This window comes from Marmota monax, unplaced genomic scaffold (assembly GCF_021218885.2).
Source record: "Marmota monax isolate L192 unplaced genomic scaffold, Marmota_monax_Labrador192_F-V1.1 WCK01_AAM20220418_F8-fsc00098, whole genome shotgun sequence".
NCBI classification, from domain to species: domain Eukaryota; kingdom Metazoa; phylum Chordata; class Mammalia; order Rodentia; family Sciuridae; genus Marmota; species Marmota monax.
Window position 1 is genome coordinate 3,453,230 of NW_026694639.1, and position 1,135,809 is coordinate 4,589,038.

Below are 1,135,809 nucleotides of genomic sequence, written 5' to 3' on the forward strand. Positions count from 1 at the left end.
CAAACAAGACATGTTTGTATCATAGTAAGGAGGAAACAGACTACAGTTATTTTGGCAGCATCTGTCTATGAAGATCCATGCTCGAATGGGGAAAAGTTTGCTTAAACATTAAAAACCAGAAGTTGCATTTTTAAAGACACAGAAGATCTCTGAGAAGGAATGAAGATGGCCATGCTCTCTGAAGAAATGTTCACAGCTGCCATAGTACCTGTACTGCATGTGTACATATTTTATTCTTGTCCTTTCCATTACATCTTAACAAATATAACAACTACATATTATTTACACTGTGTTATAAGTAGTCTACAGATGATTTAGAGAGTATGGGAAGATGTGCATAAATTAAAAGTAAATACTATATGACTTTATATAAGGGACTTGGACATCCACAGATTTTGGTATCCTGGGATAGAACAGAGGGGCCCTGGAGCACTTGAGGATACTAAGGATATTGACAGATTAGCAAATGATGATCGTGAATAACTGATATATGAAATAGGAGATACAGTTTCTGGAGTAGCATCAAAGAATGATTCCAGATACAGGAGAGAGATATACAGAGGAAACATGATCTACGGACAGTTATGGAGTTACAACCACTTAATGATTGACCCCTTTCTCCATTCTAAATGATGCACCAGAGTCTTAGTATCACCTATGACTTGAGAATTCATTCTCTTAAATTATAAAATTGGGTCCAAGATCAATAATGACAACCTGAATCAATATCTGAATTTTCATTCTAAGAATTTTTTATGTAAATGTGATTCTTCACAGGATGAACTCATTTTTTTTATATCATGTAGGACTGGGGCCCTCTCAGAAAAAGGTGGCTCTGCAAATTAGAGGAAAATGTAATATTATAATTTTAAATTTGGAAAACAAAGAAAAATTTACACCAAATTATAAAAAAAATTCCATCCCACTCAAGGAAACGTGAAAAAAGGTAGAGACCTTAACTGGAGCTGGGGTGTAGGTGGCATGCAAGATTTTTATGTTTATCAAATAAGAGAAAATAATATTAGTACTGTATAATGACTGATATAGTGGTGTCACTCAACAGTGTGCAGGAGTTAGCATTTACACAGCTTAGAAGGATCTAACATCAAATTGAGACTTGGGTTAATTTAATGATATTTTAAAAGTCTATGTTGATTTCTATCATATTAGAGAGTTCTACAAATTATCAATCATTAGTATTTTTACTAATTCATAAAATATGAAGATCTGGCATTATATTAAAGTCTACTGTACATTAAAGCCAGTCCATAGAACAAATCTTAGGTAAATGTGGCATGACCCGCGAAATCAGGGTTGCTTGAAGGCCCCTCCACGACTCTCTCCAACAGTTTCACCAGCTTGGCTTGTCTTCTGTGCAGGTTTCTGAACCACACCCTGCCTGATGACTCTGATTCAGTGAATCTGAGTTGGGGTGGAACGTGGGAAACTTATTTTTTAATAAGCTCTTGAGGTGATTAAGTAATGCAAGTCATCTTCCCATCATACTTGGAGAACAGTTCTAGGTTAAAAGTATGATAATAAAGATCCTTTTCACCATGTATATAAATACCACATTGTTTTTTCTTTACTGCCTCTCAAATATTAATGAAAAGTGACAGTGGACTTAAAAGAAATTCTACCCTATAAAACAATAATGCATGATATTAAAAAAATCTTCTTTAGCATCTTTATTTCTGGCATTGGTTCTATTTGGATTAGAAAGAAGCATAAATTAAATACAAAGCACATTCCTGTAAAATTAAATACATTTCTATAATAAGGTGTTGTTATTCAGAATACAGAAAGTAATAGCCCAATTGAGGACCAGCCCATCTCATTAAATAACTCCTCCTTGGTTATGTGTTTACAAGTCAGAGGGAAGATCCTTCAGATTCTGAAAAATTGTGTTTTTTTTTTCTATGTAGGGCTTTTTAGAAACATTTGGAGGTACTTTTTTTCCATCTTTTCTTCATTTATCACAGTAAGTAAAATATATCTACATAGGGCATTATTATATCTACATTATTCACATATTCCTATTATTTTAAAGAAGGATGCAATTTCTATCTTGGAAAAAGATCAGTTGATTAATTACAAATACTATCTATATATATTATATATAACATGTATAATATATACAAATATATGTAATAATTTTAATATTTACACTTATAATGACATTCATTTTATCTCAAAATTTTAAAATTGTTGATATTAATAAATAAACCACATTGTTCATAGCTTTATCTAAGAAAATAGTGCCACTACTATTTTGTGAAATGTAAGAAATAAAATAAATATGTTTCTAGTATTGCACAAATCTAGTTTTTAGCCTCATGTATATTTTTGCTTATTTAAAATATTTACAGGAATTAATTCAAAACGTGAAACACTTGTATGACAGTAACTTGTATTTCATCATTCATAAATAAATTATGTTATATAGTATCTAAGAATTTCAGTATTAGAATATTTAGATTAACCAGGGTCAAAGAATTGTTCTTCCAGATGAATCCAAATGATTGCTTTCATAAAAACTGAATGTCTTATATACTGGGATGTAAAAGCTATTAAAAACTTACAGACCTTGCCAGGCATGGTGGCGCATGCCTGTTATCCCAGCGGCTCAGGAAGCTGATTCAGGAGGATCACAAGTTCAAAGCCAGCCTCAGCAATGATAAGGGGTAAGGCACTAAGCAACTCAGTGAGACCCTGTGTCTAATTAAAATACAAGAAAAAAAAAAAGAGCTGGGGAGGTTGCCCAGTGGTTAAGTGCCCCTGAGTTCAATCCCCAGTACAAAAAAAAAAAAAAATACTTAGAGACCTTGAGAAATCTTATATTTGAGATAGTTTTATTTGGGGATTCCATTAAGTCAAATCCTCAGTTCTGTGATATTTTACAACTGAAATGAATCTTTGTCCTCATAACCGAGTTGTGTTCTATGTTTGAATTTTTGCCCAAATTATGACTAAGCCTAACAAATGGACCGATTCTCCTACTAGATTGTGAAGTAGCCACTTTGGCACCCTAATAAAACAGTCGAGTTATAGTAAGTTATAGTAAAGGAAACAATATCCTTTTTTGCCTTTCTTTCACAGTTCAAAAAACAGGCCAAATTTGACTAATTTGGGGACTGTGACAAAATTAATAATGACAAATAAATGCATAATTTAAAAGTTTATACATTTAAGTGACATTTTAATACTTTGTGAGTAAAATCAACAGAGACAATAAAAGATACATCTAAAAAAATAGCTGTTTAATTTACTATTTAGTTTTGCTTTTCTCTTACTTTTTTTTCTCTTAAAGCTTTTATTTTTTTATTTTCCATGAAGACTAATATATTTGTATCTAAAAGGGCTATAATCATAGATCTGTAATTTATAACCTTGGTTATATTTCATTTTTTAAAAATATTTATTTCTTAGTTATAGGTGGACATAATATCTTTTCTTTTTTTTTAATTTGGTGTTGAGGATTGAACCCAGTGCCTCACACATGCTAGGTGAGTGCTCTACCTCTTGAACCACAACCTCAGCCCCTATAGTTCACTTTTTTGAATAATAAAAGAGAACCCTGATACTGGCTTTTTATTTGGAAATCTTATTTTCTATATTACTTTCCTATTGATGCTGTAATAAAGTACCACAAACTCTGTGGCTTAAAACAACATGAATTGCATGGTGGCACATACTTGGAATCCCAGTGGGCTGAGGAGGCTGGGGCAGGAGGATAATGAGTTCAAAGCCAGCCTCAGCAAAAGCGAGATGCTAAGCAACTCAGTGAGACCCTGTCTCTAAATAAAATACAAAAAAGGGCTGGGGATGTGGCTCAGTGGTCGAGTGCCCCTAAGTTCAATCCCCAGTACCCAAACAAAACAAACAAAAAACAACAACAACAACAAAAAAAACACAAATTGATTGCCTTGCAGTTCTGGGGTCAGAAGTCTAAAATTGGTCTCACCGGAAAAAATCAAGCTGTCAATAGGTTCGTGTTCCTTCTGGGGAGAATCGTCTTCCTTGTAAGGCTGCCTGAGTTCCTTGGCTCATGGCCCTTTCTAGGCATCACCCCAACCCTTGACTTTCATTGTCACACCTCCTCCTACTGACTGGGATCCTCCTGCCTCTCACTTATAAAGACCTTTGTGATTACATTGTACCCCCACCCGCAAGTAATCCAGATAATTGCTCTGTCTCAAGAGGCTTAAATTAATCACATCTGCAAAGTCTTTTTTTTGGGGGGGGGGCTGTTTTCAGCCTACCACATTTGGTAAGCAAATAAGAACATATGAATATTTAAAGTGCTAAAAGAGTGCCTGACACAAAACACACAATCGTGCTTTGTAAGATCAATGAGGAGGAAAGTGAACCTCTCTCTGCTTTCACAGCCCAATCTAAGCTGCCCTCACCTCTCTCTATTGAATTAGTCCAAAAGTGTCCTGACTGACCTCCCTTTTCTGCTCTGCATGGCAGCCTGAGGAATTTGTTGAACACACACATCAGATTGTGTTTCTCTCTGCTCTAAACTGTACATGCATCTCTCCATTTCATGTCGAATCAAGCTCAAACTCCTTAGGAGCCCAGAAACCCTATGTTACATTTTCTCTCAATGTTATCTATTTAAGCAAACTACTCAGTCCCAGGTATGACCTCTTGCCATCAGTTCCTAAAAAGTTCTTGTTTTTTAGTCCCCTCTGAACCCTCACACTTGGCAGTTTCCTCCCTCTGGAATACTCTCTTCCCAGATATTCTTGGGGGCTCAGGTCCCCATATTTTCAGGTCTCTGCTCACTGAGGCCTACTCTTGCCACTTAAAATCTCAGCAACTCTAACGTTTCTTTGCCCCCCATTCAGCTTCGTTATTTTTTTTCATAATGCCCTTTCTGTATTCTCAATGTTTTATTTATTCATTATGCTCATATTATTTCTTCTCCAACTAAAATACAAATTCCAAAAGTGCGAAGAATTTCTTGTGTTTGGTTCAATGATGTATTTTTATTGTCTTGAATAGTATCTGGAACACAGGAAGCACACAATAGCTACTCAATGAACGACTATGGAGGCCCTATTCTGTGCTGGGTTCTATACTAGGTAATAGGGCCACGGTTTTCTTATTGGAGCTTTTTTTTCAGTTCTCCAGAGTCTACCAAAATCCATTCTACCCAAATAATTAGATTGACTGAGATAGAAGAAAATACGAGATGAGAAAGAGTAAAATTGTATTAGCTTTGCTCTCCTTACACACTAACCCAACTCTTGCCACTTTATACCTTTGTTCCAATGTGGGGTCCTGTTTTACTAATGTTTTGGATGTTTGTGATTCAAGTGGATGTAGCTGTCAACAGAGGGTACCATAGAAAACAAACAGCCTGAGGGTCATAGAATAAACGAGTAGGGAATCAGGGATATTCCTTCAAACTTTATATTATTTTACATATTTTCATATAAGACTGTGTACAAATGTGGGTATGATGGACTACAAAGCAAATAACTCTTCTCAAAAGTTATTTTCTAATTGACTAGTATTTTTAAACTGCATAAATAGAAACTTCATTTGAGGTCCATCATTCAGTGGGTAATAGGAATTGCTGACAGTGGTGAACAGTTCAGGTGTGCACACCATCCAGGTTGAGATTTTCCCACTTATTTTGTTGCATACCAACCTAATAATCCATTTTTTAGAAATTAAGTAAGTAGGGAAATCAATCATTTGTTATATTGGTCATTATTATTATTAGTGGAACTAAAAAGAACTTTTTCCAGGGCAAGAGTATACAAATGATTTAAAAATCAAAAGCTCAAGTAGCATTTAATAATTTTTTTCTTGCTCTTTTTGTCAAATGAAGTTGAGTTTTATGCGTACATTTTTTTTGGGGGGTGTACCAGGGATTGAACTCAGGGGCACTCAACCACGGAGACACATCCCCAGCCCTGTTTTGTATTTTATTTAGTGACAGGGTCTCTTAGTTGCTTAGTGCCTCAGCCTCCTGCCTCAGCCTCCAGAGCCCACTGGGATTACAGGCTTGCATCACCAAACCCAGCTATGTGTACAGTTTTTGAAGGTCCTTTTCTACTCATAAAAGAAACACTTTGAAAGAAACATTTTGGGAGACCTTTTATGAGGCAGGAGTAATTGCTTGATTCTGCATATCTGTGTACTACAAAATAAGTCACTGCTATGCAAAGGTGAGGCCTAAAATTAGGAAAGAGAAACCCTGGAATCCCACTCGGCCATCTCAACACAATGCCAGGTCTTTCATTATTTTGTCCATAGCCAGAGGTTTTTACAAAAATACAAAGAACTCTTTTCCCATTAGTATTCTTAGGTCCTCTTTCATTAACCTTTATCCTCAGCAAATTTGGGAACCACAAACACCATGATTTCTATGGCATGTCCCATTTGACATGGGATTCAGGTGAGCTCTGTTGAAAACATGGCCCAGAGACACAGAAGAGAAGCTCAGGGCCTCACCTGGCTGCTCTACACTTTGTTATCTCCTTTCTACATACCAGCTACACCTAAGGATTAGAAGAAACTCTCTGATGACTCATCATGGCAGACGGTTTTGAAATCAAGGCATAGGCGGTGCCAGAACCAAGTGGCTGACATGCAACTTTCTAGTCTCAACTGTCATGTTTCCCATAGACGAGAGCAAAGACTGGGAACTAATCATTTCATGTGCTACTCCAACCAATTTAACTTTTTTCTACTATTGTGAATATTTTATTGAAATTACCAGTGTAGATATTCAAGAACACAATGTACATATATTAAATTTATTTATTTATTTTTTGCAGTGCTAGGGGTTGAACCCAGGGCCTCACATAGCCAGACAAGTGCTCTATCACTGAGATATATCCCCAGCCCCAATTATAAAAATTCATTTTAAAAAATCTAAATTTAAAGAATTTCAACCATGTATATCCTCTCGGTAAGCTTTGCAGAGACTTTTCCTTACATTTTTGAGAAATATTACAATAGTCACATTTTTAAAAAATACTGTTCAAACATTTTAAAAGGACTTAATCTTCCAAAAGGCATCAACTATTTTCCATATTTTTGCTCTGCAATACCTTTACCTCCTTGTGAAGGATTTTTTAAAAGAAATTTGGAAAGACATCTTTGGTTTTGAAATGTTGCTGACATCTGGCTGGTTGCATCCACTATAGTTGTACTATTTTCAGACGTAGCTAAGTAGCTAAGTTCTGATTTTACTGCCAAGCCAACACCAAGAGTGTTAATGAGTCACAGTTAACTACCCATCAGATGAATTCATTTTTACTTGGCACTATTTTCTAACTTCATATAGAAATTGTATCTTGCGTGAAGTCAGATAACTGATAAATTATAATGCTTTGTGCTGTTATAATTTATCAGTTATCTGACTTCACTGATAAGTTATAATGCTTTATGCTGTCCTTTGTGTTACTAGTTTCAGTTAAAAAGCCTGAGATACAAGTTTAACTTGTTGGCTGTGTGTCCTGAAACACTTCACCCAAACTTTCTGAAAAATCACTATTTTCATCTGTCAAACACAGATAAAAATCTTGCCTATTTGAGAGGGTGATTGAAATGAAATAGAATGAGGTATGTTGTAAATACTATGAGCACACTGTACCATTATCTAAAGCAATTACAGATACAATATTATTTTCTACTGAGATATTAAGTGCTTGGATAAACATTCTAAATTTTTTATTTTAGATGCTTAAAACCTTAGGAGTAGACTGTTACAATTACTAGTAAATTACACCACTTCCTGTGATCATTCTTTGCTCTGTAGCTAGTATAATTTTCTTAGAGATGGTAGGCTTTTTCCCTCCATTAAATCTGTACTAGAGTCCTTGGACTATCACTCAAAGTTAGGCCCAACAGGGCTCATCTTCTTGGGCTCCTCATCTATTAGCTCTGAAAACTGACAACTTGCTCCTCATCCTAAAACTTGCATTTCTTTTTTTTTTTTTTGACAGGGAATCTACTGGTCTGATCATGCCCTTCCTTCAGACTTTCCTAAGAAAGTTTTATAGTAACCACACTTCTTATCCTGTCCATGACTGAAGACCTCACCTTTTGCCTTTATGAGAGGTGACCTAGTGCAGAAAGTGATCTTTCCTGTATAGGTCCATTGTTTTTTAAAACATAACAGTTTTCATAGCCATACAATAGTTCTTCATAATCTGAGGTTTTGCTTTCTGCAATTCCAGTTTCCCGTGGCCAACTGCTGCCTGAACATAAGTACAATGAAATAAAGTATTTTGAGAGAGAAAGGAAAGAGCCATATTTACATAACTCTCATTACAGTCCATTGTTATAGCTAGTCTTTTATTATGAAATATTGTTGCCAATCTCTTATTGTGCCTATTTCTAACCCCTTAAAAAATTAAACTTTATCATGGCTATGTGCATAGAGGCAAAAGGAAAAAAAAAACAAAAAACAGCACATAGGGTTCCATACCACCTGTGATTTCAGGCACCCATCGGAGTCTTGGAATGTACCCCTGTGGATTTGTGGAAAAAGGGAGACTACTACAGTTTGCTTTTCAGAACTCATATTTTACCTATTTAACAATGTTAGTACCAAGATCAGCACTTTCTCAAAATGCCCTTATATCATACAGTGTAGAAGCAACAGACTGGCATTTGACAAAAACAACTATGAAGGAGGATGAAAAGAAAGAGTGGGAAGAAGAGGTTTTAGATGTTGGGGGAAAGAAGTCACTGTCTAGGACAGATAAGGAAGAAAACGATTTGGGGAAGAGAAAAGAAAATATTTTTAAAAACAATAAAGTACATATAATAAAGAAATGAATGATTCGCATGACTGTTGACTTTTGTTTGTGTCAGTGGTTCCCCTGGGTTTGTCCCTAAATATTTAAAGGCCTTTATAATGCTGGGTCAGTAGAGAGAAGCAAACTTTCAACACTTCTTGTTGCTTAATCTTCAGATGCAAATTCTTTGAATCCCTCTTTTGAAGTATTTGTTTCATTAAGAAAGCATAATGAGAGTGGTCACCATTCAGTACCATGTGTTCTACCAACGTTTTGGTCTTGTTCTTTGTCATATTTTAAAGGAAGAGATCTCCTTTCACAAGTAACAGATACAGTGTCTTATTTATTTGAGCTTTTGTCACTGATTTCTAAGGCTTCACTGTTGAACATTTAGGAATTTGTTTATACTTTCTAACAGATCAGATAAAAATCTGGAAAGGAAATCAAATTTGCTTTTTAATTTTTAAGAATTTTTGGAAGGAGAATTTTAAATTTCATTTAGTTGTTTCATGTTTTTAAATGTAACAATTTAGTCCAATATAATAGAAAAAATAATTATTACAATTAACATCATGACACCAATTATAATACATACCATTCATTGACTATCTACTGTAGGTCAACCAGAGGCTTGATATACATAAAATTCTAAACCCCCACAGAAACCCGGAGTGAGCAGAATTCTAAATATACATTTTGCAAATGAAACTTCTGACTTCCTAAATGGAATTTGTTTGAGGTTATACAGCCAATCAATGACTGAGCCAAGGTTTTGATCCAGAACAAACACACATACACACTTTTCACTATGGTATTCTGCAATAGTCAAGAATTTCTAAGATCATCAGAATTCTTGAAACTCTCTTGAACCGTTTAATAAACCGAAATAAAAGGCATATAGGCCTCTGAATACCTAAATTCCTAGTGGAGGTCAACCAATTCCAGCTTCTCCACTTCATCCTGAGTCATGCAATGCCTGAGGATACCTCTAGGTGTCATTAGCAGGCCTAATGCATAAACAGAGAATGCAGAGAACTAATAGAGATAGAAGGAAAGAAAAGGGAGAGATGAAGGGGAGGCAAAGTAAGAACACTGGCTACCAGAGACCCCCTCCCTTAGGTGAATCTACCATCATGCTTAAATTATGTTTGACAATGTATAGGAAAGCCTCCAACACAACAGACAAGTTAATAGTTGAATATGGGACGTTTCTCTTTCCTCAATTTAAAAAAAGAAAAGCTATTTTTTGTTAGACCTAATCTTGAATGATAAAATTCCAATGTTCCACTAATGTTCTTAAAGTCAGTTTTTTTTTTTCATTTAGCAGCCAAATGAATGATAGATCTGCTTAAATCAAATGGGAGCCTGGTTAAGCTCAAAGTCTTTAAAATTTTAAAAATGGTCTACCACTACCTAAAATGCATTAAGTTTATGAGAATTATAATTCTGATCAGCTGAGTCAGCATATTGTTCATGTTCAACTTTCTTATGAAGTGATCAGGGCAAAACACAATATGATTAAAATAATTAGAAAATCCCTGGTACACATCAATGTGATATCACTGAAATTGAACCAGAGCTTGGGAAGGTTCACATCTGCTTAAAATGTTTTTCAACCAACTATGAAAATCTGAATTCAGGGTTCTGAAAGTTGTTTAAGGTCACTGATATACAATCTGTGGAAACCAAAACCTTATGGAAGATGAACACAAAACCCCAGTAACTTCCTGTGACTACGTATCTAACTTTTGTCTCCTAACTTTTGTATATAACATTCAAAGAGTCTATGATGCCAGTCAATGTTGTTTAACTATAATTCATCAAGGATAGGACTGTTTTTTTAAAGCTAAAAAAGTCAAAAGTTTATTTCATTTGTTCATTCATTCATTCTTTCTCTTCTATATTCATTAATTTTACTTATTTACTTTTCCTTAGGGTAATAACAAAGCAAATGCCCTCTTCTAGACACCGTGAGAAAATATAAGAAATCAGAGCCTTCCCTCAAATGAGTAGAAATCCTAAACTTCATGAGAAAGAATAGGTTCGTTTGTCATTGCTGAATTACACTAGATAGGTGGATGGTACTGTGCCAGTAAGCTTTCAACAAATATTTGTTGATTGACAGTCTAAAGAAGGAAATGTGTGAAAGAAAGAGAAAAGGAAAAGGAAATAGAGGAAAACAGGAAGAAATAAATAAAAGAGAGAAGGAGAAAGAAATAATAAAACAAAAGGATTAACAGGGGAACCTTAACAATTATGTAGTCTATTAAAAAAACAACTAGGGCATCCTATTTAATAAGTGAGAGAGTCAAGAGTGATATCTGAAATTTCTTCTATATTGACATTTGCAGTGTTTTCTCAAAAATAAAGTAAAATAAACAAATATGTATTAAATACCTAAGATGCACCCAGGCAAAATCAGGCTTTCTAAAGGACATAGAAAAATGTGACTAGATTGTTTGCACAGTTCCATATTTGCACAATAAGTGATATCTATTATTACTAGGTAGTTCATATCTAGAATTCTGAGGATGACTCATATTAGTAAAACTAAGCTACAAATAGCTCCCAAGAAATAATAGGAAATTAAAATAAAAAGGAACCATCAAAGTAAATTTTGTAAAGCACCATAACACTGCTAAATTTTGAAATGCTTTATATGATATTAGTCTTGGTTCTTATAAATAAACAGCTTATTGTGCCTCTTTCAATGTCATGAAGCATTTACTATTTAAGATAAACTGAGGCTTTTAAATACTTCTTCTCTAAATTAAGTTATACCTTATCTCTAGTGTTCTTTGGAGGCCAAAAGGTTTTCAGCTTTGATTTTCTAATGGTGCTTTTCCCTGAGGCTGTTATCCCATAAAAAAGGGAGATTAATCAGCATATATCAAGTACGCTGTTCATTTTTCCTGAAATAAGCTGAACAGCATTCCTCAGTTGGGCCAAGTGCTAGAAAAAGCGCTTTCCCGACAGGAGCACTGCAATAGCAGCTGTCTTTGGGAACTTGCTTCAGAGTAGTGGTTTTCTTTGCTAATTATCTGTTTTGTTTTTTGCTGGTTCTTTGTTATTTTTGCCCTGGGTTTTGTTTTGGAGAAAATGGTGAAAAAATGTGAATCAGGATGGAAGAATTGTTTTTTCTACTATAAAATAAATCAAGCAACAGCTAGAATTTATTGATATAACAGTGTTGCTGCACAAGGGAACATGTTCATCTAGTAGAGTATACCAGTTGCCTGAGGTGGAGTGGAGGATTTCCTATTGTAGCAATTCAAATCTAATTTAATTATCTTTTGTAGTACTTGCAAAAGCCTAGGTTAGAATGTAGATAGCTTTGTTTATTTCTTAGTCCCCATTTCAGAATCATAAGCTCCTTGCTCTAATGTGTGCCTAAGTTGTTTGTTACCTGATGTTCCTAGACCATATCTTACATTTTGCAGGTACTGCTACAAAATATTAGTTGATATTGCAGTTCTGCTACAAAATATTAGTTAACTGACTAATTAGTTAACCGACTAATTAGTTAAGTTCAGACTCAATAATTGCACACTATCTATTTAATGTAGTCACTAAAATAAACCTTTTGAACATTCAAAAGCAATCCATGTTTGCAAAAGCATATTCAGAGTATAAGAATAGGCTGTATCTCATAATAAGAAATAAAAAAAAATTGCTCAAAGTTTCACAGTGGTTTATTTTTATTTATTCATCCATCATGACTGAGCACTACCAGGGGTAAGTGATGTCCTATTCCATATTCGAGTGGAGATCTTGGACAAGCTTTCCCTTAAAAACAAATAAACAAACAAACACCCTATTTTCTAGCAGTGGAAGACAAACTACAACAAAATAAGCAAATGAAATGAAAAAAAAAAGTGTAAAGGAGCACATTCTGGTGCAGAGAGCCTGAGGTGGGAAGGAATTCAATGTGTATGAAGCTTCTGTGGCTGAAGCTTCTGTGGGTAAAGGTGGTGTGTATGCATGATGATGCTTATGCAGGCTATTGCTAAGAAGCTACCCTCTTCCTTTATGTACAGTAGGAAGCTTTTGAAATCTTTTAAATAGGCAGCTATCATGACTTTATTTGAAAAAAAAAAAAAAGCAAAACAAAACCATAACAACGAAAACCCAGCAAATCACAACCTAACCAAGTCAACCACCCTGACTGCTATCTGGATGACAGGGAAGCAAAACTGGAAGACATGAGACCAGACGGGAAGCATCTGTAATGGTACATGACATATGGCCTACATTAAGGGGACTGAAAAGGAGAAGAGGAGATGACAGATTCAAGATGTATCTTGAAACCAGATCTGAGAGGACTGGCTGATGTATTGGATGTGAGGAGGAAGGAAGGATGACCCTGGGATTCTATGTGAATCACTAGGTAGACAGGAGTTTGATTACTGGGATGGAAAGGGCTGAAGTAGTGCAGCGGAGACCTCTACTTGCCAATTTTCCCTTTCTTTCTCAGTAACAGAATTTCAATTTGACTAAACATGGAAATGCACCCAGATAAAATCCATTTTTGCCTTCTCCTCCTTGCAACTGGATATATGGCCCTTCTCGGGGTACAGGTTCACACTCTGGAAAACAGATTTGGGATTCTGGAAGGTAGAAGAAGATGCAAGATGCAGTTGGGATAGTAGACATTTCTTATTCTGAGGTGGCAGCCTCCAGCTCCAGCCCCATTTTGCCCCAGGAGCTTCCACTTGGCCCTACGTCTTTTCCATAGGACCTTTTAAAAATATGCAGGCCAAAGAAGCCACACTGCCAACAGGTTCCATAAGTGCACACATGCTCACAAGTGTTTATGACCTTGAGTATATACACTGAATCAGGGTGTTCATGACCTTGACTACACACTGAGAATAGCCCACTGGCAGCCCCAGCAAGGGAGCCTAACTATAGCCATCTTGGGCCTGTCCTATAGCCCTTGAATGGGTTATGGTCAATGAAATATAGTTGAATGTATTTTGTGATATTTTTGGAAAGGTTGAACTAATGTGTCCTTTCTGTATTAAAGGTAAAGGTAAGCATATATTTATCCTTGTAGATAGTACTTCTATTCTTAGGTACATACTTAACAAAAGAAAACAAATATATAAATGAGAGGCATACCTGAGGATGATCAAAACAGCATTACTCATATAATTCCAAACTAGAAATGGACCAAAATATCTATTAACAGTAAAATGGATAAATAATGTTTGGTATTTCCGTACAGTCAATAGTTTTCAACAATGAAAACTGCTGCAAATGCCACAAAATGAATGAATTTCACAACTATATTGTTGAACAAAGAGCAAGTACAAAGGAACACACATTCATGATTCTATTTATTTGGAAGAAGTAGAGTGACAAGCATATGGTATGAGGAGTCTTCTTTGGAAAGAAGGCAAGGTTTATGAATGAGAGAAGCTGTGGGGATGTTTTCTGGGGTGCTGGTAGTGTTCTATATCTTGACGTGAGTGCTGCAAATGGGTGTCTATTTGCTTGTGCATTCCTAACACTTTGCAAATATAACAGGCATTCATTAAAGATATTTTGAATAAACTTTTGAATTTAAGAAGGAGAAGGCTGGTCAAGAGAACCTGACTGTTGTTTTACTGCAGTCCTCCTTAAAATCTGTAGTTAGTTGTATTAACACCAAAACATCCAGCGTAGTTAGATTGTACTTCACGTGTCTTCTTTAAAGCTAGGAAATGCTTGTCAACCATAGATACTTTCTAAATTATAAATATTTAAATGAGCAAATTCTGAGTTTCTGGAAAATGTGTTTATGCAGATCATTTCATCCCTGGTGATTCTAAATTAAGTAGGTACTGGGAGTGAAAACATGTATAGTAGAAGATGAATATACTAATGGTTCCATGTGGTAATAACCATGAAACCAGAAAATGATTTTCATTGAATTTTAGAAATGCAATATTGAAATTAACTCTGAAAATTTTAGAAGGTGCCAAGAGGGAAAATAGGAAAACTTTAAAATGTTCCTAAAATATAGGGCTTTTGTTCTGCAGCTGTGCCCACCATCTTTGCTTAGACTGTTATCACAGAATGCCCTGGGCTGGGTGGCTGCAGCACAAATACTTCTTTCTCAGAGTTCCAGAGGTGCAGGCAGATTCTGTGTTTGGTGAGGGCTCTTTTCCTGGTTGGCATCTCCTTGCATGAGAGCAAGAAGAAAGGGAATGAGGAAGGACAGGAGAGAAAGAGAGGGGGAACAAATACTAGCTCATTCGTCTCTTAATAAATTAAAGAGATAATTGGATTGCTGAGGAGTTGTTACAGCATAATGAGTGACAGTTAAAATATTTCCTTCTTCTAAATGTTCTCAAAAACCAAACTTAATAGTAATGATAAACACTTCCCCAAGAATCACTAAGCCATACAAATTCAGAACATTTTAAATTTGTGAGATGTTAAAGCCAAGAAGTACTGCACATGAAAAAAAAAGTTTTCTAATAATCTTGTCTCCATAGTAAAGAAAGTGGGCAGATTTCAAAGACAAAGGGAAAAAAATAAAAAACAAATTTACACTTTTATGTTTTGCGTTTTCTATAATTAAATTTCAGGTCTTCTACTTGCAATTAAGCAATGGATTCCCTTCTGTATAAGGTTGAGAAGAAAATCATTGGGATTTTCAAAAATAATTAAAAATAGACTTCATGGGGCTGGGGTGTGGCTCAGAGGTAGAGTGCTCGACTAGCATGCATGAGGCACTGGGTTCAATCCTCAGGACCATGTAAAGTAAAATAAAGACATTGTGTTTACCTATAAACCAAGAGAGAGAGAGAGAGAGAGAGAGAGAGAGAGAGAGAGAGAGACTTCAATTGTAATAGTACTCCATAAACATTCACACATCCCAGAAAGACTGCTAGAAAATTGTTATGTTAGATTTAACACTACCAAAAAAATTCTCATGTTCTATTGCTATAGAGGGCTCTTACAGCTCTAGGTAGCCAGCCCCATAAGGTACTCCTACTCAGAGGAATGGGGGACAGACTGTGATTTAGTTCAATGAAATCCATTAAACTCATTGAGAAATAACTCAAAGCATGTGCCTTATCAATGCATATCTACAGTGTCATTTATTATTGTTATTGTCAACTATGGAGTTCATGTTGTGAGAAGCAGCAAGGCCTCATAGCTCCTAATACAATTTCTTGAGCCAACACCAAGTTTGACTCCTGCCTCTACCACTTGTAAACTGTGATTTTGAGCAAGTTTTTAACTACTTGGGGCCTCAAAGTCATCAACAGTGAAGTGGAAGTAATGATATATCTAGCTCATATAACTACAGCAATTAATGAGGTAACATGTAAAACAATGCTTAGAACCTAGCACTTTAGTTCTAATAAATCTTAATTGTCATCATTGTTATCTTTATCACTTCTACTGGGTAATCAAAGGTAGAACAGCTCAAATTTTATAAACTTGTCCCTAAGAAGGACAGACAGGTCATAACCAAAGTAATCAAAACATACCCTTGGGCTGCTATGGGAGCTGAGTGTGGAAGACAGAATCTGTATCCAGAAAGGCCTTCTTTGTCACTTCCAGGTCTTCAGAGTGCCTGATGAGTGCTGGGCAATCCCAGTTCTTCTCATGCACTGTGGGAATAGTCAGGGAAGCCACACTTGCCACTTAAAAGGAGATGAATTCACCATGAGCCTGAGAAGAGCAGCCTTGAGGCTGGGTGCTGCCGGATCACAGACAGAGGACCCAGGTGAGGCCAGGGAGGAGAACCCACTCATGTGTTCAGAGACTGGCAGCTAAAAACTTCAAGCAGTTTTAACAACATTTTATCAAACTCAGGCTATCTGCTCCCCTATCCCAGGTCATGGTAGATGCTGCAAGCCCTCTCTGGCAACCATGGGATTTAAGGTTCAGCCTTAGGATCTGCTTGGGTTCCTGACTCCATTGTGCACCTTTAGCCAAAGACACCAGGTTAAGAACTTGTGCTAGGAAAAAAAAAAAAAAAAAAACTAATCAGGGGAGAAACTGCAAGTTTCTATGTTTAATGAGGTTTGATTTCAGTAAAGCTGGTGATAAACCGTGGAAATTCAGGCAGTTTATTTCCAAGCACCTGGGACACAATACTCTCCTCGGTTATGTATTTCTGAAATCCAACCAGTCAGAGGGTGAATGGTAAGCATGGGGTGGAGGGCCAGGTATTGCCTAGCATCTTTTAAGGGTCTCTCTTTTAGCTCTAAATGGCAGCATATCTTGTACATATTAAAATGAAAAAAAATTTTTTTAAAGATACAGGTTCTAATAAATGAACATATACAGCAGTGAGCTTGTCCTTGTTTCTTCCCCTGCTCTCTGTGCATTCCCACTCTTTCAGGTTCTTCTAAGTGTGCTTGTTTTGTTCTGCAGCTGGGCCCACCATCTTTGCTTGGGCTCCTATCACAGAATGCCCTGGGCTGGGTGGCTGCAGCACAAATATTTCTTTCTCAGAGTTCCGGAGGTGCAGGCAGATTCAGGGAGGGCTCTTTTCTTAGTTGGCATCTCCTTGCACAAGAACAGGGAGGGAGGGAATGAGAAAGGACAGGAGTGGAAGAGAGAAGGAACAAAGGCCAACTCACTGGTCCTTTACTTGAAGAACACTATTCCCATTTAGGGAAACCCCACCCTTGAGTCCTCATCCCAACCTAATCACCTCCCAAAGGCCTCACCTCAAAACACACACTGGAGATTAGGACTTCAACATATGAATCTGAAGGGAACTTGTTTTGCTACTGTCAGTTGTGAGACTATGAAACACACTAACGGACTGCAACAAGGGGCCTCTAAATGAAAGTGCTGGCTTGCTGTATTAATGCACCCTAGCACAAACCCCTCAATCACTGAGCCTTGAACTTATAGTGGGATCCATGCTTTACAAAAAGCTGACAAGAAAGCAATAATAATAAAGATTCCACAGCATTTTACACAGGCACCGTGCATATTCTTGTGGACATAAAGATACACAAAGGTACACAGTAATGCAGAGGAAACACCAGGAGTCCAGAGATGTGCTCCTTCCTGTTCTGTCAACTTGTGAACTCAGGACCTTTGCTTAGCCCCTCTGGGTGGGCTTCAGTTTCCAATTTCATATGACAGCACTGAGTTGATGGTCCTCTGAGGTTGTTTCCTCCCTTCTAACTCTTGAAATCAATCCAACTAGAACGGTCAAATGTACGCACAGGAAACTTAGCCAACAATTTCAAAAATATGAAGGAGGTCAAGTGTGTGTTGAGTGTTATCGCTATTATGAGATTTCAGAGGAAAGAGCTCTCTGTAGCTGAGGGAGGGACAAAAGGCTTCCAGAGAAGGGAAGACTTCGGCTGGATATTCAAGACGGGAGTTAGACAAGCAGCAACTGGGAGTTTTAATCATTACCTATGGTGGTGGGATGGAGGTGATAGGGACTGGATGCAGGGGGACGGGAAAGGAAAGCAAAGAGTCAGAAAACACAGGATAACTGTGGGAAAATATGCTGCAGTTCAATCAGGTTCAGCCTTAGAATCTGCTTGGGTTCCTGACTCTACTGTGCAACTTTAGCCAAAGACTCAAGGTTAAGACCTTGTTGTAGGAAAAAAAAGATTCTATGAAAAAAAAATTTCTATAAAAAAATCTCAGATAGACTTAAGAAACACAATGTGCTGCATTGGAGAGACTCATTGTGGCAATGGTATTATTTACTTTTGTAATTTTCTGTGTTGTGAGTTTAATAGAATGCAAAACTGAAAAAAAATCACCCTTTATAATGTTTTCCATTTTTAAATCATTTTTTATAGTAAATGAATCCTTTTAAGTTAACGGATAATATTGAATCTTGAATGAAAGATATCAAATAGTGGTTGTGTAACATAATTGCTTTGTAGTCAATAAATATTCATCTGGCTCTATGTGCCAGGTTCTATGATAGGAGCAAGGGCAGATACAAATAAAACATGCTCCCTGAATAAAATAAGAAACTACTAGTTTTGGGCCCAAGAATAACTCAGTCAATAATCTAATTTTAATAGATCTTTCCGATCAGAGTGTTGCATTTTATATGTGCTCATTCTAAAGAAACCTAAAACATATTTTACTTTGATTTATTAACACCAAATCTGTCCTGATATATAACTATTAATTTTACTCAACCAATATATTTTATAAGATCAATTCAGAATATTTAAATTATATCCATCCTTCCTAGCTTTGTAGAGGTGACCAAATGTATCATGTAACTCCTTTAAAATATCCATGCATTAGAAAGAAGAGAATAAAAACCTTTAAAGTCTCATAAGTGTCTGTGAACTCCATTTCCTCATCTACAAAATAAAAAGATTGTGATAGAATTTGCACATTACTTTCTGTGAGAAAATTTTATGTTGCTATGAATTTGACCGGACATATACCCATCCCACCCACTTTTAGAGTGTTTTTTATTTTCCTTGTAAAAACAAAGCCAGTCACACCAAAAGGTTAACCGCCTCGTTCCTTCTTGGGAAGAATTTTTTGAAGGGAATGGCTCTGATGTAGCCTTTTCATTTGTTCTCTCTATCCCTTTCCTGCCTGCTTCTCAAGGATTTTTGCTTCTGTATTTAATTTCTCCAGATCTATGAAAATGTCCATTGGTTTTCCCTTACAAATGACCATAAATGTTCAAATTTTAATTTTTTTCATCAGTGTTTCATGTGGGCATTAATTATGATGTTTCTTTGCGGGGTGCTTTGGGGATGAAAGGAAGAAGATGAATAGGAAGGGTGGGGTTAGGTAGTCAGGGGTGAGAGGTAGAAAGAGACATCTCACTATGTACCTTTTAATGCATCTTGGTGTTTGAAGCACCTAATTGTAAACTCCTAACAGGAAACCAAGAAAATACCCAACCACCACCACCACAACTGCAAAAAGCAAACAAACAAATAAAAAAATCAAAGTAAAACTATGTTTCAGGTTTCTTTGGAATAGAGTACATGTGAGTTGTAACACTCGGCAGTTATCTGAATTTGTTATCTACAAATAACAAATACTTAAAAGAGCAACAATAACAAAACTGGAAAGAATAAAATCTGTTCTTTTGCATTTCTAGGACTATTAGTTGCAGAGCTACTGAGAGCTGTAGTATGTAGCAAAAATTGGCTATGTGTATATGAATCAGACAAGATATTTCAATTGTCGACTCTTCTCTCATAGCATTTAGCTTATATAGCATTTACAAATTCTTTGTTTATCATATTTTAAGATATTTGCCTATTTGCCACATTTTTTGCCATTAGTCATCTTTGCCAGCCCTGAATGCCTTGGATTCTGCTGCTGGAAGTCATTGTCTTTGCACGAAGAACATCAACCCAATTCCTCACAGCGTGAACTGAGGATAGTATTGCATTGTAGTAGTCAAGTGTGATTTTACATATGACAATTCACAAAGAAAATCAACATTTCTCAAGTGTTTTGTATTAAAAGAAAAGCTTATTTTGCAGTGCTTTCTAAAAGCAAAGAAGGAGAGATTCCTTCTAATCTTCTTATTACATACTGTTTTTCTAGTAAAGAAAACATTTTACAAACTTTTGCTATTCCTGGGTTCAAAGAAAAGTAGTGGATAAAAAGCAAGGGTTGCTTCAGTGCCTTAAATTTCTAGAAAGTCTTCCATATGAAACTTCAAAGAGTACTACAGTTTTACCTTTGTTTTATGAATGGGGGGGGAAGGCTGAAGGGATACAGGGACTTACCTGCAACTAGTCTCAGTGGGGATGTACGTCTGGGGTGGACCGTCATTCAGGTCTTTGCTAATCATAGCTGATTCAGGGTAGAGGAAATGGCTTTTGAAAATGTGGAAATGCACACATGTACAAATAATTAATCAGGAATGTTAGTATTTGGAAGGCTTTCTATTATAGTCAGAATGTTTATGTCCTTCCTAAACTCATATTTTGAAACAATCCTCAAGGTAAAGATGTAAGATGTGGGGCCTCCGTGAGGTGATTCAGTCTCTTATCAATGAGCTTCAGAGAGTTCCCTCGTCATTTCTACATGTGAGGACCCAGCAACAAGACAGCCATCTGTGAACATGGAAGCACAGACTCACCAGGCACCAAATCTTCCAGTGCTAGATGTTGGACTTCCCAGACCCCAGAACTGTGAGGACTAAATTTCTGATGTTTATAGGGCAGCCTGACTCTGGTAGACGAACATACTTTCCTATTGAAGCAGATTTATCAGCCCATGATATCTGTGCTGCAGTCGGATCCTATGATTGGAATGACTTCTTCCCAGTGTTTGATTTCAGGCAACATAGGAAACAGTGCTTGGAGACTGTGAGTTTTTCAGGAGTCTGAGAGGACTTTAGAACATGGTATGAATGTATTGGCTATGGTTTGGATAAGTGTCCCCCAGAGGCCCATGTGTTCAAGTATCCATCAGTGTCTGGTGCTGTTGGGAGGTGGTGGAACCTTCAAGAGCTGGGACCTAATGGGAGGAAGTTAGGTTACCTGGGTGTGCTCTCAAAGGGGACATCAGAGCCTCAGCCCCTTCCACCTCGCTTTTGCTTCCCAGCCACCATGAGGTGAGGGCTTCCTCCACCACACACTTCCACCACGATGAGCTGCCCGGCCCCAGCCTCAAAAGCCATACACCACCCAATAATGCACGAAAACTTTCAAAACTCTAAGCCAAAATAAAACTTTTCTCTTTTTAAGTTAGTTTTCTTAGGCACTCTGTCACAGTGAGAGAAAGCGAACACAATATTGTATTAAATATATGAAATAAATTACAAAATGAGTTGATCAACATTTAATGGACTACAAAAGGCATCATTTTGTCAAAAGCAACTCAACTCATATGATTGTACATGAATTACAAAGCATACATTAATGTCATGTCTGGGTGCAATTTTAAGATTTTTGATGTGTCATTAAACACTTCAAAGTGTTAAATGCCTACAAGAGACCTAAGACCTCTTCCTCCATCTCACCTAGAGACAACTATTCATCTGTCCAATGCCAGTTCAAGGGCCACTTCCTCTGAGAGGGGGAATGCTCTTCTGCACTTCTGCTTTCTCTAGGCTAAGTTGTTAAGTACTTATCGCTCTGTGTTCTGTTGATAATGCTACATTATTCTTGTAATTTTTGGTTGGCTGGTTGCTTTCTTGGTCTACTTCAACTGCCTGGGTTCCTAGTATCAAAAGCAGGGACCAGGATTACTTATGTTTATATTTCTAGTAGTTAGGCCAGGGCAGGTAAGATAGTATGTGGCTCAGAGTTGTTTATTGAAATAACTTTTATTTTCTGTTTAGATGTAAGAACACCTAAATCTACCACTATAGTGATTTTTTAAATCTATCTATGCTTATTATAAAATGCAAATAATCTTGAGAATTTCATTAGAGTGTTTCACTTGGATCTTTCTGCATACTTTACTTTTTCCCATGACATAGAATATTAGAAACACAATAATTTCCATTTCCTCAGGAATGATTAACCTGAAATTTCCAAAGGTGTCTCTTTCCTCCATTCCCTTTTTCTACTTCTTCTCTTGATCATAGTAAATCTTTTCTTTTTACTTTACTTTAGGAACCATGGATTAAAACAAAACTTTTTTTATTTTACTAAAAACCAATTTCTTAAGTGTTATTTATATAAAAAATCTGAGGATTCAAGATTTTCTTTCCTATGAAAGAATTTTTTTTATAATTTACTCATAAATCCTAAGGTATTTATTTTCTCTTTCATAGGGCAAAAAAAGGAGAGGCAGCATGCTTATTCTCATCTTTAATATTTTTACACTTACCCATTCTTGATTAATTACAACCATAGGCTGCAGATATCCAGCATAAACTGGATCATTTAATGTGTAATTATAGCTTCTAGATGAAGCCTAGATCTATTGCTGTTATTTTGCATGCACTGGTGCAGTTATGCACCTGAACAGAATTAAGTTCCCATCCTCCTGGGTCATGAGATTATCTCAGGGAGGATGAAAGAGAAATAGAAGCCAGCTTGAGAAGAAAGCATTATCATAGCCAAAGTGGCACTTTCATGAACGCTGCAGGTTCCTTCAAGGAAGAAGACTGCCAAATGACACTCTTAGCACCCATAAAAAATAAACTCCATTTTACAAATTATCAAACTGTTCAAATGATAATCGGTAATATCATCACTAGAGGAGTAAGTTTTCAAGAAACGCAACATGGCCTTGGTAACAAAATGCTTTCAGACACTTCCACTTTCCTCATATTACAAGGACATTTATCTTTTAAACCCTAGAGAAAAAACGTTTAATGTATTGAAGGTGTGAAAGGATAAAAGGAAGAAAAATCTATAGTATAATTTTTGCTCCGTTTTGAGCTTTATCATCTTGGCACAAAACTAACAAGATGTATTAGTTTTTCTGTAAGGATTCCCATTATTCACCACAGCATTGAGAATCTGTGGGTGGACTTCTTAGAGCCAACAGTAACCTTTATGTAATTGGTTAAGTATAATAATAGCATTAGAATTTCAACAAAGGCTTTGAAATAAGCAACGTCATTTATATCTACAATTTATGTAACTGAATTATGTACTTAACATCATAATTGGTTATAGGTTTTGATTGCTTCTCTCCTTCTTGGAAATGTTTTTCTCTCTCTTTTTTCTTTTGGAAATATTTTTTCTAATTGGGTGATAAACAACTAAAATAGCACATTTGAAGTACAGTAATTCCTAGAGCTATTTTATTGAGATCTATGGTAAGTTTCAGTATATAAGGGCAAATGTTGGCCGGCTGAGTGGCAGAGTTGTAGGTAACAATTCGGAAGCCAGACTTGCAAGAGCATTTTCCTAAATATACTGACCTCAGGCAGGCCAGTCATGAACTACATTAAAATGCACTGATATGATCTGTTTCTAAGGATGATTTTGAGAATTTGATGAAATTGTACATGGGTAAGCTCTTTGAAACGTACAAAATAGTAAACCAATTTCAAGCTCTAGAGTTAAATTTTTTCTCCTGCTTTGACATCCTAAGTCTTAAAGTTGAAGTATTTTGTTAATTCACAAAACATGTACCTTGAAGCACTGTTATGGACTCAAATACATTAAACACATAGAACATCCCTAATTCAAAAGTCTGAAATTTGACATACTCCAAAATCTGAGAGCTTTGGGTGTGGCAAGATTCCACACTTGGCCACACATGATGGCAATATAAATGTAGGCATTCTAAAAATGTATAAAATTATTTTCAAGCTAAGTATATAAGATATATATAAGCTAAACCCAACAACATTCTAAATGGAGAAAAATTAAAAGCATTCCCTCTAAAAACTGGAACAAGACAAGAATGTCCTCTTTCACCACTTCAGTTCAAGATAATCCTTGAAACTCTAGCCAGAGCAATTAGACAAAAGAAAGAAATTAAAGGAATACAAATAGCTAAAGAAGAACTCAAACTATCACTATTTACCAATGACATGATTCTTTATTTAGAAGACCCAAAAAATTCCACCAGAAAACTTCTAGAACTAATAAGTGAATTCAGCAAAGTAGCAGGATATAAAATCAATACCCATAAATCAAATACATTCCTATATATCAGTGATGAATCCACTGAAAGAGAAATTAGGAAAACTATCCCATTCACAGTAGCCTCAAAAAAAAAAAAAAAAAAAAAAAACACCTGGGAATCAATCTAACAAAAAAGAGGTGAAAAACCTCTACAATGAAAACTACAGAATACTAAAGAAAGAAATTGAAGACAACCTCAGAAGATATAAAGATCTTCCATGCTCCTGGATAGGCAGAATTAATATTGTCAAAATGGCCATACTACCAATAGTATTATACAGATTTAACGAAATTCCTATTAAAATACCAATGACATTCTTCATAGAAATAGAAAAGGAAATCATAAAATTTATTTGGAAAAAGAAGAGCCATCCTTAAATCCTAAAGCAATCCTTAGCAAGAAGATTGAAGCAGAAGGCATCACAATACCAGACCTTAAACTATACTACAGAGATATAGTAACAAAAACAGCATAGGATTGGCATCAAAATAGACTTGTAGACCAATGGTATAGAATAGAGGACACAGAGAAAAACCACATAAATATGGTTATATCATACTAGACAAAGGTGTCAAAAACATTCACTGAAGAAAAGATAGCCTATTCAACAAATGGTGATGGCAAAACTAGAAATCCATATGTATCAAAATGAAAATAAACTTCTATCTCTCACCTGCAAAAACTCAACTCAGAGTGGATGAAAGACTTAGGCACTAGAACAGAGACCCTGCACCTAATAGAAGAAAAAGTAGACCCAAATCTTCACCATTTTGGCCTAGGATCTGACTTCCCTAACAAGACACCTACATCGTAAGAAGTAAAATCAAGAATCAATAAATGGAATGGATTCAAATTAAAAAGCTTCTTCTCAGCAAAGGAAACAATCAATATCACGAGGAGAAAGCTTACAGATTGAGAGAAAATCTTTACCACATGCACCTCTGATAAAGCATTAATCTCTAGGATATATAAATAACTTAAAAGATTTAACACCAAAAAACCAAATAACCCAATCAATAAATGGGCTAAGAAACTGAATAGACACCTCACAGAAGAAGAAATACAATCCATCAACAAACATATGAAAAAGCGTTCAACATCACTAGAAATTAGAGAAATGCAAGTCAAAACTACTCTAAGATTTCATCTCACTCCTGTCAGAATGGCAGTCATCAAGAATACAGGCAACAATAAATGTTGGCGAGGATGTAGGGAAAAAGGTATACTCATACATTGCTGGTGGGACTGCAAATTGGTGCAACCACTATGGAAAGCAGTATGGAGATTCCTCAGAAAACTTGGAATGGAACCACAATTTGTCCCAGTTATCTCACTCTTCAGTTTATACCCAAAGTACTTAAAAACAGAATACTATAGTAATGCAGTAACATTAATGTTTATAACAGCTCAATTCACAATAGCTAAATCATGGAACCTACTTAGGAGACCTTCAATAGATGAATGGATAAAGAAAATGTGGTATATATATATTCAATGGACTATTACTCAGTTTTAAAAAAGAATGAAATTATGACATTTGCCAGTAAGTGGATGGAGTTGGAGAATATCATGCTAAGCAAAGTAAGCCAATCCTGAAAAACCAAAGGCTGAATGTTTTCTCTAATATGCGGATGCTAATTCATAATGAGGCAGGTGTGGGGGGATGGGCACTAGAGAAGAATAGTGTTACATTAGATTAGGTAGAGGGAAGTGAAGGGAGGGGAAGAGAGAGGATGTGGGGATAAGAAAGACAGTAGAATGAAACAGACATTATTACTTTATGCATATATGTGACTGGATGAGCAATATGATTCTACAACATATACACTTGGAAAAATGAGAAATTATATCCCATCTATGTATTATATATCAAAATACATAAATGCACTCTGTCATGTATAACTAATTAAAACAAATTAAAATGTTTAAAAAAAGATGTATACAAAACAAATAAGTTTCTGTGCTTAGACTTGGTATTTATCTCCAAAATATCTCATCCTGTATATGCAAATATTCAAAACTCTGGAGAAATCCAAATCCAAAACACTTCCTGCTTCCAAGCAATTCAGATAAGGGATCCTCACCTTGTGTATTCTGTCTGGATGATTTCTGTTAATCCACATTATAAATAAATGTTATCATAAAGCCATAATTTATATGCTATAGTACAGAGCACCACATATAAAAGTGCTTAACACATTTTGCTAAATAAATGATTGAATTAATAGTCTACCTCTGAAAACAATAGAAATCCAAAGGGTGATCAGAACTATAGATTATTTTAATAAGGTTTGGATATACTATACTCAATAATATTGTATAGAAATAGAAAGCATAAGACAATGTTGTTAGTTTATTTTCTCTAATTTTGTCTCCTAAACTTCCCCTGTTGTATTTTTTACCATCTATAAAGTGCAGAAGTTAGAAATTTACCACGTAATATGAAAAATAAAAGCAATCTATTCACTTAGGATGTATAAAGCCTAGGAAAATTGATTTCCAACCAAGCCATGAAAAAAAAAGCCAGATAACCCACAAAATAATAATCTTTTTTAAAAATTTTGTAATCTCAGGCTCAGAGAGCCTGAGACTACAAAGTAAAGTAAGTATCTGAAATCTCTCAAAACACACAAAGAGGATACAAAAGTTTTTTCACCTTGACAATTAAGGAAATAGAGATGGTTACCACATATACAGGAAAGATGAGATCAAGTGATAGACTTTCAACATGGCTGGGTAAAGAGCTATTGTGACAGAGTGAAACCCTGTTCCTTAGTGAACCTGGTGAAAACCACGAAAATCTACAATCATTTAACACCTCTAGATAGTGATTCACTTGCGAAATGCAAGTGAATCACTATCTACTCAAGGGAATCTAAGAAAATTCAGTTAAAAAAAAAAAAAAGGCAAGAGTCTATGGTATTTGAGCCAAGACCCATTCCTTTTTCTTTATCCCAGCTCAGTGGGGCAGATTCTATTCCACACTGCTGCCTCTAAGAGGTCCTTCATTTCCCAGCTCCCAGTTGGAGGGCTTTCTTCCCATAACATTAAACCACTCTGAAACAGGGAAGACATTCAAACGTAAAAGATTTTGTCAAAAACTAGTGGAGGTCATGGTGAAAGACATGTGGGAGGAGATTTAAGATATAAAAATGTCTGTATAAACCCATCAGAGCTAGAAAATAAATTTAATGTACCTAATCCATCAAAAGTCATGGCTTAGCAACAAAATACATTGTCAAGTACATGGCTGACTGGTAACTGTATCTTACTGCTGCTGCCACACAGCATCTTAAGAGAGAATCATACTATATATCACTAGCCTAGGAAAAGGTCCAGATTCAAAATTCAGAGTATGGTTTCTAGGGAATATGTATTACTTCTGCACCATCATAAAGTCAAAAACTCAAAAGTTGAACCATTGTATAGGCTCAACTATAGGTCAGTCAATTTGAAGGACAGAACCAGAGAATAATATAATTGGGAGGAGTACTCCTCATGTCTGAGCCAAAACAATAAAACACTCCAGAAATTAGTATGTCAGAGTTGTTACAATTTGGATTAATTTGTAGAATAATTTATGCCTTTAGACATTATCAATAAACAATAAAACAATGAGGCAACTGGTGAAATTTAACAGCTGGGCATGACCAGGGAAAAAGTTGAAAAAAGTCCTAATAGTACTACTATCATTTCAAAATGACTTTGGTAAAAACCAAAGCTGTACCTGCTTGAGGGAATATATCAAAGAATAAAATGAAGAAATAGGAAAAACTAGGAAACAAATTTCACTTAAAAAATCCAGTCAGGCACTAAATAAACAAGCAAGCAAAGAAGACAACCTCCCTCAGGGTAAAAATAATGAAGAAAAATAAAAAGAACTTCAGATACATGTAGGAAACTATTAAGCCTATCAGCATAGGTATAATGTCAGTATCTGAAGAGGAACAGAAAAAAAATATTCAAAAACATAATGGCTGAATATTTCTCAATATTATTAAAAAGATAATATTACATATCTATGACGTTTATTGAACTCCACATAGGATTAACCCCCAAAGAACCAAACACATCATAGTAAAATGCTAAAACATTGAAGGCAAGGAGAAAATATTACAGTAACAAGAAAAAAAAAAAAAAACTACTCAGTACTTAAAATGAATGATTAACAACAGATTTCTTCTCAGAAACAATGGAGCGATGGGTTCATATTATAAAAGTGCTCCAAGAAAATAACTGTCAACAATAAATTCTATATCCAGAAAAGCTCCAAAGTTCTCTCTCCAATAAAACTATCTTTTACAAAGGAAACTGAAATCAAGACTTTTCAAGGTAAACAAACATATAGAGAATTTGTTGCTGATAGACAACTTAAAAGAAATTAAAAAAAAAAATTCTTCAAGGTGAAAGCCAGTAACCCTAGATGGTAATCTGAATACATGCAAGATCAACAACAATCCCATTAAAGGTAATGATGTAACTACAATTCAGTAAAAAAAAAAAAAAAAAAAAAAAACTATTTTTCTCTTTTATTCTGTGACCTAATTTAAAAAGCAATTATATAAAATAATGTGATTATATAACATATTGTTGAACCTATAACATACAATCATAATATATATGTAATACATTTTCTTTTTTTAATATTTATTTTTTAGGTTTTTTTTTTTAAGGTGGACACAATATCTTTTATTTTTATGTGGTGCTGAGGATCAAACCCAGAGCCTCACGCATGGCAGGCGAGTGTACTACCACTTGAGCCACATCCCCAACCCCTATGTAATACATTTTCCAATGATGAGAAGAAGTAGATGGGGAGAAGCAAAGCTGTGCCAGGCTAAGGAAAAGACTATAGATTATAAAGAAACGATATGGCAGTGTTGTTGGGTTGGTGATATTAATAGACATATTAAAAATAATACCCACGATGGGGGGGAAAGGAACTAAGCTATTTGGGGGTAATGTGCCTATGTATCACTGGAATAAAACTAGTATAAATTAGAAGGTGAACAAGATCAGACGTTCCTGGTAAACCCTAGAGCAACTACTAAAAATCCTTAAAAAAAAAAAAAGAAAAAAGGAAAGAAATTATTTTAAAAATTAAAAAAAATACATTAGAAAATATTTACCTAATGCAAAAGACAGCACTAAAGGGACAGAAGAAAATATAAGATGCATAAAAAATAGTAAAATAGCATATGTAAATCTTATCTGTAATTACATTAAAAATATAAATAAACTCCCAAATTGAATGGTAAGGATTGACAGCCTGAGTTTAAAAAAAAAAAAAAAAGATCCTACTATATATTGTCTATAGGAGAAAAACTTTACATTCAAAATATAAACAGCTTGAAAGCAAAAAGATAGTGTGTATGTGTGTGTATGTATATATACATATATATACATGTATATATAAAAACAGCAATCATAATAAAATTGGAATAAATCAAAAAGTCTCAAAATATCAAGTGTTACTAAGGATAAGGAGAAAATTAGAGACCTCATACACTACTGGTAAGAATGTCAACTAGTGCTTTGGAAAATAGTCTGAAACTTCCTCAAATGACTAAATATACAGTTTCTCTATCATTCAACAGTTCAACTCCTAGGTATATATCTAAAAGAAATATAAGTATATATTCACACAGAAACTTATACAGTACTGTTTATAGAATAACTAGTAATAATAACCAAAATGTAAAAATGATCCAGATGTCCATTAACAGATAAATGAATACAAAATGAGGTATGTCAACACAGGGGAATATTTTTCATCCATAAAAAGGAATATAGTAGAGATACATGCTACAACATGGGTGAAATTTAGAAGAAGCATGTTAAATGCCAAAATCCAGTCACAAAAGAACACCTGTCATATGATCAGATTCATATGAAAGTCCAAATACATAAGGATATCTACAAAAACAAAGTAAATTAGCTCTTTTGAGCTCAGGTGATAACCTGTGGGAGGAATGGTAGCTTAAAATGTCTGGCGATAAAATGTTCTTTTTGAGGTGATATAAATGTTCTAGAATTGATTGGTCACGGTTGCACACATCTGTGAATACACCACTGAATTGTACCCATGAAGTGTACAGTATATGAACTATATGTCTATAGAGTTGTTAAAAAAAATCAGGTAAAATTTTAGTAACTTTTAAAGGGCCCATTGTGAGCAAGCATGTCAGCCTGGAGTGCTTGGAAACCTCAGGCAAATCTGTGGTCATGAGGAAGTCTGGGGACAGAGAGCAAAACTGGCAAGTTCCCCATAGGTGGCAATTAGGTGATGGGCCACTGCTGGAGAAAGTTTGGTATACCATCACTTTTATAACTCTTCTTCCTGCACTGTAGAAGCCTTAAGTCCCAGGAGGAGGGGCAAGCAATCCTTCTCCCTGCCCTTATAGCAAGAGCTCAGATGAAAATCCATGTCCTCTGGGGAAGGGTAGACAAAACCCACCTGCCTCTAGAGGAAGAGTAAGTAACCCCCTTGCCTTTCAAGACAAAGGCAAAGATCCATTGCTGTGGGGAAAGGGGAAAGGACACGTATTAATTTGCAAGGGCTGCCATTCTACAGACAGGTGGCTTAAACAGCATAAATTAATTTTTTTCACAGCTCTGGAGGCTAGAGGTGTAAGCCCTAGGTACCAGGAGGGTTGTTTCCTTCTAAGGTCCCTATGTAGTCTTCTTGGTGTGTTTTCAGCCAGCCTTTCATGGTGCCTGTATGCATTCCTGATGTCTCTGAATATAGATTTCCTTTACTGATGAAAATACCAATCAGACTGGATTAGGGCCCATCCTAACAAACTCATTTTAATTTAATCCCCTGTGAAAAGCCCCTGTATTCAAATATAGTTGCATTCCAAAGTACTAAGGGTTAGGACTTTCACATGTAAAATATGAGGACACAGTTTGGTTCATATTGGGCTAAAAATGTAAATCCTGCTCTTTAGAAAGGCCAGAAAACTATGTTATCTGAATCCATTTCCAGAAGAGATCTGCTAATGCTGGGCTAGGGGTGGGGAACTCTGTTCTCTCAAGGCCAATGCCACAGAGAAGATTCCCAGCCAACCCTCAGTGCCAGACTAACAGTAGAAGTCTCAGCTTAACCTTGAGGCCAGAGGCGACAGTAAACTCCCTCTACCACTGGTCCCACCCTGAATCCAGTACCACCAGAGGCATCTCACACACAGAGGTATTGCTGACCATGAGTATGAATATTTAAAAAAAAAAAAAAACTTCTTGAAAGTCTGTGAGATCAGCAATGTACTGCAAACTGGAAACTTCTGATTAAAATAATACATCTGAGGGCTATAAAATTCTCACTTTCTTGTTCCTAAGAACTGTGTTTCAGGACCCAGGAATAGTACCCTAGGACCTGACCTGAAATAACCTGGAGAACCTGGTGGAACCAAAAGGCTCAGATGAGTGAGCAGAACCCGAGGAACGAGAACCTAGGTTATGAGACCAGGTTAAAAGTGAGGGGTGAGGTCAAGAGTTGCAGAGAGTCTATAAACTTTCCTGTTACACAGCATCCACAAATTCCCAGAGAGCTTACAGCTTACCAGGCACCAAGACTCCAGCCATGACCAGTCAGCCCTACACTTCCCTTAACCCCAGATGGCTTGCATTCTTCCAATACCAGCTATTGGAGAGACAGATTTGAGTGTGCCTTCTGTCACCTGCCCAGTCTGTCCGCCGCTAAAGGAGGCAGGCATCTTTACAAGTAAACTTGGATACTTACCAGGGAGAAAGCCGCCGCCCTTTTAAAAAGATGGGTGTGCACCTTCTAAGTGGCTCTTTTTCAGCCAAAACTCTTTAGAGAAATTTACACCGAATCACCGTGACTCCTTTGAGAAGATCTAGGGTAAACTAGACTTACTAGACTACCAAACCGAGCATGCTCAGGAATTTGCTGGACCCTGTTTGTGTTTTCCTAAAGGGCTCTGAATAGCGTCCCTGAGTAAAATACCCATGTTGCCTTTATAGAGAGCACTGCTGTGCAAGTAGCCCCAGCTGCTGTCATTAATTGCTGGAAATAATAAACTTTTCTCCATGCTTTTATGTTCTGGTTACAATTTGATGTACTATTAAGTTGGGTTTTTTTTTTTTGGGGGGGGGGTGCATACTGGGGATTGTACTCAAGGGCACTTGTTCACCGAGCCACATCCCCAGCCCTATTTTATATTTTATCTAGAGACGGTCTCACTGAGTTGCTTAGTGCCTCGCTTTTGCTGAGGCTGGCTTTGAACTCAGGATCCTCCTGTCTTAGCCTCCCCAGCGGCTGGGTTTACAGGCGCGCACCACTGAGGTGTTTTTGTTTGTTTGTTTGTTTTGTTTTCTGTTTTTAAACTGATGCTGTAGTTACCACCTTCTGTATGTATTGGGCAACAAGTTCTTGTTCAGTGTCAATACTTTAATCCCACTTAGTGATGTCATTTCAAAAGAGAGGCATGTCTGTTATTCCAGGCATAAATGTTATTCCACAAGGTATCCAACATTCAATTAAAAAAAAAAAGAATATCAGACATTCAGAAAAGCAAGAGAAGTCAGTAATTAAGAGGTGAGTAATCAAAAGATCCATAGTCAAATTTCAGACGTTAAAATTCTCTGATACAGAATTCCTATAGTTAGTAAGGATGTTGTGTAAAACTGAACAGCCATATGAGTAGATGGGATTTTTAGCAGGCAAGAAGAAATCATCTTTAAGAGCCAATGAAAAAACTAAACAATGACATGTATTATTAGAGAAGAAGAATTTCTTCAATGAACTCATCAGCAAGCTAAGCATACCTGAGAAAATGATAAATAAACTTAAAATTTGGGAAACAGAGGAACAAGAAAATAATTTCACTAGACATATCATTAGAGACTGTAAAGAAAATGGAGGTGACATCTTTTTAAAAAAGTTCTAGATGTAGATGCATACAATACCATTATTTTATTTATTTTATTTTTATGTGGTGCTGAGGATTGAACCCAGTGCCTCACACTTGCAAGTCAAGAGCTCTTCCATTGAGCTACAGCCCCAGTCCCAGAGGTGATAGCTTATAATGACAAAAGAAAAAGAAAAAGAAAGACCTTTCAATAAGACATATATTCAGTGAAAATATATTTTTAAAATGAATGTAGCCAGGTCCAGTGATGTGCACCTGTAATCAGCTACTCGGGAAACTGAGGCAGGAAGATTGGAAATTCAATGTCAGACTGGGCACCTTAGGGAGACCCTGTCTCAAAATAAAAGATAGTAGCTCAGTGGTATAGTATCTGTGGGTTCAATCTGCAGTATCATATGGAAAAAATACATATAGATAGATAGATAGATAGATAGACATAGTGATATATATCTACATATATTTCTATACATATATACATCTTTGTGCACACAAAAATTTAGGAAATTTATAGGTTTCTGCTATTAAGGAAGTTCATTAAACAGTAGAATATGATATCAGATTGAAAAATAGTGTGCTAGGAAGAATAAAAATAATGGAAAACATACTATATTTTTTCATATTTAAAAGGTAATTCAGAAATAGTAACAATGCACTAAGAAGTTTGACATACATAAGTTTATGAAGTGTGACAAAAATAGTGTATAAAGAAGGAAAAAATGGAGGAATATTATTTTAAGGTCTGTAGAGTGTACAATGTACAATGGCATTTTAAGGTTGATTATGTAAGTTAAAGATGTATATTTTAAACCCACAGAAATCACTTAATATCATTTTAAAATATTCAAATATTTTAAAAGTAAAAAGTGCTGTAATTTAAAAAATTAGTGACAATGTAATGCTTTCACAAAATATTTGTTACAAATGGAAAATCAAATATATGTTTTATGTCAGTTTTCAATTCTAAAATCAATAAACTTACATTTATTTATGTTAGGTTTTTCTGCATATTTAAACATAAAATAACCAAGATTACTATAGTAAAGAATCTTGTGAAAAGATGAACAATATTTTATTCTATGTCTACTCTCAGTACTATCAAATATAATATTAGAAGTTTTTTTCTTTGTTTGGTACCTGGGATTGAACTCAGGGGCACTCAACCACTGAGCCACATCCCCAGCCCTATTTTCTATTTTATTTAGAGTTAGGGTCTCACTGAGTTGCTTAAGGCCTCGCCTTTGCTGAGGCTGGCTTTGAACTCTTGATCCTCCTGCCTCAGCCTCTTGAGAGGCTGGGATTACAGGAAACATGAGAAGTTTAGAAGTATTTTGTAAACAGAAAGCAATAAGATGAATTGTTGCACATGCCACTCCTTACTATGGTAGAAAAATAACAAACTTGCATTATAAACTCACTTTCCAGAGCATCATGTTTTAAAACACACCATTGAAAACTGCAGACTGTGTGAAAAGCTCCAGGCAAAGAAGAATTCTGTATGTAAACTCTTTTATGGGAAAGAAAAAAAAAAGATTATTTCTTTCTTTCAAATGTTTTTTTTTACTTCATTTTTTTAAACTGATGACTTTGGACATAAAATACAAGAGGAAAATATTCTATTTTCCTTTTTAGTTGCCCTCAAACACATTTAGTTCCAATAAAATAAATACAAATGAGCTTTTGCTTCTAATATCAGCTTTGCTATTTTTTTTCAAGTTTCAAATTATAGTTTTGCTGTCGTGATTTATATAGAAACATCAAACACTGGTTCTTTATTTGCATCAACTGACGTGCGTTCATTCTCTGTGGCTCAGTGGTCTTCTTATGCTCTGCAGGGGAATGAACCTGGACAGGGCTGGTGTTCTGAAATCTCTTCCCACCCGCTTTCTTCCTTTTCAATTCTGCTTCTGGATGCTGTAGTAGATCAAAGCACCTCAAGAGCAGGGACCTACTCATTGTCTTTCTAGTCAGGGTGTGATAGCAAGTGAGGAAGAGGAACAAGAGTGTTTGCAGCAGTGACAGCTATATCTATTATCTGTCACTCTGCGCTGAATTGTGCAGAACTGATACATGCCTATTGTGGATGCTTTTCCTGGAACACCAGATAGAAATAAACATTTGGAGCCAGGTGTGGAAGATGGCTTCTCTCTGGGATGGGCAGCTTCAGTGTAGTATATGGTTCTGCAGTTAATGGAAGATTCATCCAATGAGGAATTCGTTTTCAAAGAATTGGTTTCAGTGACTGCAGCAATATAAAATGATCAAACATTGAAATGTATAATACCAAACACTGAAATGGCAGTCCTTTGAATCAGATTGACTATTTCATATTTCTATCTAGTATGCAGCTTAAATGAGGAGAAATGCAAATGCTTCAGAGGACCACAACTAAGTATTTGACAAACAGGTATCCATGAAGGAAAATTTTCTAGTGTTCTTGAAAATAAGTGAAATTCATTTTTAGAAAACTCTAGGTCACAAAAATTCATGCTGCACCCATAATCTGACTTGTCACAATAATTAGGGAAAAGGCTACTCTGCATCATTTTCTTATGCAAATATTTATAATTGATTTATCACTGTTTATTGATTTATTTGAGTACTTGGGATTGAACTCTGGGTCTCACAAATGAGAGGCAAGTGCTCTACCAATGAGTTACATCTCCATCCTGTTTTAAAATTTCATTTATTTTTCCCCAGCCCTTTTATTCTTTTATTTTTTATTTTGAGTCTGGGTGTTGTTAAGTTGCCCAAGCTGGCTTCAAACTTGTGATTTTCCTGCCTCAGCCTTTCAAGTAGCTGAGATTGCCAGAAAGTGTTATCATGCCCAGAAAACATTTATAATTTTAAATGAAAATATTATTTTATTGTATTTGATTACATAATATAATATCTCTGTTTATGATATACTTCACCAAATGTGCTCAAAAATTGAAATTTTTATACTATAGATTTTTTTTTTTTTTGGTACTGGGGATTGAACCCAGAGTTGCTCTGACACTGAGCTACCTCCCTAGTCCTATTTTATTTTGAGACATGGTCTCACTAAGTTGCCCAGGTTGATCTCAAACTCATAATCCTCCTTTCTCAATCTTCCAGGTTACCATAATTATAGGTATGTGCTACAGTACTTGGCTCCAAGATCTTTTCCTAATGAAAAAATTTCAATAAACCAATAAGATAAAGGTATTGTGTCCGACTACAACTAAACAAATATTAAAAAAAAATTCAAGGGAATTCATTTTGTAGGGGGAGGTACAAATTTATTAAAAACTATTAGGGTTTTTAAAGCAAATAAAGCAATACCAAAAACATTTTCTACTAGGCACATTATTAAGAATGAAATCAACCAATTTTCACTACATGAAAGCTGATTAAAAAGGAAGTAGTTCTTCCATGAATTAAGTGTCCCTTAAGTTTCTCAATACTTTTTCTATATAGGGAAAGTTCTACCTCTAGACTGCCCCAGTGGGCCCTTCCAGAAGACCAGATCCCACTAAAACCAAGAACAGTGAAGGCATCATTGGACCTAAACATTTTAACTTCTAGGAACACTGAGCCATAGGGACCACTGAGCCAACTGCCTCAGCTAAGGCAAGTGTGGGGAGGTGGCTTTACATGATTGTCAAGGTCATGGTAAAGGTATTAGTCTATTAGAATGGAATAGACTAAAAAGAGGGTAGCAGAAGGAAGAATTTAGATCTTAATGTCACAATTAGATACAGAACACAATAAAATCATTCAACCTCTATCTTTCATTTCATAGACTATGATATCTCTCTCTCTCTCTCTCTCTCTCTCTCTCTCTCTTTCTCTCTCACACACACACACACACACAGACACACACACACACACACACACACCTCTATCACTCTATATTGTTCTTGAGGACCCTGGTTTGTAGTGATTTTCATCATTACAAAACTCAGTTGAGTTTTGTGTCCAGTACACTCTCCGGACAGAAAGCTTTTCTGTTTCCTCTATGTAATTTAATGCCTGTAAATAGATAGGGTTAGAATTAATTACACATGGGCTTAAATGTGCTACTTACCTACCTGGACAGAATTAATATCCCTTAAATGACTACATTCCCTTATTACTTCAGCTGGGAAATGGTTACTAATTTTCAGGCACACTGACATAAATTATTATCATTTTAGATATTAATGTGATTATAGTGTCAAGTTCTATTATAATTCTGCTTTGATTTGGCATTAAGTACCTTCTACTTCTTGAAAATTGTTTCCATGAGAAGATTAATAATGAGTAGTATTGAGAGATCTTTACTTTAATGTGTTTTCAAGTTTTATACTGTTCTAGTATCTGAAACAAATGATTTGTAAAGAATAACATATCACTACCTAAGAATGTTTCACCATAGAATATTTATTAGGAATGTTAAAGTCCATTGGAATTATGTTTGGTGGGTTCAGGGAGATGGAACATAGGCAAAAATCATTGTTTATCTCAAAAGCAGTCTTAATAACTAATTCAAAGTTAATTAGTCTTTTATTAGTTTTAAGATATGTTTATCCATCCACCATATAGTCTGTTATATCACAGAATGTTTTCTGAAAATGTTTCAAAATCATGATAATGCTATTATGTTAATGATTTTTTTTCAGAAAACTTGACTTTTTATGATTAATCCTTGACAATGAAAGCTGCAAGATGTATTTTAAGATGGGCGAAGGAATAATTGAAAACCTGAAGGGACACATTTCCATAACATGTTCTGTTCTGCAGTCAAAGGTAACAATCAGCATCAGAATATAATTATTCTATTATACTCAACCCACTCATATATATATTTCCCACACAAATGATCCTTGAACAAATAATGGAAGAAAAAAAATCAGGTCTCATTTAACAGCTCTGGTATGAACTGAATATTTTTGTTTCCTCCATATTAAAGCCCTAGCCCCCAATGTAACAAATGGTATTTGAAGATGGGACCATGGGGAGGTAATTAGGGTTAAAAGAGATTGTGAGATTGAGGCCTTTGTAATGGAATTAGTGCCCTTATAAAGGGACATCAGAGAGTTTGCCCTGTTTCTCTCCTAGAGTGGGCACAGAGAGGTTATGTGAGCACACAGTGAGAGGGACCACCTACAGGCCAAAAGGACTTAGAATAAAACCTACTTAGTTAATACCTTGATCTCATACTTTTGTTTAAGCCACCTGTTGCATAGTATTTTGTTATGGTAGATAGAATGAAGAAAAGCACCAATTTGTGCTTCTGTTGGTATTCTTTGGTTGCTAGCAACAGAACCTAACCTTGAACCAACTTAAGCAAGAAAAAGAGACATATCAGAATTATACTTGAAACTCATAGAATTAAAGGAAAAGCAGAACAAACAGAACCTATGAAAGTTTTGAAGCAGTTTTGCTTTGTATATCACATAGCAAAAGTAAGTTCATTATGAGTCTAGATCTTTCCATTAGATGCCTCAGCCCCTATTATTCTCAGTCCAGATTCTCATCTAAGAGAACTTACTGGGCTTACATAGGAGTTGGTATCATTTAATTCAGAATTTTGTATTAATTTTTAGAAGAAACATGAGTCAAAACTATATTTTTCTTTGCTATATTCTAGTTTGATTCTAGCATAATGTTGATATTATGATGAAAAAAAGTGATTATATGGAATAGTTTAAATAGTTTAAATTTCTAAAATATTTGAATAATTTCCATTAAAATTATTTGCTATTTTGAATGTCAATCCAGACTATGTTCATTTGTTCATGGTTTCTGTTATTTTTTGAGTCAATATTTTGTAATTTAAAATTTCCTAGGAAATCATTTAATTGTATCTAAGTTTTAACATTTATTAGCATTCACCAGTACAATTTATTGTTTACAGTTTCAAAATTGGGTCAGTATTATAAAAGTTTTCTCTGTCTTATTCTCCTTTATTTTAGTATTTCTTTATTTCATTGGACTAGTAAGTGATTTCTCTCTTTTACTGTTGCGGCAGCACATAGGTTCTTTATTGGTCTTAACAGATGTATGTGTCACAATTTGTGAAATTTCTCCTTTGGCTTTTATTTGTAAATTTTAATGTAGCCCATAGTTTGAATTTGTTATTCTTTTATCAAGTTAAAATTGAATATAAGTACATATCAAGTTACCTGTGTGTTCATTGGTAAAAAACGATTAAAGTAACAGTTTTTCATCTTCATACAGCTTTGGTGACAGCTCACATATAGTTTCTCTTAGTTTCCCCCAGTCACGTACTACAAATTGAAAGGTTATTTTATCTCTTCTTCCAAACAATTCTGAAGATGATACACATATTCTGGAGTTAGATATGGGTAATGGATATATAAAATTTCAATTTATTGGAAAATCATTGATTTTTATATTTGAAAGTGGTAAATTGTATGGTACATGAATTGTTGCTCAAATGATTTTAAAATGCAAAGCTTCCTGAGTTATCACAATCATGCTTGTGTGAAAACATCTAACTCAGGAAAGCAGGGCATTGGCAATGTACATGTTCAGGGTTTCTTTCAGTTTTACCACACCTAGACTTGCAGGCTTTGATTAATATGGTGCTTTTTTTTTTAAATCCTTTTGTGGAAATAATAAAGATTTCCTGTAAATTATATTCTAGGTCTCTCTAGAATGTTGACTCTTGTGCTTTTCACATCTAATGGACAATACAACCTACCCGGAACTGACTTTTATACAAAGTTTATGTTGGGTGTCAGGTTTCACTGATATTTTTTTGTTTGGAAAGAGAAGTTTCAGCCCAGCTTTAACATGGTCTCCTTTCTGCAGTGTTCCACAGTGCACCATTTCCTGAAAATCAGTTACCCATATGATCATGTGTGTTCCTGGGATCACTATTGTGACTCTTGGTCTTTGGTTTATTTCCCTATCATTTTTCCAACAGCAGAATGCACTGATCATTCTATTTTTTATATGATGTTCAGTAAAAAAAGTCTTCATACCACTTTCTTCAAGAGTTTCTTCACTGCATTTCCATATAAACTTTAGAATCATCTTTTCAGGCCTTAAATATCTCATAGGAATTTGATAACAATTTTATTGAATTTCTACTGACCAACTAGGGAAAAAGTGAACATTGTGTATGTTTCTATTTATGTTTTTATACTATCTCTCAATAATGTTTATTAGATCATATGTCTTTTGTAAGATTTGAAAGCCTTTTTAATTTATTATAAATAACCTCATTTAAAATAACTAGATTTTCTGTTTCAAGATATATAGAAATTATCCAGGTGCAGTAGCACACGCCTGTATTCCCACGGTCTCAGAAAGCAGCAGCAGGAGGATCATGAGTTCAAAGCCAGCCTTGGCAAAAGCAAGGAGCTAAGAAACCCAGTGAGACCCTGTCTCTAAATAAAATACAAAATAGTGTTGGGGATGTGGCTCAGTGTTCGAGTGCCTAGAGTTCAATCTCTGGTACCCGCCTCAAATATACAGAAATTAAATTAATATTACAGTATTATAATTAATATATTAAATTAGATATTTAATGATATACAATTAATATAATGTTAATATTATATTAAATATAAAATGAATTGTGTATCTAAGAAACTTGTTGAATCCAATAATTTGTATTGTTAACCTTGAGAATATTTTAAATTTTCAGTGTACTCAATCATACCATTTGTAAACATAACAGTATTAGTATTCTTTTCTTTTCCAACCTTAGGGCTTTTACTTCTTTCACATGTCTTATTTTGTCATTAGGGACTCTAATAAACAGCTAAAACATTTTAAAAGAAATGGCAGTAATGGGTATTCTTGACTCACTTCACATGTGAAAGTGGAAGTTTTCAACATTTCACCACTATATATAGCTGTAAGTTTTTTGTGGATGTCTTTTATCACATACAGAAAGTGCATTTTTTTCCTATTGTTCTATTTTTATTATTATCAGATATTCTATTTTACCAAATGTTTTCTAGGCATCTGTTAAAATGGTCTCATACTTTTTTTCTCATTTTGTTAATGTGTCTGATTACACTTATTTTTGAAATGAATTAAAATTTGCATTCATGGAATAAAAATTAAAACAGTAATATTATATATAATGTATATTAGCATATGTTTATACATATATTAATACTTTACATCTGTCTCCATGAGTAACATTGGCCTAAGTTTTCCCTTCTAAAATTTCTCAAGGTTTGTAACAAAATTATGCTATCTCATGAAATGCATTAGGAAATATTACCTTGTGTCCTACTTTCTGAAAACATTTGTATGTGTTGGCTATATTATTAAACATATTACAAAATATGCTAATGACTTAAGAATGTGTAGTTTATTATTCTTATTTTTTTTAGTTGTAGATGCACACAATACCTTTATTTTATTTATTTATGTGGTGCTGAGGATGGAACCCACTGCCCCATGCATGCAAGGCAAGCACTCTACCACTGAGCCACAACCCTAGCCCCTATAGTTTGTTTTTTTTTTTTTTTAAGGAATATTTTATGTGTCTTAAGTTTTCTTATTTAAGATTTTTTTTATTATAGCATCATAGTGGTGCATAATATTGGGGTTAATTTTGACATAATCTTACAAGTATTGAATATAATTTGCTCCAATTCAATCCCCAGTACTTCCTCCTTTCTTCCTCTATTCCCACACTCTGTTCCCTTTCCTCTACTCTTCTGGTCTCTTTAAAAATTTGTGTATAGTTTTTTTTTATTAGTGCATTATACATATACATAAAAGTAAAATTCACTGTAGTATATTCATGTATGTACATAGGATATTTGGGTGAACTGCATTTTACCATTCCTCCTTTTCTGCATCCCTCCTTTTGTTAATCCTTTTCTCTTCTTTACAGATATCTCTTCTATTTTCATGGGATTATCTCTAACTTTTCCCCTTTATTTTGATCCAATTTCTCCATATAAGAGAAAACATCTGACCCTTGATTTTCTCAGCCTGGTTTATTTCATTTAGCATGATGCTTTCCAGTTCTATCCATTACCAGCAAATGCCCTAATTTAATTCTTCTTTATGACGGAGTAAAACTACATTGTGCATACTTACCACGTTTAAGCTAGGGCTTCCTAAAGCAAATAGATTCATTTCTACTCCGGCTATATTTTCTTTTTTCTTTTAACTTCTCATTCTTCTGGTGGTACATGATGTAGAATCACACCTATCTTGTAATCATATATTCATATAGGTTCATAATGTCTGATTCATTCCATTATCCTTCCTAACCCCATGCCCCCTCCCCTCCCTTCACTCTCCTCTGCCTAATCCAAAGTACCTCTATTCTTCCAGAGCCCCCCACCCCCTTATTGTGAATTAGCATCCACATATCAGAGAAAACATTTGGCTTTTGGTGTTTTGGGATTTGCTTATGTTGCTTAGCATGATATTCTCCAGCTCCATCCATTTACCAGCAAGTGCCATAATTTCATTCTTCTTTAGGCTGAGTAATATTATGTGTATATATATATATATATATATATATATATATATATATATATATATCATTTTATTTATCCATTCATCTGTTGAAGGACACCTAGGGTTGGTCCTATTGTTTAGCTATTGTGAATTGAGCTTGCTATAACCATTGATGTGGCTGCGTCACTGGAGTGTGTTGATTTAAGTCCTTTGGGTATAGACCGAAGGGTGGGATAGCCAGGGGTCAAATGGTGGTTCCATTCAAAGCTTTCTGAGGAATCTCTGTACTGCTTTCCAGAGTGGTATCACCACTTTGCAGTTCCACCAGCAATGTATGTGTATACCTTTCCCCCATGTCCTCGCCAACATTTATGTTGCTTATATTCTTGAAAATTGCCATTCTGACTGGGGTGAGATGAAATCTTAGTTTTGATTTGCATTTCTCTAATTATTAGAGATGTTGAACATTTTTTTCATGTATTTGTTGATTGATTGTATTTCTTATTCTGTGAAGTGTCTGTTCAGTTCTGTAGGCAATTAATTGATCAGGTTATTATTATTATTATTATTATTATTATTATTATTATTATTATTATTATTTGGTGTTAAGTTTTTTGAGTTCTTTATATATCCTAGAGATTAGTGCTTTATCTGATGTGCTTGTGGTAAAAATTTTCTCCCATCCTGTAGGCTCTCTCTTCACATTACTGATTGTTTCTTTTGCTAAGAAGAAGCTTTTTAGTTTGATTCATCACATTTATTGATTCTTGAATTTACTCCTTGCAGTTTAGGAGTCTTATTGAGGAAGTCAGATCCTAAACTGACAACTTAGAGACTTGGGCCTATTTTTTGGTTTTATTAGACACAGGATCTCTGTTCTAGTGACTGCTTTTGATCCATCTTGAGTTTTGGGTGGGATGAGAGGGGTTTAATTTCATTTTGATACATATGGATTTCCAGTTTTCCCAGCACCATTTGTTGAATAGGCTATCTTTTCTCCAGTGAATGTTTTTGACACCTTTGTCTAGTATGACATAACTGTATTTCTGTAGGTTTGTCTCTGTGTCCTCTATTCTGTACCATTGGTCTACAAGTCTATTTTGGTGCCAATCCTATGCTGTTTTTGTTACTATAGCTCTGTAGTATAGTTTAAGGTCTGGTATTGTGATGCCCCCCTGCTTCACTTTTATTGCTAAGTATTGTTTTGTCCATTCTGGGTCTCTTATTTTTCCAAATGAATTTCATGATTGCTTTTTCTAATTCCATGAAGATTGCCATTGGAATTTTAATAAGAATTACATTAAATTTGTATAGTGCTTTTGGTAGTATGGCCATTTTGAAAATGTTAATTCTGCCTATCTAAGAGCATGGGATATCTTTCCATCTTTTAAGGATTTCTTCAATTTTTATTTAGTCTTCTAAAGTTTTCATTGTAGAGGTCATTCACCTCTTTTGTTAGATTGATTCCCAAGTTTCTTTTTTTTTTTTTTTTTTTGAGGCTATTTTGAATGAGGTAGTTTTCCCAATCTCTCTTTTAGTTGATATATCACTGATGTATAGTAATGTGTTTGATTTATGGGTGTTGATTTTATAACTGAAGGAATATTATTAAACATGGATTGGTCACTTTGTTATAGGACTACTTAAGTCTTCTATTTCTTCTTATGTTTGTTTTAGAAAACTGAATTTTCCAGAAAAATTTTTCTCTAAATTATAAAGACATTTTGTCATTCTTGTTTTTATAATATCTTTATTATTCTTTCAATATTTGCTAAATTTTATAGTGACTTTACCCTTTCAATTTTTTTATATGGGCTATTTCAGAATAAACTTTTGTTCTTTGAATCATTTCCTTAGTGTTTATTATTCATGTTACAATTTATCTACCAGAGACTGAATATTTTTTGTTTCATGAGAGATTTATCATTCTTTCCAAAGAAACAACATTTAGTCTTATTGATACAAAACATCAGTTCGTATGTTTTCTGTTTTGTTAATTTCTTACCTTATACACTTGAAGCTATTCTAGTGCTAGCTACATCAGGAATAAGTTTGAGGCTAGCATCTAGTGCAGGGTAGAAATCTCACAAAGAGTCCATTGCACACATTGTATCTACATTCTTAGGTCTCCATGCCTTCCATTACTTCTTTCACTGTAAATATTATTTATAAAGATTTGTTGAACAAATTAGTGCCAAGTCTAATTATTGCACAGTGAGTAAATGTAAATATTTTTAATAGCTGCTAGTTTATGATCATTAATAGAATAAATGTTTGCTTAATATGTATTGTTAAGTAAAAAAATCTGATAGAGAACCCAGATTTGTTATTCCTAATCTATTAGATTGGTATTTCTTAAGTTGGATTATATTGGCAGCAGATAATTATGCTGATTTCTGAAGATGGCTTCTTAGTAATGAAACTCTGGGCAAAAATTTTGATGTTCTAAGGAGGTTGTCTGTGAAATTGCCAGAACCAGGCCTAATAAGCAAGTACTTAAAAATGGGAAAAATAAAATATTTTTAGTATTGCTTCCACATTCTAGAATAGAATATGTGCTCTTTAGCCTGCTTTACTCTCAGAATGTTTAATGACATGTGTCAGTATGAATTTTAAGTGGATCTCAAGAATTATAATTGTTTATTTTATGCATATTTTAATGATTCATAGATATGTATAAAATTTGACATGTACCTAGCATCATCAAAATTTCAGTGCTTATAAAAATTGGTTCTTTTCCACTTGTAATTAATTTTTTTAAAGAGTAAGATCTTGGTTTTGATGGCTACTTGTTTTATTTTTTTATTTTATTTTATTTTTTTTAATTAAGGAAACAACTTTATTTTTACATTGTTCTTACAGGAATGCATCACTACTGTAAAGATTTCAACAAGGCAGAAGTGTGCGGAGTTAAAAGCAAAAGACCAACATATTCATGAGTGTATGCAACCTATTTTATTCCCCAGGGGTAATCACAAACACCTGTTTCATAATTGAGAACTTATGCTGTGCATTTTCATTCATATATATAAAATACACATATATACATATATAATATACATCTATATTATATATACACAAAGATACATTGGTATTAAAATATGTATATATGATTATATGTAATGTTTTGTAACTTCTTTAATAAGTTGACTTTTTCATGTTAGTGCAAATAGACATATCTAAATATTTTTAAATATTAACCTTTTATTCCATGGTAGAAATCTGTCATTCATAGTTTAATTTCTTTTTTTTTTTTTTAATTTTTTATTGTTGGCTGTTCAAAACATTACATAGTTCTTGATATATCATATTTCACAATTTGATTCAAGTGGGTTATGAGCTCCCATTTTTACCCCATATACAGATTGCAGAATCACATCAGTTACACATCCATTGATTTACATATTGCCATACTAGTGTCTGTTGAATTCTGCTGCCTTTCCTATCCTCTACTATCCCCCCTCCCCTCCCCTCCCCTCCCCTCCCCTCTTCTCTCTCTGCTCCCTCTACTGACATTCGTTTGTCCCCCTTATATTATTTTTCCCCTTCCCCTCACTTCCTCTTGTATGTACTTTTGTATAACTCTGAGGGTCTCCTTCCATTTCCATGCATTTTCCCTTCTCTCTCCCTTTCCCTCCCACCTCTCATCCCTGTTTAATGTTAATCTTCTTCTCATGCTCTTCGACCCTACTCTGTTCTTAGTTACTCTCCTTATATCAAAGAAGACATTTGGCATTTGTTTTTTAGGGATTGGCTAGCTTCACTTAGCATAATCTGCTCTAATGCCATCCATTTCCCTGTAAATTCTATGATTTTGTCATTTTTTAATGCAGAGTAATACTCCATTGTGTATAAATGCCACATTTTTTTTATCCATTCATCCATTGAAGGGCATCTAGGTTGGTTCCACAGTCTTGCTATTGTGAATTGTGCTGCTATGAACATCGATGTAGCAGTGTCCCTGTAGCATGCTCTTTTTAGGTCTTTAGGGAATAGACCGAGAAGGGGAATAGCTGGGTCAAATGGTGGCTCCATTCCCAGCTTTCCAAGAAATCTCCATACTGCTTTCCAAATTGGCTGCACCAATTTGCAGTCCCACCAGCAATGTACAAGTGTACCCTTTTCCCCACATCCTCGCCAGCACTTGTTGTTGTTTGACTTCATAATGGCTGCCAATCTAACTGGAGTGAGATGGTATCTTAGGGTGGTTTTGATTTGCATTTCTCTGACTGCTAGAGATGGTGAGCATTTTTTCATGTACTTGTTGATTGATTGTATGTCCTCCTCTGAGAAGTGTCTGTTCAGGTCCTTGGCCCATTTGTTGATTGGGTTGTTTGTTATCTTATTGTCTAATTTTTTGAGTTCTTTGTATACTCTGGATATTAGGGCTCTATCTGAAGTGTGAGGAGTAAAGATTTGTTCCCAGGATGTAGGCTCTCTATTTACCTCTCTTATTGTTTCTTTTGCTGAGAAAAAACTTTTTAGTATGAGTAAGTCCCATTTGTTGATTCTGGTTATTAACTTTTGTGCTATGGGTGTCCTATTGAGGAATTTGGAGCCCGACCCCACAGTATGTAGATCGTAGCCAACTTTTTCTTCTATCAGAGGGCGTGTCTCTGATTTGATATCAAGCTCCTTGATCCATTTTGAATTAACTTTTGTGCATGGCGAGAGAAAGGGATTCAGTTTCATTTTGCTGCATATGGATTTCCAGTTTTCCCAACACCATTTGGTGAAGATGCTATCCTTCCTCCATTGCATGCTTTTAGCCCCTTTATCAAATATAAGGTAGTTGTAGTTTTGTGGATTGGTTTCTGTGTCCTCTATTCTGTACCATTGGTCCACCCGCCTGTTTTGGTACCAGTACCATGCTGTTTTTGTTACTATTGCTCTGTAGTATAGTTTGAAGTCTGGTATCGCTATACCGCCTGATTCACACTTCCTGCTTAGCATTGTTTTTGCTATTCTGGGTCTTTTGTTTTTCCATATGAATTTCATGATTGCTTTCTCTATTTCTACAAGAAATGCCATTGGGATTTTGATTGGCATTGCATTAAACCTATAGAGAACTTTTGGTAATATCGCCATTTTGATGATGTTAGTTCTGCCTATCCATGAACAGGGTATATTTTTCCATCTTCTAAGATCTTCTTCTATTTCTCTCTTTAGGGTTCTGTAGTTTTCATTGTATAAGTCTTTCACCTCTTTTGTTAGGTTGATTCCCAAGTATTTTATTTTTTTTGAAGATATTGTGAATGGAGTGGTTGTCCTCATTTCCATTTCAGAGGATTTGTCGCTGATATACAGGAATGCCTTTGATTTATGCGTGTTGATTTTATATCCTGCCACTTTGCTGAATTCATTTATTAGCTCTAATAGTTTCTTTGTAGACCCTTTTGGGTCTGCTAGGTATAGAATCATGTCATCTGCAAATAGTGATAATTTAAGTTCTTCTTTTCCTATTTTGATGCCTTTAATTTCTTTCGTCTGTCTAATTGCTCTGGCCAGTGTTTCGAGAACTATGTTGAACAGAAGTGGTGAGAGAGGGCATCCCTGTCTTGTTCCAGATTTTAGAGGGAATGCCTTCAATTTTTCTCCATTCAGAATGATGCTAGCCTGAGGCTTAGCATAGATTGCTTTTACAATATTGAGGTATGTTCCTGTTATCCCTAGTTTTTCTAGAGTTTTGAACATAAAGGGATGCTGTACTTTGTGGAATGCTTTTTCTGCATCTATCGAGATGATCATATGGTTCTTATTTTTAAGTCTATTGATGTGGTGAATAACATTTATTGATTTCCGTATATTGAACCAGCCTTGCATCCCAGGGATGAATCCTACTTGATCATGGTGCACAATTTTTTTGATAAGTTTTTGTATCCGAGTGGCCAGAATTTTATTGAGGATTTTTGCATCTAGGTTCATTAGAGATATTGGTCTGTAGTTTTCTTTCTTTGAAGTGTCTTTGTCTGGTTTAGGTATCAGGGTGATGTTGGCCTCGTAGAATGAATTTGGAAGTTCTCCCTCTTTTTCTATTTCCCGAAGTAGCTTGAAAAGTATTGGTATTAGTTCCTCTTTAAAGGTTTTGTAAAACTCTGCTGTATACCCATCTGGTCCTGGGCTTTTCTTAGTTGGTAGTCTTTTGATGGTTTCTTCTATTTCCTCAATTGATATTGGTCTGTTTAGGTTGTCTATATCCTCCTGACTCAATCTGGGCAGATCATATGACTTAAGAAATTTATCTATGCCTTCACTATCTTCTAATTTATTGGAGTATAAGGATTCAAAATAATTTTTGATTATCTTCTGTATTTCTGAAGTGTCTGTTGTGATATTGCCTTTTTCATCCCGTATGTTAGTAATTTGAGTTCTCTCTCTTCTTCTCTTCGCTAGCATGGCTAAGGGTCTGTCGATTTTGTTTATTTTTTCAAAGAACCAACTTTTAGTTTTGTCAATTTTTTCAATTGTTTCTTTTGTTTCGATTTCATTAATTTCAGCTCTGATTTTAATTGTTTCTTGCCTTCTACTTCTTTTGCTGTTGTTTTGCTCTTCTTTTTCAAGGATTTTGAGATGAAGTATGAGATCATTTATTTGTTGGTTTTTTCTTTTTTTAATGAATGAACTCCAAGCAATGAATTTTCCTCTTAGAACTGCTTTCAATGTGTCCCATAGATTCCGATACGTTGTGTCTGTGTTTTCATTAATCTCTAAGAATTTTTTAATTTCCTCCTTGATGTCTTCTATAACCCATTGATCATTCAGTAACCTATTGTTCATTCTCCAAGTGATGTATTCTTTTCCCTTCCTTCTTTTATCGTTGATTTTCAGTTCCATTTCATTATGATCAGATAGGATGCATGGTATTATCTCTACTCCTTTATATTGTCTAAGAGTTTCCCTGTGACATAATATATGATCTATTTTTGAGAAGGATCCATGTGCTGCTGAGAAAAAAGTGTAACTGCTTGATGTTGGGTGGTATATTCTATATATGTCAATTAAGTCTAGGTTATTAATTGTGTTATTGAGTTCTATAGTTTCCTTATTCAACTTTTGTTTGGAAGATCTGTCCAGTGGTGATAGAGGTGTGTTGAAGTCTCCCATGATTATTGTATGGTGGTCTATTAGACTCTTGAACTTGAGAAGACTTTGTTTGATGAACATAGCTGCACCATTGTTTGGGGCATATATATTTATGATTGTTATGTCTTGTTGGTGTATGGTTCCCTTGAGCAGTATGTAGTGTCCCTCTTTATCTCTTTTGATTAACTTTGGCTTGAAATCTATTTTATTTGATATGAGTATGGACACGCCTGCTTGTTTCCGAAGTCCATATGAGTGATATGATTTTTCCCAACCTTTCACCTTCAGCCTATGTATGTCTTTTCCTATCAAATGCGTCTCCTGTAGGCAGCATATTGTTGGGTCTTGTTTTGTGATCCATTCTACTAGCCTGTGTCTCTTAATTGGTGAGTTTAAGCCATTAACATTTAGGGTTATTATTGAGATATGGGTTGTTCTTCCAGCCATATTTGTTTATTTATGTTACAAAACATGGTTTGTTTTCCTCTTTGATTATTTTCCCCCCTTTAGTGTCCTACCTCCCACTGTTGGTTTTCATTGTTATTTTCCATTTCCTCTTCCTGTAATGTTTTGCCAAGGATGTTTTGAAGAGATGGTTTTCTAGCTGCAAATTCTTTTAACTTTTGTTTATCGTGGAAGGTTTTAATTTCATCTTCCATCCTGAAGCTTAATTTCGCTGGATACACAATTCTTGGTTGGAACCCATTTTCTTTCAGTGTTTGAAATATGTTATTCCAGGATCTTCTAGCTTTCAGAGTCTGTGTTGAAAGATCAGCTGTTATCCTGATTGGCTTACCCCTAAATGTGATCTGCTTCCTTTCTCTTGTAGCTTTTAAAATTCTCTCCTTATTCTGTATGTTGGGCATCTTCATTATAATGTGTCTAGGTGTGGGTCTCTTATGATTTTGCACATTCGGCTTCCTGTAGGCTTCTAGGATTTGGGGTTCTGTCTCATTCTTCAAGTCTGGGAAGTTTTCTTGTATTATTTCATTGAATAGATTGTTCATTCCTTTGGTTTGAAACTCTGTCCCTTCCTGTATCCCAATGACTCTTAAATTTGGTCTCTTGATGTTATCCCATATTTCTTGGATGTTCTGCTCATGGTTTCTTAACAGTCTTGCTGAGCTGTCTATGTTCTTTTCAAGTTGAAATACTTTATCTTCATTGTCTGATGTTCTGTCTTCTAAGTGTTCTACTCTGCTGGTAGTATTCTCAATTGAGTTTTTAAGTTGGCTTATTGCTTCCTGCATTTCTAGGATTTCTGTTTGTTTGTTTTTTATAACCTCTATTTCCCTGTATAGTTGATCTTTTGCTTCTTGGATTTGTTTATGTAATTCATTGTTGAAGTGATCTTTCATTGTCTGATTTTGCTGTCTGATGTCTTCCTTGAGACTCCAGATCATCTGAAGCATGTATATCCTGAATTCTTTATCTGACATTCCATCTGCTGCAGCTATTACCTCTTCTAACGTTGAGTTGACCTGCAATGCTTGTGGTCCTTTCTTTCCTTGTCTCTTCATACTGTTCGCGTTCCTTTCTACTTGGTGAAACTGTTGTGCTATTGAATTTTCCCCCTATATATTTATATTGGTCTTGTATAGTCGCAAAGTCTCCCTCCCAGGCGCGGGCGGCGGCTCTGTCCCTCTGCGGGCCGCTAGGCTTGTTCTGTCGGTGGTCACAGTTCTGTCTACTTTGCAGGCGCAGGCAGCGGCACTGCCCCTCTGCAGGCCTCTGGGGCTGTACTGCCAGTGGGTCGCAGGTCCGCCTACCTTGCAGGCACGGGGGGGGGGGCGGCTCTACCCTTCCTCAGGCCACTGGGCCTGTTCTGTCTCTCGGTTGCAGGTCTGGCCTGTTCTGATGGTGGTCACAGTTCCGTCTACCTTGCAGGCGCGGGGGGGGAGGGGGCGGCTCTGCCTCTCAGCAGGCCGCTGCTCCTCTTCTGCCGGTGGGTCGCAGGCCCGCCTACCTTGCAGGAGTGATTGGAACCTCTGCCACTCTGCGGGCCACTGGGCCTTTTCTGTCAGTGGTCACAGTTCCGCCTACCTGACAGGCGCGGGGGGTGGGGGGCGGCTCTGCCCCTCAGCAGGCCGCTGGGCCTGTTCTGTGGGTGGTCACAATTCCCTCTACCTTGCCGGCGCAGGGGGAGGGGGCGGCTCTGCCTCTTAGCAGGCCGCTGCTCCTCTTCTGCCGGTGGGTCGCAGGCCCGCCTACCTTGCAGGAGTGATTGGAAGCTCTGTCCCGCCGCGGGCCACTGGGCCTTTTCTGTCCGTGGTCACAGTTCCACCTACCTGGCAGGCGCGGGGGGTGGGGGGGCGGCTCTGCCCCTCAGCAGGCCGCTGGGCCTGCTCTGTGCGTGGTCACAGTTCCCTCTACCTTGCCGGTGCAGGGGGAGGGGGCGGCTCTGCCTCTCAGCAGGCCGCTGCTCCTCTTCTGCCGGTGGGTCGCAGGCCCGCCTACCTTGCAGGAGTGATTGGAAGCTCTGTCCCGCCGCGGGCCACTGGGCCTTTTCTGTCCGTGGTCACAGTTCCCCTACCTGGCAGGCGCGGGGGGTGGGGGGCGGCTCTGCCCCTCAGCAGACCGCTGGGCCTGCTCTGTGCGTGGTCACAGTTCCCTCTACCTTGCCGGTGCAGGGGGAGGGGGCGGCTCTGCCTCTCAGCAGGCCGCTGCTCCTCTTCTGCTGGTGGGTCGCAGGCCCGCCTACCTTGCAGGAGTGATTGGAAGCTCTGTCCCACCGCGGGCCACTGGGCCTTTTCTGTCGGTGGTCACCTGGCAGGCGCGGGGGGTGGGGGGCGGCTCTCGGCTACTTGTTTTATATGTTAACCCTTACAGTGTTTTTCTAGACATATTAGCAATAAAAATGTAAGAACACTTTACAAATTAACACAAGGAGAAACAGATTAACATTAAAAATCACAAAGCTGCCACATATTTTAAATCTTATTTTTTAAAAAGTCTTTTGGGGACAAAATTTCTCAGTCCTTTTGTATATCAATGTGAATGTTTTATCTGGTTTTCATTTATAAGAATGAAGTTTAATAGTACTAATCACAAAAGTCATTGCCCTGAATATACTAGTTGGTTTACCAAAATGCATACTTTATTTGCTAAGCACAAGGCAGTTGTTATTTAAAGGCAGATCTGAATCTTTTGTTTTTGATGTGATAAATATGAAGAATGATTGAAAGTTAAGAAGATGAGAAGAGAGAAGCAAATCATTATAATTTTTTTCAAGGTGCCATCTAAATGTAAAAATGGGAATATGTACCAATGATATGGATATACTAGAATTATATGTGACACTTCATAGCAAGAAAGCTTCATTAAAAGGCACTTTATTACATAGGTTTGCTGGTTTCCTTTCAGCTAAAACACTTTGTCTTATTTGTAATTTGTTATTGTGTGAAAATTGATAGCTTTGAGTTAAAATATAGATAACGGGAAAATATTTTAGTATAGTTATATACAGAGAGCTTATTACTTTACAGTTTATAGCACATTATTTTAACATTGTTCTAAGCCAATGCTTTCCAAGAGAACTTGTTGGAACAATGGAAATGCTCTTTTTGTCATCCAATGAAGAAGCTAATAGCCACATGTGGCTGTTGAGCTCTTGCAGTGTGGCTCATGTAGCTGAAGAACTGCATTTTTAATTTTATTAAATTTAATTAATTTATATTTCATGTTAAATAACTACATGTATCTGGTGATAGGTATAGCATATATCACATTACTTCCATTTGTCAGTTAAAATATATAAAATACTTAGAACAATATTTGGCAGGTAACCACTGGTTTTAGTATTTTCTTTTTTCTTTTTTTAAGAGAGAGAGAGAATTTTTAAAATTTTTTTTTATTTTTTAGTATTCGGCGGACACAACATCTTTGTTTGTATGTGGTGCTGAGGATCGAACCCGGGCCGCACGCATGCCAGGCGAGTGCGCTACCGCTTGAGCCACATCTCCAGCCCTGGTTTTAGTATTTTCTGCTGCTGTTTCTATTAATATTAGTTCACGGTTAAAATGCATTTTAGGGAATAGGAGGTTACTTACATGAATATAGTTAAAATAAAGATATTGTCTTAAGTATTTGTACACTAAAAGTCTTAAGAATCTGTTGGGACACATTCTCCTGATATCCATCACTTTCAAAATATTCTTTTTCAGGATAAAATGTCAGATGTTGTAATGACCTAAAGCTAAGTTACATTAATTGTGGACTATGTATTCTACTTATTGTTTCTTATTCTTTCTTTACCTAATTTTAAAATCACAATGGTGCAAACTTGGACTTATACCAAAAAGTTTTCAGAGGAATAAAGATGAGAAGAAAAATCATTCATTCATTCTGAAGCTCACATTACAGTAGGAAAAGTGAACATGGGTACTTAACCTATTCTGCTTATTGTATAAGAAAAAATAGTTTTATTCTTTTAGTTTCATGTAATTGCCATGTGTATTTTAAAGATCTTACAAAATGGTTGACTAAAACAATTTCGGGAGCACATAACTTAACTTGTACCTGCTGAAATACTTAAATACTTTCAGACTACTCACATTTTTATTTTTTGTTATTTTCTGTCTTTACTCAATATCTGGAGTCCCCTATGCATCATTAATTCTCTCAGTATTCCTATTTAACAGGCCAGTTTAGGTTGAATTATCATTTTTATTAACACTTTCATTAAAAATTGTATGTTTCTTGCATTTTTCGCATTGTAGCCTTGAGTTCTTTACTTAGGTAACATCTGAATTTTAACTCAATGCTTTTTAAAGAATCCTGTATGCTTAGGCAAAGATCTTGAATATGTATAGATGATAATTTTAAGCTAACATAAATTAAACTTCCAAAAATGTGTATGTCCCAAATTTCTAGGGGCCAAACATAAAAAGACACAACTATTGCTGATCCTTTCTTGTGTTAATTTTTCAGACATTTTGGTGTCATTATGAAAGTAGCAATTAGAAGAAGATATTAATATAGGGGAAACTACACTTCAGGTAGTGGGGTTCAAAAATTAACTCAAATAAAATTTAAGGTTACTTTATTCCAGTGTTAATAGAAAATAATATTTTGGGGCTAGTCTCTATTTTCACAAAATGGTAGTGAAACTTACACTGTGTATGATTTCATCCTTCTTAACTCTAATTTTGTTCAAGTGCATACCCCTCAGCTACTTGGCAGTGGCTCCACCGATCTATTATCAACACCAGGCTGTAAAGTGAAGGGTCATAGTCAATCATGGTGGCCTCCTTACCTTTGAAATGATTGGCTTAGCATAAGGACCATGTCTATCCTGGGCAATAAGAAGAGAGCTGTTTCTGGAAGTACATGCTTGATTTCTTAGGTGGTAAAACATGATACACTGGAAGAAACAAACCCTTGCCTGTCTCAAGTTTATTGTGAACATGGTGATGCTGCAGTTTATATAGCCATAGTCTAATCTATGGAATTAACCTCAGAATAGAGTGTAAGAAATTAGACTTGCAAACAACCAGGGTCCTTGCTGAGGTCATGGAGCTGGTACAATAACCTACTAAAAGGTTGCCTCATCTCCTGATTTCCTGAATTGTGGAATAAATATTGGTTTGTACTTTATTAAGCCATTCAAATAGAGATTTTTCAGTTTCTTGTAACCCAAAGTTCTTAACTCACATTTTAGCATTATTTCTTATATCTATTTTAAGGTGTTAACATGATTATTCAAAAAAGGTCAGTACAGGATCATTTATCACACATTTTTTCAAAATGCAAATATTTTTACAATGGTTATGTTGATTAGTATTATAATGATTTACCCATTTTTGTTGGTTTGTATAGCAAGTAAAATTATTCTGGTTTCTATGCTGTATGGTAAAGAAATTTCAAGACTTCTTTATGTTCAGGATCTGAAACAACTAGATTTATCACGTTGAGGAATAACCAGAATAAAATCACAGGAAATAGAATCTTTTAATTGAACAAGTAAAATATTTTATTGAAATACTCAGATATACAATGAAGTTAAGTACTGATTCTGATTCCATGAAAACATTCAATATACTCAGTGATATTTTTTGGGGGGGAGGGTAAAGATTATAATTACATTAGCATTTTTTATCTCTTCTTTTTTTACTTTTGTATGAGCTGAGAAAATGCAATTTTCTATAAACACCACATATTGGATCAATCTTGACCTTGATGCTACTGTTTGAGATGATGAGATATGGTTTCCAGGCTTCCTGATGTTTTTCCATAAAAGGGATTTGAGAAGGAGTATACAGAACTCTAAAGAGGAAACACACATTTAAAAGGTTAGGAGTTCAGGCATTGAAATAAGAAACTTCTGTAAGGATCATGCAGAATGCAGCAAGCTCCTAGTGGAGCTCCTATGGAGTAGCTGAGGCTTCCCTTAATCTTCTCCCAGCAACCCCAGCACATGCTTTTGGACCTCTGACACAGAACTAGCCAGTGTCTTTCCAGGGTCCTCTGGACAGAATGGACCTCATCTCTGGTAGGATAGCCAGTATTTTTATTGATTCTTTTTTCGGTTCTGGTTTCACTAAGCCTGCTGTATTGAATTAAGTTAGGCTAAACAAATAAATAAAGAGTATTTAAAATAATCAACAGCATCAAGTCAGTAGAATTAAGAATTACAGAATATATCAGAAAGTCTACAATATGGGAAGTTCTAGAGAATAAACTTTTTTTTTTTAAGGATAGTAGAATGAATCGGACATTATTACTCTGTGTACATATGAGATTCCATGACTGGTGTGATTCTACATCACGTACAAACAGAAGAATGAAAAGTTATACTCCACTTAGGTATGATGTGTCACGATGCATTCTACTCTCATGTATAACTAATTAGAACAAAGCAAATCCCCCCCAACAAAAAAGGAAAGAATATAGAGATTGAAAGAAACTTAAGAAATTTGGATGTATTTATCTTACATGGATTCTGATTGAAAAAAAAAATAGAAAGAAAGAAACAGTAATAACAACAACAAGCACAAAACCCAAATATAAATCTCCATCCTTATTTGTGACACAATTGAAATAGGTGACACACTGAATATTTGATGGGACCAAGACATTATGGTGAAATTTTCAGGTATAATACTGTGGGTATATTTTTTCAGAAGTTATATCTCCTTAAAGATACAAGTAAGGTTTGACAGATGAAACTAACTGACATTTGGAATTTACTTAAATATTCTCCAGGGTGTCAGGGAGCAGGTGGCAGGAGAAGTTAAACAACATGCTTTTGGGTTGGTCATCACTAATGTTGGCCAATAGGAACATGGCAGTTCCTTATACTCTCTCAATATCTGTAGCAGGAAATAACTTTAACCATTCTTCTTTAAATAAAATCTATTTTTTCTAATATAATGTCAAGGAAAGCAAACTAATTTAATGAATATAAAGTCATTTCTTTCTGAAACAATGGAAGTCAAAACAGCAACAAAGGTTAAAAGATGTGATAGGTTTTCTTTTTCTGTTCTTACTGAAAAGAAAAAAGAAATGTGAAAAAAGGAGTGATTTTTCTTTTATCAGAATAGAAAATAACAAGAAATCACTTTGAAGTTTCCCGAGAGTCATCGATTGCACAGCCATATGTATACACAGCGAAAACTAGCTTGAAAACACATTGAAAGGTATGTCTTTGATTTAGAGCTCTTCCTGTGTGTGCTGAGAAGCACAGACTGGAACTCTGGAGAAGCCGTCTTCTCAGTCGAAAACAAAGAATGCAAACTAACTTCCAAGCCACCTTTTAATTACCACGAGTTAGTGGGATATTAATATGCTAAAAATTTAAAAGAATTCATTTCAATTTCTATAATATTTGTGTCTATCAATAATTAGAAGTTAATCTTAGCTGAGAGTAAAAAAAGATAACATTTTCTTTATTAAAATTGAAAATTTGTTTATTTTCAAAATATGTTTACACCTTCCAGCTTTGGTTCCTTAAACAGTATATGCTTGTATTTATTTATTATTCATTAAGTAGGGCTGGCTTCCCTTTTGCTTTGTCTTGATTCACTTGACAAATCAAATTATTCTCTTTATGTCTGGAAAAATATATTCCTTCTTTAAGAAAAAAAAATGTTTAGTTGTCAACGGACCTTTACTTTTTTATATGTGGTGCTGAGGATTGAACCCAGTGCCTCACATGTGTTAGGCTAGCACTCTACCACTGAGCTACAGTCTCAGGCCAATATCTTCTTTCTTACTTTTGTTTCTGCCAAAACAATACTAAAAGTGTGAATCACATCATTATGGAAGAAAACACAGAAATTAAAAATTCAAGGGTGTATTAGACTTCAACTATGTCACCCAAGTCTTTGAAACTACTAGAAAACATTTGATCTGACCCCTTGCAGCTCAGTTTTCAATAACAACAAAACAACAAACTCCTTATGACTTATTTTCATTAAAAATAATAAGGAGAAAGAAAACTTTGGTTTTCTATATCCTCAATTCAAAGGATATAGAAAAAGAACCAGAGATAACAGTTGTGAAGCCAGATGTAAGAAAACACTCATAGACAGGAGGAAGAGGTGTGTTCCGACAAAATGTATTTCATACCCAATGAATGCCCAAATTAGCTCTGAAAGAAAAGGATGTGATGTTGGTCGAGGTGTAAAAAGTGTCAATTATTCAGGATGAGTACGTTCTGGAGATCTAACATACAGTAGGGTGATGACATTAATACTATATTATAGATTCTCGATTTGCTCTAAGAGTGGATCTTAAATATTCTCACCACACACATGAATTAAGCATGTTTGGTGTTGGAGATGCTAATTAGCCTGATTGTCGTAATCACCTTATAGTGTACATGTGTTTATTAAAAGTCACTTTGCATAACTTAACTATATACAGCTCTCATTTTTCAACTGTACCTCAGTAAAGCTTAAAAGAGATGAATCACAACAGCAATGAAAGGAAGTAAAAAAGGAAGGAAGGAAAGAATAAAAGAAGATAGGTAGGAGGAAGAGAAGGAGGCAGGGAAGGAAGGAAGAAAAAAGAACAGAAAGGTGAATTTGTATGCAGGTAGGGGAGAGATTTTCCCTGACATTTTCTCTCTAGCCTACTTGTGACTTCGCTGATAAGTGCAGCGCCCCAAAAAGGGTCAAGAAAAATGTAAAACATTTCCAATTCTGTTTTCCTCTTTGTTATCAGGTAATGACTCTTACTAGTCACACCAAGTTTAAAGTGACCACAGACTGTGATCCTTCCTTTAGTCTTTTGAGAATAAAATGAAGAACACTCAATGAAAAGTTACTGTGAATAGCTGAGTAATTCTCTGTGGGTTCAACTGATTTTTTCCAGATTTCTCAGCTCTCTTTGAGTATGAACAGTGACCACAAAACCATTTAACATTGAACTGACTTTACAAGCAGATTCAAGCTGTCCTGAAATGGAAAATTCTCATTGCACATTTTTAGAGACTGAAACTCCTTTTTTGCCCCTCAATCATTTATAACTCCTCTGAAACATTTCTCTTAGCCATGATGCAGAAACACATCCAAACAAAACTAGTTGGGTATGTGGGTTTTTCTGTGTGTGTACACGCGCGCACGCACGCGTATGCACACACATGTGTCTTTGTTTGTTTTTACCTCTGAACTAATCTCTTTGCTATTGCTACTTACCTCTATTTTCTCTGGGTTCCTCCAATTCCCATAAACTGGATTGACAAAGGCGCAGTTTCCACTTTCCTCAGTTTTCCTTAAAGCACACAGAGCCACCGAAAATAAATGTTAATAAATAAGTATTGAGATGCAGCAAAGTAGAATTGCAGGTTGTTTTTCAGTAGGAACCTTGAGAGACACATTGTCTAGCCAGCATACTGATGTTCATGAATTTATTACCATAAGTAAAGATTTATTTATTTATTTTAACAGGACCCCAAGACAACAAGCAGATATAATTTGAACTCTGAGTATTTGGATCCAATTTGTAGAGACTTGTAACAGATGAGCCCTAGTCTTCAGTATTTGGTGGGGTGGGGGGGTACTGGGAATTGAACTCAGGGGCACTTGAGTTCAATTCCCAGTACCTACATCCCCAGCCCTATTTTGTGTTTTATTTAGAGACAGGGTCTCACTGAGTTGCTTAGTGGCCTCACTGTTGCTGAGGCTGATTGAATCCACAGTCCTCCTGCCTCAGCCTCTAGAACCACTGGGATTATGGGCGTACACTATTGTGCTCAGCTAGTCTTCAGTATTTTAATCAGCAAATTTAAATTCAGATGTTTTGCAGAGTTCTTCATTAATGCTTACTTTCATGAAAATTATAAAGAGATATGTCCTTGGTAATCTCACATATTGGACTAGATCTGTGTATCTCACTATAATTATCTGAGTTCCTAAATGATGATCATTTTCTTTTGATACTTTTTAGACTCCTCAATAAACAAGGAACCCTTCATGATTGGTTATAACGAATGAAGAAAAAGTGTGCATCACAGAAACAAAAATAACATAATAAATAACAAAATATACCCTAAATACCCTAAATACAGATGTAAAGAAAGGTCTCATGCATCACACACACACACACACACACACACACACACACATACATTTGCACAAACACACAATGGAGAATGGAAGACCAGTTCTGGGAGGATTCCTAGTGTCTTCAAAGCAGCCAGAAGGAAAAAATATACATAGTGCATGAATATTTTTGTCTAGTTGAGGTATAATAACAGTTAATAAATTTGTTAATAAGGTACCTCTAAATCGTAAAAGAAAAAGTAGTAAAGAGGAAGTTCTTACTCCTTTGATTTTTGTAAAAGAAAATTCCCAGAGGCTTAACTTCCTGTTGTCATCTATCAAAACCACAAGTTCCTTTTCTAAAAAATAATAGCATTGCTGAGTCTAACACTCCAATCTGGGTAATTATGTTTGGCTGGCAATGTGGTCATGCCCAGGAGTCAGTGTCTTCTAAGCTTTTGGATTTCCACTGTTTTTAAGCAATTGGCTTAGATATGCAACAGATTAAATATTTCACTCTCAGGGAGGCTACATTTTGGTTATTGATGAGTAGCGCTACCCATAGCTATTTTGTGGGTTATATGAAAAGTCTTAGTTGCACACTTACATGAGTCAACAAGTATGTGCTAATTCCTTAACCACTAATGGAATACTTACGAGTTTCTCCAATTACATTGAATAAATCATTTTTGACTCTTCCAAGACTAATCTATGTTAAGTTCTCAGAGGAGTAAGCTCAGTAAATGATATGGTTAGTGCATTCAGTAGGCAGGGCTGCTCTCAAAGTGAGACTGGGAAGGAAACAGAGGGCAGCTTTGAAATATGTCAAAATGCCAAAATAAGAGCTTGTCAAGAATGATGAACATAAAGTAGGAAGAATCAAGACAGAATGGAAATTAGAAAGTAGGTAAATATGGAACATCCAGAGACACCAAGAACTGAGCAAAAAAAGGAATCTAGGCTGAAATCAGGCATGAAATGAGAAGCAGGGGGAAACTCAAACTATAGGGCTAGTCAAAACAGATGATTGTCAAGTCCAGGAAGGTAACTAGAAACTGAAGGGATAGGCTTGGCAGTCGACTGCATAGAACTGAGGCACAAACAGCATGAAGGATCTTAATATAGGCAATCATTTTGGCTTTGGACTGCTGAGACCCCAGATGACCCAGGACCAAGACTAGCAGGTAGAGGTCAGGTAAATTGACAAAAGTTTCCAGCCATGATAATTTACTATCAAAGCTACTTTTCTTTTAAAAGGATTTTAAAGTTTTAAATAATTTTCTATAAAAATGAAAATATTGAAGATATCTGGATACTAGGGATTGGTTTAATCCAAAGTAGAAAGAATGGCTTGAGCGTAAAAACAGAGAGTGCAATGAGAGGAAAGGGTCAGTGTGTGAGTAGTGCAAGGTGACAAATTGTAAATCCTCCTGTTTCAAAGTTTATTAGCAACCTCAAATGACTTGTTTTTTTTTTTTTTCCCCAAATCAAAGGTATAGCTCCCATTCTTGGGAATCTCTGGATTATTATGCTTAAATTTCAATGTGTTCCTATTTATAAGCTAAAATATCACACACCAAACATAGGTATTTGGATTAAGTAAAATTTTCATGTCATCCCACATATTTACTATTTTGAATTCTGATATAATTTTCCATCTTCATTGATCCTCTGTTTGATAACCAAATAAAAATTTCACTTAAAATGATAATTTCTTAGATGAAGGAAAATGTATTTCTTTGATTATGAAGTTTTCTGCCAGTTCTTACCCTGAATAATGCAATGATAAGTCTGCATCAGGGTAAATTTCATTTAATTTATTGTATCTGTTAATGGGCTCTTAAAGAGTCAAGGTTCTAAGAAAGCATAACCATCTTGAGAAATGAGCAAGGAACTGACACAGAAATTCTGAGGGAGGAAAGAAAAATGCATGGATCACATGAGTTTGCCACCTATAAATTTTCATGCATTCACTTAAATTATTATTAAGGTCCTGTCATATACAATGTAAAGAAAAACAAAAATAGTAAACTAAAAACCTGTCTATGTTATATCTAGCAAAAATTAACTTTGAGATGAATTTTTAGTTTATATTATTTGTTTTCAAAAGCTTCGTTGAGATGTAACTCATCTACCATAAAATTCACACATTTAAAATATATGATTTGATGGCTTATGGTAATATAAATTTTATTATTTTTTGTTACTAATCTTGAAAATTGCAAAATATATGTACCCCAAGTATTCCCTTTTAACTGCTTTTAACTTACTATTCAGTGTTACTAATTACTTTCCCAGTGGTGTGCAACCATCACCACTGTTTCCAAAATGTTTTCATCACATCAAACTGAAACTCCATATTCATTAAGCAATAACTCCCCATTCCCCTCTACGACTAAGTCCTGGTAACCTCTAATCTACTTTCTGTCTAGGTGAATTTGCCTATTCTAGGTACCCATATAATTGGAATCACATAACACTTGTCCTTTTCTGTCTGGTTTATTTCACTTAGCATAATGTTTTTAAGGTTATCATATATTAGAACATCAATCCATTCATTGTTTAATAGTATCACAGAATAATGAATAGGTAATAATTGGTTTTATTCATTTGTCAATTGATGGACACTTGGTTTATTTTCATCTTTTGGGTCTTATGAATAATGTATCCATGAACACTGGGGGATTAACACCCATTTGAGTCCTATTTCAGTTCCTTTGGGTACTAGGAGTGAAAAACCCAAACCACACAGTAATTCTATTTTCACTTTTTGAGAAACAACCTAACTGTTTTACATTGTTCTGTACCATTTTATCTCCCCTCCAATGATTTATGAGGATTTTTATTTCTCCTCATCTTTACCAATGCTTGTTGCTTTCTATTTTTTTATTATTATTATTATTATTATTATTATTATTATTATTATTATTGCCATCCTAGTAGTTGGGAAGTAGAATCTAGTTGTAGCTATCATTTGCATTTCTCTAATAACTAATGTTGAATACCTTTTGATGTATATATTGACTATCTGCAAATTTCTTTGAAAAAAATGTCTATGCAAGTCCTTTGCCCATTTTTAAATTGGTTGTCATTTTGTTCTTGAGTTGCAGAAGTTTTTATATATTTGAGAGATTAATCTCATCAGAAACATGATTTTCAAATATTTTCCTCCATTTTGTAGGTGGAAGATACAGCATTATCATCTTCTAAATATGTTATTTCTTTAGCTTTTATACATAGGATTTTGATCCATTTTGAGTTAATTTTTATATATGATTTGAAGTAGGGATCCAAATGTATCCTTCTGCATGTAGAAATCAACTTCTCTGCTGAAGAGATCATTCTTTCCCCATTGGATGGAATCAGCACCCTTTGTCAAACATCAATTGGCATAGATTATATGAGTTTTTTTTATTTGGATTCAGTTATATTCCACTGATTTATATTCTATTTTTTTGCATGCTAATATCTGTTTGTTTACTTTAGTTTTTTTGGTAAGTTTTAAAATTAGGAAGTGTGAGCTTCAAGGTTGCTTTGACTATTTGGTATCCCTGCAATTATACATTAATGTAGGATCTGTTCCATTTTTGTAAAAAAAAAAAAAGTCTGTTTGAATTTTTAGAAATATTGCCTGGAAGCTGTATTTCACTGTGACAATAATGTCTTCCTTTCTGTGAACTCAGGATGGATTTTCATTTAGTTAGGTTTTTAAAATTTTCATTCAGGAATGCTGATTAAATTTATTCCTAAGTATTTTCTTTCTTTTGGATGTTGATTGGCAATGAAATTACTTTTTAAATTTTTCTGATTGTTCATTTCTGGTAAACAGAAGCACAAATGAATTTTGAGTGCAGATCTTGTGCCTTCTATTTTCACTGAATTAATTGATCCCCTCTAGCAGCTTTCCTGTGGATTTGGAGTTTTCTGTATATAAAATGTCATTTGTATCAGCATACTATAGTGACACAGCCACAACAATGTTTATAGCAGCTCAATTCACAATAGCTAAACTATGGAACCAATCTAGATGCCCTTGAATAGGTGATTAGATAAAGAAACTGTGGTATATATACACAATGGAATATTACTCAGCATTAAAAGGGAATAAAATTGTGGCATTTGTAGGAAAATCGATGGAGTTGGAGAATATCATGCTAAGCGAAGTAGCCAATCCCCCAAAACCAAATGCCGAATATCATCTCTGATAAATGGATGCTGATCCATACTGGTGGGGGCATGGGAAGAATGGAGGAACTTTGATTGGGCAAAAGAGAGAGAGGGCATCTGAGCAGAAAAGATGGTGGAATGAGTTGGACATCATTACCCTAGGTACATGTATGATCGCACATATGGTGTGACTCTACATCATGTACAACCAGAGAAATGAAAAGTAGTGCTGCAATTGTGTACAATGACTCAAAATGCATTCTGCTGTCATATATACATAATTAGAACAAATAAATTAAAGAATGTCATTTGCAAATAGAGAATTTTATTCCTCCCTTTCCAATGTGACTACCTTTGATTTCTTTTCTGTGTATAATTATACCGGAAAAGGTTTGCTTTTTGATAAACACATTTATCCTTGGCTTAAAGGGACTATAAAACTTTCCCCAGTACATATTAAATTCAAATTCTAGTACATGGGGAAACTTGTCATGTCAGTGTTTGAAGTTTTAGAGTAGAATCTGTTTGCCACTTAATGTGAACATCTTTAGGTAAGTAAATAAATGTTTCTCTAGGCTGAAAGGAACATAATAGTGGTAGTGATCACAGTTGTCACTCTAAATGTTGGAGACTGGCTCTCAGGAGGGTGACAAGGAAAGAGTGACAGAACAATGCCTGAGTTATCAAGCATATACTTCAAGAGAAAAATCCCTACATAAGCACTGTCCTTTTATCAATTAATATTTTAATCTACTTTTATAATTTATTAATATCATTTACTAAACTGCCATTTTTTATTATGAATGCATGGTTTAACAATTTTTGTTAATAATAGACATGTTTTCCTCCAACATACTAGTCGGTTATTTTGCATATCTGAGAAACCGGTCAGGCTGGTTAATCAAATCCACCAACTACCTACTCTCTACTACCATCTCATGAGAGTAAAGTTGTTGTCATATGTTCATATTTAAAAGGAGGTTCAGAAAATGCCACAACTAGGTAGGTTGTATTATAAAACATTACTATCAATATCATGCTAAGTGAAATAAGCCAATCCTCCCAAGCCAAGGGCTGAATGTTCTGATATATGGATGCTAACATTCAGTAATAGGGGGAGAGGGAATAACAGAAGTTCATTGGATTAGACAAGGGGGAATGAAGGGAAGGGAGGGGCGATGGAAATAGGAAAGGCAGTAGAATGATCAGACATAATTTTCCTATGTTCATACATGAATATGTGACCAGTGTAACTCCACATTATGTACAACCACAACAATGGGAAGTTCTACTCCAAGTATGTATAATATGTCCAAATACATTCTACTGTCATGTAGAACTAAAAAAAAATTAAAAATTAAAACTTTACTGTCAAAACCTGCCCACTTAGTACATAGAACCACAAATGAAATTTAATAATTGTGACATAGTCATCTCAGGGATTTGAAGGAATAAACACCATAATTCATGTATCGCAAGATATTTGCTGTGTGTGTGTGTGTGTGTGTGTATGTAGAGAAATTTTCTCTCATGTTTTCACTAATAAACTAATTTGTGTATATTACTTCTATGACTCCAGACAATATCTTAAGATCCTTGACTTGATTGCCATGTGTTAAGTTTTCTGAAGGGAACTGACACTCTACAATGTGGTCACTCATGCTTTAAGACAATAAAATAACAAAATGTTATTGGTGTTATTTATTATCTTTCAGATTTATTTATTGAAATTTATCCAACACTTCTAGGTTATACACTAAACACTGTACTAGGTCTTAGACTTTCAAATTTTAAGCTAACTCTAGGATTTCTTTTTAGAGGTTGGGAGTTGCTAGATTCTCTCTTAGATGGAATGAGAGGTTTATGCAATGCCTACCATAGGAGGTGCCTTCTGATAGTTGAGAGCTATTCTCTTTACCTTCTTCTTTATATTCTTTCCCCATTTTGTCATTTACAACTTCTTTTAAACTTTCTACTTCTTTCTCCTCTCCCCTGAGCTTGGGACCTTACTGTTTAACCTTGCCCCCCAGAACTTGGGATCAAGGAAGCCACACTGAGATAAGGAAAGAGAATTGGAAGACATAAAAAATAGTAATAATAATGATGATGATGATAAATCTATTCATTAATCTAGAGCTACAGAGGATCTTTGAAATCATCTTGACCATGACTTTTTATTTTTTTTTTACAGATGGGACAACTGAGAGTCTTTCCACACTGAACTATAAGTCCTCTGGAGGATGACATGTCTGCATTTGCTCATCTCTCTGTACCAGCATGTAGTGAAGTGCCAGAAATACAGTAAGAATCAACAGAAGGTTTGCAGAAAGAGGAACTTAATAAATGCCAAGAGTCTAAAGCCCTAATGATGGAATGTCATCCAATAACCACTGTCTTCTTTGTACCTTCATCCCTATACCCAACAATATCAGTCCCCAGAGAGGAAAGACAATCCGTTTTTACTATTCTGGTAGACCCAAATAAAACTTGTCTAAGACCCATATTTAGTTTCCCTTTCCACTTAGCCCAAGATCTTGAGTAAGCCAGGAGCTTTCTTTTGAGCTGACTTTTCCATCTGGGTAAGTGACAGCCCAGAACACCAGCTAGGGTTTCCCTGAAGAGGAGCCCAGGAGAGCAGCATAGGCATGACATGTTTCTTCCTGTTCTCTAGGAGATGGAAAAGGCATGTGACTAGAGAAAAAATAATGTTATATTAATAATTAATTTTGCAGCATTTAAAAATAAAGATCTGTGTCCCTCATTTGTATCTTGACAAATGAGGGGTAGAAAATATCTGTGTTACAATACCCAGGTCTTCTAGTGAATCTTCAGGCTGTGAAGCATTTGACATATTACTATTGGTGAAAGATGTTTTCTATTCATAAAAATTATGTGACTTTTTTTTAAAGGATGCATCTCTATCATAAAATATAATCAATTGTCTGGTGGAAATGGAATTCATTTTTTCTAGGTACCATGTTTTTTAACTTAAATTTGGTGTATCCTGATTATTGGTGAATCTGGGGATGTCCCATTGAAGTAAATCTCAATTCTACTCTTCCCATTTCCACCTCTGTCATTTTGAATTCCTAGATATATTTCCCCGAATTTCTAAGTGTAGGACTTGAAGAGTCTTAATCCTTTCTGAATGTTGATCTTTCAGATAAAAGAAAAATAAAATGCAAATTCCAAATAAATATATTTCTAGGGTTCTCCTCTTATGCATATCTATTTTTAATGTTCATGAAGCAAACTTCTCTGGCAAAAGAGATATTTTTAGAAAAGCTTGTTTTGTTTTGTGTTTTTAACCAAGGCACTATTAATAGTCTTTTTTTCCCCATCTCTTGCTAACAATTAGAGTGATGTTCTTTCTTTTGAGTGTTTTTACTCTCCTGTTTGATAATCTAGGAAATAAAATTTCTTGGTCTGTTTGTTTGCTCCTTTTAACTTGCAGTAATTGTAGGAGATTGGGGTACTGTGTTTCCTATGCAAATGTACATGCCAAATGATTTTCATGCATCACCTTCTTCTCTCAAAACCTTAGACACGTTTTATTTGACACCTGGTTTCTGATCATGTATAGACCACATTTTAGCCTGACTGAATAGACTCTTTTTAAGGAAAGTTATCTAAGTTTTATCCAAACTTTAAAATTTAGAGAAAGATTTATGGCACTTTGCCAAAAAAAAAAAAAAAAGTAAAACCACAATAAAAGAACATAGAACAAGAAATATGTAGGAAGTTAGTGTGAAACTGGAAAAAATAGAAATGAGCCAGAGGCAATAAATGGACAGGACACAAAATAGTCCTCATCCTCATCTACAGATCTATTCACTATAGGATGTAGCTTTGATTTTAAAATTCTGGAATCCAAATTTAGTCTGGATAATCAATTATACAGGTCTCACTTTCAGAAAGAAACAAGCCAGGTGCTCAGAAGCACATCTTACATTTACTGTGCAGATCCTGTTACAGTAATCTAGCACAAAAAAATGGAACAAGTTCCTTAGAACATTATTGTAGGAAAGCAGCAGTGGTTTTTACTAGGTGGTTGCAACTAATGTCTTTCAAAAATCAGGCTGAAACTGTGCCAACGTGTGCTTTAGGTAAAGCTACAGAAGAGAAACTGTAGGCAAAGAGGAGAAGAGACTTCATGGAGATCTTGAGGCACAATGGTGATGTAGAGAATTTATTTTGGGGGACCTTTTCATGTGATCACATTTATGATTTTAAAAACTCAACACCTATAATCTTTAGTGCACAATTACAACAGGACACATTAAATCTGTTATAAGAATCTACAGGTAAAGTAAAATTGCAGTCTGATTGTGTACATCTCTAAAACGCCATGTTACTTGACTCCTGATAAAGAAAAAAGAGACAAAATCATGGGGAGAAGGAAACAATCAGCTATATAATGGTCCGTTTTTCCTGCAAGATAATGATTTTCATTTTTTAAAGAAACAAACAATCTGGGGGAAATGAAAGAAAGAAGGAAAGCCAATTTGAAAAAGCAAGAATAAATTAAGGGAAATATCTATGAGCTCAAGTTTTCATTTCCAAGTCCTCAAGGACCAAATGTGTGGGTGAAAAAGTTCAGAAAGAATTGAATTTTCACACACCACCAGAAATGCCACAAAAGGGAGAGGAAAGGATTAATCACCCAGAGCCACAAAACCAAACAACTGGGACACCAAATTTTGCTAACCTCATTCACATGATACAACAGCTGCCATATTTTTCTTACACTCTTTTCAGACAGGAAATAAATATGCTGACCGCAAAACCTGTCACTGTTTAAAGCACTCTTGCTGTGGCAGAGCACTTTAATGGGAACATGCCCAGGAATATGGATGCAATTAGTATGAATAAAGCTGACCCAGGTTCCTGTAACTTAACCTTGAGGGAAACCCAGGCTGCCAATGGGAACTCAGTCTTGACTCTGCTTCTTGACTGCTGTGTTAGCAAATTCACAACCACCTAACATAAACCAGATGCCGAGGAGGAGAGTCCCTTTGGAAATAGATTGGAAAGCACACTTTGAAAGATTTTCCTTGACCTAGTAAAATTAGTAGGAGTCATTTATTAGAAAATAATTGGGAGGACGACAAAGGAAGAAAGAGGTTCATCACAAATTATCAATAAAAATGAAAAATTAGATATGATCTCAATACCAAAATGCAAGGAGAATGGTTATATGGTGATAATATGCCCTTGAGATAGCACCGTATCATCCTTTCAAGTAATGCTTTAAAGAATATTTTGTTGTAGAGGACAATGTTTCTCAGATAATGGTCTGTGGACCCCTGAAACCTAAAAACCTCTTCCAGATTCAAAACAATTATCATATTAATAATGAGACATTCAGGTAAAAGATTCATTCAAAGTTCAAGACAGACTAGTGTATTTTTCTTATAATAGAATTCTTCATTGGGTGTATTTTCACTGATGTTTTAATGCAGTAGAGGGGAAAATTGCTGGTGTTTTATCACTCATCAGAGCCATCATGTGAAAAATGTACATTGCATTCTTTAAGACTAAGTTTGCAATTAATATGTTCAAAAGTCACTTTGATTTGGATAAAGTAGCAAAATTATATTGACTCTCAACCCTTTAGTACAAGCCTTTTTTATCATTCTGAGAAGTATGCATAATGAAGCATTTTTATGGAATATTAAATTACAGGTATATATTATCTTGTGGGAAAGCATGGTGGGAATGAGTTGCATGCTAAACTAACCACTCTTTTTAAGGAGCAAACAATCCTTTTACTTGGAAGAATGACTGACGTATAAGGTTATTCCAACCAGGGCACTTGGCAGACCTTTTCATAAAGACAAATGAAGCAAGTCTTATAAATTAAAGAAAACACTTCATAGTTTCTGCTGATGATGAGAAAACTCAAACTTTCAACAGAAATTATAATTTTTAAAGAACTTTGTTTTCTACCATGAGCATGATAATTTTCCCAATATTTTGAAAAGTTGATTGACAGATATTTTTATTTTTTTACATAATGAAATGTATTAACACTTGACAAACTACATAAACTACTGAACTAATATTTTTAAATGAAAAATGTATGCTACTACAAAATCACACATCGGTAAATAACCCATTTCAAGTATAATATACACTAGTAAGCTTGTAATGTAATGGTATAAAAATTTTATTGATATTGTTTCAGATTCCACATTACAAATATACTTTAAAACATCACAATGTCTTCTATTAGATGCAGGGTTTTATTTCTAAGTCCTTGATCCATTTTTAGTAGAGTTTTGTGCACAGTGAAAGATAGGGGTTTAATTTCATTTTATTACATATGGATTTCCAGTTTTTTCCAGCACCATTTGTTGAAGAGGCTATCTTTTCTCCAGTGCATGTTTTGGCACCTTTGTCTAATATAATTGTAATTTTGTGGGTTAGTCTCTGTGTCTTCTATTCTGTACCATTGGTCTACCAGTCTGTTTTGGTGCCAATACCATGCTGTTTTTGTTAATATTGCTCTGTTGGTGCAGAAAATAAAATCAAGAATCAATAAATGAGATGGACTCAAACTAAAAAGTTTCTTCTCAGCAAAAGAAATAATTTGTGAGGTGAATAGAGAGCCTACATCTTAGGAGGAAATTTTTACCCCTCACACATTGGATAGAGCACTAATCTCTATAAAGAACTCAAAAAGTTAAACATCAAAAAACAAAACAAAACAAATAACCCTGAGCAGACATTTCTCAGATGATGATATACAATCAATCAAAAAATATATGAAAAAATGTACATCATCGCTAGCAGTTAGAGAAATGCCAACATCACCCTGATTCCAAAACCAGACAAAGACACTTCAAAGAAAGAAAACTACAGACCAGTATCTCTAATGAACTTAGATGCAAAAATCCTCAATAAAATTCTGGCAAATCAGATACAAAAACATATCAAAAAAATTGTGCACCATGATCAAGTAGGATTCATCCCTGGGATGCAAGGCTGGTTCAATATGCGGAAATCAATAAATGTTATTCACCATATCAATAGACTTAAAGATAAGAACCATATGATCATCTTGAAAGACGCAGAAAAAGCATTCAACAAAGTACAGCATCCCTTTATGTTCAAAACACTAGAAAATCTAGGGATAAGAGGAACTTACCTCAACATTGTAAAAGCTATCTATGCTAAGCCTCAGGCTAGCATCATTCTAAATGGAGAAAAATTTAAGGCATTCCCTCTAAAATCTGGAACAAGACAGGGATGCCCTCTCTCACCACTTCTATTAAACATAGTTCTCGAAACACTGGCCAGAGCAATTAGACGAAAGAAATTAAAGGCATAAAGATAGGAAAAGAAGAACTTAAATTGACACTATTTGCGGAAGACATGATCCTATACCTAGCAGACCCAAAAGGTTCTACAAAGAAACTACTAGAGCTAATAAATGAATTCAGCAAAGTGGCAGGATATAAAATCAACATGCATAAATCAAAGGCATTCCTGTATAACAGGGACAAATCCTCTGAAATGGAAATGAGGACAACCACCCCATTCACAATATCCTCAAAAAAAATAAAATACTTGGGAATCAACCTAACAAAAGAGGTGAAAGACTTATACAATGAAAACTACAGAACCCTAAAGAGAGAAATAGAAGAAGATCTTAGAAGATGGAAAGATATACACTGTTCATGGATAGGCAGAACTAACATCATCAAAATGGCGATATTACCAAAAGTACTCTATAAGTTTAATGCAATGCCAATCAAAATCCCAACGGCATTTCTTGTAGAAATAGAGAAAGCAATCATGAAATTCATCTGCAAAAATAAAAGACCCAGAATAGCAAAAGCAATACTAAGCAGGAAGAGTGAAACAGGCGGTATAGCCATACCAGACTTTAAACTATACTACAGAGCAATAGTAACAAAAACAGCATGGTACTGGTACCAAAACAGGCGGGTGGACCAATGGTACAGAATAGAGGACACAGAGACTAATCCACAAAATTACAACTACCTTATATTAGACAAAGGTGCTAAAAGCATGCAATGGAGAAAGGATAGCATTTTCAACAAATGGTGCTGGGAAAACTGGAAATCCACATGTAACAAAATGAAACTGAATCCGTTTCTCTTGCCATGCACAAAAGTTAACTCAAAATGGATCAAGGAGCTTGATATCAAAACAGAGACTCTGTGTCTGACATATTGTGGGGTCGGGCTCCAAATTCCTTAATAGGACACCTATAGCACAAGAGTTAAAATCAAGAATCAACAAATGGGACATTCTCAAACTAAAAAGTTTTTTCTCAGCAAGAGAAACAATAAGAGAGGTAAATAGGGAGCCTACATCATGGGAACAAATTTTTATTCCTCACACTTCAGATAGAGCCCTAATATCCAGAGTATACAAAGAACTCAAAAAATTAAACAATAAGAAAACAAATAACTCAATCAACAAATGGGCTAAGGACCTGAACAGACACTTCTCAGAGGAGGATTTACAATTAATCAACAAATACACAAAAAAATGCTCACCATCTCTAGCAATCAGAGAAATGCAAATTAAAACCACTCTAAGATACCATCTCACTCCAGTAAGAATGGCAGCCATTATGAAGTCAAACAATAACAAGTGCTGGCGAGGATGTGGGGAAAAGGGTACTCTTCTACATTGCTGGTGGGACTGCAAATTGGTGCAGCCAATCTGGAAAGCAGTATGGAGATTCCTTGGAAAGCTGGGAATGGAACCACCATTTGACCCAGCTATTCCCCTTCTCGGACTATTCCCCAAAGACCTAAAAGGAGCATACTATAGGGATACAGTTACATCAATGTTCATAGTAGCACAATTCACAATAGCTAGAATGTGGAACCAACCTACATGCCCGTCAATAGATGAATGGATAAAAAAAATATGGCATTTGTATACAATGGAATATTACTCAGCACTAAAAAATAACAAAATCATGGCATTTTCAGGGAAATGGATGGCATTAGAGCCGATTATGCTAAGTGAAGCTAGCCAATCCCTAAAAAACAAATGCCGAAAATCTTCTCTGATATAAGGGGGGTGACTCAAAACAGAGCAGGGAGGAAGAGCATGAGAAGAAGATTACCATTAAACAGGGATGAGAGGTGGGAGGGAATGGGAAAGAGAAGTGGAATTGCACAGAAGATGGAAGGAGACCCTCATTGTTATGCAAAATTACATATAAGATGGTGTGAGGGGGATGAAAAAAAAGAGAGATATGTATTACAGTAGATGGGGTAGAGAGATGATGGGAGGGCAGGGGAGGGGAGGGGGGATAGTAGAGGATAGGAAAGGCAGCAGAATACAACAGACACTAGTATGGCAGTATGTAAAAACGTGGATGTGTAACCAATGTGATCCTGCAATCTGTACACGTGGTAAAAATGGGAGTTCATAACCCACTTGAATCAAATGTATGAAATATGATATGTCAAGAGCTTTGTAATGTTTTGAGCAACCAATAAAAAAATAAAATTACTAATTGAAAAAAAGAAGAAGAAGATACATCAAAATGTTGGGAGATTAAATGGAAACAAAATAAAACAAAACAAGAAAACGTCCCCTGATACTTGGTTGGATTTACCAAGCTGTATTCCCAAGGTGGCCTGGCCATGGGTCAGATTCTCAGAGAGGGGACTGTTGGAAATTTGGAAAAGATTGCAGGGTGTTTCTGTGGCATGAACTCCTCACCTCCACCCAGGCCTGCTTCTTGTAAGTTACTTAGCTAAAAGATACAATAACTAAACTATAACTTCTTGTAAGTTATTTACCTAAAAGATACAGTAACTCAAGGCTATGATCTTCACTTTCCCTTTGTTACCCCTCTCTTATCATCTATCTCAAGCTGCATGCTAGTCTAAGGGCACTACTCACAGTTTCCAGATGTGCCATATCTTTTCCCAGTTCCCGCATTTGTACTTGAGTGCCCTCCTCATTGGCCAGAAGCTTTGCTAACTCTGGACTCTGTATTCATTGTGTATTTTACTATCAGGATGTATGGTACTTTCTCATATTGGCATAAAACATTTTTCCAACTAAATTGCTGTATATGAAAACTAACTCCAATTTCCTTATTTATTTCTCTTAGATACATTGTTTCTTTGGTTGAAACTGGATCACAATAAGGCTTTGTTTAGACAAAGCCTTGACAATCAACTTGACAATCTACAAAAATGGACTTAGTGGCATTTATTTATTTACAATCATGTCTCTCACACTGAAAGATTAACTTCCTAGGGCAGAGTTAATCTTTTTAAATTCATTTATGAAACATTACATTGCCCAACTATCTCTCATGTACTATACTTCAGAGCTTCGTAAAATATGGTTTGTATATAAACTTTGGTTTTATCTGGTTATTGTTTCAAGATAAGATAAAAATTCAAAAGAAAATATTTAGAAACATTTACTGCAAATTGACAGAATAATTTTGTATCTGTTAATACTAAGAATAAGAAATCTGGGGGCGGCTGGGGTGGTGGCTCAGCGGTAGAGTGCTCACCTAGCACATGTGAGGCCCTGGGTTCCATCCTCAGCACCACTTAAAAATAAATAAAAATAAAGGTATTAAAAAAAGAAATCTGGACTAATATTTTGTGTTTTATATAATTTTTCTAATAATTCTTTTTAATAATATTTTATAAAAGCATTAGCATATGATGGATTAGAAATAAAAATAAAAACAACTTCTTACTACCTACAGTTTGAGTAGCTCTGTTTCACAAAGGACATGTGCTAATATTATTAAACATTCATTTACCTGGTTGACTTTTACTTTCCACTCAATAAGTTTTTGATAGCTACCTTTCTTTTTTTTTTTTTTAAATTTTTTTTGTTGGTTGTTCAAAACATTATAAAGCTCTTGACATATCATATTTCATACATTAGATTCAAGTTGGTTATGAACTCCCAATTTTACCCCAAATACAGCTTGCAGAATCACATCGGTTACACATCCACATTTTTACATAATGCCCTATTAGTAACTGTTGTATTCTGCTACCTTTCCTATCCTCTACCATCCCCCCTCCCTCCCCTCCCATCTTCTCTCTCTACCCCATCCACTGTAATTCATATCTCTCCTTGTTTATTTTCCCATTCCCCTCACAACCTCTTATATGTAATTTTGTATAACAATGAGGGTCTCCCTCCATTACCATGCAATTTCCCTTTTCTCTCCCTTTCCATCCCACCTCATGTATCTGTTTAATGTTAAACTTTTCTTCCTGCTCTTCCTCCCTGCTCTGTTCTTAGTTGCTCTCATTATATCAAAGAAGACATTTGGTATTTGTTTTTTAGGGATTGGCTAGCTTCACTAAGCATAATCTGCTCTAGTGCCATCCATTTCCCTGCAAATTCTATGATTTTGTCATTTTTTAGTGCTGCGTAATACTCCATGGTGTATAAATGCCACATTTTTTTATCCATTCATCTATTGAAGGGCATCTGGGTTGGTTCCACAGTCTAGCAATTGTGAATTGTGCTGCTATGAACATCGATGTAGCAGTATCCCTGTAGTACGCTCTTTTAAGGTCTTCAGGGAAAAGTCCAAGAAGGGCAATAGCTGGGTCAAATGGTGGTTCCATTCCCAGCTTTCCCAGGAATCTCCATACTGCTTTCCAGATTGGCCGCACCAGTTTGCAGTCCCACCAGCAATGTACAAGAGTACCCTTTTCCCCACATCCTCTCCAGCACTTGTTGTTGTTTGACTTCCTAATGGCTGCCAATCTTACTGGAGTGAGATGGTATCTTAGGGTGGTTTTGATTTGCATTTCTCTGACTGCTAGAGATGGTGAGCATTTTTTCATGTACTTGTTGATTGATTGTATGTCCTCCTCTGAGAAGTGTCTGTTCAGGTCTTTGGCCCATTTGTTGATTGGGTTATTTGTTTTCTTATTGTTTAATTTTTTGAGTTCTTTGTATACTCTGGATATTAGGGCTCTATCTGAAGTGTGAGGAGTAAAAATTTGTTCCCATGATGTAGGCTCCCTATTTACCTCTTTTATTGTTTCTCTTGCTGAGAGAAAACTTTTCAGTTTAAGTAAGTCCCATTTGTTGATTTTTGTTATCAACTTTTGTGCTATGGGTGTCCTATTAAGGAATTTGGAGCCCGACCCTACAATATGTAGATCGGAGCCAACTTTTACTTCTATCAGACGCAGAGTCTCTGATTTGATATCTAGCTCCTTGATCCACTTTGAGTTAACTTTTGTGCATGGCGAGAGGAGGGGATTCAGTTTCCTTTTGTTGCATATGGATTTCCAGTTTTCCCAGCACCATTTGTTGAAGATGCTATCCTCCCTCCATTGCATGCTTTTAGCTCCTTTATCAAATATAAGATAGTTGTAGTTTTGTGGATTAGTCTCTGTGTCCTCTATTCTGTACCATTGGTCCACCCTCCTGTTTTGGTACCAGTACCATGCTGTTTTTGTTACTATTGCTCTGTAATATAGTTTTAAGTCTGGTATCGCTTGATAGCTACCTTTCTGAAAATATTCTTTTCTTTTCCTTTCTCCTTAGGAATGTGATACTTCAACATACCACAGTCAGAAAGGGCCAAGTATTTTGTAACTTTCTCTGACCAGAATGAAGTATTTTTCCATGAAAATTGCTCTATGTGAAAACTCACTCTAATTTCCTTATTGATTTTTTTAGACACATAATCTGTTTGATTGAAAACTGATTGCAATGTTGAAGTTAATTATCAGCCTCTGTGATTTCCCTTAGCAATTGCCTAGCAACATCCTTCTTTCTCTTTTAGACAATTAATTTTAAGTTGACAACCCTATGAAAGAATCTATCTAGAAAAATGCTTTATTTCCTTATAACTCCTGAATATCATCAAAGTCCTCTAAATAAGCCCTATTTTGGATTTATTAATACATTAAACTGTCCTGGATCTATGAATAAGTTCAGCTTATAAGATAATTAAAAAATAAGAAAAGCAATAAAACTGCATTCACTTGTAGTTATTTTTAAACTATTTAAAATAATAAAAATGAATTATAAGCACACAAGAATACAATTAGCTTTTTAATACAGATTTCTTAAAAATTATTATTTTTTTTAGGGCTATAGCTCAGTGGTAGAACACTTGCCTAGCATATATGAGGCCCTGGGATCCATCCTAAGAATTGCTTAACAACCAAAGCAAAGCTTTCCCTGTTGAATTTTCAGTTGATAGTTTAACATTTTTTTTATATCTGTCTTATGTTTTATTTAGTACTAACCACACTATTCTCTATCATAGTCTGTGCCATTACATGCATTCCGTTTTCCTGATATGTTCTTCCTTAGTTGTGCGGTAGATTGCAATCTACCTGGGTGATACAGCATCTCCCCACTAAGTCCCTCCTCAACCATCCTATCTGATTATCTTTACCTCAAAAATACAGTAGCCCTCTTTTTTTTTTTTCCCTGTGCTTTCTGTGAAAAGACTCTCTGCAGTTGGCATATGCTTACTGCAGCACGGGGTGACTTGCTTTCATATATACCTCCCTCACTAGATGCAAACTTCTATCTATTTTTATATTAGCAGCAAGCATGGTGACTTTAGATGCTTAATAAACATTTTCTAACAAATGCACAAATTTATTGCTAGTTTCTAATCTATATGTTTTTTCTTCTTCTTCTTTTTTTTCAAAGATGAAAGCAAGCTGGTTTTGAAGGGCTATTGTCATTCTCTCCTTTGATTCATTAGTGAGCTTGGAATTCCAACACAGTAAACAGAATCTGAAATTGTAGGCAAGCCCCTGAGGATTCTTTTAAGGAAAAATGGTGTGACTGAAGATTTGAAAACCAAAAAAGTCTTTCTGGAGAATAACAAAGCAGATATTAAAGAAAAATTAAGAAACCAATCTCCTTCAATCTCTAGTCTCTAGCAGCATTAATAAATCATAACATTTAGAATTCTGAACCTCTAGTTAAAGGTGCTAAGTATATTTGCTATATGCTATGATGAAACTATAATGATTTATTGCCTAATAAAACACCTCACTTACCTTTACTGCCTTCCTGGACTTTATTTAAACAGGTTAACTCTTCAGAGGAGCACTTGATTCTCCTACAACACATTTGTCTACTCTGATTGCTTGAACATGAAGAAACAAATGCAACCTAGAAATATGTCAGGGGCTGGAATGTTGTGTTCTTGCTATGTAAGATTTATAGCAACAGAAGGAAGGTGTTAAAAAATGCCTTTACTCCTGTCTCATCTCTGCCAGAGTTACTATACTGGCAAAGTAACAACAATGAAATGATTATCTTTAAGCCAAATAATTAGAATATGGGGCTGTTAGAAAGTCATCTTTACATTTTTTTAACATAGACACTATTCCTTAGACTCTTTGGAGTTTATGTCTAATGACAATGGATTCAGAATAAGATACTTAGCAACAGCAACACACAAATACATTTCCACACATCAATAAAGTTTACATTAAATCATGCTTGTGTTCCTGAGACATAAAATGAGAAGTTATTTTGAGTCCATGTGAATTTTTTTTCTTTTTTTGTAAATATGACTTTACTTTCTTAAAAAGAGTTATCATAAAGTCATTTGTAAGTGGCTTTTCTAGAAAAATAAAACAAGAATAGTAACAGTAACATTTCTTTAAGTAGAATTTGCAAGTAAGTTGTCAGATATGAGGCTGCTTTAAAGAGACTCCAGAAAAAACAAAAACAAAAAAAAACCCTCAACATACATGACCATCCAAATTAAACAGTGAGGACTACATGGAACAGACTTAACACATTCATTTAATAAATTAAATTTCCTGTCTAAAATGTCCAGATATTTTTTGTGCTCTGTTCTTTCCATAGATTATGAATACATACACTTAGAGGTTTTTTGTATTCCCTTCCTATCCCTCATTAAAAGTCTAGGATTTACAATCCCAATCATGGACTAAAATTTAGCCCATCATAGAGCCCAGTAACAATGCTGCCAAGGGGCATACAGGTAGGTATCATCTGTCATTTCTTTAGATTTCCTTTGATCACCCGCATAATAGGAAGATCACTCAACTTTGAAGAAAATTCTTCACTATATTCATCAAGGACATCCCAACTTTTTAAATTATCTGCCAGATTCTTGTATGAATAAATTCTGGAGCATTAAGGGAAAGTAGAGTATTGCCTTTGGAATATAAAATGTTTATTTGGGTTCCAATACCCAAGTGTAGACAGGCTGAGAAATCAAATTTTAACAAATATTTACTGAGATGAATTCCTCTCTGCCATTTGTGGAGCTTAGGGATATAAATATGAATAAGACAAGGATTTGCCATCAAGATGCTCACAATCTGTTATGGGAGAAACTAAACCAAAAGTCAATGAGCTGGATGGAAAACAAGCTTGAGAACAAAGTGCTCAGGAAGCTCAGAGGTAGGAGTGGTTAATTCTTCCCAGGGTGACTTGGAAAGGATGGCAGAGGTTACCTGTTTTGAACATGGTCTTTGTGGAAGTATTCCCTTTTTATGTTTTGGTTTTCTGGTGAAGAAAAAAGGTAAACCTAGCATTTCTGGAAATTTGTTCTGTCCCCTTTTGATCAATAAATCCTGTGTGTTCACGATTCATCTGGAACGGTGGCAGTTGGTATCACAAATTCTACACCTTGGACCTGTTCAGCCCATAGAGCCTGAATCCAAGACCTTGATGTATTATTTTTCAAGTCTTCAGATCCTACCCACTGATTTTTCATTTGCCCTGTGTGTTATTTACGAAACGCTCACCATATGTTAAGCAGGGTGCAAGACAAAACAAACAGTGCTTTCTCTGATTTGTCCAAAGATTTATCAGCAAGTAGAATTACAACCAAGTCCCAGGCATTATTAATCATCGGTCAGTCGTGTGGGAAAGACCATCATGCAGATAGATTTGTCAAGTGGCTCATCTAATCTTATATTTTAAGTTAGACACCTTTAAAAAAATTAAGCATTAACTTGCAGAATTGTGGTATAGAGATAATAGTAGGATACTACTCAGTGAAATTAAAGGTATTCTAATAGTTGAAAGGTTTAATGCATAACATTATAAGCAGGGAATATTTAGGCCCCCAAAGAACTGAGCACAATATTTTATTGCAAAGAGTCATTTTCAAAACTGGAGGGAAAAACTTTAAAATAGATTGATTTATCATTTCTCATACGTAACAAGCATAACACTGGTTATATAAAAGGTTAACATAGCAACACAAACATTTTAATTATATCGTTGCATTTCATAATAAAGGTATGACAGAAAAACATTTATAAGTGGCCTATAAAATCTATGATTTCAAGAATAATTTTTTGCTTATGAAATTATAAAATTAAATCTGTTAGAAAAATAATTATTTTAAAAAATTCAGTTATTAGGAATAACCTAAATATGAAAGAAGTCTTGGGGAAAACTGGTTTAGTCCAATTTCATCATTTGATACATAAGAAAATGTAGGGTATTAAAATTTATTTCTCTATTACCCAGAACTATTTTCTTCCTGAGTTTTGGGGTCTCAACATTATCAACCATGCAAGTGTAAAACCCTGCAATCATCACAAATACTTGCTTTTTTCCTGACCTCCTTAATTGGCTGTCCCCACTTTCCCAGGTTTAGTCATCTCTCATCTGAATCTCAGGAACAGGCTGGTGTCCTTAGATTGACAATCTCTCTCTTCATATTTTCTAATCTATTTTTAATATTCTGCTTTCTTTTTTTAAAAAAAACAATATATATTTTGTCATTCTTTTACTTAAGACACTTTCCCGGATCATATTACACAGTGTCCAAGTGGGAAATTGTCTACACTCAAATTGGAAAATTTGAGGAGTGTTTGATAAACTGTCAGTTTACAAGGATATGACCAGAATAGAGAGAAATCATAAAGAATGGTGAAGTACATGGAGCAGCTAACATCAGACTTGTCACCACTTTAAGCTAGAAGAAGAAAGAAAAAAGAAGAAATGGAACTAGGATAAGACAGAGAAGAATCTACTGACAGACTTCTCATTTTAAGCAGCCATTTGCAGGCAGGCAGTGAGGAATACCTAGCTCTTCCTCTCTTTCCTTTCCCAGCATGCTCTGCTTAGGCCAAATACAACAAAGTCAGATAACAAGAAGGCTTTTTAGTGGAATTCATAAAGGCCAGCCTCCTGATATATAACCCTTGCCCCTATCCATTCTGTTTTGAAGGATGGATTTGTTAGGGCAGACAGAAGATAATGCTTGGCCTTTTGTTTCTTTATTTAAACAATAAACTGAAATCTCTCTAGTGGCCATTTCAAATCCTTAACAATCTCTCTACAATAATCTTTTCTAAGTGTGATCTACTTGATTCCATTCTTATACTCTGCAGCTATGTGCACCATTTTTGAAGCCACAGCCTTTCATGTTTTCTTTTATGTTTTTGGAACCCCCTTTACTCATCTCCAGGTTTCTTCATCCTTCAAATTGCTGAGTACAGATACCATCCCCTTTTTATAACCCTCAGTGCATCCATCTCAATTGCTGCATCCCATCAAGGCTTGTCCTGGGTGCCTCTCATTCCTCCTCTGAATATAAGTTCTACCTTCATCAACTCTTTGGACAAGAAAAAAATGTTTTATGAGTAGTAGATTGTTTTATGAGCATGGGAAAAATATTTTCTTTGAGGCCTCTCTGTGGCTCTTTTTTCCTATCACTACAGAACAAGAAAACAAGGGTGGGGATTAAGGGAAAATTATCAGAGAGTAGGTTGCTTAGGGCTTCTGTTTAACATAGGAAAGAAGAAAAAGAAAAAGGAGTGGAGGGAGGGAGAAAGAAGAGAAATAGGAACCACATTGGTGGTCCAACACTCCTTTGAAGCGTAAGATTTGAAAGCCATGCTCTCAATTTCTTTTTTCTGGCTCTAAGTTAACATTCAGCAGGGTTGGCAGAGTGTGGCCAATATACACAGAGGGGAATGGGATCTGGGAGTTAAGTTTGTGGATCTCAAACTGTGAGAACAGCTGTATTTCTTGTGGGTGAATGCATGTGTGGATGTGCGAAGAGAGCACAGGTTTTGTATGCATTACGAGACCACCTTGACCATTGTGCTAGTGGAATTCCAGTTTGTTAAAGCTAAGTATTCATTTCTGGGACCAGGCCAAGCTCACTAGTGATACTCTCTCTTAAAAAGCAGCTGAATGCCTTGAGGCACAGAGAAAGCAAGGTTTTGATTTTTTGCTAAGAATAAATATTCATTGCTGGGCCCAGGTTAGGCCTATCCAGGGATCTCAAACTTGAATAGCAGCTAAACTTCTGCCTTCAAAGATTCACATTATCATACCAATTCTTGCAGACAGAATTTGATATTATGGACATGGATATTTTATTTAGGGACCATGTGCCACTCATTTAAGAATCACAAAGAATAATCTGTACTCTCCAATGGGATATAGGCAGCAGGTCCAGGATTTGGAATTCTAATCCTCTCTCCTTCTTTTCTTATAAAAAATATAAACAACCATCGTTTTCTTTCATTCTTTCCTGTCATGTTATCCTGTAGGATTTTTTGTTTACATTTGTATCATTGCACTCATCAGAATCAAACATATTAGAATTGAGTATAAGCCAGAAAGTGGTGATATTAATGAATACATCTTTGTACCCTCTGAAGACCAGCACAAAAGAAAAAAATAAATAAATAAATGCTCCTGCAATTGAATTAAGAGACCTGCCCAAGATTACATGCACAGCTTATAATTGCCTACCCAAGAATCCTTCCAATGTGGTACATACTTACATAGGAAAGAAGAAAAAGAGAAAAGAAGGGAGGGAGGGAGAAAGAAGAGAAATAGGAACCACATTGGTTGTTTTCTTTTTCCTGTAATCAATCTTTTTCCTCTATTATACACTAAATGTATACACTGATGGTATTAGGAGACAGGGCTTCCACAAGGTAACTAGGTTTACATAAGACCATGAGATAAAGCCCTCATAATGAGATTAATAAGAAGAGGAAGACACACCTGCTTTTACTGTTTCTGCCCTGTGAGGACACAGCAAGAAAAGAACCTACAAGCCAGAAAGAGAGGCCTCCCCAAGAATTAAATCTCTACCTAGATCTAGAATTTTTCAACCATCAAAACTGTGAAAAATAAACATCTATTATTTAAGCCATCCAGTCTATGGTATTTTGTAACAGTAGCCTGAGCTAATTTAAATTCTGTAAAATTGTTTAGGAAAATTTCAGGTCTAAACCTTTCAAATTGTTATTCATATAGACATATTTATTTCTTAGTATAGCTAAACAGGTTTCTTCATTTTTAACTTTTATTATTTATTAAGTTAGCATAATGTTTTAGCAGCCTATGCCCCAATGCAAGGGTAAAGAACAGTTATTTATTGCAAATTTTTCCCCAGGCAAAGACGATAAAGTCCAAAATAGGAAAGCAGCAGTTATAATACAGCTGCATTCAAAAGAAGAATAAATAGTTCACTATTTATATCCTTTAATCTTGATTTATGGGTATAGATTTGACGATCACATATCTTTTCTCTTACTATGAGATTGCCATATTGGATGAGTCCCCTAAAGGGTCATGAATAAAATTCCAGTCCACTTTGGGCCAGATAATATAGTAGATACCTTACAGATACCTTTCATAATGATCTTATTGGCCCATTTGTACCACTACAGGGCTTTGAAATGGTCTTCCTGCAGCCATGTGGTGTTATTGATCCTGTCCCATATTTTACCCATATGTGCTTTTTTCTAAGAAATAGGAATTCTACAAAAGTTGGTTAATCAGAAGGTTTTCCTTTGGAATATGCAACATGGACAATAAGAGAAAGAGACCATCATTCTAAAGGTCTGGAAAGATAACGAGTGACTATTATTATCCTTTAGTGAATATCATTTTGTTCCATGGACTGAAGTAGAGGAAATATACCTGCAGAGAGAATCACAAAGCAGACCAGCAAAAGGAATCAGAGGAAAGAGGGAAAGGAAAAACTGAACTGTCCATGTCTTCCTGAGGCCCCCCCAACTCATTCATCCTTACCCTTGAGCTCTATGAAGCATCTTGTGTCTTTCCACTAAATTCTTTATTTTGATTGAGACAGCTGGAGTTGTTTTCTTTTTCCTGTAATCAAAGTGGCAAGTCGCTAAAAGAAGGGTCATGAAAAGCATAATAAAATCCAGGAAATCAAACCTCTAACAGCAATTTTAAAAGGCTTGTTCCTGTGCCTCGTATTGTCTAAGCATACAATCTCCATACTATGTGCTTGAAAAAATTAATTAAAAATTTTCTTTCAAGTTACTGAAGGATCTCTTGTGATACAGAATTTTTTTTTTTTTTTTTACTACTAGGGATTGAACTCAGTGGCACTTACCCATTGCATACATCTCCATCTCTTTATTTTTTGAGACAGTGTCTCACTAAGTTTCTAAGGCTGGCTCTGAACTTGCAATCCTCCTGCCTCAGCTTCCCAAGCCACTGGAATTAAAGGAGTGCAACACCACACCCACATGCTACAGATTCTTTTCTTAAAATTTAATTAAAAAATATTTTGGCTCAAATTTATTTTGAGAGCGTGATCATTTCTTGCTCACATAATTCTTAAATCTTGAGGTTTTGGCATTATTTTTAATTTGAACCATTGTTATTTTGTTTAACCGTTGTTTGGTCAAACATTTCATACAACTTTAGGAAAAAGAGACTTGTTTGGAAATTTGATGTGTAATAACTTTATTTGAATGTAATCAGTGGGTTCAGACATGGCTTTTGGTGATGCTGAGAAGTATAAATAATTCTCAATAATGTACAGTTAATCATTAGTAATCACACATTGGGTACTAATTATGCATACAATGCTAAGGTACTGGGGATAGGAAGATAAGGAAATAGCTAAGTTGACTATATGATAAGTGTTGGCTATATGATAAGGTCTTCCTGCAGCCATGTATGTGTTATTGATCCTGCCCCAGGGCAGGCATCCTCCTTGCATATAAGCTGTTGTTGAATACAACATTTTCAGTAACTAATCATGATAGGATGGCAAAAAAAAAAAAAAAAAAAAAATACCCCCATGGTTTCAGAATACACAACTACATGGCAGAGGATTTGAAAATCCACGTGCTTTGGGGAATGGTGAGATTTTTCTCAAGGACAGGATGCAGAAGGGTGAAAACAGTAGAAAATTAAACTTGATTAGTGGTCCTTGAACTTTGTCATGTAAGTGCTCCATAAAATAAGTTTGCAAAACCATGCATCCCCTTTTACATTTTAAAGTTATCATCTAACATTCATAGATTTTTACATTTCTAAAATATTTGATATTATAAAAATTCTTCAAATACTCTTTTATGAAATTGTGAAAATTTAGAGTGAACTCCTTAAAATTCCAGAAATTATCATTAGGCTATCTGACATAAATGACAAAGCCAGTCCTGTTATCTATCCAATTGCCTCTATTGATTGTGATTTCTAATTCTAAGTGGAGGGTTGATGGGGAGGGTGGCAAGAGAGACAGAGAATAGAAAAGAAAGCAAAGCAGAGCAGAGCAAAGAGGAGCAGAGAGAGGTTGATCTCTTGTTCCCCTTTCACTATTGCTTATCTCAAATCTCAGTCTCTGGGGTGGATGCATTCTCGGATTATTCTTCTGTTTTCCCCACCAGGGGATATCTCTTTCCCATAAACTATTTATTTTAGTAAGATTCATGATGGTGCTGGATAAAGAGGAGGACACCAGAGAGAAATTGAAATGAGAAAAGAGATGGGCAGGCCAGATGCACCTTCCTTCCTTAGATTCCTTCTGAAAGGGAATGCATGAAATCTGACCATATGCAAACCTGTCTGTATCAGGACCCTTGAGAAGTCTCTGAGACCCCAGGGTAGGCATCCTCCCTGCAGAAGAAGACCCTGGAGAGGGAGTAGTGAAGGCTCTGGTTTTGCTCTGCCAGTACTGGTTCCTGGCTGGTCTGTTTCTTATGTGGGACTCCCTCTCTCCAATCCCTAGAGGAAGAACTTCATTGTGGCCTCAGGGAAGGGTGTGGAATGGGTGACTAAGGAGATGTCAACAAGACTGAAGATATGGTCTTTTGTGATATTTGATTTTGGTCATAATGGAAAATAAAAACTTTTGTTTTGGGATTTTTGGAAATCAGAGAGACAAAATACTAGAGAGAAGAGAACAGGGAGGTAAATAAGAGGATCAGAGAAAGAGATGCTATTTTGGATCTCACCTGCTTCTATTATGTGGTAGAGCCCAAGACTTGGAGTTAACCAATTGAGTGGTCTCAAGAAAGAATCTTAAAAACTTTAAAGGGCTTCTATTTTGTTGTTGTTTGGTTGCACATTCATCTCCTCCATATTCTATCAGTGGCCTTTCTCCTTGGCTCAGCTCACTTATGTTAAGCAAATTTTATATTTTTAGGGTCACTCTTCATGATGGACACTTAATCCAATCCACTTTAAAGCTGCAAAATAATATCAGATTTCATTCTCTATCTGTCTCCTGTCTTTCCACTGTAGACTTGAACTTAGACCAGGGTTAATTCTTGAAATAAGGAAGAGGGTAAGGTTCACGGTTTGAATTGAAACAACCCACTTTAGCTCTATGGTGCAGACACAAAAGGTTGAGTCTGAAATCTTCTTATCAAACTGTCACCTATCAAGGGGAGGGAGATGCCTCCTGTTGTGTAATCATTTTCCTTGTTGATAACTCCTTGATATGTATAGATTTCACGTACAAGTGGAAATGAACTTCACTTGGGTCCCTTCCATTATTGAACACCTTTTAAAAGACAGCTTTGTCAGAAGAAATACACATGGGTAACAAATATATGAAAAAAATGTCTAACCCCTGGAAATCAGGAAAATCTGATTAGAATGGCAATAATCAAGAATACAAATAATAAATGCTGGTGAGGATGTGGGAAAAAAGGCACACCCATACATTGTTAGTGGGATGGCAAATTAGAGCAACCACTTTGGAGAGCAGTGTGGAGATTCCTCGAAAGACTAGGAATGGAATCACCATATGACCCTGTTCTCCTACTCCTCCATATTTATCCTAAAGATCTAAAATTAGCATCTATTGTGATACAGGCACATCAATGTTCATGGCATCTTAACTCACAATAGCCAAGTTGTGGAACCAACCCAACTGTCCGGCAACAGATGAATGAATTAAGAAAATGTGGTATATATACACAATGAAACTTCATTCAGTGATAAAGAAAAATGAAATGAGGCCATTTTTTAGTAAATGAATGGAATTGGAGAACATCGTGGTAACTAAAATAATCCAGATTCAGAAAGTCAAAGATTAAATACTTTATCTCATGTGTGGAAGCTAGAACAACACAGAAAGGGAAAAAGGTGTGGGGTGGATCTCATGAGAGTAAAGGGGAGATCAGTGGAGTAGAGGATGGAGATCAAGAGGGAAGAAAGTGGGACAGGAAAAGGGAGGAAATGCACAATTGAATTTGACAAAATTACACTACATACATATATGGATATAGCAAAGTGAATTCCACCATTATGTATATCTATCAAGCACCAATTTAAGAAAGTAAATGAATAAGTAGAAGGAAGATCTGCAGAACAAAGGGGGATAGAAGAAGAGGCAGTAAAAAGGAACCCCTAGAACTGAAATGGAGCAAATTAAATTCTATGCATGTATGATTATGTCAAAATGAACCCCACTATTATTAGTAATGCACTAATAAAAAAATTAAAAACAAAAAGACAGTGGTGTCTGCCTTCAGCCCAGACCTTCTTCTAATACCCTTTCCAGGGATATCACTTCATGGGAACTGGCAGTTCTCTGGACAACCTACAACTCCAATTTATCTCTGTTTTTTTTTTTTTTTTCAACTTCAAATGGACCAATGGAAGCCTCTCATCTTCTGAGAGTTGTGCAAAACTGAGTTACATCATGATTTCCCACTCTCCCTCATCACCATTCTTCCTAGGTACATTATAACCTTATCATTCTCAGCCAAGCTGGTGCAGGACACTCTTGGCCATCCCCTTTCAAAGTTTTAAACTGAAAGTTGTGTTTATGTCCATCTGCTTAGGGTACACAAGTCAAAAACTCTTGCAGGCCTTGAAAGCAGAGTTGGAAGATTTTCCATGTTTTTTATTTTTTTTTGCTAGACACAACCAATTTTATCTATTAATTCTCTTGGAGCCCATCCATCATTTAGCTTTGGGTAGTGTAGCTGCTGGTATCTTCCTCTCCTTTTCCATTTCTCACCCTGAGAAATAGGTAAAAACTCCTCACCACAAATACTGCCTTACTTTAATGACAATGACTTCAGGAACCCATATTCTCCCTTTTTTTTTCCTACTTCTCTCTTTAGATTGGAGAGATGAGAGACTGAAGGCCATCACTGGAGATGGTTCTGCTTCCTTTATTAAGCCTTAGACAGTGTGTCTTACCCCAATTATTGGTAGTTTGGGTAGTTCATTAGAATGGATGGTCCTTGGAGGCTCTTATTTAAGGGGTGTGGCTGATTTCATTTCAATTTCTGTGACACTTGTGCAAGAGGGATTGTTCTTTTCAGATTAGAGTTCTGGTGGGATGATAAACTCAGTTATATTTCAGCTTTTCATTTCAAATAATGATCTTACCTCTTCACCTAGGACTTCAAAGGTAGGCTTCAGGATATGGAAATGATGGGCATGAACATCATGCATGTTAGAGAAAAATTATATAGAAAAGGTTTAGCAAATGGTTGGAAGCATGGTATAGATCTGGAATGCAGAAAAGAATTTTAGTAAGAGAAAGAGGACTTAAATCCATTCCCATTCAGATGGCATTGGAAACCTTGGAAGTGAATGACATCCTCCATGGAGAATGTGCAGATCTTCTTATGGAAGGGAAGCAGATATATAGACAAAGCTGGGAGTGTGCAATAGGTGATGGGAAGAAGGGGAGATAAAGGACAGGCAGGTGACAGGAGGAAAATTAAGGTAAGATGGATTAAGAAATAGGGAAAGGGAAAACCAAAATAAAGTTTAGCCAAGAAAGGGATGAAGAGCAAAGAAGAGAATGAATGAAAGAAATTGACAAGAGAGGAAGGTGGCTTTGTCAGCCTGTGGCATAGTGCTGCTGCCATTTGCCTGTGAACCTCTCGATAGCCTCCAGTATAGGTTTCTAATACAAATTTGGAGGAGTAAAATTTAGGATTCCTTCCAAGTGCTCTTGCTGCTTGTTGGATATGACAACTTGTTTATATACTGGGATGATTAACTTTATGTGTCAGCTTTGTCAGGCAATGGCACCTTGCCCGGTTGTTTTGTCAAACACCCATCTAGATGCTGCTAAGAAGGTGCCTTTTTTTTTTTCTTTTTTGATGTGCTAAACATTTACAGTTGACTGAGTAAAGTCAACTGATTGTAAATGTTCACATAAAGCAACTTACATTTTTACTCACCCACAACTTGGGTGGGCCTCAAGAACAGAGACTGAAATTTCCTGGAGAAGAAAGAATTCTGCCTCAAGAAAACACAGAAACCCTGTCCCAGTTTCCAACCTGCAGGCTTGCTGTGCAGATTTGGGATTCCAGGCTGCACCACAAATCCTGAATTTCCTGTCCTACGGGGTTCCTGCTTACCAGGTCTCACAAATGCAAGATGTAGTTCCTTAAAATAAGTCAGTATCTCCCTCCTCCTGTATTTGAAGAGATAAATAAAAGATATCTATCTATCTATCTCTCTATCTTTGGATTCTGGAGAATCCCAACTAATAAACATGTATAATCTAGCACACAAGCAGTATTTCACTATGTGTCTATTTCTCCCACTAGATTAAAAACTTTTTTAAAGTTCAGATTGCTTCTCATTCATGTTTATCTTTACATTGCCTGACATATTTTAGCCACATAAACATGTAAAGTACTTTAAAATTAACACATGGTAAGATCTTCATCACAAGCCGTCCCTGAGCTGTGTGTGGACTGTTGCGCATAGTAGCCTCCTGAGGGGCTAAGTCTGGCATTGGGAACTCCCCATGGCACCCCCTACAGGAACTGATGCAGGTGAACTTCCCCCTCAAGCTCTGCCAAGGATCCCACACAGCACTTGACATGGGCGTGACCTGCCAAGATGTCAATCAACCTGAGGACTGCAAGACATCACAAAACAAGACTCTGCCCTTGAAACTTTATCCCTGCCTTTGATGTACCCCCTTAAATAAATCACAGGAGCCATCTTTTGTCTGTCTAGTTCCAGTGCCCATGTGGATTGGATCTATTAGGGGCTTCACGTTTGTAAATATTTTTGAGTGTTTGTGGCTTTCTTATTTACTAGTTATTTGAGATTGTAAGTCTTAGGGTAGCTAATATTATCCTGGGCAGGAAGAAGGACCCCTTAATGAGACACTGGCCACAGTGTCCTCCCATCCCCCACCCCATACAGATTTTCTTAATGGTAATAGATTATTAATGTTGGATCTTTCTTGGAAAGGGACACCAGACTTCTGTAATAACTTTCCTTAATTCATGATATCAAGATGCATGTGTGCTAATTAACATGATTTCAAGCTGAAGATCTCAGGAAATTACCAGGTGGGACCTACAAGTTGACACCAGGAAAATGATTGATTGACATGGCAATGTTGCAGTAGGTATACATCTCTGACCACAAACTCAGATGTGCAGGAGGTGATGCATTTTTTAATTTCTTAAAGTTTTATGCAATCTTGTTGTGAGCCCTTATTTTGCTATATTTATGGGGAAGTCAATTATTTCATTTTGGGGGTGAATTGTAACCTATACTGGTGATAAGAAGATGGGTTATGGATAGAAAGCTTTGGATCCTAAATATCTCTGTAGATTGTAAAGGGCCTCTGAGTTTTATGCATGAGCCCAGGATGCAGGTTTCCTTCAGACCCAACTGTTCTTAGCCTCTTCTTTGTGTATTGCTCATGCCATGGGAGTCTTGGCTTAAAACATCAGTGCTGAGAGGCCAGCTGAGACCAGCCACCCTGTATAAGCCAAGAAAGGGTCACCACTGTGGTTCTGCTGCCTTCCTCAGGTACTACCAGGAGGGTGTATACAGCTCCTGATCTGTTTTCAGTCTGTGAACAATGTCATAATCTCAGTCTCTCCCTCTTCCCCCACCCCTTTTGGTGTCTTCAAAAAGGCTCCTACATAATCTGAAATGTAAACTTAAGGCTTTTTACTAAAAGGAATAATAGTGAACATTATCAGGTAGCTCTTGTTTCTGCCCAGAAAAATAAACCTGTGAATTATGGAAACATAGGAATTCCATGCATGTAAAATAGGATAAAAGGAAAATACAGCCAATGAAATGTTTCAGAAAATTCTTCTGTTACTTATACTTCATTGAACAATTAAAGGGATCACTTACCTGACTGGTCCTTTTCTGTTTGCAAGACAATACAAGATGGCAACTATAACATGAGTCATCAGGAATGCCAATCCAATACCTAGAAGCGTCCAGATGTCTAGAATTTCAAATGGGTGAAAAAAATTATATATATATATATATATATATATATATATATATATATATATAAAGTGAAAAACATTAAAGACCCCCAAATCAAGCCATTTTTTAGTCATCATGTCACCTACTGTTCTGACTGTACATGACATCTGAAGTAGGAGAGTGGAACTTGATGTGGCATCTATTTCCCTTCCATCCTCGTCCACATCTGGAAATGAGATAAAATAGAATAGTTGAAAATGAATAACAACAACAAAATAGTGGAAACATAGTTGAGCAGAAATGTCAGGGGATAAAATGATGAAAGTCAATAAACAATGAGATGCCAGAAATACGGGTAACTTTGATAAGGAACCAAAAATAATAAGCCAAAAAGAAAGCAAAATTAAATTTTATTATTTTCATATGATGGTATGAGATGATTTAAAAATATATCTATCCCTTTCTTGAATTTATCAGATAAAAACCTGGTTTCCACATGTTCCATTTTTTTTCCTTTGGCTTTTATTTTCAAGTATTGACTCATTCTTCATCAGTATCCAATATCATTTACTTAATCATCAATCAACTCAAAGCTATCATTTTTCAATTGTGAACAGTTTTAAGTTCTTACAGATAACCAATAGAGTGTATTCAAGTTGTAGATTAACATAAATATAAACCAGAATATATATTTTTTTTCTCACAACATAGGGATGAACCCTCTAGTACCTATATTTGGAAATGAGGTTAATAATCTTATTCAGTGTTTTGGTTTAAAAAAAAGTCAGACCCCACCACCAGGATTCCAATACCTTTGCTTTATTTAGAGATATAAATGATGAAATGTGTAATATTGATATGGATGGTACTCAGAAAGTTCAGAATTAGAGACTAGCTTGTGCCTTTGAGGGAGATGAGGTTCATTATTTCTAAATGGTAAATGTGTCCAATTGTTTTCTGGCAGCATATGCTTGCATATGTCTGTGAAAGTTTATATACACATGCTTGCTTATCAGAAATAACAGGATACAAATCAAGGTGAATCTGGTGGAATTTCCTTCCAAATTCAGAGTGCATGCTAAAAAATAGGATTAAAAACTAGCTTTTGAATGTGTGTTTTTAAGAGATGTGTGCTAGTAGCAACACTTATTCAGCACAGGCTTATTTTTTCTCTCAATCTCTCTTTTAAATATGAAAAACTGTATGCTCAAAAGTAATTCCTTCAAAAAGCAATCAGCTTCTTTACACATAAAAAAACCAAGAGGTTCTAGGAAGTCCATTAGAATGTCTTCCTTTGCTAAGTAAACAATCTTTAAAAAGTGGAAACTAAAGACAATTTGATGGCTTTGATGTTTCTCAAACTCAAATTAAAATAAATTAGAATTTTTGAGGATTACAGTATTTGGTTTTTATTTTCACAATCCTTAAGATGTATTCCTTGTCAGTCCCCAATTGACAGCATGAATCCTTTGTGGCATATGGGTACATACTGGTGTGGTTTAAAGATAAGAGACACTTTTACATTCTGAATTAATATGGTCCCTTTGGATTTTTGGAAGTACCATTTCTCTGGTACCAGTGTTACAGTGATTTCCACCTTAAGCAAATAGTATGCATTTGATGTGCCTTTTAACATAAACTCCAGTGGAAAGGATCCGGGAATGCCAGTTAAAAAATAATGGAGGGCTGGGGCTGTAGCTCAGTAGCAGAATGCTTGCCTAGCATGTGTGAGGCACTAGGCTCGATCCTTAGTACTGCATAAAAATAAACAAAATAAAGGCATGCTGTCCATACACAACTACAAAAATAAAAATAAATGGAGGAAACCCATACCCTATCTATCATCCATCTATCTATCTATCTATCTATCTATCTATCTATCTATCTCTATTGTCCATCTCTCTCTCTCTCTCTCTACATGTTTCTAAATTTATATAAATCCTGGTGAAATGGACAAGGTAGAGGAAAAGGGAGAAACATTTTTTGGATTGCAGAAAGACGTAAAGAACATTAATATATGTTTTTATCTTTTTTGTTAAATTAAATCTCTATGGAAACACTAGTATTCAAAAGTAATGATGGCAATCTGATCCTTAGACCTCTTTAAATTCTCTTTGCTGGATGAGGTCCACACCCCTTGCAATGCTATGCTGAGGACAGCAGGAATGGCAAGCCAGAATGATACACTGAAGTTCTGCCCATCTGTTGAGCAACAGCAGTGAAAGAAGTTTCTCCTGTTATCCCCTTCAGTAGCTGCAGGCTGGAAGGGAAAGCAGAAAATCCTGTCTGTTCTAACAACAGTTGGGTGAACTTATTTCCTCCAAGCTGACCATAAATCCCTATTAATACCATTAAGACATTTTAAAAGGAAAATAGTAGAGTCATTTTCTCTATTGTTTTTCATAGGCAGTCTGGATAAAGAAGCTTAGGTATCACACTTTAATTATTTCTCATTAGTACAAGATTAGCATAACACATGAAAATTAAGAGAATTCCTGATCCTTGAGGATGTATTTATTTGTTTATTTGGTAGTGCATTGGGTATTGTCGTAGTGACTGGAGGTGAAGGATGAAGCTTTTGAGGAAAGAAAAAAGACAGGGAAAGTGGACACGCTACAGGGAAGAATTCAGAGTGCTTTAGCTGGGTGAATGCCAACCAAAGAATAAGTCCAGGTGGGGACATTGGAGGCACAGCCATGGCCCTAGGCAACTGGGTGTTTGGTCAAGTAGCTTGGTGGGTGTGGGGAGTGCTCTATACTTGTCTGAGGCTTCATTAGTTTCTTAAAGGAATGGGACAATGAGATTCACCTTATTAGCTTGACAAGGATGAGAATTGCTCTTACAGGTAATTTTTTAGCTATTTTGTGACTCAACAAAACTGAATGCAAATGTGATTTTACCTCTTGTGTAATCCAAAGGATCCATAGAGACCTTAAAAATTATATTATGTTTATAAATCTTGGGTAGCTGGGGTTTTTGTGTTTGTTTGTTTTCATTTTGAGAAGGAAAAATGAAGTGAAGAGATTACTTTGGATATTTTATAAAATTCTTTTATTTTCATAGTGACTCATTAGAATTGGTTTTACAAAAATAAAAACAGGGAAAAATTTTATTCAAATAGTATTCACATGAAAACATTGTGTTTTTAAATTTAAAGCTCATGTGGCTCTGGGTTTTACCACTTTTTGCATGTTTAGTAATTCCAACATTGGGAAATTTCAACTTTGCTTTTACAACTCTAGAAGTTCAAACTGCCATGCAATTATAGTGCAAATTCATTACCTATCTTGCTTCCCTACCTTCTACCAAAATTGTTCAGTGTTTCTGATTTGGTCGGTATTGAACCCTACTTAAACTCTAGGCTCTTCCCATTTTCTTGATTGTAATGTTGCCTTAGGACCATATCCATCACCACCTGACATGCTGACTCAGCAGGGATTAGTTCATAGACAGAAACGAACATGTGTCCATTAAGAATTTTCTCAACCAGGGATGCATTTCAACGGATATTTGTGGTAAGAGATATCCCCTTCCCAACTCTGATGTGAAAGAGAAAGAATGTAGTAGCCCTTTTAAGATCAGGTAGTCATCTGCTTAGCATTTTTGCTGCAAAAACTACCCAAAAGATAGAATCAACCATAGAAAGATAGAGCCATGACAACTCATTGAGAAATGGAGCAACAACCTTAAATGGCATCACAAATTCCTCTAACAGTTCTAATAGTTTAAGTCTGTGCTACATTTAGACTTTTATTTATGTAAGTCAACACATTCCTTTACCATTTTGGTCACTTTGAGTTAGGTATTCCATTACTAGCATATATATATATATATATATATATATATATATATATATACACAAACTTCAATTTTTGTATTCTTCCATTTTATTGGTTAACATTCTTTTCATTAAATTAATAATAATAAGAAATATTATTCATAAAATAATTTATGTGTGTATGTACAAGGCAAGAGTGCAAGATATAGAGAGGATATAAAGATGAATAAGATGTAGTTGAGAATTTATAGAAGCATTAAGTTAGAAAATAAAAATGCATCAGAAAATAACTAAGATACAAAGTAAAAGTGAAATATAAGAAAGGAAAAGAAAAGTGCAAACAGAAATGATGCAATAATTGTTTCAGGAATCTGCATTTTTCCAGACCCAAATAGTGAAAAATGTGCAATGCCACTTGGACACTGGCAAAACATGAGGTATAGTAATATTTCCTCCAAAGAATCAAGTGTTTATGTATATTATATGACAATGTTCCAGAAAAATTGCTCATCCAAGTAGATAGAAATTATCTATAAATGGATTTGGAGAGCTATGTTCAAATACAAGTTGAGAGAGTCTCAAATTAACTTTCAGATTTCCCAATTATTTATTATTGCATATTTTTCAACAACAATCTAATTGTGTCATTTTGTAAGATACAGAAAGAAAATACCTTCAGAGGCTGTGTACATTTTGAGTATGTTACAAATTAGATTTACAATTCAGCATTATAGGTGGTAGGCTTGTTTTCCTTTTTATTAGGCATTTTTATAGTGACACAGGGTGACTATTAAATTCATGTTTCTCATTTTTTTGTGGGGAGAGTCCAGTATCACACTACATTTACAGTCCACATTTTAGAAAACTGCCATATATAAAGCCTAGCCAATAAAAAGTACTTATTGAGCACCTACTATGGTTTAGATAAGATTCTAATTGCTTTAAGAGATTATTTTTAATAGAACAATATTACAAAATAGGAATCACTTCCCCATTTCATTGTTGAAAAAACAAAGGCACACAGAGGTTATTCTGTAAGTCACATAAGGTACATTTCAAAAGAAATTTTCAATATTGGCTCCTTAGACCATTTCTGCAAAACACAGTTTGGCTTCCCATAGACTTTCCAAAGTTGGAATAGAGTTGCATGTAATGGAGTTGGCTTTATGATTTTAATCTTTTAGGATAGCAACACTAGGAGAAATGTCTAGACTTAATGGTCTGAAAATTCCATTTATCACATTAGGCCTCACCTTGAAACATCTTGCAGAGAAGTCAGCTGAGGTGCTGGGAGGTGTAAGAAATTAAGTCAGGGCATGTGCTCCTTCGTAGCTATGTGGCTTTGGGAGTGTTAAATATCTTTAGTTCCCCATTTATGAATAGCAATAATTATAACCTATAGAATATGTGTGAGAATTACACGCAAAAAATGTACATTTCAGTACATTGCAAACTGCAAGTGCCATGCCAAGCTGTTCACTACAATTTCTGTGATTTGGGGTATAAATTCTGGTCTTGACAGTGCCTGCTGCCCTTAAGCACCCATACCTAACAGTGTGGTCCTCCGGAGAACTAGAACTTACAAGTACTAGTTCTTATAAGTGCTGACTTCAATCTCTCCACAAATTTAAGATTAAAACATAGGAAGAACAAAGAGTCATCGCCACACCTTCTCATTTCGTAACTTGTCAAGAGTGCCATTAAATAAAACATTTTAGCCTGTGACTATGCCTCAAGGCTCTTGATGTGTTACACAGGTAGGGGAAGAAACAGCAGATATAGATGCTCAGTGCTTGCAGTGCAGTTCTCCTGTAAGTGTAAGAGGACCCTACCCATCAGGTATAGTTTCATCCTCCAAGTGGGGAAAAGTTGAGATGCCCCAATTTAACCTGAAGGTCTCTGCTGGGACCATTGTCTAAGCCATGTTCTTACCTCTACCCAGGGAAGGCAACTGGAAAAATTGAGGTAGGCTCTTAACAAGCCATCCTTACCATCATGGATGAATTTGTTGTAGCAGAAAATGAGAAAGCAGGAGAAGCACTAACTAATTTCTGAGCCACAAGACAATAAAATTTCACAGTTAATACCAGTGATTAATTTGCTTGGACTAATTTCTCCCAGGACTAATTAGCTCCAGTATGTTGTATAATATTTATAAGTATTCGATAGCGTCCACCTGACAAAGAAAGATAAACATCCCACTCCATTGTGCATGAGGGCCTGTTTTCTTAACACAAAGAGGAGAAAGGGAGAAATAAAATATAATTAGATTCTTTCAGAAAAAGACAACACCCTAATCTTTCCTACATTCTAACAGGTTTTCTGCTATTAGTAGGTTGTTACTGAAGAGTTATGGAAATAGCTCATTTCTGGGTGTGCTTGGTAACACCCATTCATTACTCACTAACACCTGGAACACAGGCTCCTCCCCTCCTTATTGTCATTTGTGTGCAGGACCCAGCTTATTTGTCTCATTGCCAGGGAAAACAAATGAGGAGCTGCACGCTAACTAAGCATGTGTTCATGGGCTAATTTGTTGGGAACTGACGGAGGGTTTTCTCCGGTTTTGTAAATTACTTGAATTGTTCTAGTAAGTCCAAAACAATAAAAGTGTTTTATTTGTTTATAACCGTCCTAAGAAGTCTGAAAGTAAAATACGTATGAAAGCACAGGTATGTTGATTTCATAAGCATGTTATATTTGAGTATTCGAGTGTAGAAGGGATTATCCATGTCGATGAGATGACCTTATCCAGCATTTTCACTGATTCAGAATAATGTGGGGAGAACATACGAGTAGATGTTCCCATAAGTATGAAACCAAAAGAATTCTTAAGCCTGTTTTAAAACATGACATGTCAAGCATTAGAAGGAGATTAAGAATCTTGTGTTTAAAAATAAAAACACTTATAGGTTTATAAAAATTACACATTTCCATATCTATTTTTTCACTTCATCTGGATCATTAAAGTCCCATCAGTTTTACCTCCTAAATGACTGTTTTAACCGACTATCCCTGTCCCATTCGGATTCTGCCATGTAGCCAAAGGCCCTCCTCACTCTTGGTATTGGAACAGGCTCTTTACAAGATTTCCTGCTTCCTGACTAAAGTCACATCATATAATTTCCCTGATCAAAAACCTGTGCTACTTTCTTAGGGCGTGCAGAATCCTGTCCTCAAAAGGTAGTTTCATAAGGAGAGGCTTTTCTGATCTGGCCTCTGGATGGTACAACTGGTTTGATCTCAGTTCCCCTTCGGCTTACAAACTCTATATTCCTATTCAAAGTTCCTTCATCTAAGAGATGTACTTTTCAACAGGTATGGACTTTCCATGACATACATTTTCACTGGCCATAAGATGGCTTCACTTATTCATCTGGCTAGCTGATATTCACACCTAGCCTCACAGACTGATTTTCTGACTGGACTTAACAACTCTGGCCTTGTGGCTCCTTGAGAATCCTCATGACAGCACTTAATCACACAGTACTACAAAGTCAGTCCCTTTTAAATCTTTCTAGGCCATAAATTTACTGAAGGTTGGGCCCATACCTGTTCAAACTTCTTTGCTACAATGAGTACAATCCTGTGCATAAATACATGCTGAAAATACTGTCATCACCATAATAATAGTTAACACTTGGATAATATGCTAAGGTTACCAAAACACTTTTATTTGTACTTATATTATCTCATCCCATCTTTAGAACAGTCAATTACAACTTCAGTGTGCATCAAAATCACACAGGAAGTTTGTTAAAACTGAGTGCTGAGCCTCATGTTCAGAGTTTCTGATGCAATAGGCAGGTAGAAAGTGGCTCAATAATTCCACTTTCAAAAATTTTTCAGGTGATTGCTGCCTCTGCTGGTCTGGGGCCACCCATTGAGAACCACTATCTAAGAACATCCCTGTGAGGTCAAGGATTATTTTCCCCAATTTTCAGAGAAAACTGAAGCTCAGAGAGCAAAGGCTTTGTAAGGGATGGATTCAGGTCCTTTAAACCACTTGTCTTGTAGTCAAATCATCACTTCAATATAAGTGAGGGGCTGGGATCATGGCTCAATGGTAGAACACTTGCCTGGCATGTGTGAGACACTGGGTTCAATTCCCATCACCACATATAAATAAATACATAAAATAAGGATCCATGGACAATTAGAAATATATATGGGAAACATTTGCTATATTCTAGTTTCTCATAAAAGGCTGTTACATATTATCAGATTCTATCCTAGGGTATGATAATGATGATAAACCCACATGCATCTGTGTGGCTTTTATTGCAATTCCCTCTTGAACTGGTAGTTAAGTTGTGCAGAAATGCACCCATCAGAAGGAAGCATATTCACATATTCTTTCAAATTATTGCAGCCCAGTAGAAATAACATTAATTACTTTTGAGAGGAAACCAAGAAGATAAAACTGTTCTTCTGTTTCCCCTTTTTTTTCAAACAGATTGGTGTGGTAGCTGAAGTAATTCTAATTTTTTTTTAATTCCTGAATTTTATTTTTCAGCTTTCCATTTCTCCTGTTTTTCCTCCCCCATTTGTTATGAAGTAATATTTTCCTGGAGTTGGATGAACAACAAAATAAAAAAAGAAATGGAGAAGAAATAGTAAAGAACCTAAATAATTCACAAACTGGGCAATTGAAAATGGGCTAGAAGTCAATAGAAACTCATCTTTTATAAGATGAATAAAGCAAAGGTCTTAAACTTTTGTGTGGTCTGTAGTCTTAGCAAGAAATAGCTTTTTGAAATGTTTCTTCTCCACATGGAGTCGAAATTTCCCTTCAAAATATATATTCTGCCAGGTGCAGTAGCACATGCCTATAATCCCAATGGCTCTGGAGGCTGAGGAGGAGGATCATGAGTTCAAAAGCCAGCCTCAGTAACTTAGTAAGGCTCTCAGCAACTTAGTGAGACCTTAACTCTAAATAAAATATTTTTAAAAAGAGCTGGGGATGTGGTTCAGTGGTTGAGCACCCTGGGTTCAACTCTTGCTACAAAAGAGCAAATATATAAAAAAATATATAAATATATAGTTTATATATTAATGTATATAATATACAAATATATGGTATATGTAAATATCTATAATTTTATATATATAAATATATACTTATATATAAATGTAGTTACAGCAAGATACTTATCATATTTTCTCTTCTTCACATTGAAATATACAGGAAAACACACATAAACACAACATAGAAGGCTAAAAATGAGAAAGAACAAACAGTGTATTGCTGGGCTCTGCCAGGAATTCCTGTCCACACCATCACCCACAAAAGGACAAACTGTGGCATTCTAAGATGCACTTCGATCTTTTGGTAAAGAAATGAGGCCTTTACTTGCCCAATCCAAAAACCAGGAACCTTGCAATAGCTTTCTATCAAACTGAGAAGGACGTCTAAACTGTGTACTCCTTTGTTGATGGAGTAACTGGTGAGCATCTTACATTTGCTAGGCCTCTCCCTAGGTTCTAGACATCACAGTCCATAAGACTGCATGCTTCCAGCCTCCAGACTCACTCAAGATTATGCTATCCCTAAACACACTGAGCTCATTTTTTGTCTTAGTGGTTTTATAGTTGCTGCTCCCCATGACAGGTGCACTCTGTCCAAATTTTGGAATATTTTCCATTTTCACAGAATTGTGGTTTGGACTCAAATTATGCTGTCTCAGAAAACCTTAATCAACAAATCGACAATATACCACCTGCCACGATCCATTCCCTTCCCTTTCTAGTAATCTGCTTACGTGCAGTATTTTAGCTTGTTGTACTTGTTATTACCCACATGTGCACAAACATCTGTCTTGTATTTGTATATGTATTTAAAATCTATTTGTGAATGTAACAAAAATATCTATGTATTTTGTATATGTATGCACATAATATGTATTAAACTATATGAACACAAATTTGAAAACCTGAATGTAACAAATAATTTTTCAGATGCAATATAAATTTCAAAATTAATCTGAGCAGCACAAATAACACGTGATATTTTTAAAAAGCCTTAAAATGTTTAAAATCAGGCTGTGCTGTTCTTTCCAATGTTATTCATGTATCTATCTATCTATCTATCTATCTATATGGTTTCAGAAAATAAACCAATATTTGCCTGATGACAGAGACTCACAGAAGAAAACTTGAGAAGAGTGTCATTTATAGATGCCAAGATTCTAAGAAAATTACCAGCAATCTGAATATACGAGTAAATTGTGTGGTAGGACTTAGTTAACATGAAGAAAAGGCAAATCAATTTGTATAAGGAGACATGGGGGCAAGAAGTAAAAACAGAGTAGAAAACCTATTGTTCTAAGTTACCAACAGAGTACTTACAATAATAATTCCACATGAAATCACTGTACTGATGAATTTTTAATGCTGTAATGAATAAGCAATCCCAATTTTGTATAAGCTCTCCTGAACATAAAATGAATAGCAATCCAACTAGTTTTGTTGCTAATGAAAAATCTCCAAAGATATTTCCTGGTCTAGGGTCAATTTACTGGTGAATTCTCAAAGTTTTGATGAACAGTCTCTCAGGTTTTTAATCATTCCAAGGTGTGTAATAATATATAATTCTAAACATGTGAAAAGATGAGGATTAAGTAATTTGTTTCATAAAGGTAGATATCTCTATTACATAAATCAAATATAAAATATCCACAAAAATCATAGACTGATCTTACTCAAAGTTGTGCAAAAATCTCCAAATAATATACAGCTGGTCCTTTGCATCCCTGGAATCCACGTTTTTTGGATTCAACAAGAAGTAGATAGAAAAATTTTAATTAAATATTTGCCTCTCTACTGAACATGTACAGTTTTTTTTTTCTGGTCATTATTCCCTAACCAATACAGTATAATACCTATTTACATAGTGTTTACTTGATATTGGGTATTATAGTTAACCTGGAGATGAGTAAAGTATACAGAGGATGTGTGTAGGTAATATGCAAATAATAAACTACTTTATGTAAGGGATTTGAACATTTGTGCATTCTGGTATCCACAGCAGGGTCCTGGAACCAGTCCCCTGTGGATATTGAGGGATGACCATACAGTAGACAGTCTCTTCTTAAGGAGTGTCACTTCACACAACATATGATTCAGAATGATTCTATTGTTTGCATGTCTCCATTGTTAGATTCCATTATGATCTCCTAAACGTCACATCCTTGGACACAATGAAGAATGATGGTCCTTAATGTGTAGCACCTGGGGAAGACAGGGCTGGGGCAGACAGGCTGTATTTGGCACAGAGGCAATATCCCTGGAATAAGAATAGGGTGGCAAGACTAGCGATGGAAGAAAAATTACCTTGTTAGGGGCTATTTCATGTTGTGAAAATCTCATAAATTTCAAGGACAATAGGTCATTTACCACCTGGCTGGGGATACTCTAGGTGGAAAGGGTGAGAGAGAAATTATAAAAATAAAAGGCAGAGCCGAGCAGGCAGATGGTACTGATGGCTCTTTACCAAAGAGATGTCGCTCAATCTACTAAGGTTTCAGTACTTTGTCACAATAATTCCTGATAGCAAATAATTTTTTTCCACACCCTAGCTACAGAGCAAGAAGCATTTCCTGTTAAATTCAAAATGTATACAGTTTTAATTATTTCCTGAGCACTTCACCGCATTTGTCAAGGAATAACAATGCACTAAAATTCTCACGCCATTTTTACGCCATGAGAACTGACATGTAGTATGTACTGGTTGTGATTATATTGCTGAATTGTGATTCTTGTAGCATGTTGTGTTTGTATATATATATCATATGCGCAGATTGGCATAAATAATGTTTACTTTTTCACTTATTCACATTGCATATTTACATTAAATAAAAGGTTTTTTTTAAATAAAAGCTTTGATTTAAAAAATTGATTCAAGTAATTGTTACACTGTATGTCCCACATTGTATACCATATATGATGTACTAAACATCTTTAAAATTATTATGTTTTATAAATATTTTATACTTGATTGATTTGCTCAAAACTACTTATTGAGTTCCAAGTCTAAATCCTAAATGTTAGGACAGGAGCACAAAAGACAAACTACCTGAGCTCACAAGGTTTACATTTTATTGAGGAGTGCCTGGGTCTGTGTGAAAAAGACAATAAACAGATATATAAATAGGTATGTTTAGGACAGAATCAGGGAAGCTGCAGTGTCCATTAATAAACCAGGTTGGAGACTGAGTGTAAACAATTCTTTCAAGAAATCTTGTCATGAAATGGACAAGACCAATCTGTTGGGAGCTGGAATAAAAAGTAGGGGGAAAAATGAGGGTTGTTTTGCCATTTTCTCCAAGGACATAGCTATAAGAGCAGGTTTCTTGGTATTTCTGGAGATGAGTTAGTAATGAGGCTGGTGTCTGACGAAAAGAGCAATGACCTAGAAGAAATCCTGGGGAAGAGGAGAAGAAATGTGATCCAGGGCCCTTGGCGGGGATGGCGGCGGGGGGCGGGGGGGTCTTTTCAGAGAGAAAATATGCAATATGACAAGTGAAGGCTGGTTGATGGATTTGCTGATGGAATGGCTTGTCAATTTCTGATAATGAATCTCTATAAGAATTTAAGGGGTAGAAATTGGTAGAGATTTGGTCTGTAGAGTAAGAGTCACGAGATTGTGGGGAGAGAAGAAAGCATATAGTTGGAATAATTTTTGACTCTTGGAAGCAACAATACCAGAAATGTGGAGTAGTATTTTCAATTTTGAGGGCCTATTTAAGTTTATAATTCTGCAAATATGTGGGGGAGGAAGAAAAAAGAGATAGGATATTTTGCTACATTTATACATTCATTTAAATATTGTATGTATGGGCTGCAGAGTAGTTTGGTGACAGAGTACTTGCCTAGTGTGCATGAATATTAAAATAGTCAAGTTGAATTAGATGTCTTAAGCTGCAAAGAAAAAATAATATCAATTTAACTCTCTCTTCTAGTGTGACCTCCATTTTTTAAAGTAATAATAGATACATAAATGTATTATTTATTTTTTGTTATAGCTAAAACTTTCTCCATATTATATACCCAGCGACTTTTTCCTTCCTCCTAGTAGCCACCTTCGACTAGTAAATATAAGTAAATCCATACTCAGAGTTTATAATATTATTACTACATGAACGGTATTATTCTTGGATGAGTCAATAGTATATAATTATTATGATCATTTGGGTTTTGACTTTTTTTTTCTGGAATTAATTATACAATTTATTTTCATTTTTCAGTTTGCTATGCTTTGTGGATAATTCCCAAATTCTCCAACAGCTTCTCTGGAATAAGGATAATTCTGGTGAAAGTAACTGAAGGAAAAAAGACCAGCAGATAAACAATGGACTCTACCCTCTCATTATCCACCTGAAAGCAGAATAATATGCTCCTGTGAAGTTACACCTTCAGGCTTCCTGTTCTAATAAGGGGAAATCCACCTTCCCCAAAGACAAGATGGCACTGAGAAAGAGTGGACCCAAATTCACTAACTCTCATTGGCCATTAGTTTCCCTTTATGTTTGTATTCCTACAATTAGGAATTCTAGGTGCTCAAAATTCTTTTCTTGAATCTTGTCACTTCTCATAATTTTTTTTCTTTTTTGGGAACCAGAGATTGAACTCAGGGGCACTCGACCACTGAGCCACATCCCCAGCCCTAATTTTTTTTATATTTTATTTAGAGACAGGGCCTTACTGAGTTGCTTAGTGCCTTGCTTTTGCTGAGGCTGTATTTGAACTTGAAATCCTCCTACCTCAGCCTCCCCTGCTGCTGGGATTACAGGCATGCGTCATCTCACCTGGCTCTTCTCATAACTTTTGTGTTCTTTTGTTTAGGTGATGTACAAGCATAAGTTCTAGTCGCCACTTTTGATGTTCCAGAATGTATTCAAGATGCATGAACAGGTTAATAAAATTATGTTCTTCTTTTTTTAATCTTGTTCACTTATCTTTTGTCAGTCTCATTCACAGGTTATCACTCAAGGAACCTAAAATGGGTAGGAAATAGTATTTTCCTCCACTAAAAAAGGAACAAATATAATTTTTAATCCTAATAGGCTCCCCTTTATTAAATGAGACATCATAATTTACTTTGGTTTAAATGCAAATGTTTGATGCTAGACAAATAATTAATATTATTTAAAAATAACTTTGTTAAAGAAATGAAAAAAAAATGTTTACAATAAAATGAAAGTACAAAAAATAGCTTTCCAATGATTTACAGAAAATAAGATTCCTGTTTTAACAATAAAGATATATTGGCATTAATTTTGGTTATTTCTGAGATTTGGGTAATTAGCCTTGAAGAACTTACGAATTTTAAAAAATTATAACAAATATATATATATTATTTTTTTTTCAATACAGAAACACAAATGTCTTTCAAAACAGCACAACTGCATGAATTGAATTTTTTTTCTTATTTAGATATGGGCTTTTTAAAAAAATTTATGATTCTCTGAGCACCTTAGATTAATAAGCAAATTTGCTTTTGATGTATACAAAGGACATGTCATTTTCATCCTAGAATCAAGATAACATTTTAAGTCAATTACTAACAAACTGGACTCATCATCATGAACCCCTAGGAAAGCTATTAAAAGAAGAAAAATAAATGAACAGGGAAAACCATTAGATATTATAGTGCCACCTGAGAATAAGTGAATCAAAATTTCCTGGAGTGGGTAATCTTTGTGAATAGAAAATGTTTTGGAACCAGTGTTGTGAAATAATACAAAGCAAAAGACATTAAATAAGATCTAATTAATCATTAAATTAACAATCTAAATAGCAGGCAAGTTGAAAATAGTGAAAATTTTGATTTTTTAATTTAATACTGGAGCTTTAGATGGAGTAAAGGTACTTCATTTTATTTCTTTGGCTAATTACAAGATTAAAACCTAAACAAAACATGCAAGTCACCTGCAATGAGAGTCTGAAAGGTGGAGAAAAGGAGCAAATTGTCTAGGAACCTCAGGAGATCAAGGAGCTAGCTGGGGTGAGTTCTCTTGTTGTTTGTGCTTATTTGTTTGTTTATTTTTTTCCTTCCTTCTTATATAGCCCTGCTTGACCAGTGCCTCACACTAGGCAAACACTCTACCACTGAGCTACAACTCCAGCCCCAGTGACCTCTTCTCTTGGGAGTGTTTACCTTGATTTCTTCTACAACAACCTGTTTACCTACTAAGCTCACTAATCAGCAGATCTAGGGGTATCATTGAGACTTCAGAATGTGTTTGCTCACTGTCTTTTCCCTTACTGCTTTTGTGATAGACAAGATGTAGGTGATGGGCAAAGCCATTCCTTGGTGGACTGTAATCAAGAATCGTGTTTTACTAGGTAACATACATGACTGCACGAAATAGTGTGAAAAAAACAAGCAGTCGGAAGTTTAAAAACTTGACTTTTCTCCTTCCTCAAAAAACTGGATGACTTTAGTGAATAATTTCAGTGCCTATTTTTATGAGTAAATATCACTGTATCCTTTCTTTTATTTATTTATTTTTTAATTTTTATTGTTGGTTGTTCAAAACATTACATAGCTCTTGACATATCATATTTCACACTTTGATTCAAGTGGGTTATGAACTCCCATTTTTACCCCGTATACAGATTGCAGCATCACATCGGTTACACATCCACTGTTTTACATATTGTTATACTAGTGTCTGTTGTATTCTGCTGCCTTTCCTATCCTCTATTATCCCCTGTCCCCTCCCCTCCCATCTTCTCTCTCTACCCCATCTACTGTTAGTTCATTCCTCCCCCTTGTTTTTTTTTCCCTTTCCCCTCACTTCCTCTTGTGTGTAATTTTGTATAACCATGAGGGTCTCCTTCCATTTCCATGCTATTTCCCTTCTCTTTCCTTTTCCCTCCCACCTCTCACCCCTGTTTAATGTTAATTTTCTTCTCATGCTCTTCCTCCCTACTCTGTTCTTAGTTACTCTCCTTATATCAAAGAAAACATTTGGCATTTGTTTTTTAGGGATTGGCTAGCTTCACTTAGCATAATCTGTTCTAATGCCATCCATTTCCCTGCAAATTCTATGATTTTGTCATTTTTTAATGCAGAGTAATACTCCATTGTGTATAAATGCCACATTTTTTTTATCCATTTATCTATTGAAGGGCATCTAGGTTGGTTCCACAGTCTTGCTATTGTGAATTGTGCTGCTATGAACATCGATGTAGCAGTGTCCCTGTAGCATGCTCTTTTTAGGTCTTTAGGGAATAGACCGAGAAGGGGAATAGCTGGGTCAAATGGTGGTTCCATTCCCAACTTTCCAAGAAATCTCCATACTGCTTTCCAAATTGGCTGCACCAATTTGCAGTCCCACCAGCAATGTACAAGTGTACCCTTTTCCCCACATCCTTGCCAGCACTTGTTATTGTTTGACTTCATAATGGCTGCCAATCTTACTGGAGTGAGATGGTATCTTAGGGTGGTTTTGATTTGCATTTCTCTGACTGCTAGAGATGGTGAGCATTTTTTCATGTACTTATTGATTGATTGTATGTCCTCCTCTGAGAAGTGTATGTTCAGGTCCTTGGCCCACTTGTTGACTGGGTTATTCGTTTTCTTATTGTTTAATTTTTTGAGTTCTTTGTATACTCTGGATATTAGGGCTCTATCTGAAGTGTGAGGAGTAAAGATTTGTTCCCAGGATGTAGGCTCCCTATTTACCTCTCTTATTGTTTCTTTTGCTGAGAAAAAACTTTTTAGTTTGAGTAAGTCCCATTTGTTGATTCTAGTTATTAACTCTTGTGCTATGGGTGTCCTATTGAGGAATTTGGAGCCCGACCCCACAGTATGTAGATCATAGCCAACTTTTTCTTGTATCAGACGCCATGTCTCTGATTTGATATCAAGCTCCTTGATCCATTTTGAGTTAACTCTTGTGCATGGCGAGAGAAAGGGATTCAGTTTCATTTTGTTGCATATGGATTTCCAGTTTTCCCAGCACCATTTGTTGAAGATGCTATCCTTCCTCCATTGCATGCTTTTAGCCCCTTTATCAAATATAAGATAGTTGTAGTTTTGTGGATTGGTTTCTGTGTCCTCTATTCTGTACCATTGGTCCACCCGCCTGTTTTGGTACCAGTACCATGCTGTTTTTGTTACTATTGCTCTGTAGTATAGTTTGAAGTCTGGTATCGCTATACCGCCTGATTCACACTTCCTGCTTAGAGTTGTTTTTGCTATTCTGGGTCTTTTATTTTTCCATATGAATTTCATAATTGCTTTATCTATTTCTACAAGAAATGCCGTTGGGATTTTGATTGGCATTGTGTTGAACCTGTAGAGAACTTTGGGTAATATCGCCATTTTGATGATGTTGTTTTTGCCTATCCATGAACAGGGTATATTTTTCCATCTTCTAAGAACTTCTTCTATTTCTCTCTTTAGGGTTCTGTAGTTTTCATTGTATAAGTCTTTCACCTCTTTTGTTAGGTTGATTCCCAAGTATTTTATTTTTTTTGAGGATATTGTGAATGGAGTGGTTGTCCTCATTTCCATTTCAGAGGCTTTGTCGCTGATATACAGGAATGCCTTTGATTTATGCGTGTTGATTTTATATCCTGCCACTTTGCTGAATTCATTTATTAGCTCTAATAGTTTCTTTGTAGACCCTTTTGGGTCTGTTAGGTATAGAATCATGTCATCTGAAAATAGTGATAATTTAAGTTCTTCTTTTCCTATTTTTATGCCTTTAATTTCTATCATCTGTCTAATTGCTCTGGCCAGTGTTTCGAGAACTATGTTGAACAGAAGTGGTGAGAGAGGGCATCCCTGTCTTGTTCCAGATTTTAGAGGGAATGCCTTCAATTTTTCTCCATTCAGAATGATGCTAGCCTGAGGCTTAGCATAGATTGCTTTTACAATATTGAGGTATGTTCCTGTTATCCCTAGTTTTTCTAGAGTTTTGAACATAAAGGGATGCTGTACTTTGTCGAATGCTTTTTCTGCATCTATCGAGATGATCATATGGTTCTTATTTTTAAGTCTATTGATGTGGTGAATAACATTTATTGATTTCCGTATATTGAACCAGCCTTGCATCCCAGGGATGAATCCTACTTGATCATGGTGCACAATTTTTTTGATATGTTTTTGTATCCGATTTGCCAGAATTTTATTGAGGATTTTTGCATCTAGGTTCATTAGAGATATTAGTCTGTAGTTTTCTTTCTTTGAAGTGTCTTTGTCTGGTTTAGGAATCAAGGTGATGTTGGCCTCGTAGAATGAATTTAGAAGTTCTCCCTCTTTTTCTATTTCCTGAAATAGCTTGAAAAGTATTGGTATTAGTTCCTCTTTAAAGGTTTTGTAAAACTCTGCTGTATACCCATCTGGTCCTGGGCTTTTCTTAGTTGGTAGTCTTTTGATGGTTTCTTCTATTTCCTCAATTGATATTGGTCTGTTTAGGTTGTCTATATCCTCCTGACTCAATCTGGGCAGATCATATGACTTAAGAAATTTATCGATGCCTTCACTATCTTCTATTTTACTGGAGTATAAGGATTCAAAATAATTTCTGATTATCTTCTGTATTTCTGAGGTGTCTGTTGTGATATTGCCTTTTTCATCCCGTATGCTAGTAATTTGAGTTCTCTCTCTTCTCCTCTTCGCTAGCATGGCTAAGGGTCTGTCGATTTTGTTTATTTTTTCAAAGAACCAACTTTTAGTTTTGTCAATTTTTTCAATTGTTTCTTTTGTTTCAATTTCATTAATTTCAGCTCTGATTTTAATTATTTCTTGCCTTCTACTTCTTTTTCTGTTGTTTTGCTCTTCTTTTTCTAGGATTTTGAGATGAAGTATGAGATCATTTATTTGTTGGTTTTTTCTTTTTTTAAGGAATGAACTCCAAGCAATGAATTTTCCTCTTAGAACTGCTTTCAATGTGTCTCATAGATTCCGATATGTTGTGTCTGTGTTTTCATTAATCTCTAAGAATTTTTTAATTTCCTCCTTGATGTCTTCTATAATACATTGATCATTCAGTAACCTATTGTTCATTCTCCAAGTGATGTATGCTTTCTCCTTCCTTCTTTTATCGTTGATTTTCAGTTTCATTCCATTATGATCAGATAAGATGGATGGTATTATCTCTATTCCTTTATGTTTTCTAAGAGTTGCCCTGTGACATAATATATGATCTATTTTTGAGAAGGATCCATGTGCTGCTGAGAAAAAAAGTGTAACTGCTTGATGTTGGGTGGTATATTCTATATATGTCAATTAAGTCTAGGTTATTAATTGTGTTTGAGTTCTATAGTTTCCTTATTCAACTTTTGTTTGGAAGATCTGTCCAGTGGTGAGAGAGGTGTGTTGAAGTCTCCCATGATTATTGTATGGTGGTCTATTAGACTCTTGAACTTGAGAAGAGTTTGTTTGATGAACATAGCTGCACAATTGTTTGGGGCATATAAATTTATGATTGTTATGTCTTGTTGGTGTATGGTTCCCTTGAGCAGTATGTAGTATCCCTCATTATCCCTTTTGATTAACTTTGGCCTGAAGTCTATTTTATTTGATATGGGTATGGACACTCTTGCTTGTTTCCGAAGTCCATATGAGTGATATGATTTTTCCCAACCTTTCACCTTCAGTCTATGTATGTCTTTTCCTATCAAATGCGTCTCCTGTAGGCAGCATATTGTTGGGTCTTGTTTTGTGATCCATTCTACTTGCCTGTGTCTCTTAATTGGTGAGTTTAAGCCATTAACATTTAGGGTTATTATTGAGATATGGGTTGTTCTTCCAGCCATATTTGTTTATTTATGTTACAAAACATGTTTTGTTTTCCTCTTTGATTATTTTTCTCCCCTTTACTGTACTACCTCCCACTGTTGGTTTTCATTGTTATTTTCCATTTCCTCTTCCTATAATATTTTGCGAGGATTTTTTGGAGAGATGGTTTTCTAGCTGCAAATTCTTTTAACTTTTGTTTATCGTGGAAGGTTTTAAATTCATCTTCCATCCTGAAGCTTAATTTCGCTGGATATACAATTCTTGGTTGGAACCCATTTTCTTTCAGTGTTTGAAATATGTTATTCCAGGAACTTCTAGCTTTCAGAGTCTGTGTTGAAAGATCAGCTGTTATCCTGATTGGCTTACCCCTAAATGTAATCTGCTTCCTTTCTCTTGTAGCTTTTAAAATTCTCTCCTTATTCTGCATGTTGGGCATCTTCATTATAATGTGTCTAGGTGTGGATCTCTTATGATTTTGCACATTCGGTGTCCTGTAGGCTTCTAGGATTTGGGATTCTGTCTCATTCTTCAAGTCTGGGAAGTTTTCTTGTATTATTTCATTGAATAGATTGCTCATTCCTTTGGTTTGGACCTCTATACCTTCCTGTATCCCAATGACTCTTAAGTTTGGTCTCTTTATGTTATCCCATATTTCTTGGATGTTCTGCTCATGGTTTCTTAATAGTCTTGCTGAGCTGTCTATGTTCTTTTCAAGTTGAAATACTTTGTCTTCATTGTCTGATGTTCTATCTTCTAAGTGTTCTACTCTCTTGGTCGTATTCTCAATTGAGTTTTTAAGTTGGTTTATTGCTTCCTGCATTTCTAGGATTTCTGTTTGTTTGTTTTTTATAAACTCTATCTCCCTGTATAGTTGATCTTTTGCTTCTTGGATTTGTTTATGTAATTCATTGTTGAAGTGATCTTTCATTGTCTGATTTTGCTGTCTAATGTCTTCCTTGAGACCCCAGATCATCTGAAGCATGTATATCCTGAATTCTTTATCTGACATTCCATCTGCTGCAGATATTACCTCTTCTAACGTTGAGTTGACCTGCATTGCTTGTGGACCTTTCTTTCCTTGTCTTTTCATACTGTTCGAGTCTCTTTCTGCTTGGTGAAACTGTTGTGTTATCGACTTTTCCCCGTATATATTTATATTGCTCTTGTATAGTTGCAAAGTCTCCCTCTCAGGCGTGGGTGGCGGCTCTGCCCCTCCTCCAATTGGGGCAATGTGCCTACCACGCCAGCAGGCCGCTGGGCCTGTTCTGCTGGTGGGTTGCAGGTCCGCCTAACTTGCAGGCGCATGGGGCGGCTCTGCCCCTTCGCGGGCTGCTGGGCCTGTTCTGTCGGTGGTCGCAGTTCCGCCTACCTTGCAGGCAGTGGGGGGCGGCTCTGCCCCTTGTATTCTGCTAAAGTGGATTCCGCTGGAAAGGAATCTCGTTGGCCGAACTCTGGTGATGTCACCTCTCTGCTATGGTGGGCCCCAGGCTCCTAGCCGGAGTGTCTGAAGGGAGGGGTGGGACTGGCTTGTCTCTGGTCTGACTCAATCTCTGGTTTTAGTTACCGTTTCGCTATTTCATAAAGGCTTGGTTAGAGTCCCTTCACTTCGCCTGCTTAGCTGGGCCGGCGGGGGCCGCTCACTGAGCAGGGTGGGCGGGGGCCGTTCGCTGATCTGGGCTGGCGGGGGCTGTTTGCAGAGCTGGGCCGGCGGGGGCCGTTCGCAGATCATCACTGTATCCTTTCTATGTCTCCAAAATGTTATAAATATTGTTTCAAGAGTAGGAAAATATTTTGAAATCTTAAAAGGAATATTATATAAGTACAACAATAGTGCTCATTTTTCATCAGTAACAAATGACGAATAAAAGGATTATTTCTCTGCTTTCTTTTTTTTTTTTATTGTCTGTAATTTGTATTTGGGGTATTTCTCTGCTTTCTTGTCTGTGTAGGCATCTACTCCGAAATGTAGTTGGTGTCCTTGTTATTCTCATTTAAAGATCAGGTTAGGTACAGCCTCAATGAATACTTTCATCTTAAAATTCTTCTAAATTCCATTCAAGTCTTGGCTTTGCTGTATACATTTTGTTGCAAATATTAAGTTGATGTACATGTACTCAATTATAAACACAGTATATGCTGGTATTGAAAAGTGCACAGTCAATACCAACAACAAATGGTAAAGGTTTGTTCATTTAATTTTTTCCTTCTGGGGACTCAAAACTCCATCTAATAATTGTACTCTTTCATATTAACATAGTCTGTGATTGCATTAATAGTTACTACTTTTTGGATATTAAAAAAAGCTAAAAGGTTGAAGGAATGGGTATTACAATATGTCCAGTTATACGTTGGAAAGTGAATTTGAAACCTGGTGTTTTCCCTCTGAGGTGCCTATTTTGTCATGTTCAAGGTAGCCATGGTGCTCAACAGATGCATCATTTCTGACATTGAAGTTGTTTTCCTTGGTTTGCTCTCTGAAATTATATTCTCGTTAATATTCATCTGTCATTTGTTTTCCTTTCTACCAAAGAAAAGTTGCTCAGTGAATTAGGAATTATGACATTGGGGGAACTGCAGCATAGCCACCTCTTTCTCCCAGAAAAAAATGAGCAAGCTCACATTAGGGTAAATAGGAAAATACAGCACATTTAACCATAAACCAACTCTGGATAGAACTATGCTCATCATGGTTAATTAGGTTTCCCTTTTATGAAAATGTAACAAAGTGAACAAACTTTCTTGAATTAATGCCATTGAATTTTGACAGTAAGGTATTTTGTTTGATTAAATGTTTATGGGAGAAAATAATGCTTTTGAGTGATGACAATAGTTCTAGATTCTTAAAAGCAAAGCAAAATAAAACAAAAAAGGACTATTTATTCTCATGGAGAAAAGTGAAGGTAGTTTATAAAATTGTTTGAGTATTTTAAAAGGATGTTTGACTACTATTAAAAGGAAATACACCTAGCATGCTGTCCTTTTACTTTCATTACATTACCATAATAATGACATTTGAAAAGTGTGTCCTTACCTTTTAGACTCTAAGGCCCATTAAGGCAGCAGTCATGCTGCCTGATTCATCTGCAGGAAGCACTTTGTGGTCATCCAATAGTATACATGTTTTGAGTTAAATTGTGCTGAATTTCTTATGTAGATAACTCAGACAGAAAAGTTAGAATCCAAAGACCAAGACTGATGTATCAGCTGGTGCCAGAGACAAGAGGAAATTTCTTCCAATCATAATTCGGTTAGCTTAAGACAAACATTCCCAAGTGTTTAGACCATATTCTGTTGCTATCACTGAATACCACAGGCTGGATAATTTATAAAGAATAAGGATCTGGTTGGCCCATAGTTCTAAAGGCTGGGAAGTTTAAAGATTGGTCAGCTGCTTCTGGAGAGGTTCTTTTTACTGGTGGAGACTATCTACAGAGTCCCATGGAGGTACAGGAAATCACATGACAGGACAGAACAGCATTTCTAACTTGATCTCTCTTTTTAACAAATCTACTAATGCAATCACATGGGTCCCACCTTGAAGACCTCACTTAATCCTAATTACCTTCCAAGGGATCAACCTGGTGTCAGTTTTTATACCTCTTAATGGGGATTAAATTTCAACATGAGTTTTGGTGGGTGCATTCAAACCACCGCACCACGCTTCAGGATACTGTGTAACCAGATTTTAACCATACATTTAGGGTCTGTACTTCAGAGGGAAACAGAAGCCATTTGGTCACAGCAAAGATGTGTTTTTATCTCCCTGTCTGGGAAGCCCCAGAAAGCAACATGGACAAAAGATATCAATTGAGACACCTGATGCTCTGCAAGTTTTTAGTCTTCACAGGTAAAGATGCTCTAAAATTTTATTGGATCAGGCTGGGTGTGGTGTTGCCCACCTGTAATCCCAGTGACTCTGGAGGCTGAGGCAGGCAGGAAGACTGCAAGTTCAAAGCCAGCTTCAGCAACTTAGTGAGTCCCTATGCAATTTAGCAAGACACTGTTTCAAACTAAAACATAAGAAAGGGCTGGGGATGTGGCTCTGTGGGTAAGTACTCCGGGATTCAAATACTAGTACCAAAAAAGGAAGAATAGAATTCGGAAGACATCTTCATAATATCTCAGGCTGTGCACTTTATTTTAAAAAATTCAGTATCTGTTATTTTTCAAGAGTGGATTGGGACAAAAAAGCAGAGGACAAGAAAACGTTCTACCTTAGTACTGCAATACTAAGTGTGAGGCTGAAATTGGGACTTCTATGGAACCAACCACACACCATCTGATTTGAGAAGGGCCTTCAAATCGCTCAGCTGAAATGAAGCAGGAGCCTGTACACCTTATATATTCTGTTTATTGGCTTAGTCAATAAGGAATGAAGAGAAAAATAAATATGCAATTTAAAAGTCATGTTAGGAAACATTGAAAAGAACATAACCCTGAAGATCTAGGCAACAATCTACCCTAAGAAGAAGTAGCTTCCATGAGGCACACAGTTGGTGGAAAGAGAACAGAATGATAGGAACAGGAATAAGATAAGGTGGGTTATATAGCAATTAAGAACAACTGAGTTAAAAAAAAATAAAGTAGAATATATATCAGAGGTAGCAAATCTCTAAATAGGTATTTCATGAAAGTGTTTACTGATGAAGAGAATAAACGTGAGCATCTTTCCATATGTAGAAGATAAATACAACTGCTTCAACTTTTTGTGCTCTGGTTGCTTAGTCTATAGAGGCACCTATCTCTTAGGGCTATTGTAATAACTCATTTAATATATGTAAGTGCTTAGAATTGAACTGGGAGATATCAAGCATTCTATGAATAGTATCTATTATCATAAACAAATATTAAGCTCTTAATATATACAGCATCTATTACTAATTATTAGAACTATAAAGGCTACAGCAACTGACATTTTGATAAAAAGTTAATCAGATGACTAGGGGTGTAAATATCAAAAGACTTAGATGGAAAAGAACTCCCTATCCTAAAATAACCCTGGTGGCTAAAAAGCAAAATGTAGAAAAATACACAGAAAAGCCATTTTTATGGTCAGTTTGGTAAACAGGCTGTTTTGTACTTTGCCAATTAAAACAGTCACAAGGTTAAAAAAAAAAAAAACCGATTTGTCTTCCAACGCAAACACTTGACTTCATTGATTTTTCATTTCTTTCTAAAAAAAAAATGATTATTTTTAGTGGCATCCCTAAAAAAGGTTCACGTGGCTATATTATTTTCAGAGGTAAGCCACCAAGAGACCCAGGGTGCTTTTCAAACTGTGTCCAGTGCTACAGCGAAAAAATAAACAGTATGAAATTAGAGACAGGTCCAAGTACCATGATAGGTAAATAGAAGAAAGCAATGAAAAAAAATGCACATTGAAAGTGTCCTTCATTGGTCTTCTGGTCCCATTCCCTGTCCTTATCCTACCTCATTTACATGTAAGGAAATCTGGGATAAAAGAAGTGAGTTAATTGGGGAGAAATGATCAGACTTATGAGAGAAGCACCATGGTAGCTTCAAGTATCAAGGTTTCTCAACACCTTGAGTGTCAAGGTCTCCCTAATATGACAAAAGTGTTGTATGTCTGAATTGTTCTTCTTTGGAAAATGAATAGAATGACAAGACAATTTCAATGACCACTTCTGTTATATCAGGTTCTGCTGTGAACTGGCAAGAATATCAACAATGCAGGCAAAAGATTGGTGTTAATGGGTTGTGTGCTTACGGGGCAGCATTACTACTTGGTGTGCGCAATTCTCAAATCTGTTCTTATCTTTCAAAAAACATCAAATACCATATACTTTATTTGGTATCAAAATATAGTAGCCACACAGAATAGTGAGAGTTCAGTCAACAAATATTAGCTAGTCATTGTGAAAGTAGCAAAGCAGATACACAAAAGAATAAGAGATACCTCTTCTCTTGCAAAACCCAATATTTATTTGACGCTTTGTATGGACATGATAGGATTTTCAGAGCACTACTATACTTATTATTCTTTTTTTTTTCAGTCCTCAGAATACCCCTATTGAAAAGCTAAGGCAGATGTTGTTTTCATGTTTTAAAGATGGAAATATCAATGTTTACAGAGGTCTCACAAGCAATAATAGCAGATAACAAAAGTGTAACCTAAATTCTTGGTGACAGTTTAATATTATAGACATTCTTAATGATTCGTGACTTCTACATTTTGAAATTAGTGGCATATTCATCTAAAAACAGCATATGTATGTATATTATCTATTCTGATCATTCTACTTTCTTAATTCCTTTATTTCTGAAGTAACCAAAGTGACTGTAGTATACTTGCAGTCCTTCCATCATTTCTTGGTAGCTAGGCAGGGGTTCTCCTTGATGAGTTTACAAGTTGTAGATGCACAGGCCCCAGTGGGGATACCTCCATGGGTTCTGGGGAAAATCATTCCAAACTCTCTTAAGGAAGAGAAAAATCTAAAATAAAAGGCCAGAGGATTGAGTGTGGGCGAACGCACAGTGTTAGAAGGGAATTAATCCAAAGAAGAATAAAAATTCAATGAGTGTAAAAGACAGATCATTACCAAACAAACCTCGGAAACAATTCAAAAAGAGAAAGGATGGGATTAGATGATTGGAGAAATGGGGATAGCACACACGATATCAAAGGTCAAGGAAATGAAGAGACTGTGCAAGTTTTAGGATACCAGGTATGGTCTATAGGTGGAGATGTTTAGTGATGAAAGAAAGTAATATAGAAAACATTGCTAACCACTTTGGGAAAATATTATTTGACTTATACCTGCATGGATATTATATGTTGATTTAGTAGCAACTATTCCCTTAAATTTTCTAAATAAAAAAATATGGATGGATAGATATTTCAGAATGGAGTTGCAAGTGTTTGTGAGCAGAATGAGGAAAGTCATCAGAGAAAAGAGATTGAGATTGTGATAAAGAGAAATCTCCCAGAGAAAGATGCTTCCTGAGGACAAGGTCAAGAGCACTATTGGACAATTTGATGGACAGCTCTAATCAATACATTGTTGTCTGCTGTGAAATCATCATGCTGCTCACAAAGCAGGTAAATAGCTGAGAACCATTTCCTAGAATGCCATATCTCTACCTATCTTGGAATATTTTAAAAGAGTTCATAGAGGCTACAGATCAACGAATACATAGGACAGAATGGTCAAGCAGAAAAATTAAATAAATAAAAAGTTTTGCTCTGTGAAATACTGCCAAAGTTTGCTGGACCATAACAGTAATAGGAATATTGAGAATAAATGGTGGCACTTCAGCAATGAGTAATTGCCACTGAATATTATTTTAATTGTATGTAATAAGCAAAAATATTTATTTATAGAATTAGCAAATTAGAAAGTTTAAGTGAACATGTTCTTGTTCTCACAAAATATAAGAACAATATATTGGCTATTGTTCACAATATAAAATAAAGCACTCCAAGGTCATTGATCCCTTATTGATATGTTTCAAATATGAAATTATAAATGGTTAGAGTAATTAAACACAGTAATGGCCTGGAATCCCTGTATACCTCAAAAAATTAATATATTTGGTTCAAGTCATTAGATACTCTGCTTTTTAATAAGATCTACAAAATAGTAGAGGTTTTTTTTCTTGATGCCAATTCACTAAAATTATTTAATAGCTTCAAGAATAGAGAATTTACTATATGGTTGGCATTGTTTGGGGCACCTTATTACTGTAAACCTCTTTATTGTTTATACTTAACTAAAAGGTGGATACTATTACTCTCTATTTATAGAATTTTAAAGAGAATGTAATTAATGTGGCCAAACTCATGGAGTCAGGTAGAATCAGAGACAGAGGTCAACTCAGACATCCTAACCCCGAGTTCCACAGACTCAATCATGATACTCTGCCACCTCACACCAATTACGGCAAGTGTGTGGCCCTTAAGTGACCAGACTTATATGCAAATTGTGAGCAGGTAAATGAGACTCTTAAAAAAAATGAGTATTTATCACACTTGTATTTTTTTTCAGCAATGTGTATGCCATATGTCTAGATATATCTCATATGCCAATAACAAATATGTTTTATCTCAGTTAAGTATAATGAGAATAATTTTGGATAACACTTTTGTCTTATCTCCACAAATATGCACAAGTTTACTGGATCTCTAGGTTCTTTGATATAAAGCTTATCTTCAAAACAGTTACACTGAAGAAAGTTAAGGCCCAGAATATAAATCAGGGCCAGAATATAAATTTATGGAACATAAATTTGGCCTACAAATCACTTTTCATTTCCTGCCATTCAGGTATATAGAAGGTAAGCTCCTGGAAACAGAATCCTTGAATAATTTTCAGTATAGAAATTTTTAAAATATTTAATTTTATTTCATTTTTAAAATTAATTTGATCAGAAGACTGTAGGAGAATAAAAATAACACACATTTCTTTTTGATACCAAATGCAATTTCTATAACTTTCCTAGGATTATTCTGACTACAGATTTCCACTATTTGTGATTCTTAACCCTCAGAAAAGGGCAAAGTATTGACCAACTGCAACTTGTTTGTCAGCCTCCAAAAATGAGTCATTGGATTCATTATTTTTGGTGATCAAAGTTATTATTAGAGGAGCTGGGAGTGGTGCTTCAAGCCTGTAATCTCAGGAGAATCCCAAGTTCAAAGCCAGCCTCAGCAACTTAGCAAGGCTCTAACCAACTTAGCGAGACCCTGGCTCTAAATAAAATATTAAAAAGAACTGGGGGTGCTGGGATTGTGGCTCAGCGGTAGAGTGTTCACCTAGCACAGGCAGAACCCAGGTTCAATCCTCAGCACCACATAAAAATAAAGGCATTGTGTTGTATTCATCTATACCTAAAAAATAAAATATTAAAAAAAAAGAACTGGGGATGTGACTCAATGGTTGAGCACTCCCTGGAATCAATCCCCAGCAATGCCCCTAAATAATAAAAAAGTTATTATTAGTGGAGAAGGACTGATTTCTTTTTGTTAAATAAACAGGCAAAAAAAGCTGACCATCCTTTACTCTTTAGCAATTCTAAATACCTGAAATCTTCATATGATTTTTATGCAGCAGGTGGGGCAGGAAGTTGAAACAGTACATAAATATTCAAGAATTCAGTTGTAGAACACACTGATGGGTCTATCTTTTACATTTCTTTTTGGCATCTAATTCTCTTGGTACTCTCTTCCTGATTTCCTCCAGTAATCTGGATATCTTCAGCTTCAATTTTCATGCTGTTTCCCTTTGTATTTACTGTATTCAACACAGAGAGGTATCTTCTATGGGGAACTTTTTTACCCTAAGTGCTTTTACTTTAAGAACATTGAATTTTTGATTCGAGTGAAAAGTTATTTGTTTGCAATCAAGAGTAAGTGAAAGCAAAGGAAGGCAGCCATTTATTACAGCAAATTTTCCTTCTCAAAATACAGTGAGAACAAGAAACTGCACTACTTTGTGGTTCATCTATGTCACAATATTGATAATGGTCATTCACCCCAACATTGGCGCTCACCTTATAAATCAACCAAGCACTGACAAAATAAAACCGACCTTCACTTACAGGCTTGAATGATGACTGTGGTTGGCTAAATGTGTTCTGCCACACGTCTTGTTAATAAAATGTACTGAAAAATTCACCTTTTTTTGGATGAAATTTTTCTTTCCCTTTTCTTAATCTTAGTTTAGTCTTTTATCCATCAAAACTGTTCGTTCCCACTGGAGGGAGCTTGCCAGGGAGGCATTGCAGGTGGATGGCAGTACATATAGGAGGTGATACATCATTTTGTCACTTGAAGAAAATCACAAATTCATTTGTTCCCACAGGAGACAGTATTATGCTATAGACTCGACAGCTGTCTATTCTGAATGCTGGACATGTCAGAAGCCACTCGCTGTATTCATGATAACCCTGATTATGGTTAAGAAAGAGCTTAATTATAAAGCTAACACTTTTGGCTACAGTTCTACTTGAATTTAGTCATTTGAATGAATCTATTGGGAAAGAGGATCATTTCTCAACAACAAAGGAACACCCAGGTTATCTCAATTAGGGTTTCAAAAACTGTAAAGATAAAAAAGATATAATAATGGGGGGAAACCCCACTAAAACAAACCACTAAAGAATACCTTAGATATTATTCTGAAGTTTATATAGACTATTTGGAAATTGCCCTTGATTTATCTTCACAGAAGAACAAAGGCCCAGAGAAGTACATATACCATAATAATAAGAAATGACAAGAGAAAATTTGAACAAAAGATAAATGAACCTTAAACTCCTTCCCAAGGATTTCATTTTGCTTTTGAAAAAACTTTTAACATTTTTTGAAAATAAAACTTGGATCTAAGGCAAAAAAATACACTCAATAATTATCTAGATTTATTCTTGGGATACAAAGATCTTTTCTGCATTTTCAAATTGAAAGTGATTTTCAGTGTCCCCATTTTAAAGACATGCCATGAGCTTCTCATATTTTATTTTGGACAATTCACTTTTGAAACACAAGTCATATGCATATCTCATGCACCTTCCCAGTTCATTGGGGCTCTTCTAGTCAAGGTTGCTAATAATCTGCTGGCTGCTCACAACTGGACAATTTCTGGGCACTTCTTCCTTTGCTCTTCACTATTTGGCAGTACTGACAAATCAAGTTCAAGTTTTCTTCTCCCTAGGATGTCAGAACAGAAACTCTTCCAGTTATCTTCATTGCTTAGGTTTTTCTCTCTTATAATCCTTTCTGAATTCTGCTTGGTTCTTACATTTATACATTGATGGTTCCAATATCAAAACCACTACCTCTATGGGCTGTAGATGTGGCTCAGTGGTACTGCTCTTGCCTAGCATGCATGAGGCCATGGGTTCAATCCCCAGCACCACAAAAAAATTTCTAGTTCTACATGTGGAGAGCTACTAGCTTAGCAGAAAACTTTGTACTGTGATGCACGGACTGCACATTTTCTAGCTATTTCTCTTAGAGGTAGATGTTCTTCTCATTGTATAAACAAAGAAACTGAGGTTCAGAGAGTTTAAGTAACTTGGTTAGATCATACAGCTTGATTTTAACCAGAATATCAGAGATAAACAACTAAAGAATTTCTGACCAAAATGTTGGGTCCTGTTATTGCACTACATTGTTTCTTTCTCAACAATCTTGCCTAAGCCCCAACCCTCCTAAACAACTTTCCATGGGACATATTCACATGAATATTCTACAGGTGCTTGAAGATCAGTACATCTAAGTTGAATTCAGCATCATCTACAAAACTTTCTAATGTATCTGCCTCTCTCATCAAGGATTATTATTATTCCTAGGAACCCAGTTGTACAACCAGTGGTTTGTTATCTTGTGTCATTCATTTGTACTCAGCCCTATTTGTGATCGGTTTTTTTCTAGATTTTGTGTCTTCTGCTCTGTCCCCACAGTCATAGCTATCATGTAAACTCTCATCTTTCCTTGCCTTAATTTAAATAAGTAGCCTTTAGACCCAGTCATCTTACTTCAGAGTAGTACTGATCTACTACTGACTCCAGAGCATTGGAGGAAACCAAAATATTTCTCCCCAAACTATAAATTGTTGACTTGGGGACAGTCAAGCTGCAGGGGAAATCTCTACCCTCTCTCTGATTGCCTAAAAGCAGGACAGAGAGTCACAAAGACAAAAGGGCTTCCTAACCTTCTGCTGCACTTTTCCTGCCTAAATACTGGAATGCTTCCTGATCAGCTCAGAGAGGGTCGGGCCAGAGGTATCTGGGAGCAGACTTTCTTTCCAAAATTTATCTTCCAACAGGTTTTTCCACCTCGGAAGCTTGGGACTGCTTTCCCTTTGTCTTGTCACTTCTCTAAAATTTATTTATTTATTTAAACATTATTTAATGAACATTCCCAACCATAGGCTTCTGTTGCTTTTTGCCCACAGGATGTTCACTGCACAAATTGATAAACTTGCATGTGTTTCTCTTGTTAATCTAATCTTTTGTTATAGGAATCTGTCCCAAACACAAACTTATGAAAGCTGAAGGGAAAATAATATTAATTTCTTCTTTTTAGTATCTTCCATAGTGACAGTGATTTTTTTTTTTTATAAAATTCAATTCCAACAATGTTCCTCCTCATTTATTCCAGGATAGAATTTAGACTTTTTGGTGCGGCATACGTGGATTTCCATGATCTGAGTACCTTTGGAATACTACCTTTGATTCCTCTGAGTATGAACTACATGGACTACACTGCAGTTTGGAAAATATATCTTTGCCCATTTGGTTCCTTCTTAGAAGATATATCTCTTTGTATATTTGGTAAATATCTATTTATTCTTCAAGAGTCACTTTAAAAGCAGTTAATATAAGAAGGGTGAAATAGAAGTTCCTTTCAGGATAAACTGGTTCATACCTGGCAATGTTTCTCCAGTTCCCATGTCAGCTAGGGTATCAGCATGAGATTCAAGGAGAAATCTCTCACCCTAGACTTGAATTTGGAGCTGGTGATGATGCATCATGGGCATCACTGGTCATATGGTAGTTTCATTAGTTGTCAGTTTCTGGGACAGTATTGCTACAAGCTTAGCTCTAGTGTCAAGTGGCAGCAACTTTGGTATGCTTTCTCCATTGTAAAGTGACATGAATCTGGCCCTTGTTTCTGGCTTCACAGTGCCCAAGCTTTATTCTCTAGCCTCTTTGGTTATGCAATTTACTTCTTCTTCTTTTTAATAAAAACTTCACACTTAAATCCACCAGGGTAGTTTCTGTTGCTTGTAACTGACAGCACTGATTGCTGTGCTCAGGCAGGATAAAGCAAGACCTACTCTCTGATCTGAGAGCATTCTTTGCACAGGGCTATTATGCACATATCTCATCATGTTGTGGCTCTATTGCTCATCCGTCTCTCTCACTATATTAATCATCTTGAAGCTACAATAATTGCCTTCTTTATGTTTTTATCCACATCCATCACGAGTCTCAGTATCTCCTAGTGCTCAGTAAGTATTTGTTTTGAATGAGGGAACTACTTAATGAATAACTAAATAACTGCTGTTTTGAAGTACTCTGCTTTTCCCCATGATGTTTTTTTTTCTTCTTAAAATAATGGCCCTCTTTCAAAATTAATAATGAAGCCCAAGTAGGCTAAATTTGCCTACAGTGAATCTTACGATTTAAAGTGTTTTCTAAGGACACAGATTTGAGAGATCAAACAACCCTCTTGCTTCTCTGTTGAGGAATCTCTCTGGTTAAATAAGAGATGCATCACCATAGCACATCATAGCCTCTTCAAGAATGCACTAGTTCTGGTCAGTTTCACTAACTGATCTTCAGTTAGCAAGAACATCAATTTCCTAACTATGATAGTTCATTGCAAATTTACCGTCATTAAAACAATACCTACATTTGGACTTATGACCAAATTTAATTATTATTATTAATAGATAAAAATGACAAATGGTATTGTGTAAAATATTATATTATTGATTTAAAGTATCCCATTTGGGCAAAAACAGAGACCATTCTTTGATGTAGACAAGAGGTTCCAGAAAGATGGGGAGGCTGGCTTCCTATTGTCCATGCAGGGGACTTGGAAGCCACATCCAGTGCATTTTCTGTACAATCTTCCACTGTCAGGATTAACTGTCAGGTGAAAGAGGCTCCCACTATTACCATCAGTAGAAATCCTACCTCCATTAATGGGAGTCAAAGAAGGCCAAGTATGGAGGCTGAGCTGAATGGAAAGATGTTAAAATGTTGTTACAGAGATAGTAGTTGAGGCTCCAAAATACTTTTATTGACTTTACAATCATGTCTCATAATTATCAATCTATGTGTCTGTTTCTCCACCATTCACCCTGAGAATAAGAATGCTGTTGAAGCCGGGCAGGGTGGTGCATAACTGTAATCCCAGCAGCTCAGGAAGCAGAGGAAGGAGGGTATGAGTTCAAAGCCAGCCTCAGCAAAAAGCGAGGTGATAAGCAACTCAGTGAGATCCTGTCTCTAAATAAAATACAGAATAGGGCTGGGATGTGGCTCAGTGGTTGAGTGCCCCTGAGTTCAATCCTCAGTACTCTACCCCCCAGCAAAAAAAAAAAAAAAAGAATGCTGTTGAATTGAATGCTACTGTTCATCTTCATAGCTGTAAACATAGCACTTCGTATATTTTTAAAAGTAAATAAGTCATGACAGAATAAAGCCCATCAGCCAATTCCCTTTAACAACATTTTAAAAGCTACTTTCTACAGTCAACCATAATTTTTTCTATTATCCATTTGATGACTCAGAGACCATTCCATAGTGTTTTTATTTTATTTTATTTTTTTTTTGGTACGGGGATGGAACTTTGGGGGTGCTTAGTCACTGTGAGCCACATCCTGAGCCCTATTTTGTATGTTATTTAGAGACAGGGTCTCACTGAGTTGCTAAGTGCCTGGATAAACTGCTGAGGCTGGCTTTGAACACCTGATCCTCCTCCCTCAGCCTCTCAAGCTGCTGGGATTACAGGTGAGAGCCACCGTGCCCAGCCATAGTATCTCTCTTATTCTTTCCAATGATTGCATGTTTCTTCAGTTTCTCTTCTGTTGTTCCAAGATATTCTGAACGATGTTTTTTATTCATTTTTATGTTGTGTTAAAAACATATCTCACGGGGTTGGGATTGTAGCTCAGTGGTAGATCACTCGCCTAGCACTTGCAAGGCCCTGGGTTCGATTCTCAGCACCATATAAACATAAATAAATAAAATAATGTGTCCAACTACAACTTAAAAAAAATTAAGGAAAAAACCTAACATAGTGATTATAGTTGACAACTAATAAACATATAAACTTAAAATTTTTAATCAATTCTAATAGATATGATATTATTTATTAACTATAAGAAATGCCTAAGATATTTAATTGATTCTCATAACTAATGTCTTTCTCAAATACCTTAAGGAGCACTCCAAGATTAACCAGATGGAAAACAAAATATACAAAGTACCCATTTTTGTAACAAATCTCTATCACAGGAAGTTTCTGATATTAACATTGAAAACATTAATTGGCCTCAATGAGTATTGAGCCTAAATTGGGCCATAATCCTGGCTTTTCTTGAGATAAATTACTTTCCTTCTTTAAGCTTCAATTCTCTCATCCATAAACTAAGGATATCTAAAGTATTATAGCATTTCACAGAAAAGCTTTGATGATTACTTAATGCAATGTATGAAAATGCCTGGCTCTGAAAACTCTAAAAAATTTTTATCATCTCTTATGGTTTGGATATGAGATGCCCCCCCCCCCCGAAAACATCCTGTATTAGGGCAGGAATATTCACAGGTGAAACTACTGGATTATGAGAGCCATAACATTATTAGTACACATTCGTATGAATGGACTGACTAGGTGATACAACTTCAGGCAGGTGGGGTGTGACTGCAGGAAATGGTCACTGGGGGTGTGCCCTGGAAGGGTGCTTCTTCCCTGTGGCCCCTTTCTCCTTCCCTCTCTCCTCTCTCTCTCTCTCTCTCTCTCTCTCTCTCTCTCTCTCTCTCTCTCTCTCTCTCTCTCTCTCTCTCTCCTTCTTGATCTCATCATGAGCTTAGCAGTTTTTCTCTGCTGGGTCCAGAGCAATGGAGTCATTTGTCTGTGGATGAAAACCTCTGAAACAATCGACCCCCAATAAACTTCTCCTCTTCTAGTTGTTCTTGTCAGGTATTTTGTTTATAGCATGAAAAACACCATCTAAATCATGCAGATACCCTTATGGAGACAAAACCGGGTCTGCTTTTTGAGAGGAAGATAAAAACCTATATTACTGGAGTATACCATATAGAAAGGACTCTTGTCACTTTTTCTACAATATTAATAATAAGCATGTTTATTCTAAATGGAGAGCTTACTATTTAAAAGGAGCTATGACATTCAGTTGGCAATGAAGTACCTGAGTATAGTTAGGAATACAGGAGGAATTTTACTATCTACTTACAGTGTTCATTCTAAACTGTAAAACGTTAACTATTGGTAGTCAGCTTAAAAATTTTAATGCAATCCCAGAAACCTTCTTGAATTATGGAATTGCATGTTTCAAAGATGTGTTATTCAGTTATTGGGAGTAGTGTTACATGGATATCATTTAGGTCAAGATGATAAAATGTAGCCAGGCATGGTGGTGCACCCTGTAATCCCAGCAGCTCAGGAGGCTGAGGCAGGAGGATCATAAGTTCAAAGTTCAGCCTCAGCAAAAAAAAAAAAAAAGCAAGATGCTAAGCAACTCAGTGAGAACCTGTCTCTAAATAAAATACAAAATAGGGCTGGGGATGTGGCTCAGTGGTTGAGTGCTCCTGAGTTTAATCCCTGGTACCAAAAAAGGGTGGTAAAAAGTATTGTTCAGAATCTTATACTTATTAAATTTTTTTCTTCCATTTTTCGAAAGATTTATTGGTAAATAGACATGGGCCTGGATTATCATTTTGAAAATACTTTCAACTATGAGTTAATTTTTAACAGCATTATAACCAACAAGGTTTTTCATTTCTTTTTATAACTTGTTTTATAAATGACATTTTCATGGGATTTAGTTATTTTAACCAAATTATCAAAATTATATATTCACAGTTATTTATAAAATATACTCAGTTTTTATACTTTTCTATAAACTATTACTTTTAGTGTTACTTATTAAATTTTTATCATTTTTTCCATCACTTATGGAGAAAGTGGTGTCTAAAATCTTGCACTAGGATTGTGAGTCTGTCTAGTTCTCCCTTCAGTTTTGTCACTTTGCTTCATGAATTTTGACACTCTTTTTACATATTTAGAGAGTAATGATCCCTTTTATAATTATAGATACCTCTCTTGAAGATTTCTTTACCTGGTATTAGCAGAGCTGAGCCAGTTTTCTCATTCTTACTGTCTGCAGAGTTGATAATCTCTATGCTGATACTTTTTACTGATTGATGTGTTTAAATTTGGTGAGTATCTCTGGTAGACTGGATACAGTTGGGCCTTGCTATTCACTTTCCATGAGGAAATTTATAGATTTTCTTATTTGTATTTTCACTGAGTCTTCTAATGCTTCATTTCTGCTTTTGAGTCCTTTGGGTCAATTGTTTTTGGTAGTCCTAAAACGGTTCCTCTCTAGGCTTCCTAGTTAAATATTTTTAATTATTATTGTTTAGTAATTGCAATGGGGTTGCAAGTATGCATCCTCAATGGATTACTTTTTGATTGAGAAGCCTTCACACTTCTACTTTCCATTTAAACTTCCCGTCTCCCGCTTAAAAAATACAATAAACCCAATTAGAGAAATGCAAATCAAAACCACTTTGATTTCATCTCACTCCAGTCAGAATGGCAGCTATTATGAAGACACACAACAATAAGTGTTGGTGACGATGTGGGGAAAAGGCACACTCATACACTGCTGGTGGGATTGCAAATCGGTGCAGCCAATATGGAAAGCAGTATGGAGATTTCTTGGAAAACTGGGAATGGAACCACCACTTCACTCAGCTGTCCCTCTCCTGGGTCTATACCCAAAGGACTTAAAAACAGCATACTACAGGGACACAGCCACATCAATGTTTATAGCAGCATAATTCACAATAGCTAAACTGTGGAACCAACCTAGATGCCCTTCAATAGATGATGGATAAAAAAAGTGGCATATATACACAATGAAATATTACTCAGCAGTAAAAGAGAATAAGATTATGGCATTGCAGGTAAATGGTTAGAGTTAGAGAATATTATGCTAAGCGAAATAAACCAATCCCCCAAAAACCAAAGGCCAAATGTTTTCTGTGGTAAGTGGATGCTAATCTTAATGGGGTGGGGTATGGGATGATTAGAGGAACTTTGTTCAAAGGGGAGGAGAGGATGATAGGGGTTATAGGGATAGGAAAAATGGTGGAGTGAGATGGACATCATTACCCTTGGTACATGTATGACTGCACAAATGGCATGACCCAACTTTGTGTACAGAGAAGTGAAAAATTGTGTTCTATTTGTGTACAATGAATTGATGAGCATTCTGCTGTCATGTATCACTGATTAGAACAAATAAATTTAAAAAATGGAAAAAAGAAGATGTGTCAAAAGTTAATGGATCAAATTCATTATCATATCAGGTAAATGTTCAAATAAATATAATATTTTACTTACATAAGCTAAAATTTCTTATACAACACAGAGTTAAAGATCATACAATAAAATTTTTAAATAATACTTTGTAATATTAAACATATTACATTTACAAAAAAAAAAGTACTCCGTGTTGTCTATCTCTTGTCAGTCTTGTTACAGAAGATGTCTATATTCCAAGAAAAAACCCTTCATGCTCCACCAGTTGCACAATTTATTCAGCATTTCCATATGTAAATTAGATTACCTTAAGTTTTGGTTTACTAGGGCAGCCTAATCTAATTTGTCCTGGCTATATTGTGTCTGCTTTCATATTCATATGTGTTTCTGTTTAAAAGACATTGCTGTTCACCATATGTAGCTATTTATCCTTGCTCAGGTAAAACCACACCATATTTGTCACTTTCTTATGGAAAACCCAATGCCATGTATTCCCAAAGAGACTGGTCACATGGTTTCACTCCAACAGGTTGGTATAAAAATGGTCTTCTGGGAAATATGTAAAACATGATGGAAGTGGCATACATAATTTGGGGGGACATCAATTCTAATAAAAGAGTTCAGGAAAACATTGTTATGTAAAGAGAAATACAAATATAATATGGTGCATCCTATAAACTTACTATATTCTCCCTGATAAAGCAGAAGACTATCAAGAATGTCACACTGACAAGGAGCTGCTTCAAGCTCTTACTGGGACTTCTCCTGGGATATGCATTTGTTTCTTTTTGCTACATTTGTTTCTTTTTGCTCTTGTGGTTAAAGAAAAAGAAAAGTTTGAGGAACGCTTCTAGGTCATACAAAGATAATGAGAATATTTTTAAAATCTAATTCAGCATTTAAAAATTATCTCTGTGCCCTTTCTCTCTGTGCCTAAATACCTTTCCTAGGTCTTTCGTCCGTCAGTGGTCAGCAGAGCTCAGATTTAACTTTTCTGTTAAGAATTACACATCCAGCACATTCATGTCTACAACAACAAAGTAATAACATTCTTCTGACCCTTTTTCTTCACAACCAAGAAGAATGAAAGACTACATATGTTATCTTATTCAACACACAGAATAACCTCATGAAAAAACTTATTGTTATTAATATTAATCTTTTTTTGGTAGTGCAGGGATCAAACCTTGGGCATGCAAGGCAAGCACTCTACCGTTAAGCCACATCCCCAGCCCCTAGCATTCAATTTTCTTAAAACACCCATTTCAGACTGTTCTGAGTGTCAGAAATAGAGATAAACAGTATTCAGTCATTGTAATTAAGAATCAAAGACAGTCTAATAGAAGAATCTTCACCACTACTTTAAACTTAAAATAGTTTATATTCTACAAATAGTCTGGGCCATTGGTTAACCAAAAGTTGGAAATAAAGCAGTAGATGATTCAATGCAGTGAGTTTTCCTAATAATAATATTAATAATCTCAGCCAGCAGCCACATGCCAGCACCCTCCCTAATGAACTGCTGAGAAGTGAAATGTTAACCTTTAAACAGTCCCAGAGAAAATAAGAAAAAGAAAAACAATATCATGATTTTAAAACAAAAGAAAATTGGGGGATCACCATATCCCATTTAACTTACTAAAACTTTGCTTTTCCTGAGTCTCACAAGCTTTTATAAAACTGCATGTAGTCAACAAAGAAAATGAAAACGAGGAAAACCAGAATATGTTTTTATAGAAAAAAAAGACAAGCTGTTGTTTAATGTACTACTTAGGAGTTAAAGAAATAATTTGACTCCTACCCACTCTTTATTTATTTATTTATTTTTGGTACTAGTGATTGAACCCAGAGGTATTTAACCACTGAACCACATCCACAGACCTTTTACTTTTTAATTTTGTGACAGGGTCTCACTAAGCTGCTTAGGGTCTTCCTAAGTTGCTGAGACTGGCTTTGAGGTAAGGATCTTTCTGCCTCAGCTTCCCAAGCCACTGGGATCATAGGTGTGCATCACCACACCTGGCTCTTACCCATTTCTTGTAATACTGAATTCAGAGATCATTGACTAAGATTTTAAAAGACATAGAAGAATAGATTCTTCTATTAAACATGACAAAACAATGGAAACTCTCTGATAATTTCTTTCATTAGGATTAATACATGGTTTACCCAAAGCTCTAATAGAAAATCGCTTACATATTAGTATTAAAGAATAACTATTTTTATAGGATCTCTTAAACATTCCATATGGACAATAAATACCTTCATGAACTGTCTCATTTTTATGAACCAAGAGGCTAGTTATGAGAGTTAAGCATTAAGAGCATATTATTGGTGGCACATCCCTGCAATCCCAGTGATTTATTTAGCAGGCTGAGGCTGGAGAATTGCAAGTTCAAGGTCAACCTCAGCAATATAGTGAGGCCTTAAGCAAGAGAGATCCTGGGGGATCCTGTCTCAAAACAAAAACATTAGAAGGGCTAGGAATGTAGATCAGTGGTAAACTGTCTCTGGTTAAATCCTCAGTTACCCTCTCCTCCCAAAAAAGAGTATATTGTTATATTATAGTTAGATTGCATCTGCATTCCAGTTTTACTGTTTGTTAGCTCATGACTTTAGGAAAGTTACAGAGTCTGCCTTATTCTCCAGTTCCTTATCTTAAAATAGCACCCTCATTGATTTTCTTCCTTGCAAATAAATGAGACAATGGCACCTGAGCCATAATATTCAAGTGGGGTGACCTTTTATGTTATGAGATGATATACTATCTTCTAACACAATTGTTCTGATCTTGTTGTGGAATCTAACAAGGAATAAAATCTCCTTGGCAACTGCTTGCCTTTAAGATGGACCTCTTTGAGCACTCCATTTCTTTGCTTAGAATCAGTTGCTCTGTTGCATGTGAGCAGAAAATCATATAAGCATGTTTACATAAACATTACATGACCCCGCATTGCCGCATATCATCTAGCTGAATGAATTACTCCCTCTTGTTGATCTCTGATGCTCATCAGTGAAGGATTTGGGAAGTATGAGCTAAAAAAAAATAAATAAATAAAGCAGATCATACCCTGAGGCTTGATGCAAACTTCAGTGTCTCTTTTAAATGAATAATGATGAAATTTGTTCAGATGGATTCAAGAAGATTGTATCCCACAGGATTCCTGATTCCTGTACTCAGGGGAACAAAGCCTTTAGTGCATTACCTTTGACCTCTCTCTCCTTAAAATCAAGAGCTTGGGGTGAAGAGTTCAGTAAATGGGCATAAAACAAAGGTCAGTCAAGTTAGGTTACTGAGGAGAGCCTGTGAAACAGAATGTTTACAAAAGTGAAGTCAAGTTAAGGCAAAGCAAGAAGGTTTGAGCAGAACTCCAACAACAGAAACCACAGGAAGACGAGGAAGCCGGAGGAGAGTTCTCTTCCAGAAACAGAGCTATTGTGGAGGAGGGCTCAACAGAAAATAGGTCTTTGGAAGCTAAGTCAGCCTGCAGGGGGCCAGGAGGGAGGTAGGCTGGGAGTCAGGGGAAAAATCATCTCATTCTCCCTCTACCCTCTGATCTCCACCAGTGAATCCCACTGCTGAATTCAATTAGAAGCCAGAGGGCAAGGGAGCCTGCTGATACAGTCCAGAAAGGTCAAAGCTCCAGGAACACAGCGTGGGAAAAGAAGGGTGGAGTACAGATATGAACCATGCTTCAAAGAAGGGGGCAGACAGAATATGCAGCATTTCTGGTGATGATTTCTATTTAAACAATGTTAGTGTCTAACATTTAATGAATGTGGCCTGTTAGTGGAGTTTGGTGGGATGGGGAATGGTTAAAATTAGAAATCCAAATGATGCTGAATTTTCTCCTCTAAGGTCAGAACTAATATGAGCCCCCATTAAAAAATATGCTGAACTAATTGGGTAGTTCAAATAATTGATTAACTATGGTTAACTGAATATATAACATACAAAGTCTTATTCAGTACTAGTAATTACCACACCAGGTGGTATATTTCCTCAACAAAGAAAATATACAAAGGAGATAAAAGACAAAAGTAGACTGGATCACTATCCACCAGGGGGTGATAAGAGAGCTATGTTCAAACCACAGAATTTCTAGAAATATCAAGTCCTGATAGAAATGAAGTTGAAAGAAAACCTGAGGTAGAGAGAACTTTCTGGAGCCAATAATACAACCTTCCCTGAAACCTATCTGAAACATTTTCTCCCATGCCCTCCCTCTAACCTAATGCTGCCAATCCTCAACTGGTAGTACATGAATGCCAGTGACCTTCAACGATTTTACTTCAGGCTCTCAAATGTGAAGCTGCAAACCTAGTTCTTCAAATTTAGAAACCTCATGTGTTCTTATAGAAATATTACCTAAGTTGAACTTGAGCATTTCTATGCATAAATTGGGGGGTATTTTTTGGTGGCAGTTGTTCTTAGATCTTTCTAATTTAAAGTTTCATGTCTTTCCTTAGAATTAGATTTATCCAGATGGACTGTATATGTATTTACATAGTTACATGTATTTACTTTCGTGATCTTCTCCCTGTCATTCTCGTCAAGACATTTCTAGCCTGTTTTTTATACTGTTTATTTTTATCTTTCACTTTTGTTGAGGAATGGGAAGTAGCAATGTAAGAGGGTCAACTATGCAGTTAGAATGAATTTCAAATAAAGAAATGGTATATTATTGGTTGCTTAGGTTAGGTCTTCATACGTACTTTCTGTACTTCAGAATGTATTTCAAGAGCAGAGGCACAAAATCTCAGTCAAAAATTCAGCCATTTGCTAACTTTGGAGATCAGAGAGACCAAAACACCTTCACAGAAGATTGATAAGATTAACCATTAGACAGATCAATAGATTTTTCTGGAATAGTCTGTCATCTTGTTTCCACAGTAAGTGGAGCCAATATAGGAGACAAAAACCAAACAAAATTGTTTTGCTAAAAACAAAGAAATCATGAAGTTTTGATGAATTTAGTCTGCGACTGAGTTTGAAATTCATCATTTGAAGATACCTTTTGAAAATATTTACCAAACAGTTAAAATTAATTTTACATTTGAGAAAAAAAAGCATTAATTATTTTTTTCACTCAATCTCCAGATCCTAGTTTTACAAGCCTGCTTGTAACTACCAATAATGAAATGACAGTGTTTAGTTTTGTGGCTTGTAACACAATGTGGGTCATTTACCACACATGAGTGTTGAATTTACAATTTAAATCTGGGGAAGTCATGTCTAGTGATTGGGAAATACTGTGTAAAAGGCACTTGTGATTAAATTTATGCTGCTTGTACCAGCTATTAAAAATCAACTAATGAATGTGCATAAGAGAGAGGCAAACTCACAATGGACAGTAAATTGTGAAACATCACTACAAAGCTAATTCTATCTTGATAAAGGTTGTTGACTCCGAGAGTATAACAAATGACTTCTATCATCCTTGATGGCCCCATTTTTTCAATAATTTATGTGTTGGATCATATAATACATAATAAAGATTTAGGGTATGAAAAGGAGTTCTGAACGAAGTCCAATATTGTACGGGGGTGGGGAAATACATTTAAAAGAAACCCAAATTATAAATATGTCTCAGGGTGGGTGCTCCTTGCTTGTAAGAACTATACTCTTTGATAAAGCACTTCCAACCACCTCGTTTCCTTATTATGTCACAAGGCTGTTGGTTTTCCTTCCACATGTAAGGTCTCTGATGACCAAAGGACAATGATGTATGTGTAATTATTGCTTTATACTTGGTATGCATAGTTTAAAATGCCTTTAGTGTTGTTATTCTCTTTCATCATTTTATCTGAGATAAGACATCTAATATATGTTGTCATATGAAAATATAACCCACCATCACAGAAACTGTACTGTACTAAATGTATCTTTAGGATGTTTAAATATGATAACTTTATTTTATTTAAACCTATTTTCCTTCTTGCATGAGACAATTTAGTAAAAATTAGTGTCTCAAATATACAAATAAAAATAGCAATAAGATGATAATAATAAGGGTAGAATGCTATTCTTGGATGACTTCAGATTGGCTTTGAAAACAGAATGAAAACCATATAGCACTATCTTTTTTTTAAAGACACAACTCCATCATCCTATCAAATTTCTTTTTTTCTTTTCCTTTGAAACACAAAATTTATTATATAATTTCAACCTCTTACTTATTTTACTGTGTAATGCCATGAACACAGTTATTTCTGGATTCTGTAGAAAGGGAAAAGGAGGAAACCAGATAAGTTCAAGAAATAAAACCAAAGGAACATTTTAACCACAGGGTAACAGTGACCCAGAAAGAGATAAATTGTAACTAGATGCTGTTAGAGACCACTTTTTCCAAAATAGTCGGGAGCTAGGAGAAACGCTGTTAAATATTTGATATAGTTAAGGTATGAAGCAATTCCCATAACTGCTCAGATTCAATTAACATTTTGTGAAAGATTCTGTAGACAGGTATTTATCTTTTAAAAATTAAGCATTCTTTCTTCTCCTGGTTCTTCTCTTTCAGGATTGAAAAATCTCTTGGGAACTGCAATGGGAATATAGGGTATAGCAGTAGAATCCTATCCTACATATTTCGAACAGTAGAATCCAATGCAGCACTATTCCATTGGGCATTATAGTCAGTAAGGAGCCCACAAAACCTATGCATCATGGAAAGGTGAGATGAACTCATTTCAATTTCATTTGCACAGCTTAGCTGTGACTATGACCTCCATCAACATAATCACCACTCCTTAAAAAATTCTACCTGTAATGGTACATGTGTTATATAGACACAACCACACAGTGACTCTTTAGGGCTATGTTCACTCCCAGTTTAGTTAATGGTGACTCAAACTACATCTTGTTCTGTTGAATTCAAAATATTAAAATTATTTGTGTTTTAAGAATGATACTTAATGATAAGCTTCTGGCCGGAGGCATATATATTGGAAATATGGCGAGAGTAAATACTAATGTCCAATTGTGATAGGTTTATATTCTCTAATTTTGTTGGCATTTTCAATGAAATAATTTGCCTTTGTCATTTCTCACACACTAATTACAAAAGAAGGCTGGAGATACATGCCTGCTGATAGTTCCCATACACTAAAGGCAGGAGCCACCGAGATTTAATTGATTTGACTGACTCTAGCAATATAGGTCATGAAACATTCCAATTTTGAATTGTTATTATTATTACTTACTAATTTCTCAAAACCCATGGAGCGAACAGAGGGAATGTTACTTTATAGGATATGTCCGGTATCTCTCTGAATGGGAGACCCAGAGTCATATCCTAGGATTCTTGTAGAGATCCAAGAGATGTGTGTGCTGTATTTGAACTCCTTCATCTCAGCCACTTACCTAATTGAGGCCATTTACACATGATTCCGTTGTCTTCTATGTTCCAGAGACAAATGTATACATGTGTTTCTTCTAGCTATGGGTCTATTCTATATATATAGCTGAACCTTCCCTGAGGTTCTGATAGATGCTTTTTCTGAAATACAGGTACTAAATTTTTATTTACCTTTTGTTGCACTTATTTATTTATCTTGGAAAGAGAAGAATGTGGCTCATTTTTTTTTTACTTGATATGTGTTCCCATATCTGAACTTTTGGAAAATTTCTCACATCCATTTCTTAATTTCTATTTTTTGCTTATTTATATGTCTTGTGGAGCGCTGGACAACTGCCCCGCACCCTTTATTTCCTCAGTTAAAGCAAAGTTTGAGAAGAGAGTATTCATGAGGTTTCATTTAAAAAAGAAAATAGCAACAGCAACAACAAAACAGCCTTTCTGCTCCTCTGGTCACCCACAGGACAAAAAGGAAGCTCAACTGTTTGCTGACATGTCTCTCATGGTTTAGGTCTTAGTTTCCCCCACGAGGAGTCTTGCCAAAGAGCTTCCCCGGGCAGTCTCCTGTGGGTGGTGACCTCATTGGAATCTGAGAGCAAAGTCTAAAAACTATGCCATAATAACGGCAAACAAACCCTTGTCTTGGTGAAGGATTGCTTGCTTCACATTCCTGTGGTAGTTTGCAGAAGAGTTTAATAGAATAGTGGGTCTCTTCTCTTACAAATACCACTTCTTCCAGTCATTCAAGTTCCTGCTTACATTATCAACATTTTCCAAGTTATTAAAAAGGCTGAGGCGACTTGGATTTTTTTTTGTTCTTATTTATCAGCCCTCACCCAGACTCAACTGATTATTAAGTTCTAAAATCTCTTCCAAAATTAATTTTCTGCTATTCCCTTAATGCAGTATCATTTTACTTTTAGGTTACTTATAGTGGACCTGACAATTTTATTATGATTTCCAGTCTCTAAACACTCTCTACTTTGACCCCCATCTCTGTTTCTTTGGTTCTGTGCCTTTAACATGCTTGAAATGTTTTCATAAGCCACAGAGAGAAAGCAATAAGGAAAAAACAGTGACTTTTGGCCTGCAAATTGATTCACAGTTTTTGTTTACTTGTTACCCTATAAAAACCTGCCATTCCTTTTGTTGACTAATTAAGACTAACACTTTCTGCCTTTTCTCCTAAATCCTTAGATCTGCCATTGTGTGCTGTTATTTCAGTGTTCATTGGCCCCCTTTCTAGAGTCACCTGAAACTTGTTTGGGGACAGCATTGCCTTTCAATATTGTATATGGTGACTGTCTTTGGTCCCGGGGCCCATGCTGTCACATGGCTGGTATATTTGCTAATTCATTTCTTATTTCTATGAAGGGAATAGAATATTAACTCTGCTGAAGTGGATTTTGGTAATGTGACCTACCTGGTTACCAACCATCAATGACTGCCTTGTGACTTTCATTCTGTTCCCAGTAGACTTGGATTTCAGTGTTGCCATTAGCAGAATTTCTTTGTGACTAAGTTACTTTATCTGGTAACCACTGATTCATTTGATTTGCTAATATTTTACTTTCAATTTTATACACTTATGTTCATAAGAAAAAATCAATATGTGCTGCTTCTGTTCTTTTTGTTTTGTTTCTGTATCAGTCAGAGTAATATTTATTGACCCCTCACTGTAAGCCAGGTACATGGGGAACCCTTTAGTCTGTCTTCATTCATTGCTGATATAATCTCTATCCTATCTCACCAATGAGTATGTTTTTTTTTCCCAGTTCCTTTTCTATTTCTGAAGTAGTTGGCATAAAATTAGGATCATTGTTCCATGAAAAATTGGTAAAACTAATTTTCAGAACCATTGGATGTGGGGGCTGGGGTTTTGGCTCAGTGGTAGAGGGCTTACCTAGCATTTATGAGGCACTGGGTTTGATTCTCAGCATCACATATAAATAAATGAATAAAATAAAGGTCCATCAACATCTAAAAAATATTTTTTAAAAAACCCATCAGATATGGAAATTTACTTTGTGATTATTTGTCAACTCTCTTTTGTTTCTTCAATTTTCTAAGTGGATGATGTATTTCATATTAAACTGTTAAAGGAAAAAACCTGGTTTCAATGATCATTGGCTATGTTTTAATTAATTAAATTTGTTTTAGGTAACTAGTTTATTTTTATTTCTTTATGTCATTAAATTTTCCAGATAATTACCAATTTTATTTTCAAAAATTTATTGACAAAGTATTATACTAATAGTATATAATACTATATTAAGTATATTATACTTAACAGTATACAAAACATATTCTATCCAAGTTTATGAGAGAGAGGGAGTGTGTGTGTGTGTGTGTGTGTGCACGCGTGCACGTGTACACATTTTTAAATCATGGAAATGTATTTTCCTTGTGATTTGACCACTTTTTGCTGTACATTTATTTTGAGACTTTGTAGTTACATCCTTTTACATTCATGAGGAATTTTTTTAACCACCTCCATTGCTATGTTATACTTTCTATTCCTTTTCATCTTTATTGTAAAGGAATTTTTGCCTAATTTTTTCCACTATATCAGCTTCATTTTGATTAGTTTTTCTTTTCTATCTTTTCCTATTAACTTTTCTTCAAACTTTTTGTATGTGCATCTTTAAGCAGCATGAAACTGGATTTAAAAAACAATAATATAGTTCATTCTATTAAATATTTTTATGATTAGTAATGTTTTTATATTCCTATTATTCTATTTTGTTTCATGTGTAATATTGTTTTTCTTTGGTTTTTTGCTTCTCTTTTTCTATTTTTGGGTGGTAGGGAGATTGTTGCTGATATGATCCCCTTTTTATCTTTTGTTAAAATGGAAAGTTATACTTTTTATTTCTACTCTTTAATGGTTATTTATTTATTTATTTGAAGTGCTGGGGATGGGACCCAGGGCCTCACCTATGTTAGGCAAGCACCATATCACTGAGTTACATCCCAGCCCTTATATCTTAAAATATATTCATCACTAATATTTTCCAGGTCAATGCTGAAGTTTATTAGATTATCTATCTTCTGAAAAGCGTAAGGGATTTTTAGTACATTTGTAAACCCTCTAAAGTGTCCTTTCTTCTTTTCAACACTATTTTTTAAAAGCATTTTTGTTTTTACTGTTTAAAACACATTTCAAAGGTGAGTATTATATTTAGAAGTAATACATTTGTAGAAAGAACTTATAGACTTATTTAATCACCGTTGTTTTATTTATTCTCATTTTTTTCTTTGGGAAAATCCTTTCTTTTGGTTTCAGCTGCTACCAAGTAATAAGAAAATGGAAAATCAATAGAGAGCAAATATTCCTAATCTCTGTATGGCTGACAATGTCTTTATTGCATCCTCATGCCTCATTAAAAACAGATTGGGCATGAAATTCTAGCTTGAGCTAATATATGACACATATTGTTGTAAGAAAACCCCCATAGTTGATTTAGCTGTGAAAACTTCATAGGTATATTTTTCTGAGATGCTTTTAAATTATATTCTTTCTCTTGCTTTCTTGCAATTTTACTATGATACGTGAAGGTATGGAATTTTAGTTCTGCTTTGCTGTGTGTTTTGAATACCCATGCATATGTGGGTAGCACTTTGTATATTAATTTTAAGGTCAGAGTATTATTTTAAAAATTACCAGGCTAGGCGTCATGGTGCACTCCCATAAGCCCAGCAGCTCTGAAGACAGAAGCAGAGCAAGGCCCTAAACAACTCAGTGAGACCCTGTCTCTAAACAAGTACAAAATTTGGCTGGCAATGTGGCACAGTAATTAAATGTCCCTGAGTTCAATTCTCAGCACTCCTACCAAAAAAAAAATTATCAAACATTTTATTATCTCAATATTGCTTTTTGGATGTTCAAGCTGAGGTGTCTAGAAATCCTAGTGATCATATTTGTAACCCTTCAATCTATTTTTCATATGACTTATATAGCAGAGCAGTTCTTTTATATTTTTAATCTTTTTGTCTTTGTGTATATACTGAGTGAATATTTTAATGATGTCTTCCAATGTTTTTTTTCTCTTCAATTGTATTTAACTTAGGTTTTATTTTAAAATTTCATGGCTAGGTTTCATGCACAAATTTTCTTGAATCAGCTGACATTTTTACTTTTCATTGTCATTTGCTTTTTTGTGGACTATATTCTTTCCTTTTGAGCCTTTGAGGTTCTTAAACATATTTATTTAAACTTATTTTTAGTTCAGTTATTCTTTTTATTTTATCAGGAATGTATTTTCCAAAAAATGATTTTATTATCTCTTTTATCATTAGATTTGCAATTGCTTCGGAGGTTATGAGCTAATCCTGAAATGGAATTCTCTCTCTCATGATGATTTTCTGTAAAGTACTCTTAGGGTTACTTTCCTTAGGTTCCTCCACTTTCCAATTGATTCTTTCATTGTTTCAATGCCCCTGTGCAATCTCAGGGATCATCAGTCTTGCTCCCATAAAGGTTTGATCCAAAGTGGGATTCATCCCAGGGATGCAAGGTTGGTTCAACATATGGAAATCAATAAATGTAATTCATCACATCAATAAACTCAAATATAAGATCATATGATCATCCCAATATACGCAGAAAAAGCATTTGACAAAATACAGCACACTTTCATTTGTAAAACACTAGAAAAACTAGGGATAACAGGAACATATCTCAACATCGTAAAGGCTATCTAAGGTAAGCTTCAGACCAACATCATTCTAAATGGAGAAAAATTGAAGGCATTCCCTCTAAAAACTGGAACAAGACAGGGGGCCTAATTACCACTTCTATTCAACATAGTTCTTGAAACACTGAGCAGAGCAATTAGATGAAAGAAATTAAAGGGATATATATAGGAAAAGAAGAACTTAAATTAGAATTTAGGAATACAACCAGAGACCCTGTGTCTAATAGAAGAAAAAGTAGGCCCTAATCTTCATCATGTGGAATTAGGTCCCAACTTCCTTAATAAGACTCCTATAGTGCAAGAATTAAAACCAAGAATCAATAAATGGGATGGAATCAAATTAAAAAGTTTCTTCTCAGCAAAAGAAACAATCTGTGTGTGAGGTGAACAGAGAGCCTACATCCTAGAAGCAAATTTTTACCCTCACACATCAGATAGAGCACTATCTCTAGTGTATATAAAGAACTCAAAAAGCTATGCATCAAAAAAAATTACCAAATCAATAAATGGGCCAAGGACCTGAACAGACACTTCTCAGAAGAGGATATACAATCAATCAACAAATCGATCATCATCTCTAGCAATTAGAGAAATGTAAATCAAAACTACTCTAAGAGATCATCTCACTCCAATCAGAATGGCAGCTATTATGAAGACAAACAATAATAAGTGTTGGCAAGGAAGTGGGGGAAAAGGTACACTCATATATTGCTGATGGGACTGCAAATTGGTGCAGACAATATGGAAAGCAGTATGGAAATTCCTTGGAAATCTGGGAATGGAACCACCATTTGACCCAGCTATCCCTCTCCTGGGTCTATCCCCAAAGGATAGACAGCATACTACAGCATACTACAGGGACACAGCCACATCCATGTTTATAGCAGCACAGTTCACAATAGCTAATCTGTGGAGCCAACCTAGATGCCCTTCAGTAGATGAATGGATAAAAAAAAATGTTGCATATATACACAATAGAATTTTACTCAGCAATAAAAGAGAATAAAACCATGGCGTTTGCAGGTAAATGGATAGTTTTGGAGAAGATAATGCTAAATGAAGTTAGCCAAATCCTCAAAAAAACAAATGCAGAATGTTTTCTCTGATATAAGGAGGCTGACTCATAGTGGGGTAGGAAGGCGGGGCATGGCAGGAATAGATGAACTCTTAGATAGGGCAGAGAGGTGGGAGGAAAAAGGAGAGGGCAGGGGGTTAGCAAAGATGGTGGAATATGATAGGCATCATTACCCAGTGTACATGTGTGAAGACATGAATTGGCGTCACCATACTTTATATACAACCAGAGATATGAAAAATTGTGCTGTATATGTGTAATAAGAATTGTAATGCATTCCACTGTCATTTATTTTTTAGAAAAGAAAAAAAAATGTTTCATCCAAGTACTAATTGTAAGATAGTCTCTGGTCCTGCTAAGACAGGTATTCAGTTTTATAAAAGCTGCAGAACAAGACAATAATTGCACCTTTTTTTTTTTTTACCCTGACTTCAAGCTGCAGATCCTCATTTGCACCTTGGGTTTCATGTGCTGGACCTCTAGTCCTCCACCCAATGGGAAGCACTGTTGGTTCTGATTCTTTTATACGAGTTGAATATCCAGGCAATTTTTGCCAGTTCAACAGTCCTGGAGTCAAATAAGTACTACATATTTCTCTTCTTATGAGGTTTTTAAAGCTTTCTTATTTTATACTAACATATTATTTTTAATAGTTTAGAATCCCCGGTCTAGTTCACTCCTCACTTTGCAGATGAGTGTTAAGGAAGACTGCTGGGAGCTTAGCCTGTTGATTCTCTTCTTTCTTACCAACATAACCTTGAGCAATGCACAGTCAAGACACTACTAAATCTCTATTCTGCAAGCATGGCTTTTGGAATGTAACAAAAATGGAAATCAAGTTTTTCTTCCATGGTTTTTAAACTCACTACAACTACATAAAAATTCTAGTAGCCGCACGATTTTCCTGCCACTCAAGTAAGTCAGAAATTTGATGGGCACTCTAGGTCATTAAAATCAGTCTTAATTTGGTGATTTTTATGCTCAGTCTTGTGGAACAATCCAAACCTAAATTTAGCTGCATTTTTGACCTTCCTTACAAGGGTCAACTTTAGGGAAACTGATCACCCTCTGAGAAGAGGCAACTTGGCATTTCCTGTCTCTCTCTGCTCCTTCTGTCTGAGCTGCTTCTGGTCCATCTGGTGTTGGAGCCTGGGGAAGGCAGGGGGAAAGGAGGGAAGGAACATTCTGACTTATGTGTACTTCTAGTTCTCTGGGCTTGACAGATGTTTAAAGGACAATCTGTTCTTTTTTTCCAGAGGCTGTTTTAGAGTTTCTTTAATTTGAGGGTCCTTTAACTACTAAGAAACATCTCTAGAAAAGGTTTTTAAAATCACCAGGTGACATTGCCAACATGGGTCAAACACTCTGTCACCAGGATTCGTATATTTTTGACCCACTTTAAAGGAGAGGTACAGAGTTATTTTCCAATGTTCCAGCTACTCTCTTTTATTCTGCCCTACCACACAGGAGAGTAACCAGAGCAACTATCTTTGCATATCTCACGTGCCTCACAGACACTAATCCTACATGGTCTTACAACTATAGGAAACAAATCAGTGTTCTCAGAGAGGTCTTTTGAGGTCAATTTCATGGCATTTTTCCTTGAGGGATGGGATAAGACTTGCAGCATGGTCAAGAGCTTTTTATAAAGATTTCATTCACTCCTTCAAAATACCTCTCTCAAGAGGTATCTAAAAACCAGTCCCATAATCTTGATGACCTGTTAGGTAGTGATCCTTACACCTTAATCTAAATATCCACTTTATTCCTTATCTCAGTCTCTATCTCAGAAAAGTGAGATTTTTATATAAATTGTTGGGTGGGGCCTTTAGTTAAACTTTTAAACTGTTTTTTTCCTTTTTTTTTTTTTTTTTTCCGTCTCTGCCCTGTTTGATTTGGGATTGTCTGAAAAGCCGTATGATATGATGGAGTTTTCGGCCCCATATGGAAGGTTAGGAGAATCCCATTTGATTTTGACATCTTTTAAACAGTCTTAGTAATCATTTATCACTTGAATTTTTATTTTAAGACAAATATTCCCTTGGCTTTGAAGCCACTATAGCCAGATCTCCATTACTAGAAACTGAATGATCTTTCTAATTGATACACATATTATTATGTAGATCAGATATGCCACTGTCATCACGATGGCCCAGAGCCCCTTCTAGTCCCTACTCTATGCCTATGGGAAAAGGCCTCTATGGATTGCTCCTTGGCCCCTTCTGCTTTGTCACAACATCTGGAGTTGGGAAGGTGGAAGGAGAGAGAATTTAGGATACCTTTTACCTGCTTCCTCCACCTTCTCCACTATGGCAGTAGCTGTGGGGTTCCCCAAGTAGAGTTCCTACTATGAGCCTCTTTTGCCCCATCTAGTTCTCATGGGGGAACTAGTGACCCAAGGTCTACCCCTTGTCCCATTGGTTTAGGTTTCTATTGCTGGCAATCTCTTGGGGCCCCAACATCCTTTTTTTTTTTTTGCTTCACCTGTACCTTCTTTAAAACAAGAAACCACCTCATGAAAGTTTTGCTGTTTGGATCCCTTAGGGGAGTTCTCCTGGGCCCCAGATTGCTCTTTCTACACTATTAGTAAGTGTCACTGAGACAGATAAAAAATAGTCATTCACACATCTGGCAGTTTATGAATGACTGATTTTTATATATTGTGATGTTTTTGTACTAAAAGAAAAAAAGGCAAGCATTTGTCGATGTGAATAGACATTTGTTCACTAGGCTGAGTAATCTTAGTGAACTTAAACATTAAAAGATGATATATTTATACCTCTTATCAATATATACCTTTATATATAAATTATATTCTTTCTGCACTGTAAAATTCATAAACAATAGCAAAATACAATACATTACAATTTACATTGCTACAGAAAAACTTCTTGAAACATTTTAAATTCAAACCAGTGGAAAAAAATAATGTATGTAAAGCCTTATTTCCTATTATTGGAGTCTTTATTCAAATGAAACAAATTCTCATTCTGACACTCTAACAAGTAAAGAGTGTTTTCCAATTTTATCTACAAAATGAAAAATGTAGTTATTAGAAAATGTTCTCATTCCAAAGTTAGAATTCTCCATATATATTCAGAAAGCATGTCATGTTCATCCTCAAAATTGGTAGATGGTGGTGCCATTAAAATGAAAAGATTTGCCATGAAGTGATATTATATGACTTCACTTTGGACTCCCAAATGATAAATTCAAAAGAGATGCATTTTTAAATTTAATACCAAGTGTATGTTTATATAAACACACATGAAAACTTAGTCACTCATCATGAATAGTCATGATTTAATCTTTAGGAAATGAACCATTTCTGTTACCTCCTTGGTCTTCCTGGTAAAAATGAGGAATCATTTTATGAAAAGTACAAAGGGATTCCCTACATCTAGGAGTTTCAGAGGGACAGCAGATTAGGGCAATAGCAAACAAAAACTGGTGCTTTCAGAGGATAAGAAAAGTCCCACGGGACTTTCAAAATTAAAATGCATTGAAGTACTTAGGTCTGTCAACATTTCACTAGTAAGAGGGATAAGTTCAAAAAGTTCTACCTCATTTGCTAGATTTTGCTTCTGTAAGGCAGAGATCAGCCACCTAGCAACAGCACAAAAGATTCTACTCTGACACAGTTAAACTCATGCTGGCTGAGCAGGAAGAAAAGCCGTGTAGGATCAGGGCAGAGCTGGATGGCCTGCAGTTCAGGGCCACTGGGGAGTCTGGTTTGGGAAATTGTAAAATTCAGTGTGAGGAATGACTTTTTGTCAGCATTCTTAGAAGCTCAGGTCTCTGAGCGCCTCCACTGGGCTGTGTCTCCAGCTCCCCTTCAATACAGTGCATTGGACACATACACACATCATGCAGCAAAGAAAGAGAAGATGTCATTTTCCATCAACCACTCCCTCTTTAAAGCTTGGTTGTGCAAGGCTAGGAAAATTGATAAAGCAAAAACAGGGTTGAAGAAGATGAAACATTTTCCTATGTATCTCTGTTAGGATGGATTAAAGGAGTGAGCTTTTGGAAACTCCTGATTCTTATACCATAGACAGCTATCTCTTGTTCTCTCTTTTAAAGCAATTCCTTTGGCATGAGATACTGCCCCAGAAATAACCCTCCACTTTTCTTCTCGGAGGACAGAAATATCCACTTAACAGTCAGGTCATACCAGAGATCTTGGAAAATATCTGGATCACAAATCCCTGTCAGCAATGACCAGTGAACAAAATCTGGGCCAAGTCCTTCCTTGAATAATGGCCTCCCTGGATGAGCCAACAGGTCATGCAGGAGGTAAGTACCTCAGATGGCAAGAGAAATGCAGGTTTCAGAGATGAAAGCTGACAACTGTCATGGGAAAATTAAAAAGAATTTAGGAGCTAAGTGTGCAAACACGTCAAGAGGTTTTTCTTTCTGGGAAAGGGGCAGAGAAGGAGCATTAGGTATTACTGAGCTGTTCATTTTCATGGCTCTGTTAGTCTGAGATGAAAGGAGAGTCCAGCTCTGGGAGAGAGGTAGAGAGGAGGAGTTGGTGATCTTGGTGTTAGCCTGACTCCCTTCACCTTCAATTACATTCCTGGTATGTCCTTCCTGCCTGACTCTGCTGGAGGCAGTAAGTGTGTAATGCTTTGTGACAACAGGGAAAGGAACTTTAGGGACAGGCACATTCATCTAGAGGACACATAGTTAACAACAGTCAGTTGGTTCTACTTCTTACATATTGTAACTTAAAAAAAAAATCTGGTTTTAAAAATGCTTTTCTAAGTGACAAGAACAAAGCCTGTAAAAAAAAAAAAAAAGCAAAAACCAAAGCATGAAATATCTCTCTGCCGTCCAAAGGCCATCTTCTCTAGAGCTCACTGACAGTTCTTAGTAGTTGGTTTTGTAGCCTCCCAGGCTTCTTTTTGTTTTCACATAAAAGCAGTTAAAACTCTCTTCCCCTTGAAATAGGATGTTAATAAACATGTTATTTTGGAGTTTTCACTTTTCATCTATCAGCTTTGAAGCTTTCTATGTCAGGATTTCTAGCTTCCATTAAAAAATGTTGTACAGTATTCCACTGCACTGTATTGAACGCTTGTTTGTTTTCAGTGTGGAGCTATTGCATAATACCCCCAAACCACGTGTTTATGTTTATATTCCTTACTAATATGTTAGTAGTCTACAGTCCATTGAGTTTGCTGAGTTAAAGAATGTGTGTTGTACTATATTTTGCAAATATACTGCAACTTTGTCTTTCCCAAGAAATCTTTTCCTCCAATGTGTGTATTTAGTTTCCTTAAGGAAAAAAAAAAAGTTATATTCCCACAAGCTGTGTAGAAAAGGGCTAGTAATTCTACATTCTCATGAGCAGTGGCTATTACTAAATGTTGTGAAATTTTTTATGGTCATCTTGATTGGTCAAACCAGGAATCCAATGGTTTACCTAGTGTTTACTTGTTGAAGTGGAATTATTTTCAGATGTGTTAGCCTTTTATACTCCTTTGTCTATGAATAATCTTCATCAATTATATGACATAATTTTTATTGCTTTAAGGGAAAATTATATGTATTATAGCCAATCCTTTCCATAGTATTTACTATATATTTTTCTCCTGGACTACTATCTTTTCCAAACTTTTATTCACAGTTTCTTTAGCCATATTGTAGTTTTAATTTTAAAAACCAATCTGGTTGAATTTTCACATTTGTCCATGTTTTCTTTTATGGCTACCTAGAAATGTCATTCATACTCAAAGATTTTAAAATATCATCTCATATTTTCTCTAGAAACTTTTATAATATTTCTGTGCATTTAGATTTAATAATTATACAATTAATTCTTGTGTAAAATCTTAATAATATTTCATAACTGGCAAACCAATTAGTCCTAATACCAATTATTGTATAATCTAACCCATCCATTCTCATTAACTTGAAATGTCACCTACTTAATAATGATTTCATGTAACTACATTATTCTATTTGAAGGCTGTTTATTTTATTTTAACAGTCTAATGTCTATTCTGTCCCAAGTTCACAATATAATGACTTTACAGCAAGTTTCACTATCATGTACAGAAATTACTAATCCTTAATTTTGGATTTAAGTTTTATATTTATTTTTTAGGTGAACTTTAAAATCCATTTACCTATTTCAAAACAAACACAAGTACAATGCTTTAGCTACATTTAATTGACCAATATAATTAATTGGTTGTTGGGCTGGGTTTGAGGTTCAGTGGTAGATCACTTGCCTCGAATACGTAAGGCACTGGGTTCGATTGTCAGCACTACATAAAAATTAATAAAATAAAAATAAAAATATTGTGTCCATCTACAACTTAAAAAATATTTTAAAAAATTAATTGGTCGTCATTGGCATAATATCGAATATTAATAGTACTAGAAAGTACTTTGTCCATTTTTTTTCCTATCCATTTATTCAAGTTATTTTTGAGGTTACTTTATTTGAGCTTTTTGGTTTATTTTATGTGGTGGTAAATATTTGAAGTAAATACAAAATTGTATAAATTGTAATTACTGCTGTTGCTTCAGAATGGAGCTCTTACCTTGTTCAGTTGTTATCAGTAATGGTGAAAAAGAAATTAACCCAGTCTTGTATATTTATCTTGTATCTTTCTACCATGCCTTTTATCATTTTAACAGTATTGCAGTTAATTTGCTTGGATTTCCTAGACTGTGAATATCTGCAGAAATATTTCTGTTTTCTCTTTTTCAGTATGTAAGCTCTTATTTCTTTTTTGCTTTCCCTTTACCTAAAACTCCTTGAGCAAATACACCATTTCAAGTGCTGGTAGACTTTATTAGATTTTTTTTTTTATTTATGGTTTTAAGGAAAAATATCTCACTTAGAAATTATTTATTTTAAATTGGCAGATAAAATTATGTATGTATGGTGCACAAGATGATGTTTTGAAGTATGTATCCATTGTAGAAAGATTAATCCAGCTAATGAACATATATATAACTTTTTTGTGTGTGTGTGGGGGGGGGACATTTTACATTCACTCTTAGCATTTTTCCAATACAACATATTGTTAACTGATGTTTTCAGGTTTTTGATAGAAAAATATATTTCAATTTTGGGAAAGAGAATCCACATCTTTAACTTAAATCTCTACTATGGCAAAGAGTATAATCAACTTTATGACTATTTTGGGCCAATTTTGGTAATTTATATATTTTTTTTCTATAAAATTTTCTCTTCTTACATGTTGAACTTGAAAAAAATATATCCACTGGTCTCTCTATTTTATAAAGATATCTAAATGCTGTCATCTTTAAGTTGACTTTGTAAACTTTGGAATGATTTTCATTTGCAGTGCACTCAAGTGTTAAGAGTATATTTTTTTAGCCCTTAGCACTTGATACTATGTTTGAGAAAAAAATAGTAACAGGTGCCATAATCTTATATTTTGATGATGAGTTTTATATTACTTTGTAAAGAACTATTGTTTGGTGCTATAGATATAATTAACACAGTGCTAGGCAAATAAATGGCAAGTAGATAACCAGTGCCTGCCATGGATACATAAAGATTTTTAAATATTTTAAAGTCAATAAAACAATTATGAATTATCCATTTCAGCAATACAAAATATCTTCTTTCAATTCATAGCTCCATCATGGTAGTGAATGTTAGTTGTTCAAGCAAATGTCCATTTTTTTCCTCTGCCTTAGAAAGAAGTTATGTAATTTTTTTCAAGGTCATGGACTTAGTAAGTGTTGGAGCACATATTCAAATTCAAGTTTACCTATTCTTAGAGTCAAACCTCCATCCTCCTTTATACACTTCATATAAGTTATGATTCATATGCCTATGGGTTCAAAGATATCTCTAGAGAGGAGACTATACGTGATTTGAGACACAAGGAATAAAACAAGTTGGTCAGGGAGTCAAAATGGGAAGGTGTGAAATGGGTAAGAGAAACAACCCGAATGCTTATGGGAATCAAAGTGTACAGTGTGTTCAGGACCTGCAAACAGTTGAATGCAAATAAAGCTCAGTTCTAGGTTTTCTTAGGGCAATTGATTCAAATCTATACTCCTAGAATCATGAGCCATCAAGACAAACTCCAAAGAGGCAACATACTACAAGGGTTGAGAACCTCAGAGCACAGATCCTGTCCAAAAGACTTGGGATTGAACTGGGTTAGAATCTGTACTCCACCAGACTCTTGCTTTTTTGTCTGTAGTTAAATTACTTAATTTCACCAAGTTTCACCTATTTAAATGACAAATTAGGCATCTTATCATCTGCTCTATAAGTTTATGTTAAGGCCACAGGTATATCAAACTGAAAAATAGTAGCTAACATGCAATTATTGACAATATCATAATCTTTCTGTCATTATTTTTAACATTTGAATCAAATAAAAAAAAAACCCTGTAGAATAGTGCTGGAGACTATGTCTTCATTTTTGTTGACTTGACCCAGGCAACATTATTTCTACCCTGGGCCCAAGAAACAATCCTTACCTGTTCTGTGTTCCCACTGCATTCTACTGTATGGATATATCATAGTTTATGCAACCAATTTTCTATATGTGGGCGTTTATTGTGTTACAAATATTTTTAAATTATAAAAATGCTTCAGAGAGTATGCCTGGTGGACATGTATCCTCATATTGTTAAAGTTGTACCAGCAGAAAAAATTCTAGAAAAGGAATTGTTAGGTCAAAATGTAAAGGAATATACAGTTTTGCTAGAGATTACCAAATTCATCTCTATAAGAATCGTGACTTTTGCTTTTCCACCAGAATGTTGTTCAGAGAAGGGCTGGGAAATGGCATCTTAATACAAATTTAGTTGCTTTTCTCTTATGAATATAATCATTTTTTCCCATGTATTTAAGTGCAATGATGATTAGTTTATGTGTTAATTTAACAGAGCTAAGGGATGCCCAGATAGCTGGTAAAATATATTTTCTAGTTGTGTCTGTGAAGTTGTTTCCGGAAAAGATTATCATTTGAATCAGGAAAATGAGAAAAAAAAAATCATCCTTGTGTGTGAGCATCACCCAATACAGTGAGGGCCTGGACAGAATAAAAAGGTGGAGAAAGGTGAACTCACCCTTTCCTTTTGTGATGCAATAATCCTCTCCCCTGCACTTGGATGACAGAGCTCAGGAATCCCTGGTCTTGAAACTCTGGGGTGCGCATGAGCAGCCCCTGATTCTCAGGCTCTTTGCCCTGGACTTGGAGTTACATCATTCATTGCCCAGCTTTCAAATTCAGGCTGAATATGCCATCATCTTTTCTGGTTCTCCAGCTTGTAGAAGTCATTTTGTGAAAATTACTATATTTTTTAGATTTGTTTACTTATTTTAATTAGGTATATATAACAGCAGAATGCTTTTTGATTCATTGTATGCAACTGCAGCACAACTTCACATTTCTATGGTTGTACATGATGGAGTGTCACACCATATGTGCAGTCACACATGTACCTAGGGTAATGAGGTTCATCTCATTCTACCATCTTTCGGGCCCCCATGCATCCTTCCTACCCTCCCTCCACTTTTCCCAATTAAAGTTCCTCCATTTTACCTGTGCCTCCCCCTTCCGCCTTATGGATCAGCATCCACTTATCAGAGACAACATTTGGCCTTTGGTTTTTGGGATTGGCTTACTTCACTTAGCATGATATTCTCCAGCTTCATCAATTTACTTGCAAATGCCATAATTTCATTCTCTTTTAATGCTGAGTAATATTCCTTTGTGTATATATACCACATTTTCTTTATCCATCCATCTAGTTCAAGGGCACCTAGGTAATTTCCATAGTTTAGCAGTTGTGAATTGTGCTGCTATAAACATTGATGTGGCTGTGTTACTATAGTATGCTATTTTTAAATCTTTAGGGTATAGAATGAGGAGTGGGATAGCTGGGTCAAACGGTGGTTCCATTCCAAGTTTTCTAAGGAATCTCCATACTGCTTTCCAGATTGGTTGCACCAATTTGCAGTCTCAACTGCAATGTATGAGTGGGCCTTTCCCCCCACATCCTTGCCGACATTTATTATTATCTGTATTCTTTTTTTTAAATATTTTTTTTAGTTGTCAATGGGCCTTTATTTTATTCATTTATATGAGGTGCTGAGAATCAAACCCAGTGCCTCACACGTGCTAGGCAAGTGCTCAACCACGGAGCTACAACCCCAGTCCTTGTCTGTATTCTTGATAGCTGCCATTTTGACCAGTGTGAGATGAAATCTTATTAGAGTAGTTTTGATTTGCATTTCTCTAATTACTGGAGATGTTGAACATCTTTTCATATATTTGTTGATCAATTGTACATTTTCTTCTGAGAAGTGTCTGTTCAGCTCCTTAGCCCATTTATTGATTGGGTTGTTTGATTTTTTGGTGTTATGTTTTTTGAGTTCTTTGTATATCCTGGAGATTAGTGCTCTGTCTGATGTGTGTGCAGCAAAAATTTGCTCCCAAGATGTATGCTCTCTATTTACCTCACTGATTGTTTCTTTTGCTGAGAAGAAACTTTTTAGTTTGAGTCCATCCCATTTATTAACTGTTGATTTTATTTCTTGCACTTTTGGAGGAAGTCGGGACCTACTCTGACATGATGAAGATTTGGCCTACTTTTTCCTCTGTTCGGCATAGAGTCTCTGGACTACTTCCTAGGTCCTTGATCCTTTGACTTTGAGTTTTGTGCATGGTGAGAGATAGGGTTTTATTTTCATTTTGTTGCATATGGATTTCCAGTTCTCCCAGCACCATTTGTTGAAGAGGTTCTTTTTTCTCCACTGTATGTTTTTGGTGCCTTTGTCTAGTATGAGATAACTGTATTTATGTGGGTTTGTCTCTGTGTCTTCTATTGTGTTCCATTCGTCTACATGTCTGTTTTGGTGCCAATACCATGTCATTTTTTTTTAACTATAGATTTGTAGTATAGTTTAAGGTCTGGTATTGTATGCCTCCTGCTTCACTCTTCTTGCTGAGGATTGCTTTGGCTATTCTGGGTCTCTTCTTTTTCCAAATGAATTTCATGATTGCTTTTTCTATTTCTATGAGGAATGACATTGGGATTTTATTTGAAATCACATTGAATCTGTATAGTGCTTTGGGTAGTATGGCCATTTTGTCAATATTAATTTTGCCTATTCAAGAGCATGAGAGATCTTTTCATCTTCTAATGTCTTCTTCAATTTCTCTCTTTAGTGTTCTATAGTTTTCATTCTAGAGATCTTTCACCTCTTTTGTTAAGTTGACTCCCAATTATTTTATTCATGTGGATCAAATCCCATGGACAGGTCCTCTCCCCCACCCTCCCTTTCCTATTGGTTCTGTTTCTCAGAAGAACCCTAATCCCGAATATTAACATGACTTTATACATTTTAAAAGGAATATTTTATTGATTGTTTTGCTATGAAGTTGGGCTTTCCCTGCATTTTAAAATAGTTCTTTATTAGGGATATTTAAATTTTTTCTGATATATAGGATGTAAATATTTCTCTAAGATTACCATTTGTTTTTTGATATTGCAATATATATTCATACATATCCATATACATTACAATATATTTTTCCATGAAAAAGGTTATTACATATATATTTTTACATAGTTAACTTTCATTGGTACCCCTGTCATTGACTGCATTTGGATTCAAGTTATTGACAAAAGTTTTTCCTACATTCAGGTTATAGAAAAATTCACTATTTCCTTAGTGTTTGTGTGCATGTTTTATTCTATGGATATGGATTAACATAGGGTGAATTAATAGCTTTACGACGTCCACTCATTTGATGCACCTTTATATGTGTGTGTGTACTTGTGTGCGTGCATGGTTCTACTTTTAAAGTATGAGTCCAATTTCATCTTTTGCCTAATTACCTAACTAGATGCACCAACACTCTCTTTAAAAAGGTTTATCTTCATCCAGGGATTTGAAATGTCATCTTTATCATTGACTAAATTTTCAAAGGCATTTGCATGCATCCCTAGACTTTTTATTCTATTACACTAGTCTGAAATATCTGTAATGTCAAACACATATACCACATTATTTTAAGAATAAAGGCTTCATTCTATTTATAGTAGTATGGTTATTCAGACCCTCATAGCTTAACTGTTGTTTCATGCTTATGTTTCCATAATGTCTAATGTCTAATTGTTTACCCCAACACCTGTGATTTTTCTTTGTAGAGGCTGTGTTAGAATTATGAATTAAATGGGAGAACTATTGGCTTTAGGATATTAAGTCAGTCACCCAGAGGAAAGAATGTCTTCCACTGGTTCAAGTATTTCAGAATTATTTTTATCAGATTGGTTTGCCCTTTTATTTTATGAAACCTATTTTTATTTTTTAAAAAATCTTTTCGTTGTTATTATGAATAATTTCTTTTTCATTTTTCTGCTCTAAATAGTTTTGCTTGTATATATAAACTATTGACTGATATCCTCCAACCTTAATGAATTAGTTTTATTGTTGGAATTAATTTTTGTCTTTGATTGTCCAGAATTTCCAGGTATGCTAGCATGATAACTTATTTTTTCAATTTTCTCTCTCTCTCTCTCTCTCTCTCTCTCTCTCTCTCTCTCTCTCTATTTTTTTTTTTGTTAAATTGTATTGCTGACTACCTCTGGCACAATATAAACTATCACAGAAGTTAGTGAACCACTTGCCTTGTTCCTAATCTTACCAAAGTGCCTTTTGTGTTTCTTTATTGAGAAAGAAGCTGATGAATCTGAAATAATTTTCCTGTGTACATATATGAATACACCATAGTGAATGCCCACCACTGTGTACAATCACAAGAATTGGGTCCTAATCAGAGCAAGACATATTCCATGCTTGTATAATTATATCAAAATGAGTTCTATTGTTATGTGTAACTAAAAACAACCAATAGAAAAAGAAGCTGCATTTAGATGGAAGGAATATATATTAAATAATTTTCTTGTATTATAACATTAAATATTAGTTCTGTTTCATTGTTTTCTTTTCCTTTGTAGGGACTCCAATTATATGCATGTGCTTGATCTTCCATTTCAGCTACTTCCTTTTAGATTCCTTTTAGTTTATATAATCTTCATTTATTTGGTTATTTCCCTGCCTTTGTTTAAAATTTCTTGACAATTTTATATTTAAATCTATGTTCTCTTGGAAATTTATAACCTAATCTTTCTTTTTTATTTCATTTTATTTCCTGGAGTTCAGTCAATTCAAATGATTGAATTAAATTCTTTCCTTTCATTCAATTGATTGTTAATGTTTTGTGTCCATTTTTGTACTCAATATTTTTAAATATCCCTAAATGCTTTTTTTAAAGCATTTTAAAAAATGCTTTTTCTTATTCCAGAATTAATTGGGCACTAATTAGAATTACAGCATTTTCTTTTTTTTATCTTTGTTTTGGGAAGGAAGGAAGGAATTTGTCAGCTGATTTTTTTTTTAAAGCAGTGGCTTTGTACAAGTGGAAATTTTATTGTCTTTTTATTTTGTGGCTGGGGTTAGGAATTTGAGATGGTTTACAATATTCCTAGTTTAAGAGCACCCTCTTCTGTCATTGTAGCAAAGTGGAATTTCTTTAATGGATGATTTTTTTTAAGCAATTTCTCTCTTTTTTTTTTAAGTATTTTTTCACATTGTACTTTATATACTCCTTGCTGCATACACAGAAATTCCCAACTGGTTCATTTGTGATTGATACATTTGGTTTATAGTAAAGTCATTAACTCTTATCTCAATACATTTAAGAAAATATTTTAAAGTACTGATGCTTTTCCTAGAAATTTCAGGACTTCCACTTACATTCATTCATTCATCCATTTATTCAATCTTCAGTCAACACATTATCCAAATAGCTCTTACAATATCAGGCTTTATTACATACTGGTAATGAAAGAGTATTGCAAACATGACCCTTTTTTTTTTCTAAAAGAAAGAGTGATCCACTCTTACATATTGCCAGATTTTAAAGGAAAGAAAAATGAGGAATTACCATTTCTATTACCTTTTAAATTCCAAGTTAAAGTGCCTTTTTAATATAAGAATTTTCTAGGAATGGCAAAATGTTCTCAAAAGTTTATTTTCCTTTTATCATTTTATTGTTGATTTCTTGTTTTATTAGGACACATATACATATTTTTGAGCAAAACTTCTAGAATTTTATTAGGGGTTCATTTTGGTTAAATACCTGATGACAGTATCAATATAATCCCTGAATATGAAAATTACACATATTCTTTACTGTCATAAAGTAATATGAGGTAAAAATGACATGAATGGATGTGTGTATATAAATAAAATTTTGTTTTTGTTTTGAGTGTATTTTTAAATTGATCATGTCTTATTATATTTAAGAATAATTTTTACCTTCAATTTTTTTACTATGTTATTTGCTACATTAATATTTTGCCTGTTTAAACATTTTAGAGTGTTTGATTCCACATTATTCCTCCTTAAAATGTGTTTATAATATAATTTTGTTTTTTTACATTTGTAGTGACACTACTATTTAGTTTCATTTCCACTTGACAAATCTGTTTGCTCTCATCATTTGTTTTATTTGTTCTTCATCTAGGTATAATACTTGTTTGAACTTGAGTATGCTGAATTAGTTAAAATTCTGTATGACTGTATATATTCACATATATCCCAATTTGACAGTCTGTGCTTTGCTTGACTTTTTCATTTTTACATTTACTTTGATTCCTGATATATGTTAATATATTCTTTCCACTTAGTTTTGCTATGTACTTTTATTTGACACATCTTCCTATTTCTCTCTTTTACCCACACTGACTCAAAGGATCTTTACTTTGCAATTCTTTCCTCCTTTTTCTATTGATTTGGAATTCATATTATATGCCTTAGTCTATCATTCTAACAGATATGTTGATACATCAAAATAATATAAGAATCTAGCTTCCTTAGTTGAGGGACATTTTTCCTTTGTCCACTCATCAGTTGCATCCTTAGCTCTCAAATATGTCCAACCATTGATGTTTCTTAAGTAATGGAAAACCATTGCTTACCAAGTAGTTTCTACTCTGATGAATAACGAATTATAACCCCTGGTAAACCAATTGTTCTATAAAATTCCTTTGCTCTGGATCTGACAGGTACCAATCCGGAGGTTCTTTCTAAAGGGAAAATCCAAAGGCCTTAGTCATAAGACCCTCAGGGAATGACAAAATTCCAATATTACAGAAAGGCCTGGATGAAAAATGGGCTTTGGTCTTCTCTCCTTGGTTCCTTGGCTATCCCCAAGTGACAAGGATAATGAATTTTCACTCTTGGATATAAAAGAGCAGGGCTTGACATAAACCTACCACCTTACCACGGTAATACTACAGTTGCTTTAAAACTCTGTATTCTAAAGATGAGTTTTCATTTAACTTTAAATCCAAAAAGACAACCTCTACATAGAAATGAGCTGGACACTAACTTAAAGTAGAAATTAATTTGATATTAACGGTAATTGGAAATAGTTTATGTTGCTATTTGGTATTTTATTAACACATTTAAATTAAGGAATTGAGCAAGGATAATTGAAAGAATAGGTATTAGAAGAGTATTTGTAAAATCAAATATTTAAGAATTGAGCATTCATTAATAGGACATTAATGAGGTTAGTTAAATTATTATATAACCATATATTTGAATATTGTATGCTACATGGCATAAAAAGACTGTCATGATAATGTTGATGTCTAACTTTCCTATAATATCTTTGGTGTTCCAGGCACTGTTCTGAGTATTTTACATATAAATCTCACAACCATCTCACAAGTTTGATACTATTCTCTTTTTCATTTTACTGAAAAAAAAAAAAAGCTAAAATACAGGAAAGTTAATGAATACTACAGCACCAGTGAGGGGTGGCCCTGGATTCACATGGACTGACACAGAAGAATTCACATTTCTGAAAACACATGAACTTTTGTGTGTCCACCTGTTTGTAAAGAGAAAAAGGCCATATTCAAGGGGATATAAATCATACTACCAAGTAGGGCTTAGGTGCCGAAATGTTCTACTTTTTGCCTTATAGACTACCATTTGCTTTAAAAAATGTATTATGATACACACACACATGACATTTGTACTGCACAATTTTAAAGAAGCACAGTTCAAATGAAGATACTATGGAAAGTTGCAAAGGTTATGTTTTCATTCCTACATTTATAGATAGCACTAATTGCAAACATTCATTTATAATGATGGTCTTCATAGCTATTTTGCTTTTTGAAAAGTCTTCTTTGCTCTGAAAAATAATACACTAAAATATTCGATGGACTTCCCTGGTAGAGAATTCCTTCCTATATTTTGCTCCATTGATTTCCCTTCTTAAGTTTCAATCTCCTCTGTTAAATCTTCTCCCCAACCCTAGACGTTTCTAATCTGAGAGAAAACAGTTTTTCGCCATTTGGATTTCAATGGCCAAAGTTTATTTAAGTTCATAAAGATGTTGTCAAGAATACAAAGCCCTTTGCTTGCTTAGCTAAAACTCTCTCAAATCTTTGTGCTTACCAGCCTGATAGGGTTAGAGGACAAAAATGCAAAATTTCTTTCTTTAAAAAATTTGACATTAAGTGACATTTTCTACTTGTGACATCATTCTCCATATTTTTCAGGAGATCATAGCGACTAATATTATGCATCCCATTTTTTTATCAAGTAATAGTTTAGGATAAGTTAATTTTCACAGAACTGATACTGGAAAATTTACATAATTTTATTGAGATGTGAAATCAATTACATAATGAGACAAAAGACCTCAAGAAAACTATTAGTAACTCAGTTTCAATTATGTTAGAGCTTGGGTCTAAATATATTTCATGATAAAATTGCTGTTGTTTTAATTGGCAAAGGTACTTTTTGGGGAAATAAACTACTTTTCTTAAAAAGTGTTGACTCAGAAGTATGTAAGGACTAAAATGGGTATTAATCATTGCTTTAAGATATGATTTGAATATCAACATTCAATCAGTTTTCTAATAAGAAAAGTAATATATCCATTGGCCTGCTAGATTAAAGAATCATAAACACAAACATAATGGAATATGCATCATTTCCTTTGGAGTCTGAAACATTTTTTGCTCAATTCTCTACAGGGTTAGAGGGAAAAAAAATCAAGCAATCTTGTATATGCAGTATAAGTAATTCCCAAAAGAAGTCACAAGTCCTGTTTTTGTTTATTCTTGAATTGAGTATGCAAATGTATTCCTTATCTGTACCTTAACTTTACTTACAAACATCCTTTACCTAAACCAGAAAATGGTCTTATTTATTAATTAATTTTATCCTTTGTTGTTAGAAAAGAGAAAAATGGAATTTAAAATAAATAGTGAGAAAGGAGATATAAAGCCAAGTTCATCTGCAAAAGGAGGATACTCATATCAGAGAAAAATATTTTAAAAACCTGATATAAACATTCAAAATGAGGAATAATGAATATTATTAAAATGATATTTCACATATTGGAAAATGTTGGAAAGCATGCAAAATCACATAAAACCATTGACATTTTTTAAATACACTCCCATCTTCTTTTTCTCTTGTGCATATACATAAATGCAAATAGTGTCACTATTTTTACCTTAATAACTTTATAAATAACCATATATTGATTGATATTCTATTATAAGAGCCTCAAATAAGTAAGCCAGCTGCAATAAATATTTATAAAAAAGACTATTCCTTACCGACACATAGGACCACTTTTCTCCACCACACAAATCCCACCATTTTTGCAATAATTTAATGGACACTCTAAAAAGAAACATCAAAAAATAATACAGTTAATTATAAATATTATTGGGAAATAATTTATATATAACTGTTAGTTATTGCATTAAACCTGATCTCTGAGAGTAAATGGCTTCCAGGTTGGTAATAGCAAAAAAATTCTAGGGTAATTGCCTCACCCCTAAAATTTCATTGGGGGCTCTTCTGTCCTGGGTGTGTTCATGTCCTTCATGTGCCCGAGTGAGACGACTCTGCACCTTCTTCTCCACTGCATTAGGTACAATCTACCTATTTAGAATATATTTTCATGATGTGATTATACTGGAATCTTTTGTTGACTAGAACATTTCTTTCATTCCACACAATAGTCACTATATCATGGCTGATTAATGCTTATCATGGGAACCCTTGATTTTTGGTAAAGTAAATGACTCATGTGCATGTATATATCTTTTTCCATGCACCTGGCATAATTCAAGTCAGTCCTTCCTGCCCCATGATCTATTTCATTGCTTGCATTGCTCCCTAGTTCTTGTTTAGCATGAGCACTTATTTCAAAGGCAGTTTTCGAATGGGTCAAAAAGAAGCTAAGTATTTTCACATTGCTTCTACTGAGGACAGAGTTAGCACTTTCAGCTCTTCATACTGCATTCATTTACACTGCCTCCTTGTATTCTCATTACACAATTCTGATCCACTAAGAGCTGCCAATTTTCCTGTTCTCTTAAAGCCTGACTTGAAATTCCTGGCTTTTTTTTTTAACACCTTCTTTCTTGCAGGATACCATTCCTTCTTTATTGGGCTATTTCAACTCCAATACCTGGGTGAAAACCTTCACTATCTTTAATTTTTAATACAACAAAATATTCTGAGTATGTCTTGAAAGTCTGGCACTGAGCTAAGCACCAGAAATGTAATAATTAATAATATTGGCAGCTTAAAATGGCTGGTAATGCTGCAGATACTGGAGCCAACTGCCTAAGTTGGAACCTCAGCTCAATTTATTAGATGTGTAATATACTGAGGAAGACAGTTTATCTCTCTGTGTTTCAGGTTTATCTCTATAAAACAGAATTAAAAATATTTCCTATCTAGTTTTATCTATAGGGTTGTTGAAACTCTTAGAAAAATATATAATTCCTACTGTGCATTTAATAAATACAATTTTAAAAATATATAGTCATGGTTTCTATTGTCATTGACATTCCAGCCTCACAGAGGATGCAAAAAAAACGTAAGAAGGGATTAAAATATGGTATGAAAAGTAATCTCTTGGGATGGATTTACCAAAGGTGACAGAGGCACCCTGGAGAGTACCTCAGTCAAATCTGAGGAGTAAGAAAAGGTTTCTGAGGTGAATTAGTGGCATTTATTTAGCAGGAATATTTTTGTGTAAATGTATGCTTAAAGACATTCCAGAAGAACATGTAATGTGTTGGAGGAACTGGAGGAAGTCCAGCCTGGTTGGATTGTTAATGATATGAAGAGGTGATGAGAAAAGGTCAGAGAAACAAAAATCCAGCATAGGGAGACTCAAGTGAGACTAGGACTTTAAGAAGGGGAACATCAGGCTTCATGCTTTAGAAAGAGAATTCTGCCTAGAGTGTGCTATGTCAACAGAAAGGTCAAGATTGAAATTGAAGAGCTCTGTTAAGAGTCTTATAACAATCTAGGAAGAAATTATGATTGTCTAATTGAATAGAGTGGGCAGGGGTGGAGGGTGAGAGCTGTAGGAATTAAAGAAGTATTTAAATGGTGTCATTGTAACATCTTGGTGACTATTTGGAAGAATCAAAGGCGGTGTTCAAACTTTTGGCTGTACCAATGGCAAGTGATGCTTTAATTCATTGAGCTGAGTTATTTATGGAGAAGGAAGATTTTTTAAAAAAAGTTTTAAATATTAATTTTTTAGAAGTTGTTGAATACAATACCTTTATTTTATTTATTTTTATGTGGTGCTGAAGATAGAACCCAGGGCCTTATATGTGCTAGACGAGCACTCTACTGCTGAGCCATAATCCCAGCCCCAGAGAAGGAAGATTTTTAAAGGGAATGATGATGCTAGGTTTAAATGCCCAAAGGACTTCCAAGTGGAAGTGGAATCTCTATATGTGACCCCAGGTGAAATACCAGTTAGAGATATAGACCTGAAGATTCTCTTCAGATGCTTTCTTTTGCCTTCCAGATATCATTCATTTCTAGGAATGCTCCTCAAATCATTTTTTTCAAATTTTTTTTTCACAACAACTTTATTTTATTGATTTATTTTTATGTGTGCTGGGGATCAAATTCAGGATCTCACATTTGCTAGGCAAGCACTCTACCACTGAGCTCCAGCTTCAACCCCTCCTGAAATAATTTTGAGATCATAGTTTTAAGTACCATGGAGTCACACAGATATAATTGTTGTCTTTATGGAAATAGACTAACCTTAGTAGAGAAAGAGAAACCCATTTACTTCAGTAGAGAAAAGGTACTGATCATGAAGTATAGTAAAAAAGTGAAGAAAAGAGACAGAGATTCCATTCAGGCAACATTCACTGACTTAAATATTGGAGGAAAAGGTGTTCTGAGAGATTTTCCAGCCAATCATTGAACATGTGGAAAGAGATACCAGAGGCATTAGGAAAGAGGAAGTCAGAAGAGAGGGAAATTCGAGGTCAAAACTGAAATGTCATGTGTCTAGTATGATTTTTGGTTTCAAAAACTTTTAGCAATTTGCTTTCCCAGGAGTATATTTTCCATCTTGGCCTTTGTCTATCTTCTTTATTTAACTAATCAGAGAAGTGGGGTGTTGAGAATAAGAGTAAAGAGCAACCTCCACCAGGCATACACCATTGAATAGAAGAATATAAAACTTCCTGCATAAACAAGATATGAGCTGGTTTAACTAAAAAGAGTCCGCCAATATGATGGAGCACAAGTAGACCTAAAACTTGTTAGAAAAACATTTTATGGTTATTTTTTTCTTAAGTACACTTTTAGTCTTCCTTAAGCAATGGTTTTGTTCCATTGAAAAAGCAGCGAAGTGTCTGATACTGCAAAGCATCAGAGTACATAAAGCACAGCACAGCTGCACATTTTCTTCTAGGGTCATTAATTTTTACTTTGATTAGAGAGAGTAAAACATAGGCTTACTTTATATCAGAATGATTGTGTGGGAATCTAAAGGCATTTTCTTGTGCTGTACATCAGAGCACCAAATAAAGAACAAAATGTTGACTGAAATAAGGAGGGCATCCTGGTGTTTTGGAGGGCAAAAGTCTTATAGACTGTTTCTGCAAGAAATTTTTATGTTTCTATCTTATATTCAGGTACTTTATTCATAATATGAAGAGATGGTGTAAAAGTATTTTTGTCTTTAATTTTCTCAAAATAATTTCCAGTATTGAGGATGGGGAAGGGAATGGATATGACTAGTTAGTAATGAACAGTTAGTTTTTTCTAGTATATAAGAAGTAGGAATCCACGGGGGTGGCATCAGAATTAGCACAGATCACGACTTTTTTGCTACAGTAAAGTCATACTGACTTGTTTCCCCTTGAGTTGGTTTTTATGATCATGTGTCTAGAAGCCCAGACAATTCACATCGATTACACAGAAATATTCTGGGCAGAATTCACATTTATTACCATTCTGGTATATCACTTTGGGCATGCAGGAACACATATATTAAAAGCAAATGTAACTTCTAAGCTTAAATATGCAACCAGGCACCTATTTTGTTTTCTCTTAATGTATACAGAGACCTTATGTGGAAGTTTTTTGGGGAGATGGAGAATCATATGAGCCCTTATTTTCCCTCTCTGATACCTGGCTCAAGCAAATTTGAGTTGTGTGACTTTGGGACCTTTAAGTCCCAGGTTCTTCATGTATAAATTAAACATTATATGACTTCTTTATAGTGACTTCTGGGAAAATGGAACTCAATTAACTAAGTTTATTTGTGACATTTCTATACTAGTGGATGGTATGTATGAGGTGTTAAATAATTGTTCTCATTCATCTATACATTGGTTGGAGTGGTTCTCTGTTACCTGTACAACCTAATTTCATGACTACCTCTGTCCGTCTCCATCCTCTCCTTCTCCTTTTCCTCTCTCCCCTAACATTATAATCATATCACTATGCAAATTTATTGAATGCCTCCTATGTGTCAGGATTGTACGAAGAGTATTATTGTGCCCTCTCACTTGATCCTCATAACATTATGTGGCATATGTCATAACCATTTTCATTTTACAGACCAGGAAACTGAGGCTTCAAGTAATCAACATAACTTGTTTGATTTAATAAGTTATATATAAATAGCAAAGAACCATTTAGACTAGAACTAAATCTTATTCATCTAGAAATGTCAAATTTTTCGCTATTTAGTTCAGGATTTCAACTGCATGTGATTCTTAATATGACATGCTCAGGAAACCCTGTGAGTCATGGGACATTTACTTGCTGTCACAGATAAATATGCACATACACAATAATCTGCATAAGGTTTGAAGAGACCTACAGATCCTATGTACCCACCAGAAGTGCTTGAGAGGCAAGCCAGCTCCCAAGTGGGTAGAGATTATTTTTTCATCTTGAATCCCAGCACAGGGAATGGAAGAGAGATTACAGAGTCTAGAAATTTGAAATAACTTCCATGGTACTTGCCTGAGAACATTTTCTGATTTAGTTTTGTTTTCTTTTTAAGCCCTTCTAAAACTTTATTAACCTATATTGTCATCCTCATCCTCATCCCCATCAGTATATATTGCTACATATATGAGATTATATTTGTAATATCCCATCCTACAATTTTATATTTTTAATGTCTTCTTTGTGCTTTTGTGTACTGGGAATTGAAACCAAAGGTGCTTTACCAATGAGCTACATCCCAAGCCCGTTTTATTTATTTTTTTTTATTTTAAGACAGAGCCTTGATAAATTGCTGAGGCTGGCCTCAAAGTTGTGCTCTTCCTGCCTCAGCCTCCCATGTTGCTAGGATTATAGGTGTATACTATCACATCCAGTTTTAATGCCTTTTTCTAATTCTCCTTCAAATGCAAGATTATCATAATTAGAGCATAAACTTAGCATAAATTTTATTAAACTCTACCACTGCAAATAACTAGAGAAACATTTCCCATTTAAGTTTAGCCAGGCAAATTCTAGTCAATAATTTCCTGTTTTATAAGCCATTGAAACTTGAAAATAATCTGCCTTTTCAATGTAACTTAGGAACAGACAGGATTCACTGAAATATACTTAACTGAGCCTGATGGTCTTTTAATGTCCTAAACCCTGAGGTAGGTGAAGCCAGATGTTTTTGGTGTGTTGTGTAAGCACAATGGGGATTACTGGATGCTGTAAGGATGGGGCCCATAAAACACTATGAAATGCTGAACTACCTAAAAGGAATATGATGTTTGGAAAGAAAGAAGAATATACAACGTACACTGACAAAACTTTAGCATGGATGAGTCTCAAAGGCATCTGTAAAAACAGAAGTATGCACGTTATCCTATTTGATTGATAAACCCTAAAGCATAAAAAATGTAAATAGAGAAAATGCAATATAATATGGATTTTATTTCTGAAACCTATGTTTCACTTATTCGTTATTTTACTCTAATCTAAGAGCTGTGTCAATATGACCTACAAATGAACTGGAAGTGATTGGTTCTGGACTGAAACAGGCAGCGCAACAACAATATGTCCTCTAGTATTATCTACAGCTTGCCTATCACTCGGCTTAAGTGGCAAGACTTCTGTTTTTCTGACTCTATTTCTAAAGGTAGATCATGTCAAAGCAGATAATAAATCATAGCATGTTTTGACTTGTGCTCAAAAAGGACTGTTGTAAAAAAAATGAACTTACCTTTTGTAAATAATTCTGGGTATGTCAGTACTGTGTTTTAATCGTTTCAAAAGAACAGGAGTATCTCACTTTTAGCTTTTTTACTCTTTAAAAGAGTAAACAGATTTTCTTTTGGGTACCTTATCTGAAGTCTAAGCATGCCTGATACAGAAATAATGCCAAAGAGCATTGTTTTTGCATAATATCTTTGTATATTTTATGACCCCAGATCTGCTCACTTTATTTCCTATCATGCTCATAAAATTCAGTGCTGAGTACTAGCTTATAGCTATAAAAAATAAACCCTTTTTGCACTATGATTTGATTATAATATCATGCTTTTGTCATTTATTTTTCTCCTCTCCTGAAAGAGAAAATATATTTTTATCTATATTTGACATAAAATATTTCCATTTTATTTAGGAGCTATGATTATTTAAGAACAGCCAAACTATCCACAGTGTTGGTGAGCTGGAATGCAGCTATTAGAAGAGGTGCATGCCAGAGCTCCATTACACATTACAACAGCTCTTAAGATTGAATATATCTTTTATTACTGATTTCTATTATCTTTTAGTTGCGACAGAATTACATTGCCCCTGTTATTTTATGTATCCTTCATGAAATAAAAAATCAAATTACTCAGGAGGGATGTTAACAATAGACTATAATAAATTAGATAATTTCAAAGCAGTTTTGATAAAAGTATCATCACTGATATACACTATCATCTCTCATTCTGCATAAGTGCTTCAAGGTCATAAGAAATAAAAATGAGAGTTAATCTGAAGTGTGATAAATCTTCTTTAAAATACACGACTAGAACATGTAAATAGGTAGCTCTTAGGAAGAAGAAAAGTACAATTACTTAAAAATTAATAATGTTAGATTATATAGGATTTCTTTATTATAGAAACCATGAAATTTTCAGATTATTAAATACTAACATTCTTAAATTAGATTACATTGAATTAGAATTACATAGTCTTTTCTTTAGAGAATACTGTGTGAAACAAGCATGAGTCCATTATATTATGTGTTTTTAATTTTTTAAAAAGTTTCATTTAAGGTCAATATCCTCCCTGCCCCAAAACAAATCACAGAAATTCAATTAGCTAGGTGCAGTGGAACATGTCTGTAATCCCAGCAGCTCAGGAGGATGAGGCAGGAGAATCGAAAGTTTGAGGTCAGCCTCAGCAACTTAGTGAGACCCTAAGCAAATTAACCAAATCCCATTTCAAAATTTAAAAAAATAAATAAAATAGGGCTAGGGATGTGGTTTGGGATTAAGCACCCCTGGATTCAATCCCTGGTACCCCACACCCCAAAAAGAAAAGAAACATTCAATTAGTCCATGACTGCTATTATTTAGGAAGTCAACCTTTAATATTTTTATACTACCTGCAGGTTAAGGTATTGGTTCATACAACAAAGAATATTTGAATGGAAACGAAGTACCTGAACAGCTAGACTCATCAATTTGGAAATCCATGCAGTCAGCAAAGCCGTCACAGCGCTGGTGAGCAGGGACACAGCTGTCAGAAGAGGTGCACACCAGAGCTCCATTAGAACAGCTCTTATTGGCTAAAATAAAGAATAATGACCCTGATTATAAGCATGCCTTTATTTTTTCCAAGCATATCTCTTAATGAAATAATAAGACCGTTTATTATATCACTGTCCATTTTTTTCTAGACCTGTATTTTAAATTTTTTAATTTTCATTAAGTTGAAAATTTCTCCCCAAATTTTGTCAATAAAATAATTTCCCAAATACATATTTTTTAAGACTGAATTGTGCATATTCCCCTCAATTGATGTTGAACTCCTAATTCTTAATAAAATGATATTTTATTTGGAGATGGGGCTTTTCAGGAGGTAATTAAAGTTAAGTGAAATCATCAGAGCCTAATCCAATGATATGAATGTCCTTACAAGAAGAGAAATACCAGGAATGTGAATGTATAGAAGAAAGGTCATATGAGGACCTAGCAAGAAGGCAGCCACCTACTAGCCAAGGAGAGGAGACTTCATACCTTCCAGTTCCTTGATCTTGGTCCTTCCAACCTCCAGAATTGTGAGAAAATAAATTTCTGTTATTTAAGCCATCCAGTCTGAGGTATTTTGTCATCGTAGCCCAAGCAGAACAATACAAGAACTATGCTGTATTACACATAAATTGCATGCACTATAAAGTCTTAATTGATTTCAGGAGTCAGCTAGATGTCTTTGTAGATTTTTCCTCTCCTAATGTCTCTAATATTAAGTATAATTAATTTGACAAAGACTGCAATTTCTTTTAATATTCAACTTCCAAATGGGGCTTAACTCTTGGGTAGTCACTGGATACCCAGTAGATCTGAGTGATGGCGTACAATGAAGTTCAATGTACTACAATCTTGTTCCTTTACAGCATCATGACCATGCATCATGGAAGAACAGTTATATGTCCAGGAATTCTTGCTGTGGATCATTAATGGATCTGGCTTCAAGGGACAAGAATACTAATAGGTTAGAGATGCTATGCTCACAAAACTTTGGTTGTTTCAGAAGAAAAATACCTTATTGATGTCCTTCAGGAGCACTGTCAAGGACAAGCTGGTTCTGCAAACTTCCTCCCTTGGATGTGAGTCTGCATACATTTACTTATATCCTCTGTCTCTACTGGGAAACTCACTTCTTGTCCTAAAACTGAATTCTTATGTGCTTGCTTCCTCTTCTCAAGTCTCTTTAGGATTACAGCTTTCCATGAAGCTTCAGTTTAGACTCATTTTATGAGTTAGAGCTGAAAGAGAACCCCTCATTTCTGGCTACCACTATGTGTGAAGCCTGGTTCCTCTCTGTTCTGTTTCAGCAGGCCTGGGTAAAGGGCTGATCTATATTTTCTCTTTCTACTGTGCCAATGTTTATCTTCATCTTGTTGCTAAGGCTTTTTATAGGATAGTTCTATCTAGCATTGTTATATGTCTAGAGCAGGGGACCTATATCCAACCCTGAACCCACTGTACTCTTTTGTCAGAGTCTGGATACTTTTCAAAAGCACTGAATGATACTGATATTAACTTACACTTCCTTTCCAACCCTGCTCTTTTGAGTCTTAGGATATAGAAGAGATAATGTCAAGGGCAGCACTAGACAAAGAGAGCTCTCTGGAACTTAATCCATTTTAATGAGAACAACTCTGACTTAATTAATAGTATCACACACAATACCTTATTAGTCTATATACTGCTAAAACCTTTAAAAATATTGGTCTGGAAAATTCTTTGAACTAGAATAAAGAAAATCAAGACACAATCTTTTCAAGGCAAACAGATAATTTCGACGACCCAGGGATAAACATCCCCATGCATGGGTCTTGTACAGATTTTTGTCAACATGTCACTTATTACCTTCTTCAAGTACAATGGGCCACCAAGAATTGTTTATTTGAAGGTTTTGACACTGTTTAGTTTTAAGAACCGCCTGTAAAAATTTATTGTAAAGTTAGGCATGAAAAATTATGTTTTTTAATATATATATATCTCCATTGACTGAAAATTCTGGCTCTGTAAACTCTAACTGATAATCTTTACTGAGCAATTTTTCTTAAGGTGCTAGAATATCAATTCACACCAATAACTATTATTGAATTTCAACTACATGTAAGAAACTCTGCTTTAACACTTAGAGTGGAAAGTATAGGAGATAAATTTAAAAAGAAAGAGAACAGAATATATATAAATATATATATATATAAATATATATAGATATATATATATATATATAAAATTTGACAAAGACAAAGATATACATAATTTGAAAAAGACAAAGAATATATATATATATATATATATATATATATATATATATATATACTCTAAAAGACTGCTATAAGATCAAACTTAATTGGCAAAGCATTGGTATATATAAATATTATAAAACAAGGATTCTTTTAGTGGTTGTAAGTCTATAAAGAACTAAATCAAGATTAGAGACTTAAAATGGTTTGATTTTAATGTTTTCAGAGAAAAGTCGTTTAGCAAGGTGGGAATAAAATCCTTAGATGGATAATCAGTAAGTTTGAGTATAGCAGTTGCCATTAGGGGGTTTGAGTCTGGAGGTAGTGTAGATATAAAACAAGGCTAGAACCAGATTGTAGAAATGACTAAGGTCACAGGACATGGATTTCTTTAAGCTTTTCAAAAGCGTTAAATCTTTTAAAGATATGTATTGAAAAGACAATCATTGCAAAACCAAGTAAACCAGGAAAAAATAATAACCTTCCAACCCCTACCAGATGCAGAAATTATTGGTAAAAAAATATCGTATATATTAGATATGTATATGCATGTATCTCTGTATATATATGTGCATTATTTTTGTGAGCATACATATTTATGATTCATTTTTTCATTGCAAAGGGCTGAGGGACCATACAGTAGTTAGCAACAACTATTATTTTGAAATCTGGGTACATGGATTATAGACACTATTCATATATCTGTAATGCATATATTTTGAACCTTTGTATTGGAAATACTGATCTCTTCATATTTCCTCATCCATTTTCCAATTTGATGAGATGTTAATTTTAAGTTGACTAGATAGATAATGAAGAGCTCTAACTTGTTATTGGAATAAACCACATCTATTGCACAAACAGCAATGAAACACAAAAAATAAGAAAATAAATGGCTTACATTTATTTATTAAAAGTTTTACTTTTTCTTTTGAATAGAAAGTTAAACAGTTAAGATAGATTAAAAATTGCCATTACTTTATAATTTAAAAACAAAAATACAAGTTCCTATAACATTAAAGTTAATGGATATTCATAAATTTTCTTTTTAGAAGTAGGTAGCAAATAAATTGTGAATACAATTAATATTTATTGGCATCCATAAAGCAAGGGAAATTATATTAAATACAGAAGAATTAAAATGGGCCATTTTCTATTTGTCCTATTTTATTAATACCTATATAATTTAAAAACATTCCAAAATTTATGCCACATTCTATTTCAAATATTATGTTTTTTTAAAAAAATTCTAAATGGTATTTATTTATTTGCTTATTTATTTATTTGTGGTACAGGAGGTTGAACCCAGGGGCTATATCCCCAGTAACTTTCTTTTTTTAATTTGAGAGAGAGTCTCACTAAGTTGCTGAGGCTGGCCTCAAACTTGTGATCCTCCCGCCTTAGCCTCTAGGCTCACTGGGATTACAAGTGTGCACCACAGCATCTAGCCCTTAAACCTTATGCTTTAAAGTCCATAGAAATTCATACTCTAATCCATCATAATCTTAGAGGTTGATACTCTTTCTTACCAAAATAGGTAAAGTAATATAGAACATTTTGTGGCTTTAAGCCATTCTTTTAGATAGATGATACTTTAACAATAAGCAATATTAGGAAAATGATCCATTCCAAATCACCAGATATGACACTGAACTCCATAGGTCACATCAGCTGCTAGTGATGAGAAGGTGAACTGTCTGCCTCCCTGCCTGTTTTTCACCTTCCTTTCCATCATTAATGGATAGATGTATCTCCTGAAGCATTCTCTACCTTCTATTCTTATTCTGGGACCTGGAAGTCAGAACTACAAGGAAACTTTAACCAGCGTCTTTGAGTTCCACCATATGGTTGGGTTGGGTCAAGAGGTGGCACCTGCAGCAGATCAACAGAGAGGGAAGGGAAGGTGAGAGTGGCATAGACCAGCTGCTTCCCTTAACCAAATGCCAATCGTCTTCTTTTTTTAAAAATCAAATGTTAATTGACATGAAATAATTATACATATTTATGGGGTGCCATGTGGCATTTCACTACATGAATCAAATGTATAATGACCAGATCAGGGTAACTGGACTATGTGTTACCTCCAACTCATTTCTCCGTGCTAGGCATTTTCAAATTCTTCTCTAGCAGCTATGTTGAATTATTTTATTATCATCAACTATTGTTGTTTGTCCTGCTATAGAATATTAGAAGTTATTCCTTCTACCCAATTCTACCCTTGGACCCATTCATCCTTTCTCCATCCCTCTCTTCTTGAATTCCTTTATATAATGGCCCTTTTTGACTCCAGTTTCAGTCAACTGTTCCATCCTCTCACACCCTTTGATGTAATGACAATTAACAGTCCCAATCCTATTATGTCTTGGGGCTTGTGAGCATACTGGTTCTCTCATGAACCTTCTTTTTTAAAAATTATTTATTTAGTTTTTCTAATTAGTATACATGGCAGCATAATGCTCTTTGACTCATTGTACACAAATAGAGCATGATTTTTCACTTCTCTGGTTGTACACTAAGTAGGGTCATACCATTCATGCGATCAGACATGTACCTAGGGTAATGATGTCCATCTCATTCCACCATCCTTCCTATTCCCATGAACCAACCCATCCCCCCCCTCCCCTTTACCCAACCCAAAGTTCCTCCACTCATCTCTTATCACCCCCCCAATTATAGATTAGCATCCACTTATCAGAGAAAACATTCAGCCTTTGGTTTTTTGAGATTGGCTTACTTTGCTTAGCAAGATGTTCTCTAACTCCGTCCACTTATCTGCAAATGCCATAATTTTATTCTCTTTTACTACTCAGTAATAGTCCACTGTGTATATATACCACAGTTTCTTTATCCATTCATCTATTGAAGGGCATCTAGGTTGCTTCCACAGTTTGGCTATTTTGAATTGTGCTGCTATAAACACTGATGTGGCTACATTACAGTAGTATGCTGTTTTTAAGTCCTTTGGGTATAGACCAAGGAGTGAGATAGCTGGGTCAAATGGTGGTTCCATTTCAAATTTTTTAAGGCCCCTCTATACTGCTTTCCACATTGGTTGCACCAATTTGCAGTCCCACCAGCAATGTATCCTCATCACCACTTCTTGTTGCTTGTTTTCTTGATAACTGCCCTTCTGACTGGGGTGAGATGAAATCTTAGAATAGTTTTGATTTGCATTTCTCTAATTACTAGAGATGTTGAACATTTTTAATATATTTGTTGATCGATTCTATATATTCTTCTGACAAGTGTCTGTTCATCTCCTTAGCCCATTTACTGACTGGGTTGTTTATTTTTTCGGTGTTAAGTTTTTTGAGTTCTTTATAAATCCTGGAGATTAGTGCTCTATCTTTGTGCGTATGGTAAAAATTTGCTCTCATACTGTAGGCTCTCTCTTCACCTCCTGACTTTTTTTCTTTTGCTCAGAACAAACTTTTTAGTTTGTATCCATCCCATTCTTAATTTTACTTCTTGCACTTTATGAGTCTTGTTAAGGAAGTCAGGGCCTAGGGGTGGGGCCATATGTAGCTCAGTGGTAGAGTGCTTGCCTTGCATGTGTGAGGTACTGGGTTTGATTCTCAGCACCACATAAAAATAGATAGATAGATAGATAGATAGATAGATATTGTGTCCATCTACAACTAAAAGATATCTAAAAAAAAAAAAAAAAAGAAAGGAAGTTGGGGCCTAATCCAACATGATGAAAATTTGGTTTTAGTTTTTTTTCTTTTAGGTGTAGGGTCTCTGGTCTAATTCCTAGGTCCTTGATCCAATTTGAGTTCCATCCTCTCATATTCTTTGATGTAATGACAATTAACAATTTGGGGCATGGTGAGAGATAGGGGTTTAATTTCATTTTGCTACATACGGATTTCCATTTGTACCAAATGTCATGAACCTTCTTAATATAGTCTCGACTTGTGCAGTATCAATGGACCACCTATTTCTTCCCAGGATATTGAGTAATAAAAACACCTGAAGAGGGCTGGGGTTGTAGCTCAGTGGTAGAGCATTTGTCTTGCATGTGTGAGGCACTGGGTTTGATCCTCGACATCATATAAAAATAAATAAATAAAGAGACTGTGTCCATCTACGACTAAAAAAAATTAAAAAAAAAAAAAAAAACACCTGATGAAATCCTAATCTCTTCCTGACAAAGATTGCTATCAGAGGAGTACCAGAGAAAAAGAGTGTCCCTACCTTTGTGTTGTTGTTCCCTATGATTTAACTGTGTTTATTTTTTTAAATATTTTTTTGAGAAAGGGAATTTATTTCAATAGAAGAACTATCACTTCAGTTTATATAAAAAAGAGGATGTTTTCAATGGTAAGAAAATATAAAATAGGAATTAATTTAACATTCTGATCACTAGAAAGTTTATTTTTGCAAGAATATAAGGATTTCTGATTTTCCTATCTAAAATTATGTGCAAAGCACTTAAATAAAATAAATGTATTCTTTAAAAACAGGTTTTAGTTGTAGATAGACACAATATCTTTATTTTTATTTTATTTACTTTTTATGTGATTCTGAGGATTGAACCCAGGGCCTCACGTGTGTGAGGCAAGCACTCTACCACTGTGCTACAACCCGAGTACTAAACTTATTCTTTTATCCTATGTCCCACTCCACAGCCAACTTCTGAGGAGTTGTCTGATTTCTTTTCTTGTCATTTCCCATTTGCTCTTCAAAAAGATTAATTGTAGAACACTGCCCTCTTATCCACAGAAGATTCTCTCTCAAGATCCTTAGGAATCACGCTTTTCCTAATTTTTATATACTTAGGCCTAATTTTATTTTATCTCTCAGAGACATTCCAACTAATAAATACTCTCTAATGAATACCTTTGATTTAAGATCATTACTTTTTTCTGATGCTCCACCTGTATCTATGACAACAAATGGATTAAAATACGCTATTGTGGCATGTCAACCATTTAAGTTAAAAACACTTGAAAAACAGCAGGTGTAAGAAGATCACTTTGACTTTTTTTTTTTTTTTACTATTTCTAAAAAGCATGAAAAAGGCATGCTCTATATGAAAAAAAAGGAAGAAAAAAAGAAAAAGTAAAGCAGTGTCCTTATTTTCAAGGACAAGAAGTTGAGACCAAGAAAATGCTGTACAGACCTTTTCCGAACACCTCCTACCTTTCAAGCCTCCCCACTAATTGAGTCACATTTTCAGTTTACCATTCTTTGTTCACTCTGGTATACACATACTCCTAACTGCTTCTTTGGGTCTTCATTTCTTCATGGGTGCTTAACACTTTGCCTTTCTCTTTTTCATGTATCTAATGTCAATTCAAGCACTGGACCCATCTGGGACCCTAAGAGGACAGAGGTAAAATTTTTCTGCCTCAACAACCATATCTTCTCAGTGTCTTTCAAAATTTGTTTGTTCTTAATTGTCCCTTAGACATTCCCTTAGATTCTGTCTGCCATATTTTATTCCATTTGCACACACAGCTTCAATCACCATATGCTGATGGCCATGTATTTATATATATATATATATATATATATCCTGAGCTCCATATATCCATTTCCAAACATGTTTCCAGTCTCCTTTTCCCCCTCTAATCCACTCTATATATTGCATAAAAATTGTTGTGCAACATGGGTGTGATGGATGAGGGCTCTTCGCGATCTGGTGTCAGCTTATCCCTCCAGAATTCTATGTTTCTCACCACTGACTCAACTCTAGCAATAAAAAATATACTTCACTCACATGACTTATTTTCTCTTTTGAAACATTCCTCACTTAAGTCGAACATCTTCGTTTTACTTATTTAGTGACTACTTGTCTTTCCAAGTTTTTCTCTGAAGTTATTTTTTTTTTTAATTTATAGACTGCAGCACCATAGTTGGGAAGTGTACTATATGTTCTATAGCACATTGTGTTTATCCCTGTCATAGAACTTAAATGTTCGCACTTTTAACTTACTGTCTACTTCAGTGATGTAAAAAGCATCTACAACCTGACCTGGGACAGTGCCATATTCATCTGTATCATAAATGGATGAATAAATGTGAGTTTACAAAATGTCATTCTAAATCAATAGGGGAGACAGAAATAAACTATTATGCCTTCAAATGTTTGATGAATTGCCATCATTCAATGCTTTATTCTGTAATTCTGCTGTAGAGTTTTGCTTTAGTTGTTAAGTTTACATCTGGAATGCCCCACAAAAGCTCATGTGTGGAAGGTGACGTAGAAGTGTCCACAGATGGAACTATAAGGTAATAATTAGTGAGGACTCTAAAACACTTGAAAAACAGCAGGTGTAAGAAGATCACTTTGACTTTTATACTATTTATAAAAAGCATGAAAAAGGCACACACTATATGTAAAAAAAAGGAAGAAAGAAAGAAAAAGAAAAGCAATGTCTTTATTTTCTGTGTATTAATCCATTTGATGGATCCATAATTTAAATGGTGGTAACTGTAGGCAGGTGGGAACTGGTAGGAGGACAAAGGTCATTAAGGATGTAGCCTTGGGGTCTAGTATCTTGTCCCTAGCCTCTTTCACCAACTCTGTCTCCCTTTCCACCCCCTGCTTCCTGGCTGCCTTGAACTGAGCAGCTATCCTCTGCCACAACCTTCTGCCATGAGGATCTGACTCCCCACAGGCCCAGAGGAAGAGAAGTGATAACCACTGAGTGAAATCTCTGAAACTAGGAGCCAAAACAAACCTTTCCTCTATTAAGTTGTTTATGCCAGATATTTTGGTTACATGAATGAAAAGCTCACTAACACTAATCTATTCCTAACATGAACATGAACTTATTTCCCTTTAGGAACAGAAGTTTATGTGACTGACAAGTCAAACTCCACCTTTGTAACGAATGCCTAAAATTACAAGGACACAGAACTTCCCTTGTACACAAAGCACTGTACCAACTGAGCTATGTACGCCCCGATGGAACTTAATATGATTTATGCCAAGCCAAATCACATTACAGCCCTGAGGGGAACAGGGAGGAGTAATTTGGCTCGGTTTCTCCTTTTGATTCACCTCCATTTGCTTACCTTATCTCTAAGAAAATATTACAAGACCTGACAAGCTGTCTTCATCACAAAGAGAATATACAAGTGAGAAAAAACAGGGAGGCACACCACAAATCTCCAAGCCTAAACCAAGAAAAACATTTCATAGACTTAAGGTTAAAGTCTAAACATCCAAAGGCTGTCTCCCTTTTCTTTCATTTATTTTTACTCCTTTTCCAATAGTCATCAGAATTCCAAATGTGCACACTAATCAGGACACTGAAATAGACTTTTATTTCTCTTCCTGCTTCCCTCTTATTATGACATCCCAAACTGATTTTTACTATTATAAAGTGTAGGGTCATTAACATGCTTTATGGACCTTTATCACTGTAGCCCTTGCCAAAAGAATATAATAAAATACAAAAAATAAGCAAGCAAACAAACAATTAAATAAAATGTTAATGTTTTTTGGACCTCACTATGATTAGGTCCTCATCTGTAGAAGTATGTGATTACTTCTTAACTAACATTCTTCCTTCTCTATGTGACATGGGCTAAGTATAATAAAAGATGGAAGGTCAACACAGGGCTTGAGTTGTCACATGCATTTGCTCAAATTCTCAGAGTTTTCTAAATTAGGTATTACTGACCCCATGACATGGATGATGAAACTGAAATTGGCAGCTTTCAATTTCCTTTCCAAGCTCACATGGGTAGTTCATATCCTTAGGATTTACTGAACTCTCAGCAACATAATTTCTACCCAGGTCCAGACCCAGCCCTTACTTATATGTGTCCATTAAAGTCAATATTTATCTATAGCCCTTGATTTGAGCCATCCTGAATTTTTAAGGTGAGAAGAAATTATAATTATACTTTTAGAACCATTTCTATACGTGTTTTTAAAAGATAAAATATATATTATATATATTATAAAGTATTACATAAATATATATATGTGTATATATATATATATGTGTGTGTGTGTGTGTGTATATATATATATATATATATATATATATATATATATATATATATATCCATTCTCTATTAGAATGACCTAGATACAAAGGAAATAAGAATTGTAACAGAAATTGCTAATAACTACAGAGCACTGCCATAAATGGTAAGCAAGACCCACATTCTTTCTTTAGGAAGATAACATTAGAAAACTACATTATTGATGATAGGATCATGGTACGACTCTGGAGAACTTTGTTTCATCTGTCAGACTCTCTCTATCATTTCAAAATGGCATTTCTTCCCTGACACACTGAGTTAGTGAAAATAACTCACAGCAGCTGGATTCATCTTCATTAAAGTGACAGTCCGGCACTCCATCACATAGCAGGAGGGATGGGATACACTGGTCTGCAGAGCACTGGAACTCCATGTTGCCACATGGCTGAGAGGGTCTGAGAGGACAGTCCATTTCATCAGATCCGTCTAGGCAATCTTCCTGTCCATCACACTTCATGGAGATAGGGACACACTGGAGTGTGTAGATACATGCAAACTGATCAGTTTCACAGAGTGATGGCTGTATTGTGACGGGACCTAAGAAGAGAGCAAGTCAAGTCATGTTGACATTAAGACAGTTTTCTTGAGGTCCAGTATTAAAAACTTTCAGGATATATTTATTTTTGTATAAATATGAAACATTTAGGTAATTCAAGTCAATTAATATCCAGTTAGGAAAATGATCCCTACTCTATGCAAAAGAGATTAGAGAGTATGCCTTATCTTAATCTTACCAGCAACATTTTTTAAAAGGGAATGGTTGACAAGGAAATGGAGACTTTTAAATTACAGAAGAAATTTTTATTCTGAGTACTTGAATTTGACCATGAAATCAGATATCCCAGGAAAGACATTTTTTTTTCACAGTAAATTAGGTATTTTGGAAAGGTACACTTATAATTTTAGAATTTAAGGGTATTGTTATTATATCCATATAGGGTTTATTCACTGTCTGTTAATGCCTGCACCTGGAGAATCTAGTTCCTGAGACTCTGTCCAGGATAGAGTCACAGAAGTTGCAGTTTGCCATGGTTCTATCACAGTGGATTTTGCTCAGATCTTGATTCCTGCCCAAAGGCCATGTATTGTCATATCTAACATAGAGATAAAATCACAGTTCAATCTAAAATATTACACTAGAAGAGATCTTGAAGGTAATCTGGTTTAAATCCATTTTACACCTACGGATATTAAGTCCACAAAATTAAGCAGCCAAAAACTCAGTGCTACTTTTGTAATCTTTCATTGCACAGATTATTTTTGTGGCAAAATATTGAGTCTACACTAAGTTAAATTTAATCATGAACCAAGAGTGTTGCTCTTCATATTGACTAGTTGATGTTTCTTGAGGTCAGTGAATGTATAGAAATATGAAGGATTATTGCTAATTTATTGAAACATTGATCCTGAGGCTGTTATTAAACTTTGTGTTGTTTTTGTACTAATTATTGGTGAACTTGTGACTCTAGAGAAAAAATGAAAAAAATAGAGCCACACAACAATGGGGACCAGTTCAGGAACAGTTTGTTTGCTGGACATTTGAAGCTACTTTTATGTGTGGATTTTATCAGAATAGTTTGTCTTATACTGAAAGATGGTGTGGTGAATTTATTTTAAAAATGAGATTTGAGAGTTCCTTTTCCTCCCTACTCACCCATCAGTGAATACATATCTAGACTATAGTTAGTCTCTGATGTTATGGTCAAAGTCATGCATGTGAAATCTATGTGGCCATGTTTCAAGTGTCTGTGTTCATGGAAAATGTCATATGTAAGCAAGGGAGCAATCATACGACTGTAGGACATGATATAATGCTCCAATCTCATGGTCTGAGATAATGTTAGCATATACAGATGCAGTGTTCCAATGAACAAATTCCAAACTTAAACATAGAAAGTAAATTGGATTTAAATTTTATACCTTTATGTATATTTCTTTTAATATTTAACCATGATCAAATAAATGGTTTTTTTTTTGTTCATTCTTTCCATTAGATTAATCTCACAGTTAAGGAAGGGCAGACAATTATATTTTTCAAAAAATATATAATGCCTTAAAATGTCATCTTTGTTAACTCTCCAGTGCTGAAAAGGTTGAATAACTTTTTTCATGTGATGAAAATCTAGAACCAACTTTAGAAATATGCCTAGTACTTAGCTAAGGTACTATACTAACAAACAAAAAAACCCACAGGGAGAGTAATTTTCTTTAAGACAAAGAGATTCCTATGCTTCCCAGAACCTACTCAGAATGTCTGTGTGTGTGTGTGTGTGTGTTTGTGTGTGTGTGTGTGTTATTATATATTTTTCCTTATATCAGAGATGTAAATATAAAATTCTCCTTTATTTAGAAATATAAATTGCATTAAACTCCATAATTATTTTTCTTAAAATATACTCAGAACTATTTGTTCCAGGTCTTTCTTTTCAAGGAAGACAGTAGGCTTGTACAGCCTACACTTGATCCTGTCTTGTGCTCTTCAGGTTAGCGGTTTAAGATCAAGGTGTACTTCCCCCACTTGCTGGGAAAGCTGCCAGGTGACAGCTCACAGTTAGTCCAGTTCCAGGCACTGCTCTCCAAAGTTATACACCCTCCAAAGAACGGCTTTATTCATTGACTTGTGAAGTGGGGAGAAGATGGCTCAGGCCCTATGTTTCAACATGAGGCCTCTACCAAGTGACAAATCAGCTTCGGAGCTCCCCACAGCACTGGCAGAGGCCACCGTGCACCTGCATCATGGCTCAACATCCTCCACCCCACGCCCCACACATTCTGTTTCCTTTTCTCCTTTGCAGGGGATGCTCCTGAAAGAATTTCCACTGCAGTCTGTATGAAGGAATTTGCCTCAGAGTTGGCTTCCCAGAGAACCTGATCTAAGGCACTATCTAGTCTTCAAATGCATCTTGTTTTAAATTACATCCCCTCTGAATTGCTTCTCAAATTTTCCATTGAAATATTTCTGATATTTGAGGAACATAAATGTTTCACTCCTAAAGGGAGTCTAGGCAGGTTCCGAGCTAGAAACAATTCCCCATTAGCTCAATATTTCATCCGAGTCTTTTGTTTTATCCAAATGAGAATTTTGCATTATGCTACATATATACATTTTCAGTATAAATGGATTTCTCCAGTATTGCAATAAAACTAAAACTCCTGGAAAATGTACTATGCTTGTCTTTTGATTTGAGTACAGCCTGCTGTGTGACACACTCTGACAATGAAAAAAGCTTCCCTAAAATTGTAATTTTAATGGATTTATTCTTAGGTGCCATCTATGGAGAGAGCTAATCATTAAAGGTAACATCTCTCACTTAACTCTGTAAAATAGGAATAATATTAATAATTTTCTTTCTATAAACTGAAAAATCTCAGCACTGCCTTAAATTCATATTACTAAGTGAAAGAAGACAATCTGACAAGGCTACGTATTGTATGATTCCAACTCCATGACATTCCAGAGAAGACTGTAGGATTAAAGAGGTCAGTTGCTGCTAGAAGTTGGGGTGGAGGTGAGAGGACAGGTGAGGATGAATAAGGAGGAAGAGCACAGGTTTTCACAGTAGTAAAGCTATTCTATATGAATCATTCTAAACTATTCTCCTCTATAAACCATATGAATGGTTCATTCTCCATGAAACTATTGTGTAGGAAACTGTTCTATATGTGTCATCATATATTTGTCAAAAATCTATAGAACTGTCAACATCAAGAGTGAAGTCTAATGTAAACCATAGACTTTGGGTAATAATGATGTGTAGGGCAGGTTCACCTCTATTTAATATAATAAATGTACCATCTTGGTATGGGTAAATAAATTTGTGGAGGCTGTGTGTATGTGTGAGGGAAATTTCTGTTTTCTACTTAATTATGCTATGAATCTAAAAATTGTATAATACATGAAAGTATATATAACATATATATATATATACACTTATATACATATAATATACATGTAACATATATACTTATATGTGTATACATAGAATATACATATAACATATATATATATATATATTTATATGTGTATACATAAAATATACATGTATATCTCTCCACACCCTTTATATATATATATATATATATATAGATAGATAGATAGATAGATAGATAGATACTAGTATATACAGACACTAATATCACTTAGAACCTATATGACAATCTGTAATTCATGTTCGACGCTTCACTCTTAAAATTTCTATGTTGTAATCTCTATAAATCTGTTTTAAAAGGCAGACATTTTAAAACACACAACATTTTAAATGCACAATATCTTGATAAATGCATTGTATGTTGATGAAGTACATTAGTCCTCTCTTGCCATGCCCAACAAGTGGCTTAGACAGGCCACTGAAAACCAATGGTACCGAGGCAAAGCCAGTGACTTTACAGAGAAGTGGTGTCAGATCAGGCTTACCTATAGTTAGCTGACTTGAAAATGTGTGTTATTGTTCATCATATGAGCTGGTTACTATATGAAAGAGTGTAACAAGCTCAGGGTGATACTGAAATGTACATCAGGTTTGTGATGATAGTCCCTTTATACCTCAAAGAATACAGTTAAACTAGAAGGATAAAGGAAAGTAATAAAAAAAAATAGTATTTTTGCTAGTGATTGTGATGGAGAAGAAAGATGAGAAGAAAGACAGTCCAAAAATGTTAATTCATTTTGACACCAGGATTCATTAGGTACCTTAAGGGTATTTTGTTTTTTGTTTTGTTTTAAGTCCACCTTTCCCAAGCTACATCCAATCATGAGTAAGATATAGAAACAATGCTAGGGGCAGGAAGAAAAAAAAGACTTCTATGAAAACTTAGTTTGTATGCTTTAGGGGAATGTTTCTCAAAAAGAGGATCACAAGTTTCAAGTGAGTTAGAATCAATAATAAAATATATTTTATCTATAGTTTGTGATTGATTCATTTTTTTATACTGGAGATGATTCAAGGCTATACCAACAATAAAGTTTCCCTTACTCACTTGTATCCTATAAATATCCTTCCTTTGGTGGAGAACAATGGTCCAGATTTATAGCTATTATCTGGAAAGTGCATATAAGGCACTACTCTATGGGGTGAATTGCACAGGTGGTGTGGAAAGCATATGACAATCAGACATTATATGTTTCAGCAAGAAATGAGTTAGGTAATGCTGCTTTAGAGTTCAGGGTAGTACTGTGCAAATTAGTTTGAGAAAAAGGATTCTAAAACAACAGAAAAATCCAATTTTCAAAGGAACAGAGTGCCTTCAAGAATTTCAACTGAATCATTACAATAGCAATTTGCCAGGTTTTTACCTGATCAAAGCTCAGATCTCACACAGAACCAAGACACTCCAAATTAGAGTTGGGCATGTTTTTACCCCTATATGAGAACATAGTAGTATCTCAATACCCAATAGAATTAGTGACATTAGGCATGTGTTTAATAAATATTTCCTACATCGATGAATAATAAATCAATGGTTTAAATATTAATTTTACTTTCCTTGAGAACTAATATGGACTTAAGCAAAAATAGATGAAGTACAGAATGTATTGACTAATTGACCCATTCTGTTGATTTAATAAACCACTGTTGTAAAAGGGCCGATCAGCAAAACAGAAACTGGAAAGATCTTTAAAAAGACGACTTACCTGCTGTATTTGAATGTCAATCTATGAGTTAGTAATTAGAGTGATCATTCATTTTATATTGATGCTTATGAACTTTACAAATTGTTTCAGAAGTTGTATGGAGTTTTACATATGCTACCTACATTTCATTTGGTTTTGTCCTAGGAAGATAGTTCCTATCCCTGACACAGTAGTTCTTTGTTTTTCCACAGAATGCTAAGTTTCCTTGTTCACTTATATTTAGATGGCAATGAAAATATATTTCTTGTAGCATGCAAAATTATTTTCTACTATTAACTTACAGTGAAAATCAATGAAACATTCTCATGAATTTCATATAAATTCATTAAAAGCCTAATGTGCCCAAAGGTAATCTAATAGATTTTTATATTTATGATTAATATCTTTAGTCAAGGCAAAATTGATTTGTCTGTTTTAAGAAAAAAATAATATACAGATAAAAATTTAGTATTAAAGAACAGAAATCAAACTTGCCAAATATTACCATGATTGGTAACATAGACGGTAAAAATGTTTAGTGTAGTATATTAATGTATCAGTCACAAATTGGAAATTGTGTCTGGCATATATTTTATTAACAACATTCAAAACTATCACAAAAAACAATGGGGCAGAGAAGATTATAATATTTTGAGCTGTATAAGAATTCTTGGGTCCAGTTTATTTTGAATTGTGATTTTGTCTATATTTCCATGAGGGCCTTTCACAGAGTTTATAATATTATTTTATTAAATTTTTAAAATATCTCTCCTGGGGAGCCAAAATAGAATCATTTTGATGCTCTTATTTCATTGCCATATATCTAATAGCTTATATTTTCCCTGAAAGATGGAATGTGACCTTCAATTTGAATATAGGAAATGGAGTCCTGGTACATGTAAAGACCTGTGGACAGCACATGGGATGTGTGGGCCAAAAGGGCTTGCTTGTCTCCTCAGAAGGCTGTGCATGACCAGCAAGTCAAAAGCCAGATGGCAGAGACAAAGTAAAAGAAACTGAAATTTCCAGAAGTGAGAACCAATGTGATAGCTGATAAGTATCTGCGAACGGATGCCAAATACAAAATGATAAGTATTTTCAAGATGAATAGCCTCAGCTAACTAAGACAAAAGCTAAAACAAGCAGATTGGTGAGAGGTAACAGAAATGCTAAATGTATACAAACATACGTGAATTTATATATGTGGGTGTAAATGTGCATTTGTGCAAATATATGTACATAGATGTGTGCATACACAGGTAGAATACTTGAAATCATAAAGCTATTCACTAATTATAGAAAACTTATGGGATAAATTATGGCTGTGGGCAATAAAAAATGTAAAACAGAGAAAACACAATGTAATGGTTTGAATGTGAAGTGTTTCCCAAAAGCCCCTGTGCTAATGCAGGAATATTCAGAGGTGCAGTGACTGGACTGTGAGTTGTAACCTACTTAGTGCATCTTAGTTTGAATGGACTGACTGGGTGGTAACTGTGGGCAGCTGGGTTGTGGCTGGAGAAGGAGGGCCACTAGAACGTGCCTTGAAAGGGCTCATCTGTCCTGAAGCTCTTTCCCAACTCTCTAATTCTCCTTCTCCATGAGCAGGGCAGCTTCCCTCCACTATGCCCGTCTGCCATGATGTTCTGCAGCTCAGAGCAATGGAGTCACTTGCGCTCAGAGACATGGAGTCAGCCAACCATGATCTGAACTTCTGAAACTGTGAGCCAAAATAAACTTTTCCTCCTCTAAGTTGTTCTTGTAAGCTGAGTAACACACGTGAGGTTGTGGTACCCTTTTCTCAGAGTCTTCTCCTTTCCCCAGTACACTCAGATGCTGAAGACTTGGAAGAAAATCAAGAGCTGAACAAACAGAACATATTAAGTGGTCCCCAAAGATTCTCATTTTTATTTACACCAATAGGGGCCATAATTATAGACACCCAAATATAGTGATACTGCAGCAAATGACTACAATCAGTTACATAACAAATGTTCTGCCTTCATAACCTCCCAAATAATCTAAAACTTATGTGAAGGTGGAAAATACATAAAAATCTGCAATGTTAGGCTGGTTGCTTGTCATTTCTCTCTTGTATGAGGCCTGGAATGCATAAAGCCTCCAGTGGATCCCAGATTTTTTCTGGCTTTATCATTTCCAGATGGTGCTATGGTTCCTGGTCGGACACGACTACATTTGTGTGGCCTCATTGACATGCAGCATTGTACCAGGTTACACACTTGGCCTAATTTAATGTTGTTGTTCACTGATGGCCCATATTTAATAGAATTTTAATTCATAGCTAATGAATTCCCCTAATCTGAACTCTTGACTTCTAACTTTAAGACCAACATTATTAAATATATTCCTTTTAATGCATCCTTTATATTGCTTTTAGCATATATTTCCCAGTGGAAGACTTCTGCTCAAAAAATGGTTCTCCAAGGCCCGACAGGGTTCAGTCCACTGTCTTTAGTCAGTATTCAGTGAACAGACATGTGATTGTGTCTCACCCATGCTCAGATTCTCCCCCATAAAATCCTCAAGTTCCAGAGGAAAATGATGAATCTTTTAGATGATGGAACATTATACTCTTGGCTCACTAGGTAAGGCCAAGAAAAAGAGTCCTAAAACTCAAGTTATCTTGAATCCTATGGGTGGGAAAGCTTTTGCTGATGGAAATTATGAGCCAGTGTTTCAACACCAATCAATGATTAGATGGATTTTTCTCTTAGTAGAGATGGTTTGGGAATGAAGAACAAAAAGCCATTTCTCCATGATGTACCAGAAACATGTACGATTGAGGGGATTAGAGAGGTTTTAGGTAATCTATATGTGAGAGAACTGTGTTCATTTCACAGGGACTTTAGGAACAGTTGTTATACCTGTTAGAATGTTTTATCAAGGGGCTGAGGATGTGGCTCAAGCGGTAACACACTCTCTTGGCATGCGCTGGGTGATGGGTTTGATCCTCAGCACCACATAAAATAAAATAAAGATGTTGTGTCCACCAAAAACTAAAAAATAAATATTAAAAAGTTTTTTTTTCTCTCTCTCTCTCTCTCCCTCTCTCTCTCTCTCTCAAAAAAAAAAAAAAAAAGAATGTTTTATCATGGTCTATCAGAGACCTTCCAGGTATAATTTCTTAATTAACTTTCTGATCCAACTAAATAGAACCAGTGGATGTGTGATACCAGAGCTTTCAGGTAACAGGGGATTGGCCCTGAGGACAAAGATAAATATAGCTAAACTCAACTTTTGAGGAACAGGAATAACTAACTTAACCTAAAGTTTGACATATCCTATATGATTGCAATTTTACTAAAACATACATGCACGCATTCACACACAGTTTTTTTTTTTTTAGTTAATTTCTGCCTTCCTAATAGAAACAATTAAAAGTGAACATATCAGATTGTGTTGTCCCATTAAAATTTTGGGATGATGGAGATTGTTGGTCAGACCAGAATGGCTCAAACATGAAGATGTAAGCTAAAACTTCAGTATTACACTAGTTACATTATAATCAGAAAGATCCTAGAGTACAATCCAGATATTTGAAGCCCTGGATTGCTCTCCAATTTGGACCATTATCTGCTGTGCCTAGCAGAGAACGCCCATCCTTGTCACTCCTTTGGACCCATTTTCAACAAAACCCAGTCATCTAACCTCATGTTTTCTATTTTGAGCAAGTTTATATTACTGAAAAATGAAGACTCATGTATTTACACACAGTTCCACTTCAAGCTAAAAAAGATTCTTTTTTGTTCCCATTTCCACCTATTTCTATTATGAGCAACCAGTCTCTTTTGGTAAAATGGTCTTACGTTCCAATAACATGTTATTTTTTTAAAAAAGTTCATTCTGTTGAAGTCATTTGTTATTCTGTTTGAAAGGAAAAATATTTTTATAAAAACAGATATTTTAGTGAAGCAATGTCATGTTCTTGTGTTATTTCTTCGGCAACAAACACATTTGTTTGTTTTTGTAAGGTCTGGATACTTTCCAGCCAACAACATATGTGTTTTAGGGAATGGGGATCTTAATAAGAGTAGATGCTATTAGCCCAAAAGAGCCAAACAGGGCCAGCCCCACCCTGGCTGAGAAAAGCTCTGGGATCTCTCCAATACACTTGGCCTATAAAATACCTGGATGCTGAGCATTTCTGCATGACCATAAGAGTCAGCAAAGGTTATGATAAATTTTAAAAATGGAGAAGAATTTAGCAATTGACAATTATTTCCACGTGGTAGAGAAATTATTAAGCTACCATCTGATGCTTTACTTTATATATACCTTATATTACATGTTACATGTAAATATAATATATACATTTACATAGTATATGAAATATATAGTCTGTGCACATATATGCTTATGTGGCCAATATAATTTTTGGCATAAAAGTATTTGCCTTTAAGACAAAGAGTTGGGATATTGATTTATATTTTATCTTCAGGTTTAGTATGAGATGCTTGTCACACCCAGGCAAATGGGGTATAGTTCACACTGGGAGTGATTTTTCTATGGCTGTCATTTGGATTTCTTTCCCCTAATTTAACAAAATTCCTTCCAGCCTGACGATCAGCAGGAAACCAAGAAAGAACAACCTCCTAGTATAACAGGCAAACTCCTCCAAGTATTGTCAAGCAGAAAATCAAGGTTTTGTTCCCTTGAGCCTGTGTGGTATTAGCTTCTAATGCCATTTTATGGTTCTTGTGTTTTTGACTTCAAATCTAATATTCTTCTAGGAGTAAGAAGGAATTACTTCATCTTCCAACAAATAGTAAGAGCTTCATGACCCACAATAATGATTTTAAACCTCATAATATTCCATAATCCAATAAGTGAATCAGGATTGACTGATAATCATTTTCTTTCAGTGTTTTATACATTCATTTCCACTCATTTTAAAACAAGATCTTATGAATCACTAGCTGAATCAAAATTATAAATATGAGGCAGGCATTAGAACTATATTTTAAATAATTTATCTAAAATTGCTATCATATACAATGCAGTACAGAATGAATATTTACTTTATACTGACTTGAAATTTATCTTTTTCTCCACCAACCTTAAAGTCAAAGATCATTCATTCTTGTTAAATTCTAAAGGAACTAAACAAAACGGGGTAATGACAATGGGGATTTTTCATTGTAGCAGAACTAAAAACGGCAGAAAACAAACCACAGATGTTGCAAAATAAACTATAGCATCCACTATAGGAGAACTGCAAATTGAAGGCTAATAGTATCTGAAATGGAGAGCAGCTTCCTGTGGGGAGGATTAAGGATCAATCTTGAAGAAGATAGCTTCTGTTCTGCCCTTGAAATCGGAGGAGGATTTACATAGAGGAGAGATAAAGGGCAGGCCATTCCCAGACAGAGAAGCAAGAGGACTAATGTCAGGGAAAAGTGAGGGAATGGGATAAAACTAAAAAGGGGGAAGAAGGGATGATCTTCGAGAGGATCATTTGTATAGATAGAGACAGACAGATGTTAGGAGTTGCACTAAAGCATGTGAAATTTATTTAGTAGGCAACTGAGAACCTCAAAGCATTTTTCTTCTTTATAACTTGCATAAATTTATGCACTTTATTTTTTATTAGCTTGCTCTCTCCATATGCCATTAGAGTATAAATAGAATCTGTATTGTTGCTGGTCAACGTTATGATTCGGTCTAAATGTTGCAGAATTTACAAGCTGGATGATGATAAAATGAGAAGACAAATGGCCTTCATCCAGAGAGGCGTGATGTGGAAATTAGGTACAACGGAATAACTAATGAGAGTAAAACATGGACACAGATTTAGGGTTGGTCCATGGTATGATTCAACTAACACTTTCAACTTTAGGGGAGTGACATAGGGACAATTAGTGATTACTAACAGTGATGGCAAGGGAGCAGACAGCCCAGTTCCAGTCACAAATATTCAAAGGCAGTAGCATCAGCCAATCTGACTCTCTGATAGCATCACCCTCACTTGCTTCCTGCTCATTTTTCTGACTTGGTTTCTCAGACTTTTGAATTTTGGAGTTCTCAAATATCTATCCAATATATTTACTATTTGTTTAAGTTAGCCCAAGTCAGATTTTGTTCCTTGTATAAAACATTCTTTCAGCTATCATGGTAAGTAAGAAGGTTGAGAAGTCTACCCTTCTGGAACTTAAAAAATAATTGGAATTAGAAGACTTACTTGCTATATATGAAAAAAATCAGTTAGGTAGCTTATTCTAGAGATTCTACTGAGTAATAATAAGGCCATGAAGTTGAATTTGAGAATACAACCAAGGGAAGGAAGAAAAAAAGGTCAAATCTATAAAACTTACATACTAGTGGACTGAAAGTGACGATATGGAGGGTTTAGAAACCAAATAACTGGTTTCAAATGGGTGTTTAGTAAAAGAGAGGCACTGAAAAATTGGTTATTTATAACCAAGAGACTTTTGAGGTTTTATTAATTAGAAAAAGGGGTATGAATAACCTTCTATGGAATAGCTTTTATTAGCAATGCTCTGAATGTATAAGGTGAGATCAGTGTGTCACTCTTTGCCTCTGACCCAGCCTCAGCCTCCTCTCCACTGTCTAGCTGGGGGACAGGGCACACAGGGAACCTAAGCACCTTCTGTGACCTGTGTTTGCTGCAGCCTGCTTGTGCTGGCCCATCAGCCATCATGGGCATTTCCCCACATTCCACCTCTAGTGAGGTCATACTGGAAACCTGAAATGAACCCCACTGGTAGTATTCACACCAAGGAAACAGGCAAATGCTGCAAATCCAGGATTCCTTCCCTTGAGAGCCAATTTATCAGTTGAGTACCACTGAACATTGCTCAAGAAGAGTTCTTTCATGGATCAAGGAATTACTTTGTATACTTGAAGCTGCCCCAAGACCAAAGGAAATCCTTCAAGAAACACAGATCTCATTCCTGAGAGAGTTATGAATTCATTTCATACTTCCAGATATGCACAGTTATCCTAGTATTTCCCCAGATTATAGAGTCCTGAAGAGCTGGGGCCATCATTACACTTACATGGGTAATTCAAATTCAAATCTAGGGTAGCACATGGTAGCTTCTCAACAAATATTAACTAAATGAATGGCCAACGTAAATTCATAAGTGAACCAAGCAGTGAGAGGTTTTCTGTTTCTAACTGCAATGACATTTCTATCTTACCTGCCTTCCCTGGTTGCCAGATCCCCTTGAACACCCTCCTCCTCTGTCCCTTCCTAAGTCATTCTCTGCCCCTTCCTTCTATATTCCTAATCCTCTTCCACAAGTCCAGTCCCATATTATCATAAAATGACAGCATCAGAAGAGGATTAAGAGACCATCTGTTTCATTGCCCTGATGATAAAACATGATGTAAGGAGTTTAAATTAGTTTTCTCAAACTGCAGAAGTATCTAGTGGCACAGTCATGATTTAGACTCAGGACCCCAAAATTTGAATCCAGTTGTTGTTGTCTTTTAATCACTCAGTATAGCCATATAGAGAGTGTTGGACAATTCACAAGACTAACTCTCTTGCTCCCTTTTCCAAATAAAGGGTTTCGGAACAACATCAGAGTTGGCAGTCTGGTGGGCGGGAAGGGAAGCACTGTGTGTATTCAACTGATGATGACATTCACTTATTTACCTATTCATTCAACACATTTATTTGTTACTCATAAAACATATTTACTGAATTGCTACCCTATAACAGGAACTCTTATAGACATATAAAATAAAACCATTGAAATAATTAGCAAAGATTTTGCCTTTAAATAATTGCACTCAAGAGGTTATGCCTGATCTGAAATTGTTCCTTGGATTTTTCTGTTCAAGTCCAAAGATATAATGCAAGAATGAGACCCTCTATTCAAAATGAGAAGAGAACTATTGTTGTTTATCAGTGATAGTATTTTAAAAACCCCTAATTTGTAGCTTCTATTCCCATTGAATTCCTATGAATTTCATTCTTTATTCTGTTGGCATCTTGCTTCTTGCTGTCAATTTGTATTTACCAAGTCAAGATAAAAAGGATGCCTGAGGATAATAACCTTTTCTTTTGAATCTGTATTCACTCTCTGAAGATCTATTTTTTTTCCATTCAACAAAAAGAATCTAGAGGAAAAAAAATTGTCCATAATGTTAATCTTCCAAACTGGTGTCTTCTCCGTATTTAAGGAAATAGTGGCATCTTTTGGTGTTTACTGTATTTATGTAAGGAAACATCAGATTCAGCATATTTCAATAAGGTTGGTAATCTGTGGAAGACTAGATGTGTTAGGTCATATAAGAATTATTTTTAGGTTTTTCAAAAATGATTTTTCATTGCAATCATTGCAAATAGTTATGCAACTTGTTTAAGAAAGGCATATTCCTAAATCCTGACAATAATCACTTCATGAATGAGAAAAATTGGGTCAAATGCATAGAAGGCTAATATAAGGAAGATTTAAGCCCAGTTCTTGATTAAAAGGTAAACCTCGATGTTACCAGTTATACTACTGTCCTGGGGCAGCTATAGCAAAACACCACAACCGGATGGCTTAAAACAACAAAGGATTATTATACAATAGGTGTAGTAGCCAGAAGGTGGAATTCAAGGCCTCAACAAGACCATGCTCTCTCTGAAGGCCCATGGGAAGAACTGGTCCATTCCTTTCTCTAGCTTCCTGTTTTGCTGAGCATCCATGGCTTGTAGATGCCTTAAGTCAGTTTCTGCCTCCTTCATCATGTGGGGCTCTCCGTGTCTTTCTCCATATGACTTCTCTTCTTATAAGGACATCTGCTCCCTGGCCATTGGCTGAGTGACTTTTCTCTTCCATACCATTCCTCCATGATGTTCTGCCTCACCCAAGGCCCACAGCAAGGAGCCAGCCAAGCAAGGATTGAAACCTCCGAAATCTTGAGCTAAAATACATCTTTCCTATTTTAAGTTGTTTGTCAGATATTTTTTTAGTCATAGTGACAGAAAGCTGACAGATACAGACAGGGATTTGAGGGAACACATCATTCAATGCAGCAGAAGAGCAAAGTTCTAGATGGAAACAAATCAAGTCCGACCTGTGGTTCACACTTCACTTATATCTTTTGGTATTCATCTCCCTCTGTATTAGTCCAAACTGGGTAAGTATGTTTTAAGTGTTTAAAACTCACTGTTGCTTTGAATACTTGAAAACCTCCCACATAGTTTTAAAAGATCCAATATCCTACCAACCTGTGAAATGCTTCTTTATCCTGGGGACAAATGTGATATTCCTTATTTAAATGACAGAAGAAAAATAGAAAATTACCTTCCATCCTTGGAAACTAACATAAAGAAAGCAGACTCTATGAAAATAACTTGTCTTGACTAAGTTAACTAAGGAAAGATGGACAAAAAAAGTAGTTTTGATGGTATAGAAATGCCCACGTTTCCATAGGGATGAATGATAAGCACACACAAAGGAATACTGGAAAAAAATCTTTTTATACTTTCTTCTTTTGCTTTATTCAGTAAACATTAATTTTAACAGGTCCTGTATTATCAAGACGTTAGAATTTTTTACAACTATGTTTCAATGGAAAACTGTTTCCCATTCTGGGCATTTTCAATTAATAAAATAAAAATTTTGGAGAGTTTGCTAAAATTTTATCGATTTTAAATTTTATGCAAAAATAATGCTTCATTTATCTAGAATTACTAGAACATGACCTTTACTTTGTACTAACATGGACCAATGTTTCTGAGGCATATATAACTGCCTTATTTCTGCTTTCTTGTAAGTCTGCAACAGTTATGTATGAGTTTGTTGGCTGCCTTCTGGAAAGGTAAAACTAGTGCTAGAAGACTCATGCTCACATAGGATAAGGAATTTTATCTGAGCACAGTGAGAGAACAATCAGATGCCTGAACTACTAGAAGGATGAATCGTCCATAAGGTTTAATCTGCCTCTGTGAACCCTGGCAAGTAAAAAGAGCTTAAGTGTAATCCATTTTCACACTCCTCAAAGCTTCAGAAAGATGGGTAATTATTACTTGGAATAACTACTAGAAAAATACAGGATTCAAAATAAACCCATCATGTATTGGCTTCCCATATTAATTCTAATAATTTCATTTAAGGAAAGATTAAGACAATGATTTTGGTCTGGGGATGTAGCTCAGTGGTAGAGTGTTTGCCTAGTGTTGTAGTCAGCTTTTTCACTGCTGTGACCAAAAGACCTGACAAGCACAATTAGAAGAGGAAAAGTTTATTTGGGGGTTATTTCAGGGTTCTCAGTCAATAGATAGCAGGCCTCATTCCTCCAGGTTCATGTGACGCTGAACATTTTGGCAGAAGATTGTGGTGAACAGAAGCAGCTCACGACATTACCAGGAAGCAGATACAGAATATATACCCCAAAGTCCATGCCCCCAGGGACCCACCCACCTCCTCTAGCCACATCCTACCCACCTTCAGTTACCACTCAGTTAATCCCCATCAGGGGATTAATTAACTGATTGAGCTAAGGCTCTCATAACCCAATCATTTCACTGCTGAATGTCCTTTCTCTGTCTCATACGTGAGCTCTTGGACACCTAATATCTAAACCATAACACCTAGCACACTCTGGGTTAGATACCCAGAAACACAAAAAATAAATAAAAATATGTAAAAGAATGATTGCTCAAAATATGTAGCTCTTATACTTACCATGACCTTATAGCTTCATTTTATAAAGTAATACTATTATTTTTCCCAATTAAAATCAATGCAGTTCTAAGTAAACATTTAAAAATAAAATTAAATTAGGAAAAAACACCAAGAAGAAAATAAACACCCTTCACATTTCCATTTCTCAGGGACATATATTATTATATTTTATATGTTCTTTCAGGCTTCATAGACTGAGATCTTTTTTTGACAAGGAGCTTTTTAAAATAGGCTTCATATTTCCTTTACCAGTTTTCTACATTTAGTAATATGTGCTTGTATTGTTTATGTCTTCTATTGGTTATACATTTTATATCCACCCAGATGTTGTTAATATTGCCTATTTTATGACATGATTTTTCAAAGTATGAAGTATCTATTTAACATTTCTCAGAATTTTCCATGATACTATCACAAAGTAGGGATGAGGATATTCGTGCTCCTACTATAGCACCGACATTTCTCTCAAGTTGTTTCCTCTACCTTTGGTGCTCCACTCTGTAGCTCATGTGAGCGTACTTCACATGTCATTTAACACATTACATGTTCTCCCCAACTCTTCAAGTAAACCCAATGAAATTGTATCACATTAATTTAGTGATATTTCATACTCCCTGGCATATCATTATTGGGTTCTCTGTACCCCATTTTGAGAACCACTGGTATGATTTAAGATTTTCTAAAAACAGTTGGCTGAATCAACAATGCAGCCTTGCTATAGAAACTCTGCCCTGAAATGCTCAATTTAGAATGAGAGTAGGAGGCTGAGAAGAGGCACATCTATGATATAAAGTGACAAAGAGAGGGAATTTACAATTTAACACCAAAGGTCTTGGTGGTGGTGGTGTTTTTTTTTTTTTTAATTATCTTTACAGTAAATTCTATTCTTTAATATATGGGGGAACGATCAATTTATACTGAGGTTGATGTTATGGTTGCTGTTCACATAATCAAGTGTGATTGTTATAATTATAATATAATATAAATATAAATATTTATATTTATACTTATAAATATAAATATTATAAATATAATAATGTTATAATTTGAATAATAGCATCTTTTCAGGGCAAATTTTCTAGCTCTAGAGACAAAATAAGACAAGGTCCTTTCACTCTTAAGGAGCTCAGAATTAGTAGGAGATATGTATCTGTATGTACATCTCCTTCTACTTATTTTAGCTCTTGTCTTACACATATGTATTGAAGAAAGCCAGAGAAGATTTTGATGATATAATGGCTGGGATTAGCTGGAAAAGGAAATGTTCAAAAATAGACATTTGCATAGAGCCCTAATATCCAGAGTATACAAAGAACTCAAAAAATTAAACAATAAGATAACAAATAAACCAATCAACAAATGGGCCAAGGACCTGAACAGACACTTCTCAGAGGAGGACATACAATCAATCAACAAATACATGAAAAAATGCTCACCATCTCTAGCAGTCAGAGAAATGCAAATCAAAACCACCCGAAGATACCATCTCACTCCCTTAAGATTGGCAGCCATTAGGAAGTCAAACAACAACAAGTGCTGGCGAGGATGTGGGGAAAAGGGTACACTTGTACATTGCTGGTGGGACTGCAAATTGGTGCAGCCAATTTGGAAAGCAGTATGGAGATTTCTTGGAAAGCTGGGAATGGAACCACCATTTGACCCAGCTATTCCCCTTCTCGGTCTATTCCCTAAAGACCTAAAAAGAGCATACTACAGGGACACTGCTACATCGATGTTCATAGCAGCACAATTCACAATAGCAAGACTGTGGAACCAACCTAGATGCCCTTCAATAGACGAATGGATAAAAAAAATGTGGCATTTATACACAATGGAGTATTACTCTGCATTAAAAAATGACAAAATCATGGAATTTGCAGGGAAATAGATGGCATTAGAACAGATTATGCTAAGTGAAGCTAGCCAATCCCTAAAAAACAAATGCCAAATGTCTTCTTTGATATAAGGAGAGTAACTAAGAACAGAGTAGGGTCGAAGAGCATGAGAAGAAGATTAACATTAAACAGGGATGAGAGGTGGGAGGGAAAGGGAGAGAGAAGGGAAATTGCATGGAAATGGAAGGAGACCCTCAGGGTTATACAAAAGTACATACAAGAGGAAGTGAGGGGAAAGGGGAAAAAAAAACAAGGGGGAGAAATGAATTACAGTAGATGGGGTAGAGAGAGAAGAGGGGAGGGGATGGGAGGGGAGGGGGGATAGTAGAGGATAGGAAAAGCAGCAGAATACAACAGACACTAGTATGGCAATATGTAAATCAGTGGAGGTGTAACCGATGTGATTCTGCAATCTGTATACGGGGTAAAAATGGGAGTTCATAACCCACTTGAATCAAAGTGTGAAATATGATATGTTAAGATCTATCTAATGTTTTGAACAACCAACAATAAAAATTTTAAAAAAAATAGACATTTGCTGTTGGGTAGTAAAAGGTTGTTTCCTGAGATGAATGGTGAGGGAAAAAATTCACATTTAGAGATGCAAAGAATAAAAGGAAGAGTTCATTACAAAATGGCTCTGTTTTCTATGCAAAGACTACAAGAATATCAGCAGGATGAAGAAGAGCTAGGGAGAGAAAGGAGATTAAAAGGCAAGTTCCTTTTGCTCTTAAGGAAGACAGAAGTAGTGAGAAATATGTAAGCTGTATGTACATCTCCTTCTACTCATTCATAGCTCTAATGATGAACACCTCAATTCCATTCTCAAGTAGGTTGAAGATGATCAGATTGAGAATGTTCCCATGAGAATGGCTTGCTGAGGAAAAACACCGAGGAAGGTGATTAGACCTGAAGAGGGGAATGTGGAAGTCGAGATTGCCCAGGATTTAAGAAATCCTAAGGAAAACCCTGGGAAGGTCAAGAACTCAGATGTCTGACCATAAAGGAAAAGAAACTTTGAATAAGGCTATAAGTACACAATTCAAAAATAAGTAATGAATAAATAGAATGACAATATCTCTACTGCTTAACAGTTTAAGATTGAAGTCTTTATAAGAGGTCAAACTTCCCCACTTAAGTGGATGTGCCATAAGTGGCAGAAATTCAGGTTTCGGTGGGTTAATTTCTTAGAAAAGGGGTTCATGACAGGAATTTTTTTTAATACAATGAGTATTCTAGATTGTGTCATAGGAACAGCAAGAAGGAAATGGCCCACGACAGAGGAAAGGCCAATATGGATGGAGAAGACAGTCTAGAAGATAATAAAGAACCTGAGGGGCCTTTGTGTTGGTCAGTGATGGTGAACTTAGGAACCTGAAGTAGACAATCAGGCTATATAAATGGAAACACATTTCAGGGTTTCCACAAAACTTTAGTGCAGAGTTATTTTGTTGCCTAGAGGACATGAAAATTTTATGGTACAGTTCATTGGACCAAAGTCTTCAACTCTTCCTATATCTACTTCTTCATTGTATGAGTAGGATGACTTGGAAATAAATTCCTCTGAATTGACAAATAATTCTATTTTCTGAAGGACTCACTTACCTCCAGACACACACTCTGGGGTGAAGGAGATGTCATCGAGGGCAATTAAGATGTTATCATTTCCACCCAAATCAGCTTCAAATGCCACTTTGAAGGGACTGTTAGTAGAGAGAGGTACATGTCCGTACATCCATCCAGTTCTTTTATTTCCAATTGCTGACCATACAAGGATGTTTAGTCCTGATTCTTCAATGGTATACACCTAAAAATGTAATAACAATAAGAAAAACAACAACGCTTTAGGACTGGTTGTTAAAGGTAGTGGGGCATCCAGCTGATTGATTAGTGAAAGAATGACAACTCTGTCAGAAGAAAAGCTGAATACACTTCATACCAATGGTGATGGGATCCACCAGGGCTGAGTTCCATTTCTCCAAATGTGAGGATTGAACACCAGAGAATCATCAAGGCAAGCGTAGAAAACGTGTTATTTAAAGGACAGAACAGAGATAGACTTCTCTGCAGAGAAGGGGCCCCAGCTCAGGTATCCAAAGAAGTGGGAGTGTCCTGTTCCTTTAATCCATTTCAGATTTTTCTCTTTTCTTATGTTCTTCTTCTCCCTTTGTCTTGCCTACGTGACCAAGTACCAAAAGATGAGCCAAAAGGTGGAACAAAAACCTTCCAGGGGTGCCTGTCTGTGTCTGCTCAAACAGGCAGGAAAAGGGCTACCTGGGAGGTGCTCAATAACATTTTGGGAAGTACAGTGTCCTGTAAGCAGGCAACCCTGGCAATGGGTGGAGGAGGAAGGAAAAGGGCTCTGGAGGTATTAGCTGAAATTAGTCCCACAGAAGCAGCCTCCATCCCCCCAGACCCAAATCAGCTTCCATCTTCCGATCCCACCTGATCCCCTATCTACACTAACTGCCTCTTCTTTGTTCTTGCTTCATATTGAGTCCAGTATTTTCTATCTGTAGAAATTGTGGGTTACATAGTAAGCAATGTATGTTATATTATCTTGGATTTTGTCATACCAATTTCCATATACCAAATTGGATATGATCAAAACCAAGACCATCGTAAACATCTAAAAAGTTAGAAGAGATATAAAACTGGAATGTCATTGCTAAAGAATTTTGCCTGTTAGACTGCAGAAAAAGAGGACCCTCAAGATAAGTACATATGAGATCATACAATTTATTTCAGAAACCAAAGTAATATGCAGAAAATATTTAACATTTGACAAGTAGAAAAAATCTTCCTGGAGTAACTAACATCAATATTCAGCATTAAAATGAAAGGATTAAAAAAAACCCATACACAAAAAGTGAAATATAAGTGGAATTAGCTTTGAAACCAACAACCATATTAAGTGCTAGTGATTTTTTAACAATAAAAGCAATTCAGAATAAAATGAACAACAACAACAACAAAAAAATCAATGCTACTTCTTAGCATCCTTCAAGAAGTTCTGTAAACAATAAAGAAAAAAGTAAGAGTACGGGTGTGTAACTATATATACGTATATATAACGTGTATGCAACTTTTTAATATATATGTATGTATGGACATGGGTATATATACACATATATAGAGACATACATCATATACACATATATATGTATCTTGATATATCTACATATCTCTCTATCTCTATCTCTATCTCTATCTATATCTATATCTGTTTTTTGCAGTGCTAGGGATTGAAGGCACAGCTTCATGCCTCATGCATGCTAGGCAAAGGCTCTACCACTCAGCAAGAACCTTAGTCCAAGGTATTTTCTATATTCTCCTGTACTCAAATTCCAGTTAGTTATTTCTCAGTTGGTTGCTAAGACTATATACAACGTATATGTAAAATTGAATTATGTTGCCTATATATGGCTTATAATGTACTTCAGCAATAATTTACAAAACCCTTTCTTTAACATGGGAAAAAAAGAACCAGAGAAAAGAAAACATATCAATATCAATTTTCTTCTATTGCAATACTGTTTTTTCCAATAACCTTCTCACCTACTGAAAAAAAAAATCATACTTTTTCACTTTTTTCTTAGTGTCAAAATTTGTGGGTAGGTAATTAATCTTACAAATTTTATCCAAAATAATACTACTCATCCTATTATATATTATGAAATTAAATTGACATTCTAGAAATAGTACCAAGAATCATCAAATATACCAGAGCTATAAATTAAGCATGTTGCCAATGCCTACCAGTATAAAAAGTCTGAGAAATCCAATTGTTAATGGAAGTTAATCAAAACAAAAATAAATCAAGATTTTTCAAAGACTAAGTAAAAATTGAAAAACTCACCTAAAGTTTGTAAACCTGAAATATGAGAATTTAATACTAAAATAATCAAATTGAACATCTTGAAAAAGCAGTTATTTGCCAAGCAAAAATCACTTTTTATATTGACACTTCTGTTAATGAAATGAGCTAACATTCAAGATTTCCCCTTGACATCATGTGCTCCCCAAAATGACAGTCCCCCATCACACCCCCTAAATGCTCATGTTGCAGAGGCTGGCAGCCCCTTCCCTGGTGTTGATCTCTGTCTCCCAGCCCCATCCATGAATCTCATCCAAGGTGACAGGTGGCTCCTTGTACCAGAGGAAAAGGGGAAGGAGCAATATGATCCTCTCTCCTTAAGACATCCAAAGAAATCATTTGAAATTATAAATTTCCCCTGGGCAATATTCTTGAACTTTTAAGTTCTGCTACGCACTGACATGCTAAGAGTCTTTCCTTTGAAATTAAACTGTCACAGAATAAAGAATTCACACACACACACACATACACACACACACACACACACAGATTTTCAAAGATATAAGTAAAAATTGAAAAACTTCCCTGAAGTTAGGAAAGCTGAAATGTGAGATTTCACTATAGTAATCAGATTGAACATCTTGAGAGAGCAGATATTTGCCAAGCAGAAGTCACTTTTTATATTGATACTTCACTTAATGAAATTAGGTAAGATTCAACATGAAAGGAATTTGGGTCTGTAGACTATTCCAGGCCTTCCCCATCAATTACACAGCTCAGTCTTCAAATTCATGCATTTGTTTTCCATTTCTTAAAAATTAAAAGAAGTTTTCAATTCAATTCACAGATAACAGGGATACTGAATAGAATATAACTAAAGTGGGCTTTTTGTCTGCATAAATCTTGGTTATATCAAAAATATTTGAAAAGAAATGACTTTATTATTTTCATTTTAAATGCCTTTTTCTGGAAAAAAAAAACCCTCAATTTAGAAAAAGAATTTACTTGAACATATAACCCCAATGCTTCCTGTTTCCCCCTAAATTATAGTATCTATGCATTTTATGTATTAATGTGCTTAGTTTCAGTATTTTTACAATTTATATTTCTCTCTGCATTTAGTCCTTTTAGTTTTCAATCTATCTTACATACTCTTTCCAAATCCATTTTCTTCCATTGTGTTTCCACTCTACTTCTCTGAATTCCATCATGACCCCTATCCCAGTCATGAGCATTAAACCCTCTAACATGGTCCACATTTCTATCCCATTGTTTGACCACACCATTATTCCAAATTAATTCTGGTCAGCTGTGCTAACTCATTACTTAGTTCAATGAAAAATTCTGACAAGTTCATCAGTTGTTTTAATAGTAACATATATTTATAATTCACCAATATATGAAAGTGAATAATTCTGTGCTAAGTGTTTCTTTAGGGATAGTGCCAATGGAAAAACTCGGACTATTGTTAAAGAACTCCACATAATGCCGTTTATTCACTATGACTAATGGGAAGTGCATGAAAGGCTAAAGTTATAATGTATATTTCTGTCTTGCAATGGAAATAACATTCATTGTATTCTGAGTGTTTTTTTCCATGATAACTCTCAAAAGACTTATTTTTAATAACTTAAAAATCTGTTACTTTGAAAGAGCAAAATGGCTAATATTCTTGAAAAATAATTGATTCTAATGTGATTTGTTTCTAATTTCACATTTGATTAAATAAATTTTACTGTAAAGCCAATTCATGTCACTGTAATAGTTTTTTATTTGAAATAGTTTTCTAAAAAAATCAGTTGCTGGATGAATTTAATGGATATTTTAAATTTTGGTTGAACATAGGCACAATAATATATCAATGGTTAACATTATATATTGTCAAGTAACAATTTTTATGCTTATTTTAGAAATAATAGAGAATCAAGGAATATACAAGATACTAAATGATAATAAACTTTACACTGTAATAAAGATGTATGTATTCAAATATGATAAATGAAATTACTGCTTATAATGTGGTTCAGGAAAAATTGAAAGAGAACATATTACGTCAAGCAGGAGAAAATAGTGAGGTCACCTATTACAAATACTATAATATTTTCCAATTAAATTAAGATTTTTTTTGACAAAGAAATTCTTCAGCATTAATTCAGAGATATTCTTTGAAGGAAAGCATTTGTCAGATATGAAGAGATAATAGAAAATAAGACCATTAATGGTTAAATTCCAGAGTAGGAGGGATATCAGAGACCAGCTACTGCAGCAATATCCATATATTTAGGTGGCCTAGGTGAAGGTTTGAAAGGAATTGATTAGAAGTTCCTCTCCTGCAGCTATTCAGAAACTCCAGGAGGCTTTGACATTGAAGGTGGGTCACTGGCACTAACTTGGATCCTTTGAGTGGACACCTCAGGATATAAGAAATACTTCATCCATTTCATTAAGTATTAAGCTCATTAAAACTAATGTATGAAATGCATCGGTGAGAGGAAAGTATGACTTTACTTGGCCCCCAGCTGTTCTCAGCTCTTCTGCTAGGGCTATGCTCTTTAATCACCACTGACAGGGCAAAACCATGAACTGAACAACTGCTTGATTCTTAAAAGTTCATAGTTTCACATGGTTTAATTTCAAAATACTCAAATTTTATACAAGAAGAAAGAAAACATCAAAAGTAACAGAAAAGGGACATTTCTTTTAAAGTAAGAGATCATGCTTTTTAAATAAAAGGAAAAAGTGTGGAAATAATAAAAATAATGCTTCCCATATTAATGAAATTTAGCCCATTCACATACTTTGTTATATGGACCTCATTTCATATACGTGACTAAGTTAATTGCTTTCTACAGTTCTGGAATTTGAGAAAGGGAGATTAAACAATTCATTAAAAAAAAAAAAAATATATATATATATATATATATATATATATATATATATATATATATATATATATATATATCACAAACATAAAGTTTTTGGTCCAGCATGCAAAGGGCTTGGAAATTGTCCAGTCCTCACCAAAAACAAAACAAAAACGAAAACAAAACCCAAACCTGAATAATCTGAAAATCAACAGTTCTTAGATCCCTCAGAGAATTAAGGCTGCAGAGAAAACCAATGCCTCTAAAACTGGAGAGAGCAAGAGGCAGACACATTGAATCACCATGACCTGAACAGGAACCCAGGAACAGATACCCTCAAAGGCATTTGTACCAGGGTAGAGATATCGAAAATGTAATTGATGAACTATAAGAGATTCAGCGTAGACAAGGTTGAAAATCATACTCCAGGGGTGAATTCTTAGGGAGACTCCATAATTAGTGAGTTTTCCCTTCAGGAGTCTTACCAGATTCTTACAATGGAGATCAGGAGGGGGAAAAAAATCTCTTTGGCAGGCAAAGGGGAAAGCTTTTAGGGAAATCAACAATCACTTTAATTGAAAATTCAGAGACTGGAGTTGTGGCTCAGTGGTAGAGCGTGCACTTTGTATGTGCGAGGCACTGGGTTCGATCCTCAGCACCACATAAAAATAAATAAAGGTATTGTGTCCATCCACAACTAAATTTTATATATATATATATATATATATATATATATATATATATATATATATATATGAAAATTCAGCAATTAATTGAAGATATTTTTCAAAGTGGAGTTAAATATAAGACCTAACTATATTCTGTCTAGAAGAAATCCATGTTAAATACAGATTAGAAGTCTTAGGATGGAGAAAGATATTCTATGATAATGCCTACTAAAAAAAAACCTAGAAAAGTTATGTTAATTTGGGGCAAAGTAGACTTTAGAGAAAGGAAAATTATCAGGGATAAAGAAAGAATTTGCTATAGACTGAATGTTTGTGCCCTTCTCCCAAATTCACTTGTTGAAACAATCCCTAAAGTGATGGTTGTAAGAGGTGAGACATTGGGGAGGTGAGGAGGTCTGAGGAATCTGCCTTTGTCAGTGGGATTAGAGCCCATATGAAAAAGGCATGCGTGAGTTTGTTAAGAGCTTTTATTGTGTTAATACACTGCTGTTTACAAATTACAGAGTTTAAGATATTTTGTTATTGCAGCCCCCAAAGGACTGAGATAACATTATATGATTTAAAACTGGTCCATTCTCCAAAATGACATGATAATCCTTTATATATATATATATATATATATATATAGATATATATATATATATATATATATATCCATATATATATAGATATAGATATAGATATCTGTCAACAGAGCACCAAATGCTTGAAGCCAAATGCCATAGAACTGCAAGAAGAAATAAATAAACACATCTACTATTACAGTTGCAGAGTTCAACACTGTATCAGTAATTGACAGGTCAAAAGGCAACAGACAGATTCTTCTCAAGCGCACAATTGACAGTCACTGAGATGGTGATATTGTGGTCTATAAAATACATGGTAGCAAATTTAAAAGAGCAGAAATCATACCATATCTGATCTCAGATTACAGAATTAATCTAAAAATCAATAACAGGAAGGTAGCTGAAACACTCCAGATTCTTCAAGATTTTTCAACATACTTCTTAGTAGAACAAAGGTCAAAAACTTTTAAGGAGAAATTAAAAGATATTTCAAAAAATGAAAATACAAGTAATCAAATTTTGTGGGGTGAAGTGAAGTAGTGCTTAGGGGAAATTTTATAGAATTGAATGCATATAGTATAAAGAAAGATCTCAGTTATGACCTTAATTATTATCTAAAATTGAGAAGATCATTGCTAAACTTCTAGCTAGGTTACTTAGAGAGAGAGAGAGAGAGAGAGAGAGAGAGCGAGAGAGAGAGAGAGAGAGAGAAGAAAGACACAAGTGTCAATCAGAAATGAAAGAGAAACCATTACTAATTCCATTAATATTAAAAGGATAACAAAGGGTTATTATTAACAAATCTAATTGACATGTTTGATCAACTAGACATAATGAATCAATTTCTCAAAAGGAACATTTACCAAAATGTACACAAAAATAGGAGTATTTCTATTAAATAAATTGAGTCAATTATTTATAATCTTTCCAAACAATAGCCAAACTCAAGATAGTACTAGAGATGGCAAAATGTGCTCCAATATGTCTCATGAATATAGATGCAAATATACCAAAAAAAAAAATCTAATCTAGCAATGTAAAAAAGAATTATATATCACAACCAAGCAGGATTTATTCCAAGTATGCTAGACCAGTAAATATTCACAAATCAATTGATATAATCCATCATAACAACAGACTGTAGAAAAATTATTAATACCAAAATTTGCAGAAAAAATAAGATAGAAAACAACACTCATTCATGATACCAACTCTTATGAAACTTAGAAGGGAATTTCTTCAACTTGATAAAGAACATCGACAAAGAACCTATAACTAATATTTTGTCTTTTTATTGTTTTTTATTATATATAATATTAGTATTCATTTTGACCAAATTATAGAAGCATGAAATATAATTTGTTCTAATTCAGTCCCAGTACTTTCCTTTTCTCTTCTCTCTACTAATCTTTCTGCTATAAGTAAGTAAACTATAAGTAAATAGTTTTCTTTTTTTTTCTTTAAATTAGTGTCTATGGGTATATGTGATAGTGATATTCACTGTGGTATTTTTATATGTGTACATAGGAAAATTAGGTGCAATTCACTTTACTGTTCTTTCCTTATCCCAACCCTCTTTCCTCCCCTTCAATCCTTTTTGAACACTCAACTAATCTTTCTTTATTTTTTTACGCCCCTCCCCACCATTTTGCATTAGCTTCTGAACATCAGAGAAAACATTTGACTTATGATTTTTTAGACTGGCCAATTTCACTGAGCAAGTTATACTCCAGTTCCATCCTTTTTCTGGCAAATGTCCTAATGTCATTCTTCTTTATGGCTGAGTAATACTCTGTTGTATACTTATACCAAATTCTCTTTTTCTATTAATCTATTGAAGGACACCTAGGTTGGCTCCATAGTTTGGCTATTGTGAATTGAGCTGCTATAAACATTGATATGGCTGCCTCACTGTAGTATGCTAATTTAAAATCTTTTGGATATATTCTGAGGTATGAGATAGCTGGGTCATATGGTGGTTCCATTCCTAGTTTTTTGAGGACTCTTTATACTGTTTTTCAGAATGGTTGCTACAGAATGGGAGAAAATCTTTGCCACCTGCCCCTCATAGTGGCCATTAATATCCAGAATCACATCTTTCTTAATGGTGAAAAACTGAACAACTCCCTGCTAAAAATCAAGAACAAGCAAGGATGTTCACTATCATAATTCCTACTCAACACTCTACTAGGAGTCCTTGGTGATAAAATAGCAGAAGAAAATGATCAGTATCATGAAGAAATTAAGCTTTCTTTTCAGATGACCTGATTATCTAGAAAATCCTCCAAATCAACAACAAAAAAATCTAATAAGCTATCGGAACAAGGTTGCAGCCCACAAGGTTAACTTACAGAAATAAGTTAATGACTTTCTTATGTCTGAGCAAGAAACAATTTGAATTTCAATTTAAAACAAAGCCATTTTTATTAGCACCAAAAGAAGAAGAAGAAAAGAAAGTAAGTCATATATAGTCATATGTTGCTTAAGAAGGAGGCTATATTTTGAGAAACATGTCAGGTGATTTTGTTGTTATGAAAACATCACAAAGTGTAGGTACACAAATCCAAAAGGCAATAAATGAGCTGGACAATGGTGCATACCTGTCATCCCAGCAACTCAGAAGGCTAAAGCAGGAGCATCACAAGTTCAAGGCCAGATTTAGGAGTTTAGCAAGTCTTTAAGTAACTTAATGAGACCCTGTCTCAAAATAAAAAGTAAAACGGCCTGGGGGTGTACCCAGGTTCATTAGGCTGTAATATGCTTAAAGGGATCACTGTCATATACACAGTCTGTCATTATGTCACTGACCAAAATGTCAGTATATGACATGTGATACTGTATGCATAAATCTAATAAAATATGATATATATAATAAATACTAAAATGATTAAAAAGATAAATAAAAGGATAGATAATATTCTATGAGGAAGACTCAATATGATCAACATAAAATTTCTTCCCAACTTCATTGTCTATTCAATTCAATCCCAGCAGGTTATTTTGAGAATATCAACAAATTCATTCAAAAGTTTATAAAGAAAAACAAAAATCCCAGAAAATTCAACACATGTAGAGGCAAAACAAATTCAGAGGACTGACATTAGCTACCTGCAAAGCACAGAGAAAGCTGTAGTGATCAAGCCAGTAGAGTTTTGGTAAGAAGGTAAACAAATTGGTCAATGAAACAGAAATCCCAGAAACAGACTCACACAAATGTAGTCAATTGATCTAAGACAAAGAAACAGAGGCCATCCAGCAGAGAAGGGGTGATCTTTCTAACAAAGAGTTCTGGAACAACTAGACTCAATGTAAAAAAAAAAAAAAAAAGAAAAAAAAATCTGGACATAGATCATCTATGTTACATCAACATTAACTCAAAATTGTTTATAGATGTGAGTATCAATGCAAAGTATAAAACTTATAGAACATAACAGAAAATAATCTAGGTGACCTTGGGTTTTGCGATGCCTTTCTGGACATAGTACCATGAATGAAACATTAGTATGTTGGATTTCATTAAATAAAAACTTCTTTTGCCTGAAAGACACCAGACAATGAAAAGACAAGCCAAAACCCGGTGGATATATTTTATAGCTTATATCTCTTAAACAAGTGGTGTAAACTATAGAAAGAACTTGTAAAACTCAAAAATAAATAATACAAATCCCAATTTAGAGAAATGGACAAAAGATCTAAGTAGACACCTCACCGAAGAATGTATTCAGATGGCAAACAGACACAGGATAAAGTGTTCACCATCATATGTCATCAGGGAATTGCAAACTTTTTTTAAAAATGAGATACCACTAAGCATATATTAGGAAGGCCTTTCATACAAAATGCTTCCTAAGATGTGGAGCAGCAGGACCACTCCTTCATGGCTAATGGGAATGCAAAGATAATACAGTGAACTTTGAAGGTAGTTAAGCTGTTGCTTACAAAAATAATATCACCGAATCTACAGTCATTGTGCTACTGGAAATTTATCTGAGTTAAAAACTTCTATTCACATAAATCCTGCACAAAGATGTTTATAAAAGCTTTGTTTACAATTGTCCAAACTTATGAACAGTCAAGATGTCTTGAAACAGGAAACCAACAAATGTTGAAAGATCCATGGAATTCTTATTTAGTGATACAAAAGAAATGAGCTATTGAGACACAAAAAGATATGGGAGCTTAAATGTATATTTCTAAGTGAAGCAAGTCAGTCTGAGAAGACTTCAGGAAAAGGAAAATACTTGGTACCATAAAAAAAAGAAAGAAAGAAAGATCAGTGGTTCCCAGGGTTTTGGGATAGGGAGGGATGGATAGGTAAAATAAAGGGTATTTTGGGGGCACTGAAATCAACATATGTGAGGCACAATACAGAGTAAACTCTTGTGAACTACAGACTTTATTTAATAATAATGCATCAATATCATAAAATATCAGCTCTTTAATTATAACCAATGTACCACAATAAAGAAAGATAATAATAGTGGAGAATGGGTAGGTCTGAGGTAGGGAATATGAGGGGGGTGTCTTTTATGTGAAGCATTTGTTCTTTGTACTCAGTTTTTCTGGAGACCTCAAACTGTTTAAAAACTAAAGTCTATTAATTTTTAAAAATTAATTTTAAACCTATACAGTATGAAAATGAGAGAACTAGTATTGATTTTTTTTTTTTTTGCTTTCATTCAATCAATTGCCTACTTAGTTGGAAAAACAAAAATGTCTCATCCATTTAAACATTTTAATTAAAGCAATTATTAAAATAAGCACTTGGTCCTCTAAACACATTAACCACTGATTCCTCCTCCTCTTCCTCCTCCTCCTCTCTCTCTTTTCTGTCTCTCTCATACTTTGTATCTCAAATTTTGAACATTTCAAAAGTCATATGTCATACCATCTCTAACCTTGCCAATGTCAACTACATTCTCTAACACTTTTAAGACCAAACACTATTGCAAGCTCACAGGCAAGAATTAACAAAGTGCCAGGCACATGAAACTATCAGAGGAGGCAATTAGAACTCAGTCACGGCTTTTATAGACCTGGGTCCCTGAAGTACAGGGCATAAGAATGCCATTGCAATGGTATAATTTTTTTTCTTTAAAAATGAAAATAAAATAATGGAAAGCACCTACTAAGAAAGAGTCATATAAGTTTTTTAAAAAGCTTCTTCAAGTTCTGTCTCCCATCTTCTACTCCTCTGTGTCTACTTAATGCTCCCTCCCTCCTTTGCCCATCCCCATGAACCCTAGGAAAACTCTAGGCAAGGGCATTGCACTGTTTTCTTTTGTCAGAAATATTCTCCAGTGTTCAATTCCATATTTGCATGGCTCACTTCCTAGACTCCTTCAAGTGATTGCTCCAAGTTTCACACTCATGTTGAGGTCCTCTCTGACAATGGTTTTAAAAATGAACTTGTATCTGCATTTCCCAGTTATTTTACTCTGCTTTACCATGTTCCATAGTCTTTAAATGCACTCCCTGAACTATGTATTATATTTATGAACTCCACTATAACCTAGTTGCAGAGAAGGCAGGGAGTTTTATATGTTTTATTTATTTACATGGCCTAAATACCTAGACCATGGCTAGGCACATTATAGGTGCTTTATAAGTGTTAGCTAAAGAATGAAATAGGAAAATGATGGATTGAATAAAGGACTTTAGGGCTGGGGAGGATCTTGGAGAACTTCTAGTGTAAAGCTTCCTAGGGAACCCGAGGGAGTAAATGACTGGCTGTCACTCATTGTCAATGAAGGAAGTGAAACAGAATCTCATGTTTCTCAGAGAGCATTTTCTATCTGAGAAGATTCATCATTTTATTTGAAAAAGAAATGTATCTACTTACAAATATCAGGATTATTCAGGCCCTGCTGTGAGAGCTTGTGGTGCTCTTATTACTATGTTTACCAATAATGACTTGTTCCAATAAAACACCACCATGACTTCCTTTTCTGTGTTTTGGATATCACTGAGCTAGCTGTATGTAATCTGTGGTAGATTATAAGGAATTCATTGTAGGTAAATAGGGGAATGAAACACAAAGTTTAGAATAATCAGCATGAGAATGGAATCCTCTATGAGTGGGTACAGTCACAAAAGGAATAGATCCCTTTTGTTCTTTTTTTCTTTGCCGTTCTCATAAGAAATGGGAAACAGAGAATCCACTTTGTTTTTTAACACTTTAAAGAAAATTAGATGAGTTCACATGTACATGAAGCAATTTTCAGAACTACAAATGATGAAGCAAATTTTCTTAAGTGTTTGTGGCATAGGAAGGAATTTTTGGTAATCTCTATTATATTTAAGAAAGCAGGGCTGGAGGTATTGCTCAATGACAGGACACTTGCTAGCATGTCCAAGGTGCTGGGTTTGATCCTAGCAGCACCAAAATTAAATTAAAGTAAAGTAAAGTAAAACAAAACAAAACAAAATAAAAAACATATAACTTTCTAACAGTGTTTAATGTACTTAGCAGTAAGAAGGCTGAACAGCTTAGGAGCTAAGACACAGATTCTATTGCTAATTGAATTGTTAGGCCAAAATGCTTCATCTTTTTAAACTTCTATTTCCTTCTTTATTAAATGAAAGAAATATTAATATCTGTTGAAGAGGACTATTATTGGGTTTATTGTAGAATGATGTCTATAAAGTTAATATCAACAATAAATATATTTATTTGCTTTTTAAAAAGTATGCATGTGATTATTATTGCTGAACATAAATTACCTATTGTGAAAAAGGGTTCATTTAGTGGGGTGAGCCTCTTATTCAGAGTGGTAACTAGGTGATTTCATTCTGAGGAGCTAACACACTTTTATAATTTTCAAAAATAATTACAGGGTGCAATTTAGGCTTTTGGCTTTTTTTCCTAAAAAAAAAAATGTATCTGGTGTTCTTGTAAACAAAAGAAATGAGAATCAGAGAGTTTTAGAAATTTTCTGAGTGTTCAAACTTTGGGACTTAAAATGGTGGGCCTATGACACAGGTTTCTTGTGTTCCAGTTGGGTAATATCTCCTACACATCATCTGGTTTATAATAAGCATCACTGGATGTATCAGAGTAGGAAGATCTAAGAAAAAGCATAGCTACTATGCATGGAGAAACTGAGGTGGCTCTATAGTTTCAACCCCACATACATGGACAGAGACAGTCTATTTAGAAGAAATTACAATAATGCACAGACAACATGCCTTTTCATAGCAGAACAACCTACTCAGCATTCAGTGCTAGGCCAATACTCATATATTTCTCCAAGTTGGGAATATCATAGTTCAGACCATCTTCAAAATGCCTTCAAACATCTCTCCTCCAAGTAAAGGAAAATTTGAAGTACAACACATCAAGTAGAAATGAAAATGGACCTTTGGGTGGATTTTCTTCACTTTCAGAATGTTCTGCAAGAGTTGTAAATATTTGAAAAATGGTTTCTGGTTCTGATGCCTAACTCAAAACAGAGGCTTTACCTATACTCCCCAGGAATGTTCTATTTCAAGGACGGGAAAAAATACTGACATAAAACCCCAGAAGCCCTGGAAAACCAGCAGCACAGCTACCAACATGCAAAAACATCTAAACTTTATGGAAGTTTTAATCCAAGTGAAAACTGTTTGATAACTGTACACAAACAGAACCGAAGTATTTGCAAACACCTATAAGTAAAAGAAGACTACCAACAACAACAAGTGAACTTTCTCAGCAAAAATCTGGAATAACTGAAAGAGATGGGGACCCTAAGAAAAGAACTGTGCTTATGTTACCATATAGTAATTAACCAAAAAACTCCCAAAGAAGCCAGGTCAGTATACTGTGTTAGGAATTGCTGATTTTAGCATCTGTACCCAGAACACACAGGATTGGTAAATATTGCTGAAGTGCAGATCCAACTCAGGAGTTTCCAAGAGTGGGCCTTGGGCCCAGGGAAGTGAGGTACTATTGTTCCTAGTGATTGCCACCAAGAACTTAAATCCCCCTCAACAAATAGGCAAGTTACTGGCAATCATAAACACAAGCCTACCAAAAACACAGCTCCTCCTTGACACCAGTGTGACATAAAGCCAGAAAATGAAATTTCTTACAGGGTCTGAAGAACTAAAATACATATAGTAACATCATTCAATTTAGTCTTATCAACATATGGATTAAAAAAGCAATAGTGAAAAATCAGACAGTTGAGGAAAACTATAAAAGGAGACACTAAGTTAAACAAAATGCAGAATATCATAGGGAAGATTGCTAGTAAAAACAATGGGAAAATAAAGAAAGAGATGTAGTTAATTCCCCAAAAATATTTTGGTGTCAGTCACATCTAACAGGCAGATATGAAAGAGAAGCATTCAGTGTTCTTAAAAATTAACAATATGATTGTTCAGATATACCCAAGAATAAATTGAAGAGCATAAATGATATAGATGAAATACAAAAAGTGAACTGGAAAAACTAAATAAAGTGAAGTTCAACTGAGGTGAAAAATGAGGAGAGCCCATCAAATTTCCAGAGAAATTTATGAACTCTGAGATTGAAATCTGAATGGTGGTATCATTAGAACAGGATATATGGACCCAGGAGGAACACTAAGGTTGTGCTTCCATAAAGAACATGTGAGGGCATGGTGAGAAGGCCACCATGTACAAGTTTAAAAGGGAGGCCTCAGGATAAATCAAGTATGTTGATACCTTGATCTTGGACTTTCAGCTTTCAATACTGTGACAAAATAAATTTCTGTTGCTTAAGCCACCCACTCTGTGGCACTTTGTTCTGGCCATCCTAACAAAGTAACATATCAAACAAAATAATCCAATATGGTAGACTGCATAGAAATTACCAAAGACTAATGAGAAAATATAACTATAAAACAGGGGGCTGGGGATATAGCTTAATTGGTAGAGTGCTTGCCTCACATGCGCAAGGCCCTGGATTGAATCCCCAACACCACAAAAAGAAAAAAGAAAATATAACTATAAAATGTAAGAATGTACAGTTGGATTTAATGTTAATATACTGTGAGGTCTGAAGCATTTTTATGAAACATGATAGCCAAGAAAGTAGATGAATTATTTATAACTAAGATCTAATGTTCCAGTCAATTTTAACACCATGTAGGTAGAACTGTAAAATTTTGCCAAAGGTCTTCTGTTATTTGGGAGATGAAATGGTAAGAAGTAAGCATGGAATTAATTTTCAATGATAATGAATAAATATTTAAATTGATAATAAAAATGAATCTGCTTTAAAATACAGAAAAATTCAAATTTTATAATCACTGCTGATAAATAAGAGCAAAGGAAATGTAATCAATCAAAAAAAAATACATGTATTGGAGGAAAAGGGTAAAAAGGGTGAAACAAGAGACACCCACAAAACACACAACACTAGGTCTATATGATGATGAAACAGTAACCAAACATTTGGGAGAGGGCTGAATTGATTTATTGGAAAACCAGAAGCTCAGGTTATATCAAGAAATCCAGTCATACACTGTCTATAACTGATATAACTAAAGCCAACTATCATGTTACAAATACAGGGTGGTTAAGAAGTGAAGGGAACTACAGAAATGACTGTACTAACAGACAAAATAGAACTTCCAGACAAAGTAAAAAGAAGGATACTGAATATTGCCAGAAGTTGTAATTCCCTAATCAGGCATAACTGTCATGAATCTTCAAGTATTCAACAATACAGTTTTGACATATGAAAAGCTGAGAATGATAAAAACAAAAAGACAAATAGAGACTTGGAAAACTATGTGGAGGAATTTAAAGACCTTTCTCCTAACTATATAAATTAAGCAAATGAGTGTTTCTATTATCTCCTTATGCACCTGTATATATTTGTAATCAACTGAAAAGTGATCATTCTTTCATACATGTAAAAAAATTTGACATATGCATATGTGAATTTAACACGATAATGGAGACATGTCATACTGATAGGGAGGACAAACAGTGGAATCAATGGTTTTGGAACAATTGAATTGTTATTACTCTTACAAAAATATTATAAATGACTAATCAGTTAAAACTAGAAATCAGAATTCTATAATAACTAAAACAAATAAGAATACTTTGTTATTCTATGGCAGGAAAGGACTCCTAAACAAGACATTAAAGTCTAAATCTATAAGGAATATCAGATTGATAGATTTCACCATATAAAGATGTTTTAAAAAAAACTTGCTTTAACTTTGAATATGTTAAATGGTTTTTTTGAAGAAGTCCTATTCAGCTTGGGACCCAGACTTCCAAGCAAAGCTGATTTTCGTTCTTTCTCAAGGTCACTTTGCACCTAGTCCTTTTATAGTCAGGTGTAAGAAATGCCTTTCTTTGCAAATTCCCATGTCTCTGTCTTAAAACTGTGACTTGATTTTAATTTTTAGTAGCATAACTCTTCAACTGGAGGTCACTTTTTTCTTGCTACTTTCATTATACTGTGAAGGGCAAGTCTAGTTTGAAGGTCATGTTAGATGAGCTCCTTCTCTTGTCAACCTTTGCTTTTTGTGTGGCGCCTTTCCATCCCGCCTAATTTATAATTTAAAAGCAACTTACAGCACTGTTTCTTTTGCCATTCTAAGGCTTATTTTTTTTTTCTTATCCTCAAGGGAGGATACACAGTACATTTCAGCATAGTTTTCTCTATCTCTGCTACCAAAGTACCTCTTTGCTGTCAAAATCTACACACCTACCTTTGCTAAACTGATAGTATATGAGTTCATTACAGGTGATAGAGGATGTTCATGTGCTTGGCACACTCGTAGGTGTATCCTATCACAGAGGATATCACTAAGAACAGTGTCCCTGGCACACCAGAAAAAAAAAAAAAACAGAGTTTCTCATATGTGCAATGAAACATACCAGGTTAATACACAGGATTCTGATAATATATAGGGTGAATCTTGAATCTGTTTTTAAAACTGGATCAAATCATTAAAATGTATCTTGGTTCATTTTAACTATTGCTTTATAATATTACTTGTTTCACCTTGTATAAAGGGCTGCAATGTTCCAGTGGACATGAGAGATTGAGATCTCTTGCCCTAGTATATCACTTTCCATATTTCTACTTGAAATAGTAAGAAGTGCTCTGATGTAAGGTATTATCTAGGTTTCCTGCAAGTGTATTTAGAGGACAGAAATTTACTCTGTATGCTCAGAAACTATTACATCTATCTCCCTAATTTTTACACCTGGGGATATTCACACTTACTATAGTTCCCTCTCTTAAGCACTCTCTAATATTATTCCCAGAAGCTGTCCTTAATTGCCAGCCTAATACAACTTGTGAAAACAATGGCCATCAAATTCAACATAAACAGGATTGAAAGAGAGCAGGTTTATCTGGAAAACAAGTTAAAATGTCCTTTAGAAAAGAATAAAATTCTAGAGAGAATATACATGGCACCTATCAAGAACTTCTATAATAACATAATATAAAAACACAGTTTTACTTTAAGCTTCCATAATAAACAAAGGAATAAAACAAAAAAGCCCAATCTGTAGGTGGTTTTTAAGCCCAGGTTATACAATCCAGTGTCTATTTACTTTTTGAATATACATTTTTTATAAACATAAACCTATATTCAACTTGGCACATTTTCCCTTTTCAAATTTAAAATTGTTTCCCATTTCTCTTTTCTCCCCATTTCTCTACTCAACACATGCCTGGAAAAAAATTACGTAGCACATGTGAAAACTGCGAAATGGGCCAGGTCTTTTGTGTATGTGTAATGTGCTATGGGGAGTAACCAGAGTCTTCTGAGCCACTCATTTTATAAATTATGACTTCACTGCACTAAATGATAACTTAGTGCCCTGATTAAGGGAACATAAATCTCAAATGCATTTCCTCCACTATTAGGAACTCTTTATGTGCTATATATAATTGGTTCATTATTTAATTATTCATAGTATTGTCATCTTTTTATTTATGGCTGGTGAAGACAGTTGCTGAATGGTGCATGGGAAGGCCTTTCTCTCTCTTTCTTTATATTTCTTTCTTTTTGTTACTGGTGTTTTAACCCAGGGGAAGTTTACTATTGAACTACATCCCCAGTCTCTCTTATTTTTTTAATTCAATTTAATTTTTTTTTTGAGACAGGATGTCACTAAGTTGCTGAGTCTGACCTCAAATGTGCAATCCTCTTGCCTCAACCACATGAGTCACTAGGACTACAGGCATAAGCCACTTTGCCCAGCTGAAGTTCTTTTTCTCTTGACTTGAACTGCCTATTTCTGGTACTAGGTGCCTCTGCACCATATTCCAGAGAGCCATTGGTCACTCTGCATTTAAGATAAAGGACGAGACTCTTTTCCTTCTCTGCAAATTTGTTACTCTGAAGTTCATTGGTCTGGGAAAAGAATTTCCTCTTAACGTTACCTAAAGTTGTAGGGGAAGGAATCCTGAAGTTCCAACAATTCTAACAGACAACTGTAGATTCAATAACAAATTCTAGATGATTCCAAGTCTTCCAGAGAAGACCTCAGTATGACAAAGAGGATGCACTCTTGCTTGCCTGGCATGTGTGAGCCACTGGGTTTGATTCTCAGCACCACATATAAATAGACAAAAATAAAGTTTCATCAACAACTAAAAAAATAATAATAATAAAGAGGATGCACTCTTGGTGGCTTTAATCCTTGAGCTGCTCTTTCCAAAGATAATCATCAAAAACAGCAGAACAAAAGATTTAAATGGGATTCCTCACAAGAAACTCTAGGTGGCACAAGTACTTACAGCATCCCCCTCACCACTTCACACATACTGCATGTATGTGTGAACATCTTACTATTTAAGACTCCAGTGTGCCATTTATTTGGTATTTTGTAAAATTTAGGATTCAAACAAAATTTATACTGAAAACTAAAATATGCAGAACATGAAATATGTAAAGCTTCTTTTTAAGAAGTACATTTCAACAATCATTGGTAGAAAAATTTTATAAAATGATTTTGTATAATAAAAATGTAAACATTATGCCATAAAATAGCACTGGGCACTTGAGAGACAGGAAGACAGTATTGATAAGCAGAGACTGGAGACATCAGATCTGAGGGATCCCAGGCTTGCCACCTTTTCGTTTTCTGACCTTGAACAAGGACCTGAAACTTTCTGGATCTCATTGTCATCATTTGTTAAACTATAGACAATGTCAGTACTGGGTTCATTGGATGGCATGAGCTTTACTCCATTAATACATGCAAAGAACTTCAAATGGTGTGTGGCATATAGGAAACACCTGCTATTATTACATCTGACACCTGCTATTATTACATCTGACACCTGCTATTATTACATCTGATATTGTTCTCAGGTTTCTTCTCCACTTTTACTGTCTTTCTCCTTAAATATTATCTTAAAACAAAACTCCTAAATACTGGGCCACTATAGTGGCTTCCTGATAAAATCCTGTCATCTGTAGCAACAGGGATAAAACTAACCAGATGACATTAAATGAAATAAGCCAGGTGCAGAAAGACAATTACTGTACATTCTCACTCATATGTAGAAGCTAGAAAAGCTGATGTCGTAGAATTAGACAGTAAAATAGTGGTTACCAAAGACAGTGGGCAGTAGGGGGTAGAGAGAAGTTGGTTAGCAGGTAAAAATCACAATTAAATAGGGGAAATGAAGTTCTCATGTTTAAAGCAGACTAGGGTAACAATAATTAACATTTTATATTTCAAAATAGCTAGAAGTACAGATTTTGAATGCTTGCAACACAAGAAATGATAAATGTTTGAGGTGATGGATATGCAAATTAACCAAATCTGACCATTACACATATATACAAGAACATTCTCCTGTATCCATTAAGTATGTACAATTATCATGTGTCCAGTGAATTTGCACACAAACAAAATTCAATAGTTGGGTTGGGCTGACAGCTGGCCTTAGTTTGAAGATTCCTCAGGACAATAAAGGAGAAGTTACTAAGAAGGAGGATCACCCAGAGGGAGGAATCACCCAGAGGGAGGAATCAAGAGGAAGACCAACAGAGGGTCAGTGAGCAACTGAATCTTATGGGTCTTCATAGTAATGATGTTTTGCAATTTCAAAATTTCATTTTGCATTTGCAATTTCAAAAATAATAGTACCAATGGTTTCCTTAACTGAAACATTTATGTGCTAAATGTCACATCTTATAGGTTTTACTAGAAATCACTTAGGTCTAAAAATTTAACTCTAAGATAAAAACCATTTTAGCATGGTAGGCTAACTGTTCTGAAGTATGAACAATAGGCTTCTAGAATCCCATTTAGATATTATTAATTCATGTGTTATCAAAGAGAGACATTTTAGGAAGTCATTCATTTTTCCCTGGAGCAATTAGAAATTCCCATTAATTATAAAAAATGTTATGAAAAATATAAATTGTAAAAGTTACCTATCTGCTTCCTTTTTATTTCCTTAAAAATGAGTTTGGAATAATAAAAGGGTATTAGTCATTCTTAGAGAAATTATCATGTCCTGTGCCAAATTTCGCCTCTTTTCATAGACATTAACTAACTTACATGGGATTTCATTAAATATGAGCATAAGACAGAAGCTAAGAAGCTGAGCTACTGCGACTAAATTTGATTTCACTTAGGGCTCTTTTGGCAATGTGGACCACAAATTGACCACTAGCCTTTCAAAGAGTACTTTTTATTTCCATATCTAGGTAGGTTGGTGAAAGAAAGGAATTGTCCCGTGTAAGTTCTACAATATTGACAGAACTAGAAAATACACGATTATTAAGGAAGCAGAAATTGGCACTGTTCTATAATTTCCTAATTTTTTGAATCAAAGGATCCTGATACCTATATAAACATTTTATTATTCTGAATACTATTTATTTACTATCAGAAGGTATTAAAGACTTCCTACTTCCTATGAAATATTTGCTTTCCTTATGGATCCTTCTACTTCTAAGACTGAGATAAATCAGAATTATTTGGGTTTTGTTGTTGTTGTTGTTCTGAAATGCAATAGGAAAATCCATGTTTGACTCTCAGCTTTAATCTCATCAGCTCTATAAGTCATCATTGACTGCCTTAGCTTTATGCAATGCACTACACTAACAGGCTTATAAAAACTCAGAAATGCTTTGTTTTGAAAATAATCTCAATATCCCAGTGAAGATCTAAGTCCAGTTCATTCTTTTCAGACATTGCTGCCACTGTATCCTTATATGCCAATTTAAATCAAGCTACTTCTCTGCAATAGACTTCTGAAATCAGTTCAACTTCTTTCCCTGTTTATCAGAGTATTTATGACTTCCCCAAATTCATGTATTGAAATCCCAAAGCAAGTTAATAGTATTAGGAAGTGGGGCCCTTGGGAAGTCATTAAGTCATGAGGGTCAGAAATTCACAAATGGGTTTATTGCTCTTCTGAAAAGATCTCAGGGAGTTTCCTTGTTCCTTTCCCCATGAGGGGTTGCAAGGAAGCAATGCCATCTATTTATCAGAAAACAAACCCTCCCCAGAATTTTCCAGCCTCTTGATCTTTAACTTCTAGGGCCCAGGACAAGCCTTCCTCCTCTCTTTCTCTTTGTTTTAAGCTAAGTTTCTAACTGTCTCATCAAAATTTTACAAAAAATTATAAAATTGACAATGAAGAAACATCTTTTCATAACATCATCTACAGATAATTAACCATTGTCGTGTGTATCCTCCATTTCTTTCATTTACCTTTCATATATGCAAATAGAAATATTTATATACACACAATTAGATACATTTTAAAAAATGTCATTCCTTAATAGTCTGCTTTGGTCACTAATTAATTATAAGTACTCTTCTTTATCATTAATCATTGATTCAGAATCAACTGCTCCATAATATTTCAGTGTTAAGAGTGACTGTACTCTATTTCACCATTTGCCACTATTTGATGCTCAGGTAGTTTCTAACATGAAGAATAATACTAAGATGGAAACCCTTATAAATTAAATATCATGCATATGTATTCTTAATTTCCTTATAATACATAGATGAGATGAACTATTTAGTAAATAATATAAAAACTATAAAGCTTTTAATTACTAAAATGCTCTTCATAATTGCAAATTGATAGCCTGAGTAGCAATGACTATTTCTCTACAACCACACCAACAGTAGATATGATCATTTATTTTCTTCTTCTGAGATCTCTTTTCAACATAAAAAATAGGATACTATTTCCCACCACAGTTCCAGCCTATATTAGTTTAAATTTGGCATCAGTTACTTAAGAAAATAGATGCAGTTTCTCAAAGCTTTATAAGGAGTGTTCTATCTGCCAAACTATCCATGCAATTTCTACAGGAGCCACACATCAGTTAAAAACTACTGCATTAAAAAATGTAGTGAAATGCAATAGTGTATCACCCAAATTAGAGACTATCAGAAAGCACAAAAGTCTCATGCAAAACAATAGCATGTTGATGGAAAACCTCAATTGGAAGAGTAGGGAGAATGGGCTTCTACTTCATTGGTTCATCCACATATAAAATTATTGCATGCTCAGAAAGGTTTCTAGTCTGAGAATAATTCAAATTTTCCCAGAGCAATAGTTGAAAAAATAAGACTCGTTCCAGCTACTGTGATCCATCACTGATATATGATCACCTCGTGAAAATAATTTCTATTGGGTCTCTTTAGTGATTATGACTTATTCAGTAGCAACTAACAAAAAGAGAATTTTATTGGCTCAAGCAGAGAAAGATCCAGGGCTTAACTTCTCTCCCCCACATCCTGCGCTCTCTTTTTAATACTCTGTGCCTCTATGTGTTACCTTCTTTCTGTCTCTCCTCATGGTGGGAAAGACTGCCTTAGATAGCCCCAGACCTAGCCCCCATCCTCACAACCTCTAAGGCAGAAGAAATTCTCTCATCCTTTGCGCCAACTGTAGAGAACACTGTGATTGATCCTGCCTGGATCACCGAAGGTGGTGCTAAAGGCAAGTCTCTGTGACAGTCAATCCCATCAAGACCACTCAGAGCAGGGGATTTTCCTACAAAAAAAAGATACGACTGCCAATTTCTCTCCATTACTCTTTGCAGTTAGTAGACCTCTCTGAAGACTGCCCAGACAATAAAAGCATTTTTGTACTACAGTTGATGCCCTCTACTTAGAAAAACCTGCAGCCACCAAAAACAAGGCATCTGAAATCAAGACTGAGGTCAACATTTCTATTTTAGAGTCTGTTTACAGAAACATGGCTAAAAGCAGTGGGCCATTTAACTGAGTAACTGAAGGGGCCAACTGACCCGCTGGTGAACAGTGAAAGCACATATTGGTGCTATGTTTGAATTAAGGAAGGAACATTTTGTAGAAACTGAATGAAATCTGCTTGCATTCCATTGAAAGATCGATTGGCCTTTCCTTTGGTATTTGCTTTCATGAGTAATAAATAACCATAGGCTAAGGTCCTCTATCATCATAGCAATGTATGTTTAATAATGTTAGTGGGGCGAGTTGTTATCAATTACTATGGATAGAATTTATCATAAACAATAAGTTAACCTACTGATTAGTCATATATTATATGTAAAAATGAAAAAAATCAAAATTTTCACATGTTCTGCATTTACACATGTATCCCTATAGTGTTAAAAAAATGAGTCATTCTCTTTTGTTTCTACTGATTTTCCTTTGGGAAAACAGATGTTCATATAGAATAAGTGTAAATTCCCCATTCTCTTTGCATGTTTGCACTTTTACTTGACAAGCGCTCCCTTTTCTGTCAATGATTAGAATTGATAGGCCTTTTTTCTTTCTCCCTATCCTGGTGTTTCTCAGGCTTCTTAGTAGACCACAGAGAACCTGAGAAATAACACTGATTAATGGATGTCAGGGTTATAAAATCAGATTTTTTTGTCTATTGGGAAATCTTGAAACATTTGCTATACTTCTTTGAGTCTCATCTCAAATTTTTTATGGTAGAATTGGGAAAATATACCTACTGCAATATGTGAATGAAAGAATTAAAATTGATAACATATACAAAACTTATATACCCTAAAAATGTACATACCCTGAAAGATAGCAAGTGATCACTAATAGATGTTATTATTTACAAGGGACAATACTTGAGATAAGAAAATAATTCCAGTTGAAAGAACAAGTAATCAAATAATTGCTAGGCTATGGCACAGGTGTTGCTCTCTAATATATAATCTTTACAACTAGATCTCAAAACTCGTTTGCAAAGATTAAAAAACTCATTCATCTTTCACAAAATGAGCAGCAGTTCACATGCAGTAACTTGTTTCTTTAAAGACATTTGCGTGTGGGGCAGATTCTTGGTTTAAGTTCATTAAAATGGAACAGGTATCTTGTTTTTACTGTGAGCTGATTTACACTTAAAAATCTTAAACTTGCTTTGCCTTTACTTTGTTATGGGGAGACAAAATTTTTCATCATTATCCTTCACATCACATTTCTTCAGGGTCCCCAGCTAAGGTGTTATTATAAGATATATACAGAATCTACCTGAACTCTTTTATCTCCAGATAATCTTTTAAATCGCATGCACCATAATTGAGTTCAGGTGGCAGCCATCAGTGAGCTAAATCTTGACTGAGATTAAGATGAATGTCAGCATGGCATGTCCAAGACCCATTGCCCCAGCAAGAAATGAGAAATTAATGGAATTAGTATCCGTGGTGTGACTACAGGAAGAAAAAAAAAGACAAAAAGGAAAAAAAAGAAAGAAAGGGATGCTTAAACATATATAATGAATATTTTAGTGAACACAAATCTTTCTTCCTTCTGTACCTTTAATATCCCCATATTCCTGGGATCGACCATATAGAACCAGAACCGAACAGCACACATTCCAAGGCTTGCTGGGAAATATTTGGTGGTTATGATTCTTCCAGTGGCTCCTTCTTTGAGGCTGGAAGAGCTGATATAGAGGAAGTGTCGTCCACTACCTTGAAATAGATAAATATGATTTTTTTCAGAGAATATAATTTTATATTTTATAGTATGACACAGAATATATTTTAAACCATGCACAAATACAATTTTCTCCCTAAACAAATATGCATTTTGTTCTTTTTTTCTTTTTTGTCAGATAGCAATAACAAATCCTTTCAACCAAAATAAAAGTGCTGCTATGATTGCAGCAATTCACAAAATTCACTTTGACTCATATAAAATGTGATGATGAAATATTTGTGTTGACTATGGATGTGTATTCCTTTTCTTCTAATTTGCTCTAACCTGTCATTTTCAAGTAAAGTATTCTGTATTCTGTTGTATTAGGGTTCTCTAGAGGAACAGAATCAACAGGTATGATCAGAATCAATCAAAGTATGATCATAAAAAGGGGATTTATTAGGCTAGCTTCCTACCAGAAGCTGGATAGTCCACACTGGCCATCGCAGTTTGGAGAGCTGAAAGAACTAGTAGCTGCACAGTCCAAGCGTCTGAAGCCTCAGATCAAGAAGGATCAATGATTCTAACCTAGTCCAAGACTGAAGGCTTCTGGAAACTCCCTGGAGTCCAGTTTGGAAGAGTGAAGAAGGATAGTCCCACACCCTCACACGATTGCGGCAGCAATCAAGAACCCATTCAAGAAGAATTGAGCTCGCATCTGCTGCTGCTTCCTTGTTCTTCCCAACTTTTATTCCATTCACGCCATCATCCTATTCCACGGTGCTGCCCATGCTTAAGGAGGTTCTCCATCTCAGCTGGCTATCCTAGATGCCAATCATTCCTAGACACACCCTCACTGACCCACCCAGAAGCCTCTTAATCATCAGTATCTCTGAATCCAATCAAGTTGATAATTCAAATTAACCTTTACATCTGTGCATAGAGCTAGTAGAGAGTGGGTATTGGGGGACTGATTGATATTGTGAATTCCATTCATTCACTCTTGATTCCAGCATGACTAGAGTAGAAGAATTCTCTTCTATAACTGTAGTGAGATGTGATTCAGAGAAGCATCACACTATTAGTAGTTTTGGGGCCTAGATAATGTCTGTGCTTTTCATTTGCATTAGTATATAAAAGATATTTGTATTTAAACACAACTGGATTTTTTTTCCTGTTGGCATTATTGTAAAAATTTATCATAACTACTATTCCTTTTCATGGCTTACACTTGGGGAATATATATAAATATATATAGATCCAGTTTGAGGCTATAAATGTATTTTTAAATCAACATTCTTTTGTTGAGGCTTTTAAGTGCCCACAGATTGGCGATGATGCTGCTCTTTGATTTTTGATATTAGCACTTTGTATTTTCTCTTTCTTGTTTTACTTAACCTGGATAGAGGGTTTTAAATTTTAATGGTCTTTTCAAAGGACTAGATTTTGATTTCACTGATTTTTCTCTGTTGTTTTTTAATATAATTTCATTAATCTCTGCTCTAATATTCTAATATTCTTTATTTATTTTAGTTTTCCTATTGATTGCTTGACTGCATTGGTGGGGAGAATCCAGGACCCTGTGCATGATAGACAAGGGTTCTGCCATGAAGCTACAAACCCAGAACTTCATTCTTTCTTTGATTTAGCTTACTTGAGTCTTAAATTATTCTTCATTTTCGTAGTTCTCTAAGCTAGAAGCTTATTGATTTTAGGTCTTTCTTCTCTTCAAATATATACACTCGATGTTAAAAATTTCCTTGTCAAGTAATGTTTCAGTTGAAACACACAAATTTTGATGTTATATATTCTTTTAAATTTAGTTCAAAATAGTGTTAGATTTTTCTTGAGTCTTCTTTGCCCCACATATTATATAGAAATTTGTTGTTTGATCTCCATGTGTTTGGAAGTTTTGTAAGTTTCTGTTGCTTATTTGTAGTTTAATTCCATTGTGGTCAGAGAGAATACTTTGCATGAATTCTATTCTCTTAAATTTGTAAAAGTATGTTTAATGGCCCACAACATAGCATATCTTGGTGCTTGTTACATGTGAACTTCAGAAGAATGTGGGTTTTGCTATTGTTAGATGAAGTAATCTATAGATGTCATTATATCCAATTGATTGATAGTGCTATTCATATTCAGTTCAACAGTGTCTTTCCTGAATTTTTGTTTGTTGGATCTGTTCATTGTTGACAGACAGTTTGAGTCTTCAGCTATAACGGTGGATTTATTTATTTCTCCTTGAAGTTCTGTTAATTTTTGCTTCACAGACTTTGATGTTCTAATGTTAGGTACTTACATATTTGATTGTTGTGTCTTCTGGGAGTAATGTGATATTTATCATTATGTAATGTTCCTGTTTAATTTCAATAATTTTCCTTGCTCAGATGCCATCTTTGTCTAAACTCCCTTGTTCTTTTGATTAATGTTAGCATGGCATATCTTTCTCTACCTCTTATAATCTATCTGTGTCTTTATATTAAATATAAGTTCCTTATTGACAATAAAACATATGCGGGTCTTTTTTACTATTCTGATAGTTTCTGTCTTACAACTGGTGAATTTAGCATACTAGTATTTAAAGTGATTACTGACATAGTTGGATTAATATTTATTATGTTTGTTTCTGTTCTGTGTTCATTACTCTTATTTTTTGGTTCTTTTATTTTTTTTTACTCTTTTTCTGTCTTTGGGTTTAATTAAGCTTTGTATGTGATTTTATTTTTTATCTTTTCGTAGCATATCAGATATACATCTTTTACAACATTTTTTGGTGGATGACCTTGAATTTGCAAAACACATTAAAATCAATGCAAGTTCTCCTTCAAATATTTTATACTATTTTATGTTTAGTGCAAATACTGTGTGACAAAGAATTCCCTTTTAGTTATTCCCATCTCTTAAAACATCCTTGGGCATTTCTATTCCCTACATCAGTTACATTCTGGTAAAATAGTTTCTTTTGATTTCAGGTCTTATATAGAAGTACAGAATGTTCCACAAATACTTCAAAATAAGTGCTTTACCTCTTCCCTTTCTGAAAGCTGAGAAACTCTCAGCTTTTCACTGTGAAAACTTGATAGGAATCCTATAGGTAAAGGTCACAAAAGTGTGGGTGCTACTTTAAGACAGCCCCTCTGATTTTTTCTCAAAATTTTCCACATTGAGTCTGCAGTGATCTCCTAATCACAGCTACTGCTCCCACAATGGCCTCTGTTCATAAACTTCTACCTCAAAAAGTGTGATTCTCTGTACACCTGTCTGCCTCTCCCAATTTGGGGGATAGCTGTTTGACCTGTGACCCCAGTTCTCTAATGGATCTAAGAAAAGATGTTGATTTTCAGTTGCTCAGTTTTTTTCTTCTCATGGGATGGGAATGATGCCTCCTAGCAGCCTCCTTACATGCCAGGTGGGAACTGGAAATGACTGGCATATCTTTAAAAAAAATTTCCTCACTGAAAATAACTTTCTACATTTAGAGTGTGTTATAAATTCTGGCAAAAGAAAAGGAAATCAAAACAAAAAGAAAAGAAAGAGAAATCTCATTCAAATATATAACCAAAAAACATGACCTGATAATTATAATAGCCAAATTTTCCTTAATATGAAAGAGTAGGAGTGGCCTTGGTATTTATCCAAAAGAACTAAAATCAGCATAGTATAGAACATGTAGTATATAGAGGCACTTCATGTCTACAGGAGTATAATTCATAATAGCCAAGTTATGGTATGAGCCCAGGTGCCCATCAAAGACAAACGGATTAAGAAAATGTGGTATATATACACAGTGGAGTTTTACTCAGCCATAAAGAATGAAATTGGCATTTGCTGATAAGCTAGACTCAGAAAGTCAAGGATCAGATGTTCATTCTCCTATGTGGAAGCTAGAAGAAGGAAAAGGGGGAAAGACAAAGGAATAGATGGATTCCACAAAAATAGAGGCCGCCGGGGGGTGGGGGGGATCAGTGAAGTAAAGGAAGAGGATTGAGGGGGAAGAAGGAGGAACAGGAAAAGTGAGGAAATGTGCAAAGAATTGAAAAAGGTATGCTATTACATATATACACCACCTGTATATTGTATATAATATATGTAATATATATATATATGTAATATATAATCGCATAACTATTACATATATACATATATGTAATAGCATAACTTTTCTTATGTGATACATTTACACAGTGGAATACCACTCAGCCATGAAGAGAAATGAAACCATGGCATTTATAGGTCTAAGTGAAATAAGCCAATCCTAAAGAGCCAAAGGGCAAACATGTTCTCTGATAAGCAGATGCTAAATCACAATGGGGGTTGGTAAGGAAGATTAGAAGTACTTTGGATTCGACAAAGGGAAACAAAAGGAAGGGTGGGGACATAGGAATAAGAAGGAAAGTAGAAAGAATTGAACATACTTTCCTATGTGTTTATATGAGTACAGGACCAATGTAATTCCCCATCATGTACAACCAGAAGATCAGGAAGTTATATTCCTTATATGTATAATATGTCAAAATACATTCTACCATCATGTATAACTAAAAAGAAGAAATAAAAAGAAAAAATAATAATTTTCCTGGCTCAATGGAAAATATATTATCTATTCATTCTGTATTGGATGTGAAGACATATCATTGAGCTTGTCCAAAATACCTATCTAATTAACTAATATACTTGTATAAAACTACTTTATATTTCATAGCTCAGCACTTAAATAGAATAACATAATAAGGACTAATATGCTTCAATCTCAAAAGAAGATCATGTTTAATTTAGACTTTGAGTATCTTTTCCCACACTTAGTGAAAACCTGATGTTGGAGGTCAAATATTTACAGAAGTAGGAAAAGTAATAATTGGGTCCACTGATGCAAATTTAATCATTTGTTTACAAAGTTAAGAATTGAATTAGTTTAAAACCTCATATTTTGGTAAGTCATTCTTCTAATTGCACAGAGACATTTGTGTATTTGTTCACTATTTCAGATGTTTCTAGTGAGAAACTCTAATCCTATATTCATTAAAGGCTAGTTTTAGTTTGCACAGTATCTTGAATTAAGTTTTGGGGCTGGGAATGTGGCTCAAGCGGTAGCGTGCTCGCTTGGCATGCGTGCGGCCCGGGTTCGATCCTCAGCACCACATACAAACAAAGATGTGTCCGCCGAAAACTAAAAAATAAATATTAAAAATTCTCTCTCTCTCTCTCTCTCTCTCTCTCTCTCTCTCGCTCGCTCTCAAAAAAAAAAAAAAAGTTTAAATGCTCTGACCCTCATCATTGCCTACAAGCTCCTAAAGTAATTCAAGTTACAACATCTGCAGTGTCTCACTAATTTTTTCATGGTCAAAAACAGTATCTTGATTTTAAGTACTAAAATCCAAACACATTAATCTCATTAATATCCCCACAACATTGTGAGGATTTGAAAAAAAAACACACAAATGAACACAATAAAGCCTTTCATTACTTTATTCTTAAATAGCCACAATTCATTTCCATTGGAGTTTGTGCCTGTTGGGCACTGCAAAAATTCTAAAATGTTGAATTCAGATTGAATATCATCTGTTTTATTTTCTATTTCACATAATTTCCCCTGGTACTTAACTTTTGTCAATAGCAACTACCAAAAAACAACTTGGAAGTGATGTGACATCATTGAAATGTCATACAATCTAATATTTTTGTTTCAGTACTACATCATGAAACATGCTGTAAAAATATAATGACAATTCCCTGGGGATAATAATCTACCATTTCACTATAGCATATTTGTGTGCAGGACAAATAATGTCATGTAAGGCTGAACATCAAAACTTGCAATCCAATAATGAGTTAGGGGACTCTGGGCTAAGTTTTCAAAGTATATCCCAAACAGTCTTTTCTAATCTACATATTCAATTTCGAGTTTACAAAATCCTTCAATGGCACACACAAAAAATCAGAAAGTCAATCCCTGCTAAGGTGTTAATGCATATTAATGTGAAATTGTATCCATTTTAAAACAAGAAGGCAAAAGTTTGCCTGGAAATTTAGAAGTCACTATTGTATATTTGGTCTTCAGTGACTTTTAACTTCTAAATCTTCCATACCTAAGTCTGAATTTGTAAGCAAACAACATGTGGCAATGCCATATTTTTTCTTGAGAATCATAAAGGTGGTTAATCAAAGGTTGAGAATCAAAATGTTGCTTAGTCTCTTGAAATTATTAATAGAACTATATAAATTATCCAGAAACTATGGACTATATCATAAAGTTATAGCACCTTACATAGAATATGCTTTCAGAAATAGACTCATTCTTTATCTAGCAAGCTCAGACTAGACCCGCTTTCAAACATTCATAAACTTTCAGCTGCTTCATTGAGAACTACCTATTTATATCCAGCAAAATCCTTGGGGAAGGTCAGTGTACCTTCCCACACAGTTAAGAAATTATTAAAACAGAAAAGAAGACTCAAAAGTCTCATCTGACACAACATATTTAGAATTTAATGGTAAATCATTAAATTAATTCATTTTATTTATTTATATATGATTCTTTAGAATGATCAACAGACATTCAGAGGACAGGTATTTATAGAAGCAGAATTCTTTTGTCTATTTGTTTGATTTGGGGCCATTTTACAGCTATATGCCATTTTGAAAGCTACCTAATTCTCATATAATAGATCAAAATGCATTCAATTAATTTTGCGAAATAAATCATACTTTAATTAAACACTACCAGCTGTAGTAATCTGGAACACAGTGTTCATTAAATATGCCTGAATTTTACCTCTTTCTATACTCTGTTACCAAATAATATCTGTACACTTTCAGTTCAATATTTCCCTTTTGCTTGCACAGGTTTTATGATTTCAAGTTCTTAAGATTCTTAGGATATGGCTTATATTTCACATCTAATCAGCTCAAACCAGGCACGGGTACAGGTTTCCAATTAATATTCAATTTTTACTTCAAAATCACTTAAAAGTATTATTCACAAAATTTTGAAAGTTGGGGGCCAGTTAGTGTCCAATTCAAGCAGTATAAATTCAACATCAACATGTGCTTGGCTCAAAATCACAATGGTAACTTGAAATTAGAGTGCCAAAAATATATTGGCCATATTCAGACCCCATCACACTGCTTCATGACAGTCTTTGGAGTCAGCAGAGAGCAAATATTCTAAGTTGTCTTTTATATATGATTGGCTACAACCCTTAGTTTTTGAAAATGTTTCATTGAGCTATTGTGTTATAAAGTAATAAATTTGACATTTCTTTTTATAAAGGACACATTAGTACTTTTGAAAGAAATCTATATTTTTACAGCTCCAGTGTCCTAGGAAGAATTATACTCACTTGTATTAGGGTCAAATCATAAAAGACAATTTCCCACTGCAAATGATCTGAATTCACTCCCTGCTTTCAATTGGAGGCAATTTTCATCTTTTTTTTCTGCTTATGAAATAAAGCTGCCTAATGGTTTTTAAAAATGCTATATAATATGCCTCTTTCAAAATAGCAAATTCTCACTTCTTCAAAGTGAGACTTGCTCTGCCTGGCTTTCCATCCTCTATAATTTCTGCCTGTCCCTCACTCTAAAATAGAAGGGTACATAATGACTGTCAGTTGAAATGCCCTCAATCTCTTTTCATACTTTCATCCCCTCCACCACCCAGATTTCCAAGGTGCTGCCTATTTGCATCTGCAGTTTTTCAAGGCTGTAAAATGTAAGCATGTTCAGAGAGAACAAGAGTTTCTTCAAAGTTGTTAAAATGGAAACCACAGATACAGCATCTCTGCAGTGAAATGAAATTTTCTCATGGCATTTGATAAAAATCTCCCTTGTGACATTACTTCCATATGTTTTCTGAAGAGCTATACAATGAATGGATCATAACATTTATTTCTGCTTTTTCCAATAGTTTATTCTTTAGGCATTATTCTCCTTTGAGACTGATTGTTACCTCTTGAGATACGAAACACTTTTCACCAGAATGTCTCATTTTAATAATATTAACCTTTACCAAATTTGAGGCTATAAATTTTTCCTTTGAGTATTCATTAATTGGTTATTAATATGAAGCTTGTATTTATGACATGCCAATTCAGATATACTCATTTTATTTTGAAAGCTCCTAATTTACTCAGTAGTAAGGAAACCCAAGTTACAAGATGATATATGAATGGCACTGATTGGCACTTTCTATAAATCTAGGTAGACACAGGGATTCTGAACTGCTTATTCTTCATACTGGAAGGCCCTGAAGAACTTCTTCATGTGTCATTTATTTGTCAGAATGTCTTTGGGAATCTATATGGGCTTATAACATTTTTGCAATTTAATTTCATATGCCAAATTGATCTAACAAAGGAAACTGGTTTTGAAATCATGAGAGGATAAAGAACTAGTGAAGTATTAACCCTTTTTTTAGTAAAGTATAAATGGTAACTTATAAAAGAACCTGACTTCATTTCTATTTCATACCTACTTCTCCTGAAAGACTATAGAAAAGCAAATAATGGGAAAAAATTAGTTTTCATTGAAACTGAAAATTATATTTTCAGATTATTTTAATGAATATGGAATCTGAAAAAATCTGTAGACAGAACCAGCCACTAGTTAAGGACAGGCACTGGAACTATAGGCTTCAATTGAAATCCTGACTCTACCACTTATTACGTGTGTGACCTTGGGTAACCTATTTAAATTCTATAAAAGTCAGAGCAATTAGAGATAATTATTGGAAGCACTTTAGCCTCATAGGATTGTGCTAAAAATTAAATGATACACTACATGTAAAGTGCTTATAAAACAGATGCAAATTAGTGCTACTCTCCTGGGAAATTTAGAGAAGGGATAGAAGGATGTTTCTAGAAGTGGGAATAGGTTATTGATTGGGTAACTACTACAGAGGTGGTGCTGTGTCTTCCATTTGGATGGTAGAAGATGGGTAAGGTATGATGAAGAAAATGCAAAACATAGAGACCAAAGAATCTTACAATAAAATGTTACAGTAGGTACTGTTTAGACAATAAGCTCTGGTTCAGAAAACCTGGATTCAAATTCAAACTGACAGTTAGAAGCCTCACCAAACCCTTACTGCGTCTCAGATTCTTGTCTATCAAAAAAGGGATAATGGTAAGAATGCATAGGAGTAATACAGAATTAGCATGAGCATATGATGCCAAATAGAGATATAGGGTGTAGGTGTACCCCAAGATAAAAGAGGGTTTAAATTTGGTAGATAAGAAAATATTTCATAAAAAAATAAAGAGCACATAATGAGGTGGATAACAAGTGAAAGTCTGCTATCCTGCAGTCGTCATTTAAGAAGAAATCTCTAGGGAAACCTTAAATATAACAAAGGGGACAAAAAAAAGGATTCCAGGGGAAATTTTACCTTATGACATTACTGCTGTAGCAAACCATAAACACATTCTGACTCAGATAAACATTAAACTTCACACTAAAACCTAAACCTTAGTTCCCTTTGTTCTGCATTTAATGTTTGCAGTCACCAAAAATTTAAAAGCCACACCCAGACAACAATATGACCCAATGATGATATTTTTAACACTGAAAACAGACCTGAGGTGCCTCCAAAAAAGATTTTGTAGAAGAATCACATAAACATTAAAGTTCAAAATGCAATTTGATGCCAAAGAAAGAGGCAATGAAGAGCCTCTGATTTTTTGAGAGTCCAGGAGTCACCATTTAGGGCTACCAATCCTGCATCACTGTGAGGAACTTCCTTGTTTAGAATATTTGCGTTGTGGATGAGTTTCCCTGACATTTGCAATAGCCCAGGAATGAGGTAGATTAACACAAGTGGAAATGAAAAGAAATGGAAATACAGAATGAGTTGAGAATGAAGAGCTGACTGAGCTTAAATCTGAAAGAGAATCAACAGTGTTAATGACGAGGGAGGTACAGTTGAGTACCTCCCTGTGGACATGTGACTCAGAGACAGATGCAATCATCTAGTTGGCAGTTGAAAGTATGAAACCAGAATGTGGAAGCAAACACTCGATCCAGGCAGGAATTAGCAGAGTTCGGATACTGACAGGTAAAAATTCTAAAGCAATCAAGAACATGGAGGAGGAAGTGTTGAAAGGGTAAAGTCAGAACATGGGGAAAGAGTCATATTTAGGTTTAAAAAGGAGGATAAAAAAAACATTTAAAGACAATATAATATTAGGACAAATGTATCACTGTAGGAAAACCACATAAAATATCATGTAAAACACTTGAAGATGGAGATTGATCGACTGTGTCAAACACATGTAATCATAAGAACTGGATCGTTACTGTTATGGTATCATTAATGTCCTTACAGAAAGTTAGATGCACATCTATGAGGCCAAGGATTGTATTTTATTTTATAAATAATTATCTCTACAGTATCTAGATCAGTGACCAGTAATTATTTGCTGAAGAAATGATATTTTTGCAGAAGAAAGATTGTAAGAAAGTAGAGTTATGAATAGTGAGGATGAAGATACAGACAATTTTGTATGGAATGACAATTTGATATAAAAGAATACAAAGCAGCAACAGTTAGAAGAGAAGCTAGGGTAAGTATAGATGTTTCATTCTTCATTATTATTTTCAGCCAAGGAGGAGAAATGTGATGCTTGCAAGCAAAAAGTATGATGTAACCATAGAATGGTTTAAGGACACTTAAAAAGAGAAGTCAATACAAGGAGACAATGATTATGAGAAGATCAAAAAGGATAAATTTAACGGTTCATTGGTTTACTAAAAAATAGTCTATAAATAAGTATGCACTTAGGAAATTCATCTTAGGAAAACTACAATGTCTGGCTGCTAGTGAAAGGATAAAACAACCAACAACCTAAAAGATTTTTAGATTATTTATTCAGGATTTAATCTTGCCTTCCAGGATTCATAAGAATTGGTTCATTAACATGCTTTTCATTCAACGTCATATCTCACACATTTTGCAATGATTCTTGTATTTTTTCTTTTATTAAAGCAGACATCATTTAATTTTTACTTGCACAGTTCATGAATACTGTTGGAATATTTTAAATGAATATAGGCACAAAAAAAACTAAATAGAAAGTAAAACAAAGTTCTCTAGGGGGAGGGAGGAGAAAGGGAAGGGAGGAGTACTGAGGACTGAATTAGAGCCAATTATATTTTATCCTTTTATGAATCCTAATGTAATGCAAAACTTAAAAAAAATTAAAAGTATAAAAACAAAAAGAAACAGAAAATTGTTTATTTTCTTCATTTTGTGTTAAAACTTGGGGGCTCAGGTCAGCAGGGTGCAGCCTGTGGGCCATCTGGCCTGTTACCTGTTCTCATACCATCTTTGAGTTAAGGTACTTCTTGTTTTCAAATGATTGGAAAAAATAATTCAAAAGGATAATTGTTGTGATATATAAAATTATACAAACTTAAAAATGCAAACAAAACTGGTTTGTTTGTTAAAAAATAAAGCTCATGTTTTTCTGCCTCTGGTGTGAGACCAGCGTTGCTTTTTGGCAGAAAAATGGAAATTACTTGTTAGATCACGAGGATGTTTGAAGAAACACAGAGCAGTTATTGATGGCTGGGGATTTTTCTTAGTGTTTTCTAATATAACCAAAATCAAGTCAACCTTCTATCTCAGGAAAAAATAAGGGAAATAGGAATGACCCTGGTCTAAACACACACTAGGGTTTCATGAAGACAAACACTTTTATTTTACTTTTGGTTAACTAGAAATCAGCAGGTACATTTATTTACAGCCTTTTTTTGTGTTGAGAAACTAAATCTGAAGATATATTCTGAAGCTTATCAGCCAACAGTCTCCCAATTGTCTTCCTTGGTTGTGGTGTGTTATTTGGAGTGAAATGTTTGTATTTATAAAAAGTAAAACAAGACAAGGAGAAAGAAGATACTAAACTAAGGGAAAAAAATAGCAACTAGAATCAGAGGAAAAATGTACTTGTTGGTTTTGAGCCATCTGATTTAAGAACAAAATGCCATACCAAAAATGGTATCATTTTACTGGGTATGGTGAAGCACCCCTGGAATCCCAGCTACTCAGGAGGCTGAGCAGGGGGCCAGCCTGGGAAACTCAGTTAGATCCTGTCTCAAAATAAATAATAAAGGGATGGGGGTGTAGTTCAGTGGTAGAGCATCAGTGAGTTCAATCCCTAGTAATGGCAAAAAACAAACAAACAAACAAAACAAAAACAACAACAACAACAACAAAAACCAAAGACATCAATTTAAACATTTTGGTTTTGAGAAATAAACTATCATTACTGATATGTCATTAAATTTAGACATCTCAAAAAGTTTTGAGAAAGTCTTATTAATTAAGCTGTAGAGAACAGTGGTTAGAAATACAGGCTTTTGCCTCAGACACCCTGGGTTCCTCATGCTAGATCCCATAGTGCTATTTGTGATGCTGGGTGCAAGTTACTAATCCTCTCTGCATATCATTTCTCTCTCCCCTAGGAGGTTGTGAGGATTAGGAAAGAGAACTATTTTTCTGTTGTATTTTAAAAGAAATAAACAAGTGTTGGGGTTGTGGCTCAGTGGTAGAGCTCTCGCCTAGCACATGCAAAGCCCTGGGTTCCATCCTCAGCACCACATAAAAATAAATAAATAAAGTAAAACTATTGTGTCCAACTACAACTAAAAAATAAAAATTAAAAAAAAAACAAACAATAAAAGCCTTAAAGTTGTTAAAGTTCGTCAGATGATAGTAAGATAATAAATATAAGTTATGCTGTTCATTAGTACCCATTTTTTTCTAATATTCCAAATTATTCTCCTTCATAAAATCTCCTTTCTATCCTAATGTTTAAATGACATGATAAGAGAGAAGTCAGAGAAGAAGAAGAAAAAAGAAAGCACAAATAGGGTAAAATGAGAAAAAAAATATTGATATTAACAAGGTACATAAATGCTATCATGCATTACTTCAGCATGTTGATGAGAAATATTGGCAATGAAAGAAAATAAAAAGCTATACATAATTTGTGGTTATACTAAACATCAAGAGGATTGTTTCTACGAAAAGGCAAATAAATGAACATTTTTAAAATTAAGTGGAAAAAAAGAAAGCTTTTAAAATAATCTGAGATAAATTCTTACATGATTAAAAAATAACATCCCATATCCCAGCAGACCAAATTTTGGGAATAATGCTGAGTAATACATTGTGAGAGCAAAGCACTCAAAACAAATCAGGTTTTTGATTGGTGATGTCATACTAGCCATCCTGATGGTCATGGTTAGGGTGGTAGTGATGGTAAGATTCACTGGATTAGCACCACAATCCAACCCAATTATACAGAAAGACAACCTTTTTTCTATTTAAGAATCATCAGAATAAGGCTGTCTATTAGTGAAACAACTAAACATTTTAAGGAAAACCCATTCTGCTGACATGGATTATTGCATTTTAGTACTTGTGAAAAAATTTTCAAGTCATTACCTGAAAATACTGATCCTATAAAAATTAGGTTAAAAACTTAAAATATAGTTCTGGAATGATGTTATATCATTAACTGTAGAGATGAGATATGCCATCAGAGAGATATTGTCACATACCTAATAGGGCAACAGAGATTCTGCAATTTCATGAAAGTAATTAAATATTAACTTAGAAAAAAAGATAAAATAAGGAAATAAAGAATTACATTGGTTCTTCTCTTTGAAAATTATGGGACAAGTAACTATTTTATTTTGGCAATAATTTAGAAAGCTAGGTTTTTGGACATTATACTAATGTTCTCTAAGAAGATTGCCACATTAATATCTAATTATTAGATGTACTTTGTGAACGTTTCTATGAGGTTAAATTATTATATCACTTTGCTTTTGGGATGTTCTCTCATTTTCAAAAAACCTTTACTTATTGGAAGTTAAATATGTCATCTGTGTAGTTTCTGATTGCAAGTGTGTGAGCCCATAAACAAGAGATTGCCCATCTATGATGACATCCAGGAATGAGTACCTTTCAATATTTATTTAATAATTGCAGTGTATTATCTATTGTTAGGAAAATCTCTAAATTAGGGAATAATTTTCTTACACATGCATTATAATATCAAACAGGACTGTTCAATAACAATGCAATGTGAATCACATATGTAGTTTTTGGATTTTTAACAGCCACATTTTAAAAAATCCAAGAAATTATAAAATCATCTTATTTAACTCAATATATCTATATACAAAGCACTAACAAGATTTTTTTGTAGTATGTCTTTGAAATCCAGTGTGTAGTTTATATGAATAGCACCTCTCAGTTTGGATTGGCCACATTAGGGCTCCATAGTTCCATGAGGCTGGTGGCTAACACATTGGACCATAAGGTTGTAGAAGAACTGTTTTGAGTTAGACAGTTTGGCCTTCCAACCTCCTTGATCAGTCATCCATGCAACTTGGTTGTTTTTTAACTTTTCAAAACATACAACATATTGTACATCATAGTATTTTAAAAGGATTAAATCAATAACATATGCAATTTTTTTTGCCATTTCTGATTCAGGAAACATTTAACAGATGTTAGTTCTCTTCGTCTCAATACTCTGTAATTTCTCTTTATTTTGTTTGAAAAAAATTATGTTGTTTGGACTTGTGTGAATATATAAGAAGAGCATCTATTCAATATCCAGTGACAGGCTTTGTAAAACCTTCAACAATTTCAGGATGGCATCCTCATTCTAGTCTCCTTGCGAATTTTTCTTGAACCCTTCTCTCCACTACATGATGGCAGAGATCCTTCTCTGATTTGTTCAACAGGTGTTCCAAGTTCCAGAACAGTGCCTGGCTGAAATGCACTTCAATGAATATTTGTCCATGAATGATATATATCATTTTATGTATATATCACTCACCTATGTATATTCTCCATTTATTCACAAATATTCCTAAAGTGGACTGACATCAGACACCACTACAGATGTTTCCCTTTTGTGGCTTCAATGTCCTTATTATTATTATCAGTGGTAGTTATAGTAGCAGTATATTAGTAATTCCTCCCTTGGAGCACACAAACTACCACCAATCAAAGCAAAAAATCTCTCCTGAACTCACATCATTAAAAATTCCAATGTAGGGGCTGGGGTTAAAGCTCAGCAGTAGAGTACTTGCCTCACACGTGCAAGACCCTGGGTTCGATCCTCAGCACCACATAAAAATAAATAAATAAAACAATGTTATAAAAAATTCCAATGTATTAATTAAGGATCAGAGAAAATAAAAGAAGGATTTGCATATCATATTATTTGATATATCTCAGTATTCCATGAAAACCTAGTGAGATATTTTAAATTATTATTTGTGTCTTCACTTCTACTTGTAAATTACTTCCTTGGATTTTCTTATCCAGTTTTTATTCCATACTAGATTTTATAAATTTTTAAATTTTATTTTTAATGTCACATATTTCAGGTGTACCTCAGGATGTTTTGACATACATATATATAGTGAGATAATTGCTACAGCCAAAAAAATTACTTTTATGTGTGTATATGATAAATATAAAACTAAGCAAAACTTCCAGTATATGATACACTATTATTAACTGTAATTCTCATACTGTACTTTAGGTCTCTAGATTTAGTTATCCTATATAGGTAAGTTTTTACCCTTTGACCGCCTTCTCATTTTCCCTATTCCCTTGCTTATGAGAATTACGTTTCTATGGATTTGAGTTTTCCTTTTTCTCTCTTTAGATTCTACATGGAAGTGAGATCATGTAGTATGTGTCCCTGTGTCTACCTTACTTCACTTACCATAATGCCCAGTAGGTTCAACCAATATTGTTGCCAATGACAAGACCTCCATTTTGTATGCTGAACAATATTCTGCATGCATGTGTGTGTGCGTGTGTGTATATCATAATTTCTTTATCTGTTCATCCAAAGAAGGACACTTCGGTGGTTTTCACATAATGACCATTGTGTGATTAATACTTTAATAAACATAAGGGTGCAGACACAGTGACTCCCAGGCCTCATGTCACCAACACTGCACAAAGGTCACCTTTTCTCCATCCCCACTCTTGTTACCTACTGTCTCCTTGGTAAAAGCCATCCCCACAGGTGTGAGACAATATATCCTTATGGTTTTGATTGCATTTCCTTGATGAACCAGGAGGTTAAGAGCATTTTTTCATAGACCTGTTTGTTAGTACTTTTTTGTCTTCTTTGGAAAAACGTCTATTCAGGTCCTTCATTCATTTTTCCTACCAGGTATTTAAAATTTTTATTTTTGATATTGAGTTGTGTGCATTCTTAAACATTCATACTTGTGGGGAACCTTATTTTGAACATCTTTACTTTGGAAATTTCAAATTTATACCTAATTAGAAAAAAAGAAAACAAACTGCTATACAAAATCTAGCTTCAAGAATTTTCAATCCATGTTCAGATGTCTTATTTGCTGTATATTTCCACCCAAAACCTCAATTCAATTGGGTTATTTGAACACCAGTTGGGATATTAAATTATATCATCTCTAAAGCATATGTATTTCTGTAAGGTAAAGACTCCTTTTTTCATAAATAGCTTGTTGCATATCTTAAAATTATACATTCGTATTATAATTGAACAGCCAATAGGAAATATATTTCATATAAATATAGATGTATATGTGTGAATATATAGTCCTAATACTTTTATATAATAGTGCACATAAAAAATGGCTGCTAGCATAGTAGTGAGGTAAATGAGGAGGATGTTGCTGCTTGCTTCCCAAAATCTTGCACATGTGCATTGGATTGGCAGCTTTTATCCTAGTCCCTGAGAAGGTGGGTGGCATAGGACTCATTCGTAAGGCTGAATAATAAACAGGCACAGGAACAGTTTTTAAAGAGCAATAAAAAGCGTAGGTGTGACATTTGTCCATTACACCTAGTTATCTATTTCCTCAGGGATAACTGTTCCCTTTTCACATCCTCATCTTCCTCTCTCAATTGTCTTTAAATTCCCTGTGATCGTTTGCTATTCATTTTAAATTTATTAATGAAAACTTTATTGTTTAGGAAAAAAATAAACAATGTTCATAGTAGTTTTACAGAACTGTTTTCCAGCAGATCTCTCCTTTGATTGGGAGAGTGAGTGGCAGGTGCTGTACCTGTGGGTGGCCATGTACACTAGAAGGCTTCCCTATAGGGCAGGGCTCTCAACCTTGGTTGCACATTAAAATCTTATACATTCTTACAAATATTGATGCCCTGACCACAACTTGCAGTGATTATATCTGAATATTTGAGAGTGGATCCCAAATATTAGTCCTTAAAACAAAACTCGCCAGATAGTTCTACTATGAAGTTAAGGCTGAAAACAGTGTGCTTGGTTCTGAGCCCAAGGGGTAGACACTCAGGTAAACTGCAATGCCTTAAGTGTTTATTTTTTGAACAGTTATCATTTTCTCACCCTGAAAACCTACTGTGTTGATCCTGTGTAACCCCAAGCATGAATCTGTCTCTTTTCGAGGTTGTTATTATCTCATAATCATTCCTTCCCAGGAAGACTCCAATCTGTGCAGCAGTTCTGATTTTTATCCTAAGAGAAAAGGCCACTGCTGTGGGTAGCTGAGTTTGAAAACATTGATCACTGGTAGGAAACACACTTGGCAAAGCCATTTCCCCACTCTCCTGGGTGTTCTGACTACTGTTTCTAAAATTCATCCCAAACTTTCTTTTTATTTGCATTGATCTGCTAGGGCAGTCCTAATCAAATACCACTGACTGACTGGCATAAACAAAAGAAATTTATTTTCTCATGATTCTGGAGGCTACAGGTTGAAGGTCATAGTGTCAATAGATTTAATTTCTCCTGAGGTCTCTCTCTGTGCTTGAAGATGGCCACTCTCTTGTTGTGTCCTTGAATGGCCTTTTTTCCTGTTTGTCCAATTCACCTCTGTTGCCTGGTCCTCTTCTTTTTTTTTTTTTAATTACTGTTTTTTTTTTTTTTTAATTTTTTATTGTTGGTTGTTCAAAACATTACATAGTTCTTGATATATCATATTTCACACTTTGATTCAAGCGGGTTATGAACTCCCATTTTTACCCCATATACAGATTGCAGAATCACATCAGTTACACATCCATTGATTTACATATTGCCATACTAGTGTCTGTTGTGTTCTGCTGCCTTTCCTATCCTCTACTATCCCCCCTCCCCTCCCCTCCCCTCCCCTCCCCTCTTCTCTCTCTGCCCCCTCTACTGTCATTCATTTGTCCCCCTTGTATTATTTTTCCCTTTCCCCTCACTTCCTCTTGTATGTACTTTTGTATAACCCTGAGGGTCTCCTTCCATTTCCATGCAATTTCCCTTCTCTCTCCCTTTCCCTCCCACCTCTCATCCCTGTTTAATGTTAATCTTCTTCTCATGCTCTTCCTCCCTACTCTGTTCTTAGTTACTCTCCTTATATCAAAGAAGACATTTGGCATTTGTTTTTTAGGGATTGGCTAGCTTCACTTAGCATAATCTGCTCTAATGCCATCCATTTCCCTGCAAATTCTATGATTTTGTCATTTTTTAATGCAGAGTAATACTCCATTGTGTATAAATGCCACATTTTTTTTATCCATTCGTCTATTGAAGGGCATCTAGGTTGGTTCCACAGTCTTGCTATTGTGAATTGTGCTGCTATGAACATTGATGTAGCAGTGTCCCTGTAGCATGCTCTTTTTAGGTCTCTAGGGAATAGACCGAGAAGGGGAATAGCTGGGTCAAATGGTGGCTCCATTCCCAGCTTTCCAAGAAATCTCCATACTGCTTTCCAAATTGGGCGCACCAATTTGCAGTCCCACCAGCAATGTACAAGTGTACCCTTTTCCCCACATCCTCACCAGCACTTGTTGTTGTTTGACTTCATAATGGCTGCCAATCTTACTGGAGTGAGATGGTATCTTAGGGTGGTTTTGATTTGCATTTCTCTGACTGCTAGAGATGGTGAGCATTTTTTCATGTACTTGTTGATTGATTGTATGTCCTCCTCTGAGAAGTGTCTGTTCAGGTCCTTGGCCCATTTGTTGATTGGGTTGTTTGTTATTTTATTGTCTAATTTTTTTGAGTTCTTTGTATACTCTGGATATTAGGGCTCTATCTGAAGTGTGAGGAGTAAAGATTTGTTCCCAGGATGTAGGCTCCCTATTTACCTCTCTTATTGTTTCTTTTGCTGAGAAAAAACTTTTTAGTTTGAGTAAGTCCCATTTGTTGATTCTACTTATTAACTTTTGTGCTATGGGTGTCCTATTGAGGAATTTGGAGCCCGACCCCACAGTATGTAGATCGTAGCCAACTTTTTCTTCTATCAGAGGGCGTGTCTCTGATTTGATATCAAGCTCCTTGATCCAACTTTTGTGCATGGCGAGAGAAAGGGATTCAGTTTCATTTTGTTGCATATGGATTTCCAGTTTTCCCAGCGCCTGGTCCTCTTCTTGTTAGGAAATCCTTCCTATTGGATCAGGGCCCCATCCTTTTGACTTCATTTAACCTTAATTACCTCTTTCACATCCCTATCTTCAAACATTGTCACATGGAGGTTTAGGACATCAACATATAAATTGGGGTGGGGGACAATTCATTCCATAAATCCTTTTACTTTGATTTTGGGATACCTTTTTAGATCCTTGGGTAGACCTATAGTGAACCCTTTTCCCTGGGCAGAAATTTATGCTATAGTGCTTCCTTCACTCTAATCCCATCTCCTCCTCCTGGACTTCTTTCCCTTTTCCTACTCTGTTCCCTACTCTCACCCACTCTCTCCTTTCTTCTTTACTTTCCTTTGCATCTCCTTCTCTGCCTCTTCCTCTACAGAATTCCTGAGATATGATTGGAACTTTTTGACATGTGTAACTATACAGTCATTACCTGTTTGTTTGTTTTTGTTGTACACAGCATGTTGTTAGAGTAAATACAAGAGCGAGCATATATGTGAATAAGAGCAGAATGAATCTGAGAATAACTGTCTGGTTGACATGTGAGGGAGGACTCAATTTTATATGTCAAATTCCATACCCCTGTCCTGGATACAGGAGTTTCTGTGTACTCTCTCAGAGACCAGGGAGAAAAAGCGATAAAAGTCTAGAATGCAATTGAAGTGAGGGAGCCCTGAACAGGGAATTTAACTGGATCCATGCAGAGCTGGATATAAGAGGAAGCAAGCTACATTAATGTCCTGAAAAGGGGCTTGGAGTAGGCATCACACTCTAGGGTTTGAGCTCAGGCCTTGTTGCTCACTAGACAGGTTTACAGAAGTTACTTAGCATCTGTGGTCCTCATCTCTCATGTAGGAAAGATGGTATCTGTCCTGTCTGCATGACCAGAAGAACAGTTATCATCTGCCTAATCTGCAGGACGCTGCCAACCAAGTATCAAGTTCAGTTATGTATTCTGAACACATTACATCTTAAATTGCTGTTATAGAAATGAGACTATTAGCATACTAAGATTAGTAGGGGATATTTTTTAACTTGGATGGTGAATACGGAATTGCACAATAGTGAGCATGCAGGTTTTATATGGGACAACAAACTATTCCAGAAATTTTTCAAACTCTAACACATACCCTCAGGTTTTATAACTACCAATGCATGGTAGTTAGTAGACACTAAGGAAATACTTGTACTAATTAATCCAAAATACTTTGCTGCTAATCAATATGGAAGGGGATATATCCAAGTCACATGTGACCTACAAAGTACTTATCAAGTGTGACTTCATTTGACTTTAAATGCTAGGGGGTACATAAAAATCACAGATATGACTTCTGACCAACTGGAATTTATGGTACAATTGTGGAGATGGTCAACTATATCATTAAAAAGAACAAAATTATGAAGGAAGGGAAATAAGAAAATAGCAGCCTTGTGCATAATGCCTTCATGTATTCATGTCACATAAATGTCACTCTTGCCATTAAATCTTGGATATATTAACTATCAATGCTATTCATATGTAGACTACAGAATGGATTGATGTTTGTGATTTCTCCCTACAGCTGGGAAATATCTCTAAAATGGTTCGTAAACAGGCCTGAGATGGGCATTGAAAATGGCTTTCTTACGTATCTAATTCTTCATCTTGGTAACAATAATTGAAAAGATCCATAAATACAGTTTTAATTAACAGTAATGTTGTGATGCTTAGAAATAGACCATAGGCTCTTTAATCTGTTGGCCTTCTTATAAAGAATTTTGTTTTTCCCAGAGGGTCAACATTAATTAATACCCTTACAATTTATTTAGCAGCCCATTGTTTCAGAGATACTTCAACAAGCTCACTGAGCAGTATTTGTGCACCAAGGATGATACAATCAAACTGTTTTGAAGAGAGCGCTCTAAAAAATATACCATCTCAAGTAGTGATTAACAGGGAGGATAATAAAATATCCTGTAGGAATGATGATATTTCTTTATCAGTGGACAGCATATTGTTATACAATATCACATAAATAACCAGATTCAAAATTTTTCACATGCTCCTTAATGAACTGGCACTAACTATAAAGTTTAAAAAAGAAAATAAATACTCCTATTAATAGTCCTTAATAAGTTCTATTAAAAGGTATCATGGATCACTCATCTGTCTCCTTGAAAAGTGAATGTGATCTTTCTTTCTCTTATCTATTGTCTACAGTCTTTGGCTCACTGAGCTTACAATACTTTTGTACCATTGATAATATTAAACTAGTGGAAATATGCTTACTTTTCAAGTACTTTCTTAGGATCAGGGAAGATTATTGCAGATGGATCTAAAGAACCCCAGCTTTTGTGTCTACACGTTATTGTCTGGAGCTGAGCAGCAAAAATGAGAATTGGCTTATTTTTCATTATTTCTCAAGGAAATCAAACCCATACTCATTCTCAGAAATTACCATAAAAGTAAAAAAAATCCATTTAAATATATATTCATTGTTGTGAATATTTACTATCGCGCAAGTATTAGTAATTAGTTACTAATTAAATAATTATTAAATAATTTTATAAATTTTGGTCTATCACCAAATTGGAATATTATAACTAAAACTATCCTACTACAAATATTCACAACCTACAACCTTCTTTGCACTATATTTTTTCAATTATTAAAATAAAAGCCCTGGTTTATTTTGAAAATGTATCCATCAAAAAGAAATGGCAGTATAAACAAAGATAACACCTATCAAAAGTCATATCATTGCGCTAGGATTACAAGAAAATTTTTCCTTTGTATCTGATTATTGGTATTCTGAAACTTTTAGAAAAAATTATACTACTTAGTAATAGAAAACTGATTAAAGAGAAATATAGAAGAAAAGATAAATATTAAAAATGAGAATGAAATGTTTATAAACTTTCCAGTGGGCAATCTTTAAAATTATTCACCACACTTTTCACAAGTACATCAATGTATTACCATCATATATGCTAGATTTTCTTTTGAGATGACATTCTTGTTTTCATTTACTTATTTTTGGATTTATTCCTGCTCTCCTCAACTCCAACTGTGTCACTCACCTAAGTAATCCATGTGAATACACAAGTGTGTGTCCTTTCTCTTTTTCTTCATGCATAATCATCATGGAAATATTTATGGATAGATGTATACATACGTATAAATACGTGTTTGTCATTCACTTTAGAAAAATTGGATTAAACTTTATGATCATTTTTTCATGTTGCTTTACTCATTGACATTATCCCTGGGAAATCTCTATGAATCAATTGTAAGGTACTAAACTGTTTTTAGCAGGGTCTTGATACTGCATGCTGTGGATTTCATGAGTGACCTCTGCTTCTAGACTATTCTAGGTTCTCAATGGAGTGATTTTGTCCTCCAGTGGGTAGCTGGTGATTTCTAAGGACATTCTGTTTGTCAAGACCCTCTCTAGAGAGATGCATTCTTTTGGCAGCTGTCTGGTAGAGACCAGGAGTTCTGCCAAACACAGCATTGAGGAAGGCCCCCAAGAATTCATGTGAGTGCCCCAAACATCACTAGCCTCAGTTGGAGACATCTACCAGGCAGTCTGATCTACCTCTGGCGGGGACACTCTTTCCTTGGGTAATCTTGTGGTCCCTTCCTTTCCTCTTTGTGGTCTTTTTTTGAATGGCATTTTCTCCATGGCTTTTTTTGACCATCTTATTTACAGTGCACTCACCGACCAAGGTGCAGACTCTGGCCTTTCGAACCCTACTTCATTCTTTTCTTCTTTGCACCCTCAACTTCTCCTTATCCATCATCTTTTTCTCTCTTCCCAGAATACAAGCTCTTCTGTGGTAGAGATTTTTTTTTATATCTGTTTTATTCACTGATGTATCCTTAGGAAATAGAAGACTGCCTGGCATTTGATACATGGCTGAGCAAAGGAGTGAAAATGATTGTATGAGAAGCATTCACTTATTTCCCAGCTTTTGACTGCGAATATGCCAAAATCAATGTCCTCACACACTAATCATTATGTGTTGTTTCTTATGTCTCTATGTGGCCAAAATGCTTTCTAAATTGGTTTTAGAAATTGAGTAATGAATTTTGGAAGGTAGATCCTGCCTCTCAAAATGCACATAATTACTCTCTGTTTTTTTCTTTCAAAGCGATTTGTTTTTATTTGTTACGTTCTATTCTTTAATCCATCTGAAATGTACATCTATATATGACATAAGACTGAGGTTTAATTTCCTTTTTAAATTTATTCTAATTAGTTATACATGGCAGCAGAATGCATTCTTGACACATTGTACCTAAGTGGAGCACAACTTCTCATTTCTCTGGCGATGCAGAGTCACACAGGGTCATATGAGTCATGCAATCATAAATGTACATAGGGTAATAATGTCCAACTCATTCCACCATCTTTCCCACTCCCACACCCCCTTGCCTCCTCACTCCCCTCTGTTCTATCCAAAGTTCCTCCATTCTTCCCTAGCTCCCCACCTCCCATTATGGATCAGCATCCATATCTGCATATCAGAGACAACATTCAGCCTTTGACTTTTTGGGATTGGCTTAATTTGCTTATCATGATAGCTTGCCTGCTTCTCCAGCACCAGTCCCCTCTGCAGATGGTGCAATCTCCAGCCCCCCAAATTACCAAATTAATCCAGCTCCATCCATTTACCTGCAAGTGCCATAATTTCATTCTTCTTTAAGGCTGAGTAATATTCCATTGTGTGTTTATACATATATATATATATATATATATATATATATATATATACACCACATTTTCTTTATTCATAATTTCTTATCCTTCCAGTGGATCACCAGATATGCCAGCACCAAATTAAATAATACTGATTAAAAATATTGAAGGACACTAATTCTAATTCCCACTGAATTAGAATACCCATCTTGGTTATAAATAATAAAATTAATTTGTTCTTTTCATTAGTCATAAAATGGCTAATCCAATGTTACATACTTTTACTTTGAAAAGTTACTTCAGCTCTTCATAATTCTGCTCTTTTTCATTGTACCCGTGTTCCAGTTGTTCTGAATAATACTGTATTAGGGTTCTCCAGAGAAGCAAAATCAATAGCATGCATACACACATAGAAAGAGATTTATTCAAAGGAATGGACTCCGGGTAATTTGGGGGGCTGGAGATTGCACAATCTGCAGAGGGGACTGGTGCTGGAGAAGCAGTCAAGCTTAGAGTTCTCTGAGAGTATACTGAGGAAATCTCTCCTGCTGAGGAAGATGGTATTTCTTATACTATTGGGACCTTCAACTGATTGGAGGCCACATATGCACAGCAATCTGCCTTTCCCCAAGTTTGCCAACTTAAATATTAATCTCATTCAAAAATATCCTCCAGGTTGACACACAAAATTGCCACAAATATCTCAGGCTACTTTTCATCCATAAGAAACACTATATTTTATTCAAAGAAAACACATATATTTATACCGAAAAAAAGTTAACACTTTTCAGCGCTGAGTCTGTGGGATTTCTCTGTACAATCATAAATTCACTTCTCTTTGGAGTCTACTGATCATAAAGCAGTTAAAGGTTGCATTACTCTCATATTGCAGAGCAGTAAGCAGAATGTGTCAAGATGTTGTGGATGCTCACTCCTTCCATCACCACTTACCTTGTTCATCTTCACTCCTGTGTTTTAGACCAGCAGGAATGAAGATGGTGGTCAGCTGACTGTCCATTTTGACAGCAGGAGAACTCTCATCATTGCCAATTGCCTGTCTGTTCACCTATTGAATCCATTAATTAGAATGCCACCCACCCAAGCCTGTCCCAAATGGGGACTCTAGAGACACCTTTAGGGTAGAGTGAATAAAAATCTGTACCTCTTAAAATGTAAATCCTGGCCTTCCTTGCTGTGGCAATGTCAGCTTTGGGTCTATTTAATAATTCAGGGGTAAAAACCGAAGGGAAATGCTCTCCTTCCATTAAGCTTATGAGGCTCTAACCCCACATGAACACAAGAAATGTCCTGTTACGTTCACATAGTAGAGGCTTACATGGACTGGGAATTGCTACTAGACTAACCTGGTGTGTGATCAGAGTCTGGACTTAAAGTTTCAGCAGAAATTTCACTGCCAATGTCCCAAACCAAGCCATCCTCAGAGTCTTGAGTCAAACCGCAGGCTGTGGTCCAGTTTCCTGAAGTTGTTTCAAAATTGCAGCTTCCTGTTGTACTTGCGTAAAGTCCTAGTGAAACAAACATGTTCATGGCAGTGACTGGAGATGTTTATCACGTTTCCTATGACCTTACATTTTGTGATGATTTAATATATTAGTATTTGTATATTTTAATTCTTTATAAATACATTTATATAATCAGAATATGCACACCCATGCATAATATCAGTTATGTACTGCAACTTTTTTTAATCAATGGATCTAGAAGCAGTGCATGAAAAGTGTCATGTCTTAAGGTATTATCTGGATGGACTAACAATATTGGTAGGCGACAGATAAAACTGTCTGCACATAAACAATGAACATAGCATCATGATAGTAGAGATAATTCAGGTTAAATAAACAGCTTCCATCACCTAGATGTTCAGTGCTGGTCCCTCCGTTCGGTCTTGTGTTTGAATAGCACAGACCTTGAGAGAGGTAGTCATTTACTAAAGACAAGGCACCTTTGAGAAAAGTAGTAAAGTGTACAGGACATAAACCCTATGGGGTACCATATAAATCACTGGCGCACATTTCAGAGCCAGCCACTAAATAATGAAAGAAATTTTCTTCTAAAAGTATTGATTGATAACTCATTAAAAATTAAATTGTTCACAATGAGAAAAATTAATAGGTGATCGCTGAATGTCTACTCCTAGTCATCTGTGAAAAGTTTCATAATAATACCCTGATATCTAGGCTTTCATTTTTCTTTCTTTTTTTTTTGCATAGCAGTTATTATTTTTGAGCACTCACTGTAAAATCTGACTGTGTTACATAGACAGAATGAATGATTGGGTTATTTAATCAGTATGAATCTACTGAGATTGTCATTGACTTATCCTTCATTTTAAAAAGATGAAGTTCATGTTATTTTAAAAAAAATTTCCATCATAATTTTTTTAACATAAAACTTATGTTACCATAATCTTAATCAGAAAAAAAAACCTTGTCATTAAATGAATGCCAAACATATACCAAACAGACCTTTACTGTTTTAATATGAACTTTTTTGGATCCCCGAGAGGACTTTTACTTCTCAACATTCTACTTCCTAAGTATTACTGCATCAAATCCCTAAAAAATAAACTAATTTTTAATCATGTACATCATTCTTATTCTACATAACTATATAATTCATTTATTTTCATACACATATTAATGGATGCTATGCATTTTTATGTATGTCATGCCAATATTTTATACTATAGTTTATATTATATAGATAAGTAAAAATTCAGTTCTCTCAATGTATAGCAAATACATCTGTAAATACTCAGTATTTTCCAATGCACATAGGAGACTACTGTTATGTACTCTTTAAAATGATCTCACATACAAGTTGTATACTATTGTACTGTTACATAACTAACTCCGACACTTAAACCCTATGAAAATTATTCCACATCCTTCTTTATTCACCAGGACACCCTTGTTCTTCCTGTACCACCTTACTTAACATGTGTCTTTATCTTAAACTTTAGAGACACCTAAACAAACAGGATAAAATCTCATATTTTATTTTCTCCATCTCAAAATCAGTCACTTTTCCTTTTTTTCCCCCTAAGGCCAATATGCCCATGATCTCAACTCCTTATCAAAATGCTGCTATTACAATCCCATAGCTTTATTTCCTTCAAGGTTACACAACTTTTCTATTATCTTTCAATCACAGTCAGGCTATCCTTGTTCTATATATATATATATATATATATATATATATATATATATATTTTTTACTGGCTTAACTTTACCACTCTTTATATTTATCCTCATTCATGATTTACCATGGACTTCTATATTTTTATGTGGATGACCTACGATTCTACAACTACAATGCAGAACAGACTAACATCTTCAAATGCTGCTTCTTTTTAGCAAGATAAATTGTTTTTATTATTCTTTTTTTAAAATGTTCTTTTTAGATAAATTCTACTTGGAATATTCAATTGTTACTCAAAACCTACAATCCCCAAACAAACTCATTGTTCACCTCTCCAAATAGGTTCTTCTCTGAGATCATGGCTCCATTTCATAACATGAGTCTTATCTCCTTTTAAACATGCAAACCTTCAGAATCACCACTGATTCTATATTCTATGATTCCATTTCCAATGTTCCACCACTACCTGTAGGATTTCCTTGAGAACTTGTTGAATCTGTTCCCTCCATTATCATCCAGTAACCATCACACTGGTTCAAGTTGATGGCTTATTTTAAGAGACTATCTTTAGTGCAGGCTTCATCCTATCAATCAATCTTACAAACCCAAACCACATGAGCATCTTTAAGAGTGCTCTTGCATTTTCTCTTGCTGAAAATATTCCATTTTCTTCACACTTTCTGAAACTACTCTCACAAATCACTAGTCTTGAATATAATAACCTTTACTTTGAGGCAAAGTATTTTTAGGATAAAATCTGTCTCATGTTCAAAATGGTCTTTACTCCACTCACATTTTCAGAAGATTCTCTCTTAAATATAAACTTGCTTTCTAAACCATTTATGTTTCAGACTACTTCTCTCTCTCTCGCTCTCGCTCTCGCTCTGTCTCTCGGATATTTTCTCTGGCTTGGTTACTATTTTATAGGCATTCTTTCCCTATCTTTTCCAAGGTGAACTTTTATGTAAGTATTCCCCTTTTTTTTCACTCAGGCACATGGATAAGCTAACCCTCAATGATGAGATTATTTCTCTTTTGTCGTCTTTGTTACTTAAATACAGATTAGGAATGCAAGTCTAGATAACGAGATTTACTATGGAAAAGACATCTAGGAAAAGTTTGCCTTGTTCTTAAAAGGAAGCCAAAAGGAAGAAAATCTATTTGTTTATTCTCAAGATAGAGTTGCAAATATAAAAACTGATATGAGGAACTAATTCTATAGCAAAGTGGGTTACCTGGGGATGGGAAACATAAAGAAGACAGGCATCCGTACAGTTCCATACATTTGATGCCAACCCAAAGCTAATGAATTAAACAATTTAGAGCTACTAAACTCTCAGATTTCTGGTTATTTGAGATAATGCATTTGCTTATTGTCTGTATTAGTTAGAAATGCATTTGGCTCCAGGCAACTAAAACTCCAAGTTACAGTAACTATAAGCAGACAGGAATTAATTTGTCTCAATTAGCAAGAAGTCATCAGGTTGTCATTTTGAGATAAACAGTATGGCTGAACTGCATGGTCTTTCTCTGAGCTATCTTCTCCTCCTTCTGCTCATTCCTAGTTTCAAGATGACCCTGTACTTCCTAGTACCACAGACTCAAGGCACATAAAGAAAAATAAATAGGAAAGATTAAAAAAAAAGAACTTTTTTTTTCTATTCTAGTCTTCTTTTTTATGAAATACATAACTTTCTCAAATTTCTATATAGATTTCATTGGCCTCTTGTGGCTGTGAAAAATTTGGAGAAGATGGTTTTTGTTGCTGGTCACAATGGTGTCAACAATAAAGGCATTCTGTTTTTGAGGAATAAAAAGGGATGAATAGGCACCTAGCAGATGCTGCGATAGGTTGTTTAAATTGGTCAAGATCAGAAATTCTGCCCGAGGCATCTTAACCAACATATTCTTTCCTCAGTATGCTCTGTAGCAAATATTACTCATCTCTGAATACCCAGCTCAAGCCCTATCTCTCCCTCCCCAGAGCACATGAGTTCTCAGGATGGTATTTTCATAAGACACTTCTCAGCAGTTACAGTTGTTACCATATATCTAGAAGTCCATTACTTCTTAATTTTGCATTGTCATCTTAATTGATCAGCACTAAGCTACTATAAACTTCTCTATGTGATCAGTTATTTACTGAACTACATTATATACACCACAAGTGGTTCAATAAATATCCACTGAAAGATGGATGATGTGAAAAATATAATATCTCTTGATAATGAATATGTATCAGTCTTTTCAAAGTGGCAGTTTCTTTTGAACAACCTACTTTCCAATTGTGGTATTCATCATGATCCCTTAAATAGACATAAAGCATTTCTAACACAACTGGCTTTTTCCCAATGCTTTATGATCAGTGCAAATACTGATAAACATATTTTTAGAGACATAGTTCCATAGTTTATTATTTTTAATTCCTTATGTTCCAATAGTCACCTCATTTTGAACACACCATAATGTATGGTACAGAAATATTAACATTCCTTGAAGGGAAAAGTATTTTTCCTTGTAAAATGGCTTGTTGAAGCTCTGCATTGAGACGGACTTCGAAGAATCTTGTTATAGTAGATAAGAGTGACATGACTAAATAATGGTATCTGTCCACGCTGTGAAAGGGAGAAGAGGAAGCACCTGCCCACATACTGACCTGCAACACTATGACGGCTGAATATAGGCAGTGGACAATAATTCCATAGGAAAAAAAAAAACAGATTTTCTATCTTAATTATTAATATTTTTACAAGATAATTGATCTATTTTGTTAGAGACCATGCATTTATGTAAAACGAGGGAGAAATGAAAAAGGAGGTAGAAATGCAAAAGAAAATTTTATCTTTGTTGATACTATACAGTAATAATTTGCTCTTGAGAAATACCACCATTTCTTTTTTGATTGTAATAAAAAACATGGAAGTGAGACATTAAATCTGACTGACAAATTTTGAAAGAATATAAAAATGAATCGGAAACAGCTAACATTATACATTCCAGAACACTGAACAAATATTTAATTCAATTCAATATATTCATTTACCTAATATATCCATTACTCTATTGGATAGATGTTATTATACATATCACACAGGTGAGGAAAATGAAATGTTTGAGAATTACAATAATTGCCTACCAAGCGAGGACTGTAGTCAAAATGAAGACTTCAGGTTAATAACTACAAAAGTCAATTCATTCCCTATATTTCTTTAAATATCATTTTAAAAATGTGATCACTTATTCCATTATTCACAATAGATTATCTATCTGGCTGCAGGAATTCAGCTCTAATGTCTATAATGCATCCAGAAGAACATCAATATGAAATACTGATGAAGTCAATTGGTAGAGTTAATGTCTCCTGTCTGTGGGTGCTATGCAGCACATTTTATGGATCTGAACAAAAACCATCAAGAGATTTTTAAAAATAATGACTATTCTCTTTCATAACATATTTTTTTATTTTAATAAACTTAAATACTTCCTGCAGTGATCTATCAAAATTGTGGGTATAACTAACCATATTTAAGTATGTCATTGACTTCAGTTTCTGAGAACCAAAATCGCCCCTATGTGTTTTCACATCAATAACTCAAATAGCTGTAGGAAAAATAAAAATCTCATGAGCAGCCTGAAAGGGAAAAAATGATAAAAGCAAAAAGAAAATGGGCCTCATTTATATTTGAAAAACCAATATACTTAGTAATTCTTCCTTTTATTTTCAAGCCTATATTTACATTACATATATAGATATGTGCATGTAATGCACACGTATTATTCTTCATTTGTAGTCCCCAAGTAAGGGGTAGTAACCTTATTATTGGTAGCATTTTCTGTATTTTAAAAATAATCAGGAATCTTTTCAGTTATGAACAACTTATATAATAAAAATCAAAGAACATTATATTTTAATACATTTTTCCCCTAAGCCCCCCCCCCACATTATTAAGCGAGTTTTTGAAGCCTAAAATAAAATCTTATGAATTCTGAGGTACTCAATTCTTGTAAAGTTGTTCCTAGCAAATAAAAGAAATAGGAATAAATGAAAGAATATTGAGTTTATATCAATACTTTCAATATATGTGCATCTTTAAGTGAAAGCAACATAATATCTATTATAACCTTATATGTACATGTAGAAGTTGCCATTTTCCCTTCACTAGGTTATGGATATCAATGCCTCCATATTCAAATTATTTTCCTTAATAATTTTCATAAAATTGTCCAAGATTTTATTGTTTATGGGTGATTATTAGATCCTCTACTTGCTATGTATTTGTGCAAAAAAATGGTGATTTCACAAATATTTAGGTCTTTCTTTTAGAACTTCATTGGAATTAATTTTTGTAGACAGTATGCATATATAATTTTTGGTGCTTTTAAATATAGCTAGAAACAGCACTAGAAAGTGTGGTTCAGTATATTATAAATTTAAAAATTTATATATGAACAAAAATGACATTTTATAAAATTACCATTATAATGCTGTGAATTCATATAGTGCAAACCTGTGCCAAGCACTTTTACAAATCCATTTAAAATTTAAATATGAAATAAATATAAGAGACATTATACTAAGTGAAATAATTCAGTCACAATAAGACAAATTTTATATGTGTCAACTTAAATGAGGTATATAGAACAGTCAAATTCATAGATACAGAAACTACATTTCTAGTTGTCAGAGGTTGGGGAGATGATTGGAGTTATTATCTAATGGTCAGAGTTTAAATTATAAAATTTATAATTTTCAATTTATGATTTAAACTCTATTTTATAATTTCTAGAAATGGATGGTGGTGATGGCTTTACTATAATACAAATGTACTTAATGCTACTGAACCACGCACTAACAATTATTAAAACAGTAAATTTTATGTTACATATATTTTACCATAATTAAAAAAATAAGATACATAAAAAAGAAACAATGAAAGAAAGTGAGTCCTTCAAAGCATCATCCCTATAAGATATCAAGGAATAAAAGTAATGTTAAGAAACAAAAATTTAAATAAACTCGGGTGGTAACTTGTCTCCAAAAATTCTTCCTTCCTTGTAATGCATGACATTTTCCCTTTGAGAAGTGAAGTCTATTTTCTCTCTTTGATTTGAGGCTAGACTTTGTTATGTGCTTGACCACAAGAATGAAGTTGGTGTACATCCTGGAACACCTAAGGCTAAGTCAAAGGCTCCTTGCTGGTTTTCCTGGGGCTCTTGGAACACTAACTCCAGTAAGAATATAGTCCTATGTATGACAGCTGTTGGCCTGTCTTCTGTAACTGTCATGTTCTGGGAACCCCAAGAACATATAATACCCCTGGAGAACGAGATGCCCATCAAGTAGGATGATGAGACCAAAGAGTACCAATGTTCCAAACTTGGAAGGGAAGCAGCTATCACAGAAGTGATTTTCTAGTTCCACTGTACTAACTCACATCATGTAAAATGGAAAGCAACCACCTGGCCTGAATTACTGACCCACAATAGTCAGCCCAAAATGAAGCTATTGTTGAGCCACTATTTTGAGGGTGCCTTCTTTGCAGCAAATTATAATTCTAATAGGTAGTATGTAAGGGACAAAATTCTATATGAGAGCTCATCAGTTAAGATACATGAGAAATTATTTGGATTTAACTATTTCCTATATTTTACAATTATGTATTTGATTTTATACAAGACTTTTAAAAAGATACTTGAATAAACGTTTGAGTACAAAAACGAGTAGAGTACTTTTAGTCCAACATAATTGAAAAAATCAGTTACTAAACTAATATTTATTTAATGAGTTCATTTTAGCTTCAACCATAAAATAAACCTTTTTGGAAACAGAAATGGAAAAAGAAATAAAAACAAATGAAAAATGTAGATAGGCATAGTTCAGTTTCTGGTCATTTTAGTTATGATCTTCTAGACATTTCTGCATAAATATGTGGTGGAAATTTTTTTGTCATATAATTTTCTACAGATTTCACCATAGAAGTAGAAACAATAAGAAGACTACCATTTAGATGTTTATATAGGAAAGTTGGGGGAAATGTTTTCATGATTCTAAATCTATGCTTGTGCATGAAAAAAAAATTATTTTCTCAACCCTCAGAGCCAATGTTTCTTTACTAACAAAGCACAAATCTGAGTAAACCAACTACATTAAATCAGACAGACATACTTACCACAGTAAGCTTCGTCAGATCTATCAGAACAGTCTGGCTTATAGTCACAGACAAGGTGGCCTGCAATACACTTCTTGTCCTCGCACAAAAAATCAGTGGCTTCTGAACAAATCTCAGAAATCTCTCCAACTAAGGGGGGGAAAAACATTTTTTTAGTCTAGGTTTTCATTACATTTGAAGAGTCCTCTTGTTCTATAGATTTCACACTATTAAATAAGGTAGTGATTTTAACAGTTATCCAAGAAGATATGCTTCTATTTAACTGCCTTTCTCTCCACCCCACCTGCAATTGTTCAGAAAGTTACAAAGAATTATTTTGAAATACCTTTTAGCTGCTCATGGGCTGACCGTGATCTATTATATACACACAAACTCCTGACCAAGGCATTAAGGATCCTTTATTTTTAATTATGGCTTAACTTAGTTTCCCAGTTTTACTTTCTGAGATCCATCTCATAAGCATCTGAAGGTTATACCCTGTGACTGAAGTGTGACATTATTCTTCATGTTTCCATGCATTTACATTTGATGCCTGCACTGCCTAAACTAACTAGTCCCTTTTAGACCCTAGACAGTCAACTGTTCAACATCATAATCAAAGAAACAATTTTACTCTCTCTCTTTCTTCCCTGTCTTTTGGTCCTTTTGTGTAGAACCATTTCATTCCTATATTAGAATGCTTCCTACTTCCTTAAGAGTTGTTTACACATTCGTCTGTCTCTCTAGATTCCAAGCTCTCAGACATTTTCATTGTGTTCTCAAGGGCCCAACATAGCACCTAAGATACAACTGCTTCCTAAGTGTAGGTTGTAATAACTGAAGACATACTGGTTTCATCTGAAGGAAGCTTAGAAAAGTGGATTGACAGAGTACTTTCAAAGAATTCATATATTTGAACATCATTTTAACTGATATGTAGACAAATGCTGATATTTTACCATCACTGCTCTCAAGTTCTAAAATTACTTTTTAAATCAATTTTAATAAGTAAAGTTCAGCAATTTCTTTAAAACTTAGACTATTCCAGACACTTGTTTGGTATACCCAGTATTGGGATAATTTACTTACAAAAAGACAGTATTTCCATGAATGAACAGATTAAAACTCTATAGACATGAAGAAGAGTGTATATTTATCATCTCTATATCATCCCTTTAATATAACAGTTAATGCCTGTATAATTCCTGGGAATAACTTACTAGTATAACTTAGAAGATATAAATGTGAAAAACGAAGCAAGGGTATCTAAGACATAAGAGCAAATATTTAACTATGGGCATTAGTAAGACAAGGACTCAAAGATCATGTTCAATGAGTAGTTTATAAAGTTTGCCACAGAATTTTAATTAACACTAGTGAGAATTTATGGTTAACTCAGAGCAGTATGTGGACATTGTTTTGTATACAAAGTATATGCATTTGAGCTTGTTTTATTTTTCCTCGCCATAAGACGAAAAGCCATATAATTACTCCACAGGGGAAATGTGTTTTGAATTCAATCTAAATAACTGGTTCATTAATTCTTTAAAGTATGACTAAATAGACTATATTTCTAAAATGAAGCTTCTTTTCCTTAATGATATAGAATGGCAAAGACATGGTGAAAAATCAAGTCAGTATTTTGAATTGCAGTAAATCAACAATAACTAGAATTGCTATGGTATATTAGGAGAACCAGGAATAAATAAATAAAAAGAGCCCACAATACAAAGAAATGTAAATTTTTAGGACAAGAATGTGGTAAATTGAAAGGACAGATTATTTTAGTTAGTGAATGTCTTACACATGTTTAGTCATTTATGTCTTTATTTAACCAAAATGATTACAACAGTAACTAGTCACCTAGTAGGCAGATATGCAAAAGCAAAGAGTCTCACATCTTCTAAATTTGGTAATGTAAGAATGAAAGAACATTAGTGTTTATAATAGAGAGTTGGAGATAATCTGGCTAGCAGCATATGTATGTAAAGACGAGATAATTATTTAGCTTTAGAAAAAGGTTGACTAAGAGAGTTTTAAAATACTAAAGCTAAAGCATGATAAATTGAAAGATCCTGGAAAGAATAAATGAACTAAAAAATAATGTGGTTATAAGAAGTAAACATTTAATCTAGTAAAACCCTGAGTCATCATAGGACTAGTTTACTGTAGACTGGAATAACCTATAAACAGCTTAAAAGTGATACCAGTTGAAAATGGACTTAATTCTATTTTGAAACAGAATTTATAGTCAAAGAAATCCCTGACTATATGTATATTTCAATTTAGATTAAAATAGGTGCTCCCCCGCCCAGGGTTCATTTTACTGAACTAGATATAATTATTCCATACATTATATTTACTGAACAAATACTTGTGTGATCATCTCGTTCAAGTGATGATAGTCAATATGCCCTGAGAGTTCAGACTATGAATGTCACACAGCTACCCATTTTAGGCACCTTCGTTTCTCATTTACAGAATACTAACACTATGAAGGATACAAAAGATACAATGGGCACACCTCTGGCCTTTGTACCCATGTTCCTTAGTTGACTAATCAACACATTTGGTTTGAAAATCACCTGAAAACAAAACAAAACAAAAAAAACAAGTAGGGTTTCTAAGTAGCTATCTACAAATCAAAGAATAAATGAAATTCTAAATAGAGAACTTCCCAAAGAAATTTAAGAAGTCATGCAAAATATCCAAGAAGCTATATTTGTCCTAACCAAATAAGCATCTAGATGCACAGAGAACACAAGATTATACTACAAGAAAGAATTTTTATAACCAAAGACTTGGAGATATTCACGAGTGAGCAAGGGTAAATAAATTGATCAGCTCTGCATAGACATGTTACACTGTGAGAAACTAGGTCTTTTGGTTCTCAAAATACTTCTAACCTTTGATTTATTATGATAGGTGAATAAAAACTCTGAATTTTAAAAAGTATTTTGTTATAAAAATAATTTAGATGCATTATGCAAAATGTAGGATAAAATCCTTCTCTTTTACACCAATACTTCCCATCGTTTGCTGCATTTCCTTTCCCAGTTTTAATATTTTCGAAAAACACAGTAACATATACATCATATTTTCTTATTTATAGCTTATCATATAAATGTTTTCGTATTTTTTGTCTGCATTTCAGTCACTACTAACACATACAAAATACATTGAAAACTAAATATACCTTAGTTTACTTAACAATTATATTATTGCTAAATTCTTTAAGGGGCTTCAATAATTTTATATTTATATAATCTTATGTTAATAAAACTATATGTAGCTTATGCATAGTTGGAAATATTTATGTGAGAGAGACTCCAAAAAATGGCATTATTGAATGAAAAAATGTACTGAGGAATTTGTGTCTTTATGGGCTCTTGAAAACTATTAATAAATAGATTTTCAAAGTACCTATGCTGCTTTAAATGATAATCTGTAAGAGGATGAATGTCACTCTGTATACCTTTTTCTTCCATAACATGATGCCCTATCAGTGGTTTAACTTGCATGATTTATTTATTCAATTAGCTTTTCTTTATATTTTTCTTATAAGTCATATATATATATATATATATATATATATAATGCACACACACACACTTTGTAAATTTATTATTTATACCTACTTTTTAGTTAATTCAGTTTGGCCCAATTACTTTCTATTAAAATAATTCTGTCCAAATTCATTACATGGTGATGAGGACCCAAGTTTTAAACACAGTATTCTCTCATTCTTCCTAAAAGATCAGTTCATCAGAGCGATAATTCAGATAAACCAGTTGTCAGACATTATTTCTTTAAATATCCTTTTTGCCTCTCTTCTCTGTCCTTTCTTTCTGATCTCCTCCTATGCCTGTTTGTATGTTTAAAGATGTCCCACATTTCTCTGAGGCTCTCTTCCTTTTTATTCATTTTTCCTTTCTGTTCTTGATATTGCGCAATCTCTATTAATCATTGATTCTTGTACCAGTTCAAACTACCATCGACTCTGTATAGTAAAACATCCACATCAGTTACTCACTTGGTTCTTTTGCATAATTTGTCTCATCAATATTTTCCTATTTGTGAGACACTGTCATGATACTTCTTCAAGCACACTTTCAAGCAAAACTTTGTTTTTATTATTTGACCATATTTATTATGTTCAAAATCTGGATCCTCCCAAGACAGTTTCTGCTGCCTTTTTTAATTAATCATATTTTTCATATTCATTTCCATGCCTTATAATTTTTGATTGAACATTAGACACTTTACCTAATAGATGGTAGCAACTCTGGATACTGATCCTTCTCTGATCCCTAATGCTAAGACAATGATTACCTGAAGAGTTGAGTGATTTTTCATTTATGGAATATTCTCAATGTTATCCCTTGAAATACCATCTTCCTCTAATTCTCTGTGCTCTGCTTCTTGAATACTCATTAGAAAAGTGTTGGATTTATTCATTTTATCCCCAATGCCTCTGAATCTATCTCATAGGTTTTTTTTTTTAATCTTTACTTTAAGGTGATACATTCTGGTGAACAGACTCACATTTATTTAATAGTTTATTCTTTTTCTTTGTCTTTAACTTGTTTAACTTTTCTTATGCTGTTTATTTTCAATTATAATTTAATTTCTTTCAAAAAGTTAAATGTAATTATTTCAATTAAATATTCAGTCTTTTTTCATGTTTTTTTTCTTTTTTATGATTCTAACAGCACATGGTTCCAACATCATAAATTCCAACTTGTCCTTGAAGTTCAAAATTTTCCAGAAATTTTACTATTCATTTGTTGTTTGGGAATTTCCATCTCACGTCTTATATTATGTGTGGTATGGCACAGGTTTAGGCTTAGGCTTTGGCTTGCTTGCTTTCTCTCTCTCTCTCTCTCTCTCTCTCTTTCTCTTTCTTTCTTTCATTCTTTCCAAGCCTCTGGACTGGCAACGAATTACCTTGCGAATTTCCAGATATAAAGCAATTTTTCCAGTCATAGAAAGGATGACACATTATGCAAAACGCTTTGTTCAGGTCTAGATTCTAGATCTTACAGGGAATTGAAAACTATCAGTCCCAGATTCCATAGTCAATGTTCAGAGTGCCAAATTGTTTAGGCTTCTGGAAAGTAAGCTTTTGCCTAAAATTCACGTTTTTGCTTTTGGTTATTGAACTGAGAGATTTTCTTTTTCCTTTTTAAATTTTAGTTAAGAGTAAATAATCAGTGCTTTTTTAAAAATATTTATTTTTGTATTCTAATTAGGCATATATGACAGCAGAATGCATTTTGATTCATTGTACCCAATTGCAGCACAACTTTCATTTCTTTAATTGTACATGATATAGTGTCGCATTGTATGTGCAGCCATACATGTACCTAGGGTAATGATGTCCATCTCATTCCACCATCTAATAAGTGCTTTTTAAAACTTATTTTCATGTACTGGTAAGTGGCAAGCACATTCTATAATGCGACTTATTAATTTTTCTGCATTCCAACTGTCAATATAGTTGGTGTTTTTAAAATTATTATATTTTATACCACGCATTCTAAAAATAACCCAAAGAAATTCCCCATAAATCAATTTTCCACATTACTCATTATTTAGATTACATTTTCAGCTAATTGCATACTGCCAAATGATATCAGTGTTTAAAAAAATAGCAAAAACAGGCACATGTACTCTCTTCCTTGCGTTCACATAAAACCCAACAGATATTAATGTGTATCTGAGTGTGTTAATTAAAATCTAAATAGTCAAATGTGTTTTTAGTGATTAGAAGAGGCAACATTTATGAAACAGGGTTTCTTTTTACTTGTTAATACATGGATTTTTCCATCATTCCTTACTGATTTTTGTCTTTATGTCTTTAAATAGTTTTATGGTAGATATGCTTCAAAAGTGTTGATATTATAACTAGAAGGTTTACCTCTAGTTATAGCTGGTTATTCTGGACAGTAAATATTGATTGCTAAAGGACAGTTTAAATATATGGACCAAGATAATTATTTGAACCCAAGTTCTTATAAAAGCTCTTTAACCCTCAGTAAGCCATTTAAAGTTGGTCTTAAATGACAATAAGAGCAATCAATCTCTTATACAAAGTACAATATGTTTGCATCCAGTGATGGCATCAATTTAGAACCTTCCACTTATTTATTTAGAAACATGTTAAACAAATCAGACACTATGAAAGTTATTGAGATAAACCTTCAAAGGATTTATAATTATTTATAATCTAGCAATGAAAATTTACCAAACAGTGTAGTTAGTGCTATAATTGAAGATATTTATGAGTTTCTGTCAAAGGACAAAGTAGTCCCATCTGTACTGGTTTGTCAATACATATTTAGTAAATTTATTTAATAGGTAGCCTTTCAAATTACCTATCATCCCAGCTAGACATTTAATCAAGCAGAGAGATGAGCCAGAACATATATAAACATATATGGATATAACTCAAAAGACAGAAAATAGAAATTTCCTTATAAAACTCCATTCTTAGTTTCTTTATAAACAAGTTTGGCAACATATTAAAAAATTAATATGACTAGAAAATTCACATTTATTTAAAGGAAGAACAACATTTGGGATAATAAAAGGGAAGCTTATTTTAGAAAGATCATGCACCCCTAACCTTTATTTATAGATGACTATTTCACTTCAATATTCTCTCATTTAGAAAGAAATACCAGGAGCAAGTTTTACAGATAGAAGAAAATCTCAACACTAGGGACAATGTGATATTATATGATCGGCATTTTCAAATGTCCAGAAAAGAACAATACCTTTTATTCATTTCATTCACCATGATTATTTAAATCTATCTTATGTTCAAAAGAATTGCCAGGTTTATAAAAGGTCAGAGCGTATATCAGGTAATTGATGACAACACATCTGAAACTGTAACCTCAGCGATCTCAATGACAGCAAAGTTCAGTTTGTGTCAAAATTATCAGAAGTGCTATCAGAGTTACTGGGCCATGTATCAGTGTACAGCAAGAGTTCAGGGGGGAAAAAAGAAGCAATTTTATTTGCACAAAGGCAAGGTGCATGCTAAAAGGAATATATCCTGAAGATCAGCTTTTGACTTTTTTAAAATAAAAGGTGATTTTATAAACTGTTTTGATATTTGTTTGAGATAAAATTACATATAGCAACGTCTCCTGTCTCCCATGAAACCCAGATTTTTACTTTTAAATTTCTTATATCTGAATATATTTTAAATGTCTAGTTTTCTTTGTGAATGTTCTATACAACTGACGGACAATGGATTGCAGAATCCTAGGCTGTATATACTTCATATAACTGACTTCAAGGATCTAACTATAGCAAAACTCATGTTTAGAAGGGCTACAAAGAAGAAACAGAGAAAATAAAATGATGAGGCCAAGAAAAGGCAGAATTATTCCATATGACAAGGACCACTATGATTTTATATGAAAAAGTTTTAGTGGTCTAATTATTCAGGAGCCCCCAACCACTCCTTACCTCTTTGAAGTTTCTACTAGTCCACTAAATGAACCTTGGCTCAGATATTTGATGATTTCCTGACACTTTAATAGGCACACAAACTCTTTCTATTCTGGACTCTAGAGCTGCATCTGGTGTGCGACCCTCAATTCTCTGAGCCTATTGGCACTCTATTCTTGGTACTATGCCAACATTTCTTGACATTCCTTCTTCCCCCTTGGCTCCATTTCTAGTCCAGGCATTTAAATGCCAGAGGAGAAATTGTGTTTCTCATTTTCATTCACTCTCACCTAAGGGTCACACTCACTGCCATGATTTCAACTTTCAACTTAAGTTGATGGGACATCTATATTTCTATGTCCTTTCCTTAAGTTCTATGCTACATTTTCTGTGAGATTTCTCTATAGCATATCAGATACACTACTCAGGACATAACTGAGATATTTTCTTCTTCCTTTGCTTCCTACTTTATATTCCTCTTCCCTTTGCTTCAGAGCATACCTTACAATAAACATCTATTCATGGTCAATAGATACACAACTTTTTAAATCTACCTTTGCTTTTCTCAAATTTTTATGCCCTCATCCTTCCTCAGCCATGTGGTGCAGATGGCTGCTGGAAACATACATGCTTGCTTTTTAAATATTGCATAATTATTGTTGGGGAGTGGTTACTTGGATAGACATTTTATTTCTCAACTTCCATTTGAGTAATAAGATGGTCTCTAGTGAGACCACGAGTGTTAGTTAGAGTCCATGATATGTCCCACTGACAGGTGAGGTCATACAGACTGTCACATGCTGCTCCCCATGGTCTGTTCCTGAACCTCTCAGATGGATAGGAAAGTCATAATCATTATGGTAGATCGTGAAGGCCAGAGCCTGAAAATCAGCCTGGGTCCTTGAAAAAAAAAAATGTATGATAAAAGCTCTCCATTGATTGGTTCATTAGGCAATGACTGTAAAGTGAATAAAAAGCGAACTCCTTAAATTGGAATATATTTTTTGATCTATTTTGGATCAATTTCATTGTAGTGATAGCCTAATGCAATAAGTTTAATTAATGCTATGTTTATGATAAGGTATACTGTAATGATGCTAATAAGATGGTAGTTCCAACTCCTGTGGAAAAGGTATTATTACATCCTTCATTCTCTATCAGCATATTGAGTAGATTAATTCATGCAATTCTCAACACAACTCCATGAAATAGGTGCTAGATTAAAAAAAATTAACTGAAACTTAAGTTCACACAGCTATTCAATAGCAAAGCCAGAATTGATGTTTGGGCTACACTGTTTTCACTCTTATCCAGCAAGATGGTTAAGTCCTCTTATTCTCTCAAGTGTCCAATCCTATAACCCACAAGTTCCGTACTGTGTCTTCCCCAACTGACCTTGTTCAGGTCCATTTAACTATCTAGCTCTCCTGGTACTTTGGACATCCTAAATTTAAGACAAGATATTGAAGTAAAAGATAATGATATGTTTCCTATTTGCTTTCTTCTCTACAACAAACTAAACCCCTTATGAAAACATTGAAGCATCCTTAAAGGAAGAACAGTACTACATTTATCATTATACAATCAATACAGAGCAGCACAGAGCCCAGGAACCTTTTGAGTGAAAAAGTTATATTTGTTAAACTGTGTTTAAACTTATTGTAGGCTAATTGGACTTTTACAGCTACAATCAGAACTAAACATACTCTAATATGCTATGAATATTAAGGGATAAGTGCCATATTTATTGAATTCAAAACAAATCAAGTAAAAAGATTCCTAGAATACTGTGCAGTTAAAAATGATTTTAAGAAAACCTTTAACCATTGGAAACCAAAGAATAAATAGTCTGGGTGGTGATTATTGGGACGATGTAAGACAAATTTGGAGATATGTATATTCCATGATTTTTGATAATCTATATAAACACAGACAATGAGGTAATTCATTAAGATCTTTATAGAAAAGGTGGCCCATAGTACAGGATGACAGGAGGCAGACAGCAAAGACAATCCAAGCAGAAATATGCTAAAAGAAACAGGGGATATTGAAAGTATGAATACTCCTGTTGAGGAAGGTGAAGACGAGAAATCACTCTAGGAAACTCTAGTCATCATCAAAAGACATCATTAAGGATGTCCATTCACACAGAGCATTCCAACTCCAACTTGAAGAAAGTCATAATGGATGGGACATGTCATGTCTATAGACCTAATTACAATTTTCCAGTTGCTATACTGACAGGGAAGTGCACTCTTTGCTCTATCTCTATTTCATTGAAGGGAGGTATAAAAGGAAATTTGACAATAAAGCATCATTGTCATATATATCTGATGGAGGATGACAAGAAAGAAAGTTCAAGTGATCATTTCATTTTATCTCAAGAGATTACTTTTCCTTGTGTTCAGGTAACTTTTGCTTAGGATTTATAAGAATAATAATATAGGGTAGGGGATATATGTTCAATTAACTTTGTTATTTGATAAATAGTTGTACATTCTTACTGGATTGAAAACAGCTATTTTTATATCTTACCACCAAATCAACAAATATTTACTAAGTTATCCATATGGGTTTTTTTTTTTCATTTCCAACTACTAGAGAGTAGTAGAATAATCATTAAACTGAGAGTTAATAAATTCCATATTTGTAAAATACCCAAAGTTACCTGAAATTAAATAATTCCATTAATCTAGATCTCTAAATTCTATGGAGTTTTGAATATTACCTTGAAGGTACTAAATTAATTTATTGAATATCCTTGTTTTTAAAATATATTAATGCAAATACAAAAATTCTATTGCAACTAACCTAAGCATAATTATTCTTTCCAGCTCCACAAAACATAAATCTTTTATGAAGTAAAATGTAAGTTGAAAATTCCTTTAAAATTTTTGGGCATTAGAGGTTTAAAAACCATACTTGTAGAAGGATTTGGCCATAGGCATTCCCATCCCAGCATGTATTCTTCCACTGGATTAAAGAAATCAAGTGTCACATACAGCCTAAGAGTTTATCACCACTGACCTTAGAAAAATAAGATGTAAAAATCAAAATGTTAACAATTTTAGTAAAAAAAATTACAATGATAGTTGGGCTATTGAGATGGAGAGTTTGAAAGTGTGCATTGAAATAAGAGTTACGTTTCTGAAGTGTACATGCCCCAAGGAGAGGGTCATGGAACTTCTATGTTCAAGGTGTGAGAAATTGTCACATGGATTAAAAAATGTTAACAGGAAAGGTTTTGTAAAATAAGTTCTATTCTTTGCAGCCTGGAGTGGTGTTCAAAGCAAACACAAGATGAATGGGTTTCCTGGTTCACAGCAATTGCTCAGATTATCACTATAGGTCATAATGTATGCTGGGACAAAGCCCATTCTCATCTCCATGGTCGTCTCATGAACATCCCTCCAGCCCCAAAGATAACACACTATGCGGAAGGGAGGGCAGGGAAACAGGCCTACAAAGACTTTTGTCTTGGTAAGTAGGATTATATCTGCACAATCAGAGACACCAGAGATCCTGGATCTAGAACAGGGAGCACAGGCTCTAAGGAAGCACCTCTTCTTAACTCAAAAGACTCCTCACCAAATAACTCATCACCAAATGGGGAAGAAGTGGGGCCCCTGGTAGTAAACAGAGGCCTCTGATGTTGCTTACAGAGGATCACAGGCGGCACTACCTATTCTATTCTATCAGAATAGACAACTGATCAAAGATAGACCAACAGGATTTTTCATTTAGGATTGACTTTGACATACAGACATAGAGAAATGGCAGGTTTAGGGAACACAGACATCCAAAGGGCAACTCACTGGAGCAAATTGTCATGAGCTCTCACAGCTTAGGTTATTGGAACCACTTTTCCCAAGAAACATTTTTTATGCACTGACTTATCCAGTTATCTGACCTGCTATCCCACAATCTTTAGCAAAAAAATATTCTTCATTATTTAGGGTAGGTAAAATTGATATCCAGAATGTGTATTATAAATGATAAATATTAATTGTATCTATTATTAATCTGTGTTGACTCTTATCTGGAAGTTGAGGAAAAGGATTATAATAACAACCAGCAATATGTGTAATAAAAGAAAAACAAGCCCACAGTGAAGAAAATGCATGGCTTTCCTAAAACAACAAGGTTCTACAACTCCTCTGACTTTAATATCATCAGTGGGTTTTTAATGAAGTATGAGAGCTTTTGAAATGCTGAGCACCTGATTCAGATCTTTTAATTAGCCCCTATTATCTATTATTTATGTAGTAAAGTCACCTCAGGACACTGTTATGCAATTTTATGTTATGTAATTTTCAATTTATGGGCAAATTTCAGGGTCAAGCAATGATCAAGTTATGTTTTTATTAATAATAAGAACACAAACAAGTCTGATTCAAGTACAACATTATCTTTGACCAGTTCTATCCAACCTTCTTACATTTGTGAGGTGTATAGAAATTTCATCTAAAAGCATTTTTCATATTGTATTTCAATCAGATCTCTAGAATGTAACAGGTTTATTGTAGATTAAAGATAACTGTGGAAACTGGAACTCGTGGTAGATATTCTTTACCTTATTTTCTTTCCTTCACAATTATTAAAATATTAGCTACTAAAAAAAGAAATTTTGAAATAAAATCTCCTTAAAATCTGTCAAAGTAGTGTGATTTAGTGAAATTTCACTAATCTTTCCAAAAAGTCAGATTTCTCATTTGGCATGGTTACTATGTGGCTGGTTGATCTAAGTACAGACAAGTGATCAAAGGTGAACTAACAGGATTATCCCATTTGGGATTAACTTTTCTAAAAAGACACCCAGAATTGGCAGGGTTAGGGGCCACAGGCACTAATGGGCAGCTCATTGAAGCATATTTCTATAAACCCCTGCTGCTTAGGTTCTTGGAACTTACTGTTCCCAAGAATGGCTTACGCACTGGTTTCTTCAATTCTCTGACTCACCATGTTGAAGTTTCCATATGAATATCAGGTAAATGATATTCATTTAAATGAGCTAATGTATGCAAAATTTTCAGGATATGCTTGGCATGTAAGAAATATACTATTAACATTAGTTTTTACAATTTTTATTTATGATTCTTGATTCCTTGTCTTTTTAGACTTCACTTTCTTTATCTGTAAAAAGAGTTCTTGTAATACTTAACTAAGATAAGATATATAAAGTCAGCAAAACAGTCTTTAATTTGCAGAAGGTTTTAAAGTGTCTAATTCTTTTTGCTTTTATCATAGGCCAGCATTTTTCCTACAAAAAAATGCTGCTTTGAGGAAACATTAATTACCTTTTATATTATCATTTATTTTCTAGAGTTATAAATATTTATTATTAATATATTAATTTTCAATTTAAAATGGGCTGCTCGCTTGTAATGACTTCAGAGATGACATCACTATGCTTGATGACTGCATATCATGGCAGACCACTCTTCAACAGGCTGTCAAAAATTAAACAACAGAAGCTATGCCTTAGAATAAAAACACTGTTTTACTAATTTACTAATGAGATTATAGAAAAGAGTCTTGCCTATTTGATTAAAAGACTGTTGAAATATATATGGACACATTTATTTATCTATTTGGATTTACACTGGGGCTAGAATAAATTTATAAATATGTATGTGCGTGTGTGTGTGTGTGTGTGTGTGTGTGTGTGTATTCTGATATAACTGCTCAATGACAAAACAAAATGGTGGCCTTATTGCTTATATTCTCCTGTCTACTCATTTAAAAAAATAAGTGCATAAAATTTGATGACAACAATAAAAATTTGCCTGATTAACAAAAAGGCAAAGAGGGGGAGTATACAAGTTTATTGGATTAGAGAAAGGGGAATGAAGGGAAGGTATGCAGGATGGGAACAGGAAAGACAGTAAATGAATCATACAGAACTTTCATGTGTTCATATATGAATACATGACCAGTGTAACTCCACATCATGTACAACCACAAGAATACTCCATGTATGTATAATATATCAAGATATACTCTACTGTCATGTATCTCTAAAAGGAATAAATAATAAAAGAGAAAAAGAAGGTGAATAAATATTTTTTTAAAAAAACCCCAAATGACCAATGAACACATGAAAAAAAAAGAAAAGAAAAAGAAAGTTCAACATCACTTATCATTAGGGAAATATATATTAGAGTCAAAATGATATACTATTTCACATGCCTTATAATGGTTACTACTCAAAAACAGAAAATACAAGTGTTGGTGAGAATGTAGATAAGCTAGAATCCTCCAGTACTATTGATAGAAATGTAAAATATTACAACCTCTATGGAAAATAGTGTGACAGTTCCTCAAAACTTTAAATGTAGAATTACCACGTGATCCAGAGTTCTTTCTTGGAAAATATCCCAGAATACTGAAAGCAGGGACCTGAAGAGAAATGTTCATAGCAGCATTATTCATCAGAGTGAAAACATGGAGCAACCTGTCCACTAAGAAATGAACAGAAGGAAAAAAAAATGTAGTATGTATACAATGCACTGTTAGCCCTAAAAAGGGAATGAAGTCCTGTCACAACATGGATGAACCTGGAGGATACCCAGCTAAATGAAGTGAGCCAATCACAAAAGCACAAGTACTCTTCCACTCGTAGGGACCCAATCAAATTTACAGAGACAAATAGAACGATGTTGCTGGGGGTGGGAGGGTAGGTAGAAAATTGGGACTATGCCTTAATTGGTACAGAACTTCAGTTCTGCAAGATAAAAAGAGTTCTGGAAACAGATGCTAGTGACAGAGAACAATGAAGTGAATATGTTTAATGCCATGATCTGAGTCCCCTTAAAAATGATTAATATGGTAAGTTTTATGTTTTTATGTACTTTAATACAATTTCTTAAAAAGTAAAAAATATAATTGCTGATATTTAGTGTACGGGGTGCTCTTATAGAAGCAGGACTACAACAAAATTTTATCAACAACTTAAATCTGGAAACATCTTTATTGAGAAAAAAACTTTGAATGCTAAAATATTTTACCTTGATTTGCATCAGGATACTGCCATCAAATCTGGCAAGTAATACTGTCTAGATTTTTAAACTTGTATATTTTTAAAGATGCATGTGAGGAATACATGGAAACTTCACATTTAGTAATGACTGCATCTAAAAGTGAGGAGGGAAATGATGAATTCAAACAACAACAATAACAAAAACAAACAGACACTAGAATTAAATAGAAAGGATCAAAGAAACTGAGTCAGTTTTTTTGAAAAGATAAAGTTTTTAATCCTTCATCTGGAATTACTAATAAAAAAAAGATAATACCAAAATATATAACATTATAAATGAAAGAGGTGATATTACACCTGATATCACAGAAATACAAATGACTATAAGATCATGTAATTATTCACAATTCTATGCTGATAAAGTGAATAACTTAAAATAAACAGGAAAAAAATTCCTAGAAACATAAAAATATCCCAAGAATGAGCCATAAAAAATATATTATCTGAATACAGAGCTTGAATCAGCAATCAAAGGATGTCTCAACAAAAAGAGCAAAGAGGTAGATTCACTGGTAAATTCTACCAAACATAAGAAGAATTAATAGCAACCCTTTCATTATGTCCAAATAATTGAAAATGAGGAAACATTGCCAAACTCATTTCCCAAGACCTATATTTTTTGCTAATATCAAAGTCATAAAAGGACACTATGAGAAAAGCAAACTACAGACCAACGTCCCCAATGAACACAGATGCAAAACTCCTCAACATAATACCAGCGAGCATAATGCAGCAACATACTAAAAAGATCATGCACCATGCTCAAGTGAGATTTAAACGTGGGTTACAAAGATGGTTAAATATACATGAATCAATAAATATAAAACACTGTATGAATGGAATGATGAAAATCACATGAGCATCTCAATGGATGCAGAAAGAGCAACTGACAAATTTTAATATCTTTTCATGATAAGAACTCAGAACAAACAGGTGTGGAAGGAATGTACTCCAACGTAATAAAAGCGATATATGGAAATAAATCCCACAGATACCATGACACCTAATAGCAAAAAGCTGAAAAATATTTCTCTCAGATCAGGAGCAAGACAAGAATACCCATTCTCATCACATCTATTCAACATAGGACTGAAAATCCTAGGCAGGACTAATAGTCAAGAAAAGAAAAAAGCATCCAACTCTGAAAGGAAGAAGTAAAAATATCTGTTTGCCAATGAAAGGATGTTGTGTGTAGAAAACCCTAAAACTTCTCAAAAAACTATTAGAATTAATTTAAAATTTAGTAAAGTTGCAGGACAGAAATTGGCCCATTAAAAAATCAGTTTCATTCCTGTATAATACAACAGATTATTGAAAAACAAAATTTAGTGAACAATCCTAATTTACATTATGATAAAAAATACTTAAGAATAAATATAACCCAGGAAGTGAAATATTTGTACACTGAAAACTACAAAACACTGATTAAAACAATTAAAGAAGACACACATTAATTTAAAGATATCTTGTGTTCACAGATTGGAAGTATTAATATTATTAAACTGCCTGGACATCTCAAAGTCATCTATACATTCAATGCAATTCCTATAAAAATTCTAATGGCATTTTCATAGTAGAAGAAATTTTAAAAAAATTCTAAGAAAGAAGAACAAAGCTTCTTGATCACACTACTTGATTTCAAAATATATTATAAAGCTACAATAATCAGAACACTATGGCACTGGAAATTCAGACATATAGAGCAATTGTACAGAAGAGAGAGCTCAGATGTGAATCCATACGTAGATAGTGAGTACACATGGGGTATATAGCCTAAGGAATTGAAAACAAAGTGATACCTGCACATGTCTGGTCACTGCAGCATAATATTTTATAATTACAGAAACAACTTGAGTGTCCATAGATGAATGAATGCATAAATAAATTTGGAGGGTATTGTGCAATATGAAATAAGCCAAACACACAGAAAGACAAATAGTATATGATCTCAGTTGTATAAGGAATTTAAAATAATCAAAATCATAGCCTTGGTGCTTACCAAGGCTGGGGTTGGGGAGCAGAAAATATGGGGGTGATGAATAAAGAGTACATTTTAGGTAGGCAACATAAATAAATTATGGAGTTGTTTCATATAGAATAGTATCTGTAGCTAATAACCCTGTGTTGGATGCATAACATCTGCTAAGAAAGTAAATCTTATATTAAGTGTTCTTACCATTAAAAACAACAACAATAATAATAAAGAGGGTGAGAGGGAACTGGAATATGATATTTGTGTTTATTACCTTAACGGTGGGAATTGGTTCATGGGTGTACTTATCCCCAAATCTGTGGAGTTATATACATTATGTATAGCTTTCATATGATAATGATATTAAATAATGTAGTTTGGGAAACAAATGAATTTTTTTATTATGGAACACTGATTTTTTTTTTTTTTGCTTATAACATTACTTTATTGTGCAACATAGCTTATATACTAGAAGGACAGTGCTGTAACAAAACTCCTATCTTAACATCACAATCTTAGATGAATGAGTTTTTCCTTAGTATTTATTTCCAAAAACGCAAAAATTAGAAATATAATAAATTATTTCTTGCTATAAGAATAATCATCCCTGATTACATAAAATAATTAATGAAAGGAATGAGTTACAATTTCCATACCTAGGGAAGAATCTTAAAAACAAAGAGCTCCAAAGAAGCAAATCACTAAAAAACATGCCCCTGTGTATGATTCTGTATATGTAGGACAAAATTGCAGCAAAATTAAGTAATATTATTTAGGAATATAATAAGTTGTGCAAAAACTAAAACAAAATCAAAAAGATTATTATTATTAAAGGCAGGGATTTCCTCTGACAGAAGAGAAAAGCACCCGTCACAGAAGAGTACATAAAAGATTAGCAAAGCATAGATAATATACTTAATTTTGTGCTTAACTTAAGGGATCATATTAAGTTGAAAGTGCACATTACAATTCTCTTTTATATATACCAGAAGGACTCACAACACTGTTTATTAGAATTATCTGAAGCTTTAAAATGTGCGGATGCTTGAACCCCACGTCCAGAGGGAATATGTAATGGCTCTGGTGTGGGGCTTAGGCAGGGAATATATTTTAAACTCCCCAAGAGGTCTGAATGTGCAACTGAGGTTGAGAATCATGACCAGTGACACATTTCATAATAGGATGTAACCATTGTTTAAATTTTTTTTTTTAAAAAAAGAAAGAAAAGAGATGGGGAGGGGAAAGAGAAGAAAACAGGAAGGAAAATAAGATTTTGCCCTTTCAGAGAAATGATTTGCTACAGGTAAATTAGTATCACAACCAATGAGAACCAAGAGAATAAAATTTATCAAAGAGCATATTTCAGAAAATAAGCTTTTTGGGAACCTGGAAAGCCAGAGGCACAGAATTTTTCAGATCATCCAAACACTTATGGTTTACCCCTTGTTAAGGGTCTCCAGCTAAGAGGATGTGTTCCCGTGGCCTCTTCCCAACATTTCCCAGTTCATTGAACAGCTGCATCCAGTGCACAAAGGAAGTTGAATCAAACTTCATTTCAAAGTGTTTAGGATATTAAATACACACTGAGATAACTTTCAATCAGTGACTTCACTCAAATATATACCCAGGCTTCAAATAACTCACATGAAGAATAATCTAGAAATAAACTAAAAAAGAGTAAAAACTCAATTATTGAGTGATAAAACTATTCATTTCTTTGTATTTTCATGTATTTTCCTTTTAAAAATGGTTCAACTAACACATTTATTTTTGGTGTGGATTAAAAGAACCTTTTAAAACTTTGGACCAGGCTTATATGGAAGCAATTAAGGAAATGAGAGCATCCTCCAGCCAAGTGGATTCCTGTGAGTCCTTGATAATCAGGATAATCACCTAATTCCACATTTCTATTTCCATCAGAGGGGGGACAATTAAGAGAATTCTAATTAACCATTAAGAAATAAACAACTAAAATGAAGCCAAGGTATTCCCCCAGTGCAAAGCACAATAGATTTAAAAAGAAATATGTAGATTATGCAAGGAGGAAAGTAAAATGTACCAGTATTTTGTAAAGGGGAAAAAATTTAAAAAGACCAAAAAAAAAATCCTTAAAGATTGAGGGCACGTTTTTAGATAAGAACTGGGGGAAGAAGGAACAGCCAAAATGATAAAGCATAATTAAAATAAGAAAAAATATAAGTGCTGAGGAGGTACTTTTGTGGGCTGAACTGTCTCTTTTCTCCCCCCATGTGTGGGACTTCCATGTATTGAAGTCCCAACCCCAGTATGTCAAATGGAACCATTTTGGAACCTGAGGACTTTAAAGAGGTGGTAAAAGCCAACCCAATTTTTGCACAAAGGGTGCACAAGATCTATAGTGGATGCTCAAAACCACAAATAGTACCAAACCTTGTATATACTATTTTTCCTATACATGTGTCCTTTTGATAAGGTTTAATGTATAAATTAGTCACAAAAAGATATTGACAATGGTAACTGATAAAAGAACAATTAAAACAATATGCTTTAATAAAAGTTTTGCAAATGTGGCCTCTCAAAATATCTTATTATACTACCGATCTTAGCAACTTCAGCATATTTTTTTTTTTCCTTTATTAAGTGGAGAACTTGAACTTTTATCTTTTCACCTAGAAGAACCATTTTGTAGCTTCTCTTGGGTTTATTCAGAATGCCAGCATCACTACTCTTGCACTTTTGGGACACTATTAAGTAAACCAAGGGTCAGTTGACCAACAGTGCTGATAATGTGGTTGGCTGCTGGTAACAGAAACTGCAGAAAAGGAACCCCCCAATAAGGGGTCTACTGAGATTATATGAGTGGGCTCTAGTCCGAGGGACTGTAGGTGGAGACAGGGATTTTAAAGGAGGATTAAAATGAAACTGAGGTACTTAGGACGGGCCCTAATGCAATGACTGGTGTCCTTGAAAGATGAGAGGAAGTGTCACACATGCACAGAGGAAAGAACATGTGAACACATGGCAAGAAGTTTAAGCAAAAAAGAAAAAAAAGAAAGAATGAAAAAGAAAAACTTTGACTAAAATAAATTGTGTAAAAATATTTTCACTAAGAATTATAGAAATAATGTGAAAAGACTATGAAAACCAAGAAAAACCTAATCACAATGTGCCTTATTAAAAGGGTTAATAGTTCATGAAGAAAGAGCTCTTCCAAATCAATGCAAGAGAGCAAAGAGATCAGGTGAGATGGCTGGCATAAATGGAGGGGCAGTTCTTCAGAGAAGAAAATAAATGCCCATTAAGAAGCATATATTTTTTTTTAAGTTTAAGTTCAGTATTAATCATACATGTAAACAAAAACAATATACTATTTCATTTACTAGGATAGGGAAAAATTCCTTGTTAAAAGTTAACTAAAAATATCACTGATGGGGATTTTAAAATTTTGATAAGCTATTTTAACCTAAATTGAAAAGGAAAGGAATTTTGATGGCAATAATGGGGTTATAAGAAAGGTTTAAGAGTCTGAATTATAAATATAAGGAAATGCCCCCAAATGCTTACAAGTAGTAAGCAACCTCAAAAGAGAGATATGGGAAGACATCACAGAATACTGGGGTAAGTATGAATCTGCTTTCTTATCTGTGCATTTAAATTGGTGATATAATTGTTGTTCCACATGTGTATGTTCCCCACCTGCAGATTCAATCAATCTCAGTTAGAAAAAAAAATTAAGTCTGTACTGAACATGTACAGAATTTATTTTCTTGTCATTATTCCCTAAACACTACTATGTAAATAACAACTATTTACATAGCATTTTCATTATGTTAGGTAATATAAGTCATCTCGAGATCATTTAAAGCATAAAGGAGGATTTGTGGTGGTTATATGCACATACTATGCCATTTTATATAAGAAACCTGAGCATCCATGAATTTTTGTATCCATGGAGGGTCCTGGAACTAATCTCCAGTGGATAACAAGAGATGACTGTATACATTCAAGTATTATAATTTTTTGTATTCTTAGACTCACAAATTACCTTCCAGGAATTTGAAGTAAGCTATTGGCTCTGAATGCAAGTATTTCCTTCCTCTTCCCTAGTGATAAAACTTAGCTCTGAATACACACATTTCCTATAATTCCTTATGTTTTCATCATGTAACTAAGTTTTTGCTCATTAATTTTAAGTATAATTGATGTGCAGCAGCTTCAAGGAAGCATTTTTAAAGGCAGCTGGTGTGTGCTCCTTGCTACTTTCCACACCTTATTTTTTTTCCTGCCAGCTGGAAGAGAGCCATAATGACTAGAGCTAATGCAGCCATCCTGAATTATCACTCCCACAATATTTCATGCACTCATCTCCCTTTCCCTATCCCCAATGTACTACTCTAGTTCAGTTCATTGTTTTAATGAGACATTGGAATAGCCATTTATTAGAAAAATCAACTTATCTTTGTAATATCCTTCAATCCTTTTATAGGAGGCACTGTATTAATATTTTCAGAATACATGATCTAAGATGGTGAGGCCAACAGATACAGATATGACTCCCACTGAAAAGACTATTATATTCTCAGATTCCCAAGAGGAAGTGGACATTACACCATGAAGGCCTAGGGTTGGTTGGGAGGCAAGAGATGGGACAATTGTGGATGAGAGCCTTTATTGTGCTTGTGGGAGGTGCAGATTTCTGACAGGTTAGACTAAATAATTTCAGTAAACTCTGTGGCACAGTGATGCTCCTATTCTCTGGTTCTGGGCCTGGGGTGATTATGGCAGGTAGAGAAGTAAGAGAGCTTCATAAAAGAGGTGGTTGGGGGTGCAGGCTCTGGATTGGTCAGTTTGCATTTGAAAAAATACACTCGAGAGCAAGTGGCTTACAATCTCTAGGAAGCATCAGAAGACAGAATACAAAAGGCATGGTTAATATAAACTGTATACCCAGCTCCCCTTCCTCAACCTGGCTACCAAGGTTGGGCTCCAGTAGGCATGTTTGTATAATGTATGCTTGCTCTCTGTTATGATTTGGATGTGAGGTGTCCCCCAGAATATCATGTGTGAGACAATGCAAGTAGGTTGCGAGGAGAAATAATTGGATTATAAAAGCCTTAACTCAATCAGTGAATTAAGCCCATGATTTGATTAACTGAATGGTAACTAAAGGCAGGCAGGGTGTGGCTGGAGGAGGTGGGGCATTGGGGACATGCTTTGGGGGTATGTATTTTATATCTGGCTAGTGGAGTCTCTGTCTGCAGTTACAGACTTTTTTCAGATCATCATGTGAGCATCTTTAATCTGCTATCCTCTTCCGCCATGATGTTCAGCCTCCTCCCCGAGGAATGGAGCCGGCCTTTTATGGACTGAGACCTCTGAAATCCTGAGTCCCTAAATAAACTTTTTCTCACCTAAAATTGTTCTTGTCAGGTCTTTTAGTCACAGCACCAAAAAAGCTGATTAAAACACTGACTATGGTTAACTAGTCTGAGGATGCATTTGACCTAAGATAAGACATCCAAGAATGTAGAACTACAATGAAAGGGTCCTGGCACGTGGACACTGTTCGGTCATGTTTTCTGCATACACAGGGTAAAGCTGAGAAAGCTGGTTACACAGAGAGGGGAATGCAATAGGTGAGAGGAAAGAAACCCAGGGTCAAAAGAGACAAGATGCACAGAAAGACCACTGTTTAAATTCCCTCTCACTTTTCAGTCTCTTTTAACATCATCCTGAGAATGATCTGCATTCTTGACCTTGGGGTTTCATAAAATTTCTTATATCCTTAAATAAGCTCCCTTTATCTTTGATGTTATTGGTGATTATAGCAGACCTCACTGACATAGTGATTTCCCAGAAACTATTATGACAAAGTATAAAGATCCCCCAAACCAAAAATTAAACCAGTGGAAAGAACTCCAAACAACATATTTTCTTTTTCTGAGCTCCTTTCTGACTTTCCAATCAACAATCTCAAACTCTTAATTTCCCAACTCCTCTGAGGCAGCTTTTCAGACAATTTGAACCATTTGGCTCAAATCCATTGAGATCCATTCTATATTAAACATCCTCATTCCCTCCTTAAAGGCCATCCTGTATGTAGTTGTTCTAGTATGACCTTGGCCCCAATTCTATCGTCAACATACATTTGTTTCTTTCTATTGTCTTGGTTGATATTTATCCAAGGCACATTCCTGTAAAACAATGAAGTTCACATGCATGCAACTGAGCAATGGAGAAATTGGATCTGTATAACACAGAAGTTGTGTTGATTCCTACAGGATTTTTTCCACATTGGAACCAAGGCACAGCCCATGAAAACAGGGCAGTACACTCACAGCTGAGCTCACAGTGAGTCACAGGGGAATCTAGGCAGGCTTAGCTCATGAGTCACTCACTCTTGTTTGCTTTGTTTCTCCATATGCTGCCTTGGGGCAGTATTTATTGATTGCATGCTTCTCCCTACTGGTTGGATACTTTTCCTTGTCTCCAAAATTCTACAACCTCAACTTTTTTATATCACTCTTCCATCACAATCCCTTACCTCCCACCCATCTTACTTTTCTTCAAGGTAAAGTTGCACATTTATAAATTTCCTCTGTTTATCAGGATTTGGGAAACTTTAAATAGTGTTAGGATTTTAATCATGCTCATATTAGTGCTGTTTGACTATTTATGTATGATCATAGCAGATTGTCCAACCCAATGCCCTCTTCATATTCTTCAAAATATGAAGTTTTCAGAAGCACACATATTATGTTATCGGAAATATTCTCTATAAATGTCTGTGTGTTCCATCAAATAGAATAGACAAGAAAATTAGTTTCTAGCCCTAACTTAATATTTGGGCACATATAAATAGATTTTATTATAACCTATTTTTGTTTGGTTCAACTAGATATAACTAAATATAACTTTGAATTTCACATCTACTTCTTTCAAGTAGCATACCTGAAGCTTATATTTCTTATACATTATTATATATTCATTCCAACATTTCAGGACTGAAGAGCACATCTTTTAATTGTATCAGGGAAAATAAGAAAATGATGCATACATGAGTATAAATTAGAGTCATTGATAAACATTAATATTTACTTAGAATAGAAAATAATGTGTAAAATATACATTGATAAAAATTAAAACACTATATTGTCACAAATACTTTGTGCAATGATCTTACTGATCCCAGTAATAAGTGTGGAGAAGTTCATTATGATTGAAACAAATTCTAATTAGAAATTACATGAATTGAGGATAATGTGAGCATTCAGGTTTATAGTTGTCTTCACTTGAATTTAGAGATATTTCAGGGGCTGTTTAAGACTTACTAAAATGTCTGTTCAAGTAATTACTTTTTCTTAACATTTTGAATGCACCAAGTCTCATCATTGTGCTTGGATCATAATAAAGCATAAACACATTAATTAGAATATTTCATTTACGATTATGATTAAAATGACATCTTCAAATTGTAGACCTTTTAACATTAAAATGCTAATTTTCACAATTATTGAAAGATAAAGAGTATCTGATATTTTCTAGGTATATAACAAATGGTTTTCTTGAATTTGATATTAAAGTAATTAGATCCATCCATGGCTTTGATTTTTTAATTTAAAATAGCTGATGAAAGATATAATAAACTCAATCACATACTCCTTTTGTTTAAGAAATGGCACTGGGCCAGGAATAAGAACTATTCCCTGATTGAACAAGAAGTAAATACAGTGGCTGAAGGCATGGGGAAGAGCAATGAGCTCGGTTGACCACAGCAATGAGGCCTCTCTCTTGAAACCTGCCTCAAATCAAGGCCAGCAGGAAAGGGAAGTGAGGGCTTGGCCTGTCATTGACAGGAAGTACAGGGTCAATGCCATATGGACTATCTCCGTCTCTTAGTGTGGAATTTTGTTCCTGATTAACCTTATTCACCCTGAGTACTTTCCTCACAAGGCTGGGACCAAGAATGCCAGATGCCCTTTCTTATCATTTAGAATCTAAAGGCAAGTATACTCCCTCCTATATCTTTAGGTTGAATAAACCTACAAAGGATTAATAGCTTGGTTTTCATTTCCTTTCTGTCTTTATGTAAGCAAATACAAACCTTAGGGTGTAGCCTTAAGTACAATAATGTACTTGCCTCCAAGGTTACAACCTCATGTCAAATATAACTCTCTCTATGTAGAATTACTCTATAATAGCTCTATCTCTAAGTGATGTCCTTCTACATCAGAGATTGTATTGTGTAGTAGTTAGGATCGACTATATTATATCACACATAAAAAGTAATCCATAAATCTTAAAAAAAAGTGTGTGTGTGTGTGTGTGTGTGTGTGTGTGACTCAGCTATACATTATCCAAAACGAGTTGGCATAGGGAGACTCTTCTATACACACTGAGGAGGACTAGTCAAATGCAGATGTACCATCTGGAACAAGAGGCTTCTTGTAATACACAAGGGGAGACCTGGAGAGATTTGTTTTTGTATCTGCAATAAAACAATTCTATAGCCATGGGGAATACACACCAGATTTTTAATGCTTCAAACTGGAAGTGATATATGTTGTTTCTCACAGCATACTGGCCAGGACTCATTCACATGAACTCATTTAAGTGAAGAAAAGATATGAGGAAAAATATGCATAATTTGACAACAGGAAATATCTCTACCACATATGGCAGCAAGCTAAAAGCAATGCAGTATTTGTTAATAAATCAATGACAATGATATTACCTATTACCATTTGTCATTTTGGATAAAAAATCACAATTTTCTTTTTCTTTTTTTGTTTTTTTTTTTTTTGTTTTAGTACTAGGGGTGGAACCCAAGGGCACTTAACTACTGAGCCACATCCCAGGCCCTTTTTTGTATTTTATTTAGAGACAGGGTCTCACTGAGTTGCTTAGGCCCTCACTATGTTGCTGGGGGTGGCTCTGAACTTGCAATCCTCCTGCCTCAGCCTCCCAAACTGCTGGGATCACAGGCTGCATGCAGCATTGCACCTGGCAAGAATCACAATTTTTGAATCAATAAAAAATCAGTTACTTTCATGGACAAAAAAACCAAAATTACTAATGTTTTCATCAACATATAACATCTATTGGTTAGTGACCATAACCATGAAGAGTCACTATTCAAAGCACACGGCATATATTGACTTGTTAAATCCTTATAAAATATATATGAGCTTACATATGAGCATGCTCTTGATATTAATATGTACATTTAACAAGAAAATACAATCAGGATATGTTAATTTGAACAGAATCTTTTAAAATATGACTTTGCTACTTTTTTTAATCCATAAAAGATTTACAAAAATGTAGTTACTTTGAATAAAACTAATTTTTTTTTCACTTGAGAAGCATTGGGCATTTCAAATAGCCAACAAGTAAAGCTTAATTCAAAGCACCAGGTTTAATTTAAAGATAGGAATTGGCTCTGACATAAAGAGTAAATTTTTAAAATTTTATCAATTCAGGCAGAAAATTTTTGCTCTAGGTACAAAAGCTACAGTGCTGTGTACTAGGAAACCTCGAATAAAAATAGCCCTATGTTATCAGGTACAGAAAGAAACTGTTATGACTTGGATCTGGTTCAAGTTTTATAACACTTATAGATAAGAGGTTTATTTTCCTTCCCCTCCTTCCTCTTAAAAGTTTTCCTGAATCCAAAACAAGTTTAGAACAATAACAATTGCTTGAATATTAAAAAATTTTAAAATGAGATTTACGATGTTGTAAAATAACACTAATGACATACCTGTTATCACCTATTTACATTCAATGGCCTTTGAAAAATAATTGACAAACTAGGTATTACAGCATAGTTATCTACTGGATGTCCTTCAACACTTTGGCAAAGTATGTCCTGTTTCCCCAAGGATACAAAAAGGAGGGCTTCTTTCCCAGGTCTTTTAGCTGGGGCGCAACTGCTGCACAAGCAGATGAGACTTTATCCATCTTGGACAGCTTCCCTGAGCAATGTGGGACCAGCTTACCACCAATTTTAGGCTGCTTCTTTGGTTCCTTACTGCCTTATGTAAGGAATACATTTGTCTCACGTAACTTGTCATGGGTGTTAGTGTTCTATCACACTGGACTCAGACAAGTTGGTAACTACTGTATATTGATTCTACTTTGCAGATACATTGGTGCTAAGTGGCTGATTTTAGCACGTATTTATCAAGATTTTGGTAGTATCCTATGACACCATAGCTAAATATGGCTAGGTGTTTGTGCCACAAAGAATCAGCATGGAAACCAACAGAGCTGGTATTATTTAGTGTGACTTCTGGACACCTCACTTTTCCAGAGTTGTTGGGATTAAATTAAATTCAATGGGAATAATGAGGATCATGATGATGCAAATCATATCTAACATTTATTAGGTAGTAACCATGAAAAGTTACGGCTCAAAGCACCTGGCATATATTAATTTTAAATCCTCGTGATCACCTTATAAGGTAAATTTTGTTTTTATTCCCATAAATAAAATGAGGCACAGATTGGATGGGACTTGTTCAATCTCACACAGCGAGAAATGCCTTAGTACAGAGCAGGCATTTCTGATGACAAGGTTCTTCACAACGAGTACCAAGGCTAGCTGACCCCTTGATCGCTTCGGCAATATATTTCCATCTCCTTGCTGGTCCCTAGATCTGGGTTGTTCTTCCCTGAGATATTTGCATAGTTGCTTTCTCATTTTATGTAGGACTTTGCTCAAATGTGTAACTTTTGAAGAGACTGTTTCTGACCACTCTTATCAAGGTAGTAATTCTCTGTCACTTTCTTCCTATATCATTCAGGACATCTGTCACCATTACATGGTGTAATATTACAAATTACTTTATCATCTGCATCTGCCACCAGAATGTAACTTCCTCAGTAAAAGAACTCTTTCTGTCCTGAATTTTCACATTTAATACCAAGAGTTAAATATATATATATATATATATATATATATATATATATATATATATACTCTCTCTTTATCTATCTGTCCACCCATCCATTTACCTATCCTTCCATCCATCTATCTTTCCTTCTACCCATCTATCTGCTAATTAATCATTTTTCTGCCCTTACAATATAAAGTGCTACACATTATTTAACCATTCACTATTAAAATATGTCACTTTTAGTTACTTCACTAGGGTAAGACATTTATTATTTTTTTCTACTTTTTGTTTCTTTTTCTCACACTTACTTCAAAAGAAAATCCTGAGCAATCTGAATGCAGCATTTGGAACACTCATAGTTTGAGCATAAATATAGCTTTTCATCTTAACTAAGAAGGTAAGTTTTAAATTCAAGCTCTACAGGGTTCTGTTTGTACATTTATTTATTCTTGAACTTTATATGGGGCAATCACTGTTTTGTGATCTCCCAGGTTCAATTTGAATCCAGAGTGATTCTGCACTGAAATCATTACCATCATGCCACTATTTTTCACTCCAGATCAATTACTGTTTAAAGGACACTTAGGAGCCATACACAGAGTTTTTTAAGAGGAAAAAATGAAAGATGTGAAATTGACTATAATAAAAAAATGATGTCTTTTCAAAGTATGTGTGAAAACAATGCATTAGACATCTAAAATTATAATTATGCTGGATTCTTTTATTTCATTCTCAAGGTATTTCTTTTCATGTTTAGGATTATTTGCGGGGGGATATGATGTGGTTTGCTACTTATGAATTTAAAGAGAAAGACAGAATAGCTGCTGTCTACTTATCAGATTTTATTGAATTCTGGTCACATTTCCTATTCCCTAAATTATTTATTCCTATTTCATGAACTGAAAGTTGGTCATTATTCAATTGAATTTTTCTTTGTTCAGTAGAAGAGTCAATATCTTAGATAATTATTGAATCCTACCTTGAGTTCCTAGGTTTACCAGTATCTTGGAGGGAGTTTACAGAGGAGTCTTGGAAATAGAAAACCCAAGGATCACAGAGCCAAACAGAATCAGATCCTGAATGATAGTATAAAAAAGCTAATAAGGATATTAGCTTGTTCAAAAAGGAAGAGATGCTTTTTAGTGTGTTCTTGGACCACAGAAAATGTCTATGTTTTTGCTTTAGTTATTCTTTTAGAAAGTAAAAAACCAAAAATTGATAGTAAGCTTAAGATAGTACCATCATGTATTTAGAACGTTAAAAAATAAAAAATAAAAAGGAATATATATAGCTTTATTCTGACCATTTACTAAATATTCTTTAATAAACTGAGTAGTAAGTTTATGAATAGAAAGTAAAGTATATCTATTAAAATGAAAAAACAGGGCTGGGATTGTGGCTCAGCGGTAGAGCGCTTGTAGCACGTGTGAGGCCTTGGGTTCGATCCTCAGCACCACATAAAAATAAATAAGTAAAATAAAGATATTGTTCCAACTACAACTAAAAAATAAGTATTAAAAAATCTGAAAAAAAAACACATTTTATTTGCAGGAAAAATAGATAACCATTAAATATATATCATGCATATGTACATGTACATATATATGTATACATGTATGTGTGGCATGTACACATTATATCATGTATATTGTATATCATACTTATTTCCTTACTTCCACTCCAAATTTTAATCTTGATGATTCGGGAATTTAAAATACATACATACAGACCTCAGATTTAAGTCAGATTATCATGGAGCAATCACAGATTATTAAGAGAGTTCACGGGTCTAGACAGTTCCTGCCCCATAGACCCGAGGATCTATTCATTCTCCCAGTGGATAAAACCCTCCTCAGTGCTGCTACCCTCCAAACCACCTGGCTGTGTTTTCCAATGATTATCTGTTAGCTCCCTCCCCATGCTATGGCCTTTTTCCTTTAGACACAAGTAGCACCCAGGTCTTGCTGCTGTTTGCAGGTTGTTCCCATTGATTTTTATCTTGGGCTTTAGAGGGGAGTATTCTTAAATAATTTTATGTGTAAGGTTTTTCCATGGCTGGTTGACTTTGTTAACCAGGTGCTCTGTTTTGATGTGAAGACTTGGGAGACACTGAAAGCCATTCTGTCACTTTCATACCATCTTTCAGAATTTACTCTCATTTCTTTTTATTATTTTAAAGAGGTCCACTGATTTACCATTTATAATTAAGATGTCATTAAGTTCACCTATATAAAGCCATATAAAGTTTAACATTTAATGACTTTAGTGTATTTATGAAGTTGTGGAACGATCACGGCAAACAATATTATAATATTTTCATCTTCTTATAAAATAAACCTTATAAATCATTCTCTCAGCCACACATAATTTCTAATCTACTTTCTATTTATACATTTACATAATCTAGACATTTCATATATGAGGTGTCATAAATCGCATTTTTTCCCTGTGTTTTAGATGGAATATGACAGAAATAAACATTATTTTTTTAAGTTCTATATCTCAACTGGAGAATGGCAACAATTTCACAATAAATTTTATGATGACCTATTTATATATGATTTCAAATTAGTTTCCTAATAAAAGGCAATAAAGCAAGTTTTGAGTATGTGATACTCTGAGTATGTGATACAGTAACTTTGCAATGTACCAAGAGTACATTGAATAAAAGCTTCTTTCTTTCTTTCTAAAATCTTAGAAAAAAACTTTTGAAGAATTTTTCCTCTTCAAGTTGCCAAAATCATTTACAAGAACTTCACATGTAGTAACATATTTAATGTTCACAGAAACCTATGATGGGACTACCTGTTTATCATCTTAATTTTACTGATATGGAAACTGAGGCAAAGTGAAATGATGAAATTTCCCCAAGCTAAGTGGCTGAGCCAGATTCCACACCCTGGTATTTTGTTTCAAAGACTCCTTGTTCTTAACTATATGCTAAGTGCCTCCCTGACTTATAGGTGTTCTGTCAAATACCATTCTCTTCTCAACCGGCAACAGTGGAAAACAACTAAGGGTAACATAGTCAAAGCTTCTTCCCATTGATCATCAGACATATGAGTGTCATATATCTTAAAACTAGGGGATTTCCAATATCATTGGTTTGAGTTCCATTCATAGTTTCCAAAGTTTCTCATAATACTTACAAATAATTAGTTCTATCTTAAGTAAGAAATACTTTGAAAATACTCCTTATTATATCATACTAAGCTACTGAAAACCAAGGACTCTATTGGTGTATTCAATATTGATTGATCATATTCAACTGCAAGTGACAACATAATTTCTCTTTATTGAAAACATAGAAAGCATGTTAGACTTAAATATAGTTTACCAATAAGTATAAGACATTAAAATGTCACCCAAATAAGATAAGTATCGGATTAAGTGGAATAAAATTACTTATCGTTACGTAAATTATCAAACGACTTTAAAACAGGGAAGGGAAAAAACAGGGCAAATTTTTACATGAGCCAGGAAAAGCTGGAATAATAACTCTCAGTTCCCTTCTGTCCTGAATCAACCCATCTAGGAAGCATTCTCCTTCCCTTGAGAGGAAGGAATTCTTGTTAAATAAAAGCTTCTTTCTTTCTTTCTAAAGTCTTGGAAAAAAAAAACTTTTGAATAATTTTTCTTCTTCAAGTTGCCAAAATCATTTATAGATTGAGTTACAAATTATAATAGAAAAATCAACATATTACTAGGAAATTGACTAGGAAAGAATTTAAGAAGCACATTCTCAGGTCTAACATTCCCTTTTCATGATTATATGTGCGGAACCACATTTCCTTTGACACTCTACCCCAAACAGCTTCCACCTTAGATTTTGACTCCTGCATAGCAACAGATACTGAGCTATATGTTCCCTGGATCCTCAGGGGCACATGAGTTATGATCTTATGTAACATATACAAGGTAGCTGAGTAGCATCCACCTTTTCTGGAAAGCAGGGTTGGGGGTAAAATTTTAAAGGATTTATTTCTTGTGAAGCAGAAACCTTTGAAGCAGCACTGCTCATAAAAAGAACAGATGCTATAACATCACCAAAAACCAAAGTTGCATTTTTGAACTGCCTGAGTGAAAAGATATTTTAATACGAGAGCAACAATAAAATTAAACAGTATTCAGGTTTAGCTCTTCAGTCCCAGAGACTCACCGCCAAGTGAATCAGTATAGCAAACCACAGAAGGCACATCCTTCATCGGCAGAATGTATCACAGGACTATTTTGGAAATCAAATGGAATAATTCCCCCTAAAGAACTCTGCAAACTATGGAATTGTACAAATGTATTTATAATTATTTTTGACATTTTCTGGATAGTTTTATAAATAAAATCTCAGTGTAGTTATATTTCACATTTAGAAGTACGATAAAGGATAGCAAATTTTTTTCAAGTTATTGTTTGTTCACATGCTGGAGTAGCATTTTTAAATCTCCTGAGCATAGTTTTCAACACAAGTTTTGCCTGAATTTATTTCTCAGCTTCTAATCTTTTTTACTGGTTCATTTTTCACTAATTTAAGCTTAATGAAATGGATGTAATTTTTTTTTCTTTTTTTGGTCCCAGGGATTGAACTCAGTTATGCCTAACCACTGAGCCACAATCCCAGCCCATTTTATTTTTTATTTTGAGACAGGCTTTTACTAAGTTACTTAGGGCCTCACTGAGCTGCTGAGGCTGCTTTGAATTTGCAATCCTCCTGCCTCAGCTTCCTGAGCCACTGATATTATAGGTGTACATTACCATGCCCTGCTGGTTGTAAATCTTAAACTTATATTTTACAGTGTGTTGAAAAAAAATTTAAAGAATACATCCACGTGTTAGGGGATAGTGTGGAAAGAAGAGGGAGTCCTTTCTGTAACTGATGAATGGAAAGGTATTGCTATCATCTGCATATTTATTTTCTCCCTAAATTTATATTTTGAACTCTTAACCTACAAGATGATATTATTAGGAAGTAAGGCCTTTTTCAGGGAGTTTAGGTCATGGGAACTGAGCCTTCACTAATGGAATCAGTATCTTTATAAAATAGGCCCAGCGAAGCTTATTTGCCCTTCCAGAATGTGAGGACACAATAAGAGAGTTGTGTAAGCAAGAAATAAGCCCTCACACAACATGGGATCTTCCAGCTCCCCACCCCCCAACCAGTCTGGGACTTTCCAGCCTCAAGAACTGTGAGAAATAATTTTAATAATTTTCGGTTGCTGATAAGCCACCCAGCTTATGTTATTTTGTTACAGCCTGTCAAATGGACTAATACAGAGGTTAGCTCTTAACTGTGTTGCAACATGTGTTCTACCTGTGAAACAATTTGTATGTGTATTCAAAGTACACAACAGAGCCTTTTATAACTGTGCTTCCAAATAGAAATGCTCTCCAGAAACTTACCAGTTGTGCAATTTGTAAATTCGATATCATCAATTGCAGCTCCTCCTCCCAGGTCCCTTGTCCTGATACCTTGAAAGATAACTTCAAAGTTTCTCCGCTTTCCTAGCAGAATGACAGCTTTTTGCCACTGATTACTAGGGTTCTGCCTGCTTTCTTGCCATACTTCTGAGAGTCCTTTATCTGTCTGAAGTTAAAGAGGGAAATAATTAAAAACAACAATGACAGCATTAATAATAATTACCCAGTTATTTAGCACAAAACCAACTGACCAATGAAAACTCGAAAAACATTGGAACATTGATAAAATGTCTTTAACAGAGTTTATCATTTAAGATTAGTTCCCCCCAAAACAGTATTTGGTGCTAGGTCACTTTGATTTTAGGATAAATATATAAGGCCCTTGTCTGAAACTTGTAATCGAAATATTGGAATAGAGGGGAGCATTTAATAGAATAGCATCCAGAAAATCAAATGAGCTATTCCAACAGATTAATACTGTACCACTATGAAATATATAATTTACAGGTACTTTGAATAATATAAACCAAAAAGAAAAATAAATGTCTATTAAAGAGGGGATTCGAAAAGTTATAAATTCATGTTTTCATGCTTTGAAAAAATTAATATTAAAAATATGAGTAATGTCTTGTTCTGTTGCAGGAGAAATAGATATTATATCATATGATTCTTTCTCTGGGTGATAGAAAGTGTAACTATGTATCGATTAACTTAAAATTTACTTTGAAAAACAATTATAAATTTATAGATAGATCCTTCAGCATTTTTCTGAAAACAATGACGAATCTCTATACTCAGAGTCAAGTGACTTCTACATGGAAGGGGATGGGAAATTCACACTTAATTAATGAAATGTCATATTTTTCTGACAACTAAAGAGAAGTTCTTTTTAAGGTTAGTCTTTGATTCACAGTGATGTTTTAGTGATTTGGAATCAAAGAGATTATTAGTTAAATTAAAGATTAAAGTAGAGGGGTCTGTCTGACACTTACCAATATTAGAGGCATGAATATTGATGAAAGCCTTTCTTAATTCATAAACTTTATCAACTTTCCCTATGCATCTGCCGCCACAGTTACATCAGGTATACCAAGCCCCCAAAGATTTTCAATAAATAACATCAAAAAGAGGGTTCATGTTTCCTTTTAACCAATAAAATATGAATCATTTGTCAAATCTTACAACTGGGCTTCTAGTAAAACAAAAAAGAAAGAAAAGAACAGACTTAAATATTCACTGTGATTTTATGTGATAGAAAAGAAAATGAGGGTAAATGATTTTGGAAAACATTCATGAGTATAAAATAGAATTTTATTATATTTGCTATTGTTTTAATTTGGATATAACATCAACTCTTATGCCTATAACTACCAGGTATTCATCCAAATGAACAAAGGAGATTTATTTATTTATTTATCCATTTATTTAGCAAATATTTAATGCTTATATGTTGCTAGTTGCAGATTTATATACTTTGGGTAAAAAAAAGAGAATATAGGGAGCCTATCCTATAGGAGAATTAATCTAATATAGAATTCATAAAAAATAAATCACTATGAAATTGTTCTCTCTCTCTCTCTCTCTCTCACACACACACACACACACACACATACACACACATACACAAACACACATCCTTAATGAAGAAAAAAATTTTGAAAACTGATCATATAGTCAACTTGCAAATTTTTTTTCCATTTACAGGGCTCCTTTACTTACTTACTTGATATGTGGATTTCAACTCATTTTAAACCAAGAAAGACAAAAATTTCTCCCTTTTAACCCACTCATGTGAACTTTATTTCTTTAGTGCTGCCAGAGATTGAACCCAGGGCCTCCTGCATGCTAGGCAAGTACTCTACCAATAAGCTACATCCCTAGCCCTTATGTACATTTTAAATTGAAGACTTCAAGAAAATAAACACATAAAAAGTGATTAAACACACTAATAATAGTAAAAAAAATAGGCACAAATACCAAAATGGTTAAATTACAGAAACTGGAGAAGTGTTATGTATTCAATGTCATGTTTTCCCCAGCCTGGAATTGATTCCCCACACAGTGTGTATACTGGCCCTGAGCCTTCTGCATTGCACATTTGCTTTTGTAGTCAAAGTGTTGGCTGTCATACTTTACACCGTCGTTCCTTTTTGGTCATAGGAAGGAAAGCAACAAAAAGTACTAAAAAATATAAAGCCACTTCAAATATAAAGGCATATTAATAGACAGAACCACTTGGAACTTCAGTATCATGTTTAAAGTGAATATCTAAACTTTTCACAAAGAATTAGTCCATTTTCCTGAAACCATTTAAGCAATCCTTCCTTTCTCCACTTATATCTTTATCATAATACAGATGTAGAGTTTCTATGTCAGTCTCTGTTCTTGTCATCCAAGTATCATACCTACTCAGTTACTATATTATCTTTTTTTTGGAAAGATTTTAGTGGAGTTGCTTTTTCATGTTCCTCCTGGACATTACATATAATTATATAAAAATCTAAGAAGGCTTTGAAAAGTAGAGAGAAGAAGGTAGACCTGAAGATGGTGAATTGTCAATGTTTTCTTTTTTCATCACGTACCCCAAGTAAATTATTAAAAACTAGCAACCTGGGAACTCCAACAATCACACAGACTTCTCTTTCTAGCCAAAGGACTAGGAAAGGGCAAGTCTAATAAGAAAGAAAATACTTGAACAATAACTGTTCTATCACAACCAGACATCAGTGGAAAACCAATCTGATTCTCACCCACACACCAAAGGCTGAGCAGAGAAGCCCGACTTCCATCCCTGTCAGGCTATACCAGGGTCCCCAAAACATCCCCCCAAGATATTCTCAAATAAAGGAAAACTAAGACATTCATCACAATATTGTGGTCTTATCGTTTTGAAGTGCTTGCCATTTCTTTCTGCAATGGAACTCTGCCAAAAACAAGTCACACTTTCTTTGCTAATATTTATAACCGTTTTCTTTTCAATTTTTTCGGTGACCAGGATTGAACCAAGGGTCACACCCATGGTAAACACATGTTCTGCCATTGAGCTATATCCTAGTCCCTACAGAAGTTTTAATATTTGAAGAATCATTATACTCTTCCTCAAATACTCCTTTAAATCTAATTTTCATGACATTCTAGAAATGCAGAAACTATAGAAATGGTAAAGAATTCAGGGGTGCCAGTGGTCTGGGAGAGATGGAAAGAGACTTCAATAGGAGAAGCACAGGGAAACATTTTATGAGAGGAAAAACTTCCCTATATATTACACAATAATAAATGTAAGCCATTGGGCATTTATCAAAACCCATGTCACGAGCAAAGATGGCCGCTGCGTACGGGGGTTGCTGAAGTGCTGAGCGTGGTGCTCAAAGCAGCGGCTTTAATAGAGATTTCGCACCGTCTGTTAAAGCTCCTTTCACCGTTAATCTGTAGTGGACCACTTTGCCAAGGAGCAGGAAGAACAAAGAAATCAAAAAAGAGACGCTTGGCTGCTCAGAGCCGCGGGCGCTTTGCTCCCATCTGCTTCCTCTTTCGCTTCGCTCCGGGCGGAGAAGCTGAATGTGTAATCAGCAGTGGATTGTAAGTACCCAAGGCAAAGAAAGCTCAGTGCGCCCCGCCTTTTTTTTTCTTTTTTTTTTTTTTTGAATATTTTTTATACAGGGAGAGTTTGTGGATTGGGATTGTTGGCGGGGCTGTGGTTTCTGTGCCGAAAATCCACTCCGCGGGAGCCGCCATTTGCTTTCTGCTTGCTGTCTTGATGGCTCTGTATACACTGCCCGGCAGCCGCACCTAGAGGTTGGAGCTGGGCTGCGTGCCGAGCCCTGTCCTCCGAAGGCTGGACTGCAGCCTCGAGCATCTCTGTGGCCTGTTCGCCGCTGCACCTTCGGGCAGAGCCTGCTCTGGGGTCGTTCTGCACCCCCCTGCCAGGGGACCCGTGCTCCGGAGGAGGGGGACGGAGAGCCGCGGCGGCAGCCGCTTGGGCCCCTGGGGCCTGGCACCGGGCTGAAGAGCTGCGGAGGCCAAGGCGGCTCTGCTACGGTCGCAGACAAGCGTGACGCTCGTCAGCGTGGCCCAGAGACAGAGGCGACGGTGGCAGGGTTTCATTTCTAGAAATCTGGACTGGAAACAGAAGCAGCAGTTCGTATAATCCCAAGAACTTGCTTATACCAGGAAGCTGTACGGGCAACATGAATATCACTGAGGAGATATAACATGGTGGCAGGCGCAGAGAGATCAAGTCTCTGACATCTTCAACTGCCCGGGCATAGGGAGCCGTAAACTGTCTAAATGCTGTTTGCTCAGGATCACTAGGCAATGCTGAGCTGACGTGGATCTGGGGTGTACAGGCTGGGCCCCTCAGAACACACACACAGAGCCCGAATCGGAGGCAATTAAGCTCCGGTTCGCCAGCTTCGTGTGACTCAGCACTAACGATCCCACTGAAATAATTGGCCGGCCCTTAGGAACTTACAGAGGTAAAAGCCAACCGAGACTTCATAGGCAGTGGCCACAGGACTGAAACGGGGATTGGGAGAGACAGTCAGGACCCACCCTTGCATTGGTCACCCGGCAAAGGGAACAAACGGTCACCATTTGCATGGGATATCACCATGGCAGAGAAATGGCGTCACGGGCGGAGGAGATAACTGTATTGAAACCAGCGCGACAGGTGTGTAATCCCCTAGTCATCTCTCTCCACACAGCAGGGAAAACTTAAGGGCCACTCCCAGCTCTCCTGTGAACGCAATAACCAGACCGAGGGAATCAGGAGTGGCGCGGGACTCGCGGCGCGGAACTCCCGGCTACCGCTCCCACCAGTGCTGACAACTGAGGTCTCTTGCACCAGCTACCGGGGGCGTGGCTACAGGAGGGCAAGCAAATTCGCTGGGGGATCTCAGCCCCAAGCTCTACAAACTTAGGGTCTGAGGGAGGCAAACAGGGAGAGTGAGCCCAGGTGTTCATGAAAACAGGGCTCCCAGGAGCAGCAGACCTGGCGTGTAGCCAGTATTGTGGTGAGCGCCACAGGTGAGCACGGCCTGGCTTGAGGAAACACAAGACAAGGCCCTAGACACTCAGGATTGGAGACCCGCCCAGTCTAGGAGAAAGAGCTGCTGCACAGTGAATGGTTCCCACCTATTGAGAGGAGAAGCTTGGCCCAGTGGGCACAGCTCCACCTACTGGAAGAGAAGTTAATAGAACTCTAGGACTGCATTTATTATTATTATTATTATCATTTTTTTTTCTTTTCTTTTTCTTTTTTCTTTTTTCTTTTTTTTCTTCTTTTTCTTTCATTTTCAATTTTTATTTGTTGTTGTTCTTTAATTTTTTTTCAATGTTTCTATTTTTTTAATTTTTTTTTATTTTATTATTATTATTTTTTTAAATTTTAATTTTCATTTTTTATTATCACTATTATTTTTGTTAAAATTTTTTTTTTCGTCTTTTCTTTCTTTATTATCTAATCTTTGTTATTCTTGTTTCTTTTGTCTTTTCATTTCTTTTCAATTTTCTTATTCCCCCTTCCTTGAATTCTACCTGCCTACTCTCATTCTCTTTAGTGACTTCTTCCCTTCCCTTCTAATATCTTTCCTCTCAAGCATCAAATAAATCTATAAGAGTAAACAGAAACTCAGCAGTCAAACAGAACAAGAAGTAACATGAGCAGCATAAAAAAGCAAGGAAGAAAAGGAGTACAAACAATGAAGGACAGCCTAAATATAAAGGAGGACCTAGAGTCAGCAGAAAAATGGTCATATAAAGAACTCAAGGAATACCTTAGACAGATGGAATGGAACCTTAAAGAAGATACGAGACAGCAAATCCAAACAGTGAAAGAACACTTTGAAAATGAATTACATAGACAGATAAAAGAAGAAGTTAAGCATCTTTATCAGGAGATTGAGATTATAAAAAAAAAACCAAACAATAATTCTAGAAATGAAGGAAACAATAAACCAAATTAAAAACTCAATTGAGAGTATCACTAACAGAGTGGAGCAAGTAGAAGCCAGAACATCAGATAATGAAGACAAAATATATCATCTTGAAAAGAGCCTAGCCAACTCAGAAAGGCTGGTTAAAAACCACGAGAAAAACATCCAAGAGATATGGGATAACATAAAGAAACCAAACCTACGAGTCATCGGGATAGAAGAAGGTACAGAGATTCAAACCAAGGGAATGAGTAACCTGCTGAAAGAAATAATTACAGAAAACTTTCCAGAAATAAAAAAGGAAACGGATATACAAATTGTAGATGCATACAGGACACCGAGCACACAAAATCACAGTAGACCAACGCCAAGACACATTGTTATGAAGATATCCAATATACAGAACAAAGAGAAAATACTAAAAGCTACAAGAGAAAGGAGGCAGATTACATTCAGGGGTAAACCAATAAGGTTAACAACGGATTTTTCATCACAGACGCTGAAAGCGAGAAGATCCTGGAACAACGTATTTCAAACACTGAAAGACAATGGATGCCAACCAAGAACTCTGTATCCAGCAAAATTAAGCTTCAGGTACGATAACGAAATAAAAATCTTTCATGATAAACAAAAGCTAAAAGAATTTGCAGCCAGAAAACCAGCATTGCAAAGCATCTTGAGCAAAACACTACACGAGGAAGAAATGAAAAACAATAACCAAAACCATCAGTGGGAAGTGCCTCTATAAAGACAGAGGGCGGGGGGAAAGCTAACCATGGAGAAACAAACTAAATTAAAAAAAAAAAAAAGAAGAAGATAAATAATCAAACATGGCTGGAAGTACAAACCATATATCAATAGTAACTCTAAACATTAATGGCTTAAACTCCCCAATAAAGCGACATAGGCTGGTAACATGGATTAAAAAAACAAATCCAACAATATGCTGCCTCCAGGAGACACATCTGATTGGAAAAGACATACACAGGCTGAAGGTGAAAGGTTGGGAAAAAATATACCATGCACACGGTCCTCGTAAGCAAGCAGGGGTGGCCATCCTCATATCGAATAAAATTGACTTCAAGACTAAATTAATCAAAAGGGATAAGGAAGGACATTATATACTGTTAAAAGGAACCATTCACCAACAAGACATAACAATTATCAATATTTATGCACCAAATAATGGTGCTGCGACGTTCATAAAACAAATTCTCCTCAAGTTCAAGAATCAAATAGACCACAACACAATAATTATGGGTGACTTCAACACACCTCTCTCACAATTGGACAGATCCTCCAAACAAAAGCTGAATAAAGAAACTATAGAACTCAATATCACAATCAACAACCTAGACTTAACTGACATATATAGAATATATCAACCATCATCAAGTGGATATACTTTTTTCTCAGCAGCACATGGATCCTTCTCAAAAATAGACCATATATTATGCCATAGGGCAACCCTCAGTAAATATACCGGGGTGGAGATAATACCATGCATTTTATCTGATCATAATGGAATGAAACTGGAAATCAATGATAAAAGACGGAAGGAAAAATCCTACATCACATGGAAAATGAACAATATGTTACTGAATGATCAATGGGTTACAGAAGACATAAAGGAAGAAATCAAAAAATTCTTAGAGATAAATGAAAATACAGACACAACATATCGGAATCTATGGGACACAATGAAAGCAGTTTTAAGAGGGAAATTCATCGCTTGGAGGTCATTCCTGAAAAAAAGGAAAAACCAACAAATAAATGAGCTCACACTTCATCTCAAAGCCCTAGAAAAGGAAGAGCAAAACAATAGCAAATGTAGCAGAAGGCAAGAAATAATTAAAATCAGAGCAGAAATCAACGAAATGGAAACAAAAGAAACTATTGAAAAAATTAACAAAACTAAAAGTTGGTTCTTTGAAAAAATAAATAAGATCAACAGACCCTTAGCCATGCTAACGAAGAGAAGAAGAGAGAGAACTCAAATCACTAACATACGGGATGAAAAAGGCAATATCACAACAGACACTACAGAAATACAGAAGACAATTAGAAATTATTTTGAAAACCTATATTCCAATAAAATAGAAGATAGTGAAGACATCGATAAATTCCTTAAGTCATATGATTTGCCCAGACTGAGTCAGGAGGATACTCACAACTTAAACAGACCAATAACAATAGATGAAATAGAAGAAGCAATCAAAAGACTTCCAACCAAGAAAAGCCCAGGACCGGATGGGTATACAGCGGAGTTTTACAAAACCTTTAAGGAAGAATTAATACCAATACTTTTCAAGTTATTTCAGGAAATAGAAAAAGAAGGAGCTCTGCCAAATTCATTCTATGAGGCCAACATCACCCTGATACCGAAACCAGACAAAGACACCTCAAAGAAAGAAAACTACAGACCAATATCTCTGATGAACCTAGATGCAAAAATCCTCAATAAAATTCTGGCGAATCGGATACAAAGGCACATCAAAAAAATTGTGCACCATGATCAAGTAGGATTCATCCCTGGGATGCAAGGATGGTTCAATATACGGAAATCAATAAATGTTATTCACCACATCGATAGACTTAAAAATAAGAACCATATGATCATCTCAATAGACGCAGAAAAAGCATTCGACAAAGTACAGCATCCCTTTATGTTCAAAACATTAGAAAAACTAGGGATAACAGGAACTTACCTCAACATTGTAAAAGCTATCTATGCTAAGCCTCAGGCTAGCATCATTCTCAATGGAGAAAAATTGAAGGCATTCCCCCTAAAATCCGGAACAAGACAGGGATGCCCTCTCTCACCACTTCTGTTCAACATAGTTCTCGAAACACTGGCCAGAGCAATTAGACGAAAGAAATTAAAGGCATCAAAATAGGAAAAGAAGAACTTAAATTATCACTATTTGCAGATGACATGATTCTATACCTAGAAGACCCAAAAGGGTCTACAAAAAAACTACTAGAACTAATAAATGAATTCAGCAAAGTGGCAGGATATAAAATCAACACGCATAAATCAAAGGCATTTCTGTATATTAGCGACAAAACTTCTGAAACGGAAATGAGGAAAAACACTCCATTCACAATATCCTCAAAAAAAATAAAATACTTGGGAATCAACCTAACAAAAGAGGTGAAAGATTTATATAATGAAAACTACAAAACCCTAAAAAGAGAAGTAGAAGAAGATCTTAGAAGATGGAAAAATATACCCTGTTCATGGATAGGCAGAACTAACATCATCAAAATGGCGATATTACCAAAAGTTCTCTATAGGTTTAATGCAATGCCAATCAAAATCCCAATGGCATTTCTTGTAGAAATGGATAAAGCAATCATGAAATTCATATGGAAAAATAAAAGACCCAGAATAGCAAAAGCAATTCTAAGCAGGAAGTGCGAATCAGGCGGTATAGCGATACCAGACTTAAAAGTATATTACAGAGCAATAGTAACAAAAACAGCATGGTACTGGTACCAAAACAGGAGGGTGGACCAATGGTACAGAATAGAGGACACAGAGACTAATCCACAAAGCTACAACTATCTTATATTTGATAAAGGAGCTAAAAGCATGCAATGGAGGGAGGATAGCATCTTCAACAAATGGTGCTGGGAAAACTGGAAATCCATATGCAACAAAATGAAACTGAATCCCCTCCTCTCGCCATGCACAAAAGTTAACTCAAAGTGGATCAAGGAGCTAGATATCAAATCAGAGACTCTGTGTCTGATAGAAGAAAAAGTTGGCTCCGATCTACATATTGTAGGGTCGGGCTCCAAATTCCTTAATAGGACACCCATAGCACAAAAGTTGATAACAAAAATCAACAAATGGGACTTACTTAAACTGAAAAGTTTTCTCTCAGCAAGAGAAACAATAAAAGAGGTAAATAGGGAGCCTACATCATGGGAACAAATTTTTACTCCTCACACTTCAGATAGAGCCCTAATATCCAGAGTATACAAAGAACTCAAAAAATTAAACAATAAGAAAACAAATAACCCAATCAACAAATGGGCCAAAGACCTGAACAGACACTTCTCAGAGGAGGACATACAATCAATCAACAAGTACATGAAAAAATGCTCACCATCTCTAGCAGTCAGAGAAATGCAAATCAAAACCACCCTAAGATACCATCTCACTCCAGTAAGATTGGCAGCCATTATGAAGTCAAACAACAACAAGTGCTGGAGAGGATGTGGGGAAAAGGGTACTCTTGTACATTGCTGGTGGGACTGCAAACTGGTGCGGCCAATCTGGAAAGCAGTATGGAGATTCCTGGGAAAGCTGGGAATGGAACCACCATTTGACCCAGCTATTGCCCTTCTTGGACTTTTCCCTGAAGACCTTAAAAGAGCGTACTACAGGGATACTGCTACATCGATGTTCATAGCAGCACAATTCACAATTGCTAGACTGTGGAACCAACCCAGATGCCCTTCAATAGATGAATGGATAAAAAAAATGTGGCATTTATACACCATGGAGTATTACGCAGCACTAAAAAATGACAAAATCATAGAATTTGCAGGGAAATGGATGGCACTAGAGCAGATTATGCTTAGTGAAGCTAGCCAATCCCTAAAAAACAAATACCAAATGTCTTCTTTGATATAATGAGAGCAACTAAGAACAGAGCAGGGAGGAAGAGCAGGAAGAAAAGTTTAACATTAAACAGATACATGAGGTGGGATGGAAAGGGAGAGAAAAGGGAAATTGCATGGTAATGGAGGGAGACCCTCATTGTTATACAAAATTACATATAAGAGGTTGTGAGGGGAATGGGAAAATAAACAAGGAGAGATATGAATTACAGTGGATGGGGTAGAGAGAGAAGATGGGAGGGGAGGGAGGGGGGATGGTAGAGGATAGGAAAGGTAGCAGAATACAACAGTTACTAATAGGGCATTATGTAAAAATGTGGATGTGTAACCGATGTGATTCTGCAAGCTGTATTTGGGGTAAAATTGGGAGTTCATAACCAACTTGAATCTAATGTATGAAATATGATATGTCAAGAGCTTTATAATGTTTTGAACAACCAATAAAAAAAAATTAAAAAAAAAACCCACGTCACTTTACAACACAAAGACTAAACTTAGTGCATATGATTAGAAAAATAAAATCACTCAAAAATTTGAAATATCCCAGGAAAAAATGCAGAATCTGACAAATCAGTCTAAACAGGACAAAGGTGTGAAAAACCTCACTGAGGAGACGAGGGAATTAAATTTGGAAATGAGTAGGGCTTATAAAAATAAAAGGAAAAGGAGATGCACATAGGCATTCTGCAAAGCTGCAAGAGTTCTGAAATACCCTAAAGATGTACAGTAGAACTGAAAAAAATAATTACATTTCTGGAAGATGATGGGAGCCAGCTTTCCAGTGTTCCAGTGAAAGGTTACAGATAAGCTAAGGGAGGAGCCTAAAATGACCCATGTGGTAAGGGAGTATGTTTGGAAACGGCATGATTTGATATTTAGATTAGTATAAACACGAATGGTTACATATAGAAATATTTTTAGATACATGCATATAAACAGAAATATATGTTTACAGATTAGTAACCACACACACATACACACACACACACAATCAGCTTAGAGGCCCTACAAGCAATAAGACCTGACTTAGTGCTCAGATCTGGTTTCTAAAACCAATTTCCAGTAAAAAGAACTGGGGCCCTTGGAGAAATAGCTGATTCTGAACTGGCTCAGGAAACACACAGAAGCCTTAGCTAGAAGGTGAGCAAGAGCTTAAATAGATACCCCAAATGATAGGGGGTATGTAAAAGTGATACAGAAGTCAACTAAAAGAAGTCTCAGTGCCCAAAGAAAGAACTTGAACAACAAAATAAATAATGTATTATTGAACTACAATGTCCAGTGTACAAGAAATACCAATGGATCCATACTAATATAAACAAATGGTTGAATAAATAAGTAATAGGAAGAACAGATAAACCCCCCCACACTGAAGGATTCTGAATAATTTGCATAAATACTCCAATGTTTAGCAGGTGGAGTGTAAATTGCTACTCCTTCAGTGTAGACTGCATGCAGTGACTCTTTTAAAGAGGACAATATGAAAAGGGAGGGGAAACCTGACACTATTTCAGGCCAGGCGATCAAGGTTGATATCATCAGTTATATCTCATTTTGGTAGCATGCATCCTTGATAAGCTGTGAAAACGATGGCACCGCTGTGGTATCACTCTCCCAAACATATTACCCAAATCCAGAGGGAAAAGCACCTGATGATTAAATACAATGAATGGAGAGTCTTCAAAATATCTGGTCACTACTTCTCAAAACTGTCCACATCATCAAAATGAGAAAAATCTGAGAAACTACTACAAACAAGTAGAGGCCAGGAAATACAAGTAATACAAGGAAAATAGGACATTAGGGGCAAATGAGGAAATCTGGATTAAAAAAATAGACTTCAGTTACTAATAAAGTCCATTATTGGCTTATTTATTGAGACTAAGGTACTGTTCTAATGTAAGATGTTAATAACAGGAAAAAAAGAGTGTGGGTCAAAAACTGTTCTAAAATTTTAAAAATCTATTAAATATTAAAAATCTTCTCTTATTACATGAGCATTTTATGCATTATGAATATTATATATGCAAATTATGTAATTCTCGCAAGTAACAAGAATTTATCAAATCAAATCTAAGAAAGTCAGAAAAAGTAAGCACTATTTGACTTTTGTTCATTTTTAATGTAGAAGAAAGCATAGTTTCTTTTATTTTAACATTTGATGAGCAAGTTTTTTTATTTTATTTTAATTTGTTCTTTTTACATATACATGACAGTAGAGTGTACTTTGACATGTTGTACATACATGGAGCATAACTTATTCCAATTAGGATCCAATTCTTGTGGTTTTATATGATGTGGAGATTCACTGGTTGTGTATACTGGTTTCACTGACTGTGTTATGACCAAGTCATTCTACTGTCTTTCCTATTCCTATCCCCACTCAGTTCCCTTCATTCCCATTTGTCTAACCTAATGAACTTCTTATCTTCCTCTCCCTACACTCCCTTGTTTTGGATTAGCACATAGTTTTTCAATAATCCAATTAAATAAAATTCTTTTGTGTCTGCTATGTCCATGGATTGTATGTGCCATAATTTTTTAATTCCACCAATTGAAAAAAACATTATAGGTTATTTGTTTTTTTGGTGCTTAAGTCTTTGAGTTCTTTGTATACTCTGGAGATTAGCACTCTATCTGATGTGTGAGGGGTAAAAATTTGTTCCCAGGATATAGGCTCCATATTCACCTCACATATTATTTCTCTTGCTGAGAAAAAACTTTTTAGTTTGAATTCGTCCCATTTGTTGATTCTTGCTTTTAACTCTTGTGCTATAGGTGTCCTATTAAGGAATTTGGGGCCTACCCCCACATGATGGAGATTAGGGCCAACCTTTTCTTCTATTAGACGCAGAGTCTCTGATCTGATTCCTAGCTCCTTGATCCATTTTGAGTTAACTTTTGTGCATGGTAAGAGAAAGGGATTCAATTTAATTTTGTTGCATATGGATTTCCAGTTCTCCCAGCACCATTTCTTGAAGATGCTATCCTTTCTCCATTGCATGCTTTTAGCACCTTTGTCTAATATAAGGTAGCTGTAATTTTGTGGATTGGTCTCTGTGTCCTCTATTCTGTACCATTGGTCTACCAGCCTGTTTAGGTGCCAGTCCCATGCTGTTTTTGTTACTATTACTCTGTAGTATAGTTTAAAATCTGGTATTGTGATACCACCTGTTTCACTCTTCCTGCTTAGAATTACTTTAGCTATTCTGGGTCTCTTATTTTTCCATATGAATTTCATGATCGCTTTTTTTATTTATAACCCAATTAACAAATGGACCAAGGACCTGAACAGATACTTATCAGAAGAGGATATACAATCAATTAACAAATACATGAAAAAATGCTCACCATCTCTAGCAATCAGAGAAATGTAAATTAAAAACTACTCTAAGATACCATCTCACTCCAGTAAGATTGGCAGCCATTATGAAGTCAAACAACAATAAGTGCTGGCGAGGATGCAGGGGAAAAGTACACTCATACATTGCTGTGGGACTGCAAATTGGTGTAGCCAATTTGGAAAGCAGTATGGAGATTCCTTGGAAAGCTGGGAATGGAACCACTATTTGACCCAGCTATTCCCCTTCTCGGACTATACCCAAAAGACCTAAAAAGAGCATACTACAGGGACACAGCCACATCAATATTTATAGCAGCACAATTCACGATAGCTAGACTGTGGAACCAACCTAGATGCCCTTCAGTAGATGAATGGATAAAAATAAAATGTGACATTTATACACAATGGAATATTAATCAGCACTAAAAAATAACAAGATCATGGCATTTGCAGGAAGTTACATTAGAGCATATTACGCTAAGTGAATTTAGCCAATCCCTAAAAAACAAATGCCGAATGTCTTCTCTGATATAAGGGAGGTGACTCAAAATGGGATAGGAAGGAAGAGCATGAGAAGAAGATTACCACTAAATAGGGAAGAGAGGTGGGAGGGAAAAGGAGGGAGAAGCGGAATCGCACGGAAGATGGAAGGAGACCTCATCATTATACAGAATACATGTATGATGTTGAGGAAAAAAAAAAAGAAGTGTGTCACATTAGATTGGGTAGAGAGATGGGATGGGAGGGGAGGGAAGGGGAAGGGGAGATAGGAACAGCAGCAGAATAGAATAGACATTATGCTTGCTGTGTGTATATAGGTGACTCTATGACCAGTGTAATTCTGCTATCTGCACAATCAGAAAAATGGGAAATTATACCCCATTTGATTCAAATGTATGAATTGTCAAGATCATTGTAATGTCATGTGTAGCTAATAAAATAAAGAAAATAACATACTTAAAAAAAAAAACTCCACAGAAAAACAGCATCCTCCGTGGGTTGCCAACCAGAATTACATCAAACAATTTTAAAAGAACTGGGAACTTCTTATCAATCCTCCCTTACTTTGTCTCCCTAGCAGGATGTTCAGTGGCTACTCAGCCTGAGCAATTGTACCAATTCATTAAAAATAAATAAATAAAGACCCCACTAAAAAAATTTTGATTATGTATCTCTCAATTTATTTTGTCATCTAAATAAAAAAAACATTACTGGAACAGACAGTAGAATAAATCTAATGTAATTTTCCTATGTGCACATATGAAAATACCTTGTGCCCACTGACAAGAATGGAGTTCTAATTAGAGTAAGATATGTTCTATGCTTGTATAATTTTATGAAAATGAATTGTATTATCATGTATAACTAAGAAGAACCAATAAAAAAGAAAAATCATTACATTTAAATAAACATAATGCTCACAAAATATTAAGCATGTAAATGATATCAAAGAAGATTCAATGCCATACAAGAATCCTTTTAAATCTAACAACAAAAGAAAATCATTTCATATGTGTTTCAACGGAATCACTGCATAGTCCCCAGTTTTATTTCCTGCCAAGGGAAAGACTAGAATGTAGAATATTTCAAGCCACATAGATGGTTTTACTTACATTAAAATCCTTCACACTTAAAATAAAATATATTTAAAATATCTTTTAAGAAATGGAAAAGAGTGGATAAAATTTTGAATATCTGTATCTATATATATGTGTATATATGTGTGTGTGTATTTCTTTAAGTAATCTAAAATATTAAGTATCTGAAAAAAAAGTGAGTACCAGTAATAAAAAAATGTTTATTCCTTAAATTGTAAATATATCAAAAATTAATTTATATATGCTAATGCTATTTTGATTCTCAAAAAAGTGAAAACAAATATAGATTATTTAAAATTTGCATAAGATCTCTTACTCAAAACTCTCTTACAAACGGCTAATATAATTAGAAGACAAATCTGAAGTCAGTGGCTCTGGTTTTTACAGGAAATTTTCTACCTTAAAAAAGTAATTTAGAGGGTTAAACTAATTTACTCATTGGGTAGATATTTGCAATTATAGACATTTTCAAAAATATTTTACATGTGTTGTCAAATTATTTTAAACAGGCAGTAGACCCTCACTTGTTTGATAGAATAACATTCCTTTAAATTCAAAACATTTATTTCCTGACAATTTTCTTTGAAAATTTGGGCAACTAAAATGGGACCCTCAGGTGACTTTGGCAGTTTAATGCAAAGCATTATAAACATGAGTGAAACTGAAGTTATACAAATCACTTTTTGTAATCACTTTCATTTTTTTACTATACCAATCTTTGTTTCCCAGGATTTCAAACCACAGAATCATAAACTCTTTCACATTCTATAATAGAAAATTTAGCTTGTTTCTATTCATACAAACACACACATGACATAAAGGCCCCTGTATACAAGTATATGTTTGTTTTTGTAATATCACAGCTAGCAAAAGGCCTGCAAAGTTGCTCCTTTGGGATTAAGAGGTACATTCTTTCAGGGATTGTTTTGTTTTGGTACTGGGGATTGAACCCAGGGGCCCTTAACCCCTAAACCATATCCCCAGCCTGTTTTATATTTTGTTTAGGGACAGGGTCTTGCTAAATTGCTGAGGAACTTGCAATCCTCCTGCCTCAGCCTCCAAGCCACTGGGATTACATGCACGTGCTACCATGCCCTGCAAAAGCCACATTCTTAATATGGTATAAAGAGATTCTCACGCTGCTGGTCACATCTGTCCACAAAGCAGTCATGATATCCTCAAGCACAACTTATTTGATCTTTTTTCATTCTCCACACAGTTGTTCACTTTTTCCTTCATGTCTATATGGTAACATAAACCACATTCCTGACTAGAAGTCAATAACACAACATCTGAAAACTCTTTAGGTCTTCAAACATAGCTAGTGAAGTTAAATCATTTTTCTTCTATGATGGCCTCAAGTGAATAGTCACATATACTGGGTCTGCACCTCAAGGGTTCCACAGTATCTCTGATCCATGGCCATTTTCTCATCCACTAAATATATCATCAAGATATTCTTCAAGCAGGAACATGTGGGTACTGATGGTCCATGTGGTAGAGTAGCTGTGGCATGGACCCATATTTGTAGAGGTAGTGCGAATTCTACCTAAATAAGTAGTGTGCATGTTCAATAAGCACTATCCTTGATGTGCCTGTTGAACAAAATTGGTCAATCAAGCGATCTTATGAAATTAATGCTCATAATATAACTGAAGGATGCTAATGATTGATAAGCAGACAGCACAATCTCAGGTTAAAGGAGCTCAGAGGCCTCTGCTCAATCTCATTTCATACAAGGCTTCTCTTTATTTTTCCTGCTCCTCTTATACCCACCCTCCCTTAGTCCTTCAATGGCCAAGCTCCCTCCCATCTCAGAACATTTATAGGGAATGCTCCTTCTTTTTTCTCCATTCTAACCTAGTTTACTCCTGTTCACTTCCCAGTCAAATCTTCACTTCTTCCTGGCAGTCCTCATGGACACCCTCCACAACGGCCCCTGCCACACAATCTCAGAGCACAGCGTACTTCTTAACAGCACTAACCACAGTTACTATTTTTTATATAGTGTCTTACATATAGGAGGTGCTCAACAAATAACTGCAAATGAAATAAATCCCTCTACAAATACACACTCATGTGAAGAGGACCAGGACTGCATTACATAACTGAGTGTTGGAAAATGATGTGTAATTGTGTCAGTATAAAAGAACTAAACTAGCTGTTCCCCCCACCCCCAAACTGTGGACAAGGGCTTTAGGATTAGTCTGGGGAGAAAGAGAAGACACAGCAGGATGCACTTACTGGAATAACAGCAAAGTGGAATTTAGGGACTGGACTTTCCCCTTTCAATGTCACCTTGAGAAAATATTTCAGAAGTTTCAGATGGTTACTATTCTCATATGGAACTGATTTGCTTTCATTTTTACAGCAACTTTCACTTTTCACTTTCCAAAACTGTATTAATTGTCTGTCTTCCCACCACATTGTAAAGTCCCTGGGGACACATAAGGAACAGAGCCTTCTCCATCTTATTGACCTCTGGATCTTGTATGCCTTAAAGACAGCTTGGGCGAGTGTAGACACTGAACGTTCATTTGTTTAATGAATGCATGTACATTTAATCTAAACTGAGTGAACTAAGATGTTGAATAGACTTGTTACCATTGGCTGAAAGTTTATTCAAAAATTCCCTAAATGACTCCAGGATCTTAGATTCTGTCTGTGCTAATGGTAAAAACTAATTTTAATGGGTTTATATTACATAACTAAATTTTGCACATGTTGAATTAACATTTTAAAACTCACCAAAAGGTATTTTTCCACCAGTGAGTTATTATAATCATGTAGGTAAGTTTCCTAGCACCTACTCTTGTTGATCTAAATCTTTGATGATATAAAAAGTAGTGAGAATTGTGTGAAATGTTGAATAGGTCATGGAGCTTATTGTTCTCACAAAGTAACTTTCAGAGTGACTCTTGCAAGGTCTTGGCTACACTCTGTATGGAAAAGGCTCACTATCCCAATTAAGATCCCTCTCTATGATATTCAAGATGATTTTCTACTTAGAGGTTGATGGCCGATTTCCACCGTCTTTCACAGTACATTTGGTTTCTGAAGGAGAAAAAAAAAATCATATGGTCGAACATAGAAGAACAATGGGAAAAAATAAAAGTGAAAAGTCCTTAGGAAGCACCTGACAGGAAGAATAATAAGAAAAGGCAGCAATGTCAAAAGCAAGATGTCAGTTATGAATGATTCTATGTGTCTCATGGCATTCGGTCGTTCATGAAGGTTGATAACCATTCAGTGCAAACAGAACAGCATTTTACAACAAAATTACTGGATAACACTCAGCTCACTTGTTTTCCTCAAAGGGTGGAGAATAATGAAAGAGAAAATAAAACCAATGTATGCATGGGAAAGGGCAATCTTTCAGTCTCAATAAATGAACGACAATCTTCAAGCTAATATTTTTGTACAAAATTATTTTTCCAAAGGAACAACTGTATACACTGTTTATGAAGCATAAATGAAAAACTTTCAGAAGGAATTAAAAGTTAAGTTCTCAGTATTAAACTTTATGAAAACCAACACTAAAAGTAGACACAAAATAAAATATATAAAGGTATGAGTACTCAGCAAAGTATATATTATGTATGTGTAAGAAATATCTTGATTGAATAAATCACTGGATTCACCAAAATAGAAATTCTCTTTTATATTTTCTTAACAGTAGACCAGTCAAAATGTCTAAAATTGACTAATGACTACAAATAGTCTCATGACAGTTTTGTCAGACTTGATGTCAAGTGAGTTTACAATTTTCAAAAAAAAATTATATATTTTTCGATATTGAATTGATGTATGGGGGCAGGGGTTGTGAAGTGTGGGTCCTAATACATAGCATGTGATGGTTTAAAGAGAATACAGGCAAAAGATTTCAGATAGCACATGGACATGGGACACAAAAGTTCTTTTGATGTTGCTGATGGTGATGATATTGATGGAGAAGAAGAGGCAGAGATAAGGAGACTAAAGAGGATTTGGGGTTACCATGAGAAAAAAAACAATGTTAGCAATTTGAGAAATAAAATGACAGAAGGTCTCATTCAGAGGTTAGAATTTCAGAGATAAAGAACTCAGAACCGGAGAGATTTCAGATGAAGATATGTTTCTGAGGTAGTTGCAGAGACGTGGAGGTTAAAGAGAAGAAAAAGGAGAAAGTCAGGTAAGCATATGTAGGAGCTTTATAAAGAAGGAATAACTTTGATAAAATTAACCAAACATGGAACATGCAGTAAAGGCTAGAAAAGCTTTTGGAGATCAACCATTTGCCTCTTGACAACCAACATCCCATCTCCCAAGGCTTCCCTCCTTTCCCAAAGCAAGAAATAAATGTTGGCAGTAGGGGACAGTGAGAGTGGGTCCAACTGTTCTTTACTCTGTCCACAAGGTGGGGTCGTTGACCTAAATCAGTTGACTTGCTCAAAGCTGGACAGATGAAGAGAAAGAGGCCAAGTAGGTACAGTTCCTGATTCTTGTAATTCAGGAAATAACCACAAGTAAAATGTGATGGTTGGTCTGCTGCTATGCTTATGTATAACTACATGTAGCATTTGTACATTCCTTACTGGGATGAGTTTCTTCATGGCAAACGTCATGTCTCATTTCAGTCTTTCTTTATTAGATGCCTAATACAGTATCCTATGTAGAGGGTGCTCAATAAACCAAGTTATCAAAACATTTTAGTTTTCCTATGTATATGTCCTATATATAAGTTATAATAACACTAACATGATAATAGCTGTAATTTTATTAAGGTTTTAGGTACAGTGTATGCAATGTTAATATCAACCCTGAAATTTATGTTATTAATCCCTTTTACAAATAAGAAAACAGAAGCTCTGAGTAGTTAGAAAGCTTGAGACTGAGAACACATACTAGGAAATGTAAGGTAGAACAGAGATGGCACACAGATTTATCTGAATCTGATACCCATGTTGACACTCTTACCTAGAACTAAGAGCTATATGGAAAAACACCATCTACAAAGCAGGTCTCAAGTCTCTGCTAGAAGAATTGTAATATGGATTCCTCTTTAAGGGGCAATAACAACATTCATTTTATCATTTATAATGTAGACATTTTAACTGCTGAAATGCCAGAGTAAGAATAAAAAATAAAATTTCAATTTGGTTTAGCCTCTCAATTTATTATGCATGTAAAAATTATGAAAGCTAGCCTCATTAAGGTTTAATATAATAAACTAGCTCTGTTCATCCCTTAAAGGCTTGGGCAATAGTGCTAAGACTCAAATGCTCATGAATAATGGAAGCAATTATCAATGTATGGTAAGATATTTACTATGGACAAGAATACTATACAGAAAGAAAAACTTTTATATTTTATTTATTCATGTCCTTGTATCAAGTATTAAAAATAGAGATACTGGAGAATAACAAGATAAAAGTAAGTGATAAAACTTCCTAAGCAAAGTTCATGTGGTAAAAATAAGTGAATCTTAGGACTATACCAGGACTTAGATATTGGCCACAGACATTCTTCATGGTCACACTTATTAGTTCAAAGAAACTGCAAGTATACACACTCATGTACACGTACACATCTGTATGTCTTTAATTAAAAGGAAGGTGATCAGAAGTATTAGAACATACTAAAAAGGATAAAAAGGATACAGAATTCTCTCCATATACTTGAGATGCAAGAGTTCCTTCTCATTTATCAAAGACTGACAATTCCAAAACTGCATGTGGGCTTAGCAGGAAAGAATGTCATGACCAATTAGTGATGTCTTTCATGAGACCTGGCTGGGAGACAGTGCTTTTTATAGGTATCTCCCATCATTTCAACTCTATGGTAAGTGATAAATGAACTAAACTTTTTTACCATTTTCAAACTTGACTCATCAATATTTACTTCATTTTGAGCTCAATGGAGTATCCTCGAAATAACCCAGCTCTCCACTAATTTGACATGTCATTCACCACCCTGAGCCTCTTTTTGCTCATCAAAAGCATGACAAGTACCAAATTTACCTTGCAGGGTTTGGTGAGCATTGGGGATCAAGTGTTTAAAGCTGTTAACATGATGCCTGGCATATAGAAGGCATTTATGTTTTACCAATAGGTATTCATACATGAACATTTATTAGGATTTTGAACAAATTAAAAATTTATTCCTAAAATATAAATAATGATTGTTTTAAAAAATATAATCTCATCCTATTTTCTTGAGAAATACTTGGAGAGAAAGGACAAAGAAAAGGGAAACCAAGAAAAAATTATGTATATTAATTAATTTCTCATGGATTTGATAAATGCTTTGGGATTTGGGCAGGAAGTGAATGAGCTGGTAGCCTCTATTTCAAAATGGACCCCAGGGATAAATATATACCCTGCAATTGCCCTATTCCATAAAGCCCTGGACCAAGAATTTTCCACATTAAACCCATTGTGCTATCAAGAAATAGAGGTTTTTCCCTTCTTGCTAGGCTTTCTAGTTATAACCATCTCAGAAGAAAGCTTAGATCCTTACATAACAGAGAATAGGCACAGTGTCATTCACCTATGTTTCACCCTTGAAGTTCACTACAACTCACCAGGAACCACCACATCCTTCCTCTAATCCACACTTGTTGTCTTCAGTTTAAATAAATAAGTATGTATGGATACATGTGCAAACCTGTGCAACCATGCACACACTCACACACATACAACAATGACCCGTTCAATGCTACTATTTCTTGAAAGTCACCAGAAGCCATTTTTTTTCCCACAATAGGTATGACACTTTTTTTTTTCAATTTTACTCTATAGGTTCTTTTTTTTTCTTTTTTTATTATTAGTTGTTCAAAACATTACAAAGCTCTTGACATATCATATTTCATACATTTGATTCAAGCGGATTATGAACACATTAATGATGAAGGAAAAGAAAGGGGGAAATCATGAGTAATGTGTTAAGATTAAACTGAAATAAGATTTCAAAAGAAATAGCCCACACTCTATTATTAAGGCCAATATAGAAAAGACTGATTTTTGAAGGCTAATAAAAAGGGTTCAGGTTTACTTTTCACATTGTCATTTAATAGCTGTTAAGGGCACATCAGACTCTCTTGGAAACCAACTCTGGCATATGAAAAGATGGAGAAGAGAAAACCCCAGACACTGTTTAATGATGTAATTTGAAACTATAATAATTGAAAAGGAAAATCACAAAATAAGTCAGATCAAACCATCGATAAGGCTTTGGGAAAGTGGTCATCCTGTTTTGATCCTACCCGCTTCCACTTTGTATCATTTTTCCTTTTATTTCACTCTTTGGTTCTCTTGACATTCAGTTTTAAAGAGCTACCATTCTGTCAGCTAGAGACTCACAATTTTCTGGTACCTGATGTTAATCTGGTTGCGGGTATCTGCTGCCAAGCAAACTGAGGTCAGAGTTTTATTGATTTTGGACACAAGCCATTCCAAGACTTGGAGAGAAAAAACTAATGTGATTTTTTAGAACAAATTTTAATATTTAATGCCAAACACAATTGGAGGACTTTCTGAATTCCAGAATAGGTAATATCGGATTGTCCATTTCACAAAAGCAACACATTTTTGTGAACAGCTCATTGTAGCTTTGAAAATTATTTTAGCTCTGGTTTTTGAAATATAGCTGTAAAGAGGCAGATCTCATTGTAATGTATGCTTTGTATAGGAAAGTCAGTAATGTCTCCTTTATATTATAGTTTTATAATTGAAATTAGTTAAGAATACCTTAAGGGATAATTGGCATCAGTCCGGAAACACTGGCTAGACTCTTGGTTCAATTCATTTAATTAAATATATATTCAAATAAATTCTGTTTTTTTTTTAAATTTAGACTGTGAATTCCTTATCAATCTCCTCTTTAATTGGTTTCATTTATATTTTTATATACCATCCCTGTGAGATTAACATCTGACATGAATGATCCATATGATATCACCTCATTTTGTTGTTAGCTTCAACTCAGCCTCTTCCTATGTCAAACTGCTCATTGTGGGGTGGCTGTCCTTATGCTGACTGAAATCAGGCTCCCCGCTGCATCCTGGCCTTCACAAGTGGCAGAAGGAAGGGCTCCGGGGTAACATGAGGCTGCCAATTACACAAGTCTCCTTTCAGCTTTGTTAATAGTAAGGCATTGGGCATCATGTGGGGAGGAACACACAACCTTCCTGCCAGGGTTTCAAACCTTGCTTTCTCCTCCCTCTATTCATGGCACCTGAATGGATTGCCTCGTTTATTTACACACATGATGCCCTGCCATTGGGGTCCTCAATAGATACTCAAAGTACTACCTGCACTATGGCTTCCTACACACAGGATGACTTGTGGCTAAAAGCATTTAGTTTAAGTCTTGCCATCATTGCCTAGAATGCTCAATTTTTGTTTTTTAGTTGTGTGTGTGTGTGTGTGATTTCTATATCATATTATAGTCTATCATTCTTAAATTTGGTCTTTTGGATTAAAACAAATCATCTTATCCACAGCATAATTAATCCTTATTATATTTGCTCAGAGAGTAGCAACTTTATGTCCCCAGAGAGATAATTTTTAAGTAAAATTTAGCAAATAGAATTGTGTTTTACTAAGGAATGGCAAGTGTATACAATACTCTAGATTTATGTTTTGCAGGAATAACGTAAACATTTACAACCCATAAAATCTTTGATGTAATACTTTGCTTAACCTTCTTATAACAATTACTGGCTTCCTCAAACTTCCCTAAGTATGAGCACATTCTTTTTGGTTGATTTCAGTCTCAATTCTAAGGGCCATTTTCCATCATGGCACTATGACCCAGGCAACCACAAGTCCATGGTGAGCACTGTAGGAAACTGAGAAGCTCACTGGGGACTTCATTGCTTAGAACAGCAGTTATGATACTACAACTACTTACTGATGGCATCACCCTAAAATAAGACAGAGAGAGAACAGATCCAAAGTACTTCCCTGGGGATGCACTAGAAGCACAAGAGTGAAGAATAAAAATGATAACTATTTGGCACTTTGAATTATTCTTTGAAATTTCCAGTCCAACTTGTGAGGTTTCATAAACATTTCACATTGGAGGAAAAATGAAAATTCACATGAAATAAACTTCAGGAATGATTTCTACAGAGAAAGCAAAATCCAACTTAGAAGATTATATAATGTGGTAATTATTTTACATTGTTCTGCTAAATCCCAGATCCAGAGTATTCTACATCTTATGGTTAAGTATAAAAAATGGAAGTCTTGTTTGTTCAATTTTACTCTAAATTCCAGTATCCTGATCCAGAAAGCAATTACTACTTTATGCACAAATAACATGGAATAAGAATTATCTTTGGTGTTCTTAAATCTTCTTTAATATTTTATCTAATTAGTCTTCAGGTTTTTATGACTCCTTCCAAAATTGTTTGTCTTCCTGTTGCAATGTGCTGCTGTTTATTTTCTGTATGTGACATTTGTAATATTTAAAAACCATTTATCTTGCCAATTTCTTGGTTATTACTTTGTTTGAAATTCATTTATCATTCATTGATTACTGGGTTCTGGCATAAAGGTATTTTATTGATCATAAAGTTGGAAAGATATTGCACAGTGGCATTCCATCTCAAGGCTTCAGAGTCAGTTTTATTAAACAGTATCAGTACCAACATAAAGACAGGAAAGAAGACTATATAAATGGAACAGAGTACATTTAGAAGCAGTGCGACTTTTATACAGGTTCAACAAATGGGTTTTCTTTCTCAAAATTCCTTCCTCAAAGAAAATGCTGTTTTTCTGCACCAGCACCTTCCTCAGTCTTCCAGAGGATTTTGTTCATTATGGGGATCATTCACTATCCTTTGTTGTATTTTAATTATTTTTTGTTGCATCATCAAAGGCAACTGGCTACAGATGGGCCCAGTCATCTGCTCCTTGCATTCTTCTTCTTGGCACCCACCTACTGACTTTGGCTCTGATCTTTGAAATCCCTGTACCTAAGCCAAGCCTTCAAAATGTCTTTCAAGTGGAGGGCTTTAACCCTGTAGTCTCCAAAGTGGGGAAAAAAGCAATAGCAGTCTGTCTTTGAAGACTAGACAGAGAGAAAAATGATGAATTGTCAAAGTCTCTTTTGGGAACTACGGACAATCCAACACTCTGATAGTGGAAACACACACACACACACACACACACACGATAGTTTTAACCATATCAGTGTGACTAGAATATAGAGGATATGTTGGCCACAGCAGCTGTTAATCATTTGTTGTGTTTGGTCAAATTTAAAATAATAAAATGAGTTTCTTACACCCTTCAGCATGTGAAGCTTTTTAACATTCTGTAACCTTGGTGTAATTATCTAGGGAACAGTAATTTTGGCATCTATAATGTCGCAAACTTATTTCAATATAGACTCAAACTAAGAATTTAAAAATTCTCCCTTTTAATTCACTCATCTTTTCCTATATGATCATAAGTAAATTAAGTATTACTTGTTATTCCCTATTCAATTTAGGAATTGTCTCCCTTCATCACCAAGCCCAGCATTATTAGGTCAGTGTCTAGAATCAGAATGCATTAGAAAGCTAGGGTTCAAATCTTGGTCCTCATTGGCAGAATTTCTAGAACACAGAACAAATTCCAGGTTTAAAGTATGCATGCATGCATGTGGGCGCACACACACACACCAGATACATCCCCAGTGACAAGAAAAGATAACAGGGGCTGGGGATGTGGCTCAAGCGGTAGCGCGCTCGCCTGCCATGCGCGCGGCCCAGGTTCGATCCTCAGCACCACATACAAACAAAGATGTTGTGTCCGCCGAAAACTAAAAAAAAAATTTAAAATTCTCTCTCTCTCTCTCTCTTTAAAAAAAAGATAACAGGTAGCAAATACATTGTTTGGGCATATTTGAAGAGAGCAAAAATACTTTGAAGCCAGTGATCATACAGATCTCTTCCATTGGCTCAACATTTGTGCCCACAAGGCCTTAGCAATATTTATTTTTATCTTACAAAGGCAATTATAGAACAACATATTTTTGCACTTATAATGGAGGGGTACTCAGATAAGTCATGTCGAATAACAGGAAAAGTGTTGAAAACTCAAGAGAAAAGTAGACTTGCTTTTTCAGAAAATGAAATGCACACGTCACTTTCACATACTTAATTTCTATTCTCTCATAAGAGAGATCCTACGAGCTAATGATGATATGCCACTCCCTCTACCCTACTATATATCTCTTTGTCTCTAGAATTTTATTTAAGAAAGTGTGCTGGACACAGTGGCACATGCCTGTAATCCCAGCAGCTCAAGAGGCTGAGGCAAGTTCAAAGTCAGCCTCAGCAACCAGGAGGCACTGAGCAACTCAGTGAGACCCTGTCTCTAAAGAAAATACAAAATAGTGATGGGGATGTGGCTGAGTGGTTAAGTGCCCCTGAGTTCAATCCCTGATACTTCCCCCCCGACAAAAAAAGAAAATAAAATGTATTTTTTTATTTATGATATTGCTATCCAGGTTGGTGGATAAAGATCAGACCCATGTAGCAAATGTATGTGCACAAAGACTCTAAGAGACATAAATAGAGAATCTTAGAACATGTTCCTCACCTATTTGCAACTTGATTAAATGGCTTGGACCCCAGGGCATAAATCTCTGATATGCCTAAGTTAAATACATAGATGACTTCAATAAGGAAATTTATTTCACTCTTCTTCATATTGGATGTTGAGAACAGTGATCCCACAAATAAGATACCATGGAAACAAATAAATGATTGCCCTTCATTATGAAGATGACTTTTATTTTTCCATGTAATAGAGGACAGTGAAAGTGACACTTTAATTTATGATTGATTTTTATTTACTTTTTCATTCCTATTAGCAGGATGGCATTTAGTGCATTGATCCCTTCAATAAACATTTATCATGCCTGACCCAAGTCTTATGAATAAGAAAAGTTCACTGCCTTTCAGGAGCTCAGCATCTATTAGAAAAGATATCCATAAAATACAATACTGTACCTCAATCACAGCATGAATATAATGCAACGACTACTCTTTCAGACTGGAATATTCCAGAGAAGTGGTAATACAGAATTGGATTTGAAGTGTAAAAGAATTTTCTCCATTTGAAAGAAGTAAGATCATTCTCAGAGGACCATATATAAAACCATGGAAGTGGAAAGGAACACATATTGTTAACAGAAATTAGGCATTAATAGATGAGAGTGGCTGGCACATAGATCATTCTCACAACAGTTTTTAGGACCCATTTCCTTGTAACTTGCAATTAATTTAACTGGTACAACTGTTATCTTGTTTTGTCTTGTTTATCTGACCTGATTCAAATGAAAGATTTGGTAGAACTTCTAGTTCCGAAGGGATTATAATAAGGACTTCAGAATTATTATGGTTTAGATATGATGTGCTCTCCAAAAGCTCCTGTGTGAGACAATGCAAGAACGTGTAGAGGGGGAACCGTCAGGTGATGAGAGCTTTAAACTAATCAGTAGATTAATCCATGGACGCAGATTAACTGGATGGTAACTGGAGGCAGGTGGAGGATGGCTGGAAGAGGTGGGTCACGGGGGTATGCCTTTGGGGTTTATAGTTTTCCCCTGGTGGGTGGTGCTCTCTTTGCTTCCTGGTGCCATGTCCCCAGCTGCCTTCCTCTTCCACACCCTTCCTCCATGATGTTTTCCCTCACCCCAGGTCTAGAGCAATGGAGTCAGCCATCTGAGACCTCTGAAACCATGATCACCTAATCAACATTCCCCCCTCTAAAACGGTTCTTGTCATGTCTTTGGTCACAGTTGTTTAAAACAACAACAACAAAAAGCTGACTAAAACAAGTATTTTCTGGAAGTTAGGTAAATTAGTTGACAAGCAACTAGGACTTACTGCCCCCACCCCCTGCCACATATAGTTTGTTTATAGTCAGAAACAAACCACACAACTTTCTTCATCTTTCTTCATTTGGATGGCATTCTTTTTATCTTTGAAAGATTACTTGAGCCAGGTGTGGTGGTGTTTGCCTATAATCCCAGCAGCTCAGGAGGCTGAGGGAGAGGGATTGCAGGTTCAAAACCAGCCTCGGTGACTTAGTGAGACTCTAAGCAACTTAGGGAGATCCTGTCTCAAAATAAAAATATAAATAAATGAATAAAATGGGCTGGCAATGTGGCTCAGTGGTTAAGCACCCTGGGGTTCAATCCATGGTAATAAAAAACAAACAACAACAAACAAACAACAACAACCAAAAAAAAAAAAAAACCACAAGCAAAAAAACCCACTGTATTTAGCAAAGAAATATTTAAATATTTGAATGTCTCTCTATACAAAGCCCTATTCTTAATGTTTGGAATTCATGTGTAAACTACACACTTAAAAATTATCAACCACTTTTTAAAAAGATTTATTGTTTAGAGACCATCAGCACACACTTTCCTGTTAGTACTATTACATTATCAAGGTTTTTCAATTCTTACAATCTCTACTTTTTTCTATTTAATATTAAAGTTGCCCTAGTGTCTTCTTACATATCGTTATCATGTCAAAGTCTGCAGAAATCATTTATTCTTAGGATCCCTTTCTGAATTTAAGAACTCAACCATCAAAATTATCTGATAATTTGAGTGTGCCCTATTAAGAACAATCCTGATTTCCAATATACTCTACCTGTAGAAATCATTTGTCATTTATAATATTTACATATGCTAATTAATTTAATTAGACTGAAGACAGCCTACAAATATATGATGTATGAAAATACAAATCATCTTAGCCAGTAGCTACTTAAAAATTAGAGGAATGTTACCTTTAAACTGTTGTTTTTTGTGTAATAACTCAGGAAGTGAATTCCAATATCATTAATTATTTTTTAACAAAAGTTTACATAACCACTTTTATTTAAAATAAAACAAATCCAGCACTAATCTGAAGTTATGATCCTCAGTAGAAAAATCCTTTTGTGAACGTGTCATTAATATGTGCGCATACTGTCTGGCAACCCAACTGTATGGCCACTTGTGTTCCTAACCCACCAGGCCTTGTACATAGCCCACCTCCTTTGGGACCCCCTTTATGTACAGCCAGTGAGTTTTCCTTTCACACCCATAATACCTGATCTGGGGGTCTGGTTCTTCACATTCCAATTCTACTTTTTTGGTTCAGAAGGTATGACATCATCTTTGCGTAAAAGTCTGTAGTGCTCTGTAAGCAATTCTTTTCAGCAGGTTACTAGAACCTCCAGAAAGTTTTATGTCCTGTGGTTTAGTTTTTTACCTCTAAGGTAAAGGAGTTGGATATAAGACTGAATTGCTAGGGGAATGAGTCTCTCGGGGTAGGAGGGGCCACTACAGGGACAAGGGACATCACTGTAAAGATCTAGGACTCAGATCAGATACCACAATACCACCTGGTCCAAGACTGGTGTCTAGCTAGAAAACACAGTTAAAAAAAATATATGTAAAAAGAAAAAAGGGAGAAGAATGAATGAGTCAGGCTCCTCCACTGGAGGACAGAATAATGCAATAAGGAAACTCCAGGATACTAGAATATAGAAAACTAATCCAAGGAATAAGAAGAAGGAATTTTAACTGTTAAAAGTCAGGAATGTGGATAGTTAGAAAGGCTGATGCCTTCAAATGCAAATAGTTCCTTCAATTATAATTCAACAAACAAAATGAATCTAATCATAGTGGTGAGTAATGCATCATCATCAAAGAAAAGTAAAATCATATGAGTCGAAATAAAAGTGATAGAAAAGTACCATAACTGCTCAAGGCTTAGAGTTGCCCATGAATCCTCCTCAATGCCAATCTCTCCGTCTGCCCATATACTTCATTACTTCCCAAATAAATTTAATTGTTCTCAATGGCTAATATCCAAAAGTAAATCTAACATCTATTTTACTCAAGGCGTATTTTCAATTAGCTCTAGTTATTTCTAATATACCTCATTAAAAATTTTGTGTCTGCATAAGTTTATTTTGTCTGTCCCATGTGATTAATTATATTTTTCATGTTTAAGCCAAAAAAGATGTTTTCTATGCCTATTATATTAATTTCAAATGTAGAAGTACCTTATGGTTTAAGTAGGGTTTTATAGACTACTTGGTGAAACAAATTGTGATTTATAGCATTGTTTCTATGGCAACAAAACTGCAAATTCCACCAGTTGATTTGCAAATGGTCTTAAGGGAAATAAACCATTTACATATTAGGCACTTCCTGTTATCAATTTGAGGATTGAAGTATCTGGCTTGTAATATAAAGTGAGATATGTTCTGCTCTTTTTATCATTGTGTAGAAAGCTGTGCATTTATACATTTTTTGAAGACATATCATGACATATCATATTTCATACATTTGATTCAAGTGGGTTATGAACTCCCATTTTTACCCTGTATATAGATTGCAGAATCACATAGGTTACACATCCACATTTTTACATACTGCCATACTAGTGTCTGTTGTATTCTGCTGCCTTTCCTATCCTCTACTATCCCCCCTCCCTTTCCCTCCCCTCCCCTCCCATCTTCTCTCTCTACCCCATCTACTGTAATTCATTTCTCTCCCTTGTTTTTCCTTTTCCCCTCACTTCCTCTTATATGTAATTTTGTATAACAATGAGGGTCTCCTTCCATTTCCATGCAATTCCCCTTCTCTCTCCCTTTCCCTCCCACCTCTCGTCCCTGTTTAATGTTAATCTTCTTCTCATGCTCTTCCTCCCTGTTCTGTTCTTAGTTGCTCTCCTTATATCAAAGAAGACATTTGGCATTTGTTTTTTAGGGATTGGCTAGCTTCACTTAGCATAATCTGCTCTAATGCCATCCATTTCCCCGCAAATGCCATGATTTTGTCATTTTTTAGTGCAGAGTAATACTCCATTGTGTATAAATGCCACATTTTTTTAATCCATTCATCTATTGAAGGGCATCTAGGTTGGTTGTCAAGAACTATGTAATGTTTTGAACAATAATAAAAATTAAAAAAGTAATTAATTAATTAGCTATTGTTGCTTTTCCTCTCCCCAACGTTATGGTGTTCATTCCATGTGCCATTGGGCATACATCAGAGCAACGGTGGTGTCTTGATTTATTGCAATGACTTCAAGCCTGTGCAGCTGAGTTCCAGAATATTTAGTTCTCTGTCAAAGCTGCTTATAAGGCCCTTTGGACTGCTCTATAAATTTTTAAGTGTCTGGGATCATATCAGCACTGTCTGAGAAGCAGAGTCCTGAGGTCATGGCCTAGATTGGCTCCCATTAAAATCTCAAATAATGCCTTGTCAGTTTGGAAAGCTATCTCAATAATGTTTTTAGTTACTTTCTTTTTCCCAGAGAAATATATGACCGAAAATAAACTGAAAAGAAGACTTGATAAAAAAAAAAAGCTGGTGTAACAGCAATGCCTCAATAAGTCTGCATCTCCAAAATTAAAGTTGTGTACAAAAAAGGAAAAAAAAAGAAGACATATCATGAAACCCCAATTTTCAAGGAAATTGTGATCTGTAGAGTGTTTGGGAGAAGAGGTGAATTAGAAGATGCTATTTACTGATTATCAACACTTGTAAACTGTACTTGTAAAATTCTTACAGAACTAGTTGATTATCGATACAAGATAATGACTAAGAGTGTGAAGAGAGAGAATAGAAGATTTACAGAAAGGGAGATCTTTGCAAGCTGCTCCTCTGACAGGGGATTAATACCCAGAATATATACAGAACTCAAAAAACTTAACAGACACACATATAAATATAAATATAATATATATATATATATATATATATATATATATATATATATATATATAGAGAGAGAGAGAGAGAGAGAGAGAGAACATAATCAATAAATTGACAATAGAACTAAACAGACACTTCTCAAAAGAGAAAATACAAGCTGGGTGCAATGGCGCATGTCTGTAATTCCAGTGGCTCAGGAGGCTGAGGCAAAAGGACTGAAAGTTCAAAGCCAGCCTTAGCAACTTAGTGAGGCCCTAAGCAACTCAGTGAGACCCTGTCTCAAAATAAAATATAAAAAAGGCAGGGTTGTGGCTTTTGGTTAAGTGCTTCTTGACTCAATTCCTGGTACCAAAAATAAAAATTTAAAAAAAAAGAGGAAATACAAATGGCCAACAAATATATGAAAAATCTTCAATATCCCTAGTAATCAGGAAAATCAAATAAAAACCATCCTAAGATCTTGTGACCTCATGTCACTCCAGTTAGAATGAAAATTATCAAAAGAACAAATAATAACAAATGTTGGAGAAGATGTGGGGATAGGTACACTCTTTTGTTTCCTGGGACCAAAAATTATTACAACCAGTTTAGAAAGCAGTAGTAAGATTCCAAAAAGGACTAGAAATGGGACACCACATGACCCAGCTATCTATCTCCTGGGTATTTATCCTAAGGGATTAAAATCAGCATCCTACAATGACACAGGCACATCATTATTAAAAGCAGCAAAATTCACAATAGCGGAGTTCTGGTGTCAGCCTAGGTGCATATCAACAGATGAATGGAAAAAGGGTCAAAGGTTTCTTATATATGGAAGCTACAGCCACATAAGGAAAAAATAGTGGGGATCTCATGAAAATATAGGAGGGATAGAGGCAGAGAAAGAAGGGATGAGAGCAGAGAGGAACTGCTGAGTGAAATTGACCAACATATGCTAGGTACATACAGGAATATACCATAGTGAATTTCCCCATGATGTATATCTGTATGATGTATACCAGTTAGAAAAAAAAAAACATTATAAAAAATAGAAGGAAGAAAGGGATCAAGGGGAGGGAGAAGGGAGGCAGACCTCAGAACTAAAGTGGAGCAAATTATGTTTCATGCAGTACAATTATGTCAAATTGGATGTCAATATGATGCATAATACACTAATAAAAACACCATTTAAAAGTTCAAGGTGATTTGCAAAATAGAGTCAACATAAAATTATTAACAGCCCCTAACTTTCAAAACTATTTCATAGTAGTGGATCTAGGACTGTGAAGCCAGACAGATTTAATATCTTTGAATCTCAGTGTTGTTGTGTAAAATGGAGTGAATAACTGTTTCGTAATATTCAAAATTAGATTCCGTCCTGTACACAATGGTGTGCTTGCACTTAGAGAGACTTCAAAATCACTATTTGCTATTGTTTTTGCTTCAACTATATCAAATCAATTCAATTTTTAAGAATAAAATTATGTCATAAAATATATTACACAGAGATTTTCCCCCTCCTCTATGAAATGAAATTTGATGTACACAATGAGGGATTTAGTTTGCTCAGTTCCTTAAGAATATACACTTAACTTTAATATCAGAGAACACAGGGATACACAGATCATCCCTGTGACAGTGAGTAGGGTTTTCATGGAGAAAGATGGCAAGATACAAGGAACAGAAATGAAATGGGGTTTCAGGGAGACTGACTCTGCCTCCTAGTGGCCCATATCAGCATGTCACTTTTACTATGAGTTCATTGCAGGAGTTTGGATGGCATTCCTGTATGCTTACAGGGTTTCAGGGTCCACCCTAAATTTCTAGTAGCCTTAAATTTGTTTTAAAGCAGATTTTTAGCTAAGTATCTTTCCACTATGCAGATAATGTACATTTAGATTTCCTATTTAATTATTGTACAAATAAATTTTTAAGTTATTTCCAAAACTTTTTCAAAGCCCACATAAGACTACTGTCAGATGACAAACAACTTTTTTTTCCCCCCATTCCTGGTTGATAGAGTTTTCCAGCAACATTTTCACTAAGTATGCACTGTATGCAGTCACCTTGTATGAGTCCAAGCCCATTTGCCCTCTATAAGAGAAAAAATTTCTATCATAAACTCTTTTATACTGTTGCATGGCTTGTAATTTTTGTAAGCAATGATCAGTGTGAAATAAAAAAAAATATCTAAACTATGAGGGCACACTCAGTTCTCACAAGCCTTATATTTTTAAAAAAATTAATTCTGTAATTACACAGTAGAATTTTCTTGTACTAAACTACAAATCATTGTTATGTTGAAAGAATTCAAGGAAAATAGGAGTGTCCCTTAGTTGTTTACTGCTAGATGTTTGGTGAAGGCTGTGTGTGGATTTTGCAAACTTTGAGTCCTACAACATGATTGGCAATCTGAGGTTGTGGTCAAGAACTTTAATCCTGCAGCTGAGCTATCTGAAATTAAACCCAGCTTAACCATTTAGGAACCAAGATTCAAAAGTTAGTGATTGCTCTGGAACTATATTAGCTCAGCTGAATAAAAGCACATAATAACAGTGTCTTTTAAGATGAAATGAAATCATATATTTATATTCAGGAAGAAGAAGTGTCTAGTTCATAGGAAGAGGGGAGTAAGACTTTGCTGACATTTATTTTTCCATAGTGCACTGACATATTTATTAGTTGCCTCTTATGTGTTACATATTGTTTGGATAATACTGAAACTAGACTGTACAGGGTGAATGCTAAGTGTTGCTGCTACTGCTGATTTATAAGACTAAGTATTTGTAGTCACAAATCCAAGTATTTTAGCTTCTGTTTTTTTGTATCTTTACTGAGCATGGTAGGATGATGGAGTCTAAGTGATTTTTTATATATAAATTTAGATTATAAATTATAAATTTAATTATAAATTATAAATTTAGATTTTTACAAGCCTAAACTTATAAATTCAGAATTGGTTCTCACATTGTCATTAACAATTGCTACCACATAATTTAAAAACTGTTTCTTCCACAAACTGTTACCCAAAATGATGGTCAGTTATTTAACTTAATCAAAGCATTGTCAAAACTTATATTGTAATAATCATATGTTCATTGAAAATAGCTTTCTGGAAAAATTGTAGTATGATTATAAAGAAAATGTGAGTGCCTCAAACTAATCTAGGAAAATAATCTTACAGTTATATATTGTCTCAAAAGGGACTACTATGTGGCTAGGAAACATTTAGGGCAAGAAGATTCATTTATATGTGTTACTATACATAGATTTGATTTTTGACAGAGTATGTGTCTAAACCTGTGACCTCTAAACTATCCTGAAAACTAAATGGAATTCTTAGAATATTGAATTAATCATGTAATTGCTGCTAGCCTGTGACATTTATTTCCAACGTGGCTTAAAGTAGGTCCTCACTAAATAGGAAGGAAGGAAAAAAGGAAAGAAGGGAATGTGGGAAGGAAAGCAGTGAGTTCTGTAGCTTCTGTGTGGTTTTGCTCTCACAGTATTGATGATGAAGGTCATTTCCTGAAATGTACAATGTTCACACTTAGATGAGAGATTTAATTTAGATTTTCAGAGGTCAAGAAATGGGCTTGTACTCTGCAAATCGTTTGGTTTGAAATGCCTGACTACAGCCTCATTTCAAAGTGAAAATTATTTCACCTTAGTTTTTATAGTGAGAAAAATGACCATTTTTCTAGACTTGACATACATAAGGACTGCTTCAGGTTTCATTTAGAGTAATTTGTAATTAGGCTTTAAAAAACGACTAAATTGAACTTTGGTATGGAATATCGAAAACCATTTACATTACTACTAGCTAACATCTAAGGCTTGGCATGCAATAAGATAGGCAATATGTGAAGAGAAAGTATAAAAATAATACATTTGTAATTTTTTAAAGAGTTACTTAAGTGGGAATAAAATTGATGAGAAACTCTAAGCAGCCAAGGACATTATCTATATATTAATTTAAGGACATAGTTTCAAACAGACACATAAATAAACCACTAATTAAGTAAAGTATGGACTATAGTAAACTAAGATTATTTTGTCAGATTAAGAGGATATAAATACTTTCACAGATACAATTTATAAAGTTTAAAATGAAACAAAATCATTATTAGGACTTAAGTTTAAAAACATACAATTATCTTAATTAAACTTCTCATATAGAGTTAGTTGTAGACTCACATGCAATTTTCAGAATCACACAGTTTCCCATGATACTCTTAATCAGTTGCTCCAATGATAACATATTGGAAAACTATCTTACTATATCTCAACTAGGATATCAACATTAACATAGTCAACAGACATATCTGTTGCCATATGGATGGCTCTTATCTCTTGTGTGCTCATGTTGTCCTTTATAGCTCTACTCATTTCTCCCCCACCCCTACCTTCCTTAAGTGATTGGCAATCACTTATCTGTTTTCCATTTGTTATGGTTTTGTCTCTTTAAGAATATTGTAGGAATGGGATCATACAATTTGCAGTCTTCAGGAATCATCTTTGGCTGAGTATAATTCTTTGGAGCTCTGCCCAGGTTGTTGTGTTTATCAACAACTTATTCCATTTTATTGCTGAATCATTTCATGGCATGGATATACCACAGTATGTTTAACCATTCATTCACTTAAGTACATGAGGGTTATTCTAGTTTCAGGTTGTTACAAATAATGCTGCTGCTGCACACATTGTTTATGTGAACATAATTCTTCATTTCTCTGAGATAAACAACTAAGAATAAAATTGCTAGATCATATGGTAGTTGCATGCTTAGTTTCTTTTCAAAAGAAACTGCCAAACACAATTGCTATAAATGTATGAATGACCTAAGATTTCTGTGTTGACATTACAATTTATTTTAGTCATTTTGTTAGTGTGTATTGGCATTGTATCGTGGAAATTACTTGTATTTCCTAATGTCTAATATATAACACATTTTGATGATTTGTTTGTTATTTCTAAATCTGTATTATTCCCAATAAAATGTCTCTTCATGTATTTTCCCCATTTTCTAGTTATATGTTGATTTTTTTTTTTTTTTGTACCAGGGATTGAACCAAGGGGTACTTAACCACGGAGCAACACTCCCAGCCCTTTTTATTTAGAGACAGGGTCGTTTCTTAGGGTCTCACTAAGTTGCTGAGGGTGGCCTTGAACTCATGATCCTCCTGCCTCTACCTCCCGAGTTGCTGCAATTATAAGCATGAGCCACCGTGCCTGGCAATACTGTTTGAGTTTTTATTTGCTGATACAATTCAGTAAGGTATTATTTTATTTTCATTCTCTGAACATATCACACAATATTTAATGGAATCTGTTCATTGGAGGGATAGAATATGTGATTCTTTATAAAGAGAAAGTCAAAGCTGAAGGGAAGGACTGAGGCTGGGAAAAAGTTTGTGATGATGGAGAGAATCCATGTGGGGAAGTTCGACCTCTGACCTCCCTTTTGTGCTGAGGAAACAACCACATTCAATCTTCCACCCACTGAGTGACATTCAAGTTGGTCATAGTTTATGGCTTTTGTAAACTCCCTGCTTTGAACACTTTTGTTTATGTTTCCCTGACACACTAACAAATATTTTTTTAGAGAATATACAAAGGAGGAAAATGGCTATGTAACAAGATATGTGTACCTTCTATTTAAGTTATTGCCAAATTATTTTCTGAAATCATTTTACCAATTTAAAGTCCCACCAAGAGAATACAAACATTTTTCATTGCTCATTTGACCTCCGTGGCAATTCCTGGTACTGCTTTTTAATTTTTGCTCAACAGTTGGGCATAAAATGATCTCACTGCAGTTGTGATTTGCATGATCTTGATCATTATATTGGTAGAGCGTTTTTATATGTTTAGTGGGCATCTGTATTTTCTCTTTGATGTAATACCTATGTATGTCTTTTTCCCATTACTCTATGCTTTAATACTACGGAGGAGCTAGCTCTTCATTTACAAAGGCAGCACTTGATGGTGGCTTTAAACCTCATGATTTCATCTGACTCATGGACAGCCAGATCCTGGGATGAGGGTAGAATGAAGCCCAGAGGTAGAAGAGTTAGACTTCATCAGGAAGATAGACCCCTCCCATTTGAAAATAGAAAACAACACACATGTTCCGAAATGAAAAATAGACCCACCCCAAAGTGATGTATGTGAAAATTTTTAAAAGATCTTATATCATATTAACCATTTGATTACCCTCCTTGTATTTGGTGCTTTTACAGAGAATTGGCACTTAGATAACAAAGCCAGGATGTATGTTTCCTCAGTACAGAGCTCATAAATGAGTTGTGGGTGGCACTCCATCATGAGAAAGTCCTCTGTCTGTGAAGTATGGTGATGGTTTGAACATTCGTCATGTGAGAGGAGGAGGATAATGTTTTTTTAATGAAACATGTCCACAGACCTCAATACTCTTTGTTTTGAAAACAAACATCTCAGTTGTACCTGGATATTTATTTATCATGAGTAACTTACTCCCTGACAACATCGTGCTTTTCTATCATTATCTCCTGAAATGACAAACCCCTTTAGCAGGTTGTGGGAAGCAGACAATGATAGTTTGTCTGTAAGCTGAAAGCCTGGCAGATCTCATGGCCCAGCTATCAGTGAATGCAGGAACAAAGCTCTATGCAAAGCCATCCAAACAGACAAGGAGTGAGAACAAACACACAGAGTGAGGTCAACCCTCCAGGGGAAGGACATTTAGGTGGAAAAGCAATGAAAACTCCCATTTAGAAAGTAGCACAACAGTCACTAATATGGCATTATGTAAAAATGTGAATGTGTAACCGATGTGATTCTGCAATTTGTATTTGGGGTAAAAATGGGAGTTCATAACCCACTTGAATCAAATGTATGAAAGATGATATGTCATGAGCTTTGTAATGTTTTGAACAACCAATAAAAAAAAAGAAAGTAGCACAGCACACGTTTTTGGATGATTCATCTATTAATATTGTCTAATCCATTTTAATGGAAGAGCAAAATAAATATTCTGAGTTTTATTTTTTTCTCTCTTTTCTATGTTCACCTTTCAGGAGGAATTAATAGAAAAAATAATTTTAAATGCTTTTTTTTGTTTCAAAAGCACACACACATTATTACAGCATTTGGTGACCCTGACAACTATTTGTAACTCATATTATGGTCATTATTTTATATGTTCAGAGAAGAAAGCTTAGAGATGCTAAGTAATTTGCCCAAATAACAAGTATTAAATGGCAGAACTGGGATTCAAATCCAAGTCTCTCTGGCTTCATGGCCAGTGATCTTTCATCATATCCAGAAGCCTGCGATGGTACCATGTCAATTAAATACTTTATACTTTGTGAAATGAGCTGCAGAGGTCACAGTGTCTTTCTTGATCTAGTAATAAGGAGAAAAATGCATCCAAAGGCAAGAGTAATCTTTACGTATAGGGGATGTGTTACCTGAAGCTGCAGTTGGCCTGTGCATTGGAATAGAGAACATGATTTCTTGAAAAGAGTCAAAGGAGGATCAAGATTGATGCAAAAGGGAGGCTGGGAATATTGCACTGGAGAAAATACAAGTGTGAAAGAGTGAGGAATTTTCTTTCTTTTCATATTCTGAATAAAGCCATAGTCAGTCTTTCCTAGCTTTTAACACTATAGTTACGTTTAACCCTTCTATAAAAGACTATGGAGCACACATGAGGATTACACTGGTGTTTTTGTTTTGATTTAATGAATGAGACTAAAATGCAACGTGGTCTTCCTCTCATTAAACCTTTGTTGAAGGCAGCATGTGACTGCAGCAGATTATCAAACGTGGGTCTCAGAATCTCAGGCAGCAACCAGAACAAAATAATCAATGGCTCTAGCTATTATCAGGAATATCAGAAGGAAAAAAAACTAATTTTGAAGCAGATCTCAGTGAACCACTCAGAAGTGGTTTTAAAAACATTCTCAAAAACATCAGAGAATGGTGGTATTTCAAAGGGAGAAAGGGCTGGCCTTTCTTGTTAAACATAAATTTTCAAAAGGTAATGATTTTGTTCATACTGCTTTCTCTGAATCCCATTAGTATTTCTTACTTCCTTTATCAAAATAATAAGGAAGTTGTCTCAAGAGTTCTTATCAAATTAAGAAGTATTAAGAAAATTAGGGTAATGTACATTTTAAATGCTTCATTTCTAATGCCTCATTTTAAATTGTGATTATTTTCACACATTTTACCTTTCACGTGATTGATTTTTTTGGTGGCATTAGGGAATACCTTCTGACCAAAATCCTGGTTACTTAGTTAAATCCATACGTAGGCCATCTATTTCCATATTCCTAGCAAATTATAAGGAAAAGTAAATTTAATGTCTCTTGTCTGTGTATTTTATTTCATATACTTTCAGAAAGATAATAATATATGAGAAGGTATATAAGTGATGCATATGGATGAATTGTGTGCCATGCCTTCTATGATTCTGATTCTGACTTTCACATTGAAGTTACTAAACTTAACAGAACTTTCTGAAATACTGGCTTTGAAAACAAAGCAATTATTCCAGAAACAGAATTTTAAGCATTTGCATTATATGTGTGGAAAATAAGATATAATATAGAACTACCATTTCCCCCAGAGATCTAAGAAAATTAAATGACTCTAAAGTATAGATTTGTCAGTCATTCAGAACAATGTGCTACTGCTTTACCACTGTTAGACTCTGTTCTCTGTTTAGCTATGTTTGCATTTAATACATTTTTTTTCTTACAAAGTTAACAGTATCTAAGTTACTTTGAAAAATAGCATATATTTGTAACAGGAAAGTTTAGAGAAAAAAGGTGTTATTTTAAAGGAAGTAACATATATTGGAATTTCTAGAAAGAAATAAAGGATACTACATCTTAGACAAAGAAGAATGATCTTGAGTTTCAAGTCAACACTCATTCCTTAATTATTTTCAAACTTTATAAACATTTTTCAAGTACTGAATTATCTGTTTAAATTATTCTATGAGTTCTCTCAAATGATATTTATTAGCACTATATGAATAGAGTACTAATAAAAAAGCATAAATGCAATCTAAAATCACTGCTGACTATATATCTGTAAAAATAAAACTGTTAACAGTCTCTCCACATCTAAGTAAACACAGTAAATTGCAAAGTTTCATTTATATGCTCCCATCATAATTTGTTTTCAAATGGAGAAACAAAATGTAAAAGGAAAAATGTGCCTCTAATTTTGATTATTTGTGTTCTTAATTTATCTTCTGCTAAGACAGTTAAAAAGCTCAAAAGAAACCAAATTCCTTTGCAAAAAGCTTAGCTTGTTTAATGCCATTTGAAGTGACTTTGTTTTTCAATGTGCATGTGACTCTGTGTGTGTGTGTGTGTTTCTTTTGATTACAAAGGAAAAAGAACTTCAATTTTATGAAGCCAATAAAGTCTTTCATTTCAATGTTTTACTGTCTAATTTGGGGGATTTTCTGAAAACAAATTTTTAAATTTAAAAAAAAAGACTAAAAGAATTTTCTCACCATTCTGTCATCATTCAGGTGTTAAATGCATCTTGGTAAGATTTTATTTGCTGAATGATCCCCCTAGTGAAGTCAAAGAGAGTCAAAATAACTCATTAAAAATATGACTCCTAAAAATCCTTGGGGCTCATGAATGCTGATGAAAAGAAACCCATGAATTCACTTAAAAAATATTATTTCACCCTTCTTTTTAACCTCAAGCCCCTTTGTCATTTTAGTTGCCAGCACTCAGAAGAATGATCCCCCAGCTCATAAATCTGAAGCACTAAGTATGTCCTCTTGCCACCAACAGGTTGGCAAAAGAGAAGACAAGGCTGTGCAGGAGAGTCATCTCTGGGATGCAGTAAATGGCATCATGTGAACGGAAAATAATATTTATCAGCACTTGAAAGCCATATTGAAGTCTTCAGTGATTTATCCACAGACTTTCTAATGGTAAATCCTTAATACATATGGTCTGGTCCATAAAGGAAATCCATAAATAGGTGGTCTAATTCATAAAAAGAAATAATAATTCAGCCAAGTCCACTTTCAACAGCTTTTATTTTTCCATTCTTGAGGGAGTGATATTGACCACTCCATGACATAGGGCTTTAAATCAGCACCATGAAAATAGTCTTTTTATATAGAACCTAGATTCTTTCTAGACTGTATAAGTAATTCCATTGTCAGCTGTCATTTAAAACTTTCCTATAAATCTTTTACTTTATAAGTTATTTTTATTACATGTCTAAATACTTTTCTCTCATTTATATATAACCTCCTTTAGATATGTTGACTGTCTTATTGTTTTTGTAAGAAATATTTTATGTGCCTACACTAAGACACTCATCATGGGGGACAAAATAGACTGTAACTGTATCATGCCTTCAAGGTAGTGATGGAGTTAAAAGGCACCATAATAGAGAGTATTTAAGCTGAGTTTAGAAAGATGTCCAGGATTTTGAATATGCCAAGGGGGTGGGAGGGGGGAGAGAGAGAGAGAGAAAGAGAATTTGTGTATGTGTATTGGGGAAGAGATGGTAGGAAGAACAGAGTCTTTCCAGTGTCAGAAAATACATTGATTTTAGAAGGCGATGGATAAGGAAAAGCTTTGGATAAGAGCATGGAAAATAAACACATACATATAATATATGGTCACATTTGCTTGATAAGAAATATTTTAAGAGAAATACTAAGTCTAGTGATGCTATGAAGTTGGAAAGCTTGTTCTCTGGAAAGAAGAAGAATGATGTCCCTCACAAGAGAAAGTGGGTTCTCAGAGCACCACAGATGGGACCTGGAGAGAGGCACATAGCAGTAGGAGCCTTCCCTCCCAACTTGGGACAAAATTGGTTATTAGTAAAGTAAAATCTTAGATATCACAGTGGATTGTGTTCTGTCAAAGCTTGACATTACCCCCAAAGGCCTTATTCCTCAAAATTGACCTTGTTGGGTTTTCTTAGAGATCACAAGAGAAACACTGACACAGAGATAGTAAGGTGCTTACAACATTAAGGTGCAACCTAAGTCCTACAACATGTTGGCAAACAGATGACTTTGATTGAATGATTGCCCTATCTTGACTTTGTATCACAAAAGTTGGCCTTGTGTGCCTATTGGCTGCTATTCACTGTCTTATCAAAGGTATTTATGATTGATCCTCTAACTTTTTGTGTAACTTGGGCTATTAAAATTCAAGTAAAAATTTATACTTTGCTATTTGATCCTAGAAGTCATTCAATTTGTCATTACACTAATTCCTGCCAACAAAATACTGTCAACTTGTGAATGAATATCTAGTAGCAAAAATGGAAAGCTCATTAAAATAATCTTCAAGGATTTAATTTTTCTATTGTTTTTCTTACTATTTAAAATGTTTTAAATTAGTTTTAAATTTAATTACATTGCTATTACTAGTTTTATACCAATTGCTAATTTGCATGTAAAATTGATAATTACAATTTAGTGTAAATAAAATTACATGAAAAGGTTATTTAACAAATATGGATATGAAGTCAAGTTAAAGCTAAACAAAAGTTAATATGTCACAAACCTTTGAAAATTACAATAAAAACAATAAAAATAAGCAATTCTCTGTTAAATAACAAAAACAGATTCACAGTATTATTTATAAAATATATGATACAAACTATTAAGGGGCAAAATAAATGCTTAATTAATTTATTACTATTAATATTATATCCTTAATTACTATCTGATAACTGGTTTTTAGTTCATTCTTTCCTCATCAACATTAACCTGTAGCTGTTAAATGCAATTTCAATTTTTTTGAAATTATATTGGATATGATGGAGAATAATCTAGATAAACAGATTCTAATACTAGAAGATAAGCTAGGACAGAAAACAAACACTCTAACCAGAACAAAATAGAGTTTTGAGAGGATGGATAACCTAAATATCCTGAGTTGGCTATCATACAGTGACCACATCTACTGAAATATCACACTACGTCTTACAAATATGTATAATAACTAATTGTCAACTAAAAAATTTAAGAAAGAAAACAAATATTACTGCAGAAGCTGATGGATATAAAATGTACCTTTCCTCTTTTAACATGTGTGAAACAGGTCTGTGGATTAATTAATATTTTTGAGAAGGAAATCTCACTTTCAGGATTTCAGAGCCCCTGGAGAACTTTGATGAACAGTCATATCTTGGCTCCCAGGTATCAGAATGTTTTACATTCTAAGGTCAGGGGTTGATTATAATTGTTAAGATCCAAGATATTGGGGGAAAGAATTGACTTTTATTCCTGATTATACAATTTTATGTGACCTGGACTTCAATTTCATGGTTGGCAAAGTTGGGGAAAAAAAACTGTCTCCCTTGAAAGTTGATTTTGAAGATTAAATGAGTTAACATGGGCAAAGAGATAGCACATTCTATGGAAAAATGAGTCAGTAAGTACAAATTGGTGCCCGAGTAGTTGTAGCACAGGTGAAAGTAGAAATAAAGAAAGCAATAGTAGTGAGAATATGATTTCCTAGAACTAACCATATGATTTACTTGTAAAGCAAAAAATCTCCTGGGATTAATTAAACTAAAGTGTTAACCTCTTAGCAGAATATTTTCTTTTTGACAAAAGAGACTTCGTGGTAAGAAGGCTTCAGAGTTCTGCTTGGTAGCAGGGAAGGCTCTGTGAAAGAACATGGGAAAATAATTTTAAAATATATATAAACCAGGGCATTGTGATCTCATGGTGACTTATTTAAACTCTGCGTACTTTATATCGGACATGAATGTAGCCTGAAATGCAAAGGTCACCTTTTTATCTATTCATTTGGTCAAGTTTAATACTATTCTACATCCCAAACTATGCAGATCAGATTGTTAAGGTACAGAAACAATTCTTAAAAGGATAATTAAATCTGGCACTAAAAATTTAGTTTAGTTGATATACAGTCCAAAATCCATGTTGCTCTTTGAAAAACTGATTTTTTCCCATGCAGATATCATCTACAATCTTTTTTTTTTAAATAATGAATCCAATGCCAATAATTTGCCTGAAATAACATTAGATATTCAGTAGGTTGAAGGAAATCAAAAAAAAAAGGGGTAAAGGATTTTTTAAAAAATATCTCCAATGTACTCTAATGGTTACCCACACATATTATTAACAACTAGTTGTAGATTTCACATGGGGGTTGTAGTAAGCATGAATGGAGGTAGGTATTTGAGGGCTGATGCATAGAGAGCTCTTATCTTTAAGTCATAGATCCTTGTGTCCAACTAAGACTCACTGTTTGCTACATTTAGGATAAGGTTTTCCCAGCATGAACACAGTCTTCTAAGTAAGCAATGGAAACTAGACTGTTGTTTAATCAGTTGACCATTTCCACGGTCCTCTTAACAAAATCTGTACAGTCATCCCTCAGTATCCACAGGGGATTGGTTCTAAGAATATCAAAATCCATGGATACTCAAGTCTCTTGTATAAAATGGAGGAGTATTTGCATATTAGCAAATTCATCCTTTCACATACCTTAAATCATCTCTAACAATGTACATACTATGGAAGTCATTGTTATACCATATTGCTTAGGGAATAATGACCCCAAAAAGTGTGTATACAGTTTAGTATAGATGCAATTTTATTTTAATGTTTTGATCCATGGTTGCTTTAATCCATAGATACAAACACATGAATAGGGAGACTATATTTCCATCTTGAATATGACAATGATTAGATGAAATTTCCAGGAAGTCAATTTAGAGCCCTAAATTAGAAGGCAGAAAATTCGTATTCATATCCTAATTTTTTCTTAAAATAAACATGCATGGAGGTAAGAAATATAACCTCTTACTCTTACTTCCATCTTCTGTAAAATGAATAGCTCAGATTAAATTTATTTTGAAGAAACCAACCCCACCAGCTCTAAAATGTTCTGTAACACTAAGCAAGATAAAACAATGAACTAATTTAATTATGGCCTTTCAGCATAACTAGGTTGCTCTATCAGGAGAGCTCTCCTGAAATACATTATTTTTTTTCCACTTCTGGCTTGAATATATTATGTGCTCTATCATGACTACATAATGGATAGTCCTGAATGCTTTCAATTAAATATATTTAAATTCCCCAAAGCATGCAGTCATCTTGATTAAAATATCAACTGTTTATTACAGATGGAGTACTTCCAAAGGAGGCTAATATTCCTCAGATAGCAGGTGTTCCTGTATTTTATTCAAATGGCTAGCTGAAAAGATGTAAAGATCTTTTGTTTCTTGATGAGGCTAGATAGACTTTTAACTAAAAAAAAAAAAAAACTGTCAAACACAAAGCAAATTTTAAAATTCATCAAAAATTCTTTCAGTATGCTCACATCTGCATGTTATCTGTCTTTAATTAACCCCATCAGAAATCAGGTAACTAGAAAAATAAGTAAAATGATGGGAATAAGATTAAATATATTTTTAAACCAAGTTAACTTTTATGCTGTGGAACCTTTCTTCTATTTCAAAATACCTGTTTTATTTTTGTTTTAAATTTTCAGTGGTCTGAAAAGTAATGCATTTAAATTGAATGAGAAATTTAATACCGAATGTGAATGAGTTCAAATGTGGGTAAAAATAAAAACTGTTATCAAAAGTAAACATAGTTATATTAAAAATAAATTCTTCCTGAATCCAGAAAAGGCTGCTGTCTACTTATTCCAGATAAACAACATTTAAACATCATCCACTGAGAGACAGAAACCAAACTGATTGTGTGGCATTTCAATCTTAATTTCAGAACACTTGAGTTAAAGTCCTAGCTCACACACTTACTTCTGAATTTAGACTTACTACTGAACCTTGATTAGCCTCACTTAGCTGACCCATAAAATGAAAAATAAAAGATTATCACCACTTCCCATTGACTCCCATTCATAAAGGATTTGGGTTGGCACAAGCAGCTAGTGAGGAAAAACTAACCTGTTTAACTCTCTGATGTCATAAAACCCTAACTGTATTTTAAAAATTTGTTCTTACTCTTGAAAACATTTCAAAGTACCATATTATTTTTCCCATTTATAACTAAAGCAAACATCAAAGGAAAGAAAAACAATATCAGTTTCTCCATACAAATATTACATTGTTTCAATTGCATCTCTTTAATAAAAAGTATCTGTCATTTGATTGACAGCAAGAAATACAGGAGGAAAAATATAAAATATACAACCTGTAAAATAGTGCTGCTCTTCACTATAAGTTCTCTAAAAAAATGGCTTTTTGGTTCTGAGGTTTCCCTGATTCACTCATTATTACTAGAATAGTTTAAGTATCATATCTCTCCATTCTAAGAATAATATTTATTTTATTTTTCTAGAGAATTATTGCAGGCACTACCCATATGTCTCAGTAAAATACAATCTCCATTTCATTGTTAGAGTGAGTGTGGACTTGGGTATGGAGGTGGGGAAGTAAGCATGTGAGTTTTGTGTGTACACAAACCTAGATTCAAATTCCCACTCTGTAACTAACAGAGTGAGTCATCAGGTGCTTTGGTCATTTCTGGGAGATTCCATTAGTCCTTTATTAAAATGGGACTCACATTAACTCAGATGGTTGCGCCAAGAGTGAAATGAAACAATATTGGTCTGATGTTCAATAAATGGTATCTGCTACTATATATAATTATTGTGATCTGTCATCAAGACCATCCCATATTTACTATGCTACCATTAAATTGTTGTTCAACTGTTGCATGCCTTTATGTCCACTTGCATGAATATATATAAGATTTTTGATTACAGATTCTTCAAATCAGACTGAAGACCATGCATATAATACATCATAGCTATTCTATGACAGGCAACTCTTAACAAGGGCCTCTGGAAGGCACCATCTTGTTGCTTCATTGAGCAAAGACCTGAGAAGGACAGGCAAAGACTAAAACTTCAGTGGCTGTGCTCTCAGGATTTTGCAATTCATTTGTTTAAATAGAATGAGTTACCAACCATTGAGCTGTAATCATTCCCAGAGCAGTGGGGAATGCTTTGAAAATGAAAGATCATGGCAGTAGGCAAAAGGTGGTCAAGGAAGATTTTGCAAAAGGCTAAATGTTGCTGGACTTGGTGTGGGGGTAACACAGAAAGGGACCATCCTGATAAGCAGAGAACATTGAGTCAGAGGGACCATACCCATAAACTGGAAATATGTTCAAAGATGAAGGGTAAAGCAGAATTCCTGCCCCTGTTGGATTTGTCCTATGGATAAGATACTTTCAAACTCAAGAGCAAGGTAAAATCCAATATGGTTCCACACAGAGAGAAGCCTTTGTAATGATGATTAAAAATAGGTATCATGTTACTAAAATAAAATGATTTTCCTAAAACTCATGGATATAAATTCAATACATGTTATGGAAGATTTTTGTCCTTCACAATCCATGTGATTATATGACTGTAAACATAACTGATTGATTGATTTTGCTGTGCTGAGGATAAAAACCAGGACTTTGTCTATGCTAGGCAACCACTCTATCATGGAGTCACACCCGAGCTCCAAAATATGCATATATGTTGAAAATAAGCATATGTTCTTTCGTTTGTGTTGAAAAACATACTTGAATCTTCACAGGAATCAGTCAAAGGAAACATAGGAGTTCTACATGCCTTGATATTAATATATCAAAATGGCTTAATTTCTATATTTTATAATAATATAAAGTTTGTTCCTAAATTATAAGACTGTTGAAAAGTAAATATGAAGGAAGCAAATGATAAAAGCAAATTCCACAGAGCACTACCAAATCCCCACACAGTGCATGCCACGTAATCAAGTATCACATTTAGAAGAAAGCTGATGAAATTCTCCTGGGAGAATGTGAAGTTTTATGTTTCAGTAAGTTTCCATATTGAAGCCATAAGAATAAGTTGCTGTGGTTTTTTGCTGCGTGTGTCTTACTTGGCTGGCTTTTCTGCATAGCTCTAGAAGAGCCCTAAGTTATAAAGTCAGTTCAGGTTTCAATAAAACATGAACTATGCAGCTGTGAGCTATTCAGATACATGAACAGACATGATTCTTTGGCACTTGGGTCAGGCCACTGCCATCAGTGCTGGGGCACTTCACCTTAATCTCATGTGTGATAAAATAGCAGTAGCCACTATAGTATGTTTTAAAATAAGGTTTGTTGCAATTCCAACTAGATTCTTGAAATAAACGCACAGGCCCACACACCTGGATTTTGTTGCTGTTTTAACTTGTTAAAGAGTAAAGGTATTTGAACCAGGTCTCATTAATATTAATATTGACTGTTATTTTGTTCCCCGAACACTGTCACTTTGTTATACTAAATTAAAGCTCTGACGGAAACATCCAATTAATCCTCAGTAAGAAAATGCATTAGTGTGTCACAGTTAATAAGCAGTTCAATGTAATCATACCTTGATTATTCTGAGCCGTTCAGTCCTTTGCACTGTGGGCTTAGAACCAGAATGGCTATTATTAGTTCCCTTAATGATTACTCATGGAGGAGAAAAAAAAATGGATAGTTGCTCTCCTATCAGATAGACAAATAATCTTTTTTTTTTAAAAAAAAAAAAAAAGATAGGGAAGGAAACTTAATAGAAAGAAGTAGGTTAATTATTAGCACAAAGGGAATCTCTGGGATTCACAAGGCATGATGATGAACTCAAAGCTGGCTCCCATGCCCCAGTCTACCAAACCGCAGAGCATGTGGGTCACAGGAGTAGCTTTTGGAGATGAAAGGATGCTTATTTCCTCCCTCAGACTACGTGCTGCCTTCAGGAACCTCACCAAACTCAGAGGCTTCTCCAGTTGAGATCCTACCTTAATGAGAACCTGAATGGACCCCGTGGCTTTTGCAGATATGAAATACCAGAAGCTCATGGTGCAGGCAGAGCTGGATTCTTGCCACACGGCACTCTTGAAGTGGGCTTTGTCACCCCGAAGGCCCACTGGAGTAGCCTCCAGATACATGAAGTGCCCTAGAAACAAGGATGGGATTCACATAGGACAGAAATAACAATGAGGCGATTATTTTAGTTTCTCCATCTTAGTTAGGGTTTTTAATTACATTTCATAAGATCTGAGCTGCCAATAGCATTTCCATTTGAAACAGAGAATAAATCTAATGGCCTTGTCCCTAGCTCACTGACAGGACAATTTTCAACTGTCTGTGCTTTTAGTGCAGTGCCTCACAGTATGCAGATTAACTGATCTGACAGGATATTTATGCCATCAGATCAACAAGACAGTTATAGAAATCGTTTAATGGACTCCTTCAGCTATCCAGTTATTATAAAACAATGCCACAGTTCCCTGTGAAATCTAAATAAGGGAATATCATGTGCTTTCAAATATTCGGTCACTTGATGAGTATGTAAATAAAATACTGAGAATTTTGATATGCAACATGAGAGGAAAAGGATTAAATTCATTCTTATATATTAAACAAAATTTCATGTATGGAGGGCTGAGTGTTTGGGATTTAGGTCTTCTATGCCCTGACTTGGTAAGCCTGGCTTAGTTGATTTTTTAAAACAGACCTATGGAATACCAATATTTAAACATCTTTTCACAATTTTGTGGCACCCCCTAGTTTGGGTTTTGGCTCATGTTGTTTGCTCCTTGAGCAACAAGACTGAGATTTATTTTAAAAATAATCCACACCCAACATTCTTAACATATGTGGCTTTGTAGTTACATTTTCACAGTCTCTCCACAGGTTGCATAGACCTTTCCCCTCATATATATCATCTCATGTGATCTGCACGCTACTTTGCTAGCTACACAGTGACAAATTCATGACCTCCAAATGAAGACTCTGAGATTCTGGAAACTAAGTGACTTGCTGATGATCAAATGAGTGTCAGAATTCAGGGTTATTTACGACAAGTGCCTGTCATTTAGGAATCTGATGATAGCCTGGCTTATCACCTAACTATCTATCAAAACAGTGACTGATATTAGATTTTGGCTACTCACTGTTGTGGGTTGAATCATAACCCCCACCCCATTACTGAAGCCCTAACCCTAATCCTCATAAATGGAAATGGGATCTTTGCTGCTGATGAAGTAAAGATGAGGCTATCAGGGTAGACCCTAATCCAATATGATTGCATCATAATAACAAGAGGGAATTGGGGCAGAGAAAACACATGCATCAAATGAAAACACAGAAGCAACCATCATTTACGAGCAAGGAACACCTGAAGCTGTCAGAGCCAAGGAGAGAGGTATGGAGGAAATGATTCTCCCTGAGAACCTTCAGAAGGAAACAACTCTGCCAACAGCTTGATCTCGGGCTTCCAGCTCTCAGCAATGTGAGACAATAAATGCCTCTTGTTTAAGACACCCAGTTTCATGGCCATTCCCTATTCTACAGTGGCCACAGGAAACAAAAACACTGTGTTTGGCTGACTTGCAAGTGTCACTGAGGTTGTCTCTCCAGCTGCTCTCAGGGAAGGCAGGAGATGGACCTTGTGGATATGATCAACCGAATCACCTACCATTTTCATTTCCAAGTGTGTGGTCTTTGGGAGGTCGTCTGAGGCTTTGATGAGAGCCAATCCCCAAAACCCAATCAAAGTTTTCAGCCAGGGAGTTCTGCCAGCCACACCAGCCTCTCTCAAAAGTACAAGAGCCACCACATTCATTCTCATCAGTATTATCTCCACAGTCATCGGCAAAATCACAGCTTTGCTCTACTCTGTAGCATTTGCCATTCTGACATTCCCGATAGCCATGTGGGCAGTAACCTAAAAAGAGAAAGATGAAAAAAGAGTAATGGAATATCCCAGACACATTCAAGTGAGGTACAAGACAGAGTAGATTCATTATAATATATGAATATAGTGTTTTTAAGAATTCAAGGTACCTGACCCCTCTCTCTCTCTCTTCTAATCTGCTTCAGAGTTCTGGCCTGAAGATTACTCACAAGGATCATTTACAAGTGAAAAAGTTTTTACTTTATCGATCCAGGAAAATACCCCAAGACTCCCAAAGCTGCATTTAAAAATATTAATTATATCTGAAAGTCAAAGTGAAACCTTCCATTTTTTACCCTGAAACAAAATCTTTAAGGTGCTAAAGAGCTCATGCATCATGGGGAATTTGGAAGTACATTCTAGCATCCATTCACTTCAATATTTCTCGGAAGCCAAACGTATACAAGATACGTCCTCAGAAGCATCACCATGAATATATGGCTAATGCATGACTTCCCAAAATTTTTTCTTTAAAATGCATATTTATTGGTCAGTTGTTTGGAATTTTAGAAGCAATTTCCCTGCAAAGCAACGCCAGCCATAGATATCTTTTCACAAAAACATAACAGAAAAAATAATGCCTTTGAAGACTGAGTTTGAACTCTAGGGCTAATATTTATTAGTTACGTGACTTGGTTCATACTGGTACTTGATGAACTTTAGTTTCCTTGTCTAATAAGAGAGACAGATGGAAAGAGAGAAGCAAAATCCTAGAGAAGTTGAGCTAACTAAAGAGACTACCAGCTATAAGATCAGTGCCTAGAATGATGCCTAGACCGTACATAGTAGGTGATAAATAAATGAGTGAAATAAAGTGCTTTGGAAGTGAGAGAGCACTTCAACATGGATTTTCAAGGTTTTGTGATTATACTGTTCTAATATTTCACTAGAACATAACCATGATGAAGAGCAACATTTCAGAAGGAAAGGTTCAGAAACTTTTCCAACTTGAGATTTTAGCTGCACATTTGATCTCTGTAAGCACAGAATCAGAAATGATCTTCCTGTTTTCCCCACCAGGCAGGGAGAGGAGCTGATAATACCACTCCTTGATTTACTTCTAAAGTGGTGGCTCCCAGGACTAGAGGCAAGTTGCCTGGTGATTGACAGCTGGTTTGGTTCAGAGGTGGTGAGTAATGTTTCAGGGGTTTATTTTAAGATGGTCTGGGAAGTTCTCTGGTAAAACCTCCGCTATAATTTGGATCTGAAATCTCCTCTAGAGACTCATGCTTTGGAGGCTTGTTCCCAGGATGGTGCTATTGGAAGGTGGTGGAAACTCTCAGAGTCAAGATCCAGTGGGAGGTCCTTATGTCACAGGAGGTATGACTTTAATAGAGACAGTAGAACTTTGGTCCCTCCCTCCACCTCCCTTCCTCCCTTCCTCCCTTCCTCCCTTCCTCCCTTCCTCCCTTCCTTCCTCTTTCCCATCATGAAGTGAGTACTTTTCCTACACCACTCCATTCTGCTATGAGATACTACCTCACCATAGGCCTTAAAGCAAAGAGACCAATCAATCATGGACTGAAACCTCTAAAACTACGAGACAAAATAAACCTTTCCTCTTTATAAGTTGGTTATCTAAGGTATTTGTTGTAGTCATAGAAAGCTGACTAACACAATCTCATATAGAAGTTCTTCTGTCCTGAATCAGCCTCAAATTTTCAACAACAGATGGTCAAGAGGAAAGAAATAGAAGAGTAGTGGAGTTTCTTGTAGAAACTGCTGGGAAGAAAATGTGTTCTAAGGTTTGTACTCCATGTATTTCCTAGACGGCTTATTAATAGCATGATTAAATGGTCTTTCCTCTTGCAAATCTTTGAAAATAAGTTTCATCTATGCATTCTGTATCTAACAAAACTTTTTCTGTCTGGGTTAATTGCTAATATTATCCTTTTAGCAGCATAGGATTAAACTTTTTATTTAGATGCATGGTTCATTTTAGTAGATTGAAGGTAAGACAAAAAGACTTCCAATGCTTCAATTACACTCTTGACTTAGAATCTAACATTAAAGCCTTTTCAGCCTACACAGAAATGGAAGTCATTTACATCAACTCTCTCATTTGTAAATGAGAAAACTCAGGATTTTATAAGCTAAATGACTCCTGGATTTTTCCAAAGTAGAATTGTGACTGAGAACCAGGTCTCTTATCTTCTGACTTGATATTCAAATTCATTGGTTTAAAAAAAGGTTTAAAGGTGGGATTGGCCACCAGTTGCATCATTTCTAAAGAAATTGTTGAGAGCTTGAAAAATTACTAGATCATTTAATTTTATACAAGTTGGCATTTTTATTGATTCTGTCAATTTCAATTTGTTTAAAGATACAAAACAAAACTGACTCTTATGATGCTTTTCTCTAAAGTGACTGAATTAAGCCACAACACAGTTCTTCCAAAATCAAAAAGAAAAAAATTTAGACATGTTTTTAAAAGAAATATATCATGAATTCTGACATAAGACACACAAGTCAATACACCTAATATCTTAGGATAGTAATAAAGTTTTACACTTTAAGAGCAAAAATAGTAAAACATATAATAATTTAAATACTACACAAATCTAAATTTGAATACAGTCTCTACATTAATAAAAAAATCAAATCACTTCTGTCATAAAATAACAGACAATAATGATTTGTTTTGGGTAGATGCCAAAGGAAATTATCAAGTTAAATTTTTACCTGTTTACAAATTATTTTCATGCCTTTGCTTTGTTAAAGAGAGAGAGAGAGACACACACCCACACACAGAGGGGCCAATTAAAAGTAGGGCATCTATCTTTAAGTGATTCTGTTATTAAAATTCTTATGAAGTTATGCAGCTTTGATTTTTTTTAGTGATATATTGCTTATGTTAGGTAGGGACCATGTTGATAGGAAATTTCAGTTTGTAAAAGAGAACAAATCATAAAATATATAATTTGTTCTCTTTTACAAACTGAAATGTATATCAATGTATACCTTAAAATCATCTGAAACAACAGACTTAATCTAAACACTGATTCCTCCTCCCCAAACTTTCACATTCTTCGCCATCTCTGGGAATGGCAACTTTATATTCTGAGCTACTTAGAGAAAAATAATCTTGTAAGGAACACTGTGCAGAAATGAAGCTTGTTTTTGTTGTTGTTGTTATTTTTTACTTTTTATTTTTATTTTTCTGATGTTTGATTTGACTGCTGACAGGCTCTAAGTTTTACCCTTTTTCTCCCTCTTTGTGCCTCGGGTCTGGGAAACCAGATTAGAATTTCTAAGAGCAGCATGTTCAAACCCATTAACCCCCCAGCAATACAGAGAAACTTTCACCCCAGTCTACCCCACTATAAAACCCTTAGCCAGCTCCTCTTCCATCTCAGCTCAAGTTATTTTGGGGCATGTTTGATAATAATCTTACTCTCCCCTAAAGTCCCATTTTAAAATATTTCAAGATTTCTGGGTGTGTATATGATGTCATCAGTTTCAATATCCAACCAAATTTTGGATGTGAGTTCAGTTCACATCTGTTGATGACCTCAAAGCCCTAGGAAATAAAGTTATCATATGTAAACTTTTAAAATCTCAACGTTACATGTAATCTTTAGCAAATTCTGTCAATTGTCAACCCTACCATTAGAATATATCTACTGCTATATTTTCGTCAAAGCCACTATTTTTTTTTTTGGTATAATTCTATTACCTTGCTTTCCTAGCTGATCTCTGTGCCCTTAACCTCATGCCCTGTGGCCCATTAATTAATAAAGAAGCACATCTGCCTGATACCCTACAACATTTACATAGAATTCCTCCTTACAAAGAACAAAGTCTTCTTGAAAAGATGGTCACTTTTGTGCTGAGGGGGAAAAAAAAGTTCAAGATGAGCCTGGGGTGGGGGTGGGGGTGGGGGAGGGGTACCCATGTCCAAAATTAAGAAAATGCAAAAAAATAAAAATAGCTTTATGATAAAAATGTTTGAAGAGCTGGCATCCAGGGGAGCTTACTGGCCCAGGAAAAGACAGAAAACCATACTAAATAATGAGGTAACTTCTGTTTCCAGCTGTGAGGGAGTAAGATGGTATGAAATCATCCTCCAGGCAAAAGCAACTGGAACCTGGGGCAAAATACATTAAACAATTGTTTTCCAACAATGAACAACAGGAAGCGCAGGACTGTGATCCCCCAGAGAAAGGACACAAAACCAGAGCCTATCATCACCCCAGGCATTTGCTTAGAGGCACTTTCCAGATTGAAGATCTAAAAGAGAAAGCCAAGCATAAAACAGTTTTTAGCAAATAGAGGAAACAGAGACTGGAACAGCTGGAATTTACAAGGCAGGGTGGTAGAGAAAAAGGAGCTGTGTAGAGGAAGAGATCCAGAGATGTGCTCAAGCCTTTGGCTGCATTCCAATTGCAGGTGTGTAGGGCAGAGTTCCCAAAGGAAGAAAAAGAATAATTTCCAAGAGAATAATAACTAGGAGTTGTGAGCTAAAATGTTTCTGGTGTTCACAGAAAGCCAGACCTCTTTGAGTTTCTTCCAGCCACCATGAATAGTCCTTCATAAATACACAGGACGTTCAATAGTAACTCTAGAAATAATACATGCTAATAGTGGGTCCAAGTAGCTCTAGAATGAAATATTCTTTAGATATGGATTGGAAAACTGCAATGCCAAGGTCACATTCAGCCCATCACTCTGGAAATTTACAGAAAAAGATATTTCCTGATTTCTATTCTAAACCTACCCTGAAAAAAAAAAAAGTATTAAAAACAAGTTTCAAAAGGACAAAACAGAACTGTAAGCAAGTTAAATGCCTTCCAGGACAAATTTCATCATGTTTGAAATAATGTACCAAACTGCAGGACTCAGCAACACAGAATTCAAAATCTGTGAAATATCAGGAAATATGATCTATAACCAGGAGAAAAAATAGCTAATAGAAGCAAATGTAGATATGACAGGGATTCGGCAGGGTGGTGAGGTTGGGAGATGTTGGTCAAAAGATAAAATTTTAGTTAGAAGGAATAGATTCAGATCTATAGTACATTGTGATGACTGTAGTTAATATACTGTATGCTTGAAAATCATTAAGAACAGAATATTTCCAGTGTTCTCACTATAAAACATGATATGTATGTGAGGTAATGCACATGTTAACAGATTCAATTCAGCCATTCTACAATGTATACATATTTTAAACGGCTATAAATGATAAATATATACATTTATTTTCAGTTAAAATGAAGAAAAAAGAATATAAATGTGATAGAGCTGAAAGAATTACCAAAAAACTTAATACAGCTATTATAAATAAGCTCAATGTATTAATTTACAATTCCACAAAATCTACAAAAAGCTCCTAGTACTAAGTGCAGCAAGTCTATATATCGTCACCATACAGCAATTAATTATTTATGAATGCAAGCAATAAACTAGAATCTGAAATTTAGAAAACAAAAAGTTTTTAAAATAGCATACCAAAACATAAATTTCTAGGTATAGAATTCTAAATATAGAACATAACAAAATGCATGACATGTCTTTATACACTAAAAACTAGAAAACATTTACAAATAAAAATAAAAACCCCCAAATAAGTAAAGATTTTATATCAAGTTTATACGTCATTCAACTAAAAATTGTTCAAAACTCAATTCTCCTTAAAGTTGTCTATCATTTTGATGTAAATCTAATAAAATTTTAGGGTTCATTTTTGGAAATTTGCAAAATGATTCTAAAATGTATATAGAAATTAAGAGCTCCTAAATCAGCTGAAGAGTTAACCAATTTACTTTACCTGATGTCAGGATATATTATAAAGCTACAATGATTAAGATGACATGGTATTGATTAATGAAGAGACAGGTCAGTGGATCAGGATAATAGCATATATCAACTCATTTTCAGTCAAGGAAGTATGCAGCAGGATTTTCACTAAAATACATAAATTGACTCTAATTATAAGGAGAAATAACAAACACAAATTGAAAGATATTCTACAAAATGAAAGCCTCATCCTTTCCAAAGATATCAAGGTTAAAAAAGACAATGACTGAGCCATCATTTAAAATTAAAGAAATATAAAGGCACATAAGAACTAAATGTGGTTATCACTTGGTATCGGTGGATATCCTGGATACCAAAATTTGTAGATGCTCAGATATCATATATAAAGTGTAGCATTTGCATATGATTTATGCACATTCTCTTTCATACTTTAAATCATCTGTAAATTCCTTAGGATGCCCCAAAAATTGCAAATGTCATGTAAATAGTTTTTTATATCATTTATGAAATAATGATCTAGAAGGAATAGTCTATACCTCTTCAGTGCAGGTGCAACCATCATTAGCCTACCTAAATAGTATAAGTCACTAGCAACAAAACTTTTTTTCAAGTTCTAATTGATTCACAGTTGAATTTGAGGATTCAGAACACAGGGAGGGCCAATTGTATGGTATATTATCTTAGACAGGATCCTGAATGAGGTAAAAAAAATTACAACATATTCCCTTGCCAGACTTAGTGGTGCACACCTATGATCCCAGCAACTTGGAAGGCTGAGGCTGGGGGATTGTAAGTTCAAAGCCCAGCCTCAGCAACTTATTGAGACCCTCTCCTAAAACACAATTTAAAAAAAAAGGAGTTGGGGAGCATCTCTGGGTTCAATCCCAGTTAAAAAAATAAAAATAGGAGATTCTCAGGACAATGGTAAAATGTGAATGATGTCTGAGATAATGATATACTAATGTTTGATATATTAATGCTATACTTTATAATTTGATGACTATGCATGTAAGTGAATGTCCTTCACCTTAGGAAACTGAATTATTTAGAATTAAAACACATGATTATATCTCCACCTTACTCTGAAATAATTCAGAAAAAGTCAGATTTTTTATAAAACAAATGGACAAATGATAATTTGTGAATCTGTGTGAAATGTATGCATAAACTCTCTTATAGTTCTTAGAACATTTCTGTGAATTTGAACTATTTCAATTTTTAAAAAGTTATTAAAATGTAAAAATTTAATAAGAAAAAAGAAGAAGTAAAAGTAAAACCTCCCAAAGCATACCAACCTACTTAGACTAAAGTTTTTAAAATGACCCACAGGTACTGTACAATCCTGACCCCATTTTCTGTTTTATTGCCCTCCATCCAAAGACGAGCACATACACATCTATACTTGAATGAGTTGGGTTTATTACTTGTTGCAGCAATGGAAACACACACCTTGGGGAATTGTGGAACATTTCAGTTAAAGGATTTTAATACAATTTGCTACAGGAGTGGGGTTTTGGTTAGGCTATTTCAAGACAGATCCAAGGAGGTGGTGCTTTGCTCTGCATTAGGTATATGAGGAAGCAGGGACCATATTATAATTGCTTATCTTAATAAATCTTAGCTTAAAAAGGTAAAATCAGAACAGGCTAGAATTGTACTTAGAGGTACCTTTCACTCATGGATCAGGGTATGGGTTCTCTTGGTCTTGCTTTTAGTTGAGATAACGTTCATGTCTGGCCTATCTTTAAACATACTCACAAAATGATCTTGTTTTTATCTTGATGCATCATGGTCTGAGGATAGATTTGTTTGATGATGAGGTCCTGGGAAATTGTTCATTTTTCAACAGGAGAACACAAAACACTAGTCATGCATGTCAGGCCAGTTTATAGCAACATCAAAGCTTCATTGATTGTACCAGTCCAGGTCCTGGATGTCAAAGGCTGCTTTACTTTTTCTCACTGTGCAATTTTATTTATGTGTCAACAGAGTTAGATAGAATGGTATACTCTCTACATGATGAAATGAAACCAGTTGATTATTCTCTTCTGGTTATTCTTTTGACATAGGTCAATCATGGCATTGAGAGATGTTGAAACATTTTAAAGTTTTTCGTATTTGTGACTTGTGAAATTTTCTTTATTTTTTTCTTCTTAGTAATTTGCAGCAAAAATTTAAAAAAAATTGAAGGTACTGTGGGTCCTACTTTATAGTAGCAAGTAACATTAGAATGCTAGCATGGAAGGAAGTAAAACTCAAAAAAGAAATTCCAGAAAATATTGATGACAATAGCCTTAACGAATTGGTGAGGGGCCGGGGGAGAAGGAAGAATTCTGATTGAAATAAATAAATAAATAAATAAATAAGGAAAACACAGAAGCAAACCTAAGCCAGAAAAGGACGCTTTGGGCCACAAAGGAGTAAAGTCTAATGTGGTTCCCACCTGGCTTGCAATTGCAATATGGCCAAGACTCTGGATCATGCACAGTAGGTTTCTGTGTTTCTGTTTCCTGGAAATGTTTACTGGCCCTAGGCTCAGCTCCCAACCAGAAACAAATTGAAAGTTCTTCCAAATAATGTTCCTATGATTTCCACCATCTTCATCTCAAATAATATCAATTCAAATATTCAGAGTCCTTTCTAAAATCTCCATCAACATGACAAAATTTACATGACCAAAGTGACCACCAATAGGATAGTCATTTTAAAAGATCTTTTCAGAAGCAATGATTTATTCATTCATTTTTAAAAGTATCCAATTTTAATTCCTAGCATTTAGGAAATCTTTACATCATATGTTAACATAAAATTGATTCTGATTCTACAGTGGAAGAGCTAAAATCCAGAGATACCTGGAAAAACAAATGTTCCTTAATGATTCTAATTTGGAGGAACTTTCTGATACCTTGTTGTGAATGATTTGTTCTCACTAACTTTCTAATTTCCTATATCCACACAGGTAAGATAATGAGACTGGTCACTGAAAATCATCATTTTCTGAAATTTTAACCTACCCACGAAAACATGAAGAAACTCCAGCAAAATTCCTTTTTTTCTGGCAATAAACGTGAAACATAATAGTGTCTCATGGTGTTTCCGTGAGCCTGATAGAGGCGTAGAGTTTTCCAGAAGAATTGGTTTTACCTTCAGTATCACAAACAGAGCAGCTGCTGTGAGACAAGCTGGAGCTTGAAGTATGATCTGAGGATAAATCTTAAGATCCAAATCATTTTAGCAAAATTATATTTTCTGTTTTGTGAAATCAAATTTGTCAACATTTCATTTTTATGGTTTTCAGTAATCTAATATTAAATAAAATTCTCCCCCTCTTTTTCTAGTTCTGTATGGTTTCACTTTTTTGTTGTTGTTTATTGTAAACCTTGATGCGCCTGAAATTTCCTATGACATTTGGAATGAAGAATGGTCAAGGTTTTTTGAGTGGAAATGAAAGATACAAAGGAGAGAATGATGCTTTTATTTACATACACAGAAAAAGAGGAACACACACACACACACACACACACACACTCTTTCACTCTCTCCACAAACACACACACACACACACACACACACACACACACTGGCATACTTATTAAAAAGTCTCAGAAAAGATACACAAGAAATTAATAATTTCTTTGGAAATAGGAACATATGTACAGCAGCCATAGAAATGCATGGGTATTAAAAAGACATTTGTTTTTTGTAAAAAGTAATACAGTGAAGTTAGAATGATGTTTTGCCAGGGGCTCATTCTAGGGCAAAGAAAGGTGGAAGGAAGGCTGGATGGTTTTCTGGACCTCATGGTTTGTGAGGAGTGGAAGACAGAACACCCCACTCTAAATGGCTGTGGAGGGAATAATGAAGTTAAGAACGAATCTGCTTTAGTTGAGAAAAGGAGATTTAAGAAATGATATGCTATTTGAAAATGTCTAGGATCTATACTAAATTTAGAGTGGAGTACCTGAATCAAAAGATAGAGCAATGGAGCAGTCATGAGTAGTGATAAAAGAGAACTGAAGAGAACCTCAATAGTTATCCTTGTTACCTTGTTTCTCCCTCTTATTCAGCGGGTCACCAACAACCTTCCTATTTTACTTCCTAAATATCTCTTAAATCATCCACTTCTCTTAAGGGACTTCAAGGGATAACCATCTCTCACCTTAACTAATAAATAGCTTCCTAATTGGCTTTTCTGTGTCCATTCTTGCCCTCCTGAAATTCCTGTCCTTGGTGAACAGATTGATGGCTTTGAAATGCTGATTAGATCACCACAGTGCTTCAAAGTCTTTAATGGCTTCCTTCCTATCACAATTAGGGTAAAAATCAAATTCATTACCATGACATAGAATCAATTCAAAGTCTGTGGGTTACTCACATATCACAGTCTCTTAGCCTGGACTCACCACCAGAGACAAACTGGCCTTCTTGCAGCCCCTCCAACCCACAGACACTTCTCAATATTCTGGGCCACCTGCCTCCAAGATTCTCTTTGAAATTCTTGCATATTTCAGCTCAGCTGCCACTTCTCTGAAGAAGTCTTGCTTGTTCTGATCCCTCTATTATCCACTTGATAGCACCAAGTATTTCTTCATAGGACTTTAATAAGATTAGTGCTATTCTTGTTTGCATGGCTATTTGCAGAATAACTGTCACTAGTCTGTAAGTCTGTGAGTGACAGAAGCTGGCTTGTATTTAGAAAGTATTCACTGCATATATGCTGGATGAACAACAAGACCAAAATGAATGAATGAACAAATGTATGAGCTGAATGAATCAAGGGAGAGGCACTGGCCAGTGAGTACATAATGGCAGCCTGGCAGCTTGCAGTTGGTTGAATAAATGATACATCAGCACTTTGGTTGTTAGACAAGGATGACAGGGATTGGGGCAGCACTGGATTAAAGAACTTTAAGATACCAAGATGACGGCTCCACAGAGAAGCAATGACCTATAACCTATCTACTGTAGTAAAAATGACCAACACTGGTGGTATGTGTGTGAGGGGGTCTTTTTATTGTTTTTAACATTGACAGAAACTACTCAGTTTCTTCAAAATATACATTTCCAATAGTTTAAGCAAAGTTTTTCCTATTATGTCCATAAAATTCTACAGTCACAGTCCCAATTTAATAACGTCCTCATATAACGATTCTATAATAGCTGAAACAGATAAAATAAATTCTATGTAATGATACTGAGAAAATTACCTAATACAAAAGGGAAAATAAAGAATTTAAGCTAAATCCTATTAGGAGGAAAAAAATAAAACCATAGTATTTGTATGTATAAATGCCACTTCTGTTTGTATAGTATATTCTAAAATTAATTAGAATAAACTCTGCTTGAATTTATTTCAGTGCAGATATTTGTGCCTGTATATACTTAATTCATAACAAATGGTACAAAATTCCTGTAACAGGATTAGAACATGGGCTCCCTTTCCATAAAATATTTATCATGTAACTAGGGTAAAACTATTTTCAGTATTTGTGTGCGTGTGTGTGTGTGTGTATGCACGCATACATAGTACATATATATTATACAGTGCACATTTACTGCATATATGTATGCTACACATATGTATAAATTATTTCATATGTTTATGTGAATATGACTAAAACATATTTAAAGGCAACAAAACAGTAATTTTAAAGTAAATAGTAAAATCAGTCATAAAAACTATTAATATAATCATTAATATATTTATTAATGTAAGTATTTATTAGTCATAATAACTATTTATTAATCACTTCCTATATGGTATCTCTTATGCTAGACCTAAAACTTATCTTAAAAATATTTTCTCTGATTCTCATAACCATTGTCAGGAATGTTAGATATCTTCATTTTCAAATGATGAAAGTAAAGACAAGAAAACTAAAGTAAGTAAAATTTCCAAAGCTATAATGGACAGTATGCATCTGACTTCAAAATATCTAAGTTTATTAATATTTATCAAAAATAAAAAGAGGGCTGAGGTTGTGGCTCAGTGATAGATACTTGTCTAGCACATGTAAGGCACTAGGTTTGATTCTCAGCACCATAAGTAAATAAATAAATAAATATCCATCAACAACTAATAAAATATTTAAAAATGAATAAATAAAAATAAAGCAAAACTTATTGAATGTTTATTGTTCTGGGTTTTCTGGGTGAGTTTACAGTACATGTCACATAATCATCAAGGTCAAAGTATGAGGTACGTGGCACCAAATATTTATTATCATGCTTTTTAGGACTAAATTCATATTATTAATTAGCTAATCTGATAAACTCATCTCAATCTAAAATATTCCAGGTAAATGCTTCATATCCTACTCTCATCCTTCCATTTCAGCTAGACACCATTGTCCTGTTTATATTGCTGTGACCACTGATAACTCTTAATGTAACAATGAGAAGAGTATGAATGTCCCGTTTTTTGGGAGGAGAACAACAACAAAGAGACTTTTGGAAGGCCCCTGGTTAACCCTGAATGAGCAGCAACCTGCATGAACCTAGGAGCCCTGGGCCTGCTGTGTTATGAAGACTCTCTCAACAGAGAGGGAGGATTGATGGATCTGAAGTCAGTTTTGCTAGAATCATCAAATATTTTATCTGTCCAGCTTCAGCCTCCAGAATTGAGGGCAAGTGGTTTTGTGTCTTAATTTAACACCTGAAAATTATACATATTTAAAAATCCCAGATAAACCAGAGACTGGCATAGACAAATTTTATTACTATTTTTATATACTATTTCTATGCTTTATTTATTTTCCATAAGAATCCAAGAGGCAAATTGGTCAATTCATTGAATCAGTGGATACTAAGGAACTACTAGTACACTGAATCTAAATATAACTTTAGAACATAAAAATGGTCTTGCAGAGATAATAAGTAGGCACAAAATTACTCTGAGAAGGTGGCGAGATGATAAAGTCATACCATTTGCTTAGGAGAGACATAGTACTTCTGACACAATATTGGAAAGAAATTTTTCCCACAAATCTTCAATAACATAAAGAAGAAATTAAAAAATAATAAATTGAAGCTAGTAGAATCAAAATTTTCAAAAAGACAAAAAAAATCCAAAGAGTTTTCATGTCATTATTTCATTTATTCCTTTATGTTATGGTTGGGATCAGGAATGACCACCCAGAAGTTCATACATTAGGCAGTGCTGTAAGGTTCAAAGGTGAAATGATTGGATCATGAGGGCTCCAATCTCATCAGAAGATTAATCATTTGAATGGATTGTGGTAGGCAAATGGGATATGGCAGGAGGAGGAGGTCACTGTGGGCATGCCCTTGGGGACTTTATCCACCACCCTGAACCCCTCCTGACTGTCAGGAATTGAACAGTTTTTCCCCTCTGCACCCTTCCGCCATTATGGTTATGCATTGGAGTCAGCTGAACATGGACTGAGAGCTCTGAAACTTGAGCCAAAATTAACATTCTCTTTCTCTAAGTTGTTCTTGTCATCAAGCGTTTTAGTCATAGTGATGAAAAGCTGACCAACACACTCTATATAATAAAAAACCGGCCGTCACTTTTATGCCAGGCACATTGCTCTGTGACAAGGATATAGTGGAGAAGAAGACAAGTATTTGTCCTCATGGTATTTGTTTTCCAACAAAAGAGAAAACGACAGTCCAGCTGAGCTTCTGTGGAAGAAGAGTTTTCTGATGGTATTGCTAAGAATACAACATTTGATTAGAGAAGTTAATTCAGTGAAGGAGAAGCCCTGCAGATCAGGGTAAGGGAATTCTAAATGTAAGAACTTACGCAGGTGAGGAGTTTGCATTTTGGGAAGTTCTCAAGGAAGTCCCTGTGGTCAGATTCTAAGGGGCAAGGTACTGCATTTCAGGAGGACAGTCAGGTCAGCAGGTACTGTCTGCAGTTTTTATGATCCATCATAAAGTTTTTGGTTTACTCTGATAAGATGAGCTACTGTTAATTTTTGTCTAGAATTGTGGGATAGCTGTTGATGGACCTTTATTTTATTCATTTTCTATATGTGATGCTAAGAATAGAACCCAGTGCCTCACACATGCTAGGCATGTGCTCTACCACTGAGCTACAACCTCAGCCCTTGTGTTCTTTTTCATAATAAGAAGCAGAAGAGCATATTTACATCCATGTAGTAAGTTATAATAAAGTTTGACAACTAATATAATTCTCTATAAGTAGAACTGAATAATGTAACTAATGCTAAGAAGGATCAGTGATACCAGGAGAAGAAGGAAGGTAATGAAGGATATAATGAAGGTAATGACTCCACAGATGAGTTAGTTACCAAACTGCCTTAAAAAATAAACAAGTGTTGGGGGAATCCAAGATGGCGGGCCAGAGGGGGGCAGCATTCTGTGTCCTCCGTGACCGCAGACTCAAGTAGTGAGTATACTGCTTCTCTGCGGGCCATATTCCTGCTTCTTTGCAGGAATCACGGCCACCATGCCCGTCTACGGCTCCAGGCTTCAGCATCAGAGTAGGTCTCCCAACTACTTGCCCACACAGGACCATTGGGTACTCAAGTGGGACCAGTGGCATCAGCACCTGCGTAGAACTTTTGGCCACACCCCAAACAGAAATCACAAATGCTGCTCCCACACAGGACATCCAGCAGCTTCCCACACGCAGGAACTCCAGCTGCTACTCCCATGTGGACCCCCATCTACCAACAAGGGGCCCCCTGGTTGCCACCATCTTGGGACACTGCAGCAGCGAAAACAGTCCCCTGCCTGCAATGGCCTGCCTGCATCCGAGAACCTCACATAGGCTAGGAAGTCAGCCGACATCCACACACTGCAAGCCACAGAGTTCATTTCTGAACTAATCATCCAACACCATTGCCTGGCTCCACCCCCTCATCCAATCTGACACCCCATCGATGAAAGCAGTCTCCTTCTTCTTAGGGTAACTTCATCACCATCTTCAGAGGGGCAACTCCTAGTTTGGAACTGGCCAGGTACCCAGTTTCTAATGCCCCGTCTCCCCAGTAGCTGCTAGCCTGGCACAGTGACACCCTGGTTACCTTCGCCATCCTGAGGGTGGAGATATCAGCTAACAACAGACAATCCCACTATTGGATGAGAAGGAAGCAGGAAAGATACTGATCTCCAACCCAAACAATCCTTGTTTCTTCCTTCAAGATTTATTTTTTCCTCTCCCTCTCAACTCTCCTGCCCTCACATCCCCAAAATATGTGAAACCAAGTACTTTTCATAAATTAGGATTTTGAGGACTGGGACATCTGACACATTATAATGTGTCTTGTGGATTTGTTGTGATGTTGTACATTTGGCATCCTGTAAGTCTCCTGAATTTGATTTTCCAATTCATTCTTCATATTTGGAAAATTTTCTAATATTATTTCATTGAATAGATTGCTTATTCCTTTGGTTTGGAACTCTATGCCTTCCTCTATCCAAATAACTCTTAAATTTTTGGTCTTTTTATGCTAGTCCATATTTCTTGAATGTTCTGCTCATGGTTTCTTACCATTTTTACTGTGTGTTCTACATTCTTTTCAAGATTATATATTTTTGTCTTCATTGTCTGAGATTCTGTCTTCCAAGTGGTCTAATCTGTTGGTGATGCTTTCTATTGAACTTTTAATTTGGTTTATTATTTCTTTCATTTCAAGGATTTCTCTGTGTGTGTGTGTGTGTGTGTTTCTTTTTTCTTTTTTTGTGCCCCTATCTCCCTATTGAAGTAATCTTTTGCTTCCTGTATTTCTTTATGTAGATCTTCGTCGAAATGTTATTTTGCTGCCTGTATTTTCAGTCTTATATTATCCTTTAATTTGTGGAACATTTTAATTATGTACATCCTGAACTCATTCACTGTAATTTCTTCTGCTGTGCTGGCCATGGATTCTAATAATGTGGAATTTTGATTTGTTTAGGGCACTTTCTTCCTTTGTCTTTTTATATTGCTTGTGTGTCTTCCCTTCTAGCACTGTGGATCCAATGCATTACTGATTTTACCTTATAGGCTTATAGTTCCCCTGTAGAGTTCCAATACCTCCTTTGAGGTGAAGGACGATGTTCTCAGATCCCAATAAAAACAATATAAACCCTAAAAACTAATGTTAGTTATTAAGAAATACAGGAAATAATTAGAAATTATTTTGAAAACTTGTGCTCCAAAAACATAGAATATATCGAAGGCATTCACAAATTTCTAGAGTCATATGACTTGCCCAAACTGAATCAGGATGATATATACAATTTAAATAGATCAATTTTAAGCGACAAAATAGAAGACGCCATCACAAGCCTACCAACCAAGAAAATCCCAGAATCAGGTGGATACACAGCTGAGTTCTACAAGACCTTTAATGAGGAACTAATACGGATACTTTTCAATTTATTTCAAGAAATAGAAAAAGAGGGAGCACTTCCAATCTCATTCTATGAGGTCATTATCACCCTGATTCCCAGACCAGGCAAAGACACATCAAAAAAAGAAAACTGCAGACCAATATCTTTAATGAACATAGATGCAAAAATTCTCAATAAAATTTTGGCAAATTGAATACAAAAACATATCAAAAATATAGTATGCCATGATCAAGTAGGGTTCATCCCACAGTTTAAAATTGTTGCAACATACAGAAATCAATGATGTAATTCAGCAAAGATAAAAATCATATGATCATCTCAATAGATGCAGAAAAAGCATTCAACAAAATACAGCACCCCTTCATGTTCAAAATACTAGACAAACTAAGGATAACTGGAATACATCTCAACATTGTAAAAGCTATCTATGCTGAGTCCCAGGCCAACATCATTCTAAGTGGGGAAAAAATGAAAGTATTCCCTCTAAAAACTGGAATATGACAGGGATGCATTCTTTCACCACTTCTACTTACAACAGTTCTTGAAACACTAGCCAGAGGAATTAGACTGACGAAAGAAATTAAAAGGATAAAGATAGGAAAAGAAGAACTCAAATTAGCACTGTTTGCCAACAATATGATTCTATACCTAGAAGACCAAAAAAATTCCACCAGAAAACTCTTAGAACTAGTAAATGAATTCAGCAAAGTAGCAGGATATAAAATCAATGCCCATAAATCAAAGGTATTCTTGTATATCTGTGACAAATCCTCTGAAAGGGAAATGAGAAAAACTACCCCATTTAAAATAGCTTAAAAAAGAAACCCTTGGAAATCAACCTAACAAGAGGTGAAAGACCTCTACAACAAAAACTATAGAAGAGTAAATAAAAAATTAAAGGAAGATCTTAGAAGATGGAAAAATCTACCTTGTTCTAGGATAGGCAGAATTAATATTGTCAAAATGACCATATTTCCAAAAGCATTATACAGATCCAATGCAATTCTAATTAAAATCCCAATTATATTCCTCATAGAAATAGAAAAAGCATCTATGAAATTTATCTGTAAAAATAAGAGACCCAGAATAGCCAAAGCAATCATTAGCAAGAAGAGTGAAGCAGCTGGCATCACTATGCCAGACCTTAAACTATACTGAAGAGCAACAGTATCAAAAACAGCATGGTATTGGCACCAACATAGTTGGTAGACCAATGTACAGAATAGAGGACACAGAGAATAATCCACATAATTACAGTTATCTCATATTAGACATAGGTGCCAAAAACATATATTGGAGAAAAGATAGCCTCTTCAACAAATGGTGCTGGGAAAATTGGAAATCCATATGTAACAAAATGAAATTAAACCCCTATCTCTCACCATGCACAAAACTCAATTCAATGTGGATCAAGGGCCTAGGAATTAAACCAGAGACCCTGCATCAAATAGAAGAAAAGTAGGCCCAAATCTCCATCATATCTAATTAGGTCCCTATTTTTTTTTAATAAGACTCGTGTAGCACAAGAATTAAAATCAAGAATTAATAGACGGAATGAATTCAAACTAAAATCTTCTTCTTAGCAAAAGAAACTATCAGTGAGGTGAAGAGAGAGCCTATACAGCTTGGGAGCAAATTTTTACCACTTGCACATCAAATTCACCCTCCAAATTCATGTACAGAACTAGCGGAGCTATGCTTCCACAGGATACTCAGCTGTCTAACACAGATCCCAATTCAATATTTGCAACTAGATTTAGTTTAAAAACTAAGCATATCAAATGTTTAAGAAGTCAATCCCAACCTATCTTTCTGGAAGTATTTTTTTAAGTCTTCACTAGATTATCTGCTTTCCATTCATACCAGATATCTCTCCATTCCTCTAAACACACATGGGCCTTTCTATACCTGAGCCCTTGATCATGTTTTCCCCAGTTTTAAATATATATTGCCTTCTCTATTAAAAACATACTATTCCATCAGTTCCAACTAATCCAACTTTACCAGTTTTGTCCATCCTTTGGGGAAAAAGGGATAAAAAACTGTTTTTGAAGAATGGATAAGGAATCACCAAAGATGTCCCCACCCTAGTCTCTATGTGAATATGATACTGATAGCAAGAAAGAAGGGATTTGGCAGATGTAATTAAATTTGATGATGTTGGGATGGGAATAGCTTCCTGGATTATCTAGGTGGGCCTTCTCTGTCATCTAAGTCCTTAAAAGTAAAAGGGGTGGAAGACAAATTATCAGAGCAGGACAAAAACTGAAAAAGAGGCAGAAAAGATCCAAATTATGAGAGAGACTTTACCCACTGTTGCTGAGTTTGAATATGGTGCAAAGGTCAGGTAGACAAGATGTGAGGGTTATGTCTTCAGGTTATATCAACCATGGAAATGGAGATATCAGTCCTACAGCCACAAATAACTCTGCCAACAACCTCAATGAACAAAGAAATTGATTCTTTCCCAGAAACACTAGAAAAGATCACATTCTGATGAACACCTTGATTTTGATCCAATGAGCCCAATGTCATATATGTGACATACAAAACTGTGCAATAATAAGTTTGCATTCCTTTAAGCTATTAAATTTTCAACCATTTTCTATTAGTGGAGCATTTTTGCAAAAAAAAAAACCAAACACATCTAAAGTGCCTACCAGTGACCTGGTATACTATGCTAAGCAGATTGTCAATAAATGATATGCTATTGTCATTATCATCATCATCATCATAATTATTAATGACTTGGTATTCTATGTTAAGTGAACTGTCAATCAATGATATCTGCTATTATCATTATCAGAATGACAATAATAACTATTATTATTTTGTTTTGGATTTAGGATTATCACAATACTAGAGCAACATTATAACTTCTTTTATCATATATATCAGACCAATAAACATATATTGAGCTGAACCCCATTGGAATACCAATCTAGGAAGCATGAACTTTATACTTTAGGCATAGGGAAGTTATTCAGTGGAGACAGTTTGTGATCATAATATTGTTCTAGGAAGTTTAATCTTTTATGGCTATAAAATCAATTTAAATTGGGAGTGCCCCGAAGCCACAAGATTAGTTAAATCTCAATCAGTTGGCGGTTTTCATTTTGTACACGATATTAGGAAACTGACAGAGAGTGGAAGAGACTTACTCAAGTCTCTATTTTTAATTCTGAGAAGAAAAAGTCCTAAAATTCATGTTAAAAATTCAAATCCAAGTTTCTTTCCACTATATAGCATTGTTAGTTTTGGTTCTGAATCCACTGGTGAACTTAATACAGAACTCTAAAAAGGAATATAACCTGCAAACCATTACCCATTTTGCAAACTATAATGGGATGGTAACTAGAGACAGCATCCCCCGTGGTCCCACTTAATTTCCAAGGAAGTACCATTTCAGAAGGCTGAAGCTGCTCACACAATCATGTGAAGCTACTCCTATGAGTCTGACTACTGCATTTTCTGGTTACATTAAGAGTTATTAATATTAAGAATCATAAAGAACACAGTATAAGAATAATAACTAGAGACAACAGATATAAACAAAGATCATTCAGTCTAATGAGGTCCTTTGAATCAAGAAGACAAATTTCTCAGGAACCAAAATTCAGGTCTACCCTCAACATATTTAACTGGGCAAAAAATCCAGGGAAATCTGTACCATGACATAAATAGAATCTACTTTTCATCATCTTTGCCCAAAGCTTAGTCATTGAGATGTTTAAATATTCCAATAACAATAAAGTGAATGATTATGTGGGTTTATCACTGTTTTAGAATAATTGGGTTACAAATAAATTAGACTACATCTTTCAAATGCATTGAGGCAAAATATAAAAATCTTTCAAAATAAATCAAGATTCAATTTATATTCAGCTACAACAAATGATAAAATTCTTTAAAAATATATCTCTTGAACTGGAAAGCTATGTTCTCAGGTATTGACCTGCAAATATGTAGAATAAAAAACCTGATCCCTGCCTTCTTTGAGCTTAAAACCTCTTGATTTAAAATAAAACATTGAGGGGAAGGGAATGTAGCTCAGCAACAGAGCACCTGCCTAGCACAGAGCCCTGGATTTTATCTCTGGCATCACAAAAGAAAAACTAATAAATCATTCAAACCTTAAACAGAAAAGAAGTAATAAAGACTCTCTTAGGGATCACTTGACCAAGAGTAATATAGTCTTCCAGAGGGGTTCTTGGGTTTGGATGTGTGCTGCCACCCAGTGGACACTAGCAGCTTGTAGTTTGACCAAGCCATCAATGAACCAAGCCCAAGCACCCTGGAGAAATTCTGGAAAACACGGTCCCAAGGTAAGACTTCTTGTCTAATTGGTCAGAGGGAGGGTAAAGGGCTCATAAAAATGTGATTGTGACTTTTTGCATAAAGAATAGACATCTGCAGGACCAGACATGTTTCTCTCTAGAGTTTACCCTCTCCATCTAAGAAGAGAGACTATTAGCCTTCCCAACTGTGCATCAAAGTGGCAACAGTCCAAGATGAGAATATCTGGGCATAGTGTTACCTGGAAGTCTGTGATAGATGCTTGGCCTCAAGTTCTCAGTAGCAGTCCAGTAACTATTTCTCAAAGGAAATGTATTGAGTAGACCTCTTGGGGAAGAGTGAGTAAAGGACCTGGAATCCTCCAAGCAGAAACTACCTCTCTTTACCAAAGGTACCAATGAGAACAGCTATCGGTAATAGATATCTCGAGCTCTGAGGGACTCTTGGGAATTTTAAGCTCCAAGAGTAATGCTGCTAAAAGAGCTTTTTGCATTGTCTCTTGTGCTGTGTTCTGCTTAAGACATCAGCTAAATTTGGCAGATTTTCTGGTGAATTATATAAAATACCCCAATGAGGCAAATATTTTATCTAATACCCCAAAAGTCTGATTAGAGGATAAATTGATTTTTTTTTTATAGTTGGGACAATCGGCTATCCTTTTTCAACTTTTTGTCTCATGTATCAATATTTGAATTTAGCTTCTATTACTTCTAAGAATTTGACATGGATGTCCAGGATTGTGAAGGCTCTGAGATTTTACCCTACTTTTAAGTTAATAAGCTAGTTTGTCACAGTTTCATGAATGCTGGTAGAAAACACAAGATTCCTGGGTCAGTGATGAAAGACAGTTATAATTCCTATTAATAATTCTAACCAGAGTATGCCCCCACTGCACCCCTGATTCCTGAATCCCAATTTTCACAGGGTGACATGATGGGAATAGAAACCAGATTGCACTGCAGGGAAGGAACCCTAATTTTAAGGAACCAGAATATTTTGTAATGAGATGCTTGCCTTCTGCTGCAGAGAGAGAAGTAATCTATATCTTCCAAAGCTGTTAGTGAACCCTGCATTTTACTTGGGAGATAAATCTATATCATCCAAACCTGTTTTTATACAAAAATCCGTGAGAGATAGTCCAAAAAGGAGAGAAGTCACTGCCTTGTAAAATGTGTAGAAATGTTAAAGATACAAGGAGAATTTTCACATCGTGTGGCTGATCCCTCCCTATATCTTATTAAGATTAATAAGTCAGGGCTGGGGTTGTGGCTCAGTGACAGCACTTGCCTAGCATGTGTGAGGTACTGGGTTTAATGAAACACAAATCAGCACCACATATAAATAAATGAATAAAATAAAGGTCCATCAACAACTAAAAAATATTTTTTAAAAAGATTAATAAATCATTTCTGGGGTCTGATGTTATCATCTCCTCTAAAACTATTGCCATTTTCTCTTCATTGGAAGCCTATCAGCATATTATCACTAAGACGAAACAATTAGCTCTTAAGGGTGAGGCTATTTTTTCTTTGTCTCAGTTCATCCATTGGTGGTAATCAGGAATACTCAAATTCTCCTAGGCAGCACAGTAAATCTGGTTATGTTTTAAAGACACAACAAGATGGCAAACTGATCTTGGTCTGGTACCAAAGGCATCAAGAAAAAGATATCAGTCATGACTCTGATGGCATACCCGATGCTATCAGTTGTACATTTGATTCACTTAGAGTCACAATGTCTTAAAAACTTGAACCACAGGAGCCAGGGTTAAACTCCATCGGTGACACTGAGTTCAATGTCATTCCATTTACTTCCTTAACTGGCCACACAGCGTTGACATATTGAGGCACTGCATTTCTCAACAAATAGATTTACTGTGTTGAAACCCTTTTCTGTACCCCCACCCCTGGAATGCTATGTTACTTTTATAATAAGCATAGAAAACCTGATTGTAGTAATAGGTCCACTATTGACTCTCTATTAGATGCTCCTTACAATTAGGAAAGTTCCATCTAGACTTGAAAAGCATTCACAGTACGAGGAATTATAACTTCCATACCAATTATATTTCAGTGGTGTCTACCATGGTGAAAAACTGGGGACTGAATGGTCTTATACACATGGTTCAAGTTACTTCCTTATCTTGCTGTATTCATTTCCAAATCTAGCCAATTGAATTAATGGCTTTCACCTCTTAACTTTGCCTGATATTCAACAAACAAACGTTTTTATCTACTGCTCCCCATTACCTCTCTGCTGTCTCCTCTTACTGCTCCATTTTACCTTCATTTGCACATAAAGTCTTTTGTCCCACAGGAGTTGGAGAGACTTCAGACTCACTCTTGGTCTCCCTTTTCCTGATGCTGGAATTCAGGCTCAGAGAGCAGAGGAACTGCAGAACTGTTTTTGAGAGTCTGCACTTCACTGGTGGGTTCAGTAGAGAAGTAATGATCTGGGCAGAAGAATTTGGATCTATAGAGACACTTTCTCTTTCAACCATATGGAAAACTATTTTTGAATGAGATTGTGTACTTCACTCGATTTAGGGGAGGGTCTATCTTTATGTTAGTCATCTTTTTTGTTTTTAGAGGAGGGGGAGAGAATTTTAATATTTATTTTTTCATTTTTGGCGGACACATCTTTGTTTATGGTGCTGAGGATCAAACCCGAGCTGCACGCATGCCAGGTGAACGCGCTACCGCTTGATCCACATCCCCAGCCCTGTTAGTCATCTTTTGACTCCAAATCATCAAAGGCCTCAACACAGCATCTCTGAGTACTAACAGCAAAGTTAGAGGTGTCTTCCACATTGGAGGATGGCATAAGTAGAGGAGATCTTAAAAGTTATCATTCATTTTCTGCATGAGGGACACATCCTCAGGGCCATTGTTCTGTCAAATTATATGAAGGTATAAAGCAACTTTGACCAGCATCCTCCATGGACTTCATGGAGTTCCATTGAACCAGGATAAGTGTCTACTGGTAATTATATGGTCACAGATATGGAAATTCAAAGTAGCAAACTTTTGTTGTGGGGCAGATTCCAGTTTTAACTTAATCAGTGGCTCGAAGCAGAAAGTCACATATGAGGTGGCCTCAGTGTTGAAATCTATCCTCTAAGAACATAACCTTTCTCTTTCTTCTCACAGAGGCACTAGCCAAGATTCTTAGTCTATTATCTAGAGTATTCACTGATCTCAATTTTCTTCCTTGCATTACAAATTGTAAGCTTAGTAGTATAGAGGTATGATGACATCTAGGGATGGTTCTAGATGGGCTGCATCTGTAGCAGCCAGGAACTAATAGTCCATTCCTTTTATAAAATGCAGCAAAGAAGCTAGGCCCTCTAACTCCAGGTGTCATCACAGAGTAATATGACAACCACTCTGTATGACTGTGACCTATTTAATTACCTACATGACTAACTTCAGAAACTGTTCAATATGGAGGAACAGTTCTATACACCCACAAAGGACATGAAGAGGAGCCAATGGTAAAAGAACTTCTCTGCCCCAAATAAGTTAATCTTGGGAATAGTGTTTGAATTATTTGTAGAAATAATGGTACAACAGAGTAAACTCCATGGATGATAAGATGTGAAACTATTACGTTCTACTATTCTGGATTTTATTTAATATTATATATTAGAATGACCTGGAAAACTTTGCCATGTTAACGTAAATGAATATAAATAGATATCTGGAAACATCAAAAGCTATACATTTTTAGTTAACAAGTGATTTAACAGAACTACTTTAAGGGGGTATACAAAAGTAACACAAACATAAACCTAAGAACATATGAATTTTCTCCTTTGTACTAAGTGATGACAAATCCCTGCATATGTGAAATGTATTTATTTACCTCCTTCTTCACATGAAGGCAAATTCTAACACTTTTCTTGACACTAAAAATCATGAAAATAAGCCAAAACAAAAGGAAATCTCCTTTGTCTTTCCCCCTCTTATTTCATAAGATAACAGCTTAAACAGGCAACATCCAAGGCTTAAATTCATGTTACATGAAGCAATACCAAGTAGGTTTCATGTGTGCACAGGAATCAGTATAAACCTTCACACACACTATCAAAATAAGGCCCATTAAATACTGGATCACCATGAACCAACATTTCATTTTTAAAATTGTATAAGAATTTTGATAATGATTATGTTGATAATAACCATTAGGTTGATAATGATTATAGCTTGCAAGTGGCTTGCACACACTAGGCCCTCAAAATGCTTAATTAAACTGTAATTTAGCTCTAAGAATATTCACAATTTTGATGAGAATTGTTTGTATATGAATAGGTTAGCCTTGGAGAACACCAAGTATGTAGAAAGTGAATAACGTGAAAAACAATGAATAGTAGTCTACCGCAAAATACCTTTAAGAAAGTCTCATGGTCACCTAGAAGTCCACTTTGAGAGCTACACTTTTCATCAGATCTGCAGTTAAAGATGCCATGAGGAATTTGATGATTTATGTACCTGTGCTTTCAGCACAATTCCCTAAGTGAGTAAGGGCCATGATTCCAGTTTTTACTATCCACATAAAACATGCATTTTTTAAAGAGAAGAAGTGAGCGAAGAAGAGAGGAAGGGAAAAGGGAGGGGATTTTTAAAAAACTTATTCTTAGCCTTTTATTTCTGAAATAAATAATATTAACAATCAAGAAAAATGGTAACATGATATACAACGGCCCCGTCATCAATTGCTGTCTTCCAACCCGCTTATTTCTGTAGCTGCTTCAGTTAAGAATTCGGTGTTTGGAGAGTTTTATAGTTTCTCATTCTTCAAGCACAAGAGACTTACTGCTATTTTCTGTTATGCAGTCACTAAAGAGAAATATTTCTCCTCTATAAACATGCCTATCATTTAAGGGTTCTTTCAGAGAAGAGAATGAATAGCAGCATAACTACAACTAGGTATTTATCCAGAGGTCTACTGACTAGCTGTACAATAAAAGACAAAGTACTCTGTGGGAAGTTTGTAAAAAAGAGCTCCACAGAGCTGCATGAAGTCAGAGTGGAGCAGCTCATTTAATGGGAAGCTTCCTTTCTGATGACTTGATAGCAAAGGAGAGTGCTTCTTCTCCCAACAGTGGGCTAGAGAGAGATGGCAGGAAGCAATCTATCTTCAAAAGAAATTGGAATTAAGAGCATCTAAGTAAAACTGAAATTTATTTAAAGCTCTGATTGACAGGGGTATGGGAATAACAACTATTATGGGAATTTTGATAGGTTATATTTTTATTTCAATTTAGTATCTAACGTTTTAAAGCTCCCCTTGTGATCTCTTTGATGATTAATTTTATTAGAAAGATGTGATGATTTTAGGATATTTGGAATATTCTAAAAGTGAAATTTTAAACTTCTAATTAAATTCCATTGTGTAAAGAGAACACACTGTATATATGATTACAATTCATTTAAATTTATTGAGGCTAGTTATAATGTCAAGTTTTTGTTGCATGTTTCATATTCATTTGAAATCAAGATTTTTTTGCTCTAATTGCATATGTGTTTTCAATTGCTAAATTGTAGATTGTCACAAACTTGTCTTTTTAAAAAAATATTAATTTATTTTATACTATGGCTTCTCCAAAGTCTTCAAATGTACAAACACCAAAGCAAAACTAAAAGAAATATGAAGACTCTGGGAAACATGACAAAATGAAGGTAATAAAGTAAATCTTCAATGACTAGCTATAAAAAAAATCAACATATCTATATTTGACAAAGAATTAAAATTGCCTTGAAGAAGTGCAGAGGTAAAGAGAAACAACTTAGTGAACTTGGGAAAATGACAAACAAAATGAGAATATCAATGGAGATAGGGGCTGGGGTTGTGTGTCAGTCGTAGAGTGCTCGCCTCTCAAGTAGAGGGCACTGGGTTCAATCCTCAGCACCACATAAAAATAAAATAAAGGTATTATGTCCAGCTACAACTAATCAACAGAGAAAGAAAATATAAAAAGGAACTGAATAAAAATTCAAAGCCTGGAGAATATAGCATCACTGAAAGATTAATGAGAGAATTTCCTCTGGACTTAATCAAGTAGAAAAAAGAAACAGTACCCTTGAAAACTGATTATTTTATGTAATCCAATTAGAGGAGCAAAAAGAAAAAAGAATGAAAAGCAGAAAACATAAAAGATCTATGAGACACTAATAAGTAAATTAATATATACATAATGGGAGTCCTATAAAGAAGGCAAGAGAGAAAGAGATGAAAAACTTCTTTAAAGAAATAATGGTATCAAACTTCCCAAACTAGAGAATTATAAAACTAAAAGGAACTAATATGATAAAATTCAGGAAGTGTACATCAAGATGCATTATCATCAAGTTGTCAAAAATCAAAGAGAGCCCACATTGACCTGTGCAGGACCAAGGCTCACAGTAGGCCCTCATCCATCCCACCACCAGCATCCCCTGCCAGAGCTTAGGCTCCTGCACAGGACTGCCTCTCCTGACCAGCAGACCACCTTGGGAGCTCAGGCTCAGCCCAGATCTGCCCACACTGACATATGTGGGACCCAGGCCCAGGATAAGTCCAAGTTTGCCATACTTTCCCCCACCTGGGAGCCCAAGCCTAACCCACTTCCATCTTGGGACACTATAAACATCCTCATAGCCTTCCCTCACACAGTGGCCCCTACCTTTTGATAACAGACAGGGCCTAGAAGCAGCTGCATATTAGAACAGGCATCACAAAGACAGGGTAAGGCCCACTCTTTCAGGCCATCTCTGGAAAATGTTGCATCCATCTTGGGGCACCTCCACTATTATCTCAAGTTACCTCGGCTATTGCTACCACCACCTTTAGTTGTACTAGCATTCATTGAGGGACATCAGCAGGGTCTGGAAGCCCAACATCAAGGTGAGGTACAGACAATCTGCATGGATACTACAAGAATATAGGGTAGAAACTGTAACATCTCAGATCCACACTGCAAGAAAGGAAGACACATAGACAACATGAAAAAACAAGGGAGGAAAGTGCCCCAAACAAACCAGGACACTATAAAAACAGAACCCATGGACAACAAAGTGGATGAAATATCAGAGAAGGAGTTCAGAAGGTTCATAATTAAAATGATCTGTGAATTAAAGAATGACATAAATGAGCAAATACAGACAAAACTTGATCACTCAAACAATGAGATGAGAGAGTAAATACAGGTAGTGAAATATTACTTCAATAAAGAGATATAGACTTGGAAAAAAATAATCAGAAATCCTTGAAATGAAGAAAACAATAAACCAAATAAAAAAACTCAATAGAAAGCATAATCAACAGACTAGATCACTTGGAAGAAAGAATGTCAGATAAGGAAGACAAAGTATACAATCTGGAAAATGAAGTTGACCGCACAGCGAAGATAGTAAGAAACCATGAACAGAATATCCAAGAATTATGGGACAGCATCAAAAGACCAAATCTAAGAGTTATTGAGATAGAGGAAGGCACAGAGTTTCAAACCAAAGGAATGCCCAATCTCTTCAATGAGATAACATAAGATAACTTCCCAAGCATGAAGAATGAGTTGGAAAAACGATTACAATAGATCTACACCAAGGCACATTGTAATGAAAATGCTTAGCATAAAGAATAAGGGTAGAATCTTAAAAGCCACAAGAGAGAGGAATCAGATCACATACAGGAGGAGACCAATTTGTATCTCAGCAGATATTTCAACCCAGACCCTCAAAGCCAAGAGATCAGGGAACAACATATACCAAGCCCTGAAAGAAAATGGATGGCAACCAAGAATCTTATATCCAGCAAAACTAAACTTTAAATTTAATGATGAAATGAAACCCTGCCATGATAAACAAAAGTTAAAACAATTTACAACTAGAAAGCCTGCACTACAGAACATCCCCACAAAATATTCCAAGAAGAGAAAATGAAAAACAATGATGAAAATCAGCAGAGGGAGGTATTAAACTAAAGGAAAAACTAAACAGAGAAGAAATCAAGTCAAATTATATACCAAAAATAAACAAAAACGCCTGGGAATACAAATCATGTCTCAATAATAACCCTGAATGTCAATGGCCTAAAATCGCCAGTCAAAAGACATAGACTAGCAGGTCAAATTAAAAAAAAAAAGAAAAGACCCAACAATGAGCTCAATGTGCTGCCTCCAAGAGACTCATTTCTTACGAAAATACACCCATAAACTGAAGGTAAAGGGTTGGGAAAAATCATACCACTCACATGTACTGCAGAAGCAAGAAGGGGTTTCCATCCTCATATCAAACAAAGTAGACCTCAAACCAAAGTTAATCAAAAGGGATAAAAAAGGACACTATATACTGTTCAAGGGAACCATACACCAACAAGACTTGACAATTATAAATATATATGCCACAAACAATGGAGCTTCTACAATTATCAAACAAACTCTTCTCAAGTTCAAGAGTCAAACAGACCATAACAGAATAATTTTGGGTGACTTTAACACGCCTCTTTTACAACTTGATAGATCTTCCAAACAAAAGCTGAACAAAGAAACCATAGAACTCAATAATACAATCAATAACTTAGACTTAACTGACATATATATTTCATCCTTCAAAGAACGAATACACTTTTTTTTTTCAGCAGCACATGCATCCTTCTCTAAAATAGACTATATATTAGGCAACAAAGCAACTCTTAGCAAATACAAAAAATTAGAGATACTACCCTGCATCCTATCGGATTATAATGGAATGAAATTATAAATCAAAGATAAAATAAAAAATAAAACCTACTCCAGCACCTGTAGACTAAATAATATGCTACTGAATGAAAGGATTGAATGAAGGAGGAGATTAAAAAATTCTTAGAGGTGAATGAGAACACAAATATATTGTATCAAAATCTCTGAGATACTATGAAGGCAGAAATAAGAGTAAAGTTCATTGCATGGATTTCATTCCTTAAAAGAAGAAAAGGTTAACAAATAAATGACTTAATATTACATCTGAAAGCCCTAGAAAAAGAACAAATCTACACCAAAAGCAGAAGACAGGAAATAATTAAAATCAGACTTGAAATCAAAGAAATTGAAATAAAATAAACAACTGAAAAAAAATTGACAAAACAAAAAGTTGGTCCTTTTTAAAAAAATTACAAACCCTTAGTCATGCTAAGAAAGACAAGAAGAGAGAAAACTCAAATTACTAACATATGTGATGTAAAAGGAAATATCACAAAAGACATTACAGAAGTACAGAAGATAATTAGAAATTATTTTGAAAACTTGTATTCCAATAAAACAGAAAATAACAGAAGCATTCACAAATTTCCAGAGTCATGATTTTCCCAAATTGAATCAGGATGATTTACACAATTTAAACAGATCAATTTCAAGCAATGAAATAGAACACACCATCAGAACCCTACCAACTAAGAAAAGCCCAGGACCGGATGAATACACAGCCAAATGCTACAAGACTTTAAAAAAGAACTAATACCCATATTCTATAATTTATTCAGAAATAGAAAAATAGGGAGCATTTTCAAACTCATTCTATGAGACCAATATCACCTTGATTCTAAAACCAGGCAAAGACACATCAAAAAAAGAAAACTTCAGACCAATATCTCTAAGGACCATAGATGCAGAAATTCTCAATAAAATTTTGGCAAATCGAATACAAAAGCATATCAAAAAGATAGCACGCCATGATCATGTGGGGTTCATTCCAGGGATGCAAAATTGGTTCAAAAAAGAACTAATATCAATACTCTACAATACAGAAATCAATAAATGTAATTCATCACACCAATAGACTTAAAGATAAGAACCATATGATCATCTCAATAGATGCAGAGAAAGCATTCAACAAAATAGAGTACCCCTTCATGTTCAAAACACTAGAAAAACTAGGGATAACAGGAACATATCTTAACACATAAAAGCTATCTGCACTAAGCCCCAGGCCAACAACATTCTAAATGGATAAAAATTGAAAGCATTCCCTCTGAAAACTGAAACAAGATAGGGATGCCCTCTTTTAGCACTTCTATTTAACACAGTTTTTGAAACACTGGCCAGAGCAATTAGACAGATAAAAGAAATTAAAGGGATACAGAAAGGTAAAGAAGAACTCAAATTAACACTATTTGCTGACAATATAATTCTATACCTATAAGATCCAAAAAATTCCACCAGAAAACTTCTAGAACTAGTAACTGAATTCAGCAATGTAGCAGGATACAAAATCAACACCTATAAATAAAAGGTATTTCTGTATATCAGTGACAAATTCTCTGAAAGGGAAATGAGGAAAACTACCTCATTTACAATAGCATCAAAAATAAAATAAAATACTAGAGAATCAGTTTAACAGAAGAGATGAAAGATCTCTAATTAAAACTACAGAATGCTAAAGAAAGAAATTAAAGAAGACCTTAGAAGATGGAAAAATCTACCTTGTTCTAGGATAGGCAGAATTAATATTGTCAAAATGACCATACTACCAAAAGCACTATACAGGTTTAATGCAATTTCAATCAATATCCCAATTACATTCCTCATAGAAATAGAAAGAGCAGTCATGAAATTCATCTGGAAAAGTAAGACACCCAGAATAGATAAAGCAATCCTTAGCAGGAAGAGTGAAGCATGCGTCATCACTATACCAGACCTTAAACTACACTACAGAGTAACAAAAACAGCATGTTATTGGCACCAAAATAAGCTGGTAGACCAATGATACAGAATAGAGGACACAGAGTTATCTGATATTAGACAAAGGCACCCAAATGTACATGGAAGAAAAGTTTTGCCTCTTCAACAAATGGTGCCGGGAAATTTGGAAATCCATATGCAACAAAATGAAATTAACTCCATCTCTCACTATGTACAAAACTCAACTCCAAGTGGATCAAGGGCCTAGGAATTAAACCAAAGGCACTGCATCTATTACAGGAAAACACTGGCCCAAATATCCATCATGTTGGAATCGGTAAATGGGATGGATTCAAACTAAAAAGCTTCTTCTCAGCAAAAGAAACAATCAGTGAGGTGAATAGAGAGCCTACTAATTGGGAACAAAATTCTCATCACACGCACGTCAGATAGAGCACTCATCTCTAGACTATATAAAGAACTCAAAAATCTTAACACCAAAAATAACTAACAACCCAATCAATAAATGGGCCACAGAACTGAACAGACACTTCTCAGAAGATATACAATCAATCAAAAAAATATATAAAAAAATGTTCAACATCTCTAGCAATTAAAAAAATGCAAATCAAAAACTACTCTTAGATTTCATCTTACTCCAGTCATAATGGCAACTACTAAGAATACAAACAACAATAAGTGTTGGCGAGGATGCTGGGGGAAAAGGCACACTCATACATTGTTGGTGGGACTGCAAAATGGTACAGCCAATATGGAAAGCATTATGGAGAATCCTTGGAAAACTGAGAATGGAACCACCATTTGACCCAGCTATCCCACTCCTAGATCTATACCCAAAGGAGTTAAAAACAGCATACTGTTATAGCAGCACAATTCACAATAGCTAAACTGTGGAACCAACCTAGATGCTCTTCAGTAGATGAATGGATAAAGAAAATGTGATAAAGAAAAGGATAAAGGAAATGGAGTATTACTCAGCAATAAGAGAGAATAAAATCATGGCATTTGCAGGTAAATGGATGGAGCTAGAGAATATAATGCTAAGTTAAATTAGCCAATCCCAAAAAATCAAATATGGAATGAGTTCTCTGATTTAAGGATGCTGATTCATAATATGCTGTGGATGGTATGGGGGTGGGAGGATTAAATGAACTCTAGATAGATCAAAGGGGAAAAGGGAAGGGAGGTTAAGGGAGGGAGCATAGGGGCAGGAAATATGGAGGAATGTGATGGCCATCTTTACCTTAAGTAAATGTATGAAGACACAAATGGTGTGACTCTGTAACCAGAGATATGAAAAGTTCTGCTCTGTATGTGTAATATGAATTGTAGTGCCTTCTGTTGTCACCTATAACAAATTAAAATTTAAAAACAAATTTAAAAATTAAAAAATTAAGAAAAAGTCAAAGAGATTTTTGAAAGCAGCATAAGAAAAGATCAGTCATGGTGAGCAAGAGAATCTCCATAAGATTATCAACAGATATCTTTGAAGAAACCTTAGATTCCTTATAAAGAGAGAGTGGGATCATGTATTCAAAGTAATAAGAGAAAAAAAAATCAACCAAGAATACTATTTCCACCAAAACTTCCCTTCAAAACTAAAGGACAGGTAATGACTTTCCCAGAGGAAATAAAACACAACAAAAAAAGGAACCAACTGGAGTTTACCACTGCTTGATCTGCATTACAACAACAACAAATGTTAAAAGGAGTTCTAAAACTTAAAAGGATATTAAATAGAAACAAAAAAAAAGTGAAAGTATAAAACTTAGTTGCAAAGGTAAATGTAGAATACTGTAATACGACTGTATTATAGTTCATAAATTGTGGTTCAGAAATACATTTTAATTCTTCCAAACCAAAAGATATAAACTGGCTGAGTGAAAAATTGCATCTAACCATATGCTTTCCATGAGACACTCTAGATTAAAAAATAAACTTAAATCTAAACCATGTTGGTGGGAATATATAATGTGAAAGTTCCTCAAAAAATGAGTATTAAAGTTAAAATAAAATAATGTTGGGAGCTGGGGCTGTAGCACATGTGAGGCACTGGATTCAATCCACAGCACCACATAAAAATAAACAGATAAAATAAAAAACTACAACTAAAAAAAATCTACAATCATATAAAAAAGAAAATAGTATTAATAACTATAAAATTTGTCAGTGGATTAAAAGTTTGAAATGCCATATATTCATCATTGTTCATCTTAAGGTATTTAAAAACATTATAGTATTTCAATATAATTTTTTGACCTATATTATATATTATAAGTATATTGCTTAACTCCCAGAATTTGGAAACTTTTTAGTTACTTTTTATATAATACTTTTAATTTAAGTAATCACAGATTTTCTATGATTTCAATGATTTGGTATTTGTGGGGCTTGCAGTAAAGCCCATTATATGATTACTTTTAATAAATGTCCCATAAATACTTAAAACTATATTCAGATGTGTCAGGTAAGCACTAATTGTCAGTTATATTGTTTAGATCTTTTTCCTGCCGATTTTTGTCTTCTCTGACTATTAGATGCAAGAGAAAAGTGTTAAAACAATTCTACTATCATTGTCTATTTTCCTTTTTCTAACTCAATTAATTTTCATATATTTTTATCAGAGCATTATAGTGATAACATAGTAGTAGCGTTCATTTTGACAAAATCATGTATGCATGGATTTTGAATTTAATCTCCATTTACTCCACTTTCTCTCTCCTCCTCCCTCTACTAATCTTCCTTTTGCTCATTTATTTTTTTTTGATAATCTTCTACCTATTTATAAATTCCCTGTGGTATACTTACATATGTATATGTGATTTTGTTATAATCCTCCCATATATGTGTATGAAAATACCTAAAAGAATCCCACCATTGTGTATTCCCACAAGAATGAAGTCCTAATTAGAATAAGATATATTTCATACTTGCATCATTTTATCAAAATGGATTCTATTGTCATGTATAACTAAAAAGAACCAATAAAAAATTGTGTATTTCCTCTCTTTGTATCCTCCTTACCTCACTCTTGGGCTCATCTATTTTAAAGTTAGTGTACAATTAATTTGAAAATTGTTTAGTCATCCTGAGAAATAGATCCTTTTATCACAAAAAAAATTCAATTTTTCACTAGTTAAGTTTCCTGTCTTATTAAATATTACTTTGATATTAATATAAATGCAGTGATTATTTATTTGCTTATTTGTTTTTTCATATATTCATGGTAAATTTATTTTCTATTATTTGCTCTCAAATTATCTGTCTCTTTAGTAAGATGTATAAATTTTGTTTTATTTTCTTCTTTTCCTCTAAATTTAGTCTAACTTTGACTTTCAATAGTTCCAGTTACTCCATGTATATCTGATGTAGTTTCTGATGCTTTTGGGTTTATATCAACTGAAATTTTTTCCTGTTTTATATATTCTCTTTGTTTTATTATCTTCTTTCTTATTATTTCCCTCTATTTACTTATTAATCATGAATTCTTTTGATATCATTTAAAATACACCTCCCTGACCTATTAAAATTATATAATTTAAGCAAATAGTGATATTTAATCTACTTATTTTATTCCTTTATGCCTTTATTTTAAATGCACTTAAAATACCCTGCCTTTTACTCACATGTGCATAGACACAAAAATAATAAGAAAGCACTGATTGTTTCATGTGCCATTATTCACTTTAGTTCCCAAATTGATATTTTATTGGCTTTTATTCTCTTTTATATTTCTGTGCTTCTGCCTCCTGCCTGAAAAAGTTTACTTAACAATTTTTTGGTCCAGGTCTCCTGATATCAAATTTCCCCATCTGTTTGACTGGAAATGTGTGTATTTTTCTTTTGATTTAAAAAAACATTTTATAGATTTATAAATTGTGTTATTGAAGTATAGAATCATGTTTTCAGTAAATAGACAATTTAACTTCTTTACCTACTTGCACAAATTTAATTTCCTTCTCTCTTTTGAATGCCCTCACTAGAGTTTCAAGAACTATGTTGAATATGAGTGGTGAGAGTGGACATCCTTGTCTTTTTCCTGATTTTAGAGGAGATGCTTTCAATTGTTCTCTATGATTTTTGGCTTTGGATTTATTGTATACAACCTTTATGATATTGAAGTAAATTCCTTCTATCCTTAATTTCTTTAGTGTTTTTTTACATGAATAGGTGCTGGATTTTTGTTAAAGGCTTTTTCTGCGTTTATCAAGAATATCATGTGATAGTTCCTTAATTTTGCTTTTGTGATGAATTATAGTTATAGATTTGTATATTTAACAAAGCAAAGATGTCATCCCATCAATAATGCTTCTCCTTGTGCATGCTATATTTATTATGTAATTTATTTTTGTGCATTACTTTCTCTCTGCTCTCCATGAATATTTTTAAATATATATTTAGTGCATTAAATCCTCCTTGTATCTATACTCTTGATTAGTACATTTTAAATTTATAACTTCTACATCTTTTTTTGTCAATCTTTGCTGTCTAGTGTATCTCTTCATCTGGCCATCTCAATTCTTGAACATAATCAGTTATTTTAAATATGTGCCTGATAATTCCAAAAACAGACTCTCTTCAGGTCTTTATAGTATCGAATTTCTTTTTCTTCTTCATTGGTTTGCCTGGTAAATCTTTGTGAAATGCTAGACCTTATGGCTGGAAAATTGTAGAGAGTCTGGATTCTATTATGTTCTAACATGGAAGAGTTGGCCTGTCTTATAGTTAATAGAGAAAGGGTCCAATCAGAAATGGTATCCTTAAATGTCAACTTTTGTCTTTCCAGCCATAATGTGCCCAAAATCTCAGGTAGTTTCTCGGAATCTTAGCAGGCGTCTACATGCAGCTTTTGTCTATTGACTGCTCTAAGAATCGAGAAATACCATGAGAATAAAAGTAGTTTCCCATATCTAGGGTTAGTGATTTGGGATTCACTTCTATGTGAGACCTTGTCTCTTCAAGTTCAGTTGACTAATGAGGGATTGCTGTATTTAAATCCCACAGTATGGGCTCTAGAGATTGCTACACTTCTTAATCTCGAGGTCTCCCAAGATTATTTATTTATTCCTGCCTAGCTGTGGTTTATTGATTAAATGTTCTCTGGAATTTTGCTGAAAACCTCAATCAGAACTTTTACATTATTTCTTGCAGAAATTCTATGTTGTAACATAATATTTAGTTTATGTTCTTCCAGAAGGTGACTCAAGAAAAGACTTGGCATTTCAGTATTTTATTGGGAGAATTTGATAGGAAAAGTAAACTCCAGTAAGGGAATAAAGTTATTTCCACTGGAGAAATTTGAAGTGAGAAAAGAGCACTGATTTCAGAGGTATTTGCTCTTCTCTACAACATGGGACTGAGAGAGCAGGGTATTTACACATTAGTTATTGATTCCAGCTGCTAGGGGACAGGCAGTAGTTTCCTGGCACTTGCTAACTGACAAAGACAGCCTCCATAGGTCAAGGAAGCTCACAGGCAAAGCCCTCAGATTCTGACATTGGAAGTTAGGTTTTTGGGTCTTTTAGTGCTAAGGACAAGAGAAGGCAGGGGACAGGGCATACTGGCTGCATCTGCTCTTTGGATTTCTCAGTTTTACGTAATTCTTTTGAGTGAAGACACTGCACACACTCTTCAATTTTTAGCTCTTTTAAGAAGAAATTCTAGATTACTGGTTAATAGAAAATGCTACCTACACAAATAATGTCTTCAGTGTGTACCCTTTGATAATTTAATTAATCTCTCTGAGGTTAATTCCTCTAAGACACAGGCTCATATAAAATAGTCAAGACTTTCATGGCCATATTTTGATTCCTGTCGAGGAAAGCATAAGGATGTTCAACATGGGGTGTGGTAATAGACTCTTACAGAACTGTATGGGTCTCTGAATTTCTAATGACTAATCCAGGGTCCTTTGGTGGTCACAGGGGCTCAGCAGGGCTGAGAACAGGATCGAGCAAACTGAATTTGAAGGCAGTTATCACTTGGAGAATCATCTCTGTGCTGTGTGGGTTTTGTCTTGTTTTAATTTTTTGGTTGGTTGTTTGGGTCCCCTTCTGTGTTTGAAAAGCTCAGGAAAATTATATGAGGTCCTATACTTGGTCCTGCCAGCTGCCTGCGCCAACAAGATGAGCTGGGTTCAAAGGCGCAGGCTACAACATTAAACAAAGAATATGAGGAACAAAATCACACAACACATGGACATGAGTTTCTCAGATAGAGGGTGGGACTGCCCTGCGTCTCTATGGGTCAGCTTTCATGCTGGACAGCGCTGGAAAAAGAGAGCATGAACCCAGAGGAATCTATTTTATAGGGGGCGGGGATACACAAAGGACTTTGATGGAATGTTCTTCACCAAATAAGGCAGGGAACAGGGTTGCAAAGGTGGAGTCTTGCTTATAATGTCTTGTGGCCAGTAGATTGATTGACATCTTGGCAAGTCACACCCATCTCAGGTGCTGTGTGGGAACAGGCAGAGCAAGAGGAAAGGAGCGCTTGCATCACACAGCCCAATCAGCATGTAACGCCAGATCTGTCCCCTCATATAGCTCCAATGCACACAGCTCACACACATAGCCCATGGATGACTCACGACAATTTGGGCCTGTCATGAATATTCAAGTTAGTTAATATTTCCACTCATATGTGTCCTATTAATACCCTCAAAGTCTCCTCTATTCCACACCTCACTCCAGAAAGTGGTGTCTGTTAGGGTTTCTTCTGGAATATCTCCCACTTATGTCCCAGGAGGTGTGGAGAGCACAGGATGAGCTAGCCCTTTCATCAGTCTGTTCTTCTCTGAAGTATACCTATCTAAAGTATCCAAGTCTTGCATGGAAACACTGTCCTTACCCACTTTGCAGAGCTCAAGGAGACTCCTGCTCCCAGCCACAGTATCTAAAGAAGACTTCCTTTGTTATTTTAAAATACATTGATCTAAAACCTGCCCATCAGTGCTATGCAATCTTGTGTTTAATTCCTCTCACTAATTTCCATATTTAGCATTGTTTTTTCAACATTTGTATACACTTTTTAAAGACCAGAGCCTAATATTCCTTTTATCAAGGTCAAGCATAGAAATGTTCATAAAGATAATTGTCAATGTATTTCATTATTTACATAATATTTTCTTTTTTTTTCATTTGAAGATGAGTTTCCAGCTTTATTCTGCCTGAGATACAACATACTTCATTCCTCTATAAAATATAATTATCATAGGCCTTATTAAATATTAGGCCTATAGTTTCTAGACAGTGGTCTTCATTAATTTTAAGAAGCTACAAATTTGTATGGATTTAGCCATCAACAAATATCTAAAATTTCTTGTTATTCTGCTACTGATAATGACTAGTATGATGGATATCACTAGCATTTGATCCCAATATCTTACAGAAGCCATATCAAGGTATTGTAGAAAAATATCACAAACCATCTTAAAGTAAATACAATAATCTTGCTTAAGGTGCTCTGTACAGTTATTATTGAATCATTGACAACATCAGTTGCAGATGCCTCTACCTAAACTGCAAATGGCACCATCATGTTTTCTTGCATTCCTAGGATAAAACAAGAATGCTGAGTTACCAGTACATCTCCCATTAATACAAAAAATGTTAAGGGTTATATGCTGAGCATGTGTTACATATGTTAAACCTTATAGTAGAATTTTTTAAAAAATAAACTATCCCTAATTAAAAGAGATCCCAAAGGACATGGCAAGCCTAAATGCCATTTAAAGTAAGTTCAGTAGTAAGCATTCCTCCAGGTGAGGAAAGGCACACAGTGCCTCATGTCACCACATTCTTGTTTCAATGCTATCACTGTTGACGCAATCCTGAATATTCTTTTGCAAGCTATTTTTACACACACACACACACACACACAGGTACACTGATATATATCAGTATACCAGAGACTTCTTAGCTCTTCTTGTATATCCCATTATCATTAGCTTAAGAAATTAAAAATTACTACTTCTACTGAGCACAGTCATTTCTGTTAAAGATTCCAAAGAAAGGAACTAGCAAGGGTAGAAATAATATATATTAATGTTAAACTATGTTTTTCTTCTTGTATCTCATCAACTGTGTTGGTATCTAAGATTTTAGCATGAATCTATTCATTTTCACACTTAGAACAGAATATGTATCTTTACATCTTCATATTTAATGTCATCAGCATTACTTTCTGCCCATTTTCTTTTCTTTCCCTTTCCACACTTTGTTGCTATATTTATGTATGTTCTTCTGGCAAAATAATTCTTCAGTTTGAATTGTGGCAGTATTCTTATGTTGAATTTAGTAAGGAAAGGAGCTGAGCATTCATTAAGAGTAATTGTATGTTGTTAAACTCACCCTAGCATTCCTATAACAAACATTGATTTAGGTCTACTGTTTGTCCACAGCAATATTAAATACAATGCTTAAAAACAGAGGAAAATAATTCAGCTGTAAACCTGGCTTTCTCTAGTGTCTTAAAAATTACCTCAGGGATTTTTTGTGTCTACAGTCTCTCATTTATATTTAGTTATAAATATTTCTGATACTTTAAAAAATCTGCCATGTCTATCACAAGATTAAAGCATACATCAATATTTAAATGGTCATGCCACACAGCCTTCCTGGGCAGGACACAAAATTTAACTGATGGCCTTACTGAAAGGCTCAGCGCATGGTAAAAAAAGAAAAGAAAATTAGCTATAAAAAGTTAGCTGTCTCTTGGGTTTCTGGTAATTAAATTCCTGTGTGTATGTTATGTGTGCAATGTTGGATATTTTCAGCTTATTCCTGTTGCTTTCATTTCAGGCCTCCTGTGATTTGGTTTTTTTCTACCCTTTTAGCTTGGCATGTCTTCATTAGGCAAATAACTCATACAAAATCACTGCTTTGTAACTCTGTTTATGCCTCTGTCATAGGCTAAAGGTTAAGTTTACCAAATTGTTCCATCTCTCCCTTTTTCTCTTTTGTGCAACTCCCAATTGCACTTTTGTGCCTTACAAAGCAAGGCTGTTAATGAGAAGCCACATGCCTGTGGGATCATGAAGGTGGAAGAACTAGCAATGTTTTTTGCAGAATATGTTTGAAGAGGAATTGTGGTTTTGCCTCTGTTTTACATGTCTTAATCTCAGTTTAATATTTAATAAGATATCTTTAGTAAAAGTAATACCTAGAACAGTGGTAAATTTAAGACAGGTAATTATTTTTTAGCAAATATTGATAACAGTTACCCACTTTTTATCATTCTTTTATCCTCATGACATTCTATTGGGGAAGGTACATGCCTATTTTGATGCAGCTATAGATACAATTTAGTTATCTTTAAGATTTCTAGGGTTACTGTGTACGTTAGGATATAGAAAAGAGACTGGATTAAGATTCCAAACCAGGTATTACAGAAAATGCAGAACCCTCCTCAAGATTTCTCTGGATTATAAGCATCCATAATTAGTGGGCTTTTCATCCATAAAAGCTCGGCCTCTCCTCTTAGTGAAATAATAACACTGACTATTTTGCTTTTAAGCCTGAAATCTAAGAGCTGTCTTGATTGTATCCCAGGTTCTGTCAGTTACTATGAGCAATTGCTTCCACAACGTAAATGTTTCCAGAGTTCAAATCCTTCAACTACTTTCTGGCAGCTTGTGCTATGAAAAAGCTATTGGTGGATGAGTCCTGCTTCCTCACATGTTGAAGTAACATGCCAAGGCAAGCATAGAAAGCAGGGTTTATTTAAAAAGGGGAAACATAGACCCATAGCTGGTATCCTGGTATCCCCAAAAGTGAGAGCTTTCTGCCTTTTTTATATATCTTAGGCTTCCTTTGTTCTCCTGTTCTCTTCCCCTTATCTGTCTCCTCTCTGAGTATGTGACTAGGCCAAGGAGATGCTCAAGTACTATAGCTAAAAGGTGGGATGGCCAAAAGTTGGGAAGTAGATAGACAGGAGGAAGGGCCAGATGGAGCAGCCCAGGACACATTAATTAACAATTTTTTTAACTCCCAATTCCTGGGACAGGTTTCCTTAGCAACAGGTTGGAGCATGGGCAGGTTATCTTGATAAGGGTGGGGGAAGGGCTCTGAAGGCATTTCAATCCCTCAGGGGGCACTCTCCAAATTCCCAGATGCAAATTGGCCTCCTTGATCCCACCTGACTCAATTTACCTATCTATATTGACTGCCTGACTAATTCTGGCTTCCTTATACAAGCTGGGCACAGTGGCCCTCACCTGTAATACCAGCGGTGCCAGAGGCTGCGACAGGAGGATCCAGAGTTCAAACCCAGCCTCAGCAACTTAGTGAGGCCCTAAGCAACTCAGAAAGACCCTAAGTCTAAATAAAATACATATATAAAGGGCTGGAGATATGTCTCAGTGGTTAAGCACTCCTGAGTTTAATCCCTGGCACAAAAAAAGAAAGAAAAAGTATACAATACTCAGACTAAAACACAAAAGAGGACTCTATGTCCTTCTAGTGTCATATTGGGGCATGAACAGACTAATCAAAAGATTATTTGATTTTCTAGGAAAATGTAACATCTGGGGATTTACTGTTAAGCGATTGATTGTATGAAATTACACGGTAATTTATAGCTTAGGTTTGAAGTTAGGACATCAGCCAGATCTTTCTCCAACTTGAAAAAAACAAAACAAAACAAAACAATACTATTCAGTTCTTCAAATACTGTGTGACCCATTTTAAGATTTTAGTGTGTTGCTTATTAAATAATTCTGAAATGTATGCCTCCTATATTCCCATGAAAATTGTTTTTTTAACATTTGAAAATTATCCTGTGATGACATAACAATTTCTGTTCCTCATTTTTATCTGATTTTTTACATTATTGTTGAGTGATATATTTTCAAAGTAAATCTCACTGTGATAGCTGTTCCTTAAGACATTCCAATGAACTTCTGTCTTCCTTGGGATGATATAGTTTATAATTTGGCTTCTATGTCTCTCTACAACTTACTAATTAAGATGGTATTATTTTTTCCTTCACTATCGCTGTGCCTTTTATTTCCTTTTCTTATTCTAGTGCATTATCTAAGACTTCTAGTCAGATGTGGAAAGAAGTGTTGAAAGGGATCATGCTTCTCTCATTCCTGATCATAGCAAGAAAGCTTCAAGCTTCTAATCATTAAGTATGATGTTAGCAGCAGGTTTCTGTAGATTTTCTTTATCAAGTCAAAGAAGTCCCCTCTATTCCCAGTTTGCTAAGACTTCTATCATGATTCAGTACTGGATTTTATCAAATCTTTTTCTGCATCTGTTGATGCAATTATGTTATTTTTTCCCTTCTGACCTGTTGAGATGATGGATTACATTAATTAATTTTCTAACATTGAACCAGGGTTATATACCATGTTAAATTGTACTTGACCCTGGTGAATACTTTCTTTATGCACTGCTGTATTAGATTTGCTAACATTGATTGAAGATTTTTACATCTATGTTAAGAACAATATTGGTCTTCATTTTATTTATTTTCTTGCATATATTTGTCTGCTTTTTATATTACGTATAGCTGGCCTCATGGAAAGAATTAGCAAATACACTGCCTGTTTTTATCTTCTGAAAGAGACTGTAGAAAACTGGTTCACTTTCTTCCTTAAATGTTTGGTATAACTTACCATGTTCCTGGGACTGGAACTTTTTTTTTCCTTTAAAAAAAGATAACCAGCATTTATTAAATGAAGAGCATTTAGACATTGTGTAGCTTTTTGTTTTGGAAAGCCATTACTTACTGATTTAATTTCTTTAACTGATACAGCCTTATTCAATAGAATGATTTGTTCTTGTATACATTTCAATGGATTATGTTGAGAAATAGTCCCATTTCATGTAGGTTATCAAATTGTGAGCATAGGGTTGTTCATAGTATTATTTTATTGTCCTTTAAACTTCTATGGGATCTATAGTGATGTCCCTATCTCATTTCTGCTATTAATAATTTACAACAAAAAGATTTTATAACGTGTCACGGTTCATATAAACAAATTTGTTACTAAAAGGTAGTAAGAATATAATTATTAAAGAAATAGTGTACATTCTTTGATCATTTCCAGAAACATCAATTAGCATAAGTAGAGGATGAACTCTTACTTAATGGAATTTTATCATGTGAGTTACTATGTTAGATACTCAAGGATACTACACAATGCTATATCCAGATACTTCTGGTTATGAAAGTAAAAGTTCTATTATAAAAACCAAAGAGTTATTAAAACTAAGAGATATAAGCAAAAATATGAACATCATATTTGTGATTATATAACAATTCTTAGATAAGCTAATATTCAGCTATTCTAACATTAGTGCCAATGTTCCTTTAAATATGCCGACCTTCACATGCACACACGCACACTCATGTGCATGCGCGTGCACACACACACACACACACACACTTACTACAATCTGTCAAAGAATATCAGACATTATCATACTGCATCATACTACAGTATAAGTAGATCAGGCCTATTTTGAATTTCAGGCTTTCATTTATTTTTACAGGTTTGCAGGAAAAGATGTTAAACACTAGTGTGAAGATATCTTGAGTTATTTGTCTTTTTTCTTACACAATTAAACCTAAGATTCTCAAATTATTAAAATGAGCTTAATTGTTAAAGACAAGCAGCATTTAAAATACTAGACAAGTTGTTGATATTCAGGACAGGAACTAGAAAAGTCTTCGGAAGTTTAGTCATTCCTATGTTATTTCTCATGTTTGTATACTTGAATATATACACATAGAAGTTTTATAATACTTGTGGGAAATAATATTTTAATAGGTAAAAGGAAACTTCTCTCAATTATAAATACATTTTCCCAAACTCTCATATTGCTCATTATATAACATTAATGAAAGTCTCATTTTAAAAGTGAGGCAATAATGGAAATAACAGAAAACGAAATACATATTGTATACATGTAAGGAGAGCTATTTATAGATGAAAACATTTGGCTAATGTGCCTGTAACAAATCCTGTGGCTTAGTTCACTAGTGGTGTCTTAGTTCACTAGTGGGAAATGAAATTTATTGCAAGAATTTGCTTAGCATCTTTTCCTTCAGACGAGGTGCAGTCTGGATCTTATGAAATATGTAAATGATATTTATATATCCTTAATCTTTAATGTAATAGTATGAAAGCAACAGAGGCATGGTATAATCTATATTGTGTTTTATGAATATTTCATTAAGATGAAATGGTTTTGCTTCCTAATATATATCTGATATCATTTTTTTCACCACTGATTCACAAACATTAGTTCTTAAGATAAAAGTGAAAGGGATTGTATAAAGGAAAACTTAAAACTTAATAAAAAGTAGAGCTGGAATTTTTGTATTTGATGATGTCTACTCGCTTTTCTTTTCAAATGTTAACTATGGGGAAAATATTGGTTAATAACCAGTTTTGATTTTAGCAGAAATTTTAGAAAATAAGAAACTATAATATTGTTACATTGTAAGAAATAACAAATTATAGTATTGCAATTATAATATGTAGCTTATATAACACAATTCATATAATACCAAATACATTTAATTATTTTAAAAGTCTGCCATATATCCCATTTTGCCACTGTACTATAAATTTACATGTCTCTTTCCAAGAACTTAGTCAGTAATAAAGGTCCATTATATTGGAGGAAAAAAAGCATGAAAAATAAAAGAGAAAAAATTCTTCTCAATTTATTAAGATATGCATCACTGTTGAAAATCCACATCTCTCAAATAAAAATTACTTTAGGATTTCTTTTGCAAGGAATATAATGTGCAAGAACTTTGGGAGCTTCCGATCAAACAGAAATAATGTATGAGTCATAGGAGCAATAGTGTAGATACATTAAAAAAAATCACTGTGCTACACATGGATATTAGGACACAATTTGTACATTCTAATGTCATATAGCACTGTAGGATAACTATGGTTGACAATAGTTAATGGATGATTGCAAAATAGTGACTAGGCAGGATTTTGAATGTTCCTAATATAAAGGAATGGTAAATGTCTGAGTGACAGATACTCCAATTATTACACATTGTACATGTGAATTAAAAGGTTACACTGTGCCACCTAAAATATACAACTACTGTCATTTAAAAATAAAAATATATTTAAAAAAAACACAAATCTGTCACATGATATTATAAAATTTAAAATTTTAAGTACTAGAACCTATATACAAAGGCTTGGGCAACCCAAGAAACACTGAAAGGTAATGAGCCAAGGTATAACAACAGACGAAGATTGTTGGTAACAGCGGGGTTCAAATCTGAATGATGTGAGGATGCTAATCATGGAGTTTCTCCCAGAGAACCAAAGGATTCACAAGCCCAGAAACACATGAGTACGAAGCAATAAAATGCGTCTAGGAAGTAAGTGCTTTGTACTGACCCCATGTGCGGATATGTAGAATGCTGTCCTCAGCCTTTTGTACTAGATGTGGGTAAGAGAAGCAGGACCAGTGCTTAATGAGTAGTCTGAATGAAAACACTAATGCTGTAGTAGAGTATATTGGTTACAGAGAATAAGTTTCTCCTATATCAACTCAGGGTCCAAGGTCCAGGTAATGTTCCTGGCACTAGTTAAAGACCAAAAGAAAAAAGAAAAAAGATAAAACTCAGCCAACACTTGGCTTGTGCTCGAGTTCTTCCATACTTTCTAGAACATTCTATAATCTCCAACAATCCTACAAAGGTAAGGAAAGGATTCCTTAACCATATCAAAGCCAAACTGTGTTAACAGCTCTCTGTCTCTACCTTTCCTCTTTTAACTTCAATTTCATGGTAAAACAAATTCATTTTCTTCTTCACGGTTTCGAGGCCCATTGAAATCCACTGACTCCTTAATCATCACAATCTGCAGACATCTTTTCTATCCTGAGCTCAAGATTTTTTTTTTTTTTTGTATTCAACTGCTTAACCTATTTTTCTACCTGAATATCTCTCAAGTGATACTTAATTGAATACCTAATTCAATATATCTAGAATTTCAGGGTCTGTGTTTTCAGTAACAAATTCTTCATTTCTGCAAAGAGTCCAAGCAATACCTTAGATATATTATGGTCAACTCCTTATTTGAACTGACCAAAGCCACCAACCTCTATTATTTCTACCAAATACTTCTTTAATAAAACCCTTTATCCCACCACCCTACCTCAGCTCAGAACTTCATTGTCTTTCATCTGAAATATTTTACTTTTCTGCTCATTTTTAAAAATATTTAATTTTTAGTTGTAGTTGGACACAATACCTTCATTTCACTTATTTATTTTTATGTGGTGTCAAGGATTGAACCCAGTGCCCCACACATGCAAGGTGAGCGCTCTACTGCTGAGCCACAACCCCAGCCCTAGAATTTTACTTTTCTCTAATTCTCTCCACATGTGGTCAGCCCCTACAATCTTTCTATGGAACACATAAACTATATTACTTGCAATTCTAAAATACTTTACCAGAAAGTTACAAAGCTTTATAAAATTCAAGAATAGAAATTCACATTCTTTAACATGTCATTTAAGAGCTGTTACAATTAGTACCCAAACTATCATTTCAACATCTAAGAACACACTTCAGAAAATTTGCCATTTTCCAAACACATTATCATTTCTCTCTCTCTCTCTCTCTCTCTGATCATTCCTTTCTTTCTATTATAGAGTGGCCGTTTCACATTTCTACTGGCCATTCTTCGAGTTTTAATTAAAATATTACCTATTCTGTAACATTTTACTGTCACAGAGAGAAAGGTTTCTTCCGTTCTCTTCAATCCTGTGGTATATTGCCCAGATGACTAGTGCTTTACTGAACATGTTGCTTTGAAATTAGATATAGTCCCTACCACATTATAAGGGTTGAAAATGGTTTTGAATGAACAAACAAATGAATGTGTGGACAGATGAACAGTCTCTCACTATTAAAGAGATAATCAGTAAACCCAAATTTAAGTCATGTAAAAGTTTAGCATAGTACCTAGAACACGGTAAGTGATTAAAATCAATTTTATAGATACAGATTATCAATATCATTATTGAATGAACATAAATTCTGACTCCTTTCAAATAACAGGAAAATAAAAACAGAAGAATAGATAAAAACAGAAGAATCACTCTGTAAAGGAAAAAAAAAGACAATAAAAACACCACCATCAGGATATATGCTGAAGAACTGCACTACTGAAAGCAGATTGGATCTGATAACTAAGCAATCAAACAGAACAAAGAAAATAAACAATGCAGAAATGTATGGTGACAAACAAAGGGAGATTTTGTCTTAGCTGTTTAATCACTTCGAATCCAAGCATCCCTGTTTTAGGCCTGTGGTTGCAGATTCTTGAGGAACACCTCTTTAGTGAGAGAGAGCACATGTGAGATATACTATCTGATACCAATGCTTTATGTACGTAACATGTTGAGTAATAAAAAAAGTGGGACTTCCCTTCTTGTAAATTTTATGGACTTGTATTCTGAAAACATACTGCTTATAGCATTTAGAAATCCTTGAACATTTAACACACACACACAAACACACACACACACACACTCTCATACAACTGCACACATACACAGAAACTTGTTTATGCTGAGATGACACTAAAACCTGTAAATGGAACCTGCCAAGGTTGATGGGGTTTGGGACATGGTACCACAGAATATGCCATTTGTTATTCCAGAAAAGTGAAGAAGCAGGAAGGTCACTATGGCTTTCTTCCAACCTTTCTGCCCTAGAGCAGGTCATAAGGCCCATACTCAGAAGTGCCACCCTATAACCAGAGGAAAGGATCATCCTTATCTCTGTCAATACGGGGTCACAGAGAAGAATTCCAGTAAGAAGTCTTTACTAAGTTCCTCCTGCTTATTGTTTGATGGCAATTGTACCCTTTGTCATTTGCTCGTGACTATGTATCCTACATCAAGCCTACTAATAAAAATAAGCAGTTTTACTTGTATCTTTGGGTTTTCATTTCTGAAGTCCCATGTCAACATAAAACATATATTAAATAAATGTGTATGATTTTCTCTTATTAATCTGTCATTTATTATAGGGGCGTCATCCATGAACCTAGCAATGGTTGAGTAAAAGTATTTTTTATATCCTCAAGAAGGTCAAAGAAGGAACAGGAAGAAAATCTAGCAGTGAAACTATTTTTAGTTTAGGAAATACAGTGTATTTATAAAGCATATAATTGCCTTAAAACTTTACACAGAGATTCATAAAATATACTAACTAATTTAGCCACAGCCTCCAAAAGCAGCCTATAGTAATGGACTCCTGGGCTTTGTATCATTCACCAAATCTTTAATGTGAACCTTTGTCATGAAGAATAGTATATTAAAGTTTTAATTTAACTGAAATAGGTTATAGTATGAATATAAATTGAAATCTGAGCCATATATTCTGGCAAGATTATACAATATAATTTCTAAAATAAAACGCTAACACTAACACAGTGTTTATCAAATACTTTCATCTGTGTCACATGCAAACACACATATGTTACTGTTTTACTATAGCAAATAGTTGAGATTGTTTGTAGGAAGCAACCAGCCTGGAAGCTTTGGCTCTCCCATTACAATAAACCCAATATTCTTATCATCTGCCACTCGAATTAATATGTTGAAACTCTAATGCCTATGTAATGGTATCTGAAGATAGGTCATAAGGGTAGAACCTCATGAATGGGATTTGTACTCTTATAGGAAGAGGACAGAGAGATAGGTAGCTCTCTTTCTGACATATGAAGACACAGTAAGAAGATAACTGTCTATAAACCAAGAAGAGTATCTTTACCAAGGGCTCGAACCTGTTGGCACCTTGTTTTCAGTCTTCCAATCCCAGAACTGTCAAAATAATTGTCTGCTGTATAGGCCATCCACTTCATTATATAGAAATATGATGTAAAACATCCACTCTCCTCCCTTCTAGCTTGAGAGTTGAGGGGGTCCATTACTCAGCATACCCAACCCACAAATCAGCCCGGAGGACAAGTTGGTAAGCTTCAGTGCAGGGTAAGAAATACCTCTAGTGTAAATAAGGACATTTTACAATGATAAAATGTCCTTTAATCCAAAAAACACAACAATCCTAAGTGCTTATATGTATGCTACAGTTTGGGTCTGAAATGTCCCATCAAGGTCTATGTGTTAAAGCCTAGGACCCAGTGTGGCACTTGGGGGGAAGCAAAATCTTGTAGAGGTGGGGCCTTGTAGGAGACCTTCTGGTCACTGGGGGCATGTCCTGGAATAGGATAACAAGACCCAACTCCTTTCTCTTTCTTCCTCTTGCTTACTAGCCATGAGGTGAGTGGTTTTGCTTTACCATGTGATCCTACCATAATGCCTGGCCTTATCAGGGGCCAATGGGTAGGACTAAAACCTCTAAAACTGTGAGCCAAAATAAGCCTTTTCTCTTTTTAAGTTAATTATCTCAGGTATTTGTTAAAATAGTGAAAAGCTGACTAACAGCATGTCCTGAAGAAAACCGAAACTGTTAGAAGAAATAGGCAAATCTTCAATTTTATTTGAAATTATTGGTACAACGAGTGTAAGGATATAAAAGACTTAAACTCATCAACAAGCAAAGTAACCTAGGTAGCATTTATAGGATGCTACAACAAAGGAGCAGAATACCTACTACTTTCAAGAACGTGTGCAGACAGTAGAATGAATCAGACATAACTTTCCTAAGTTCATATATGAACACATGACCAGTGTAACTCCACATCATGTACAAAACCCAGGAATGGGAAGTTATACTCCATGTATGCATGATATGTCAACATACATTCTACTGTCATGTATAACTAAAAAGAACAAATTAAAAAAAAAAAAAGAACACGTGGAATAGTCACCCAGTTGTAACATATCAGGGCCATGAAACAAGTTTGAACAAATTTAAAAGAACTAAAATCATAACAACAGAATCAAATTGGAAATCAGTAATACACAGACATCTGGAAAATTTCCCAAATATTTGAAAACCAAAAGGAGAAGGAAAAAGGAAATTTCAGGTAAAAGTGAACAATGAAATTCAAAACAAAGGTTTAAAATATCAGTGAAACCAAGAGCTGTTTCTTTGAAAGTATCAATCAAATTGATGAAACTCCATTTATACTGAGGAAAAAAATTAGTGAAAATAATAAATACATCCAAAATAAGAAACAAAAGACAGGATATTACTATGTGCTTTGTGGATTTTAAAGGGATAATAAAGGTCTATTGTGAACATGTTCATAACATAAACATCAACCTGACAATTTTGGTGGAATACATACATTTTTTTCAAACAAATTACCAAGTATAACTCAAGAAGAAACAAACTAAGGATATATTTTACATACAAAAACTAAATATAATACATAGTTACTAGCTTTTCCACAAAGAAGCCTCAAGGGAAGTGTGTAGCTGGTGGATTCCACCATTCATTTACAGAAGAAAGAATATCACTATATTCTTCTGTAGATGAGAGGAAGAGGGAGAAATTTTACATGCCTTTTATGGAGTCAATATTACTCAAATACCAAAAGTTGTAAAACACATTGCAAGAAAAGAAACTAGGCCAATATTCCTCATGAACAAAGGCAGAAAATTCTGTGCTAAATTAGCAAATAAATTTGGTGGTATAAAAGATATAATCCTTTCATCCAGGCATAGTAGCACAAGCCTGTAATCCCAGCAACTTGATGGGCTGAGGCAGAAAGATGGTATGTTCAAAGCCAGCCTCAGCAGCTTAGTGAGGCCCTAAGCAACATAGACTCTGTCTCAAAATAAAAGAAAATAAAAAGGGCTGGGTATGTGGCTCAGTGGATAAGTGCTGTGAGTTCAATCTGTGTTCCTAAATTAATTAATTGATTAAATTAAAAATACTAGATATATTTAATGACCATGCTCATGTTAATGCAAGAAATTTTCTTGAATAAAAATAATTTTTATTAATGTCAATTAATAAAAATAAACATAGGGCTGGGGTTGTATCTCAGTGGTAGAGTACTTGCCTGGCACGTGTGAGGCCCTGGGTTCAATTCTCAGAAAATAAATAAATAAAAATAAAGGTATTGTGTCCATCTACAACTAAAAAAAAATATTTAAAAAATAAGCATAAAACCCAATAAAGGGTATATACAAGGGTTTTCAATAGATAAAAATGATAAAAATAAAAAATAGCATTTGTCCTGTCAAATATCTGAAACATTAGATGAAGAGATAGACATCTTCTAAGGATGGACTTTGAGTTCTTCCAACTAGAACAACGTGATTGCAGATAAGTATTTATTCCACAGCTATAGAAATATTATTTGAATCTGGAAAATATCTGTTGAATGAAATGATATCAAATGAAGAGGGTTTGGAATGCACAATCAAGCAAATACATTTTAACCAACAGATTTCATTTCATCATCATAATCACCATCAAATATGCATCTATATGATAAATTACAATAGACAAATCTCTTATCTTCAATAAAGCATTGGGAAATTCGAAATTAATTCCCTCCTTTATTAAAAGACCAATTATTTAAAGATTAATATGGCTCTAGGTCAAGATGCAGAGGCAGCTTTTTATACTGCCTTTGCATAAAGTATTTGACCACTGTGAATTTCAAGGTGAGACTGAAAAAGCCAAATACATTTAAAAACCTAAATAAATAATATTTTCTGATAAAGTATCTAGTGGTGTCAGGAATAGAGCATAGCAACCATCCAATTAAGCTTTAAAATTTGTATGACATTAATTTCAGCATGGAATTACTGATATTCTCTAGGATGAAAAAAATGGGGAAAATTGTGGATTTAAAGTTTGGGGGTTTTAATATTGGCAATTATCAATGGTGTTATAGAGGAAAGCAGGCTTACTTGCATACAATATTTTAAAATCTACTCCAAAAAAACACATCTCTAGTATTTGTCAACTTTAAGTTATGCTGGCAATGCAAACAGAGTACTAGAAATAATGATATACTATTCTTGGGATTGCCACATTTTATGCCTGATATTTTCTTTGGACATATGCTCACTGTAACAAGCTTGCTCTTAACTCATCAATGGTTTTGCATGTATTCCTAGAAATATTGAAAATATGTCAATGGAAAATACTATCAAACCTTGAACTAAGGTAATTTGTTTTTCTCTTGAAATGATTATTGGTTGTGCATCCTCCTAGTAGCAAACTTGACCATGAGGTTTGTGAAATATGAAGGGCTGCTTAGGAGAGGGAGTTAGCAGAATCTTGACTGCATACACCATGAGCGGAAGATCATATGTACATATATGCATATGTACCTACATGTGTGCACATATGCTTAACTATATAGACATATTATTTAAATGCTACCTCAGATCACTTAAGAAATATATTAAAGCATATAATTGCCTTAAAACTTTGCACAGAGATTCAGAAAATATACTAATTAGGTTAGGCACAGCCTCCAAAAGAAGCCAATAGTAATGGACTACTAGGCTTTGCACCACTCACTGAATCTTTAATGTGAACTTTTGTCATGAAGAATATTATATTAAAGTTTTAATTTGTTTGAAATGGGTTATATTATGTATATAAATTGAAATCTGAGTCATATATTCTGGCAAGATTATACAATATAATTTTTAGCATATAAAAATGCTCTCTGTACTACAAGACAATGGATTTCTATATCAGTACGTTATTGTACTATTCATGCAATCTAAATTACTAAGACATTTAAAAATAGTAGTGTGTTTATATGTTCAGCCTAAATGGTTGAAAACATTTTAAAAGTAGCTAGCACATGCACATATTTAAATGGACTTTATTTGGAAAGGCGATAAAGATGACAAAATTAAACTCCTTTCACAAATAGCTGTTTAAGCAATTTCCTAGGAAAAACAATAATTTATGCTAAGTGAACAGTAAAGAATGAATTTCATTCAGTTCAATTGCTTGTGCCCTATCTAAGATGAGGGAGAAACAGGTTAGTTACAAATTGTTCTGGATTGATAAATGTATGCTCTTGTATGTTCAGTGTAAATCTAACCAACAGAAAATTCCAATTTGTCAATTTCCATCTGACCTATATTTTCACTCTGAAGTCCAAGTCACAGCAGGAAACCATATAAAAACTGCCACTGCAGCATCTGATGAAGGTCCCCAGCATTGTCCCTCCGCTGCATTTTCAGAGCATCACTGTCTACCAATTATATTTGCAAAGGAACTTGAAATTTCTCTTGGACAATATATTGCATAAAAAGTTCTCTAGTGAATTTTGGGTGCTGCAAACATATTTTTTCCAATATAAATGTTAGCCCAAATGATAAAAGACAAACAGATAAAGTAAGATGTGGGCGGGCCTGTTATGAAGCTTGGATATTAAAAATTGAGATGTTTCACTGAGAAAACATTAATTTGGCAAATATTATAGAGTGTGTCTGTACACATAAAGATGGATTTCTGTCTTTTCCCCTACCCATATTGTACCCAAACAAGTTGTCAACGTCTGCAAATCTCAGTACTCTTTTACATGGGTTTCCAGGTTTACACTTGAAGCCACTCTAAATCTCCTTTGTCTCCTTCATCCATCAGTAGCTGTCATGTAGGTCTACCTGTGGCTTTTTATGTGACTGCTCATTCTTCTCCCTCTTTTATTATGAATAATAAATTAAACCACCATATCTAGCAAACAAGCATTTGGGGACTTTTGTGTGAGCAATTTCTTTGAAGGGAACAGGAAGGGCAAAGGAGATCTGAACATTTGCTCTGAGTAATAAATAGTAGGCAAGGAAAGAAGCCCAGCAGGGACAGTATATGCTTTTAAGAAATTTTAACTTGTGCAGAGTTTAATTTCATAGTCTCTCTAGAAGGAAAAAGGAGAGGCAGGGGAAAAAGAAAGCAATATAGAACACTACCATACTCCAAGCTTTGGTCAAGACATGCTATTTATTATCTTGATCATTTTCCAAAAAACTCAAATAGAATCCCACAGTCCCGTGGATAGAGAGGATAAGAATTACAGAATTAGATCAGGTGACATCACACAGCTAGTTAGCAGAGTTGAGATCCAAGTTCTATGTGTTGATATCTCAAAACTCATGCACTCTGCACTAAAAATCACGTACAGAGTTTTCTACATTATTGAGCCATGTACAATCAGGACTCTGAATTGCTATGCCAGCTTTCTCATCAGTAAGCAGCAGTCTTTAAAACTACTGCCAAATATTTCAGGGAAATAAGTGACCTGAAAGAGAAGCTAATCCATTCAGTCCCCATTGATTTGCATACATATATTTTTTTTCTTTTAAGCAAGGGTTGATTGCCATGTTATATCCCCAAATAGAATTATTGTATAACTCCTATTTGGAAGTAACTGTGGTCATTCAACACAAATGCATGCACATATATAAAACTTGACCTTGCCCTCATCATACTTAAAGTTTATTAAACATCTGTAGATAAACAGAAAATAAAGCAGTGATTGAATTTGCATGTGAACATTTAGAAGAGGAATGCTAATTGTCTTTTTCTTATTAAAATTCATTGAATAATTATTTTCATCCTTGGTCATTTAGCAATTAACAAAATTGCCATCGAAATAAGCTCTTAAATATGACTTCTAGGGACTCGATGATAATTTAATATTACTTTTGCTAATAGCCCTGGGTCTATTTTGATTAATTAGAATCACCTATTCCAGATTCAATTAAGTTTCATTTTCCTAAATATATATGTTTTGCCTTTTCTTATCTTGGCTATTTTAAGATCTCATTGAAAGAGTTGTTAGACTATGCACATGAATATAGATGAAAGGCTAAGTAAATAAGAATCATTTCTAAACGTTTAATGGATGTTGTCACTGCTTGTGGAAATAATGCCATATATTTCTGTTCAACTTGGAATAGATTCAAAACTTTAAGTAGTTTTACAATAATGAGAGAATAAGAATCATTAAATATGTCAAATATATACACATTCTTTATTAGACATCAAAATAGAGACTTTTTCATAAATAATTATCGAATGATCTTGTTCTGATATAAAACTGTATGCTTGTGATCTTTGCAAAAAATAATATTTTTTTCCCAGAGAGAGATTTTCCTTAATAAAATATAAATAATGGGACTTAGTGTTATATGTGTACAGACACACACTAAAATATTCATCAAATTAAGGTTTTTCTCAGTAGAACATCTCAATTTTTAATACCCAAACTTCATCTCAAGAATATTGATAAAGATGTCAAAATATGAGATAACATAAAATGATATTAGTTTTATTAAATAAATGCCTACTATATGTCAGACATTAGACTAGGCTAATCCAATGGGAAATTATATCTTTCAATGATATTCTCTCTTCTTTATAGATGAGGAAATTGTCTCAGGTATGATATGGAACACATAGCTAATAACTGGAGAATCCTAATGAATTCCTGATCCACTAGAGTGGGATGCTGGAGCTTTCACAGTAGACCTCGGTATATTTTTTTATAGTTCTATTTAAATAAGAATGTAACTTCAGTTCTTGGAAATTCACAAATTTCACCGCAGCTAAAGGAGTCCTATTGTCAAGGAAAACCCCCAAATCCCCTGACGATCTCCATGGGAAAACCTAACAATAAATGGCTATGGAGTAATTGAAATGTGGTAGGTTCAAGTGGAAGTAGACTATGAATACACTATATACACTGGATTTAAAGACCATATGAAAAAAATGATATACAATATCTCACACTGATTGTATTGAAATGATGGTATTTGGATAGATTAAAGAAAACATTAAAATCAATTAAAAACTGTCTACTAGAAAACATAAAATTAAATATGTGGCTTACATTTTTTATCTATATTATGCTTTCCTGATGTCCTTTAACTCTCTTATACTAACTTTCATGAAGATCAAAGAAAGCAATTTGGCTTTTTTATTTGTTTAGGATACCAATATCCCAATACCACATTAAAAAAAAAAAAAAAAAAAAAAAACAGAAAAGGACCAACCAACCAACCAAATAACATATATGGTCTTTCCTTAAAATGTCAGAGACTCCTAAAGAGCCCTCTGAACTCAATATAAAGGCATGGTTTTTCAAAATCATTTCACAACTAGAGATTTCGCAAAGTGTACTATTTTACTCTTACCAACATATAAATGTATACGTTTAATTTCTGAAGGCACTTAAAGGTACATTCAACATTTCATAGGAAAGTGAACTTCATTGCACATGTGCTTTTCACTTGAATGTAAGCAACAGAGACAAGCTAGCTATGAAAATACTAGACTATTTTACCTCGATTTTTAGAGTGCTCCACGGATAGAAATAAAGGCTTTCAGGTTTTCTTCTGGGAGTCTTCTACTACACCCATTCCTACCAATTTTAACACTTTATATAAATGAATATTTCTTTCCTACTTTTACATAATAAAAATATACTATCAATATATTAGTAATATATTAACTTTTCTATTCCATATTAATCCTTTCTTCTTTTTTACTTGTATGTGCACTTAATGTTTATTTTCTAAGACCAGTCAACATACTAATACTCAAGGTAGTCCCCAGTTTAATCCATTTCCCTTGACTGTCTCAGGTGTTCAGTTGCACTCGGTGTCTGCTTATGTGGAGCTATCTAAACTCCACCTCCACAGTCCACGGGACACCATCTCTTCTCTCCCTTGCCATCTGGTCTACCCACAGGGACCTCTACTATATTCTTCATCTATTCATTATTTGCTCAGATTCAGCCACCACTTCCCTAAAAACTGGGGAGATCTTTTCCTCCTATGAGTTCCAAGTGTGGTTTCAAAGTTCTGAGAATTCTGTAATTAGCCTAAAACTAGATACCAACACAACTTATATTCTGTATTCTCCACATTCTCACAGAGGTTTCTCTTGGCACTTAATCATATCATATCCAATATTAGAGTTTTGGGGGAGGTATTTTCCTACTCTCAGTTGCCATGATAAATTCACAAAGTTACTATTCCAAATACCAGAACTTTATAACCAGTATAGCTGATCCAAACATCCTAGACTAAAAGAAGGCAAAGCTTTTCTCAAGGAAGATTAATCTGAGGAAGCAGAAACACATTTGCAATGAATCCACATGAATATACATAGGCCTCAACAGAATGTTGAAATGTTTGCGTGTTTTCATCCTGAAATGCTTGCATGTTTTCCTCTATGCTATTCCAGATAGAGTTAGAAGCCTATCAAGTAAAGAGCCTATTTAATCATCAACTAGGAAACATATATAAACTTCCTTTTATCCATGTTAAAATATTCCTTTTGCAATGAACAGAGAAGTAAAGACAGAAATTGCCATGTTCCCCATTCTACTTGCCATGTTAGAAGACAAAGCAAATAAAAAAGCTTATTCCTAATAAGCTTTATTATTTCTTAGTCCTTTCAACTATAAAAGACACAGTTTAGAAACCAATGGAAGTGCACTTTGTTTTCTACACTAAACTCACGGTTTACATATTAATATCTGTCCCATTATCAATTGATGGAATTTGCTCTTTTGTCATTTAAATAACATATTTTCATCTCATACCTTTAATATATCATAGGAATTAATGACACTTGCTATTTTCACTTCTTACAATGTAGCCACTGCATGTATTATATCAAATGTCTGCCAACTCAACATTTTACTATAATTCTTAAGATAAATTACCAAAAAATATTTTAGGTTAAAAGGACATATGGACATATTTAATCATCTACACTATTGCAATGCATAAATTCAACCACTCAAGTTGACATTCTCATGAGTCTGCAAAGAATAAGGCTTATAGAGACAGCCCCTGATTTATAATGGTCCAAGGAAAATTCTTCAACATTATGGTGGGAAGAAAGCAATCCACATTTAGTGGAAGCCATAGTTAGAATTTCAAATTGTGAGCTTTTCATGGGCTCCCAGTTTAGGATATGATACTCTCCCTGAATGCTGGGCCTCAGCAATAAGCTACAGCTCCCAGTCAGTGATGCAATCATGCAGGTAAGCAACTGATGCTCTACAGGGTCCTGCAGAGCTGTGCTATGATGTGCTCTGGGTTAGGTGTATTAAATGACCTTTGCATTTATAATATTTTCAACTAAATGATGGGTTTCTCAGGATGTAACCTCACCACAAGTTGAGGCAAAACTGAATATAACTACAATAATGTTTTATTAAAATGGACCAACTCTGCTCTTGCTTTTCTTAGATTTTGTTAAAGTGAATGAAACTTTGTGTAGGACTGAATTTTTTAATCAAACTGAAAACAGAGGATCATATTGATCTAGAAAAAAAAAGCTGACTAAGCTGAGAATTCAGGAACTAGTAAGTATAACAAAGGTTTAATGAAAATTCAGAAGACATTTTTATGAGTAAAAGCTTGAAAAATATTTTGATTTTTACGTTCAAAAGGTAGTTTTTTTTCTTTTTGAAGCAGTGAATTAATCAGTGCTTTTGCACTTCCTTCTCACCATCTACCCTGTAAAAACAAGCAGCAAACACAAATTAAAACATACCTGTTGGAAGAGGCACAGCCAGTTCTTCTCTCATGGAGGAATGAGATGATATACAGCTCTCTGTAAACACTATGTCATCAAGTGCAATACTGCCATGGTGACCTTTGCCGACTCTACCTTCAAATTTGATTTGGAAGTCCTCATCACCAAACAGTGATAATTGTTGTTTCCGCCAGAAATTGCCTTGTTCTGCAGTGAGATTAAGTAGGACTTTCGTTCGGTTTGAGACTGATACTTGGATCAAGGTGAGGGCCCCAATGCCAGTTCCATACATGTGGTAATAAAAAATGATCTGTAACCAAGAATAGGAATATTATATGTTAGTAATACAATTAATTACACTTTATGCTTATATAATAATTCTCATTTATTAACATATCTGGGAGGAAAATTAGACTAGTGTATCCCATTGTTCTGTATGTACAATAAAGCTGAGTTATAATTCTTGAATTAGGAAATTATTGAATTACACATTATGATATACAGCAGTTTACTAGTATAGTAAGGACTGTATAGAAACTTAATAAAAAATGAACTGAGTTGACTTTGTATGACTTCTAAATGTGAGATTCATTGAGGTTATGGTTTCAGTGTGTCCTGCAAAATTCCTGTGTTGGGGATTTAATTCCCAACAGAATGGTGCTGAGAAGGGACCTTAAAGAGGTGATTAGGCTCTGCCTCTGTGAATAGATTAAGGTCATTATTGTGAGAGTGGGTTCATTATCAAGAGAGTGAGTTAAATCACTTTCTTAAAAATCACAGAATATTCTTTTATTTCATCACACTCTTGTGAAAACATTTTTTCAGTTCTACAAGATCCTCAGGGCTCCTCTATATGTAGCAAAACCACCAGAACAGCAATTATCCAAATTTTACTTGAAAATGCTAGAAGCAGGCCTTAGAAGAGCAGCCTTGGGAGTTTTCCCCAGAGTGAAAATTAATAGAAGTATTTTGGAAGATTAACATTTCAATGTGTCAAAAAGTGTTATACTAGATTTTTAGTCATTGTTTTACAGCAGAAGAAATTCAGGGAAAACTCTGGGAAAAAAGAACAGAACAGATCAGGAACAACAGAAATTCAGAACTGCTTAAAGCTCTTGTCTTATCATTGAGTGAATGAGAGAAAACAGTTGTGGTATAATCTTCATAGAGGAAAAAGACACTGAAAAACTCACAGTCACATGTATCAATTCATACTCTAGAGAAAGAGAAAATGAATATTTAAAAGGTAAAGAATCAAGGAATATATGCAGTGCATTAGTGCAAAAAGCCTATACCAAAAGCAGTACACTATGTGAAGTGACTACTTGGATTTCCTAGCTGATGAATTCTACAAGTATTCTTCTATGATACAAAAATATTTCTTTTATTAACTCCCAACATGAACTGTCTGGCTGTTTGTATTGGATTCCTGGATGGAATTATTGATTTTAATAATTCCTGGATGGAATTATTGATTTTAATAATCAATAAAAAAGGCCTCAGGCCAACTTTATGGGCAGCATCAACAGAGATGATCAGGCCCAGCTGAATGGTATACTTCCTAGTGGATCCCATACAGCCAAAGACATGGTCAGCCAGGTTTCTGATTAACATATGTATTTGTTCTACAAATACAAGCCATATGTTTTGTGTCTTGGTCAATCCTTCTCTATCTGAAGGTCATTTTATGAATGAGTCATCAGATTTATGTGCAAACACACACACCCAATTTCCAGTTTTAGGAAGCGCACCTGATGTCAAGATGACCTAATCTCAGGGCAACAAGAGGCAATGAAAATTTGCTATTAATTCTTCAAAGGAGGTGTTGTTTTTTTAAACTGGAAATTCCTGTTCTTCAGAGATTTGATTTCTTTCCCCATCAATCTCTGCCTGCCTGCCTCCCATCCACCTATCCTCCAAAAGAAGAAGAAAAAACCATTCAATTTTCTTTGCTTTAAAATTTTCCAGAGGGTGAAAGAACAGAGATGATCCTTCTGTAAATTTGTGAAGTCACTACTTACCTGATACACATTTTTATGATATGAAAGAACCAATAACTCTTAGTGTGACCTTTCCTCTCTGTATTCAATCCTTATCATAAATATTCACAAAATGAATCATTAATTATTATTTTTTTGACTTTTCTTCTGCATATACTTCATTATTCTCATATAGATGCTTAAAATAGTGGAGACTATAGTCCTGGGACCAGGGGGAGATAGGGATGAATGAAAGTCTCAGCTACTACAGTATGAAAAAAACAATATTTTGAACATTTTCAGTGCAAGTATCTAAATAGAAAAGCTTAGAAGTCAAATGAAATTGTGTATATATACATATATCATTTGTATATATGTATATGATATATATCATATATATATATATATATATATATATATCATTCAGTTTTCCAAGACTAAACTGAATTTGCAATTTTCTATTGATATATAGAACCAGATACAGCATAGATTCAGTGCATATAAAATCTCGTGTGTCTGGGTTTTATTTCTAAGAAAGTATCCAGTCATTTGTAAGACAGCAAAATCATGAAACTATGTTTGATTAAAACTCAATTTTTAACCAAATTAAGAACTAAATATATTATTCTGTGACTTGTTACTTCGATTCTAGTCTGCTAACCCAATTCTTTTTCTAAAACTCTCATCTGATTACATCACTTCTATTGTAGAAAATCCTCACAGTCTGGAGATGAGGTTGCTCTGCGGGGGTTAAACCAAGAAATCCTATCAAGATTAGACAGAAAAACTATGATAAACTGAAGTTTCGTGTGTGTGAAGACTCAAATGACAGAATGTTGAAGCCTGGTCACTGAGTCTTTTTTGTACTATGGACGTAGGTGCAACAGAAGATTAGATCTTGAAGGTAACAAAGTTTTAAGTCCTATAACTGTCTCCTAGCCTGACTGGGTCCGCAAACAAACTTGCTGGATATAGTTTGTATTCTTTTCAGTGTTCACCCATTAAGGAATACCATAATCAGAGGACATGTGATCAGATCTTATGGAGAGTGTGTTTCTTATCATAAATATAAATAAATGACACATTTGTTTATGCACAAGTTTCCTGTGAAGTCATCTCTAAGTGCATGGTTTATATTACACATAAAGGTAAACTTAGTTCCTAATCTAGCTGACTCAAAATCCTTTATTGAGTATAAACAAACAACTAAGCAAACATGAGAGGAACGTGGAAAACTCTGCAAATATGTAGTCATTGTATGAGGCTTTTTGATTTACGGCATCATAAAGTTAAATTTAGATTTTTAAAACCTCACAGATGTTTTCTTCAAATTTCACAAGCTAGGGACTATGTCACATTTCCTGCTTACCTACAGAAATTCTTTATTAAGGACCCAGTTCACTCTTTCCTTTTCCATGAAATCTCCTCCAAGACTTTTATTGTGGTTTTAACCATCTTTAATATTAATTCTTGGACATATTTAATTATATCCTGCATATTATTTCATTTTTTTGTGGTAAAATTTTCATAGTTCCAATAAGCTAAACTCTCCAAAGGGAAGGAACTAGCATTTTACATTTTTTTGTGTTATCTATCCTCATGAATGATAAACCATGGAATTTTCCACTGGTTTCCAAAATTCCAATATCCATGGAATTTATCCATTGGAAGAAAATTTCTAACAATCCTTCCCTTTCATTCTTTCTTCTTTTTTTCTTTACTTCACATATACCATTCGAACAAGTTCAAACTCATATTTGGTCTGACCCCTGCCATTCTATTTGCAGTATTTGATTTTATGAACAGTCATGCACAATAATTGGGACTTTTCCTTCCATACCTTGCAGTTTTTGCTTTTCTTACTTATGACTGGGCTTGATAGTCTGGCTGTCTTCATGGGTTGCTGTGAAAAATAGCTCTTTATAAAGATGTAATGGCCAGATGAATTGCCTAAGGTGTGGTCCACAGCAGGCTCTGTGCTTGTAGGTGGGATGCTGCTAGGTTTCAGATTCCAGTCACAGTCCTCATCCTGATCCTGCTCCCAGGCACAGAGGTCAAATTCAAAATCACAGTGCCCACTAAAAGTACCTGGAAAACATTTTCAAATTTATGTTAGAAAGAATGGAAATCCACTGTCTTACAAGTTTGTGTTTCAGAAAACAGTGATATTACTATATCATGCAGTATTCCAAACCTTACAATGCTATCCTGATGGCAGCATTTAAATAGAGCATGTGAGTTTCTTCTATACAGTTATTTGCATGGTGACATAAGTTCATTTCTCCACAAATCTAGTCCTAGTCTCAGAACTTGAGAAAAGAACTTTAGCATCACACACACTATCTCTTCTGAACACCTATTTATTCAATGTAATTTATTACTTCTCTTTTCTCATCTTTGCTTCCAAGGTCTTAGTAGTAAATTTAGAAAATTTATTATTCCACAAGAGTTTAGTTTGGGAAATATTGCCTGCCACAAAAGCTACCATGAATCATAATTTTTTAAGAAGTTAATCTCTTTAGAGATGAGAAAATTATGAAATGAAAAAGGTACAAAAGATGTAATAATTTGAATTAATTTATTGTAGTAAGTTGCAGAAATTAAATATGTTAAGTTACATTGAATACCAAACTATTTCCCAGGTGTTTTTTTTAAAGTTTATTTAATTTGTTTTTTCTTACATTTTCTGGATATGAGAAATTACACAGACATCTCTTTATAATGCTAAAGTTAGCTATAAGGCTATCAATGTTTGTGTAGATATTATAAAATGGAGCATTTTGGTATAAAAGGTCATTTCTTATGGTGTGTTTGGGACACTTTTGATCATCCTTATGTTTAAGTAAATAGTATGATCCTGAATAAAACCAGTGAGTGAATGATTTGAAAAGTAGCAAAATATTTTGTTTACAATTAATTGAAAACAGTAATTTTGTATTAATTTGTGCTTGAATATTACAACTAAAAATGAAAATCGCTAAAATTATAATTATATGTGAGATGGGATCCAAAACTAAATGGACTTGAGGAGAACCTATTGTAGCATGTCAATATGTATCCAGATGGTGATTTTTCAAAGAAAGGTCATTTGAACAATTGTTCAAATTCTTTAAAGTAATTTTATATAAATGAGCATAAAACTTATTTGTCACCAACACACTAAGGGGGCGATTCTCCAACACACTGTCCAAAGGAAAAAAGAATCCATAACAATTTCTGGACAAAAATCTACTTAATTCTATTACACCAGGCCTTAAGAATTTCAAAATTCTATTGTGCTTATCAGTAGAATAGTGGTTTTCCTTTATGAATATATTTTAAAGTTATCAAAATAAAAAATTGTTTAAAAAATAAACTCCATATTCTTTGTAGTTAATAAAGTGGAAAATATGAAATGTAAGTTGTATAATTGTTTCTATGCCATTTTACAGTATATAAAATGAAAATGAAAATTTCTGTAATTTGTAAAATTGTTTCTAGGTATTTTATAGTATATAAAATTACAGCTAGTTATATCACATCTCCTACTAAGAAACTTGCCCAACAATGAAAATGGGTTTAAAAAGATCATTTTTAGATTAAAAATGATAAATTTAAGAAAATGTCAGGATAAATATTCTTTTAAAAATGGTTTAATTTAGCAGTCAGACCAATACTAATTTCTTATGTGTTTAAGGATAGAAGATATTTTTCTATCATAGTTTTTATCACCAAATAAACAAGATGCCCTTTTATATCCAATTGCTGAGTTAGTTTTAAAATTACATTTCAGATTCATTTTTATAATTTATTCTTCATATAATAGACTAAAATACTTATAAATCTTTTAGATCAAAATATTCAAGTTCTCCTAAATATTCTTTCAGAGGTCTGGGAAGGAAATCTCACTAAAATATTAGTAACCCTAAGTCTAAGTCTACATCTAGTTTAGAATCTGAACTGTAGTCTCGATTAAGAATTATATCAGGGCTTGGGTTGTGGCTCAGTGTCTGCAGAGCCTTTGCCCAGCACTTGTGAGTACCTAGGTTTGATCCACATAAAAATAAAATAATTAATTAATTCAATGTATTTTAAAAAAGAATTATATCATGAAGTAATTCACTGTCCTTGTGTTAGAAAATTTGGCAGCCCATAAGGATCTGATTACCATATAAACCAATACTTAGTGAAGCCATTTGTACAACATGTAGCTGCAGAAAACAAGATTTATTTTAAAAAAATCATAAAAACTCTGCTATGTGAACCTCTCTCTATAATGTAAATCACATCTTTATTTTGATTTTTACTATAGTTTTGATGATATGTTTCCTTAGCAAATTTAATTCTGACATACCGACATACAGGTGGGGAAAATAGAACAAACAATTGTAAGCTGTTTGAATTTCACATCACTGTGGTAAGAGGGAACACCTTTAATTTCATGTTTCATTATTTCCCATAGGTTCCAGGTGAGAAAGCTACAAACATTTCTGTGAGCAGATGTTAATTCTTGGCATTTCATGGTGCAATTAATGCGAGTGCCAGACAGGTGTGGCATAAGGAAGGAAGAAAATTATCACCTTTGTCTACAGCCATATCATTAATCAAACCAGTTTTCACCTTTCCACATGCTATAATGATCAATATCTTTCAAAGTATAAAATATATATTTCTTTTAAAAAGATATCATTTCAAAAGACCATAACCTTATAAGATCCTACAATCATATTTCTAAAATCAAGAGCTCATCATTCTATTCATTTATTTATCTGATATAAATTTGTACATATTCTATAAATTAAGTATATTAAGGAAAATAGGAAACAGTCTAGAAAATGGGTAACTGGGTATTGAACATACTGTGTGCTACTTCTGAATATTCTCTTTATATTTGTCATTTCATTTAATCCTAACATCATTGTTTTCCTTCTTATTTTTGTTGTTGAGAAGGCTGAAGTTCCGAGATAAACTTTGCTTAATATTATATCATGAGCAGCAGAGCTGTAAGGTGTGAAGAGCGATACGACACAGTCCCTGGGATATTACTCTTTATAAGGTATTCTGCTTGGTTCGAGTGAGGGTGGCAATCTTGCAAATTTACAAAAACTACAGCAAAAGAAACTACATAAGACTGTGAGGACACATTCTAAGCACACCTTTCCTGTGGGAGTGCCACGGAGACTAAAGGCATCTGCTTGGCTTGATTATTCTTGGGGTAGAGTGATGTGGTTATCATTTCTGATACTAATTTCCCATGAATGTCAGTTTATCATTCAAAGGAAGAAGGTTCTGCAACCAAAGGAATGGGATAAATCCTATCAATTATGTCCTTCTTTATAATAATAACAATAACAATAATAATAATAACAACTAGCACATTAAGGGCTCTCAGAATTTCCACAATGTAGGAGCTATTTCTTCATACAAAAAGCATGTTCCCAAATTATCTAAGGAAATTATTTATTTATTTATTTGTAGACCTTCTGGTAGAATAAGATACTAGGGAAGCAAAGGACAAGAATTTAAAATCCTGATAGTAAAGCCACCTCTAAAAAAGCATGATTAGAGAAGCTGGTTTTCAGTTCTCAGTGGGCACATTCCTAGCTGTGTAATTGAGGATTGATCAGTTTTCTAGGGCTGTTTAGCAAAAAGAAACTGGGTGGTTTAAAACAGTAGAAATGTATCATCTCACAGCTGCAGTCAGGGTGCTGACAGATCCTGCTCTGTCTAGGGCAAAATCATTCCTTGTGAATTCATTGCTGCTGTGGCACCAGCAATCGTGTGTCTTTGGCTTTGATCTCTGTCACATAGCATTCCCCCTGAGCATCTTCTCATCCTCTTCCCTCTGGATCTATGTCCAAATGTAATACCAGTCATTGGATTAGGACTCCTCTTAATCCAGTCTGATCTCTTTTTATATTGATTACATCTACTAAAACCCTGTTTCCAAAGAAGGTTACATTCTGAGGTTTTAGGTAGACATGGATTTTGGAAAAACACTACACAGCCCAAGTGCACATAAACTTGGGGGGTAGGATAGCACACAATCAAGTAGTGGAATGTTGCCTTTTTAAAAGGTAAATCTTGGGTTTTTGAGATGTATATTTATATTCTAAAATAATTACTATTTGACATTTTTTCATTCCATTTTATGTTTGCTACATGCTGATCAAAAAACAAAAGAAATATTTAATAGGTAAATCAGTAGTGTGTGTGTGTGTGTATATATATATATATATATATATATTCAAATATTTATTTTAATTTATTCTAATTAGTTATACATGATAGTAGAATGCATTTTGACACACTGTACACAAATGGAGGACAACTTCTCATTCCTTTGGCTATACATGGTACAGAGTTACACCAGTAGTGTAATCATACATGTGTATACGGTAATAATGCCTATCTTATTCAACTATCCTTCCTATCCACATCCCCCCTCCCCTCTGTACTATCTAAAGTTTCTTCATTCTTCCTTACACCCCCCCCATTATGGATTAGCATCTACTTATCAGAGAAAATATTCAGCCTTTTGTTTTGGGGGGTTTGGATTATTTTACTTAGCATAGTATTCCTCAGCTTCATCCATTTACCTGAAAATGTCATGATCTCATGAGTAATATTCAATAGTGTATATGTACCACATTTTCTTTTTCCATTCATTTGTTGAAGGGCACCTAGGTTGGTTGCATAGCTTAGCTACTGTGAATTGAGCTGCTATAAATATCAATGTGGCAATATACTGATTTTAAGTCCTTTGGGTATAAACTGAGGAGTGGGATTACTGGGTTGAATGGTGGTTCCATTCCAAGTTTTCTGAGGAATCTCCATACTACTTTCCAAAGTGGTTGCACTAATTTCCAGTCCCACCAGCAATGTATGAGTGTACCTTTTACCCCACATCCTCACCAACACTTATTATTGTTTGTATTCTTGATAATTGCTCTTCTGACAGGAGTAAGATGAAATCTTAGTGTGATTTTGGTTTGCATTTCTCTAATTGCTAAATACCCCATTCACCATAGCCTCAAAAAAATAAATACTTTGGAATCATACTAACAAGAGGTGAAAGTCCTCTACAATGAAAACTACAGAACACTAAAGAAAGAAATTGAAGAAGATCTTAGAAGCTGGAAAGATCTCCCATGCTCTTGGATAGGCAGAATTATTATTGTGAAAATAGCCATACTACCAAAACTGTTACACAGATTTAATGCAATTCCTATCAAAATCTCAATGACATTCTTCATAGAAATAGAAAAAGCAATCATGAAATTCATTTGGAAAAATAAGAGACACAAAATAGCCAAAGCAATCCTTAGCAGGAAGAGTGAAGTAGGAGGCCTCACAATAGCAGGCCTTAAACTATATTACAGAGCAATAGTGACAAAAGCAGCATGGTATTGGCACCAAAATAAACACATAGACCAGTGGTACAGAATAGAGGATACAGAGACAAACCAACATAAATATGGTTATCTCATACTAGACAAAGGTGCCAAAAACATATATTGGAGAAAAGATAGCCTCTTCAACAATAATGCTGGGAAAACTGGAAGTCCATATGTAGCAAAATGAAACTTAACCTCTATTTCTCACCCTGCACAAAACCCAACTCTTAGGCACTAGAACAGAGATCCTGCACCTAATAGAAGAAAAAGTAGGCCCAAATCTTTATCATGTTGGATTAGGCCCCGACTTCCTTAACAAGACTCCTAAAGTTCAAGAAATAAAATGAAGAATCAATAAATGGGATGGATTTAAACTAAAAAGTTTCTTCTCTGCAAAGGAAACAATCAATAATGTGAAGAGAGAGCCTAAAAAATGGGAGGAAATCTTTACCACATGCACCTTAGATAGAGCATTAATATCCAGGATATATAAAGGACTCAAAAAACTTAATACCAAAAAAACAAGTAACCCCATCAATAAATGGTCTAAGGAACTGAACAGATACTTCACAGTAGAAATATATATTTTGACATGTCCTTGATTTTAATGAAAATATTTCACTTGTTTCCTACACTAATTTGTTAAGAGTATCCTTAGCCTATTAAAGTAGTATTCTATGCATATTATAAGAAATAGTTGCTTAATTTAAGCAAATACATTTGGCACCCATAGGTTTAATTTTTTTCCATTAATTATTTGGTTACATTTAAAGGTTGTTACCTTAAAACATTCTTACAATGTTTGTAAGATGTGCTTGATATAATACTTATACTTTTGAGCTTTGTTTGCTAGCATTCTAAGTTTTTGCATATCTACATGCATAGAGTTTGTTCTACAGTGTTCCTTTTAATTTCTGGAGTCTTCATTATCAGTGATATATGAGCTTCATAAAACAAACTTTATTATTTTACATAGTTGGAATTGTTTCTTTGGATATAATCACTTCACTAAAATTTGATAGAACTCAGCAGTATCTATCTCAAGAGACAGAAATTTGAGGATATTTTTTAATAACTTATCTGATAGTTAATTGTGTAATTAAGTTTTCTGTTTTATAAGGTAATTTCAGTCATTTTTCTCCAAGAAAATTAACCATTTCATAGACATGTGCAAAGTAGCCGAGAGTTACTGGTCTTCAAATGATTTTCATTTATTATCCTTTAGCAAAGCTAAACTTATGAAATTATGAGATTTTTTTTTCTTTTTAAAATTAAAATTTGGTGGAGTTCTATCTACTTTAAAAAATAGTTACTTTGTATTAATAATTGGCATTTTCTGTTTTCTACATTCCTCTGATATTCTTAATATTATCTTATAGTTTGTAATTATTTACTTTGTAAAAATTTCAAACTTACAAGTTAATAGTATAGATTAGGTCTCATCTATTCTTTAACTAAATTCATAAATGGTTATATTATCCCATTTGCTCCATGTGCATATCTATATATGTCTTCTTCAGAAGCATTTGAAAATAAATTGGAAAACTGTCATTTTTTCAATACTTTATTTCTTTCATATAAACAAGGGTATTTTCTTGTATGGCTATAGCAAAATCACAAAAACATAACATTTAACATTACAAATCTACAGTCCATATTTAAATATTATGAATTATCCTAATTATATCCTTTATGACTGTTTCTCCCATTGGTTCAGGATCCAATCCAGGATGACACATCCCATTTGGCTTCCATGACTGTTAAGCCTCTTAATCTGCAAGTGCTTCTTATTTACTTTTCTTTCTTAATCTCAACATATTTGATTAGGACAAGGCATTTATTACAGAAAGTACTTGAATTGAATTTGGGGTAGTCTGAGGAATGCTTGTCATGATATGCAGGTTATGTATTTTAGCAGAAAGAACACAGAAGGAATCTTTTACCATTTCAGTACATCTTATCCAGAGGCATAACTCTGATTTATCCTAAAATCCACAGTGTTTACTTTGAGTATCTGATTAGAGTCCAATACATTTCTCCACTAAAAAGTAATACATTCTCAATTTCTTTTTTTCCCTTCTCTTGGGAAAAGAACTCAGGGGTGCTTTACTCTTGAGAGACAGCCCCCCACTTTTTGTTTTCCCCTTTTTTCCATGACTCGACATTTTATTGCCTCTATTTATGCTGGGGTGTTTTTGGTTTTGTTTTTGTTTTTTGAAATTTTTATTTTTTTTAACTTGTTCTAATTAGTTTTGTTGTTGTTGTTGTTGAGACAGTGTCTCACTAATCCTGAGCCACTGGGATTAATATTTAAACAAATATAATTATGACTATAAAAATATGTTGCCCCCATTAAACATTCAGCAATCAGTTCTGGCTCCCACTATTTTCTTCCTTTCATTCCTTTTCTTTTTTCTTTTCTTTCAGTTGTAGTAAGTACACTTAACATGAGATCATTCCCCCAACAAAATTTTTAATGTACGCTACGGTATTGTTAACTACACATCGGCATTAAGTCATAAGGCAGATCTCAACAGTTTCTAATTTCTTCCAACAGTATTTTTCCAGACTCAACTTGCCCAAAATATATTCCCAACTACTTTATGCTTTTGACACTACTGTCCTTGATTCTGTTTTAAAACTACTTATTCTAAATTAAATACATTTTATCCAGTATTTATTTAAGAATATCTGATTGCCTCAGCATTTTAGTTTAAACCTTTAGGTTTGTTGTGCTTTAGTCAAGCAAACAATAATCCACAATTTATACTACATGAAATTTTAAAACATGTGTTCTACTTTGTAACTGATGCATAAACATAACCAATATGATTGAAAGAAATGCTTCCATTTTTCAAGGCTCAAAGTTCAACATATGTGTATTAATTTAACCCTACCAATCACAATTTAAAAATACTGTTGACTTTGCTTTTGTTTATCTGATCTTCAGAAACAGCATGGAACTTTTTTTATACTATGAGTTAATAACTGGATTTTCATATTTTTGTACTACACTAATGGCTTTTTAAAATATATTTGGATGAAGCTAACAAATTATATCTTTATCCTACTTTTTACCTTTAAACACTTAAAAGTTAATGTTAAATTGATGGGCTAGTCTTTCATTGCAATATACATCTTTGTTCATCTTTTCAATATTTTTAAGCCATTATATATGATATCACTAAGGACACTTCTATATCATGACTAAGTATTTTATTTTAGCTCAATTTTACTGCTTAAATACTTTTCATGAAGCTATCTTTCTAATATATACTATTTACATTACATATTCTATTATATTATTCACCATTAATTTTGCATATAATTGATATTCATCCTGTCATATCTATTATTTCCTCCAAGTCTTTTCATCTCATTGAACTATTTTCCTTGTGCAAAGATATATTTTGACAATGAATCACTCTTCCATAATATCTTTCCTTCTTAAAACTTTATTTCAGAATAAAATTTTGTTAGGAATATAATTATTATTTATATATTTCATCTTTGTCTTAACCAACTCCATCCTAATATTTCTCATCATTACTTTATATTAATATTTCACATGATTCTTAATATCTTATGTGTTCAATAATGTATGATATTTTATATATATGTATGTTTGATTTATCTAAGTAATTATAATAATTCTAATTTAGAAGAATTAAACCACCTTGATGTTCTCAATTTTTGTCTTTCTTTTATCAGACTCTATTTAGATAATATTCCACAATTGTTTTTGCCGATAATATATGAAGCCCTTCTGTAGCTCCTTCATAATTCTTTATTGGTTTGTGGACGCCCTCTCCCAGAGATCATGCACTATTCATATTCCAATTTCCAATACATAGTATATTATAATTGATGTGACCCTTTATGATGAAGTAGAACTACTTCTCACTTCAGTTACTGGTCCTATGACTTTTTTATCAATGACACACAGAATAATTGCAACAGTAAGAAACCCAAAGACCTCTTACCAATTTGCACCAATTTCTAGGATCTTCCTGACTACATCCCTACCCTGTATCTGTACTTCAATTACTAGTGCCAGTTCTCACTCTTCTTACAGAATCCACAATGGCACTTCTCATCTTCTTTGTGGAATGTTGCTTCTAACCTCAGGGAAGCAATTATTTGAAGATAAAGAAAAAGCATATAGATATTTTTGTGTTAAAATTGTAAAGGGAAAATTAACTCTTATGATGTTAAACACTAGTTTCTGTTATTAAGAAATCTAATTTTGTGTTAACCAATGAAATTCAGAAACTATGTATAGATATATAATATTATTTCTCTTTTCAAAGTGTAGAGAAAGCACATTTGTTTCAAAAATATTTAATTTCAGGAAGATATTTGAAGTATGTAACCACACAAGTATATTGTCTATTTGTGCTGATTCTATTAGTCTAGAGATAAGCTCAGAAATTGGTAGATGCTACATAATAATAGAATTTTAATGTGAATGGCAAATCATACTTTTAAGTTTAAAATGTTAATAATGAGATAAGTGTGAGCCAGGGTAACTGCAGTGGACAATAGATGAGATGCCATTAAATATGAAAAGTAATGCCCATAGTTAAATTTCTATGACTTCCTAAAATTGGTGTTTATTGATTGCAAATTCCTTCCTTATTATTAAGTCTAATAGAAGTTTCTGAATACGTGTTATTTAAGGTTTGCAAATCTGCTATTGACTACTTCTTTTAGAACTATAACTTTCCTGGTCTTCTGGGACAACACAGTATTTTTTTCCTTTTCCTTCTGCCTGTTTTCATCTCCTTTATAACCATCCTCCTCTCCAATATTGCTATTATCAGGATCTGATGTTGGGGTCCTGATATTATTTGATGATTGCTAATTTCACATCTCCTGCAGAAACATCCTTTTAAAACTTAAGATCTACATATGGACTGGTATCTATCAATTGTTCATTGGACACATGTCAAGCAAAAGAGCAGAAGTTAAGTTATGAACTTACAACCTCCTCATCCTTCTGCATCTTTAAGAGTGAAGAAAACTACCAGTTATCCACTTTCCCAGCCCAGAAATCCTCTAGAGTTAAGTATTCATCAAATCTGTAAACTTATTCCTTCCAGATGTTTATTACCTTCTTTTCATCTTCATTGAAAGCAACTTGACACCATACATCTTGAATGGAATATCGACAGTCTCCCTGTGATACTCCACCTTCAAATTTGCTCTCATATACACTGCTGTCAATGATGTTTCTAAGATACAATTTTGATTCTATTATTTCTGTATTTAAATGTCTTTCTAGAACTCTCAAGTTAAAGCATGCATTTAATTTTTATTTGTGCTTTTGACTTATACATGACAGTAGAATCTACTATGAGATAGTCATACAAACATGGAATATATCTTATTCTAAATAGATTCCCAGTCTTCTGGATGTACATGATATTTAGATTCACTGTGGTATATTCATAAACCTACATAGGAAAATTATGTCATATTGATTCCACTGTCATTCCTATTCCTATTCTCCTTCCTTCCTTTCAATCCATTTCTTAGCAAGGACTATCAGAAAACCATGCTTGTATCTCTAGACTCCTAGCTATTCCTTGCTCTCAAATCAAATGCTAAACAGGCTAAATGTTAGATAAGTTAACCATGCTAACACACCATGATCTCTCTTGCCTCTGGGATTTTTCTACCACCCTGTAGTTCCCATCATTTGGAACTCTTTTTAATCTATTCTTGATTCAATCATCACTTCATCCTTCTTACATATAACTGGCACAAGACTAACTGAGAAAATAAAAACTAAACTACTAAAATTCTTAAGCCACATCAATTATCTATGGTAGATGAGAGAAAGAAAGAGAAACATAGACAGAGACAGAGAAACAGAATAATATTGTGAATCACAATTATTGTCAGATTACACTAACATTTTCTAAATACTTATTTCCAATATTTAAGGGGAAAATTAGGAACTGAAACTATCCAATAAGAGGAAAACCAGATAACAGTAGTCTTAGGACCATGCATGTAAAATCCTATTAAGGAATATTTTTACTAAGAATATGAGAAAAGAGAATATGTGGAGATGTGATGTATCTAATTGATGGTACCTATTTTCTAATACTTAAGGTTTATTATTAAGGAGAAGTACAAATTGGAAGACATTATCATCAAAAACTCATACTAAGAAAATTGATTCAATATTAGGAAAAAGATTACAAGAAGGGGTACCCGAGAGTTGAGAAAGCTCTTTATGTGAGGCAGTATATTCTGTCTCAACAGGCCTCTGTTCTCCTCATCTCTATTGTCTGTAAGGTCAGAGAAATGATTTCTTGATTGGTGGGTGCTTCATTTTTCAATTCATCCAACAGCAATTTGGTAAATGTTGAGACTGATTTGTCAATAAATGTGTCCTTGTGGAGTTCTCACATTTTAATAGAATGGAATAAGTGCTAGGGCAGAGAAAAAAGTTCAAGTTTAATTGTAATTGAGTAAAATAAATCCTTCACAGAAGTCATAGATCCTTATGTACGAGAGCATGAGCTACCTTCCAAGATCATCTCAAACTCTTTTTATAATTCATTTACCTGAACTCCGACAAACCGTTTATAAGGTAATAATAGCTGCATGTATTATTTCTCAATTTTTCTTTAACTGATCCTCTCTACTTACAAATAATATCAAATGAAAGAGGGAACACACAGATTATAGCACAAGTAAAACATGGACTATTATAGACTCTGGGGCTATAATATCAAAAATATGATACAGGAATACTATAAACATCTGTATATCCATAAATGTGACAACATGAATGACACAGACCTATTTTTTAGCAAAGCACAAGCTTATTCAGTGCAAAGTAGATAATTTAAGTCATTTTGTAGCTACTATGAAAATGCAACTAATGATTTAAAAATACTTCAGAAAGAAATCTCTATTTCAATTGGTCTCACTTGAAGCTTTCTACAAAATCTTCAAGGTCCACAAAGCAGCCAGGAAGAATTAAAACTGTCCCTATTTCAGATGACATTATTGTCTACAAAATAAATCTCTACTGCAAAAGTCTGAGAACTTTTTTGACTCAATAAGGTCTAAGGACACAAGATTGACATGAAAATTAACTTTATTTCTATATACTATCAGTGAACATATGGAAAAAATATTTATAATGTAATACCATTTATAAGCCTTCAAAAATCAAATACTTAGGTATAAAACTAATGAAACTTGTATAGAACTTATATGCTAAAAACTGCAAAATACTGATGAAAGAAATCAAAGGTCAAAATAGTGAAGAAGCATACTGTGCTCATGGATAAGAGATATTGCTTCTCCCCAAATTGACTTTCTTATTTAATATAATTCTCAAAAAAATCATTTTAATATTATTTCTAATTACAGATGATATATTTCCAAAATTTATTTGGAAAATCAGAGGAACTAAAATAACCAAAACAATTTTAAAGACTAATAAATGCAGAGTAATCACTAAATAATGTCAAGATTTATTGTACAGCTTTTGTTATCAAGATTGTGTTGTGTTGGTAGAAGAAAAGACATTTTATGGTAGTGAATTTTCTGTTACTGTAAAAAAAATCTTATATAAAGAATGTTAAAAAGAAGAAAGATTCATTCTGTCTCACAGTTTTGGAGGTTTCCATCAATCCTGGTGCTTTAGGGCCTATAGTGAGGCAGCACACCATGTGAGCGAACATGGCAGAGAAAGCTACTTACGTGGCATTAAAGAAGCAAAGAGAGAGGAAAGACCAACATCCCACAATCCCCACTGAACGCATTCACCCATGACCTAAAAGCCTTCCACTACTCTTTCATCCTTAACATTCCACTACCTTCCAAAGTACCAAACTGGGGACTAAGCCTTTAACACACATATCCTTCGGAGGGCATTACATAGCCAAACTATAGCACACTTAGATCTCTATTCTGATAGAGAATCCAAAAATAGCTCCAGAAAAGTACAATGAATTAATTTCTTTTTTTTTTTAAGAGAGAGTGAAAGAGGGAGAGAGAGAGACAGAGAATTTTAATATTTATTTTTTAGTTATTGGCGGACACAACATCTTTGTTTTGTATGTGGTGCTGAGGATCAAACCCGGGCCGCACGCATGCCAGGCAAGCGCGCTACCGCTTGAGCCACATCCCCAGCCCCATGAATTAATTTCTGACAAAAAGGAAAAAGCAATTAAACCAAGGGAGTGTAGTCTTATTCATTGCATTAGAAGAATTGGATAGCTACTGGGGGAAGGGGTTCTTGACCTAAACCTAAAGCTTATAACTTATATGGAAATAAATACAAAAGATCATAAACTTGAATGTAATGTAATATATATATATATATATATATATATATATATATATATATATATATAACTATGAAACTTTAAGAAGAAATAGGAGAAAATTTTGGAACTAAAACCTTTTTTTCTTGAATATATCTATATCTATCTATCTATCATTTTTATCGATATCAGATGTAAAAATGCTACATGGAATTTGTTTCCACACACAAAAAAAAGGTTTTTGGGATAAAGTAATCTGGAAAAAATGCATTGATAATGTCAATCTTTTGAAAATTTAGAATGCATGCTATACATAAAAGATTTAGAAAATCTGATTTGGCCCATGAATGATCCAGAGAAAAATCCTCACACATAATTTCTTCTTCCATATTGACTATCTCATTTCATAACGTGGAAAATATGATATTATATAAAACACTGGGCAAGTAAGAACAAGGATAATTTAGGAAAGACAATGAAAGGCTTCCAAGTCCCAGTCACTCATCTGCAGCCTACAATAAGAAGTGTGTGAAGCTTAGGATAGCTGATCCTTCACAGGAAGCCTGGCTTATTAACACTATGATACCTAACCCATTTTCTACCATAATCTCCCACAGAAAACAAAAGTGATTCAGAGTCCATGGTTAATAAAGTCCCTGAAAACACAATATTTGTTTTCAAGGTGATGGATCACTTTTATGCAAGCCTATTTTGGATTAGTATTTGAATATGACTTAATTATCTCCCTTTGTCCCTTCCAGAAGTAATTTGCACTTAACTCTCTCACTCAAATTGTGAATGTTTATGTATCTATCTCTATTACTAGACAAGGAGCTCCAAAATTATTCAAGTCATATCTTGTCCTTCTTTGTTTTTGCCACAGGGCCAATTATATTAGAGGTACCCAATGCTTACCAAATAAATAAATGAAAAGGAAACAAAGGACTAAAAAGCAAGTAATGTGAATGTTAATTATGAAATATATGCTTAGATTTTAAATGCTTACTGATGAAGACCAAAGTATAAAGTCTCTAATTTAGGATGGTCTGACTTAACTTTTTATAACCTTTTAATGTGTAGAAGAGATACACATTCGGTAGACACCATATTTCAAATTTTGGAATTTGATCAATATTTCGTAAGATGATCATTTCCCAGGCTAGTGATAAAGCAATAAGTTCTTCTCTTGTAATTCCCAGTCCGTCATATAGTCATAAGGTTAAACAGATTGTTGTTTAACTGTGTTGCTAAGCTACATCATGTTAGGTATAGTAAATGCATTCCCAACTTAAGGAGTTCAAATGACAAGAAGTGTATATGACAAGAAGTGTATTGAGATGAAATCCCAGTTTAAGTGGAGGAGCATCTATAATTATCTAAGTAAAAATTTCTCTGTATATAGAAAGGATAATGTACACAGGCACCCACAGAGGACAGTGGATGCTGTCAAATTCATTTTTGCCACCACTGAGCAAAAATTCTGAAATGACAAAAAGTTTCAGATGGAATATTGAACTAAATGCAATACAGAGGTTCCATATATACAGATATATAGAGAATATAACCTTACTCTGAGAAAAGAGTAGCAGATATGGCATCATGATACCTCCTACTTCCCAATTCATCTTCTTAATTGAAAATTTGAGAATTCTACCATGACAAATAAGAGAGGGCAGTCAGGATGAAAATGAGTTAACTCAAAAATAAATTAATTAATTATAAAAGTCCTGAAGGATAACTAAGTGGGTAGTGAAATGATATGAATGCATTGATAGAAACCAAAGGACATAGTTATTGAATATGGTAGTAACCTAAAAAGGAATGTGTTTTAATAAATTGTTGACCTTGAAAATATACTTTGTTAAAAAGTCCATCAAGGGCTGGGGTTATTGCTCAGTGGTAAAGCGCTTGCCTCTCATGCGTGAGGCCCTGGGTTCAATCCTCAGCACCACATAAAAATAAAGGTACTGTGTCCATCTACAACTAGAAAAAACATAATTTTAAAAAAGTCCATCAAATATAACACATACCACTTTGCCTGATCATTTTTTTATTTTTTTATTCAAATATCAATTTCTCAATGAGAATTTATATTGCTGCCCTATTTAAAATTGTAATACACACCCTAAGCATTTTTTCCTTACTTTTCCCTATTTCTTCCAATAGAACTTATCCCCATGAAATATATATATATATATATATATATATATATATATATATATATATATATTGTGTTAACTTATTTTGTTTTTTACTTTTTGTAACTACTGTGCTATTTTATTTTGCTTTATGTTTATGTCCCCCATCACTGCCATCAGTCAGAATAAGAGCTCTATGAAGAATAGAGGATTTTTATCTATTTTTCCCTGTATCCCACGTAACCAGAACAAAGCCTGGCATATAATAGATACTCAAAAAATCTTTGCCGAATAAATCAATTATCATTTTTTAAAAAATTCTGAGAACTTTCAAAAAATTATTTCAGGCAGCTGAATACAAATCTACCCACACAATTTTGACTTGAAATATTTGAATCAATAAAACCCAAATTATTTCCAATGATTAAAATTAAGAAGTATTTGTTCATGTCGATAAGGAAATTATGAATATAAAACAGTGCCACTTCTTTTTACCAGAAAGCTTTTTTAAACTTCTGTATGATTTAGATGGGGGCTTTTAAATTTTAATGTACATATGAATCACCTAAGGAGCTTGTTAAAATGTAGCTTATGATCCAGGGTGTCTAGAGTGTGGTGGCCTGAATGCTGGCAAAATATTGTTTGTCTAAGGACTAAGATTTGAGTTGCTAAGTTTGTTTTTTCAACAATGTTAAATTCTGTATTAACATGAAATAAAAAATAATTATATTTTGAGGAACATTATACCAGTAGGAAGGAAAAGTGTTTAAAAATACTTGTATTTGGGGCTGGTGACATGAACGTATAGTCCCAGCCACTCAAAGGCAGAGTCACAAGAATCACTGAAACCCCAGAGTTTGAGGCCAGCCTGGATAACAGAGAATAAGTCTCAAAGGAGAAAAAAAAAATAACAACTCTTAGTAACTTTTATAAGAGTTTTGTCTAATCTAGGAAGAATATACTTTCCCATCCCATTAATTTGGGACCTAGGTATGAGATTTGCTATGGCCAAGAAGAAATTTAGACGCATTATTCAGGCAAGGACTAATCATATCTTTGCTTGTGGAGATGGAACCCCTGTGTTCCTATTATTTGGCCTAAGAAGAACGTGCTTTAGGGATCATGGAAGATCAGAAGCATCTGAGGCAAGCCAGGGCTTTACTCACACCTTGAGGCTACAAGCTGAAAACGTTAGAATCAGTTTTGCCAAAAGTCTCACATACAGTCAAAAAGTTTACGTGGGGAGCAAATGCTAACAAAAAGTTAGCAACCTAAAAAATGTTAGGAAGGGTCTCTTCAACTTCTTTAAAAAATAGATGCAAAATCCTTAACAAAATATTAACATATCATATCCAACAATGTATTAAAATAATTATATGCCTGACAAAATGAAATCAATTTCAGGTTTGGGAAGATGCCTCAAAACTCAAAAACCAAATAATACAGTTTATTATATTAACAGTCTGAAAAATATACATCACTTAATTAAATCAATTTTAACAATAGAGAAAAAGCCTTTGACAAGATGCAACATCAATTTATAATAAAACCTCTCAGCAAACTAGAAATATGAAAGATATCATATTTAATGGTAAAAAAAGGAAAAACAAAGCAAAACAAAAACAAAACCCTAAACTCTAGATGCTTACCCACTAATATCAGAAGTAAAGCATGGATGTTCCCTTTCAAAGCTATTTTTGAACATCACACTGGATCTATTAGCTACCAAAATAAAATAAGAAAAGAAATCAAAAGTGGTGAAATAAATAAAATGATCTTTGGTACCACATGATGTAATTGTCTATGTAGAAAACCTTAAAAAATCATCATCAACAGTAATATTCTGGAATTAATAAACAATTCTGGAAATTTCAAGATTTGAAATAATCCTGATGTTAATAAGCAAGGTTGCAGTATTCCAGATTAATACTCAAAACAGTCAGTAGCTTTCCTATATAACATCAGTGAACAAGTAGAATTTGAAATTAAAATACAATACCATTTATATTAGCATTCCCTCCCCAAAAGAAATACTTAGTCATATGTCCAAAAAAACCTGTGCAAGATTTATTCCTTATTTATTTATATGAAGAAAACCACAAAAATGTTAAATAAAGAAATAAATACATGGAAAATTTTTCATGTTCATGGACAGGACAGGAAGACTAATGTTGTCAAGAAGTCAGTTCTGAACCAATTTGGTCTTTAAATGCAATCCTAATGAAATGCCAGCAAGGTATTATGTTGATAACCTAAAAGTTCACATAGAGGGACAAAAAAAAAAAATGTCATAGTAGTTAAGAACAAAGGCAGAAGACTGACTGACATTGCTTGACTTCAGGTCTTACAATAAAGTAATCAAGACAGTAGGGTGTTCACAAAATAACAACATTAATGATGATAGGTAAAAGATTAATCGAAGAGGATACAGAGTTCAAAAATATGCTCAGCTTTATGTTCAATATAGAGTCACAAAAATATCTTCAACTGGTATTTTAAAACAAAATAAAAACACAAGAGAAAGGATAGTTTTTTCACTAAATGGTGTAGAAAAAATAGACATCCAAATACAAAACAAGGAATCTAGACAAAGACCTCACACTTTTCACAAATTAACTCATAAAATATTGAAGATCTAAATGTAAAACACTAAACGATAAAAATCCCACAAACTAATATATGAGAAAAATCTAGGTGTTCTTTGGTTTTGGAAATGCAATTACCAAAGGCACAATTCTTGAAAGAAAAAAATAGTTGATAAGGTGGACTTTATTAGCATTAAAAAATAAGGCTTTATGAAAGACACTGTGAAGCAAATTAGAAGAAGAGCCAGACTGGAAGAAAATATTTATAAAACACACATGTGACATACTCTATCATACGATTTAGCAATCATGCTTCCTAATAGTTAACCAAGTTAGTTAAAAAATTATATCCACAAAAGTCTCTGCACGTGCATGTTTATAGCAGTTTTCTAATTGCCAAAATTAGGAGCAATGAAGATGATCTTCAGTGGGTACACAGATGAATCAAATGTACATTCAGACAATAGAATATTATTTGGCTAAAATAAATGAGCTCTAAGCCATGAAAGACATGCATAGCCTTAAATGCATATTAATAAGTGATATAAGATAATCTGAAAATTCTGATTAATGTATTTTTCCAATTACATGACATTATATACAGACAAAACTATGAACACTATTAAAAAAATCAGTTATTGCCAGGGGAAAAGGGAGGGAACAGTCATAGGTACAGCATAGATTTTCAGGACAGTGAAAATTATCTTATGATATTATTATAGTGGATACATGTTATTATACATTAGGCAAAAACCATGGAATGTATAGCACCAATAGTGAAACTTAGTGTAAACAATAGACTTTGGGTAAGAATGGAGTTACCAAAGTAGACTCATCAGCTGCCTCAATTCTACCATTCTGGCTGAGTGGAACAGGTTGTGTGCACACAGAGGCAAGGATATGTGGGAAATCACTGTGCTTTCCATTCAGTTTTGTAATGAACATTAAAGTCTATTAATAATAAAAAGTTTTAAAGGAAATCCTACAGAATAAGATTACCTTTTTTTTGCAATATGTATATTTGATAATGTTTTAAAATCCAGAATTAAAAAGAAGTCCCAAAATTCAATAACAAAAGCTATAAAACAATCCTACAAAACTGGCTCAAAGATTTCAACAGCTATTTCTCCAAAGATGCACAAAAGGCTAATAAGCTTAAGAAAAGATGCTCAACATCATTAATTATTAGGGAAATGCCAATTAATGTGACTATTAGATTCTACTTATACCCACTAGGATGGCTATAATGAAAAATTAAAAAGAAAAAATAACAAGTCCCAGACTTCTTTCAAGAATTCATTTAATTCATTCATCTTCTCAGCCAGGCCTATCCTTATCATGCTAATTATACATACACACACATGTATGTATGTTTGTATATGTGTGTGGTTCTGTGTGGTTGCATATGTATCTATCTATAGGGATGGTACATTTTTTCTAATTAACATGAATATCTGGTATATGTTCATGAAAAATTTTGTTTTATCTACTAATGCATAGTAGGTGTCTTAAACATTGCCTGACATGTAGTTACTAGTTAGTAAATATGTATTAAATCAATTTTATATTTCTATCTTTTCTGCTTCCCTTGAGTATTGATAGGGTTTTAAAAATTTGTCAGTTTTTCAAACTCTATCTTGGACTTTTGTTCTTTTTCATTAATTTGTGTTACTAAATAGTTTCTAATATGAGGGTATGAAGCTATAATTTTTATTCTAAGTATTAGCTTAACAAGATCCCACAGGTTTTGTTATAAAGTATTTTATAACTCTTTATATGCTCTTTCAGAACATTTTCTAATTTTATTGTGATTTGGGAGGTAGATGTGAGTTATTAAAGTTATGTTTCAAATCCTCAACAGTAGAGATTTTTTAGGAATTGTCTTGTAAATAATTTCCAGCCTAATTTAAAACACATATTATAATAAATTAATTCATCAAAAATTTTGAAATGTGCTTAATATTTAAAAAGATCCTTTTATTTTTATGATGTTATACTTGTGACGAAAAATAATAGATATCTGCAGTTGATATATATATATATATACACACACACACACACACACACATACACACATACTCACACACACACACACATTAGGTTCAGGGTACTAACCAATTATGTCAATCAAATGCCCTACAACTTTACTCATCACAATACAGAATTAAATTATTCAGAGATTGCCTAAAATACTCTTAATTATATATCAACAATAAAGTTAATTAAAACCATAAGAAAACAGAAATGGGAGTGGTGAAGATGGCGGCAGGTAGAAAGGTAGCACTCCCGTGACCTGCGCCACTGCACCAGCAGTGAGTGAGTTCAGAACGGTCAGATGCTATCTTGTCAGGAATATTCAGTGAAGTTGGGCTACAGTGAAACCTAAGGGAAGAGTTTGAACATCTGAGGGGCAGTGATGTGGCTCAGACATGAGTGAATCTGAGCAAACTGTGCATGAAATGGCTCAGACCCACCCTCCTCACCAGGCACCCAGGCGCGGAAACCAGCGGCCACAATATTAGAGAACTGACATTATCAGCATTCTGCGGATTGGATCTCAACGGAGCGAATTTGGCGACAGAACAGGTGTGTGACCCCCAGCTTCCCCCTTCCATACAGCTGGGAAAACTCAAGAAATCTCTCCCCATCTCTCCATGGGCGTGAATATCAGAGCTGAGGGAAACAGAAAAGGCACCTGACCTCCAACTCCCCCTCCCACCTTCAATGAAAACCGAAACATTTCTCACCAGCTCTTGGGGCGTGGCTATCAGAGGGAATCAGGCAGAATAGGCTGCCGGTTTCCAATTCCCCCGCTCCACAACTGGGAGGTCTGGGTGAGGGGTAAAAATTTGTTACCAGGATGTATGCTCCCTATTTACCTCACTTATTATTTCTCTTGCTGAGAAAAAAAAAAACTTTTTAGTTTGAATATATCCCATTTGTTGATTCTTGATTTTAACTCTTGTGCTATAGGTGTCCTATTAAGGACTATGGAGCCTGACACCATGAGATTGAGATTAAGGCCAACTTTTTCTTCTGTTAGACGCAGAATCTCCGGTTTGATTCCTAGCTCCTTGATCCATTTTGAGTTAACTTTTGTGCATGGTGAGAGAAAGGGATTCAATTTCATTTTGTTGCATATGGATTTCCAGTTCTCCCAGCACCATTTGTTGAAGATGCTATCCTTTCTCCATTGCATGCTTTTAGCACCTTTGTCTAATACAAGGTAGTTTTAATTTTGTGCATTGGTCTCTGTGTCCTCTATTCTGTACTATTGGTCTACCAGCCTGTTTCAGTGCCAGTACCATGCTGTTTTTGTAACTATTGCTCTATAGTATAGTTTAAAATCTGGTATCACTATACCACCTGTTTCACTCTTCCTGCTTAGAATTGCTATGAACATTGATGTGGCTGTGTCCCTGTAGTATGCTCTTTTTATGTCTTTTGGGTATAGTCCAAGAAGAGGAATAGCTGGATCAAATGGTGGTTTCATTCCCAGCTTTCCAAGGAATCTCTCCATACTGCTTTCCAAATGGCTACACCAATTTGCAGTCTCACCAGCAGTGTACAAGTGTACCCTTTTCCCCACATCCTCGCCAGCACTTATTGTTGTTTTGACTTCATAATGACTGCCAATCTTACTGGAGTGAGATGGTATCTTAGAGTGATTTTAATTTGCCTTTCTCTGATTGCTAGAGATGGTGAGCATTTTTTCATGTATTTGTTGATTGATTGTATATCCTCTTCTGAGAAGTGTCTGTTCAGATCCTTGGCCCATTTGTTGATTGGGTTATTTGTTTTTTTGTTGTTTAACTTTTTGAGTTCTTTGTAAACTCTAGATATTAGAGCTCTATCTGAAGTGTGAGGGGTAAAAATTTGTTACCAGGATGTATGCTCCCTATTTACCTCACTTATTATTTCTCTTGCTGAGAAAAAAAAAAACTTTTTAGTTTGAATATATCCCATTTGTTGATTCTTTTTTTTTTAATTTTTTTTATTGGTTGTTCAAAACATTATAAAGCTCTTGACATATCATATTTCATACATTAGATTCAAGTTGGTTATGAACTCCCATTTGTTGATTCTTGATTTTAACTCTTGTTATGAAACAGAAGAAGACCTAAAAAGAGCATACTACAGGGACACAGCCACATCAATGTTCATAGCAGCACAATTCACAATAGCTAGACTGTGGAACCAACCTAGATGCCCTTCAATAGATGAATGGATAAAAAAAATGTGGTATTTATACACAATGGAATAATACTCAGCACTAAAAAATAACAAGATCATGGCATTTACAGGGAAATGGATGGCATTACAGCAGATTACGCTAAGTGAAGTTAGCCAATCCCTCAAAAACAAATGCCCAATGTCTTCTCTGATATAAGGGGGGTACCTCAAAATAGAGTAGGGAGGAAGAGCATGAGAAGAAGATCACCAGTAAACAGAGAAGAGAGGTGGGAGGGGATGGGAGAAGGGGAATTGCACGGAAGATGGAAGGAGACCTCATCGTTATACAAAATACATATATGATGGTGTGAGGGGGAAGAAAAAAAGAGAGAGAGAAATGTGTCACAGTAGATTGGGTAGAGAGAGGTGATGGGAGGGGAGGGGAGGGAGGATAGGAAGGGCAGAAGATACAATAGACACTAGTATTGCTGTATGTATATACGTGGCCGTATAACCAATGTGATCCTGCAATCTGTACACATGGAAAAATGAGAATTCATACCCCATTTGAATCAAATATATGATATGTCAAGATCATTGTATTGTCATGAGAAACTAATAAAAAAAGAAAACAAAAATGGTTATTCTACAAATGAGTCTTTATATCAATGGTAGTTATATTCAAATAAAAATTTACAGTTATTTATAGTTCTTAGATATAAAAATCATTTTCAATATCTCCTATATTTTAGGAATGCTATTCAAATTACAAATAAAAATTTATTTTTTTCTAATAGATTTTGGTTTCAGAGTCTACATCGATCTACAGAAAATTAAAGCAGCAAGTAATTTTATAATTGATTGTTTTATTCTCCTCCACCAAAGTCAACGCTTTTAAAAAGAGGTTCTTTTTTATTCTTTCTGGTATTTCTAGATTGTACATTTCTACCTAATCATATTTCAAAAGTTTTTTCTAGTTGTGAATTCTCAAAAAGAAAGAAATAAAAGAAAAATAACATAGCAAAAGAAAGAAAGAGTAGACATTTAGTCCAAATACTTGATTGGTTGCCAGCCAAGCTTCTGAAATCAGTTGCTATGGTAATTCTTTTAATTTTTTCTTTGTATTCCTCTGGGTCTAATTAGAACACCAAAGTTTATAGTGTATGCAGGATAATAACACCACTCATAATTCCAATAGCAGGTTCTAGCTACTTTATAATTAAAACATAACATTTAAGACCAGTAGCCTGGGAGTTTGGTTGATCTTTCAATTGCATAATAAAAATAAGCAATGCTATATTAAAAAATATTCTTATGGAATAAAAACCAATGTCAAAATTGAGGTCACTTTTAGGTTTTCATTTCTAACTTTTGTTTATTTGTTCAAAGAAGTTGAAAAAGTTTTCGTTTTTCTATGCAGTGTGTGGAAGTAATTCAGCTTCCTTGCACCAGTGTTAATGAAATAAGTAGGTCTGAAAAAAATTAGAGAGATTTTGTAATTCAGGTCACCACAAAACACCTTCTGGTACAACTTTCCCTTCAAAGGGTTAAGTTAGTTTAGCCCCTATGTTTTATATAAAACAATTACCAAGACAAAATTTTTCAATACATTTCTGATACCCTTAGTCATCATCATATTTCCCAAATAGAAAAAACTAGAAAGATTCATGACTCCTGAATCTAAATATAAAAAGAAAAATTTAGCCATAAATGAATTGATATTTTAAGTACTGAAAATTGAAGTATTGAAAATTGCATTTAATTACATCTCTGTGAAAGATATCTAGCAACATTACAAATAAAAATCTAAAGCATAACATCTGATTTGTTTAACAACATAATAGATCTGTGTGATATTGAAATTAAAATGGCAATGAAATAACTGTATAAGCATTTGATGCAAAGTTAACTAAAATGTAGCAGAAAGTATTTGACGGTAAAGATCAACGCTAGTACAAAATTCAAGATTAACTAAGTATTTTGCTGAGCTTACATATGAAAAAATAGATATTATAAGAAATAATATCCACAAATCAAGGAACAAATAGCTATTTGATTTAAAGAGAACTGCATTGCCTTTTTAAAATATTGGATTCTTACACAGAAGTATTATGGTAGCTTGGGCAGAGCAAAAGATCATAAATCAAAACACTTGTATCCTAGGACCAACTTTGTTAGCATTCGTTGTATGAAGTTTTGAAAAAAAAATCTTACCCATTCTTATTGGTACCTTCATTCATGAAAAGCATAATTAATATCTGGCCCACTTACCTCTCAGGGCTTCTGTGCAGATCAAGTGGAGATCAGTTAAGGGCTTTGAAAGTTAAAAGTTCTACATAAGTAGGAGCTCTTGCTATACTGAAGTAGTTTTTGAAAACCCCAACCTAAGTTTGGTTTCAAGAAGCAAATAAAACTAAACTACTATATCCTGGTTCAGATATTATTATAAGTAATAGTGGAATAACTTGTCAACCTTCATCTTGACAATTTATATTCACCTCATTTGCAACTAAATGAAGCAGCGATTGGACTGTGCTACACCATTTTATAGGCTTACCAGGATGAGGCATATGGTCCATTTAGCTGAGGGTATTTTAATAGGTAGTGTTTGTTCTGAGTTGATCTCCTACTGCAACGGTTTTACATAGCTGATCTAAATCTCCACTGGGAGATCACTTTGTCCATTTGATATATTATCAGAGTAATTTTGTTTATCAGCTTATCACATATGTTTGCACACAGAAATGACAACCCTCTGAAATGCTTCAAAGTACAGAGGTTCACCAACCCCAAATGAATTGACTTTGATGGATGTTTTGCTTCTTTTTTTCCAGCAAATTTCTTTCACATAATAAATAATTATTTCTGTTCTGTTTTTCTTTGAGTATAGCAATCTAATTTAACTCCAATTACTTCGTACATACACACAAAAACCATCAGTTATTTTGAAATAAATTATGGCTCAAAATAAGGTATGAAAAGGGAGAAGGGAATGTATCTAAATAGATAAATCACATCACCTGGATTTGCTTACTGAGTCGTACCTACACTTTAAATTTCAACAAGGAACACACCACCTTGAGTAAGGCTGGGGAGATGAAAGCATAAGCAAGGACATAGAACACTTGAACTTACGGCAAATGTAAGTAGTTTCATCTGAATTATCAGCACAGTCATTCACAAAATCACACAGCTTCTCCTTTGCAATGCACTGCTTGTTTGCACACGTGAATTCTTCAGCAGTACACTTTCTGTCTGGGCTCAGTAAGGGGGAACAATCTTGAAAGGACACATCATCCACTGCTACATCTCCTATGTAACTGACACCACGTTTTGCCCTGAAGACAATCTAAAAAGAAAAAGGAAAAGTCACTTAGAGTTGAAATTGTCAATCAAAAAGTTCAAAAGGTAGAGGCAAAAAACATCAAGTACATCAAACTTAAATCTGATAAAAATACAGTCCATAATGAAAGTGACCCAGGAAACTTAAGGGTCATCAAAGGTTTCTGCCATCCTCAACACCTAAGATTGTGAGATGTGCAAGACAGTCGCGTGACTAGATGGTGAGGACAGACTATTCAAATTACAAATTAAACATTATTGTTTTTTCTGGTAGATTTTGGTTTCAGAGTCTATATCGATCTACAGAAAATTAAAGCAGCAAGTACTTTCAGAATTGATTGTTTTATTCTCCTCCACCAAAGTCTACGCTTTTATAAAAAACTGGCAGGAGTCACAAGAGTGCCTACGCCAGAGCTCAGGTCCAAAATGAGACCTGCTCATTTCTTAAAGCCTCATCGAACATGGAAGCAGGAGGATCATTGGTTAATAAAGTACCAAGAGAAATAATGTACAAGGACATCGTTTATTTTGCTCAGTTCCTGCTCTTCTTCAGATCTAGCCACCCCAGAGGATTTGAGAGTTAAAAGACATCAAGCCTCAAGGCCATGAGTTTTGCTAAAACCAGCCAAATCTTTGGAATTGAAGCAATTTTGATTTGCCTTTGATTAATGTATGTGATGAATGGAATCCCATGTGTGCTACTTTTTAAAAGCAGTTTTCCATTTGTATACACTTCAGTAGATCAGAATTTATAAAAATAACAGGAGATACTAAAATTTTCAGAAAATCTATCATTGGTTTGTAACAATACCTAACTGCTTAGAATGACAAAGAACACTGTTTCAGAGAACATGAAGAGTCACATGTTGTTTATTTGTTATTGATTCAGTGTTTCTCTTAAATTCCACTGCAAGCTAAATATGGACATGTTAAAGTAAGAAATATTTTTAAGTCAGAACAAATAGGGATGGGTGAACAAGAAGTAAAGATTTTCCTTATTGATTTTGCACAAATTACTTACTGTTACTAATCTCCTAAACAAATTTTAACCAATTATGAAAAAAAATTTTTTTCTTGGAAGAAGGAATTTTAGTTTTTCCTTAAAATGAGATGTTTTTATATTTGTGTGAATATGAGTGTTTTCTTTTCAAGGTGAGAGGACAGAATAATTGAAATAATGTTTCACATTATTAAAAGAAAATCATAATAGTTTTTGAATATTGAATTTCCCTAAAGGAAAATTGTTCTTCATAGTAGATGAGCCTGAAAAGATCAATATATTTGTGAAATAAAAGAGGAGCTAGGAAGTCATTAAGAGGTGAACTAGAAGAAAATGATAGGAACTACAACTCTCTTACAAGTGAAATTGAGCACTGGAAAAAAATCGATATACAAAGTGAAAAAGATATTCTATTATCTGGATTGTCTAAAAATTTAAATATGTGACATTATGTTTTCTGAATACCAAAGTGCAGTAATTAATGAGTGTTTCATGATTAATTTGTTTACCTGCTTTAATCCCAATACAATCTCAGTTGTCAATCATGTTCAAATGATTGAATCATTATTTCTCAATGTTTTTTATAGTGTGGGTTGAAATTTCATAGACATAAGATTGAATATGACTCTTAAATGTTCTTAAAATTAGCAATTGTACTGCTCCTTTCAGGCAGAGTAAAATCTAGGTCAAATATATTAATAAAATTTGAAGGGCAATATAGAACAGTTGGATTATAGATGGTCTGCCCAGATTTCAACTCTGTCTCTGCATTTGGTACTTTATAAATAATTAGGTCAAGTTACTTAACTTTCAGGCATTTCTGTACTTTTATCAATAGAATGAACATATAGTTTTAATAATATGTACTTCATAAGATTATTGGACAAATAAAATGTGTCAATATTTTTAAATTCATAGAAAATGTACCTAGCATTTATTAAGTACAATATATAGAAGTACTCTGATTACAAAATTATTACAATGAAAGAATTTGTTCAAATTTAAGAGTTTTCAGATAAAAACCATACAGACTTCCAACTTCTGCTTTAGTATGCAATTTCTTACTTTATCTTATTCTCTTACTCAGGGTTACAGGCACTCATCTTTCTGAGGCTAATGGAAATGATTATTGTAAGAACAGAAGAATTGTGAGCAGTGTGATAATTCATCACAGTATGTTCCATGAATTCCACTGCACTTTGTACAGAGTAGATGCTCAATAAGGGCAGCAGTTGAGTCACATGAAAAAGCAAGTACTCATAAGCTATTAATATTTAAAGATTCAAACAACTTGAGTCTACTTTTCTTCCATTAGATTTCAATATGTGAAAACTATAGATTTTCAAAAAGCCAAATTTATAAATGATTCCACTTGCTGAAACCCCCCTTGTTATTTTGGACATACATTTTACCATATAAACATTCCATGTGCACAAAACTAAGAATTTATTGCCTGGGATGGAAGCCTGTGTCTGCTGGCAGCAGAACCTTCTGCGTATTCTTGCTAAGGATTCTCCTTGCCTCCATTTGAATATCTGTACTCCTTTTAACAATAAATTTTATATTGTATAAGAGCATTAAATTGCTATCCAATCTTTCTATGCTTAGATTGGACTTCATATCCTAAATTAGCTATAAATGATTCACAAAGAAACTGTATACTACAGTAAGTGGAAAAAGTCATGGGATTTTATTATGCATATCATTATGGGAATTGGACATAATGCTATATCAATATAAACCACTCTATCCAGCCTGTGTTTCCATCCGAGTTGAAGGGGGCTCACCTATCAGAGAAAGCTCATGCTTGTAGATACTGAACATTCATAGCCACCTTGGTTATCTGTGCTACAATATTTAGTAAATATCTTATTCCTTCTATCTAGAGTCCAGTAGTTTTAATGCCGTCAAATTAAGTTCCAAGTAATTAAGACAAAAAGAAAATTTTCTCCTAAGAAATAGTTCTGGATTCTTGCTCTGCAAATCCAAATCTTAACAAATCTTACCAGCAAAGCCTCGGGTCCCAAGCAAACGCCCATGAAAGCCATGGCCCCTGGACTCTCGTTTGCTTGATAACCCATAAAAAATAAAACTTGTACCAAATATCTAGGCACATAATTATTTTCAGTGGAAACATTTTAATCTATGTACCACTTGAATTTTAATATAGCTTGTATGTCTTAACCCCTATTATTATTGTAATCTATTTGAACTCAAATGTAGCATAACATAATATTAAAACTCTCCAAATAATTTTGAATTATATAAACCTGACATATAATAAGGTTCAATCCTATAAAGTGCTTTCAGAAAACTGCCTTTCAAATCACATTTGGAATAATTGTATCACTATCTCTGAGAATATATTTTCAGAATCAAGGGAGGCGTTCTTTATACATGAGAAGTGGACTGGGGGTGGGGGTACAGGAAAGTTGCCATTCAAATTAAATTTTCGTAGAAGTATGTCTTTCTAATTGGGAGAACTTAGGGTTGTCTAGAATTGTAAATTTCTTATGGAAAGTACCATATGGAGTGTTAAATGCTGGGCCTTCACATAACGCCTCAAATTAGAAATGGGAAGACTTAAAGATTGAGTGGAGGAAATAAATTAGCATGAAAGGAAAAATTAACAAAAGGCTCTCTTGACAAAGCTAGTTGGATTACAAACCTGTGTGTAGGAATGAATGCCTAAAAAGACTTCTACTTTCCGCCACTGTGCACCTTGCTGCCCCATTTGAGCCCACACTTTAGAAGTCACATTGCCTTTCTTGATGAGTACCTGAGGAGATAAATCAAGTAATAGGTATTGAAATATTGTGTCTTAATAAATTTAAACATGTGGAATTTTCCAAGTTATTCTTAAAATTTTTAATATCTACCTCAAGTCCCTAAGAGAAAAGATGAGACATTTTTCATTTGTTTTTGACTATGAAGGCGCAGTACTGTGCCCTCGGGGTATCTCAAAAGCTTTGAACAATAAAGGTGTGCATGAATATCTGTCAATCAAGTACTAAGCTATCTGGGTACTATTTTATTAGGAACTCAACTATATTAGTTGTATAAAATTTGACAGCAGTTAACAGTTGACATCTTATATATTAAATAATATACGTACTTAAATGGAAAAATATGAAATTACTTCCTAAAATACTCTGTTGAGAAAGACTTTCCTTATCCAATTAGTTAAAGGAGGCAGTGACATTACAATGTGAGCCATTTAACTATAACAGCACAGATGAGTGAATGAGTGATATGGGCACAGCACTGTAAAGTAAGAGCTCCCTGCTTTACAGCATTGAAAAGAACACATCCTCATCAGTACCTGCAAAATAGTTTGAATCTAAATGTCCCTCCAAAGTCCATGCATTAAAGCACACGGGAAGCCATCCTTGAAATACATAAGGATCTTTCTCAGCATCAAAGCCAGCAAGGGGACAGGTCTGGCCTTGGGAACTTCCCATGGCAATCCCACCGAGACAGACTGCCCAACTTACTGTTCTGCTAGAAAGGTCTTGTGCAGCTGCACCCAAGATGGGAGTAACCCATTAGAAACTGAGCAGCCTACCTGGCCCCACCTCTATCCTATTTTTGTGAAGACCGTTCTATAGAACTTCTTTGATTTTTCCCCCATATAAATAAAGCAGAAGCAGGCACCTTTCTTTGTTAGAAGGTGGACCTGTCTGGTCATCTTGCCTGTCCTGCCCCTGCTTTGAAACTACCTTCTGTGTTCTGTGGTTATTTTGACATTTTCTTTTTCTTAGCTTTTATTTCTCAGCCAGCCCATTCCAATGAAGGGAACCTCATTCCCACACCGGCTTGGGACATGGACAATAGTAAAGGCTTGGTCCCAGAGGTTATTGAAAACTTTAAGAGGTGGGACTTATAGTGAAGTCTTAGATCACTGGTGGGGAGAGCCCTTGAAGAAGACAGAAGGACCCCAGCACCTTCTTCTTTCTCTCTTTTGTATCCTAGCCATGAAATGAGACATTTTGCTCTACAATACATTTCTGAAATTATATGTTCCGTCTCTATTGGCCCCAAAACAATGGGATCAATTTGTTATGGGCTGGAACCTCCAAAACTGGAGCAAAAACAAACCTTTTTCTCTATAAATTGATTATCTCAGGTATTTGTTATAATGATGGAAAAACCTGAATAACATAGTACTAACTCTCAACTCCAAAGAAAAATCTACATTAGTTTCATTAGACAAATAATTCTGGCTCTTCTTTAAGAATGACACTAAATAAGCCATCAAGAGTGTAACTGATGATAATAGGAAAGAGCAGAATAATTCTACACCTGAAAATAATCAATTAATATGGCCTATTTAATTACATCACAACATACTTTTTAAAAATACAATTTGTACAACTAAAGAATTATTCAGATAGAGTTTTTTGAAGGTTTAGACTTTTTTATTTTTTTTTTTAGTTATACATGACGGTAGAATGTTTTTTAACATATCATACATGCATGGAGTTGACTTTTAAGAGTGATAATTACTTTTAATGATATTATGATTTTTAAGTTAAAATCACATGAATTTTTTTTATATGACTAGAATTTCCAGAGTAAATGTTGCTAGAAAAAAAATCACCAAATTCTTGGTCTATAAAAGTCAAGGTAATTAAAAATATTACCAAAATCAAAAAAATATAGTTTCTTACCAATAAAATAAAATGATTATTGAAAAATACTGAAAATAATATATAGAAATCAGGCATCGTGGTACATGCCTGTAATCCCAGTGGCTCAATAGGCTGAGGCAGGAGGATGGTGAGTTCAAGGCAGTCTCAGCAAAGACAAAGTACTCAGCAACTCAGTGATACCCTGTATCTAAATAAAATATAAAATAGGGCTGGGAATGTGGCTCAGTGGTTGAGTACCCCCAAGTTCAATCCCTGATATCCCCCCAAATAATAATAATATATAGGAAAAATATCATCTTTGTATGATTATCACAGTAGTACAAACTACTAGGTATTCAAGCAACATATTAATAATAAAATAGTTAATGTTATTTATTCAGTCATGCATAAAAATAAGAATATGTATTAGTATTTTAATTATCTGTTAGTTTATAAATTTTTAATTCATAATATTTCATTTACTAATACAGGTTCTTATTCTGAAAAGATACAAGCATATTTATGATAACTAATCTCACCCACAAACTACACCAGCTAAATAATTTTTGTTTTACTAATGAAAACTCTATAGTAGGCTATTTTGATTGTTTTGGATGAAATCAATTTTTAAAAGTCAATGTAAACAGAAACATAAATTATAATCCATAAGACTATGTGAACACTTTTAAATTAATAAGACATACACAGGCATATATACATACAAATATACTTTCAAACTACTTTTTGTAAAACATTTAACCTGTCATAGAGTTCGAAATTGATCTATAAGTTTATTGTTTCTGATTTTTAAAAAAATCTAACAGCATTTTTTAAAATGTTTATTTATTTATAAAACTTGATAGTTGATAATTGCCAGGAAAGTTCTAGAAAATAATCAATAATAAAATGGAAGAAGAAATTCTCAGCATAAATATTGCAATAAATCTATTAGAAAATAAGTGGTTAAGCAGCAGGTTGGCAGTCTCTCTTTCTTTGTATAGAGGAAGAAATGGTAGGTAACCTAAGTCTCATCTTGTAGCAAATGTGCTAAACACACTTAATTGGCAAAACAAACTAACAGCATGTGAAAGGGAGAGAGTCTTTATAGCTTGCCTCTATCAAGATTGTCCTGGTCTAAAACTACTCATGGTAAATAATTCTGGAATTTGTGGATTTATTTTTCAGACATGAATGCTTGGAAAACAGCCCCTAGGCTATGAAAACAAGTCTGAATGGAGATGCAACAAAAACTAGTTGGCTTCATCTGTGTAAGTGATGTGTTTATGCACATTATCAAGGAATCTTATCCTATCCTCTACTCGTACATGTCCAGGATGAAAAAACAGGACTTAGGGATCTATATTAATATTCTAGAAAAATATCTCCATTTTGCCAGTATATCTTCGTCTACCAAAAGCCACCACGAAGCTAAGCAGAAATAGTTACTTCCAGAGAAACAGCAGGATAAAAATGAGTTTGGACTTTATAGGTCAAAAAGGAAGAAAATGCTCAAGGAATAATGAGGCTTGTTAAAGAGATAAGGAGGCCAGTTTAAAGGGACTCTTGTGACCTAATCTGGGACAATTTAGGATCAAAGAAATAATAGACTGTAACACATTGAATAAAATAGGAACTCATTAGTCCATATCAATATAAAACAAAGTGCACAGAGAAATGAGAATATATTTTTCTTTACAATAGGAAAGGAAACTACAAATGTAGATAGAGTAATGGAGTTAGAAGATCACTATTAGGCAATAATCTGAGTAAAAATAATTCAGGCAAAAAGCACTAATGGAGGCAAAATCTAGTGAGTGAAATTAAATCAAGATCAGGATTTTATATATCCTTAAGTGTTTCTCCACAAAATATTAATAAAGGAAACAAAACTAATGGTTTGATAGACATTTATTACTAATGAGAAGTGATAAAAAGAACATAATATTGGTGATGTTATATCAAAATACGCACTGAGTAAATCAAACTTGAGAGACAACTTACAAAATGATAGATACACTCTTTTAAAATAACATAAAGGAAATGGTTAGGAATCATTCACTTGAAGAGCACTAAGAAAGAAAGAACTTGGTGTAATATGTGAATTTGTATTAGATATTTTTGCTATAAGGGACTTCATTGGTACAACTGGGGAAAAAAATCTCTTACTGAGGGTATATGGGAGTTGTCTCTGCTATTCATGAAACATTTTGTAAATCTGAAACAGTTTGAGATTTTTTTCCTCAAAGAAATAATTTGAAAGAGACTATTGGAGAGTACAGCACAAATAGTCATAAATTAAATAGAAATAAAATTATCTACCAACCACTAATGTCAGATTCGGCTAAAGCTTTTTCTCAATTATCCCATTAGGAAACTAGTCAAGTGCTAATAATTGTCCATTTCCATTTGTTATAAAACTATGTTGTAATGGCACTAAATTATGCAGTATTCATGTTCATAAAGAGAATTAAGGACACATTATTGCCTAAGCAGTACCTGGAGAGACCCAACTGTGGCACCATTCATGTAAGTCCAAAACAGCAAGGTACATTTTGGTCCCGTGAGTGAAATGACAGGAGTGAGGATGTCAGCCAGGTCACCAAATTTCCCATTTGAACTGTCAGCATACAGGTACCAGCCATCTGTGGTGTTTCTGGGGAAAATATTTATCAGATTGAAACAGAAGAAGAAGATCATAAAACATAACATAGCTTGTCACTGACCATATTTTATTATTATATCATTTCTCCTAAAAGTGCAAAGTTTTAGGGGATAATTATGGTCTGTCACCTTCATCAGAAATAATCCTACCATTTTGATTTTGAATTCATGGTCCTTGTAATGAGATCTACTGGTGGAAGGTCTATAAATTATGGTAAAGGCTGAACTGACCAAATCAGTAATAAAGTGGTTAATATTTTTTAAACAGTGATATTGTGAATATTCTCGTCTGCCTTTAGAACTAATCTTTATGTGGGTAAATGAGGCCATGAAGCATGGAATACCTTTAGAAGACACATTAAAAAAAAAAAAACCCATACAAATAAAAAGGCATGGAAAACAGAAATAAAACTGGCGTTCAACTCATAAGTCTAAAAGGGTTTTGGTTCAAATTTATTCTCTCATATTACTTTAGGAGGTAAAGCGTGTTTTTCCTTTCCTAGGCGCAATGTTTAAAAAGGAAAAAAAAATATGAACAATTATATAGAAATGTGCTCTTGCAATAAAAGACAAAAAGTTTACACCCCTGCTTTAACTATCAATTTGAAAAAGAAATAATGAAACATTAAGACACACTAGGTTATACACAGGCTTTTAAAGTATTAAAGAAGCAATTCTTCATATTTTGAGACCAGCTCTCCAGTTCTTCCTTTTATTAACTTGATTTCTTGCCACTTTCTAACCTAAATACAGTTGCTAGATACACAAAGTTTAAATCTGCTATTTACTAAATCCATTTTATTTTGAGAGTTTTACCATTTTTTGAGAAATGTGAATTATTAATAGAAAATAGAGAGGAAAACAGACATATTTATTCATTCATGACATATTTATTGAGTGTTCTGCCCTAACAGACTTGCCAGTAGCTATCCAAGTCACTGGAGATATAATTGTCTGCAAAAGATTTGATGAAGTTTGGCCTCTGTCCTTGTCATTTACTAGACAGGCAACTTTGGGCAGACTAACTTCTCTGAATGTATCCAGTTCTACGTTTTATAAGATGGGATAGTTCTGTTTAAGGTCTTACTAAGAATTGGAATTAAATATGTGGAACATCTAACACAGTACCTAGTTGATCTTAGCTTTAAATCAAAGGGAATTGTAATTTGTATTTATGTATATATCATTAGTTGTTGCTAATGAATAAGTTTAGTTTAGTGTCCTACAAACCACAGAGCATATGAGTTAAGACAGTTAAGAGAATGATTATTAGGATCACTATGTTAATTTATCTATATGATATCTCAATGAAAAATCATTTTTAGCTTTATTCCTTGTGTGCTTAATATCCCAGTATCCCGATATCAAGAACAAAGACAGACTTATACACTCAAGCAGGTAGAAGAAATGGAGATGATCAAGGAAACGAACTTGTGCATTTCTATATGTACATGACTCATTTAGTCTCAGAATCTTTCTGTAAGCAACTTGCAGAATTATTACAACTAAAATATTTTATTATAAAAATTATTTTAGAGTAACTGAAAATCTTCTACGATACAGGTTGTATTGTCCATACCTTTCTAATTTTAATGCCACCACCTTAAAACAAACACATCTCATCTCTTGCCTAGAATGAGAAGCTTTGTAATGGGTCTTCCCACTTCTACATTTGATTCACTGCATCTATTCTTCACACATCACTTGGAGAACTCTATTCAAAAATACAAATTGGATCATATTATATCCACAAATCCACTCCTTCAAACCTGCTAATGGTTTTGTAATGGACTTAAAATACAATAATAATATTTAATATTGAAAACGAATCTCTATAATACCTCTCCTCTGCCTCCCAATGGCTTCCCAATGTGTCCAATCATTTCTCCTGAGACAGTACTGCCCGACTCCAGCACAGCACTGTGTATGTGAATTGAAGGACTCATGTGTTTTAAATATGTCAGTTCTTCACCACTTGATTTACAGATTCATCAGTATCTCAACACAGTCTGCTGCAGTCTGGCTGGGCACAAAATCACGAGCCACTCACAGCCTTGCAAGTCTTTATTCCCGACCTCTCACCGGCACTCTACATGCACGTTCTGGGAAAAATCCACCTCCACTCGGCTCTGCATCCCAAAATACTCTCTGAATCCCTCGAGAATTCAACGGGAATTCAAGGAGCGGGCGTGTGCCTGAGGCAGCAGGATACGCCCTAATCCCAGCAGGATACACCCTAAACCTGGAGCCGCCCTAAACCCAGAGCCGCCCTGGTCCTTGAGCAGGGTCACCATTCTCAAACATTCATGCAATGTCACTGCAAATGACCTGGGTCCAAGGCAAGCCCATTTCCACAATGGAGAGTCCTCCCTCTAAGCAACATTGGGTAGGCTGACAAAGAAATTGCCATGCGTCATTCCTACTTGGCAATGGCTCTCAGCAACAGTCCCCCAAAATTTATTTTTCAGAAATTGGTAAACTAATCCTAAATTTCAAATATAAATACAAAGAAAAAACAACAGGCCATCAATTTTATTTAGAAGGAGAACAAAGCTGGAGGACTCAATGAGACTCAATAGGAACATATAGTAATCAAATGATATGGTATGTTTATGCTTTGATCCTAAATATCAAAGTAACGGTAATAGGAAGTAGTCTTGAGTAAGGTCATTATCACCTTAATAGGATGACTGCTCTTACAAAAGACACCCGAGAGCGCTAGCTAGCTCCTTCACATGTGAGGATGCAGGAGTCACTGTCCTTCCCAAGGACCAGGAAACAGTTTGCTGGCTCTTCACCTTGGACTTCCCAGTCTCTAGAACTGTGAGAAAGAAATGCCTCTGGTTTATAAGCCACCAGCTTTTGGTATTTGATACAGCAGCATGAGGACACTAAAACATTAAGACAACAAGAACAGAAAGCCCAGGAACTGGAAGAAATAGTCCTATAACAGATTTGAATTTATATGGACACTTATTTTAAGAAAAGTTTGGTTCTTCAGAACAGTGAGGAAAGGACGATCTTTTTAGTAAATGAACTGAATATATTAGGTGTCCATGAGGGGAATAAATTAGCCTTGATCTGTATTTCATAGTATTCAAAAATAATAAATTCCGAGTAGATTATACCTGGAGGAAGGGAGATAAAACAATAAAGCTGTGTAAGATAATATAACAATATGAGCATAATGTGGGAGTAAGAAAGTTCTTTACAAGTATAGGAAAATCACCAACTATAAAAGGACATATTGAGAAAGGGGACTGCCATTAAATTAAGGATTTCTGATTTTCATATATATTTTTAATGTGATGATCAAAAAGCCAATGAGAGAATGGAAGGAAATATTTGTATCACCTATAATGAAAGTAACAATTATTAGTGCTTTCTATAGAATATGAACTATGCCAGATGTTCAACTGTTATATATGCATGTTCTATCTATCGATCGATCTATCTATCTATCTATCTATATGCACACACATATATATGTTTAGCTATTTGTATGTTTAGCTATTTGTATGTATATGTATTGTTATATATACATCTTAGGTATCTACATATACACAAGCAAGAACTGAATGTGATATTCCACAATGTTAATATAGTTATGTTTGTGTTTGATAGTAATGTCAATTTTGTTTCCTATATACCATGCATAGTAGAGGTTAGAGTCTCAAAAAGTACTTATTAAGTAAAATAAAAGAGTTGAAAATTAAAACACATGTAAAAATAAAAAAGAATAAGGAAGTGACAGAAATTATAGACTAGACAAAATTATAGCTCTCCCTTGGCACCTATGGAGATTGGTTCCTGGACCCTTGCTGCCCCTGGCCCCCAGAGATACCATAATCCCCAGATTCCCATGTTCCTTATTACAAATGGCATCATATTTGCATCACATTCACATGTGAGGATGCAGGAGACACTGTCCTTCTCTAACCTAAGCACATCCTCTTCTAAATCCCCTCTAAAGTACCTGTTATATCTAATACAATGTAAATCCTATGTAAATAATTGCTATACTGTATTGTTCAGAGAAAGATGACAATAAAAAGTCTGTTCAATACACACAAATTATTTTTTTCAAATATTTTTTACCCGTAACTTGTTGAAACCTAGGATGCAGAAGTCCACACCTATAAAGGGCTGATTAACATTAAAAAAAAAAAAAAATTGGTCACTGTTCCAGGCTGGGGCAAAAAAAAAAAAAGAAACAGCAAAAATAAAAGCAAAACAATATGAACAAACAAAAAGTACCTGTAAGAAAGGATCCAGTAAATAGATAGAGAGACGACCACTAAGAAATTAAAAATCTAAGTCACAATTATGGCAATGGTAAAAGCAATTAGTCAGTGGTTCTTTAAATAGAGGTTCCTTTGTTAGCTTCCTAAAAACTACACAAGTGAAAAAAACAAAATTTATGCTTCATTTCCTTAATCAAATATCATTCTAGAAAATTCAGTTACAAGAACAGATATGACTTATGAAAATCATTCTCTAAAATTCTACATCTCTAAAATATCCCTTATACCTCCAAGAACAGGAAAAGGAGAGAGATGTCAGGAGATCGATTTGAAAAATGCAAACAGCAGAACTGCATTTGTGTTTTTATATCAAACTAAGCACACAGCACCGGTGTAAAAGTAAATCATTCGGTCACCAGTGTTACAGATATTAATTGGGGGCACATGATGTATGTATGATTCCTAATGGAAAAATGAAGAATTACACAAACACTGGCCTGTGTCTGGGATGAGATTATTCAAGCTTGTAGCTGCAGAGGAAATTAGCTCCTCTTCTAGAAGGAGTACAGCCATAATCAGCATAACCAACAGTCAGCATGTCTCTACCAACCTTCAAATTATCTTTTCTCATACACAGCAGGAAAGAGGATGTTTTATAGAAACATATCTTTTCCTAATAAAACATATCATAAACCACGTAGCAAAGTTTTTCAGAAAGTTGTGACTCTGCTTTCAAATGTTCCAAAGGAGCCAAGACGATGATGTACAAGTCATTTAAAAAGTCATTATAAAACATATTTGATTTATAATGCATAATGATTTATTTAAACCATCCAGTCTTAGAGGATAAGCATTTCTAATGTTGTACAACACAGAGTAAGTAAATAAAATATTGTTTTTTCCTTAGTTGAGAATCTCCTGAGTAGTCATCTTAATTAAATTATTGGGGAAAAAATACCCTGCATGGCCAAATGAAATATTTTTAAGATCAATTAAGGTTTGAGTTGTACACATACAGCATGAGAGTGAAATTCTTCAGGCTCATTCTTTGGGTTGAGATCTTCCATTTGATTCACTGCAACACCACAGACTGTTTTACCATAATTGTGAGGCTATGATCTACTAAAAGTTGTCATAAACTTTATTAGTTTCTTGAGTAGCAGAAAATAGAAGGAATTTGCTATGGTCTTGATGTTCATGTCCCCTGAAGTTCCTTTGCTGAAATTCTAGCCTGAAGGTGATAGGCATTAGTGGGTACAATTTTTGAGGTGACTGTGTCATGGGGTAGAGCCCTTCTAATGAGCTGAGTGCCCATCTGAGAAAGGCCCCAGAGAACTAGTTCATTCCTCCACCACAGTAAGACACAATCAGAAGGCAACCAAACAGAGGGTCCTGGTCAGATATCAAATCTTGTTTATGTCTTGATCTTGGAATTCCTAACCTCCATAATGGTGAGAAATAGGAGTGTGTTGTTTATAAGTCATCCTGTGTATGGTACTTAGTTACAGCACCATGAATGGACCAAGAGGTGTGCAATGGTGCTAGTCTTCTAATGGTTTCCACAGAATAACCCTAGGATCTGTGGTGGACCACCCTCATGGGGGCAGAACTTCTCTATACCCCTACTTCCAACTCCATTGTGTGTGATGAAGTCCTTGACCTACTGACCGCTAGAGTGAGCAGGTTTCATAAACAAGCCAGATCGATTACAGGTCTTTTGGGGGACTTTAGAATATAAATTAAGGGAAAAGAAATATTCTCATCAGTTCATATTATGTGTTAAATCCCTTCACTGGCACACTCCAAACTCCACACATGCTCTCTCTACTCTGCTGTAGAGTTCTGGAAAACACAAGAAAGCTCTTGTGTTTAGCTCTTATTGGTCCTTTCTAAAAATATATATTTGATTCTGTGCTTATAAATGCATAATACATCTTTACTGCCTCAGAGTGAAGTCCTTGAACTATACTGTACGCAATTAGCATTCAAATAAATAAAAATCTTCACTGTCCCTTCCAGCAGATATTTTTTTCTTTCTTATTCTCCTCCCCTTCTTTTCTCTCTCCTCCTGTTTTTTCTTCCTTCCTACTGTTCTTCCTATAAAGAAAGTACTGAATTAATTTTCATTCTAGTGAAAGTTCTTTGTCTATTTCATACTTGTAACCAACAGTAGATAGATTGTAACTTCAAATGCGCTGAGTATCACTGGTGTAAGAGAAATTTTTTTCTATTAAATAAAAACTAAATATTTTAAACTTTGATGGATTAATGATCTCTGTTACAACTATTCAACTCTGCCTTTGTACCACAAAAGTAGCCATAAATGATATTTAAAAGAATAATTACAACTAGGTTCCAGTAAAACCAAACTTTCAAAATCAGGCATCAACCAGATTTGGTCCATAGGCAACAGTTTACTCAACTCATCAAGATCTGAGGAATGACTTTCTATACCACATGTGGTTTCAATTTTCATCTGTCACTTTATTCAGACACCTAGATTTATACCCATTTCTTGAGTTCATCGTATTACGTAAATACATCGTGTAATTTCTATTCTCCCTGACTCCCTTTTATTGGTCTTTCTTCTGACATACTTATAAGCAATGGTTATAACCTTTGCTATTGGTCTTTCTTTAAATACTTCAATTCATCCTTCACAATATTATCTTTAAGTCTTAGATTTCTAGACCCCAAATTCTTAGGCTCAAAATTACTTGATTCAAAATTACTCTCTCATCTGAGAAATCTATAATAACTTCCACAAAATGGATTTCTTAGTCAAAGGGATCTGAAAAACAGAATTACAGCAATTCACAATTCTGGGATAGCATTCACATTCATTCATACACACACACACAATTTGATGTACACACTTATTCTAGTGGTATGGAACAATTTTCCACTAAACCTTCCTTGGATAATCACATACATACATACATACATTTATAAACTTTATAAAAGTATAAATATTTTGGGAAGTACTGAAGTTAATATAGTAATTCGTTTTTTAAAAATTCTGTACATACCTAATGTATTCAACCAAAAGCATAACACATGCCTGGCATATGGGAAGCCTGTAATAAATACCTGTGGAGTGAGTGACTGAAAAATAAATAAATATTTATTTTTTGAGAATCACTAAGATAATTATTATATTTTAATATAAGTTTTGACCTGAATTTCAAAACATAGATCAAAATAATCTGAATCCTCAAGAATTTTTAAATATTTTTCAAAATTAAAAAAGTACATATGGCTTATCAGCAATGACTAGCAACAATGTCAGAATTTATCCAGTTTATTGTGAATGAAAATTCCATTTGTCAAACTTGCAGTTCTGCTCAAAACTCAGAAAGCTGAAAAATGCATTACTTCACCCCTAAACAAGAAAAAAAAAAAACAAAAAACTGATAACCTGCAAAATCGCAGTTCTTCATAAACCCATCAGAAATAAGCAATTGTCAATAATCTAAGGAAAAACATGCTCCTTCAAGGAAACTTTGGATACAAATCGTTTTTACTGGGCAGACACCTAAGTGTTGCACAAACTGTTAACGTTTCCACAAAAATTTGAGTGAAGGTTAAAGCTGAAAGTGTGTGTGAGAACTCTTGAGAGCCACAGTCAGCAGGAGAACTAGCAGCCACTCTCAGCCTCTTCTCCATTAGCCTCAGAGGATATTTACAAGAACCACTCAAGGCAGAGCAAGAAAATAAAGTTTTCCTGGTAGGTATAAGTTTAGACTTTTTTCCCCTGGGAGAAGGACACAACAGAATTCAATTAGGACATGACAGGAATAAACCTATAAAATTTTATTATTAAAGATAGCATTATTATCCGGATGTGGTGGCTCATGCTCATAATCCCAGTAGCCCTGGAGGCTGAGGCAGGAGGATAAAGAGTACAAAGGCAGCCTCAGCAAAACTGAGGCATTAAGCAACTCAGTGAGATCTTATCTCTGAATAAAATAATAAATAGGGCTGGGGATGTGGCCCAGGGGTCCAGTGCCTCTGAGTTCAATCCCCAGTACCGACCCCCTCCAAAAAAAAGATAGTATTACCTCAACTCTTAAACTAATCAGGAAAATACACATCATAAGAATAAATCAGAACTTCCTTCCACTCATTTTGCAGTTTAATAATTGTGAGTTCAAATTAAACACTAGTAAATGCATCATCATCTTTTAAGCACATACTCAGCCTCATTCATTGTTGTAGGGTTGGCTGGTGAAACAAAATATAGCATATTTCCTACCTTCTAGGGGACTATAGATTTGTGGTTTTACAGGAAAAACAAACATACAAAGAAATAAATTCTTTAGCAGTCTATTTTACAGGTGGGCAGTTTTGCTGTGAAGAGCCAGATAAGTATTATAATTACACTCTGCAGTGTATGGTATCTTCATCACAACTACTTAAGTGTGCTTTTTGTGCTGCAAAACTAAGCCTAGACAAGATATAAAAGGATGGACATTTATATGTTATGTTCTCTTAAAATGGTATTTCCAAAAATCGGCAGTGGGCTATATTTGGCCTGTAGGTCACAGTTTCCTGATTCCATCTCTACTATGTAATAATTGCTGTAATGATGATCTGTACATGTAGAAGAGACACAAAGCAGGATACAACCAATTGCCTTCCTGATGCTTCAGGAATCAGTCTAAAATGGACACAGCAAAGATAAATAAGGAAATTCCTAGAAGAATGGGAAATACAGAGAAGATGAGCTACATCTCTGCCGAAATCTTTGGCTGACCACCAAATGGAGCAAAAATAACAGTGGGCCGCCATATAAACACAGCAAAGATATTAGCGGTATACACTGCAGAGTAAAGTTTACAATTTAAATGCAGGTAAGTTAACTCCTTACTAGAAAAACAACAAACTTCAGATGAACATGACAGAATCCAACCACTATTACCTATATCAAATATATTCAGTTTTCAATGAAAAGCTGTTAGAAAAGCAGAACAAGTATAAAGTGTGACCGTTATGAGCTAAGAAAATAAACAATCAACAGCAACTCACAAGTGGGCCAATGAAAAATCTGATGTAACTCAATGTAAATTGAAAATTATAACTGAAATTTTACAAAAAAATATGATCAGAAGTAAATTTTACCTGGCCAAAGAAGGAATAACCATGAAAATATATCAGTAGTAATTATTAACTCAGAAAACAGAATGGATTGGCAGAAATGAGCAAAACTTCAGAGACTTGTAAGAAAATATAAAATAATCCAATATTAATACAGTTGGAATCCCAGAAGAAGACAAGGGGGCAGAAAAAGTATTACACAAAATAAATAATGGCTAAAAACTCAAATTTGATAGAAAATGATACACCAATCCAGAAAGGCTAACCACTAAGTTATATCCCTACTCCTATTATTATCTATATGTCCAAAGACATGAAAAAAATGAGAAGCTCAGTGATATTAGGCCTTTCCTATTTATTGACCAGTTAATTCCATCATAGGAATATAGGAACACAAAGTCAAAGGAGAAATGGAAGGAAAAAGAACTACAGCACTCTGTCTCAAAAAGTAGTACCTGTAGAGTGGAAAGAGAACAACTGCTTATTTTTGGTTTCTCTATTCCTTGGCCAGATGCTGGGGGAGGCATTCAAGTCTCTAATTTTCTTTCAGACCAGCAAGATCCCTCTATTTTGAGGAGCAAATACTGTGTAAATCATCACTCTTGCTTCTGAGCTTGGTTCCATCAGACTTTTACACTGTAGCTTTTCATCCCAGGATTTTGGCAATAATGCTGGGCACTGGCAACCCTTAGTTTTCATTTCTAGATCCATGTGGGTAGCTGATAGATTCTAGACAATACTTTCATTATACTCTGTTCCCTTAACACAACACCTTCCGGCTTTTGACCTTTACCTTTTGGAAGATATTCAGTTTTTACAATGACCCCTAGCTTTCTCCTTCAGGCATTGATACTACTCTGCCTTTGACCTCCATTCACATCTATAACTAATTCTAGCATTTCCTACATGCCTGCTTTTGAAAGGCAGCTTTAGCTATTCTATTATCTAAAATCAATAAGCAGCCTACTAGTACATGGGAATAAAGAAATGCACAAGCAGTCTATTGGGTGATAGGCTAGCCAGAGTGAAATGATAATTTCAAGTATTTTTCTGAGCCAGATAAAAGTTTTCTAGTCACATTCTTATTCTTTCAATATTATCAGGATCTGAAAAACATAGGGAAGTTATACTATGTCTAATGATTTATGCATTTGGATGTTCACATATTGAGACAGCAGACGTTAAAGATTATGGAACCCTGAGATTTTAAATACTTCTGCCATTGCTCCATTAAAAAAAATGGACCGTACTGAACTATTAATTCATTTAGCAACAGAGCATGAGTAAGTAATTGCTATGATGTCTGAGACTATTACTCTACTGTGTTAATACAGAGAACCAACCCTTGGAGTAGCACATTCATTGAAAGAATAGAAAGTTGGTCCTAGGTCCAAACCTTCTCACAATCATATTAATATGAGGGGATTCATGTACCGGTACTTTGTTGTGATTTGCCATCAGAGTTCAGTATCGCTATTTCAATACCTTGTTTATTTTTTTAAAGAAGATCATGAATTATCACTCTTTGACCTTTATATTATTCTACAACTTTGCTCATCAGCAATTGCCATTATTGGTTATTTATAGCGTCCTGACCTGTGATGGAAAGGCCAGTTGAAATTTTGAATACATAAAAAATGCAGATCATGTTAGAAGTATTTTAAAATGTAAACAAACACCACTACAGTGTTTTGTAGACAATTCCATGTGTTTATAATAATATGAATGCAAAATGTCACAACTGGGTTCTATTCTGAGGCATTGCTAGTAATGGCATGTAAATGGCAGAATTTTTTTTCATTTAATAAAAATAACTTCTTTTCAGTTTTACCCTGGGTTTTGAATAATGTTGATTCTATGGATAAAAATATAGGATGTTCATATATGTTTTATAAACTTAGTAGATAAAAATATTGATTTCTTGAATGCTAATAATTTACTATATTTGAAATAAAAAATAATTTTTAAAAATCAATTTTTCTAATTAGCTCACTAAAAGTTTTCTCAGAATACTGCTTTGAGTTCATGATATCCCGGCAAAGGATTGGTTAGAAAACTTTGATTTAATTTAAAAGAGAATGAAAAGTAATCCCTGGAAGGAAATTTAGAACTTAAAGAAAACATGAGAAAATTGACTTTTAAACCTAGTGATTTCCCCAGAGAAATTCCAGCTCAAGAATTTTCATTTTTCTTCTTTTCTACAACAATTTTTATGCGAATCCATGTAAAATATAACAAAATTTAATAAAAGTAACATATTTGCATATATGAGTTAGTAATATAATTTATAAGAAATTGATCCACATGGTGTTAAAACTATACCTATAGAATTTAGAGGATTAATCTCATCTTCAAGATGTTACTTGAAGATGTTACTTCAAGATGTTAATTTTCTCCAGTCTACTTTGCCTTCTGTTTATCAAACAACTGCTATCGCTTTTCCAAATTCTAGGTATTTCAACTTTGTTTTCTTTTGATCATTCATGGTGTCCAATCTTTTCTCAGAGTTGCCTAGTATAAGACCAGCACCATGATTAGAGTTGACTTACATGGTCCAGTTAATTAGCATCCTTTCTTTGGAGATGTCTACAGAATCAAGAGGGAGTTAGACAAGTAAATTAATACTGATGATATTCAGGGACCAGTGCTCTAATAGAGATAATGCTCAGAAAAATAACTATTTGATCAGATTAAAGGGGATGGTTAGGGAAAGGTCTACGGAAGAGTTGAGTCACAGATTAATTTGCAAAGATGACTAGGAGATTATTGAATGAAGACACAATGGCATGAAGTTGTCACAGTTAGAGAACAAATAGATTAGCATGGATGTCCAGAGTGGGTGGATGATGAGGCCAAAATAAGATACATAGGCCAAAAGTAAAAGATCTTAAGATCCAGGTAAGGAGATGGTGGACATCTACTTGTAGGTGTTTTAGTTTCCTTAATCTAATGAATTAAAAAATAAGATGGATTATCTTCTGTATCCACAGAAAGTTCCTAGTTGGACTTTTCCAATCCAGGTTTCCAATATTTAAAAGGATGTTCATGAACTGCTTTAGTTTTTCACTTTGCATTTCCCGTAAATCACCAAACTACATTGTTTTTATATCACAAATGTATTACAGTTTGATTTAGAAATATGGTCGTTTTTTTTTTTTTTTGGTGAAGGGGAAGATACCAGGAATTGAACTCAGGGGCACTCAACCACTCAGCCACATCGGCACCCCTATTTTGTATTTTAGTTAGAGACATTGCCTCACTTAGTTGCTTAGTGCCTCAATTTTTCTGAGGCTGGCTTTGAAATCATGATCCTCCTGTCTCAGCCTCCTGAGCTGCTGGATAGAAATATAATTTTAGTCTTGCCAGTAAATTCTCTTTGTTTAAATTCTTTGGGCTATTTCCTGCCTGGGCCCAGAAGAATATAACTCCCATCCTACCATCTACTCATCTTAGTTCTTTGTACTTTCCCCACTATTATTCTGCCACAGGTTATTTAGCAGCAGCATATAGATCAGCTAGACTTTTACACAATTCCCTGATTTTCAATAATCTCTTAATTCTTCATTGACAACTTTCAGCTAGCTAGTTCCTTTAATTTCTCCACCTTCAGCACAAATGCCACAGCTTCACCCATTCACACACTCTATATTTACCTTCACTTTATGTATCTCACCCAAGCATAGACTATCATTTTACCCAGCACCCAGGACAGCAACCAGCTCAATGTAGCTTCTTTTAACAATAGTGGCTCATCACATTACAATGGATGTACTGTAGAGAAGCCCATATAAGATAAATTCCAATTCAAGAAGTATAAATATGTCCAGAAAAATAGATACATTTTGTGAAAATTTCCCACTCATCTTTGATAAAAATGAAAGAAGCAGAGAAAATAATAAATTAATTATATATTTTTGTTCTCTTAAGGTACCAGTCAAAAAATGAAAGCCACCATATTGAAGAAGTCCCAAGTTCTACTCTGATTGCTATCTCTTCACTAAAGAAACTTTAATGCCCCAAATGTCACCTTTGTCAGAAACCATCTCTCCCACTAAAATCCAACTGGCAAGCAAACACACAAGAGATTCTGGTTCATGTAGCAATGGTGTACGAACTATTAAATTTAGATTTATGGTAATAGAACAAATTTTAAAAACTGTAATTTTCAATGCATTTGTGTTTCTTAATCCTGCTTTGCAAAATAAGCTCAAAAACCAAAATGCAGTATCATTTTTAAGGGTCTAAAACATATAAAAATATCTTAACTGCATATAATATTAGCCTATTGTAATACCTTCTTAGTCAGCTGTCCTGATTTATCACATTCTTATTAAAAACACAAGAATTCCTTCATTAAGATTATATTGCATCCCTTTCTATTTCTGAATTTAGAGATTTACATTTATTGAGCTCTTTTGTTCCAAAGCCAGAGGCTTTCCAAACAATGTACCAAAGCCAGAGGCTCCTATGGTAGAAAAGATAAATCTCTACCCTTTTAAAGTTACAAAAAAAAAATTGTCATATATTAGGAGAAATGTGGTTTAATCTGATGTTTATTGTTTTGGTTTTGCAATGCAGGGGATAGGACCCAGAGCCTTACACATGCTAGGCAAATGCTTCACCTCTGAGCTACATGAGCCCTGAGAAATGTATTGATAAGCCAATAATTGTGATCTGGAAAATGCTTCCAGATATACAGTTTGCTTCTATGACATCATGATAAACGCTACTTGGGAATGAGATAATATGTTAACATATCAAATCAGTATAAAAAAGAGAATTGTAATACTATCTTAGATGAATAAAAGAATCTGTAGAGGCTATACTCCTGACCAGACCAATCTTAAAATCACTCCCAGTACAAATTTATTCTAATAATTCTGTTCACTTCTACTAATCATTCCCTATTGGATTGCTGAACTGTAGCTTTAACAAATCTACAGAAAATCATCTGTAATGTTAGGTATAGCTGGCTAAAAAAGAAAAATGACAACTACACTAGGGAAAACCTACTACTAAGGATGATATTGGGCTATGAATGGAATGTCTTTAATTTTCAAGGGGAAAAAGAGCTAAACAAAAGTCTGATAATCACTGTTAATTTAAAAATAAGAATATGAACAATGTCCCATATGACAGCAATTTAAGTAAGCAATGTATGCATTTTCCACCTGCCCCCTTATCAAATGAGGTACAGTGTTTATTTTGAATATCACGCAACTAAACCTTAGACTAGATAAGATTTACAGTAGATGGCAGAATTCTAATTTAGTTCTTTTGCATTCTAAACCAAATTTCCTATCCACCAAGTATTTCCTCTGCAGGAAAATACTATGCAGAATGGCATGGCTCTGTCATGAACTCCAGCATATTACTTTCATTACCAATTTGTATCAAAGAGCTGGGCCAGGCATTTTACAGGTAACAACATCACTAAATGTATTCCCTTAAGAAATCATCGGCACTATCTCATTCATACTTACTAGTTTTATATTACTAAATCTGTATTTTATAACTGAGCTTGTCAAATTCTTATTAAATGTTCACATCTCCTAAGCTAAAAGGTTTAAATTACTAGCTGTGTTTAGCTCAAGTCTTACATATCTGATGGATGGTCTCCCTTGTGACTCTTGAGCATCTCAGAGAATTTGTGTCCCAGTAGAATCACAGCAGATGCTACATATAAGTCATGGAGTTGGGCAGAACTAATTCATCAAGTATCCTTCTTAATGACAAATTAGTGGAATACAGATAAAAATACAATGGTTCAAATGAGTTTGAGATTTCTATAGCTGAGAATATTTTTTTTCTATCAAAGTTTATAAGGTATACCCTATTTATCCACTGGAATATATTTTAAGATCCCCCAGTGAATTTCTGAAATCACAGATAACACTAAACCCTATATATGCTATTTTTCCTATACATATATATGACAAACAACTTATAAATTAGGCACAGAGATTAACAACTGAAGCAAATAAGAATAATAGCTGTATTGATAAGGGTTGTTTGAACACAGCACTGAGATACCTGAACAGGTAATCTAGTACCAATATGACTGCTAAGTGACCAATAGGCTAAGTGGCATAAACAATGTAGATAGATTGGACAATGGGAAGATTCATGACACAGACAGAGTGAGATGGGATAAACTCTATCAAACTACTCAAAATGGCACATAATTTTAAAGTTACAAAGTGTTTGTAATTTTTCTATTTAATATTTTTAGACCATGGTTGACCATGGGTGGTTGAAACCATGGATAGCAGAACAGAGGAAATGTAAAGACTATTGCAATGGCTACCTATTCTTACACAATGACTGTGCAATACATTTTAACTTAAGAAACAATGACATTGTTCCTGTCCTCAAGTGCAGACTCCATGCAAATTAATTGCAAAAATGCTCTCTTACAATTTCCTATTCTCTGACATGTACTCACATACTCTCTTGTTCAGCATGTTTTGATGAGTCTCCTCCATCAAATTAAGTATTTTATACTTAATTTTAAGTATGAAATATAAAGACTTAGTTGAATGTTAATTATACCTAGCAGTATGCTAAGGACAGAGAATATCAGAATAAAGTCACTGTATCTTCAAGAAATAGATATTATTTTCTAATAGGGCAAGTGCAAAGACAATGAAATGAAGATGTAGATGAGAAAATAAATGACAGAGCATCTATTAAGCTACCAAATAATTGCCCAGAGAATTCAAGATATTTTTAATGATGACGCATTGGTTTAAAAATTGAAAATTTGGAGATACTTTTCTTTAAGTGTTATTAAAGAAACTTTATAGTTTGGGATAGTAGGTTTCAAAGTTCTTCAAAATTTACAAAAAGAAAACAAGTTATTAAATCATGGTCTGAAAAACATTTTTAAATATAGATATTTTTGCATCATGTATTTCTTAAATAAAAATTTCAACTAGATAGGAATTATTTTCTATCACAACAGACAGTACTCCATCAATGTTAGGTCAAACAACAGATTTACTAGCATTTTTAAACAAGAAATATTTCCCTTCTTGTTTCATGCTATTATGTGATACACATTAAAACATAGATGTGCATGGCTTTCTGAGGCAGATTCTATGAAAACCTTCATGCACTTAGTTCTACATATTTATAATAATACTATGAATCACCTCCAACACATATACCACTAAAGGAGTAGGAGCCAATAACTTTAATAGATTGTAATCTCTTTGCCAATATTGGTAGATTGCATTGTGGAAGAGTTTCTTTAAAGATTTACTGTACTGTGAACTCCAATTTGAGATTTTCTTGTAAAATAAGAATGTTTGCCAAATTGTCAATAACCAAAAAAAAAAAAAAAAAAAAGAAAGAAAAGAAAAAGAAAAAAGAAAAAATTGCTGGCAGTGTGATTTATACTTTCTTACTGTGGACAAACAAGCTAAATTTAAAGCTTCAAGGGGAAATAAAAGGTTTATTTGTGACCTTGATCACAAAGTGACAGGTGCAAAATTTATGTCAAAATAGGTACTTTACATAAAATAAGTCAATAATGGTGCTACATATTTTTCTAACAAATAAATATGCATGTTCAATTAAATACAATTGAGAGCATTACACAAGTTGACTACAGATTACAAATGGACTACAAATTTGCAAGAAAAATGCTTTGCTGGCATTTAGGATTATTTTTAAATTTGTGACAAAATAAAAATGTTTATTTTCCATATGATATTTCCAACTTAGGAGGGGTTATCAGGTATATGACAAAGCAAGACGAATGCTTTGTTGGCATTTCGGGTTGTTTTCTAATTTGTGACATAACCCTTTACAATTGATGTTAATAATGTGTAGTTGTACAATGTTAAGGAATTTCTATAACATATACAATCGTAATTTTGAAACTGATACTGTAATAGTTGAGGTTCTCCATTGAAATAGAACAGGACACACACACACACACAGTCTTCAATTTACAACAGTTAGACTTATGATTGTTTTCAACTTTTCACATTCAGCTAAAACTGTAAATTTAAAATTTTGGTCTTTCCTAGGCTAGCAGTGGGTGGTTCAATGTTCTTTTATGACACAGGGCAGCATCAGTTTGTCATGCTTCCCAATCAGCCATATACTCAAAGGAAAATATTGGTTCTCAGAACTATGTTGTCATGTAGCATTGATCCAAGTATTCAATAAATCACATAAGATAACCAATACTTTATTATAACATAGGCTCCTGTTAGCTGACTTTGCCCAAATTTACCCTAAAGGAAGTGGTTCTGAACATATTTAAGAAGGCAAGGCTATGCTGTAATGTTTATTAGCTTAGGTATATTGAATGTTTATTTTCCATGTGATATTTTCAACTTATTAGGGGTTATCAGGTATATGACTCCATCAAAAATCTGAAAGCATTTCTGGACAGGTAGATACACCTTAGGGGAATTGGAATTGGAATTGGATCATGCAATTCTGGTGGTTGAAAAGTCCCAGTATATGCATCTGCAATCTAGAGGACGAGAGAAGACAGTGACCCTACCTCAGTACAAGTCCCGAGGTCTGAGAACCAGGGGATGTGATGGTGAATTATCAATTTGAGGCCGAAGGATTAAGAAACTGTGGGGCTACTAGTGCAAGACATGGAGTCTAAAGCTATGAGAACCCAGAATTCTAAAGTCTCTGGGAGAAGATGGGTGTGTCAGTTCCCAAATGGAGAATAAATTTGCCTTTCTTCTGCCCTTTTGTTCTATCCTAGCCCTCAATGGACTGAGAGGTGCTTCCCCTCATTGGTGAGAAGCAGATCTTTCTTATTCAGTCCAAAATATGACAATCTTTTCTGGAAACACCCTCACCAGTCTATTGAGAAATAATGCTTTACAAGCTATCTGGGTACCAACCTAGCCAAACTGACACAAAATTAAATATAATAAATAAACATAATACTATATAAATGCCAAACTTCTTCTAATGTGATAAACCAGTCTTTCAATATGATATGAAATGAAAATAGCATTTTGAGTATTGGACTTTTAAATGTATTGAAATGACTTGAATATATGTATCTACTTTTTCAATTATAAATTTTATTAAATCTAGAGAACAGTTTCAATGGAGATTTGGTATTCGACTTTCAATGTAGTGTGCAAAATTCACCTTTGGATTATAAAGATTAATCATGATAAAGAAAATAAAATATTTCAAATGAGTCATAAAATGCAATATTGTTATTATGGTATACCATGTACAGACCTTGAAAATAAAAAAAGCCACATCTAAGCTTATGTTGATATCATGTTGAAATGAGAAAATTGATACACTGATCTAAGTAAAAATAATATCACCTGTTTATGATCTTATTTAACATGGTGACTAGAAAATTAAAAAGCTATATTATGCATGTGAATTGCACTGGCATAGAGTTCTATATTTGTGAATTAATTCATTTGCTAATTATATTGCTTAATCCTATTTACTTACTAATTTTTGTCTATTTTCTCTCTTTCATAGAGAGGTGTGCCCAAATTTCCCATTTTAATTCTGGACTTATCTATTTATATCATGTCTTTTAATCATTCTGTCAAACTTTTATTTGTAATTTTAAAATTAAATTAGAAGAGATAGCCAAATTTAGAATTATAAGGTATGTTTGGCGTAATGACTATGATTATAAAATAATCTTCTATTGCCAGTGGTATTTTTGACATAATGTCTATTTTCTCAGATATTTACATTGTTACCTCAGCTTTCTTGTTTTGGTGTTGGGATATTATTTTTTTTTTAAATCAAACTATTGTTAAACTTGCTTAGTTTTTTTTTTTTTTTACCTAATGTGTTTATTTTATAGGCACAATAGTTTGGTTTTGTTTGTGTTACCTTTCATCCAGTTGAACAATCTTTGACTTTAATATTTAGCCTAAACACAGTCAATGTAAATGTTGCCATTTTAGGGCTACATTGCACTCCCATATCATTTTCTTCTCTTTGTTCCAACTATTTTACATTTCTTCCTCTTCCTTCATTCTGTCTGCTGAGTTATTAAAGGCTTTTTTATGCTACTTTAGCCTCTTCAGAATTCTACCAGTTAAAAAATCGTTTAAGTGAACATTCTTTTAGTAATTAAAACATCTGCTTTAACAGAGTCATAAAACTCATTCCTCACCTTATTGAATGTTGGAATCTAAAATTGACTATGCTCTTTTTTAAAACAAATAGCTTATTGGGGCTGGGAATGTGGCTCAAGTGGTAGCATGCTTGCCTAGCATGTGTGCTGCCCGGGTTCCATCCTCAGCACCACATACAAACAAAGATGTTGTGTCTGCCGAAAAACTAAAAAATAAATATTAAAAAATTCTCTCTCTCTCTCCTCTCTGTCTCTCTCTCTCTTAAAAAATAGCTTATTAAGATACAATTCCTATACTATAAAGTTTACACTTAGAAATTTAACAATTCAGAGGATTTTAGTATATTCGTAGAATAGTAAATCTACCACTATTTAAATCTAATGTAGAACATTTTTCATCATTTCAGAAAGTAACCCCTTAATCATACCATCTTCCCTATCTTGTTAACTTTCTGACTATGGATCCATTCTGGACATAATAACAGTGAAATAAAACAATGTAGTCTTGTATTTAGCTTTATTAAGGGGGAATATTCTCAGGGTCCACCTATGGTATCCCATATAACAATTTTATTTTATGTCGGAGTAGTATTCTACTATATGGATATACTACTCTTTGTTTATTCATTCATTAACATGATAGACATTGAGTATCTGCCACATCTTGGCTATTATTATTATATTTCATTGGGTGGAATAAGAATCATTGCCAAATAATGCTGTTAGGAGCATTCATATATAAGGTTTTTTGTGAATGTTTTCAATTCCTTAGGTATGTACCTATGAGTAGAAATACTGAGTCATATGTTAATTTGGTTTGATGTTTTGAGGAACTGCCCACATCATTTTACATTACCACCCAAATAAGTATGAGGGTTCCAATTTCTCCACAGCTTGTTAATGCCAGTTACTTGATAATGACCATTCATACTCATTGGTGTAAATTGTATGCATGGTTTTGAGTTTAATTTCCCCTTGACTAATGATGTTGAGCATCTTTCATATATTTGTAAATTTGCATATTTTCTTTGGAAAAATACCCATGCGAATAATTTTCCCATTTTAGGGTGGATTATCTGTCTTTTTATTGTTCAGTTGTGTTATTTTGATATTCTTATGTACTCTGAGTACTAGATCTTTATCAGACACAATATGCAAATATTTCCTCCTGTTTTGGGTGTTCTTTTCACTTTCTTGATATTGCTCCTTCATGCACGTAAATTTTTTATATTTCATGAAATTCAAAATTATTCTTTTTTTGATTGCTTGCGATTTTGGTGTCATATCCAAAACTGATATCTAATTTAAGCATGCAAATTTTCACCAATGTTTCTAAGAATTTTATAGTTTTATCTCTCAATTTGCCTTTGATCTAGTTTTAATTAATATTTATATGTGGCATGAGGCATGGGTTCAACCTTATTCTTTTGCATGTGATTTTTACCCTGTTGTCAGAAGGACCATTTGTTTAAGGGAGCCATTCTTTTTCCATTGAATGGTGTTGACATCTTTACTGAAGTTTGGGTGTATTTTTGGATTCTCAATTCTATTCTGTTGCTCTGTAGATATATCCTGATTCAAGTGCCATGGTGTTTTGTGTATAATAGATTTGTGATAAGTTTTGATACTAGGAAATGTTAGTCTTTATTTATTTCTTTTTGAAGAAAATATTTTAAACAACGTTTTATAGTTTTCAGTGTATAAATCTTGTACATCTTTTGTTCAAATGATTCCTATTTTACTGGTCTTGAAACTTTTACAAATGAAATAATTTCCTCTCTGCATTTCTCATTATAAAATACATATAAAGACAATTAATTTATTATGTTGGTCTTGTACCCTACAACTTTGCTGAACTCATTTATTCTAATAGTTTGTGTGTGATTCCTTAGGTTTTGCTAGACACAAGGTCATGTCATCTTTGAATAGAGTTTTAGTTCTTCTTTTCCAATATGGAAACTTTTTATATAGTTGTTTTTTTTTTCCTCAATTGTCCTGGCTACAACCTACAGTACATCAATGATAGAACAAACACTGCATACCTGCTTGTCTTGTTCCTGACCTTAAAGGAAATTAGTCATTCATGATTAAATATCTAAGTTATGGAGTTTTATGTTTGATCTATATCAAATTGAAGAAAACTTCTTGTCAAATGCCATCTCTGTATTTTTTGAAAGGAGCACATGTATTTTTTATGTTTTTTTCAATTAATAAAATACATTTATTAATTTTGTATGTTAAATCAATTTTATATTTCTGGCATATATTCTGCTTATTTATAACAAATAATCCATTTGTCTATAGTTAGGTAAATCTGCTTGCAGGTTAGTAATTTTACATCTGTATTCATAGAGAATATTGCTATAAAGTTGTTTTGTTATTAGAGTAATAATTCATCAGTGAATAAATTACAAAGTGGTTTTTATTCTATTTCTTTAAAGTTTGCAAAGACTTACTTTTTTTTTTTTTTTTTTTGGTATGGGGATTAAACTCAAGGGCGCTGGACCACTGAGCCACATCCCCAGCCCTGTTTTGTATTTTATATACAGACAGGGTGTCACTGAGTTGCTTGGTGCCTCACTTTGAACTTGCAATCCTCCTGTCTCATCCTCCAAGCCTCTGGGATTACAGGCATGTGCCACTGGGCCCAGCTTAATTCTTCTTTAAAATTTAATAGAATTTACCAGCAAAGTCTCCTGGGAAATTATTTGATTATCAGTTTAGTCTCCTTTGTTTTTATAAGTACATTCATATTTTCTATTTATTAAGTAAATGTCAATAGTTTATGTTTTTCTAAGAATTTGCCCATTTCATCGACATTACCTACCTTAATTACACACACTCGCTCATAGTATTACCTTAAAATCTTTTTCATTTTTGTAGGGTCATTTGTAAAGCATTCTCTTCCCATCTCATTTTAATAACTTCTTTGATAGTCGTTTCTCTTTTTTCGTGGTCATTCTAGAGAAAGATGTGTTTCTTTCTTTCAGTTTCTCTTTTCAATGAATTGGGTTTTGGATTCATTATTGTCTTTATTATTGTTTCTTGAATCTCTATTTTATTTATTTCTACTGTAATGGAATTTTTCAGTAAGCTGACAAACAGGTAAAATACTGGTACTTTTCTGGGGATGTAACTTTGGCAGAGTCTTCTAAGCTGCTAGTTTTCTGTTTTGTTTTATTTCATTTTGTTTTAAGCAAGGAAGATTGCAAGGTTGTTGGTTTTGAGTTAGTTGTGGATCTGAGAAGATTTGGATGGGGTTAGACATAGTAAATCAAACCATCTTTCTGCAACATTCTTGGACTGTTGCAAGACTTTGAATTCTAGATTTCTGAAAAATGCATTTGATAGTTTCGACAGTTTTTATGGAGAAGCAGATTGCCAAAGGTACTGATGATGCAAAAATGTCCCCTTCTGCTTTTTATGACCTTAATTTTAGGTATTTTCATATTTTATATAGCTATTTAAATTCATAAACATTATTATTTCATATAGTCACTATTGATTTAAACTCATTTGTATTGTCTTTCATTGGCTAATGCAATCCTCATTTTCATCTAGGATGATTTTCCCTTCAGCTGCAGAATTTCCTCAGCCTGAGACTGATGGTAACAAATTTCTTGGTTTAATTTGTCTGAAAATATCTTTATTTTGCCCTCATTTTTGAAGATTTTTTTTTTCCAGGGATAGGCTACACTGTATGTAACAATAGGCAGAAAATTTGAGTCTGGAAGGTTATCTTCTTCCCAGGATGGTATACGTTTATTTCTGGCAGACAAAATGGCTAGCAGCAATTCTTCTCAACTCAATAGGCTGTGAAATGATAGAAACTGGGCATCCAGGCTTCTTTTCCCTGTGAGCCAGACTTTTAACCTACCAGCCACTTCGGCTGCTCAGACTCTCATCCTCTGCAGCAGTTTACTTTCTTGTCTCTTTTCCAGTTTCGCTGACATTTGCAAAGGTATTCTCCGAGGTTCTCCAGCCCTGTTCCTATCTTACAGCTGAGTAATTTCATTTCCCTCTTGACATAAGGCTTTCCTCTGGCCACACATACACTTGAAGGACTGCATTTGCCCAAAACACAATAAAATGTTCCCCCTGGATATCTTTTTTCTTTTTCTTTTCTTTTCTTTTTTCTTTTTTTCCTCTTGTCCTTCTTATCAGCTGTCTTGCAAATCACCTCCCCCTAGTGAAAGCTTTGTTTCTGGTTTTGGTATCTTCTTCTCCAGGGACCAAGACACTGAATCCATTTCTCTTCCAAGCACTTGCTATTAAGTTTTCATATACTAAAACTATCATTGATCATTCCTCTAAGCTTGTATAATTATCATATAATTTTTATATGGTGAAATGCTATACAGCTCTTTAAGCCACATAAAATTGGTTTTCTTTGTGTATTATCAAATTACCCTCCTCAGTGCCTGGCCCCGGAACATTACTTTCTTTACTGTCCTTATATTCTATTTGAAATGAAATCTAACTTTTTAATCTTATCTAAATTTGAAAATTGTTGCATCTCCTCTGTTACTTCAGTAAATTATTTATCTTAACTATTATACAAAAATAGCTGTTAAAAGTTGCATTTTAAAATGTCTACAAAGCAACATTTCTTAGGAAGTATAAATGAGGTGATATAGCTACTTTATGCATTTATGAAGCAATGGATGTAGTCACTACATCCTTTTGAAAATGTAACATATAAAGAAAATCTGAAAAATAGCAAAGACATAGTTATTAAAATCTAGATACTTACACAGTTTTATTATTCCAAAAACTACATTACTTATGCTGTGATGGTACAAATAAAATGACTAAATTTTTTTAGTTAACTAAAGAAAACACCATTTATGTATATTCCCTCATTTAATCTTATAATTGTAGAATTTTTAAAACTCTGTAATTATGGTGAAGAGGAATAATGAGAAAAGTGAAATTACTTCATAAAAATGAAATAATTATCAGTAAATAATAAATCATTCCAATTAAAACAAGGTTCACAGAACTACCAGATTTCTAAAAGTCATTAATATTGCTTGTATTTTTTTAAATTTAATTTTATTTATTTAAATCTCACCTTGTTCTTAAAATTTAATGCTATTTACAAAAATACACAAAATACAGTAATGTTACAGCACGTGGGCCTCCCGTGAAACAGAGGCAGCCGTAAGGCCCTGTCCTCATCCCAGTTCTTGAGATTGGGCCAGAAAAATTTCACACAAGTTGTTCAGAGTGACAGACATGCATTTATTAGAAGGGATAGGAAGAGGGGAAAGGGGACACTCTCAAGGGAGAGAGTAGATTCTCTTAGAAGAGAGATGATGCTGTGCCCCTACTGCCCTCCAATTTTATTGGGAGTCTCAGGAAGTTTCCAGAGACCCACCCACGTCCACCTGCTGACGTTTGACTGACAGCATGGGAACTGCATGGACCACCTCAAAGAGATGGTGTGGTGTTCATAGAAGAAATGGAATCGACCTGTTTTTGCCTAAATTTACTTCCCTCTTAATAATTATGTTACCCTCTGAATAGCCTTCAGCAAGTATTATGGTCTGGAGGTGAGGTGTCCCACAAAAGCTCATGTGTGAGACAACACAAGAAGGTTTAGAGAAGAAATGATTCAGTTATAAGAACCTTAATCCAATCATGAATCAATCCCATAGTGGGATTAACTGAGTAGAAACTGAAGGCTAGTAGGGTGTGGTTGGAGGACACAGGTCATTGGTGGCATACCTTCCGGGTATGTATTTGAATCTGGCAAGTGAATTCTCTCTCTTTGCTTTCTGATCATCATGTGAGCTGCTTCACTCTGACAGACTCTTCCTCCATGATGTTCTGCCTCACCTCAAGCCTGAGGTATGGAGCCTACTATCTGTGAGTTGAGATATCTGAAACTGTGAGTTCCCAAATAAAGTTTTTCTCCTCTAAAATTGTTCTTGTCAAGATTTTTAATCACAGCAGGGAAAAAGATGACAGCAAGATCTTTGTGAAGATCTTGATGTTTTATTTGCCAAGATGATTGGAGTTTGCCATAGTTTCTGTGATAAGGGACTGTCCAGGCCACCAGATAGAGAGTGACCTGATCTTGAGACTACAGTTTTCCTCAAGTGGGTATAACTATGGTGGGGGAGGGCTGGCATACTAAGCCCCTACCTTGCAGGCGCTTATCTGTCAGATAAGCCGTCCTGTGGATTTCGGTCCCTGCCACCTCACATTGTCTTTTTTCTGCTCACCCATTCAAGGCTGACTAACTACTAGCAGTACAGTAGCATATGCTAAGAAATATATACACATATGTATATACACACTTACAGATACATATCATATATAGTTTATATACTTGATATATATGCTCTATACAGATAAGACCAAGATAAGAACTGAGGCACTAAGAAAGTCAAGGATAAAACTAGATAACAAAATGTTTTCTTGATATTTACAGTCTTACTAATATTAAATAAAAAATTGGTCTATAAGCCACTATGAGCACTGAAGCATTCTGAACAATAAAAATCAAAACTTTAAGTAAACAAACCAAACCAAATTGTTCAGTAAAATTGCATCATGTGTTCATAACAGACTGGAAAATAATTTCTCACAGAATATAAATAAATTAATTAACGATTACTTGAGTTACATTTTTACAACACATAATGGAAAACTTACAGAGGCCTATTTTATTTAGCAAATACCCATAAGCATCAGTTCAATAAATCAATACAGGAGTAATCCATAAGATAATTAACTTCATCTTTTATAAACACATTCCAATTTTCTTGATATCATAATGCTGACAGGACTTTGTAGTGAGCATGTGTCTTAAATCTAATTCCTCTTAATATTTAAATGCTGGGGAAAATTTTAAATTATTCTTGAAAGATTTCTCCATGAGATGATAAAAACCTCAGTAGTTGTCTCTACTGGAAGAACCATTTCAAAGCTTGCTTGCTCCTTACATGAGATATTTAGCTAGGAATGTCAGATTATCAATTTGCCAAGTAAGAAACCACCAAACACTTCATAAAATAATAAACAACTAGAAATGCTAAAGAATGCAATTGTAGGAAAGAAAATATGTACGTTTGAGGGGGTGAAAAACAATCCAACATGTGGGCACATACACAGGAGGTTGATATAGATGAAAAATCCATCAGGAAAGAACCTAATATTTGGAGCCATGACTATGGGATCAGCAAGAAATATTTATTGAAGTTTGTGTTTTTGATTTTTCAGCTTGGATGGTTGGCCATTTCCCAAAATGCTTTATAAAAATACAGCTAGGTCCACTACAAAATATTTGATTTAATCACATGTAAAAAGGCTTAGGGATACAGTATCTTTCAGCACTGCCTTTATATAATATGTCTCCAACATCCAGGACCAGATCTTGACTCAACTAGTGGTCTTCAAAGTGAGGTTCCCAAACCAGCAGCATCAACATCACCTCAGAGCTTATTAAAAATATAAATCCCGGATTCTTCATCATGTAAGGACAAGGAAAGACAGAAATAGAGCTGAAAACGAGGATCCAGTTGTCTAGCACCTTGGTGTTAGACTTCCCCGTCTCCAAAATTGTGAGAAAATAGGTAACTGTTGCCTGAACTACCAAGCCTGTGGTACTTTGCCATGGCAGCATGAGCACATTCCTCTAGGTTTGTTGCCTTTGTTAATAAATAAGAAAATTTCTTGAGAAGATGGCCGCTGCGTACGGGGGTTGCTGAAGTGCTGAGCGTGGTGCTCAAAGCAGCGGCTTTAATAGAGATTTCGCACAGTCTGTTAAAGCTCCTTTCACCGTTAATCTGTAGTGGACCACCTTGCCAAGGAGCAGGAAGAACAAAGAAATCGAAAAAGAGACACTTGGCTGCTCAGAGCCGCGGGCGCTTTGCTCCCATCTGCTTCCTCTTTCGCTTCGCTCCGGGCGGAGAAGCTGAATGTGCAATCAGCAGTGGATTGTAAGTACCCGAGGCAAAGAAAGCTCAGTGCGCCCCGCCTTTTTTTTTTTTTTTCTTTTTTTTTGAATATTTTTTATACAGGGAGAGTTTGTGGATTGGGATTGCTGGCGGGGCTGTGGTTTCTGTGCCGAAAATCCACTCCGCGGGAGCCGCCATTTGCTTTCTGCTTGCTGTCTTGATGGCTCCGTATACACTGTCCGGCAGCCGCACCTAGAGGTTGCAGCTGGGCTGCGTGCCGAGCCCTGTCCTCCGAAGGCTGGACTGCAGCCTCGAGCGTCTCTGTGGCCTGTTCGCCGCTGCACCTTCGGGCAGAGCCTGCTCGGGGGTCGTTCTGCACCCCCCTGCCAGGGGACCCGTGCTCCGGAGGAGGGGGACGGAGAGCCGCGGCGGCAGCCGCTTGGGCCCCTGGGGCCTGGCACCGGGCTGAAGAGCTGCGGAGGCCAGGGCGGCTCTGCTACGGGCGCAGACAAGCGCGGACGCTTGCCAGGGCGGCTCTGCTACGGTCGCAGACAAGCGCGGACGCTCGTCAGCGCGGCCCAGAGTTTCATTTCTAGAAATCTGGACTGGAAACAGAAGCAGCAGTTTGTATAATCCCAAGAACTTGCTTATACCAGGAAGCTGTAAGGGCAACATGAATATCACTGAGGAGATGTAACATGGTGGCAGGCGCAGAGAGATCAAGTCTCTGACATCTTCAACTGCGAGGGCATAGGGAGCCGTAAAATGTCTAAATGCTGTTTGCTCAGGATCACTAGGCAATGCTGAGCTGACGTGGATCTGGGGTGTACAGGCTGGGCCCCTCAGAACACACACACAGAGCCCGAATCGGAGGCAATTAAGCTCCGGTTCGCCTGCTTCGTGTGACTCAGCACTAATGATCCCGCTGAAATAATTGGCCAGCCCTTAGGAACTTACAGAGGTAAAAGCCAACCGAGCCTTCATAGGCAGTGGCCACAGGACTGAAACAGGGATCGGGAGAGACAGTCAGGACCCACCCATTGCATTGGTCATCCGGCAAAGGGAACAAACGGTCACCATTTGCATGGGATATCACCATGGCAGAGAAATGGCGTCACGGGCGGAGGAGATAACTGCAGTGAAACCAGCGCGACAGGTGTGTAATCCCCTAGCCATCTCTCTCCACACAGCGGGGGAAACCTTAAGGGCCACTCCCAGCTCTCCTGTGAACGCAATAACCAGACCGAGGGAACCAGGAGTGGCGCGGGACTCGCGGCGCGGAACTCCCGGCTACCGCTCCCACCAGTGCTGACAACTGAGGTCTCTTGCACCAGCTACCGGGGGCGTGGCTACAGGAGGGCAAGCAAATTCGCTGGGGGATCTCAGCCCCAAGCTCTACAAACTTAGGGTCTGAGGGAGGCAAACAGGGAGAGTGAGCCCAGGTGTTCATGAAAACAGGGCTCCCAGGAGCAGCAGACCTGGCGTGTAGCCAGTATTGTGGTGAGCGCCACAGGTGAGCACGGCCTGGCTTGAGGAAACACAAGACAAGGCCCTAGACACTCAGGATTGGAGACCCGCCCAGTCTAGGAGAAAGAGCTGCTGCACAGTGAATGGTTCCCACCTATTGAGAGGAGAAGCTTGGCCCAGTGGGCACAGCTCCACCTACTGGAAGAGAAGTTAATAGAACTCTAGGACTGCATTTATTATTATTATTATTATCATTTTTTTTTCTTTTCTTTTTCTTTTTTTTCTTTCTTCTTTTTCTTTCATTTTCAATTTTTATTTGTTGTTGTTCTTTAATTTTTTTTCAATGTTTCTATTTTTTTTAATTTTTTTTTTATTTTATTATTATTATTTTTTTTAATTTTAATTTTCATCTTTTATTATCACTATTATTTTTGTTAAAATTTTTTTTTCCGTCTTTTCTTTCTTTCTTTATTATCTAATCTTTGTTATTCTTGTTTCTTTTGTCTTTTCATTTCTTTTCAATCTTCTTATTCCCCCTTCCTTGAATTCTACCTGCCTACTCTCATTCTCTTTAGTGACTTCTTCCCTTCCCTTCTAATATCTTTCCTCTCAAGCATCAAATAAATCTATAAGAGTAAACAGTAACTCAGCAGTCAAACAGAACAAGAAGTAACATGAGCAGCATAAAAAAGCAAGGAAGAAAAGGAGTACAAACAATGAAGGACAGCCTAAATATTAAGGAGGACCTAGAGTCAGCAGAAAAATGGTCATATAAAGAACTCAAGGAATACCTTAGACAGATGGAATGGAACCTTAAAGAAGATACGAGACAGCAAATCCAAACAGTGAAAGAACACTTTGAAAATGAATTACATAGACAGATAAAAGAAGAAGTTAAGCATCTTTATCAGGAGATTGAGATTATAAAAAAAAACCAAACAATAATTCTAGAAATGAAGGAAACGATAAACCAAATTAAAAACTCAATTGAGAGTATCACTAACAGAGTGGAGCAAGTAGAAGCCAGAACATCAGATAATGAAGACAAAATATATCATCTTGAAAAGAGCCTAGCCAACTCAGAAAGGCTGGTTAAAAACCACGAGAAAAACATCCAAGAGATATGGGATAACATAAAGAAACCAAACCTACGAGTCATCGGGATAGAAGAAGGTACAGAGATTCAAACCAAGGGAATGAGTAACCTGCTGAAAGAAATAATTACAGAAAACTTTCCAGAAATAAAAAAGGAAACGGATATACAAATTGTAGATGCATACAGGACACCGAGCACACAAAATCACAGTAGACCAACGCCAAGACACATTGTTATGAAGATATCCAATATACAGAACAAAGAGAAAATACTAAAAGCTACAAGAGAAAGGAGGCAGATTACATTCAGGGGTAAACCAATAAGGTTAACAACGGATTTTTCATCACAGACGCTGAAAGCGAGAAGATCCTGGAACAACGTATTTCAAACACTGAAAGACAATGGATGCCAACCAAGAATTCTGTATCCAGCAAAATTAAGCTTCAGGTACGATAACGAAATAAAAATCTTTCATGATAAACAAAAGCTAAAAGAATTTGCAGCCAGAAAACCAGCATTGCAAAGCATCTTGAGCAAAACACTACACGAGGAAGAAATGAAAAACAATAACCAAAACCATCAGTGGGAAGTGCCTCTATAAAGACAGAGGGCGGGGGGAAAGCTAACCATGGAGAAACAAACTAAATTAAAAAAAAAAAAAAGAAGATAAATAATCAAACATGGCTGGAAGTACAAACCATATATCAATAGTAACTCTAAACATTAATGGCTTAAACTCTCCAATAAAGCGACATAGGCTGGTAACATGGATTAAAAAAACAAATCCAACAATATGCTGCCTCCAGGAGACACATCTGATTGGAAAAGACATACACAGGCTGAAGGTGAAAGGTTGGGAAAAAATATACCATGCACACGGTCCTCGTAAGCAAGCAGGGGTGGCCATCCTCATATCGAATAAAATTGACTTCAAGACTAAATTAATAAAAAGGGATAAGGAAGGACATTATATACTGTTAAAAGGAACCATTTACCAACAAGACATAACAATTATCAATATTTATGCACCAAATAATGGTGCTGCGACGTTCATAAAACAAATTCTCCTCAAGTTCAAGAATCAAATAGACCACAACACAATAATTATGGGTGACTTCAACACACCTCTCTCACAATTGGACAGATCCTCCAAACAAAAGCTGAATAAAGATACTATAGAACTCAATATCACAATCAACAACCTAGACTTAACTGACATATATAGAATATATCAACCATCATCAAGTGGATATACTTTTTTCTCAGCAGCACATGGATCCTCCTCAAAAATAGACCATATATTATGCCATAGGGCAACCCTCAGTAAATATACAGGGGTGGAGATAATACCATGCATTTTATCTGATCATAATGGAATGAAACTGGAAATCAATGATAAAAGACGGAAGGAAAAATCCTACATCACATGGAAAATGAACAATATGTTACTGAATGATCAATGGGTTACAGAAGACATAAAGGAAGAAATCAAAAAATTCTTAGAGATAAATGAAAATACAGACACAACATATCGGAATCTATGGGACACAATGAAAGCAGTTTTAAGAGGGAAATTCATCGCTTGGAGGTCATTCCTCAAAAAAAGGAAAAACCAACAAATAAATGAGCTCACACTTCATCTCAAAGCCCTAGAAAAGGAAGAGCAAAACAACAGCAAATGTAGCAGAAGGCAAGAAATAATTAAAATCAGAGCGGAAATCAATGAAATTGAAACAAAAGAAACTATTGAAAAAATTAACAAAACTAAAAGTTGGTTCTTTGAAAAAATAAATAAGATCGACAGACCCTTAGCCATGCTAACGAAGAGAAGAGAGAGAACTCAAATCACTAACATACGGGATGAAAAAGGCAATATCACAACAGACACTACAGAAATACAGAAGACAATTAGAAATTATTTTGAAAACCTATATTCCAATAAAATAGAAGATAGCGAAGACATTGATAAATTCCTTAAGTCATATGATTTGCCCAGACTGAGTCAGGAGGATACTCACAACTTAAACAGACCAATAACAATAGATGAAATAGAAGAAGCAATCAAAAGACTTCCAACCAAGAAAAGCCCAGGACCGGATGGGTATACAGCGGAGTTTTACAAAACCTTTAAGGAAGAATTAATACCAATACTTTTCAAGTTATTTCAGGAAATAGAAAAAGAAGGAGCTCTGCCAAATTCATTCTATGAGGCCAACATCACCCTGATTCCGAAACCAGACAAAGACACCTCAAAGAAAGAAAACTACAGACCAATATCTCTGATGAACATAGATGCAAAAATCCTCAATAAAATTCTGGCGAACCGGATACAAAGGCACATCAAAAAAATTGTGCACCATGATCAAGTAGGATTCATCCCTGGGATGCAAGGATGGTTCAATATACGGAAATCAATAAATGTTATTCACCACATCAATAGACTTAAAAATAAGAACCATATGATCATCTCAATAGACGCAGAAAAAGCATTCGACAAACTACAGCATCCCTTTATGTTCAAAACATTAGAAAAACTAGGGATAACAGGAACTTACCTCAACATTGTAAAAGCTATCTATGCTAAGCCTCAGGCTAGCATCATTCTCAATGGAGAAAAATTGAAGGCATTCCCCCTAAAATCTGGAACAAGACAGGGATGCCCTCTATCACCACTTCTATTCAATATAGTTCTTGAAACACTGGCCAGAGCAATTAGACAGACGAAAGAAATTAAAGGCATAAAAATAGGAAAGGAAGAACTTAAATTATCACTATTTGCAGATGACATGATTCTATACCTAGAAGACCCAAAAGGGTCTACAAAAAAACTACTAGAACTAATAAATGAATTCAGCAAAGTGGCAGGATATAAAATCAACACGCATAAATCAAAGGCATTTCTGTATATCAGCGACAAAACTTCTGAAACGGAAATGAGGAAAAACACTCCATTCACAATATCCTCAAAAAAAATAAAATACTTGGGAATCAACCTAACAAAAGAGGTGAAAGATTTATATAATGAAAACTACAAAACCCTAAAAAGAGAAGTAGAAGAAGATCTTAGAAGATGGAAAAATATACCCTGTTCATGGATAGGCAGAACTAACATCATCAAAATGGCGATATTACCAAAAGTTCTCTATAGGTTTAATGCAATGCCAATCAAAATCCCAACGGCATTTCTTGTAGAAATGGATAAAGCAATCATGAAATTCATATGGAAAAATAAAAGACCCAGAATAACAAAAGCAATTCTAAGCAGGAAGTGCGAATCAGGCGGTATAGCGATACCAGACTTCAAACTATATTACAGAGCAATAGTAACAAAAACAGCATGGTACTGGTACCAAAACAGGAGGGTGGACCAATGGTACAGAATAGAGGACACAGAGACTAATCCACAAAGCTACAACTATCTTATATTTGATAAAGGAGCTAAAAGCATGCAATGGAGGGAGGATAGCATCTTCAACAAATGGTGCTGGGAAAACTGGAAATCCATATGCAACAAAATGAAACTGAATCCCCTCCTCTCGCCATGCACAAAAGTTAACTCAAAGTGGATCAAGGAGCTAGATATCAAATCAGAGACTCTGCGTCTGATAGAAGAAAAAGTTGGCTCCGATCTACATATTGTAGGGTCGGGCTCCAAATTCCTTAATAGGACACCCATAGCACAAAAGTTGATAACAAAAATCAACAAATGGGACTTACTTAAACTGAAAAGTTTTCTCTCAGCAAGAGAAACAATAAAAGAGGTAAATAGGGAGCCTACATCATGGGAACAAATTTTTACTCCTCACACTTCAGATAGAGCCCTAATATCCAGAGTATACAAAGAACTCAAAAAATTAAACAATAAGAAAACAAATAACCCAATCAACAAATGGGCCAAAGACCTGAACAGACACTTCTCAGAGGAGGACATACAATCAATCAACAAGTACATGAAAAAATGCTCACCATCTCTAGCAGTCAGAGAAATGCAAATCAAAACCACCCTAAGATACCATCTCACTCCAGTAAGATTGGCAGCCATTATGAAGTCAAACAACAACAAGTGCTGGCGAGGATGTGGGGAAAAGGGTACTCTTGTACATTGCTGGTGGGACTGCAAACTGGTGCGGCCAATCTGGAAAACAGTATGGAGACTCCTGGGAAAGCTGGGAATGGAACCACCATTTGACCCAGCTATTGCCCTTCTTGGACTTTTCCCTGAAGACCTTAAAAGAGCGTACTACAGGGATACTGCTACATCGATGTTCATAGCAGCACAATTCACAATTGCTAGATTGTGGAACCAACCCAGATGCCCTTCAATAGATGAATGGATAAAAAAAATGTGGCATTTATACACCATGGAGTATTACGCAGCACTAAAAAATGACAAAATCATAGAATTTGCAGGGAAATGGATGGCACTAGAGCAGATTATGCTTAGTGAAGCTAGCCAATCCCTAAAAAACAAATACCAAATGTCTTCTTTGATATAATGAGAGCAACTAAGAACAGAGCAGGGAGGAAGAGCAGGAAGAAAAGATTAACATTAAACAGATACATGAGGTGGGATGGAAAGGGAGAGAAAAGGGAAATTGCATGGTAATGGAGGGAGACCCTCATTGTTATACAAAATTACATATAAGAGGTTGTGAGGGGAATGGGAAAATAAACAAGGAGAGATATGAATTACAGTGGATGGGGTAGAGAGAGAAGATGGGAGGGGAGGGAGGGGGGATGGTAGAGGATAGGAAAGGTAGCAGAATACAACAGTTACTAATAGGGCATTATGTGAAAATGTGGATGTGTAACCGATGTGATTCTGCAATCTGTATTTGGGGTAAAATTGGGAGTTCATAACCAACTTGAATCTAATGTATGAAATATGATATGTCAAGAGCTTTATAATGTTTTGAACAACCAATAAAAAAAAAAAAAAAAAAAAATATAAATCCCTAGGCCCAACCCAGTCCAGCTCAGAGAACCTGGGGTTAGTGCAGGATTATTTTTATAAGCTGTCTAGGTGATTCTGATGCGTATTTGGGAAACACTGGTCTAAATACAGTATGCTGTTTTTAAGTCCTTTGGATATAGATGGATGATGAAAATTTTCATCATCACTAGCAATTACAGAAATGCAAATCATAACTACTCTAAGATATTATCTCACTCCAGTCAGATGGCAGCTCTTAAGAATACAAACAATAAGTGTTGGTGAGGATGTGGGGGAAAAGGCTCACTCATTCATACTCATTGCTGGGGCAACTGCAAAATGGTGCAGCCAATATAGAAAGCTGTATATAGAATCCCTGGAAAACTGGGAGTGGAACCACCATTTGACCCAGCTATCCCACTCCTCCATCTATATACAAAGGACTTAAAAACAGCAAGTTTTTAAGGGACACAGACACATCAATGTTTATAGCAGCATAATTCACAATAGCTAAACTGTGGAACCAACCTAGATGCCCTTCAATAGATGAATGGATAGAAAAAATATGGCATATATACACAATGGAATATTATTCAGCAATAAAAGAGAATAAAATCATGGCATTTGCAGGTAAATGGATAGATTTAGAGAAGATAATGCTAAGTGAAGTTAACCAATCCCCCCCAAAAAATGCCAAAAGTTTTCTTTGATGTAAGGAGGCTGATCCATAGTGGGATTGATAGCGGCACAGGAGGAATAGATGAACTCTAGATAGGGCAGAGGGGTTGGAGGGGAAGGGAGGGGGCATGGGGTAATTAATGATGGTGGAATGTGATGATCATTACTATCCAAAATACATGTATGAAGACATGAATTGGTGTGAATACACTATGTATACAACCAGAGATATGAAAAATTGTGTTCTATACATGTAATAAGAATTGTAATGCATTCTGCTGTAATATATAAATTAAAAAATTTACATTAAAAATATTTAATGCCTGAAAAAATAAATTTGATGGAGGTCAGAGTTTGAACTGGGCACCTGCACTGGATTCAACAGACCAAACCCATGTAGAGTTTAATAACAATCATTAAGCTTTGGTTGATTTCAAAAGACCTTGTAGCCAATTAACCAATTAAACTCTACCAAATTGACTCAGAGACTAAGTTGTAGTCAATTAAGTTGTTTTCTATGCTTCACTTCAGTTTCTCTATGAATGCTGTCCGATCACATTCGTAATTATAGATCTCTACACATGCTTTGGTTCTGGGAACTGCCCGATTCTTGAATTGCTTTAATCTTTCTTTGTTTGACTTTTTCTCTGCGCAAATAAAATTTACTACTTACTTAGTCTAAGTATTTTTCCTTTTAATACTGGTTAGTCATTATTCTTTCAAATAGGCAAGTAAAGATAGGTTTAAAATATAAAATTTATTTCTGTCCTATTTAAACTTATAATTCACCAGAAGTATTTAAGAAAAATGATTAAAAATTAATAAAGCCAATTTAATATCTTTTCATTAGCTAATAGATTTAGATTACCTAAGAATTGGCAAGCAAATTTGTGTATCTATTACATATGTAAATCTGTGTTAGTTATCTTTTACATATAAGACTTTGCAATTTTTATAAATACGCTTAGTGTGTTTTTTATAAATATCTTTTAATAAATACTATGGTGTTAATTCATGGAAAGATATATGTATGCATTTGTGTATGCGAAGAATATAGGTCATCTGTTAATTATCATGCCAAGCACTGATCTTGTCTTCCATCATTTGATTTATTTGGTCTTTAGAGTAGAACAAATATATAAACAGATATTTTAGTTTTAGTCTGAGCTGTCCCACTTGACAACACAGTCAAAATGTCTTCATAGATAGTAAAGTCACAAAGAACTTCAAGATCATTAGTTCTAAATGATAACAGTGCTGAAAAACCCATTGGGACTAAAGAACTTATGTTTGGAGTTCTGAAAGGTAGTCCCTATAAGATGAATGTAAATAGTACCTGGGAGGGCAGATCTGTGCCAGATAGGATTATTAAATGAAAACTACTTTTGCTCCTAGTTTATGGTTTAATTTGAATATCATACAAACTCTCAGGAACAATTTATGTTCCTAATGTCAGAAAAAATGTGAATAACTGCATTAAAGTCACATCTCCCTGCAAATAAATATCTTTTTAATATGCAAAACACAGCATCACATTCAAGCAGAAACTTGTATACCATAAAGAGAACGCATTGTTCCCCCTTACTCCCATTCCTATGACTCCTGAATGAATACACAACAATTGCAGGAGGTAATAGAGCTGCCTTCTCTGCTCTATTAAACCTTGCAGTATATTATTATACTGAGCTTTATGTATACTATACTCTGTTAACTTTTGTTCAATTTATTTTATTATCTAAAAATCCATAGAGAAGCTTAAATTCAATTTAGTGAATTCCTTTTAAAAGGATAGAAATTTTAAAACCCCCTTTTATAGTGATCCTTGGTGATAGGAAACCTTAAATTAAATGAATAATGTTTATAATAAAGGTTAAAATGCCCAAATGGAATGTAGAACTAAATCTAGCAAGAGCAGGTAAGGAAATGTCTCTATTAAAAAACAGATTATCTAAGAAGTTTGCAGATTTCCAAAGAAGGTGAGTTTAGCTAACTAGGAAGACACTTGATAAAGCAAACTCAAGGGAAATGCTTGCAAAGATGTTTTATTTTCCTCTAATTAGGTCCTAAGGTCCCTTTAGAGATGGCTACAAACTATACCCCTGCCTGGATGGGGCTGCAGGGGATGTGGTCATGAATGTTGACAATGTGTCTTTCATAGGTGTTTTAGTCATTTTTTTCTATACTGTGACCAAAAGATCTGACAACAACCATTTCAGAAGAGGAAGTTTATTTGACTTGCATGGTTTCAGAGGTCTCAGTCCAGAGATGGCAGGCTCCATTCATTGGGGCCTGAGGTGAGGCAGGACATCCTGGCAGGTAGATGTGGGAGAGGAAAGTGGTTCAGAACATGACACCAGGAAGTTGAGAGACACAGCTCCACCCAGTCTCCAGGGATAAAATATACACCCCAATGGCACTCTCCCAGTGACCCACCTCCAGCCACACCTCCCCTGCCTACAGTTAGCTCCCACTGATTAGATTAATATTCTCATAATGTCATTGTTTCCCCTCTTAACTTTTTTGCATTGTTTCACTCGTGAGCTTTCCTGGGACACCTCATATCTGAACCATACAACAGGGCACTTCTTTGTCCTGGGGAAGGGCCTAACATCTCAGTGTCTGAGCAGTCTCCCTCTCATAGGAAGCTGCTTTATGCTGGCTGATTCTCTGTAGCCCGTGTCTGATCTGCTTCCAGTTTATTCCCACCAAAACAGCCTCTCTCTGGGAGAGCCCTGACTGGTAGAAGAGTTCATTTCTGTGTGTCAGTCTGGTGAGAACTTGAGGAAGCGACAAAAACCAAACCATGAAATAATAGAGGCTGTTTTATTATTCACAGGTCCACAAAGAGAGGGCAGTGTGCCTTCCGGGGTATGGAGAAGGGGGATGCAGCGTCCAAGACACCCTCCAGACGCACAGGGAGAATGACAGACCAAGGACCTGTGGGATCACCACCTCCGTGGTCATTATCCCTTTGCCTTTCCTGGGGCATGTGCATTCCCTAGTTTAAAGAGCACATACATGAGGGCAGAAGTTCTTTACATGACCCCGGTGTTAACTATTAGGTTGTACTGGGTTTGGGGGCCATGGGTATGTGGTTTGGGGTCAGTGAGGTGAGTAATGAGCAGGCCACACCACAACCACATCAGAAAGTTTTAGCTCATTCAGACTCATTATGTCGAGACTAAAAATGGACGATGAGGTAGCAACTCTGTTAAACAAATCTATGACAAAAACATTTTCTCTTAGTGCTGGAATCTGAGAACTGTACAAAAGAAAAAAAACTAAAGTCAGTGAAGTGAATGTTTATAAAATCCTAGTAGGAGAAACAAATAAACTCAGATGAATACATCCAGAACATTTTGTTGATGGATTTAACACCAAATATTTGAAAAGTGAGGATATTCATAAGGTGTATTAATAAAACAAATTATAACTCTAAAGAAAAAAAAGGTCTCTCCACCTCAACACCCTTGCCTCCATTTGCATAGAGCATTTACTTGGCAAACTTTCTAAAATTTAAATTATATGACTTTCTCCCTTGCATGCTGATTATAGTACTCCTCCACTATCTTCAGCAAGTTCTTATCAAAGGTCTCGTGTGGTTTAATTCTGATACATTCAGTGGCTTTGAACCTTAATATGATGGCATTAGTTAGGCAGATATTTCATGTTATTTTTTCTAAGACATGATTTCCATCCATATTATTTTTCACACTGTCTTCTACTGCCCTCAAAATATGATACCAGCTGAGTATAATCCCAGTGACTGAGAAGGCTGGGGCAGATGACTGCAAGTTCAAGCAAAGTACTGAGGCCCTGAGTCACTTAGCAAGACCCTGTCTCAAAATAAAAAAAAAAATAAAAGTCCTGGGGTTGTAGCTCAGTAGTAAAGTGCCACTGGGTTCAATTCCCAGTACTAAATAAATAATTAAAATAATAATATGACTCCAATCTCAGAAATAAAAGTGACTTTTACTTCTTTCCCTACATGATAACTTTTTTAAAAAAAAATTATATAACCATCTTTCTTCCTGTGAATTTCTTGAGTAGAGACCCCTCCTTCTCCCACTAGGCCTGAAAATAAATTACAGTATGTTGGAAGTGGGATGTATGCTACAAACACAGCAGGAAATTCATTGTGAGTATTCTCAATCACCTATCTTCTATTTGGACAGAATTCAGATCTAAAGAAGTCCATCCCACATCACATAGTTCTCATTACAGATATTTTTTTAAAAATTTTTTTTTCTTTTTTATATGTAATGTTGAAATTTTCATCACAATAAGCCAAACATATGGTCTCATCTTGGATAATCTAGAGAAAATATGGCAAATTCCACTCTTTTTCCATAGACATTTTCAGGCTTTCCCCTTAGGATTCTCAATCTACAGTTTCAAATATGCCTCCAGTTCATTACAGAGACAATTCTCTATCTGTTTTAAATCCTCTGCTGGAACTCAGAGCCATCCTTACCCCTTGACACACTCTCTGGTACCATAATGTTTGAAAAACATGAACTTACATTTCCCAGAGTCCCTCCTTAACAGGATTCTGATTAAAATTCTTCAATAAGAAGTGAAATTCATGGTCTAGAAGATGAAACAGAAGCTAACTTTTGCTTTTTGGATACTGGCAGGCAGGCAAGTGGTCTTTGACAGGAGTGAGACTTGTAGCCATTTCTAGGCATTCTTTAGATTCTCCATTCAGTTGCTTCTAGAAATGAGATCATAAACAGTTCCCTGCCATCCTTTCAATTTTCTGATTTTCTGAGATTCTTGGCAGTCTCTTTGACATTGCTTTCCCAACCCTTTCAAAGACTTTGAAAACACCTTAATCCCCTGCATTTAAAATCTTTTCCTGACTAGAATTCCTAAGATTGGTGCCTGTTTACTTGACCAAAACCTGACCAATGCACAATCTTTTGATACTAAATTCCTTCTGCTGATTTGGACACCAATACCAAAAACTTAAAATGGATTTTAAATAGTTCATTAACAGATATTTGTAGAGAAAACAGAATTTGTTTGGTTAGGTACCAAGACTATAATGGTTAAAAGAGAGAGAGAGAGAGAGAGAGAGAGAGAGAGAGAGAGAGAGAGAGAGAGAGAGAGACTTTCCCTTAACTCTCTTGGAGACTGTGGTAAAAAGAGACATAAAAATTTCTTGCTTTCCAAAGATTTTCTTTCTCCCTAGTTCACTCACATTAACTCCACTCAGTAATTTCCACATTTTTTTTCTTTCTTTCTCAATCTTACCTACAGGTAAACACCAGAAAAAAAATATCTTTAATTCATTTCTATTCATCTTATGATTCACATCCAGCAACAGCTTCTTTTTCCATATTATACTCTTTAGCAGAATATTTAAGGTTCTCCGCAATTTAATTCAATATCTTTTCAAAATTATATCCCAAAGTAATAACTAACCTTTAACACTGTGTTATGAGACATGTTCTTTGATAGTGAGTTTGCAGGGTATTTTTTTTTTTACAGCTGACAATAAGCATTAAGGTCTGTACTCTTATGCTCATTTTTTTTTTCAGATAATGAATTTAAAATTCAGAGAATCTGCATCATCATTGAAGTCAATGCAGCTAATGAGTTCTGGAGATGCTATTTAAGCAGACTTGTAAGGCAGGTTAGAGAATAAACCTAGTGTTATTTAATTCTAGAAATTGAGCACTATAATAAGCTAGGCGATGGTCGCCAAAGACATAAGGTCCTAATACTTGAAACCTATAACTGTTACTTTATATGTCAAAGGCTATTCATATGTGATTTAATGAGCAATTTGGGGATGGTATGATTGTCCTATGTTTTCTGTGTATACCCTAGAGGCAATCACAAATGTGATGATAAAACAGAGTACACAGAAATGGAAGGAATATAGCTACCTTCAATCAAGGAATACCAGTCGCCACCAAAATGGAAAAACCAAGGAAGAGATTCTCCTCTGTATCTTTTGTATGAGGTACAGCCTTGCCAGCACTTTGATTCTGATCTATTAATTCTGATTTCAGACTTTTGTCTTCAAAGTTGGGGCAAAACACACTTCCACTGTTTCAAGCCACCAAGTCTGTGATAATTTCTTATAGAAGCAAAATAAAACTTTTACAAGCAATGAAATTTTACAATATCACTTGCAGACAAAACTTTTGGTTCCCCAAAATGACCCAATCTGAGAAGGAATTAGGAGATGATGACCACATGGCTGAGTTTAAAGGTATTACTTTCAAGTCTACAGGAGCCTAGGTAGAGAAACCTAAAACCTAAAGGAAGTGGGATACCTGAGACTGGAAATATTCTTACAAAATAAGATACCAAATCAGAGTAGGAATATCGACATTTAGTTGGGTAAAAGTAACCCTGAATATTATGTTTGGTCTTTTTTTCAGTTTTAAAATGACAAAAAAAAAAAAAAAAATTTGGTCCTTGAAGTCATGGCAAGGCAAATCCTGAAAGATGGAGATAACTAATTGTCCCTGAAGAAAAGAGAGGCCACGCTGAAGCAGACTTGTAAGGCAGGTTAGAGGATAAAGCTTCAAAATTTGCTGCTGGGTAGACAATCAAGCTGATGTGTGATTTAATAAAACAAGCAATGTGAAAGGATATTCCTAGCCACCTGTCAGGCCTTTGTTTTTGACAGATGATACAGAACATTCTTATCAATAAATGTGAATAACAGAAAGATTTAAGGATTAGTATGGAGATTTTTACCACATAGAGGTAACAAGAAACAATTAAGTATAATTGCATCTGTTAAAAAATATTAAATCAGTGTTCACTTTAGCAGCACAAATACAAACGCTGAAATATAAAGAAGATTACAGTGGCCCCTGTGCAAGGATCACATCAATTCATGAAAAGTTGTCCATATTTTTTTAAATTTGAAGTCACACTTAAAAGTAAATTAATAAGAATAACGTTTGAATTCTGAACTAAGACTCTGAAATAAAGAAGGGCTTAGAATGAGATCATCCAAGCTCTGAAAGAAAATAATTGCCAGCCATAATTCCTATACCCATCAAAGCTATCTTTCTTCTTTCAAAGAAGAAGTAGACACTTTCAATGACGAGGATAAACTAAAAGAATTAATGACCACTGAGGTAGCACTACAAATATATTTAATGATATGTTACACACAGAAGAACTAGAAAACAAACCATAGAGGTCTCAAATGGATGACTCTCTAGGATAGCAATTAAATTAAAATTAGGACCAAATTAAGTATAAGAAAAAAATATGACAGAAAATAACGAACATTTATTCATAATAACACTGACCAGAAGTGATCTAAGCACTTGAAAGAAAAGATTTGCAGAATAGATTTTAAAAATAGTTTCAACTATATCCTGTTTGCAAGAGAATTACCATATAGGCAAAGATATCTTCAAGCTGAAAGTAAAAGGGTGGAAAAATATATTCTACGTGAATGGAGTCCTAAAACAAGCTGGAGTAGCTATTCTCATCTCTGACAAGCAGATTTCAAGAAAAAAGTTAACTGGAAGAGATAAAAATGGTCAATACATATAAAGGGAATAATGGTAAAGGGAATAATCCAACAAGAAGATACAGCAATAGCAAATATCCATGCCCCAACTGTCAGGGCATCTAGCTACATAAAACAAACACTTCTTGACATTATATCTCAAATAGATCGCAGTACAATAATACTGGGTGATTTTAACACACCCCTGTCACCAATAGATAGGTCATCCAGATGTAAAAATCAATAAAAATACTTCCAACCTAAATAACACTATACATTTAATGGACTTAACAGATATCTCTAGACTATTTCATCTCAAACAGTTGAATCCACTTTCTTCTCAACAGATTCAGGACCTTTTGAAAAACAGACCATATTCAACATCACAAAGCCAGTCTGAGCAAATACAAAAATTAATTCTATGCATCTTATCAGGCCATAATGGAATGAAATTAGAAATTGACAGTAAGAAAATTATAGAAACCACCTATACATATAAAGATTGAAAAATACTTTTTTAAACGAGGGGTGGATCATAGAAGAAGTGAGAATAGAAATTTTACGATTTCTATAATCAAATGAGAATAGTGATACAATGTACCCAAATCTTTGCATACTGTGAAGTAAGTTCTAATTGGAAAGTTAACAGTATTGTGTCTATATTAAAAGAAAAGAAAGAAATATCTTCAATAAAATTTAATGCTATACCTCAAGGCCCTATAAAGAAGGAAATAATTAAGACTAGGTCCAAATAATTAAGATCAGAGCCAAAACCAATGAAATTGAGAAAAAAAATACAAAGGACAAGTGCAACAGGCTTGGTTCTTTGAAAAGATAAACAATATTGATAAATCCTTGTCCAAACTAACCAAAAGAAAGAGAAAATTCAAATCAATAAACTAAGAGATAAAAAGGAGATATCATCATAGACATTTCTGAAATACAGAAGATCATCATGGACTATTTTGAAAATGTATATTCGAATAAATTAGAAAAAAAATAGAAAATATTGACAAATTTCTAGACTGTTATGTCCTACTGAAATTGAACCAAAAAGATATAGAACGTTTAACCAAACCAATAGCAAACAACATAATTAAAGTAATAATAGAAATCTTCCAACAAAGATAAATCCAGGACCAAAATGGATGCTCAGTTAAGTTCTTCAAGAGTTTTAAAGAAGAACTAACACATATTCTCTGCAAATTATGGCAATTCTTCAAAAGACTAAGAATTGAAATACAAAGGGAGGGAATACTCCCAAATTCATTCTATGAAGCCAGTATCACCTTGATACCAAAACCATGTAAAGCTACATCACACACAAAAAAGTACAGACCAAAATCCTTAATTTACATATATCAAAAATCCTTAATAAAATATTATCAAATTATATCCAAAAGGTTAAAAACCGTCAAGTTGGTTTTATCCCAGGAATGCAAGATTTTAAAATATATGTTAATAAATAAATGTTATTTATCACATAAAAGGTATCAAGGACAAAAATCACTTGGTCATCTCAATAGAGGAAAAAGCCTTTGATGAAATTTACCCCCATTCATGTTAAAAATGCTGAAGAAACTGGGAGGAACATACTTAAATACCATAAAGACCATATATGACAAACCCTTGATAGAGACAAACTGAAAGCATTTCCTCTACAATCAGGAGTCAGACAAGGATATCTAAGAGTAGATATCCTTGTCTGACTCCTGATTGATAGAGATATCCTATTCTCTTCAGTGTAGTTCTTGAAACTAGCCAGAGCCATAAGGAATTAGAAGAAAATTAAAGAAATACAGTGGAAAAGAAGAAGTCAAGTTATCTCTGTGTGTTATTGACAAGACCCTATATTTAGAATATCCAAAGTATCCACCAGAAGACTTCTTGAACTGATGAACAAGTTCAGCAAATTTGCAAAATACAAGAGCAGCACAAAATAATCAATAGCTGTCCCATACTCCAATAATGAATCCACTGAGCAAGAAATCAAGTAAACTGTTCCATTCACAATAGCCTCAAAATATTACTTTGGGGGTCTGGGGTTATAGCTCAGTGGTAGAGTGCCCGCCTAGCACATGTGAGGCACTGGATTCAATCCTCAGCACCACATATAAATAAATAAAATAAAGGTGTTGTATCTATCTACAACTAAAACAAATTTTTTTTCAAAAAAAAAATACTAGGAAATAAATCTAACTAAGGAGATGAAAGACCTTTACAATGACAATTATAAAATACTGAAGAAAGAAATTGAAGAAGACTTTAGAGATGGAAAGACCTATCATGATCATGGATACAGAGAATTAGTATCATCAAAATGGCCAAACCACCAAAGGCAATCTCCAAATTCAATGAAGTGCCCATCAAAATACCAATAACGTTCTTCACATAAATAGAAAAAAAAATTAGTCCTAAACTTTATGTGGAAAAATAAAAGATCCAGAATAGCCAAAGCAGTCCTGAGCAACATGATTGAGGCTGGAGGCATCATATTATTTGATTTTAATTTGTACTATGGAGAAACAGTAACAAAAACAGCATGCTATCAGCATAAAAACAGACAAACAGATATGAAAGCTAATGGAATAGACTAGAAGGCACAGAGAAAAATCCATGTAAATACAATTATCTGATGCTTCACAAAGATGATAAAAGCACAAGCTGGGGGCTGGGGTTGTGGCTCAGTCGTAGAGCACTCGCCTGGCACATGCAAGGCCCTGGGTTTGATCCTCAGCACCACATAAAAACAAGTAAATAAAATAAAGGTATTGTGTCCAACTATAACTAAAAAATAAATTTAAAAAAAGCACAAGTTGGAGAAAAGATAGCCCTTTTTTCTTTTTCTGTTGTTTGTTTGTTTGGATTATTTATTTGTTTGTTTGTTTATTGGTATTGAGGATGAAACCCAGGGGCACTTGATCCCTGAGCTACATCCCCAGTCTATTTTGAGATAGGATCTCTCCACTAAGATGCTTAGGACCCCAATGAGGATGGCTTTAAACTTTCAATGCTTCTGCTTCAGACTCCCAGATCTCTGGAATTATAGGTGTGTGCCTCGATGCCCATTGAAAAGACAGCCTTTTGAACAAATGGTTCTGGGAAAACTGGATAGCCATATGTAAAGAACGAAACTAGATCCCTACTTCTTATTCAGCACAAAAATCAACTCAAAGTGGATTGAAGATTTAGGAATCAGAGCAAAAACAGTGAAACTGCTAGAAGAAAACACAGGGGCAACACTCCAACACATTGAAGCAGGCAGTAATTTCTTAATAAGATGCCTAAAGCTCAATAAATAAAACCAACAATGAATAAGTTGGATAGCATTAAATTAAAGAGCTTCTACACATGAAGGAAACAATTAGGAACATGAAGTGAGAACCTACAGAATGGCAGAAAATCATGGCCAGCTATTCCTCCAATAGGGAATTACCAACCCAAATATATAAGGAACTCAAAAAACTTAACACACACACACACACACACACACACACCCCTTATAACCCACTTAATAAATAGGCAAAAGATCTTAAGAGACATTTCTCAAAAGAAAAAAATACAAGTAGCTAACAAATACATGAAGAAAAAAGATATTCAGCATTCTTACTAATCATGGAAATACAAATCAAAACTACATTGAAATTTCATCTCACCCCAGTCAGAATAACAATCGACAACAATACAAATTAGAATAATTGCTGGCAAGAATGTGGGGTAAAAGGTACACTTATACATTATTGATGAAACTGCAAATTAGTACAACCACTTTGGAAAGCACTATGAGATTCTTCTTCTCGGACTCTTCCCTGAGGATCTTAAAAGAGCGTACTATAGGGATACTGCCATATCAATGACCATAGCGGCACAATTCACAATAGCTAGACTGTGGAACCAACCTAGATGCCCTTCAATAGATGAATGGATAAAAAAAAAATGTGGCATCTATACACAATGGAGTATTACGCAGCACTAAAAAATGACAAAATCATAGAATTTGCAGGGAAATGGATGGCATTAGAGCAGATTATGCTAAGCAAAGCTAGCCAATCCTTAAAAAACAAATGCCAAATGTCTTCTTTGATATAAAGAGAGCAACTAAGAACAGAACAGGAAGGAAGAGATGAGGAAAAGATTAACATTAAACAAAGACGAGTGGGGGGAAAGAAAGGGAGAGAGAAGGGAAAGCATATGGAAATGGTAGGAGACCCTCAATGTTACACAAAATTACATATAAGAGGTTGTGAGGGGAAAGGGGGGAACAAGGGAGAGAATTGAACAACAGCAGATGAGATAGAGAGCGAAGATGGGAGGGAAGGGGAGGGGGGATAGTAGAGGATAGGAAAAGTAGCAGAATACAAAAGTCACTAATATGCCATTATGTAAAAATGTGAGTGTGTAACCGATGTGATTCTGCAATTTGTATTTGGGGTAAAAATGGGAGTTCATAACCCAATTGAGTCAAATGTATGAAAGATGATATATCATGAGCTTTGTAATGTTTTGAACAACCAATAAAAAAAAATCCAAAAAAAAAATTAAAAAAAAAAAGACGGGGTCACCATATAACCCAGGTATCTCAGTCCTTGATATTAAACCAAAAGAACTAAAATCAGAATATTATAGTAATACATGCATACCAATGTTGATAGCATCACAATCCACAATGGACAAGTTATAGAACCAGCCTAAAAGCCCATCAATTAATGAATGGATAAAGAAAATATGACACATATACACAGTGTATTGCTATTCGGCCATGAAGAATTAAATCATGTCAATAAATGGACCTAGAGAATATCATACTAAGTGAAATATAGTAGACTCTCAAAGTCAAGGGCCAAATGCTCTCTCATATGCAGAATACAGAGAGAAGAAAGGATTTTTAAAGGGGGATTTCACACAAATAGAATAGAGACAAAAATAGAATAGAGGGCAGTTGAATAGAAGCAGAAGACCAAGGTGGAGGAAGGACAGGAGGGAAACAAAGTATTGGGGAATAAAGTTGACCAAATTATGTTTTGTGCATGTATAAATATATCACAATCTATTATAATTTTATATACAACTGTAATGCAACAGTTCACGATTAGAATTTGTAATGCAGCAATTTGCAATGCAAAAATGAACCTATTATATATAACTATAATGCGCTAAATGTTAAAAACATATTACATCAACTGGCTTATTATTAACCCAAATGAGATTCTTTTCCCATACCATTTTACCATATGAAATTATCAGGTGAATTTAAGTCATAATTGAAACACATTGAAACTATAGAAACACAGTAGAAACTGAAGGCAAATTTTATTTATACTTAGAGTGAGAATGTGTTTCTAAGCACAACAATGATAAATGATAAAGAATAAAGTTAGCAGACATAATGGTGAGTAACTTAGGAACTTTTAGACAAGAGAAAATAGGACAAATGATAACAAAAGGCCAATGAAAACTTGGGGAAAATCTTTTTCATAATAGATTTATAAAATTACATGAGTTCCTTACAAGATTTTATAAATCCATGAGAAAAAACATGAGCACTATATACTTCAAACCAAGATAGGGAACACAAAAGGGAAACACAGTCTCAAAAATACAGTTAGAAAAGGTACAAAGAAAAGAACAAAAACAGCATCATTAGTATCAAGAAATTTAAAAATACACAATTGGATGCTGTTTTAATCTATCAAATTAGAAAACGTGAAACATATTGAAATACACCAGTGTTGGCAAATCTAACAGAAAAATAGACACTGTCATATACTGCTAGCAAAAATGGTACATTATAAACTTTTGATTCAGATGTATTAAAATATGAATGATAATTAAAATAAAAATTGTACTTCTTCTCTTTTCTTTCCTCTCAGTATATAATCTAAGAAGTGGGCTAAGCCATATGTTATTCATTGAAAAGTGATTAAAATTGGTCTTTTTATATTTATTACAGAAATATAGTTAATATTTCACTTAATGAAATATTATTGGCCCATTAAAAATATTGGTAAATAGTGAATTGCAAATCATATATAGAATTAAAAGATTAGAAAATAATATAGTCATTATAAACATTTTTATTGAAAATATATTTGCACATATATACAATGCTTATGTCATGATATTAGGATTATAGGTGTTTTCATTGTTTTTCTTTCTTACCTATATTTAAATATTTTCAAACAGTGAAAATGAATTTCTTTCTCTTTTTTTTTGGAAAAATAAAACGATTTTAGCAACATAGGAATTAAGAATTTATTAAAGGAATCAGTACCTGGTCTTTAACCATGACATTATTTTACTTAATGTGTAATAAAATCCAAAGTACATACTATTTAAGATAGACATACAAGTAAGCATGTACCCACTATTGGTTGTTGCCTGAAGGGTCTATTCTTGGAACAAGAAGGACTTTCTACTAAGTATTACAATGGCTATTCATATACATGCTGGCTCCATGTCTAATGAAGCCTTCTCTTCTCGGTGGCTCAGGAAACAAATGCTTAATGTAAGAATGAACTGTACAGCTAGTCGTGAAGACCTATGAACCTTAGGGGCAATAAAGAACATTGGTTTGAGTAACTGATGTATAAATCAATCACTATGTCAGAAGATCACACCGATGGTATAAAAATGATTTATATGAGATACAGCAGGTTCATACTTTCAAATTCTTGTCTCACTACAGATAGTTAAGGTAAAGGAAATTTACCTTTCTGTAGTTGAGGAATGTTTTTTCCTCCAAAATCTGTATAACTATAACAATTTTATCTATGACCTAGACTAAATTCACATCGTATTGATGGAGTCAAAGGAAAAGCATTTTAAAAATTGATACAATAAAACTAACCTTTTAATTTTTTAATGCAATGTGACTATAATATTAAAGTTATAATTTTGTTATATACTCAAGAGAGGCTATATTTTTAGCGACACAACGTAAAGTCATATATTATGAATATCTTCTTAAACTTTACCTTCTATAGCAAACATGCTACTTCATCACTTTCTACATATGTTGTTATTTTAGAAAGTATGCACCCATTTTTTAAAACTCCTTACAAGTTAAGAAAATTTTAATACAATTAAAACTTGTAATTTAATCACTTCATTAAAAATGAATAACTGATATGTGTAAAAATGTATAAAATATGTTCTTAAATCCAGGTTAGTCTAAAATAATGGCATTTTTATTCTTGTTTCCCAGAGGTATAATCATACTTTACATTCAGTCTGTGGTAGTTTAGTCAGAATGCCACTTGCTAGCAATGATTAAAGCAGTTAAAAGAAAATGTCTACACTTAATTTGTATTTGATGATTTGAACTTTTATATTTATTGCAGTAAACCTATTAACAAAAACTGGTATTTAACTGTTAGTTTCAATTAAAAATTTTTGATTTCTTAGACATTTTGTTGAGAGAATATAAAGGCATTTAACTGATCTATAAAAGAGTGGCTTATTTTCTTACTAAAGAAGGCTCTAAGCAGAGAGTAAATATAGTAATAATCTCTAAGGGACTAAAGTTTTAAAAATTGTTATTCTAACAGAGGAGAAAATATTACACTATTATCAGTTTATTGAAGCTTTTATCCATATTAACATCCAATACTAGATAGATAATGATATTCAGAATTATATCACACAAATACAGTTTGCAGTTTTACCTGTCTTTTAGTTTATGATGTCAAGATTGTACAAACATACAATATAGATAGGGATGTAGGTACACTTGCAACAGTGAGACTATTCTCATTTTCACCTTAGAAATAATGATTAGCATTATGTAAAACAAAGAAAAATCTGAATACTTCTGTGCTTGTCAAATAAGAAACATGTTTAAGAAATTGTAATCCATTTGCCTAAAAATTTTGAATGATAAATCATCAAATAAAGTTTTTCAACAACATGTAATCTAGCTCTGAAATCCCAAATAGTTAAACTATCTGTCATTGCCAGGTAATCAATAAAATTTGTATGTTTGTTTTAGTTTTAGTTAAAAAAAAAGACAATGTCATTTAATTTGGATCTATAGAAATAAGAAAATATATAGGAAAGAAGTTTGAGAAAACACATTGGGTATCATACAATGAATGAGAAAATCTTGAGAGTGATATAAAATTTTGTTTTTAGGTCCATTCAGGCTAAATCATTTTTCCCCACCTATTTCTCAATTGTAATACTTACTTTACAATATATAACTTTGATTTTATGTTTTTAATGCAGCTACCCTGGAGCATTTATTTTTTTTCTGAAACATTTTGTTCTTAAAAAAAAAATCAGTCACTGACTTATAGAAAAATGAAGTTACTCTGATCAAAACTGGAATCAGGAGGCAGGAAAGCTACTCTTTTTAAGCATGCCTTGCCCACTTCCTGCCACAGAAATCCCTAAGGATCAGCGTGTTCTCACATCATCTAGGAATGGTAGTAAAAATAGATTCCCTGCTCTGTTCCCAGAGATTTTTATCCAAGTGTTTCAAAATCTGCATTAATGTGTGGATATATAGAGACAGAGTGTGTATATGTACATTTTTCATTTGTGTGTGTGTGTGTGTATGTGTACAGGCACGCATGCGTACATGTGCATGTGTGTGTAAATTTTCTATGGTCCTTGATCTACATCTTGAGAAATTTTTTCCAAATATTCTATGATGCTCATAATCAGAAATCACTAACTATGCACAGGTTTTCTAATAGATATCATCATTCTATGTGAACTATGAACTATGGAGAACTAAGTTTTTCCTAAGGGGGAGATTTCTTCCTCCTACGAAATCTTACCAACCACATGATGGACATTTAGTCAAATGAAATGGATTTTAGGATTAAGGACATAAATTGTACTCTCTTTAGGCCTCCAGCAGTAGAAATAAATAAATTGGGCTAAACAAATGCTTTTTCTATGTGATAGAAATGATCATAAAGCTTATGGTGCTTAGCTATGAACCAACATATTTAATATTACAGTAACATTGCCTGGACTGAAAGAATTAGTCAATTAAATTGATTTTGGAAGTCTGAGTACAAGATTCTGAGATCATATGAAATTACAACTCTGCCACATTTATAGAACTCTCAGCATATTTAAACTTGAATGAACTATATAAACTCAGATGCTAGATGATCTAAATATATTGATTCAGTAATGTGCAAACAGTAATTAAAAAAAAAAATTCAGCTGAGAAGAACTACTATTTTTGCCAACTTTCCTAGTAGTTGCTGGATCATGAATGAGCACAAACTCATTTTGGGTCTGTTTTTATTTTTTAAACTGGATTATGGTTTTTTTTCCCCAAAAATACTAAGAAAAAAACCTTTTTTCCATAAAATTTTCTCTCTCATTGCATAATTTACAGGAAACATAAAACTCATCCAACCCCAATCTCAAGAGGACTTAGAAACTGCAACTGATGATACCTTCATCCAATGAATTTTGCTTTGTCATTTCATTGGATTATATTTGATAGTTGTTCTCATTTCATGATTGCCATCTTAGGAAAACACAAGGCCTGGCATCCTCACGTAGGCCCTGCTGAGCAGGATGCAAGAAGAATCCATGCATCAAGTCCTGTGCAGCATCTGCTTAGCTATAACAGAAGAGACGACTTTTCTAATTCATATAAAGTATTAGAAGAACTAACTGTGTGGAATGGTGCCACTCTCCCAAAAGCAACAAAAAAATAAAAATAAAAATGCAATGCTAACTTTACATCTCAGAGTTCATTTCAGATGTACAAAAGCTAGTCCATTAAATTATGGACTATACTAAATTATATATATATATATATAATGTCATTTCGAATTTCATTCAATTTAGCTTACATCATTTCATTTTCATGATGAAAAATACACATGCTAATACCCTATGACTCAACTCCACAGTGAAAATTTCCCTTCATATCCCCCCCCTACCAGGCCTTTTCTATACCTTTTATTGCTTCATTAAGTGTTTAAAGTGGGAGAATATTTTGAAATACATCAATGTGCTTTTTTTCTCTTGTACTTGCTTATAAATGATCTTTCCCATCCTGAGCCAGAAGCAAATTTGCCTTACAGAGAGCTAGGAGAGTGTACATACAAAGAAAAAGAAATAATTGACATAAATCCTTCTTGATTTTCAAAACTGGCCTTGAAAATTCTTTTAGAAACAACGGCTTTAAAAATGTGGCTTTAAGTATTCTTGAGAGGAGAGGAAGATGGCGGCGAGGGGAGTGCATTGCCCCTGTGTGCTGCTTCACTGTGTGGGAGTATGACAAGTCAGGAGGGCTAAAGGCTATCTTGTTAGGAATTTCCAGCAATAGTGGGGTGCTCCAGAACCTGGAGGAAGGATTTCCATCGCACGAGGATCGGCTAAGGGGACTCAAACACGAGAGGTTTGTCGCACGGAGGGTAACACTGCTTATTCAGCAAATCGCCCCTTGGCTAGAGTCTGCAGCGCACGCTGGGAAATGAGGAGATAGCGACGCAGGGATACAGCGCTGCAGTTTCTGCCAGCCGTGCAAGCACCGTATTCAGGGCTGAATTCTGGGTTTGAGAGGGGGGAAGGAAGCGGTCCATCTCGGTTCTCCACACCGGTCAGACCACAGAGGAGGCCAGCAGCCACCATGTTGGAAAGCTGACGTCACCATCCCTGTTTTCGACTGACCTCAGCTCATTCAGCCATAGAACAGGTAATTTCAGGCTGCCATTCCCCTGCGGCTTGCAGACAGATTGCTAGGGTTCAGTGCCTGGGGGCTTCTTAGAACCTGATCTTATCGGAGCGAACACCGAGCATGGGACGGCGGAGTTCCAGCTCCCGGAATCGCCCTGGCCCAGGGCTGGGGAGCCTGCGGAGGCTGCTTCTTGGACCCTGCTCCTATCAGAGCATACACCAAGCACTAAGCGGCCGAATTCCGGCTCCCGGAACTGAGCCCGCGGGGACTGCTTCTTGGAGCCTACTCTTATCGGAGCTTACACCGAGCACGGAGCGGCCAAGTTCCGGCTCCCGGAACTGCCCTGGCCCAGGGCTAGGAGCCCACGGAAACTGCTTCTCGGTCCGGGTCCTGCTGAGGGCCGGTCAGGACTCACCCGTTGCTTTGGTTGCCCAGCAAGGGGAACGAAATGCTGCCATTCGCAAAGGATACCAACATGGCAGAGATATGATGTCATCAGAAAGCGGCGGAGGAGAGAACTTCATCAATACCAGTGGCAACAGAAACAGTTGGTCTCCTGGTAGGGGGGGTGAGGCACAGACACCCGAGTCTCCTCAATTTGTCATCGAGCCAGAGGGGAGGAGCCGGGCCGCCGCCAGCGCCTGGAGCAGGCCCAGCGGCTCGCCAGCGTGGTGACTGCGTGACTCCAATTGGAGAGGGGGCGGAGCGGAGCTGCCACCCGCACCCGCAAGGTGGGCAGACCCGGGACCCAGTGGTACATGGGAGTGGTAGGAGGGGCAGGGCAGAGCCGCTGCCTGCGCTTGCAAGGTAAACAGACCTGTCACAGACTGGCGGGTCAGGCCCAGTGGCTTGCCAGTGTGGTACACACGTCACCCCAACTGAAGTAGGGGCAGAGCAGATCCTTCTCCCACGCCCGGATCAGGCCCTGCCAGTGTGGTGGCCACATGACCCCAATTGGAGTGGGGGCGGAGCGGAACCGCCACCCTTGCCCGCAGGGTGAGCAGACCTGTGACCAACCTGCAGATCAGGCCCAGGGGTCCGCAGGCGTGGTAGGAGGGGCAGGGCAGATCCGCCGCCCGCGCCTCCAAGGTAGGCAGACCTGCGACAGACCGGCGGATCAGGCCCAGGAGCCTGCCGGCGTGGTACACACACCACCCTAATTGGAGTAGGGGCAGAGCAGAGTCGCCGCCCGTGCCAGGAACAGGCCAAGCGACTGCAGGCGGGGTAGTCACGACACCCCAATTGGAGTAGGGGCAGAGCAGAGCCGCCACCCGTGCCCGAAAGGTGGGCAGATCTGCGACCGACCAGCGGGACAGGCCCAGTGGCCTGCTGGTACGACAGACACGTCACCCCATTTGGAGTAGGGGCAGAGTAGAGCCGCCGCCCGCGCCTGCAGGGTAGGCAAACCTGCAACCGACCGGCGGATCAGGCCCGGTGGCCTGCCGGCGTGGTACACTCGTCACCCCAATTGGAGTAGGGGCAGAACAGAGCCGCCGCCAGCGCCCAGAACAGGCCCAGTGACCTGCCGGCGTGATAGCCACGACACCCCAATTGGAATAAGGAGAGAGCAGAGCCGCCGCCCGCGCCTGCAGGAAAGATACGCAAGCAGTATGAAAAGACAAGGAAAGAAAGGACCACAAGCAATGCAGGTCAACGCAACTTTAGAAGAGGTAACAGCTGCAGCAGATGGAATGTCAGATAAAGAATTCAGGATATACATGCTTCAGATGATCTGGAGTATCAAGGAAGACATTAGAGAGCAAAATCAGACAATGAAAGATCACTTCGACAATGAATTACGCAAACAAATCCAGGAAGCAAAGGATCAACTATACAGGGAGATAGAGGTTATAAAAAACAAACAAACAGAAATCCTAGAAATGCAGGAAGCAATAAACCAACTTAAAAACTCAATGGAGAATACTACCAGCAGAGTAGAACACTTAGAAGATAGAACATCAGACAATGAAGACAAAGTATTTCAACTGGAAAAGAACATAGACAGCTCAGCAAGACTGTTAAGAAACCATGAGCAGAACATCCAAGAAATATGGGATAACATTAAGAGACCAAACTTAAGAGTCATTGGGATACAGGAAGGTACAGAGCTCCAAACCAAAGGAATGAGCAGTCTATTCAATGAAATAATACGAGAAAACTTCCCAGACTTGAAGAATGAGACAGAATCCCAAATCCTAGAAGCCTACAGGACGCCGAATGTGCAAAATCATAAGAGATCCACACCTAGACACATTATAATGAAGATGCCCAACATACAGAATAAGGAGAGAATTTTAAAAGCTACAAGAGAAAGGAAGCAGATTACATTTAGGGGTAAGCCAATCAGGATAAAAGCTGATCTTTCAACACAGACTCTGAAAGCTAGAAGATCCTGGAATAACATATTTCAAACACTGAAAGAAAATGGGTTCCAACCAAGAATTGTGTATCCAGCGAAATTAAGCTTCAGGATGGAAGATGAAATTAAAACCTTCCACGATAAACAAAAGTTTAAAGAATTCACAGCTAGAAAACCATCTCTTCAAAACATCCTCGCCAAAACATTACAGGAAGAGGAAATGGAAAATAACAATGAAAACCAACAGTGGGAGGTAGGACAGTAAAGGGGGGGGAAATAATCAAAGAGGAAAACAAATCATGTTTAGTAACAGAAATAAACAAATATGGCTGGAAGAACAACCCATATCTCAATAATAACCCTAAATGTTAATGGCTTAAACTCACCAATTAAGAGACACAGGTTAGTAGTAGAATGGATCACAAAACAAGACCCAACGATATGCTGCCTACAGGAGACGCATTTGATAGGAAAAGACATACATAGGCTGAAGGTGAAGGGTTGGGAAAAATCGTATCACTCATATGGACTTCGGAAACAAGCAGGAGTGTCCATACTCATATCAAATAAAATAGATTTCAAGCCAAAGTTAATCAAAAGGGATAAAGAGGGACACTACATACTGCTTAAGGGAACCATACACCAACAAGACATAACAATCATAAATATTTATGCCCCAAACAATGGTGCAGATATGTTTGTCAAACAAACTCTTCTCAAGTTCAAGAGTCTAATAGACCACCATACCATAATCATGGGAGACTTCAACACACCTCTCTCACCACTGGACAGATCTTCCAAACAAAAGTTGAATAAGGAAACTATAGAACTCAATAACACAATTAATAACCTAGACTTAATTGACATATATAGAGTATACCACCCAACATCAAGCAGTTATACTTTTTTCTCAGCAGCACATGGATCCTTCTCAAAAATAGATCATATATTATGTCACAGGGCAACTCTTAGACAATATAAAGGAGTAGAGATAATACCATGCATCCTATCTGATCATAATGGAATGAAACTGAAAATCAACGATAAAAGAAGGAAGGAGAAAGCATACATCACTTGGAGAATGAACAATAGTTTACTGAATGATCAATGGGTTATAGAAGACATCAAGGAGGAAATTAAAAAATTCTTAGGGATAAATGAAAACACAGACACAACATATCGGAATCTATGGGACACATTGAAAGCAGTTCTAAGAGGAAAATTCATTGCTTGGAGTTCATTCCTTAAAAAAAGAAAAAACCAACAAATAAATGATCTCATACTTCATCTCAAAATCCTTGAAAAAGAAGAGCAAAACAACAGCAAAACAAGTAGAAGGCAAGAAATAATTAAAATCAGAGCTGAAATTAATGAAATCGAAACAAAAGAAACAATTGAAAAAATTGACAAAACTAAAAGTTGGTTCTTTGAAAAAATAAACAAAATCGACAGACCCTTAGCCATGCTAGCAAAGAGAAGAAGAGAGAGAACTCAAATTACTAGCATACGGGATGAAAAAGGCAATATCACAACAGACACTTCAGAAATACAGAAGATAATCAAAAACTATTTTGAATCCTTATACTCCAATAAATTAGAAGATAGTGAAGGCATAGATAAATTTCTTAAGTCATATGATCTGCCCAGATTGAGTCAGGAGGATATAGACAACCTAAACAGACCAATATCAACTGAGGAAATAGAAGAAACCATCAAAAGACTACCAACTAAGAAAAGCCCAGGACCGGATGGGTATACAGCAGAATTTTACAAAACCTTTAAAGAAGAACTAATACCAATACTTTTCAAGCTACTTCAGGAAATAGAAAAAGAGGGATAACTTCCAAATTCATTCTATGAGGCCAACATCACCCTGATACCTAAACCAGACAAAGACACTTCAAAGAAAGAAAACTTCAGACCAATATCTCTAATGAACCTAGATGCAAAAATCCTCAATAAAATTCTGGCGAATCGGATACAAAAACATATCAAAAAAATTGTGCACCATGATCAAGTAGGATTCATCCCTGGGATGCAAGGCTGGTTCAATATTCGGAAATCAATAAATGTTATTCACCACATCAATAGACTTAAAGATAAGAACCATATGATCATCTCAATAGATGCAGAAAAAGCATTCGACAAAGTACAGCATCCCTTTATGTTCAAAACTCTAGAAAAACTAGGGATAACAGGAACATACCTCAATATTGTAAAAGCAATCTATGCTAAGCCTCAGGCTAGCATCATTCTTAATAGAGAAAAACTGAAGGCATTCCCTCTAAAATCTGGAACAAGACAGGGATGCCCTCTCTCTCCACTTCTGTTCAACATAGTTCTTGAAACACTGGCCAGAGCAATTAGACAGACGAAAGAAATTAAAGGCATCAAAATAGGAAAAGAAGAACTTAAATTATCACTATTTGCAGATGATATGATTCTATACCTAGCAGACCCAAAAGGCTCTACAAAGAAACTATTAGAGCTAATAAATGAATTCAGCAAAGTGGCAGGATATAAAATCAACACGCATAAATCAAAGGCATTCCTGTATATCAGCGACAAATCCTCTGAAATGGAAATGAGGACAACCACTCCATTCACAATATCTTCAAAAAAAATAAAATACTTGGGAATCAACCTAACAAAAGAGGTGAAAGACTTATACAGTGAAAACTACAGAACCCTAAAGAGAGAAACAGAAGAAGATCTTAGAAGATGGAAAAATATACCCTGTTCATGGATAGGCAGAACTAACATCATCAAAATGGCGATATTACCAAAAGTTCTCTATAGGTTTAATGCAATGCCAATCAAAATCCCAACGGCATTTCTTGTAGAAATAGAGAAAGCAATCATGAAATTCATATGGAAAAATAAAAGACCCAGAATAGCAAAAACAATGCTAAGCAGGAAGTGTGAATCAGGCGGTATAGCGATACCAGACTTAAAACTATACTACAGAGCAATAGTAACAAAAACAGCATGGTACTGGTACCAAAACAGGCGGGTGGACCAATGGTACAGAATAGAGGACACAGAAACCAATCCACAAAACTACAACTATCTTATATTTGATAAAGGGGCTAAAAGCATGCAATGGAGGAAGGATAGCATCTTCAACAAATGGTGCTGGGAAAACTGGAAATCCATATGCAACAAAATGAAACTGAATCCCTTTCTCTCGCCATGCACAAAAGTGAATTCAAAATGGATCAAGGAGCTTGATATCAAATCAGAGACACGCCGTCTGATAGAAGAAAAAGTTGGCTACGATGTACATTCGGTGGGGTCGGGCTCCAAATTCCTCAATAGGACACCCATAGCACAAAAGTTAATAACTAGAATCAACAAATGGGACTTACTCAAACTAAAAAGTTTTTTCTCAGCAAAAGAAATAATAAGAGAGGTAAATAGGGAGCCTACATCCTGGGAACAAATCTTTACTCCTCACACTTCAGATAGAGCCCTAATATCCAGAGTATACAAAGAACTCAAAAAATTAGACAATAAGAGAACAAACAACCCAATCAACAAATGGGCCAAGGACCTGAACAGACACTTCTCAGAGGAGGACATACATTCAATCAACAAGTACATGAAAAAATGCTCACCATCTCTAGCTGTCAGAGAAATGCAAATCAAAACCACCCTAAGATACCATCTCACTCCAGTAAGATTGGCAGCCATTATGAAGTCAAACAACAACAAGTGCTGGCGAGGTTGTGGGGAAAAGGGTACACTTGTACATTGCTGGTGGGACTGCAGATTGGTGCAGCCAATTTGGAAAGCAGTATGGAGATTTCTTGGAAAGCTGGGAATGGAGCCACCATTTGACCCAGCTATTCCCCTTCTTGGTCTATTCCCTAAAGACCTAAAAAGAGCATGCTACAGGGACACTGCTACATCGATGTTCATAGCAGCACAATTCACAATAGCAAGACTGTGGAACCAACCTAGATGCCCTTCAATAGACGAATGGATAAAAAAAATGTGGCATTTATACACAATGGAGTATTACTCTGCATTAAAAATGACAAAATCATAGAATTTGCAGGGAAATGGATGGCATTAGAGCAGATTATGCTAAGTGAAGCAAGCCAATCCCTAAAAAACAAATGTCAAATGTCTTCTTTGATATAAGGAGAGTAACTAAGATCAGAGTAGGGACGAAGAGCAGGAGAAGAAGATTAACATTTAACAGGGATGAGAGGTGGGAGGCAAAGGGAGAGAGAAGGGAAATTGCATGGAAATGGAAGGAGACCCTCAGGGTTATACAGTGGAGGGGGTAGAGAGAGAGGAGGGGAGGGGAGGGGAGAGGTGGGGAGGGGGGAGGGGGGAGGATGGGAAAGGCAGCGGAGCACAACAGACACTAGTATGGCAATATGTAAATCAATGGATGTGTAACTGATGTGATTCTGCAATCTGTGTATGGGGTGAAGGTGGGAGTTCATAACCCACTTGAATCAAAGTGTGGAATATGATATGTCAAGAAATTTGTAATGTTTTGAACAACCAACAATAAAAAATTAAAAAAAAATGTGGCTTGAACTCTGCCACTTAAAAAAAAATGTGGCTTTAAATTTCTAGAGCCAGACACCAGAGAGAATAAAAACTTTTTCTAAATTAACAAAGCTTGGCTTTAAATATTAACTATAAAGAGAAAAACACAAAACTTAGAAAACTGCGCTTGGAGTTTTACTGTAAGCCACAGAATAGGATATATGATGCATAAGAACTATTTCCTACCACAAAGTAAAAAATATCAACACTTCCTTGGCTAGAGAGAAGGTGAGAGAGAGAGAGAAAGACAAGAATAGATATGGACCTAGGGGCTGGCTATTCCCTGCTTTATGATTTGTTGTTATGGACAGCACATTCACGAAATATTATCTGACTACTAGGTATTCCTGTTTAAAATATATTTAATTTTGTGGCTTTTAGCTTATAATCATAAGACACCCGACATTTAAAAATAATGCAACAAATTGAGAAATGCTAGTGCCTGGGATTCCTCTGGTATTTGCATCTACTGGAGGTGGTGGGTTGAGGGGAGATGCAAGCAAGCTATTGGCTTATATAACATGCTGACTTAAATCTATTTATACTTCAGCATTGAGATGTGAGATCCTAGTCCCGCCTACCTCTTTTTCAAAGGTAAAATAGATCATTAGTGAGGTGTGGTTTATTTACCTAAGGCAGAGAAACTTTCTGAAATTTGCTTTGAGTCAGAAACAGCCCAAGGGAAAATTTGTATGTGCGAATTCCAAAATACGACTTACCAACTGACAAAAAAACAAAGCAGTATCAGTGCCCGCCTACTCTGTATAGTTTGCACAGATATCCTGCTAACATTTCAATCAAATGATGGTAAAAATTTGAATCATTTTAATAAAAGAAAATGATAGAAAAAGAGAGCTCCAAAAAAGGGGAAAAATTCAGCCCAAGAAAATGACTGCATAGTAAATATCTTATTATGTCATCAAAGGCTATTTTAGCCATAGCAATCGGGGACAGGATAACATATGCCATTAGTTTTCTTTGAAGTAGCAACCACAGAGGTTGGGAGTCATGGAATCTTAACTGTGGACAGGGGTAAAAAGGTCTGAAGATTTTCAAAAGATTCTCTGTGAAATGGGGATCCCTTTTGTTGTCTGCCATAATGTTTCCCTGAAATCAGAATCAAGGAAAAAGAGGTGATGTTGTAGGTCATGAAAAACTTTTTGAACTACACAATAGGGGAAAGTATCAGTTATTGAACCCTGAAAACGAAGACCCAAATAAATGATGATAGCTATGAAGCAAAATGAAATAACAAAGTCCAAAATCAAAATAATTTTTAAATGGACATGAGAAGATAAAGTGAATAAGAAAACTTCAGAGAAAAGGTAATAAAAACCACAGATGAAAAATAAGACAGATAAAGATGAGTACTTGAAAGATGGAAGCCAGAAAATTAGAAAAAAAATTCCACTAATATTGGAAGATATAATTGTAATTTTTGGATATTCTATTGTCTGAATTTTTAATTTACAAATTCTCCTAAGTCGACACCACTAATTTTTTATCCTTGCTTTTTAAATAAAAAAAAAATATTTCTTCCAAAGTAAATTAATACTTCTATCAGTATCTCAGATTCTTATCCCTATAAATGGGTCCTAACACACCAGATTGAGTGTAAGTGTGTGTGTGGGGGGGTATATATGTGTGTGTGTGTGTGTGTGTGTAGACACATAAATAGCTGCATAATTTTAAGGTAAGTTTTTCTAAATGGAGCAAGTAAGGAAGATACTTTAGGAAATGACAAGTTTAACTACATAAATTGGAAAACATCCATAGTTCAAACATCACCATGGAGACATCTGGTAAAACATGATGAACGTATCATCTGACATTGAAGACTACAACATCAGGATCACTTGTATAAACTTTCAAGTTTGCTTTTAAGGGCCTTATTCTTAAACATTAATGGAGACCCAAGGATTATCAAACAAAAGATAAAAGTCTCTAATATGCAAAAAAGACATCTAAGCAAACAGTAAAAGACAGAAAGGAGAAACAGAGATAATGTAGAAAGAAAAAGTCTTAAACAAGAAACAGGAAGTCATAGGACTTAGGAAACTAGGGATTTAGCACTCTATAGTGGCTGAAGGGATGGGCCAGGAAAACAGCTGTGTTGGCAGGTTACAGAGGGAAGTGTAGGTACACGTGGCAAAGACCTTGACAGGAAGGCCTTCCATGAAAAGTTGGGGTGGGGAGGTGAGGAGATGAGCTTAAGCATTTTATTTATTTATTTTTATTTATATATGGCAGCAGAATGCATTATAATTCTTATTACACATATAGAGCACAATTTTTCATATCTCTGGTTGTATGCAATGTATATTCACACCAGTTTGTGTCGCCACACCTGTACTTTGGATAATAATGATCACTGCTTCCACCATCATTTCTAACCCCATGCCCCCTCCCTTCCCCTCCCACCCCTCTGACCTATCTAGAGTTCATCTATTCCTCCCATGCTCCCTCTCTCTACCCCACTATGAATCAGCCTCCTTATATCAAAGAAAACATTCGGCATTTGGTTATTTGGGATTGGCTAACTCAACAACTGGAAGTTAACACTGATGTTGGGGAAAAGAGCATGAGGTGCATAAAACATCTAAGGAAAATAAATGAGGCACTTGTTAATTTTAAGGTAAACTATGATACTGTAAACAAAAGAAGCAATCATCATGAAACATCCAACACAGAAGTGAAAAAAAGAACCAGAGTACTGCTGAGATAAAATAATAAAACCAAGTTGTATATAAAAATATTAGAAAGATGGGGGAGATTAAAAAGGGGGTTGGGAGGGCACTAGGAGTTCCATTTCTTATAACAGGAAGTCAATAAAGTCTAGTAGTAGAATGAATCAGACATTAGTTTCCTATGTGCATGTATGATTACATGACCAATGTAATTCTACATCATTGACAACCAGAAGAATGATATTTTATAGTCCATATATGTATAGTATGTCAAAATATATTCTACTGTCATGTATAATTAATAAGAAAACAAAAAATATAGTTTAAGTTATTTTTTTAAATTTTTTATTGTTGGTTGTTCAAAACATTACATAGTTCTTGACATATCATATTTCACACTTTGATTCAAGTGGGTTATGAACTCCCATTTTTACCCCATATACAGATTGCAGAATCACATCAGTTACACATCCATTGATTTACATATTGCCATACTAGTGTCTGTTGTGTTCTGCTGCCTTTCCTATCCTCTACTATCCCCCCTCCCCTCCCCTCCCCTCCCCTCTTCTCTCTCTACCCCCTCTACTGTCATTCATTTCTCCCCCTTGTATTATTTTTCCCTTTCCCCTCATTTCCTCTTGTATGTACTTTTGTATAACCCTGAGGGTCTCCTTCCATTTCCATGCAATTTCCCTTTTCTCTCCCTTTCCTTCCCACCTCTCATCCCTGTTTAATGTTAATCTTCTTCTCATGCTCTTCGTCCCTACTCTGTTCTTAGTTACTCTCCTTATATCAAAGAAGACATTTGGCATTTGTTTTTTAGGGATTGGCTTGCTTCACTTAGCATAATCTGCTCTAATGCCATCCATTTCCCTGCAAATTCTATGATTTTGTCATTTTTTAATGCAGAGTAATACTCCATTGTGTATAAATGCCACATTTTTTTTATCCATTCGTCTATTGAAGACTTGGATGTGTATTATTTTATAAATAAGGACCAGTTACCTATACCAGTTACTCATAAAAGGTAGAAGAGTGAATAGGGTCTTAGGGTATAAGAAGATAGTGCCAAGAAATTGGATTGGAATCCTTGGAAGTAATACAGTTATTTCATTATAAGATGGTCACTCCTCTTTCACTTTTTAGACTATGTGCATATAATCCATGTGATAAAAATTAATGTGTAAAATGTGATACACAAAATAAAAAATAAAATAATGAAAACAAGAGTTTTTATAAAGGATACAAAGTTTTTTATAAAAGATACAAAACATGCCTACAAAACTGTAAAATATTCTCACATTTCCAAAAATGAAAAAAATATTAAAAACTGACAAAAAATTAATAGTGAATACAATAAGGAAAGAAATTGAATTTGATATCTAGTTTGCCCTTGCTTTATCTGCCCCAGCCATACTGGTTTTCTGGCATAGACGCAGTGCAGAGCATTTCCATTTGGGCTCCATTAGAAGAATCTATTCATTACACATTAACCCCTTCCTTGTTGAAATTTTTCTCTATAGTGTATGTCTCCATCTGAGTTGCTCTCTATTTATTGGTTAAATAAAGTGTCCTTATGAGAGCAAGAATCATCTCTTTGATTCATTGGTTTATCTCCACAAGAACCATATTTCTCACATGATAGGCAGTTTTCTTTCCAGCAACTTTACAGTTATAAGGTGAAATAAATTCAACTAGGAAGTTCACCAGTTGGGAACAGAGTAGTAAATTATTAAGTCTTCATATAGTAAAATGCAAACTATGCTATAGATAAAATTTAATGGCATGACATCACAAAGTGAAAAATACACTCATACATCCATACAGAAAATCTGGACATTTACTTGTATTCATATGTATATAAAAAACACACAAAAGAATAGAAAGGAAAGAGACAGTAAAAGGGAAAAGAGGGAAAGAAATTGAAATAGGAAAAGACAAAACTGTAAACAAGGAAATGGAAAAGGAGAAGAAGAAGGGAAGGATTTGGTAAAGGGGAGGATGAACAGATCTTTTTTTGAGAGCATTATATTTACACATAATAACTGGGTTAATTTTTTTAAAAAAATCACACATACATGGAATTTGAGTTATTCTGTTTCAGTCCCCAGTGTCTGCCCACTTTCCCTTTCCTCTTATCCCTCATTGTCTTCCCCTACTCTAGAATTCACTGTGTATTTATATATGCACATAGTGTATGATTTTGTTAAATTCATTCCTCACTTCCTCCCCTTTTCTGTCCTCCTTCCTTCCCTCTAGATCTCCTCCTTCTCCATTTATTTTCTCTTTATCTTTATGATATTTGAGCCCCCACCCACCCATTTTTCCTTATTTTGCTGTAGCTTCTACATAAGAGAGAAAACATTCAACCTTTGATTTTCTGAGTTTGGCTTATTTCACTTAGCATGATGTTCTCCACTTCCAACTATTTATTGGCAAATGCCATAATCTCATTCTCCTTTACGGCTGAGTAAACCTCCATTGTGTATATGCACCACATTTTCTTAATCTATTCATCTACTAATGGGCATCTAGGCTGATTCCATAACTTGACTTTTGTGAATTTTGCTGCCAGAAATATTGAAGTGGATATATAACTATAGTATACTGATTTAAGGGGTTTTTTTTGGATAAATACCAAGGAGTAGAATAACTGGGTCATATGGTGGTTCCATTCCTAATTTTTTGAGAAATTTCCTTATTGCTTTCCAGAGTTGTTCAAATTTGCAGTCTCAATAACAATGTATGAATGTACCTTTTTCCACATTCTCACAACATTTATTTTTATTTGTATTCTTGATTGCTTTTGTAATGGAGTAAGAACAGATATTTTTTTAAAAAATTTTTTTAGTTGTAGTTGAACACAATACCTTTCTTTTATTTATTTATTTTTATGTGGTGCTGAGGATCAAACCCAGTGCCTCACACATGCTAGATGAGCGCTCTACTGCTGAGCCACAATACCAGCCCAGAACAGTTAATTTTTAAGAAAAATGTTAACAATGATTTTCAAGATGTGGTGAAATTTATATATATGTGTGTGTGTGTGTGTGTGTTTGTGTATATATACATACATACACACATACACATACACACACACACACACATATATATATATATATATATATTTTACTTATTCATGTTTTTCTCTAATTTCTATGACATGTACAACATTCATTATTTTTGTTTTTTTTTGTCAATGGACCTTTATTTTATTTATTTATTTATATGCAGTGCTGAGATTTGAACCCTGTGCCTCACACATGCTAGGCAAGTGCTCTACCACTGAGCTACATCACCAGCCCCAACATTCATTGCTTTTTAATTTTCTTTTTCAATATTCTACGAAAGAAGACATTTGGTGCTCTCATTATTTAACTTAAATATTCATCTTTACTCTATAGCACTGGCCTACAACAAGAATTTGAAAGTCGCTTGATAAATATTTCCTACAAAAGAGGTTAAAAAATATGGGTTACTTACTTTGTATGATCTACTGATGGCCTGTGGTCTTCTTCCCCATGATGAATACTGTTTCCATTACCAAGTCCCCACCTGAATATGTTTGAATCTTGGTATAAATTTGCTTGGAATGGCAGATACCATTTACACAAGTTTTTTTTCTCAAATGTGCAAACTTCCATAACTTGGAGAGAGTAAAACAAAGAAAAGAGTAAGTCACAATAAATAGGTTAATAAATAGCAATTTCTACTTATACAGCACTTTCTAACTTTTGGCTTTTAAAATAATAATCTAAATCCTAAGAACCATTAAAATAATTAGCAAGTGGTTTGCATAATCACTGGGAGAGTTTCAAAAATATCTAGGTTTATTCTATTCAAAACTTGATAGTAATAGAAATATGAGAATAACTGCATTTGCTAATAATCTTCTCTTATGCAGAGGTGAGACGTTAAGTAGCTGCTGGCAGCAACAGAAGCATTGCCAGTCTTATGACTTTTCAGCTTTGACAAGTATATTCTTCTTTGTACAGTAATATTAAAGAGCAAAATTTTAGTTCACTCTCTAGAGAGTTTATTGCAAATTTCAAGCCACATAAGTTCAAGGCAATATGATTTACAATGTTTGATACTGCTTTTGTTTCCTTAAAAGTTTTTTTTTAAGTTTTTTGTAATGATTGTATTCTAATATCACAGAAAACTACAAGCCCAGTGAATTTTTTGGTTATAAGAGTTTTATACGAGAATGTTTTCTAAATTCTTACATTCTTTTTTTTCTCTCTGTGAGCACACACCTATCTATCTTAAATTCTGTTGCTAGAGTAAAAAAAAAATCAATTCAATGAATTCCTATGTGTACTATAGAAAACCCGAAGTGCACTCCATCTTTATGTCATTAACAGTGACTGCACTACTTCCATCATTTAGAAACTTAAGTATATGTCCCATCTGTACTAAAACTGCTTTCCTTATGACCTCTACATATTTGATATAGTGTTCACTGTTATATGTGCATTTTGGCAATGGCCAAATTTGAATGAATGAATCTAATTGGAGGAATTATAATGCTGCTTCTCTAAATAGTCCATATTTAATGGTGTTAGGAGTAGATACAAAAAGGGGAATGGATAAAGAACAGGTAGTAAATGGTAATCTCCTAGTCAAGTATAGTTAAAAAAAATAGTTTTGGGGTTGGGGATGTGGCTCAAGCAGTAGCGCGCTTGCCTGGCATGCATGCGGCCCAGGTTGGATCCTCAGCACCACGTACAAACAAAGATGTTGTGTCCCCCGAGAACTAAAAAATAAATATTAAAAAAATTCTCTTTCTCCCTCTCCTCTCTCTCTCTCTCTCTCTCTCTCTCTCTCTCTCTCTCTCTCTCTCACTTTCTCTTTAAAAAAATAGTTTTGAATACAAAACATTAATCTAAAGACACTTTCCTGTTTAGGGGTCTGCTAGAAAAATGCATGCTGATTCTTCTACTATAAATTTTATATTAGTAGATCTTACACTAAGAAGTACTCTAAGCCATGCTGGAAATTTTTATGACATTAGGCTGTATTACTTAACATTGTAATAACATTTTCTTATTTAATGGCTACAGTCAATACAAAATTTAGGAATTCACTTACCACACAATAATTCATCTGATTTGTCAGGGCAGTCATATCTAAAATCACATTTCTGAATCTTTTCAACACAGTGACCATCAGACCTACAGACAAATTCGTTGTCTGTGCAGTTGTTTGGAGGTAATGTTACTGGCACAGAAGTTTCTGGTGGAGATGGAATGTCCACAGGCAAATTACCTTAAGAAATAATACAGGTGAATTACTTAGGTGTTCTTCCATTTCTTTAAAGAGTTTACACAATGAAGATTTCCAAATACATGGAAAAAGAGTTCAGAGCACTCCAAATAAATGGGATCCCAAAAGACATGGCATAGAAGATCAGTGGGAAATAAGAGAGTTTTAGATGCTGGTATTGAGAAGCAGAGCCAAGGTTTGGATAAACCTTCTAATCCACTAGGTAATTAAACTTTGTTCTTCCACTGCTGCAATGAATTTAACATCTCCTCATCTTTATTCCCAATATTCTCACAAGACTCAACTTTGCAGAATAAACCTGGACCAGAAGTCTTCATCTATATGTTTGGAACAACGAAGTTTATCACTTCTGAAATTATGGAAGTTGGAAAATATTTACAGAAGTTGATTATTTATACATGAAATTGTTTAATATGCATGTGTAACATCTCTGTGTCAAGCATATAATGGATGCCCCAAATCTAAATCCAAAATGCCATCTCTGCCATAAGAAAATTTTTTGACTAGTGAACAAAATAGTCAAATATAATTTTCATTACTGTTCTATGTAATAACTTTGACACCAGTTATAACTCTATGGAAGCAAGAATGACATCTTTTCTTTCACCTTTGTATACATAGCACAATTCTTAGACCATTGTATTTGGTAGTTACACTATCATTAGCAAGTGACCAAATGGGTGGGGGAAAGATGAATGGATGAATAACACAGAATTAATGAACAAATGTAAAAATTATCAGTGTATTAAAAGAATGCAGAGGAAAAGCATGTATCAGATGGGATTAAGATTTCTGGCAAGATGGTACCTAAACTAACAAAATAAGTTTGCCTGGCTAGAGGAGTAATGATACAAAGTCTTTATGGCAATGAGGAAAAAAATTGACCTGTTGGTTCTTAATACTGACAGAATTTGACTTGAGGATATATTGTGATATGAGAGTGTATGTGATTGACTATTTTGACCTGGTATACAGTTACCAGGTCAAAATAGTCAGGTGAGACCAATTTGGGATTGTGTAATAACTCAAGAGACTGTGGAGAAATACCAAGATACCAAATTTTTATTTCAAGAAATATCTTCTTCTGGTGTTAGTATGGAGGATTTATTGGAGGTTACTCTGACATGGGGAACCTAGAACAGTTATATGATTTCTTTCATTTTGGCAACTAATAAACCAAAACTGAGATGGTTTAGAGGTGAGAGCAAAGATCCAAGCTGTAGTAAACATTCAGTACTTATAGAATTTGGGATTTGGGTTAGAAGTTTGAGAAAAGTCCAGCATGTAGTACTTTATTTCATAAGCCAATTTCTGAAGCAATTCAGAACTAAGAGTGACAGCAGATTAACAGATCAACATATCAATTTTTACACATGAATTTAATATTCATGACTTGTATCAATAGCCAAATAGAAACCCAGAAATAAACAAACTCTCTTAAGTTCTAGCCTCTGTCTAGATTGACAATCTCTCTGTGTAGATTGACCGAACAGACGATTTAATCAGATCTCAATACTTCCTATAACCAGTTAGCACCAAAAAGAAAAGACAAATGAGGAACCAGGAATGCATGCGGTTTCTGTTTGCAAATTCACACTTCCATTGTGTGTGAATTCTTCCTTTGGGAAAAAAATGGATATGAGGATGTACAGGGACCAGGAATCTTAGTCCACAGAGTTCAGTCTACATGAAAAGAGAGATAAAGACCAAAGAAAATGTCTTCTAATGAAATAGGGGTGAGTTAAAAATGATGAACAGAGTAATAAACGAATGATTATACTGTTCTCTGAGATCAGATATATGAGAGAAGGAGTCAGTTTGTGGGGAATAGCAGGCCTCAGCAGGTCAGAGAGCTCACCCTCCCCCAGGTGGATGTACCCACCCCCAGGTGGATATCAAAGTCACCCAGTAAAATAAGAAAACAATTAGACAATTAGAAGTGAAAATGTCTTCTAATGAAATAGGGGTGAGTTAAAAATGATGAACAGAGTAATAAACGAATGATTATACTGTTCTCTGAGATCAGATATATGAGAGAAGGAGTCAGTTTGTGAGGAATAGCAGGCCTCAGCAGGTCAGAGAGCTCACCCTCCCCCAGGTGGATGTACCCACCCCCAGGTGGATATCAAAGTCACCCAGTAAAATAAGAAAACAATTAGAAGTGAAAATCATTATTTTCCATAGAAATCTTGTTCACCTAGTGTTGATTATAAAAATTGAAAAGATTTAAAAGGAAAGTGAATTAAATATTTTAATGCTGATAATTATGAAGATCATGGTGGACACAGTTTAGAGAAAGGTAAAACCACTACACTGTTGAAAAAAAATTACTTCATAATAAAGTTAAATGAGATCACAGTACTTCTACTTCTTTTTTCCTTTCTCTAGTTTATTTCAAGTCAATTGAAGGTAACCATAGTCAGAAAATATAAAATGGAAAATTCCAGAATAAACAATTCATAAGATTTAAATTACACACCATTTGAATAACATGATAACATCTTGCATCATCTTTCTCTGTCCTCCTTGGGACATGAATCATCCATCTGTTCAGTATATCCATGATGTATATACCACCCAGGTATTAGTAACTTAGTAAGCTTTCTCAGCTACAAGATTAACTGTTGAAGTATCACAATGCTTATGTTCAAGCAATCCTTAGTTTACTCAATAATGGCACCAAAGTACAAGAATAGAGACATTTATGACCTGAGTATGGCAAAGAGAAGATGTAGAAAACTTATTTAAAGTGAAAAGGTAAAAGTTCTCAGCTTAATAATGGAAAAAATCATCTGCTGAGGTTGAAAATATCTATGGTAAAATATTTACCAGTGAAATTGTGAAGAAAGAAAAGTAAACTTATGCTAGTTTTGCAATAACACTTCAAATTATAAAAGTTATGACCACAACACATGGTAAGTACTTAGTTCAGATGGAAAAGGGCATTCGTTTCTAGGTGTTAGACATAAATAGAAGGGCTGGGGTTGTGGCTCAGTGGCAGAGCCCTTGCCTAGCATGTGTGAGGAAAAGAGGGTTCAATCCCCAGCACTACGTAAAAAAACTAAATAAAGAAAGACATGAACAGAAAATATGTTCCAACTGTGAGTATCATTTCATACCATAAAGCATTATCTTATACAAAGAATTCATCAAGGGATCCCCTGAAATGAGAGTCCAAGTCATTTATTGCAAGTAGGGGATGGTTACACAGATTTAGAAGCAGGTTTGGATTAATAAATATAAAAATTACAGGAGAGGCTGCATCTGTCAATGTAGATGCTGTTGCCACATTTCTGGCAGACATGAATAAGTTGATTAAGGAGGCATCCAAAGCATGCCTTCAATTATGATGAAACTGAGCTCTTCTGGAAAAAGCTGCTCAAAGGGACCTATATTTAATAAAGTGCACAGGAGACAGCAGGCATAAAAAATAGAAAAGAGATTAACTCTGATGCTATGTGCCAATGCTTCAGGATGTATGGTAAAGCCAAACACAGTGTACAGAGTGTAGAATCCACAAGCTCTCAGACAGACAAAAAAATTTGCTGTGCATATTCTTGCCATATAAGGAGAAAGCATGGATGACAGACATCTTATGTGGAATGGTTCTACCAATGCTTTATTCTCGAAGTGAAAAACTATTTGGAAGAGGAAGAATTGGAATTTAAAATTCTCGTAATAATAGACAATGCACCTGGTCATCTTGAATCTGTTTGCTATGAAGATGAAAATTCTGAGGGTGGATATTTATCTTCAAGTACAACCTAACTGCCTCAGCTACATACATCAGGGCATTATCTGATCTGAGAGAGTCACACACACACACACACACACACACACACACACACACCTGAAATTTGAAAATATTTGATCAGCATTTGATGAAGACCCTAATCTGGACATAATGCAGTGCTGAAAATCATTCACTATTGCCTAAACAATAACACTCATATAAGATGTAATAAATGAATCAAATCTAGAAATTGTGAATACCTTCTGGAAGTACTTACAAAGCAAAATCATGAGTGGTTTCAAAGGTTTCTAGGCATGGATAGAGAAATTAGAAAAGTATTCAGAAGAGACTTATTGCTGAAGAAGAATTTGCTAATAAACTTGATGAAGAAGACATTTGGCATTTGTTTTTTAGGGATTGGCTAGCTTCACTTAGCATAATCTGCTCTAGTACCATCCATTTCCCTGCAAATTCCATGATTTTGTCATTTTTTAGTGCTGCGTAATACTCCATTGTGTATAAATGCCACATTTTTTTTATCCATTCATCTATTGAAGGGCATCTGGGTTGGTTCCACAGTCTTGCTATTGTGAATTGTGCTGCTATGAACATTGATGTGGCAGTATCCCTGTAGTACGCTCTTTTAAGGTCTTCAGGGAATAGTCAGAGAAGGGCAATAGCTGGGTCAAATGGTGGTTCCATTCCCAGCTTTCCCAGGAATCTCCATACTGCTTTCCAAATTGGCTGCACCAATTTGCAGTCCCACCAGCAATGTACAAGAGTACCCTTTTCCCCACATCCTCACCAGCACTTGTTGTTGTTTGACTTCATAATGGCTGCCAATCTTACTGAGTGAGATGGTATCTTAGGGTGGTTTTGATTTGCATTTCTCTGACTGCTAGAGATGGTGAGCATTTTTTCATGTACTTGTTGATTGATTGTATGTCCTCCTCTGAGAAGTGTCTGTTCAGGTCCTTGGCCCATTTGTTGATTGGGTTATTTGTTATCTTATTGTTTAATTTTTTGAGTTCTTTGTATACTCTGGATATTAGGGCTCTATCTGAAGTGTGAGGAGTAAAGATTTGTTCCCATGATGTAGGCTCCCTATTACCTCTCTTAGCAACTAAGAACAGAGCAGGGAGGAAGCGCAGGAGGAAAATATTAACATTAAACAGAGACATGAGGTGGGAGGGAAAGGTAGAGAAAAGGGAAATTGCATGGAAATGGAATGAGACCCTCATTGTTATACAAAATTACATATAACAGGTTATGAGGGGAATGGGAAAAAAAAACAAGGAGAGAAATGAATTACAGTAGATGGGGTAGACAGAGAAGATGGGAGGGGAGGGGAGGGGGGATAGTAGAGGATAGGAAAGGTAGCAGAATACAACAGTTACTAATAGGGCATTATGTAAAAATGTGGATGTGTAACCAATGTGATTCTGCAATCTGTATTTGGGGTAAAAATGGGAGTTCATAACCCACCTGAATCTAATGTATGAAATATGATATGTCAAGAGCTTTGTAATGTTTTGAACAACCAATTAAAAAAAATAATTATACTATGCCAAAAAAAAATAAAAATTTTTTGTAGTTGGAAAAAAAGACTTGATGAAGAAGTCTAAGAATATATTGAAGTGGTAACAGATGAGGAATTGGAAGAACTTGTTATTTACAGAGGAAAAAGGAGGAGGAGGAGGAAGGGGCAGAGAACAGCAAGAAGAATGAGGAGGAGGAGCATCAGCAGCAGCAGCTGAAGCAAAACCCATAATGTGGACATTAGAAAAATCGGCTTAATTATTTCAAATTAAATAGACATTAAAGGAAAACATTATGGAATAAAACCTTTTGATGGGATCCAGAATAATCATCTCTGTGATAACTGAAGGATTAACACCTCCACACTAATATTTGATATTAAAAAAAAAAAGAAGACGATAAGAAGTTCTGATTGCAGTGTTCTTTGAAACGACTTTGCAAAAATTCTTCCACTGTGTTAAGGATTCCCAACCATCACAGTCATCTATGCCTGTCATCGACCACTGACATTGTCTAGGGCTTGACAATCCAGGATCAGTGGAAACAGATGACCTTCCTTTGGACACATCATAAGGTCAAGAGTAGCCTAAGGCTGTCACAGTGCCTGTGTCATTCACCACACTCCATCTCATGACCTAGGCATTGTGCCATCTCACCTCTTTACAAGAAGGGCAAGTACAGTACAATAAGGTATTTTGAGACAGCAAGAGACAGAACCCATATTCACATAAATTTTATTAAAGAGCATTTTATTAAAGTATATTGCAATACTTGTTCTTCTTAAGTTATTGTTAGCTAGTTACAGATATATGTAAAACTTTGTATAAACTTTATATTTTTTTCCAGAACTACAAAACTATTTGAAAAAATAAAGGAATATAATTTAAAATCCTATTAATTATAGACAATGTAGCTGATCACCCTGAATCTGTAGGTAGGAAAATATAGCTTATATAGGATTCTGTACATAATGAGACTTCAGACATCCACTGGGACCTTTAGAACATATTGTCTGTGGCTAAGAAGGGGACTACACTAGACAATTTACTCACTTATGATTTTATTGTTTTTCACTCTAGAGAAGAATAATGTGCAACAAAAGCTTAGTAAATTGAGTGTCACTAGGTCTATACAAGTTCAGAGATGTACCCTCTTGAAAGAAAAGTGACTTCAGTTATAACTGTTTCATGTTTAATAACATCTTCATACTACTAGACTGTTTTTATTGTGCCCATTTATGAATCACTTTAAACATTTAAAAATTAAGAAAATAATATGATAGACACAACCCCACCCCAAAGACCAAAGGAATTGTTACTATAGCATTGTTTCAGATTCTTAGAAAATGGAGAAAAGAGAGAAATTTTATATAAACCCATTTTCTATTCCTTATTTTCCACTACTCTCTCATTGCCTTCAGAGACTACTCTTATCCAAATACTCTACTGTACCAACATATTTTCCATGAAAGTTTTGTAATTATTTTTATTATTTTCTTGGTAGTAAAGCCCATATGACATTAGATTCACTATCATAACCATTTTTAAGTGTACAGTTTAAAGACATTAAGCATATTAACAACTCTGTACAACAGATCTTTACACCTCTTCATCTGCAAAACTGAAATTGTATCTATTAAATACTACTATCCTCTCCCCCAGCCCTTGCAAACCACTTATGTCTGTTTTTATAATTTTGACTACTTTGATACTTCTTAAAGCTTTTTGAGTTGTTTATTTTATGGTGGTGCTGAGAATTGAACCCCATGCCTCATGCATGTTAGGCAAGCACTCCACCACTGATCTACAAGCCCAGACCCTACTTTGATATTTTTTGAGTCAAAGCATACAATATTTGTCCTTTTGTGACTGGCTAAATTTAATTTCCCATGATGTCCTCAAGGTCTGTCTTCTGTCTTAGTTCAGGTTTCTATAATGATGATCTTAGAACTGGAGATTTACACCACCACTAGTTGTTTCAGCCATTGTTCACCATTTGTTTAGGAGGCTGGGACATTTGAAGTCAAGGTGCAAGGATATTGGTGTCTGATGAGGACCCAATTCCTGGTTTGCATGTGAAGATTTTCTCCTTGTTTCCTTCGTGAAATGAAAAATGAGGAGAAAAAAAAAAACAGCTCTCTCATGTCTTTTAATAACGGCACTAATTCCTCTCAAAAGGGGTCCATCTTCATGACACAATAACTCCCTAAGGACCCACATTCTGCATAATCACATTAGTGGTTAGGTTTCAACATGAATTGGGGGGAACAAAACATTCAATTTACAGCATTCACACTGCAGCAAGTGATGATATTTCCTTATTTTAAAGACATCATAATATTCCAATCTATGTGCATACTACATTTTCTTTATTCATCTGTCAGTGAACAGATTGGTCCTTTCAACAACAGTGATGACAATAACAATAATAATAAAGATAATACCATAAACATGGGGTGTGCAAATATCTCCTCAAGTTAGAGTATGGAGAATCTTCAAGTATGGATATTCCTCAGAAAACGTGGAATGCAACAACCATTTGACCCAACTATCCCACTCCTTGGTATATATCCAAAGGACTTAAAATCAGCATACTACAGTGATGCAGCCATACAATGTTTATAGCAGCTCAATTCAAAATAGCTAAGCTATGGAACCAACCTAGGTTCCCTTTAACAGATGAATGGATAAAGAAAATATGGCATATATAAACAATGGAATATTACTCATTCATAAGGAAGAATGAAATTATGGCATTTGCCAGTAAATGAATGAAACTGGAGACTGTCATGCTAAGTGAAATAAGCCAATCCCCCAAACCCAAAGGCCAAATATTCTCTCTGATATGTGGATGCTAACACATAATAGTTGGGGGGGAGGGTAGAAGTTCATTGGATTAGATAAAAGGTAATGAAAGGAAGGGATGGGAGATGGGATTAGGAAGGACAGTAGAATGAATCAGACCTAAATTTCCCATGTTCATATATGTATACACGACCAGTGAAACACCGCAAGAATGGGATCCTATTTAGGATATGTTATACTCCACATATGTATACTATGTCAAAATATACTCTGCCATGTATATGTAAAAAGAACAAATAAAAACCTTAAAAAGAATATCATGCTTTGGATTCTTTTGGATATATAATTGAAAGTGGATTGCTGGGATTCTAGTTCTAAGTTTTTGAAGAACCACCATACAGTTTTCCAGAATACCTACACAATTTTATGTTCATACTAGCAGTGTACAAGATTTGTCCCAATCCTTCCCAACAGTCATTAGTTCCCATTCATTTGACGGTGGCCATCTATTGCTTGAGAGTGATATTTTTTTTTCATTTGCATCTCCCTTATGATTAGTGAAGTTGAGCATTTTTAAAAATATGTTCTTGGTACCTCTTTCTATTCTCTGTGGCCCCATTCTGATTATCTCTTTCCTGTCAGCACTTAGATTTAGATTTGAACAAGACAGAAACCAGTCTGAGAATAAGCCACCAAAAAATATCATGATGGTGGACGTTTTACCCTTCTTCATTCCACCCAGGGGAGAAGCCAGGAGGTGAAGTTTGCTCTCAACCACATGAAACTGTGCTGGGGGCAGGGTTGTGGTGAAACAAGGACATAGATCTTCCCAGGTCTTTGATATGATTGACTTAATGCTCCCTTGAGATGCAGGACCCTCTTGACTGTTTTCTATGTTTCTCACAAATGCCATTGATCCATGCATTCTGATTAGATGGTATTTCTATAGAGAAAAAGGCTGGGGGCTTTCCATTCAGCTTTATGCATATCACCCTCTTTTGTTAAGTTATATTTAAGAGACTTGAATTTTTAGAGCAGTTCTAGATTCACAGCCAAATTGAAGTACAGAGAGTCCCGTATAGGACATATCCTGCTACCTTCATAGTTTCCCTATCAATACTCTGTATCAGAATGGTACATTTGATAACTGAGTGAACCTAGATGGACACATCATTATCAGCCAAAGTCCATCTTTTACTCTGTAGTTCACTTTTGGTGCTATAAACTCTCTGGGCTTTGACAAATGTATAACGACATGTATCTACCGTTCTACTATTATACAGAATACTTGCATTTATCAAAAAACCCTTTGTCTTCCATCTCTTCATCCCAACCTATCCTCTTAACACTAGAAACTACCAATCGTTTCGCTGTCTGTAGTTTGGGCTTTTTCAGAATGTCATATTATTGGAATCATCCAGCATGTAGTCTTTTCAATTTTTTTTTTCCACTCAGTAATATGTATACAAGCTTTTCCCATGGCTTTAGTGTCTCCATTTATTGTTTGATTTAAATTTTTCATATGGAATAATATTCCTTTCTCTGGATATGCCCCATTTTATTCCTCCATTTACCTACTGAAGGGCATTATTGATATTGTCCCAAGTACTAGTAGTTACGAATCAACTTGCTCTAACTACCTGTGTGCATATTTTTGTATGGATATAACTTTTCAGATAATTAGGATAAATAGCAAAGTACATGATAGCTGGACCTTATGATAAGAGTATGTTTGATTTTATCAGACGAGACTTCTTCCAAGTGCTATTTGGCATTCCCACCAGCAACAAATGAGAACCCCTATTCACCCACATCTTTGCTGTCATTTGGTGTCACTGGTGTTTTGGATTTTGGCCATTCTAAAAGGCAGGTAATGTATCTCTTTTATGTTCTGATTTTCAGTTTCTCTATGATATAATGATGTTTAGCATATTTTTGTATATTTATTTGACAACTTTACCATTGTTAAACTGTCTGTTCAGAATTTTGCCCATTTTTTAAAAATCAGGTTTTCATTTATCTTTTGCTGAGATTTAAGAGTTCTTTGTGTACTTTGGATAAGTCTTTTATCAGATATTTGTTTTGCAAACATTTAATCCCAATCTATGAGTTGTTTTCTTGTTCTCTTACCAGCGTCTTTCACAAAGATTTTTTAATTATTATTTTAATAAAACTCAGCTAATTCTTCATAGATTTCCTTGTGCTTTTGATATTGTATATTTAAAAAATTAACCTTAAGCAAAAGCCATCTAGATTTTACTTTATGTTATCTTCCAGGAATTTTATAGATCATTGTTTTACATTGAGGTCTATAATCCAACTGGATTCATTTGTTGTGAAAGGAATAAGATCTGTGTCTGAATTCACCACCACACCCAACAAGGGATACCCAGTTGTTCCAGGCCTATTTGCTTAAAAGACTCTTTTTTTTCCATTGTATTTCTTTCATTCCTTGGTGAAGATCAGTCAACTATATTTATGTAACTCTATTTCTGGTCTCTCTATTCTATTCATTGATCTATTTGTCACCAGTACCACAAGGTCATTAATACCGTAGCTTTATAGTAAATCTCCAAGTTGGGTACTATCAGTCAGTTCTTTAGTTTTGTTCTCTCAATGATAAGGGCTCTCTCTTCCTGGTTGTGACCTCACAGAACTTTTACACACTAGACAGCAATCTTATTTATAAGTTCTAATCTAAACCTAATTACTTCACAAAGGTCCTAAATCGGAATACCATCAAACTGAAGATTAGAGTTTCAGAACGTGAATTTGTGGGGCACACAAGCATTCAGTCCATCCCAAAGCTTATGGTTACTTTTGTTTTGCTTTGTTTGCCTATAATCGTTTAAAATAAGGCTAATGTTAGTAGTAATGACCAGTTTGTCTCCTTAGACAAAAAGGAAAACCAATGAAAGTTGCTCATATGAAATAAAAATTGCAAAGGTGAAATGCAAATGACTCAAGTCTGCATTCAGTAAGATGCAGAGAGGAGTCTGTTTTTCCCTGTGGCATCCTTAAGCCACAGGGAAACCAAACCACTTGCACATCTGTCATATGGAAGGTTTCTTAAATTGATGGCTGGAGCTCCAGATGGACTTGGAGCTCTAACTCCTCGGCTCTGCAAATTTATTGTAACAAATATGATGAATTTCATGCTACACTGATATAATGCTTTAGATAAAAAAGATTTCCAACCTTGTTTTATACTAGAAGTCCCTCTCTACTGCCATTCCCACATTGATAATTAGGTAGAAAAAAACACAATATTTTAACATCTCTAGTCCATGAGAAGTTATTACTAGGTTTAAATATATTATAACTGTGTGAATTACTTGACTAATATGCATAGTATATATATATGCATAGTATCTCTCTCTCTATATATAAATGTATACATTTTTAAATGCATCTACATACATATATACACACAATTCATATTTTTCCTGTGACCTCTGACATTAAGAAATATATTTAATTTAAAAACTAAGTTCACTAGAAGTTTAATGTCAATCCTCAGAAAAGTGAATATTTAGAAATACCTATAGCTTCCAGGAAACAGCATAAATTTCTCCTGTTTCACGAAATAATTTAGGGTTATATTTATAAGCTGATAGAACTACATTTAGCATGATCACACTAAAATGTCTGTCTTAGGTCCACTTTCTAAGAGAGAAGGTTTTACAAAAACATAGCTATGCTTTGAATATTATCTATAAAAATTACGTTATAGCAGTTTGCCAAATATTACACATTTTTTTCTGTACCCAATAACAAGTTATTTTTAAAAATCCTTTTGCTTTAGAAATATCTAAAGAATTTTTGATCTTTAGAGATATTCTACAATATGTGAAAGTGATTACAAAATAGAATGTAATAGCAAGTGGAAATCCAAGTTTCTACCATTTTCAGCCTTTAGCATTTCCCTCAATCAGAGGTGACACAATTTTAAAGTTTTATCTTTAAAATAGGTAATTTTCCAACTTTAATTCTTAAGACCACAATAAAATTTCTAGTTTGAATACATCATCATCTTTTCTCAATTTTTTTTTACTTTTCTATATATACACTAAATCACTTTGTAAGCCTACATAAAAGAAGCTAAAACCAGAATATTTGAGGTTATAATCACTGAGCCTCACATTTCTTGATTTTTGTCATGAAATCATATTTAAATGAAAATCTTTCCAATAATATGGTATTTTTATTCTGAGTTAATTACCTCCTTTTTAAAAATGTGGAAGAAAGGAGAATCTCAAAAAAAAAGCAGTGCCTTCATGTAATTTATTATTCCCTGATAAATATAATGAATATGCCAACCAGCTTAATATTATAAAATGAAAAGCTGTAGGTGTTATCTTAAAAGTGAAGACAATAGTACTTATCCTCTGCCTTCCCTTTTTTCTCACAAGGAAGCAAACATTAATCTTTTCAGAAACAATAGAGACCCGAACATCAGTTATGTAAAGCTAGTGAGACACAGATGCTAATGAGGAGGGATGCCAAAATCTAATCAACCCAGTTCAATAACAACAAAACAACGTGTGTTTAGCAGGTAGGAAAGGGTGTCATACAATTATTCTAAAGCATTCTGTATATGTCACCATGTTTTATCAATTTTAAGTAAAATTAAAATTGGCCTGTTTCAAAATGAGGTGTTGCTTTAGTAACAGTTTTTCTAGAAAAAATTAAAATTCTAAAGCCTTGAATGTGGATACTCATATAATACTGATATTCTAATAAATAATCACATCAGTAAGTAATAACTCTAACATGAATGCTGGGTCACAAGATGTTTAAAATAGGATGAAAAGCACAGAAGTACATTTTCCCAACTTTCACACAGTACTTTGTGATGCTCTGTAGTCACTGCTTCCTTCTTCCTAATAAACACCAATCAGCCTTGATGTAAGAAAGAAAGTTCATTTTATGTGTTTAGTTATATGTTTTTCTAATGGACAATGGAAAGAATAATATAAAGCAAATGCTTCCTTTGAGATATTGACTTTTACATCTGGGAACAATTCTTTATGAATAATCTACTCTGAATATTTGGTCCAAAGAAAAGTTCTTTAAATTTGTCTTCATTTTCCACCATTACTTGCTCATTGTACATTGATGTGAAGGATCATAGGATTTTTTTGGGGGGGTGGTACCAAGGATTGAACTCAGGGGCACTCAACCACTGAGCCACATCCCTAGTCCTATTCTGTATTTTATTTAGAGGCAGGGTCTCAATGAGTGGTTTAGCACCTCGATTTTGCTGAGGCTGGCTTTGAACTCATGATCCTCCTGCCTTAGTCTCTGGAGCCGCTGGAATTATAGGCGTGCACCATGGGGCCCTGTAGGATCATAGGGTTTTATTATTAAGTTTTCCTACTTTCCATAGAAATGTACATCATTTGCCTGAAAAGTCTTTTCTTTAGCATCTTCATGGATTAGATTAAAAATAAGAATCTGTTTTTATATTGTATATTCATTAGCAAACTCTTATAGTAATTTTAATAATTCATTGTTAAACTCTTATGCTAGTTTTAAGTGATTTACATACAAAATACAGTATTTATATATTCATAATGTAATATAAATATTAAATTTTATAAACATAAAGATGTAAATAGTTAACACCAAAAACAACAATGTTGGGTAGAAATGTAAGGCATAGTTTTTTTCTTTGAAAACAATTTTGATTGTTTTCAAAATATAACACTATTGAAAATCATCAAATCAAAATGGAAGATAGACAAGTACAGCAAAGGAAAACAATGACCTAAAAAACAGACAGGAAACAATTAACAAAATGGTAACAGTAAGTTCTTACCTATCAATGATTACTTTAAGTGTAAATATGTTAAATTCTAAAACCAAAACATACAGAGTTCTAAACAAAATACGTAAGTACACACATACATATAACAACAAAATGGACCCCAAAATATGCTTCCCACAATAGAGCCAATTTTGAAAACACACAGGCTGAACGTAAAGGAATGAAAAAAAATATTGCAATCAATGCACAACATATGCACATATGCACAACAGTGAAGCCCACTAATTCATACAATCTGTGCTAATGAAAAATAAAAATATTCATGATAAACAAGAAGATATTCCATGCAAAGGGACAGAAAAGGAGAAAGGGAATGGCTATACATATAGCAGAAAAAAATAGAATTTAAGCCAAAACCTCTAAAAACAGACAAATAACTTCATTTATATAATAATGAAGGATTAACTCATGAAGAGGATATAACAATCATGAATATATATGCCTCCAACATTTAGAGTACTTTAATATGTAGTAAATATTAATAAATCTGAAAGGAGAAATACATAGAAATATGACAATAGTAGGGGAATTTAATATTCCACCTCCAACAATGGATAAATCATCCAAAAAGAAAATCAAATCAGATCATTAGACATCATACTTTGGGCCAAAAGGACCTAACAAATATTTACAGAACATTCCATCTGACGGCAACAGAATACACATTCTTCTCAAGCACACATGATACATTCTCCATGATGGATCATATATTTGGCCACAAAGCAAGTCTTAACAGAATTAAGAAGTTTAAAATCATATTAAGCATTGTTTTCAATCATTATTGTATGAAATTAGAAATAAATGAGAGGAGGAAATAGGAAATGTCAACTTGAAAGTGAAATAGTGACTACCGGAGATTGATAAGGATCCGTGTTTGCAGAAAGGATAGAAAAGTGTAGGTTAGATTGGGTCAGTGCACACTGTTTGTAAATTTGTTAATAACACATTGAAGACTTTTAATATGTAGAGTTAATATGAGTTAATTTTAAAAAAGGAAAAGAAAAAAAAGAAAGATCTCAAAGAAACAACCTATCTTTATACTTCAAGCAACCACAAAAGCGGGGGCAGGGTGGGGAACAAACTAAGCATAGTGTTAGTAAAAGGAAGGAAATAATAAAGATTAGAGCAGAAATAAACACAACAGACAAAATAAATGGAAAAGATAAAACCGAGAGATAACATTTTTAAAAAGAAAGAAAATTGACAAACCTTTAGGTAAACAAAGAAAATAAACTTTCAATTTCATAAAATCATAAATCTAATAGACATCACAGATGAAGTACAAGGGTGATAAAAGACTACTATGAGCAATAATATGTTAAGAAACTGGATAACCTAGAAGAACTGGATAAATTCCTAGAAACATCAACCTACCAAGATGGAATCATAAAGAAAGAGAATATTTGAACAGACTGATTTTGAGTAAGGAGACTGAATAAAGTAATAAGAAATCTCTTATAAAAGAACAGCCCAGGACTTAATAACTTTACCAAGGAATTCTAATAAACATTTCAACAATTCATAACAATTCTTTTCAAGCTCTTACAAACACTGAAGAGAACATTTCCAAATCTATTTTTTTTCCCAAGACCAGCATTATCCTGTACTAAGCCAAACAAGGACATTACAAAACAATAACAACAACAACAAACCTACTGCCCAATATCCCTGATGAACATAAATGCAAAACTCAACAAAATACTAGTAAACTGGATTTAACAAAATGTTAAAAGGATCATACACCATGATCAAGTGGGATTTACCCCTACGTTGGAAGGAGGGCTCAATATACACAAATCAATAAATGTGGTATAGAGCATTAACAGAATGAAGGATAAAAATCTTTTGATCATTCAATACATGCACAAAAACATTTAGTAAAAGTCAACAACTTTTCATGATTAAAAAAAAAAAAACTTCCAACAAATTAGAAATAGGAGGAACATACTTCAAATAACAAAGGCTTTATATAACAAGCTCAAAGATAACACCGTACTCAATGGTACACTAAAAGGTTTAGGAATTTTCCTGTAGCATCAGAACTTTACAGAGATACCCACTCTCCCCAGTTCTATTCAAAATAGAACTAGAGGGCCTACCTAAGGCTATTACTCAAGAAAAAGAAATAAAAGTCACTCAAGTTAGGGGAAAAAAGGTAAAAAGTCCCTATTTGCTGATGACTTGATCTTATATACAAAAAAAAAAAACTGTAATGCCTTCATGAAAATAAAAATTAGCTTGATGAAGAAAAAATGTAGTTTGATGAAGGAATACAAAGAAGAGACAAATAAATGGAAAGACATCTTATGTCCATGCATCAGAAGAATACCATCAAAATATATAGATGCTATCCAAAGCTATCTACATATTCAGTGCAATCCCTATCAAAATTCCAATGAACTTTTTCACAGAAATAGAATAAACAATCCTAAAGTTTAAACAGAACAATGAAAGGTGTCAAATGGCCAACATATTTTGAGTGAGAAGAATAAAGCTACTGAAATCATACTTCCAGATTTTGAATTATATCACGAATTTACATTCATCAAAACAGTATGGCACTGGCATGAGAATAAACACTGATATCAATGGAATGTAATAGAAAGCCCAGAATTAAGCCTTTAAAAAATGTGTCAAGAATACATAATGAAGAAAGGATACACTCCATGATTTAAAAAGCTTTAGGGAAATTAGATAACCATATGAGCAAAAAAGAAATTCTATTATCCTCATGTTATACCATACATGATAATCAGCTCAACATGTATTAAATATTTAAATGTAAAACTTGAAACCATGAACAAAGAGAAAGGAAATACAGAGGAAAATTTCCATGACATGGCTCTTTCCAATTATTTCTTTCTGTGACATAAAAACACCAACAAGAAAAGCAAAAATAAAAAAGTGCAACTGTACTAAAAAGAAAAGTTTCTGCAGAGCAATTGAAATAATCAACAGAATTAAAAGGCAGGAAACTCTGGGACAGGAGAAAATATTTGCAAACCACATATCCAATAAGGAGTTCACACCCAAAATATCTAAGAAATTCATCAGACTCAATGTCAAAATATTAAAACAAACAAACAAAAAAACCCCAAATAACCCAGTTAAAAATTGTGCAGTGGACTGAATAGATATTTTCCCAAAGAAAGCAAATGATTAGGCAACAGAATTATGAAAAGCTTCTCAACATCATTAATGATCAAGGAAATGCCATTAAAACCACAGTGAGTTGTTGTCTCATATCTGTTAGGATATTTATTATCAGAAGTCACAAGATAACTAGTGTTGGTGAGGATGTGGAGGAAAGGGAACCCTTATACAGTGTTAGTTGGAATATAAGTTAGGATAGACATATGGACAACTCTATTGAGGTTCCTCAAAAAATTAAAAGAAAAACTACCATATGATCCAGCAATTCTACTTCTGGGTTCATATCCTGAGAAAATAAAATCACTATCTTCAAAAGGTATCTGTAGTTCTCAGTGTTCATTGCAGCATGATTCATAACAGGTAGGATATGGAAATAACCTAAATGTATGTGAATGGATGGGTGAATGACTAAAGAAAATGTGAGATACAAACACATGTAAAGTATTAGTTTTAAACAATCACAAAACCCTGTCATTGGGGTGGTAGCATAATGCCATGTACAATATGTCACACTGGTCAGATATGTCAAATGTCTTATCAGGCAGTCACAGAAGGACAGATACTGCCATGATTCCACTTTTATGTGGAATCTAAAAGAATTGAACCCACATGACAGTGCGTAGAGTGGTAAAAAAAACAGGAGTAAAGGGTTGGGGGAAATCAAAGAGATGTTGTTCAAAGTACACAAACTTTCAATTATATAATGAGTAATTTTCTGATGACTACAGTTAACCGTTTTGTATTATATACTTGAAATTTGCTAAGAAAGTATATCATGAATATGCACACAAAGGTAGCTACGCAAGGTGATAGGTATGATAATTATATTGATTGTGATAATTATTTCACATATGTCCATATAATAAAATATTACATTATACAACTTAAATATACCCAATTTTGTGGATTCTACCTCAACAAAGATGAAAAAAATTAACACTATCATCAAAGTATTGAAGTGCAAAATTTGTAATGAAGAATGATTTGAAAATTAAATTAGAAACAACTAGAAGATACAGTATGCAAGAATAGACCTGGAAGAGCAAAGCAACAAGAAACTAAGTGGCATAAAAGCTCCTGGAGAAAAATTAATAAACGTTTATAATTTGCTTCCCATTCAAGTCGATACTGTCTTAAGCAGGTCATGGCAGAGGTAATTGGGAAAAACAGGCAGATGTAGAAATATTTGGAGCTGTAGTCAGCAGGATTTGCAACTGGACAGTGTAAAAGGAAAGGCAAAGATGATGGTGGAATTTCAGCTGGGATGGCTAAAGAAGAGTGATGTGATTAAAAGTAACAAGGAGGCCGTGGAGGAAAGAGGTATTGAATTTGAATTAACAGATATAGATGGAATAATCACCTTTAGAACCATTTTATATAAAATGATAATTATGAGTAATATAAAATCTGTACTTTGGAAATTAGGTAAGAGTTTGTGTGTTTTTTTTTTTTGTGTGTGTGTGTGTGTGTTTTGGCTAACAAGGACAAATGCCATAGGTAATCCATTAATATTGAAAACAAATTGATGTCCATAAGTGAACAGAGAAGCATCAGTCTCACCTCAGCTAACATAACATGACGCTATGAAAAAAGCTGATAAGCATCAAGAGCAATATTTTTATTGAGTCTAATTTGTATTTTTGTGTTGCATCTTATGGTGAGATGGCATCAAATTCCTTTCTAAAACCTGTGACTTCAACAGGCTTTGTGGTTTTAACCCCAAAGTTAATTTGTTATGAAGCCAACGCCGAAACCACACAGTTCAGATGGTATTAAAAGTTTCATATTTTTCTTCCAAAACTTGAACCAGAAAATTGGGACTAACGGTGTGTAACTGATATTTCATTTCTCTGTCTTTGCCTCCAGCAACACCTCCACCTCCACCTTGGAACTATCAGCCACAGAACAGATTCACAGGATAATTGGGAAGCAGCAGTTCCAGGGATGATTCATGTTGCATTGCTGAGTTCGTTTTTTCTCCTCTGCCTCCAAGGTCACAGTGATTCTCTCTAATCTCATCCTGGGAGGGGATGTAGGAAAAGCCCTGGCCATTAAAATCAGGGGGAGCTTAGGTTATAATCCCATTCCTGCCCTTTCCTGCATATTCTTATCTGGGTCACTTGTGCTCTCTAAGTTTCATTTTTCAAAACTGTAAAATGCAAGCTGTCAACTGTTCCTTATAGGGTTAGTGCATTTGATGGGCAGTACATAATCCTAGTGGTTGACATAATGGTCTCAGGATATAGATACAGTGATCTGTGTCTTACATTACAGCTCGGTACCATTTGGGAGGTTATCTCCTTCTCAGTTTTCTCCATAAAATGGGGAAGACTAAGGCACCAATTATATTCAGTGTTCAACATCTATTCATCTCTAATGGACCAGGCACTATTCTAGATTCTTATAATGTAACAGGATTTTATGAGACAACACATGAGTGGTTGATTGCATTATTATGCCCATTTAGTAGCTCCCTCTCTTTATGAGGAATTTCTTTACCACCTTCCCGGGCTCCAGTAGCTGGAGATTACTTTCCTATCCCAATGTTAGACTCGACCAAATGGTTTTCTCTGGCAATGAAAATGGGCAGAAAAGATGTGTACCATGCCCTAATACTCACTTACGTGTGCTTCCTTTTCTTTTTCTATCCTCTGACAATAGAATGTCCCAGACAGGGATGTGGTGCTTTAGCTGTGGTCCCAGACAGACAAGACACAAGGAAAAAAGATACATAGCTTAGAAGCATATAGCATTGCTGTTATTGTTCTAAGCCAAACCACATCCTTGAGAAAAAGAAAGAAATGTTTGTGGTTATAATCTACAGAGATTTGGCTTTCAAAAATTCTGACTGACATATAACATAGTATCTTGCATACAGAAGTACTTAATATTTTAGCAAAAAAGTTAAAATTGAAAATGAAGGAATATAAAACACTTAAACAGATAGACATTTCTGTAGCTACCCGTCCATCCAACAAATATTCATGGGTACTACCATGTGCCAGATACGTGTTAGGTACTAAAGATAAAACAATGAGCAGCTCCTGTGCCAGCTTTCAAGCAACTAACATCAATGGAGGGAGGGGGTAGGAATTGAACTCTAAGCATGGCAGGTGTTGTGGAGGAAAAAACCATAGAGAACAGCCTCAGAAAAAGTCAAAGAGATTATATAGATATAGTGTTCAGGGAAGGCTTTATTGAAGAAGAACTGTTGGGTAGAGATCAGAAGGAATTAAGGGAGGGAGTCAAGTGGACGTCTAGAGGAAGCATATTCCAGGAAGAAGGGAGAAGCAGATGGAAAAGCCCTGACTATAAATTGCCTAGTGCTTCAGAACTCAGCAACAGGCCTTTGCATTTGGGAGAAATGAACTAGAGGCACACTGGTAGAAATTGATGTCATGAAGTCTGAGGGAGCGGGTCATTTATTCTAAGATATTAGCAGAAGTGTGATGTTTGCTCTGAATGAGAAAGTCATAAGACGACTCTGGTGATAGAGGGATATGATCTTATTTAAGTTTTAAAAAGCCCATTCAGCTTTCTGTGTTTAAAATGGAGTATCTGGTTCAAGGATTGAAGCAGAGAGATCATTCAAAAAGCAACTGCAATAATCCATGGTAAATGAGGCTGGCTTAAACCAAGGAGTAATTAGTGAACGTGAGGAGCTATAATGGGTTCTGGAGAAATCAGAGGCTAATGGTTTCCCAGGTTAGTTAATGTGGAATAGGCAACTAGAAATGAACTCATTTTCCAAGATAGGAAAATATGAGGGAGTGGAAGAATAGAGAGAACTGGTTCATCAGGTATTTCCTTTCAGACATTGAGTGGTGAGGGTAAACTTGGTCAATTTTCCCTGCTTGCTGGCCTTCTGAGGAATTGGTTTTCTGTGAGTTCTACATAAAGCATGACACAGAGGGGTGAAGGCCATCAATCCTGCCAAAACACTAAGGTGGAGGGAAGGACCAGAGGAGCACCATGAGGACTGAAATGGACCCCTTGGCTGTGCCTGGGTAGGGACTGTCCTCTCCTGCCCAGTGATGCTTAGGTGACGGAACAGGATTGGAGGTTTAGTTGTCAGCAATTAAAAGTGCTGTTGAGTGCCAGCCTCTGTTCACTCCAGGGAGGAGACTGTGTCCCCTCTAAGGCAATTTAAGGGCCTACCACATGAGTTCCAGGGCCACTCTCCAAGAATATGACTTCCAGTCTTAACTGGATCCCTGTGCACTATCCAGAATGAGTTTCCCCCAATGATGTGATTTCAAGCTTGGGCTGTGTTTGTTTTAAGTTTTTTTCCCTAGTTATTTTTGAGATGCTTATTAGACATCCAGACTGAGATGTTGAGTAGTATATAAATATGGAGTTCAGAGGAAAGTTTGGGATAGAGGTATAAATCTGGGAAACACATATTGTGTTTTTAATAGATAGAAATCTATAAAATGGGGAAGATGAAATGTTGACAACACTTAGAATATTTGAAGTGTAGCTCAGGAGTAAAATATAAATTCTCAAACACGATGTAATCATAAGGCAATCAGTTTGCTTATATTAACTCCTTGAAGATAAGGAAATTACATTGTAACTTCTGACATTTCTTCCTAGCATTTTGCAGGTGAGAGGCCGCAGACATAACTGACTCAAATAATTTTACATGTTTGCAGATTTTACAAGAATTGCTAGCAAAGATTTACAACCATCTTTCCAGGGTTAATTATTTGAGAAACAACAGAAGTGAGGGCATTTTAGGATATTTTTAAAAAAATGAAATATTGATTTTCTTGGAAGTTTCTCCAAATAAACATGTTTAGAAACATTCATATATAGAAATGTTCTCTCTTACCTGGGTAGAGGGTACAGTCCATGAATGACACATCATCAATTGCAATATCTCCAGTGAAGCCATCGCCCACAGAAGCCTCCACCAAAATCTAAGAAAAATGTAAAAAGTTATTGATGTTGTAAAGGACATTATATTGTGGAAGTTCATACCTGAAAAGGAACTCAGAATTTACCCAAAGATAAGCCTCTTCCAACCCTTTAAAAAAAAAGACTTCACAATTGTTTCCAAAGTGGTCATCTTGCCTCTCCTTGGCTTCCTCCAGTAACTGGAAATATTATTTGAGGGCTCTTTAGACCCATGGAGCACATTGCAATTCTGATGAATTTCAGTTTTCTGACATTTCACCATTTCAGATTATTGCTACTTTCCTATCACTTTCAACCTTAGTTCTGGATTTCCCTTGTTTTCTTCCGAGCCTTTAAGTATTGAAAGGCAATTTATTGTTCCCTGTTCCCTCTTTTGCTTTTTTCCTATCAGTAGTTTATCTATTTCCAAGAGTCAACTTCCTCATCATACTAGAAACCCAATGGCTCCCAGAATTACATGCCAGAATATACATTTTCAAGGGATTTAAAATTTTTCTCACATTGACCTTATTCCGTAACACTTTATGAAATTGGGTAATCCTTATTAGATCTCCTTTGGAGCCACATTAATCACAGTAAACTTGGATGACATTTGTGCTGTTACTGGAGCTGCTATTCCACAAAGCTACAGTAAAATATGAAATATGGACAAACCACTATAGTATATGGCACATTGTGATTAAGGCTGAGATTTACTATAACAGTATTAATCATGATGAATTATTTTAATACTTATGCTAATGTGTTGCATACTTACTAGGAATCTCGCCATAATTTAATGATAAAGAACTTCTAGCAAACTCAAACTTTTAACACGTTCTTTTTTCCACTATTATATGAACATAAGTTTCCATTTTATTTTTCTTCACCAGTGCTATAAGTGGGGAGCTGAAATTATTTCATTTTTACAAATTCTATTATCCACCAAAAGTTATCACCTAAATTACCTAACAATGTTCTAGTCGAAGGAGAATTATAAAAGGTCAAATTATTGACCTTAAACCTCTTGCCACCTTGCCTCATCATTCCAGGCTTTCTTGAGGACTACCAGGGTTTTCTCCTCTGATTTGTCATGAAGGCTATTAATCAACTTGAGAAATGATTAAGCACCTAACTAGTGGGAAAATACAGTTAACCTGATATTGCCTGAGGAACATTTAATGGTGTTATTTATTCAAGAATGTTCCCGCTGCCTTACAAGGAATCACTCCAAATATAAAATGCATTTTTCTTTTCACCACTATCATGATTGAAAGAAATAATATAGGCAGACAGAAAAATAAATAAAAGCAGGAAGAAAGCCCCAGTACCAAATCACACAATTATTCTCAATAAACAGAAATCAGCCATCAGATTTTGGCAGAACATATTATATTTTTTTTGTTTTATACAAAAAAAGAATCTGTAAATGATTGGCAAAGAGGACAAGGCACAAGAAAAATTAATTACTAATAATAAATTATTTGGATCAATATGCAGATATCCATCTGCAATACAACACAGAACATGTTAACAAACAGCTCAGAAGAAATTCCAATAAAAAGGACACATTTGTATAAATAAGAATAAACAGAATGACTTGGCTACACTTCTTCATGACTCTTACTAATTTATTAATGAGAAGGGATAAAAAAACTGACAACATCCCAAATTCAATGGAAAAGGTCATTGTTATACATATGTAAGCTAAATTTAGTGATAGATATCCATTTCAATGTGTGGGCTCAAATGTTCTCCTTCTATTGTCAACAAATTGAAGAATTGGCCATTTATGAAAATTAAAGCAAAAAAAAATCTGTAACCCAGAGCAGGCCACACCCAGGTAAATAGCACCTCTGAGGAAATTGTGTTTACATAAGCTTATTTCTGTATTAGTTTTCTTCACATTGTATGAGAAGCTTGTTGTTGCTTCTATCAACATTCATTTCCAGTGGGAAAACACAGAAGCAATCCCAGAGAGAAGAGAGTGGGTCTCACTCTGACATACAAGTTAATCATAGTTTTTACCAAAACACCTTCAATATGCTAATCCCCTAAGTGTTAGGATTCTTGAGAGTTAATGGACAATAGGTTCAAGTTCAGATGCTAAAAATGTCAAATTGTATGTCTAATTTTAGGTCTCTGTCTCTTTTGAATATTAACTGGGAAACTCATTACAATAAAAAACCCTCTTGGTAACAGATCATATCTCAAGAACAAATTTTAAAACCTTGAGGTTTAACTCTAATTTTGCCCTATTTTAATTCACGCTTATCAAAGGCTTTGTAAATTATGCTAAGGATCTAGTCTTAAGAAAATGCTCACTAAAGAGAATAAGTCCAAGTGTCTCTATTCTGTAAAATTCACTTTCATCTCTGGTGTTGGTCCCAGAAAGAAAGGAAGCATCATAAAACACAAACATTAAACATTGAATGCAAGATATTATTGCCACTCTAGAAATTAGGGAAGCTAAATTGTGCCTAAGTACCATTAGTATACTACTGAATGACTTAAAGGGCAATTGAAACACCACTTTAGTCTAAGTGGCCTGCCTTATCTGTAGAGACCAATTCTACCTACATCAGAACTATCACTGGTTTGGACATTTTTTGAAGTCGACTAACTCTTCTAAATTGTTCTTTTCATGAGCTGCTGAATGCTTCAAATAAAGATGGATTGGCCTTGTCAACTACATGGGGATATTTAGCCTCAAACATTAATTAGGCTCTAGGGACTTTTCTGAAGTATTCACCCTATATATTTAGGAAACTGAATTATTGACCCTAAATTTTAAATGGCATGGAAAGTATTGTCATCAAACATATGCACACATACATTCGTTTTAGGTTCTTTTAACTCATAAGAAAAAATAGAAATAATTCATTCTGCCACCCCATTTCCATTTAGCAAATGTATTTCAAAAGTGATATTAAATCCCATTAATATAATTTATCTTCAAAAGGATTGAAAAGAAATTATTGTTTAAAATTTATAAAAATCACATAGTCTATATAAAGCAGCTGCAGCTCCAGTGTGTTGTGATGGGAATCCAAAATGCTATAGGTACTTTGGAAACTGATCTGGGTAGTTTCTTAAAATTTAAACAACTACTTCCACGAGACCTGGCCATCTTGCATGTAGGTATTTGTTTGACCAAGAGAAATGGAGACATATATTTAAACAAAAAACAATTCACCGTTTTTACATAAGATGTATTTATAATCTCCAAACACTGAAAACCACCTATATACTTCTCAACTGTGTGAATAAACAAATTGTGGTATATCTACACAAGGGAATACCACTCAGCAAGAAGGAGGTACAACTGAAGATACATGCAACAACAGGTGTGGATCTCAAAAGCACTGTACTAAGTGAAAGACGCCAGACTCAAAAGGCTACCTACTTTTATCAATTCATTTATCTGACATTCTAGAAGAGTTAGAACTATAGGGGGAGAAATCACTCTTATGTTACAGCAGCTGAGGGCAAAGGGGTTTGGGCAGATGGACTGCATAAATAAGTGGGAGATACAAGGGTAGGATGTTGTGATGATTTGATCTTAAAGATCCTCCAAAGACCCTTATTTTAAAGGCTTAGTTACCAGTCTGTGGCACTACTAGGAGATGGTAGAACCTTTAGAAGGTGAAGGCTAATGGAAGGAAGTTAGGCCACTGTGCCTTTGGAGAGGACATCAGGACTCCAGAGTGTGTGTGTGTGTGTGTGTGTGTGTGTGTGTGTGTCTTTCTTTCTCCTCTCTCTCTCTCTCTGGCCACCGTAAGGTAAATAGTCTTCCTTGGCCATGAACTTGCACCATTATGATGTACTGTGGTACCACAGGGCTCAAAGCAAGCAAACTAGGCCAAGTGACCAAGGACTGCAACCCCTGAAACTGTGAACCAAATAAACATTTCCTCCTTTAAGTAGTTTATCTCATGCATTTTGTCACGGTGATGAAAAGTTCATTAAGACAGATGCAAACATACTCTGTCTTGGTTATTTTGGTTGGTTATACAATCATGCACACTTGAAATTTGTACAACTGCTCAGCTAAACCCAGAGGAAATTTACTGCTTTGGTATATCTACACAAGGGAATCAAGAATCAAGTTAGCTTGCCACTATATCATATAATCTTTCGGCATCATATTATAAATTATGTCAATAAACAAATAAAAAGAATTTATTCTATATTTATTGCCATAAATCATCAACATCTCAACTATTACTTCTACATTTTTCTCAAGTGCTAATTGTGTGCATAATAATTTACAACTGGCATATGCTAACATTAAGCATCTCCATCTATTTTTCAATTCAGCTAAGAAAAATCTTCCCTTACTATATACTAATAATTCTCCAGAGAATATTTATAATTTTCCTTTTACTTCTTAATGGTATCCACTTATTTTTTTTTTGTTTTCCAATTAAGAATGCAGGGGGAAAAATGAAAGGAATTATCATACCTCTCTTTTAACCTGATTTTATACCTGACTGAAAGCTGATGTAGTTAACTCCTATAAACTCATTCAGACAACCATCCAATATTTTATTATATAACCTACAATCCTTGAGGATTCCTTAAAGTCAGCTCGGAATCTCAAACTTTCCAGAATAATACTTAGGAAAAGATTTGCTGAACTCAACATAAAAGGATTTTCAGTCATCTTTAGAATTGTTTATATAACCTTGAAATCATTCTCTATGAAAGAAAACTCAGATTTGGTCTGACAAATTTTATGTTTCTAATTCCACTCTGTTCATATTGTTTACATAAAACAGTACAGAATAATTGGAGCTTTTAAATTATAATATCAGATATGAAAAACAACTTAAGCTGGATTTAAACAGGGCAAGGAGCTAGACATGGAGACAGACAATAAAAATACAATTGTGCTAGTAACATTCTAAGACAGATAAGTAGACCAAGCACTGTATGAAGATTGTTTAAAAGAAAAAAAAATATGATGTCTACCTTATCTGAGTTCTTATTTTAGGAGAATCATGACAAAAGTTTTGTCAATCTTTTGGCATCATATTGTATTCCTTCTTAGCTAATGTCTGGCTTTTTAACATCTGGCTTGCTAAGAAGTTTTGATTCAGAAAAGAAAAAAATGAGTGTCTAGTTAGGCATTGTGCCAACTACATTCTACACAACTAAATTCTACACTTTTTGAGAAGAAAAAAGTTCATGCCTGCCCTCTAGTATCCTACCACGTAGAAAAGAAAAAACTAAATGGTGACCTAAGGCTTAGACAGAACTCACTGGAGTTTAGTTTAACAGAAATGTGTTCTCAAGTCAAATGGGTTGCCAACATTTTAAAAGAAGGCTTCTTCAAAGAAAGATGTTGCTTCTTGGTTGCTGCAGTTCTCAGCAATCCCTATTACCCCCAAAACATTAAGGCTGATTTTCAGTTGCCATTATTATCTGACCCCTGACATACTTCTGTCAAACCATCTACCCTGCCTGATTCTCACAGGAATTTGAGTTTATAGTTTGGGTGGCATATTAATTCAGACTCTGTGAAGGGTCTGAGATTTTTATTCTTCTTGCCAAGTAACAAGTTAGCTTGCCACTATATCATATACAACTAGCAGAAGACACCAGACTCCTGATTTAAGATGATAAAAAGCAACAGGAAGAGAAGTACCTTCCTCGGATTTCCTAGTTCCCACAGGGCAACATAAAGAGGACAGATTTACTTGTACCTGTCGTGGGTCACATCTAGGGGAGGCAACCTGACAATAGGAGGCTCCAGTTGTTCAAGATTGCTGGCATTTCTGCACATTTTTCCTCTAGAAAGTGAGAAGTAGAAGAGAGCTTATTTCCACTATGGAATGCATCAAATATCTCAAAGTCAAAGTCACTCTGTTCTTTGCTCCCAGGCTGAACTGTGCTGAACACAAGAAGCCCCATGAAGAATTGTCTCCCACCAAATGCCATTGGGTGGGGCTCTCTGATTGAAATATTTAATTTGTGGAAAGCACATGGATCCCAAGTTCTTTGCTAAACATGTTTGTAAATTGAAACATACAGATCGGTGCAGCTTCCTTTACCTTACATAATGCCTCATTTTATATGATTCTGAAATGAACAAGTCTCAGTTGCTAAGAGTCTCAGAGATGGCTATCTGTCTGCTATTTGCCCAGCTATGTTTCTACTTGCCAAATCTTTTCTCAGTAGGATCTCTACAGTGTTGAGAGAAAGAGAGAGAAAAAGGAAAGAGTGATTGAGGAAAGATAGTTACTCAAACCCAAAGCATGCTTCTTTATTTACGTAGAAAGCTTTCTGCTATTTTTTTAAGGGTAAAAACAAAAACATAAAGCTCACACATACACATGTGTCATCTATAAGTATTCAGATCATATGAGATAAATTTATGGTGGTTTTATTTCTTATTTATTTATATATTTATTTATTGGTACTGCGGATTGTACACAGGGATACTTTATCACTGAGCCATGTGGCCAGCCCTTTTTATTTTTTATTTTGAGACAGGGTTGCACTAAGTTGCTGAGGCTAGCCTCAAACTTGCAATTTTCCTGCCTCAGCTTCCGAAGTTGCTGTGAATATAGTTGCAGGCACTAGAGCACCAGGCTTTCTGTGCTTTTTAAAAGGGTTTGAAAACTATAAAGTGAAAAGAAGGAGTACTTCTAAACTCATTCTATGAGGCCAATACCACCCTGATCCAAAACCAGGCAAAGACACAGCAAAAAAAAAAAAAAAAAAAAAAAAAAACCTTCAGATCAATATTTCTAACAAACATAGATGCAAAAATTCTCAATAAAATTCTGGCAAATCATATACAAAAACATATCAAAAACATAGTACACCATGATCAAGTGGGGTTCATTCCAGGGATGCAGGTTTGGTTCAATCTACAGAAATCAATAATTGTTATTAATCACATCAATAGACTTAAAGATAAGAACCATACAATCATATCAATAGACACAGAAAAAGCATTTAACAAAATACAGCACACCTTCATGTTCAAAACACTAGACAAACTGGGGATAACTTGGGAACAAATCTCAACATCATAAAGGCTATCTACGCTAAGCCTCAGGCCAACATCATTCTAAATGGAGAAAAATTGAAGGTATTCCCTCTAAAAACTGGAACAAGACAGGGATGCTCTCTTTCACCACTTCTGTTTAACATAGTTCTTGTAACCCTAGCCAGGAGATCCAACATGGCAGCGGGCGCAGAGAGATCAAGTCTCTGACCTATTCAGCTGCGCGGGCATAGGGAGTCATAAACCGTCTAAATGCTGTTTGCTCAGGATCACTAGGCAATGCTGAGCTGAAGTGGATCTGGGGCGAACAGTCTGGGCCTCTCAGAAAACACACCGAGCCCCGATCGGCTGAATTCAAGCTCCCGTTCGCCTGCTTCTCGCAGACAAACTGCTGTGACTCAGCACTAAACGATCCCACTGAAACAACTGGTCAGCCCTTCTGAACCTACGGAGGTTAATGCCAACTAAGCCTTCATAGGCAGTGGCCACAGGATTGAAACGGGGCTTGGGAGAGCCAGTCAGGACCCACCCATTGCATTGGTCACCTGGCAAAGGGAATGAACTGTTGCTATTTGCATGGGATAACACCATGGCAGAGAACTGACCTCACCAGAATGTGGAGGAGGAGATAACTCCATTGAAACCGGCGGCGACAGGTGTGTAACCCCCTAGCCTTCGCTCTCCACACAGAGGGGAAACCTTAAGGGCCCCTCCCAGCTCTCCTGTGAGCGCGATCTCCAGACCAGGGGAATCAGGAGTGGCGCGGGACCCGTGGCGCAGAACTCCTGGCGAGGAACTCCTGGCTACCGCTCCCACCAGTGCTGACAACTGTGGTCTCTTGCACCAGCTACCGGGGGCGTGGCTACGGTAGGGCAAGCAAAATTCGCTGAGGGTTCTCAGCTCCAAGCTCTACAAACTTAGGGTCTGATGGAATGGCAAACAGGGAGAGTGTGCCCAGTCATTCATAAAAATAGGGCTCCCGAGAGCAGCAGACCTGGCGCGTAGCCAGTATTGTGGTGAGCGTCACCGGTGAGCGGGGCCTGGCTTGAGGAAAACTGGGGAAGTGACTAGACACAAGAGAAGGCCCTAGGCACTCAGGATTGGAGACCCGCCCAGTCTGGGAGGAGGAGCTGCTGCACAGTGATTGGTTCCCGCGTATTGAGAGGAGAAGCTTGGCCCGGTGGGAACAGCTCCACCTACTGGAAGAGAAGTTAATCAAACTCTAAGACTGCATTTATTAATTTTTTTTTTAATTTGGGTTTTTTTTTTTTTTCATTTTTATTTTTTGGTTGTTTTTTAAATTTTTTTTATTATTTTTTCATTTAAATTTAAATTTTTTTAATTGTTTTTTTTATTTTCTATTTTTTTCTTTTGTCGTTTCATTTCTTTTCAATTTCCTTATTCCCCCTTCCTTGAATTCTACCTGCTTACTCTCATTCTCTTTAGTGACTTCTTCCCTTCCCTTCTAATATCTTTCCTACCAAGCATCAAATAAATTTATAGGAGTAAACAGTAACCCAGCAGTCAAACAGAACAAGAAGTAACATAAGCAGCATGAAAAAGAAAGGAAGAAAAGGAGTACAAACAATGCAGGACAGCCTAAATATTCAAGAGGACCTAGAGGCATCAGAAAAATGGTCAAATAAAGAACTCAAGGATTACCTTAGACAGATGGAATGGAACCTTAAAGAGGATATGAGACACAAATTCAAACAGTGAAAGAAAACATTAAAAATGAATTACATAAACAGATAAAAGAAGAAATTAAGCATCTTTATCAAGAGAGAGAGATTATAAAAAAAATCAAACAATAATTCTAGAAATAAAGGAAACTATAAACCAAATTAAAAACTCAAATGAGAGTATCACTAACAGAGTGGAGCAAGTAGAAGCCAGAACGTCAGATAATGAAGACAAAATATATCATCTTGAAAAGAGTCTAGCCAACTCAGAAAGGCTGGTAAAAAATCACGAGAAAAACATACAAGAGATATGGGATAACATAAAAAAAAACAAACTTAAGACTCATAGGGATAGAGTAAGGTATAGAGGTTCAAACTAAGGGAATGAGCAACCTGCTGAATGAAATAATTATAGAAAACTTTCCAGAAATAAAAAAGGAAACGGGATATACAAATTGTAGATGCATACAGGACACCAAGCATACAAAATCACGGTAGACCAACACCAAGACACATTGTTATGAAGATATCCAATATACAGAACAAACAGAAAATATTAAAAGCTACAAGAGAAAGGAGGCAGATTACATTCAGGGGTAAATCAATAAGGTTAACAAGGGATGTTTCATCACAGACGCTGAAAGCGAGAAGATCCTGGAACAACATATTTCAAACACTGAAAGACAATGGATGCCAACCAAGAATTTTGTATCCAGCAAAATTAAGCTTCAGGTACGACAACGAAATAAAAATCTTTCATAATAAACAAAAGGTAAAAGAATTTGCAGCCAGAAAACCAGCACTGCACAGCATCTTGAGCAAAACACTACACGAGGAAGAAATGAAAAACAATAACAAAACCATCAGTGGGAAGAGCCTCAGTAAAGACAGAGGGCGGGGAGAAAGCTAATCATGGAGAAACAAACTAAATTTTAAAAAAAAAAAGAAGATAAATAATCAAACATGGCTGGAAGTACAAACCATATATCAATAGTAACTCTAAATGTCAATGGCTTAAAATCTCCAATAAAGCGACATAGGCTGGTAACATGGATTAAAAAAAACAAATCCAACAATATGCTGCCTCCAGGAGACACATCTGATTGGAAAAGACATACACAGGCTGAAGGTGAAAGGTTGGGAAAAAATATACCATGCACACGGTCCTCGTAAGCAAGCGGGGGTGGCCATCCTCATATGGAATAAAATCGAATTCAAGACTAAGTTAATCAAAAGGGATAAGGAAGGACATTATATACTGTTAAAAGGAACCATTCACCAACAAGACATAACAATTATCAATATTTATGCACCAAATAATGGTGCTCTGATGTTCATAAAACAAATTCTCCTCAAGTTCAAGAATCAAATAGACCACAACACAATAATTATGGGTGACTTCAACACACCTCTCTCACCATTGGACAGATCCTCCAAACAAAAGCTGAATAAAGAAACTATAGAACTCAATATCACAATCAATAACCTAGACTTAACTGACATATATAGAATATATCAACCATCATCAAGTGGATATACTTTTTTCTCAGCAGCACATGGATCCTTCTCAAAAATAGACCATATATTATGCCATAGGGCAGCCCTCAGTAAATATAAAGGGGTGGAGATAATACCATGCATTTTATCTGATCATAATGGAATAAAACTGGAAATCAATGATAAAAGAAGGAAGGAAAAATCATACATCACATGGAAAATGAACAATATGTTACTGAATGATCAATGGGTTACAGAAGACATAAAGGAGGAAATCAAAAAATTCTTAGAGATAAATGAAAATACAACCACAATATATTGGAATCTATGGGACACAATGAAAGCAGTTTTAAGAGGGAAATTCATCGCCTGGAGGTCATTCCTCAAAAAAAGAAAAAACCAACAAATAAATGAGCTCACACTTCCTCTCAAAGCCCTAGAAAAGGAAGAGCAAAACAATAGCAAATGTAGCAGAAGGCAAGAAATAATTAAAATCAGAGCGGAAATCAACGAAATGGAAACAAAAGAAACTATTGAAAAAATTGACAAAACTAAAAGTTGGTTCTTCGAAAAAATAAATAAGATCGACAGACCCTTAGCCATCCTAATGAAGATAAGAAGAGAGAGAACTCAAATTACTAACATACGGGATGAAAAAGGCAACATCAAAACAGATACTACAGAAATACAGAAGATAATTAGGAATTATTTTGAAAACTTATATTCCAATAAAATAGAAGATAGTGAAGACATCGATAAATTTCTTAAGTCATATGATTTGCCCAGACTGAGTCAGGACACACAATTTGAACAGACCAATATCAATGGATGAAATAGAAGAAGCAATCAAAAGACTACCAACCAAGAAAAGCCCAGGACCGGATGGGTATACAGCAGAGTTTTACAAAACCTTTAAAGAATAATTAATACGAATACTTTTCAAGTTATTTCAGGAAATAGAAAAAGAGGGGGCTCCTCCAAATTCATTCTATGAGGCCAACATCACCCTGATTCCAAAACCAGACGAAGACACCTCAAAGAAAGAAAACTACAGACCAATATCTCTAATGAACCTAAATGCAAAAATCCTCAATAAAATTCTGGCGAATCGGATACAAAAACACATCAAAAAAATGTTGAGAGCCACAGCCGAAGGGGCCCCAGCAAACTTCCAGCTGCCAGCAAACTTCCAGCTGCGGGCTGATGATTGGCTCACAGCAGCCCCAGCAACATCTAGCTGATTGGCTCCTCTGCGGTGATGCTCATTGGACTGTTTCACTGCCCTTTCAGACCACGGAGCTGCTCATTGGGGGACTTTTTTGGCTCCGCCCACGTGACCCAGCCAATCGGCCTCAAGAGCAGGAGGATTGTGGGAGGTAGAGAGAGGCTTGTGTGGGAGAGAGAGGCTTGGGGAAAGCCGGTGGTGGCAGTTGAGGCTCTGAGGGTTTTTCCTGAGAGACTATTTTGTTTGTCGTGTGTGGTTCTAAAAATAAAGTTAGTTTCTTTTGACAAGTGGCTCCTGATTGTGCCCAGCCAGACTGCGGCATTTGGTGGCTCGCACGGGGAGCGACTGAGGGTAAGTGAAACTGCTCGCCCCTGAGGGCAGGGCGAGAGGATGGGTAGCCATTTTAAGATTCCTCTTTTATTTTGCTTCACTTTTGTTTTAAGTTGCCTGTCCCTGGAGATGAGTGAGACGGAAGAAAAACCGCTCACATCTGAGGAAAAACTATTTACGTCTGAGGAACAGATAGGGAGAAAGGACGGATGCACATGTCAGGAGGATAGAAAGGCTATAATGACTTTTTGTTGTTCCCTTTTTATTTCATTCTGTCTCGGTTTTGTTTGGCGTCATCTTGTTGGGTTGTATTATAGTAGAAATATGGGATCAGAAATTAGTAAAAAACAAACTGAAAGAGTGTTAAGTAAATTGTTAGAGGAAGGAGGCATCCCAGTAAAATCAAGAGCAGTCAGGGCATACGTTGATACAATACAGAAATGTAGCCCATGGCTTTTTAAGGAGGAGTTGTTGAATATATCACAATGGAACCATCATGGTGAAGATTTAAAAAGAATAGAAAAGAAAAGCCCAGGGACTCTGCCAGTTGGCACATTGCCATTGTGGACATTCGTATCTTGTTTGCTTAGTCCAAAGCCTTCAGTTCAGACAATGGTAGAGGAAGGAGAAGACATAATGATTCAAGTAAAAGAGAAGGCCTCTCAAGCTAGTCAGACAGAGAAAGAAAGTGTAAAACAGAAAAAGCCATCAGGGGGAAAGTTACAACAGGAGACTGCTACTAACACCTTTCTATCACCAGAGGGTGTAAGTGTCCAACCAACAGCACCACCTCTACAGGAGACTGCTACTAACACCTTTCTATCACCAGAGGGCGTAAGTGTCCAACCAACAGCGCCACCTCCATATGCTGGGAGGCCCCCAACCCCCGCAGTTGATAGTTGGGATCCTGAGACAAGGTCTCAAATATTAACATGCCCTGTATTTGAGGCAGGAGGGCAGCGATTTTACCAAGTTTTAAATTTCAAAACAGTGAAGCAGCTAAAAGAGGCTGTAACAACCTATGGTCCTCAAGCACCCTTCACTGTAAGCTTGGTCGAATCCATTAACAACTTGAACATGACGCCAGCAGATTGGGCTAATATGTGTAAAGCTGTGCTAAATGGAGGACAACACCTGTTATGGAAGGTTGCCAATGAGGAATTTTGCAAGGAGACGGCTAGGCGAAATGCAGCAGCTGGTTATCTTCAGAGAAATCTAGATATGTTGTTAGGAAAGGGACCTTATGAGGATCAGCAGCAACAAATTGCATATGATCCTGGCGTATACGCACAAATTGCTGCAGATGCAATTAAGGCATGGAAGACTTTACAAGGACATGGAGGTTTACAAGGTCAATTATCTAAGGTAATACAAGGAGCTAATGAACCTTATGCTGAATTTGTAGATAGGCTTATTCAAACAGCTACCAGAGTTTTTGGGAATACAGAACAAGCAATGCCATTACTAAAACACCTGGCTTATGAGCAAGTGAATCGTTGGTGCAGAGATATCATTAGACCATGGAAACATGAAGATTTAAACACATATATTAAATTATGTAGAGACATTAATGAACAAGAGCAAGTCGTGGCAGCTGCAGTAAAACAGGCTTTAGATGCCAGAGACATTAATGAACAAGGGCAAATTGTGGCAGCTGCAGTAAAACAGGCTTTAGATGCCAGGCCAAGAACATGCTACAATTGTGAACAAATAGGACATTTTAAAAGGAATTGCCCCATTGGAGGAGGGTTTAACAAAACTAGGTATCAAAGGAGTAGAATACCAGGTATTTGCCCACAATGCCGTAGAGGGAGACATTGGGCTAATGAATGCCGTTCTCAAACCACCATAGAGGGTACTCCATTATCAAAAAACGAACAAGGACCAGGTGTTTATCCACGATATCGTGGAGAAAGGCATTGGGCTCCATTGCCAAAAAATGGACAGGGGGGCCCAATGCTCCGGGGCCCCAAACCACAAATATACGGAGCACTGGAGGAACCCAGCAACCCCATCAGGGTAGTGCCCAGGACACATTGTCCATCAGATCCCTCATCAGACAAACCAGAGGGAGCGCAGGGTTGGACATCTGCGCCTCCGCCAGAGCAGTACTAACTCCAGAGATGGGAGTTCAAATCATTCCCACAGGGGTGAAAGGACCTCTTCCCAAAGGAACAGTAGGCTTATTATTGGGACGCAGCTCTTCTACTCTAAAAGGACTTATGATAAGTCCTGGGGTAATTGATCCCGATTATGAAGGTGAAATAAAAATTATAGCCAGTTCTCCAAAGGGTATATCAGTAATTTCACCAGGAGATAGAATAGCACAGTTACTAATAATACCCAGCCTACATGATAAATTTTCCAGTCGTACTGTAGAAAGAGGTTCCAAGGGATTAGGCTCCACAGGTGTAGATTGGGCTATGCTTTCTTTAAATTTAGATTCTCGCCCCATGCTAAAACTAAATATTCAAGGACATGAATTTAATGGGCTACTGGATACAGGTGCAGACCTTAGCATCATCTCTCGTCAAGAATGGCCAAAACATTGGCCATTACAACAAGCCACTCAAACGCTTCGAGGCCTAGGAGTGGCGACTAATCCCCATAGAAGTGCAATGGTATTAGATTGGAAGGATCCTGAAGGATGTGAAGGAACTATACAGCCATATGTATTGGATCATCTTCCCGTAAATTTATGGGGACGAGATGTCCTAGATCAATTAGGTTTGACATTAACAAATAACATCAACCAAAATGCACCCACTATTATGACTAGACAAGGTTTTAGGAAAGGAAAAAGATTAGAAAAACAAGAACAAGGTATAGCAGCACCAATACAAATAGATCAAGGGAGAGACAGACATGGGTTGGATTTTCAGAAAGGGCCACTGAGACAATAAAAATTACTTGGAAATCAGAAAGACCAGTATGGGTTCCTCAGTGGCCCCTGACTAAAGAAAAGATACAAGCAGCCCATGACCTGGTCAAACAACAATTAGCAGAAGGACATATACAACCTTCTGTATCTCCCCATAATACTCCCATTTTTGTCATCAAAAAGAAATCTGGTAAATGGAGATTATTGCAAGATTTAAGAGCCATTAATAATGAGATGGTTATTATGGGACCTGCTCAATCAGGGATTCCTCAGTTGTCTGCTTTGCCAAAAACCTGGTATGTTTTAGTTATAGATATTAAAGATTGTTTTTTTTCAATTCCAATTCATCCTGAGGATAGTCCACGTTTTGCATTTACTATCCCTGCACTGAATCATGAAGGTCCTGATCAGAGATATGAATGGAAAGTACTCCCTCAAGGGATGGCTAACAGCCCAACTATGTGTCAAATTTATGTTAACAAAGTAATCCAGCCACTTAGAAATCAAAATCCTGAACTACAAATATTTCACTATATGGATGATGTATTATTAGCACACAAAGATAAAAACACATTGCTAGAATGTTATGCCACACTTACAAACTTATTAAAAAATTATAATCTAGAGATAGCAATAGATAAAGTACAATTAAATTTTCCAATTAATTATTTAGGAGTTCTATTATCCTCAACCATGGTCCGTCCACCAAAAATTCAAATACGAGTAGATCAACTCAAATCACTTAATGACTTTCAAAAGTTATTAGGAGACATAAATTGGATAAGGCCTTATTTAGGTATACCAACAGGAGAGTTGGGACCTTTATTTGATATCCTAAAAGGTCCATCAGATCCAAATTCACCCCGAATGTTAACGCCTGAAGCAAGAAAGGCATTAAAAATCATTGAAAAATATATGGAAAATATGCATTTGGATAGAATTGATATAAGTTTGCCTTTATTATTTATTGTACTACCAACAAAAAATATTCCTACAGGAGTATTTTGTCAAGAAGGTCCATTATTATGGATACATTTATCTTATTCTCCTAACACTATTCTTACTAGGTATCCTGAGGCTGTAGGACAATTAATACTCAAAGGAATAAAAGCAGCAAAGGGAGTGTTTGGAATTTCTCCCAATAAAATTATTACTCCATATACTATGAATCAAATTGATGAGTTAGCTAATGAGTTAAATACTTGGGCAATAATCATGTGCAAATCTAATGTTTCATTTGATAACCACTTACCATCTAATCCTTTATTGTCTTTTTGGTCATTGCATCCTGTAATTTTTCCAAAAATGACAAGAAAAACACCTATCATGAATGCTCCAAATATATTCACTGATGGGTCAAATAATGGTACAGCAGCAGTAGTTACCCCTGATCAAACTTTTACATTTTTAGTACCCAAACAATCAGCTCAAAAGGTAGAGCTTAATGCAGTTTTACAAGCTTTTGTGATGTTTAAAGATTCTGTATTTAATTTATTTTCTGATAGTCAGTATGTAGTTAATGCTATAGTATCTCTTGAAGATGCTGGTAGGATTTCCCCTTCTTCTACTGTTTTCTCTTTGCTTTCCACTATACAAAGTCTAATCTGGGACAGAAAAGATCCATTCTTTATAGGACATATCAGGGCACATACAGGATTGTCTGGAGCCCTTAGTTTGGGCAATGATTTAGCAGATAAAACTACACATGACATACATATTTTCTCTACACTAGAAGAAGCTATAAATTTTCATAAAAAGTTCCATGTCAATGCTAATACTTTACAAAAGCGTTTTAAAATAACTAAGGAACAAGCTAGACAAATAATAAAACAATGTCAAAATTGTGTGACCTTTTTACCACAAGTTAATCTTGGAGTCAATCCTAGAGGATTGATACCTAACCATATTTGGCAGATGGACGTCACACACTTGCCAGAATTTGGAAAATTAAAATATTTGCATGTTACAGTTGATACTTCTTCTGGATTTTTGATGGGCTCCCTTCATGCCGGAGAAAAAACTAAAGATGTTATAGCTCATTGCTTACAAAATTTTGCCACTGTGGGTGTTCCAAAACAGTTAAAAACAGATAATGCCCCTGGTTATACTTCTACCTCTTTTAAACAATTTTGCTCAACATTTGGCATTACTCATATAACAGGAATCCCATACAATCCACAGGGACAAGGCATAGTTGAAAGAGCTCATCAAACTATTAAAATGTACTTATTAAAGCAAAAAGAAGGAATTGGGAAGGGGTATATATTCCCCAAAGATAAACTTAAAATAACCCTTTTTACTCTAAACTTTTTAAATTTGGATTCATCAGGACTTAGTGCTGCGGAAAGGCATATGTGTCCAAAAAATGTACATAAGCCCAAGGTACTTTGGAAGGATATTCTAACAGGACAATGGAAAGGTCCTGACCCAGTAATTGTCTGGAGTCGAGGGTCTGTTTGTGTGTTTCCACAGGGAGAACAGCAGCCGATTTGGATTCCAGAGAGATTAACCAAGGTCCTGACCCAGTGATTGTCTGGAGTCGGGGGTCTGTTTATGTGTTTCCACAGGGAGAACAGCAGCCGATTTGGATTCCAGAAAGATTAACTAAAGCGATTTCTACAGACCAAAAAGAAGATGATTTGGCTCAAATCCATAACAACTGATATCCAAAACTCCAGTTTGGCTATTCTTACATCTGCAACAGAACCAGGATGCTTTTCTCAATATCTATTTTATTATTGCCCTTTGCCATATCATGAAGTTCTATTTTGTTTTTTGAGCTCATACAGACCTAGGTTAATGTTTTGCTGATCAGTTCTATTTTTTGACTATAGAGTTTTTAAACATTGCAATGGAGATTTCACCTGTAAAAAGTTATAAGGCCTTTACTATAATGTTATGTGTTGTATGTATTATATTATGTGTGCACACTTGTGTTTTGTGTTATATGTTTGAATGTACGTATGTCCATATATCATATATGATGAGCGCTCATGATAAAATGGATCCAAATATTTTTTTTTCACGTGATTTATATGGTTTAATTTAAATTGGGTAAACAACTGTTGAGGATTGTTTTAATATGTAAACAAAAAAGAAGGTTAACAGATCTGTTTACTTTCACCTTTCCTTTTCATTATATTTAATAATTCTCTTAAAGATAATGTAAATTGTTAAGAAAATTATTTTCTTTTAGTGCCTTCTGTAGTGTTACATAATTTTTTCTTTAGCCATTATTGCCAGAATTCCTATCTTCATCCCAGTGCTGGTGAAGTCAAAGATAAAACCAATCTACAGCTTCTACAATAGCCATCACTGAACTGCTTGCAGAACTTGCCTGGACACATTGTGAGCTCACCTGTATGCATTGTGAACTATCTGTTGGTGCAGCGACTTATGGTAGTGTTGGGGTATTTTTGCTGATGATGTCACCGGTGGTACAATTTTTCAAAGGAGCCCTCAATTGGCTTAATGTCATGGCATTTTGCATCCTCCTCTACTAGTGATGGTCTAAAATTTGGGGGCCAACAGAGGTGAGGCAAAGAACCTCACCCCCCCACAGGTGCAAAGGCCTATCCACAAGTATGACTGTATGCTGGACCGGTAGTCAGTGACGGGTATGATCCAATTGCAGTGGTACCAACCTAAGACAGGAGGCTGACGCCTAGAGGTCAGTTCATCCGATGACGGGTAAGGACCATATGTTGAATTGGACTGCCTAACAGGCACGGTCCCTAAGCCACATGCTTGTTGTTTAAACAGAGAGGGGGAGATGTTGAGAGCCACAGCCGAAGGGGCCCCAGCAAACTTCCAGCTGCCAGCAAACTTCCAGCTGCCGGCTGACGATTGGCTCACAGCAGCCCCAGCAACATCTAGCTGATTGGCTCCTCTGCGGTGATGCTCATTGGACTGTTTCACTGCCCTTTCAGACCACGGAGCTGCTCATTGGGGGACTTTTTTGGCTCCGCCCACGTGACCCAGCCAATCGGCCTCAAGAGCAGGAGGATTGTGGGAGGTGGAGAGAAGCTTGTGGGGGAGAGAGAGGCTTGTGGAAAGCCGGTGGTGGCAGTTGAGGCTCTGAGGGTTTTTCCTGAGAGACTATTTTGTTTGTCGTGTGTGGTTCTAAAAATAAAGTTAGTTTCTTTTGACAAGTGGCTCCTGATTGTGCCCAGCCAGACTGCGGCAGTGCACCATGATCAAGTAGGATTCAGCCCTGAGTTGCAAGGATGGTTCAATATATGGAAATCAATAAATGTTATTCACCACATCCATAGACTTAAAGATAAGAACCATATGATCATCTCGATAGACACAGAAAAAGCATTTGACAAAGTACGGCATCCCTTTATGTTCAAAACATTAGAAAAACTAGGGATAACAGGAACTTACCTCAACATTGTAAAAGCTATCTATGCTAAGCCTCAGGCTAGCATCATTCTGAATGGAGAAAAATTGAGGGCATTCCCTCTAAAATCTGGAACAAGACAGGGATGCCCTCTATCACCACTTCTATTCAATATAGTTCTCGAAACACTGGCCAGAGCAATTAGACAGACGAAAGAAATTAAAGGCATAAAAATAGGAAAAGAAGAACTTAAATTATCACTATTTTCAGATGACATGATTCTATACCTAGCAGACCCAAAAGGGTCTACAAAGAAACTATTAGAGCTAATAAATGAATTCAGCAAAGTGGCAGGATATAAAATCAAAACGCATAAATCAAAGGCATTTCTGTATATCAGCGACAAAACTTCTGAAACGGAAATGAGGAAAAACACCCCATTCACAATATCCTCAAAAAAAAAAAAAAAATACTTGGGAATCAACCTAACAAAAGAGGTGAAAGATTTATACAATGAAAACTACAGAACCCTAAAGAGACAAATAGAAGAAGATCTTAGAAGATGGAAAAATATACCCTGTTCATGGATAGGAAGAACTAACATCATCAAAATGGCGATATTACCAAAAGTTCTCTATAGATTTAATGCAGTGCCAATCAAAATCCCAACGGCATTTCTTGTACAAATAGATAAAGAAATCATGAAATTCATATGGAAAAATAAAAGACCCAGAATAGCAAAAGCAACTCTAAGCAGGAAGTGTGAATCAGGCGGTATAGTGATACCAGATTTCAAACTATATTACAGAGCAATAGTAACAAAAACAGCATGGTACTGGTACCAAAACAGGCGGGTGGACCAATGGTACAGAATAGAGGACACAGAGACTAATCCACAAAGTTACAACTATCTTATATTTGATAAAGGGGCTAAAAGCATGCAATGGAGGAAGGATAGCATCTTCAACAAATGGTGCTGGGAAAACTGGAAATCCATATGCAACAAAATGAAACTGAATCCCCTCCTCTCGCCATGCACAAAAGTTAACTCAAAATGGATCAAGGAGCTTGATATCAAATCAGAGACTCTGCGTCTGATAGAAGAAAAAGTTGGCTCCAATCTACATATTGTGGGGTCAGGCTCCAAATTCCTTAATAGGACACCTATAGCTCAAGAGTTAATAACAAGAATCAACAAATGGCACTTACTTAAACTAAAAAGTTTTTTCTCAGCAAGCGAAACAATAAGAGAGGTAAATAGGGAGCCTACACCCTGGGAACAAATCTTTACTCCTCACACTTCAGATAGAGCCCTAATATCCAGAGTATACAAAGAACTCAAAAAATTAAACAATAAGAAAACAAATAACCCAATCAACAAATGGGCCAAGGACCTAAACAGACACTTCTCAGAGGAGGACATACAATCAATCAACAAGTACATGAAAAAATTCTCACCATCTCTAGCAGTCAGAGAAATGCAAATCAAAACCACCCTAAGATACCATCTCACTCCAGTAAGATTGGCAGCCATTAGGAAGTCAAACAACAACAAGTGCTGGCGAGGATGTGGGGAAAAGGGTACTCTTGTACATTGCTGGTGGGACTGCAAATTGGTGCAGCCAATTTGGAAAGCAGTATGGAGATTCCTGGGAAAGCTGGGAATGGAACCACCATTTGACCCAGCTATTGCCCTTCTCGGACTATTCCCTGAAGACTTTAATAGAGCATACTACAGGGATACTGCCACATCGATGTTCATAGCAGCACAATGCACAATAGCTAGACTGTGGAACCAACCCAGATGCCCTTCAATAGATGAATGGATAAAAAAAATGTGGCATTTATACACAATAGAGTATTACACAGCACTAAAAAATGACAAAATCATGGAATTTGCAGGGAAATGGATGGTACTAGAGCAGATTATGCTAAGTGAAGCTAGCCAATACCTAAAAAACAAATGCCAAATGTCTTCTTTGATATAATGAGAGCAACTAAGAACAGAGCAGGGAGGAAGAGCAGGAGGAAAAGATTAACATTAAACAGAGACATGAGGTGGGAGGGAAAGGGAGAGAAAAGGGAAATTGCATGGAAATGGAAGGAGACCCTCATTGTTATACAAAATTACATATAAGAGGTTATGAGGGGAATGGGGAAAAAACAAGGAGAGAAATGAATTACAGTAGATGGGGTAGAGAGAGAAGATGGGAGGGGAGGGGAGCGGGGATAGTAGAGGATAGGAAAGGCAGCAGAATACAACAGTTACTAATAGGGCATTATGTAAAAATGTGGATGTGTAACTGATGTGATTGTGCAATCTGTATTTGGGGTAAAAATGGGAATTCATAACCCACCTAAATCTAATGTATGAAATATGTTATGTCAAGAGTTTTGTAATGTTTTGAACAACCAATAAAAAAAATAAACCCTAGCCAGGCAATTAGACAGACAAAAGAAATTAAAGGGATATACATAGGAAAAGAAGAACTCAAATTAACACTATTTGCCAATGATATGTTTCTGTACCTAGAAGACCCAAAAAATTCCACCGGGAAACTTCTAGAACTAGTAAATGAATTAAGCCAAGTAAAAGGATATGAAATCATCACCCATAAATCAAAGTCATTTCTGTATATCAGTAACAAATACTCAGAAAAGGAAATGAGGAAAACAACCCCAAATACAATAGCCTCCAAACAACAACAACTGCTGAGAGCCACAGCCGAGTTGTAATGGCCCCTGGCATTTTGCCAATAGTATTGGTTGAGAGTGGAGCCATTAAGATGCTGCTGGATTGATTCAACTGTATATTAGACCTTTGGCCCGCTACTTTGGAGTTCTCGTGGGGATTCCTGGAGAGTTCGCATTGGTTGGGGAAGTGCCGGAAGAGAGATTTCCGGTTGGTGGTTCCTGGAGGAGCCACTCGTGCATGGCGTTCACGGGAGTGTGGAGAATAAAGGAGTTCCTGTTTTGAACCTATAAGGCTGTGTGGCAGCTCGGTTATTTTGTGCCCAGCCAGACTGCAGCAAACAACAACAACAACAAAACCCTTGGGAATCAACTTAACGAAAGAGGTGAAAACCTCTACAACAAAAACCACAAAATGCTCAAGAAAGAAATTAAAGAAGACCTTAGAAGATGGAAAGATCTCCCTTGTTCTTGGATAGGAAGAATTAAAATTGTCAAAAATGACCATACTAACAAAAGCACTATACAGATTTAATGCAATTCAAATCAAAATCCCAATGTCATTCCTCATAGAAATACAACAAGCAGTCATGAAATTCATCTGGAAAAATAAGACACCCAGATAGCTAAAACAATCCTTAGTAAGAAGAGTGAAGCAGCAGGCATCACAAAATGACCTTAAACTATACTACAGAGCAATAGTAACAAAAACAGCATGGTACTGGCACCAAAACAGACTGGTAGACCAATGGTACAGAATAGAGGACACAGAGACTATCCCACATAATTACAGTTATCTTACATTAGACAAAGGCATCAAAATCATACATTGGAAAAAAGATAGCCACTTCAACAAATGGTGTTGGGAAAACTAGAAATTCATATGCACCAAAATGATATTAAATCCCTATCTCTCACCAGGCACATAAAACACAATTCAAAGTGGATCAATGACCTATGAATTAAACAGACACACTATGACTATTAGAAGAAAAATTAGGCCCAAATCTCCATCATAATGGATTAGGGCCCTATTTCCTTAATAAGACTCCTATAGCACAGGAATTAAAATGAAGAACCAATAAATGGGATGGATTCAAACTAAAAAGCTTCTTCTCAGCAAAAGAAACAATCAGTGAGGTGAATAGAGAGCCTACAATTTGGGAATAAATTTTTACCACATTCACACCAGATAGAGCACTAATCTCTAGGATATATAAAGAACTCAAACATCTTAACAACAACAACAACAACAAAAATAACCCAATCAATACATGGGCCAAGGAGCTAAACAGATACTTCTCAGAAGAAGATATACAATCAATCAACAAATCCATGAAAACATGTTTAACATCTCTAGCAATTAGAGAAATGCAAATCAAAACTACCTTAAGATTCACTCTAATCAGAATGGCAGCTATGAAGAACAAAAATGACAATAAGTGTTGGCGAGGATGTGGGGGGAAAGGCACACTCATACATTGCTGGTAAGACTGCAAATTGGTGCAGCCAGTATGGAAAGTAATATGGAGATTCCTTGGAAAACTGGTAATGGAACCACCATTTGACCTAGCTTTCTCTCTCCTCCATCTATACCCAAAGAACTTAAAAACAGCATACTGCAGGGACACAGCCACATCAATCTTTATAGCAGCAAATTCACAATAGCTAAACTGTGGAACCAACCTAGATGCCCTTCAGTAGATGAATGAATAAATAAAATGTTATATATATGTATACACACACACACACACACACACACACACACACACTAGAATATTATTCAGCACTAAAAAGAATAAAATCATGGCATTTGCAGGTAAATGGATGGAGTTAGAGAATATAATGCTAAGTGAAGTTAGCCAATCCCAAAAAAACAAATGCCAAAAGTTTTCTCTGATTTAAGGATGCTGATTCATAATGTGGTTGCGAGGTTAAGGGGGGCACGGGAGGATTAGATGAACTCTAGATAGGGCAAAGGGGAGGGAGGGGAAAGGAGGGAGCATGGGGGTAGGAAAGACAGTGGAATGAGATGGACATCATTATCCTAAGTACATGTATGAAGACACGAATGGTGTGACTCTACTTTAGGAACAAACAGAGACATGAGAAATTGCACTCTATATGTGTAATATGAATTGTAATGCATTCTGCTGTCAAATATTACAAAATTAAATTTTTTAAAAAAGTCAAGTGACGAGGTGTGGTGGCATGTGCCTGTAATCCCATCAGCTGCGGAATCTGAGGCAGGAGATCAAAGCCAGTGTCAGCAACAGCTAAGTGCTGAGCAACTCAGTGAGATTCTGTCTCTAAATAAAATACAAAATAGGGCTGGGGATGTGGCTCAGTTGTTGAGTTCCCCTGCATTCAATCCCCTGTATCTCCCCACCCTCCTCCAAACTATGAAGTCAGTTGTAGCTCTCTGTCAATTAGATGTACAAGAATAGACAAAAGTTAGATGAAAATTTATTTTGTTATTATAGTTGCTATTGTTTTTTTTTCTGAAAATTTCTACCTCCAATATATAACAATGTCTTTCCAGAATTTCCCTATAAGAGGTCTTAGGGGCATAAATGTTGATCAATTTAAAACTAATTTGCTAGTTGGAAACTCTGCCAATTCACATGCTATTTTAAAGCATCCTCTGGAGATGGGTGCCATGTAACCTTTCTCAGATTTCCTGTTATTTGAATGAAGACAAATAATTGTTTCTCCCATCCTAAGAATTTAGACAGAACCTTTTTGATTGGAGGTTACAATGAAACATTTAATTGAAAACAGACTGGTTGATATTGGAGAGAAAATGAAGTTTTAGAACAATTGATTAAAAAGTTCAGAAAGTTTGCTTTTGTTACTTAAAAAAATGATATAAGGTATAAGATTTCAGCCAAATACAATGTAGCAGTGTCCAAACTATTGTCTCACAAAAGTCAAAATCAAATTCTCATTTGAGAAGGATTGTTCTAAAATTCTTAAATGTTTTTACAATCAACAGACTAAACTTTTTAACTTTTTATCTGAACTTTTCTTATTTTTCTTAAATATTAAAAATAATATTTAAGGATAAGGGACTAGAACTCCAATATACTATTTAGCAGACAATAAGTTTTATAAAAATTATTTTGTGCCCCTCATTCTTCATGTGATAGAGGCATCTATCTATGCTCTCTCTGTTACCACTTATAAATCTTTTAGATTTCTTAACATTAGATTGGTGCATCTCCAGAGGCTGAAGGAGGAGAACTGCAAGTTCAAAGCTAGCCTGGTCTACTTGGCAAAACACTGTACTAAAATAAAAATAAAGGGCTGGGGATGTAGCTCAGTGAGTACTTGCCTAGCATGTATGAGGCCCTGGGTTCAATCTCAAGCACCACAAAATTTAAATAAATAAGCCCTAAGAATAACTAGTCCAAAATGCTATAATAGCCACCCATGAATTGTTGGGCATTGATAAATCCCATCAGAAGTCTCAGTTTAAATGTTAACAGCTTCCTCAGGGAAGTCTTCTTTGACCACTCAAGCTGAAGCGGCTCTTTTACAAACTCCTCTTGATTTTTAATTATGTAACTACTTGTGAATTTAAATGCTGGTCTCCTCCACCAGACTCCAAGGGTAAGTTCCAAGAGGGTCGCTGAGAAACATACAGCCCTGTATACAGTACCTACCATGGTGACTAGCAGGATGTAAGCACATGACTTCCATAGGTAGGAAGAACATGTTTTACATAGCACAATTGATCAAATAAAGAATTAATGCAAAATATGCTAATTCATCCTTCTAATTCATCCTTTCACACGACCATATAAACTTGACAAACCCTGCTTCCTTCTGCTTTTACAATTCTCCTATGTCTTCATCTTCCTTACACAAACTTGTGCCTGGATTCCAATTTAATTTCTATCTGTCTCTATAGATTTACTATGTTCTTCCTTCTTTTTTCAAGCCTGAATTTACCTGTGTTTGCCTTTCCACATCCTTCCCTCCCATCTTTGCCTATTTCTAAAGCATCATTTTCTATCTGAAATAACAATTTCATTTGTTAGAATTTAATGCATATCAAAGCATATGTATGTGTATATATGTATATTATTAGATATGATATAGAGAGGTTTTCAAATATTTTTAAAATCTGTCACCTAAACAATGAATGAAGGCTCATAAGTTGGATTTTTAACTCAAAGTCCTTATTTTATATTGATGAAATGAGAGCTGGAAAGTTTAAATAACTCTGCCATGGGTCCCTAGAAAAACAATGCCTAAAATATTCAAAGAAGCATCAAATTCTTACCTGATTTTAAAAATTTGAATGCTTTATTCAAATGTTTGCATCTCACTTTTTCTCTTTATGTTTACTAGACATCCAGGCCTTTTTACTGATCACAAAGTAACTAATAGGAGCTAAAAGATAAGGGACGCTATGCAAGTAGTACAAGACCCATTCAGGTAGCTCTTTGTATTTAGATAATTTTTAAAATTTTGTCCACCATTGTAACATCTATTAAGTGTTTAACACCAATATTACTAACATGTAACATCTATATTTGTCACATTTCTACTTTTTTAGGCACTTAATACTCATGCAATTACACTAAAAATTTCTATGATAATTGAGTATGCCCTATATACTAAATGTCCCAAAATTAGTGTTTGCAATTCAGACTTTTAAAATATCATTGTAGTTAAAATAATAGTAGTTTTTGAAACAAAAGTTTTAATGACATTGTGTTCTTTAAAAAGTTATGGTACAGCATTTGAAGTGAATCTTTAAAGTATAGGTTGTCAAATTCTTGTCTACTTGGTGATTGCTCTTAAAATTAAGAATTGTAATGCATTCCGCTGTCATGTATTTAAAAAAATAAAATCAATTAAAAAATTTTTACTCCCTTGAAATAAAAGTCTGATTTTAAAATTCTTTCATATCAGTTACATGTGGAAAGTAGTCGTCAGTCACCCTAAACCACTGATTCCCCTAGTGGCATTTCGGGGTATTTTATCATTAACATAATGTGCACACTATAATGCAGCTTATAGGGAAAAATCCAGCTCATTCAAACCCATGATTTGACATGCATTCTTGCTTAGGTTAAGGCTAACATGTAAAAGAGACCTTACCAGACCACAAACTACAAGAATATAACACAGGAATATCCATAAATTTGACAGATCCTTTAGTAGAGTAATTAAGCATACTTAGAAAAATAATGGATAATATTTTTTCTTTTTTACCAGAGATTAAACCCAGGGGTGCTTTACCACTGAGCCATATCCTAGCCCTTTTATATAATTCATTTAGAGACAGGGTCTCACTGAGTTGCTTAGGCCCTCACTAAATTGCTGAGGCTCCTTTGAACTTGCCATCTTCCTATCTCAGCCTCCCAAACTGGCATCACAGGCATGTGTCACCACACCCAGCTATAATGGATAATTTTAATTACAGAAATCTAGAGTTAATTGTACTTAGTGTTTTACCTTGGGACTTCTTTATAACCCTATTTATACCTGAATATTTCAGAGATTTTTACTGTTATATAATTTCCTAATATAGTAAATGCTGAGAACATTTTTAATGAAAGAAAATCTTGATTATATTAAGCATCTTTAATTTCCTAAGCTTTTTCTTCCTTTGTTTTTTCTCAGTTTGTGAAGATTTGTCAGCTAATACAACTAATTACTATTTTATATGAAAGTTCCTTTTCTATGTAAAAAGCATTATTCATCTTTTACATTTGCATGAAGAACTTTCTGGATCTCGAGGCTGTGAGATTAAATGCATTATCTAGACTGGCTGGGCACATTAAATTTTCTTGCTTATATACTTGCACAACATTTTGCTAAAAATCTCTCACGATAATTTCACCAAATCAGGTGACAGCCTTTCTCCTTATACCCAACTGCATGATAGGATTCTTGATGTCATTCAATGTCAAAAGAAAAAAAAAAAACGCATTGATGCAGAGCCATGTCTTCATATCAAACTGAGAGAGAATATTCCTTCCTAACTGGTGAAGTTGCTCAGGAGCACTTTTTTCAAACTCATCAAGATTATTTTTTTACATGAAAAAATCAAATATTTATTTCTGATGAATTAATATGTTGCATCCTCTGAAAATAGAAATTGTTTATCAAAACATTTCTGAATCATGCTCTGTCAGCTCAGCAGGACAATCTTTTGCCCCAGTTTTGCTTGAGGAAAATATTCAAGCACTGTGGTCACCTCGGTTTCATCTGACACAAAATAAGCCTGAATTCTCTTTTTTGTTCTCTTCCTCTGTGTCCAGTCACTGCCCCAGGGTCCTTTTTAAGAGGATAAGTTAGTCTCAAGCAGTGCTTTAAATCAGAAATCCCTGTACAGTAGTGGGTCAGAAATCCCAGATCAAACTGCATCTGGGTCTCTGTCCCTCTTGCCCAGGCTTTCCACAGCAGAAGAAACAAACATGAGTGTCTCATGCCAGCCTGCTCACAGGGATGGTGCCTACGTTTATTCACCTTGGATCTGATCTTGGTGATCCAGCCAATTTCCCCAAAAGTGTAATATAAATAAAAAATGCAGGCATAGTTATATAAAATGAAAACAACGATAAATATGTCCAAACACTTATGCTAGCTGTTCATGAAATTATGCTTGTCAGGAAAAGAAATCTACTTGAATAAAATCAAGATTGGAAGCATGTTTGATAAGATGATTAACAGGAGGGAAGGAGATGTGCAATATTCTGAAGAAATAGTATCAGTGAGCTAATGCAGCTACCTTCCAGTAGAAAGGGATAGCATTTTGATGTCCCCTCTTTTGTACAGAACTAAAAATAGATAAAATCTTTGTCAGTAACAAAAGCTTTCATTAAGAGTATAAAACACCATGATTTATTATAGTCAGCTGTCTTCTATTAACTACATTTAAGTTGACATCTTTTTAATGTAATTTAAGGAGAGGATATAGTCTTTTGGCTGTTACTGAGGAGATAAGGTAGAATGAATTGCCACATTTCCAATTTATCTCAACATATTTTCAAAATACATTCAAACATAATAACTGTGTCACCTAATTTAGACACCATTTAATCAATATTTCCCAAATATTGTACCCTTAAAATTACTAACGGTTATTGTTAAAAATGCAGACTTTTAGTGTTCTCCTCTGCAGTTCCTGATATGGTTCATATAAAGATTGAGAACCTGTATTTTTGTATTTTTCAAAAGATTCCATGTGATTATAATAATTAGAAAATTTTGAGAACCACTAATTTAACCTAAATCTGTATTTCAAAGGATAAAGTATGTAAAGAAAGGTATAGTCTTTTGCTTTATAACTGAGGCATTTATATATACATATATGTGTACATACACACAAATAAATGCCCTAGAAATGTAAATTATTCTGCCTGATAACTGAGATGAGAGAGAATATATCAGTGCCTGCTAAACCACAGTTCTGTCTATTCAACCATGCTACCTGGAGAATACTCATTATGCATAGATTTATCTATTTATTGCTCCAAAGGAAATTTGTACTCTTTTCATATACTCTTGAGGACTGCTAGTTGTGCCTTCTAGCCTCTTGTATACCAAATAAAGCCTTGATCGAAAATTAATTTCTATTGTGATGAGTTCCCATTGGTTTCTGCTCCCTGAGAATCTATTCTGTTTTCTCTTGTTCTCCACATTACCTATGCTATAAATAAAAATAATGCTGCATCTCGCAGCAAACTTTCTATCTTTAAGGAATCTAAGACTCTTTCAATGAGAATATTTTGATGTTAAAACAAAATTAGAATGAGCAAAATCTAGAAGTCACTTAGTATACATTTGTTTATACCTGTTTTTCTTCCCTAGATTTTAACAGGTTAGCTCAGACAATGCTGCCAGCTCACTGAAATCATGAGTTACCATAATGTAACTTAAAGTTAGCTAAAATACCATTTCATGCTCCTCTCCTGATGGTCTTGGTTCACTGCTCCCTGTGGGAGATGCAGAGAGGCAACAAACTGACAGGAACAGCTGTACAGTCACCATTGATATCTGTAGGGGGTTGGTTCCAGGATCCTTCAGGATACCAAATTTGCAGATGTTCAAGTGTCTTGTATAAAGTGGCACCATATGTGCCTAAGACCTGGGCACATCCTCCCATATACTTTAAATCATCTCTAGAATACTTATAATACCAAATAGAATGTGTTATGGTTTAGATGTCAGGTGTCCCCCAAACCTCATATGTGAGATAATGCAAGAAACTTTAAAGGTGAAATAATTGGATTATGAGAGTCTTAGTCTAATCATTGCATTAATTCCCTGATAGGGATCAACTGGGTGATGGCTGTAGGCAGGCAGGGTATGGCTAGAGGAGGATCACTAGGGGCATGTCTTGGGATATATATTTTGTCGATGGGTAGGGGAGTCTTTCTCTCTCTGCTTCTTGGTACCATATCCTGAGCCACTTTCCTCTGCCACAGTCTTCTGCCACGATGTTCTTCCTCACCAAAGCCCCTAGGAATGGAGTCTGGCCATCTGTGGACTGAGACCTCTGAGACCACGGGCCCCTTCAAAATTGTTCTTGTCAGGTTTTTGGTTATGCCAGCAAAATGGCTAACTAAAACACAATGCAAATGCTACATAAGTAGTAATGCTGTATTGTTTAAAAAACAATGACAAACAATCTATACATGGTCAATATACATGCAGTATTTTTTTGCATATTTAAAATTAGTATTTGGTTAAATCCTCAGGTTCAGAAAACGCCAATAAAGAGGGCCAACTATACTTGCTTTAAACTCACACCCAAACTTGGAATGTTTTCAGATGTTTTAAAGAGACCATGATACAGGGTGATTAGTCTACATTCTATCTAGCAAATGGTCAAAGTCAATCTGAAATCATATTATATGTATATGAAACAGCTTGGCTTTTGAACTGTTGGTTATCATGTGTGCTTGCTCTGTAGAAAATGCAACTGGCAATGGCCATTTAAAAATCACTGGTCCTAGAGTTCTCCCAATTTTGAATCACAATGAAATCAAAGCTGAACTTGTCACTAATCTCTTAAAAAATTTTTTTTCACATAAAATTATATAAGCATGCCAGGAAAGGTAAGAAAGCCTGGGAGAGAATCCAGTTGAGGAGTAAAAATAGTAAAACATGTATGTAAACAGCACAATGTGGCACAATGATTTGTCACCTAACATTTCTTAAAGCATGGATAAAAAGTCCTTTCTTAGAAAACCAGATACTAGTTCAGGACAAATTTTTTAGTTATGAGAATGAAAAGTCACACTCTACAGATAATTAAAGTGTTCCTTTTGACTAATTTTAAGGATAGGACATTCAATTTCATAAAATTCACTAGAATCTTGGAGTTCAAAATCATTTCCTTTCCTAAATCCTCACTTTCAGACCCTTTTGCATATCCAGCCTGGTGTTAATGCCTTCTTTCCCAGACTTGTCTATTAAACCATTGAAAACAAGTATTTTGCTTTCAACCTCATCGGAGAAAACATTACCCCACTCCCAGCTTCCCATAGAGACAGACTCAAGCTTGGTTTTTTATATGTATTTCTATAGCCAGATGATCAGGAAGAACTGGTAAAATTCCCACTATGCCTTTCAGTTAATAATCAGTGTGTTCTGCCTCTCGGGTAAGAGAGAAAAGACTTGAGGGTATTGGTAGTCTCATCACACAGCCATTTAAGCAAACCTAAACAAATATCAATGCTTAGAAATTCTCAAAAGTTATGTTCACATTGCTAACTAGTAACTCTGTGAGGCAGCATGTACAGGGACAAGAACAAAGAACCCTCTGAGGATGACATACACAATCCAAGGTCAACTGCAAACGCAAACCTCCTTCCATTAGGATACTGAAAGAATATAATGATCTCATGGAATCCATGTGGCTGGTTGCAAAAAACAGACATCAGAAAGCTTATAAACAAAAAGATATTTCTTGTTAAATTGGAAACCTTGTGAAATAAAGTTGGTGTTTTGCTTTGTTTTATTTTTTATTGGCACAGTCATACCAATTTGCTGGGCTGCTTTAACTGACTGATCTGAGTAATGGTGACAGAGACTCTCTGGCTCATGAAGCCTAAAACATTTACCTCCTAGCTCTTCGCAGGAGAAGTGTGCATTCATCTATACGAATTAAAAATCTCTTTGCTGTCAGAATCAATAACCCAATAACCTTTCACAATCTTTAATTTTTAAGTAAATAATTTAAAACTATAAAAATGTTTTAACGGATCACTTAATATTGAGTAATCAGACTAAATTGTTTTAAATCGGCCTTTTTAAAAACTGCATTTACTTTCTCAAAGATTTTCCAATCGCCAAAGCAAAGTTTAAGAGCTTTGTGCGTGACTCAGTCCAAAGTCTGGAAAATAAATGTGTTAGTAATTGTGATAGATCCTCTCAGTTTTGAAAGAATCTTAGCTAAACTTTCAAAATATAATATATATTTTAGTAATAGAGTTTTAGGCAAGCTCTTCTCTTAGGGAAAGCTTATGAAAAAGGAAAAGCATATTTGTAACAACAAGAGTTTTAAATATTTGTAAAGTTACATCTTAATCTTCAAAGACAAGATTTCTATCATATTGACCTTTCTTTTTATGTACCTTGATGGTTTTATAGGTTTGGGATATATAAATGGAATATAAAAATATGTTGCCTAATGGGAGGCAAAATACTGAAAGCAGGTATTTTATCTAAGAATTTAGTTCAGGAAAAGAGAGAAGCAGAGAAATGAAACAGGGTAGGAAGGAGGGAGGAAAGGAGGAGGAAAAAAGTACCTTACAAAGGAAACCTTTTAACAGACCATCTGAAGGATCCTAGGAAATCACTTAAGAATTCTGTTCTTGATCATAACATTGAGACACTTCTTGATCTGGCTCATATTTTATGAATCTCATATTGGCATTCTGGAACTACTCAGTGCCCCCTCCATGCCCCAACACACACACACACACACACACACACACACACACACACAGAAGGCTGCTTCTCCTCTGTGCACATTTGCACAATTCTCTACATCTCCAGGGATACCAGGCCCCAGCCCCAACAGAGACAATTTCCACCCAAACTTTAATGAATCTGACAAACTTTCCTATGTGCATATATGAATATACCACAGTGAATCTCCACATGTACAACCAGAAGAATGAGGTCCCAATTAGAATAAGATATACTCTATGTTTGTAAAAATATGTCAAAACATACTCTACTGTCATGGATAACTAAAAATAACAAATACAAAATAATAAAAGTAAAAATATATTTTTTCACTTTTGATGGAAAAAAAGGATGTGTATCATACAACACCTCCTCCTTGTCACCAGCATCATGCGGAGTCTGATGTAACTCCCTTCATACTGCAGTTATTTTCTTGATGTCTCTGTCTCACCACATCCCCTCTAAGATACACACTCCTTGAAGACAATGATGATCTGCTCTTTGTGTTTGTATCACCACCAAGGAGCACAGAGCCTGGGGCATAGGGTCAATGTTCATCAGCAAACGACCATGTCTATATCAATAGACATGAACTAATATTTATTTTATAAAATAGTTTCCCTTTGAAATAAGTAAATTTTTTTTTGGTGGGTCAGTACCGAGGATTCAAATCAGGGGCATTCAACCACTGAGTCACATCCCCAGCCCTATTTTATATTTTATTAGAGAGAGGGTCTCACTGAGTTGCTTAGCACCTAGCTAAATTGCTGAGGCTGGTTTTGAACTTGAGATTCTTCTTCCTTTGCCTCCTGAGCTGATGGGATTACAGGCATGCACCACCCTGCCCGGGCTCTAAGTAATTGTTTATAAGGGAGATTATGTGGCAAAAAATCATTTGACTTCTTATGTTCCATTTCTTTTAGGGAGCTAATTCATTATTTACTTTTGGTAACTCAAAAAATATTTTCTAATACCAACAAGAGAGACAGAGGAATTAAAGATTATCTCTAAAATATATGAGTTGAGCTGTTGCTACCAGTAAAATTTAAATTATTTGAATGGCAATTAAAAAACAAACTGTGCCATTTGTGTACAATGTGTCAAAATGCATTCTACTGACATGTATAACTAATTAGAACAAATTTAAAACAATAAAAAACAAAAAATTTAAAACAATAAAAAACAAAACAGACTGATCTCAAATGCATTCTAGGGGCTCAAAAATAATTGGAATTCATGGAAGCTTATACCTAAAACTGAAGAAAGCTTTTTAAAGATAATGAAAGTAACTTACAACATCCAAGAATAATTATAGAGTTCAATCAATTGTGAATTTAAAAGATGGGTTTATAGAATTTTATAATTAGAAAGAAGTTATAGATCATTTCATTATTGTAATGAAGAATCAGGTCATCAGAAGTTTGAGTGCCATTTTTAAGGTCATTAGATTCCTTGGTGGAAAAATTTAACTTCAGAAGTCAGGTATTCTAATTCCAGACTTGATATTATTTTCACTTTATCATGTTGTTTGCCAGGATTTAAAAAAAAAAAAAAAGGCGGGAAATTAATCTGTTTCACATGTAGAACATCAAATGTGAAACTCCACCATAACATCATAACTAACACATGTATCTATCAAAAAGAAATCTACATATTAAAAGTATCTCAAAACAGTGAAATATAACTAATAGCTTCATGTAAAAAAAAAAACCTCTTACAAGAGCAACCCCCGCAAACTAAGAAATAAATTGAAAACACAAGACAAATTCTACACGAACATGATAGAATATAAACTAATTCATTTTATCCCAATGCTTCAAGTTCAAACAAATTGACTTCAGAGTTATTTTTTTATTACATTACACTATCGTTCGCACTGATATGAAATCAATTTTTCATCTTAACACATGCCAGAAACATAAGGGGTTGCTATGTCGGAAATCGGTAGAAAGAATATCTGTCCAAGTAATTTTTTAAAGATTATTTAAGCTTTTTAAAAAACAAGATTATTAAAACTATTTCAAGATTTAATTGAAATCTTATTTAAATGTAAGGATTCTTTCTCATCCTAGTAATGGGGATCAAGGGAATATAGGAAGTATCTTAAGAATCACAAACTAGTAAAGATAAGATACTATCTACAAAAAGTGTCAGGGGACAAGATGGCTGTCTGAACCATGTATTCTACCTTCAGAACACTGGACAAGCAGGAGAAATAAGGGTGGGAGTCAGATTCCATTACTGAGCACTGTCACCACTGAATCATGTAATGCCTCCATATGCTTGTTTATGTGCTTTCAACTTAGCTGATACTTCAGACATTATTTTTAGGCAATTATAATCTAAAGTCTAACATTAAATCAAAATTTTTTTAAAAAACACATATATTTACAACAAAACATTTCAACTGACTCCTGCCTAGATAAACATCCCACTTTACCCTCAACAAAAAGGCTCATATGTCTGTCACTTTGACCTAGTTTGTATCCAAGAGAACTTTTGTTTTAAAGGCAGTGTCGGTCTTAATAAAGAAATTAAACTCTGAAATCACAGTGAAATTCTTAATAACCTAGTTCTACTATTCATTGCTTTAAAATTTTTTATTTTGACTTAACTTTAGACTTAAAGATGCAAAACTACTATACTGTTTTTTATGTCCCCCCCATGTTACCATTTTACATAACAATCCTTATTTTCTCCATAAAAGAGTAGAATATTCCATTAAGAGTGGTGGGGAAATTAGAAGAACATAATGTTCAATGCATAACACCCAGTAAGTAGAAAATGTTAAATAAATATTAACCATGATGATTATATTTTGTCTACATGATGTGACTTTGAACTTCTATAACTAATCAGGGCTATGGCCAGAACCTAATGGACAAATGACTCTGTCCAAGTTCTCTGTAATCAGACTTGATAGAGATTTGAGCACAGCATATTTACGGGGAAACACCCTGTGTACCAGCACCTGTGGGAGTGAAAAAAGCAGAAATGGATGCAGGAGAAGTAAAACAGTTGATGGAGTCACAACAAAGACTTCAGCTAGTCCCAAGGGTAACTCAGATTCTGAGATGATCCTTCAAGGTTGCCTTAAGATATAGCAAGTCATGAGCTTTATACTCATGCATTGACCATTCTTCAGACACAGATATGCCTAAGGAATGTGTGTTAGGTTTCAGTCATTATAATCAATACCTAATATAAAAAGAAAAGGGCAATCTTGGCTCATAGTTTTGGAGGTTTTAGACCATGACCCATAAATAGGTCTTTTTGCTTTGGGCCTGTAGTAAGGCAGTATATCATGGTGGAAGTGCATGGTGAGTCCTAAACCGCTCAACTCATGGTCAGGGAGTCAAGGAGAGAGAGGGAAGGAAAGAAGGAGCAGGGATACCATAGTCCCCTTCCAAGGCACACTCCCAACGACCCAAAGAGCTCCCACTAGGGCCCATCTCTCAAAGGTTCACCACCTCCCAATAGTACTACCACCCTGGGAACCAGGCCTTCAACACATGGCCTCAGGGGGGCATTCAAGATCCAAACTGTAGCAAAAGGATGTCAGTTTGACAAGTGGGTGTTTTAAGGGTAACTTCAAGAGAGAGGATCACGAAGAAACATTAGCTGCCAATGCTCCCAGCTGGGGAGAGATACTTCAGTCCTGAGGGAGGATCACATAATGCAGGGTCCATCAAACTACTCACACGAAACTGTTCGGCGCAGCTTATTCATGGCCAGTGAAATAAAGGTGAGTAGAAAAACAAAGACAAGGGAAAGATAAAACAAAATCTACACATTTCACAATCAAAGTTTTCAAAACATTTGGCTTTGCTGTGTTTTGCTTTTCTCTTTTGTAAGACCTGTTAGAGGTCAATAATTATTCATACAATGCAGAGGAGCAGAGAGGGAGAGAAGAGAAACCAGCTCACTTCCTGTTCCCAGAACTCAGGACTGCCAAGGCTCAGGAGCATCATAAGCTCTGGCATCATCCATCAAGGTCATGACTTTGGATATAGATGGGCTTTCGCTCAGTGGAAAGCAGCAGATACGTCCAGGAACTTTGTTGACAGCAGAAACAGAGGTTAGATATGGATGTTTTGAACCAACGGTGGGGTTAGAACACATGGGTAATTACAAACAAAAGGTGATTCTCTTGTGTTTGTTTTTCTTTTTTATCATGTAAACACAAAAAAAGTTGTTGTTAATAATGAAAGGAAGAAGAAAAAAGTCTTTCTTTTATATGGGTGAAAGCTAATGATTCAGAGAATGAATTTATTACGCAGCTTGTACAAAGCAAGTTAGAGGCACAGAAAATTAGGAGATGTCCTCAACTGAAACACAAGATATCTGGAAGTACCATCAGCATGCCATACCCACAGAGACTGGGTGATCCCTGGAAGCAGCTGCCTTCTCTATTTCTAAAATTAAATTAATGAAAAGGAACCCAAGGGATCGCTATGCTATTAAATATAGCCCTGAAACAGCAAATTTTGAAATAATGTAATTCATCACTGATAATATAGTTTTGGTATAAACTCACTGTTTTTCAGAAAATAATAAAGCTATAATCAATTCCTTCTTAAAAAAATAAAAAGCTTTCCTAAACTGACATGTTTTCCTTATATAATATTTTCTAACGTATTTTTACCAGGGTTAAAGATGTTCCCAACTCATGCCATCATGGAAAGCATGTAATTTGGGCAGCTATACACATTTTTTTTTTTCAAAATTTCTACCAGCATGCTTTTTTTAGTTTAAACATAATAAAAATTATTTGATGCTATAAAGGTAATGCTAAAATCTTCACTAAAAATATTTAAAATTTTCAAATGATACACACCCGCTTCATGCACGTATATATTTTCCATACATGCCTTTTTAAACTCTTTAGGAATTTATTTTATATACCCTTAATAGTTAAAAAAAAGAAAAAAAGAAAAACTTGTACATATACGTTGGTTGGGTATTTAAAAACATGTTTACATTGTTGGGCATGTAAAGTAATTTAATTAGAGACTACAATACAGAGAAGAGTCGTAGTTATAGCAACGCCCTAAGAAAGAGTTAATTGAAATGCACTGGAAGAAAATTCTAACCTTTTGTCAACCCTTCTGAAGTTTACTACTCAGCAGATTTGCACTGTATGTATATTAAAAAAAAAACAAACAAACATGCTGCTCTACAGATTACATTCACAAAAGAGCTCCAAACATTTTTACAGTCTTAAACATGATTTTCATACAATAAAATCCTTCCAGTTTAAGTGTACAGTTTAATGAATTGTGGTAGATGAATATCGTAACCACAACCGTGGTGGTCAAGATACAGAAAACTGACATTACAAAATGCTTCTTCCTGCTCTTTTCCATACCACTGCCTCCCCTATACCTGGCAACCACTAATACACTTGTGTCATAAGAATTGAGTTCCCTAATGTGTCTTTCGACTGGAATCATACATTGATGTCTTTGCTGTCTCACTCCTCTCATTGAGCATAATGCCCTTGGATTCTTTCATATCAGTTGCATCTGTAGTTTGTTCCTTTTTTATTGCTGCATGGTGTTTCACCTATGCACTTACACCGGTTTATCTTTTCACCAGTAAGTAGATACTATCTTCTAAGTGCTTCGAGTATGAGTCTTGGGGTACATGTTTTTATTTCTTTTGGGTAGGAATGGAGTTGCTGGCCATAGGAAATTGAGAGTTTAATGTTATCATAAAGTGTCAAACTACTTTCCAGAATGACTGTGCCATTTTTAATTTCCACCAGGGATGTGTGACTACTCATTGCTTCACATCAACACTGACCCTTGGTGTCAGCTCTATTCATTTCAGCAATTCCACTGCATGTTCAATGGTACTTCACTCTGGTTTTAATCTGCATTTCCCCAATGGCAGTGATGTTAAGCATCTTCTCTTCCTTTGCTGATTGTATTTATTTTTTAAATTAAAATGTCTGCTTAAATATTTTGTCCATTTTATTAGGGTTTTTATTTTTCAGTAATTGTGCTTTTATACTTATTTATAAAATAAATATATTTTTCCAAGTATATTTGAAATTTTCTCCTAATCTGTGCTTGGTCTTTTTTTGTTTTCCTTCTAGTACTTTTTTCATAATCAAAGTTTTCATTTACAGTCTAACTTATGATTTTTTTCTACTTTCATCTGTGCTTTTCCAATCTTGTTGCCTACAAGACAAAAATATGTTTTCTTCACTATGCTTTATAATTTTTATCTTCACATGTACACGATACATTTCAATTTACTCTGAGCATATTGTATGAAATAAGTATGAAGTTTATGTTTCATATTGTGTCTATTCTAACAGCAACATTTTTTAAAGATTATTATCTCCTTATTGAATTACTTTGGCAACTTTGATGAAAAATGAGTTGAATATATAAAGGTGGATCTCCTCCTAAATTTTTTTTTGTTTCCCTGATATTATGCCATCTTTATGTCGAGTCCATGATGCATTGCTTAAAGGAGCTTCTAAATGTGTCTTGAAATCAAGAATGTTAGGTTTTCTAACTTTGTTCTTTAAAAAAAATGCATTCTGGCTATTCTAGGACCTTAGCATTTCCTCCAAAATTTCAGAATAAGCTTTGTAATTTGTCTAAAAATCCTTATAAAGTCTGACTGGGATTGTGCTGAATCTACAGATCAATTTGGGGAGAATTATCATCCAATAAGCATTAAGACTTATCCATAAACTTGGCATTTATTTCCATTTATTTGGGTTTCCTTCTATTGTTTGAAAGACTTTATTTAATACAATCAGTCACTGAATGCATTTGGGCCTGGAGTTTTCCTTTGTGAAGTTTTAAGTAGCAAATTAAGTGCCTTCAATGAATACAGGATTCTTTGAGTTTTTTATTTCTTTCTACATCAGTTTTGGTAACTTGCATTCATTTCAAAGTTAGCCAATTTATGCACATAAAATTCTTCATAATACTCCATTATCATGTCTTAAATTTCTGTAGACTTTGTTATGATGCCCCCATAACTACTGTTATACTATTGTTCACACTATTATCACACTTGTGCTTTAAATATTTTTCTTGCATGATGGGAAAGAATAGGCAGCACAAAGAGGCTAAAATAAGGGAAGAAGTGGCTTTCTTTGTTTCCAAGATGCATGTATGGAGATAGAGGAAATGGTTTCTATGTCCTTGATCATTTAGAAAAGAGGCATGGATCACATCCATTTTATTCTCCTTCAATTACAAACTTCAATTGTAAATTTCCAACTAAATAATATTTATTGCATTGTATTTATTATCATTGCATACTTATCTTTACTGTTTTAATGCTAACATTTGAATCATTATTATTGTGGATCTTGGCTAATTATTTTAGATGAATTAACATATATAAGCTTCATAAAAGCTCTACAAGGTAAGTACTATTATTATATTTAATTGTAGATGAAGAATTTGCAGCACAGGGAAGATAAATAGTTTTCCCAAGGCTGCACAACTAATAAATGACAGAGCTAGGATTTGAACTCAAGGTAATTTTACCCCAAAGTCTATAATGCAACCTGTCCCAAAACTTAAATTCATACTATAAGACTTAAAAAATTAAACATATAAGACCAAAAATACAATAATATTAGCTAAAATACAGTTAATATTAGCTATTTAAAATGTAAAATAGAATGTAACATGGCACTGCAATTTGTAAAGAATACTACTATTAATTATTGTTCTTATTTTCATGGTTGGTTTTCATTTCCCCCTTGTGGAATATTTTGCCAAGAATTTTCTATAGTGCAGGCTTTCTTGCTGTAAATGCTTTTAGCTTTTGTTTATCATGGGAGGTTTTTATTTCATCATCAAATTTGTTGAAATAAATTTAATTTTGCTGGATATAAGATTCTTGGTTGGCATCCATTATCTTTTAGAGCTTGGTATATGTTGTTCCAGGATCTCCTGCCTTTGAGAGTCGGGGTTGAAAAATCTACTGAGATCCAAATTGGTCTTCCCTTATAGGTAATCTGATTTTTCTCTCTTGTGGCCTTTAAAATTCTATATGCTACGCATTTTCATTATAATGTGTCTTGGTATAGATCTGTTTTTTACATTTGGTGTCCTATAGGCCTCATGCATTTATTTTCCAATTCATTCTTCATGCTTGGGAAATTTTCTGATATTATTTCATTAAAGAGATTGTGCATTCCTTTTGTTTCAATAAATCTTAAATTTGGTCTTTTGATGGTATCCCATAATTCTTGGATGTTCTGTTCTTGGTTTCTTACCATCTTCACTGTGAAGTCAACTTTATTTTCAAGATCATATATTTTGTCTTCATTGTCTGAGGTTCTGTTTTCCAAGTGGTCTAGTCTGTTGCTGATACTATCTATTGAGTTTTTTAATTGGCTTATTGTTTCTTTGATTTCAAGGATTTCTATTTGTTTGTTTGTTTTCAGTATGTCTCTTTCTTGAAGTAATCTCTTGCAATCTGAATTTGTTCTCTCATCTATTCGTTGAAGTGATTGATTTTTGCCTGTATCTGCTCACTTAGGTCATTCTTTAATTTCCAAATAATTTTAGTTATTTATATTCTGAACTCCTTCTCTGATGTTTCACCTACTTCACTGTCAATGGATTCTATTGTAGTATCTTGGTTTCTTTGGGGCACTTTCCTCTTTTGTTTTTTCATGATGTCTATGTGTCTTCCTCTCTTGCAGTGTAGATCTGAGGTATCACAGCTTCTGCCCTATTGTCTTATAGTGTCCCCACAGGTTACCAATACCTCATTTTTAAGGGAAAGATCAATATTATAGCACTAAATGTGCCCAACCTGCAGCCATATATCACTTAGCTTCTAATTTCACATTTACGGTTTTGTCACTGTAAACAGAAATGATGGGCTTGGTTATCTTTAACATATAGTCAATAGGTTTGTGTGATGGTTTATAGTTTCTGATGGTGGAAGGGGAGACTGGGGGTTGGCTGAGATGTTTATGAGGTAGGATGTGAGAATATGGAGGTTTTCAGTTATATGACTAGTGAGAGAGTAATCATAAGAAGTTGGCTGTTGGGAGAAACAAGAGATAGGCAACCCCATGCAAGACGCCCTGTTACCTCAGCAACAGGATAACTGTTAGCACCCCTAGTAGAGAAATGTCTGGTGCAGCCAGGACACAGGGATCTTGGTCATGTCTTATAAGATCCTTCTTGTTGTCTCTTTATAGAAGCAGCGATATCCCAGTTTCATGGTGGTGACAGCCTCAAGGCTGTATGTTCCTTATGTTGGGCTGTGGAGCCATGCTTTGGAGAATAAGGAACCCCAGTGCGGGGTGGCTCTCCCCAGGAACTCTGGGCTGTGGGTGGGCTCTACCTTCCGGAACTCTGGGCCAGCGTGGTGTGGGGCCAGTGGGCAAGCTCTGCCCTAATTACAGTTCCGAGCAGCATAAAGTTTACTTAAGGTAACAACACCCGTTTAGACTAGGGGTGATACCAGGAGTTAAGGGACTCTGTCATCATCAATGACAGCAGAGAGAGGGAGAAGCTGAGAAGCCAAGCATAAATCTCCAAATGGGATCTAACAAAAGATCAAAAAGGTTGGGGACAGCAACGTGGAAGAAGTGCTAGTGTCTTGGGTGTCAAAAAAGACAACACTGAGAAATAAAAATAAATTCCTACCTTAGGAAAGAGACTCTTTGTTCTCTAGCTCTTTGGATGCTTCTTGGTGGATTACGATTATTAAACTATGTTATCAATTAGACAAGATTAAATCCACGGACACTGTGAGTCAAGGTTGGCTTTGTACAAAATGAAGCAATTACAGGAATACTGACGCTGAAAGGATAATCACACTAATATACTGTAGTAATGGTACCAGTTACATACTAATGGTCATCACAGCATCATATAAATGTGTGTGTGTATGTATGAAACTTTGAACTTAGTGACTCAGAAGAACATAGATAGCCCACACACGATAAGAATGTGCTTATATGCAATAACACACATTCCCAATTTTCTAGAATAATTCTCATTTTAAATAGCCTAACACATCCCATAAACATCTCAAATGTACTGGAAGTTTTATGGTCAACATGAGTTGTCATCTCTTTCTGTTGATGTAACACAATACCACAGACTGGCCGATGTCTAAAGAGCAGATATTTATTTCTCACTGAATAAGGGGCTGGAAAGTCCAAGATCAAGGCCTCTACATCTGGAGAGGCCTTGCTTCCTGCTTTATTATGACATGATAGGAGGCTCCACAGGGTGAGAGAACAAGTGTGTGAGTGTGCATGAGACAATACACATGAATGTGCAAGTGCATTTTTTTGAAATTTGTTCTTATTAGTTATGCAGATAGTAGAATGTATTTTGATATATTCTACATATATGAAGTATAACTTCTCATCTTTCTGGTTATACATCATGTGGAAATACATTGGTCATGTAATCACAAGTGGCTTTGTGAACTATCCTGTGTGCAAATCCTTTTACACAAAGCCACTCCCAAGATAACTTGCCACTCCTGTGATAAGACATTAAGCCCTTCATAAAGTTGATACCCTAAAGCCTAATGACCTTATCATCTCTTAATGGTTCTGCCTTTAAGTTGAGTCTTGCAGGGGACATTCAAGCCATACCAGTATACAAATGGAATTTCTGTATAGTAACTAAGACAGGATTGGGAGGAAAAAGGTATTTTGTTAGATAGTCAGCATAAATAGAGATTTTTAGTTATTCTGCAGAATTTCCCAATAGATCAAAACTTCAGGGTTATACAGACTTGCAGACTGGGTTCTACTTTTTTCCCCATTCTCTCAAACTTTTCTTCATCTTCCTTCTCTACTCTCACTCCTCCTGGCTATAAGTTCATGGAACACTAAATATCCTCGAACATTTCACAATTACATTACCATTAACATTTCATTTATTCCTATTACTGGTTTTCCCCTTGAACGGCAACGACTTTACACCATAAGATGTAAAGTACATCTTCTCTACAAGTACAAAGTAGGCCTAACAATTTTTAAGTTCAATTTTTAAAAGTTCAAGATTTTCTACAATGAAATATTGTGTTTTTAACACTGCTAAGGACATGACAAAGCAAGCTGAAATGTATGTTTGGGGTCAAAATATTACTTAGAAGAAAGTATCACAAATTCCATTCTAAGAAACCTAGTTTTCTTTTTCTTTTCTCTGTGTGTGTGTGTGTGTGTGTTTGTGTGTACACTGGGAATTGAATCTAGGAGTGCTTTCACTATTGAGCTACATAACCTAATTTTCAAAAGTTTACAATTAGATTTCAGTCTTGCAAAAGTTGACAATGAAACAGTTTTAGAAAATCGTCCCTAAACTGGTTCCAAGTGGAAGTCCCGATATAGTATGGACAATTGTTATGACCAGGTTATTAAGTTCCTTTTTAGACCCGGAAATTCTGGGAGGCACTAGAATAATGATTGTCCAAGGTTTTATCTTATAGAGAAATATTTTTAGTAAAAATGTTCATTCAAAAATTTGGGTATGAACCAAATGGCCAATCTGACACTTTAAGAAAGAAGAATGCATTGTGTTCCTAATCTATAGTGAGTTGATATGTTCCATAAAGAATTCTGGAAGGAGGCTGTGCTCAGAGCATAAATTGGTATAGATCCCTTTGCTCTCTCAGATAGCGACACAATATGTTCTGCTGAATGAGAAAAAGTTTGAGGGCATAAATCAAGATAGAGCAATCATCTGACAAAGAATTACAAAGAAGCCCCATATCTTTTTCTTAGGGAACGCTATGTGACGCATTGATTTTCCACTGAAGATAAAAGCCAAAATCATGTGTCATCAATATAAGCAAGCAAAACTACTTGGTTCAATATGTTATAGTGCTTTAAAGCAAAAATCTGCAGAAAGAAGAATAGTCTGAAATGTTTCACACGATTAAAACAGGTGTGGGTCAGCAGAGACAAACACATTCAAGAGATATTTCAGAGTTTACCTGTATAGAGTGAACAGGAAACCAGAGAGCAATAAACTCCTGACTTTTTAAAATTTGTCTATCAACAGAGTCTGCTTAAGAAGATTCATATATGGTATACTATTTGAAAGTTCAGTTTCTAACAGATTAATTCATCCCTGATGATCTAAGACAACTTTCTTCATATCACACTTCACAAAAGTATATTTAAATATTTTCCTGTAAAGAGGAGGCTAACGAGGCAGCTTTTAGCATATCCAGCAAATTCATGCAAACTCCCAAAAGACAAATAAACCCCACAGTTGGGATTTCAACATCTTTCAGCATCATATAGCTGGACAGCCTCCTGCCTCCTGGCAAAATCAGACATAGCCAACACAAAGGCCAATTCTGCATTTCTCACTCCAATCTCCCAAATCGATCCAGAGGGTTGAACAAAGGGATTTGGCAATATCCATTAGCAAAAATGGCCCAAATGATTGGCGTATGTGAAACCAGTGATAAGGGATGGGGGAGATGGTTATATCAAGTTTAAAAATAGGCCACAGACGAGAATGATTGAAAACACACTAGAATTAAAACATTCATGTTCACCTTTAGTATTTTTCTTACTCTTTTCACCAACTAATTGGCAATTTTAAAAATTTCATCTCCAATAACTTAAATCTTTTTTTCCCTCTCTTTCTTCTTCTTCTTTTCAACTTAGATTGTATAAATATTTGGATACCACCATAAGTATATATTGATATTATAATTTCTCTGTATATTTCCAGTTAAGATATCCCTTAATATTCTATTGCAACTTGTTTTTCAAAGAAATGCAGATATGCAAATTCTAGCAAGCTACACACACTTGGAAGAAAAAATGTTATAGGAAAAGACAAAATTTACACCTTCAGAACTTATGTATATAATTTCTTGTCAAAATATTAGATTACACCTATGGAAATCAGAAAAAAATATAAAAGTAATGGAAAAGAATGAATTTGAGAAATTGAACTCGTCACCAGGTGCAATGGTGCACACCTGTAATCACAGTGGCTCGGGAGGCTGAGGAGGAAGGATGGTGAGTTTAACACCAGCCTCAGCAAAAGCAAGGCACTAAGTAACTCAGTGAAGCCCTGTCTCTAAATAAAATATAAAAAAGGGGCTGGGGATGTGGCTCAGTGTTTGAGTGCACCTGGGTTCAATTCCCAGTACAAAAAAAAAAAAGAAGAAAGAAATTGAACTTGTTTTCTGGTCCAGAAACTCTCCTACTTGCTTTTGTCTGACTCTTTTCCTCTCTGCTTCTCTATGGATGGTTCTTCATAAGCTCATCACTTTGTACTAGAGTTTGACTTCAGAGTTTGAGATAATAAGCTGGGTCTCTATTTCAAATTCAGCTCAAGATAGCCCATGAGAAATGTTAAACTGTGAAAAAAGATTTAGGATGCATGTTATAGGCAAAAAAATCTATGAGTCTTGTTCTCACAGGATTCATGCCAGCAAACTCCATCCAAAACTTTTCAATGCAAATTCTAGCAAGCTACACACACTTGGAAGAAAAAAAATGTTATAGGAAAAGATAAAATTTACACCTTCAGAATTTATGTATATAATTTCAGGAAAAGTGGGTTGAAGATGACATTATTAAATATGGTCCTGCTTAACCATAACTTCAGAAACATTTTCCCCCTAGAATTGCTGAAAAACTATGTACCATTTAGGATTTAAAAGCATACCCCCTACACACACACACACTCCAATTATGGCTGCAAACAAGATTTGTTTAAATTATGCCATCTCTCTTGCTGCAAAATCTGAGAAAACACTCTCTTGCATTATTGAATTATAGTATCAGCACTTAGGGAAAATTCTTGCAGATTGAGTCAGAACACTCTATGGAGTTGAGAGGTCCTAGCTGAAGGATTTTTTTCTTTGAAGACCCATGTTCCCTTCCCAGGTCTACTTCATGCATAAATATTCTCCTCAGAAAAAGAGATCATGTAGGAAGACTGTAAGTCCTAGTTATTGTGGTAGCAAAGGATTAATAAATTGGCATAAGCTGGGGTTTTGTAGCACTTATTTATGGCTTCCATTGCTACTGGATCCATGCCAAGAAACTCAACCTTAAAAGGGAAAAGCAAAAGGAAAAGAGATTTCAATTCTGTTTAAGAAAATATTTTCTGTCATCAATTCAGAGGTAAGATCAAAAACCTCATGAAGCAAGAGGATTTTAAGCACTGGCAACACTACAGGATACCTGGATCAAATCCTTGGTGAGAAAATTCTTGGGCTAATTTTAATATTAAATGATATAAATGCAACATTCTATGACTCATATAATATGTGGTGAATCATTGATAAAGGCAACTGAAGGAATCATAAAATAGTTGCCTATGAAATCTTTATTTTTCATTAAGCATCAAAATTATCATGTAAATATAAATAAAAGTGTGATACACAGGTGAGATCAGATGTAATAAAGAGTCTTCTTGTTAGAAAATGTCCTTTGAGAAAGTCAGTAGTATGCTTAGTATTTTAGTTGAGACCTCCTTAGTAGTTATAATTTGAGATATTCTTCAATACAGTTGTGGAAAAAGTGTCCCTTCTCTTTCATCTTGTTTAACAACCTCTACAATTTGGCATGGCCCAAATGCCCTTTCTTGTTGACATGACTCCACATAGGATATGTTCTACAGCACGATGCTGAATTGCACTGGATCATCAGATGTCTAAAGGATGTTTATTTTCTGTCATCAATTTGTTATGTCATAATTTTTCTGTACCAGAAAAAAAACCCCAAAATATCCTGTAAAATATTTTGAGAAAAATATGTACAATTTCATGTGACCCATGTGAAATTGTAATTTCATAGATTACAAGAATCTGGGTGAACAAGACTCATAGATTTTTTTGCCTAATTTTAAAATTAGCCTTTTAGGATAAGTAAATCATTTTCTATGGTACATAAACATATTTTTCAGACTATTAGGGAAGTATTTGAATTAGTCAAAACATTAGATTGCTAATTTGTGATCTTATTGGAAAAAGTGATTTACTCAATGAATCACTGGAACTATTAATGTTTGAAGTGTTACATATTGCATTTGAAGATCAAATTATTCAAGATAATATTTTGACATTTTTCATTATAATGGCTCCTTAGTACTTCTTATCTCATATGTAATTATGTTTAATTATGTGGGTAATGTGGACCAAAGATATTAGTGTCATGATCACTGAAATGCGGATCCAGGAAACCTGAAGTCTAGTCTTTATCCTAAATACCTGTTAAGACATTTATAAGACCATTTCTGGACCTTAATTTCTTATCAGTAGAATGAATGGTTTAGATCAAATGATTTCTTTCTGGCTATATATTTTCTAATTCTATGAATGAGCTTCCACCTGGAAAATAGTCTAAGTCCTGTACCAATTAATGATGGCAATAAAGACTATTATGTCCTGTGAAATTAACTACATAAATAGTAATGTCAATTGCTCGGAAGGACTTATAATGCTGGTGGCACAGGAGTTTTGAAGCGCCATAGAACTAAAACCAATAAACACAACAATCTTTGCATTTCCAAAGAATATTTTTTAAACATATATGAGTACAGCAGTTTATTCACAATAATAGAAGAAAGTATAGGCTTAAATATTCAAGGTCTAACTAAAATTTTACTACTTCAATATAAATCTAAAATGACATTGACCTCAATGTCATAATAGACACAAGTAAGTTTTAGGTGAAACCCAGCTTTATTTCACATAAAACGTAAATAATAATAATCCAAACAGAGAAAGTCTGTACATTTTCCTACTGTTCAAAGGGAAATAAAAAGCTGGGCACAGTGGAGCACACCTTTAATCCCAGTGGCTCAGGAGTCGAAGGCAAGAGGAATGCAGTTTCAAAGCCAGCCTCAGCAACTTCGTGAGGCCCTAGGCAACTCAGTGAGACCCTGTCTCTAAATAAAATACAAAATAGGATTGGGGATGTGGCTCAGTTGTCCAATACCCCTGAGTTCAATCCCTGGTAAACCCCCCCCCAAAAAAAAGGAAATAAAAATTCATAATTACTAAAGCCTCTTCCTTTAACCAGTCATTGTTTACATGATATACCAAAATCCACCAAATAATTTCAAATTGCTAAGAAACTATTGTAAACATATGAGAAAAAAATCAAAATTAAGTATAAAGAATACTAACCGTGACTTTCTACTTAGAAATATGAATGCAATCATTTTAACAGTCATTTAACTTCTAGATCCCAGACATGACGAAAGTTACTAGGGAGACAAACCTGAAGACAGGGAGAAAACATTTGCCGCTCATATACTGGATAAAGGATTTCCATACAGAATATATTTTTAAGAGATTAGTGCTCTATCTGATGTGCATGTGGTAAAAATTTGTTCCCAAATTGTAGGCTCTTAATTCACCTTGCTCTTTTTATTTTTTTCTGAGAAAAAGCTTTTTAGTTTGAATCTGTCCCATTTATTGATTCTTGAGTTTAATTCTTGCACTATAGGAGTCTTATTAAGGAAGTTGGGGCCTAATATGACCTGACAGAAATTTGGGCCATTTTCTTCTAAAAGGCACAGTGTGTCTGGTTTAATTCCTAGGTCCTTGACTCACTTTGAGTTGAGTTTTGTGCATGGTAAGAGAGAGGGGCTTAATTTCATTTTGTTGTATATACATTTCTAGTTTTCCTATCACCACTTCTTGAAGAGGCTATTTTTTCTCTAATGTGGGTTTTTGGCACCTTTGTCTAATATAACTGAAATTATGTGGGTTTGTCTCTGTGTCCTCTATGCTGTACCATTGGTCTACCAGTCTGTTTTGGTGCCAATACCATGCTGTTTTTGTTACTACTGCTCTGTAGTATAGTTTAAGGTCTGGTATAGTGAGGCCACCTGCTTTACTCTTCTTGCTAAGGATTGTTTTAGCTATTCTGGGTCTCTTATTTTTCCAGATGAATTTCATGACTGATTTTTCTATTTCTGTGAGGAATGCCATTGGGATTTTTGATTTGAATTGCATTAAATCTGTATAGTGCTTGTAGTAGAGGACTAATCTCTAGGATATATAAAGAACTCAAAAATCTTAACAACAAAAAATAAAATAATCAAATCATTACATGGGCAAAGAACTGAACAGATACTTCTCAGAAGATGATATACAATCAATCAACAAATATGTGAAAACATGTTCAACATCTCTAGCAATTAGAGAAATGCAAATGAAAACTACTCTAAGATTTCATATCACTAGAGTCAGAATGGCAGCTATTAAGAACACAAACAACAATTAAGTGTTGGTGAGGATGTGGGGAAAAAAGCACACTTATACACTGCTGGTAGGACTGCAAATTGGTGCAGCCAATATGGAAAGCAGTATGGAGATTCCTTGGAAAACTGAGAGTAGAGCCACCATTTGACCCAGCTATTCCATGCCTCTGTCTATACCCAAAGGACTTTAAAACAACATGCTACAGAGTCACAGCCAAACTGTGGAACCAACCTAGATACCCTTCAATAGATGAGTGGATAAAGAAAATGTCATATATATATATATATATATATATATATATATATATATATATATATATATGACATACACGCACACATACATACACACATACACATACAATAGAATATTATTCAGCATTAAAAGAGAATAAAATCTTGGCATTTTCAGGAAAAAATGGATGGAGTTGGAGAATATAATGCCAAGTGAAGTTATCCAGTCCCCCAAAAACAAATGCTGAATATTTTTTTCTGATTAAAGGGTGCTGATTCATAATGGGGGGTGGGCATGGGAGGATTAGATGAACTCTAGATAGGCTAGATAGGGTAAAGGGGAGGGAAGGGAAGGGAGGGGGCATGGGAGCAGGAAATACGGTGGAATAAGATGGACATAATTACCCTAAGTACATGCATAAAGGTAAGTATGCTGTGACTCTACTTTGTGTACAATCAGAGATATGAAAAACTGTGCTCTATATGTGTAATACAAATTGTAATGCATTCTGCTGTCATATGTAACAAATCAAATTAAAAAATAAACAAAATTTATGTAATTGCTCTCATACATGATTTACTGCTTCTAGTATTTAAAATCTTTAAACATAAATACTTTGTACTACTTAGGTAGCATAGACCACTTGGTACGTACTTAAGATGATGATCTGATGAAAGTTGGTAAAAGTCAAAAAAAGAAAGAAACACAGCATCTTTACTACAAAAAAGAATATATTTTTAAAAATTCAATACTCAATAAAAAATTTTAAAAATTGTGCGAAAGGCTTGAACAGACATTTCAAAGTACACATTTGTTAAGGAAATAAGTACATGAAAATGTGTTCAGTAGAAGTCGTGCTATGGAAATGCAATCCACACTGAAATGCAATTACCTACTTCAGAATAGCTAAAATTAAGAAGACTGATAATAATAGGTATTGGCTTGACTGTGGAAGAACTGCAATCCTGACACACTGCTGATGAGAATGAAAAATGGGTAACTTTGACAAGAGTTCAGGAGTCCCTTAAAAAGTTAAGCTTACTTCTTCCATATGACCCATCCATTCTACTCCTGGTTATTCAGACAAAGGAAAAACAGTAGGTGTTCATGTAAAGATATTTACACAATTATTTATAGCAGATTTATTCAAAATAACCCAAACTAGAAACAGTATAGATATCAATATGTGAATGGAAAAACTGTGCTTTATCCAAATGAATGCCTGATATGCACCCTAGCTTCAATCAATCTGAGAATAACTGTGTTGAATGAAATAAATCACACCAATAAAGAGTACTGTAGTATGGTGCAATTTCATTTAAATAAAATTTAGGGTGTATATATTAATATATAATGGCAGAAAGCAGGTCAGTGGTTATTGAAGAGCCAGAGAGATGGACTATAAAGAGGTATTAGAAGAATTTTGAAGATGAAGCTTCTTTTCATTATCTTTGATTTGCATTTTCCTAGAACTAATACAATCAAGATATTGAAAATGTATAGCTGTTTTGATGGTTTCAAAACTTTTAATAAGTGTAGTTTATTACTTATCAACTATACTTCAATAAACCTCAAAATAAAAATTAGTTAGGAGTTTGTAATGAAGTTTTTTTAATGTCATGATGTGCTGAGCCTCATGGACCATGCCACATACAAGAGCTTTGGCTAATCATTTCAACTGATATTGACAAATATAAACAGCTCTTACACAGCATCTACCATCTAGTACTATCATACTTATCTCATTAAAAATCAGTGAGCCTCAAGGACCTAGGAATTAGACTAGAGACCCTGTGCCTAACAGAAGAAAAAGTAAGCCCAAATCTTTATCATGTTGTATTAGGCCCAAACTTCCTATAAGAAAACTCCTATAGCACAAGAAATAAAATCAAGAATCAATAAATGGGATAGATTCAATCTAAAAAGCTTCTTCTTAGCAAAAGAAAAAAAAATCAATGAGGTGAAGAGACAGCCTACAGAATTAGAGCCAATTTTTAAACATGTGCATCAGATAGAGCACTACTCTCTAGGACATATAAAAAACTCAAAAAAACTTAACACTAAAAAAAAAAAAATAACCCAATCAATAAATAGACCAAGGAACTGAATAGACACTTCTCAGAGGATGATACACAATCAACAAATATATGAAAAAATGTTCAACATCTCTAGCAATTAGAGAAATGCAAATCAAAACTACTCTAAGATTTCATCTCACTCCAGTCAGATTGGCAGCTATTAAGAATACAAACAACAATAATTGTTGGTGAGGATGTGGGGGAAAAGCCACACTCATACATTGCTGGTGGGACTGCAAATTGGTGTAACCAATCTGGAAAGCAGTATGGAGATTCCTTGGAAATCTTGGAAAAGAACCACCATGTGGTCCAGCTATCCCCCTCCGTGGTCTATATCTAAAGGACTTCAAAACAGCATACTGCAGTGATGCAGCCACATCAATATTTATGGCAGCACAATTCACAATAGCTTATCTGTGGAACCAACCTAGAAGCCCTTCTATAGATGAATGGATAAGAATCTCTGAGATATGTATGTGTGTGTACACACACACACACACACACACACACACACACACTGGAATATTACTCAGCATTGAAAGAGAATAAAATCATGGCATTTGCAGGTAAATGGATGGAGTTGGAGAATATGATGCTAAGTGAAGTAAGCCAATCCCAAAAAACCAAAGACCTAACGTTTTCTCTGATATGTGGATGCTGATCCTTATGGGGGGGGGGGAGTGTGGGAGAAATGGAGGAACTTTATATAGGGCAAAGGTGAGGGAGGGAAAGGGAGGGAGCATGGGGTAGGAAATACGGTGGAATGAGATGGACATCATTACCTTAAATACATGTATGAAGACAGGAATGGTGTGACTCTACTTTATGTACAACCAGAGAAATGAAAAAATGTGCTCTATATTTGTACTATTAATTGAAATGCATTCTGCTGTCATGTATAACAAATTAGAATAAATAAATTTAAAATTAAAAAAAAATGAGTGATCCTGAAAAATTTTTGGATTTTTCTTTAAAGTCAACATTGAGTGCTGGGCCTAATGTGAGGTGAGTTCTGTTACAATACAAGAGTTAATTAGAGTGTTGGTTATTACCACTGTTCTTTCTTAGTAGGACGAAAACTAAGAATATCCATTTGTTAATGGAGGAAATATATCTATTTGCATAAATTGGACCCTTTTTACTACCTTGAGTGATTCATTCACACAGCATGCAGAATCTCTAATTTCAGCATTTCAGTCCTGAATTTTATTTAAAATGAAAGTCTAAAAGAACTCTCAGAGAGAGTCAAACAGTGTACTCTACAGGCAACCCCTGGTGGGTTTCATACTCAATTTTATGTTTATATCCATAACCACAGGATTCTTTGGTTAGTTGCTTGTTTATCTGGCTGTGAAACTTTGCTGTATATTTGATTTTCTCCTGGAAACCAATTCTTGAGTAAATATCATAAGAAGAGTTGATCCACTAAATACTAGGGTGGTCCAAATTACCAGTGACCTGATTAGACAGTAAGAATTAATTTGAAGTGGATGAGCCATTATTAAATAAAATTTAGAAGAAATAAAACCTCTTCCATTTCATTTCACACAATGGCATGCATCCCTGCAGCTAAACAGAAAGGTAGCACCCTACATATGGTAGGTTCCTTCCCCTGTTTTCAGTTTATGTATCCTTAGACAAATCACCATTATTATTGTGCTCTTCACTGACTAAATCATGTAAAAAGTATACTTATAAAAGTGAGAAGCTCTCAAAAGGAAGTCTGCAGCTAACTTTTTGGTTACAAAAAAATGTTAATTGGTTGGGCATGGTGGTGCACCTGTAATCCCAGCAACTCCGGAGGCTGAGGCAGGAGGATTACCAATTCAAAGTCAGCCTCAGCAAAATCGAGGCGCTAAGCAACTCAGTGAGACCCTGTTTCTAAATAAAATACAAAATAGGGCTGGGGATGTGGCTCAGTGGTGGAGTGCCCCTGAGTTCAATCCCTGGAACACAAAACAAAAACAAAAACAAAAAAAAACCTGTTAAACTATTAATTAGGCCAATACCTTTCGATGGAGTCAGTATTTAAATCTGGATAATTGAAAGAATTTTGGTACATGCAAACAAAATATATATATATATATATATATATATATATATATATATATATATATATATATATCCAAAAATAGGTAAAAAGTTTTTTCCCTGTTTAATATATGTAGATTTATTTGCTAAAGGGAGAAAATGCATATATTTAACACCTGAATGTTAAAGTCATATGATATATTGGGAAGGCAAGGAATGATAATTATTTAGAAACTGAGTTCCAGTGTTAGTTCCAGTTCTGCTGTTCACAAACTATTTGGCCAAAGATAAACAACGTCTCTGGGCTTCTTTCTCCAAAAATTGCAAAAAAGATCTCTGATTTCCCCACTTTGGGAAATTGCTAAAAGAACCAAATATATCACATATGTATCTCTCTCTCTCTCTCTCTCTCTCTCTCACACACACACACACACACACACACACACACACACATATCCTTTACAAAACTGTGAAAATCACATATGCATTTGAACTGGCTTTTAGGAGCAGACATGTAAGATTTGGAGTAAAAAATATTCCACCAGGAGTAGAGAGACCTGGACTTAAATTTCAGCTCTTCCCTGAAGAAGCTATGATTTTTGGAAAATGCATGCACTCTGCCTGGATTTCAGTTGCTTACCTATAAATAGTTAAAAATGTCAAATGAAGTATTCAAAATAATAGCTTTACAAGTCTGTGCTTTTTGCAGGATCTCAGAGATGGTGCCAAACTCCTTTCTTTCCCATAGATTTTCATTTTCATTGGTAGATCAATTACTTAGTATTGCAGGCAACTGCAGCTATTTCCAATGCCGTGTGTTTATCTTTAGAGGTTCTAATCACACATTTTTGCAGGTACTCAAGGAGCAAGGCAACTCAAAGAGCTTTGGTACACCCTTAATTAAATGGTAAACATGTGTCAGAGTAACTTTGATCAAATTCCACTCGCTTTTATCGCAGGACTGCAGTGATCATCCACATGGCTTAGACATTCTGATTCAAATACACATTCATATACACTTTATGAAACCTAGTACCAATACCTGAAAAGGCCACCGGCTGGAAATGTGGAGGAGTTTCCTTATCCATCTGTCGCCTTGATTCCCAAATATCTGCCATAGCAGCTGTCCCCTTGAGTTACTCCAGATTCTCTGGTAGATAGCCAGCCTGTAAATGTGCTTTCCAAACATGTGGTAGTATAAGCGGAAGGTGCAGCCCTCCATGTCAGTGGCATTAAAGGTGGGGCTCAGTAAAACAGCCTTGTTTTGGAAATCCTGTGGCTCGGAGGATTCAATGTAGAGATAGTGTCCTTTAACTGTGCCCAAAGTATTATCCTTCATGGGGCCGGTATTAAGTGTTGAAGTTGGACCCTGGTTCCTGGTCCAGTCAAAGTCATCTTCTGTCTCTTGTTCCCAGTTACAAATTCCATTCTCAAAGCTACACTGTAGTTCAGGGGCTGAAATTGACATTAAATAATGGCAAGAGTTAATTAAGGACAAAAGTAAATAATAAGAAGAACACAGATACTTTTGTCATGCAAAGGCAAGCCGTTTTAACTTCAAAATGCATCATTAGTTTTTAAAAAGCTAATACATGCCAGATGATTCAGCAAATAACAATATTCTATGCACTGAAGATGAAATTGCCTTGGCCATTATTTTCTTCATGTTTATTTGTGCTCCTCCCTATTCCAGGTTTGTTAACATCACTCCAAGCAAATGATCATGACATCATGGCTGGTTCAGTAAGACATTTCTGGCTCCATGCATTTCAAACTCAACTAAACATTATAATCAGCTGGGAACATTAAAAACAAACAAATACCAAAGCCCAGAGATAGTGATTTAGTTGCTGCGAGTAGCAAAGCCATGGCCAGGATTTTTTATAAGCTCCCTTAGTGATCCTAATAAAGCTAAGAACAATCCTACTTCAATGAGTCTCACGATTTAAGAATCACCAGGAGTTCATGGTAAAATTGCTTCATGATAAAATCCCCAAATAAATACTAGTTTATGGAGTGAAACTCACAAATTCAAATTTTTAACAAACATCAATATAATTCTTTTTTTTTTTTTTTTAATGTGATGGTGGGGATTGAACCCAGGGCCTTGGGCATGTGAGTCAAGCACTCTACCAACTGAGCTATATCCCCATCACTCCCTCAAGATAATTCTTATGTAGATATTTTCCAAACTTCAGCCTAAAAACATTTTAAGTTATATCCTGCCTAAGCTCCATGTATTCCCAAATACCAGTGCCAGAGTAACAATCCTTCAATGGCAGTATTACCACTTATTTTTTCTCTATTCAAAATCCTTTAACATACCTTCCTTTAATCTAAACTTTAATCTCCTCCCCAAATTAAAATGCATCTCTCCCCTTCAGATGCACTTTCGTCCTATGTATTTTGGACTCTGACCCTGTCTCTGTTCACACCTAATGCTCACCTGTGCCTTGTTACTCTCTGCTGTATCTCATCAGTGGTTGCCCTTCCTCTCACTGGTCTGTAGCTCCTTTGAGCCTTCTAACTTTCTTCTAACTTTTCACTTCTAACTTCCTTCAGTCGCTGGAACAATTTTGACTTTAAAGGAATTGACTAGCCCAATTAAATGCGTGACCTCAATTTCTAGGGTAATACAGGAACATGTTCATTTTTCAAGGCATTAGGATTTTGTTGACACCAAGTATTTGCTTTAGAATAAATGGGATAAAATGTGCATTTGACAGTATTTGGGCTGAGGGGAATGGATTTAAAATTCGCAGGTAGTTCCACATTTCAGCTTCATTTACATAAGTTAATATTTAAAAAAAAATAAACGTCCACTGTCCTTTAACAATTCATCTTCATAATAGTACTTAGTGCCAAAGGTGAGCAAACACCCTGAAACAATAAATAAAAGCCTATGTGAATAAAAGCAGTCAGGCGAGGACAAATCATCTGTCTCTGAAAACTGCGGAGCAGGCGCTTAGACCTAATGAAGGAAACCCAGTTGGTAAATGTCAAATGGGAGATGAGCTTTCATTTGATATTTCCTCACTTGTGACTAATCAAGCCCAGCTGTGACGTGAACTGGGGACATGCAATGTACTCTCCAGGTGTCTGTCTTTTGCTGTGGAGCATATGGAGAATGTCAAGTTGCTGAGTTTTTGACATAAAACTGGCACTAATGCCAACAGACTTTTACATGGTCTGTCTTCACACTGACTACACACTCAATCTTCATTTCCATGGCAATATGTGTAGTTCCACCCTTCAGTGAAAAAATCACATCTCTAAACATATTTCAGGAGATACAGTGTGGGTTTCAGGACATCCACTGGACACCATGTAATAAAATCACATGCCACCATGCAAAGCTGTTGAGAAGCCACCATTCTCCTGACATCGTTTTTTCCTTTCGATAATACACAAACACAAGAAGCAATTTGCTGTTGTGTTTGCACTCCCATAATCCTACACTGGGAAATTTGAAGGATAATTTACTTGTTTTTACAAGCAGATCAAGATTTAGAATTTAGAGAACAGGGAAAAAAATGAAAAGGCTTTCCAACTTTGCAAAAATAAATTAGCTCTGGGGCAAGTTAGACTTCTTATGATGGTCGTTGTCAAAATCATTAATGTTAATGCCATCCGCTCAAATATCCGTTGTATAAATTTCATGAGATGCATGGTAATTCGGACTTTAACAGGCCTGACTTCAGTATGCCTTTGATAATGTGTATCAAAGTTTGCACACCTGCAAAGCTCTCTGCAACAATTTACATGGAAATTTCTTAATGTAATATTTCCTGTAAGAATTCTATGATTCTATCTCGGTTTAGAATCTGCTTCCAAATTTAATAAATACCTAGCTTGAAATTTAAAAACTGTTGAAACCTCAGGAAAAAGAATCTGAGACCAAGAAAAGATGCAAACTTTCTAACAATTTTTTTTTAAATGAAAACAAAATACTATTAGCTTCTGATTCTTTCAGAAGTGCATTACTGAAGCTACGTGCATTAAGCTGCAAGGCCCACATAATCATCAGATAATAAAAACTTAATAATTTAAACCAGAGACCCAAGACCGATTTTGACACCTTACTTCCTGATACCTAGAGCCAAAAGAATAAGTATTCAAAATAATCAAATGTCCCTCCTAAATATTTCCCCTAAGCCTCATCACTCATCTCCTTCACCATCAACACAATTCACTGCCATCTACTCTCCTATGGGATACCGCAAGAGTTCCTTGCTAGATAATCAGAATCCACTGTGCTCTAATCATTATATCATAGAGGGACATCTTTTTAAAGCATGAAAATTTGGGGGTTTTTATTATCCCCCTTCTTAAAAATTTTCAAACAAAGTTGATTTCTTGAGCCTGGACTGCAAAGATCTGCCAATCTAGCCTCCCCCATACCTCTATCTCTATGTTTTACCCTCTTGCCCCTTTCCTCACTGGAGCTACATCATCTGTCTTTCATCTGACTTGCAGTCACACATCAGGGCTTTTGGATATATACTTTGACTTATTATTTTTAGATTATTCTGCTAAATCAAATTCCATTATCATATAAAGTCCCAGCACCCCTCTTCATGTCTCCTGGCAGAGCTGATATTTTATATTTATTTATGAAATATTAGAATATCCATCTCTTCAGTTAGATTATAGAGTCCATAAAGGCAGAGATTCTGCATAATTGGGTTCTTCCATTGTATCCCTAGGATCTAGTTAATAAGTCTCCTAAATAAAGGCTGAAAGACCTGATTAATTAATAATAATATAATATCTGATATTCACTGCATAGTGGCACTGGATTGATTGGCTAAAAAATAACAGTGAGCTAGTCAAGATCACTACCCTCAAAATAAGTTAGAGGAACCAAAAACAAAAACATTAAAAAAGAAAAATATCAAAACCCTTACCACAGTCAACTTCATCACTATAGTCACCACAGTCATCCACCAGATCACATAACCGAAGCCTTTCTATGCAAGCCTTTGTGTGTGGACACTGGAAGTGATCTGGCTCCTCACAGCTCTCAGAAGGCAGAGGAAGGGTACAGTTTTCAAATCTGATGTCATCAATAGCCGAGACCCCATCATAAATGCCAAGACTGACTTTATCCAGTGTCAAGTAGAAGGGCTGGGTCAGGCGCCCTAGCTGGATGTTTGCCTCTGACCACTGGTTGCCCTGGTTGTACAACACTCTCCAGAGTACTGTTGAGTCACCAGGGTTTTCGGTATGTAGCTGCAGTTCAGCTGCTCCCACTGACAGGCCATAGTTATAAAACCTGAAAAAGAGTAAACCCAAGAAGCAGGCATAATTTATGATATACCCTAAATATTTAACCTCTGGATCCTTCCACTTGGTCAAGAACCAATTAATAATTGGTTGTCATAATAGACACCATTGTTTCCTGCAGTAATTCTTGCTGCCTGTTTGCAAGAGCTCATCTGCTGAGGTGCATACTCCATGGCTCTCACAACCCTAATCTCACATCAGATTAGAAAAAGGATAAACCAAAAAGGCATCATATGAATGTGCTAAGTGATGATGTTCAGCTGTTGCTACACATACCAATACACAATGACATTGATTTCCAGGGAAATCAATGGGAGCCCGTTTCAAAGAACTTGGAGAGAACAGAGGAAAAGTCTTAATTAAATTTTAATCCACTGCTGGCGGGAAAGAGTACCTATCATAAGAGGAAAAACAAATAAACAACTCATGACATGCTCTTAAGTTAAATGAAAATTGTGTGAACTTAGTATAATGCCAATTTTTAAGCAAGAACCAGGGATAAAACCAGAACAGCTAATATGTTCAGAAGGATTTCTGTAACCACTGGGCCACAAGGGTAATTGAGAATTGTTTTTAATATTTACCAGAAAGAAAGTGTGCACCCAGACCCTGTCTGGCCGAAAGTTGGGCTCCGGAGTTTAGCAACTTGGGACAAGCTGTTTCTGTTCTTCAGAATGAACATAAAATGGCCTGTTGGGATACAAAACAAAATCGTTACTTAGCCCTATTGGAATTTAAAATGAGACAAATGTCTCTTAATTCAAAAGTGAGTAACTTTAGTGCACAACTAAAATTATAATTTACACAATAATACAAAATCAATAGATTGTTAAGTCAAATTTGCTTTATAAAAATGCTAAATGATATAAAAATAGTTGATAATTTTGGTTCATCTAACCAAAAATATATCTATGCTGCAACTGTACCACCCACAGAGCAATAATTTCATGCAGACAGAATACCACCATGGACAATATTCAACTGTCCTACTGATGCTTCTGATGGCATTGAACACATCTCTTTCTCTTTCCCTTCTGGGGCCAACTGAACAGTAAATAAGAGTAGTTAGAGGAACCTTACTTGTTTCTTACCTTGAGTTGTGTTACGAGTATGATCCTGAGGGGGTGCCTGTTGCTTAAAATCAGCAGAAAGATGACTTTGGGAGCTCCATACCCAGTCAAAATGGTCACCAGCAATTGCTTCAAACCAACCGCAGCTGTTTGCTTCAAAATCACAACTGGAAACTGAACAACAAAATGGTGGCACTTAGGTTGGCTCTCCACAGTGTTCCCACACTTTGAAAAGGTAGATTTCAAATGCAAACAGTCTTACTATGATTTTACCACTACAATAAGGGGACTACATTAAAGGACACCTTTGAGGGTGGGGGGAAAAAAGATACATTCTGATTTGAAAAGTGGATTTATGTTTTTCATACTGGATATTAAGAAAGCAGAATTTCAATTCTCAATGGAGGAAATTCAGGTTTTTTTTTTCTAAATATTCTATATATAGCATCATTCAGCCTTATTGTTTGTAAAATTATTAAGGTTTTGCTAATTTGTTTTCATAGTCATTTCAGTTTCCCTCTTCTTTCTAGAGACTGTGTTAATTGTTCCTAAAGAGTATTTTAAACTAATGAAAAGCAACTACTTATAAAAAATTAATATTTGGAAAATCCTAGATCTACTATATGATAAAATGTGTAGCCCTGATTTGTATAGAGTTTAGCATTTCACAAATCATTGCATCACCTAATTGTATAGGAAATAACTCTTTTTTCTGACACATATACACAGAAATCAGTTATTTTCCACAAAGACATTCTAAAACAGGAAGAGAAGGGGAAAAATAGAATGGGAAGTTATAAATATTAGCATTGTAGAATTATAGCTAATTAGCTACTATAATAACTTATACAATAGACTCTGTGCCAAATGTGTTACATAGATTCAACTTTCAGAACAACCTTAGGAGATAGGAACTGCTGTTGCTATTTTACAAAGGTAAAAAGTGAGTTTAGGAAAAGTCATTAATCTACCCAAGGTCATAGAGTTAGAAAGTTATGGAGTAGAATTGGAATTCAAATATTATGATTTTTAATCTAATTTTTTTCAAACTTTGACTATAACCATTGGTTGTCATCAGATTAGAAAAAGGATAAACCAAAAAAGGCATCATATGAATGTGCTAAGTGATGATGTTCAGCTGTTGCTACACATACCAATACAAAATGACATTCATTTCCATTGATAATTATTATACTGGGATCCTTGGCTATTGTCTGCTTTTATCCAAAGACATAGTCATGAACTGCATAGATATTACCTTGTAAGAAGAATTGGGAAGGAAGCAATAAGTTTCAGGGACAAAAATAGAAAGCAAATCATTAAATGAGATTATAAAATTTAGTAAGTGTACTTTACCTAATGATAAATCATTTTTTATTTTAAAAATTCTACTTCTACATGGTGAAGAATGAGAGAGAATATGAAAAACATTTGATTTTTAATAGTTTTTATAAAATATCCAATTTCAAAAATACAGTAGCCCTCTTTGAAATTTCCTGCTCCAAAATTTGACCAGTGTGGTACTTTCAAATGTTACCAAAAGTCAATAAGAATGTATGAGTACATCTGAAAATACTTTTAAAATATCAACTCTAATTAGAGGTAGCTATATTTCAGTATATAGATACAATTAGAAATAAGCAAAATGAACATAGTTTCTTCTATATGCAGAATAAAGATTTCTCAAGTAAAGTTTAGGATTGGGGATTTTTAAAAAGTTAGTACCTAGAGTCTAAGCAAGGACCACCATTGGGGCTTACAGAGAAATTAAATTAAATGCCAAATTAAATGCTACTCAACAGTGAAAACAATAAAGAAAATATTGCAAGTTAGGGATAAATATGAAGAAAGTTTAAGTCTTTGTATTTTTAAAGATTATCTCTAAGTATTTAATACACATAATTTATAGGCAGATACATAGATTGTGGAGTTTCAAAGCATGTAGATATCATTCCAGTCCCCAGGAAGATGAAGCTTTGATTCCTATTTCATTCAATCTGCAGAAGATGTCTAGGAATTCTTGTTACACAAAGACAGAAAGAAACAAGTTGCTGTTAATGTATAGTATCTACCCAGCCAACTACCTGTGAAGGGAACCTGGTTCTCTGCTATCCAGGAAGATAACTGCTGTAGATATAATAAATATTCAAATGGAAGGAAGATTTTTAAAAATCCCTGCAGTTACTTTGTAGTTCTCTTAAAAAGTTAAAGATGATAGGTTTTTTATTTAATATATCAAAGAATATGTTCCCATGTTTGTTGTAGCACTATTCACAAGGACAAAGAACTGAAAGCCAGATACAGAAAGACAGATACCACATGATCTCACTTCGATGTGGAATCGAAAACAGTGTATCTCAGAGAAGCTGAGAATAGAATAGTGGATACCACAAACTGGAGGAAGCAGGGAGACAAGAGGGGTGTGGAAAGCTTGGACAAGGGGTAGGAAGTTATATTTAGAGAGGATTCAGAAGTTCTGGTGTGCTATTTGCATGGTAGGGGGGCTACAGATAATGGTAATGCATATAGTTATATACCATGAAGAAAGAATAAATAAACCCTTTTATTTTTATAATTATAAAATTATAAATATTTATTCTTATAATTATACAATTTATATAATTATACCATGAAGAAAGAATAAATATTTGAGGATACAGGTGCTTACCTTGATTTGAACATTATAGGACATATATGTGTATTGAAATATCTCATGGTAACCCACAAATATGTACAATTTATATGCCAATAAAATGATTTTTCTAAAAATAGCGATTTTTTACTGAAAATGCTGTTAAGATTCAAATGTGCTTTTTGAGTACACTTTGTTCCTGTATAAGTTTCTATACACATTTAAAACTCCCAATTATAAATGTAATAGCCAATGAAATTAATCTCCCATCTAGCCATAATTAGGTATACACCTCACTAGAAGAGACATGGAAATTATACACTATGTATGTATTTCTGACTCAGAAATGCAATACCAAGGATACATTTTAATAGTTGAGATTCAGGGATATTTCACTGTTTCTAGATCATTATTGATTTCCTCAATTATCATCATCAGAAGCATCATCGTTTGCAATAACAATTGCAGTTACTGATTACTCAGAGTTTGGGGCGTAGCATGCTTCAAGCTGGGGGCTGTTACATTCATAACAGAATGCCTGTTGACAGCATTTCTGAAAAGTGTGCTTATCTGTTCTATAGCTATGGGTAGAAAAGCTAATGACTCTACAGCAGCTTTTAATTATTGTGAGAAAAATTACCTGAGTGGCCTGTATTAATTATGCAAATATAATTACATTAGCTGCCTCTGGGACAAGGGCATTAGGAGATAGCTGGTGAGCTGCCAAGTAGGTCCATCACTGCCATTTGCACAGCATTTCACTGAGGCAGAAGAGGATGGATTTATGCAGTTGCCAAGGAAGCTCATGAGGAAAAGGGCTCAGAATCAGATCCCATTTCATTTCCGATTGACTGTCTTAGAACTTCTCTGATGGTTTAGATGATCCTGTTGAGGTTTATTTATAAGGAATAAGCACAGAATGTACAAAATCAAAGTCTGAGCTCATAATATGCTCCTTGCAAAAGCATTCAAAAGTTCATAGGAGGAAATATATCCTATGATATTGTGCAGTTGAGCATCAAACTCTTTCTGATATGAACCACCTAGAGAAGATGCTGAGTTTAAAAAAAGGGAGAGGGTTGAACATAGGACTGGTGATTTTAAAAAGTTAGTACCTCGAGTCTAAGCAAGGACCACATTGGGGCTTACAGAGAGATCTGAGCCATCAAGACACCAGTGCCAAATGGGAACCACCTATTGATATGCATGCCATCTTATTTAATCCTCAGGAAATATCTAAGAAAACAATACTATCCCTGTTTTAGATATGAAAAATATAAGGATGAAAGAGGAAAAACATAATTTTTCAAGGCTCATTACTACTTACACAATCCCAACCCAGACCTGTTATCAGCCTGTGCTCTTAAAAATGATACTGTTTCTACTGGTTCATTAATAATAACAGCTTTCAACAATTATTATAGGCCAGACACTGTGCTGTGTGTTTTTAATTGAAGAACACACAAAATCTTAACATGTATGATCAAAAGATACACTCTGGAAGTCAATTTTTAAACTATGTAATAATAACAGTTATAAGTCTTCTAGAATGAGTCTCCTTGTTTTTTCAAACATTTTTTTCTTGAGATTTCATGACCCTCCTGAAAGTTGCATGAGGGAAGACAAAAGTTAATTGAGTATTCTAGTATGTTCTCTAAGTTTACTAAGATTATGCTTTGATTAGGCATTTGTTCTAAATTTTAAATGCATTAATACAATATTCCATATTGGGAACATGTTCTCTATGTAATGCTTTTGAATTTCAGGATTTTTTATGCCTTCAAATGGTTATATGTTTGGATTTTATGATAAGGTTGGAATAACTGAACTCTAGACTTCATCAATAGTTAATATTCATTAACAATTTAAAACAATAGATAAAAGCAAGGGAGTGCATGCAAAATAAAAAAGATGAAATAAAAGATGTCAAAATAAATACATAGAAATAATTAAATCTGCTAAAGCAATACCAACTCATAAATAACATGAGATTCAAGATTACTGCATTTTTGAATAAAAATGATTAATCACATCATTCAATATATACTTCTAAAGGTCTTTCATAATCTCTTGATATGGACATATGTGTGTGTGTGTGCACGTGCACACACACACACAATTGGGAAAATTCTCCATACATCTTTTATGTTTCTGCACATCATTTACCACCCTTTCAAGGACAGTTAAATAGCTAACAGTCATGAAAAAGAGACAGTGACTTCCTCTATAAGAGGAAGTTATCATTTCATGTAGTAATGATAATGTCTCCCCGTAAAACAAAGGTCAAATGAGATTTTTAATGTTTCTGTTTTCATCTTTGGTACTGGGGGTTGAAGCAAGGGGTTCTTTACCATTGAACTATATCTCCAGCCCTTTTACTTTTTAAATTTTGAGACAGAATCTCACTAACTTGCTGAGGGTCTTACTAAGTTGCTGAGGTTGACCTTGAACTTATAAGCCTCTTTCAGCTTCCAGAGTCTCTGGGGTCACAGGCATGGGACAATGCTCCCAGCAAAGACTGAACAAGTGTGTATGTAGCCCATTTAAAAAGATTTTAAGTTTCATTAAGCACAGCCACCTTAGCTGTGATGCAAACCTACTTCATACTTACATACAGCTAGTCGCCTCTGTATTAGCCTATTGACAAGGAACTTATGGAGGGCCAGAAGGGCCAATCCAAACATCATGCCCATGATGTTTGCTCTATCACAAATCATAAAGTCCTTTGTGTGTGACACCAGAGTCTTGACTCTTCTGCTAGCATCTGTGAAAAAAATAGCTGGCTAACTTCTTAGCTTCCTGATAGGATAATATTTCAGATCTTTCATGGTTCTTCACACATATTACATATTAGAATGTGCACTATTAGGAACTTAGAGCCTATTGTGGGAAATTAATAAGTAGATTATTATGATAGAGTAATAACTATCTTGTGATCATTCATTCACTATTCATTGAAAAAAAATATTTAGTACATATTACATGTATGTACAGGTGTAGGGTCTAATAATGCAGCAATGAAGAAATAGGAAATAAATTTCTCCTCATGGACATTGCATGTGGGAGTTGCAGGAGATAGAAAAACATAAGATCAATAAGTGGATACTTATTAACAGTGATATTGCTAAGAAAATAATAAGAAATTGTGTTAGAAAGAAGCATTGCAATTTTATAGAACAGGATAAAAAAAAGGCTTCAAATAAAAGTGAACAACTAGGTGAACCCCTGAAGGAGGTGGGTATAAATTCAGGCCATGTAGCTATGCAAAGGACCCAACAGAGAAGAAACAGTGAGGGCAAGAGCCTTAGGCACAATGGGCCTCTCGTGATCCACATGCATCAAAGAGACAGTGGGAAAGAGGAGAACATGGGGAGATGAGATCAGAGAGGTCGCTTTAAGATTCTAGCTTTAATTCTGAGTGATATGGGAAATAACTGGAATGTTTTAAACAGAGTAACAAATTCAGACTCAATCACTGTAGCTGCTTTATTGTGAAAAGATAGAAATGGGATAGGGAACAACCAGGAAACGGAATGATATTGCAAAAATACAAACAAGAAGTGGCATTATTTTGGGAGGGGTGGAAACAGTGAAGATAATGAGTGAATAATTCTCAAGTTAGACATGATAGCATTAATGGATATCAGATGAGAAACATAAAAGAAGTTAATAGGACCTCAAAAAGTCTTTGACCTAAGCATTTGAAACAATGGAGGTATCTTTTATAAAACAGAAAGACTTTGAAGAAGCAGATACGTTGGTAGTGGGAGGAACAGATCTTAATTGTGGATATGCTATATTTGATAATCCCATTAGATATTCTAGTCAACATGTCAATTTGAGAGATGGATCCATGAATCCGGAGTTCAGATGAGAAGTCCTGGCTGCAGATATAAATTAGAAAAACATCAAAGTGGCAAGAAGTAGTCATAAAAACAGGAGCAAAACCAAAATTGTACTTGTTGTTAGGGAAACCAAGCCAAGTAAGTATTTTAAGAGGGAGGTGATACCATCTTCATCAAATGCTACTGAAAGGTTAGATGAAAATAGAGAATGGACACTGGATCTAACCCGTTGGTAACTTGGATGAGAACACTTTTTATTGAATGGTGGCAGCTAGGGCCTGAGTGCCTTGGGTTTAAAAGAGAGAAGTAGAAAGATGGAAAACAGTGAAGAGAGTTAATTTTATGAGGAATTTGTGTTTTGTAAAAACAGGAGAAAAATGGTGTTGTAAGGAAACAGGAAATTGGGATAAAGAGATGATCTTTTAATATGTGAGAAATTAGAATGTGATTTTATGTTATTGACAAGTCTGGTATAGAAGGAATCTTGTCAGAGCATTATTACTGAAAATACAACAGAGATGAGCTAACATGCAAGAGCCAGAGTTTACCAGTGGTAAGGGTGAGGACAAGGTACCCAAGGTACAGGAGAAAAGGTAGTTTATAGATGGACAGAAGCACTCTTGGAGCTTATGAAAGGCCTTTTCTGGTTATTTCTATTTTCTCAGTGAAATTGGATATGCGATTATCAATTGAGGCTAGGGAGAGGGAAGAATAAAATGGATTTCAGAGAAGATGGAAGGATGATGTGAGTTATTTGTTGTGAAGAGAGAGGGAAGGTACTGAGAAATGCAGTGAGATTATAGATAGGGCAATCCTGGAACCTAGGTCACAGTGGCGGTCTCCAATTTAAAGTGAGAACAGGTAATATTGCCTTATTTTCTTTTCCAATCATTTTCAGCTTTGTAATTCTGACCTGTGTGGTTGGAGACCCGCATTTAATCAGTTAGTACTTCAGTGACTAGGCTATATCAAAAGACAATAAGGCAGTTACAGGTCAATGTGAGGCCACCATTAAAATATTGGACCATGAAATTCAAACTTCACAAGAAAGAAAGTGGTTGAATAAGGAAATAAGGGACATGGGAGTGGTGGTATGATTGATGGATTATAAGTATATTGTCTGAATTAATGTCTTAGAGGAAAAGATTTAGAAAAATAGGAAGTAGAAATTAGATAATCAGTGTTTTAATTAAAGAGGTGCTAGTTACTGGTAAGAAACACAAAACCTTTGATTAAAAAGGAAGAACAATGCAGAGCATGGAATCAAGAGCCACAGTAAGAGAACTCAATGTCACTTGGCAGAGCCAAGAACACAGGTCTAGCAACCTACATAAGGAACTCCTGGTGGATTTCAAAACTGTTTTGGACCAATGACTCCATTTTTAGCTTCCAAATACACCTGTTTTTAACCAAGATGTCAACTGTTATCCTGAGTCTGTTCTATTATTGTCTCTAAGGTTGAGGTTGATTAGAGGTAGGTAACTTGTCTCTAATTTCACAAGTCAACAGATGGAAGAGATCGTGCCCTAGAGCTGTTCCTAATATACACCAATGAGAAACCTCACCTAAGCCTGATTAGACTATCCAAGTAATAATACTGTAATCTCAATAAACTATTGAGATTTTGTTGAGTAATTAAACTGCTTACTGTGACTTTAATAGAATGACATCATTGTAATCTCAGGAGAAAGTAAATATATTTTGCTTATGGAAGAATGATGGTGGCCAGAGACTGAACTATCACAGTAGGCAGAATTCTAGGAGAATCACCATGAACTCCACCTTCTGGTATCATTCCTGTGATTATACTGTTACATGGAAAAAGAAATTTTTAGGTGTAATGAAGATTATTGATGGTTGATTTTAATATTATTAGATTATCTGGGTGAGGCTATCCTAATTAATAAGCCTTTTAAAAACAAATTTTTCTAAAAATCATTGCAGATTAATTCAGAGAGACTGGAAGTATAAGAAGGACTTGAGATGCCATTGGTAGTTTAAACAGGCAAGGGGTCATCTAGACAAATGAAGAAAACACTAAACTCAAAGCCAGAAGCAGAAAGGATACAATAAAGATTAAAGGAGAAATAAACAAAATGGCAAATAGAACAATAATAGAGAAAATCAAAGGAAAAATGGTTCTTCAAAAAGATCAACAAAATTGAAAACTCTTTAGCTAAGAGAAAAAAATGACTCAAATTACTACAATCAGAAATGAAAGTGGGAATATTGTCACCAATTCTGAAGAAACAAAAGGTGTATAAGAAAATTTCATGAGCATTTAAATGCCAAAAAATTGGACAAAAGACATAAAACCTACCAAGACTAAACTGCAAAGATATAAAATCTGCATAAACCTGTAATTAGCAAAGAAATTGAGTCAATGATCAAATATCGTCAACAAAGAAAAGCCCTGGACCTAATTTGATAGCTTCGATGGTAAAATCTAACAAGTATTTAAGAAAGAACTAATCAATCCTTCTCAAACTTGCAAGTTAAAGAAAAGAGACATCAATGACTGTTCTGTGAGACCAGCAGTGATCCAATGCCCAAACCAGACAAATGTGCCCCAAGAAAAAGTAAACTACAGACCCGTGAACTGTAGAAACAATGACATAAAAATCCTCAACAAAATAGTGGGAAATTAAATTCACCAAGGTATTGAAATAATTATATATCCAAACAGGATTTTTTTGCTGAAATGAAAGGATGATTAAAATATGAATATCAATATAACAGATTAACAGAATGGAGAAAAACACATGCTTATCTTGATCAATGCAGTAAAAGAACTTGACAAAATTCAATTCATGATAAAAATATTCAATAAACTAGCCAAACAATAAAACTACTTCAACATAACAAAAGCTACGTGCAAAAAAACCCACAGCAGATATACTCAATGATGCAAGACTGCAAGCTGTTTCTTTAAGGTCAGAAAGAAGGCGAGGGTGCCCACTTTCATCACTTCTTTTTAACAAAAGACTAGAAACCCTAACCAGAGCAATTAGGAAAGAAAAAGAAACAAAAGGATTCTAAATGAGAAAGAAGCAAAATGATCACCGTCCACATGTAAGTGTAATCTGATATGTAGATAACGTAAAGTTTTCAAAGTCCTATTAGAATAAATGAATTCAGCAAAGTAGCAGGATACAAAGTTAACATGCAAAAACTGTTTGGAGTTCCATACACTAACAATATACACCCCAAAAGGAAGTTAATAAGCCAATTCCTTATGATAGCATCAAGAAGAATAAAATACCTGTAAATTAACCAAGGCAGTGAAAGGTTTATATATTGAAAAATATAAAACAGTTTTGAAAGAAATTAAAGAAGATGTAAATAATGGAAAAACATCTCATGTATATGTGGTTCCCCCCAAAAAGCTCATGTGTGAGACCATGCAAGAATGTTTAGAGGTGAAATGATTGGATTATGAGACCTTCAACCTAAATCAAGACATTAATCCACTTGTAGGGGTTAACTATTTGTAACTCTAGGCAGGTAGGTTATGATGGGAGAGGGTAGGTCACTGGGGGCATGCCTTGGGTTTATATTTTGTCCCTGGTGAGTAGAGCTCTCTCTGCCTCCTAATTGTCATACCCTGAGCTGCCTTCCTCATCCATACCCTTCTGCCATCATAATCTGCCTCACCGTGGGATCAGAACAATGGAATCAGCCATCAGTGGACTGAGACCTCTGAAACAGGGAGCCCCCAAATAAACGTTTCCTCTTCTAATAGTTCTTCAAGTCTTTTGGTCACAACAATGAAAAGCTGACTAAAAATCCCAAAAAGTTTGTAAAAAATATTGTTAAGATATCAGTACTACCCAACATTATCTATAATTCCTGTCAAATCTGAATGCAATTTTTGGCAGAAATCAAAAAATCCATCTTGATATTCATATTGAATCTCATGGTCAAAATAAACTTGAAAAAGAGAAATTAAAGCTGAAGGATACACACACCCTGATTTCAAAAACTTATACAAAGTTTTGGAAACTGAAACAGTAATGGCACTAGTATAAAGATAGTATTATAAACAAACAGAATTGAACAGAGACTTCAAAAATAAATCTTGTATAAATGAACAACTGAATTTTGATGAATGTGCCATCACCATTCAGTGGAGACAGGACAGCCTTTAAAATAAATCATACTGGGAAAAACTGAATATTCACAAGTGAAAGCATAAATTTGGACTCCTAACTAACATCATATACAAAAATTAACTGAAAGTGCATTAATAACCTAAAAGATGATATGAAGCAAGAAGGTTCTTAGAAGAAAACATAGAGCCAAAGTGTTATGATGTTGTATTTGACAATGGTTTCATTTATGACACTAAAGACATAGGCAACAAAATTAAAAAAATAGGCAAATAAGACTTCATAAAATTCTTAACACTTTGTACATCAAAAATCGAACAGTCAGACTCGGTGGTGCACACCTATAGTCTCTGAAGATTGCAAGTTCAAGGGCAACCTTGGCTTATTGAGAACCTGTCACAAAGTTTAAAAAATAAAAAGGGCTGGGGATCTGTGGATATAGCTCAGTGGTACACTAACTAGGGGTTCAATCCCCAGTATCACAGAAGCACAAAAAAACACCCCAAAGTCAAAAATCAAATTCCAGAATGGGGAAAATATTTTCAAATCACATATCTGACAAAGGATCAATATCCAAAATATACACAGGACACTTAAGACTAATAAATAATAAATTAAAAATAGATAAAGTGTTTGAAATATACTTTTCTCCAGATAAACCTATGGTCAATAAGCACATGAAAATGTGCTCAACACCACCAACAATTAAGGAAATGTAAAGCAAAATTACAATGAAATATGACCTTGTGCCTAGTAGAGGGCAACTACAAAGAAAAAATATAAGAAAATAACAAGTGTTGGTGGAAACAAAGAAATTAAAACTATTGTGCACTAGTTGATACAAATGTTAAATGATACTGTTGCTATAGAAAAGAATATGATAGTTCCACAAAAAAATTAAATCTTATGGTGCAGTAATTTAAGTCTTGGCTATGTTCTAGAAAGAACTGGAAGGTGCTTTTATACCCATGTTCAAAGATGCATTATTCACAGGTGCTATAATGTGGAAGTGACACAAGTATCCATCAATAGTGAATGGTTGAGCAAAATGTGTAATATATATTGGATGGATAGTATTTATTCTTTTAAAAAGGAAATCCTGACATATGCTACAATATAAATGAAATTTGAAAACATTAAGTGAAATAAGCCAGTTGCAATAGGAAAAATACCGTATGATCCATTTATATGTGATACTAAGTAGTCCAAATTATAGAGAAAGGAAATAGAATGTTAGCTGCCTATTCTGAGTGGAGAGGGGACAGGTACTGAGTTTCAGTTTTGCAAGATTCAAGAGTTTTGGAGGTGGATGTTGGTGAAAGTTGCACAATATGCATGTACTTAGTACTGAACTATACCATAAAAATTGTCAGCATACTAAATTTAATATTATGTGTATATTATCACAATAAAGAAAATGTGGGGAAAAATAAAACAAATAATACTTCTTAAACATAAGAAGGAAAACAGACATCCTCAAGGAAATGAAAAAAAAAAAAAAAAAAAAAGCCCTGAGCAGATAGCAAGCAATAAAACAAGGATCTCTCTCCTGGAGCTACAAGAAACTCAGTTCTGCTAACAACCTGAAGGATCCAAGTAGTACATATTTTTCCCACAGCCTCCAGAAGAGAGTCTCCTGACAGATTTTTTATTACAGTCTTGTGAGACACTGAGCAGAAAACCAATCACTTTATTCTAACCTTCTTATCCATAGAACTGTGAGATCCAGTTGTCCTTCGGAGTGGAGGGATTGGTTCTGAGATCCCTTCCCCACCCTTCAGACCCCCACACCAAAGTTCTCAAAGGATCAAGTCTCTTATATAACAAGGTAGAGTATTCACTTATCTTACAGCCATTTAACCATCCACACAAATAGTTTGAATCACCTTCAGATTACTATAATACCTGATACACTGTAAATATTATACAAATAGTTGTCATACTGCATTGTTTAGGAGGTAATGACAAAGACAAAAATCCATACATTCAATATAGACATACTTTTTTGTGTGTGTGTGGTGCTGGGGATTGAACCCAGGGCCTTGTGCATGCAAGGCAAGCACTCTACCAACTGAGCTATATCCCCAGCCCATAGACATACTTTTTAATTCCAATATTTTTGATTTGCAGTTTGTTAAACCAGTAAATGCTAATGAGGAGAGCCAGTGGTAATAAATGAGCACTGTCTTAAGGTACTACATTTGTGATCATTTGTTACATGGCAACAAAAAATTTAGAGAGACTAATAGAAAATAACTGCACTGGATCACAATGGAAAACGAATTCGTTGGCAGTTATTTCCTTTCAACCCTCTGAAGATAACAGCCCATTTTGCTGGTTTCCATTCTTTCTATTAGAAAGCTTAATAATTATTCTTTGAAAGTGATTTACACTTTTTTTCCAGATGCTTTAAAGATTTTCCCTTTGTTACAGATTTTCAGCAGTCTCACTATGGCGTGCCCACATGGGTTTTCTTTTTATTTCCTTTTTTTTTGTGTTCATGGGGCTTCTTGAAATGTGGCTTTATATCCTTTTTGATTTAAAAAAAAAATTCTTAGAAATAGTCTTCAAACATTTCTTTAGCCCCTGGAAATGCTGTCATTTCCTTAATGAGTTCTGAAAGAAGGCCAGCATTATTTGACCAAATAGTCAACAACGTAATCGTGAGTGGAAATGGGGTAAAGTAATAAAATAACTTATAACCTCAGGAATACATAATCAAAACAAAGGGGAACCATTAAACAGCGCTACAGATACGAACGTATTAATGAACTCTGACTTCAGTTGAGTTTTGAAACTGAGTAAGAATAAGGGATTCACAGGGGGCTGAGGAGCAGGAGATGCTGGGAAATGAAAGGTCCCTATGAATCATAACCAAGTAACTTGACTTTCAGCTTAAAATATTCCTGTTTTAGCTCCTTGGATAATTGAGCTCTTACCAAGGAGTACAAAACATTTGAGATCATTCGCGTAGTCTGAGAAAAGAGATATTCTAACTTTACAAAGATGATATGAACCAAAATTTAACAGGACAGGAAAAAAAGATAACCCCTTTAAAAATGTATCACTAATTTCTACCTATTCTCAGGCAAAGAATACTAAGGTTTTTTTAAAACAAATAATATTTTCTGTTCATATGTATTACTACAATATGATTTTAATCTCAAAAATTCTTTGTCTAATAGCAGTCCATTCTATGTCACTAGAGCACTAACACTCGTCTAATAAATATGATCAGAACATTGACTTCTATTGTTAACCTGAACTCTTTAAAACAATTCACAATTCAAAGACAAATGGGGAATGTTTCTTAGAAACCCTGATGAGCTGAAGGTAACTTACATTGACTTTCAATTATAGATATAACAAAAAAAATAAGTGAAGTTCTTGGTGAATCTGTAAAACCCTTAATATGAGTAGGTACACATTTACCACTTTCTTTTTGAAATATTGGTAGCCCTTCATTGACTCCTCATTAAAGATACTAGAGAAATAAGACTCCAAGTTGAGAATATTTAATTTTCAACTACAGAATGTTCTCTTCCTTTTCAGGGTCAGAGTCTTTAGTACTACCAAGTGGCTTCTATTCTTTTTTTCATTAAGACCAGTCTCTAAAGTTTCCAATATTATCACCTCCATTCTCTCTACCTCTAGCATTTGTTCCCACAATCTCCACCTTCCCTATGTTACCACAGATGAGCTTCCTGGGAGTTGAGGTATTTCCTACTTGGGCACAAAATCTAGTGGTCACTAAATGGCATCTCTCCAGCAAGTCCACTCCCCATAAGCCTAGATAAAAATCTCTTGACCCCTTATTTCAGAAAAATTTTCAAATTTTCTTTTATAAGTCTAAGAAAGAGGATGTTAAAAGTTATTGTCTCATCCAATATTCTCTTCCCTTCATCCAGGGTTTTACCACTCTTATCAAGGTCTACAATTACCCCATACTATTTTATCCAAAAGCTAATTCTTAGTCCTCATCTTTTCAACAATATTTGACAGTTAACCATGTTTTCTATCTCCCCAAAGCACGGTACTCACTTGACTTCCAAAACAGTTATTCTGTGTCCTTCCCTCATTCTTTTTTAGTTTCCCTTTCTCCTCTTCTTTGCAGGTTCTTCTTTTGACTCTGATCTTTGTATTTCTAAATGTTTTATTTTTCTTACTTTGGAGAATGGATCTAGACTTAAGCCTTAAATGCCATCTTACACCCTGTTATCTACCTAGTTTGTATGTCTGGCCTAAACCTTCAGACTCATTCTCTGTTAGACCTCTTTCCCTGGATATCTAACTGTGATCCCAAATTTAACCCATCCACAGGTGAGCTACAGAGATTCTCCTCTAAACATCTTACATTTTGCCCAAGGTGAGAAGTGGCAACATGGCACTCTCAGTTGTTACACACAGAAATATTGGAATCCTCTAACTCTCCTCTTTTTCACGTGCAATATGTCCTGTCCATAATCCTTCTGCTTCTATCTACCTTCAAAAGACTTTCAGAATCTGCCACTTCTTCCCCTTTCCACTGCTATCTCTTGGGTACAGGTCACCAACATTTCCTCTCTCTCAAGTTTTTTGGAGGATCCACCTAATTGATCTGCTCACTGCTTCCATTCTAACACTAATGGTCATCACTTGGCACTGACTGGCACTGTCAGCTAGACATTGATGCTGCTAGAATCTGGACTATCGAAGCTGAACAAGGCTCTCCTGTTGAATATAAAAACGTAAATGCATCAATAACCTTAAACAAGATCACTCTGTAGACAGAAAAGACAAAAAGAGGGTCAATCTATTCATAAACGTGTATAAAATGTGTATCTGTTTTACTTAATGTGGAGTCTTACAGGGCTTCAACAGTGCTTGAAATATAGTGAGAATTCGGTAGACACTGGTGTTAAGTGGGTGTGACCTTTTCTCAATACAAATTTTTCTCATTTCTTATTTCCCCCCAAATTCTTGGTTCCATTACAGAGTTAGACTGACTTTGTTAGTAATTCTATAATCCTACTGAATGATTAAGCAATTTCTAGTTCTTTTCTCCATTAACTTTATATTTCCTTATTTATATTTATTATTTATATTTCATTATAATTACCTCTCTGAATGGTCATGATGCATATGGAATAAAAAACTAAGGGATACCGCCATGCCAAAATTGTAGTTCCAAAGATTGGTTCCCACTCTATACTCCCTCCCTGCTAACCCTTATCTGAAAGCAAAGCTTTAGCTACATTATTTATGTCAATGACTCCAATCATGATTTCTCCAGCCCTTTGCCTTCTCGTCAGTGCCAGAACGGTCCAGCTCGAGAGAGAGTAATGACCTCCTCCCTCAACCCAGCTCCTCTTCCAACTCACACTCGCTCATCAGGTGACTCAAGATAAAAATGAAGGAACATTATTTAACTATCCCTCTTCCTTGTTTCCCAAAATTCAATTATTGAGTATTCTATTATTGTAGCTGATTTTTAAAATTACGACACATGATTCAATTTAGGCCATGACAATCTCTCAAGTTTACTCTTAAATTCTCCCAACTAAAACCATTACCTCTATAATCACCCCTTCAATTCATTCCGCATCCTGCAGCCAGAGATTAAAATAAAAGAATGTAAGCGTTCAAACTTGATATCACATAATGCCTTCTCCATTATTTAGTCTAATTCCCAAAATCTTTAACATGGTTGATGTTTATGATTAAATAATCCAATATTCTGTTTGCATCCTCCATACCATTTCTTCCATTAGGTATTAAATGTCACTGTCATTATTGTTAATGGATTTGATTGCCTCTTTTATGTTCATATGTTTAGGTTCTCTTACTGGGTTCCTTAGTAGAGGAACAACTCCTTTTTGTATCTACCATATGAACCAAGCAAAGATAGTCTTAAAACATAGAAACACTGAAGTTTAAGAAAGAGGCTAATTTAATTCTGTTTTTTTTTAAATACCCAGGAATGTAAGGAATTCCATTATTTGAGAACCCTATAAATTTAAATGCCTTTGAAGGCTTAGTAGACAAAATGAAAATGGTCTCCGAGATCTGCTTTGCAGTCTCACCTTTATCCTGAAATGTGAAATGTGTGACCATGGGGTAGGGTTGGGGGGCTGACATTCTCTTGGTACCTCACTGACTTAGCCACATTTTAGTTAATGCATATAAACACTGTCAGATACAAAGTAAGTGCTGTATAAACATGTGAGTGAGTATTGCCATCGTATGGTCTTTACATGTCTTTCAGTGGATACCCAAGAACAGGTGCACACTGACATCAGGAAGAAGTCTGTTTCCCCAGCTACAGTGGTAAAGCACCTCAAGATGGAGGGAGTATCTGGTGTTAGTAGGGAAAGATCCTCATGTTCCCTGTGTGGCTCCTACCAATCACTAAACTGAAAACAAAATGGACACGAATTGTAGATGTGTGGGAAAAGAGAAGGACTGAAGTTGTTTGGGTTTATGAGAAAAAGGTTCAGGTTATAATTCTAATTTATAATTCTAACACTGATAACAATAATGGCCTTTCAAAAAATACCTCAAATGATCTCTAATTAATGACACAGAAAAACAAATCACTCTCTTTATATACATCATTAGTGATATATTAAAATTTAATCTTAAATGATCATGGAAAAAGAATTCCTTAATAAATAACCAGATTTTAATCTCAATAGAATTTTCAACTGAGAAAGAAGAATCATTTGTCTCTACCATCCTGAATTTCCCTAATTTCACGACAAAGTTATATGCAACAAAGACTGATGAAACTATCACGGTTTATTTACCAGATTTTACTTGTCTAGAAAAATATTTTTCATTCTTTTTCTCAAGTGATGAGACTTTTATGCACATGAACTAATGCACTTTTCCTCCATTTCTTAGCTTTATGTCACAGAATGATGAGCCTTCATCAGAACCAACTTTCCATTAGGCTTTTACCATTACATATTTCTAGGTGAGGTTTTCTGATGAGAAGAAAGTGTCTAGATTTTAAACTTGCAGACAATAAGAAAAATAGAATGAGAACCCTTTCACTATTAAAAACAACTAGATAGTTGTTTTTTTTCTATAAGGACTATTTATAAATATGCACTTAATAAAAAAGGAAGGTACTCAATAAGTAGCAAATTTAGGTTTATTTTAAGACACCTTTCCCCTCTATATTTAGGCTACAGAAAAGAACACAAGATAGAGCACAGAAACAGCATCTATTTTTTTCTCTCTTTTATTAAAATAAGAAGCAATCTCTGCTTTTAAAGAGAAATGCATTATAGAAAGCCTTTCATTATACAACTAAGTTTAAATATCTCCAATCTCACCAAAAAAAACCTTTTTGAAAACAATTTTCAGGAAATAAGCAGGGGAAAAAAAATGTTCCTAACATGAAGATGCACAAAGACAAACAAAGACTCTCACACACATTCTCTCTCTCTCTCTCTCTCTCTCTCTCTCTCTCTCTCTCTCTCTCTCTCTCTCAAAATACAAAGCAAAAGAAACTGCTGTGGGAAATTCAAGCCCTCTCCCAATCCATTTCTGTGAAAAGGAAAAAAAAAAAAAAGAAAACCTCAATGCAGAGTAAAACAATTACTATTGGACTGTAATGAATATATAAAATAAATGGGGTGGCTTACAAAGCATCAATACATACAAAATCACCTGGGATCCGTTCTTCATCTCAGAGATGAAAATACCAGTGTTAATGCACACATTTCTGCATTTTGCTGATTGAGCACTTTGGGGAAAATATACAACCAGCACATAAGTTTGAAGAAGCACATCAGAAAAATAACAAATCACTCCTTTTCCTTGATCTATTCAACCTGTCTTTCTCAACTCTATTGAATTTAGTAGTAAGTAGGGACTTATGCTGGTGTTCCCAAAAGCAAATAGAAAAGTAGAAAATGAGAAACTGTTTAGGTCTTTAAAAAAAAAGCACACACAGTTCAGACTAAATAGTTTTAAGACAGAAACAAATTATAATGGTCAGAAAATGTTATTTGGAAATATTAAAATATCTTTACAACTTACAGTGCTATGTAAGTAAACTTTTGTCTTTCTTACCTACATTTTATAGCATAGACAAGAAGAAAATGATTTGTATGTTTCTATGTGGACATGAGAAAGTGTATCACTTATGTGATTTGACATATATATTCTTCATTATTGAGTCTACAAGTAATTTTCTGGAAGTAATTGAAGCACTTCCTAAAGTAGTAGTATCTATTTAGGCTTTGGGAAAACTAAATATTTGTTCACAAAAGTAAAAACTTATAAACCATAAAAAGGGAAAGGAAATTTTAAAATAGACTTGAAGCACAGTAAAAAGGCACATTTCTACTTTAGGGTATAACTGTCTATCGGCAAAACCCTTTGGGGGGAAATTTGGAAAAATGTATTGAGCGTCATTAAAAAAGAATTTAAACTAAAACTTTACTTTTATACAATCTATCACAAAAAATTCAAACTACCAAATTTGATCTAAGAAAAATAAAGAGACACCTTCAAAAATGATGACAGCCACATTTTGATTGGCCTATATATTAAATAGTCCAAAGGAAATTGATTATTCAGAAACTAGGATTATTTTCACACACCGAGGCAGTGACATTTTCTTTGCCACCAAATCCTTTTTTGCCTTCTGTTAAGGTCTGTCCTGCTGAGATTAAGTTTGGCATGAGAACAAAGTGGATCGAGGAACTTGGCATTAGACCAGAAACAGTGCACATACTAAAAGAAAAAATAGCCCCAACTCTCCATAATATAGGCTCAGGAACAGATTCCTTTAGTAAGACTCCTAAAGCACAATAAGTAAAATCAATAATTAATATGGAATCAAACTAAAAAGTTTCTTCACAGCAAAGGAAACAATTAAGAACATGAACAGGGAATCTTCAGAATGGGAGAAAATCTTTACCACCTGCACCTCAGATAGAGCCCTTAATCTCCAGGATATACAAAGCACTCAAAAAACTTAACACTAAAAAAAACAAATAACCTAATCACTAAATGGACAAAGGAAATGAATAGACACTTCACAGAAGAAGAAACATGACTGGTTAAAAAATGTTCAACATCTCTAGCATTTAGATATATGCAAATTAAAACTACATTGAAATTTCATCTCTCTCCAGTCAGAATGGCAATTATCAAGAACACAAGTAACAATAATGTTGGTGATGATGTGGGGAAAAAAGATTCACTCTACAACTTGGGACTGCAAATTGGTTCAACTACTCTGGAAATTTCCCAGAAAAACTTGGAATGGAACCATCATTTGACCCAGTAATCCCAATCCTCAGTTTACACCCAAAGGACTTAAAATTAGCATATTACAGTGACACAGCCACATCAATGTTTATAGCAGCTCAATTCACACCACCAACCTGTGCTGAGAGCCACAGCCAGTAGGAATGGCCCCTGTCATTTTGCCAGAAGTAATGGTTGAGAGGAGAGCCATTAAGATGATGATATTAAGCTGTCTATAATTGCTGTGACTGGATGATGTTGGATTGAAACAGGCTGTGTTTTCAATTGTATATTAGACCTTTAATGTCCGCCTTGGGGGCCTGCTACTTTGGAGTTCCTGTTGAGTTCTGGGGTTCCGAGAGTGAGTGCACGCAGCCCAGTGGTGTTCCGGGAGAGTTCCCGGGAGGAGTTCCGGTTGGTGTGTGGGGTGTTGCTGGGAGTGTGCGTGGAGTGCTGTGGGAGTTCGGAAATAAAGTTTGTTCCTGCTTGAGTGGCTCGTGATTTGTGCCCAGCCAGACTGCGGCAAACCTAGGTGCCCTTTAACAGATGCATGGATAAAAAAAAAATGTGGTATATATAAATAATGGAATATTACTCAGCTATAAAGAAGAATGAAATTATGGCATTTGTCAGTAAGTAGATGGAACTGGAGACTATGCTAAGTGAAATAAGCCATCCCCCAAAATCAAAGGCTGAATATTATCTCTGATATGTGAATGCTAACCCATAACACAGGAGGGTAAGGAGGGGAAGTATAGAAGCTCATTGTATAAAACAAAGGGTAATGAAGGGAAGGGAGAGGGAATAGGAAAGACAGTAGAATGAATTGGACATAACTTTCCTATACTCATACATAATGACACAAATAATATAACTCTATATCATGTTCAACCACAAGAATAGGATCAAAATTGTAATGGGTCGCACCCCATATATGTATAATTTGTCAAAATACACCGTACTGTCATGTACATCTAAAAACAACAAATGAAGTTTTTTTTAAAAAGATATGTTGTATCTATCCTGCCATGTAGGTATAGTTCCCTGCCTAGTAACAATGTTTTGGTCAATACATGGTGGTCTCATTAGACGATATTACCAAGTGATACTGTAGCCAGTTAGTTTGTGGAATTTTTAAGTATACTCTATGATGTTTGCACAGTGACAAAATCACCTAATATCATGTTTATCAGGACATACCCCTATCAATAAGTGACACGTGATTATACTTCAGTTAGCATCAATAAATACAGGAGAAATTCAGTGTAACGTGGTGGGTATGTACTGTTTTAACTGGTTTAAGGAGAAGGGGAGATGAGTTGGTCTTTGAAAACCTGTATACTTAAGTTACAATTCAATTAATTAATTCTACTTTTATATTATAATATAAATGAATAGAGAAATATCTCAATCAATCACCCAAGGCTATCAAAATTCAGTAAATTTCATATTCTCTATATATCTAAACCCATTTTCAATCTACTATTCTTTTTCCCTCATTTACAAAAAAAATTGGTTAAAATTTATATTTAGTGTTTGTTTTAAAGATTCTGAAGATATTTCAGAGACAATGAAAACCTAAATTCCAGGTAAGCTTAATAATTTTTTTGAGGTAGGCCATAATCAGAATCATCTAAAAAGAAAAAAAAAATAAAGCAAATGAGGTTAAAGATGATTGTAAAGCTGATAACAATTAAAATAAAATGCATTAAAATAGTAAATTTTAGAAGTCATAGAATAGCAATGTTCCTTTTCAAGAGAAATTATGTTCATGAATAAAATCCTGAGGGTAGCATTGTCTTTTTCTCTTTGCAGGAAACCCTGCTTTTTCAAACACTTAAGTTCTCTATGGGAAAATTAGGCTAGTTAGTTCAATGCTAGGATCGCAGCCTAAACTCCATGTGCTTCCTTTTAACCTTTTTTTTTTTTAAGATGGGGGGGGGAGAGAGAAAGAGAGAGAGAGAGATTTTTAATATTTATTTTTCAGTTTTCGATGGACATAACATCTTTATTTTATTTTTATCTGGTGCTGAGGATGGAACCCAGCGCCCGGCGCATGCCAGGCGAGCACATTACCACTTGAGCCACATCCCCAGCCCTTCCTTTTAACCTTTTTACTGAAAATTCAAGGGGAAAAAAATCATTCCTCTAAATTCTTCCATGTTCATTTACCTCACCTCAACTCATTGCCAGAATCTTTAATGAAAGGATTCACAAAAATGGAATGAAGAATTAGCACTTCTATGAATACACAGATTCACAGCATAAAATTAGCTAGCCCCCCACCCCCCCAAAAAAAGCAAGCAAATCAAAATAAGACTGTAGAGACCAGGATTTTACTTGATACTACTTTTAACTGAATCTACTACAATTGTAACTTTATTGTCCTGAGGGTGACCTTGTATCTTTTATATCTATAACACTATCTGAAATACACTAGAAGAATCAAAGGCAATTAAGTCCATTCAGATTTATGACATGTGGGCTGGGGATGTAACTTAGCAGAACGCTTCCCCTGCATGTGCAAAACCCTGGGTTCATTTCCCAGCACTGCCCCCGCCCCCCAAAAATTCAGATTTAGACACATAAAGTGATTAAAGAAATAATTACCAAGGAGAAAGGATTAAGTATTACATTTTTAAGAATATGAGTTCCTTAAACTTCCATATGATATTTACTGTTACCAACTGACATCCTAGGGGCCTAAGAGTGTGGTTTCTCCTCTAAAAGTCAAGTCTTGAACCCCGGCTTCAAATTTCTTGTTGCTCAAACTCATTACCAGGGCGACTCTTCATAGTTTTCAGCCGATATCATGCTCAACCTCATGATGACTTTTTAAAAAATAGAAATGTCACACAGTGTGTGGTTAAGGATGTGGACTACAGACAGACTAACTGGGTTGAAAATGGGGTTCCACACTTGTGGACTACATAGCATTAAATAAAGGTGCCAATTATAAATTTGTTGTATCTCAACTCCAAATCCACCTTGCTTTGAGACACTAGAACTGCACCTTGTCAACACATTTTTTTTTTTTAATAGTTCAAACAATGACAGGCCGTGTTAGTAGTAAAGAAAGGAGTTGCTTCTTCAGATTCTATGTTAGTGTGCTTGGGATCTTGCACCTTGACTGCTATCAATGTAAAAGAAACAGTTACAAGAATCCTTCTGTGAGTTTTGCAAGAAACTTAGTGGATAACCCTTCCCTTTGCCCAATGGCTTTGACCAAATCTGGCCCATGGTGCCCCAGCAGATTTCCCCACCTTCCAGTGGGCCCCCATCATTGACTAAGCTCTGCTCAGTGTTGGGATAAAGGGAGGGCATGCTCACTCATTCCTTCCTTTCTTGGGTTCTATCTCCATCCTGGAGGATAGTCCTTGTATATCATTCTCTTCTTTTTGTAGTTAAGCTGATTTTGCCACATAAATGATTCTTTAACTTCTTTATTCCTTTATTATTTTCCCTGTTCAAATTACCAAAATGGTCTTCTGTCTCTGAATGGACATCAACTGATAAGAATGTCTATAAAATGTAGATACCTCTTTGATTTCTTTTGAGGATTAAAGAGTTTATAAAGTTTTCAAATAATGCTCATTCACTAAGTCATCATGGACATATAGCACAGAAAAGAACCCATGAACCCCTGACAGAACATTCTGTAAACATACAGCTTCTTATGTAGCAGTATAAAGAAGAGCATTTTCAAAACCCCTGCTCAGAAACTATCTACGTTATATTGACTTCATTCTCTAAATCTCTAGAATTATAATAGCTATTTGTTTATACCTCTGTTCTAACTCTATGTATTATAGGACACTATTAAATCAAAGTGTTGTTATCCAATAAACAAGTTTCCTTATGTAATTTTAAAGTAAATTTTATTATGTATAGTTAAGCCAATAAAAAGTTATGGGATACATAGTAGTAAATCAATTACTATGGTAATCAACTTAACATATCTATCATCTCATATTGTTAACCTTCTCTCTGTGTGTGTTTGTTTGTGTTTGTGTATTAACCCATTATTCCCAAGTTTTCAATTTTGTGACTATTTCACCAAAATTAAAACAGGTGCATTAAAATAGGTTGGAAATCATACATATATATTAATCAATATTATTATTATTATTATTCTAGTCTTGCCATATAATTATATTACACGTTATATAATTATGTATTATAAACTAAATTTAAATTTTTATGAACATTCCACATTTGGGCTATGGGACAAAAGAGGCTAATAGCAAAATCAGTTAAATCTATTCATTTAGCAGGAATCCCAAATGTAGTTCAATTGTATTAACTAAGGTCCACATATTATATGTTATCACTATTGACTTCTTTATTATACACATCTGCTATTTTGTATCCTTTTAACTACATATCCCCATTCTTCTTCCCTAGCCTCATAATTACTATTCTATTCCCTCTCTCTCTCTCTGAACACACACACACACACACAAATATATATAAATATATGACTTTTATAGTTTCCACATATAAGGAAGATCATGCAATACTTTTCTTTCAGTCTGGCTTATTTCACTTAATACAATGTATTCCATTTTCATTCACATTATGGGATGAATAATATGCTATTTTGTACTAACCCACCACAATTTATAAACTCCTCTGTTGATGGACATCTAGATTGTTTTCATCTCTTGGTTATTACAAATAATGCTACAGTGAGCTGATGATATAGCTATTTTTATAATGTGATGATTCTTTTTCCTTCAGGTGTATACCCAGAAGAAGGATTATTAGGTCTTAATTTATTTAAGAACCTCCATATGATTTTCCCTTATAAGACCACCAATCTATATTCTCAACAGCAGTGTGCTAGGGTTTCCTTTCCTCACATTCTCACAAGCATTTGCTATCTGTTGACTCTTTGACGGTAATCATCCTAACAAGTATAGGGTGGTATTTTGTGGTGATTTTGATTTGCATTTCTGTGATGATTAATAATATTGAGCACTCTTTCATACATTATTGGCCATTTTTGTCGTCTTTGGAGAAATGTCTATTCAGGTCTCTTGAACTTTTTAAATTGGATTGTGTCTCTGTTATTGGGTTCAATGAGTTCTTCATAAATTTCCACTATCCACCTCTTTTTAGGTATAGAGTTTACAAATATTTTTTCCAAATCTGCTGGTTACTGTTTTGTTTTGTTGGTTATTTTTGCTGCAGTTGCTTTTTACTTTTACTTAGTAGCATTATTTGTTTCCCCTTTTGCAGTCTGAATGTGTGGCAAGGTATCCAAAATCATTAACAAAGTCAATGTCAAGGAGCTCTCTGCCTACATTGTATTCTAGGAATTTAAGGATTTCAGGTCTTACAATTCAGCCATTTATTCATTTGAGTGGATCTTTGTGGATTGTATAAGATCAGGATTATTTTCATTCTTTGGCATGTGAAAGTCCAATTTTTCTAGCAGGACTTACTAAAGGGACTGCCCCTTCCACATGGTGTTTGGTTCCTGTTATGATTTAGATATGAGGTGTCGTCCAAAAGCTCACGTGTGAGACAATGCAACAGAGTTTAGAGGTGAAATGATTGGGTTATCAGAGCCTTAATCTAATTAGTGCATTAATCCCTTGACAGGATTAAATGGGTGACAACTATAGGCAAGTAGGCTGTGGCTAGAGAAGATGGGTCCTTAGGGGTAGGCCCTTGGGGTACACATTTTGTGTATGGTAAGGGGAGCTCTCTCTCTGCTTCTTAGTGACCACGTCTGAGCTCCCTTCCTCCAGCACTACTCTTCTGCCATGATAGTCCACCACATCTCAGACACAGAGCAATGGAGTCAGTCATGTATGGACTGAAACCTCAGAAATTGCAAGCTCCAAATAACTTTTCCTCCTCTAAAATTGTTCTTGTCAGTTCTTTTGGTCATGGAAGTGAAAAAGGTGATTAAAATAGTACCCCTGTCAAAAATTAACTAAATGTATGTGTTTGGTTTTATTTAAACACCACATTTTACTGTTTACTGAATCTTTTGTAGAAAGTAGACGTTCACAAAGGTTTTCAGTGGGTCAAAGAACAACTGAATCAAACCAACATATCAAACTCTACAGTGCCTAAGATTTTTCATATCATTATGATCTATGTCCTACAAGGATCATAGAAGGAGTCTGTTTTTGTTCAATTCTGTGTCACTGTGACCAAAAAACTTACAAGACTTATTTAGAACATGAAACATTTATTTTGGCTCATGGTTTCAGAGTTTCAGTCCATGTTCAGCCAATCACATAGCTCAGGCCCAAGGTGAGGCAAAACATCACGGTAGAAGGGTATGGTGGAGGAAAGCAGCTCAAGGTATGGCAAACAGGATGCAGAGAGGACAAGATATAAACTTTAAAGTCATAACCCTAGTGATCTAAAGCCTGCAGCCACATCTTACTTACCTACAGTTACTGCCCTGTTAGCGCATATCATTAGATTGATCCATGAATCTAATATTTCACCTCTGAAAATTCTTGCTCCATCTCACACATGAGTTATGGGGGACACCTTACATCTGAACCCTAACAAAGTCTTTCCAACCCTGTGCTCTAGCACATTTAAGAAATATGTCCATGCCTCTCCACTATTTGGACTGAATATTATCTTGCATTTCACGTTGAGTAAATGTCTTTGCAAAAGCTTATCTACCACAGACACCCTTTTTTTCTTCTTTATTAAATTTTCAGAATGCTAGAATAACTTTAGAATAATTTAAGTAGAATGAAGAATGAATCATCTGCCCTTGAAAAGGAAAAACTAAAAGAAGTCTATCAAAGATTTAACCATATACAGAGCTAGGTATGATCTATAGCTTATGGCCATAAAACTATTTATTTACTGGGGCACTAGTATTGAAAGAACATTCTTGAGAATTGTGTAGTCCTCTGCTGTGGGTTATATTGGAATGGCAATTGTTTAGACTATGTGTCAGTAGCATGTCATCAAGAGCTTTAGCTAAAAAATATTTATAATACATTCTCCTGTAAAATTTACCTTATTATAAGAAAAATATAAGATTTACCCCCTTAAAAATTTTAAGTGTATTATACATTGTTGTTGGGTGTAACTACAATATTCTATAGACTTCTAGATTTTACTAATCTTGAAGGTCTGAAACTTTATGCCTATTGATTACTAAATTTATTCCCTCTTTCCAATAGTCCTAATTACTTCCATTCTATTCTTTGATTCTATGAATTTTGATCCTTTAAAATATTTCATCTAAGTGGTAGCATACAGCACTCATCTTTCTGTGCCTGGCTGTACTACATACTTATTCTTGCTTTGGGGTCCTATCTTGCATTCATTTTAATTTTTTTTACTCCAAGAGCAAAACTGAATGTTATAGCAGTGCCTTTATTCATCGGTACTGGTTTTAGGCTTATCTGGTTTGCTCTCCCTGGCATCCTTTGGTTGGCATTTGCATCCTGTAGTTGTTTCAGTTCTGACTATCTTCATTAAACAACACTCATTTGAGCAGTATGCATTTACATTCAGAAAGCAAATATGTACACATAAATATCAGTTGAATGAGTCAGTGATTTCACTCATAATTGGCTTCACCAACTCTATTAGGGCACTCAGGTGTAAAAATCACAGACCTTACTGGATGAAATACAGCTCATGTTCTCTCCTGATGCAAATCCAGCTTCCAATAGAGATCAAGAGGATAAAAACCTTTCCTCCCCTTTCAACCACTGAATGGAAGTCATAACTATTTCAGCAGCACTAGTTTTTAAATAGACTGAAAGTGAAGCAGCTTGATAAGAAGCCAGATCATAGGACCCCTTGCTGGTTCTATCATGGGTGTCCTGCTTCCAGTATAAATGCAAGGCTGCTGCTCAAAGCCAGTTTGGAAGTGGAGAAGCCATCCCTAGGCCAGGTAAGGCCTTCAATAGCTTTCGTTCCAGGACAGGGTCTGGGGAGGTCTCAGGCTGTTCTCCCCCACAGATATAATAATGAACTGTCTGTTGGACCAGGACATTTTAAATTATCCCTTCCCTTTCTCTAAATTTCAAAATGGAGATACTACAATTGCCTATTGGTCATATTTGCAAAAAGGGTAAGATATTTTCTTATTTGTAAAATCATTAATTATTCGGGAAAAATTCATGCAATTTTTGTCTAATTACATTTACACTCTACCCAACTGATTTGATGTTTGGTGTGACGTACACATGAGTGCATTCTAAGTTAGTTTAAGAAGAGGTGTCCCATAAGCAAGAACAAGTCCTCTTAGAAATAGGCCAAGGTCAGCTTTAGTTATTACTTAAAATTTTTACCCACACTTTGGCTTGTCAGAACTCGGAAAATGATACCCCAAACTACTTTAAATTCAAGAATACTAAGAAGGCATCAGAGTCAGGAAGGTGACTCAGGTCTTTTCTGAATGTAGGTCATAAAACCCTCCCTCCAGAGACCCTACCTGATAACCAGGGGAAGAAATGCTACAGAGTGGCCAAAAGATCCTAAATAGGGGGTGGGGTGGTGGCTCAGTGGTAGAGCACTTGCCCAGCATGTGTGAGGCACTGGGTTTGATTCTCAGCACCACATGTAAATGAATAAAATAAAGGTCCATTGATAAGTAAATAGATATATTTAAAAAAAAAAACTAAAGAGATGAGTCTTACTTTGTCCCCCCCAATTACATAACCCATTACCATGGGATCATACCCTTTTGTCCAGTCACATTGTTACAAGGCTGTCAATTCTACATCAAACTTCAGCATAAAAATAGAAAGCTAGGCCTTTGGGTTTTTCTTTCTGAAGGCTACCGTATCACATAAAACTAATTAAAAAAAACTTTTATGTTTCTCTCATTAGCTTTCTTTTGTTATAGTAGTGCAGGCTGTGATCCTTGCGTTGGGTGAGGAAAGGTACTTATCATACCATCATGCTTCCCACACTTTCAGTTACACTCTTCAACACCAACTTGAATGCCTTTCCGTCATTCCCATTCTGATGATGTAGTATTTGATCAGAAAACCGAAAATTTTTTGTTGAACACAGAAACAAGGTAATGCTGATTGACCCTTTAAAACTCATATCCTTAAGCAAATCATTACATCTGCTTCTTTGCATTCTCTGGTATCTATCAAAGCCACATATATGCACAAAGCTCAGAAAGGTTTTCTGTGCATGTAGGATATATATTTTGAACAAAGTAAATGCACATTAATACAAGGTATCACACAGAATTCTATAACCTATGAAATATGCATTTAATTAAGTAGCTTCAATTATAAACACTATTCATGATTGCTAAATTTTGAAATCATCCTACCCATCAATGTATACATGAATAAAGAAAATGTGGTATATATACACAATAATATACTTTTCATCCATAAAAAAGAATGACATCCTATTTGCAGAAAAATGGATTAAACTGGAAGTCAATATGTTAAATGAACTATTCCAGATACAGAAAGATAAATGCTGTACGGTTATCCGCATATGAGGATTTTCAAAATAGTTGATCAAAATATATAACAATAATGACTAGGGACTGAGAATGGTGAGAGTGAGGAGCATAGAGAAAGGTTAGATAATCAGCACCAAAATTCAAATTAGTAAATTCTGATGATCTATGGCACTGTGGGGTGACTATCATTCACAATAAACTGATAAATTCTATGAATTACAAAAAGAGAGTAGCTTGAAGTCTCCAAACACAAATTAATGGTTAGGAGATAGAAACATTAATTACCCTGATTTGATCAGCACATATTGTATATGTGGATTGAAATGCTGCAATTGTATCATGCAGATAGAATTCTAAGTTGTTAAGCAAAAATTCTTTAAAAAGATAGGGAAATGTTAACTATGCAGATTGGATCCTATACACTATATACATCTATCAAATTTTACCACTGCTCCCTATAAATTTGTACAAAAAGTTTTTTTAAAGCAAAAATTTTAAAAAGCTTCTCTAACCCAGGTCTCAAAACAGAATTTTGCGCTGTCTTTCCTCATCAGTGTCCTTAGCTCCTGTAAGCACACAATCCTTCCACTCACTAAGTAGGTTGTTTAAGGAAACATAACTTACTGTTTAACACAACCTGCCTGATTTTCACATGCAAATATTTCTGCTTACAGGGATAAAGAGAAATGTAGTGGGACAACTTTCAAGCCACATTCTTATTAAGCCCCAGGGGCAGAGATGGTCAGAGAGAAACATCAATTAGTATTAGAATTACAAAGTTACTGGAGACACAGTGTACTCCCAGAATCTAAATAAAAATTGAATGTCCAAATACCTATCTGACTATTTTGGACCCATTTTCTTTAATGACAGTCTTTCTTTCCCTTAATTGAAATTCTTTACCAAAAAAACAAAACAAAACAAAACAAAATTAAAGAATTAGCCAAATTCCATCTGCTATTTGAAAATATTATGTTTTGAATACAGCAAAGAATTTTAGGGTCAAGTTTTAAGATTTTGGCTGGCTTTAAGCCATTTGTTTAAATACCTGGGAGATTTTGAAATACGAATTTCATTACAGGTTCATTTAAAGTACAAAATACAATTAATGGAAAAGTGAATTTTTATAGGAGTATCTTTAAAACATGCAAAATAATTATAATTCTTCATAATTTTAATAATTAAAAATCTTCATGTGACAATTTTAGCTATAAGATTAGAATCTATATTATTAGCCTTCTATAGTATTAAAAGAGAGATTTAAGTAGTAGACAGTGATATAATGTTTCCTTCTTTTACAAAATGTATGTTTTAAGTGTTAAAGACATACAATATACTATACATCCTGTATTAAGTATTATTGACTCTAACATATTTAATATTTTGATATCAAGGAGGCCTATTGAATTCTATGCTTAAAATTTCAATAATCACAAGAGAAAACTTACCTTTATTTTGTATGCTGCCCCCTGGGAGTGACTTATGTGAAACTTCACATTCCTGGGATACACTGATGTCATCTATAGCAACAGAAGCATTTGATGACAAAACAGTGGCTTCTAAAATTAACTATAAGCATAGAAAACTAAAATTAGTAAAAATACATCATGAAGGTAAAGACTTACAATCATATTTCCTTGTAGAAAGGAATTCATTTGCCCATCCCATCTTCCAATCTAATTTTAGAAAATCATTTTGACCAGAATATTTAAATTATAATTTTATTATGTCATAACTCCTTCACCAGCATCTTATATAACCTTAATACCTTACCTAACCTGGTTTCAATTAAAAGTCGTAACATTTATCAGGAGTGAAGGACTCTCTTCCATTGGAGCCATTAAGAGTCATATGCATTTAAAATGAGCTCTTTGGGGTAATCAACTATGAGGTTTTACAACTCAATTTAATTGAGATAGGAATTCATTTATAATGGGTCTGCTGGAGTTAGTGATTCATTTACATATCAGAATATTTAAATATGAGTATGTATTATGTATACATATACAGAAACATACTTAGTGTGGTAAAGCACACAATCAATAACCACATACAGTGGTTAATCATATTCATTTGCTAAAGCACTCAGAAGCAACTATTTAAGTTTAATTTATTCTAACACTCTGAATAATTGCTGATATAATTTGTTTTCTTCTTGTTAATCACTCACATTATTATGTTGTTATTCTCCCACAAAAAAAAATTAGGAAAGAAGAAATGAGGGAGGGAGAAAACAAAAAACAAATTATTTCTGGAGCCCAAGGACCTGAGTGGCAGACCATCAGTCCAGACACAGCTGGTAGGTCCATCTCCATCTTATCAATTTGCTTGTGTTGGGGCTCAGGAGATACTACCCCAAAATGCAGCACCATGGAGGTCACTCTGCCCTTCCCTTGCCTTACTGTGGAAGAGTAGATCAAAAAGGAACTCTATGATCCACTTCTCTTCTTATAAAAGACCCCCACGTGAAAATAGTACTGTCCCACACCTAGAGAAATGGAGTCCCACACAGAGAGGTCCAGAGAATCAAACAAACAGGCCTTGCCCTATTCCCTCCAATTTATTATCACTAGATCATACTTTTTTTTTTTTATCCCATCCAACTTCTTTGTAATTTTCCATTCTTCACTGAACCTAAACATAAAAAATATAGTAAATTTTACCTGGGTCTTAATTTCTAGAGGCCCATGTCAAATAAAGCTTAATGTTTTCTTTTTCTGTTGTTAATCTGTCTCTTGTTATAAAGATACCAACTAGGATCCTTGTGATGGACAAGGGAAGGTATTACTTTTCTCTCCTACACTTGGCATAATAAGTTAACAACTGGTAAGTGCTGTAGAGGAGTTCAGTATAAGACACTAAGAGAAGCAAAGAAAAACACTCTAATGTTTCTGCCAAGAATATGGTGAGGCATGGGGGAATGGTGGAGAGGCAACACTAAGCCTCAGTTATAATAGTTGAAGATTTTTCCTCAAGGAACTGAGGTAACAGCCCAAGCAAAAGCAAGGAGATATGAAAGTGCTGGGTGTGTTTAGAAAACTAATTGGGTACTTTCAGGGGTATAGGATTTTAAGAGAATAACCACTTAATTGGATAACAGATTAAAAGGATCAATTGTATGAGTTGGCAAAGCCCAAGCATTGATTCAAAAAATAAATAGCTCAGACTGCAAACATTTCAGCCCGTTTCTCAGCGTTTGTCCCAGATACTCAGAGGTATAAACAGAAAAATCTCTGCAGAGATGTTTGCTTCAATGTTGGCTTTGATAGCAAATGACTAGAAACAAAAGCAAATCCATAAATAAATGGTGAGATAGACTTTGGAAACACTTCCCACTAAAAAAACATACTGACAGGTTATAATTTCACCATTAATTTAAATAATCAAAGTTTTAAAAGAAAAATGGCTGTTAACTCTTACAAATGTACAGCTGTACATAATCATCGTCTTGTGATTCCAAAATCACCTTGGCTATTCCTACTTTTTCTTGCTTATTTTAACCAACCTGATCCTTTTGAGTTGTGACCAAAGGCAATTATCTTTGGGAACTATGATATCAGTGAACAATAAGTGAGAAAGAGGTTGTTTGGAAGAGATGTTTCAACCATAGATGCAGAAAAAGTAAACACTTCATTTTATATAAGATTTTCAAGGTAATTTGAGAATTTCAATTTCAAACTAAATGAAACTGTGTTTCCCTTTTAAAGCGATCTTTCAGGAACTTAATTTTTGTTTTATCCAATTATTTACCTGTCTAAAAAAAGCAAAATGATTTCTTGCTTTCATAAACCACAACAACTCATAAATATTTCATGATCAAGTGATTTTATTTGTACATCTGCAAAACTGGAAGAAGCTTTCCCAGAAAAGATTCAACTAGTATATTTATATATCTTGTCTTATAAAAGAACAGGAAAATAAATATGAATCTAAGAAAAAGGGGAATATACTGAGAAGTAGACAGAAATTAGAAGCTTCACAGTCCTAGGACATAACTGATGTCATCTATAACCCCTATAGCAATTGAAGAATGATGATGTTATCACAATATGAACAATAGCCAACTTTCATTCAGCTGTTATTCTATACAAGGCACATGCACTTCTTTTAATCTTGTGAAAATGGTTCTATCTTCACAAAACTGTTATTTATTTATTTATTGGCTGGTTGGTTGGTACTGGGCATTGAACTCAGGGGTACATTACCACTGAATTACATCCCCAGTCTTTTTTTTAAATTTTGAGACAGGATCTTGCCAAGTTGCTTAGGGCCTTGCTAAGTTGCTGAATCTGGCCTTGAACCTGAGATCCTCCTGCCTCAGCCTCTTGAATCATTGGGATTGGTGTGTGCTACTGCATCCAGCTTGTCCTTGTGTGTAAGTGAAAGATAAAGGAGTTTAGAGAATGGAAGTAATTGATTGAAAGTCAGATATCTATTAAGAAAAATATGTAACCTGAGCCAATAATGATTATGCTGATAAGGGTGTAACTGCATTTCTACAATAAAATAAAGAGATAACTGGTCATCCAGAGATGGTGTGAAACAGAGCTAGCCAGCATAACAAGATTGAAGAAAACCTTAGACAAAGAAGGCTGAGGGCATATCAATTTTATAGAAACTAGGTCAGCTTCTACTTTAGCATTATAAATCTTACCCTTCACTGAATCTTCAAATAGTGTCAGGAAATTGTTATTGATTTATATCATTGACTAAAATAAAGGGCAAATATGGTATTAGTCATTGTGGAAAAATTCACAGAGACATCTTAAGATGATATCTAAGATATGATATGTTTAAATAGGAACTAGCAGAAGATAGACCAACTTGAAATCAATGGGTGGTACTCAGAAAAAGTGGCCCTTTACATATTAAAACTGAGAAAGCACGTGTGGTGACATGTGCCGAGAATTCCAATTACTCAGGAGGCTGAGGCAGGAGGATCACAAGTTCAAGGCCAGCCTGGGCAATTTACAGAGACTCTGTCTCAAAATTTAAAAAAAAAAAAGATTAAAATAACTAGGAATGTAGTCAGTAAAATGTCTGACTAGAATGTGCAGAACCCTGGGTTCAATTACCAGTCCTGGAAAAAAAAAATGATACAAAGAAGACAAAAGCTGCATCTTCATAGGCCAACACAAACATGTTGAAAATAGCAGTAGTTAGGGGAAAAAAGAAAATGAAAAATTAAGTTAAAGTACTCACTTGAAAAGCTTAATATAGCAAATGAGCAGACCAAGTTAAAACAGAATAAAAAGAATACTATTAACTATTTCACATGAATTCTTCCAATAAAGCCCATTAAGGTAATTGAGAGAATATCAAAATGTTAATGCAATGTTCTTAACAACAACAAAAAACAGACTAATCCTTTGTCAGCAGGAAGAATAAATGTCCTACCAACTGGGGGTGCTTATTTCCTAAGAAACTCAAAGCAATTTGTATTCTGTTGTGGTCTACAATTGACATCAAAAGAACCACACTGAATCTGAATTTCATGGCTAAAGGGAACACAGAGGTCACAGAGTACAATACCTTTCTTCTTTCCAATATTTGGATTGGATTGGATTACACTGTATAAATATATTCAGCGCTTAGTTACATTCAACTGATGGCTAGACAATGACTAAGGTCACCCTTAAACCATGCAGCCCACTAACTTAAAGTGCCCAAATCCTCACCTTGTTCCAAGAAGACTAAATTTAAATACTTGAAATATTTAAACCTTAGATGGAATATTTGTAGGTATAATATTATTTCTATTTGTTGTTGATAAAAGAATGATGTAAAACTGCACCTAGCTAGAATCTTCATGAACATTTTCATGCTTTTAAAAAATATGTTTGAAGAAATTCAGTTAAATCCAACATACTATCAGCATTTGTTTTTCCTGCAGAGGACAAGAAATGGGCTGGAAATTGATACAAAGACAACAAAAGCTACATCTTCATAGGCAAACATAAACACATTGCCATCAGTAAATTCTGAGGGGTGAGTACACGTGCATTCATTTCTCTCTGTATTTAGTGCCAGTTGGAAATATTTACAATATGTACATCATGTTAATGTAATAAATAATACCATGTGTGAATTTCTGTGTATATTGATGAAACATACGTGTGCATGTATGTGTGTGTGAAATCTGGACTGCTTCATAAAAAAAAAAAAATGCAATGCATTTCCACAATTCTTTATCTAAAGAGTTTGTGACCAGGTAGGTTTTGTGATTTGTATAGTTCAGAGCCAGATGTTGATATAACACTGGTAGTGTTTATTACATGATATCCTCAGGACGATGGGGAACAACATTGTAATCAAACCCATGATTAAATAAACTGCCAAAAGACCTCACATTGATTTAGGTCAGGTTAGGTTTTGCCTCGCAATTTGTTTTTCAAAAACTTATTGCTTTCCAAATTTAATTGTCTAAATTGCCGACTAAAGATTGTAGAACTACAAGGGTAAAATTTGATGGTGAAATTTGAGGGAAATTTTTCTTACATATATATTTTTACTTGTTTGTAGTTTGTAAAACAAACATGTGCTGTAGAGAGTCACTTCCTAACAAGATAAAAGGAGGAGGAGGAGGGCAGGCACAGAGGAAAACTCTACCTTCTCTGAAGTTAATTAAACATGTGTGAGGCCCAGCATGAACTCAGCATCAAAGCAGATTAGAGAGAAAAACCAACACGTGGTGTGGTGCTGAGTTACCAGGAGGGAACCCAGAGAGGAGCAGCAGCAAACAGTGCTGAGTCAGAAACCAAACAGCCATCCCATAAGAGCATCTCCCCCAGCCACTGGCCATTTCACCTCCCATGATAAGGAACACACCCTCCCATGATAAGGAATCATCTCGATATGAAAGGTAAAGCAAAACCCCAACTGAAACTCCAAACAAAGAAATATGAAAGAGAGAAAACTACAGTACGAGAAACTCTTCAATAATAATAATAATGGATCAATGAGAACTTCCACTGGGTGGAAAGAAATGGCACACAGTTCAAATAACCCGGTTTACCAAATAACTAGTCCTGGCAAAGGACATTCTGTTTTCTTCTCAATGGGTTGAGGATAAAGTCTGATAGATCTTGGTTTCATTCTAACCAAAAAGAACCACAGTGAAAACCATTATATAGATAATACAAATATACGAGACAAGAGGTCCAGTTGTTCTGTTTTTTCCCATCCTGTCCCATACTACGAAGATGGATGTGGAGATGAGTATGTGACCGGCCTTTGTATTGAGTGCTTCCCAATAAAAGCTACCAAAGGTGGTTTTGTCCATGAAATGTGGGGATCAAATTATAAATTGATGTTTAAAGATCAGGGGAAAAATTTGTATAACTTCTTGGAGTGCAAAAGCCTTAATGATCGAGTTGACTAGAGTTCTGGCCAGGAGGAGATTTGTTTTCAAAATGAAATAGAATATTATCATTAATTTAGTACCTACTGTTCCCAGACAACATACAAGTAATTACCATAGCAACAACAATAGCTGACTTGTGTGAGCTCACTCCATGCCAGTCTCTTCTATATGCTTCTCACACAAAAAACATTCAATCCTACAGCAATTCTATGAAGTAGAGACCGCTCATATGAGCTGATGCTTATTTCATATTCCTCTGATTCCATCAGGAAAAAGTTCCCTGCAGTGACACTGCTGTTACTTCTTAGTCTTTCCCAGGGGAGGATCAAGATGTACGTGACTGGTGATGTTAGAAGAACACACTGGGCATACTCCACTCATCCTCCTCTTCCTTTCAACATCCCCCTTTGGGAGGCAGCCTCTATTCCTCCCCGCTAATGATAAAAGGCTTCCCCTAGAGGGAGTGTCCTATGTTTCTCTAGCAGAGTCTTGCTCTGTGGGTAAATCTATTTGTTGTAATGTCAGGGATTATTTTATATATGTGGCTGCAAATGTTAAAGATTTAAGTATTTTTGGAGATTCTGCTCCAAAATATTTTGTTCTTGGCTTGACTTCTACTTTTATCTTAATTGGTTCAGAAATGAGGACCACATGAGGTAGGTTATTTATCAGGGACTCTAAAACCACAACACTCACGTTCCTAGCCTACAGTGATAAAAAGATAGAGGGTTTAAGAAATTTCCCAGTGATCCTACACTGGGGCGTGAACCCCAGTCTCCAAAGTGTATGTGCCACAGAACCCATCTTACCTACACTCTCTTTACTACTCAGACTCTCCTGAAGTGTTGCTTTTATCATCACTGTGATTCTCAGAGATTAGGAAATAGAGGGCTTGAAGATAATATTTGAACATAGGCTAAAATGTTGGAGCAGAGACTGGCACATGGATCCCCTCACTCCAAAGGTAGGGTGTTTTCCAATATGTTCCACCATCTGATCTACGTTCTAAAACTGCTCTTTTCAAATATCACATACAAGTGATTCATGCCCAGGAGGGCAAAAATTGGAGCATCCATTTATGAAGTTTCACTTGCCTTCTTTGATTATCAACCAAGACAATACCATCAGAGGTGGATAAAAATCCTCAATGTTAATGGACAGGAGAAAATGAGGTAATAAGATTAAAATGTCAGTACAGCTCAAGTCAGATATTTTTTTTCCCACTACTTCCTATAATTCACCATCTCCACTTAGGAAAAAAAAATCCTTTTAAATTACTCTTCTCTCTGGCACCCTATTGAATGCTTATCTCCATTTTTATTACTGTTCCACACATACGTCTTGAACACTTAAATCAAAAATAGCCTCAATTCATCCCTGATCATGAAGGAACTTGCTTTATTAATAGTCAATAAACTCATGGTAAATGTATGTTATCCTATTGTCTGACTGATTAACTGAAGTATCTTTAGCTGAGCTGTATTAATTTTTTAAGTGCTTACCTGAAAAGGCAGTCTAGATTCACCAGCTTTTGCAGAGAGATCGATTTTTGCTCGACTCCACTGAGATTCAGAGAATCCAACCATTTCACCTTGCTTTTGCAAATCTCCATCCAGCGATGTTCTTGTAAAGACTGAGAGATATGAATGCTCAGATAAATGATACCAAAACCGTACCTGTTGAAAAATGTTTAGAATGATATAAATATTCCATTTACCTAGCTCTCATAGTTTTCTATAATTTAAAACAGCCAAAAATATGATTTTTTTTTTACTTTTCCCTTCCTCCAAGTGTGCAACCCCAGACAATGTCACTCTTTGTATTTCTCCCTTAAGAATCAAGGCATCTACACTACTATTTTTAACACATTCTGGAGAAGGGTCTATATACCTGGGACACTAGCATACTACCAGCACTGGTTTGCAGACATACTTGTAAATACATGTCACACAGTCACCGGTAGCACCGCTTTGCTTCCAATGAAGTTTCCCAGGATGCTTCTCTCTTGCCTCTTGTAAATTTGGTAAGAATGAAAGTTTATTAAAAAGTGTTACAAAATCAGGTGTCGCCATACATTCTTTTTTGCTGTTTGAAACACCAAGAAAAAGTTTTCTTTGAAAATTGCTTCCTAAAGTAATCAATGATGAATAGCTTACTTTCTGCTTAAAATATCAGTCTTTAGTTTATTTTTTTAAACATCATATAATTATATGCAGTCGTTAAAAATGAAAAAAAATGTATTGCTGAAATGGGATGATCTCCACAATAATATTCTTCCATGAAAAAAAAAATGAATAGATGTAGTATGAAAATATATACTTAGAGCTGGGAATGCAGGGTTGGGGCTCAGGGATAGAACACATACTTGTCCTGGGTTTGATCCCCAGAAAAGAAAGGATGAGAAAGAAAAATAGATGGAAGCGAGAGAAAGATAATATATCAAAATGTAAACAGTATTATCTCTAGGCCATCAAATTATATTGTCTTTCAACTTCGTCCTTTAATGTTTCATATTATCTGATTTTTAAACCAAAATCATGTTTTATTTTAAAATCAGAAAACAGAGATGCTTTCATTTTTTAAAAAAATAAACAGGTGTTTAGTATACAATGTTTCCCTACATTTTAGAGAATTTCAGGATAACACAATGTTTAACATAATATTCTAAAACTTGTTTTATAGGTCTACTTAAGTAACTATGTAACATTAAAAAAAAAATCTTCCTAAGCAATTGTACTAAATACTTTTCAGGAATTTCTTCTCTGTTGTGATATCATCAAGCAACTTAGGAGTTCACAGATACTGTTTGTCAATAATTCAAGCCAAGTAAAAAAGCCTTTTTTTGTGAGGCCAACAAGCCTTGATCATTTCACTTCTCCTCACTATCGATGATGGCATAATCTAGAGGTTTGATGGCTGAACCACATAATGAAGAAAGTAGAGAGGATCATGTCCAGTGCTGACAATAGCTGTAACACAGCATTTAGTGTTCATTTATTCCACCAATATTGACTGACCACTTGCTAAGTGCCTGGTAATGTGCCAGGCAACAATGAATTGCCTTGCCAGTTGCAGTGGTGCACACCTGTAATCCCAGTGGCTTGGGAGGCTAAGACAGGAGGATCGCCAGTTCAAAGACAGCCTCAGCAAAAAGCGAGGCACTAAACAACTCAGTGTAGATCCTGTCTCTAAATAAAATACAAAAACTAGACCTGGGGATGTGGCTCAAGTGTCAAGTGTCCCTGTCAAGTGTCTAATGGTCAAGTATCCCTGAGTTCAATCCCTGGTACCCCACCCCCCCAAAAAAAATGAATTGCCTCAATTTCAACTGGATGTTGGATGATTCATTCTAAAATATGTCAACAAGACTGCCACGAAACCAAGTTCAGATACATTGCATCGATTTATTCTTTGTATTGTCACATAGAGTCCAAAGGCTATTATTTCAATGAAAATCAAAATTCAAAGACAAAGCCCCTTAGAAACACAGTCCTTATCATTGGCTTCAAAGTGATTCTTTTTCAGTTTCGTTATATTTTAAATTCTTTTTTTCCTCTTTGTTGTAGGCTCTTCTCCTATTATATGGACAGATATTACTGTATTAGACAACCCAACTTATTTCACTCTTAGGATCCATTTCTGTGATGAAACTTGACAAAATGTTTCAAAATGTTGTTGTTGTTGTTGTTGTTGTTTTCATTTCAAAATGAAGCATTCTATGCTCCAAGGATTCTTTTTTTAATATCTACTTAATTGCCAGCACTGAGTCAAAAATTCCTTCTGATTGTCTGTGTCATTTTAGACTTTATTACCATGCTCACCTAAATTCAGATCTTGACAGATAAATTATAAATGTAAAGTCAAATGGAAGTGTTTAATTAAATACCATGGAAAAAGAGGATGCATGTTCCCCAAATGCAATTAAATTTTAGATCTGTGCTGTAAGTTTCACGTTTCCAGCTTGTAAATATGCAAAACAGAACTTCAAACCTAGTTGTACAAGAGATGTGCAGGCCCCGTCAGAATTTCAAGCTGTCAAACTGTCACTCAGTACCTCACCAGTGTGAAGTTATGTTAATATTGTACTAAGTGTAAATGCCAATGGGATCCACGTTCAACAGAAGAAGAGCTTAGAACTTATATTTAATTTACTCTTTTAACAGATTTGTATCAGAGAGAGTTAACTTCTTTAGCTTATTAGAGACCAAGAACTCTCCCATAATCTTTTCAAATTTAATAGCGTTAAAGATGAAATCATTGAACAAAACTTATTATCGCTGTGATTTCACCTACATATTCATGAAACGTGCAAACTCAGTTAATCTCAGTCCAATTCATACTCATAGTAGTGAAGCAGCCAGAGACCCCCACCCAGAAGACCCCCACTATATTTGTAGCATATAAGTTCCTCTTCTTGTCAGAAAGCTTTTTACATAGCATATCAGCAAAAACTTCTGCAGAGGGCTTTGTGGTTTGTAGTTTCCTTTTTTTTTTTTGTAAATGACAGGCTAAAAAAAAAACTTTTCAAACCTCTGTCTAGTCTTTAAAAACTGGAACAAAAAGCACTTGTCATGTAAACCTTCAAACCCCTCCTCCCAGTGGGTATAAAGTTTAAAGAGTTTCTACACTTGAGGTCCAGAGAATGTTTAGGAGACATCCCCCCTGGATCCTGCAGCCAATAAACGTGCTTCCTGAAAATTCCTCTGGTTCCCAGCCACTTCTGTCCTACATCGTTAAGACTCTAAATAATTAACTCAAAACCATGGGTCATCTTTTAAATATCTTACAAAACCTATTAAAGGAATTTGTATTTACTAGGTATTCCATTAATATCTTTTTTTAAGAAGGAAGAAGAAAGGAATAAGTGGGCTTTTAGTATTGGTTCTTAAGTAAATATCTACAGAGAAGAAATCTGCTCAATGTCAGGGAACGCATAGAGCATCAGGTGTCCTTAGCAACCTTGGAGTCTTTTGGAGGAAAGAATAAACAAAAGAAAAGGAGTTCAGTGGATTAGACAAAGGGGAATGAAGGGAAGGGCAAGGGGATAGGAATAGGAAGAGAGTGGAATGAATCTGACATAACTTTCCTATGTGCATATATGAATACACCACAGTGAATCTCAACATCATGTACATCCACAAGACTGGATCCTAATTAGAATAAGATACAGTTCATGCTCATACAAATATATCAAAAGAGATTCTAGAGTCATGTATAACTTAAAAGAATAAAGAATAAGTAAAAATTATAAGCAACTAAAAAAGAAAAGAGACACTTAAATATAAGTATAATGAGAAAGCTATGAAGATAGTAGGACTATTTATATGTAAATCAATTTAAATTATAAAAAATGAAAAATTCAGTTTCTCAGTTATATTAATCACATCTTATGTGCTCAGTAACTATAGGGAGTGGCTACTAACTGCCACATGGAACATAACAGAGGAAGTTTTCCATCATCACAGGACATGTTATTAAACAGAACTATATAGCATGTAAGTTAAAATCAAGCCAACTATTCAGAATGGATTTACTGCTTACCATTTAGAAATGAAAGTTTTTTTCTAGATTCATCAAAAAGCCACATCAGTGTTTATAGCAGCTCAATTCACAATAGCCAAACTAGGAAACCAATCTAGATGCCCTTCAGAAGAAAGGATAAAAAAAAAAAAATGTGATGTATGTACACACAATGGAATATTACTCAGCCATAAAGAATAATGAAATTATGGCATTTTCAAGTAAATGGATGGAGCAGAAGAATATCATGCTAAGTGAAATAAGCCAATCCCAAAAAACCAAAGGCCAAATGTTTTCTCTGATATGTGATTGCTAATTCACAGTAAGGAGGGTGTGCTTAGACTAGAGAAGGACAGAGGAACTTTGGATTAGGCAGAGGTAAGGAGAAGGGTACAAGGGTTGGAAGAATAGTTGAATGAACCAGACATTATTACCCTGTGTGTGTGTGTGTGTGTGTGTGTGTGTGTATATATATATATATATATATATATATATATATATATATATATATATTTTTTTTTTACATGACCAGTGTGATTTTATATCATGTACAACAAGAAGAATGAAAAGTTATACTCCATTTATGTATGATGCGTCAAAATGCTTTCTACCATCCTGTGTAACTAATTAGAACAAGTTTTAAAAGGTAGTTAAATAAAATGTTAATGAAAAATATCCAATTTTATCTTAGGTATTCACTAATGTTTGAACATTTTATTTGCATTGTGACTATTCAAGACCCTGAATCACTGCCTTCAAGAGACTGGAATGTGGTCAAAGACTCCCAACAAAGAAGGTCCTTAAGTTACCAATCAGAAAAACTGAAGCTCAAATTATTTTCAACTCTTTAATTGCATTCTGATTCTATTTGTACACAGAAAGAAAGAAAAGTAAAAAATCAAGAAAGAAAGCCAGAAAGAAAAAAATTCATTTTACTCCAGAAGGAGGGGCCATGGGCACAGGTGACTTTACCAGTCACTGAACAGGGTAGTTGCATTGGACTGTGCTATTCTCATCATGACCGCTCTTTGGTCTGAGGTCTAGCGCCTCCCACAAAGCAGCTCTGAGGCTTTCCTATTTGCTTCTGTGAAAAATGCCCCAGGATATTATTTAGAAGTTTAAAAAGATTTTTTTCTTATTTCTCTATTTTTCATTCATTTTGATCCTCCTCCCATCAAAACTCACCTCCTCAAGTCTAATGCCTTTTCCTCATCTTTCCTCTGACCCTTGTCCCGAGGTCTCCCCATCTCAGAAACCCACGGCCACATCGTCGTGTCCTCCTCCATCGTATTCCAAACCCTCAGCAACAGCACCATCCCTGGTTCACACTGGACTTCTGTCTTGCTGGGTCTGGTTTTTTGCTAGACCTGCTCTATCTTTTTATGAATCTTAACAGTCAGAAGGTCTAAAGTCACAAGAAGAACAATAAATTAAAAAAAGTTCAAAGAAAACAAAGATTCCTGTTGCTCCTAAAAATTCATCTGGAAATAAGGTCATGTTGGAAGGTGGATCAGCATCTCTCAGGAACCTCTGTCTTGTGAGGGCAGTCGTGTGTGTAGGTTGTCACTGTAAGCCTGGCATTGAAGAAGGGGGGAGGCACAGAATAGCTAAGGAAGCAACACAGGATGAACCAGAGGTAGAGATTACATTACTGTCATTCTGAGCATTCAAGAGAAGAGTCTTGGAAGAATTATTTTTGGTTTGGGATTTTTCTTTTAACTTCCTTGAATCTGAACCACTTGAGAATCTCCTTGCATTGTACTCTCATGTGTATCCTGGTCCCAGTAAACTTTACTCTGAGAACCAACCCATCTCTCGTATCATTTATCTTTGTTCTGATTTCCTAATACACATTTTTTTTAATTTATAATTTTTTTATTTGACGTATTAAAATACATTCAAAACAAGTTGAAGAATTAAAAACAAAGGGCAAACAGTAAGCTTACAAACTAACTTTGTAAGCAAAAGCTTCCTATTGTCCTTCTTGTATCTAATTACAAAGTCTTTAAAGTAAAATATTATATTTAATAATAGTAATATAAATATGAAGATTAATAGAACAGTATTATCCATATTCATCCCCCATCTTACATATATTTCCTAGTCAACTGTAAACAATAACTGTACTTCAACATCAATAAGAAATAGTAGCTTCTGGTCCCCACATGTTTTATTTGTCCTGTCTCCTATTTCAGTGAAAAAGAAAAATTCCAAGTTTCCACCAGTGGCCGAAGTGACTTTTGAAGCTGTTAAATTATAGTCCACATCTCGAGCAGTGATTAGTTTCAGGAACAATTGTGCATGTTGATGCCATGTGTTGGCTCTATACCATGCAAAATGACCCTAAAATTGTGTCGCTAGGAAAGGTAGCTCAGAAGAAAACTCATGTTCTTTTAAAGTCCTTTCAAAAAATATCCCTGACTGTATTAGTCTGATATGATTGCATAGGAGAAAAAAATCATATAATTTCACAAAATGAAGGCTTTAATCACATCAAAGGGCCTAACTCAGGTTATCTCACTGCTTTATCATTTTATAATGAAGAACATTTGTGCCATGAAAACAACCATTATCAAGAGGTTCCAAATTAGAGGCTCTGCTGCATTCGCCAATTACCCCAAAAAGGTAAAAATTTGGTTTCCTTATTCTGTAACTTTTATGAAAAGAAAATGCCACATATCACCATGAACTTATAAAAAGATCATGAGGACAGTCCTTTGAGGCAAAATTAGCTATGTGTATCTCTAACTATAAGTAGTTTCCCCTAACCAGTGTACTACTACTTCCCAAATTGGAAAGTCATCCAAGTATGCCTTCACTTCAAAGATTATTAAAATTCAAGTAGATACTGACAAAAGGGATAAACAAATACTTCTGTGGAGGTCTGTGGTAGCTCCTTGATATGTTCTCAGTTTTAAAAAAATAAGGTAAACCATTCATTCAGCCAGGATCCAAAGCCTTTAGAGATTCAAGTATTGGTACTAAGGTAAGCTATCAAGTATCTAAACTGTCCAGAACATTTTCACTGAGCCTCCGTGTAAATAGATTCCACATCAAGGCCACACATTTGAGCAAAAATAAACCAAAGTGTCCTCAAGTGGAAAGGATGACAAATTGAAACCCCATCCCAAAGATAACAAATTAGTGACTATTAGCAAGCATACAGGGATGGGAAATGTAGATCATCTTCAAATATATATATATATATATATTTTTTTTTTCTTTCTGTGATGCTCAATGTTTGTTTCCTAATACACCCGAAGCAGACAGAATTAACACATTTTATTCTCTTGCATTCAAAGTGTTTTATGCATACAACTCAGTGGATGACCTTGAAGTTAAGTTAGCTTGTAAAGTACTTTTTAAAGTGCTAAGTGCTTCTTGGGTTCTTTTGAAAAATCTATAGCTTTCTATTACATAGGATTTAATTAAAATAAAGTTGGGAACAGGTAAAGGGCATTTGGATGATGTGAAAATGAAGACAGACAGTTGTTTTATTTCTTATTCCCACAAAGAAGCAGAGAGAAAGACAAAGAAAAAAAGAAAGAAAGAAAAGTACAACCTATTAAGAGCTCTGGGCACTTCTGTTCAGACTTATACCAAGCTGAACATATAATTAGGTTTATAACTCTCAATGATGTGTAATTTATCATTAGGAATGTCTGAGGCAATGCTGTAACACTACATTTATATTCAATGAGTTCCATGTGCTGAAGTATTGATCTCTTCATTATTTTCTGGTAAGTAAAGACAAATAGATAAACTGAAACCCTAAAACTAAAAGCCATGCTGGAACTCTTAAAAGGTCTGAAAAGAATGCAGGCTGAATAGAAACATCTGATTTAAGTATAAAGTTTGTGAAAGTAAAGAAGTCATGTTCAATGAATGCCTACTATGTGCCAAATACTTTGCCAGGGACGTTGATCATATTTTAATCCTTACAACCGTATGAAGGAGATAGCACCATGTTTTTGCTCCTAGAATAGAAAGCGGGCCTCAAAGAGGGTATACAACTTATGTAACATAATTAGTAAGTAGAAAAACTGAGATGTGAATCCATGCTGTTTCCAAAGTCCTGCTTTCTTCTGTATTGTGCTATTGAAATGAAATATTTTACTGCTTGATTTTTGATTATCTGGCATGAGAGGACTAACTGAAAAATAAAATTTCATTTCATGCAATTATCTTTTCTGAGCACATTTATATTTTTGCATTGTTTCGCATTATTTTCCACGTTGATTTATTTAACTGATTTTATGTACTTGGTTCATATTGTTGGGCAAAATAGCAAGTAATTTTGGCAATGTGTAATCCATTGGTGTAGATTCTAGAAAGAACCATGTGAAAAGAATATAAAAATAACCAAAAGCTTCTTTCATAACCCACCACCTCCCATCAAATGCTGCAGGATTATATGTTGCAAATGGTCTTCTGGAAGGGCATAGCATTTTGTGCTGAAATAGCTTATATAATTTTTCTCAATTCATCAGGAAAATGGTATTAAAACATGGCAGGCATTTACCAGCAGAGTAACCCAAACCCACTGGTTTACAACCATAGAATGGCCAATGGAAACTCAGAAGAACTGATTACCTGGCATGGAGTAGAGGCAGTGAGCAATTTTGTGAGGATGGGACTTCCAAGCTTGGCCACCCCAGGGGATCGATGTGCCCCCAAATAAATAAATGATCCTGAAAAAACAAATGTAGTCATATGGATATAAGTTCTTTTGTACAAGTAAAACTTCTTTGCTCAAGTTTCTTACCCCTGTACATATTCAGCTGTCAACCAGACAAAAGAAAATTACACTTTTACTTATTTACCCTTTAGCTCTGTGGATAACTGAAAGCATTTTCATATGTGCAACACTAAAGATCTAAAATAAAATTCGATTGATTAAAAAGAATCTCTTGATCCAAATCAGCTAAACAAACATTTTTCTTGCTTTAACTCACATCATAGAATTTGAAGTCAAATTAAGTGAAGCTTCTAAGCTTACAATTAGATATTCAACATGCCCTTATAAAATTCCCATAAGAGTCTTATTTTTAAGTTTCTTCACAGAGTACTGAAGATCTGAGCCTATGGAATGAGTTTGGTTTCTCCTGGGGCTTACATATTTGACATTGTTGTCTGTGCTAGAGGGGATGAAAGCTTAATTAAAGATCTAATCTGAACGTTAACAAAATAACTGCTTTTAGATTTTAACTACAGAGGATGTGCTCATGGCAAATGTATGGGAGGATAACATCTCTTAGTAGCTCAAAAGATCACACATCCTGAGCTGTTGTCAGGGGTAGCTTCATTGAATATTGAAACCTTACAAGGAAGACCATGCCAAACAACGTCAAGGTCTGATCCTGCCCTTTGATAAACGCAAAGTGATGGGCAACTTGCAAAGCCCAGTACTTTGACTGAGAAAATATCACATTCAGACAGTGATTTTCTTGAACACAGGTCAGTGCTGACTAAACAAAAAGGAAGGATTTCAGAATTAAAATGCACTATTTTATAGATCCCTTCACACATTTAACCAAACAACCAAGGGTAAAAGTATCCACATCTGCCTTGACCTCGCCTTTTGCAAAGCATATACCCCTTTTAATGCAATGGCCTGCAAGTTATAACACAAGTTTGGAGAAAGTTAGAAATCAGTCTTTTTAGTACATATAATGCAAAAATAAGAAACAAGCATTACCCTGCAACATAAAGAAATAAAATAAAAGCAACCCGATGAAGTTTTGCTCAGGAATGGCAAGAGTAGTTTAATATTTGGAAAATCAATTTTCATTGCAAAAATGTCAGTTTGATGACCATGTGATCACCACAATAGAAGCTGAAAAAAGTACTTGAAAATTTTAACATACAGTCTTTAGATGTTTTAAATGTAGCACACCATGAGTGAGGGAAACATCCTTATCTGATAGAAACAACAAGTTTTCAGCAAACATGGCACTTAAGGTTGAACTATTGACAGCTTTTCCCCTGAGATAGGAACAAGACAAGTCTAGCAGCCATCACCAGTTCTATTCAGCAATTTCCCAAAGGCCTTACCCAGAGAATGACAGAAAACAGAAAAAATATATATATAAATACACCCACACATACACATACATGGTTTAAGATGTACAAAGAAAATAAAATTGTCTTTATTAGTAGATAAAATAGTAAACCTGGAAAATAAAAAAAAAAAAATACACACTCTGAGCTATAACAAACTTGTCAAGGCCATTGGATATACAAGGTCAGTATTTTTAAAAATAATCAAATTTGCTATATATCAACAACTTACACATTTTTTAAAAGGGACATTTATAATAGCTGCAAAAACCTAGAAAAACATAGCAAGATCTTCAAAACTTCTACACTAAAAGCTACAACATATTACTAGAGATCTCAAGTAATTGAAAAACTAGAAACCTTAAGAAGATTCTCTTTCAGTGAAATATAAATAATGGTTACATGTGAGAAATCATTTTATAACCATAAACTGGAAAAATTTTAGGAGAATTAAAATGTTTCTTACTGATAGAAAAACAGGGAAGAGTGCTCTTATTTTGTTGCTAGAAATGGAAGTACTAAAATTTGGGGAGGGGCTGGGGATATAGCCTAGTTGGTAGAATGCTTGCCTTGTATACACAAGGCCCCAGATTCAATCCCCAGCACCACAAAAAAAATGTGGAAAGGTTAATGTTTATTATTTAGTATTAAATGTTAAAATATGTTTTATGGTATTAAATATTAAAATATTTATGGAAATGTTAAAACTTGGGGATAAGTCAATATTTGTTAAATAAGATAAAACATATCTTGCTGTAAAAACACAGAGCCTCATTCCTGGTTACCTACTGCATAAAATTAAAATTGTTCGAAGTAGGTAAATGAGTACAAGAACAAATTTTGCAGCATTGTCACGATGTCACTGGATAGGAGAATGGCTACATTCATTATGGCATATGCAGATTAAAGAAAGCAAGCAAAAACATGAATCATACCACTTCTACTTACAGAAAGGATTATCATGGACCAGACTGAACCTCTGAGTTCAATTAGGAAAAAAAAATTCAGAAACAGATATAAATGATTTTCAAGTATAGATTAATAGACACCATGGAACAGTGATCTCAAAGAAGGGGAAACAAATGTGCCAAGACATATAGTTGCAAACAGTTTCCCAGCTCATTGCCTAGATGAGCTTCCAGGGAAGCTCATGCTATAAAGGGAGGGGGACTCAAGAGAAGTGTGTGGGCTCTCTGAGTTGAAAAGATAAGGTTGGTGCAGTGGGGAGACCCTAGTAGCTAGACTTCTTACCAGAGTGCTGTTGTCCCTTTCAGGTTCTGGAACTCTCTCATTTCACAGCTGCAAACAGAGAAAGCTCCAATATCTGCAGAAATTCCCCCAATCAACACCTGAATATGGACCAGTGCTTGGATGAGAGAAAACTACCTGAGGCTGGGGGAAAAACTACATCTGAAAGGGGCAAGTGGAACATTAACAAAGCATCACTAAGGGCCAGAAACAGTAGGATTCCCACACCAACTGGAGTGAAAAAATTATGCATGGGTATTGGATAGAGTGCTCAAGCCAAATGAATAAGTATATCCAGACAAAAACACATACGTGAAATCTACAGTGTTTTTACTCATCTTCACCTACACTTGGAACAATCCAAATGCCCTTCCACTGGGAAGTGGATAAATGAACTCTGGTCCATTCACACAACAGTGATTCTACTCAAAGGCAGAAGGGAAGAAACAATCACTATTATCAACAAAGGTTGATGACAAACTCAAGCCAATTATACTAACTGAAAGAAGCCAGATTCAGGAGGCTATATACCATATGATCCATTTACACGCCCTACAGGAACAAGCAATCCATCAGGGATAGAAATCTCATCAGCCAGTATCAGTGACTAGGTATGGAGAGGTGTTGACCACAAAGTGACACAAGAATTTGATGCCATGAAACTGTGTTGATTCTTATGATGGTTACAATTATGATGGTTACAATTTTAACTATATTTGTTAAAACTCAGTGAACTGTATATAAAAAAAGGTTGAATTTCACTATACTAAATTATTCTTTAACATATAAAATGAAAAAAGATAATACTTGATGATTTGGAGGAAATGCCAGGAGTTATATTTAGAAACAAGATTTAGGGACACTATTGATAATACTTCAAATTTTTGTAAAACAATCACAAAAATACTTGTGATTTGAAACATGTACATATATACTGAGAATAAATCTGTGTATGATTACATGGGCATACACAGAAGTAGGAGAGAATTACATGAGTTGCCTATTTGGACGTTTAACAAGGTAGCCAGAAATGGGAAAAATGAAAGCCAAGCAAAGAGGAAAGAAAGAAACATGAAGACTTCATAACAACCACAACAATAAAACCACACACACAGACACATCAACCCATTCAGCTTTCGTGTAAAATTTACATTGAAGGTGTATGAAAGCTAGAAAATACTAAAGATTCGTTTTAAATGCTGTAATCCATAAACTCACAGCTCCAAGAATCAAATAGATGAGAGTTCCATTCCTTAGATATGGGCACTATCAAAACTCTACTGAATTCCCCTGAAAATTTCCATTTCACTTCTTCCTTTCTCATTGTGGACCTAATTTGTTTTCTTTCTCATCTGGGATTTAAAACCACAACTGATTACTGATTTTCTTCAGGTTTGATAATGACAATCATGGGTAAAGAGGTGTTGAGGCTATGATTCAGATTACCTATATATAATATACATTGTGTGTGTGTGTGTGTGTGTGTATTATATGCATATACTCAGACATGGTGGCACTCATCTGTAATCCCAGTGGCCCAGGCACCTGAGGCAGAAGGATTCCAAGTTTAAAGCCAGCCTCAGCAACTTTGTGAGGCCCTAAGCATTTCAGCGAGACCTTGTTTCAAAATAAAAAAATAAAAAGGAACTAGGGGTGTAGATCAGTGGTTAAGAGCCCTTGGGGTTAATCCCCAGTATTAAAAATAAACATATATATATATATATATATATATATATATATATATATATATATATATATATATATAATATGTTATATATATTATATGTATATGTTATATATATTATATATGTATATATAATATACATATTATATATGTATAATATGTATATATATTATATATATAATTTTTTGCTGGGCCCTTTCTAAAATGAGAAAGACTGCAATTTGTCCTTTTTACTATAAATGATAACAGCTCCTCCCAATTTTATCGGTTACATTAACTTTCAATATTATTTATATCACAGGAAAAGATGACTAGGCTTTTCAATATTTAATACAGGGGCTGCATTAAATCTTTCTTTAGCACAATTCATAAATAATAAGATGGCAAGTGTCTGAAGGTGAATTGTGTTTTCTAATCGTCATACTTAGTGGGATTCCTAGCATTCCTACTGAAATGTACAAAATCTATTAATTTTATTGCACTTTGACTATGTGAAAAATCTTAATAAGTAAGAGTTCCTCTAATTCTCATAATTCTACATAGAAGTATTTGTATTTTTCTTTATTTTCTAGCTAACAAAAGCGAAGCCCTTAGTGTAGTATTGAGGCCGTGACTTAACCCTGCGCAGCCATGCTCTCTTCATGACCCTGAAAGGACAAAGGTCCCACCAGACCATGGTGGTACAGATTCCCAACTTCCTTTTGGGAATCGCTGCCTCTGCTCAGGCCTTCATTATCTCACTGATAGTTCTTCACCACATCCAAGTCTTTCCTACACTCTCTTTTTTGTTCTTTTCTGTTTTGAGAATAAATGCGATTAGTCACATGCTTTAATCTGAGGAATCAGGTCTCCGTTATCCTGCAGGCGAAGTTCCAATTCCTAGGTACTCTTCCGTTTCATGATTGTTATACTCCATGTCCAATCTTATGCATCTCTCAACCAAAAGTGCTTATCTCTCTCCCAACCATTTTCAATGTATTTCCTCTAGTTAGACCATGTTCCCTGCCATCTCCTCTTAATTCTTTTCACCTGCCTTCCTGGCTGCTTTACATTTTCCAACAGTGCTCAGTTCAGGACTCATCTCCCTCAGTAAGCATCTCAAATCCATTTGAATCCCACTCCATGCCCTGTAAAGCATTTACCATACCCTAGGGTAAGTCCTTACTCATCTGCTTCAGCTACCGTGGCTTCCACACTCAGGTCTGCTGTGTACTCAATGATGGGTTTGAACAAAGAACAAAACATCATATGAGCTAATGTGCCATATAATTCCAATGATTGATATTCCCCTTCCTTTTAAACTTTAAGCTTAAAACATTCTGCCACAAAATCTTATAGAAAAAATAATGAGACTGGCACAAGAAGCGACCATTAATAATATGCTATTAAACAATGAACTGTGTTTATAGTTGTAACCAATGGATGATTGATTTCCCTCCCTATTTTTTCACAACAATCCACAACCCCAATATCCAATGACCATAATTAAAATAGGGCCCAAAATTATTTTTGGCTTATTTATTTGAAAATTTCAAAAGAGAAACAAGTATGATAATGCTCACTGAGCTTGCAGTAGAATCTGTGGTACAGTTCTGTGATTATAAAGTTAATATGACACTACAATATATAAGCAATAGTATCTGATGCCATATAAAAGTAAACAAAGGGAAAAAAGAAAAAAAGTCCTTCTTTTCTGGAGTTTCACAAACCACTTTTGGAATGCTATATGTAGTTATAGCTCTTCAATTTCCAGAGGAAATGTAAAAATTATAATGTTGGTTCAAAATATATATGAGGTAGAAGTTCAATTGTTTGTTATAAAGAAGTCTCAAGTGTGATTAAATTGCATTCAAATATTTTCAGATTTATTTTATAGATAGTGCTAAATCTCTGCTCTCTGTTCCCAGAGAGAAGATTAGACTATTTTTCTTTTCTGTTTTGCAAAAAAAAAAAAAAAAAAAAAAAAAAAAAAAAGGATGGCTCAAAAAAGGGAACGCAAGTCTACTGAACAGGATTTCTGAGAAAAAGAAGGAATTATCAGAAAAACTTTTCTCCCTTTTTAAACCTTCAATCCAACCTGTTAAGAAAACAAAACAAAACAAAAAATGTTCATTATTGAAATAATGTTCCTTCTTAGAAACTCCATGAACCACAATATTAAGTTGAGCAGGAGGGTTCAAGACAAGACAAACCAGAATCACATTTATATAGTCGGTAGAGAGAAATTAAAATGCACAGTATCATTATTCTGCAACATGAAAGAACAAAAATTAATTTTTCAAAAGAGAAAGATGTCCTACCATGATTTGTGTTTTCTATGTGATTGACTTTTGGAAAATGGTGCTCTCCACTGCTCAATTCCTTCACCACCTCCCAGTGGGAATCTTCTGTGAGAAATGGCTCCCAGCCACAGAAACCAGACTCAAAGTTACAGGTGAGATGATTCACTGTTAAGGATGGAAACGAAAATAGGTGAGCAGAAATGAAGTCAGGTCGGGCAGTGGAACAAGGACTTGAACAGGTAAACTTAGGAGGGCGGTATAATCATTCCACTTTGTAGTAAATGTTTCTGATGACCAGAATAGCTTTCCTTTCCCCAATCTCCCACATTTCACATGTTCTGTGTGAAGCATGGCTCTTCTACATGCTTCTATTGACAGGTCTGGCACATTTCATCCTAATTGGCCGTGTCCATTGTATTTAATGATGCCTGGTGAAACTCTAGAGCTTTTCACGAGTTGCTAATTCACCTGACAAGTATAAATCTCCCGAGATGGTAGTTTAAAAAAATCCATTGGAAAGAGGGGAATTAAAATTAATCCTGGACACCTGAAGAACTTAAATTCGGCATCTCAGTTATTTGCTTCACTATTCCATTTTCAACACGTTTTCCAAATTAAATGCCTTGCCATTTTGGAATTGCAGGTAAATTAGATATTCTGAACTTTGCTTTTCTTCTCTTAATACGAGTTGGGCAATACTTAAATCACTACATGTATCGTTAAAGAACTAGTTCTAGGGAAAGTCAGGGTTTAGGGTATGCGTCATAGACATGTTTGCCAGCTTTAACACCAAATTTGTGAGGAAAACAGCAGATTTCAAAGCACTTGGCAATCAACTAGAAATCCCAACAATTCAATGTTTCTGAGAAATTAGCTGTGATTGCTTAAATTTCCTTTCCATAGAATAAGAATGATAGTAATAGCCTATCTTAGATATTAGTTTGGGGGCTAAAATAATACTATTAATTTAAAAACTTATTTCTGAAATTTACCTTTTATTACACAGAGGTTGTAACAGTGGGGAAAGGAGAAGTAACATAATCATTTGTTAGAAAACAACGAAGTTTTGACAAGCTTCCAAAAATCATATTGCCATCATTTTAAATAACAATAGATATTTGCCACTGAGCTTTAAACATGTGTCAGGAATTTGACACATATTAACTATCCATCTCACAATCGCCATGTATGGAAAATACTATTATCCCCAAAAGAGAAAAATGGAACTCAGAATCCCAAGCAACTGGCCTGTGGTAAATTTCAGTAAATGGCACACCTAGACCTTGTACCTGAGAGCCTCTGACACCAAAGCTTAAACTACGAAGCAACCCTAAACCCAGGCCTCCTAATTAGAAAGACTCATCACCATGTGCTTACTACTGACCATTATTTTCAATCATGGGCCCCATTTGGCTGACATATTGAATAAGCTCATCACATCTTAATACTCAAAGGATCGTCGAATCTCTGTAAACCAGAGTGCCTGGTTTCAGTCGCCAGGTATATTTTGTCACTAACTTATCAACTATAGATCTATAGAGTCACAGAAATCAGAAACACAAACATAAGAACTAGTACCTTAGAGAAGCACCAACTGGGGCACCAGCGTGGCTGCCTGGGGTGGTAGCAAAGGGAAGGGGCAGCACAAGGAAAGAATATGGGGTGGGGAGTACTTTGAAGAAGAACTAACCCCTGTCTTTCTCAAATTATTCCATGAAATTGAAATGAACACTCCCAAGTATGTCCTACGAAGCCTGATAACAAAACCAGACAAAGCCATGTAGGAAAGAAAACGACAGACAGATCTCTCTAATGAACATAGATTCAAAATCCTTAATACAATATTAGCAAACCACATTCAAAAATATATTAAAAAGATAATACATCATGACCAAGTGAGCGTCATCTCAAGGATGCAAGGTTGTTTAACATACACAAATCCATAAATGTATTTCGCCACAGAAATAGAATTAAGAACAAGAATCACATGATCATCTTAATAGAGGCAGAAAAAGTCTTTGATAAAATAAACATTCATGTTGAAAACACTGGAGAAACTAGGGATAGTAGAAATTTACGTCAAGATTATAGAGGCTATATATGGCAAACCTAAAGACAACATCATACTGAATGGAGAAAAACTAAAAACTTTTCCTCTAAAATCAGTAAAAAGTTAAGGATGTACACTCTCACTACTTGTATTCAATATAGTTCTCAAAACTCTAGCCAGAGTTATCGGGCAAGAGAAGGAAATTAAAGACATGTAGGAAAAGACAAATAGGAAAAGAAGAAGTCAAAGTATCACTATTTGCTGATGACTTGATACTATATCTAGAAGACCCAAAATATTTCACTAGAAGACTCCTAAAACTGAAAAATGAGTTTATCAAAGTAGCAAGATATAAGATCAATACTCATAAATCAGTAACTTTTCTGTGCTCCAACAGCATTTCAACTGAGAAAGAAATCCGGAAAACCATCCCTTTCACAATATCCTAAATATATATATATATATATATATATATATATATATATATATATATATATATATACACACACACACACACACACACACACATACACACATACATACATACCTGAGAATTAATCTAACCAAGGAAGTGAAATATCTCTACAATGAAAACTATTCAACACTGAAAAGGAAATTGAAGAAGACCTTCGAGGAGAGAAAGACATCCCACGTTCTTGGATAGGCAGAATATTGTCAAAATGGGCCTACTATCAGAAGTAATTTATAGATCCCATGCAATCCCCATCAAAATACCAATGACATTCTTCACAGAACTAGAAAATAAGTTTGTAAAATCATTTGGAAGAACAAGAGACCCAGAACAGCCAAAGGAATTCTGAATAAGAAAATAATGCAGGAGGCATCATAATAACTGATCTCAACTTATACTGCACAGCTATGGTAGCAAAAACAGCATGGTGTTGGCATCAAAGTATACATGAAGACCACTGGAATAGAAGAGAAGACACGGAGAAAAACGTGCCTACTTATAGCCAAAAATATACTTACTTACTTAGACTTACTTACACAGGTGCCAAAAATAAACGTTTGAGAAAAGATAGCCTTTTTAACAAATGGTTCTGGGAAAACTGGGTATCTATATGTAGTAGAATGAAATTAGATCCCTGTCTTTAACCCTACCCCAAAGTCAAATCAAATTGAATCAAAGACTTAGGATTTAGAGCAGAAATCTTACAAATGCTAAAAGAAAACATAGGGTCAACACTTCATCATGTAGGTATAGGCACTGACTTCCTCAACAAGACCCTTAATGCTCAAGAAAAAAAGAAAAAAAAAGAATCGGGCTGGGGATGTGGCTCAAGCGGTAGCGCGCTTGCCTGGCATGCGTGCGGCCCGGGTTCGATCCTCAGCACCACATACAAACAAAGATGTTGTGTCCGCCGAGAACTAAAAAATAAATATTAAAAATTCTCTCTCTCTCTTTTAAAAAAAATCAGTATGTGGAATGCTGTAAAATTGAAAAGATTCTACACAGTAAAGGAAATGATCAAGATAATGAAGAGAGAGCCTATGGAATGGGGGAAAAATCTTTGCTAGTTACTCTTAGCAATATATACATAATACAAATTATTTATATAAAGAACAAAAAACTGAATGCCACAAAAAATCAATAAATGTACAAAAAAAAACTAAACAAAACAAAGCAGTGTGGAGATGCCTCAAAAAAAAAAAAAAAAAAAAAAAAAAAAAAGAAAAAGAAAGACAGACCTAGGAATAGAATCACTATATGACCCATTTATCCCACTCCTTGGTATTTATCCAAAAGAACTAAAATCTGCATACTAAAGCAAAACAGCCACTACAATGTTTACAGCAGCACAATTCACAATGACCAAATTATGAAATCAACCCAAATGCCTACCAATAGATGAATGGATCAAGCAAATGTGGTATATATGCACAATGGAGTTTTATTCAGCCATAAAGAAGAATGAAATAATGGCATTTGCCATAAATAAATGGAAATGGAGAAAATCATGCTAAATGAAATAAGCCAGACTCAGAAAATCAAGGGTCAAGTGTTTTCTCTCACATGCGGAAGTTAAAGCAAAATAAGGTAAAGAAGGCAGTGGGGAAGGGATTGGATGTCATAAGATACAGGGCAGATCCCTCAAGTAGAAGTAGGAGAACCAGGAGAGGCAGTAAAGAAGGGAAAGAGAAAAAATATGAAATGAACCGAAGATATTCATATTATATACATATACAAATGTACTAAAGGGAATATTTCCTTTAATTCTATGTAGAAACTACCAATCAAAAATAAATACATAAAGGAGTGAAAGAAAGATCAGTAGAGGAGGGAGAAGGGGGGAGGAAATAGGGAAGGAAAGGGGAGAAGTAAGGAAGATTCAAATCAAATTTTTTGTATAATTTTCTCAAAAGGAACCCAAATACTATGTATAATTATAACACTCCAATAGAAAACAATCCGAGAGCCAAGGTTTGCCAGGAGCTTACCAAGAGGCAAAGTAGGATCCTTCCCTAGAAATACTAAAGGGACCATGGCCTTGCAACATCATGATTTCTATCCCCCAAAATGAGAAAAAAAAAAATTATCTTGCTGTAAGCCACCCAGATTGCGGTGTTTCATTAGGGCAGCTCTGAGAAAGCAGTACAGAGAGCCTCAGTCCTATTTTTAAAATGAGTTTCTTTGTAATCAGTTTTGTGAAAGCTGGTGAACACCAGTCAGTGCCTAGGAAAGTTTGTTGTGCCAGACAGAAAGATAAATAAGGCAATAACATAGGAAATGGAGAGGGGAAACTGGCCATTCCCATGTCTCCAATCTTGAGGCAAAAGCCAGGGTAGAGCAACCTTGGTTGTAAAGTAAAAGAATATACTCAAAATACAAAAAAACAAAACAAAAACAAAAAATTCAAGTGCAGTGCACAAATGATAATACCACTTCAAAAGACTCTGCATGTCAATGAAATGTTGAGACTTCAAAGACTAACTTTTTCAAACAGTCATATAATGGATATATAACAAAAAATGTATTCGTCCTTGTAAGCAAATATTATTTTCTACTCTGCATTTCCACCCCCATATAAATACAATTAAGTTGACTGTCTTATAATTATGAAAAGGTATTGGACATTACCAAATGGTGCACCAATATGGTGAGAAAGTGAAATTCACATCTACTTAACTGGAAACCTATTGCTTCTGAATATGTTTTTTCTTTTCTCAGTTACGGCTAATGTGTTCACAGGATACCACTGTTGATAAAAGTTACACCTCAAAGGAAAGAGTGTTCTGTTTATTGACCCAGTCAAAAGCACCTGTAATCTAGCTGTGACTGTCTCCTTGGACATTAAAAGAGTTTTCTGGTCAGTTTCCTGGTCCTCGGTGAGCTTTGCCAATGTCTAGGCTACTTCACAGTTCTAAGTTTGTTAGTACACTTTAGCACTATTCAAGGTTCAAAATGTACACCTGACTTCCAAAACATACCTAAAAGTTTCACTTTCTTAGCTGTGGACTTAGCCAAGGAATTCTTCCACTGATTCTCCAGGGCACACCTAATTCTTAGAGACATCCTTCCCTAAAGTAGAAATATTCCAAGGGTAAGATGACCACATGTCTGGCTTGAGCCAAGATTACCCGTTTCTTCTTCTTGTCCTAGCATAATAATTAATAACTCTTCTTTATTCTTTCACTTTCCCTGCTTGGGTATTGAGGCAATAAGTTATATAAGAAACAAGTCAATATCTTCACTGCAGGAGGCTGCTGAAGTAGACATTCTAATTCCTCAATAAGACACTGGTGTGAAAAGCATTAGGACCAAAGAGTGTGAAAATGGAAGGACCCCCCTGACTGATGTATTGCCCAACCTCCAGGCACGCTCTCCACAACTGAGTCCTGTCACTCAGTCGCACAGATGTAAAGAAGCTTTCAAGATGAAAATAATTTTGAAAGAATAGATCTTGAAATTTTGGCTTTAGGACAAAAGTTCAAGCCATTTCTTTTATTAACTATATGTTTTATAGGTTAAAATGTCAATCATGCCTTCCATACAACATTAAACATGGCTGTCCTTTGAAAACCGAAATTAATTTATAAAATCCATCTTCATAAAGATTTGTGACAACAATGCGGTGCAATCACCTCTGTGAAAGTCTAGGTGAATTGCTCAGCTATTTTTACCTCTGACATTTGTTCCAGTACACTTAAAAGGATTTTTTTAAAAAGCTAAATATTCTAGAACTTAACTGTACTATAAAATATAAGTTGAATCCCAGTCCCCTAAAGTTGAGGTTATCCCCTACATAATTCAAAAAGTTTAAGGTGAAGTAATAAATACCTGAAGAAAGCCAGGGGAATCAAATGCATACTGGCAACTATTAAATGTCTATCATGCTAAGTGCATTGAATATTAAATATTTGTAATATCTAAAACCTATTATCTGTTATAAATAAATTGCATTAATTGTAAACAGGCATTTTGATTATTTTGTTGATTTTCTTTTAAATTTCTGTGATCGTAGAGTATACTTCACTATCTCTAAACAGAGCTTGAGATATGACACTATTCCCAATTTCAGAAAAGTTTCTCTCAGACTTCATAAGTTAGAGCAATGTTTTCAGATTCAGAGAGAGCTCTCTCTTACATATTTAACCATGGTAGCATATGGGCACAAGAAAAAGAATTTCATTGTGGCAGCTGAGAAAAATTTCAGATCATAAAATATAAAGTATTTAAGAAACCTCCAGTTCAGTTCTCTATGATAAAAGAATGAGGAACATCTCATTTTGTGAACATGTATTAGATTTCAATAAATATAATTAGAAATATTTTGTTAATATTTATTGAAAACTCGCAAGGGTCATTGATACACTAAACTATATAGATGAATACAGTCTTTTCCTTCTCCTCAGGAAATATTTTAGTATTCAACAATCAGTTTTCCTAAATGTGAAAGATTTCTAGTGATGATATTATAGTAAAAATCAAATGCATTGCATGGTGCCCTGGGTTTGCATTTCTTTTACCTGAATATTATGCAAATTTCCTTTGTGAAGATTTATAATTCATACTAGCTTTTAAATTATCTGAAATTTCTACCTTAAAAAAATAAAAAAGCTATTTCCCACAGAATTTCCCAAGTCATTTTGGCTTCAACACAGATCATTAAATATTAAATTCCATCTTTTGTGGATCATAGTAGATAAGAATTTATATATAATCTTTTCCATGTATCATTATTGAAAATTAGTGTTTTATATATACATATGTACATATGTGTATGTGTGTGTATGAGAAAATTTTACTTTTTAAATAATTTTAAGTGCAAAGTTCTGTAGCATTAAATATGTTCCCATGGCTGAGAAACTATCTCTACCATCCATCTCTAGAACTCTCATCTCCTCAAACTGGAACTCCACACCCATTTAACCCCAACTCCAGTATTCCTTTCCCTCAGCTCAACAACCACCATCCTACCTCCTGTCTCTGTGAAGCTTTCTAGTTTAGGTTTCTCATAAAAACATGATCATACCCTATTTTCCCTTCTGTGTCTGAGCGTAATATATTCAAGGTTCATCGATGTTGTACTATATGTTTGAAAATTAGATCTAGTTCATGTGTGAATTTTTTATCTGCTGTAGACCTTTAATTTGTTTGGCACATGCTATATTTTAATTATTCTGATAGAAATATTTTTAAACATTACATATATTTTATTTTTCCCAAGTTAGTAGATGTATAATTGACAGACTGTATATATTTAGGATATACATTATGTTTATATATGTGTGTTTGTATAGTGAACTATTTACCATAATCAAGTTAGCTAACACATCCATCACCTTTCACAGGTGCCACCTGAGTGTGTATGTGTGCGTACAATACACACATGTGGTGAGAATACTAAGATCTGTTCTCTGAGCAAATGTCAAGTTTACAAGAGTATCATTAACTATACCACCATTCTGAACATCAGATCTGCAGAACTTATTATCCCTGTTCCTGAAAGTTAGTACTTTTGACCAATATCTCCCTGTTTCCCCAACCCTTAGCAACAACTGTTGGACTTTGTTTCTGAGTTTGATTTTTTTTGAGATGCATATATAAATACTATCATCTGTTTTTATCTTCCTCTGCCTCATTTCACTTAACATAAGGTCCTCCAGATTCATCCTTGTTGTTGCACATAGTAGGATTTCCTTCTCTTTATTAATGAATAAAATTCATATACAGTTCACTTTTTGATTCATAGTCATCCATCAACAGGATGAAGTTGTTTCCATCTCTTGACTAGGGTGAGTGAGGTTGCAGTGAACATGGGGTGCAGATATATTTGAATCTTCACTGTCTTCATTTTATGCAGGACCCTGCTAATAAATGTTAGAAATCTATTGTTTGGTATTACAGTGAGGCTCTTGGGGGACTGGTGAAGTCATGAGTTTAGGCTTCTGTCTTGAGAGCCTTTGGACTAGTTTGCCTTCAGTTTTTATGTGAATGTTTTTATATGCCATCTGTTTCTTCCCTCAACTGTCCTAATTTTCAAAGCCTCTTTGGCACAGTGGTTCTCAAAGTTTAACATCCAAATGCATCACCTGGGACACCATTACAATGCAGACTTTCAATCTAGAGGGTTGTGTTAAAGCCTGAGGTTCTGTCTTTTTGAACCAGTTCCCAGATGCTGCTGCTGCTGCTGGAATCCATGTCGTACAGGAAAGCAACAAAACACCAGCAAACCCCGCCACCCTTCCAGTTGCCTGTTGTTGAAAAGCCACTGAGCTAAAGGCTCAGTAAGTACATTTATCAAAATAGTCCCTGAAAATAAGGACAGCTGGGGACTGAAAGAGAAACTGAGTGAGTGTGTCGTTCAGGAAACGTACATTGGTCACACAGCACCAACTGACGATATTCACAAGTTTACTATTTAAGGCCCCAGCCTGGGAAAATAATCCTGGAGCTCCTTAGCTCTATACCATCCTAGAGATTCATTTTGAGTGAAATAAAAAGAAAAACTGAAGGCATTTTGTTTGTGCTCCAGGTAGTTGGAGATTAAAAAAAAAATTAGAAATGTATGTAAAATATTTCAAAGTATTTTTAAATTGAAGGTTCTCATTTTGGAAGACTATATATGAATATATATATATGTATATACACATTATATTAAATATATAAGTACAAAAAGTATGTATCTAGATCAATTTGAATAACTGAATTCTATATAATTTCGCCAGAGCAATAGTAATTGTACAAACATTTATATGAAATATTCATTTCGGCATCAAGATATCTGAATACATCCACATACATTATATGTAATAAGACTTTATTTTTATGTCATATCCACTATATCGAGTTGATCTCAACCAAGCAAACATGAGAAGTTTTTATTGGACAACTGAGAGGTAACATTATTGGGAACACTTAAAAGACCAAGTGAAATTATGTTGAAAAACATAGCCATCTGTCCTGCATTCACTCAAGGATATAGCAGAATAGTATTAAGATCTACTATATTTAAAAAATGCCACTTTAGCAGTCTATGAAACTTCAATAATGGAAGAGAAGTTGGTCGCTATGGCAAAATCAAGTGCTAAAATCAACTAATACTCCAGACAGGAATTTTATTGAGAAAACCTGAAAAAGGAAGAGAACATAAAAGCATTTACAACAGGGAAAAAATAGAAGTAAAGAAGGTAAGTTTCCAAATGCATAATTGCAAAGAAATATGTAGTTTTTCAGTTGTTTCAATCAAGAAGCTGTCAAAAAGATGAATTTCCTCAACAGAAATGAACCAAATTGTCTCTTTAAATTTTTAAATAAAGCATAGAAAGGAATATTGCATACATTAGAGAAATAAATGCTCCTCACTTTATCATTTTTCAATGAAAGAAGAAAACTAACCTAAAAACTCCTCTGAGATCACATTGGTCAAGAGCTTATTTGGCTTAATAAGTGAGGTGTTTGAAGAATAAATTGAATTGCTGGTTACAGTCAGGCCAGAAGGATTTTCCCCTTGTTTTCCCATCATCTCCTCCCAATGTCCCTCTTCATTGCTCTTAATGAAATCCTTACTCCCCCACCAGAAGTGTTCAGTACAAAGATCTTTTCATTATAAAGGTGACACTTATCTTACTGCAATATTTCTTCCTGATCAACAAACTATCTCACTAAAATAAGGTGCTGCAGCAAAATAAATGTCAAAATTTTAATATTTTTTTGAAAAAAACCCACCCTTATTTGTGGTCTAGAAAATAGATTCATTTCATTGGAATTCATGGTTGCTAAAAAGACACAAGAATCTGAGTTGCTAAGTTACCTCATATGAGAATCTTCATGTGGGTTGTAAATTAAATTTCATTTTATTTGAAATATGACTGGGTTTGAATAGTAATGGGATCTCTCATTATCCTTCCATCAAAGATTCTTCATAAGAGGCCTGAAAGGAAGGTGTTGGTCTAATTTTGCCCTCATGACTGCCAATGGTGGCCGAAGTGATTTCTACAGTCACAGTGGCTGCCCTGAAGGCAGTGGTAGCCCTTCTCTTTATTCTCCCTTTCTTCTGCATCCAAGAGGTTCAGATAGTAAGAAAGAAAACATTTAACAAAGGCTAGCAACCCATAATTTGTGTCTCTAAAGGGAAAGTACAAAGATGTTCCCTCTCACATCCATCTTTTTCTTTAACCAAAGTACACATGCAAGTACACATATACAATGACACAACATTAATTGTATCTATTTATTTTTTAAACAAGTAGAGAGATTCTGCACCTTAGTATCAAGAACCAAAACATGAACATAAGACCACCAAAGGAATACTGCTAATAGTTTTAAAGTGAAATTGCACATCATCTTATGTCATAGAAATTGACTTTACTTGATTGAAACAAAGGCTATTTGAAACCCAACAGTTGTGAAATAAAGCTGGTCAACCAGTAAACTATTAGTTGACTTACAGCAAGTTGTTGGGTCTTCATCAGTCCCATCAGGGCAGTCCTGTCTAGAGTCACAGACTGAATCTTGGGCAATGCACTGGCCACTGGCACAGGTGAATTCCTCTGCAGAACAAAGCTTTCTGGAGAGGCTCTCTCCACAGGAATAGACCCACAGCTGGTCAAGCCCAAGAAAACTTCTCCGGCTCAAAAGAACACCTTCAAAAACTATCTGCAAAGGAAAATGATCAATTTATGAATTTGTAATCTTTTTTAAAAAACTAAAAAGGGATAACAAAGATGACATAGTAATTAAGAACCTGTTTAAAGAGCAACCAAATGCAGATGATAACAAGGTTCCAATTTGATAAATTTAACCAGTACTCAATACTGATGGGCATATTTGCCCTACTAAGGCCTCTAAAAAGGATCAGATAAATTTGGCATCTCATTTAACCATCTAAATGGATACTCTTGTACATTGCTGGTGGGACTGCAAACTGGTGCGGCCAATCTGGAAAACAGTATGGAGACTCCTGGGAAAGCTGGGAATGGAACCACCATTTGACCCAGCTATTGCCCTTCTTGGACTTTTCCCTGAAGACCTTAAAAGAGCATACTACAGGGATACTGCTACATCGATGTTCATAGCAGCACAATTCACAATTGCTAGACTGTGGAACCAACCCAGATGCCCTTCAATAGATGAATGGATAAAAAAAATGTGGCATTTATACACCATGGAGTATTATGCAGCACTAAAAAATGACAAAATCATAGAATTTGCAGGGAAATGGATGGCACTAGAGCAGATTATGCTTAGTGAAGCTAGCCAATCCCTAAAAAACAAATACCAAATGTCTTCTTTGATATAATGAGAGCAACTAAGAACAGAGCAGGGAGGAAGAGCAGGAAGAAAAGATTAACATTAAACAGATACATGAGGTGGGATGGAAAGGGAGAGAAAAGGGAAATTGCATGGTAATGGAGGGAGACCCTCATTGTTATACAAAATTACATATAAGAGGTTGTGAGGGGAATGGGAAAATAAACAAGGAGAGATATGAATTACAGTGGATGGGGTAGAGAGAGAAGATGGGAGGGGAGGGAGGGGGGATGGTAGAGGATAGGAAAGGTAGCAGAATACAACAGTTACTAATAGGGCATTATGTAAAAATGTGGATGTGTAACCGATGTGATTCTGCAATCTGTATTTGGGGTAAAATTGGGAGTTCATAACCAACTTGAATCTAATGTATGAAATATGATATGTCAAGAGCTTTATAATGTTTTGAACAACCAATAAAAAAAAATTAAAAAAAATAAATAAATAAATGTTCTTGACTTGCAAATTTGTTACTTGGGAACCATCTTTACATATCTCTCTTTCATTTCATTTTCAAGAAAAATAAAAGCACTGTCATTACCTGTACACAAAGAGCTATAACTCTATCTGTTTTTTAATTACTAAAATTAGTATCTAAATGCATGAAGAGAAATGTCAAGAAAACGGAAAGGGACGCAATATAAAAAAGACAATTTTAAAGAATATAAAAGTCAATCTTGCAGAAAAAAACAAGAGGGATATATATTTAAGAATTATTTAAGATTGATTTAATTTGCAAACATATTTATTTAGAAGATAATGTTGCATTTCAATAATGTTTAATCATAAGAAAAGTTTGTATAGTGTCAAGTTTTTGTATGGTGTATTTTTTCACAGTCAGTATCATTTATATATAATATATGTACATAGATAATATTTATATTATTTATTTATTATTGGGTTGACAGCGGGGTATTATCACAGTAGCAAGAGATCAGATAAGCACAAGTAATAAAATTTGTGTTTTCAAAACTTGTTGAGATTAAATGTATTAATATCTCAAAATCTGCCATTATTGAAAAGCACATTTCATATGCACTTAGAAACCTATAATAACTCCCCAATTTATTTTCCTTATATTTTACTTTCTTTTACTTTAAGTCAAATTATAAGAAAAACTTTAATCTTCAGTTTGTGGAGAAGAAATGAAACTCATTGAGTCCCTCTTCCAGAAATTATAAAGATGAAGTATCAGATTATAAAAATGTAAATAGTATCAAAACATTAACTTAATAGAAAATGACATGAACCTCAAGTTGAAGATGGCCACAAATATGCTATGATTCAGAAATTCCAACTTCACATATGGGATTCCAAAAGTCTACATAGTAAAATATCAGTATTTTGGGGATTCATCCCTTTAACAACGTAGGAAATATATGAATGTACTACTACTATAAGAAGTGAAACTGGTTTATTAAGCTATACAGTCTCATTATTTTATAATCAACTCCATCACAAATTAACTGTTCAAGGGATTATTCACCAGTCTCTCATGGAGCACATGTATACTACAAATATATCTTGGTAAAGACAGTCATCCATACGTTATAACCCTATGAGCTAATATATTCAATACATGTACATATAACTCCACTGATTTTCACTACCACTTGACCATTTATCTGTTTCATAATACAAGATGCTTTTCTGGGTGCAATCCATGGAGCTGGGGGCAGGAGTTAGGGAAATTCACAGAGAATGAGCAAGCTTTGATCAAGAGTAGATGCACCCTTACTTCCTCTTCTCAAGGGAAATTTGACCTGGTAAGGGCCAGGTACAATGAAAACAAGAATGAAATTACTGTCCCCAAATATACAAGTCAACATTTCTAATTTAAATACTAATTTAAATTTAGCAATGGATGATAAATTCACTACTGTAAAGATAAAAGTTAAACTTATGATACAATTTTTTTGTTTATTTCCTATGATACCTTAAATGTCTTCAGACCTTCTGGTATTAACACATCTGCTTTCACCCATTTGCTGTGAGTTGATGTATTGGATATCCAAAATATTTCTTCTTCCTTTCATTTGAAGAAAAATACATTAGTCACTTGCCAAATTCTAGCTTCACATTCATGTATGTGTTCTCTTAATTACATTTTAGTTGAGTACTAGGAAATCTAATATATTGGTGGTAAGAAGGAATAAGTGGAATAACATTTTAAAAAAACAGAAATTAATGTATGACTATATAGTAAAGCTGCTTTTTTTTCATTCAAGAGTATTTACACAGAAAAAATTCAAATAAAATGTCAAAAGAAATAAAGTAACTATACTTCAAAAATAAAATTCTAAATAGCAATTGATAATACCAGCAGTTTAAATTTTGATTTCAATGACATAATTACATGTTCCAATATTTTCATGATAGTAGAAAGGAAAAAAAGAACAGGCAAACAATTAATGTAAAGGTTAATAAATAGTGTTCAGATGCATTTTTGCATCTTCTCCATTAATTTTTTTTCAATGGGAGAATTGAAGTTTCAAACAACATAATTATTTTTTGGAGATTGTGTTCCTAAGTTCACTCTTTCTGTCATTCCATCAAAGGTCTTTTTACCTCTGGTAGAATATTCCATGTTGGGTACCATATAATGATCATTTTTTTAGGTTGCCAAATGTATAAAATTTTACTACATACTTTGAAGTAAGACACTCAATCAAAGTCCATAAGATGCTACATAATTATGCTCATAGTTTTGGTCTCTTGAGTTGATTGACCATGCTTTTATGCTCTGAAATAATTTGGCTTTTCTTCAGATTTTTAGCAAGCATTCTTAATTTGATATTTTCTTGGAAAATATAGACCAATAGGGTACATTTTTTTAAAATGTATCAATATTGTAAAAACATGAAGAATGACATATATATTTTAGAATGAGCTCTGAGACTGGCCTTGCTTACCTTCTAGTGTAAAATAGAAAACAATCTGGAAGATGTCATCCAGTTGTAATTCTAATAACACATGACATATTTTTTTTTCTGATTCTTGTGTTTACCTCCTTGCTCGGCTTCACTTATTTTAGTCAAATCCAAGTTTTTCTAAAAATTAATTTTTTTACTACATAGTCCTACACGCTCTGATGTATATTCCAAAGTTTCAAGTCCTCAATATTTCATAATGTAGTCCAAGTCCATTGAAATTCACTTTATGTCATTACTCATTCATATCAACTGCTCAAACTTCCAAAGAACAGCAAAGCACAAGAGCTAGATGTATTTTCAGCTGCTGGTTTCTATGTCATATCAGGATGAATTGGTTTAAAAGTGTTGAGACATATAACCAAATTCTTTTCAATTATTTCCTATATAACTTCAGTTATTTAGCATCAGATGCTATTCCCTCCATGATGCTTTTAGCAACACTGCTTGGCAAACTGTTCAGCAGTTCCCCCAATGTTTGTTTTATGAAAATAATATAGAGCAATTCTGATATTTTACTTCACAATGCTGAGTTCCCTCTGTTCTACCTGAAAGTGAATGTGGATTTACTTTTTGATTTTTTAATGAGCAGAGTTATTTCCAAACTTGCTGTTCATGTACTAAGTTTAGGGTATATTATGAGTGAGATCCAGATCTCTCTCTCTCTCTCTCTCTCTCTCTCTCTCTCTCTCTCTCTCTCTCTCTCTCACCATATTCTCCTGTCTAACAACACAAGCAATGATAAAGACAGTTTCTTCTAACTAAAGGAGGGCAGCTTTTATTTTATCTCTGTTCTTATTCTCAGACCATGTAGTTATTTTTAATAGGAGTCATTGTAAAAAAAAAAGTAATTCTCAGCCTCCAAAAGCTTTTTAAGGCTTTTATAATTTTCTATTATCTTAAAATCAATCAATGTATAACAAATTTTAAGAAAGTATCTTTGCTCCCCCAGACCAGGATCAATAATGCCAATTAACCTTTCAAGAAAAAAAAAAAAAAACATCTTTCAGAGATATCAGCTTATTTTTCTCTCTTCCCCTGAAGAAATCAAAGCTACCAAATTCAAGGTTGTTGGTTTTTATTTATTTGACTACATTTGATTGCATCCATGACAGAACCACATAATTTGGTAAAGATCTTCTTTCAAAGAAATCTCATTTTGGCTTTAAAAGTGTATCATGCAAGTAAGAACAAAAAACATTCTAAGGCATTTTCTCTCCATTTTAAAACACATTCATCCGATTCAGCCATAGAACAGGTAATTTCAGGCTGCCATTCGCCTGTGGCTTGCAGACAGATTGCTAGGGTTCAGTGCCTGGGGGCTTCTTAGAACCTGATCTTAACGGATTGAACACCGGCTCCCGGAACCGCCCTGGCCCAGGGCTGGGGAGCCTGCGGAGGCTGCTTCTTGGACCCTGCTCCTATCAGAGCATACACCAAGCACTAAGTGGCCGAATTCCGGCTCCCGGAACTGAGCCCGCGGGGACTGCTTCTTGGAGCCTACTCTTATCGGAGCTTACACCGAGCACGGAGCGGCCGAGTTCCGGCTCCCGGAACTGCCCTGGCCCAGGGCTAGGAGCCCACGGAAACTGCTTCTCGGTCCGGGTCCTGCTGAGGGCCAGTCAGGACTCACCCGTTGCTTTGGTTGCCCAGCAAGGGGAACGAAATGCTGCCATTCGCATAGGATACCAACATGGCAGAGATCTGATGTCATCAGAAAGCAGCGGAGGAGAGAACTTCATCAATACCAGCGGCAACAGAAACAGTTGGTCTCCTGGTAGGGGGGGTGAGGCACAGACACCCGAGTCTCCTCAATTTGTCATCGAGCCAGAGGGGAGGAGCCGGGCCGCCGCCAGCGCCCGGAGCAGGCCCAGCGGCTCACCAGCGTGGTGACTGCGTGACTCCAATTGGAGAGGGGGCGGAGCGGAGCCGCCACCCGCACCCGCAAGGTGGGCAGACCCCCGACCCAGTGGTACATGGGCGTGGTAGGAGGGGCAGGGCAGAGCCGCCGCCCGCGCTTGCAAGGTAAACAGACCTGTCACAGACTGGCGGGTCAGGCCCAGTGGCCTGCCAGTGTGGTACACATGTCACCCCAACTGGAGTAGGGGCAGAGCAGATCCTTCTCCCACGCCCGGATCAGGCCCTGCCGGTGTGGTGGCCACGTGACCCCAATTGGAGTGGGGGCGGAGCGGAACCGCCACCCGTGCCCGCAGGGTGAGCAGACCTGTGACCAACATACAGATCAGGCCCAGGGGTCCGCAGGCGTGGTAGGAGGGGCAGGGCAGATCCGCCGCCCGCGCCTCCAAGGTAGGCAGACCTGCGACAGACCGGAGGATCAGGCCCAGGAGCCTGCCGGCGTGGTACACACACCACCCTAATTGGAGTAGGGGCAGAGCAGAGTCGCCGCCCGTGTCAGGAACAGGCCCAGCGACCTGCAGACGGGGTAGTCACGACACCCCAATTGGAGTAGGGGCAGAGCAGAGCCGCCACCCGTGCCCGAAAGGTGGGCAGATCTGCGACTGACCAGCGGGACAGGCCCAGTGGCCTGCCGGTACGACAGACACGTCACCCCATGTGGAGTAGGGGCAGAGTAGAGCCGCCGCCCGCGCCTGCAGGGTAGGCAAACCTGTAATCGACCGGCGGATCAGGCCCGGTGGCCTGCCGGCGTGGTACACTCGTCACCCCAATTGGAGTAGGGGCAGAACAGAGCCGCCGCCAGTGCCCAGAACAGGCCCAGTGACCTGCCGGCGTGGTAGCCACGACACCCCAATTGGAATAAGGAGAGAGCAGAGCCGATGCCCGCGCCTGCAGGAAAGATACGCAAGCAGTATGAAAAGACAAGGAAAGAAAGGACCACAAGCAATGCAGGTCAACGCAACTTTAGAAGAGGTAACAGCTGCAGCAGATGGAATGTCAGATAAAGAATTCAGGATATACATGCTTCAGATGATCTGGAGTATCAAGGAAGACATTAAACAGCAAAATCAGACAATGAAAGATCACTTCGACAATGAATTACGCAAACAAATCCAGGAAGCAAAGGATCAACTATACAGGGAGATAGAGGTTATAAAAAACAAACAAAGAGAAATCCTAGAAATGCAGGAAGCAATAAACCAACTTAAAAACTCAATGGAGAATACTACCAGCAGAGTAGAACACTTAGAAGATAGAACATCAGACAATGAAGACAAAGTATTTCAACTGCAAAAGAACATAGACAGCTCAGCAAGACTGTTAAGAAACCATGAGCAGAACATCCAAGAAATATGGGATAACATTAAGAGACCAAACTTAAGAGTCATTGGGATACAGGAAGGTACAGAGCTCCAAACCAAAGGAATGAGCAGTCTATTCAATGAAATAATACGAGAAAACTTCCCAGACTTGAAGAATGAGACAGAATCCCAAATCCCAGAAGCCTACAGGACGCCGAATGTGCAAAATCATAAGAGATCCACACCCAGACACATTATAATGAAGATGCCCAACATACAGAATAAGGAGAGAATTTTAAAAGCTACAAGAGAAAGGAAGCAGATTACATTTAGGGGTAAGCCAATCAGGATAACAGCTGATCTTTCAACACAGACTCTGAAAGCTAGAAGATCCTGGAATAACATATTTCAAACACTGAAAGAAAATGGGTTCCAACCAAGAATTGTGTATCCAGCGAAATTAAGCTTCAGGATGGAAGATGAAATTAAAACCTTCCACGATAAACAAAAGTTTAAAGAATTCGCAGCTAGAAAACCATCTCTTCAAAACATCCTCGCCAAAGGATCATATATTTTTAACGCATCTTTAATTTAAACTCTACAGAATTATTCTAAAATTTTTCATCATGTCTTGGTTGAAGGACTAAATTAGAAATTATAGAAGGTTACACTTTAGATGGTATTTCACTATGCCTGTTTTACATGGCACAGATAACTATATCTGAAAGAATGTTGAGGCATGAATGTTAACATATCCAGATAAAGTTTAATTTGTGGCTTTTGGGTGGATTGTTTAATTTTTCATAAAATTATTCTTGTTTATATGAAAAGTCTGTAGTGCTTCAGAAAGGGTAAGTAGATGATGTCTCCTTCTGTCCCCTCCCTACACACCTGGCCTAATTGACTGAAATGGATCCAATAGATGTATGACAATTGGTTGTCAACTACTACTTCAAAAATGTCATACAATACACAGAATGCTAGCCATTGTGTTCCAAAGCAAATGTATTGTACTATCTAATGAGACTGCTGGTTTAGGGCTGGGGTTGTGGCTCAGGGGTAGAATGCTCACCTAGCACAGGCGAGGCCCTGGTTTCGATCCTCAGCACCACATAAAAATAAATAAATAATTAAAGATATTGTGTCCCAGTACAACTAAACAATAAATATTTAAAAAGAGACTGCTGGTTTAACTTTATGCCTTAGTATCCCTGAAGATGCAGAAGAAAGAAGAACAGATATCATGGAAATGGTACAAAAAGCAGAAGAAGAGGCAAAGAAAAGCATCCCTACTGAAGGTTCAAATATTTTACCAATAAGCATTTGGATATTTGAGGATTAATCATAATGACATGCCGAAATTCAGAACAAAAGTGACCGGAAGAAAATGCTACTGACAGGTTGTTAGTGTCATCGGATGAGCATAGATGATGAATAAATTTGTCGAAAAGTGAATCTGGCTTATGTGGAAGTTTCAATTGCATTAACTCCAAGTGACCCAAGCCAGAGGAAACTCACTTGGATGCTTTTCCTGTCTTCCTTTCTTCCACAGTCAAAAATCCTGCAATTATTCCCAGATGCTTCCCATTTGTAGAATGACTGCTCTTTACCCCATGTCTTGTTTATTCTCCTCTATAAATTCATTATTCTTGCAATAGAATTTCTCCAAGTGTTCCATGTATTTTCACACTCGTAGGGGACTACTTCCAGTTAAAGTTAGGTTAAAAGAGCCTAAATTGGTTTATACACTAGTATAATACTTTCTACCATCCCTCTACTTAATGAAACATTTTTTTTAATCCAAGTAACTCATTTGTCTGTATTTAATCAGTAATTATCAGTCTTTGAACATGTATCAACTTATACCAAAACAAATAGCTTACTTCTAATCATATTTATACTTCTAATAATATATAGATCTAAAATCCAAAACAGATCATCTCAGAGCTTTGATGCACAGCTAACAATATAGAATCCCAGATATCTCTTTTTAATAGTCTATAATTTCTTAACTAGACTTTCATGAATTTTAATAGTTTATGAAATAATATCTTGTAAATTATGACATTAACTTTTGTACATGATAGTCCTCTGTAAACTGGCATCTGAATCATTCTTTTTAAAAGTATTGTCAAGACATAGCATACTTAAAGCCTCCAGCCTACACAGAACTGAGAAATAGAAGCACAAGTTGCCAAGAATAGAAATTCCACTCATTCAATGAATTTGAAATCAGCACTAGCTTCCTCTTACCTCATTATGGTACAATCCCACTCTCAGGACACCGTTTTCCATGCAGTAAGAGAATTGAAGGTGGCAGCTCTTGCCCCAGCAGTGACACAGAGAGCTGTTTAAAAAAGCCCTGCTGTCTAAATGGCTAAGAGGGAAAGCATGCATGGCCCCTAACCACACAAAGTAACCTAAAAAACAGAGGGAAGAGAAACAGTTTAGGAAAACAGCTGCTTTCTGCTAAACAAAATATGGTATTTCTTAAGATTTCAAAACCAGGATTAAAATTAAGGGATGTTTAAAATTTATTACATAAACTACAAATAGCAAGTGTTTATTTTCATGTGATTTTTTTGGAAAGGTATTAAACTATTTCCTAATTCTTAAAATCAAAGTTGGATGGTATCTTCAATATTGAAATTCAACATTGTTTTATTAAAATTTGTGTGTTTTGGTTCTGGGGATTAAGCCCAGGGACACTTAACCATTGAGCTCCACCCCAGCCTGTTTTATTTTGAGACAGAGTCTCACTAATTTGCTCAGGGCCTCCCTAAGTTACTGAGGTTGACTTTGAACTTACAATTCCCCTGATACAACTTCCCATGTCTCTGGTATTTTAGGCATGAGTCACTCTCCCTTGCCTCAATATTCTTTTAAAAGAAATCTGTGATATATCATCAAATTACTATCATATTCTTTTAAAATTCAAAAGGAGTTCTTTATGACTCAAGAATTCCTCCTTTTTCTCTCAGAATTCTTTCCCCTTTTGATTATTTTTCTACTTTTTAAGTTTAAAAACATCTTTGTAGTTTAAGACAAAACAATATAAATGATGTCTTTCTTACCAAACAACATGAAAGTATCAGATAGCTACATGTGCATCTGCAGGTTTTATAGCTCATAAAAATATTGTCAACTGATTTTTTTTCTCATTTGATATTGAAAACTAATTTAGACTATTCCTCAACTCAATAACATTGGCTGTGCGGAGGTACAAGGAAGTTTCTATGGTTTCTTTATTTTTCAAAAGTAAATTCTGCAATGCTTCATTTCTTTGTATAGTTAATAAATATTCCTGCCGTGTTTCTAAAAACTATAAACTTTAATAAAACTCTTACTAGAAATGTTAGATTTTAATCAAAAGACTACAGTAAATTAACACCTGATCTCTGATTTAAACACAAAGAAAGGAGAAACAAAACAGAGATCAAAAAGAGACAAAACAATTTACAAGGTGAAGAAGGAACAGATTTGCCAAGTGGGGAACAGAAATGAAGCCACAGGACTCTTAGACTTTGGCATCAGAAGAAGCTTGCGGTAGCTTGGAGCTGACCAATGAAAGTGTCACAAAAGAGAGATGAGCTCAATGAAACCAGAGAATAGGACTAAGGAAGCCTGTTCACAAAACATTCACCATCCTAGACTCTAGTCAAAGAAATGTGCAAAACTCCAAGAATTATCATAAAGTATGAAACCCTAATTTGTACTGTTAGTCAGATAAAGTTTTGAGGAGCTAAGTAATGTTTAAAAAAAGATCACTAAATAGAAAGGGTTAAAGGCAAATAGAAAGAATAGAGGGGATGCAAAAATTACAAATCTCAGTTAAAATTTCTGGTTTGGGGACCAGCATGCAATGAGCTTGGAAGTTCTCAGTTTTATTCATTAAAAAAAAAAAAAATCCTGTGCAAACAGAAAATCAACAGTTCTTCACAGATCCATCCAAAAAGTGAGGTTACCATGAAACCCACAGCCTGGTAACCAGAGAGGCATTTGAATGCAGAGAATCACAGCTCTCTAAAGCAGAATCCCAGCATACAAAGCTCTGCTAAAAGCAAAGCTCTATGGAAAAATTTGAACAACTGAGTGTGGATGAGCTGAGGAGTTAAAAACTCTAAGGGAACACTGTTCTGAATTTTACCTCCAGGAGTCCTATGAGGTCCACACAGTGAAAATTAGAGAAAAGTCCCCTCAGGTTTGCATCCGAGAGGAAAAATAGCCATTTTGAAATGCTCCTCAACTATTCTCTTTCTCTTATCAAGCCCTGAACTCAAGAGAAACTATTTCACTACAATGTAAATCACAAGGATTTAACCCGAGTCTAACCTGACTAGGGACAAGGGAATGCAACTCCAATCCATTCTAGCCTTCCTATAGGGGCAAGGAGAATTCCCAGATTCAGCTCCCTCTAGCTTTTCTTTCTCCTCAAGTTAAGGCAAGGGGAGTGGGATTAAGAAGCATTTTTGGAGGTCATAGAACATCAACTCATTCCCACTGAAATCAGAGGCCTATTGATTACAACGAATGTTCCCCTTCCCCTCACAACATACCACCATGTAATTATGGCTCTTGGACAATAATGGGGGGATACAATCACAGAGCTATGTGTCTCAGATATTATGTAAAAAGTCTGCAAGGGAGCCCAAAGACATCAGAGAGGAAAAAAACAAGAAAGTCAGGCAAAATTCATCCTCAGATATAGATAGCTACAGCAGAGTAAGCAGTCTAACACCTAGCCAGATTAAAAAAAAAAAAAAAAAAAAAACAGCTCACACTATTTACCTCGACACCTTTCACACAATAAATCGCCACTTTTTGTAAATTTGACTCTTGGCAAAAACATTACAAGGTATACCAAAAGGCAAAAGCACAATTTGAAAAGAAAGCAAGATCAGAACCAGACTCAGATATGGCAAGAATATCTGAATATTCAGATGGGGAATTTAAAACAACCCTGATTAATATGCTTCACATTCTAATAGAAAAGGTAAGATAATGTAGGCAAAGAGATGGAAATTTAGAGTCAAAAACTGTAACATAAATGAAGAATGTGTTTCTGGATTCATTAGAAAACTAGTCACTGGTGAGGAAAGACTCGGATCTTGAGGACATGCTAATCGAACTTCCAAAACTGAAACACAGAAATAAAATTGTGGGGGAAAAAAAAGAAATAGATTACCCAAGGGCTGTGAAGAAATGGCAAAAGGTGAAATGGATGTGAAATGGGAAGATAAAAAGAAAAATAAAGGAACAGACATAATATTCGAAGCAATAAGGACTGAAAATTTCTCCAAATAGTGTCAGCCATGAAATCAAAGATCCAGGAAACTCAGAAAATGCTAAGTAGAATAAATGCTAGAAATAAACAAACAGAAAGAAAGAATAAATTTCATATATATCCAAAATGCAGAAAAATAAAAGAAAATATTTTGATAGAAGCCAGAGGGAAAAATATATCTTACCTATAAAGGAGCAAAGATGAATTATAAAAATCACACAAACAAGGATAGAATGGAGTTAAATTTTTAGTGTTGAGACCACCACCACCCCCAAATCACCAACCCAAAATTCTGTGTCCTATGAAATCATCCTGCAATATGAAGGAGAAATAAAACTTTCTAAAACATGAAGGAATCTGCTTTGTAAGAAATAAAAATAGTCCTTCAGAGAAGAAGAAAGTGATATAGGTGAGAAGACTGGATCTACAAGAAGGAAAAAATAGCATTAGAGAATAAATATTAAGAATAAAGCAATAATTTTTTATTGACCTAAAAAATAATAATTTGGTCAAGATAATAATATCAATATTATGTTTGATCATTATATTTTATGTATAAATGAAATGCATGGTAACAATAGTACAAGGGTTGGGAGAGAGGAATTAGGATTATTTTGTATTTATAAGGTACCTGTACTACCATAAAAAGTACAGGATTATGAATATGCTAGAGTGAACCCCACCATTATGGAGAGCTACAATACACTAAATAGAAGAAGGAAAACTGAAATAAAACAAGAAGAGCATCATTAAGCATGCACAAAGTACAGAAATTAAATGTCCAAAAGAATATAATCTAGACTGAACATAGTTACAGAAAAAAAAAGTGTTTCAGGAAGCAGCACTAAAAATATAACTCAAAATAGACTAAATAGTACAGAAAATTCTAAAAAGGGCAGTGAAGTTATGAAGTATAAATTATTAGTGTCTCTTTAGTATATCTAATAGGAACAAAAGAAGAAAAGAAGCAGTAAAAATCACTTGAATAGAATAACAAACACTTTCCTAAAGTGATGAAATAATGTGTTATGAGCATTGAAAAAATTTAAAAACACCTGCACTAATCACAGTGAAAATTTCAAACATCAAAAAAGACATTGTAAAAAACCTGCATTAAATTGAAATAGATTAAATGAACTCAGACTTCTCAATTATAGTAAGTAACTATTTGAATAGAGAGGGATAATCAACAGGTACTTAGAAGGAAAATAAGTTTAATTCTAAAATTGTCTGACCAGATAACTTTTTATCTGGGAGTAAGACCAATTTAAAAACATTTTAAGTTGATAAATCCTAAGGGAGTTTATCACCACCACAGATCTTTTATTGGTAAAATAACAATTAATTTAAAGAGAGAGAGAGAGAGAGAGAGAGAGAGAGAGAGAGAGAGAGAACCAAGAGGGACCACAGGAAATTTGAAAAGCAATGGTAAGAGCCTGGAGATGTGGCTCAGTGGCTGAGCACTTGCCCATCTGCAGGAGGCCCTGGGTTTAATCCTCAACCCCCAAATAATACATAAAAATAAAAAGCAGTAGTAAAGGAATGAAACAATAAAATACATAGTTGTCATAATTATAAACATAAAAAATTAACTTGTTGACTTAAAACTCTTCTGAAAATGCTAAACTATAACTCAAAACCAGAAAAGGGTAAAATAGTAGTTAAATCATGTCAAGTTTTTTTATCATATTCAAAAAAACACAGATATACTGAATACTTTACATTTTGGTAATAAAATTTAAAGATAGGTGTTCAAATTAAGAATAGACGTAATGGTAACATATATAAAATTTGCAAACCATTGATTAAAAAATAAATCAGAAGAATAACCACATTCCCATCTCACCACCCCAAAATGACAACAGGGAGAAAAGTAAACAGAAAGTACCAATTTTAACAAGAAACTCACTGACAGAACAAAGAGCCTGTATATAGACTTGGTAAAAGTCAACTGATCTCAACAACTATGAAGGCTGAGGCAAGAGGATCTCAAATTCAAACTCAGCCTCAGAAACTTTGTGAGACCCTTAGAAACTTAGCAAGACTCTGCCTCAAAACAAAAATAAGGATTAGGAATATAGTTCAGGGATAAAGCAGCCCTGGATTCAATCCCCAATACCGAAGATAAATAAAATCCATAAATAAAGTCTTAATTTTTTTTTGTTCATACAAAACTCAGTATCTCCTGACAATAATAAAATAATAAGTTTGCAAACTAAGAGAGTTAATACATTATAACTTTTCTTTAACAGCATTGTAAATATGATTATTTTGTCCCTTTCAATATCTATGGCATAATATACTTTCAATAAAATATGATCCTCAAAACACCACTTTAATGTCTCATCACTAGTTACAATAAAGCACAATTCTAAGACTTAGACATAAAATACATTGTATTTTATTTGCTACCTTCATCATTGCTAGTAAGATTCTGCTGAGGTGCAGATTCTATTGCTGTGAACTCGCTGGCTTTTGTGCGCGTCCAAGAAATTTGCCCAGCAGATGCTTCTGCTGTCCAGTCACACATGTCAAAGTCAAAGGAACAGGGTTGACACACTGCAGAGGGAAGAGGAAGATCTTAGCAGACTATAATAGCTTACCAGAGTGATGGCTCAACCAGGGTTATGTGGGTTAATTAACTCAGAGGCCCACACACACACAATCTGGAAATTTGACCTGATAAGCAACTCTATTTTACCAGAGGTCTTCAGTTAATCCAGATGAGCATCTTTTCCCATGAGAACAATACACATAAAATAAGACACTCCTAGTTTTAATTCTATCACCACTTTGGTTTCCATTTTTTAAAATGACATAATGCTTGATCTTACCAACTTTATAGAATTAGTTTAAATTACGTGTTATTCATAATTACGTTGGAAATTTTTTTTGTACCAGGGATTGAACCCAGGGACACTTGACTAGTAAGATTCTGCTGAGGTGCAGTAAATTTAACAGATGAAATTGCCATATCCCCAGCCCTTTTTTAATGTTTTATTTTGATACAGGGTCTTACTAAGTTGCCAAGGGCTTCGCTGAATTGCTGAGGCTGGCTTTGAACTTTCCATCCTCCTGCCTCAGCCTCCTGAGTCACTGGGATTACAGACGTGCGAATGCAGCCAGTTTACATTGGAATTTTAAAGGAGAAACATTATGTAATTGCAAGATGGTCTTCAATGGAATTGTTCTATAAAACATCACCTTCAATAGATGTACTAGTAGTTTTCACTGTTCTAGTAGATTACCAACTCCAATAGAGTACAGATTTAACTAGGATACTAAGTCAACAAAGGCCAGCAGATGCACATTCCTATGATTAGTCGCTGAGACTCATAAATTGTGTCAGCACCTACAAGATGGGCATTTCATTTTAACACTTACTTCTCAATTCTTCACCTGTGGAATCAAATCTGCAGAGACTCATATCTGGATGACATGATTCCTGCTCGGTATTCAGTGCTTCTTGACATGGTAAAATTTCATCTGTTAAATTTAAAGAATGGCAAGACATGAGATGCGGGTACCCTGGAAAGGCTCATGTTTCTTAAAATGTTAACATTCACTCTACCATGAATTCTCCACTCAAGTCCTCTCTAAGGTATGGCATCATCATCCCTTAGGCAGCCTTACTTTACACACACACACACACACACACACACACACACGTAAGTAGAATAAAACAAGCATTGGATGTCTCTGTATTATAATCATATCTCCATGGTGACTGGCAAGCCCTAAATAACAATTTCTGTGTTTCCACAAAAGTAAGGACCTACCTTAAATTTTAAAATGAAGAGCTTGTTATTACAATTGTTTCTGTGTCTAATATAATAGATGGTGTCCTGTAACGGGAAGGTAGATCTGCCTTGCAACTATCTTCTTTGATGCCCTCTTAAATTGTCCCTGCCTTTTGGGGTTGTGGACTTGAAAGGGACATGAGTGTGGACTTGACATCCTACTTGCTCCTATTGATAATTCTAGACAATTCTTGCTCTCACCTTCCTAATACCAGGTTTTGACTCTTAACATCAAAGGGCTCCCCTCACTGCACCTGCTTGTTGGAGTCATCTCAAACTTTGGCATACCACCTCTTATTCCCTGAAGATGTGGGGTTTGGGTTCACTTCACTCATTTCAGTATCCACTTTCTCCTTGATTCCCATTTTCTTGATCTCTCCTTTCTGATGATCTCAACGGAGAACTTCAATGAAAGGGGATCTACCACCACTTCTCTAATTGATTATGGTCATCATTAATGATACATTTCCTTATTTTCAAGTGGTCTATGTCCCAATCATTACTCTATCTTTCTAGCTCATTCCTTTTAGTATCTCAACTCTAACACTACAGTTATGTGCGGCATAACAATATTTCAATCAATGACAGACAATCTATAAGACAGTGGTCCTGCAAGATTTTATCACCCAATGATGCCATGGATGTCTTAGCTTATGTAAGTATGCTCCATGAAGTTTGCACAATGATGAAATTGAATAATGATGCACTTCTTAGAGTGTATGTGTGTCACTAAGCATATGACTGTACTCTGACAGCACCAGCACCTACAATTTCAATTCCTTTCATCCACTATCACTTCTTTATTTCTTTTATTACAGATATTAGACAGGAATTCATTCATTGGCCCTTTCTATGGTTTCCTATACTCTCCTGAAAAAAACTCTGGTAAATACAACTCTGCACCAAGTCCAGCCTATATCTCTGCTGCCACATGGGTATGGAGAAAGGCCCACGATGAAGCTGACTGATGGCTTCATTCTCACGACCACTCACTTCAGTGGATCATGCCAATCCCGATTCTTCCCTTTTCTTCAATTGCTAGAAATCTATTCAAAAATTTCTATTCCTTCCTTAAAATTCCAGTGATTCCTATCATCTCATTATTCCTCAGCTCTTCATCTTTCTGTATATTTCACTGGGAAAATGAGAAAAATCAGAAGAAATCTCCCCAGGTTCCATGCCTCTCTCTGCCATGCTGTCCATAATCCTTTTCTGTAACTGGACAGAAGCCCATGTTCCATTTGGGGTTACTCTTTCCATCTGTACAGAATTACATCTCCTCTTGCCTATTGAAAGATTCATTCCAGCAATTTTCTTTTCTCTCTTCTATATCCACATGTTCATTTTCTCTGTAAGATAATTACTTTCCACACCCAAATGGTCAAAATTTCATCCATCTTAAGAAAATCTTTATTATTGACCCAACAACCTTTAGCTAACTTTTCAAAATGCTATTTTTTTCTCAGGACTCCAACTCCAGGTCCTCTCTGCTCTCTCTTGAACCTATCCCCATGAATATTTTAATCAAGGCAAAATTTATAGCACGTAAAATTCACCATTTAAACCATTTTACTTTTTGTCATGTGTCTGGTGCTAGAGATTGAACTTAAGGTCTCACATGTATTAGGCAAGTACTCTACCACTGAGTTCCATGCCCTAGCCTTCAAGGAATCAATTTTAAAGCATACAATTCAGTGGCTTTTGAACTTTCATAGTGTTATGCAATCATCACCACTATCTAATTCCAAATCATTTTCATGACCATAAAGTACATTCCTACACCCATTAGTAGTCACTCTCCATTATGGTCTGGATCTGGCTCATGTGTCAGAGGCTTAGTCTCCAATGCAGCACTATTCAGATATGGGGCTTTGGGGAAGTGATTGGACCATAAGGGCTCTAACCTCATCAATGGATGAATTCATTAGTGGATTCATAGCTAGGTGGACTACTGGGAGTAGTCAAAATTATAGGGGGTGAAACATAGTTGAAAGGAGTGGGCTTTTTGGGGGGTGCCCTTGAGGACTGCACTTATCCCTGCCCCCTTTCTTGCTCTCTCTCTCTCTCTCTCTCTCTCTCTCTCTCTCTCTCTCTCTGCTTCTTCGTCACCAAGATAGTTCCCCTCCATTATGCTTGGCCTCATCACAGACCTATAGCAGTGGAGCCAACCAACCATGGACTAAAACCTTTGAAACCCTGAGCCAGTATAATTCTTTTCCCCCTTAAGTTGGTTTTCTCAGGTATTTTGTTAAAATGACCAAAAGTTGATTAACACATTCTTCATTCTATCCTCTCTTTCAGACCCTGAAAACTACCAATCTTATTTTTGTCACTATGGATTTGCCTACTCTGGACATTTCGTATAAATGGAAACATATACTAAGTGGATTGGGGGCCTACCTTTTTTTGACTCAGCATAATGTGTTCAAAGTCCATCCATGCTGCAACAGGGATTAGTATTTCATTTTTATTATTATAATTTTTCCCTTTACCACTCCACTGAAACTGCATATAATCAAGGTCAACCTCCATATTGCTCTACCTAATATTAATTTTTTTTCTCTTCAACCTACTTATTTATCAGTACTATTTGGATTATACTTGATTACTCACTCCTTTTTGAAATAATTTTTTCTCTGGGTACCAGCACATACTTTTTTCCTAGTTTTCCTTCTATATTACTAGTTGTTTTTACTCAGTCTCCCTTGCTGGTTTTCCCTCAGTTCCTCAACAACAGATTGCTCCAGAGGTCAGTCCTTGATTCTCTTTCCTTCTCTACCCACTCACAATATTGTTAGGATCACACTGCCTCGTGCCTCTAAAGTTTTTCCTAGATACTAATGACTCTAAAATTCTAACAGAGGCTCAGACCTTTTGTTGGATTCTAGCTCAGCTATCCTGGATGCAAACACTCAGATGGCTAACAGGCACCTCCACAGAAATCAAATTCAATGTGAACTTCTCATTTCTTTCTCCTCAAATTTCTCTTCAAACAGTATTTCCAATCTAATGTTCAGCTAACGACAACCCTATCCTCCTAGTTCAGGCAAGAAATTTGGAGTCCTCCGTGACTCATGTCCTCTCTCACAAAACATATTTTTCATCAGCAAATTCTTACTTATGTGCAAAATGCATTCAAAATCTTACCACATCTTCATCACTTCCACACTACCCCCAGCTCTGTTGCCAAGAAACATCTATTTCTAGATTATAGCAATTACTTCTTAATTTGCTACCTTGTCCTTGCCCTTGGCCCCATTAACTATCATTAGAAGTGTCAGTCAGACTATGTCTCTTCTCCTTTGAAATCCTTCCATGAGATTCCAATCTCTGTGAAGAAAACATTAAAATCCTCACCTTGATCTTCCTCATGCAAACCAGGCTTACTCTTGCAGGTCTTTGCATTTAGAGTTTCTTCCAATAAGCACAGGCTTCTTCACCCACCCCCTGGCTTTTCTGATCAGTTAATGTGCTTTTAATGGAGACAGGCTAAGGATTCTTTTCTAAACTTCACTATCTCATCTTACCTCTGTCACTCTGTACTTCAGTTTTACATTTTCTTGTTTTCAAATATCCCCCCTGAACACAAAATATATTTCTTATTTATTTCTTATATATTTCATTTTCTGACTAAAATGGAAAATCCACGAATGGGATGATTACTCTTTGTTTTTCAATGGCTGTTTCCCCATTCCCAAGAAAAATTCATGGCAAAATATAGATGCTAAACATATATTTATTTAACTAATGAATAAATAAATGGCCCTAAGAAAAATCCACAGAAAATTTTTAAAAATATTGTAGGCCATATAAAAATCACTTATATTTTATTTGTGATAAGACTGAAGCAATTGGTTATGAAAATGATTTACTAATACATCCATAATCTGGTTTCTCGTAACAGGAGTTTACAAATGATGAATATGCAAATCCTCTTGAGTCTAAAATATACTAAAAATAAAACTGCATAGGCAATTAACACAATGTTTGCAATAAATGAAGCTAAGATTGCAAAATAACAATTATCATTAAACAATTAAAACTGTAATTTTTGTAGGTTCATATAAGAGCTACAAATCTTCTGCCCCCTAGAACTACATAATTAAATATTGGTCATAGTTCAATTAAATGTTGTATAGTACCTCTAATTTGTCATATAAAACATAGCAAAATAGTAAAGGCCAAATTGCGTGGAATTAAAATATATCTTGTGCCAATTGGCATTTAATTTTTTTTTTCCCAATACCAACTATTTTTAGTATCATTGGCCCCAAAACTAGAAATTATACTACAAAAATTATGGTATGTGTGGTGGTATGGTATGCATAAATAATAAATCTCCCAGATATACATTTTTATTTGAATGCATTCAATCCCAGAATCTGAAACTTTTTAAACATATCACTTATTTATATTTACATTCATATTCATTCATATTTTATCTCTTTCTCTCCATCTCTCTCTCTCACTCATTCTTACATTGCACCACGATTTGACTGTAGGAGAATATTTGGAGAGGTTGCATAATCAATAGGAGGAAGCCTGGCCAACCATTTCAAGGTCACCATACCAAGGAAGTCACATGCCTAAGGGCTGTCCTCCTTGAAATCTTATCTCATGCAAACAGATTGTGTGAAACTGGCTAGAAACTCTGAAATGTTACAGAATGAAGTCCAAGTCTCAAGGCTATTGCAGGAAAAGTTACAATTGACACCAGTTTTGACCTCAATTGTTTTAGGCAATTCAGTTGTCAATTTTTTTAAATTGATAATGGATTTCAATAAATACTTACTGGGTCTTCAAACTTAACTGAAAGTTAAGAAAAAAGGTAACAGGTCTTTAGTTATTTAACTAGATTATACACACACACACACACACACACACACATATATATATATATATATATATATATATATATATATATATCTCATGAAGATCCTAATTAAGGGATGACTTATGTATTTGTGCCATTTCACAAATGTCTAAGGCATGGTCCTGGAAAGTCAAAAATATTCACAGAATTTCACAATATTCTGATTTTGAGCCACAGCAAGTAATCATTATAAAAATTATAATCAGCAATTTATTCAAGAATCAGTGTTATTCAAGAATCACTGATCAAACACATTCTTATTTAATCACAGTCACAAACCTTGATTTGTTTTTTACACTTGCTACCTTGAAAGAGTGTAGAGAAATTCACTTTCCAATAAATGTAAAATGAATTTTTACATCTTGGGAGGGGCAGAGGCTAGAATGGTAGTATTTGAAGGTATGAAAATAGTCTTAAGACTTCTCTAATACTATAAAGAGACCTTAATTTTATTTCCCAAAATGTAAAAGTATTCAGACACCATGAAAATAGCTATAACTAAGCATTTTTGTAAAGTTGTTTACATTTTCATAGTAAACAGAAATATACATATACATATTTACTCAGTATACTAAGATAATAGCAATTTTTTCTGCAAATTGTCCAATGAATTAAGCACATAAACTTCTCACCATCATTATCACTTCAACTTAAAAAGTGACCATTACTCTGTTAAATTTATTTCTAAATTTACCTAAAGTAAAATTAATATTTAGCTCTTCTCAATGTCTTTCATCAGTGTTTTGCGGTCTCCCAAATGCAGATACAATATTTTGTTAGATGCATAAGAATTAACTTTGATTCTATTATATGTGGTTCCCTTTTCCTCATTTTCATTTTTATCAGTCATTGATATTATGTGAAAATAAATAAGATTTTATATTTACTTTGCATCTTTGTACCATGATAAATTCATTTACTAGCTCTAGAAACTTTGTAAAAATAAATCTGTGCTCACTTTGGCAGTACATATACTAAAACTGTAATAATACAAAGGAGATGAGCATGCCCCTAAACAAGGTGACATGCAAAATGCAGTGTTCTGTAGCTTAACATTAAGTAAATTCCATGAAACGTTATGTATAGATAATCACATTACTTTCAGAGACATTTCCCCCTTCTGTTCTAATTAATTGCCTTAAGAATATCGCCAGACTTCCAGTGTGTTGTTGCCTGGAAATGATGAGTGATTCCCCAATTTAGGAGCAAAGCATGATTCTCTCATCATTGGGTGTGATGTTAGCTGTAGGCTTTTTGTACAAAACCTTTATCAGGTTAAAAAAGTTCATAGGTTCGCTGACGTTTTGGATCATGAATGTATTTTTGATTTTGTCAAATGCTGTTTTTGCATCTACTAAGATCACCACAGGATCTTTTTCTTCTTCAGTCTGTCAATATGGTGAATGACATTGATTGATTTTCAAACATTGTACCAGCTTTAAATTCCCTGAATGGTTGCACTCTATTATCTTTTTATATATTGCTGGAAGTTTCATACTATTTTGCAGAAGACTTGAGACCTGAGGTTTTCTTGTATTTTTGCCTGGATTTTGTGTTAGGGCAAAGTCATTGTTTCAAAATAAGGTGACAAGTGTTTTCATCATTTCTGTTTTCTGAAATAGAATGTATGGAACTGGTGGCAATTTATCCCTACATATTTGATACAACTTGCCAGTGAAACCGTGTGGTTCTAGAATTTTCTTTAATGAAGATTTTCATTATGAGTCTTATTCAACAAACATGAACCTCTTCAAGTTATTGCTTTCTTCTTAGTGATTTGGTAGTTGGAGGCTTTCAAGAAATTTAACCATTTTAATTAAATTGTTGAATTTATTGGCATAGAGTTTTCAGTTTTCCCTTATTATTATTAATATTATCCTTTTAATGTTTTTATGGTATTGGTAATGTATGTCATGTCTCCTTATTCTTGGTCAGTTCAACTAGAATTTCACCAATTTTATTCATCTTTTAAAATGATCAACTTTTCTTTCAATAATTTACTCTATTTTATATTTTCAACTTTATTATTTACTACTATATATATGTAATTTTCATAGTGCTTATTCTTACCTTATTCTTCTTCTACTTTCTTTAGATAGATAAATTACTATTTTGAGACCTTTCTTCTTTCTTAACAAAAACATATATATATATATATATATATATATATAAATTTCCTTGTAAGTACAGCTATAATTATATTCTACTATTATACAAATTTAAGTAAGTTACATTTACATATTTATTCAGTTCAAAATACATGGTTATTTCAAAGTATGTTTTTAAAAGTCTGATGTTTAAATTCCAAATAATTGTGGATTTCCTAGTTTTGTAGTTTGACTTCATTATAGTCAAAATACCTATTTTTGTATTATTTCAGTTCCTTTAAGATTCTTAAAATTTGTTTCATGGTCCAAATATTAAGATTCTAAGCCATATTGGCGCCTGATAAAATTTAATAATACTGATCCCATCTTAAACATTCTAATGTTTTGTTTACCATTGATTTTTTTATTAGTTTTGATTTTTTTAAATGTTACATCTAAATATCCTTTATCTCAGTTAGCAAGCATCTTAGTCTGTCCAGACTGCAATAAAAAAATACCATAGACTGGTGGCTTCAATAACAGAATTATTTTCCCTACAGATCTGGAGGCTGGAGGCATAAGATAAGGGTCCTAGTGAGACCTCTCTTCCAGGCTTGTGCATGGCTGCTGTACTCAGTGTCCTCACACAGGAGAGAAGAACCCATAAGACACACACAATGAGAGAGACGGCATCTTCCTTCTCTTTTGAAGACACAGTAGTAGCAAATGGGGCTCCATCCTTAGGATTTTACTGAATTACTTCTTAAAGATCCCATCTTTACATTACAGTCACAGGGACATTAGGATTTCGACATAGGAATTTAGTGGAGATGAAGGACACATGTAGAGTCTAGCAGTAAAATTCTAGCGCCTCCTTAAATATTGTCCTTTGTCTGTATTGCTGCTCCCTTGGACCTTTGCTGCTGACTATCAATGGTTAATGTTGCATATGCACATTGTATTCTGTTCTATTTGACCTATTATGTATTATTTTAATCAATGTCAATTATATCAAATTAGTGAATGATTTTGTTCAAGTTTTCTATATTCTTATGTATTTGTCATGATTATTGATATATCTATATCTATGTATCTATCTCCTGATATAATTGTGGACTTATTTAATTCTTTAAATTCTAATAGTTTTGACACATATATTTTGGTGTACTGTTGTTAGGTGTGTACATGTTTAGGATCATATTTTCTTAGTGAATTTACCCTTTATTACTATATAATGGTCCTACTTTATCCCTATTAATTTTCCTTGTTTTGAACAACAATTTTGACATGAATATGGTCACTCCACCTTTCTTTGATTTGATTACATGGTACATCTTTCTGCACCCCTTTATTTTTGGTTAATCTGTACCATATTTAAAATGGGTTTTTATAGTCAGAATAAAGATGATTCTGATTGTTGTTCCAATCTCATACCATATGAGTTCAGATAGGAATGCTGAGACCACTTATATTCAATGTAATAATTTTATAATTATAATTTGTTAATTTTATTTTTTACTTGTCTTACCCTTTGTTCCCTTACCATCCATACTCCACATTTCTGTTCTCTCCTTCTAATTCTCTTCGCCTTTAGTGTATTATTTCAACTTCTGAATATTCTGATATGTTCAATTTTGTCATTAACTTGTGTTTATTGTTCATTCTAAGGATAGGCATCTCTTAGTTTAACACTCAGAGCTGGTTAGCATTTCAAATGAGATATAGAAGTGCTACAGCCACAGAATTTTATGTTCCTCACTTTATTCTATAATTATATGTCTATAGTTATATATATGTGTGTGTATATGTATATACATACATACATATACACAATCTTTAGGAGATAAAAGTATTCTATTTATTCAGTTATTTGTGATTTCAGGGTTTGTTTGTTTTTTTTTGCTTTATTCTTGAAGTTACAAGTTTTCCTCTGGTAATACTTTTTGATTTTTTTTTTCCACCTGAAACATTTCCCTAGTATTTATTTCAGAGTAGGTCTTCTGGTGATGAATATGCCAAAGACAGAATGTAGGAGAGGGAAAAGATTTCTGGGTAAAAAAATATAATTTAGTTCAAAGCAGGTTGATTTTGAGATTCTGTAGCAAATACATTTGCCCATTCAGTCCATAAACCTCTTCTTGCCTTTCTTTATTCCCGAGGCTAAAAGCTAAATATTCACTTTTATTACCTTCTCTAGTAACTCAAGTTACTATTGTAACAATTGTCAAGCCAATGACATGGTCAAAGATAGAGTCCCTGCCTACCTCGGCCTTCTTTCTGCCCTAAATTTGACATGTAAGAGCTCTGGTGATCCTTATGATCGTCAGGCAGTAAGCATAAGGCAAATGGCAGAAAAATCACTCAGTCCTTGACTTTAACAGATTTGGAGTGAAGAACGAATGCCAACAACCGCTTATTTTTTCACTCTGAGGTCATTTAAGCAAACTTGTCTATTTTCTCACACCTAAATGCATTCTGACCTTATCCTCTGTTGGAATAGGGCTTTCTGATGGAAAAGCGCAGGTTGGTTTGGCTTTGCCTACAGGCCTCTGATGCTCCACCACTACCTCAGGCCTGCATGAGACTGAAATCGCTGACTCTAGTCAGCTGGGACTCTGCTCCAAAGCAGTTGTTGCCAAGTAAGACCATCAACGAGGAACCAGGACCCATGGTTCCTAAATGCCAATCCTGTTCCTTGAACTCGGTCTTGCTCTCTTCATAAAAATTATCCCCAGAACCTTGTTGAAAATACAAGCCACATGGTTTGTGATTCCCACGTAGAAGTTCTGGAGGGAAGCCCAGAATCAATCATCCCACCCATGTGATTCTGATGATTAACAAGGTTTATTCTGCTATGATAGTGCTTGAATTGGACTAGAGAGTCCCATTTAGAAATTTAATGCTACTTAATTTTACTATCTCTCATATTCCTATCATTTATAAAATGTAACAACATCCAAATGCCAATGCTATCTGATAATGCTTTATGCTTTTTCTCCATTATTAATATTTCATAATGCTGTGCTTTCCTTTTAAAAATTTAAATATGCTCTCAATTCCTATTTTTTTGTGGGGGGAGGGGGATAAAACTCTCCCTGCACGCTCACCTCCAGAGAACACACTATGTGACTTTACTTAAATCTTGCCTTTCTCCAAAAGAAGACCACTTCTTTTGCAGATGTTCCAAGAGATGGTATAAAACACAGGGCCTAAAATTAAGGTTATAATTTTTGTAGATACCTAATTTTGCTTCTATACAATTTTTATTCTTGTATGTGAAAAACATCTTGGTTCATGACATCCATTTTAACGTCACTGGTATCCATGCAGGTCTACCTTCCATGGGTAATTTCAGCCTTGAATTTCAAAGTCTTCTTCTCTAGTCCCGAATCTTGTCATAGGGTATGAATTTAACATCCATGTGAAAGGCATAGGCAACCAAATTAGTCTTAAAATTCACTGACGCCTCATCTCTTTAGTAAATTTAATTTCTACACCATCTCAAATGCCTTATGATTACAATGATGTCTAGAACTGTTGTCTTAGAAATTGTAAAGCTCAACATTTTACAATTTGACCACAACTTTCGCTTGAATATTCAAATTTCCTAATGTTTACACTCCAAGTACAATTACACTTTTTTTTAAACCTTCAGTAGTGAATTTTTAGAGGTCTTTTAAGTGCTTGCTACAAAATCTGGCATTTGTCTTCTGAATATTTATTATGGCCCATCTACCTTGGCCTTTATCCCAGTATGTAGATCATGGGCAATTAGGGAAATGACTTTAGTTCCCAGAGCCAATGATGGAGAGAAAGTTCATGTCAGAAATGATAGTGGGGTCTTATTACAGGCAATGTCAACTCCCAAGCTCCACCCAAGAATGTTCCTGTGCAAATCTGTAATGTCAATACAGTTTCAATGGCAGCCACCCAGCATGGAGAAACCCCAGCTGATGGCTGATTTCATTGCCTGTTTTGCTTTTGAGAGTAATTAGCTAGACTGGCCAATGAACAGGGCTAGTTTGGCAGGCCCAAATTTCTGCAGAAAACTATAAATCTGAGAAGTATAATAATATTGCTCAAGTGATCAGGGTCAGAAATTAAATGTCTCATTAAGTATCAAGCACAGGCTGGCTGTGCTCTGGATCCAGGAAACCACACAGGGTAAGGGGGGTGGGGTTAGGGGAGATGGGAACTTAAGAGCAGTCAACAGTTGAGTTGGCTTTGCCTGCACCTAACCCTGTGTTCTACACTGATAATTCGCATCTCTTCTGATAAACCAAATCTTCTTTTAGTGAAAAGGTGTTGAGGTTGATGCTTCAGTTATTTCCTTCTAAAAATGGGAGGAATCTGCAATCTCTTCGAAGTTCTCTATTTGAATGATTTATCTTTCAGTTTATGGTATTGTGATTTCTTACCTGATACACACTGATAATAAGATGAAAAACACCTTGAAGTGCTCCAGGGTTAGAAAGGGCTGTCATCAGCCTCTGTCTTGGTCTGGATGACAAGATATACATATCTGTAAGCTCTATCCTGCCAGCAAGAAGGCTGTTTAAAAATCCAAGCAAGATACAGAAACAGAGGTCGTTGCTTGGTCTCAGGAAAGCCAACACATCTTTTTATGGTTTTGAAATATCAGTTACCACATCTGCTATATTTTTGTAGCAGATTAGAACTTGGAATCCCTCTTGACAAAATAGCTACAATTTTTTGGAACTGGTTGATGGTGTACCCAAGGGTTCATGAGTTGGAAGCTTGGTCCCTAGCATGTCAATATTGAGAGGTGACAAGACCTTTAAAAGGTGCAACTCAGTTGGAGGTCACTGGATCCCTGGGGACACTGCCTTTGGTTGGAGTAGATGCAGATATTGTGGGATCCTGGTTAGTTCTCATGAAAGGGTTGTTATAAGACAGCAAGCCCATCTTTCTTGCTTCCTGTCTCAACATATGGCTTTCTCCCTCTTACACACTTTCTTGCAATTATACATTAACCATGAAGGGATTCTTCCATGGGGCCCTTACCAGAGACAATCAGATGGTGGCACTATGCCCTGGTACTTCTAGAACTGTGAGATAAATTAACCTCTTTTCATTATAAAACACCCAATCATAGGTATTTCATTTTAGTAACAGAAAATGGACTAAAATAAAAGCTATCTTTATTCTGCTGCATTGTACCACAATATAGTAAAATTTTAAGGAGGAATACTTGTGGTGTATATAGACTTATACACACATAGGCTTTTTAGTTTAAATTCTTATTCTTGCTTAGTAGATTAACCAAATTCTAACTTTAATAATATTTTTTTCCTTTGGGAACTGGGTAAATGAGGAATTGAAATTATTCAGTTAAAGGCCAATAAGAATATATTTTAGATATATGTGATTTATCAATGTATTTGTTTCAGTCTTAATTGAAAATAGATTACAACTAATTCTCCCTCCATTTTGTGTCTTGCACTGAAAGAATCAAGGTAATTCTCCAAGGAGACCATTTTAAGTATATGGAAGCCAGTTTCTACCAATCTCCTAAAAGGCACAGAGTTAAGAATTAACTAGCCAGTATATACATTGCTACATGATTCAAATCTGCAACTAAATTGCCCCATTCAGTCCTTTATAGCATCAGAGTCTGTGATAAATAGCCCATCTTCACTTTCAAAATAGATCCAGTCACTGTTAAACAATGTATTAGAACAATGGAAAATATCCCATTCTAAAACATCAGGCAAAAATACTGAGTAGTTCAAAGTCTGACAATGTTTAAATTGCACTGTATTTATTTTGCACAATTAGGATCAAAATGAAAGAAAAAGTTCTTACCATGTGCGGGCAAGCAGCCTGAACTGAAAGATATGTCATCAATAGCTACAACTACATCCTGTTCATGAGTTGCAATCATTTGACCTTGAAAGACAACCTGCACGAGAAGAGCAAAACAGAACAAAACACAAAGCAAAGAACATCACTGTGCCATTGTTACAGAAGAACATCAACAAGTAAGAAACATGCTACTTCCTAGAAGCACTTGAGTTACCATCCTGCCAATTCCAAGAAAAAGGAGTCAAAACAAATACTCTCTAGAACAAGAAAATGTGCAGTCATCATGGTACCACACGGGTGTCTGGCAAAGGTAAGGTAACATGTTTGTGAGGTGAAACAAAGCTTATCTTATTTCTATCCCACAACTATCTTCATGTTTATTCCCCATGTGGCCTGTCCATATGTTTAGCAATTTCCATTTTTTGAATACAGGTTTCATTTTAGCATCTTTTTTTTTGTACTGGGGATTGAACTCGGGGGCACTCGACCACTGAGCTACATCCCCAGCCCTATTTTGTGTTTTATTTAGAGACAGGGTCTCCTGAGCTACTTAGCATCTCACTTTTGCTGAGGATGGCTTTGAATTCAGTATCCTCCTGCATCAGCCTCTTGAACCACTAGGATTATAAGCATGTGCACCACGCCTGGCTCTGATTCTTAGCATCTTGCAACCATTCCCCATTTTCACTTCTGATTCTTGGTATTTGATTCCCAGTATTGCCTTTGATATCCTCGGGTTGTATTCTTGTATCTCCTACACCATTATCAACACATAGCTTTGGGATATTGATGGAAAATGCACTGTTCAGCAACTTGTTAAAATGACTGACTTTTATGTTGTGATATGGAGCCAGCCCAAGTCTACACCAGGAAGAAATAATCTAGTATGATTAATCCAAGAAATCTGGAAAGAAGTCACTATCCAATTTCTAATTCCCTATTAGAAAGTTGGTGTGTTAGTAGAGTTTTATTCTGCCTCACTAATGAATACTAATGCTCTTTGAAATCTCATCCACAGATGTATTAAAAGCATATGTATTGTTCAAACTTGCTTATAATATAAACACCTTTATTTCAGAAACTCAGTGCTACTTCTTAGGTCCACTGTTGGTGTGGATACAGTACACCATAGCAGATCATATTGCTGTGCTAAATTCACTTTTGTTCTTGTCCAACACATCATTCTAACATATTTCTTTCCAAACAGGAGTCACTTCTAATTTATAATATGCTTTGTTTTCTCCTCAAATTGGATGCCTTACCTCACTCGTGTTCCAACAGTGTTACCTGAAGTCTGCTTCTCCGCAATGTTCAGAGCTCCAAAATGGCTTTAGAATTGCATTCTCTTTTAGTGCCATGTCCAGTCAGATCCCTTAAGCCTATTTTTCTTCCATTCCTATCACCACTCCTGTACCCTCTTGCCCAACCTATTGAATTTTAAATTACTTTTTGCTTTAATCCTCTTGTTAGGGTTTTAAACAGATATTCTGCACTTATTTGATTCTGTTAAATTACATGTTAATTTGGTATAACTGAAGAAACTTATTGTGAAAACTGGCTGCCATTTGAGCCCAGGGACTCAGCAAGAGGAAAACATTTTTTTTTTTCTCAGAAGAAGAACTATTTCTCTATGTGTAGGGAGATTTACTAATGGCTACAAAACACAAAGTCCATCAGGCAAAAATAAACAGCCTAGGTAAATAGATTTTCTAAAAAGATTTTCCAGGGATTTGGGCTAGGATATGACAAAATGGCTGAAGATACAGGTCTCAGGAAGAATTACCAACAGTCAGAGGCTGAGCTGGCTGCAGGGAGTAACCTTTCTAGGAAAAGTGGTGTCTTCCTTTTCTTGTGTTTTCTAAAATTTTGTCAAATATTTTTTTCCCCAAACACAGACAGAAAGGGAAACCACACACACACATACACACACACACAGAGAAGCAAATCATAAGGGAGTAATGGAGTTGAGATCTTGGCAACATCTCAGGGATCAGACACAGCCTGCACTGACCCCTAGTAAACATGAGGCAACTTTCTTTTTCCCCAGGTATTTTGAGAAAAGATGACCCCTGAATGTAGAAAGGGGGGGGGGGGGTGTCAATGCCAAACCATTTGATTTAAATGTTAGAGGAAGCTGCAATGGAAAATGAGCCCCAGACATAGGGCCACTTAAATTACATTAGTAACAACATGACTAGAAACTCATAATCATATGTATGGCACTAGAGTTGTCTGTAATGGTAGTATGCATTCAATTTATTTCTGAAGCCAACCTTCGAAACATCAGAAGAGTCCAGTAATTTTTCCCCATCATGTGTTCATATAATAAATAGTTTTGAATTATAACTTTGAAAAAAGTGAGTGTAGAATTTTAAAATTAAGGAACAATTGATATTTTTAATGAATGACTCATTTTTTGGTTTTTATTAATTAAGTCTATTCTTTATAAGTAAAAGGCTACTGAGAGCTCTTCAGTGTTTTTTTAAAAAATATATCAAAAAAATTACAAGGAGATAACAGCATATTTAAAAACTGTTTCATAGCTGGGGTTGTAGCTCAGTGGTAGAGCACTTACCAAGCATGACAAGGAACTGGGGCCAATCTCCAGCAAAAAAAAAAAAAAAAAAAAAAACAAGTCTACAATTCACTATCATTTAGTTTAACAATCCAAACAACCAACTTGAAAACTACAGTGATATGTTAGTAATATAATATTTATTCCTTCCTATAAGATCCCTGCAACAACCATCACCAAACTTTCAAAAAATCTTGCAGACAAAGGAGTGGGGCAGATTTCATTTGAATTTGTAACTGAATTCTACTGCATAGTTGATTTGTTTTATTCTTTGCCTTCTTGAAAATTTTAGAATGATATAAACTTCACTGCTTACATATGCAAGTTTTATAAACATGATTGAGATTCTTCACCATCGTGTAATACCTAATATTATTTCCCCCAACATGGCCAACAAGACAGAAGAATATTTAATAAGTTAGATGCAACAGATTTGACCCAATCTGGAGGCTTTGTTCTTTCTCTTTTCTCCTATATTTTCTAAATTCCCATAATGCTTTAACATGATACAGAAAATTATTATGGCTTAGTGACTAAGTGATTATCTGAAATGAAACTACACTAGATTCTAAGCTGATATGGGATTTAGGAGGTTATTCACCTCTTGAAGCTTAGAAGAATCCTCCTGTTAACGATGGTGTAAATCATCATTCTACCTGAGAGGATTTTCTTGAAAGGCCAGTTAGATTATGTGTATAAGAGACTCAACATAATTTCTCACCCATAAATGCTCAACAAGTGCTAGTTGTTATTCCTTTAACGTCTTCAGAAACTTTCTGAAATGCTGCCTCCTATGCCATTGCTTGTTTATATAGTTGTATTTTTTCAGAAATTGTCCTCCCTCAATTTTATTAAGGGATAAACCTAGAATTTTACAGATGAACACAATAAAGTCCCCAAGCAGAGCCAGCTCCGGACGCTTTCTCAAAAGTCCATGCTAAGCTGGAATCTAGCTGGGCTTTTAACTACCAGAAGTCAGCATGGAGGGGAAATTACAGAAAACAGAATAATTCTCAGGGGCTCGTGAGTTGATGAGGCAGCAAATGCTGTTTGGAGATGCTGATTACAAAATTCCCTCAAATAAGCCTCTGACGAAAGCTTTTCAGGAATAAGATACTAGAGGGTGGCAGGCCATATTACCAGCACAGCACATCTCTGTGGCCCACCGAACAATAGCAAATGAACATCTGCTCTCTTGCTGACAGGATAAAACCAAAACATACCTGCGGTCTTAAAAGATTAGTGTAGTCGAAGGATTCCAACAGAATCGCACAGTTTACTGTTTTACCCAGCCTTTAAGGTAGAAGCACTGTTCCTATCAGCAATAAAGTTATTTGGGGAATTCTTTCACCATCAACTCTGTTTAGAAGTTTTAAAAGATGTATAAATAGTGACAAAGCATGTGTGTGTGGACAAGATTCTCATCTCAGTCCTTAAAGTTGATACAGTTTTGGAGAGAAAAGGCAATTCAGCAAATTCTCCCTCCCAAATCTAGTCGATGTGACTAAGTCCCCACAAAAGCAATCTTGGTTTAATTTGGTTGCTTTTGTTGTTTCTGTTAAGAAAAGACAGACACCAGGGACCAAGAAGAGGGGGGTTTAAAAAATAAACTAGAAACTTCTCTAGCAATTAGTAACAAACGCCCAAATTTTCACAGTGAACTAGAATATATTACCGTTGTTCAGAGGAATTCATTCTGGATACCACACCTCACCAAAGCCACCGATGTGTTCAGGGTCCCCCCAAATGTCAAACATCTTCTTTTAACATGGTGCTAGAGAACTTCCTTGCCCAGTGCATCCCAAGTACCTCAAAAGAACAACTCATTTGTAGGAAGACTTAAATGCCTGATGTCTTAAGTGCCTTTTACCCCCAGTAAACACACATAGATACTTGACTTCAAGAGAGTACAAAGTCTGGCTGGGCATGGTGGCACATGCCTGTAATCCCAGCAGCTTGGGAGGCTGAAGCAGGAAGATGGCAAGTTCAAAGCCAGTCTCAGCAACTTAGTGGGGCACTTAGCAACTCAGTGAAACCCTGTATCTAATAAAATATTTTTAAAAGAATGGGGATGTGGCTTAGTGGCAATCCCCAGTACCCCCCCCCAAAAAAAGTACAAAGTCTCAAACTATAGAATTGTGATTCCTCTTAAGTCTATGTGCCATTGGACCATCTACTAAATGATTTTTTAAATCTCCCTTTAGTGACAAATTGGTGCCAAATTTACCAACGCCAGAAAATTCCAATTTGGGTAATTTTATGATGTCAATTAAGGAAATATTCCCTTCTTATATCTTGTAATTTGACATTTACAATAAGGTATCTTGCTTATTTGTTTATCCTTTTCCTATTAATCACCCAAAATAGCTAAAGGCAATATTGAATTAAATTCATTCCCTATTTTAAACAAGTACTGAGGTCATCACATATCAGATTATTTGCTGTAGAATGAAATTATTATTAAATCAAAAAATCAATTATTATATCATCCTAAATTGATAAAGGAAACCTATGGGGAGTAAATTGATCTACAAACCAGGTTAGGAAGCTAATTGATTAGGAATAAAATGCTTTAAGTGACAAATTTTGCTTAGCTGTCCCAATGTTAAAATATATGCCACTTTTCCAAGAACTCTTGCAATAATCATAGATTAAAATTTCTACCATGCCTATGTTTATTAAGCTGCATAAAATGTTTGTCTTATGTAGGCTTTCATTGGATTTAATTCTCAAAATTATTTAGGAAAATAAAGACTGTGATGAATCGAGCTTAACCATGAGATAAATGTGACAATTACTCTCTTTCAACACCATTCGGAATTAGTATTTAAGTCAAACAGTTTCTTTCCTCATTACCAAAGATTATTCTCTTCTCTCAAAAGCATGAGAAAACTCTGAAAGGAAAATGATTCTAAGAGAAAAGAAATGAAAAGAAAGAGGAGGTTAAAAAAGCAAGGAAAACACAAAAAAAATCCAAAAAAAATTGGAAAATGACATTATAGTTTACAGATACATCTATATATCTTAAAATGTATCCACTTTAACTTATTACACAAATTCAAGACTTCACTGTTAAACTGTCTTTTCCTTAGGGTGACCAGCACATGTGTTCACTTTCAGTACTTGAAAGTCCTTGGAAATCCCTCAGCCCCTGGCAAATTGAGTGAACCACTTTATTTTTAATTCATCTGTGTTAAAAATCCGGTTTTTGTCACTTTCCCTTTAAAAGGCATAGCTGGAGCCTGAAATACACATACCTGAAAGTTCTTTGAGCTCTGGATTTTGATGACATTTCTTTCCCATCGATTTTGGAGCTTGGCTGTGTTTTGCCATAAGTTCCCAACAGGACCACCACGTTCGGTTTGAAGACCTACCATCAATTTGCCATTCACGTGGTTCAAGAAGTGATAAAATGTAATCTGCAAAAAAAGAAAAAAAGAAAAAGAATTATTACCCAAACAATTACAATAAAGAAATCTCTAAATGTGACAAAGTATTTTAAATGCTGTTTACTTTCAAATACCTGACAAGCATGTTGGTCATTAGTCGGAAGGAAAAGTCTGCTTCTCAAGTTTGAGGAATTACCATCCACTCTGGAGACCAGTGAGAGGAAGTGGGCTGAGAGAACCAAGAGTCAGGGCATCAGAGTCAGAGTGATTGCTGGCAAATATATTCAAGCCACCAGTGGTGATTCATGGCCACATCCACATTAGGCCAATATGATTTTGTTTAAAGAATGAAAAACTACACTACACTATTTGCTGTTGTAAATGGCCTAATTAGTACTTTTACTTCTATATATTGCCCAGTGAAATAACTAATTGTGATTGTACTCCCTATAATGTTACTACAGGCTACAGTCCACAACCCAATTTATCACATTGACATAGAAAATGACAACCCTGCAAAAAATGGTATCCAGTGCAAACATTATACTGAGCTTGCTTACCAAAATAAGCACTTCAATGAAGAATTCAAAAGAGATCATTTACTCTGCTTTTGTTTCAAAAGGCTTGGATCAAATAGTCCCAGCTTTTTCCAGGAGTATGAGAAACAACCAAGCCCTGACAGGCTTGTGTTTGCTACCACACAGATAAAGCCAATGACTGTGGCTGTTTAAAAGCCATAAAATAAATATTGAACATTCTCTGGGCTTTCATAGATTTCCTGCAATGCTTTACAAGGGAGAGAGAGAGAGAGAGAGAGAGAGAGAAAATTATGCTGATGATTTTGATGACATATTTTCCAAAGTTATTCAATAGTATGTTAGAGCTGGATTGGAAATCAAATCTAATTGTCACACCATTAAAAGAATTCATTATAAAACTATAAAATCTAAGGAACTTCTTCCCTATTCTTATTCAAAAATTGTACCCTAACTAACTCAAAACAGTGATGTCATTGCTTGTACATAGAGACAGAGGCATAATTAAAATCACTTCAAAGAATACACTTTGGAATTATTATATGTGAAATTCAGATGAAGAGCTGGTAACATGGTGTATAAGTGGACAATCATTAATTTGCTCTTGCAGCAGGCAAACATATTAAACAAGTATAATCTAATAAGCATAATGAACCATATGGATATATTGTTTTAGGTTTAAATAATACTATTAGCAGTACAAATGGTAATAGCATTTAGTAAGTTTTAAATTACTGTTAATAAATATTCAACTACTTAAAAAAATCCATGAGATATACAAAACAATTTTCATTTATAAATAATATTAATCATATATTTTTTTTAATTTTGGTGTTACAAATCAGCTGTGACACTGATTTTATCAGTGTCAGTTTATCCATTTTTATACATTTTATGATTTCTTCAGCCATGTGAATGGCAAATTGATAGTAGGTCTTCAAACTGAATGTGGTGGTCCTGTTGGGAACTTAATAATAAAAATATTATTGCAAATGTTAATAGTAAGTTAGAATTTGCAATAATAGTTTTCAAATTGTACTAGAATTATTTAAATTTTTAAGCACAGCATTTTATAAATATAAACTGTCATTTGTTACATGCTATAGCACTACAAATTATTCTGTGTTTTGTCAAATATTAAATGAAGGTTAATGTTTAGGTTATAAGAGAAAGCAGAGTTTTAAATCTGGAAACAGCTTGAGTTCCTCTGACATTGGCCCTAATAATAAACTTTTTTCTTTCATGAGAGGGAGGAAGAGGAAGAACAGAAGCAGCAGCAATGGCATTGGAAATATACCCAACAGCAAGATCTTCTTTCTACCTTTAATTCCAAGTTAGTGACAAGAGCAAGTGTTTTTAGGGTACACTCCGTTTACCTTGCATCTTCTAACAGAGTACAGAATTCAATTCATGGTTGGAGATGTTTCTTGGAGAGGACTATTACCTGGCAAAACATTCTCTAATTTTTTAAGAAGACATTAGTCATCATGTTTACTTATGAGAGAAAGAGGTAAACCTTCGGCAACCAAACGTTTTTCACATATGCCACCTTTAGCACGCCATACTCCTGGTAGCTTTGACCATCAGAAAGAGACCATACAAAGCTCTTGGATAACAAAAACTGCCTCATGTATCCGATATTCTCTCCTACTCTTCGAAGCCACATAACAATACACCTGTTATACACACATACCACCCCCACACTTCCTTCTTCATCATCACGTATACTGTTCATCTCTATACCACACACTTCTCAGTAAGTTACATGATTCATGTATTTCCATTTTGTGCTGAACCCATTAAAGCAAATGCATAACCTATCTTTAAAACTCACGTATTAAAAAATCTTGTGATCATGTTTTTAATTATTAAATTAAAAAAAAAAACAGAAACAAAAACATCAGGATTTCGTGTATCTTAAATGCTTATGCTAGACGGCTTTTTAAAAAATATTTTTCTCAGTAACTGGGTGTAGGAATGAAATTCTAACATAAACCAAGTTGGATGACACCAAAAGTGAGTGAGTAAAATACAAAGGCAACAGATACCATGAATCAAGTTTTGAAAGCTAAATCAAATAACTTTGGCAATGGAACCCAGCAATCTTGACCTTCGGGACAGATAAGGGAGAGATTTCAGTTTCACTTTCCCAACTATTCAGAGGAAGGCTTGTATTTCCTCCTTTTCCTAAGTTCTGAGTGATTAATGAGGCTGAATGTAAGCAGAAGAAACATAAATCCTATCACATGTGATATTGTAAGCAGTTGGCTCAAAGGAGCTAAAAAAAAAAAAAAAAAGCGAGCATTTTAACAGTGAGATAATATCAGTTCTAATAATATTTCCCCCCAAAATAGCTGCAGGAACAGATCATCATAACAAAATGCACAGCCTAAGGCAAAGGTTAAAGTATCCAACTTTATAAAGATGAGAAAAGTATGTTCATCATTGTCAGAAATATGGCTGAGTTCAGAAAACAAATAATAGTTTTAGATATAAATCCCTTCAAGTTGTGATTTCTAATTACTAATCTCTGTTTCTGTCAAATCATAAATTTTGTCTCATACCTGTTCATTGAACTCACAAAGCTCTACACTACCAGATAATACTTGAGAAAATTTTATCTCTTAGAGGATAAGTTCAAATAGTCATCCCTTATCATTGCTTGCAAATGCTATCTGAGTGTGGCCATATCAACTTCTGTCTGCCATCAGTGACAAAGGGCAAGGTGAGCCACTTTATAAGATAATAAAACATGCAGTAAAACATGAAGGTGATATTAGTGAAAATAACACAGTAAAGACCTCTGAAAATTTTCTCTTCCATAAAGGCAATTTTTAAAACTGTAAACATGGTCAGCATTTACTTTTACAGGGCTCTAGATAAGAGCTAACCTGGAGATCTTCTACTGAAGAAAAAAATGAATTTCAGTAAAAACAGAGAGTTTTATTTGTTTTGCTGTATTTGTTTTAGCTTGCCCTCATCTTGTAGTACACTCTTGAGCTACATGGTACCTTTGAAAAAATAACATCCAGCATTCTCATGTGGCCGGCACACAGAAAAGTAAAATGCAGTCAGAGCTTTGCCAAAACCTGATTTTCATATAGTTGCCATTATTTGGCCTGTCTGGTGGATCTTTGACAGATATCACTTAAAATGCTGTTGAAATTTAACATAATGATAGCTCTCTCATTGCAAAATATTTCTTCATTAGAAAGATTTGCTGAAAACAACTAGTGGCAAGTGTTTTAACTTCACTATTGTGAGGCAGTGTACAACAGTTGAGGAAAATGATCAACTAATAATAAAACTCATGGGGATAAGATGTTGACTGGGGCTTTGAAAAGTTCCAGTATATTTCTGCAAATCTGGAGGGATGAATGAGTGCATGGGTAGAACTTGTACATGCTCTAGAAAGCATCTGAAAATCTAAGCTCTCTTGTCTAGCTGACCTTGGGGCTTTTGGAGAGCAGGAAATGAAAACCAGACAGAGTTATCAGTTTCATACTAAGAGCTGAAGTTATAGCCCAAGACAAAGATAGGAATCCTTCAGCAAGCACTGAAATATTTATTGGTTCTAGAATGCCTGTTCTGAACATTTGAGATGTCCTTCCCAAAACAAATGTGTTGAAACCTAATCAACATAGGATAGTAGTTTAAAGATGGAGGCTGTTGGAAGTAGGGTCGTGAAGGCAGAATTCTCATGTATGGGAAAGGTGGTCCTGAAAAAAACTGCCTTGGCCCTTCCACCACATGAGGAAATAGAGTTTAGTGTATGAACCAGGAAGGAGCCTTCACCAGAGGCTGAATCTGCTGCCTCCTTGATCTTGAACTTCCCAGTCTCTGGGACTATGAGGAATAAATTCGTGTCATTTGTAAGCTACTCAGTTTATGGGATATTGTTCTAGCTATATTGTTTAGTAACTAAGACACAAGCACTTAAGAAATAGTCTCTGAAACCATTACATAATCAATAAGCTGATCAAATGGAGAATTCAGTGGCCCAACATGGCAAGAATAGAGACCCTACAGAATTAGTTCAGAAAAGGCACTAAATTAAAGGGGGAAAAATTGAACAAAAACAATTACAACAAATTGCAATAACAACAAACCCAGGGGGAGAGTAGGAGGCATATGATTTCCATAGGAAATACTGTTTAAAATGTGCAGTTTCAAAAATAAAACAACTTTAAAAACATAAAGAAATAAGAAAGTGTGATGCATACAGAGAGAGAAAGCCATCAAGAGAAAGTATCTTTGAGATAGGCAAATCTCATGAGTCAAAGACTTCAAATCAACTATCACAAATATTTTGAAGAACTAAAAGAAACCGTGTCTAAAGAATTAAAGAAACTATCAGAATTGTGTCCCATAAAAGAGGGACACAACAGCTGGGTGAGATACGTCAACTACTCCAGAGGCTAAGACAGGAGGAGCACAAATTTGAGGTCAGCCTCAGCAATTTAACAAGACCCTGTCTCAAAAGGAAAAATAGAAAGGACTGAGAATGGTAGCTCAGTGGTAAAGCAACCCTGGGTTCAATCCCCAGTACCAAAATAAATAAATAAGGACACATTTAATGGCTAGGCCACTCAATAAAGAGGTATATAATAAAAATCAGTAACTAACTATTATAATTGATTATGTAATTGATAGATATCTTTAATTATGATTCAGTGTTGATGGGCACAAAATACATAAAGATATAGTTTTTGGCAATTACAGTACAAAAGAGGAAAGAATAAGGCAACATAGGATCAAATTTGTTGTATACTCTTGGATTTAGTTGGTATTACTCCAAATTCAGTTGCTTTAAATTAAGATGTTAAATATAACCTGTAAATCAATTACTAATAAAATAACTCAGAAATATAAAAATGTGAGTAAAAACTAAGAAATTGATATGCTACATTATAAATTATCTATTTAACACAAAATATAGTAATTTAAGAAAAGAGTGACACTTGATCTACCTGATAAATGGCATCTACAGATAACACTAAACATAATACCTAATGGTCAAATATTGAAAAAAAATCCCCTAATAGGAACAACTCAAGGATGTCTGCCATCACCACTTCTAATTAACATTTTGCTAAAGTTTCTATCCAGCAATGAGACAAGGAAATAAAATGAAAAGCATTCAAAATGGAAACAAAAAGTAAAACTATTTCTATTTACAGATATCACAAGCTCATATATAAAGGAACCCAAGGAACCACCAAATAATAAAATTATAATGAACGTAAGTTTGGCAAATTGTAGGATACAAAATCAATATGCAAATCAGCTGCATTTCTCTACACTGACAATGAAAAACTTGAAAGTGAAATTAAGAAAAAAAATCTCATTTACAATAGCCTCAAAAAAATCCAATACTTAGAAATAAGTTTACCAAGCTGGGAATGGTGGCACACATCTGTAATCCCAGCAGCTTGGAGGCTGAGGCAGGAGGATTGCAAGTTCAAAGCCAGCCTCAGCAGCAGAGAGGTGCTAAGCAACTCAGTGAGACCCAGTCTTTAAATAAAATACAAAATAGTTCTGGGGATATGGCTCGGTGGTAAAGTGAAAGATTTGTGAAATGAAAAGTACAAAACAAAGTTGAAAGAAATTAAATAAGACTTAAATAAATGGAAAGACATCATGTGTAATTGTTAAGATGCCCAATAGAGATCAAATTGGTCTATGGATTTGATGCATTTCTTCTTTAAATTACAACTACCACATTTGCAGAAATTGACAAGTTGATCCTAAAATGTAGATGGAAATAAGAGACACCCCGAATAACCACCCCACTCCACAATGTCATGAAAGAGAACAAAATTATAGGACTCAAGACTTTCGTAGTCAGTTCCTTACTACAAATGTGTAATAGCCAAAAGAGTGGCAATAGAATTGAGAGTTCAGAAATAGACCAGTACTTGTGTAGTCAATTGATTTTTGACGAATTGCTAACACAATTCAATCATGACAAAATGGTCTTTTCAACCTATGGTGGTTGGATAACTACACAGCTACATGCTAAAGAAATTGTAGACCTCACACCATAAGCAAAAATTAACTAAAGATGGATTTAAACTCTTAGAAGAATCATAGGTATTAAGTTTGTGATTTTGAATTAATAAAAAGTTTTCCTAGACATGAAATCTAAAGCCAAAGAAACCACATGGAAGTTAAAAAAAATAAAAGTAAATGGATGGTGTATGGATGGATAGATAACAAATATTTTTGGTAGGCAATTAGAAAGTTATTTTTATTAGTACATTTTAATTGTACAGAATAATAGATTTTGCTGTGGCATATTTGTACATGCAAATGACATACTTTGATCATATTCACCCACCCTCCCATTACACTTTCTTACCCTCCCCTTTCCTCTTCTCTAATAATCTCCCTGCTACTATCATGTCATCTCTGTTCCCATTAGTTCCACTTCTGAGGGAGGCATGCAATACTTGTCTTCCTGAGTCTGTGTTATTTTGCTAATTGTGATGATCTCTCATTCCATCCTTTTTCATGCAAATAAAATGATTTCATTATTTTTATGGCTCAGTGATACTCTATTGTATACTTATATTTTATTTATCCATTCATCTACTAATGGGCATTTAGGCTGATTCTATGACTTGGCTATTATGAATTATGTCAAGATGAATATAGGTATGCATGTATTTCTACAGCATGCTGACTTTAATTTTGGGGGGTATGTACTCAGGAGTGGTGTAGTGGGATCATATGATAGTTCTATGTTTTTGTTTTTGTGGAACCCCCATACTGGTTTCCAAAACAGCTGTATTAACTTACATTCTTACTAATAGCTTATAAGCATTCATTGTTCCCTGTATCCTTGCAGCATTTATTGTTTTTTGCATTTTCACTAGGGTGACATGGAATGTTAGTGTGATTTTGATTTGCATTTTTGTGTTTGATAAAATTGTTGGACACTTTTTCATATTATAATTGGCCATTCATAATTCATTTGAGAAATGTCTTTGGTTAATTTGCCCATTCATTGATTGTGTTATATATTTTATTTATATATTTCTTTATGTGAATTATTTTTTACTTCTTCATATATTCTTAATATCAATTCTCTGTTGGAATAGTAACTGGCAAAGACTTTCTTCCATTTTGTGAGCTGTTTTCTTCACCCTGTTGATTGTTTCCTTTGCTGTACAGAATATTTTTAATTTGATGTGTCATTTCTTGCTATTATTTCCTGATCTAATGTAGTCTTATTTAGAAATCATTGGGTGTGCCTATGTCTTGAAGTGTTTCCCTGTTTTATTCGAGCTCTTTCAAAATTTTGGATCTTACATTTATGTTTTTGATCTCTCTTTTTTAAAAATTATAGTAGAGGAACACAATATCTTTATTCATTTATTTATCTTTATGTGGTGCTGCAGGTTGAACCCAGTGCATCACACATGCAAGGCAAGAACTCCACCACTGAGCTACAGCCCCATCCCCTTTTGATGTCTTTTGATGATTTGACTTCATCAAAATTATACACGCTAGAGTAGGAGAGGGAAAAGAGTTTAATAAAAGACAGATCCTTAAAACTGAACATGTGTTATTTAAAGAAAGACAATGAAAATAGTGATAAGATTGAAAAAGTAAACACATATAAAAAAATAGATAAATTGGACCATTCAAAAGAGAAAAAAAGAAAGTTCAGAAATGTGTCCCCAAAACATGCTCCTAATTAGTGTTCAAGGAGAGTCAAGAATCTTATGTCTCTAGACTTCAAAGGTAGATATTTTTTTCTACTTAACCAAAAAAGGGGGGGCTGATTTTTAAATGTCTAAATTTTAGAAAGTTAATTGTATGGCATGGTATTGACACCAAAACAGACACACAGACCAATGGTACAGAATAAAGGACAAAGAGACAAACCCACATAAATACAGTTATCTCATTCTAGACAAAGGTGCTAAAAACATTCACTGGAGAAAAGATAGCCTATTCTACAAATGGTACTGGAAAATAATGAAAAGGTACATGTAACAAAATGAACCCTGCATGAAACTGAACTCAAAGTGGATCAAAGACTTAGGCATTAGACCAATAGAAGAAAAAGTAGGCCCAAATCTTCACAATGTTAGTCTAGGATCTGACTTCCTTAACAAGAACCCTAAAGCACAAGAAGTAAAATAAAGAATCAATAAGTGAGATGGATTCAAACTAAAAAGCTTCTTCTCAGCAAAAGAAATCATCAATAACACGAAGAGAGAGCCTACAGATTGGGAGAAAATCTTTACCATCAGATAAAGCATTAATCTCTAGGACATATAAATAACTCAAAAAACTTAACACCAAAAAAAATCCCAATCCATAAATGGGCTAAGGAACTGAACAGACACTTACATAAGAAGAAATACAATCGATCAACAAATATATGAAAAATGTTCAACATCTCTATCAATTAAAGAAATGCAAATCAAAACTACTCTAATATTTTATCTCACTCCAATCAGAATGTCAATCATCAAGAATACAGGCAACGATAAATGTTGGGGAGGATGTGAGGAAAAAGGTACACTCAAACATTGCTGATGGGACTGCAAATTGGTGCAACTACTATAGAAAACAGTATGGAGATTCCTCAGAAAACTCAGAATGGAGCCACCATTTGACCCAGCTATCCCACCCCTCAACTTTTACCCAAAGGACTTAAAATCAGCATACTACAGTGACACAGCCACATCAATGTTTATAGCAGCTCAATTCACAATACCTAAACTATGGAACCAACCTAGGTGTCCTTCAATATATAAATGGATAAAGAAAATGTGGCACATATATGTGGTATATATTTGCTGGCTATTAACCAGTCATTGTTCTGCACTACTACAGGCCCCTGAATTCCTTGTCTTAGAGTCCCTTTTCTTCATCTTCAAAGTCAGTGATTCAGGTCAAGTCCTCAAACTTCAAATTTTTCCAATCTTCTATTCCACCTCATCTTCTCTGCCTTCCTATTTTGTTTTAAAGGACTTATGTGATTATATTGGGTCCACTTGAATAGTCCAGGGTAACCTTTGGATTTTTAAGGTCAGTTGATTAGTAATTTTAGTTAATTTCATAAAATCCTTTTACAGAAATACTATGTTTGATTGAATAACCAGTGGAGGGGGATCTTGGGAGATATCTTTAGAATTCTTCCTATCACCATTAGGCAGACACAAATTTGATTGTATTGTTCTATTTTTCTACATTTCAACATGTTGAGCAATGTTTATAAAGCCTAAAAGTAACTTGAAACTCTATACATGTCCTTGACTGATTCACTTGTAGAATATGGAGAATCCAAGTAAGTACTCATCACAATTCCCAAAGTTCATATGCAGAGAAATGACATCTGCTTGGCAATTCCCAACCAATTTGATTGGTAAAATTCCCTATCCCCCTTATTTGTCAGAATTTCATTAGAGTGACCTTCAGTCATTATTCTAATATACATCTTTTTAAATTTAGTAATATTTAATTTCAATATACTATTACTGAGTTTTATGTATTTCTATTGAATATAGATTTGTTTTCACATTGAGGGTTTTTAAATATGTGCATGGTGCCAAGAGAAAAGCTATTGTATGTATTTTTACTCTTCATATATAATCTTAAAAATATGGTTTATAGGGCTGGGTTTGTGGCTCAGTGGTAGAGCGCTTGCCTTGCACATGTGAGGCACTGGCTTCAATCCTCAGCACCACATAAAATAAATAAAATAAAGATATTGTGTCATGTATAACTAAACAAATATTTTTTTAAAAAAAATAAGGTTTATGTCTTTATCACTAGATTGAAAGCTCACTAGGGAAAGGGAAAAGAACTGCGTTCTTCTTTGTCCCTAGATTAATACATGGAGCAACGTAGCTATTCAATAAAGATCTTCTAAAATAACAAATACAAAAGAATTTCAAATGAGCATATTTAGACTACAAAGGTTGCCAAAAACGTGATCTAGAAAATGATAGTGTGGATAGATTTTTTTTTATCCATTTTCACTAATTCTTCCCAGTAAATAATCGACCTCACCATCTATATAACACAGTCTGGCTACCACTGAGGAATGAACTGTGGTTCTAGTGCCCTTGAAAAAGGGCAGCATAGAGCAGATTTAGAGAGACTGATGCTCATCAAAGAGCATAATGAGCATATGCACAAGAAAATTCTGAAAGCTTAGACCCCAGGAAGCTTTAAAGATAAACCAAAGAGGCATGTTAATTTTCAAAGGAATAGAGAAGCTTAAAAGAAGAAATCAAAGTTGTATTCCTTCAGACTTTGGCCTGCAGTTAGGTATGTCTGCAACATTCTGAGAGAAAGGCTGTTGGCTCAGAGTTAGGGAGGGAAGTGTAGAACAAACAGCTCTGACATAGGAAAGAATTCTACAAAGAAAAGAGCCAACTGGGTCAAATGGTGGTTCCATTCCCAGATTCCAAGGAATCTCCGTACTGCTTTCCATAATGGATGCACCAATTTGCAGTCCCACCAGCAATGTATGAGTGTGTCTTTTCCCCCACACCCTCACCAACATTTATTGTTGTCTGTATTCTTGATAACTGCCATTCTGACTGGCATGAGATAGAATCTTAGAGTAGTTTTGATTTGCATTTCTCTAATTGCTAGAGATGATGAACATTTTATCATATATCTGTTGATTGATTGTATATCCTCTTCTGAGAAGTGTCTGTTCAGGTCCCTGGCCCATTTATTCATTGGGTTATTTTGTTTTTTGGTGCTTAGCATTTTGAGTTCTTTATATACCCTAGAGATTAGTGCTATAGCTATCCCTCTCCTCGGTCTATACCCAAAGGACTTAAAATCAGCATACTACAGGGACACAGCCACATCAATGCTTATAGCAGCACAATTCATAATAGCTAAACTGTGGAGCCAACCTAGATGCTCTTCAGTAGATGAATGGATAAAAAATTGTGGCATATATACACAATGGAATATTACTCAGCAAAAAAGAGAATAAAATCATGGCATTTGCAGGTAAATGGATGGCGTTGGAGAAGATAATGCTAAGTGAAGTAGCCAATCCCCCCCCCAAAAAAAAATGCCAAATGTTTTCACTGATATAAGGAGGCTGATTCATAGTGGGGTAGGGAGGGGGAGCATGGGAGGAATAGATGAACTCTAGATAGGGAAGAGGGGTGGGAGGGAAAGGAAGGGGGCAGGGTATTAACAAGGATGGTGGAATGTGAAGAAATCATTATCTAAAGTACATGTATGAAGACACAAATTGGTGTCAATATACTTTATATACAACCAGAGATATGAAAAATTGTGCTGTATATGTGTAATAAGAATTGTAATGCATTCCACTGTCATTTTTTTAAATCAATAAAATTTTTTTAAAAAATTTTAAAAAGAGCCAGAATAAAAGGTGTCCCATATTCGATGAACAAACTCTATCCAAGCCTCCAGGCTAACATTGAAACCTGTGAGTGGGGGGAACACTTCTGGGGGTTAAGACCAAAAGAACTGCATTGATATTTGAACGCAGCCTACAACAAACAAGACAGAGTTTACAGCTTGAGTCTATGCAAGTTAATCACCTGCTTAAACAAATCATCCCCACTCTCTGAAAAAATATTCCTGAGTACAGAATCCACAACCTTTACGATATCAGTATTCATAACATCCAGGATAAAATCCAAAATTATTTTACAGACAATGAATTAGGGCAATGAGATCAGATCATGGGAAAGGATAATCAATAGAAGGCCACTCCAAGATGAAACAAACAAGGATTTGAAAATTGCAATTAAAATTATGCAGAGTAAGGAATATATGCTTATTATGCATGGAAAGATAAGAATTTTACTACATGTCTGGGGTTGTAGCTCAGTGGTAAAGTGCTTGCCTAGCACGTGTGAAGCACTGGGTTCGATGCTCAGAACCAAATTAAATAAATAAATAAAAGTCTTGCGTCCACATGCAACTAAAAAATATATATATTTATAAAAAAAGCATTTGGCAGAGAAAATGTTTGAAATTTAAAATAACAAATTATTTCTTTTAGATTGAAAATATAATATTTGATTTTTTAAAAAAATTATTAGGTGGATTTATGAGTATAATGATTATGAAGGTGACCAAGAAAAATAATAAAATTTGAAGATGAAGCAACTGGAATTGTCCATTCTGAAAAATAAATAACAAAATAAAAATATACAATAAAACATTCTGTAATACTGTGTTTGGCTTAAGAGTCTAATATATTGATGGCTAAAGTATAAGAAGGAAAGACTAGAAAGAATAGGAAACACACAAAAAAATCTGAATAAATAGAGGCAGAATATATTCCAAAATTGGCAGAAAACATTTATTTCAAATTCAAAAAGCTTAACTAACCAAAGTAGGGTAAAATTTTAAAATCTCATGCTGAAAACCAAAGATAAAGATCAAATCTTGAAAGCATCAAAACATCAAAGATATATAACAAATAGCAAAAACAACAACTTGAAACTATGAATGTCACATCAGAAAGTAGGAAGGCCAGAAGACAATGAAATAATGTCTTTAACATACAAAGGGAAAAGAAAAAAACTAAAAAAATTTATATCCAGTGAGAATGTATTTCAAAAATGAAGACAAAATAAAAACATTCAGAGAAGGAAAACTAACATAATTTATCACCAGCAGAATTATTCAAGCTGAAGACAAATGATACCAGAGACAAACTCAGAAAATCAAAACATATGAAAGTATTGTAAATAATAAATATGATATGATAAAAGGCTGTTTTTGTCTTTTTTTAATACTGTTTAAAGCAAAATATCATGACATTGATTTGTAGGACTTATAATATATGTAGATTACATATGTAGTACAAGTCATCACTACAGAACAAAATACTGACATTGGGTTTATTTAATAGAGTATATATTTCATAATATAATACATAGATTTCAGATCTCATTTAACAATAGATGAAAATGACAAAAGTTCTAATTGTTCTCATTTTAAAGTAATTTTAAATACCCAAAAAGGAAAACAGCATCTGTAGCATAAAGGGAACTGTAAACTTTACAAATAAATTATTTTTTTTGTTTAATAGCCTATATACACTTCAGATTTCCAGTGAATCATACATCTTAAAAACATCTACATCACTCTTGATATCAGCCAAATTCCATAATTATTTAAAACATTTATATTCTTACTACTGTTTTTAAATAGTCACGCTATCATTGTGAAGATGTATTTGTGTTGTAGTGATACTATCTTATCCAAGTGCAATGCTATATGCTCTTAAAAATCAATACTACGCTTTAGTCTCTCTGCCCCTGAGCTTTATTAGATTTCAAATATTGACACAGGAGTGATGTTTTAAATGTCCTAATAGATTTTCAAATTTAGTGAAAACTCAAGGCATTGATTATATAATAAAAAAATCTTATTTTGAAGCACTGGTAAATTATTTCAAGAGTAAGTAACTCAAAATTGGATTAATACTAAGGAAATGGGATTTTGAAATGGAGACAAAGCTCCAAGATAATTTTTCTACAAAAATGTTCTAACATTTAATATCTTAAGCAGGAAAATTTTCTTACCTAAAATTCTTATTAAGGCATACTCCTAATTTAACATTTAATTATATTTATAAAAGATACATGACTACTATTAAAATCACCAGGTTTCAATTGATGATGCCAGGCAATAATTTACCTCTTATTTCTCTTCAGCTTTTGGTATTATTTTCAACCCCATTTTACAGTTGAGGAAACTGAGACCAGACAACAGGTGGACAGGTCTAAATTCCTAATCCAGTTACTCTCACTCCAGAGATTTTTAAATCCATCCAGATGATATAATTAAAGGATGGATGTCCATACAACTTCTCATTTTTCTTTAATATGCACTGCCCACCCCTCCCATTTCATTTCTTAATGAGGCTATCCAAAAATAAGCATAGAAAAATGAGAAAAAAAAGAAGATAAGCAAGGCAGGAAACACAATGCAAAAGATAGAGGAAAATCAGGCATTCTGTTTCCAAAGAAGATGAGGGTAAGTAATATAGGCAGTGAAAAACCTTCCATGTACAAGGAAGAAACAATAGAGAGGTACTGAAGGGCAGATGTGCCAAATCAGCAATCCATGAGACATTGCAATGGCAAAAGTTTGGGAGCAAAACTGAATATCACCCTCTAACATTACCAAATCTATAATAAAACCCCAGGTATTGCAGTTAATGGTTGGTCCTATCAATGAAACTGGTTTCTTTTTGGAATTAGGTTGACTTATTATTAACAGTCATTAAAAATTCTAAACAAATGTATTTGTTTGACATCAAAGCTAAAAAAAATAAGAAACTTCATCTTGTTTACATAGAAGTTAAAAACAGCAACACCAAAATTATTCAGAACTCTACTGAAAACCTACTTTTTAAGGCCAGGTGTTCTATAATAAGTTTTACCAACAGTATCCATTTAGCTCTTACAATAACCATCCTATGAACTTAGTACTACTATCCTTATAGTTTTGAAAACTAAGACTCAAAAAAGTAAATATATCAAGATCTTATAGGTAGGGACTAACAGAACAAGGATTCTAAATAATAGGTATAATATTAACAAAAACAATTCCAAACTAATAACTAATTCCTGAATATTTGCTTGCTTTAAATGTTTCCCAGGGCGCTATCCATATTTGAATATGTCCTATATTTATTTGAAGGAAATATCACTCTTATAAAAATAATCAGCCTTTAGTCAGGCAATGTGGTATCTTTCTTCATATTATGTTGAAACCTACCAGATGAGAGCAGGCATGGAATTGATTTTCTCTCACTTATATAAATTAATCACTGTATACAATTTTGAGTAAATTAAATTCATTAATTAACAAATGGAGAAAGGAATAAAATTTTGGCTCCAGAATCACTTCAAAGTCCAGTGGGCAGTCCATAGAGCTTTCTAGTGAGCCTGATTAAACAAACATTACTAGACAGAGCTGAAACCAGTCCAGCCAAAAGCAAAAAAAAAATTGACTGTATAATGTATATAGTGTTATCATATTTACATTTTAAATTTCACAAGGTATCAAATTAACTAAGAAAATCCCAGTGATCATCTAGATAGACCTGTTGGAATCCCAGGAACCCATTTATGATAATCTGCTGGAATACTTTAGAATCAGAAATATTCCAAAAATGATCAAAAAATACATAAAATTAGACAATATAATTATTACAATGTAAATATCAGTCAAGGTTCTATGACCTAATCATATACTTGGGACAAAAAAAAAGTAAGAAATAAACAAATGAAGAAATAAAGGAAATTTTAAAAATTCAAAGCAATTACCAGACATATCACCATTGTGATCGTGAAATGGTGGTGACAGACCAGTCATCCCATTTCTCTTTTTCCAACCAAGTTGTACACTGTCTTCTTGCTCCATATTGCAGAGCCCGTCCTCAAAATCACATCTTTCGTAGTTTGAGCCTAATGAGATTAAAAAGTAATTAGCTTGCACAATCTCATTTGGCTTTGCATTGGTAAGCTTGTTATCACTGGGACCAAAATACCTAATAAGAACAACTTAGAGGAGGAAAAGTATATTATGGCTCATGATTTCAGAAGTTCAGTCCATGATCAGTAGACTCCATTCGCTGGTCCCAAGATGAGGCAGAGGGAACATCATAGCAGAAGGATGGGACAGAGGGAAACTGCTCAGTTCATGGTAGCCAGGAAGCAGAGATGAGAGCAAGGCACCAATGATGAAATATAAACCCCCAAGGCACTCTCCCAGTGACCTACTTCCTCCAGCCAAATCCTACCTACCTGTAGTCACAAGCCAGTTCAATAATCTTTTCAAAAAACTTTTTTTTTTTGGTACCAGGGACTAAACCCAGGGTGATTAACCACTGAGCAACATCCCCAGTCCTATTTACTTTTTTATCTTGAGCTATGGTCTCAGTAAGTTACTTAGGGCCTCACAAAGTTGCTGAGACTGGCTTTGAACTTGCAATCCTCCTGCCTCAGTCTTCTGAGCAGCTGGGATTACAGGCATGCACCACCATGCCCAGCGCCTTGCAAATTATCAGCCCATCAAATGACTTAATACACTAATTAAGTTACAGTTCTCACCGTCTAATGTCTCATCTGAGATTTGAGACAAACTCTTGGCTGTAAGTCCCTGTAAAACTCAAAAGCAAGTTACATATATCCAATATAAAATGATAAATTTTAACATTTCCATTCCCTAAGGAAGAAATAAGGTCACAGAAAGAAAAAAAATGGGATTATACCAAGACAGGAACCCAGGCAGGTATATATTAGTTCCTATAGTTCCACATTTAGCATCTGGGGCAAATGGTAGTGAGATGTGAGTTTCAAAGGGCTTGGGCAGCCCTGCCCTTATGGCCTTCAAGGTGATGGTCCATGAGGCCTCTATCTTAGGTTGATTCTGTCCACAGTCAGCAGCTTTCCTCAGCAGATATTCCACTTCACTGGCATCTCTTAATTCAAGCTGGGCTCTCCATTCCAGCTTTGGCTTTATTCTTACAGCCTCATTTATCAACCTTTCAGGGGATACCACAGTGATTATGACCTTGCCCACTATGCCTGGTCTACCAGGTTTTCCTTGGATATCTTGGAGGAAGACTCCTTGATGCCCTATCTCCAGAATCCTGCATTCCTGAAGAACTGGAACCATATGGATGCTGACATGGTCTTCTGACAGTTCAAGCTGTAGCCAGTCCCCCTTGGACCACAGCTGCAGCACTCTCTGCATGACTTGGAGGCTGAGCACAGTGAACCAATCCTGATGAAACAACCTCCTAGGCACCCTGTGCAAAGTTGTGTGCCTCCAGGTTCTCTTAAGTGAGTTTTCATTTTTACATCTTGAGCCTGCCGTGTGTTTGCTCTTGGTGATTCCTGAGATGTCCTCAATGCATCTTTCCTATTGTCCCTGTGCAGAGTACTTAGTTTCTCTGTAGTGATGGTAATGTCTCCAGCAACTAGATCTTCCTTAGGCCCAATTTTCCAATTGCTTTTCTGGTCAACTGCGAGTTGACCAAAAATCCCAGAGATCATCTAGATAGACCTATCATCTAGATAGACGCTCCCTCCCTCCCTCCCTCCCCCGCTTCTTTCTCCTTCTGATTCTTACAGTAAACCTTACTAAAAGCCACCTGCATACCATGCCACTACATGAATTTGGTGTTGCCTTGAAGTTTCCTCTATTATATTAATTAATCCATCACCTTTAAATTCAGTCTTATAGAAACTCTCAGGATCTGGGCAAAATGGAGGCAATCTCCTTTCTGGGATGTAATGTGAATGACCTCTACTGCAGTTCCCAATTAAGTCCTCATTGCCCTCTGAAACCTCAATAGCACAGTTTTTGCTATCTGCATTTCTCTTGGCATTTTGCACTCCTGAGCTCCCCTCAGGATCACCTATTAAGCTCTGCTTGCACCATTCTAAGGCTTCTCCAAACTTTTCCCAGTGCAAACGAACCACATAGGTTAGTCATAGCAATGATTCCACTCCAGGTATGAAAATCTGCATTAGTCAGGGTTCTCTGGAGAAATAGAACTTTCAGGATAAATGATTTATCAGGAGATTTATTAGATTGGATTTCAGAATCAGAAGTTGGATAGTCCTACAATGTCCATGTAAAGGCTAGAGAGCCAAAGGAACAAGGAGCCACTCAGTCCCAAAAGCTGGAGCCTTAGAACAAGAAGGACCAAGGATGTACCCCTATGTCATCAGTAAAGTCCTGGCAACTCCCTGGACAATCTCTTTTCAGAGTCTGCTTTGGAACAGTGAAGGAGCTGAAGTCTGATTTCTCAGGAACCTTCTCAAGAAGAATCAAGCTTGCATCTGCCTTATCTTCCTCCTTCTTCCACCTCTTCTTTCATCTATGTTCCAAGTCTGCTAGACTATGCTGCCCACATTCAGGGCCAATCTCCCCACCCAGTTTGCTCTCCCACAGGCCAATCATTTCAGAAAACCCCCTCATCAAAACATCCAGAATTCTCTTAATCTTAGATATTCTTTAGTCCAATCATATTGATAATTCAGATTAACCATCACAGACTCTGTAAGAAATAAGACAATAGTAGAAAAAGAAAAGCTAGCAACAAATGACAAATACAAATTAACCACAGATTATTTTTTACCAAATCTATGGCTACTTTATTAATACAAAGCTTTTTGTATATTATATTCTAATAAATTACTGCACATAAAAGACAATGGGCTCAAACGAAAAGAATATTACATGGGGTCAAACAACTGAAGACGTACTCCTGATTTGAATTCATATTAACTGAGTCCCTTACCCAAACCATTCAATCCCTTTCCTTCACTTGAAAGATTAGAATAATAACATCCTACCATCTCCCTTAAGTAACTGCTAGGAGGATCTAATGATATTTTTATATATATATATATATATATATATATATATATATATATATATATATATATATATATCCTTCACGGCTCCCAGATTCCTTGAAATATTAGGAACTATTATTACATCTGAATTCCCATCAGAATCACCTATTTAAGCTCTGCTTACACATTCCAAGGCTTCTCCAAACTTTTACAAACTTGATCTTCCTGCCACCCAGTCATATCAGAATTTTAGGTTTGGGAAAATCAAACCACAAAGGCCCCTCTGCTAGGAGTTTCATCACAAGAGAGGCATTTCAGTCTTTTATTTTTTATTGTTGTTGGTTTTTCTGGGTATAATGGATCCAAGAATTTGGAGAGAAACAGAAGAATTTAAGCACTTGGTTGTTCCCCCAAAATAAACCGTATAATGCTTTATTCCGCTATACAATATCTGCAAATGTCATGTTCTAAAAATAGACGCTGTCAATTGCAAATAGTTATTCCTTGGTTTGTAGGCCTTCGCAACTGGGGAGATTGTCCTTTGACAAGTTCTCTCTTTCCCTGACTAATTGAATTATGCACAGTGGCAGTAAATATATGAACTAATAGTTGGTGCTTGGCAGGCAACCCAGCTGCAAGAACATAATCATCACTTGTTCACTTTTTCACATAAAGTACTGTTTAATAATAAATACTAATAATTTATCTGGTGCATTTTCTTGAGATCATCCCTGAGAATGGAGAGCCAATTTAGAACTCTCATTTTTAATAGTTAACTAAACCTGCTTCAATGTCAGAAGTCTATTTTATTAACTTGGATTCCCTATTTTTTAATGATTTTGTTCACCATCTGTATTCTGTAATAATATCAAGAATCCTTATTGCTACAATCGATTGACATTATTTGTTTTGTGCAGTACTTTATTTCTTATAATAACAACATGAATCAGGCATGAATCCATTTTCAACTTGAGGAAAATAAGACAATATCTTCTAGACATTAGGGAACTTTTATAAAATAAGATAGCTATGGTCAAGGTTGGAATCCAGTCTTTTTGACTCCATAGTCAAATTTACAATTTCTCTAAGCCCTTTGGGGTATTTAGAATAGCTAAAATACCCAGTTATTAGGGGTCTTAAGACCCTTAATGATCAAGGGAATCTGGTTGAACAAAAATGAACTAAATTATATAGTCAGTGTATGTATGTATATATTTGCAACATTTAACAATGTTTCAGTTAATTGTAAACCACATTTAGAAAAGTAGCTATATTACATAGCCCAGATGCATAGCAAGCTATATAATCCAGGTTTGTGTAAGTACACTCTATGATGTTCAGACAACACAGAAACTGCCTAATAATTCACATCTCAGAATGTATCCTGGTCACTGAACAATCCATGAGTATGTTCTTGTGTATCATTTAATTGGCTATGCATATATTTACATAAATGAGCACCCATTTTCAAGTTTTATTCAAGTTCTCAGCAATTTCACTATGATCTGTAATTATAAAATATTCTAGATTATTTTATCACCATATTTCAGCAGTTATATTGTTTTGGTTTAGATATGAGGTATCCTCCTAAAAGATCATATGTGAGACAATGCAAGAAAGTTTAGAGATGAAATAATTGGGTTATAAAAGGTTTAATTTAATCACTTCTACCATGATGCCTTGCCTTACCCGGAGCCAGCCATCTATGGACTGCAACCTCTACAACCATAAACCCCCAAATAAACTTTTCCTCCTTAAAACTGTTCTTGTCAGATTTTTAGTAATGCCCGCATGAAAGTTGACTAAAACATATGTGTATAAAATGCAGACATTCTTACACAGGTGACAAATATTTTTTAAAAACCATGAAAGTACCTTGCAACCTAATGATTTAGTTGATATCTGTTTGCGATGTTCTTTTTTTTTAATACACAGGCTAATGATCATAATTTCTGGATGTATTAAAACTGGGAAAAAAATAGCTAAATGAAACATTATTCCCTCTGAATAGTCACAACAGAGATTTGTTTTGTTATGAAATATATCTATTCAGCTCACATTTAAAATTATGTATTTAAGAACATAATCATGAACTACTAGATTTTTCAAAAACCAGAAAGCTTTTTAAGTATTCATTTGTGCCCTCCCAATAGAGAACTGTACATTTTACACCATTTGAATAATTGCCTATGCATTGTGGCTGCTCTGCTTTTTCATTTCATAGACCATACATTCACACTCAACTCAGAAATTATTTGCTATAATAAAATTGGTTTCCACATAGATTACTGCGACCACCCCATCCCTAAATTGTGTGGACTAACATACAGTCAGACCAAATAAAGAGCAATGAGAAGTGGCATACAGAAAATGTGGGTAAAATCCAAGCTCCTCAACTTTTTCAACTTGTGAAGCTCATCATTTTGTTTTCAATTTTATGATCCAGAAAGTTAGAATTACTGCGAAGAGGAAGGATGCCTCCACTGTGCATTTTAAAGGTTGATTGGAAGGCACAATTAACTCCTGAATTGGCTTCCACAGCATCAGATTCTCTCATTAAAGAACCTCTGAAGAGGGGCTGGGAGATAGCTCAGTTGCTAGAGTGCTTGCCTTGCATGCACAAGGCCCTGGTTCAATTCCCAGCACCACACAAGAAAAAAAAAAAAAAAACACTAAAGAATGTCTCAGATATTCAATCTTTAACACCAAAAAAGGATAAAAAATATATTAAATTATATCGCAAAGTAACAACTTGGGCATACTGCTGAGGAAACAGGAAGGCAGTGATAGTGAAAGACAGATAATCCAGAACTAAGGAAAGAAAATGGTCTGGGTAAATCGTTATGACATGAAGTTCTTAGACAACAGAGCACAGTGTCAAATGCTTATTAGGAAAGTTCTAGAAAGCAGGGGGGGTGAGATTGAAAATGTTAAAAATCAAACCACGCTTAGTTCATGATTTTACCTCAGTCCAACTTAGTGATTTTTCTTTATCCTGAAACTTTTGGGAGACATAGGTGTAGTCTTTCCATAACAATAAGTACTACAAATTTTCTATTGTGGTAAGATATAACATTACATGAAAGTTTATCATTTTAACAATTTTAAGTGTATATTCACATTGTTATGAAACCAGCCACAATCCATCTTAAAACTCTTCATCTTGCAAAACAAAAACTTTATACCCTTCAAACTCTACATTCCCATTTCTTCCTATCCCAATTCCGTGGCAAACACTATTCTACCTTTGTCTTTATGAATTTGGCTATTCTAGGTAATTCATATAAATAGAATAATAAAGTGTCTTTGGTGATATGCTTATTTCATTTAGTATAATGTCTTCAGGTTTATCTATGCATCAGATTTCCTTCCTTCTTTTTTTGAGACTAAATAAAAATGTAAATGTAAAATCACATTTTTAAATCAATTCATCTGCCAATGGACACTGTGTAGCTTTCAGCTTTGGGGTTTCATGAATAATGTTACTTTGAATACTGATGAACAAATATCTCTTTAAGTGCCTACTTCATTTCTCTTGGATATATACCCAGATATGAAACTGAAGTAGCACACAAAAACTCTATGACTAATTTTTTTTTTGAAGAATTGCCATCAGTTTTCCAAAGTGGTTACAAGATTTTACATTCCCATCAGCAAAGCACAAGTGATCCAGTTTCTCCACATCTTCACCAATACATGTCATGTTTCTAGATTTTTGCTTGTTGTTTTTACAATAGCCATCCTAATGGATGTGAAGTTCTATTAGTCAGCTTATATGTCATATCAGGTACTAAAATACCTGATTTGAACAACTTAGAGAAGAAAACATTTATTTTGTCTCACTGTTTCCGATGTTTCCATCCAGTCATCTGGTTCTATTACTTTTGGACTAAAGTAAAGCAGAACATCATGGCAGTAGGCAGTAGCAGAGAAAAACTGCTAAACTTATGGTGGAAAGAAAGCATGGGGTGGGGAAAGGAGCCCAGGACAAGATAACCTCCCCAAAGCCAAGCCCACAGTGACCTATTTCTTCCAACCATGCCCCACCTGCCTGTAGGTCCCAGTACCTCACAGCAGTGACTTCACCTATCCATAGGTTATTCCACTGATGAGTCAGAGCCTTCATGATCCAATCGCTTCTCCAAAGTCCCACCTCTTGACATGCTACGAAAGGGGACCAAGCCTCCAACACATGAAACTTTGGTGGGATATTCCAGATCTAAACCACAACACAAGTAATTATATTGTGGTTTTGATTTTCATTTCTCTGTGGTTGGTAATGTTGAGATCTTTTCATGTGTCTATTGGATATTTGTACATCTTCTTTGTGCAAAAGCCTATTCAAGTATTTTGTTTATGTTGAAATCAGTTTGGTTTCTTTGTGGTTGAATCATAGTTCTTTATGCAGTTTGGACATCATATCAATCCCTTGTCAGATATATGATTTGCCAATATTTTCTCTCATTCAATGGATAGCCTTTTCACCACATTCACAGTGTTCTTTGATGAATAATTCCTTTTCATTTTGTTGCCTGTGCATTTGGTGTCATTTCCAAGATATCCATGTCCAATATCAAGAAACTTTCCTCCTCTTCCAAGAGTTTGATAGTTTTAGCTCTAATCTTTCTGTTTTCAATTAATCCATTTTGAGTTAGCCTTTTGTATGTGGTACAAGGTAAGAGTTCAAGATCATTCTTTTCACACGAAGATACCCTTTCTCACTGAATAATTATGGCACCAGTCTCAAAAAATCACTGGACACCATATGTGAGCACTTATTTCTAGGTTTTGTATTCTTTTCCACTGGTCTATATGACTGTTTCATACAAGCACCATATTTCTAATTACGATAGCTCTGTAAAATAATTGTGAATCAGGAAGTGTGAGACCTCTAATTTGTCCTTCTTCCACATTGTTTTGTGTACTTGAGGTCCACTGAGATTCCCACATGACATTTAAAATGGATTTTTACTATTCATGAAAAAAAATTGTTGGATTTTTGAGACATTTTATCAATATTAACTATTCCAATTAATGAATATAGAATGTGTTGGTTGCAGAGCAGGCTGATGGTGGGCTGAACACTCAACCCTTACCTTCCCCCGTCTGGTTCCTTATCACTTGTTTGCCTCAAGTCTGGACACTCAACCCACTCAAGGCTGAACACTTGACCCCCACCCATCTGGTACAACAGAAACCCACATCTGGCCCCTGCCCTGTCTGCCTGAAGGCAGATGACACCCTTAGCAACTACTGTATGATCCTATCACTGTAGGCCAACAAGGAAGCTTGCAGACCCAGAGACCCCATTAGATTTTGGCTATAAAAACTCTCCTGCCCGAACTCTCTCTCATTCTTCTCTTGCGTTCTCTCTCTCTTGTGCTTTGCTCTCCCCCACCCCAATCCCGTTTTGCTCTCTCCCTCTCCCTTTCTTCTCTCTTTCTTCTCTCACAATCTCTCTCCCTCTCCCTCTCCCTCTCTCTCTTTCTCTTTCTCTTCCTTTCCTGTTAATCAGACACTGTTGCAATAAAAATCTCTTGGTAGCTCCGAGTGTCTGAAAGGAAATACATTTCCTTTCAGAATGTATTTTCATTAATTTCTCTATGTAAATTTCTTTCAGCAATGATTTGTTGTTTTCAATACACACATCTTTTATCTCTTTTCCTTAATATTAAAATTATGTGTTCTGTTAACAGTGAACATGAACAGAGATACTTTAACTTCTTTCTTTAAAACTTATTTTTCCTAAATGCACTGGTCAGGACTTTCCAATACCATGTGGAATAGAAATGATTAAAGCCAACATACTTTTTTTTTTTTTTTTGATTCCTGACCTTTAAGGAAACTATTTCTATTTTTTGCCTTTTAGTATGATGTTACTGTGGGTTTTTCTTGTACAGCTATTATTTTGTTGAAGTCTTTCCCTACTATTCCAAGTTTGTGAGTACTTTAATTTTTTGAGGAAAGCTATGTATTACATAATCATAATTTTTTACATAGAATTCAAGTTTATTTTATTGTTTTGTTTTACATGTAGATAACATATAAAAATTTTTCCATAAAGAATTATCTCCCTTACTCTCAAACAATGTCAGAAATTAATGACCAGTTCTTAAGAAGGACGAAATTAATCTAAAACATTCTAATTAAATGAAAGTAGAATTAAACAATTCTCAAAAAATAAATTTTAATAAAAGATTACTATAATTTGACTTAGCATTTTAAAATGTCAATTCGTTTTTATCAGAGAAATTCTTATGTTTCACGCTGAATTAATTTTATTCTTTTAATCAACGCAATAACAAGAAAAACTCTAACTCACAAAGGTCTGTGAAAGCAAATGCAATTAGCACTTTTGCAATGCAAACCAGAACTGTCCAGTATTACTTAAGCTATGTTCTTGTCAAATTGTTGCCTTAAACCTCAGGTTGAGATTATCTTTGACAAGAATTGTGTCATTGATGGGATTTATGTTAATCAGAAAAAGATTATCAAATCATGCTTCAAATTTAACTTTGACTTAGAATTAGTAACATTCAAAGGAAGTCTCCAGTGTTTGTAGAATTCACTCCAGCTTTCAGCAGAATACAATCAAGTATTAGAAATGTTGCATAGTTGTGTACATAGAATTCTGTATTCCAGAGCACCAGTTTGCCCAGAAAATCTAATGTTTTTTCAATAATTTCTATTAAAATGAATTCAGGACTTTGAATGAAAAGTTGCTTGAAGTCATTTTCTATTAAGTAGGATAATCTGTAAACAAATAAATTTATGTTTTTTCCTGAATAAATATTCAACTTCTCTCAAAAGATGTAAAATTTCCAAATTCAAGCAAGTGTTCCCCTTAGAAAATAATAATTATATCTAGGAAGTAGAAAAATATTACATTCTAGTCCTATTTCTTTTATGGAATTTCATTTAAAAGCTGTATAATTCAAGGTCCTTGCTTTTGTAAATTTGGTGCAAGCCTTCTTTCAGGATTCCTAACCAAGCCTAGAATATCAGCATGCACATGTAGAAACTGTTTATTTACAAATATCTTCGTTTATAAACAGAAAATAAGAGCATGAGATGAAAGAAAGGCAGGAGTTCTACAAGTAAACAGATATTGGCCTCAGAAAACATTCTGCTTATGGAAGAAACAGTCTACCATTTGTTGTTGCAAGGGGTCCTTGAAATTGTCAAATGGAGCTCAAAAGCCAAATATCCTTCTCAACAGTTTGTAAGCTTAAAGCACAAAACAGGAACAGACTTCCTGGGAAGGCTGTATAGTTTTATCCAATTCCATGTTGAAAGAAAATAACATAACTGACAATCCCTCCAATCATTTAGTCAGTCAGTAAACCAGTAACCATTCAGTCTATCTAACATACATTAATTCTTACGTAAAAAATCAGTCTTCTAGAAATAAGAGAAGTAGGGAAATTTTCTGCCCTAATGGAAATAACATTTTGATTTTTTTTTAATCATTGCCTTCAAAATATTAGGGAAACTGCTTGCAGCTCAGGAAGCATAGTATCATTTCAGAGAAGCATGCTTAACACACTATCTCCCTGTCTCTCTCTTTCTCTCTCTCTTTGGTTTAAGAAAATCTCACCAAATTCCAAGTCCCCATCAAGTTTACCCTGGTTATTATAAGGCTTCTTTTGTTGGAAATGTAATAAGGAATTCTGAAGAATAGAATTTTTTTTAAAAAAAGTTTCTAGAAAAGTTTTAGTCTCTCCCTGTAAGAAAGGTTCACTGACCAGCCAACCTTCAGAATGTGCTGGGGTCCTTTTTTTTTTTTTTTTTTTTTGATGCTTTCATGTTTTCACAGGGAAGAATCACTGCTATTTTTTTTTTTTTACAAAATCATATTGAGAGATAAAAGGACAATCCACATTACATATGGATCACCTTTTTTCTATTTCCATTGCCCATTATGAATAAAAACAGTCTGCAACTCTGAAACAATTCTAGATATCAAAACATGTTCAAGAAAATGATTTATATTACACAACTATGTGTATCACCATCCAAGTCATACAAAAATTGCCAAAAGTAAAAAGTTCCTAATAGTGTTATTTGACATGAAAAATATTTTATGAAGACTGTTTCCTAAATAACGGAAGAAATCTAATAAACATACATACAATATATATATAGACACTTCCAGTTCTAGTTCTCAGAAGCTCAGATTCCAGAGCAAGATTAAGATAAGCTCTTATAGAAGGAAAATAGTGTTGGAAGTAAGACAAAAGTTAGCATATGAATAATAAAACATCTCATTAACATATTTATTCTAACTAAAATAAACAATAAAAGTCAAACACATTCATACTGTTTATTATTAGTTGAAATGAGTACTAATAATTCCCATTTACTATCTCCTGCTCTCTGGAAAATTTTCAGAATTTATCTCAGTAAAAATTTCAATAAGGAGTTGCTTAATTCACTTTATCTACATACAAAAAAGTACACTTTTTTCTGGGCAGTGTCACACATCTGTAATCCCAGCAGCTTGGGAGGCTGAGACAGAAAGATGGAGAGTTCAAAGCCAGCCTCAGCAAAAGTGAGACACTAAAGCAACTCAGTGAGATGCTGTCTCTAAAGAAGATACAAAACAGGGCTTGGGATGTGGCTCAGTGGTTGAGTGCCCCTGAGTTCAATTTCTGGTAACCCCATCCCCCCCAAAAATGTACTTTTTGTTAAAATATTCAAAGCCTTCTTCAGTTTGGGAATCCAACATTCTTAACTCCCTTCTCCATATGTCCTATTTTTGACCTCCTCTGGCTTTAAAGCTACCAGTCATCCTTAAGCAAATTCCAAAGGCCTTTCATCATCTGCATTGAGACCAGTGTGCAGGTCTATATGCTCAGGTTTCATTTTTTCCTTGTCTTGGTAAAATTTTGTGCTACTGTCCCCTTTATCTCATTACACTTTATCTCAGTACACACAGTGACTTGTTTTTCTAATCCATCCCAATAGAATCATTCTAAAAGTTTGTGGAATTCATATATAACAAACCTGAAATTCTTTGGGTCCATGGTAAGCTATAAAATAAATAAAACTTCAAATACTTAAATGTCATTGAAAAGAAAGTTTAGGAGAGATTTATGTACATATACAAATTGTTCATTCTGTTTATGAAATTTACTATATTTTATACTATCTTTTAAAGTTGTTCAATGCATGAAAACCAGATTTTTTAAGTACTGTTCTAAGGTATGCAGTTACACCTCTTTCAAACACAATATGCAGAGGAACCTTGCTTTATCTTGGATCACCATTAAATAGCTGCATATATTGGGCTATTGACCCTTAACATTATACCTCACCTTCTTCACATTGATAAAACAAGTCTGATGACTTAGAAGAGCTTAAGGATTTTATCCTGTATGATAATAGTTGTTCTAAGATTATGACTATGTACTCCAAACGTCCAAAGGATAAATAGACGTTCATGCAAAATGGTACTAATGATTGTCTGTTGCAATAAAAGACATTATTGTTTTTTTCAAAGAATAACCCATTGTAGTTGAAGATGTTGCATAAAATAATAGAACAGATCATAGTACACATAGAAGCAAAGACTGAGTGAAAATTTTAGAAATTTTCTACAAACACTTTAGATGGCTTTACATGAGCTTTAGGAATGTAGAACCTCAAAGCCTCTTTGTTCATTTGAAAACTAAAACCTAGGAATGAGGATCTTTAGAATACCTTATCAGCATAAGAGAAGTAGAGATTTCTCTGGGCCTGCCTGGAAATCAGGACCCCTGGAAATTTGGATTCCAGATTCCAACTCTCAGCATTATGGAAATGATTCTTCCTAAATTCTCTGTTTATGGCCTCTAGTGCAGCACAGAGGCAGGATTCCCATGCTGGACTTCCCAGTTCAACACTTCACTATATATTTTGGTGAATTCCATGGTTATGCCTGTGATACCTGAAAGAACTTGCAGGTTTAGTTTCATTGTGAGAAAATCCAACCATCTTATTTGATAGCTGGAACACATGCTACACATGGATCTCTACTTTCCTCATCAAATGACCTTCCAGACTACACAGAACCCATCTCCTATTGGTCCTTGGCCCCGTCTCCCTCCAGCGTTTCTTTGCCACTTCTCCCACACACATAATTTCACACACATGGATTGGACAGATAGATGATGCTCTCCTCCCAGGGTTCTTGCTCCTTCTGAACAAACCCACTTAGAGATGGCATCACCTTCTTCCTGAACATCTTGTGAACCTGCTTTGAGACTCTCAGAAGCTTTGGGTAGATCACTTTGGCAACAAGTCTTGAAATCTTAATAACTGTATGTTTTTCTTCTCTTCACCTCCCAGTATGACCCCACTCTGCTCTTTGCATCTTGAAGAGTTAAAAATCATAGTTTCTAGAATATAAGAAGAAACAGACATCGTTCAGTTTTGACTAGAAACTGGTTCTTGAATAGCAGACAGGACATAGAATTTACACCAGAGGATTTGAGTTGGAAAAAACAGTGGGAGAATGAGAAGGTCTCACTCCTAGGAGACAGGGCAGGGGGAGGTATTAGAGAAGACAACAGTGACAATAGAAACAAGATTGAAGGAGGTAAATTGGGGTTAGAAGAAGGAGAGCAAAAAGGACCTGACCTCCAGGGACCACAGTAAGGACTGGCTATCCTGTGTGGTGACCAAGCAATTGTAGTCCAGTTCAGAAAGCACTGGGGAAGCTGAGCACCAATCAGCAGATAAGCTGTTGCAGTCAAAGAAGCACCCCCCCCCCCCCAGAGGAGCCATGGGACAGTCCTCAGTGCTGTAAGATGAGGTCCGTCCCTGATGACCACTGCATGGGATGCAAGGCTTATCAACAGGAGAAGCTGTGGGTAACGATGGGCATTCATGTGCATGACCAGGTAGGTGGGCACATATACATACATGCACAAGAAAGAGGGTGCTCTGTCACTGTGATCTAAAATAAAGGGAAAAGTCCATACTTCTGGTTACCCAGATGGGCAGCTGTGATGGGGAAAGACGATTGCCAGGCCCTGAACATGGATAGGCCTAGACAATGATTGATAGGGCTTAACTCCTGCTACACAAGCCATTGAAGCCGGCTGCATTTGCTAATCGAACTTTGATGTATTATATTACTAGAAAATTTTCAATTTTTGTACTCTGATTACAAAATAACATCTACAACTGAAAAGAAAACAAAAATCTCTATCATAAGTTCTGAGAAAAAAAAATACAAAGGAGAGAGGAAAGAATCCTGTGATGTAGCTTAGATGCCTAATATTACCTTATTCTCATTTTTAAAACACAATAGGTAATGGGAAGTCCGGACATTCGATTATTGTAAAAAAATATTTATTCTGACAATAAAAACAATAGGTGATATTTTACAGATATTGGGATACAAAAAGAAAAATCAAACATAAGCCTAATACAGAGATAGTTTCACCTACTATCTTCTAATCAATGCGAGGCCATATTTTTAAAAACATTTTCTTGATTGTAATCATAATTTCCCGCAAAAATATATCATAAGCATTTCCCCACTTTTAAATAGCATCAAAATTATGACAGATGGCTGCACAGATGTCCATAGTATAGATGTATATCATAATTCATTTAATCATGAACCTAATATCATAAAATTAGATTATTTCTAATTCTACCATATTCAACTTAGTTGTGAGGAGACTTTTTACATGAACTCTTTTAAATTATTTCTTAAAATAATTCTTAAAATTAAAATCTTTTTTCAGGGTGTATGAACACTCTTTAAATCATCCTTATTCATATTACAAAAATACTATTCAAAATGTAAGAGTTTATAATATTTCTGCCTATAGTATATAATAATGTTTATTTTTCTCATATTCTTCTCAACAATGACATTCATTTATTATTTGTGCTTATTTCACTAAAAAATTAGTGATTGGCTTCTGCTTTCCATGGTGGTTTTTGATTAATGGTGAAGTACCTCACTTCCTCATGTGTCTTTGTCTTTTTATGTAAGTTGCTTTCTTGGAACTATTGCCCATATTTCTATGAGAAAATGCATCTTTTCTTTGATGTATTGGCCTGGAAAACAATTATTTTTCAGATATATTGCAAACATTTTTCTTCTTTCATTTTATTTGTGGTGCTTTCAATACACTGAAAATTTTAATTTAAATACTCTTATTTACTGATTTTTTTTTAAAAATTTTCCTCCATGCCTTTTCTAGATAAAAAACCCTTTCCCATCCCATTGTTTATACTGCACCAATAGACAACAAACATATTTTGAGGATTTATTTCCCATCAAAATAGAAGAGAAACTAGTTTTCAAAACTCATTATCAAGAGCAATAAAGATTTTTGGCTTCATTGTTAACATTTACTATTTTATGTTTAGAAAATTTTTGTATATTATTTCATGAAATTGCCTCACAGTCACTTGTTGTACACAATAAATAGTATTGTCTGATTAGTAATGAGGGTTCCAAAATCTGACAGGTCATGAATTGGTCATGAATCCCAGCTCAGCCATTACATAGCTGTGTCCTTTGATCTTTGGTTTTCCTAAACTGGGACTTATTTTTATTAACCTATAAAATGGGGGAAATACCACTGTTTTGGTACTGGCAAGGATTAAGTGAATACCAGGTGGAAACTGCATAACTTTTCTGGGCATACTGTATGTACTGTACACCTATCAGCAGAAATGATCACTAGCTCCTATTCCATCTCAACTGATTTGGGGTGCCACTATCATGTATTAAATGTATTACAAATATGCTTAATATTTCTAAAAATACTCTTTTCTAATTATTATTTCTCATAATGTTGGTGTAGTTTTCAGGATTTACTACTATAGTTCAATTAATGAAATTTCTTTTCCATTCGTCTTTTTCTTCTGCCTATTTCTAGTTATTATTTTTTTTTTAATTTTTTATTGTTGGTTATTACTAACTTTTCCAGTTGAACTTGCAAGACTCTATCAGGTTCCAATATTTGTCCTGGTCAGACCTTGCACATGAATATAATCAACAAGTAAATTAATTTTATGATAATATGCCTACTTATACTATTGAAGTGTCATATTAAGAAGCACTGTATTAGAATGAGTCTTTTTTCCTCTACATTTGTAATTTCTTCTAATTTTCGCCAGAGACACCCTACATAATTATTATTAGATATCTTATGTAAATAATTCTGTTGTGCTACAGACTGAATGTGAGTGTCCCCTGCGATTCAGATGTTGAAGCCTTAGTCCCCAATGCAATTGTATTTGGAGGTGGAGCTTTTAGGAGGTAATTAAGTCATGAAAATAGAGTCATTGGAATGGAATTCATACCATGATAAGATATACAAGAGAGATGAATTGTCTCTCTGCCATGTGAGGACCCAGCAAGAAGGCAGCCATTTCCAAACCAGGAAGAGAGTCTTCAGCATACACAAACTTTAAGTACTTCAATAAACCAATGACTTTTAAAAGTAGTTGATTTTTATGTCATCCTACCAAAGAAATACTGATTGTTCTTCACATTATTTGATGAAATATTATTTTTCAGATTGTAAAAATGTAATTTTTTAAAAAAAATTTCCTCCATGCCTTTTCCAGATAAAAAGCCCTTTCCCATCCCATTGTTTATACTGAACCAATACTCAACAAACATATTTTCCACATTTCATATATAAATTTAGATACAAATGAAATAAACATGTTTTGAAAAAATAATGTTCCTAAATTGAAAAATGCAAAAGAAATTATTTATAACCTCAAGACTTCATGATATATACCATCAAATCATAAATACAAAACTAGAGTGCTACTCCATGTGAAATACCAGAATGAATAGAAATATTCTAAACTGTGACATACGTCAATGGGAAAAAATGTCAGATTAACTGAATATATTCTCTTTTGAATCATAGTAAATTTGGCTCTAAAGGCAAATATATGTAACAGCTAATTTTAGTACCAACCTCAGGTATGCAAAAGTAATTCTAAGAATATTTTCTGGAATTTTAGGTAACTGACAACACTCCAGTGATGGTGATCCATTGCATGGGACATATATCCATGCTACATTAATAGTACATTTCATAATCTTTTAGTTGATTTGGATCTAAATGGTAGCAACAAAAATAATACTGTTCTATTTATTGTTAAGTAAGAATAAAACAAAGACAAATATTTTTAAAATATTTTTTAGTTGTCAATGGACCTTTATTTTATTATTTTTTATGTGGTCCTGAGGATCAAACCCAGTGCCTCACACATGCTAGGTAAATGCTCTACCACTGAGCCATAAGCCCAGCCCAAGACATATAATTTTGAGCAATTGTTAAAAGAGAAACTAGAGTATCTTTGTACACTGTAAAATGACTCTGATATCAAAAAAAAAATAATAAACAAGTAAAAAATCAAAGAGAAAAGAAGATATGAGAATAATGTCAGCAAGATGGCAGAATAATTTTCGTCTTCACATCTTCCCACAGAAGTTCAATTATCAACTATCCACAAAGAATACATTTACGAAAATCTCAGAATTTGGCAGTGAGGCTGGGACATCTTCTTCAGTTACAGAATTGAGAATTCAGATTGAAGGGTAAGAGGAACAGTTTCTTTAACTGTTGTCCCTTAACCAAGACAGGACACTGCTATGCACTGAGATTGCCCCATGCCCAGGGTTCCCACAGAGGAACATAGAGTTGGGAGGCTGACTTCTCCCTGGAGGTTATAACCAGAACTCAATCATCTGGGGTCAATTAGAAACAATAAGAGCAGGAATGGGGCTCATCACTGCCAGTGTGCAGATCAAGGGGGTAGCTCTGGACTCCAGACAACAGAGGTGCCACATTAGTCTAGCCAACAGCACTGCTGTGCAGGAAGCATGGCCTCTAGGTCTTCCAGGCTTCAGTCCTTAGCCAACTTCTCCAACCAGCCCTGGGCCTCACTTTAAGCCATTCCAAAGCAGGTCAGCAATTACCTGAGGAGGAAAGAATCTGGCCCTTCCCTATCCCAGCAGCCACCCAGTGATTTAACCAAGGCACAATGCTTTGCTTCAGCCTCTCAAGGAATGGAGGCCAGCCAAATCTATGCATATTTATGGAGAAAGGGTAACCTTGTGCACCCTAGGTGGTTTAGTAGAGACCCTGTAGGCCTCATCCAGCCTCATAGTCAATGTGTAGCACTTTGCCCCACTACAGATTCCAAACAACAGTACTGCACAGCCAGAGAAGATCCTGCTCTATCTGAGGTCATCGAAGGGCCTAGTCAGCAGCTCTGCCTGATACGTCATCCAGCCAGTCGTCTTACTAGACCACAGAGCAAAGCCAGCAGTTCCACTTGACCTCAGAGCACAGATAGTGTTCCAGCCCAACTAGAGAACCAGACCCCAGAGCCTATCTGTCCTAGATCACTACCAGAATCCCAGGCTAGCCAAGAGTGGAGGTGCACACCAGTAACCCAAGTGGCTCAGAAGCCTGAGGCAGGAGGATCACAAGTTTAAAGGCAGCCTCAGCAATTTACCAAGGCCCTAAGCAACTTATCAAGACCCTGTCTCAAATAAAAATATATATAAATGGGCTGAGAATACAGCTCCGTTGTTAAGTGCCCCCAGTTCAATTAAAAAAAAAAATAAATCTCAGGCTAGAATAAATAGTAAAGGTCTAGCACCACCAAAAAACAGCTGGCTGCTTTCTAAAATGTCCAGACACCAAACCAAGGACACAGGATTATGAAAAATCTCAAATTCACATAGAATATTCTCCAGGAGAGAATGTTTAGGCCACAAGATAAATTTTATCAAATTTGTGAGGATTAAAATCATATCAAATATCAAAGCCTGAAACTAGAAATCAGTAGTAGGTGAGATCTTGGAAAATTCACAAATATGTGAAAATGAAACACACTTCCAATAGGTGACAGAAACCAAGGTCCCTTGACCAAGACATGACATCCAATAGGTCACAGAAGAAATCAAAAAGGAAATTAAAAAAAAATACCTCCAGAAAAATGAAAATGGAATCACTACAGAACAAAAGTTATGGAGTACAAAAAACAATCTTAAAGGGGAAATTCATAGTGACAATCACCTCTATAGAAATGCAGATTTCGAATACACAATCTAACATTATACCTTAAGGAACTAGGAAAAGAAGAACTAACTAAAGTCTCAAGTTAGGAGAAGAAAAAAAAATAATAAAGATGAGTTTTTAGATATAACTCTGAGAGTATGGTCAACAAAAGCAAAAATAGACCAACAGGATTCCATCAAACTACAAACCTTCTGAACAGAAAAGGAAGTGATTAACAAAGTAAAGAGACACTCTACAGAAAGGGAGAAAATATTTTCAAAGTACACATCAGATAAGGAGTTAATATCTGAAATACATACAGAACTGAAAGAACTCAATGGCAACAAGGAAAAAAGAAAGAAAAAGAAAAATATAAACAATCTAATTTAAAGTTGGGCAAAGGATCTAAACAGACATTTCTCCAAAGGAAATGAATGGTCAGCAAGTATATGAAAAAAGGCTCAGCATCACTAATCATTAGGGAAATGCAAAATAAAACAACAATGAAATATCAGCTCACACCTGTTAGAATGGCTGCTATAAAAAAAAGATAAAATGTGAATGTTGGCAAGAATGCAGAGACAAGGGAAAATGAGTACATTATTGATGAGAATGTAAATTAGTACCGCCATTTTTATAATCAGTTTGGGGATTCCTCAAAAAACTAAAAATACAACTACCATATGTTCTAGCAGAGATACTACTTGGTATATATCCAGAGGAACTGAAATCAATATGTTGAAGGGATATCTGTGCTCCCAAGTTCACTGCAGCATTCTGCATAATAGCCAACACAGGGAATTCATCTAAGTGTTCATCAGTGGATGAATGAACAAAACACAAATTGGTATGCATACACAATGGAACATGATTCCACCTTTAAAAAGAAGGAAAATGTGTCATTTGTGACACCCCTAGTTAAATCTGGAGAACACTATGCCAAGTGAAATCATTCAGGCACAGAAAGACAAAACACCTCATGATGTCACTTATATGTGGAATCTAAAAAAAGTTGAACTCATAGAAGTAGAAATTAGAACAGTGATTACCAGAGGCTGTGGGGACAGGCTGAGAAGTTATTCATCAAAGGGTACAAAATTTCTGAAATGCAGAGGAATGACTTTTGAGGTTTCTTACATAGCAGGAAGAATATAGTCAATGTATTATATACTACAAAATAACAAAAAGTAAATTTCAAATGTCTCATCACCAAAAATAAGTAAGAGAGGTGATGGATATTTAATTTTATGATTTAATCATTACCTATTTTATCCACATAGCATTTTGTCAAAAATGCAATCATAATTTTTCAATTAAAAATAATATTCAGCCAAGGTATGGTGACTCGTACCTATAATCCCAGCCACTCCAAAGGCCAAGGCAGGAGGATCACAAGTTTGAAGCCAGACTTTACAACACAGTGAGACCCTGTCTCAAAATAAAAAATAAAAAGGGCTGGGTATGTGGCTCTGTGTAAAATGCCATTGGATTCGATCCCTAGAATCAAAATCATCATCATCATCATCATCATCAATAAAAGCAAAAGGAGAGAATAAAGAAGCAGTCAGTATGGATTAGCATGGAAGTAAAAAAAAATGCAATACTAGAAATATGATTTTAAAAACAATACACAGTCCAGTACTGCAACATTTATATCCCTGGCTAAGGATGCCAATGAATTCTAATAATGAGGGATTCTTGTCAACACTAAACCTGAACAACTGCTATATCTATAATTTATTCTTCTTGCTCACTATATATTAAGTATTTTTAATATTGTCTGTAAATAGAATTTATTCCATTTTGAATATTTGCATTTTCTTCCTAACATCTTAAAGGAAAAAAAATTGAGTTAAAAATAACAGGTTCATATATTCTTAAAAAGAAATCCATCCCGCCAAATAAGAACATTTTCTAAAACCTATTCATAGCATCTGTTGCAACTGAAATGCAACTTCAACTATGCCAATTTTATTAAGAAAAGTCTTACATATTAATCTATTTCTTTAAAGGTCACACCATTGTAAAGGCAGCATAGATTGATTCTATTTTTCTTTTAAATGCAGCTACTCTAACCTCATTATACAGTTAGATTTTTAAAACTCTAATCTATAAATTTAGCGCCACAGGTTTTCATGGGTGAAATTGCTTGGCCATCATTATTCCTTCACCACATTATCCCCCTAGCATGGTATACAAAAGAGAGTGTTTAAAGTGATTCTACATTTTATCGACAAGTTTTTGTCCACATTTTAAATAAAATACCGAAGTGGAAACTTCTCGGAAAAGAAAATGAAAAGCAAAAAAGCCAAAAGGTGACCTCCCAATGTAACATTTAAAATGAAATGTGTTTATTTGACAGATCCGTGCCTTTGCTTTCCTCTGAGGCTGAGAGTTATTAGAATTTTTCATGCAGAGGAGACCTTTCCCACTCAGCAGCTTTCTCTTTCCTTACATTAACCTTTTCCCTGAAGCAAGACCATGCATGTTATCGCAGCAAGAGTGCTAAAGGGAGCTTCATAGAGATTAATAATGGAAGAAGCTTTGCACTTCTTGTCAAACCAACTGGGTGGTTCCTCTTCGCTGCTCACCGAGAAGCAGGAAGGTCTTTCCCAGACAGACTGGAGCAAGGGTCAGCACACCCACATTTAGCCTCTCCGGGAAAATTGAACAAATACAAATGAGTCCCATCCTTGGTAGGGCTTTGTATTTAACAGTTGCTAAATATGAACAGCATGATAGCTATAGGGGAAAAAAATCATTAGCCTGTTTCCTTCTGCTAGAAGAAATTCTTCAGTAATCTTGATTTATTGTTTTAATGTAATCATGATAAACATGTAAATAGGAGACAAATAATAGCAACATTGAATTTGTAGAGTCTTATTTTAGTAGAAGAAAATGAAGAATTCTTTAAACACTGATAAAAAATTAAAAAATATATATATATATAACTTTGAGCAAAGTGACTTACAATAATAGAATTAGTGACATCAGATAATTAATTGCATCAATAGCTATATGAACCACCAACTACCCTGCAGTGATTTTATGAAAACATCATTGATAGAAGGCTATTGTGTGCGAGAAGGACACTAGTCTCCATTGCCAAAATTAGTGTTCCTGCAAGGTTTCACATTACAATGGAAACCACAGACACATCTATGTCATAGTACATATCTTCCTTTGGTAAACTGCTTCCTGTTCATTACTGCTATTCCAGGAAGCAATGGAGTATTTTCCCACCTGTGAGAGTTTTTTTTTTTCTGACTTTAGGATCTTTTGTAATAAAATGCAGGTTCAAGATCACAGAATTAGTGAATGGTTTACCTAGGACTCAAATGTAGGTCCTGTACTCCCTGATGTTTGTCCTTTTTCCAATATGCTGAAATCAAAATCACAAGCCAGAGTTGTGCTACAGGTTCAATTGATACCAACTCACTTGAAGGTAGTGGTCTATAAAAGAAAATAAAATCTACCCATCCAAGCTAAAATTCATATTAAATGTTTCCATATAAATTCAAATTTCAACTCATCATTTCCATCATAGCATTTTATGACCTCATTGATGAGTTTCTTTTGAATTTTGCTTCACTAATCTAGCACTAAAAGCTTCATTTTTGCTTATTACTCCTTCTTTACAGCCAGGGAAAAACTGATAAAATACATTCCACACAGTTAAAAATCTTAGTGATTTCATATTAATTAAAATATTTTTTAAGAATTGACCAGGTATTTATTAAACAATATACTTTAGCATCTAACTTAACCTAAAGGCATATAACATAAAACCAAAGCAGAGCTAGGAATCTAGCTGAATCTCCTGGGCTGCTCATAAGTCCCTGGTTTGAAGATGTACTGAAATTGAAAAGAGGAGAATGACACTTACATTGCTGCTCATCGCTATTGTCCCCACACTGATTTGTGAAGTCACACACATTGTCAGGTGGCAAGAAGACCCCATCATCACAGTGAAAGGCTTCCGTTCCTTGCTGACCCAGTGGAAAAATGAAAACACAGGAAATCCAAAAGAAACAGAAAGCTCCATTCATTGGAAATGCTGACATTGTAGCCAGGGAGAAGAGCATTACTGGGTGTTGTGTATCAAAGATCAGGCAGTTGTAATAGGTGAGTCCATAATTGGAGACATTCTTTTCCTTTTCTCCCTTTTTTTGTTTTCTGGATTTGCTTCTTGGGACTGGATTCTGTTGGTAACTAGCTGCAACTCTAACAAATGACTTCTCAAGTAGTTACTTTACTCTTTCAGAGGAGTGACTTTAGAAAATATTTAACTTGAGTAATTGCACCATTTCTGTAGCTAACTAAACATGGATGTTTATTGCCCTACATATGCCATGTTTAAACAATTTAAACCTTTATGGTCATGCTATCTCCTGAAAGAAAAATTAAAAAACAAAGGGCAAGCACATAAATGAGGGGGATGGGTGGAAGAGAACCATAATAACATTCTAAATTACATAGAAATGTTCTCCCTTAAACCCCTGTGCTCACTTAAGCCCATTCATGTAATTAGAAATTTATTGTTACTAAAATATATTCCAATATTTCAGGTGCCATTATCAGAATTGCTCGAGGGAATGAAATGGTTTTCCTCTTTAATTGATTAGAACCTCACCTTGCTGTCTGACATAAATTAAGAACCATAGATCTTTAAAATTGAAAGAATGTTGGATTTTATTTTATAAAATCACATAATTTGGCTCTAAGGAACTTATGGGATGTGTGTGAGAAAACCCAGTAAGTTGGTGTTAGAAAGTAGAGCTCAGTTATCCCATTGCTGAGCACAGAGCTTTCTCCTACAACACACTCATTTACCTGTCCGATCATTTTAATTTGCTTTTACAAATCAAACACACACTCCAGGATGCATATTCAGAGGGATCAGTACAGAAGTTTGCATGGAAATATTAAGTATAAAATACTAATAATTTTAATATTTTATGAAGTTGAACATTCAAAATATTTCTTTATATATGATTTCTTGATGGTGTGGCACAGTTGTTTTAAAGTATATTGTTTTAATTTCTTAATGTAATTCCAAGAGCCAAAGATAACCCACAAGCCTCTAAGAAGCAGCTGGAGAAATATAGAGGGGAAAGACCACAGATCAGGGATAGAGAATACATCTGAGCATTTTTTAAAAAATGTTATAAAAGTAAATTCCCCCTATATTCTAGGGGAAAGAAGTCATAAATATGTTCAGGGTATGAGCATCCAGGATTCTGGAAGGGACGGGAGTCTAATTTTGTAGTCCATATAATCTAGGATTCCCATGTCCTGTTTAATTTCCTTTTCAGAAATATCTCTTCTTCATAACTCTCTGTGTGGAAAATGAATGTTGATTAATGCCTGTTCTACCTGTTTTTTTCACTTGTATTTTAATTGTTGATTATCCTTGCAGTTCCATGTAAAGGCCCCTTCTCTGCTAGGATTATACTATATATATATTCCTAGGCTTTTTTCTTCATTCTCTGATTTCAAGAAGTTTTTATTTTTTGTTGTCTTCTAATTCTCTAACTGCAGTCTGATATACACTTCTTTCTGTGCAACACACACACACACACACACACACACACATATCCTAATTGGCATGGTCAACTAGAATCAATAACAAAACTCATCTTTCTTTCCCTGACACAACCAAACAGCTATTGTTCTGTATTTCGGTGAATAGTATTTGTCCAACTGATACCGTCAGAAGTATCTCTTTCCTGGACTAGTCTCACCCATTCTATTGATCACCAAGTCTTATATATTCTGTTTCAGTTAAAGTTCTATCAGTTCTTATCTCCACAATACCCCAAGCTGGATATTTCTACTACCCACAACTCACTTTCCATGCTTCAGGTAGAGTGATTATTCTAAAGCATGCATCCACACCTACATGTAACCTCTCTCTAAAGTCAGTGCAAATGTCACACTCTGCAGTGTGGGTTACCTATTGAGATGGCCTACCTGTTGAGGTGCAACCCTTGTCTCATCCTGGCTTATGCTTTGCCATGTGGTACTGGACTGCTGTTGTGGCAGTTCTCTAAGCATACTCTAGAGTTCATATCTGAGATCTCTCCCCAACCAATCTCCGGGTCCATAGTCATAATTTACATTTCAGCTTAGAAGACTTTCTCTAAGGTACCTTGGGTGGTTCTCCCAGAGTGGGTTGTTTTCCCAGCCTTCAGTACTCATGAATTTTAACAACTATATATCCAGTATGGTCACTGTCTGCTTGCTTAAGTGACTCTTTATTAGCCTGTAAGAACAAAGCAGGTTGTATAATGGAACTCCAAGACTTATTCAGCCCACATATCTGCTACTTTGTATCCTCTGACCTGTAGCTTCACTATTTTCCCTTCCCCACCTATGAAAATCACTGCTATAGTCCCTCTCAAATATAAAAAGTATATAATATTAATTACAAAAAAAATTGACAATTTTTTAGATTCTATGTATAAGCGGGAGATCATGGAATATTTTTATTTCCATATCTGGCTTATTCCACTTAGAATAGTATCCTCTTGGCCCATCCATGCTGTAGCAAATGGCAAGAACCAATTTTTTAGGACTGAATAATATTCCATTATACATACATATCACAATTTCTTTAGCCATTCATCCATCAATGGGCACTTAAATTTTTTCCAACATCTTGGCTCCCATGTCAACTCTAGAGCTCATGTAGGTAATAAAATTGTTCCATATATGAGATTCTTGCTAAATTAGTAGATTTTAGCTGCCCCTTTCATAAAAACCAAAAATAAATTGATAACTAGATGAGATGATGGGTATAATAACTTGTTTCATGACTAGTAACATTTTTACTCTCTATATGTATCCCATAACCTCATGTTGTATACCTTGAATATACAGTAAAATATATTTTTAAAAGAAGAAAATAAGATGGTAAAATGTTGCAATAAATGTACTGGATTAAGAAAAATTAAAGATTTTGCTTACACTGTAACTTGCTGTTTCCCCCTAGAATATATGATGTTATACTATTAAATGTATTCTATATCCATGACCAAAAAGCTGGGGGGTGGGGGTGCGGGTTGTGATTTTTTAACTGTTGTATCCCTAGTATCCTCAGTAACTAGCACAGTTTCCAGCAGATAGCAGTTGTGCAAACAAATCCATTCAATCGCTAATTGAAAAAAATCAGTAAGGATCACAATTATCTCAACCTTTGCTAGGAATAAGTAAACAAATGCAATGCAAATATGACAGTTAAAAATGCCACTAGATAAAAGATAAACAATTATTGTGTTCAGTGTTGCTTTTCCACTTTAAAATCTTGGGTTATTTTAAAAGAAACTTTATATTTTGAAACCTCAATTTTGCGTAACAGTGGCAAGAGACTCCCCAATAATAACTAAATGATTATATCACATCAAAGCTTATTTCTGATTTTCCTCCTAAGAAATAAAGGGGTAGAGGGAACTGTGACCACGCACAGAGCAGGCCCAGCTGCCTGCTGAGGGGCAGAGCCACCCCCCACCCCCCGCGCCTGCCAGGTGACCACCGACAGAAAAGGCCCAGTGGCCCGCGGTGGGACAGAGCTTCCAATCACTCCTGCAAGGTAGGCGGGCCTGCGACCCACCGGCAGAAGAGGAGCAGCGGCCTGCTGAGAGGCTGAGCCGCCCCCTCCCCCTGCGCCGGCAAAGTAGAGGGAACTGTGACCACGCACAGAGCAGACCCAGCGGCCTGCTGAGGGGCAGAACCGCCCCACAGCCCCCGCGCCTGCCAGGTAGGGTAACTGTGACCACCGACAGAAAAGGCCCAGTGGCCCGCGGTGGGACAGAGCTTCCAATCACTCCTGCAAGGTAGGCGGGCCTGCGACCCACCGGCACAAGAGGAGCAACGGCCTGCTGAGAGGCAGAGCCGCCCCCTCCCCCTGCGCCGGCAAGGTAGAGGGAACTGTGACCACCCACAGAACAGGCCCAGCGGCCTGCTGAGGGGCAGAGCCGCCCCCCACCCCCCGCGCCTGTCAGGTAGGCGGAACTGTGACCACTGACAGAAAAGGCCCAGTGGCCCGCGGAGTGGCAGAGCTTCCAATCACTTCTGCAAGGTAGGCGGGCCTGCGACCCACCGGCAGAAGAGGAGCAGCGACCTGCTGAGAGGCAGAGCCGCCCCCTCACCCAGCGCCTGCAAGGTAGACGGAACTGTGACCACCATCAGAACAGGCCAGACCTGCAACCGAGAGACAGAACAGGCCCAGTGGCCTGAGGAAGTGTAGAGCCGCCCCCCCCGCGCCTGCAAGGTAGGCGGACCTGCGACCCACTGGCAGTACAGCCCCAGAGGCCTGCAGAGGGGCAGTGCCGCTGCCTGCGCCTGCAAAGTAGACAGAACTGTGACCACCGACAGAACAAGCCTAGCGGCCCGCAGAGGGACAGAGCCACCGCCCGCACCTGCGAGGGAGACTTTGCAACTATACAAGACCAATATAAATATATAGGGGGAAAATTCAATAGTACAACAGTTTCACCAAGTAGAAAGGAACGCGAACAGTATGAAGAGACAAGGAAAGAAAGGACCACAAGCATTGCAGGTCAACTCAACGTTAGAAGAGGTAATAGCTGCAGCAGATGGAATGTCAGATAAAGAATTCAGGATATACATGCTTCAGATGATCTGGAGTCTCAAGGAAGACATCAGACAGCAAAATCAGACAATGAAAGATCACTTCAACAATGAATTACATAAACAAATCCAAGAAGCAAAAGATCAACTATACAGGGAAATAGAGGTTATAAAAAACAAACAAACAGAAATCCTAGAAATGCAGGAAGCAATAAGCCAACTTAAAAACTCAATTGAGAATACTACCAGCAGAGTAGAACACTTAGAAGACAGAACATCAGACAATGAAGATAAAGTATTTCAACTTGAAAAGAACATAGACAGCTCAGCAAGACTGTTAAGAAACCATGAGCAGAACATCCAAGAAATATGGGATAACATCAAGAGACCAAATTTAAGAGTCATTGGGATACAGGAAGGGACAGAGTTTCAAACCAAAGGAATGAGCAATCTATTCAATGAAATAATACGAGAAAACTTCCCAGACTTGAAGAATGAGACAGAACCCCAAATCCTAGAAGCCTACAGGACGCCGAATGTGCAAAATCATAAGAGACCCACACCTAGACACATTATAATGAAGATGCCCAACATACAGAATAAGGAGAGAATTTTAAAAGCTACAAGAGAAAGGAAGCAGATCACATTTAGGGGTAAGCCAATCAGGATAACAGCTGATCTTTCAACACAGACTCTGAAAGCTAGAAGATCCTGGAATAACATATTTCAAACACTGAAAGAAAATGGGTTCCAACCAAGAATTGTGTTTCCAGCGAAATTAAGCTTCAGGATGGAAGATGAAATTAAAACCTTCCACGATAAACAAAAGTTAAAAGAATTTGCAGCTAGAAAACCATCTCTTCAAAACATCCTTGGCAAAACATTACAGGAAGAGGAAATGGAAAATAACAATGAAAACCAACAGTGGGAGGTAGGACACTAAAGGGGGGAAAATAATCAAAGAGGAAAACAAACCATGTTTAGTAACATAAATAAACAAATATGGCTGGAAGAACAACCCATATCTCAATAATAACCCTAAATGTTAATGGCTTAAACTCACCAATCAAGAGACACAGGCTAGTAGAATGGATCACAAAACAAGACCCAACAATATGCTGCCTACAGGAGACGCATTTGATAGGAAAAGACATACATAGGCTGAAGGTGAAAGGTTGGGAAAAATCATACCACTCATATGGACTTCGGAAACAAGCAGGAGTATCCATACTCATATCAAATAAAATAGATTTCAAGCCAAAGTTAATCAAAAGAGATAAAGAGGGACACTACATACTGCTCAAGGGAACCATACACCAACAAGATATAAAAATCATAAATATTTATGCCCCAAACAATGGTGCAGCTATGTTCATCAAACAAAGTCTTCTCAAGTTCAAGAGTCTAATAGACCACCATACAATAATCATGGGAGACTTCAACACACCTCTATCACCACTGGACAGATCTTCCAAACAAAAGTTGAATAAGGAAACTATAGAACTCAATAACACAATTAATAACCTAGACTTAATTGACATATATAGAATATACCACCCAACATCAAGCAGTTACACTTTTTTCTCAGCAGCACATGGATCCTTCTCAAAAATAGATCATATATTATGTCACAGGGAAACTCTTAGACAATATAAAGGAGTAGAGATAATACCATGCATCCTATCTGATCATAATGGAATGGAACTGAAAATCAACGATAAAAGAAGGAAGGGAAAAGAATACATCACTTGGAGAATGAACAATAGGTTACTGAACGATCAATGGGTTATAGAAGACATCAAGGAAGAAATTAAAAATTCTTAGAGATTAATGAAAACACAGACACAACATATCGGAATCTATGGGACACATTGAAAGCAGTTCTAAGAGGAAAATACATTGCTTGGAGTTCATTCCTTAAAAAAAGAAAAAACCAACAAATAAATGATCTCATACTTCATCTCAAAATCCTAGAAAAAGAAGAGCAAAACAACAGCAAAAGAAGTAGAAGGCAAGAAATAATTAAAATCAGAGCTGAAATTAATGAAATCGAAACAAAAGAAACAATTGAAAAAATTGACAAAACCAAAAGTTGGTTCTTTGAAAAAATAAACAAAATCGACAGACCCTTAGCCATGCTAGCGAAGAGAAGAAGAGACAGAACTCAAATTACTAACATACGGGATGAAAGAGGCAATATCACAACAGACACTTCAGAAATACAGAAGATAATCAAAAATTATTTTGAATCCTTATACTCCAATAAATTAGAAGATAGTGAAGGCATAGATAAATTTCTTAAGTCATATGATCTGCCCAGATTGAGTCAGGAGGATATAGACAACCTAAACAGACCAATATCAATTGAGGAAATAGAAGAAACCATCAAAAGACTACCAACTAAGAAAAGCCCAGGACCGGATGGGTATACAACAGAGTTTTACAAAACCTTTAAAGACGAACTAATACCAATACTTTTCAAGCTACTTCGGGAAATAGAAAAAGAGGGAGAACTTCCAAATTCATTCTACGAGGCCAACATCACCCTGATACCTAAACCAGACAAAGACACTTCAAAGAAAGAAAACTACAGACCAATATCTCTAATGAACCTAGATGCAAAAATCCTCAATAAAATTCTGGCCACTCGGATACAAAAACTTATCAAAAAAATTGTGCACCATGATCAAGTAGGATTCATCCCTGGGATGCAAGGCTGGTTCAATATATGGAAATCAATAAATGTTATTCACCAAATCAATAGACTTAAAAATAAGAATCATATGATCATCTCGATAGATGCGGAAAAAGCATTCAACAAAGTACAGCATCCCTTTATGTTCAAAACTCTAGAAAAACTAGGGATAACAGGAACATACCTCAATATTGTAAAAGCAATCTATGCTAAGCCTCAGGCTAGCATCATTCTGAATGGAGAAAAATTGAAGGCATTCCCTCTAAAATCTGGAACAAGACAGGGATGCCCTCTCTCACCACTTCTGTTCAACATAGTTCTCGAAACACTGGCCAGAGCAATTAGACAGACGAAAGAAATTAAAGGCATCAAAATAGGAAAAGAAGAACTTAAATTATCACTATTTGCAGATGATATGATTCTATACCTAGCAGACCCAAAAGGGTCTACAAAGAAACTATTAGAGCTAATAAATGAATTCAGCAAAGTGGCAGCATATAAAATCAACACGCATAAATCAAAGGCATTCCTGTATATCAGCGACAAATCCTCTGAAATGGAAATGAGGACAACCACTCCATTCACAATATCTTCAAAAAAAAATAAAATACTTGGGAATCAACCTAACAAAAGAGGTGAAAGACTTATACAATGAAAACTACAGAACCCTAAAGAGACAAATAGAAGAAGATCTTAGAAGATGGAAAAATATACCCTGTTCATGGATAGGCAGAACTAACATCATCAAAATGGCGATATTACCAAAAGTTCTCTATAGGTTTAATGCAATGCCAATCAAAATCCCAACGGCATTTCTTGTAGAAATAGAGAAAGCAATCATGAAATTCATATGGAAAAACAAAAGACCCAGAATAGCAAAAACAATGCTAAGCAGGAAGTGTGAATCAGGCGGTATAGCGATACCAGACTTCAAACTATACTACAGAGCAATAGTAACAAAAACAGCATGGTACTGGTACCAAAACAGGCGGGTGGACCAATGGTACAGAATAGAGGACACAGAAACCAATCCACAAAACTACAACTACCTTATATTTGATAAAGGGGCTAAAAGCATGCAATGGAGGAAGGATAGCTTCTTCAACAAATGGTGCTGGGAAAACTGGAAATCCATATGCAACAAAATGAAACTGAATCCCTTTCTCTCGCCATGCACAAAAGTTAATTCAAAATGGATCAAGGAGCTTGATATCAAATCAGAGACACGCCATCTGATAGAAGAAAAAGTTGGCTACGATCTACATACTGTGGGGTCGGGCTCCAAATTCCTCAATAGGACACCCATAGCACAAAAGTTAATAACTAGAATCAACAAATGGGACTTACTCAAACTAAAAAGTTTTTTCTCAGCAAAAGATACAATAAGAGAGGTAAATAGAGAGCCTACATCCTGGGAACAAATCTTTACTCCTCACACTTCAGATAGAGCCCTAATATCCAGAGTATACAAAGAACTCAAAAAATTAGACAATAAGAGAACAAACAACCCAATCAACAAATGGGCCAAGGACCTGAACAGACACTTCTCAGAGGAGGACATACAATCAATCAACAAGTACATGAAAAAATGCTCACCATCTCTAGCAGTCAGAGAAATGCAAATCAAAACCACCCTAAGATACCATCTCACTCCAGTAAGATTGGCAGCCATTATGAAGTCAAACAACAACAAGTGCTGGCGAGGATGTGGGGAAAAGAGTACACTTGTACATTGCTGGTGGGACTGCAAATTGGTGCAGCCAATTTGGAAAGCAGTATGGAGATTTCTTGGAAAGCTGGGAATGGAGCCACCATTTGACCCAGCTATTCCCCTTCTCGGTCTATTCCCTAAAGACCTAAAAAGAGCATGCTACAGGGACACTGCTACATCGATGTTCATAGCAGCACAATTCACAATAGCTAGACTGTGGAACCAACCTAGATGCCCTTCAATGGATGAATGGATAAAAAAAATGTGGCATTTATACACAATGGAGTATTACTCTGCATTAAAAAATGACAAAATCATAGAATTTACAGGGAAATGGATGGCATTAGAGCAGATTATGCTAAGTGAAGCTAGCCAATCCCTAAAAAACAAATGCCAAATGTCTTCTTTGATATAAGGAGAGTAACTAAGAACAGAGTAGGGTCGAAGAGCATGAGAAGAAGATTAACATTAAACAGGGATGAGAGGTGGGAGGGAAAGGGAGAGAGAAGGGAAAATGCATGGAAATGGAAGGAGACCCTCAGAGTTATACAAAAGTACATACAAGAGGAAGTGAGGGGAAGGGGAAAAATAATATAAGGGAGACAAACGAATGTCAGTAGAGGGAGCAGAGAGAGAAGAGGGGAGGGGAGGGGAGGGGAGGGGAGGGGGGATAGTAGAGGATAGGAAAGGCAGCAGAATACAACAGACACTAGTATGGCAATATGTAAATCAATGGATGTGTAACTGATGTGATTCTGCAATCTGTATAGGGGGTAAAAATGGGAGCTCATAACCCACTTGAATCAAATTGTGAAATATGATATATCAAGAACTATGTAATGTTTTGAACAGCCAACAATAAAAAATTTAAAAAAAAAGAAATAAAGGAAGTAAGAAAGGGAGGGAGGGAAAGAAAAAATACATAAAAATAAGGAAAAAAGAAGAAAAAGAAAAAGGAAAGAGAGTACAAAAGCAAAAGGGTGTTAAGAGACATGAGAGGATAGAAACATTTCAATTTTATATTCTGATTCTAAATTCGGTTCACATAGCATTTTAATATGTTCACTATTTCTCATTTTGAAAAGAAAATCATGTATTTTGTTGCTGTTATAGCCATTTACTGCCTAGTTTCAGATGGTAAACTGCTTTATTAACTGTTACTACCTACTAAAAATAACATTGCCCTATGGTGTTTCAAGTACCATTCATCACTTAGACAAGAAATGGACCAGAACGCTGGCACTCAAGGTAAATCAGAGTAACCCAGTCAGAAAAGATTTTATAAGACAAATTTATATTTTTTTTCAAAAGATAAAATAATTTCAGCAGATAATACTATTGTCAGTTTTTGTCTAAAGGCCCTAGAAGGGTCAAAGGATACTGATAGTACCTATGTTGTTTTACACAGGATCTTGAGGGGGAGAAATCTTCACAGAAGGTTTAATTAACGTTGGCTCGTCAAACTTTAAATACCCTCTTGTGTTATTCTCTACTTTTACTTTTAAAATGTATTCAGATATTGGAAGCACTGTCATTAACTACTCAGTGACAGAGCTTGGATGTGAACTTCAGACAGAAAAAATAAAATGCCCATAGAGTTTTAATTAAATTTTGTTGCCAATGATTTTCATCACGGGTTATAAAGCTACCGAAAGATACTTCCAAGAGGCTAAATATTCAAAAATAACAGAATAACAAATAATAATAATTGGTTTAAATACATAGTTTTTCTCTTTAAAAAAAAAAGGAGTAGTGACTTTACCTAAACATTGAATATGTAAAAGGATGATGAGACAGATGAAATGCAGAACAAGGCAGTGGCCCTGATTTTAAAGAATCTACAACTTGGGGAAGGGTGTGTGAAGACATTTACAAATACACACACAGAAACAGAGAGAGAGAGAGACAGAGACAGAGACAGAGACAGAGACACACACACGGACACACATACACAGCTTCTATCTTTGCAAAAGTAGTTCATTGCATTTCCACTTTAAAAAATAAGCCAATTCTCTCATTTAAAAAAGTCATGTGCCAGATGAAATATATTACAAAATATTTTAAAATGTAAAACTACATGCTAGACTTGAAAAGTATAAAGCAAATTTTAAGAGTCAAAAAGAGGAGGGAAAGATATGGAATTAATGCAATCATTTATTACTCAAAGACCATTCTAAAGAATATTTTAAGGAAAATTCCAGAGTTAATGCAAAATAATGATTGGCAGAAAGTATGAAATGCCAGAAGAAATAGTGAGTCAAGACTAGAGCCATGTTTGTAGATCCTGATATTTAAAGGTAGACTGGGATATAATTTCTCATTATTCTGAATAATAATTATATCCCATCTGATTCAAATATATGATATGTCAAGGTCATTGCACTGTTATGTGTAATAAGTAAAACAAATAAAAAATTAAAAAAAATAAAGGTAGACTGGGCAATGTAATAAAAGTATGTGGATCTGCATTGGGTGGGGAATTAAACAGATACTCTTACACAAAGCCAGAGGAAGGATTTACTTGGAAAAACTTGGGAGCACCTTTAAAAAGCCACCTCTGAGTTCCAGTAGTTTATGATCATCCAAATAAAAGCTCATAGTAGAAATCAACTACGCTACAGGAAGGATGTGTCTATGACAGAGCCAACACAAAGGCAGAAAAGACATCCAAGGATTTTTGAATATTGATAGAGAATATAAAATACGTGTGTATCAAATATTTCAAAGAATAAATATTAAAAATAAACACAACAGACTAACAAAAACAGACATCATTTTATAAAAAAACTTATTAAAATGTAATTGCAAAATGGTGTTTTTTATATGTGTGCAAATATGCCATAGCAAAACTGAGATGTGCCATTTAAAAGTGTAAGTAATCATGGAAAGAAAAAGAAAGTAGAAGCTATTAATAGAAAAAAAATAGAAATAAATACTAAAAAAAAAAGTTGGAACATAGAATGACAAGGTTCAACATCTGACTAAATGAAGCATAGAGGAAGAATAAAAGAAAAAATCAATATTTAAAAGAAAAAATTTCCAGAAGATAGACATGAACTCTGAGAATAAGTGTGTAGGATAAATATAAAAGAAATATTCAGCTAGATACTCTGTAGATAAACAGAAGAATTCCAAAGAAAATTGAACTTTTAGCAGCGGGGCGTGATGGTGCATATGGTAATCCTGTCCAGATGGGAGGCTGTGGAAGGAGGGTCCTGAGCTCAAAGCCAATCTCAGCAAAAAGCAAGGTACCGAGCAACTCAGTGAGACCCTGTCTCTAAACAAAATATAAAATAGGGCTGGTGACATGACTCAGTGGTCCAGTGCCTCTGAGTTCAATCTTCAGGCCCAAATAAATAAATAAGAAGCTTTTAAAATAAAGTAGAAATAAAAAAAAACATGTTACTTTCAAGGAAGACTTGCTTTCATAGAGATAAGGGAAAAAAATCACCTTTAGGTTTAAACTGTATAGCAACCCAAATGTTGTTTTTAAGCATTGGAGACAAAATAAAGAATTTTGGGACAAGTAAAAACTGAGAGAGTTTATTCCCAATAGCCCCTAAATAATGGATATATTTTACATTGTCTTCCCCAGAGAAAAACAGATACATAGAAATAAAATGCTAGTTCATAAAACTAGTTTCAATGTCTTTCAAAGACTCAGTGTTACACAGATGATTTTCTCAGATGGCAATGAAAGTAAAAAAGGAATGAAATGTAAGAAAGTTAAGAAACAATTTTTTAAAAAAAATAAGAGGAGTAATTTAGAAAAACAAAAAGAAAACATAGATAAGTGATATAACTGTGAACAGATGCAATGGAGTGTGGGCCATCTGCTTCTGGAATCTATTTGAGATTCTGGATGTGCTCAAGTCTGGTCTTGCATAAACTACTTCCCCTGAAGATGGAATGCTGGTTGGCACACTCAAGTATGTAGCTCGGTGGATCATATTATACTCAATCTCTTTTGAGCAGCTCCATTGGCAGGGTCATTGGTGTCTCATGGTCAGGAGTTTAGTCTCTATCTGTACCCAATATCTATTTCTCAAGAATAGAACACCTATTTTCTGGCTTTGTTCCAAAATTAGATTCCAATGTGATTCTCTTACAAAGTTTGATGAAGTTTCACAGAGCATATTAATCTTCCACAGATCCTTACGCTTCAGTGTTACAATTTTTTAAAGAAAAATCACCTTGTTTCAGGTACCACACAGAATCTGGTTTTCCTTCAACTACAGCTTTGTCAAATAATTCAAATTAAGCCAACCAATTTTCTACCTCTTCCTTAGAGATATAAGATACAAGATGCAGCAAATTGGCTTCCAGTTTGAGCGATTTCCACTCCCAAGAAGTGTCAAAACCCTATGCAACTCAGCCTCTGTTACATATGGGTTTCACCAAGGTATTTAAGGCAACATTCGAATACACCCTTCATAGCTGCTGTCAGAGTCATGCAATGTCTATGGTGGCTTAGTGTGAACCTGTCCAATAATGAGGCAATCAAAGCACCACAGACCTCTTTATGACTCAGAGGAAGTGATCTGATGGTTCTTTGAAGTAACATAGTGAAAGCATATTGGTATCTTCTTAATTGGAAACAAAATATTGCTAGAGTTATTTGCTTGTTGGAATAAAGAAAGCAATACATTTTCCACACTGATATCTGTGCAGAAACTTGCTTATTTGTTCCAGTACAGAAACTGCATCTGGAGAAGCAGCTGTTATCAGAGTCACAATCTGATTACATTTTCAATAACCCTCCATTATTTTCCAAGACTCATCCATCTTCTGCAAAGGACAAAAAGGCATGTCAAATTAGCAGTGACAAGAGTCAGTGCTAATGGTGGCACTCATCTCTCTGCTCCCCCAGCAGTGAGGCTCTCTTTATTCCTTCCTGTGCAGAAAAGAGTTAACACAGCAGATATGTGTGACATTTTTTAGAAAGTCTGCTTACAGGGCTGGCCCTTGGCTAGCATATAGGAATCTTCCATTTCAGGAACTTTCTTACCATTTCTTACCTAACCACAGTATCGTATCTTGCCTAAACTATTTGCACAAACAAGACATCTTATGCTAAACACTTCTAGGAGTCTGGAATTTTGGTATCTGCCAGGCAGAGTCTGCCTATATGATCAACCCCTAATAAAAATCCTGAGTCCTGAGCCTGTAAGGAGAATTCCCGATTGGCAACATTTTACATGTGCAGTCACAACTGATTAGTGGATAAATTGAGCATGTCTTGTGAGATCCCTCTGATAGAGGACTCTCGAAGTTTGCTTCTGGTTTCCCCAGGTTTTGCCCCATGCACTTTTTCTCTCTACTCTTCTTGCTCTGTATCCTTTCACTGTAATAAATCTTACCCATTAAGTACAATTATATGCTGAGTTCTATGAGCACTGGGGTATTAGTCACTTTGGGCTGCTATAACAAATTAACCTCAAATTATTTCTCAAAGTTCTAGAGAACGAGAAATCCAAGATAAAGGTGCTTGCAGATCTGGTGTTGACTGAGGACCTATTTCCCGATTTGCAGACAGCTGCCTTATTCTATAAATAACATTACCCTGTGGTGTTTCAAGTGTTATTCATCATTTAGACAAGAAATGAACCAGAATGGCAAAGACAGATCATCTTTCATGTCTTTGCTTATAAGGGTATTAATCTCATCTTGAGGGCTTCATCCTTATGACCTAATTACTTCTGAAAAATCCCACCTCTATATACTATTACATTGGGGATTCAGTTTCAATAAATGAGTTTTGGTGCAACACAGACAGGCAGTTCTTAATATTTACTAATAAATCATCAAACCTGGAGATGGTCTTAGAGACCTTCTGACTTGTATAGAGCTCATTCATTGAATCAGGAATCAGTATGAAGATGATGCCAGTTACAGAGCAAATCTCTGCCAACTACCCATTTAGCAACTTGAAAAATAGCCCCATGGTGGCTATCTGTAATCAGTGAACCCCCCAAGAAGATGACTTGGGCATAAAGTCATTCATCACCCAACTTTCCTAAGTACCATTTCTGATCAATGAGCATGGTGACTTTCTGTATATCCAGGGATTAATGTCAACTTAGAATCAATGTCAACAACTCATGAAAACTATGAGTAATTCCCATTTTCCAATAAACCATTACCATTAAATAGCCATGGACACTAACCCAGGGGAATTGTTTGTAGTTGTTGTATCAGACTACATAGGATTTTAATGAATGACCCACCTATTTTACTTCTGTGGACTTCACGATCGATTAGCCATGACTTGGCTTTCTGATATATTGTGGTAATCATGTTAATCTCACCCCTGAGAATTTTGGGGTTTTTTTGTTACTATGTCAGCATCACTTTGAGATATCATCCTTTCTCCTTCATTTGAGGTCCATATAAGTCAGTCTTAGTATTCTGCAAGAATGCTTACAGCCTCCTCCTCAAGGAATTTCTGCAAGTCTTATTACACAGGGTCTTCAAGACCATCTACATGCACAGATAATAGAATGTGAGTGAACGTGCCACATTAAAAATCTCATTGGATACTTCTCGGTATTAACTACCAAAATTTTACTGTGATATTCCTACTTTTCTAAGTCTTAAATTACTGCCTCTTCATTATTGGCATCTCAAATATACTCAATACCAGTCTCCTAGGATTCAGTCAGCTTGACTGAGCATCCAGAACCTATTGCAGATGATCAAAAATTAACCAATATTCATCTCCATTCAAAATTATGTTTCTCCTTACCTGAACCAATGTCTTTATTCCCATAAATACTTACAATTTCTGTTAACAGGATTTCACAAAACATTGATATCCTTTTCATGCATCAATCTATCCTTTACAGGTCTGCTTACAAGTCAGGAAGTAGTAACATTGGCGAGAATGAAATTTGAGGGAAGCTGGTAACTTTCCCAAATGAGGTGATTACATATATCTGGGCAAGGTGAGATCATGCTCATCAGAAGGAGGAACATGGCTACTTCTCTTAGCAAGGAAAGCTTAGAGGGTTTCAGAGGTGAGAGGTACCTACCTCCATCTAAATCCTACTCAATTCCCCATTCTAATTCTTAGGGTCCTTATTATGGTTTAGATGTGAGGTGTCCCCCCAAAACTCACATGTGGGACAATGCAAGAAAGTTCAAAGAAGATATGAGAGCACTAACCCAATCGGTGAATTAATCCCAGATAGAATTAACTGAGTGGTAACTGGACGCAGGTGTGTTATGGCTGGAGAAAGTGGTTAATTGGGGGTGTAGCTATGGGGTATATATTTTGTATATGGAGAGTGTAGACTCCCCCTACCCCCTCACGCTCTCCCCTCTTCTTCTTGATCATCATGTGAGCTGCTTCCCTGTACCACACTCTTCTGCTGTGATGTTCAGCCTCACCTGGAGCCCCAAAGCATGGTGCTGGACTTCTGTGGACTGAGATCTCTGAAACCACGAGCCCTCAAAATAACTTTTCCTCCTCTACCATTGTGCTGGTCAGATCCTTTAGTCACAGCAGTGAAAAAGCTGACAAAAACAGACAATGGTACAAGGAATGGGACCCATTGCTGTGACTAAACTGTCCATGTAACCCAGAATTTTTTTAGAGCTTTCTGGAATTGGTGGGAGGAATTTTGAGATGTGCAGTAGTGCAAACTGGAAATGTTTTAGGTTGTTATAAGCAGAAATTAATCACCTATTCTTGTGGGAGCTTAGAAGACCAGAATGCCAATAGGACTGCAGGACTGTAGACAGTAAAGACAGGGCTCAAGAGAGTTCAGAAAAGGAGGACTCTGTTGGAATTTGGAGTAAAGCCCATTTGTCTTACAGTCTGTCTGAGAAGTTATCTGCATGTTGCCATATCCTAAGACTTTATTATGATAATCAGAAGCAGAAAGCATAGCAGAAAGATTTGAAAAACTAGGACTTGAAAGGTAGGAGTAAAACTGGAGGTAGAGAAGTTATGGTTGTTGGACATGATAACAATGCCACTAAAGAAATGCTACAGACTTTGCTCAGAGACAATGATAAAGATGACTTGAGGCCATGTCAAGAGCTGGCAAGCCCACACCCATTTCAGACTCAAGGGAGTAAAAGTAAAAATTCTCTTGAGAAGAAATCAGTGGCGTATCCTTCTTGCACAAGGGGCCTTAGAAAGATTTTTCAAAATGCTCAGTCACCCAGGCACGCAGGGGCCGGTGCAACCAGGGTGTCTGGAGACTTGGCTACTGCTCAAGATGGTGGCAGACCTTGGCTTCAATCACATGGAGCTGGTTCTGCAGGAATGCAAGATGCTGGAATTAGGGGGTCATGAAAACTTCCACCAAGATTTCAAAGGAAGGCCTGGGAGACTAGGAAAAGTGCACCAGGGTTGGGGTACCTGCAGGAAGCCCCTAAGTGGGTAATATGTGGAGCTTTGAGGAAGAAGCTGAAGCTGCATTGGAGATTCCCAAGAATAAGAAATGCCAGCAATATAGGACATCATCCTAGGAAAACTGCAGGAATTGATCACAGACAAGACAACAGAAAGGCCAGTTGGGCTGCAACCAACATAGCCACAGGTGTGGAGCTACACAAGACCTTTGGAGAGAACATCAGGATGTCATGTTCCCCACATGCCAGATGTGGAGCTACAGGACTTGTTTGCCCCCTGGATTTCAGTCTTCTTTTAGTCCCATCCCTCCTCCATATGTCCCTATTTTTGAAAATAGAAATGTTTATTCTGTACCTTCATATATTGGATACTTGTAAATTGCTTTTTGATTTTTACAGGAGTACAGCATACAAGGTTTCCCTGAGTTTCAGAGGAGACTTTGGACTTGAAAATTTCGGGCAATCTTGGAACAATTGACACTATGAGAACTCTTGGGGATGGACTCAATTATTTTGCATTTTCAGATGACTGTGAACTTTGGGGGGGCCAGGGGTGGAATGTTATGGTTTGGATATAAGATATCCCCCCAAAACTCACATGTGAGATAATGTGAGAGGCTTCAGAGGGGAAATGATTGGGTTGAGAAAGCCTTAACCCAACCAATGTGTTAATTGCTGGATGGTATTTATTGAATGGTAACTGAAGGCAGGTTGGTGTGGCTGAGGAGGTGGGGCTTTGTGGATATGGTTTTGGGGTTTATATTTGTATCTGGCAAATGGAGATGCCTCTCTCTCTCTCTCTCTCTCTCTCTCTCTCTCCGCCCCCCATGCCTGATCATCTTATGAACTGCTTCCCTCTGCCATGCTCTTCCACCATGATCCCTCACCTTGACCCCCAAGGAATGGAGCTGGCCATCTATGTACTGAGACCTCTGAAACCTTGAGCCCTCAAAGAAACTTTTCCTCCACTACGATTGTTCTGCTCAGATCTTTTAATCACAGCAGTGAAAAGGTGTACTAAAACAATCCTACACTCTTATAACAATGCCATAATTTTTACATAAGAAATTTAACCCGTCTATGAAATCAAAACACCTTTAAAATCAACAACTTAGTCTACAAGCAAAACAGGGTTATTTTAGGGCATCATGAAAATATTTGCCTTGCCCCAAAGATTTTCATAGTCTGAATTTAATTTTCTTATATTCCTCCCCCTCAGCTACAATGGTTTTCATGGCAGTAATCTGTTCTGCCAAAGCCAGACTTCCTTATGCTGCTCAGTCCATATTAACCACAAATGAAATTTCATGAGTTTGACACAAAATATTAGTGCCAAATCCTTTAATGATGATAACATTTTCACTGCCTTTCAACCCAATCAGATATCTTATCCTACATGCCAATTTCTTTAAAAAGCTATATTAGAAATCAACCTATGAACAAGCACATTACCAATTTATGGTCAGATATCAATAAAAGAAAGTATTCTTTAGGTTAATAAGAAATTAGTATGTTATCAGCTTTTAGGTCACTTTAAAAATTAATGAGCAAAGCATAGAGGTGTAAATTTTAGGATATATTTCCAGGAATTTCTCAGAGATTCAAAATCACAATTCTGTTTTGGGGTCTGCTTCTCAGAGGATCTGCACTAATACACTCGGTGTAAAATGAAACCAAGTTATTGTTCATTGGAACTTTAGGAAATTTTGATGTGGAGAATAATTAGAGTGTATATTTTTCATAATGATGCAGAATTTTTTTCTTTTAGTGACCTGCCACCTCTGTAGTCAATGGCTTCCATATATAAAAATTGGTTCAAGTTAGAACTATATCAAAGGAATTGCATTGGTACTTAATGACTTTCCAAAACAGAAAGCACCAAACCCAGATGTTAACCATGGTGGATTGTGCCAAACATTGAAATAGAAATTATGCCAGTTTTTTATAATCATTTTTACAAAATACAAGGAGAAGGACTATTGCCTAACATTTTATGAGACATTACCCTAAAATCCAAACCAGACAAAAACATTACAAAAAAAGAAAATTACAGATGAATATTCTTAAGAACATAGATGCAAAAACTCTCAGCTAATTATTAAAAAATATATTTTAACAGTGCAAAAAGGTGTTATACACAATGACCAAGAAGTTATTTCACATATACAAGACTGGTTTAACATTCCAAATTAATTAATGCAATCTGTCACATCAGATTAAAAAAGGAATATTATATGATCATTGACCAAAATCTAACACCATTCCTGACAACACTCTCAGAAAACTATGGCTAAAGAATTTTCTCAGCCTAATAAAGAGCATCTACCAACAACTTACACCTAACATCAGACTTAATGGTTAAAAACTATATGTTTTACTAACATTGGAAACAAAACAAGGATACCTGCTCTTACCACTCCTACTTCAAATTAGACTGAAAATCCTAGCAAATGTGGTAAAGTAAGAATATAAAATAAAAGATAAACAGTTTGGGAAGAAATAAGCAAAAGTGTCTATGTTCACAGATTACATAATAGTCTGTGTAGAAAAAATTTGAAAATCAACAACAACCTAGAACTAATAAGTGATTACCACAAGGTTGCAGGAAACTGGATTGCTATAGAAAGCCAATTGCTTTCTTATATGCCATCAATGAATAATTGAAATTTGAAATTAAAATACAACACTATTTTATTAGTATCAACAAATAAAACACTAAGGAATAAATCTAGCCAAGATATATTCAAGAGCAATATGAAGAAATCTGGAAGACTCTGACGAAAGAAATCAAATATACTGATAAATGGATAAAAGATATCCCATGTTCATGGATAGAAATAAATATTATTAAGTTTATAGTTCTTTTCAACTCAATCTATAGATTTACTATAGAATCCAAGTCAAAATACCAGAAAGTTAATTTTTAGATATCAACAACCTGATTCTAAAGTGTATGTGAAAAAGCAAACATCCCAGAGTAGCTAACACAATAATGAAAAAGCAAAATGTTGGGAGACTAACAGAACCTAATTTTAAGAATTAGTATACACCTATAATGGTCAGGACCATATAGTATTGGTGAGAGGAAAGACAAATAGATCAGTGGAACAGAAGAGGGACCCTAAAAATAGACTCAGATAAATATAGTGAACTGGTCTTTGACAAAGTAATAAAGGCAATTCAATGGAGAAAAAGTATTGCCAACAAGTGGGGCTGAAACAATTGGACATACATTTACAAAAAAAATTAATGTAGATACAAACTTGGTGGGGGGGAGGTACTGGGGATTGAACTGAGGAGCACTTGACCACTGAGTGATATCCCCAGCCTTAGATTGTATTTTATTTAGAGACAGGGTCTCACTGAGTTGCTTAGTACCTTGCTTTTGCTGAGGCTGGCTTCAAACCCAGTATCCTCCTGCTTCAGCCTCCTGAGCTGCTGGGATTCCAGGCATGTGCCACCACCCCAAGCCAGACACAAATTCTTGACCTCTCAGAAAATTTAAAATGGATCATCAACCTAAACATAAAAAGTATAACTCATAAACTTACACACAGTAATTAGGTTACAATTAGGGTTTAACAGTTTACATACAATACAGAAAGCACTATTCATTAAAATGCATACATTAGATGCCATTAAAAACTAAAATGTTCTGCTTTCTGAAAGACTGTTAAGAAAATTACAAGAGAAATAAAAATGTTGTTAAAGACTCCCATTTCTTGCCAATGGGAATATAAAATGATATACTTTGGAAGTTAGATAATCAGTTTCTTACAAAACTAAAATATATATTTGCCACACAATCCCACAGTAGTATTCCTTGGTATTTATTCTAATGAGTTGGAAATTTTGTCACAAAAATATTTATAGCACTTTCTTCATAATCACCCCAAACTAGAAACAACCAAGATATTTTTAATAGGTGAATGGTAAAGAAACAGTGGTATATCTATCAATGGAGCCAATATCACTAATATAATTTAATAACAAGAAGAAATAAGCTATCAAGCCACAAAACAATATGGAGGAAACTTAAATGCTTAATCTAAGTGAAAGAAGTGAGTCTAAAAGCTACATACCATCTGATTCCAAGAATATAACATTCTGGTATAGGGAAAATTATGGAGACTGTAAAAAGATGAGTAGTTATTAGGGACTTAGCAATACTAAGATAGAAATGAATTAGTAGAGTACAAATATTTTTTTAGGATGTTGAAACCTTTCTATATTATACAGTAATAGTAGATACATGATACTATGCATTTGTTAAGACCCATAGAACTGTGCAACACAATGAGTGAACCCTGATGTAAACTATGAACATTAGTTTATAATTGTACACCAATACTGGTTCATTAGTTGTAACAAATATACCACGCTAATACAAGATGCTAACAACAGAAACTAAGGTGGTAGAGGGGCTGCAAGGGGTGGGGTATTGAAAACTTGGTCTTCTTTCTGTGCAATATGCATTTCTCTGTAAACCTAAAATTGTTCTTTAAAATAAAGGCTATCAATACCAAAAAAAAAGTGGAATGAGTTCATAATTTCTATTGGACCATCCCCCCTTAAGCTTCTGCTCCTCTATTTTTGCCTCTTGTGATAGAAGTTGCTAAGCAGCATCCCCATTTGCTGCCCCTCTGCTCTTGAGAGCCATTATAATTCATTGTAGCCTTTTGGTCCCAGGCGGTTAGAATTCAGTACTGAACTTGGTGTAGCTGTTGTTCCATCGCTGGTACTTTGCTCATGGTCTTGGCAATTGGTGCATCCTCTGAGTCCTCCCAGCACTCTCTGATGTATCTCCCTCTGCCAAGGAAACTCGGGCATTTCCATTTCACTCCCTGTTGGCCATTTCTGTCTCTAAGCTCATAAAACAGCCACCCCAGGAAGGATTTCTGCCAACATTCTAGGCTCTTGGGTTTAATTCTTATGTCCCTCAAAAGTTCTCCCAAGTAACTGAATTATTGCCTATTCAGTATTACATCTCTCACCTTCAAAGTTCAGTCCCAGGGGTTCTCTTTCCACTCTAGATGATACCTACTGGCTAATTCTTGCAACCTCGACAGGGCATAAACTTATCCCTCTCTCATCATGTCCAGCATGTCCATGGCCAGGTGATGCTGAGATTCAACTCTAGTTATGGGCCTGGATATCAAAGAGCAGAGGTGAGGACAACTCCTTAGGAATGGAGGGAACACAAACACCCATTGCTTTGTGAAGGAGCAATATCTTGCAGCATGGGGGACATGCCAGCTCTTGTAGGGACCCACCCAACTTCAACCTCCTCCACAGCTTCACTCTCCCTACAGGAAAGATTCTACAGAGAATAGAGAGCCAGGGGTTGGCATACTGTTAAAGGGGCACCAACTACAGGAGATAGTGACAAGGTGAGGCTACTGCAGCCTCAATGGGAATTCATTGGAGCTGCCATAGTAAGAGACTGAATGGACAGAAATGGAGAGAATATAGGATCATGGAACTCTGGCCCATCATTTATGCAGCAACCAGTCCAGGAAGCTAAACTCTGCAGCAAGTGGCACAGAACAATCAGGATTCGCTCACTGACCACCAGCTTCCTTTGTTACTTCTACAAGGACCAATCAGAAAAAGTCAAATATGCTCCCCCAAACAATTAAAATGAAATGCTCCACTTTTAATTAACTAGCCCACCTCCAGTTTCCTGTGCCAGCAGTCTCCAATCTGAACATACCCGAAGCTTTCTTTTTTTCCATTCCAAAAATTACACACTTCTTTGCTTGCCTTTGAGTCTCTGCAACTGATGGTGACCTACTCCCTTGCAAGTGCTAAATAAATAGTCTCTTTTGGGTCTCATCCAGGTGCATTTAGTGCCTTGATGTTCACACTGGTAAATGGTGTGCACACACAAACACCTCACTCTGGCTGTCCTCATACTTCTGAAGGAAGAATGCATCCAACCCAGGAATGCAGGGATGAATGTGTATTAGATGCATTGAAGGTGAAGGTTAGCAGCCAGCTACTCTGTTCATCAACACCTCAGCACTGCCAACTTTGAGAGGAGACAGCCTGTTCTGGGAAGGAACAGCCACCACACTCACCAAGAGTAGATCCTTAGTCCACCTCAAGCCCACACCCAGGATGCCACCTAGACATACCCTACCCCAGGGCAGAGAGAAGCAGGACAGAAGGATAACCTCTTCTGACCCCTTTATGATGTCACATGATCTATAAGATCTGAGGCTTTGGGGAATTCTACAGAGCAACCATCCTCATAGATTCTCATGCACATGTACTTTCTCCAAGTTTCAGGATCTCAAGTTTTCCCAACCAGGGCCCTGAACCTGGAGTAGTAATCCTACTTTGCCAGGACATTTAAATACCTCTGGAATCCTACAGCAGTAACTACTGAGCCTCCTGTTTCTGGCTCAACCATACCCAGGTCTCCTCTTGGAGACTGCATTCTATCTTTGTTGGCCTTAATCTGCTTGCTGAGGACCTTCATTCTTTCACCAGCCCTCTGCAGGGCATGAGCACCACTTAGCAGTAATCAGCCAATATTATGTGCCCTACTCCTATTTTTCAAATGCTCTAAACATTGCACCCTATTGTGCATTTGTTTCTCAGTACACTAATGGTAGAACCTTTAAAATAGGAATGCTACCTGATGCCAGGGGCCATCTATGCCCCACATACCTCAGGATGGTGATTATTTTGCCCCAAAAAGTAATAAGTACACCAGCCCCATGGAGAATATTCGTCTCAGAACTGGATATTAGAAAAAGAGAAAGACTCTTCTAGTACCTGTGAGACAGGAGAAAAAAATGGATATGAGAAGATGGGACCATAACTCAGAAACTTCCAGAAACACACCCTTAACTGTTTTGATATTTTTACCAAACTAATGAAACCACCTTAGAGAAACAGCTCTGTTATAATACCCATTATTTTTTTCCAAGCTAAACATAATTTTTGCTGTTAAGCCTTGAAAATATTTTGTTGACAATTCTTTTCCCCCAGGTCTTGGGCATATAGTGTGATGATCATTTTCCTAGCTGAAGAAGAGCCATCCAGAGACTCTGGAGTAATCAAAATTGTATGATCTCACAAACTGCTGGGTTCTATTGCTTTTCTCCACAGTGGGGTGGGTGTTTGTTATTATTGGTTTCTGCCATGAAAAAAAAATACAGCCCTATAGAGAGCTAACTGTGCAGAAACGAAGAGAGGTCAGTTTTCCAATAAGCATTAGAGTTTCTCTTTTCAAGGTGTCTGTGAGCACACAAACTTTCTCAGCCTCTTCACACTTGGGGCATCTCACATTTGGACATTTCTCCTCTCCAATAACCAAGACAAATTCCACCAACACAATGGTCCATCTCCTAGCAAAACCAGAAACCTACTCTGGGCAGTGCTAGGTCTGGCAGTGCTAGGTCTGTCTCTCATACCATCTTGGATGAGTTTCAAGAACAAATTACTGTATATGCTATGCCAATCATAAACAAACAAGGAGACCAAGAAAAACTGAATTTATTTAAATGTTCCTTCAGTCTCTAAGTTCTCGCCATCTTCTTATTGTCATCCCTTCCCCAAACCTTCCATCTCTGTCACTCTCCAATGTGAGCTCTGTTCAGAATTTGGAAGTGGCCTCTTCTCTCAGCCTCTCTTCCATCCAATCTCACAGATTCAGTCTCCTGCCACTGTGACACCCCAGCTAGCCCTCCATCTCCTTAGCACTCAGCTTGAAACCTTCTCACCTGACCATCTGAATCTCTTCCTGATATCTCCTATTCTCCAAGAGATGCACTTTCTGATATATTAATTCACAATGGGGAAAAAATTAACTCCTAGAGATTTTTTACTATTTAAGAAAGCTGAATAATAAAATAATATATTTTAATGTGTGAAATTTCAAACAATGTTAAAAGTTTAAGAATTTCTAGCTATTTGGGGTTGATAATTTCCTTCAAGACAGATTACAAATAAAACCAGACTTAATTGATGTTGACATAGATGAAGAAATGGATGCACAATATTGATACTAATTACACTAGGAATATTTTGGTTTCCATTCTTTTTGTTTCAAATAAGAGGGCTTTATTAAAGTTACCTGCAAAAATAGTTGAGGGGAAAAAAGTTACTGGAAATACGCATTAGGCCTGGAATTGTTAAATGAGTTTGTTTTGCTCTGTTTTGCAGTACTGACAGTTGAACCCAGGGGTGTTCCATCACTGAACTACATGCCCTTTTGATTTTTTTGAGTCAGGAATGTGCTACCATTGCTGGCCTCAAGCGTACAAACCTTCTCCCTCAGCTTCCCAAGTAGCTGAAATCACAGGCACGTGCCACCATGCCCAGCAAAACCAACCAATATTTCATTGATTACCAAACATTTTTCTAAGTATTACAGGCACAATGGTAAACCAACAAATGTCCTGTTTTCATGTGCTTATCTTCTAATAGAAAATTGGTCAATGAAAAATTAGACATTTAGTAGTGATATCAAAAGAAGTAAAACAGAAAGGAGAGAGAAGAGAGGGGGAAAAAAGAGAAGGATAAAGAGAAGGATGAAGAGAAGGAAGGATGTAGCAAGGAGGAAAGGAGGGAGGGAAAAGGGGAAGGAAAGAATGGGGCTGCCATCTTTCATACTCCTTGGGAAGACTCTTGAGAGTGAGGTAAACACACATGCTACCTGAGCCAAGAGATGATGATGGATGAGTTTCTACTTTCCCAAAACAAACCATGCTTCCTAAATCCACACTGCAAATTCTTCCCTTACGTAAACTGATTTTTCTATTCATTACTTTTCTTTGCCAGTCAACTAAAAGGATTTGGACGAATAAATAAGATTTTTAAAATTTTATTATATGTAATATTAATCTTGAATTTGAGAACTAAGATAAAATATTGCTTTTGAATTTAAGCTACATAAGGGGGAAAGGTACATTTTAACATTCTGAACCTCTTCTAATACTTTATTAATTTTAATGAATTTTATTTTATTATTAAGTCCTTTTTTAAAAATTATAACCAAATTGCTGAGTATCTCATGTTTTCTAATATAAAGCTGTACTTAAAAGAATGTTTTGAATGGGGAGGCACTGAGGAAGGAAATTGACCAAATTGTTATGTTCATGTACAACTATGTAACAACAAAATCCACTATTATGCATGATTATAATACACCAATAAAAATTATCTTTAAAAAAATAAAGCCAGGTGTGGTGGCACACCTCTGTAGGCCCAGCAACTCAGAAGGCTGAGGCAGAAGGATCGCAAGTTTGAGAACAGCCTCAGCAACTTAGCAAGGTCCTATGCAACTTAGTGAGACCCTGTCTCAAAATAAACAAAAAAAATAAAATAAAAAGGACTAAGAATGTTGCTCAGTGGTTAAGTCCCTCTGGGTTAATCCCTGGTACAAAAAAATAAATAAGTAAATAAAAAAATAAGAAATTTTTGTGGATGGGGTGGGGAACACATAGCTTAGGCTGAGCAACCAACCCGTGTTCATTGACCCAGAGATTCCAGAAGAGGAGCAACTTCAGTGTATGAGGTTCACGTGTAAACATCAGGGTCTCATGGCAAAACAGCAAGAAAGTTACACGGACAACACCCCACATTCCCCAGGGTCATAAGTAAGACAACATACCCACATAAGAGCTGGGATGGGTCAAGGAAGGAAATACGAGAAGGTAGCCATCAGCAAGGTTACTTTATCTGCATTTCCTTCATTTATTTAAAGCTGTATCCAAAGGCAAATGGTACACTGAGAATGAATACTCTCTGATTCAGCATCATAGATATTTCAAGGTAAAAATCCATACCAAAGAAAGCTGGTAGTTTCGGAGACCCTTAAATTAGGCAATGGCTAAAACCTTAGAAAAAGAATCTCTCCAGTAGGACATGTTTACAAGAGGCCAGGGAGTGGGGAGGGAGGGAGGGGAGAAAAGTTGACAAATGGGTACTAAGTTACGGTTAGAAGGGACCAAGAGTCTCTGGTATGCCCCTGCACACTAGTATGATTATAGATGAAAATCATATATACTGTACATTTCAAAAAGCTAGGAGAAAGTATTTTGAAAATTCTCATTATAAAGAAATGATGAACGTTGGAGGACATAGCTACATTTAATCTGATTTAAACATTATAGATTATATGCATAAATCTAAACATCACGTGGTACCCCACTCATATGTACAAGTTTTATATTTTTATGTATCAGCTATGAATAAATTTGTAAAAAGAAAAAATTTTCACTTAAAAAATAAATGTAGATACATTTACAAAATCTTCACAAAGATGTTCTGAATAATTTAGAAGACTCCCACTCCATACTTTTCACATTTTTGTGCTTAAATCACATGTGCAGACCTCTAATAGAGCTGCATTCATCCACATAGCAATTATTGAATATCTTCTATTTGCCAAATGTGCCTTTGGATGCAGGTCACTAAGAATTAATGACACTCTCCTTACTTCATGGGAAGAATAAACCCTCAAAAACTGCATATTGATTCATTCTATAAAATAGGCACTTTGTATATTCAATCTTATGGTAGTCAACTTTCCATGACTGTAAGAAATACCTGACATAACCAACTTTCCTGAGAAAATGTTTATTTTGAGTCATAGTTCTAAAGATTCTAGTCTTAATTATAATAATTTAACTCCATGCAGTCTTTAATCTATTGTCTCTGTTATTTTTCGACCTTCGACGAAGCACCATATCATGGCGGGGAGTGCATATATGGTGAACTATGCTACTCACATCTTGGCATCTAGAAATCAAAAAGAAAGAGGAAGAGACCAGGGTCACACACTCCCTTGGAGAGTACACCTCCAAAGAACAGAAGACCACCCACTAGCCCCCACCTCTTAGAGATTCCATCACCTCCCAATAGCTCCATGGGCTGGGGCCAAGGACATGAACACAGGGACATTTAAGGGACAACCCAGATACAAACTATAGTAGATCTATGTTTAGGATTTATCTGAAACTCTGCTGAAGATGCAAGAAAAACTAGAAGGATGTCAACAGCACTGCATGTAGCAGTCACGTCTGCAGGTGTGGCTATAGGGACAGAAAACGAGCTCCTCTAGTATGAGTTTCTAGTTTCTAGTTTCTATCTTGCAAAAATTCCCCCAAATTGTGGATTTATAAAAAGTCCTCATTTAATGTATATGACTTTTGGAATGTATAAAATATGAATACACATATATTTTAAATAAGAAAATATAAGCTTGAAATTGTACATTATATAATACAGTTTAAAGCAAAATATAAAGTGCAATCTACAGAAATGGCAATCACAGTACTAGGGACAAATGAAGTTAGTAGTGAGAAACTGAGTTCTGGCTCGGGGGAGACACTTCTATGGCATCAAACTTATTTTCAAGTGATGAAGTAGAGTCCCAGAGACTGGAATCAATCACAGGAAGGAAGTTTGATTTCATCTCCGTCAAGGTTCCTATATAACCCATCTGTTTAAGTCCAGAACTCACTTTGTCTTCTTGATATGGAAGCTGATATATTCGGTTATAACAATATGCCCAGAGCAATATTTTCAAAAACTTTTGAAAGATTTAGCTCTACTGAGTGACATAAATGGTGCTCTGTACACAAAGTGCAGCCAGCTATTGAAACTATGAATTCACTAAACCAAATGAAAAGAATCCAAGTTTTCTAAGGTCACGATGCGTTCAAAATGTTCTTGAAATTTATGACTTTTGAATGTTTCTCTTAAAGTCAAAAGTTCCAATGTGTTTTATCCATCCCATTTCCTTAATTCTTAAGTAGAAACTTCATAATCAGGTCTTAGAATGCAAAAGCACTATTGCTGTGAGCTTATTTAACTGAAACAAATCAGTCTATATTTTGAGGTTTTCTGTTTATTTCCTGTCAGTCTAAGACTTCCAATCAATGATAAATTTAGCTTTGTACCCATTGGAGAAATGACAGTATCACAATTAATGCCTCTAAGTCAGTTCAGACCTCCCAGGATATAAAACTAACCTTAGGAAAAGCTTGTAGTCTAGCATCTTTGCAGAGTTTTTAAGTTGGTGGGTGCTTAAATAGGGGTACCACAAATAGAAGAACCTTGCCTTTTATGAATTTCATGCTAATTATCAGAGTACAGTGTCACAGCCCACTGGTTCTGTTTCTGACCACCATTGCGGAAAGGAATGACACCTTCATCAGTGTTTCCATATTACATGACAAATAACCCCATAGAAGATGTACTCATAACAAATTAACAATGGGTACCCCACAAACTGCAGAGCTAGAGTTAATAGCAATCCAGGAAAATATTTTAAGAGTTCAAAGAAATAATCCTGATTTCAGCTAGGCTTTTGATGACCTCCGATATAACTAGGATTTAATGGAAAATGTGTTTGATGAAATTACAGTTATTTAGACCTGACTGTTTATTTAAGAAGTTCCAAGTGATTCTGAAATGCATGATGTCAACATAAAAGTAGATAAGTGCCGCAGTCTGGCTGGGCACCAAATGGGGGGGGGGGGCGCAGTTCACGAGCCACTTGTAGGTTCAAACAGGAACTCCTTTATTGCCCCAACTCTACCCTCCCAGCTCTCAACCGGGCTCCACGAGAACTCAAAACAACAGACACTAGTATGGCAACATGTAAATCAATGGATGTGTAACTGATATGATTCTGCAATCTGTATACGGGGTAAAAATGGGAGCTCATAACCCACTTGAATCAAAGTGTGAAATATGATATATCAAGAACTATGTAATGTTTTGAACAACCAACAATAAAAAATTAAAAAAAAATAATAAAGCAACAAACACTTATTATCTCACGGAGTCTGTGAGTCAGGAATTAGAGGGTAACTTTATTTTAAAATCCTAGCTGACTCAGAGACTCTCATCGGATTGTAGAAAATCTTTCCTGCAACCTCATGAGAGACATAAATAAATGGTTTAATGTATATTAAAAAAAAAAAGTAGCGGCACTGAGGCAGTAGGAGCCACCCTATTGCTGGACAGTAGGGGTCCATATACAACTGAATACACAGCCTGTTTCAATCCAGCATCATCCAGTCACAGCAATTATACACAGCTTAACTTAATTATCATCATCTTAATGGCTCGCTGGCACGACCTCTCAACCACTCCTTCTGGCAAAATGCCAGGCGCCATCCCAACTCGGCTGTGGCTCTCAACAGATAAGCAATTGCATGTTATTGTAATCTGCTCTGTCCTCACCAAAAGATTAGATGAGGGACTTGAAACATTCCCCAATAACAGAAGTAGAGGATAATAGTTAATGATTTATGTGAACAAATCAGGCTCCTACTTTTAAGTATTATACATAGCTTAATAGATACCTTCAATGTGTATTATAAAAATGTAACCCAACAATTGTACTTCTAAAACTTTTCTGAGAGAAGAAAATTGCTGAAAAAAAAAGTTATATACGATTTTCATCCTAGTCCTTCTTAAGTTAAAAGTAGAAAACATAAACAACTAAAATGTTAAGTTAAAACAATGCATTTAGAAACAGTGACTGAAAAAACTCAAGATAATGATCAGAGATTGGATACAAGCCAAAGTTGTCCTAGGGCCTATTTTTATATAGCTGCAAGCTAAGAAATGTTTGATACACATTTAAAGTATTATAAGACAAACAACAATATCAACAAAGTAACACACACACACACAGAAAAACTACACATCTACACATCGGAGACTGGTTAGCACTCACAAATCCAAATAAATTTTTTTCCTATCTTGACTATTACAGAAAAAGTTTACTCACCTCTTACAGATCAGTACACATTGACAGGGAAAGATATGTATGCAGTGAATAGCGTACAAGATAGCACATACAATATTTAATCTCATAAAATGTTGCAAATAAATGTATGTATAAATGGAAAATTCCAGAAGATAATGGATCTGGTCTTCTTCAGGAGATGAAATTTCACTTATTCTTCATTCTTCCCATTATAGATTTGTACTTAAAGTAATGTACCTATCTCGTTTTTTATAATCAAAGTCTCTTTTAATTTTGGGAAAAAAAAAACAATAGCATAGGAAATGCTAATACTTTTATCAGGCTTTTATTGTGTTCCAGGCACTGGTCTGAGGACTTGGCATTCATTTGCTCACATGAATCATCACAATAGAAATAAGCAATTTTAAAATCCAATTTTCAAATTTCAAAACTGTCAGTGAGTTAATTAACTGTTTAGGTTTCCTCAACTAGTAATTGACAAAGCTGAGATTCAGGTCTTAATCCTAAAACCATGTGCTTAACCACTAGACTATCTTACCACATATGAATCATGTGTGGCCTCACTTTCCCCAACAACACTGGGGGAAAACTCCTTGGTCTTTTGGATACCATAATTTATACAATTTAATTTGAGATATAGCATTTAGGGAAAATCAACTCAGTATTCTGTTTTACAAATAATATTCAGGACCAATGAAGCTACAGTTCAGCTCCCAATCTATAGTATCTCAAAACACTGACAATTATATTCAGTTCTGTGTATTCTTCTTCAGAAGAAGAAATATTGACAATAAGGCATTTTAAGGAGAGAGAACAGGGGCTGGGGTTGTGGCTCAGTGGCAGAACGCTTGCCTCACACATGTGAGGCACTGGGTTTGATCCTCAGTACCACATAAAAATAAGTAAACAAAATAAAGATGTTTAGAGAGAGAGAGAGAGAGAGAGAGAGAGAGAGGGAAAACACAAAAACAAACCTGGATGGCAAAATGACCAAAATGTTTGTCCTAAAATAAATTTAAAAGTTTATCAGAAGAAGAGATAAATTGAGGAAAATCACCAGTTATGTCCAATGTTTGAAGGTCATTAATAAGGGAGAGCTGAGTTTTTGTTTCCTATGGTCACAATGAATAAAAAATAGGACTATTAGCTATAAGTCATGAGGAAGTAACTATCACCCTAATATATGTGGAAAAGTCTTTTTCTTAACACTTATAGCACAAAAAGTGTTCCACCACTTCCCTAAAGAACAACAACAAAAATCTGGATGCTACTTAAAGGAAATTGGAATTGGGTGTGTTCTTTTAGATGATAGTCACTAAGAAGTATTCATAAAATCACATTCGTTTTTAGATAGTTAAAATTTTCAAGGATGTAGACAAGGTAGAAGAGCCAAAATCATCAATTCCAACTCTCAGCCTACATATTCAAGCCAAAATAATAGTTTACTGTCTTTATTAGCATTTTTTAAATTCTTCCAGGACTATCCCTGGGTTATACCCTAAAATGCTTTGAATTTGTGTCTCAAAATATTCATCTTGACCAAGGCATAGTGGCACACACACCTATAATCCCAGAGGCCCAGAAAACTGAGGCAGGAGGATTGCGAGTACAGGCCAGCCTCAGCAAAAGTGAGGCACTAAGGAACTCAGTAAGACCGTCTCTAAATAAAATACAAAGTGGGCTGGGGATGTGGCTCAGTGGTTGAGTGGTCCTGAGTTCAATTCCTGGTACCAAATTAAAAAAAAAAAAAAAAAAAAAACAGATCTCACCTTGTTTCCATCAATCCTGAACTATTTCATCCTGATTCTTGCCCAGTTCTGCTCAAATCTTTGCATTCAAAGACATGCTTTGACCCAAATTCCAATTCTCAATATATTTGACCTTCTCTTTCCTCCTTCTGATACACTGCCAAAGTTTCTTTAGTTACTATTCTCCTTTTTCACAGCAAGCAATGAATTCAACTTGTCTTACCATTAGTTTTTTTATAATGCTTAGAAAGTCAGTTTGTAATGAAAGCATGTAGAGAGAAGCCACACAAAATAATAAAGATTGCAGATGTAAAGAATTAGGAATTGACCAATGAGAAAAGTAATGCATTGATAATGTCACACATAGTAAGGTGTGACAATCTTGGCAACATCAGAAGAAATAAGGCCTGTGATGTGGTGTATTCAGGAAATACAGGATTATTAATAAAGGAAAATAATTGAGTATCCATATATGTGTGTGCTTAGAAAAAAAAGTAGAACTAGGATAATATGACTTTCGTTATCTAACAAATGGCTAAAACTCTCATCCTCCCCATGATATACGGATGACCTGACATTGAAGGCTTAAAGATAGAATCTAGACAAACAAGTCGGATGTGGAATATGCCGAAAGCTGTAATTGAATTTTGGTGATGCACAATGCCTTGACATTTGCCTTTGTACCTGTTCTTTACCCTTTTTTTTCCCTCTGGCAAGAGTGCAGAGGTGGATGTGGGGGGAAGAGAACCACAGGGTGAGCTGCTTGTCATTATTATAAAACTTCATAGGATTGAGTTTCAAAAGCTTGAAAGAGGACAGAAGGTGCCCAAGTGAATAATAACGAACGAATTCAATGGTAACAAAGCCATGTCTCGTCTTTCTTGTTCCATTCCACCATCTTATTCTCCCCTGCACTACTTTTGCTTCAACCTTTTTAAGGTCTGGATTTGTTAGAAGCTCTTAGAATTATAGTTGAATAAAACCCGGAGTCAGAGAATGTAAGTCATGTGTGCCACTCATCTGAGGTGAGAAGGCATCGGTCAGAGGCCCTGGCAGCAAGGTACCAAACGTCAAGTTTAAGGCAGATGATTCACAAAAGAAAGCAAAATGAGGAGAGAAGCAAGACAAGATCAATTTACCAATAACAAGTTGGGACTGTACTTATATTGAAGGCCAGATATCTGTGATAGTTTAATAGAAAATAGAATTGGAAAAGTAAAAAAAAAAAAAAGCTATCATTTATTATATGTGGATATAATGGGGAAACATAAGGAAAAGCTTCTGAAACAATCCAAAGGTATATGGATTGGTGTAATTTAACACAGGAGGCAAATACAGGACAGTCATTAAGAAACACAATGTAGAATAATATTGTATTGTTATGGACAATTCTGCAATCTAATGATGAGCTATATAATATTTTTTTTTTTATCAACACTATGTTTAGATGGGTTATACAAAAATGTGAATGGGCATGGGGGTAGGAAAGACAGTGTAATGAGATGGACATCATTACCCTAAGTACATGTATAAAGACATGAATGGTGTGACTCTACTTTGTGTACAACCAGATGTGAAAAATTGTACTCTATATGTGTACTGTGAATTGAAATGCATTCTGCTGTGAGGTATAACAAATTAGAAAAAATAAATAAATTTTAAAAAAAGAAAAAAGAATGTGAATGATACTCTTAGAATTTTGCAGAAAAAAGAAAAAAGAATGTGAATGATACTCTTAGAATTTTGCAGAAAGAAAGAAAACTAATCTCCAGAAGGATGCATTAGTTAGACTGCCTGAGATGGAAGAGGCAATTAGTGAGAAACAAAGAACTCATTCACTGGCTCTTACCTCCAGTGATAATGTTGCCCTTGAGTTGCACACATATGTGTGAATAGCATATGTAGAAGGTCTCCCAGTGGCACAGAGATAAGAGACAAAAAAAAATAGATGCAGAGTACAGATAGAAGGCAAGCAGAGAAGGATCAAGAGACATTGAAGGTCTGAAATGGTACACAAGAAACAAGGATATACCAGAAAAGCTGATGCAATCAATATTGAAAACCATAATGCTAAACACCACCAAGGTAGGGAGAGAAGACACAAACCAAATCTTGGGTCACTCCAATGTATAGAAGCCAGAAAAATAAGAAATAAAAGTGGTAACAACTGGGGAATTAATAAGAAAATCAAGAGAGGCTGGGATTAAAAAATGAAATTAAGAAATGAATTCAAGGGGGAATCAACTATGTCAAATGTAACCAAGAGATCAACTAAGAAAAGAACTGGCCATTGCAGACCATTATTGGTGGCTTTGTTGAGACCAACAGAAAGAGCCTACTTGGACTTCAAAACTGAATGGGAAGAGAGGAAATGATAATGGATAACTCTTTCTAATAGTTTTATAATAGTGGGAGGAAAAAAAAGAGTAGCTGAAAGAAAGTTGTCTGTCAATGGAGCTGCTGCTTTTAAGAATAAAAAAATTATATCATGTTTGTATATTTACAAGGATAACCCAGGAGACGGGGGAGGGGAAATGAAGAATGCAAAAGAAGAAAACTGCCAATGGATTATTCTTGAGAGGATGAAAAGAGATTCAGTCCAGTGCTGGGGAGAGGCTATGCAGGGCCAGATGGCCCACAGTCTCTGGAGATGAGGCACCCATCAGTAGAGGGTGGAGTAACAGTAGGTAACAGTGGTGGAGGAAATTGTCTCTGCATTGCTTCAGTTTTCTTAGAGCCATAAAAAGCAAAGTGGTCAGCTGAGCATGAGTGGAGGGCTGTTTCCCCTCTTTTGTATTATTCTCATAAACATATAGATGCCCTATAATTTCTTTACTCTTAAAAGAAGCAGTTCCATTGACCCACACATTTTTTTTTCCAGTTGTTCATCCATTTTTTGATGTGAAAGGAGAGGTATAAAATAGTCCGACAGGAGAGAAAGTGAGAGTAAAGTACTAAGGACAATCACGGTAGCAGGACAGCATGAAGAGCCCACAGGGGAATGATGAGGGTCCTACAGAACAGCCGGGATGGAGACCCTGATTAAGAGATCCACTTCCACAGCTTTTAGCCATGTGACCTACACAAGGGAGTTGTCCTCCCATTTATGTTCATGAAGTAGAACAATAATACATTCTGCATAGAATTGAAGATTAGTGAATGTATACATATTAATCATATATTATTATTCATATCTACCACATATAATTTATTATTCTTTATATATATATATATATATATATATATATGAATTGAGCCTCAAAGTTTTATATGAAATAGCTATAATCTACATTACCATTAGTGACCATGAAGTTAAGTTCATGACAAACATCAAAGGTCACCATTTATCAGAGTCACATAGCTGTTCTTTTCTCCCTCCTAATAAATAAGTTACAAATCCCTGTTAATTAAAAAAAAAACATTTAAATACCAAGTTGAATTATGTAAAATTGCTGATATTCAGTTGCTGGGTTTCTAAAAAAGTAATACACAGTTCAACTCATTAGTTTCCTTAGTTCCTATCAGGCCGACACTTGTCGAGAGAGACCCATGCCCTCTATAGGATAATGTATATAGTGCTTTACAAGCAAGATTCTTTAAATACAAGATAAATGCCTTTGCAGCTTTTCCATATCTTTTTCTGTATCTATTTCAATTTTCTTCCTAGAACTTCATGACACTCAGACACACACACACACACACACACACACACCTTGTAAAAACTTTCTTCTAAAAAAAAAAATCACTGGCAGAGAATATTTTTCTAAATTGAAGAAAGAGGCATCTAAGTTAGTCCAGAGAAGAATGAGCAATGAACTGTCAGAAGCTGAGAGGAAGTGATGGATCCACTATGTAGGAAGATCAATTAAGCCCTGGAGGGAGAGCGGGAGCCTCAGCAGAGACCACCCCCAGGCGCCAGCCTGAAACAGAGATTTCCCTGAAAAAATGAGCAATGAACTGCAGGATGAACAATGAATCTCAGGAGAGGCAAAGGCCTAATAATACACAAACAGAAGAACCTTCAAAAATTGTCAAATCTCATTAAAAGAAAAAAAAAAAAAACACCTCCAATCTAAGACAAAATGACTTGCGCTGTTTCTCTTGCAATACATAATGCAGGGAGTTCCACTCAATCAAACTCCATCCTGAAAACTTCCAAATGGTATCACTTGTTGCAGTTACTCCAAATTCCATCAAAGGAGTCAATTAAAAATGAACCTCAACTCTTCTGAACAGACTTATATACTTGCTGGATAATAATTTACCTTTAAAAATGTGGCTATGGTTTCTGGACAGTGAAAATATCATTTAAATTCAATCCGCTACTTGAATTGCCAGGGAGCCGATGATTGCTGGATCCCTGGGCTCCCAGTCTTTTTAAACAGAGAGAACACTAGAGCCGGTGTGCAGGCTGCGAAGTCTCCCTGGGCTTTGTGCTTAAGGGTAGTATTTCACAGACATAATCAATTTAAGAATATGCAAACTTCTGCCTATGTTTATACCGGCACAATTTTATTTTTCTAATTTAAAGTCGCAAAAAATAAGTTCTATTTCCAGAAGAATTCTCAACCGAACTACTTCATTTTGAAGTTGAGGTGCCAAGATGCATAATGCATATGTAATTTGTGGACTTTCTACACATTTTAATTGCCAAATTCAAATTGAATGAACTATATTAATAAAAATCCAAGCAGTTGCAGTAACCCTTGGCTTAATCCATATTTAACAAGTATTGACAGGCATTTTTTGTATTAAGAAGGCAATAATCACACACCATCTGCTGCCAGTTAAATGGAACTAATTCAATTGTTAAATTACAAATGTAAGGACCAAGTTATAAATATGTTTGATTAAAATGGATATTGGGAAGATTTTTCTCTTTTTGGTAGTGTCTGGTGCAGCCAATTCTCAATTATTTCAGGGTGAATAATTCAGGCCTTTTGCTTCATCCTCCCTTGTGCTTTGCAATTTCAGTGTATTAGCACTTTTGCCTGAGAATGGACGAAATAAGAAATAACAAACATGCATTTATTCGTGATACCTGTGTGACTCCAATGTTAAAAATCACACATTGTTTGGACTTGTTTTAAAAAAACAAATAATGACCAGTACACTATAATAAGCCCCCTCTATGAAGCCAGAGAATAGGATTTTTCATTATACCATTAAGTTTTCCAATTAATGAATTTCTAGACGTAAAGACATGTGTAGTGGATGAAATCGCTTTCATCAGTTTCTTAATTTCTTTAATTCTCTTCGAGTCAATATATAGTCTTAGTCAATTTGTGAAAACAGCAAAGAATCTTAGTGACACATAGCAGGTATTCTTTTGGATTCCTGAGTCAATTAATATGAAACAAAAGGCCAAAAAATGCAAATGGACAAGGAGATTAGGAAAGAAGATAACAGCAAAAACTGAGATCTCAATAAAGTCTTTGAATGATGGAAACTAAATGGAGAATTGCAAATGACTTAGCAAAATGTAAAGGATAGAAAGTATTTCTCTCACAGAAATTCTAGGAATCTCACCAATTGGAAGTGCTAAGGGAAGCAGAATTGAGTAACAGGAATAAAAATTAGGACTTAGTAAATATTATACAAATAGACACTCAGATCTCTTAATAATCCAGCACAATCAGGCCACAATTCCTCTATCTACTCTCTAAAAATGCAAAGACTACACTAGGGAATGATACTGGCTAAATTGTATTGTTATATTGTGTGCATGTACGGATATGCAATATGAAATCCTAATATTATGTACAAGTTAAAATGCACCAATAAAACAATGTGGGGTGGGGGTAGGGGAAGAAGAGAAGACTGACCTCCACAAAATGCTAACTCTCCAATTTGATTTCAATTGCAACATTCATAAATGAATGGATCAAAGACCCTTAATACTTTAAGAAGGCTCAATGCAGGATATTCTTCATTTGGCTCTCCAAAGAAACCTGCCTTTCCTTCTCTACTCTGCAGTCTGAACCAAGAGCCTGAGCCCTACAGAATGTATCAGCCAAGCTTCCTTGAGTCTTTTCTCCCAGGGGAGATCTGGCAAATGGGAGGTAACAGTCACAGTTTGCCAGGGAGACAGAGAAGACTGACACTCTCTTTCTCTCTCTCTCTCTCTCTCTCTCTCCTGGGCCACAGGTTGGCAGGACCTACCTTTATTTGTGAAATAACATAATGATGATTGAAAAGGGAAACAAAAACTACAGCCACTTTCAGGACATTCTCTCTCCTGTGGAAGCAACTATAGCAACTCTCTTGTCCTTTAGGCCTGGGGACAGTACCAGCTCCTTGCTAAAGTGAGCCCTGCTTTTTCACAAACAAAGCCCTCTTTGTTTTCTTTTAACCCTATAAACAGACCTTTCAAAGAAGGCTTTTCATTTTCTTGCCTGAGTGTGACTTCTGGTACGTTCCAGGATACTGATTCAGTCTCTGACTCCAAAGAGGCAAAAGAGGTGGGTTAAAACAAATAGACACAAAAAGAGACTTGAAAATAGTAATAAGAGCAGATGATATAAAAAAATAATATCATAGAAATAAGAGCAGATATGATGATATAACTTCTGATAAACTTTAGCAAGAACAGAATGCTAGAGAACAAGAACAATTAGAGACAAGACCACTCTTTTGGAAGTTAACATTTTAATTAATTGAAATAAAAACATAATAGAGATGACAGTATCTTAGATAAAGGAAAGAGACTCAAACAGAAAGTAGAACACAATGACCAAAACAGGAAAATGAGGGAGAAAAGAGAAATTGAGCATCAGTTTGGGATATCCAAAGAGTTCCAGAAAGACAAAGCTGGCCATGGAGAGTAAATTATTGAGGAAATAGAAATCTAAGAAGTTTAAGAGGAAAAAGGAAACACAATTTTTTTGAGGTTTGAAGAGCACAAATCTCTAATCCAAAAATGTCCACAGACTGCCTTGCAGGTCATCATGAAATGGGAACTTCTCCAGAATAAACCAACAAGATTGAAGGAAACTGATACAAAGCACAGTGTACTGAGAAATTAATGTAGGCTATGATCCCGGCAGTGGCCTAGGTTAGGAATTACTATTTTCATTTGCTACAAAAGAGAGTCCGCAGATTAGAGCATAGTATTAAATCAAAATTCATCTCCTCATCAAGAAAATGGGAGTATAGTAAAAGAATATTCTTGCTTTAGAAAATACAAACTGAAGCATTTAAGGGAAAAGGAACATCATGTCTGCAACTTATTGCCAAATGGTTCAATATAGATAATGTTGTGTTGGTCAGTATAAAGAGACATTGATAGAATAAAAATCACAAATATTAAAAATTGGTAAGGGGCTGGGGTTGTAGCTCAGTGGTAGAGCGCTTGCCTCGTATGCGTGAGGCCCTGGGTTTGGTCCCCAGCACCACATAAAAATAAACAATAAAAATAAAGATATTGTGTCCATCTACAGCTAAAAAAAAAATCTAAAAAAAATTGGTGAGAAAGAATCTGGGTGAAGAATAGACAAGAATTATTTCTATTTCTTTTTCAACTTTTCATGAGTTCAAAAGTATTTCAAAATGAAAAGTTTATGTATATATGATATGCATACAAACCTAAATACCTTATGTAAACATCTATTCAGATATATGTATTCTAGTATGAAAATCATGTTATATGCAACAGATCAGAATGGCACTGGACTTCTCAACAGCAGAGATGTGATTTTGAAAGCAATGAATCAATAATGTCAAAATTTTAAGGGAACATAATTTTCAACCTAGAATTCTAAAACCTAGAATTTTAAACCCTGTCAAACAGTCAATCAAGTTACAAGTGTAAAACAAAGGCATTTTGAAACATGTTAAGAACTAAAAAAAATTAAAATTAAAATTAAACATTGATGCTATCTTCCTTAGGGAGATACATGAGAATATGTTACAGCAAAATGAGGTAGGAAACTAAGAGAGGAAGACCTGGGATTGAAGACAGGCTTTCTCACACTGGGGTGGGACAGCAGAAGCCCCAGAAGAGGGACTGTGCAGCAGGTCCACAGCAAGCAATCCAGGTAGGAGCAGAGATAAGGGCTGCCTCGGGAGGCTTCCAGGGCAAAGGGAGGAAACTGTAGCTTCATTGATACACTTGAATTTTTGGAAAATTATTAGTCTATTAATCATTCATTAGAGGAAAAAGATGAGTAAAGAGAAAACTAAAGCAAATGGAGAAAGAGAGAGTACGTGAGAGAGCTTAAGTGCCCCATTCATCAATTACAGAAAGAAAAAAAAATGTTATAGCAGGAAAAAAAAAAAAACTTACCAACAGTTTACATATAAGAATAAGATGAATACCAACTATTAGTGTAAACAAAAACTGAAATACAATTACATGAAGACAGTGGAGGGGGACTGACAAATGAGTAAACTGATGGAAGAGAGACTTATCATCAACCACCCTGACAGGAAGCAATGTCTAAAACTGATAATCAGGAAGTCACATTTGGATGCTGTTTAATAATGTGAATGTAAATACCAGAAACAAGAGCAAGCTGAAGTGAGGTGAAGACAGCAGACCCATTATCTAGAATAAGTTTGATGTTTTAATATTTACTGCATGTTACTTTAATAAAAACTCACTTAAAAACAAATATAAGTACTCCATATAAATCTTATCATTTATTGGTAAAATATACTTATGCCTATATCTATAAATATATTTCGTCATCTTCAAGGAACATAACCTGTGGATTGGAAGTCATGATGTACTTTGAAATTATCTAGATTCATCCTCATCCAATTGTACCACCTTAGATTTTTCAGAATAGCAACAATTTTCAGATATTATATCCCATTATTCTTATAAGTATGCTTATACTTGTCAGCACGATCTGATTTTCTGATTGAAATTCATTGTTACTTTAATAATATGTCTTTAATATATCAAAATTTAACTTAGGCATATCAAAGAATGTAACACTATGCTGTGCTGTGAACTTTCACACAAGATACAGAAAATCCATTGCTTATATCTTCAGTGTGATAAAAGGTCACCTTCAAACAAAACAATCATTGTGCTGTTTTACGTTGGCATTTAAAAAATTACACCTACCACCCTAGAAATATGGATCTATTTTGAAATCACCGGCTGCAGTTTGCTTAACCTTTTCAAGTAGCTAAATCATAAAGTGTGTTGCAAGTAAGGTAGCGAACTTTAAAAGAGAATAAATAAATGGTAGACAATAAGGTACAGGGAAGAAAAGAAACAACAAAACATCCATCACTGAATTCTCTTAATTGAGTAAAATAGGTCCTCCACACATTATAGATGAGGAAACTCAGGTTCAGAAACACTGTGACTTGCCAGGGATCATACATTGATTTAAATGAACAACTGTCAAGCAATCGCTGTATACCAGGTACCATACCAGTAAAAACTAGGAATATGAAAGTGATGGTTTTCAAGAAGCTTACAAAGTTTGAAAAACAGATAAGAAATGGATATCCCATGTGCTATGGAAACACTTGGAAGGGGCAACTTTCCTGGGGAAGCTTTTCTGGGAAAGCTGGCAGCTAACGTGAAACCTAAAAGAGGAGGAGGAATGAGTTGGGCAAAATGGGTTATTTTAAGGAAGTTCCAAAAGAGAAAATGGAATACATTAAGCCAGGACTAACCTGACTCCAAAATCTTTTGAATGAGACTGGCATCATTATTTCATCCAAGTCGTGTTATTTTAGTATTTATTGGTAAGTATTTAAGAGATACTCTAGTATCTCCCATCTGTTATGGACCGAAGGTTTGTGACCTTCCAAAATTCACACACTGAAGCCCTAACCCCCAACTTGATGGTATTTGAGAGGTGGGATTTTCAGGAGGTAAATAAGTTTAAATGAGGTCATGAGGTGGGGTACGTTCACCATGGGCATGCTAGTCAGCTTTTTGTTACTATGACAAACACCTGACAAGAATAACTTAGATGAGGAAAAGCTTCTTTGGGGGCTCACAGATTTTGAGGTCTCGGTCTATACATGGCCAACTCAGACCCTTCAAAGTACGAAGGCACATCATGCAGAAGGGCCCAGCAAGGAAAGCTGCTCAGCTCATGGCAGGGGCAGGAAGCAGAGAGAGAGGGAAGGGACCATAGGAAAGATGAACCCTTGCAGGGCACCCCCAGTGACCCACCTCCTTCAGCCATGCCCCACCTGCCTAGAGCTAACCACCATCAATCCATTCAAACTAGGATGGATTCATTAGGCTACAATTCTTATATCTAATTATTAAGCTTTGAGAGGACAACTCCTATCCAAACCATAACAGTGGGATTAGAGTCCTTATAAGAAGAGGAAGAGACCAGTGCTCTCCTCGTCTTCCCACAATGTTGAAGACACAAAGAGAAGGTGGTCTTTCTAAAAGATGCAAAGAAGGAACAGAATGGGCTAGCACCTCAATCATGCACTCCCAGCCTCCAGATCTGTGAGAAATAAATGTCTATGGTTTAAACCACCCAGTAATGTATTTTGTTATGGGTGCCTAACGTATCATCTTCTGTAAAGCTCAAAAATCTACCTAGAAAGGAAGATAGAATCACAGAACTTATTAAGAAGTGAAAAACAGGCAGAATTGGACCCAGTAAAGAGGAGCAGCTACAATCAAAATGAATTGGTTTAGCTTCCAAATTCTTCAAGTGATTAAACTCTTCAAGACAGTCTCACATCTCTAAATTGGTAATCATACTTATCTCAGAGAGCTGCTGTGAGAATTGAATGATACAGTAAATGGAGTCCCTGTATGAGACTCAAGGACGGATAGCCATCACTGTGACAATAATGAAAGATGTCGCAGCACAATATCCCATTGATTATTAGTTGGTGAAGAAAAACATACACACATTTTTCTTGTTGGCATCTTTGTTCTTCTATCCTTTTGGAACAATCTACCAGTTCTCCCCAGGTCCAACCTCTCCTCATCTTTTAGCTGACCTCCATTTAATTATCACTTCCTGTGAGGGGCCTTCCAGACCTTCCCTGAGTTTAAAGAGCCCTCTCCCTGCCCTTCCTCCATGGCACTACCTAAGGTCCTTATTCTTTTTTTTTTTCCTTCATTTCTGGGGATCAAACCCAAGGACCTCATGTATTCCAGGCAAGCACTCTACCGCTAAGCGACATCTCCAGCCCTTTACCCTGTCTTCTTAAAGACTTGTCACTACATGATGTTAACCATTTTAATTGCATGATTTTATTGTTTATATCCTTCTAATAAAGCATAAACTCCACAAAACCCAAGGCATTTCTTTATCCCAATACCCAAAAAGGATAGCTAGCACCAAGCAGCAGTTCAACAAACATTTTAAACAAATTAATAAATAAATGCTATTAGATTGAGAAACGATAAATTAGATATAGCGAATTCAGTGATATCAGACGAAATTGGCATCTACGTAATTTTTTCTTTTTTTAGTACTTGTGTGTGGTGCTAGGGGTTAAACCCAGGGGTGCTTTGCCACTGAGTCCCCAGCTCTTTTATTTATTTTATTAATTTATTTTTTTGAGACAGGGTTTTGCCAACGTGTGCAGGCTAGCCCCCTGAGTTGCTAGAATTACAGGCATATGTCACCAGGCCCAGCTCATTGATGTGGAATCTTAATGGTAATTGTAAGGTTCACCTCAAGGAGAATAATATTTTATCCAGAAAGTCAATGCCCACCAATTCTGTAGATGTACTCACATAGCACAGATTTATCTTGGCATATAGTCCATCAGCTTGGGACTCCTTCATTTCACCCCATAGTTTCTGACCAGGAGCAATAATTTCCCCTCAGGGCATATTGTTTTGTTTCTTTATGTTTTGTTTTGGCTGTAGGGTATTTTTTGACAAATATATATAATGAAGAGTACCTAGAGAGTTTTGCTGGTACATACGCCTGAAAATGAGACATGACTAATGCCCAACAAGGCGTTGGGAAAAAAAAAAATCCCTCATATTGAAGAATTTTTCTGAGAAAAATTCTCTTCACAGTAGAGACACTGCAGGGTTAGTCTGCACAGCTCCCTTGGTTGTCAAGGCTGGGAGCCTGGGACTGTGGGCTCCCCTTTTTGAATCCGTACCACCTGCTTGCTGCCTGGCTGAAGAGGCCTATTTCTTCTACTCCTGTATTTATCCTTAGTCAAGAAAAGATTTCTGAATTTTATCTCTTCTTAGAAGTCCTCACCTTTGATTTAGATAAATGTCCCAGTTGTAAATTCTATGCTTTTACGTCTGCAACATTTTAGGGAATATCTGACAAATCAATTTTTTATACAATCTATAATTCCGAAAGTAGTTAGACTGACAGTTTATAGTGCTTATATTTTTTTAAAAAGTTTTTAAATAAACATACTAGGTTGGCATTAATCTATATTAATAGGGCTTGCATAGATGTAGATAGTAGGAAGGGGTGATTAATTAGGTATTTCATTTACTCAATACCTATTTTATTGATTCCCTAAGTGTATAGGCACAGAGCTAGGGACATGGGTGACATAGCATAAATGGGATGTGGTCCTTGAGTTAAAGACATTGAGAGACGATTTTCCAGAGCTCGCTCAGCTCATAATACTACATAGTACTAACTGCATTTTGTTAGAGACTATTATGGTTTGGATATGAAATGTCCCCAAAAGGCACATGTACTGAAAACTTGATCTTCAATAAAGCAATGAGAGAAATAATTGGCTCATGAGGGCTCTGATAGAATGAATGGTTAATAAGACTTCAAAAACAAATGTTTAAATGATAAAGAAAATACACTTCAAACAGGAAATATTGTCATGTGCAAAAGCACACATGAGAAAATAGCAGAAATACAATGGGACAACATATTTTCCAATATGATATGATTAAAGTTAAGGAAGTGACAATTCTTTTAGCTGGACTAGAGAGTTGATAAAAATAAAATTAAATATAAAGGCATGATATTCTGACATGTAATATTTATTCCAGGGACTTACAATGGAGCAAAAATGATGTATTTTCTTCAAGTACCACTCAATTGCCAAAAACTCCTCTCTTGTGTTTTTAGAAATATTCTAGTCTGGTTTCAAGATAAAGACAAGCTGCATAATTGACTTTCAGATCAGCACTGTGAGATTGGACTCTCAGATCATGCATAACCACAGTGTCCTCCTAGCTCACCCCTCTGTTCTGCTTGCCCCACTCACTATACCATTTCTTAAATTGATACATAATCATACACATTTATTAAATAAATTTAATGTGATATTTTGATATATGTATCCATTGTGTAATAATTAAATCAGTTGACATATCAATCACTTCAGTTACTTGTAATTTAAAAATCCACTCGTCTAGCAACTTAGTACTGTACATTATTATTGAGCACTGTCGCTGTGATGTGTAATGGACCACTGAATTCCTCCTATCTAACAGAAACTTGAAAAATATAAAGATTTATACTCCCATTTATCTCCCCTCTCCCATCCTCCCTGTGCCCCAAGGTTTTGGTAATGACCATTGAACTTCTACGTGTTCACTATTCTAGGTGAGCCCAGGAGACACTGGGCTAAGTGAAATAAGACAGACACCGAAAAAGAAATACTGCATGATCTTACTTACATTTGGAATACAAAAAAAAAAAATCTTGAAATTATAAATCAGATGCAACTACTCTTTAAGCCTTTCAAAGGCTTCTGATCATCATATATGGAATAAAAACACAAATTCTGCTGGGCGTGGTGGCACATGCCTGTAATTTCAGAGACTCAAGAGGCTGAGGCAGGAGGATCACAAGTTCAAAACCAGTCTCAGCAACTTAGCAAGGCCCTAAGCAACTTAAGAGACGCCCTGTCTCAAAGTAAAAGAAGAAAAAGGGCTGGGGAGGTGGCTCAGTGGCTAAAAGCCCCTGGATTCAAGCCCTCATACCAAAAAAAAAAAAAAGAAGAAGAAAAAATTCTGTCTAGTGCAGTCCTGGGCTACCCTCCATCATCATTCTGTCTCAATGACAATGAACACTTGTGCTGGCTTTTCCTAATGCTGTGTAGTCTGCTCTCAATAAGCTTAAATATGAGGTCCCTTTTAAACACACCATCTGTGGCCTAACAGAAAGTGACCACCAGCCAGAGCTGCTGCATCTCACAACTCTGAGGGCAACTTTGGCACCCAAATCGACATGAGTGACACACTGGCGCATACCAATGCCTGACCCAACCAGATATATGACACATCCCCTGTTCTATTGTCATCATTTCATCTATTTCAATGTGATGTTTTCTAGCTTTTATCTTTGATCATTTATATCTTTCTCCCCTACTTGGATACAACCTCGTAATATTATCGTCTTAATTTCCCCAGGCCTATCCCATCACGTTATGAATGCCATTTAATGTTTTCCAGATGAATTGAGAAATACAGCAATGACCGATACTCTTTCATTCCTATTATTTGGCGTTCATTCACAATACATCACAATGATGAAGTTTTATTCTAATGGCTTATACAATATTTTGCCAATTGGAAAACATGCTAAATGAGGAGAGGTCAAGTTTGCTACAGATTTTCTCAACTAGCTGAGAATGTGTGATTTTTATAAGCCATAGGCTTTTAAAAGCACAGAGTAAACACACAGTTTCAAATCTGAAAGATTCTATGCGACCCAAGCAGAAGTACAATCTCCTCTGTTTCTAATATAAATTATAACTATCAGGACTATCAGAAAGAAATATGGTACCTGAAACGTTGCTTTAAATTACTGTGGAAATACCAAAATAGTTTGGTCAGACTAACCTTCCTACACATTTTAGAATCTGAAGGAAAAAATCCACATATTAGCATTCATTATACTATGTGTGTGTGTGTGTGTGTGTGTGTGTGTGTAAATTTGCTATGACTACTCTACCAATGTACCACAAACTGAGTGGCTTAGACCACAGAAATGTATTATCTCACAGTTCTGAGACCACATGCTTAAAATCAAGATGAGGGCAGGGCCATTCTCCCTCTAAAGCCTCTAGAAAAAGAGTATCCCTTGCCTCTTCCAATGGTTGGTGGCCCTGGGTGTTTCCTGCTTGTGACAGACTAACTCTAGTCTCTGTCTTCATATGGCATTTCTCCCTGTCTGGGTCGATATTTCTCACTTCTTGGATTAAGAATTTTCAATTCTTGGATTGGATTGCTCACAAATTGAATTAAGGGTTCGCCCACCTCACTCTGGCACAAATTCATCCTAAGTAATTATACCCGCAATGGAGGAATACATAGAAAGATTGGACAGAAACTGGGAGAGAATCTCCTCTGAAAGCTAATCTGCAGGGACCGAGGTTGGTAATTCTGCCATCTGACCTGAGCGTGTGATTCAGAGTGTGCACTGCTCAGGTTTGCCCCAATTTATTGGCTTGAAATGTCAAAGGCTAGAGTTTGGACATAGAGCCTTCTTGTATGGCAAAGCAAATCATAAGGTCAGGATGGGAATGGAATTCTGAAGGAAGGGAAAAGGGGGGAGCCATAGAGGTGCTGAGCTGCCAAATCTAAATATAAAATTCATTCTATTCCTTGGTATTTTAGCCAGCTTTTTTTTTTTTTTCCTGCTGTGACTAAAGAACCTGACAAGAAAAAACTGTAGAGAAGGAAAAGTTCATTTTAGGTCTCACAGTTTAAGAGGTCTCAGTCCATAGAAAGCCAGCTCCATTCCTCAGGGCTTGAGGTGAGGCTGAATCTCATGGAGGAAATGTGTGGTGGAGGGAAGCAACTCAAGACATCACCCCAGGAAGCAGAAAGAAAGAGACTTCACAATATATATACCCCAAAGCCCCCCCCCCCACCAGTGACCCACCTCTTCAGTCACACCCTACCTGCCTTCAGTTATCACTCAGTTAATTCCTCTCAGGGATTAACTCATAACACAATGGTGTCCCCTTGAAGCCTTCTTGCATTGTCTCACACATGAGCTTTTTTGGGGGTGGGGGGATAGCTCACATCCAAACCACAGCACTTGGCTAACTTCTAAACTATGTGTGCTTGAGTAGATGTTAAGGAGGACTCAGGAGATTCTGGAGAAACAAAAAGCATATCTTGGAAGCAGAAAAAGTAGAACTTAGATGCCATCTGCTTTTCACTAGAAAAGTGATATAAGAGGGAGTTGAACCTAAGTAAATTGACTTTTGGAAAGAAAGAAAAAAAATGCTTCAAGAGAAAAATAATAAAACACAGATGACTTACTGTATCCTTCATAATGTTAAATTCAACATAAAAAAATCACTTTGCATGCAAAAAAACAAAAAAAATGTATCAATATTCAAGAAAGAAAGGTAATCAATAGAAACCACCCCAATATGGATAAGATTTTGTAATTAGCAGGGACTTTAAAGAGGCTATCTTACACATATTCAAGGAAGAAGTATTAATAATGAACGAATACATTGCAATCTCATTAAAGAAAATGAAACCATAGAACACATGCCTGTAATACCAGCAATGCAGGAGGCTGTGGAAGGAGGATCACACTTCAACAACTTAATGAAACCCTCTGTCAAAATAACAAATTTTTAAAAGAGGGCTAGAGGTGTGCCCCAGCAGTAGAGCATTCCAGTACTGTAAACACACACACACACACACACACACACGCACACACACACATGCACCCATACAAGAACAAAAAAGGAGTAACCAAATAAGATTTCTACAACCAGAAAATGTAATACCTGGCATAAAAACTTCATTAGATAGGCTAAACACATCCGAGATAGCTGAAGACTCACTAAACCTGAGGACGGATCAATAATAATTATTCAATTTGTAGAACAGAAATTAAAATATGAAGAAAATAGATGGACAGAGAACTAAAAGATACGTGCATAACATCAATTGAAGTAATGTATTTTATTTAAAGTCCAAGCAGGCTAGGAAAGACAATGGGATAGAAAGTGAACTTTAAAAATTAATTAATGGCAGATTTCCAATTTCTGCTCTAGCATGGGAGGAGCTTAGATGGCATTACTTCAACCTAACAACAACCAAAAACCTGAATAAACTGAAGAATCAAAAGCTCTTCTTAGCTCCACCAGAGAAAAGAGGTCACAGGGCAAACTGCCCCTCAAATGGAGAGAGAAACAGGCTAAGATAATGACAACTTACCAGAACAGAAATAAGGTGGATCCATCTAAGAGTAGGAAAATCTGAACTGTGATTGATGAATTGCTGGAGGCTTATGTGGACAAGCCTGAGAAATAAAAATTCCAGAGGACCCAGGCTGAGGGAAAGGGAGCTCAACTTCTGTCAATTTTACCTCCGGGCTCTATATAGCTCTCATAGAGAGATGCAGGGTGGTGGTGGTCTTCTTGAACTTCTAGTAGGCAGAGCAAAAATAACCATTTTAAAATATGTCTGAGTATTCTTTTGAAACAAGGTCTGCCCCCAAGAGAAACTATCTTATAAATAACCTAAATAACTGGGGATTGACCAAAGCCTAACCCACTCAGATAAAGGGAAGTACCCTACAACAATCCCTTCTAGGTATCCTGTGCCACCCAAGGAGGGTATAAAAAGAAAAACTGAGAAGCTTCTGGAGGCTTAGGCTCAATGAGACTGAGATCTAATCATGAGGAAAAAGGATAATTCCCCTCCTTGCATGCCTTACTACCTTATAAAATACCTTGTGGTTGCAGTTTCTTTTAATTAATATATTACGTTTGATTTTACACACAAAAAAACTTACAATTCATACTAAAAGTAAAAAAAAAGAAAGTTTCAAAGAGAAAAAGCCAGCATCAGAACTAACTGGAGAGGGGCTCAATCCCCCCCCCAACTAGGAAATTCATAGAGCTATTAAATTATTACTTGTCTTGAACTTATTGAAATGTATAGGCAATATATTCTCAAACTGCAGAATATATTTATTTTCAAGTGCATGCCTACATTCAGCTAAATAGGCCATATGTTGAGTCATAAAACAATATCAATCATAATTACAGCAAGAAATTTTTATAGGACTTCATCAAGTGTTTCTAAAATATATATAAAATAACTAAAACAGTCCTACAAACAAAAACACAGTTGGAAAACACATATCATCTGACCACAAAATTTATTATAAAGATCCAGAAATACATCTGGATTCAAAATAAACATAGATAAATTTTTTCGAACACAACAGAGACCAGAAATAGACTCATACCTGCAAAGTTAATGCATAATTCACAAAGGTACCAAAATAATTGAAAGGAAAATCTTTTCAACCAATGATTCTAGAACAACTGAATATCCAAAAGTTTTAAAAAAGCAAATAACCTCCAACCCTATCCCATGCCATATATGAAAACTATGCTGAGGTGGATCTGAGCCCTAAATGTAAAGGATACAATCATAACACTTCAAAGTGATGCTCAGAAAAATGTCTCCACAGACTGAGGTTAGGCAAACATTTCTGAGACAGAAAACTGAACTAATAAGAGAAAAAAGTGATAGGCTACACTCTCTCAAAACCTAAAAATTGTTCATCAAGAGACATCATTTTGTGGGGGAAATGAAGGGGTGAGTATGGGAAAAACAGTAGAATGAACTGGATATAACTTTCCTGTGTTCATATAAGAATACATGACCAGTGTCACTCCACATCAGGTACAACCACAAGAATGGATAGTCATACTGCATGTATGTATGGTGTGTCAAAATACATTCTACTGTCACGTATAACTAAAAAGAACAAATACAAAATTTTTAAAAAGAGAGACATCATTTAGAAAATTAATAGCAAGCCACCAACTAGAAGAAAATATTCATTCACAGACTGTGGCTGACCAAGGTCTCATATCCAACACATTTAAGGTACTCTTACAATGGATACTTGACATATGAAAAAAAAGTTCAATATCATTTGCCATTAGACGAATGCAAATTAAAACCATAAAACATTGCTAATGGAAATGGAAAATGCTACAACTACTTTGTAGATATCTTTGGCATTTGTTATATACAATTAACATGTACTAGTAATTGGGATAACAATTACACTCCTAAGAATTTATTCAAGAAAAGTGAAAACATATGCCCCACAAAATAATTGTACAAAAATGTACACAGCATCTTTTGAACAGTAGCTGGAGATATTTTATTTCAATTGCATACAAAAAAAAAAACTCAGCTAGATAGACCATGTTGGGCCATAAGACAACCACAAATGTCTTATTAGGAGAATGGAATGACAAATTGCTTTATTCTTAATTGAATACTGTTAAGCAATGAAAAGAGACTAGCTACTAATACAAACAAAAGCAGGAATGAATGTCACAGACATCATTCTGAGTGGAAGTCAGCAGAAAGAAATAAAGACTCCCCATTCAACTAGATTAGGTTGAAAAAATCAGAACAGTCCTTACCTGGCTTGAGGTGGTGGTGACTGCATTGGAAGGGACATGAGAGAAACTTCTAGGATAATGTTTGTAATGATAGAGCTTTGGTTTACTTAGGTGTATATACATTTGTCAAAAACTACAGATAAGCTTTATACATTGCAAAACATGTAATATCACCTGAAAAAATAGCAACAACTGCATACCACTCACTGATTATTGAGTAAGAAATGGGTCAACTGGATGATGTAAGAATGGTAAAATAATGGACATTATTGAGTGTGGGTGATTGGCATAAGGGAATCATCATGTCTTTATTTTGCATTTGTTTGATATTCTGCATATTATGAATTTTAAATTACTGTATACTGATTCATTCATCCAAGAAATAGTTCTTTGTGCTCTTCTCAGTACTCTTCTCAGCTCTGATGATAACAACACTCAATATAACAAACATGACCACTGGAGGAAGACAAAGAATAAATGCCGTGGTAAACAAATAAATGGATAAGTAGAACATAAAGCATAGCAGATGGTCATAAGTGTTCTAAAGGAAAAAATAGGAGGAGGTAACATAGCCAGGGACAGGAGCTGCGGATGCAATTTTAAATAGAGTGATAAAAGACTGACCCAGAAGGAGACTTTTGAGTCGAAGCCTGAAGAAAGTACAGGATAGACCACGGGGTCAGGTGGGAAGCAACAGCAAAGGCCCCCGAGGTGGCAGAACCTCCGGCCTGATCAAGGAGCAGCAATGTTGGGAGGAGGTCATTTACAACCTTGTGGGCCAGTGTCACACCTCTGACTCTTAATTATAATACGATGTGAAGCCACTGAAGGATTCCAAACAGAGTAGTAGCCTGATCTTATTTACATTTTAATAGAATAGTTCTGGCTCTTGTGCTGAGAATAAATTTTAGAAGGCCAAGGTGAGAGCAGGGAGAACATTCAGATAAAAGAGGATCCAGATAAGAGGAGGTTGGTTTGGACTCAACTTGTGGCTCTGAAAGGTCAGATCTGCAGCATGAAGTCAAAGCTGCCAAGTTTTGTTAAAGATTCTTTCTTATATAAGAAATAATAATATCTTATATAAAATAAGAAATGTCATCTTATATAAAATATATAAATATATATGATTTAATATAATTGTAACTTGTTATAATTATATTAATATATACATATATAATTATTATAAAATATGTTATATAATTTTATATATAATAAATGTCATTTACGTATTTATAGAAAATAAATATAATTATGTAAGAGAGATAATACCTTATATAAGATTATAATCCTAAATGAGATTTAAAATTCAGAATTGGTGGGAAGAAGGAAGTTAGATGAAAGCAATTATTATTAGGAGATGGAAGAAATAAGAACACATTATGGGGAGAATTCAGAGGAATGGGAAGTAGGGAATGGGAAAGGAAGGAAGTGAGAGATGAATAGAGGGGAAGAAGGGCTCAGGATGACATAAGCAATCAATGTTTTGTGTCACTTCAAATACCTTGCAGAAAAAAAAAAAAAAGCCAAACATCTTTTCCTAACAGGACTTCCAAGTTTACCTCTGATGGTTGATGGTTTCTCATCAACATCTTTCCAATTCTTCCCCTTCTTCCGTTTTGGCTGAGTGTTTTCACAGTAGGGCTCCACCCCCCTTCCCAAGAAAAGTCTTCTTCTAGTTTTCTGCACCTGAATTCTGCTATGTCAGTACTTGATGTTTCAAGCTGCTGCAACCATCCTGTGCCATGAGGAAGGCAGCCAATGCCATGAGGATGCTACAAAATTAAAGAAAGAGCTTGGGTCTCAATGGCCCATTTTGCCACTGAACTAACTCTGGGACTTGACTTCTTGTTTTTTCCTTAATTGGGAGAGATCATTTCTGTTGTTTAAGCCACTTGAGTCAAGTTTTCCTTTACTTGCAGCCCAGAGTATCCCACCTGAAAGCATTTCCTCTGCACCTGTGGTTCTTAGAGCACCATTCTTGTAGTAGCAGCATAAGCCTCATCAAAAAACTTTACAGAAATACATATTCCTGGGCTCCTCCCCAGTCTCAGATTGATGCTGATTTACTGACCTATGGTTGGAGAATCACTGGTCTGTACCTTAATGAGTGGGAGCAGATGGATAAGAAAATCTTTATGTGATCGCACTACACTCTGTTCCCCCAAAGTAGGTTCTGTCAGGGGAGCTCTGAGAATCTACTTCAATTTAAAATACCTCTGCTAACATCTCAGAAACTTCAAAAAGTGAATTTATGGGTGTAATGATGAAAAGCTTGAAGTTTATGTGTGGTCTTTGCCACGGTTTTCTCCTCCTAAGAACAATTACTCAGGAGAGATACTGAAAACTTAGCTATTGGGAAGAGATGACAGTTTTAAACCATATATAGACTTGAGAATAAACATGTTCTTCAACGCTCCATGTCATGGCCAAAGCTAATTTCACAGCCATCGCTAATGCCCTCTCTATATGCATGCTTTAATTATTTCACCTGTAATCCCCAAACTTGGTTTCCACTGATAAATGTATATATCACTTGCTGGCAGCAAGTAAGTTTTTTAAGCACGGCTAATCATATTCCATAACATTCTGAATTTAAAACATTTGAAACTAATTTAATTCTTATGTCTAGCATTCGATTTTTTTTTAAGTGGAGCAATAAACTCTTATTGCTTTCCTGACTGATGGGACATGTAATACCATTTCCACTGTGTATTTTGACTGTCAAAATGATTCATTATAACCCACATAAAACTTTGCGAAAGAGAGAGGCAGGTTACATGAAATATTTTTAATAAAAATTTAGACCCGAGGTCACCAAAGTGCTTGAGACACCTTTTAGGAATTCGTTGGAATGCAAGTAACTTCTCTGAAATGATTTGAAGTCTCTTCCCAAATATACAAGTTGTCTGAAAGCAAGGACTTACCACCGTGCTAACTGAGCTGTTACACAATTATCAGTGACAGTTGTAGTCAGGGTTATGCCAAGCAGGACCTGCACACAGCCAACTCTTTAATTCTTTCAGCTGACAGTTACTACATTAAAATTTGACACAGTTCAACCAGCTCTCCTTTAGTTGTTATGACAGAGTCCCAAAATGCAAACTCCACTGAGCACGGAACCAAGTGCCAAGGTCTGTGCTACATAAATTTACACACCTCACTTCACAGGACTCCAAGAGGAGGCTGTCAGAGCTCAGAGAAAGGAAAGGGTTTCCCCCATCACTCTGGAAAAATTGATACTCAGAGGTCTCTGATTCAAAAGCATTTATCCCTTGGATGGCACAGTAGGACTTTGTGTACAGTGAGTTACACAATTCTTAAAACTAGATATGAGAAGCCTATATGCCAAAATATCCTCCATGTTTCATTGTAAATTTTAGAGTTTTCCCACTGTGGGGTCAGTACTCAACCAAACCCTATGTGGTTATGCTAATCTCCAATATCCTCACACTTTTTTTTTTTCCCTAAAGAGTGGATGCCCAAGGAAAGCAGGTCTCGAGCACTGAAGGAGTTCCTACCATGTGGTAGATATGGTGCCTGATAATCTTTGCACGTTATCTCATTTAATGTCATCCTCTGCTCTTCCCAGAGTAGGAGATACTTGTTCCAATGATGAAGTTGAATCAAATTGGTGAGATAATCACCTACAGATTATAGAAGTACTTCCTGATCAAAAGCAATTACTTTTCCCATTACACCTTTAGGATACTCCGCCCCTCTCCCTGTGCCTGGAATACAACTCTAGGGATCGAATTTCAGGCAACAGGGCAAACTCACAATTCCCATGATGTTGACAAATGCCTCTTTTGGCCACCCTCGCTTTGGTCCCTATTAAGACTGAAAAATATATGACTGCATCACTCAAAGACTTCATTTTTAGCCAAGCACTTTAAGGGCTATCCTTCCTCTGTCTCTTTGCTGCTGGACTCTGTGGCTGAGTTTCACCACTGTTAATTTCCCCTGGGCATCTTTCTGATGGATGCACTGTGAACTGAGTAAAGATTGGAAGGAAGAAAACAAACAACCGAAGAAGTTGATAGTGTTGTGACTGGAAAAATGAAATGCAACTCCCTTATTACATTTTATTTTAAAATGAAAATAATGATTACAGATTAGCTGACTTTAAATATTGCACAGGTGTTTATACTAAGAAACTGCTAGGTCATAGCCCTTCATTCACTTACCAAATAGGAATTTTTCAAAATCTAGGATGCATTAAAGAGACTACTTCATATAATAGAATAGGAAGTTTTTCATTATAACACTTTCCCTCATTCTAATGAGCTTCTCAGCTGTTCTCAGTGCTGTATTTATCAGTGCACATTGATTAAAATAAAAGTTTAGACTTCCACATATCATTAATCTGCAATGATTGACAAATGCAGCCTAATTGATTTAATGACAATTAAAATTCTATTTTGAAATATAAAACAGAGAAGTCATAGATGATCTCACACAACCAGAAAAACCATCTTGATTATTAATTATTCAAAATGAAATGGAGTCTCAGTGAAATCTTTAAACCATCTTTTTCTGTGAAATAGATAAAGAAGGAAGAAGAAAAATCAAGATTTTAAATGGATTTTCTTGGTTGAATTGGTATTGTGAATTCAAATGCATATTATTAGTTACTAGAAAATAATACTAAAACAATTCCAGGTATTTATGTTAAGTTTGTCATATGTGAAGAAAATAAAATCAGGAATCATCCATTAAAATTATGAAAATTATTTATTTTGAGGTTATATGTTAGACCAACTACCTTTCCAGGAACCTAATATGCTATGAAATTAATCTTGATAAGCCTAAAGATATCTTCAGGTAAAACAACAGAATTAACTTAGTACTTATTGAGGGGGTGGGGAAGAAGCAAACATACAAAGTTTAATACATTTTAAGAACTGAACTCTTTTAAATAGTTCTCCTCCACTTCCCTGTCCCTCCTCCACTCCCCTCTTCCTCCGTCTCTCCATGTGTGTGCAGTATGTGGGTGTAAAAGGAGAGAGACATTTGGGTGGATGGGTGGATGAAAAGAGAGCATAAAATCTTGAAACACTGCAAATATTTGGCATATGTGGCCATGGTACATGTGGTCAAGTACTGGTCAGATGATAATTCATAAAACAGTTGGATGAATCCAATGGCCTTCCTTGTGCAATGGGCTGGATATTAACCAGATCATAATTTGATTATGACTTCTCTTGGGTTATGTTAAATGCACAGGTTTATTCAGTGAAAAAAAAAGATACACAAATCATCTGATACATATGAATGTGTCACATATTCATGTACAGGGATTGATTTATTTTTAAAAAAAGAAGCATAGTGTTCATTGCAATTTTTCCCAGCATCCCTAAATATTCACTGCTATATCTTTGAGCAAACTTACTTCTCCAGGTACTTTAGGGGTGACTTAACCTTCCCTGGCTCCATGTCTGAGGCATAGATTAATCAGTTACAGTTATTAGTTCAGTAAAGAGTGAGTGACTCATTTTATGTCATTAAGATGCAAGACAAAGGTTATTATGGAGTCTAAGAAAGATGTCTACCCACTCTTCTGAAGCTCTTAGAATGACACTTCTGTCTTTCTAGTATCCACAAGGAAACATGTAGCCCTGGGAATAGTTGACAGGATCATTAATTAAGTGACACAAAATAAGAATAAAACTGACACTATCAAAGACACATCAGAAAGACATAAATTCAATTTTTGATTAACTGAATGAACCACTAGCACGGATCTGACTCCAAAGACTCTTTCTACCCTTATGCTTTCTAAAAGGTCTATGGGCCAATGAGCCCTCCTATTGTTTAGGCCAATTAAAGGTGGTTTTCTTTTACTTGGAACCAAAATTTAAAATAACATACTAACTTTAATCAAAAATATTTATTCACCTTCTTCTTTTACAAGGGAACTAAAATTCATTTTAAAAAAAGGCTCAATGCCTCTAAACTAGATCCAGACAGTAAAATAAGAGGAACCTTGTATCACTTGGTTTTTATTAAGCTGCATGATGGTATCATAAGTCATAGAAATGACTCCAGATTTTCATGGCTTACAATCATGTGGGATTATTATTCACTTGTCACATGTTCATTTTGGGTCTGATATTGTCTCCATTCTGAACCCACGTTATTGTAACAAAAATAAAAGAATCCTACAACTGCTCCTAAAGTTTTTATATGAAAGTTCCAATGGGGGAAATTACACCCTCATTTCATAGGCCAAACTCAGGTAGGCAAGGATGATGCAGCATGAAAAACTGAGGGCAGACATTTAAGTCACTGAGAATGATAAGAGATGATATCATGTGCCCTACCAACTGTTCTTTTTTATTTTAAAATTTTACTTTTCAAAAGACATATGTAACATACAGTTTTAAAATGTCAAATGATGAAAGCAAGAAGAAAATGAGATGACATCTTTTCAACTGCTGAAAGGCAATAACTAGCAAACTAGAATTTTTTTCCATAATGAAATACCCATCTGTCTGGCTTCTTTCACTTAGCATAGTGTCCTCCAGGTTTATGTCCTCCATGGCAAATGTGCCATGGAAGGAAGAATTTCTCTCTTTTTTAAAGTTAAGTATTTGTGTGTGTGTGTGTGTGTGTGTCACATTTTCTTCATTCATGACTGAATGAAAATTTAGGCTTCTTCTATGTCTTGCCTATGGTGAATAATGTAATAAACCTAGAAGTGAAGACATCACTTCTTCCAGATTCTGATTCCAATTATTTTCAATAGGAAAAAAAAAAACAACAACAACATGCTCACCCTTATATGAAGAACCTAAAATAGTATACTCATTGAAGCAAAGGATGGTGGTTAACAAGGGTACTACAGGGGAAATGGAGAGGTATTGGTCAAGGGGCAAAGTTTTAATGATGCAAAATGAATCTGTCCTAGAGGTCTACTGTACAACTTGGTGCCTATAGTTAACAATACTAAAAAGTTTGCTAGATCCTAAACGTTCTTATCATCTACATGCTTTGTGATACACAAAAAAAGTGGCAGAGGGTAGGAGGGAAAGTTTGGAAGTGCTGGATATGTTTATGGCATAGATTTTGGTGATGGTTTTATGGGTATATACTTACCTCCAAAATCATCAAGTTATATACATTAAAGATGTACCGCTTTTAATATGTCCATTGTGACCCAGTAAGGTCATTTTTTCAAACTCTATTAAAAAATAAAGGTGGGTAGCAAATGTGATGCCTTGTGCCTCCTAAATCTAAGTTAGACCAGGCCATGAAGCTACTGCATGGTTCTCTTAAGAAGTCAGCTACCTCATAAGAATTTGTAAACCCTGAACCCTTCCTGTTGGGGAAGCCATGTGTAGGTACAAGATGACTTCCCCACCCGAACCTATCTTTTCAGCTATCCCTGCCAAGGTCCCAGACATATGAGTGAAGTCAACTTGAATACTCTAGACCATTGACAATATAAATTGCAGAAGAATTAGCAATCAGAACTCTAAATGAAGTTCTGATATACAGAATGCATGAGATACAATAAAAGGGTCGGTGCTGTGAGTAACTAAGTTTTGGGATGGTTTGTTATATGGCCATAGTAACTGAAACACACAGGCATATATTTCAGTGTAAATTAGTTTTACTTTGCTGTCACTCAATGCTTGAGTTTGCTTTTGACAGCATTCAACTTATTGTTCTGACAAATTTAAGTCGCCCCTAACTAAAATAAAATCTGATCCTTTCATTTAAAATTTAATATTCTGCTCCCTAGCTGGATAACTGATTCATTTCAAGTCTTCTGTACTTTAAATTATTCTACCAATATATAAAAAGTTCAGCCTCGAAGCAATCACACGTCAACAAAAGATAGCAATCAAGTTCTAAATGCAAATAAAAATATTGTGTTTACCCTAAATAGTAACTCATTTTAGTGACAGAGAGCTCTCTTCTTCTTGGAGATAAGTTTGCCAACTAAGTTTACTGCATTGACCCTGTTAGACTATTAATATATATATATCCTGTTAATAAAAAAAGTCGATGTTTACAATGGATTCTCAATGGTTGATTTCTGCTGGTAAATTTTATTGAAAGCATTATGAGACTTATAGAAGATATTGAGAAATTTGGAGTCTGGTCCAATGATAATTCACTCTCCACCATAAATGTAACTATTAAAATCCATTTCCTTCTCTATGTCTTAATTTCTTAGAGTATAAGAAATGAGGGGATTATCACTAAACCATCTCTTATTTCACTTGGTAGCAGAGAGAATGCAAGTTGTTTTAACATGTAGTTGAAGATGAAAACCAAAAGAATAAAGTTGAAGCACTTTTAAAATGAGTTTTATTACTAGTTCAAGAAAATTATGTTGCCAATAGATATGTTTGAATCAGAAATGATTTCACAGTAAATATATTTGATCTGCTTTGAATATATGATCCATAAGAATACATAGTTATGAAATTATGAATAGAATTCCTATATACTTAAAATATAGCAGCATAGAGAATATTATGTATTCTTTATTTGGGGCACATTTGTTTAACTGTTATTTTTAAGTCTTTTGGTTATAACTTAAACAAGGAACAGCTAATTTTTCCTGCCTAGATTCCTATCTAGTCTTGAACTAAGAAGGCCCCAGGAACTTGTGCACTCATTTTTAGCAGGTGAGTATCGGGGATTGAACTCAGGGGTACTGAGCCACATCCCCAGCCTATTTTATATTTTATTTAGAGACAGGGTCTCACTGAGTTGCTTAGCACCTCGCTGTTGCTGTCTTTGAACTCAAGATCCTCCTGCCTCAGGCTCCTGAGCCACTGGGATTACAGGCATGTGCCACCACACCCGGCTTGATACACTCATTTTTAACATCTTGATGAAAAATGTGACTCGCAGCACTGTGCACCGCTTAAACAACTCCGTCTGTGTTACCATGGCCAGCCCATGACTTCTCTACTAGTTACAAATTCAGTCCATAACCATTTGGTGAAGGATTTGAGAGACCAAAATTGCTTCCTAAGGATACGGTGGGTTTTGTTTTTCAAGTACTGTATGCAAGTACACAAACTTTTAATCTTCTTTCAATAAGGAGAGAAAAGAAAACTCTCAGTTAAACAGAGACTGGAGTATTAGTCTCTGCCCTACACCAAAATCCATGTTCATACGAAGGTAAAGTCTTTTAAAAAGAAACTTGGAAATTCAAAAAGAACAGAAGAGGAAATTTTAACAGAATAGAAAGGTTGGCAGAATACTAGACGTAGGAAGAGATGGACAGACAGTACCCAACTCAGAAGACAGAAGAATGCTGAATCCTAAGGGCTTAGTAGAGAGAGAGCCCAGTAGGAAGGGATCAGCCTCCACCACAACTCAGAGCAGACAGCATGTGACTGAAAGCTGAAATTGGGTGGGGTGTAAATCAAGAGGCCTGTTAAAGGAACAGTCCAGACACCCTGCTGATGCAGACAGATGACTGCCCTAACCCCAAACCCAAAGAAAGGAAAAATTATTCTTTAGGGATGTTGAGCTAGAGGCTCTCAGGACTCAGAAAATCAGGAATAAATGAAGGCAAGGATAAGGGTGTTTAAATTTTAAAATACCATATTGTGAAATTAAAAATGAAGTTTTTTTTTGCATGATTATGGTGACTACATAGGCAAATCCAAAATCTGTAGGGCAGACTATTAGAGAGGGTGGGCTGGAATTCTTGAACACAAGCTGAAGCTGCTACTCACAGATCCTTCTTCAAGGAAGTCTAAGTTCTGCTCTTAATCTAAACTCATTGAATCAGACACACCCAGATCATTTTATGATATTCTCCCTGATTTAAAGTCAACTGATAAAAGGACTTTAATCACAGTGATGAAATTCATTTACAGCAACATTTAAATCACTGTTGATTGAATAACTTGAGACTAAAACTAAGCCAAAATCACCTGTCAAGTTGACCATCTTATCAATATGAGGAGGCTGCTTCTATGAATGACCAGAACACCATCCTAAGGCCTCGATTTGATTAGCAATACCCATGCACACAGAATATCTAGCCAGATTTGATTTCATTGATTTGAAAATGAAGATAAAATCAGTAATAAGTACTTTTAAAAATGTTAAACAGGAAAATAGGAATCAAAATAAAGAAAAACATCAATGAACAGAAAAAAATTCAGAAAGCAATATATATTTTTTAAGATATATGTATATTTATATACAATAAGACAAAAAATTATCATGAAATAAGGAGTGAATGCTATTTTAAAGGATCATTCATAGAATTTTTAAAGGAATGTGGTATTTAAAATTTTATAGTATAAACTAAGATTGTAATAGATTTGAAACAAAAACTACGCAAATTTTTCCAGAGATTAATTATATCATAGATAGGAAATGAATTTCAAGGAAACAATATCATAAAATTTCCAGTATTTGAAAACATGAGTTTTCAGAATAAAAAAAATAACTATGTGTCCCTTAAAATGAGTGATAAAATACCATATATGATACAGCACAGGAAATTTCAGAATATCATGGACATAAAAAGGTCCTAAAATTTTCACAACATCCATACAAAAGATTGGGAGCAAGATATGCATGGAACTTCCTAACAGCACTCTTAGAAACTAAAAATTATTGTCAGTGCTTTAAAATTATGAACTGAGAGTAATTTTTAACCTTGAATACTCTGCAACATTAAGCAAAGTTTTCAGGGAGAATAATGATATTTGCAGACAAACAAGGTCACAAACCCTTAATTTCAAAGCAACTCTTCTCAAGAAGCCAATGCATGATTTGCTTTATAGAAAGCAAGAAGAAAAACAACAGACACTAGTATGGCAATATGTAAAAAAGTGGATGTGGAACCAATGTGAATCTGCAATATGTAGACGGGGTAAAAATGGGAATTCATAATCTGCTTGAATCAAATGTATGAAATATGATATGTGAAGAGCTTTGTAATGTTTTGAACAACTAATAACAAAAAAAAAATGTTAAAAAAAATAAAAAGAAGAAGGGTAAGGATCCACACAGCAGACTCTACAGAGGAAAAGCCAAATTTCCAGGTCACCAATGACAAGTGATTGGAGAGCCACAGTGTGCCCCAGAGAGGAAGTCCCCCAAATCATTTCATCAGATCTCTGATCGAATCTCAGGAGCCACTTTCCCAGGGAGAAGTCGTGATGAGTGTGTCCCCAGATGCCCAAGGAGTTCCCAGAGAATGGACTTACACGGGGTTCCTGGCTGATATGATAGAAAAGAACATCAGCAACACCAGTCAGAGACACAGACAAGGGTTTATTTAAGAAAGCAGAGGCACATTCATTTTCCCGAATGTGAGCTATTTTGAGAGTGAGAAGTTTTTGGAGTAAAGCAAAGGCCACTCACTCATTCAAGGGAGAATACAGGCCATCTCCACAGGGGGAGAGCAACCCCTTGGTGTGGAGTGTTAATATTTATAAAGGGACAGTTGCTAGGACTAGAGGTTTCGGAATCAAGGCAGAGGTACACATTTCACATCAGTTTTTCTGGTGCTTGTGTATTGACCTCATGTTACTTTTTTGCAGACAAGGGTGTGGGTCAAGGGCATGGGTCAAAGACTAGGGTGTTGGAAGGGTTCATGGGCATTTTGTACATTTCAGTGATTGGTGGGTGTTCTTACATTCCAATGGTTCATGGGCAGTTCTCTTGAATTCAGTCCCTCTGTTTCTGCATCCCCCAAGGAGTTGTGCAATTCTGTTAGAGTAAACCAGGAAAAAAAGGAGGGAGGAGAGGAAGGGCAAGTATCTTCAAAGAGAAACAAAGTTGTATATCAAAGTAAATATTATAATAGAATACAATGTAGCTAATTGCCAAAAATATGCACATATTATTATTTTATTAACAATACAATCAGAGAGTTGGGACAGAAAACTGCTCTTTTCAGTTATCACCCTTATGGAGATACTTGACTTTTTGGTTGGGGTAGACAGGGTACCAGGCATAGAATTCAGGGGGCACTCAACCACTGAGTCACATCCTCAGCCCTATTTTGTATTTTATTTAGATACATGGTTTCTGAGTTGCTTAGCACCTTGCTATTGCTGAGGCTGGCTTTGAACTTGCCTGTCCTCCTGTCTCAGCCTCTGGAGCTGCTGGGATTACAGGTGTGCACCACCACGCCTGGCTGATACTTGACTTTTTAAATACTGTAGAGCTATGTTTTTGGATAAAAATAAATAAATTTAAATTTAAAAAATAAGAATGAGTTAAATTCTTAAATTCTTTCCAATTGCCTCATTTGATTTCAAATGAGCTTAATTTTCTGTCTTTAAAATGAGATGCTGATCCAGTTGATTTTCTATAGTCTACCTATGTTTTTATTCTATGTATCCATTGATGTGATTTATTTCATTCCATATTTAAAAAGACTTATGAGTCTATAGATTCTTCTTTACAAAGAAACATGAAGCCAGACAGGGTAGCACATGCCCAGAATCCCAGCACTTGGGAGGCTGAGACAGGAGGATCACAAGTTCAAAGACAGCCTCAGCAAAAGCAAGGTGCTCAGATTCAGTGACACCTTGTCTCTTAATAAAATACAAAATAGGGCTGGGGTGTGGCACAGTGGATGAGTGCCCCTGAATTTAATCTTCTGTATTCCAACCCCCCAAAAAAGAAATATGATCACTGAATTCACTTTTTAAGCTGTTTCCCAGATATCACGTTTGCTGAATATTAATAGGTTGTTTTCAAGACTCATCTGTCACTGTAATGGGATCCCAGGAGGTTTCATAGAGTTGAGGAGTCCTCTGCTGGAACCTTCCAGGTTCTTGAACATATCACAGGAAAGAATTTAAGGACATGTCAGGAATGGGTAGCAGAGCAAGAAAATTATTATAAAGGGAAAGTAGTCCACAGGATAATGAGAGTGTATGCAATCTCAGGGAGTTGCCTGTCTTGGTCTGGGGTTTTGACCCATACAGAGGGACATTAACTAGGGGGCTAAGTCTAAGTGGAGTTACTCAATTTCATGCCAGGTTTCCTTGAGTTTGTGCTGCGCCATTGCACCTTCTAATCATGCTAATTCCTACACTGCATGTTTCTTTAGTGTCTCACATCTCTACCCAGGGGTATGCGTCTTACTATTATAATGAAGTCAGGATATTCCTGGGTCACCAATCTTTAATGGGTACACTTCCTTAAGGACGTTTCCCCCAGGGGCCTTGTGGTTAGCTTACAGCTTTGCTGCTTTTTCAATCAGCAACCTGCAGATGAGGATGTGGGTGCAAGGACGCGGGCTGGGTTGCTCAGGGGTTGTTTGTTCAGTATTCCAATGGTTTATGGGCTTTTCTATTTTGAGAATTGGCACTCTTTTCGGATGTGTAAATTTTTACACATCTAGGCATCATCCTTAGATGAGAGCAGATGGAAGATAGCTGCTCGTCATCACTGTATCCCAGCTTTTAAAAGGCAGTATACCTTTAAAAGGTGGTGCATGCCCAGAGAAATTTATAACAGAATGGCCCTCTAAGGGAGAGGTGGCTCCCTGGAAAACCCAGTAGTTCCCACTCCTGCACATGCCCATATTCTCTCTCTAAATAACCAAAAATATATATTCTTCTTCTGAATTCATTTGATATATTTTTCAAAATGAATTTTATGCTAAAAATTATTATACAGTACAAGAAGTCCTACCTGGTTTATCAGGTGGATTCCAAAATCAAAGAAACATGATTTGCTTTTGCATATTAAAGGTCCAATTTTTAAAATATTTCTTGAAGTTACAAGTTTGCTTATTGAAAATATCAAATAAGATCTAGATGTATTGATTTGATTGTTTTGATCAGCAACCCATCTATATGGGATATGCCCTACCAGGAATATTATCTAATGCTCTTACATCCTCCTAACAGATACTAAAGCTTAAAAAGGCAGAACTAATTTGGCACAGTCGTGCATAAAATCTGTAGCATATAGGAGCTTCAACTTTTTTATAGAAAGCATCTTAGAAAGCAAGAGCAATTATATCTGAACCTTCCCATTGAGACAATTAGGCCATAATCTAGAGATGATTTTTCAAATTTTACACATATATTTTATAACTGAATCAATCAAATAATTTTAACCTAATGACTACACTATTTTATTTTCCTTTAAAGTAGAAAAGAGTTCTAAAGACACAGTGGAAATGCAGTTTATGTATATTTGTAGTCAAAATATGCCCATGACATGAGAAAGACTATTTCATTATAAAGACTGTCAATCTTAAGCAAAAACCTAAGCATCCAGAACGTGTGTTAAAGCTAATGTTGCAGTCATATCTGAGTATCTCTTTGGTATGTTCTGCTTGGGGAGACTCTGTACGGGGCCAACATTAAGCCCTCTACTACATCAGGAAGAATTCTTAATGCATTCCTTCTTTAAACAGAAACTATTATTCCCTTGCTTCTGTATCACACTCAAGCTTAGAAAGGTAAGATATGAGATTTGATGCAAAAGCAGTCTTTGGTTCTGAAATATTCAAGACAAAATAGTTAGGATCTGTATCTTAGAACACCTTTAGTGGTAAAAGTAAAAACCCTCAAACAAATTTGCATTTAAAATGGTATAAAATACAAGAGGAAGTTATTGTTTATGAAGCTGAAAATCCCATGCTAGCGTAGTCATAGGACTCCATGTCCATCTCTCAGCTCTACCTCCCCTTGTCCTCATTATCAGATTTCACTGGTGGTTCTGAACACTGCCAGTTACGCATCCTTCTTGGAAGCAGGGGACCCAGTGGGCAATGAAAACACATGCTTGCCTTCCCAGCAGCCTCAGAAGTTGTGACCTTGGCTTTGTGTGGTTTCAAATCCATCAAAAAACCAATCCATTTTACTATGACCATTTTACTGGGGCCAATAAAATGCACAGTTTGGAGAAGCCAAGGCTGAGTTTGAGGTCCACCTCGTCAGCACACGGATCGAGAATGAGACGAGACTGTGGCTCATCAAAAGAAAACCAGAGAAAAATTAATGGATAGTGTGTGGCAAAATGAAAATTCATCAATTACGGGACCATCTGCTCTTTTATTCGTTTGTCCCTAAATTGTAACTCGCAATTTGCTCCATGAGAAAAGATTTTGTTCACTGTTAGACGTCTGTTTTCCAATTCCGTGCCTGAGAGAGCTGATCATCATCTTGATTCACAGTTTCACCTAAAACATCATTTCTGTTTGTCGCTCCAATTCGTGCTAACATGATCTTAAAATGCTTAAGTGCAGTTCTTTATTATGACGATGATATAACAATAATGTAGTACACTCCAGTTAGAATTCCTGCAGCAGACTGATGTTTTGAAGATCCAATTCTTCAATGAAGAATCTCAGTTTTAGAAGGTATATTAATTTTTAAATAAAATATTAATGACACACCAGTTTCAGAACATATTTCTACTTTAAAAAGAACTCCAATTTTATCTTTCAAAGTTTGCAAAGCACTTTATGTTATATCCCTATGTTCTTCAATTTTATTTAAAGAAATAATAGCAAGATTTCCCATTATGAGTTTGATTCTGGTTGGTAGTGACGATGGGTTTTGTCTTGTCTTGTTTTCTTTGCAGTGTTGGGGATAAAACCCAGGGCTACATGCACACAAGAAAAATGCTCTATCACTGAGCCACACCCAGATACATAATTGAAAATATTAACTTGATTTTATAATGAAACATGGCCAAATTTCTTATAATATTATGCAGTACTTAGAACCCAGAAACAATTTTTAGTACACTAAATAAATTCTAATATCCATTTAATCAATGATAATTTGGATGGTAAATGACATCTGTATTTTTATTGTTAGATCTCTATACAAAAAAGTGGATTCCAAAGCCCTTTACATTACATATATTATATGTATAGCATTATATATATATATATATATATATATATATTACTTCATATATATCATACACGCATATATACACAAAGCACTGTGCATGTTAATTTGGAGATTACACATAAATTTTATAAAGTTGACAAAATTGTTAATATGGTATCCATAAAAAATGACAATGGACTGTATCTTCTATGATTTTCTAAAAATCCTTCTCTACATTTTATCATGTCTTTATTTTGCTACCCACTATCCAAGCCAATGCTTTATTCATTCCAGATTAATTTCTTTCAAAACTTTCATAGTCAACTTCTCAGTTACTCCCCTCTGCTGTGCTTTTTGAGATTTTGTGTGTTTTATTTTTCATTGTTTCATGCTCCAAGTCCACCTTGGAGAAATTAGAAAAGATGAGTGTAATCATATTTGTCAATACATGTCACTCTGTCTCTGACGTTTGAGATGCCATTTGCTTCAGCTTTGTAATCATAGCTCATTTTCAAGCTGCAAATTGTACATTGATTAGTTGGAATTTTTAGGCTTCTCTACAGAGGCAGCTTCCCGGGTGCCTGGTGCCAAAAGGAGATTTGCATGATCTGGAATGCAGAGGTCAGAAGCTAAGCTGGAATTGAAAGGTTATTTGTGAGCAGCCTCTGCATTGCTGTCTCTTCCTTCTAAATCCAGGAAGAAGACAGAATCAACAAATTCCTGAGATTAGAAACATGAGCGCAAGTACCAACTTGGAAGTATTTCAATTCTCATATTGAAGATATTTTTTTTCCCTTAACTTCAGACTAGGAAGAGCACTAACCTATCAGATCCTTTAAATTAAGTCTCAGAATCTATTTTAACACCAGCAAAAAAATCTTTTTCAACTGTCTGGCCTAATTAGCTACATAGAAAAAAAAAAGTGAGAAAAATATTTACTATCTTTCGGGAAAAGATAAATTGGAATTTCAAGCACTGGACCTTTTCTATATATCAATCTATTTATTTAAAAGGAATCAAAATAATTACTTTGTATAGAGTCTAGTTTATTCCCCTGAAGCTTTGGCATTAAGGGATGTGAAGAGAGGCTTCTTTGGCTGAAACGGTGTTCGCATATTGTCTTGAATTTTATTTCCAGCTCCTGATTGCTTAATTCTTCTACCCTCTCTCCCTCCCTTAGAGAAATGATTTCTTTGCTTGGTGCCAATTCATCTGCCACTTAATGAAATTAAATTTCTATCATGCAGAAGCAACAGCACATCAAAGTTCAAAGTTATGTTGCTTTATCTTTGTTCCTTGTGTCTGAACTTTGCCCTAATAATCCACAGCACTAGCTATAACCACAGGGAAGATCACTTCAGGGATCAGCGTGAAGTTAGTGTTGTAAAAAGAGAATCAAAAAACACATTGATAGTGACTTTGATTTTATAGCTGTCCCTCTGTAGGTGGTTCTTATCAGAGTGGCAGTTGACTGGTTATTAAACTTAGATTTTGTTTTTCATATGATCCATTCTTTGGGGAAACTACTTCTTCACTGCTAACAATTCAGTCTTGGAAATTACTATGTAAATGATCATTTTTAGATTTTAATAGTACAGGTAAGAATGTTATATAAATTTGAAATAAGAATGGATACTGATCTAGATTATTTGCTTTTTAAGGAACCTCCAAACTGTGGGGTAAAGTACCCTAAGGTCAGAAAATCTAATGAAATCACTTTGTTCATCTTTCAGCTTTACTCACATCTGTCCTTCGATCATCGCAAACAGTTGTTTTAGTCAGTGTCCTGTTACAATGACAAAATACCTGAGGAAATAAACTTATAAGTATGAAAGGTTTACATTGGTTTATAGTTTCAGAGTCTCAGTCCATGGTCACTTATTACCATAGCTTTGGGCCTTTGGTGAGGCAGCACACCATGGTGGGAACGTGTGGTGGAATAAACTTCTCACCTCCTACTTCTCAGGATGCAAAATGAGGGAGAGGAAAGGTCAGGAGCCCAGAATCTCCTTTAAGGGCATATCCCCCCAACTCCTTTCGTTAGGTACCACCTTTTAAAGATTTACCACAACCCAACAGTGCCACGGACTGTTCACCGAGTCTTCAAAACATGAATCTTTGGGACACATTCCAGAACCTAACCAGAGCACAATCCAAAGAATCACAACCATCACACGGTTATCATTCAGTCTCTGTGTAGCCCAGAAGACTATACACTATGAAAACAAAAATCTCATCTGTTTTTATTCACAGTTATATCCCTATCATCCATCAAAATGACTTTTACATAGTAGACAGTTCATCACTTCATGATCAATCGATTAAATAAATATGTAAAAATTGTACTTATTTTACCACGTAAGTTATATTCTATATAATAATAGCATAAGTTGATATATTTTGTCATCACAATATAAACTTCTTTTGATAAGTCTTCTGTACAATAGAGTAAAGATGAAGAAACAGATTTGTGTAACAATCTTATGATGGTTACTTCTGTGTTTTCTCTTCCTTGATTTTCTCTGGTTTTGGTTTTGGTGGAAGAGTTTAAACCCTGATTACTAGTCTTGTTCTTTCCTTCCTTGAACATTCCATCCACAAGCCTTATCATTTGTCCATATAACACCATGCTGGACGCCTGAGGGGCTCAGAATTGAACGAAACACAGTTATTACCACCAAAAGTCTTCCCTGTGTTCTTGCCCACGAACTCCAGCTTGTCTTTTGTGCACCATGAGGAAGCAAAGCACAAGGCAGGAAGAGAATAGCGTTTCCAGATGACTTTCTAGTAAGCCAAATAACAAAGTGCTGCAGGTACAAGATTTTGCCTCTGGCAAGCAAGAAAGGAAAGAGGGAAAACAACAGCAAGAAAAAAAAAATACCTGAAGAAGAGGTAATAATACTCAGAAATAAAGAAAGCCAAAAGCATCTGACTAGGAATGAAACAGATGCATAATCACCAGCATCAATGTTAAGATCACATTTTACAAATGGCCAACCATTTCCACAATCTTACTCTATGAATATCCTTTTTCACACATATTACCTGCATTGGGCTATAGCTGCAGGAGTCTGAATTTATACCAGAAGACTCCAGACAGCCTAGCTCCTGCTCTGCATTTAAGTCATTGTTGCTGTTGCTACTATTTAACTTAGACATTTGTTTTGTTGAGGCTAAATATAGACGACTCTCCAATGTCCTCCTCAGCCCTTTGTAAATATAAAAATATAGAATTTACAGCATCCTAACTTATATGAATGTTGGAGAAATGAAATACAATGGTGCATTTGAAAATATAACATACACACTGCAGACTTGATGTAATTGAAGAGAGAAAACTGAGAGGTCACTACATCAAGAGAAACACTTTTTAACAAAAGAAGTGTCATAAATTCTGCACACCAAAAAAAGACTATTTCAAGTTATTGTCAACCCCAGAATTTGCTCTTTTCTTCTCCAAATCCTATAAATTCTTCCCACTGGCACAGCATAAATCAGGGAGATCACACAGCAGAAATTCAGAAAGAAATTTATAGTGGATAGAAAATTATTCCTAGGATAATAGGTGGCAGGTATATCTCAGGAACTTTAACGAAGGACAGAGAATCTTCCTATGGAGCATCTTTGCTGAGATAATCACAAGAGTCATTAGAACAAAGAAGGTATGTGAGGAGGTGACCCTTTAGTAACTTGCAGAAGCTCCATGCTTAGAACAGCTCTGATGGGACAACACTGTGCTGATACAGGTGCCCAGACATGCAAACCCCACAGCTGAAAAGATTAAGCTAGAGCTGAGCTTTCCTATGTGTGTATTGAGTTGACAAAAATAAGGGACAATTGTATATAAAGAAGAGGATCAGAGGTGGAAGACACAGGATCAAGACCACAAAAGCATGACTAAAACAAAGACAATATGGAATCCCTCAGTGTTTTAAATGCATTAGATATTTGTTTTCTATGTGATTGTGTGTGCACATGTATAGCAAATTCATACACATATATTCATGTCAATCATGTAATTAATAATACTAAGGTAATTTTTAAGTGAAAATAAATAACACTTGTTTTCTTTGGGAGGATTCAGTCATTCAATATTCCTACCTTAAAAAGCTTCTTTTTCTTTCCTGTCTTACATGCAGGGCTGAAATTAAGAATGGCTTATAGGCATTAACCCTTCAGCTGTCCCATCTGGGTGGTGAGAATATCGAGATAGCATGGGGGTAGAAGGAAGACAAGGTATTTTGCCATGAGTTTGGTAACCATGCACCACAGAATATTCACCCAGGATGGACTGCATACACAGAGGTGGCCACGAATGTGACAGTCTCATTCTCGCTGTGTTCTAACATGGCTGGGAGAGAGCAGCTAGCTCTCTGTGTCTCTTCTCACAAGGACACTGATCCTATCATGATGGACCTGCCCCATGACCTCATCTAAACCTAATTACCACCCAAACATCCCATTCCCAAATACCATTACACTGGATGTCAGATCTTTAACATCTGAATTTCAGGGGGAAACAATTCAGCATATCACATTCATAAGGCTCCCCAAAGCGCCCAAACCTAACTTGGATGCATCAAAACAGCCGATGACCTTGATCCATGAGCCTTCTGGCCTAACTATATTTAATCATTAGATACACATTTTTATACTAAGGGTAGACTTGAAAATTAACCCACTCTAAAGTGATTACAATCATATTTCCTCCAGAATATTAACAAAACTACAGTATCCCCAATTCCCTATGCAAATGTAAACTTCAAAAGAATTAAGTGGAATTTTTGTAACAATTTTAATTAGCTGTGATCATTAAGTCTTATCCTAAAGAATATTTCTTCTTAGAACAAAACAAAACTAAGTAAAATATGAATGAATATAGTTAAATTGGGCAATCATTCACTGTACAATGGGAGCACCAAATGGGTTTGTAGATGGAAACTAAATGAACTGGAAATGAAGGAGTAATGCACTAGGGATGCGATTCTTCACGTACGATGTACCTTGTGTCTGATGCAATCTGACTGACCACCTTGTCAGTATCTCAGGAGATGGAAACAACAGCCCAGAAGGGAAATGCTAGCACTAAAATCCTTGTCGTTCATGGTATTTCCCTGCTCTTAGCAAACAAAGCCTGGAGCATCAGTTATCATTCATTCATGAGTGTACTCTCTTCCTCCAATTTAGCTATAAGCCAAGCTTCTTGAGAATTAAGGCTTTAGCTCAACAGAGCATACCTTTCATTTTTAAATGCATGCAACTATTTCAACATTAAAGCAATTAAGAATAAACAACAGCTACCCTTATTTCACCAAACTAACACTATAGATATTTTTCTCCGTTGGAACGGAGTATATGTATTATTCTCCTCCATATTCACATAGATTTATTACTATCCTAATAACCCACATACAATTTTATGATGCCATGTGGTATAGTGTCTTCAAATATCCATCAAAGTGATTTAGAATTTATATGCCATTTCTCTTGGTCCATAACTTACTTTCACCAAACTTTTATATTACAAACTAATCTGCAAAGAGCTAGTCCTTGCAAATGGTTTTTATTTTATTCTAAATTATGTCCGCAAAGTAAACTTCCAAGTGAGACATATTTTCTGCACCAGCACCAGAATCTGTAACTGCTTTGTACACAGTAGGAGCACCATAAATGTTTTCAGGTAGAAGTAGGAAATTGTGACAATTATGTAAGTAGGCCAAAGTAACTTAACAAACAAATGGAACTGTGTTTATGCATGTAAATTGAGTTAAAAATTATGACAACTTTTTAAAAAAATTATGACAATTATAGTGGGCCTAAATTATTTAGTTGGGGATATAAAAAGACTATATATTCTAGGCTTAGGCAACTTTACTTTGCTAGGAAATACAGTTTCAAAATCAGATCCACTGAAGTCAATTTTCTCTTAAAGTGATAAATACCCCTTTCATGTTTTTATACCCAATATTTAGTTATGTAATTCTGACTCATGAAAAAGGATTATTTGAATTTCACACATAATTTCACTCCTTAATTCCTTAATTTAGGCATGCATTCAGACCTACCATACATGAGGCCCCTTACTAGACAAATGAATTTCAAAGATGAATATGACCCATGGTGCTTTCCCACAAGACTTTCTTTACTGTGCACCCAGGAAGCATAGAAATAAATGCAGTACTGTTTCAGTGGTATTCTTGAAAATCACATGTACTATTACAGTGCTAATTTATATTTATTTATTTTTCTCCAAGGATGAGACAGAGTTGATTCCTTCCCAAATATGATTACTTAGAACCACTTCATCTGCATCTGTTTCTGACCTGTTCTTAATGACCTTACTTAGTTCATAAAATGACCCATAACTCTCCCAAATCACTGTTGCACCCAAAAGCATCTATGAATACGTGTTACTATCTGTAATATGTCTGAATTTTTAGTAGAACCAATGTCAACAGAAAAACCAAGACAACATCAGTAATTTGCAGTGCTAGTCAAATGCCAACATTAGCGTTTACCTATTGACTTTCTTTAGAATTAATGGGGTAATAATGGGTCTTATCTGAATCTGAATTAACAATCTGAAAACTTCAAAAAGGGTTAACAGAAAATGAAAAACAGAAAAAGCCTATGAAAGGGTAAAATATTCAATTGTGGGGTCTAGTTGAAATTGGAGTTTAGGGCTATTCAAAACAAATAAGTATCCTTGAGTGAATTCATGTCTTTTTCTCATTAATGTAAGTCAAGGTAGCAGATAAGTGTTCACCATCCTATAATTCTCCATGATCCACAAATATATACTTTCTGGATATATTTATATTGGGAATAACATAATCTAACTGAACACATTTTTGCTAAGAGTATTCCAGTAAAATATTAAAATGTATTTAAAAACCAGTAAAATATATACAATTTTAATGATATAAATATATTATTTTCTGTATGCTTTGGTTATATACATAATGGTTATACACATAAATTTCTTCAAGAATACATATCTTTTAAGGAGAGCTCACTCCACTTCTTTTTGATGTCTAAGTGAAATGGCTTAATTCCTCATCCCAAATTCTATAAGTAATCCCATTCTGTGAAGTTTTAAGATTAGTGACTAAGATTCTTCATGCAAATATAAATAAGAATCATCAAACGCAATTTAAAAAAATAAGAATCATCCCTTGAAGGGATGGTATATCCTTCCCCAAACTCTCCCACTTCAAGAAGAGTTAACCAATAAGACCAGTAAGATAAATATGTTTCAATGGGTACATTGAAACCTTCATGGAACCCTTCTAAATAATTTATATATGACCAAATGGCCCATCTAATTTTAAATTTTTAAAATCTATTTTTAAAAAATCTCTATATTTAGATAACATTAGTATTTCATAAATAAGTCCTTCAAGAAGTCAATGGAAAATAAACTATTATTGATAGAGGAGCAAAGATAAGAATTACACTTGACTCTTCCTTGGAAGCCTTGCAAGCTGGAAGAGAGTGAAAGAAAATATTTAAAACACTGACAGAAAAGCCCCCCGCCCCTCAAGCTAGAATTCTATAGCCTAGGAAATTTTCTTTCAAATGTGGAAGAGAATAAAAGACTTTTTCCAATAAGCAAAAGCAAAAGGAATTTATTGCCAGTAGATCTGACTTACAAAAAAAATGTTAAGAGAATTTCTTTAGAGAGAAGGAAAATAGCAAACTCTTAAAGTTTCTGAATAATTAACAAACACAGTTGCTTGTTTGGGGGGGAACATAGATAAGTCATCTTGGTCAATACCCTAGATAAAAACAGATTATTATAAATTTTTTAAATTGTTATCTAAGTACAGGTAAGGATTTCTTAATTATGGTTGTACTGTTTTCATTATCTAATATTTTTTTCTTTGGTAATGGGAGTTTGGGATGTGGGAGAAAGATGCACTACAAATGGGGCAATAATATTGTAAAGTCTTGGATGGTAAAAAAATAAAACAACAAGAACAGCAAAGCACACCCAACTCAATCAGCATAAGCCACTAAAGTCATTTCTTTATTCAGGTCACTGGAAAGAGCACAAGTGGGCAGAACTCAGGATAGGGCCATCAGGGGAAGTGCCAGCTGGCTCTGCTTCCAGACTTCCCACATTATGTCAGCCTCAACCTCAGGCTGAGCGTCAGCAGACTGGCCTCACTCATGAATCCCAGAACAGACAGAAAGAGCAACATGCCATCCCAGAAGGCTTCTAGAGAATGTCTTTGAGGCTTGTGGTTTCAGATTAAATCACACTAATAAACCCCTGGCCAAGACAGTGTCATGAACTTACCAGCGGAAAGTTCCCACTCTGAACTTTCACAGTGACAGGAGTGAGCAGATGGCTTTACCAGCATAGATTACTATGTACTTCCCCTTTGAAGTTAGCTGACTACTAAAGGAGAAGGATAAAGTAGGTGCTGGAAAACAACTGTAATAATACATAGAATTCTTTATTTTACATCTTGGAGACAGAACAAAGTTCCCATAGTCCAATATCTCTGATTAAAAAGAAAAGAAAAGAAAGAAAGAAAGAGAAATTCAAGATGGCAGATTAGAGGAAGGGTATTCCTAGTTGCTCCATGGCTCAGGATTCAAGCAGTAAGAGTACTACTTCTTAGCAAGGTGGGTCAAAGAAGCATATCAATAAAATTGAATATTGGATAGTCAGATTGTCTCAGAGACTCAGATATTTGAATGCACTGAACAAAGAACAAGAAAGAATACATTGGAGCTAAGTTGGTTGCAGCAACAGCTGAACAGCAGTACCAGTTCACCAAAGAAGGGAGGACACACAGAGAGAGAAACACAATGGTCAGATTCGGCATAGAAAAACCTACAGATCAGAAAAGGAGCCTGAACTTAACTGATCCAAAAGCTGCAGAGTGAACTGGTATTTGAAAAGCTCCCTGTATTTCTCAACTGGCAATTGGAAAGCTGAGGCAGGAATCATCTTGAGGAGACCACACTGAACTTGCTGCTATGTGAACCCAGCATCATAGCAAACATTTCCAAGGTGCCCCCACACACAAATAATGCATGAACTAGAGTGCACCTAGCCGAATAGGAGTGAAACAGGCCCAAGGAGCATGGTACCTGAAAGGATTCAAGTCAGAAAAATGAAGGACAGATAGTCCAATGTCTTAGTCAGATTTTTACCTGCTGCAACTGAAAGATACAACAAAAACAACTGTAGAGAAAGAAGAGTTTATTTTGAGGACTCACGGTTTTAGAGGTCTTCGTCCATAGAAGGCCGGCTCCAGTCCTCAGGGCTCGAGGTGAGGAAGAACATTATGGCAGGAGAGTGTGGTGGAGGAAGCAGCTCACACGGTGCTCAGGAAGCAAAGAGAGGGAGACTTCACTCACCAGATACAAATATACACCCCATAGCCACACCCCCAGGAACCACTCCCTCCAGCCACACTCCACCTGCCTCCAGTTACCACACAGTTAATCCGATCAGAAATCAATCCACTGATTCGGCTAAGGCTGTAACCCAATCATTTCCCCCTCCAAACCTTCTTGCATTGTCTTACACGTGAGCTTTTGTGAGACTCTACATGTGAAAGAAAAATGGCGCAGGACTGATCAAAAGCACACCTGGGATAAGAAGTAGGTTTCTTATCAGGAGCCTGACAGGGCTGGTCTGTGCAGAGAGAGGGAGAGCAGCAGCAATCCCCCCTTGATTGTTACCTTTCATAAGCTAGCATCATGCCTGTGCATTGGGGGTGGGTGTAGTCTTTTTTTTTTATTGGTTGTTCAAAACATTACAAAGCTCATGATATATCATCTTTCATACATTTGATTCAAGTGGGTTATGAACTCCCATTTTTACCCCAAATACAAGTTGCAGAATCACATCGGTTACACATCCACATTTTTCCATAATGCCATATTAGTGACTGTTGTATTCTGCTATCTTTCCTATCCCCTACTATTCCCCCTCCACTTCTCTCCCCTCTTCCCTCTCTACCCCATCAGCTGTTGTTCAATTCCCTCCCTTGTTTTTTTTCCCCTTTCCCCTCACCGTCTCTTATATGTAATTATGTGTAACAATGAGGGTCTCCTTCCATTTCCATACAGTTTCCCTTCTCTCTCCCTTTCCCTCCCACCACATGGATAAAAAAAATGTGGTATTTATACACAATGGAGTATTATGCAGCACTAAAAAACGACAAAATCACGGAATTTGCAGGGAAATGGATGGCATTAGAGCAGATTCTGCTAAGTGAAGCTAGCCAATCCTTAAAAAACAAATGCCAAATGTCTTCTTTGATATAAGGAGAGCAACTAAGAACAGAGCAGGGAGGAAGAGCATGTGGGTGTAGTCTTGACTGACATAAGTAAGCATCCTCTGATCTTGTAGAAGGCAAGTTTGTTTCTTGGAAACAAAGACAGGCAGTTTTCCTATCTCTCAGAGTGGGGACAGGGAAACTGGCATGTTCCTTTATCTTCTCAAGGAGAGAACAGGGAAACCAGTTACCTCCACATCTCAGGGGCAGGTAAGTTGTCTCCTGTCTCTCAGTGAGAAAAAAGCGAGAGACCCACATGTCTCTAAACTGGTAGGTTTTATCTGGGGCTAGTTTCTGTTTCTTGGGAAGAACAGTATTCACAAGGTGGGGGTGGGGAAAGAAATATGGCTGCAATTATGCCAACAACATCTACACCAATAACATCCGACTAGTTTTCCCTTTGAGTCTGGTGGTTCACATGACCAACTAACAAGGGCCAGAATCTGAATAGTGTATTCCGATGTGAATACACTCAGGGACTAAGGCTGGGAAAGCTGTGTTCCTGGGAAGCAGACTGTGTGGAGGACTGGCTCCCTGGGCTCTCAAGTAGATTTCTTGGGAGTCTCCTGAGATTTGGATTCCCAGCAAAGACAGGAATCTGCCAGACTCTGGGGTGTCTAATCCCTCAGGAGCAGATACCAACAAAGCCCCTCCAGCCTAATTAGACCTAGATGCAGCCACAGGACAATCCCTGATAGAACCCTAAAGCAGCCTCACTCTGGAAGTGCATCCATCTGGGTTAGGGGCTTGGGTTTACTCATTTTTGTTTTGTCTTTGTTTGTTTCTTTGTTTCCTTTATTCACTAACAGCCAAATTCTCTAGTTCTTTCTTTCTCACTCTCTTTACTTTGATTTTCCTGTTTTTTCCTCCTCCCTCTTTGTAACCACCACTGCCTACCTCTGTTTTGCATTTACTGTGTCCACATTTTGAAGTTCTAAGCTCTCTTCTACCTTCCTAGTATATTTTCCCTCTAGGAACTGTGAACTTGTAGTGTCATCTTTTAGATTTATTTGTTTTATGTAACTCTTCCCTCACCAGTCATGTTATTGTAATCATTACTACTATGTATGAGATAGCTGGCACCTGCTGTTTACTTTAGTGCCAGATCTAGTTTATGGTTACATATTGTTTTTGCTAACGTAATTATGACCCCACCATTCCTGTTTAAATAATAAAAATTAGTGTTGTAAATGTCATAGTAGGAACTGCATATTTTTTTTAATGCTCTATGTTACATGCATTGATTTTTGCTATTGTTCTGTGTGGTGCTGGGACACTACAAGTTCACAGGGTAGAGACTACAGGGACACTACAAGTTCACAGGGTAGAGACTCTGCCACTGAACTCAACTCCGCCAAAAGACACAGTATCTTGCTCCACACACATGAATACAAAGATTAAAACAGGCAAAACCCCAAACTAACAAGCAGGCCCCAAATAGGAATATCTAGGGGTTGGTCCTCAGATTCCATTCATGGATATCCACTCCTACGGCAAAAACAGAATTAGCACAAAGGCTGTGGATACCACACCTATGAGGAGGTCTCAATCTAGCTCATTCTAGGACATTTTGGAAAGAGAAGGCTATACCCTTAAAAGGCCCACACGTAAGATGGGTGAGAAATCCATCCCAATAGATGCATAGAACCTAATACAGTAATATAAGAAATATGAAAAAACAAGGTAACATGATACCTCCTAAAGTTCATAATTCACAACTGACTACAAAAATATTGAAGTGGATGAACTATCAGGCAAATCATTCAAAAAATGTTCATAAAAATGATCAACAAATTCCAAGAAAATATGGAAAAATGACTGAATGAATTAAGAAAATCAATACAAGATATGAAAAATTTTAAAAAGAGGAAGAGATACTAAAAAAAGAACAAAATAGAAATCTTAGAAAAGAAAGATACAATATATCAAATAAAACTTTAGCTGAAGGCCTTTCTAATAGAGTAGACCATGCTGAAGATAGAATCTCATAACTGAAAGACAAAGTGACCAGCCCTGAACATTCAGACAGTATTAAAGAAACTAAAATAAGTAATCATAATAGGAATATATAAGAACTCTACAACAACATTAAGAGACCAAATTTAAGACTCGTAAGAATTGAGAAGGGTTGTGACATGCAGGCTGAGCACATGGATAGCCTCTTCAGGGAAATATTAACAAAACTTTCTAAACATGAGAATGATATGGACATTGATATACAGGATGCATTCAGAATCTCAGTTAGACAAGATGGTAAAGATTCTGGCTACAATACATTATAATCAAAATGCCTAAAATAGAGAACAAGGAAAGAATTTTAAAAGGCTCAAGGGAAAATGTCAGGTCACATTTAGAGTCAAGTCAATCAGAAATACTTCTGATTTCTCAGCAAATACTCTAAAAGCCAGGAGGACTCGGAATGATGTGTTCCAAATCCTGAAAGAAAATAATTGTCACTAAGATTGCTACATTCAGCAAAGCTATCCTTTGAAATTGAAGAAGACATAAAAAACCTGCCAAGATAAGTAGAAACTAAAAGAATTCATGGCTACTAAACCATCACTACCCAAAATATTTAAAGAAATACTCTACACAGAAGAAATCAAAAACAAACCCCAGAGCTCACCAATGAACCAATCACTTTGGAAGAATAGCTAAGCAAATGAGAAATAGGATCAAATTAAACATTAGAAATAAATCAAAATGGAAGGAATTAATAAACATCTCTCTATAATAACAGTGACTATAAATGGTCTCAACTCTAAAATTAAAAGATATTGGCTGGCAGAATGGATTAAAAAACAATACCTAACTTTGTGTTGTTTATAAGAGATTCATTTACAGGCTAGGACAGCCACAGGACAAAAGTGAAAGAATGGAAATCGGTATACCAGGTGAATAAACCCCCAAATAAGAAGAGTAGTTATTCTCATACACACTAAGAATTCAAACCAAAATTAATCAGAAGAGACAAAGAATGTCACTTAATACTCATAAAGGGAAAAATCCAACAAAAAATAATGATAATAAATATTTATGCCCCAAACATTAGTGTACCGAATTACATAAAAGAGACACTACTCCAAAGGGAAGGGAGTGGGCATGGGGTAATTAATGATGGTGAAATATGATGATCAATACTATCCAAAGTACATGTATGAAGACACGAATTGGTGTGAATATACTATGTATACAAGAAGAGATATGAAAAATTGTGCTCTATATATATAATAAGAATTATAATGCATTCTGTTGTCATATATAAATAAAAAATTTTATATTAAAAAAAGAGACACTACTCCAATTAAAGCCTCAGATAGACATCAGTACAATAATACTGGGTGATTTGAACATACTTTTCTCACCAATAGATAGGTCATCCACACATAGACTCAGTAAAGACTCTTTGGACATGAAAAATATTATAAATCAAATGAATTTAGAAGACATGTATAGACTAATTCATCCACTAACAGCCAGAATACACTTTCTTCTCAGCAGATCATGGTATCTTGTTCAAAATAGACCATATTTTAGGCCAGAAGCAACTCTTAGCAAATATTATATATATATATATATATATATATATATATATATATATATATATATATATATATATATATATAAAATTGCTTGAAACTTGTCTGATCAGAAAGAAATAAAATTAGAAATTGACACCAAAACAATCTATCAGATACTAAAATAAATACAAGGAGATGCAACAATGAACTTTTGAATGATGAATAATAGAAGAAATCACAGGAGTAATTAAAGAATTCTTAGAATCAAAGGAGAATAATAATAGAACATACCTGAACCTCTGGGACACTATAAAGTCAGTTCTAAGGAAATTTTAGAGCTACAAGTGTCTTCGTAAGAAAAACAGAAAGATCCCATATAAACAACTTAATAATGCATCTCAAGGCCCATGTAAAAGAAGAACAAACCAATTCCAAAACCAGTAAAGAAGGAAATGATTAAGGTCAGAGCCAAAATCAATGAAATTGAGAATTTTTAAAATACAAAGGATCAATGAAATGAATAACTGATTCTTGAAAAAGATAAACAGTTCAAACTAACCCAAAGAAATACAGAAAATACAAATTAATAAAATTAGAGATGAAAAAGAAGAAATCACCACAGACATCACAGATATTCAGTAGTTATTAGGGACTATTTTTAAAACTTATACTCCAATAAATTGGAAAACAGAAGAAAGGAATACATTTCTAGACCCAGATGCCCTGTCAAAATCGAATCAAAAGAACCTAGAAAACGTAAACAGAAAACTAACTAGTAGTGAGATAGAAGCAGAAATAAAAAGCCTTCCAACAAACACACAACCCAGAACCAGATGGATTCTCAGAGGAATTCTATCAGACCTTTAAAGAATAACTAACTCCAATGTTCCTCAAATTATTCCATGACATAGAAGATGATAAAATACATCCAAATTTATTCTATTAAGCCAGTATTTCCCCAGTTGGTATTTCTACCAATACTGGTTATTCCCTTATCTCTCACCTTACACAAAAGTCAATTCAAAATGGATCAAACCTAGGCATAGACCAAAAACTATGCAACTCCTAGAAGAAAATGTAAGGTCAACATTGCAACGTATAAGTACAGGAAACAACTTTCTCATAGGGACTCCTCAAACTCAAGAAATAATGCCAAGAGTTAATAAGTGGGATGGCATCAAATTAGGCAGAATAAGATAAAATCTTGTTATTTCATGAAAGAAAATTAATATCCTAGTTAATAAATGGACAAAGAACTAAATAGACACTTTTCAAAAGAAGAAATACAAATGGCCAACAAATATATTTTAAAAGTTCTGTATCATTAGCAGTTAGGGAAATGCAAATTAAAACTAGACAGAGATTTCATCTCACTCCAATCAGAATGGCACCATGAAGAATACAAACAATAATAAATGCTGTTGAGAAAAAGGAGCAGTTTAACATTGTTGGTGGCACTGTAAATTAATACAACCACTATGAAAATCAATAAGGAGGTTCCTCAAAATACTAAGAATAGAAACACCACATGACCCAGCTATACCACTCCTCAGTATTTATCCTGAATAATTGAAGTCATCAGATTATAGCAATACATGCATTCCCATATTCATAGTACCACAATTTACAATAGTAAAACTATGGAATCAGCCAAGATGTCCATCAAGTGATGAATGGATAAACAAAATGTAAGTATATATATATATATATATATATAATGTGTAATTTACATATAATGTGATATATAATGTATATATGTAATTTATAGATAGATAGATGTATAATTTATATAGTGCGATTATATATGATATCTGCACATTATATAATTACATTATATATTTTTATATATATAATACACACACACTATGGAATTTTATTCAGCCTTAAAAAATGAAATATGTCATTGCAGGAAAATGGATGAAACCTGAGACCATTATGTTAAGTAAAATAGGCCAAACTCAAAAGATTTAGGGTCATGTGTTTTTTGTCTTTTTTTTTTTTTTCATATAGAGAAGGTAGAGAGGAAAAAGGAAAAGAATGGTGAGTGGTGGTCTCATGAAAATCTAAGGGAGATCAGGAAAGGGACCAAGAGGGATATACTGGGAGAGAAAGGGGAAATACTGGGTAATTATATTGATCAAATATATTGTTATATTATGTCCATGTAGGAATATGTAACCACAAATCCAATTAGGTACAACTATAAGGCACCAATAAAAAAATATGGGGAAAAAGAATAATGAAATTATTTTTAGATTCATCAAATTAGTCTCATTATCTGCAATTGAAGCAGGTCTTTTTGAACCAACATTTTAAAAATACATTTTCTATGAACTCTAATACTGATGCTCAAAAATCATGATTCAGCAAAAGGGAACATTAGTTAATCACAAAACTGCAGTCCCCATCATAAGGTAAACATGTTATTGCTTAAGGAATGTAGAGTGATTGCAGAGGTTGGAGAAGCTCATAAAAAAGAGCAACCCCTATATAAGTAGAAAGAAGTGACTCAAATCACTGATTGCAGGATGAAGACCAAGCAACAATCAGAAATCAATGGGAGCCCAAGGAAACATAAATTGCCTGTGAGAGAATACAGCAGAAATGCATTACAAATCAATCATTTCTTAAACCCCTGCACACCTAAAGAATAGTTGAAACCGATTCATTTTCAAAGATCTAACGTCAATAGCATTTTACTTTTCAAATTTAAAATGTTTTTAGACTGTTGTATAAATTTTATAAAAATAACAAATGTGATCTTGAATTAATTATAAGGAAAAGCAGTAACAGACATGTGCCAAGTTCATCCTTAACATGACATAGTAGCTCTTTAGGTACCTATAAAAAGCTTACAATTCTTAGTGACCTTCACATTTATAGTAGCATAGACAATCACAATAACCTTTCAAATCTTCTCTTTATTGCAAGACTTTAAAAGAAGGTAGCAATCAATGTGATTTAATTTTCCTTATTTTTGATCATCAAATTTTACTAGAGGGACCAAGAAACATGCCGGAGAGGAACAAAAACATGGGAGGAACATGAAAAGAATCACAAACTATATCATCATCTTCTGCAAAGTGAAAGTTGCCTTGAAAGTTGAGATCATTTTGAATAAAGAAAAAACAGAAAAATTAATTATTCAAAAAATCCTGTAGCTGCTACAATATAGCACTATCTCCTACTAATATGGAAGCTTCCTTGAAGAAACATAATATACCAGAATCTTTATCCCTGGTTGAAAACTATGTCCTTAGTAAAGCCTGATAGAAATATTGAGATTGCCTTTTTCTCCGAGTCTAAATTTGTGAGGTTAAAGATTCTGAAAATTGTCATTATTTCACAGACTGAATTTCATACAACAAATCCAATTGTACTACATTAGTCTTAAGTCTTGAAGAAAAGTTCTTCAAAGACATCACGTCTGTCACCTTCAGGAATTGAAACCTATCTTCCTATGAAATGGCAGAATCCTGGAAATGCTATGAGAAAGCCATTCCACACATGTGAAAGAACAGAGAAGGACTATTCGCTTCCTGTGTCTACATAAGTAGACTATGGGTTGAAAATAAAGGAAGGTAGGCCTTTTATTTCTTTTTTATTGGTTTTATTATTTTTTTAGATACACGACAACAGTGGAATGCATTATAATCCTTATTACACATATAGAGCACAATTTTTCATCTCTCTCTATGTAAAGTATGTTCATGCTAATTTATGCCATTATACATGTACTTTGTTTTTTTGCATTAAAATTCTTAATACACATATATACCACAATTTTTCATATCTCTGTCTGTATATAAGGTATGTTGACACCTAATTCAAGTCAAAAATCATTCAGGTCTTCATACAAGTACATTGTATACCTTTCTTTCCAAAGTTGTTAGAAGCAGGAGGAAAGATAGTCAGTGTTAATTGAAGAGGTCTTTCAAAGATTTTGCTCCATACTCAACCCTCAACATGCTTTTATTCATAGAAGCATCAAGTTTCTTGTAATTCTTTGAGGATTATATAAATTGATTTTTTCTATTTTTAGTTATAAACAATACCTGGATATACCTTGACATTATTACAAATGTATGGAATGCAAACCACTCCAATTTAACCCCTATCACTTTGCCCCTGACCCCCATTTCCCTCGCTCTACTCCACTGATTTCTTTTCGATCCATTTACAATTTAATCTTTTTAAAATAGTGTCCTGTGGATTACCATGATGCCTTACCACATCCTTGCATGAAAATATAAAAGTTCAGTCAGATTCATTCCATTGTACTACTTTTCCTGTCCCTTCTTCCTCTCCTTAATCCCCTGCATCTACTCTACTGATCTTTCCTCTATTTTGATAAAGTTCCCTCTCCCTTTTTCCCCCATTTTCTCTTTCTCTCTTGCTTTTTTTTAAAATTCAAATATCCACTTATTTTGGATCAACTTATGCAATTCAGGAAAAACATTCAACCTTTGTCTATTTGGTACTGGCTTATTTCGCTTGATAAGATAGATGCCAGTTCCATCCATTCACTGGCAATTGCCATAATGTCATTCTTCTTTATGGCTGAGTAATACTCCATTATGTATATATATATATATATATATATATATAAAATTTTCTTTATCTCTTCATCTGTTGAAGGGCACCTAGGTTGGGTCCATAGTTTGGTTATTGTGAACTGTGTGAATATAAACACTGATGAGGCTGCATGACTGTACTATGCTGATTTTAAATCTTTTGGATATATACTGAGCAGTGGAATACCTGGGTTATATGGTGTTTCCATTTGTAGTGGATTTGGGGGGAGGCAGGTGAGTTACCAGAGATTGATCTCAGGGGCACTCGACCACTGAGCCACATCCCCAGCATTATTTTATATTTTATTTAGAGGCAGGGTCTCACTGAGTTACCCAGTGCCCCACCATTGCTGATTCTGGCTTTGAATTCACAATCCTTCTGTCAGCCTCTTGAGTCACTAAGATTACAGGTGTGTGCCACCATACCCAGCTGTAGTATTTTTTTGGTTGTTGTTTTTTGTGGATTTTTTGTACCAGGGATTGAACTCAGGGATGCTTAAACATTGAGCCACATCCCCAAATCTTTATGTTTTATCGTGAGACAAGGTTTGCTAAGTTTCTTAGGGCCTTGCTAAGTTGCTGAGGCTGGCTTTGAACTTGTGATCCTCCTACTTTGGCCTCCTAAGCCACTATAATTACAGGCGTGCACCACCATGCCTGGTCCATTTGTAGTTTTTGAGGAATCATCATACTGCTTTCCAGAGTGGTTGCACTAATTTGCAGTCCCACAAACAATGTATAAGTGTACCTTTTTCCCCACATCCTCACCAACATTTATTATTATTTTTATTGTGACAAATGCCATTCTGACTGGAGTGAGATGAAATCTTTATGTATCTTTGATTTGCATTTCCCTAACTACTAGACATGTTGAACATTTTTTTCATATATTTGTTGATCATTTCTATTTCTTCTTTTGAGTGTCTGATTAATTATCTTGCTCATTTATTGATAGAGTTATCTGAGGATTTTTTTGGTGTTAAGTTTTTTGTGTTCTCTGTATATTCCATATATTAATGCTTTATCTGAGGAGAAGGTGGTAAAGATCTATTCCCATTTGGCAGGCTCTCTCTTCACACTCTCAATTGTTTCCTTTGCTGTGAAGAAGCTTTGTAATTTGATGCCATCCCAGTTAATGATTTTTTAAAATTTTTATTTCATAACACTTTAGGAGTCTTGTTAATTGATTCAGTTCCTATGCCAACATGTTAGAATGCTGGGCCTACAGTTACTTCTAGCAGTTTCAGGGTTTGGGGTCTCATTCTCAGGTCTTTGATCCACTTTGAGTTGACTTTTGTTCAGGGTGAAAGATAGGGGTTAAATTTTGTTCTTTTACATTTAGATTTCCAGTTCACCTGTCACCATTTGTTTAAGGAGCTATCTTATTTCTTTAACATAAATTTTTTGCAACTTTCGTCTTGTATCAGATGACTGTATTTATATGGGGTTTTCCATGTGTCTTTTATTCCATTCCAGTGATATTCATGTCTATTTTGGTGCTAGAATCATTGTTTTGGCTTCTATAACTCTGTAGTATCACTTGAAGTCTGGAATTGAGATGCATCCTGCTTCATTTTTCTTATTAAGGATTGCTTTGGCTTTGGGTATTCTGGGTCTCTTATTTTTCCAAATGAATTTCTGAACTGTTTTTTCTTATTTTGTGAAGAATGTCATTGTAATTTTGATGGAGATTGGGTTGAATCTGTATAGCACTTTTGGTAGTATGACTGTTTTGACAATATTAATTCTGACTATACGAAAACATAGGCAGTCTTTTCTTCCTCCAAGATCTTTCTCAATTTCATTCTTTAGTGTTCTATAGAGGTAGAGCTCCTCCACCTCTTTTGTGAGATTAAATCCCAAGCATTTTATTTTACTTTTTGAGGTTATTGTGAATGGGTTAGTTTTCTTAATTTATTTTTCAATAGCTTTGTCATTGATGTGTAGGAATGCAATTGATTTATGAGTGTTGACCTTATATCCTGCTACTTTGCTGAATTAATTTCTGAGCTCTAGAAGTCCTTTGGTGGAATTTTGTGTCTTCTAAAGATATGATCATGTCATCAGAAAACAGAGATGATTTGAACTCTCCATTTCCTATCAGTATCCTTTTAATTTCCTTCTCTTGCCTAATTGCTCTGGCTGAGCTTCAAGAACTATGTTGAACAAGAATGATAAAAATGGGCATCCTTGCTTTGTTACTATTTTTAAAAATTGGTTTCAGTTTTTCTCCATTCAGCATAATGTTGGCCTTGGGTTTCTCATGTAAATCCTTTACAATGTTAAGGTAAGTTCCTTTATCCCTAGTTTTTCTAGCGTTTTAAATATGAATGGGTGCTGTACTCTGTCAAATGATTTTTCCCCATCTATTGAGATGATCATGTGATTCTTGTCCTTAACTCTGTTTATGTGGTGAATTATATTTATTGAGTTCTGTATGTTTAACCAACCTACATCCCTAGGATGAACCTCACTTTATCATGGTGCACTATCTTTCCAATGTGTTTTGTATGTGGTTTACCAATATTTGATTAAGAATTTTTGTACCTATGTTCATCAAAAATATTGGCTTGAATTTTTCTATCCTATGTCTTATCTGGTTTTAGTGTCAGGGTGGTACTGGCTTCATAAATGATGAATTTGATAGTGCTCCCTTCCTTTGTATTTCATGAAATTATTTGAGGAGGATTGATATTCATTCTTTTTTAAAGGTCTGAGCAGAACTCACCTGAGAATCCATCCAATCCTGGGCTTTTCTTTGTTGGAAGGCATTTAATAGCTGCTTTAATTTTTTTTAGATTTATCTATTTAAGTTTTCTATATCCTCCTGGTTCAATTTGGGTAGGTCATATGTCTAGAAATTTGTCAATATCTTCAAGATTTTCTAGCTTACTAGAATATAAATTGTCAAAGTAGTTCCTGATAATCCTCTGGATTTCAGTAGTATCTGTGTTGATAATTCCTTTTTCATCTCAACTTTTGTTGATTTCAATGTTTTCTCTATTTCTTTTGGTTACTTTGGAAGGGTTTATCAACCTTGTTTATCTTGTCAAAAAACCAACTCAGTTTCATTGATTTTTTTTTTTAATTCTCAATTTCATGGTTTCAACTGATTAATTATTTCCTATCTTCTACCAATTTTGGTGTTGCTTTGTTCTTCTTTTTCTAGAGTCTTGAGGTATAATGTTAGTTTTTTGTGTGTGGTGTGTCTTTCTATTCTTTGGATGTATGAACTAGATGCTATAAACTTTCCTCTTAAAACTGCCTTCATACTATCCCAGAGATTTTGATATATTATATCACTATTCTCTTTTACTTCTAAAATTTTTTATTTCTCCCATGATTGCTTCTGCTACCTATTCATCACTCAAAAGTGTATTATTTAACCACCAGGTGTTAGAGTGTTTTCTGCTTTTTATTCTATCATTGATTTCTAATTTTGTTCCATTATCATCTAACAGAATGCAAAGTATTAGCTCCATTGTTTTGTATTTGTTAAGATTTGCTTTGTGACCTAAAATGTGGTCTATTTCAGAAAATGTCCCATGTTCTGCTGTTAAGAAAGTGAATTCAGTCATTGATGGACAAAATACTGTGTATATGTCTGTTAGGTCCATTATTAATTGTATTGTGAGTTCTACAGAATCTTCACTTAGTCTATGTCTGGATGTATCTACCCAGTAGTTAGACAGATGAGTTAAAGTCACTCAGGATCATTGTATTGTGGTCCATTTGATTCTTAATATTGAGAAGGTACATAGATGAACCATTACTTGGGGTACAAATATTTACCATTATTATATCTTGCTTTTGTTTGATTCTTGTAAGCAGTATGACATGACCTTCTTTGTCTCTTTTGATTAATGTTGGCTTGAAATCCACTTTGTCTGGTATGAGAATATGCCTCCTTGTTTACAAGTACCATTTGAATTGTATGTTTTTTTCCCAACCAGTCTGTAGATACCTTTGTCTGTGAGGTGAGTCTTTTGCAAAGATCACATTGTTTGGTCTTGTTTATTAATCAAATCTGCCAACCTGTGTCTTTAAGAGTTTGGACAATTTACATTTAATGTTATTATAGAGAGGATTTTTACTTCCTGCCAATTTGGTTTCTTTCTAATGTTTGAATCTGACTTGATACTCCTTTAATTCACTATTCTTCTAGTGTAATTCATCCTTATACTGGTTTTCACGTGTATGTTTCATTTCTTCTTCATGAAATATTTTATTCAGTATGTTTTGTTGTGCAGGCATTCTGGTTATAAATTCTTTTAGCTTTTGTGTATTGTGGAAAGTTTTTATTTCATCTTAAAATCTGAAACTTAATTTTGCTTGGTATAATAATCTATTTAGCATCAATTTTCTTTGTTGATGTCCAAATTGATTTGCCTCTAAATGTGACCAGCCATTTTTCTCTTGCAGCTTTTAGCATTTTATCCTTAGTCTCTATACTAGGTATTTTCATTGTAATGTGTGTCTTGGAGTGGCTCTATTATGATTTGGCATATTTGGAGTTCTATATGCCTCTTGGACTTGAATTTCCATCTCCTTTGTAAGGTTTGGAAATTCTTCTGTTGTTATTTCATTGAAAAATTATGCATGCTTTTAGCTTGTATTTCAGAGCTTTCATCTACCCCAATAATTCTTAAATTTGGCTTCTTGATGTTATCCCATAATTCTTGAATATTATGGTCATGATGTTTTAACATCTTTACTTCATGGTCAACTTTATTTTCAAGATTATATACTTTGGGGCTGGAGATGTGGCTCAAGCAGTAGCGCGCTCACCTGGCGTGCGTGCGGCCTGGTTTTGATCCTCAGCACCACATACAAAGATGTTGTGTCCGCCAAAAACTAAAAAATAAATATTAAAATTCATCCTCTCTCTCTCTCTCTTAAAAAAAAAGATTATATACTTTGTTTTTGAACTCTAAAAGTTGATCTTCAAAGTGGTCTACTCTATTAATGATGCTTTCCATTGAATTTTTAATTTGATTTGTTGATTATTTCACTTCCAGGGAAAAAATGCTTCATTTGAGAAATTGTTCTGGCAAACCATTGATTCTTCTAGTTTCCATACTTTCAACATGTCCCCAAGATATTATTTTACCACCACATTTTGGGTGTTTTCTCCATATTTAAATTTTAAGTTTCTTTCTGTTTATTAATTGATAACTCCCATCAACAGACAAATATATATTTTATATTCTAGAGCTCAGGATTGGAAAAGTTTTCAAATTCAATTAAGTTGAGTTTTTCCTTTGAACATACCCAAACTAATGAGATCTTAGCAGAAAAGTAATTCCACATGGATTTCATAATTCTAGAGCAGGGTTCAATAAACTTTTTCTGTTTAGGATCAGATAGGAAATAACTTAGGCTTTGGGGGACATGCAGTCTCTGCCAAAGCTATTCAGTTTTGCTATTATACTACCAAAATAGTCTCAGGGGATGGGGTTGTGGCTCAGTGGTAGAGTGCTCACCTACCATGTATGGGGTGCTAGGTTTGATCCTTAGCACCACATAAAAATAAAATAAAGATATTGTGTCCAACTGCAACTAAAAAACCCCCAAAATATTTTTAAAAAATAGTTTTAGACAATGTGGAAATAAACGGATGTAGCTGTGTTCCAATAAAAATTTACTTAAAAAAAACAGATGGTGGCCCAGTCTTGACCCATGGCCATAACATGTCAATACCTGTCCTAGTGTATTACAATAAAAGCAGAATTCATCAAACCAATTTAAATTTGATATTTGAAGTTTAAATGAATTGAACAGAATATTTCTACAAAGAAGAAATAATAGTATATAAGATTCAATGATTTCATCTTTTTTTCTCAATCAACAGGTAAACTTATTTAGTTTTTGTCTAGATAGCTCCAAATTATCTGTATAAGAGCATATTATTATGACTTCATATGAAATAAGTATATATTTCTACATTTATATTTAGTCTGATAGAAAAACAAATTGTGTTATATGCATATTATGGAATATCAGACAATCATAAGAAGGAATTCAGTGCTGATTCATGCTAAAACTTGCACAAACCTCAAAAATATTTTAAGTAAGAGACTTCATCTAAAAATGATGAATATCATATGATTCCTATTACATGAGATATCCAGAACAGAAAAGCCTATTTAGACAGAAAGCAAAGTGGTGGCTGCCAGTGGGCAGAGGCAAAGGGAGGTTAGGGAATAAATATATAATGGGTTTCTAATGTAATTCTGGGGTGATGAAAAGAAATTTTGAAACAGAAGTGGGCAAAGTCTTAGACTATGTCTAGACTTAATTTCATCAGCCCTCTGATCTAATAATGTTCACAAGTGGCTCTTTTTCCTGGGAAACTTGGAAATGTGATTTTGTTTGCAGCTCCCTTGAAATGACAGCAAAATAATAATAATAATAATAATAATAATAATAATAATAATAATAATAATATCATTCCTCTGCTGGTCATTGAAAGCAAATGTGGTCCCTTTATCCCTCCAAAGTTCCTTGTAAGGAATCCCAAAATGACCACAGAGTCACTTCTCTATACCGTCACTTATGTACCACACTTAGAAGGTATTAGTTCTATCTGTATATAGAAGGGGGAAATTTTCAGGATAATGCTCAAGCTTCTGGCACAAACAAGTGCATAAATGCTGTTATCAACCACTGAGTGGGTAAGCAGAAAATGAGGAGCAGGGAGTGGGAAGGTAAGTAAAAATTACAAGTTCCGTTTTGCACACAGTCCTGCACTGCCTAACAATGTTTCAGTCAACAGGAGACTAGATAGGCAATGGTGGTCCCATAGGATTATGTTGCCTAGTGACATCATAGCCATCTTAGTTTGTATAAGCACACTCAATGATAAAATTGCCTAAGGGTACATTTCCAAAAGGCATTCCTGATGACATTATATACAAATGACATATGACTATATAGCGATATTTATTTGCCAAATGAGATATAATGTAGGCAATTGGATATGTTGATCTGGAACTCAGAGGAAAGGTCAAGAAATGGAGGGTAATTTAGAAACTGCGGCCGTGAATACAGAAAATGAGAGCCCGTGAAAGTGGAAAGGACTCAGGACAGAGCATTGCTGAGTTTCACTAACAGGAAAAAGGAGGAGCCAATAAAGGAAACTGAGAAAAGGTGGTTAGAAAAGTGAGAAAGATAATGTATAAGTCTCCAAAGAATCAAAGGGAAAAGAGGGTTTCAAAATGTTGTGGTGGCCAGCCATCTAACTTCTGCTGAGACATCAGGTAAATTGAGGGTTGAAAATTGCTTCTCAAATTAATCGATAAGGAAGGGATTTGTGATCTAAGTCTATTTGATTTTATTCAGCAAAACTCATCACTTAGACTACAAGCCTAGGGGAGGTGGATAATTGGGTTCATTTTGGACTGGAGCCTTTGCCAGAAGTTTTGGCAAAGCTTTAAAGGGGAATAAGAATTTAACTCATTTTTAAGAATTTAATTTTATATATGCTTTTATTTTCTTTTCTTTGAAATCTTTGAATATTTTGGTATAGTAGGGAGAAAAGGGTGAAGAGAGGAGGCTAGAAGAATTTAGTGAAAATCTCCGGTTTCCAATTTTGCTTTAGTGCTTCTTAGAGGGAGCATTTTATGACAATGAAAGGCTGACAGCGAAAGCTAGACTCCACATCAAGGCAGGTTCCAAGAAGGTAAATAACATGGTGCTCACTGCTCCACATGCAGTGTCAAACATGGGTGGCAGATAGTCAATAAATGCTTGGGAAATAACATAGTTCAAAGCAGAGTGGACACCATGTGAAGTGAAATGCATGTGTTGAGATTTTTATTGTTGTAATTTCTTTCTAATTTGGTCTTGTGGTCTTCCTAGCAAGAGGGACCATAAGTCAGGTGGGACAAGAGATGGTGAAACAAAATGCATGAAACCAAAATGTTTTACTTACAGATTCCAGAGAGGTTAGGGGGGCCGAAGGGAAATCTGGTGGTGACAGCGAGCTCCAACAGCTGAGGAAGAAAAAGAGGAAGCACTGGGGTGCCCTGCCTTTGTCAGGGTCCTGGAAATTATTTCACTCAGCTTTTTACCCCTGCGATGAAAAGACCTTGGAGTAGGAAGAGTTTATTTGGGAGGCTCACATTTTCAGTCAGCTTCTTTGCTCTGGGCCCAAGGTGAGGCCAAACATCATAGCAGAGGGTGTGGCAGAGGAAAGCCACTTAGGATATGGTACCAAGGAAGAGGAGAAAGAGTTCCACTCACCAGGAGCCAAATATATACTCTAAAGGCACATCCTCAGTGACCTACCTCCTCCAGCCACACCCCACCCGCCTACAGTTAATGCACTGGTTAGGTTAAGGCCAATCATTTCACCTCTCAACGTTCTTGCACTGCCTCACACGTGAGCTTTAGGGGAACACCTCATATCTAAATCATAACAGGTGACTTTCCTTGAGTTTTCCAGAAGGAGCTGTGGACTGACTAAAATGAAACACAGGGGAAGGAGAACTTACTTACATGACTCTGGTGTTGCTCGATAGGTGATATCACTACCAGCAGTTGTGAGGTATGTTGGGCTTTGTGTCAGTAGAGAGACAACTGGGCCACACTGCAGCTAACCACACAGGAAGGGTCATCTTAATGAGGCCAGGGACCATGGGACACAACTCGGTTCCAAACAATTTGTGACAGAGGCCCAAAAATGGGAGTTGGGGCAGCAACTATCTTAAACGAATTTACGACGCCACATGCCTATCCCAAATGTGCTTCAAACTACTAAACTATATATGCTTCTGTAAACACTGAAAGTTTTGTTTTCTTCCATTCAGATCTGATGTAAATCTAATAAACAGACATACACACTGATTTCGTGAATGACTCACGCTATGCATTCAACAACCTGTTAAACCTGTAATGTGCTGAGAAGGCAACGTGTGGGTGTGTGTGTGTTTGTGTGTGTGTGTGTGTGTCCATTTTCTTTTATTTGTTAAATTGCTAAAAAGTCATTGAGGGAAACATTTTTAAAAAATGAAATAGACCTAAATATCTATGAAATCCTATACAGTTATGTGCCTAAAATGACTGTCCCGAGGTAGGCCACCCGGCAGCCCTGAGTCCATGGGAAACGTCACTCACAGCACCAGCTTTGCCAGGCATGAGGGGATCACTGACATGAACCCTGGATGGAGGGAGAGAAGCAGAGCAGGGAAACACCAGAGCCCACACGGAGGTCTGCTCATGTTCAGGATGAACAGGGTGAGGGAGAGCACTCACTGGTGACTGCAAACGGGCCTTCTGCAGTGCTGGGGAGGCTGCCCTGAGGGCCGCTTCCTTCCCCTCCCAGCCTGAATTGTGCATGGGGACATCCAAGATAATGCAAATCAGAGCACATCACCATGCCAGGACCACCACAAGGACAAGGACAAAGACAGATGGACAAACCAACCAGGTACATCACTTTGGAGGGGAAGAAAACAAGTGAAGCAGAAGGAAACCCAGAAAGACAACCTGAAGGAAGGGGACATCTCCTGGCTCCCCCATAGGCCAGCGGCTTTCTGTCCTCAAATTCAAGCCTTGAGAAGGCAGTATTCCCAAAATAAACAGGAAACACTGCTTTGAAAACCTTTTAAGAGATCCAGATCTTGACTTTCATTCTGATTATTCAAAACCCTCAGATGACGTCACACAATGGCTGTCCCCCAAAACTGGAGGGACAGATAAGCACAGAAAATCACAGCATACCTGGAACACAGATCTTCTCTGGGTCCAGGACTGGTAGGGACATTTCAAGAATAATTAGGTAATTTCCCAAAACTAGGAATGGAAAAAAATTCAGGAAGAAAAATTCCTAAGGAGACCAAGAGTTTCATGACTTTACTTCCAGGAGAGCCACCAGGTTCGGATGGTAAAGATGGGGGAAGCCTTCCCACATACCTCTGGCAGAGGGAGATGAAAAGTAATTACTTTGATAAATTCCCAGAGTTTGGCTCCCTTAGCAAAGGCCTGGACTTAGTGAAAACTGTTTTACTAGACTCTGACCAAAGTTTCTTTTTTACCAGAGATTAACCAAATCCAGCCCATTGTATCCTTCAAGGTGTGGCAGAGAAAATACCCCCTCCATTCCCTTTTAGTTTTCAGGTCTTTTCTAGAAGGCTGGGAAGCACTTGGGGAGGTTGCAAGATCAATGGAACAGAAAGACACTGGTTCACCAAAAGACTGCCTCTCCCTGATCTCAGCATCCACCAGCCTCCTGAATAAGAACAGAGGATTGCAGTTGAAAAAACGGGAAAATTCAGACCCTATTCATGAAGCCTTTTTTAGAGAAAACCAAAGACAATAGGAGAGACAATAACAAGGAAACCAGAAAAAAAAAATTGTCCCTGGGACATACAGCCACTGCCGACAGTAGAAAAAATCTAAGTGTCAAAGTTCAACTAAAGATCCATTTACATCAGTTTCTTTTACCCAGTACACGAAGTCGGCCTTTGGACAAAACATGACAAGGATGTTAAAAGCATAACACAGACAAAATAAAGAAGGCACCAGTAACAGAACCCAGGGCACAGATTTTGTAATTCTCAGGCAGAGAATTAAATAACAACAATTAATATGCTAAGAGATTAAATGGAAACACAATATTGAAGGAAAGCAAACCTGGAGAACTGACATACCCCATGTCAACCTACTCTGAAGCTACAGTGTTGGATAAAGTATGGGAAAGATCAAAAAAGAAAAGAGGAAGGAGAAAGAAAGAGAAAAAAGAAAAATAGACAAATAGATCAATGGAACAGAACATATCCAAAAACATACCTACACAAATGTAGTCAACTAAGCTTTGACAAAGGAGCAAAAGCAATTCAGTGGAGAAAGTCTCACCAACAAATGGTGCTAGGACAACTGAACATTCACATACCCCAAAATATATCCCCCAAAATATTAATTCAAAACTGTTAACACAGATCTAAGTGTAAAATTCAAAACTATAAAGTGTCCATAAAACAACAGAAAATCTAGATGATTTTAGGTTTGACAATGACTTTATAGATAGGATAACAAACACAGTTCATGGAGAAAAAAATTAAGTTGGACTTGATTAAAATTAAAGCAGTCACAAATTAAAATCCATCAGTTACACTCCTAGGTATTTATCCAAGTGAGTTGAAAACTTACATGCACACAAAAACTTTTACACAAATATCTATAATAGCTTCATTCATTACTGCTAAAATTTGGAAACAATCAAGATTTTTTTATCAAGTGAATGGATTAATTATGGTACATTCATATAATGGAATATTATTAAGTAACAAAAAGAAATTATGAAACCACAGACAAGGAGAAATCTCAAACATGCATTGCTAAGTGAGAAAAGCCTATTTTAAAAAGATATAGGCTGTATGATTCTAGTCACAATCTAGTGACAATCTGGAAAAGACAAACTATATACACAATAAAAAGAACAGAGGCTTTCAGGAATTCAGGAATGGGAGGTATGGGAGAATAAATGATTGGAGCCAGGATTTTGTTGTTTTGGTTTGGTTTGGTTTTTTGTACCAGCACTGAATCCAGATATACTTAACCACTGAGCCACATGTCCAGATCTTTTTATTTTTTTTATTTTGAGACAGGGTCTTCCTAAATTCCTTAGAAAGATACTAAGTTGCTGAGGCTGGCTTTGAATTGTAATTAATCCTCCAGACTCAGCCTCCCAAACTGCTGGGATTATAGGCAGAGCCAGGGGTTTTTTAATAAGATAAAAACCTCTCTATATGATACTGTAATGGCAGGCACACAATATTATACATTTATCAAAACACTGAATTCTATAACAAAGAGTAGACTTTAATGATATTCCATGAACATTAGTTCATCAATTGTGACAAAAACTCACTAACACAAAATGTTAATAGTAGAGAAAACTGCAGTGGAAAGAAAGATCTTGTGGGAACTCTCTGTACTTTCTGCCCAATTTTTCTGTAAGCCCAAAACCACTATACAAATATATTATTAAAAAACAAGGGAGGAGGACTGGGTTTGTAGCTCAGTGAGCCCTTTCCTGGCATGTGCAAGGCACTGGGTTCGATTCTTAGCACCACATAAAAATAAATAAATAAAATAAAGGCATTGTGTACAACTGCAACTAAAAGAATAAATATTTTTAAAGAATAAATATTTTTAAAAAATATTTTTAAATATTTTAAAATAAATAAATAAAACAAAGATTTGTGTCCATCTACAATCTACAACTAAAAAAACAAAAAACATCTACAACTAAAAAAAAAAACCCAAGGGAATAAAATATCAAGATAATATTTTTATTATAGAAAATGTGTAAGATATCAGAGATAACATTAAAATCACCTTTAGTAGTATCCCTCAGAACCAAGCACTGAAAATATTTTCTATCTCAATTCTTCAATCCTGGCTATATGTTAAATAGGTCACGCTACATATTTATTCCTCTATTTTGCTTTTTCCATCTTATGTCATTCCTGATATATTTTCATATGTAAATAAAATGTGTAAAAATGCCAATTTTATAGATTTTAGTTTTTAGTGTAATTGATTATTCCTATTATTGAATATTTAATTGTGTTATTATGTATACATAAATATCTATATCTTAAAACAATTTTGTGGTCAGACTCTTTGTCCATAAAACTCTGCCTAATATCTATAGGAGTTTTTTGTTTGGGTCTTTTTTTTTTTAACACATTTCTAAAGAAGAAATAGTGGGACTAACATTCAAGGAATTACTTAAGAGGCTGTGCTCCCTTCTTGGAAAAACATTTGTGAACATTTTAACAGAATATCTAAAGCTTTTTATGTAGTGATACTAGTCACGTTTGGCAATAGTGGCCATGTCATTTTGCGCTGATGCTTGCAATTCTTTCTTGGTTAATGAAAATGCAAAGCTGTTTGAGTATTCACTCTCATATAGTTTTAGTACCATATTGTTTAATATTCTCAATACTCTTAAGGGAATAACTTCTAAATAGCTATATGCTTTAAATAAATTTTAAAGTATAAGATATTCAAATCATATTTTTGTCATCGAGAGCGAATATAAAGTAATAAATGAGATCAAGAATGAACAAAAAAGAGAGAGAACATTCAAAAGAGCTAAAATTACAAAGTACCTGGATAGTTTCATTTGAAATTGGTCAAAAGGTCTGTTATTAAACATTTCAATCACATTTTCAATTCAGCCTCTCCAATTATGACAATCACCAGAGTAAAGTTTGCAAAATGGTTTCTATTAAACTTTCTTGTTTTCACTAGCATATAGTTCCTTTAAACAGCCTCTGCTGACTTTTACACTTTACCTTTCCTAGTTATAGCTGAATAAAAATTTGAGTGATGTGGTGAAGTAGACTATATTAGTTTTACTTATTAGATCTACCATTGTATCATATTAACAGACTCAAAATGAGATTTTTTCTTTTCTTTTCTCATTTTGTTTCAAATGCCTTGGCATGGTAATATAATTAAATGTTGATAATTTGATGAAGAAAATAACTTGAATTAAGAAAAAATATGAAAATATATCAAGTATGAACAGAAATGCTATTAGCATTGAAAGATGGTGACAGGCATCATTCGACACTCCTACTGTAAGCTATGATACCAGAAAAATCTATCACATCCATTTATTACACAGTGAGTACTATGCCAAATATTCGTCATTATGTGCAAACACTGGTTAAAAAAAAAAAATTCATCTTGGCTTTACATACAATGTTGTGTCCTGGTACAGTGATTAAAATGTAAAGTAACTTTAAAGTGTCAAAAGACAAAACTACAATGATTTAGTTTAATGATATGAATTGCTTTATTTTTCACTCTATAATCATGCAACACTTCACTCTACAAAAGAGTGAGTTTTCCAATGAGCTGAGCTGAGGTGGTTGGTTTTATAGACAGAAAAGACTGAAGAAAACAGGAGACAGAATAACAGACAAATAATGGATTTGTCAGCATCCGGTTATTCAGGATTTTGTTGTTGTTGCTGTTAAAAGATTAAGACAGAAAGAACTTCGTTACCATGCCAGTTGAAAGTGGTCTGTTTAGGAAATTTGGCTGATTTCTCAGGTCAGATAAATACACTAATGGCAGCATGGTGAGTGGAACCTCAGATGAGTGACCCCAATTTGAGTTTTAGCCTTCTCTCAGGGACCTTCTCTCAGGAGGTGAGTCCAAACAATGACCTCCTCTAATTTTTATTCAACCAAAGTTACTGTCATTTCAAATGAAGACACTAAATGAGTCCAAGTGAATCTCCAGGACATATTCAGCTATCCAACCTAGGTGACATTAATATGGGGACCTCAAGAAGGAGACTTCATTTTGATTTCAAATATTTAACCCTATCCCTCCAACTCCCACCTTGATATCCCTGGGAATTTTTTTTTTTCATCAGATAGCATTGAAAGGAAGAAAATAAAAAGACAAATGGAGGTTTCAAAGAAAAGAGTCAAAAAATACATAAAATATAAAAGAACAAAACTCATTATATTATTATTATGTTAGGATTTTATCATAGGAAACCAAAGAACTGGGTTTATGTATAGAGAAGCACTTCCTACATTTAAGGAAGTCTGGGTTCATAGCAGAAGACTCACAGGAGAAAATGATGGGAAATCTTGCAAGGCTTCCAGGGAGGAGCAGGTCTAATAACTGCAGATTTTCCTCATTTCTTGTCAAGGAACAACAACAAGGCAAGAAACGTCTTCTCTATCTTTGCAAATTTAAATCTGTCTTTTCATGTTTTTCACCAGGGTTTATTACACCTTACAGACTAGTCAATAAAAAAGAGGTATTTATAAAAGCTTGCATAAACACGTCTTTATGAATGTCAATTGCAGCCTCGGCATTCTGCACTGGCCTAAGCTGTCCCAGGGTTCTGATAATTTTGCATGATCAGTTTCCTAGAGAACAGCCTGTCTCCCTTATCAGTAGGTGAATCAAGCATACACACCTAACTCTCATTTCTACACCTGACTTTTCTTTGGCTTTTTCCTTCTGGAACTCTCTACCTGCTACCTAGCCTAGTAGGCTTATCCTTCAAGTAAATGCCATGCTTCTGAATTACGTTTGCGCCATTTTCCCTAAGTACACATCATGTTGTAATTTATATAATTTCTTGCCTTCACAATTAAATTATTCATCTTCTTTTGCATTTCTGAGTGCCTAATATGGCAGCAACCAATTAAGAAATCCTGTTTGATTCAATCTCAAGGTAATATTTCCTTGCAGCAGTTTCGTTTCCTGCGTGCATATCCAGGTACATGGTGGCCTTATATTATTACACATGGAGAATCAGATCACACTGTTCTTTTTTAGTAAGCATAAATTTTAAACATTCATCTTAACATGTTTTTAAATAAAGAAATTGCTGTTCGACTGCCCTTCCGAATGATCTAAAATCCTATTACTTTTATTTCCAGAAAGAGCAAGTCAGATAAAGCTAACCCTTTTATTTTTTTCTGTTTTCTTCAGCTCTATTACTCCATTTCTCTAGATATAAGCATAGCTTAGCTGATGAGACAGCTCAAGTGGTCTGTGGGTGTATTCTATTTGGGAAGGAGATAAGTAAAATATAATTCTACATTAGCCTCCAGTTATCCTTTTTACTCAAATTAATTCCACATAGATGCAGAATATCCTGCAAAGAGATTTAGAATATGAGCATTACATGATTTACTTTGAACTGATTTTGTTGGAGGAAAAAAAATCCCTTATAAGCCTAACCTAGATATGTTTCATTATGGTGTTTATTTCTTGTTTATGAATACATAATTCACAAATTTGTTAGAAATATTTTATGGAAGTGTCTTTGGGCAGTGCCTCAAATAATTCTAATAGTTGAAAATTCTTTAAAAAGCAGATTAGAAATTGTAGAAAATTACAACTTTTAATAATCATTGTAAACTATAGTCATTTCAATTAATATTGTTACAGGCAGTTGAGCAGAGTAAAATTTTAAGCTTCACAATGCCTTGCCACTTTTGACAAACAAAAAGTAAGACATATAGCAGCTTATTACTTGGAAAGATACTGAAGCTTGAAGCACATGTATTAAATTTGGGCAGTCTTGGTGAAAATGAGAACTGGTTTCCTAATTAAACAATCTGACATCCTTCATCTAAAACCGAATGAGATAATAAAGGAAGAGAAATGAGTGATATTTTCTGCATAAAGAACCATATAATCCTTTACCTCATTTAAATAATAGATTTATAATTTTATTTCTACTAAACTATTCTGTGACACATGAACATGCTTAATGATACCACATGCTCAAAAACATGCTTGATATTTCTGGAGAAATATGTGCACAAGTACTCACCTTTAGATTTTCATCTGTCATTTTTATAGTTTTTCATGTGCCATTTACTATAAATTTGAGAGTATAACAAGATAATTTTCCAAAAAATGGGATGACAAACTACTTTCAATATAAAATCAAGTCAATGAGACTGACAATATTTAATGCATCTGTGAAAAATTTAAAAGAACTAATGTGCACCATTACTAGAACATCCCTTAAAAAATAAGACTTTCAATTCCTGGGGTTAGCCTTAAAGAATCAACTCAAATTTATAAAAACTTGATGAAAATATGTAATTGTACACTAAAACAGTTGCTTTTTTGCTTTGTTCTTACATTTAAATTTTTTCCAAACTCTGAAGCAAATTGAGTAGTAGACACATAGATATTCTTCCCTATTATCTTACACTTTTCTGTATACTTGAAATCATTTATTATATGAAAATAATTTTAGATATTTTAATATTTTTTCATTCCACAAATACCAAGTCTCTGAAATAAAATTTTTTGAATGACTATACCTCCTTCTGCATTAAACATGCAGATATTTAATTCAAAAGAAGAAAATAGATTTCACAAGACTATATATTATGCTTAGTACTATAAAATGCATTTAAATGTGAAGAAGCAAACACCTCCTAATCTTATCAGGAGATTTGTCAATTAGCCTTGCCAATTTCTACCTAAAATTCTTAAAAATAGGTAAGAACAACCATAATTAGCTTTCTAAAATTATTGAAGCTCTTAAAATTTTAGTCATCTAAAATTTACACAGGAAGTTTTTGAAGTCAAAAAACAGAAATTTCACAATTCGGTTCAGCAAAAACAACAACAACAATAACAAAAAATGATTAAAGGACCCTCCCTCTAGGAATTCAAAATCTATGAAGCCATCAAAACATTATAGCAGAGGATATTTATGAAACTAACTAGTTTTTATACTCAATAAGTTAAGTTAAATAGAATTCACATTTACTAACCTATGGGGAAAAATATTTTGACCTCCAAATCAAAATAAGGAGGAAAGTGGACCCCACCCCCTATCTTTAGTGTTCCCATTCTTACTTTGGAGAACAGAGAGCTTGGGCCCAATAGAGAGAGGGACAGTAACACTAACCCCTTTCTTTATATTTTACCCAATCAGCACTACTGAAGCTATCTCTACGTGAAATCCTTCTCTATTCAAAATATCCAGAATGGTTTCATTTCTCCGACTAGACCCTATGAAACAGATCTGCTGTTTTATTTTCAGTTTAGCTGCATAATGGGTATGTGAGAGAACATAGAAAAATCTGAAATGCATTACAATTGTAGACCGTTCTCGCTTGTTATTTTTATAAAAGCTATATAGACATAAATGGAAGAAGGCAAAGACAAAAGCAGGTTAAGTCTGAAATAAAAGGCAGTTGCACCCTACATTATCATCTGAGCAATATAATTTCAAATTCACAGCCAACAGTCACAGCCTCTGCTAGGTGAATGGAGGACAAGGAGCACTGGGGGACTCTTTTTCCTAAAATGCATTCCCTGGGAGGCATCCACTCGCTAATAAGCAGCCCTTTCAACAAAATTCTTGTCAGGAATAACTGCAGAAAGCTCAGTTCCTCAACAAGCTGAATAATCGCTGCCAGGAGCAGTAAATAAATCAGAAAAATTGAACATGCTAACATATGTGTAATAAAACTTCAAGATGAAAGTAAGAGGAAAAAGCTCAATATATTTAGGTCAGCCACTAACAGTTAATTCCATGCATGAAAATCCTGGTGGAGTGTGATTAACCCTGAATGGATTGTTATTGAACTTTTCTGATGGATACTTTATTAGCTAGGAAATATTACAATCTTATATATTGTCTTAATAATATGTTTTAATAAGCCTAGAATTCATTCCCCATGGATTTAACTCAATATTTTTTTTGTTTGTTTTACTATTTGCTAGGAATTCTCTATATAAAATCAAAAAGAAAGCACACCTATTGCCCCAGAATACCATTGTTTCCCCCTTAAACAATGATCTCTCTATCAATATTTGAATTTTAAATTATGAAGAGGTGACGTTCATTTCTAAAGAAAGAGATCTGAGTGTGGTCTCAAAGTGATACTTTACATGAAGCCTAGAATTTATTTATCCAACAAATGATTATACTTTACAGGGCACAGGAAATTTATCTAAGATAGATACGTACATATGAAAACTGTTAACCATTAAAATAACAAGTAAAGTGCTAGAGATTATACACTAGTTGATGTGAATATACTTTATACATAACCAGAGATATGAAAAATTGTGCTCTATATGTATAATATGAATTGTAATGCATACCACTGTCATATATAAATTTTAAAAATTAATAAAAAAGAGAGATTCTAAAAATTCAATGATCTACCAACGTATTGCACTCATTTAGAAATTGGTAATTAAAAAAAAATACTACTTAGATAATAAATATTTCTTACCTTTTTCCTAAATGCCAACCACTGTAGACACAGCACAAAGGAAACTTACGCAGCTCTAGGTCCAATCTAATCTACTTTTACATGTTTAAATGATTCATTTTAAAGCCTCTCTGGAAGAAGAAGGCAATGTTCTTATTAAAAATGATAATTGACTGTTAACATTTCCCACATAACGCTGGTTCCTGGTGATGCCTAAAACATAGCCATTTGCTATTCTTGCTTCCTTTTATCAATATGCAAAAATCATATTTTCAATTCAAGGAAAAAGTATACAATGATTGTTTACTTTTGTTGGCCCATTTTTCTTAACAAATACATATTATAAAACTCATTTCATAAAAGTTATAGTCTTTTTGGCACAAAAGGCCAAGAAGAAAATGTGATTTAAAGGAGAACAAACTTTCACCTTGAATTCATCTCAGTTCTTCATTCCTGCCAAATTTTAATTGGCTTCAATGACTTGTTAAAGGTAAGACTTGATCATTTTAACCGGATATTTTGAATTGCTTTTAACCCCACACTCATGGCCAGGTTTAATACAAGCAAATGTTTTCCTAAAAAACAAACCAAAACATTTATACATATATACACACACAACTAATCCTAAATCTCCATAGTCTAGTTGCCCTGGACATTTCTTTTATATATGCTTTTATTGATCAATGAACTTTCAAGTTTAAACAAATTCTCTTCATTGAGAAACTTCATACTGACCACAAGAGTCAGCTTTACTATGGATTAGTTGATCAACCTTTGTTAAACAACTGTGTGTTCAGAAGAGATTGCATTTGGCAACAAACTACGCTCTCTGCAATTGATTTATTTCACGGTGTGAACTGGCGAGCTACAAACAGAAAATGTTTATTGTTTGATTATTCTTTTCCTCAAAAAAAAAAAAAAACCCTTTTGATTTCAAAAATGCTTTTTGGCCTTTCCTTCCCAAGATACCATAAGACAGATTCTATAATTTATGGGTGCTGTAACTTATGAAAGTCTGTATAGATTCTCTTCCAGTAATAGTAGAATGACTGACTGTCCCATAGAAAACAATTATAAACTCAAGACAAACGTGAATTAAAGCATTCAATTTAAAACACTGGACAGTGAGCAAAGTTCACAGAATGTAAGGGGGGAAATCCTTAAAAGAAAGTAAGTGTGCTGGGGAAAAAATATGGTTTTGCAGTTTTTTGTGTTGGGATACTTCCCTGGCTGAGAAGCTACAGGGCATTCTGAATGCAAACGGAGCTCAGCTCTGACGAATAAAATCCCCAGGGAACAGAGCTGTAAAGGAGTGGGACCAAATCTGTTCACAAACTCTATTCACCTCCTTGGCTAATCCCTGAACTCCATAAACTCCAGGACTCCAAGTGAAAGAAATAGTTCGAGGACCAAACAACTCAGGGGAAATTTCAAAGGCTTTGTTACCAAAGAGTTATGATTTAGCTAAGTTAACTGTCTGATTAAAAAAAAAAAAAGAGAGAGAGAGACAGACAGACAGACAGACACTATTACTCTATGGACAAGAATTTGAGATTCTTCACTGAAAGATAACAAAATCCAAACTCTCTACAGTATGTCGATCACAACTTCTGATAAACAGCCCAAATATCTGACATTCAAGAACAAAGCAAAATCAAGACAAAACCAGAAATAAAGTTGTCCAGTCATCGAGAGAAAAACCTGTGAATAAACACTAATCTCAATCTCACATAGATGTCGGGATTAGCCTATACTTCAGAACACACTTACTGTGAACATGTCCAAACTTATTAATGGAGACTACAGAATTAAAGTTTACAATGTCTAAAATTAAAATTTGGCTGGATAGGCTTAATACCAAAAGAAAATCACAATAACTTGAAAATAGATACTGTGATTTGGATATTGTTTGAGTCTTTCCTTCAAGGGTTTGTGTGCTGGGTGGCTCGTCCTCAATATGGAGCTATTAAGAAGTAGAGGGATGCATTACAATTCTTATTACACATATAGAGCACATTTTTCCATATCTTTGGTTGTGTACAAAGTATATTCACACCAATTCGTGTCTTCAAACCTGTACTTCAGATAATGATGACCATCACATTCCACCATCATTTCTAACCCCTTGCCTCCTCCGTTTCCCTCCAACCCCTATGCCCTATCTAGAGTTTGTCTATTCCTCCCATGCTCCCTCTCCCTACCCCACTATGAATTAGCCTCTGTATATCAGAGAAAACATTCAGCATTTGGTTTTTTGGAGGATTGGCTAACTTCACTTAGCATTATCTCCTCCAACTCCATTCATTTACCTGCAAATGCCATGGTTTTATTCTCTTTTCTTTCTGAGTAATATACCATTGTGTACAAATGCTGCATTTTTTTATCCATTCATCTTCTGAAAGGCATCTAGGTTGGTTCCACAATATAGCTATTGTGAATTGTGCTGCTATGAACATTGATGTGGCTGTGTCCCTGTAGTATGCTGTTTTTAAGTTCTTTGGGAATAGACCAAGGAGAGGGATAGGTGGGTCAAATAGTGGTTCCATTCCCAGTTTTCCAAGGAATGTCCACACTGCTTTCCATATTGGCTGCACCAATTTGCAGTCCCACCAGCAATGTATGAGTGAGCCTTTTCCCCCACATCCTCATCAACACTAAGAAAGAAAGAAAGAAAGAAAGGAAGGAAGGAAGGAAGAAAAGACTAGGTATGATAATGTATTATGAAGTTGCCATGAAGCACATACTCAAAATATTTTCTTTTAGTGGATGAATGAACAGATGGACATGTGTAAAGTACTCGTTAACTTACTTCATATTACTTTTTGTCTTAATTAACTTTTCATTATTGTAACAGAATACCTGAGATAATAAATTGAAAGAGAAAAAAAAGGAAAGTCTGTACATGTTTAGTGCAGACATGATTTTTTTTCTTGAATATTTTCTAACAGAGGTGGGTCTAATCCATGGATACAGAATCCACTGATATGGAGGGCAAGGTGTGTTTCACTACAATAAAGTATGTATGTATGTGTATATATACATATGTATATAAAACTCTGGAGTAGACCAAAATCACCACCAGAGATGCTGAGGGATTGGCAGGTTGGGCACTGGGAATGTGCTGGAAGGAGAAGACATGGTACCCACTCATGGTACAGATGAGTAGACTAAAGCCCAAAGGCCATCTTTGCATTCAAGACTGGAATCTAAGGGGCTGCACTTACAGTTGAATGCTGTCTACTCTTTACCATTCAAGGACCCAGCTTGATGCCTTGTTTACAAAAACCCTCTGGTGAGTTGGCTATACTTCCCCACCTCCTACCTAAAGAAATAAATTTGTGTCCTAAATCCCAGAGCCTGTGAACGTGACCTTACTCAAAAAAAAAAAAAAAAAACAAATGTAGTCAGCAGATATAATGAAGTTAAAGATGTCAGAATGAAATCATCTTGGATTATCCAGATGGGCCCTAAATCTAAGCACAAGTATCCCTATAAGAGGTTTTGAGAGGAGAATCACAGATATGGGAAGAGGAGATGGCCAGGGGACAATAGAGGCAGAGAATAGATTAATGCAGTCACAAAATGCCTGAAGCCACCAGAAGCTGGAAGAGGCCAGAGAGGCTTCTCCCAGGAGCCTTTGCAGGGAGCATGACCTTGCCAATAACTTGCTTCTGGACTTCTAGACTCCAGAACAGTGAGAAAATAAATTTCTGTTGTTGTAAAAGAAGAAGGAGGAGGAGGAGGAGAAGGAGAAGTAGTGGAACTCAAATCATCATGTCAATTTAGGCCCTGACTTCCTTAACAAGACTCCTACGGTGCAAGAAGTAAAATTAAGAATCAATAAATGGGATGAATTCAAACTAAAAAGTTTCTTCTCAGAAAAGGAAACCATCAATAATGTCTTACAGATGGGAAAAAATCTTAATCACCTGCACATCAGAAAGAGCACTAATCTCCAGGATATATAAAGAACTCAAACTACTTAAAACCAAATAACAAATAGCCCAGTCAATAAATGAGCTAAGGAACTGAAGAGACACTTCACAGAAGAAATACAATTGATCAACAAACATGAAAAAATGTTCGTCATCTCCAGCAATTAGAGAAATGCAAATCAAAACTAAGATTTTATCTCACTCCAGTCAGAATGGTAATTCTCAAGAATACAAGCAACAATAAGTGTTGGCGAGCGTGTGGGGGAAAACGCACACTCATACATTACTGGTGGACTGCAAATTGGTTCAACCATTCTGGAAAGCAGGATGGAGGGTCCTCAGAAAACTTGGAATAGAACAACCATTTGACCTAGCCATCCCACTCCTCCTTGGTATTTATCCAAAGGACTTAAAATCAGCATACTACAGTGACACAGCCATATCAATGTTTATAGCAGCTCAGTTCACAATAGCTAGACTATGGGACCAACCTAGATGCCCTTCAACAGATGAATGGATAAAGAAAATGTACATTGTGTACATATACACAATGGAGTATTACTTAGCTTTAAAGAAGAATGAAATTATGGCATTTTCAGATAAATGATGGAACTAGAGAACATCATGCTAAGTGAGATAATCCAGTCCCAAAAAACCAAAGACCAAATGTTTTCTCTGATAAATAGATACTGATCCATAATGGATTGTGCAGAGGGGAGTGAGGGGAGGGGTGGGGCTGTGGATCTGGGAAGGATGACAGAATGAGAAAGACATTATTTCCCTATATACATTATGATTACACTACTGGTGTGACCCTGCCATATTCAGCCAGAAGAATGAGAAGTTGTGCTCCATTGTGTACAACGTGTCAAAATGCATTCTACTGTCCTATATAACTAATGAAAACAAATTAAAAACAAACAGAAGGGAGACAAGTAGAATAGAAAAGGGGGATCAAGGGGAGGGATGGAAGGGAAAGGAGATTTACTAGGGACTGAAATTGACAAAATTATACTATTTTATTGTGGGCATGTATGAATATACTACAACAAATCTCACTGTTATGCAATTTTCCCAGTAAAAGGGTGGGGGGAGTAGTGGGGCCCTTCAGAGATTGGGCCTAAGTGATTAAGAACTTAAAGGCATGCATTTACAAAAGATTAATGAAGATCTCAGGGGACTCTAGTTAGTTTCTGCAAAAGCAAGTTGTTAAAAAGCGCTAGGGCTGGGGCTGTAGCTCAGTGGTAGAGCGCTTGCCTAGCACCTGTGAGGCACTGGGTTAAATCCTCAGCACTACATAAAAATAAATAAATAGGGCATTGTGTCCGTCTACAACTAAAAATTAAAAACAAAAGCAAAAAAAAAAAAAAAAAGAGCTAGGCTAGACTCACCTTGGACGCCCCCTTGCTTCCTATCTTTCCATGACTCCCTTCTCCATCTCATACATGGCCCTGTCATGATGCCACCTGCCATGTTGTAATGTAGTCAGAAGGCCCTCACCAGAAACTAAATACAGAAGGTCTCCCAGTCTTGGACATTCAGCCTCCAAAATTGTGAACTTAACCTCTTTTCTTTATAAGGTACCCAGCATTAAGTATTTTGTTATAGAAACAGAAAATTGACAAAGATAAGAGATAACTAAAAAAAAATGTTTTCATCTAAGGAACAGAAGGAATAAAATGTATCGAAAAAGGGCTAAAACATAGCTTCAGTATAAATATGAGAGAACACAAAGTCATGTTATGCAATTGGAATTAGAGTCTTAAGAAAAAGTAAGAAAGAGAGGAAGGAAAATATTATTTTTAAAACAATAGCTGAATTTTTTTCCAAATTTGGTGAAAATTACAACTCAGAAAAAATTGCATCAGATGACAGGAAGGATAATGCAAAAAGCATACAAACATCTGGGTGCATCACAGTCAAGAGTAAAGAGAAAATATTAAAATCACTCAGAAGAAAATGAACATTACATACAGAGCAGCAATAATACAAACTATTAACAGCCAAAACACAATGGAACATCTTTAAAGGGCTAAAAAACAAAAAAACAACAAAACAAAACTTGTCAATGCACAATGCTAGTACACTCAAAATATCCTTTCAAAAATGGCAGCAATGACTCAATTTTGAAGGTGATAAAGGAATTAGAAATCTGTTTCTTGAAAGAATATAACCATAGATGTGTGTGTATGTGTGTGTGTGTGTGTGTTAGTGTGTAGTAAAAAGCACATGAAAAGGTGCAGGACATCGATAATCATTAGGGAAACAGAAATCAAAATCACAATGAGATATCACCTCATATTTATCAGGATGGCCACTCTCCAAAGAACAGAAAATAATAAATACAGATTAGGTTGGAGAGAAGTTGGAAACTATTGTTGGGAACATAAATGGTGAGGCCAATATGAAAAATGATGTGGAAACTTCTCAAAAAAAATTAATGACTAAAAAAATCTAAAAATCTTTCTTCTTAGTTTTATCAAAAAGAATTGAAATCAAAATCTCAAAGAGATATTTGCACACTTATGTTCAAAGCAACTTTATTACAATATCAATAGGCAGACTCAACCCAAATGTCTATACAATATAATATTTAGAATATCATGCAGCCTTAAAGAGAACGAACGGAAATCATGTCACGTGGTACAGTATGGAAGAACTTTGAAGAAATGATGCTAAGTGAAATTTAAACAGGAACAGACACCAATACAAGAAAGGAAATACACAAAATGAAAGAACAAATTCAGTGTTGTATTAGGACACTCACATGAAGTATCAAAAGTAGTCAAAATCAAGGAAGCAGAAAAACCTAAAGAGGATTGCAATAGGCTGGAGGGATGAAAGCAGGAGAATTAATGTCTAATGGGCTCAGGGTTTCAGTGCTGCAAGATGAAACTGTTCTAGAGACTGTTGTACATTACTTAACAATATGGAATTGTACACTTAAAATGATTAAGAAGATAAGTTTAATGTTTTTAACCAAAATAAGGTGAAGTGCCAGAAAAAAAAAATTAATGTTCAGACATATGAAAATGATGTTTGTCAGCAGCAAACATGCATTACCAGAAATGTAACATGAAACATTCTGCAGAACAGACCATATGCTAAGCCTTAATACAACTCTTGAGAATTTCTTTAAATGTTTAAATGATGCAAAATACATATCTGGCCAGAATTAAATTAACTTAGCAATCAATAAAAAGAAATAGGAGATATTCTCAAAGTTTGGGCAGGTCAACAATACATCTCTAAAGATCACAAGTTGAAGAAATCACAATAGAAATTTAGAAATATCAAACTAAATGGGGAAAAAAGTCCACTACATAACAACATTTAAGAAATGTAAGTTTTCATATCACCCTGTTGGAACTGTGCCTAAGAGAAACTGTGCCAGAAAAATTATTAAACTATGCCTACTGCTAGTATTGTGCATGATAAACTGTTCTCTGCCTCTAAACCAGGAGCCCTCTATCTTTTTCAAGGATCCCTAAAACTATTGCAAGATAATTTTTAAGTCAGAAGAGTAAAACCTCAGACCCCCTCATAGTTCTTGACCAATATCTACAAAACATAGTCCAGAAATAGACCTAGTATATTTGCAAAGTTAATGTTTGACGAAGGAAGAATTTTATGTCAGTGGGAAATTGTGACTTAATTTTAAAAAATGGTATTGGAACAACTGGCTTTCCTATTGGAAGACAAGGAAAGTGGACCCATTCTTTCACCATATTCATACAGAAATTTCAGAACAAAACACGTAAATGCAAAACATAAACTAATTCCTGTATACTATACTATAATCTAAAGAGATCTTTATCATGGATAAAAACACCCAGTATGTAAAAGAAAAAGAAAAACTTTTTTGAGGTCTAAAAATTTTAAATGTATAACAGAAGGTACCATAACCTCACAGATGAATGAGAAAGTCTGAAAATATTACAGTGCAAACATACACAATTAACATGGATAATATATTTTGCAATGGGAGATACTGAATTCTTATGAACAGCAAGGATGAGATAAACTACCCGGTAGAAAATTATACTGTGAATATGGAAAGGCAAGTCACAAAGATCCTATGCAAGAGACCAAAATATATATTAGAAAAAAATATCCAATTATAATAGCAATAAGAGAAGAACAAATTAAATTTGCTAGGAGATATCTTATTCCCATAGGCAAAAATTAAAAATTATTTTATCATCCCTCACAGGTAGAATGTAAGGGAAAGGGAATTCTGGCAGGTTTCCTATGCGAATGTGGCTTATCACAACCCTTTCTGAAAAGCTTTTGGAAATAAATCTATGGATAACTATTACAAATAATAACATTGTATCTGTGCACCTTTAAAACAGGCACCACTGGAAGATATATGTACAAGAATGCTAATTGCAATCCTGTAAATAGTGACGAAAATGGCAAACAAACTGAATGGCCATTGTCAAGGGAATACTGAGCAGCTTACAGTATATCTGAACATAACACATTATGTATCCAGTGAAAAGAACCAGTAAGAATTAAGCCCTTGAATTTAGAAATTTTGAAAATGCATTGTTAAGTAAGAAAAGAAATATATAGAAGAATATATATAATAGCACGCAATCATGATCCCTATTCATACATGTATATTTCATGTGGATGCATAAACATGAAGAAAATAGATCGTGTTGTTCACATGGGAGAAATGTAGAGGTGGAGGGCCAGGGTGATTTGATGAGAGAAGGAAGAAAAGGGGGAAGAGAAATTCAGCAAAAAACATGGGGAAATGCATAACCTGACAATTTAAATGCATACAATACGTGTGGGTGTATGACCACTTATGTGTAAAATTTACCCATCAGACAACAGAGGACTGTTTGAACAAATTATAGAAATAAATAGACTCTCCAAGTCATGGTGCTAAAAGGCAACATATATTCATTTCTTTTAAGTGACCTGGCCCCAGATTTTACATTTGCCAATTACAAGGTTTGCAACTTTGTAGAAGTTAAATAATCTCCCCAAGCCTCAGTTTCCTCATCTGTAAAATTTAAATAGAAATGTCATTAATCATCTACTTTCACAGGATCATTATAAGAGTTAAATTATAAAACATACATAAAATTTTAATAAATTATAAAATTTCACTACACAACAGTTTTTATTGCCTTATATTTAGAATCATATGACATTGGACATTTCATTCTAATATCTCCATAAGCCACCAATGTTAATACTATGCAGAAATTATCCAGCCTTACTTCCAAAGTAAGTAATATTGGCAGCAAAATGGAAATTAATGTAAAAATCAAAGACATGAAGGGACAGTAATTTACCATACACTTTCCCTATAACCACTAGCACCATCATCATCACCTATTCCCAAAATTTTAGGTTAAATCTTGGCAAACTTAAACTACATTCATCAGAAATGTTGGCCATGCATAATTTGTATTTGTGTTCATAACAAAATGAAATATTGAATAGGTATCATGTGCATTACTGCTTTCTCACTTAACTCAGTTAACCATGGAAAGGCAAGGGTAGACGGGAAAGATGAAGAAAACATTAACAAATCACTGTGAATATCCTGGTGCCACACATCTTGGCCTCCCACTGACAGAGCCAAGCCTCTGCTGCATTGTAATCCTTGGATCTACAGTGTGTCCCACAGACTGGCAACGTCAGCATCAGCTGGCAGTTTATTAGAAATGGAGCATCTCAGGTCCTGTGAAGAATCCACATTATAACAAGTTTCTCTGGGTGATTCATTGGCACATGAAAACATGACAAGGAAATTGCTAAGCTATATCCATCATGGAAAGTTACATATGTCTGTGTATAGATGCTTGAACTGTGGGAAGGTCACATCAGAAGTTGATTTTCCTGAGCCATTTTGAAGAGTCTTTTGAGAATGGAGTTGAAAGGGGGTATGTGCCTGTGTGGGCAGTGGGTTGGGGTGGGTCTAAGTGAGGAAAGAGTGAAAAGGACCTGGGTAGGAGGGCTTAGCATCTGCTTGCTGTAACCTGATTAGCTCGACAGACTCATGTCTGGGTGCTAAGGGAAGGGATTTCAGGCCAAAGCTGAAGGTCTGCTCCTAGGAGACATTGACTGACAAGTAATGCCGTCTTGGTTCCAATGTCACAGAATAGGGAAAGAAACTCAGTCTTCATACTTCAACATGGAATCGAGTCCAGTGATGGTCAACAGGTGACTTCAGGAAAAGATGCACTTTGGCACTTCAAAGGTGATTGGTGAGAAGGGAGAATCATGCCCACTCAAGTTCTTTCAGCCCCCACTAATGTCTTGGGCAGCCAGCATCAATGAGGTAGTGTTGGAATAATGTTGGGAAGAACAGAAGGATCTAGGTAGGAGCTTTACTGGGTAGAAGGTTCTACCCATCATCAGGCTTCTACTTCTTAGCTGGGTAGAAGCCTTACTCTTGACACACTTCCGGGGTGCTGCTAAAGTAATAGGGGAAGGGCCTCTGGGCTCTGTATAAGCAAAGAGTGTCCACTCAACAGATAAAGGGTGGTTAATTTTTTTAAGAGATCCCCTTGTACCCTCACAGTACCTCAGGTACCTTCTGGACTTGGAGAAACACAGATGATATTATGCAACATTTCTGATTTTTTTTCCTTCTAAAACAGCATCTAAATGTGGCTAAGCCATTATTTCTCAGTGACTTCTAAATTCTGAGAAAAGAGTTCCTATGTATTTAACCAATTTGTGCACTTGGAAGCACAAATATAATAGATTGATTTATATATTGCTAGCAGTAATATTTATGGTTAATGAAAGAATCAGCTTTCATTTTTTTTAAAGCTGTTTTTCCCGGATGGCAAAATATGATTACTAATATGTTATCCTGCTTCAGACTCCATTTTCTTTCCTGTCAGTGACAATGAAAACATGCTGTTTTTATAGACAGAAGATTTAAAAAGATGTTTTCTATGTTCCTAACTTAATTTAGTGATTATATAATCATCTCTCCTCTAAGGAAGACCAATGGCACTATATTTTTTTTCTTACTCTGTGAACTAAACTCTTACAATCAAAGAGAGAGGAAGCAGGGCAAAAGTGTCTATTCATTTATAAGTAAAATAAATTGAACCTTGACTTATTAGGAAATTCAATTTGAGAACAGAAAAAAAATTACTTGCTTCGAATAATGGCTTGGCGTTTCTCATCCTTGCATAAATCTGTTCCCTTTAAACTCTTTAGCTTTTAGGCCTCCGCTGTTCTCATTATAGTTAGGAACATTGTCTTCAATTACACAACCCCTAAAAAGGCCCTGGGCTCTTTAAAAAGTCATTTTTTTAATGTGTCAATCTCTATTCTGCACCTTAAGGACTCTTATAGCTAAGACTGAATGGAACTGCAGAATGGCAGAGAATTGTTATTCCCAGCATTTTAAACACTGAATGAATTAGTCAAACAAAAGAGAATCTTTATCTGTGGAAAACTGTCCCCAAGAACCTAAAGTCACAAGATTTCCCAGGCCTCAAATATCAACACACATTCTTCTGTCAATAATTTCTGTTACAAAGAAACTACTGTACAGGTTGTAACCCATATTTAGCATTTAGTCAATAAAAATTTTATTAAACACCTACTATGTGCTAGGAACTGATCCATATACTAGGGTTTGAGCATGACTATGATAACATGGAATTGCTGATGATTATAATAGTTTCAGTGTCACTTTTAGTCAATACCATTTTTATTGTATATCCCTGAAGGAAATAACCACATGTACTACTTTTTTTAAGCCATGGATAAGGTACTAAGAACAAGTAAACACAGAATAAATTTCAGTATTCACCTAAAATTATGTATGCTTCAGTTCCTTAGTTACTACTTCTTATTGGACCTACTTCAAACCACCAAGAAGAACAAAAGAGAGAAGCATGCTCTTTGCTTACACTGATTGAATGACAAGTCAAAACTCTAACTTGTGGGTAAACAATGTTAACTCCAAAGGCAGAAAGTAGTGAACTGGGTAGAAAGAGTTATCTTCTGTGTTTCGGAAAAAGGTATTTTCCTAAATCTACTTTATGTTTTTTTTGAATGAAAAACAGATTTCTAGATTTTCTTAGAAGAAAAAATTAAGTGTGGACATCAAATATGTGTTTGAGCATGTTTCTCAAAGCAGTATCTGTATATGTGAACACTAGCAGTACTGTCAATGTCTATCATGGGATTTAGATTAATACATTTTGGAATGATCATATTGTAAAATCCTACATAGAATCAAGATCATGCTGTATTTTGGTAAATTGTGTTAATTACACCAAATTATTTTCCATTTCCCACTCTTCAGGTCCTTTATTCACACGTTCTCATGCTTATGTGGGCTGGACCTTGTGATATGCTCCTGATGATAGGCTTGCAGTTAATTTGGTGCCTACAAAGGTTTGATAGAACTCTTGCATATTTCTGCATGAACGCTTGGATCCCTGCCTCCACAATTATATCATGCCTGGGCTAGCCTGCTCACAGATCTCACAGAGCAAAGCCAAGTTTTTCAGCTGAGATCATCATAGGCCTTCCAGATCTTGGCCCATTTACTAACAGGTACACTAAGAAACCAACTAAGATCAGCTTATAGCCAAAGAACTACCAGCTGACATCTAAGAAAAAATAGATGGCTATGTTTGTTTGTTTATTGTTTGTTTTGGCTTTTCCTTTTTAAGATTTTATTTCTTCTTTTTAGTTATACACCGCAATAGAGTGTATTTTGACATATTATATATACATGCATGGAGTATAGCTTATTCTAATTAGGGTTTAATTCTTGTGGTTGTACATGATGTGGAGTTCCTCTGGTGGTCTATTCATATATGAACAAAGGAAAATTAGGTTCAATTCATTCCACTGTCTTTCATATTCCTATCTCCCCTCCCTTCCCTTCATTCTCCTTTGTCTAATCCTCTGATCTTCTATTCTTCCCCACCAATTATTGTTTGTTAGTATACACATATCAGAGAGAACATTCAGTTTTTGGTCTTCAGGATTGTCTTATTTCATTTAGCATGATAGTCTCCAGATCCATCCATTTACCAGCAAAACTCACAAAATCATTCATTTTCATAGCTAAATAATATTCTTTATACATTCATCTGCTGAAGAGCATTTAGGTTGGTTCTATATCTTTGCTATTGTGAGTTGAGTTGCTATAAAACTGATGTGGCTGTGTCACTATAGTATGCTGATTTTTAGTCCTTTAGATATACACCAAGGAGTGGGATAGCTGGGCCAAAAAGTGGTTCCAGTCCAAGTTTTTTTAGGAATCTCCATAGTGCTTTCCAGAGTAGTTGCACCAATGTGTAGTCCCACCAGCAATATACATGAATGTACCTTTTCTCCCATATCCTTGCCAAAATTTATTGTTGCTTGTATTCTTGATTGTTGCCATTTTGACTAGGGTGAGATGAAATCTCAGTGTAGTTTTAATTTCCATTTCTTTAATTGCTAGAGATGATGAACATTTTTTCATGTATTTGTTGACCATAGATGACTATTTTTAAAAGTCATTAAGTCTGGGGTGTTTTATTACGCAGCATGTGTTGGTCTACTTTCTGTTACTATAACAAATATCTAAATAAATAAACTTAATAAGAGGAAAGGTTAATTTTGGCTCATGATTTTGGAAGTTCTAGTCCATGATCTGATAGGTCCATTTCTTTTAGGTCTCTGGCAAGGGGGACAGCCTATCATAATAGGAGCACGTATCCTAGCAAAGCTGCTCACTTCATGCCTAGAATCCAAAAAAAGAAAGAAAGAGACTGGAAACTCAAAATCCCCTTGAGGAACATATGCCCAATGACCTAAAATCTTTCACTGACTCCCACTTCTTAAAGTATCTATCGCCTCCCAATTGCACCACACTAGGGACTTAGCCTTTAACATATGGGCCTTAGGGAAACATTCCAGATCTAACAAGTAGCACAGCATTATGCTGGTAAGCGAGAACAGAGATGTACTAACTAGCATGTAACAACCACAAAGAACAATAGATCACTGAGTCATAAAAACAAATCACAGGAAAATCATTATAAGAGTGATTATATTTTATTAAAATATGCCTGATTTATTTTTATAAAATATAGATATAGTGTAGAAGGACATATTCCAACGTTTATCATATTTGCCCCTATGGAGAAAAGTAGATGGAATATAGAGGATATGATAAACTCTCACTTCAAAATCTGTATCATCTTTCAATTAAAAAAAAATCCTTAGGGAGCTTATGTATTAAAGAACATCTTCAAATTAAAACATAGCTATGGGAAATAACTGTAACCAAATTCATTTTCTTTCTGCTAACTTGATTAAATTAAAAGGACATTAACTTTGGGGTGATAAATATTTTAGTGAAATATCAACTGGCTTGCAAAACACTGAAAGTCTAGGTGTTTGAAAGAGTGTCTTCAATGCAGACATAAGATAAATAGGAAGACAGCCCAATAATAAGGAGCTCCCGTGGTGCAATTGGTTAGTATAGGGTACTTAAAACAATAGGTCCCTGGCTTACTGAATTCTTAATACTATTCAACAGTGTCCTTGATTGGGGTCGAGGGGAACAACAAACACTCAGAATCCTCCTGGATCACCTGTGAGACCACACATCATTACTCCATTAGAAATAAATAAATACTGTTTCCTCCATTAGATATAAATACTCTTTTCTTCAGTCCAGAATTGGTCTGATTTATCAATATTTCTCATTTATATTAGAGCATTAAAATTTTGCATTACAGAATAATTTACTGGGTTTAAGAATGTTCCACTTGAAATTCAAAACTTCTCAAGATGAAATTGAAACCTTAATGGAAGACTAGTGAAACTAACTGTTACTAGCCATAGCATGATGACTACAATAAACAACTTATTTTGCAGGCCAGAGGGAAATGAGGTACTGAATATAGCCATGATTAGCATAAAGCTGGTTCATATTAAGAGCAATAAACATTCTGTTGGTCATTCTGACAAATCCACTCATGCTACAGTAGAACCCTAAAGCTTTTATAAATTACTTTGAAAAAAAAACTGTTCAATCAAACACTATGTGGTCATTGTTCAATATTCAAAACCCTCATGAATACCAAAAGCCACAGATGCTCAACTTCCTCATATAAAATAATGTGTAACCTTGCATGTAACCTACACACATCCTCGCACATACTTTAATCATTTCTAGATTATTTACAGTGTCTACTATCATGCAAATGCTATGTAAATAGTCATACAGTACTGTTTAGGAAAGAAATATAAGAAAAGTAAGTCTCTACATATCAAGTACAGATACAGCTTTTTAAAAATATTTTCAATCCATGATTGGTTGGATCTGTGGATGTGGAATTTGTGGATAAGAAGGGTGAACTAGATTACCCACTGCCATTCACAAAGTACTATAATAGCTCTAAGTTTCCAAAGTCAAATAAAATAAAAATTACCACCTCCCCCAAATTCACTACAGGTCAGAAGAAAATAAAGAAATAAGAAGTCATTAAACAGTGCACTAAATACAAGAACACAATTATGCTTGGGGTGCTATGGAACTAGCTGACATGACAAAGTTAGATTTCGAGTCCAGCCCTATCCAATATGGTAGCCACCAGCCACATGTGGCTAGTATGACTACAAAACTAAATTTTTATTTTACTTAATTTTTAATAATTCAAATTTAAGTTTTAAGAGCCACAAAGAGCTAATAGCTTCCATATTAAACTGCATAAATTTAAATATTTCTGCCACTACAAAAATTTTATTGGAAGATGCTGCTCTAGACAAAAAAAAAGCAGCATTTTTTTCCTATAAAAGGTCAGATATGAAATAATTTAGTCTTTATGAGACATTTGATCTCTTTTACAGCTGCTTAGCTTTGCCACTATAATTAGCAACCATAGACTATCTATAAACAAATGAATGTGGCCATGTTCCAATAAAACCTTATTTATGGACATTAATGTTTGATTTTTATATAATTCTCATTAATCACATTAGTCATCTTCTTTTGATTCTTCATCAACCATTTAAAAATGTAACATCCTTCTTAGCTTTCAGGCCATACATAAAATAGACTATGGGTCTGATTGGTCCTCTGTGTCACACTGTCTCTAAGAATGTGTCCCAGAGGGATAATGTATACTGAAAACTTAGAGAACTTAGCACTCAATAGACTAATTATGTTCTGGAATAAAGTAGAGGAGTGGGAAAAGAACAGCAGAGAGAAGGTGAAGAAAGGAAGAGGAGGAGGAGGAGAAAGGAAACATAGAGATGAGGATGAAAGAGTCCAACACATTCAGGGAACTATAAAGAAAACAGTATAGAAGACATGAGATTGAGAGTAGCTGGAGAAAAAGGTGATACGGGACAGGAACTTGGATGCCAATGCAATGTCTTCTCTTGCTGGTCTTTGCATTTGGCTCAATGGTCAAGCCCACAGTGTTATAAAAGTTTGCACTGGGCATGAGTTTAATGAGGAGGACCTGACTTACCAGCAATCCAGTGTCAGGAATGCTTCCCCAGTAGGAGTCTCCCCAGAAGCCCACTGTCTGGTCTTCTCTGATCCCACCTCCAACTTATGCTTCATGTGCTGAAGAATAGATCTCACTGGTGTTGTGATTTAGTAATCTCATTCCCCAAATAGGAACCAATGTGCCTTGTCACACTCCTATAGACCTACAGTCTACAGAGATCCAGAGACATGCCCACTTAGAACCATCATTACCCTTAAGGAGCAAAACTATGGTTTTGTACTTGTAATTCTCCTTGACCAGATGCAGTATATCAATGATGGACCATTGTTACCATTATCAGCATGAGCCAATAACACAGTTGGACATTTCTCCTTTATTAGGTTTTCAAGGGAAAAGAGCTAGAAGCACTTAATTCAAGATGAATTTCTCATGAAGAAGGAAAAAGATTTTGTTAATCCTTTACTCATAGCTGTGCTCAGGAATTTGGTCTTTGTCTTACAGGCAACAGGAACCAATCATACTTGGATTTTACGAAGATCATTCTGGCAGCATCACAACAGATGAGTTAAAGAGGAAGGAGAGTCCTGGATTTTGAACAACAACAACAAAAAAAAAAAAAATAGTAAAATCCAAGAGACCATAATGGCCCAAACTAAGGCAGACATTATAGAGAGAAACTTGACAGGACCTGATGACAAATTCAAAATGGGAAGTGAAAAGAGGGATGTTTCAAGGGTAGCTCCCAGATTTCTGGCTTAGATGACTAAGAATTTAGTGGCTTTAGTCACTGAAATAGAAATTATGGAGAAAGGAATGCAGCCAGAAGTATTAACTTTACAAGCAAAAATAAATAGAATTTCTCACCACCTACAAAAGAAAAACACAAAGTAATCTTGATTTATGTAACTTATTTGATATCTTGACCCAGAAAAGATGATTAATTTTCAGTCTTTGAGCTATCTAAACACGGAGAACAGTGTTACAAAATACACCCACCTAGAAGGAAGCAAAGATGATATCTTTCCATTCAACTCTGACCTACAAAAAATCTCTATTAACCAAACTTATTTGATGAGGTGTTTTAGAGGCCAACTCATTAACATAAGGCCCAAAGATGGACCTGATGCTGAAGGGAAAATCATTCCTGCAGCTTAACTCACGTTCCTGTTCACACTCCAAATCTGGGTGTTGTTTCTTATGCAGGTCACATATGCTTTGTCCTTGAAAGCTCCTTAAAGTAAAGAAAATAGCCCAGTCATAGCCTTAAGGAGGCAACAAGAAGATGTCAATATAAAAATCAGACACTATTCTTTTTCTAGATCACAATTCCTTGGATTAGTGCTTCTCAACAATTTGTCAATCATGGAATAAATACGACAGGGTCATGTTTGCAAGGAATACTGGGGTAAGTGGAAAAGGCTACTCCATGCCCATTCTGGCAACTGTGCAACTCACCGGTTTGGGAACTCAGTGCCAGATAACACTGAGTAAATTTCACTTCCTAGTGTCTCCCAGTTCCCACTGTACTTGTGACTCGTGATCAGTCATCACCAATCCTAACTGTTCAAAAACAGATTATTCAAGACCTGGTGGGCCTAGGCTTTGTAAACATCAATAGATAATCAACAAAGCCATACTTTTTCTGTGACAGCAGATTGTATAAGTACCTTGTAATGTCCCAAATACCAGAAAGGCAGGACAATAGAATCCAGCCCCAAAATGAAAAGTCTTACTATTTGAGCTACTCTTTCACACTCATGGAATCTAAAATAATGCACAAAATAATTCTTTCCTTAAGGGAGTCATCTATTGTTATCCACGGAGTCAGTTGGAATGGATTCTCTATAGTATTTAACTCATCCTAGCAGAATCTTAGCAATGCAAGGAGACTTCCATCCTTGCACCCAGAAAACTGATACCCTCCCTTGGTACTTAATATTAGACTGGAAGGAAGGTACAACCCAAGACAGCTCTCAAAATCTTTGGGATGACAGTTAACATGTTGCAATATTCGGTTCTGCACAGATATTTAGAACAATCTATGACTACGAGTTTGTGGTACATTGAAATCTATGAGTTGCCCTATTCAGCTCAACCTACCTCTTCTTAGTGACTGAACAGGTCTTTATTTAGGACATGAACTATTTCTCAGCTTTCTCTTTTCCCCATTCTACATTAAGGAAGATGTTTCCGTGGCCTACAAGCAGCTTCCCGTCTGACTTCTTTCCCTCCCCTTATCAATGAAGATAACCTGTCTCTATGAAAATTTCTTTCTTATTATTTCCTTTTCTTTGTTAGTGAAACATCCTTAACAGGGCAGACAATGAGAATGGAAGAGGTAGGAAGACTCAAAAGTGATATTAGTTTCAACACATAATGTTTTTAAAACACAATGTTTTTAATCTGGGAGAGAATGGGAATCAGGACAAAAATCTACGTTGGGGCTCTCAGCACCTGTCATTCCTGGAGAACAGTCAACAAAGGTGTGCCTGTTGGCACAACCACAGCCCTGTATCACAAATATGAAGGTTGCCTAAGGCTTTTTATCTTCTGCTTTAGTGTTTCCCTTTATACCTTGCAATGAAGGGTTTCTGCACATGTTAACAGCACTTACTGCTGAGCAGCAAACATTCATTAGATGTTTCTCTTTGCTACTGTGGGGGCCAAGTGCTTCTCCACCACAGGCAGAAGTCTGGAGACCACCAGGGAATGAGCTGGCACCGTAGGAACACTTCTGCACAATTCTGCCAAGATGGGCTAGATGAGAGGGTGAAGGCTACACCTTGACTCCACGAAATCCTCTCTAACTGAAGCAAGTTGGGCTGCTGTATTAGCCCTGCTTCTAGTTTTTCTAATTTGATGCACTAACAACAGCCCTACACATAGGTGTGCACAGGCCTTGTTCTAGACGACCCAAGGATATACTTGACTCATCTGTCTTTGATCTCTTGCCTCCCACAGCATCTTTTTCTCCTCAGAAGGAGTCCTCCTCCTGTTATGCACTTTTCAAATAGAAAACAAACCAATCCAGAATCCATACCCCTAACCATTAACTATGTTCTCACATTCCATGTCTCTATGCATCATCCCTAACCACCCCAGGGCTAGATACGATACCACCCTGGAGAGCCTCTAAGTCTCAGAGGCTGCCTAAGTTATTTGACAAGCCGGTCTGATGACTGCTTACCCTGCCTCGTGTACTCCTTCTTGAAAAACCACAATACAGGCTCTTTCCCCACAGTCCTCCCTTCTCCCTTGGCATCAAGACCATTCCCAGGGCTACCCCTCCTGATGCCTCATGGTTTGCAACACCCCCTTCTCTTGGGAACCATGAGTAATAAACTATCTTTTCATGGTAGGTAGCTCCTGATCTGTTGGCCTTACTAGAACTTAACTTTTCTATTAATGCACTATACTTTAGAATAGCTACTGGCTCTCACTATAATAATAATGCACAGAGGAGAGAAAAACCCCAGTCAGTGAAAGGGAGAATGCATAGATCCGGTGCTAATATTAATATGCCACTCCCTAGTAACTGTCTTTGAGGGTTAGGCTTCTAGGGAGCTGTCCATCTCCCAGTGTCCCCATGCTGTGGGCATCGCCTCATCCTTCAGAGGGAGTGGGAAATGCACCAAGAGTCCCCCCACTGCAGTGAACAAGCCCAGACTAGCTCTACTTCTTCTCTAACTTATCAGTTTCCTCAACTGAGATATAAATAAGATAATGATTTCCAACTCACGGTGTGTGTGAGAATTAAACAAGCAACTAATGTGAAAATCCTGATCCAGCATTTGGCACACAATACTGACCCAATCAATACTATCACCAGTATTATTAATATAATCATCATTATTTTGAATTTTGAACTTAATGTCTTACTTGATACTGAAATGGGACTTCACATACAAACAAATTCTAAATTTTGAATTGTTTCAAAACAAGTTAAAAATAAATAACTCTTCCATAAGCTTAAAAGAACACAAGATGTATTGCTTCTTAACTCACAAATATTCTGGAAGAAAGAATTTCCCTGCCAAGGCAAGTAATAAAAAAGTATGATCTTAACTGTAAAACCGTCTAATAAGATATTTAAACATCAGTAAATTTCAATCAGAAACATCACAGAATATAGACTGGCTATGTATAGGGTTAGTATATGGTTTCCATACCCTGGCAGTTAACATGCATGTCAACTTGATGGACTATGGATACCCAATAGTTGGTCAATATTTACTTAGGTATTTATTCTGGGTGTTATCTGTGAGGGTGTTTGGGGGTAAGATTAAAATTTAAATTGGTAGACTGAATGAAGTAGATTGCCTTCCTTAACATGGGTGGGCCCCAGCTGAAGGCCTGAATAAAGCAAAAGGCTGACACTCCCCTGAGCAAGAAAAAAATCCCTCCCCGCTGACTGCCTTTGAACTGGAATCAGCTTTTTCCATCCTTCACACCAGTATGAAACCATCTGCTCTCCTGGGCCTCCAGTCTCAGTCTCTCATCTTACCTTGGAAATCTTAATTAAGGCTTGTCAGCCTCCCTAATTGCATGAGCCAATTTTTTTTTAAAGTTCTCTCCCCCTCCCTCTTCTCTTTTCTACTCTCTCTCTCTCTCTCTCTCTCTCTCTCTCTCTCTCTCTCTCTCTCTCTCTCTCTCTCTCCACATACAAACATTCTATTGGTTGTTTCTTTGGAAATCACTGAACAATACAAATACTTAAGAAACTAATAACAATGACAAGAAATAGTTACACCATGACTCTAGGCCCTTTATACAAATTTCCTCAGTCCCCCAAATGATCCTTAAGGCAGGGACAGTCAGAATTTAAATCTATACACTGTGGTTCCAGAATCTGTGCTTCTAACCAAAATGGTGCCCTGTCTCTTATTTTGAGAAACAAAATACTTAGAGTGAGATGGACCATCCCTGAAACCTCAGTTCCACTGTGGGCAAATCTGTGTGACCTCAGCCCCATGGTCTCATCTTCTAAAAAAATTATTCATGGGAATTTTGTAAGAATTGAATATTCGAGGGCTGGGATTGTGGCTCAGTGGTGGAGTGCTCGCCTAGCACGCACAAGGCACTGGGTTCAATCCTCAGCACCACATAAATGTAAAATAGAGATATTGTGTCCACCTAAAAAAAACTTAAAAAAAATAAATATTTGAAAAAAAAAGAATTGAATATTTGACTCATAATATGTAAAGTGCCTACTATACTCCCCTGACACACAGCTAGTACTCAATGATTGTTACTTCCTTTTCCACTAAGAATGAAATTTTCTTGATTTGGCTTCCATAAACCTGGATTATATTAATTTACCACTATTTTTCCTTGCCAGAAAGTAATACATGGCTGTTTTCTTCCTTTGTTCTTTGGATGATAAACCTTTCTACAGTTTCAAAATTAGTAGTAAACATAAAAGCAGCTAAGTTTTAATATCCATATTTCTGTCAAGGTGCACCAGGATTTCCCACATTGTAAAATAAATTTTCATAATTTCATTATCATAACAAGCTGCAAAAAATTTACTTTCTGACATTAAAATAATATACCTTCTCTAAGGGCTCTAACTCTAGTTTCACAGATGTGACAGATTATGTTCTTATTTTATTCATGCTTTATGTGGGGAATTAACTTGCAATTGAAGTATATACAAATTGCATTGTTCTTCATTATTTCTGATGACATAAACTACAAGAACTCATAATTTTTATAGCATTTAAATTGATATCAATAGCACTAATGTTATGTATACCTTGTATTTCTTTACAGAAAGCTACCTTACATTAGCATCATTACCACATTTCATCTAGAAAGCACTCAAGGACATACCCATAGGCTGTCTGGCTACAACTGAGGAAGTACCAGTGTTTTTCCTGAACTATTCTTGCTTGGTTTCAATTTGAATCTAGCTATATAAGCAACATAATCCTTTCTTTTTAAAAGGACTTTATTGATGTATAACTGAAATACAATAATCTGAACATTTTGATTGTATACAGTTGGCTCTCTATACCCATAGGTCCCACATCCAGAGATTTAGCCAATATTGGATCACAAATACTTGGGGGAAAAAATTACATCTGTACTGAGCGTGTACAGACTTTTATACTTATTATTATTCCTTAATCAATGTATTATAACAACTATTACATGACATTTACATTGTATTATGTATCATGGTAATCTAGGAATGATATAAGGTATTCAGGATGATGTAATAGGCTATATGCAAATAATACACCATTTTACATGAGGGACTTGAGCATCCTTGGATTTTGGTAGCCATAGAGGTCCTGGAACCAACCCCCATGGATACTAAAGAATTACTGTGATTTAGTAAGTTTTACCATATTTGCATATCTGAAATAACATCACGATCACGATCACCACAGTCAACATAATGGGTGTATCTTGAGCCCCTTCGTAAATCTACTCCTCTCTCATCCTTTATGATGCTCTTTCCACCAAATATGACTCCTATTGTTAATTCCTTCCCAATGAATGTATGCTGAACCTGTGACTTAGTGATCACCAGAAAAAATGTGGCCAAGGTGGCACATGATAATGCTGCATTAATCAAAATGTCCACATTGCCAGGAGAATCTCTCCTTTGCTGGTTTCAAGGAGGTAAGGTGTCACTGTGTGAACTGCCACAGGGAGAGAGCCATGAGTTGAGCACCTGAAAACAATCTCAAGTCACAACCAGAGAGCGACTCAGGCCCTCAGTGGAGCAGCCCACAGGGGACTGCACAGTATTAACAACTACACGATGTTGGATGCTGTCTTTCCCCAGTTTAGCTTCAGATGAGAACCCAGCCCTGGCTAACACATTGGATGAAGCCTTGTAGTGGACCCAGCTAAGCTCTGTTATTCCACAATGGACATAAGGAAGACTATGTCTAGAATACTAGAGATCCATGCTGATATATTTTGGATCTTGACTGTCTCCCAAAGACCCATATTTTAAAAACTTGATCACCAGGTGGTGATACTGGGAGATAAGGGAAACTTTAGAATGTCACTTAGAATGATGAATCCTTAGGTCATTGACAGCATGCTCTTAAAGGGAATTATGGGACCCTGGTCTGTTCCTCTTCCTCTTTTGCTTTCTTGTCAGGAGGTGAGTAGATTGCTGTTCTACCACATGCTCTCCACCATTGCCATCTGGTACCCCTACCAGAATCCTAAAAACAATGGGTCCACCAAATAGGCTAGAAAACCTCTAAAACCATAAGCCAAAATCAACCTTTATATGTTAATTCTCTCAGGCATTTTGTTATAGGGGTGGAAAACTAATTAATATGCATGTCCCATGATGTAGGTCAATGAAAACTTAGAACAACTCAATCAAAGCAGGACTACTAACATAGACTCTTTGAACAAAGATTTGGGTCACCAGACCAATGAGGAATAATCATCAACTGAAGTGTTTGGGAAGACAGAGAGTATGGAATAGATAATGTAAGAAAATATTTATAAATAACAGCAAAGAACACCTCACAAGCTGTTGAAATAAAGACTGTAATTTTGATGAGTGTTTCCTTCTTATTCTGTATGTATAATAATCAAATATCTTTGTTTTCTTTTCTCCTTATTGACTTACCCGGTTGAAAAAGATGTATTGACTTTACATCACAGTAATTTTGTTAAGGGATACCAAAGAGAAGATAAATATCACTGAAGGACTTTATTTCCTCTTCCTGGAAAAGTGTTGGTAAATTTTTTGTCATATGCATCATGCTAAGCAGAAACTTAATATTGTCTTCATTTGAAGATTAAGTGTGGTTTAAACATTAAATGTCATTTCTGGGAGTGTCCAAGAGGATGTATCTGGGATGAGATTAGCATTAGAAACAGGAGACTAAGTAAAAGGGATTTCACTTCCCAGGGCCGGTGGGATCATTCTGTTGAAGGCATTGCATCTCTCTCTCGCTCTCTCTCTCTCTCTCTCTCTGATTGCTGAGCTGGAATATTGGTGTTTTGTTTTTATTTGTTTATTTGTTTGTCTCTGCCCTCAGACTAAAACTTACACCACAAGCTCTCTTGGGTCCTCAACTTGCCAACTGCAGATAATGCACTTTCAGTCTCTAAAGATCACATATGCAACTTTCTTATTATCTATCTATCTACCCATCTATCCACCTACACTACTGGCTTTGTTTCTCTGGAAAATCCACAATAATGCATCAGATATCCACTGATCTGATCAGTCACCATAGATTATTTTGCATTTTCTAAAGTTTTATGTAAAAGAAAATACAGAGCATGTTCTCTTTTTTTCTAAATCTTTCACTCGACATAATTATTTGACATTCAACTATGGTGTTGGATGTATCAATAGTTCATATTTTTACAGTTATGAAGTATTCTATTATATGGATACACAATATTTTATCTATTCACCTAATGAGGGACATCCAACTTGTTTCTACTTTGGGTTTATTATAAACAAAGGCGCCATGAAATTTAGTGTGGAAGTCTTTGTATGGACACACACTTTAGTTTGTCATGGTCAAATCTTTAGGCTTGAGATGGCTAGGATCAAAGAGATAGGTTGCATTAGTTTACATTCTCACTAGGACTTGACATCCTCACTGGGACTTTAACATGCTTGACATACTTAATCTTTAATTAAAATTAGTTTGAAGCTGGGCATGATCTCAAGTTCAAGGCCATCCTGGGAAAATTAGTATTTTTTTTAAAGGGCTAGCTCAGTAGTAGAATACTTCTTGTTCAATCCCCAGTACTGAAAGAAGAAAAACCCTGCAATTTGAATTTCTGTATAACTAGTGATTTTGAACATCTTTTCAAATGCTTTTTCTTTCATTTGTATATCTTCTTTGATGAAAATTCTGTTTAAATTGTTATCCTGTTTTTTATTTAATTTTTGTCTTATTTAATTTCAAGATGTTTTTAATATACTCTGGACACAGGTCTTTTGCCAGCCAGATTAATAGCAAATGTTTGCTTTGAGTATTTTTTATTCTTGTAGCTCAAAAAGCAAATTGTCTTAATTTATTGAAGTTTAATTTATCAATTTCTATTTATTAAATCATGTATTAGGCATTATATCTAAGAAATCTTTGTCTAATTCAAGATCACAAAGATTTTTTTTCTTATGTTTTCTTCTATAATTTTTATAGTTTTGAGACTTACATTCAGTTTGACTATCCATTTTTAGTTAATTTTATATATGATATAAAGTATTTACATATGAACAGACAATTTTTCAGGATCATGTCAAAAAGATTATCATCTGTTACTGAACTCTGCATCTTTAAAGGAAATCATCTATCCATAAATGTGTGGCCCTAATGTCTCTCTCTCTCTCTCTCTCTCTCTCTCTCTATATATATATATATATATATATATATACACACACACACACACACACACACACACACACACACACACACACACAATCACTTTAGTTGTCTAACTTGGCTTTTTTGTTGTTATTAATGGTGTTTTCTTTTGCTTTCCTTCCCGCCCCCCACAAAAAGGTGCTTATTCTTAACTATCTAACCTCTATCTCTCCCTTCCAACCTATTTTCCATTCAACCCATGCCAAAACTTTGTGTCTAATCAAATTAATCATCTCCAACACTTTATCCTCCTATTTACATAAGCCACATGGTTATTCAATGCCATTATTCATGCCACTATTCAAATTCTGCCTGGACTTTGAGACCTAACCATGTCAGTCTTAAGCAATGATGACTGACTCCAAGTCCACAGAGCTTAACTTTAGTGGCTTCCAATTATCCAACACAGATTCAGTCAAGCATAGTGATTACCTCCTGAATTCTATGAAAGCCATGACCTTGTCTGCTCAGATCACTAACGTGTCATAAGGATCTGAAGTAACACCTGACAGCTAGTAAGTGATGATGAACTTTCATCTGGTATTAAGTTCTAAAACTTGATTCTCAACTGGTATTAAGTTCTAAAACTTAATACCAGTTGAGAATCAAGTAATGTCATCTGTCTATGATGATGATTGGTAAGAAAAAAGAAAAATACAAGAAGGGGAGATACATAGCAAAAGAAAATGGAATTCGTGCGGTGACTGCTTCTTTCCCTACTAACTCAATGTGCATTCTTTTTGTTTTACCTGATGGCCACTGTCACCATACCAGATAACATTAGGCAATTTGTATTTATATTTGTACACAAGATTTAAATTCTCTTCTGTTTCTATGTAGTTCTTTATGCTAAGAACCATGGGACCTAAACTGTCCAAAGTCCTTAGAAAGTTCACTGATCTCAAATTCAGTTTGCACTTCCCATCAGGTGAGGTCAATAGCCACATGCTGAGTACTAACTATACAATAATCATGTTAATATAAGTAGGAATGATCACTGATCCTGAAGAAATTTTATTTGCATCATGATGTTAAATGTAGTAGATAAAAAGCCCTAATTAGATTTGCTGAAAGTTCAACATTATAAGTTAAAAAACAGATATATGATATTTTACTTCTTCTAGTGGGTGTATTCCAATCCTCTCCAAACAGTAAAACATAAGTAGAGATTCCAATGCAGTATGCTAGAGTACAACTACAAGGACTTAGTGTTCACCTACAAGGCAGCATCTGTGGAGATAGACTTTTTCCCAGGCTTTATCAGAAATATTTTCATATTATCCTCTTGGTATTAAAAATCTTCCACCTGAACTAGGAATGGAACCACCCCAGGCCCCAGCTATCCTGCTTCTCAGTCTATATCCAAAAGACCTAAAATCAGCATACAATAGGGATGCAGCTAAATCACTGTTTATAGCGGCTCAATTCACAATGGTCAAGCTATGGAACCAGTCCTTATGCCCATCAACAAACAGATGAAGAAAATGTAGTGTGTATATACAGCGGAGTATATTCAGTCATAATAAGATTGAAATTATGGCATTTGCTGGTAAATGAATGGAAATGGAGAGCATCGTGCTACGTGAAACCCAGAAAGTCAAGGGTTGAAGGTTTTCTCTCAAATGTAGAAGTTAGACCAAAATAAGGAGAAAAAAGAAAAAGGACAGGGAATTCCATGAAGAGAGGTCAGTAAAGGAGAGGGCCGTGGGGGAGCGAAGAGGGACAGGAACAGGGAAGAATGGTGGGATAAAGCTGACCCAACTTTCCTATGTACATGTATGGATATGCCACAGTGAATTTCACCTTTATGTATATGCATAATGCACTAGTTTTTTTTTAAGTTATAAATAGAGAAAAATCTACCACCTTCTAATATAAGCCCTAAGACAGAATGTATAAACTAGATGATAAGGAATCTCAGGAAAAACTTAAAGAGAAAAAAAAATCACACATTTCTCTTTTTTTACTATCCTCACAGAATTCTATCTCTATACACCATAGAAGGTCCATATATTCTATGAATGACTGATGATATTAAAATAAGGTAAGAAAAAGTCCTAATTAGATTTGTTAGAAGTTCAATATTAAAAATTTAAAAACAGATATTTGGAAAGGTTACTTCTCATATGGACAGTCCAAACCTCCCTGAACAGACAAAGTACAGTCATGTATACAAACATTTGTTTGTTTGTTTGTTGTTTTTAAGATCTGTAATGGGCAACGGCTGTGGTTTCATTATGGTTTGACTTTTTCAAAACTCATATTAAAGTTTAATCCCCTTTGGGAGGTAGGAAGAGGGTGGTGGAAAAGTAAACTAACTATGGTGTTTAAAGATAGGCCCTCTGGGAGGTGATTAGGATTATAAATAAATTCATCAGGGCAAATCCCCCAAGTAGAAACTGTGGCTTTATGAGAAGAAGAAGAGAGTAGAAGATACACCCTGTCTATCTGCTGTGCTGCCCTTTGCCTCTTCAGGAGTCAGCCAGCACAAAGCCTGTCACCTGCCCCTCAACCTTGGACTAGAACTCGGAGACAAACTAAATAATTTAACTCTGAGCACTTTATAATTTCCCCAATCTTCAACAGTGTGTTATTAGCAACAGAAATGAACTAATACAACAACAAATGGCTAACAAGGCAATAAAAACAATTGCATGGCCAAGACCAAGTAAAACGAGGGCAAGGAGGGAATGTGAGGGTATCTTTCCCTGGAGATAACTTTCTAATTTCAGAGGTGGAAGATAAGAGGTGGAATAGCTAATCAGGGATTTACAAAGACTCCAAGAGCTAGAACACCAAAGCTTGGAATGCAGGACTAACTAAGAAAGGACTGAGGGCTTTTTCATGACCTTTCCACCAGACTTGAGCCTGTCACATCACATTAACTAAATTCCAGGGGGAAGCAACTCAAGGGTAAGCACAATAAGAGGCCCAGGTGGGACCTACAAAACCTTCCTGTGACCTGTCTCTGTAGTCACTCAGCATTCTGTTTGGCATATTCTACTTGTAACAATTTGGTCACAGCATCAGCCAGACTCAGGCAGGAGAATACACGCCATACTGTGAATACTGAGGGACACGATTCACTGGGGAGGGCATCTTTGGGGGTTATTTACTGACCAAGGATGGCTTGGTATTAAAAGCATTAATTTATATTGTGTGCATGTATGAATGTGTAACAATGAATCTCAATATTGTACTTAATTATAATGCACCAATTTTTTTTAAAAAAAGCTTTTTAAAGAAAAGCATTTACTCAGTTGAAATTCTCGGATGATATTCAGCTGACAACCAACATCAACTTCCAACATACGAGGGAGCCATCAACACTGTCCAGCCAGGGTCCGGGGTCAGTAGAAAAGGAGAGATATTGATCAAAGGGTACAAAGTCTCAATTACACATAATCAATAACTTTTGGTGATCTACTGTGGAACATGGGGACTAGAACTACTAATAATAATGAATTATATACTTGAAAATTACTAAGCGAACAGACCCTAAATGTTCTCCCAAAATGAGAAGTAGGCTGAGTAAATATATTAATTGACTTGATTTAATCATTTCACAACATATGAATGTGTCAAAATACCATGTTGTATACCACAAGTGATTTTTATTTGTCAGTTATACCTTAAAAAAAGCTGAAAAAATAGAAAAATAATTTCTTTGATAACTATCACAATCAGAATGTGAAAGTTGATTTCAACATGCATAGAACAAAAGAAAATTAGAAAATACATTAAAATATCAAGAGGATACAACAGTTTGAAAAAAAAAGTATTGAGTCTTCAGATGATTCTAGCCCTACTCATCATTAAGCTAGAGTCTCTCTCTCTCTCTCTCTCTCTCTCTCTCTCTCTCTCTCTCTCACACACACACACACACACACACACAAATCCCAAGTGAGAATTGTCCAGGTAAGCCTCAATTTACTCCAGAAATATTAAATGATAATAAATTGTTGGTTTATGGCATTTTTATGATAGTTTATTATGCAAAAATAGAAAAACAGCTTGCTTTTTCCAAGCAATGAGAATAGATTCTGCATTACTATACCTCTAAGGTAACCTCTAATGGTATAGAAAAATGACCATATAACTAAAAGTCATTAGATAGGGGGAAAAAGGGTTGTAGCTCAGGGGTAGAACATTTGCCTTGCATATGTGAGGCACTGGGTTTGATTCTCAGCACCGCATAAAAATAAATAAAGATACTGTGTCCATATACAACTAAAAAAAAATGACCAACCTATTCAAATTTTAGTTCCTAGGTATTAGAAATCTGTTGAAGAACAAAGAGTTAAAGAAATAAAATCCTAAAAAAAAAAAGTCCATAAGAGGGAAATTTTTGTGAGGAAAACTAATAATACCCATGTTCTTTTCTCATTGAGCATGAGCTAATTCAGCTGTAGACTAACGATCTGGTTTGTCCAAGCTTCAGGCTTGCCTAAACACAGAGCCTCTAATGAGGAAATATAAACCAGAAAAGCTCTTGGTAATCATAAAGGAAATAGTGTGGCAAATTGAAAACTTGCGGGAACAGAAACCATAGCTGATGTACTCGTGGACATTTTCTGCATTCTGATGCTATAAAGAAGTAAGGGGATATAGGTGACATTCTTCTAGAGACAGACTGAAATTCTCTCTGTTGTTCCATGCTTAGAAAATAGAAACTCATTTCAAGCACATTGTCCAGTTTCTCTTTAAAATATTTGCCACGTTTGGAAAATATGCAGGGTGTGAGCCAGGAGCCCTGGATTTTGAAGCACAAAAGTGGGAATACCACAGTATTTCACACCTGAGGAAAATAAGAGCAACCAGGATCTAAAATAAGAGCTATCAGAGAGACACATTCTAGAGACAAAGAGGAAGTTCTAACTCAGCTCAAATTGGCATTGGATTCTACTAACAAGATTCACAGAGAAATGACAGAAAACTCTCTGTGGAAATTTAGAAAATTAGGATACTCTGTGGTTCTGTACATGTCCATCATATATAAATGTTCAGTATACAATAAAATATTACTTATTTTTGGAAAGAAGTGAGAAAATGTAGCCTATTTTAAAAGAAATGACAAACGTTGGAAACATGCAGAAAATTCAATGTAAAATTAACAGAGTTCATTTAAAACAACTGTAATATGTTCACAAAATGAGAGAAATTGGGGGTCAAATAGATGAAGGTATGCAGAAATTTAATAAAAAATGGGGGTCAACAGAAAGGAATGAAATGTACATTCCAAGGGCTGGAGTTATGGCTCAGTAGTAGAGCACTTGCCTAGCATATGTGAGGTACTGGGTTCAATTCTCAGCACCACATACAAATATATGAATAAAATAAAAGTCCACTGATGTGTAAAAAAAATTTAAAAAGAAATATATATTCTGTACCTGAAAATATAAAAATAGAATATTCAAACTGAAGAACTCTATTGAAAAGTTTAGTAACAGATTGAATCCAGCAGAATACAGAAATAATAAATTGGAAAAATAAATACCAATGAACAGTGGGTATATAAGATACATATGAATAAATAGAAATACTGCATATATAATACATATGGATCATGAGATGGATAAGCATAACAGAATATTGACTATAGATAGCAAAAATTATAATATTTTGTGAAATTAAAATTTCACAAAATATTACAATCATATTATCAAAAAAAATAATAATATAAGAGGTAGGAAAACACTAGAGATTCTAAAGAAAGCAGTGTCGGAGAAGTATGCTGTTTAACATCATTCTTACCTTCATTAGCCATAAGGAATATTAAAATTAAAACTGCAATGAAATACCAAAAGCCACTCACTGGAATGGCTAAATTTTAAAATGTGAGACCACCCAGTCTTGCATATGATGTGAAAAACAATAGGAACTCTCATACTTTTCTAGGAAAAGTATAAATTGGTAAAGCAGCTGTGGGCAACTATTTGACTTTATCCACTAAAGCTAAACATATTTTTTTCTTATTATGCAGCAAGTTGATTCCTAGCTATGTACCCAGTGGAATAGTATATACATGTGCATCCAAAGACATGTCCAAGGATGTCTGTATTAGCATTATTCATGGCAGCAAAAACATTGGTGACAATCCAGACATTAAAAGTACAATTGGTTGTCTTATATTGATATACTAGAATATACTAAATTAATTAATTAATTAATTAATTAATTAATTAATCCCAGCTAGTTTTAAACATCTGAATGAATACTATAAATATAATACTAATCAGCATCAAACAGACTCAAATAATACACAAAAATACATGATTCCAATAATACAAATATACCAAAGCTAATAAAAATGAAGCTGAACTAAATGAAGCTGAACTATAGTGCTGGAGGTCAAGGTCTGGTTATTTCTACAGAGAAAACAAAAAAAATTAGGAGGGGACATTAAGAACCTTTTGTGACATTGAGAGTGTTCAATTTTTTTACCTGGATGGTAGTAATTCATTAAAACTGCATATATAAAATTCCTTTGTGATAGGTATGTCTAATAGAGAAAAGCCATAGATGTACACTTATCTTTAAGAGTTAACATTTGGGATGGGCTAACTTCACTTAGCATTATCTTCTCCAACTCCATCCATTTACCTGCAAACGCCATGATTTTATTCTCTTTTATTGCTGAGTAATATTCCATTGTGTATATATGCCACATTGTAATGCATTCTGCCGTCCTATGTAAATAAAAAAAAAAAGAGTTAACATTTGGGGTTCTAATGGAAGAGCTGAAATATTAAGCAAATATTTATGAAATAATTCTAGCAGATATCCTTTCGGTAGACAAATATGAAGGACATCAGACAATGTGGAATTTAGAAATAAGAGTTTAAAGGCCAGTTCCAAGGAAGACCAATGTGGTGGAAGATAGCTGTTAATGCAAATCTATGAAACTTTCCCCATATCAGATAATAAAATAGCAATATGAAAATAAATTTAATATTTTAACTTACTGTTTAAGAATATATACAGGATTCATTCTGGCCGAATCACAAAAGCATGGGATGTAATGCTTTTTGCTCTAATTAAGTCCCCAGCACTTCACCCCTCTCCCTGCTGCTCCCTTCCTCTGCTCCCCTCCCTCTACTCTACTGATTTTCTGCAATTCATTTATGGTTTCCTTAGTGTCCTGTGAATACACTTGATACTGACCTTCACTGTGGTGTGTTCATGTATGTTCATGTGGAAGTTCAGTCAGATCCCTCCCACTGTTCTTCCCTTATCCCACCCCTGCTTCCTCCCCCTGAATCTCCTCATCCACCCTACTCATCTTTCCTCTATTTTGATGAAATTCCCTCTACTTTTTTTTACTTTACTCTCTTTCTCCCCGTCCCCCTCCTCTTTATCGTGAATTAGTTTACGCATATCAGAGAAGATATTCAACCTTTGACTTTTGGGGCCTGGTGCATTTCACTTGACATGATAGTGTCCAGTTCCATCCATATACCAACTGAGTAATACTCCATTGTGTATATGAATGTATTCACATTTTCATCTGTTGAAGGCTCCATAGCTTGGCTATTGTAAATAGTCCTGCTGTAAACACTGATATGACTACATCACTATAGTATGCTGATCTTAAATCTTTTGGAAATATATCAAGGAGTAAAATAGAGGGGTCAGATTGTGGCTCCATGCCTAGTTTTTTGAAGATTCTCCATACTGTTTTCAAGAGTGGTTGCACGAATTTGCAGTCCTACCAGCAATGTAGGACTGTACCTTTTCCCTGACATCCTCCCCAAAATTTATTATTATTTGGATTCTTGATAATTGCCTTTTTGACTAAAGTGAGATGAAATCTCCAAGTAGCTTTTGGTTTGTATTTCCCTAATTGCCAGAGATGTTGAACATTTTTTAATATATCTGTTGGCCATTTGTAGTTCTTTTGAGAAGTGTTTGTTTAGTTCTTTTGCCTGATTATTGATAGGGTTATTTATTTTGGGGGCGTTCTTTGTATATTCTGGAAAGTAATTCCTTCTCTGAGGAACAGGAGGCAAAGATCTATTCCAATTCTGTAGGCTATCACTTCATGCTCTTAATTGTTTCCTTTGCTGTGCAAAAGCTCTGTAATTTGATGCCATCCCACTCATTCTTTATTTCTTGAGCTTTAGGAGTCTTGTTAATGAAGTCAGTTTCTGTGCCAACATGCTGGAATGTTGGGCCTACATTTTCTTTTAGCAGGTGCAGGGTTTCTGGTCTAATTCATAGATTGTTGGTCCAGTTTGAGTTGACTTTTGTTTAGGGTGAGAAATAGGGGTCACATTTTATTCTTCTGTGTATGGATTTCCAGTTTTACCAGCTAAATGTATTTATGTGGGTTTGTATTCAAACATCTCTGTGTCCTCTATTCTATTCCATTGGTCTTTGTGTCTATTTTGGTGCCTGTGCCATGCTGGTTTGTTCCTATAGTTTTGTAGTATATTTTGAGGTTTGGTATCGTGACCCTTCAGCATCACTTTTTTTTGCTAAAGATTGCTATGGCTATTTTGGGTCTCTTATTTCTCCAAATGAATTTCAGAACTGCTTTTTTTAGTTCTGTGAAGAATGTCATTGGTGTTTGGATGGGGATTGTGTTGCATGTGTATAGCATTTTTGGTAGTATGACCATTTTGACATTATTAATTCTGCCTATCCAAGAACATGGGAGATCTTTCCATCTTATAAGGTCTTCAGCAATTTCTTTCTTTAGCCTTCTATAGTTTTCATAATAGGATGTCCTTCACCTCTTTTGATAGATGGAATCCCAAGCTTTTTTGTTTTGTTGTTGTTGTTTCTTAGGTTATTGTGAATGGGACAATTCTCCTAATTGTGGTGAGCCGCTTCTGCTGTTTTTGCAGACTATGGTCGCCATTACAAGATGGCGCTGGCTCTGCTGTGGTCTGTGACAAACAACTCCTTATTTGGGAGAGTTGGCGCATGGTTTTTCACCACCCTATGAGAAAGCTCCACGTGGCAGCTTCGCATTGGGGCTTGAGATGCTTTATTAAGGCTGGGAGGGGCATCCGAGAGAGAGAAGAAGAAATATCAAGGGCCTGAATAAACTGCTGAAAGAAGATTCCTGAGTTGCGTCTTCCTTGCAGGCAAGGGGTCGCGACACCTAATGTCTTCAGAAACTTCATCACTGGAGTATTGGAACATGATTGATAAATGTATATTGATCATGTATCTTGCTACTTTGCTGATTTCATTTCAGCTCTAGAAGTTCTCTAATGGAGTTTTTTTTTTTTGGCGGGGGGGATCTTCTAAGTGTAGTATCATGTCATCAGCAAACAGAGACAATTAAAGCTCTTTTTTTCCCACTTGGATCATTTTAATTTCCAACTCTTGCCTCATGGCTCTGGCTAGAGTTTCAAGAATCACACTGAATAGGAGTGGGGAAAGTAAGCATCCTTGTCTTGCTCCTGTTTTTAAAGAAAATACTTCAGTTTTCCTGAATTCAGTATGATGTTGGCCTTGGGTTTGTCATGTGTAGCCTTCACAATGTTGAGGTGAATTCCTTCTATTACTAGTTTTTCTAGTGTTTTAAACATGAATCAGGACTGTACTTTGTCAAATGCTTTTTCTACAAATATTGAGATGATGATGTGATTCTTGTCCATAATTCTATGTGGTGAATTACATTATTGATTCCCATATGTTAAACCAACATACATCCCTGGGATGAAACACACTTAATCATGATGCACCATCTTTTCAATGTTGGTTTTTGTTTTTGTTTTTTGTTTTGTATGCAGTTTGGCAACATGTTATTAAGACTTTTTACATTTATGTTCATCCAGAATATTAGCATGAATTTTTCTTTCCTTGATATGTGTTTGTCTGGTTTTAGTATCAGTTGGTATAGGCTTCATAGGATGAATTTGACAGTGTTCCCTCCTTTTCTATTTCATGGAATAAATTGAGGAGGATTGATACTCATTCTTTTTAAAGGTCTGGTAGAATTCAGCTGTGAATTCATCCAGTCCTGGGCTTTTCTTAGTTCATGTAACATAATGCTCTCCAGGCTCATTCATATTGTTGAAAAGGGCAATATTTTCTTTTTTTCCTGGAAGAATAGAATTCTGGTGTGTGTGTGTGTGTGTGTGTGTGTGTGTGTGTGTTATACACATGTGTATAAATCATATTTTTATTTATTCATCTATTAATGGACACTTAGTTTGAGTCCATAACTTGTTTATTTTTAATAACACTGCAGTGAACATGGAAATGCAGATAAATCTTCAACATAATAATTACATTTCCTTTGGATATATACCCAGAAGGCATTGCTGGATCATATGTTAGCCCATCCTCCATTTTTTTCCATAATGGCTATACCAATTTACCATCTCACCAACAGTGTGCAAGTGTTCCCTTTCCTCCACACCTCACCAATACTGTATCTTGTGTCTTTTGTATAAGTGCTGTATACAGATGTGAGATGGTATTTCATCTCATAGATTGGTCAGAAAGACATATACTCCATTACCTCCCTTACATGTAGAAGGTAAAAAAGTTGATCTCATTGAACTAGAGAGTAGAATGTGGTTAACAGGGACCAGGACAGTTAACATGGGCTAGGGATGATTGGGAGATGCTGGTTTTGATTCTTTTAATTCATATATTTCTAATGATTAGTATACTTAATACTGAGCTTTTTTTTTTTTTTTTTGAGAACAGGTATTCAGCTCCTTGGCCCATCTTTTAATTGGTCTATTTGCTTTCTTGCTATTGAGTTAATTGAGTTCCTTATGTATTTTGGATATTAACCCCTTATCTGATATACAATTTATAAATATTTTCTCCACTCTGTAAGTTGTCTCTTTGTTGGTTGTTTTCTTTTGTGTGCAGAAGCTTTTTTTTTTTTAATTTTTACTGTTGGTTGTTCAAAACATTACATAGTTCTTGATATATCATATTTCACACTTTGATTCAAGTGGGTTATGAACTCCCATTTTTACCCCTTACACAGATTGCAGAATCACATCAGTTAAACATCCATTGATTTACATATTGCCATACTAGTGTCTGTTGTATTCTGCTGCCTTTCCTATCCTCTACTATCCCCCCTCCCCTCCCCTCCCCTCTTCTCTCTCTACCCCCTCTACTGTAATTCATTTCTCCCCCTTGTATTTTTTCCCTTTCCCCTCACTTCCTCTTGTATGTAATTTTGTGTAACCCTGAGGGTCTCCTTCCATTTCCATGCAATTTCCCTTCTCTCTCCCTTTCCCTCCCACCTCTCATCCCTGTTTAATGTTAATCTTCTTCTCATGCTCTTCGTCCCTACTCTGTTCTTAGTTACTCTCCTTATATCAAAGAAGACATTTGGCATTTGTTTTTTAGGGATTGGCTAGCTTCACTTAGCATAATCTGCTCTAATGCCATCCATTTCCCTGCAAATTCTATGATTTTGTCATTTTTTAATGCAGAGTAATACTCCATTGTGTATAAATGCCACATTTTTTTTTATCCATTCGTCTATTGAAGGGCATCTAGGTTGGTTCCACAGTCTTGCTATTGTGAATTGTGCTGCTATGAACATCGATGTAGCAGTGTCCCTGTAGCATGCTCTTTTTAGGTCTTAGGGAATAGACCGAGAAGGGGAATAGCTGGGTCAAATGGTGGTTCCATTCCCAGCTTTCCAAGAAATCTCCATACTGCTTTCCAAATTGGCTGCACCAATTTGCAGTCCCACCAGCAATGTACAAGTGTACCCTTTTCCCCACATCCTCGCCAGCACTTGTTGTTGTTTGACTTCATAATGGCTGCCAATCTTACTGGAGTGAGATGGTATCTTAGGGTGGTTTTAATTTGCATTTCTCTGGCTGCTAGAGATGGTGAGCATTTTTTCATGTACTTGTTGATTGATTGTATGTCCTCCTCTGAGAAGTGTCTGTTCAGGTCCTTGGCCCATTTGTTGATTGGGTTATTTGTTATCTTATTGTCTAATTTTTTGAGTTCTTTGTATACTCTGGATATTAGGGATCTATCTGAAGTGTGAGGAGTAAAGATTTGTTCCCAGGATGTAGGCTCCCTATTTACCTCTCTTATTGTTTCTTTTGCTGAGAAAAAAATTTTACTTTGAGTAAGTCCCATTTGTTGATTCTAGTTATTAACTTTTGTGCTATGGGTGTCCTATTGAGGAATCTGGAGCCTGACCCCACAGTATGTAGATCGTAGCCAACTTTTTTTTCTATCAGACGCCGTGTCTCTGATTTGATATCAAGCTCCTTGATCCATTTTGAGTTAACTTTTGTGCATGGCGAGAGAAAGGGATTCAGTTTCATTTTGTTGCATATGGATTTCCAGTTTTCCCAGCACCATTTGTTGAAGATGCTATCCTTCCTCCATTGCATGCTTTTAGCCCCTTTATCAAATATAAGATAGTTGTAGTTTTGTGGATTGGTTTCTGTGTCCTCTATTCTGTACCATTGGTCCACCCGCCTGTTTTGGTACCAGTACCATGCTGTTTTTGTTACTATTGCTCTGTAGTATAGTTTGAAGTCTGGTATCACTATACCGCCTGATTCACACTTCCTGCTTAGCATTGTTTTTGCTATTCTGGGTCTTTTATTTTTCCATATGAATTTCATGATTGCTTTCTCTATTTCTACAAGAAATGCCGTTGGGATTTTGATTGGCATTGCATTAAACCTATAGAGAACTTTTGGTAATATCGCCATTTTGATGATGTTAGTTCTGCCTATCCATGAACAGGGTATATTTTTCCATCTTCTAAGATCTTCTTCTATTTCTCTCTTTAGGGTTCTGTAGTTTTCATTGTATAAGTCTTTCACCTCTTTTGTTAGGTTGATTCCCAAGTATTTTATTTTTTTTGAGGATATTGTGAATGGAGTGGTTGTCCTCATTTCCATTTCAGAGGATTTGTCGCTGATATACAGGAATGCCTTTGATTTATGCGTGTTGATTTTATATCCTGCCACTTTGCTGAATTCATTTATTAGCTCTAATAGTTTCTTTGTAGACCCTTTTGGGTCTGCTAGGTATAGAATCATGTCTGCTGCAAATAGTGATAATTTAAATTCTTCTTTTCCTATTTTTATGCCTTTAATTTCTTTCGTCTGTCTAATTGCTCTGGCCAGTGTTTCGAGAACTATGTTGAACAGAAGTGGTGAGAGAGGGCATCCCTGTCTTGTTCCAGATTTTAGAGGGAATGCCTTCAATTTTTTTCCATTCAGAATGATGCTAGCCTGAGGCTTAGCATAGATTGCTTTTACAATATTGAGGTATGTTCCTGTTATCCCTAGTTTTTCTAGAGTTTTGAACATAAAGGGATGCTGTACTTTGTCGAATGCTTTTTCCGCATCTATCGAGATGATCATATGGTTCTTATTTTTAAGTCTATTGATGTGGTGAATAACATTTATTGATTTCCGTATATTGAACCAGCCTTGCATCCCAGGGATGAATCCTACTTGATCATGGTGCACAATTTTTTTGATATGTTTTTGTATCCGACTCGCCAGAATTTTATTGAGGATTTTTGCATCTAGGTTCATTAGAGATATTGGTCTGTAGTTTTCTTTCTTTGAAGTGTCTTTGTCTGGTTTCGGAATCAGGGTGATGTTGGCCTCGTAAAATGAATTTGAAAGTTCTCCCTCTTTTTCTATTTCCTGAAATAGCTTGAAAAGTATTGGTATTAGTTCCTCTTTAAAGGTTTTGTAAAACTCTGCTGTATACCCATCCGGTCCTGGGCTTTTCTTAGTTGGTAGTCTTTTGATGGTTTCTTCTATTTCCTCAATTGATATTGGTCTGTTTAGGTTGTCTAAATCCTCCAGACTCAATCTGGGCAGATCATATGACTTAAGAAATTTATTGATGCCTTCACTATCTTCTATTTTATTGGAGTATAAGGATTCAAAATAATTTCTGATTATCTTCTGTATTTCTGAAGTGTCTGTTGTGATATTGCCTTTTTCATCCCGTATGCTAGTAATTTGAGTTCTCTCTCTTCTTCTCTTCGTTAGCATGGCTAAGGGTCTGTCGATTTTGTTTATTTTTTCAAAGAACCAACTTTTAGTTTTGTCAATTTTTTCAATTGTTTCTTTTGTTTCGATTTCATTAATTTCAGCTCTGATTTTAATTATTTCTTGCCTCTACTTCTTTTGCTGTTGTTTTGCTCTTCTTTTTCTAGGATTTTGAGATGAAGTATGAGATCATTTATTTGTTGGTTTTTTCTTTTTTTAAGGAATGAACTCCAAGTAATGGATTTTCCTCTTAGAACTGCTTTCAATGTGTCCCATAGATTCCGATATGTTGTGTCTGTGTTTTCATTTATCTCTAAGAATTTTTTAATTTCCTCCTTGATGTCTTCTATAACCCATTGATCATTCAGTAACCTATTGTTCATTCTCCAAGTGATGCATGATTTTTCCTTCCTTCTTTTATCGTTGATTTTCAGTTTCATTCCATTATGATCAGATAAGATGCATGGTATTATCTCTACTCCTTTATATTGTCTAAGAGTTGCCCTGTGACATAATATATGATCTATTTTTGAGAAGGATCCATGTGCTGCTGAGAAAAAAGTGTAACTGCTTGATGTTGGGTGGTATATTCTATATATGTCAATTAAGTCTAGGTTATTAATTGTGTTATTGAGTTCTATAGTTTCCTTATTCAACTTTTGTTTGGAAGATCTGTCCAGTGGTGAGAGAGGTGTGTTGAAGTCTCCCATGATTATTGTATGGTGGTCTATTAGACTCTTGAACTTGAGAAGAGTTTGTTTGATGAACATAGCTGCACCATTGTTTGGGGCATATATATTTATGATTGTTATGTCTTGTTGGTGTATGGTTCCCTTGAGCAGTATGTAGTGTCCCTCTTTACCCCTTTTGATTAACTTTGGCTTGAAATCTATTTTATTTGATATGAGTATGGACACTCCTGCTTGTTTCCGAAGTTCGTATAAGTGATATGATTTTTCCCAACCTTTCACCTTCAGCCTATGTATGTCTTTTCCTATCAAATGCATCTCCTGTAGGTAGCATATTGTTGGGTCTTGTTTTGTGATCCATTCTACTAGCCTGTGTCTCTTAATTGGTGAGTTTAAGCCATTAACATTTAGGGTTATTATTGAGATATGGGTTGTTCTTCCAGCCATATTTGTTTATTTCTGTTACTAAACATGGTTTGTTTTCCTCTTTGATTATTTTCCCCCCCTTTACTGTACTACCTCCCACTGTTGGTTTTCATTGTTATTTTCCATTTCCTCTTCCTGTAATGTTTTGCCAAGGATGTTTTGAAGAGATGGTTTTCTAGCTGCAAATTCTTTTAACTTTTGTTTATCGTGGAAGGTTTTAATTTCATCTTCCATCCTGAAGCTTAATTTCGCTGGATACACAATTCTTGGTTGGAACCCATTTTCTTTCAGTGTTTGAAATATGTTATTCCAGGATCTTCTAGCTTTCAGAGTCTGTGTTGAAAGATCACCTGTTATCCTGATTGGTTTACCCCTAAATGTAATTTGCTTCCTTTCTCTTGTAGCTTTTAAAATTCTCTCCTTATTCTGTATGTTGGGCATCTTCATTATAATGTGTCTAGGTGTGGATCTCTTATGATTTTGCACATTCGGCGTCCTGTAGGCTTCTAGGATTTGGGATTCTGTCTCATTCTTCAAGTCTGGGAAGTTTTCTCGTATTATTTCATTGAATAGATTGCTCATTCCTTTGGTTTGGACCTCTATACCTTCCTGTATCCCAATGACTCTTAAATTTGGTCTCTTTATGTTATCCCATATTTCTTGGATGTTCTGCTCATGGTTTCTTAACAGTCTTGCTGAGCTGTCTATGTTCTTTTCCAGTTGAAATACTTTGTCTTCATTGTCTGATGTTCTATCTTCTAAGTGTTCTACTCTGATGGTAGTATTCTCAATTGAGTTTTTAAGTTGGTTTATTGCTTCCTGCATTTCTAGGATTTCTGTTTGTTTGTTTTTTATAACCTCTATCTCCCTGTATAGTTGATCCTTTGCTTCTTGGATTTGTTTATGTAATTCATTGTCGAAGTGATCTTTCATTGCCTGATTTTGCTGTCTAATGTCTTCCTTGAGACTCCAGATCATCTGAAGCATGTATATCCTGAATTCTTTATCTGACATTCCATCTGCTGCAGCTATTACCTCTTCTAAAGTTGAGTTGATCTGCATTGCTTGTGGTCCTTTCTTTCCTTGTCTTTTCATACTGCTCACGTTTATTTCTGCTTGGTGAAACTGTTGTGTTATTGAAATTTTCCCCAGATATATTTATATTGCTCTTGTACAGTTGAAAACTCTCCCTTGCAGGGGCGGGCGGCGGCTGTGCTCCTCCTCCAATTGGAGTGATCTGTCTACCACGCCCGCGGACCGCTGGGCCTGTTCTTCCGGTCGGTCGCAGGTCTGCCTACCTTGCAGGCGCGGGCGACGGCTCTGCTCTGACCCTCCTCCAATTGGTGTGACGTGTCTACCACGCCCGCGGTCCACTGGGCCTGTTCTGCCGGTCGGTCGCAGGTCTGCCTACCTTGCAGGCACGGGCAGCAACTCTGCTCTGTCCTTACTCCAATTTGGGTGACGTGACTACCACGCCGGCGGGCCGCTGGGCCTGTTCTGGGCATGGGCGAAGGCTCTGCTCTGCCCCTACTCCAATTGGGGTGATGTGTCTACCACGCCAGCAGGCCGCTGGGCCTGTTCTGCCGGTCTGTTGCAGGTCTGCCTACCTTGCAGGCACGGGCGGTGGGTCTGCTCTGCCCCTACTCCAATTGTGGTGACGTGACTACCATGCCAGCGGGTCGCTGGGCCTGTTCCGGGTGCAGGCTGCGGCTCTGCTCGGCCCCTACTCCAATTGGGGTGACGTGACTACCACGCCAGCGGGTCGCTGGGCCTGTTCCGGGTGCGGGCGGCGGATCTGCTCTGCCCCTACTCCAATTGGGGTGACGTGACTACCACACCGGCGGGTCGCTGGGCCTGTTCCGGGTGCGGGCGGCGGATCTGCTCTGCCCCTACTCCAATTGGGGTGACGTGACTACCACACCGGCGGGTCGCTGGGCCTGTTCTGGGCGCGGGCGGTGGCTCTGCTCGGCCCCTACTCCAATTGGGGTGTCGTGACTATCATGCCGGCAGGTCGCTGGGCCTGTTCCGGGTTGGGCGGCGGCTCTGCTCTGCCCCTACTCCAATTCGTGCAGAAGCTTTTTGTTAGATATAATTCCATTGGTCATTTTTTCCCTCTGTTGTCTGCCAAAAACTATTGCCCAGACCAATTTCATGAAGATTTTTCTCCAGGTTTCTTCTGGTAGTTTCAGAGATTGGAGTCTTCAATCTACAATTGATCCATTTTGAGTTGATCAATCAATGTCTTTGATCCATTTTCGAGTTGAATTTGCATAAAGTATGAGAAAAAATTTAACAATATTCTTCTATGTGTAGCTATCCAGTTTTAGTGACACCATTTATTGAAGAGGTCTTCCTTTCCCCACAGCAATTTTGTCTAAACTCAGATGGCTATAAATATGTGAATTTATTTCTGGACTTTATATCCTCGTCCATTGGCTTAGCTTTATATCAGTGCCATGCTGTTTGAGTTTCAATAGCTTCTTAGTATATTTAGAAATCAGGTAGTAAAATGCCTCCAGCTTTGTTCTGTCTGCTCAAAATTTCTGTGCCCATTTAGGGGATTTGGTGACTCTATAAGAATATTATGGTTTGCTTTTTTCTATTTCTATAAAGAATCTCATTGGCATTTTGATAGGAACCGCATTGAATCTGCACATTACTTTGGGTGGTATGGATATTTTAACAATATTGATTCTTACAACCCATGAACAAGATTATCATTCCATTTATTTGTGTCTTCTTCAATTTCTTTCATCAATGTTTTATAGTTTTCAGGGGACAAAGCTTTTTACAGGACTTTAAACAATCTATTTTATCTTGCCTTTGAACTTCAGAAAACCATAATAAAGATGTCAACAGGATTGGTTCCTTCTGGAGACCTTCAGGGAGAATCTGCTCCTTATTTCATCTAGCTTCCATTTGGTTGCCAACGGTCCTCAGTATTCTTTGGCTTATAGACACTAAACTCTGATCTTGGCATCTGACTTTCCATACCTTTTCCTGTGTGTATGTATGCATCTTTACATGAATATCTATATCTCTATCTATATCTATGTCTCTCTCTATATATATATGTGTATATATATATATATATATATATATATATATATATATATATATCACAGTCATTGAATTTAGAGCCTACCCATTCAACATGAACTTGACTTACTAATTATGTCTACAGAGATTTTATTTCCAAAAAAGACTGCACATATCCTCATGTTCTAGGTGGACAAGAACTTTAGGGGAAAACAATCCAACCTCAAACAGTTGTTATGCACCAAAAGAATAGACTACGTTTCTATACTACAGAAAATTCCTAAATTCATTATCATTATTGTTCAGAGGCCATTCAGGAAGTCAGAACCCTCTCTAAATATTTAAAAATAAAAGTAATTGCTTACAGTTGCATTATTACATTTGGAAGGGTAAAGAAGGCAGAAGGGATGGAAAAGCAACCCAGACACTGTCATTCCAGTGATAAGAAGAGTGATGTTCTCAGAATCTAGAAATCAGAATCACCCAGCAGCAACTAGACAGACCGTGAGCCCACCAGGTCAACATGGGAGTCACTGAGGAGATAGAGCAGCTGGTTGGAACAGATTAGTTGAGGTGGGAGGACAGGAAGGACAGCAGGTGGAGATACCCTGGCTTCTCTAGTTTCCCACCCACCTCCCATTAGCCAAGTCCAGTTGGAAGTGAGTATTATGAGGATAGAGGGAAGTGCGGGTGCTGACCTCTTTGTGTCAAACAAGAAGCAACTAAGGAAAGTCTAGAAGGGTACCCCCTTCTAGAGAGCAAACAGGCCAGGACCAACCCAGCAAACACAAAAAAGGGTTAAAGAAAAATCCTCCAGTTATAATTTTGATGGAGGATTAAAATCAAACATTTTAACAAGGTGTGTATGGACTCAAATGTTTTCAGTGTTGCAGTCCTCTCACTGACAGGAAATTCTGCTTTATTATTAATTTTTAGAAAACTGCCAATCTAGTAAAATGTGTTTCATGGACCTAGGAAAATCTTTAAAATAGCTTAGTACATTTTTTAAGTGTCGACTACTGTGCACAACTCCATATGATAAATATTGATCTAAGATTCTAAATACCTATTTTCTATTGGACTCCTTCCTTGAGCTTGGTTTGAACTTTTATTAAAGCATTCTCTGTGTGAGTAGCTACATTAATAAATGGAGAATAAAATGTTTCCTTTTCCTTTCCTCCTTCCTCTTCATTAGAATTAAGAAAGAGCCAGGAAAATACATTCTTCCTTGAAAAAAAAATCCGCTATACATTCATACTCCAACTTTCCAAACAATTCAAAAGTCGTTCAAAGTTTTATTGATTCTATCACATCTTGAAAAAAAAATGTTTAGATGATGCATAGAACAACAAAGAGTATGAAATGTTATCAATGTTGACGCTTTATAAATTGCCTGTAACTAGAGTACAATTTAGTATATAAAGAAAGTCTTTTCAAAAGCTCTTTGAAGAAATTGATTAACTCCTAAAGTATTTAAGTCCTCCACATTTTGAAGAGATAACACTTTGCTCCCTGTGCATTTGAAATACTCATTGGTATTAGAACAGCTTTGATGCAAACCTGTCCCTGGAATGATGCATAGCAAATTAGGCTTGTTGGACTTTAATGATGGTGACACAACATGCAGAGAAACTAAACAAATTGAGGTGGCTGAGGCATAGACTTTATTAAGAAATTTACAACCTAATACATAATTAACAACATCCTTGGCAGCTAGCACAGGGTTGTCCAGTCATTTTTGGAAAATAGCAAGGGATTTATTTAAAGCTGCCCTTTAGATCTTAAAACTTGACAGACAGTTAAGAACTCACAGGCATGGAGTTCTTTACCAGTGAAGCCTTTACTGATTATTTGCCTCAATCTCAGTAAAAGCATAAATAGATGGTTAAACAAATGGCTAATGTATTGTTTAATGATGACATTTATGGAAAGTTATCGATGAGATGATTTTTCAATAAAATTATCCAGAAAAAAAATTTAGACAAATTCACTGTCAAGTTATCTTGAAGAGTTTTTTAAAATTTAAATGAATTACATAATTTCATGCTTTCAGACTACAGAAGAGATGCATTTGAACATTGCTCTGTGATCTCCAAAGGTATAGCTGAAGCACAAAATTAATGGGCTTTTAAGCCCAGTGAAGTGTGGAAAAAAATGGCATTCACATTTAAAACAAAAAGTATTCTGAAAGCAAGGAGAGGCAAAAAAAAGGAGCTATTTGAAATATAATTTGTTGATCAAACAAGTAATTTACACATATAAGCACTTAGTTATATAGCACTTTAGCAAAATTGAACTATGCCTTCAGTGTGAATTGCTAGTTGTTTTGAGGGCTGGCTCAGCCAGGAATGAATGGGTTTATACTGTTTGGGAAGCAAGGATTTCGAATCAAGTACATCAAGAAACTGAGCTCTACCATTTGCAATCTGTAACCCTGGAAAGGTATTTAAACTAAGCTTTAGTTTCATTATTTTTCAAATAAGATTATAATTGTACCATCTGCATTTCTTCTAAGAAATAAATGTCATGTGCATATAAAGCACTCAAAGCCTGCAGTGTCTTGGTCTGTTTTCTGCTGCTATAACAAAATTCCACATACTGAAATTTTTATTTTAAAAATAGATATTTTACCTACAGTTCTGGAGGCTGAAAAAGCTAAGATAAAGAGTCTACATCTGATGAGGCCCTTCTTGCCAGGTCATAGCATAGCAGAAGGCATCAGATGGCAACGAGAGACCTTGAGAATGAGAAGAAAGGGGAGCCAAACTCCCCTCTCTTGTAACTAACCCACTTTTGCAATAAAAGCCTCAATGCATTTGTGAATCTATTTATGCCCCATGACTTAATCACCTCTCAGAGGTCTCTCCTTATAATTCTATCATGCAATAATTAAATTCCAACATGAGTTTTGGAGAAGATACTCAAACCACAGAACTCGCTAAATGATTTTACTATGAGGCACAAGTTCATAAAATCCCCAATTATCTGGTTGTTCCAAACTGTAGCTAAAACAAGTGACTTCAAATGTTAATCAGGTCAATTCACTTCCAAAGTATGTTCTTAAAATAACCAAAGACAATCATTTATGAAAGGAGAAAACCCAATAGATTCAGTTCTGAGAATTCTCTATTTGTTTAAATTCTCAGAAGCTTCTAAGAAATAGGTTATGCTAACCGTGGGTCAGGGCAGAAATGAGTTGATGTTTCTGTAGATGTTGGATGGAAAATTTGGGTTTAACAAGAGGTAAGGAAAAATATCTAGGGACAAAAGTCTTGCAAAAATTATGCAGAAAAATGTTTAGCCCTTCAAGGTCTTTTATACTTCTAATTTTATAAGTTTCAACCTCCTTCATTTGGTATTATAAAAAAGCTAGAGATGATTCACAATATATGGGAGGATATATGTAGGTTATATGCAAATGCTACACTACTATACTTGAGCATTCTCAAATTTTGGTATGTGCCTGGGATCCTGGAACCAATCCCCTGTGAATACTGGGGAGGACTGTATAATCTAAGTTCAGGTGTCTTAAGTATATTGCAGTTTGCAATTATCAGTGTTAATATAGTCAATGGTGGAACAGGAAGAACAGTAAAAAAACAAAACTGAGGAAAAAAGTCAGAAGAAAATATCTAAAACTAAGAGAAAGATGAAAGGGATGTTTTAAGGTGAGGGCTGGTGTACCCATCCAGTTCACATTAGTTTTGTTTGTTTTTCTCATCAGATAAAAAGCGGAAGCTCTGGAATCAAGCACAAGCGTTTGCAGACCTTGGGCTAACCTTCACAGCCTCCATTTCCACAATTGCAAAGTGGGAATAGTAATAATCTCCTCAGAATTGCTCCAAAGCTTGAAGGAGGTAATGTATGAGAAGTCTAGTATAAGTCATTAGTCACTCTAGTGATAACTATTATTCCATTCTGTGTCAGCCATTGATGTGCTTCTATAATTCATGTTGAACTCCTCACATTTGCATTTGAAAGGAATAATAAAAGACTCTCCACCTCTTGAATTTCCTACATTCTCAAGGATTATGCAAGAACTATTAAGAACAAATGCAACTAGAAATGACCCATTCATTTCTCTTCTAGTAATATATCCTAGGGGAATAATTTGAAATATTAGCAAAGGGTTCATGTACAAAGACATGAATATGCTTAAAATTGTGCTTACCAGGAGGTTTTATACTACAGAAAAATTCAAACACTGCCTGAGAAGAATAAAATTCAAATTTTTATCTGCAGTCTTGGCAGCTATTTTTAAATGCATAGAGAAAAAGGATAGAAACCAAAATGTGCTTTGAAATTGACCTCTACCTTCCATAAACTATCTCCTACTACAAGATTTTTTCTATATGTGCTGAAAAATTTTTTAGCTCCTCTTAGCCTTAGGCAGGGACATGGTATCTTCTGTGCCAAACATTGCCTGGAAGAGTCTCTTAGGTTGCTCAAAATCTCATGCTTAGATTGTTTCCTACACATGACCCAGTTCTATTAGCTGATACTAAAAGTGGTTTGCTACTACAATAGTGCATTGGAATAAATGAAATTGCATTTATCCCATGTACTAGAATAATTTGTTCATCCTTTGGCAATAAAAATCATTGCTTTTCTCCAATTCCTTCTGTTCCCACTATTTCAGGAGTGTCTCAAACACAGGCTGTTGAATAGTTTGCTCACTATTGCTCTATTAATACACTCAATTCCCTCATCCATTGTGCAACTATGGGAAATAATCCATCCTAAATCAATTTTTAATTCTATTAATACCCATGACAGATGCCTATTTCTTTATTAGAAAAACCTATACTTTTGCCATTTTGTCATAGATGAGTCTCAATTTTTCTGTCATCCCTTCCCCAGAACACAAGATTACTGCTACATCTGAATTCCTCTCCATTGTCATGGAACAAATGCTAGACAAAAATGTGTCCGATGAATAAACGAATAAGCAGCTTTTCTGAATACAATAGCCTGATGCACCCTTCATTCTTTTGCAGGCCCATATGTATAACTTCTGCACATGTGTAGACCCTATCAGACTGCGCTGTAATGTGACTATTTATGCCCCAATGTTCCGTACTGTCAATTACTTGAATGCAGAAAATGGTTTATACTTTTTTTACATATACACATACAGTAATAACTCATGTTATTCTTTACTTATGTCTCTTGATTATCTCATGCATGACAGTCGTCTCTGTTTTCATTTCTGTGTCAACATATGATGTGACCTAAGGTGAGTCAGAGCTTCTCTAAACTGCAGTTTTCCCTGTCTGTAAAAGGAGACTGTTGAAGCAAGTGATTATTTAAGCCTCTTCTACCTCCAACAAGCTATGATTATCTCAGGGTCTGAAGGTAAAAGACCATGAAGGCAAAAAGACTCCCGGTTTCCAAATGACTTTCCATTCAGTGCACTGAATTCCGTTAACATGCAAGTTTTAAAGTCAGTTGTTATGCAATGCAGGTAAAACTTATTTATATTCAGAGCATTGGGGAAGATTCCATGTAAAACATAAGAAATGTGTAGCATACCAATGAAGTTTCTGTCCTCTGAGGACTCTCCAACTTGAAAAACAGAACAACAAAACCAAAGAATTGCCAGAGGTAAATTGTGTCAATCTTTTATGTCTTAGGGTAAAGACATTAAGGGGCTTCCTACCAGACATAAATACAGGCTTTTTATACAGATAGAGTTTTATAGTCTCCACTAATGATACAACTCAATAAAGAAAGGAAAATGCATTGATATTAGATGTAGAATTTCCGAGACTTTTGTATTTGTTTTACTTTAAAAAGCTAACTAATATTAATTCACTACGTACTTAACATATATATTTACTGAGTATGTACTATATGCTACTGGATTCTGCATTCCTCACTTTGGGAACTTAGGCAAGTCATTTAACTTACTTGTAGTTCAGTTTCCTCATTAGTTGAAAGGGGATGAGGGCAGCACCCACTTCATGGGTTGCATGGGTTCAATGCACTAATATATGCAAAACCACAGGGAAAAAAAAGAGCACATAGTTAATAACATTTAAGTAATATATATTAGTCTTGGTGTTACTAAAATAAGGCACTCTGCTCAAAGTGTTAGAAGACTGAAAAAGATATCACAAAATACAATATTCATGTCTTGCCTCTCAAAAATCTTTGAGATTTCAGGGGAGATAAATGTGCTAAAGAGATAAAGTACTATTGTCATATAAATATAAAATTCCATGAAAATTGGAAAAAGGAATGATTATTAGTAGAAATTTCCATTATAACCCCTACAACACCATGTGACTTCACATGCTTTTGATCTCTCATTTCTGCTCCTCCGTCACCCCATAAAAGTCAACTGGAAGGTAAGTTCGATGGCTAACTCAACTCGGACTCATCCTTCCCTTCATAAAATACAATATAGTTTGAAGTCTGGTATCACTATACTGCCTGAATCACTCTTCCTACTTAGAATTGCTTTTGCTATTCTGGGTCTTTTATTTTTCCAGATGAATTTCATAATTACTTTATCTATTTCTACAAGAAATGCCATTGGGATTTTGATTGGCATTGCATTAAACCTATAGAGAACTTTTGGTAATGTCGCCATTTTGATGATGTTAGTTCTGCCTATCCATGAACAGAGTATATTTTTCTGTCTTCTAAGATCTTCTTCTATTTCTCTCTTTAGGGTTCTGTAGTTTTCATTGTATAAATCTTTCACCTCTTTTGTTAGGTTAATTCCCAAGTGTTTTATTTTTTTTGAGGATATTGTGAATGGGGTGGTTGTCCTCATTTCCATTTCAGAAGATTTGTTGCTGATATACAGGAATGCCTTTGATTTATGTGTGTCGATTTTATATCCTGCCACTTTGCTGAATTCATTTATTAGAACTAGTAGTTTCTTTATAGACCCTTTTGGGTCGGCTAGGTATAAGATCATGTCATCTGCAAATAGTGATAATTTAAGTTCTTCTTTTCCTATCTTTATGCCTTTAATTTCTTTCATCTGTCTAATTGCTCTGGCCAATATTTCAAGAACTGTATTGAATAGAAGTGGTGAGAGAGGGCATCCCTGTCTTGTTCCAGATTTTAGAGGGAATGCCTTCAATTTTTCTCCATTTAGAATGATGCTAGCAAACTATACTACAGAGCAATAGTAACAAAAACAGCATGGTATTGGTACCAAAACAGGCAGGTGGACCAATGGTACAGAATAGAGGACACAGAACCAATCCACAAAATTACAATTATCTTATATTTGACAAAGTGGCTAAAAGCATGCAATGGAGAAAGGATAGCATCTTCAACAAATGGTGCTGGGAAAACTGGAAATCCATATGCAATAAAATGAATCTGAATCCCTTTCTCTCGCCATGCACAAAAGTTAACTCAAAATGGATCAAGGAGCTTGATATCAAAACAGAGACTCTGCATCTGATAAAAGAAAAAGTTGGCTCCAATCTACATATTGTGGAGTTGGGCTCCAAATTCCTTAATAGGACACCCATAACACAAGAGTTAAAAACAAGAATCAACAAATGGGACTTACTCAAACTAAAAAGTTTTTTCTCAGCAAGAGAAACAATAAGAGAGGTAAATAGGGAGCCTACATCATGGGAACAAATTTTTACTCCTCACACTTCAGATAGAGCCCTAATATCCAGAGTTTACAAAGAACTCAAAAAATTAAACAATAAGATAACAAATAACCCGATCAACAAATGGGCCAAGGACCTAAACAGACACTTCTCAGAGGAGGACATACAATCAATCAACAAGTACATGAAGAAATGCTCACCATCTCTAGCAGTCAGAGAAATGCAAATCAAAACCACCCTAAGATACCATCTCACTCCAGTAAGATTGGCAGCCATTCTGAAGTTAAACAACAACAAGTGCTGGCGAGGATGTGGGGAAAAGGGTACACTTGTACATTGCTGGTGGGACTGCAAATTGGTGCGGCCAATTTGGAAAGCAGTATGGAGATTCCTTGGAAAGCTGGGAATGGAACCACCATTTGACCCAGCTCTTGCCCTTCTCGGACTATTCTCTGAAGACCTTAAAAGAGCATACTATAGGGATACTACTACATTGATGTTCATAGCAGCACAATTCACAATTGCTAGACTGTGGAACCAACCTAGATGCCCTTCAATAGATGAATGGATAAAAATAATGTGGCATTTATACACAATGGAGGATTACTCAGCACTAAAAAATGACAAAATCATAGCATTTGCAGGGAAATGGATGGCATTAGAGCAGATTATGCTAAGTAAAGCTAGCCAATCCCTAAAAAACAAATGCCAAATGTCTTCTTTGATAGAAGGAGAGCAACTAAGAACAGAGCAGGGAGGAATAGCATGAGAAAAAGATTAACATTAAACAGGGACGAGAGGTAGGAGGGAAAGGGAGAGAAAAGGGAAATTGCATGGAAATGGAAGGAGACCCTCATTGTTATACAAAATTACATATAAGAGGAAGTGAGGGGAAAGGGAAAAAAAACAAGGGAGAGAAATGAATTACAGTAGATGGGGTAGAGAGAGAAGATGGGGGCGTGGATAGTAGAGGATAGGAAAGGCAGCAGAATACAACAGTCACTAGAATGGCATTATGTAAAAATGTGGATGTGTAACCGATGTGATTCTGCAATCTGTATACGGGGTAAAAATGGGAGTTCATAACCCACTTGAATCAAATGTATGAAATATGATATGTCAAGAGCTTTTTAATGTTTTGAACAACTAATAAAAAATACAATATAAAAGAAGTCTTCAATAAATCGGTTTAATGAGAGGAAAAACTTTTAGATTGTTTAAGGCTACAAAGGCAGCATCCAGATAGAAATGTCTAAGAAGGAATTAGAAATAGCAATTGATTCAATTTCTTAAATGGAAAAAGAGCCACACACTGAGTTTTTTTTTCTTAAACTATTCTGATAGTTATCTGTAGGATGAGTTGGAAAACAAAATTAAGGCAGGAAGACATTTAAATTCCAGTGTTATTAAATTTTAGTATTATTAAGAAATTTAACTCAAAATCTTTTCAATTTCCCTTGTGTTTTACATATTTAATAAGAATTATAGAAAACACTTCAATCCCATTATTGGAGTGGCCTTGTTTGGCTCGTTATTAAAATGCAATCAGTGCATGCTTACTCTGAAGTCATTCAGTGAATATTGAAGTTATACAAATTTTGAGATAAAATTTGTGATGTAGATCCAGAGAGAAAAATATTAGAATAGAGGCTTATATAAGAAAATTTTATTAAAGACTCTATGATTAAGGATTTAACTCTAATGGATACTTCTAAAACATAATTTAGGGCAGTAGCTTCACTGTTACATAGAGAAGAGAATTAGTAAGCCAGTCTCTTCCATTCTATAGGCATTGCAGAAGCTGTACTTCAAGGAAAATGTTACCTAATTTTAGTGATATCTAGCCAGGCCTCCACCCCTCCCCCCACCAAAATTTTGAGTCATTTGCAATGTACTTTCTTATATTTATTTCCTTTTTTTCTGGGTACTAAAAGTTATTGAAATATTGTTGTGCATTGTATTTCTAAAAATATAGTGTGACTTATTGCTGGCTACTTGGAAAATAATATTCTGAACACTCTATGCAAATCCATTGCATATAAAAGTAGATACTAATTAAAATGTCACTCTCCCAAAACCATATTTTTAAATGCATTGCTAATCCAAAAAGAAAATCTGGAAAAATTCCCCAAAACAAAAAAAAATAGTGATGATGGTTAAGAAAAAAAAATATTAAAAACTGAGTGAAAAAGAAATGAAGCTAGAAATGTCCTAGGGGCAAATACCAATAATAGGAGCTTGGGGTTTTGCTGACAGAGGTCTTGCCATGCAGATAACAGGATTAAGCTGTGGGCCTTTCTAGGAGAGAGATGAGGATGTAAGAACCCCACTCAAAAGAAAGGACTCTATCAGGGTAAAAGGATGAACTGGGCAACATAGTCCTACATCAAAGAAACTAAGAGAACTAAGCAAAAAACCTACCTGACCCAGCCCCCTGTTCCAGGAATGAAATAAAAATGAGGAATAAAAATAGTCTCATAGATTATTTCTTTTGCTTAGAAAAAAGCTTTTTTAGAAGGCTGGATGTCCTAATAAGTGGATGCTGATCCATAATGGGGGCAGAGAGGATTGGAAAAAATGGATGAACTGTGATTAGGCAAAGGGGAGAGAGGATGGGGAGGGACATGGGGGCAAAAAAAGACGGTAGAACCAGAAGGACATCATTACCCTAAGTAAGTGTATGACTGCCCATAGGGTATGACACTACATTGTATACAGCCACTGAAATGAAAAGTTGTGCTACAATTGTGTACGATGAATCCGAATGCATCCTGCTGTCATATATACCTAATTAAATAAATCAATTAATTTTTAAAAAATAGTCTCATAAAAAATTAATCACAGACCTGACCACATACATATGACTGTGAATGTGGCTCAGTAGATAAATGCCCTGGATTCAATCTCCAGTACCCAAAAACTTGGAATGGAACCACCATTTGACCCAGTTATCCCACTCCTTAGTTTATATCCAAAGAAATTAAAATCAGCATACTACAGTGATGTGGCCACATCAATATTTATAGCAGTTCAATTCACAAGAGCTAAACTATGGAATCAATTTAGATGCCCTTCAATAAATGAATGGATAAAGAAAATGTGGTACAAATACACAATGGAATATTAAATTCAGCCTTAAAGAAGAATGCAGTTATGGCATTTGCAGGTAAATGGATGGCACTAGAGAATAGCATACTAAGTGAAATAAGACAGTCCCCCAAAACCAAAGGCTGGATATTTTCACTGATATGTGGATGCTAATTCACAATAAGTGGGGGGCTAGGAAAAAACAGAGGTACTTTGAATTAGGCAGAGTGGAGTAAGGGAGAGGAGGGGATATGTTTAGTAGGAAGGGGATATGGACAGTAGGAAGGATAGTAGAATGAAGCAGACATTATTACCCTGTGTACATATATGATTACACGACTGGTGTGATGTACAATCTGAAAAATAAGAAGTTATTTTATATACTCCATATATGTATGATGTGTCAAAATGCATTTTACTGTCATGATAACTAATCAGAACAAAAAAATAAAAAAGCTAAAGACAAAATTAATAAACAATATCTGTCAAAATTATCCAAATGGATCATGAATACATAAGATAATTTAAGAGGTTCAGAGAACAGATTGAGAAGCTTTAACATACAAGAATTACTGTTCTAGACAGAACATGAGGGTACAGGCAATATCTAACGAGTTTTATAAGAGATGTCTAAGAGTTTTCTAGAGATGACAGAAATACTCAAGTAGGTTTTTAAAAAAGAAAAACTTATAGTCTAGATATACAATGGTAAACATTTAGAAAATCAAAGAAAAAATCCCTTAAAAATTATAAAAGGGCAGAAGAATAAAACAAAGAAAGATAAAAACAGAAGAGAATCAATAGCAGGATTATTTGAAACAGAAAACAGAAACAGATACACAATATATTCAATTTATCCTTGTCACACAAATGAGCATAAATCTTACCATAGGGACCCTCTGGAATATGGAGACCCAAAGTAGATCCTATACACTAGCAACCTGACATAGCACGGAAAAGGTACTGGTGCCAGTTCAGTTAGGGATGACTTGAAGCTTAAATAAGAACATTAGGGAAAACAAATGAATAAAAAAGCGGTAATGAAATAATTGGTTAAAAACATTTTTTCAAAAAGAAGAAACAGAAACACCATCTCAAAAACTCCATCAAAAATCGAATCAATTCTAGGAGATTAAAGGCTTATATATAAAAAAAATTAATTTTAAAAATGTGTAGATTATATCTTTAGGACCTAGAAATAAGGAAGATTTTCTCAAACAGAAGACAAAGGCACCCATCATTGCTGAAAAAATAAATAAACTGGACCATCAAAATGAAGGGGTTTTCTTTCACTCAAAGTTATGTTAAAACAAAATGTAAAATCAAATCTCAAACCTAGCAGGTATATTTGCAGTTGCTAGTGCATAAATCAGATTATGTACACCATTCTTGCAAATCAAAAGAGAAGAAATAAATAATGAATGAAAAACTGGGGGGAAAGGAGAAATATCAATGCCTTAATATAAAAGTGAAAAACATGTCCATTGTTATTTTTAATCAGAGATATGATAATAAGGCACTTTTTACACACATCAGATAGACAGGAATTAAACTGTAGGACTTTAGCAAGTATCAGTGAATAAAATGAGCAATAATAAACTATTAACATAAGATAAATTGGTTCAAAAATTTAGAAAATGATTTTGCATTATTTTATAAGGCCACTTCTATAAGGTGATTCTATTTCTATGTTAATAACTTAGAGCTATTCATTGTATACTTGCACCCAAAAATGTTTTCAACAGCAAAAAAATAATAATAATTTAGAAAAAAAATCTAGAAATAAGTCACATGTCTATTGAGAAAAGAATACCTAATAAAATTACCTTTTTTCTCTTTTACCTTTATGGAGAGGTTTGCTTGGTCAACAGTGTATTTCTCCAAAGAAGAGAACCAACTGAGAAAGATTTATTTAAAGGAATTGGCTCTCGTGATTATGAAGGATGAGAAGTCCAAACTCTGCATCAGAGGCCAGCAGGCAGGAAGCCTGGGGAAGAGCTTAGTTACACTCCGAGTCTGAAGGCTTGCAGGCTGGAAACTGAGGAGTCATGTTCCAGATCAAGTCCGCAGGCCATCAGGAAGAGAGCCAGGCAAGAGAGGATGCTGCAATTCAAATTTGAACGCCAACTCCTGGCAACCTTCACTCTTCCTTAAGGCTCAGTCTTTCCTTCTGTGGAGGCCTTCAGCCAATTGAATGGGGTACACCCACTTTGTGGAGGAGCCTCAAAAGTCCATCTGTTTAAATATCAATCTCATCCAAAAACTCTTCACCCAAACATCCAAACTGGTGTTGAACCCTGTATGCAGGTGCCCCATTGCAACAGGGGCTCTTTAAAACTGAAAGATTTAAAGAAGCACCCAGTTCTTCTAACCTGTTTTCTCTAAGTTGTATTTTCAGCTTTTTCTTATGCTATAACAGAAACTTCCCCCTCCCCCAATCTATATAAGGAGACCTACTATGCAGCTGAGGACCTCCTGGTTCCCTGCTTTGGTGCTTCCCCTGTGTATCACTCAAGAGCTGTTGTTAGTCTTAGGAAGACAGTTTTATGGACTAGCTGTCTTCCTGATTTGTTCAAACCAAGAATAAATTCTTTTCTTGCTTCAATATCATTCCTGCCTTTGTTAATTCGAGTCTAGAAGCAGCAGGTGACCACATCTGGTCTTTTGGGCACCTCAGAGTCAACATCTGGCCAGGGTTCCTGGTAACACCATGGCCTAGTCAAGTTAACATAAAAAATTAACCATTACCGTGTGCACCTGTTTCATGTTAACACCTAAACACATCTTTTAAGACATATTAATCTCCAAATATAGGTAATAACAAAATCATACTTTCTTCCCACACAACAGTTATGGTTTAGATGTGAGATTTTCCCCAAAAGCACATGGATGAGATAATACAAGAATATTCAAAAGTGAAATGATTGAGTTATGAGACCCTTAACCTAATCAATGAGTCAATCCACTCATATGGATTAACTGGGTAATAACTATAGGCAGGTAGGGTGTGGCTGGAAGAAAGAGGCCACTGGGGGCATGTCTTTGAGGTTTATATTTTGTCCCTAGGGAGAAGAACTAGCTCATTCTGTCTGTCTGTCTGTCTGTCTGTCTCTCTCTCTCTCTCTCTCTCTCTCTCACACACACACACACACACACACACCCCTCTCCCCTTTCCTCCCTCCTTCCTGGTTTCTGTGCCCTGAGCTGTTTTCCTCTGCCATACCCCTTCACCATGATCCCAAGATCCTTGGGGTCACCTGGGTCCCACTATGGAGTCAGCCAATCACAGACTGAAGCTCTGAAACCATATACTAAAATAAATTTTTCCTCTTCTATGTTGTTCTTGTGAGGTATTTTGGTCACAGAGACACAACAGTTGGTTGAAACAACAACTATCCTGCATATACCCAAAAACATGCTACAATTTCCCTAGAAGAGCATGGAAAGGTCTTGAGTGGTGTTAACCTTTTTTTTTTTAATCCTATGACTTAAATTCTATATCATAAATTTAATAGCACTTAAATACTATGATAAAAAGTGAATACCTCTATGTTACATAATTAGGAGATAAGAGAAGAAAGAAAACAAGATATTCACAAGCATATATTCATAAGAAAACAAGGAAAAAATATTCATGACAATTACAGTCCTCTTTTCTGCAACTGGTCACGTGGTTATAACTGGTATTTAAACTACATTTTTCCACTACTTATTCTAATTCCTTTGTTATAAACTAGCACCTCAGGAAGTCATAGTACTTTACCTGGAAGGTGACACAAACCTCCACTCCTGAAAGGTCTGGGCCATTGGTAGTCTTGCCTGAACTGGGTTGTTTGTGTTTTCCATTGACCTTAACTACAAAGTAAGAGATGCCCTGAATAGCCTCCTGTATTCTGCACATATATTTCCTCACTTCCATTGTGGAAATGCTGTCTAGTTTCCCTGTTACAGTCAGAATCAATAACCCCAGCAAACACCATAACTCCATTCTTGGCCTGTGACTCAGAGGGTGAGGAGCCCAAAGTGGTCTGGTATCATTCTTAATTTACAGTTCAGTGGACTCATTGTTGTGTGTCCTGTTGAAAGCATTCCTCCATGTGAACTTAAGACCCCTAGACCAGCAGAGAACAAAGTCATAAGAACAGAAAAAAAACAGAAAGCAAACATTTTGCTCATGGATCACTAGAGGTGATAGTAAAGGTGCTACTTCCATTTCCACCCCTGCATTACTGGACTTGTGAATCCTGGCTAGGAGAGAAACAGCACCATATGTCAGTTGTTGATTCAGAACATATATATCCCTCTGGAGAACATTGCTACAGCCCTGCAAGGTATTTCCACCAGCTGATACCGTGTCTTCATAATTCTAACAAGACAGCTGCTTTGGGATGGTGGAGAATGTGGTAAGAACAGTGTATTTTATGAGCATAGGTCCATTATATTTCATTTTCTGTGAAGTAGATGCTTGATCAGGAGCATGATAGTGGAGAAGGCATTTTATTTTATAATACCACAGATGGTAGTTTTGGCAGAAACATTGTGTGCAGGGAATGCAAATCCACATACAGAAGGTCTATTTCAATAAGAACAAAATGACGCCCCTTTCATGATGGACGTAGTCCAATGCAATCAGCCTACCCTCAGGTAGCTGGCTGATCACCCCAGGGAATGGTGCCATATCAGGGACTCAGTGTTAATCCCCACTATTGGCATATTGGACACTTAGCAGGGTCTATTATCAGATTGGCCTTGGTAAGTGGAAGTGCATGTTGTTGAGCTCATTCACAACCTCTCTTTCTGCCACCAGGGCCACCTTTTCCATGAGCCCATTGGGTAATGACAAGAATGGCTGGGGAAAGAAGCTAACTGGCACACAGAACAGAACATACTAGACTTAATTATTAAAATCTACCTTTACTAAGGTGACCCTCTAGTGAGAATTCATGTGGCACACAAATATCTTCATATTTTAAACCCAGTTAGAGAAATCTAATCACCTTTGCCCTAGATTTCTCTGTCACCAATTTTCTAATCACATTTCTTCAAGGTCCGGACCACTTGGCCAAGCCATTGGCTACAGCCAATGAATGAGTACACAATTATATGTCTGGCCATTTCTCCTGGAAAGAGAAAAATGAAGAATTAGATGTGTTGCTTGGAGTCCTGTCCAGTGAGAGGATTCCTTTTTACCACTGTCCTTCAGGTACATCCCAGAAAGAAATTGAATCACTGCAGCTATCCACTTTTGGATAGTGTCAATATATCATGCAGAACCATCTACAAACCAGGTTTAATTTATTTTCCCCTCTCTCAACTGATCAGAAGGAACTCCTCTAGAGGCCACAGGTGCAGGCTGGAAGAGAAAAATAATTGTAGCAGGAATAAGGACCACAGGCATTTGGGCCATTCCTTCATGTAATTTATTTCTGCCTTCAGGACATACTCAGGCCAGATCACATGTAAACCATTTTCGGTTGATGATGAAATGCTACTGCGCACACCCAACATTATGGCTTGGTATATCCCATAATGCTGAGTTCATAATGGGAAGCTCAGTTTACATAGTAACTATCTGGCTCATGGTTAAGCATTCGGTCTTTAGTACAACCTAATAGAAGTCTAAGAACTATCTCCCCAAAGAAGACACACTATCCACTGGGTTAGTCAGCTTTTCATCACTGTGATAAAATGCCTGAGAAAAACACATTCAAGAAAGGAAGATTTATTTCGACTCATTTTTTCAGAGGTTTTGGTCCTTGGCCAGCCAACTCCCTTAATTTGGGCATGAGGCTAAACAGAACATCATCACAGAGGAGTGTAGCGATGGAAAGCTGTTCACCTCGTGGCAGCCAGAGTCAGAGCAACTGTGAGAAAGGGACTGGGGACAAGATATACTTTTCCAGGACACACACCCAGTGACCCAAATCCTCCAACTAGTCCCCACCTCCTACAATTTCCACCACCACCCATCGATAATGCCATCGTATTGTGAATCTGTCAACAAATTAATCCACTGATGAGGTTACAGCCCTCATCATCCAATCATTGCCCCAAAGCCCCACATCTGAACATTGCTATACTGGGGACCAAGTGTTCCACACTTGAACTTTGCGGGGACATTCTAGATCCAAACCACAGCATTCACACAAGTGGGTAAGTCTTTGTTTCCACATCCTAAGGGCCTGCGCTGTGATTCACTCACAGGGGCCAATGGCACTAAACAGCACCTCTATCTGCCCCTGGTGTTTCAAGTCTCCTTGAACCCACTGGATCACATGGCCCAAGCATCAGAGCAGCTGGATGTGGACCTGTTGTAGAATCTTCTTTTTTCATGGGTCTCGTTGAAATATGCTGACTACAGAATCCACAAAGGGACCCACTAGGCCTTGGGCTATTTTTTTTTTTTTTTTTGGTGGCATCTGGGGCCAGATGCAACTTATTCTTCATCTTATAAGGGATATCTTGACAGACCCTAAAGCACTGGATCCCTAGAAATTTCACTAAATAGAAGGCCCACAATTCTTAGATTAATTTCTTTTCCATGCTCTTAGATGCAAAGATTTACCAATAAGTCTATGTAATTCATACTTATTTCATACTAGAGTCATAATGTCATCAGAATGTCAGAATGTCATCATGAACCAGTGTGATATCTTGTGGAAGGGAAAGGCTATTGAGATCCCTGAAAACTAACCTGTGACACAAGGCTGAAGATCAGATCTACCCTTAAGGCAGAGCAGTGAAATTATTTTGTTGGCCTCCTCAGCTGAAAGTGAATGCTGGTGGACCTTTTGAGCAAGTATGGAGGAAAAGGATCTGCACACCAGGTACCAGGAGATGTGTTAATTGATTCAAGCAATAAAAACCACATAATCTGTACTGAACCTAAAATTAGAGTCATCACCTTGTTAAAAATAATCCACTGTCATTCTTCAACATCCATTTGTCTTCTGCACAGGACAAATGAGTGAGTTAGGAATCACCACCCCTGCATGGTGCAAGACTTTGATGGTGGCACTGATCTCTGTAGTTCATTCAGAAGTGTGGAATTGATTTTGGCTTACTATTTTTCTAAGTAAATTGCTTACCCTTGTCTTTTCTTATCATTATAGCCTTCACTCCAAATGTTAGGGAGTCAATATGTGGATTTTTTGAATTTATTTATTTTAATTAGGTATATGTGACAGCAGAATGCATTTTGATTCATTGTACACAATTGCAGCACAACTTTTCATTTCTCTGGTTGTACACGATGTAGCATCACACCATATGTGCAATCATACATGCACCTAGGGTAATGATGTCCATCTCATTCCACCATCTTTCCTGCCCCCATGCACCCTCCCTACTCTCCCTCTCCTTTGCCCAAAGTAATATGCGGATTTTTCCAGTTGCTAAGTATGTCTCTTCCAATTATAAATTCTAGAACTGGCAAGTAACCACAGGATGAATTTAGGAACCCACTGGGCCCACAGACATGAGCTAAAACTCCATTGATAACCTGACCTCAAGTCCCTATTCTGACTGGGAGACCACAGTGATATTTTGGGTCTCCCGAAACCAGTGTTAGTTTACAGTAAGTGTCCAGTAGTTCCCAAAAGATCTGAGTATTAGGTGTTCCCCAGTGCACAGCTACCATGATAAAGGGTTTAAGTCATTTTGGAAAAGGATAAAAGAAAAATTATCAGTATAAATTTCTAGCAGAGTACTGGTATCACTCTTCAAAGTGACCTCAAAGAACCCCTTCCTTCCAGGGGTTTTCTGGGTCTAAAAACTTGCTGAAGTCTAGGAACTGATGGGTGGCCATGACTGTTTTTTTTGACTCAGGTTAGACTTTGAAGTACAATACTAAAGTGTCTGATGTCTGGGTTCTGAACTCCTGGACTTTCCTGCATATACAAAGTAAGGATTTAGTACTATTCCTAATTATTTCATCTCTAGAAACACAATGTTTAACTAGCCAATGCCACAAGTCTACATGTGTCTGACTCATATGAAAACCTAACCCAAATATCATCAAAAGGGACCAAAATGCAAGTTTAATTCAAAGTCTCCCAAGGATCTACTTTTGAAGGGAGGGTATTGATTTAAAAAGTGGGGGTTGGGATTCTGAAATCTGAAGAATGTGTGAGGAAATCATGATGAAGCTGGGAACATTGGGTCACTAAAATCAGATGAGTTTTCCTGCCAGTAGAAGCAACCGCTCCACCACTGAGAAGCCTCCCTTGAAGCTGAGAACATGGCTGATTTCTCACTGGAACCCACCCAAACCACTCCTCTTTGCTTCTCAACCTATAACTAGAGACAAGATGCAGAGGCCCCTAAAGATGAAGTACAAAGTTTGATCTGTGGGGAAGTTTGCTGCACTCAAAAGAATTACCTGATTTTTAAAATTTGTACAAATAAATTTGTGAAAGATGTGTGAGAGATGAATGTGTGAGAAAATGGTGGAAGGCACTCCATGTTGGATTAGGCTGAACTTATCAATATGGGCTCATCAAGCAGAGATTCTAAAGTTATAGAGATTTTTAAAGTTACAGCTCAGAGAATTAGAGTTCTTGCAGGTTGGTTGGTTGGTTGGTTGTTGGTTGGTTGACTGGCTGTTTGGTTGAAACAGTGGCACACAGGGAATAAATTTGAAAAGCTAAATCTGCCTCATTTTACTGTTTAGACACCTGAGCCTAAAGAAGGTAATCCATTGATTGGAGTGAACCAAACAGACTCTCTCTCTCTAAATTCCATGAGTTCAGAACCCAGACATCAGACACTTTAGTATTGTACTTCATATTGTATCTTTTCACATCATAATGCATCCACATGTTTCTGAGGAATTCTCAATGTGACATCAATGTGTTATCAAAAGGAAACCCTAGGATGATCCAACATGGCGGCGGGCGGAGAGGCAGCGCTTTCAATACCCCCCCAGTGATGGGGTCATAAAGACGCATAGATAATGCTTAGATTCTACCAACGGAGAATCTCCTAGCAAAATTCCACTGAAGAGAGACCGGCCGGGAGCTACTAGGATTTTTTGTAAGCGACAGTTTGCCCCAGACGAGCGAATCCCTGCAACAGGAAGCAGAGGTCCAGATCCGCCAGCCGCAGTCCACGTGCCGTGGCACAGCTGCCGGCTCATCCGCCCGCAGCCATCGTGACTGGGTCCCGCTAGCCTCCGAGACGCAGCTTGGCAGGAAGAAGTCTTTAGCCAAGCCTTCATGAAATAGCGAACCAGGAGCTGAGGCCAACCGGGGATGGACCAGTCCCACCCCTCCCTTCGGACACTCCGGCAAGGAGCCTGGGGCCCGCCACAGCAGAGAGGTGACGTCATCGGAGTTCGGCCAACGGAATTCCTTCCCAGCAGAATCCACTTTAGCAGGTGTGTGACTCCCTCCCCATCCAGATACAAGCAGCCAGGAAACTTCAGGGACCTCTCAGGGGTCGTGTCTGTAGGGAAGCAGAGGGGATCCCCGACCCCCAACCCCCCATATCACCAGCGGTGACTCCCAAGGTCTTAGCCGCCAGTTTACCACAGCACTGGGGCTTAAATGGGACACGCAGTGGGGCTGCAAGTGTAACTAGATCTCTGGGGAACCGCTTCTGGTGAACAGGACCTGGCTGGCTGGCTGACAGGAGGAAGGGGGGGAAGGGCCGGAGAAGTGAAATGGCTCTGGACTGACAAGTCTGAGAGACTCCCAGGAGACACCTTACAGGGATTGCTATGGGCAGGTAGAGAGCACAAGCTCCGCTCAGAGGGCACAGCTCCGCCTACTAGAAGAGAAGAAAATGGATCTCTAAGACTTCAATATTTTTTTTTCTTCTTCTCTCTCTGTTCCTTTTTCCCCTTTTCCTTCTCTCTTTCTTTCCCATTTCAAGTTTTATTGTTCTTTTCATTCTCCTCTAATCTATCTCTCTCTCCTTCTTTCTTTTTAAGAGCACCTTCATTCCCCTACCCCCCAACTTTCATCCCAAGCATTACGTCTTCCATTACATGTAATTGTCTAAATGCAAATAGGTGAATGTCTCGAGGCTGTCTATAGGGCTCCTAAATACCTAGCTACTACCAACACCCTGATCCAGTTGCCTGTTAATATCCCCCTTCAGTAGAGCAATCTTCTAAAGTAGCCAAGACATACTAACCCTCGTACCATCATAGCACCTAACCTAAACATATAGTCCTAAGTACAAACAACAAATCACTATATGCATACAGAACCTGGAAGCCTTTTATGAATTGAATGAATCAGCTTTAAAGTACAATAAAGCCCAACATTTCTAGGCATAATCTCCCACCACAAAGGAGAGACAACAGAGATATACAAAGCCAAAACAAATGTATAGGAGAAAGCAGTTACAAAGCAGTCAAACATAGCTGGAAAGTAACATGAACAACATGAAAAAACAAGGGAAAAAAGGAGTACAAACAATTCAGGACAACTTAAATCTACAGGAGGACCTAGAAGCATCAGAAACATGGACAGGGAAAGAAATCAAGGCATACCTAACTCAGATGGAACGGAATATTAGAGAAGACATGAGACAGCAAGTCCAAGCAATGAAAGTATATTTTGAAAACGAACTAAACAAACAAATTCAAACTGCAAAGAACGAGCTTTACCAGGAGATAGAGATTAAAAAAAAAAAAACAGTAATCCTAGAAATGCAAGAAACCATAAACCAGATTAAAAACTCTAACGAGAATATTACAAATAGACTAGATCAAGTAGAAGTCAGAACATCAGATAATGAAGACAAAGTTTATCAACTTGAAAAGAATACAGTCAACACAGAAAAGATGCTTAAATCTCACGAGCAATCTATCCAAGAGATATGGGATCTCATAGAAAAAACAAATTTGAGAGTCATTGGGATAGAAGAAGGCACAGAGGTTCAATGTAATAAACAAAATAATAAGCAAAAGCTAAAAGAATTCGCATCCAGAAAACCAGCACTGCAAAGCATTTTGAGCAAAATACTACAAGAAGAGGAATTGAAAAATAGCGCCCAAAACTAACAGTGGGAGGTATCTCAGTAAAGGGGGAGAAAAATAACCAAAGAGGAAAAACTAGCCAAACTAAAATAAATAAATAAATAAACATGACTGGAAGTACAAACCATATTTCAATTGTAACCTTAAATGTTAATGGCTTAAATTCACCAATCAAGAGACATAGGCTAGTAACCTGGATTAAAAAAACAAATCCAACAATAGGCTGCCTTCAGGAGACTCATATGATAGGAAAAGACATACACAGGCTGAAGGTGAAAGGTTGGGAAAAATCATACCACTCACATGGCCCTCGGAAGCAAGCAGGAGTGGCCATACTCATATCGAATAAAATCAACTTCAAACCTAAGTTAATCAAAAGGGATAAAGAAGGACACTATATACTGTTAAAAGGAACCATCCACCATCAAGACATAACAATTATCAATTTGTATGCACCAAACAATGGTGCTGCAACGTTCATAAAACAAACTCTCCTCAAGTTCAAGAGTCAAATAGACCACAACACAATAATTATGGGGGACTTCAACACACTGCTCTCACCATTGGACAGATCCTCTAGACAAAAGCTGAACAAAGAAACTATAAAACTCAATAACGCAATCAATAACCTAGACTTAACCAACATATATAGAATATATAAACCATCATCAAGTGGATACACGTTCTTCTCAGCAGCACATGGATCCTACTCAAAGATAGATCATATATTATGCCATAGGGCGACACTCAGTAAATATAAAGGTGTGGAGATAATGCCATGCACCATATCTGACCATAATGGAATGAAACTGGAAATCAATGATAAAAGAAGGAAGGAAAAATCCTGCATCACCTGGAAAATGAACAATATATTACTGAATGATCAATGGGTTACAGAAGACATAAAGGAGGAAATCAAAAAATTCTTAGAGATAAAAGACAAGACAGACACAACATACCAGAATCTATGGGACACAATGAAAGCAGTTTTAAGAGGGAAATTCATTTCCTGGAGTTCATTCCTCAAAAAACAAAAAAAACAACAAATAAATGAACTCACACTACATCTTAAAACCCTAGAAAAGGAAGAGCAAAACAACAGCAAATGTAGTAGTAGACAAGAAATAATTAAAATCAGAGCGGAAATCAACAAAATTGAAACAAAAAAAAACATTGAAAAAATTGATAAAACTAAAAGTTAGTTCTTAAAAAAATAAATAAGATCGACAGACCCTTAGCCATGCTAACGAAGAGAAGAAGAGAGAAAACTCAAATTACTAATATACGGGATGAAAAAGGCAATATCACAACAGACACTATAGAAATACAGAAGATAATTAGAAAGTATTTTGAAACACTATATTCCAATAAAATAGAAGATAGTGAAGATATCGATAAATTTCTTAAGTCATATGATCTGCCCAGATTGAGTCAGGAAGACACACACAATTTAAACAGACCAATAACAAAGAAAGAAATTGAAGAGGCCATCAAAAGACTACCAACCAAGAAAAGCCCAGGACCGGATGAGTATACAGCAAAGTTTTACAAAACCTTCAAAGAAGAATTAATACCAATACTTTTCAAGCTATTTCAAGAAATAGAAAAAGAAGGAGCTCTTCCAAATTCATTCTATGAGGCCAACATCACCCTGATCCCAAAACCAGACAAAGACACTTCAAAGAAAGAAAACTACAGACCAATATCTATAATGAATTTAGATGCAAAAATTCTCAATAAAATCCTGGTGAATCGAATACAAAAGCATATCAAAAAAATTGTGCACCATGATCAAGTAGGATTCATCCCTGGGATGCAAGGCTGGTTCAATACACGGAAATCAATAAATGTTATTCACCACATCAATAGACTTAAAGATAAGAACCATATGATCATCTCGATAGACGCAGAAAAAGCATTCGACAAAGTACAGCATCCCTTTATGTTCAAAACACTAGAAAAACTAGGGATAACAGGAACTTACCTCAACATTGTAAAAGCTATCTATGCTAAGCCTCAGGCTAGCATCATTCTAAATGGAGAAAAACTGAAGGCATTCCCTCTAAAATCTGGAACTAGACAGGGTTGCCCTCTCTCACAACTTCTATTCAATTTAGTTCTTGAAATACTAGCCAGAGCAATTAGACAGACAAAAGTAATTAAAGGCATAAAAATAGGAAAAGAAGAACTTAAATTATCACTATTTGCGGATGATATGATAATATATCTAACAGGCCCAAAAGGGTCTACAAAGAAACTGCTAGAGTTAATAAATGAATTCAGCAAAGTGGCAGGATATAAAATCAACACGCATAAATCAAAGGGATTCCTGTATATCAGCAACAAATCCTCTGAAATGGAAATGAGGAAAACCGCTCCATTCACAATATCCTCAAAAAAATAAAATAAAATACTTGGGAATCAACCTAACAAAAGAGGTGAAAGATTTATACAATGAAAACTACAGAACCCTAAAGAGAGATTTAGAAGAAGATCTTAGAAGATGGAAAAATGTACCCTGTTCATGGATAGGCAGAACTAACATCATCAAAATGGCGATATTACCCAAAGTTCTCTATAGGTTTAATGCAATGCCAATCAAAATCCCAACGGCATTTCTTATAGAAATTGATAAAGCAATCATGAAATTCATATGGAAAAACAAAAAACCCAGAATAGCAAAAGCAATTCTAAGCAGGAAGTGTGAATCTTGAGGTATAGCGATACCAGATTTCAAACTGTACTACAAAGCAATAGTAACAAAAACAGCATGGTACTGGTACCAAAACAGGCAGGTGGACCAATGGTACAGCATAGAGGACACAGAGACCAATCCACAAAATTACATCTTTCTTATATTTGATAAAGGGGCTAAAAGCATGCAATGGAGGAAGGATAGCATCTTCAACAAATGGTGCTGGGAAAACTGGAAATCCATATGCAACAAAATGAAGCTGAACCCCTTTCTCTCGCCATGCACAAAGGTTAACTCAAAATGGATCAAAGAGCTTGATATGGAATCAGAGACCCTGCGCCTGATAGAAGAAAAAGTTGGCTCCAATCTACATATTGTGGGGTCGGGCTCCAAATTCCTTAATAGGACGCCCATAGTCCAAGAGTTAATAATAAGAATAAACAAATGGGACTTACTTAAACTAAAAAGTTTTTTCTCAGCAAGAGAAACAATAAGAGAAGTAAATAGGGAGCCTACATCCTGGGAACAAATCTTTACTCCTCACACTTCAGATAGAGCCCTAATTTCGAGAATATACAAAGAACTCAAAAAATTAATCAATAAGATAACAAATAACCCAATCAACAAATGGGCCAAGGACCTAAACAGACACTTCGCAGAGGAGGACATACAATCAATCAATAAGTACATGGAAAAATGCTCACCATCTCTAGCAGTCAGAGAAATGCAAATCAAAACCACCCTAAGATACCATCTCACTCCAGTAAGGTTGGCAGCCATTATGAAGTCAAACAACAATAAGTGCTGGTGAGGATGTGGGGAAAAGGGTACACTTGTACATTGCTGGTGGGACTGCAAAGTGGTGCGGCCAATATGGAAAGCAGTATGGATATTCCTGGGAAAGCTGGGAATGGAACCACCATTTGACCCAGCTATCGCCCTTCTCGGACTATTCCCTGAGGACCTTAAAAGAGCATACTATAGGGATACTGCCACATCAATGATCATAGCAGCACAGTTCACAATAGCTAGACTGTGGAACCAACCTAGATGCCTTTCAATAGATGAATGGATAAAAAAATGTGGCATTTATACACAATGGAGTATTATGCAGCACTAAAAAATGACAAAATCATGGAATTTGCAGGGAAATGGATGGCATTAGAGCAGATTATGCTAAGTGAAGCTAGCCAATCCTTAAAAAACAAATGCCAAATGTCTTCTTTGATTTAAGGAGAGCAACTAAGAACTGAGCAGGGAGGAAGAGCATGAGGAAAAGATTAACATTATACAGAGATGAGTGGTGGCAGGGAAAGGGAGAGAGAAGGGAAATTGCATGGAAACGGAAGGAAACCCTCAACGTTATACGAAATCACATATAAGAGGTAGTGAGGGGAAAGGGGGGGGGAAACAAGGGAGAGAACTGAACAACAGCAGATGAAGTAGAGAGGGAAGATGGGAGGGGAGGGGAGGGGGGATAGTAGGGGATAGGAAAGGCAGCAGAATTCAACAGTCACTAATATGGCATTATGTAAAAATTGTGAATGTGTAACTGATGTGATTCTGCAATTTGTATTTGGGGTAAAAATGGGAGTTCATAACTCACTTGAATCAAATGTATGAAAGATGATATGTCATGAGCTTTGTAATGTTTTGAACAACCAATAAAAAAGGAAACCCTAGAGCAGGGGTAATGGTCAGTTTTTGAGAAATTACAACATAAATACACCATTAGGCTCTACCTCCTAAAATTTCCAATACTGCCACCCAAGGACCAATTGTTTAACACATGGACATGTGGAGGACACTAAATCACATCTAAACTATAGGCCAAAGCATCTAGTCTCACCTGTCTCCTTCAGGAGTTGTGGGGAGGAAGGAGTGGCCATGCAAGTGTAACTAAAAGTATGAACACAAATTGTAGAGCTGAAAGATGAAATTGTCATTGGGCTACAAAAACTTAGATCAACAAATACAATATTGTTAGGAGCCAAAGTAGCAAATCTCACTCCTTCAGACAAATGTTCTTTTGTCTACCTCTGGGGCCACAATGTTTCTCTCTCTGATTTCGCTACGTATGCTTGCTCCTTTCTCTTCCTAAAATCACCTCTTTACTTATGGGTACAGAAAGCACAGTTGGTCTTTCACCCAAGTGTTCAAAGAGACACATACTAGGTCTATAAAGTCTATTCCTGATATTCTAAAATGCCCCATTACTTTATGTATAAAATACTGTTTATCACATAATGAAAAACATGCTATTGTGGATGCATTTCAAGTTGTATTGCACACATTATTATAAATGCCTTAAATAATTTTAAGGTAAGTGACAACAAGTAGATGGGATTTTTTTTTTCTGTCTTCTAGTTCTTTGTCCATTTACTTCATTAGAAATTCTTATATAAATACATGAATAAGACTATGATCGTGAGGGATCATCAGTGGAGACTATCAAAAGAAATTCATTTTTTAAAGGAAAAAAGTTAATCGGACGTAAGATTATATATGATCCTATTTATAATGATGTGCAATGTGGTAGCAGTGGTTCAGAAATAGTCTACGTGTGATGGCTTTAATAATAGCATCCAAATTTTTGGACATGCCTCTCATTCAAAGGTATTATCTATGTTCCCTCCCCTTAAATTGGGGATTTATTTTTTTAAAAAATGTTTTTGTCAGCTTTTTATCACAATGACCAAAATATCTGACAAGAACAATTTAGAGGAGGAAAAAATCATTTTGGCCTACGATTTCTGAAGTTCAGTCCATGGTCAGCTGACTCCATAGCTCTGGGCCTGAAAGAGGCAGAGCATCATGGCAGAAGCATGTGGTGAAGGGAAGCAGCTGAAGACATGAAAGCCATGAAGGAGAGAGGGAGGGAGAGAGAGAGAGAGAGAGAGAGAGAGAGAGAGAGAGAGAGAGAGAGAGAGAGAGAGAGAGAACACTCTGCTCACTAGGGACAAAATACAAACCCCAAAGGCATGTCCCCAGTGACCTATTTTCTCTAACAAATACCCACTTGCCTTCAGTTACCACCCAGCTAATCCATATCAGTGGATTAACCCACTAATGAGGTTATACCTTTCATAATCTGATCATTTCACCTCTGAAATTTATTGCATTTTCTCATGCATGAACTTTTGGAGAACACCTCATGTCTAAACCATAACACAATATATAGCAAAAATAACATTGTGCCTATTTCTGAGCCAAGGCTTTGAGAAACTAGCAGCTTCCATTTTTTTTTTTTTTTTTTTTTTGTCTCTTGAAATACTTGCTCTTGGAACCCAGACACTCTGCTTTGAGGTGCTAAAAATAGCCCATGCAGAGGTCCAGGTGAAATGGAACCAAACTCCAGTCCACAGCACTGGGTGAGTTCCCTGGAAATGGTTGGCACAAACTTGCTGGCCCTGTAGGTAAGCATCTTGAAACTGAATCTGCTAATCTCCACCCAGGAAGCCCTAGATGACACCCAGTAGAGATGAGTTCCCCACTGTCAAGTCCTGCTCAAATTACAGATCTATAAAAATACATAAAATTATAATATGTGAATATATATGCACATGTATGCATGCACACATATGTGTGTATATATGTATATGTGTGTGAATATATATATGTGTGTGTATGTGTATACATACACACATATACACACACACACACATATAAATTTTTTTGTTTCAAGCCACTGTGTTTTAGGGTGATTTGTTTTACACCAGTAGAAACTAAAATAGATAACTTTATAAAATAATAATACATGCTTAAGTACTACACAAAGGCTAAAAAGAAATAATATTAACAAGTGTCCAAAGAGGTTATAAGCATACATCAATTTTAGAGATGTTCGTGTGTTCTCACTGTAAATGAGAGAATGGTCACAAAAAGGTTAAGGGATTTGCCCACAATTAAGGATTTAATGAGGAGAAGTATTAGAATTAAAATGCAATCCTCCAGTCTCTGACTTTGATGTTTTGCCAATAGCCTGTGCTCCTCTGCACACAGCCTGTGTTTGAAAGGCGTTTGTTTTCTAGGGAAGGTCTGTACTTAATTGGCATTCTTCAAAAGATAACTCCATTGCTAATCAAGGCAAAGGAAACTCACGCTACATTGTAAGTGAAATGCATGTCCCAGGTGTAAACATTTATTTTGGATCAAAGTTCCTTTCATAGCCTTCAGTAATATTATTATTAATTATTGGCAGCAAGACTCTCTCCAAACATCTGGGCAGTACAGTCAATTATACTATTAAGCAAAGAAAACAGAACAGCATACATTCCAGAAATCGCAAAAACAATGTCCAACCAAATTAAAAATTTAAAGGTTAGCAAAGCAAACTTGAGAATATACTGACCTATCACTCCAAACAAATTTTAGAAAGAAATAGCCACTTGCCATCCTAGAAGATATCACTGGATGTTTTAATTTCTATCATAAATTTACTGAGACGGGACAATATGTAACTAGTATTTTCTGTAGTGTTTAAGTTTCATTAACACCCAGTAAATATATACCAACCAAATCAAAGAAGAAAATGCTCGGTGGAGAAGGACAGACTAGCCTGATAAAGTCAAGCACACAAAGGAGAACTTGTACTCAGAGTGTAAATCTGATTTGTATACACAACAGCATTGCTCAGGACTTCCTTCCACACCAAGCCAAGGAAACAGGAAACCTTCTGCCCTTTTGACTAACAAAATAAAATACCACCTCCCATCTCTGTTTTGGCAGATATTAATCAAACAAAATATTTAAATCTAAATCATAGTTCACATTGCTGGCTGTTACAGCCAAACAATTCCATATGCTAATAAAAAAATGTCAAAGAATACATTAATTTCCAATTTCTTTTTTATATTAAATTTCTCTCTAAAAGCAACTTCTATAAGAGCGATGACAGATACCTCTGTTCTATAGATATATCTGATGTATGTAGTCTATAGATTTCTCTGATGTTAACACACTATGTCATGTTCTGTTTACAAGGAATAGTTGTTGACTGAATTTCTTCCAAAAATTCTGACGACTAGATTGAAAATACCTGTTGTTGATTATACCAGGGTACTTCATATATATTTGATAGTGTAGTGGTTATCAATAGCACTGGTACTTTTCCAAACCCTGATTAGCATAATTTGGACCACTAGCACTGACTAGAGTGGCAAGCCCTATCAGGATTACCTATCATCCCTGAAAGTGTACTGTTTCTACTCTTCACACTTGAATAAATCCTATTCTCTTCAAATAATAATAATAATGTAGTGCTTACGAATTCAGGAATATGAGATAGGGAGATCTGGGTTTGAGTCCTCTCTTTCATCAGCCCTAAAACATTTGGAGAGACATAAAGGTATTTAATCTTCATCTAATTTTGTGATGATTAAGTTAAAGTAAAAAAGAAAATTTGAAGATTATATATATATACTTTTATTGTACAGTTTAATGTGACCTAACAAATACATAGACTTTCATAACTACAACTATAATCAACATACAGAGCAGTTCCACCACCACTAAAAATTCTGAGGTGCTGTCCCTTTGAAGTCAGAAGATTTTTTAATCTACCAATGGATGAAGAAATCAGTGATAAAACTCAACTTTGTGACCCAATTAGTGGTAGAACTCAATTACTTTGTCTATCTCCAAAACTCAAAGATAGATATACTATTTCTATAAGCATGCATGAATTATACACTGAAGTGCATGGTTATAAATAAAGATTATTTTTTACAAAATATAAATGTTATTATTATAAAACCTTAAGCAAATTAGCACCTTTTTTTAAACTACAGCAATCTCAGTATAAATACTTTTCCTGAGAAAACATCCCCTCGTAATAATTGTTGGAAAACAATTCCCCAGGGGTCCCTCATACGTCTGTATGCCTTCCAAGTGAGGTGCTAACTGGGCTTTGTTCTGAAATATCTTTTCAAGGAATTGTGTATAAAAAAAAAATAGCCTTGAAAGATAGAGATAATTTCTCCTTCTGGAACAAAGAGCAATTTTGCCCCTTTGGAAGATAAAGATAGTGTCTTCCTCCAGAGCAAAGGGCAGACATGCTTACTAAACAGTATAATAAAAATACTTTTGCTGGGTGAGGTGGTACATGCCTATAAACACAATGACTTTGGAGGGTGAGACAGGAGGGTTGAAAGTTTTAGGCCAGCCTCAGCAACTTAGTGAGACCCTGTCTTAAAATAGGAAGAAAGGGAACAGGAGGAAGGAAGAGAGGAGGGAAAGAGGAAGTACTGGGGACGGAAGTGGAGCAAATTATATTCCATTCACATATGAATATGTCAAAATTAATCTCAATATTATATATAATGATAAGGCACTAATAAAAACATTTAAAAAGGACTGGGAATGTAGCTTAATGGTAAAGTGCCCCTGGGTTTAATCCACGATACCATAAAAAGAAAAAAATGATCCCTCTGGAACACGGAGCAGCCATGCTTACCACCTATCACAAAGAACTCAGTTTCCTAAACTCATCATTCCTCTCCTGTAGTTCAACTCGTTGTGTGTGCAACTGTCATTTCATTCTCTTTACATCACAGTGTGAAAACTGGGGCTGGGGAACTGATGCAAAAATGCTGATAGTATTGCTACTTCTATTGCTATGAGTAATAAACTCTCTTTGCTCTCTGACCCATGATGTTTGCTTGCTCTGTGAAACTGCCACAGGCTATCTTGTCAGTCTTCCAGTAGGGTGATATCTTTCACAATTCTTAAAACTACACATTATATATTCTTTTTTAGTATTGTGCCTTAATTTTTGAAAAGATAGGCAATTACAGAAAGTTCAGTCGTTGATTTCCTCATATGGCTAATGAAATTCATTAAAAATTAATTATGTTCACACCTCAGCCGCAAGTCTCAAAAAAATCATGAGCTCTAATCTACTAACGACATAATAAACACGAAACTAAAAGATTTCAAGGAGTGATTGATTAAGGGAAGAAGTACGAAAGATTTTGGTTCTGTGTGACCATTAATCTCTCTGCCAGCCCTTGGAAAGTCTACTAGAAAAGAGAAAAGAATACAAATAAGAATACAAAAAAGAGAAAAGAATACAAAAAACTCTTATTGTTATTCTCAGTCTGAAAAGAAATTTCTTGGAAAACAAAGAAAGAATTCTCAGAAAAATGTTTAAAAGAGAAAAAAAAACTCTCAGAAAAAAAATGGAACTAAAACCAACAGAGGATATTTATTTAGGTTTACAATGAACACCAGCAGGATTCAGCATTTCCCTAACTGCTATGGGTTGAATGGTGTCTCCCAAAATATGTTCACACCTCAGCCCCAGACTTCAGAATGTGACCTCCTTTGGATACAGGAGGACTGCAGGTGTCATTAGTTAAGAAGAAGTTGTACTGCAGTGGGGTGAGTCCCTAATCCAGTATCATTGGTGTTCTTACAGGAGCAGAGGACACAGACCCAGAAGAAGATAGGAACATCAAAGATCGTTGGCTGCCATCATGGAAACTAGGAAGAGGTAAGGGAGGATGTTGCACAAAGTCTCAGAGGAAGCATAACAACAAAAGCAAAGGAACAATCTGAACCTTGAGGAAGACGCCCTTGAGGCTGTGTTATACAAAGTCCATACTGAACTCTCCAATATTCCACCCACCCACTATGCCCACACACTCTATCCTAACACCACCTCCATAAAAGACAAAGAGAATGCACCAAAACTTGTTACGGTATGCAAATCAGAGAAAATACATCTTAGGTTAGCCTCTTTTTCTCACTCCCCACATCCAGTCCATAATGAAAACATACTACCATCAAAATACATACGAAAGTTTTCTACTCCTTACCCACTCCACCAACAGCACCTCCGGCATCCACCGTCTCTCTCAACTGACTATTGCAGTCTTTTTTTTTTTTTTTTTTAACGGAACTCTCTCTTACCCTCTTGGGCCCTGAATATTCTATTTTCATACTTCAATTCCAGTAATCCCATTAAATAGAAAATAGATCTTGTCTTTCTACTCAAAATTCTTCAGTGACTTCCCATCTTTCTCCATATAAAAACCTAAGTCCTTACAAATCACAGAGTCAGAATCAGGCAAAGTCAGGCTGCCTGCTACTCTCTGACTTCCCTCTCTGCTGCTCTTCCCCTACATTGCTCCCTGGATAACTGTCAATCATGCGAGACCACTCTCTTCTCCTGGCATTTCCCCTGCCTAGAAGATGCCTCCTCTAGACAACTGGATGGTGTGTTCCCTCACATTCTATAGGTCATTGATCAAAAGATCCCTTATCAAACAGCCTGTCCTTAACTCCTCAAAAGCAATTGCTTTCTCTGTCCTACACTTCCACTTTATTTTCCTGACATATGCTTATCCATCTAAGCTATAGAGATAACCATTTATTGATTAATGATTATTAGTTTATTGTCTGATTTTTTATCTAGGTTGTTAGCTATTAAGGTGAAAGATTTTGAATGCTTTTCCCACAGCTATCACTCCAAGGCCTAGAATATCACCAGGAACAAAATACCCACTGAACAAATACTTGTTAAATGGGTGAAGATGATCACTGTGTATTATCTAATGAATCTCCTTGTAAGAGTAACTAGAAGGTCGAGAGAGACATCCTACATGAGCTGAAAAGATGAAATATGGTACAGTTTAAAAATATAAAAATAAAGGGCTGGGGATGTGGCTCAAGCCGTAGCACGCTTACCTGGCATGCGCAGGGCACTGGGTTCAATCCTCAACACCACATAAAAAAATAAATAAAAATAAAGATATTGTGTCCACCTAAAACTAAAAAATAAATATTTAAAATATATATATTATATATGTATTTTAAAATATATATATTATATATATATATGTTATATATAATACAAAATATGGTCTAGAGTCTCAAAAATAAAGAGAACAAGATAGAGAGAGGGTATGTCTTCTCCTTGAGTCATGATTCTTACTTAAAGCATACTTAACGATTTTGTTTTGTGAATATTACAAATTTTGTTCTGCTCATCATAGCAACAATAAGATCACTGGGGAATTAATAGATTTCCCTTCCTATGATTTATATGTGACAGTTAATTTTAGGTGATAGCTGGACTCAGCTAAAGAGTCCCCTGATAGCTGGTAAAACATTTTTTCTAGGTGTGTCTGTGATGATGTTCCTGGAAGAGATTGGCATTTAGATCAGCAGAAAGATCTCTTCTCACCACATGGGTGTGTCTCAATCAGTCCCTTGAGTGCCCAAATGGACCAAACAACAATGGTAAAAAGGGCAAATTCTCTCCTCCTCTTGAGCTGAAGTACCTATTTTCTCCTGCACTTGAACATCAGAGCACCTGTTCTCAGGCTCTCAGACTCCCACCCCTCATTTTCATTCTTCGCAGTCCTCCAGCCTCAGCCAACTGTATCATTGGTTCCCCTGTTCTCAGCCCTTTTGACTTGGACCATTTATACCACCAGCATGCAGATGGCAGTTGATGAGAACTTCTGCCTTCATAATTTTATAAGTTAATTTTTATTAAAAAAATCTCTGTGTATGTACCTTATGCAAGTATCTCCTAGTGTTTCTGCTCTTTTGAAGAACTTTTTTTAAAATTTTATTTTATTTTTTACACAAATGGAGTACAACTTTTCGTTTCTCTGGTTGTACATGAGGTAGAGTCACACCATTCATGCAGTCATACCCATACATAGGGTAATAATGTCTGTCTTATTCCGCCATCTTCCCCTCTACACACACCCTCCCCTCCCGCTACCCTCTGCCCAATCCAAAGTTCCTCCATTCTTTCCTTGCTCCCCCCCCCATAATGGATCAGGATCCACTTATCAGAGAAAACATTTGGCCTTGGCTTTTGGGGGACTGACTGACTTTGCTTTGCATGGCATTCTCCAACTCTATCCATTAACCTGCAAATGCCACAATTTTATTCTTTTTTAAGGCTGAGTAATATTTTATTGTGTATATGTACCACAGTAACCCCACCAACAATAAATCAGTGTGCCTTTTTTCCACATGCTTGCCAACACTTATTATTGCTTCAATTCTCGATAATTGCCATTCTGACTGGAGTGAGATTAAATCTTCTGTAGTTTTGATTTGCATTTCTCTAATTGCTTAAGATGTTCAATATTTTTATATATTTGTTGATAAATTGTATGTCTTCTTCTGAGAAGTGTCTACTCATTTCCTTAGCCCATTTATTGATTGAGTTATCTTTATTATTTATTTATGTATTTATTTTATTTATTTATTTATTTATTGGTGTTAGGTTTTTTGAGTTCTTTATATATCCTGGAGATTAGTGCTCTATATGATGTGAGTGTGGTAAAGGTTTTCTCCCATTCTCTAGGCTCTATCTTCACTTTATTATTTTTTTGTTGCAAAGAAGCTTTTTAGTTTTAATCCATCCTATTTATTGATTCTTGATTTTATTTTTTATGCTTTAGGAGTCTTGTTAAGGAAGTCAGGTCCTAAGCTGACTTGATGAAGATTTGAACCTGATTTTTCTTCTATTCTATTTCTAATAGGTGCAGTGACTCATAGGTCCTTGATCCACTTTGAGTTGAGTTTTGTGCATGGTGAGAAATAGAGGTCTAATTCCATTTTTCTGCATATGGACTTCCAGTTTTCCCAGAACCATTTGTTGAAAAGGCTATCTTTTTTCCAATGTATGTTTTTGGTGCCTTTGTCTAGTATGAGTTAACTGTGTTTATGTGGGTTTGCCTCTGTGCCCTCTATTCTATACCGTTGGTCTACATGCTATTTTGGTGTCAATACCATGCTTTTTGTTGTTGTTGTTACTATGGCTCTGTAGTGTAGTTTAAGATCTAATATTGTGATGCTTCACTCTTCTTGCTAAGGACTGCTTTGGCTATTCTGGGTCTCTTATTTTTCCAAATGAATTTCATAATTGCTTTTTCTAGTTCTATGTGGAATGTCATTGGGATTTTGATGGAATTTCATTAAATCTGTATAAAACTTTTGATACTGTAGTCATTTTGATAATATTAATTCTGCCTATGCAAGAACAAGCGAGATCTTTCCATCTTCTACAGTCTTCTTTAGCATTCTGTAGTTTTCATTGTAGAGGTCTTTCACCTCTTTTGTTAAGTTGATTCTCAAGGTGTTTTTTTTTTTTTTTTTTGAGGCTATTGTGAGTGGGATAGTTTTCCTAATTTCTCTTTCAGAGGATTCATCTCTAATGTACAGAAATGCATTTGATTTATGGGTGCTAATTGTGTATCCTGCTACTTGGCTGAATTCATTTATTAGTTCTAGAAGTTTTCTGGTGGAATTTTTTGGATCTTCTAAGTATAGAATCATGTTATCAGCAAATAGTAATAGTTTCAGTTTTTCTTTTCCTATTCATATCTTTTTAATTTCTTTCATCTGTCTAATTTCTCTAGCTAGAGTTTCAAGGACTATGTTGTATACAAATGATGAAAGAGGGCATCCCTGTCCTGTTCCTTTTTTTAGGAAGAATGCTTTCAATTTTTGTCATTTTAGAATGATATTGGCCTGGGACTTAGCATAGATAGCTTTTACAATGTTGATATGTTTCTATTATCCCTAGTTTTCTAGCATTTTTAACATGAAGGGCTGTTGTATTTTGTCAAATGCTTTTTCGGCATCTATTAAGATGATCATGTGATTCTTATGCTTTAAGTCCATCAATGTGATGAATTACATTTATTGATTTCCATATGATGAACCAAGTTTGCACCCCTGAGATGAACTCCACTGGATCATGGTGCATTATATTTTTAATATGCTTTTGAATTTAACTTAGCAGAATTTTATTGAGAATTTTTGCATCTATGTTCATTAGAGATATTAATCTGAAGTTTTCTTTCCTTAATATGTCTTTGTCTGGTTTTGGTATCAGGGTGATCCTGTCCTCGTAGAAAGAATTTGGAAGTGTTCTCTATTTTTCTATTTCATGGAATAATTTGAGGAGTATTGGTATTAATGTTTTCTTTGAAGGTCTCTTAGAACTCAGCATGAATCTGTCTCGTCCTGGGCTTTTCTTTGTTGGTAGGCTTTTGATAGTGTCTTCTATTTCACTACTTGAAATTCATCTGTTTAAATTATGTCTGTCCTCCTGATTCAGTTTTCATATGACTAGAAATTTGTCAATGTCTTCCAGATTTCCTATTTTATTAGAGTGTAAATTTTCAAAATAGTTTCTAATTATCTTCTATATTTCAATAGTATCCATTGTGATATTTCCTTTTCATCATGAATTTTAGTAATTTGAGTTTTCTCTCTCTTTCCCTTGTTAGCCTAGCTAAGGGATTATCAATTTTATTATTTTTTTCAAAGAACCAACTTTTCAGTTTTTCAATTTTTTTCAATTGTTTCTTTTATTTCAATTCCATTGATCTCTGCTCTGATTTTAATATTTTTCTGTCTCCTACTACTTTTGGTGTTGATTTGTTCTTCTTTTTCTAGGGCTTTGAGATGTAATATTAGGTCATTTTTTGTTGCCTTTTCATTTTTTTAAGGAATGAACTCAATGCAATAAACTTTCCTCTTACTACTGTCATCCTAGTGTCCCAAGATTTCGACATGTTATATCAGTGTTTTCATTTACCTCTAAGAATTTTTTAATCTCCACTCTGATGTCTTCTGCTATCCATTGTTCATTCAATAGCATATTATTTAACTCCAGGTGTTGGGGTAGCTTCTATTTTTTATTTCATCATTGATTTCTAATTTCATTCCATTATGATCTGATAGAATGCAAGTAATATCTCTATTTTTTTGTTGTTTTGTATTTTCTAAGAGTTGCTTTGTGGCATAATATATGTCCATTTTTGAGAAGGATCCATGTGCTGCTGAGAAGAAAGCGTATTCACTCATTGATGAATGAAATAGTCCATATATTTCTATTAAGTCTAAATTATTGATTGTATTATTGAGTTATATAGTTTCTTTGTTTAGTTTTTGTTTGGAGAATCTATCCAGTGGTGAAAGAGGTGTGTTAAAGTCACCCAGTATTATTATATTGTGGTCTATATGAATCTTGAAATTGAGAAGAGTTTATTTGATACACATAGATACTCCATTGTTTGGAGCATATATATTTACAATTGTTAGGTATTGCTGATATATGGTTCCTTTAAGCAGTATGAAATGTCTTTATGAATCCCTTCTGACTAGCTTTAGCTGGAAGTCTACTTTATCTGATAAAAGGATGGAAACCCCTGCTTGGTTATGCTATAAGTGTGAGTGATATGCTTTTTTCAACCTTTCACCTGTAGTAGCCTGTGGATGTCTTTTCCTATGAGATGAGTCTCTTGAAGGCAGCATATTATTGGGTTTTTAAAAAAAGTCCAGTCTGCTAGTCTATGTCTTTGAGTTTAGGCCATTAACATTCAGGGTTATTATTGAGCCATTATTTGGATTCCTGGTCATTTTGATTTAATTTTGCTTTTGCATTTGACTTGGTTTCACTGTTGATCAGCTTTTCCTTTAGTGTAGTTCCTCCCTTTGATTATTTTCATTGCCTCCTCATGGAATATTTTGCTGAGGATGCTCTGTAGTGCAGGCTTCCTAGGTGTAAATTCTTTTAACTTTCGTTTATCATGGAAGGTTTTTATTTCATCATCAAATCTAAAGCTTATTTTTTCTAGATAAAAGATTCTTGGTTGGCATTAATTTTCTTTCAGAACTTGGCATATGTTGTTTCAGGACCTCGCTTTGAGGGTCTGTACTGAGGAATCTGCACAGATCCAAATGGGTCTTTCCCTGATTCCTTTCTCTTGTGGCCTTTAAAATTCTACCCTCATTATGTGTGCTAGGCATTTTTGTTATAATTTGCCTTGATGTAGATCCATTGTGATTTTATACATTTGGTATCCTGTAAGCCTCTTGTATTTGATTTCCAATTCATTCTTCAGGCTTGGGAAATTTTCCGATATTATTTCACTGAATAGTTTGTTCATTCCTTTTGTTTGTAATTCTATGCCTTTCTCTATCCCAATAATTCTTAAATTTGGTATTTTCATTTATTCCATAATTCTTGGATATTCTGCTCATGATTTCCTGCTATCTTTACTGTTTGGTCAACTTTATTTTCAAGATTATATATTTTGTCTTCATTGTCTGAGGTTCTGTCTTCCAACTGATCTAGTCTGTAAGTGATGATTTCTACTGAGTTTTTAATTTGGTTTACTATTTTCTTTATTTCAAGGATTTCTAGGTTTTGTTTGTTTTTGTTTATTTGTTGTTGTTGTTTTGCAGAATCGCTCTTTATTGAAGTAATCTTTTGCTTCCTGTATTTGCTCATATAGCTCTTTATCGAAGTGATCTTTTGTTGCCTGTGTTTGCTGTCTTATATCATCCTTTACTTCACAGAACATTTTAATTATGTACATCCTGAACTCCTTCTCTGATATTTCTTCTACTGTGCTGGCCATGGATTCAAATAATGGAGTATCTTAGTTTGTTTGGGACACTTCCTTCTTTTGGTTTTTTATGTTGTCTGTGAGTCTTCCCTTCTATCAGTGTGGACCTGAGGTATTACAGTTTCTACCCTATAGATTTGTAGTGTCTCTGCAGGTTTCCAACACCTCTCCTTTAAGTAGGAGTTCAACATTAACAGATCCCAATGCAATCTTCTGAAGAATTTTGACCAAAACACTGTAACTGTTTTCTCCCCTCACAAAACAACCAATATTTTTAACAATTCACTAATCATAATCTCATTTAGTGTCAAATACAAGAAATTAATCCGATGCAAAAACTGATTATTCAGAACAATATAACAAAACCAATTGCAATATTTTGTATATAAACTCAGGAAGTGGTTCTCTTTCAAATTCAATACATAGCTCAAACATAATTTATATTGTATATTTCATATTATTTATTAAAATGCCTAGTATGTTAATTCTCCCTAATAATATAACTTATCTTTTTCAAAATCAATTATATCTTTCTTATGCTCTTTAATAACTGTGTATATAATAAAATAAATGTTAGTGTTTCTCTATACTGTCTTCTCATTTTCATTAGCCACATATAAATGCATGATTTCTCTTTAAAATAATTTTTAGAGACATATACTCTAAATTCATCAAGTTGTGTATATTAAATATGTACAGTTTCTTATGTGTCAATCATACTTCAATATAATAGTTTTTTTTTTGAAAGGTAGGGAGTAGAATTTGCAGTTATATTCTTCAAAATAAATTCCAAAACTTTTTAAAAAGAGTAGGACATTCTTCAAAATAATTATTTCAAACCTTGAAATTAGGCAAACCAACATAAAATTCAAAAACTTGGCTAGTCAGGATATTACCAATGGATAGTGTGTAAAATTTCTGTTACCCAAAGTTAATGTATAAACTTGTCAAATACAATAATGAGCCAGACACAATGGTGTACATCACAAGCCTAGCAAGGCATTTACAAGTGTACAAACTGTTGGGATAAATTATTTCCTTGACTTCTTGGATTACAATGTTATTGGAACTTGGCATTTGGGGGAATTGGAACTTAATGAACTTTAGATGAACTGGGATATGGGTGGTTGCCTCTAATGAATCACTGTGACAGGGGCTGATTTCCTTCCTTCTTTTTTTAATAAGAAAGTGAGCTGTGTTGAGAGTTACAGTTTCTCCCCATCCAAAGCTCAATGAGAGTTTGCAAGGTGAGTGAGAATAAGACTTTGTTTTGATGAATAACTAAAAGGTCCATTTGCTGAGCACCAGATGCCCAATAGTTTGCTGAGCATCTAAAAAATATCACCTTCCAGGGCAGTTTACAAAATAAACCTGGAAGCAATTGAAAGTATGACATTTCTACCAAACAGTTCATCAGTCAGAAACAACCTACTCCCCACTGACATGCCTTGGACTCCAAGCAAGGGGACAGCCTTTCAGTTCTTGAATATAAATAGGAGATTTTGGTTGAATTCATAAGGGAAAAAAATTCAAGACAAAATAAATATGTATTAATTGCACAATTCTGTACCTCAAATCAGGAGAATCAAAATCTAACATCAACTGACTCCTATAAGAAGAATTTCAGTTTTAAGTGACAGTTACAATTACCCAATGCCTGGTTCATAACATCATTACTCTTAAAAAAAAGGAGAAAAAATTATTCCACTTCCCTCTCATTTAATTTCCTCCTCTTTCTTCTCTCCTTCCCTCTTCATACCAACACTGTGGCTATAAGTTTGCATCCCCATCACTTGCCTTTGAATTGTAGGGCAACAGAACTGGCAATCAGTCCCCAGAGCGGGGATGAAAATCACTGCTAATCACATAAGCAATTAATCTGAGTGTATGTCACATACTATCTGAATATCCATGGGGAACTGAGAAAATAAATCAAGAAGAACATCTCCTTTCTGATGCAATTTTTTTTCTATTCTTCACCACTGCAGATAAAAGAACAAAGCCTTTTAATGACTGAGTTATTATTTAATTTAAAGTAACATGATGATATGGTGAACAGGCACTAGATAAAGCCCAGCTCATTGGAATTCAGCCTGGTTGGAAAATGTCTAGCTGGCAGTTAAAGAAAACTCCAGTGTTAATACCCTGAAGGCTTTTCCGAGGCTGGCTCTGCCAACTCATACTAAACGTGTCCAATCATACACATCATTTGCTAGCAGATTCTTAAAAACAAGCAGACTGAAATCTGTCATTAACTCATGAATTTTCTCTTCTTTCTTTTTGACTTGATTACACAAGTTATGGGGATGATAGACCTAGAACATACTTCTTATGGCAATGAGGGTGCTATCACACAAATGTTTACTCTCCTTCAGAGATTCTGTATCTGGAGATGGAAAATGGAAAGACAGCAGAAAGATGTGACCACTGACTATAAGACCAGAAAGTTGTACCTTCCAGATCCTTTGATCATATCCCTAATCATTCCATATTATTGATAGGTCATTCTTCCTACCTGACTATACCTGTTCCAGAGCCAGATCATCTGGGTTAGAATTCCAACCTTCCCACTCTTAAGCAACTTTCGTACCCTTTCTGTGATTCAGGGTCCACATCTATAAAATGCAGGTAATAATTGCCAGTCTCATAGAATTGTTGTGATGGATGAGTTAATACCTCTAGGAAAAAAATGGCTAACAAATACATCTTGCTACTTATGGTGGCAGTAAAAGGGTCCAGAGTTCGTAATTGTATTATTTCTTTTACAGTGTTGCAATTATACTTTCATTTTTTAAAAAAAGAAGGTTTCAGAAATATGATGGATTGGGTATAATGAAAAATAACATTTCAAAACAGTCTTTAAAAACCAGAGTGCTGCTGAGCACGGTGGCACATGCCTATAATCCCAGTGGCTCAGGAGGCTGAGGTAGGAGGATCTCGAGTTCAAAGCCATCCTCATCAAAAGCAAGGCACTAACCAAGCAACTCAGTGAGACCCTGTCTCTAAATAAAATACAAAATAGAGCTGGGGATGTGGCTCAGTGGTTGAGTGCCCCTGAGTTGAATCCCCAGTTTAAAAAACAAAAATCCTTCTTCATCACCTCTAAAATATATTTAGCTCTAATATGAATACAGTTATACCACTCAGTTATATTAAGGCATTTCATGTATTTTTCAAAAAGTTCTAAGTTAGTGATATTACACTGTTAACACTACTATCTAAATCATTCCACATAGCATAAATACCAGCAGTATAAATGCTTATTAATGATGATGTACTGACTAGTCATATGACTTGCAGAGAGAATCATTTGTTTTAAATAGTTGCAGACATTCTTCTAAAGAAGAGGAATTTTTCAGATATACTGAAAGCATATCCTTTTAAGTACAATCATCTTTTTAATTGCCAGACCTGGATGACAAAACATGCGTTGGCAAGTTCCACCTTTATAGAAAATCCCTTCAAAATATAGGTTTTGCACTGCTTTAAGGCTTTTTGTTTTAATATGACTGTGACTGACTAAGAACAGGCACAAAATCCAGAGATACAAGTACCATATCTTATCATTGCTTCCCCTGAAGTTTAATCACAGGAACAGTAGTGAAATCACACAGATTGATCTTTTATATTTTTGAGACCACATGAGAAAAAGGCACTTTTCTAAGGTAACTTAAGTCCAATCATAAAATTTTTCATTCCAACTCAACATCTCAAATTGCAACTTGGAGGTGAATCACAAATCCACAATAATGTGTATAAGCCTCATATTTCTTACAGAAATGGATCAAAATGTCCATCTTCAAGGAAAGGTGCTAGTTGAGAGGTGTCATAAGGCCTTTGCTTAAGCAGAAAGGAAAATCTGAAAAAGCAAATAAAATACTTTGTAGGATTTATTTGGTTGATTGTTTTTTATATATTTTATATTTTTACTTTATTTTATTGTGCTGAGGAACAAACCCAGGACCTTGTGCATGCTATGCCAGTACTCTACCATTCATTAAGCTACACCTCCAGACCTGTATGACTTTTTTAATAGTACTAAAAGGGGGATTGTGAAAGGAAATTGCAGAAATTATGGAAAGGAAAAAACAAAGAATGTAATAATAACTAGCTTATGTTTATGGTTTCTATCTTCATTTGATAGGCCATTGGTGCTACTGAAGACAGTATCCATCAAATAATGATTACTTTCAAAAATATATTATAAATTTTAAAACATAAAATTTAGAGAAAAGTAGCATTTCAAGGTAGAAATCCCTTCCTTGCCTCTGTTGCTTATTCTGCCCCCCATTATCCAAAAGCAGAAAGAGGAAAGTTGAATCCCAAGCCATATGAGTTTTGCTTTTTATGGGTCACCAAGGCCAGTTGTGTCACTGGGGGAAGGTGGTTAAAGGCAGGAAATTGAGAAATGAGAGTGAAATTGCTTAATCTAGCCCACACTTTACTGTCCAAGTACCATAGAAATACTGTTCTGAATTCTACTCAGTTGCTGTTTAAGGAAAGAAAAAGTAGTTGTCCTAACCAGCACAAGTGTACTATGGAGTTAGTAAGTATTGGCCACCAGGTAGTATTGTGATGGAACTATCACCAAGTATTATAATAAAAGTCTCTGGCTAACAATTTTAGTCAAATTTGAACCTCTTTGTTATTTTGAGATAACCTACGGAACTCGGGAATGGACTGAGATATGAACAAAACTTTCAAATACATTTGATTGACATTTGTGTCCTATTCCTTATTAATTTTAAAGACTCTCTGTCTTTAATTTTTTTTTCCAGAATACGTGGGCTACACATATTTTTTAATTAGAAATAAAAATTTTATGTGACTATAATGTTACATGAAATTGAATGTTTCAGATAGACCTAAAGCAGTTCCTCAAAGAAGATAATATTGATGTCTGAGGAAGAACAATTCTTCGAATCTGTTTCAGTCTGAACATTAGTTAACTGGAGGAGAGGCCATGGTGATGGGATCCCAGGGGGCTGGACTTTCAAGGAAAAGGCAAACAGCAACTCATCATTCCAAGTTGTATCATATTCCTTCAAATCCCCATCATGACCCCAGGCAAACACTGTGCTACTTATCAACACTCTAAATTAGTTTCCATTCTAAAAAATTTATATAAATGAAATCACATGATGTATAAGGTCTTTCTGGTTTGTTTCACTCAGTGTAATGATTTTAAATAGAGCAATAGTTCAACCTGATTTATTGCTGAGGAGTATTCCACTGTATGGCTCCACCATAATTTATCCATTCGTGTGCTGATGAACATTTGGGTTATTTCCAGCTTTTTACTATTATAAATAAAATTTTTACACACATTCACTTACAAGTGATCATCTTTCTAAGATCATAAGCTTTATTTTTTGTTACATGATAGGTTTGTGGTAGGTTACATGGTAAATATGTGCCAACTTTTTAAGAAACTTAGTGTTCCAAAGTGGCTGTGATATTTTTATATCCCTCGTAGCCGAGTATGAGAATTTCAGTTCCTTAACATCCTGCTACAATTGTTTTTTTTAAATTTTTTGATGCAATTTTAGTGGTATTTCTTCCAATTGTTACAACTAAATGATTTTTGCATTTAGCTCTTATATCTTGAAACCTTTTCAAACTCACTTGTTAGTCCTAATGGGGGATTTGTTTTTTAAAGAATTCCATCACATTTTTAAAAAATAGATGATCATCAGGTCATATGTGAATAGAGATGTTTTTATTTGTTTCCTTCCTTTGTCATTAGTTTTTCTATCGTGTTCATATTTATGAAACTGGCAAGAAGTTCCTCTGTCATGCTGAAAAGTGGGGAGAGCAGACATCATTTGTTGTGTTCCTGGGCACCAGAGAAAAACCTTCTGCCTTTTACTGTCAAGTACTTTTGTGGACTTTCCTACCTGCTTTTATCAGTGTGCAGGTGTTACTTTCCTCCTTTCTGAGAATATTTAATAGAAACATGTCTAATTCTATTTTCTGTGTAAACCGAAATGATCACATGGCTTTTCTTTTATAGTTTGTACCCTGAATTACATTGACTCATTTTCTAAGGTAAACCAACCTGGTATTGCTGAAATAACACCCACTAACAAATGCTGCATGAGCCTTTTCGTTATTGTTGGTTTGCTAATATCTTGTGAGAGTTTTTACATATAAATTCATGAATGATGTTTGTAGTTTTCTTTTCTCTTAATGGCTTTCAGGTTTGGGGATAAGTATATTGTTCACCTCATAGAAAGGGTTGGGAAATATTCTTTGCTCTCTAATTTTCTTGAAATATTTGTGTAGAATTTACACCCTTGAATGTTTGGTATAGGGCTGGGGTTGTGGCTCAGTCTCAAACATGTGAGAAACTGGGTTTGATCCTACATATAAAATAAATGGCATCACATAAAATAAATATGTTTATTTACAATTAAAAATAATGTAACAAAAAAATGTTTGTTATAATTCACCAGTGAAGTCATCTGGACTTATGGTTTCTTTATAAGAATGCTTTCAACTATTAAACTCAATTTATAATTAAATAGATATATAATAAATATAGGGTTATTCTGGCTATGTTATTTCTTCCTGCGTAAGATTTATAATTATGAGGGAACACAACATGGCGGCTGGCGAGGAAGCAGCACTTTCAATACCTCCACAGTAACGGGATCAGAGAGACCCATTAATACACCTACATGCTACCTGCTGAGAAACTTCTAGCAAAATTCCGCTGAAAGGAGACCTGCCGGGAATTAGTAAGTCTATTGGAAGTATCAGTTTGTCTCGGCCACGAGGTGCAGGGGCCCAGTCCCGCCGGCCGCCGCCGAAAGGCCGCTGCAAGCCCGGCGGCGAACGTTCAAACAGTCGCTGCCTGCACGGGCCCCTGCCGGCCCGGCTCTGTAAACCGCCCCCGGTGGTTCGGTGCTGCAAACGCCCCCCCCCCCCCCCCCCCCCGGTGAACAGCTCCGGACCCCCGGCTCTGCGAACAGCCCCGCGAACACCACGGCGAAGGGGATACCACCTTGGCAGAGAGCTGACGTCACGGGCGGAGGAGATAACTTCATTGAAACCAGCGGGACAGGTGTATAATCCCCTAGCCATCTCTCTCCACACAGCAGGGAAACCTTAAGAGCCCCTCCCAGCTCTCCTGTGAGCTCCATAGCCAGACCGAGGGAATCAGGAGTGGCACGGGACTCACGGCGTGGAACTCCTGGCTACCGCTCCCACCAGTGCTGACAACTGAGGTCTCTTGCACCAGCTACCGGGGGCGTGGCTACTGGAGGGCAAGCAAATTTGCTGGGGCCTCTCACCCCCAAGCTCTACAAATTTAGGGTCTGAGGGAGGCAAACAGGGAGAGTGTGCCCAGGCGTTCATGAAAACAGGGCTCCCAGGAGCAGCAGACCTGGCGTGTAACCAGTATTGTGGTAAGCGTCACAGGTGAGCAGGGCCTGGCTTGAGGAAACACAAGAGAAGGCCCTAGGCACTCAGGATTGGAGACCCGCCCAGTCTGGGACAAAGAACTGCTGCACAGTGAATGGGTCCCACCTATTGAGAGGAGAAGCTTGGCCCAGGGGGCACAGCTCCAGCTACTGGAAGAGAAGTTAATCGAACTCTATGACTGCATTTATTATTTTTTTTTCTTTTTCTTTCATTTTCATTTTTTTGTTGGTGTTGTTGTTCTTTAACTTTTTTTAAATGTTTTAAATTTTTTTAAAATTTTTCTATTTTATTATTAGTAGTATTATTTCTTTAAATTTTAATTTTCATTTTTTTATTATCTTTATTATTTTTTTTAAAAAAATTTTTCTTTCTTTCTTTATTTTCTATTTTTTTCTTTTGTCTTTTCATTTCTTTTCAATTTTCTTATTCCCCCTTCCTTGAATTCTACCTGCCTACTCTCATTCTCTTTAGTGACTTCTTCCCTTCCCTTCTATTATACTTCCTCCCAAGCATCAAATAAATTTATAAGAATAAACAGTAACTCAGCAGTCAAATAGAACAAGAAGTAACATGAGCAGCATAAAAAAGCAAGGAAGAAAAGGAGTACAAACAATGAAGGACAGCCTAAATATTCAGGAGGATCTAGAGTCATTAGAAAAATGGTCATATAAAGATCTCAAGGAATACCTTAGACAGATGGAATGGAACCTTAAAGAGGATATGAGACAGCAAATCCAAACAGTGAAAGAACACATTGAAAGTGAATTACATAAACAGATAAAAGAAGAACTTAAGCATCTTTATCAAGAGATAGAGATTATAAAAAAAAATCAAACAATAATTCTAGAAATGAAGGAAACGATAAACCAAATTAAAAACTCAATTGACAGTATCATTAACAGAATGGAGCAAGTAGAAGCCAGAACGTCAGATAATGAAGACAAAATATATCATCTTGAAAAGAGTCTAGCCAACTCAGAAAGGCTGGTAAAAAATCACGAGAAAAACATCCAAGAGATATGGGATAATATAAAAAAACCAAACTTACGAGTCATCGGGATAGAGGAAGGTACAGAGATTCAAACCAAGGGAATGAGTAACCTGCTGAATGAAATAATTACAGAAAACTTTCCAGAAATAAAAAAGGAAATGGATATACCAATTGTCAATGCATACAGGACACCGAGCACACAAAATCACAGTAGACCAACGCCAAGACACATTGTTATGAAGATATCCAATATACAGAACAAAGAGAAAATATTAAAAGCTACAAGAGAAAGGAGGCAGATTACATTCAGGGGTAAACCAATAAGGTTAACAACGGATTTTTCATCACAGATGCTGAAAGCGAGAAGATCCTGGAACAACGTATTTCAAACACTGAAAGACAATGGATGCCAACCAAGAATTCTGTATCCAGCAAAATTAAGCTTCAGGTACGACAACAAAATAAAAATTTTTCATGATAAACAAAAGCTAAAAGAATTTGCAGCCAGAAAACCAGCATTGCAAAGCATCTTGAACAAAACATTACAGGAGGAAGAAATGAAAAACAATAACCAAAACCATCAGTGGGAAGTGCCTCTGTAAAGACAGAGGGCGGGGGGAACGCTAATCATGGAGAAACAAACTAATTTAAAAAAAAAAAAGAAAAGAAGAAGATAAATAATCAAACATGGCTGGAAGTACAAATCATATATCAATAGTAACTCTAAACGTTAATGGCTTAAACTCTCCAATAAAGCGACATAGGCTGGTAACATGGATTAAAAAAACAAATCCAACAATATGCTGCCTCCAGGAGACACATCTGATTGGAAAAGACATACACAGGCTGAAGGTGAAAGGTTGGGAAAAAATATACCACGCACACGGTCCTCGTAAACAAGCAGGGGTGGCCATCCTCATATCGAATAAAATCGACTTCAAGACTAAGTTAATCAAAAGGGATAAGGAAGGACATTATATACTGTTAAAAGGAACCAATCACCAGCAAGACATAACAATTATCAATATTTATGCACCAAATAATGGTGCTGCAATGTTCATAAAACAAATTCTCCTCAAGTTCAAGAATCAAATAGACCACAACACAATAATCATGGGTGACTTCAACACACCTCTCTCACCATTGAACAGATCCTCCAAACAAAAGTTGAATAAAGAAACTATAGAACTCAATATCACAATCAATAACCTTGACTTAACTGACATATATAGAGTATATTAACCATCATCAAGTGGATATACTTTTTTCTCAGCAGTACATGGATCCTTCTCAAAAATAGACCATATATTATGCCATAGGGCAACCCTCAGTAAATATACAGGGGTCGAGTTAATGCCATGCATTTAATATGATCATAATGGAATGAAACTGGAAATCAATGATAAAAGAAGGAAGGAAAAATCCTACATCACATGGAAAATGAACAATATGTTACTGAATGATCAATGGGTTACAGAAGACATAAAGGAAGAAATCAAAAAATTCTTAGAGATAAATGAAAATACAGACACAACATATCGGAATCTATGGGACACAATGAAAGCAGTTTTAAGAGGGAAATTCATCGCCTGGAGGTCATTCCTCAAAAAAAAGGAAAAACCAACAAATAAATGAGCTCACACTTCATCTCAAAGCCCTAGAAAAGGAAGAGCAAAACAACAGCAAATGTAGCAGAAGGCAAGAAATAATTAAAATCAGAGAGGAAATCAACGAAATTGAAACAAAAGAAACTATTGAAAAAATTAACAAAACTAAAAGTTGGTTCTTCGAAAAAATAAATAAGATCGACAGACCCTTAGCCATGCTAACGAAGAGAAGAAGAGAGAGAACTCAAATTACTAACATATGGGATGAAAAAGGCAATATCACAACAGATGCTACAGAAATACAGAAGACAATTAGAAATTATCTTGAAAACCTATATTCCAATAAAATAGAAGATAGTGAAGACATCGATAAATTTCTTAAGTCATATGATTTGCCCAGACTGAGTCAGGAGGATACTCACAACTTAAACAGACCTATAACAATGGATGAAATAGAAGAAGCAATCAAAAGACTACCAACCAAGAAAAGTCCAGGACCAGATGGGTATACAGCGGAGTTTTACAAAACCTTTAAAGAAGAATTATTACCAATACTTTTCAAGTTATTTCAGGAAATAGAAAAAGAGGGAGCTCTGCCAAATTCATTCTATGAGGCCAACATCACCCTGATTCTGAAACCAGACAAAGACACCTCAAAGAAAGAAAACTACAGACCAATATCTCTGATGAACCTAGATGCAAAAATCCTCAATAAAATTCTGGCGAATCGGATACAAAGGCACATCAAAAAAATTGTGCACCATGATCAAGTAGGATTCATCCCTGGGATGCAAGGCTGGTTCAATATACGGAAATCAATAAATGTTATACACCACATCAATAGACTTAAAGATAAGAACCATATGATCATCTCGATAGATGCACAAAAAAGCATTCGACAAAGTACAGCATCCCTTTATGTTCAAAACATTAGAAAAACTAGGGATAACAGGAACTTACCTCGACATAGTAAAAGCTATCTATGCTAAGCCTCAGGCTAGCATCATTCTGAATGGAAAAAAATTGAAGGCATTCCCTCTAAAATCTGGAACAAGACAGGGATGCCCTCTATCACCACTTCTATTCAATATAGTTCTCGAAACACTGGCCAGAGCAATTAGACGAAAGAAATTAAAGGCATCAAAATAGGAAAAGAAGAACTTAAATTATCACTATTTGCAGGTGACATGATTCTATACCTAGCAGACCCAAAAGGGTCTACAAAAAAACTGCTAGAACTAATAAATGAATTCAGCAAAGTGGCAGGATATAAAATCAACACGCATAAATCAAAGGCATTTCTGTATATCAGCGACAAAACTTCTGAAACGGAAATGAGGAAAAACACTCCATTCACAATATCCTCAAAAAAAATAAAATACTTGGGAATCAACCTAACAAAAGAGGTGAAAGGCTTATACAATGAAAATTACAGAACCCTAAAAAAGAGAAGTAGAAGAAGATCTTAGAAGATGGAAAAATATACCCTGTTCATGGATAGGCAGAACTAACATCATCAAAATGGCGATATTACCAAAAGTTCTCTATAGGTTTAATGCAATGCCAATCAAAATCCCAAGGGCATTTCTTGTAGAAATAGAGAAAGCAATCATGAAATTCATATGGAAAAATAAAAGACCCAGAATAGCAAAAGCAATTCTAAGCAGGAAGTGTGAATCAGGCGGTATAGCGATACCAGATTTCAGAGCAATAGTAACAAAAACAGCATGGTACTGGTACCAAAACAGGCGGGTGGACCAATGGTACAGAATAGAGGACACAGAAACCAATCCACAAAACTACAACTATCTTATATTTGATAAAGGGGCTAAAAGCATGCAATGGAGGAAGGATAGCATCTTCAACAAATGGTGCTGGGAATACTGGAAATTCATATGCAACAAAATGAAACTGAATCCCCTCCTCTCGCCATGCACAAAAGTTAACTCAAAGTGGATCAAGGAGCTAGATATAAAATCAGAGACTCTGCGTCTGATAGAAGAAAAAGTTGGCTCCGATCTACATATTGTGGGGTCGGGCTCCAAATTCCTTAATAGGACACCCATAGCACAAGAGTTAATAACAAGAATCAACAAATGGGACTTACTTAAACTAAAAAGTTTTTTCTCAGCAAAAGAAACAATAAAAGAGGTAAATAGGGAGCCTACATCCTGGGAACAAATCTTTACTCCTCACACTTCAGATAGAGCCCTAATATCCAGAGTATACAAAGAACTCAAAAAATTAGAAAATAAGATAACAAATAACCCAGTCAACAAATGGGCCAAGGACCTGAACAGACACTTCTCAGAGGAGGACATACAGTCAATAAACAAGTACATGAAAGAATGCTCACCATCTCTAGCAGTCAGAGAAATGCAAATCAAAACCACCCTAAGATACCATCTCACTCCAGTAAGATTGGCAGCCATTAGAAGTCAAACATTAGAAGTCGAGGATGTGGCGAAAAGGGTACTCTTGTACATTGCTGGTGGGACTGCAAATTGGTGCAGCCAATTTGGAAAGCAGTATGGAGATTTCTTGGAAAGCTGGGAATGGAACCACCATTTGACCCAGCTATTGCCCTTCTCGGACTATTACCTGAAGACCTTAAAAGAGCGTACTACAGGGACACTGCCACATCGATGTTCATAGCAGCACAATTCACAATTGCTAGACTGTGGAACCAACCCAGATGCCCTTCAATAGATGAATGGATAAAAAAAATGTGGCATTTATACACCATGGAGCATTACACAGCACTAAAAAATGACAAAATCATGGAATTTGCAGGGAAATGGATGGCACTAGAGCAGATTATGCTTAGTGAAGCTAGCCAATCCCTAAAAAACAAATACCAAATGTCTTCTTTGGTATAATGAGAGCAACTAAGAACAGAGCAGGGAGGAAGAGCAGGAAGAAAAGATTAACATTAAACAGAGACATGAGGTTGGAGGCAAAGGGAGAGAAAAGGGAAATTGCATGGTAATGGAGGGAGACCCTCATTGTTATACAAAACTACATATAAGAGGTTGTGATGGGAATGGGAAAATAAACAAGGAGAGAAATGAATTACAGTAGATGGAGTAGAGAGAGAAGATGGGAGGGGAGGGGAGGGGGGATAGTTGAGGATAGGAAAGGTAGCAGAATACAACAGTTACTAATAGGGCATTATGTAAAAATTTGGATGTGTAACCGATGTGATTCTGCAATCTGTATTTGGGGTAAAATTGGGAGTTCATAACCAACTTGAATCTAATGCATGAAATATGATATGTCAAGAGCTTTGTAATGTTTTGAGCAACCAATAAAAAAAAAGAAGCTGAGAAATAACGGATAATTTAAAAAATGAGAATTTGGTATAATAAAAAAATAAAATAAAAAAGATTTATAATTATTTATTTTGTCCATTCCTTCTAAATTGTTGAACTTACATGTACAGATAGCTACTTATAGTATTATTCTTTTAATAGTAAATTGCTAGTGATTGTCTTTATTTTATTCACTGTATTGGTAACTTATCTCTTTATTCTTTTTTTTTCTAATGAGTGTGACTAGAGATTTGTTGATTTTATTAATTTCCTCAAAGAATCATAGATTTCTACTCCAAAATTTATTTTCTTCTCTTTACTGTGAGTTTCATTTGTCATTGAGTTTCTTAAGGTAGAAACTGAAGTCTTTGATTTGAGAAATTTCCTCTAATAAAGACCTTTGGTGCTATAAATTTTCATGTTTTGCTTTTGTTTATTTGGTTCAAAATATTTTCAAGCTTTTCTTTCAGTTAGTTCTTTGATTCATGGATTATATAGAATGTGTTATTTAGTTTGCAAATATTTGAGGATTTTCCAGAGGTTCTTCTGTTAGATTTCTAGCTCAGTTCTGTATGGTTAGAGAATATCCTTTGCATGACTTTAACTGTGGCTCAGAATATGATATATCATGGCAAATAGTCTGAGTGACTTGGGAAGACTGTGTATTCAACTCTTATTATATGGAGTGCTCTGTGTTCACTAGATCAAGTTGGTTCAGAATGCTCATCAAATCTTCTATCTCCTCCATGATTTTCTGTCCCTTCTACAAAATTGGTCTGGCCTTTTAACAAAATGACCATTCATTATTTATTGGCAATATTCTTTCCTCTTAATTTTATTTGTCTAATTTTAATAGAGATACTTTCTTTTAACTATTGTCAAAATTGTAGATTTTTTTTTTGTTCTTTTAATGTATTAATGTCATTGTGTTTAAAGTCAACTTTTTTTCAGTGTCAGGACTTGAACCCAGGTCTTGTACATGCCAGGCAAGCACTGTGCCACTGAGCTACCTCCCCTGGCCAACAGTGGGTATCTTAATGGCAGTATAGAAATGGGATCTTATTTTGTATCTGACATAACAACCATGTCCTTTATTGGGGTGTTCATACCATTTACACTTAAATGGCTAGGAGTATAATTAAGTCTATCAGCATACTATTTGTTACTATTAACCTCATCTGTTTTGTTCCTTTTTTCTTCTTTTTCTACTTTATTTTACATTATTATTACAGATCCATGTTATTTCCTGGCATATTAGCTATAACTTTTTGTTTCAGTATTGAGTGGTTGTTTTAGGATTTCTAGTTTACATTTATAATTATCAAAACATACCTTTACCTGGGCACAGTGGCTTGTGCCTGTAATCCTTGTGCCTCAGGACACTGACACAGAAGGATTAGAAATTTGGGGCCAGCCTGGGCAACTTAGTGAGATCCTGTCTCAAAATAGAGATTGGAATTGGATGGGATTGGAATTGCAGCTCATTGGTAGAACACCCTTAGGCTCAATCCCCAACACTTAAAAAAAAAACTCTTCAAATATAGTATGCTATGATACATTTAAAATACTTTAGAAAAACTATAATAGTATATTTCAATTTCTTCCCTCCTAGAGGAGTATGTGTATATCTTTTTAAATATATGAATATAGTCAAACCCCACAATACATATTTTCACTTAAATAGTCAATTATATATTTAAGAAATTTAAATAAGGAGAAAAAAATAACTTACATGCATTTATTGTGTTACCATTTCCAGTGCTCTTTATTTTTTGGCTCGGGGTTTGTTGAATTTCTTTACTCTAAGAGTCTACAGTTTTCATCAGATTCAGCAAATCTTTCGCCATTATTTTTTCAAGGATTTTTCTACCCAACCACCTTTGAGAACTAAAATGACATGTATATTGAGCCAATTGAATTGACTCATTGCCCACTGATGAAGTTTTGTTGTTGTTGTTGTTGTTTCTTTTCCTGTGTTTCAATTTGGATAGTCTTCCTGTCACGCCTTTGAGTTCACTAATTTTTTTCTGATATTAAAGCTGACATTAATTCAATTCAGTGTATTTTTTTATCTTATACTTGTGGTTTTGATCACCTTAAGATTTATATCTTCCATATCACCACATAAGTTTTTTTTTAATATTTGAATATTTAAAAGTGTTTACTTCAGAGCGAATTGTTCCACACTTTGGAAATAAGACCCTCCTGAGTAATCTACCAAGGCCCCACTAACCGTCGGGTTTTCCAGGCTGCTGGAACCAGGGGCTCTGCAACCTTGATTAATGACCTCAGGCTGATCCTGCTAGTTCTTTCCGGTAGTTCTTTCCTGGCCCTAGCTCCACAGTTTGCTCACAGGTGTGTGATGATCCCTGCTCTGCATGCTCTCTGGGGCTCTCTTGTAGATCTCAAGGCTTTTTTATTTTAGCCATTCCCCCTTATTCAGGGCACTGATCTGGCCACTGTGAAGTCTCAGCTGCATTTCTTCAGTTCAGGATGCCCGAGTTCCTCCTCTCCACTCTGCATTCTAGAAATTCTCTTTAGGATCCTGTGGCCACAGGCCTCACCTCATGAGTTTCCTGTCTCTAAAATATCACTGTTTTTCATGACCGCGGGTCCAGTGTTTTCACAATTGTCATTCATTTATTTTACCCAGTTTTTGCTTCAGGGGTAATGTGAATCCAATAGGAATTTAATTATTTTAGTTTCAGAAATAAAATTTTGCTCATGACAAGTGAGGGTAAGGACTCCGACTTCCCGAGACAACCAGATAGAGGCTCTCAGATTTTAAGTCAAGGCAGAAGAAAAATCAGACCCACCAAATAATTGTACAGAGATTATTAGAGGGAAAAAAAATAGATTACCTCCACAAAGTAGTTCTTGTTCATTGTGCCCAACTACTAGAAAAACTTTAATAACTCCAAGTTTGGGGCTCGCTCATTTATACCAATTTGGACTACTATTCCCGAGACCTCTCTTTACTCAACAATACTGTAAAACATTTTCACAGAATGAGGCATTTACTTTTCTCTTTGGAAGTTTTTCCAATCAACATTTTCTGCCCATCAGCTGTCATTTGAACTTAAAGGAAACCTACTATACCCTGGTCATATTTACTGCTCTAACAAAAGGGTTTGATGATGGAATCAGACTTCATCCTGCAAGTCATTTCTGTAAGGCCACAGATACCAGAATCTTTACAACACTTACAAATTGGATTTTAGCTCTCCAGATACTACTTGATAATCCTTTGACATAAACCAATCTGGTCTATGTCTTTGACTCCATGGAACACATGAATAAAAGGTTTCAGTGAAGGAAATAATAAAATAAAAATGTTTCCAAAGGAAAGGAAAATATCTGTGTTTCAATCTAAAAAGTCAAAACTAATTTTCTACTTCTAGTTTCTAGTGCATAATTGACTAACAACTAGTGTATAAAAAGGGACTTTGAATGTTTTTCCTTTTTTCCATTATTTTTTCAGAATTAGTACTGCACATCCTAGAAGTGTTTAAATGCTTGATACTTCACATAAAATATCTATTAAGTATCAATTTAGTGATGGGCACTGTACATTGGGAACAGAGAATAAAGTAAATTCACTCTACCTTTATAATGCTTTTAGGATAGAATGGGTCTCCATATCATACACACAAATAAATCAACAATTAAAAGGACCTGTTTTATTTCCATCACACACTATTATAGAATGTTTAAAAGCTTATTAAAATCATCAAGTTAAAAAAATCAGAGCTAGAGCTCACTTATTATTTATGTTCCTAAACCCTATCAAGCAAATTTTTGTGTCTTCCACGGGCAATCTACAACAGATGAAAAGTCAGTACATTATGGCACAAGAACCAAATCTCTCCTCCTACTGTTCTTATAAATAAAGATTGATTGAAACACAGCCATGATCATTCATTTACATATTGCTTACAGCTGTTTTCCTTAGGCCACAGCAGAGTTGAATACCTGCAACAGAGGTTACATGGTCCTCAAAACTGAGTATATTTTTGATCTGTCCTTTACAGGAAAAGGTTTTCTTTGTGTCAAATGAGTAATTTTGCAGCCCTGCAACTAAAAAGAGCTCTACCCAAACTAACATTAAAATTTAGTTGCTTTGAAATCTGCAATAAGGAAACTAGAAGTCACATTAGCCAATTTTGCATTTGATAGTTTGACAAGGTCTTTCTTTACACATAGCCCACATACTTTTTTGGTTGCTTGTATAATGCTAATTGCCTTTACTCCACTTAGTGAAGTTAGAGAACATCTGACCATTAAACCCTTCCTCATAGTCCTTCATAGATGTTTGCATATGTTACTGCTTTTCTCAAAAAAATATATATATATATGAATATAAATATGATGAAGTCCTTAGAGTTATCATAATTCAATAAATGGCAGTAAGAACTTTGATTCCAGCTCCCCAAATAAGTGATTCTTGGCAAATCTTCCTTTGCATTAGCCCGATTTGGTAAATATCATTAAAGAGTGTCAATTATCACTAGTACTATTTTCTCAGAAGGTTTTCTTGGAATCCCTTTGTCAGAAGGAAAATATTAACTCAAAATCAATTTCTCACATTCTGGTTTCCTCGCTTCACCTTTTTTGCCAATAACACAGGTGTTCCTCATTGTTTATAAATACTTCTTCAAAACAATTTAGCAATGACATAGCACAGTTCTTAATGCTATTCCATTTAAAATTGCTTCTAGCGGGTAGAACTGCATTAAAATGTTATCAATTACTCCCAAATAGATTGTTAGGCAGCTGAACAAACTATAACAACTTAAAATATCAGCAAATCTAGAGAAGATGTGTTAAGAAAATAGTTTGAACTATAAATAAGCTTCCTTCAATAGTTTAAGTCCTTGGTGTTAACATGTGTATTTCTCATAAAAATGTAATGGCAGAAGTGTTTTTTCATATTTCTATTTGGATAGCTTCTAATGGGTAGTAATTAACTGCTTAGATTAAAATACACTTAGATAGGAAATGTCCATCCCTACAGACCCCATATTGATAGATGAGCTTTATTTCTATTATGATTAACCTATGACTTCCGAAGTCTAAAAACCCACTTTCAAAAGTGAAATCAGCCAACACTTCTGTAGTGATGTAACTCGATAGATTTCAACTTACAAATTTGAGTCAGTCATTGAGTAAGCTGACAAACTCAGTGATTTATTTCCCATGCCTAACAACTATATTCTTAAACCATAATTAGACCATTAAATGGCTTTGTGCAGTTTCAGGGAGATTTAGGCAATTGTTCCTGTACTATTATACTTTAGCCATCTTTTAACATTTTAACCTTTTTTTAACAGCTCTCTTCTCTGAATTAACCACATTACTTTTCAGAATAGTAAAAAATACATTCTGAAGTCTCCAATCTAAACAGTAAGAACTAATTCCCTACTTCTACTGGTTTCTAGTGCATAATTAATTAACAACTAGTGGCTTAATTAATAACTAGTTTAGTTAATAACTAGTTTATTTCAAGACCAGGTAATAAGATAAAGCCCAATTAGATTTTTTGATTAGTTGTATATTTTTCCACAGCAACCCTTACATACATTATGTGTAATAATATGCAAAAAAATAAATGAATGCAATTACTCCAGCTGCTATCTTAACTGAAAAAAAAAATATTTCTCCATGGTTTTACCCCAAAATGCATTGTTTATTAGGAATTAGTTTACTATTAATTGATTCTCCTTTAAATACTCATTTTAAAGTAAATATTTTTTTTAATTTAAGCACTATTCAACTAACTATAAAAATCCATTGCTCTCATATTTCTAAATTTATTGTTTTAAAAAATCATGGCTAAAGGTCACTAGTTTTATTTTTGTAATTAGAAATTTTTTTTCTTGACCTTCTGATAACAGAAGGAAAATAAGAATCATGGGCTGCTTTCTCCTAATAATTTTATGCTAAGGATACGGGTGGTCTATGCCAAAGAAAGTCATGTAAACTGCTTAAAATATCAATGATGTGCTCTAAGTACTGATACTTTAGAATAGCAATTCAGACATATAAATGGATTTTTACATTGACTATTGCCTCCAAAGTGACTTTCTTTAGTGCACAGATCAATTCACTTAAATAGTATTCATATTGCAAAAGACGTGTGCAGAGTTTAGTTGGAAATATTAGTATCTGTAATGGAAAATGTAAACCTTGTGTTTCTAGTAGTATTTACCTGTGCCACTCTGAAATCTTACTTTTTCTTTCAGAAATTATTGCTGTATATAAAAAGGATGGAAATGAATAGTGATAACAATAATAGCTATCATTAATAAGCACTAAAATGTGCCTAACTTATAATAGGTACATTAGATATTTATTTAATTTTCACAAAAATACTACTAATAGTTCCTTGTACACATAAGAAGTTGAGAATCAGAGAGATCAAATTCAGTGATCAAAGACCCAGAACTAATAAGCCATAATCTAAAATATGCATCAATGCCTGAGTCCCAAACCTAAACCTATGCCATCCACTATTAGAATACTATCTCATTAAAAGGGACTACACTTCGTTTGACTGCTTATGGTTTCCATATTAATTCCAAAATGTTCCAAAGTGAAACTTTTATAGAAGAATAGTCTAAACATTTCTAGGTAATCCATTATAATCTCTGTAACTTAAAATAGCACTGAGTAGTTTAGGAAATCCAAATGGCAGATTTAACTTCAGAGGAGTCAAAATCCACTGTGAACATCTCTGTTTCCCAAACTGAATGTAAACATTTCTTAAGAAAAATTTAGAATGTAAGACTGGATGTCTCCCATTTGGAGTTTTAGAAATTTCTGTAAACCACTAGACATTGAGCAGAGCCTCCTGATATATCTGCTGCCCATTGCTATTTTGCTTATCTTTTTTACTTCTTTCTCTGTAAAGATTCTGCTAGGTCATTTCTATTGACTTCTAGAAAGTAGCACAATAAGTTTTTGGATCTACATAACGCTATGCATTGAATGCAGGTGGACTGAATAATGTGTTTCATACACATTTATTATATTTCAAGTATTCACAGATTTTACTGATTAATAAATTACAAGTTATTTGAAAGTGTTTTTAAGTGCACAACATTTTTCTTATGTCAACCACCATTTAAAAATGCAAAAAAAATAACAGGAAAGTTTCTATTAATTTTTTTCTTATTTTAAAAAGAATTCCTGGGCTGGAGATGTAGTTCAGTGGGATGGTATTTGTCTAGCATGTGCAAGGTCCTGGGTTCAAGCCCCAACACTGAAAAAAAAAATTCTCATAGTTGAAAAAGTTGGAAACCCATTAATATAGAGTTACACACACATTAATCATTAAACAGTAAAATTTGCATTTTACTTGTCTATTGTAATTTTGCCAGTTAAAATATGGAAATATTTTTCTATAATTATTCAAGACTATAGCATTACACAAAAGGGGAAAAAAAGAAAAAGAAGAAGCCCCTGAAATATACTACTTCACCACCTAACCCCAAGATATTAATGCAAGAACTTAAAAACAAAAAATAAGTTCCAATACTGATGTTTAGGACACCCTTTTATCTTCTTTCCTCTCATAAATAGTATCCATTGGTGCAGCCCTTTGGTACAAAGAACTGAATTGAAGAGCCTGAAAAGAAATATAATATGCTCTGTGTTCCTTCCCAGTTGAAAAGCATGAGCTTTTCAAAGAAATCAGCAGTATAAAAGTGAGGCATAGATATTTTAAGCAAAATATGCAAGAGTCATTTTTTAAGTAATATCACCAAAGATATTCAAACATAACAACAGTAATTAGTGTAAGAAGCCCTAAAGAATATCAAGACTTTCATTATTTATGAAGCTGCATGTTTTTCAGCCTTTCATTTCACTTGCTCAAATTGGTTCTGAAAAGATATGTAAGAGTGTGTGACTCTACAATAAAATGAGATCCTTTCAAGACTCCAGTATATTTTCATTGCTAGAAATTGCATAGATACTTACTGCGTAGTCAGAAGAGATTAACTTTGATGAACTCTGAAATAATGTCCCCTCAACAGTTATTTGAAGAACATAATGAAGCTAACCCCTTGTCCTAGAGCTGGGAATGGCAGATCAGGCAGGCTGGAGTGAGAGCGGTAAGCATGAGCCCCAGCTGTTCAGAGGCCGCCATGCCAGCAGGGTCTGAGGCCATCAAGCCAGAGGGCACTGACCTTTCCCATCCCCACAACCTGGCCCAGGCCAGTGCAGATGCAGGTCTCACACAATGCCACAGCCCCCAATGCCCAAGCATCCATGATCCAGAGGGAAGCTGAGAATAAAGACCAGTGGGGCCCTGGCGGGTGGGGGTGGGGGGGAGGCGTGGTGAGGGAGGGAGTAGACTTGAATGGAAATTCAGACTCAGGGGTTAACCAAGAGTGTTGGTACTTTTCCATACCTTTGTTAGTATAAATTTGGGCCAATAGCATTAGACCAAAGTGCTATAAAAATCCTAAATAGCATACTCAAGCAGCATCTTCTCTTAGGTCCCCTCTTGACCTGCGGGAGTTCTGATTCTATTCACATTTGAATATAACCCTACTGTTACACTCACTCATCCCCATCTGTGGATTCATTTTTCAAATTTGCCAGGCCATAACCCAAAAAGAAGAATTTGCTGGTGAACTTCCGGGTTCTGCTGCAGCACAGGAAGGCACAGCCTGCCGTTAAGGACTGAACAAGGAGGCCTGCAGTTTCTACAGAACCCACCTGCCAGCCGAAGTGCAGAATCTAGTTTTAATCTCAAACTCCAGTTTCAGTTGAGTATTTACTCATCTTTGATCCATGTAATTTGCCTTAGTCTTTTATTCTGAACTAGTAGAAAGAAGTTAACTTTGGAGCTAGACCTGCCTGCTAACCCCTGCTCCATTACCTATTATTATATGATCTAATGCAAATTGTTCGACTTCTTGGAATTCCCTCCCCAGCAGTTTTACTTCACTCCTAATAAGAATTACATGGAATGTTTCTTTGTACACAACTGGCATATTAGTAGGATTGAAAACACATAGTTCGTTTCCTCAAGCCATCCATATCCATACCCACCTTTCCATAGGTTTTGTATGCACTCTCCTCCATGGCTCTGAACTTGGCTTTGATCACATCCAGGAAAACTGGGGTGTGGCAGGTATTGGCTGGAAGGAAATGAGTCAGTGAAATCATTATCATGGGGTCTTTGCCAGAGCTGTTCACAGTAGTTTCTCTTCATTTTAAGAAACATTTAAATATGTTAGTCACAGCATGACAAGATGAAATTCACACCTGTTTCAAATCCAGTCAATGAACTAAAACATAACTACTTTTTTTTATTTGTAATACCGTAGGTTAATATTTTTTAAATGTTGCCAAAATAAATGTTTCTGAACTTTACAAAAGTTAATAACTAAATGTTTGAATGCTACGAATCAGTTATGCAAAGATTATGAACAAACTTATTTTCCTTTAACTTACTCCAAAGTATAGACTGGGGAGCTGGGAGACCCTTCCTGGGTTAGCTCTTCATCTCACACCCAATCAATAAAATATAAGTAGAATTCATTGGATAGTTTTTTCAAAAAATGAACAATGGTATAAGTTGTGGCGATTTGGTTTACTGGTTTTCCTTTTCCCTCCTATCCAGAACATGGAAACAATTCATAGAGGTATAACATCCCTACTAAAATCATGTGGATGAAAAACATGATAAAAGAATAAAAAGAATCCAGGTCAATGGGGACACCACTAAACTACCAGAATAAGACATTCTACTTTCAAATTTCTTATCACACTAGAACAATAAACCTTGTATTTGTTTAACCATAAATAAAAGCTTTACTGAATTTAGTTTTCTGCTACTTGGGGCCAAAAATTATCCAAGGTATTACCGTTACTAGTATTTTATCCCAGCTGTTACTAATTCTAGTAACTTGCTCCATGTTCTATGAAGCAACCTTGATACTTAATCCAGATCAGTATCAGGGAGAGATCTCAAATAATCAAAGCAAGAATTTTTATCCCTTAAATGTTTCTACTCTTTAAATGACACATAAACTCATTTTATATTAGCCACCAATATCACTTGCAACACCAGCTGTTTTTATAAGTCAAGGCTGCTATAACCAGATATCATCAACTGAGTGGCCTAAACAGCAGAGATTTATCTCACAGTTCTGGAAGCAGGGGAGTCTAAGATCAGAGTGTCTGCAGGTTTGCTGCCAGGTTAGGGCATCTGCCTTGTCCCCACCTTTGTGTAGGTGGTAGGGAAGAAGAGGTCAGAGAAAAGGAGAATGAGGTGGAGGAGAGCTCCTATCTCTCTTCTTATAAGTGCACTAATCTCCACTGTTAGGTTCCATTCTCAGACCTAATCACATCCAAAGGACCCACCTTCAAATGCCATCACACTGGTGGTTAGGGTTTCAAAATACGCATTTAGGAGAGATGAAAATATTCAGTCCATAGCACCAACTAATGCTGTAAAAAGTAGCAAACAATCCCAGCCTCCCCTCCAACTGTAGAGTAACTCAAATTTAATTTCATCACTCTATCCTCCATTCTATTCAGTGGAAGCACCTGTGGGGTTTCATTTGGGTTTCCCCAGAAGCAGACACTGATACAAGCATTTAAGCTCAAGATTTTTAATCTGGGAAGGAACATAGGTTGGAAGTGGAAAGGTCAGTCAAGAAAGGGAAGACATTCAGAAAGAAGATTCCTGCAGCTTGGTTCAGAAAAAAAAAATCCCCAGATTTAACCAGTGGTGAAAAGGATCCATGTGTGTTCACACATCAACTCCATCAATCAGAGGCTGGGAACCACTGGTGGGCCATGTCAATTCTCCTGCTGTTTGGGCAATCTGTGGGCACAGGCAGCATTTTATTCTTCCATTTCAGAGGATTTCCTTTGTAAGTCCTCTGGCAGAATGCAGCATCTGTCCTGCAAACCAGAGTGGTAAGTCCCGGGAAACATGCGTGGACATCCAACAGCAACCCCTACAGCAAGTATGAGCTCACCAAAGACCAAGAGTCCAGTCAGCAATATTCCAGTTCTGCAGAAACTCTCCAACTGACCCAAACACAGGAAATGAAGAGAAACACAAAGACTCTGATATTTCTTTCTTTGTTGTACTCTAGAAACCAGATATGAAATCCAAAATCACTCTGAAAAGTAACAAAAAGGAAATACTCAGATGGGCTTGCTTTATTTGATTCTACTTTATTTTTGTTGATCATGTTTGTTTTATTTTTTTATTTGTTCTAATTAGTTATAAATGACAGTGGAATGCATTTTGATTCATTGTACAAAAATGGAGCACAACTTTTCATTTCTTTGGTTGTACATGATATAGAGTTACACCATATGTGCAGTCATACATGTACCTAAGGTAATGATGTTCATCTCTTTCCACCTTTCCTGCCCCCATGCCTCCTCCCCTCACCCCTCCTCTTTACCCAATCAAATTTCCTCCATTCTTCCTAAACCATCCCCCCACCCCCCGTTATGGATCAGCATCCACTTATCAGAGAGAACATTCAGCCTTTGGTTTTGGGGAATTGGTTTACTTCACTTAGCATTATCTTCTCCAGCTCCATCCATTTACCTCCAAATGCCATAATTTTTTTCTCTTTGGATGCTGAATAATATTCCATTTTGTATATATACCACAGTTTCTTTAATCCATTCATCTATTGAGGGAGATCTAGGTTGGCTCCACAGTTTAGCTATTGTGAATTGATCTTCTATGAACATTGATGTGGCTGCATCACTATAGTATGCTGATTTTAAGTCCTTTGAGTATAAACTGAGGAGTGAGATAGCTGGGTCAAATGATGGTTCCATTCTAAGTTTTCTAAAGAATCTCCATACTGCTTTCCAGAGTGGTTGCACCATTTTGCAATCCCACCAGCAATGTATGAGTGCACTTTTCCCCCACAACCTCACCAACACTTATTATTGCTTGTATTCTTGATAACTGCCATTCTGACTGGAGTGAGATAAAATCTTAGAGTAGTTTTGATTTGCATTTCTCTAATTACTAAAGAAGTTGAATTTTTTTTCATGTATTTGTTGATCAATTGTTCATCTTCTTCTGAAAAGTGCCTGTTCAGTTCCTGAGGGATGGGCTTGCTTTTACTGTCTTACATTTATAGTAGTCAATATTAGTCAGCTTTATATTGCTATGACCAAAATACAGACAAGAACAACTTAAGAGCTGGTAAAGTTTACTTTGACTCAAAGTTCAGAGGTTTAGTCCATGGTCAGCCTAGTTCACTGCTCACTGCTCTGGGCCCAAGGTGGGGAAATGCAACATGGCGATTTTTGGAGATATATAGTTGTACACAGAGTGCATGGTGGAAGAGCACTTCTCCATTCATTGCAAACAGAAAGGGGGCGAGCGATACAGAGAGGATGAGTTTTTCTCTAGCATGCCCCCAGTGACCCAATTTCTGCAATCACCATGCCTACACTTACCACCCAGCCTACTCAAACCAGGATGGACTGATTAGGTTACAGCTCTCACAGTCCAATTGCTTTACCTCCAAATATTACTAAATTAACACAGAAGTTTCTGGGGACATCTCATTTCCACACCAAAACATAGTCCAATTGTCACAAGTGCCCAATGAATGAAAGTTAAAAATCTTAGAGAAATGAGCAACAGTTGGGATTATCCCTTTCACTTTTGGCAAACCCAAGAAGAGAAGTCAAACTATGTAAACTATATGGTAAAAAGCAGATCAAATACTAAGATTAGAGAATGGTATCTTAGTGAGTCAAGACTGAGGAGACGATTGACTTGGTTCCCCAAATGGGCTATACGGGCTTTTGCAGTCCTGACTTGCTTTCTCTGTTCAACAAATATTAATATAATGTTTTCTATATGCCAGGCATTGTTCCATAAATAAAATAGGATGTGACTAAAATAAATCAGAATGAAGTAAACAAAACCAAATAGAATAAAAATAAAACTCGGTTATTTCTCCTAAGTCTACGGAGTACTTAGTATACCTTATCCTCCTTTTATAGATAGATGTTAAGTAACATCCCAATAAAAATTACTTCCAAAATAGCCTTTTAATTATTATAATCTTCTGTCTTAGACATGGCATAAATGAGAAATTGATAGATGTTGGAGATACATAGTTATATATATGTACCTAGCATTCCTCTTATAAGGTGACAAAAGCTTGCAGACAGATTTGTGAGTATCATTAGCCTACCCTCCGATTACAGAGGGATGATCAGGAGAGTTAGCTAGGCTAATGTAATGGCTACCTCCATCTTTGAAGTGAATTGAGCTGCTATGGCAGTAGTAATGGGTTCAGTGGGCTAACTGGCTAAATTAAAAGGAATGCAACTAAGAATCATAAAGAAATTTGAGTGCCTGCCAATGAGTCTATATTCTGTAAACACAATAACAAAGAACCCCAAGGAACCTGTGTAAAACCTTAAGAGCATGCCCATGTGGACCAGTGTCAGTCTGAGTAGCAAAAAGAGTGGATGTATACTCAGGAGCAGGCAAGAGGGATTTCAAGAAAGCACAACTATGTAGAATGGTCCACTGAATCACAAGGGTTAGGACATAATTGCTACTGTCTGTCTAGCCTTGTAAAATGCAAAAATACCAGTAAGCAAACATAGGTAGATTCATATTTTAAAAAGAAAGAAAGAAAAAAAAAGATGGTTCAGGATTTTAGCATGAACTTTCACAATCGCAGACATCAGTTGTGTTCTCTGAGTGTTTGAATTCATTCTCAAAACAAATCAAAGTAAAAATGCTGTTGTCTTTCAATAAGAACCACCTGGAAAACAGAGATAAAAATCTCTCCTCAAGGATGTGGTCCAGTTAGAGACAGAAATGTGTCCTACAACAGTTTTTTCATGTTTCCATTTAATGCCAAAGACTTTTGGACAGTACTTGCTTTGGCACTAATGGGCTTACAGTTTGATAGCTTGACTTATGACTCTAGTGATATAATTTCTAAAGGAGTTCATCATTCTAACTTATCTTCATGTTTTTCTATGTGAAAATATACCCATAAAATTGCTTCCCATAGTTAACCATACCTCACAATTCTGTGGTTTTCTTCTATACATGTCCAGGTTCCAATTCCAATTCCAATTTTGATTGATGGGTTTTGGGTTGAACCTGAGAATATACGTTTTTCAAACTCCACAGGTGACTGTATACAAAGCAAGGCTCAGAACTATATCACTGGGGTCAAAATCATAATAGTTGGCAACACATTTTTGCAGGCTTGCCATGCACCAGTGACCCTGCTAAAAGATTTGCATGTCTCGATCCATTTGACCTTCATCACAATCTTGTGATATTGGGACTGTTTTTATCTCTATTTTTTAAATTTATTTTTATTTGTTCTTTTTAGTTATACATGGCTGTAGAATATATTTTGATGTTTCATACATACATGGAGTATAACTTCCCATTCTAGTTGTTGTACATGGTGTGGAGCCACACTGGTTGTGTATTCATATATGAACAAAGAAAAGTTATGTCAGATTCATTCTACTTTCACATTCCCATCCCCTATAAATTCCCCACTATTCTCCCATGCCTTAATCCAGTGAACCTGAACTTCTCCCCCTGTCTTGTGAGTTAACATCTGCATGTCAGAGAGAACATTAAACCTTTGGTTTGGGGGGATTGGCTTATTTCATTTAGCATGGTAGCCTCCAATTTCATCCATTAACTGGCAAATACCATAATTTCATTCTTCTTTATGACTGAGTAATATTCCCTTGTGTATATGGTACCAGTTTTATCCCTATTTCTAAGCTAAAAATATGAGGTAGAGGTAAACTGCACAACTTTTCCAAGGTCACATATTTAAAAATTATTTATTGAAAATATTTATTCAATAAATAATTTTTAAAACATCTCCTTTTATTCATTCTGCCTTCAAAAGACATTGGAGAGTTGATTAATATCCTTGCCTCTGTTATATAAGAAAAACGAACACCAGTATCAGGACTTACATATGGATACTTTCTCTTGATATATCCTAGGCAAGAAACTAGAAGTCAACAAAGACAACACTTCTACATTAATAAAACAAACACAGCTTGAAAAGCACTTAAACCTTACTTTTCTAGCCATTGTCACTGTGTCAAATCCCAGGCCATTCTGTTTATAATTAAACAAAATTTCTGCATACAGCATCACAACCTAATGTTTCATAATCAAGAAAAAAATAATTACCCTCTCTTTACAGGTGTCCCTTAATGACTGAAGATGGAAATGCATTATCCATGCTTTTAAACCTGTATGTTATACTTGGCTTAGACTGTCAGAATATAGTGCCTATATTAGGAATTAAATGTACTTCAAATTTATTAACTGTTTTACAAACATTTGAGTCTTTATTTTTATTCTGTGAGGTAAGAATTGTGCTTTGATCTTCATACTCTATTGGTTAAGAATATGATGCATAAGAAACCTAAGAGCCAATAGCAACCCAGGTAAAAATAAATTTGAGTAGCACAAAATCTAAAGGGAATAGAGATAGTGGCTTCAATTTTACTTGTGCCATTTAGGCACCGAGTTTGTTTTGTTTTGTTAATTTTTTAGTTGTAGTAGGACACAATACCTTAATTTTGTTCATTCATTTTTATGTGATACTGAGGATCAAACCCAGGATCTCGCACGTGCAAGGCAAGCACTTTACTGTTGAGCCACAACCCCAGCCCCATGCACTGAGTTTTTAATGAGACTTTGAGCTAGATTTGAAATATCTGAATCCTACTTTGAATAGATTCCCAAGATTTTAGAAACAACAACCTGAAAAACGTATTGGTGATATATATAAAGTACAAAATAATTTTTGAGATTACATGTATTTTTAATGAAATAAACAATTGTGTACTTCATGAGATAATCCATTATTGACAACTGTTATGTCATAAGCACTGCATTAGATGTGTGACACATCTGAAAGTGGGCAGAATAAAAGGATTGGAAGAATGATGACACTCTGAGTCATAGTTTTCTTATACTGCTCACTCTGGAGCTAAAATAAAGCATTTCAAAAAGTATGATTTTCCTAAGGACAATGTAATTATTGTACCGCTTGTGATAAATTTCTCTTTCCCAAAGGATAATGAAAATTGAGAGATGCAAGGAAGGTCCATGACCCTGGATGAGTGCCAATAATCAGACAAGGCCTGAAACATAGACATTGATGGTGGAATGTGATGGACATCATTATCCAAAGTACATGTATGAAGACATGAATTGGTGTGAACATGCTTTATGTACAGAGATATGAAAAATTGTGCTCTCTATGTGTAATAAGAATTGTAATGCACTCCGTTGTCATGTATTTAAAAAATAAAATCAATTAAAAAACAAGAAAGTGGCCATCATATGCATTGATAGTGTGTGCAGTATTTGTTATACCAGACAGGATTTTTTTGATGACAGAAAAATCATATATTAGATCCTTGACTTTAAAGGAGTTTTAAAAATCCACTTAATATTAAAATACATTCTGAGACTTGTGGACTACTATTATACATGATAGTAGTTGAATATTTTAACAAGTAAGTGAACAATAATTTTTTAACTGAAAGATATAATACTTTAAGAAAGATCCACTTCATAATAACGAAAAAACTATGAAATATCTAGAAATTAATATGAGAACTTATGTTTACAATAGATGTATAAGAAGAAAAATATTAAGTTAAAACTTTATTCATGAACATAAAACAGGATCTAAATACACAGAGTTACATCATGCTCTGAACTGAAGGTAAGAATACTGTGCCAAGTTTTCATAAATAAATTTATAACATCAATACAATCTTTAAAAAAACTCAAATCAAAATTTTATGAAACTCTACAAAGGTATTGTAGAAAACAATTGAAGAACTAAATAAAAAGGAATTAATTATAATAATGATATTTCAGATAATGGGGGAAAATAGTATCAAAATAATTTGTTATATACTTGAAAAAAGAAATCACTATATCACTCATTCAGAAAAATTAATTCCTGCCATCCTAAAAACCAAAATGTAAATAATAAAACACAAACTTTTGGTAAAAATATCTAAGAAATTATATTTTGGTATAGAAATGATAAATTTCAGTCATAAAATTTTATAACTTGACTAAAGAAAAAAAAAACCCTAAACAAAAACATCTTAAAGTAAAAATTTAAGAAAACAAAAATTATAGTGTATAAAAGGCTTCTACCAATTTATTTTTTGAAGAAATAGAACTGTCTTTAAAATGTGTGGATAAGGAATTTACAGAAGAATAAACACAAATTTCAAATAAAAATATGAAATGTTGACCAAATCATTAGGAATCCTGGGAGCTTAATCACCATCACCATAGCATAATTTTTAAAACTGATAAAATTCACTGTTGGCATACCTTTATACTACTGAGAAGAATATAAAATGTCACAACCATTATGGGGGACATTTATTAGCATCAGGATGGCAAAAAGTTGTGGTCAACCTGCTATGTACCTAACAAATCTGAAACTGTCAATAAAATTATTGTTTAAATCATAGTATGTGTGTGCAACTGACCCTTTACATTGACTTTTATTAACACAAGAGGAAAACAATATTAACATGCACCTATAAAAGTATAATCAATAAAACAATTTTCTTTGTGTTTTCATTAAAATTTCCATTTTATAGAAATATATCTATGACATTTGTTTCCAAGTGAATAAGTAGCTATTAATGAAGTAAAAATGAAACCAAAATTAAAATCATTATTTTACTTTAATTCTATAATATTCAGATTCGAAATTAATTTTCTAAAGAGTAAATAGGTTATCTTTAATTATCTTTAAAATTGTTGTTTCACTTTTATAGTTTGGATACATCCATAAGGTTAATTTAAATAATAACACTCTAGTCTCACATTTTAATTTTAACCAATATTTCCATGCACTTCAAAGAGACTGGGTGCATATGCCATAATAACAATCTAAAATTGGCCAACATAGGCCCTTCAAATCTTTACAGTAAATACAATCTCAATCAAAATCAAATTTCCAACACATATTTCTTTTTTTGATTTGGGGATAGCAAGCTGATATTAAACTTTATATGAGAAAATAAGTATTAAGAATAGCCTATATATATTTTAAAAATAGTGAGAAATTTCAAAACTTACTATAAAAGTTAAATAATGAACAGTCTGGCATTAATGGAGAAATACACCACCACATTATTTTATTAATGAATAAAAATGAGCCCATGCTTAAAAGTTTATGTCTATTGAAAATTTGAGGTACACGTTCTGAATAAGTCTAAATCTATATGCACACTCTAAGCAAGCAACTTATCTTTAATGATGTAATAAACATTAATTACTTACAAAGAAAAATATTTCAATTGAAAAAAAATGGACAAAGTCTATAAGTAAGCAATTTAGCAAGGAAAAATACAAAACTTTGTATGTGAATGACCTTTGAATCAGCCAGTGTACTTCTAGAAGTACACTCTAGTGAACATAAGCATTAGAAGTGAAAGGGAAACAGAGACCAGTTACTTTTTCTCATACATAGACCAATACCGTTTGAATTTTTATCAGCAAATAGTTTTCACTATACTTTTTAAATTTAAAACACTAAAAACTAAAAAGTGAGTCAGGGAATCAAAGAAATTAAAAGTCTCCTAATGAGCTCATCTTAGTTAAAGGATTAATATATTAGCATTATTTATATTGAGATTCATAATCATTTATTTTTTCATTAAATATAAATATTAGTATGATTACAAACAGGGTAGATATCTTTCAAAGCATTAGAGAAAACAAATCAAGGAATATTTAACTCATATAATAAAAATAGGGGAAATTTTTCAAAATACGTAATAAAAAGACACCATGCATCAAAACAAATAAAGATGAAGTGTCAGTTATGGTCTGATCTTTAAATATTAGAGAGTCAGGCTGAGGTAGAACAGAAGACACAGGACAGATGGGTGTAGGGGGCCACCCCTGAGCTATTTGAAAAGCCTCTACTTGACCTTGGAGCAAAGGAGATTTTGGTCAGGCATTGCAATTCATTTTGTGGATTCTCCCACTTAATGGATTACACAAAGCATATGGTGACCTCAGTCTTTGCTCAGCTAGCGAGGCTACTCTGTAGCTCCGGACTTGAGCTTGGACAGCCCTCCTCCTACCTTATTTGGAACAAGAACATTCCATGAAAATCCTTTGAAGCCCCGTTCTATAAATAAAATGAGCGGGCTCTTCTCTCTCTCTCCTTCCAATGTGTAAGCAGGACCCCTAAGGTCGGAGAGCCCTCTCACCCTCACTTTTCAAAATTACTTCTATGTTGTGTGATTTTTCACTGTATTTTTCAGCCAGCACATTTCACGCAAGGAAAACCCCAAATTCATAGCCCACCCAGGACATCAGCGAGAGATGGGGACGGGGACATGTGGGACAAAAGAGTGGTCATGATTTAGAGGTCAGTTTGATGTGGATTAAAAGTTCTGATTTAAAGGTCACCAACAGCACTATTAAATCAATTATTAGACCTTATCCACAGGTATACCAAGGTAGTCATGTGTTCACAAAGCAGAATACATCACAAATAAGAAAACAGCCCCTGTTATGGTTTATATATGAGGTAGCCCCAAAAGCTCATGCATGAGCCAATGCGAGAAAATTTAGAGGTGAAACGGTTGGGTTCTGAGAGTTTTAACCTAATCAGTGCATTAATCTGGTTGAGTGGATTAACCGAGTGGTGACTATAGACAAGCAGGGTGTGGATGGAGGAGGTAGTTCACTGGGGTATGCTTTTGGGTCATATATTATGCCCCTGACAAGTGGAGTCTCTGTTTCCTGGTACCATGCTCTCTGCTGCTTTCCTCTGTCAAACACTTCCACCATGATGTTCTGCTGCATCTCAGGCCCTAAGGAATGGGGTCAGCCATTTTTAGGCTGAGACCTCTGAAACTGTAAACTCCAAAATAAACTTTTCCTCCTCTAATTGTTCTTGTTAGGTCTTTTGGTCATGGCAAAGAAAAATCTGACTAAAATAGTCACCCATCCCAGTAATGGTCAACAAGTCCAGTTACCAACACAAAGGAGAACTAATAATGCCCCCTCTTGGAACTGGTCCCTGTACTACTGATCTTACAAGTATAAATATGCCTAGCTAAGACATAGCTAATGTATTCTTGCTAAAACCTGCACTCCACAATGTTTACTCTAAAACTCAAAGAAAAAGACACTTGGTGTCATAGGATTAATAGACCATAAAAAAGTAGGATTCAAGAGAAAAAAACATAAACGATAAATGACCCCAAAAGATTCATTTTGTTTTTTAACAGGGGACATTTTTCCAGTCAGAAGAGGACACTGTTGAATTTGCTATTTAACATAGAATTAATGCCTATGATATAAAAACTATTAGGAAAAATAAAAAGAAATTAATAAAAAATACTAGAATTATTTGATATTCCCACATATTTCAAATTTTCATGATGCAGACCAAAAATGTACAATGTATAAATAACATTTTACAAATATTTTAATAGGACTGATTCGAAGGAGATGAAAACATGTTTCGCTACTTTTCATCTCTGCTATAACTGGAGGATTAAACACTGGTCTTTGGAAAATTTTAAGTTTTAGTCCCATATTTCTGAGAATTATCGGAGGATTTCTCAAATAAGCAAGTGTACATATTTAGTCAATTATCACATGAAATCAAGACATTCTTCCTCTCTTTCTGAGCTGTCTCCTTTTTGGAACATTCTACCTCAATTATCAAGTTGAAATATGGATCATCTTTTTCCTGATTGCACAGAAGAAAACATTTAGCTGCTACTATAAGGTATCTTTCAACATAGGGAAATATAAGGGAAAACATAATATAGATATGATATTGGTGCACCCGGGGGTGAAAACTTATAGCTGAAAAAATTAAAATGTAGAAAGTCTTTCTGTTCAAAAGAGTTCCTGAAACATGACCTTCTCTGGAATTTTCTGGTGTATTAGCTAATTAATCTCTGCTATCATTTATTATTATACTTCTTAGTATCTTAACCAATACAAACCCAAGGAGCTGAAAACCACAATGTGTTAGGGAAAATAGAAGAATATTTCCTTAACTTTTTTGTACAACACTAAAGATGATTAATTTGCATCAAAATTTCCTTATCTTAAATATTTAAGTTCACTGACAATTCTGTAAAATGAAGTTTAATAAATAATACATTTAAAATCAACTATTTATAAATATTTCTATAGGTAATGTCTGCATACCCCTTTGTAAGTGTACTCCTTCTTATATAATCTTGTGCTACTAAAAGTTATGCATGAATAAATCATGCATGAATTTTATCACATTAAAATTACAATAAGGTTTATGTCATTTCACATTAAAACTTTAGAACTAAAAATAACTAATATGGATATAGTCGACCATATGTTGTGCTTCATAAAGATCTCAAACTAGCTTGCATTAATTTCATGTTAATGTATAAAATCAAGTCTCAAAGTCTTGGGATTAATTTTACAACATCACATATGCCTTGAAAATTTAAGCTTTCATCATCAATTGCCCACTATTAATGTCTAAAGGAGGTTTAAAAATGCACCATTGTTCACACCTTCATTTTATTTACCATGTTTGCCTTTTACCCGTCCTTGAAATCCCCAAGCTTTTTAATTATGTAAAAAGGGTTTATACAATAATATATTCAAATCAATGATAACAGGATAATTATTTGTAAGATGGTCTAATCAAAATCTTACTACATCTAAGAAATAAGTTAATTTTGGTCATCATACAGCTGTAAGGCTAATTTGCAGGTCAAGGAGAAGAAGAATGAGGTCCATTTTAGAAACAGGAAACTTTTTATATAATTTTGAATTTCCAAATACAATGAATGATGTGAATACTTGGTAAACTCTTTCTGATTACAGAAATAATAAACAACAATGCAAATTTTACTAGATCATCCTCAAGTTGACTGGAGTCTATCATTACATTAATATTTCTAATAATGAAAGAACTTGTTTCTGAAATACTTCCCCTGAGAAACCCTGACCATACTACTTCTCTTACTTTGACTTTCTCCTGGAAGCAGAGTCTTGGGCAAAATCATAAGTGCAGGTGGGTTATTTGAAAGATGATTACAGAAAGTGAAACCATAAAGAAGTGGAAGGTAAAGGTATTAAAACCACTAAAAGTGGGCTCAGGAGATATTGACTATTGACTGGGTCCCATAGGCAATCCTCTGAGCCTTGGAATTGTCCTACCAGAGGGATTCTGGACAATTTGCCCATCTTCTTTTGGTTGAGAGTGTCTCCTAGTGCATGACCTTTCTTTGAATTTCAAGGTGGCATCTCTTTGCAGCTGAATGACTTTTCCAGGTTCCAAGTAAGCAGAAAAAAGGGATGACTACAACACAAGGTGGTAGGGGTAGACAAGTGAATGGAACTGTCCAGAAAATGAGTGCTGAAATGAAGTAGACTAAAGAACTACAGGAATTTGCATTGCAAGGGTCTACCGTGTAATCCAAACAGAGGTCTATGAAAAAAGGCGGGAAACCACTTACTTATTTTATCCAATTTAAAAATTCGTCTAATGCCTAACTGAACTATCCAGGGTGGTTGGGAAACAAAGAAGAAGAATTATTACAGTGATTCTCTGTAGTAATTATTACAGTGTAATAATTTTTACAGTGGTTCTCTGTATCATAACCATTCACTCCACCAAGTCAAACTGTCCATTCAGATGTGACCAGAGGTGAAGCTCATTTCCCTCAAACAGTCCTTTCAGACACTTTTGTGGCACAATTCCCATTGACCACAAATTTTGAATCAAAGAATAAACAAATAGACCTCACCCATTGATAAGAAAAGTGGAGAAGGTCACAATATAAAGCAGTGTGCATGTCAGGATGGAGGAACTGTGTAGTCATTTTTATAATATGCCACAAGAAACCCTATAAAAATATACCTGAGGTGAATCCAAATTTCTAACCATTGAGATTTGCCTAACTCTGGGTCTATTAGAAAGATAAGTTTTTGTGATAACATGGAATATGCTTTATATCTCCTCAAAATAATTTTAAATTTCTGATTACTTGAAGATTTTCCACTTGAAAAGATATATTATCCCTGAGGAATTCCAGAGTTCCTATGATCATGTGAATTTTAATCTATAAGGTATGTGGAGAGCACACTATTAAAGAGTAGGTTAACAAAATCTTCTTTAAATTGTACATTTTCTCCCCACCTTTATATGAAAAGAAATGTCTATAGTCTACAACTGTGAATAAAGAGTACATTTATCACTTGAGAATATATATATATATATATATATATATATGTCCTTCACTTCATCATTTTCACCCCAGTTTGACATCTGTCCTCTAAGCAACAGAAGCCTGCCATGATAGAAATAGCAATGACCAAAAAATTGACCAAAGCATTATGTTTTTAGCAAAAAAAGCATCTGAGGAATTTGTCGAATAAAACAGAGAAGCACCTTCAGAATCCATGGTGGAAATTATCTTGAACATTTTGCCCAAAATTCAGAAATAAAAGTTTTAACATTTAGTTATTTGACATGACCTTCAAAATAATATATGGATTATAATGGTCTTCATGGTTGTACCTGGACTCATATTTACTTTTTTAATAATCAAATTTTTATCAATGGGATTCATTAATTTGACAGCAATAGAGAAGTATAATGATATACAAAATAAGCATTTGAAACAAAATTAAAAGCTTCCCCTACATGAGAGAGATACCTTCTGAGTTTGTTATAATGTTGTGTTCTCAAGAATGGCCTTGAAGCCACAAACTGTCCCCATGCCTACCTTCTAATTCTCAGGTGGGGAAAAATAAATCTCTTCAGCAATGCTGTTAGAGAAGAAGCAATCAACATGCTCAAGCAGAAAAGGTAAATTGTTCTATAGATTACATATTGTGGGGAGGTTACTGAGGAGAAGGTCTCACTGCTCGGAGTAATGGTTTGTAAAGTGTGGTCCAGATCATCAGCATCTCTCAGCATCACCTGGGAGCTGATTAGAAAAGCAGCTCATCCAACCCACAGTTTATACTGTGAATCACAAACTCCAGAGGTGAGGGTTTGAGAACCACTGTATCAGAAATGACAGAATATGATTATTCCAATAAGAAGGACATACCTGAAGTCAATTAATTCTGATAATTTTAAACTATCAGTTTCAGCAATCTTCATAGTTTAATATATAGTCTATCAGGAATTTTCAGTTATAGGGACGCAAGTTGACTATCAAGAATTAGTGACTGGCATATTGTCATGTTTTGGATGATTTGTGTGGTTTCTTTTTCAAGTTAAATGGGATCAGTTAAGGACAAACTAGTTAAGTAAACAAAGGACATGGAAATGAGTTAAAATTCCTTTTATTTTCCAATACTTTTCAAGAGGCATATACTTACTGTGATTTCATAAGATTAATCTGGATGAAAACAAGGCTAACAAACATTTTGTTATCATGCCTTTGCAAACTCAAAATTACACAATATGAGTCTAGGAGCTCACTCAAAGAATAAGAATTAATTTTCTTCTTTTAAAGAAAAGGCTAAAAGTAAATAAAGACTTGAAATATTAGCCAGAAATACAGGAAAAGAAAGCTAGCAAGATAGTTAACAATGCAATTCAGTAGAACTCGATACAAAATGATTGTCGAAGGACAATCTTGACATAATGTGGAATATGAAACAACTTCAGAAATTCAATTTCTTTCTTCTTACATGGAAGGGCTCCATGAGTTTACAGCTGTTTATACTTTTGCTTTTCTCTACGTTTGTGGAACCTGAGTATCCAGGATGTCATAAGTTTAGATCACATTCTCCTTTCCAAACAGTCCATCTCCAGATTCTACATCCTGTTCTCATTCTTGGACATGATGATAGATAGATAGAAATGATGATGAAGGAGAAAGAGAGATTGATTCACAGGACTTTCCAACAGAGAGTTAATTACAATCACTTCCAAACACTTCTATACTAATGAAGCTTGTGAGTGACATTTCCAAGTGCATTTACCAACCTATGAAAAATCTTCAGCACAATTGGTAGATAGAAATTCTAAAGGAAAAGATTATTTGCAAAAAAAATGACTTTTTCTGTGTGTGTTTTATACATTTTGTTGTCTTAGAGCCATAGATAATCAACATAGTTCAAAATGTGCTATTGCTAAGATTATGCTATTTTAAAGTAAAAGTGGAATCATTTACTTAGATATCTAGATTACTACAAAATAAAGCAAAGCACCACCAATTAGTGTTAGCCTCCGATACTCAGAGCTGAAATTGCTTTGCCCAAAGTAAATCTCAAATTTAGAAATTTTTGTAGAATTATTAGAAGAAATGACCCAATTATATTTATATTGCATAAATGATTAATTTTTACATCTCTTACAGAAAAACAAGCCATAAAAATGTATGCTAAAGAGATATTTGCTGATGTATTTCATGATACGATGTTTATTACAAAGGATTATTTGCTATTTTATAAGCTTCATATATGAGCTACAGTTATCCAGCAACTATGAAGACATTAAAGTAGAATTAAAAGCTAAATTTCTCTCTTACTTTTTCATGCCCTTTTTCCTAAGACCCCTTATTCTTCCCTGGAGCAAGCCAGAGAAACTAGAATTCCTCTTCTCCAAGGTGGGTCATAGAAATCACAACCCTTATACACAAAGCCAGCCATAAAACTTAAAACTATTACTCTAACTTTTCCTGACCTTTCTGTTTAAGAGTGGGCCATAAAGAAATTCTCTGACCTACCTTGATTCATTGTAGGTCAAAAGACCCCCAGTCCAGAAAGCATCCTGCCCAGTAACTTGAAAGAAATGTTACACAGAAAACACTGGAAGAGGCTCTGGATGTGGCCCAGTGGTAGAGCGCTCACCTGGCATGCGTGAGGCACTGGGTTCGATACTCAGCGCCACATAAAAATAAAATAAAGATGTTGTGTCCACCTTAAACTAAAAAATAAACATTTTTTAAAAAAGAAAACACAGGAAGAATTTTTTTTTAAGAGAGAGAATTTTTTTTAATATTTATTTTTTAGTTTTCGGGGGACACAACATCTTTGTTTGTATGTGGTGCTGAGGATTGAACCCGGGCCGCACACATGCCAGGAGAGCACGCTACCGCTTGAGCCACATCCCCAGCCCAACACAGGAAGAATCTTAACAGGCAGAACTTGCTAAGACTTCCCCCTTAGTCTATTATGATTATATCATACCCTTTTTGTCAATCATATTTCTAAATGGCTGCCCATGCATCACTGACCCTAAGCACAAAGGTCTTTGATTCTTTTAAAAAAATGTCTCCTGTGTCACACACACACACACACACAAAAAAATGATTCAATAAATTTATTTTGTTTTTCTCTTGCCAATCTGTCTTTTGTTGTAGAGTTGTCAGCCATGATTTTTTATGATGGGCAGGAAAGGGATCACCCCCTTTTTGCCCCTACAATATAAATAAATGTATAATAACAAATATGTGTATTCAAATAAACATAAAAATAAATTAGTATAAATGAAATATCCACAGATCCCAAACCCGGAATGAACCACACGAGACACTGGCTGCAAAAAGCAGGAGGCGTTTATTCTCACACAGGCGCCTGCGGGTGCACAGCAAAACCTCAGCCGGAGCTTCGGTGAACTGGCACACCGGGCTTTGGGGTATAGATCTTTTATAGGGAACAGGTGGGTTAGGTCTTAGCTTAGCACAGCAACAGCCTTCCTATTGGTCCCTCTGAATTCAGCAGTTGAGTCACCTAGGGGGGTAAACTTGTTTTCCCACTTTAGTTCTCAGAAAAACCATAAAATTGCATCCTGTCCTTTTAGTTCCTGTTTTTACCCTGTTTGCTCAAGTTTGGCCCTTCCGGGGTTATCTATATGGAACATCTTGCAGCTTCAGGGCACAGGGGTTAGTTTTCCTAATGTTGGGCCTGGGGCCTTGGGGTCCTTCATTCCCCCCTTTTTTTATATCATGGATATAATCTTATATCCATTGACCCATCTGCTCGGATTCCAGCATTATTTCAGCTGACGGCTCAGCATACTGGTTGGGGGTTGGTATTTACTATTAATCTAATTTTGAATAGGACCCCAGGGTCATAGGCAGTTTTATGATATACTCTCAGGCCCCATTGTTTTTTGTTTTTTGTTGTTTTTTTTTAAATTATATTTCTTGTCCCCGATAATACTTGTCATGTCTGGCTCACAGATTGGTTGGGGTTAACTGATATGGGGAAGACACAGCACAAAGCAAGAAAAATCAACATCGAGTGAGTCTTATCTTTAGCGGATTTTGGGTACGTTGCAACTTCCATTCTGGATCCGGAGAGGTGTCTGCGGACTCCTGTGGATGTGCAGTCTTCACGTGGGAAGCATGGATCTAAGCAGCGATGCCGTCCACTTTGAGTGCAGTAGGAGTGGTCAGCAGGATAGTGTAGGGTCCTTTTCACCGCGGTTCGAGGTTCCTGCTCTGGTGCCTGCGTACCCAGACGGTATCTCCGACCTTGAAGGGATGTGGCAGCAAGGGGGTTTTAAGTTCCTCTTTGTATGCTGCGGCTAGAGGCTTCCAGACCTCGTTCTGGACCAATTGCAAAGCATGCAAATGAGTCTGCATAGATGGGGTGAGGGAGGCATAGGTTTTAGTTTTATAAAAGTTAATAGCGGGAGGTGGGGCACCGTACAGGATTTTAAATGGGGTTAGTCCATGTGGGCCTGGGGTGTTTTGGGCCCCATACAAGGCTAAAGGTAGGAGTTGTACCCAGTCTCTAGTGCCAGTTTCAAGTGTCAATTTAGTTAAAGTCTCCTTAATGGTTCTATTTATCTTTTTTACCTGTCCTGAACTTTGGGGTCTATAACCATAATGTAATTTTTAATTAATTTTCAATGTATTGGCTACCGCCTGACTTACCTGGGAGACGAAGGCAGGCCCATTAAATGTTTCCTTTTTGGTCCTCATTATCAGGATCAAAGGGAGTAAACCTCCGATAAGCCTCTTAATTTTTCTAAGAAGGCTGTCGGAGTTTCCTCTGACCCCTGGATAGTCTGTCTTACCTGAGCCAAATTGGTGGGCCGTCGCCCTGCTCCATGGAGACCCCCCTGCTCCATGGAGACCCGCTATGAGTAACTGGCGATAGAGATGTAGGTGGTTCTCACCTGCTTCAGTCGCATAGTCCCAGTTTGGCCGGGTTAAAGGAAAAGCTTCGTTAATCAAATTTGTGAGTTGGGTGGGGCGCCCGTCGTCCCCTGGCACATTTTTGCGAGCTTCCAAAAGAACCTTTTGTTTCTCCTCTGTGTCTAATAGAGAAATCTTTAATTCTGCTACTTAGGGCTGGATAACCATATTAGCAAACATCAAGTCTACCTGTGTTGTCTAGAAATAAAAGCCTTAGACTAAAACTATTCTAGTAGTTCCTTTGACAGTTATCAGGCATTTCTGTCTAAGAATCTCTCTTGTAGCCTCCAGTCTATTTATTTATGGAAGTTACATTTAATTATTATTATCATTTAAGATGTCCAGGAACAGCTGTGCTTTGGCTTTGACTGTCTTTGCTAAGTGTTTAAGATGAAGCAAGTCAAACTGACTTTTGTTTCTACCTATTGTTTACAGTCAGCTGAGTTATCCTGGGAGTCCTCGGGAACTTCATAGCAGCTTTTCAGTTCTGCTAGTGCCATTTGCGCTAGGATGGGTCCAGGCCTTGTTTGACCATATGGCTTCCCTCAGAAGCATCAGGGATGTCTCCCTTTTTTAATGACCCTCCTCTTTACAGCAAATGCACCATTTGGCTTTCTGTCCTCCACTGGTCTCATTAATCTCCCTGCTCAGGAGGTTATGTGGCCTAGAGTTGCTGAGCCCTTTGGAGAAGTCCCCTATTCCCTGATTCAGACTGACTCAGAGGGCAAGAGCCAAATATTGGTTTTCTTGGCCCTTTTAATTTAACTAATTTTAAAAACTTGATCTTAAACATCCAGCAAATAAGTTAACAGCCTTATATTAAGAGCACTGGGCTTTAATGTCTATCTCTCTATCCTGTAGGTGATAACTCTTTATCTTATGTTGACCCAGGTTGTGTTCTTAAAGCAATACCTCTTTAGAATATTAATAGGCAATCCTTAAACCATTTATAAGCAAACTACAAAACAAAACTAACTAGGGTAAAAACATATTTAGCTTATATAATAGCTACCTTGAATTCTGGCAGGGTTATACATCATAATTTCCTGTTTGAGATCCTAGTAATCTTGGCAAAAACCTACTTTTGGACACAACTTTAACTGTACTGAAATCTGGCTTACTTTTTTTATAGCCATTTTCACATGTAGTGAGATGGGACAGAGCCTTATCTCAAGTAAGGCAGGGCTCTTTATAAATCTCAAGTACTATAGTTCTGAAGCTGATCATTTTACAAAGTTTACATAAATTGTTGTTCAAGTTTACATGAACATTAGCTAACACAACATAATATCACACCTAAAATATGAATTAAAGGCTGAAAGCTTTTAACCTCTTGTAGAAAAGTAGTAATGTACTTTTGTGTTTTGCAATAAAACCTTTACACAGATTAGGCTCTTATTAACTTAAAAATACATAAATTGTATCTTAGAGTAGAAAGTAACATGGAACTGTACATATCTTATTGATAACAAGTTCAGTTATAGAACACAAATGATATAATTGAATTTCCAACATTTTTTTTTAAGCCTAAAATTACCATACAACTTTAGAACACCAGCTTGATATAATGTTCTTTTGAAGCTTTTACCTTACAGACTTGTATACCTGGAAGATATGAACACATTAATAACACCATAATTACATAAACCTCCTTTTGTTCACATTTTGAAACAATACTTGTAAACTTTTAAATTTAAGCAGAGTTAACATTTTATTAGGGCCTTTTTGAACACCTAGAGAAACTTATAAGCTTAATTTTGAGGACATCTTTACTTTTATCTGTTTACCCAATCTAAATTGAACCGTTTGAATCACGTGAATTAAAGATATTTGGATCTATTTTTAATTTTTTTTTTTCAGGCTACCCAGTTCAAAATTGAAACTTTTAAAATTTTTTATCCCAAGTATTTAAGTTTTCTAGCATGAACTATCTGAAATCAAACTAAACAATTGTTTAAACCCAACTTTTAACTGCAAGATAGTGCAATGCTTTAGAAACCCATTCAGATACCAGATTGTTACAATAAAAATTATTATTATTTATTTTTTAGACACATATTTAACCTAGATTATCCCTAAGAAACAATTAGACAACCAGATAAGAAAATATCTCTCCAGGTTTTGAACTTTCATTTAATTATGACTCCCATCAGTGGCACCATAGATTTTCCTATGAGTGGACCAGATGTTTTCACGTAGGGGCAACTATAGGTGTAAAATCAAGGGTCTCAGTGTGACTGGCTTTACTGCATTCAGTGTCCTTTCTTTTTAAGTAAACAGAGGTTAAGTAAACAGATCCTTAAGATGTAGATAAGGACCCAGGGAACTCCCCAGAGCTAAATGGCTCTGGCAGCTGCTGGGAGTCCCTTAATCCTATCTTTCACCCACAGGATCAGTTCCTCTAGTTTAGGTATTTTTTTTTTTTCTAACTTGTTAGTAGCCAGCTCCCAAAAAGTCCATCCTCTGCTTGCAGTTGTTTCGAGTGCTAGGCTTCCCCAAGAAAGCAGAGTGGGAACTCCTTAAAAGTCCCCTTGAGAGTGTCAAAATTTGTGACTGAAAATTTGGTTCCCATCTCTAAAGTTAATTAACATTAATTTAATAATGAGGACAGGGCTTTGAGAAAAGTCAAAGCGAGATGTCAAAGTTGTTAAATCCCCAGCAGGCATCTCTATTTGCACTCAAGCCGGTTATGGGGGGGAAGAAAACATTGCTTCCCTAGTCTCAGTATTCAGCCTTAGATAGAATTTATCATCCGCCTTGGGCTGCATTTCCAAGCAGCCCGACTCCAGGAAGACCCGTTCGCTTCCTGGGGTGGAGGGGCCGGGAGGAACAGGGACGGGACAGATCCGCCATACCGCCGGGTGGAATCCTCCCGGCGGACTGCGTGGATCCCACCCATGCAGGAGGGGATTCGCAGAGGTCCTGAAAGGTTAAAAGCCATGATCTGGATGGCCATGCGGCCCCGGCTGAAAGACAATCTCTGACTTTGCAAATTAGAGAGAGAGATGGAGGGACTCTCCTGGGGGCCATTTAACTTTGAGGGTGGGCCAATATTGGCCACTCCGTGGTACAGAGTGTTACCCATTTTTTTCTTTTTGACTGCCACGGACAGGTTGTCTGCCCGATCTTGAACGTCTTGCCAATGATCTAGAGTTAGGCTCAAAGGGGTTGTTAGTGATTGTCCCATGTTATTCTCAGAGAGGAAATAGAGAGACAGACACAATGACACAAAAACGAAACCAAACAGTGAGATCGCTGCGCGGCTTCGGTGGAAACCGAACAAATCAGATGGCCTGGGAGAAGTTTGTACTTCTTTGTCGCCTACAAAAATGGTGTAACCCTCGGAAACACCGGGGGCCCCAAAGAAATGGACCCTTCTGATCCCTGGGACGTCTCCCAGGGTGGCAGGGGAGAAGTCCGAGTTCGTCAACTCCTTCTCAAGCTGCCTCAGAATACTAAATGACAGAACTGCCTCAGAATACTCAGAATACTAAATGACTATGCCTAGGATCATATAGTCTTACAGACGCTGCGCGGAACAAAGAACAGATAACCAACAGGACAACAAGACAGTCAGTTTGAGCTGGCCAGCTTACCTCCCAGTGATGTCGGGTGTCCTCCGGATAGGGACCGGGATCGGAACCGGAACCGGGATCTTGGATCTCGGTGGGGCCTCCACAATGAAATATCCACAGATCCCAAACCCGGAATGAACCACACGAGACACTGGCTGCAAAAAGCAGGAGGCGTTTATTCTCACACAGGCGCCTGCGGGTGCACAGCAAAACCTCAGCCGGAGCTTCGGTGAACTGGCACACCGGGCTTTGGGGTATAGATCTTTTATAGGGAACAGGTGGGTTAGGTCTTAGCTTAGCACAGCAACAGCCTTCCTATTGGTCCCTCTGAATTCAGCAGTTGAGTCACCTAGGGGGGTAAACTTGTTTTTCCACTTTAGTTCTCAGAAAAACCATAAAATTGCATCCTGTCCTTTTAGTTCCTGTTTTTACCCTGTTTGCTCAAGTTTGGCCCTTCCGGGGTTATCTATATGGAACATCTTGCAGCTTCAGGGCACAGGGGTTAGTTTTCCTAATGTTGGGCCTGGGGCCTTGGGGTCCTTCATAAACACACAAATACGATGTGCAAAAACAAAAATTAATTTTCCACTTGCTGAAACAACTATTTAATAAATACAATGCACAGAAATCAATTGTTAATTTATGTTAAACACATTAAACATACACCTGCTTAAGAAAGGAAAATATAAGCAAAATAAAAATGGTAAATGTATTCCTCAAACAAACCTTCTTCATGTTCAGGATTCACAGCTTCTGAATCATTTTCCATTTACCTGATGGTATTCATGTTTTCCCCACACAGTCTAGATGTGCCACAAAGAAGATTGTTGAGACAGTATTTATAAAAGAGTTTATTCTTCCCAGAGATCCCTTCCAAGCTGTTGACACTCATTCTGCAAGATTTGATGCCAATAATTTCTTGATCTTACCTGAAGACACCAGGAGTCGGTTTTCAAAGGGCTAAAACTTAGATTTCTTTCAAATGATCTTAATAATATGTTGCCTGTAACATCAAAAGGCTGCTATTGCCCACTTACACCAGCAGAAATACTGGGCAAGCTTCATGGTACAGCCCAGTGTGACTACATCACCAGTGTTGCCTGTGTGTACTTTCAGAGTGAAGATAATATACACCAAGTAATAAAACATGGTGTTTAGTTTTATTTTCTTTTATGACTCTGAGAGATAATGGTAATGGCTTTAAATATATTTCTTTTTTTTTTTGCTTTGTTTTGTTTTTAATTTTTTTATTTGTTTTAATTAGTTATACATGAGAGTAGAATGAATGTATGCACTTTGATATATTATACATAGATGGGATATCATTTCTCGTTTTTCTGAGTGTACATGTTGCAGAATCATATTGGTCAGGTAATAACATATATACATACAGTAATCATGTCTGTTTCATTCTACTATCTTTCCTATCCTCACATCCCCTCCCCTCCTCTCTCATCACTTCCCTCTACCTAATCTAAGGTAATGCTATTCTTCCCTAGTGCCCCCCCCCCACCGCCTTATTGTGAATTAGCATTCGCACATTAGAGAAAACATTCAGTCTTTGGTTTTGTGGGATTGGCTTCTTTCACTTACTATGATATTCTCCAACTCCAACCATTTATTGCCAAATGCCACAATTTTACTCTCTTTTTTTAAAAGCTGAGTAATATTCCATTGAGTATATATACCACATTTTCTTTATCCATTCATCTATTGAGGGACATCTAGGTTGGTTCCATAGTTAAGCTATTGTGAATTGAGCTGCTATAAACATTAATGTGGATGCAACACTATAGTATGCTGATTTTAAATCCTTTGGGTATAAAACAAAGAACAGGATAGCTGGGTCAAATGGTGGTTCCATTCCCAATTTTCTGAGGAATCTTTTTACTGCTTTCCATAGTGATTGCACCAATTTGCAGTCCCACCAGCAATGTATAAGTGTACCTTTTTCAGCACATACTCGCCAACATTAATTGTTGCCTGTATTCTTGACAATTGTCATTCTGACAGGAGTGAGATGAAATCTTAGAGTAGTTTTGATTTGCATTTCTCTAATTGCTAGAGATGTTGAACATTTTTTCCATATATTTCTTGATTAATTATATTTCTTCTTCTGTGAAGTGTTTGTTCAGTTCCTTAGTCCATTTATTGATTGGGTTATTTTTTGGGGGGGTGTTAAGTTTTTTGAGCTCTTTATATATATCCTAGAGATTTACTGATATGTATGGGTGTATTTCTGTCATTCATTTTTTGCATGTTTGAAATGGTAACAATAGGTACATGATGAAAGTGATCAAATCACAAAGGAAGACTGCAAGAAAGGAAGAGAGGAACCAAAGAAAGAAAGAAAGAAAGAAAGAAAGAAAGAAAGAAAGAAAGAAAGAAAGAAAGAAAGAAAGAAAGAAAGAAAGAAAGAGAAAGAAAGAAAGAAAAGGCAAGGCATAACAAAATGACCATAGTAAATCCTTACATACTGTTAAGATTTGAATGTTTAATGTCCCCAAGATTTCCTCAGGTGGTACTATTAGGAGGTGATGAAACCCTTGGAAGGTGGAGCCAATTGGAATACCCTTAGGTCACTGAGGGCATGCTCTCAAAGAGAATCTGGAACTCCAGTCTCTTCCTTTTTCTCTTTTGCTCCCTGGCTTACAATGTAAGCAGTTTTATTCCACATGCTCCTGCCACAAGGTGCTGACTCACAGCAGGCACAAAGCAACAAACCCAAGCAATTATGAACTGGAACCTGCAAAACTAAGCAAAAACAAACCTTTATTCTTTATAAGCTTCTTATTTCAGGCATATCATTATAGTAATTAAAAAACTGACCAAGCATATCAATAATTAAGTGCTAATAAAATAAATGTCCCAATTAATAGCTATATAATGTCTGAATGACTTTTTTTAAAGTATCTAAGTTTATGCTGCCTACAAGAAACTCACTTTACATTTAAGAGCACAAATAGGCTAAAATCAAAGGGGCAGCAAAGTGAGCAAAGGTGGCTATATTTATATTAGAAAAAATAAATTTTAAATCGAAAATTTTCAAAAAGGATTTTCATTATATAATGAAAAAAAATGCCAATTCAACCGAAGACCTTACAATCTTAAACATGTAGCTACTCAATATCAGAGCAATTATATATAAAGCAAACATTCACCTATATGAAGGAAGAAATAGAAATAGAATTATAGTAGGAGACTTCAATTCCTACAGGAGCACAAATTTTGTCAACAAAATAACAAAGTGAGTTTGAAAGCACATTTAAAGAATCCTCCATCATGACCAGGTGGGATTTATCCCCAGAAGGAAAGTATTAATACAGGCAAATCAATAAATAGGATATCTCATCTCAACAGAATGAAGGGTAAAAATTACATGATCTTCTTAATAGGTACATAAAAGGCATATGAAAAAAAACCAAAACCCTTTTATGATGTAAAACAAGACTCTCAACAAAATATAGAAATAATTTAACCCAATAAGGCTCCATAGCTAACATCAAACTTAATGGAGGAAAAAATGCAATCTTTTTCTCTAAGACCTATAACAAAACAAGGGTGCCCTTCCTTACTATTTTTTACTCAATACAGTACTAGAAGTTTTAGTCAGAGCAATTAGGAGAGAAAAAGAAATAAAAGGCATACAAATAAGAAAGGAAGAAGTAAAATTAAATTTGGAGATAATATATATGTAGAAAACCCTGAATACACCACACACACACAAAAGTGTTAGAATAAAAAGGGAAAATTATATTGTCTTTGATAAATGGTTTTGACAAAACTGTATATACATGTGTAAAAGAACAAAATAACTCTTATACTAAACACAGGAATGACCTTAAAACAGAATAAAGATTAAAACTTGAGGCCTGAAATCATAAAACTATTAGAAAAAAATATAGAGAAAAAAGCTTCTTGACATTGACCTTAGCGATGGTTTCTTACAAATGGTACCAAAAAGCACACGCAACAAAAGCAAAAATAGATGAATGAGATTCTATCAAACTAAAAAGCCCCTTATTGTAAGGGGAACAATCAACAAAACAAAAAGTCAACTTATGGAATGGGAAAAAATACTTGCAAATTGTATATCTGATGAGAGGTTAGCATTCAAAACATATGGGCTGCTTAAGAGCAAAAAACAAATTAATAACTTCATTTTTCAAATGGGCAAAAATCCTGAGGAGATGTTTCTCAAAAGAAGACATACAAATGGCCAACAGGTGTATAAGAATGTACCCAATAAAGATAAGCATCAGGGAAATGAAAATCAGAACCACAGTGAGATGTTACCTCACATCGCTTAGCATGGCTGTTATACAAAGAAAGAGGAAGAGGAGGAGGAGGAGGAAGAGGAGAAAACGGAAAGATAACAAGTGTTGATGAGAATGTAGAAGGGAAAAGGAACATTGGTACACTGTGGTTGAGAATGTAAATTGAATAAACACTGCGTAAAACAGTATAATTTTTCTTAAAAAACTAAGAAATAGAACACCATATGAGCCAGCAATTTCACTTCTGGGTATATATCCAAAGAAACTGAGATCAAGATCTCAAAGAAATACCTGAAAGTTCATGTTCACCACAGTGTAATTTGCCATGGTTAAGATAGAGTAGCCACGTGACTCTCCATCATGGATGAATGAATAAAGAAAATGTGGTATATACATAACACTGGAATATTATTAAAAAGAAAGAGAATCTTGCCATTGAAAAAAATCACATATATGAACCTGGAGGACATTATGTTAAGTTAAAAAGCCAGACACAGAAGGACAGATTCTACATGACCCCACTTATATAAAGAACAGAATAGTCAAACATGTAGAAGCAGAGATTAGAGTGACCAGGGGCTGGGGGAGGGGAAATGGGAAGGTGTTTGTCAGTGAGCGAAAAGTTTGAGTTATGAAAGCTGAATAAATGCTAGGGAGCTACTGTATATACAGCACGGTGCCTAAAGTTAACAAAATAGTCTTACATACTTAAAATTTTACTAATAATATAGACCTTACATTAAGTATTCTTATAACAAAAAAAAGAAGTAAGGAGGAAGACAGGGAGGGACAGAGAAATGGAGGAGGAGAAGGGAAAATGGAGGATAGGGGGACGCAGAAGGACCAAGAGGGACAAAGGGAGATATGGAAATCTTATTTGATGGGCAAGTTTATTGACTCATGGTGGTTTCATGGGTGCATAATTATCTCCAAACTCATGGTATACATTTACTATGTACAGTTTTGTGCTTCTCATACCTCAATAAAATGATTTTCTTTCCAAATACTTACAAGAAGTTCCAGCCTCTTTTGAATCCAATATCTCTGACAGAAATTTGCTAATATCTACAACTTTTTACTTAAACCTAATGTATTAGAGAAAACATATTTTCAAACTCTCCTTTAATCATTTGTTGTATCAAAAACAGCTCACTTCTTGCCAGGCATGGTGGCGCATGCCTGTAATCCCAGCAACTTGGGAGGCTGAGGCAGGAGGATCACAAGTACAAAGCCAGCAACTTAGCAAGGCCCTAAGCAACTTAGTGAGACCCTGTCTCTACATGAAATTTTAAAACGGCTGTTAATGTGGCTCAGTGGTTAAGCGCCCCTGGGATTAATACCTGGTACAAAAACAAACAAACAAACAAACAAAAAACTCACTTCTTAATGAAACCCCAATGTTTTATTCAACATGTGATGAAAATTAAAACCACCAAATAATTTTGTTTCATTATGCAGATATAAAATATGTAGATAGAGGTCTTCCATATGGGTCGGTGGTATAGCATTTGCCTATTATGCACCTGGCCCTGGGTTCAAAAAAAAGAGAAAGAACTACACTATTGCTTTCAAGTGTAGCTCCTGTACCTTATAAAACTAACAGGTAAATTTCTCTGATTTGTGAAGTGCCTATATTAAGGTGATTTCTAGTAAGAACATACTCCCTGTAAAAATAAAATAGATTTATTGAGTCTTGATGATAAGTCAATTTAATGCAAATAAAATCTCACTTGAGTGAAATACTTAATATCTCCCCTCAACATGGGTTTGATTACCTGTGTTATCTTCTTTTCTGAATACTATCCATAAAAGGATAAGAGTTCAGAAATATTATAAAATTATGAATCCAAAACTGAAATCTTATTTGAATTCAGCTTGGAGAGTAAATGCCACCTACCCATAGGAGCCATTAGATTGTGTGCAGTTGCTATTTACTTTAACCATGACTGTGTTTTTCAGGCAATATTAGAGCAGGAAATAGTTGTCATTTTCCTTGAAAAAAAATGAAGCTTTACTCCTATGGTTTTCCAACCCAATCTTTTTTCAAAGGAAGAACATTCTACATTTAAATGCAATTTGTGTTTGTTCCCAAAAGAATGCAAAGAATGGTGTAAAGCAGGAAAAGATTATTATTTCCACTTTGACTGTTATTCCCTCTACTTATGCCACTAAGAGTATAAAAAATGGAAGAACTTTAAGGAGTATCATCAACAAGCACAGAGAGTGAAAAAAAAGCTATACTGAAAAATAATACCCAGAGGGCAAATTTGTCCTCACAATCAGAAAAATTTAATGCTGTCTAATTTTTAAAAGTTCAGCAAGTTAAAATGCATCTTTTCCATTGTCTCACCACATATCAAATATTCTCTCTATATACTAAATATTCACTGAATACCAAAAAAACACAGAATCTCCAAAGATAAAATCTAAAGAGATGAGCATTCTCTATTTTTCTCAAGAACTGTGTCAAGCATAGGGAATAAAAAAGTATTAGGCCTTCCTTTTATCACTTGGAATTATAGAATCATTTTAAAGTTCCAGAATTATCTTGATCCAAGTTCTTAAGGAATTCATGATCTGTCCCATGAAATACAAGGCAGAGAATTTAAAAAAAAAAAATTAATGACAAAAATCACAGTGAGATTCTTTCAAGCAAGATTTTGCCTGTTTTGTTTTTTTTTTTTTTTTTTTAACTGGATGAACATTGCCTTGCACAGAATCGTGTTGGATCATTAATTAGTGTTTGATGTCTGTTGTTTTGTTGTTTGCTGAAAGAATTTTTACCTGAGCTGGCCCAAATATATAGGAAAACGGGGATTGCCTTCTCTCTTGAGTTTTCACTCCTTCACACGCACATAAAAGTACACACAGCGACTCACAGCACTCCATCCAAGAGAAGTGAGCAATAATTATTTTGTTAATTCTCTCTTCCTCAAATGTGGCAATTATATTTCAGTTTTCCCTCCCATGCAGATTTTTACATTTCTTTCATTATGCTTGAAGAAAGTCAAGGGGACAAGGATTTTGGTGGAAGAGGCTGTCTGTTTGAATGGTACTATAAATTGTCTCTGACAATGACATTTACACTCGCCAAAAAATGCAGTTAGGCAATATGACCGCAGTGGCAAATGTCAATTTATTCAAACCTATATAATTACTGATGATAGAGAAAATATAATTGAACTTAATATTTGAAGAGAAAGACAGAAAAACTGATGCTCCCTTCTAGTCCCCAATATACTAGGTTCCCAATTATCAGGATTTAAAGCTGAATTTCACAATAAAATGAAAAAGATAATACCAGTGGTAAGTCTTATCAAGAATTAAAAACAAAGGCCAGGCACACTGGTGCACACCTGTAATGCCAGCTACTAGGGAGGCTGAAGTAGGAGAATTGCACATTAGAAGCCATCCTGCTTCATCCTCAACTTAGTGAGATCCTATCTCAAAATAAAATGTAAAAGGGCTGGGGATGTAGGCCAGTGGTATACCATCTTCCTAGAATGCACAAAGCCCTGGGATCAATAATAAAAATTATAAACCAGCTACAGGAGAGATTGAAACCAGCTAAAATCATCCAATAATTGGTCCAGGAAACCCAGCCAAGTCAAAATCAGAATACACAGAATGTCTTTGTCACTGAATTAAAGACAAAGACAGAAGCTGTAGGACGGGGATAATGGGGGATGGAGTTGATAATGGCCAGTCTACATGCCAGGAAAACACAACAAGCCAATAGAACACAGAAGGTTGTTCATTTCCATTTAAATGCCCACTTGCCAGTGGTCCCAGTTCTATATATGCAACAGAACCCAGGATGAGCACCTGGCTGCTGGACTTGAGATATGACAAAAATCAGCTTGGCAAGTTCATGGGGGTTTGTTCTGGACGTGTGGAAACCAGACCGTCCTTGGCACGCTGCACCTGGATTGATTCCTGTATGCTGCTACTTCAGTTGGGAAAGTCTTCAGTATTAGCAAACTCTCACCTCCCAAAATAAATACCATTTTACACACAGGTCCATTCAGTTGGGCCTCACTAAGCTTTTCCAATTTAGAAATGAAGAATTTGCTCTTATTAAATGGTGTAACATCAGAAGCAGAAGCTTTTTGGTATGAAGGGAATTTAGAAATAAATACAACTTAAATATCATTGTATGACTGGGATTACAGAGATGATTTTTCTGAGCCTATAACATTCTAGTATTCTAATATCACAAATTTAAAGATATCCATATTTGGTTGTACACCTTGCAAATTTTATGAAAAGTTATTGAGATGCTTTTTTATTTTCTAAATTTGTTCTAACTAGTTATACATAACAATAGCATGCATTTTGGCACACTGTACACAAATGGAGCACAACTTCTCCTTCCTCTGGCTAAACATTATGCAGTCACAATAGTAGTGTAATCATAATGTATAGGGTAATAATGTCTATCGCATTCCACTGTCCTTCCCATCCCCACAACCCTCCTCTTCCCTGATACCCCTCTGCACAATCCAAAGTTTCTTCATTCCCCCTATTATGGATTACCATCTGCTTATCAGAAAAAAAAATTAAGTCTTTGGTTTTTGGGGGTTTGGCTTATTTCACTTAGCATAATATTCTCTAGCTCTATTCATTTCCCTGCAAATGCCATAATTTTATTCTTCTTTAAGGCTGATATATACATAATAATTCATTGTGTATATGTACCATAGTTTCTTTATTTTTTTTTCCTTAGTTGTAGTTGGACACAATACCTTTATTTTATTTATTTATTTATTTTTATGTGATGCTGAGGATCAAACCCAGGGCCTTGCATGTGCTAGGTGAGCATTCTACCACTGAGTAACACTCCAGTCCCATGTACCATAGTTTCTTTATCCATTCATCTTTTGAAGGGCAACTCAATTGGTTCCATAGTTTAGCTATTGTGAAGTGAGCTGCTATAAACATTGATGTGGACGCATCACTGTAGTATGCTGATTTTAAATTGTTTGGGTATAGACAGAGGAGTGGGGATAGCTGGGTAAAAAGGTGGTTCCATTTCAAGTTTTCTGAGGAATCTCCATACTGCTTTCCATATTGGTTGCTCCAATTTGCAGTCCCACTAGCAATGTATGAGTGTGCTTATTTCCCACATCCTCACCAACACTATTGTGTTTGTATTCTTGATAATTGCCATCCTGACTGGAGTGAAATGAAATTTTAGAGTAGTTTTGATTTGCATTTCAATAATCACTACAGAGAATGAACATTTTTTCATGTTTGATCAATTGTATTTCTTCTGTGAAGTGTCTATTCAGTTCCTTAGTGCATTTATTGACTGGGTTTTGTTTGTTTGTTTGTTTGTTTTGTTTTGTTTTGTTTGGGTGTTTTTTTTTTTTTTAGTTCTTTAAATATCCTGGAGATTAGTGCTCTATCTGAGGTGCATATAGCGAAGATTTTCTCCCATTCTGTAGGGTTTCTCAACACATTATTGTTTACTTTGCTGAAGAAGCTTTTTAGTTTGAGTCCTTCCAATATATTGATTCTTGATTTTTACGTCTTGTGCTTTAGGAGTCTGATTAAGGAAGTCAGTTCCTAAGCCAACATGGTGGAGATTTGGTCCTACTTTTTCTTCTATTAGTCACAGAGTCTTTGTTCTAGTGTCTAAATATGATCCAATTTGAGTTGATTTTTGTGCAGGGTGAGAGATAGAGGTTTAATTTCATTTTGCTACATTTGGATTTTCAGTTTTCCCAGAACCATTTGTTCAATAGTATCTTTTCTCCAATGTATGTTTTTGGTGCCTTTGTCTAGTATGAGATTACTATATTTATGTGGGTTTGTCTCTGTGTCTTCTATTCTGTACAATTGGTCTACAGGTCTATTTTGGTGCCAATACCATGTCATTTTTGTTGAGATACATTTTTTTATTATTGTCATTTTAAGTGTTTAGGTAAGGTCTTTTCTGGACTTGATTATTTGCTCTCTAGTGATATAAAAGTTAATAATGGGAATGCTATGAGTTAAGTAATATATTGAGGATAATATTGATATGTATAGATGATAAATACATGTTTTGTATCCACACCTACACATAGAGATAAAATGTTCATTTAATTTTTAACCATCTGATCCCAGTTGATTCTGATATCATATTCACCAGGTTTCATGAAATAAATAATATGTATCTTTTTAAACAACAAGCTTCTATTTTGAATTTGCTCTCCTTAGTACGGTCACATTTGCCTCATATGTGAGAGAATCTCTCAAGAGAATTGGCCAATAAGATAATACACCAACTTCACAAATGTCACACCCTCTTTTTTCACCTTGGACACAACTGCAATACCTCCTGTTACTGAATCTAAGACCCACCTTCCCATATATGTTTCTTCCAATAAATGGTTTCCTGAGAAAACTTGAAAAACATAGCTGAGATAAATGTGGGTCCTCACATTGAATCTGAAAAAAATGGTAAAGATCCCTTGATCTCCCAGTTTCACTGAAGCAAGAAAAGTGATCTCCAGCTCAGATCAATGAACTAAACCTGAAAAGTCTGCTATTCTCTTGATTTCATGTATTAGTTCTCAATGACTGCTACAACAAATAGCATAAGCTTGGCAACTTAATTAAAACAATAGGAATTTGCTGTTGTGACTCTGGAAGCCAGAAATCCAAAATCCACATCACTGGGCCAAAATCAAAGTATTACATCACCACACTTCTTCCAAAGGTTCTGGGAAAGGATTCATCCCCTTTCTCTTCCAGCTGCTGATGCCTGCCACCATTCTGCAGCTTGTTGCCACATAACACCAATCTCCGCCTCCTGCTTCACGCTGCCTTCTCTTCTCTTTGTGATTTTCCTCTGCCTCTCTCTAACAAGGATACCATTATTAGGCCCACCTGAATGGCCCAGGATGATTTCTCCATCTCAAGATCCTCCTGTCAATTTCACCTACAGAAATGCTTTTGCAATGCACAATAACATTTCCAGTTTCCAGACATTAGTACTCAATGTTTTTGAGGACCACTAATAAACCTATCATATTCACAGTACATAATATTTTAAAATATTCTTCAAATTCAACACCTCCCACTAACATAAGAGTCCAGCTCCCATAATAAGAGGCAGGAATATCATTGAGAGAAGTGGGATAAATGATGCCTCTGCTCCCATTTCAGAGATATGTGTGTCCTTAGAGGACCTATCCAGTGATTTTTCTTATTATATTATTGATTTAGGATACCATGCAACTACAGCCAACTTGTTCTGAAATGACGATACAAAATCTGTATCCAAGTCTTACCTGACAACTTCAGATACCACTGAGTCCATATATATCTTTACAATCATCCAGATTAGGTGTAAAAGGTGAAGATTCATCTCCCTACCTCCCTTCAACTAGTTCTAACCATCTAGATCAGTGCCTATCTAAAGGTTTTCCACATATTGCTTTGTCCCTAAAATGTTAATAGATGTTAATGAGGAAAAATATGATTCATAATCAAGTCAGGAAAAGCCAAGTTTAGGAAACATTAAACATCCATTTACTCCAGGTCTGCTGGAAGTCTTCAATGGCCTGGTATCTGGTGGGACTCTGTAAGAAGATACTGGTATATACAACACATTCTAGATGTGAAACCCATTTTGTGGGGATTAACATCAAGGGAAAGGGAGACTGTGTAAATAATAGTTTGTGAAACTCTCATCTGGACCATACAATGTTAAAAAGTAAACATATAATGGTTGTTTCTGTAAAGAAATGCAAGATGTTACAGAGTTGAAGATATATTCTTCTAGGAGCTTTGGAGGAAAACCAGCTCTAGGGAAAGTTTGATATATTTCTTGACTTCAGCTCTCCATTTCTTTAAGTTTGATGCTCAATATATCTACCTAATGTTGTTTAAGCCATCACCTATTTTAACTTGGTATGCATGGTTCATTTATGAAGAATAAAATAGTTCAATTCTACTACTAGCAAAAATTATAAAAATATGCAATGTGGTATGCCGCAGTCCGGCTGCAGCAAAATAACCGGGGGGTGACGAAGAACTTGTGTAGATTGATACAGCAGGAGTAGGAGCCGTTTATTGCAGGACAGGAGCAGTATTTATACATTCCACACAACTTATCTAATTAGCATAAACTAGATACATCAGTCAACCAATAAGGAATCTCCACACTTAATGGCTCGCTTTTGTTACTTCTCAAACCACTCCCTCTGGCATTTTGCCAGGCACCATCCAGACTTGTTTACGAACTCTAACATTCCCCTGGCAAAATGCCAGGTGTTATTTTGACTTGTTTACAGACTCTAACAGTGGTATATCAATACATATGGATACATAACTCTCTGAATAAAAATATTGAGAGTGTGATCTGCAGAGTTTTGTGGTCAATTTTTACATTATGGGGCAAAAGAGGAGAAAAATGTTCAATGGTCTTTCGTACATAGAAGCACAGTCCATTCTGTGACTTGCCCACTGTATTGGAAAAGTGGTCTAATTAAAAAATAAATAAATAAAAGCTCTAGGATATCTTTAGGGATGGTGGACTAGAAGTATTCAATGCTTACTGACTGCTTCCTAAGATTGAACCAAATCAGTAGGTATGAGGCTGCATGATCAGGTAGGAGAACATTGGAGTGAAACTTGGGAGAATCAGTGACCGGGTAAAAATATTGGTTTTTAGAATGTGTGGCATTCAGTGGGAGGAGGTTAACTTCCCTTTGAGCTGAAATGGAGAATTCCAATGACTTCAAGGAACATAGATTTTACAATCAGGCAAATATGCAATTTTAGCAGATAGTAGAGCTGAATTCTTCTGAGTGAGCTGGCACAGATGAAAAGCTTCCCTGTACTTCCCAGTGGATTCAGATATGCCATGTTGAGGAGCCCCATCCCCAGGTACAAGAACAGAAGTATTGAGTGTGGATCTAGCTACACAGGGGACAACTTTACCTTAGCACAAGCTGGTGAGCAAGGAGGGACAGCATTCATCCTACAGACTGCCCCAACAAGCTCAGCCCATTTGGGCTGGAGCTGAGAAGGACTAAAATGAACAGTAGTTGCATCCTACAATACCCGCCCATGCCTGGTAGATCTGAAATTAGAAGTCCTTGGAAGCAGTACCTCCATTTTAAAGACCTCAACAAGGACAAACCTTAGTCTCTTTTTTGTGTTTTTCACTTTCTCTTTTTTGTCTATTGGTTTTGTTTCCCTCACTATTTGTTTTGTCATATTATTATCTAATTGTATTTTTTAAAAATTTAGCTGGATTTTTTTCTCTTTTCTTCATTCTCATTTTCAATCCCTTCCATTTTCTTTCTTTCTCTTTTCATTTTTTCCTCTGTCTCTCCCCCTGCCTTTTCCTTATATATTTTAGTATCAATTTGACTACCATTAATCCTAATCTTTCAGCCTATTTTATATTATTAACCCACCTTTGTTCTCATTAATGAGTGGAGTTATAGAAATCATTTTAAATAATTTTCATTATATCTTTTTAAAATTTTTTTAGATGTTAATGAATCTTTATTTTATTTATTCATTTATATGCGGTGCTGAAAATTGAACCCAGTGCCTCACACACACTAGGCATGAGCTTTACCACTGAGCCACACCCCAGCCCTCATTATATCTTTATATATGGTTTGCTTTTAAGTTGTCACTGTCACTGGTGGATATTCTTTCCTCCTCTCAAAGTAGTATTATGGACTGAGCACAGAACTTTGAACACACTGATTGGGTGATTTGATTCCGAGATATACCTGCAGCTCAAGACACACTGTAAAGAGAAAACTGCTCACTAAAAATACCTTCACATCATAGTGGAAAAGACATCCATACCAACTGATGTGAAAATCTCAACATAAAAAACAGGAAACATGAGAAAACAAGCAACAGCATCTAATGGGACATCTCCAAAATAGATCAATTTTGGGCCACAAAGCAAGTTTTAGCAAATACAACAACCAGAAAAAATTAAATAATTTCCTGCAATTTATCTGATCATAATGGTCACAATGTAGTAATATAATTTGGCCAAAGTCATTCCCCTTCACTTCCTTGCTTCCCACCCCCAGTCCTTTTATTCTATTGAACTGATTTCTCGATCTGCCATCTCCTGGCCTACTGACTTTCTTTTCCTTTTTCCTTCCTTGCTTTCACATATGAGAGAAAACAGACAACTCTTGACCTGAATTTGGCCTGTTTCACTTAACATAATGATTTCAATTCCATCCACTTTCCTGCAAAGGACATAATTTCATCTTTCTTTATGGCTGAATAAAATTTCACTGTGAACAATACACTTTTGAAATTATCAGTGGGTCACTGAAGAAATCAGGTGGAAAATTTGGAAACACAACATACTAGGATTTGTGAGATACAGCAAAGGTAATTAATTCTAAGGGGGAAGTTTGTATCTATCAGTACCTACATTAAAAAATCAGAGTAATCTCAAATAATCTAATGATACATCTCAAGATCTTAGAAAAACAAGAACACACCAAACCCAAAACCAGTGGAAGGAAACAAATAATAAAGTCAGAGCTGAAATTAATGAAACAGAATAAAAAGGAAAATACAAAGGATCCATGAAACAAAGTTTTGGTTCTTTTAAAATATAAATATTGATAAGCCCTTAGCCAATCTAATCAAAAGAAAAGAAGATCCAAATAAACAAAATTAGAGGATAATAAAAAAGGGGGGATATAACAACATTACCACAGATATCCAGAGGATCACTGGGCATTATTTTGAAAACTTATAGCCCGATTAATTAAAAAATCTAGAAGAAATACATGAATTTCTAAATATATACAACATTCCAAAATTGAATTAAAAAAGCATCTGAACAGACTACTGTAAGATTTTAGATATGATAAATAAATTCAGTGAAGTAGCAGGATACAAAATCAACATACAAAACCAATAGATTTTCCATACACCATTAATAAATTCACTGAGAAAGAAATCAAGAAAACAATTCCATTCACAGCTGGGGCTGGGGCTCAGTGGTAGAGCACTTGCCTAGCATGTGTGAGGCGCTGGGTTGGATCCTCAGCACCACATAAAAATAAATAAATAAAATAAAGGTATAAAAAAATCACAACAATCTTTAAAAAAATTCCATTCATAATTGCTTCAAAAAATAAAATACCTAAGATAAATCTAACCAAGAAGGTAAAAGACTTCTTCAATTAAAATCACACAAAATTGAAGAAAAAAATTGAAAAAACTTTAGAAGATGGAAACATCTCCATGACCATGGATAGACAGAATAAATAGGTCATAATGCCAAAAGTGATCCATGGATACATTGCAGTAACCATTAAAATACCACTTACATTCTTCACAGAACTAGAAAAACAATTCTAAAATTCATAAAACAACCCAGAATAGCCAAAGTAATTCTGAGCATAAAGGGCAATGCTCAAATTATCATGATACCCAAATTCAAAATATACTACTGAGCTTCAGTAACAAAAGGAGTAGAGTACTGACATAAAAACATGCAGAGGCAATGGGGCAGAATAGCGGACACAGAAATAAACCCACACAGCTACAGCCATCTGATTCTTGACAAAGATTTTGAAAACAAATATTGCAGAAAAGACGGCCTCTTTAAAAAATAAATAGTGCCAGGAAAATTGGATATCCATAGAAAGAAGAATGAAACTAGATCCCTCTCTCTCACCTTGTACAAAAGTCAACTCAAAATGGATCAGAGACCCAAATATAAGACTTGAAACTTTGAAATTGCTAGAAGAAAACTTCAAAATATACACACAAGCAATGACTTCCTAAATAGATTCCTAAAATTCTGAAAGTATTAGCGATGATCAACAAAGGGGACAGCATCAAATTAAATAGCTTCTGCACAGCAAAAGGAACAATGCAGTGAAGAGAGAACCTTCAGAATGGTAGAAAACCTTGGCCAGCTAAGTTCTAGCAGAGGATTCACATCCAGAATACATAAAGATTTTGAAATACTTAACATAAAAAAAAAAATGAATAAATAATCCAATCAACAAATGGGTGAATGAGATTAACAGACACTTCTCAAAATAAGAAGGAATAATTATATGAAAAAAATGTTCAGTATCTTTAGCCACGAGGGAAACACAATTCAAACCTATACCGAGATTCCATCTTATACCAGTTAGAATGTTAATCATCAAGAATATAAATAATAATAAATGTTGATGAGGAGGAGAAAAAATGGAACATTTACACAATGTTAGTGGGAATCTAAATTAGTACAGCCACTGTGGAAATCAGCATGGAGGTTCCTCAGAAAAATTAAAAATAGAACTACCATACAATCCAGCCAGTGGAATTCCTCAGTATATACCCAAAAGAATTAGACATCATACTACAGAGATACCTGCATTCCCATGTTTTTTGTGGTACTATACACAAGAGCCAAGTTGTGGACTAGCCTGGGTGCTCATCTGCAGATGGACAAATGGAGAAAGTGTGATATATATACATAATGCAGTATTATTCAGTCATAAAGAAGAATGAAATCATGTCATTTTCAGGAAAATGGACAGAACTGGAGATCATAATAAGCCAGACTCAGAAAGTCAAGGACATATATATTTTCTCTCACATGTGTAATGTAAAAAAAAGAAGAAGAAGAAGAAGACATCAATGTAGAAGGGAGAAACTAGTGAAGAGGAAGGAGATCAAGGGGTGGGAATTAAGGGTAAGGGTGGGTTAGGAAGTGATAGAAATGATCAAAATATATGCACAGCAAATCATGCCACAATAAAACCCATATTCTAAAGCCCATTTGCTGTATAATCTGTCTAATTTCTGTAGTATATTTTGAATTTGGTATCATGATAATTTCAGCATAGCTCTTCATGCTCAGGATTACTATACATCAATTAAAATTTTTTTCAAAAAACTATAGGAAAACCAATGAGTAGCCTATCTGTTCTGTCTCTATAAGCAAGTGGTGAAATCTTTTTGATTATAAGATTACGTAGTTAATCTACACACTCAATAACAAAAGTAAATATGGGGACGTAACAAACATTACAAAATCTTTTATGTAAATGATTTGGATTACCTGGGGGGAAAAATCAACAGACTTTTTCAAAAAACATTAATCCTTAGAGTACTTAGGATAGGGGTCTCTGTAAGAAAGTGTCATTGGAGCTTTTGTGTATATCAGGCCAGTGGAAACCTCCATAGGAACACAGACACATGGGGGGAAAGAAAAAGAAAATGTAATAGTTTTCTTCCATCCACGCATTTCAAAAGAAAATAATCTGATAGCAAGGATCAGATGGGCACAATCACTGGGTCTTAAACAGGGCCAGCTACATAATTGGCAAGGCCCAGTAAAAATGAAAACGCAGGGCCCTTGTTCACAATGCTGACAGTCTTGTCTCATGACCTGCTGGGGTGTTTTTCACTTGCTATTTAAAGTGGCACTAACCCAACTCCACCCTCTTCCCACAAGGAAGTGACAAGCAGTTTCCTGAAGGGGAAGCAAAGCAGTGAGTCTATCTTGAAGCAGCACAGAAGTGGCAGAAGGTGGACCTCACATGAAGTCCAGTTCCAAGTCTCTGATATGTAAAGGCCATTGGCATCTCAGACTCCTCCTATAGAACTCAATTCAAAGAACGAATTGTTCAGTATGTTGCGACTGCCATTTCAGAGTACTAAATGCCAAGTGTTACGCAACTGCAGGGTCACATGCCCAAGAAGGCCATCCTGAGAACTGAGGATCACCTAAGCCAAGGGCATAATGACAAATGTGAACTGAAGGAGCTGGTGGAAATGGCTCCTCTGGCACCTCAAAACCCTCCTTCCCACATTTTATCTTACTCTGCTACCAGAGGGAGAAAATGAGATTTAACCAAATTTTCAGGAAGAATAGGGACTTTCGTTTTCCCTCCCTCTTTTTGCTGATACACTTAATTAAACAGTTTTGCTGTTGCTAGATAACTATAAAAAGTTTTCAGAAGTAAAATTTTTTTACCAGTTTCTGCCTATTTTAGTCAAGGCAGATTTACTTTCTTTCACTATAATGACAATGAGATCCACAAGTTTTAATATAATTTTCACTGACTTTACTTCTCCCTCTACTTGAACGTTAATTGTTGAAGAAGAGATAGAGAAGAAGGAAATACAATTATAAGAATTAAAAAAAAAATCAGACAGTGTTTCACTATATTACCCAGTTTACCTTGAATTCCCAGGTTTAAGCAATCCTGCCTCAGAGTATGCAACACCATGCCTGGCTTGGTAATTTTACCTGGTTATTTGATATGTTTTCTGGGGTTACATAAAAAAAAATTATATTTGGCTGAACATTTTCATCTTCTTAGTAAAAATTCACAAAACCAAAGATTGAGGCTCATAAATTTTGGAAACAAGAGAAATTAGTGAGTTTTTAATGTAAGTGTTCTTTGCCAAATTTGGAGAATCTAGAGCACATTAAATAAGCCATCAAAAAGATTAAGCTCCCAAAGCTAGAGGAGACTGTCAGTAACAAAGGGCTGCTAACGAGAGCAGCAAAGTTTTATTATAACTTCCTACAGTACTTTGGAAATTATGAAATGATTTATTATGTTATGACCAGGGAATAATATAGCATCAAATGAAGTCTTCTTATTAACTGTAAAGCATCTAATTTTTGAAGGACATCTGTCCTTTGCCTATTCAACCAAGTCCAGGGACTAATTCAGAACCACAGGGTTTAATTTGAGGGAAAAAAAAGACAGTACTTTTTTCTTTATAATGTCACAGTTTCAGCCTACTCTGCTTCAATTTTTTTAAAAAAAAAGAGAGAAAAGAAGAAGGAGAAGAAGAAAAAGAAGAACATAGAAAAAAATAGCACTGTTTGTGTCCCAGCAGCAAAGGAGATGAATCTTTCCCAGAGCTTTTGGTCTATTATTATTTTCAACTCAGCTGTAGAGATCTGGAAAGATCAACCTAGAGTTTAAAGTGGATGAAAGTATATTGGAACTGGGCTTCTAATGGGGCAGACATTCAGCAGGAGACAGAATTCATAATCTTTGCAGAGCCAGTTGATAACACAGGATTCCTAGAAAGAAAAATAGGAATTGTGTTCTTTAGAATGAACTCCTCAGAGTACCTTCATTTCTTTCCTTTTAATTTCAAGCAGAACAAACAGAGTAAATACAAATGTTGATTTACAGTTGGTATGATTAACACACCTACAAAGATAAATAAAGATGGCGAGCCTCAGCTGTTCAGATGTGCTTCAGAGATAACAGGTTGGTTGAACACCTGTGTCTCCTTAATCACGATCATCAAAGGAAATATTAAGCACCCTGATCATAAAACACAACTCTAAAAGCTAATCTTTCTTTCAGGGTTGCAAATCCTCCGAATCTGATAGGGAGCATTTATTACCTGCTCTTTACCCTACAGAATATATTATATTCTCTGGAGGAATGTTACAGACCTATTCACGAAGAACCCCTGAAATAAAGTTCTTGTAGGCCCATGTATGAAGCAGAAATATAGATATATTTTATTAGGCAAATTCCTTCTTTTTTATTTTATGATCACTAAAGATCATGTAACAGCATCATTAGTCATTGGAGATACACAAATCAAAGTTACCATGAGAAACCATTTCACATCCACTATGATAGCTGGAATCAAAACATCAGATAAGGGTGGAGGGGTATGTGGAGACACTGGAACCCAAATACACTGCTGGTGGGAATATGAAATGGTGAAGCCACTTTGAAAAAGAGACCAGCAGCTCCTCAAATGATTAGATATGGGGTTATCAATATGACTCAGCAATGTATGAGAACATTTGCTAGATAGAAACTGATATGAATGATGTTGCTTTAAACAGTTGTGCATATTAGCCAAAATCTGGAAACAACCCAATGGGCACTGATAGATGGATGGATAAACAAAATGCGGTACATCCATATTATAGAAAATTATTTATTATTCAGCTATAAAACAGGAATGAAGTACTGCCAGCATGCTACATGATGGGTGAATTTGAAAACATTACACTAAGTGAAGGAAACCAGCCACCAAAATCACATACTATGTGATTCCTCACATAAAAGTCCAGAAAGAAAGAAATCTATAAATACAGAAAATAAGTTATCTGAAGGATAGACAGGTTAAAGCTGAAATGTTGCATTTTTTTTAAGGTGTTAAGCTGAAGTGTTTCAGGGTTTGTTTGGTTTTTTTTTCCCAAGGTGATGAAAATGTTCTATAATTGATGGATGTGTATATTTGTAAATATACTCAAACCACCAAACTGGACATTTTAAATGTGTGAACTCCATGGTATATTATATGTCCATAAAGATACTAACTTTTAATTAAAAAATTGCATGACCTATTTTGTTTCCTACTAAGAAGGGATGAGACTCCAAGTTCTGTCCAACTTTGTCCGAATGCATCAACTTTATAGATTGCTTTCAAATACTGACTTCATCTGTACTTTGCCTTCCATTTCTTGACATTTGTCCTTCCATCCATCTCTCCTACCACCAGCTTCTAATCTTGATTTTCCCACTTACTTGTTCTGAGTTTGTCTGGAAATTCCAGACTCCAGAGTCAGGGGGTGGGGGCGGGGGTGTGAGGGGGTTACTCCTGTTACCTTGACTGGAGAGCAGGCCTTCTGTCCAGGAACACAGCACGCAGCTCTGGGAAGGATGCAATGGACTGGTGAGGGGGGAAGGGACACCAGCCTCCATAGCCAGATCAGCTGCTTCATCCCTGGCAATCAATGGGGTGACAGATGTCACAGCCAGAGCACCCTCACATGCCCTTTATTTGCATTGCATTTATTTGTTTTCTGGATCAACTGGTTTATTGCCTCATTTTCTCTTTGGAATGATGTACAGATTAATTATTAATTAAACTGTCATTGCTATTATTAATTTAATCAAACTTTATACTTTTAACTAGTTTGCTTGAACCAAACTAGTATTATAGTAACAACATTTACTAAATTTGTAATTTCTTTTTAAATAAAATAAAATATTCATATAAAAATTTAATTTGTTGAGCTTTACTTATTTGAATTTATTTAATTCCAGAGTCATGTTTTCCTCTGTGGCTAGTATTTATAGAACCCCGACTAAATCTGTGCTGTCTCATCAGGCTCTTCATGCTTGAACACTATCAAAAGCATTCTGTCTTTATTCATTCATTCATTCATTCATTCTAATCAGTTATAAAAAGCATTCTATTTTGAAGCAACTAATAGATTGCTTAAACATTGTCATTTTTACTGTGCTCTTTGATGCATACATTTGGGGCAGGTCATGCAAAATGAAAACAGCCTGTTCTTAGAAGTGGTTTGCTATGGCTCTAAAGGTATTGTGTGAAGTTAACCCTAACTTTCAAATGAACATATAATAAACGAATTTTAAATAGAAGATAGATTGTCACAATTCAGCTCTTTTTGTTTGGAAAAAATATATATAAAAGAATCTTTTTTGTCAAACGTGTAAACATCAGCACCACCACACTTCATTTTTTGAAAATCAGATATACCTTCCAGCAATTCAGCAGAAAGCAAGAAAAACTACGAACTTCCTGACAGTTAACATGAATAAAACAATATTTTATTGCCACATTTTCTTCAGTTTGACAATTTCAGCCTCCTGTCTCATTTCAAAAGAGCAAGACACAGAGATTCTACTGAAACAAGGCAATTGATCCTGGTGCCCCAGGTAGTTGGCACTCTTCTTTGATTTTTTTTTTTACCCTTTTATGATATTTTTACTCCATAACAACCTGTGAAACGTTAGCACTATTGAAAGTCAGCTAACATGGACTCCCTCTGCTGGTTAGTGCCTGTCTTCCTCAAGCTTAAGGACATTCAAGTTCACTATCTTCTTCTCCAATATATGGTTCCTTTGCACATGAATTTTCTACTTTATGCTTCTTTAAATAGAACCAAGTTACCTAAATTACCTATAAATGAACAAGTAAATGCAAGCTTCTTAGTAGAAGTTTTTGTTGAGCTCCTTATCTCTGAAGTCATTTTCTTTCTTGGCTAATTCCAACCATACTAAGGAATTTGATAGTGTATCATATTTTTACCTTCCCCCTTTCCTCTCTTGTGAATTAATCTGATGGAAATTACTGTATTTTTTCCTCATTTACAATGACTACTTTTAAAACCTTTAATGAATTATTCCTGCTTCTAAGATATTTAACTATATAACCTCTGATATAAAATAGTTCCAAAAATATTGGGACATTAAATATAAAAATCAAAACATGCATACACAAAATTATTCATTATATTCCTTCTATTTAAAAACTCATCTACAGTTAATTAATGAATAATATCTTTCTCTTGCAGTTTAATCTTCATGCCTATAGCTCCCTTCCCAGTACAAATTATCTTTTCATATTTATATCCTCTACTTCCAGGGCTTTCCACACACTAATCATTCCAGTTATATTGCTACTTGGAAAATTTCCCTACACTAGGAAAGTGTCCCTAGTATAATAATTTCATTCCCTTGCTCACAATCTGCAGTTATTTTGAAACAAACCACATATGATTTATATCCTCCATCAGCTTTAAGAAACTTGTAAAAGCTCTAAAATTACCAAAGTTTGCATTTGTGTATATGTATGCATTGCTCTGGAAAAGAGTTTGTGTAGTTTTCATTCAAATGCCAAAAAGAAGCTAGGTGCAGTGGCACATGCCTGTAATCCCAGCGTTTGGGAGGCTGAGGCAGGAGGATGGTGAGTTCAAAGCCAGCCTCAGCAATGGTGAGGCACTAAGCAACTCATGAGACCCTGTCTCTAAATAAAATACAAAATAGGGCTGGTATTGTGGCTCAGTGGTTGAGTGCCCCTGAGTTCAAGCTCTGGTACAAAAAAAACTTACCAAAAAATTCACAAAACATTTCCAAAATGCAAGTACTCTTCTCTGTGCCTGCACGTACCTTGTCCCAATATACATACAGGTGATGCATATGCCTCATTGGTATCTTCTCTCTGCTGGGTTCCCTTGTTCTCCTTTTCTACATTTGTTCAAATCTATTCTTGCTGCAGGAATAAATAAAAGACCACCTGCTGCATGAAGCTTATTCCAACTGTGTCAGCTTGTACTGGACCCTCTGCTTTCTAAATTCCTATTACCTGTAAATAGCACCAGTCTATGGATCACTTAATTATCCTCTAATAATTTCCCTATTATGATCTAAAAAATTGCAAATATTTATATTATGCATATTGGTGTTAGTTCCTCAACTAAACTGCATATACAGTATCTCCATCTTATCCCTTAGAACATCTCCTTCATTCATTCAACTGTGAACGCCCATGTGCATAAAACTTGTTATTTATAGCTCTCTTCTCAATCCCCAACCTATCTGGGGATTGCAATTCCTAAATGTTTAATGAATAATAATTAAAAATTCTCACAAGGAAACAAATATCTCATTAGTTTCCTTCCTTCAATTATACAGGTATTTGAAAAAAATTAAGGGTTTTTAAATCATTTTCAAAATATTCACATTCTAAGCTTTTTCTTACTTGGAATGTACATGAAGAATTGTAGGATTTCATTGTATATATGCTATGGCACATCAAGAGAGTTATAAGACCTACTTCACAGAAGAAGAAATATGAATGGCTAAGAAATACATGAAAAAAATGCTCGACATTTCTAGTAATCAGAGATGCTAACTAAAACTACACTGAGATTTCATCTCATGTCTGTCAGAATGGCAACAACCAAGAATACAAGGAACAATAAATATTGGTGAGGATACATTGCTGGTGGGACTGCAAATTGGTGCAACTACTCTGGAAAGCAGTATGCAGATTCCTCAAAAAACTAAAAATGGAACCACCATTTGACCCAGTTGTACCACTCCTTGGTATATATTCAAAGGAATTAAAATTAGCATACTACAGTGACACAATTACTTCAATGTTTATAGCAACTCAATTCACAATAGCTAAGCTATGGAACCAAAATAGGTGCACCTCCACAGATGAATTGATTTAAAAAATGTGGTGCATACACACAATAGAATATTATTCAGCCTTAAAAAAAGAATGCCTATGGCTTTTTCTGGTAAATGGATGGATCTGGAGATTATCATGCTAAGTGAAATAAGTCAATCCTAAAAAAACCAAAGGTCAAATGTTCTCCCTGATATACAGAGAGAACACATCTGTATTAATTCATTGTCTCCTTCTCAAATATGTGGTCCCTTTTCACACACATTTTCTACTTAATGCTTCCTTAAACAGAACCAAGTTACCTAAATTACCTATGAATGAACAAGTAAATGCAAACTTTACTTGCAAACTAAGAAATGTAGTTTGCATTTACTTGTTCATTCAAGGAGGGCAGGGAGAAGAAGAGAAGTTCAGTGGATTAGACAAAGGGGAATGAAGGGAAGGGAGCAAGGTTAGGAATATGACAGACAATGGGATGAATTGGACATAACTTTCTTATGTACATATATGAACACATGACCAGTGTCACTGCACACCTTGTACTGCCAATGTCTGGCTGGGCACAAATGCCGCAGTCTGGCTGGGCACACAATCACGAGCCACCACACAGCTTGTAGATTCAAACAGCAACTCTTTATTCCCGAACTCACACCAGCCATCTACAATCACGTTCTGGGGAAATCCAAGTTCTCTGCCCAAATCCACGTTCTCTGCCCAAATTCACCTCCACTGGGCTTCTATCTCCAAAATATATTGTCTGAATCCCGTGAGAACTCAAGGGGAACTCAGGCAGCAGGATACGCCCTATTCCCAGCAGGAATAATCTTAAACCTTAAACCTGGAACCTAAACTGGGAACGCCCTAAACAGGATTATCTTAAAACCGGGAACACCCTAATCTGCCTTGGTCCTTGAGCAAGGTCACGTACATTCAATGTCACTGCAACATGGGGTACGCTGGCAAGGAAATTGTCATACCTACTTGGCTAATGGCTCCCAGCATTGTACCACCACAAAAATGGGATCCTAATTAGAATGTTATATTCCAAGTATGTGTAATATGTCAAAATATACTCTTCTCTCACGTATATCTAAAAAGAAAAAATAAAAGGAAAGAAGTTATAAGGCCTAAATTCTTCAGTCTCTAAGATAGGTGCATAGGTCACTACAAAAATATTTGGAATTATACAAAAAAAATGAACTGTAAAAGAAAATCCAGAATCTTGTATTTGTGGAAATTATAGATGTGTATCCCATGAGTAACGGTAATAAGTGCTCAGGTAACAAGGTACCCCCCCCAAAAAAAATGTCTTATAATGTTCTATTGTTGGTCTCCATACAACAATAACCACCTCTTTAGAGGCTAAAAAAGAAGTCTAGTTTGCATTTACTTGTTCATTCAAGGAGGGCAGGGAGAAGAAGAGAAGTTCAGTGGATTAAACAAAGGGGAATGAAGGGGAGGGAGAGAGCAAGGTTAGGAATATGAAAGACAATGGAATGAATTGGAAGGGCAACAATAACAACCCAAAAGAGGAAGAATGCAAAAGAGTTTAAAAACCTGGCTGCATTAATAACAAACAAAGAACCAGCTATATTCAACCCTGAAAATCATTAGAATTACCTGAAAAGTTTTCAAAAAAATAAAATACCAGGACCCCAGGCCCAGAATTAATTACACCAGGGTGGGGATAGTGTAGTTTTTAAAGTTCCCCAGAAAATTCTAATGTAAGATGAGGTTTGAGAACCTCTGCTCTATACCTAATCAAAACTGTATCAAATGTTTCCTGAGATAAATTATACAATTTAGTAAAGCTAAATTCTGTAGTTCAGATTGTAGGCAGAAATGAGAAAAGGAGAGCCCTGCTGTCTGAAAAAAAGAAGAAAGAGAAAGAGAGAGAGAGAGAGAGAGAGAGAGAGAGAGAGAGAGAGAGAGAGAGAAGACTAGAGGTGTCATAAATGAAAAGAAGGTAAGGGGAGAAAAATAAAATTTGGCTCACTGTCCTCAGTTCAACTATTTGAAAAAAAAATATCACTAGAGAATTCTACAGCTTCCCAAATGTTAGGTTGAGGTCTACAGATCTTTCAAAGGACTTTTTATTAAATTGTCTCCTAATTCTTTCTTCCAAAGTCCCTGGGTATTTCAGATGAGTTGTTCCCAAACCTGGTAGATGATCAGATTCAATTCAGATTTTTTTCTTTCAAATACAGATGTCTTGTCCTACCTTCAAAGGATTCTGTTTCAATAAAATTGCTTTATTATTTTGCCAATTAAAAACAAAATTGGAGTAAATAAACACTAGCTATAATGGGTTTCAAAGTTTCATCATTAGGTGATTACCAGGCTTGTCACCCTCAGTACATTATTGAATAATGAGCTTTTCCAAAGCAAAAATGTGCATACTCCAGGGTTTCTCAAATCTAGAAGGCTTTTAAAACATACACACTCAGACTCAACCCAAGAGACACTCATTCGGAGCAAAATGTTGGGGCTGAGGCATTTGCATTTTTTGAAGTACCATAGATCATTGTGTGGGACCCAAAGTGCAGACCCTCCACCATAACACACTATAAATTTTCAAGGGAGAGGTGCTGGGAAAAAAAAAATCAAAGAATGCTTAGTTAAAAATCCCTTTGGCTTTTGTCTACTTTTATTCTTAAACAATGCCTTGCTTTTGATTTGTAATGGTATTTACATCCATTTAACACTTTGGATACTAGACAATCTTTCACTATCATTGGAGTCTTCCTAGGAAGACTTGCAGAAAACTATGAGCCATTTATCTTTCAATACCTATACTTACTCAAAACTGTATCAAATGTTTCCTGAGATAAATTATACAACTTAGTAAAGCTAAATTCTGTAGTACAGATTGTAGGCACAAATGAGAAAAGAAGAGCCCTAGTGTCAGAAAAAAGAAAAGAATTGCACAGATATTTTCTTCCTGGAGCCAGAATTCCAAATGGCAGTGGATGGTGTCACGCGTAAATCCTGCCTAACAGTACTCCATACATTGAAAATCATTGAAAAATCTCAACTTTAGTAAATATCTTGGAACAAAATGCATGGCTTGGTCATTTCCCAAACCTAGTGTCAATACATCAGGAGAAATCTACAATAATATGCAATCTTATCATATCATCCACTTATCTAGAGGATGTCTGGAGATTGTGTGTGTGTGTGTATGTGTGTGTTTGTGTGTGAGTGTGTTTTAATTTGTTCTAGTTGGTTATACATGACCATAGAATGCATTTGACACATCATACATAAATAGAATATGACTTCTTATTCTTCTGGTTGTATATGATGTAGAATCCTATATGTACAATATATGTAGTCATATATGTACAATCGGGTAATAATGAGATTGTGTATTTTTTAACAAGTGCTTTTAAGTAATTCTATTATTAGGCAAGTTTTGAAAACACTGAACCAGGAAAAAACAAAATCAACCAAGGTATGAAAGCAATGCAGGATAACCAGTCCAATAAATAAATAAAAGCAGATAGCCATCACATTATTCAGTACAGACTGAAAGGTATTAAAACAGTGCCTTCAATGTAAAGCACAAAGAAAGCACTATTTTGCCAGAGCATGTTGGATAGCAGTTGATAGGTGCAGCTTTAAAACTAATCATTCTCCTTAATTCTGATCACCTCTTTCATTTTGATAAATGATTTGGATTATTTGAGCTTCCTAGCAGCCAAAGAAGAGATTGTGACATGTTACATAACTGTCATTGTGCAGTAAAAAAAAAAAAAAAAGCACACAAATTCTGAGGAGAAATATTTTCTTAAATCTGCATTTTAAGAAAATTTATCTAAAGGGGTTGGGGTTGTGGCTCAGTGGTAGAGTACTTTCCTCGAATGCATGGGGCATTGGGTTCGATCCTCAGCATCACATAAATAAAAAATAAAATAAAGGCATTGTGTTCATAAACTAAAAATTTTTTTAAAAGAAGTTTAAAAAAAGAAAATTTATCCCAAGGATCTTAATATAAGGAACATTGAAAAAATATTAGGCCACGAATTCTAAAGCATCAAAGAATAAAGAATACTATTCCACACATGGCTATTTATAATATCAAAGACTCAATGAAAGCAAAGGGCACAATGATTTTGTAAAAAATATGAAAACTTCTGGTAATTTTCACCAACAGAAAAATGATTAATGTCACACTGTAACTCAGAAAATCTTGGGAAATTAAGTCTGTTGAAGCTGTGTTTCTCTAAATTAATCATATTGAAGAATTACACATTTGCTATTAAAAAAATGCAAATTCCTATACTGTTGCCTAGAACTTCAGAGTTGGGAAACAGGAATCCATACACAGAATAAAGGATTCTCAAGTGATATGGATCCACCTTTGGAGAACCACCTCCTAGAAATGCCACTTTCAAAACTCAGTTGTGGCTGGGGATGTAGTTCCGTGGTAGAATGCTTGCCTAGCATATGCAAAGCCCTGGGTTCCATCCCCAGCACTGCCCCCCCCCCTGCAAAAAAAAAAGAAGAAGAACTAAAAATCAGTGGTGGCTGCTGCAGAATTATTCCAATTCAAGATAATGAAAGCTGGTGAGGGACAGGCTGGCACATGGTTGAAGGGAAGAGAAACCATGGTCTCTGGAATCAGTTTGTCCAACTGTAGTCCATTCCCCTTGGGAGCTTGCCAAAGATACAAATTCCTCTTACTCACCCCAGAACTGGGATTCCCTATCTTATTAGCAGAATGTAGGCATCTGCATTTCAATTAATGCAATTGCACAGGAAAGCTTAGAACCTTTGTTCACTCTATAGGGCATAAATTTAGGAGAAGGGATAAAAAGATACTTTTTTATGAAAATTGAAATGATCTGTAATAGGGTCACATGAAAGACTTGCTGGAGGAGTTCTCACAAGTAGAGCCAAGATTTCTTAGAAAGCAACTTCATACCTATTACAGTGCACCAGCCAGAAGTCAGAGAATTTGTTGTTCTATCCATGAAGAATAATTAAAATTCCTGGCACCTTTCACCTGTAGGAAATGTCCAAATTTAGCATCAATGGGCACCCCAGACCTCTGCTTCCAAATATCATCACCCTTCCTCTGAAATCCTTAAACACAACCAGAGCCAGAAGAGAATTTTCCATTCATCTCTTTAAATTTTCTTAATGAAAAAGAAAAAAATCTGAAGACAATGTCATGCCCAAGGTGACCTGGCTAATTCAGCACATGTATCTCAAAACTCTAGGCTTCAGAAACAACCTTAACCAGATCCTACTATTACAGACCTGCTAATTCAAATCAATGTTATTCCTGGATTATTTTAATTAAAGACTTAAACTAGGAGATTTAAAAGAAAGAACTTAATTCTTTATATATATATTAGCCAGGTCACCTTGAGCATGATGTTGTCTTCAGATTTTTTTTCTTTTTCATTAAGAAAATTTAATGAGATGAATAGAAAAGTCTCTTCTGCTCTGGTGGTGTTTACGGATTTCAGAGGAAGGGTGATGATATATAGAAATTTTTAGTTGTAGATGGACACAATACCTTTATTTTGTTTTAGTTTTTGTATATGGTGCTGGGGATTGAACCCAGTGCCTCACATGTGCTAGGCAAGCACTCTTTAGATGCTAAGAAGATACTGGTCTATCCTCAGTTAAAAAAAAAAAAAAAGAGAGATGAGGTTTGGCTTAGTTTGGGCTTTGATTTTAGTTTTTATTTGCTGGTTGTCATGCTATGTTTTGGTTTGATGGAATACATTAGCCCATCTAGCTAATCTCTTTACCTGGACTCCATATTTGTAAATTTATCACCCTGAGCAGGTATAAAACCAGAGCCTTTGAACAAAATGACCCTCATGGCTTGTTTATTCCTCCTAAGTTTTGTCCTTTCTGACCTTTGTGGTTTAATGGTATAAAACTAGCATGGCTCTGGGTCAATCCAGAATCTACACCTTCATAAAAACAGCTCCTTCCTGACATTTTCTAACAACACTGCCCAGCTTTCCTCATGTGAACAATCCTGCCTGTAAATAAATTTTGCCCAAGTAACCCCAATATAGATCTAACCCTGGCATTACACATTCTGACTTTATACTCAAAAAGAACTCAGAAAGAATGATATTTTACACGATGGTCTTTATCTACAACTGCATTATTCATGTCTTCCTAATGAGCTATCAGTCGTTTTTTGTTTTTTTTTTTTAAATAAAAACCTCAAAGCAAACGCTATTTTTCTGAAACTTTTAGGGAAGTTGTGCATATGTGCATGTACATTTGCCTTTAACATTCATCTGAACAACATCTTCCTTAGAGTTTAATTGGCAAGGTCCCAAAAGCCTAATAGGGTCAGCTTCAAAAGAAAAAGAAAGTATTAGACCACATCAGGAAAAACAGACTTTGCAAAGAAGCCCCAGCTCATGCCCAAGGCTAACTCTGGCTAGAAGTGCTGGTCTACCTGAGACTGTATTCAAGGAAAGGACATTTAATTTAAATAATGTGAGGACAGATATCCCTTTACTAGGCTTACAGAATTTAAGAAGAGCTATCAAATGAGGCAATTATACTGAACAAACTCCACCAAAAATATGAAAATTTATGTGATTTCCATAGCTATGATGGAAAAATGTGTTAACTAGGATAGGTAGAATTATTCTTGAAAATTTTGATTCACATTTTTATTAAACTTTTAGAATATGTAACCAAGATATATACACATCTAGCAGAAAATATATTTGTTTACCTATTGGTCACACTATACGAATCAATTGATTATTCACTTGTTGCCCTGTATCATTTCTCCTCCCACCAATTAGAAAAAAATCCATCATATTCATTTGACAAACATTTCCTGTAAATCTTATTTAATTCCATGATTCAGAATAAAATATATATATAATTTGAGCTCTTCCTGTCTAGAATTTGTTGACATGTTAAAACTACAATTCCTTGTGGTGAGTGCTAGAAGATGTTAAATAAGCCCTTGAAACAATCAGCTCCATTCCTGGGATGAAAACACAGATTTATTTCAAAGCTCTTCCCAAAGAGAGGTTGATAGAATTGTACAAGTCTGAGAAGGCCTTTCTTGCAGAGAGAAATCGGTACCATATATGCAAAAGAGATCTTGAAAGGGTTTAGCATATTCAGAAGATAATAATCATTTTTGTGTGTACATATATATGCATGTGTGTGTCTCTATGTTGGAGAGGGGAATGGAAGGAGATTAGGTCAGAAGAGCAAACAGATGCCAGACTCCAAAGGGTTTTATATACTCAGTCTGCAATGTGGTGACATTAAAAAATGTTATTCCATTAAGTGTTAGCAATAAAAGAAAACCTAAACTTAAAGAGTGGCTATAGGGATAAAGAGGATGCAAAAATACATACAAGATACTTATCTGGCTGTAATATGATAATCTGTTGAGTTTAGCAACAAATATGTCCTGGTTTCTGAAGTTACATCTGTGAATAAAATTATGAGAAATCCTTAACTTTCACAGTCATGGTGAATTCATTACAAAACTATAAATTTGGGGATGTTTTAAGGACAACAAATGATAGCTATGCTGTCTTGAGGCTAATATGTATACATTCACCAATCCTAGGGTTTCTCTCCTTTTATGCCTATAGTCCATTCCTGTTCCACATCTCATCATTATACATTCTGCCTTCAACCAAAAGACCCCTCTGCAGTGGGCCTCAAATGGCCCTGAGTCATCCCTCTTCCTTAGCATCACCGACAGACTTCCTCTGTAAGGCAGATCAGGTGAATGTCAACCGAACACTCATCTAAAAATAAAATAAAAATACATAAATATGTATTGAGCACTTTAAACACCGAACTGTAAACACCCAATGCTGAAACAGAACATAAATATAAAAATGCAATCTGTAAGGACTTTTCAAGGTCTAAGAGAAGTTATTATCACAGCACACTGATTGATGAAAGTATTGACTCCCAATCAGGTCCTTCCAGGAGTATTAAAGTTTGGTCCTTTCTATGGACCAGTTACTGATTTCAATCCTTCCCCTACTTTACTGCCTGTTTTACACACACACACACACACACACACACACTACTCACTGTTATGGTTTAGATGTGGTGTCCCTGAAAACTCACATGCGAGACAATGCAAGTTTGGAGAAATGATTGGGCCATAGCCTTAATCTAATCAGTGAATTGATCCCTGATGGGATTAACTTTGTGGTGGCTAGAAGAAGTGATTACTGGGGGCATGGCTATGGGTATATGTTTGTATCTGGCAAGTGGGGTCTCTCTCTGCTTCCTGAACACTATGTGAACTGCTTCCTCTGCCACACTCTCCTGCCATGATGTTCAGCCTCACCTTGAGACCCAAGAAATGGAGCCAGCCTTCTGTGGACTAAGACCTCTGAAACTGTGTCCCTCAAATAAACTTTTCCTCCTCTATAATTGTGCTAGTTGGGTCCTTTAGTCACAGCAGCAAAAATAAGCTAGAACACACACACACACACACACACACACACAGAGTTAAGAGGAAGTTAGCAAGGCTCACCTAAATTGTAACAAAAGTGAAGTTAATCTGTTCTTTCCTGACTCCGTGGCTCTTCAACATTTCTTTCCTTCACTGGTAAGTTCTCAGTCTTTTTTCTCTCACTCACCAATTCTATTTATTAGCATGTTCTATTGGCTCTGCTTTTAGAATCTATCTGAATACTCTGACCTCTTGCCATCTCCACTTTTATCTTCCTTTTCAGAGAACTTTGTTATTAAAAAAAAAAAACAGGGGCTGGGGTTGTGGCTCAGTGGTAAAGCGCTTGCCTGACACGCATAAGACACTGGGTTCAATCCTCAGCACCATGTAAAAATAAATAAATAAAAATAAAGGCATTGTGTCCATCTACAAGCGAAAAAATAAAAAGAAAAACAAAACAGGTCAATGATTAATGAAAGGATATCCTGAAAGTTGTATTTGGCAGTGTTCCTTCTAAGACTTCTCCCAATGTAATGCTCTCTGTGAGGACCTCTGTGAATCGAGTTCTAGAGCAGCAACTTTGTCTCCCCACCCCTGACTCTCAGTTGCCAAGTCCTATCATTTCTGCCTTTAGATCATCACATTAATTGTGCATTAATTAGTTCCTGATAGGAAACAATGACACACTCAGATAGGACAAGTGGAAAGGGGGTTAATATATATATCCCAATACAATAATTCAGGAACGGGGGAGACTGTCACGACTCCTAAATCTGAAGGGCCAATAGATGAGACAAGGTTAATGAGGGAGGAAGTTACTTGGAGAAGGCTTCCTGACAGGAGCTGTGGCTCTGAGTCACAGCAAGATCATGACAATCTGCCACAGTCTGGCTGGGCATAAATGCCGCAGTCTGGCTGGGCACACAATCACGAGCCACCACACAGCTTGTAGATTCAAACAGCAACTCTTTATTCCCGAACTCACACCAGCCATCTACAATCACGTTCTGGGGAAATCCACGTTCTCTTCCCAAATCCACGTTCTCTGCCCAAATCCACTTTCTCTGCCCAAATCCACCTCCACTGGGCTTCTATCTCCAAAATATACTGTCTGAATTCCGTGAGAACTCAAGGGGAACTCAGGCAGCAGGATACGCCCTATTCCCAGCAGGAATAATCTTAAACCTTAAACCTGGAACCTAAACTGGGAACGCCCTAAACAGGATTATCTTAAAACCGGGAACACCCTAATCTGCCTTGGTCCTTGAGCAAGGTCACCTACATTCAATGTCACTGCAACATGTCAGCAACATGGGGTACGCTGGCAAGGAAATTGTCATACCTACTTGGCTAATGGCTCCCAGCAACAATCCCTTACAGAAAGCCCTGGGGCTGTGGTGGGGATTATAAATAACCATCTAGGACACCTCATTGCCAAATGTCTGATATGATCCTCCTTCTTACCTAACATATACCTGATCAGAGTGATGAGTTAAATCCAAATGAAAGAAATAGCTTTAATGTAACCCAAACTAACAGAGAGGCAATCAAGGCCTCCACTTGTCCCTGGTACAATTATACCAGAAGACATGCCCATTAACAGTGTCTCCTGGTCCCCAACATCAATATATCACATCTGCTACTATCCTGTCCACCTCAACCGCAGCCTAATTCTTAGATAGCTGAGTCTCTGACAAGAAGATAAATAGAGGGTTTGGGGATGTGGCTCAGTGGTAGAACACTCACCTAGCACGTGTGAGACCCTGGGTTCGATCCTCAACACCATATAAAAATAAATAAATAAAATAAAGGTATTGTGCCCAACTACAACTAAAAAAGAAATATTAAAAAAAAAAGAAAAGAAAAGAAATGGAATGTTTCAGCAAGTACAGAAGAAACTTGGTATCATAATAGATCTCCTAAAAGGAAGAAGGCCATAAATCAGAAAGTATCTCTAGATTGAGGTCCAGCTCCGAACATCTGCTGTCTATAGCCCTGATAGAGTACCCAGGTTTGATTAACCTGGAGAACTCCTTGTATTCTTTCTCAGGTTTCCCTCATGGCTACTTCCATGAAAATCCAGCCTGTGTTCCACCAGACCCTCTAAGTTTGGTTCTACTGGAAGTCTCCATAGTAGTTACAACTCCTTAGTAGAAATGTCATTAAAAAGTACTGAGAACGGTAATAAGGCTCAAAGTTGTAACACAGGTTTTAGAGAATTTTAGATCCTACTTCTCCATCACTTTCTTTCCATTCTCATATTGTTAGGAAAAACCAAATTCCAGTCCAGAAAATCTTTAAAATTTATGACAGGGGCTGGGGATATAGCTCAGTTGGTACAGTGCTTGCCTCGAATGCACAAGGTCCTGGGTTCAACGCGCAGCACCACAGAGAAAAAAAAAATGTGTGGCAATCTGTCTCACCAAATAATAACCCCAAAATTATTTTCGGTAGTTAATAGCACTGAAGTCACTAATGTTATCAGTGGCTGCAGCACGTCATTTTGCCATGTAAATGCCTGGGTTATCAACCAATGGAATCCTTCACTGCAGATCAGTGTCCAAACCCATTTTCATTACTATCAACTGAACAGTTTGGTACAAGTGAAAGAGCGCCTTCACCTGAACCTCGAGGTGACTGATACAAAGGCAGCATTGGAAAACAATTACAGAAGTGGAAACCTAAATTTAATTATTCTTAAGTCCATTATGTGCCAGTGGGTCATTTGTAGAAGGCTAAGCAAAACTATGAGCATAAATATGCAGTGTGGAGATATTTATTCCAGTGAAATAGAAAGCACATTTTCTGGCCTAAAGCAACATATAATTTAATGGAAGAAAGTGAATGAACAAATAAGACAACTAAATACTGTGTAAAAAGAAAAGCTAAGTACAGCCAAATACAATTATCCATCCTTCAGTTTTCATCTCCAATGCCAGTTCTTCAGACTTTATCTGACCACAACGAATGTGTTCCTCCCAGAGCTCTATAATAATCCCCCTCTTTTCACATACCTATTTGTTAACTTTCATGTCTGTGATTATTGGACTAATCTCTGGAACCCATGCTGCTACTTGCTCATCGTTGAGCTCTCACTACCTAATCTAGTGCCTGACACCTCAAAGGACTTCTCAATAAATAACTTGTGGACAAATTATTAACGGAAAAGTATCTTCATCATATTTTGCCATTCAAAATTATAATGTGGTGTAGTCCGTGTGGCTTGGGAGGCTGAGGCAGGAGGATTGGGAGTTTAAAGCCAGCCTCAGCAATTTATCAAGGTCCTGAGCAACTCAGTGAGATCCTGTCTCTAAATAAAATATGAAAGAGGCCTGGGGATATGGCTCAGTGTTTAAGTGCTCCTGGGTTCAATCTCTGGTACCAAAAAAATGATAATAATAAACAAAATTATATTGTAGAAATAGCATAGTATATGTAAATAATCCATGATTAAGCTGACATTAACTTATTAGGAGACACTCTCTAATACTTAATTTTAAGTGTCAAACTGACTAAGACTAGGGGGTGCCCAGATGGCTGATAAAACCTTACTTCTGAGTGTGTCTGAGAGAGTATTCCCAAAATAGACTATCATGTAACTCAGAAGACTGTGTAAAAAAAGATCCTTTCTCACCAATGTGTATGGACATCCAATCCACAGGGTCCTAAAAAGAAGAAAAAGACAGATGAGGGTGAATTCTCTCTCTTCTTGAGATGGGACATCTGTATTCCCCTGCACTTGGACATCTCAGACTTACTGATTCCAGGAATTACGCCAGCACTCTATCCCCACTCTTCCCACCTTTTGATAATCAGGCTTGCCGAGGCAGATGGAATCACGCCACACCACACACTTCCCTTATTCTCTAGCTTGCAGATGGCAGATGGTGGGATCTTTCAATCCCCACAGTCACATGACTCAATTCCAACTGTGTGTGTGTGTGTGTGTGTGTGTTTTCGTTGTACATCAGTCAGGGTTTCTCTGGAGAACCGTAATATATGAAAATGTTACTCCCCTCTCTCTTTGCCTGTTTTTCCTGAGCACTAAAATTAAAAGATTAAAAATATCTCACCAGGCTAGGTATGGTGGTGCATGCTTACAATCCCAGTAGCTAGGGAAGCTGAGGCAGGAGAATCAAAAGTTCGAAGATAGCCTCAGCAACTCAGTGAGGCCCTAAGAAACTCAGTGAGGTCCTGTCTCTAAATAAAATATTAATAAGAGCTTGGGATGTGGCTCAGTGTTTAAGCACCCCTGGGTTCAATCCGGGGTTAAAAAAAAAAAAAACTAGCCAATCTACTTCTCTTTATATGGTTACTATTCTAGTAACTCCTACTGCATAACAAAACACTCAAAACTTAGAAGCATAAAACAATGATATTATTACACCTATAGATTCTTTAGATCAGAAACTAAACTAAAGCAGATTGCATTTGGTTGTTTACTGACTCAGCTGGAGAGACCTGAAGGGTGCATGTGACTCAATTCCTTACTCAGAGGTACCTTCACTCACCTGTTTGGCAACTGATGCTGGTTGCTGACTAGGACCTCAGCTGGGATGTTGACCAGAAAACCTACCAGTGGCCTCCACAGTGAGTTAGCTTGAGCCTCCTTTGCATCATGGTAGCTGAGTTTTCAGAGTGAGTATCAAAAGGAACCCTGGCTGGACATGCAGCTTCTCTTATGATCAACTTTAAAAGTCACATTGCCTCACCTGTACTTGCAAGTTTATTCAGGTTCAAGGTAACAGAATTATAGACCCACTCAATGGGATTAATGTAAAATTTACATTGTAGAAAGAGATTCTAGAATGGAATATTGTTGTGGCATTTTTAGAATGCAAAATCTTCCACAGTTGCTTTGAGGGTCAAAGAGGATAACAAGAAAAATGCCAAACTTCACACTAAAGAATTACTTTTTGTTTGAATCTTGACAATGTTAATCTAACAAAATCCAATATGCATTTCTAAGGCTTCCTCATGGCATCTATTGGCAATTTTATGCTGCTGTTAATTAATTAATTAATTAATTAACAGTTAATTAATTTTTCCCTTGAAATTACACCCAGGAGAAAACTGAAACCCTGAAAGAAAAAGGGATGAATATAAATCACCAAATACAAGAAAAAAAAATAGCAGATCAAAATATCAAATTGTGAGTCAAGTGCTGTGGCACATGCCTATAATCCCAGCAACTCAGAGGCTGAGGCAGGAGGATCACAAGTTTGAGGCCACCATCAACAGTTTAATGAGGCCTGTCTCCAAATTTAAAAAATTTAAAAAGGGCTGGGATGCAGCTTAGTTGATTGAACCTCTGAGTTCAATCCCCAGTATCCAAAAAAAAAAAGTGAAAAAAAACTTTTAAAAGATTTTTACCAGCCAAAATAACTGAAAAGTGACAGTGTAGGCAAGGATTCTATTATAAATGCTGGTAATACAAAAGTACATACAAGAGGAAGTGAGGGGAAAGGGAAAAATAATACAAGGGGGACAAATGAATGTCAGTAGAGGGGGCAGAGAGAGAAGAGGGGAGGGGAGGGGAGGGGAGGGGGGATAGTAGAGGATAGGAAAGGCAGCAGAACACAACAGACACTAGTATGGCAATATGTAAATCAATGGATGTGTAACTGATGTGATTCTGCAATCTGTATATGGGGTAAAAATGGGAGCTCATAACCCACTTGAATCAAAGTGTGAAATATGATATATCAAGAACTATGTAATGTTTTGAACAGCCAACAATAAAAAATTAAAAAAAATAAAAATAAATGCTGGTAATATTGGCTATTACTTATAAATTGATGTGTAACAAACTGTCACCAAAAATCTAAACTGATATTTTTTATCTTACCAATATCTGAGAGTCAGGAATGGATTAGCTAGGTGGTCCTGGCTCATGGGCTCTCCTTTGGTGGCCATCAAGATGTAGTCAGGGCTGCTTAAAGGTCAGTTCACTATTGAATGGAGGACACAGGTTCTTCCTGGCACCTGGCAGGAGGCTTTAGGGCCTCTGCTCAGGGCTGGTTAAGTGTTCTCAGAACAGAGCAGATGGCTTCTTCCAGACAGGACATCCAAACAAGATTAAAATGAATTCCCTTTATGACCAGCCTTCATTTCTATAATAGCCAACGGATGAACATGATATAAAAAGGGCTATGCCAGGACATAAATACCAAGAGGAAAGTATATATGGCAGGACCACCAGTAAGTTGGCATGACCACTCCAGATAGCAGTGTTAACAATATGTGTCAAAAACCTTCAAAATGTTTCCTGGCACAAAGCATTCAAAAACATATTTGTTGCAGAAATTATTACATAAATGAATTCTAGTAGTTCCAATTCTAAGAATAAACCCAAATGAAATTATGAGATGGAGATTATAAGTATTGATATGTCAAGGTAGTCATTATACATTTTTGTAATAGGAATGAATTGGAAACAGTGCCCAAATAATGAAATATTAAAAACTGTACATATATGTCTTGATTACTTTTCAGTTATTAAAAATTAAAATTTCAAAAAAAATTTTAACATGTTCCTGATACAATGTTAGGTAAAAAGTGAATTCAGAAAAAGAATAATTAAATATGATCCCAATCAGTTGCCTTCATTTATGAAAATAAAACTAGAAATAAATATAACAAAGACTTAGTGAGAGTCACTTCCAGGTTATGTTATAGTTTTTCTTTCTTTTTTTCTGTTTTTCTGTACTTTCATGTTGTAAATGTATTGTTTTATATAACCAGAGCTATTTCTATGTTTATTTATTGCTCTTCCTCCCTATGTACTTTCTTACCAGCTCATTTAGCCATATATAACTTTGGCAATAAGGTTATAACCAAACTTTTGCAAAGGAGAGTCAGAAATATTCATAGCAACTTCTCAGACTAGTTTTGCCAATAATAAATCTGACCCGCTTTATTTGCATGGCACAAAATTACTATCTATTCAAGAAAATTGGATTACCTAAGTCATAGAAATCACTACTTGATTAAATACAATGAATATCATTTGTGGACAAATAGTTCTTTTTGTTCTGATTTGATTGCTTCTCTTTTTCTTTCACCTTCCTCTAGATAAGTCTAGGGTGACTAAACTTTTCAAAAGTCAGTTTTGATATTTTATCTTCTAGCAATTCTCAAGTTCATTTTGCCTGTTCATACAAACACTAACTAAAGTTTTTCACCCAGAAACTCCAAGTCTTTGAACCAATAGTTGGAGCAAGCCATATTCTTCTGCCTGGAAATAAAATTAAGTGATTGCATAAGTACCGTAATGCAAACAAGAGTTAAATGCCCAACAAAATCTCCAGAGCAAATTCCAATAAGCCCTGGAAGAGGAATCTTTTTCCCCCGAAAGACAGGCCTCTTTCATCAAGAGTATTTAATATTCTTGTCCTCCTTTGCAAATAACTGCAAATGGAAGAAAGAACTTGAACCTTTGCAATGGAATAGCCAACATGTCCAAAATAGCTTAATACAACAAATGAAAAATTTGACATTCTTCAAAGTAAGTTATTATGTTCTATTACACATTAATAAGAGCATTTTTGTTCCTTAAAATTATAGTTAACTCATGTGTAACCTCCTTGTTTGAAGTAAAAATAAGCTTGTAACTAAGAACAAAGTTAAAAGAAATTATAATTGGGACAAGATCGATACAATGTTTTCATCCATTCGTTTGGAAAGCCTTAATATTTTCCCTTTCTCATCATTAAATTCAGAACTACAAATCTAGTCATATGACATATTCATTAAAATGTTCTATCTGTGTTCATTAGTTATTGACACAAAACTATTAGGATTTTATAAAACAACAACTTCCTCTAAGGAAAGACGGAAAGTACATATTTAATAACAGATGCTCAATGTGAGATTGGCCTCTCTTTAGAAATGTGATTCCCCACTTAAATAAAGGATAATAGCTGAAAAACTAATAAAAATACTTTTCTCTGAATGTCTTTTTCTGTCTTTAGAAATGAGGACGGAGCGTCTAACTGCAGTGAAACTATAAACCTGCTATTTATTGGCACATTACTAAGTTGCTCAAGCTTCTTGGCAAATTGTCCACTTTAGAAAGGAAAATGTTTGGGTTTCGCTACAAAACATCCAATCTATTAATCTGATACATAAAAAGGTCTCATTTGTGTTCTGTGCATAGTATGAATCAATCATTTTACTCTTAAAATTTCAACTTGCATTACGGATAAACCAACAAATCAAAATGCAGAATTTATTTCTGTAAAATATAAACACTCACCATTTTGGAGGCACTTGAATGGATTTAATTATCTCTACCCTTTTCAAAGCCAGTTAAAGAAATTGTAAAATTGATCTCCCAACGGTCCCTTTAAAAAGTCTAATATCCATCCTTAACTCAAAAACAACACACTATGTTGAATAAACAATTAAAATCTACCCAAAGCATACTGAAGCCGCTGCCTGTTCTCACATGCAATACAGATCTTGCAAATACTACCTGTATTTCTTCATAAATGCCCCTCTTCTCCATCCCAGAGATAAGGGGATTTAAAGCAAACAAAGAAACAGACTGTGTAGCCAGGTTGCCTCCTTGGATCCAGTCTCTCCTTCCCACTTAATAGATAGGTGCCATGGAGATGTTACACAACCTCTGGTTGCCTCAGTTTCTCATCGGTAAAATGGAAATGATTATAATAGCACAAACCTAGCACAGAGATTTTACAGAGTAAATGTCAAAGACATTAAAAGGTGTCCTACTATAAGTTCTGTAAATTAACTATTTTTTTTCTGATCATTTCTATTCTCATTGCCATAACTTTAATCCAAGAATATTTTATCCCCGGGAGACTGCTAAACCAGCCTTCCAAATAGTCTTTCCATTTAAACACTCCTTATGCCAGGCAGAGTGGCACATGCCTGGATTCCCAGATACTTGTGGTGCTTAGGCAGGAGGATCACAAGTTCAAGGCTAGCCTGGACAATTTAGTGAGAACTTGTCTCAAAATAATTAATTAGTTAAAAAGATTGGAAGTGTAGCACAGTGATAGAGCACCCCTGAGTTTCATCACTGGTAACACAAGTAAATAAATAGATACAACACTCCTTATTTCCAAAAAATTAACAAATACATTCAAATACATTCACAAGTTTCCTGGTCAAACAACAATTTTCAACTTTTCCCAGGACAAAATGAGAAAATGACAAAAAAAGAGAAACCATCTTATCTCTATAGCCTCCCACCATTTAACTGTAATATGATGTCTTAGTCCATTCTCTGTTGCTATAACAAAATATATATTACCTGTATTACCACAAAAACACACAGAGCTGACCTACCTATGTCACACGCACACACACACACACACACACAGAGAGAGAGAGAGAGAGAGAGAGAAAGAGAGAGAGAGAGAGAGAGAGAGAGAGAGAGAGAGAGAGAGAGAGAGAGACCAAAGTTCCTTATCTTGCATGCTTATTTAGGTCCTTTATTATATATCGCCCTGAATTTTAGTGTTTTACTGTAACTAAACATAAACCATCACACCCAATTTTTAGCATTCTCCCTAAACAATTAGCCTGCTTCTATTGGGATCAGGACTGTTACTCATCTTTTATTGGAGCTACAGTGGGCACAACATAGAATTGATTAGAGTATTTATGATCCCTGTCCAGGCAGAGTACATCACATTAGCATCCTTCAAATAGGGCAATCTCGTGTCACTGAAAAGACAGGAGTGATTTTTGTGCTGGGAAAGCTCATGAAAAGTGCACAAAATTAGCTTGTTGATCCCCTCAGGTTTGTCCTGGAGGCCAGAGGAGCATATCAGGGCGAGTTCAGGAACCTGAATTCAGGCAGTCTGTCATGCACATAGATCTACACTAGTGGGCGCAAATCCATCCCTAGTGGGATAGGTCTCACCTAGTGCTGTCACACTAATCCTTGTCAACAGTGCAAGGCTGTGACTCCAACAGCAGCATGGTGACCATTTTAATTTATTCCTTAAAGGACTACAATGTCTGGGTTTCTTCTTTCCAATACTTGGGTTGTTTGACTGGAGGTTTAGTTGGTTTGCTATTGTGAAGGTGGCTCCTTCAGGCTCTGTCTTCAGGCCCAGAAGAACAGCAAGGAAAGTTCTACCTCAATCACTCCCTTCCCACAGCCCAGAGAAGGGCAGGTGTTCTCTGAACCTGCAGCCTCTGGTTGGGGATGCCACACCTCACTCCTCTCCGCAGGCCCTTTCCAGTGTTTTCCCACAGTAGTATGCAGCCCAGCTATTTCCCTGGACAGAACTTTCTAGCAAACATACACTGCACCAAAAAGGTAGGTGGAAGGTCTAGCCAAGTTCATTTTTAAAACTGAAAGATATATCAGGGCTGGGTTATAGCTCAGTGGTTGAGCAGCGCTTAACCTCACATGTGTGAGGCACTGGGTTCAATCCTCAGCACCACGTAAAAATAAATAAAGAAAGATATTGTGTCCATCTACAACTAAAAAAAAAAATTCAAAACAATAAACCTGAAAGATATCATGAGAGAGAGTTTGTGTGAAGGATTAATAGACATACTTTTAAAATATATCTTTACATTTTAAAGACATAATTGCATATATTTATGGTGTATGATATTTGAATACATGTATATAAATTTTTATGATCATAGAGTGTAATTGCCATATCCATCACTCAAAACATTATTTCTTTGTGTTGGGAGTGTTCAAAATCCTCTCTACAAGATCTTTTGAATTATAAAATTAATTACTGTCAACCACAGTTGCCCTGTACTATAAGAACACCAAAAGTTCTTCTTCCTCTCCAACTGCACCAATGCACTCATTAACCACTTCCTCCCACATGCACCTTCCCCCAAGATTTGGTGGCCATTACTCTACTCCTAGGAGATTAAATTCTATATATTTATTATTATATAGAATCTTAGAGAAGGGATTTTAAACTTTTTATTGTAAAATAAATATTCTTGAGTCATATTTGCAATATATTTGACCAGACAACCAATGTATATTCATCCCTTCCCAAAAGACTTTGGAACCACAATTTCAATTGTATAAACTATGTGTATATATATATATATATATATATATATATATATATATATATATATAATTATATATTTTCAATTTAAAAATACCATGGTTCGGGATGTAGCTCAGTGGCTCAGTGGTAGATATTAAAGCTAGCATGTACATTAAACCCCAGCATTGAAAAAAAAAAACACTATTAGACTATATACCATTTTATTCCTTTCAACATTCAGCATATAATTTTTTCCTTTACTTTCCCATTGACCAGTTATATCTTTGACTTTCTTTAAAGTCTTGAACTATAACATTTCAGAAAAGTCTTTTGGGATGAGATGCATATCCACTGGTTGTCTCCTTCTATGCAGATGTGGACCCAAATACAAGTTGAAGAATTACACTGAGCGCCCCGGCTGATCATTACATAGGGATAAGGAGGAATGTTAACCTAGCAGGAGGTTGAAGGAGGTCCGCAGATGTCATGGCAGAGAAGTCTTAGGTAAAGGATTGGCAGTCCACGTGAGGTATGAAAGTCTAAGAGGAGGCAGAGTCCTCAAGTAATAAACAGGCCAACAGAACAATAACACTAAGCCAGGTCATCCCAAAGAGTCATATGAATTGATACAGGATAGCGGTCACTTTCTAGAAGTGGAGCCGGGCTGGAACCCCCCAATCCTGACACCCTACTAAGACATGGCACTCCATTTCCAACTGGATACTAGCACCTGAAGGTAAGGAAGAGGAAGCACTTGTTCCCTCTTAGATAGGAGCAGGCAGCAGCTCAGCCATTCACAGCAGAGATTTCAGGTTGAACTGCCTGAGCCACGTTCATGTGAAGCTACCACCCTAAATCACCTTGTGCCTTGCCCTCTGCTCTTGCTTAAGCTGGCCTCCCGGGCCTGGAATTTCAAACCCCATTTTTTAAATTGGGAAAGCTGCTTTTATCTTTTAATTTCAAATGTAAGCCTCTCCCCCCACCGCATGGAGAAGGCATCTTTCCTCTGTGCTCTAGTAATATTCACAGTGTAGTAAAGTTATGTATTTATTCAGCACTATTCAATAGCCTGAGTGCCTTGAGGTCAGAAATGACATTTGTTCCCATCTGGGTATCCTCAGAAATGCCTTACACATTGTGCTCAATATATGTCATGAACAAATAAGTAAACCAGCAAATAAAAGAAGGAAAGCATGAATGAATGCATTCTTCAGCATGTGTCCTTTTCGACGGACAGCCACCGTTTCTGAATGCTGCTGAGACTGAGAGCTTGAGAGCAGGGGCACCAGACAACACTGGATGCAGCCCTCTTGCTGATCATGATCAGAGCTGCCTGAGACATCTAGAAAAATGGGGACTGCAGTGCTGACAGTCCCTCTACTAACTCCAAGCCTTCTCCAAGAACTGAAATCTCTTTCCTTTTCTTCCTGTCGCCACCCAGTTAAGGAATAAGCAACCATGCACGACTGATATTTCTCATTTAGAGAATTTCACACTGGAGTGGACTTTCCTGCTTAGGCAATAAAGCCTTTGGGAAATGACTGCAACTCTATTCTGCACAGCAGAAAGCATATTATCACTGTAGAGATAACAGCAATTCTACCTCTAAGCCCAGCGATAAGAAGTTAGTTTGAACTTCTACTGAAAGGACTGAGACTAAAGAGAAGAATAATTACAATCATTGGGGACAAATCTGTTCACAACCTTGAAGAAAAGAAAGAGAAAAGATCGTAAGTCACCTCTCAACAGTTTACCAGCCTCTGCCATCAATTAGTTTAAATGCAGTAATGGTACTTTAACAAGTGAGTTCTTGCACAAAACCTAGGGTGAAGGAAAGATGATTGCTTTATACTAAGAAGAGATGATGATTGCTACCAAAAGTGAAGACCTGATTCCTTTTGTCATCTATTAGCTTGCTCAATGTTTCCTGGAACTTCTATTTAGAAACATCTCATCTGGCTCCTCCACCTTCAGTACTTCTTACTTGTACTTTTAAATGACAGTCACTACATCATGTAAGAAAAATTCATATGACTAGTGAAACTACCAATCCCACAAATAGAAATATTAATGGTATTAGTAGATTTTACCTTTTGCATATATTTCTTCTATATGAATGAAGAAATTATCTTTAAAAGTGTAACATTTTAACTTACACTATAAAAAGCCAATAACAAAGTCCAAATACAATCCACTTTCCTCATCCCTAATCTCAAAAACTCCCTGAAAGGAAATATATACACATAAATATATATATATATATATATATATATATATATATATATATATATCTTTTAAATTTAACAAAAATAAAACCAATGTTGTTACTATGTCTTACTGGTTAGGAAACTTACATCTGGAATCACTAAGCAGGATGTCACATGCAATAGAATTAGATTTGGTCTTTGAATTAATGAAATGTAAATAAATAGAAAGTTCTGATAGATAGAGCAACTTACATTTAACTATAATGTTATTCAAATTTTTTAGGGTCTTTCACATATAAATAATATATAAATAAATAAGCACATGATTTACTATAAATGTTAAAAATGGCATAAGCAAAACTCTCCAAAGGATGTGAAATAGCAGAAAAAGTTCAAAGAAAGATTTCATAATACAATGTATATATCCCTTTGGGCAATATTTTCCAAACTTTATTCTTCACAACACTAATTTTACAGGATATAAAGAGATATTTTATGAGATTTAAAGAGATTCAACAAAAATCAATTGCATATCTATATACTAACAATAAATAATCCAAGAAAAAAAATTAAGAAAGTAATTCTACTTACAAAATTTCCAAGACATTGGACCATAATAGACTTAACCAAGGAAATTTAACTCTTATACTTGAAAACTATAAAACGTATGGAAAGAAATTGAAAAAAATGTCACTAACACTTGAAAAAACATCCTGTGTTCATGAATTGGAAGAATGAATATTTTTAAGTTGTCAATACTATCTAAAATGATCTACAGATTTAATACAATCCCTATTAAAATCCCAACAACTTTTTTGGCAGCAATAGGAAAGAATTATCCTAACATTCATATCCAGTCCTAAGGAACACTGAAATAACAAAATAATCTTAAAAAAGAAAAAAGTTGGAAGTCTCACATTTCCTGATTAAAAACTCACTGCAGTAACCGAAACAGTTGTGGAACTGCCATAAAAAATAGACATGTAGAGCAATGGAATAGAATAAACATCCCAGAAATACGATCTTGGCAAGGGTGACAAGACCATTCAGTGCGGAAAGGATGGTCTTTTCAACAAATAGTGCTAAGAAAGTTGGCTCTTCACAAGGAAAAAGAACAATGGTCTCCCCCATCTTACACCATAAACAAAAATCAAAGCAGTATGGATCAAAGACCTTACCAGGAAAGCGAAAATTATACCACTCTGACAAACATGGAGCTTTGTGACGTTAGTTTTGGCTATAATTTCTTGGATGTGACAGGAGAAGCTCAGGTCACAGACAGAAAACAGATAAATCAGGCTACTTCAAAATTTAAAATTTCTCAGCATCAAAGTAAAGAATCAATAGAGTGAAACGGCAGCCCAGGAAAGGGGAGAAAACATTTGCAAGTCATGTATCTGATAAGAGGTGACTATCCAGAATATATCAGGAACACCTACAGCTCAATAAAAATAACAACAAAACAACTTAAAAGTGGGCAAAGGACTAGAAAAAATAAAAACTCTCCAGAGAAGTTACAAAATGTCCAGCAAACATATAAAAAGATATTCAATGAATACAATAATGTTCAATATTCACAAATTATTAGGTAAATTCAAGTCAAAAACCACACAATACCACCTTACACCCATGGAAATGGCTACTATTAAATAAATGAACAAGCAAACCCAAGAAATAACTAAAAGTAAAGATTTGAAGAAATCAGAACTATTGTGCATATTGTTAGAGGCGATATAAAGTGGTACAGTACTGTAGAAAACAGTATGGCATAGTGAAAAAATATTAAAAACAGAATTACCATATGACTTAGCAATTCTACTGCTGTTATTATAACCAATGAATTGAATGCCTGTCTCAGAAACATTTTATGTACTCATGTTCATAGGAGTACTTTTCATGACAGCTGGGAGGCTTCCATTGATAAATGAGTGTCTAAGCACCATGTTGTTATACATGCAATGACTTATTATTCAGACTTTAAAAGGAAGGCCTTGTTTACACTTGCTATGATGTGGATCAACGTGGAGGATACAATGCTAAGTGAAATAAGGCAGTCAAGAAAGACAAATATTGTATGATTTTATTTATACCAGGTACCTAGAATAATCAAATTCATACAGAGAATAGAACAATGGTTTTCCAGAGACAGAGACAAGTGAATTAGGAGTTATAAATTCATGGGTGGAGACTTTCAGGTTTGCAAGATGGAAAGAGTCCAGGGGATGGATGGTGGTGATGACTGCACAGCACTGTGAATCCACTTAATGTCACTAAACTGGACACTTAAGCATGGTTGAGATGCTAATGTTTATGTTATGTGTGTTTGACCACAATTAAAAATAATGAGAAGTTATATCCCATCTATGTATGATATATCAAAGTGCATAAATGCACTCTACTGTCATATATGACTAATTAAAACAAATTAAAAATTTTAAAAAACATCAAAGTAATACTTTTTTAATACTTAAGAAAAGTTTATTTTGAAAATGTCACAAATTTTTCATTATGGTTTATCTGTTTTTTAAATTTTAATTTGTTATATATGACAACAGAATGCATTACAATTTATATTACACATATAGAGCACAATTTGTCATCTCTCTGGTTGTACACAAAGTAGAGTCATGTCCTTCGTGTCTTCATACATGTATTTAGGGTAATGATGACCATTGCATTCCACTGTCTTTCCTACACCTATGACCCCTTCCCTCCCCTTTTCCCCTTTGCCCTATCTAGAGTTCATTTAATCCTCCCATCTGCCCGCTGCCCCGCAGCATATTATGGATCAGCATCCTTTAATCAGAGAAATCATTCAGCATTTGGTTTTTTGGGATTGGCTAATTTCACTTAGCATTATATTCTCCAGCTCCATCCATTTACCTGCAAATGCCATGAGTTTACTCTTTTTTAATGCTGTATAATATTCCATTGTGTATATATACCACATTTTCTTTGTCCATTTATCTACTGAAGTACATCTAGGTTGGTTCCCCAGTTTAACTATTGTGAATTGTGCTGCTATAAACATTGATGTGGCTGTGTCCCTGTAGTATGCTGTTTTTAAGTCCTTTCGGTATGGACCAAGGAGTAGGATAGCTGGGTCAAATAGTGGTTCCATTCCCAGTTTTCCAAGGATTCTCTATACTGCTTTCTATATTGGCTGCACCAATTTGCAGTACCACCAGCAATGTATGAGTGTGCCTTTTTCCCCACATCCTCGCCAACACTTATTGTTGTTTGTATTCTTAATAGCTGCCATTATGACTGGAGTGAAATGAAATCTTAAAGTAGTTTTGATCTGCATTTCTCTAATTGCTAGAGATGTTGAACTTCTTTTCATATATTTGTTGATTGATTGCATATCCTCTTCTGAGAAGTGTCTGTTCAGTTCCTTGGCCCATTTATTGATTGACTTATTTGGTGGGTTTTTTTTTTTTTTTTGGTGTTAAGATTTTTGAGTTATTTATATATTCTAGAGATTAGTGCTCTATCTGACATGCATGTGGCAAGAATTTGTTCCCAAATAATAGGCTCTCTATTCACCTCACTGATTGTTTCTTTTGCTGAAAAGAAACTTTTTAGTTTGAATCCATACCATTTATTGATTCTTGATGTTAATTTTTACACTATAGGAGTCTTAGTAAGGAATCTGGGACCTAATCCCACATGATGGAGATTTGGGCCTACTTTTTCTTCTAATAGATGCAGTGTATCTGGTGTATTTCCTAGGTCCTTAATCCACTTTGAGTTAAGTTTTGTGCATGGTGAGAGAGAGAGGTTTAATTTCATTTTTTTTGCATATGTATTTCCAATTTTCCCAGCACCATTTGTTGAAGAGGCTAGCTTTTCTCCAATGTACGTTTTTGGCTACTTTGTCAAATATAAGATAATTGTGATTATGTGGGTTCGTCTCTGTGTCCTCTATTCAGTAACATTGGTCAACAAGTCTATTTTGGTGCCAATACCATGCTGTTTTTGTTACTGTTACTCTGTAGTATAGTGATGCCCCTGCTTTACTCTTCTTGCTAAGGATTGCTTTAGGTGTTCTGGGTCTCTTATTTTTCCAGATGAATTTCATGACTGCTTTTTCTATGTCTATGAGGAATGTCATTGGGATTTTAATTGAAATTGCATTAAATCTGTACACTGCTTTTGGTAGTATGGTCATTTTGACAATATTAATTCTGCCTGTCCAAGAACAAGGGAGATCTTTCCATCTTCTAAGGTCTTCTTTAATTTATTTCTGTAGTGTTCTATAGTTTTCATTGAGGAGGTCTTTCACCTCTTTCATTAGGATGATTCCCAAGTATTTTTTTGAGGCTATTGTAAATGGGGTAGTTTTCCTCATTTCCCTTTCAGAAGATGTGTCACTGATATACAGAAATGCTTTTGATTTATGCATGTTGATATTGTATTTTGCTACTTTGCTGAATTCATTTACTAGTTCTAGAAGTTTTCTGGTGGAATTTTTTGGGTCTTCTAGGTATAAAATCATATCATCAGCAAATAGTGTTAATTGGAGTTCTTCTTTACCTATCCATATCCCTTTAATTTCTTTCATCTGTCTAATTTCTCTGGCCAGTGTTTCAAAAACTATGTTAAGTAGAAGTGGTGAAAGAGGACATCCCTGTCTTATTCCAGTTTTTAGAGGGAATGCTTTCAATTTTTATCCATTTAGAATGATGCTGGCCTGGGGCTTAGCATAGATAGCTTTTATGATGTTGAGATATGTTCCTGTTATCCCTAGTTTTTCTAGTGTTTTGGTTGGTTGTGGTCAATTAAAAGTAATGAGAAATTGTATACCATCTATGTATGATATACTAAAGGGCATAAATTCATTCTACTGTCATGTATAACTAATTAAAACAAATTTAAAATTTAAACAAAAATAATACACAAAGTAATACTTTTTAAAAGATTCAATTGCTAAGTCTTGGAGAAGTATAAAGTCCCATTATGTCCTATTGTTCTATTTATAGAACACCTGAAAATCTTAAGGTGACGAACAAATACACCACTTAGGGTGACTTTGAAATAAATATCAGGTTTTGGAGTTTTATTCTTTTGAGAAAAAGCAATAGGTGAATGATTAATGATGATATTTATTAATATCATTAAGGATAAAAAATTATCTAATAAAGTCTAGGTTATGATTTCCAACCTACTGTAATGCACCTGTGTCAATTTTGTTGAAATATTCACAGAACAGAAAACTTGGGACTTAACTGGTTTCTTTACTATAGACACCAGTTTCTTATTATGCTTGTGCCTCAGCAAAAGAGAAGAATTATTAGGTTTCATGACTCAATAAAAGAGAGATATCATACGCTGTGTTATTCAATCTTTATTTGACCGCACATTATTTAATTGGCAGATTTTCATCTATTTTATTTTTCCATGGAACACTTTGGAAAACATTGCCTTTGGGGATGCTGAGGGAACAGCACACAATCAGAAATAGAACTTTAATATCTAAAATGAATATTTTTAATGGTAGAACTTGGACACTATGGACAAGTAGAGATAGTCATAAAAATGATGAATGACAGAATTGTGCACTATATTAAAATATCTCTGAAATGCTGAAGAATAAGTTTTAGAGGACAAGTTTATAAGTTTGATCCCTTTGTAATATAAATAATTTTTCACCACTCTGTACCATTTTCTAAGTGCCTTCCATAGATAGCCACAGTATGAGGCATAGTACCTATGCTACCTAATTTTTAACAATCCTTTTCACAATGCCATGAATTATTTTTGGATCACCATATTCTGGGTGAAAAAAAAATGATGCTGATACTACAGTGACTCAGCCACATCAATGTTTATAGCAGCTCAACTCACTATAGCTAAGCTATGGAGACAACCTAGGTGTCCTTCAACAGATGAATGGATAAAGAAAATGTGGCATGTATACACAATGGAATATTATTCACCCACAAAGAAGAATGAAATGATGGCATTTTTTGGTAAATGGATGGAAGTGGAGAATACCATGCTAAGTGAAATAAGCCAGTCCCCAAAAAACAAAGGCCAAAGGTTCCCTCTGATCTGTGGATGCTAACCCACAAGGGAGGGTACGGAGATGAATAATAGAAATCCACTGGATTAGACAAAGGGAAATGAAAGGAAGAGAGGGAAAGGGGAATAGGAAAGACAGTAGAATTAATCAGACATAACTTCCCTCACCTTATATTTGAATACATGACCAGGGTAACTCTGTATGTGTAACCACAAGAGTGAGATCCTAAATAGCATAAGTTATACTCAGTATATGTATAATTTACCAAAATACATTCTACCATTGTGTATAACTAAAAAGAACTAATAAAAATGATGCTGCAAGAATTCAGTATGAGCCTTAAAGATACTGAATGAGGATAAAATTGAACAGATAGTAAAATAACGAGGCAGTCAAGATAATGAGCCCCATTCAACCACACCTGCAGGCTAGCCCACAGACATATTAACGGGCACCATCAAGGCCAATTTCAAATGTAAAAGACCTTGAGGGTCACCCATGGGAACACCTCCAACCAACCCCTTTGTCCCAGAGGTAGAAAATGAAAACTGGGGATGAACCTAGATAGAAGTTAAAGGAGGCAAGTGGGTAGTGAACACAGATGATAGTCTTAATTCTTTTTCAATGCCCATGTTACATAGATTTTCCTCGATGCTGTGCCCTGAACCATGTATAAACTCCTAAGCTGAAAAGTAGGATTTACTTAGGAAAGAATTCTATCTCTTCTTTCTTCAGTAAATCCTACTTTGTTTACTCTCTCTTCTGTGATTATCTGTGGATTTTATTCTTCAAAATCAGTAAGATAAGAACCTAGAGGAAATTGGCCAAGCAGCAAAATCTAGTCTCATCTCAAAACTCCAGTTTCAATACTATGCCAAGTGAAATAAACCAGTTACAAGAAGACAAATACTGTATGATTCCACTTTTATCAGGAACCTAGAGTAATCAAATTCATAGAAAGAAATTAACTTCAATTTTATGTAATTTATTGAGGTCCTACATGGGTCAAGCTCAAAGGAAAATCTGTTTCCTGGCTATACTCTAACAACTAATTATAAAATAAGCTAAGTGCAATAAATCACCTGGGAACAAGAAGCACACCCAGACAAACTGGGTCATATGTCTAAGGGCAGGTCCCTTGTGGTCTGTTGGATCTTCATTCAGGGTCCCCTAGAGTCATGTTTCACCCTTAGTAAGGGGATGGATATTCATTTCTTATCCCCAGGCCCTGATTATACACAACCAACCATGCTACACTCTTGCTCCAGAGCACACTTGAAATATTTATAGCTTCAGAAAACCACTGAGCTTTGGGTTTACCTTAAACTGTTTATGCATCATCTCCTTGTGGCTGGTTAGTAAACATCCTGAACTCACATTTCCAAAACCAAACTTTTGGTCCCAAATACACACACAACAACAACCTGCTTCTTTCACACTCTTTTGTATATCAGCAAATGGCGGTCCCCTCCTATCAGTGGCTCAGGCCAAATGTTTCATATGCCCTTGTCTTTTCACTTAATGGTCACATTCCACAGCCAATCCACCAGAAGACCTATCAGCTCATCTGAATCCTGAACACAACCACTTCTTCTATGTCAAACCTACAGTTACCTCTTTTCTGTACAGAGATTGCTAACTGGCCTCTCTTTTTTGCATCTGATGTAGCCTATTTCCCGCACTAGAGTAATTCTTAAAAAACAAACTAGAATGACTTTCCTTTGATGCAAACTTTCTAATGGATTCTCACCTCACCCAAACTAAAAAACTAAAGTCATTAAAGTGCTCTGCCAGAGTAGGGACGAAGAGCAGGAGAAGAAGATTAACATTAAACAGGGATGAGAGGTGGGAGGGAAAGGGAGGGAGAAGGGAAATTGCATGGAAATGGAAGGAGACCCTCAGGGTTATACAAAAGTACATACAAGAGGAAGTGAGGGGAAAGGGAAAATAATACAAGGGGGAGAAATGAATGGCAGTAGAGGGGGTAGAGAGAGAAGAGGGGAGGGGAGGGGAGGGGGGATAGTAGAGCATAGGAAAGGCAGCAGAACACAACAGACACTAGTATGGCAATATGTAAATCAATGGATGTGTAACTGATGTGATTCTGCAATCTGTATATGGGGTAAAAATGGGAGTTCATAACCCACTTGAATCAAAGTGTGAAATATGATATATCAAGAAATATGTAATGTTTTGAACAACCAACAATAAAAAAAAATATTTATGGAAAAATAAATAAATAAAGTGCTCTGCCAAAACAGCATACTACAGGGACACAGCCACATCGATGTTTATAGCAACACAATTCACAATAGTTAAACTGTGGAACCAACCTAGATGCCCCTCAATAGATGAATGGATCAAAAAAATGTGACATATATACACAATAGAATATTACTCAGCAATAAAAGAGAATAAAATCATGGCATTTGCAGGTAAATGGATGGCGTTGGAGAAGATAATGTTAAGTGAAGTTAGCCAATCCCAAAAAACCAAATGCCGAATGTTTTCTCTAATATAAGGAGGCTGATTCATAGTGGGATAGGGAGAGGGAACATGGGAGGAATAGATGAACTCTAGATAGGGCAGAAGGGTGGGAGGGAAAGGGAGGGGGCATGGGGTTAAAAATGATGGTGGAACGTGATGATCATTTGATGAACCCAGCCTAATTCCATCTTAAGATTGGGAGCCATCTCGTCACAAAGTCACGAAAAGTTAATTTCTGTTTTACTATAAATTACTGCAATTTCTAAACTTGCTTGGAATGCCTGCCTGTGCCTTGAACTCACCCATGCCTGGCTTTCCCTGACCAGATAACAACCCTCTCTGAAACCCTAATGGCGCCTCATAAATTCTGATGTTGGGATCTAAATTTACTCCCTAAATGCTGAACCATTTAGACCATTAACCTACTACCTGCCTTTGTATTATGCTTGTCAAAATCCTATTGTCTGTAAGTTCTCAAAGCACCCCCCTTTTTGCAACTTTTTATACTATAAAACTGAGCTCCTAGAGAGCTGGGGGTCAATATAAAATATTTTTCTTGTGACTTAAATGTGTTAAAGATAATTGATTGTTTAAAATTAAATAATAAACACTTAAATAAGAAAAAAATAAAAAATAAAGTGCTCTTCCATCTGCATCATCTGCTCCATCAACCTCCCTCCCCACACACCATTCCTACCTCCATTCACTCTGTTCTAGCCACACCTGCTTCAGTGCTTTCTAAGGAGATACCCAGTATGTTTCCAGATCAATACCTTGGCACTTGCTGTTCTATCATCTAGATGTTCTTCTCCCACATAACACAGGCTTGTTCCCCACCCTACTTAGGTGTGTATATAAGTATATGTACACACACACACACACACACACACACACGTAAGTTGTAGATGAACACAATATCTTTATTTATTTTTATGTGGTGCTGAGGCATGAACTCAGTGCCTCACATGTCAGAGGCAAGTGCTCTACCACTGAGCTACAGCCCCAGCCCCCCACTTAGGTCTTGATTCAATTATCTCAGATGTAAAAAGATATTCTGTATCTCCCTATATAAAATAGACACTCTTGCAGCATTTTCAGTTTTGTTTTTGAGTTATTTTGTTGCTGTGCTTACAAAAATTTGAAATTTGCTTAGTGTCTCTCACTCTACTGCGAATATAAGCCCCAGAGGATAAGGACTTGATTCTTCACTATATTTCCCCCAGAATTATGCCTGACAATTCTAATTGTGCCATACAAAAGGCACAAAAATATTATTACATGAACGAATGAACTAACCCATATTTATACACATAATTTACAATTTATGTAATTTACAATTTGCTTCGTTGCTCCAATTAAATTCACAAGATTGATTTTTATCATTTTGGTCATAAATGACCACAGTTGGTCCTCCTAAGTGAAAAACATCAGCTTATAAATTACAAGAGCCACTGATGAAAAAAAGAGATAATTTAATTGGTCCTTGTGAAACTGCCTTACAATTTAGATAAACCTTTGTTCCAGTGATGTCTTGGTCATTTGGCTGTGAAAGAATCTTAAGACAACAGATCAGTGTTCAAAATATTGCCGTTCACTGGTATTTTCTTCATGATTTAATGACAACAGAACTGAGAAGCAAGGTTCTGACTTCACTGATTTGAATCATTGTGAGTACAGTCATGCTCATTTATTGTAGAAAATTGCTGATCAAGTAAAATGTATTTTTTTTACCCATACTGTGATACCCACTGTGAATCAGAAACATATCCCCAAACTTCCTTCAATGCAAAGACAGAAAAAAAAATAGATAACTTGTAACTGTTTCTATTTATAGATTCTTTCCATGTCTATGCAAAATCAAACTTCATTCAAATCATATGCTTTTTATACCCCACCCAATAATAAATATTATATTGCAAATAAGGCATTCCCTATGACCTTTTGGGGTGTCCATTCTTACAAAAGATCCCTTCTCAGGATCAACCCACCAGATCCGGTCTCTGAGGATGAGTCTGGTTTTGATCACTATTTTGTGTCTCCTCTGTTCAAAATGCATTTCTCGATAGAACAGGTAATTTCAGGCTGCAATTTGCCTGCGGCTTGCAGACAGATTGCTAGGGTTCAGTGCCTGGGTGCTTCTTAGAACCTGATCTTATCGGAGCGAACACCGAGCGCAGGGCGGCCGAGTTCCGGCTCCCGGAACCGTCCCGGAACCACCCTGGCCCAGGGCTGCGGAGCCTGCGGAGGCTGCTTCTTGGACCCTGCTCCTATCAGAGCATACACCAAGCACTAAGCGGCCGAATTCCGGCTCCCGGAACTGAGCCCGCGGGGACTGCTTCTTGGAGCCTACACTTATAGGAGCTTACACCGAGCACGGAGCGGCCGAGTTCCGGCTCCCGGAACTTCCCTGGCCCGGGGCTAGGAGCCCGCGGAAACTGCTTCTCGGTCCGGGTCCTGCTGAGGGCCGGCCAGGACTCACCCGTTGCTTTGGTTGCCCGGCAAGGGGAACGAAATGCTGCCATTCGCATAGGATACCAACATGGCAGAGATCTGATGTCAGCAGAAAGCGGCGGAGGAGAGATCTTCATCAATATCAGCGGTGACATAAGCAGTTGGTCTCCTGGTAGGGGGGGTGAGGCACAGTCACCCGAGTCTCCTCAATTTGTCCTCGAGCCAGAGGGGAGGAGCCGGGCCGCCGCCAGCGCCCGGAGCAGGCCCAGCGGCTCGCCAGCGTGGTGACCGCATGACCCCAATTGGAGAGGGGGCGGAGCGGAGCCGCCACCCACACCCGCAAGGTGGGCAGACCCGCGACCCAGTGGTACATGGGCGTGGTAGGAGGGGCAGGGCAGAGCCGCCCTTCGCGCTTGCAAGGTAAACAGACCTGTGACAGCCTGGTGGGTCAGGCCCAGTGGCCTGCCAGTGTGGTACACACGTCACCCCAACTTGAGTAGGGGCAGAGCAGATCCTTCTCCCACGCCCGGATCAGGCCCTGCCGGTGTGGTGGTCACGTGACCCCAATTGGAGTGGGGGCGGAGCGGAACCGCCACCCGTGCCCGCAGTGTGAGCAGACCTGTGACCAACCTGCAGATCAGGCCCAGGGGTCAGCAGGCGTGATAGGAGGGGCAGGGCAGATCCGCCGCCCGCGCCTCCAAGGTAGGCAGACCTGCAACAGACCAGCGGATCAGGCCCAGGAGCCTGCCGGCGTGGTACACACACCACCCTAATTGCAGTAGGGGCAGAGCAGAGTCGCCGCCCATGCCAGAAACAGGCCCAGTGTCCTGCAGGCGGGGTAGTCACGACACCCCAATTGGAGTAGGGGCAGAGCAGAGCCTCCACCTGTGCCCGAAAGGTGGGCAGATCTGCGACCGACCAGCGGGACAGGCCCAGTGGCCTGCCGGTACGACAGACACGTCACCCCATTTGGAGTAGGGGCAGAGTAGAGCCGCCGCCCGCGCCTGCAGGGTAGGCAAACCTGCAACCGACCGGCGGATCAGGCCCGGTGGCCTGCCGGCGTGGTACACTTGTCACCCCAATTGGAGTAGCGGCAGAACAGAGCCGCCGCCAGCGCCCAGAACAGGCCCAGTGACCTGCCGGCGTGGTAGCCATGACACCCCAATTGGAATAAGGAGAGAGCAGAGCCGCTGCCCGCACCTGCAGGAAAGATACGCAAGCAGTATGAAAAGACAAGGAAAGAAAGGACCACAAGCAATGCAGGTCAACGCAACTTTAGAAGAGGTAACAGCTGCAGCAGATGGAATGTCAGATAAAGAATTCAGGATATACATGCTTCAGATGATCTGGAGTATCAAGGAAGACATTAAACAGCAAAATCAGACAATGAAAGATCACTTCGACAATGAATTACGCAAACAAATCCAGGAAGCAAAGGATCAACTATACAGGGAGATAGAGGTTATAAAAAACAAACAAACAGAAATCCTAGAAATGCAGGAAGCAATAAACCAACTTAAAAACTCAATGGAGAATACTACCAGCAGAGTAGAACACTTAGAAGATAGAACATCAGACAATGAAGACAAAGTATTTCAACTGGAAAAGAACATAGACAGCTCAGCAAGACTGTTAAGAAACCATGAGCAGAACATCCAAGAAATATGGGATAACATTAAGAGACCAAACTTAAGAGTCATTGGGATACAGGAAGGTACAGAGCTCCAAACCAAAGGAATGAGCAGTCTATTCAATGAAATAATACGAGAAAACTTCCCAGACTTGAAGAATGAGACAGAATCCCAAATCCTAGAAGCCTACAGGACGCCGAATGTGCAAAATCATAAGAGATCCACACCTAGACACATTATAATGAAGATGCCCAACATACAGAATAAGGAGAGAATTTTAAAAGCTACAAGAGAAAGGAAGCAGATTACATTTAGGGGTAAGCCAATCAGGATAACAGCTGATCTTTCAACACAGACTCTGAAAGCTAGAAGATCCTGGAATAACATATTTCAAACACTAAAAGAAAATGGGTTCCAACCAAGAATTGTGTATCCAGCGAAATTAAGCTTCAGGATGGAAGATGAAATTAAAACCTTCCACGATAAACAAAAGTTTAAAGAATTCGCAGCTAGAAAACCATCTCTTCAAAACATCCTCGCCAAAGCATTACAGGAAGAGGAAATGGAAAATAACAATGAAAACCAACAGTGGGAGGTAGGACAGTAAAGGGGGGGAAAATAATCAAAGAGGAAAACAAACCATGTTTATAACAGAAATAAACAAATATGGCTGGAAGAACAACCCATATCTCAATAATAACCCTAAATGTTAATGGCTTAAACTCACCAATTAAGAGACACAGGCTAGTAGAATGGATCACAAAACAAGACCCAACAATATGCTGTCTACAGGAGACGCATTTGATAGGAAAAGACATACATAGGCTGAAGGTGAAAGGTTGGGAAAAATCATATCACTCATATGGACTTCGGAAACAAGCAGGAGTGTCCATACTCATATCAAATAAAATAGATTTCAAGCCAAAGTTAATCAAAAGGGATAAAGAGGGACACTACATACTGCTTAAGGGAACCATACACCAACAAGACATAACAATCATAAATATTTATGCCCCAAACAATGGTGCAGCTATGTTTGTCAAACAAACTCTTCTCAAGTTCAAGAGTCTAATACACCACCATACCATTATCATGGGAGACTTCAAAACACCTCTCTCACCACTGGACAGATCTTCCAAACAAAAGTTGAATAAGGAAACTATAGAACTCAATAACACTATTAATAACCTAGACCTAATTGACATATATAGAGTATACCACCCAACATCAAGCAGTTACACTTTTTTCTCAGCAGCACATGGATCCTTCTCAAAAATAGATCATATATTATGTCACAGGGCAACTCTTAGACAATATAAAGGAGTAGAGATAATACCATGCATCTTATCTGATCATAATGGAATGAAACTGAAAATCAACGATAAAAGAAGGAAGGAAAAAGCATACATCACTTGGAGAATGAACAATAGGTTACTGAATGATCAATGGGTTATAGAAGACATCAAGGAGGAAATTAAAAAATTCTTAGAGATAAATGAAAACACAGACACAACATATCGGAATCTATGGGACACATTGAAAGCAGTTCTAAGAGGAAAATTCATTGCTTGGAGTTCATTCCTTAAAAAAAGAAAACACCAACAAATAAATGATCTCATACTTCATCTCAAAATCCTTGAAAAAGAAGAGCAAAACAACAGCAAAAGAAGTAGAAGGCAAGAAATAATTAAAATCAGAGCTGAAATTAATGAAATCGAAACAAAAGAAACAATTGAAAAAATTGACAAAACTAAAAGTTGGTTCTTTGAAAAAATAAACAAAATCGACAGACCCTTAGCGATGCTAGTGAAGAGAAGAAGAGAGAGAACTCAAATTACTAGCATACGGGATGAAAAAGGCAATATCACAACAGACACTTCAGAAATACAGAAGATAATCAAAAACTATTTTGAATCCTTATACTCCAATAAATTAGAAGATAGTGAAGGCATAGATAAATTTCTTAAGTCATATGATCTGCCCAGATTGAGTCAGGAGGATATAGAAAACCTAAACAGACCAATATCAATTGAGGAAATAGAAGAAACCATAAAAAGACTACCAACTAAGAAAAGCCCAGGTCCGGATGGGTATACAGCAGAATTTTACAAAACCTTTAAAGAAGAACTAATACCAATACTTTTCAAGCTACTTCAGGAAATAGAAAAAGAGGGAGAACTTCCAAATTCATTCTATGAGGCCAACATCACCCTGATACCTAAACCAGACAAAGACACTTCAAAGAAAGAAAACTACAGACCAATATCTCTAATGAACCTAGATGCAAAAATCCTCAATAAAATTCTGGCGAATCGGATACAAAAACGTATCAAAAAAATTGTACACCATGATCAAGTAGGATTAATCCCTAGGATGCAAGGCTGGTTCAATATACGGAAATCAATAAATGTTATTCACCACATCAATAGACTTAAAAATAAGAACCATATGATCATCTCGATAGATGCGGAAAAAGCATTCGACAAAGTACAGCATCCCTTTATGTTCAAAACTCTAGAAAAACTAGGGATAACAGGAACATACCTCAATATTGTAAAAGCAATCTATGCTAAGCCTCAGGCTAGCATCATTCTGAATGGAGAAAAAATTAGGCATTCCCTCTAAAATCTGGAACAAGACAGGGATGCCCTCTCTCTCCACTTCTCTTCAACATAGTTCTCGAAACACTGGCCAGAGCAATTAGACAGACGAAAGAAATTAAAGGCATCAAAATAGGAAAAGAAGAACTTAAATTATCACTATTTGCAGATGATATGATTCTATACCTAGCAGACCCAAAAGGCTCTACAAAGAAACTATTAGAGCTAATAAATGAATTCAGCAAAGTGGCAGGATATAAAATCAACACGCATAAATCAAAGGCATTCCTGTATATCAGCGACAAATCCTCTGATATGGAAATGAGGACAACCACTCCATTCAAAATATCTTCAAAAAAAATAAAATACTTGGGAATCAACCTAACAAAAGAGGTGAAAGACTTATACAATGAAAACTACAGAACCCTAAAGAGAGAAATAGAAGAAGATCTTAGAAGATGGAAAAATATACCCTGTTCATGGATAGGCAGAACTAACATCATCAAAATGGCGATATTACCAAAAGTTCTCTATAGGTTTAATGCAATGCCAATCAAAATCCCAACGGCATTTCTTGTAGAAATAGAGAAAGCAATCATGAAATTCATATGGAAAAATAAAAGACCCAGAATAGCAAAAGCAATTCTAAGCAGGAAGTGTGAATCAGGCGGTATAGCGATACCAGACTTCAAACTATACTACAGAGCAATAGTAACAAAAACAGCATGGTACTGGTACCAAAACAGGCGGGGGGACCAATGGTACAGAATAGAGGACACAGAAACCAATCCACAAAACTACAACTATCTTATATTTGATAAAGGGGCTAAAAGCATGCAATGGAGGAAGGATAGCATCTTCAACAAATGGTGCTGGGAAAACTGGAAATCCATATGCAACAAAATGAAACTGAATCCCTTTCTCTCGCCATGCACAAAAGTGAATTCAAAATGGATCAAGGAGCTTGATATCAAATCAGAGACACGCCGTCTGATAGAAGAAAAAGTTGGCTACGATCTACAGTCGGTGGGGTCGGGCTCCAAATTCCTCAATAGGACACCCATAGCACAAAAGTTAATAACTAGAATCAACAAATGGGACTTACTCAAACTAAAAAGTTTTTTCTCAGCAAAAGAAACAATAAGAGAGGTAAATAGGGAGCCTACACCCTGGGAACAAATCTTTACTCCTCACACTTCAGATAGAGCCCTAATATCCAGAGTATACAAAGAACTCAAAAAATTAGACAATAAGAGAACAAACAACCCAATCAACAAATGGGCCAAGGACCTAAACAGACACTTCTCAGAGGAGGACATACAGTCAATCAACAAGTACATGAAAAAATGCTCAACATCTCTAGCTGTCAGAGAAATGCAATTCAAAACCACCCTAAGATACCATCTCACTCCAGTAAGATTGGCAGCCATTATGAAGTCAAACAACAACAAGTGCTGGCGAGGATGTGGGGAAAAGGGTACACTTGTACATTGCTGGTGGGACTGCAGATTGGTGCAGCCAATTTGGAAAGCAGTATGGAGATTTCTTGGAAAGCTGGGAATGGAGCCACCATTTGACCCAGCTATTCCCCTTCTTGGTCTATTCCCTAAAGACCTAAAAAGAGCATGCTACAGGGACACTGCTACATCGATGTTCATAGCAGCACAGTTCACAATAGCAAGACTGTGGAACCAACCTAGATGCCCTTCAATAGACGAATGGATAAAAAAAATGTGGCATTTATACACAATGGAGTATTACTCTGCATTAAAAAATGACAAAATCATAGAATTTACAGGGAAATGGATGGCATTAGAGCAGATTATGCTAAGTGAAGCTAGCCAATCCCTAAAAAACAAATGCCAAATGTCTTCTTTGATATAAGGAGAGTAACTAAGATCAGAGTACGGACGAAGAGCAGGAGAAGAAGATTAACATTTAACAGGGATGAGAGGTGGGAGGGAAAGGGAGAGAGAAGGGAAATTGCATGGTAATGGAAGGAGACCCTCAGGGTTATACAGTGGAGGGGGTAGAGAGAGAGGAGGGGAGGGGAGGGGAGAGGTGGGGAGGGGGGAGGGGGGAGCATGGGAAAGGCAGCGGAGCACAACAGACACTAGTATGGCAATATGTAAATCAATGGATGTGTAACTGATGTGATTCTGCAATCTGTGTATGGGGTGAAGGTGGGAGTTCATAACCCACTTGAATCAAAGTGTGGAATATGATATGTCAAGAAATTTGTAATGTTTTGAACAATCCACAATAAAAAATTAAAAATATATATAAAAAAAAATGCATTTCTCACATTTTGGCTAGAATAATATGCTAATTAATTCAACTCAAGTTATAATGATGAATAACAACTTTACATGGAAATTTGAAATGAAAAATCTTTTTCATCACTATTGTAATCATACCTCATAGGGAGTTTATTTATTATAACTAAATATTTTAAGTGCCTACTCAGGAAGCAAACAGAATGTGTCTGAATCCAGTATTTGAATAGGAGATTAAGGGCTGGGGGAGTAGCTCAGTGACAGTGTACATGCTTTGCACATGCAAAGTTCTAGGTTCAATCTCCAGCACCATGAACACACCCCAAAAGCAAATTATAGCAATCAATGGACTATTAAGTTACCATTAAAAATTATATTCAGGGCTGGGATTGCGGCTCAGCGGTAGAGCACTCGCCTAGCATGTGCGAGGCCCCGGGTTGGATCCTCAGCACCACGTAAAAATAAATTTAAAAAAATAAATAAAAATATATTGTGTCCAACTGCAACTAAAAAATAAATTTTAAAAAAATATATTCATAAAGATTGTGGAACAAGGTAAAACAGTACATTTCAAATGAAAATCATAAATATAAAATTGTATGTGCCTTGTGATTTTGTCTGTGGATAATATATGCATGGATTAAAATGGGGGAGAAAAAAGCATACCAAGAAAATGCATTTTATGTGTCAGAATGTTCAGATTTCTTTCTTTTAAATTTGTTATTAATTTCATAGTAACTATAAATTGAAAACAATAATTTTAGGGACAATCTTTAATGTTTTCATGATAATATGTTCTGTCATCTACATTTACTTCTATAACTGTTTCTCATATTCTTCAAAAAAAAGTCATGATAATATTTTGGCTTTTTTCTAATCTAATGAATTTTAGAATATATCATAAAAATCTAACAAACACCTTGCCTACTAAACGGAAACAGTTTTAATGAATGAAATAACATACATTAATATTCATTAATTTTATAATCTGTGATGTTTATTTGGAGAACTATAATCAACTCCCTGTTATAATATTTATTCCATTATGACTTTTCTTTCATTAGCATTAATGATTTCTTTTACTAAAAGCAATTCTTATCTCAAGCAGTCTTTAAAATTATTTATTTATTTTGGCAGTGACATTCACTGCTAGAGAATAACATATACTTATCAAATATTGAAAATTATATATAATTTTTCCTGCCTCAGGATTCATTTGAAATGGTAGATTTAATTTAACTTCTGTCAAGTTGTAACTTGAAGAGATATATATCAGAAAAATCCTATAAAATCTTGAATTTCTACCTGTAAAATGTATCCCTCTGATTGACATTTTATTTTGACTGCAAGTGATTTGATAAGCACTAAATATCTAAAAAAATTAAAAAAAAATATTGACTCCAAGGTCAAATGTGGACAATTTCTCCACAGAGGAAACACTTCCAATTTATCCTTATTTTAGAGCAGAGAGCAGTTTAAACAACTTTCCCTAGCATCCTCCCCGACAAACACACACACACACACACAACAAAATAATAATTCTACACAACTAGGTTCCAGAAGCTAATTAAAAGGGCATGAAAATAAATCATCTGCTCTTGGGAAGAAGTGACCAAAGAATCTTGCCCATGTTCAATCCCTGATCCGTGACTGCTGAAGTAGGAGAGATCTTAATAGTGTTGCTGAGGATGCTAAAGGGCAATCATGTTTCCCCACAATGGTGCATCAGTTTTTCAGTAGAACTCCAAGCAGGAAGAGATATTTCTAGCAAAAAGCATTTCGTTGACCCTGTCATTACTCTTGCATGAGCCCACTAGAACATGAAATGCTCAGGGTGAAGCTTTCTAGAGTTGATTGATTAATCATATCACTACAATCAGCATGTAATAGATCACACTCATGAAAAGACAAACATTTCTATACCAACACACTAAAAAACGTTCACGATGTCTTCCATTCATTCATTGAAAAAAATAATTTTCTAAGCACTTGCTACTTGTGAGTCAGGCACTCTCCCCACACTGAGGACGTAGCTTCCAAACACAAAGGCAAAATGTCTGCTGTTAGCGTCTACATTCTATTGGAGAAAGGAAGCCAATAAATCAACTGAATCAATATAATTAATGCTGATGTGACCTCAAAAGAAAATGAAGGTGGGTAAGATGAATAATGGCTAACTGGCTGGCAGATTCCCTGTTTTTGATGGAGGGCCAGGGAATTACTCTCATTACATTGAGTAGACACATAGGTGATGTGAGAGTTAACTCTGAAGCTATCTGGTGCACATGCTTCAGACAGAAGCTGCACCATGTGCTAAGACCCAAGCAGGCTTATCATGACTGAGGATTGTAAGGTCCTTGCTTAGCATCTGGATGGCCATCTTAAGTGACAGCGCCATCTTAAAAAGAATTTCGCTTTCCTGCCCAAGGTCCTTTCTGAGAAGGGCTCACCACTCCCTCATACCAACCCCATCCTTAACTGCCCATATTAGGACCTGCCTGGCTAAACTCAAGCCTGTGTTGCCTCTCTCCATCTAGAGAGAGTTGGCCTTTATTTGTCAGTTCTGAGAAATAAACTCTCTCATGTGTATCTGCCTGGTCTTCGACTTTCATTTGTCCCTCGCCCATCTCCTGGTTCCTCGCTTTCCTTTTAAGGATAAATGTGGCTGAAGTATGTGAGGAAGCCTAAGAAAGCTAAAAGATGCACCTAGAGAAATAGATGAAGTCCATTTCTTAAAGGATATTCTATATCACAGTAAGCTCCCAGGTTTCATGAGTGAAATTGTAAACTATGGTTGAGGCTAGATTGAGGGCAAGAGGGGATGCCAGGAGACTCAATAGAAACCAACTGCAATAGACCAAGTGAGCGTCATAGTGGTTTGGACTAAAAATATGTAATTGATAGGTCAAAATTAGGATCATTTCACGTATTTCAAGTAAAGGTGGATAATTCTCTACCCTTCCTCCCACCCTGTTTCTTTGTGTTTCCCAAGCTGGCCTCAAACAATTTTCCACACTTGCCTCCCAAGTAGCTAAGATTACAGGTGTGCACCATCTTGCCCAGGTAACAGATAACTTTTGAGAGTCAAATCTCTGGGTCAAGACGAGTTAAAAGAAATATAGATTAAAAAAAAAAAGACTGAAGGCTCTACCCTGGAAGACTTCAATATTTGAATTCAGAAAGCTGAGTAGGACCCAGCAAAGAAAACACACAAGCAGTAGTCCAATGAGTCAGGTAGAAAACAAAAAGAGAAGGATATTCTAGTGACTAAGTGCAGGCACTGCTTTAAGGTGGAAGGACAGCCCAAAAACCTTAAATGTTGAGGAAGATGGGAATTAGGAAGTGATCACTGAACATAGCAACACAGAAGAAAATAGAAATAGATAGAGCTGGAGAATATCATGCTAAGCAAAATAAGCCCATCCCAAAGAACCAAAGGCCAAATGTTTTCTCTGATATGCGATGCTAATTCACAATAAGGGAGGGGAGAGAATAGAGGTAATTTGGTAATTTAAACAGAGGGAAGTGAAGGGAGAGGAGGAGGCATGGGAATAGGAATGATAAATGAATCAGACATTATTACCCTTTATGCACATAAGACTACATGGCCTATGTAACTCTACATCACCTACAATAAGATTGAGAAGTTATACCCCATTTATGTATGATGTGTTAAAATGCATTCTACTGTCATATATAACTAATTAGAACAAATAAAAGATGAATTAAAAAACAGAAGACATAGACTAAGAACAATTGCATAATTATGGGGAAAAAAAGCCCTACTGGAGGGGTTTCTATAGAAAATAAAGATAGAAAGTACTGACTATTTCAAAGATGTTTGCTAGAGATAGAGAAATTAGACAAGAACCCATGGGAAATGAGGGCATAAAGGAAAGTTTTAGGGGATAAAAAATATACTAAACTGCTTTTATATTTTCAAAGATATAAAAAGACTCATCCTTATATTATCATGTGGTGAACACCAGCCTATATAGCTTTATTGTAATGTCATTTTTAAGTAACAATTAATAAAAACCAAATAGATATTTTTCTCAGGCCTACAATTTCCATGGCAATCATTAAAACACACTTTTAAATGAATCTTTAAAGATTTCATTCCTTTATAAAAAAGTCATTTTGTGGGGTTGAGAATATAGCTCTGTGGTAGAGTGCTTGCCTAGCATGTGTGAGGCCCTGAGTTTAATCCCCAGCACCATACACACACAAAAAAGAATACAAATACATCTATTTAATTCTTGATATAAAATCAGCTAAAACACGAAGTTTAACATTTGGTTTCCCCAAAAAAATAAGAGTTGGTCATATAGCTCAGTGATAGAGTACTTTTCCAACACATGTGAGTACTTGGGTTCAAACCCCAGCACCACAGATAACAAAAACAATAGCTTCAGCCCTCTTCACTTAACACGGCCTGATTTGGGAGCACATCCCTGTTGAGATTTGTCACTTTCCTCAGTGGCCACCAACTCACCCTGCCACACAAATGACTGTGCTTACAATGTCTTTCACTGGAAATATCAAAAGCTTTCTCAAAAAACAAAATCTAAAGCTATAGCATTTTTTCCTAAAGTAACAACTACTAAATGAGTTATTTCCCTGTGGAGAGTATCTGTTATTTGTTTGGAATTCAAAATGATGCAGGTGTACCTCCTACACTGTCCTACTTCTTCAGAAATCTCAGAACAATGGGTAAAATACTTGGCTTAACTTTTTTTGAAACATATAATTTCCTCCCAGTGTCATCAAAAGCAGGTACCCAGTAGGCTGCAAAGCCCCTTCAATATAATGATTTTACAAAAATAAATCTAAAAGAGAAACGTCTACCGAGGTTTGCTATGAGGATTCCAAAAGTTTCTTTCAGAGTATACAGTGTGTGCTGGGGAATCTAGAGGGAGAATGAAAACCCAGTGCTGGGGCTGAGAAGGCATGGAGAAACTCTGAGAAGACTGTTATTTACACTCCCATAACCAACCTATTTCTACGCCCGGTGAAGGTAAGCACACCCACAAAAATGAAATACCATCAATGCCCAGAATTTAGTCAAGTATATTTTTATCAAGTACCATAGATCAGTATGAAATGAACTCACAGAGGGATTGCAGGCTAGGCTTGGAAGCTTTAGATCACCGACTTAACCAGTACTAAGATAGGACACAGCACTTACGGTGCTTCAGGGTGGAGAAGTTTTCAAATGTGCAGCTCCTGGCAAGTTCGGGCTTTTCTATTTCTTTACAATTAATACACGCATATGCTTAATAAAGAAACTTTTTAAGAAACAGCTTCTACCATTAAAGAAAACAAAGCAAGGATGTTTGTGGAGTTTATAGTGCCAAGAAGAATAAACACGTGTCAGTCAGAGACTGATGGGTAGCCTTGGTCCTTTCATCCTTATCTGGATGAAACGTAACACATTGACCCTATAACTCATCCAGCACATAGCTATGCATGTGTGTGCCCGTGCACACACACACATACACACACAAAACTTAGCACATCTAACATCACAAGACTGCTAATTTTAAAAATGCAAAGGGTTCAACAAAAACAAAAGGGACATCTTTTGGAACTGATTCAATTCAGATTCAGACAGTTGATGTAAGAATGAATGCTTCATTGCCAGAGAAACAATCCCATTATAAGTGTTATATCTGAAAGGCCCACAAGTTTTTATTATCTCTTTATTATGGGGATGCTTGTAATGGGCCAAGGCAGTGATAAATAGGCCCTGTGATTCAAACGCTGTTCTCTGTGTTTCAGTCATATTTGTAGAAACTTGCAGTACCTTACAATGAAAATACTATGAACAGTCAGTAGATAGTAAAATGTATAGAATACAGTCAATAATGACGAACTACTTACAAAGTGTGGAGTTCATTTAGAAAAAGCAAAATAGAACTGATGATTCAAGAGTCAAATTCAAAACCTGTCTGTTTGACAATAATGTAAGTGCTCATATCTTTTCTTGCTCACAAAATAATTCTTCCCAAAGAATTCAGACTTTGAGGACGTTGCTCTAATGGCCATGAAAAGCATTCAAACAGTTTTCACATGGGTAGAGAAGTATAATGTTTAGCTTAAGCCAAAGACAATTACCCTCATCTCTAGGTTGAGCAGATTTCTCTCCCTTACCATGTAAAGTCAGGCAAGCAATTGTAGATAACACCTTCATGACATATTAGATTTGTCCATGTGAGCCTGTGTTAGTCCATTTTCAATCATTATAACAAAATACCTTAAATAATTAACTGGCTCACAGTTTTGGAGGTGCTACTCTGTGACAGATTAGCCACATGTTTTGAGTCTGTGATGAGCAGCATATCATGGTGAGAGCACGTGGCAGAGCAAAGCCATTTATATCACAAGCTTGGAAGCAAATGGGAAGGGGCCAGGGTTGCACAATTTGGAACCATGCCCCCAATGATCTGAGTACCTCCCACAAGGCCCCACTTCTTAAAGTTTCCACATCTCCCAAGGACACCATCCTATGGATCAGCCTCTTAACACATGGGCCTTTGGGAGACATTCAAGATCCAAGCTGCCTGGGCACGATTCGCCTGTAATCCCAGCGGCTCCAGAGGCTGAGACAGGAGAATCCCAAGTTCAAAGCCAGCCTCAGCAAAAGTGAGGAGCTAAGCAACTCAGTGAGGTCTTGTCTCTAAATAAAATACAAAAATAGGGATGGGGGTGTGGCTCAAAGAGAGAGAGAGAGAGAGAGAGAGAGAGAGATCCAAGCTGTAGCAGTCTTTATTGAATATACTAAGTCAGGTACTCATCTTCTCTGTCCAAAGTTTCAAAACAGTCTGTCACCTGCATTTCCTGCCACTTGCCCTTGACACTTCCTGATATGTATGTTTACCTTTCATGCAGGTACACCTGGAATCATCATGATCCTGCTGAGGACTGCAAAGTTTTTCCACTGCCAGCAGAGCAAAATTCACATTTGTTGAAATACTAGACACATTTGGACTAAGCTAACGTTTTAGCCTAATTTCCCCAATCTTAAATGCATGCACATATATCCACCTGAAGTACCTCAATTCCTCAGTAGCTTCCCAAATGCCACAAAACCACCCCTTCCAAGCATTTGTACTATTTTTCTTTCTAAAATGCCTTTTCTCTCAAGTCCTGCAAAACTCCTACTCATTCTTCAATTCACAAATTAAGCACTGTCTTCATTGTGACACCCCAGAGCTTCCAGAAAGAACAAATCAGTCTTTTCTTTGTTTCTACAATGTTTGACATCTTTCTCTTACAGCGAGGTACTGTAGCTGTCTGTTTTCTTAGTTTGGTTTTTAAACCCTTGGGAATAAAGAATTCATTCATTTGAAATTCTATTCTGATTATATTCTAAATAATATTTATTATAATTATTATTCAGTACCTCCTACTAGCTTGGCACTATTTCTAGGGCTGAGGATACAGCAATGAGCAAAACAAACCAAATCTCTATCTTGATAGACCTTATATTCTAGTATGAGGAGAAAGATAATAAACAAAATAAATGAATATTACAATAGAAAGTGATTAAAATTATGGAAAAAGTTAAGAATCAGAATAAGGAATACTGCAATTGACAATTTAAATTTTAATTTGGGTAAACAGGAATGCACTCACCAAGAAAGTGATGCTTGAGTCAAGATATAAAGACAGTGAGACAGAAAGATATAAATTTATCTAGAACAAGCATATTGTAGAAGGAACAGCAAACGCAGAGGCCCTGAGGTAGCCATGTTCAATGACCACACGTACCTGCCACCTTCAAGGAACATCAATGAAGCCAGGGAGACTGGGAAAAAATGATCAAAGGCAAAAATAGTAGGAAATAAAGTCAAAGAAGAAATGATACCAAATCATATAGAGCCTCATAGTCCATTGTACAGATTTATCTATTTTTCTGAGAATGGAAACCATTAGAAAGTTTAAAATAATTAAAGCAACCTGATACTTACATTGAACCATGTATGCTATGTATTCATCAAATAACTTTATTTCCTCCCTTTGCACATAGCAAAATGGTATTTCTCAATTTCCCTTGCTAGATGGGACCATGCAACTGATTTTTGGTCAAAGGAAAGTAGTCAAACGTGACATGCTACTTCCAGTCCTGGCCTCTAAAAACAAAATTTACATTCTCTGCAAGATACAGAAAACCAAACACAGAACTAATTCCATGTCACAGAGAAAGGTGGATCTACCATATGGAAGAAGAACACTGGTCCTTGAATGGCTGCGTAGACCAGAGTCTCTGCACCCTCTCACTTTCATAAGCAAATAATAAAACATTTATTGCCTTAAGCCACTGAAATTTTGGAGTCATTTGTTATAACAGTTAGTATCATGACAAACAAAAGAAGCTATTGCAATTATTCAAGTCTAACATGATGTTGGCCTGGACCTGAGAGGATCATGGGTAGAAGCAATCAGAGCCTTGCCGTATCTTTAAAAAGAATCAATAGAATCTACAGATAGATTCTCTTTGGGATGTGAAATTAGAAGAGAAGACAAAGGTGACTTCAAGATTGTTGGCCTGAATTTGGCCAACTAGAAGAATGGAGTTGCCTTTACTTGTGCTGGGGAAGATTCTTAGTGTATGGGGCTTTGGAGACAATCAGGAGCTCAGTATAAGAAATGGAAGGCTTAGATCCGAGTGTAAATGTCATGTAGGTAGTTGGATATAGAAGACTGTTGTATAGGGACAAGGTCTGAGCTGTAGATATGAATTTTAGCACTATCAGCATAACATTCAAAGCACAAGACCATATGAGATCTGTAACGGGATTGGTGTAGGTAGAGAATAGGGCCAAGACTGAGCCCTGGGCATTTCAGTTTTCAAAGGTCGGGGAGATTTTTTTTCATTACTGTAGGTAAATAGGAAAAGAAAGCCAGTGAGATAAGAGGAAACAAAGGCAGAATGAAAACTAGATAAAGGTTTTCAAAGATGATGGTGGGGTTAACTGCTTCCAGCACAGATGGTGGATCCCTTAATAATCTTGTCATCATTTTTTACTCTTTAGCATAGTACCTGATACACAACAGAAACGGATGAATATTAATGAATTTTGGATGAATTTAAGCAATAACTATAAATTTACTTCAGCAGAAGGAGAACTGAAAGAGCTGCTCAAGGGACACAATAGGTAAGAATTATGCCAAAGGGAAGTGTTCAAATGCAATTTGCTTAAAGAGCTATTCTTTAATTAAATAGGAGCTTCACCAATCCCCTTCAGCAAGACACATTTTGATTTTCCAAATGGTAAGAGAGATTGTGGATTTGCACAGAAGGAAGTTTGGAAATTCACAAAGCACTCCATGTTAAGCATTGTGATTTATAACCTCAGAAATTTTCTCTTTTGAATAATGTATTGTATTTTTACTGTTCTGAAAAAAATTACAATAATTGTTTCTTTAAAAGGCTGCCTGTTTGAAACTGTAAATAAGAGTTTGAATGCAGGTAATTATTTCCTTCATATCTCTGTCTTCTCTAATGGCTACCCATTATTAAGTTTTCCAATCTTGACATACTTCCAAATTTCCCTTTCTCCTTATTTAGGTTGAAAATATGACACTGGGTTTTAAGCTGAGAATGTCCTAGAGAATTAATACAGCATTCGTAGAATGTTGAGCACAAAAGAAATGTTATTTAGATGAATTATCTATTTCTACATAATCTGAGACTCAAAGAATATGAAGAACTGACAAATACTGACAAATGACAAAACTAATCTAAAAAAAGATCAGAAAAACTCCAGATGTATCTGAACAAGACCAACCATTAGTATATACTTATTGATGATATAGATACTAAGATTATAAAATTGGGCCCAAATTAGGCCTCAAGTTTCCTGAAGGCCAACAAATGCCCCCAAAGAAATAATGATTAAATCTATAATTTCCCATATTTATATAGATCTTCATAAAAGGGGCACTGAATGATGTAATAAATAACAACTTCAACTGTTTACCTCAAATAAATGCCAATAGTGCATTGCCTTACAAAAATATATGCATCTAAACAGTAATTAATTGCAGGGCATATGCAAAATTTTGTGGAAAAAATAATATTGCTCTTTGATGATTTTATTATTGAACAGAAAGGAAAGGGCTGTTTCAAACAATCCTTCATAGAAATCCTGGTTTCCAGTGGGACCAAAAAAAATATTAAAAATACAGAGGTCTTGAGAATTCACTGTGTGCAATCTTCTCTTTAACACCTGTATTAACTGTGCTACAGTTGTAAACTTCTTAGAGACAGGCACTTTCTCATTGGGAGATAATTGTGTACAGCGCCTAGCGCGACATCTTGCAGAAAGTGGTTTTCAAAAATCAAAAAGCATTCATTTACCTAGAAAGGTTCCCTGACAAAATGTGATAGAGAACCTCCTCTTAGCTGAGGTGGTTCCTGTCTTTGTTCACAACTGGCTGTATTTTATGATATTCCTCGATTACCACACAATGAGAGCAAATGGAATGGAGAGAGATTTCCTGAAATTAGAATTTCCTCTTATGGACCTTTAGAAAAATGTCACTAAAGTCATAGCTTCCTTTAGTCCTTGCTCACAAATTAAGCCACTGTACAGAATTAACCTCGACCAAAAAAAAAAAAAAAAAAAATCTCTCATTTTTAAGTGCCTATGTGATAGTCATCACACATATTTTACTTAACAAATGATCATTATAACCCCTATTTTATAGGTTATACTCAACCCATTTTAGATTTGAGCTACTTAAAATCTGTACAGATAAAATCCTTTTTCTGGTGCTATATAGAATTCTGAGGTGATACATCTCAAAATCCATATTTATTTGTGAACCTCAAAATCTGTAGTCATTTTTCTAATATCCAAAATGATATATTTTTACATCATTAAAGCAAAAAAAATGTTTAATTTAAATTTGAAGTTTCTGTTTAATTTCCATTCAGAAATAAAACCATTGCTCATTATAAAACATACACTTTTTCAAAATTGGAGTTGATATGAGTCTAGGCTCCTCCCATAATCCAACAGGGCCCTCAACTTTCCAATACATATAAAGTTTAGAAATTTGAAGCAATATTTATGAAATGATACTTTTTCAGAACTATAGCCTGACATAAAACTCTCATGCATCTAAAATATGAATGCAGGACTACAAATCTTAAAATGCATCGCAAGAGACAACAACTTGAAATGTTTTATTTTAAAAAAGTAAGAAACTCAAAGATTCAAGATGGTAAATGAGAGGAAGGCTGCATTTCCAGTTGTTCTGTGACTCAGGATTCAAGCAGCAGGATTCAGCCTCGTGGGTGCAGGAGGAATTTCACAGAAATTCAATATTGGACACTCCAAGTCCCTTGGAGACTCAGAATCCTGGTGTGCTGAACAAAGGACAAGAGAACACACTAGAGCCAAGCTGGTTGCAGCAGTGGCAGGGGCACCAGTTCACTGCAGGGGGGAGGGATAACACACACACAGAACTGAAGCCTGCAAAAACCTGTAGCTCAGAAATGCAACCAAACTCACCTGCTCCAGAGTGCTGCACAGCAAACTGGTGTTTGAAAATCCTCTGTATTTCTCAACTGGGAAGCAAAGAGCTGAGGCAGGAGCCATCTTAAAAGGCCACATTGCAGTTGGCTGCTTGTGGGAACCCAGGAGAGCAGAGAAAATATTGCCACACTGTCCGGGCAAGTGCCTACCATGTGCCTACAGTGCATCCAGAAGAATGTGAGTGAAATGGCACAGAGAAGATTGTATCCAGGGGGATTCCAGTCAAAGATATGGAGGGAAATGCTACTCACATTCCCTTTGACTCTGGCAACTCATGTGACCAGCTGAAGAAGTTCAGGAAATTGAACAGGTGAGTGTGATTGCACACAGAGACTGAGCCTGGGAAGGCCACATTTGTGGGTGACGGAATGTGAGAGACCTGAGGAGGTCTGGCCCAGCTGCCCTACAAATAGAACTCTTAGGAGGCTTCTGAGATCCAGATTTCCAGCAGAGACCTCATCTTCCCAGGCCTAGGGGTGTGTTGATATAAATCTCTCCAAGACAGAAACCACCCAGCAAGTTCCCAAAGGCCAATTTAGATCAAAGCCCCATCTGCCTAAACTCCCCAACTTAAATTTCTGCAGCAACCCCAGATTGGGAGGGCATCAATCTGAACTTTCCAGATAAAACTACAACCTACAATGCTTCCCACTGCATGCTACCTTACACTGGTGAAAAGTTGAGAGCCATTTCAACCAGCTTCACTTTTAGGCCATTCCAGCTGACAGCTCAGCGAGCAACACAAAAAAGAATTGTTTAACAAGCCCCAGTCCTTGTTCTCTCTAAGGAATATATAGCCCAAGAAGAAACGGAAAGGACATTCGGGCATAAGTAATGACCATCCATTCTCCCTGATGGTTTTGAACACATCACTGAACACAATGTTGTCATTTCTCATTAAGCACTTCTTTTCTGCTGGGAGCAGGGAATCACACCTTGTAATCCCAGAGATTCGGGAAGCTGAGGTAGGAAGAAGGTATGTTTGAGTCCAATCTCAGCAACTTAGGGGGACCCTGTCTTGAAATTAAAAATAAAAAAAAGACTAGGGGATGTAGCTCAGTGGTAAAGCACCCTTGGGTTCAATGCTTGAGGGACTTGTAGGAGGACATGGGCAGCCAGGGCAAGATGACGAATGTGGAAGCCAGGGACAGGTCCAGACAAAAGGAGCATGAAGAGGGTTTTCCAATGAGGTCAAATTCCCAGTTGACAAAAGTGCGGTGGACACAAGCTGGGGACCCAATCAGAGAGACACTTCCATACTCAAGCTCCTAAGTCTAGGGGTATCCAAAAGTAAAATAAAAGCTTGGACATGGGGTGGGGGACACCAGTGAACAATAGTGAGGAGAACATGGAGAGGAGAGGAGATAAGAAAGTTCCGGGACCATTAAAAGAAAAAGTCACAACTTCACCACCAGAATCCTGGCTCTGGGACCTCTTTGGAGAAATATGTTACTAATTCTTATGTTACTGATGATTTTGTAATAAACCTGCTGCTTGCTTGCTGTCTCTATGAGCTGTTCTTCAATTCTTTGCTGAGCAGAGACCACAAACCCAAGACCCCTAGATGGTAATATCCCCAGTACTAAAAAATATTTTTTCTATTCATTTGTTTACTTATTTATTTTTGTTGTTCATGCTATGTTGATTGTCTCATGGTTATTTATACATATATTTGTTTTCTATTCAATCATTTTTAGAATCTTTTATCATTGTTAATTTTCTTGAGTTTAGGGTTTTGTTGTTGTTGTTGTTGTTATTGTTGTTTGTCTACTTTGGTTTTGTTTGATTTATTTTTATTTGCTTCTCTTTCCTCTCCCCTCCCTTTTTATAGTTCAGATATGAAATGTTGCCTAAAAGCTCATGTGTGAAATGATACTAGAAGATTCAGAGGTGAAGTGATTCAATTATGAGAGCTTTAACCTAATCTATGGATTAATACACTTTGGATTAACTGGGTGGTAACTGTAGGCAGGTGTGGCTGGAGAAGGTGGATCACTGGGGGCCTGTCTTAGGGTTTATACTTTGTCCCTGGTTAGTAAAGTGCTCTCCTGTTAATGTCCCCCCACTCCCCCTCCCCCTATTTCTAATCATCATTTCCTGAGTTTTTTTCCTCCACCCGGATATTCTGCTTCACCTCAGGCCCAGAGTTTTTGGAGTTAGCTGTCTACAGACTGAGACCTCTGAAACCATGAGCCAAATAAACTTTCCCCCCCTAATTGTTCTTGTTAGGTCTTTTTATCACAGTTACAAAAAAAAAAAAAAAAAAGCTGATTAAAACATCCCTCTACTATCTCCATCTATCTTTATTTTCATTTTTTTTTCTTCTTCATACCACCACTTGCTACATCTCTCCCGATTTTGATCACATTTTGAAAATTCTCAACTTTCTTTAACTTCCTATGTGATTTTTCTTTTCCCTTAGTGAACTGTATCTTTATAATCTTTTAAAATTATTTGGTTTATATACCTCCTGCCCCCATCATTCATGTTGTTGCAGTTCTTACACTACAGATGACATAACTGACATTTGCTCTTTACTTAAAGCCAAATCTAGTTTATGGCTATTTGTTCCTTTTTTGTTCTTGGCAACTGTTAATCTTACAATTCCTGTTGTTGTTATAATAGTGTTATAGATGTCATAAGAGGCATTCTGTATATTTTTTGCTTCTAAGGGTCTCTTTTTTCTGTTGTTTGCTTCTACCTTTTCTGTGACGTGCTAGGAATCTACATACTACAAGTTCACAGTACAGAGACTCAGCCATTGAGATGAACCCAGTCAAGAGACAGTACACCTTGCTCCACACACAAACTAACATTACTCAAACTTCAGCAATACAAAGAATAGAAGAGAAAAAACCCAAACTGATGACCAAGCACCAAATAGGATTGACTAAGGAGCCCTCCAAATCACACTTACAAACATACACTCCTACCTTAAAAACAAAATTAACACAAAGGCTGTGGATACCACACCTATGAGGGGCCTCATCCTAGATCAACCCCAGATGCCCTTAGAATATATAAAGCTGTTGAGTGAAAAGAACAGTCGGAAAAGGGTATAGCTCCATATACCCTGCTGTATACAACTCTCAGATCTATAAGAAGTACCCCACTCTTGTGACGTTAACAGAGAAAGTGGAATCCTCAAGTTCTGACACACTGTATCAAAATACATTAATATTACCAAAGAACCAGCTGGAAAATTATGCTAACAAATATATTTGGAAATATATTAAAACTTCACAACAACATGATATACCAGAACACATTGGTAAGAGAAGGCTGTGCTCTAAAAAGGACCACACATAAAAGTAGAAGAGAAATCCATACCAACAGATGCATAAAACCCAATACAGAAACACAAGAAATATGGAAAATAAAGTAATATGATGCCCTCTAAATATCATAAATCACCATGAGACTTCAAAGATATTTCAGTGAAAGATATACCAAATAAAGATTATTATCTTAATAAATTTTTATTTATATATGACAGCAGAATGCATTACCACTGTTATTACACATATAGAGCACAATTTTTCATATCTCTGGTTGTATACAAAGTATATTCACACCAATTCGTGTCTTCATACATGTACTTTGGATAATAATATCCATCACATTTCACCATCCTTGTTAATCGCCTGCCCACTTCTTTCCCCTCCCACCCCTCTGCCCTATTTAGAGTTTGTCTATTCCTCTCATGCTCCCCCTCCCTACTCTCTATGAATCAGCCTCCTTATATCAGAGAAAACATGAGGCATTTGTTTTTTGGGGGGATTGGCTAACTTCACTTAGCATTATCTTCTCAAACTCCATCCATTTACCTGCAAATGCCATGATTTTATTCTCTTTTATTGCTGAGTAATAAATTTAAAAAAAAATTGTAAAAATCATCAATGAATTCTAAGAGAACACAGAAAAACAACTGAATGAATTAAGGAAGTCAGTACTGGATATGAATAAGAAATTCAATAAGGAGTTGAGATACTGAAAAAGACTCATATAGAAATCTTGGAAAAGAAAAACACAATAAACCAAATAATATGCTTAGTTGAAAGTCTCTTTAATAGAGCAGACCAGGCTGAAGACAGAATCTCAGAGCTGGAAGACAAAGTGGCTAGACTCAAACATTCAGTATTACAGAAAAGAAAATAATTATGACCAGAATACAGAAAAAATCTGGGACAACACTAAGAAACCAAATTTAAGGACTGTTGGAATTAAAGATGTTCGTGACATGCAGGCTTAGTACATGGATAACTTGTTTAGGGAAATAAGAACAGAAAATTTTCCAAAATTTGAGAATGAGATGAACATGCAGATAGAGGAAGCATTCAGAATTTCAAATATATAAAATTTAAAAAGAAAAGAACAGGTCCACAACACACTCTACAGACAGAAAAAGGACTGAATTTTTAAAGCCTCGAGAGAAAAATGTCAGGCCACATTTAGAGGCAAGCCAATCAGAATTATTTTCAGTTGGAGATCCAACATGGAGGCGGGCGCAGAGAGATCAAGTCTCTGACCTCCTCAGCTGCGCGGGAATAGGGAGTAAACCATCTAAATGCTGTTTGCTCAGGATCACTAGGCAATGCTGAGCTGATGTGGATCTGGGGCGAACAGTCTGGGCCTCTCAGAACACACACTGAGCCCGGATAGGCTGAATTCAAGCTCCCGTTCGCCTGCTTCTCTCAGACAAACTGCTGTGACTCAGCACTAAATGATCCCGCTGAAACAACTGGTCGGCCCTTCTGAACCTACGGAGGTTAATGCCGACTGAGCCTTCATAGGCAGTGGCCACAGGATTGAAACGGGGCTTGGGAGAGACAATCAGGACCCACCCGTTGCATTGGTCACCCAGCAAAGGGAACGAACTGTCGCCATTTGCATGGGATACCACTATGGCAGAGAACTGATGTCACCAGAATGTGGCAGAGGAGAAAACTCCATTGAAACCAGCGGCGACAGGTGTGCAACCCCCTAGCCTTCCCTCTCCACACAGAGGGGAAACCTTAAGGGCCAATCCCAGCTCTCCCGTGAGTGCAATAGCCAGACCGAGGGAATCGGGAGTGGCACGGGACCCGCGGCGCAGAACTCCCAGCTACCGCTCCCACCAGTACTGACAACTGAGGTCTCTTGCACCAGCTACCGGGGGCGTGGCTACCGGAGGGCAAGCAAAATTTGCTGAGGGTTCTCAGCCCCAGGCTATACAAACTTAGGGTCTGAGGGAATGGCAAACAGGGAGAGTGTGCCCAGTCATTCCTGAAAATAGGGCTCCCGAGAGCAGCAGACCTGGCGTGTAGCCAGTATTGTGGTGAGCGTCACAGGTGAGCGGGGCCTGGCTTGAGGAAAAGTGGGGAAGTGACTAGACACAAGAGAAGGCCCTAGGCACTCAGGATTGGAGACACGCCCAGTCTGGGAGGAGGAGCTGCTGCACAGTGATTGGTTCCCACGTACTGAGAGGAGAAGCTTGGCCCAGTAGGAACAGCTCCACCTACTGGAAGAGAAGCTAATCAAACTCTAAGACTGCATTTATTATTATTTTTTTTAATTTGGGTTTTTTTTTCATTTTCATTTTTTTGTTGTTTTTTAATTTTTTTTAATTTTTTATTATTTTTTTAATTTTAATTTTAATTTTTTTATTTTTTTATTTTTTTCTTTTTTTATTTACTAATTTTTTTCTTTTGTCTTTTCATTTCTTTTCAATTTCCTTATTCCCCCTTCCTTGAATTCTACCTGCTTACTCTCATGCTCTTTAGTGACTTCTTCCCTTCCCTTCTAATACCTTTCCTCCCAAGCATCAAATAAATTTATAGGAGTAAACAGTAACTCAGCAGTCAAACAGAACAAGAAGTAACATAAGCAGCATGAAAAAGCAAGGAAGAAAAGGAGTACAAACAATGCAGGACAGCCTAAATATTCAGGAGGACCTAGAGGCATCAGAAAAATGGTCAAATAAAGAACTCAAGGAATACCTTAGACAGATGGATTGGAATCTTAAAGAGGATATGAGACAGCAAATTCAAACAGTGAAAGAACATATTGAAAATGAATTACATAAACAGATAAAAGAAGCAAATAAGCATCTTTATCAGGAGATAGAGATTATTAAAAAAATCAAACAATAATTCTAGAAATGCAGGAAACTATAAACCAAATTAAAAACTCAAATGAGAGTATCACTAACAGAGTGGAGCAAGTAGAAGCCAGAACGTCAGAAAATGAAGACAAAATATATCATCTTGAAAAGAGTCTAGCCAACTCAGAAAGGCTGGTAAAAAATCACGAGAAAAACATCCAAGAGATAAAGAGATATGGGATAACATAAAAAAACCAAACTTAAGAGTCATCGGGATAGAGGAAGGTATAGAGGTTCAAACCAAGGGAATGAGCAACCTGCTGAATGAAATAATTATAGAAAACTTTCCAGAAATAAAAAAGGAAACGGATATACAAATTGTCGATGCATACAGGACACCTAGCATACAAAATCACAGTAGACCAACACCAAGACACATTGTTATGAAGATATCCAATATACAGAACAAAGAGAAAATATTAAAAGCTACAAGAGAATGGAGGCAGATTACATTCAGGGGTAAACCAATAAGGTTAACAACGGATTTTTCATCACAGACGCTGAAAGCGAGAAGATCCTGGAACAACGTATTTCAAACACTGAAAGACAATGAATGCCAACCAAGAATTTTGTATCCAGCAAAATTAAGCTTCAGGTACGACAACGAAATAAAAATCTTTCATGATAAACAAAAGTTAAAAGAATTTGCAGCCAGAAAACTAGCACTGTAAAGCATCTTGAGCAAAACACTACACGAGGAAGAAATGAAAAACAATAACCAAAACCAACAGTGGGAAGTACCTCAGTAAAGACAGAGGGCAGGGGGAAACAAACTAATTAGAAAAAAAAAAAAGTTAAATAATCAAACATGGCTGGAAGTACAAAACATCTATCAATAGTAACTCTAAACATTAATGGCCTCAACTCTCCAATAAAGCGACATAGGCTGGTAACATGGATTAAAAAAACAAATCCAACAATATGCTGCCTCCAGGAGACACATCTGATTGGAAAAGACATACACAGGCTGAAGGTGAAAGGTTGGGAAAAAATATACCATGCACACGGTCCTCATAAGCAAGCAGGGGTGGCCATCCTCATATCGAATAAAATCGACTTCAAGACTAAGTTAATCAAAAGGGATAAGGAAGGACATTATATACTGTTAAAAGGAACCATTCACCAACAAGACATAACAATTATCAATATTTACGCACCAAATAATGGTGCTGCGACGTTCATAAAACAAATTCTTCTCAAGTTCCAGAATCAAATAGACCACAACACAATAATTATGGGTGACTTCAACACACCTCTCTCACCATTGGACAGATCCTCCAAACAAAAGTTGAATAAAGAAACAATAGAACTCAATATCACAATCAATAACCTAGACTTAACTGGCATATATAGAATATATCAACCATCATCAAGTGGATATACTTTTTTCTCAGCAGCACATGGATCCTTCTCAAAAATAGACCATATATTATGCCATAGGGCAACCCTCAGTAAATATAAAGGGGTGGAGATAATACCATGCATTTTATCTGATCATAATGGAATGAAACTGGAAATCAATGATAAAAGAAGGAAGAAAAAATCCTACATCACATGGAAAATGAACAATATGTTACTGAATGATCAATGGGTTACAGAAGACATAAAGGAGGAAATCAAAAAATTCTTAGAGATAAATGAAAATAAAGATACAGCATATCGGAATCTATGGGACACAATGAAAGCAGTTTTAAGAGGGAAAAATTCATCGCCTGGGGGTCATTCCTCAAAAAAAGAAAAAACCAACAAATAAATGAGCTCACACTTCATCTCAAAGCCCTAGAAAAGGAAGAGCAAAACAACAGCAAATGTAGCAGAAGGCAAGAAATAATTAAAATCAGAGCGGAAATCGACGAAATGGAAACAAAAGAAACTATTGAAAAAATTGACAAAACTAAAAGTTGGTTCTTCGAAAAAATAAATAAGATCGACAGACCCTTAGCCATGCTAATGAAGAGAAGAAGAGAGAGAACTCAAATTACTAACATACGGGATGAAAAAGGCAACATCACAACAGATACTACAGAAATACAGAAGATAATTAGGAATTATTTTGATAACCTATATTCCAATAGAATAGAAGATAGTGAAGACATCGATAAATTTCTTAAGTCATATGATTTGCCCAGACTGAGTCAGGAGGATACACACAATTTGAATAGACCAATATCAATGGATGAAATAGAAGAAGCAATCAAAAGACTACCAACCAAGAAAAGCCCAGGACCGGATGGGTATACAGCAGAGTTTTACAAAACCTTTAAAGAAGAATTATTACCAATACTTTTCAAGTTATTTCAGGAAATAGAAAAATAGGGAGCTCTTCCAAATTCATTCTATGAGGCCAACATCACCCTGATTCCGAAACTAGACAAAGACACCTCAAAGAAAGAAAACAGACCAATATCTCTAATATCTCTAATGAACCCAGATGCAAAAATCCTCAATAAAATTATGGCGAATCGGATACAAATCACATCAAAAAAATTGTGCACCATGATCAAGTAGGATTCATCCCTGGGATGCAAGGATGGTTCAATATACGGAAATCAATAAATGTTATTCACCACATCAATAGACTTAAAGATAAGAACCATATGATCATCTCGACAGACGCAGAAAAAGCATTCGACAAAGTACAGCATCCCTTTATGTTCAAAACATTAGAAAAACTAGGGATAACAGGAACTTACCTCAACATTGTAAAAGCTATCTATGCTAAGCCTCAGGCTAGCATCATTCTGAATGGAGAAAAATTGAAGGCATTCCCTCTAAAATCTGGAACAAGACAGGGATGCCCTCTATCACCACTTCTATTCAATATAGTTCTTGAAACACTGGCCAGAGCATTAGACAGACGAAAGAAATTAAAGGCATAAAAATAGGAAAAGAAGAACTTAAATTATCACTATTTGTGGTAGACATGATTCTATACCTAGAAGACCCAAAAGGGTCTACAAAAAAACTACTAGAACTAATAAATGAATTCAGCAAAGTGGCAGGATATAAAATCGACACGCATAAATCAAAGGCATTTCTGTATATCAGCGACAAAACTTCTGAAACCGAAATGAGGACAACCACGCCATTCACAATATCCTCAAAAAAAATAAAATACTTGGGAATCAACCTAACAAAAGAGGTGAAAGATTTATACAATGAAAACTACAGAACCCTAAAGAGAGAAGTAGAAGAAGATCTTAGAAGATGGAAAAATATACCCTGTTCATGGATAGGCAGAACTAACATCATCAAAATGGCGATATTACCAAAAGTTCTCTATAGGTTTAATGCAATGCCAATCTAAATCCCAACGGCATTTCTTGTAGAAATTGATAAAGCAATCATGAAATTCATATGGAAAAATAAAAGACCCAGAATATCAAAAGCAACTCTAAGCAGGAAGTGTGAATCAGGCGGTATAGCGATACCAGATTTCAAACTATATTACAAAGCAATAGTAACAAAAACAGCATGGTACTGGTACCAAAACAGGCGGGTGGACCAATGGTACAGAATAGAGGACACAGAGACTAATCCACAAAGTTACAACTATCTTATATTTGATAAAGGGGCTAAAAGCGTGCAATGGAGGAAGGATAGCATCTTCAACAAATGGTGTTGGGAAAACTGGAAATCCATATGCAACAAAATGAAACTGAATCCCCTCCTCTCGCCATGCACAAAAGTTAACTCAAAGTGGATCAAGGAGCTTGATATCAAATCAGAGACTCTGCATCTGATAGAAGAAAAAGTTGGCTCCGATCTACATATTGTGGGGTCGGGCTCCAAATTCCTTAATAGGACACCCACAGCACAAGAGTTAATAACTAGAATCAACAAATGGGACTTACTTAAACTAAAAAGTTTTTTCTCAGCAAGAGAAACAATAAGAGAGGTAAATAGGGAGCCTACATCATGGGAACAAATTTTTACTCCTCACACTTCAGATAGAGCCCTAATATCCAGAGTATACAAAGAACTCTAAAAATTAAACAATAAGATAACAAATAACCCAATCAACAAATGGGCCAAGGACCTGAACAGACACTTCTCAGAGGAGGACATACAATCAATCAACAAGTACATGAAAAAATGCTCACCATCTCCAGCAGTCAGAGAAATGCAAATCAAAACCACCCTAAGATACCATCTCACTCCAGTAAGATTGGCAGTCATTCTGAAATCAAGCAACAACAAGTGCTGGCGAGGATGTGGGGAAAAGGGTACTCTTGTACATTGCTGGTGGGACTGCAAATTGGTGTGGCCAATTTGGAAAGCAGAATGGAGATTCCTGGGAAAGCTGGGAATGGAGCCACCATTTGACCCAGCTCTTGCCCTTCTCGGACTATTCCCTGAAGACCTTAAAAGAGCGTACTACAGGGATACTGCTACATCGATGTTCATAGCAGCACAATTCACAATAGCTAGACTGTGGAACCAACCCAGATGCCCTTCAATAGATGAATGGATAAAAAAAAATGTGGCATTTATACACCATGGAGTATTACGCAGCACTAAAAAATGACAAAATCATGGAATTTGCAGGGAAATGGATGGCACTAGAGCAGATTATGCTAAGTGAAGCTAGCCAATCCCTAAAAAACAAATGCCAAATGTCTTCTTTGATATAATGAGAGCAACTAAGAACAGAGCAGGGTGGAAGAGCAGGAGGAAAAGATTAACATTAAACAGAGACATGAGGTGGGAGGGAAAGGGAGAGAAAAGGGAAATTGCATGGAAATGGAAGGAGACCCTCATTGTTATACAAAATTACATATAAGAGGTTATGAGGGGAATGAAAAAAAAAAACAAGGAGAGAAATGAATTATAGTAGATGGGGTAGAGAGAGAAGATGGGAGGGGAGGGGAGGTGGGGATAGTTAAAGGATAGGAAAGGTAGCAGAATACAACAGTTACTAATATGGCATTATGTAAAAATGTGGATGTGTAACGGATGTGATTCTGCAATCTGTATTTGGGGTAAAAATGGGAGTTCATAACCCACTTGAATATAATGTATGAAATATGATATGTCAAGAGTTTTGTAATGTTTTGAACAAACAATAAAAAAAAGAATTATTTTCAGTTTTCCTTCACAAACTCTAAAAGCCAGGAGAGCTTGGAATGATGTGTTCTAAGCCCTGAGAGAAAATGAGTGTCAACCAGGAATGTTATATTTGGCAAAGTTATCCTTCAGAATTGAAGTAGAAATAAAAGCCTTCCAAGATAAAAAGCAACTGAAAGAATCCATGACTACAAAGCAGGCACTACAGAAAAATACTTATAGAAATACTATAAACTTAAGAACAAACTCAAGAATTCACAAATGGACAAATCACATTTGAAGAGTACCTATAGAAATGGGAAATAGGACCAAATTAAACACTAGAAATAAATTAGAATGGCAGGAATTAAGAAACATCTCTAGAATAACAGTGAGTGGAAATGGTCTCAACTCTCCAATTAAAAAACATAGGCTGGCAAAATGAATAAAATAAACAAGATCCAACTATATGTTCTTTGCAAGAGACTCATTACACACACAGATACAGAAACAGAACAAAAGTGAAAGGATGGAAATTGATGTATCAAATAAATGGAACCCCCCTCCAAAAAAAAAGCAAGAAAAGCTACTTTTACTATCTAACAAAGCAAAATTTAAGCCAAAATTAAACAGAAGAGAAAAAAAAAGTCACTTCATACTGGAAAAGGAATAATACAACAAGAAGATATATGATAGTAAATATTTATGCCCCAAATATTGGCACACCCAATTACATAAAACAGATACTACTTAAGTTAAAGATTCTAATAGATAGTAGTACAATAAAAACTGAGTGATTTCAACAAACCTGTCTTCAACAGCATTATCTTCTCATCCAGACATAAATTCAATTAAGACTTTTCAGAAATAAAATATATTAAAAATCAAATGGAGTTAAGAGATATATCTATAAAATATTTCCTCCAACAACAGCTGAATTCATTTTTTCATAGCTATGCATATAAACTTCTCTAAAATGGACCATATTTTAGGTCACAAAACAAATTGTAAAATTAATATAATTTCTTTCATCTTATTGAATCATAATGGAATGAAATTAGAAATCAAAAGTAAAAATACTTACAGAATCTATATAAACATGGAACTTGAACAATACACTTTTGAATGATTTGAATGATGAGTGGATAATAGAGTAAATCAGGGAGATTTTTTTAAATTCTTAGAATAAAATGAAAGTAGTGATACACATCTCAGAACCTCTCATGCACTATGAAGGTATCTACAAGAAGAAAGTTTAGAGCTCTGAGTACCTATATAAGACATTCAGAAAGACCTCAGACAGCCTTTAAAAAGAAGAATAAACCAATTCCAATAATATTATAAGACACCAAATAATTAAGATCAGAGCTAAAATTAGTTAAATAGATACTAGAAAACCAATGCAAAGGATCAATGAAACAAAAAATAGGTTCTTTGAAAAAATAAACAACATTGTTAAACACTTAGCCAAATAACCAAAAGAAAAAGAGAGAAGATCTAACTTGATAAAATTAGAGATGAAGAAGGAGAACTCATAACAGGCATCACAGAAATCCAGAGGATCATTAGGGACTATATTGAAAATTCATACTCCAATAAATTGGAAAAACTGAAAGAAAGGAATACATTTCTAGACACAGATGCCCTGCCAAAATTGAATCAAAAGAACATAGAAAATCAAAACAGACCAATAACTAGCAATGAACTAAAAGCAGAAACAATAAATCTTCTAATAAATAAAAGCCCATGACAGATGGATTATCATCTGAATTCTACTAGACCTTTAAAGAAGAACTAATGCCAATGTTCCTCAAATTATTCCATGAAATAGAAAGTGATGAAACACTTCCAAATTCATTATATGAATCCAGTATTACCCTTATACCAAAACCAGATAGGGATACATCAAGAAAAGAAAACTACATACCAATATTCCTGATGAAATTAGGTGCAAAAATCCCTAATGAAATATTTGCAAATCATATTCAATAACAATTAATAATATTGTACACACCGTGACCACATAGGTTTTATCCCAAGGTTGCAAAGATGACATAACATTCACAAATCAATAAATGTAATTCACCACATAAATAGAATTAAGGAAAAACCAAATGCAGTGATCTCAATCAACACAGAGAAACCCTTCAACAAAATTCAGCACACATTCATAATTAAAATCATTGAAGACCATTGGCTTGAGAGACTGAGGCAGGAAGATCACAAGTTCAAAAACAGCCTCAGCAATTTAGCAAGGACCTAAGCAACTTAGTGAGAGGTGGTCTCAAAATAAAGAATAAAAAAGGGTTGGGGTGTGGCCTAGTGATTAAGCATTCCTGGGTTCAATTCCTGGTAACCCCTTTTCCTGCCCCCAAATTGAAGGAGATCAGTAGAGTAGAGGAAAGGAAACCAGGGGGAAGGAGGAAGGAAGGAAGGAAAAGGAGAGATACTGGGGAATGATATTGACCAAATTATGTTGTTATATCATGTGCACATACAAATAAGTAGCAACATATCCCACTATTATATATAATTATTAATGTACCAATAACATATGAAAAAAATGAATAAACATATTTGGGTTTTCTCCAAAAATTTAAGAATCTCTTCCATAACAATTCAAATTAGATATAAGTTCAAAATCTCCTTCCTAAGCACTAAATACTGAACAACAAACATGTAGGATTTTTATAACAGTTATAAAAATAATATATATAGTAGCTCCTTTCCAGGGAAAAAAAGAATCTGAATATTGATTGGCAAACATGTTTGTGTGTGTATCTGATCAATTTCATAACTCAGTAGTTATTTACCGTAGAGATTTGTGAATCAGCTGAAACTGTAATAGTAAGCATAAGATGGGATGATGACCAGAGCACATCAGGAAGGCTAGTGCTCAGATGCAGTTACCACCTCAATATCTAAAAGTTCAAGGTGTTATAAGGTAAGGTAAAATGATTATGAAGTCAAACTCAGCATTAATTGCCAAAATATTGAGATAATTACTCTATTCAATATAAGCTGGAAATAAGCTTGAATTGAATAATAATGAAGTTAGAACATTCTATCCGTAAGACCTATCATTTCTAAAATATTATTTTACTAAGCTAGAGAAAATAAAAGTATTGTTCCTTTTTCTTGTACTGTTGCAACTGTCTCAAAAGATTTTCTTCACAGCTACCAGATTCTGTTTTGTGTAATTTTGAGATCCATTCTGAAACAGAGATATAAGTTTCTAATGAGAACTGTTAAGAAATTATATACTTTTCACAACCTAATCTTCTATTCAATGTAAAACATCTCAGGTTTCATTGCAATTCATTCCAAGTGCACCTTAGGTTATTCAATACCACCAAAACAAAACCTCCCTGGTTGTATTTTGTGTTAATAAACTCTTTTTCAGCTTGTAAAAACAGCTGAAACTAAATTTGATCCTGGTTAAGGAAAAATTGGTAAGGAAACAATTTAAATATTAATGGATATATTACAATGCAATATTTAAAATCGAGTCAACTGTACCATGGAATTCCATTATTCCATTACAGTGCATACCAGGTTCCAAAATAGATCCTGAGACTGAAAACAAGTTAAAATACTAATGAAAAAAAATGTTTTTAAGTCTTTAAAGATTCTATATCTAGCAGGAAAACAGGGAGTATTCAGATGGCAAAAATTAAATGAAGGCAGAAACCCAAAAAGGTAAGCAAAGAATTTAAAACAAATTATTTCTTGTAAGAGGTCAATTTTTGAATTTAGGAATTTAAACTTCAGTTTCCATAGCTTTTAAAAGATTCAGGAACAGAGCAAGTTACACAGGCACACCCAAGAGAAGGAGTTTAGTAGAAGCAAAGAAGAAAGAGAAGAAAATATAAATAACTTTGAAGTTTATAAAATGTATGGAAAACCCTTCTCCTCAGATCAAAAAAATATTACAAATATCAAATGGGGTAAAGAAAGGGAACCCACTGTCACAATGACACCGACAAAGAACAAAGAAAAAGAGAAGTTCTAAATACAATTGGGGGGAAAAAGTCAGGAATGACAATTACATTACTACCTGACTTATTGTGTGCAAAAATGGAACCCAGGTACAGTGGGATTATATGTAATGCAGAGAGAAATTAGATGTTAGCATTCTAAAACCTAGTGAATAAATAATAAAATTCATTGAGGTGTAATATATTTTAAATAAATTGCATTAATTTTATTTGTACAGTTCAGTGAGTTTTGGTAGATGATCATACCCATGAACCACTCCATAGCCAATTGACAGAAAATTTCCATGATCCCGAAAGATGCCTGAGAACACCCCATTCTCCACCACTGATGTTGGACAACCAGTGGTGTATATTTCAAATAGCATATCATTTTCAACTCTTTTTTAAAAATATTTTTAGTTGTAGAGGGACACAATACCTGTATTTTTTTAAATTTATTTTATGTGATGCTGAGGATCAAACCCAGTGTCTCACAAATATGAAACAAGAATCGCACCACCAAGCTACAACACCAGCCCCATTTTCAACCCTTTGGTTACATGAGTAGAATAATATTATTTTGTTTGTGTGTCTGGATTTTTTTTACTACATTTTGTTTATCCATGGACAGACATTTAGGTGGTTTCCATTTGTGGGGTGGTGCGATTCTTGTTTCATATTTGTAACTATTGATTAGTAGGAGAGGTATACACCCCTATAGGTATTAGTCTGCACCCATGTTTTTATTTCATACTTTGAATGAAATTCCTGGATCATATGGTTAGGTGTATACCTCTCCTACTAATCAATAGTTACATCAGGCACTGTTATTGTTTGGATATGAGGTGCCCCCCCAAAAAAGCGCTTGTTAATGCAGAAGTATTCAGAGACAAATGATTGGATTATGAGAGCTGTAACCTAATCAACCCATTCTAGAACGAATGTACTAACTTGGTGGTAACTGTAGGCAGGTGGGACATTCCCTGGAAGGATGCTTCTTCCCTGTATCTTCTTCCCCTCACTCTCTGGCTATTGACACCATCTTGAATTGTGGTGCACTCCTCCACCACATTATATATTTTATATATACATATATAGAAACAATTGCTCCCATTCAGGTTAGGATAAGTAACATGAAATGTGGTAATAAACTATCTCAGTTGCCTTAAGAAAATAAAAGCTTATTTTTAATTCATTTTACAAACCAATTGAGTGAGGAATTTATATGTCTACTTAGGAACCTGGATTACTTCCATCTAGTGGTTCCACCATGTCACAGGCTTTTAAATCTGTTACTGAATTTTCCGCATCCCTCTAGAATTTGAGGGAAAAGAAAGAATGGAGAATTGTAAGGGATTTTTATGGGCCAGATCTAACAGTGGAATTCATGACTTCTATAGGATTTATTCTTATAGCCAGACATAACTGCAAGGGATGCTTGAAATTATCTGATAGTATGCTCAGGAGATAGACAAAATAGTTCTGGAAACACATAGCATACAATAAAACCAGTCTTTTTAGAGGACAGCTCTAGAAATTTTGACAACTACATATAGTTGTATAACCTTCACTTCTATCAAGATAACAATAACAAAAAAACCCTCCTATGTATATTTGATTCTTCTGGCCCTGTTCCCACTCTCATCCCCTAGCAACTACAGATCTATATCCTGTCTTTTAAACTTTGTCTCTTCCAAAAAATATCACATAAATTAAATCACATGTGCAGACTTTTGAGTCTGGATTCTTTTACTTAAATCAGTGTACTTGAGATTTAACCTTGTATTTCTATGTATTAAAACTTTTTTTCCTTTTTGTTGAATTCAATTTTATGTGACACCAAAAGTCAAATTCATAAAGAAAAAAATTAATGCATTTGACTTCAAAATGAAGAACTTATGCTCTTTGAAAGACACTAAACGTATTTGCAAATTTATTTGAGAAAAGTCTTGAGTCCAAGATGCAAAACTATCTCTTTAAACACAATATTTTTAAATTATTGAATTACTAAAATAATTGAACACTGTACAGAAGAAGATATGCAGATGGGAGTAAGCACAGAAAAAGATCCTCAACATCAATTAGTCATGATGAAAATGAAAACTAAAACCATAATGTGATATCACCACATATCTCTTACCTATAATAGACATGTTTTTTTTTAATTGACAAAATCAAGTGTTCAACAATATGTAGAACAACTGAGGCTTTCCTCAATTCCTCAAGTGGGGATGCAAAATGTATACCCATTCAATTTGGAAAAGCTTTCAACAGTTTCTTCAAATTTCCACATACAATTACAATACAACCCAGCAATTTTACTCCTTGGTATGTTCACAAGTAAAATAAATAGGTTCACATTAAAACCAGTATAAAAATGTTTACAGCAGCATTATTCATAATCACCAAAAAGTGGAAACAATTCAGCTGTCCCTTTACTACAGAAAGGATACACCAAAACTGTCATTATTCAATGCTAAATTAGGCAATGTATGGACACATACCCAGGGTTCCAAAGTTTGGTATATGAACAAGTCTATTTTATCTCATCTCAAACTCTGTTCTACACTTTTGTTTTAGAAAGTAAAGTTTGCTATTTTGTTTTCATTTTCTCATTTCAATGAACTATCAGTTCTCCTCAAGGAAACAGTAGAGAGAGAACAGAGCTGATATCCATTTGGCAAATATATGAGATTGAAATATCTATTAGGCTAAAAAAGATTGTGAGAAAGATTACTCCAAATGAGACAGTCAGTCATTGGCACTGAGCAATTTCAGCTGTGTCCTAGATTCTAAAAGTAAAGTCGATACTGAACACAATGCTTCTTCAAAAGCCCACGGAGTGTCTTATTGACTATTGGGCTCTTATGATGCATATCCATTTCTCAACATTAAGCAAAAGTTGCACCTAATGTATTCTTTAGTAAAATAGGCCAATGACCATTTTAAAGACGATTTTATATATGAGCCTCTCAAATTTTATGCCAAGGTATAAACCTAAAACTAGTTGGTTTTAAGGAAATGCCTGTGAAATGTTATCTTTGTCACCCTTGAGGTTTGATGTTATTCTCTGGTTCAGTCTAATTTTTTTATTGTTTATTGTTTTACATTTAATTTTTAATTGTGTTGTAATGATTATTAAGCCACCTCAATTTAATTCTCCCCAACCTACTTTCAGAGGACTGCATGATATGTTGAGAAGTGAAAACCTGGTCACTGAGCTGTTATAAAAGTGTTGACAAGAACTATATCTAATATGTTTGCAGAATCCTGGGGAAGTTGTTGGACAAAAATACAAAAAAAAAAAAAAAGGACCAAGTTCAAAAGACAAAGTGAAAGTGAGGCTGATGTAAGATGGAAGAATCTCAACCATACTCAGTGCCCATGGTTCAAGGACACACAGAGCCTGAAGAATCAGTTTTATATTCTAGAAGTTTGCAAAGCAGAATGAGGGAGTTGGGGTCTGGGGCAGGGATGGGGTGGGATTCAGACCATCAACTGTTGCAAGAGACTGCAATTGAGAATCTCAGTGGTTAGTATGACGCTTGTACATAGAGGCACCCTTACCCTGCCCAGGTAAGTAACATCAGCAACCAGACTACAAAGAAATACCATAAGCACAGCATTAAAGAGAAACTCGCATTAGCTCCAGAGTTCAGACTCTTTGGTGAGCATTTCAAGCCTGACAGTGCACACCTCAATTGAAACATGGAAAATGAATTGCAGTTTATATACAATTGCAAGGACAATCAATCCCACCCCAGACAGGAAGAACTTAATACTGAGGCTGCCCCAGAGGAGGCAGAACTGAGCCGCAGAATGCCAGGTTCATGCATACCCGACTCTTAGAGTCTCAAAATTTTACATGGCCAGGAGCAATAGTGTTACAATAGCAATATTTATTACTACTCAGTAGTCAGCAAAAATGACCCAGTTGATGCAAGTATTTACTTGGACTACATACATACTAAATAGCTCTCAGAAGATGTTTCCTAAAGCACTTTGGGCTTTTACTCACACTAAAAAAGTTCAGATTTTAAAAGTATAGCATCTAGGGTACTTTGGACTCATATTTTATAATTTATTTTAACTTCTACAATGTAGTTGGAAACTAACTGCATGCTAATAGTTTTAAAAAATGGGTCACATTTCTTAAGGCTGAAGACTTTTATTTGTTGAGGGCACAAGTTAAACAGCACAGGTTAACACACTATTTTGTATGCTTTTATTTATTTCTTGACACTTTTTTTTAACCTCTTTTTATTTATTTATTTACTTTTTTATGTGGCACTGAGGATCAAACCCAGTGCCTCACCTGTGCTTGGCAAGCGCTGGCTCCCTAAGCTACAACCCCAGCCCCTTTTGTCTGATTTTAAAAGTCAACTACACCAATTTAGGATTTATCCACAGATAACACAGTAGATGTTTTCCTACTATGGTTAACTTTCTCTTAGAATGTATTAGGTAAGAGCTAGGGTTGTAGCCCAGTGGTGGAACACTTGTCCCTGGGTTAGATTCCCAGCATCACACTCACACACACAAAAAATGTACTGGGTAAAATTACACCAGTAGACATAAGCTAATATGCACTTATATTTTAGATATAAAAGTTTATTGGTTCATTCTATAAAAAATAAAATTAATTCTAAAGTGTATTTCTTTTCTCAAAAATGGTATTTGGAAATATAATCCAAAATAAAAACTCCTTTTTACAAGCTAAAACCACTAGAAAAGCAATACATTCCATTTTTAAGAGGTTTTATACCTCAGGGTTAATGACAGTATTTGAGGATAGTAAATTTTAAATTGAAATTAAAATCCTACTTCTTTCTAATACCTTAAACTTGGATTGTCTTCTCTTGCAATTTATTTCTTTAAGACTCTAGGCTTTATTTTCCTACCAGTAAGATAAAACAATATTTTTTAATTAATTTTTTTATTTAGTTAATTTTTGTTGTAGGGACTAATCCCAGGACTTTGCATGTGCTAAGCACACATTCTCACGTTCTAACTTCCTTCAGCCCCAGGAAGACAATATTACTACCTACCTCACAGCTAAGCAAGTTATCTAATCTCCATGAACTACAGATCCTCTGGCTGTAAGAAATGGGCTACATTTTAATTCTGTCCTCAGAATTCTTGTTAGACTGAAAGAAATGTGCTAAAATACATGAAATGTAAAGAATTATATAAATATCACAATTAAGCTATTTCTTATCATTGTGGAAATGGTAAGCAATGAGATGTATACATGATTGTTAACACAATTAGTCAATAGACTGATCTAGTCAATTCTCTTACCAAACAGGGTCTCAGGCTGTTGTACTAATTAGAATGTCACATTTGGAAACGACCTGATATACAGTATTCTTGACTTCATATCATTGAATGAATTTGTTGTGGAGATAAATGTTCAATAGGTAGGAACATACAAGTTCATTTTACCTCATTCAAATCTGAATGCAGGCAGGCAAGTGAAGTCAAAACGTGTCTGGCCCTTGGCCTACTCTTTGTCTCATTGGTTTTCAGCTCAGGTCTTTTCCTAAAAAAAAAAAGCTTTATTTTGTATTGTATTGCTTCATCTCAGCCTCTCAAATCCTAGAGTACAACATTTCTAGAGATTTCTCCACAGCTATTATAATTTTTTCCACACAGAAGCAACTTCTCAGACCTTTGTTGCTATTCTTCTGACAGATTCCCTATATCTCTTTCTTCTCCAGACACCAATGCTAAACTTGATGATTTAAACATTTTTTTACTCATATTTTTAACATCTGGTTGAAATTATCCAGTGCTACCTTTTGAACAAAATTCTATTTGTGTCAGGCAATAACATAATCCGCAGTGTTAAGTACAACTTTCAGGCATTTAAAAATTAATGCTTAATTAAATACAAGATTTGCATTTAAAATTTATGCCAGCATGAAGGAGTAAAATATCAGAGTTCTGGTCCTGCTAGTCATTAAATTTCACAAATTTCCTGCTTTCTTACCTATAAAAGGCTTTATGCCAAAATCTAATTGTATTTGTGGATATGTACACATGTGCACATGTATGCACAAAAGAGGTTATATATACAAAGGGAAGGTTAAAAATGGTTTGGTTACCTCTAAACTTTCCAAATTGCTCTTGAAATATCCCAAATTATATCTCAAATAAGTATTATAGCAATACATGCCCCCCTTCCCCCCCAAAAAAGCCACTTGCAACCAGAAGGATTCATGTATTTAGCACCAAATATAGGACAGACTCAGAAAATGCTGCTGAATTAGATACTGTCCTGCCTTCAAGAAGCTCACAGCTCCTCACAGACATGCTCTCTGGTGTTACCATGGATATTGAAATGTTTGCAAGAATTATACAAACCACTAGTGTCTTAGGAAGTAAGATGAGCCCTAATAAAGCACTTAATAATGTCTAGAATGCTCACAATAATTTTGCATGATTTCTCCACTAATGACCAAACACACTGATTTCAAGAGAATCTTCCAATTAATTCTTTATCACCCCCCCACACACACACACACACTTATTCATGATTGATAAAAAGCACTCCACAGGTATTATGTTGCAGTTCCAGAGAAGAAAGGACAAGTCTCACCTATGTCTGGTAGTAGACCTTCTAGGGCCAGGACTAGCAAGGTAGTCTGAGGTCCTCATCTTTCAATATGAACCTTCCAGTGAACCCCTATTCTCTGTCCATTTCTACCTTCTCCAACTATAGATGTCCCCTCCCCAAGACTTTACCTGAGGAGTGAGAAAGATTTGTTATGGGATAATCTGTGTCTCCTCAAATTCATCTGTTGAGGTCTTTATCCCCAATATGACTAGGGGCTTTTTTCTTTTTAAAAAATTTTATCTGGGGCTGGGGATGTGGCTCAAGCGGTAGCGTGCTCGCCTGGCATGCGTGTGGCCCGGGTTTGATCCTCAGCACCACATACAAACAAAGATGTTGTGTCTGCCGAAAACTAAAAAATAAATATTGAAATTCTCTCTCTCTCTCTCTCTCTCTCTCTCTCTCTCTCTCTCTCTCTCTATCTCTCTCGAAAAAAAATATATATTAAAAAAATTTATCTGTTCTTTTTAGATATACATGACAATAGATCATATTTTGATTATTATAATACATGGAGTATAATTTCCCAATCTTGTGGTTGTACATGGTATGAAGTTACACTGGTCATGTATTCATATATGAACATAAGAAAGTATGTCTGATTCATTCTACTGTCTTTCCCAATATGAATGCTTTTAGAGATAGGGTCTTCAAAGAAGTAAAGTTAAATGAGATCAGAAGGGTAGACCCTAATCCAGTAGGGTGCCCAGACATAGACACATAAGGACAAGGAGATGACAGCTCTCTGCAAGCCTAGGAGAAGCCTCAGGAAGACCAAACCAGCTGACTCCTGAACCATGAAAAATTAAATGTCTATCATTAAAGCCACACAGTCTATGGTATTCTTTCATGGTCATCTTAGAAAACTAATATAGGACTTCATTAGGCTTTTGAGTCAGTGTTCTTTTGACAGATGCAAAGAGTCCATCCTCTCTGCCCGCTGGATTACCACCCATCTCCCTGGAAGCTGGTGTCTTCAGTTCTTTCAGAGTCCTGCAGAGGGTGTGGACAACTTTACATCATTATCCTCTTTCTGTGGGAAATTGGCTGTCACCTTTTTATTCTCTACTTAGTCCATTTCTGTCTTCATTTCTTGTGATTTAGAGCTAAGCTACCCCTTAGTGTTATCAAAAGTGAAATTCAATTTTATGTGTTTTATTCTTATTTTGGAGGTGACTTCCTAGAAGAGAAGGGGAAATTATATTTTACACTCTGACAACTTAAACCCAGAAGTTCTCTGAGGTTCCAGGTTGCTAACTTTTGGGGGTGCTGGGGCAATGGTACACCCAGAGAGGCCATGGGGCTCTGCACCCCTCCACCATGACTTTTTCTATGCATCTCCTCCATCTGGCTGTTGCTGAGCTGAATTCTTTGTAATAAACTGGAAATCTAAGAAGTAAACTGCTTTCTTGGGTTCTGTGAGCTGTCCTAAGAAAACACCGAAACCCAAAATGGGTTGTAGGCATCTCTGATTTATAGCTAGTCAGTCAGGAACACAGGTGACAGCCTGGGATTTCTATCTCCAGGTAGATTATGTCAGAACTGAGTTAAACTGTAGGATAATCAGCTGGTCAATGTGTGGGGAGGCCCATACATTGGTCACAGAAATGATCTGTGTTGGTGTCAGAGAAGTGGGATTTACTAGAACAGCCTTGACTCACAGACACAAAGTTCCTGAAGAGAAAGGATAAAAAGTGGAGGTAAGGAACCTCTTGAATTCTGGGTGGCCATTGGGTCAACCATAGTGTAGAACAGCCAATGTGCTGCAATCAAATGCTAAAGGTAAATAGAAGTGGAATTTAGGTATGCCTCCAGTTCCTGGGAGTTGGTCCATGGATGCATAAGGAAATACAGTCTAACAAGAAAAAGGCAAAATCTCCATCCCCTTGATTATTGTTATCTATAATAGCTAAAATGAAAATAAAGTGCTATGTCAGACATCAGTGCTAACCAAGCTCAGATTTTAGTGACTCCAAGCTTCAACCATTGGCCTCAGAGCAAGGGGAAAAGTATGTAGGGACAATAGAAAGCACCTCTAAGACCTCCCTCTAGTCACCATGTGAGGGCCAGACAAAACCAAGAAAATACTAAAACCAGGGCATGTAGTAGGAAGGTATTTTTTCATTTTATAGGTGGGTATTGAAATCAGCTAAGGCCCAGATATACCTAGACACAAATTCCTCAACTTGTCTTCCAGGAAAAGTCTCCAGTCCTTTCAACAATGATTCTTACCAATTTGGAAGCCAGCTTGGAACTGGATTTCAAGAATGTTCATGAGCAGAAGAAACCAGGTCAATTGGTCAATGACATCACAAGCTCAAAAATCCATTGTGCACAAAATAACTCTCTCCAAGAAAAACATGCTCTTCCTTCTCATCTAACCATCAAGTAGCTTTTCCTCTCTCTCTTCCTATGAAATCCCCTACTACCAATCCATGGGAAGCAGACTTGGACTTTTAGCTACTGATCTCCTTGTCACTGAGGTTTGCAATAATCCTTTTTTTTTTTTTTTCTTTGCAAAAACCCAATGCCATAGTATTGGCTTCTATGCAGGTCATATAGAAGGCAAAGGTAGTGAGAGTATCATTGGTTTCCTGAGGAATCTTTACTAAAACAGATTGCCAAAATAATTAATTTAGTGGCAGTATCCTTGGTTTAAAATATTGCAGAGTAGAAGAGCACATTTGGATTGATACAGTACTTACTACAGTTCACTATGAAAAAAATCAGACATGGACATTCTTGATCTGTTCAGGCAGTTTATTCCTGAGACTACATCCAGGCTGGTGGGCTGGATAAAAGCTACTGTAAAATCTGTGTACCTAAAGAAGGAAAACTGTTCATCTATCCCGTAAATGCCAAATGGAACATTTCAAATGAAGCAGCTAGTATGTTCTGTTTGCAAGCCACATGGAATTGGCTTTATGGTAATGGGGATATTGACCCACTGGATATGCCTGCTACCCAGGTTATGGTAAAGCTATGGTTAAGGGTGCTCCATTTTAAAAAAACACCCTAAATAACCAATACTGCTAAAACTAATGGAAAACCTTGTCTTTCAGAACCTGGAGGTAGATTGAACCAGTTAAAACATCCCATTCTTTACTTGTGCTTGTACAAATCTTTCCATGGTGATCTTTGGACATTGGACAGCCAATGTCACCATCAGACCAGGCTAACACTGCTATTTTTGAACCTGTGTCCTAGGAAGACCCCTAAGTTTGAACACGCATGTGCAGATCAGCTATCGCTTCACTTTTCCTTACCTACAATCACCTGCCCACTCTCCTCAGGCCACCCTATGTCTTTATCCTATAGATAATACCCTTAAACCCCATCTGTGGGGAGGTGGATTTGAGACTTGGAACTCCCTCCTCCTCACATTTGGCCACCTCATGATAATTTTTCTCTTTTGCAAAAGTCCTCACATCAGTTTGTGCATACAGGGCAGCGGGCAAAATGAGCCTCCTTTGTTATCATTGCTGCAAAACCCAGAGACAGTTCAGGAGGCTTTATGGAATTTGCTGTTTCAACTTACCCTCAAGGTCTTAGAGATGCTAATAAAAATAAGTTATTAACAAGAGAATGGAGAAAGGGGGTAAAGTCAAAGGAACTCTTTCCCAAAAGGATAAAACATTGCTTAAAGGTCATTAACAAATAAGGTGAGTAAAGCAAATATTGACAGGAGCAAAACAAATAGGAAAGATAAAAAGAAGAGACATACAGGACTATTCCCAGTGTGGTGGAATCTTTAGATAGTTATTAAGAAATGGGGTGAATAACTAAAGTTTTGACACAGCAATACAAAAGGCTGGGTAAGCCAACAGATTTCTTGCTAGTCCCCTAACATTAAGGGACCCAAAACAACTCTTGTCTGTTTACTGAAAGTTTTCAATGAGAAACCTAACTTGCAGATCCCTTGGGTAGGAAGGCAGATTAATCAAGATTTTTTAATTATTTCAAGATTTTTTAAAATGGTTCTCTACCGTCCCTTTTATTAGACTGGTTTAACCTGAATTTACTTGATTCTTTGCTAAATTAAAGTTTTCAATGATTACTAATCTTTTTTTAATTTTGAAACATACTGCTTCAGAAACATTATTTCTCTAAATGTTGCCCAGGCTGGCCTTGAACTCAAGATTCTCCTGCCTCAGCCTTCATTTGAGTAGCTGGGATTATAGGCATGTACCACCATGCCCAGCTAACTCTTCAATTATTTAGTCATCTGGAATTTTCTATTTTTGGTTTTTGTTCCATTTTGTCTTTTTTTAATCTGTCCTTTATTAATTTTGCTATTTTCTTGCAAATCTGTGACCCACAGCTACTCTATGACCATTGGAAATATTGACTTTCAGGCATGCAGAACATAACTGGCAACTTATAAAATTCTAAATGGTCACATGTGTCACATGTATACATATTTATTCTCTAGATTTTTTTTTTTTTTGAGATGAGGTCCAACTCTGTTGCCCAGGCTGGCCTCACTCCTGGGCTCCAGAGATCCTCCTGCCTGTAGAATACCCGGGACTATAGGTATATACCACTATATCCGACTTTATTCTCTAGAAATCTTAATCTTTGAATTAGAATGGAACATATCAAATGGCTAATCTGCACCTTCAGACTACAGATGAGAAGAGGTCACAAGTCCTGGAAAAAGAAAAAAATAAGCAAGAAAGAAAAGTAGCATTTGATGGACACACTGCAGAGTGTAAGTCCTGTTTGATGCCAGAGAGTCAGACAGTTGAACAATATCAACAATAAACCAGTAAACAGTGTAATATAATAATTATAGTGTGTGATGTGTTCTCTGAAGAAAGGTCACGCAGAATAAAGGGAGAGAAGTTGGGAGAGGGAAGGTGGTATTTGAGCTAAGGTGTCAAGTTGGGCCATTCTAAGCTGATGATATTGCAGCTGAAATGTCTATAAGTGAAGGAACAGGTAGGTCATCCATTTCATCTTCAAAGAAATGGCAAGCTAAAAACCAAAATCCCTAGCTGGGTGCGTTGACACACGACTGTAATCCCAGTGGCTCGGGAGGCTGAGCCAGGAGCATCATAAGTTCAAAGCCAGCCTCAGCAATTTAGAGAGGTCTTAAGTACTTAGCAAGACCCTGTCTCAAAATATAATAAGGGCTGGGGATTTGGTTCAGTGATTGCTATTATTATGCATTTGTTTTGTGTCGGATAGTGGGCTAAATCCAGCCCTTGATGTGAATTTTCCCTCTTGTTCCTCAAGCAGCCTTTTAACTGATTAATATGATTTCTAGATGATGTCTAGTTCAGAGATGAGAAGTCAGACACTCAGAGAAGCAAAGTAGCCCAACTATTAGTAGAAAAGTCAAGGTTTAGATTCACCCGCCAAAGCCCAGATTTGTACCACCACATCCCTGACTTTTTCCCTGTCACCATTCCCATGACATCCTTTGCTGATCTTCATTGGAGCAGTGCCTCCTCAGCCCTTTCCATTCTGCTGTGTAACCACACACAAGGCTTCTTTCTGTTTTCTATTTAATGAAGGGTTACATGATGACTAAATTTATGCAAGAATCTTGTGATGCAGTTTAGCATCGCAATTTTTGTTTCAGTTTCTTGTTTATCCGTTTATCTTCCTTAAGATTAATGCTTTTATTTATAATGATTAGGTGGCAACCTATGTGGGAAAACTTTCTATATTCTGTTGGACAAAAGTACTTAGTTTTAAACTGATAAGGATAGCAATATGAATCAGTGTTCGAGTTCAGTTCTCCCCTCCATTTTTTTAAAAATAATGAGAAAAATAAAAAATAATGCCTTGCTCTCTAGGCATAGAACTCATAGAAAGGACTTGGTGTACTCCTGCTAAATATAAACAGTTGTACAGAATTTCAACATCAGGTAAGGACATTCTGTAATTGTGATGGATCAAGACAAAAACAAGATCACTGTGTTTTTCTGAACACAGGTAAAACATGAACATTGGCAAAACCACATTAATGATCAAACATTCCATATCCTGGCTAATAGGAGTGAGTACCTTGCCCTAGTCTGACCTTCTAGATAAAGTTTTCCTTTTTTTTTTTTTTTTAAGATATCTATTATGGCTGGGTGTGGTGGCCTACGCCTATAATCCCAAGTACTCCGGAGGATGAGGCAGGAGGATCACAAGTTTGAGACCAGTCTCAGCAATTTAGCAAGACCCTGTCTGAAAATTTAAAAATAATAATAATAATAATAATAATAATAAAGGACTGGGAATGTGGCTCAATGGTAGAGTGCCCCTGGACTTAATCTCCAGTACTACTTAAAAAATAATAGGAGAGAAAAGAAAAGAAAAATATACCTATTATGGGTATACTTTGTGCCCCCAAATCTTATGTGTTGAAGTGCTGATCAATATTATCTCAAAATGTGGCTGCATTCAAGATGCTAATTAAATTTATTAGAGGTCATTTATTATATAAAATACAAAGACTGAGCTTCTGCCCCATTAGATCAAACTAAAATGAAACCACTTGGGCTATGAGCCATGCAATCAAACTGAAACTTCAAGAAGGCAGGAAAATTCCCAAGTTTTCCCTAAAATCAGAAGATCTACAGCATCCACTCAAAAGGGGGCCCACTCAGGCAGAACTGGTGTGATAACAAAGTCTCCTTTGCTTTCACCCATTCAAGAAAAATAACCTAGAGTACCGCATGACCAATCAGCTCCTTTTTTCTCATTCTGTTTTCTAAAATTGCTCAGATTACTTTACAAAATCCAACTGTTCGGCCATGCCCCTTTTCTAAATCTTTAGATGAGATACTGATCTTTTCACAAATCACCAATAAAAGACAATTAAATCTCTAAATCTGTAGATTTTGTGTTTTTTCAAACAGGAGATCTCTAGAGAGGGAATTAGCTAAAATGAGGTCCTTGGGGTGAGTCCTAACTCAGTAGAGCACAGGCACCCTTCACAAGGAAGGCCATGTGCAGATAAAGAAAGAGGAGAAGGTGGCCATCTGTAAGCAAAGGAGAGAGCCCTCAGAGGAAACCAGCACCATGACAGTTCCACCTCAGACTTACGGACCCCAGAATTGTGAGATAACGAATTCTGTTGTTCCAGTCTGAGACAGTTGGCTATGGCAGAGCTGGCAATCACATATAATACCTAAGCAAGGAAGTCTCTAGGAGAAAAGCATAGGCAATATCCTGAGTTTGAGGTTTCCTTTGTTAGATACTCTAAGATGCTTCTGTTCATGAATTTGGCCGACTTTCAAGACATTTTACCACCTGCATAGCTCCAGCCCAAATCTAGAGGACACAAAGTTTAAAGAACTACCCACACCGTCATACACACCCATTCAGCAAGAGACAAGCCCAGCGGGCTCACACTGTGAAAATACTCTCAGCACTCTTTGACAGCTCTTCTTGCCCAAATACCAGGCCAGGTGTTTTATGTAACAAATACTTAGCAAATATTTTCAACAATCCTCTGAACCAGACATTAACTTCCTCAATTTTAAGTGAAGCCTGCAATAGTCAAAATAAATACTAAGATAGACGTTCAACTGAGTTCTAACCCCAATGCCCAACAGGGATTTCCATAAAACTTTGTTACCATAAAATAACCATTCCAAAGGACACTTCTGAAATTATGGAAATGACCCACTTGTTTTTGGAGGGTAATTTGCTATCTCAAGTAGCTCCCGACTACATTGAGAAAGTAGCAAAGGGAACGGAACACCCTAGGGTCACAGTCAACAAACAAAAAGAATTTCCTTAGCTCTTTTTCTTCCTATGGTTGTGTGTACTACCTAAAAAGTCACCATGTGAGGTGGGAGGAAACAGTCACAAAACATTGATTTGTAAAGTGCTTATACAGATTATCATTTCGATGAGATTAACTACTAGAAAGCTTTCATAAAAATAATATTCAGTAAAAACAAATTTTCAAAGAGTAATAAACAGTTTTACAATTTCATATTTCATACCTGCACAAATCCTCTTAGATTAGAAGGGGAGAGTGGCCCCCAAGAGTGATGCTTTCTGATGTAGGAAAAATCTTTCAATTTGCTAAGGGTAACAGAATCGCTTCTACAATTTTTGCTTCAAAGACAAAACCATTCATTTTTCCTTATTGCTTACCGAATAGCTTCTTTTTATCAGACATTAAAAAGTATCATTTTATAATGCAGTGCCCTTTTCTTTGATCAGCTTACTTCTGGTCATCTAACAAAGCAATAAAATGACACTTGAGGTATAATAAATGACATCCATTTACTGATTAAAAAGACATCAATTTTCTGATTAAAAATAATTTAAATATGTGTGTTTATAAAGTACAAAATCATAGTGGTTTAATAATAAATCATTTTGCCAGGCATGGTGGCATACACCTGTAATCCCAATGAGGTTGAGACAGGAGGATCCAAAGTTCAAAGCCAGCCTCAGCAACAGCAAGGCACTAGGCAACTTAGTGAGACCCTGTCTCTAAAGAAAAGAGGGATGTGGCTCAGTGGTCGAATGGCCCTGAGTTCAATCCCCAGTACCTCCCCCAAAAAACATAAAATCAAATATAATAATAATAAATTTTGCAAGATTATCAAGTTTTTTATTTAAATTCTTCAAAATTACAATTGATAATATTAGAATGATTGCTCCTTTTTGGTTCCTCAGGACACATCATATCCTGCAAAATCTTGGGGAAGGGTAGGTGATCCACCTTTTTTAGAATACCTTCCTTTTTAGAATACCTGTGCATTTTGTCTGTTTGATTCCAAATATCATGAGCACATTTCAGATATGAGGGGACCAGAGAATAAACCCATGAAGTTCACACAGATATTTTTCAGGCATAAGGTAAACCATTAGGAAGTCCCTTCACAGATTGAGCAAATTATTCTGAGTAAATTATTCCCAGCCTTAACAATGAGAAAACTATAACTTGAAGGGATTTCCTATCTCAAGAAATTTTAAGGTTTTCAAATTTATGTAGAATTTTAATATTTCTGAGTGGATTCTAAGTCACCCTTGATATTCGTGTTCTTTAAATTTAGTCAGAATAATACAGAAACCCAGGTCAGTAAGTACAAATTTTCTGTTCCACCTTGTCCCTGCTTGTGGAAGTCAGCAGTTTCCATACAAAACTGTACAAAATGGTAGCCACATTGAGAATAATGTTAGGGGAAAAAATCTCTGATGTGAAAAAGATTCTTGAAATCTATTCAGAACATCATAACTGATAACATGACTTCATAATATTATCAAATTTGTAATGTGTAAGTAAGTTAGCATAGGCTATCTAAGAACAAAATACTCTAAAGAGGTAAGACTAAGCCTAAGAATGCCACATTTTAAAATGATTTTTTTTTATTTTAAAAGTGCATAGAAAAATAAATAAAAGTTCCCAGAGGAACAAGAATCTTGTGGTAAAATAGTTAATTGGCATGTGCAAAATTCTAGAATTTTTCATGAATGACTCATGTGTGCACATAAACACATATATATATGCAAGCACAAATACCACCGCCTGCCCAGAGAGAGGAAGTAGAGTTGATGGATAGTAGGTTCACTGTCTGCTGGAATTCACAGTTTATTAGAAAGGGAGTAATAAGCGTTATTCTCAAACTGACCGTACAAAACCTGGAGAAGAGCAGAGAAAAGAGCAAAAGTTCTTAAAGAAATGAAGGCAGGAAAGTTAAGTCCTTGGAAGTCAGATTATTCAGCTTTGTGAAGACATTCTGAACTCTGACATTCTGCAATGCCGTCTGGGTTCTATGAGGAATGAACAGCTAGAGTGAAGCAGAGAATGACATGGTGATGTACATACTGAGACTAAGAAGGTGACAAAATCTTGATGCCTGAAGATCAGCAAAAGCCAAGTGGCAATTGAGTTGCAGAGCACAGTAAAGCCTCACTTTGGCCTCCTGGATCCAGGGAGCAGAAGCAGCCTATTTTAAACAGTGCCACGAGGGCAGAGGGGACAGATTTGCTGCTGTTAGGACCCTCTTGAGACTGTCCGGGATGGGGGGACGGGCGGAGTTTGAGTGACAGTTGACTTCTAGATTTAAGTCTTTTCTTATCAGATAATAACATGAAGTGAACAGCCCAAGAGGTTTCCACAGAGAATCTGCTGGGCACATTTGAAGGTGCATTTGAGGTGGGAAGGTTGATATCCTCTGCCCTGAGAAGTGTCATCTGAGAACTTAGGCAGAGGAAATTAAAAGAAAAAGAGTAGTATAAAGGATTTTCAGCTTCTGCTGACTCAGATTAATGGAACTGGTTCCTTTTTTTTTTTTTTTTCTATTTTAAGTAGGTCATTTTGTGTGATACAAACTCATTGGTCTCTATATATCTTTAAAATGCCCACAAAATTCAGAAAGAAAAATTCTCTTAACATCCAAACTGACCCTAAGGTTACATAGCTTTCAGAAAAGAAAAAGTGTGCTTTTCTTATCTGCTATTGGATTGGACGTGCTGTTTCTCATCTTATCTTTGCAGGGTAGAAAAAGGATAACATCAAGCTATATTTATGAAATCTGATTTGCCCAGTGTCAAGGCAACTCCTAGGAAGAAGAGGAATGGACTTTTTGGGGCCTAGTGGCAATGCTTATTTAAAAGACTCTCCAGTAATTTTTTGTTTGTACTAGGATTGAACCCAGGGGTGCTTAACCACTGAGCCACAATAGTTTTTAAAGTTAACATATCATCTGCGAATACTGTGTAAGGAATCACAAAAACATCTTGGTGCTTCTGATGTGCAACCACAACAATTCATTCCACCCAATATATCAAAAATTTTGAGCCCAAATTTCTGAGACACCTAATGTCTTATAATGAATTTCCAATAAACACTAGTGAGTTTTCACAGAATAAAATTTCACCAAAAGAGTTGTTCAGTCATTCTAAATTGTAACAATAATTGAAATTATAGGTCCCTTAGAACCATTTATTCAAACCAGTGTGGTACCCACCACAAAAAGCAGATCAGCAATCCTTTTGCCCTTACTATGAATGTTGAATCCACTAACATTTTTAAAACAAGGGTAAGAATAAAAATATTTTTCCTGTGCTTATGGTGGCATGAAAAGACCTGGAGAAATTATGCATTTCAAAAACACTGCCATCAGACTTTCTAGCTTCTAATAATAGTTAGCATCTACATCAAAAACACGACATTTTCTCTGTTTCTCTCCTTTAAATTGTTTACTATCACAGTGTCAATCAAAAGCAAATCTATAGTCTAGACAGATGCAAAGAAAGCCTTTTCCACACTATTCTTTAGGACAATGAGACGTTTGTCTATCAATTAGTCTATAGCCTTATTCATGTTGTACCAGGAACTCTCATTGCAAAATTACTGATAACCAGAGTTAACTTCAGAGGAACAGGACAGTTTTCCCCTATGCTGTGACTCACAAAATTTACCAAGCTGAAGAAAGCTTTTAGTACCAATTTTGTCCCCTTGGTGGATCTAGGAACCCTCTTGAATGTCACTACCTAAGAGAAAAGCAGTAAAGTTTTCTCTTAAAAATGATGTTATTAGGCAAAGCCAGACAAAAGAGTAGCTTGCCCTCTTGAAGATTCACAAATCCTGAGCTGAGGATGTAGCTCTGTAGTAAAACACTTGTCCAGCATGTGTGAGGCCCTGTGCTCAATGAACGAGAGAGAGCCGGGGCGGGGAGGGGGGGGGAATTTTAAATAAATTTAAAAAGTCATATTTTTTAAGAAAGAAAACGAAAGAAAGAATTAAAAATAAATACAAGAATTTTTAAAAAATAACTAGAAGTCATCCCTTTGGGACTCCAAGAAAAATTATGAGTGATTTCCATGGCTATAAATATATACACACTAATCACAATCCTTTGCATGGGGTTTCAGGAATTCCTCAAAATTGGTATTCCTTAAATTCTCTCACAGACTCCAGATTCATTTGCTCATGGTTTTTGAAATGGGTTTCGTTGCACAGGGAGAAATTGCTTGACAGTATTTTGCTGCCATGTCTGCACAGTGGCTCAAAGCGACCCCTGGGCAGAACACATTTCAGTCAGCTGATCAGGGTTTTATTTGCCTGCCACCAGTCTGCAACTCTACATTACATTTCTCCTCTTTCATTCTCATTAAGTACAAAGTTTGAGCCAAGCCCTTCCTCCTTCCACACACAACCTTCACTTCCTTTCAGAATTTATTTTCCCTTTCAGGAAACACAGACTCATTTTCCAACACTCTATGCATTGTCGGGTCTTGACATCCCCAATTTATTTATTTTTTTTTTAGCGGAAAATTTCCCCTCAGCATTCTTTGATGGTTATGTACTCAGATTGGCTTTGTCATTCTGTACCTCACAGTACCCAGTATTCCTGGCCCATCTAGAGAGCATCACTACCAGGCTCTGACAATGCCCCTCAGGTCTTACAATGAGAAGAACTGTCGTGGCTACTTTATAGACACAGCCACCTCTGACCTCAGCTAAAATCCCTACTTAGACCTCTTTTGACATGTATGTTGTCTGACTGATTGATCTGAAGAGAATGTATTATTTTTGCAAGAGAGAGGGCGTACCAGGGATTGAACTCAGGGGCACTTGACCACTGAACCACATCCCCAGCCCTATTTTGAGTTTTATTTAGAGACAGGGTCTCACTGAGTTGCTTAGAGCCTCGCTTTTGCTGAGGCTGGCTTTGAACTCGCGATCCTCCTGCCTCAGCCTCCCAAGCCACTGGGATTACAGGCATGTGCCATCATACCCTGCAAGAATATATTCTTAATAAATCATCACTATTTTTTTTTCTAAATTCAAAGGTTTACTCTTTTTAGGTCAAATCTCCTAGTTGTTGATAAAGGTGATAAGGTCCATTTCAGGACACACTGCCCAAAAATACAGCAACTTGGCATGTTGAAGAAAGTAGCAGAAGCAGGAAGGTTGTGCCGACCTTTTATGACCTTCTTCTGAAGCAGGTTACAGAACCTAGGAAAATTTTCTGACCTTCCCCTGAAGCCAGTTATAAGACCCTCAAGTGAGAGTACTCTCCCTAGCTCTAAAAGAAAGGAATTTCCTTATATCTTTTTTTCTATAAAGGCAAATCTTTATTAATACATATTAATTATGTAGAGAATGACTTTTTTAAAATTTTTTATTTGTTTTAATTAGTTACACATGACAGTACAATGACCTTGACATACCATACATTTGAATCAGATGGGATATAATGTCTCAATTTTTCTGAGTGTACAGGTTGCAGAATCACATTGGTCATGCAGTCACATATATACACACAGTAATAAAAGGACCACAAGAATCTGAAAGCAGGCCTTGCCAAGTTCCCCCAGTTTATCACCATTAGATCATACCCCACTTTCCCACTCCTACTTCTGCACAACTGTCTGCTCATCATCAAACTTAATATAAAAAGTATACAGGTTTTACTGTTCCTCTGGGTCCTCATGAAAGCTTCATTTTCTTATGAAAGCTCTGTATTGTGTAAAACTTACATTAAATAAATCTAGATGCTTTTCTCTTGTTAATCTATACATTTTTCTTTCAGATGCAGCCAGGGAACCTGAGTCAAGGAAAATTTCTTCCTCCCCCTAACAAGAATGATTGCCAAACTGTGCATACAAAATTGTCAAAACATAAAATCGTGGTATTTGTAGGTACATGGATGGAGTTGGAGAATACAATGCTAAGTGAAGTAAGCTAATCTCCAAAAACCAAATGCCAAATGTTTTCTCTGATATAAGGATGCTGATTCATGATGGAGTGTGGGGGGCACGGGAGGATTAGATGATCTCTAGATAGGGCAAAAAGGGAGGGAGGGAAGGGAGGGAGCATGCAGATAGGAAAGACAGTGGAATAAGATGGACATCATTACCCTAAGGACATGTATGAAGACACGAATGGTGTGATTCTACTTTGTGGACAACCAGAGATATGAAAAATTGTGCTCTATATGTGTAATATGAATTGTAATGCATTCGGCTGTCGTATATAACAAATTAAAATTTTAAAAATTAAAAAAAATATTTTAAAACATTGTCAAAACACACTTAGCCTAGTATGGTATTGGTGAGCTGTCAGTTAACCAAGAAAATAAAAATTTATTTATTTACTCATTCAAAGAATATGTATGCCATTCCTGCTATATGCTATACATTGTTATCAGTCTGGGCGCATGGGAGGGGGAAGGAAAGACAGATAATGGAGATTACAACCTTGTGGAGGATGACAAACAATAAACAGAGGATTGAAGGAGATGATTTCAGATAATAAAAATGATATCAAAAAACAAACAAGGCTGTCCCTCCCTCTGGAGATGGCCAGACACATTCTCCCTTAAATGTGTTCCTTGCTTTACCCCGAAAACTTCTGTCAAGGTAACTGCATTCTTCCTCCGATGTGTACTTTTTACTTTACCTGAATAGTGTCCATTGAGACAGCCCACATTCTCCCTTAAATTTGTCTCTGGTTTTCTAAAAAAATGTCTGCGTCCCTGAAAAAAAGAAAAACAAGCACAGAAACAAGAAGCCAGGGGACTGGGAGCGAGTTATGCTTAGGTTTGGAGAGCAAGCTAGGTCACAGTCATACAAATATCAGGGAACAGAGCTCTCTGTGCTGCTTTGGTAGCAGGGGTGAAGCCCTAATGCAGGGATGAGGCAGGGGATTTATTGAAGGCAAAATGTGGTTGTAGGGCAGGCCCAAGATGATTATAGTCAATTTTCCTGATCGAAGCTTCCAGTGGGCTATGGTTTTAGTATGTAGCCAAGATCATAAATATCCTGATTCAGTGTATGTACTCAAGGTTATAAACATCTGTGTGTGAGCATGCACCCAGTTATGTAACCTGTTGGCAGGGTGTCTTCTTTGGCCTGCATATATTTAAAAAAAAAAAAAAAAAAAGTCCTATGGAAATGGCTCAGGGAGCTAACTGAAATTGCTGGGGCTAAATGGAACTGACTGGGCCAAAACTGGCTGGAGCTGGAGTCTGGTGCCACCTCTGAATAAAGAATGTTCACTCACTATCCGAACTGCACCTTGCATCTTCTTCCACCTGCCTGAATCTGGGATTTGTTTCCCAGGGTCTGAATCTCCATCATAGAGTGGTCTGCATGATTGGAACACACTACACCAAGGGGAAAGTGTAAGGATAAAGAGATAGGATTCATTGTTTTTTTGTTTTGGGGTTTTTTTTCACCTTCATTGCAAGAATAAGGGAGTTTGGGGGCTGTTTTGTTTTATTTTCTAGTACTAGAGATGGAAGCCAGGGATGCTTTCTACCACTGAGCTGTATTCCAGCCTTTTTTTAATTTTATTTTGAGACAGGATCTACACTAAGTTGCTGAGGCTGGCCTCAAACCTGCAATCCTCCTGCCTCAGCCTCTTAAGTAAGTGGGATTACAAGTGTGTGCCACCACACCTGGCTGGAAGTTTGAATTTTAAAACATTGTCAGCCTTCCATAATCACAGGTCCCACATCTGCAAGTCAAAAACATTTTGGGGAAATAAAGTCTGGACTGAGCATGTAAACTTATTTTTCCTTGTCATTAATCCCTAAATAACACAGTATATCAACTATTTATGTAGAATTTACTTTGTGTGAGGTATTTGCATCATCAAGAGATAATTTAAAGTTATTGGTAGGAGGGCTGGGGATGTAGCTCAGTGGTAAAGCACTTGCCTAGTATGTATGAGGCAATGGGTGTAATCCCCCATAAAAAGGAAGGAAGGAAGGGAGCGAGGGAAGAAAGAGAAAGAAAGAGAGAGAGAGAATATGCATGTGTTCTATGTAAATCGTATGCCATTTTATACAATTGACTTGAGAATTTTCAGATTTTGATTTTGGTGGAGCATTCTGGAATCAACCTCTCACAAATGCAAGGACAACAATACAAAGAAAATCAATCAAGAGTCTGAACCATAAAGTGACATATTTTACATTGTTAGATTACCCCTCATTGTCATGTGCAAATAGACTAACAGGGTAAGAATATTAGCAGAGGATGGGAGAAAATTTAGGTACTCTGCAGAAACTATTATTCCTCACCCAGCTTATGTTCACTTTTTCTGTATGGGGAATTGAATCCAGCTACCCCTGAGTTACATCCCCAGCCTTTTTTATGTTTTATTTCAAGACATGGTCTCATTAATTTGACAAGGTTGACCTCAAATTTGCAATCCTCCTGCCTCCACCTCTTAAGTAGCTGGTGTAACCAGTGTGTGTCATCATGCCCAGTATCCTCACCCAGTTTTCGAAAAGTGGAATTTTTTTTTGTATTTTTTGCTTTTTATTTTTTTATTTTACTTGGTGGTGCTAGGGATTGAACCCAGGGCCTATGTGCATTCGAGGCAAGCACTTTACTGACAGAGCTATATCCCCAGCCTATTGTTGGCATGTTAACAGTACAAATCCTAACAACAACAACAAAATCACTACCAAATCATTACATTATAAAAATTAAAAACCCAAGTTGGTACCACTGTTTAATGAAATGCTACTGAATTTCAAATAAAAACATGGGGTCCTTTTTCCATAACCTTTTCAACTAATTGTTCTTTGTAGTTCTTTAGAGTAGTTAACTTTCAGATGCAGACAATTACCTAAAGCTAATAATGGTTATATGAAAGATTTTATTGCTTGATTTGCTTGAAATAAAATACACACATTTTAGTGGTGGTTTACATATATCTTTAAGGCTTTATATAACAGTAGATTGCTTATAATATAAGATACTAACTTCTTAGGAGTCACCTAGTATTTATGCAGAACAAGGATCTATGAGTAAAATGGTTTCTACTACTACTGCTATTCTGTAATCATATTAATTGTATTTTAAATAAGAGAAATAGATAGAAGTTGTAGCTAAGAATTAAAAATAAAAAGGAGAAAAGGAAAAAATTAAATTATTATAATAATATGTTGAGATGATACAGAAAACCTATTTTTCATTCAGCATACCTGAAAATTTGAATTGTCAAAATCCATAGCTGGAGATCTTGTTCTGGAATTATCTATATATCTGTTTTTGTCCCTCTTTCACTTTCATCTGAACCAATACTCATATTTGTAATCACTGAGTCCTAGAGAGTACCCTCATTCATTTTTAGTGAGTTTTTCCCACTGCTGGAGGGGAAACAGTTAATTTAGAATTTTAATGGTTATTATAAGATCCTTCTCTGTCTTGATAACTAGGGTATTTGGAAATCCAAGATATGATACAAAATGATGAATAGTATTCTAATGGGAGAAATTTCAGACACCACTGAAATTTCTAGAAGCATAGGGACACAGATGAGCCTCAAGCACTGCACAGATCATTCCAGAATAGCCCTACTCAAATCCTCCATTGAACATTACCTCGTAAATCTCCAGCACAAGGACGATGTTCAATATATTTCAATGTGGACTTACTAGAGGACAAACCATGTAATAAATATCACCAGGTTTTTCTCCCTTATAAGTTCAGTAGTTGCTATCTTTGTAACTTTAATAGCTCTTCATCCTCACCTACTCCTTTTCACAGATTTTCTTTCTGAAATCTCAACCCACTGTGCCTAACAGCAAAAGGCACAAATTCAGTCCTGTAAATTTTTCAGCTTGTTGGGTGCAGAGCAGGCTGAACTGTGTTGTATGCAGGGCAGGCTGAACAGATGTTGGCTGCAAGATAGCCCACGCACTCAAACCCCCCTCTATCTGGTCCTTTATCACCTGTTTGCCTCAAGTCTGAACATTCAACCCTGCTCAAGGCTGAACACTTAACCCCCCCTTGGGCCAACAAGGCAGCTTGCAGACCCAGAGGCCCCATTAGATTTGGGCTATAAAAACTCCCTCCTGCCAGGCCCCCCTCTCTCTCCCTCTCTCTCTTGCTCTTTCTCTCTTGCTCTCTCTCTCTTGCTCTTTATCTTTCTTACGCGTGCTCTCTCTCTCTCTTGCTCTCTGTCTCTCTTTTGCTCTTGCTCTCTCCCTGTTCATCTCTTCTCTTTTCTCTCTCTCTCTTTCCTTCTTTCCTTTCTCTTTGTTGCACTGCTGCAATAAAGATCTTTTGGTTGCTCCGAGTGTTGTGGTCACTTTCCTTTCACAGCTTACTAGCTATTTTCATTATTCATATTTAACAGGCCCATGTTTTGTTTTTAATTTAAGTTCTGCCTCCGATGATATATAAGAAAAACCAAAACATGGTGAAGCAGGTTTGCTAGTGTTTAATGGACACCACACAAAAGGAACACCCTGATTTATCTATTTTTCTCAGCAATCAAAAGTCCCACCCTTCCGTTTCACATTAATCCACTCTGCATTAAGTTCTAGAATTGCAGGTGAAGTCTCTAAAGTATCTGTGTTGGGTAAACAGCAGCACCCCAGAGAAAAACCCCAGCATGGCGTCTAACGACCCTCTTTCTCCTCTTTGTTTCTTTCACTGGCGCGAAATGTTCCCACCAGCGCCAATGTTCAAACCCTGCTGGTGGGAAGCCTTAGCCCCAATTAGAATTAACTTCTTGGGCTCTGGAACTGACATATGGGAGAGCTTGCCAATAAACGGGCGACCTGTTATCTACCTCAGCCCTGCGACCTCTCCTTAGACCTATATAAACACACAGCCTTTGGTAATAAAGTGGAAAACTCTTTGGTGATCTGTGTCGTGTGGTGCGGCGTTTTTCCAGTCTTACAATCTGTACTCGTTCCTCAACCTGTTCTGCATAGTGATATTTCTTATAGACATTGAGCAATCTCATCAGTTGTCCCTGCTTTTCACCAACTCCCTGCAAGTCAGTCAGTTGCTGCTATGTGGACCTATTAAGCTCTCCTTTGAGAATGATCTATGACTCAGTGAGTCATAAAAGCTTGAGAACATTCAGCAAAAGATGGTGAACAAAGGAAAACAAAGCTCAATTGAAACTGACTCTGACCTGCTAGATTGCAGACTCCACCACACTCTCATTTTGAGCACAGACTTCAGTGAGTGTGTCTTCTATGTCCGCTTTTGACTTTTAAGCCACATTTGTGACATAGGTTGTCACAGGCCTTTGGAGCCAGGGTCAAGGTGGGTTTGATGAGAGAGAGGAGCATACACACAGGAGAGCCAGGCATGGGCTAACATGGGCTGCTTTCATACCAAGCTAACAGGTCTCCTCTGAGGAGGGGAGAGTATTGCCCTCTACCCAGGAGCAGCTGAGATGAATTAACAGGCAGGTGACAGAGTTGGTCCTAATCAGGATTTCAAAGTGGGCTACTTGTTGAGACCAAAAGAGGAATCAATGTAGAGTCTGCTTGGGATATGTGCTCTACCCACATAGAATTGACCTCTGGAACTATTGATTACATGAGAAATACATTTAAATCTGAAATAAATCATTCCTAGTGGATGGGGGGCAACCCCTGACTTTATATGTGAACATGTCTCAGGGGAAGGCAAACAGGAGAAAACCTGAGATTCCAGATTTTAAATATAACTCACATTTGCCTGAGAAACCTTCATACAAAAGCCATGTTGTTGGGTGGTTTCCATTCTCTAAGATGGCTGTGTGGCCTGTCTGGATTCCCATCCCATTCTACTTTATTATTAGTTATTGCTACTAATCTCTTACTGTGACTCCTTTATAAGTTAACTTTATCATAGGTATATAAGTATATATAAGTATATGTATAAAAATATAAAAATACACTGTATTTTTCCTGTAGTTACATACCTATGATAAAGAATACATAGTGTATCTAGGATTCAGGGTTCATTCAGTACTATCTATGGTTTTAGGCATTCATGGGAGTGTCTTAGAAAATATCTCCTAAAGATACACACTATGTGTGTGTGCATACACACACATGTACATGTGAAGAGAGAGATAAAAACAGCATATTCACAGAAAATAGGTATTGCTATATTTCTGCATGTGTGTACATATATAGGTATACACATTTATGTGCATATATATTTATTTTTTCTAATCAATTCTAATTGTGTGGATAGGGAAAATACAAGGTGGGCATTTTTTGATGGCAGGAAGTAAGAAAGTGCTGAAGATTGGTTAAAAAAAAATGGGAACATGTGAAAGGAATCAATTTGAAAGAGTTTTTAAGGACCAAAACTAGAAAAATTTAGCATGGTATACTAAATTTTAGTATGGAATATAACCCAAAGAATAAAATAAATATGCACAATATAAATACGTGATTGAATAGATACATAAATTGGAGAGAGGGACAAATACTTTTTATAGATTCCCAAATAGTAAATGTAGAAGGAACTAGAGAAATATAAACCTGTCATTAGTATCCCATAGCAATTGTTGTTGCAGGCAAATTTCAATAATGAATGCTAAAATTAGTGGTCAAAGCTTTTAGGGGAAACAGAATATTTGCATAGTCTTAAAATATTTGCATAGTCTTGCATAGTCTTAAAATATCATCAGAACTAAAAATTACTAAAAATAACTAAAAATTAGTAAACTTATTAGTAAACTTATTATTAGTAAACATTATTTTCTGTGATGCCTATGAATTACTGGGGCTTGATTACCCTTCTTTGACTGTGGTCTTAATTTAGTGACTAGCTTCCACCTAAAAGAATATGAAGCAGGTAAAATAGTAACTCTACAGAAAAGAAACATGGCAGACACTGCCTTAACCCAGAGATAAAGATTGATGTTGATATCATGTTGATATCAAGGACCCACTGATATGTGGGCACATTACATCTATGGTATTCTTCCCAAAATCCATATTGCAAACTCTCACCAGACAAACACAAATTGAGCGGTAGTCTATAAAATACACGACTGGTGCTCTTCAATCTTATCAAAACCATGAACCATGAGGAAGTGTAGTGGCACCCCCTCCTCCACAGAAAATCTTAATTAAGCTTCTCCAAAAATCTTCACCATAATTAATATTAGGACTATCAGCAAAAGAGTCTCTACAAAAGAGTTCAATGTAATTAAACTTCCTATTTTCCTGTGGCTCTGTTTTACTTGGTCACTGTCCTGGAAGAGATCAGCACTCCAGGTGCTGAACGTCCCTTTTGCTAGTTTTTCACAAACATTTATCCAGCATAGTAGTTTGTAAAAGTGTGTTTGCAAATGCAAAATGTGATTTAAAAAAAAAAAAAAAGACAGATCCTTTAACTGGGCCTCTGGCCTTGAGCTGGAGCTTCACAAAGATGTCTGCATTTCTAAGAGAAGTTACCAATTGGGTTCTGTGGTAACAGCTGACAGGGAGAGGAAAGAAAGAGAAGCAGCTCTCCCCTTCTCAGGAACGGTCTTTGAAGGGTTAACTTGCCCAGAACAGTGAAAGAAAAAGCTACTTTTATGTGAATTTCTGCAGACTGTGAACTTCTGAGCCCCTCCCCTTACACACTGGGTATAAAGTTCTGAAACTACCTGAACTTGGGTTCAGGGAATTAATTGATTACAGTGAAAGCTGTATACTCTGAACCTGGCTGCTGCCAAATAAAACTGTTTCCTGCTATCTTCGGTGCCCTGCCTCCTCTGTGCCCCACAACAGAAGGACAGAAAGCATCAAAGATTGTAGAGCAGAAAGAAGATATAACAGCTAATGCAACATGGTATCTGGAACAGAAAAAAGACACTAGTGGGAAAGCTACTCAAAGCCTACTGAAGTCTGGAGTTCAGTTAATAGTGTTGTTCCAATGCTAATTTCTTAGTTTTGATCTTTGTACCATGATTACATAAGATGTTAATATTCAGGCAAAGTGGGTGAAGGGTAAATGTACTAACTTTGCAAATGTTCTGAACTTTTCAAAATTATTCTTAATTTTTATTTTTTTAAAAATTGAGCTAGAAAAAGAAGTTACTACCTCAGTAGTTTACAGTGAAAAAAAATTATGACCTCCTTTTGTTGTTCAAATGCTATTACTTGTTCTTCTGTGGGATTTTCTAATTAAGTTTTATTTTATTTTATTTTATCTTATTTTATTTAAAAGATTGACCTGGGAGAAGAGAAAGAGAAGACAAGTCACAGTCTGCAAGGAAATATTTGCAAAAGGCACATTTTTATAAAGAACTGATATCCAAAATATGCAAAAAACTCTTAAATCTCACTAATAAGAAAACAAGCAACCCAACTTAAAAATGAACAAAACACCTGAACAGACACCTAACCAGAGAAGATACACACATTGCAGGAAAGCAAATGAAAAGATGCTCAATATCATATGGCATCAGGGGAAGGCAAATTAAAACAGTAATGAGATAGATATTACTATATACTTATTAGGATGATCAAAATTGAGAATATCGGCCATACCAAGTACTGGTGAGGATGTGGATTAAAGGGAATTTTTAATCCTCCCTGATGAGAACGAAAAATATTATATCCACTTTGGAACACTGACACTTCTTTTAATTAAACATACACTTACCATGCAATTCAACAATCAAATTTCTTGATATTTGTCAATGTGAGTTGAAAATTCAAGTCTACCCAAAACCTAAACCCAGATGTTTATAGCAGCAAGTGCCAAAATTTTGAAGCAATGAAGATATTCTTTAATAACTGAATGGATAAATAAGCTGTGGTACATCCATACAATGGGATATATTATTCAGTGCTAAAGAGAAATGAGCTATTAAGCGCTGAAAGAATTTTAAATGTGCATTAGTAATGAAAGAAGTCAATCTAAGAAGGCTTGATTCCAACAATATGATACTGTGGATAAAGCAAAGCTTTATGATTGTCAGGGAGTGTGGGGTGGGGCGGTGAAGAGACGAATAATCATAGCACAGACGATTTTTAGGACAGCATACAGAGACCAGGACAAAGGACAGATAGCAGTAGATAAGGATTGATGCAGTCCTGAGGATGAAGGCTAATTCAAAGGAAAGGAAATGAAATGCTAACACCTCCAGTGAAATTCCTCCCCTTCAAAGGTTACCAAGGTTACCAGGGAATTGCTCCTCCCAACACTAGGAGTTGTTAAGGACTATCTCCGGGCTGCTCTTGTCCTGCCTTTTGGTCACCCAGGCAAGATAGGAGGAGGAGGGGGTATGAGAGGTAAGGAAACTGAGGTCTATAAAAATGCAAGACACCCCACTCCTCCAGATACCAGCTCTGGGTCCCCTTCTCTCCAGAGAAGTCTATTTCTGTTCTATCCCCTAAATAAAACTTGTTTACTTGCCTCAGCATTTCTCAGGTGTTTAATCTTCAACACTGGGGATTCAAGGACCTGGTCTTAATGTCCAAGTGAAATTTCCCAATTTACTAGTGATGGTAGTGGAGGCTTAGCATCTGCAATTGTCCAAGCCCATAGAATGCATGACACCAAGAGGGAACTAAGGACTGGGGGTGATGATGTGTTCATACAGGTTCACTGATTCAAACAATGTAACCACATCGAGGTGTGTGACGGTGGGTGGAGGAGGCTGTGCTTTTGGAGAACTTCCTGTTTGACTTTGCTGTGAACCTAAAACTGCTCTCCAAAATAAGGTAGGTTAGTCATGTTCAGTGAAATAAGCCAGATCCAGAAAAGCAAGTATCACGTGTTTTCTTTCATATGTGGCATCAGGCCAAGAGACATGACATGAAAGAAAAGGGAGACTATTAGAGAAGTGAAAGAGGATTAGGGGACAGGTCCAGGGAGGGGAAGGAAGCTATTGGCAGGTGAGCATGATCAAAGTGTGTTGTATGCATGTATAGTTATGCCACAATGAAACCCATTATTCTGTATAATTAAAATGCACTAAGAAAAAAGAAGATTGACCTGGGATATTAAGTGAAGAAAATGTATCCAGAAAAAAAAAAAAGTAGCTTAATCTTTTTTGAAAGGTGGTACAATTACCTGAAACTCTGGGTTACACACATTCAACAAGCTTTGCATACATAATTATACTTAATCATTACAACATTTGTAGAAGTAGCTACCTTTATAATTACTACTTTACAGATTAGGAAACAGATTTAGGGAGGTTAAGTAACTTGTTGAGAAGGCAGAAAACCACAGGAGCTGGTAAAGCCTGGCTCTTTCTGGGAAAATGAAAGACAGTTCTCTTCCTTAAAAGTTAACTCTTTTTCAGGCTAGCATCATTCTGAATGGAGAAAAATTGAAGGCATTCCCTCTAAAATCTGGAACAAGACAGGGATGCCCTCTCTCACCACTTCTGTTCAACATAGTTCTCGAAACACTGGCCAGAGCAATTAGACAGACGAAAGAAATTAAAGGCATCAAAATAGGAAAAGAAGAACTTAAATTATCACTATTTGCAGATGACATGATTCTATACCTAGCAGACCCAAAAGGCTCTACAAAGAAACTATTAGAGCTAATAAATGAATTCAGCAAAGTGGCAGGATATAAAATCAACACGCATAAATCAAAGGCATTCCTGTATATCAGCGACAAATCCTCTGAAATGGAAATGAGGACAACCACTCCATTCACAATATCTTCAAAAAAACCAAAATACTTGGGAACCAACCTAACAAAAGAGGTGAAAGACTTATACAATGAAATCTACAGAACCCTAAAGAGAGAAATAGAAGAAGATCTTAGAAGATGGAAAAATATACCCTGTTCATGGATAGGCAGAACTAACATCATCAAAATGGCGATATTACCAAAAGTTCTCTATAGGTTTAATGCAATGCCAATCAAAATCCCAATGGCATTTCTTGTAGAAATAGAGAAAGCAATCATGAAATTCATATGGAAAAAAAAACGACCCAGAATAGCAAAAACAATGCTAAGCAGGAAGTGTGAATCAGGCGGTATAGTGATACCAGACTTCAAACTATACTACAGAGCAATAGTAACAAAAACAGCATGGTACTGGTACCAAAACAGGCGGGTGGACCAATGGTACAGAATAGAGGACACAGAAACCAATCCACAAAACTACAACTACCTTATATTTGATAAAGGGGCTAAAAGCATGCAATGGAGGAAGGATAGCATCTTCAACAAATGGTGCTGGGAAAACTGGAAATCCATATGCAACAAAATGAAACTGAATCCCTTTCTCTCGCCATGCACAAAAGTGAATTCAAAATGGATCAAGGAGCTTGATATCAAATCAGAGACACGCCGTCTGATAGAAGAAAAAGTTGGCTACGATCTACATACTGTGGGGTCGGGCTCCAAATTCCTCAATAGGACACCCATAGCACAAAAGTTAATAACTAGAATCAACAAATGGGACTTACTCAAACTAAAAAGTTTTTTCTCAGCAAAAGAAACAATAAGAGAGGTAAATAGAGAGCCTACATCCTGGGAACAAATCTTTACTCCTCACACTTCAGATAGGGCCCTAATATCCAGAGTATACAAAGAACTCAAAAAATTAGGCAATAAGAGAACAAACAACCCAATCAACAAATGGGCCAAGGACCTGAACAGACACTTCTCAGAGGAGGACATACAATCAATCAACAAGTACATGAAAAAATGCTCACCATCTCTAGCAGTCAGAGAAATGCAAATCAAAACCACCCTAAGATACCATCTCACTCCAGTTAGATTGGCAGCCATTATGAAGTCAAACAACAACAAGTGCTGGCGAGGATGTGGGGAAAAGGGTACACTTGTACATTGCTGGTGGGACTGCAAATTGGTGCAGCCAATTTGGAAAGCAGTATGGAGATTTCTTGGAAAGCTGGGAATGGAGCCACCATTTGACCCAGCTATTCCCCTTCTCGGTCTATTCCCTAAAGACCTAAAAAGAGCATGCTACAGGGACACTGCTACATCGATGTTCATAGCAGCACAATTCACAATAGCAAGACTGTGGAACCAACCTAGATGCCCTTCAATAGATGAATGGATAAAAAAAATGTGGCATTTATACACAATGGAGTATTACTCTGCATTAAAAAATGACAAAATCATAGAATTTACAGGGAAATGGATGGCATTAGAGCAGATTATGCTAAGTGAAGCTAGCCAATCCCTAAAAAACAAATGCCAAATGTCTTCTTTGATATAAGGAGAGTAACTAAGAACAGAGTAGGGTCGAGGAGCATGAGAAGAAGATTAACATTAAACAGGGATGAGAGGTGGGAGGGAAAGGGAGAGAGAAGGGAAATTGCATGGAAATGGAAGGAGACCCTCAGAGTTATACAAAAGTACATACAAGAGGAAGTGAGGGGAAAGGGAAAAATAATACAAGGGGGACAAATGAATGTCAGTAGAGGGGGCAGAGAGAGAAGAGGGGAGGGGAGGGGAGGGGAGGGGGGATAGTAGAGGATAGGAAAGGCAGCAGAACACAACAGACACTAGTATGGCAATATGTAAATCAATGGATGTTTAACTGATGTGATTCTGCAATCTGTATATGGGGTAAAAAATGGGAGCTCATAACCCACTTGAATCAAAGTGTGAAATATGATATATCAAGAACTATGTAATGTTTTGAACAGCCAACAATAAAAAATTTTTAAAAAAAGTTAACTCTTTTGATTTAAAAATATAGCTGAGTTTGGGGACATTAAGCAGAGTCCTACTCATAATAAGCACTTCAAAATTTTATACTTCTTATGCTAAACTATAAGGCTGAAGGATCAGATCATACATGGAAATACAATATTCCCCACGGAGATTCACATCACATCATTTTTCCATGGATTCAGAATGCAATTTTTTTTTCATATGTCATTGCCTTAAACTTGTGCTTAGCTTGCATAACAAAGGAGCACTATTTCAAAAGAATGCCTATTTTATGCTAATATAAGCAAGTCAACAACTAATTAGCCTAGTTGATGGTCCAACATTTGACCAAAGGCAAACTTGATCTAGTAGGTGTATATACATTCAAACCAATTGCTAGAGAAGCTCCAGTCATTAGAACATTTATTATAAAGGATGTTCTTTTTGCACCCATCATTTAGAATGCATAATGTAAGTTAAGGGCACAGTGGATATCAGAGGACACACAATACTCTTTTCCCAGAGAGCCACAGAAAGTCTAATGCTAAGGCAAAAGGAAAGCCTAGTAGGATTTTTTATTATTATTATTATTATTATTATTTTAATTGGTTGTTCAAAACATTACAAAGCTCTTGACATATCATATTTCATACATTAGATTCAAGTGGGTTATGAACTCCCATTTTTACCCCAAATACAGATTGCAGAATCACATCGGTTACACATCCACATTTTTACATAATGCCATATTAGTAACTGTTGTATTCTGCTACCTTTCCTATCCTCTACTATCCCCCCTCCCCTCCCCTCCCATCTTCTCTCTCTACCCCATCTACTGTAATTCATTTCTCTCCTTGTTTTTTTTTCCTTTCCCCTCACAACCTCTTACATGTAATTTTGTATAACAATGAGGGTCTCCTTCCATTTCCATGCAATTTCCCTTTTCTCTCCCTTTCCCTCCCACCTCATGTCTCTGTTTAATGTTAATCTTTTCCTCCTGCTCTTCCTCCCTGCTCTGTTCTTAGTTGCTCTCATTATATCAAAGAAAACATTTGGCATTTGTTTTTTAGGGATTGGCTAGCTTCACTTAGCATAATCTGCTCTAGTGCCATCCATTTCCCTGCAAATTCCATGATTTTGTCATTTTTTAGTGCAGAGTAATACTCCATAGTAGGATTGACCAACCATTTTTTAATGAAAAGCAACTTTTCCATCAGTGGTACAGATACAGAAGGAACAAAATAGATGAAATAGAATAGGAAGGAAGAAAAAAAGATTGATTTTTATTCTCCTTATTCCTCACTTTTGGTGACTTATCATTACCAGCAAAATAAGTACCAAAGTATTTAGGATAGTTCTTCTGTCACTAATTCCTAGGCTGCCATTCTAGGCATGATTCCCTAGGTTCCAAGTTCACAAAATTACTGAAATTCTCCAGATTCATTTCTTTCTTTCTTTCTTTCTTTTCTTTTTTTTTTTTTTTTTTTTTTTTTTTTTTTGCCTTCAGACCTCAGTATCTTTGCTCACATGTTCCCCTCATCTTAAAATGTCCTCATGAAAATTCTAATGCAAAGACCACAGGGCTGAAAAGCTTTCCCAGGTCATATTTCATTTTGCAATTGAAACTTATCTCTCCTCTCTCTTTTTCTAATACCCAAGCATTTTATTCATATGTAAAAGCATTTATTGCTTTCTGCCTAATGCTTCAATTAGTTGAAGCTGCCCCCTGTCCTTTGCAGGAGCTGTAATTTGAGAGCAGAGACCACATCTTATTCATCTGATACCCAGCACCTTGAGCACATGGAATTGCAATGAATGAAATGTACAAGAATCCCACATCGTCAACTCAGAATTGGAAGGCAGCCATTCTTGTGGGATGCGAGATGAAATGTGTAGGGAAAGGCTAGGAAAAGAAAGTTGGAAAGAATAATAATAATAATAATAATAATAATATTTGTATTTCTCATGTAACTTTTTAAACAATTCAACAAGGTATTTGTAAGGGGACAAATAGATGAGGATGGTGGGAACACGAAGTTAAGGGAATAATTCTATAAAATGAGCTCACTAACAGACTCCCCACATGACTGCTTTGCCAAAAAGCAGTCTGCCTGCAACCCCACAGGACCTAAGGGACAGGAAATGTCACATTCCTCACATTCACTGAGAAGGGGGGTAGAAGTTCTAGCAGGCAGTGTAGGTAATGAATGATAGGGGTTTAAAAGATGAGAGCTGCTTATCAAAGAAAAGAAAATGGGTTTGTAACAGTGGCCCCTTCACCTTCTGAAGGTAGCCCTCATTGCTGTAAGGCTTATTCAAAAAAAAAAAAAAAAAAGGTTTTTTCTCTCTTCTCCCCTCCCCACCAAGCCCAATAAGATTAGGGAGACATGTTATCTTTTATTCCCCTAGTTAATTGCCCTTGAACACACCCCCAATAGGAAGGAGATACCGGCAGAGGATCTGGAAAATGAATATCTCCCAAATTAACAACGGAATCCGAAGGGGCCATTAGGGCGCCCTAAGACCCCCTACCAGGGCACACCTGGAATGAAAGCCTTGAAGTTCCCTGTCCCTCCTGTGACAGAGTCATAGCCTTTGGGACAGGAATTCCCCTTGTTTCTCCTTTGCTAGCAAAGTAATAAACCTTCTTTTTCCTTTTTCTTAACACTTGTCCTCATTATTAAATTGGCATTGATTGGCACTGGGGATAGAGACCCAGCTTTTGGTTACAGGTTGTTAACAGATAACCTTCAGGATCCCACTTCCCCACTCCCTCTGAGGGTTGCTAACACCTCCCACTAGGCCACTGGGGATTACTATCCCATCCCAGCAAGACACATCCACTCCCTCAGGCACCCAGCTGGGGGCCCTCTTCTCTCTGAAAAAGTCTGCCCCTCTGTCTTTCTTACCCAAAACAAAAATTTCCCTTTCTACACTTGTCTTGGTGTTTCTTAGGTGTTTAATCTTCAACACTGGGGGAATGAAGATAAGAACCTCTTCCTGATTTCCAAGACCTTTATCATTGTTACCATTCTCATTTCAACAGAGAAGCAAATGAAGATACAAGGGTGTTAAATAATTTGCCCAAGGTAGAGCAACTAGAGAAGGATGGAGCCAGAATTCAAACCCAGGGTGTCTATGCCTGTCAAATTGACCATCATCAGACTCAAATGTCAATACCTGTCAATAAAATATGATTTACGAAAGGTTCATTTCATACAGGGAGAAAGAATCTTCAGGAAACATGGGCAAATAAAATATACTTTCCACTCTGCTAAACTTTGGTATCTATACTGAGTGCAATTATCTTAACGTTAAAATCCTTATCCAAAATGGTCAACATTCACACAGTGCTATAAAACATTCATATTATATGACATTTTTAGAAAGCAACTTTCTGTGATTTTTTTTTTCCTTTTTGTAGTACTAGGGATTAAACCCAGGGCCTTGTGCATGCTGGGCAAGTGCTCTACCACTGAGACACATCTTCAGCCCCTTCTGTGATTCTTAATGCACAAATCCCCATGAAAGAAACCCATTTAGTCACCAATCCAAGAATCATAGCCACAATGGAGGAAACCCAGTGAATTTAATTAAAAGCATGTATGCTGCCATCAGGTCCCTTTAGGAATGCTTACTAGAAAAACCACATGGAGTCTTCATTTTCTATCATCTGGCCCTAAAGTATTCTTTATTTCTTCTGCTTAGTAATTATTCAAAGCAGGTTGCCTGTAGGAATAATTTTTTCAAAGACTAATTTTTTATAACTTCAGTGCTAGACAAATTTTTCAAAATTTTCCATTTTCATCAAAGCTCAATAAAATATTTATTATCTCCTGAGTCTGGTGGTTTATTTCTAAATTTTTAACTACAATGGAAAATACAAAGTATTGATGTCATGAATATTCTCTGTGGTTACTGAAGGATATGGAAAATAACAACCCCCAGGGAGAAAAGAATAGGCTCAAAGGAACTTCCCTTCCCTACAACTGTTCCCCTACCCACCCTCTGAACCCACGGTAAATGGGCCCACCACCAGCTACAAACAAAATTCCTCCTACTGGCCCTGCTAAACCCTACAAAACTCAGACCCTTTTTGTAGCCTGTTATGGTTTGGATGCAACGGGTCCCCCAAAAGCTCATTGTGAGACAATGCAAAAAGGTTTAGAGGAGTAAATATTGGGTTGTAAAAGTCTTAACCCAATCAGTGATTTAATCCCCTGAATGGGATTACCTGAGTGGTAACTGAAATGGTAGGGTGTGGCTCCAGGAGGTGGGAATTGGGGTGTAGCATTAGGTATGTGTTTGTATCTGGTGAGTGGAGTCTCTTTCTGCTTCCTGATCACAGAGTAAGCTGCTCTCCTCTGCCACCCTCTCTCCGGCCATGATGCTCAGCCTCACCTAGAGCCCTGAGGAATGGAGCCAGCCTTCTACCAACTAAGACCTCTGAAACTGTGAGCCTTCGAATGAACTCTTCCTTCTCTATAATTGTGCTGGGTGGGTCCTTTAGTCACAGCAGCGAAAAAGCTGATTAAAACATAGCCCATTGTCATTTTTCCCCTTGATAATTTCCCCCTTCATTGCTTAATGAAGCATCTCTGACTCCCTTTCTTGCTCTTTTTCTATTATTCTCTTTTATTGTTTTCAGTCGCAACATGAACAAGACGTTAAGTCCATTGGACTTTAGGGAATGTGTGCATTTGTTCACAATTCCAAAATCTCTTTAAACCTAGTCCAGTGTAACAGTAGGGCAAACTTTTAAATTTGAGCATGGAAATGACTTAGAAACTGATGAAGAAGTATTTGATGAAGAAGCAATATATGTCCCCAGTCTCAGTAACTCTTCAATTACACACACACACACACACACACACACACACACACTACTTGGCCCAACTCCCTGCCCAGGACTGTTCGGAAACTCCCAGGGGCACCGTTCATATTGTAGTCTAAGCAACATGTTTCCACTCTGGATTGTTCTCTTTCTTGGTTATAATCTCTCCCATCAAGTGACCTCACAGTGCCCACATTTCCTAGGAATGCCAGATCTCTTGCCTTTCATTCACATTACAAATCCCAGGTCTAATTTGGGGCTTAAAAATATACCCTCCTTGCATTTTAGCAGAAGGTAAAAAACATATTTTGATAGTGCAAGAGCTTAGTGCTTAAGCCTTGAAACTTCAGGCATCACTTTATAAAGAACAGAAAACATCTGGGGATATCCAATCATCTCATTTTTTTTCTTTGTTCTTTTTTGTTATACATGACAGTAGAATCTATTTTGATCTATTTATCCATCATTCTTCATAATACATCATATAGATGAGCATCTCGCCCTCTTTTATGGAGCCAGCCCTGCTCCCCATTTTTCATGAAGTTTCAGGTTCCTTAGTTCACGTGTTTTGGTTGGTAAACTGGAAATATGCTGTCACCTAAAGCCAGGTGGGTAGAAAAAAGGCTTAAGCCAATTGTCACTTCTCCTGAGTAGCTCCAGCCTCAGTTTCCCCATCCTTGGGCAGTGTATCGATGGTTTATTTGTTCCTTCATTTCATACTGACAAAACTCCAACTGTAAACTAAGAATGATGATAATACTATTTCATAGGAGTTGGATGAGTTTTCACTGAATTGACACATGTAAGCATTTGATACAGTCCCTGTGACATCCCATAAATGTAACTAGTATTTTTAAATAGCAACCAACGAATATGGAATTCCATCTTGCCACACCGCTTGCTTCCTGTTTACAGAAGCTCACATTTACTCTGCCCCAGGTTTTCATTATTTTCTCCCACCAAGATGACAGGATCCCAGATGTTGTTTCTCCTTTCTCAAATTGCATAACACCTCTGATGCTTCACTTTCAATCAGGCCTAATAGGCCCTAATTGCAAACATTATCGACGCGAATGGTGCTGCTTCCTGATAGATGAGCTGCCTGCACAGGGTGTCCTGCCACAACATGGAGATGAGCAGAGGGAAAGTAGAGTCATTCCACAAATCATTCCTGGCAGCCAGGACACGGCTGATGGCACCTGGCAGTTTCCACGTTTCGGGCCACATTGCTTTTTCAGCAACTGGCTGTCATCAAGGAATACACTATGGCTGTATTCTATGGTTCACTTTTGGAAAGAGATCGTTTCTAAAATAATCCAGTTGATTTACTCCCAAGACACTTACAGAGTTGCATAGAGTAGACAGAATAGCAGAACATTTTGGTGGCTCTAACATGTTCTGGGGATGAGATTAGGAAAAATAAGAGACTGTTTTGACTATAAGGCATTTCCAGAGTCAAAGGGCAGATACACACATATGCCTTTGCAGTGATATATTTTTGCAAGGATTCCGAATGAATCCTTTGATTAATGTTCACTCTAAAAATTAAACATATCTATACCACAGAATTTATTTTGCAACTGTTTAAAGCTTCAGTATTTAACCTCTCAATTTCACTGACATGTTAATATGTTACAGATGATTTTAAATAAATAGAAAGGCCTAGGAATGGGAACTTGAGCCAAATACAATAACCATTGCCATCAGTGAAACTGGGGTGGGTGGGGGGAGTGAAAGTGATACCTTTGATCAAATTCATCTTACAGAACATGGACAACATGGAGGAAAGTAGTCAAGATCAGAAAGGCAAAATTATATTTTAGCTTCCTGTTAAATAAGGAGGACTCTGGTCAGGGATTCTCTTTTTTTACCAAGCTTCTCTGACCATGTGAGATGTTGTTGGTAAGGTAAAGCTCTGGAAGATGCATCTACCTCTAGGCAGACTGGGCTTATTTCAGTTCCTCCAATCCTCCTCAAAGTCTGGAACATTCTGCATGCCCTCCTCTTTGGCATGGACTCCTGCTTGTGCTTCTGTTTCACTCCCTAAAGGATCATCTCTCACACAGTGTCCCCACTGGACGTCTTTCCCTTGTACCCTTACCCTAACAGAGACAGTCTTCCCCATGGCCTCTCTAGTCCATGGTGACTGAGAGTGGGTCTTCTTTACCTGAGTGTTCCAAACATTTGACATGAGGCCTGGCAACTTTTAGGCCTGAATAAATGTTTGTTGAATTTGTTGATTAATCTATGAAACAATGAGTCCTGTTACTTTGAAATACTTTTACAGGGTGGATATGAATTGGAATCAGCAGACTGTTATCTTTAGATATATGATACCAGGAACGGGGTGGGGGGGATTTCCCAGGCCCCTCCATTAGAAATTCCATGTCTAGAAACCCAGGGGTAGATACAGCTTTAAAAATGAAAGTGAAGCAAAAGGCCCATACTATGTTCTGGCTGTTTCCACATCAATCCTCAAGACTAATAAGCAAGCTGTTTCTTTAGTAAAGCCCATAGTTTTTATATTAAAGCACATATTCTAGCCATTTATCATTTTCTAAAGAGTTGAAAGAATCCAAAAATGTATACAACTAAAACAAAAATGAACATACGAAACATCACTAAAAAAACCCAGAAATCCAAATGTAAATAAACTGTGCTTGGTGAAATGGAAGATGAGAAGAATATGCAAGTGGCACTGATTTTCATGGGTACAGTCTTCGTCTAGATCCATTCTGGGATGTTTAGCTAGGCCACTGTGGAGGAGGATAAGATTCTTCTTACTTGGGGGAAAACAGAACCTGTCCTACACCACCAAGAACCTGTCCTACAAATTGAACTAGTGATATTGTCTCCATATACAGAGAGCAGTCAGCACATTGTTATTCCAGTCAGTGTTCTTTGCATTGAAATGTTGGGTATAGTAGTCCTGATATGACATAATCAGTAACAAATAAAATCTGAAATTTTTGTACTTAATAGAATGCAAGTTTATGTCTCCCTGTTGTCAATACCTTGTCTACCTGAAGATCCCATCATCTCCTGACTTAGAGTGTAACTAGAAGGTAGGGTGAAAGAATCAACCAGAAGTAAAATAGCTTACTTCCACATCCACTCCATGGAACAGAACTAGTCACATGGTGAGTCCAACTCTAAACAGGGTGAGTAATAGGCAGGAGCTCACAGATATGGGTGGGCATTAACAATCTCTACCACAGTATAGGCAGGTATTATCAAACAATTCTGCTTTTTGACACATGGTTTGGATATTTATCTAAGAGAACCATTTCCTTTAAAATAATTGGATTTAGCCCAGATACTTTTAAAAATACACTTTCAGAAACCTCCAGCTCTGGATGTATATTTTTTGGCATTGTGTTCCAGCATATTCTTAAGATACTGTTTTACTTATTTATTTCTACATAAATTACCTCAAGACTTAGCAGGAGCTCAAACCACCACATTTGTATTATCTCACAATTTCTGTGGACCCAGAATACAGAAAGCTAAGTCATGAAGCTCTGGCTTTGGGTCTTCTGTGAAGTTGCAGTCACATGGTTATTACAGGAGAATCCAGTGCCAAGCCCACTCACATGGTTCTTGGCAGGATTTAGTTCCTCCCAGGCTGTTGGACTGAGGACCTAAGCTCTTCACCTGCTGTGGGGCAGAAGCCTCTCTCGGTTCTTTGTACACAGACCTCCTCAAGGGGCAGCTCATACCAGGGCAGAAAACTTTGTTGCCTGTATCAGGGGCCAGGTTATACCCAGTAATAACCAACCTCAAGTATATGTGGCATAAAACTACCAAGATTCATTCTTGCTTCTGCTTCATGTTTTTCACAGTTGAGATGGAGGGAGTTGTGGGGGGGGGGTTGGGGGAGAGATTAAACAGTTGTGTTGCTCAGAGACCTTGGCTAATTGAGGAACACTATTGCCAATGTAGTTCACCATGTAAGAAGAGAAGGAAAGTTCTGCAAGGTCTTAGGCCAGCAATTGGACATTGGTTGGGAAGTGACAGACAATATTTGTACTTTCAACTCACTGGTCAGAACTGTTTTATAGCTTTCCAACCACAGGGAGTCAAGAAGTCCAATTTTTCTGTGTGCCAGAATCATGGAGAAAGCTTTGCAAACACCAACAATAAGCCCTGTCCCAACATCAAAAAACCACTACGAAGAAACCTTTGATCTTTATTTCCAATTTGAAGATCCAACAACTCTATTAATATATGCAAATACAGGTTTATAACATTAACAATTAATAATCTTTCTTCAACACCCCATATATTCTGGAAATTTCTATCCAAACTGCTTGGACCTTCAAGTCTCCAGATGTAGGTTTGGCTGAGACCTATAACACAATTGCTTCTGTTATTCATAGTCTCAAACTAAGCATCCTCGCAATCTGGTAAAAGGGTCCTGGCATTTCTTCTAAGTCTGAATATCTCAATTAAGAAATCACTGATTTTTATATGTTCTCTACACTCTATAATGTAATATGAAATATGAATATTTGAGCTAGATCAGACAACACAAGATGAAGGCTAATCCGCTTAGAATTTCTTAAAAGTGCATGAAGTTTTAATCTCAGAATTTTGACAATAATATAAACAGTTGTACATAAACTGTAAAAATGTTTAAAAAATATAAGTGTGTTGATCTCTTTATATATTACAGTTTTATTTTCTGATGTTCATGCTTATTCTTAGTTTCTCCCCAGTCTAACTGTATTAGAGTGAATATTTTTAAACAAATTCAGATTGTTTCAGTTCCCTGTTTACCAATTCCTTTGTTTTCTCCAGTATCTCCCGAAACACTTTAAATAAAACCTAAAGTCCTTATAATGACATTTTGATGGCTATCTTGCTACATCTCCAGCTGTTTATCTTACCACCCTCCACTGGAGCTGAAAACCATGTGGTCTACTCTATGGTAATCACACTTTCTAAGCACAAGCCTCTTAACCTTAGCCCTCACACAAGTCTCATGACCTTGGACCTTGTTGCCCCTCTACATTTCTTCCAATGGGTCTTCTGGAAGGTCTCTACTGCGTTTCATTCATATCTCTTAAAATATTAAGACTCCACTGCCCTCAGCAGCCTTCAATTCTTAACTTCCGCTTTCTCTCTAGTATATATCAGTGACATTACACTATATATTTATTCATTGATTTTTTTTCTTTCATTCTAAAATGAAAGAGCTTCCCTGAGCTGGAACTTTTAGTCACCATTGCATCCTGGCACCTAGAGTAACAGATGAAGTATTATAGGAGTCAATTCGACAGTATTATAGGAGACTCATTCAACATAGCAATTTTAGAGGAACTCCAATTCAAAAGAAAACTCCAGGAGGGCAAGATCTGTTTCCCCAGGACTGTAAACTTCCATATTTAACAAAACAAACATTACAGAATAGTCTTTTATAGTACCTGTTAGAATTAATGAATAAATAACAGACTTGAAAATAATCATTGCTACTGATTCTTAAAATGTGTATTAGAATATTCTTAGCTAATACCTTCTATAAGAAATACAAACAGACAGGCATAGTAGTGCATGCCTGTAATCGCAGCAACTCAGGAGGCTGAGGCAGGAGGACTGCAAGTTTGAGGCCCGCCTCAATAACTCAGCAAGGCCCTAAGTGACTTACAGAGACCCTGTCTAAAAATAAAAAAGCGAGTGCTGGGGATGTAACTCAGTGGTAAAGTGTCCCTGGGTTCAATCCCTAGTATCAAAAGAAAGAGGGAGAGAGAAAAATAACAAAATCCCCCAAACAGAATATGCAATTGCAAAGAAGCCTGGCAAAGACCACTTAGGGCAACTAGTCTAATCCCCCAGTCTAATAGCCACGTTTCTGAGTTCCTTTGAAGAAGTGAACTTGAAATCCCTCTGATTTCACAGCCAGAGCCTAAAGGAAAAGGCAACTTCCTGTGTACCTGCCTGCTCCCTACTCTTCCACCATGACAGGAAATGAACATCAATCACACTGTCTTTTGCCTTGACCCCAGAATCCTCAGCAAGATTTTCCTGAAGCCATGACTGTCCATTCTCTAGACAACATATATTGTCATTGTTGCTTATACATATTAGTCAGTATTAGGCAAAATTACCAGAGACTGAGAAAGCACAAATCATTAGTTTTCTTTGTTGCTAAAACAAAAATCATAGACATCAGACTTCAATATAAAATTAAAATCCAGAAATTAGTTTTTGTCACCTTATCCCCTCATTAGTAGATAGAGTGACCTTTATTTTGGGAGATATGAGAACTGAAAGAATGATCAAGGCTTGCCGTTGAGAAAATGCCCGTTTATTGAGGAACCGCTCTGCATATTTATAGAGCCAGGGGTGGTTTGACAGTTGGCATGGGGTGCTTTTTTATTGGTGGGTAAGGATCAGGTGAGCCAGCAGGGCTAGTCTGATTGGTGGGTAAGGATCAGGTGAGCCAGCAGGGCTAGTCTGATTGGTGGGTAAGGATCAGGTGAGCCAGCAGAACTAGTCTGATTGGTGGGTAAGGATTATGTGAGTCAGCAGGACTAGTCTGATTGGTGGGTAAGGATCATGTGAGCCAGCAGGGCTCACCATTGGCCGGCTCTTCTTGAGGGATGGGGAAGTTAGTCTTTGGAGCTGGGGCGACTCCCAACCAGAACCAAGTTTTTTTTTGTGTGTGTGTGTGTGTGGGGAAAAGATGATCTCTATTAAAAAGAAAGATTAAAATTCAACTTCTTGAGTATATCTCTATATTTTATTTTATTTTTTGTTTATTTGGGCTTTAGTTTTGTTAATTTTTTGTTTTTGTTTTGGGTACTGGGAATTGAGCCCAAGGGTGCTTTACCACTGAGCTACATCCCCAACCCTTTTTATTTTGTTTATTTTGAGATGAGGTATTGCTAAATAGCTGTGGGTTTTGCTAAGTCGCTGAGGCTGGCTTCAAACTTGTGATCCTCCTGCCTCATGCCACTGCACCTGGCTTGAGCACATCTCTTTAGAAGATTGAAATCAAAGAATGTGACCGGTATTCAAATGAATTCAAATCCTAAGAATTTATAGAGTGTCTGCTATGTGGAAAGCTTATTCCCATGTAGGATTAGGTTATTGAGAGATGAAAGAATGCTAATAGATTCCCAGTGGCAACTCTAATCAGGAATGACACTTCATAGTATGATAAACTCTTATAAATAAATGATTGCTTAAAGGGTTGGTTATAAATCCTATCTTTCAAATGTGAATGATCCAAATTGCTGATAACTAAGCCAACTGTATTCTAAAGTTTAGTTTCAACATTTCTTTGGAAAACAATGTGTCAGTAAGCAAATTTTTAACATAGAGGCAAATGGCACAACATATTTTACCTGTGCAATAGGATAATCTTCAAGGACTCCAGCAATTTTCATTAAGTAACAACAATAAATGTCAATTAATAATAAGTCTTATCTATCTGGTAAAGCCAGTCCAATAGGATTTTCATTTCAGCAAGGTAATTAGCAATTGATTCAAGATAGTACAGGTTGAGCCTACTTAAACTTAAAATACAAAACACAAAATACAAAATTTTTTTAGCACTAATGCTACACTACAATGAAAAGTGTCATCATTTTGTTCACACTTGACCTCTTTTGACAGGTCAAAGTCAAAATACAAGCACACAGATGGGTGGGGTTGGTGGTACACACCTGTAATTCCAGTGGCTCAGGAGGCTGAGGCAGGAGGATTGCCAGTTCAAAACCAGCCTCAGCAACTTAGCAAGGACCTGAGCAACTTAGCAAGACCCTATCTCAAAATAAAAAATAAAAGCTTAGGGTTGCAGCTCAGTAGTAAAGCGCCCTTGGCTTCAATTCCCAGTGTCAAATAAATAAATAGATAGATAGATAGATAGATGGATAGATAGCCAAACACACAAAAAAACAATGCACACATTAAATATATTGTATAATAATCAGGCTATGTGTAGAAGGTGTGTATGAAACATAAATACATTTTGTTTAGATCCAAGATATCTCATTATGTATATGCAATTTGAAATTTGAAAATTCTGGAATAGAAAGCACTTTTGATTCCAAGGATTTTGGATAGGGACACCTGACTTGTATAGCCAATTCAGTCCATCAAACATTGCATTTCTTTAAAAAGAAATTCATTACTTTGATTTTCCAGGAATATATCATGGCTTCTTCTTCTTATGGCATTGGATTGATGAGGTGATATCTGTACAAAAGTTTATAAATTTGTCGGTTATTCAATAACTAAAAATCTGTATAAACGGAAATCTGAAATTAAATAACCAAGAAGCTTCAGCAGTGCAAACTGAAATCCTGTTCTGCCATCTAGAGGACACACACTAACTGGGAGGGAAATAATTTATCAATAGATACACTGGTTTCAAAAAGGGAGATGGAAGGAGTTGTGAGAGGTTTATGTATTTTTCTTTATGTTATTATATCAGATTTGCTCACAGAAGAAAATTATTTATTTCAAAAAGCACTTTTGAAAACAATCTGGATTAAACATGTATCAAGTTGAGTTTTTTAATTTTTTCTTTTGGGTACTGGGGATTAAGTTAGGGGCACTCAACCACTGGGGCACATCCCCAGACCTTTTTGTATTTTACTTGGAGGCAGGGTCTCACCAAGTTGCTTAGTGCCTTGCCATTGCTGAGGCTCGCTTTGAACTCGCTTCATCCTCCTGCGTCAGCCTCCTGAGTTGCTGTGATTAAAAGTGTGCACCACTGTGCCCTGCCTCAAGTTGAGTTTTGATACCTCATCAAATTTGTGGCTCTACCTATTCTCAAAGGCTTTGATACTTGCAAATGCAGAGCTCTAACCCTGCTCCAGCTCCTCACACTGGCCCAGACACCCTAGCACATCAGCATTACTTGGTTGTGACAGCCATGGGGGAATCATAGCTATTTTGGTCACTCAAGTTTAATTTCAATGGTTCCAATTGTCAATCTTTCAAATATCCCACTTATGTTCTCATTGACTCTGTCCACTGAATACCCAATCCCAGATTCCTCCAGTAAACTCTCATATTTTGATAGTATGTGTCCATTCAGTATTCACCTGAATCCCTCTTTCAATATTATATCTAAACTCCTCTGGAGTTCTTAAAATGTCAAACCACAAGAAAACGAGGAGAAAACAAGAAGAACAAGAAGAGCAAGAAGGCCAAGAAGTAGATCCTTCAACTGATTCTGTCATGGATTTGCTGAATCTTGCCCTTGGCCAGCATACAGCAAAGAGGAGGGCATAAAAAAGAGTGAAAGAAAAAGATAAAAAGAAAATGAGGAGGAAGAAGGGCAGAAGGAAGAGGAGAAGAAGCAAGATGGGAAAGAAAAGGAAAGAAAAGGCTGAGAAAGAAGAGGAGGCAGAAAAGGAAAAAAAGGGTGGGGGATAAGAATAAAAATCTAGATCCTCTGCTGCTGATGTACTTTATTGTACAATTTGAATTATTTTTTATGTTTAAGATTGTTTCCTTAGTGAATGTATATCTACTTTTAAATAATATCATAAACTACAGTGAATATATTTACAAAACGTGTGCTTTTCAGAGTGTATTACATATATGCACGTTAGCATATTAATCATAGTCGTTTCAAATCCGTTGTATGATACTTGTATAAATTGTGCCAGATCTGTGTGTTTTGGCGCTTGCTTGCTTTGTGATTTACACTGTTTGTATTTTTCTGTTTGCTTTTCATCCCATCTTGTTACTTTTTATCGAAAGCCAGACATATAGTATTTATAAAAGAATCTGAGATGATAGACATTCAGAGTGAAATTTTGCATGTATCTGTGAGGATTTAGGCCATGGACACCGGAGCAGCTGTGATGTTGGAGGCTAAACTTTCCTATAGTCCTTGGTTTGGTCTTACTGTCTTTTGTTTTCCTGAGAGACTCATTTTTAAATATGGTTTGAGGAAGCCGGCTTCTGGTAAATGGTGATTTATTTCCTATGCTTACCGGTCTCCGCACTTTGGGAGCAACAGTTTGCTCTGTGACCTCAATTCTCTGATGAATCAGAGAAAAGTGGTTGGTTTTCAGGTTGCCCAGCAATTTTCTTGTTGTAAAGTAGCATTCACTATTATATATTCATACATGCACAAAACATAATTTGGTCTATTTCACTGCCTGGTGACCCTTTTTCTTTTCTTTTCTTTCTTTTTTTTTTTTTGCCTCTCCTTCTCCCTCCTTCCATCCCCATCCTTCACTCCACTGATCTGTCTCCTATTGTCATGATCCCTCCTTTTTTTTTCCTCTCTAGCATGTGAGAGAAAATATTTCACTGAACATGACATTCTCCAGTTCCATTTTCCTGCAAATAACATAGATGCATCCCAGTGACATTTTTTTTTTTTTAAACCAAAATCTTACTGCAAAGTGGCTGTTTTCAGATCCACTCATTACAAGGGAAAGTTGAAGTCTGTTCTGGCACATCAAGCAGATAGTTTTGAAGGATATAGGACAATAGCCCTGTTCCAACCACCTGTTTCTACTAATTTTGTTCAGTTTCAGTTCTGAATTTTAATATTTTTGACCAAAGGCAGTTAAGAAGCTACTGAAATGAGACAAATGAATTTTTAAGCTTTGATTTCTATAGTTCAAAAAGAACTATAGCTGAAATATGTTCCAAAGTGTGATGATAAATCACATTCCAAAACCAATTTGTTAAATGAAATTTTTAAATTTATTTCTGCAATTCTTTTTTTTTTTTTTTTTTTTTTTGGATACAGGGTATTGAACCCAGGGGCTCTCTACCATTGAGTAACATCCTCAGTCCTTTTTATTTTTTCAGACAGGGTCTCACTAGTTGCCAAAGGCTGGCCTCAAACTTGGAATCCTTTTGCCTCAGCCTTCCAAGTTGCTGGGATTCAGGTAGGTGACAAGCTCCTGCATGTTTCTTTACACTCTCAAACTTCAGTGTGCTTTCAAACCAGCTAGAGGCACTTGCAAAAATGAACCTCCCTGAACTCCACCTTCAGAGATTCAGTAAGACTGAGGAGAGACCCAATGATATGTATTTACCAACAAAAGCCAGGTGTCCTAGTGGTTGGCTGGCCAGTCATTAAGAAGATAAAAAGAAATAAAAAGCAGTAGGTTCACCATCAGAAAACCTGAATTAGAATTCTAGTGCAATCACTTAGCAGTACTAGGCCTGTGGCTAATATATGAGAATTTGGGTACAAAGATGACAGTACCTGTCTACTTATAGTAATATTAACATTTATTTAGCAATTAGTATGTTCTAGGCATTGCTCTAAGTGCTCTTCCTGACATACCTTGTTTAATGTTCTCAATAAACCTGAAGGTTTTTGAAGAAATTGAGGCACAAAATGGACCGCACACAGAATTATACATAGCTAGAACATAAATTACATAAATAATAGAACGTAGTAAAGCTGTGATTCAGATACACTTAGCCTGCTCTCTTTACCTGTATCATACTTCAAATTGTCTGGATCAGTTCATTTACTCAATAGTTCTATGTCAACTCTGTAACCTTATTGGGTCCCTACTTCATCATAACAAACTATTGCATTTACAAATTCAATTTATTTTCAATTTTTTTGTTAGAAATTCATATTGATTTTAGAAGCAACTGATGCAAAAGAGTTCATGAATTATGATCATGTCTATGTCAGAATTACACTTTTCTAAACTGCTCCTTGAATCTACCTTTGAAATAACATCCTTAATAGTTTTCTAGGATGGAGTATGTAAAAGCTGCAGAAACTGTATTCACACAATCATATGTCATCTTTTATTGTTGTGTTGTTTATGATAATAAGTGGGAGACACATGGTAATAGCAGAATGCAGGGTGGTGCCAACTCGCAAAATAGCTGTCTATGGCATGGTGGTTATTCTTTTTTCTATTCAGTTTCAGCCTCCACCAACCCACTACACCGCCCCCCGCCCTGTCCCCACCACACACACATATACACACTCATACACACTCATGTTCACATTTGCATATACTTCCGCTACCTGGCCAGAAGCTGGCCACCTGACCCATTCTGGACCAATCATAGTGCTTCTCCAAAGAGCTGGAAGGAAGTTTTTCTTTCCTGTGTTCTTAAAGTTGTTGGGATTGAATCTAGAGTTGTTGGCAATAGGGTCTATGTCATAGGAAGGAAGAAAAGCCTGCAAAAGGTAAGAGAGAATGAAGCAGTGGTCACCATAGTGGCAGAGATAAGATCTTACATCTCTGGATATGTTGTCTATAAAGCCAGATAAATTCCTGACTTCCCTGAGGTTTGGTTATGAAAACCAAAGCTGTCCTCTTGTTTTTCTTTCTTTCTTTTTTGTTGTATTGTGGATTGAACCCAGGGACATTTTATTACTGAGCCACATCTCCAGCCCTTTTAAAATATTTTATTTAGAGACAGGGTCTCATTGAGTTGCTAAGTGCCTGCTAAATTGCTGAGACTGGCTTTGAACTCTTGATCCTCCTGCCTCAGCCTCCTGAGCTGCTGGGATTACAGGTGTGCACAATCTGTTTCTCATAAATGTTTGAGAAAACATTCTCATGAATGTTCCTGCCATTTGCAACCAGATGCTCACACTAGGATTGGAAACAGATTTCCCTAAAGATCAGCTGGTGAAAGCTAAGACTGACCAGGAAAAGTCATCGTATTTGAACATCCCACAACATTTGGGGAAATTTGGAACAAATCATTTTGCTCAAAGACTTACTCTCAAAGATTGAGGCTGAGCATGGTTGTGCATGTCTGTAATTCCAGTGGGGTTCAGGAAGCTGAGGCAGGAGGATTCCAAGTTCAAAGGTAGCCTTAGCAACTTAGCAAGGCCCTAAGCAATCTCACGAGACCCACTCCCACCAAAAAAAGGTGGGGGATTTGGGGATGTGGCTCTATGATTAAACACCCTAGGTTCAATCCCCAGTAACACCCCCCCCCAAAAAAAAAAAAATTAAATTATTGACTTGTGCCTGGTGGTACATGACTGTAATTCTAACTCCAGAGGATGGCAAGTTTGGGGTCAGTCTGGGTAATTAGCAAGTCCGTATCTCAAAATTTTAATAAAGGGCTGGGGATATAGCTCCTCTGGATTCAATCCCAGTACTAAAAATAACAACAACAAACCCTCCCCCCTCCCCCCAAAAAAAGTAACTCTTTGAAAAAAGTGAAGGAGGAGGCGGAGGAAAGGGGAAAGGAAAGGGGACTGAATTGGAGGGGGTCACATTCCATGCATGCATGATTTTGTTGGGATGAACACAGCTACCATGTATAACTAGAATGCTCTAATAAAAATAATAATAAAAAGGAAAGTGACCTGAAATCTACAACAAAGAAATCAATTTAAAAATTATGATAACTGTACTAGGTGTTTGCCACACTTGCTGAAACAAAGTATCATAAATTGGGTGGCTTAAACAATAGAAACTTCAGTTCTGGAGGCAGAAGTTCAAAATCAACATGTCCGCAAGGAAGATTTCTTTTGATGTCTGTGAAATAAGGGTCTGATCCAGGCCTCTTTCCTTGGTTGGCAAAGTGCTGTCTTCACATCATCTTAATGCTCTATAGATTTCCCCTTCCATTAATTACACCAGTCACAGCGAATTAGGGCCCACTTATGTGACCTCATTTTAACTTTATTACCTCTGTAAACACTGTTTCTAAAAAAGGTGTTATCACGAGGTACTGTAGGTTAGGACTACAACACATAAATTTTAGGGGAGACACATTTCAACTCACAAGCCAGTTCTATTAATCTTATAACAACATTATTGCACAACTTTAACTGTTCCTAGATGGATGTGTGGTTTTGTTTTAAATAAACTGATGCTTAACTGTCCTCCAAAAGAAGTTCAACTTCTTTCTCAGGTAGTTCTTTCTATACTTCTGTTAGTCCCTCCTAAAAACTATGTCTTATTTAGGACTATGATTGTATATGCTTAATATGTCTTCTATTCAAAACTCATGGTGTTGCAAATGACTATGGCCATATTAATTTACCTCCAGCAAACACAGGTCTTTGGTGCATATTACAGTTGTGATTTTAATTTGCTTGCCTCTCCGCTTACATTGTAAGTTCCACAAATGAAAGGTCCATGTTGAAAATTTTTCCCATTTTATGTATCCGCAGAGTTTGAACAAAGATAAGGCTCAATTGATATTGAGGAAAAATTTTCTAATTTTACTCTCAATGCCCCAGGCTCCAGGAAATGGAAGAGATGCGTGGGAGATCAAACCCTCCTTTTTGATAGGTGAGGCAATGGCACACAACTATAATCCCAGTTACTTTGAAGCTGAGGCAGGAAGATCACAAGTTCAAGACCAACCTGGGCAATTTAGCAAGATGCTGTCTCTAAATTTTAAAACGGGACTTGTGGATGTAGCTCAGTGGTAGAGTGCTTGCCTTTTATGGTAGAGCCCTGGGTTTAAGATCCAATACACAGAGTCTTTTTTCAATTCCATCAGATTTCTCCTTATCACAGTAATGTGTCCTGGGTCATTCTGTGGGCTTTAGGGGAAAATTAGTAACAATCCTAATCCCACCTCAGAAGCCCTTGGACATGAAACAGCCTAAAATACCCGAGGGTGTTAACCATAACCACAGGAAATGGCCTATTTCTAGGGATACTGAGGATAGTAAGAAGTGATGGGTGCACGTATGTTCACTTATTGAATTGTATACACTCCTTTATAAGTTATGAATTTACAATAAGACCTCTAAAGTGCAAGAAGTAAAATGAAGAATCAATAAATGGGATGGTATCAAAGTAAAAAGCTTCTGTACAGCAAACAATTAAGGACATGAAGAAAGAGCTTATAGAATGGGGAAAAAAATCGATCACCTGCACCTCAGATAGATAGGGCATTAATCTCCAGGTTATACAAAGAACTCAAAAAACTTATCACCCCAAACCCAAATAACCCAATAAATAAAGGAGCAAAGGAATTGAGGAAGTACTTCACAGAAGAAATATGAATGGTCAAAAAATATATGAAAAAATGTTCAACATCTCCAGCAGTTAGAGAAATGCAAATTAAAACTACACTGAGATTCCATCTCAACTCCAGTCAAAATGCCAACTATCAAGAATACAAGAAACGGCCTGAGATTGTGGCTCAATGGTAGAACACTTGTCTACCACCTGTGAAGCACTGGGTTGGATCCTCAGCACCACATAAAAATAAATAAATAAAATAAAGGTACTGTGTCCATCTACAACTAAAAATATACATTAAAAATAATAAAATAAAGGTTTTGTCCATCTATAGCTAAAAATCTTTAAAAAATACAAGTAACAATAAATGTTGGTGAGGATGTGGGGAGAAAGGTACTTTCAAACATTTCTGGTGAGACTGAAAATTGGTGCAACCACTCTGGAAAGCAGCATGAAGATTCTTCAGAAAACTTAGAATGAAACAACCACTGGACTCAATTATCCCACTCCTCAGCCTATACCCAAAGGACTTAAAATTAGCATATACAGTCGATGCAGATACATCAATGCTTACAGGAGCTCAACTCAAAATAACCAAGCTATGGAAACAAACAAGGTGTCTTTCAACAGATGAATGGATAAAGAAAATGTGGTATATATGCACAACAGAATATTACTCAGCCGTAAAGAAATGATGGCATTTGCCAGTAAATGGATGGAACTAGAGAATATAGGGCTAAATGAAATAAGCCAGTCCCCCAAAACCAAAGGCTGAATGTTCTCTCTGATATGTGAATGCTAACCCACAAGGGAGGGTGGGGTGGGTAATAGAAGTCCATTGGATTAGACAAAGGTGATGGAAGGGAAGGGAGGTAGGGGAGAGTAATAGGAAGGACAGTAGAATTAATCAGACATAACTTTCCTACACTTGTATTTGAATACACGACCAGGGTAACTCTACATCATGTACAATCACAAGAATAGGATCCTAATTAGAATAAGTTATACTTCATGTATGTATAATATGCCAAAATGCATTCTACAGTCATGTAGAATAATAAAAAAAGAACTTACAGAATGGAAGAAATCTTTGCCAGTTACTCCTATGACAGAGAATTAATATTTAGAATATAGAAAGAACTCAAACTCAATATCAAGTCTGTAATCCCAGTTACTTGGGAGACAGAGGCAGGAGTATCCAAGTTTGAATCCAACCTGGACAACTTAATGAGATCCTTTCTTTTTTTTTTAAATATTTATTTATTTATCTTTTTTTTTTTTTTTAGTTATCGGTGGACACCACATCTTTGTTTGTATGTGGTGCTGAGGATCGAACCTGGGCCGCATGCATGCCAGGCGAGCGCGCTACCGCTTGAGCCACATCCCCAGCCCCCAAATGAGATCCTTTCTCAAAATAAAAAATAAAAATGGCCCAGAATGTAGCTCAGTAGTAGAGAGATGCTGGCTGGGTTCAATCTCCAGTACCACGTAATAAATAAATTAATAAAATACATTTAGAGCAGACAAAAGGAACTCTTACACACCTAGGGGTGGGAATGTAAATGAGTAGCACCACTATGGAAATTAGCATGAGGTTCCTCCAAAAAAGAGGAATGGAATCAACATATGAAGCTATACCACTCTTTGGTATTTATCTCCCCCTCCCCCAATTAAGGTCAGTATATAGAGATAAATGCATACCTATGTCTATAGCAGCACAATTCACAATAACCAAGTCATGGAACCAGCTTAGGTATCCTCAACAGATGAATGGATAAGGAAATTTTGAGCTGTATGTATATAGACACACACAAACAGTGGAGTTTTATTCAGCCATAAAGATGAAATTATGCCAATTCCAACAAAAGTGAATGAAGCTGGGAAGCATCCTGTTGAGTGAAGTTAAACTCAGAGAGTCAAGGTCATATATATTTTCTCTCATGTGGAAGCTAGAGAGGAAAAGGTGGGGGAATCTCATGAAATTAGAAAGGAGATGGACATGGTGGTGCATGCCTGTAATCTCAGCTATTCTGGAAGCTGAGAAAGGAGGATCACAAGTTCAAGGCCAGCCTTGACAACTCGGCAAAAATGTCTCCAAAAATTAAAAGGGGTAGAGATGCAGCTCGATGGTAGAGTACCCCTGGATTTAATCCTCAGTACCACCACCACCACCACCACCACCACACACACACACACACAAAAAAAAAAAAAAAAAAAAGTGGGAGAGACCAATGGATCAGAAGAACTGGACCAGGGGAGGAACAGGACAGGGGGAGCACCTGGGATATTAAATTAATCTAATTGTTATGTGCATATTATGAACATGTCACAATGAAAAACACTATTCTGTATAATTATTATAAAACAATGAATTAAAATAATAAGATTGAAGAAATGAGCATTCTTAATACTAATAAAAAACAATAAACAAGCTGGGTGCAGTGGTGCATGCCTGTAATTCCAGAGACTCAGAGAAGCTAAGAGGAGGATCAAAAGTTCAGTCAGCCTTACCAACATACAAGACACTCAGCAACTCAGTCACACCCTGTCTCTAATAAAATATTTTTAAAAAGGGCTGGGAATGTGGTTGAGTGCCCCCGGGTTCAATCTCCAGTACCAAACCAAACCAAACCAAAACCCACAATAACAAAAAACACAACAGTAAATAATTCTTGAATTTTTATATAAAGATTTTATACATGAAACGTTCTGGATGCTTTATTTGTAAAAGCAAAACAAGTAGAAACAACCCAAATGTCTACCAACATGTGAATGGATAAGCGAATTACAATACACCCATATGATGGAATATTATTCAGTAATAGAAAGGAATGAATTCTCCCCCACCACTCAGCCCCCTTACTAGGAATCGAACTGAGGGATGCTTTACACTGAGCTATACCCACAGCCTGTTTTTAATTTTGAGACAGGGTCTCCCTAAGTTGCTCAGGTTGGCTTTGAATTTATGATCCTTCTGCGTCAGCCTTTGGAGTTGCTGGGGTTATTGGCATGTGCCATAGCCCCTGACTCATCTCAACATTTTAAAGAACATTAGCTCAAGTAAATATACAGTGTAGATGATCCTGATAACATCCCATAATGGAGTATACACATCTCCTTGGATTTCCTTCCCCAGGGATTCTCCTTCTCTGATGAATGTAGTTGTTTGGATCAGAGAGAGTAACTGACTCAATGCCAGCTAATAAATCAATTTTCCTGGGGAATACGGAATTGTATCTAAGAATTTAACAATAATCTGACTTCTCTCTTACACAAAAATAAACTTAGACATTGTCTACCATGTGGACCAGGAAACAGAAATCCAGTTGGAAGAAGAGAAAGAGGTGTGCAGGAGAAAAGCATAATTTCCTAGTTTTTCCCCAGTGTTGTAGTCTGGTTCCAGTCTGTTCTAAAAAAATTACCTTGGATATCATGATCCCTTACCACGTGACTTTTCTAATAAAATTCACCCTTTGTGAGTTTAGATGAATTTCTATCACTTCCAATAAAAATATTGTTAAAACATGTTTTATGGTTAAAAGAAAACACTGGGTCTCTTCATATTGGAAAAGTAATTATTTATTATGACAAAAATAAAACTGTTGACTGAAAACAAATTAATGTTACACTATATTGCACCATGATTGTAAATGACCCAAAACCTGTTTAAAAGATGAACATTCCAGAGCAAATAGCATCCTTTTACTTAGATAAGTAGGCATGCAAGCAACTCATTATGACGTAACTGTAGAAATAATCATGAGAACCAGCCACCTGAACTTAACATATAAAATGTATTTCACAATAGTAATAAAGTATTAAAATGACAAAAACATGTCTTCGAAACAACCCACCATCAGAAGAACATGCTTTGAACCATTTGCAGGAAGTGATGACGTGAATCATTAATTACCTTTGCAATTTTCTTGGTTAATGCTTATAATCTTGAACCAATGGCATACATTTCAGTTGCTTGGTTAGGGTTCAGAGCAATTTGTGGTATGAAGGACATTTTTTCTTTCCTCTGAACTACTGCAGGGGGACCACAGAGAAGTCTGACTCACAATTTTGACCTTATAATGCCATTTGTATTTGTTCAGGCTGATATAAGATACACTGTTAGAGCTATTGCAAAAAGCTTGAACCTTTATGGATACAATTTAAATTTTAAGAAATGAACATAAATATAAATACACACATTTTAATGTAGATGTACATTCTGAGGCAAAAAGTATATTGAATACGGGACCTAATGCTTCCTCTTTACTAAAGCACCAATTTATGTTAAGATGGCAATGTGTGATTATAATCATTATACTCTGATTAGAATAACTGCAAGAGCAAGGCTGTAACTGCTTTTAGTTTTTTTTTTTTTTAAAAAAAACTATGCTCTGTGGACTAGATGAACATGATAAAGTTTATAACAATCCAATAACTGAAAAAAATGACAACCATCATTTCACACTTTCAATGAAACAGCAGCTCAACTTTTTAAAATCCAAAATTAAAAAATTTCATAACCCACACTGAAAGTTTACTCCAAGAGAATAAAAGAGAGTTTCAAGACCCTGAATTTCCTGAGGGAAAATGTAAGATTAAAATGATTATAGTCTTTTATGGGATAAAACATGCAAAGAAATCATACACAACTAAGATCAAATCATAGTCATTTGCTATTTTAACCAATATTGATGGAAATATATTCACAGAATACTACAACCAATCAAATTAAAGAATTTTCCTTTCCCTTATTCTATTTAACTAATTAAATATTGAATGAGTATTGGCTCATTTGCTTTAATGAAAACTGTGCCCTGCTGGTAATAAACAATTAAGAATAAAACAAAAATCTCTTAAGTAATTCGATTCCTTAGTTGTAAATTTTGCATATTTCAAACACAGTTTGGGTAAATGGGGTATTATGGGATGGTGTAACATCCCACAAACTTGAGCAAAGCACCTTGTGGACTGAAAAATGAGGTAACTTTTTAATTAAAAATTTACAAGTTTATGCAAGAAAACATTTCCATTCTTTCAGAATGTTGTTTCCCTCTTTCTTTTCTTCTTCATTTTCTTTGTGGGGGGTGGAGGGGTGGGTACTGGGGACTGAACCCAGGGGCACTTTACCATTAGTGACATCCCCAGCACCTTTTTGTTTTTTATTCTGAGATGGTCTAAGTCACTTAGGGCTGTGGTAAGTTGCTGGCTAGTCTCGAATTTATGAACCTCCTGACTCAGCCTCTCTAGTTGCTGGGATTGCAGGTATGTGCCACTGACCCTGGCTAGGATTTTGTTTTTTATTCCAAAAGCCATGCAGAGCACATTATATTATTTCTTCATTTTCAGGAGAACATTCAGATTACTGGTTAAGGGGGAGGGGGGTGCGAGGAAAAGATGCCTCTAGGTGACTATAATTCCAAAATCTGAAAACATAATCAGTCTTCAATTTTTTTGGTCACATTAAAAATAATACAGGTCAACTAATTCTACAGTAAAATATTATATACTTTTAGAATTTGTTTCTAATAGCATTCAAATTAACACTATCCAAACATTTCATCAAAGTACATACATTTAAAGCTGACTCTAGGCCACCTGAACACATTTCCCCTCCCCCCCCCACTAAATTTAAAATGTAGTAGTTGAACATATTTTTCACATTGATCTTTTCTAAAATAGTTTTGGTTACCCAAAATTCTTAAACTATACTTTTTTGAGGAGGAGCCTAGCTTTTGGGTTGTCTTCACAGTTATAATCAATGAATAATGATGAGACACTATTGGAAAACCTAACCTTGACTATAAAAGTTTCAAATTTATGCAGACATTTATTAAACAAGGACAGTCTGGCTACAGTATATTTTCAATACTAAAAAGTTAAACAGAATTGTAGTTTGGGGTGGCATTTATAGGCAATAAACTGAAGTAACCACTTCCATCCAATTAGTAAAGCCATGAAAATGAGCAAGATAAATTTCCCAGAAGAAGGTTATTTCCAACATACACCAATGCATTTTAAGCAGTATAATATTATTTTCTATGCAATATGGCTTGTTTTCTCTTTTGTATTATCATTAGCCATTAATTCAATTTAAGTTGAATAGTAGTTATTAAATGTACTTTAATTTCCTACTTGTTTGCATAAAAAATGAGTGACAAGGGGGTTAGGAATCAAATAATAAATGAATATGATTTCAAAGTTTTTTGGTTCAAAGCCATAAATTAAGACTTTAAGAGAAATGCCAATAAAACATACATATATATATGTATAGTACCAGTACATTTTCCTGAAGTACAGTTATGGATTAAGTGAGTTGTATTCAGAAACAATTTCATCTATATTTTTGTCCTACAACACTAGACCAAAAAGATTTATATATATATAAAAAAAGCTTCTATTGTTTTCTTCAAAATTTTCTTTGCTTTGAGCATTCCATGGCTCTTCAGAGGCTACTGTAAATGGCATTGCCTATATTACTCACTGCTTCCATAAGAAAATAATTATTTTGTCTTTATTTTATAGATAATGAAAGTTCAATTATGCTTAATCAAAGTGATTATGGCTATAGGGGTGGTGACATTTAGAAATTTTCAGCACTGAAATTTGTATTATCTTTCTTCTAATGAATACAGAATATACCTTTAAGCATACTAACACAAGAACCTAAAAGCAAAAATTACATATTTAATCCTCAGTTTTCAATAGATTTTATGTGTGTGTGTATATATATATATATATATATAAATATTTCAGGTTTTAAGAAATTAAATTACATTAACAATATTAAGTATATTCCCTTATTAAAAAGGAGAGTTAATTCTAAAAGAGTTCTCAAATGAGTTTCAATCAGCAAAATCTCAGAATTAAGAAAGATGCCATATTTGAACTTGCAAAAGCAAGTATATTTTAATTTTAACACAATGAAAATATTTTCCTTAAAATTTAAATTCTTTGGGGTTAGGGTAGAGTACTTGCCTAGCATCTGTGAAGAACTGGGTTCTATCCTCAGCATCACATTGATAAATAAAAAATAAAAGTATTGTATCTATCTACAACTAAAAAACAAAACAAACAACAAAAAAAACCCACAAAACTTTAAATTCTTTATCCTCCATTTAAAAATAAAATGTATAATAATCTCCTGAAGGTAATGTGTGTTGGGTTTCTTACTTCCCACTTACTAGAAACTTTGCTAGGCAATATGTGAACAGAGAGGATAAAAGCTCAAATTATTCCCTTGTTGAACTAATTAGCTGCTAATCAGACTTCTAAAGAGCAGGTATAATACAAAATTAAGAACTTATCTTAAATATGAATAAAGGCACTAATCACAAATTTACATTTTTCAAATAATATCTGTTGGCTGTTTATAATGAATAAAATCAATGCTTCAGTATTAGATATTTGCTTAAGTCAAGACATTCTCTTGGAGTAAAGGATGATCAGTTTTCATATTATTTAACAGGAAAGATCTGATGAAAACCTTTTAAAAAGTTTTGTATGAACATCCTAATTGAACTTTTCCCAATCATTGGCACAAAGTCTACTTGAATGATGACTGCCTCCTCAACAAACAGCTAACACAGATCACTTCAAATCCAAAAATAACAAAACGGTTTAAAAAAATTATTTAGAAAATTAAATAGCGAATCTTAGACTCTACTAGTATAGCTGTTTGACAAAATACAATCAACTATTAAAAACACTTTCAATATAATGCTGAAGTGGTAATATAAAAAATAACCATGTAATTTGATAGAAGAGAACTGAACCAGCCAATCTTATTGGATACATGAAGGCAGATAATTATTTCATAATACTGAAGTACTAAACATACTTTTTCTCAGGATAGATTTGAGAATTATCCTTAGTACTTATGGTAAACAATAAAACCAAGTAGAAATTCAGGCAAAGTGTGCTTTAGGTAAATGGTATTTTCTTAATTCTCATCTCCCTCCACCACCATCACTCAAAACACACACACACACACACCCCACAAAGCATCCGTATTGACTTATATCTGCTTTTCTCACTTGTTCTTGATTATGGGTTGTAGTAAAACTAAAGTTAGCCACTACTTGGTATAGAATAATTAATTAAAAGGTTCAAAATAAAGTTAATTATTTCCCAAAGTCCAGAAAGCTTGCTCCTGGCCATTTTTCTGTTTGAGAGCATACTACCACTAAACAAATCAGGAAAGTGTTATCAAGTTTATCTAAATTAATTCATCTCAATATAGTAAACTAAATATACCTGAAAACAGCAAAATTTAAATTCATTTACAAATCAAATATTAAAATTAAAACACCACTTTTGAACAGATATTGATAATCTTAGGAACACTGAATCTTATTTTTGATCCCAAAGAAAAAAATACTGCAAGAATGGAATAACATTCTCTAAATATATGTTCTATACCTTCTTTAGAGCAAAATCACACATTGGAAATAAAAGAATTAAAATTAAAATTCCTGTCCTCCCTCTTAATTGAAAATATGCAATGCTCAGATATTCACATTAGACAACTGCCTCAAAAACTTAATGCTATCCAAAAAATAAACTTTTGATTATGACATTTCCTGCACTTTGATTTCTGAATTTAAGTGGTGTTAAGAATACTAACTTTGAGTATTACAGTAATGTTATAAAAGCTAGGATAAAATTTAGCAGCTTCCTGTAAGATTTTAGAACATGAAGTACATATAACTTAAAAATGGCAACTGTTTCAAGGCTACTCCATACAACATTCTTGAAAATATTTAAAGAAAGCCCCATGGTTTCTTAATATTCTGCTGGTGGCAAAAATGCTATGAAAGACACTATACCAAATTTTAAGAAAGAAAAAGGACTGTTCATACTTCTGCTTTAGCTACTGTGGAAAGCAGATGTGTTGTTTTCTTCAAATAATAGCTGAAATTTTGTGGATAACAGAGTTGTTTGCAAATTGATAGTAAAATAGATTCAGCTGTCATATTTTAATTTTAGTGCTGGTGTGCTTTAATAATTTCTGATTATTATATACACGTTGAATAATGACATTCCTTAAATTACCAGACTAATCCAACAGTATTTACCATCCATGCCAGGCTTTCAAATAAATATTTTACCTGGATTAGTTTTTACCAAATGTTGTAATCACAAAAGTGAACTCAATTTCTTTATATAAATTAATAGTCCACTTAATTTCCATGCTAATAGCAACTTACAATTCTTCCATGAAATGCAATATGTGAGGGAATTAAAGGCAAATATTCATAATGGTTAATCTTTCTTATATGTATCTTCTAGGCAGATTTATTTCTTTAGAATAAAGTCTGTCAGAAAGATAAATGATTCATAAAAAGAACAAATATTTAGTGCTGGAAAAATTTGGAAGTAGTACCTGATAATTTCCACTAAAATTCTGTCAAAACTGGAAGGAGGGAGTAGTGATCATGAATGGAAAGAAATTGCTCATAAAGGTTATAACAATACTTTTGAAACATTAAACATGACAAACATTTTTACAAGGCAGTCACTGAATAATTAGAATACAGAATAAGCAGTCAGAAGAGTTCTGTTGCTGAAAACAGTTATGCATTATGTTCATCCAACTGAAGATTAGTGCATTTAAAAAAAGTTAAGAAAAAATCTTTTATGTTCCAGTTCAGCTGCACTTGATTCAAGTGTTGCTCATAGAGGTTTGTGTTGTTATAAATTAAACATGCTGCTGCCTCAGCAGCTAAAGGTACTAGGAAAAATGTTCATGTCATAGAATAAATAGAGCAGTCTCTTTCAAGCTAAAAAGTTATCTCACGCCAATCCGGGAGGTCATCCACTCTAGACCTTGGCATAACCTACACAAAGAAAGAAGTATTTTTAAAATTAATGAAAGATTCACTTAAAATGATTTTAAATCATTATGAGTCAATGTGGGAAACTGCTTTACTTTCATCTTAAAGATATAGCTTTGGCAGTTTTGACATGAAGACTACCCCTCCCATTTAACTAAAACCACTTGAAATAAAAAAAAAAAAAAATGGCAAGAACTTCACCTTACCCTCTTAAACTCTAAAGAATGAAATACCTACAAACAACCTTAAAATCATGGGTCAAAGCATTTCTATAACATATATATTATACTGCAACATTTCTAAGGAGAAAACGGAGAAGTCAGGTTGATCTGAAGAAAAACAAGTTCCTAGATATAAACTATATAATCTACATATAACACACCTTGGCCTAATATCCACTTTCAAATTCTTAGAAAAGACTACACCACAATGGCATTTGTCTCAAATGTTTCTTGTCTAGAAACATTTCTTGTCTCCCAAAAAGGCTACTGATAATAAAGGAGATGTATACTTCTTGGGTATAAGTCCTTGCATAAAATGTATAATTTCTTTAAACATTCCGTTCCTTTATAGTTCAGGTGATATAACAGTTTTCTCTAAAAAAAAATTATAAAAGTTAACAAATGAACAATAAAAACTTTGGACTGTAAAAATTTAATTCGAAACTTATTACTGTCAGACATGGTGAACCACACCTGCAATCCTGGTGACTCCATAGGTTGAGGCAAGAGGATTCAAGTTTGAGGTCAGCCTGTATAACTTAGCTAGATAGTGTCTCAAAATAAAAAATTATAAGGGCTGGGAATGTACCTCAGTGGTAAAGAATCCCTAGGTTCAATCTCTAGAATTAAAAATAAATAGATAAAATAAAAATTATTGTTTTTTTCTAGCTAAATATTATATTCATATTAAAAATTATTTAAAAAGTTATAATTTTGCTTACTAAAATCATTTAACCCTCTAAGTCTAAGAGATACAATATAAAAATAAAGATCCAAGAAGGAAACAGTTTTGCCTAAAAAAGTTGAAAGGACCCATATCTCCCCTCAGGTTGATTAACTTACCCTTCTCCTGTTAAAGCACAGCAAGACTGAATGTGCCATGGATGATCCTTAATTGAACTAAGGGTGAGGTATTTAGAGATTTCAGCTGCCGTCATACACCCTTTCATATCCTGTTTATTTGCAAAGATAAGGACTGCAGCTTTCCTTAAATCCTGCGATCAATAAAAAATCTCTATTATGTGAGATATTATTAGTCAAACTAAAATAATGAAGTAAGAGTGTAAAATATACTTATCAGACAGTTATAATGGAATGTCCCTACTTTAAAATGATCAGGCACTAATAATTAATTTTAAAATTTTCTTGAAATAAAAATAATCTCAATCACAATTTAATGGCTCAGTCTAACAAAGACAGATTAACATAAATCAGATAGTTAAAAGTTTTATTTCTATATTTGGGCAAATGGAGTTAAATAAAAAATAAAATATACAGATAGTCTTGGTGGTACACAACCGTAATTCCAGCTGCTCAGGAGGCTGGGGCAGGAGGATTGAGTTCAAAGGAGCTTCAGTAACTTAGGGAGGCACTATGAAACTCAGTGAGACCCTGTCTCTATTTAAATATAAAAAAGGGATAGAGATAGGGCTAAGTGGTTAAGTGCCCCTGGGTTCAATCCCTGGTACGAGAAAAAAATAAAAAAGAAAATATACCAGAATCTCAAATACAGACATGGCTAAATTTCAATGTTGTGAAAAGAACTGCAAGTAACAAAAACATATACATATTATAAGTATAAAAGGTTTAAAGAACATGGAATATATTTCCTACAACTTAAAGTACAGTAAAACACAGTAAAAGTATAAAAATAAGCAAAGAAATAACAATCACTACTTTTAGGATACTGGACACCTCTGAGAGAAAAATCAGATTAAAAGGTTTCTTAAGAATATTTGTTAGAGGGGAGTGACGGGAGGTGGGGGAGTATGGAAGTACGGAGTATGAAAGGACAGTAGAATGAATCAGACATTATTACCCTATGTGCATATATGACTACACAACTGATGTGATTCTACATCATGTACAACCAGAAGAATGAGAAGTTATCCTCCATTTATGTATGTATGATGTGTCAAAATGCACTCTACTGTCATGTATAACTAATTACAAAAACAAAACCTTTTTAAAATCTAAAAAAAAGAGATGTTACAATGATCTCATTATTCATTAAATACTTTAATGATTATAAATACTTGGGGAAAGACTAAAGGTTTTCTTTTTTCATATCTCACTTATCACGATTTATTCTAAGGCATACGTAAGTAATTTCAACATGGAAAAATCACTGCAGAAAGAGTAGTAGCCTATAAATTAATGTTAGGCTTTTACAATGTTTGCAAAAGTTAATCAAATTTTGATGTCAAGATTTTCAATATGTACTCATGATTTTCTAATATATTGGAATACTGGTTTTCAAAGTAGCTTCTAATTATCAATTGTATTTCAGCAATGACTGTGGTGATATTTCCTTTTTCACATCAGGAATTTTAGTAGTTTGAGTTTTTTCTCTTTTTCTTCATTAGCTTGGCTAAGGTTTATCAATGTTATTTATTTTTTCAAAGAACCAACCTTTTGTTTCATTGACTTTTTTGAATCTATACTCAAATAAAATAGAAAATCATGAAGACATCAACAAATTTCTAGAGACACATGACCTACCTAAATTGAATCAAGAGGATATAGAAAATTAAACAGATAAATTTCAAGCCATCAAAAGCCTACCAGCAAAGAAAAGTCTAAGCCTAGATGGCTAATCAGCCAAATTCTACAAGACCTTCAAAGAACTTAAACCAATCCTCCTCAAATTATTCCATGAAACAGAAAAGGAGAAAACCCTTCCAAACTCATTCCATGAAGCTACTATCACCCTGATACCAAAACCAGACAAAAACACATCAAGGAAAGAAAACTTCGGACCAATACCCTTGATGAACGTAGATGAAAAAATTCTTAAAATAATGGCAAATAGCATACAAAAACATATATAAAAGATAATGAACCATGATCAGGTGGGATTCAATCCAGGGATGCATGGTTGGTTCCACATACAGAACCAAATAAACATAATATATTACATCAACAGACTGAAAGACAAGATCACATGATTATCTCAATAAATGCAGAAAAAGCATTTGATAAAATTTAGCATTCATTCATGTTCAAAACACTAGAAAAACTAGGGATAAAAGGAACATATCTCAACATTGTAAAAGCTACCTGTGCTAAACCCAAGGCCAATATCATGCCAAATGCAGAAAACTTGAATATTCCCTTTAAACTCTGGAACAAGACAGGGATCCCCTCTTTCACCACTCCTATTCGATATAGTCATCGAAACCCTAGCAGGGCCATTAGACAGAAGAAATTAAAGGAATATGAATAGGAAAAAAAGAGCTCAAACTATCCCTATTTGTCAACGACATGATTCTATATACAGAAGATTCAAAAAACTCCATGAGAAAGCTTCTAAAATTCATAAATTATTTCAGCAAAGTAGCAGGGTATACAATCAACACCTATAAGTCAATTGCATTCCAATACACTAATGATGAATCAGCTGGAAAAGACCTCTACAATGAAAACTACAAAACACTAAAGAAATAAATTGAAGAAGACCTCTGAAAAATGGAAAGATCTCCCATGTTCTTGGATAGGCAGAATTAATATTGTCAAAAAGGCAATACTACCAAAAGCGCTATACAGATTTAATGAAATTCCTATTAAAATTCCAATATTGTTGTTCCTAGAAATAGAAAAAGCAGTCATGAAATTCATTTGGAAAAATAAGAAGCCCAGAATAGCCAAAACAATCCTTAGTAAGAAAAGTGATGAAGGAGGTATCACAATACCAGACCTCGAATTATACTATAGAGCCATCGTAACAAAAATGGCATGGTACTGGCACAAAAACAGACATGCAGATCAAAGGAATCACATGTACAGTTTCCTCATACTTGACATAGATGCCATAAACATACATTGCAGAAAAGAGCCTCTTCAACAAATGGTGCTGGGAAAACTGGAAATCCATATGTAGCAAAATGAAATTAAATTCCTGTCTCTCGCCCTGCGTAAAGTTCAATTCAAAATGGATCAAGATTCTAGGAATTAGACCACAGACTCTGCGTCTAACTAGGAGAAAAAGTAGGCCCAGCTCTCTATCATGTCGGCTTAGGAACTGACTTCCTCAATAAGACCCCTAAAGTACAAGAAGTAAAATGAAGACTTAATAAATGGGATGGTATTAAACTAAAAGGCTTCTGCACAGAAAAGGAAACAATCAAGAACATGAACAGAGAGCCTACAGAATGGGAGAAAACTTTTACTACCTGCACCTTAGATAGAGCATTAATCTCCAAATAAGAACTCAAAAACTTAACACCAAAAAGCCAAATAACCCAATAAATAAAGGGGCAAAGGAACTGAACACGTACTTCATGGAGGAAGAAATACAAATGGTCAAAAAAATATGAAAAAATGTTCAACATTTCTAGCAATTAGAGAAATGCAAATTAAAACTACACTGGGATTCCATCTCACTCCAGTCAAAGTGGCAATTATCAAGAATACAAGTAACGAACAATTTTGGCAAGGATGTAGGGAAAGAGATACACTCATACATTGTAGGTGGGACTGCAAATTGGTGTAACCACTCTGGAAAGCAGCGTGGAGAGTCCTTAGAAAACTTGGAATGGAACTACCATTCGACTCAGTTATCCCACTTCTCTGTCAATAACCCAAAGGACTTAAAATCAACATACTACAACGACACAGCCACATCAATGCTTACAGCAGCTCAATTCATAATAGCCAAGCTATGGAAACAACCTATGTGTCCTTCAAGAGATGAATGGATAAAGAAAATGTGGTATATATACACAACAGAATATTACTTAGCCATAAAAAACATTTATGGCATTTGCCAGTAAATGGATGGAACTAGAGAATATATGCCTAAATTAAATAAGCTAGTCCCCAAAAATCAAAGGCTGAATATTCTCTCTGATATATGGGTGCTAACCCACAAGGGAGGGTGGCAGAGAAAGAATAGAAGTCCACTGGATTAGAGAAAGGAAGGAAATGAAGGAAAGGTAGGAGGAAAGAGAAGGACAGTACAAATTAATCAGACATCACTTTCCTAGCCTTGTATTTGAATACATGACCAAGGTAACTCTGCATCACATACAATTACAAGAATAGGATCCTAATCAGAATAAGTTATAATCCATGAATGTTTAATATGCCAAAAGACAATCTACTGTCATGTATATCTAAAAAGAACAAATAAATTTTTTCAATATGTAAAGTTTTTTAATGAAATAACCAATATCAATGCACACTAATCATTATAAAAAAGCAAAACCAATAAGAGATCTGACACCATTAGTTTTTGAAGATACGTTTTCAAAACTTACCTCATGAGCCAACATTCTGTATAATTCTTCTTTCGTAATAGCTAGTCGTTCCCTGTCAATACTATCAACAACGAGAATGATGAACTAGAAGACAATTAAAAAAAAAAAAAGTTGAACGTGATGGTGAAAAATTTTCTAATTTACTCAAGTGATATAAGTAGCTTCTTCACATAGCATCGTCATTTCTATAAAATAGGTAGTGCTATTTTTAGTCACAAAGAACTTACAGAGTACTAAATGTTAATAACAAGATGATAACTGATGATTTCAATAAACAAAAACTGTAACCAAGTTTTTTTGTTAAAGTGCTTTTTGAATACATACTATGTGATATTTGCTTTTAAATGTGAATAAATTGATTTATAAAAAGAAACAGTAATTTAAATAACATTTTCACTAAAACATTACTCTATTATTCATTTACTAAGTCAACAATCAGTTACATATTTATGAGTCAGTCTCCCACTTATTTGAAAGAAAAAGTTAAACACATTAAAAATAATACTAATGTATTGGGAAGGTTTGCATTTCTGAAATCACAGCTACTCCAGAGGCTGAGGCAAGGGGATCTCAAGTTCAAACTTTGCAAGATCACATCTCAAAAAAAAAAAAAAAAAAAAAAAAAGTTTTAAAGGGACTGTGGATGTAGGTCATTCATGCATCATTTGCATAGTATGTGTGAGGCCCTGCGTTCTATTCAGTACCACATACAAAGAAAGTGCTAAACTGTGTTAAATTATATACATTGGTGTTAATATGCTAAAGGATCATGCAGGTGAGATGAGAGAAAGGCAAGAGAGCCAGGAAAACTGGAGTAATCCGTTGGTGAAGGTGTACACGAAAAAAATTTAGTCTTGTAAACAAAAATACAAGGAACTTCAAACAAAAATAAAAACAAAGAATGAAAGCAACTTTGCTGGGTAAAAATAAGATAGTAAGAAGAGGCATCTAGCTCAAACACCTTATACAGAAGATAAGTTTGAAAAATGAGATTATATGATGCTAAAGATTATGTACAGTAAGATGGTGATCTAAAATAAGATAGAAAGGATGGAGTCAAGTTATAGAGATGACCTTAAAACTAGGGAGAGACAACTAGAGCAATCTAAATATAAACTGAGGAGGGCTTAAGACAAAAGCAAAGAGAAAGAAATACAGCAAAGGAAGAATGGACAGAATACTGAGAATTACATGTGAGTTAATGAGAGGAAGATGTCAGAAATTAACCAAAACCTATAACTCCTTAGATTATAATGTACCTTTTGGATGTCAGTCACCTCAATGCAAAGAATTTTCAAAAAGCAAGGGGCTGGGATTGTGCTTCAGTGGTAGAGCGCTTGCCTAGCACGTGTAAGGACCTGGGTTTGATCCTCAGCACCACATAAAAATAAATAAAGATACTGTGTCCAATTACAACTAAAAAATAAATATTAAAAAAAAAAAGCAAGATGACAAGAGTGAACAAAGAGATTAGTAAAATACCACACAGACCAGATCCGTATCTGGAATCTAAGAGTGCAAATGCTAGGTGTCATGCTGGTGTTGCAACAAAGGCCTTTATTTTTCATAGTAATTTTGATATTCTTACAGAAATAGTTTATTGAAAGAACATTTCATGTATATGGTATCAGTAATAACATCTTTTTCTGAACTAAGGTAAAGTCGCCTAGAGTTTCATCAATTTCAAAAACTACCCTTCTGAAATGTTTTAAGTACACTTGAAACATCTAGAATTTGACCTATTTCTCAAAGGTGAACTGCTCTTTCACAGCTGAATTTAACTGAGCTTTGGAAAAAGTATGCTGTTGAAATAAGTTATATGCTGAAATGCTGTCCTTCACATACTCTCTAATAGATTCTAGCTTCAGAATGTTATTTTACTTACAAATGTATATTAATCTAACCTATAATAATAATATTTGCTTATCTACTCTTCTGCCTCTCCCCACCCCCCAACCTAAATAAAATAAGTACTACCACAAGTGCTGAATATTTGAGATAGGTCATCCTGGTTTACTACTTATACACTGCATTAGAATATATGCACACATACACTTATGGTATTACAATATACATATTTTTCTTAAAAAGGCAACTTTGCACACCAAAAATTCTTTCTTAAAAAGGCAACTTTTGCACACCAAAAATTCTTTCCATTTCACTTTCTCCCAAGTCCAGTTTTTAAAAGGCTTCATTTTAGAAAATAATTCCTTAGGAGTACCTCTTTGCAAAGAAAAATTACATGGATTCAATTGTACACTAGTATTTTCAAGATGAACCTCTCAACATCACTGCATGACTTCAAAGCAACAACAATAAAAACTTGGCCTCTAAGAAAAAATAAACCAGAAACTGTAGATATTCCAGATTTGTTCCACAGGCTATCTCTGAAGTAATAAGATAATTACAAATTGTGATAGAGAACTCTGAGGGATGGCTGCAAACCCATCTTTTTTTTTTTATTATTATTACAATACAGTCTCACCAAAATTTTAAATATTCATTCGATGCTATTTGAAAATCTTATTTTAAATTATACTTTACTCCTTCCCTAATCAGGTCCTTTTTTATTTTTGCAAGATTTTGGAAAAAGTTGTATAATTTCTCCTAATGTTATATTTCTCCAATACTTGGAGATATGACAATATTGCTAAAAGAATAAACTGTGAGCGCCTAGTTAACAGTAAGCACTCAGTAAATAATCACTCCCAATACTCTTTTCCTTGCCTTTTCTATTTAAAAAATCTGAATTCTTTATTAAAAAAAAAAAAAATCAACCTTATTAAAAGATAACTGTCTATAATCCTAATTTACATTCTATTTTCTGTGTTTCTTTTTCTGGTTAAAATTCAGAAGTATTCTTGGCATACCTCTGTGTTTGAGTAATATGTGTTCCAAGATGACCGTAGGGACTCTTGACCACCAATATCCCACATAAGAAAATGAGTATTCTTTACAACTATTTCTTCAACATTGCTTCCTATAGTTGGAGAAGTATGGACCACTTCATTCATTAAGCTGTTGAAAAAGACAAACACTATAAAAACTCTTTTGTATATTTTGAGAAGAAAAGTAAGTTTTATCCCTATATTTTAAGAATGAATAAACCTTTCTCAAAATACAAACCATAAGCATAAAAAATAAAAACTTGGAGAACATTTGTGCCAATAAAGATCCAGACAAATGGGGGCTGGGGTTGTGGCTCAGCGGTAGAGCGCTTGCCTCGCACGTGCAAGACCCTGGGTTCCATCCTCAGCACCACATAAAAATATGTTAAGTAAAATAAAGGCATTATGTCCAACTACAACTAAAAAGTAAATATTAAAAAAAAAAAAAAAGATCTAGACAAAGAACAAGTACTGAAGACTTTTTTGTTGTTGTTTTTTGGTATTGGGGATTAAGCCCAGAGGCACTTAATTGCAGAGCTACATCCATAGCCCTTTTTCTTTTTTTATTTTAAGATGAAGGCTCACTAAGTTTCTTAGAACCTTGCTAACTTGTTGAGGCTGGCCTCAAACTTGTGATCCTCCCACATCAGCCTCCGGAGTTGCTGAAGACTTGTTTTTTTAATAGAATGAAATGTAAACTTGATTTGGATAGAAGGGAACACTGTAGTGTGAGTCTGCATTTCTGTGGGAAAAAATTCATATACCACCAATTTTTTATTATTTAGGTCAGAACCAATGCCTCATCCTCAACCAAGTTTCTAGGTGACTGACATCAATGTCTGCAATGGCAACCATTGGAGAGTACGCTATCCATACGCATGGTGGCATATACCTGTAATCCCAGTTACTAGGAGGCTGAGGTAGGATTAAAAGTTCCAGGCCAGCCTGGGAAACCTAGCAAAACCTTGTATCAAAATAAAAAATTAAAAGAGCTGGGGATGTAGTTCCATGGCAGAAAACTCCTGGATTTGATTCCCAGTAACACACAAACACACGCACAAACACACACATCAAAGGCTATGTGAGAAATTTAAGACCTAGGTCAGTCAAAAATTAGTGCCGTTGGGTACAGTGGCACGCGCTTCTAATTCCAGCAGCTTGGGAGGCTGAGGCACGAGAATTGCGAGTTCAAAGCCAGCCTCAGCAAAACAGAGGTGCAAAGCAACACAGTGAGACCCTGTCTCTAAATAAAATACAAAAACGGGCTGGAGATGTGGCTTAGTGGTTGAGTGCCCCTGAGTTCAATCCCTGATACCCGCCCCCCTCCCTGCCAAATCAGTGCAGTACAACCCAAATTAGACTTAAAAAGACCATGGGCAAATAAAAATCTTACTTAAAATGAACTGTATATTTATACTGTCTTAATAATCATTAAGTTACATTAATTATTTGATTCATCATGTATTTGCTGACAATATGACAAAGTACTGTGTTGGAAGCCCCAGTTTTCTCCTGAGTGTGTGTGTGTGTGTGTGTGTGTGTGTATTTGAGGCTACATGAAAGTTATAATAAAGAAGAGAAATTTCTTAAATATTTATATTTATTGTTTAAAGACTTCTTAAATATTAAAATACACAATGGCTAATGAATGAAAATGTGTTAAAAGAAGCAGTTACTGAACTCTGAAACAAACCACAGGTAGTAAGTTTTTAGCAAAGTAACTGAAAAATAACATGTATTGGTTAAGTGAATATTTCTGGTGAGCCACAGACTTATGCACATTTGCTTTTCTTTTGTGAGGCTGGGTTTTGAACCCAGGGCCTCCTGCATACTAGACAGGAGCTGTGATGAGCTACACTTCCAGCCCTAGACTCATATACTTTTAACACAAGATGTGGTGGGAAGATGTGAGAGCTCTGAAATCCTGTAAAGTACTTTATTATTACTTGTTAAAATGCTTGAGATCTGGATCCATTTCTGTAAGTTAACATCTCATTGGCACTGTAAGGATCACTGCATTAGCACTGACAGAATAATAAGAGTTACATGGACGATTGAATTGAACTCTTAATTAAATTTCCTTAAAGCATTAATGTATTACTCTTAAAGTTTCAAGTTTCTCCCTTTTGTGAACTAATAAAGCAATATTTTGATCCTCAGTACTTCAGACAAGTCTGGTTATGCTAACTAATTCCAAAGCTATTAGTCAGGAGAGTAGCAAGTTCCCAGAAATATCAAGCCTGGTGTGGAAAGGACTAAGTGAAATACACTTTATCCACTTATCCAGTGCTATAATTTGTGTTTTATTTATTTTAGTTTAACATTAGTTCTTTCTTTTAAGGACAGAAAACAGAAAGTGCTTGTAGAAATATATATTTATCAAAACATGGCAACTTATTTTACTTGCTTTTTTGGTAAAATGCTGAAAAAACATATATTTAAGTCTTTCTACTATATTGAAAAATGAATAAAAATGGCATCTCATTCTTGTTAATTACAAAATGTTTGAATAACTAAAATACTAAAAACTATTAAACACCATACTTACAATTGATAAAGAATGGTGGTTTTCCCGGCATTATCCAGTCCCACTATAATTACTTTGTGTTCTACAGAAAGAAAGCAAACCATAAACATTTAATATTGTTGCATATTACAATTACATGTATTCATACAACAATTACACGTGTTCAACAATGATTATTACTTAGCCTATTAATGAAAATTATTTACTGTATTTCTACTTCTGAACTACTAAAATAAAAAAATAAACTTTATGATGTTAAAGACCTACCTTAAGTGAATCAACCTTTTAAAAGGGTTTCTAACTAGTTCTTTTGAAAAAGAATGTGGGAGATGAGTTAGTGAAAAATTTAGAAGAACCCAGTCACTTTGGGTACAAACATTAATCTAGACAAAACATGATTCTGCTTTACACAGCTACTTAAAGTCTCTGCTAATCAAGTTAGCTTTTTGTCAAGTTGTGTTTACTTGTGATTTTCTACCTACATGTACCAGGATACTTTTCTTCTATCTACTTAAAAATCATTACCTGAAGTACATATATGAAGACCTAAATGGTGTGAATATACTTTGTACACACAAGAGATATGAAAAATTCTATATGTGTAATATGAATTGTAATGCATTCTGCTGTCATATATAATTTAGAATAAAAAATTTTAAAAATCCTTCTTGTAGCTGAAAACTGCAATAATTTCTGTTACCAAGACACACATACTTTTAACTAGTTTTTCATTACTTCTACTAATTTAGAGAAATATAAGTAGTTACTAAGTCTTTAGTGTTTTTTTTTCAATCTGAATTCAACAATTTTCTTGTGCAGATATTGTTTTTTTGTACAACAAAAGTCATTCAGTGCTTTTCTCCTTCTGGTGCCATGCACTAAGTAGTCACTTCTTTATAAGCAGTTTTTTAAGGCCTGTCTAATTATTCTGTTAAGTGGTACATAATCTAAGATCTCCTTTGAATGAAAAAGAGAAAACCCCTGATACCACACAGAATATATTAAAGATTTCATTAATCCAGGGCAGAATGCTTAGAAAGCAGGATATGTATGGAAACTGCCACAAGAACCAGAATACAAATTATTTCGAAGTCAACAATTTAGCACATTTTGTATCCTGTTTCTCTTGATAACCTCTGATGAGTGTCAAAATTCTGATAATACATTCACCTGAATTCAGGTTATATTCCTATTCTAAAGCCTTAATAATACTGTATCAGTCAAAAAAAAAAAAAAAAAAAAAAGAGGCCCAGAATTCATGGGCAAATTCTTGAGATCACAACCTACTTTTTGTATCTTCTAATGATTTATGCACTATACTGCCTGTAATGTTGCAGGACAAGTAGATGTGGTTCTCTGGAAAGGGTTTTTCATTATAGGAGAAGCTGCTTTGTAAAACAAAACTAAACCAAATGAAACTAGTTTATTTATTGTAAGTCACTATAATTCTTTTTCCATTCTTTTGGTTCATATCCCCTAATTTCTAATGGAGGCACTCTTGACATGTTGTGCTGTTTGTTTTTGTTTATAGTACAAGAACAAGAGCACTCTTAGCACAGGCATTTTAAATTCTGATAGTAGCTGAAAACTTTACCTGCTCAGCATCTGGAGACCAGTTAGAAGAAAGTCACTAATCTAAGGGTAAGCAAAACTTAAAAGTATTATGTATTTCTCTGAAAGTTTCAAGTCTTCTCTTTTGCAAGCTACCAAAGCAGTACAATCATTCTGACAATCATTACTTTAGACAAGTGATGCCATGCTACTCAGGAGTATCAGGGGAAGAAAATGGACAGACACTACCAAAATGAAATGAATACCTGGAGCCATTTTCTTTCCAGGGTCGGGGCAGGAGGAACCTGGGACTGAACTCAGAGGCACTCAACCACCGAGCCACATCCCCAGCCTTATTTTATATTTTATTTAGAAACAGGATCTCACTGAGTTGCTTAGTGCCTTGCTATTGCTGACACTGGCTTTGAATCTGGGATCCTCTGGTCTAAGCCTCCAGAGCTGCTGGGATCACAAGCCTGCACCACTGTGCCCCACCCTGGAGCCATTTTCAAACAATTCTGTTTCACATTTTTGATGATGATAACAACTAGAGTATTAAAGGCCTAACAGTAAAACTCATAAATCATGCATCATTTTGTAAGTTGGTCTCCCAAAGGTTGGTCTCCAAAGTGAATTAAGGAGTGACAAACCTTGAAGGTGAATAGCATATAGATTTCAATCAAGTTGTATAAAACTGCTTCTAGCCCACATTGACAAGGAATTCTGGCAATTAAAACACACAATTTCAACTCTTATGATGAAGGTACACATGATTATCCTTCAAATAAAGTGAATTCTATCTTCTGATGTTAAAATTACCATCAACAATCTGAATCAATCTACAAGAGAACATCATCTATAAAGCAATACCTATGAGCTTTTAAAAAGCACAGAATAATGTTTTAGATCTTTGTTCTGAAAAAATATCTTTATCATCATCTGTACAGTAAGAATAAAAGCAGTTCAAAAGCCATTGATTAAAAACCAATTAAAAAAAACTGCACTCTGTTGCATAAGAGTTGAAATTGTGTTTTAGGAAGCTACTAAATAATTGCTAATTGAGTATGCTGATGATCAGATTTCAGTTCATATATACAGGTTAGTAAAGTTTTTACCCATTCAAGGAAAAATCAATTTGCTGTCACAAAATACAAGGTGCCCATGCTCAGAGCAGGAATATTTGTGTTGGGGATAGGAATGTGAGTAAAAATAATTTTAGGTTAAGACTTTACTGTAACTATCAGAGGTACAGTAAATTAGAATATTTTCTTTAAAAAAATGTGTCTGCATACCATGAGATCATTACCAAGGACATCATTTCACTGGAAATAACTTCTCGGGGAATCTCAAGTTCAAAGCCAGCCTCATCAACTTAGCAAGGTCCTAAAGCAACTCAACAAGACTTGTCTCTAAATAAAATAAAATGTAAAAGAAGAGCTGGGGATGTGGCTCACTGGTTAAGACCACTGGTTTCAATCCCAGAAAACAAAAAGGAAAAGAAATACCTTCCTGGAAACCAAATTGTGCTTCTTTCTCCAACAAGAAGCCAGGAGAGAATCTTCCAATGTTATTTATCTATGCATCTCCAGACCCCAACATAATGCATGTTTATTTATACTAAATGAAGGAAAGCTTCAATCTCAAAGTTTTAATTTTGATGAACTTTTTTGTATTCTTGGCTATGGTGTTAGTTCTTTTGGATTTCTTTAAAAATTGGTCCACTTTTTTATTTTGTAAGTAGTACAGAGACACAGACTACACACAATGAGGATCCAAAAGAAATTAATAAGACCCCTTGCTTGTAAATAAGAGCAGGTTAAAAAACAATGGCTAATAAAAATGAAAAAAGAAACTTCAAAGAAAAAAGTGGAATAAAAAAAAATCGAAGAAAGAAAAAGTTTCTCCTCGATTTTTAAATTTTTAGTCAGTGGAAAAAGAATTTATAGTTTTAGTATACAATACCAATTGATGCCCAATAGACTAGCACCATGGGTGCTAAACAGTAGTGGTATTAAAAAATAAACTGTAAAATGTGTCAAAATTTATTTTATCATATTAAATTAATATTGTTAAAATAAGATCAAATGTCCAACTTCTGATTTTAATGTGTAAGAAAGATATCATGAAATAGGGACTGCTACATTCTAGGTATATCACATCTATCCCAATGCTGCCATGTAACTAGAGCAAGTACTATAGATATAGTTTGTAAACAACCATAAAACCAAACAAAGGAAAAAAAGAATCAAATTTAGTGATTTAGAAAATTTGGGATACTATATTTATAAAATATATGTTTCAATTATTGCAAAGGTGTAGACAGAAAAAAAGTTAGTAAAAAAGAGGAAAAAGTCTACATAGCAATGATGGCTGAATTTTGAAAATAAATATGCTCTCAAACCTTCTTTATCCCTGCTATATTAATTATAGAATCATAAGATGTTATAGTTTAGAATAGACTGTAGAATCTGAGAAATCTCTTTCTCTCACATATCTCATCTCCAAATGAACCTCTCCAAATATATCTCTAATGAACCCCCGCCCCGCCAAAAAAAAAAAAAAAAAAAAGATCACAAAATTACTGACATAAGTAAAGCTAGAACTTATTTCTGTTAGGTTACACTATATTCACTTCCCTCTCCTTTTCTTTAACCACCAACAATAACCACATTTCTGGATGATTCGATTTTTTCAAACCAGCAATGTAGATATGATGATTCAACTATTCAACATGTATTGAGTTCACTAAATGCTTGACCATGTGATATTCATGATTAAATTGAACAGAAAAAGACTTTAACTCAAAGAATCTTAAAAGTAGGGTAAACAAGCACTTAAAAAATAGCACTATTAATATGAAGTAATAGATAGAGGTTTCACATGGTAATATTCTTAAAGGTAAAAAAAAAAACCCTAGAGTTCAACTTTTAGCTAAGGAAAAAAATGTCAATAATAAAAAGAGATACTAAAGATTGTCATTAAGTATTTTGCATACATAATCTAGGCCAATCTTTGTAATTATCCCATAAGAAAGTGGTATTATTTCTCATTTTACTGACAGGAAACTTGAGTCTTAGGCAGTTCACAGGCCTAAGGATACTAGCTTAATCTTCCAGAGGAAAGGAGTAGGTATCTTAAAGAAGATAAAAGTTATTGAGCTTTTGTTTGTTTAAGAAACAAAACTTCACCAAAATTAACAATTTCTTCTCAGGACAATTCCCATTAAGAAAATGAACAGAGTGGGGATAGGAGTACACTTCAGTGGTAAAGCATTTGCCTAGCATGCTTATGGCCAGGGGTTCGATCCCTAGCATTGCATGGTGGTGGGATGGGGGAGGATAAAGTCACAGATTGGGGAAAAATATTCACGAAACATAAATCTGACAAAGAACCCACTTCAGAATATAGTAATAATTTCTAAAATTACACAATAAACAGATATATGTTGTTTTTAAATAAATAATGGATTTGAACTGACTTCAAAGATATAATATAAAATGGTAAGAACAAGGAAATTAACATGCCCAAGTCACCAGAAAAATGTAGCTTAAAGCTAAAATGAGATAGACTACACATCCAACAGAATGACTAAAATTAAAAAGACAGACAATGGCAAATGTTGGTAAGGATGTGGAACAAGTACACTCTCAAACATTGCTGATAAAAAGTATAAAGATAATATAAAGCAAAAGATGAAGCAGTTTCTTACGAGAAATAAAAATATCTACAAAGAGATTTAAGAGTAGTCATAGCATAACCCATCAAAATGCAAATATATAAAACAGTAGTTGTGTTCATGCAATGGAATTACTTAGGAGAGAGCTTAAGGTAAAGTTTCCATTGTGAAAGCCTAATTAAAAAATATAAACATAATATTAGAGAACAGAAGAAAACCTCAAAGAAACTAAAGAGGGAAAAGACAATATTAATTGAACAGTGGCACAAAAAAAGTAAGAAAATATTTAGCAAGTTAGAAAAAGTTCTTTTATATATACAAAATATAGTAGCTGAACCAAAATATTCCATGGGGAGATTGGAAGACAAAGGAAATAACCCAGAAAATAGAGGTAGGAAAAAAGGCAATATGAAAAGGAATCTTTGATAACCAATCTAGCATAATATGATCAATAATATTTCTAGAAAAGAAACCCTAAGAGAAAATTTTTAAAAATTTCCAACAGAGCTGTTTTTTTTTTTTTTTTGGGCGGGGGGTGGAGTGGGGGTAATACGTATTGAACCCAGAGGTGTTTTAACACTGAGCCACTTCCCCAGTCCTCTTTATCTTTTATTTTAAGATAGGGTTTCACTAAAATGTTTAGGGCCTCACTAAATTGCTAAGGCTGGCCTGGAATCCTCCTGTCCCACTTCCCTAGAAGTTGGGATTACAGACACACACCACCACAGCACCCAGCAAAAGAGCTACATCTTTTATCTTTAAACTGAAAATGTCATGCCTATAATCCGAACTACTCTAGGGGCTGAGGCAGGAGGATTACAAATTTGAGGAGAGCCTTGGCAATTTAGTGAGACCCTGTCTCAAAAAAACAAAAATAAAACTAAAAGGGCTTGAGATATAGTAGCTTGGTTTAAGAAAACAAACAAAAAACCTTACAATAATGGCAAAGACAAGTTCAGACCAGCAGAGAGGGAAATGCTGGATTTGGAGCAGGAACCTCTTAGCCAAACATACAAAGAAAACTAAAACAATTTTGTAATTATTTACACTGGGGGAAAAATATTAAAGAAAAAACAGAAACAATTATAAGCACGCTATGGCCCAGGGGTAACAAGACTTTAGTCTTCATAAAAAGAGATTAAATTATATGAAAAACCTATACTATAATGATGAAGGAATCGAACAGGCATAATAGTATTCTCTTCTACCATAATTAAGCAAATGATAATGTTTAAAATTTCCATACAGGCGTAGTATTCAGAAATATGGAAGTATGTTACATTAGAAAAAAAGTTTATAGAGACATGACTGACATATGTATCAGTTTAAGACGAGTATTATTTGACTTTTTAAAAACAATGTATATGTTACTTTAATATAAAACTTCATGTTTGAATAAAAGCAAAAAAACTGACAAAAATTAGCACCACCTATTTGCCGGGCACTGGAAATATAAGAGTGAATAAGACCAAGTTAATTCCACAAGTTTATTTCCATTGAAAGAAACAGAACAAGTAAGTAAATAAACATAATATGATTATGGATATAGAAAAATATTATTCAGAAAAACAGTAAAGACACAGAGAGTGTTAAGACAGGAAGAGTGCTGTTTTTAATAAAATGACAAAGAAAGTCTTCTAAGGAATGGGGTGATCAGAAATCTGAACAAATTAATGGACTGAACCATGCCAAGGTGTGGATAAATAATGTTCTAGAAGATTCTGGAAGACAGGGAGCAGACAGATAAGTTTAAGTTTGGTAAATGTAAAACCAGCAAAAAGTCCAGAATTAAGAACAGAATAAGCAAAGGGGAAAAATGTAAGAAATAAGATTTAAGAGGTTAGAAATGTACAATAACACTCATAAAAAGATGGACATCAAGCTGGATGTGGTGGCACATGCTGTAATCCCAGCAACTCAGGAGGTTGAGAAGGGGGATCACAAGTTTGAGGCCAGCCTCAACAACTATGCGAGGCTTTCAGTAACTTAGTGAGAAGGGGGAAAAAAAGAACTGAGGATATAGTATCAGTGGTAAAGTGTGTCTGGGTTCAATCCCCAATATCAAAAAAAAAAAAAAGGAAAAGAAAAAGAAAGTTACATACCAATGCTCAAATGATAACATGAAATTCACCAATAAGAAATGACTAATGAAATTAATGTTATTGTTATTTGATTATGAAAATGAACAACAAAAACCTCATTTCATTTGTCTTTCTGGATTATACTAGGAAAAACTGATGAACAGTGTGTGTAATCATAACAGAAAAAAAAGGACCAGGCCTATAAAAGTTAAATGAAATGTCAAACTTTAGAGGTAAGTTTAAAGATAGCCCCCACAAGTATGTTTTATGAAAGTACACACATACACAAACACATAAATATTTTATAAAATAATGTTTGCAAAGGCAATCAGATTTTGAAATTATTTCAATGATAACTGTGTCAAAGTATTAACCTTCTAGCTTAAAATTAAAATAATACAAATTTGCAAGGATTAATTATGTTTAAATTGCTTTACCTAGATAATACATACATGTTTTAGTATACTTATTAACCCCCAAAGATATTCTGTTTAAAAAAAGATGCTTGGGGCTATAAAATGCTACCAAACCAAAGAGGAAATTGAATTATCTTGGCACTGATGCCCAGGACACCCTCCCTCATTCTGATTTAACTGGTCTAACATTGGATTGTGGGCAGTATTCTAATACACAACCCAAACTGAATACTTCTGGATTAGGTGTGTATTGTGGTGAAAATGGAAGATACAATCCCACCCTGGACTAAGATATAAATCTCATTACATCATTCTCCTATTTTAAACAATTATCCAAAGACCAAACTCTTCAATGGCTCTCACTGCTTGCTCTACATATTGAGGCCCTCTGTGATTTGGTTCCTAATGTTAACTCTTTACTCTCATCTCCTCTAATTAAGCAACAAGCAAATCAATATACTATACAGCCAAATAAAACTATTCACCTTCCTTAAATGTACCAAAGTATTTCATTTTTTCCCTTTTGTATTAATTAGTCTTTCTACAGAGAAGAGTATGCCCATTTTACCCAGTGTATCTAGCACGCTTCCTAACCTACTACTCATCTTTAAGACCAAGTATACCTTATTCTGTAAAGTATTCCAGGAACCACCTAAGAAAAAATGATCACTTCATTCTTGATGCCACCTACATTTTTAGAAATACTTGTTAAGCAATTTACCATATTGCATTGTTCTATGTCTGTCTACTAATCTTTGAGTGCTTCTAAGAGCATGTGAAGTTTGTATTTTTTTGGTTTGTTTTTAATTTTTCTATCTCCTATGCCTAATTCCCAAGACTGGCTTATGGACTATGAGTAAATTTTGCAGAATGAGAATAAAATTAAATAACCATTAATTCTAAATTTTCAACAAGAAAGTTAAATAAAAATTCTAAGTAGAAATGGTGATTTAAGAGGCATAAGCATTTCTGTGACTATAAAATGTAGCCCATGAATGTCCTTTATTTTCTATATTTTACCTTTATATTTTTTACTCCTTTCCAGTTTCAGCCAGAAAGCCTCAAACATGATAAATGGCAGTAATACATCAGAAAAGGTAGAAAAGAAAATGGAATAGGGTGCACAGGGAAATCAACTACTTCAGTAATTTCTATTTGTTAAGCTAAGGGGAATGATAAGCAGCAGTGATTACTTTATTAATCTTTATGCTTTCAATTATGTATTTAAACACTCCTTAACATAGTCATTTCTTAGAACAAGATTCAGAACATGTAAGCTGTCAAAATAATAAGTATTAAATTGGTAAATAATATCCACAGATAGTTAAATTCTGATCACTTTGAAATCACTTGAAAAGTGATATTTACTTACATATATATGGCTACCCATGTTGAGTATATGTTATCCATTTTATCTATATTTATAATCTGGAAAGACTAGTGTTCTTACCAGTTTAAAGAACAAGTGAAGCATCACACATTCTCGTTCACGACTTCTTAAATCCAGAAAAACGATTTATACATTAACTAACAAGTTGCTAACAGCATAAAAAAAAAAAAACAAAACTGCTTTAAAAATTATGCCCCTCAAAATGAAACTTGATGAATTTAAAACTGGTTTCAATTACTAAGAAATCATTCTGCTAAAATAATCCTTAAAACTTTACTGTTGCCCCCCCCCCCCTTTTTTTTTTGTCTGGGTATTTTCTCTCTTCACAAGACACCACATCTCATTCTGACTCAGAACAGGTTTTACAACTTCTTGCCCCTTTGGACTTGCAACTTCTACTTGTCTCATAACTTGTTCTCGACTAATTACGGACACGTAACATGTTACACAAAACTTAAACACTGAGGGTTTTTTTTTTTTTTTTTTAACGCCTAAGTAAGAGTGGGGAGGTTAGCATGATTTCCGGAAACCGGTATAGAAGAACTCATTCCCTAGTCTTTAAAAGCAAGCGAAATCGGAGAACAAGAAGGTGCAAAGGCTTACACAGCAGGATGGAAAACAAAACACGAGTTTAGAAGAAGGGAAAAAAAAAAGGAAAGAAAAAGAATTTTAGGTTCCAGGGCGAACGCTTATCCTGGGGCAAAATACAGACCCAAGGATGCCTAATTGAAATTGAACAGGCCCTCAAACATGCCTCCAGGCATCGTTAAGTGTTTTCCGTTTTGCTTCAGTAAAATCCAAAAATACTGTCTGGATTCTGGGAGAATTCTGGGAGAGACAGATTCTGAATTCTGTCTCTCCTGCACATTCTCCAGGTCTAAAATACCGAGTTTCTGCCCGCCCCCTGGACTAAGTCACTTCTCTGCGTCTAAGAATGTTTCGGTCCACCAAAAGCACTGCCTCCACTGTCCCCTTTCACGGGTCGGACCCCGCTGGCTTGGACTCCAGCCGCCGCGCAGCTCTATCGCTCTCACCTTGGTTACAGAAGAGGCTCCACAGTTTAGCGAAGATCAGCCCCATCATGAGCACCTGGACGGGCCGCGGGGTCCCTCAGCAGCAGGTGCCGCTGCGCGGGGTCCCCCAACGCGGCGCTGGCTGTGTGGAAGCGAGGAGAAACCGGCTGAGACCGCGCCGCGAGGACACTGGTTGACCCAGAAGCCTCGACCCGCCGCTCAGACACTGACCAGAAGGTGCCTAGTCGAAACCCTACCGGATAGTCCTTTGTTTCGAGTCCGCTGAGCCCAACGCCGACCCGTAGTCCCCTCAGTCTGAACCCACCTACCCACCAGAGCCTCTACCAGTCCCAAGCCCCGCCTCCGCTCCGCCTCTCCCCCCATCCCAGGACCACCCATCGCCGGAAGAACGACGCGTGACGACAGCGCGCTTACGTCAACCCACGCGTTCGACGTGGCGTTTCCTCAGTTTCACTTCCGGTAGGCGGAACCCGAAGTGGTTAGAATGTGGGAGATTATTGATTGAGAGTTGGGGATTTCCCTCTGTGCTCGCGTGTTTTCCCGTCACCGTTTGGAAAGTTGATGGGGCTCACTTTACTGCGTGGTCTAGAGTTTTGTCTGGAAACGAGGAAAAACCTGTTTCCCTGGTTTAGCAGCCACTGTTTTGCTATTCTTTTGTTAAGCTGAAGTGTAAAGTTTTGTCTCGCTGACTCTTGCGGTCACTTGGACAGGCAGTGTTGGGGTTCTGCCACGATTCTTAATTCTAAATAGGATTGATTGGGAGACGAACTATGGAATACCGGCAGTCACGGAGTTCAGTTGGTGGCTCCTCCCCCCTCCCCCCAGTTTTGCCAAGCATCAGGTAGGTTCCTGGAGCCTAAATCAAAATCTGTGCCTAAAACAATTGGAAAAGGAGAGCCTCAGCTAGGTGTAATGCGAGGGTAACTCCCTTGCTTACTATGCTCAGGGCCATGAGGGGAAAAAAAGCCTGGAATGAGAGAAAACTGATTTTGAAACCAGTTGACCAAGCAAGCTTTGTATAAGAGACTTTGAACTTTAGTCCGGAGGTAGGGTGGCCCTTTAATATGCTAAAATATTTGATCTCCTGTACAAGAAGAACTTAACACAAAGTCCTCCCAATGCTAGGGTTCTAAGACCCTTTTAAAACTTGCATGCAGCTGGGCGCGGTAGTGTGTTCCTGTAATCTCAGTGGCTCAAGGCCGAGGCAGAAGGATCAGAGTTCAAAGCCAGCCTCAGCAATTTAGCAAGGTCCTGTCTCAAAATATAAAAAAGGCTGGGAATGAGGCTCAGTGCTTAAGCATCCCTGGGTTCAATCCTTGGTACCAAAAAAAAAAAAAAAAAAAAAAAGTACTTTCTTCAACTTTATGGTATTAAAGGCAAGCTTCAACTTATATAGGAAAAAAGGGATGTGCTGAATCTTTGCAAATTAATTTTAATGACCATCCTTTTGACTGTAAACTCTCGTGTGTTTGTAAACAGAGGCTTAATCCATTATATCCCTGAGTCCTTTATAAAGAACACTTATAAAACTTTAATTGAACAGCAATAATGTTTTCAGTTTTTATGAGTGTCATATGGGACACCAGGACATAATGCAATGCGCTAAAGGGATATTTCTAGTCCTATTTTATTGTTGAAACTTTAGATTCTATAACAGCTTCTTTTGTTGTTAGACAAGAAGATAAACCACATTTTACATATTTCCCCCCTGGATTTCAGATTTCTAAAAAACAGTTAACCTTTTTAAAAAGAACTATCTTTATATAAAGGGAGATCTTTCAAGCAAAACTTTATATAAATTTTATTTTGTAAAAATTTTCATGATAGCCTAATGATATTTTAAAGACAGTAATATGAATTGTTCTTGCACTTTTAACAAAATGGAATTACTAAACTGAGCAGTGCTGTTGGCATTTTTATTCATTTTAATTCTTTAAAATATTGGAAAATTTAGGCTCAGCGTGGTGGAACATGTCTGTAATCCTGGCAATTTGTGATAGAAGGATAGCAAGTTCCAGGCCAGCCTCAGCAATTTAGCAAGGCCCTTATCAACTTACAGACCCTGTCTCAAAATAAAAAAATAAGGTTGGGGATGTAGCTTGGTGGTAAATTGCCCTTGGGTTCAACCCCTAAGAAAAAAAAGGCTGGGTGGGGTGGGTGGGTGGGTTAGGGAGACAAAGAAAATATTTGAAAAATTTATGTTAAAAACTTTGTTTTCTTCCCCCCCCCCCACACACACTTTTCCATTCAGTTACACCCCCAACCTATTTGTTTTAGACTTGGTCTTGCTAAATGCTGAGGCTGTCCTCAAACTTTTGATTTTTTTGCCTCAGCCTCCAGAGTGGCTGGGAATACAGGTTTACAGCACCATGCCTAAATTTTTAACACCCTTTCTATGAACAGTTAATGGGATAGCTCTAACATTAGTATTTTTTTTTTTCCATTTAAAAAAGTTATATTTACAGGGTTTGAGGATGTGGCTCAGTGGTAGAGTGCTGCCTAGCCTGTGTGAGGCCCTGGGTTCAATATAAAACACTGCAACAGGGGCTGGGAAAGTTTTATTTATAGGTCAAAGCAGTGGCATGTGTTTATAATCCGAGCCACATGTGAAGCTGAGGCACAGTGATTGCAAATTT

At 35.6% G+C, this 1,135,809-nt stretch overlaps 2 protein-coding genes, 1 long non-coding RNA gene and 2 other non-coding genes across 6 annotated transcripts; 2 read left to right on the plus strand and 3 right to left on the minus strand.

Moving 5' to 3' along the window:
• Nucleotides 1-55,852: 55,852 nt before the first annotated feature.
• On the minus strand, nucleotides 55,853-726,804 carry Malrd1 (MAM and LDL receptor class A domain containing 1). Its single transcript, XM_046423053.1, has 40 exons — nucleotides 726,606-726,804; nucleotides 703,632-703,772; nucleotides 687,916-688,010; nucleotides 687,650-687,811; nucleotides 681,818-681,914; nucleotides 668,616-668,717; nucleotides 667,644-667,790; nucleotides 662,201-662,367; nucleotides 655,736-655,828; nucleotides 652,938-653,145; nucleotides 641,993-642,139; nucleotides 635,294-635,391; nucleotides 626,683-626,856; nucleotides 619,266-619,386; nucleotides 588,574-588,726; nucleotides 588,067-588,172; nucleotides 587,104-587,471; nucleotides 583,239-583,651; nucleotides 527,974-528,061; nucleotides 505,886-506,062; nucleotides 504,278-504,440; nucleotides 437,354-437,510; nucleotides 432,895-433,005; nucleotides 429,020-429,233; nucleotides 403,159-403,406; nucleotides 399,358-399,649; nucleotides 340,596-340,844; nucleotides 338,914-339,071; nucleotides 288,908-289,091; nucleotides 256,180-256,308; nucleotides 248,212-248,373; nucleotides 222,650-222,807; nucleotides 197,584-197,785; nucleotides 178,082-178,342; nucleotides 167,477-167,602; nucleotides 160,134-160,200; nucleotides 91,899-91,978; nucleotides 91,672-91,768; nucleotides 59,311-59,386; nucleotides 55,853-55,936 (listed from the first exon to the last, which is right to left on the minus strand). Exons 1-40 carry the CDS (start codon nucleotides 726,802-726,804, stop codon nucleotides 55,853-55,855), a joined length of 6,474 nt encoding a protein of 2,157 aa, XP_046279009.1.
• Nucleotides 479,820-479,923, plus strand: LOC124078320 (U6 spliceosomal RNA). The gene has a single exon (XR_006846875.1). It is a non-coding gene; the product is annotated as a U6 spliceosomal RNA (small nuclear RNA).
• Nucleotides 674,855-674,961, plus strand: LOC124078321 (U6 spliceosomal RNA). The gene has a single exon (XR_006846876.1). It is a non-coding gene; the product is annotated as a U6 spliceosomal RNA (small nuclear RNA).
• Nucleotides 726,805-954,394: 227,590 nt separating the features above from the next.
• Nucleotides 954,395-960,116, minus strand: LOC131423343 (uncharacterized). The gene is made up of 2 exons (XR_009224757.1): nucleotides 959,599-960,116; nucleotides 954,395-955,438 (listed from the first exon to the last, which is right to left on the minus strand). It is a non-coding gene; the product is annotated as an uncharacterized LOC131423343 (long non-coding RNA).
• Nucleotides 960,117-1,105,859: 145,743 nt separating this feature from the next.
• Nucleotides 1,105,860-1,133,512, minus strand: Arl5b (ADP ribosylation factor like GTPase 5B). 2 transcript variants are annotated; one of them, XM_046422998.2, is made up of 7 exons: nucleotides 1,133,410-1,133,512; nucleotides 1,133,174-1,133,294; nucleotides 1,123,047-1,123,107; nucleotides 1,120,481-1,120,628; nucleotides 1,117,611-1,117,694; nucleotides 1,113,196-1,113,347; nucleotides 1,105,860-1,112,134 (listed from the first exon to the last, which is right to left on the minus strand). In XM_046422998.2, the coding sequence occupies exons 2-7, from the start codon at nucleotides 1,133,220-1,133,222 to the stop codon at nucleotides 1,112,086-1,112,088; spliced, it is 543 nt and encodes a 180-aa protein (XP_046278954.1). In that variant the 5' UTR covers nucleotides 1,133,223-1,133,294; nucleotides 1,133,410-1,133,512; the 3' UTR covers nucleotides 1,105,860-1,112,085. The 2 variants fall into 2 exon arrangements, with proteins under 2 accessions (XP_046278954.1, XP_046278955.1); XM_046422999.2 differs by having other exon boundaries at nucleotides 1,133,384-1,133,491.
• Nucleotides 1,133,513-1,135,809: the final 2,297 nt, after the last annotated feature.

What these genes read in the sequence shown, in the direction of transcription:
- Malrd1 (XM_046423053.1), bottom strand. Translation starts at nt 726,804, where the DNA reads ATGCTCTTCTCCCTGGCTACAATGTCAGCATTTCCAATGAATGGAGCT. An exon ending in AGAGCTCAAAGAACTTTCAG is followed by an intron (nt 681,915 to 687,649) that starts GTATGTGTATTT and finishes CTTCTCGTGCAG; the next exon opens with GTTGTCTTTCAAGGTCAAAT. An exon ending in AATCTAGACTGCCTTTTCAG is followed by an intron (nt 619,387 to 626,682) that starts GTAAGCACTTAA and finishes CTATGCTTATAG; the next exon opens with TTAATTTTAGAAGCCACTGT.
- Arl5b (XM_046422998.2), bottom strand. Translation starts at nt 1,133,222, where the DNA reads ATGATGGGGCTGATCTTCGCTAAACTGTGGAGCCTCTTCTGTAACCAA. An exon ending in GAGCCTCTTCTGTAACCAAG is followed by an intron (nt 1,123,108 to 1,133,173) that starts GTGAGAGCGATA and finishes TTCTTTCTGTAG; the next exon opens with AACACAAAGTAATTATAGTG. An exon ending in ACAGAATGTTGGCTCATGAG is followed by an intron (nt 1,113,348 to 1,117,610) that starts GTAAGTTTTGAA and finishes TATTGATCGCAG; the next exon opens with GATTTAAGGAAAGCTGCAGT.